The 1,137,234-nt window shown below is 54.3% G+C and overlaps 4 protein-coding genes and 5 long non-coding RNA genes across 64 annotated transcripts; 3 read left to right on the top strand and 6 right to left on the bottom strand.

Annotated features, from left to right (window-relative positions):
• Positions 1 to 49,821: 49,821 nt before the first annotated feature.
• LOC149124479 (uncharacterized) lies at positions 49,822 to 158,619 on the bottom strand. Its single transcript, XR_011379689.2, has 3 exons — positions 157,676 to 158,619; positions 51,872 to 51,961; positions 49,822 to 50,437 (listed from the first exon to the last, which is right to left on the bottom strand). It is a non-coding gene; the product is annotated as an uncharacterized LOC149124479 (long non-coding RNA).
• Positions 158,620 to 198,836: 40,217 nt separating this feature from the next.
• Positions 198,837 to 201,717, bottom strand: LOC149124478 (uncharacterized). The gene is made up of 2 exons (XR_016214520.1): positions 201,317 to 201,717; positions 198,837 to 201,100 (listed from the first exon to the last, which is right to left on the bottom strand). It is a non-coding gene; the product is annotated as an uncharacterized LOC149124478 (long non-coding RNA).
• Positions 201,718 to 231,510: 29,793 nt separating this feature from the next.
• Positions 231,511 to 241,540, bottom strand: LOC149124477 (uncharacterized). The gene is made up of 3 exons (XR_016214519.1): positions 240,976 to 241,540; positions 232,265 to 232,308; positions 231,511 to 232,166 (listed from the first exon to the last, which is right to left on the bottom strand). It is a non-coding gene; the product is annotated as an uncharacterized LOC149124477 (long non-coding RNA).
• Positions 241,541 to 244,529: 2,989 nt separating this feature from the next.
• LOC149124476 (uncharacterized) lies at positions 244,530 to 279,713 on the top strand. Of its 4 annotated transcripts, none has more exons than XR_016214517.1 (4): positions 251,577 to 251,958; positions 252,491 to 252,604; positions 252,844 to 252,934; positions 278,870 to 279,713. It is a non-coding gene; the product is annotated as an uncharacterized LOC149124476 (long non-coding RNA). The 4 variants fall into 4 exon arrangements; XR_016214516.1 differs by lacking the exon at positions 278,870 to 279,713 and adding an exon at positions 276,787 to 278,855 and having other exon boundaries at positions 251,578 to 251,958; XR_016214515.1 differs by having other exon boundaries at positions 251,581 to 251,958; positions 278,873 to 279,713.
• A 24,921-nt stretch (positions 279,714 to 304,634) lies between these two features.
• Positions 304,635 to 1,035,337, top strand: CNTN4 (contactin 4). 37 transcript variants are annotated; one of them, XM_089305686.1, is made up of 27 exons: positions 305,093 to 305,393; positions 359,773 to 359,881; positions 442,494 to 442,592; positions 459,927 to 460,033; positions 497,653 to 497,708; positions 652,614 to 652,721; positions 778,482 to 778,608; positions 788,756 to 788,931; positions 845,550 to 845,645; positions 880,265 to 880,462; positions 895,638 to 895,740; positions 897,373 to 897,557; positions 909,980 to 910,116; positions 911,434 to 911,563; positions 928,185 to 928,335; positions 977,949 to 978,076; positions 1,011,321 to 1,011,496; positions 1,015,246 to 1,015,366; positions 1,018,084 to 1,018,242; positions 1,019,746 to 1,019,895; positions 1,020,991 to 1,021,061; positions 1,021,793 to 1,022,027; positions 1,024,518 to 1,024,630; positions 1,025,616 to 1,025,802; positions 1,026,202 to 1,026,314; positions 1,030,615 to 1,030,783; positions 1,032,918 to 1,035,337. In XM_089305686.1, exons 6-27 carry the CDS (start codon positions 652,667 to 652,669, stop codon positions 1,033,016 to 1,033,018), a joined length of 3,081 nt encoding a protein of 1,026 aa, XP_089161812.1. In that variant the 5' UTR covers positions 305,093 to 305,393; positions 359,773 to 359,881; positions 442,494 to 442,592; positions 459,927 to 460,033; positions 497,653 to 497,708; positions 652,614 to 652,666; the 3' UTR covers positions 1,033,019 to 1,035,337. The 37 variants fall into 37 exon arrangements, with proteins under 37 accessions (XP_089161824.1, XP_089161812.1, XP_089161809.1 ...); XM_089305683.1 differs by lacking the exon at positions 459,927 to 460,033 and adding an exon at positions 357,480 to 357,637; XM_089305704.1 differs by lacking the exon at positions 359,773 to 359,881 and having other exon boundaries at positions 305,093 to 305,382.
• On the bottom strand, positions 674,719 to 678,478 carry LOC149124475 (uncharacterized). Its single transcript, XR_016215174.1, has 3 exons — positions 678,138 to 678,478; positions 677,638 to 677,712; positions 674,719 to 677,114 (listed from the first exon to the last, which is right to left on the bottom strand). It is a non-coding gene; the product is annotated as an uncharacterized LOC149124475 (long non-coding RNA).
• Positions 1,035,338 to 1,043,226: 7,889 nt separating the features above from the next.
• IL5RA (interleukin 5 receptor subunit alpha) lies at positions 1,043,227 to 1,065,680 on the bottom strand. Of its 3 annotated transcripts, XM_070051239.2 has the most exons (10): positions 1,065,521 to 1,065,680; positions 1,063,093 to 1,063,238; positions 1,061,109 to 1,061,250; positions 1,059,581 to 1,059,734; positions 1,059,319 to 1,059,506; positions 1,057,599 to 1,057,744; positions 1,055,571 to 1,055,709; positions 1,048,344 to 1,048,440; positions 1,046,362 to 1,046,443; positions 1,043,227 to 1,043,361 (listed from the first exon to the last, which is right to left on the bottom strand). In XM_070051239.2, exons 1-10 carry the CDS (start codon positions 1,065,591 to 1,065,593, stop codon positions 1,043,275 to 1,043,277), a joined length of 1,254 nt encoding a protein of 417 aa, XP_069907340.2. In that variant the 5' UTR covers positions 1,065,594 to 1,065,680; the 3' UTR covers positions 1,043,227 to 1,043,274. The 3 variants fall into 3 exon arrangements, with proteins under 3 accessions (XP_069907340.2, XP_089161805.1, XP_089161806.1); XM_089305679.1 differs by lacking the exon at positions 1,043,227 to 1,043,361 and having other exon boundaries at positions 1,044,675 to 1,046,443; XM_089305680.1 differs by lacking the exons at positions 1,043,227 to 1,043,361; positions 1,046,362 to 1,046,443; positions 1,048,344 to 1,048,440 and having other exon boundaries at positions 1,055,563 to 1,055,709.
• A 14,617-nt stretch (positions 1,065,681 to 1,080,297) lies between these two features.
• Positions 1,080,298 to 1,100,431, top strand: TRNT1 (tRNA nucleotidyl transferase 1). Of its 10 annotated transcripts, none has more exons than XM_089305676.1 (9): positions 1,080,298 to 1,080,633; positions 1,082,357 to 1,082,511; positions 1,086,643 to 1,086,836; positions 1,090,260 to 1,090,398; positions 1,092,497 to 1,092,623; positions 1,096,040 to 1,096,233; positions 1,097,306 to 1,097,559; positions 1,097,673 to 1,097,953; positions 1,099,039 to 1,100,431. In XM_089305676.1, the coding sequence occupies exons 2-8, from the start codon at positions 1,082,379 to 1,082,381 to the stop codon at positions 1,097,925 to 1,097,927; spliced, it is 1,296 nt and encodes a 431-aa protein (XP_089161802.1). In that variant the 5' UTR covers positions 1,080,298 to 1,080,633; positions 1,082,357 to 1,082,378; the 3' UTR covers positions 1,097,928 to 1,097,953; positions 1,099,039 to 1,100,431. The 10 variants fall into 10 exon arrangements, with proteins under 10 accessions (XP_089161802.1, XP_008271829.4, XP_002720670.4 ...); XM_008273607.5 differs by having other exon boundaries at positions 1,080,506 to 1,080,633; positions 1,086,643 to 1,086,908; XM_002720624.6 differs by lacking the exon at positions 1,080,298 to 1,080,633 and adding an exon at positions 1,080,930 to 1,080,960.
• CRBN (cereblon) lies at positions 1,098,862 to 1,120,723 on the bottom strand. 6 transcript variants are annotated; one of them, XR_016214511.1, is made up of 12 exons: positions 1,120,643 to 1,120,723; positions 1,117,768 to 1,117,874; positions 1,117,089 to 1,117,291; positions 1,116,181 to 1,116,330; positions 1,112,293 to 1,112,452; positions 1,111,299 to 1,111,608; positions 1,101,979 to 1,102,041; positions 1,101,104 to 1,101,188; positions 1,100,700 to 1,100,815; positions 1,100,427 to 1,100,491; positions 1,100,002 to 1,100,133; positions 1,098,862 to 1,099,451 (listed from the first exon to the last, which is right to left on the bottom strand). XR_016214511.1 is itself a non-coding variant. In XM_051831908.3 (11 exons), the coding sequence occupies exons 1-11, from the start codon at positions 1,120,707 to 1,120,709 to the stop codon at positions 1,099,271 to 1,099,273; spliced, it is 1,329 nt and encodes a 442-aa protein (XP_051687868.1). In that variant the 5' UTR covers positions 1,120,710 to 1,120,723; the 3' UTR covers positions 1,098,862 to 1,099,270. The 6 variants fall into 6 exon arrangements, 2 of the variants coding, with proteins under 2 accessions (XP_051687868.1, XP_051687869.1); XR_016214512.1 differs by having other exon boundaries at positions 1,117,768 to 1,117,871; XM_051831908.3 differs by lacking the exon at positions 1,111,299 to 1,111,608.
• Between the last annotated feature and the right edge of the window lie 16,511 nt (positions 1,120,724 to 1,137,234).

Genomic DNA, 1,137,234 nt, shown 5'->3' with positions numbered 1-1,137,234 from the left:
CACTCCACACCCCGGCAGGCACGCAGGTGCCATCTCCCACCAGGTCTGCAGTGGACACCACCTGGCTGTCCTCTCATTCAACTCAATTCCACGGTGTCCACCTGGGCAGGGCAGCAGGTGCCCCCAGACAGAGCTGGGACCTACGAGAACACCCACTCCTGATGGCCGCTGCCAGGCCCCAGGGAGTTACCTGGCACCTACAAATGTCTGCTGAGAGGTTTTCCAGGAAAGCTCATGGAACTCAGGGAAGCACGATAACTAATTTGTTGTGAAGGGCACGACAAAGGGTGCAGACACACAGCGCACGGAAGAAGGACATCAGGCAGGACGCGGGGCAGGCATATGGAGCTGCCACCCTCTCTGGGTGGACACCCCCAGGTGCCTGCTGTGTCCGCTACCTTGGGGCTGGAGGTTTCGTCACACACGCACAGCTGCTTATGCCGCTGTCCGATGGTGATCAGCCCAACCTTCAGCTGCTCTCCTCTCCTCAAGCACACGGTCCTGACCAACTCTGCCCTGACTCGGGGTGAGCAGACCCATCCTGAAACCCTGCGGGCCCTAACCACCAGCCATGCCGCTACCAAACAAGACGTTCTTACCCGCCAAAAGAACCCGAGGGCCGGGAACCAGGGGCAAAGGCCAAGTGCAAACCTCACATTGTATCATAAACAACGACCAATACACAAGACCTCTGTGAAGGCCTGCTGCAACCCACTGCTTCTTGCAAAGTACTCGTGTTTTTCAATAATCCAATGTACACATTCTCAAACCGTAGCTTTGCTTATGTTTCCTCTAAACACAGGCTCCCAAGCGCTCAAATATCTTTACAGTTCTATCTGCCAGGCTGACCCTTGGAAATTCGTTTTTCTTTTTCACCACCTAAAAGGCATTAGAGACTGTAGGTATTTTGAGATAACTTTTGCCTTGCTTATGCGGGTATTACTTGATGCAATACATTACTGCACTCTTTTCACAGAGGGATTTTAATTCTATAAAGTTCTTTACTTTGGGATAAAGATTTATTGTGCCATGCAAGTGTATACAAGCTTTGCTATAGCATTTTTGATGACAAATCATGTAACAAATTATATTATTCATGTGATTTTTATTTTCATACAATGAGAAATTTAATACAAAATCTGGTCATGGACTTTATTTCACAACTGAGGCTCCATTACCTACTGGAATGGAGTTAAGATATATGTTCTTAATTTAGTTTTCTGAGCTGCTGATGGTGAATGTTTTCTAACTTTTCCCCGACATATATCAGATCAAAACTTACTATTCCCATTCCATCTACTAAATGAGCCCAAGCCACATGGTCTCTATGCCTGGTCTGACTGCCACATAACATGCCATTTTCATCTATTTTTTTTTTCTTTCAGCTTTCAATTACTTACTTGAGAGAGTGAAGGAGAGCGAGAAAGTGAGAGAGAGGAATGTCTGGGTATCTTCCATCACTACTTTATTCCCAAATGCCCACAATAGATGGTGGTGGGCCACGATAAAGCAGGAACTGAGATCTCAATCCAGCCAATACAGGTTTCCAAGTGGGTGGCAGGGACCTGCCCACATGAGCCGTCGCCCCTGCCTAACAAGGTCTGCACTGGCAGGAAGCTGGAGTCAGGAGCTGCAGCGGAAACACTCAACACCAGGCCAACGACTGCCCCTTCTCATTTCTTCTTTAGCTCTCACACCAAACCCCAAGAAACTCCGGACCCCGGGCATGTACGGTCTTGTAGCATGAAGTGGCCAATCCTATTCTGTAAAGTTTTATTCAGTCTAAGAATATAGGTTTCGAAATAGTAAATCAAAAAGAATTGTGACTGATTTTGAAACGTCAATAAGCATATGTCCTCAAGTAGAGAGCACTATTTTAGTGCACTTAGTAAGTTGTTTCATACATTAGTATAAGTTAACTAAGAGTGAGGGTTTCATCATGAGACTGTGCCAAAGCCCTAAGTCCATAACCACCCTACGGGCAGCACAATCTGAAGGAGTACACAGAGCTCCAAACTCAGGCAGTCGCCCAGTCTCTGTTCCCAACTGCCTCTGCAAGGGATTCACTAGGATGTGTAGTGACCAAGTATCTTCTGGCTATCCATTTCTGTGAAGATTAACTTCATATAAATGAATCCTCTTTTTCAATTATTTCAAATAATTCACTGCACTGTCTTGGTTCATGTTTAAGTAGCCCAAGAAATTATTTCATGTGGAAAATAAAGAAACCTAACCTTGAAGGTTCACTGTCATGAAGCTTCCTTCTGGAGCAGCTGAGTGACAGGGCGTGCCTGCAACCGTCCGCAGCAGTGGGCGGGATCAGATGCATGCGTGAGTGCGCAAGCTGCTGCGGGGAGAGCTGAGGCCGAACCCTCGACTCGCGCCTCTTCCACGCACTGATCTGATTCCAGCAATGATTTCCGCAGGGCCTATTCCAGATCACCTCATCAAAGACGAGTCCAAAGCCGCTACATAAACGGATACATCTGATAAAGAATCTGATTACGTTATCCTCATCCATCAAGTATGAACACACAGAGAATCCAGCCAAGGCAGGTCCCAGGATGGACACATGCTGGGGCTTCTTGAACCATCTGGGTCAGCTGAGAGGTCTGAAATGCTGGTGACTGAGTTACTGTCACTGACCACATTCAGTGATGTTTATGACTTTGTACGTTATAGTTAAACACACATGACATAAACTCACATTGTAGCCATCACGTGTATGTGCAGTGGCAGTAAGTATGCTTGGAGACACTGCCACCACCCAGCCCCACAACTCTTTCCATCTCGGGCTGCAATGCCGCAGCCACTACCCCTCCCTCCACACCCTCTCCTCACCCAGCCTTTGGTGGCCACTGATCGACTCTTCGTCTTCTTGAACTGGATGACTCTAAACCCTCATTCAAGAGGACTCCCACAAAGTTCAACTTCTGTGACGGGCTTATTTCACGAGCCCCGTCCATCTGTGCTGTGCAGTATGCTGGAATATCCTTCCTCTCTAAGGCTGACTCGCACTCCACGCACACATCAACAGGCAACAGGACACTCCTGAATCCTCTCTACAATGCTACCAGCATGGTACACAGGTGATCTCCTGTCTGCACTTTCAGTTCTCTGGCTATACACTTCTGGGCCACTGGACGATCTAGATTTAATATTCTCAGGAAATGCTCAACGGTGCGACCCAGCTGTGCTGTTTGACATTTCACCAATAATGCACAAGGCATCCAACCCCTCGCCGACACTTGCTGTCTTCTGCCTTTGGTTTGCTGGTTTAGTAGCAGACCTCTGAAAGGGGTGGAGTGGTGCCGCAGTCCTTTATGGAAGCAGAGCCTGCAGAAGGGCCTGCCGGAAGCACACCGGGGGCCTTGGCACCACGCCCAAGAACGGCACCTGCAGTCTCCATTACACGGAGCGGGTGAGGCAGCCCCCAGACTCGTGTGACGGATGCTGGGGTCTTCCCAACAGGGTGGTAGGGGCGTTCCCATTTCTCAGCCCGATGCCAGACTGTAGGGAGGGCCTTAGAGTCCGGCAGAGGACACGGACAAGAAAGCAGTCAGAGCTGTCATGGTAGACGGGGAACACGGGGCCAGCAGGTGGTAACCGCAGGCCTGAGGGAAGTCACCAAGAAGGGAGGGGGTCCCAGACACAGTCCAGGTGTGGGATGCCAAGTCTGAAACTGCCTTTGACCTTTCCTGGTAGATTCCAGCAGCTCAGGGTTTAATGCGGCTCAGGAAAGAACCCAGCGGCACACCCGAATAAAGGAGATTCACAGCAACGTGCGTGGCCCGCTGAAATCCACCTGCTACCTGTGAACCTCGAACTCTGTGGCCCAGGAGGGACACGCCCACATTTGACTTCCTGCTCCCTCTGCAGCACACAACAGGGTGGCCCTCACTAAAACGTTTCCCCAAGCACAGATGGCGCCAGAAACACGGCCCTGTGTCCACCGTCTGCCTTCAACTTGGATTTCCAGTACAAAGATCGCAGGTCCTAGGGCAGAGACGTGGCGGGTGCAGAGTAGAGACAGGTGTGCTTTCAAGTGCCTCTGAAGGATGTGTGCTGGCTGTCACACACAGCGCCCCGCACAGGGACCAGGCACTGTGAACACAGCCTGGAAAGTCCTGGAAGTAAGACCCAGCCTGACTCGGGGGACACGATGGTTGTGTTCCGGCCCCCCGGGCTCTGTCGGCGGCTTTGGCTAACACACACGCACAGTCCCGAGGCTGCGGGCCCAACACGAAGGCATCTGTACAGCAAACACAGGCCCTAAGGAGAGGCCACGCTGCCTCTTCCTGGTCTGACACACTTGTGACAGGCTGCCAGGTCTCTGCCTCCTTCTCCCTGCCTGTCTCCAAACACTCAGATGAGGAAACCAGTTCCCTGCCCCCGACAGAGCACGACCCCAACCCCTAATATCACTGGCAGCAATCCTATTCCCAAACACACTCAGGTTCTGAGGATCCACGTGGGAATTCAAACTGGAGGACAAACAGGATGGACTGTGCTGAAAACCCAAAGAACAGAAACGAGACTGGGAACTTCACTGAGGGTAAACGCGGGACGCTGTCTACGGTCTGATGTCAAATGATGTGACGTGTGAACATCTTTAGAGGCTATCCCAGCTCTCCAGGAATAAGATTTAAATTCAGGCATCTGGTGCAAATGAGTCTTGGGTCAGATGCTGTGTGAAAAGTTAACAGAAAATCTGTGCCCTCCCTGCTTTAGGCATGTCTACCAAGATGCAAACAGATTTCATCTGCACTAACTCTGAATTCACTAAAAATTCTACTGCCAAGCTGTGGAATTTTCCATCCAGAGAAATAGCAGAAATATCATCGTTATTCACTTGTTTAGCTTCTCCTTTAATAAACATGTCCCAAGTGCCTGTAACTTGTTGATCAGTGTACTGTGCATTGCGGGTACAGCAATGAGAACAACACAGACCAATGTACCTTCAGTAACTATTACCAAACAGTCACAAAAACCGGGTACGTGACTCCAATCAGGGACGGGCGCTGTGAAGACCGAGGTGTCTGCCGTTGCAAGCACATGCACTCTGTGTGACCCGTGGCGCTGTCTCACCGTGGGCATCAGACAAGAAGGCTTGCTGCAGGTTAGCGTGACTGCAGTAGGCAGGCTTATTCTGAGTGCCCACGACTCCTCTCCACAGTCCTTCAGACAAACGCAAATCTAGCGCTGCTAGGCAAGATGCTGAAGACGTCACCACTATCTCAAGTTGGCTGACCGGAAACTGCAGACTTTCTGGAGAGTCTGATGCAGGCAGTCAGCCCCTGTACAAGCGCGGAGTGTTCTCTGTTTAGCACAAAAGGCAGAAGTCAAAGCGATCGCAAGTGTGTCCGACTGGAAGGCTCTGACCCACGGCCACTGCTCTGGAGAGGAGATGTGCAGGCGATTTCTAGATAAAAACAGTCCCAGGTCACCAAATTCTGAATTCTAAGGACAACCTGAACGCACTTCCCCAAAGCCTCCAGGTAGGAGTCCCTCCGATCTACCTTGATTTCAGCCTTGCTGGACCCTCAGCACAGAACCCAGCTGGGACCAAGCTGCACTTCTGACTTGCGGGCACTGAGATAAGCAATGCACTGTGTTTTACAGCTCCAGTGTGCAATCCTTCGCTGTTCAACTCAAAAAGATCATTCAGCAGGTGTGGCAAAGGACGCGGACACAGGATAATCACTCCAAAGCTTCGGTGTGCTGACTCATCTCAGGAGCTGCCCGAGAGCAGCAGTGCTGCACAGCCCCAGCAGACCTTGAAGAATCTGTGTCATAAATGGGAACTCACGAAAAGCAAATTTTACCCATTTCAAGATGTCACAACCATCAATCTTTTCCTTATGACGAGCTGACACCTGCTTCCTTGTACTTTCCATCTTCTAAGCTGGAACAGAGCTGAGATGTAGACTCAGAGAGGCTGTGGACCAAACAGACCACTGCTTGCAGGAAATGGGATTCATACCATCCGCAGACCACCACAGGGCCAGGATGGCACCTGCATCTGGAAGCTAACTCACGCGGGCACCTTCCCATGAACCGAGCCATCTGGTCCTTGTGAGACACAAGCGTCCACCTTAGACATGAGACGCACCCAAGTGGGAAGGGCTACTAAGTGGTGAGGACACAACGCAAGGCGCACTTGAATTGCCAGTTCCTGTACGTGCCCTTCCAGACAAGGTCAGAGTTCCCTGGTTGCGCAGTCTGGAGGGAACCAGATAAAGTGGTCCAGTTAGTCACTGACTGCAATTCCTGGAGAGAGGGATCAGTGTAGAGGGTGTTGTTATTTCTGCATTAGCATTTTCACCCAGTGAGAACTTGTGCTCTGATCTCAGGAGGGTGCGCACATTTCCACAGGGGTTAGGTCACTCTCTAGAGGTTCACTGGACACAGCATTTCCAAGTCAGCAATTCCCAGGCAGAGGCAGCTGGGAGCCATTTAATGTACTCATTCTCTCCAGTGAAGAGCCAGGAATGCGTTTGGTTGCATACACAGTGCTAATCCCCTAACAGCTCGCTAAACTGCCCAGCAGCAGGAGTGCACAGGGGACGTGCTGTGTACAGGGTCCGAATCTCCTCCTTGTCATTATTTGCTCTCTCAACAGTTTTACTAGGCCTACCAGGAAGCATGCAGCCTGCTGTTTGGTCGGGTCCATCTACCGCAGACACCGTGCACATTCATCTGTGTTTTCTTTCTTTCAGATGCACAGCAACCATGTTTAAGAATCATTATTTACCTGGGGATTTTGAAAAATGAAAATTCACTTATCAAACACAGTGATTTCAGCTTCTGGTTAAGAAGACATAAAACGTCCCATAATTAGCTTTCAAATTTACATATGTGGGGTGCTTGTTTGGATCCCACAGAACAGAAACGGAAGGAAGCATAATCAGATTTGCTGGACTTGCCAGACCGCGTCCCCTCTAGACACAAAGCGTGCGGTAGTGAGGCTCCCGGGACAATGACGTCTACAGCAAAGAGGACACTCACGCTCCTTTGTGAAGAAGGCTCTGTGTCCCTCCCTTTGACCAGTGCTGGGAGGACACGGGACTTCTCCTGAAGCTGGCTCCTACCAGGGGACTACATGCAGCTCCCTGATTGCAAATCCCAGGGTCATCCAAAGAGAAGAGGGCAATGGTCGGATGCCACGGGCTTGGTGGACGTGGGAGAAGTGCTGGTACACAGACCGTGTGCCCGTGGTCTGACCTTTTCACCTCCCTTCCTGGGAGGAGGAAGTGGGGTGTGGGTGTTGTGAAGACACACTCCAGTTATCTCCCGATTTCTCTTGTTGGGCTGAGACTGGGAGATCACCATGTCTTAACTGTGCGTTTCCATTGTGATAAATGAATACAGAGACTAACTTATAAAGAACAAAGGCTCCCGCTGCTGGAGGCTCAAGTTCCAGACCAGTGAGTGCCCCTGGGGAGGGCTCCCTTGCTGGTGGGGACTCTGTGCACAGCCATGGTAAGACAGAGCTAGCAGTGCCAGTTAATCCACCAAAATCACCCCCTTGTGAGGGCGCAGCCCTCAGGAACCAACGACCTCTGCCCGACTCCACGTGTCCTGCCTCCTAGGACTTCCCACAGGGAATCAGTTCTAGTAGGGATTTCCAAACCACAGCACCTCCCACAGTAAAATCTGCAGACTGCAGACACACTGACCGGCTTTCCTCCTCACGCCCCGAACGTAAGTACTGCTGCTCTCCTACTTCACAAATAGGGAAGCCACGCGCAGAGCTCAGGCAGCCGGCTCGGCTTGACCAGCTGGAATCCAACACAGCGGAGATCAGAGCCTGCACGCACAAGGCTAGCAGCTGCATGACTCCACTAGGGCATTACCAGTTTTCAGCAAAGTGCTCAATTTTCTTGTCAAAAGGCAAAAACAATACAAGGTCAAACTGATTTTAAATTTGATTTTGGTAATAATACCATTTTAAATCTATGCTGTTATTATGTTTAAAAACAATGGCCACCACTTCCTGCAATGTTCTCCCCCGGTACTGCTGTGGAGGCTGGTGCCATAGTCACCCTCTGCCTCCTAAGGCCAGCATCTCACCCTTGGACTGGAAGAGCTGGCTTCTTGATGGGCCACGGCACCGATGCCCCCTCTGCTGACACAGTTCCTTAAGGGCTGCTTGTTCTTGATATTCGATGTCTCTGTGGCCCAGTTTCTAAAATGAGAAGGTAGATGGGCACCATTCTTGTCTTTATGATCCGTGGATGTTCAGGTTTATTTAATCTTTACTTAAGATCCTATAAAGAACCATTTAAGATGCATCAAAATATAATTATATTTTCCTTTAATTTGAGAACTTTTATCAAAACTACTGAAGGCTGTGTGTCCCACTGGGCTATTTGCAACCCCCTATGCCTGCCATTACTTGGCATTTAAACCACTTTCCCCGGTCTCTGCCCCAAAATGCCACTGCAGCTTTATCAGAGTCCAGGTCAAAGTGACAGAGCTAAGTCCCGCAGCCTTCGCATGTCAGCAATCGTGAACTGCACCAGCGGCTGCGCTGCAATTCCCGTTCACTGCAGGAGACAGAAAGCGAGGTCTGCCCCACTGATCTCAGCTGCACCCTGGTTCACAGACTCCAACACCCAGTCACACAATGACACGCCCATGTACACAGCAGAGGGCATCAGAGTGGAACCTTATTTCCGTCTTTGTCTCCCAGCGGCAAAGGAACGTGGAAAAGTTCCAGGCTTTAGGGTATTTGTCAGGTTATGCCTATCAGACTTTTTGGATTGCGGGTTTTATAGAAATATATCTGCTCCTGAAGAGTAAGTATAAGTAGCTACTTCCAAGATAGGAAGCTCACAGAACGCATTATAAATTAGGAGAGATGACAGTCTATTAAACACAGCACAGTAATGCTTACGCCTTGAAAAATAAATAGCATTTCTAAGTTAAAGTTGCTTGAAGTGTCAAGAGTTCACTGTTCTGACACATGTGTTGCTGATCTTTCTGAAAATCCAAGGACAAGCAGGGGGAGGATTCAGGCCCCACTCTCATTCAAGGAGAGCTTTTAGATGTTCTGGCTCCTTCCGGGAAGACACACAGCTCTCCTTGGAGGAACTGGGAGCCTCATCCTACAAAGCAGATCACATAATACTGGGGCTACCTGCACCCCACCCAGCAGCCCCTGCTGACGAGGGCTTTGCAATTACCATACTCATCCACTCATCCCAGTGACCACGAGACAGGTTCTAGGGTTTTCTGTCAACTCAGGTGAACGGGTCGCATCACAGTCAGCAAGTCACTTGCCCATAACTGGGGTCGGAGCCCAGCCCTAGATGCACACAGGGCCCAGCTCCAGTCTCGGCCACGGTGCACTGCTCTCCTTCCCTCCTCATCCTCAGCTCCTCTGCCTCCAGAGGAAGAAATTCTTAAAGGTCTCAGAGCTGGAGAACACGGCCCAGGGGAGGACCAGAAAACCACACAGCAAAGGATGAGCAGAAAGGGCAGGGGGCAGACTGTGGGCAAACACAGGCTGCTGCACGGTGCCTGGGGGGTGCCCGCGGGTTTGTGAAGCGGGGCCATGTGAAGTACAAAACAGCACGGGCAAAAACCGCCCAAGGAAGGGAGTGAGTCTACGAATGGACGGTGGTCTTGGTCTTGACCACTGGATTTTGGGGGAAGCGATCAGGAAGAAGGCTCAAGCTGGAGGGGACAGTTTGTGTACACAGAAGCCGGCGAGTGGCCCACGGGGAATGACAGGCAGTGAGGGTGAGCTCAGCACTCCTTGGGGGAGCACTGACAAAAGGCAGCAGGAGAGGAGCCAAGTGTGCGGGGGCCAGGGGCTCTCGTGTGCTCCCCCTGATACATCCGTTCATTCACGGAGAAGTAACCAGGAAGCACGGATGAAGGCTGGCCCAGTGATGGCCACAGTGTCAGGACCTTGTTCTGCTCGGGAAACTTTTCACCTAAACCGTCCCCTCCAATCCAGATTCAGCTGTCAAAGAAGCCAGAGTTGAACAGCAATTAAAATAGCAAAAACCAATTTTATATCGACTGAGGGGGCTCGATTTGAAAGTCCACACGGATAAGTGGGGATTTGTGGGTAGGGAACAAGGTGGGGGTCAAGGAATGGGAGAACCACACTAAGAGGCAACGTCAGGGCAGGAGAGGGGAGCAGGGTGATAAGCTGTTCTTTCTACTAGATTCATGGGATACTTTCAACTTCTGAAGCCTCTTGTAGACAGGCAAACAAATTCAGAAAATCACCTACATAGGACAGGCCTGAAAAATGCTTCCCCCAACAGTAAGGCAGCAGGCAAAGGCAGAGAGGGTCCTGTGACCTTGCCCACCCACCAAACAGTCACAGTCTTAGGAAGGTCCCTGCGACTTCCTCCCTCTGCCTCCCCCAAAGACCCTCCTGTGACAGGCATCCTGCCTGTAATCAGAGGGGACAGGCATCCCACGTGTGAGCACACAGGCCTGCCTCCCTCCTCCAGCTCTCCACGCACACTTCTGTCGCAGGGTTCACGGTCACCATCCTGGTGGCACAGCAGCGTCCCCTGGGCCCTGGGGCCTCCGTTTCTAAAGGCTCCCTCGTCACGTACAAGCTATAGTAAACAAGCTGCACGTTTTCCCTTGCTAATTTCTCCTTAGCTCTCTAAGACATGAACCTTACAGACAGAGAAGAAAACATCTTAATTTTCCAGGAGCAGTTTCTGGGCCCTGGGATCAACAGCTTCCTGCCTACCACAGAGCCACACGCCAGCAGCTGCCACAAAAACACCCCTGGAATGTTTGCCAGCATGTTCCCTTTTCTTTCTTATTTGGTGAAATCAAAAGTTATGTGGGGTTAATGGCTCGCTGTATAAATGGCACTGTTTTACATACAGCACACATTCCAGCTACACAATCAAACGTCTCAGCATCACACAAACACGTCGCACTCACTGTGTCAGGTATTAGAATCAGTGAGCTCATTTCCAATGTATTTCTTAATATAGATCCAACCGTTTTTACATAAAGTCATTTTAAAAATCTATCCTCTTGGGCCAGCACTGTGGCTTAGCGGGTAAAGCAGCCATCTGCAGTGCCAGCATCTCATATGAGTGCCGGTTTGAGTCCTGGCTGCTCCACTTTTGATCCAGTTCTCTGCTATGGCCTGGGAAAGCAGTAGAGGATGGCTCAAGTCCTTGGGCCCATGCCCCCATATGATAGACCTGGAAGAAGCTCAGCTCTGGCTGTTGTGGTCAACTGGGGAGTGAACCAGCAGATGTAAGATTCTCTCTGACTAACTCTCTTTCTCTCTCTCTTTCTCCTTCTCTCTCCCTCCCTCCCTCCCTCTACCTGTCCTTCTCTAACTCTTTCAAATAGATAAATAAATCATTAAAAAAACCCTATCCTCATAATTCTCTAGCAAATTTATGTAACATTTTAGATAATTGTCTGTTGTTATAAGAAAATCACTATTTGACTAAAGTTTGTGATCCTACATTCTAGATAAATTTTTTTTTTTTTTGACAGGCAGAGTGGACAGTGAGAGAGAGAGAGAGACAGAGAAAAAGGTCTTCCTTTTTGCCGTTGGTTCACCCTCCAATGGCCGCCACGGCCAGCGCACTGCGGCCAGCGCATCACGCTGATCTGAAGGCAGAAGCCAGGTGCTTCTCCTGGTCTCCCATGGGGTGCAGGGCCCAAGGACTTGGGCCATCCTCTACTGCACTCCCGGGCCATAGCAGAGAGCTGGCCTGGAAGAGAGGCAACCAGGACAGAATCCGGCACCCCGACCGGGACTAGAACCCGGTGTGCCGGCGCTGCAAGGCGGAAGATTAGCCTATTGAGCCACGGCGCTGGCTCCCCAAGCTTTTCTAAAGGGAGAAGAAGGTATGCAGGTGACACAGTCACAAAGGCTGTAGCAAGGGGTACTGGAGGGTCACAGGCACAGATGCAAAACAAGGGGTCCTCAGGGGTCAAAGCCACACAGGATACAGCAGGGGTACGGAGAGGACACAGCCACACGGGCTCTAGGTTTGGGTACAACCGGGACTGCACACTTCAGAGTCACCTGGAAGAGGTGTTACAAACGTTTCTGCTGGGGTCTACCCCTTCTCAGTTCTATCAGAAGAGGAGGCAGGGTCCAGCTCATTAAATTTGAGATGCAGTTCTCCAAAGTCAGATGTGCTGTATCTTAAGCCTGATGTGACCCTGAGTCCTTGGGCCACGCACACTAGCGTTTAACCCTAGAACTTGCCCCTCCTCTGAAACTCTGGGTACTCACGATGGGCACCTCACATCCAGTTCAGCCTGGGAAGTGTGGGCTGTTGTGCAGGTCGTAACTGCGTGATGAGTGACAGTCTCACGCTGTCGTCATCTCAATCTTGGCATCATTCTTCACTGTGAGGTGAGAAAGGTCCGTTTTCCTTCCGGGGGAAATTTTCTCACGTAAAACAATAAATGAGTCATCCCTTCATAGGTCCCTGTATGCTAAATTTCATTATTGCCTCATCCTCTTCAAATTATTTTCCTATCATCACAGAAACAGGTTATTTCTTTGCATGGACTATGATAAGGATTATAAATAGCAAAGGAAGTGTATGACATTTCCTTCCCTTGAGGTATCTCTGAAGGTTTTAGTTGTTTGGCTCTGTTTCGAAACACGTGTTTACAGATATGCAATGTCTAAGTGCGACTGGACAGAATGAAAAAGAGGAAGAAGCAGTTTCTATGTGTATTAGTCTGATTCCCCAGAACATAATCTGTATTTCTGTGTACACACATGTACACAATCACACACAATGCCCGCGCATGCACATACATGTGAGCAAATGCACGTATATATGTGTGCACACACACGCAGTCAGGAATCAGCAGATGAGGCTGTTACACATGCCAGGAAGTTCCATTATGGGCAGTCACCAGGATGGAGGCCCAGCAGAGCCAGGGATGCAGGCAGACCAGCGCCAGGGCCTGAGACCCAGGAGAGCTTACGCGTAGGTCCAGTCGGGATCCAAGGATCTGAAACCCATGGGAGCCGTGGTGCAAGTCCAGTCAGTGCCCAAGGCCTGAGAGCTGGGAGATCCCACGGCCGAGTCGGTGGTATCTGCAAGGAGTATGAACTGCCTGCCACCCAAGAGGCCCCTGCTGCCGGCATGGAGGACACGGCAGGCAAGGTTCCCATCTCAGTGAGAGCCGAGCAGACCCAAGTTTCAGCTCCCAACTGTCAGGCAGAGAACGATGCCCCTCCCCCCACACTCCCGCTCTGCTCAGGCTCCGACACTCTGCTCTGGAAACCAGCAGTGATCTCACCAGGAAATACTCTCATGGACACACCCAGAAGCAATTTTTGACCAAAACCCCACACCGCACGTAAAACCAACCACCACACTCTATGGTGTCATGCAACACTACTCCTCTAGGAACTTTTCGCATCCCAAACGCTTGCACACAAAGACGTGCTAAGTTCACGACACATGTGTTATAGTTTTCTTCACTTGTGTCTGTTCTCAGAGAACTCTCCTAGTATTGGAAACGTTTTGTCCCAAAGGGAGCAGTGGAGCTGTTTTCCCACGGTGCTGCATTTCCCATGCTCCATGGTATATACACACCATGGGTTACGGACATTCATCAGTGACGTGTTTGGGCTACTGGTAACTGTCTTACTATTTATTGCTTTGCTGACCATGTTCTGAATACCGTGTTGGACTTCTCAGACATACACATCACACGATGACAGGAAGCTTCCTCCCTCATGCCCCGAGCATGCGACATGGGCCTCGTGGCTGAGAGGCAGTTAGCGTACTCTAAAGAATAATGCAACTTTCCAGCTCCGTGACTAGGAGCCCACTGAACCATCTCGAAAACCATCCTGTGTCTATGCCGACAGCAACGCTGACTGCTGACGAGCACAGTGCTGTCCCTGGGTGTGGGGCAGCGGGGGCAGCAGCGACACAGCCCTGCCCCTCACATGTGAGTCATGGGCCTCAGGCAGGCTCTCTCTTGCCTAAACTGTGACAGGCAGTGGCCAGGTAGAGAGAGAAAGTGGACACATACAGGCCCTCTGAGGTTCCAGGTTCTGGAATGGCACACTGGGCCCCCAACACTTACGTGGCTAAAGCCAGTCTGATGATCCAGCCCCACCCCAAGCACAACTAGGTCAAGGCAGTGGCATGCTAACAGGACAGCAGGCACCCTGGGAGCACTCCAGCCTGCAACGTCACCTGCCTGCGTAGCAGAGGTGAGGACAGCTCCTGGCTGCCAGGTCACAGAACGGGCAGGCCTTGGGGTGCACGTGTGGCCCCACCGTGATGACCACAGTGCTCCCAACCCCTTATTGTGCTGTGTTCAGGAGCCCAGAGGGGGCCACTGCTGCTTAACTTGGCAAACACACACAATTTTTCTATGTTGAGTTGAGTACCAAAAAACAACTAAACTGATAGGGCCAACACTACAGCATTATCAGGTAAAGCTGCCGCCTGCTGCACCAGCATACAACACGGGTGCCAGTTCAAGTCTCGGCTGCCCCACTTTCAATCCAGCTCCCCCCTAATGCCCATGGGAAAGCAGCCGAACATGGCTCAAGTGCTGGGGCCTCTGCTCCCACAAGGGAAACCAGGAAGAAGCTTCCGGCTCCTGGCTTCGGATCTGCCCAACTCCAGCTACTGCGGCTGTCTGGGGAATGAACCAGTCGATAGAAGATCTCCATCTCTCTCTCTCTCTCTCTCTCTCTCTAGCTCTTTTAAATAAAAGTATAAAAAAAATAAAAATAAGAAGTAACTAATTTGAAGCACAATACATTTATCGCGTTGCTGAGTCTGGGGATCTTTAAGCTGCAAAGGACTTAATTAAAAGCTGATGATTTAATGGGCAGCTTCCATCTACCGTGTACTCTGGGGGGTGAGATTCAATCTACAATCAGATCTCTGATTTCACTTTGGAACAGCATTCTTGTCAGTGGCTGGCAGAAAAGGCCCCAAAGGAGCCAGACTTGTCCCTGAGCAGAGAGCACTGAACCAGACAGCAGCAGCTACTCAGAGTTAAAGTGCAAAGATGTTTTGGGCCACTTGTTCTGGGAGGTCTGGGCATTTGGTTACAGACATTTGATTGTGTATTCTCACCCCTTTCCCATGACAGATGTTCTCAGGACATTCACGTCTTTGGACAGACAGGGCCTGCACTCCTTTTAGATAGCATCAACCTTCCTGAAGCAACAAAACATTTGCTAACAAAATACTGCAAAGCTAAGAACCCTCCGTAGTTTTCATTTTACCTGTAGACTGATGGTGAGAGAAGACACCATCTCTCAGAAGAAGGAGGGTCACCCTGCTGGGTTAAAAATCTCAAGGCATCACGCGGCGAGGGCCCGAGTCGGTGCTGCCTTGGCGAAGGCTGCCTGTCTGCGCGGTCCTGCTGACTGAGGAAACCTGCCTCCTCCCACCCGCTGCCCAGCTGACACAAGCACGCCCAGGACTCCACACCCCGCTGCCAGCTCTCAGGGGAACTACAGAACACCTCGTCCAGCTCTGGACCTACAGACTGACCATGGGACGCCCTTAAACTGCGAAGGATCCGGGCTTACGGATTGGAATCTGTGGAACTGTATTCCTCCCTCAAGGATGAAAGACCCAGTGAACGCACCATGCCAGCTTGGGGGTAGTGAGGGGGACTCACGTTACAGCACAGTTCATCCACACAGCAGTCACCGCTGTTTTTAATATGGGCTTCGCTTTCCTCGTAATTCTACTTTGTGCAGCATTAAAAGCATTGGTTTTCTACAAATGCAACCTCACTAGTTTGATTGCCAGAAAAATGTGCGTGTTATATTAGAGGCAGAAGATGAAGATGATGTCTTTTAACAACAGGCCAGTGGAAGTGCCCAGCTCTGATGCGTCCATCTTTGAAGGCTGATGGCCTCGGTGTGCCCCGCTCACTGGCACCACACACTGCCGATGCTCGCTGGGCCACACCATCAGTGGCAAAGATGAAATTCAGGTTTTCTTTGTAAGATTGACATACATTCAAGAGGTCCCTGCCTAGGCCAATGTGCCACAGCGTTTCCCCTCGGTCCTCCTCCAGTCATCAGAAGGTTTCAGGTCTTAGGTCTAGACCCTGAGATCCACTGTACATTGATTTTTATACAGGGTAAAAGGAAGGGGTCCTGTTTCGTACTTCTGCAATGAGAGTCTCCACCTTTCACTTGTAGAGCTCTGTGTTTACAGGAGCACTGAGCTTACCACTATAAAGGAACAAAGTTTACTGTCACCACCAATTGAAAGAAAAAAAGGAGGAGGGAGAGGGTAGGGGGGAAAGTACCACTGTATTCTTGGAATCATACCTTTGAGACTCATGACATCGGCTCTCTATAAATTAATAGATCAAAAAAATGCAATAGAACAGATTCCTGATTTCCAAGAGCGGCGTTCATACTTTTAAGTCTCTCCAAATGAAGCAGCTTCACATGCGTGAAGTCACAGAAAATCAAAAGGGCTTTATGAGTCTGTCCTCACTGAGGCAGATTCTAATTGCCCCGACCTTGCTCTTACAATCCCACGGTCGCTGGCCGTGCTGGGGCCTACAATCTGAATTCCCCAGCTGGCTTCCAGGCCCCCTGGTGTGAGCACCAGAGCATGGCATCGCCAGCGCATCTCGAAAAACAGTCAGCCTTTCACAGCCGCCAATTTCACTGTATCTTAAAGGAAAAAGAAAGTCTGCCACATTGCAGGATGAATAGTAATAAAGGCAATACCCAGAAAAATGTCCAGAGAAGGCACACAGTTGGGGATGCAGAAGGAACGGCTGCACTGAACAATTCAGAAAGAAGCTCAAAGCATGCTTCTGCCTCTTACGGGCCAGCCCCTGCGTGGTGCATCCTGGGAGTGAGCACCGACTGTTTGCTCACTGTACTCACCTGCTCAGGGTGAACCACAGGTGTTTTCTCCCACATGCCACTCAGTGGCCCCTCAGGGTAGGTATCAATGTGTCCTTCGCTGTGGCAACGAAGACACACAGCACAAAACAAGGAAGCCACTTCATTCTCCACACACAGCACTGACAGTGGTTTCTTCTGAGGACTGAGGGAGGCTGGGAGCCAGGGCCCTCTCCCGGCGCCTGGTGGCCTCCTGTGTTTGGCGCTTGCTCAGAGTGTTCCCCCTGCACCCTCACACCGTCCCCTGTGCTCGTCTCCGTGTCCAGTGTGTCCCAAGGCTGGACAAGGGCCCACTCTGATGACTGCATGCAAACAAGGTCGCACTCACACATGCTGGGTTAGGACGTCAGCATCCTCTGAGCGCAGCACAGATGAACCTGTGACAGAGGGTAGACTGAAGCGGAAGCTTCCGATGGATTAATCACTGAGCAGGAGGCAGGGAGACACGAACGACATCCATGGGACCACGCCCTCGAGTGCTCACGGGGCAGTGACTGCCAGCTGAGCTGTCTACGAACAGCAGGACCCATCGTGGTGGCACAGTCCCACAACAGCAAACCTTACAAACTGCAGACCAGGCCTGCTCTTGTACATGGAGCTTCATCAGTACGCGCTACTGTGTCTGTCATTCCTGTGCTACCCACGCTGCTTCTCCCCGAGAGGGCTGCGCTGTCGTGGCGACGACGACACGGCTCACAAAGCGGAATGTATCTATCACCCATCTCCCTTTCCAAAGCTGGTGTGCTGGTCCCTGTGAGGCAGCCGCGAGAACTGAGCACAGGCCAAGGTCAACGGGATCAAGAAGGAATCTCAGAGACAGACTCTCGGGAAACAACAAGTTCAGCACAGAGGATTACATGTGACCCTTTGACAAACCAACAAAGAAGTACAACTTGTCTGTGTGTTTCCACACACCCGTGGCACCTGCACGTGCCAGAACACAGTGGCTGGACGCGGGGTCTCAGCGCTGGCAGCTGGGCCATCCAGAGCACAGGGAGTCGCATTCCGGCACTTTGCACTTTGTCTCTGCGTGAAACTCACGGAGATTCACACTCATACTCAATGCTCTCTCTGAACACACAGAGTGGTAGTAAAACATTTAAAAATTAATCCACATTAAAAACAACAAAAACAAGTTTAAAACAAAGAAAAACCCAAGTAGACAGGGAGCTGTACATCCAGGGCCCCTGTCCAGTGCAGAGACTGCTGCCAAAGCGCGTCTGGGGCGCACAGGGGCCACTGCTGTGCGGCCAGGCAGAGGGCGTGTGAAGCTCACCAGATTTCAGTGAGCCAATGATTGTATCAACTACAAGCTGATTGGCTTCCTTTGTGCACCTGGGGTAGTGGCCAGAGTGCTGGAGGCCCCCACTCCACTCCTGGGCTTCTCCGTCCAGAACACGTGGCAGCGCTCACGGTGCTTACAGGAAGCCTAAAATCACGGGCCTTACTCGCGCCGGCTTTGCTGTGGCAGGGGATCCACAGCGCCTGCGCAAAAGCAGGGGTTACACGGCCCTCACACAGCTCACCTGGGGACTGCCTTGCCGACTACGACCTCCTAAAGCTCTGCTTTAATGTTGTAGACCTGAGAAGATGTGGGAAGGAGACAAAATCACTTCCCAAATCAGCTGTCCCCAGATGCCACGGTTCTGCTGGAAGGCACCTCCCTCTGGTGCTGAGAAAATACCAGACACTGTCCATCAAGCACACAGTTACAATGCTCAGGCAGGCCAAATCAGCTCCGAAGTCTAGGCTCCCAGCAAGCAATCTCCATCAAATCCACTTTTCAGGACACTTGGGAGGTGTTTTAATGCCATTTTTTAGACATTCATATTCTCAAAATACACACAGTAATCATAAAATAATTCAAATATCATTTCTAATACAATCATAAACTTTTTATAATTTTTCATAAATTTTTAAACTTTTATAAATTATAACATTTTATGTATAACTTTTTATAAATTTATAAACTTATAGACATAACTTTATAAGTTTATATTTATGTATAATTCATATTATTTTTATTTAATATTTATATTAAATTATATAAATTGTTTATAAATTATTTATAATATTTAAATTATTTACATATTATTTAGATTTATTTATAATTATAACTACAAATTTATAAACTTCTTATAAGTTATAAAATTTATAAAAACAAGCAAAGAGAGTCATCCAAATTTGGAAGACCTACAATAATCACATTGCTATCTGTGTTTACTACTTAGGAATTATCAGCTCAAACATACATTTCAGATTTAGGAGGGTTTTCAAACAAAAAATAAAGTTTAGATTAGGATATTTATTAAATGATTATCTGCCTAGAATTCAAACAAATATTTAAGCAAGCAGAACTAGCACGGGGAGATTCTCTTGTTTGTGAGATTAAGGCAACAGACAAGGAAAAGCCAGCAATCGACATGAATATTTTTAGACAAATTAACTCTTCCTTAATATTCCAGAAATTATCAGTGTTGCACAGCTGCAAGGTGGGGATCCTTTTTCTGATTCTCTCAGATCTGAGCAGCCTCCAGGGAAGAGGACTGAGACGCTGCCCTGGAAAGCCCCTCTACAGGGTCTCTATTTCAAAGACCAGCTCCTCCTTCCTGTGGTGCCCATGGTGGTGAGATCGGTGCATCCCACCAACCCGAGCCTGATCCACACACCCACGTGCTCCTGGACGGGGTGGCGTGTGCACTGCCCACCTGTCTCATAGCTGCACATCTGTGGCTACAGGTGGCTGGTGATGCATCCCTGTCTGTTTAGCTGGGGTGGGAACAGGTGAAGCAGCGCTGGTAACAGCGGCACTTCATTCACGGAGAGGGCCTCCCAGTGAAGGCGAGCATTTTCCAGCATCAGCTTGAGACTTCCTGGCTGCATCTTCAAGTCCCCCGGGTGGACCGCGTGCATGCATCTGGGCCTCTGTGTGTGAGCCACAGCCCCTCCCCTCTCACACTGTCACCACTCTTCCACGGGGGACCATCCAGGGAATTCTGCCGAGCACCACGGAGCAAGGGCACAGGCCCAGCGTGCACTGTGTGGACCTCGGGCTGCTGAGAGGGTGATGCAGCGGCACCCATTCTAATGCCCAGGAATCTTAGAGCCTCGCAGACGCAAGGCAGGAGTCGCATGCAAGGGATACGCCCCAGCACGCTCACTGGATGCCTCATCCTGTGGGTGAAACCCAACCCTACAAGTACTGTTTTCTTCTTATATATCCCTGCCTAGGATGAAGTTTGATGTATAAAGTAGGTACATAAAGGAATATCAATAATAATAAAATAATTATAATACACTGTAATACAAGTTACTCAAAACTTGAGTTGTTAATATCTCGATTTTCCCATGAAGTAACGCTCTACCCCCACTGACCGCAGGCATCTAAAAGCCTGAGATCAGGGGTTGAAGGAGAAAGGGAGTAACTACTGCCGAACCTGGTGAAGCCCTACCTGCCTCCAAGTTCCAGCGTGAAGATAACAGCCAACTGACACATGCTTTGACACCAGCTCAGTCATCTCCTGACTTCTGACAAGATACTTTGTTCACCATCTGGGTGTCTGGGAGGACTTGAGAAGACCCCTAAGGGACAAGGTAACCAAGAATGGGACAGAGAGGCCCAAGCCTGTATGGTACTTAAAGTGAAGTCACACTGTCACAGCTGTGTTGTAATGACAGTGAGGTCACAATGTCCAGCACAGGAAGACAGCCTCTCTGGAGCACCCGCAGTGAGGTCATGCTGTCCACCACAAAGTGGGGCACACACTGTGAGTTAACAGTCTCCATTACAGACACAGGCGCTCTGTGTGCTGTGAACACACTGTGAGTTAACAGTGTCCATTACAGTCACAGGCGCTCTGTGTGCTGTGAACATACTGTGAGTTAACAATGTCCATTACAGTCACAGGCGCTCTGTGTGCTGTGAACACACTGTGAGTTAACAGTGTCCATTACAGTCACAGGCGCTCTGTGTGCTGTGAACACACTATGAGTTAACAGTGTCCATTACAGACAGTCACAGGCACTCTGTGTGCTGTGAACACACTATGAGTTAACAGTGTCCATTACAGTCACAGGCGCTCTGTGTGCTGTGAACACACTATGAGTTAACAGTGTCCATTACAGTCACAGGTGCTCTGTGTGCTGTGAACACACTGTGAGTTAACAGTGTCCATTACAGACACAGGCGCTCTGTGTGCTGTGAACACACTGTGAGTTAACAGTGTCCATTACAGTCACAGGCGCTCTGTGTGCTGTGAACACACTGTGAGTGAACAGTGTCCATTACAGTCACAGGCGCTCTGTGTGCTGTGAACACACTGTGAGTTAACAGTGTCCATTACAGTCACAGGCGCTCTGTGTGCTGTGAACACACTGTGAGTTAACAGTGTCCATTACAGACAGTAGCAGGCGCTCTGTGTGCCGTGAACACACTGTGAGTTAGCAATGTCCATTACAGACAGTCACAGGCGCTCTGTGTGCTGTGAATACACTGTGAGTTAACAGTATCCATTACAGTCACAGGTACTCTGTGTGCTGTGAACACACTGTGAGTTAACAGTGTCCATTAGACAGTCACAGGCACTCTATGTGCTATGAACACACTGTGAGTTAACAGTGTCCATTTCAGTCACAGGCGCTCTGTGTGCTGTGAACATACTGTGAGTTAACAATGTCCATTACAGACAGTAGCAGGCGCTCTGTGTGCCGTGAACACACTGTGAGTCAACAGCATCCATTACAGTCACAGGCGCTCTGTGTGCTGTGACTACACTGTGAGTTAACAGCATCCATTACAGTCAGTCACAGGCGCTCTGTGTGCCGTGAACACACTGTGAGTTAACAGCGTCCATTACAGACAGTCACAGGCGCTGTGTATGCTGTGAACACACTGTGAGTTAGCAATGTCCATTACAGTCACAGGCGCTCTGGGTGCTGTAAGCAGAAAGCACTCCCACCAGAGAGCACTCCAGGCTTTGCTGTCGGATGTGCCAACCCTCGGCAGCACCCACGCGAGTCCCAGGAAGATGTGCGCTCCGTTTCCCCCACTGCAGCACCCACGCGAGTCCCAGGAAGATGTGCGCTCCGTTCCCCCCACTGCAGCACCCATGCGAGTCCCAGGAAGATGTGCGCTCCGTTTCCCCCACTGCAGCACCCACGCGAGTCCCAGGAAGATGTGCGCTCCGTTCCCCCCACTGCAGCTCAGCCGAGGATTCGCGCTGTCGTGCAACCCTTCACTTTCTTGCTACCTTATTGTTGTGACACTCGTTTTCTTGATATCTTACTTTCATTGTATTTTAGGTATTCAATCTGTTTTATGTATCATTTTTGGTCAATTTTTCCATAAACATTAGATTTTTATTGCATACAAATTAGGAACTCTCTTGGTAGCTGAATATTAAAAGTGGTTTTTATCTAATATGTGTACAAGTTATTGCGGGCCATTTAGTTTCTCTTTGCTTATCTCTATCGTCTTCATCCTCAGGAAGCAAGGTGTGACTGCGTCGTGTTTACCCACGCCCTTTCACAGTACAGGGATCACAGCGGCAGGCAGTGCAGGGCACTGATAACAAAATCTCCACTGGAGACACCCAGGCCAGCGGAGAAACCCATGGCCAACAGGAAGCTTGTCACTGCGCACGAAGTCTCTGTCCCTTCTGGTAAGGGCAGTTGTGAATTGTTTATATAACCACCACATAACAACTCATTGACTCCAAGACTGTAAAGCACTCCATTAATGTTTTAAGCATTTCCCTTTATTCTCACATGTGTAAATTATTTAGGCAATGTTAACATGTTTTATGTTTCGAGTAACAAGCAGAGGAAGCATACATCATATTTCATTTTAATTGGCTGTTTACCTTATCCCAAGGAAATCATACATCTATTTCCGACATAGTTCACTGTGCGTGCTCCCTGATAGGTCCCCATGCCTCTCCTACATTTGATCTAGTCATGAAGACACGTGACTGTGAGATGTCAGTGTCTTCAACAAGAAACTGCACTCCCACCCAGAGGCAGGCCAAGTATTTGCTGCTTCTCCTTCCTCCGTGTCATTCATTTGGCCCCAGATAAGTGAACCCCATGTCACGGGTTTCTTGTCACTTTACCTCTGTCCTCAAGGACAAGTTCATAGTTCAAGGTCATCAGTGAGAAACTGCCCAGTCTGGCCACATGCTCTGTAACTGCATGCACACCACAGACGAGGAAGGGCTCAAGAGCAGCACCTGGGAGCATCCTCATGGCTCCTCGGAGACCCACCCTGCGGCTAACAGATCACCTGTGATCAGGCAGGCCTGGGCAGGCACAGGAGGGCAGGCCTCTCTCGGAGTCCTACTGGGGGAACATGAAACGGAAGCTTCCAGAACCCCCTCGGATATGTGCGTGTCCCCTCCAGGTCAACGGCGCTGCCTTTGGGAGACTGGACCCGATGAGTCAGCACTGCCCCACGAAGCCTCTGTGCAGACGTCCAGTGAGGTCAGAGGTGCTGGGCCCAGCTTCCCGGAGTCAAAGTCATCACCACAGTACAGTGAGGTCAGAGGTGCTGGGCCCGGCTTCCAGGAGTCAAAGTCATCACTACCAGTACCATGAGGTCAGAGGTGCTGGGCCCGGCTTCCCAGAGTCAAAGTCATCACCACAGTACAGTGAGGTCAGAGGTGCTGGGCCCGGCTTCCCGGAGTCAAAGTCATCACCACAGTACAGTGAGGTCAGAGGTGCTGGGCCCGGCTTCCCGGAGTCAAAGTCATCACCACAGTACAGTGAGGTCAGAGGTGCTGGGCCCGGCTTCCCGGAGTCAAAGTCATCACCACCATACAGTGAGGTCAGAGGTGCTGGGCCCGGCTTCCAGGAGTCAAAGTCATCACCACAGTACAGTCTATGTGCAATGGTTGTTCTTTCTTTCTTACGTGGAAAATGCCCCCTCGTTGTGGAAATAGCAAAGGTCTGAAATAAGCATCACTCAAAGGGGAAAGCACTGGGTACACTACAATGGGATCTGATATTCAAAGCAAACAGGCAAGAGTCTCATTTAAATTTTTTCACAATTAAATTTCTTAAAAACAAAAACACTGCACACTCACACCCCTTGGTGCTGACCCAAATTAGCAGAAACAGTTTGTGCCAACAGAAACCTTCCCCTGAGAGTTCACGGCAGCATGCCTGGCATTGCCGACACCTGGAAGCAGACATGCCACCCTTCAGTAGGTGAGCAGAAAGCCACCGTGTGTGGCCTGACGGTGGACGTGTGCCACTTCCAGCATGAGCCTCAGGATGCCGTGGACTATGGGTGGCAAGGGGCCAGCGCAGAACCGTGTCTGCTGCCGCTATGAGTGGCAAGGGGCCGGTGCAGCACCGTGTCTGCTGCTGCTATGGGTGGCAAGAGGCCGGTGCAGCACCGTGTCTGCTGCCGCTATGGGTGGCAAGGGGCCGGCACAGCACCGTGTCTGCTGCCGAGGGAGAGGAGGCTGTGCAGGTGTGAGGTGCCACATTTATGCAACTCTGTACTTGGCAGAATTTTGCTGTGAACTTACAACTGCTCCAGAGGTAAACTCTGCTTGAAGGGAAATGCATGCTGTGATCACCAGAAGGCACGCTCTGCAGCTTTCAACCTATACCTACAGCGTCTGCAGGACTGGTTTCTGTGCAACCCTCGGAGACAGCTGTCCGCCTTCTCTCACTTGTTTTTTTTTTTTGGACAGGCAGAGTTAGACAGAGAGAGAGAGAGAGAGAGAGAAAGGTCTTCCTTTTTCCTTGGTTCACCCCCGATGTGGCCGCCAATCCGAAGCCAGGAGCCAGGTGCTTCTCCTGGTCTCCCATGGGGTGCAGGGCCCAAGCACTTGGGCCATCCTCCACTGCACTCCCTGGCCACAGCAGAGAGCTGGCCTGGAAGAGGGGCAACCGGGACAGAATCCGGCGTCTCAATTGGGACTAGAACCCAGGTTGCTGGCGCCACAGGCAGAGGATTAGCCTATTGAGCCGCAGTGCTGGCCTCTCACTTTTTTTTTACTTAACAGGCAACAGTTACTATAGAAACAGCTTAAAGGATTTTACAAACAATTTATCTTTAAGGAGTAAACTAGAGTGGTTCTCAAGAACTACTCAAGGTTTCAGATTCTTTCCAGGTGCTCAAGGGTCACCAGACTGCCTAAGAAGAAAATGTTTTATTTTTCAAAAGTGACAAAAATATCAATTTATTGTATCTGGTTAGGGAGAAGACATCTCTGTTAAATTGAATTTAGCCTTGACAGAACTTTGTGCTCATAGCTGACCCAGACCTGAACCATGTATTCACCCAGAGACACTGGAAGGGGGGCTACTTCCTGACCACAGAGGCCCCTGGCCCTTCCGCTCACAGAATGAAACCCAGTTTTGAAACACAATGAGCTCTGAAGGAGGCACGGATGTTGGAATGGGAGGCAGACACAGCACGCAAATCACACGGCTCCAAAGTCAGCTCCCCTGGCCCGCACGAGAGCCGTGGGGCATCCCACGCAAGTCGCCCTGTGCTGGAATGGCAAGACCTTGAGAAGAGGCGCTTCCCACACAAGGGGCAAAACTGGAGGCTGGGCCGCGGGCCCAGTGCTCTCCCTGCCTGGACTGTGATTGCAAGCAGCCATATTGGTACTGAAACAGCTAACCACACAGGGAAGGATCCTGTTAAGCTTGAGATCTCTGTCTTGTTTCATTTCTTAGGGAACATTCTCTGCGACATTCTGGTTTAATCTGAGGAGTTTGCGACATGCAATTCCATCATTATAAAAATGACTGTTTACTTGTTCAGTGCTTACACTTAGCTTTCTATAAGCAATTTAAATGATAGGTACACCCCTTTTCCACATGTGCTACATGTAAGTTTTATATGTCTGCTGATGTTTACATGCTAACACAGGCTGCAAGGAATGCATCTTAGGCAATTTCTGGGTGACTCGTGAATTTTCATGAAGGAGCTGCAGCTACTGCACACTGCAGGCGCATTCCCACATCTGAGGTCACCCCTCAGTTGAGAGTATTGCACCTAAAAATGCGATCCATCTCCTCAGCTATTTTCTTCTGAGGGAATTCCCACGTTGTGGTGGTAGCTGGCTCCTTAACTGTCTGGAGACTTGGCTACTGATATCGCTGTGTAGATCTTATACTCACATCTTCGCAGATGCACAGGACAGAGGCCCCTGGCATCGGCCCCCTCCGCGATGCGTGCCGCCGATGTGGCGCTCGCTCCACCCGTGCTCCTCATGCTGGACCGAGAACCACTGGGGGAGTGCAGACATCACAGTCCTGACAGTGATCATCGATCCGAGGTGACTCCAGGAGTCAGATACCCACAATGGATTATCACACACTATGTCATACACACCTACAGCATGTAATTAAAACTCTACTTCTTACATCCAGATACGCACACACCAAGAGCTCTGGCAGTTCTGGGCTGACACGTTTTGTGGATAACAATGCTTGTGTGTATGATTTTGAGGCTGTCGCTTCAGATTTTGTTTTCTAGGAAGTCATAAATCTTCAAAATTAAGACCATATGCCAACACGTACTTTCAACCGTAACTTATGTTCAATGTCTTGTTGTATATTCTTACGTTTCTCTCTTCGTTTCTGGTTTATGAGTTTTTCATTTTCTTCTTGATTCGCTTTGCCTGCAGAATGCTTTCTTGTGCTGTTTCTAGTCATCCTGTCGCTGAGTCTGCCCATCCCCCAGAGACTCGGCACTAGATTCAGCAATACCACTTTTCATAGAAAAAGGACAGATTCAGGCATCAGCAACTTTTTTTTTCTGTTTAAATCTTGTTTTCTTACTTCTTGAGCCAAATGCTTTATTTTTCATTCTTCTTTAACAACGAGAACATTTAAATCCACCAGTAGTCTTCTGAACAGAATTTTGACTACAGTCCTGTATTTTGATAGTTGTTTACCTCAATATTACTATTTTAAGAGATTATATTATTTGAATTTGGAACCATTTTCTGTTCACTTCTGTATCCTCGGCTACCAGCAGAAACGTTGTAACTTTGCAACAGTAGAGGAAATATTTACAATGAATGAGTTTCAATTTGGTCACTGTACAAGTTCATGTATACAAACAATTCCAAAGCACTGGCAAACAAACCAACACATGAAAAAATGAGATGTTGATGCATGGGAAGACTTTTTTAACTAAGGAAACCTTAAAAACACTGGTTAGTATCCACTGATCCCACATACGTGGAAATATATAACATAAACATAATTATATTTAAATATATTAAGCATAAAACGGATACTTCAGCAAGGTCCATGCTGTGTGTCTGGTGTGTTGAGGCTGCTATAAAAGAACACCAATGCCAAGACCTGTTTCTCATGTTCTGTACCACCAGGCACCGACACGGTGGGGCCGTGGTGACGTCCTCTTTCAGGGTGCAGGCTGCCACCCTTCAGTCACTCACACTCTGGAAGGGGTCAATGAGCCCCGGAGCCCACTTTGTGAGGGCACTGATCCTATCTATGAAGGCTCTGTTCTCAGAACCCAGTCACCTCCCCAAAGACCCCACCTCCTAACAGGATCATCTTGCAGGTTAGGATTTCAACACATCAAGTTGGGGGAAGGGAAGCCAAGTAGCCCACAGAATTCCTTGACAAGGTTGCATGTGAGTGGGGCCACTCATCGTGTAGCACCTTTTTTTTTTTAATAAAGATTTATTTATTTTACTTGAAAGGCAGAGTTACACAGAGAGAGAGGAGAGGTAGAGAGGTAGAGAGAGGTGTAGAGAGAGAGAGAGAGAGGTCTTCCATCCAGTGGTTCACTCCCCAGTTGGCCACAATGGCAGGAACTGCGCCCATCCGAAGCCAGGAGCCAGGATCTTCTTCCAGGTCTCCCGTGTGGGTGCAGGGGCCCAAGGATTTAGGCCATCCTCCACTGCTATCCCAGGCCATAGCAGAGAGGTGTGTGGGAAGTGGAGCAGCCAGGACTCGAACCAGCGCCCATATGGGATGCCGGTGCTCCAGGCCAGGGTATTAACTTGCTGCGCCACAGTGCCGATGTATCGCTTTTATGGAAAATGCCACCTGAATAGAAGGTTACTTTCTTTTTTGTATTTTTTGACAGGCAGCATGGACAGTGAGAGAGACAGAGAGAAAGGTCTTCCTTTACCGTTGGTTCACCCTCCAATGGCCGCTGCAGCCGGCGCACCACGCTGATCTGAAACCAGGAGCCAGGTACTTCCTCCTGGTCTCCCATGTGGGTGCAGGGCCCAAGCACTTGGGCCATCTTCCACTGCCTTCCCAAGCCACAGCAGAGAGCTGGACTGGAAGAGGGGCAACCGGGACAGAATCCGGTGCCCCGATCGGGACTAGAACCCGGTGTGCCGGCGCCGCAGAAAGAGGATTAGCCTATTAGCTGTGGTGCCGGCCAGAAGGTTACTTTCTAAATTTCTATTTTTCAAAGCAAAACATCCTACTTTAAATGTTTATTTATTCATTTTCATTTATCTGAAGGGCAAAAGAAAGAAACAGAGATTTTCCATCTTCTGTTTGGTTCATTTTTCAAATGCCTGCAACAATGAGGGTTAGCCAGGCCAACATCGGGAGTCAAGGACTCCTTGGGGCCTCCCACACTGGTGGCAGGGACTCAAGTACTGAGCCTTCATCTGCTGCCTCCTCAGGCTGCCCGTTCGTAGGAAGCTGGGTTGGAAGTCGAGTAACTCCGCCCTGACCTAAGTATTCTGTTCAACATGGGATGCAGGCAGCCCAAGCAAGTGTTCAGCGACTGTGCCAAACACTCGCCTCAGACACTCTATTTTGAACATTGTATCTTCTAATATCTTAGCAATGCCTTTGAATCACAAAATAAATGCTAATTCCGTAGGCCAAAGTTATGGAAAATGACTGGAGTGTTACCCATGCGTTAGTGGCCACCAAGCACACAGGCAAGGAAACAGACTAAGAGGCTGCGGCAGGGGAGCTCAGGCGGAGGGAGGCTGCCTTCACCGGCTCTTGGGTACAACACCAAACTCGCCACATTTTGTGGACCCTGAAACCCCAATGTGAAGAATTGGCTTCAAAGCCAGTGAATCAAAAGCATGATTCCCAGAGGGCTTTGAAAACGCAACGTCTGCCGTGAGATTTGAGACAAATGATTTTAAGTAGAGCCGCCGACTGAATGTGAGCCCGTCAGAAGCCATCAGGCTGTGTGTGCCTCTGGGGGCAGCTGCAGCAGCCAGGACCCTACCACCTCCACGCCAGCTGAGCCCACCTGACAACTGTTCAGAGAAAGTGCAGCAGTTCTGCTGCCGTATAATTTAAATCTTATGTAACAGTGCCCAGGGGCTTTCTTTAGAAGTCAGGCAGCAGCCCTTTGCTGCAGAGCCAGGAAGCAAACGCTCCCAGCACTGCTGACTGTGTGATCTCTCCCAAAGCTACGACATGGACGCAAACAACAGTGCGAACTGGCCATATGCAAATGAACGATGCGGCTGAGTTTCAATAAAACTTTATTTAAATAAAAAGCAGTGAGTCACAGTTGGCCCCTAAGCTACAGTACACTACCCTCTGCTTCCCGGCATTGTCGGGTTTTATTCACAAGCAAATTCAACTATAACTGGAACAGCTGTGGCCAAGCCCAGGCTTGTGAGAAAATAAGAGCGTCCTGCTTGTCTCTTCCAAAGTCCCTTCCCCCTATGTCAGGCATCAGGAGCCTGTGGGGGACGCTGGGGAGGCGGTGGTGCCTCTGCGCTCACCTCCATGGGATTAGAGGCAGAGACTATACAAAGCAAATCTGTCAGTCTTTCTGCTGCACTTTACATAAATGCAGCATGGGTTCCCCAGAGTGCTTCTAATTTTGAGCACATTCCAATAGTATTTAAATATTTATTCTGCGATATTTCAGGCGATTTATACAGCTCACCGGTGTTTATTTGGTCCTTTTTACTACCAGCTGTTTCTACGTGAAAAGTACATAGTTATATCTGCCTTACCTAATCTCCACGGTGTTGAGAGGCAATTACTTGTGCCTTAGCAACCATAACTCTCTGGAAGGTTCTGAGCCCCTCCCAACAGCCCTCACCTTCTATTGCCTTAAGCACTTTGTCTCTGGAAACAGGAACATGGACCCTTCACAGACTAAAAATAAAAACTTCAGTGTAGGCACTAACATCAGAGTGCTCACGTTCAAACAGGAATGCGAGCTCCATCATCTACAAGATGTGCCAGCGCCAGCAGGACACTCACGTCCCTGCGCCTCGACGTCCCTGAGCCACCCTGGCAATGATGACAGCATGTGCTTCAGTGTGTGGCTCGGGACTTGACTAAAAAATGTCTCATTTTCTTTGAACAACGTCAGGGCTCCTAGTATAGTAAGTGCTTAATAAACACCAGATACCACTTTTCTTCTTACCAAGACAGCTAGTTTGCATAGTGCAGGAAAGTACTATGTATGTAAGTTACTGTTTTTCCCAGTTAAAAAATGCTGTGGAGGGGACCGGTGCTGTGGGGCAGTGGGTTAAGCCACTGCAGTGCCAGCATCCCACGTGTGTGCCGGTTCCAGTTCCAGATGCTCCACTTCCGATCCAGGCCCTGCCAATGCACCTGGGAAAGCGGTGGAGGACGGCCCAGGTCCTTGGGCCCCTGCACCCATGTGGGAGACCCGGAGGAATCTTCCGGCTCCTGGCTTCAGCTTGCCCAGCCCCAGCTGCTGTGCCACTTGGGAAGTGAATGAGCAGATTTAGGGTCTTTCTCTGTCTCTCCTTCTCAAACCCTTTCAAATAAACAAATACATCTTTAAAAAAATCCTTTGCAGAACACTGATGCACTGAACATGCATTTCTCTTTGCTTTTTCCTATGATAGGACATCAGTGGGATGTGCAGACGAAGGCACTAAGCAGATGCCCCTGTGAGGCGTTCGGCAGACAGGACGCAGTCCAGGCTCAGCTGACTCTGAGTGAGGGAGAGCACAGTACAGAGGGAGGGTGGGCCCGCCTTGCACAACTGAAGAGCGGTGTGAAGGAAAGGAAGTGCCCAAGTGGACAGCAGGGTCAGCCCTTCCCAAGAATCGGGCACTTCGGACATGGCTGGAAGTCCCTGCTTCCTGTACTGCCTGCAGGTAAGCTTTCAGTGTGTCTTTCTGGCCCTCCACCTCAGGCTCAACACAGACTGACTGGATACGCCAGTCTGGAGTCACAGGAGACGGACTGAGACAGCAACCCGGGCCTTGAGCACACACAGCTCGGTCTCTCCAGACTGCTGAGAGCACTGGAGTGAGGAGCACGCTGGAGAGCAGGAGGCTGAGGGTGGGAGAGAAGAGCCGAGCAGAAACCAGCAGGGCGTCTGAGGAGCAGCCAGATCCGGGGGAAATCAGCCCCAGGAAAAGGGGGCCACTGCCTCAGGGAGGAAGCAGTGTGAAAGGAACAGTGACTACGTGGGAAATGGGCAGATTTCATTGGGTCACACATGCGTTTCTTCTTCCAGATGGGAAACCCATCACAGCCATGCCAACCGTCTGGAGGAAGACATGTTCACCATCTGAAACCAAAGCCCATGGAACACACGTAAGGCATGTCTTATCGGCACCACCACCGGCAGGGAAAAGGTAGAAAAGGATGACTGTCTAAACAGGAGACTGTATGTGGAGAGATGTCCATGCTTCCAGCATCAGAGACGAACAAGTATTAAACCAACTGTGAAAGGCAGCTTCGGAGCCATCCCATTGGAAACCAGGAGAGTGCGAGGTCAGGTGGAAAACCAGGAATGTCTGGGGCCCTGGAGCTAAGACAAGCTTGCTGGGGGCACTAACCCAATCCACTGCCCGGTTATTCCCCAACGCCCAGCTTGGCAGCCTGAAGAACACCATGCAGGGCTCCCCAGGGTCACAGGCCAAGGGTGGGATTGCTGGACTCAGTATAGGTGACAGCAAAAACCCAGTGGACTCTTCGTGGGCAACATAAAGCAGCAGAGACACAGAATGACAGTGACAACAACATGAACAAAGCCAAAAGGCAAGATCTAGTAGGAAAAAGGAAGGACTTCAACCTGCAGGAAGAAAGCCACTGCTCATGTTTAAGGAGACCCACAGGTTCTAGTGCCTTCCTGTGTGGGTGAGATGGATGTAGGGAAAGAGAACGGTCTTTAAACTCAGAAGAAACTAACCTGGCACAAACAGTGGTGACAGCTTCTCCTGAAGTTCAGCCTATCCGAGGTTAACAATGTTTAGGGGATTTCTTTAACACACACACCCACAATCACCACACCAACAACTCTTCAGTGCACCTTGGTTTCCTTCATCACCCAATGTCCCTGCCTTGAAAAGAAACCATGTTTTTTCTTCCTCTCTGTCCAGGGAGTCTAGAAACCCGTCCCAGGTGCCCCTTTGGGGATCCGTGTCCACTCTGAGCAGTAGGCAGCCTTTCTAATCAAAGCTCTCCCTAATGAAGAGATCTCCATCAGGTGTCCTGAAGATCCTCTAAACGACAAAACAGGAGAAGCATGCATTTTCCTGTTAAGTTCCTACTGCCCCCAACAGTATGAAATGGCAATGCCTAAATGCCTCTCTGTATGTGAACTGACCAAATAATTCATAATTCCAAGTAGTATACAAAGTTGGTAAGGGAAAAGATGAGACTAGAGCAACTGTGCTGCCATACTGCACTACCATGCTGGGTTTCCTGTAAGGAATGCAGCAGACCAAACCAGAGAACTGCCAGGACACACTTTCCCTAACAACCCATGTGATTTGCATCAACTAAAATCCCTTGGTCCACTGGCCTTCTCTGGGAGCTGTGTCAGCGCGGGGGGGATTTCCTCTGAATGTCGCCACAGCTGACAGGTTAACACGACAATATAGTCTAGACCTGGTTACCCCAGAAGCTGACAGATGGATGGCACTGAGGTAACAGTGCTGAAGTAACAGGAAGCAGGAAACCCCCTTGGACATTTAATCTGCAAACACATTACACGAAGCAGTGAAGTGGGAGGGGCACTGCCGTGAGGCAGCCACCTGACTGCGTCAAAGGGAAGGCAAGACAACGTGGAGACCCGTGTACAAGTTCAGGCCGCAAACCACCAGGCTGCCAGGGACGCGGAGCCTGACCTCACTGCCTTCTAGCAGCTGCAATGCAAGAAGCTGACAATGCAGCTGGGGAATCTGACTGTGGACCCACGTTTTCCTGAGGTGTATCCAGAGGTCAGACTCCCTAACCTGTGCACCCAGACGGCAGAGCCTGGAGCCAGGCACTGTTCTGAGACTCAAGGTAGAATGTCAGCTGACACACTGGATCCTGCGACTGGTGAGTCCCTCCTCCGTTCCTAGTCCTCCTTTAGGAGTGGGGACATCGGGCCTGTGCCTGCCGGACTCACAGAAGCAGTAACTGGGTGCACTTCGTGAGCTCGCAGCTGGAGTAACTGGCCACAGGATGAGTCACACCTGGAAACTCATCCGTGTCTGAGGTGCTGTTAGGATGAAACTGTGCCACTGAGTTGTTGCAGGAACATGTTAATGCCTGGAGGATTCTTGGAACTTAAGGAATATAGCGTGCATACAGAAAAGACAGTGGAGAGGACCGGGAGAGGAATATAATAAACTGAACTTTCACAGCAAATATCAAAATGCCCCCAAAGCTCAAACACCAACGTGAGTGAGATGAGGCTAGGAAGGGAGAACATGAATAAATACGTTTCCAACGGCTCCTTGTCCCCAGCCCTGCACCCCAACTCCATCCCCTGCAAGCCAATTCAGCACACTCTCCCATGATGCACCCAAGCCTCCTGGTGCCATGAAGTCACCGTGATGAACATTTGTAACTGAGCTCCACGTGGAGACGCCATGAAAACCTTCCCAGAGAACATTACCCACACTGACCCTGCCCAAACCCCCACTCCATTCTTAGACTCAGTTAAGACAAAGAGCCACATTCTTGCATCAGTCAGATTCAAGGCAGGCTCTTGCACAATGTGACTTGTCACAAGGGTCCCCTGAAACCCCTTCTGACCTGGACCAGCAGAGCAGGAGGAGCAGTGCCAGCCTGCAGCCGATGGCCTGCGACCTCTCACTCTCCAAGGTTTGTGACCTGTGTGTGCACTGCATGTTTCCAGAGGTCTTCATGATGCCACGCAATGCAAGCCTGAATCACATCACTGTCCATTCTGACTCAGGGAAAAGAACATCCTGTTTAGGTATCAGGACTGAAAACTAGGGTCCTGGCCCTGGAGGTTGTTACTTGTTCCCCACAGCTGGCAAAACAGATGACAGCAAAACTGGGGACTTAGAACACTGGAAATATATTGCACCCCGAGTTCTCAGAGCCGGCAGGAAAGCATCCATCTGACTTCTAGCTTGCCTTCTCTAGCTTCCAAGGCTGCTCTGGCATCCTGACTCGCTCTAGGCTCTTCTCTGTGGTCATTCTGTGTCCCCTCCTCTCTGTCTACAATCTTCTGATTTTTCCTTACAAAGAAACATTCCTTTGGATTTAGGGTATACCAAAATCTGGATCCAGGGCGATTCCCTCATCACTCAATTCCTACTTATATCTGCAAAGACCCTTTATTCAAATAAGGTAACAGTCACAAGTACCTGAAATTAAAACATGGCCATGCCTGTTTTGGGGCCCACCATTCATCCTCCTTCAGTGCACTGCTCTCTGGAACCCCAACACTGATGCTTATGCCACCTGTAAGCTCCACTCATTCTGTCCACTGATCCTGCAAAGTCTCACCCATCATAGCATCGATACTAAGTCCCGAGTTTCATCTGTGTATCAACAGCTCAAAACTCTCCCCTGTCATCATCTAAATGATCCAGATAAGCTATGGCTAAGGCCCTATCCTGAGACAAGAGTCCCCACCATCCACGAAGTTAGCTGCTTCCCAGACACACGTGGGATGGGGGATCTGGAAGGCATACAGGGATGAGCAGTCCCTAGCAAGGCAAGTTATGATGGGCTGAAGGTGAGAACACCCCCACTGTTCTGCCTCTGGGCCCCCGAGTCTGCCAGCAACACCTGCTCTGGCAGCACAGCTCTCATCATCATTCTATCTGCTTCTGGAAGGGAACCAATGTTTGAAGCCACATCAGCCCTCCATGTTCACAGGTTCAGCATCCTCAGATTAAATCAACAGAGTACAGAAATCCTTGAAACTGAAGCTGAACCAAACATACACGGATTATTTATTATTTTTTAAAAACAGCTATGCTGTTTGTATGAAAGGCGGGGAGCAGGGTGGGAGTGGGGGGGTGGATGAGGAGATCTTCCATCTGCTAGTTCATTTAGTTCCCCAACTGGCCACATTAGCCGGGCCTGGGCCAGAACAAAGCCAGGAGCTACGAACCCCAGCACGGTCTCCCATTTGGGTAGTAGGGGCCGAAGTACTCGGGCCATCATCTGCTGCCTTGCTGAGCACTTCAGCAGCAAACTGGATTGCCAGCATCGTAGGCAGGGCTCGAACTGGCACTGCAATGGGATGCCAGTGTCGCAAGCAGTGGCTTCATCCAGTGTGCCCTAGTGATGACCCCAAGACTATTTATCTTGATATTATTCCTCAAAGGGCACAATGCAGCGACTGCTGACCCAACACGCAAGCGATATTAGGCAGTACCAGTCATCTGGAGATGACTGGAGCAGGCAGGGGAATGTGTGCAGATTCTATGCAAATATTTGTCACTGGAAGGGATGCGAGGGACTTGAGCAGGCCCATGGGGGTTGCTGAGGGACAACTGTAGAGCTCTAAGGCCTCAGGCCATTCAAGGGGTCTCTCCACAGGTATGTTTTATTATTTCTCTGTATGGAAGTACCACTTTCATAGGTCTAAAGTGGTCAAGTGGGAGCAATCTCACAGGACGCAGCTCATAAAATCTGAGCCCACTATAAGCCATTTATACTTCTCATGTTAATAAACAATGCTAGGAATTCCTGACTTTTCATTTTATCAAAAATAATAACATAAGTTACAAGTGTCATGAAAGACAGAATACGGCTTGTTTTCACCATGATTAGACTGCCTGGTGGGTTAAATACGATGCCAGGCCCAAGCTCTGTGCCACTTTCTCAAGGCCATCTAGGTCAACAGCTGTCTGACAACTGAAACACCAGATACATTTTTTACCACTTTGTATGTTCAGGGCATTCTTAAAATTATGGCCAATATTGTCCACAAGATTTGACCCTCAAAAACAAATACAGAAAGGTGTCAAGTGTTACAGCCAAAGTCAAGAAGTAAAAATACCTGAAAGAGCATGTTTTTCGTAAGATTTATTTATTTGTTTGAAAGGCAGAGTTAGAGAGAAAGAGGGAGAGGGGGAGGGGGAGGCAGAGGGGGAGGGGCAGGCGGAGAGGGAGGGGGAAGGCAGAGGGATGGGGGAGAGGGAGAGGCAGAGAGGGAGAGGCAGGGAGGGGGGAGGGGCAGGCGGAGGGGGAGAGGGAGGGGGAGAGGGAGGGGGAAGGCAGAGGGATGGGGGAGAGGGAGAGGGGGAGAGGGAGAGGCAGAGAGGGAGAGGCAGGGAGGGGGAGGGGCAGGCGGAGGGGGAGGGGGAGAGGGAGGGGGAAGGCAGAGGGATGGGGGAGAGGGAGAGGGGGAGAGGGAGAGGCAGAGAGGGGGAGGCGGAGAGGGGGAGGCGGAGAGACAGAGAAAAAAAGTCTTCCCTGTGTTGATTCACTTCCCAAAGGGCTGGAACAGCCAGGTCTGGGGCAAGCCAAAGCCAAGAGCCAAGAGCTTCTTCCAGGTCAAATGGATGGAACTTGAGTCATCTTCCTCAGCAGGGAACTGGATTGGAAGTGAGGCAACAAGGACACAAGTGGTCACTTACATGGGATCCCAGCACTGCAGGTAGTAGCTTAACCTGCTAAGCCACGACATCGGCCATCTAAAAGGGTATCCTTCGGAAAAGAATGGTGTAAGGAACTCAAACAGAACATCCCGTGCTTGAATTCAAAGCATGAATTTCTGAATTTGTGGATGTGTGTTCTGTCCCACATGTCATCAACAAATACATCAGCACACAGATCCTGGAAGGAGAAGGCACTGCAGGTTAGTAATTCAGTAGAGTTGTAAAGACTCTGGAAAAATTATTGTCCAAAAGTAAATACAACGTCAGTAAAATGACAGACTTGAAACTCAATGTAGTCAATAAAGTGAGTTTAAATAACATGAAAACCGTTTTTACTGTTCCTTTTTATTTAAAGATTTATTTATTTGAAAGGCAAAGTTAGAGAAAGAGACAAAGATCTATACACTGTTTCACTCCCCAAATGGCTGAAATGGCCAGTGCTGGGCCAGTCCAAAGCTAAGAGCCAGGAGCTTCTTCCAAGTCTCTCACGTTGGGAGGGGTACAAGGACTTGGGCCATCCTCTGCTCCCTTCCCAGGCACAGTAGCAGGGAGCTGGATCAGAAATGGAGCAGCCAGGACTCGAAGCAGAACCCATATGGGACGCCAGCACCACAGGTGGCAGCTTTACCTGCCACACCACTATTTCATAAGGCTTCATAATAACATATTTCCACAAATTTACCAAAGTGCTTAAACTAATTATATGACTAGTGTCATGACACGTGTATGTACTGTTGCATAACCAAAAATGTACATAGCCCTGATAAATCTCCATACAAAGGTGTGTTTCCCTCCTCCAATTAGTACCATAAAATGTCAAACATGCATTTGTTTTCTCTGATGGACAGCTCCAGCTTTAGATACAGATTCTAACTAATGGAATGAAAATTGCAATAAATGAATCAATTACAACTGTTCAATTGTCTACTTAGTAAAGTGAGAACAGTTTAAACTGTACATGATTGCACTGTGCATGTATCATTTCATCTTAACCAAAAATACTACCATTAAATTTGGTTTTAATGAGGCCCTTATCTGCATTACATAGCCCTAACCAACTGTATTTCCCATCTACTGTTGCTTGTGGAAGAAACGTATCTTTATTAATAATCCAATGTCTTCTTTCTTGCAGCTGCCGAGAGACTGTATTTAGGACTGAATGGGGTCCCTCACAAACAGCATGTGGCCCATGTCTGCGTCTTGTGCGCCACAGCTATGCTATGTTGGCCATGTCTCTGTCCTAAGGGCCATAGCTATGACATATGTGCTGTGTCATGTGGGCCACAGCTACAACCTGTGTTCCACGACTGTGTCATGTGGGCCATGTCTGCGTGTTGTGGACCACAGCTCTGACATGTGGGCCATGCCTGTGCCTTGTGGATCATAGCCACTACATGTGTGCCACGTCTGTGTCATATGCACCATGTCTGCATCATGTGGACCACAGCTCTGACATGGGCCATGCCTCCATCTTGTGGATCATAGCTACTACATGTGTGCCACGTGGGCCATAGCTACAACATGTGTACCATGTCTACATCATGTGGGCATAGCTATGACAAGTGGGCCATGCCTATGTCGTGCAGACTATGTCTGTGTCATGTGGGTTGTGTCTACAGACACAAATAATATTAAAAAGAAAAGGAAGTAAAGTAGGGATAGTCTGCTAACACCCAATAAGGTGCTCCCAAATATCCCACTTTGGTCTTGTCCAAATTCATGGACACTGCCATTTTTCACATCTTCGATGGCGGTTTTAAAGGAACTGAAGTGAGTAGGCAGTTTACTCACTGCTCATGCCATCCACTAAGACCTGGGCACGGCCGAGGGCGATGTTCACAAACCTGCCAGCAGCGTCCACTCCCTGAACAGCAGCGCAGAAGCCGGCCTGGCCCGAGCAGTCCCCTGCAGACTCTCCAATCCCTTCACTGCTTCAGTTGCCCTGCAGTCAAGGGAGCCAACAGGAGCACAGCGAACAGTGCCATGAATTGGTACTCACGCGCATTCCAGAAAGAGGAAGGACCTCGTGAGTGCCACTGACAGCAACAGGGCCAGCGGTTCCCAGGTACGCACTCAAAGTGTGCTGTTCCAACCCACAGCCTGTGACCCGTCCCAAAGTGCCCTTCCTCCGGGAGGCTCTCCGCACTCTCCATACTGCTCTTCAACCTGTTAGTACTCACACCATCCTGTTTTCCTCATTTGGAGCAGAAGGCTGACCTAGAAAGCCATTTTTAAAAATGAAATAGGGTGGTTCTGGATGTAATGGTTTATACTTTGTTTTCTAGTGTACAATCCCCAAATCTCTTCAGGAAATACTCAGAAATCCACTCCTACCTGCGTGAAGTTTGCTTTGCCTAGGCTAAGTGATTTTCCTTATCCAAAGTGACACACAGTTTGCATTTAAAAGGAAGCTGCATGCTGAGCTGCTGTCACCAAGATTCAGAAAGATCCACTGGCCACTTCTGGTTTTCATACTGCAATATCTAAAACAAACAACTTGCAAGACTGTGACTAACCAACATACTCATCGTCTGTACGGAAAGCCAGACATCTTTTTGAAAATCAGTATTCATCATCAGGCATTCAAAGGGACCTAAAAACCCTGGTCGTCATGCAACATGCGGAAAATCATCACACAAATGTACTCTTTAAGAACATGGCAGTCACATGCCCTGGGATGTGCCCTAGTGACCCTGTTAGGTAGGAAGTCAGAAATGAGCTTCTGTGTGTGTGACACAGGCCTAAGGAACTGACATCTACAGTGGCCCGGCATCCGCATCTCAGAGTCACCCCAACAACCTTCCAGTGCAGCCCAGTATCTGCACTGCAAAGTCCCACCCGCATCCTGATGACCTGATAAGCCTGCTTCCTCTAAGGTGGGGCAGCCAGCCAGGCTTCCCCTGTCCGGTAACTTCAATGGGAAAAACTCAGAAAGGAATTTTGGATATTTACATGCAACAAGTCCTTTGTTACTGGAGGGGGGGGGGGGGGCAAGACCCATCCCCTTAAAAACCCCAGCCTAAATGTGAACCTCGCACTCTCTCAGGTTCTGTCTGGAGAGGTCCCTTCCCTAATAAACCTTGCTGTGTTGCTTTCCCCTGCTCTCTGTCTCACGCCTGAATGCTTTCTTGCACGAAGACAAGGACCCTTTGCTTCTCCAGTAACAACCCTACTAAAAGCAAGGCCACAGAGCACCACAGCTTCCTCCGCATCTCTGCTGCCCCAGCCACAGCAGAAGGGACTCTCAGAGCCAAGCAGGCTGCCCTGGACAGTCAGCACCCACAGGGCCTCTCACCAAGTCTCACAGGGCACCAACCAACCTGTATTTTTGCCACATTTTTAGTGAGTTTCATGGTCCTTTCCAAAGTCATGAAAATAGATGAGCAGCTAAATGGGGAGGTTATTAAAATACTTTAAAATATTCTCATGCATTCCTATCATCATTTTTGTTCACTTCTGTTCATGTAAATTACCATCAAGTAGAAACTAAACGCGGCTTTATTTTCGATTGGCTACATTATTTATGACTCTAAAGCAGCATCTGCTTGCAGTGGACATGTGCTCCTGTTAAGCAGAAGCATTCATTCTGTCAGCCAGCTTCACCCACCATCTATCCATCCATTCATGTACTCAGCCACCTACCGGTATTTAAGGGCAGGAATGGAGACTCAGAAACCATCCTTAACAATAGGAAGAGCAAACAAGTAAAAATGCTCATTCTCGAAGGAATTCACAACCAGCAGATGGAGACAGAAATGAGCGCAAGCATTGTGAGGCATGAACTTCATCAGCAGGAATAGGGGATGAGGGGTACAGCAGAGTTGCCAGCAGGATGTGTCCCTGCTCACAGGGAGGACAAGGCAAGTCTTCCTAAGAGGCTGATTTGGGGAGAGACCTGAACGCCACCAGGGAGAGTCTGCCGAAACCATGAAATGAAATACCATCGTAGCATGCTTCTGCCCATCAGCTTTATGCAGCGTCTACACGCTACCCAACAATTAAGGAGGTTTGGGTTTGTTTCTGCCTACTAGTAGAATGACCTGCAATTCTGAGATGCTATCGATTGCAAACTGAGATCGGGTGCTTACATATATTTCTCGTCTTTGAGTCTCTAAACTTTCACACTATACAGTTTATTCAGATTAAACATAATAAAACTGTAACATCATTTCGGGTCATCACTGGAGCCACAGACTGCATGCAATGAACACATGGCTATCAATGTATGACTACAGTCCATATTTGGAAGGGCCACTGGGCACTACCTCCGGACAACACACAGCCCCAGCAGCTGCAGTGGCTACTCGATCCTCCTTCACAATAACATGTCCAAGAGTCACAAATTTATATCATAAAAGACTCCACTTAGGGGGCCGGCACTGTGGCACAGCAGGTAAAGCTGCTGCCTCCCATGCCGGCATCCCATATGGGTACCAGTTCAAATCCCGGCTGCTCCATATCTCTGATCCAGCTCCCTGCTATGGCCTGGGAAAGCAGCAGAGGATGGACCAAGTGCTGGGGCCCCTGCACCACTGTGGGAGACCCAGAAAAAGCTCCTGGCTCCTGGCTTTGGACTGGCCCAGCTCCGGCCGTTGCATCCATTTGGGGAGTGAACCAGCGGATGGAGGAGCTCTGCTCCCCTCCCCCTCTCTGTAACTCTGCCTTTCAAATTGATAAATCTTTCAACAGAAAAGGAAAATACTCAGTCGATTTTTTTTAATGAACCCAGTTAGTTTCTGAACAGCTTCACTAAGACACTATTCCTACACTCATCTAAAAGCTGCTTCTCTGCAGTGGGGAGAACAGGCAACCTCTGGATCTACAGAAACAGGAGCCTGCTGACCTGGCTGAGGAATACTCGCCCGCAGGCCTGCGCGAGAGCCGCCGCCCCTCCAGGAGCAGCACGGGCTGTCGCCTCAACTTCAGACAGGTCCATCCTGACACCACCTCACGGATCAGCCTTCAGGGCCAACGACGTGGGCTAACACACAGTAGGTCCACCCAGATCACGGCAGAGCACTTGAAAAGGATGTAGTTGGACATATTTTTCCTGCCCTCTTGATCCCAGTAGCAACAGAAGTCACCTGGCTCAGTTGTGAACCTCATGTCCCTCTCCCTCCCCTTGCACAACCAGCTGAGCCCTGGCGATGGGAAGCCGGCAGTCAGCCATAACCAACAGTACTATAAGGCTTTATGCTTGCCTTCCCGATACCCAAGCAGCTGACAAACAGGGAAATACTCTACAACCTTATGGCTGTGCCCCATAAAACATGATTTAAAATGTCTAATTTTTTTAATTTCAATCTCTTCTATAATCACAAGCCTAATTCAACACTAACCATAACATTTAACAAGTCAAAAATTAGAAGACCGCATTTCCACAAGAGGATAAACAAGGGTTAAAAACACAATCATACCCCAAGATGCCAATTTCAATCCTACACATCTTTTTGAATTTTACATCAACTGCCACGTACATTTCTCTTTTTGAGACTGGCTCACTTCATTAAGCATGATGGTTTCCAGTTGCGTCCATTCTGCGGCAGAAGACAGGACTTCATGCTTTTTCCTTATGGCTGAGCAGTAGGAACAGCATTTTAAGAGCAGCTCCTGAGCAAGCGCCTCCCTTCACACACTGTGAGGGTGTCACTGTGGAGTCGCTCTGGGCACCCTGCGGAGTCCCACGCTGTCACCCAGCTCTGCCACCTTATGCTCTTGTGCGGCACCTGCAGGGACAGTGAGCTCCTCACCCCAGAGGCGTTCTCAGTACTCAGTGCAACCACTGGAAGAAACACGGGATACCTTGTGTCACCGTCGTCAGGGACGATGGCGTGCACTGCCACTGGGACACAGTTCCCACTGGCAGGAGGAGGAGGGCCCCTGGCTCCACACTGCCTCTGTGACACCCTCTGTTCTCCCAAACAATTACGCTTAAACCTATTTTCCCTGCTTTCCTGGCTGGGCTTCATTAGGCTGAGACTGCCTGCGCAAACAGAAGCAGATCTGGCCGCAGGCTGCGAATCGTGGGGAACGGTCTGTACGCATTATCATAATGCCTTTCATCCGTGATTGACACCCATCACAGGAATTACATCCATTGATTTCTCGGGCAAATATTCATTCACATCTCTGCCTTTCCAGCTCACACACTGCAACCATTACTCTCGGGAAAGTGAGGAGCACTGATGGTACCTGTCAGTCCCAAACCATGGAGGTATGTCTAACGACAAGCAGCCCAAACTAAAATAATTACCAGCGTTAGTGCTTCTTCAGATGCAAGCTCTCAGAAACTGATTCGGGAGAAAAATGAGTAATGGGATCTTTACTGCACAAACAGAAATTGCTCTGTGTGTTTCTATGTCAGTGCAATGTGGCAATTTATAGCTCTGTTTTCAGGAAAGATCACAGAAAGAATAAGCAAGAAATGTTTTCCAGAAATGGTAGGTATTGTTCCCACTTTGATTTTCCATGGTAATGAGTAACATAACTTTTAATCATAGATTTTTCCAGCCAGTCATACTGACAAGAATATCCTCGCATGTTCAATTCTGCAAAGCAGGATGCAGGCTGTTCTATATGCTAACAAGGCAGCAAAAGCCCGGTGAGCAAGATCAAAAACAGAGGTAACCAAGTTCCGCGATAAACATGACGAATTTGTGCTACAAATCTCTGATTAGACGGCTGTAGAGCCGGTAGGACTCTGAGAGAGCAGGGAGTGAATATTCAGGACAGGTTCCAGTCTGAGTGAGAAAGAAAAAAGCAAGGGCATCAGCCTGGGCCACGAGCCCAGGCACCTCTGGCTGCACTGGGATTAGACGTCTCTTGGCCAAGTGATTTAGATGATGTCTCTCCAAAACCAAGGCCATAATGCATCAGTCGCCAGCTTCTCCCTGGGAAATCACTGGACAGCAGCAAGCAAAGCGATCCACCCGGGACGGTGCTCTGACGACTACCTGGAGCTGGGGTCTCCTTATGCACTCTACCCAAGGGAAAGCAGGGCTCCTTGAACGTGACCACAGCAAGTGAGCATGAGCAATGGAGGGCCACATTCTAAATTGGGTCGAAGCAGAGAGGGAGGTGCCTGGGAGCCATTCAGCACACAGTGCACGGGTGCAGGGACAGCGACAGTGACGTATCTGATGTGCAGCAACAGGAAGAGCCAGGGCGGGGGAGTGGACGAGTGACTTCTCTCTTCCCAGCCACACTGCTCAGAGGGGCAGACGTAACACAAAGAGCTGAGCAGAAGCTGTCCACCAGTCAGGGTTCTGTGCTGCCTTTCCTTCTTGGCCAAATCATCCTCCCACCCACTGTCCCCATCAGTTAAGTATGAAAACCTGGTCTAAAACAAAGCCGCTTTGGGCTTCAATCCTGGGAGCCACTGTGGGTGCACATTTTCCAACAGTGAGCACGGATGGGAGTGTGCGGGACAGGGGGAATGTGAGCACTTTCAGAAATGAGTGCTATAGCAGGTTGTGCTGTCCTGGAGGTGGAGCAGGTGTCACCCGAAAACAGGGCAGACTGACTCAGATGAGGTGGATCTGCCGTGCAGCCCCAAGGTCTTGCTGGATACTGCACCCAGCACGCTACCTGCCAAGACCACAGGTCACTTTCCAGAGGTCTCCAAGCCTCGGCTTCGTCACCTGTAACTTGGAGGTAACAGCTGGTTTGCAAACATGAAATGCCATATGGGTACCATTTCATAAAGTGCTTGCCCATCTTAAATTCTCAATCAGCAACAGGTGCCCGCAGTGCTGGTGACTAGCTGGAGAAGAGGACGTTTGTCCCCGGGAGACAGCAATCGCTCTGGTGCTGCACACCCAGCACCCAGTGGAGGAAGAGTAGGGCTGAACGTGCACACGCGTGGCGCAGACTGCACGGCTGCGCTGCACAGCTGCCAGACCACCTGCATGGAGAAAAGGGCATCCAGGGCTGTGCGCTTGGCAGTCAGGACCCCCGCACCAGCTGCCAGCCCACAGAACCGGACGCCTGTGCCTCTGCCACCAGCAGACCAGACGGTCAATCTAAGAACAAGGGTTGTCATTCTGGCGGAACTTACCACAAACTCACATACGTGTGCAAAGTAAAGGTAGTAATCTGATGCTGTTCATGTGTCACCCAACAAAATAAAGAAAAATGCTGGGTTGTCTCCGTGCAATCCCACGGCGGCTTTTTCACCAGCATCAGATACGCTGATACTGCAGACTCCATGGCCTTTGTTACCTCCTGATTTTTTCTTAACAAATGTACTCCCCACTCGTGTTTGCCTTTGCTGTAACTGCGTTCATGGTATTCTCTCCACTTCAGCAGTGAATTAAATATAGCGTCATCAAAAATCGGCTTAGCTTTGTGTATCTCATCAATCAGGACGAGCAGAGAAGCAAGCAGCTGCTGTCGTCACTGTCGGACACGTCCACACCACATCCCAGCCTATCCACTTCCCTTTCACACAGGCCGCACTTGTCCTGTGCAGGGAGGGCTGCGGCAAAGCAGGAAGCTGTGTCTGCTCCCGCAGGCAGCATGAGGGAGGGAGTCAGTCGTACGGACCGCCATCTTCATGTCTGCATCGCTGTCTAAGAGGCAGCCCTGAAATTCAGGTACAGAGGAGAAATCTGCCCCTGAAGACTAAGCTCTCCATCGGGAGAGTGCAGGGTTCTCGCCACGTGCAAGGTTGAGGGTGCGCGGAGTACGAGACCCTGGCAGGCAGGCACACTGGCTTTGTAGATGGTCACAGCACAGTCCATCAGCACAGCTCCATTTGAAATTCCAAGAAAAACAGCTGAACCCGCCTGTCACAGACGCCTCTCTCTCATCTCAGCACCCACTCTGCTCAGCCCACCTCAGCTTCACGGAATCCCACCACTGCACAGGGGTTCATGAGGCCTGGCTTCAGATGCCTTTCCCCCAGCATGGAGACCCACTCTCTGAACTGGTGGCTTTCGGCAAATAGTTACCTCCTGTATTTCACAGTGCACGTTCTGGGTTGCTCTTGGTATCTGCTTTCCGTGGCTGCCGCAGCCGCTTACCCAGCGTCAAGTGTGCAACACCACCAACGTGTCAGTCCAGAGTCTGGGTGGGCAGAGACCGCAGCGGTTCTCACTGGGCTCGACTCCAGGTGCCCTCTGGGCAGCGTCACTTCTGCAGGTTCCCAGGAAAACCCACCTTGTCTCTCTGGCTTCTGAAGCCCACTGGACTCCTCTGCCGCAGAGCCCTGCATCTCCAGAGGCCCCCAGGCCCTCTGGGGCTCTCGCAGCACGTAACCCTCACACTGATTGCTAGGCCAGCCCTCCAGGGTCAGGGCCCCTTGTGATATGTTAAGACTATCTGCAGAATTCCAGACAACTGCCCTATCTTAGGGTCAGCTGCTCCACAACATGCATGTTATCTACAATCCAATGGCCTAGCTATGGACACAGAAATGCACAGGAGACAACGGTGGGCCACGGGCATCACGGGGAGCCAATCCCCCACCTCCTGCACCGCTCCACATGCATGTCCAGTACTTCTCCCACCGCACCGCTTACTGTCCTCCCGGGAACTGCACAGATTAGGCCTGATGCTCCATCCTCAAAGCAACCTACGGGACACATGAAGATAACTCTCATGTCTCCTAAGAATTGTTAAGCATATTCTCTATTTTAATCACTTTGGGGTGTGGTTTTGCGTCTTCTAACAGTCAAGGAAAACCTAGTAAGAAGATAAGCGTTGGTTACTGGGCAGTGTGCCAGGGTGTGTAGATACACTGACTTATCTGCATATAATTTCTCATTTAGCTATCAGAACAACATGAATGAGGCGCACCTGTCATCTTCATCCATAAATTGAAATCACCTGTGCGTGCCTTGGAGCATTGCTCTCACATGCCCAAGATTAAGCAGACAGCAAAGACTGGAGGTGCAACTCCAGCCCCTCCAGATGACGACAGAAGCTGTGCATTTAGCCAGTTCTACCCTGAGGATGGTAACTACGTTGATAATGTTATTCTTAATTTATGGCTTGCAGCACTGAATGTCACGCTGCTGGAATTTGCCCTATGAAAATATTATGAAATTATTATGTCCTGGTTAGGCCAACAAGCCACCGAACTCAATGTGAACAGCAGTAAGAGAAACAGAGTCTGGCATCCATAACAAACATCTCTGCCAAGAGAAATAATGCCAGAATCACCTGAACACCAAGGGTGCTCGCAGAGTGGGCAGACAGACATGCTCTTCAACACTGCCCTTGAGTAAGCTGAAACGTAACTATCCTTTCAGCAATACTGGATGCGCCTATTTTAGCAGCACATTTCTAAATGCGGAGTTTGTCTAACATATATAAGACTGTAAAACAGTATCAAAGAACCAAACTGAATAAGACCCAAAGATTTTAAAACATTAAAGTTATGTTCGCATGGGAGACCTGGAGGAGGCTCCTGGCTCCTGGCTTCTTCGGATCCGCACAGCTCCAGCCATTGTGGCCAGTTGGGAAGTGAACCAGCAGATGGTAGACCTCCCTCTCTGCCTCTCCTCCTCTCTCTGTAACTCTGACTTTCAAATAAATACATAAATACTTAAGAGAAAATTTTGCCCAAATGGATTTGCACTGGGGACCACAAATTCATCCCAGCTAACTCTTCTCCATTTTTTCACAGCAGAAACAAACCATGCATTTCACCTTGTGTGGACTCCCATGCTGTCAGAGACCTGGGAATCAGGGGGCTCTGCTTCCTGATGTTCTCAGTTAAGCAGAAAGACAGGTGCAGAAGAAGTTTGTCAGTATCTTTTTTGAGGATTTCTTAAAAAATACATGTAGATAGTAAGGGGTGGGCCTCACACTCAGTGTAACTTGTACACAAATTTAAAGAAAGTGAATGTGGTCTCTGACACAGAAGCTCTGCATCCTGAAAGAACTCCAGTTTAAAGACAGCAAAGGCAAGACACTGCAAGCTGGCTGAATAGGGAAAAGAGAAGTGTTGACTTTGACAGTGGACGATAACAGAAGAGAAGTGTAGGAAGCGCACTCCCAGAGGGAGAGCTGGAAAGAAACTTAGAGCGGAAATTCTCAAGAAAGAAGAGGGAGCTGTGAGCCGTGTGGAAAGTGCAGACCCCAGCAGTGAGTGGGGACACCGACCACGACTCCCACAGCCAGGGGCTGGGGGGACACAGCTTCTGAGAGCAGCCTGTGCCGCAGGTCATGTCCCTGAGGAAGACCCTCACAGACCTCACTGACTCTGAGTCTGGCCTGGAGCCCTAGCAGGGGGCAGGGTGCCCACCTAACCCACATTTCTTTTTCCTCCTCCCCCTAAAAGGGCACCAGTGACCGGCAGGGTGAAGACACCATCGTGACCCCAGGAGAGGGTACGGCAGCTCTTGCGCACACAACCGGGGTTTCACCAGAGGGAAGGCCCGTGTCCCCACCGACTCGGAGTCCAGCTAGCAGGGTTGCAGGGGGCTGGGCCCCCAATCAGGACTGGGCGGCGTCCTGATCCCCCAGGCGGCCACAGGCTCTGAGGCTTAAACTGCCAAAGCAGAGCACTCACAGGCAGCGGCCCTGGAAATACCTGTGCAGGGCTGAGGGTGGAGCACCTGCACCTCAGGTACCACGGCGATCATCCCAAGTCAGGGCAGGATCGCAGGGCTGAGGGTGGAGCACCTGCACCTCAGGTACCACGGCGATCATCCCAAATCAGGGCAGGATCGCAGGGCTGAGGGTGGAGCACCTGCACCTCAGGTACCACGGCGATCATCCCAAATCAGGGCAGGATCGCAGGGCTGAGGGTGGAGCACCTGCACCTCAGTTGCCACGGCTATCATCCCAAATCAGAAAACAATAAATGCTGGCGAGGACGTGGGAAAAAGGTACCCGAATTTACTACTGATGGGCATGTAAACTAGACCAATCATTAAGGAAGACAGTACAGAGATACCTCAGAATGCTGAACACAGATCTACCATGTGACCAAGCCACGTCACTCCTGGGAATCGACCCAAAGGGAATGAAATCAGCACGTGAAAGTGTTATTTATACCCCATGTTTCCTGTAGCTCAATTCACAACAGCTAAAACACATATATGTATATATACACAATGGACTACATCTCAGCCATAACAAAGAATGAAGTCCTCTCTTTTGCGGAAAAAAAAAAAAAGAATGCAACTGGAAACCATTATATTTAGTGAAATAAGTCAGTCTCAAAAGAACAAAAATATATTTTCTCTGATATGTGGCAGCTAATATGGAATACCAAAAAATAAATAAATACAGAAATAAAAGTGTCACTTTGGATACGATTGTCACTTTTGTCTCATGCTCATACTCTTGTGGAACTGCGGCCTTCCCATGTTTTACTTGCTGAATATTATTATTAGTGGCAAATTAAGCATGTGAACATAGAGAGGATTAAAATTCTGTCCTTGCAAAAACAGATGAGGAGAGGGGAGGAAGGAATGGGTGGGGGAGCGGGGGAGTGAGGGAGTGTGGTCATCTTGTTGGAACTGTACCTATAGAGCACATAAAATCTGTTCTCTTTACATTAATAAAACATTTTAAAAATAAAGTCAGTAATGGCATTAACAACCCTCTCACAAGTCTTTCCTCTCAATAAATTTCAAATAAATGCACTGCCTTCCTGCTGTCCACTCATCTAAAGACCAGCGTGTTACGCACTGTGCTAGGTGCTGGTGATCTAACAGAAAAGTTTTAGAGACACAATTTTCTACCAATAAGGAGAGTACCCACTGGTAAATGGGTGTCTGAGGTCCTCAAGGAAAGGCAAACAGTTGGTTAGAATCAACACAAGGTTCAAGGGCCATCAGTATGTATCTGTGGGTCACATCATGTGGGCATCCAGGTAGGAGATTCCTATTACAATATCAAGAAACAACAGTGACATCAAGCATCATGAAGAGGAGTGGCACAAACCAATGGAAGGACGCCCTGAGCTCCTCTCCGGAATAGTCTAACTCACCTCCTAGGCTCCAAGTTACGCTGCACGGTAGGCAGCCGCACATGAGAATCTGAAGTTCAAGGCAACGTCCAATGTAAGTTACAAGAGTGATATTGCTAAGGTTACATGAACAGCTGGTAGAGAAAGCCAACTGGATGTCTTAATAAAGACGGATTTATTTACCTCAGATTCTAGATGTTGTGTTGAAACAGGACAAAGCAGAAAACGAGGCCTAACAAGAACAGTCCGAGAGTTAGGATAAGATGAGGAAAGTGAAGGTCAGAGCAAAGCCCTGTGAAACGCGACGGAAGCGAAGACTCAGAGGTATGCACGCACAGGACACGAGTGCTGGAAGCAGGACAGAGTGCTGTGCTTAAATGGTGGCAGCCACGTTCAACTGGAGGGGTCTGGGAAAATACGTAGGCAAGCATGGGAAGCAATGTTTTTCAGAGTTCCATAAAAGGGAAGGGTAGAGAAATTGTCTTGGAGAGCAAAGCAAGGCCAGATAGCTGCTGCTTAAGTTTACTCTTTAAAACGATCCTTTTAGGTTTATATAAATAAGAGCTATAACTATATCTTCAAATGAAGAAGGGAAATTTAAAGATGTAGGAGACCATAGAGAGATTTTCTGTCTTCACAACTGGCAATGAGGGGACGTGGCCTGGCCAGCAGGAGGGGCAGTGCACCCACCATTCCAGGAGCCAAGGCCCGGGTGCGGACAGCAGCAGGGGAGGAGGCAGACGTAACCGTCGGTGTCGGCTGCAGAAGGTCCCCGCTGGCAGTGTTCATCCTCTCAGCATCAGGGAGAGCAAAGTCATCAGATGGAGGCTGGAGAGAGAGGAGCAGAGGAGTGCAAGTGGACAGCGTCAGGGATTGCGGCATACCTGTCGTTCTTGAAGATGCCCACTTCAGGTCCACGGTCACACACTTCACGTGCTACGGTTTGGATGTTCTGTTCTGTTCTAGACTCTTCTTCACCTGCACTGGTGCAGGGTGCAGTGGATGCAGATGGGACTCACCATGAGTGATAAAGCAAGGGAAAATTCAGATGAAATGTACTGTCAGTCAAAGGTGTGAACCTGGGGCTAATGCTGTTGACACAGCTGCTTATTAGATCTGCCAATTTTCTGGATTGGAAAATAATTCGTTCTAGCGATCCCTGATCTTTCTGCTAGAGGAAATCTAACTTTTGAAGGCTGGGACTTCAACAAGAGAGCAGCTCAGCTACTCTGAAACATCTTCCTGGTCCTTCAAAAGAAAGCAAAGAGGAATCCTTAACAGAAGGGTCTTTGGAATGCCTCTCTGGGCTGGCACTACTTAACTGAAGTGAGCTGCAATCACAGTGCGGGAGCGAGCAGCAAGCAACAAGGCTGGGCAACACGGGGCAGAGCCACAGCAACAGAGCGGCTGGAGACAAGCCCTGGACAAGCACAGGCGAAGCTGGGCCAGAGAGAATGTGATGTCTAGGGAGGGATTCAGGTATTTGGTCGAGATTTTTATTTTAAGAAGCGGGGTAAATATTTTAAAGCTAACCAGTAAAAAGACATAGAATATGCAATTTTCAAAACTATGGGGAAAGAGTCAAAAAGAATAATGAGATAATCAAACAATAACTTAAGGCAAAGACAATAAAGAGCAAAACGTAAGAGTAGCTTCCATGTTCTTTATTTTCTGTATTGCGGGGCTCTGAGGTCTGGGGCCTCACTGCTGCTGGAGGATATGCACCTCCCAGGGTGGGCCTCATCCCAGACAGATGTCAACAGCTCACTGAGGAAGGTGTGTTTCAAATGCAAACCTACCAGAGCACACACACTCAGCACCTCCTACATGGGGTGCGTACTGACTGAGGGCCACAGTCCACCTGCACTCAGGACCCAGGGCCAGCCCCAGAGGACCAGGGACAGCCTCTGGGTCCAAGAGCCACTGAGACTCTTCAAACAGCCAGCCCTAAAACCTTTCACTCTGCCGTTACTCACTCCTTCCTTCTCAGGCAAACCACCATTCAAGGCCATCCCTACAACTCCACTCTCCCCTCAAGTACAGCAGCCTGTCTCTCATGGACAGCTCCTCCGGAGCTGTTTTAGAAACAAATCAAGGTACATTAGGGACAGTAATTTACTAAATGGATGAAAAGACATGGCAGATGAATAAAAGAGACATAACTTGCCGTGTGCTCACTGTGACAGTCCCATCAAAAGAGTCACAATGTGGTACACTCAACAGAAAAAAATGAAATGCAAAAACAATACCAGCAAATATTACCCCAGAGAAGCTGAAGATAGCACAGAGGATTCGAGAACACTGGTTCTGTCTCCCAGAAGAGCCTTAAGACCATCGGAAGCTTGGAGCGACCTAAATAAAGAAAGAATAATCAGAAGGAATAAATGGGGTAAATAAAAGGTTATTTTTCTTATTCTTAAATGATCAACCAGATAATAGTTCTTCAGAATCCTAACAGCAATATATTTCATGTCTGACCTTTATCTATGTGAAATGAATGACAAAGGGAGGAAAAGGATCCCTCATTATCATCAAGGATTCGGACTACCTGTGAAGCAGTACAGTGCTTAGACTAACTGTGGGCTTAGGCTCGCTGCAAATTTATGTTGAAAAGTCTATGCAAAAAATCATTTTTAAAAGGCTTTAAGAAATATACCTGAAATGTTATGAAAGGAGATAAATTCAATCATATAAAATGCTAAATTTAAATCACAAACGGCAGAAAAAAGAGTAGAAGATAAAACAGGAACAAAGAATAAGGGCAATGAATAAAAAAATAGTGAAAATGGTAGGTAGTGGGAGCCACCCTGTGACAGAGCAGGTAAAGCTGCCGCTGTGACAGCGGCATCCCATATGGCACTGGTTTGTGTCCGGTTGATACATTTCTGATCCAGTTCTCTGCTAACACACCTGGGAAAGCAGTAGAAAACGGCCCAAGTGCTTGGGCCCATCCTACCTATGTAGGGGACCAGAAGATGATCTTGGCTCCCCACTCCCAGCCCTGTCCATTGAGGCCATCTGGACAGTGTACCAGTGGATGGAAGATCAATCAATCAATCAATCTCTCTCTCTCTCTCTCTCTCTCCCACACACACACACACACACACAAACATCCCCCATAACTCCTTCAAATAAATAAATGTTTGAAACAAAAGGAAATAGTATGTAGTAATCTAATGATATTAATGACCCGTTTTTAAAGGGACAGAGATAGATACAGAGAGAAGATCTTCCATCTGCTGGTTCACTCCTCAAACAGCTACAACAACCAGGTCTGGGACAAGCCAGAGCCAGGAGCCTCCAACTCCACCTGCTAGCCCACATGGCTGCAGGGGCCCAGGGACTTGGTTTACCTTCCGCTGCCTCCATCTTCCACTGCTTTCCCAGGCACATGAGCAGCAAGCTGGTCAGTGCAGCAGCTGGGACTCAGACTGGCACCCACATGGGATGCTGGCATCTCAGGTGGCAGTTTAACCTGCTGCACCACATTAGCCCTTAATAAGTACTTTACTTTTTTTAAGATTTATTTATTTATTTGAAAGGCAGAGTTACACAGAGACAGAAAGAGAGGCAGAGACATAGAGTTCTTCCATCTGCTGGTTCACTGCCCAGTTGGCGGTAATTGCCAGAGCTATGCTGATCTGACGCAAGGAGCCAGGAGCTTCCTCTGGGTTCCCCACTAAAGTGCACCGGCCAGAAGACATGGACCATCTTCTACTGCTTTCCCAGGCCATAGCAGAGAGCTGGATCAGAAGTAGAGCGGCCGGGACTTGAACTGGTGCCTATATGGGATGCTGGCATTGCAGGAGGTAGCTTTATGCACTACGCCACAGTGCCAGTACTTTTTTTATTTATATTTTTCCACTGCTTTCCCAGACCAAAGCAGAGAGCTGGACTGGAAGAAGAACAGCCAGGATTAGAACTGGGGTCCCTATGGGATGCCAATGCCACAGGCAGAGAATTAATCATACTGTACCACAGTGGCAGCCCCAATAAGTACTTTAAATGTATATGGTTTCGGGGCCAGCACTGTGGCATAGAGAGTAAACTGTCACCTGCAGTGCCGGCATCCCATATGGGCACCGGTTCGAGTCCAGCTGCTCCACTTTCATTCCAGCTTTCTGCTGTGGCCTGAGAAAGCAGTAGAAGATGGCCTAAGTGCTTGGACCCCTGCATCAGAGTGGGAGACCCGGAAGAAGCTCCAGGCTCCTGGCTACGGATCGGCACAGCTCTGGCCATTGCAGCCAACTGGAGAGTAGACCAGCACATGAAGACCTCTCTCAGCCTCTCCTTCTCTCTGTGTAACTCTTTCAAATAAATAAATAAATATTTTTTAAAATGTATATGTTTCATTACACCAATTCAAGAAACTGCTGGGGCTAGCTAGCATTGTGGCATGGCTCGCTAAGCCACTGCCTACGACCCTGGCATCAGATATGTTTACTGCTTCCAGTCCCAGCTGTCCCACTTAGATCCAGCTCCCTAGTAATGTGCCTGGAAAAACAGCCAAACCCCAAGTGCCCTGGCTCCTGCCACCCAACTCAGAGACCTGGATGGAGTTCCAGGCTCTTGGCATTTGCCTGGCCCAACCCAGGCCATTGTAGCCACCTGGGATGAGAACCAGCAGACAGAAGATGTCTCTCTCTCCCTCCCATCCTCTTTCCCACAATGTCACTCTAACTTTCAAATATGCAAATAAGTAAATCTTTTAAAATAGAAAGACATTAAGAAAAAGACCCAACTATATGTTACCTACAGTAAATCTACTTTAAATAAAAAGACATACACATATATTAAAAGTAAAGATATGCAGAAAGACATACCATGCAGGCACTAACAAAAGACACTGAGAACACCTGAATGAAGGTCACACTGAGCAGGCTTCAGAGAAGAGAAGGAGGCAGTGCAGAACAACACAGGGGCTGCTAGTCACAAAAGACGCAAGCATCACACTTAAAACTGAAATAATTTCAGAAGAAATATAGTGTCCTACTATTTTGTTTGGAGACCTTCATCTTTTTGCTCATCTTTTGGAAATAGGTCTGATAGAAGGAACACCAGTAAGGACACAGTTGCTCTACACAGCATCAGCAATTAAGTATCACTGAATCTACAGAATGCGTTATCCAACAAAAGACCACACGTTCTTCTCAAACTCACACAGAAGACATGCCAAGACAGACTACAACCTGAGCCATAAGCACACACTAACACACATTTAAATGAAGAGAAATCATTCAATATATGCTGTTACCACAGTGAAAATAAATCAGAAACCAATAATAAAAAATCACGGTGATTCCACCCCAGTTCTTGGATATTAAACAAAAAGCTTCTAAATAACACAGAGGTCAAAAAAGAAACATCAAGAGGAAGTTTTTGAATGCTTTGAACTAATGAAAATCAAAATACAACACTCAAAACTTGTGGAATTTACAACAATTTAAAGCATACGTTAGAAAAGAAGAAAGATCTAAAATCAATTATCAAAGCTTTTACCTTTGGAAGCTAGAAAAAGAGCAAATTCCATCCAAATTTTTCTTAAGAAAAGAACCACTGCATATTATGGGAGAAATCAGTGAAATTCAAAATGTGTAATCAACAAAGAAAACCAGTGAAACCAAAAGCTACTGTTTTGAAGCTATCAATGAATAAATTAATAATAATAAAAACTGGTGATCCTACAGATAAGCTAAGAAAAACACGGGGAAGACACAAATTGCTAACACCAGAAATGAAAAATGGAGTATCACTACAGACCTATCAACACTAACAGGAAATAACGGGAGTCTACGAACAACTCTGTGTCTATTAGTTTGGTAACTTAGATGAAATGGACCAATTCCTTGAAAGACACAATCTTCCAAAACTCATATAAAATAAAAAAAAAATGTTTCTAAAAGCCCTACACCTTACTGAGTCAATTGCTAACAACCTTTGAAAATAGAACTAAGTAGGCCCAGATGGATCCGCTGGAGACTCCTATCACACATCTGATGAAAATATCATACCCCGTTTCTCCATTCTCTCCTAGAGTACAGAAGCAGATGGAACTCTAATTAATTCTGTGAAACCAGCACTACCTTCACACAAAACCAAACACACTTTAAGAAAGGAAAGCTACAGACCATCATTTCTCATGGACATTGAGGCAAAAATCCACAAGATGTTCGCATATGTAAGCCAACAACTCCAGGTATGTAGGGCTGGTTTACCATTGAAGAATCCATAAATGCAGTGCATAACTGCAATAAAATAAATAAAAGAAAAAAGAAAAATCACACAATCATCTCAATAGATGTAGAAAATGCATCTGACAAAACTTAACCCCTTTACATAACATTAAAGAAAAGGTGTCAGCAAACTAGGGGGAAATGAACTTCCTTAACTTGATAAAGATCATTTACAGAAAGCCCACAGTTAACAGCAAACCTAATTATGAAAAAGTAGAAGCAAAGCGGTCCCCACTCACCACTGGTTTTCACCATTGTAACAGAGTTCATAGCTAATGCAAGACGGTGGAACAGGGCAACAATTGGCAGACAGACTGGGGTGAGAGTGGGGCCACCTGGCTGGATGCCAGTTCCAACACCCACGTCCGGTATCAGACAGACTGGGCGGAGTCACCACGGCTCCATCCCTGGTTCCAGCTCCCTGCTGAGCACCACTCTCGAGGAAGCAGGTGATGGTCCCTGTCAACCACGCGGGAAACCTGAACTGGCCTGGACCAACCTTGGTTGTTGACAGCATTTTGAGAATCAGACAGCAAGGTGAAAAACCAATCAATCAATTTCTCTCCCTCTTTCCCTCCCTCCCTCACTCCTTCCCTTCACAAATTAAAAAAAAAAAAATACAGAGTACACCGTTTGGGAACAAGAAAACTCACATGTCTCTCTTGGTGGATGATATGATTGTCTAAGTAGAAAATCTGAAGGAATAGGTAACAATAAAATACCCTGGAACCAAATAAACCATTGTAGCAAGGTTCCAGGATGCAAGGTTAATACATAAACGTCAATCACATTCCTGTACACTGCCAATAAACAACTGGAATTTGAAATAATAAAACACAATACCATGTACATTAACCCCTCTAAAAGACTCGGGTATGAATCTAACAAAATACGTACAAGATCTATAGGCAACATGAACTACAATATTCTGGTGGAAGAAATCAAAGAACTAAATAAATAAAGACAATATTCTATGTTTATGAACAAGACTGAATTCTGTCATGCCAGTACTTCGCAACTGAATCTGTAGATTCAATATAATCCTAGTCACAACATAAGCAAATTATTTTATCCATATCAAAAATGTATTTATGGATAAGCAAAGGGTCAAGAACAACTAACGCAATACTGAAGAAGAACAAAGATGAAGAACTGAGACCACCCAACTTCCAAACTAACTGAATTTACAACGATCAAGTTCGGCACTGGCCACAGAGGAAACACACAAATCCACAGAAGAGAAGAGACTGAGTACGGCACTGGCCACAGAGGAAACACACAAATCCACAGAAGAGAAGAGACTGAGTACGGCACTGGCCACAGAGGAAACAAACAAATCCACAGAAGAGAAGAGACTCACATGTACACTGCCAACTGATGTCTGACCATGGGACAAAGGTCATGCAATGAAAATGAGGTAGTCTTCCCAACACATGGAATCTAGACACAGGCATTATACCCTTCACAGAATTAAGCTGCATAAATAGTGAGCTCATACAAACCACAGCAGATAACGCAGGAGAAAATCCAGATGACTTAAGCGTGGCGATCATTTTTCAGACGTTAACACCTCAGCACAACTTATGAAAGAATTGATGAATTTGAATTCATTAAAACTACATGTTCTACTGTGGAAAAGCAGCTGTGAAAAATTATGAAGGCAAGTCAGAGATCAGGATAAAATATTTTACAAATATGTATCATAAAGACTTCTATATAAAAAATGCAAAGAACTATTAAAAATTCCATCATAGAAAAACAACAACACTACTGGAGTGTGAACGTCTGTGTGCCCCAAATTCACACTCCTGACAAAGTAGTCAGTCACACGGTGGTAACAGGAGAGAGCTCTTGGGAGGCAACCAGGTTACACAGGCCTCCATGAGTTCCGTGCTCAAGAACGAGCGCACAGAGCATGCCTCGGTCCCTCTGGCCACACGAGGACACAGCAAGAAGCAACACTCCAGGAACCAGGAAGTGGACCCTCAACACACACCAACTACAGTATCACTTTGATCTTGGACTCATCAACATCCAGAACTTTTATAAATAAATGTCCAGTTTTATAAGCTATCCAGTTTATGGTATTTTGTTATAGCAGCCCACATGGGCTAAGACAAACTCAATTAAAATACAGGCAAAAACCTAAGCAGCCACCTCACCAAAGGAAGATACTCAGATGACAAAGAGCACATGAAAAGCTCAAAATCATGTCATCAGAGAAGTGCAAACTGGAACAACAACGAGACAACACTCCACACGGGCTGCAGTGGTGAAACCCCAAAATACTGACAATACCCAATACCGACACGGCTGGATCAGCAGCAACTCAGATTCACTGCTGGTGGGGGATGCCAACAGCCACTGAGAATGACCGTGCTTCATTTACCCAAACGGGTGAAGCTTCCATCCACACAGAGCTGCATAATGAGTGCTAAGCAGCTGTATGTGTACAGGCCAAAATACAGAAACAGCAGAGCATCCCTGAGAAGGAAAAATAACTGGGTGTATCCAGATAATAGACCATCACTCAGCTAAGCATGACACAGGCTATCAAACACAGCAAAGTACCTTGGACGCATATTGCTGAGTCATAGAAGCCAATATGAAAAAGGTCATACTGTATGACCTCACTTGTGGGGCATTCTGGAAATGGCAAACTATACAAAGAAAATCACTGCTTACCAGGGGTTAGGAGGGCTGACAACAGAGGCAGCTGGATATATGGGAGGAAAGTGTTTATAGGAAAATACTCAACACTCCCCATCAATTTTCTGGTGAATTTAAAAGTCCTCCAAGAAACAGTCAATTAAAACATCTTGTGTAAACTAAATCAACTTCTATCTTTTAAAAATGTGTTATCAGTAGACAAAATGGGAACTATGCTCATTGTTCATATAAAGGAACTAGGAAATAGAAAAAATAGAATGCTATCGCTAGGAGAGCAGTGCTCTTCATCTCTGAAGAAAACTTCACAATCAAGGATAATGCTAACTTGTACATCTCCCATTCGAAGCTCTTACAGGTGACCTCATTCTCTTTACATATTTCATTAACTCTATCTATGAGATACACAAGTAATTAAATGCCATTCAGTTAAATCAAGGCAAAAAAACGGAGGCTTAGGGGCCGACCCGAGTGCACGCGTACTAAATTGTTTTAGCATCTCCAAGGTGGAGCCAGACGGCAGCTCAGATGCTCCAGGGACCATCTCCCCACAGCGACAGCTTTACGGAGCTACAGAAGCCAGCGGAGGGACACCTGCACCTGGTTCACCATGATAACAACAGAAGATGTACTAAGGAAATCAGGAAGAGCCACCTGTGCCTCCTCGCCCACAGCTTCAGGAAGAAGGCGCCTCATGGACAGCGAGGCTCCCATGTGCAAGACACAGAAGGATTTACGTCTGGTCCTTCCACTTACCTGCTCGTGCCAGAGCTTCTACCACACGGACTCCCAGCTCCTGACCCTAGGCCTGGAACTGCAGACTAAGTGCTTGGACCCTCATCAGCCAGGGAGCCAAGGATGGCCTCTGGCACCCTTCTCCCGATTTTCCGCAGAAAGCAGAGCAAGGTTGCTGTCACCGGGCCGAGGGGCAGAAGGAATGGGGGATGTTGGACTGCACTCAGAGCCAGCCCACTGCCACGAGCCAGCAGAGACAAAACCCAAAGGCTGCTACCCCCAGTCCAGCGCTTGCAGAACAGACTCTAGACCTGCCCTGGCAGAAGGACTCACTTCAGTGGGCTTCACAGCCAGCCTGCAGTGGGCCTGAGGTGCAACTCTGCGACTCTGCAGGGCCCAATGGCAGTGACACTGTAAACCAGCTTAGTAACAGCCTGGGTGGCCACAGGGATAAAGGCATCAACCTTGGGCAGACAGCAAGGAATCACAGGACTGCGGGCTGGACTCTGTCAGGCTGGAAACATGCAGCATGGGAACCTCCCAACAGTCCCTGTCCCTGTGCCGGGCGGGCCTGAGACAGAGCCTGGGACTTGCTCCAGTACCAGAGCAGACCGCACCCTGCTGCGACAGACCTGCTTCAGTGTGTGTTCCTGCCAGTCCCGAGCACCTGGCCTGCACCCACAAGACTGCACAGAGTCTGGCGACCACGGGGCCTGCGTGTGACTCACCTAGCACCTTCTTCCTAGGAAGCTAAGGGTCTGCCTCTCTCCACCTTCTTCCAGTCTTGGGCAGACAGCGAGAAACCACAGGACTATACTAGGACTCAGGGCCAGACCGCTAAAACCCAACATTGACGGGATCCCAAACGTCCTTCTCCCAAGGCCAGAGCCCTGCTTGTTGAACTTTACTGTCAGTGATGCATTAAGCCTGTGATTATGAAGTAAATTGAAAAAGTATGTTATTAGGAAAATTAAAAGAAAACAAAAGGCAGGATGGATGGAGGGGCTTGAGGGAGGGAGGAAGGGAGGAAAATATGGTTAGAAAGGTGGAAGTCAAATTGCATTGTCTGTACATGGTATGATCTTGCAATTCAGCGAACACCAAAGACTCCACCAAAAAGCAAATGGAATGAAGAAATCCACCAAAGCTGCGGGATACAATATCAATGAGCAAAGTTCAGGACCACTGTTCTACACCAAAAGCAAATTATCTGAATAAGAAATCAGGAAAACATTTAGTTTCCAAAAGCTACAAAAAATATACCTGGGAATAAAGTTAACCAACGAGGTGAAAAGTCTCTATAGTAAAAAATATCAATCATTTAAGAAGGAAATTGAAGAGGACACAAAGAAATGGTAAGCGTCTGGTGTGAATGGACTGAAGAACCAGTGTCATTATCACGCCCATGCTAGCAAAGTCACTTACAGTCACTGTAGCTCCTATCAGAACCCCAACGACACTCTTCACAGAACTGGAGAAATAAAACACTACTGAAATGGTTATGGAACCACAAGAGACTGCAAAGAACAAAGCAGCAGGCATTACACTGCTTGACTTTAAAACACATTAGAACACAATAGTATGACAACAGTCTGGAACAGCACAGAACAGACTGGGTGACTCCCGGAACAGAAAGCAGACCCTGGAAGCAAACTCACTTATCTACAGCCAACTAATAGTTCATAAAGGCATCAAAACATGCTTTGGATAAATAACCAACTTATCCAGGCTGGCCCTGAGATACAGCGGGATGCCAGCATCCCACATCACAACAGCATTCAAGACCATCCTGTCCTGGTCCCTGCTCATGCTCCTGGGAAGGCAGTGGAAGATGGACCAAGGGCTCGAGCCCCTGACATCCACATGGGAGACCTGGATGGAGTTACTGACTCCTGGCTTCAGCCTGGTCAGCCCTGGCCATTGTGGCCATCAGGGAGCAAACCAGTGAATGGAAGGTCCCCCTCCCTTCACTCAGCCTTTCACATAAATAAACAGATAAATATTTTTTAAGTAACATTCTTTGCAAAAATGGTGCCAGTGAAACTGGTTATCCACATGCAGAGGAATGTAACTAGACTCATGTCTCTCAGCATACACAAAAATAAACTCGAAGTGAATTAAAGTCCTCAAAATAAAAACTGGAACTTCGGGATTTCTAGAGAAACAATTAGAACAAATGTTTCACAACATTGGAATGGGCAAGGGTTTTCCAGATCCATCCCCCAAAAGGATAGGCAATAAAAGCAAAAATAGATAAATGGGATCACGGCAAACTAAAGTGCTTTTTCACAACACACCAGTCAACAGAGGGAAGAGACAATCTACAGAACAGGCGAAAATATTTACAAGTTACAAAACTGACAGAGGGTTAATAACCAGAACATACAAGGAACTCAAACAACCCAGTAGGAAAACAAAACAAATAAAAACAATCCAACTTTAAAAGGGTCAGCAGACATTTATCAAAGGAATACATTTATATCATTATATCATTTATATAATTTATATATACATTTATATCATTATCAAAGGAAGACATTTGTCAGTCAACCGTCACAAGAAAGAATGCCCCACATCATACATCATCAAGGAAACACAAAGAAAACCACAGGAGACAGCCCTCGCCCCAGGTGGAACAGCTATTCCCAGAAAGCCAAAAGACAAGAAGTGGATGGGGAGCAAAGGGGACACTTGCACACTGCTGGCAGGAATGCAATCTAGTGCGTCACTGAGGAGAACAGCATGGAGGGTCCATGAAAAACTAAAAGCAGACTGCATGATGCAGGAAAATCACCGCTGGGGAAATGCGCAAGGGAAACGATACCCGTCTGCTGAAGAGACATCTGCATTCCCATATGTACTGCAGCACCATTTACAACCCAGGAATACAATCAGCCTAAGTGTTCACCGATGAATGGATTTTTTAAATGTACACATACACAATGGAATATTAGTCATCCATAAAAGAGGAAATGTCATTTGCAACAATTCAGACACACTGAAGGTCTTTATGCTAAGTGAAGTAAGCCAAGTGTCATATGATCTCACTCATGTGCAGAATGTAAAAGCAGGTGAAATCCTAGAAGTTAGAAGCAAGATACAGTTACCAGAGGCAGAGAAGGCAAGGGACGAGGGAGGGAAGTGTGTACAGTGGGGGTAGGGGTGGGGTTAAGTGTTGAATAATGGCTATTAATTACAGTGAAATAGAAGGAGGGAGTTCTGTGGTTCTTTTACACAGAAGCGTGACTACAGAAATTTTATACATGTTTATTTTTCTACTTAGAAAAGTCCTAAAGTCCTACAATATAGATTTTGATGTTTTTCCATAACTACTGTTAAATACTTGAGGAGATATATTTACCCTGATTGGACATTACACAATGTATACATGTATGCAAACTTCACATACTATCTCATTAATATGTATAATTTTCATGTGTATGTTAAAAATTATAATTGTTCATTACAATATGCCTTCTATAAAAGAACCCATCACTTTAAAATTATTTCAGTTATACTCATTTAGGACTTCTAGGCTGTAGGACGCCTGGTCACTTTGGGCAACAGCAAAAAGATCCTGAGGGCAGCACCATGGTTTTCCACTGAGATTCCGCCAGCTCGACTCTGATGCTCACCGCGCCTGGCCAGGGACATCTGGGCTGACAAGACCACCAGTGTGCACTGCTGACCCCAATACACACCTGCCCAGGTCCACTTTATCACCGTGGATGTGGTCTCAGAGAAGACACAGCCCTCACCCAAGCAAAGAGCCTAACAGGACACTGCCCGCCACCCGAGGGCTAAAGCCTCACTTCTGCCTACCAGCCCACTCTCTGGGTGGGCTACAATCCCACCTTGTACTCCGCTGTCCTGTCCTTTCTTCAATATTTTTCTGCTTTAGTTGGCTGTCTCCTCACCTTCTTTGAACCCTAAAATCCAAAAACCTAAGATATTCACATTTACTAGTGAGGCCAGTGAGCTACCAAGTATACACTAATGTCAAGTGAGTACCTGAATGTTCTTGCTAAGAAAGGAGTAACTGCTGTGAAATAAGGCCTGAACGTAATTTTTTGTCTGAATTTACCTTGAAATCATCTACTGGAAGCACAATGGTAACACAGAGTATTTAGCAGTGAGCTAGCAGCTCATGAATTCTCCGTCTGATTCATTAATCTCCAGTCTGGCATTCATCAGACGCCTCCATTTCTGCTCTATAAAATGACAAGGTTGGAACTAAATGATCTTGAAATTTCCTTCCAGCTCAAAAATCCTGATTCTATGTACATCTGGCACAATATTTTAAAGGACATAAGCCTCCTATGAAGTGAAATAAAGGGAATAATCACACGGAAATGGCACAATGATTAACTTGACTGAGAGCCGAAAGTCACCGAGCACTCCCCTCCCAGATGAGGAGCTCACCTAATGAATCAAGCCTGCAGGATCCATCAGCGCAGCTGTTTGACAGGGAACGTGCACTGTGAAATTGCTGATTTTATCTAGTGATTCTGGTTCTAAGGGTCACACACAGAAAAAAGGGAGGGGTCAGTGAGCTTCTCATTAATACACATCAGCTTTGACAATGCAGTTTCTTTTGATGTTGCAATAAGCTGTACGAGCCTTAATGAGTGCTACTGCTGAAGTAGCCATGCAAATTAGCATTTCCCCTGTGCCACAGCTTGAACTAAATTTGGTCTAAATGAAATAAAGCAATGGACCTAAGAGACATCTGATCATTTCTACCTCTCTGTCACTTCACCTTTGGTCAAGTTTGCTTTGAAATCGACACTCTGGTTGGGTCTGTCCCTGGATTGTATTCGCAAAGCTCACAATTCAACTTATGAGTTAGATTAAGATAACAGGAATGATTCTGAAACCAGAGTATCTTCAATCCATGACACTCCTAACTAGAATTTCAATTATTTTAGGTATGGCAAGAAGGGTTTGGTGACAAGGGAGGCCAGTGGTAAACTCAAGGAACTTGTTTAAAGAGAATACACCACAAGCCAATGCCTGCATAATAATCTGGTTCTCATTACGTGAAAGGATGCATGTATCAGCAGATACATTCTGATGGTACATTCACCACATTCCACAGGGCACCTGGCAACCGTCAGCATCGGCGAGTTTGGTGGACAAGTGCAACTCTGCACAGATCCAGGTGGTCGAGTGAGTGAACACGCAAAAAATAAGAGCACTCGCTAGCTGTTCTCCATGCGGGCCCAGCTGACACCCGAGGGCCAGGTGATTCACCGGGGGCAGGAGTGAATGTGCAGTACAGGAGGCTCTGCAGTGCCCCTGACCCCATCCAAGACGACAGCAGTGCCACCACTTCTAGCCACTTTGGTCTACAAAACCAAAAATGTCTCCAGACACGGCCAAATGCACTGAAACCGAGCAAAATCACCTCCAGAGGAGAACTACTTGGTGTCGTGAACATCTGCCCCAAGAGAGCTTCTTGCTGGTTATATTTCAATTAGACAAAGAAGCATGGCTAAAGCCATGGGAGGGGTCACTAACAGTAATGACTAAGAGAGCAATCGAACGTCTGGTGCGCTTGTGCCTGCTGTGGCTTGTTCCAAGCCCTAGCATTACAAATGAGAGTGGTGGCTTTATTTATTTTGAATCTGCCTTTGTTTTGACATCATCCATAAAAAACACTACTGGGAAGAGCTTTAGAGTTTCGGCCCAGTGGCTCCCACTTGCATGTCTAACAGACTGGGGCAATATATAATGTGGAGCAGCTCACTGCACAGTCAAGGAGGCACAGCCCAGAGAGGAGGGGCACAGCGTGCCGCACCAGGACTCTCAGACCAACAGCATAAATCCTTCCTCACCACAGTTCCAGCAGGACAAACACACAGACAAGAAAGAAAGGGCGAGCTGCCAGTTCCTGAGCTGTGTGAACCTTTGGCAGTGCGAACTCTCGTGAACCTCTGTAAACCCTTGGCAAGTCACCAAACACCACCCCACGCACTCCAGAACTATGCGGAATGGGGCATGGATTTCCAAGCATACACTCACACATCAGACAGAAAACAGAGGGAGGGGCCATCAGGTTTATGGATGAAAACGTCTTTGCACTAGGGCACCCTGGAGTAAGTGCCATGTCTACACTGGCTTCACATGATGAAGTAATTCAGCTTACACAATACTGGGTCTAATGAGGGTGTGCAGAGTGAAAGATGCAAGTGTGCCAATGATACAAAGTTCCTCCTGGTAGTGAAAAGCGGATGAGGGCAGAGGTGGAAGCAATGAGGGCTTGGAAACGCCAAGCAGCCGGGGTGACTGCAGCTGCCAAGGGGCTACGGAAGCGGAAACCTGCTAACTCATATGAAATAACAAAATAATGCTGGATTGCCCATTTTTAACTCCAGAGAAGAACTGAAGTGATTGTTGGAATTTGAAATTATTGGACCAATCATTTTCAAAGGCAGGAGACATCAACAGATATTTTTAAGTGAAATAAAATACGACAATAACAAAACAACAATTAAAAACAACATTCTCCTATTCTCCACCTGAGTTAAGGTAAATCTAATCCTATAAGGTCCCTCAGAAAAGAGATAAGCTGCAATGTTTTTTGTATCAAGCAGTAAATAGGACCAAGAAATTAAAGTGTATACACACACACACACACACACACACACACATATATATTCATATTCTCCCCATCTGGCACAGAAAGAGATGCTTGTCATTTATAAGAGCACTTAAAAAAACATGAAAAAAAAAGAACTTAAATTATATTTATTTTGAACCCAGTTGCCCATCACCAGATGAACAGATAAAGGAAATGTGGTATACATACACAATTGAGTATTAATCAGCAATAAAAAAGAATGAAGAGCTAGTGGCTGTGGCATAGTGGGCTAGGCCTCTGCCTGCTGCACTGGCATCCCATGAGGACGCCGGTTCATGTCCCAGCTGCTCCTCTTCTGATCCACCTCTCTGCTTATGGCCTGGCAAAGCAGTAGAGGATGGCCCAAGTGCTTAGGCTCCTGCACCTGCTTGGGAGACCCAGACGAAGTTCCTGGGTCCTGCCTTCAGATGGGCATAGCTCTGGCTGTTGCAGCCATTTGGGGAGCGAACCAGTAGATGGAAGACCTTTCTGTCTCTCCCTCTGTCTGTAACTCTATCTCTTAAATAAATACTATTCTTGAAAAAAAGAAAGAAATTCTAGCATTTGCAGTAAAAAGCAAAATGGATGCAACATGATGTGTAGTGAAATAATCTAGACCAGAAAAACAAACACTATATCTTGTCCCTTATATGTGGGAGCTAAAAATTAAATTTTTTTTGACAGGCAGCGTGGACAGTGAGAGAGAGAGACAGAGAGAAAGATCTTCCTTTGCCGTTGGTTCACCCTCCAATGGCTGCCGCAACTGGTGCACCGCGCTGATCTGATGGCAGGAGCCAGGTGCTTATCCTGGTCTCCCATGGGGTGCAGGGCCCAAGCACCTGGGCCATCCTCCACTGCACTCCCTGGCCACAGCAGAGAGCTGGCCTGGAAGAGGGGCAACTGGGACAGAATCTGGCGCCCTGACTGGGACTAGAACCCGGTGTGCCGGCGCCGCAAGGCAGAGGATTAGCCTAGTGAGCCATGACGCTGGCCCCCATGGGTCCTTAAAAGTGAAAGATCAGGGCCAAACTCTTGAGGCAGGAGAGAGGTCAGGCCATCTGGGGAGTAAACCAGTAGATGGAAGATCTCTTTCCCTTTCTATCTCTAACTATGCCTCTCAAGTAAATAAATAAATCTTTTAAAAAAATAAAAACCTGTGGAGAAGAATTCTATCTTCAGAAAAGCCAACTCCATGGCACTTGGTGAGGAGTCAGCAGGGTGACAGGAGTGTGTGCCAAGTTGTGAAGGCAAACCTGCAGGCCACGTGCCTTCGATGTGCCTGCCCCTGCTCCTTCCCATCGAAATACAACCCAAGTCTCTGGAGATAATAATCACAAAAAGACGCCTAAAAAGTAGAAAAAATAAGCTGTACTGCACAGGCATCTCAAGATATTTTCCTGGATTTTCATGTGTTACACTGGGCACCAGAGATGGCTGCCATCTGGAACTACCAAAAAGCTTGTTGTCTTCGACCAAGGAACTCGAAGGGGAAGTCTGGAGACCCTGATGAGAGCAGGAAACAGACAGGGCCCTCACGCTCTCCAGCCGTGAGCACAGCATCACCACACCAGAGCTCAGGGCGGCACCTTCGACTCCCAGGAGACACCTGTGACCCAGGAGCTCAAGCTGAGCAGAACAAGAAGCAGACCAGGCAAGCAGTGCAGGGCTCAGCAAAGCCAGGCTCTCACCAGGACACAGCCCTGAAAAGGCCATAACCTACAGACGAATCCTAAAAAGAAATAGCATTAAGAGTCCCCTGATCTAATATTTAAACTATCCAAAATACAATGAAAACTCATTCATTATACCCAGAATCAAGAAAAGACTAGTTTGAATGAGAACAAAGTTATCAGGTAAAGGCAAGGCTGAGAGGAACCAAATGGAGAAATTATCTGACATAAATTTTAAAGCATCCATCATTAAAAAGTTTCTACAAATAAATAAACATCACTGAGACAAATGAAAACACAGAAAATAGAAACAAGACTGGAAATGGCAAAAATGTACTACAAATAAATTCAAGGGAAAGCCTAAATCACATTCAAACAACGCATGCGAATGCAGGGGACAGGGAGGAAAGAAAGAGCAAAGCGAGGGCAGAGCATGGGGAGAGCAGGTGGCCATGGGCAGCACCCAGATGGGCCAGCCCCTCGGCAGCTCACAGCAATGCGAACCTTCTTTGGCTTCAGTCTGGCTCTACAATTTAAATGATTTTTGGTGATTTACAAAGTATATTCCTTTTGGTAAGAATATTCACTCATTTAGCCACAAGTGAAAATTATTGGTGGAACATTATCTAATAAAACTTAATTAACATCTACATAGAAGGACACAGTAGACATTTTTCAGGTTTCAGGCACATACACAGTCAGCCTCCATATTCTTGTGCCCCACAGCAGCAGATTAAAACCAACATTAACTCAAAGTGTGAGTGTGTGTGTGTGTGTGTGTGTGTGTACACAACTGCTTTCTCACTGCTTTGGAAGTGGGTGTCTGGTCTACTGACTGGGATGCCTGCATCCCCTGTGGGAGTGCTCGGGGTCCACACCCGCTGCAGCCCCAGCAGACAGAGATGATGGCTCCAGTGACTGGATTCCTGCTGCCCACACGGATGGCCTGGACTCAGTTCCCAGCTCTTAGCTTTAGCGCACTATTTGGAAAATAAACCAGTGAATGGGAGCGCTCCCTCGCTCGCTTTCTCTCTCTCTCATCAAATAAACACCTAACAATTTTTACATAAAATAGCTGCATGTTTTGAACAAATACTATTGTCCTTGCTATTATTCCTGTACAATGTTCTGTAGCTACTATTTACTTGTCATTTGTATCAGGCATGATACTCGATCTAGGAACTGTGTACAGTGTTGGCAGGATGTACACGCTGTGTGCCGTGTACTGTCATTTTCTACAGGAGACATCAGCATCACGGATTGTGGGATGCATGTCAGGTGTTAGACCCAGTCTCTCCTGGATGCACAGGACAACAATATGATGGTAACATTTACATGATTTTAGGGTCAATCCTGTAAAGGAAGGCAATTTTGAAAGAAAATAAGACAAAATACCCGCAATAAACAGGCACACATTTAAAAGCCTGATAATAGCAGTGTCCGCAAGGGTTTGGGGGTACAGAGACTCTCTCCCACGGCCAGTCAGGAGGTCCACTACCCATCAGGATTCCAAACTTGCAGGTCCTGTGAGCCAACTTCCCCACTGCTCAGACATCCCAGAATGATAAGCATCCACAGCACTCACACACACACACTGCAAAACTGTTTACAAACAGGCATTCTGAAACAACCAGAATGTTCCTGACTGCAGTGGTGCCCACTACGTCATATGTACACTCCCAGGACAATATCACTGGTGAACATCTCATCTCCACTCACGGAAACGCAGTGACAGCCGAGTATATAAAACAAAATGCTGGGAAAATGAAAAACGGGTTACAACTTACATTTTAAAATACACCAAAAGTAAGGTATTTCTTTTAAACTGTAAGTAGATAATCTCATCTTGAACAGTCGGGAATGAGACAGGCCAAGCTGAAACAGCCAGTGACTGATGCAGTGGAAATATAGGAGGGAGCCAAAAACAGCCCCTGCCTCATTGCTAACACACTTGCCCCTGTCCACTGTCACTTCCCGTGATTCCTGTGACCTGCAGTCAAGTGCAATCCAAAATACTACATGGAAGGTTCTAGAAATTAACAGTTTGGAAGTTGAAATTGCGTGGGGTTTGGAATAGTACCATGAGGGCTCCCAACCTCTCCATGACACAACTCCTTCCTTTGCCAGGTACGCACTCTCTAACTGCTCCCCACCCACGGGTCGCTTAGTCGCCGTCTTGATGGACACCGATGGAATTGCCGTCAGAGTGCTCAAGGCGCCCTCATGTCATGCCAGTGCCACCTCACAACATCTGTGTCCCTCACTTCCCCTCACAACGTCGGCACTGGACCCTCTCACACCAGTGAGACCGCGCCACACCCACATAACTTATTACAGTGGATCTCACTAGCTATTGTTCATCTCTTACTGTGCCGGATTCCTACACTGACCTTCGTCACAGAAGTGTGTACGGACAGTCACTTGGTGGGTGATTTTCCTGTGGGGCTGGCACCACAGGGGCACTTCACAAGCTGGACAGCCACACAGCACTGCAAACACTGGTGCAGCCCTGACTGCAATGCCGTCACACACACAACCAGACGGGAAAAACCCCGTACACAGGGCCCGGCAGCATCCAGTGTCGGGTGTCCCCTGGGGGCCTTGGACTGCATCCTCCACAGATGGGGGACTCCCATGTGTCATTTCATTCAAGGAGAATGTTTCTGTATATAATTTGCACATTTTTAAGAATGTGTGCAGATACAATACAGGTAACTCTTAAATGTATTACAGATACATTACAAATTCTAAAGATCTGCAATCGGGACTGCCTTGGAAGGCCGGCTCTGAGTATTCTAAAGCCCTCTGTTGTTTCCAGTTTCTGTCCTCTGAGAGCTGCAGGCAGGACCCGGACACGTCCAGCAAGTCTCCGTCACAGCCTTAGGGGTCAACAAGGCTGGGGAGGGGAGGCCAACCCAGAAAAGCAGTAACAGCTGGCCCTTGTGTAACGGCTCTGTTTGAAAGAATACAATTAAAGAAAGGCTTTGAGTCTCAAGTCGGGAGTCAGGCACAGGAAGCCCAGGAACAGACTCCAAGGGACAGAGGGGGAGTGCCTGGGCAAGGATCAGACACAGGAGCGACGCCAGAACCACGTGGAGCTGCGGTTCCCTCACGGACGCAGAGGTGCATGGCACACTACAGTTACGGCACAGCCTCCCAGCTGGTGAGCAGAGTGAGTTAACTGAAGTCTTTGCCCCGGCTTCATCATGTACTTTCTCTGCAAACTCTTGGGCTTTTCATTCTAACCTTAACACTCTGAAATCGCTCAGACAGAGATGTTTCAAACCAATCGATTTCAACTTTTCATTTTTTTTTGCTTTTGTAAATCCCGCTCATCCCATATCTCTCTGCTCACGGAGTATCCCCCGCTGTCTCTTCAAATGCTGGCTACTCCTCATCACCTGTTACTCTTTTGGAAGTCCATTTAGATCATGTTCTGGAAATACTGGGTCCCTTTCTAGTCTTCACTCTCAAACTTCTCCGCCACTCCACTCTCCAGTTCTCTAAGTCACTCCACTGCCATGCCACATCTCCACGCTGCATACACATCTCAGCAATATTATTTTCTGTTTTTATGGTCCAGATGATTCTTCTTTATATCCACATAGTCTTGTCACTGAACAAAATATCCTATCACACTTAAAATATTGTTTCTAATTATTTCACAATCTTGTTCTCTCATCTTCATGCACATCTGTAACACTTGTTGCGTCTCCCTCCTGCATGGTGTCAACCCAGCAAGTATTAAGGAGTTGTGCAACAAGCTCATCGGAGACTCCCTACTGGACTTGTATTCTGTGCACGACTCTCCAGCTCCAACCATGCTTTAAATTTCTGCATTTTCAGTGAGAACGGCTAAGGTGCAGGCACAGCCTCTGAGGAGCAGCCCTGAGTCTGGGGCAAACTCTCCTGGAAGGGGGTAAGTGGAGCTTTGCTGCCTGCCCTGAGAGGCACACAGCCAGCTCCAACTACTGGGCGGCTCTGCTGACCCTGGACATTGCTCCTGGGCCTCCTGCTCCCATCAAGGGCATCAATCTCCTTTGTGCAGCAGCACTATCCCTACAACCTGCCGCGCTGCAATTTCCCTGTCCAGTTTACATTTGCCAGTGATTGCTCGGTTTCTACCGATCACTGATCGCTCCTAACTGCTTTGGTTTAGGATGGGGGTTCTGTGCTGCCACCAGGTGCAGTATTTTGCCACCTTGTAATGAAAACCTGTCCTCTAATCTCTGTTGTGGAGGAGCTAGGGAGGCCAGTGGGGAGAAGGGGCTCAGCTTTTCACAGTGATGGCTCCTCTAAGGGCCATGTGAAAGCACTAAAACAATGCTGTGTACGCACTGAAACTTCAAACACACCTGACTTCTGACTCAGCAGTTTCCCTTGCAGGAGTCTGACCACATTGCTAATGAGGCCATTAAGCGGAGATGCTTACTCACGGACACGCATCTCAATATTCTTCGAAATAGCTAAATGATGGAAGCCATTTGGAAATTCCTCAAAACAGCTGAACACATTGTGGTCCATTTTTATTATGGAATATTATGCAGCTCCTACAATGAGAAGAATGTGCACCGATTTTTCAGGTTTATCACTGATTTATCTACAAATGAAAATATCAAGTAGTCAATGAGAGACTCAGTATGAGAACAGACGATGGCCAGAATACATGTGCGTGTGCAAGTAAGAAATCTGACTCTCAACCTACAGCAATCAGCCCAGAAAACCAACCTGCAATATGGCTACATACAGACAGCCTGCTGTCCATAAACCAGACTGGAAGGAAGTCAGAGTGTATCTCTGGCTATCGGTGCAACAATCTCTGTAACAATCATCCCCAAATACCCTGATCAGTAATTGACAACTTCCCTCATTTTGTCCCTACTTACAAAGTAAGATCACCAGGAAAAAGCCAACTGTTCCCTGGTAACCAATCACATGAAGTGCCCTGAGTGTAGCTGGCACACCTTGAGTTTTCCCACACTGCCAGACTCCATCACAGACAACTGAAACTGCTTCTCTCCTCTGTCTGCCATTCCGTCACCGCCAGGACAAAGTGCTGCATAGCCTTTACTCATTCTAATTTGGATACTTATTGACTTCTAGATCTATAAGGCACAAAACTGTTTATCAACAGTATACATACAATTTAATTAAAACAACAGAAACAAAGGCTCACATGTGATTGTTAAGGAATAGCAGATGCATGTATTTGTTTTATAATTCAAGTGACTAAAATAAAAGACACCATAATACATTAATTGGCCTACTCATATACTGTGGGGAGCAATCCGGACTGGACTAAGTTACTCGAATTAGGACTTATTCTATGCATCTGCTCTCCCACAATATGGCGCTGGGAGAGAAGTAAACAGCTTCCGCACAGCTGCCTCCAGTTCAACCAATTAACTGTAGGACTTGCTCCTGATTGGAGAGCAGCGTACTCAGCCGAGTTGGGATTGGCGGAGGAGGACTATAAAGGAGGAGAGAGACGGCATGCACCAGGAACATCTATGGGGAACATCTAAGGGAACCCGTGCAGCCCCCAGAGAGCCGGCCGGCGGTGTGCCGCTCCCCTGCGGAAGTGGGGAATGCGGCCAGGGGGAACTGCCCTTCCACGGAGGTGGAAGGGATAGTAGCCAACCCGGGAAGAACCAGCAGCAAACCCGGGGAGGGCCGAGCAGACAAAAGAACAGCGCAGGGTTCAGTGTTGCTCCTCCACGAAGAGGGGGAGCGACAATATACAGCTTATTTCACGTGGTAATTCTAGTTATCTGACTTAACATGATGGAGATTTATGAAGGTACTCCATATACTGAATACTGGGTGCAACTATTTTAAGAGTAAACTAACAATTTCTCTCTTACGTGAATTAGAGTTCAAATCTAAGTCCCTAAAATGACTAGAAAATATTTTTGAACCACAAATATTTAGCTTAGTGAGAAAAACATTTTAAAATTATTTCCTGCTGTGCTTTTCAATATCTACCCCATGTTTTATCATCCTTTAGGCCTGGACACACTGTAAATTGTACTCCAGTTTTATCTCAAGTATTGTCATGGCCAAGAGAACAAAGAATTTTTCTTATCAGCCCCCTCCTGCTGGACTTGCTAATGCACTTGATTCCCAGCTATTAACCCCGCAGACCTACATGCAGCTCACCATCACTCAGAGCTTCTTAATGCCTACAGCGTTAGCTGTGCACAGACGTTCTTACAAGAAGTGTTGCTTCTTTTGTACTGAACAATGTTTGCCAATATTCCCGTGACTTGTGGCCAAAGGATGACAAAAAGATGATCCTGTCAAACCAGTGGAACTCTCGACATTCCTGGGAAGCACACCCTCTACGTAGGGAGAGGGAAACCACCCGAGATGTGGATTTTGACAGCGCTTGTAGACTTTTGTTAGGAGCGGGGAAAAGAGTACCTATCTTTTAGTCAACCATTAAGTTTTTTTTATTTATTTTTTTTATCTTTTATTTAATGAATATAAATTTCCAAAGTACGACTCATGGGTTACAATGGCTTCCCCCCCCATACCGTCCCTCCCACCCACAACCCTCCCCTTTCCCACTCCCTCTCCCCTTCCATTCACATCAAGATTCATTTTCGATTATCTTAATATACAGAAGATCAGCTTAGTATACCTTAAGTAAGGATTTCAACAGTTTGCTCCCACACAGAAACATAAAGTGAAAAATAATAGATGATTTTTTTTTAATGATGATGAAATCAGATCAGACCTATTGTCATGTTTAATCCCAGTGAGAGTCAAGTTGGGAATTGATAATTTCTTTTTTTTTTTTTTTTACAGAAGATCAGTTTAGTGTACATTAAGTAAAGATTTCAATCGTTTGCACCCCCATAGAAACACAAAGTGAAATATACTGTTTGAGTACTCGTTATAGCATTAAGCCTCAATGTACAGCACATTAAGGACAGAGATCCTACATGAGGAGTAAGTGCACAGTGACTCCTGTTGTTGACTTTACAAATTGACACTCCTGTTTATGGCATCAGTAATCTCCCTATGCACCAGTCATGAGTTTCCAAGGCTATGGAAGCCCCTTGAGTTCTCCGACTCTTATCTTGTTTAGACAAGGCCATAGTCAAAGTGGAGGTTCTCTCCTCCCTTCAGAGAAAGGCACCTCCCTCTTTGAAGACCTGTTCTTTCCACTGGGATCTCACTCACAGAGATCTTTTTGCCAGAGTGTCTTGGCTTTCCATGCCTGAAATACTCTCATGAGCTTTTCAGCCAGATCCGAGTGCCTTTAGGGCTGATTCTGAGGCCAGAGTGCTATTTAGGACATCCGCCATTCTATGAGTCTGCTGAGTATCTCACTTCCCATGTTGGATCACTCTCCCCTTTATTTATTCTATCGGTTAGTGTTAGCAGATACTAGACTTGTTTATGTGCTCCCTTTGACTCTTAGTCCTTTCATTATGATCAATTGTGAACTGAAATTGATCACATGGAATAGTGAAATGGCATTGGCACATGCCACCTTGATGGGATTGAATTGGAATCCCCTGGTATGTTTCCAACTCTACCAATTGGGGCAAGTCAGCCCGAGCATGCCCCAAATTATACATCTCTTCCCTCTCTTATTCCCACTCTTATGTTTAACAGGGATCACATTTCAGTTAATTTTCAACACTTAAGAATAACTGTGTGATAATTACAGAATTAAACCAGTCATATTAAGTAGAACAGACAAAAAAAAAATACTATGAGGGATAATGTATTAAGTTGTCCATTAGCAGTCAGGGCTATGCTGATCAAGTCACCATTTCTCATAGTGTCCATTTCACTTCAGGAGGTTTCCTTTTTGGTGTTCAGTCAGTTGTCACCGATCAGGGAGAACATATGGTATTTGTACCTTTGGGACTGGCTTATTTCACTCAGCATGATGTGTTCCAGATTCCTCCATTTTGTTGCAAATGACTGGATTTCGTTGTTTCTTACTGTGGTATAGTATTCTAAAGAATACATATCCCATAATTTCTTTATCCAGTCTACCATTGATGGGCATTTAGGTTGGTTCCAGGTCTTGGCTATTGTGAATTGTGCTGCAATAAACATTAGGGTGCAGACCGCTTTTTTGTTTATATTTATTTATTTTTTTTACAGGCAGCGTGGACAGTGAGAGAGAGAGAGAGAGAGAGAAAGGTCTTCCTTTGCCGTTGGTTCACCCTCCAATGGCCGCCGCGGCTGGCGCACCGCGCTGATCCGAAGGCAGGAGCCAGGTGCTTCTCCTGGTCTCCCATGGGGTGCAGGGCCCAAGTACTTGGGCCATCCTCCACTGCACTCCCTGGCCACAGCAGAGAGCTAGCCTGGAAGAGGGGCAACCGGGACAGAATCCGGCGCCCCGACTGGGACTAGAACCCGGTGTGCCAGTGCCGCAAGGCGGAGGATTAGCCTAGTGAGCTGTGGCGCCAGCCCAACCATTAAGTCTTAAACCACTTGGAAAAATTTTTCAATAGCTGCTGATAAATGAAAAATGTATAACTGCAACAGAATAACCACAATCGATGAAGGTAGCCATCAATTCTCAGTGAACTATTTAAGGAAATTCTTAAGTTCAATACCTTCCACAAACTCTTTACTGTCTTCACATTAAGAATTATAATTTTTATCAACAAGATGAAAGGAGTTCTATAGGTTCTGTTAACTACCATATCTTAAAGACTTTCTTAAGGCGTTCTGGTCATTTTAGGTTAACAAGCTCGGAATTCATAAGCTCCCTTCCATGTGCTCAATATTCCATCAAGTGTTCTATTTTCTCTCTGGAGATAAAAGATTCTATCTTTTCCTGTAAAATACAGGAAATCTGCTTGGTCACAGAATTCTGATACTTATTTATTTCTTTGTCAAAACATGATGAAGAAATCTACACAAAACCGTAACTCATCATAACTACTCTGCTGGGTCCCAACACTGCCCGCCTGTCTGCCTTCCCCCACGCCTTCCTTCCTTCTCTGCATCTCTCTGGAACATACTGGAATGACTGACAGTTTTGAAGATGGCACGGACAGAAGAAGTATTTGTCTGAAACGAAGCTGTTGCATATTCTGAGTTTATTTTGTGTTTGATTCCATTTCAATTTGTTCCACACATTCCTATGTCATTTATTGCTATGGCAACTGGATACTCATCTAAAATAACATCTGAATGTGAATGGGGAAAATAAAATATTTAACTGAATATAAACTCATAATGTGATGGGAAATTTTTTACTGATGAATGGTATTTAAAAAAGCATCCATACCTGCTGTAATAAAACCAACACACTAACATCGCTGATGGCATGGGCTATTAGGTTCCTCTGTTCCCGTAACCATTGCTGTAGACTTATAAACTTAAATATATGTATATATATGTATATATGTATATTATATATATGTGTATTATATATATATATGTCGCATGACTTCTTACTTTAAAAGGGAGAATGAATATGTAGCCTATGATAAATTTGGAAAATATGAATGTATAATGAAGAAAACGTGCCAATAAGAGCTAACAGCTAAGTAAGAGACTTCCCAGCCATTTGGGATTGCTTCTTTCATAACCCAAAGACTAGCTACTGAAGAGAACTCAGTAATTAATCGTAAATGCCTCATTTGAATCCTGCCTGATCAATAAAATCATGACGAATATCCTAACGTGTCTATTACAGGTGTTAAATATTACCCAAAAGGAATGCTATGGTTTGTAGAGGTTGAGGTAAGAAATTGGTAAATTTTTCTGTACCACAGAAACTGTCCCCGTCTTTACAGACGATGAGCAACCACGTGCTCTACAGACAGACATACAGCGGCAGGGCACGCTGCGGCAGGGAACTGGGAAATGCACCTTTTAAAAAATTGCTAGCCTACGTCATCACATTCACGTTCTACATTTCACTGATTTTTAGGATATTATTTAACGTATGTGCTAAATATTGCTATCTCTTATTTAACATATGAATTAAATGTTGCTATCTGGAGAAATCAGAAAGAAACTCCTTTAAAACTAATTTATTTGAGGCACAACTGACACGACCAAGCATGTCAAAGTGAAGGCTCTGCACACTCAGCCCCAGTGTTGGGCAGCTGCCTCCACGGAGCTCCCCATGACCCTTCCCGTGTCAGAGCGCCCTCCCCCGCTGCTCTCAGGTAGTTCTCTCCACGCCCGTCTCCCAGCAGACCTTGCAGGCACTCAGGGCGCTCTGCGTCTATCCACGTAGTTTGTGTGCTCCACATAAGTGCAATCGTACCATACAGGACTTCAGAATCTGGTTTCCTTCCCACAGCACGATGCTTTGAAGGTCATCTGTGAATGGCACTTGGTCTGTCTCTTTTGTATGATAGCCTGACTGCAGATGTATGGGCCAAAATCATTTCAGAATACAGAATTTCAGTATTCTGGAGTATCTGCATGTATATGATTAAATATCCTCAGAAGGGGTCAGGACCCAAGTCTAAACATGAAATTAATTTATGTTTCATACATATTTCAAAAACACAGCCCGAAGGGAACACTATCTTCAGTGCACCTCCAGTTTGACTGTAACTCAAACAAGGTTGGGTGAGATTTTCTATTTGTGTTGTCAATGTCAGTGCTCAAGAAGTTTCAGACTTTGAGCCGCTCAGACACTGGACTAGGGCTACTCAACCAGCATGGCAGAAAGGGCTGCTTCTGGCAAGTGTGCGTGTATTTCTTTGAGCACCCGTTTTCCAACCTTCTGGGTATACAACTAGTAAGGAGACTCTAAGGCCATATGATAATACTGTCTAACTTTCTGAGAAATGCCAAATGTGGTTAACAGTGGCTGGGGCTTCCTACATTGCCACAAGCAGTGCACAGGGTCCCAGTTTGTCCACACCCTTGCCAACACTTGTATTGTCTGACTTCATTACTATCACATCATTGTTATTATAGCTGTCCCAGCAGGCGAGAGGTGGTACCTCCTGTTTGGATTTGCATATTCATAAGGATTAATGATGTTGAGCATCTTTTCATGTGCTTGCTAGCCATCTGCGTATCTTCTGTGGAGAAATGTTGACTCAAGTGTTTCGCCTGTTTCTCTAATTGGGTTGTTTATGTTTTGTTGCTAAGTTGTAAGGGTTATTTATATATTCAGGGTATTAGACTTTTTTCTAGGTTACATGACTTACCAATATTTTTCCCATTCTCCAAGTTAACTTTTCAGTTGCTTTACAAATGTCCTTTGATGCAACAAAGTTTTATATTTAGATGAAGCCCAATTTGTTTTTCCTTTTGGTGTACAAGTATTTTTTAACAACACACATGCCAAATACACAAGTGGAAAGAAGACTGTTACTCCATATCCAGGGGAAAAGTTTTCACAATATCAGGATGAAAGTATAATCAGATTTGCTTTTATTTTGCTTGAATAGACACTCTTCATTAACTGAATAAGACATATTATTGCTATTTTACTTTTCCATAACAATGAAGTGAGACTATATATCATCTTGCTTAAGGTAGAATATGAAATATAACATTCTTTCATTTGTTCATAAAGTACTCTGAGTGCTGTAATACACATTCTAGACCATGGGGCCCTCCCTCGCTGAGCTTGCCCACAGGTAAATGAAGGGCCATGAGGAAATGCAGGCAAACTGTTGTCTAGGGTGACCAGGCAAGGGCTACAAAAGACAGGACCACCGAAGTGAGATGTGACTTACAACAAAGGGGCGGGGGGAAGGAAGCCAGCATCCCAGCCTGAGGAAATCAGAAGTACAAAGCTTCTCACTGGGACGCAGAATCTGGGTGTTTCAGTCATGGAAGAAGGGCCACTCTGGGTCTTGGAGAATGCAGACATGATACGAGGAAGCACCTGCCTGAGGCTGGTCACTGGAGTTCTCCAACAGACGTAGCCTGGGCGTGAGGTTGGGCATTACACAATGACACTCCCCCAGGATGAAGACGAAAACTGGGATGGGGACTAGTCCTGAGAGCTGTCAACATAAAAATGATGCTGGCTTCATCTCCACAGAACTGTGGTCTCGCAAGGATTCTCTAAAAACCAGGAAATCATGCTAAAGGTGGAAGAAAGGTCCACTGGGTATGGGGCCTGAGCAGGGAAGTTTCCTTGTCTTGCAGTAAGTATCCATAAACACAGAGAAGCAAAGGCCCAGAGAGAGAGGGAGCAAGGCCCATCTGGCCAGCGGTGCACTGCAGGTCAAGGCAGTCAGGACTCCCCAGGGCTAAACAGACAACGGATGGAACCCAGCACCTACGTGCTGTCGGGCTTTTCAACTGAGAGACAGAGCTCACGTATTCCCTGTATCCACACAGAATCCAATTCTGAAGCTGAGATTTACTTGACAACCTTCTCAGAAGGTCATCCACCAAGACGAGCTGAGGGCCAGTGAGGCTTCCAGCGCCATGAACCTTATGGCCACCAAGAGCCACTGCTTCCAAATGATCTCTAGTGACCCCAAGTCTCAATTTTAGAGTGCATGCTCTTGTCCACCAGGATTGTCTTTTTTTTTTTTTAACTTTTATTTAATGAATATACGTTTCCAAAGTACGAATACTGGATTACTATGGCTTCCCCCCTATACCGTCCCTCCCACCCACAACCCTCCCCTTTCCCACTCCCTCTCCCCTTCCATTCACATCAAGATTCATTTTCGATTATCTTAATATACAGAAGATCAGCTTAGTATACATTAAGTAAGGATTTCAACAGTTTGCTCCCACACAGAAACATAAAGTGAAAAATAATAGATGATTTTTTTTAATGATGATGAAATCAGATCAGACCTATTGTCATGTTTAATCCCAGTGAGAGTCAAGTTGGGAGTTGATAGTTTCTTTTCTTTTCTTTTCTTTTTTTTTTTTTTACAGAGGATCAGTTTAGTATGCATTAAGTAAAGATTTCAACAGTTTGCACCCTCATAGAAACACAAAGTGAAATATATTATTTGAGTACTCGTTATAGCATTAAATCTCAATGCACAGCACATTAAGGACAGAGATCCTACATGAGGAGTAAGTGCACAGTGACTCCTGTTGTTGACTTTACAAATTGACACTCCTGTCTATGGCATCAGTAATCTCCCTATGCTCCAGTCATGAGTTTCCAAGGCTATGGAAGCCCCTTGAGTTCTCCGACTCTTATCTTGTTTAGACAAGGTCATAGTCAAAGTGGAGGTTCTCTCCTCCCTTCAGAGAAAGGTACCTCCTTCTTTGAAGACCTGTTCTTTCCACTGAGATCTCACTCACAGAGATCTTTTGCCAGAGTGTCTTGGCTTTCCATGCCTGAAATACTCTCATGGGCTTTTCAGCCAGATCTGAATGCCTTAAGGGCTGATTCTGAGGCCAGAGTGCTATTTAGGGCATCTGCCATTCTATGAGTCTGCTGAGTATCTCACTTCCCATGTTGGATCACTCTCCCCTTTATTTATTCTATCGGTTAGTGTTAGCAGGTACTAGACTTGCTTATGTGCTCCCTTTGACTCTTAGTCCTTTCATTATGATCAATTGCGAACTGAAATTGATCACTTGGACTAGTGAGATGGCATTGGTACATGCCACCTTGATGGGATTAAATTGGAGTCCCCTGGTATGTTTCTAACTCTACCATTTGGGGCAAGTCAGCTTGAGCATGTCCCAAATTATATATCTCTTCCCTCTCTTATTCCTACTCTTATGTTTAACAGGGATCACATTTCAGTTAAATTTCAACACTTAAGAATAACTGTGTATTAATTACAGAATTAAATCAGTCATATTAAGTAGAACAGACAAAAAAACTACTAAGAGGGATAATGTATTAAGTTGTTCATTAACAGTCAGGGCTATGCTGATCAAGTCACCGTTTCCCATAGTGTCCCTTTCACTTCAACAAGTTTCCTTTTTGGTGTTCAGTCAGTTGTCACCGATCAGGGAGAACATATGGTATTTGTACCTTTGGGACTGGCTTATTTCACTCAGCATGATGTGTTCCAGATTCCTCCATTTTGTTGCAAATGACTGGATTTCGTTGTTTCTTACTGCAGTATAGTATTCTAAAGAGTACATATCCCATAATTTCTTTATCTAGTCTACCGTTGATGGGCATTTAGGTCGGTTCCAGGTCTTAGCTATTGTGAATTGAGCTGCAATAAACATTAGGGTGCAGACCGCTTTTTTGTTTGCCAATTTAAATTCCTTTGGGTAAATTCCAAGGAGTGGGATGGCTGGGTCGAACGGTAGGGTTATCTTCAGGTTTCTGAGGAATCTCCAGACTGACTTCCATAGTGGCTTGACCAGTTTGCATTCCCACCAACAGTGGGTTAGTGTCCCTTTTTCCCCACATCCTCGCCAGCATCTGTTGTTGGTAGATTTCTGAATGTGAGCCATTCTAACCGGGGTGAGGTGGAACCTCATTGTGGTTTTGATTTGCATTTCTCTGATTGCTAATGACCTTGAACATTTTTTCATGTGCCTGTTGGCCATTTGGATTTCCTCTTGAAAAATGTCTATTGAGGTCCTTGGCCCATCTCTTAATTGGGTTGTTGGTTTTGTTTTTGTGGAGTTTCTTGATCTCTTTGTAGATTCTGGTTATTAACCCTTTATCTGTTGCATAGTTTGCAAATATTTTTTCCCATTCTGACGGTTGTCTCTTCACTCTCCTGACTGTTTCTTTTGCAGTACAGAAACTTCTCAATTTGATGCAATCCCAATAGTTAATTTTGGCTTTGACTGCCTGTGCCTCCCGGGTCTTTTCCAGAAACTCTTTGCCTGTGCCAATATCTTGAAGGGTTTCTCCAATGTTCTCTAGTAACTTGATGGTGTCAGGTCGTAGATTTAGGTCTTTAATCCATGTTGAGTGGATTTTTGTGTAAGGTGTAAGGTAGGGGTCTTGCTTCATGATTCTGCACGTGGAAATCCAATTTTCCCAGCACCATTTATTGAATAGACTGTCCTTGCTCAAGGAATTAGTTTTAGATCCTTGATCAAATATAAGTTGGCTGTAGATGTTTGGGTTGATTTCTGGTATTTCAATTCTGTTCCATTGGTCTATCCTTCTGTTTCTGTACCAGTACCATGCTGTTTTGATTACAACTGCCCTGTAGTATGTCCTGAAATCTGGTATTGTGATGCCTCCGGCTTTGTTTTTGTTGTACAAGATTGCTTTAGCTATTCGAGGTCTCTTGTGCCTCCATATAAATTTCAGCACCAATTTTTCCAGATCTGAGAAGAAGGTCTTCGGTATCTTGATTGGTATTGCATTGAATCTATAAATTGCTTTTGGGAGAATGGACATTTTGATGATATTGATTCTTCCAATCCATGAGCATGGAAGATTTTTCCATTTCTTGGTATCCTCTTCTATTTCTTTCTTTAAGGTTTTGTAATTTCCATCGTAGAGATCTTTAACGTCCTTGGTTAAGTTTATTCCAAGGTATTTGATTGTTTTTGTAGCTATTGTGAATGGGATTGATCTTAGAATTTCTTCCTCAGCCATGGCATTGTCTGTGTATACAAAGGCTGTTGATTTTTGTGCATTGATTTTATACCCTGCTACTTTGCCAAACTCTTCTATGAGTTCCAATAGTCTCTTGGTAGAGTTCTTTGGGTCCCCTAAATAAAGAATCATGTCATCTGCAAAGAGGGATAGTTTGAGTTCTTCCTTCCCAATTTGTATCCCTTTAATTTCTTTTTCTTGCCTAATAGCTCTGGCTAGAACCTCCAGAACTATATTGAATAGCAGTGGTGAGAGTGGACATCCCTGTCTGGTACCAGATCTCAGTGGAAATGCTTCCAACTTTTCCCCATTCAATAGGATGTTGGCTGTGGGTTTTTCATAGATTGCTTTGATTGTATTGAGGAATGTTCCTTCCAAACCCAGTTTGCTTAGAGTTTTCATCATGAACGGGTGTTGTATTTTATCAAATGCTTTCTCGGCATCTATTGAGAGAATCATATGGTTTTTCTTCTGCAGTCTGTTAATGTGGTGTATCACATTGATTGTCTTGCGCACATTAAACCATCCCTGCATACCAGGGATAAATCCCACTTGGTCTGGGTGGATGATCTTTCTGATGTGTTGTTGCATTCTATTGGCGAGAATTTTATTGAGGATTTTTGCATCTATGTTCATCAGGGATATTGGTCTGTAATTCTCTTTCAGTGCTGCATCTTTTCCCGGCTTAGGAATTAAGGTGATGCTGGCTTCATAGAAAGAATTTGGGAGGATTCCCTCTTCTTCAATTGTTCTGAATAGTTTGAGAAGAATTGGAGTTAGTTCTTCTTTAAATGTCTGGTAGAATTCAGCAGTGAATCCATCTGGTCCTGGGCTTTTCTTTGTTGGGAGGGCCTTTATTACTGTTTCAATTTCTGTCTCAGTTATGGGTCTGTTTAGGTTTTCGATGTCTTCCTGATTCAATTTAGGTAGGTTGCATGTGTCCAGGAATCTATCCATTTCTGATAGGTTTCCCTGTTTGCTGGCATACAAGTCCTTGTAGTAATTTCTGATGATTCTTTTTATTTCTGTGGTGTCTGTTGTTACATTTCCTTTTTCATCTCTGATTTTATTGATTTGGGTCTTTTCTCTTCTTTTTTTAGTTAGTTGGGCCAATGGGGTGTCAATTTTGTTTATTTTTTCAAAAAACCAGCTCCTCGTTTGGCTGATTTTTTGTAATGTTTTTCTTGATTCAATCCTGTTGATTTCTTCTCTGATTTTAATTATTTCTCTTCTCCTACTAGATTTGGGTCTGGTTTGCTGTAGGTTTTCTAGATCCTTGAGGTGAATAGAAAGCTCATCTATTTGGTGCCTTTCCAATTTCTTGATGTAGGCACCTATTGATATAAACTTTCCTCTTAACACTGCTTTTGCTGCGTCCCATAAGTTTTGGTATGTTGTGCTGTTATCCTCATTTACTTCCAGAAAGTTTTTGATTTCTCTTTTGATTTCTTCTATGACCCATTGTTCATTCAGGAGCATGTTGTTCAATCTCCATGTGTTTGCATATGCTCTAGGGATTCCTGAGTTGTTCATTTCCAACTTCATTCCTTTATGGTATGAGAAGCTGCATGGTATGATTCTAATTCTTTTGAATTTGCTGAGACTTGCTTTATGGCCTAGTATGTGGTCAATCCTAGAGAAGGTTCCATGTACTGCTGAGAAGAATGTATAATCTTTAGCTGTAGGATTGAAAGTTCTGTATATATCTGTTAGATCCATTTGGGCTATAGTGTCGTTTAAATCTACTGTATCCTTGTTGATCTTCTGTCCTATTGATCTATTTCTGAGAGTGGAGTATTGAAGTCCCCCAGTACTATTGTATTGGGGTCTAAGTCTCCCTTTAAGTCCGTTAACAAATCTTTTAGATAAACTGGTGCCCTGTAGTTAGGTGCATATACATTGATAATTGTTATATCTTCCTGTTGAATTGATCCCTTAATCATTATGTAGTGTCCCTCTTTGTCTCTCTTAATGGTTTTTGTGGTAAAGTTTATGGTGTCTGATATTAAGATGGCTACGCCTGCTCTTTTTTCATTTCTGTTGGCATGGTATATCTTTTTCCAGCCTTTCACTTTCAGTCTGTATGGATCTTTGTTGGAAAGATGTGTTTCTTGTAAGCAGCAAATAGATGGGTTTTGTTTTTTAACCCAATCAGCCAAACGGTGTCTTTTAACTGGACAGTTCAGGCCATTCACGTTCAATGTGACTAATGATAAGTGGTAACTTTGCCCTGCCATTTGCCAAAGATAAGTTCTAATATATGCTTTGAATTCCCTGTGATCTTTTGCTGTGAGCTTTCCTTCCTTGGTTTCCTTCCTTTACCTTCTTTCATATTGATGACCGTGTTTCTTTGTTTCTGTGTGTAACACATCTTTAAGCATCTTTTGCAGGGCTGGACGAGTGGCAACAAATTCTTTCAATTTCTGTTTGTTATGAAAAGTCTTTATTTCACCTTCATTCACAAATGATAGCTTTGCAGGATATAATATTCTGGGCTGGCAGTTGTTCTCTCTTAGTACCTGGGCTATATCTTGCCATTCCCTCCTAGCTTGTAGAGTTTCTGATGAGAAGTCAGCTGTGAGTCTGATTGGAGATCCTCTGAGAGTAATCTGACGTTTCTCTCTTGCACATTTTAGGATCTTTTCTTTATGTTTCACTGTGGAGAGTTTAATTACAACGTGCCGTGGTGAGGGTCTCTTTTGGTCGTGTTTATTAGGGGTTCTGTGAGCCTCCTGTACTAGGATTTCTCTGTCCTTCTCCAAACCTGGGAAATTTTCTGCTAATATCTCACTAAAAAGGCCTTCTAATCCTTTCTCCCTCTCCATGCCTTCAGGAACTCCTAGAACCCGAATGTTGGGTTTTTTAATAGTATCCTGAAGATTCCCGACAATATGTTTTAGATTCCTAATTTCCTCTTCTTTTCTTTGGTCTGACTGTATCCTTTCCTGTTCTCTGTCTTCTAAGTCCGATATTCTCTCTTCTGCTTCTCCCATTCTGTTTGTAAGGCTCTCTATTGTGTTTTTCATTTGATCTATTGAATTCTTCACTTCAGTCACTATCCCAGTTTCCTGTTGTACTAGTTGTTTCGTTTCATTTTGATTCCTCCTTAATATTTCATTTTCACGAGAGAGATTTTCTATCTTGTCCATTAAGGATTTCTGTAGTTCAAGAATTTGTTTTTGAGAACTTCTTAATGTTCTTATCAATTTTTTGAGATCTGCTTCTTGCATTTCTTCTATGTCATCATCCTCATAATCTTGAATTGGGGTGTCTTTTTCATTTGAGGGCTTCATGGTGACTTCCTTGTTTTTATTACCTTGGTTTTTGCGTTTGTTATTTGTCATATTGGAGATATTTGGTTTCTTCACTGTGGTGCTTTTTCTTGTTATACTATGACTCTAGATTAAGTGGACTATCTGTTTTTGATGGAGCCTTAGGGCTTGAGATGGGTGTGGCCTGAGAGCTCTGTTTGGTGTGCCAAAGGTGACACTCCCAGGTTAGGCGTGGTAAACCTCTCTCTCTCTCTCTCTCTCTCTCTCTCTTTTTTTTTTTTTGATTCAACAGGGAAGTTATTCTGCACAGCTGAACAAAGTTGGAGGTAGTTAGCAGGCAAATGATATACCCACAGGAGCCAGAGATCAGAAGCTCTTTCCCAAGGACCACACAGGGAATCTGTTCGGCCCTTAGAGTGGGCTCAAATTCTCCTTCAGTCTCCCACTGGGTTGCCAAAGTTACGGAATTGTAGCGTCTCTGGAGAGTGCTCACGTGAATTCCGTGAGTTCTCTCCCCCACCGTCTCTTTTTTCACAGTCTCAGTTCAGTAGCACCATAAATTTACTAAGTCCTAATCTCCTGTTAATTCGCCCCACCCAGAGTCAGGTTTTACTGCTAGGCTCAGGGCCGGTGCAGACCTGAGGTCGCTCTGCTTATGACGTATGTCCAAGATGGCGCCTGCTCTTTGTCTTGCTCGCCCTTGAAAGGTGAGCGGAGAGAGAGAAACCCGTGTCCATACCAGTCACCTTTTTTTTTTTCCCCTCTCTCTCTCTTCCAGTTAGCTTGGTGAAGTCCCCCCTGCCCCGGGGGTCGTTCCCTCTAGTCTCCTCTCTCCGCTTGCCTGCCGGTGTCTCGGGTTATTGAGGTTCGGCTCACCTCGCGTTCCAGCGCTGGTGTGTTGAGTCTGCCGCTGATGTCCCGAACTGTGGGCTCCCACGCTCTCCACACAGGTCTGCTCCCCTTCCAGCGCCGATGTGTGGACTCGGAGCCCTGGACTTCCCAAGTCTCCCCGCTGTTGCACTCCCCTTCGAGCACTTGCGCGCAGACCCTGCAGCTTGCGCAGCTCAGTCCCGCGGCTCGGCTTCCGCGGCTCAGTCCCGCGGCTCGGTCCTGCGGTTCGGCTTTCGCGCGCGGTGGGCGACCTTGTTCTCCCAGTAGGTCCTCCGATTCACGCCCACTGGATCCAGAAGAGTTTTGTCTGCAATATTTTCCTGGTTCTTTTTTCTGAGGCTACCGTAACTCCCCTTTTATTAAACTAAATTTTCCCGGACTATCGGTGCGCGCCCTCACTATTCCGCCATCTTGGCTCCGCCCCGAGAATGTTCCAGGATTGTAATTCTACCACTAGCCTGAGCGCAGGTAAGTTTGAATGTGTGAAGGCAGGGTTCTCACACACTCAAGGCCCCCACCCACCCCAAGTGTGCACATGTGGCATGCCCTTGACATGAACAGGCATGGAACCCGTGAGTGTGCCAAGATGCTCTCCCTAGATCATGTCACAGAGCATGTCACACAGCAATGGTACAGACGCTACTGTGAGTGCACTGTGGTACCCGACTCCCACTATGGGCCACAGAGAAGACGCAGCTATGCTGCTGCTAGCCTGTGGAGTCAAACATCCATGCTGGTGGTGGGCCTGGTAGCAAGAACCTGAGAATAAAACCAACTGGGTCTGGGGCACCCAGCATCAAGGGCAGAACTGCCAGCCGTCAGAGCCAGCTGGTGGGTCCCTGAATCTCCTGCAGAAGACACCAGGACACCTGTCCCTGTTAGACACCTGGACTCCGGAGACACCAGGACACCTGTCCCTGTTAGACACCTGGACTCCAGCTAGAGGTTGGGAGTGCAATGCTGCGTTTGCCCCTCTAAGTTTCTGTACAAGGACTCGAGTCTTTCCTTCCATCCATGTCCTGTATCAAGAGTTGTGAGCTGAGCTGTGTCCCCCAGACTCATACGGTGAAGTCCTACCCCTTAGTAGCTGATCACATGGCTCAATTCAGAATCAGGGCTGAGAGAGGAGACTAAGAAAAAGCGATGTTAACAGTGTGGGCCCCAACTCGGTAGGATGAGTGTCCCCAGAGGAGGGGATCTGGGTGCTGGGACACAGACACACATGGGGAAAATCATGAGGACACAGGATTACCAGCCCAGGAGAGGAGCTTCAGGACAGAACAAACCTGCATGCTCCTTGACCTCGGACTTCCAGCCTCCACGACTGTGAGAAAATCAATTTCTGTGGTTTAAGCTCACCGTCTGTGGTGCTTTCTCAGGACAACCCTAGCGAGCTAACTCACTGGGCGACTGTTTAGACAAAGTCTCCCTCTGCTTGATCCTGAGTACACATGCAGAGGTCGACATGCTGGAAAGCTACGGAACTCGGTCCATTCACATAAATCCTATCACACAGGTGGAATCACTACGTTTTGAAGTAAACACATCATCTACTATCCTGATGGGCAGTTTTCAGAGTGTATGTGGCAATATTAAGAATTACAGAGGGACAAGAGGTGTGCACCAGTTCACATGTCCAGCAAAAGTCAGTGAGGCTCCCTGACAAAGGAAGCCCTCTCTGCTCAGCAGGCCCTCCCTGAAACACAGCAGTGAAACCGCGACCTGGCCGAATCGCACTGCCTCCCTCTGAGCACTCACGGGGAAGCTTGGTTTCCACACCAACAAGAATTCTAATTCCCAGCAGCCAGGGGCAGGACTTCCTGTGAGGAGAACAGAACCTGCGTCCGACTTTGTTTCCCCTGCAGGAGGGGATGCGTGGCCCGAGGGGATGCGTGGCCCAAAGTGCCACAGGGCACACTCTGGAGCTCATCCCTTTTCTGTTTTCTTTCCCTGTCCATCTTTGGCTTTGTTTGTGCTGTGTCTTAGGTATCCATCTTCTGGAAGAAGGTCAGTTACGTAAGTCAACCAAGGGCAAGGTGGCTCCTCTGTGGGCACCGTCACACTCTGCTCCGCGCCTCAGTGCCAGTCCCAGTCCTCCCCAGCGCTGGTCAGCTTACAGCACGCAGGTCACCAAGCCTGTGTGAAGCCGGGCGAGCTTCTGGGGCCGGGGGAGTACAAGAACCGACGACCACCTGGAGGGCCCCTATCAGCCTGGGAGTCCCAGATTCTTGAGTGGAACTGAAGGAAAAGTTAGTTTCCTTCTCCAACATTAAAACTGTGTAATTGCATGATTTCTAAACCGCAGCAGCACTACAGGTTGTCTGTAATTACAATGTGCCACTTTACTGAAATTAGCCTAGATCAAAAAGAGTAATTCCAGGTTGATTACAGTGTACGGTATGTACCATTACTAAATATGGGAGTTCACATTTCTACTCCAAGTGTACAGCTGGTGAGACAAGGGCAGTCCACGCACAGGAACTCAGTGGGGGCTCTTGCTCTGTGATTCTTGGTGCAGTTTTCAGACACTTAGGGGGAACACAGCCCTTTCATTCCTCAAGGACACATGGAAACAGTGCATCCTGGTGGGTTTGGCTCTGCACAAGAACTACAGGAACAGCTGTCCCTCCATGCATCTACAGATACCCCCTTTTCCTACTTCAGGTAACCATGGATGAGAAATGAAGTCTGCTACAGCTCTTCCTTCTCAGCAACACCACACTGGTTCTGAGATGCTCCCACATTCTGCTCATCTGAGTGTAAATTTCACTAACATAAATGGCAAAATGCTATCGTGTGCAGCATTGTGTTCCCACAAAATTCCTAATTTGAAACCCTCACAAGGTTGAATCTATAACGGGTCTCCTAGAAGTTGGAGAGAAATGTATGTTATGAAAAAACATGCAGAGGTTTTGGCAAAGTTTTTTGCACCAAAATAAACTTACCATCTAATTTCATTTTCCACCACCCTGGAGGTGGCCTTGCGTGTGGAGATACAGCCACGCAGAGGTAACTGATGCTAAGTGAGATCACAGGAATGGGACCCCAGCTCTTAGAAGAGGAGGGGACTGCAGGGATGACCCCGGGCAAACAGACCCAGGGGCGCACAGAGAAAGCGGCCATCTACAACCCAGGGTAGAGTCCGTCTGTCCTGAGCAGACTCACCGAGGAGACCAGCAAGGGACACACACACACCAACCTTGAAATCATCTAGCACTCTGCAAGTCAGACCTGCATCAGGCCACATGTTCCCAGATCACATCCCACCAGAGAACACAGAGGCTGAGGTGGGCATCCTCACGAGAGACCCCTCCAGAACCACAGCCAACGACACAATTAAAGGCAAGTTTATTTTGGTGCAAAAAAGTCAAAAGCCACACTTGGTGTGTGTGGCTTTTCACAATCTGAAGTTTGCAAAGCTCCCGTGAACTCAGAAGAGGAGCTCACCCCTGCGGGGGACCCTGGCCTGCCTGCACTCCTCTTGGTCTCTGTATCTGCAGCACACGCACCGGCTGATGTGCACGTCTCTGCCTGCACGGAACACACCAGGTTTGATGCATCTGTGTGTGGCTTTGCAGACTCTTCCTCTGCAAGCAAAACAAAAGCACCAGCAATGGGAAACACCTCAGCACCTGTGCTGCCTGAGAAGGCGGATTCCAAGCAAACAACGCCAGAAGACCACACTGCCTTGGTGCTGTCGCAGGCCTGAGGACGGCAGGGTACTCCGGAAATCACACAGTGCTGAGTCCCTGCAGTGTAGCCTCAGCAGTCCAAGTTCCGTTTGTGTGACAGATCCAAGACAAAGAGACACAGCAGTCCGTGCAGAGACACCAGCTGCCAGAGAGGAACACTGCTTCACTGCAGCCCTCTGGGTGTGCCGCCGCAACCGATTCAAAACCACTCAACCAGACAACCATCCTTTCCAAGCTGTCGTGCAGGCCCAGCCACTGGCAATGCTGGTCATGGAGGCTGCTGCTGGAGAAACTTTTCCTTGCACTGCAGAGAGGGGAACCCTGGCCCCGAGAGCAGCAGGGAGCCAGTCCTGAGCAGGCAGAGTTTCCTTCAGGCCACTCCACACCTTAGGACTGTCTCAAAGAGCTCCCAGCAGAGGAAACACAGCTCCACCCAATTCAGAATGAGAGATGGCTGTCCTGTGTGGTGCCTACTGTGGGTTACGTCACACTAAACAGGAGGAGGCTTTTCTTTAGTGGTTCATAAGAAGAGATTATCTGCATTTTGAAAAACACACTTGTGTGATGAAGCCTTGATCAATATCCTTTCCCCTCTGGGTTCCCCTGGGTGGACCTAATTAGAAAACTAGAACGTATAGCCATCTGTGACACCTGCAGCCCAGCCCTAGGTCCATTCTAGCCAGGAATCCGCCTGCTTTCTGGTTTCACTGCCAATTACCCGGACTGCTACAGTAGCAACCAACTGGTCTCCTTACTTCTCCCCTGTTTCCACCTGAAACTATTATCTGAATAAAAGCAGATTACAACACCAACCTGGCCTCTTCACCCCAAGAGAAATTTGCCAAGTATCCCCATTGGTCTTTGGAAAAGTGGGGAAATCCTTCACACAAGCCTCCTGTTCTCCCACTCTCTGCACTATAGCCACCTGGGTTTTCCTCAGGCTTTGGTTAACCTCACTTCCTTCTGTCCTGGACCATAACCCATTTGATTCCTGCTCTGAAAATACTACCTAGAGTCCCTTCTCCAAACCCACATGCCCCTTAGATTCCGCCTCCATTCAGCGATCCTCTCCTGAGGGAATTCTATATGCAGACAACTGCTTCTCTGTCACCTCACCTTCCGCAGCCACGGTGTGCCCGCACGGCTGTATGAGGCATATCCACGCACAGCACTCGGCCACGGTGTGCCCGCACGGCTGTGTGAGGCATATCCGTGCACACCACTCGGCCACGGTGTGCACGCACGGCTGTGTGAGGCATATCCGTGCACACCACTCGGCCACGGTGTGCACGCACGGCTGTGTGAGGCATATCCGTGCACACCACTCGGCCACGGTGTGCACGCACGGCTGTGTGAGGCATATCCGTGCACACCACTCGGCCACGGTGTGCACGCACGGCTGTGTGAGGCATATCCGTGCACACCACTCGGCCACGGTGTGCACGCACGGCTGTATGAGGCATATCCGTGCACACCACTCGGCCACGGTGTGCATGCATGGCTGTATGAGGCATATCCATGCACACCACTCGGCCACGGTGTGCACACAGGACTGCATCACGCATGTCTGTCTATGCTACCCAGCTCCAGTGTTGCATCTTCTTCTGAATGTGGAACTCACACTCCTGGAGTTAGTAAGTCCAGAATCATCAGAGGGCTCACTGCACGGACGCACCTTGTGCTCACGTGCACTAACTGAAGTTCACTGCGGCTTTCAGCTGGCCCACGGTCGACAGCAACACGGCTGACACCTCAGTGCAGTCAGGGGACCACCCATTGGGTGACTCCAGCTAAGTCCCAGACAAGCCACAGACAGGAAGCAGCTATGACCAGGAAGGGGTCTGCACTGCAGGCAGTGACTATTCAGCTGGACACATTGTTTCCAGTTCGCCTGAACACTGTGTCTTCCAAGGAACACATAATGCCCGTATTCCCAGTCTTAAGCGGAGAGTGTTGCTGTTTTTCACTCTAGAGGCACGTATGCTCTCAAGTAGTAGGTGCTACCATCATCATTCCATAAATTATGCAAATGGATTGATTTTCATCTGTGCCTGGTGTCATCCGGCAATTCCTAAGCTTGGCGTGCTGGAGCATCCAGACCTCTGACCGTGTGGAGGCTCCGCCCTCCCTCCCCTGGGCCCGGGGAGGCAGAACCGGGCTGAGGCCGTGAGGCCGCTCCCCTGAGCCATGCTTGCCCCAGCAGCACCTGGCCTCTACTCCTTTCCACTGCTCCTCACTCCTGCTGTGAAACAGCGGCTTGAACGTCTGTGCGGTTCTATAATCTCTGTAGGTTCTGCAGGCATTTCTGTATCACCCAGGCTGCGCTGTCACATTCTCTGATTCTACCTCCTTCCAGAAAGCACTTGGTGCCCTCCATCTCCACTCATCACCCACCTGCCTTCGAACGGTGCACGAAGACCAATGCCACAGGAGCCATGGCTGCTGCTTCACTGTCCCCAGTGCTATCAGAGACAGCACCCCAAAGGTCAAGCCGACTTCTCAATTAGTTTGGCAAACACCGTATCTATGGGCCACTTAAAAGAAGCACCAATATTTCTGCTTGAGGAACAGCACCAGGTCACTTCTTATATTAGTGCATCCCAGGCAATTTTTCTTTGACTCCCTGAACAGGGGGAAGCAAGCCAGAGGCACTAGAAATGGAGGAGGCTCTGTGATTAGCCTGCGTCTGAGAAAGCAAAGCCAACGTGGCCCTCTGGAGCGAGTGGCCTGGGAAGCATCAGGGCGGATTCTGCAGATGCACCTTGGTTCTGCCAGCTGACCATCAGCATGCAGGCTATGGATTTTACCAGGCCAGGGCACGGGAGTGCAAACAATCCCCCAGGCTCAGAACGCCGCCTCTGGAGCCAGCACGTGTTTCATGAGAGCCCAGGAAAGGAACGCGTGGGCCTCAGCCCCATCACTGAGCCACTGCTGACCACAGGCTGCACAGAAATATCTCCCAGCAGTTTGGGTTACATTCCAGGCCTTGGCATATGCAAAGCACTGAGTGCAAGGTGGTTTCTGCCTGGTAAGTTCTGGGAGTCTCCTCTGCCATCATGGGGAGCCTAGGTGTGGGGAGGAGGGGAGCCCCACCTTCGTTACCTTCACAGGGGAAGGAGTGGCCAGTGCAAAGATGAGTGCATGCTCATTTATCACCAAGACAACTAGGAAGGAATCTTGTCAAGGTAAAGCAAAGGAAGTTTAAGAACAGCTGGGGGGCCAGCATAGCAGGTAAGGCCTGCAGTGCCAGTATCCCATATGGGCGCCAGTTCAAGACCTGGTTGCTCCACTTCTAATCCTGCTCTCTGCTGTGGCCTGGGAAACCACAGAGGATGGCCCAGGTCTTTGGGCCCCTGCAGCCACATGGGAGACCTGGAGGAAGCTCCTGGCTTCAGATGGGCACAGCTCCAGCCATTGAGGGCAGTCAGGCAGTGGACCTGTGGATAGAAGACCTCGCTCTCTTTGTCTCTCCTTCTCTCTGTATAACTCTGACTTTCAAATAAATCTTTAAAAAAAAAAAAAAAAAAGAACATGTGGTACTGAGAGAAGCAAGACCCAAACTTCCCTGGAACAACACAAGACAACCCAACAGGAGTCCCCAGTTAGAGGAATAATGGCCTGAAGATGTGTAGGAGGAAAAGACAAACAGATGGCCACATGCACAGATGCCAGTCACCAGAAATGACAGAACTCAAACAAAGAACATGAAAATAGAAGCAAAGCTTAGCATTTTGAAATAAACTGCTAGATAACACTTTACGGGATAAGATACATTACTGTTCCCATGTCAGCTCGCTGTGGGGCATCGATCAGGGTTCACTGAACACATGAGTGAGTGAGCAAATGCTTACCATCTACACAGACTATTCACTCGGACAAATGCCATGTCTTAAGATAAAAAAGTCTGCTTTTCAAAACTGCATGTGCTACTGCTTTTCCAAACCTTGTCCAGAACAAACAAACCAGGGATTGTTAGTATTTGCAGCAGAGAGTTTGTATTTTTGTTCATAAATAAGAAGGGGAGGGAGGAGATCTGGCGGTAAGGACACAAGGTCACAGGGAATGCCTCGTGGGTGTGAGGACAGGGCTGGCCGTCAAGCCCACCTGGGCATCAGACTTCGCCACTGCGGACTCCAGGAGCCCAGGAAGGAGGAAGACACTGCGCAAGGTGTCTCCTGCTCTCTTCTGCTGGAAGGTGTGACGGCTTCCTTCACAAATCCCATAGCAGCTGATGATCAGTCAGTAAATCAAAAGTAAGACCAAACCAAAAGAGACAAGCAAACAAGCTCATCCCAGCAACAACCTTCCCACTTCCTCTTCAACCTCACAGAGCTCACGAATCTTCAGCACAGTTCACCTTGAGCCTGGTGGCTCCTTCTTGGTGACAGGGTCTCCAGCACAGGCGTGCCCAGGACTCAGGGAGGGGGCTGAAGGCACCAGCGGAACAACTGTAATTCTGCGAGCAAATGCAGCTGGGGCTGCTAAGGTGCGTGAAGGCAGGTGGAGCAGGCCTGGCAGAGCGCAGGCACGCAGTGAATGTCACCACAGTATTCACAGTCCCCATCAGACACAGCCGTGGGACCTCTGTTCCAAGTGTCTTCTCACACTCTCTGTGGTGTCCTGCAGGCATGGAGGCTGACAGGCAGCAGCCCAGCACTACACACACTTCCGCGAACCCTGGTTCAACTTACCTGCATGACCTTGGGTAAGTCATTCAACCTCTCTGAACCTCAGCCTTCTACCTACAACTGGGGTTGGAACAATTACCTTCGAATAGGGTCCCCATCAGATGACTGGAGGGGACAGGCATCTGATCAAGCAGATAGGGTGCTGGGTTAGCACGTCAAATCCCCCAGAGTTCCTGGGGTCAAGTCCTGCCTAAGGCACAGCTGGCAGGCAGCCGGCGACTGCTCAAGTAGCTGAGTGTTCTTCAGGCAGGAGGCCCAGGCAGAGCCCCTGGTTCCTGGCTAGACTGGCCCAGGCCTGGCGGTGCAGGCATCTGGGAAGTGACCTTGCGGATGGCAATGCTCCTTCCCCCACCCCTGTGAAATGGTGTTTCTCTGATTTAATTACCACTTTTTCTCTAATAAGGCATAAAACTCCAAGAGTAATTGCTGAAAACAGAAAATGAAATACTGTCTATCTGGATCTGTCTCTCTCCTTTTTCTGACTCTTTGTCTCTCCAACTCTCAAAGAGATATTTTCTAAATAAGCAAATGAAATGTCAATACCTGTGTGAATCAATAAACCCAAATTTAACAGATCACACAGGTAAACTCTTCCTACATTTTTATTTTCGCTGTTTCTCAAATGCCCGTGTGTGACAGAACTCTCTTATTTGCCAGGTTTAGTTTTAGAGATGAGGAGACAGAAGAGCTGACCACCCGTCTCTGTCATGCTGTTCTCCCATAGCTGTGCCAGTTTCTTGTCCTTTTCAGAGCTGCCTAATTGCAACAGGTAATCTAGCACAGACATCTCAAACTGTAGGAAAACGTCTCCGAGATTTATACATATTTTTCCTCTTTTGCATTGACAGAGAGTCCAATCTAACAAAATCTATCCCATGGCCTTGTAATAAAATATGTGTAAAAAGAGTACCACATAACCATTCATTTTAGGGTATGAAGTAAACATACTGCTGGTACCTGCAGAGTAAATTGATGTTTTTCTTAATGCTCTGCTTTTGTTACTTTCTCTGGGGAATTCAAAGGTTGTACTTTAATACAATGATGCTAACCAAAATAATAACGTAAATAACAAACACAAAGCACAGCCCAAGTGCCATGCACACAGTTTCCTACTGCAGGGTCCAGCAGCCTTCCCCCAAAGTGCTGGCATTTCCCCACAAATCTCTCTTCTTTGCGAAGAAATGAGTTGCACTGATAGATGGAATTCATCCCTCATATGGCACAGACACGATGCTCTAACTTCAACACCATCCTCACAAAGGACACACACAGGGGCACACACACATGCACACAACTCAACACTCGGGAAACTAAGAACAATTTACTCTATATGTCATTCTCACAGTGGCTGTTTCCTATTCCTTATGAAACCAGTGCTGAAGCATCTGAGACAAAGCCCACTTATCCAAGTACCGCACCCGTCTGTTCAGCTGTACACAGAAATGCTGTGTTTCCCACATTAATTACCATTTTTCCTAATAAGGCATACAGCTCCAACAGTCATTGCTGAAAACACAAAATCTAACAGTCTCAGTCTACCTCAGATTTTAGATACCATAGACTGGAAAAACACATCTGGTTTGAGACGACAGGATATACAGGCAGGACAGACTGGAACTCACAACAGGACAGACACAGGACATGAGACTGCAAACAGTGGGGCTGTAGGAAGGGAAGGCTTCTGCCCTTCTCCTCCTCCCTGTGGTCGCTGGGACACAAAGCACACACTCAGCCAGCCGCAGACCTCGCTCTCCCTCGCGCTCTCCCGCAGAGACTCAGCACCGCAGGCCCCATGCACTCTTTGCCACGCTGACTTACTCAACACTATGTTCTGAGACATGCGAGGTGCTGGGCACAGTTGCAGAGCAGTGAGCCAGGCAGGTGGAGGCCTGCTTCCCCTGCCCTGGGCTCCCAGGCCCCCTGGCCTGGATGGAGGGTCCCCACAAAGTGCATGGGAAGTGCATGTTACGACAGAACTATGCGTGCATCTCAAAAACTCCTGCACCGAAACAGTGCTCTTTCATAGGAACACTCACAAGTCCCCTTGTCCTCGCCCTCCCCAGGTCACCCTCAGCCCCTCTCTGTGGCCCCAAGCTCCTGCCCAGGGCAGCGGCGTCCACCTGCTTGCTCGGTCTCCAAGTTCTCTTCTCAGAGAAGACGCCCTGAGTTTCACCTGCAGTCCCAGCCCCTACCCGTGACGACTCCACTGTCAGCTGCACCTGCACCTCTGTAACACCACTTTCCCCTAAGCTAAGTCTCCAGGGAGGTTTCCCTTTCCGTTATTTCTCTAAATGCACAGGTCAGTGACACGTCTGCCACGGGCCGTCACCCGCCATGGCTTGGGACTACACCACAACAACTCCTGGATCCATTCTCATCTTCTAGCCCCAATTTCACCTTTATTAATGCAATAACCCTCCAAGTAGCTTTCCTGTCTAAAACTGCTCATTCTTCCAGTACAACCTATGCTCTTTACACACCAAATTTCAGGCTTTCTCACCAGCCTCCAACTGCTTCTCCTACCCAGTCACATCAACGGCCGGTCACCCTGAAGAATCTAGACTTTCTGCCACACTCTTTCTCGTTTCCCTCACTTCCACATCCCGCAGTTGGTGGCACACAAATGCTGCCTAGCAATCCATCCAGGGGCGCCTGCTCCATTCCTCACTTTGGTCCCTGACCTGGAGCACCACACTGTGCAGGCAGTCACTGAAATCATCCCTGACTCTTCCCATACCCACTTCCATCATCTCCCCCAGTCACAAGTCATGCTCTCTTAAGCCCACAATGCCCAAGTGTGAACCATGTGTCTAACTGGGCTACAGGCACACGCCACCACTTGAAAGGGGATCTATCAATGGATCTGGAGAGTAAAGAAAAAAAATGTGCCATAAATGTAAAGAATGAAAATCTGAGTACCAGAAGTCAGGACCTCATTAAGATTATATCAAAAATCCCTCATTTTTTTTCCTTCTTGTCTGGGCCTGATGCTACTACGCTCATGTGTCAAGACCTGAAATAGTGGCGAGATGGCCTAATACATCTGAGAACAAATACATTTCGAATTAAGCTTCTTGCACAGATATAATCAGAACCCATGGCATTGCTCATAGTTCTAAATGCACACACTTGCAGCAACAGAGTGACAGTGTCAAGGTATGATTCCCAGAAAAAGTCCTTCTCAAAATCCATGGAGAGGAAGGGCTATTCTCTACTGCTGTTACTTACAGATATATCTGTATATATATATTTGTCCCTTTGGGACTGGCTTAATTGACTCAGCATGATGTTTTCCAGATTCCTCCATTTTGTTTCAAATGACCGGATTTCATTGTTTTTTACTGCTGTATAGTATTCTATAGAGAGGATGTGGGGAAAAAGGGACACTAACCCACTGTTGGTGGGAATGCAAACTGGTTAAGCCACTATGGAAGTCAGTCTGGGGATTCCTGAGTAATCTGAAGATAACCCTGCCATTCAACCCAGCCATCCCACTCCTTGGAATTTACCCAAAGAAAATTAAATTGGCAAACACAAAAGCTGTCTGCACCTTAATGTTTATTGCAGCTCAATTCACAATAGCTAAGACCTGGAATCAACCCAAATGCCCATCACCAGTAGACTGGATAAAGAAATTATGGGACAGATACCATTATATTTTTATAGGAGAATATGTCAGGGTCTCTGTTAGCCGGAATTGTTGGAACATATTTGTAGAAGTATTTACATGTATATTTGGAATTACCTAACTATGGACATATGTATAATATATATATGTGAGTGTGTGTGTGTATATATATATATACATATATATATGAGATGGTATCTGCATCTCATTTCCAGTGCATGAAAATCCACAGCACAGTAAATTATTAATGGACATTTAGGAGGCTTTCATTTTCCTTTAAAAGATTATTTTTTGAAAGCTGGCCATCATGAACATGTCTGTGATCACCACTGCTCACACAGGAATCCAGCCATGTGTGAACCTTTTTTTGCACATTTCAAAGAGATTTCACAATGTTTACACTACAAATCACCTAGCAATAATCCAGTGGTCTGCCAACAGACACTGTAACGTGCTCACTGACCCCTATATACCTGCATTTCCCAGTGAGTGGTCATGTCCCGACTGGGGAGTCCTCTTCTACCCCCTGTGTAACTGCATTTCCCAGTGAGTGGCCATGTCCCGACTGGGGAGTCCTCTTCTACCCCCTGTGTAACTGCATTTCCAGTGAGTGCCAAGTCCCGACTGGGGAGTCCTCTTCTACCCCTGTGTAACTGCATTTCCACTGAGTGGTCATGTCCCGACTGGGGGGTCCTCTTCTACCCCCTGTGTAATGCATTTCCAGTGAGTGGTCATGTCCTGACTGGGGAGTCCTCTTCTACCCGCTGTGTAACTGCATTTCCAGTGAGTGGTCATGTCCCGACTGGGGAGTCCTCTTCTACCCCCTGTGTAATGCATTTCCCAGTGAGCGGTCATGTCCTGACTGGGGAGTCCTCTTCTGTGCCCTGCTCTCTAAAATCTCTCTTCAGAGTCATTTGGAGACACAGTTCGTCTCCATGTGCTGTGTCCACCACTGAGGTAGGACGCGGGTGCTGCCAGATGCGGCCTCTGGGTCTCACCTCAGGGACTGCCCTTGTGGCCCTGCTTGGAGATGCTGTCCCAGTCACCAACTGCATGGAAGCAGTCACCTGTATCTCCCCTGGGAGCACACCGGAGCCACTTTGCAATAAAATGAATTGATTTATATTTCTGTTCACATGGTCAGCAAATTGCCCTACAGGGTATACTAATCTAATATTTATCCTTTGGCTTAAAAAAACTTTAAAAATTTTAAGTATCAGTGTTTATCAATTTTCTGCACAGGAAACAACTGAGTCACACGCCCTGACTGCATGCTGGCTGGTTTATAGTGACAAGAATACTGAAATGCTTCCTTGTTTTACTTGTCATGCACTTACACATGCGGCCCGGCAAATCTCAGCTCATCTTCTTTTGACAAGCATCCCACTGAACCCTATTTTTTCCAGATACATCCTCAGCTTTTCAGACTGAGAGCTGATTATTTACCACCTATGAGTAGATTTGTTTCTCATGACCCCACATCCACCAGAGCCATTTTATTGACCAAAATACCATTTTAGTAATGTCCAATAAAAACTTACAGGCAGAGATATTAGAACATCCAACATTATTTGATCAGTAGATTCTCTTAAGTCCATTATAATTAACTCTTAAGTCCATTATACAATAAGAAATTTTAATTTTAATTACCTAAATCTCACTCTTTTTTCAACAGTCCTACTTGAGAAAGTAAATTATAATTGGAAAATTTCCTAGTGAATTAGAAGCTGATATAACTTCAGGAAGTAGCTGACTGTATCCGAGTTGCACTGATATGTCCACTACACAGCCCAGGAAGTCCTGGGAGCACGGCCTGCTGTCCCCTGCACGTGGACACTGCTCACTGCTCGGGTGGCACTGGTGACAGCAGCTGCGGGACTCGGGTCTTCTGCATCTCTGCTGGCTTACCTGGTTCTAGGGGGCTCACTCCTCCGACAGCCTGGTCTCGCTGTTCCAAGGCCTGTATTCTTTGTTGGGCTTTATTCCTGCAAGATGAAGCCCAGTGCACTCAACATGATCTACAGACCAGAGCTTGTTACGAAAAGGAGCTTTTGGGCCCCACCCAGTCCCACTGAATCCAAACCCAAGTGTGCAGGTAACTCACTGACACATGGAAGTCTGAGGAACATGGACGAGTCCACCATACGCCCATCTTACAGTCTGACATCCAAACAACAATCAGGAGGCCTGGGCACAGACCTGTAGCAGTACCTGTATAACAACACCGCGTTACAGAGGGGATGCACAGATCACCAACGGCAGTGCCTCTTATCAAAGGTCAAAATGCAAACATGCATCTGCTCAGAAAACGGCCATAGGCCCTAACAGATACCCTCTGAGGCTATGTACACACACGGCAAAACTCAAGGAAGCGACCAACGCACCGCGGTTGCATGTGCATTTACCTGTTTCCTACCGTCAGGGAAAGCAGTTTCGGAGCACCCTCATTCTGCATTTCACGTCTGGCCTCACCGTGCAGGGTTCCTCAGCTCCGTGTGCCTAATCCAACAAGTGTGACAACACTGCCTCTGCTGAGTAGATTCTTAATTCTTAGTAAAAGAAGAAAACGGCTGAAGAAAGCAAGTCTTCCAAGGAAGCAAATCGTGATTCCTCAACAAGGCCATGCTACAGTCAACTCCGTGTTATTGAGTGGATCAGGGACTTCGAAACTCTGCCAGGAAATTCTTGCTATCTCTAACTCCCTTGGTTGGCTTTCAGAAACACTAACAAAGGACCAGGACTTCACAGCCTGTCAGTCTTTCCAGGGGAAAACAGAGGGAGAGTGGGCCTAATAGGACCTCTGCCCTGGGATGACTGTGGGGCATCTACTGACCACTCGCGTCATTCATTCCTTATTTCAGGAAGCTCCTCTATGGTGTATGAGCTAAAAGCCAAAGCTACTTAGAAGTACTTGGTGGGGAGGGTGGGGGGACAGAGCAATTGCCTAGAGGGGGTCTGTGGTGAAGCTATTTCTAGCTTTGCCAAGTAAAGTGCATTATTTCAAAATGTTCTGGAAATACAGGCATTGTGGACATTTTTGCAAAAACACAGTCCTACTAAGAGGCTTTTACAAACCCATACTTAGAACTACCAAAGCAAACACTATTCAGCAAATCCCTGTGCTCTCACGACTGCAAGTGGACCCAGCACTCAAGAGCAATCTGGGTGTCTTGGGATGTTTGCTGCTGCTGCAACAGAACACCACACGGTGGGCAATCCACAGTGGGCAGAATGCTCTCGGCTCCCGCAGCCCAGGAAATGCGAGAGCATGGGGGCCCCTGGCCTGTGAGGGCCCTCATGCTGTCAGAAAGTGAGGGATTCAACTCACTTCACAGCAACTAATCCACTCCTGTGACAGAAACATTAACACCCCACGAAAGCAGAGTCGCCCTCCTGACCTAATTCCTGTACTAGGCCATCTCTCAACACTGCTCCATTTCTCAACACATGTACTTCTGAAATGTTTTTATTTTATTTGAAAGACAGAGATAGAGAAAGGAACAGGAATAGGGACTGAAAGAGAAAGATCTTCCATCCTTTGGTCTACTCCCCAAAAGCCTCCAACAACCAGGACTGGGACAGATCGAAGCCATGAGCAGTCAACTCAATCCAGGTCTCCCACATGACCAGTAGGGACCCGAGCACTTGAGCCGTCCCCTGCTGCCTCTGAGGGCACATATCAGCAGGAATCTGGAATTCTGAAGGGAGCCAGGACACGGCCCAGCCACTCGGACACAGGGCACAGGCATCCCAGGCACGGCCCAGCCACTCAGACACAAGAGAAGGCATCCCAGAAACAGCCCAGCCACTCGGACACAGGGCACAGGCATCCCAGACACGGCCCAGCCATCTGGACACAGGGGACAGGCATCCCAGACACAGCCCAGCCACCTGGACACAGGGCACAGGAATCCCAGACACGGCCCAGCCACCTGGACACAGGGGAAGGCATCCCAGACACGGCCCAGCCACTCGGACACAGGGGACAGGCATCCCAGACACGGCCCAGCCACTCGGACACAGGGGACAGGAATCCCAGGCACGGCCCAGCCACTCAGACACAGGGCACAGGCATCCCAGACACGGCCCAGCCACTCGGACACAGGGGACAGGAATCCCAGACACAGCCCAGCCACTCGGACACAGGGGACAGGCATCCCAGGCACGGCCCAGCCACCTGGACACAGGGCACAGGCATCCCAGACACGGCCCAGCCACTCGGACACAGGGGACAGGCATCCCAGACACGGCCCAGCCACTCGGACACAGGGCACAGGCATCCCAGGCACGGCCCAGCCACCTGGACACAGGGCACAGGCATCCCAGACACGGCCCAGCCACTCAGACACAGGGCACAGGCATCCCAGGCACGGCCCAGCCACCTGGACACAGGGCACAGGCATCCCAGACACGGCCCAGCCACTCGGACACAGGGGACAGGCATCCCAGACACGGCCCAGCCACCTGGACACAGGGGACAGGCATCCCAGGCACGGCCCAGCCACCTGGACACAGGGGACAGGCATCCCAGACACGGCCCAGCCACTCAGACACAGGGCACAGGCATCCCAGACACGGCCCAGCCACCTGGACACAGGGGAAGGCATCCCAGACACGGCCCAGCCACTCGGACACAGGGCACAGGCATCCCAGACACGGCCCAGCCACTCGGACACAGGGCACAGGCATCCCAGACACGGCCCAGCCACTCGGACACAGGGCACAGGCATCCCAGGCACGGCCCAGCCACCTGGACACAGGGGAAGGCATCCCAGACACGGCCCAGCCACTCGGACACAGGTGGCACCTTAACAGCATGCCAACTCTGTGGACAGGTCACACCCAAGGGCATCTGTGAAGTCACAGCAGGGCTTCAGTGTGTGTCCCTGTGGAAATCAGATCCCTCCTGAGTTTGTCCACGTCGGCGACGTGTGACACCTAACCCAAGCTCAGTATCCCCCTCTACTCAGCCCAGTGACTTGTACATTGTAATGTGAAATCATCGGTTGTAGGAAGTGGAGACAAAGGGATGTGGAAGGAAGCAGTTAACACGTTCTATCTGAAGCATTTGAGCGCTCTTTGTGAAGTGAGAAAGTCACTTCAATTTCCGAGACTGCTCTTTGTTGCAGGTGCAAAGAATCTCTCTTCAATTATTACTGACAATACACAGAATCACAGCAAAGCGTATTGAGATCATGAGGCTCAGAAATGTGAAGTAGATCAAATGCATTCCAAGAATCAAAATTTGCAAACAAGGGGCCAGCTCTGTGATGTACAGGGTAAAGCTGCCAGCTATGCTGCCAGTTCAAGTCCTGGCTGCTCCACTTCTGATTGAGCTCCCTGCTAACATACCTGGGAAAGCAGCAGAAGATGGCCCAAGTGCTTGGGCCTCTGCACTCCTGGGTCCTGGCTTCAACTTGGCCCAGCCCTGGCCATTGCGGACATTTGAGGAGTGAGCCAGCAGATGGAAGAACTCTCTCTCTCTCTCTTTTTCTCTCTCTCTGACTCTGCCTCTCCCTCTCTGTAACTCTTTCAAATAAATATATATTAAAAAAAAGAAAATCAGATCTGGACAAAATTTGCAAAATTTACACAGAGCTGCAGGAGAACCGGTGATCTCCGCAGTGCACTTCAGTTCCCTCAGGGCCCCTTCTTCCTGCCCATTAGCTGGGCATGCTCACAGCACGGAGAGGACCAGGGCACAGACGTGAACTTGCCTCTGAGCCGAGAAACTTTCTCTGAAGCCTCATCTTCCTCCCATGTGTTCTTGACATGTAATGTCACCCAGAACCCTCCGGTCAAGGCTGCAAAGTACCTGAGATATCTGGGCTCTCTGGTTACCTCAGTATTTAGCAGAGGTACTACGGTATTCCTCCGTACCCTCATATCCAGGACAACAGTGACAACTTCAAAAATGCAGAAATAAAGATACAGTTAACCTAACCAGGAAAAAAAACATACAGCTCTTATCTAACACTAGCCATGGAAGGTGACAGTCCAAATGTGGTAACGCTAAATGAACTTGTCAATAGCAAGTAAAGTAACCAACAAACTACACTAAAGTGAAGTAGTGATGGGAGTAGAAAAGGCACGAATGAAGGAGAGACTCCCACCCTGTGAATACCGACTTACCTAACACCTTTTTCCAGAACTGATCTTTAAGATTTACTTGGTTTTTTGAGAGGCGAAGTTACAGAGAGGGATGTGCTTCCCTTGCGCATGGAGAGACAACACGTATGCTACGAAAGCTGGTTAATCCTATGTTCATTTTCCTACCTTACCCATGCAACAGCCACCCGTGCTAACAGAACATTTGATATACACAGACGCACACACATGTGCACACACACATGCACACACACGTCTGTGTGCCACACGATGCCACAGCATGGTCTACTGAGTGCTACAGGACTACAGTCCTCTACAAAGTAATGGCCAGGATTTCCGGAGGTGCATCCTAACGGAACACAATTCTCCCGTTATTTCAGGCAAATGACTGTCCCTTTGGCTTCTTTCTAGGCTCTCTGTCCTAGTGTTAGTCTACTCAACTTAGAAGAATCCTGGGCATGGCAATACTTCAGGATACTCTAATTAGCAAACTGCCATGAGGTTTTCTTTCTTTGTCCAAGTAAGAACTCTGGGTTCAGTAACTCATTTGTGCTGCAATCATGTGCTCTACTGCAAGTAGGGCCACCCCGAGCAACTACGGCAGTCCTTGTCCAGCCTCTGTCCCGGCAGTCAGGGGCTCCCTGTGGCTGTGGCAGCATGGCACGTTGGTTCTGGGAACACTCATGTTTCACTCACAGCCCCCTAGTGTGAAGTTAGCAATACGTTCCCTGAGAAGCAGGAGGCTGGCAGAATCCCTGTGTGTGTCCTGGAGGGCATCCAGGGTCTGTGTCTCTCACAGGGCACTCTAAGATGAGGTCACCATTTACCACGTGACCCTGGGGTGTTTTTTGTTTCTAAACCATAACCTAGAAGTGGGAATCAAGCAGATGCTATCAACAATGTCGAGTGACACGCTTCCTTGTCCTTTGTCCATGGCTAAATTGAATCTCATGATTGGGAGCGGTATTACGGGGAGGCTGGGGTGAACACAGCAGCTGCCAAAGGTGCTTTTGAAGAATAGCGTAACTACTATTGATCGGAAAGAGGAAAAATCGCCCACAGAGTCCTGCTCCCTCCAAATACAGCAAGGCCATTCATTCCCAAGAAAGAGCAACAGCTCAGGCCTTTATCCCTCCAGGACGAGTTGATTTCACAGCCTAGAGGAGAGCTGCTGAGAACGCGGGCAGAGCAGTCCCGCGGTGCCTTTGTGTCCTCTGTTCCAGCCTCACACATTGCTGGAGCTCAAAGCAAAGAACAGAAAGGAAGACTTGATCGTGCCCTGTGCAAGCAGAGAATGTTACAGCCATAAGATGACAGAGGTGGACACGCCTGAGGACACATCCCTTTAACGGCCAGAGAACCGTCCTCCTCCGAGTCTGGCCCCACAGCGCTTCCAGTACTGAGCATTTCGTCCCACAGCTGGTCTTAGTCTGCACTCACAAGGACCCTGGATTTACTCTCTGTGATAGGCAGAATAACGGGCCCCCAAGGAGTCCCATGTCCCTGTGCCAGAACCTGCAAATATGTCAAGCTACAAAACAAAACCATGCAGCAGATGGCATCAGATAAAGGAGCATACCACAGGAGATCCCAAGGACACGTGAACCAGTCTGACCACACAGGACCCTATTCCCACAGAAGCTCGCCTGGCTGTGGTCAGAAGAGATGTGACTACTGAAAATGCAACCCTGTTGCCCTGAGAAGGGGAACGGGCAGCCATGAGACAAGCAACACGGGCGGTCTCCAGGTTCAGGGAGGAAGCTGGCCTCTGCTGGCTTCATTTTAGGCCAGTGAGAACCCTGCCTAACTAACACACAGAGCTCTGAGACAGCAGGGTTGGGCTGTTCACAGACACAAAGCATGTGGTAGTTGGTTTTGTCAGCGATAGAAAACCAACACATTTGCCAAACTCTGGCCAACAGTTAGGAGCAGCAATTATTCTCACTTGAAAACATGGTCCTTTGGGCTACCTATTTTGATTAGCTGTCACCTTTTGGCAGTCAGATTCCAGTTCGCCAGGTGTCCAAAGCCTATGCCTGGAGATCCTGTTTTGCTCTCCCTGTTTCACCACACTGAGTCTCACTTGCAATACAAAACCAGGCATGCATGAGGGACTTCAAAAAGTTCATGAAAAATGGAAAAAAAAAGTAATCATATTTTGATGCGAAAGAATTCTGAAATTCACACATAGATTTTTTTTCATCACATGCACTTTCCGTGAACTTTTGGAAGAAGCCTTATATGAACAGATGTCAGGATATGTTGCACCAACATAAGCTTATCATTTAATTACATTTCTCATGGACTTTTCAAAGCATCCCTGTGTTGGTTCCAAGAAATCACACATCATTTATCAGAAGGCACACATCTGACCAACAGCTGAGACCGCATGAATCGGCTGGCAGCAGGAGCCATGGAACAGGACAGACGGCTCCAGGGTTCTAGCTCAGAGAGTAACTCTGGTGCCACTGGGCCCCTCACCTGTGGAGTGGGAAGAGCACCCGTAGTTCTTTCACAGGGCTGGCATGAGAATGACTTCCTCCACAACACCTCCAGGAATTACCAGCACATGGCCCCCATGTAGAGAACAAATCTCTGATGATGGTTAAGTGCTGTCACTATGAGCCAGCTCCACAGGTCAGCAAATGAAGGGAGAGTGATGACCCACAGCTTCTGGCCCTGCTGTTCCCCTGTTCCCCTGGCCCTGCTGTTACCCTCTTCCCTACCCTCCTGTTACCCTCTTCCCTGCCCTGCTGTTACCCTCTTCCCTACCCTCCTGTTACCCTCTTCCCTGCCCTGCTGTTACCCTCTTCCCTGCCCTCCTGTTACCCTCTTCCCTACCCTGCTGTTACCCTCTTCCCCTGGCCCTGCTGTTACCCTCTTCACTACCCTCCTGTTACCCTCTTCCCTACCCTGCTGTTACCCTCTTCCCTGCCCTCCTGTTACCCTCTTCCCTACCCTGCTGTTACCCTCTTCCCCACCCTGCTGTTACCCTCTTCCCCGCCCTGCTGTTACCCTCTTCCCTACCCTGCTGTTACCCTCTTCCCTACCCTGCTGTTACCCTCTTCCCTACCCTGCTGTTACCCTCTTCCCTACCCTCCTGTTACCCTCTTCCCTACCCTCCTGTTACCCTCTTCCCCTGGCCCTCCTGTTACCCTCTTCCCCTGGCCCTGCTGTTACCCTCTTCCCTGCCCTGCTGTTACCCTCTTCCCTGCCCTCCTGTTACCCTCTTCCCCTGGCCCTGCTATTACCCTCTTCCCTACCCTGCCATTACCCTCTTCCCTACCCTCCTGTTACCCTCTTCCCTACCCTCCTGTTACCCTCTTCCCTGCCCTGCTGTTACCCTCTTCCCTGCCCTCCTGTTACCCTCTTCCCTACCCTCCTGTTACCCTCTTCCCCTGGCCCTCCTGTTACCCTCTTCCCCTGGCCCTGCTCTTACCCTCTTCCCTACCCTGCTGTTACCCTCTTCCCTACCCTCCTGTTACCCTCTTCCCTGCCCTGCTGTTACCCTCTTCCCCACCCTGCTGTTACCCTCTTCCCTGCCCTGCTGTTACCCTCTTCCCTACCCTCCTGTTACCCTCTTCCCTACCCTGCTGTTACCCTCTTCCCTACCCTCCTGTTACCCTCTTCCCTGCCCTGCTGTTACCCTCTTCCCTACCTTCCTGTTATCCTCTTCCCTGCCCTGCTGTTACCCTCCTCCCCTGGCACCATGTCCTTCATAATGCCCAGCCTGCTTTCAGAGTCTCCACACCACCCTTAGCACTCCCAAGACACTTGTAAGTCACCAGCTCAGTAACTCTTATACACAAAGAGATTCCACATTTCACCCCAAATGCCTGATAAATGATTTTCCAAAAACCACTTCTTGGTACATCTTGCCCATGCAGGGGAATTCTCCATTAACACAGAACTTCTGAGGTCTTTGTCCTGTTTTCCACAATCATCTAGTCTACAACTAGGAACCACGGACCTTGCAATACTACAACAAGCACACCCACCCTTGAAACCTGTGGACAAAATGCCTAATTGCTCCCAGAGACAGACTATCCCAGTATCAGGATAGCTCTGCTAATTGTACTTGGGACACACATTTTCTATTTTGTTTTTTATTTTTTATGTATTTAAGAAGAAGAGGGATGGCTGGTGCCACGGCTCACTAGGCTAACCCTCCACCTGCGGCACCGGCACACCGGGTTCTAGTCCCGGTTGGGGCGCCAGATTCTGTCCCGGTTGCCCCTCTTCCAGGCCAGCTCTCTGCTGTGACCCGGGTGTGCAGTGGAGGATGGCCCAAGTGCTTGGGCCCTGCACCCGCGTGGGAGACCAGGAGAAGCACCTGGCTCCTGCCTTCGGATCAGCGCGGTGCGCCGGCCACAGCCGCCATTGGGGGGTGAATCAACAGTAAAGGAAGAGTAAAGTAAAGTAAAGGACCTGGGCCATCCTCCACTGCACTCCTGGGCCAGAGCAGAGAGCTGGCCTGAAAGAGGGGCAACCGGGACAGAATCCGGCGCCCCGACCAGGACTAGAACCCGGTGTGCTGGCGCCGCAGGTGGAGGATTAGCCTAGTGAGCCAAGGCGCTGGCTATAAGGGTAGTTTTTTAAAGTACATGGAAAGATGGAACTAAAAGAGAATCCCTACGTTCTATCAACTTTCTAAAGTTACATGTTTGGCAAGCTGGCCCAAAGGTTTCGAGTTTGAATCTTGATACTACCACCTCGAAACCACGTGACCCTGGGAAACTTAACTCATCAGTATGAGCTTCTGTGGTTTCCATCACAGATAAAGAACTGACTCACCATGGGGCTGGCTGACATGGAGTGCACTGCCATGAGCACACGTTACACAGCACACAGCGGTCACTTAACTGGGTGTAGGAATGGGTATCTCGTTGTGGGAGTGAAAGGCGCACTGCAGTCCATGTGCACTTCCCTGTGAGCTCCACAGTTGGACAAGACAGCCTGGAGATGACGGGAGACAGCCAGTTCACACTCATCTGCCTGTGCAGATGCAAAAGGCACAACCCTGCTGTTACCAGCAGCAGAAAGAACATCATCCTACTTAATCTACACGGACATGTGGCCCTAGTTTCAAAAACAAACAAGCAGAAGAAACCTAAGAAAACGACAGTATCTTCCTTGAATAAGGACCCAAAGTCCTGAACAAAACATCAGCACATCAAACCCAGCAGTATTTCAAGAGGATGCAACCACAAGTGGGATTCACATGAGCAACGCTAAGTTGGTTCAACACGTTTAACACAATCCATGTCAGTCCCCACGTTAATGCAGGGAAAAGCATTGGGCCATGCCAACACACCCAGGAAGACAATTGGCAGAATTCAGGCCTCCACAGGACAACAACCCTCAGGAAACTAGAAAGAGAAGGTGTGATGTTTAATTCTGTGTGTCATGCTGATGGGATCACAACGCCCACTTACATGATCCAAGGGATTCTGACTGTTTCTGTGAGGGTGTTCACTGCATGTGAAGCTAACATTAAAACAGGTAAATTCTGGATAAAGCAGTTTGTAAAGCGGGGGAGGGGTTCAACTAAGAAAACAACTTGACAAAACCCGACCCTCCCCTGGACGACGGAACCTGCAAGGACAGCTGTGGCCCTGGAACTCGACACCACCACCCTCTCCCTGCCCAGGTCTTCAGCCCCTCAGTCACCCCACTCTGACTTACAAATGTCCTCGTCATGTGAGCCACTCCTCCAAAACCAGCTTTATCCCCTCTCTTCATCTGTCTCTCTCTCTCACACAGGCGTGTATGTGCAGGTGCATGCGTGTGTGCACGCGCACACACACACACACACACACACACACCACTGTTTCTGTTTCTCCTTAGAACCTTAACACAGGGAAACTCTCCTAGACTAACAAAAACACTCACTGGAGATGGAGGGTGAGCATCCTACCGGCAGCAGAGAATGAACGCATTTTCAGTAACTGCAAACAAGGTGGCCCTGTCCTTCCTCACTGGTCAGCATCACACTGGAAGGCCTGTTGAGGACAACGTGACAACAAAAATACATGGAAGTTGCACAAATTGAGACAGAAGAAATTAAAACATTCTCTCAGATGATGTGACTGTCAAGTAGAAAACATCTTAAAATATCTATAAAATCTGATTCCAAAATTCCTAAGCCAAAGGAAAGAACCTAATAAAGACAGGATGGCACCATCTGAAGAGAAACAACAGGTGAGAGACCGGCACTCCCTGACTCCAAATACATGACCAAGCCCCAGCGGGAACGATCGAGGGGTGCTGATCGCAGACTAAACACACAGACAAATGAATCCACAGCACCCAGGCATGGGACCCCACGATCACAGTCAACTGACTTGACAAAAACACCCAACGTGACTGACAGAGAATGGACAGTCTTCTCAACCAGTGTTGCTGGATCTACGCAATGTCTTTGTGTTTAAAAAAGAAAATGAACCTAGACATAGCACATAATTTTCCTAAAAATTAACTTAAAATGAATCACAGACTTTAACGTACAATCACAGACTTAAACACACAATCAGAAAAAATAAGTCCTAAGTCCCCCTGACCTTGGCTTGGCGATTAGTAAATACAATTAGAAAGCAACAACTGATAACTTTAACTTTATTAAAGTTAAAAGCTTTTGGTCCATCAAAGACATTGTCAATAAAATCAAAGTCAAGTCATAAATTATAAAGAAATATTTTAAAATCATACATTTGAAAAAGAAATTTCATCCAAAACATAAAAATAACCCTTAAACTCAGCAATAAAAAATTCAATTTTTTAAGTAGGCAAATATTTGAACAGACCCCTCAGGAACACCACTGGACATGGCAACATCAGGGCAGCCAGGCTCGTCGAGGAGGGGTGCTCACAGTGAGGGGACCTGCATGGCTGCAGGAGGGTTATCAGCACTCTACTCTCCACCACGTCTGCGGGGACCTAAAACTGCTCAAAAACAGAAGTTTTTTTTTTTTTTTCTTTTTTTTTTTTTTTGGTCTGTATGTTTTTAAGTAAACTTAACATCACTTGTATTAAGGAAATTCAGACCAAACCAATAATGGAATACCCCTAAACAATTTTAGAATGGGTAAATTACAGTCAATCAACCAATCAGTAAAACAGCCTTACCAAGCTGAAGGGCTGCAGAGCAGCAGGGTTCCCAACTGTTGCCAGTGGCTCTGAGTGTTCAGCTGACCAGGAAGGTGTGTCACACTTCCTCGGAACACTAAACTCCACTTATCATACCATCTCACCATTTACTCTACATGGTGACCCAACTGATGTGAGAACTCACACACACACAAAAATCCATACACAGTATTTATAGCAGCCTTGTTTATAATCACTGAAAACCAGAAGCAACGAAGATGCCACAGGACAATGGACATGCCAACTGTGGATATCCACGCAGCAGAATGAGCCAGCAGGCCATGCAAAAAACGTGAACACACAGGGGAAAGTCAAAAACTCATGCTGCAAGCCAGTTTTTTTTTTTTTAAGATTTACAAATTTATTTGAAAGGCAGAGTTACAAAGAGGCATAGGCAGAAAGAGAAAGAGAGAGAAAGACAGAGAGACAGAGAGAGAGAGAGACAGAGTGAGTCAGCCTTCCACCCACTGGTTCGCTCCCTGAATGGCCCAACAGCTGGAGATGGGCCAATTCAAAGGCAAGAGCCAGGAATGTCTTCCAGCTCTCCCACGTGGGTGCAGGGTCCCAAGGACTTGAGCCATCTTCTACTGCTTTTCTAGGCCATAACAGAGAGCTGGATCAGAAGTGGAACAGCTGGCACTTGAAGCTGTGCCCATACGGGATGCCGGCACTGCAGACACTGGCTTTACCCACTATGCCACAGTGCCAGACCCAAAGTTAACACCACATGGCCTGTGCCTGTGAGATTCAGTGTCAGGGTTCCTGGGAGGAGGAGGGCTGGAGAGGCTGTTACATGGCCTAACACTCCCATGGTGCACAGAGGACACACCCCATTTTTCAAAATCAGCACAACTTAACAGCATGAAGCATGAAATTTCAAGAAACGCACTTAGTTTGTCAGGGAGCCCAGAATGGATGTAAAGTGTGAGCAAGCAAACAAGGGTACCACAACAGGTTTGTAAGAAATGGAATTAAGAGAAGTTTACTTTGGTAAAAACGTGTAGAACACAGGCACAGTCTGTTTTGTTTTGTAATGCACATTTCCCATGGACTCTGAAGCACGCTCGTATGCAGGGCAGCCTCGGTGAAGAGGAGGCAGCCTCAGCGCTGCCTGAAGACACACTGGCATCAACACAACGGCGAGACTGAAGCAAGAGCAGGGCCGGGCACCGAGGTCTGGGAGTGGAAGTCCAGAGACTGGGTGACTGTGGGACTCTCCGTGCTACAGAGGGAGCCCCAGGCAGGCAGGGAGAAGCGCCAGTGCCCCACGTGCAACTGGGTCCAAGCTTGCCAGGGCTGTGCAGTCTCTCATGGACTTCCTGAAGGCACATATGGAAACAATGCAGAAGTCCTTACAGAGGTGTGTGTGTGTGTGTGTGTGTGCACACGCACGCATGTGTTACCACACAGAGACAGGATCTGCAGACACCCATGTGATTCCTTGCCCTGTCGGCCAAAAGCACCTAGCAACAGCCACACGTGAGGAGCAAGAAGAACTTAGCTACCTGGCTCAGCTTTTGCTGTCCAGCACAGTGAGAGGCCCCGAGTTCTCTGGGGAGAGGTCTGACTCTAGGGCCAAAGCAGCAGTATACAGCCTGAGCCTGGACTATTTTGCAGTACTAGGAAGTAAAGGTGTGTCGACACACATGCACACACACACATGCACACAAGAGCAGTGTGTGACAGGGACACAGGAACCAATTGCAAGAGCTCCCCATTGTCAACATTCCCCATGGAACAATACAAGCAGCAGAATAAAAATCTAACATCACTTTATAACCCCAAATACCAAATAAATGTCTCTAAGTCCATATTGATACAAAGAAATGACTGAATAAACAAATAAATGGGGAAGAACAGGCAAATTCCCCACCCATAAGACGACCTCCAGGCGTTGGGCATGAGCCCTGGTATAGTGTACCGCCAGTACAGTGCCCTGTGTGCTCGTGTAGCCTGAGCTGGGCGACTTCCCTGCAAGGGAAACTAGACAGAACCCTACAGAGGAAAAGTCTCACACAGTACAGGTGAGGTTGGCCAGGTTCCTGGTGAGTCACGTGGGAGGTGCAGGCATAATACCATGAGATGTGGATGGCACTCTACCCCAACAAGACTCCTTTAGAACCATCTACCCATCAAACCCAAGGAAAATACTGGAAAACCCACAGGATCTGTCCAGTATCCCTCACAACCATTCAGATTCTGATTCATACTTTGTGTGTTCCCATCTGACAGACAAATGTATACAGAGAAGAATCAGTATTCCAGAACCTCATTCCACAAGTATTTACTATGAAACTACCAGCACCATGCACTGTGACGGGTGCTAAATAACCCTCCTGCACACCCCCAGTCCCGTTCTCACTGGAAACCTCAACTCCAGAATGTCTTCATTACTGGAAGCCCAGTGAATGGCCTTTGCCTGCCCAGCCAGCTGCTGCTGCCGCTCAGGCACAGCTTCCAGGAGAGGCCTCTGTTTCCAAAGATTGTAGACACTAGCATTTACCCTCTGCAGCGTGGTGGAGAACCCAGGGCCACGTCCAGGAAACATGACCTCCCATACCTGCTCCCCAGTCTCTCTCCTCTATTCACAAATCCTTGCAGCATCCAGGCTCAGGGTTAAAAGGGAGAAAAGGATTTTTCTTCTTTGTTTGCTATCATATAAAACACACACCAGAGGCCGGCACCATGGTACAGTAGGCTAAGCCTCTGCCTGCGGCGCTGGCATCCCATATGGGCGATGGTTCATGTCCAAGCTGTTGTTATTCCGATCCAGCTCTCTGCTTAAGGCCTGGGAAAGCAGTGGAGGATGTCCCAAGTGCTTGGGCTCCTGCCACCTGTGTGGGAGACCTGGAAAGAAGTTGCTGGCTCCCGCCTTCAGATTGGTTCAGCTCCAGCCACTGTGGCCATTTGGGGAGTCAACCAGCAGATGGAAGACCTTTCTGTCTTTCCTCCGCTGTGTTTCTAACTCTACCTCTCAAATAATAAAATCTTTAAAAATTTTAAACACACACACACACAACAATAAGCCAGGTTTCTCATAAGCTTCACAAAGTGGTTCATTTCCCCTCTATAATTTTAATATCTCCTTTTTGCAATGAAGATTACGTCTTTTAGTCAATGATGTAGATGCATTATTTACAAAGGACTGACTCTGACAGTGTTGACAACAGCCAGCCAATAACAAGCTGACAGAACGCCACCTCCATCCTCTTCAACCCTGAGATGAAGGAGAACAAAGGTGTTCACTAACAGGAGCACCTTCTTCATTGCGGTGTTGGAAGCTCCCAATTTCCACTGGGGAGATTGTATTAAAATTGTAGCAAATCATTCGAGTTTTCAACATTTCAGAACAACAGATGTGTACCTGGTCAAGAGCTGGCCTTTGCATCCATGTCTATTTTCACAGAGACTGGAAAGATCCTGACAGAGCGCAGGCATGTGAAGCATCATTCAGTCTGTGCACTAGTCCAGGTAACTGGTTTGATCGCCTTCATTCACGCTGGACTGGCCAGTTCAGTCAAATGCTTCACCTACTCCTGGTGTGTAAGCTGGCAATAGTGTCACAGGTTAGTTTGGGTGTACAAGTACGTGACAGACAACAAAGACAGCTTCTTGTCCCTTCCAGGGGTTGGGAATCAAATGCCACACAGGAGAGGCAGTTTGAACTCAAAGCACAGCCAAGCAAAAAATGGCTTTTGATTTCTAAGTGCAAAGTCCAAGTCTGTTTTGAGTTTGCCTTGAAACCTTTCCTCCTAAAACCCTCCTTTCCCCTGGGATCATCCTGAACAATGTTCTGACATCTTAGTCATTTCCATAACAACACATTACAGAAACAGACAAGCAGTCCACACGCCTGTGACCGGCACTGAGTGTGGAGAGCGGTGATCCCCCCGCTGTACTACAGACAGGCAGCAGCAGGAAGCACAGCTGCGCCTCCTACAGCAACCCCAGCAGCCTGCTCTGCAAACCCCACGTCTCCCTACACGTCAAGATGCCTTTCCCACCCATCCTCTTTCTTACTGCCCGCCCACCCCCTGGAGTGAGGGCTGATGTGCCAGGTGGGAGGTGAGGACTAGATTATCCGGACTGCTGTGCCAGCAGCACCCAGAGAGGAAAGCTGCCAAGCATTCATTCCAGCAATGATCATCTCCACAAGAATTGAACCTGGAAGCAAGCTCTCATTACACAAGAACTACTAACAGCGCAGCATCACCCAAGCACTATGGGAAGTTCAGTTTCAAATGAATTCCCTGAAGGGTGGCTGTATCAGTCACGAAGGCTGACCTGGCTCAGGTGTGCACGCAGCCTCAGTGGTTTTCCCTTCTGGGAAGCACATCGGCTCCCAAGAGTAGCAGAGCTGCCCCAGAACTGAATGTACCCCTGCACGCATTAACAACGTCACTGCTAAAAAGCAGGTAACGTCTGCTTCCAAGGTCAGTCAGGTACTGCTAAGCCACAAGTTGGAGAAGCCCTGAATTGTACCACTCATCAGTTCCCACGTGTACAACTCTCACCTTGGCCAACTTCAAGCTACCACACAATGCCAGTGATGAGATCCTGGAAAGAGATGTACAAAATTGGCTCTCAAGGGCCAAGATGAATCTTCTGCAACACAGAAGGTTAGAACTGGTAAAATGAGAAACTGAACTTTTTGAACCTGGCACAGTAACAGACACCTGATACATAGGTCTTGTTAAAAAATCAGCCCAACCATAAGCTCAACCACAATTAGCCTCTCCTCCCTGACCAAAAGGCAGTAAGGAGGCCCTGACCATCACCGGAACTCGGCATCATGGCTACCCATGGGACCATACTGACCTGGGGTAGCCCCATAACCTTGTAGCCAAAGTGATTTTACTTCCTGTTGCAACGCAGGGCAGGACCTGGTAGGCATCAGTGTCCAAAGCAGGGGTCCTAGATGACGGCGACCTGCTCAGTGCAGACAAAGGTAGTGGCAGAACAGTGAATCCGAACAGCGACGGCACAGCCAGTGCATGACCGCTCACGTACGTCACTGCCAACAGGGCGAGACTTCCTTGCACACAGAACTAGTGAGTGAGGGGTCAAACTGTACCAACTACCTGGGAGATCATAAGCCAGAGCTCTGTTGTGGGAAGAAATGGAAATTCACACAAACGTGTACGCCTATTCTTTTCTCTGCCTTACAGTGTGCATGGTAAATCATTTATCGTGTCAGTGAAGGCAAAGGGAAATTTACGTATACCCCAGGTATTGTGACCTGTGGGAAATAATATTGATTGAACTGTGTCTAAAAAAAAAAATCAAGGATTATAACCTCTTAGAATATATGTAATTTTCTCTGAATGAAAAAAGAAGATTCTAAGTCACAGATAATCACGGTGTGAAATGAAATATGCAAGGACTCATCCACTAGATGCAATTCTGTCCTATCTATTAGCACGGCTTTATTTCTGGCTACTATCGTCGTTACAGCATAACTGGTAAGGTCTTTCTTTCATAAGGAATTTGGCTCCAAATGCATTTACGGATTTATCTTTGTCATCTCTCATCTACTTCTATGTGAGATGGAAAACTCACACACACACACACACACACACACACACACACTTTGAAAACTACTTACTGAGCCACAGACTTAAGCTGAGAAAATGAAAAACCAACTCACATCCCTAAATTCTGTGAAGTCTATTAAATCAAAAACAGAGGCTATACTAGGAAATGAGTTGAAAACCCACCTTTCCATTTGGACTTAAGGAGGAAGATACAACTATGAATGCAAGAGCTGTTTTTTTTTTTTTTCTGATCAAATTTCTGCGTTCCATAAACATACAGAAGAAAAAGTCCATTTTAAAGAAAATAAATTAATTTTAATTTCTAATCCTCCTCTTAATCTTCATAGGCCAATCGCAGTCCTTATATGTGGAAAGAGCTATGTCAAATATTCACTTATACTAAAAACACAAAGGAAAATAAGAGAGAGAGAGAGAGAGAGAGAGAGAGAGAGAGAGAGAGAGAGAGAGAAAACTCTGGTAAGGAAAATGCAGGGCGAGATGGTGGCTAAGACATAATCGCAGGGCTGCAGGAACTTGTCATCCAGAGGAAGCAGGGAGTACATCTCGCACAGGGTGGAGGACGAGGGTTTCAGGAGTGCTAACACACAGCTGTGTGGTCAGGGAATGGAAGCATGGAGTTCTTGTGGAATCTGGCTGGGCTTTTCAGAGAACCGACTGCGGCTGGGTCATAAAAAACAAAAGGATGGGGTTTTGAGAGATGACAAGAGGAGAGCAGAAGATCACAGCTGGAGCATGTAACACAAGAGAATGTCTAGGCATGGAATAGCAGAATTTTTGCAGAATAAGAGCAGACTCCAAGTCAGATCATACTCCAAGAGTGGCGCGAGACAGTGAGTGCTAGGTTGACAATTCAATAAATAATGAACCTCAAGCTCCGGAGACAGGTGGCATATAGCATGAATGATACATGAAAAAAGAAGCCTGCCCACCACTTCCCAAACCCCAAGCCTTACATGTCCGTCTTGTTCCCAGCCCTCTAACAAGTAGGTCAAGGGCTTCAGAAGGCGTAAACCTAAGTAAGTCCATTGTTCACTGAATGTAACCCTGGCACACACTGTCTGCAGGAAGTAATGAGAACCTCCTTCCCCAATTATCATTCTTCTCCCCGTGTGAGAAAGCTTTCTTCCTCCTTGCCTGGAGCCGCACTGCTGATGGAGTTTCCAACAGTGTCAAACAGCAAGGCATAATTCCATTACCCCTGCAACTATTCTTACATATTTATCCCTGCTGGTATCTGCGATCTGGAAAGCTACTTTGAATGCAGATGAGACTGTATGGTATGAGTATAGGTTTTCTTTGTTTTGTATTATTTGACTAAAATAAATTCTAACACACACACCAAAATTCCATTTGAACATGTTATATTCAAACACAGGTGGTGTCTGGTTGTCATGTACTCTGGAGCATGTCCTCATACACAGGTGTAAGCCATTAATGATCTTGTGCCTTCGTAAATCCCAAGCTTGGGAGGATAATCTAGTCAGATAAGCGTAAGATATTTAAGAGGTTTGTAAAATGTTAAAAATCTGTCCCTAGCATCAGGCTAGGGACAAAAGTTTTTCAAGTTATGACCTATTGTAATAAGATGTATTCAGTGTGAAAATTTCAAATGAGGATTGTAAATTTTTATTTTCTGTATGCACATGATTTGTTCAAGAAAAGTCCACAGCTTTCTCAGATTCACACAACCAAGTGTGTTAAAAACTAAGACCTGACTATTACTCCCACCTAGAAAATCTGACCTGATTCACACAGGGTGAGTGAGTATCTGTCAGTGCGAATGCTTGGAGGAGAAATGTTTCCGACTCTGAAGTATCTCCATGCCCATCATGAACCACTGTGGGACAGGACTGCCGCCTGGACATGAATTCATTTATGTTCCACACATACTTTTACACAAAGCCTGACAGTCATCTCATACAATGTTTCAGTAACGTCACAGATCAAACAGTTGCACAGTGTGGAATTTTCCACTTGTGCTCATGGTTGCATTAAAAACACTTCAAATTTGGGGAATCCTGGACTTGGTTTTAGGAACTGTTTATAAAACACTATTGCCCTTGCCTTCTCCAGGTACAAACCCTACCACGCCCGCTACCAAAACACCAAATGAGTAAATTCATCCAGCAAGGCACGATTAAAGCAAAGCTGATCACACCAAACACTTCAAACACTGGCTGCTGAATTCACCTGACAATCAGCATACACCACTCGGCCTGCAGCTCGCAGCATTCCATTTACCCTCTGAATGTTCTACAGAGCTTTGTAAAACTCTCATCACCCACGGCACAATATTCCTATACAACAGTGCTACTACTGGGAGAAGTTCAATTGTCTCCATTTTATTTGATGCTACCAAGGCATCAACCTCATATTTATCGTCACATGAATCTTGTCATTTTTAATATTATTCAAGAGAAAACATGTTTTTTTGGCAAATGTGTTTTCATGACTAAAAATAGCAAAATTCAGTTTCAGAATTTCCTTCACATCCAAACTTTTAGGCTCAACTGGCAGTGTATACTCTACATGTATTCTACATCCAAACTTTTATCCCTAAGATTAAAATGGTTAAAGTGGTTTCTTTCACTTTAAAAGTGAGTAAACAAAAAGAAAATTTTTCTTCATTAAATTATGAAATCTAAACTGACAATAAATTAATAGCTTGAAAAAATTATCAAAGAAAAATATTACAATGATTTTATTACACAGTAGTATTTCACAATGGTTTTAAGAAATATATTATGGGACACCAGAAATATAAAAATAGATATATGGTTATCATTTATAAATATAAAAAATAATGTAAAACCAGTTACTTAAGGAAAAGTATTCACATGTATACTATATCTTTAAATTATGAAAAACAATTTCCCAAAAAAGTTAATAAGAAAATAATTGTTACAGATATGATAGCATAAGATTTTTTGAGGCAGGGAAAAATATAAAAGTAGACATAAATACAGAAATGCACACATAATGAAAAAAAGCCCCCTATGACCCCACAGAGGACCCACTCTTCCACTGCTCTGCTTCTCAGTCATCTACAGGAGCCCTCTGACGATCCAAACACAAGTCTCGCACCCAGACACTGTCTCTATCTCTGTGTCCACTCTCTGGATGACAATCTCAATTGGATGAGGTTCACCTTATCCACCCTTTGGGGGCTACGCTGTTAGCATCCTGCTGAAGAAACACCCGCCCACTGTCCACAGTAGTGCTGTTCACTAGCCGTGTGGGTCTGCTGAACACTGGCATGGGCTCACCCAAAGAGAACTGAGCACGGAGTGCAAGACACCCTGCGAACTGTGAAGACTTAGGACAACCTAAGAACACACACCATCACAAGTGAATTTTATAGTCACTGAGTGTTGGTAACATCTTGGCTAACAGGGTTGGTACTGCAGCACAGCAGGTAAAGCTGCCGCTTGCGACACTGGCATCCCATATGGCAAGGCTCGCGTTCCAGCTGCTCCACTGCTAATGCACGTGGGAACGCATGCTTGGGACCCCACCTCCCACTGGGAAGACCAGGATGTTGTTCCTGGCTCCTGGATTTTGCCTGGCTGAGCATTGGCCAATGCCATCAATTGGGGGGTAAACCAGCAGAGGTAAGATGGATATTCTCTAACTATGGCTTTCAAATAAATACAATGTTTTTTAAAATATATTGGCTATTAAGTTTAATGAAATATATTATTAAACAGTTTAATGTACCTATGTTTTCCTGGAGCTACTGTAAAATTTTCACTTTCACATGCAAATTCATGACTTGTACTGCAAATGGACAATGCCTTTCAGGAAGTGACCTCATTTCAGGTTTCTCATGTGGGTCTACTATATCATTAGAATTTATTTGTACATATATCATGAGCACTGGAAAGTCACCTATTCCTCAGGGAACTGCAGTGAAACTGACAACTAAGGAACCCCAGTGGGTGAGCTTCTGTCCCTGCTCCACTCATCTCCCTGTCTGTCCTCCCACTGGTTGACACCGCCTGATGACTGAAGCTAGGTACAGCATCTTCTATCCCATAGAGCAAACCCTTCCAATTTAGCATTCTTAGTCACAATTGTGTAAGTCATGACAAACCATTTCCATTTTGTCATGAATCATGGAACTATGGTCTTGATACCCTAAGAAATGCTGAGTTTCATTAGGATTTCATCAAAGCTAACAGCCACTTTCCTCACAGTATGTGGATAGCACTGGATCTTCTGACACGCGGGGCATGTGCATGGTGGTACCTCTCAACACTTCATGTTTTTCATGACAGGCATGTTACACATTTTTTCTTGGGTGTTTTTCATAGTCTGTGGTTACAATTTTAAACATTAATTTTCTGTTTCTGTTCACACACAGATTAACCATTCATTTTTCAATAGTTTTAACTGACTTAGTAGCCAACACAACTGCAGAACATTAACTTATTAACCTTAATACCCTATTCTACGTTTGAGATTTTCTATAAATATGATGATGCTATCTTGGAAAAATGACAATTTCACCTCAGTTCTCACTTGTCTGCACAAGAGTTATACAGAAATGGTAAAAACGGACATCATTGTCTTGTTCCATTAGGGTCAAAACGCATCCGCCGCTGAGGAACGACTCCAAGAGACACTCTCTCATGCAATCGGCAAGGGGTTTATTTTTCCAACATGCTGGGGCTCTCTGAACACGCAAGAACAGAGAAGCCCCGAGAAGTCAAGGGCCAGGGTTTTTATAGGGTCTTTAGAGACATTTTACATCACAGCAAATCATATCATTCGCCAGGAAATTCAAAGGACATCTCCTAGATTTGATTGGCACATCCAGTGGCAGGAACGGACCCACTAAGGTGGTTGGATGGCTCTTGGGGTTGATGCCCTTTGAATTGACTGGCCGAAGCATAGGGTCCGGGCTGCTGGGGTGTACGTGCCAAACTGCAGGGTCTCATACAAGGTCACACAAGATTACGGGAAGGTTTGTGGCTTATCTAGGAACTCAGGGACAGGGAACTGGTCAGGTGAGGCAAGATACAGGAAAGGAACAGGGAGGGGCTCTGCGCAGCCGGGAGGGTGAGGCAAAGGCCACATAGTTTTGGTTCCTTATCTTTACAGCTGCACCTGGAGCACCTAATTTCAGCTTTGGGGAAAAAAGTTTAGGGCTGTAATTTTAAACTTAATTTTCAGTTCCTGACCTCAGGAAATCACTATTTCCCTGTCACTTGTGGTAAGTGTGACATTAATTTAAGTACTAAGATGATCCCAACACCTTGGGGCTGGCAGTTTTGGTTAGGAACAGTTGTTGAATTGTATCTACAACAAGGAACCTAGGGGTATTTATTCAGATTACTATATGAATGTTTCTTTTATTCTCTTGACATGGTGAATTAAACTAGTAGGTTTTTAAAGCCAGTCTTGCGGAGCCACAGGAGCCACAGGGTCTGCGCACCAGTGCGGGAAGGGGAGTGGATGTGACACAGACACCAGCGGGGAGAGCAGGGACACCCAGGGCTCCAAGTCCACACATTGGAGCTGGAAGGGGAGGTGAGCTCAGTAACCGGAGACATTGGTAGGGAAATGGCGGACAGAATTTTAGAGGGAAGCGGGCTTTGAAGCGGGAAAGTTCACCAGACTGACTACAGGAGAGAAGGAAAAAAAGAAAAAGGGTGGGGGGGTACTGGTACAGACAAGTTTCTCTCTCCGCCAACCTTGCAAAGTCCAGCAAGAGACAAAGAGCAAGCCCCACTTGGGATATACATAACAAAAGGAGAGAGCTAAGGCTACAATTCAGTGGCCTAGGCAACCCAGTGGGAGTCCGAAGCAGAAAATGAACCGGCACAGACTCTTTGGGTAGAAGCCAGAGATCGGAAGCTAAATACCATCAATTCTGCTCAGCCGTGCAGTATTACTTACCTCCTGAATAAAAAATAAAAATAAAATAAATAAATAAATAAATAGAGAGAGAGAGAGATTTACCACACATAACCTGAGGGTGTCACCTTTGCACACCCCTAACCTGGAAGAACCAAGCAGAGCTCTGAGGCCACATCCATCTCAAGCCTCCAAGGCTCCTCCAACAGCAGGCAGTCCAATTAACACAGACATAATATAAAAAAAAAAAACTCACAGTGAGGGAAGAAGAATAAACTATGCCAAGCAACAAACACAAAAATCAAGGGAACAAGATCAACGATGACACTATGACGCCTCCAAATAAACAAAACACCCCAAGCCAAGATTATGAAGATGATGAGACAGAAGAAATGCAAGATACGGATTTCAAAAAATTTATGATAAGAACATTTAGAAGTTTTCAAAAGCAAATCCTTGAACTATAGAAATCCTTATTGGACAGGATTGAAAATCTCTCTCGTGAAAATGAAATTTTAAGGAAGAATCAAAATGAAACGCAGAAACTAGTAGAACAGGAACGTGTGATAGTGAAGAGAAATCAAAATGAAATGAAGAGCTCAATAGATCAAATGACAAACACATTAGAGAGCCTTACAAACAGAATGGGTGAAGCAGAAGAGAGAATATCGGACTTAGAAGACAGAGAACAGGAAAGGATACAGTCAAACCAAAGAAAAGAAGAGGAAATTAGAAATCTAAAAAATATGGTTGGGAATCTACAGGATACTATTAAAAAAAAACCAACATTCGAGTTCTAGGAGTTCCTGAAGGCATGGAGAGAGAGAAAGGATTAGAAGGCCTTTTTAGTGAGATACTAGCAGAGAACTTTCCGGGTTTGGAGAAGGACAGAGACATCCTAGTACAGGAAGCTCATAGAACCCCCAGTAAACATGACCAAAAGAGATCCTCACCACCACACGTTGTAATTAAACTCACCACAGTGAAACAGAAAGAAAAGATCCTAAAATGTGCAAGAGAGAAACGTCAGATTACTCTCAGAGGATCTCCAATCAGACTCACAGCAGACTTCTCATCAGAAACACTACAGGCTAGGAGGGAATGGCGAGACATAGCCCAGGTATTAAGAGAGAAAAACTGCCAGCCCAGAATATTATATCCTGCTAAGCTCTCATTTGTGAATGAAGGTGAAATAAAGACCTTTCATAGCAAACAGAAATTGAAAGAGTTTGCCGCCACTCGTCCGGCCCTGCAAAAGATACTTAAAGATGTGTTACACACAGAAACACAGAAACACGGCCATCAATATGAAAGAAGGTAAAGGAAGAACACCTACCAGTAAAAAAGCATGGGAAGCTCAAAGCATATACTAGAAAATATCTCCAAGAAAATGGCAGGTCAAAGGCACTATGTATCAATAGTCACATTAAACGTTAATGGACTTAACTCTTCAGTTAAAAGACACCGATTGGCTGATTGGCTTAAGGAACAACACCCAACTATTTGTTGCCTACAAGAAACACATCTCTCTAACAAAGATGCATGCAGACTGAAAGTGAAAGGTTTGAAAAAGATATTCCATACCAACAGAAACCAGAAAAAAAGCAGGTGTAGCCATATTAATACCAGACAAAATAAACTTTAATACAAAAACTGTTAAGAGAGACAAAGAGGGGCACTATATAATGATTAAGGGTTCAATTCAACAGGAAGATGTAACTATTATAAATGTATATGCACCTAATTACAGGGCACCGGTCTATTTAAAAGATGTGTTAAGGGACTTAAAGGGAGACTTAGATTCCAATACAATAGTACTGGGGGACTTCAATACTCCACTCTCAGAAATAGATCATCCGGACAGAAGATCAACAAGGAAGCAGCAGATTTAATCGACACTATTGCCCAAATGGATCTAACAGATATCTACACAACTTTCAACCCTACATCTACAGACTTTACATTCTTCTCAGCAGTGCATGGAACCTTCTCTAGGATTGATCACATACTAGGCCATAAAGCAAGTCTCAGCACATTTAAAAGAATTAAAATCATACCATGCAGCTTCTCAGACCACAGCGGAATGAAGCTGAAAATTAGCAACTCAGGAAACTCCAGAAAGTATGCAAACACATGGAGACTGAACAACATGCTCCTCAATGAACACTGGGTCACAGAAGAAATCAAAAGAGAAATCAAAAACTTTCTGGAAGTAAATGAGGATAACAACACAACATATCAAAACTTATGGGATACAGCAAAAGCAGTATTGAGAGGTATATTTATAGAATTAGGTGCCTATATCAAGAAATTGGAAAGGTACCAAATAAATGAGCTTTCAGCGCATCTCAAGGACCTAGAAAAACTGCAGCAAACCAAACCCAAATCTAGTAGGAGAAGAGAAATAATTAAAATCAGAGAAGAAATTAACAGGATTGAATCAAAAAAAAAATTACAAAAAATCAGCCAAACAAGGAGCTGGTTTTTTGAAAAAATAAACAAAATTGACACCCCATTGGCCCAACTAACTAAAAAAAGAAAAGACCCAAATCAATAAAATCAGAGATGAAAAAGGAAACGTAACAACAGACACCACAGAAATAAAAAGAATCATCAGAAATTACTACAAGGACTTGTATGCCAGCAAACAGGAAAATCTATCAGAAATGGATAGATTCCTGGACACATGCAATCTACCTAAATTGAACCAGGAAGACATAGAAAACCTAAATAGACCCATAACTGAAACAGAAATTGAAACCGTAATAAAGGCCCTCCCAACAAAGAAAAGCCCAGGACCAGATGGATTCACTGCTGAATTCTACCAGACATTTAAAGAAGAACTAACTCCAATTCTTCTCAAACTATTCAGAACAATCGAAAAAGAGGGAATCCTCCCAAATTCTTTCTATGAAGCCAGCATCACCTTAATCCCTAAGCCAGAGAAAGATGCAGCACTGAAAGAAAATTATAGACCAATATCCCTGATGAACATAGATGCAAAAATCCTCAATAAAATTCTCGCCAATAGAATACAACAACACATCAGGAAAATCATCCACCCAGACCAAGTGGGATTCATCCCTGGTATGCAGGGATGGTTCAACATTCACAAATCAATGTGATTCACCACATTAACAGACTGCAAAAGAAAAACCATATGATTATCTCAATTGATGCAGAGAAAGCATTTGATAAAATTCAACACCCTTTCATGACGAAAACTCTAAGCAAATTGGGTATAGAAGGAACATTCCTCAATATAATCAAAGCAATTTATGAAAAACCCACGGCCAGCATCCTATTGAATGGGGAAAAGTTGGAAGCATTTCCACTGAAATCTGGCACCAGCCAGGGATGCCCACTCTCACCACTGCTATTTAACATACTTCTGGAATTTTTAGCCAGAGCCATCAGACAAGAAAAAGAAATTAAAGGAATACAAATTGAGAAGGGAGAAGTCAAACTATCCCTCTTTGCAGACGATATGATTCTGTACTTAGAGGATCCAAAGAACTCTACTAAGAGACTATTGGAGCTCATAGAGGAGTTTGGCAAAGTGGCAGGATATAAAATCAATGAACAAAAATCAACAGCCTTTGTATACACAAGCAATGCCACGGCTGAGAAAGAACTGCTAAGATCAATCCCATTCACAATAGCTACAAAAACAATCAAATACCTTGGAATAAACTTAACCAAGGACGTTAAAGATCTCTATGATGAGAATTACAAAATCTTAAAGAAAGAAATAGAAGAGGATACCAAGAAATGGAAAAATCTTCCATGCTCATGGATTGGAAGAATCAACATCATCAAAATGTCCATTCTCCCAAAAGCAATTTATAGATTCAATGCAATCCCAATCAAGATACCAAAGACATTCTTCTCAGATCTAGAAAAAATGATTCTGAAATTCATATGGAGGCACAAGAGACCTCAATAGCTAAAGCAATCTTGTACAACAAAAACAAAGCTGGAGGCATCACAATACTGTGGGGAACCGCGGGCTGGCCACCTGTGGGAACTTCCTCACTTTGCTGTTTGCATGGCCTGTTGTAACAACTTGTGCAAAACAAGTTAAGGAAGTGCTGGCTGCTGAGCAAAACAAGTCAAGGAAGTGCTAACCACAGGATGTCCTGAAGACACACAAACAACCCCGATGGAGCACGATGAACTTTCGTCCTGAGTCACTATGTGCCCTTCAACTTGATTGGACTGTGCCTGCATGGACTGCATGTGAACAGTCTTGCCATTGGCTGGGAGCGTCCTGCTAGGGGAACCTTGGTTATATAATGGAGATAGTATTGTGTAGGGGGATGAGGGCTTGGCTTCTTTTCTTTCGCCTTGCATCTGGATGAATAAAGTTCCGTGAGAACCGAGTAAGCAGCGATCGTGTCTTTACTACGCTGGACTCTCGCGGGCAAGCGTCCGGCACAATACCAGATTTCACAACATACTACAGGGCAGTTGTAATCAAAACAGCATGGTACAGGTACAGAAACAGATGGGTAGACCAATGGAACAGAATTGAAACACCAGAAATCAACCCAAACATCTACAGCCAACTTATATTTGATCAAGGATCTAAAACTAATTCCTGGAGCAAGGACAGTCTATTCAATAAATGGTGCTGAGAAAGCTGGATTTCCACATGCAGAAGCATGAAGCAAGACGCCTACCTTACACCTTACACAAAAATCCACTCAACATGGATCAAAGACCTAAATCTACGACCTGACACCATCAAGTTATTAGAGAACATTGGAGAAACCCTTCAAGATATTGGCACAGGCAGAGTTTCTGGAAAAGACCCAGGAGGCACAGGCAGTCAAAGCCAAAATCAACTATTGGGATTGCATCAAATTGAGAAGTTTCTGTACTGCAAAAGAAACAGTCAGGAAAGTGAAGAGACAACCGACAGAATGGGAAAAAATATTTGCAAACTATGCAACAGATAAAGGGTTAATAACCAGAATCTACAAAGAGATCAACAAACTCCACAAAAACAAAACAAACAACCCACTTAAATGATGGGCCAAGGACCTCAATAGACATTTTTCTTTTTTTCTTTTTTTCTTTTCTTTTTTTTTTTTTTTTTTTTTGACAGACAGAGAGAAAGGTCTTCCTTTTGCCGTTGCTTCACCCTCCAATGGCCGCTGCAGCCAGCGCGCTGCGGCCGGCGCACCGCGCTGATCCGATGGCAGGAGCCAGGAGCCAGGTGCTTTTCCTGGTCTCCCATGGCGTGCAGGGCCCAAGCACCTGGGCCATCCTCCACTGCACTCCCTGGCCACAGCAGAGGGCTGGCCTGGAAGAGGGGCAACCGGGACAGAATCCGGCGCCCCGACCGGGACTAGAACCTGGTGTGCCGGCGCCGCTAGGCAAAGGATTAGCCTAGTGAGCCGCGGCGCCGGCCATCAATAGACATTTTTCAAAAGAGGAAATCCAAATGGCCAACAGGCACATGAAAAAATGTTCAAGATCACTAGCAATCAGGGAAATGCAAATCAAAAACACAATGAGGTTTCACCTCACCCCGGTTAGAATGGCTCACATACAGAAATCTACCAACAACAGATGCTGGCGAGGATGTGGGGAAAAAGGGACACTAACCCACTGTTGGTGGGAATGCAAACTGGTCAAGCCACTATGGAAGTCAGTCTGGAGATTCCTCAGAAACCTGAATATAACCCTACCGTTTGACCCAGCCATCCCACTCATTGGAATTTATCCAAAGGAATTTAAATTCACAAACAAAAAAGCGGTCTGCACCCTAATGTTTATTGCAGCTCAATTCACAATAGCCAAGACCTGGAATCAACATAAATGCCCATCAACAGTAGACTGGATAAAGAAATTATGGGATATGTACTCTTTAGAATACTATACTGCAGTAAGAAACAATGAAATCCAGTCATTTGCAACAAAATGGAGGAAACTGGAACACATCATGCTGAGTGAAATAAGCCAGTCCCAAAGGGACAAATATCATATGTTCTCCCTGATCGGTGACAACTGACTGAACACCAAAAAGGAAACCTGTTGAAGTGAAATAGACACTATGAGAAATGGTGACTTGATCAGCGTAGCCCTGACTGTTAATGAACAACTTAACACATTATCCCTCTATTTTTTTTGTCTGTTCTACTTAATACGACTGGTTTAATTCTGTAATTAATACACAGTTATTCTTAAGTGTTGAAATTTAACTGAAATGTGATTCCTGTTAAACATAAGAGTGGGAATAAGAGAGGGAGGAGATGTACAATTTGGGACATGCTCAAGCTGACTTGCCCCAAATGGTAGAGTTAGAAACATACCAGGGGATTCCAATTCAATTCCATCAAGGTGGCATGTACCAATGCCATCTCACTATTCCAAGTGATCAATTTCAGTTCACAATTGACCATAATGAAAGGACTAAGAGTCAAAGGGTCACATAAACAAGTCTAGTACCTGCTAATACTAACTGATAGAATAAATAAAGGGGAGAGCACTCCAACATGGGAAGCGAGATACACAGCAGACTCATAGAATGGCAGATGTCCTAAACAGCACTCTGGCCTCAGAATCAGCCCTAAAGGCATTCGGATCCGGCTGAAAAGCCCATGAGAGTATTTCAGGCATAGAAAGCCAAGACACTCTGGCAAAAAAAAAAAAAGACACCTAAATGAGGGATCTCTGTGAGTGAGATCCCAGTGGAAAGAACAGATCTTCAAAGAAGGAGGTACCTTTCTCTGAAGGGAGGAGAGAACCTCCACTTTGACTATGACCTTGTCTAAACAAGATAAGATGAGAACTCAAAAGGCTTCCATAGCCTTGGAAACTCATGACTGGAGCATAGGGAGATTACTGATGCCATAAACAGGAGTGTCAATTTGTAAAGTCAACAACAGGAGTCACTGTGCATGTACTCCTCATGTAGGATCTCTGTTCTTAATGTGCTGTACATTGAGATTTAATGCTATAACAAGTACTCAAACAGTATATTTCACTTTGTGTTTCTATGTGGGTGCAAACTGTTGAATTCTTTACTTAATGTATACTAAACTGATCTTCTGTATATATAGAAAATTGAAAATGAATCTTGATATGAATGGAAGGGGAGAGAGAACGGGAAAGGGGAGGGTTGCGGGTGGGAGGGAAGTCATGGGGGGGTGGGGGAAGCCAATGTAGTCCATAAGCTGTACTTTGGAAATCTATATTCATTAAATAAAAGTTAAAAAAAAAAGAAACATACTAGGGGATTCCAATTCAATCCCATCAAGGTGGCATGTACCAATGCCATCTCACTCGTCCCACTGATCAATTTCTGTTCACAATTGATCCTAACGATAGGACTAAGAACCAAAAGGATCACATAAACAAGAATAGTGTCTGCAAATACTAGCTGATAGAATAAAAAAGGGAGAGAACGATCCAACATGGGAAGTGAGATACACAGCAGACCCATAGAACGGCAGATGTCCTAAACAGCACTCTGGCCTCAGAATCAGCCCTTAAGGCATGTGGATCCGGCTGAAAAGCCCATGAGACTATTTCAGGCACGGAAAGCCAAGACACTCTGGGGGAAAAAAAAAAAACTAAATGAAAGATCTCCGCGAGTGAGATCCCAGTGGAAAGAATGGGTCATCAAAGAAGGAGGTACCTTTCTCTGAAGGGAGGAGAGAACTTCCACTCTGACTACAAACTTGTCTAAATATGATCAGAGTCGGTGAACTCAGGGGGCTTCCACAGCCTTGGCAGCTCATGACAAGAGCCTAGGGTGATTACTGACATCATAAACAAGAGTGTCAATTTGTTAAGTCAACAACAGGAGTCACTATGCACTTACTCCTCATGTAGGATCTCTGTCCTTAGTGTGCTGTACATTGAGATTTAATGCTGTAACAAGTACTCAAACAGTATTTTTCACTTTGTGTTTCTGTGTGGGAGCAAACTGTTGAAATCTTTACTTAATGTATGCTAACCTGATCTTCTGTATATAAAGAGAATCGAAAATGAATCTTGATGTGAATGGAAGGGGAGAGGGAGTGGGAAAGGGGAGGGTTGTGGGTGGGAGGGACGTTATGGTGGGGAAGCCATTGTAATCCATAAGCTGTACTTTGGAAATTTATATTCATTAAATAAAAGTTAAAAAAAAATAAAGCCAGTCTTGCACTATCCAGATGTATTTTCCCAAGACAAACATCCGTGTATCTGACAGGGAACCTGAAACAACCTGATCATGGGCTGCTCAGCACTCACCAACCTACCTTCACTGGAGATTGGGGCCTTCAGGGTCCCTTCCTAAAACATACTTTTGACATTTCTAGATAAGAATTACTTTGGCTTCGTAACAATTGGCAACCATCCCCTTTTCCTTATTTTTTAAAATATGTATTTAGGATTAATAGTTTTTCTCTAGGATTTGAAAAAACACTGACAGGGTGAGGGGTGAGGGGCTGGGGATTAGGGATTCCATCTAACAGTTGAGATCCTACATCCCATGTCAGAATGCTCAGGTTCCATGCCCAGTCCTGGCTCCCAATTCCAGCTCTCTGACAATTCAGGTGCTGGGAGTCTGTGAGGTCCCCGCCACCAACCTGAGACCTGAATCCAGCCCCTGGCCCCCAGCTTCAGCCCGGGCTGGGCTATCCTAAGCATTTGGGGAGTGAGCCAGTACTTGGGAGGTCTTTATTTGCATTTCAAATGAAGCACAAACAACTATCCTGGTATTTTCTTTATGGATGAATTTTAATCATCCGTTAAATTTCTTTAACTTACATTCAGTAACTGAACTGTTCTCTTTTTGTGTTGGTTCTGCAAAATTTAACGTTTAGCAATTTATCCCTTCTATTGATTTGCTAAATTTACTGACAATATATGGTTTCTATTTAATAATACATTTTTTAAAGAATCATTTTATTTGACAGGCAGAGTTACAGAGAGAGGTAGAGACAGAGAGGTCTTCCATCCACTGGTTCACTCCCCAGGTGGCCACAAAGGCCAGAGCTGCGCAGATCCAAAGCCAGGAGCCAGGAGCTTCTTCCAAGTCTCCCACGTGGGTGCAGGGGCCCTAGGACTTGGGCCACCTTCTACTGCTATCCCAGGCCATAGCAAGAGAGCTGGATGGGAAGAGGAGCAGCCGGGACTAGAACTGGCACCCATATGGGTTGCCAGCGCTTCAGGCCAGGGCGTTGACCCGCTGCACCACAGCACCGGCTCTCTATTTAATAATTTCTGCACTCATCATTGGTATATGTATTCTTTCACTCAATGGTTTCATATCCTATTACCCCAGCTTTTTCTTTGCAAGCTTGACTCATTTTTATCAACCATTCTTATTTTGAACTAAAGCTATTTAAAGCTATAATTTACCTGTCAACAATCCTCTATATCCACCCCTCAACTTTAACATACCACATTATCATTTGACTTAAAATATTTTGTAATTTCTATCATGATTTATTCTGTTATCTATAGGTTTAAAATAGGCTGTTTAATTTCCAAAAATTGGGTCTCCCAGGAGTCTCTCTGTAACTCATTTCTAACTTAATTCCAAGGCCAAAGAACATCATGTGTTATATATTAAGCCCCCTGGGTTGGGGGGACTGGGGAGTCAAGTTGATCAGACATGTTGATTAAATCTTCTATCTGCTTACTCATTCTTTTTAATTTTTTAAATTTATATAAGGTGAACAAATTTCATATATACAGATTTAGAAGCAGTGAGCTTGTTGTAACAATCATGATGGTAAGCTGGCAAAGCAGTTTCTCCACTATGCTATCTAACCTTCGTGTTAAATGTATTTGAAAGTCAGAGCTACACAGAGATGGGGGGCAGGGAGGAGGATTCCAGAGAGAAGGGGAGGGGAGGGGAGAGGTGGGAAAGGGAGGGGAGAGAAGAGGGGAGAGGTGAGGAGAGCAGAGAGGGGAGGGGAGAGTGGAGGGAAGAGGGGAGGGAAGAGGGGAGAGGGAGAGGAGAGGGGGGAGGGTAGGGGAGGGAAAGAGAGGTCTTTCATCTGCTGGTTCACTCTCCAAATGATCACAATGGCCAGGGCTGTGCCAGGCCAAAGCCAGGAGTCAGGAGTTACATCAGGGAGCCCCACATGGGTGGCAGGGGCCCAAGTACTTGGGCCATCTTCGTCTGCTTCCTCCAGCCATTAGGAGGGATCTGGAGTGGAAGTGGAGCAGTTAAGACTCAAACTGCCACCTGCATGGTGCTCACTTGTTAGGCCACACGCACCCTCCCCCATTTGTGTTTTCTGGGATCATCACGGACAACATGGAATGTTCACTGCCCTTCTGTGCTGTCCATCTGCCATCACAATATATTTCAGTAGCAAAGTCTCGTCAGTCTCACTTCATGACGGGAAGGCACTCCCACTTCTTTCATCTGGAACCCTTCACTGTCCCTCATAAGAACAAGCCGTGGGTGTGTGTAGCTCTCTCAGGTTCATTCTGCTTCTGGTCAGGGCTCTTTGACTCACTGGCCATGTCTTTAATTAGATCTGGATAACTCTGAACACAGTGTTCATTTCTTTATTGTGCTACACACTTGTCTTCTGTTCTGTTTATTTCCTTTCCTTTTTTCTCCATATAATTTGGACCAGGTCTACCACCATGTCCGAGTTCACTCGTGTATTTTCCCTCACATTTTGCTGCCAGATATCCCACTTTCAACTTGTATGATCTGGTTATTTGTAGAGATGGCAGTTCAGCATTTAAATTAATATTTTCTCTAATTCTGTTCAACTCTTCTAGGCATATTTGAAAGATTTATTTATTTTTTATTTGAGCTACAAAGGAAGAGAGAAAGGGAAGGAGAGAGAGGGCAAGATGGGGGGGAGAGGGAGAGAGAGATGGATCAGGAGATCTTCCATCAGCTGGTTCCCTCCACAAATGGCTGCAACAGCTGGGTCTTGGTCAGGCTGCAGCCAGGAGTCAGAAACTCCATCTGGGCCTCCTATGTGGGTAGCAGGGGCCCGAGTACTTCAGCCATCTTCCATTTCTTTTCCAAGTACATTAGCAGAGAGCAGGGTCAGAAGTGAAGCAACGAGGTCTTGAACTGGAGCTCCAACGTGAGAGGATGACCTCACAAGCAGCTACTTAACCTGCTTATCCCCTGCGCCAGCTGCTATGCTTGTGTTTACATAGTACCCGTATCTATTTTAAATTCCTTGCTTGCTATATATTCCACTATCAGTTTCACTTGAATTCATTTGGAATATATTTCTAAAGTTTCTGCTATTTCTTGATAGTTACATTTACATCTCTTTTCATATCTTGACGTTTTTAAAATTATATGTCATACATAATGCATAAATCAATCACAGAGGTTTCATATGTTATCTTTCACCAATGAAGAACCCAACTTTCCTCTGGGTCACTTGAATGCCCTAAGGATGGGGCTGGCTGCAGCTGGGCTGCAGTCTCTGAGACGCATCCAGTGCTGTTCTGTCCGCTGGGTGTGGTGGTGCTGTGGACCGCGAGCCTGGTGCATCTTCTCCTCCCAGCTCTAACTCAAAGCTGCCTTCACAGGTCCAGCGGCACTCTTGTCTCCCACCCCATTTCATTTGTGGAAAGCCTCTGCCCTCTACAGGAACCTTGCTCTCCAAGTACTGAGATACAACAGCAACTGCTACCCTGCCTTCCTTCCTGTGGCCTGGCCTCCCAGAATTTCTCAAGTTCTCGCTGAGGTCACTGGCCCTATGTTTAGGTTCCCTCCCATCTTCTCAGTCAAGCCAGCAGCCTCCTGCTGTTTGCTCTTGTCCCTGGTACAGCCTCTCTTCATATACAACGATTCTTTCTCGTGCAGTCTCCCAGCCAGCGTACTCCAAGCAAAAGCAGCTGGTTATTGTTCATTTACTTATGAATGTTTGTCCTCCAGATTTTCTGCCCCACACAGGGCGCTCCATATGGCTGGGTCCCTGAATGTGACAGACTTGACTGTCAGGACCACTCAGGTTACACGGCACTGACTGGGAAAGGGCGATCACCCAGGCGAGCCTAACCCAACCACGCACGTCCTTGAACATCACAGAGCTGCACAACCGAAGCCACAGGAAAGCACTCCGCCTGGCCTGGGAGGAGGCAGAGCTCTCCTGTTGTGAACCTGCCCACAGACCAGGGGGCCTCCACGAGATGAGAGTGGTCTCCAGGTCATAGCACCAGGAGAACTCAGACTTGCATTGCACAGCCATGAGAAAATCAACTGTGCCAACAACCAATGAGTTTGCTACAGTATCCAGAGCCAAAGAAAAACACTGCAAACCAAACTGACAGCCTGATTTCAGTTTTGAAAGACTCCATCCAGGCAAAGCACGTGGCCAGGCTGGGCACAGACGTCCAGGTCACAGAATCACACTAATAAAATGGCATGATTATCAACCACTGAGTTTGAGATGGTGACTCTACACCATCACAGTAAACTAGTAAGAGTTAACTTATTATTCATTCTTCCTAATTTTGCTTCTTAGCACCTTTAAACACACACACACACACACATTTCAATGCATCTGCTGCTATCAACTACATTTTATTCAAAACCCCATCTCTTTTACTCAAGGCTTGTAAAAAGAGGTCCAAGTCTATTACTCAAATACTATCCACCAAACAATATACATCTAAATTAAACTCAGAAAAGGAGAATTATGCCAACTGCCTAGCCTATCTTGATAGGGTTTTATCATGCTTATGTAAGTGTAGATTTGTAGATGGGTAAGTGATGAAAACACTTATACACAAAAAAGTTAACAGAAAATAAAAATCAGAGAAATTATCATATATGTGAATCCAAAGGTTTATAAACAAATTATTAGGATAAAAACCAAATGACCTAAGCTGACCATGCCTACATGACTTTATGTGTTACACAGAAATGTCAAAGCAAGTATACAAATCTTTGCTCACTTTAGAGTAAATACTAAACTACACACACACACACACACACACACACACACACACACACTGGAATAGATGTTTAAGAGTAAGGCTTTTCAGGTTCACCTGAAATGATATAAGTTTCAAGCTATCACAAAATTGAGCATCCTGGATTTTTACCATTAACTTTATACTGATTAAGACAGACAGAAAGTATTAGGGAAAGTCATTGCCACAGTATATTTCCCTGTCAAGAAAATGTTGGGCTGGCGCCGCGGCTCACTAGGCTAATCCTCCACCTGCGGCACCGGCACCCTGGGTTCTAGTCCCGGTCGGGGCGCCGGATTCTGTACCGGTTGCCCCTCTTCCAGGCCAGCTCTCTGCTCTGGCCCAGGAGTGCAGTGCAGGATGGCCCAAGTCCTTGGTCCCTGCACCCCATGGGAGACCAGGAGAAGCACCTGGCTTCTGGCTTTGGATCAGCGCGGTGTGCCGGCTGCAGCGCGCTGGCCGCAGTGGCCACTGGACGATGAACCAACGGAAAAGGAAGACATTTTTCTCTCTCTCTCTCACTGTCCACTCTGCCTGTCGAAAGAAAGACAGAAAGACAGAAAGACAGAAAGACAGAAAGACAGAAAGACAGAAAGACGGAAGGAAGGAAGGAAGGAAGGAAGGAAGGAAGGAAGGAAGGAAGGAAGGAAGGAGAAAAGAAAAGAAAAGAAAAGAAAAGAAAAGAAAAGAAAAGAAAAGAAAAGAAAAGAAAAGAAAAGAAAAGAAAAGAAAAGAAAAGAAAAGAAAAGAAAAGAAAAGAAAAGAAAAGAAAAGGAAAGGAAAGGAAAGGAAAGGAAAGGAAAGGAAAGGAAAGGAAAGAAAAGAAAAGAAAAGAAAAGAAAAGAAAAGAAAAGAAAAGAAAAGAAAAGAAAAGAAAAGAAAAGAAAAAGAAAATGTTGATTGCTTGCATGAAAATGACATAAAATCCTTTACCAATTGATTTTTCTAAAGTCTTACTTCAAGGAATAGTGGTTATGACTGTATTAGAAACAGCCATGGTTGTTACACATTGTTGACAGTATGACCTTGGGTGGATTTTATGTTGTTGCTGACGTGCTAACAATGACATACCTATGTGTTCACGGTTTTACAGTGGAGAAGGGGACAAGTATTAGCTGTTATTAAAGGGAATCACTTTCAATAAACCACTCTTAGTCTTACCTAGCCCAGAAGTTAGTCCACCTGCCGACATCTGCTGGGTCCTCCTGCATGGAGAGCAGAGCTGCAGCTTCCAAAACTGAGCCATGTCCACAATTCTTGTCCTTGAGGATAACTCGGCATGTGGGTGGTAACAAGCAGCCAGTTACCACAAACAGCAACAGCAAGTACAGAAGTATGACAAAGCAGAAGTTCAGGGTACAATGTGAACTCCAACCACGGAACCTAACTGCATCTCAGAGTTTCAGAGGCTTCCCTGAGTACGTTAGAGGTTAAGCTGAAATGTCAAGGACAAAACGCCATTATCCAAAGATGAGTGGGACAACCACACCAGGCAGAGGGAGTGGCGTGCTGGAGTGGGGAGTCCTTCAAGGAATGAGATCACCCTGAAGCAAGCCCGCTCACCCTGAAACGGCATCACCAGGCAACACAACACACACAGCAATGAGGAGCAAGCACGGAGGAAGCCGCAAGGCAAACTGGCACGCTGGCTTCATGGCCACTGCAACTCGTGACAAGCACAGGGAAGTCAGGCTTTTTTATACCTTTCTTTTCCTTTCAGAGCACTTTCTCTCCTAATCAATTCTGGGGGATCTATAAAATTGTAAGCCATAATGCATAAATCTTTTTTAACTAGTCCTAAATCACACACCATTTGGAAAGCACTGCCTTAAGGTGATCTGGTTGTCTAGGTGATGTTGACAGGAACTGAGCTGGTTAGATGAACTATAAATTGAGAGTGGTGAGTGAGAACCAAATTGCTTACCCAGAAGGTACCTTCTAATTTTAAGACAATTTTCAGTTTATAAAATGCAAGTATTTTTGACCTTCACAAAACCTTGTGAGGCTGAGTGTCCACGTTTGATTGCAGGCCACCCAGGTGGAACACGACAGACTCTACCATATTGGTTCTTAACCACTAAGGACTTGTGTAGATGACTCAGCCTGCTCAGTCACACGATCCATTCTCATTTTATCCATCCAAGCTCTTCCGGAGTTGCTAACAAGCTGTGATGTGAGGTACATCCTTTCTTTCCCAAGTTGATCCTTGTCAGCATGCTAGGGAGGGATCTCAGATGTGCTACAGAGCAGGAGGAGGAGGGAGCTGAACGATGAGCACCCACATAATTGAGAACTGACAGCACAGATTTGTCTTCTGCTCCCTCTGGAGCAAAAATCCCACAGTCTGATTTATAGACAAAAGCCACGTCCTTGATCAGCAACCAAGAGATCTAATTGTTAGCTGGTTTAATACAGTACAGCAATTATATTTTATGTCTCCAAGGATGCGAAATTGGGGAACTTTCATTCTTTATCTGTACAGAAGCCCTGATGTAAATCCTTTACACACTGCTTGATTAACAACTACAGAGATGTATTACATTTGGGGAATCCCAATAACACTTGAACTTTATCCTACGGTTAATACTACAACTCCCTGGCATCTTATTAAAAAGAATGAAGGAAAAACAAGCCAATTTAGCTACATAGAAAAATGACAAACCAAGGATATAAAAACAAGTAGAGTGGGACACTCCCGAGACTTAAACCAATTCACCAATGTTTAGAATGAATAAATAAAGGTAAACTAGAGCCCATACACAGGGATTTCTCCAATTACAAGTGCTTACTTTAGAAAAAACTGCACAAATACTGGCTACCAGAGCAGTAGCCAAGAGGGCATTCTGTAGGATGTGACATTAGAGGTAAGAAGGCGTTGTGTAGCACGGGAAAGTAGCTGCCAAAAGATAATTCTGTACAATAAAACAGTCGTAGCAAAGAGGTCATTCTACGGATGAGACAGCAGTAACCACAGCATGAGCCTGGGATGAGACGGTGTTAGCCCACAGGTCATTCTGTAGGATGAGACGGTGTTAGCCCACAGGATGCTCTGTAGGATAAGACGGTGTTAGCCCACAGGACACTCTGTAGGATGAGACGGTGTTAGCCCACAAGACACTCTGTAGGATGAGACGGTGTTAGTCCACAGGTCATTCTGTAGGATGAGACGGTGTTAGCCCACAGGATGCTCTGTAGGATGAGACGGTGTTAGCCCACAGGACGCTCTGTAGGATGAGACGGTGTTAGCCCACAAGACACTCTGTAGGATGAGACGGTGTTAGTCCACAGGTCATTCTGCAGGATGAGACGGTGTTAGCCCACAGGACGCTCTGTAGGATGAGACGGTGTTAGCCCACAGGACGCTCTGTAGGATGAGACGGTGTTAGCCCACAGGACGCTCTGTAGGATGAGACGGTGTTAGTCCACAGGTCATTCTGTAGGATGAGACGGTGTTAGCCCACAGGACGCTCTGTAGGATGAGACGGTGTTAGCCCACAGGACACTCTGTAGGATGAGATGGTGTTAGTCCACAGGTCATTCTGTAGGATGAGACGGTGTTAGCCCACAGGACGCTCTGTAGGATGGTGGAGTGGCAATCAAGGATTAATCTGTAGGGTTTGACAGAGATGGCTTCATCACCTGTCTTTCACTTGATAAACATGCAAACTCAGGAAAACTGTTATTTTTCTCTAAGCCTTTTAGTCAGATTATCACAACTATAATGAAATCCCTGAGGTAGGCCACAAATAAAAGCAGTCATTTAGGTCACCATTTTGGAGGCTCGCTCAACTCTGGAGAGGGCCCTCTTGGCTTCCTCCTGCCAGGGTGCTTGGCAATGTTCAAACCAAGTAACTGTATTCAGTGGGAGGCCTGAGAACTGGCTAAGGACATCCTCTCTCCAGAACTACCAATGGCTCCAATGAGAACTCTTTAATCCCTTTCAAAGGCAATACTCCCAGTGATCCAAGGATCTCCCATTTTCCTAAAGGTTCCACACTACCTTCTACCACTACACCAGAAACCTGAGGATGCACATCACACCCAAGACCTACCAACTTAGTTTTGTGTTCATGAAACACAAAAGAGTAACAGCATAATGAAATCAGGTTGGGCACAGAAGTATTTGTTATAGCTAACACCCAATGAGAGTATACAGTAACATTAACATTGCTGCTATGGTTATCATCCCCTTATTTCAGGAATTTATCATGTTTTCATAAAAAAAATCCTAGTTTCTAACATTTTTTATCCTTGAGGTCAGGAGACTTCTTACATCCAATGGTATGTCATAATTCAACTGAAGATGTTCCTTTTCTTAGAACTACATAAATGACACAAACCCATGGTATTATAATTACTTGGAAACCATGTTAAACCTATTTTAGGCATGTAGGTATTGAAAAGCACCCTTAAGCACAATATAATTAGATAGCACTTTAGTTGCTTAAAACTTTGTAACATGTTTTAAAATTTACAGCTTGCTTTCCACTTGCTAACTTTTAATCTGCACTTAAGTGACAAGGGCATGTTTTCTTATCATGAACTAAGTGATGTTTGATAAGCACCTAGTGAGTCTTACTGCTTTCCAGACATTGTGAAGACGGAATACAGGACAGGCTTTCCGCTCTTCAGCAACATTACATGCAGACAAGTACAGTAAAACGGTTCTATAGCCACAATAGGAACTGGATAGTTTTTCCCAAGCTAACAAAAAAGAAAATTACAAACACAGGTAAGGAACACTGAAAAATCGTATGCATAGGTCTGCACGCTCGGCAGGGTCACGGAGTCGTAAAGCCAGAAGAGACACTAAAAGCAGACAGTTCACAAAGGCAACGTGACCGTCACCAGTCTGGTCACCACACTTGAAGAGGAGGATTCCAAACCCAAGAGGACTTGGGGTGAGTCACAGCGTCACCTGGCTGGGACGGAAAGCTCAGAGGTCACATTCGTCTTCTGATTCTCGATCTGCAGCAAACACACAACCTCCTGAGCGGTCGAGCAGCGCACAGCGGAAATGATTTCCATGTTAGATGCCTTGATAACGGTGGCACAACAGACCACCGCTGACCATCCAGTCCCTAATTTTATAAACTAAAAGGAACGGAAGATGAGGAAGTATGTTAGGAATTGGCTACAAGGACTCTGGGGTTCTGTCTGAAAGAGGAAAATCGGAGTGTCACTTGTTTAAAGTACATGAAATTACGGACTTGCACATAGAGAGAGTGGCTGAACACTGATGACTTCCTGGAAGAACCTAGCACACTGGTACACACGAAAACAACAGAGAAAACCAAAAGCATCTGCCAGCACTTGTCCCTCATCTGATGTCATCTCATTTTGTTTTTGTTTGGGATCTCTACGACCAACGCAGGTAGAAGCAGAAGCTGAAGGAGGCAGCCCCATGGATGACAGAAGAGAGGAGAGTCTAGACTGCCGGCCCTGATGACGACACGGGCTGTAGAACAGACGCGGGCAGCTCTGTTAGGCTGCATGGAACCAACAGGACGAAGCTCTGAGCAGACACATGGGGTTCTCTTCCTGGGCTGTAGCAGCAGCAGAACCACGGGGCTTGCAAAGGAGAAGACTCTAACATGGCAATCGGAAGTAGAGGCTAACTGAGGCAATTCCAGGAGATCGAGGATATGAGTAGGGACCTTGCCATGGTGTTGTTTCCTTCAACTGCTTTAGGGAGCTGAGACATCACACTTGGACTACCCCGTCTCTGCTGACACAAACTACATTCGCTCTGTTGCTGGCTCTCCTGGTGTGTCTGTCTGTCTGTCTGTCTCTGTCTCTCTCTCTCTCTCTCTCTCTCTCTCACACACACACACACACACACAAGACAGAAAAGAGTCACACAAATATATTGCCATTGGTTTCCTGTCACTGGTGAGATTATCAGTTTCAGTCCTTCTGCTTGCTGGAGTCTTCTACTGAATAGCTGTATTAAACTATACATACAAACATTTAAAGAGTTCTATCTCCTAGCACAGGAACTTTTATTTTGAAATACAAAGGTTACAGGGTACAGACCACCCTAGCACTGGAATCTCAGTTCAGATCTCTATGCCGCTGTACCCCAATAGCATGGGGCTAGGCTACCACACCTGCCGGGCACATTCATGCTGGTATTGCTGATAAACGCTCTTCATGCTCATCTGCAGGGGCATTATTACCACTGTATTTCACAAATAATGTTGTTTGTGTTAACGCTGAGCTGAACTCTAAGAACATGGCAACTACTTTAGTTTTTAATTTTTTCTTCTTAAACGCAGCTTTTGGTGCTTTATAAAGATCTCAGTTACATTTTATTTCAGTATTTATTACATGTAAATATGGTAAAGTGCATGAAAGCCAGTTAGATATATTCTGTTCCAGTTACAGAGAGCTCGCATCCCTAGTATGCTTACTATATCACCACCACGACCAGCTGCATCACGAAGATCATCCACTTATTCAACAACTATGTGCAATGAGCACCTACTATGTGCAATGAGCACCTACTATATGCAAGCAATGGCCTTAATTGTAAGATGTTTATACTCAAATGGATTATAGCTATATAGAATAATGAGAAGTACAACAGTATGCTAGTTAATAACAGTCCATCTAGTTTCAAATACTAGCTTCATCATTTACAGATAATGTATGAATTTGAACAAGTTACTTAGACTCTACAAGCTCAGTTTTCCTATCTGTAAAGTAAGGATAATAATGTTAACGAGATGATGAGTTGTGATGGGGAAATGGTAAAATTACATGCCTTGTACAAACTGAAGGCTGTATTCTTCTGTTTCACAAAATGGATTAGATTTTTGTCCAAATCCCATACAGAGCTACCTTATCCAGAATACTGATATCAGAGAAATGAATTTAGAGAGTCACAGCCTTTAAGAGCTGGAAGAAAACTTACAGAAATTCATCACTGTGCAACCCAGAAAACAAGGGCACAGGTACAACAGCACACAACTGTTGCTTCTGAGCCTGATTTAATCCCAGTTACGACTGCCTCATCAGCACTGAGTTGATGCCAACTACATGTACACCATTCATTCCACTGGCATTTATTCCACAGCATTTCCATGTGTGCTGAATGTGGATGAACACCAGCAAAGACAGTCACTTGTTCCCCACTGCAGCAAACAAGTGAATGCAACAGTCAGTCATACGGTGACATAACACAAAAATGCACTGACAGCAAGACAACACGATGAAGGCAGTACAACGCAGACAGTGGACAATTTCACCTAGGAGTTGTAGCAAGACTCGACACAAGATGTGTGTTTTTTTTGTGAATGCTGAATAGGGAGCAGAGAGCAGAGGTACATGTCTATAGCATTAGATAAGAGGAACAGATTCAGTAGAAGGGAAGTCCAAAATGCAGTGAGTGACCAAAGATAAAAGACCTTGTATTTCACGATGTATCGTTTTGTTTTTACTCCGAATTAATCAAAAGGTAGTAAATTAAATGAAGAACAAATGACAGAAGAGACAGTATCTTCTAAAGAACAATGAACTTGGGGCCAGTGCTGTGGCATAGTGGGTGAAGTTGCTGCCTGCAGTGCTGGTATCACCGGTTCGAGTCCTGGCTGCTCCATTTCCAATCTGGATCTCTGCCATGCCCTGGGAAAGCAGTAGAAGATGGCTCAAGTGCCTGGGCCCCTGCACCCATGTGGGAGACCTGGAGGAAGCTCCTGGCTTTGGACAGGCACAGCTCCAACTGTTGTGGCCATCTGGGAAGTGAACCATCAGATGAAAGATTTCTCTCTCTACTCTGCATCTCTGTAATTCTGCCTTTCAAATAAATAAATCGTTCTTTAAAAAATGAAAAATGAACTTGAGTTCAGACTAAAAGAATTCTGTTTTGATTTAGGATACTGTGAAGGTAGAATGAGAAAACACAGAGACAATTTAAATAACATTATGTTATGGTAAGGATTTGAAACAGTATCCTAGACACATTACATCTAGCAAACTCAAGGCATGTAAGGCTGGGGCCGGCATTGTGGTGCAATGGGTTAAGCCACCACTTGTGGTGACCACATCCCATACAGGACTATTAGTTCCACTCCCAGCTGCTCTGCTTCCAATCCAGCTCTCCGTTAATGCACCTGGGAAAGCAGAAGATGATGGCACAATACTGGGGCCCCTGTCACTCACGTGGACAGCCCTGACTGTCCCAGCCATGTGGGGAGAGTATCAGCAGATGGAAGCTCACTCCCACTCTCTCCCTCTCCCTCTGTCACCCTTTCAAATAAATAATTTTAAAGAAAAACATAGGTTACTAAAATAATAATAAAGAATGGATTGCATGATTCTAAACCTATGCAATAGTATGGCTACCAACTAGAGGTGAGATCAGTAAAAAGCCCCAGGTAAGAGGGTATCATCGACAAATACACTAAAGCACAAGGGTATTACCTTAAAGTCTGAAGGCAGCACAAGAACAACATTGGAAATGTAAAAACACAGCAGTAAAATAAGGGGCACCCCTGAAAGACCTCCCAATGGCAAACTTCAAGTGATGCAAACACTGGCAGCTCAACCAAACTGGAGCAGAGAAAAGGGCACTTGGAGGGACAGGTGAGCCCAAGAGTTCATCGAAAATCATTAGGAAAAACCACATGTGGATTTACAAAAATTTGAACCAAATTAATATTTTTTTAAAAGATTTATTTATTTGAAAGGCAGAGTTACACAGAGGCAGAGGCAGAGAGGGGTCTTCGGTCCCAGTTCATTCTCCAGATGACCACAATGGCCAAGACTGCGCAGATCCAAAGCCAAGGGTGTCTTCCAGATCTCCCACGAGGGTGCAAGGGCCCAAGGACTTGGGCCATCTTCCACTGCTTTCCCAGGCCACAGCAGAAAGCTGAATTAGAAGTGGAGCAGCCGGGTCTTGAACTGGCTCCCATATGGGATGCCAGCACTGCAGGCAGCAGCTCTACCTGCAACGCCACAGTGCCAGCCCCACCAAATTAACCTTAGGTTTATGTATTATTGATTGATTGATTTGTTGATTTATTTATTAAGAGGGATTGACAGCAGTAAGCTCCCAGCTACAGGTTCACTTCCCCAATGTCTGAAGCTACACCAGTAAGAGCCCAGGTTTCCCACATGGACAACAGGAACCCAACCACCTGAGCCCTTGTGACTGCTTCCCAAGTGCTGACACCCACAGCAGAGCCAGGGCTGAAGCTCAGGCACGTGAATGTGGGATGCAGGCATTCCACTGACACCTTAACCAAAAGGCCAAAGAGCCACCTCAACAAACATAGCTTTTAATTTTACTTTTCCACAAATTTTCAAAGCCTCTTGTGTATAATTATAGTAACAGAATCTGAAACAAACTTCATAACATTAACTCATAACCAAGACCATCACTAAACAAATAAGATGCATCTGAACTGATTGCTTATTATCACAAAGGTCACTAAGGGCCAGGCAGTAGCTCTCCAAGAAGAGCAGAGCTGAACACACACAGAGTCTTGGGAAGCCTCAGCTTCAGCGACTGGTGGATTTTCCCAAGAGTAGGTGTGCGGACATAACCTGTCAGAGCCTGGCTCCTTGGGTGAGACTGAGTAGGTTTTTTTTGTTTTTTTGGTTGTTTTTTGTTTCTTCTTTAAAGATTTATTTATTTATTTGAAAGTCAGAGTTACAACAGAGATAGGAAAGGCAGAGAGAGAGAGAGAGAGAGGTCTTCCATCCACTGGTTCACTTCCCAATTGGCCGCAATGGCCGGATCTGTGCCCAATCTGAAGCCAGGAGTCAGGAGCTTCTTCCAGGTCTCCCACAAGGGTGCAGGGTCCCAAGGACTTGGGCCATCTTCTACTGCTTCCCCAGGTCATAGCAGAGAGCTGGACTGGAAGAGGAGCAGCTAGGGCTCGAACTGGCACCCATACGGGATGCTGGCACTGCAGGTAGCAGTATAACCCACTATACTATAGTGCCAGCCCTTGAATCGTTTTTGATTGGCTGGCTTCTGGTAGCAATGTTGGTCGCACAGGGTTTTACTGGTGACTTATAAATGCCAATGATGAACTGAACAGTTTGAAAACTGATTCTCATGCTCCTTGTACCATGACTACCATGAAATTCAAATTTCCTAATTTGGGAAAACATTTTCCTGTCTACCAAGATATCAAAAATACACAAATTATATTGAAAATTTTAAAAATTTCAAGAAATTTAGTATGCAGGAAACATGATGACATACCAAAACCAATTATTTTACTGTAATTGGTAAAGGGAGAAACACTGTTACTAAGGAAAATTATTCAGAGCAGTAGGGGAGCTCTCTAACTGGGAACAGGAAGATTTTGTTGTTAATCATGTGGCCATTAATTATTAATATGTATAAGTTATGCACACAATATTAAAATAAACTGTCAAAAGCTACTGACATACAACGCAGCAGAGACTGTGGAGGACACAACTCTTGAGAGAAAAATCCCTCCTTAACCAGCCTCCTCCTGAAAAATATCCCCGTTTCACTGTGAGAGATCAGGCGAGAGAAACAGAAAACAGCTTTACTGGACTGGAGTGATCAAGACGCAGATTCTGGGGTCCCCAGAGTGGCAGGAAACTGGAGGAACTCCTGAAAAGGAAGGAAGCACAAAAGGAAACCTCAAACTATGTGAAACGGCCTCAAACATTTGAACAATATTTAAAAATCTGTATGAAGATGATGGGCCCAGGAAGCCTGGAGCAAGAAGTCTAGAGGCCCAGACCTGAGCAGTGGCTGGGTGCATCGGGCAGTGCACCAGGTCTGTCCAGCCAGCACAGCACTGGCTAACACTATCCACAGGCTTCACATTGACCTCTCAGCAGGGAACTAAGAGATATGCCCCCTACAATGCAGAGTCAGGCTCAGATACCCCTACCTTACTGAAGCCTGCAAGCAAGCCTGTGTAAATTCAAGGAGATGTAACAGCAATTTAACTACCTTTCTGCAACAAAAAAATACATAATCTTAGAAGCAGAGAAGATCTGGAGTCTCCACAAGGTATCACACACAATGTGCAATATGCAGCACAAGATTCACACACAAAGCTTAAGAAACTGATGATCTGGAACCTAAAGAAATATTCAGTAGGTCAACAGGTGTCCTATTGTCAATATTAGAGAAATGACACTATATAAAGTAAAATGAAGGGTCCACACTGCGGCACAGCAGGATAAACCACTGTTTGAGACATTGGCATCCCACAATGGAATGCCAGCCAGTTCAAGTCCCAGCTGCTCCACTTCTGACCCACTCCCTGTTACTATACCTGGAAAAGCAGCAGGTAACGGTGCAAGTGCTATGGCCCATGGCACCTACGTGGCACACCAGGACGATGTAGTTGGGCTCTTGGCTTCAGTCCAGATCAGCCTCAGTCACTGCAGCCATTTGAGGAGTGAATCAGTGGACAGAGGACATCTCTCTCCCATATGTGTGCGCTCTGTGTATGTGTGTATGTGTGTGTATCTCTGTCACTTTGTCTTCCAAATAAACACTTCATAAATACAAGTATTCTAGAATTTAAACAATATTTTAAGTGCTGTTGCATGGACATCAGAAATCATACAAATTAAAAATTAAAAGTGTACATAACATCAGTGACATGTGGGATAGTATCGCACAATCCAACTTATTAGTAATTGAATTGAAATAGCAGAAGAGGAAAGAATGAGACAGAAAAAATATCTGTCAACTTCAATGAAAAACAAAGCTTCATGAAGTGCAGCAAACTCCAAGTAGGAGAATCAAAAAGAAAAACTAAGTCCTTGAATTGTGAAAATACTGAAAAACAAAAACAAAATGTTAAAAGCAGCCAGGAAAAGTAGAAATGCTACCTATTTCTTCGGTCATATTCCCACAGGGATGAGAAGAGCGATTATCTTGCCATCAGAGGCAGGGACATCCAGAAGACAGCACACTGACATCAGTAAACTGCCGGCCTGGCTTCTGTGTCAACAAGGACACCCTGAAAGGAAAGCTGAAAGCCACAGACCGGGAGATCAAGGCTCACAGAACCTTCACTCGTGTAAAGGGAATACGCTACAGGAACACTGAAATAACCAGACACCAGGTATGACATCACATCTGCTCATCTGTATCAATTCTACTCTGAGAAATAAGAAATGTGAGTGCCTTCCACAAAAAAGATGTGTGTAAAGATAACCATCATTAATTCAAACTGGAAACACCAAAACATCCACCAGTAGAAGAAGCTCAAATACAGTGTTGTGTGGATACAATACCATGATCTCAAAAACCAACACAAAATACAGTGTTGTGTGGATACAATACCATGATCTCAAAAACCAACACAAAATACACTGATACATACAACAGCTGCATCTTGAAAACACTATGTAGAATAAAACAAGCCAGGCTACATATGGGTACGCTAGGTGCGGCTCTATTTGAATGCCTGGGGCAGAACTCATCTGTGATTGTGAAATCCGAACAGCAGTTCTTCCAGGAGGCATAGTAACTGGCAGAGAGCACAAAAGGGAAGTTTCTACTGAGGCAAATGCTGTCCATCTTGACTGGCACACTGGCCACACAACATAATCACCAAACGTGCATGACAGAATGTCTTTCACTACATGTAAATCATACTTTAATGCTGTTCTTAATTTTCAAAACATTCCAAGATGTACGCATTTTAATATATACATAAATGAACTACATACTGTCTACAAGATAAGCCAAAGTGGCCTAGAAAGACTAGAAAGGATGACCAAATCTGTACCAAAAAAAAAAAAAAAAGGTAATGCATAGACTTTACAGTAACATTAAAGCAGAATTCAAAGTAATATTTAAGCAGATGAAGATGCTGCCTTTATGAAACACACACTGCAGGGCCGGCACCGTGGCTCACTTGGTTAATCCTCCACCTGTGGCGCTGGCATCCTATATGGGCACCGGGTTCTAGTCCCGGTTGCTCTTCTTCCAGTCCAGCTCTCATGTGGCCCAGGGAAGGCAGTGGAGGATGGCCCAAGTGCTTGGGCCCTGCACCAGCATGGAAGATCAGGAGAAGCACCTGGCTCCTGGCTTCGGATTAGTGTAGCTCCGGCCACAGCAGCCATTTGTGGGGTGAACCAATGGAACGAAGACCTTTCTCTCTGTCTCTCACTGTCTAACTCTATCGGTAAAATAAATAAAGGAAACACACAATGCATAGTACACATGTAACATGACTGCAGTCACAGGCACCCTACTGTCTACACACAGAAATTAAATATCTAGACACAGAAGTCTACACAAAAATATAGTCATAGGATCTTTTAGCATACACCTTAAGCCTCACGGATTAAAACAGCATAAAATTATAAAACTCGACCATACATATAGTTCATACGCAGAGATATGAAAGACATAAGCTGTATTACATCAAAAGCAGAAATAGCAACCATCTTTTAGCATTTAACCTAGGATTCTATGTTTGAAACTCATGCTTGGGGGCCGGCGCCGCAGCTCACTAGGCTAATCCTCCGCCTTGTGGTGCCAGCACACCGGGTTCTAGTCCCGGTTGGGGCGCCGGATTCTGTCCCGGTTGCCCCTCTTCCAGGCCAGCTCTCTGCTGTGGCCAGGGAGTGCAGTGGAGGATGGCCCAAGTCCTTGGGTCCTGCACCCCATGGGAGACCAGGAGAAGTACCTGGCTCCTGCCATCGGATCAGCCTGGTGCGCCGGCCGCGGCAGCCATTGGAGGGTGAACCAACGGCAAAGGAAGACCTTTCTCTCTGTCTCTCTCTTTCACTGTCAACTCTGCCTGTCAAAAAAAAAAAAAAAAGAAAGAAAGAAAAAAAGAAACTCATGCTTGGGGCCGGCACTGTGGCATAGCAGGTGAAGCTGCCGCCTGCAGTGCCAGCATCCCATATGGGCGCCAGTTCGAGTCCCGGCTGCTCCACTTCTGATCTGGCTCTCAGCTATGGCCTGGGAAAGCAGCAGAAAATGGCCCAAGTCCTTGGGCCCCTGCACCCATGTGGGAGACCTGGAGGAAGCTCCTGGCTCCTGGCTTCGAATTGGCACAGCTCCAGCCATTGCGGTCATCTGGGGGAGTGAAGCGGTTGGAAGACTTCTATCTCCCTCTGCCTCTCCTCCTCTCTCTGTATAACTCTTTCAAGTAAATAAATAAATCTTAAAAAAAAAAGGAAAAGAAACTCATACTTGTCAACAGACAGCCAGACACACAAATTGAATTGAAGAATTTCAACACAATCTTTGATAGAGCAACCAAACAAAAGTGGGTCTGAGTAATATATTAACAGGGTTTATTTTATGCATAACTCTATTTCAAATCCTAAATCCTGTATTAAGGATTGCTCCTTCTTTTCAAGACTCAATGGAGCATTTAAAAGGATTGCTCATATATCAAGCCATAAAGAAAACAGCAATAAATCCCTAAAAGTAGAAATAAATCCAGCCACATTCACTGCAATTTACTACTATACAACTGCAAACTAATAACAAAAGTTATACCTTACCTGATTTATTTGAAGAGCTATGCCTTCACAGCCATTTCCAAAATAAAGAACCTGTTCCTGCCTCTCCACACTGCAGTTGTCACCCAAGTCAAGATACGAACCTCGAACAAAGTGCCCAAGAGACTTCTGCGTGTGGGTGTGCTTTACACTCCAGAAGACGGCCCTCATGTGGCCACGCAGGGACACAGCGGGGGCACCCGGGCTGTCCCAGGAGCCGCTGCAAGGCTCTCTGGCTGCCTGTCCCCCCATGTCGCTTGTCACTCCTGCACACTCTCCTGCCCAGGGAGGCCATCCACCGGGCGATCCTCCCCAGAATGCAACTGATGCCAGCACCAGCCCCAGAACCTCTACAACTGAGAGCTAAACCAACCTCTTCTCAATAAAGCAGTCTTCCTCAGGCCCCATCAAAGCAGAAAACACAGAAACACAAGATTTGATTCAAGAAAGAACAGATACTCATCATTAACATTAGAATCATCTGGTTAAAACCCTGGCCTGAAGCACCGGCATCCCATATGGGCAGCAGCTTGAGTCCTGGCTGCTCCACTTCTGCTTTCCCAGGCCACAGCAGAGAGCTGGATCAGTAGAAGATAGCCCAAGTCCTTGGGCCCCTGCACCCACGTGGGAGACCTGGAGGAAGCTCCTGGCTCCTGGCTTCGGATTGGCCCAGATCCAGCCATTGCAGCCACCTGGGGAGTGAACCAGCAGATGGAAGACCTCTCTCTCTGTCTCTACCTCTCTGTAACTCTTCAAATAAATAAAATAAATCTTAAAAAAAAAAAAAGAATCATCTTACTTTCTCTAAGTTGAACCTCTGCTTTTCCCAAAAGTTGATTTTATAATTAATGATGACATCTTTACAAATGAAAATAAAGAAACGATCTAGCTAAAATGGTAGGACCACCTGATTCTGACGATTTCTCTAACAAATTTTTGACTAAAGCATCTTGAAAATAATGAAAACAAATCCCAATTAACCCAAAAAATCAATGTATTACAGGAACTGATAGGTTCCAAGTCTACAATTTTCACAGGTCTCGGACAGAGGATACAATTATATTCACTGATGAGCTGCAGATGTGACGATGGCCTCAAAGACATGAAGGCTCTTCTGCCTTCCTTCCCTAACTTCCTGAGCTTAAAGAATAAACACACACATCATCTCCACCAACAGGCACAGAGCTTTAGCTGTGGTCTCCCAGTGCAAAGACAGTGGTGTGAAACAGAGCATTCCTAGGGGCACTGAGGGACTCAACACTGACACCGACCTAAAAGTAACAGCAAGGAGAAGAAATCTACGGCCGTGTTTCAAATACTTGGAAGTGCAACCTGACCACCAGAACAGCTGGGCTGCTTGAAGGCAGAGCTTACAAGTCCACCTCCTTCGCGTGCATCCGAAGCTGGGAAAAGCCCAGCACACTCCCAAGTCTCCCTTCGGCACACGGCAGACTGTCCCTCCGTGCCAAGCACAGCGTCCCTGAATATGGCAGCAAACAAGAGGAGCAGCTGCAGGTGGAAACACAGAGAAGGAAGCCCAAGGCAGTGATCTCCCAAAGGACCACACGCGTAGCTGAAACTCAGACCTGGGGCCAGCGCTCTGGCGTAGTGGGTTAGGCCACCCCCTGAAATGCCGGCATCCCAAATGGCCGCCAGTTCAAGTTCCAGCTGCACCACTTCCGATCCAGCTCCCTGCTAATGCTCCTGGGAAGGCAGTGGAGGACGGCTCAAGTCCTTGGGTCCCTGTGGGACCTAAGTGGGAGACCAGGAAGAGGGTCCTGGCTCCTGGCTTCAGCCTGGCCTTGCCCCACTCATTGCGGCCATCTGAGGAGTGTACCAATGAATGGAAGACGGCTCTCTCTCTCTGTCCCTGTCTCTCCCTTTCTCCATGTAACTTCAACTTTGAAATAAATCCAAAGAATATCAATACCAAGGAATACCAGCAAGGATTTCCAAACAAGAGGACTGATGAAATGTGACACGGCCGTGAAAGTTTCCAGATAGAGGAGCTATGCAATACTAGCACTGGAACTGGAAGCAGGACAAAATAAAACTAATAGTGTGGAAAGCAAAATGAGCAATTTGAAGAAGCACCTTGAAATGAACCATCAGAATGCAGGCAATTCAAAGATTTAGCACAAATACTCATTAAAAATAAGAGAATGGTATCAAACATGAATGACAGGTAACAGCGGGACATGTACTCTATAGAATACTATATAGCAGTCAAAAACAATGAAATCCGGTCATTTGCAACAAAATGGAGGAATCTGGAACACATCATGCTGAGTCAATTAAGCCAGTCCCAAAGGGACAAATACCATATGTTCTCCCTGATCGGCAACAACTAACTGGGCACCAAAGGGGAAACCTGCTGAAGTGAAAGGGACACTATGAGAAACAGTGTCTTGATCAGCCTTGTCCCGACTGTTGATGTACAATTTAATACTTTATCCCTTTTAGTATTTTTTTGTTCTAGTTAATACTATTGGTTGAACTCTGTAATTAACACACAATTATTCGTAGGTGTTGAAATTTAACTGAAAACTGATCCCTGTTAAATTTAAGAGTGGGAATAAGAGAGGGAGGAGATGTACAATTTGGGACATGCTCAAGCTGACTTGCCCCAAATGGTAGAGTTAGAAACATACCAGGGGATTCCAATACAATCCCATCAAGGTGGCATGTACCAATGCCATCTCACTAGTCCAAGTGCTCAATTTCTGTTCACAATTGATCACACTGATAGGTCTAAGAGTCAAAGGGATCACACAAACAAGACTAGTGTCTGCGAATACTAACTGATGAATAAAAAAGGGAGAGAATGATCCAACATGGGAAGTGGGATACACAGCAGACTCACAGAATGGCAGATGTCTTAAATAGCACTCTGGCCTCAGAATCAGCCCTTAAGGCACTCAGATCTGGCTGAATACCCATGAGAGTATTTTAGGCATGGAAAGCCAAGACACTCTGGCAAAAGAAAAAAAAAACACCCTAAATGAAAGATCTCCGCGAGTAAGATCCCAGTAGAAAGAACGAGCCATCAGAGAAGAAGGAGGTACATTGGTACCTTTCTCTGAAGGGAAGAGAGAACTTCCACTTTGACTATGATCTTGTCTAAATAAGATCGAAGTCAGCGAACTCAAAAGGCTTCCATAACCTTGGAAACTCATGACAAGAACCTAGGGAAATTACTGATGCCATAAACAAGAGTGTCAATTTGTTAAGTCAACAACAGGAGTCACTGTGCATGTACTCCTCATGTGGGAGATCTTTCCTAAATGTGTTGTCCAATGTGAATTAATGCTATAACGAGTACTCAAACAGTATTTTACACTTTATGTTCTGTGTGGGTGCAAACTGATGAAATCTTTACTTAATACTAAATCGATCTTCTATATACAAAGATAATTGAAAATGAATCTTGATATGAATGGAATGGGAGAGGGAGCAGGAGATGGGAGGGGTGCGGGTGGGAGGGAAGTTATGGGGGGGAAGCCATTGTAATCCATAAACTGTACTTTGGAAATTATATTTACTAAATAACAGTTTTTAAAAAAGATAAAAATTAAAATAAAATACAGTGTATTTATTCCCCAGGAAAAAAAGGAAAAACAATTGAAAAACAAATAAATAGTATCATTCAAGAAAACATACAAGTGCTAAACAAAGGCCTTACATCAGAGATTAACATGAATCAATTTATGAAGAAAATTTTTGCTAAACAAATAAAAGCAGAATTTTCAAACTGTCTTGGTTTTGTTTTCAAACTTCACATTTTTAAAAATTGAATGTTAAAAGTGCCAAAAATACTACAATTTCCATCTACTGTCAGCAACTGTTACCTTCGCATTCAGCATCTGTAGTCCCCTCTCCCTCGCCCTCCAGCCCGGCAGGACGCCTGCTCCTCCACTCCCCGTGGGCCTTCCAGCCCAGCACAGGCAGATGCCACGCAGAGACTGGGGTCTTCCTTCCTGTCTGACTTTGGTTCCTCTGCTACAAAGAAGTACCAACCGCAACTGCCTGCACATCACAAACTCCAGAAACTTGCCCTGTGCTTCCTAGAGGCAAGGCCCCTTGGGACCCCACTGCGTCCGCTCACACAGCTGCCTTGTCTGCAGTTCACGAGGTCTCACTGGCCATCGTGGCTTCGCTAGCTACGATTCTCTACCTACACGGGGTGTGTGGAGTGCACGAGGTCATTAGCCACAAGTGACAACAAAGTCAGCGTCCTCCAGCTGCCCTGCTACAAAACAGCTGCCTAGTGGGGTGCCAAGCCTGTGATAAAGTAAAGGAGAAGTATGTCATCCAAAAGAATTGTAAGAGAAAAGAAAGGAAGGGAGGAAGGAACGACGAGAGAGGGAGAGCGCAAAGTATTCTATGTTCTTAGAATTCTATCTGTGAAATGCATGAAATCTGTTTTCTCTGTATTAATAAAAAAGTCTTAAGATCTAAGAATTTTTGGAGAATTTTTGGAGGTTCACGATGTCTCCTGCACGCAGCGGTGACAGACAGGGATGCTGAAATGTACCCAGCACTGCGTATTTAGGAAGAAAGGGGCCAGCACACCAGCAAAGCACGCACGAGGCCCGGCTTCACACCTGCGGTTCTCAGAATCAATGCAGACTCTCAGCCCCACCCCAGAACTCCCAGTTTAAAAAGACCTCCGAATACTTCACACGCACTTTAAACGTAAGAAGCTCATCCTGGCCTTCTGGGTCGTATCACTTTTTAAATATTATCATTTACTTACCGAATTTAAATGTAATGTCACATGAATAGAATACAAAGATGATGAACAAAGATATTCCTTGATAAAATATTTCTAGAATTAAAAAAATGATGCCAGGATTGGGGTAGATGATGCACCTGTCATCAGTGAGCTTTCAGTACAGACGCTCTCCCAGCAGGCTGAGGCATCTGCTCGACACAGAGGAGTGGCCGCAACGTAACATCTCAATGCCAGAAACAGGTGGCAATTACAGAAAAAATATCAGATGCAAATAACGGCTTTCACTGGATAGCGATTTTCCTCTGCCTTTCTTCATATTTTTCTGTACTTTCCAAATACCCATGCATTTTGAAATACGATAAAATAGCTCTAACTCACCAAGTGTCAGGAAACTCACAGGATGGTTATCTGTGTTCCTTTATGCAACTTACTTCCTGGAGATTACACCACGTTGCCTCCGATGCAGCCCAAAGGCGCAGTACACGACACAGTCAGTCTTCCGGGAAATCATCAGGGAGAGCCCCACTAAAGCCAGGCCCAGTGCCCAGCTGCTGCTGCTTTGGGACAGAGCAGGGTCGCCACCACCCTGTGCAGTGCTTTCCATGTTCAGGTGACATACAGTTCGACGCACACAATACAAACACCTTCCAAAAATGAATGTACCCAGGACCCAATAAAACCTCCAAACTAGAAAATGGAAAAGAATTGCATAAAAAAAGAACTACAGTAAAAGGATGTCAAAAGTCACAGTGTTCCTAAAATTTTCCTTTAGTTTTATTTATTAAATCTCTCAAACCCGAGGATAAATCTGAGCTCTACCACAGGGAGCATCCAATGACTCACCCCTTACCCAGGGGTTTAGAGTGGAGGGCCTGTCATTAAGGATTTGACTTAAAAAGTCTGCGTCTGAGCTCGGTTTGCTAACCTACTTTCTGGGCGCGTGTTGTGCTAATTTTTCCTGTGCCCACAGACACAGCCTGAGCCCCTCCTGCAGGCTTCTCTTCTCTCCTTCCAGGCATCGGAGCCACCAATTACAGCCCGCTCCACTGTCAGTGACAATTACTGCTTGTTGCTATTCACGTACAAATGATCTAATTGTCATCAATTTGCAGTGCTAATTACCTGGCCATCTCCTTGCCTTGAGGTACCTCATCTCCCTGGCAGCTGAGCCAGGGGCAGGGAGGGAGAATTCTGCAATTTTTCTTCATGGAACCACGAAGTGATGAATGACTGCTACTGGATGTCGTGCTAGTCCCACCCGTTCCAGAGCCCCTGTGAAGCCCTTCAGTGTTTGCGCAGTAAAACCAAAACCCTACATCCATCCCGAGGAGGTTTCCGGCCCTCTTATCACGGCCCAGGCATTCCCAAGGGTGCGCGGACCACTCAGCGCTGAACAGAGCCAGCGGCCGCCGGCATCAGGCAGACCCGCGCTCATGCGGGCACTTCGGCTTCCCGGCTCTGCGACGGAGGAAAATCCACCGACCTCTCCACTCCGCAGCGCGCCCCGCACACCCTGCCCGAAGGCCGACCCGCTCCTGTCTCCTACTCGGCGCCTCTTCAGGCTCGGTTCTCCAAGACCCCTCACGCTGGCTTCCCGCACACCTCGCCCACCCTCCGCCGTCGGGTCCACCGGGGCCTTCAAGCTCTCTGCGGAGACAGAAGCAGGACTTCCAGGCACAGCGGGCAGGGGAAAAGGGTTTAAGGAGGCGACTCACATGAACTCCAGGGCTGCTTCGTCCGAGGCGCACAGCGCGGCCCGGCTGCGGCCCAGGACAGCCACAGGCCCGGCGAAGTCGGTTCCCCCGGCTCAGGACGGCCCCTTGGTGTCCTCAGGCCATCAGTCTAGACAGTCCGCCTGCTCTTCTAGAGGTCACCGATGCGAACGTTAATCCGGGTGAAAATGCCCTGCCCCTCGGCCTGCAAACGAACCAGCACCGCGCCCTCTTTACGTCTTCCGTCTCTGAACCTCTGAGCGGTGCCTCAAGGAGCCCTGTGGGTTTCCTCTCGCCACCTGCGCCATAAAAACGGGCACGTCGTGTGTGTGTCTCGCCTGATCGCCCCCGGGCGGTCCCCGTGCGCCGGCTCCCGTCCGCACACACCAAGCCGCCATCTGCGGGCGCTCCCGCGAGGAGCCCTGACCGGCGCCGGCCTGCCAGGCTCAGGCAGGGCCACGCGGCGCGGAGCCGGCTGTGCAGGGCCAGGGCGAGGGCCTCGGCTTCCTCTGCGTCGTCCTCCCACGGCGGCCGCGGGCGGTGCTCCGTGACACCTGCAGGCCTGCGGCCGCCGCTCCGGCCGCCCCGTCTGGGGTCCCAGTGGCCCCGGCCGTCCACAGAAGCCAGGGGGTTGTCGGTCTCATTTCTCCCCCGTCCACACCAACGTGGCCCACCGAGGGGCCTGGCATCCGCGCGCCAAGGGCTGCTCCAGGCCAGTCCTTCATGCCCGCGCTCCTGCTGGGCGCCCGGCTATGACCTCATCCGCACGCGCCCCGTCCCCTCGCGCCTAGAGCGCGCGTGGCTCCCCAAAGGCACATCCGGGACCCACAGGCGCAGGCGGGAACGGGGCATGCGCCATGGCTCTCGGCCGTGCCCTGCAGAGCGGGCCCGGGCGCTGCTGGGAGATGAGGCCCGCTGGTTCTGCGCCTGCGCCGCGTTGAGGCTCGCAGCAGGTGCGTCCGGCCGGGGGGGGGGGGGGGGCACAGTGATTACTACCGCGGGTGCAGTAGATGCTTGAAAACCGTTTTGACAGAAGAAATGTGGAAGAATTGTCCTCCTTTCATACTCCTGCTGTCTGCTGCTGGCTTCGAAACCTCTTCCTGGGGGCCTTTGGCCTGGAGGCCCACCTGTGCGTCAGGCCGCCCCACAGGCGTCAGGGTGTCGGCCAGGCCTAGGATCCCGCTAATCCTGTTGATGTGCACCCGGGAGGCAGCAGGCGAGGACTCAGGCAGGCCTGACACCCCCGTGGGACACCGGCATTGAGTTCCTGGCCCGGGGGGCTTCTGGTCCCAGCCCAGCCTCCGGAGTGAACCACAGTTAAGGCGTCAGTTTGAGGAGTGAACCAGGGAGTCTCTGTCTCGCTCTCCCCCTCGCTCTCCTCTTCTCCCTCTCCCTCCCTCTCCCCCTCTCCCTCTCCCTCCCTCTCCCCCTCGCTCTCCCCCTCGCTCTCCTCTTCTCCCCCTCCCTCCCCCTCCCCTCCCCCTCCCCTCCCCCTCCCCCTCATAGGGTGTGTGTGTCTGTGTGTGTGCGCCTTTTTTGCCTGAGCAGTATCTATACATGAAGTTTCTGTGGACTGACCAGTGGAGGATCACTTCACTACTGCAGTCCCCCAGGTAAAATTCATTTCCTGCTAATTCTGGCTCAGAAATCTAGATTCTTGGCATTCCTTGCAAGTTTTCAATCATCCCCACAAAGTTGAGATGAGAGCTGCGTGCTCTGGTTACGTACTAGCAGGTATGTCCCACAAGATGTTGGGGGCTTGGGCCTATTATCCGAGAGAGAGCCACAGGCAGAGTTCAGGTGCTGAGCCTAACAAGTAAAATACGGAAACTGTTCTTACTGAAGCAGAGCTTGCCCTGATCCTTAAGCTGCACATTTTTCCCCAATCCAATCGAGTTCTCAAAATATCTCCAGAGAAACCACGCTTCATAAACCACTGATTTAATCTAATCCTTCTACTTGGCCAATAAGAAACTCAGGTTCTAAAAAGGAGATGATTGTCAACGCCGCATGTGATCAGTGAATGGATCTGGATTTTATGCACAACAGCTAAATCTTTGTTACAACCAGGGGTGGACGTTGCACTGTGTGTATACGGGCTCACTGACAAGTATTTACCCAACAGTGAGGTGTTCCGAGGCACTGTGGTAAGGACAGTGGCGACTAGGATGCCTTAATATTTCCCCCAATTTGAGAGGGAGTGAGTCATTAAAAAATCACACCTAAAACTATTTAATTAAATTCACGAGAAGGAAAGCAGCAGGGGATACAAGGTCAGTGCCAGCCTGAAGTTAATTTTGGAATATCCCTCCCTTGCCACAGCACTGAATAGCAAAAAATGGCTGTGAGCCCCTGTGGGAGCTTGTAGGCAGCCCAGCGCACAGGACACCTGGGGTTCCCAGGAAGGGGGCTGGGGCGCAGCACTCTGTGGTTTGTAATGCAGTGGGGAGCGCTGGGTGGGTGCAAGTGCAGAGAATTCGCCGTGTTTTCTCCCCCACACAGGTTCCTCTCATTCACTGGATGCCGCGTGTCCACAGCCACAGCCGGGCTGCAGGATCGTTGGCGAGGGTTTGTAAGGCCTCCGGTATTTTCTTCTTGTTCTTCGGCAACTGGAAATCATTCTACTGCTCCCCCTTGACGCTGAGGCTCGGGAGAGTTTGTGCCAAGCCCGAGCTCCTTGCCCCTGGGACCCAGCCAAGAAGCCAGGGAATGGGGGACTGTGAGTATGGAGGTCTCCGTCCCCACTCAGCTGGGGCTCCCTTGGTCACTGAAGGCAATCCCACTCTCCTTTCATCTCATCTCCCACCAGGAGGAGAAAGAAGAGGAACTGGGGAGCGGTGGCCTTTCTCTGCAAATCTGCACCTGGAGTCCCCCACCCCTGTCTGGAATGGAGTGTGGAGGAGGGAGGGACTTGCCACAGTGCTGTGCTGTTTCGGAACCTTGTCTTCCGCCCCTGCCCCCTGGCTCCGCAGCATCTTTGATTCTGCTGTTCGTAGGCACTGCCTGCTCCTCCCTTCTCTAGGCCACCCGTTCTCTCATGCAGCAAACGTGGGAAACATTAGTGCCTGACAGTGAGGAGCAAATGAGCCAAAGATTCTCTGGGTAAGCGCTAAAGTGCTTTCCCAGTAGATGGTATTTGATAAACACAGAGACCACAGGTTGATGTCTGCCAGGAGTTTGCAGGCGAGCTTGTGTTCCACCACAGCAAGTAGATGGGCTGGAAACAAGACACAGAGACTTTTTCTAACAGAAAAGCGTGCATTCGAGAAAGTAATTCTTGAATCAGCATCCAGGCCGGCGCCACGGCTCACTAGGCTAATCCTCCACCTGCGGCGTCAGCACCCTGGGTTCTAGTCCCCGTAGGGGCGCCGGATTCTGTCCCGGTTGCCCCTCTTCCAGGCCAGCTCTCTGCTGTGGCCAGGGAGTGCAGTGGAGGATGGCCCAAGTGCTTGGGCCCTGCACCCCATGGGAGACCAGGAGGAAGCACCTGGCTCCTGCCTTCGGAACGGCGCAGCGCCGGCTATAGCGGCCATTTGGGGGGTGAACCAACGGAAGGAAGACCTTTCTGTCTCTCTCCTCTGTCTGACCATGCCTGTCAAAATAAATAAATAAATAAAAATCAGCATCCAGTGGCATTAGTGGAGGGAGGAAAAAGCAGAAACAGAACAGATTAAATGGATAGGGAGCCAAGAAGAATGTGTGAACATGCAAGAACCGGGGATAGCACAGAAGACAAGAAATAAGAGTATGCAAAACAAGGACTCCTCAGTGCGGCTAGGAAACGCGGCTGTTTTTCCAGATAAAAGAAAAATAAAACTACATTCTGGTATTATACCGTACGCAAATATAAACTGTAGAGATAAAAAGCCTACATTGGAAACTTTAAAACTTTCCAAGGGAAATATAAAAATCCAATTTATGATAACTACATATGAAAAAGACAAGAAATTTGACTATTAAAATTAATGGTATCATAAGATATATAAGTACATGCTAGAAAATATCTGTGTCACATAAACATGAGATAATTTAGAGCAAGAATAGCGATAAAAAACAAACAAATGAAAGTGAGCCAACAGAAACAGGAGTACAGGATAATCCATGAAAAGCTAACCAGATCACTCAACCAAAAGACGGGCCCATAAGGCAAAGAAGTTATAGTGAGTGATCGTTTCATCCCCAGATTTACAAAACTAAAATGTTTGTTAGAACGTAGGGCAGAGGGAAGCTGAGGCGGCCACTGATGTGGCCAATGTATAGGACCACGTGATGCTGCCAGCAGAGCTGAAGACGCGTTCACACAGCAGCCAGAAAGCCCGTGTCCAGGGATCTGCCCTACAGCGAGTCTTGCACAAGAGCTTGAAGCAACACAGGAAAAAAAAGTACATTTTAGCACCTGTGTAGTATCCAGATACAACCCAAAGTCAACAACAAGAGGCAAGTAAACAGTAGTTTAGTCAAATGATTGGAAAACACACAGAAACTGAAATAAGTGAGCGAGATCCTACAGATTAAAATGTATAAAACTCAAAAACCTAGCAAGGTGAAATGCAAATTACAAAATGTGTTCAGTCCGATTTCATGTCTATAAATTTTAAAGAACCTTAAATCTTACATTGATTATGTACATGGGCACATGTGTGTGAAAATGGTACTCCAAGGACACAGCAGGTTAAAAAGCAGGAAACAGCATCTTACATTTTGTTATAGCTTAAAATACTTTCAATATGTAATCACAAATATGATAAGTATTCAGAGTGTGGGCATCAAAATAGAGAAGAGTTGCATAGTTTTTAAGAAAAACTGTAAAGAAGGCATCCATGACCAGACCATTGTTGCAGAAAAGTCTAGGTTTGGGAAATTAGGATAAAAAATCAGGGAGCCGGCGCTGTGGCATAGTGGATAAAGCCACTGCCTGCAGTGTGCTGGCATCCGGTACGAGCGCAGGTTCAAGTCCCGGCTGCTCCACTTCCCGTCCAGCTCTCTGCTATGGCCTGGGAAAGCAGAGTAGGATGACCCAAGTCCTCGGGCCCCTGCACCCGCATGGGAGACCAGGAGGAAGCACCTGGCTTCGGATTAGTGCAGCTCCGGCCATTGCAGCCAACTGGGGAGAGAACCAGAGGATGGAAGACCTCTCTGTCTCTGTCTCTGTCTCTCGCTCTCTCGCTCTCTCGCTCTCTGGCTCTCCCTCTCTGTGTAACTCTGACTTTCAAATAAATAAATAAATCTTTAAAAAAAAAACAGATGATGGCACAACATCACAGGTGGACAGGAAATATACACAGGTCCGTACTTCAGGGAACACCTCGTGGAAGGTTAGAAGTTTCTAAAAATCAAGAACGGTGGAAGGAAGTTAATGGAGGTACAAGCTTAGGTCCATTGAGTACCTCCTCCCTCCCTCTCTCTCTCTCTCTCTCTCTCAATTCTGTCAAGCATACAAATGGCCAACAGGTACAGGAAACAATGCTCAACATGACTAATCATCAGGGAAATACAAATCAAAACCACAATGAGTTATCCCCCTCCAGTTAAATTGGCTATTATCAAAAAGACAAAAGATTACAAGTGCTGGGCAGAATTAGAGAAAATGGAGCCCTAGCACAAGACAACACTCTAAGAATCAATGTGTTCATCTGAAAATGGAGAAAATAACAGGATCTGCTTGGCAGGAGTGCTATGAGTATGAAATAACATAATCTGCCCAAAGTGCTTTAAATAGTTTCCATCCTTTTGCAAAGTTAATATTGAACGTATCTTACCTACTATTATCATCTTTCAACGTTGTGAACTTCTCAAGGGTGCAAAGTGTTAGGCTCGTTTTCTGTCCCCTCTTCTCACCTCGGAGCCCACAGGGAGTAGGGTGAATAAAAGGATGGGTGGATAGATGGATGGGTGGCTTCGTAACATACCCAGGGCAAGCCTTTAAGAACTGGCCTAGGTTCTCTGCTCCATGTCTGAACGCCTGACACTGTATTTCAGTAGAAGAGTTCTTTCCCCATTAATCAACTATTACAGTGGAAAATGACTCTGCCTCCAGAGACTGCTTGTGGGGAAGAATGTTAACAGACCTTCCAGTCGCTGCAGTCTCCTTGGTGCCCACTGATGGATCCAGAGCTAATTCCCAAACCATTTTCAAGCCAGCCTGGTAAGTACATAATATTTACTCAAGCGACACTAAGCCATTTGGCACGGTTTCGACAGAGACGACTTGTGGTCCAAACAGGGCTGACTCACAATGGTGTGGGTGATGGACCTGTGTTTTTCTCCTGACAGGGGGGTGGGGATTGGTCTGCAGAGCTAGTTCTGCTCGGTGTTTTCCTCATCCTCTCTGAAGAGCTAGCACAATTTAGTGTTTCTCTTATTCTCTCTGCCATTCTGCTTTCTGATCTGACAGCAAAATCACACAGAACCAAAGTGTGGTCCCAGCAGAGAGGGGTCAGAGATGAGGGCACCCTATGGGGAAAGCAAATGAATTCCGCTCACCCAGAAAACAAATGCTCGCCCTACAAGACAATGACCACTTTGTTTTCCCAAACAGCATAAGATTTTCAGAAGGACATGTAGTCCAGGCTGATTCTGAATCCATTTTCCTGCACTCCTGGAGGAGGGGGCTGAGGAATAGAGTGCTCCGAATTCTAAATCCATCCCTCTGACAGGTGCAAGATTGCACCTGCTGGTTTAGATCATTTGGCACTGCCACCGCAGAACACCTAGGCCTGGGTGATGTGTGAGGAGTTCATCGTGGCCCAGAGCTCCGGAGACGGGGCAATGCAGCTCAGCCCAGCCTGCACCGGGCTTCTGGGGAGGCCCTTGCTGCTTCCAGTCATGACACACAGCAGGGGGCAAGGAAGCGGGTGCAGAGCAGCCTCACCCGGTAACCACCTCTCCCACCGTGCCCGACCCACACCCGGAAGGGCAAGAATCCACTCAGGATTGCACGGATTCACCCAGGCCGGCACCCAAGGCCCCTCTAGCAACCCAGTCACCTCTGAAGCTGCTGTCCAGCAACACCATGCCCTGGGAGCTGGGGCTCCGGCACAGAGCTTCTCAGGGCACGTGTTCCAGCCAGAGTGCCTCTCTCAGGCATCCACGAAAGAACCTCCTTTTCCCGGTTTGGGGAGCACGAAAATTGCTTTAAATGGCGATTCTCTTGATTGCAAACACGTTCCTACAGAGCCTGTTGGGAAGCAGAGTGGAACATTGCACTGTGCTCGTTTACCAGTCACACCAGAACGATGCCAGTGGTGCAGGTGACCCACGGGAGGGGCCATGGCCAAAATAGCCACCGCACTGAGCTCCGAGAATAAAAGGAGTTCAGGCATGGGAGGTCCTGAGACCCTTTCAGAACGCATCTCTGCAAGGTCAGCACTTTCTCAAGTAACAGACTCATAACAATAATATCAGACCTAAATGAAATGGTCATTCCAAGTGTTCTCAATTGTCTAATAAAGTACTTGGGCCCCTGCTACATATATGGGAGACCAGCTCCTTGCTTTGACCTGCCCCAGCCCTGGCTCCTATGGGCATTTGGGGAATGAACCAGTGGATGGCAAATATCTTTGTTTTCTTTCTCTCTGTCCCTCTCTCTCTCTTATTCTGCCATTTAAGTGGAAGACATAGAAACATAAAAAAATGTTGCAGAACCAAAGAGTCAACGTCACAAAAAATAATCCTCGCTAGAATGGCGTTCATGTTGACTTTGCTTTTCCCCTCTTGCGGCCTCCACGTCAGCTCTTCTGCTCTGCTCTCCACGCTGAAAACAAAGGAGCCCGTCGCCCTGTGCACCAGGCCACAGCACATGAGGCCCTTCCGAGCCTGCAGCCCCACATCTGTCCCTAACCGGACCTCTGTGTGTTCTCCACAGCTCCCAGGGAGTCCCAGAGCAACTCCAAGGAGGGACCCAAGGTCCACATCTTCCTCTCTCCAGGAACCACACCCTCTCCACCACAGAGCGAACACTCAGTGAATGGCATTGTTACTGATTAAAATCACAGCAAATGCCAATCCTTGTTGGCAGATTTAAAGATTAAGGAAGAAAGGCCCCGGGAATAATGGAGCAAGGTTAGCATCTCTGCTTGTGTAGGCCCTCTCCACACAGGCTCCTGTGTGACCTCACGCAGACCCTGCGTGTCTGGAGCCCAGGGCACTCTCATTTGTGCAGAGACGTGAGTCCTTGTGGCCCTGTGCACTGCTGTCTTCTAGGGTGTTTTAATAAATCAACTCCACACTTAGCCTTGCACAAAGGACTCCCCAAATGCCCACAACAGCCAAGCGTAGGCCAGGCTGAAGCCAGGAGCCAGGCGTTCCGTCCTGATCTCCCAACACCTGAGCCATCACTGTGCCTTTCAGGGTGTGCGTTAGCAGGAAGCTGGAATCCAGAGCACAGTCAGGTCTCTGAGCTGGGATGCAGGCGTCCCAATCTGTGTCTTACCATGCCAAATGCCTACCCCCCCGTTCCAACCCAGTAGGGACAGTAGTTTGGAACAGGTGCTGTCAGAGCGACTCACTGCCTTCACCTCGGTCAAGTCCCTAATGCTATGTTCTGAAGTCACAGTCTGTCCAGAAAACGCAGTTGCATTCCTCAAGAAGGGATGGAAGTGCCAGGGGGCCCATCCCCAGGGGCAACCACCAGCCAGTGACGCAGGGGACACTGTGGACGTTAGTGCAGTCTTGTGCCTCTGTGGAGCAATTCTAGCCTCCCCGGGGTGCCTGTGGGAGGACTGCTCAGATCTCCACGTCTGTCTTCCTCACGCCCACTGCAGCTTCTGGGAGTAGCTCCCCACGAAGCCGCAGCTTCATGGTCTCATCTCAAGAGCAGCTTTGGGGAGCCGGTGCTGTGGCACAGCGGGGTAACGCCCTGGCATGAAGCGCCGGCATCCCATATGGGCGCCGGTTCTAGTCCCGTCTGCTCTTCTTCCAACCCAGCTCTCTGCCACAACCTGGCAAAGCAGTAGAAAATGGCCCAAGTCCTTGGGCCTCTGCACCCATGGGGGAGACCCGGAAGAAGCTCCTGGCTCCTGGTTTCGGATCAGCGCATCTCTGGCTGTTATGGCATCTGGGGAGTGAACCAGCGGATGGACAACCTCTCTCTCTCTCTCTCTCTCTCTCTCTCTCTCTCTCTCTACCTCTCTCTGTAACTCTTTCAAATAAATAAAATAAATCTTTAAAAGAAGAAAGAGCAGCTTTGGGGCAAACTTGAACGTGGGTGATGGGTCTCAGCTGTTCTAACTGAATCCCCTCAGATGGCTGAAACGGTGCTCCCTGGACCGACTGAGATGGGAACGTCCTAAGCTTTTCAAGCCAGCATCAGCCTCCGACTGTGATTCACTCCATAACTTCTCTAGGTCAGATTAAAATTGATTCGCTTTTTTATATAGCTGAAACGTGGTCAAATTATGCACGAAATCGCATCGCAACATGATGGCAAGACGTTTTTCTAACACGTATTTAGCGCTGTATTTTGAACACTTGTGTTACATAGGACGGTGTTGCATCCCAGCTTTGAGGCCGCTGCATGGCGGCATGAATAGCAAACATGCTTTCTCCACCACCAGCCCATGGCACCACGGCTGAGAAGTGTTCCGAGAAAATCTGTAGCATTTTTGACAAGACATGTCCCTTGGGGTGTTAGAGAAGTCTGCATTTCTTGTTGAGCGATTCTGTGCAGAAGGAAACTGTCCACTCTGAGTTATGAGCATCTACCCAGCAGGACCACACCTGGCAGGTTGCTCTCGCAACATCCAGCAAGTGGCACCAAAAGCAAGCCACTGGCAGTCACCTGATGGCCCTGGAAATTCATTCAGAACGTGTTAAGGAGGCCAGCACCTTGGCAGGGGCGTTTAAACCTCCACCTGCAGTGTTGGCATCCCATGTGGGCGCCAGTTTGAGTCCTGGTGGCTCCACATCTGATCGAGCTCCCGACTAATGCACCTGGGAAAGCAATGGAGGATGGCTTAAGTGCTTGGGCCCCCGCTCCACGTGGGAGACCTGGAAGAAGCTCCTGGCTCCTGTCTTTGGCCTGGTCCAGTCCCAGCTGCTGTGGCCATTTGAGAAGTGAACCAGCAGATGGAAGCTCTCTCTCTCTCCCTCTCTCTCTCTGTATCTCTGCTCTGCCTCTCAAATAGATAAATAAACCTTATATATAAAAAAAGTGTTAAGACTCAGAAAGACAGAGAACACAGGGGCTGCTGCTGTGGCATAGTAGGCTAAGCTTCTACCTGCAATGCCAGAATCCCGTATGGTGTCCCATTTCTGATCCAGCTCCCTGCTAAGGTGCCTGGGAAAGCAGTGGAGGATGGCCCAAGTGCTTGGGCCCCTGCTCCCACGTGGGGGACCTAGAAGAAGCTCCTGGCTCCCGCCTTCGGATCAACTCAACTCTGGCCGTTGCAGCCATTTAGGGAATGAACCAGCAGATGAAAGATCTTTCTCTCTGTCTTGCCCCCTCTGTCTGGAACTCTCTGTCTCAAATAAATAAATCTTAAAAAAGAAGAGAATGCAGATATTGAGGTTCAAAATAAAAGAATAAATTTTCTTCTGCTGTTATCTAGCAAATATATTTCCTTTTTTTTTTTTTTTGGAAGGAGTATTTTGTGTTTGAAAAGATACTGTCCCTCAAAACACAACTCAGAACTCAAAGTTCATAAAATTTTTTTACAGAAACTAATTAGAATTTCACTCCCTTTATAGATGCTTCAAATTTCTTTTAAGTGACAAATTTTGTTTTCCAGGAATTTGTTATTACTAATTTGTGAACCAAATGTTGCTTGTTATCAACAAATCTAATTGATTTAATTCATGAAACACCATGCGGCTGTATTTCTGATAAGTGTGTGTGTGTGTGTGAGTGAGAGAGAGAGAGATCTACCTTATAATAATATAGTTTCCATAGAGGTCACTGTGCGGATCTAGACAAGCACAGACAGGATATGATTGTATGGATTATGAATATCTCTAGTTGATTAAAACGGAATGGAAATACATTTTCTCTTTCATATCGGAAGAGCCTGAACATTAAAAAACTAATCTTTTCTGAGATAAAGTTCATTAGCACACTGATTATTCATCTGGCTTTTATAATGATGTTGCAGCTGAATCTCCAGAACACTGCTTCCTGTGCTCAGCAGGACCCAGCAGGAAGCACTGGAGGAGTAAGTCTGCTGATGCGACCAGCCGCGGCCAGTGTTCTCCGCGCTCCTCGTTTCAAAGTACAGCTCATTCCTGCTCGCAAGTCTAAACCCTTGGCCAGCAGCTTGAGCTTTTTAAAACACAGAATGGAGCTGTGTAACCCTGATGGCTAAATCTCTGCCTCAGGCCCTGCGTCTCCCCAGGATCACGCGCAGTTTCTCGGGGTGGTGGCAGGGATGTCATTATACATGAAAACTTGATCTGGGAGCTGCAGATACTACCGTCAACGCAGTCGCGCATCAAAGACGTGAGGAAAACGGGACCACACTGTAGCCTCTGTGACAGACACTCCACCCGCGGGACCACGCTGTAGCCTCTGTGATGGACGCTCCACCCATGGTGTCTCCCACCTTCTGCAGAGACGGCTCCGTGCTGTGGAACCAGAAGAAAGAGTAACCATGGGACGTCCTAAGGAGAGACAAAGGATACAATTTTTAAAAATAATTCATTCAAGATTCTTTTGGATGTATGAACTGATAAACTGCTCCCTGCAGGAAGCTAAATTATCAAGAAGGTGCAAATGCATAATTACCCATTAATAGGTACTGCATAGTGGAACAACAGTAGTCAGGGATTTGAGTTCCACGTGGAAACAAGTTTGAGTGATCTAAGCAGACAATGAGTGCACCGACTGACATTAAGTGCTTCGCAAAATCATCCAGTGACTCAACTTGAAAAGCTGGCCAGGAACAAAGAGTGTGAGCAGTGGTTAGGGCCAACACACCAAACCACTTGAAAGTGAGGACAGTGTTTTCACGAAACACTGGACTTGCCAGCTCACACTGGACACCCATGGACAACTGCCCTAGCAATGTAACTTGACTGCCAGTACGGCCGTCACAGCCAGCAGAGTTGGCCCTCTAATGCCCCTGGCTCCCTGGCTGCAGAGCTGGAGAGTCCATGCTGAGCAAGGCACCTGCTGGCCAGGCCCTCACAGTAAGAAACTGGTTTGTCAAAACGCCCAAGATGGTGCATCTCCCCAAGATGGAGAGGTCGGAGCCTGGTGAGACAACAGGTGCCCCATCTCCACACTGCTCCCTCGGATAACCCAGACACAGTGACAAGTTCATAACAAGGAGATGCTTCCAAGTTGTCTGCATGGCTGAGGACCCTGTCTCGATCTGCCTTCCACTGCTGATAACACATACCATAGACAGGTTAAATTATTGAGAAAAGAGGTGTCTTGGCTCCTGGTTCTGGGGGAACAAGGGTGAGGAGTCACATTTGGTGATGGCATTCCTGCTGGCGGGGTCCTTAGGCAGCACAAGGCATCACACCGTGGGAGACAGGAACTGTGCCACAGTGCGCAGGTGCACGACCCCCTGCCTTGCTCCTTCTGCTCACAAAGTCACTGGAACTCCTCAAAGGGGGCTGCACTCAGATGACCTCATCAAATCCAAGTCTCCTCCCAGTCCCAGCCCTGCCCACCACAGGTGGGTGGAGGCACCACCCTGAGTATTTCACAGCAGGAATCTGATTTCAATCCATGGAACCCTGTTGCACACTCGGACCTCATCCAATCCACAGCAGGCCTAGTATTAATTCCGTCACAAACCCCCACACGGCACAACTTGCTGGCCCTGAAACTGGCCACACGTTTGCATCTATGATAAACAGCATTCCTTGAGGTCTCTTCTGGCCTGCTCCAATTTGCCCGTAGCTGTAGAAATGATGATGAAAGAGGAGAGATGCAGGTAGCACAGGAACTTGTGACAGGGCATGTCCTGGGCCTAGGCTGGCATCTGCAATGCTAACACACACAACAAGAGGGGCGTTTGAGAAGGAGGGCATCGAGGAAGGGGCAGGGGTCCCTGAAGTGTGCCGATCCCCACTGGATCTTGTCCATGGAACCCACATGATCTGCAGATTCATAAAGAAGCTTGGCACCAGGGGTGTGCAGTTTCATTACCACGTTCTGTTTCATTAGTTTGCAAAGCCCTGGTGAACAAATCTAACTCCCACAGAGATGAGATCTGAAGAGCTCACACAGAGACACCAGCACACGGGCTGCAAATCAGAGAGGTCACTGGTAGCATGTGAGAAGCTGTGTTTTGACATTTGTCAAATGTTAACAAAAACAACCCTCATTAATCTTACACGTGTGGACTGTAAAAGGCAGCATCAGAAGCAAATGGGATGTGGATAATCCAAAGCATGAGCTAATACACAATTAATTCATATTTGATTAGTGGATACATTAGTAATTTTTGCAGCATTTATTTGCTCTTGTGTTTTTTCTGCTTATGCTATAATTGGGTTCAGCTCTCTGTGCACAACCTAGCTGGGGGATGATAGGCAATTAAACTTTTTCAGTGAATAATGGCTCACAACTGTCCCACAAGAAGCAGACATCTTACGCAGGTACAGTGCATCAGAGCACAGACTGCTAAAACCAGAGACAGTCTCTAGAAATCGTTTCTTCAGGGACATCTCTGAAATGGACAGCAGCAGTGTTGGAAGCACTGTGTGTCAGCAGGCTTAGAGGGTCATATTTAGTGCCAGGAAATTCTAAGCTTCACAGGGACTGTAATGGGGAATTTCAGCTGGGAAACACGATGCTGTCTGGTTAGGGACACAGCCCCCACGCTAGTCTGAACGAGAACTGAGTGCAGAAAGCAGAGCCCAGCCTGTGGCCAGACTGCAGCACAGAGGACCCAGTGTCCAATGACCATGGAGCAAAGCGAGGGAGGCGAGGAGGCCTCACTCACAGCCAGACACCCAGGGGACGGGAAGTGGACGCTTCCAACACCTGCGTTCACAGACTGGCCCCCCCAGGACTGGCCGATCCCACCTGCTCTCCCATTACTGGAAACTCCCTGTGTCAGTGCTATCCACCATGGATTTCCTCCCCATCAGTTCACATGGCTGAACTTCAATAACGCTCCGTCCTGCACCTTGGAATCAGAAGGGCAGCCCCACAGTCTGCTCTGGACTCCACGTGGAAGACAGGAAGGACCCCAGGCCACGGCACCTCACCTTTCTCCCACTTTCCTCACTTGCATAGTGAACAGTCAGGGGAGACACTGGCACCGAAGATCAACCTCATCTGCTATGATTCCCTCATTTAGGAGGATGATGCATTACTTTCTATTTATTTATTTAATCCAAAAAGTAGAGATAGAAAGACAGAAACAGAGAGTGAGAAACAGACAGAGATCTCCCATCTGCTGGTTCACTCCCCAAATGTCCACAACGGCCAGGGGTGGGCCAGGCCATAGCCAGGAACCAGGAGCCAGGAGCTCCATCCAGGTCTCCCAACTACTTGGGCCATCACCTGCTGCCTCCCAGAGTGCAGAGCAGCAGGAAGCTGGCATCGGGACCAGAAAAGAAAAGTCTCAGCCATCAGACTGGAAACCTGCTGTGTACAAAACCCACCCAAGCCAGACAGGTCCAGAGAAGCCCGGAGCCTCACAGAAAAATGCAGTGGAGATTCAAGTCGCGGTCTCCTGAGCTCCTTCCAGCTGAGCCTGACGGGAGCAGCCCTGGGTCCCTGCCACGCGACAGACAGTGTGTGCAGCAGGTGGCTCGGGCCCTCAGGCCTCTCCTGAGGAAGGAGGCCTTGCACCGCTGCCCTGCTCTGCCTCCAGGCTCCTTCCTTCCTCCGAGTCTGTGAACCTTCTCTGCCCTGTCCTCAACGACTAGCAGCGTGATCGACACGCAGGATCCACATCATCAACAACTGCTGACGAAATAAATGGACGGACGAGTGAACCGAGTAACGCGTCTGAATTTCTTGGTGTGGATGAAATGCACTAAAATACTTGCACTAAAATAATATGTGAAGCTGTGATATAGGATTCCAAGCTAACTGGATTATTTGCAATTCTTTTAGACCTCTACAATACGCATTTTTTATTTGTCTGATCAAAAGGCTGAGAGGCAGGCATTTGGCCTGGCGGCTAAGATGCTGTTTAGGACGCCTGCATCTCACGTGTCGGTGCCTGGCTTCTGATTCCAGCATCCTACTAATGCAGACCATGGGTGGCAGCAGTGAGGACACAAATGAGTCCGTTCTTGTCACCCACCTGGGAGACCTGCATTGAGGTCCAGGCTTCTTTTCCCAAACCAGCCCAGCCATTGCAGGCAATGGGAAGTAAATCAGCAAATGGCAGCTAGGTTTCTCTTTCTGTATTTTTTGATTCAAAAAGCATAAGGAGTCTCCTATCCTTTTACGACAGAGAATAAAACGCAATCACACTTGTTCACTTCTAATCAGTCTCAGAGAAGACAGTTCCAGCGTCTCCACCAGAGTGACCTATCACAGCACTCCACGCTGCTTGTCATAAGGAAACCCTCTTTTGGCACCCATGAATTTTCTGTTTTGTTAGCCATACAGGTCGTCTCTTCAGCTTTTGATAACAGAAATCAGCCCATCACAAGAAAGGGCTCTAAGCATTATTCAAAAAATTGCTGGCGGAATATGAGACATGGCTAAGTGAAATGACACCATGGTCCACGGCAGGGAGGGTGAGCAGAGGGAGGGGAGATGTTTTAACTCGAGGGGAAGTGCTGTGCACACGCAGCCAGCACAGCTCCTTCTTGAGTTCTGCGATCTGACGGGGCAGAAGAACTGCTCTGTATTTTCATGGATAAAACATGTCAGAGAGCTCACTTGGCAACACAGATGTGTGTATATTTGTAAAACAGCAAAAGGAGGATAACTATATCTTGGATTCTACCTTCAAGGAAGATAATGGAGATAGTTCATAATACTACTTTATTTCAGGCAGAACAGGGATATTAGCTAATTATCCAATTACCGTGTTTTCGCCAATTACTTTTCTAAAGAGGTGACAGCTAGAGTTAGAATTATACATACATTCAAATCAAAACAAACTAATGGTGAAAGAAATTGCATCCCCTTTTTTCCTCCCTTTATGGAAGAATTTCAAATTTCATTTTAACTGGTATATTCCTCATGGAATGGGATAAATCACATAGGGAGAATGAATACATACATTTTATATATATATATAATATCTGTATGATTTTAATCTTATAGTCTACAGATACATGTTGGACTCCAAAATCCACACTCGCTTTCTAAGAAGAAACAGCACGGTTGACAAACACGCAAAGATTGCGGTATTATTTTCTTCAGTGTCTCATTCAAGTGGCACAAAATATTGCCAGTTCAGTCATTAGAACACACAGTGAATAAGTGCTAGCAGACAGACATGGGAAATTGTATGATTATATGTAAACGGCTGATATTGCTAGACTCTAAACCCAGTGATTTCCCACTGTGCTAAGCCTAACTATCTAAGTAAATAACAGAGACTCCACGGTGGAGTCTAATGCAAATTATCCATGATGCTTTTTGATTTTGTATTAAAAATGTGAACCGTGTGAGTCCAACTTTTAAATTAGCAAAATTTTTCTCCAACATTCACATATAATAGCCAAAATTATTCAACAGTCTTGTAAATTATTTACACATGAATGAGCTACTAGAAAACCCTATTCCTACCCAGTGGATGCTTACGACGCCGTCCTTTATCTTTTCTTTTGCTGATAGGTTTTACAAATAAGAGCTGGATGGGTGACAATATTCCCACTGAATATTCATAATTCAGATTCACAACTGCATCTTGGCCTTTTGGCTAAGATTCAGCAAAGATTTGCAAATGGCTTCCGCTGAGCCAGACCACTGCACACACGGATTTTAGCTTCTCAAACGCAATCTTTCACAACTCTGTCACGATGACATGCGCATTTTTCCCGTGTGGCAGCAGAGGACGGACGGTGTTGACTTGCGAGCACTGGAGGATGCTCCCAGCGACTGTCACACTGATGTCACAGGAGTCGGGCTAGATCCGCACCTGGCCTGTACCAGCTGAGGGGCAGCTGGCTGTGCCGCCCCCCTCTGACGCTAGTTCCATGCCTCGTGGATGGCGGACAACCAGCAACGGCTACCGTGGCCATGCCATGCCCCACAGAACAGCACAGGCAAACCAGCAGTCACTCGAAAACAGTGCCAATCTTTGCTTCACCCAAACCTTTCCTCCAATCACACTTGTTAGTGATGGATCTTGGCCAAATCGCTCAAACTCCACTTTCATACAACATCGTTGGGGCATCTGGGAGAATTCTCAACTGGAGCAGAACTTCGTGACTGTGTGGTTATTATTTGTAGTTTGATGGATTTTCTCTTCTTTTTCAGTCCCTTGCACATGCTCAGTGAACACACATTCCTCCAGCCAGATGGCCTGAAGCACCGCACATCACGGGCGTGCATCAGCACAGATCTGTTTAGCTTCCAGAGATGCCGTGCACGTGTGCAAACTGTGTGAGCACACTGCACACACATGTATGTCGGTGTGTGCTGCTACATCATTTAACTCATTCAGCTTGCGCTTAGTAGGTTGGTATGTTGAGGCCTACACCCTCTGGGACCAAATCCTGGATTTGGGGTGACATTAGGTCGCCGCTCTTTTCCAGTTTTGTCATCTACAAAATGGGACTAAGACAGTACCTATCTCCAAGGGCTGCTGTGAGAGATAAGTGCATCGATGCATGAGAGGCACTGAGGGACACCTGTGACCGCACGTGTGTGTGTGTGTGTGTGTGTGTGTGTGTCACACCCCTGTCAGCATGAGCATTAGCATCATAACCTTCTAACACGTTCAGAGTTTCCCACCCGTCAAGCAAAACCCACAAAAAATCCCTGCTCAGGTGCAGGGTGCAGTTCAGTGGGTGGGGAAGGGAACGATAAATCCAAACAAATAAGAAAATGTGAGATGGCAACGCATGCCACAAGGGAAATCAAACGTCATGCAGTGGTGCTAGTGAGCTGCCCCAGGTCTCAGGGTCTGCCAAAACTGCTCTGAGAGGCTGACACATGGCCTGGGATGTGCAGGACACCAAGGGACAAGCCCATAACAATCGGGCAGAGAGAGACACGGATTCAAGAGTCCTACAGCAGGCGCAGTTCTCAGGGTCCAGGCTCCGGAAGCGACACTATCGTGGCTGCATCAAGTAAGCAAAGGATGAACTTTGGGGAAGGGTCTGGGGCATGGAGTGACAGGGAGCCAGGTGAGAGGCTTAACTGGTAGGTGGAATCCATCCTGTGCTGGTATCTCCATACTCGTAACTAGCGTTTCCCTGCAGTGGAAATCTTGTGTTAAGCGGGATCCAGGGTAGAGATGTGAGACAATAAGACCCTGTGACGATGAGGTTCCCGCAAGTATCAATGCCCCAGCTGTGCTACGCCACGGGGTGAGCTGTCCAGGATACTGACAGTGGCTCTTCAGGTGCAAGGACAAACGTCTCCCAGAAAAGCCTCCCAGGGTCTTCCGACACTGCAGTGAAAATGTGACTTCCACCTACTTCCCAGACTCAGAGACTGACAGTGGTCACTGTCAGCCCCTCAGGGTGCAGGCCACAGGAGAAAATGACAGCATTAAATATAGTGCTATTATCGGTATTGATAGCTCTAATATCCCCTACCTGATGACTTCAGCGCTGAAGCACCTGGGGCTAATGAGAAGTAATGAGCTAAGATGCTCACAAAGCCCTTTTCAAATATTGCAGACAATGCCACGTGGTTCCCAACGGCAGTGTGGATGTGGCACCGCCCCTGCTACAGCTCGCGTCATGAGTCAGGAGGAACGCAGCATCTGCTTTCAGAGTGACTCTGGGGGTCCTGGGACTCCCTGAGGTTTAATTTCAAAAACCAGTGCTGCTGACTCCATGTCAGACGATGGAACCGGAATCATCTCCCTGGGGGAAGCAAGGGAGGAGACGCCATCATTCTAGACCTGAGCAATGCCTTCCTGGGTTCTCTAACCACTCTGTGCACGGCAGCTCCTTCCACCCACCCAGCACAGCACCCAGGCAGCAACACCAGACTCAGATGGCCTGTGGCTACCAGCTCAGCAGCCAGGCCCTAAATGTGCAGCAAACAGACCCTGATGGACAGACAGGAGCAGAAGCCCCTCACTGCCCGACAGGGGCCTGAGACACCTTCAGTCTGCAGGCTCTGTCCACGGAGAAGCAATCCTAGCTGTGGTGGTACTCTGATACTCTGCAAACAAAACCAGTCAGACTGACGAAACCCTTGACCTTCGGAGTAAAACCAGCAGTTAGTGCACATAAAAACCCCCCTAATTAGTCAGCTTCCCAGTGTTTTATATCAAGACTGTTTAGGCGGAGCACAGCACTGGAGAGTGTGGTCTGAGGACCCACGCTGTCCACGACTCTGACGCCACTGTCCAGTGGACAAGCTCGGTGACGCAGACCAGGTCACAAAACTCTGGCCCACTGGACTCTGAGGCCTTGACGGAACACACAGCCCCCAGAACGCCCGTGTCTGGCCTGCATCAGGCGGGGAAAACTGCTGCAGCTATGACAACACTGGGACACCGGCATTCCATTCAAAGCCCCTGGTTAAAGTCCTCACCTTGCTCAACCTTCCTGTTGTTACACACCTGGGGAGCAGCAGCAGGTGACGGCCGAAGTGCTGAGTTCCAGGTGGAAGACTGGGAATGAGGGCCCAGTCCTGGTGACCATGGGCATTTGGGGAGTGACCCCGTACCTGGGAGATCCCTGTCTCTCTCCCTGTCCTTCTGCCCCTCTACTTTGCAGATGTCACACATGGTTGCTGTCCTCAGTGGGGGTGCACTCTGGTGTCCTGAGACAGAGGGGATATGCACCCGGAGTGGGGGCCTCCGTGGCCCCCAGAAAGTGCTGTCAGTGAACAGCAGAGGAGCTCAAGTCTGGGGAGGCATCAGAAGTCCAAGCACTCCCAGAAGCACTCACTCATCTGGCAGAACCCAAGAGTCCCATCTCCAAGCACCGGTGACTCTGCACGTCAACAGCATGACGCAGACTCCCCCCCAGCCCCTCGTCCTTCTCAGCCCTCCAGAGCTAGAACCAGGCTGGCAGGAGGCACCGGATGGAGCGCAAGCAGCGTCCTCGCTGTGCACGCCAGACGGGTCACCAGGTGATGTGCAGTGTGTGCACACCATCAGCTTGTAGCTGCCATCACCAGGGAACAAACCAGCCACCCTGAAAGCCCTTGGAAGCTCTCGGAAGACAGCGCCTCTGGCTCATCAGGAGGTAAAACGTGCTGGCTCCTCGGCGAAAAGAACTGGGAGACAAGCAAGAGGAGCACGCCTGTGTGTGTTTTATTTTAAGAATCAGAGCCCGGCCGGTGCCGCGGCTCACTAGGCTAATCCTCCGCCTTGCGGCGCCGGCACACCGGGTTCTAGTCCCGGTCGGGGCGCCGGATTCTGTCCCGGTTGCCCCTCTTCCAGGCCAGCTCTCTGCTGTGGCCAGGGAGTGCAGTGGAGGATGGCCCAAGTGCTTGGGCCCTGCACCCCATGGGAGACCAGGAGAAGCACCTGGCTCCTGCCATCGGATCGGCGCGGTGCACCGGCTGCAGCGCGCCGGCCGCGGCGGCCATTGGAGGGTGAACCAACGGCAAAGGAAGACCTTTCTCTCTCTCTCTCACTGTCCACTCTGCCTGTCAAAAAAATAAATAAATAAATAAAAAGAAACAGAGACCGAAAGTCTTGGATTTTAGCTTCTCATTTTCCTCACCCATCCAGCTTGGGGCTTTGCTTTGAGGAGGGGAGAGACCTGCATACAGAAATCACCCAGCATGAAGTTGCCAAGGCTTGGCCACGGCAGACAGCAGCCAGGGAAGACAGCAGCTACGGCGGACAATGGCCACAGTAGACAGTACCCACAGCAGAAGAGGCCACACCAGAGGAAGTCACAGCTTTGCTTTGCTCAGCCCTAACTGGCCACGGCCCCCAATCTCTCACAGTGTATTCTTTTTGTTTGTTTGTTTGTTCATTTTCTGCATACTTGGGATCAGAATATGTTGGCATTGTCCAGGGTTCAGGTCAAAGTTTTGCTTTTTTGTTCACTTGAAGCTCACAGGGGTGTGCCTTGGACTCATCTTTTTCCAGCACATTTAATGTTGGGTTTGCAGCAGGGACATGCTGAGCGGGCTCAGTAGCCAGAGGCAGGGTGAACTGAGGGCTCGGACTCAGGAGACACAGCAGCCCCTGCGTGCATGCGTTGTGCCACTTGGCTTAGCCAGTCTCTTGCTCTGTGAGCCATGGGACTCCCGCGTCCAAGGCTCTGCCATGAACTTGTCCAGGCGTCAGGCTAAGCGAGCTGGCTGTGGCGCTGGATGGATGAAGGTGGCATCCTGACCATGCCTCTCACAGCCACCTGACCAAGAAGGAGCAAGACACCAAGTTGTCCAGGTCTCAGGGGCACACCTGCAACCACGACAATGATGCTTCAACTTGCTGGGAAGATTGTAAGGATTAACGGAGATGGTGGTGAACACCTTCACACTCCTCCTAGCAGTGTCCTGAGTAGAGGAGCACCCACGGGGCTCAGCGTCCAGAGGGCTCATTAAAGGCGTGGCTTCTGGAGCTCCCAGCAGACAAAAGGAGCCCTGGGAGTGATTTCCATGAACACTGCACTGGAGGTCACCTGATCTGTAATGTTCTGTTCCCGGCAAATCAGCTCTGCTTAGATTAGTGCTTGGCATAGAGCATGCACTCAAAAACTCACAGAAGATGATACCCGGGTGCTAACAGATAACCATACTAGACACATTTTTAGACGAGAATCCAGATATTGGATCCAGCTTTGTGGCACAGTGGGTTAAGCTGCCACTTGCAATGCCAGCATCCTTTTATGGAGTGTGGATCTGAATTCCAGCTACTCCACTTCCAATCCATCTTCCTGCTAATGTACCTAGGAAGGCAGTAATAACAGCCCAAGCACTGAGGACCCTGCCACCAAGAAAGAGCCCAGATTTAGTTCCTGGCTCCTGGTTTTTGTGTGGCTCAGGCCTGGTTGCTGCAGCCATTTGGAATGAACCTGTGAATGCTGGATCTTTCTCTTTCCCTTTCTCTGTCAGTGCCTTTCAAACCAAGGAGTCAAGGGGTCTTTGTGTGTACACCCAGCGTGCCCCAGCAGGCACAGGAGCTGTGTCCTCCCCACTTATCTCCCTTACAACCACCCAGAGCCTGGGAGACAATGCTCCAATCATCTTGTTCCATGCACAGAGACGCCAGGGCTTGGGATAAAAGGGTCGTGAAGGTCCCTGCTGGGATTCTCACCCAAGCACCCTCCGTGGCATCTGTGTCCTCAATCACAATTCAATATCACCTCCATCCATGGTTCACCCTTAGAATGAGATCATTTTCGAGGCCAAAACCCAAGCACTCCCAGGACGGATCCACCTGCTGCCATCTGAGACCCAGACCCAGGCATTCCCGGGATAGATCCACCTGCTGTCAAGTTGCTTACAAGAAGCAGCACTGTCCCTGAGCCACCCACAGATCTGTTTAATAGGCACACAAAGGGCCCTGCTGGCACTGTACACGTCACACCAGGTTCTCTGCACAGAACTTGGCTGTGAGAGACAGGCAGGTGGCATTGATGGATGGCCATTTATTAGCACTTTTTGTACATAATGGACAGTGTCAAATGATGGCACTGTGCCACCATCATTTACCACCTTCATTTTGCAGAAAACCTACCAAGAATCCAACAGTCCCTGAGAAACTAGTACAACACAAAGTGATGGGTCACTCTATACTTGCTCACTGTGGCCCTGGGGTCAGCCACTCCTCCAGGGACCCCTGGCTTCTTTCAGGAAATATGGCTACAGGCTCTCGGGAGACTCATGGCTATGCGTATTCCCAGGCCCTCCCAGGACACACACACACACACACACACACACACACACACACACATATGTGTGGGGAGCAACTGGGAGCAACTCGGACTAGAATAAATTACTGGAATTAAGACTTACTCTATGCATCTGCTCTCCCACAATATGGCACTGGGAGAGGAGAAAACAGCTTCTACACAGCTGCCTCCAGTTCAACCAATAAACAGCAGGACCTGCTCCTGATTGGAGGAGAGCAGCGTACTCGGCGTGTGGGTAGCAGAGTTGGGATTGGTGGAAGAGGACTATAAAGGAGGAGAGAGACAACATGCACCAGGAACATCTAAGGGGAACATCTAAGAGGAACACCTGTGCAGCCCCTGAGAGAGCCGGCCGGCAGTGTGCGGCTCCCCCGCAGAAGTGGGGAATGTGGCTAGGGGGAACTGCCCTTCCACGGAGGTGGAAGGGATGGTAGCCAACCCGGGAAGGACCAGCAGCAAACCCGGGGAGGGCCGAGCAGACAGAAAGAACAGCGCAGGGTCCTGTGTCGTTCCTCCACGAAGACGGGGAGCGATATAATGGTGCCGTGACTCGGATATGAAGCCTAGGCAGGGTTTAGTGTCGTTCCTCCATGAAGAGGGGGAGCGACAATATGCATATTTACTTATACCAATCTATGTGGGGGCTTCAAAACTACACAGAAAATAGAATTCAAATAGAAGTTCATTTCTAACACTTATTTTCATCTACTTCAAGGGCAGAGAGAGAGAGAGCTCTTCCATCCACGAGTCACTGCCCAAACGCCCGCAGCAGGCAGAGCTGGGCTGTGCCTACACAGAGGCCCAGAACTCCCTCCGAGGCTCTCATGTGGGTAGCAGAAGCACAAGCACTTGAGCCATCACTTGCTGCCTCCCAGGGGGAATCAGCAGCAGGCTGGACAGGAGGCAGAGCAACCTGGACGTGAACTGGCGACTCCAACATGGGATGTCAGTGTGCCAGGCAGCAGCCACACCCATCCTAACAGGTAAACTGATTCTGATACCAAAGTTTCTGAAGTCCAGACATAGATTTCATGTTTTCCATGAGCTTTTTTTTTTAAACTTATTTGACAGGTAGAGTTATAGACAGTGAGAGAGAGAGAGACAGAGAGAGAGAGAGAGAGAGAGAGAAAAGTCTTCCTTCCGTTGGTTCACCCCCCAAATGGCCACAACGGCCGGAGTTACACTGATCCAAAGCCAGGAGCCAGGTGCTTCCTCCTGGTCTCCCATGTGGGTGCAGGGCCCAAGCACTTGGACCATCCTCTACTGCCTTCCCGGGCCACAGCAGAGAGCTGGACTGGAAGAGGAGCAACCAGGACTAGAACCAGGCATCCATATGGAATGCCAGCGCTGCAGGTGGAGGATTAACCTAGTGAGCCACGGCGCCGGCCCCCTTCCATGAGCTTTTTAAAGACCCCCCCCCCATAACCTGTACTGAAAACAGTAATTCACATCCCTACTTTTAACTCACAAACTCGTTCTAGCTTTTTCCATGTCCTCATCTGTATTTCCCGGCGCCAGAAAGCCAAACCAAACCCCAGGCACCGGCCTCTGCCCAGCTAGTGAGTCCCCAGCCGTCACGCCGCCAATGGTGGTGACCTTGAACCCCGAGTGGCAGACCCTGTGCACTAGCGACCCTGGAGACCAAGGACACTCCCGGAGCGCGCAGGGCCGCGCCACTGTGCCTCCAGGGGTGCGCCCTGCGGCTCTGACGCAGGAGGAGACTGCCTCTCTGGCCTATGCGGACGTCCTTGGTTTGACGGTGTGGGAGCGTGGGGCGCGCGGCGCGAGGACTTAGGCGGGAGCGTTTAATCTCTTAACCTCGGGCGCGGGTCTCGGTGGGAGCATGGGACGTCGTGCGCGGGGTCACCTGTAATAGCAGGAGACGTCCTTCACCGGGTCGCCCATGGGAGCTCCTGACGTCGTGCGCGGGACGCGTGCCAGAGTGCGACCCGGCGCCTCTGTCCACTCCCGCGCGTTGGTCGGTGCTCACTCCAGCCGCTCTCGGAGAGGCCTTCCCCGGGCTCCCCGCGGGCGGCGGCTACCCTGGAACCCGTGTTGTTTACCCCCTGCATGGCCAGGGACGACGCCGCGGGCACACGCGGGCTTGGGGGCGTCCGCCCGGCGCTGACCCAGGCCCCAGCCTGAGCTGCCGGCTGCCTTGGACGCCTCAGCCGCGGGCCGCACCTGGCCGCAGTCCCCGGGACGCCTCACGCCGGGTGTCGCACAGGGCGGGGTGCCAGCCGGGTGCGTGCGGCAGCGCTGTGCACGCGGCGGGGGAGGGTCCCCACTCCGCGGGCGGCCGCGCGTGGGCCGGCCTTGGGGCCTGGCGCGGCGCTCGGTGCGCAGGGGCCCTGGCGGTGCCTCATTGCGCGCTTTGCTCCCAGGGGGCTCCCAAGGAGCCTGGGCTGGTAGTCGGGCCTCAGGCCGCGCAGGGACCTGGGACGCCGCAGGCCAGCCCAGCAGCGCGGTGGGAAAGAAAGCAGGCTTACAAACACCTTGTTTTCCTTCTCTGATTTTTTTTTTTTTTTAATAAAACAAGGAGCTCTGTATTGAAAGGAACCAGACAGCTCCCAGGTGCTGCTTGTCTCCCGAGAGAGGGGAGACGAGACTCCTCTAGAAAATGAAACTGTTTCGCTCAGCCTCCCTTTCATCTTGAGGAAGGTTACTTTGCCAAGTTAACTCTGAAGGAGAAACACATGTGTCCAGGAACTACGTCTTCAGGGCCAGGCCAGGAGAAAAGACGAGATGTCCTTTCACATTGGGGACGTCAGGGGCGCGGCGCGGCCAGTCTGCGGGGGCCAGTGGGAGGCAGGACCCCTTCAGGGCTCTGCTGGGCTTGGGTTTGCACCCTGGTGACCCTGGCAGACCTGTGTGGACCACGCACCTGGCTCTCAGCCGCAGTCCTGCAGGGCAGGCTCACCGACCCCGTGGTCAGACGGCCAAACACAGCTTCCTTGTGTTCTGCAGGTGTTTCCCGGTGCGGGACCAACCTCCCCTGGAAAGTCAGAGCCCGAGTTTCACTGGAAAATTAGATCTCTTTCCAATGAGATACTTGGCATCTCATTTTAGAGCATACATGTGTGACAGAGCCATGAGAAGAGCCCGTGCTCGAGGTGGGGAGCATTTGCATAAAGCTGCTGTGACCGCATCCTGCACTTGCCTCTGCCGCAGGCAGGCGCTCCCTGTACCCCTCCTTCTCTCCGTCTCCTGGGGTCCTGCTGTTCCACAGCCTCCTTCCACACCCGAGCCCACTGCCATTCGCTGGCTTCCCACTGCGCGCTGCTCATTTCTGCAGAGTAGTGACCTCACGAGTCCTGACACCAGTGCCAGCCTCCTTTGTCTCCTGTGTTCACCAAGCATGGAAGCCTCAAGGTCAAGGGTGTTTTTCTTGCAGTCTCCTGTCCATTGAGTCTCACTGCCCTTGCCCAGGGCACAGCTCCGGGTATCTCAGGAATATCTACATCTCCTCTGTCCCATTTCTACTGTGTACCTGTGGGGTGTCAGTGCAGCCATGCGCTTCGGCTGTGCCCCCAGTTCCCAGCATGAAAGGGGCCCTGTTGCAGCCCTCTCTGGGCTGTGAGAATTCAGCATCTGCTGGAGACCATCTGCCTGTGGAGTGTGGAGTCCTTGGTTCCAGAATCATCTCCCCGTTGCCAAGTCATCTCGCTTAGTGTTGTTTTTCCCAAGATGATTAATGTGGCTGTTTTCTCCAGCCGCCCAAAGCATGGTACTTTGATGCCAAGGTGGGACCACACCGCCTGCCTTTCTGGACACAGCCCAGCCTGTACCTCCTAGTGCCTCGCGGCTCAGCACCAACGAGCAAGCAACATGGCTGCACGTTCGTTCCCCCACTTGCCTCCAGCTCCCCTCCCTCCTCTGCTGACACTGATTTCAGCCTCCAGCTCAGAGATGATCCCCACAGGACTTCCCTACCCATGAGGATAGCTCATCCCTCGTTTTTCTGTATTACTGAAATGCATAGATTACGCCTTTTCTGTACCTTCCTAATATTAGAATTTGGTGCCATATGGCCGGCGCCGTGGCTCAATAGGCTAATCCTCCACCTTGCGGCGCCGGCACACCGGGTTCTAGTCCCGCTTGGGGCGCCGGATTCTGTCCCGGTCGCCCCTCTTCCAGGCCAGCTCTCTGCTATGGCCAGGGAGTGCAGTGGAGGATGGCCCAGGTGCTTGGGCCCTGCACCCCATGGGAGACCAGGAAAAGCACCTGGCTCCTGGCTCCTGCCAGGATCAGCGCGGTGCGCCGGCTGCAGCGGCGGCCATTGGAGGGTGAACCAACGGCAAAAGGAAGACCTTTCTCTCTCTGTCTCTCTCTCTCACTGTCCACTCTGCCTGTCAAAAAAAAAAAAAAAAAAAAAAAAAAGAATTTGGTGCCATATGAAAGTCAAACATGATGATGTCATGGAGTGACAGACACGTAGCATCTCCTACTCGGTTCAGATTCTCAGAGGAAGCAATCTTGTCTCATTCCCTGAGCTGTGAGCCACAGAACTTTGCACAAACAGGCACTCAGAAATAGTCCCTGAGTCACTATGGCTTAAGATTTCTCCAGAACTAAAATGTATTTGCAAATATGGCATTATGATCATGGATCATGCCTATCTCATCTTTCCAACAGTAAGGAAACGTGAAACAAAAATACTTTCAACAGAATTAATGGAATTGCATTGTACTTTTAGCATTATCATTGTAGTTACAACTAATATTTATTGAATGCTTAAAATATGCCAGGCACATCCTAAGTACTTTTCATGTTTATGTAATTAAAATGTGAACCTTAGTTCAACAACCGAGAAGTAAATAAAAAGCTATGTGAAGCTTTGCCACAGCGTGTCTGGAAAAATGTGAAAGGGAAAGTATATTTACAAAGGAAGCCAACATGCAGAGGTCTCGTTTTTCCCACAGCCTCACCCTCAGTATCTCACACAAGCTCCGGAGATGCTGCCCAAACATGTGCTCCCTGCAGACCAGGCTCTGAGACCCATCTCCCAAGCCGGCTCAGGCCAGCTGCATCCTTGACCTCACCTCCCTCTGTCGTCCGGGTGATTGCTGGCAGGTCTCTCCTACACGCTGCAGCTTGAAGTCTGTCTGTAGGGTGGGAATGGCCCCCAGGAGAGCTTAGCTGAGAACCGAGCTGCAAGGAGGCAGCCCTTGCATGGATGAGCCTAGGCGCGGGTTCTCAAGGGACAGCCAGGTGGGCAGTGTCAGCGTGTCACAGTGTCACAGGGCCTCTGCGCTGTAATTCTTTCTCTATCACAGGTGTGTGCTTCCGCTTTGGGCACTCTGTCCATCTCTGGGGACAGGAAGGGAAGGAGTTGTGCTGGTAACGACTGCAAAAACGCCCCCGGTCTCAGCAGATGTCTACCAGCACCTCGTTGTCCTCCAGAGCTGCTGCCAGGGACGCCCACGTGGTCAGTAATCCCCCAGGAACACTGTCCCAGGAAACTGGGGTGGGTTAACGAGAATGGGACAATGGGTAGATGACTCACAGTGTCCCCACATCACCTCCAGGGCGGACTCTAGGGCACATGAGCGAGCACAGTGGCAGTGTGTACAATGCATCCTCTCGTCTCTCCTGGCCCTGGGGCCCAGTTTTCTGCCACAAGTAATTTCTACTTTTCTAATCATAGACCCCTGGCCCGTCTTCTGGCGACCCTCCCTTCTTAACTAGCAGGCACTAGGCCAGGAGTGCAAAGGATATGGTACAAGACCCCCGCTATTAGGAGGGCCTAAAGGGACTTTAGAAATTCATGCCGCTCCTGCCATACCCAAAGGAAAAAAAGTGGACTTGGAACTGTGCATGTAAAACGCTTGTGTGTTTAATACCTCCAGCCTGCAGCACGGAGTTAAAATCTGCCCTTCCCGAGGGCAAGGTGAGGGAAGGGTGTACAGGGGCAGCGTATTGAGGTCATCCTCTGTGCTTCCAAACTTTGAAACTAAAAGCTCTTGCAGCCCATAATTAATAAGCACTATGTTAATTAGGGCACGTCCAGCTCAGACTCCCCTTCTGCAGTGCGAGCCGATCTTTGCTGTGTGGATCAGGGGAATTCTCTTTCTTCATTCTTCTTTATTGGAAATTCCAGTTCAGCAAAATGAGTGTCTGCTGCTACACCACGAGCTCACTACTCAGCCGCCCTCCGTTACTGGAATGGCACTTTCTAGGGGCCTCAGCTGAGAAGCAACCTCCTGTCTTTTTCGCACGTGGGCCCTCTTGGTTCAGCACTGACCTCACAACAACATCCCCTGGACAAATGATTCCCTTGCTCCCAGGATCACCCTTGTGCCTCTAGCTAAAAGCATGCTTGTCCTGCAATCCACTGAAATACCCTGACACACATTTCTTATCGGATTCATGTAACTGGGTTTTCAGTTCATTCCTCAGACCAAAGGCCTGCCCCAAAAAGAGGTCCAGCAATGGGGTCACCTTGGGTATTCTTTCCATTAGTGAGTCACGGTTTTGTCAACCTGCCATGAAATTAGTATCCGTATTCTGTTCTTTGAGACTGGGACTAGTGTTTATGGTGCAGCCGTGGAGTGGAGCCCAGCCAGCTAGCCCAGCCCTGCCACCTGCTGCCGGATGTCTCAGAGGCTGAGGGTTGGCCAGGAGACGTCCTGGCTGGCTTTGACAAACTCATCAGTCCATTGTGAACAAAATTAAAAACTGGGTACATGCAGAAACAATAGTTTAAAGACACCAGGCAGCAAAAAATCCAAGGGTATAGATTCAGGAGAGGAGAAGCATTGCCTTTCTCTGCAGGCATTTCCTGAAACCAAGCACAGAGAAAGAGAGCACCAACGGCACAAGGCCAGGGTGATGAGGCAGGTGTTGTCCCCAGACAGTGCCACAGGTGGACCTGGAAACGGGGTGGAGATGCACTTGGTTCCAGAAGCATAAACATGGCCGGCGCCGTGGCTCACTAGGCTAATCCTCTGCCTTGCGGCGCCAGCACACCGGGTTCTAGTCCCGGTCGGGGCGCCGGATTCTGTCCTGGTTGCCCCTCTTCCAGGCCAGCTCTCTGCTGTGGCCAGGGAGTGCAGTGGAGGATGGCCCAAGTGCTTGGGCCCTGCACCCCATGGGAGACCAGGAGAAGCACCTGGCTCCTGCCGTCAGATCAGCACAGTGCACCAGCCACAGCGCGCCAACCGCGGCGGCCATTGGAGGGTGAACCAGAAGCATAAACATGCATCACAAGGCTCTGGAAATATCAGCAGTGGACGGCACCCACACATGAGCATGCGGGAAGCACGGGTGGGTTTGGGCGGTCAAGCACGGATCCCTGAGTAGCTCCCAGACAGGACACAGTGGAAGGGAGGGTTACTGGACCCAGAGAAAGTCCTTCAAGAATGGCCCAACAGGAGCACGGCGAGAAGACATGGTGGAAAACATGGGAGGGCAGAAGAGAGAGACAAGAGATAGTGCACGTTGGTCCAACACCTGTGTAGCTGCAATCCCAACACAGGGAGAAGAAGAGAGACTTTGCAAGTAACAGCCGAGACTATTCCAGACACAATGAAAGTCAGCAGAACCTCAGTGAAACGCAAGCAGGATCCACCTAAAACAGACCCCGGCCAACACAGCTGAGACCCACTGCACAGCCCGAGGGGTGGAGGGAACCCAGCCTGGGAACCAGAGGGGCAGGCGCCACGTGCCGGGACAGACTGCGGAAACACAGCATTGCAGCAGGAGCATTTCAGAATACTCAAAGATGTGCCAACCCCCAAAATATATGTCACCAAACCAAAGCAAAACACGCAGAAGAGCCCCAGGACAGCAGGTAGACTGACAGGCGCAGGTGCACGTAGACCATGGGCAGCAGAGGCTGGCCAAATTCTGCACAGTAGCTGAGAAGTGAACGTGGAACCTCTGGTGCCAGCAGGTGTGTGTGATAGTGACCAGGAATGCACACATACAGGGCACCACTGTTTTCTTTGTCCTCTGGGCTGCACACGAAATACCTGGGACTGAGTGCTTTATAAAGAACCAAGACTCAGTCGTCACCATCTGTTACTGGGAAATCCAAGATCAAGGCACCAGGAGACGCAAGGAGCCGCACTCTCAGAGAAGCCCCATGCTGTGTCCTCACACTGCGCAAGGCAGGACAGTGGCCAGCGGCTGGTGCAGCCTCTCTTACGGAGCCTTAATCTCAGCTGTAAGGGAGGTGCCCTCCTGGCCTAACCCCCTTCTGGGGGTCCCACCCATCGGTGCTGTATCGGGCACACCTGGGATTCAGAAGGAACACTGCCAGGCACAGCAGCTGCCGGCCAAACTTCGGCAACAGGGCAGGCGGCATCCCACAGTTTCCCACCCCTCATTTCAAGAAATGATAACAATGTGGTTGGGCTGACGATGGGTAAAGATAAAATGTGTGACAAAGAAGCAGAGGAGAAGGTGGGAGGCAGTAACATGGCTAACCCGCCATGATGACTCGCTTCGCTCAAGACCGCCACGAGTGGAAGCGGTGGCCTGCAACGTCTCGGGAAGCAGAAATGTCCACCAGCTTACTCATGGGGAGGCACAGTAACGCAGTGCTGGCTCGGGAGGAAGAATGCAGGAGGGGAGACGGGCCTGCCCACTTTCACCGCACAAACCTTACTGACATCACACGGCTCTAGCCATGGCTCTTTGGTCACTGGGTCTGGAGGGCCTAAACGGATGTCTGTGAGGTCACCTGAGGAGTTCTCTGGGTCTGAATGGGGTGGACTGGCCTCCTCTCACCTCGGTGGGTCAGAGCGCAGCAGGTTCATGGGAGGTCTCGGGGCAGGGAGAGGAGTGGCTGTCCGCCCCACGGGGCCTCTCCTGTTCGAGCAGTCTGCCCCTTCTTCACACACTGGCCTCAGGATTTAAGGGAGTAGCCACAGAGCAGCAGCCAGCATATAGGCACTTTCAAAGTTTCCACTGGATAAAAGGTGCCACAATTCCAACTAAAACAAAAATAACTTTACAAAAATCAAATTGAATTATTTAAATTATTTTGAATGTAAATTACTGAACTTAAATATGACAAAAAGAATGCAAAAATCATGGTAGTAGTTTTAAACCATTGGTATTTATGTGACTGGTGAACATTATCCAACCATGAAATTGCCTCAGATTGAACGTGTGGATTCCATGTATTTACTTGTGTGGCGCCAACTAAAAGAAGTATGTAGTCATGCAAGATGCTCATAAGAAACACTCCACACCTTGAAGGTGGAAGGAGAATGGGAACATTTAAACCCAGTTGAGAACTGTCGCAGTACCCAAATCATTCAAGTAATGACCCACCAAACAGCAAAGACTGAAACAGACTAAAAGGACACTGAAAGAAGCACAGAAATGTTAATCACTGAGATCCTTAGAGTGAAAGAACCAACAAACCGGAATAGCAAAAGGAACTTAAACATCAGGACACAAAGGACTGGCATTTGGTTTAATGCTTGCTCCACCGGTTAACATGCCTGCCTCCAGTTTCTGAATTCAGCTTCCTGCTAATGCAGACTCTGTGAGGTAGTGCTAATGACTCAGATAGTCAGTTTCCTGACACCCAGAAGGGAGACCTGGATTAATTTCCTGGCTCCCAGCTTCTCAAATAATGAAACTCCTATTTGCAGTCCTGAGCAGTGCAGGTATATGGGTAATGATCCTGTGGATGAGAGTTCTCGATCTCTTCTCTCTCTGCCTCTGTCTCTCAAATAAATAAATGTATTGAGCTACAGTAACAGCCACTGAAACAAAGCAAAACATACAAGCAACATGCATGATACACGACACGTACCCATGAGATAGAACTGATACCAACTGCTTTTTTTTTTTTATCTTTTATTTAAGGAATATAAATTTCCAAAGTACGACTCATGGGTTACAATGGCTTTCCCCCCCATACCGTCCCTCCCACCCACAACCCTCCCCTTTCCCACTCCCTCTCCCCTTCCATTCACATCAAGATTCATTTTCGATTATCTTAATATACAGAAGATCAGCATACCAACTGCTTTAAATGAAGAGAGGAAGCAGAAATATGTACAATAAGAAGTGGCAAAGAGAAACAACATTTTGACATGGAGGAAATTTAAGAATCTCTGAGAAATTGCTTTCCACATCACTGCTCACACACCTTGGGAAACCTGCAAGGAATGTATGACGTGTTAGGAAAACACAGTCTAACTTCCCCGTAGAACCAGAGATGGCACCTATGCTACGCTTGTACAAATTCTTACAGGATGATGAATAAGAAGGAAAACAACTTCTTTTTATGAAGCCACTATGATATTAACTTGAAAACTTGATAAATACCCAAAACAGGAAGCCATGGGTTAAAATGACGTATGAATAATAAATCCAGGTAGTAAATGAAATGTCACCTTGGCTTGGAGAACATATTAAGTAAGTATTACACAATGACCACATTGGTTTTATATCAGAAATACAAATATAGTTCAATACTAGGGAATTTATTAATATAATTCACAAAATCAGTAGATCTACTGAGGAAATGTAGATTTATCTTCATATATGCTGAAAAATACTTAGATAAAATAAAACGCCTACTAGTAACAAAAACTCTTGAGAAAATATGGTTGGATATATCCACATGATAATTAAATATGCATGTACTTGTTATCAGATACCCATATTATGGCATGTATGTTATATATAATAGGCATATAACATGGTAAATATCTGATTCAATCTGAGGACACTGCTGTCATTCCCACTAAAGTCGGGGTGACGGAAAGGGAAAGTTGGCCATCACATTCCCTAATATTTCCTACTAGCAAAATGGTCAATTTAACAGGAAGATAGCAAAATCCTGAATATGTATGCACCCAACAATATAAAGGTACTTCAGAAATTTCATGGAAAATGAGTATCATATTTTAAGTCCATTTTACCACAAACTTTTTCAATTACTGCCATAAATTTGAAGGATTTGTAAATGTCAACAATTTGAAAACAGATATACTTTGGAAGAAAACAAGTGGGATTCAAATATGTAAAGTTGAAAGAACGGAGAGAAGAAGCCCCAGTCATGGTTGGGTATTTTAACTTCCCTTTCTGAACTACTGATAAAAACATGAAGACAAAAGTATCCACAAGGATACAAAACACATGAGCAACAGGACTAACCCAGACGACCTCCTGCAGCCCTGGGTGGAACACCACCCCGGCAGCCGCAGGACACCTTCTTCTCCCAGAGCTCAGGGGAACTCAGCCTCCTGCACCGCCTTCTTGTGTGTAGGGCAAGCATCAAGAACTTCCCAAGCACTGAAATCACCCAGTGTGTACTCTCCCGACACCGGGCACGCTGCTGGACTCAGTCACAGAGAGGCGTCTCAGAGTCCTGTAAGGTTTGACAGTTAAGCAACACACTTCTAAATAACCCACAATTCGTGGCAGAAAGCACAATGGAAATACGAAAGTATTTAGAGAAGAAAAGAAATAAAAATATGATTCATGAAAACGTGGAATGTACCTAAAGCCAGGCATAGAGGAGAGTTTATAGCTTTGAAGGCAAATATTCAGAAAGAAGAAAATAACAATTCAGGAACCTCAGACTCCAACTCACAGAGCTAGGAGAGGACAGCAAATTAAACCCAAAGAATGTAGAAAGTGGGAAAATAGTGCAGACTTAAGAGCATACTTCCATGAAATAGAAAATACTTGTATGACGGATAAAAGCAATGAAGTCAAAAGTTAGCTCTTTGAAAAGACTGTAAATTGCCATTCCCCGAGTAAGAATGACGAGAGAGAGGACAAACCACACATCACCATCGCTGTACTGACTGAGAAGAGAAGAGAAGAGAAGAGAAGAGAAGAGAAGAGAAGATGAGAACACCAGGAAGTGGCGGGAGGGGATGTCCTGCACTACTACTACCTGGTGTGAACAGAATCACCCGGGGTAGAAATCCATCCAGTCTGTGTTAACTCAGCTGTGTATACCTCTGTCCAGCCTCAGTAATGTGGAGAATGAAGGAGCTTGGAAGACGCCCTTGGCCCACAGAGCGTGACTCCGTCATGTAACCTGCTGAGCGGCTGCTGTGTCCTGTGGGCTTCGGGGTCTCACAGTCACACCTGCCTGGCTACCAGCTCTCCAGGGTCCGTCATAGAGACTTGCCGAGCTTCTCACGGCCTCACCAGGTTCTCCGCCAAGGCGGCACCCCTTGAGCCGTTCCCCCCTGCACAGCCAGAGCAGGCGTCCTGACGGGTTTGCCGAAGAGTCGCAGACCACCCGGCAGTCCGCGTTCCGCAGCTCTCAGCTGCAGCCCCTAATCTTTCTTTTTCTCCTCTCAGATTTTCCAGTGATTCTTCTCTTTTGCCAAATTTGGAAGCAGTGCCCTAGGTGGTGCGATTAATTACTGCTGTGATTAATCACCATGCCTGAGTCGTCCCACTCCTCGCCTCCCTGTCTGACTCGGTCTACCGGGCTTCCTCCTGGATTTCAAGACTGCAAGTTTGTAAAGAGGTCAGAGGAAACATTAAGACAATTTCATGTCAAAATTTGGTTTCAGCGAGGCATCTGTGGGGCAGCCGCCACTAATGGAGTCAGAGCTGTGACAGGAAGAGGTGGAAACCTCTGATGAGTTTTGCAATAAGAAAGAAAATTAATATGCACATTACACACTTAGCATATTAGTGAAGACTGAACATACTCTTTGTTCTCAGCACTGGCGACCCCCTGCCACCACCATTCTGCCTTCCTCTGTGCAGTGGTGTCACGCGTTAGTACGGGGTCTCCTAGCATCCCGGATGTCTTCAGTGAGCAGGGAGGTTCCTGTTTTTCCACTTCTTCATTTTCATGTAGAAATGAAAGATGGAAAACAGGGGAATCACAGGTAAGACTGAACCAGGTTGCTCTGTCTTGTTAAGGATAAGTATTGTTCATCCGCTGCATGTCCACACCTGCTGTGACGAAGGCAAGCTGCAGGTCCCCGGGGTCAGTAAGAGCGTAATCCCTCTCTCACTGAATCCCCACTCGAAGTCACCGACTAGTGGAGAACAGAGACTTTTCCAAGTTTCCATATTTTAATACCCACACAGAAGATTATATTGGAGGGATCCAGATACTATAAGGAAATGTTTAATGAACGGCGGTGGGCTGATTTAGGGTCAGTTAGGATCTCCCTGGAACCTTGGGCCATATATTTTCCCTCCGCTTTGTACTTCATTGTTTTCCCAAATAAATGAGTAGATTCCATTTCTTTTTCTCAAGGAATTTCAGGAAGGAAAAAAAAAGGAAGCCAAGGCCTTTGGTGACAGGTGAGATTCAATATTTCCATGTCCAGGGACAACCTGCAGAGCCTAAGCACTCAGTTCACTGTAGCAGAGCAGGCCAGCCAGCTCTCCTCTTCCTTCTCTTAGAAATGATGCCCAAGCAGAGTGGGCCCCTGTGCAGAGGGCCCATGGAAACAGACACAGGGACTTTAAGACAGAGAGTAGGCCAGCGCCGCAGCTCACTAGGCTAATCCTCCGCCTTGCGGCGCCGGCACACCGGGTTCTAGTCCCGGTCGGGGCGCCGGATTCTGTCCCGGTTGCCCCTCTTCCAGTCCAGCTCTCTGCTGTGGCCAGGGAGTGCAGTGGAGGATGGCCCAAGTGCTTGGGCCCTGCACCCCATGGGAGACCAGGATAAGTACCTGGTTCCTACCATTGGATCAGCGCGGTGCGCCGGCCGCAGCACGCCAGCCACGGCGGCCATTGTGGGGTGAACCAATGGCAAAAGGAAGACCTTTCTCTCTGTCTCTCTCTCTCACTGTCCACTCTGCCTGTCCAAAAAAAAAAAAAAAAAAAAAAAAAAAAAAGACAGAGAGTGAGCAGATTTCAAGGGCAAATGTGGGTTGTATTTTTCACTTGTGCCAGCTCTGTTGAGCATACATGACCCCAGAGACCATCAGAAGTAGCAGTTCAGACAGTGCCACTGCTGTCTGTGCGTGAGTTGGGCAGCTGAGTTACACTCTCAGCATTTCCAATTAGACACAATGCTGCCTTAAAACTTCTATGTCCAGGCTGGCGCTGTGGTGTAGTGGGTGAAGCTGCCATCTGCAGTGCCAGCATCCCATGTGGGTGCCGGCTCAAGTCCTGGCTGCTCCACTTCTATTCCAGCTCTCTGCTATGGCCTGGAAAAGCAGTAGAATATGTCCCAAGTCCTTGGGCCCCTGCACCTGCATGGGAGACCCAAAGGAGGCTCCTGGCTCCTGGCTTTGGATAAGCACAGCTCTGGCATTGCGGCCATCTGGGAAGTAAACTAGCAGATGGAAGACCCCTCCCCTCTCACTCTCTCTCTCTGCCTGTTTCTCTGTGACTTTGCCTTCACATAAAATAAATAAATCTTTTTAAAAATTTCTATGTCTAGGGCCAGACTTGGGGTGCAATACGTTAAGTCACAGCTTACTGGCGTCCAATATCAGGGCACTGGTTTGAGTCCTGGCTGCTGCATTTCCAATCCAGCTCCCTGCTAATGCACCTGGGAAGGCAGCAGGAGATGACCCAAGTGCCTGGGACCCTGCACCCATATAGGAGACCAGGTTGGAGTTCTGGGCTCCTGACTTCAGTCTGGGCCATCGCAGCTGTTGCAGCCCTTTGGGGAGTGAGCCAGCTGATAGAGGTCTCTCTCTCTCTCTCTCTCCTCTCTCTTCTCTCTAATTCTCTTTCTGCATTTCAAATAAAAACAAATCTTTAAAAAGTATATCTATCTCTGTAAGTAATATTCAGGCAGAAATAAAAGCTCACGAATATTTTCTCATGGGCAGCGTGCCACTGTCCCATTTTATCAAGTGTTTGGAGGCAGATCATTCATCCACCCAAGATCTATGCACGTTTTTGGTAGCTATCAATTCCAGGCAGGATTCTGTTTTTAACTACTACCTCCATCCAAAGAAACTTATATCCAAACACAACATTTTCTGGGGTAAAAGAAGAATTGGCCGGTGCCGCGGCTCACTAGGCTAATCCTCCGCCTTGCGGCGCCGGCACGCCGGGTTCTAGTCCCGGTCGGGGCGCCGGATTCTGTCCCGGTTGCTCCTCTTCCAGGCCAGCTCTCTGCTGTGGCCCGGAAGTGCAGTGGAGGATGGCCCAGGTGCTTGGGCCCCTGCACCAGCATGGGAGACCAGGAAGAAGCGCCTGGCTCCTGGCTTCGGATCAGCGCAGCGCGCCGGCTGCAGCACACTGGCCGTGGCAGCCATTTGCGGGGGTGAGCCAACGGAAAAAGGAAGACCTTTCTCTCTGTCTCCCTTTCTCTCTCTCACTGTCCACTCTGCCTGTCAAAAAAGAAGAATGTACCCTTTTATCCTGAATTTAAGTTCCAAAGGTAAAGCTCTAGCAAGGGTTAGGATGTGGACCAGGTCTGCACTCTCGTCTCAGTTTCAGGACAAGGGCAAGTTCAGACTGAGCAGCTGCTGCCATCCAGGTGAGGAAGCTGAGGGCAAGGCCCAGTTCCACCCCGTAAAGGAGCCGCACAACCCAGGCAGCTGCTCCACCCCTGGGGCCACACCTGAGGGGTGAAGTACTCAGAACGCAACAGGCCCCGGTCCCTGCTCTGTGTCTGAGATGCACACGTTTCAGGAATGGGGTGCACGGTACAGAGGAGCTGGGTGACTCAGTGACGGGTGCTGCTAGGAGCTGCCACCCAAGGGCAGGCCAATCATTGGGGTGGCACTTGATGAAGTCTTTGACAAGTAGGAAGGGAAACTGCGTGAAAGCCAGCAGGAAAGTGTCCGTCCACTTGCCCAGGCCGTGAATCAGGGGGGCGCTCTGTGGGGAAGCCCTGACATCAAGGTTGGGGGGAGCCATGCACCTCCAAACAGAGCCCACAGGACCCGTGAGCACGGCACCTCACAAGACACAAGCCTCACAGGGCTCGCGCACCTCGCAGCAAGAGCTGGGACGACCGTGGGCATCATGTAGGGAAGGCGTGTGCCCCATGGCACTGCACGGCCTGCACCAGCACTGCCGGCACCAGCAAGCGCCACCACCACCCTTTCTCCAAGAAGGTGTACAAGTAACGAAAAACAGAAAGGGAGAGCTTGCTCTACAAGCTATTAAAATCCACGGCAACCAGGATTTTAAAAAAACAGGCAATATTTGTTGCTCAAGTTCTTGGAAATAGTTTGTTCTCATGAATAAGTTATAAACTCTTCCAAATATGTAATTGACACTTTCAAAAGTATTACTTGGCTTTTTGTTCCCACTCTCCGTGCCTGCCACAGGGCTCCTCCCTCTCTGTTCCGCACTCCCTTGCTGCCCCCCCCCACCCAGGGTTCTGTCCAGCGCTGCCTCCTGGCTGCTGTCAGGACTAGAGGCAGCCAGGACAGTCTCTGTGCACAGCAGTTTCTGGGCGGCAGTTCCTGCGCCACCCCCAGGCCTGCTGGGAACACTGCTCCGTGCCTGTCCTTCCGAAAGCACAAAGCACTTTTTATCAGCAAAAGGTAAACACGAGCTTGCTCTCAACCAAGCTGTGATGCTGTTCTCATGAGCTGCGTCCAAGTTGGCCACCTCTTCTTCTCTTCCTGCCTTCCTGCCTGGCTCTGCCTTTCCGAGCAAACACCAATGGTGCCAATGTCTTGAACGGTGTCAAGCTCCACTGAGCTGGTTCCAACTGCCTTAATATCATCACCAAATGTCTTACCAGTTAATTAATGATGCTGTGAATAATAAAGAACGCGTGTTGATAAACCAGCACAGAGCAGTGGGCGGCAGTGGCAGCAGTGGCTCCTGTCACTCGGTGCCAAGAAACAAAGCAGGGACTTGGAGATAACAGCGCACGCCGCGGCCCCCGCCTGGGTGAGTTCTTTGAGGGCGGGTGCTCTGTGGACCTGGTGCACTCTGCGGCCTGGTGAGGGAGCCCTGGCTCCTCGCGGGTTTTCGGCAAGCCCCTGTGAGCAGGGGAGCGGTGTGATTCATGGGACAGGCCGCAGGATGAATGGGCTGCCCGGGGTGGCCCATTGGCTCCATCATGCTGCGCTGCGCCCAGGGCAGAAGAAGCAGTCTTCAGGCCAGCAGGGAGTGAGCGGTGAGGAGCGCTGTGGAGGGCGCTGCCCGGAGCTGTGAGCAGCAGGCATTCTTCCCCCCACTGCTCCTGGGAGACAGATGTGGCTTCCGGTGACGGATGTGGTTCCTGGAAGACCACAGCATCACCTCCCTCCAACGCCCCCTCCCGCGTCTGGATTCCTTTGTTCACTCAGCGGCTCCTGGCCATGCCCCCGTGTTGCCTCAGACTCAGCACACAGAGGTGCACGGATCAGGGAATCCTCGACGCAGCCCCTGTCCGGGCCGCCCCGCACACACCCTGGAGCTGCAGGGCACAGCAGTGCCGTCCGGGGTGGCCGGCTTCCCTCTGGCCACATGCGGGCGTGTGGCAGGGGCAGCAGGATTGGGGAATGTTGCTGGAACAGCTGTGGTTTTCGGGGAAAAGGCGCAATGCCATTTGTTTACATTTATTACTTTTAATTTAAGCCTTGCAGTAATTCTGTGAAGCAGGCATTCTTTTCTCCCCCACCGTACAGATAAAACGTAAGGGTCAGAAATGATCATCAGTTTGCCAAAGGCTAATCCATTCCCAGTAACTGAACTCCGAACTCCACCAACATGGGGCTCCTGCCCGACACACTCCCCATTCTGTCCCCAAGGTCTAGTCTGGTGTGTGGCACCCCACAGGCACCTGATCAAAGATTAATGCATTGATAAATAAATGAGCAAATGGAGGAGCCAAACCAGTGTTTAACCCAGAGCGCGAATTCCAGAGCTCATGAGACTGGTAAATCCATAGCACCTGTTGTGGCTGAAAAAGCAGACAAAACGGTCAGCTGTGTAAGACCATCCACATAGGCCGTGGTGGGGGGACTGGGAGCTGGCCCTGGGGTGAACTCCCCAGGCTTTCTGCTTCTGCGTTGTGCAGGCTCAGGCGTCACTGTTTAGCCTTGTTCTGCGGGGTCTGGGCTGGTGGACATCTGGGTGGAAGAGTCTAGCTGATGTTGTAGTAAAGCTCTCAATTAAAGCTTCGAATATCTCCTCAACTTATAATTAAATGTACCATATGGCTCTGGTTTACTGAAAGTTGGGGCCTAATTTAATGTTTTCCTTTTTCAGCAACAAATTTTATTGGCTTGTTCTCAATCATTTTTATGTCACAAAATCAATTACTGCCAAGGCAATATTTTGAGATTAGTAGACAGAAATAATCTCTTACCTGCGGATGAAAATATTGTTTTTGGTGCAGCTGAATCATTACTGAAGCTCATCTGGGAATAAAAAAAACAATAGCTTCTCAGCTTAGACACTGTGTCATTGTAGGAAAGCCTCACACTTTTCTCCAAGTTTCGCCATATTACTTTATTTAATTTGAATGCAGTCTGAGACAAAACGCTGATTCTTGCACATTTAAACAGAAATGGTTGAGCACCATTTGGGGTGTCTTAAAAATGTCCAGTAAGCACGTTCCAAACAAGAGGCTGACTTTCATCATCTGGAAAAGTTCCCAACTTCCTGTCAACTTTCACAAAAAGAACATGCATGCAGAGTGCTAATTAACATTTGAAGAGAATAGCCTTTAAAAGAGACAATTCCAGTCTTCTCTCAACCTTGTTTCTGTGTCTGTAGAAACGTTCACGGCCTGCAGTTGACTTAGCAGTGCTTAGTCAGACCATTGCAGTTCAAACAAGGAAGTCCCACCCAGTACGGTGTTTGCATGATCGGTCCTCCGGACAGAACATCACCAACCACCAACCGTGTGAGGATGTCTCAGCGTCTCTGTGGCCGGAACTCAGCACTTCTCCATCTCTGCGGTAAACGGCCTTCGGCTCCCTTTCAATCATAGAAATGAGCCGCTCTCTCTGCCCTTCAGAAACCCGCAACCCAAGGCCGGTGATGGGACGAGAATGTTCCTGGGGCACAACAATGCACCGTTAGTGGCCTCAGCTCCAGGTTGACAGCCGATGTCTCATCAGAAACCCTACAGGTTAGGAAAGAACAGAGACATAGTCCAAGATGTTCACACATAAAGGTTCATGAAAACGTGATCACTGAACCTGATAAAAGCTGGCTTTAGAACGGTGGTCATTCATTTCACCTCCACACTGCAGAAGCTGTGAAGATGCGTGGAATAAATGAGGTGGACCAAAGCGCAGGTGCTGAGCTTGGATGGCCACCAGAACATATGAAGAGCAAAAGGTAAGTAATATTCAGTCAGCAAACACTGAAGGAATGAAGACTGAACTAACGACACCAGAGCTTCAAAAAGTTCACGGAAAATGGAATTGAGATATAAATTTATTTTGGTGCAAAAATATTTGAAAAGAATGCATGTTTCCCGTAAAAACACTTTCCATGACATTTTTGAAAATGCTGCATTTGCATGGTTTTTTTTTTTAAATTTTGCACTAAAGTAACATCATTAAAATGCATTTTCCATGAACTTTTTAACAAAGATTTATATTATTTACTTGAAAGGCAGAATTAAGAGACAGAGAGATCTCCATCAGCTGATTCACTGCCCAAATAGTCAAAATGTCCAAGGCTGGGCCAGGCCAAATTCAGGAACTAGGCTTCTTCTGGGTCTCCTTATGTTTTCAGGTATCCAAGTACTTAGGCCATCTTCAGCTGCTGTCCCAGGGGCATTAGCAGGGCGCTGGATTGGAAGCAAAACAGCTGGGACTCAAATCAGCATTGAAATGGGATGCAGGTGACACGGAGTGTGGCTTAATCCACTTGACCACAATGCCCGCCCCTCCACGGACATTGTTGAGGTACCCAGTGCTTCTCTGACTTCCGGATCTGTCAGCAGTGACAGCCCTGCTTCCTGGGCTCTGGTGCAATCTGGTTTATGTCAGGAAGCAAAAAGCACAGAGACCTGGGCGCCTGTGCATGCACTGGTCACGTGACTGAGAAGAGCCCCCGGCAGGACGCACACTGTGCAACCAAGTGTTTGCTGCTGGCCCCCAAAGCAGGAGCAAGGAGGTCAAAGGAAAAAACTGGAATCACCTTAGCTTTGTACATCACTGTGTTGTTAAAATGTCTTAGAATGAGAACATGTGCATGATGTAGTTGTGTTTAAAAATAATAAGGATAAAGTATGGCAAAAATGAAATATACACAGAGAAGAGACATTTTGTATGCAGGGAACAATTTGGATGGCGGCTTGAGCAGCTGGTCAGGTCACGAGGATGCATTGTGGGACTTCCCATCATCCCAGACCTGCCAGCGTAGTTAAGTTGTCCCAAATCAGCTGCCCGTGCAGAGCCACACACTCTCCGCAGAGGGGGTGTCCTATCCCTAGCCTGCTGCCACTTCCGTGCTTACAGCTTTTTATGTCTCACTTGATGGAGCTAAAACAAAGCAGCAGGGAGAGCCCCATCTGGAGACAGCGAAGACACAGGTGGTGACAAAGGCGCCCGCGGAGCTGAACCAGGGCGCGGCTGGGAGGCTGCTGGCCGCTTTGCCGCTGGACCCACAGCAGCCGTTGCAGGTCAGCCTTGAGAGGACTGGTGCCTGGACAACACCGCGGACTCCACCCCGGGCTCATCTGTCCTGGTGGAATTGCAAGCGTCGCACCCACCGGCCGCGAGTCGGCTCCTGGAAAAGAACAAGGCAGGGCTGCGTCACAGTGAGGTGCATCAACCCTGAGTCAGCGGCCTCGTGAACGGCGCTGCAGGGCCCGGTGGCAGCAGCAGCCAGGCAGGTGCAATCCAGCCACAGCCCCACGCAAACACAGGCTGTGAGATAGGCCCACGCCAGACATCCAGGCCGGGACCCTGCCCCACGCCGTGTCCCTCCTGCTGTTCCTCTCACCTGTGCGTGCCATCACTGAAGGGAAGCCTACGCACAAGCTTAAACGGCAGAGGTCAGCTCTGGCGCCTGATTAAAGCAGGCCGCTTCGTGGAAGACTGCGGCCTGCAGCTGGAGCCACAGCCACAGAGGGGTCGTGGAGCAGTCCCTGCATACTCAGGCAGGGCCGCCCCAGCGTGCACTGTCCAGTGCTGTGACTGCAGGCACGCTGGCAGCCTGGGTGCCCCCTGAGGCTGACCCAGGACACAGAGCGCTGAGACCCACACTGAGGAGAGTCCCCTTGCATGCAGAGCGTGTCACAGAAGCACCCAGTGAGAACGTGTTTGCAGATGTCTTCTGTCCAAAGCAAGCCACTGGAACTCTTTCCTCAAACTCAGGGTCACTCTGGAGCCTCTTTGGTGACCTGTGGTGGAATGAGAAGGTGAGAAGGTCATGCCAAGATGGCCGCTGACAACAGAAACTGCCTGGCAACAGGCTGTGATTGGATGGCTTCAGAAACCCCATGACAACAGAGCCTGACTGGCAACAGGCTGTGATTGGATGGTTTCAGAAACTGCCTGGCAACAGAGCCTGCCTGGTAGCAGGCTGTGATTGGATGGCTTCAGAAACCACATGACAACAAAGACTGACTGGCAACAGGCTGTGATTGGATGGCTTTGGAAACTGCCTGGCAACAGGCTGTGATTGGTTGGGGCATAGACCGCCCCTTGACCGGATTGGCTGCCTTGGCTATATAAGCTGCTGTAGCACCTGAAGTAAACGAGTCTGCGGGCTGCTCGCCTCAGGCCCGCTTTTCCCCGCCTCCCGGGGTCTGTGTGGTCACTCCGCCCTCCGCCCCCACCACGCCCCTCCTCTCAGGACCGAATTCGGCTTCAACAGTGACCGCCCTCTCCCGGGTCGGAACCTGACCATCAGCACAGCCATTTTGTCTCAAGATTCTTGAGAGGCTGCGTTTGGAAGGGTGAGGTTTTCTTTTAAAAACTGGTTTTTACACTAGTATCCAGCAGATGAGGGGGCTTAGAAAACTTCGTGGAAATGGCATTAAAAGGCAGGTTTAACTTGATGCAAAAAAAGAGTTCCTAAATGCAGGCATTGTTTTTCCTTAGTACAGATTTCCTTGAGGACGTGAGGAGCCCGCTGCCAGGGTCCGGAGCAGCTCCGCGCAGGGGTCGAGGCGGAGCGCTCCCGCGGGTGGTCTCGGGAGATGCCGGATTCCCCGGGGTCTCCCCACCAGCCGGCAGCGGCCCAGGGCCCCAAGTCCGCCCTTTGCCGGCCGCGGCCCGGCCCGGGGTGTGCAGGCGCCCTCCCCTCCGGAGCCGCGGCCCGCGCTGAGCAGAGGGCGGCCCCGCAGCGCGCACCCCAGGGCCCTCCAGCCCCGGGTCACCCTTCGGGTGGCCTCCCCTCACGCCCAGGGTCGCCCCTCGGGTGGCCTCCCCGCACGGTGGCCGCAGCCCGTGCGCTGAGCAGAGGGCGGCCCCGCAGCGCGCGCCCGAGGGCCCTGTGCACACCCGCAGGGGCGCAGGGCCGCGTCCGGGGTCCGGGCCCTCACGCCCGGGGTCGCCCCTCGGGTGGCCTCCCCGCATGGTGGCCGCGGGCGGAGCAGAGGGTGGTCCCGCAGCGCCCGCCAGGGGTCCGTGTGCACACCCGCAGGGGCGCAGGGCCGCGTCCGGGGTCCGGGCCCTCACGCCCGGGTCGCCCCTCGGGTGGCCTCCCCGCACGCCCGGGTCGCCCCTCAGGTGGCCTCCCCGCACGGTGGCCGCGGGAGTGCCCTCAGCAGACGGCCGGCGTGGCTCCTGCCGCCGCAGCGCGTGAGGAGGACGCCGCGCTGAGCGAATCCACGCGTGCTCCTGGCCCGCGCGCGACACGCACCGCAAGTCCAGAAACCGAAGCTCCGGGTCCTCCGCGGGCGGTACGAGCCGCGGCCCCGCGGTGCTGCGGGCGGAGCCCAGGGCGGGGGACGCCCGCCTGTCCGGGTGGGCGCGTCCCGGGGGCAGGAACCAACCCCGGGGTCGCTGAAAACCGTGTCCTGAACCAGCGGTGGTCTGAACCCCGCAAGTCTTCAGCTGCAGCCCAGCCGAGAAATCCGAGTCCTCTAAAACGACAGGGTTCCTGCGGGGGGAGCAGGGAATCCGCCCGAGCCCGGGCGCGGCCGCGGGTGTACACGGGGGGAGCGGGCGGCAGGAGGCTCTCGCAACCTCTGTGTGTAGGCATCTCCCGCCACACGCCCTGCTCTTATTTAGTTACATTTCGGCTTATTTGAAAGGGGGAGACACAGAGAGAGAGAGAGAGAAAGAGAGAGAGAGAGAGATCCTTCATCTACTAGTTTATCCCATACAGGGCTGGGCCAGGCCGAAGCCAGAACTGGAATCAGTTCGGGTCTCCCACATGGGTGGCAGAGACCCGACTCCTTGAGCCATCCTCACCGGTGCCCACCTGAGGGGTAGGGGGAAAGCTGGACTCGGGAGCCGGAGCCCGGACTTGAACCCAGGACCACCAATGTCTTAATGGCTTTGCCAGACTCCCACCCCCACATGGGCATCAGACTTAATTTAATCATTACCCAATAACGGTTTGTCAAGGGACGATTGTGCATAATTTAAGCTTTAGATAGGTTCCCTTTTAGCACAAAGTTTTCTACACTTGACATGGGGCAGTCAGGTGTGTGGCGAGAGGCTTCCAGGCACACTGGACAACGCCAGTTAAAGCACTTGGTGTGTGGGACGCCATGATAACTATGGGAGCAGCAGCTGCAGACATGAATACGACCCAGCACTGGCCCGGAAATAAAGAGTGTTTTCAAATGAGGTGGTGCAGAGAAGGATCGCAGCGGCTGCAAAGTAGAGTTTGAAAAAGTAAATTCAATTTCCTTTAAGCTGCGTGCTTGCTTAACAATTTGTGCAGAACCCTGCTAGTTCTGTAGCTTGTTAGCGAACTTTCCTGAAATTAAGACTTTTTTCAAAGAAGCACATCTGTGCCGTCTTTAGTCCTAGCAGTGTGCCCCAAGATCTAGGGGGTGAAGGTATTAATACAACGGCCGTGGTGATTGATTGATTCAGTGCTGATTTTTTTTGAGCCCCTACTGTGTTCCTGGAACAGGGGATTCGGTTTTCAATTAAGTCGTTTGCAACCTGGACTCTCTCTGCCACTAATTAACTGTTTGAAATTAAAAATGAATCAGCGCACACAGGATATCCTGTTCTTGCTGGTTGTATTCTCTTCAAATTAATGAACATTTGAACATAGCTGGATTTTACTAAATAATAGATTCCAGTTCTTGTGCTACTGCAAATTGTACCATTTGATGAAAAATCCTTGGTGGGAAGGGAGGTGAATTAGATTAAATTGCATCTGTTTGCAGTAAGAGGCTCAAGGTTATTTGAATAAATTATTAATATTGTTTCTGATCAAATAATCCCAGTGATTACACGGGGCTGTTGGAATTGTTCTGGTAGTCTCTTATCTGCTTTACTTTGTCCAAGTCTAGTTACGATCCAGGATTTCCCTGTACTAAGCTGTGGGATGTCTGTCCCCTGTTTTTCAGAACGCGTTTCTTCCCTGTGTGCACTTGGTCTGAGGATCAATTCTATTAATCAGGCTGCTTTCCCATTTTACCTGCTTGACTAAATCATCCTGAAGTGCGCCATTTTCCTGTGGGACCAAGACCCATTTCTTCAGTCTTTTTCCTCAACATACTAAATCTTTAAAATAGTCACCTCCTTGTGATTTCCTAAGCTGTATTTTTTCTGAAAGCTATTTTCTTTTCCTTAAGGAATACCATAATGATCCAGCCAGTGCTTCCAGTAGGTGAGGTCAGATCGCTAACAATGCCGTCTCCTTGATTTATTACCTGCACTGACAGAAACACTCCAAGAACTCCCCTCTTTGGTTTTTTGTCACCATGGGCAGTATCTCCACTGTGGAAACTTCCCCACAATCTGCCGATAGGTCAGCTGCTGGACTTGTGGTGGGCGTCATACACTACCTCTCTCTCTGGTGACCATCTTGCTTGCAAAATGGCGAAGAGCTTGTCTGGTGTTTGCTGATGCAGAACGGAGTGATATGAACCCACGGCTCCCCAAAGTCACCATGTCCTATCAGGAAGGAAAGGAAAATGGCAGGCAGCAGTGTAGACAGAAGCAGATCCGTTTCATTTCTGAAGGGGGCAGAGTGGCTTGTTTGCTTGTAGATCCTGTTTCCTAAGCTTTGTTTACATAAGCCTAATTGAGGAAGCCTTGCACAAACACACACCACCACCACAAACAAAACAAATCTTGAAAGCTTGAATAAAGCCATGCTGAATTATGCATCAGCACCATGAAATCTTTTTTGTGTCCCATATTCATAGACATTTCTTTTATTAAGGAGATGGAATAACGTGATGGCTCAGTGGTAGAAATGCTTTCTGTTACCACTGCAGAGTCAGCAGCACGTGTGGCTGCAAATGTGATTTGTGCACATGGAGACCTCAGTTGTAATTTTATTTGATTTTAGTAAATTTCCATTTAATGGTCCCGTGTGGCTATTTGACTACTGTATTGGATAATGTGTCGTTCCCCCTCTTCATGGAGGAACGACACTAAGCCCTGCCTAGGCTTCATATCCGAGTCACGGCACCATTATGTCGCTCCCCCTCTTCGTGGAGGAGCAACACAGGACCCTGCGCTGTTCTTTTGTCTGCTCGGCCCTCCCCGGGTTTGCTGCTGGTTCTTCCCGGGTTGGCTACTATCCCTTCCACCTCCGTGGAAGGGCAGTTCCCCCTGGCCACATTCCCCACTTCCGCAGGGGAGCGGCACACCGCCGGCCGGCTTTCTCGGGGGCTGCACAGGTGTTCCTTCAGATAGATGTTCCCCTTAGATGTTCCTGGTGCATGCCGTCTCTCTCCTCCTTTATAGTCCTCCTCCACCAATCCCAACTCGGCTGCCCACACGCCGAGTACGCTGCTCTCCTCCAATCAGGAGCAAGTCCTACAGTTTATTGGTTGAACTGGAGGCAGCTGTGCGGAAGCTGTTTACTTCTCTCCCAGCGCCATATTGTGGGAGAGCAGATGCATAGAATAAGTCTTAATTCCAGTAACTCAGTCTAGTCCGGTTTGCTCCCCACATAATGTAAGTCTACGGTACGAACAAAATGGGCAATTCTGAAATTACTATTTAAATTATAGTTGTCAGGAGGATTTTTCTTTTTTTTTTTAAGATTTATTTATTTATTTGAAAGTCAGAGAAGGAGAAGCAGAGAGAGAGAGAGGTCTTAGAGAGGTCTTCTGTCTGCTGGTTCACTCCCCAGGTGGCCACAACGGCCGGAGCTGCGCCTATCCACAGCCAGGAGCCAGGAGCTTCCTCCAGTTCTCCCATGGGGGTGCAGGGGCCCAAGGACTTGGGCCATCTTCTACTGCTTTCCCAGGCCACAGCAGAGAGCTGGATCAGAAGTGGAGCAGCCAGGACTCAAACCGGCACCCACATGGGATGCTGGCACTGCAGGCAGTGGCTTTACCTGCTATGCCATAGCACCGGCCCTGGATTTCGCTTTTCTTATGGAGAGATATTCTGTTAACCATCTTTTAAGACATTCACAGTAATCCCTTTATTCCTAACATTATTATATTTCTTTAAAAGGTTCAAGGCTTAAGCATTTATAATATCAGAGCTGGAGTATTTCATTAAATTCTCACAACAACCCTCTAAGAGAAGTTTTTCTTTAACCTTGTCAAGGGACAAAACCACAAGAATTTAAAGATTTTAATTGGCTTTATTTCTGATTCTGGAATCATTCATCACTGCTTTTGCTGTAATAGCACACATTTTCCAAGGAGGTGAGCAGAGGAGGGTGGTCATCCCAAAGTGGTTCTCCTTGAAATGGGGACAGGAGGGCAGAGCAGCAGGACAAGAGTGGACTAAGATGTCACCTAGGACTGCCTCTGTGTGTGAGGCTGAGGAGCAGGTGGCTGTACTCTCTCTCCCCCTGGAATAAGCTGTTCTCTCTGAACCCGCATTTCTTTTTTTTTAAAGATTTTTATTTGTTTCTTTGAAAGTCAGAGTTACACAGAGAGAGAAGGAGAGGCGGGGATGGTGGGGAGGGAGAGAAAGGTCTTCCATCCACTGGTTCACTCCCCAAATGGCTGCATGGCCAGAGCTGAGCCAATCTCAAGCCAGGAGCCAGGAGCTTTTCCAGGCCTCCTACATGGGTGCAGGAGCCCAAGGACTTGGGCCATCTTCTACTGCTTTCCCAGGCCATAGCAGAGAGCTGGTTCAGAAGTGGGGCATCCAGGACTTGAACCAGCGCCGGCACTGCAGGCGGTGGCATTATCCACTACGCCACAGTGCTGGCTCCGAGCCCTCATTTCTACACTGGTCAGACCAGCAGCTGAGTTTCGGCTTGGTGAGGAGGAGCATTAGCTTGAGTGACTCCACTCTGAGTTCACACTGTCAGGGCCCAGTGCAGGGGTCAGAAGCAAGGCACCATGGGGCCTCCTGGGATTGCTGTTCAGTGAGTCTCTGTTACAACTGAGAAAACGGTGCGTCAGGGAAGTGATTCTCCTAAAGTCACAGCTACAACACGGCAGGGCCTTTGTGCAGTCCTCCCATCTCCGATGGCACATGTACACTTAACACGTCTGACGTGTCTTTAACTCATGCCACTTTAACTCCTGGCTGTGGTCTTGCAGCTCTAACTCTGCTGTGTGATGTTTCTGTTGGTTCTCGCTGGTGTGGCTGGTGTCCCGATTGCTTTGCAGACATCAACAGAATGCAAATAAAAGCAGACATTCTCCTAACACAGAGGAGAGACAAAATGTAAATACAGCTACAATATGTAAATATAGCTGCAGTTCCTTTATAGTAAATTCATCCCAAGGTCTAGACATGAGCACAAACTCAACACGAACACACATAGACTCAAAGTCTAGAAGGCAAGCTTTTTGTTTTTAGGATTTCATTCTTGCAAAACCTTTTTTGGTTCAAAATGCTTAAACCTGTTCATTTAGAAGATTCTGAAACTGCTCTAAGTGCACGCATGAGACAGCAAGAAAGAAGGAAAGATCCCTACTGCTCCAGAAGACAAAAGCACTGATAGGCGGGCTGGCAGCTCCAGCTGCGCCACTGTACAGTGCCACCCTCCCATGTCAGCAGCCTTGCTCTTCAAGGGAGGTCCAGGCTGGCAGCTCACTAAAAACAAACAAACAAAATCTCAGCCCTTTAGTGAAGATCTGCATTTTAAGAGGACCCCTAGGGCAGCAGATTAGCTGAGGCCTGGTGGAACCCTCCGGGGATGGCAGGAGACAAAGCCAGGTGTCCCACAGATGCTAATTCAGGTCCGGATTTGAACTCAGACTGGGAACCTCAAGTCCAGAGCCCCTGTCAAAGGTGGCCCCAGGAAAAGCCACCACTAAAGCAAGAATGTTCTAGGAACCCTCAGATCTTGGCCTTGGTGAGGACAGGAAGGTTGGGGGTTGGGGTGGTCTTTGCTGAAGCTTCAGGTAAAGAAAACCCCAAGCGGCTTTAGAGCCAGAATCCCCATCACTGCTGGGCCTGGAAACTCTACTTAGAAAAGAATTCAGAGAAATGCAGGCACAGGTTCTTAGTGCCTGGAGAAGGCTGATGGAGGGGAGCAGCAACGTTTAAATCCAGGTCTCACACATTTCCCACACTTGGGTTCCTCTGGACAAAAACCCACAACTTAACGAAAGGGAAAAAAGAAAGAAAGGAAGGAGGGAAAGGAGGAAGGAGAGAGGGGGAAGAAGGAAGACGCCAGCCACACCTAGCAAAAACCAGCAGAAGCACCACACACTGGAGTCAGAGCCCTCAGACTGCAGCCTGGAATTGTTGGTTGCATGAAAGATGATTTTTAAGAAAGTAGTGGATTAAATTAAAACATCAGTTATAATAACAGTAAAAAGGATATCTAGGTTAGTGATAGTTTTGAAGTTCTTGCAACTTTGAGGATATATTTACAAAAAAACCATTTGTTTAAAGATATTGGAGAAGGCAAAGATTGAGACATCACACCTTCACTATACTTAATATTCAATATTTTAGAATTCAATTATATATCACAGCAACATCAGTTTAAGTCAAAATGCATTTTTCATGAAAAAGTTGTTAGACTTATAAGAGGCCAAAATTAATGAGGGCAATTATTTTAAAGAAAACTTAGAAGGTGAAGCGATTTGCCCAATCAAATCAAGACATTTTATGAAGCTGCAAGCAATTAGCCTGTGTGGTATTCATGCAGGGAAATGCAAATTGACCAGCTGAGCAAAATAAAGGCTCCAGAAATAGACAAATACAGATCTGGAAACTGAGCAAAATCAGATATGAGGTTGAAGGTCTGTGGGAAGGGCAGGGCTGAGCAAGAAGCCAGCCATGAGAGAGAGGAGTTGAATCGTCACTTCAGCCACACACAAATTCAATCTCAGATAACTTACATCTTTTAAATGTAAAAGGCCTCAGCAAAATATGAAGAAAACCTTGATGGTGTGGAACTAAAGAAAGACATGTGTTATAAACAGTAGTAAAAATTATGGATGGATCTGAAAATATTGTACTTCATCAAAGCACTCTGTACTTTCTACAGAAATATCATAATTTTAACAGTTGTGAGGAGACATTCACATATACCTAAGCCACAAAGATTTGGAATTTGGGGGCCGGCGCCGTGGCTCAATAGGCTAATCCTCCACCTTGCGGCGCCGGCACACCGGGTTCTAGTCCCGGTTGGGGCGCCGGATTCTGTCCCGGTTGCCCCTCTTCCAGGCCAGCTCTCTGCTATGACCAGGGAGTGCAGTGGAGGATGGCCCAGGTGCTTGGGCCCTGCACCCCATGGGAGACCAGGAAAAGCACCTGGATCCTGGCTCCTGCCATCGGATCAGCGCGGTGCGCCGGCTGCAGCGGCGGCCATTGGAGGGTGAACCAACGGCAAAGGAAGACCTTTCTCTCTGTCTCTCTCTCTCACTGTCCACTCTGCCTGTCAAAAAAAAAAAAAATTTGGAATTTGGGGCATGTAAAGAACTGCTGCAAATTATTAAGAACAACACAATCTGTTAGAAAGACGGGCAAATGCCAGTCACGGAAGGGGCAGACCCGGGGGGAACCGTGCAGCGGCTTGTTCATGATTGTGGAAACACAGACTCTCAATGAGCTGTGACTTCACGGGCCCTGCGTTAGCAGGAAAGAAGTCTGACTGTAGAAAGTGGGGGCCAGAATGTTGATGGTGGTGGCTGTGTTGCTGGAGGGGAGGCCAGCTGGCACAACCATGTTGTGGAACAATTTAGCCTCAGATTATGACGCAGAACTCTCACATTCCTTGGGGCCTTTCCACTCACTGCCCTGTGCTGAAGAGGACACTGTCTCTGTCTGTCTCCTTTGAGAGTATTATGGGTACTGTGCAAATTAATAGCATCCTGAAAGCCAAAGTTTGTGGCCCATTTAAGTTAAGTGGTGACTTTGGGAAAATAGTCGCATCTCCACCGCACAGATATGGACCACGTTTCTTCACCTCCTCCGCACGCCCTGTTCTGCCTTGAGACAGAGAGAAAGCTTCCTAGAGTCATAAACACAGTCACTTTGCAATTCAGCTTGTAAGTTAAAAAAAAAGTGATGCCGAGTTCCAGAAAGTTCTTCCAGAAAACACATGTTAGAGAGGATCAGTGGTTGAGATAGGGGAGGAAAAGTAAGAAATGTTGATGTTTGAGATTTTGTCAATGGCTCCAGAGATCTCAGAGCAGCCAGTTCATTTCATGTTGGCTTCCTGAGGACAAGAGAATGATATCAGGAACAAGGGGACAGTGAGGACCGGGGCTGAGAACAGCTCCTGCTGGAGGCATCACTTGAACTGAGGAGGGGTGGCAATGTGGACACCCAGTGTGACTCATGCCCACACCACCTGAATGCAGTGGAGCCGTGTGACTGTGTTTTGTTTAGTTTTTTTTTTTCTCCTCTTCATAAAAGAAAACAAAACAGTCTTGGGTGTTGAGGTATTTGAAGCCTGTAGTTTTACAAGACTGAGCTCTAAGGCTGGTGCACCCTTCCTCACCCAAAACACTGTGACCCAGGTAGCCTCCAATGTAATGAACTTGAATATAAACTTATGTGCAGCTGAGAGAGTAGAAAAGCGAGCATGAGAAGGACACAGACCGTGCTAAAAACCTTGGTTACCACTGGGGTGTCTGGAAGAGAGGGTTTTCAAACCCGTAACATGACCTTGGGGGCCATGTAAGCGTGGATGTCTACATAGGCAGAAGGAGGGGAAGAGGGAAGATACACAGACAAGGAAAGGAGGAAGCGAGGGAGAGAAGGAAGGGCACCGTCAGATGGAGGAAAACATGTCCACTTACAGGGAAACAGAAGTTCTAGAGAAGGCTGAGAGGCATTGTATTTTATCAGATTTATTTTGACGGTTTTATTTATTTATATTTATTTGTAAAGGATAGAGGTACAGATTGTGATCTCCCTTCTGCTGGTTCACTACCCAGATGCCCACAGCAGCTGGGTCTGGGCTAAGCTGAAGTCAGGTGGGCTAAGCTGGAAACTCAGGCAGGTCTCCCATGTGAGTGGCAGGGACTCAGGCACTGAGCCCTCACCTGCTTCCTTCCAGGGTACTCAGGAGCAGGAAGGTGGGATCGGAAGTGGAGCCAGGACGTGAAACCAGGCACTCCCACATGGGATGTGGGTGTCACAGAGGTGGCATAGCCACTGCACCAAACGCTTGCCCCTGAGGGATATTTTAGAGTGATCTAAGAAATAGTAGATTGGTTCCTATTACAGTTACATTTCTTGCCTTTCTGGAAATGAATGTCAATGAAGAGTAGATGTTTACATTCAGTGCAATACAATAAGTAATAAAAGATGGCGGCACTTGGAAGCTTCGTTGGAGGTTCTAGCAGGGAGCGCAGCTCCTCGTAGTCCCTGTACCGAAGACTGGCCCTCCTGTAGCGGGGAGGTTCCTCCCCGGCCTCCGAGAGCAGCTTCAGGAGGGACGAACATGGGCAGGGAGGAAGGCAGCGGACACCTGCCTAGCCAGCCCGATCGGCCAGATCAGCCCCGGGGATCAGCAGCCAGGTCCCTTCACATCCCACGTCCCATGGTTCACTTGGAAGACTGAGTGGCCCACACGTTTACCCACTGCCTCTGAAATCCCTGAGTATCACTTCTCTCCAGGTAATCCAGCAACTCTGCTGACCTCATAGAGAGTCCATTGCCTTCATCACCTCAGTAAGTCCACGTGTCCCTCTCTCGAAAACAAAATAAAATATCCAAGTTGGAGCCTTGAAGAAAAGCTTTCTCCTGTCTTGTGAACATTATGAGTGGTTTGCAATATTAGTAGGATTCAGTTGAAAACACTTGGCTTGTTTCCAGAGAAATACCGTGCGACTTTGTGCTGTGAGGTTTTCCCCTCTCAAGTTCAGTTGTTAGTTACTATCTTTATCGTAATTACTATATTATTCTATGTAGTTTTCAATCTTGAGAGCAATCAGATAGTTTAGATGTAGTAATTGGGTATTCCTTGACCTTTGCACGCTGATTGGTAACATTTCCCTCCCGTTTAATCTGATTCAGATTCCCACATGTCAGAACAGAGTGACATTTCTGTGGCCACTTACTGATGTCTATTAGCATCTGCCATGCTCTTGATCTTAGGCAATCACGGCACAGAGACTTCCTTGCTGTCGCTTCGACTGTGTTACAGTTCTGGTGGGTTTTAGATTCACTGTTCATATGTCATCTTCCTCCATATATGGGCTCCTACAGTGTACAGCACTCCTGGGGCTCTGAACCAAAAGACAAACTCCCAAGTTCTCTCAGTTCTTTGGTAAGAGGTGCATCATTTGGGGCTGGCATTGTGGCATAGCGGGTAAAGCCACGACCTGCAATGCCTGTGTCCCACGTGAGTGCTACTTCATGTCCTGGCCACTTCTCTTCCAATCGAGATCTATGCTATTGGCCAGGGAAAAGCAGCAGAAGATAGTTCAAGTGCTTGGGCCTCTGCTACCCATACGGGGGACCTGGAGACAGCTCCTGGCCCCTGGCTTCAGTCTGGCCCAGTCTTGGCAGTTAAGGCCATCTTGGGAGCTGAACCAGTGGATGGAAGATTCTCTCTCTCCCTCTCTCTCTTTCTCTGCCTCCCCTTTCTCTAACTCTGACTTTCAAACAAATAAATAAATCTTAAAAAAAAAAAAAAACAACTTGATTATCTGCTGCAAACATACAGGAAACGTATAGTCATATGAAAAAAGTCTTCCAACATGTGTATTAATAAAACAGTGAAACAATGAAGCAGTTTAAAAAAACAGAAAAAAGATGAGATGTGTAATTCCACTGACTTTAACTTTTGCATAGTGGAACTGAGGGCTTCTTACCTATAGCCTACTAGCTGTGTTATTCGACATAACTCAGATTTGGAATTCATAAAGCAAAGTTGGAATATTGCTTGGTCTTTCTGAAGACCCCAATGTAATATTCTGTTGGGAACTCTGTACCGTGGCTCCTGGCAGCACTATGAACAGAAAGTAGTGGAATTCTACTGCTCTGGCGTATGCTTTTTTATGATGCTATCTCAAATTACTCGATGTTTTCATTTTCTACTGTTCTTGATTCTTCACTCTATATCATTAAATACATGGTCAGTCAACTTTGGTTTTTATGATTTTTTTTAATCAGTCCCCCAAAGAGTCACTTTACACGTCACCACTAACAGGACAGTCGGCCTTTCATTTTCTAGTCACTGCCCTTTAAAGCACCTCACACATTGCAGTTCAGAATAGAGATTGTCCATGTCAGGGGTCTGGAGCAGGGGCAGGTGCAATGCCATCTCTCTTTCCAGAGTGCTCGGGTGGAGGTAGGTCACCGTACTCCGATACTCTGTTCTAGAGTCTTCCAATGCAGTTGCAAGGTAAGCATAATAACAGTACTGGGCAGGCTGTTTGCCTTACAGGCTTCATATGTATGCGTAAGCGTATATTCTTTACTTATCACAATGTAGAGGGGCTCTGTAATGTTTCTAGCATGAAATTTACAATAATTGCTTGCTCTCCTCCAGTTCTGGCTATGCAGGAGACAATGTTTCCGTGGAAAGCTCCCAAGAGCTTCTATTCTAAGGTAGAAATGATGAAAAATGATTTCCAATTTCTACATATGAAATCACAGGAAGGCGCCGTGCTTCAGGACGGCCTGAGCTCTCATCCACTCCGGGGCCACTCCACGGAATGGCGCTGCTGATGCAAGTTCACCCCGTCACAGGAGCCTCACTTATCATTATTGTGACTACGTTGATTCTGCATTTGAAGGACTTGGAAATGTAACTTTCACACTTATGAAATGCACTTACTACACAGTAAAACTACCTTTATATGGAGTTTCTTCATTAGGTCAGATGTGGCAAATAAAAGTAGTAGTTTGATTTTGCCCACATGAATGAGAACTAATGATTTCTTGGGTGAGTCTCTGTCTTTTGCAGATTATTGACATATTCTGAATATATACATGTATCCTAAGGAATTTAAGGCAGAATCTTTTAAAAAAAATGAATTGATTAATTAATTTATTTGAGAGGCAGAGAGGGAAAAGTCTTCCATCCTCTGGTTTACTCCCCAAATGGCTGCAACCATCGGGGCTAGGCCAGGCTGAAGCCAGGAGTCAGGAGCCAGGAACTTTATGCAGGTCTCGCATGTGGGTGCCAGGGCCCAAGTACTTGGGCCATCTTCCGCTGCTTTCCCAGACGCATGAGCAGGGAGCTGGATCAGAAGTGGAACAGCCAAGATTTGAACGGGCTCACATATAACATGCTGGCACTGCCTGTAACGGCTTAACCCACTTTGCCACAGCGCAAGCCCCAAGGTGGAATCATTTACAAAAAAAAAAAAAATTATAATCCAAACACGATAGGATCCCTCGCTTTGTGCAAATGGGAATCACAGATCTCCCAGGGCCTTCGTAAAGGGGAGGTGATCCATTTGCTCATTCACTCAGAAGAGGAGTAGCAGAAACTTTCTCTGCATTGCAGCTTAGTCTGGGTCTTCAAATGAAAATGAGAGAAAGGAAGACACAGCATCCCGCAGAGACATGCATTTCCACCCTGGTGCTTTCCACCAATTAATGCTAATTGGCTTCATTAAAATCCTCTGTGGTCGGCCTCTCAGACTCTGGTGTGTGTCTCCTCGAGAGCTTGTTAATACAGATTCCTGAGCCCCAACCCCAGCAATTCTGAAGGTCTGGAGAGTCTTGCTCCTCTGACAAGCTCCCGGACCCTGCTGGTGCCACAGGTGTGGGGACCACAGAACGAAACAGATGTTTCTAAGAGATGCGGCTGCAGGCACGTGAAACAACATGGTCATTAGCGCGATGTGGTGGCTGGTATCAAAGATGTCACTCATCGTAACTCAACAGCGAGAGACAGCCACTTACGGTGCGTGAGCTGGTAAGGACACACCAGTTCTCACTGGAATGTCTGAAGTAACCTTTTTCTGTGCACATGCTTTCAGCGTGTCCCAGCATGGAACATCTGTGGTGGCTTTTTGGGAGGGGCAGCATGTCATGTCTTCTCTATGATGGGATAAGTGGAGAGAAGTAGATTGATTAACTAAAATTTAGAGATAATGTGTAAATGCAATGCTATTTCTTCACGGAAAAGAAACATGAATCCCCAGATATTAAACAGTGGCCCTGGAATCTACGTCACATTTTCCCCGGAACATGGCACGGAGAGCAGCCTCCCCAGTGCTGTTAGGGATTTAAAATTTGCAGGTGGAAGGAAAGAGCGCCCCCTGCTGAGCAGGGCACACCGTGGCTGCGCTTACCTGGCTGCCACCCACAAAACTCCCAGGAACAGGAGCCGCGTGGGTTTAGAGCTTTGAGGTCTAAAGGACTGTGAGCTGTTCGTGCTTGAACCATCGTCAGGCAGTTACGTGTTGCAATTTCTGAGCGACGTGGCGGTGCCCTGCCTGTTGTGTCCAAGACCAGCTTGACTTTGGGCTTGAGAAGCCTTGACCCAATTCTGACCTGCAGAGGCAAAGCTTGGAGAAAGCACCAGGATAAAACCAACCCTGTGCCTTTTCCACTTAAAATTGCAGAACTGTCCTTCTTCAAGAGAAGGAGGCTTTGTAGTACTCCGTACAAGTGGAAACCAATTGAGTCTCAAACCTTCCAAATCACTCATCAATTTCTGGGATTCGGTAAAAGCAAAGGCTTTGTCGAAAACTCGGTTTCAAAGTCTATCCAAGGCAGGGTGGAATGGCCCCTGTGACTGCACACTTCGGGAATGAGCACGAGCCCAGTTTCAGGGCCCGCCTGGCTGTTCACACCTCAACTTGCCAACGTGTTAAACACACGCGGTGAATTCATAGAATTACTGTAAGGACAATGAGAAAACATGAGAGTGCCTGTGTCTCTGCCCGTTGCGGGAAATCTCCCCCCATTCTGTAACACGAGACCCCGAGGAGGTCCCCAAGGACTTGGAACTCAAAGAGCAGCTGAAGTCACCCTCAGGTGTGATCCAACTTCCAGAGGAGAACAAAAATCGCAAAAGTCTTTCTCCACGCCTTGCCCTATGTACACTGCTCTCTTCACACAAACTTGGGAGACACTGGGGAAGCATTAGTCATTTAACATGTTCACTTTATTTGGTCAGAAATTAACTTAAGTGGTTTGTTCCCCAAATAGATCCTGCACAGGTGTGCTCTTGCCTTCAAACACTGCTAACTGGATGACCTAATTATGTGTTGTGCTCCAATTTCTATGTTTTCTTGCATTGTGGGGGATTTTGCTTTGTCTCAGATTCAATTATGCCATGTAAATTTTCTGCCCTCTTAAACTAATCAGATTTCAGCCAAAAATTCATTAGATAAATTATAGGAATTACTTTACTGTTTCGTAAACAATCACATGCAGAAATGAGAAATAAATTTTACAGTGGAAGTTTCAGGCTTCAGCATAAATAATTGTTGGCCTCCAACAACCCAGGTGTTCCAAAAAAGCAACATCCAGAGACAAACATGATAGCACTTAAGACAAGCGCTCGTTTCCAAGAGACCATGTGTGAATCACTGTGCCTTCTGATTTCTTCTGTTTCATCTGTGTGTGGGGGGGGATAGACTGTGAGTGTTCATTTTCTCCCAGTCCTGAAAACGGTGCTACCCAGATGAGGAGGTGGTTGCTAACATGTCCAAGGCCCCCTCCAAGGAAAAGGCAGACACAAGAGGGAGATAGCCAAGTAGTATTCTGTGTCGCTATCATGTTAATTAGCGTTAAGGGTGTTCATGGTGGCTTGTCATTGGTTAAGCTGCTAGAATTCGCCTTATGTGGCCCTCTGGAAGTGCTGTAGAGGCCGAGCCTTCCCAGCGAGAGGCAGGGAGGTGGGTGCAGCGGCCGATGCAGGAATGCTGATTGTGAGAGATTGTGTTAGCCAGCTGTGAGAAGACACACGTGAACGCAGTGCCTCACAAGGTGTGGCTGGGACATCTGAGTGCACCTCCTGGCCCTCGCCCTGCCCGTCACACAGTCTAGCTCTGAAGCTGTTGCGGCTCAGTTGGAAGCATCAGTTCCTCCCCAGGAGAAACGCTTGGGGTGACCGTCGGAGACTTGTCACCTGTCTCCAGCTGTCATAAATGTGGATGTGCACCAATGAGAACTTGGTATTTATGAATTACCAAAACGGATAAGGTCAATTAGCAACAGTTAATTACATGTCCCAGTGTGCAACTATTTAAACTACGTTCTTGGAGGAGTTTCAATAACATGGATAATTTTTTCGTAATTGAATTCTTACTTACTAAGTGGAACTGGAAATCTGATAGGCAGTTTTAGTTCTGAGCATTGTGCAAAGTCTACATTGACATTTTAATTTGAGGAGAGAAGAGGGTAGGTTTTTAATCATATCTTCTTTGATCTGGGTTGATTGAGTTCACTGCCAAGATCTTTTTTTTTAACTTTTATTTAATGAATATAATTTCCAAAGTACAGCTTATGGATTACAATGGCTCCCCCCCATAACTTCCCTCCCACCCCCTGCTCTCTCTCCCCTTCCATTCACATCAAGATTCATTTTCAATCCTCTTTATATACAGAAGATCAGTTTAATATATATTAAGTAAAGATTTCATCAGTTTGCACCCACACAGAACATAAAGTGTAAAATCTTGTTTGAGTACTAGTTATAACATTAAATCACAATGTACAGCACATTAAGGACAGAGATCCTACATGAGGAGTAAGTGCACAATGACTCCTATTGTTGACTTAACAAATTGACACTCTTGTTTATGGCGTCAGTAATCTCCCTAGGCTCTTGTCATGAGTTTCCAAGGCTATGGAAGCCTTTTGAGTTCGCCGACTCCCATCTTATTTAGACAAGGTCATAGTCAAAGTGGAAGTTCTCTCCTCCCTTCAGAGAAAGGTACCTCCTTCTTTGATGACCTGTTCTTTCCACTGGGGTCTCACTCGCAGAGATCTTTCATTTAGGTCATTTTTTTTTTCCAGAGTGTCTTGGCTATCCATGCCTAAAATACTCTCATGGGCTCTTCAGCCAGATCCAAATGCCTTAAGGGCTGATTCTGAGGTCAGAGTATTATTTAGGACATCTGCCATTCTATGAGTCTGCTGTGTATCCCGCTTCCCATGTTGGATCGTTCTCTCCCTTTTTATTCTATTGATTAGTATTTGCAGACACTAGTCTTGTTTATGTGATCCCCTTGACTCTTAGACCTATCAGTGTGATCAATTGTGAACAGAAATTGATCACTTGGACTAGTGAGATGGCATTGGTACATGCCACCTTGATGGGATTGCATTGGAATCCCCTGGTTTGTTTCTAAGATCTTTGAATTTTAATGTATTCTTGATTTTATTCAGATTTTGAGTTTCACTTTCTGTTTTGTTTTATGTATTTTATTTATTTGAAAGTAGAGTTATAGAAAAAGAAAAAGAGACAAAGAGTGAGATCTTTCATCTGCTGATTTACTCCCTAAGTTGCCATAATGGCCTGGGCTAGGCTGGCCTGCAGCCAGGAGTCTGGAGCTTCTTCCAGGTTTCCTACGTGGGTACAGGGGCCCATGCACCATCCTCTGCTGCTTTCCCAGGCTCATTAGCAGGGAGCAGGACTGGAAATACAGCAGCCAGGACTCGAACCAGTGTCCATACGGGATGCCAGCACTGTAGCCTTAACCTGCTCACCACAGTGCCGGCCCCAAGTCTCACTTTCTGAAGGATGAAATGCTTCCGCGGCACCTACTCCAAGTCTTCACTGAAGATTCTCCCCTCCTTTCTGTAGAGTATTTGCTCATCGTTTGCCTTTTGACCTAAACAAATAAACAAAACTAATGGAGAGAAGGAGGAGGGGAGATTGCGAGAGAGACAGAAACCTGAGAAGCACAGCGGGTGTCACTTTAATAAACACACACACACACACCCCAGATGCACAGCTTGGTCTTCCTCCTGTCACTTGGTGGCCCTTCAGGGACATGAACACTACTGATTCACCTGTCACATTACACTTTGGGATACGGAAGTGTTTGTTTTTACTGAGGAGGCCGTGTGTTCCCTGGAGCCGCCTTCTGCTGTGGTCGTGAGAAATGGCAGTGAATGGGCTTAGCGGTGACGTGGACATGCTAATGGGATGGACATGCCAGTGAAGCTTCTACAGTACCGGTCCTTGTGCTAAGGCCATGAAGAGTTAGCAGGGAAGGGACACAGCACTGGAATGTCCTCAGAGCTGGTCCTGACGCTGATTCCGTTCACGATGCATGGACAGCCTCACTCTCGTGTAACACACTGCTCTCCTCTATTGCAAATGGTCATATCTGCCACTCACTCCCAGAGGTTGTGACTTCCTAGGACCACGGAGTCTCTTCAAACCCAGATTTCACAATAGTGACCCTGCTGTTTAATGGTAGCGTTTTTAGGTGTTGGTGTTTCAAGATTGGGTTGGAAGCCTGGGAAGTTTCTCAGGGAACCCCTCCCTCCTGCTTCTTGCGAGCTTTCCTGTGAGAAGCAGAACGGGATTTCATTACACGGTTGTAAAGGCACCGCGTGCAGGCTGCTGGTGCCTGGAGATACGCTCCTGCATCCAGACAGCACTTCGCTCTCAGCCCCAGTGCCGTGGTCACCCAGTTGGCGCCCACCTCTGTGGCTGGGCTGACTCCGCTGTTTTTCCTCAGCAGCCTCGGGTGGAGTGGCCCTGAGGTCCAGTTACGAGTGGAGGCCTTGGAGACAGGCTGCGGGGCACCGGGCCCCGAAGAGGAGCCCAGGAGACGGCCCCGCCCGCGGCGCGCACTCTCCCTCTGCATCCCTTGATGCCAGGCCCTCTGCATCGCCACCTTCTGGTCCATAACAAGGATACAGCCAGGCACGCGCTTCACAGAGACGCTTCTAGATACAGTTCCAGGTAAGGAGAAAAATGGAGGGAGAGAAAGGCAAAAGCAAGCCACTCAGTGAGGTGCTGAGAGCACACCGCCGGCGTGTGTCGTCGGGGTCTGACTGATGTCTGACTGATGGGGACAGGCTCCTGCAGCCGTCCCCTGCTGTGTCCTCCGTTTCCCAAGACCTTGTCTCCTCAGCTGCCTGTGATCCGGGTGTGGTCATCTTCTCCGACAGACAGCAGTTGAGCCAATTCAAAGTGAGTTAGACTGCAGGAGACTGCGGCTCCTTCAACTGGTGCCTCCAGGCCACTGCTGCTGACGAAAGGGAATTCTTTGAAAATCTGTCTATTTTCATGTTTATTTTTTTTTTAAACAATCCAGTCACATACTGAGAGGGATGTTGTGCCAACAGCGTCAGTGAAATGGGCAAGTGCCTTGCAAGATGGGAGGATGGTGTTGCTGGTGTGGGTGGCGGCCTGCTGTGTTGGGTGCAAGGTTCAGGCCTGCGCTCAGCTGCTCTCCCCCCAGCCACCTTATTTCCTCACTGGGAAGATGGAGACAGCAGGAGCAGTTATGTGTGTGCAGGTTCACTGTGGGGGGTGCAGCAAGCATAGCTCTTAGCACAGGGCCTAGGACTCTGCAGGTGGCCCGTGTGTGGCTGGTACCACATCCCAGGGAAAACTGAATCACAGGAAGTGAGATGCACCATCTGTCCCGGCACAAATCCATTTGCAAATCAACTAAATAAGTAATTAAATAAAAGGGTGGGCATTCAGTCTAGCAGGTATGATGCCTGCACCCCAGAATGTAGCACCTGGACGCAATACCCAAATGTGACTCCCGATCCTGATTCTTGCCAGTGCACACCAGTAGTAATGGTCCAAGCAGATGGGTTCATGCCCCCCAGTCTGGACCTGGGTGCAGTTTCCTGCTCCCAGCTTTGACCTGGCCTAGCCTAGCCACTGTGAGCATGTAGGGGGTGAAACAACAGATGGAAGATGTGTGTGTGTGTGTGTGTGTGTGTGTGTGTGTGTGTTTCTCTCTGCCTGTCAGGTTAATAAAATCTAAAAAGAAAAGGGAAACAGAATCTCTAAGGGCAGAGATAAGCGCCTCACGGTTCCATAACTCCAGTCTGAACAGAAGTAGAAGGCCCCAAGCCTCCTTGCCCCGTGGTCCGTGTGCACACGCGTAGGTCCTGTGTGGCTGTCCTGTGGCCTGTAGGAGCACATGTGGGTCATGCGTGGAGCACAGCCTCCCCTGTTTACACCGAGCTGTGTGGACTGTCAGGCAGGACCCAGACTATGAGACTGAACAATAGTTATTAGACACAGACTGATAACAGAAGGAGAGAGAGATCTGAACTTCTAATTTGGTTCTTCCAATTTTAAAAGTCAGAAAACCTGTCCTGAATCTTTCTTGTATGTTCTTAATTATGATGACTTTTCAAAAATTGCAGAATCATAGTATGGTTGCCACACTGTGATGGTTTTGTGGAGTGTTCCAGGATGCGGCCCCTAGAGTCTGGCGGCACGGGCACACCCGCGACCCGCTGAGGGAGGCTATCCTGGCCGTCTCATCGATCCCCACGCCCCTTGAAGTGGTTTCCACTTTCAGAGTCACATCAGCAGCTTTTCCAATCAGTGTGCATGTTGTCGGCGTAACCCTGCGACAACGGGTGACAGCTCCAGCAGGCGCGGACGAGGAAGATGCAGACGACCCCGCAGGCTCGTCGCTGAGTCTGTCCGTGCACAATGTCATGTGACTCGTGCAGTCCATCGCCATGATGACTCCTGCACAGAAGAAACACTCTGTATGCCCAGATTTATTTGGCAGTAAAACCACCAACGACTATTCAGTTTGGCCTGAGCTATGAAACATCATTAGGAGCTCTGCTACACGAGTGCCTTCAAATTCAGCCCATGATGAAAGTAAGAGGCTGGGGGCCGGCACTGTGGCACAGCGGGTTAAAGCTCTGGCTGAAGCACCAGCATCCCATATGGGCGCTGGTTCGAGAACCGGCTACTCCACTTCCATCCAGCTCTTTTCTAATGGCCTGGGAAAGCACTGGCAGATGGCCCATGTGCTAGGGCCCCTGCGCCCACCTGGGACATCTGGAAGAAGTTCCTGGATCCTGGCTTCCTTCTGGCACAGCCCTGGCCATTGAGGCCTCTGGGGAGTGAACCAGCAGATGGAAGATCCTGTCTCTCTCTCTCTGACTCTGCCTCCTCTGATCTCCCTCTAACTCTGTCTTTCAAATGAATAACATAGATCTTAAAAAAAAAAAAAAAGAGTCTGTTAACACAGAGCACTTGGTGCGGGATATGTGGGGACCCTCAGGACAACCGATGCAGTTTTGCTGTCAATTGAGAAACTCTTCTAAAATAAATGCTTATTTTCAAAAAATTAGTAAGGGGACATATCCACAGTCTCCTGAGGTTTTGGGAATGGGAAGGGGTTTCCAGCCCAGGTTGTGATTCTTTCTCTGATGATCCTGTGTGGTGGGTCTGTGGAGCCATGGCCACCTCCTCTGCCGACGTGTCAGGTTGGGGCACAGCCATGCCCGCTCTTGGACTTATTATCCTGGCTGCCTTTATGTCAGAACCAGGAGAGGAGAGGAAAGGCAAGAGTGACCGCATGGCCACCAAGCCTGAAATACGCACTGCCCACCCCTTATAGCAAAGTTCACCAAGTGCTGGAGTGTCGGTTCCCTACTGAGGGCCGGACGCGTGCCCAGCACTCTTCGCTCTGTGTAGTGAAAGTCAGAGTGACAGAGAGGGAAGGAGGACGGGGCAGCCGAGACAAAACCTGCCCGTGAGGAGACTTCAGAAAAACGAGATCCTAACAAGAACAATTACACAGAACCCACAGCAAACCTGCAACAGGGGCCTCCGTGGGCTGCACCGAAGCAGCAGCAGATGCTGGGTGAGGGCAGCTCCTCACTGGCCGCTCAAGGACGCTCTCTCCATGACGGGTCCTCTCTCCATGACGGATGCTGGTAACCAGAAGGAGCCAGCGGCAGGAGGCCCCGGGGACCAGTGACCCTGGAGGGCACCCAGGCGTGCAGAGGCTGCATGCCAGGGGCAGCTCCACGTTGAGAGCCAGGGGGAGCCTTTGGATCAAAAGCTTGATCTCCAAATCCTACAGACCTCGATGGCTGACTCCCTTGTTCCGACTGTGCCTCCATAAAGGGCTGAGGCTTGACTGCCCAGATACCGACTTGTGATAGCGTCCATGCCCTGTGCCTGCTGGGTGCAGAGGGAGGCAGGAGAGCATCGCCCAAAGGACAGTGCGCGCAGCCTGAGTGTCCTTCTCAGGTGTCCCAGCACTGCCCAGAGGCTCCCCCGTGAGTTGTGTCTGGACAGCCGAGGCTTGGAAGGCCAGAAGCAGCTGGCGGGGTGGGAACTTTTCTCTGCCCAGGACCCTTTGGATATTTACGGCAGCATTCGTGGGCTGTGCAAAATCGTCAGCTCAAACACTACCCTGCTATGGATCTACTGAATTTCGGTTTCCGCCTGCAGCAGCCTTCCTGGAGCCAGACCACGCGATTTCACCGGCCTGCATGGCCTGTGGGCTGCAAATTCCCCACCTGACAGGCAGGGACTCTGAGGACCACGCTTTCATCCACGATGCTTCTGACGTGACCTTGGCTCCTTGGAACCTGGCACTGCTTTTACGTCGTTCCTGTGTACAAACAAACGCCGTCTGTGTGTTGTCAAATCCCAGAAATGTATTTTCTGAAAATAAGACTGTCGCTCCCCCTCTTCGTGGAGGAACGACACAGGACCCTGCCTAGGCTTCATATCCGAGTCACGGCACCATTATGTCGCTCCCCCTCTTCGTGGAGGAGCAACACAGAACCCTGCGCTGTTCTTTTGTCTGCTCGGCCCTCCCCGGGTTTGCTGCTGGTTCTTCCCGGGTTGGCTACCGACCCTTCCACCTCCGTGGAAGGGCGGTTCCCCCTGGCCACTTTCCCCACTTCCGCAGGGGAGCGGCACACTGCCGGCCGGCTCTCTCGGGGGCTGCACAGGTGTTCCCTCAGATGTTCCCCTTAGATGTTCCCCTTAGATGTTCCTGGTGCATGCCGTCTCTCTCCTCCTTTATAGTCCTCCTCCGCCAATCCTAACTCGGCTGCCCACACGCCGAGTACGCTGCTCTCCTCCAATCAGGAGCAAGTCCTACAGTTTATTGGCTGAACTGGAGGCAGCTGTGTAGAAGCTGTTTTCTCCTCTCCCAGCACCATATTGTGGGAGAGCAGATGCATAGAATAAGTCTTAATTCCAGTAACTCAGTCCAGTCCGGGTTGCTCCCCACAAAGACCTTGCCAGCCACGTTCTTTAAAAATCAAACAATCAATACATGAATATGACCGAGAAGGCTTCGTAGCTGGTTGCTGGGCCTGACTCCGCGCACAGAGGCAGAGTCTGAGAATCTGGGTCCCTAACAAGCTCCCGCGTGGGGGGTGGCGCCTTTCTGTTTCATGTTCCCAAGAAAAGTCAGGGTCAGAACACGTGAGTGAGTTGCTTTGAGTGAACCACGCAGAGGGAGTGGACGGTCAGTGACCCTGCGGGGCAGCGTCCTCACTTCGAGGGCACAAACTACTCCTCCCTCACCCTCGGAACCACGGCAGCCACGGCCCAGGGAGGCCCCAGTGTCTCTCAGGTGGGCACTGCTGTCTCCAGACCACACAGCCCAGGTGTGGGAACCACAGAGGCGAGGGGCTGCCGGCCCCACCACTGCAACCCAGCCAGCAGCCCCGCCGTGCCCTCTGCCGCTTTCTGCCGCGGTGCAGGCACCGCTCACAGCTCCACATGCACACGGCAGCACCGCAGAAAGTCCACAGGAAGTGCACACCACGCACAAATACACACACCTGTCACGATTCCTCACGCCCAAATTATTTTAATTCCATATTCCATGAACTTTCTGAAGTACCCACCTAATACTAATGACTAACCCAAGTGCATTTGAGGATATTTTTAAAATACAGAAAAATATAAATAAAACAACACCAAAATCCTCACAAATTAAAATCATCTGTAGCCCTCAAACTTAGGTATAACTACAATTAACATTCTTGATGCATTCCTGTCTAATTAGCTTTTTATCTGAAATTTGTGAGTTTTTTATGTCTGTGGACATTTTCTGTTTCTTCTAGAAATAGCCTCTGTTGCCCTTTGCCTATTTTTTTCTATTAAGATATTACTATATTTATCTTAATTATAGATTTCTTTCTAATAAGTCAATCAAGGCAATGTAAATTTTGAGTTTCACATTGATTAACATTTCTCCCCACTTACTGAGGGGTCAACAAAAATAGTGATGTCATAGGGCTCCGCGCGATTTTGAGCCGTTCTGTTGGGTGTGAGGCTGAGGAGGCTTCCCTGTGGTACTTAGCTGTGTGGCTCCTCTGTGGCCCTCCCCGTGGTCATAGTTTGTCCTGGCCAGCACTGCGGTGTGAATACGATTTATGTGGTTCCCTGCATCATGAGTTACCGGCAGCAAGAACGTGGGCCCTGATCTCATTGTGCTGTCTGCCTAGGGCGCCCGTAGAAAAGCCCACCTAAGGGAGGACCTGCTCTCTCTGCTTCCAGGATCACCCTGGGGCCCTTCCTCACCTGCTCCACCCTCACCACCAGCTGCCCTCATCAGAGGCCAAACCGATGGACCTGACTCTTAAATACCATGAACCAAATCAACGCTTTCTATTTATAGAGTTAGTGTCCTCCCGTATCCCATTAGACACAAATGAAAGGCTAATGTGCCCTCCAAGGTCATTTAAATGTCTGCTTTTATGGTCTTTGTTTTGTTTCATTATCGCTTTTATATGTAGCCAAATCCATCCATCCAGTGAACACTAACCTGACATTTTTATCAAAATGTATTCTTCTCCTTCACGCCATTTATTGAATATTCTATATCTCCCCAGTCAGTGTGTTATGCTTGTTTTAGGATATCATATATTTCGACCTTCTGTAGTTTATTAAGGTCTTAGCCATGTTAACATTTATTTCAGTTCTGTGCTCTGCCATTTATGGTTTTATATTTTGTGCCTAGCACAATGCTTACTTTAATTATGAAAGCTTTATAATGCTGTAATTTGTCAGCTCTGAGATGTTAACATTTTCTAATATGTGCATGATTCTTACAACGTGACAAAAGATAGAAGTTTTTTTCATTCTTTTTAGTGGTCCATCAAACATTGGTATGTATCACAGTCAATGATTTTTATATTCATTGAAATACAGAATATGTTAATATTTGTAGGACAAGATGTCTCTCATTATTCCTTTTCAAACCGTACCTATTTTTAGTTAGATTTTATTCTTTCTCCTGTACCGTAGATTTTCCAGAAGCTTCTCTTTATTGCTATGAGAAGGTGTTTTCTCCTCTTCTGATGGTTTTGCTTTCTGTGTCATAAAAGTGGTTTCCCACTGCTGTGCTCCTGTGCACTGCTGGATGAGTTGTTCTGATTTTTAGTTTTTAATATTTTGGTATGCATTTATCATGACTGGTTTTGTGTGTAGTAAGTTATAGATTGGTGTGCAGATCAAATCTGATGTTCTTTATCTTCTAATACGAGTTTAATCTTTCATGCTTTATTTCGTAAGTGATTTTGCTTTCTGATTTCTGGAATTTGCCTCTGTTTTCTGTTTTATATAGAACCAATTTGTTTTTGCTCATCTCAGGATTTGGAAGTAATTCCTTCAGTTTTACACTCAATATTTAATCAATCTGCATTTTATGAAATAATTTCATTTTATTCCTTTATTTTCTGTTCACGGGATTGTGAAATTTAGCAAGATGGTGCTTTTCTGCCTTTTAAACTGACTCCTGTTCATTTGAGATCGGGTTTTAGACCCAATTATTGTTGTTATTGCATGGGACCCTCATTTTATCAACATTTTTGACATTACAGCATTTGAGATAAGCATGTAGATGGTTAAACCTGCCAGCTCTTGTCAGTTGTGATCTGTACTCTTGTGTTCCCAGCTGCGGCACACACGTAAAATGCTTCAGAGAAAGAGCTATACAGGGGCTTCATCAGAAAACGGAACTAAAAGATGAGTTTATTTTGGTGCAAAGAATTTTAATCCATGCATAGTCTTTTTATAATACACATTATTGTGGGGAGCAACTTGGACTAGACTGTTACTGGAATTAAGACTTATTCTATGCATCTGCTCTCCCACAATATGGCGCTGAGAAGGGAGTAACAACTTCTACGCAGCTGCCTCTCGCCAGCTTGAGTGATGACCTGCAGGAGCTGATCCTGCTCCTGATTGGAGGAGAGCAGCGTACTCGGCGTGTGGGTAGCAGAGTTGGGATTGGTGGAAGAGGACTATAAAGGAGGAGAGAGACAACATGCACCAGGAACATCTAAGGGGAACACCTGTGCAGCCCCCGAGAGAGCCGGCCGGCGGTGTGCCGCTCCCCCGTGGAAGTGGGGAAAGTGGAAGGGGGAACCGCCCTTCCACGGAGGTGGAAAGGACGGTAGCCAACCCGGGAAGAACCAGCAGCAAACCCGGGGAGGGCCGAGCAGACAGAAGAACAGCGCAGGGTCCTGTGTCGTTCCTCCATGAAGAGGGGGAGCGACAATTATCCCTGAACGTTTGAAGACTTTTCGTATACAGGGTGCCCAATTTAAATTTTTCTATGTCTAAGAATGTCTTCCTGTCACCTAAATTCATGGAGAAATATTTGGTTCACAATTCTTTTTCAAGATTTATTTGTTTTATTTGAAAAGCAGAGTTACAGAGAGGCAGAGAGAGAGATTTTTCCATCCACTGGTTCACTCCTCACATGGCTGCAACGGCCAGAGCTGTGAAATTCAAAGAAGCCAGGAGCTTCTTCTGGGTTTCCCACATGGGTGCAGAGGCCCAAGGAGTTGGGCCACCTTCCACTGCTTTCCCAGGTCATAGCAGAAAGCTGGATCGGAAGTGGGGCAGCCAGGTCTCGAACCGGTGCCCATATGGGATGCTGGCACTTCAGGAGGCGGCTTTACCTGCTAGGCCATAGCGCCAGCCTAGTTCACAATTTTAGTTCTCAAGTTTCCCACACCAACGCCCCATCAACACTGCCCAGCGTTGCAGTGGGGAGTTGGAGACCAGTTCAAGTGGTCTCTGGGAAGGCTGCCCTCGGCCTGGGTCACGGAGCGCCTGCCCTGATGGGGGTCCTTTCAGTTTTAGTTCCGGGGAACGTGGTGCAACATTCTTATTTGAAGCCTGTCACTCTGTCAGCTACGCACTCCCCCTGTCACTGGCTGCTTCCATCCCCAGTGCTCTGGTTTCCTCCTTGAGAAAACCCCAGGTTCTCACTTCAGAGTTTCCACCCCCTAACCTCCATATACTGAACTTTTCTTCTTTTTCAAATCGTTTTGTCTTTGAATGACAGCTCAATTTTGTGTAACACCTGAGTGGTTATATTTGCTGCAGTCTGCAAATCTTACCTTTGCTGTCTCTGATGCAAATCCTGACGATGCTTCTGCAGTTTGTTTACTGTGTCCACTACCTTACCTGCAGCACTGCTTTGGCTTCCCGGGTGATGGTCTACGTACTGTCTCATCCGGTTTATATGTAGGCCATTCTCCTCCCTTTCATGCCTGCACCCTCAACGTTTGCTGCCCGTGTACATTGTTGTTCCCTGCACTGGTGCTTAATTCAAGCTGAACTCTTCCAACACTTTCTTCCGGTTTCTTCAATGAGTCATTCTTTGAACGTGGTCTCTAGATGACCCGTAGGACAGTGCTCGCTGTCTGTCCTTGCGTGGGAATCAGACGCTGAAGAGACATGTGTTGGCTCTCCCTCGGGTGCGAGTGCAGATCTGCCCTCTTCAGGGCTCATCAGTCATCAGGGCGCCTTTGGCCCAGCCGTTCTCCATTTGGTGCTAATTCAGATCCCTGTGTGAAAAGATAACGGTGTCAGTTCTTGGCCCAGATCCCAGGGTCTTTCTGTTGAAGTGAGAGGGTGCCTTCGGTGCTGTTCCCTGGGGTTCCGTCTCAGGAGCAGGAAGAGGCAGCAGGAAGAGCAGCAGCGTGCCCGCCTTGTCCACCTTGCCTGCCTTGCCCGGCATGGGAGGCTGGTGTCCAGCGCAGAGCTCCGTCCTCCTGTCCCACTCCCATCCCTGTGGCTTTATCGGGGAGATTCCTCCCCTCTGCAGCAGGGCAATGTGCCCATCCCGCTGAGCCCGATGCTGAGTCTGCCCCGAGTCTGCCCGGGAACGGCTGCCCTGGGCCCTGCAGTGGAGGCTCCGGCTCAGTTACACACACAGTGAAGACGGCGTCCTTGTGGATTCTCCCACACTGGGCCAACGCACACCACACCAGGGTCAAACACTGAGATAAAGAGATTATGCCAAATCGTCGATTCAGAACATAAATTCCCAAAAATCCCATTTTGCATTGATTTAAGATTATTTTGTGTTTCACAGTTTAGAATAATATTGACTCAAATTTGATATTTTGTAGACTAACTTAGATGGTAAAAATTTATATTATCGCTATTAGATTTGGAGGTTTTTTTTATCCCTTTATCACGTCAATACACTCGATTTTATTCCACTTTATATCATCTTCCACACAGTTAAAGATGCCCCATGGCAGAGGTTGTAAAACTGTTTTATAAGTAATTTTCACAGGAAGTGCTCATCAAAGCATTCAAATGCGCAGGGTCGCCCCAGGCTGTAGATGGAGTGGGACCGCGGACTTCATCGCTTACAGGCGCAGGCCGAGGGCACTGGTGTGGGGTCCAGTACAGTGGAGAAGGCTGCTGACCATCCCGGGGAGTGAGGCTGAGATTCCTCTGTTCCCATTCCCCTTCATACCTGCGGTTTCAGACAGGTGCAACTGGACATCGTCTGCAGAGAATATTCGGACCTGCACCACAAGGACAATATGACGATCACATCAAGAATTCACAAAATCATAGGCTCAGCTGTCTCCTGCTTGGCAAGATTTAATGCAGTTTTTTCTCACTGCAACAAAAGACTTTCCATAATACTCCGCGGCGAGACTATTAACTGTCGGGATGGAGCATGTAAAGATGCTCACTGTCTGACCACAGAAAATGATGAAGTAGAAGGGACCGCAGGGCCACAGCTAAGTTGAGATCCCACGAAGAAACCTGAACCCATCGTCCAGTTCAGGCCTCACTTCCTGCATCTGTCAGTGAAGGCTGATCCCGCCTGCTTTACAGACTCACCTTAAACACTGCACCCGTGAGGTCACTGCACAAAAGAAGAATACTCATTTTCCACCCGCACTGCATCAGCTGAGGTTTCAGCAATTCTGGTATTACATTGCAGGCCAAAGAAGCAACTTGATTTGTTGAGCATTACACCAAGGAAGGCGTCCAGGTACTCGGCACAGAGTGAAGAACTGTCTTGATTGCTGTGGCACGTCTCAGCTAAATAGGTGGTCACCTAACAGTCCAAAGTACTCGATGAGTTTCCCTAAAACTTACAATGTGGCGCTGCTCAGACGTGTGCACGATGACCTCGTTAGTCTCCTAGAGGGCCACAGGTGGTGGCTGTCCCCTGGTGACTCTGCACTCACGTCCAGGCGCGGAATCTCCTCTCACCACTTCTTCAGTGACGCGCAGACTTTTGCTCAGGGGCTCCCTGATTAAGTGCGTGTGTAATAGCTATAGTTTTCACTAGCAAATCATTCTTAGTTCAGACTTTAGGCTGATGGCTGTTTCTTAATTGCTGAAAAATTTTTTTATTTAATTAGCTCTAGATAGAAGAACAGATGGCCTGTGAATTCGCCGGTGCTGTATCGATGTGATGAGATGCTTTGGTTCTGTCTAATGAGGTGGCGGCTCTTCTTTACATTTTCTCATTAAACTACACTCTTAGTTTCTCATTTTATTTTTTTTTTCAATTTATGTCAGGGGTAATATGAAATAGAAATGAATTTTTAATTTTTTCTAATTGTTTTCATCTTAGCCAAACTCAGAATCAAATGTGATAGATTTCAGTCAGATATATTTAGATACCTGTGCATACTTAAGGTCATGTGTATCCATTAGTATTAACTCAGGACGACAGGAATTTTCCCTTGACCACCGTGACACCATCGGCCATTTCCTAACACATTTAGGTAAGGACCTAACAGGTCTAAACTCCAGACAGTGTCTTGTGCTGTGTTCCTGAGGGACATGCAGGGAGGGCCGGACACTAAACCAGCTGCACTACTGATCATACAGTTTTACACTGTCGTAAAGGGTCTGAAGCAGTGAATATCACCGGTGGATAAGGAAGTCCAAACAGTGAGAGATCCTCAGGGGAGACATCTTGGCTGCAGCGGCGTGGAGTTGACAGGTGCAGGGGGCAATGCCATAGCAGGGCTGGCGAGGATGGGCAGGCAGAGTGTCCTGGACGCAGACAGCTGTGTGCAGGAGGAGACGACAGCGTGAGTGTGTGCCTGGGACAGTGAGGCTCAGCATGGACACTGTAGACTCTTGGACGTTTCCTGCTTGGTGACCGTGTAGCCCATCGCACCAGAATGTAGCACAGTTCCTAGAGTGTTGGAAACAAGGATGGCACCACCATAATTGCTGTGAAAAGATAACTTGGTTGATTTCAACATGGAAATTGAGCTAAGCTGATGTACCCACCTCTACAGAGGTTCAAAGATGTTGGGCAACTACACAGCAAACTCCTGAAAAGGAAAGCAAAGAAAGGAGTATATCCAAGAGCCAGGAAAGAAAAAAATTTCCCCGTAGATTCCTAAGAGCAAAAATAGCTCAGCCAGGAGCTTCAGGGAATCCCAGCAAAGCGTGCACCCAGGGATGGAGGAGCCACAAAGCTGGCATCTGCAGAAATGCCGCCTCCATGTAAAAAGGCCTGGAGGTGCTCTAATATCTGGCCAACTTACATTTAAAAATACAAAGCCACTTACCAGAGACCTTGTCACAAATACCCTGGAATACAGCAGTTTCATCATCAAAGATATACCAACTTAAATTTGAATGCTAAACCTTTCATGAAGACTAATGTGGTAAACTGGATGATAAGAATTTAAATAATAGGAGCTGAGCACTGTGGCCTAGAAGATTAAGTCACCCTCTGAAACACTGGCATCCCATAGGGCACCAGTTGAAGTCTCACTGCTCCACTTCCAATCCAGCTCCCTGCTAATGGCCTGGGAAAGCAGTGTTTGTTGATAATAACAACACTAATAATAGTGATGGACAGTATTTGAGTGCTTAATGTGACTTCTGCATGTTTATTGTAAAAATAAATATTATCTATTTTCTTTGTAGACAAGGAAAGTGAAACTTGGGGAAATGTAAGCTCAGTATGAAATGAGAACGTTAGGTTCAGGGCTGGCGCCGCGGCTCACTAGGCTAATCCTCCACCTGCGGTACCGGCACACCGGGTTCTAGTCCTGGTTGGGGCGCCGGATTCTGTCCCGGTTGCCCCTCTTCCAGGCCAGCTCTCTGCTGTGGCCAGGGAGTGCAGTGGAGGTTGGCCCAAGTGCTTGGGCCCTGCACCCCATGGGAGACCAGGAAAGGCACCTGGCTCCTGCCATCGGATCAGTGTGGTGCGCTGGCCACAGCGGCCATTGGAGGGTGAACCAACGGCAAAGGAAGACCTTTCTCTCTCTCTCTCTCTCTCACTGTCCACTCTGCCTGTCAAAAAAAAAAAGAGGACGTTAGGTTCAGGAGCCACTGTGTGCATGAGACAGCACAGCTGGTTGCTCTGTTGGAGTGGGAGTGGGAGTGAGTGTGGTTGAAACGCGGCCTCGGGGGTCTTGAGCTGAGTGGGCAGGGACACTGAACGGCTTCCTCTCGTGGCGCTGTCACAGAGCGCACACCCACCTAATCTCCCCTCTTCTGCGGAGCACCGGAGCACAGCAGGATTTTTCCCACACAGCACTGGCTGACAGTGTATGGAAGCAGCCTTGGTTCTGCAGGTAAGGGTTCCGCTGTAATAGCAATGCTTCCTGGAGCACTAAATGGGACTCTGCCTCACTTGAGTAATCCTTAGTGTTTCTACATGCCCTAATAGATCATGAAAATATCTCAAGATAATTCTTCCCTACACACAAACACACAAAGGCATGAAGCTGTGACGTTCCTTATTTATCTCAAATGCACCCCAAGTTATGGCATCATCAAAAATTGTTTTCCCAACTTGATTCAGGGAAAAATCACGTTTTCCTTTTCCTTGTCCTGCTGAAAACAGCCTCTGTTCCTAGGAACTCTGAGCAAAACTGCTGAACAGAGGCAGCTGATGGATCAGGGAGCTCCAGGAGAAACGCAGAAAGCAGCCACCAGAGATCAGCAGCCTCGCCTGGGCTTTGTGCTGTCTGCTCCGAGTCTCACCTCAGTGTGCCGAATCCCACAGCAGCAGGTCTCCCCAGCCAGAGCTAATGGAAGAACTTATCCTAAGTCCATCAAAGCGGATGGCAAAGGAGTCGGTTTTTTGCTTTCTCACCCCTGCAAAGCACTTTATTCTTATTACCTCTGTAAAAATGGCTTTAAGCTTGTTCTTCTTTGAGGTCTGTGGAAGGGATGACCGTTCTCCAGGCGAGACAACAGCAGGAGCCAGGGCCCAGCCATGTGCTCCACAGATACCCGAGTGACCGGGGGTTCACCAGAGGCGTGTTGATTCTGCCCTAGCCACTACTTCCCTCCCAGGTTTTCCAGAAACTGAAAACCTCTAAGATAATATTTTCTATGGAGGAAATGATCTCATTTAAGGGTGACTTATTGTGAAAATCCAGTAACATTATTATGGTTCCATTTTAATATTTTTGAAAATTTAATAACTTTAATTACATTTTATATTTTTAATAAATGCATAATGGGTTCTAGCATAGGGAAAATGGGCATATTGTTGTCTAAAATGGGGGAAAAACTCATTTGGAAAGATCACAATTTAGGAAACGGCTTATAATCCAATTTCTAGATAGAAATTTTTAATCTTATAATTATTTTTCTTTCAATTATTACTTGAAGATTTGCTCATTGTGGGATATTGAAACCATAACAGTAACTCTAGGAACAACCCAGGGGCTGTGGGAATTCTTCCTTATTCCGTGGTGGATATCCAAAGTACATCAACAAAGCAAAAACAAGAAATAGAATACCATGTGAGTTACCACATTATTTATTTTGTTGTGCCAATAAATTTTACTGTATTGAGAAGTAAGCTTTCAAGGTACAATGGCAGTATGTCTAAATATCCAAAAATTTAAAATGTTATTATGTAACAGATGGATTCCATTATTTTTCCAAATTGCAGATAAATTTGTTTTGTTTCTCCCAGTGGAGACTTTTGAGTATTTAATTAAAGGCCTCATTGCCCCATCATTAAATTCAAAGAAGCATATCTAATGTGAGCACTTAAATGTAATGTCACTCATTAGTCTTTAATGAAGAGAAGCTTATTCTTTCTCTAAAGAACAGCTGTAAAAATAGTATCTGTCACCTACAAAATTACGTATTCCCAAGATTATTAATGTGCACTTAATGACTTTGAATCGCGGCTTTGCAACAGGCACGCAGCATGCCTCTTTCCTCTGGCTCACCTGTAGGAGAGGCGACTGGAGTCAGGGGGCCTGGACTTCTCGTGCCTGCAGGATGTCGGCTCGGGCAGAGGCCGACTTTTCCCAGACACCTGCAGTGGCTTTGGCATGAAGCTCTTGGCTTCCTACATCCCAGGTTCTCCTACTGGTCTTGTGTCCGAATAGCGGTCCCTGCCATGCCTGAGCCATCAAACCTGTCATTAGACGGGTAGGTGGAGTCGCCCTGGAGCTCTTTTCCCTGGGATATAGTCCACACGATAATCGGTTTTAATGTCGGATCCGTTTTCCTGATTCTGCAAGACGCAACAGAGAACTCAGTGCGTGGACTGCAAGTGCTGCCCCAGTGTCTCAGTGTCCTCATCAGCTCCAGCACCGCCGCCCGCACCACAGGCACCACTCACACTGTCCTTCCTGAAAAGAGTATCTAGACCTCCCGCACACTGGGTCCCGGCACTGCGTGTGACCGCTCGGCCCGAGCAGCCCTCTAAGTCCACTGCTTTCAAAAAGCCAACCAAGAAAGCAAAAGTGCTGATGGATTCTGCTGGTTCTCGTCAGTACCCTCAGACGGTTTTCTGGAAGTCCATCGGTCACCCACACCCAGCTAGATATCTAGACGGCTGGTGCTGGCCCTCTGATTTTGATGGAACCTTTAGGTTTTGCCTAGATCAGCATCAGTTGGGTTAAGCTTTGTTATGGTCCCAGATATATGAACACTTTGTTGAAACAGTTTGTCATCAAGCAAAACTCAAGATCAAGTGCCTCCTTAAAGTGCACCCAACATGCTTTTACAGTGGTGGGGCCCAGGTAATTTCACCCAAGGCATAACTGCAAGAATGAAAGAGTGTCATTATTCCACTTGCGCCACACATCCCACCTGCACTTACTGAGTGTCTCTTCTGGTAGGCATGGTGCTTTGTGTAGGGCTACAGGGGTGCAGTCTCACGTTTGTGCATATAAATGCAGAACTCTCATGAGTCTAATCAGGTACTTCTCTCTAATTTGGGAAAATGTTACTTTTTTTTTTTTTTCAAAAAGATTATTTATTTGAGAGGCAGAGTTACAGAAAGAGAGAGAGAGAGGTCTTCCATCTGCTAGTTCACTCCCCAAACAGCCACAATAGCCGGACCTGGGCTGATCTGAAGCCAGAAGCCAGGACCTTCTTCAGTGTCTCGCAACTGGGTGGATGCAGGGGTCCAAGCACTTAGGCCGTATTCCAGTGCTTTCCCAGGCCATTAACAGAGAGCTGGCTTGGAACAGGAGCAGATGGGACATGAACTGGCGCCCATATGGGATGCTGGCGCCCCAGGTGGAGGCTTAACCTACTATGCCACAGTGCGGCCCTAAAACATTCCTCTTTGTATTCTAAATACTGCATCCTTTTGCTTACAATACTGTCAATGACAGTAACATAAAGTATGTGTGCTACTTCTCCAATAACCACCGTTCAGCAAAGGTTGTGTCTTAGTTGGCTTTTATACTCCAGTCACCCCATCCCCGTGCACCAGGGTGGCTACAAATGCAATTACTGTTTCACTGAGAGAATAAAAGGAAAAGAAGATCCTTAATTCTTAAAATAATTTGATTTTTCCTACTTTTTTAAAAAAATCATGTATGTATTTAAGAGTTAGTGTGACAGAGAGAGCTCCCATTCACTGGTTCACTTACCAAATGTCCACAGTGGCTGGGGCTGGGCCAGGGCTGAAGCCAAGAGCCAGGACCTGCATCCGGGAGCTGACTGACACCCAGGATCTGCACTGGCAGGAATGTGGAGTCAGGAACTGGAGCTGACACTCCACGTGACCTTGGAAGAGGCAGGTGTCCTAACTACTTAGCTGAATGCCTGCTCTGTTGTGCTTTTCTTAAATCCACTTAAAGGCATAGACATCTCCCAGAGAGAGTTGAAAATTGCTCCCGTGGGTCTGGTTTCACTTAACTTCGCAGATGTGTTTACACTTGGGTTCTGTGATGCGCTGCCATCCCACTGTATTCCCCACACCCCTCACACCCTGCGGCCAGTGTCCTGTCCTTCCAGGCTCAGCCCACTCACACCCTGCGGCCAGTGTCCTGTCCTTCCCGGCTCAGCCCACTCACACCCTGCGGCCAATGTCCTGTCCTTCCCGGCTCAGCCAACTCACACCCTGTGGCCAGTGTCCTGTCCTTCCAGGCTAAGCCCACCTACACCCTACGGCCAGTGTCCTGTCCTTCCAGGCTTAGCCCACTCATACCCTGCGGCCAATGTCCTGTCCTTCCTGGCTCAGCCCACTCACATCCTGTGGCCAGTGTCCTGTCCTTCCAGGCTAAGCCCACCTACACCCTGCGGCCAGTGTCCTGTCCTTCCAGGCTTTGCCAGAAGTGAGCCCCCCCAATGTTGCTGAGACTTTGCTCTGTTTGGCTTCTTCACTGCATCTTGTTTTCATTTCTATCAAAATAACACTTTTATTCTATTATATGTATTTGTTTATAGTTATGGCCTTTATAAAGGCGAGGTGACCTCCTTTGCCTCAAGTATAATTGTACTGAAAACATAATCCTATACTCAGAAAATTAAAATTAATTCACATTAATACTCAGTCTCCTGGGGAAGTATCAGAAGAAAAATTATATTTCTAAATTACACAAAATTTTAAATAAATCTTTTGTCACAATCATTGTCACAGTCAATGTGTTACATACAGAACTGACAAATCATTGATTTGTTCACAAGTCAAATAAATAGGGCACTCCAGGTTTCTGGAAGTGATGAGAACATGGTTGAAATGATTGACAGCAGAACAGACAAGTGTTTGACAGACAGGAAGAGCCTGCACTTCAGGGTCCCGCACACCAGGGCTCTTTGTTTTCAGAGAATTCGTCAGCCTGGGGCAGTCGTCAGGCCTTGCTGGATCCACGAGGTCAAACAAGGTTGCCCAGAATCCTGTGCTGGTCAGAGGCTCAGCAAGGTTCCCACAGCAGCCCCTCGCCCCAGGCCTGTATTCTTCCAGCTTACCTACCCCAGCAGAAGCCAAACTTCTTTCCCCAAAGTCACAGAACACTGGTGCAGGGTTCTTCTTCCCCAATCTCAGGACACGCACATGAGGAGTCAGGGTAGACCTGAGAGTCCTAGGAGTGGGGGTTTGGTCAGTCCCACTGGACCTGCAGGGCCAAGGGTCATGGACACATGGCTGGCTAGGCACCCGAACTCACCAGACAGTTCTTTCTCAAAGTTGTGAGTTAACAGAACTCTCAGGGTGCAGCTCTCATCCAACTCTGATGACTAGAAGGTGGGCCTGCTGGGAGGGTGTTAGGAACCAGGGGTCATGCCCTGGGAAGGCAGTTGCCATGAGAGGGCTGCTCTAAAAATTGAATAGGAGGGGCTGGCGCTGTGGCAGTGGGTTAACGCCCTGGCCTGAAGCGCCGGCATCTCATATGGGTGCTGGTTCGAGACCCGGCTGCTCCACTTCCAATCCAGCTCTCTGCTATGGCCTGGGAAAGTAGTAGAAGATGGCCCAAGTCCTTGGGACCCTGCACCCACGTGGGAGACTCAGAAGAAGTTCCTGGCTCCTGGCTTCGGATTGGTGCAGCTCTGGCCGTTTTGGCCAACTGTGGAGTGAACCATCGGATGAAGACTTCTCTCGCTTGCTCTCTCTCTCTCTCTCTGCCTTTCCTATCTCTGTGTAACTCTGACTTTCAAATTAATTAATTAATTAATTAATTAAAAAAACTGAATGGGACTCAGCTCACTCTCTGCTTCCTGGTTTGCCACGAAATCCCTCTTCTTGCAATGCCACAGCCAGCCCCCAGCCTCATCGGACAGTCCAGTCTTGGACTCTGAGGCCCCACAACCATGAGCCAAAAACAACCCACTTCCTGTATCAGCAGCCTCTGTCGGGTGTTATTACTGCAGTGCCTAAAAGTTGACCGAAGCAGGGTGTCAGGAGCTGTCCCAGAGGGCATGACGGAGGCCCCTGGAGCAACAGAGCAAGTGAGTGTGGCACCCCACAGGCAGCGCAACTCCACAGATGGATGTGTGTGTCCTACGGAGATCTCCTTGGGAAATCCCAAGTGGAGCCACAAGTGAGACCCCTCAGTCACCCCCGGAAACGTCACAGCTTGAAGCCCTCCTCTCTAGAGCTACGTTGCCTTGCTCTGTTGACTAAAAAGAGCAAATAACTCACGTGGAATAGCCGTTCTCTGTCTTCCTGCGCTCCGTGTGTGCCTGTAGATAAGTGCAAGCACACTGCAGTTCTCCGGGCACCCACTACGGACGGCGCCTACACACGCATCACTCAAACAGCCCCATAAGTGTGTTGAACTTCTCATGTGCCTTAACGCGCTTCTCCAGCCTTACTTGCTCCGTGCCATCCCGAGGAGGAGGGGGTGTGCACGTGGAGCCTTTGCGTAGATGGTCCCCAAGCCTCCTCTCAGAAGGGGGAACTGCACTGCATCTGTGGGTGTTTCCTCCTCTCCTGCTCGTGCCCGGCTCTGCCCGACAGGCTCAGAGATAACCTTGAGGCTTTGGCATTGGCGAGTGGGCTCCGATCCAGCCCTGTTCTTTGTCAGTTCACCATTAGTCCTTTGTTCTCACAGCTTCGGTTCTCTTTAGGTGTAACCCAATCTCCGTCTCTGTGTTATCTGTCTGTGACCAGAGTGCCTTGCAATCTGGCTGTGGACTCACCGCAGCCAAGGCCTGGATAAGAGTGTAGGACTTCTCACAAAGAACCACTTGCCATGCCTCCAGCTCTGAGACAGTTAACGTTGCATCCAGTACAACAACCAGCATTAACATAACAAACTGCAACCAGCATGAATGTAGCTACAGCTAGCATCAGCATTGTAAAAACCACAGCAACTACAACCAGCATTAACGTTCTAACAGCTACAAGCAGCACTAACTTTGTAATAATACAGCAACTAGCATTAATATTACAGCAGTCACAACCAGTATCCTTGTTGTAAGAACCAGAATGAATGGAACACAGGTGCCAGGCTCCTTGCTAAAATGTTTTGTACAAGAATTATCTCTTATGTTGTTTAATTGGAACAACAGTCCCTAGGCAATAGGCCCCATTTTTAGTCTCCTGAGAAAATGAATGGTGAGAAGTTTGAAGCGAGCTGCCCCAGGCTAAGTCTGGGTCTCTGTCCCCTTTCCTCAGGGCTTGTGTTTCCTCCCCTTCCATTCTCTCCAAGTCTTCTCCTTCCAATGTGCCCTCCGGCTTTGCCTTCTCAAGAAGCAGTATCTTGGACATCATCAGTGATAGAAAATCACCCAGCCCAGTGCTTATTCTCTGCCTGGCTGCCTATGCCTGCAATAACAACGAAATCTGCCATGTATCGGGGGAGCTGGCCGCCTGTTAGACGTGGCCTGCACTTCGCCATGAGCCCTGAGCACAGGTTCCTTCTTCAGTGCCCAGCCCAGCCACAGCATCCTCCTCTGCGTAGACGCCCTCACCCGTTCCAGGTGAGAGAGAGTCAAAACTGCACCCACAGGTTCTACCACATTAACACAGGGAGAAGGGGATGTGACAGTTCCCACTCAGGAAAACCTGGCTTTCTCTTCCCAACGCAACACGCTGACCATTGAGGCAAACAGCAGTGGACCGCCTAAATGACGGGTAGCATCTTGAAATAAATATGGCAGCTGAGGTGAGTGGCTGAAAGTCAGTGGAAATCATGATTGTACCACATCCAGGCTGGGGGAGGGGTGGAAGCAATGCGAGTGAATCAACCTGGAGTCCTGGGACTGCCAGGAGGGACCCCAGGCACTCATAGCCCCTCTGCTGTTCAGGATCCTGCCAGCCACTCCCCTGCCCTTACCTCGTGTTGGTCACGGCAGTTCAGCAGTTCTGTCTGGGACGTCCGCTTGGGTCAGCAGGAGTCTTGCCCTCAAGGCTTCTTTGTGCTGTTTTTTCATACTGAACTCCTTGAATTATAATACTTGAATATTCCTCAATTTTCATTTTACTTGTCTGGCTTCCTGGTCCACTGCCGACGGCAATCCCTGGTGAGTGCACCACGTTTCCACCAGGCCAGAACCCTGCTCCGTCTTGGTCTGAACTCCCTGTGATGCCTTCTGTCCGATACCTGTGTGGTCCAAAGGGGATTCCAACTCTAGGGGCCCTCATGCTCTGGAGCTCCTGTTGAAGGCTCTGGGGTTAAAAACACGTCTCAGGACACGTGCAGCGCCGTCCTGAATGTGCTCAGAGGCGGCCCATTGCCAGAACACTGCACTCTTCTCGCTGGAACCCAAGCCCGGCCACCACTCAGCATCCCCAGCACTCTGCTGCAGGGGCTGGTTTTCAGGAGTCGGCAGCTTCGTAATACGGGCAGCTGTGACCGCAGTTCCTGGGCAGCAGATGCCGGCTCGCTCTTCTCTTCTGGCGCTCCGTTGGCTGAAGTTCCTGCCCTTTGTTTCATCCCCGCTGATTTCCTGTTTCCTGAGTTCCTCTAGAGTGATGTGTGGCAGCTGTTTGTGCTGGGAAACACCCCTCTCTACACCACCTGATTTTAAACCTGGTCTGTGTGAACTATTCTGTAGTTGGGAGAACGTATCTTCATGGCCGTTTCTTAGGCCAGCTCTAGAATGCAGATCTACTTAATGGACAGTGATATCCCATGGCCCATAAATATTAATAGGAGTCCATTAGGCTGGAATGCACTCATTTGCAAATGTTTTTAAAGAATATAAATGCTAATTTATTTTTGCATTAGAGGCTGTATTCATAGCATTTGGAATCAATTCTGCTTAATTGGTATCAGCGATTCTCACAGAAACAAGTGGGTAAGTGGAACTTCAATTGCTACCCAGTGACAAAATTGAAGCTGAGGTCCGGCACGGTACTGGACCTCGTCACTGGCTACTGACTCACCACCGTGCTGTTAATGAGCTGAACGCTTTTGGTTGACACACACGTCTCTGATGTAGAAGCAGAGACAATGCACGAAGCTTGCTTGTTCCAGAAAGCATCTCATTAGATATAATTAAGATACACAGAAGGGGAGCACTCAAATTCTGCAGCTGTTGCCAACGGAATAGCTCAGCCGTTCACAAATAGGTGTGAGTCCTTGACTGTGCGACTCACCGGCCAGTGCAGTGCCCTCGGGGTCCTGTTGGCACACAGAGAGCTTCTGAAGTGGGGGGAAAATAAACCATACCAGGAAGTATTGGATCCATCATCTTGAGAGTGCATTGCACGCAGGGAGTATCTGGCTAACTGTCTGACAAAACAATGAGAAAGTTGGAAACATTCAACAGCCTGGACTTGGGCTCAGGATTCGGTGCAGCTGTGGCACAGGACATCCGTGGAGTCTGATCCTCCCCAAACGTCAGTCCTGCGGTCCCTAACTTTGTTAGGAAACTCCAGCTCCGTTGCCAGGGCTACACCTGCTCTTCACTTTAATCTCCAGGTTCCCCCCCAGCGGTTCTCTCTGAGAGTCTCCTTTTATATCTCTTCACCTCCCACTACTGACCCAGAGGGCACAGACTTGCGAGGAAACCACTCTGTTAGCCGTTGCCAGGATTGGTGGACTGATGAGTGACGACTTGGAATTCATGAAAACAGAATAAATTCGGTGTGGGTTTCCCTGACCTACAGCATCCGTGCACAGTGAGGATGTCCTCTGAGCTACACCACGCATGCGTCATCTCCTTTATGCCTGTGTTAGCCCAGGTGGCTGACCTCTGCCAGTCCTGTCTCACCAGCATGGACACCTGGTCTCACTGCCAGGCAGTGCCAGGCAGGCACGCCAGGTGCTGGAGCCAAAAGACTGGCTGCCAGTGAGCCCCTCTCAGTTTTCATGTGGGCTCCGGGTCCCAGTGTCAGTAAACAGATTCGCTTGAGTCAGGTTGTAACAGTGAACCAACAGCGGATTGCTGCATCCAGAGTGGAGAAACACATTTCCTGCACCCTTCCATGTTTTAGGATTTCACAAGGGGGCCAGCGCTGTGGCATACTGGGCTAAGCTTCCACCTGCAGCTCCGGCATTCTATTAGGGCACTGGTTTGATGCTGACTGCTCCACTTCCAATCCAGCCCTCTGCTGTGGTCTGGGAAAGCATGTAAGATGGCCCAAGTGCTTGGGCCCCTAAACCCACATGGGAGCTCCTGGCTCCTGGCTTCCAATCGGCCCAGTTCCTGCCATTTCTGTCTCTCCCTCTCTCAGTCTGTAACTCTAGCTCTCAAATTCTCAAATAAATAAATAAAATCTGGAAAGGAAAAAAAAAAGATTTCACAAGGAGAAAAATAACTTCCAAAGCTAAGCTTGGGGAATAGGCAAAACTAACGTTCCTTTCAGGTTTCTTTCCTTGCTAATTTGTTTTCTGCTAGCGTGGAGGCCTTGGCCTCTCACAGGGCCAGCGCTGCGGGACTGATGCTTGCTCCTGTCCTGTCTTTCCCTGCACATCTGTGCGGTGTGGCCCCTGAGCACTGACCATAAATGTCTTGCTTCTCATGGGAAGAGGCAGTCCACCCACTCCTCCCTTTCCCCTGTGTGTTCTTGGAAGCCACTTCGGATGGCCATGCTGGAGATATGGAAATGCCCACGGTGCCTGCAAGTGCAGTCCAGGAAAAACTCCGCTGTGTTAGGTGGCTGTGCCTCGGGGGCCATCACACTGCCAGTGGCCCCGGGCTCATCTGATTAACACAGGAGTGCAGTTGCAGGCAGAGACGTCCACCCACCCACAGTCTTCCTGGAGGCCTCCCACCCTGGGAGGCGGCCTTTGTGCCCTGTGCAACCAAGAGCAGCAAGGCCCCCGCCAGGCGCTTCCCACTGCCAGCCTCAGCGTCGCCTTCCCTCGGGCCCTCGGCGCATGGATGGGGCTGCCGGGTCTGAGCAGAGGAAGGGGCCCGAGTTCGGCACGGCCTTCAGCACCTCGGGGACCAGTCCCGACATGCACCCGTGATGTCACGGCGGCGTGCGTGATCTACGTCCGTCACTCTTGTCCCTGTGTGTTGCGGTCCTGAGATGCTGCACTGATCTCTTCCAGAATCCCAGGAAAACAGACATGTTTTAGAACCTGCGGCAAGGACTGCTGGTGCCCGGATTTTGCCACACAGCACGTGGAGTGAAAGGCGAGGCAGTGCCGACAGCGTGGATGCTTTCACTTCCATGACAGCCGGGCCACAGCACCCTCACCGGTCCACGTGGCGGCTGATAGTTAAGCAGGTCCGTGCTGCCCACTCCCCTGAGATGCACGGCATCGGAATCAGACGTGTGGGTGTCCGAGGAAAGTGTCCGAGTCCCGTCTCTGGGGATTCCCGTTAGCATCTGGGAATCTGTTAGAAGAATCTGAGAAAACGAAGCCCCTGCCCCTTACTTTTCCTTTATTTGTATTTTACTTTTTTGTTTAGTTTTTTTTTTTTAAGAGTTATTTGAGAGGCAGAGGCAAAGAGAGAGAGAGAGAGAGAGAGAGAGAGAGAGAGATATGTCATCGGCTGGATCCCTTTCCAAATGGCCGCAACAACCAGAGCTGGGCTAATCTGAAGTCAGGAGCCAGGAGCTTCCCCAACACAGGGGCAGGGGCCCAAGCACTTGGGCCATCTTCCAATGCTTTCCCAGATCATAGCAGAGAGCTGGATTGGAAGTGGAGTAGCCGGGACTCTAACCAGCCCCCAAATGGGATGATGGTGCCGCAGGCCAGGGCTTTATGTGGCACGCCACAGTGCCGGCCCCTTTATGTATTTGCTTTTAACTGGCACACGGACCGTGCATTGTTATGGGGTATCGTGCAATATTTCTGTCCCTGTGCACCCTGCACATGAAAATACTCAACACCCCTTCTACGTATTTTCAGAGAAATACAGTACGTTATCACTGTCTGTAGTCACCCCACAATAACAGAATGTAGAATGGCTTGCTCCTCTCTGACTGTAACTTGGTACCCATTAATCAGCCTTTCCTCTCTGCTTCTTCAGTGTCTGAAGACCCAGAATCATGTCTCCCACTCCCCCATCAGAAAGAACACCTGAAAGCCTCAACTCGGGAGATGTCTGAGCAACTCAGACTTCAGACTTGAAGGAATATTCATTGCAACAGCCACGGTGCCCCCACTCTGAGGTCCTTTGTCCTGAGAATTTATCGCCCTGCTTCTCCCATCATCTCCAGTCCCCGCCTGCTTGCAGATCCTCGGAAGTACATTCTCGTTTGCTCTCGGTGCTCCACGGAGAACAGACAGACAGGGCTGGAAAACCCAGAAATACTAATGGGCTGGAAGCTGCCTCTGGCTTAAGAACGGAGCCACAGTCGGTTGTAATTTTTCTCTGTTTGACAAACAAACCTCCTGGAACACAAACCTCAGGACGGTTTCACTCGCAGGCTCCAACACACACATCTTAGTGTGCTTTGTTTCTCTGGGAATACAAAGCTAATTTTAAGGTTTTTTTTTTTTTTTTAATTCTGATGTGTGAATGATCAATGATTGGTATTTGAGAAGTATATTAAATTTGGGGGTGGGGTCTGGGCAAGCCATTAGGACATATGGATCCCTTTCTTTCATCGGGGAAGGACTTCAAGGGCGCTAATCCCATTAATTAAATCGCTTCCAAATAAAGGCCATGTCCGTTGACAAAGACAAATTACGCCCAGGATAGGTTGCAGCTTCCCTACACTGGTTTGCCCTTTGCGTGTGGACGTCCGTGCACCGGAGTCCAAGGCAGACAATATTTTGATTCCGCTGCTCTGTGTTTACCAGCTTTCTGTAGCAGAACTTGCCCAGAGAGTTTCAGGTTCGGGATGCAGAGTGGACAAGCAAAGAGCCGTGGACGCTAAATGTGGCTGCCCAAGGGGCACAGGGTGTGGTGGAGCAGGTCACACCCCGAGCCAGGTGCTGGGCCAAGCAGCTGAAATCCAGCCCGAGCTCTGCTCCCCAGGCCCGCAGCCTCAGCGTGCTGCGTCGGTGTGCACCAAGTTCTCGAGCAACCCCACCCAGACACGGCACGTGGCTCTGCTTCACACACAGGTGCCAGGAACCCTCCCAGAGGCCTGGCTGTTTTGAGTGAAACAAGGGGAAGCTTTGTTTGTGAATCTCTCCACTCCCAAGGTCAGCAATCATTGTGCTGAGGCCGGCTCATCTGAGGCCAAGTTAGGCAGTTTGGCCGCTCTGGCCATCGACCAACAGTAGAGGTAGGTGGGCTGACAGGCACGCAGAATCATGAGCAGGGCCGCCTTTAACGTAAAGTCAGCGATAAAAAGTCGTGGTGAGGCCACAAGGTCTGGTCTGGCCAACGTGTGCTCAGACCCAGCCCTGGGCCAGGTGTGTGCAGGTCGCTGTTTGCCACATGCTCTTAACGCCTGCCTCCCAGGGCTGTTCTGTGATGGTTGACACCGAAGGGCCACCAGCTGCCCAGCCCCAGGTCCTGTGTCTTCAGCCCACACGTGAACGCTGACTCCTGCGTGGGCTCAGCTAACCTGCATCAGCACACAGGTAAGCTGTGTAGGCGTCTTTCCTTGCCCAACTCACCTGAAAAGCAAGCACACTGAGGCCGTTATTATTACAATCCTGGCGAGAATCACTAGTACCTGCTTCATCTGACCACAGCAGTTGCAGATCAACAGTGTCCTTGTGGGCCGACTCACTGACAGGGAGTGTTGCAGTGGTTCCCCAAGCAGGGCCCTTGCTCCTGACCAACACAATCGCCTGAGGGCAGGCTCTTGACCTCCTCAGGTCTGGTTCCTGAGGGACCAGATGAGAATGGGGAGCTGGCCATGTAGGGATCATTCTGGACGCCTTTCACAAGGGATTCCAGTGCGGCCTTGAGTCACAGACGCTCCCCCGAGACAGACCGCCCAGACCCGCCTTCTGTTTCTGTAGGAGAGGTGAGCCCGGGGCCGGAGGCTCCCCGGGGTCTCCTGCGCCATCCCACACTCTGAGGGGCTCTGCCATTTAGAAGACGCCAAGAACTTTATTCTGCACAGCATGGGGAGATGACTCAGACGAGAGCACTCTTCACTCTTCAGCTTTCTTGTTAGGATCCAACCACACTGAGCCCAGCCACGCTGCTGCTCACCGAAGCTCAGCCACCCACGGGCCTTCCTCCAGGACCTCTTCCTGATGGGGTTTGTGCACAGGACAGCGTGACAGGGGACAGTGGAAGCAGGCAAGCTAGACTGGCCAGCTGCCCCAGCTTGGGTTGTCTTAGTGACTGGTGTCGCCTCAGCCTTCCCAAACGCGAAGGACAGGTCACTTTCCTGTCGCCTACCAGAGCAGGAGGGGTTGATGCTGTGAGATTCTGCCAGGCGATGTTTCAGCTGCGCACTGGGGCAGGATGGGCTGTGCTGGGTGTGAAGTGCTGTGCAGAGGGCCCTCAGGATCTGAGACTTACTAAGTCCACCTGCGTGGAACCAAGCATCGTTCTACCAGCTGAAAGACATAGCTTGGAAAGCAGCTGTAGAGAATGTCGACAAATTCCTTAATTATGCAGGGGAGCAAACACAGGCCCTGAACCCTCAAATGGCGCAGGCCCAGTCCGAGTGCAGTACCCTGACAGAGCCGGGACCCGCTTTCCTGAGACGTGACTCCCGACGTCCTACGTTCCCTGGTCACCAGCAGGGCACTAGATGCAGGTGGAGCTCCGGGAGGGGGTGTGCGTCACCGGGCTCCCGTCCCCGCCCATGCTGCTCACTCCCCAGCTGTGCAGCACACGGGTTCAAGTCCAGTCAAGTTACTGGAATCAGCTTCAATTTGAACCGCACATTTGGGCTCATCAAGGCTTCAAGGAAGGCTTCATTGCCATGCTGCTGGATTTCAACAAATGAAGACTCACCGGGCTCAGGAAGCCAGGGGAGGAGACTCCCACAGGCCCACGTGTCAGAGCTGTCACTTGGGTGCTTCCCAGGCAGACCCACAGGAAGTTGGGACCAATGTGCAGCATCGCTTCTCCTGGGAACAGAAGGCAGAAGAGATGAGGGTGCCCCTAAATGGCTGGATTTATTTATAGCAAAGGCCTGTGATAAGGAGGCAAGTGGGGCCCGGCGGACTCCGAAGTGCGGAGAGTGACAGGCTGACAGGAGGAGCAGGCCAGAGGGCGGAGGAAGAGGCCGGGGAAGTCGCCGCAGCAAGCACTCAGGTGAGGGCACCTTCGGAAGCTCCTGACAGGGGAACCAAGCTATGTGTGCCGTTTGGTGCAAAAGGTTTCACAATGCACTCAATGTTCTTCTCAATAGGAGTTTTCCCCACAGACTTTTTGAGGCCCCTTCCTAAGTGTGGACGTCGACATCCCGCACACCTGCACAGAGGTATCTCTCGGTGTTGTTTCCCACGAAGTTTTTGCAGTCCTCTTGCACGCCTGCAGAGGAGACGATGAGGGAAACCTGTTTCCTCCCTCACACGGGAGGGCAGCCCCCTGCACCTGCCGCTCTGCACACGCAGGGGAGAGGAGAGCTAACTCAGCCCTGCTGCAAGGTGCCTGCGAACGCTGCTGCTGGTGGGCAGACAGCACCAGCAGTGGACAGTGAAGGTCAGCGCAGCCGGCCGATGCGGGCGGGCTCAGGCCCGATTCTCCCACGTGTTAGGGTGCCTGTGGCTGCTGCTGCTGGGATGGATTGCCATTGAAAGGGCGACACGCTCTCAAGGTGACGCGAACGCGGGTCTCCGAGCTAACCTCTTACTGGCCCCGGTTTGTAGCCGCGGTTACACGGCGCGCTGCATGCGTGGCTGGAGCCCTCCTGCCCTGGTGTCAGCCGCCTGTGATTCCCGGGGAGATGGCAGTGAAGGGGCAATTCTCCACGGCGGGCGTGAGCCGCTGAAGACCCGCAGGTGCGAAAGTGAAGGGTGTGTGGGACGCTGCGGGGAGCTCCCACCGCAGGCGTGGACGTGTGTGGGCGGGGAGCACACTCGGGCTTTGCAGCCGGCTGGAGCCCATCCATTCAGCCATCTGTGTATTTGTGAGCAAGGACATTGAAAGTTCTTTCCCCGCTACGTTAGGATGGAACCTGAAAGATTTCTCTCTGTGATAAGTGCTCAAAGAGCCGTAGGGGATGAAAGGTTGGGAGGAGACAGGCACAACCCCCTGGCTCAGAAGTGAGTTCCTTCCACCCCTGGGGAGGCCGCCCGTCGCCCTCCCTTCCGCTGCCCTCCTGACTGCCCAGCGCTCACCCGGCTGCTGCCGCCGTGCTACGGCATCGCTGCCTCAGAACTCTCCTGCCCAGCTCCTGCACTGCAGGGGGCGGGAGGCAGGCGCTGGAGGTGTGGGTCGCATTCTACACGGTGGCGAGCACCAGCCGTCTGCCCCGAGCTGCACCACAAGCCTCGTGGCTACAGTGTGAGAGGAAACCCAGCAGCGGCCAGATGCAGTGAGAGGACAACACAGAATCAGCGGCACCATTCAAACAAAATGGAATGAGCTGAACTCGTCATTCACAGGCAAATATAGACAGAAAAGGGGAGTTACAGGGTTAATGAGGCATTCCCAATGTAGAGGAAAAAGTATCTTAAAAGCATTGCAAGAGGAAAACAAAATACTAAAAATACCCCAGCTTTTTGCCCTAAGTAGACTTCCAGGAAGAATGAAGTAACAGAAACATGAGACTAAGATAACCTGAAGTCACAGGTATAGCTGCACTCAGTCCCCCATCAGTGGGTGCTACGTGTATAGCTTCAACCAAGAGTGGGGTCAAGAATAGCTGGGGAATGGTCGGCGCTGTGGCTCAGTGGGTTAACGCCCTGGCCTGCAGTGCCGGCATCCCATATGGGCGCTGGTTCGAGACGAAGCTACTCCACTTCCAGTCTGGCTCTCTGCTATGGCCTGAGAAAGCAGTGGAGGATGGCCCAGGTCCTTGGGCCCCTGTGCCCATGTGGGAGACCCAGAGGAGGCTCCTGGCTTCAGATTGGCGCATCTCCGGCCATTGAGGCCTCTAGGGAGTGAACCAGTGGATGGAAGACCTCTCTCTCTCTGCCTCTCCTCTTCTCTCTGTGTAACTCCGACTTTCAAATAAATCTATTTAAAAAATAGCTGGGGACAGTACTGTGCCCATACCTAATAGCTGTAGACGTCATTTCTCATCATGATTCCCTAAACAACACATCTGTTTGTGTGGTATTTGCATTGTGTTAGGGACTGCAAGCCATCCAGGGAGCTGTGAAGCCTGCAGCGGTGCAGGGTCCCATGCAGGGCTGCAGGGTCTGTGGAGTTTGGTTTCTGCAGGGGGTCCTGGATGGCAGCCTCGGATACTGAGGGGTGACTGTACTTTGTCGGTGAGATCAAACATTGCTGGGAAAGTAAAGGCTCAGTGGACGGTTACTGCAGTTAGGAGTTGAACTGCAGAAAAGGTGACCTTTGGAAGAGGGACGGATGCTTTTCTAGAGCACAGGAAGAGAGGCCCAGAGCAGACATCAGAGAACCTGTGCAAAACCCCGGGCTGGGTGTCCTAACCCACGCAGGTGCGACAGGAACGGGACTGCGCCTGAGCACGGAACGCTTCCCTCAGCCTTCCCTGGGTCCTCCTGAGGAGTGCCAGTGAGTGTGAGCGTTTCAACGCGGCAGGTACTGACTGAGGCAAGACTGAAGGAGCAGAAATCTCAGAGCCAGTCCCCCATGTACATTGACCCGGACTGAGCGTCTAGCCGCTGTGGGCATTTGGGCAGCGAATCAGCTCATGGGAGCTCCCTTTGTTTCTATCTCTGCAATAAACAAAAATTAAATCATTTTAAAAAGCAACTTCCTATTTGAAGAGACACAAACATTTAGACTATACCGTGTGAGGGGACTTCAAAAAGTTAATGGGAAATGGAATTAAAAGACAAGTTTATTTTTGTGAAAAAAAAAAAAATTAAAATCCATGTCTTTTTTTTTTTTTTTTTTTTTTGACAGGCAGAGTTAGACAGTGAGAGACAGAGACAGAGAGAAAGGTCTTCCTTCCATTGGTTCACCCCCAAAATGGCCGCTGCGGCCGGTGCTGTGCTGATCCGAAGCCAGGAGCCAGGTGCTTCCTCCTGGTCTCCCATGCAGGCGCAGGGACCAAGCACTTGGGCCATCCTCCACTGCCCTCGCGGGCCACAGCAGAGAGCTGGACTGGAAGAGGAGCAACCGGGACAGAACCAGCGCCCCAACCAGGACTAGAACCCGGGGTGCCGGCACCACATGTGGATGATTAGCCTAGTGAGCCCCGGCGCTGGCCTAAAATCCATGTCTTTACGTAATACTCATGTACCATTTTCTTTCTGAAGATCCTTTATGTAATAACATAAAATAATATATGACAGCATTAAAATTAACTTTAAAAACCAAAATAATACACGAGCTAGCAGAAAATGTAAGTTTCTCTTACGTCATGTGTGGGGAGCAGCCCGGACTAGACTAAGTTACTGGAATTAAGACTTATTCTATGCATCTGCTCTCCCACAATATGGCGCTGGGAGAGGAGAAAACAGCTTCTACACAGCTGCCTCCAGTTCAACCAATAAACAGCAGGACCTGCTCCTGATTGGAGGAGAGCAGCGTACTCGGCGTGTGGGTAGCAGAGTTGGGATTGGTGGAGGAGGACTATAAAGGAGGAGAGAGACAACATGCACCAGGAACACCTGAGGAACATCTGAGCAGCCCCTGAGAGAGCCGGCCGGCGGTGTGCCGCTCCCCCGCGGAAGTGGGGAAAGTGGCAGGGGGAACCACCCTTCCACGGAGGTGGAAGGGTCGGTAGCCAACCCGGGAAGAACCAGCAGCAAACCCGGGGAGGGCCGAGCAGACAAAAGAACAGCGCAGGGTCCTGTGTCGTTCCCCCACGAAGACGGGGAGCGACAGTCATGTTTTCCAGGCATATCTGAATACAAAAGAAATTGCAGACAAAACTTACTAGCTTCGACTGTGAAGTAATCCACCAATCTCTCCTGTCCCTGAACAAACAAATACTTTGAAGGAACTGTGTAATTTCCAGGCTTGGCTTCCTCTATACTCTGTCTCCACTGGGTCTGTGCCCCGGTGAATTCAGTGTCGTCAGCCGTCAACAGCCTCGCGGTGATCGGGAGACAGCACAGTCCTCTGAGGGCTCCTGTGACACTCGGCTCTCCTGTGCCCTCCCAAAGCTTTCGGTGGTTTCGGTGACTGGGCACTCACCTGTTCCCTTCCCTGTGAGAACCTCAGCAGACACACGTGGAACCTCGTGGACGTGTGGCACATGGGACAGGGCCTGCCAGGGCACGCTGCGCGGTGCGCGGGGCACTTGCTCACTCGCCGCTTTGGCAAACGCCCCCTCGCGAGACGGCCTGCTCGGCTGTGTGTCCCGGCCAGTCTCATGTCTCGTTTGGCCCACTCTCTTCTGCAGATTTTTCATGACGCTACTTGGTTCTACAGTGATGCAATTTAATGATCATAATTTTTTTTTTTTTTTTTTTTTTTTTACAGGCAGAGTGGACAGTGAGAGAGAGAGACAGAGAGAAAGGTCTTCCTTTGCTGTTGGTTCACCCTCCAATGGCTGCCGCGGCCGGCACACCGCGCTGATCCGAAGGCAGGAGCCAGGTGCTTCTCCTGGTCTCCCATGGGGTGCAGGGCCCAAGGACTTGGGCCATCCTCCACTGTACTCCCGGGCCACAGCAGAGAGCTGGCCTGGAAGAGGGGCAACCGGGACAGAATCCGGCGCCCTGACCGGGACTAGAACCCGGGGTGCCGGCGCCGCTAGGCAGAGGATTAGCCTAGTGAGCCGCAGCGCCGGCCAATAATCATAATGTTTTCGATATAAGGTTCCTTTTCTGACTTAGGCATGCGTGAAACGCAGAACATCGGGGACTTCTCTGCAGTGAAAGGACAGCATCTAAATCGTGGCAGCCTTGGAAGCACGACAGAGACAAGGTAACTGGGAAGACTGACAGGCAGGAGAAAGGGGTGCGTGCACTGGTGTGCTCCCACTTCCTGGTGGGAAGCCAGCGGACATAGTGTGAAGGGAAGAACGGGCCAGCGGTACTCCAGGGAGGTGGGAGGTTAACCTCCAGGTGGAAAGCAGTCTGCAAGGAACACTGGGAGCAGCAGTTGCTCCCTCCGGGGGGCCGGAGGGGGAGTGGGAGTTTGGCTTTTTGTCTGCTGCTGCTGTATGGTGCTTTTTAACCATGCGTCAATCCCATAAGAAAACGCAGTGCTTAAATACCGTGCTCACATCTGTGGAGTGAAGAGCAAAGAAAGGAGGTTAGATCCATGGCCTCGAGCCCTGTTATCTGGGGAGCCTGTGGTTTTGTGATCAGAGGTGTGGGTTAGGGAGTTGAGTCTTGTGGCACGTGGATTGCCAAGGAGATGGAACTGGAGAAGCCAATGACAAGGTTATCAAAGAAGGAAGGTAGGGAAGTAACGAGCATCGGACGGAGGGGTGAGCGCCGGGACAGCAGCCTGTGTGCAGTAGCACACCTGTGGCCTGCAGGTGGATCGGGTGGGCGTGTGGGGTCAGAGAGAAGGAGGTGGGAAATGGAGAGGTTGCAGGTCAGGGTCACCGTAAGACTTGCTGGTGACTGAAACGGGGAGCTAGGAGTTAGCTGAAATGACAGAGCCAGCGTCGAGGGCATAGTCCAAGGCCAGGCCACGGCCAGCAAAGAGGGATTGTAAGCAGGAGAAGCTTTGCAGTCATTGTGGATGCCACGGAGAGCTTGGAGGTGGGCGCAAGAGAGCTAGGCGGAAAGAGTGTGTGGTTGAGCAAGGGGCAGGCCGAACACAGCCCAGCTCTCCTCCAGAGACGGCTGGAGACCAGGCCTGGTGGGTGCCGTTATTTATAGCTGGGTGTGCTCTGAGTTAAGGCCGCCAGAACAGAAGAAAGCAGAAAAAGATTCTGCTGATAGAGGAAACGGAAGGCACTGAGTGTGGACCCAGTTCTCCCACTTGCTCCTTAGCGCTGGCCGCGCCACGCGTAACACAGGTGAGCCGCCTCTCCCGGGGAAGGCCGGGCTGACACCGCTTAGCTCACAAGCGTGATTGCTCCTGGAGCGTATCTGGCGGTGTTAGGAATACGCTCCTCAGGCAAACCTGATTATGAAAGTGCACAGATACATAGAAACGGTTACCCTTTCTTGGCTTCCACAATTGCAAGAACTGAATTTCCTAGTTTCCTGGGAGTAAATTAGACTCTCTCGGGACATGAATTTGCAGCCATCTACTTGATTTGGATTTTTAAAAATATTTGTACTGGCGTCTCTCTATTACACAGATTTAAGTTTTTTTTTTAAAAAATACATCATTCTAAGAGTTAATCTAAAATGTGGAAATAAGGGAAGCTCATTGCAGCTGCTATTCCAAATGAAAAGCAAGGTCTCCGCGAGGAGCCCAGTCCCGGTTCTTGTCTGGAAGCACAGGTCACGTGGATGGGGTGGGGGTCAGGGGCCGTGCGCTCCTCGCAGGTGCGCCCGTCGGCGGGTAAACGAGGGAGCTGCCCCCGTTGTCCCGGGAGTGCCCTGTGTCGGCTGTGCTCCTCGACACGGAGAACGGGGAGCGATGCTGGAAGGTGAGTGTGCACGCCCACCCACGGGAAAGCAGTGGAGCTGCTCGGGCGAGCAGTTCCGCCTGTTGCCGCAGTCACAGCGGAGCATCAGAGCCCACACGTGGGGTTCGCTGTCTCTTTCCTGTGAGCTGTCCAGGCTGTGTGACATCTTAGGTTGAGGCGCACAAAGCTCCGTAAGAACCCAGTGTGGCTCCTCATAGATCAGTTGCCTGTGATTGAGCGGGTGACCCGTTTGCACCCCTCAGCGCATGTATGTGCATGTGTGTGCACAGATGCACATACCCCGAACACGCGTGCACACATACCCCAAACGTGTGCATGGACACATACACACACACACCAAACAGATATGCAGCGAGCAGGCACCCACAGTGAAGCCCCCTGGAACAGGGAGAACAGGAGACATGCCTCAGTCCCTGGCACACAGAATCTCAAAGTCCTGCACGCGACATCTGCTTAGCAAGGGATCCATTTTTTTTTTAAATTATTATTTGACAGGTAGAGTTATAGAAAGTGAGAGGGAGAGACAGAGAGAAAGGTCTTCCTTCCATTGGTTTACTCCCCAGATGGCCGCCATGGCCGGTGCTGTGCTGATCTGAAGCCAGGAGCCAGGTGCTTCCTCCTGGTCTCCCATGGGGTGTAGGGACTCAAGCACTTGGGCCATCCTCCACTGCACTCCCAGGCCACAGCAGAGAGCTGGACTGGAAGAGGGGCAACCGGGATTAGAACCCGGTGCCCATATGGGAGGCCGGGGCCGCAGGCGGAGGATTAACCACGTGAGCCATGGCGCCGGCCTGGCAGGGCATCCATTTCTCAGCAAGGTTCTGACTTTGCATTCTTGGAGTCAGGGGCGTGGCCATCACTTCCTCTCTCCACCGACTCTGCTTCTCACTGATTTTTCACGTGGTTTTGCTTGGCCGCCCCGTGCTCTTCTCAGGCCACAGATCCACTGTGCTTTCTGCGCAGGACCCTCAGGAGTCAGGAGGCGGGTGTGTGCCGTTCATCCCAGGTTTGTGGTTTGTTTGAAGGTGCATTTCCTCCTAAGTCTCGGCGGTGTCTGTGTTACTTGTTGCAGGAGTTCCGTGTTCTGATCTCCAGATAGATGCTTGGTTTTCAAGTGTGTGTTTTCCGCTGCTTCTCCGGCATGCGTGTCTCTTGCACACAGATGTAGGCTGTCCTAGGCCTTCTGGTTTCATTAACTCCCCACCCCAATAGGCCTTCCCTGCAAGGCTGAGTGCAAGCCCAACTTTGTAGTTGCATTGGCCGATGCGAGAGGAAGATGCTGACTTAGCTCACCGTTCTGTAGGCTCAAGAGACTGCTGCCAGCACTGGCGTGGCTCTGGTGGAGGCCTCGTGGCTGGGTGTGTCACAAAGCTGGCAGTGCATATGGGCAGAACAAGTGACATCGACACACAGGAAGCCAGCGTGTGGTCCACAAGTTGGGTAACTGCTTCCTGCGAGAGCTCAGGAATCCCACAAAAACTCCTTCATCCCTCAAAGGCAGCTCCTCTGTTAACTTCCTGGCCTCCCAGGCCACAGCTCTTAAAGGCCCCGCCACCCCCCAACACAAGCACAGGACCGTTTGGGAGACTCAGTCCACACCCAAACCATAGCAGTCACTCACAGACTTTCTGTCCTAAAATTCTCTGTTTGGCGTCTAGAACTGTCGCCTTGTCAGCATCACGCAGGACTTCAGATTTCTGCAGACTTAGTTCTGTGTGAGCAACAGGCTGTGGTTACTCAGCCTGACTTATGTCTTCCAGTACCATGATTTGCTCAAGAGGTTGCAACCAAGAGTCGCCAACAGTACCATTTCTCAACCTCTGCTCTTAGAGCCAAGGATCTGAATATGTGTGAGCCGCCTTCCCTGCTCTCACAGCCTCTTCTTCACTTTCCTTCTTGGTTGCCTATGATGTTGATCTTCTGCCACCCACCATTCACTTTTAAGCAAAGGGCAGCCGTGGATGGGATATTCTGCAGTCTGCCAGGGACCCTGGCTGTCTGAGGTGGCACCCGTGCCTGCTTGTTGTCCCTTCATTTCCATAGTGGTCGCTGATAGAGGCCTCGGTGACTTCATGCATTAGAAGCCGATGCCTTGCCCGTGTGCAGTGTAAGAGGGCAGGAGGACACATTCATCCCAAGATGACCCAAGGTGTTGTCCGTCAGCAGGCAGCTTGGGAAAGGATGAGATAGTCAGTGTGTGGCCGGGCCGGAACATATCCACCGTCACCTTTTGCTCCATTCCATCGGTTAGAATCAGTTCTGCAGACCAAAGTCCCTTCAAGGGAGGCTGGGAACGTGGTGCGGTTGTGTTCTCCTTAGAGAAAGCGGGGGAAAGAAGCAGCCTCGGCCACAGATGCTGGATGATCGCTCTGGTAGAACAGTGGTGTTGGGTCTGAGCTTCCCAACTACAAGGCTGAAAGCCAAGAACGTCACTAAGAAAAGCACATGGTTCCTCGGGGCAGGACAGGGCAGGGCTGGAAATCCTTCCAACAAGGGGCTTTTTCCCTGCGTGCAAACTGGCTTGGGGACTGGAGATGACAGAATGGGCCGTGCTTTTGAAACGGGTCTTAGAATCAGTTTAATGGGGCTTCTCATTTATTTCCTAAGGCATTAAGCAGTGATTTGAGAAGAGATTTTCCCTCATTCCTGAGCCAGGGTCCCCATTTCGGGTTTCAGGAAGGGTGCGCAGTGCTCTGGTGGTTCCGCTGGTGTCGGGGAGTGGCCTTCATTAGGTTCTCTTCTCTTATCACTAAGAGAATGGAACGCTTAATGCTTTCTATTGGAAAGCAAAATACAAGATTTCCTTGAGCCTCCTCTGGTCAGATTGATCACAGCCGCCATTCTGAGATTAGCAGCTTCCCGTCATGCCGCTGGGTACCCTGTGTGCGTGAAGAAGCGGGCGTTCCTCACCCTGACTCCCTCCACTGGGTGCGAAGAGGCCTGGACAGCACTGCCCTGCGGCTGCAGGGGAGCCAGCAGAGCAGGTGCAGCAGCAGGTGCGTCACGGCAGAGCAGGACCTGCACGTGGGAGTCCCAGAGCTGGAAGCTGAGCTCTGTCCAGACAGTCTTGAGCTTTCGGCAGCCGACGCCGTTTCTCCAGGGACCAGGTTTCTCATCCTTTGAGATGGAGACAAGGGAAGAAGGCTGTCCTTCAAGACGGTGAGGATCCAAGGAGTCCGTGCACACACGAGACAGCCCAATGCTGGGGATCCAAGGAGTCCGTGCACGCACGAGACTCAGCCCGACGCTTGGCCGAGAGAAGGCCTCTCAGTGCAGGTGAGCCAGGGTCCCTGTTGTTGGCTACTTCTTGTGTAAGCAGTGCGCAGCGGTTGGATATCCCAGCTGCTGAACGATGGCTGCCCCCTTTTATGCCACGCCTCCCCTGATGGCGAGCCACGTTCACCCGTATCCGCGTCCACGAGGTAGCCTCATCCACCATGCGCTCGTGCCGCCACGCCAGGCTTTAGAAGGTGGAAAACAGGCAGGCGAGTGCGGTTCACCTAGAGCATGAGTTTCAGAGGAGCCGAGATGTCTAGATTCTTACGCACAGAGACGAGGGCGTCGTTGTGGCTTCAGTTCACGGTGACTGCTGTTACGTAAGCTGAGCTCGCCAGCGGCTGCCATACACGCCCTTCCCGGAGTAATCACAGATGTTTTCAGAATGCCCTGCTCCTCGGAAGACGGCTCCTTGGTATAACACGATCAGCATTCCTGGTCCAGCACGCGATTTTATTCTCCCGTGACCTTCTGTAAAACTAACACTCATTCTATTTTTTCCCTATCGGAGTCAGTTGGACTAATCCCAGTGTTCCTGCATTTCTTTGAGAAGTCGAGTGAGAGCAGACATGACAAGCAAACACTTACCATATGCAGTACCCAATTACTAGGCCATATGCTGTGTTCCAGGGTGTATTAGGAATTTCGGTTATGGCCGCGGATGGTTTATCTATTATTCTGCTTTACAATTTTAATTACATTAGTGTATTTATTGCTGATTTATTTTTCTATTTCATTAACATGAGACTTCCTAACTCCCTTTCTGCTGTGGGCCTTCCAGAAACACAGTGAAAATAATCAAAATGGCAAGAACAGTTGTATTCCAACTTCTAGATAAAAGTACCAAAAACTGATTGTGTTCCCTAGCTTTTTCAGTATTCTTTGTGATATTATGGCATGAGTTGGTGTCTTGTCTGTTGTTCCTGAGTTAGAAGTTCCTCCCCAAGGCAGGCCACAGGATCTCTAACTGTGCCCTTTTTCCCTAAGCCTACATTTGGGAAGGGGCCCAGCCCCACACCCCAGAGAGGGCTGGGGAAGCCAGCACAGGCTCTGGGGCCCTCCGTGCCCACGATGAGCGCTGTCCTACCCCTCTGCTCCAGTCTTCCTCCCACTCTGTCGTCCATGCTTGATCCTACCCAGCCCGTGACGTCTCCATAAAGTCCCAAAGGGACAGGCGTGGGAGAGCTTCTGGAGAGCTGAACACACGGAGGATCGCGGAGGGAGGGGCCCCGAGGGCATGGGCTCTCCAGTCCCCCCACCACGTGCCTTGCCCGGTGTGTCCTCATCTGTATCCTTGACAACAAACCAAGGGAGCAGCATTGCCCTGAGTTCTGTGCGTTGGCCAAAGTAATTGCACTCAGGTGGGGGCTGTGGGAGCCCAGTGGCTTGGGGGCACATCCTGGAGGCTGTGGCTGCTTCTCAAGTTGGGCAGTCTTGTGGACTGAACCCCCAACCTGTGGGACCTGATGTGTCTCCAGGCAGACGGAGCCAGAACTGAACCATGACTGTAAGAGGTCATTAGCTGAAGAATTGGAGAAAAAAGTACCTTTATTGGCCTGTTGTGGCTCACTAGCATGAGATAGTAAATCATCAAAAGATTTGTAAAGATCATGGTTAAGAGAAAGACCCTAAATGAAACAGCTTTTGGGTGGAAATGCAGTCTGGCTACGAAAACTTGCGTGATGCTGGTGACTGACCCAGCGGCTCTGAGCTCCGTCTCCTTCCTGTAACACAGGGAAGCCATGCCGCCAAGGCAGAGCAGATTTTTTTTTTAAAGATTTATTTATTTTTTTGTTTGAAATTCAGAGTTAGAGAAGGAGAGGCAGAGGCAGGGGCAGGGGAGAGAGAGAGGTCCTCCATCTTCTGGTTCACTCCCCAATTGTCCGCTAGAGCAGGAGCTGCACCAACCTGAAGCCAGGAGTATTTTCCGGGTCTCCCACGTAGGTACAGGGCCCCAAGGACTCGGTCCATCTTCCACTGCTTTCCCAGGCCGTAGCAAGAAGCTGGATCAGAAGTGAAGCAGCCGGGACTCAAACCGTTGACCTCATGGTATGCCGGCACTGCACGTGGCAGCTTTACCTGCTATGCAACAGTTCCTGCCTTGGTAGAACAGATTTGCTGACAGCACCCCAGAGCTCTGCCGTAACTTCTGCCCTGCGCACAAGCAGAGCTCCCCTGGGTTAGAGCACTCTGTCGCTCCCCCTCTTCGTGGAGGAACGACACAGGACCCTGCGCTGTTCTTTCGTCTGCTCGGCCCTCCCCGGGTTTGCTGCTGGTTCTTCCCGGGTTGGCTACTATCCCTTCCACCTCCGTGGAAGGGCAGTTCCCCCTGGCCGCATTCCCCACTTCCGCAGGGGAGCGGCACACCGCCGGCCGGCTTTCTCGGGGGCTGCACGGGTTCCCTTAGATGTTCCCCATAGATGTTCCTGGTGCATGCCGTCTCTCTCCTCCTTTATAGTCCTCCTCCGCCAATCCCAACTCGGCTGCCCACACGCCGAGTACGCTGCTCTCCAATCAGGAGCAAGTCCTACAGTTAATTGGTTGAACTGGAGGCAGCTGTGCGGAAGCTGTTTACTTCTCTCCCAGCGCCATATTGTGGGAGAGCAGATGCATAGAATAAGTCCTAATTCGAGTAACTTAGTCTAGTCCGGTTTGCTCCCCACAGATCCCCCTTTCTTTTTATTTTTTAGCGTTGATACGCGCCTGTCTTCGGTGTCCCGCGGCACACACTCTGCTCTACTTGCTAGAGTTGCCACAGGCTCTTACAAGTCCTATCAGGCAAACCGAATCCGGGTCCTCTCTTCGCCATGTTGTGAGGAGGTTTTTAGGTGCTGATGCGTGCCTGTGTTCGGTGCCCTGCAGCGCATACTCTGCTCTGCTAGAACCGCCTGCAGGTGTTTACAAAACCTATCAGGCAAACCGAATCCAAGCCTTCTCATTGCCGTATTGTGGGGGAGACTTATTAGTGTTGGTTTGTGCCTATCTTCGGTGACCTGCAGCTCATACTCTGGTCGAGCTGCTTGCTGGCGCTTACCGCCTTAATCAGGCAGACCGAATCCAAGCCTCCTAATGGTTGTATTGTGGGGAAGCCTTACTGATGTTAATTCGTGCCTGTCTTCGGTGACCTGCGGCGCATAAGCTGCTAGCCGCCCAGGTGCTCATCGCCTCACTTAATCAGGCAGACCGAATCCAAGCTCTCACAGTGCAGTGTTGTAGGGAGGCCTTTCTATTTCTCTATTTCTCTATCTCCGGGCATTCCTATTTCTCCCATTTTACTTCTATCTTCCAGCATTCCTATTTCTCTTTTACTTCTAAACTTCTGTTTCTCTTATCCCTGCAGCTTCCCGGCGCCTCGCGCTGCTGGCAGCTTCACGGCTCCGCGCAGCTTCAGCCCGCGCCTCATCTGCGCGGCTCGGCTTTGCGCGGCTTGGCTTCGCGCGCTCCGCGGTCTCGCACTTAACCCTTTCGCGTCTGAACCACGGCCTCGCCAGCCCCGTTCCCTATCTATTCACGCCCCGTGCTCTCTCTGCACGCGGCGGCTTCCGCGAGTAACACAGCGTAGCTTACGTGTCTGCCACTAGCATTCAATCTAAGTTCCCCGGGCTAGCCTGGCGAATTCAACCCAGCATACGTCTCCGCCCCACGGTTTGGCTTCCCGTCCTTTGCTCCCCGGGCTAATCAGACGGATCCCAATCTGGCTTACGTTTCAGCTTCTGGTTTCAACTTTTCGCCCCCTATTCCCGGGCTAACTTGAGAACCCCAAAGTGGCTTTCGTATCCGCCTCGGTCTGCCCCCCGCGGCTTCAATTTCCCTAACATTTTTCTCTACCCAGTATGTTTCCCTAAGCTTTCTTCCAACAATATTCCTCCCTCATTTCTCCTGGCCTCTCCCCACAGTCCGCATCCGAGTCTGTTTGTTCTAGCTTTCACTTTCGACCTTAGACCTTAGAGATTTCTCCCAGCTTCCCCCTGTAGTCCGTATCTGAATCTATGCCTAGGCTTTCAATAGCTTCTTCCGGCACCCTTTTCGTCCGGCTTTTCCCTAGGCTGTTTGCTAGTCTCTCTCTCCGGTATTTTCCCAATTCTTCCCGTTTCTTCCCTCCTAAGTTTCCTATCCGTCCTAGGTTTCCTATCCGAGCTAGGTTTCCTATCCGTCCTGGGTTTCCTATCCGAGTCACGGCACCATTATGTCGCTCCCCCTCTTCGTGGAGGAACGACACTAAGCCCTGCCTAGGCTTCATATCCGAGTCACGGCACCATTATGTCGCTCCCCCTCTTCGTGGAGGAACGACACAGGACCCTGCGCTGTTCTTTCGTCTGCTCGGCCCTCCCCGGGTTTGCTGCTGGTTCTTCCCGGGTTGGCTACTATCCCTTCCACCTCCGTGGAAGGGCAGTTCCCCCTGGCCGCATTCCCCACTTCCGCAGGGGAGCGGCACACCGCCGGCCGGCTTTCTCGGGGGCTGCACGGGTTCCCTTAGATGTTCCCCATAGATGTTCCTGGTGCATGCCGTCTCTCTCCTCCTTTATAGTCCTCCTCCGCCAATCCCAACTCGGCTGCCCACACGCCGAGTACGCTGCTCTCCAATCAGGAGCAAGTCCTACAGTTAATTGGTTGAACTGGAGGCAGCTGTGCGGAAGCTGTTTACTTCTCTCCCAGCGCCATATTGTGGGAGAGCAGATGCATAGAATAAGTCCTAATTCGAGTAACTTAGTCTAGTCCGGTTTGCTCCCCACACACTCGAGAGCAGCGACAACCCTCCAGATGTCGGGACCCAAGTGGTGGCATCACCGAGCCGGCGCAGCCTGAGTCCCCGAGTCACAGCACGCCGGGAGTGCTCAGCAGGCTCCCCTGCCCGCCTCAGCGTTGCTGGTGTTTGCCCTGGGATCTGGAGGTGTCAGTGCCGTGTCACAGAGAAACAGTCGATCCCGTAGGTGGGCTTGAGGACAGGAAAACAACGACCAGAAGTAGTGTCGTACGCCTGTGCGGTGTGACCCCGGTGAGGGACCTCAGGTGGGCACGGCATTGCTGTGCCCTGGGTCTCACGATGACCGTGTGCAGCGACCAGTAGTAGTGTCGTACGCCTGTGCGGTGTGAACCCGGTGAGCGACCTCAGGTGGGCACAGTGTTGCTGTGCCCTGGTCTCACGATGACCGTGTGCAGTGACCAGAAGTAGTGTCGCTATGCCTGTCCAGTGTGACCCCGGTGAGGGACCTCAGGTGGGCACAGTGTTGCTGTGCCCTGGTCTCAGGATGACCGTGTGCAGCGATCAGAAGTAGAGGTCAGTGCCAGAGTACACGAGGGCTCCTTCCTTAGCACTTCGTCCCCGCCGCCCATGACCGAGCATGAGGAGTGGGTTAGCACTTCATCCCCGCTGCCCTTGACCGAGCGTGAGGAGTGGGTGGGTTAGCACTTCGTCCCCGCCGCCCTTGACTGAGCGTGGGGAGTGGATGGGTTAGCACTTCGTCCCCGCCGCCCTTGACCAAGCGTGAGGAGTGGGTGGGTTAGCACTTCGTCCCCGCCGCCCGTGACCGAGTGTGAGGAGTGGGCGCCAGCGCCGGGGCTGTGCCTCCTGAGTGCTGTTTTGCTGCTGCCGCCGCCGCAGTCGGAGCTTTCAGCACCACCGACACAAGGCATCCAAAATTAATTCCGGCATGTCTGGCGCTGTCTCCACGCTCATGTTGGCTATCAGCAGACCAGAATATCTAAGCAGAGAAAGCGCTCAACACAGCTCTTGTGTGGCAACTGGGAGAGGCCTCTAATTAATGACCGAGGTAACATTCTTGCACAGTACCAGGTCTCCTCTCCATCAAATCTGCCATCCAGAGACTTATTAAAGCGTATTTTGTCTTGAGTTGCAAATATCGTCCTGGGCTTTAGGCGGGTTGTTTACCGTGGTGCGTTCCCCCCCGTTAGCTCAGGCACTCTTTCCTTGGAGGGCCTCTCCCTGGACAGCGTGTCGGGGTCAGCGCAGTCACAATGGCTAACTGCCATGAAGAGCCCGTTCGGCGTCTGGGTGGATTCCGAGCGGTCCCTGCTCTGGGTGGTGCGAGCTCAGACATGCTGATGCTGCCGGCCGCACTGTCCCCGCCGTTATTTTTAGTCCACCAAATAGCAGCTGCTGCATATGGTAGCTGTTGAGTTTCCTGCTAAAGACCCACTTACTGGCACACGCAGTAATGTTGGTCCATCCCCTGGGAGGCTCCGTTTGCACATTCACATACAGATCACGTATGGTGACTGCATGTAAAGCATATGTCCGTGAGTAAGCCGCGGGCGTGGTCTGGCTCTGCTGTGTTCCATGTGCCTTCTGGAGGGGTTGCTGTTCAGTGGGAAATGATGTGACCAGAACTGCGTGTGGGGACGCTGGGTGTCTCCGTCAGAAATCCAGTGACTGACGGTAGTACCACAGACAGGACGCACAATAGAGGCTGTCGCTCCAACTGTAATTACTGGAAGAACTGTATGAAACTCACACAAACACAGTAAGAGTAAAATACAGCGTTAAAATACTGCAGCAGTTGAATTCGTAACAGTGATACAGGCCATTTTACAAAGCGTAGTGCAGTCGGGACATTTAGGTGCCGGTGACGCTGACACCATGTGAACAGGCACTGTGGAGGTGGGTCCAGGATCCAGGGGACTCCCGGTGCAGTGGGGTCGACATGACGTGCTGACAGGAGACTGTGAGGAAGGGCAGGTGTGTGAGAGTCGTGTGCAGCACTCGGGTTCACCAGCCGGCAATCAGCTGAGCTCTGCCGGTAAGCACGTGAGTCCTGGCTAGCAAATCCGGTTCCTTTCTGGGCGCAGTTTTGTCCTTTGTGAAGTCAGTGAGTTCGACGGATGAGCTGTGCCTCCCCACATGCGTGTGTTGAAGCCCTGCCCCTCGGCGTGTCTGGAAGTGATTGGGGTTCGATGTGGACGTGAGGGTCGGACCCCATGATGGGACTAGTGGGTCCGTGAGAGGAGGGGGAAGAGGCCTGAGCTCTCCCCCGCTCCACCATGGGAGGACCTGGTGGGAAGGCTCCTGTGCAGGGCACGAGGAGGACCTCACGGGGGACTGAGCCGGCTGGGACCTGGGTGTTGGGCTCCCCAACCTGCCGAATCGCAGGGAGAGATTTCTGTTGGGTAGCCGGGTCCCTGGTCCTCTGTCTCAGCCGCCCGCGGTGGCCGAGCCACGGGAGCTCAGGTGCGGGTGCTGCTCCTCGCTGACAGCTTTCTTCCATGACTCTCAGAATCACAAGATCCTGCCAATGAATCCAAATGAAATTAGCTTCCATTCCGGGGTTTATTTTTTTTTTACTATATTTTATTTTTTAATTTGTTTTCAAATGCTTTGAAGTTGAAAGCCGTGCACGGTTTATGTGGTTTATGTGATAACTGAGCACAATAGAATATTTAATTAAACAGAACTCCTCACTGCCCAGCAACAGAGGATTTACTTGTAATTTAGTGATATAAATCCTACCGGTATCTCACAGCTGCCCTATGAAGTAAGAATGGCTTAATACTCTTCTCTCTCACATTCAAAACCATGAAGCTGTGACTAGCTAGGGTTATAGTTTCATTGTTTACAAAATTTTCAGGCTGAAGTAGTTATTTCAAAAAGGTTGGTACAGTTAAAATAAACATTCTTCAACGCAGTGCCTGTTTGCAAGATGCCTTATTTAAACAGAGCTTCCTGCACCTAGCAAGAAGCTTGCCTGTGACTGCTGTTCTCAGTGCCTGTGGGCAGCAGTTCACTTAACAGTGCACACCCTCCCCATGGGTTAAAGAAGATGAACATTTGTCACCAGACTTGCTCATTCTCATATCTCAGTTAAAGTTGGATAGAGTCCACCCAAACGCTGATTCCCAAGCCTCCCTTTGGACGGCTGACTGCTGTGTTCTTGAAGGGCTGGGCCCCAGTTATGTCTGGCACATCCCGTTGGTGGTTGTTTGGGTTTCTTCCAGCCCCGTTCTATTGGATACAAAGCTCAGCTGACATTCTTACGTACGGATCTTGGCTAAGCTGATGTGAGCGTATACGAATTTCTAGATGATTTGCTGGCTCAAATCAACATGGAGTGATGCTGAAACTGAGACATCAGGGAGAAACTATGTGACGTTACTTTTCAGCTGCTGAGGACTTGGCTCAGGAGCCACCCTTTCAGAGAGCATTGGTCAACCTTGTCCAAAGCTTAGTCCCCTTTGCGTCAGTACTGAGTTCAGAAAATCCCTGCTCTTGCTTGTCCTGCACAGGGCATATAGAGCCGCAGGTGGCCGCAAGAGGGCGCTGCCACCCTCCGGCCACAGCTCCTCCTGGGCCTGTGACCCCAGCTGCCTCTGGGGCGGTGACCGCTCAGGCTCAGGCCGCCAGCCCTGTTCCTCTGAACCCCAGGGCAAAACTTAACACTTCTTTCTCTCTTATTTTCCAAGTGTTTGCTTTTTATAGCAACCTTTTCTTTTTCAGATTTTGAGTCAGTTTTCAGCAGATTCAATATGGGTTGTGGGTAAAGTTCTAAGAACATAGTGATCGCTTTTTCACCTGGTGGCCTCCTGCCCATTTCTGTGCTGGTCACTGTGGGCTCTGGGCCTGCCTGACAGCGTGGCCGGCCGGAGACCCTGCTGCCGTTTGTGCTGTGCGTCCTGGCTCCCTGGTGCTCACGGTGGCGCTGGGTGCAGAGTCCTGTTTCCCGCGGTGGAATCTCACTTATGGGAGCGGCAGAAGATGATCCGCTGTGTGTCCTCCGGGGTCCGTGGCTTACGGTGCACACCGTTCCCACGCCACAGCCTTCTCTTGGTATTTTTACACCCTGCACTTTGGAGCTCTCTGAGACCGATGGTTGCAAGAGGGTCGTGCTTTGAAATCTCCAGGTGTGGTCTTAATGCGTAGGGCGGTGTCTGCTCCAAAGAGCTCCGTGTTTGTCTCTCATGGAATAAACGTTGGATAATGGTCTGGGAATTAAAAACTCTTGCAGAATTCTTGGGTGGTTACCTCAGAAGGTTATTTTCCTGTTTGGTGTTGACTTGGAAATTCCACTGTAAGTAAATCACATATACGGTTGACAAATGAACTTCATTTCTAAAGTCAACGGATGAGAAGTGAAGCACACCGTGGCCGTGCAGGGATGAGCGCCTCACGGACTTAGGGGTGGACTTGTCCCACCTTTGAGAACTTTACTCGGAGGTTCCTGGATCGTGGGAAGGAGAGCGGGCGGCTGCCCAGGACCTGGGGAAGTTTATACAAAATGTGCTGTAGACGCATCCTGCTTGTAAGAACCGTTATTCCTACTACAAGTTTTGTAGAGTCCGCTTTATCTGGAACTCTATCTGAGCCTTTGTCGTATGCTACTGTGTAGGCAGTCGGTGGTCGCAGCAGGCCGTGCAGCAGGGAGCTGACCATTTATCAAGTGACCCCTGTCTCCCCACTCACCCGTGTGTCACCCACTCACCAGTGGCTCTGTGGATCGGCCTGCTGACGTGCGGTAAACAACGGCACGTGTGTATGTGCCACCGGAGAGCGGGGCGATGCCGGCCTCTGGAGAATTCTTTACAGGCAAATCCAATGGTGTGTGGCAGACCCCTTAAAAAGGGAGAGAAAATTCGTGCAGGGTGATTGAGCGCCTTGAAGTCCAGAAGATGCGGAGGAGTTCTTGGGGGAGTGTCTGAGAACCCCGGGCTGCCCACGGTCGTTTCTCAAAGGCGAGACCATCTCGTCGGGCTCGCTGAATGAGAGCAGAGGGTCACGCTGTGTTATCCGTGTTGCCTTTGGAAAGCTTCCGTGGGGGACAAAAGGAACTGACAGTCGATAAGGTGTTCGCTGTCCCTAAGATACTAGCACATAATTGAATTTAGAACCTACATTTTGCTCAATCAGAAAAAACGCATCTGTTTTCATGAATTTTAGCTTTCCTGTTCAGGATGAAGTCTCGGTCACACTGTTTCACCCCCAGAAATCAATGAGGTATTGATCTGCATCCTAAACAGATTTCGTTCTGGGCTGTTTCTCCAGGGCCGATTCCGGTAGCTTATTTCTGTGGCCACCAAGCTATCTCCTGCCCCCAGAATCCCTCTCCTGTGTGTCTGCAGCCATCGCCAAGCGCAGGACACGCCCCGCCCAGGAAGTGGGAAGTGAGAGTGAAGAGTGGGCGTGGCGTGTTTTGATTGGAGGTCGGGGCTGGGTTCCCGACAGTGTGCACCCTCCGAGTGCCTGATACACTTCCACACGGAGGCGGCACACAGCTGTGTTCACGCCAGCCTCGGCACACACACGAGGGTGTGCTGTGCCCTGACTGACGAGGGCCTCGTGCTGCGTCAGCTGTGGCAGGGCCTTCTCTCTCCTGTACAAGTTGATAGCCCTTTGCGGGACAGGTGGCTCAGTGCTGATCAGAACCTGGCCACGTGGCGCCTGGCTGTGCCTTCCACAGGACCAGGCTTCGCGGGCGCTTGCTGTGGGCTGCATCAGGCATACTCACCCACAGAGCACTCGGCACTTGTGGGCCCACTCCCCCCTTTTTGCAATTTGCTAGTAACACTTTGTGTCCCCTAATTTCATGGTGACATGAAATTGAACATGACGTTGGAAGTGAAATCGTGAGCGGTGTTGAATGGGCAATGCATTCAGGTGGTTTTAGTCCTGCTGGCATCACGTGTGGTATGTGTGTGTGCTCGCGTGCGTGCATACAGCACATGCGTGGAGGCCCTGGCTCACAGATCTCTGCCGAACTCCCCCAGTGGCTTCCTCCGGGCACCCTGTGCGATTCCTGGGCCTCGTTCTCTTGGTCTCTCCACCAGTTTGTCGCTTGCCTTCTGCAGGAGAAGCAGGAGAGCGTTGATGCCCCAGTCCACCCAGAATGCTGTGCGTCACCCCACTCCAGAATGGGCACACATCTGTAGAGCAAACGGGGACGAGCTTTGAGTCCCTCATCCCAGTCGACACAAGTGACTGAACTCTGACCAATGTGACAGCAAGGTGCAGGAAGAATCTAGACCCCTGGTAGAACCACGACGTGGCTGCCAGTGTTTGTGTGTGGCGTGCTCACGGTGCAGTGTCATTCTGGGTTTTGCTATGGGAGAAGGTACCGTACTTGCTGTCCACTTAGGGGCCTCTCTTTCCCAGATGCTAAGTCCTGTTGAGTCTGCTTGAGAAGCAGTTGAAGGGAGCTCTTGGGGAGAAGGGAGTTTTTATAGACTCACCTGTTATGTCGCAGTGGGAGGGGACCAGCTCCTGCCCTGTGAACCTCGGCCCGGAAGCTCCTGGGGCTGGAGCCGTGGTGGCTGTCATGAATCCTCTCTTCTTGCTGGTACACACAGTGGCAGCACTGGGAGGCCCTGGCTGTACGTGTCCCTGTCCCTGTCACTGCCCTGTGCTGAGAGACTCATGGGGGGTGACCAGAGCGTGAGCCACAGTGCAGCTGTTGGGACGGTGAGGAAGCGGGGGTTCTGGGTGAGTCCCTGGCTTGCTCCGTGCTACCGCAGGGATCTCAGATAAAGCACAAGGTGTCACGTACACTGGGATTTCAGATAAATGACCAATCGTTGAGTGCAATTCCCACTTAGTGCATAACACAGAAACCTTGCCCCGACCACTTATGCAGCCTGAACGGCTTTGTGCAGCCTGTAGCAAAGGGGAGAGAGACAGAGCCGCACCGGGGTGGAGGCCAGGGCAGGAGGGGAAGATCCACGTGACCATAGTGCCGGGTTTGCTGTTTGTAAAGAGATTGATGTATTTATTTGAAAGACAGAGTTACAGACACAGAGGTACAGGCAGGGAGGGAGATTTTTCCACCTGCTGGGTCATTCTCCAAATGGCCACAACAGCTGGGGCTGAGGCAGGCTGGAGCCAGGAGCTTGGAACTCCATCCGGGTCTCCCACGTGCGTGGCAGGGCCAAGCACTTGGACCATCTTCTGCTGCCTTCCAAGGCTTATTATTAGGGAGCTGGATGAGAAGTGGAACAGCCAGGACCTGCACCAGGACCCGTGTGGGGTACTGGCGCAGTGGACAGTGGGTTAACCTGCGACACCACGGCAGCCCCTTTGTTTCAGCATTGAGCTCCTCAGGGCGGAATCCATCGTCTCAGAGACGGCGGGAGACAGAGCCCTATCTTCTGTCTTGTGTGTTGAGGAAAGAGTCCCTGCCTTGTGGAAGATTTAGACATCAGAGGAAAACTGCCAAGTTCCTAAGGGCTGAGAGCTGGGAATAAAACTGCCTAAAGCTTTGTGCAGGTGAGGGTGCAGTAAGGCTGTCTGGTCATGTGTCCCAAATACTGTGCAGGACATAATCATATCAAAAAACAATACATAAGTCCCTATTAACCTGGAATTCAGCTTGAACCAGGCATCTGCTGAACCCAGTGGGCACAGGCAGCGTGGTGTGGAGCCAGAAGGCTATCCTTATGGCTCCCGAGCTCCTCCCCGGAACGTCAGATGTGTTCATTCAGAGCTCGGTGAACAGCCACCGTCTCCCCACACTGCCTCTGTTGCCATTAGTTCCTATTGCTACACCGTTCTGTGCATCCGTGGTGCACCTCTGGGTGCAGAGAGAGAAGTGCTGCCGGGGAGGAGCCCCACGCGAGACGTCCACTGTCTGCCCCCAGCCTTACTGCATTCGGGGACTCACACACGAGGTCAGCACTGCTGGAGCCAAGGGATGTCATAGTTACGCTGTTGTTCAACCACGGCCTGGCTTCCTTTAATTGTGAGAGAGCCTGGCTGAAAAAGAAAGACAAGTCTTGTGCAGCGTGACACAGACCCCACGTTAAATCATATGCACAGGAGGAAATGCTCATCAGAGACATGGGTTTGGCAGCAAGACTGATTCACTGTTGGAGCAACAATGTGTCACTCATGTCTTGTTGCCGATGTACCAATGGTAATTTGGGGTTTTTTCCAAATGCTTTTCAGCACCTGCATAGGTGACAAGACAATTTTTCCTTTGAGCGCTTATCAAGCTCAATGCATTTCCTAACATTAAACCATCCTTGCATTCCTAGGATAATACTTGATTATAATGTAGTTCTGTCTTAATGAACAGTTCATTTGCAGTCATAAATGTTTTAGCCTGGCTTTTTAATCAAGCTTCATCTGTTTTTTTTTTTTTTTGTCAGTGGCACATGTGGCCCATAAACAGATTCTTCACACTCAGCCTTGTTTTGCATATGGTGCAGTAAATGGAATGTGACTATGATGACTTAAACAGCTGGCCACACCTGCTGTGTAGGCACCTGGACCCTTCGTTTTTTTTTTTCTCCCTCAGTGAACCTCGTGCAAGTCTGTCTCTGCTTTCAGCTCAGCTCCAATATCAAGTCTTTCTGGAGAAATACCAAGATGTCCTAAGACCTGTTGTTCCTCCATGGCCCTGTCTCCTTGAATGATTTTTCCTCCCATAAGATAATTAATCAGTCAGTGTTAATCTTCTGGAAAGAAAGAAATAAGCATTTGTTTGAGATGATTAGAATGTTCTTATTCTAAAAAGATTTGTTTTTTTTTTTTTTTGAAACACAGAGTGAAAGAGGAAGAGAGAGAGAGAGAGAGAGGGAGAGAGAGATAGAAAGATATCTTCCATCTGTTGCTTCACTCCCCAAATGGCTGCAACAGCCAGGACTGGGTGAGGTCAGGAGCCAGGAGCTGTCTCCCATGTGGCTGCCAGGAGCATAGACCCTTGGACCATCCTCCACTGCCTTTGCAGGCACATGGCAGGAAGCTGAATGGGAAGTAGGGGAGCTGGCACCCATACTGGTACCCGGGTGTGGGGGTATGGGACGTGGGGACTCACTCTGGTACCCAGGTGTGGGACTGTGGGACGCAGGGATTCACTGGTACCCGGGTGTGGGGTGTGGAACGTGGGGACTCACTCTGGTTCCCGGGTGTGGGACTGTGGGATGCGGGGATTCACTCTGGTACCTGGGTGTGGGACTGTGGGATGCGGGGACTCACGCTGGTTCCCAGGTGTGGGACTGTGGGACGCAGGGATTCACTCTGGTACCTGGGTGTGGGGTGTGAGGCATGGGGACTCACTCTGGTACCTGGGTGTGGGGCTGTTGGACACGGAGACTCACTGGTACCCGGGTGTGGGACTGTGGGATGCGGGGACTCACTCTGGTACCCGGGTGTGGGGTGTGGGGCATGGGGACTCACTCTGGTTCCCGGGTGTGGGACTGTGGGATGCAGGGATTCACTCTGGTACCTGGGTGTGGGGTGTGGGGCATGGGGACTCACTCTGGTTCCCGGGTGTGGGGCTGTGGGATGCGGGGATTCACTCTGGTACCCAGGTGTGGGGTGTGGGACATGGAGACTCACTCTGGTACCCAGGTGTGGGGGTGTGAGACGCGGGGACTCACTCTGGTACCCGGATATGGGGTGTGGGACACGGGGACTCACTCTGGTACCCGAGTGTGGGACTATGGGATGCGGGGATTCACTGGTACCCAGGTGTGGGACTGTGGGATGCGGGGACTCACTCTAGTACCTGGGTGTGGGACTGTGGGACACGGGGATTCACTCTGGTACCCGGGTGTGGGGTGTGGGATGCGGGGACTCTGATACCCGGGTGTGGGACTGTGGGATGCCGGGATCACAAGCAGCAGTGTCACATGCTGTACCATGGCGCCAACTGACCCCTGGGACATTCTTTGACCCCAGTGAAAATGAGAAGTTTGGTTTCTTTTCACAACTACAATTACACATTCACCTAGTAATATTTAGAGCCTGGATTTTCAGACTAGAAGAGATCATTGAGTCCAATTCATTTACTTGAAAGTCAACACAGCTTCTCTGCAGAGAGGAACAAACACACTTTTCAAAAATGAAACTGCACATATTAACAGAGCATGATAAGTGTGCTATTTCAGTGGAAGAAGCATGTTTGTTTGTTTGTTTTTTGACAGGCAGAGTAGACAGTGAGAGAGAGAGAGACAGAGAGAAAGGTCTTCCTTTTTCCGTTGGTTCACCCCCCAGTTGCCACTGCGGCTGGCACACTGTGGCCGACGCACCGCAATGATCCGAAGCCAGGAGCCAGGTGCTTCTCCTGGTCTCCCATGGGGTGCAGGGCCCAAGCACTTGGGCCATCCTCCACTGCACTCCCGGGCCACAGCAGAGAACTGGACTGGAAGAGGAGCGACCGGGACTAGAACCCGATGTGCCGGCGCCGCAGGCAGAGGATTAGCCTTTTGAGCCGTGGCGCCGGCCCAGAAGCACATTCTTAATACCTAAACGCACTGCTTCATCTGGAAAACAAAGGAGCATTTCATCAGCCCCGCATGAGGACAGTTTTCCAGCTCCTACCGCTGTTCCTGAGTCCCTGAGCTGCCGACCCCAGGTGCAGATTTTGCAGCCTTGACCTCCAAGCTTCCCTCCAGCAGGGGGTGGTGCAGGGGGCCGGAGAGGGGTGCTGCACTGTGCCGGAAGACGCACTGATGGTGCCCGAGCTGCCCAGAAAGTGCTCACTGCCCCAGCCCGTGCTGTGGGAGAGCACAGGTGGGATTTGCGGATTAGCTGCTTACATATTTATGAAGCTATTTAGACATATTTTATTTATTGCAAAATGTTTATGCTGAGATTATTTCAGGAATTAAGTTGCCACATGCTATCAGGGCTTAAACTAAAACCTAATTCTTCCCCGTCACAGCCGGGTAAGGCGGGGGCGGGTGTGAGTGGCAGAGGGGGAGGAGCACTCTTGGTGTCTGCGGCCACAGCCCCGCCAGGCACCTGCTGGGAGTGTCCTCTGTCTGGAGAGGCGGGGCAGAGCTGTGACGTAGACATCCCAGAGTGCCGCGTGGGCTCACGCTCACCAGGAGCTCTGTAACTCAGAACCCTCCTGGTCCTGACGGGGAAACTGACCTTGGGTGCACAGGGTGCTCCTGCAAGTGCCGCCAGCAACTTCTGACGAATGTCACAGCAGGACCATGATGTCAGGGCAGGACCGCGATGTCACAGCAGGACCGCGATGTCACGTCAGGACCAGGATGTCAGAGCAGGACTGCGATGTCACAGCAGGACCGCGATGTCACAGGACTGCGATGTCAGGGCAGGACTGTGATGTCACGGCAGGACTGTGATGTCAGAGCAGGACTGTGATGTCAGAGCAGGACTGCAATGTCACAGCAGGACCGGGATGTCACAGCAGGACCGCGATGTCAGAGCAGGACCGCGATGTCAGAGCAGGACCGCGATGTCACAGCAGGACCGGGATGTCAGGGCAGGACCACGATGTCACAGCAGGACTGTGATGTCAGAGCAGGACCGCGATGTCACGGCAGGACCGAACACCGGTCCCGATGCATGCATGGGAAGAGGGAACTGCAGAGCCGCGTGACTAACACAAAGCAGTCAGATGTGGATAGAGTAGTGACCCGGGCAGCGCATTCAGCTCTCGAGGGCCTGCTCTGTAGCTCACGTTTTGAAAACTTTTATTCATTACAAACGTTAAATAATCAGCAATCTCACATAAAATCCCAGATTCCGGGCTTCTCATGAAACAAATGAGAAAAGTCAGACTGGGGCTGCTCGTGTCACATCCCGGGGCCGCCACCTGCTGGGTGTAAGCACGTTTAGCTGCACAGGGTGAGAATTTGCCCTCGCTGGGCCCCCAGCCCTGCTCCCCCCGGGTGCTCCCCGGCTCCAGGAGTCAGCTGTGCTCCACCCACCTTGTCTCCTCCTCACTGCTGTGTCCGTGAGCCTCTGTGGCTCTGTTGGGAACAAGTGCCCTGCTATGATGGTGGCTACTGGACAGGTGACTGGGACTCACCGTCGCACTGTCACTGTCCGCGTCCACAGCCAGGAGTGGGACTCGCAGGTGTCGCTTTTGGCTACCATGCTTGCCTTTCATCCGAGCACATTCAGGTTTCTGTGACTTTCTCTCCATGTTAAGCACGCTATTGGATTGCAGGCTTATTTGTTTCCAGTGAAGGGCTTGGACACCATCCAGTCATTTTGGAGCAGATTAGATAAAAATTAAAGACGTTAAAAGGAATCCCAGCTGCCAATGTTTTTGATCATCAGTGAAGCCATCTTCCAACAAGACCTGAGGCGCTTTCCTGCCTTGCTTTTGCTTGGCTTTTTCCTTTTGACGTCAAGTAAAGAAGCTCTGGAAAAAAAAAAAGAGGCCCTTCCACCAACCACTGGGCCCACGGGAGCTCTGCTGTGTGGAGGCGGCAGCCTCGGTGGGGTGGGCTTCTCTGTATGTGCACACAGGCGCTCCTCTGCATGTGCACGGCGTGCACTCTTCCTCTCTGCACGTGCGCGGAGCATGCTCCTCCTCTCTGCACATGCATGGCGTGTGCTCCTCCTCGCTACACATGCACGGCGCATGCTCTTCCTCTCTGCACATGCATGGCGTGTGCTCTTCTCTGCACATACATGGCGCATGCTCCTCCTCTCTGCACATGCATGGCGTGTGCTCCTCCTCTCTGCACGTGCATGGCGTGTGCTCCTCCTCTCTATACATGCATGGCGTGTGCTCCTCCTCGCTACACATGCATGGTGTGTGCTCCTCCTCTCTGCACATGCATGGCGTGTGCTCCTCCTCGCTACACATGCATGGTGTGTGCTCCTCCTCTCTACACATGCATGGTGTGTGCTCCTCCTCTCTGCACATGCATGGTGCATGCTCCTCCTCTCTGCACATGCATGGCGTGTGCTCCTCCTCTCTGCACATGCATGGCGTGTGCTCCTCCTCTCTGCACGTGCATGGCGTGTGCTCCTCCTCTCTGCACGTGCACGGCACATGCTCCTCCTCTCTACACATGCATGGCGCATGTTCCTCGTCTCTGCACATGCATGGCGTGTGCTCCTCCTCTCTGCACATGCATGGTGCATGCTCCTCCTCTCTGCACATGCATGGTGCATGCTCCTCCTCTCTGCACATGCATGGTGCATGCTCCTCCTCTCTACACATGCATGGCGTGTGCTCCTCCTCTCTACACATGCATGGCGTGTGCTCCTCCTCTCTACACATGCATGGCGTGTGCTCCTCCTTCTGCACATGCACAGAGCATGCTCCTCCTCTCTGCACATGCATGGCGTGTGCTCCTCCTCTCTACACATGCATGGCGTGTGCTCCTCCTCTCTGCACATGCACAGAGCATGCTCCTCCTCTCTACACATGCATGGCGTGTGCTCCTCCTCTCTACACATGCATGGCGTGTGCTCCTCCTCTCTGCACATGCATGGCATGTGCTCCTCCTCTCTACACATGCATGGCGCGTGCTCCTCATCTCTACACATGCATGGCATGTGCTCCTCCTCTCTACACATGCATGGCGTGTGCTCCTCCTCTCTACACATGCATGGCGTGTGCTCCTCCTCTCTACACATGCATGGCGTGTGCTCCTCCTCTCTGCACATGCATGGCATGTGCTCCTCCTCTCTACACATGCATGGCGCGTGCTCCTCATCTCTACACATGCATGGCATGTGCTCCTCCTCTCTACACATGCATGGCGTGTGCTCCTCCTCTCTACACATGCATGGCACGTGCTCCTCATCTCTACACATGCATGGCATGTGCTCCTCCTCTCTACACATGCATGGTGCATGCTCCTCCTCTCTACACATGCATGGCGTGTGCTCCTCCTCTCTGCACATGCACAGAGCATGTGCTCCTCCTCTCTGCACATGCATGGCGTGTGCTCCTCCTCTCTGCACATGCATGGCGTGTGCTCCTCCTTTCTGTACATACACTACGAGTGGGCTAAGCGAGGAGAGCTTGGCCCACAAGCTTCCTGTGGTCAGGAAGTCCTGCTGGGCGCCAGCCCCACGGCCTTGTGACGCTGCAGGGACTTTCTCCGCGCACAGGCTCTCGGGTGGTCTCCTCGGGGCCCCGGGTGGTGGCTGGTTGGCTCATACAGAGTTGGGTCCTAGAGCAGGCGGGAACAGGGCGCGGGCCCCAGCGGGGACTTCTGTGGCCTCACAACATTGCTGTGCTTTTCTCTCTTGCTCTTTTTTGCTCCCCTTGGTGTTTACGTTTAGCGCCATCGAGACAGAAAATGTGCCTTTCAGAGACCACAGCGTGTGGAAACTCCCCGGAGGGAAAAGGCTCGTGAGGCAGGCGCCCCGCTCCTGTTGGAGGTGCGGGTGGTGCGTTGGAGCCGTCCCGCCACCCGAGCAACCTTGGAAATGCTCTGCGGGAGGTGAAAATGCGATTTTCAGCAATGTGGTAATAGTTGCTACAGAGCACACAGAAAATAGCGCTGACAATTTGCTATTTCGCACTACAAACATTAGAAGATTGAAAAGTGGACCTTGCCATGGAAGACAAAATTGATAGCAATATTTGAAGTTTTTGTCAAAATTAAATCAGAATGATCTGGATGGGAAGGTCCTGCAAGGTCCCCTGAGGCCCCCAGGAGGGTGGAGCCACCTTCCCCAGCGCAGGAGGACTCTGGCCCCCCCCAGCCAGCCCAGGTCGCTGAGAATCAGTTTGTAAAGAGCCCACGTGATTCCAGTTTCAACCAGGTTTGTGAACTCGTGAGAGGAGGAGGGTGTTGTAAGTATAAAAACAGAGGAAGTGTGAAGTTTCTTTCTGAAACACACAGAGTGCACAGGCAGGAGGGACGCCACTTTGTTCCCCTTGGAAGGTAGAAAACCTGGAGATTTTATGCGTCATATTAAATTCTCATCACCGAACAAAAAGCAGCCCTGCCGCATCGTCCGGCAGAGGCCGTAGTCGGTCAGCAGATCTGGATGGGGTGAAGGGTGTGTGCAGCCACAGAGTAGCACTGCAGGTTCGCTCCTGTGCACGGAAGGCTGTGTGTATCTGCAAGTGTGGCCGCAGCAGTGTCTCCCACTGTGACTGCGCGTGGCGTAGCATTCGGCTGTGCCACCAGCTCCTGGTGAGAAGCTGGGGAGTCCTCCTGCTCTTACCAGCGAAGATTCCGAGGCCAGGAGAGCCCAGTGGCCTCCCGTGACACATGCTGGAGCCCAGGAAGAGTCCACTATCCTGGTGGAGAGCCTGGATTTCATAAACCAAGTCTGCCTGTCTTTGAGGGCTGCTGGCCTTGGGATGGTGCTGGCTCCGGACTTGTGGGCCTCTAGGTGTTCCAGTAACAGCTCTCTCAAAAGTGCTGGGGGTAGATGGAGATGGGGGGTGAACGATGGATAGCAAAGAGTTCTGAGCCCAGCAGAGACCCCCTTCCATGGTCACTTGGTTGTGGGAGAAGTTAACTTTCTGGAAACAGGATGGCTTGCTTAAAGACAAACGACAGAGTGAGAGAGGTCGTGGGATCTCCTTTGCAGACTCTACCTGGTGCACGGCCTGCGTATCTGACTTGACCCTGGATGAGCGCACTCCCATTTAACAGGGGAAGGGTCTGACACAAGCCTTGTGTGACCAAGCTTGTTTGAGAGAGTGACGTACTGCGTGCTAAGGGTGGCCCTGCCGCCGTCTGGCTCCGAGACCCGTGAGGAGCCCTCTCCACCTCTCCTACACTCAGGTCTTCACGGTCCCATGCAGCTCTCACCTCTGTGAGGCTTAGAACTTGGCATTTGTTCACACAGCGCAGCAGGCTCGGGCTGTCGTCTGCCGTCCCTAACGTGCCCTGGGGTGCCCGGTTGTTCTGCAGTGACCCTGCACCCCCACCTCAGCCACGCACGCTGCACCATGGTGATTCGTGGCTGGGGACCACCCCTAGAGGCTACCACGAGGACCTGCTTCTCCTCGTCCATCGAAGGGGAACTGTTTCCTGAGTTGCTGGACTATGGGCACAGTGGCCTTGGCTGCACCTGCTGCTGCCCGTCTGACCACTTGGAGGAGCTGAGCGTTCAGCAGATGGGTGTGCAAAGTGGCACCTGTCGATTGTGTTTGGATCCCAAAGGGAAGGTTGCCCTAGGATTTTCAGTGGTAGGAGCCATGATTTCCTTTTTGCTTGAGTTATTTGGGTTTTCCTGTCTGTCACTTGGAACCAAGCGTGCTCTCACTGATATTAGACCCCAAGGCATCCTCTGTTGCCAAACAGAGGGACACTGAGTGATGTACAAGACAGAACATGGGTGATGATTGTGGGCTAGATCTTGGGAGCCTTTGTGACAAAGGGCTCCATGTAATCTGTCCCAGCAGAGCAGATGACTCACCAGGAAGCCTGGGGTAGCGAGTGGAAGAATGTCTCGTTCAGAAGGGGTTGAGCAGTGGAGCGAGTGAACGGCACAGTGACGGCAAGGACCAGCGCCTCCCTCCCGGGGTCACGAAGGCGAGAGGCCTCACAAAGGGCTGATTGACTGCTACTTCTGCTGCACGCTTCATAGTGGTTTCATCTCGGCGCCCTCACCGAGGGGTCACCAGCGGCCGTGAGAGCCACAGCCGCCCGTGCCCTCGTCCCATTCAGCGTCTGCTCTGAGCTCGTGGGCCCTCCCTGGTTCCCGTGCCCTGGCCTGTACCTGTGCCTGTGGGGGCTGGATGTGCTCCGGAACCAGGATCACAGAGGTGAGGCCACAGCGAGAGGGTCAGGGCCACTCCCGACAAGGATGCTGCCACCGTGAAGATGGGGGGTGGGGCACTGAGCGTGAAACCCGCCAACACCAGCTTCAGCTTGGAATGACCCCACAGTCAAAGCAGATCAGCTACGCATGGAAGAGACGTGGGCCACGCATCTGTTGTCTCTGTTTGTGCCCAGTGGATTCCTCTACAGCTCTCCACAGCCTGGAGTGTGGCAGGACCGTGTGAAGAAAGTGATGTGGAATGGGATGGGGGCCACAGGCCCAGGAGTCTGACCACTGTGTGTCACTGGGCTGCCCCCAAACTGGCTGTGAAGTCTGCACTTGCTGATGGACAGCACGCAGAGGGGAGGGGACTCTGAACGTAGTGAAGCCAGCCTCTTCCTGGACTCAGGGTTTCCAAGGCGCTGGTGTGGGTTTGTTTCAATAAAGTGCGTGGAGCCTCACTGTAATGTGCCATTGTCAGTCTCCCTGAGCATTCACACAGTAAAGATGTCATTGTTTCCCTGTGTGCCGGGCCAGGCTGCTCACGAGGCCACAGCCGCGAGTCCTTGGGCCAGACTCAGCCTTCAGCCTGCAGAGGGATCTCGCTGACTCCCGCCAGGGTCTGTGCCCTCGGTCATTGTACCATGCAGCATCCTCGCTGCACAGCCAGTGCTGGGTGAGCTAAGGGGAAGGTGTTCAGGACTGACAGGCTCTGGAGAGCGTGGGCTGCGGAAGGAAGCAGCAGGTGTCCTGTGGCTCAGCTGAGAATCTGGCCACTTTCTAGGAGCTTGAGCTCTCGCGACACCCATTCGTGTCTCGCAACAAATGCCCTCTGAATCTCTGGAACTCACAGTGTTGACCTAAGACAGCAGCTGGCCACTGGCTGAGTCTGGGTGACACAGGGGCCCAGAGGGAGAACCTGGACCCATCAGATCCTAAAGGAGGACAGAGGGGACCTTCCATCCCAAACGAGTGTCCCGTGAGTGTGACTGCGTGCCGGGAGTGAGTGGGTGAGCACGCAGGGCAGCCACGCTCTGAGCAGTGCCGGGCCAAGGCCATCTCCTCCATTCCACGGGCAGAGAAGCAGACGCCATGGTGGGATGTGCCCCAAGCCTCTTTGTCCTCCCACTCACCAAGAGTTAACAAGGCAGCCCTGAGTCGTGGTTGGCACTGGTCTGTAATGCACATCGTGTCCAAAACACACGGCCTATTGCTGCTTGGTTTCTCTCTGCATGTTTTTCTTTATTTTTAAACTTCCTGTAATCACCAGTCATAACCAAGACTCATTTGGAGTCAGCAGATCATTGCGAAGTTCTCTTCACTTCCTGCCTTCACGTAGCTTTGCTTTGTAAGGGTCTGCAAGGGCCATGTGAGGCGTTAACCACTAGGGTTGCCAAGTATTTAGCGAACTCAGTCTGAGCTGATCCACAAGACAAGAATCTGAACCAGTGTGGACGCCTCTTGTGAGATACTGAACTTCCGGTCCTGATTCAGAAACGTTTCTTTATTCCTTCTTTCTGTGAGAGCTAGTGTAGTGTGTGTGCCTCTGTCATTAATGCAATGAATATGGTGAATTTCTTTAGAAATGCGGTTTCTGATGAAATAAACCCAATCCATATTAGCTTAAGCAAATTATGTAAGAAATTGAAAGCTGAATGTTTTGAGCAATTTAACCAAACAGCAAAAATGGAGAGAGCATTAGGACATCTTCACACCAGGGCCTCCAGCACTTCAGACTTCCTTTCTCTCTCCCCTTCTCCCAACTCCTCTTCCTCCCTCCCTCCCTCTCTAACTCTTTTTTTAAAAGATAGACTTAGTTATATATTTGAAATCCAGAGTTACAGAGAGAGGGACACACACACACACACACACACACAGAGAGAGAGAGCGCGCTTACATCTGCTTGTTCACTCTCTAAATGGCTACAATGGTCAGAGCTGGGCCAGGCTGAAGCCAGGAGCCAGGAGCTTTATACAAGTCTCCCACATGAGTGCAGGGGCCTGCGCACTTGGACCATCTTCCACTGCTTTCACAGGTGCATGAGCAGGGAGCTGGATCAGAAGTGGAACAGCCAGGACTTGAACCAGGGCCTGTCTGGGATGCTGGCACTGCAGACTGTGGCTTAACCTGCTGTGCCACAGCATTGGCCCCTCTACCGTTCTTTTATTAAAAGATTTATTTTATTTATTTGAAGGGTAGAATTACAGAGAGAGAAGGAAAAAAGAGAGAGAAATCTCCCATCTGCTAGTTTGTGCCCCAAACAGCCACAACAGCCAGGGTGGATTCAGGCATAAACCAAGAGCAAGGTTTCCCGAGGTCTCCCATGTGGGCACAGGGGCCCAGGCACTTGGGCCATTTTCTGCTGCTTTTCCCAGGCCGTTAGCAAGGAGCTGGATCAGAAGTGGAGCAGCTGGGACTCAAACTGGCGCCCCTATGTGACGCCTGCGTCACAGGCAGCAGCTTTACCTGCTACAGCAGGGGCTGAAGGTTCCGCCACAGGTCTCCGGACGCGGGCGAGTATGGGAGCGACGTGTCAGCCTTCATCTGGGCTCCGCAGAGGCCGCTGCTGTATCATTATTCCTGGACAGGAGCCTGTGTGGACGAGTTGGGCTGTTCACGGCAGTGGAAGGAGCCATCAGAATGCATTTTTAAGCCCAATGCGTCTCATGGGATCATTTTCTGGAGACAGGGTCTTCACGACACAAACCAACCCAAAGTCTCCCGCTGCGTCTGGAGTCGGGGAGAGCACCGAGGCTCCGGGTGTCTTTTCTTGCCCATCCCTGAATCGAGAGGAGTGGAACTTACTGTGGCAGCCTCATCTGCTCGCCGGGTTTTCCACTTGAGGGAAGAGTTCAGATATGTTTTATGTGAGATCTGTGTTCTCATCATCTGCAGAAGAACTTTGCTTGTTCTCGGAAAATCACCTGTGAAGGACTGGGCTCCCCAGCCCTTGGCTCCTGGACCAGGCCGGTCCCCTGCTGATGTGTCCGTCAGCTGATTTACTCAGGCCATGCGTCCCCGCTGGGTTTTCAGCTCAGCTGTGTGGAAGCCTGAGATGGTGAGTTTCAAGTCACCCAGCATCCTCTAGGAAGGAGGGAGAACAGCACCCATGATCCTGCAGCTGAGACAGAATTCCGGGGCTGCAGGGCTCCTGCAGGCTCTGGACAAGCATGGCGTACACAGGCCGCAGGTGCTGGGTAGAGGTCGTGAAGATGACGACGGCCGTGAAGATAAGGCAGCCTGTGGGCAGTCACCTCCTGGAGTGCCGAGCTCCGTGAGAAGACAGGCCCGAGAGGCATCTGAGCTCTCCGCGGGCGTCACAGGTGACTGCTGGGGACACCAGTGTCACACAGGCATGCTGTCATCACCTAGTGAGATCAGTGTTCACCCCGAGTTCTTCAGCAGAAAACATGAATGAAGACGACTCGAGTTTACCAAGTGCGGCGTTGGTAACGCTGCTAAGTCAAATCCAGACTTAACAACAGCCGCGTCTGCTACACGCACACGAGGAAAATGAGGCCCAAGAACCACATCGGTGATGCTGATTTTATTTGCAGAGGTCAGATGAAGAACAGAATTTGTTCCTGAACTTCATGATCAACAATTTGGGGAATAAAACGACTAGGATACGTGAGACGCAGAATCAGTCATTTGAATATATAATCTATATATGAGCATCATTAACATTCACGCTGGTGCTTGCCAAGGAATGATGAATTGTTGTCTGAAGATCGTTCCCCAAGCGCATTGCGCAAACAAGCGGCCCAGGAGGTGGAGGAGATGAGAAGGGGCCAGAGTGAAGGACTTGTGTCCAGTGGCGCCAGAGTGCCCTGAAGCCACAGCTTTGCAGCCAGGTGATCCGGGTCAAGGATCTGAAAACCAGCCCCTCTGGGGAGCAAGCGTGGGAGAAAGAAGTCGCCCCCAGCTGCTCGTGCCCAGTGCAGGACCCGCCAAGAGCAGGAGAGCCAGACGTGAGCATCTCCTGGTGTCGTGGCCTTCCTGAAACGGGAAATCACAGGGTGACAAGAATGATTGACTGTCGACCAACAAAGGGCAGCGCCGTCGGGATTCCTGGGACACATGCCTTCATGTAGACCAGATCTCAACTCAGCTTGAGCGGGTGTACTCTGATCTGCGTCTCCTCCCACATGCTCTGGTGCGGGGCTGCGGGGAGCAGTGGGTGGGTCCTGCCTGGGGAGCGGGGTCCAGGCCCCCCACTGACCCAGAGCTTTGGGAACAGAGCTTTGGGATGGCCCCAGTGTGTGGGCCCATGGACCACGTGGGAGACCCGGATGAAGCTCCAGGCTCCTAGCAAAGGCCTGGCCATTGCAGCCACTTGGGGTGAACCAGCAGGTGGAAGATATGTCCATGTCCCTCTCCCTCCCCTCCCGTGCCCCTCTCCTTCTTCCTCCTCCTTCCCCTCCCCTTTCCCCCCTCCACCTCATGCCCCCCCATAACTCTGCTTTTCAAATAAGTAAAAAAAGGTCTTTAAAATAAAAATGCAGTTATAGACGATGGAGGTGAAAGGCAGCATGGGAAGGCTGTGGACACCAGACAAGGTTCATCCACACAGTAACAGGCTGCGCAAGGCTCAGTGCTCTGTTGCTATTAAGAAGGAGCAAAAATGCGTGTGTCTCTCTGAAGAGCGAACACATGTGTGTCTTTTCATCACTCTTCCAGAGAATGAAAGGGACACTGAGCAAAGTCAGGGTTTTATGCTCCTAATCAGGGTCAAGCTTTTAGCACTGGGGGGCGGCGCCTGCAGTGCCAGCATCCCATATGGGTACTGGTTTGAGTGTGGCTGCTGCACTTCTGATCCAGCTCTCTGCTATGGCTTGGGAAACCAGTAGAAGATGGCCCAAGTCCTTGGACTCCTGCACCCACGTGGGAGACCTGGAAGAAGTTCCTGGCTCCTGGCTTTGGATTGGCCCAGCTCTGGCCATTTGGGGAGTGTGTCGCTCCCCCTCTTCGTGGAGGAACGACACTAAGCCCTGCCTAGGCTTCATATCCGAGTCACGGCACCATTATGTCGCTCCCCCTCTTCGTGGAGGAACGACACAGGACCCTGCGCTGTTCTTTCTATCTGCTCGGCCCTCCCCGGGTTTGCTGCTGGTTCTTCCCGGGTTGGCTACTGTCCCTTCCACCTCCGTGGAAGGGCAGTTCCCCCTGGCCACATTCCCCACTTCCGCAGGGGAGCGGCACACCGCCGGCCGGCTCTCTGGGGGGCTGCACGGGTTCCCTTAGATGTTCCCCATAGATGTTCCTGGTGCATGCCGTCTCTCTCCTCCTTTATAGTCCTCCTCCGCCAATCCTAACTCGGCTGCCCACACGCCGAGTACGCTGCTCTCCAATCAGGAGCAAGTCCTACAGTTTATCAGTTGAACTGGAGGCAGCTGTGCGGAAGCTGTTTACTTCTCTCCCAACGCCACATTGTGGGAGAGCAGATGCATACAATAAGTCTTAATTCGAGTAACTTAGTCTAGTCCGGATTGCTCCCCACAGAGTGAACCAGCAGATGCAAGATCTCTCTCTCTCTCTCTCTCTCTCTCTCTCTCTCTCTCTCTGACTCTGTGCCACTGTAACTCTGCCTTTCAAATAAATAAATATTTTTAAAAAAACTTTTGACCAATGAATCAGCTGCTAACACACAGCAAATGGCCCTGCGGCAATACCATGAGTTAAAAACGTGGGATTCTCACAAGCTGTACAATTCCCAAACAAAGACATGATGTTTCAATTGTGTTCTGAGCTTCAGTTACCAAGCCCTGCTAGCAAATGCTTCTAGCCAAGGCCGTTTCGTGATATCTAGGGTCTAGGGTTATGTATTTCTTAAAAAGAAGGTTTCTGATACACACATCTCAATTTCTTTCTTTCTTTCTTTGCCTTTTTTTTTTTTTGCGATAAAGCGTGCCCTTTCTCATTGACCTAAAAAGGGACAAGACTGTTATTAGACTAAAACTAGCTCAGCACAAGGACTGCTTTGACTTGTAGATGTACAGTAACCTTAATTTGAGAGGTTTTAGGAGATTCAATTAAAAGCCAAGAGACTGTGTATTTTCAGAACCCAGTGAGTGCCCTAATGTAAACCAGAGGCTGTTGTCCATTGTGAGGACATATCTGAAGCTGGAGGCTCATCTGCGTGCACTCCTGCAGGATGGGCGAGAAGGAGGCTGCGCCCACGGGCACCCAGGCCGAGGAGGCCAGTCCAGAGCCACGGCAGCCTCCCAGGCCACGCCTCCACTGGCTTTGAAGCCGAAAGGAGTCTCATGAGGGACATGCGGGTCATCGCTCACGCTGGGTGCAGACGTGGGCATTCGTGCAGCAGTTCAGACGCCACGGGGGCTGCCCACGTGCCGTGGTCCAGTGCCTGGTCCCAGTGCCAGCTCCACTTCCCACCCAGTGCCTGGTCCCAGTGCCAGCTCCGCCTCCCATCCAGTGCCTGGGTCCATGCCAGCTCCGCCTCCCATCCAGTGCCTGGGTCTGTGCCAGCTCCACTTCCCACCGAGTGCCTGGGTCCGTGCCAGCTCCACTTCCCATCCAGTGCCTGGTCCCAGTGCCAGCTCCGCCTCCCACCCAGTGCCTGGTCCCAGTGCCAGCTCCACCTCCCACCCAGTGCCTGGTCCCAGTGCCAGCTCCACCTCCCACCCAGTGCCTGGTCCCAGTGCCAGCTCCACCTCCCACCCAGTGCCTGGTCCCAGTGCCAGCTCCGCTTCCCACCCAGTGCCTGGTCCCAGTGCCAGCTCCACTTCCCATCCAGTGCCTGGGTCCCAGTGCCAGCTCCACTTCCCACCCAGTGCCTGGGTCCGTGCCAGCTCCGCTTCCCACCCAGTGCCTGGGTCCCAGTGCCAGCTCCGCCTCCCATCCAGCTTGCTGAGGGTGTGCGCTCTGGGAGCAGCAGGTCTCTGCTACTGGTGGGGGCCTTGACTCACTTCTGAGTCCCTGGCTTTGGACTGGCCCAGTCTCAGAAGTTGCAGTATTTGAGGAGTGAACCGGTGAACAGAAGATCTGTAACTTTCTCTTTCTCTCTCTTTTAAATAAAAATCTTTAAAAATGAAAATTTTAATGGCTTTTGTTTTCATGGTGGTATTTCTCATCCTAGATAACCATGCGTGTGAACCACGATTAACAACCTCAGTCATAGGGCTGGCATGGTGCTGCAGCAGGTTAGACCACTACCAGTGACTCTGTCCATACAAGCCCCCACTTCCTGCCCAGCTCCCTGCTAATGTCCCTGGGAAGGCAGTGGAAAATGGCCCAAGTGCTTGGGCCCAGCCACCCATGTGGGAGACCCCTATGGTGTTTCAGGCTCTTGGCTTCAACTTGGTCCAGCCCCAGCTGTTGCAGACAGTTAAATATGAGAACAGCAGATCTCTCTCTCTCTCTCTCCGTGTCTCTATTTCTGTAACTCTGATTTACAAATAAATAAAAAATCTTGAAAGAAAACAGCACAGTAAATTTGACGACGTTGAAGGCTGAAGACGCTCGGATCTCAAACTGCAGCGCCTTGAAGCTGTGAAAGAGGCGTGGTTTCTTCCTGGCTCCGGCAAGGGTCCGACTTCAGAGCTCACCCACCTGACGTGCTGCATAAAACGGAAAAAATGATTTTGTAACCTTGCTTTTGCAGTTGTGTGGCTGTGAGAAACTTGCTGAATGTATTGATTATGATTTCTCAGCAATCACAATGCATATTCAAGAATTCTTGCCAAGTGAGAAGAGTCTAATTCACACCACACTTTCACAGGCGAAGAAATTGTCAGGGACGGTGAAGTTGACAGAATATGTTTCGCAGGCATCCAGTCAAATATTTATTAATTTATATGTTTAGTTTCTTTTTTTACTTCTTGGGGATGGTGTCTCAGTTCCTGTGAAGGCGCAGTGTTTCTTCCACTCCTACTTCGAGAACAGAGAACGCTGAACCATCTCGCACCCTGGACAGCTGCCCAGGAAGGGGCGTTTGGCGTCGGCAGACCACGGATGTGAAACATTTTAGCCGAGCACACGTGGAACCTTGGTAGCATAAGCCCCCATTTTGAGAAGAGGGTGCAAGAAATCGGAAGTATGAAACCGTTTAAGAAAGAAATCAGCTTATTTTTGGGGAGATTTATAAAGCTATCACCTGGACATTCCATTTATTCAGAGCCAACACAATGAACTACTCTGCCTAGAATATGCAAATAGTCTCTGGGACTGGAGTGCCCGCAGATAAATTACTTGGGCTATTTTTTAAAAATCCAATTCAGATTTATTCTGCCGCAAGACGCTGCTTCCCGGGAGATTTCAGCTCCCGGAGTCCCCTGACATCTGAGGTCTGAGCATCCGAGTCTGATCCGAGGGGAGGACGAGGCCCACTGCCAGCTCCACGAGAATGAAATTAGTCCATCTATTCTATTAGAGCTAATTCTCTAACCCCTCTTTGTAGGCAAGAAAAGCCGTGGAATAAACCTCCAATAATTGGAGAACTGAGTCGCCGGCTCACCAGGATGACTGAGTTCCAAGCCGCTTCTCGGAGAGGCGGTGCGTGATTCAGGGGGCTGGGCACTGCGCAGAGTAGGCGCTCATCAGAGCACCAGCCCGGGGCCCGCACACCCGTCACGGACATGTGTGTAGAACTGCGAGGTGCTGGATTTCGCGTGGTCCTTAGAGATCCAAATGGCTTCCCAGTGGACGCCGCCTCCTCCTCCATCTCACAGCTGAGAACTCTGTGACTCCGTGCCTCACCTTCCAAGATCTGCGAGGAAACTTGAAATGCAGGTGCGGGAGCCCGTGGCCTGATGCTACATCGTTTGCTTGTCTGGAATGTTCCTGCGAGAAGGTCAGGACCCCCTCCCCACAAGGGACACGTCTTTTGGCTGCTGTAGCTAACCACACAGTAACCAGCGCTCGGAGGGAGCAGGTGCCTTAGGAAGTGAACCAGGCGGCCGAGGCGGGCAGGGGAGGAGGCCCCGCACGGTGGGTGCCCTGGGATCCCAGAAGGATCTGAAGCGGCCACTGGGAGGGAGGGGGCTCTGCTCCCTTTCAGCACAGACCGCGGCTGTGGGCTCGGTTCCCCTTGAGCTGACAAGTCTGCGAGGGACGCAGCCTCCCCCGTGCCGCGTGTGCACTGGACTTCCCTGAGGACACATCCTGGCGAGCTGAGGACAGAGGCAGGGTCCAGGAGACAGACACTGGCGCTAAGGGCTCCTGGAGGGCTGGAGGGCGAGGGGCAGCTGTCCACCCCTGGAAATAGCTACGAACCAGGCTTCAGGGCAACTGAAGTGGGCAGCCCATGAGTGTCTTCTCGGAGGACAGTGCTCCACAGAGGAAAAACCACAAGGTGAACACTGCTCACGGGCACCTCCCACGTGCCCAGCACTAGGAAACGTCCTAGTTCTGCAGAGAAGGTGAGCTTCACAGCTGAGCATCACCACGTGTGTCCCGGAGGACGAGGTGCGCCTGGAGAAGCAGGCAGGGGCAGGGGGAGGGGCTTCCCTGGGAGTAGGCAGGGGGAGGGGGAGGGGCTTCCCTGGGAGTAGGCAGGGGGAGGGGGAGGGGCTTCCCTGGGAGTAGGCAGGGGGAGGGGGAGGGGCTTCCCTGGGAGTAGGCAGGGTCAGGGGGAGGGGCTTCCCTGGGGGCAGGCAGGGTGAGGGGGCAGGGGCTTCCCTGGGGGCAGGCAGGGTGAGGGGGCAGGGGCTTCCCTGGGGGCAGGCAGGGTCAGGGGGAGGGGCTTCCCTGGGAGTAGGCAGGGTCAGGGGGAGGGGCTTCCCTGGGAGTAGGCAGGGTCAGGGGGAGGGGCTTCCCTGGGGGCAGGCAGGGGCAGGGGCAGGGGCTTCCCTGGGGGCAGGCAGGGGCAGGGGCAGGGGCTTCTCCAGGGGCAGGCAGGGGCAGGGGCAGGGGCTTCTCCAGGGGCAGGCAGGGGCAGGGGCAGGGCCTTCCCTGGGGGCAGGCAGGGGCAGAGGCAGGGGGCAGGCACCCTTGCCCAGGCGGTGCCATCATGCCCAGGCACGGGGACACGGAGACTTTCACGACAGAATGGAAAGTGTCAAGAAGAATACAACAGGAAGCCCCGAATGAAAACGCAGTAGCAAGAATGCAGACTCACTGGATCTGCTTAGCAGATCACTGGACACGGAGAAGAGGAGGGTGAACTCACAGCCGGCCCAGGGGAAATTACTTGAGTTTGGCCCAGCAGTTAGGACCACACTTGAAACCCACAGCCCGTATCAGAAGCCCCGGTTTGAGGCCTGGCTCCTCTACTTCCAGTTCAGCCTCCTGCTGACGCACACCTGGAGACAACAGTGACGTCTCAAGTGCTTAGGTCCCTGCCACCTGCCTGGGAGACTTGGATTGGGCTCCCAGCTCCTGGCTTTGGCCGGCCCAGCCCTGGCTGCTGTTGCGGACACTGGGTGGTGGTGCTGGTGATGGGACGGGAATGATCTCGTGCACGGGTGCTGCCTCTGTGTCCCTCCATCTTCCTCGCTCTCTGGCTCCATCTCTCTGCCTCACACTTATGTAAGTGAATGTTAAAAATACATAAATAAGAGCGCATGAGACAGCACCCATTTGGCAGAAATCCAGCACACTGACATCATCAAATGCTGTTGAGGCCGTGGAGCCACAGGAACCCTCCTCAGCACTGGTGGGGACGCAGGGCAGCGCGGCCGCCCAGGAAGGCAGCTTGACAGCTTGTCTCAGAGCTGAACGTAGCTCGCCCTACGTACAGGCTTTTCACAGCCACAGGGCTGACAGTGGGTGGTGAGCCGCCTTGCCCTGAAATGCTGTAGCAACGTTCACGGCTGCCGAGTTTCGGGAGCAACCAAGCTGGGCTTGGACAGGGGAGCGGATCAACTGTGCGGTGCTCAGCGGTGGGCTGCTGGGGCAGGGAGGGCCAGGGCGCCAGTGCAGGGTGGCGGGGCTCTTCTGTGTGGCTTCCTCCCAGAAATGGGGAAGCAGAGACAAGGTCACGGGCTGACGAGAGAGAAAAGTCGCCCCAGAAATGCAAACCGAGCGGGAAGCAGCGGTCGGCACTGGAGGCACGAAGCCTTCTCCAGGCATGGGCTGGCAGCGTTGCTCTCAGGAGACCCACATTAGAAGGAATTTTTTCTTTCAGACAGAAATAAAATCATCCAAGAAACCTCCAAGAAGATGTGTTGTTAAATATTAGACTTCAAACATAACGTTGATAAGAACCTTGTCTGTCGAAGCAATTATAAAAGCAGCCAATGGAAGATGTAAAATGAAATAGGAAGAAACACCCAACCCAAATAAAGGAGGAAGAGGGGAACCAACACAGAGAAGATGGTCCAACAGGAAACAAGAGGGGAGGGGCGTCTGGTAGTAACCGGGACAGCCGAGGAACTGGGTTAGCATGCAAGTGGGCTGTGAACCTGAGGGGGTGAGCGCCTCCACCCCCAGGCCCGTCCAAGGCCCCCAGGACAGGCCCAGACCCTCCCCCAGGGCTCGAGTCTGTTCACTGGGGCTCTGCCACGAGCCCCAGAGAGCCTCTGGCCCTCTGGCCCCCTGGCCCTGCCTGAGCTGTGACTGCTGCTCCTGCCCTGGCACCGCAGTGCTGGTTCCAGCTCTGTCTCTGGTTCCTTCTCAGCGATGTTCCTGTGAGCAGCGAGTTCTACTCCTGACGATCCAAGTGCCTTCTGTGCGTCTGAGCCCTCTCTGCTGCCCTGCTCTGCACAGAGCCCCGCGTTGTCCACTCTGGGTAAAGGCGCTTGTGGGCTATTCTTAAGGAAAGTGAGGGTGCTAGTCTAGTCCGTGTTTCACAGATCTTCCTGAAACCGCTGGGTTTTTCTTTTTCCAAACTTGAAACTTTTTTCTGTTTATGCAAGACATTTTAAACAATTTTAATAAGGCATTTAAACATCTCTTTCCTAAAATACATGTCTCTTTAATAATTGGAAAGAAACCATTACTTTTTTTTTGTCACCATTTCAGGTTCAAAGCCAGATAATGAGCTTAAGCAAGTACTGTGTTCTTCTGTTAAGAGTTCTACATAGATGATCCTTTAGCTTGCAATTAAAATTTCTCTGCCTTTTTTTGCGTGGGAAAACTTCAGGGATTTTTTTATAATTGCTTAGATCGACTTTTCCCAGGCTTTGAATTCAAAGTCTTCCTTTGCAATTAAAATAATTTAAGTTACATTTGTGGTTCACATTTAAAGTCCTGTAGTGTACATTTTCCCATTAAGAAGTATGTACTGATTTGCTTTAGAAGCATTTAGAAATCTTGACCATAAAAGTGAATAGCTGGGGCTGGCGCTGTGGCGCAGTGGGTTAACGCCCTGACCTGAAGCGCCGGCATCCCATATGGGTGCCGGTTCTAGTCCGGGCGGCTGCCCCTTTTCAATCCAGCTCTCTGCTGTGGCCTGGGAAAGCAGTAGAAGATGGCCCAAGTCCTTGGGCCCCTGCACCCACGTGGGAGACCTGGAGGAAGCCCCTGGCTCCTGGCTCCTGGTTCGGATCGGCACAGCTCCGGCCATTGCGGCCATCTGGGGAGTGAACCATCGGACTAAGACTTCTCTCTCTCTGGCTCTCCTCTCTCTGTGTAACTCTGACTTTCAAATAAATAAATAAATCTTTTAAAAAAGTGAATAGTTTGCTATTGTCAGTTTTTTAAAAAATATATGAACAAGCTACGTGTTTTATATGAGAGGCTTCACTGGAGAATTTATACCAGCTTGAACTTCTAGTTCGCCTAAATAAGATTCCCACAATATCTGTGGTTTTGAATAGTTGGAAAGAGAGAAGCAGTCTGATGTTACAGAGTGTCCAGTCAGGGTACTGGCTCTGCTGCCCAGTGTGTCATGACAGCTGGTGGCCTGGTGTGTCTCGGCTGCCCCTGGCACCGCAGTGCTGGTTCCAGCTCTGTCTCTGGTTCCTTCTCAGCGATGTTCCTGTGAGCAGCGAGTTCTACTCCTGACGATCCAAGTGCCTTCTGTGCGTCTGAGCCCTCTCTGCTGCCCTGCTCTGCACAGAGGCTCTCAAACTACATCTTCATGACAGTGACTTGGAGATATTTATTAAACAGCAGGATCTGGGGCCCCATTCCTATAGGTGCACATAGTGTGTGGGGTGGGACCCAGTTTATGAATTTGTAGACATTACTCTGGAGAGATCTGAATCAGTGGACCCTGATATAAAAGACAGAAAGCTAAGTGTTTTTATCTTTCAAGTAAGCTCTGACTGTTTTCCAACCAAGAGAAATCTGTAGCCTGCCTATTCTATGCCAGTAGACAGGGGAAGGATTGGGTTGATTTCAGGCACACATACTCACAACCTCTTCTCAGCAAGGCTTTCAATTTCTTCCTTAGTTGAATGAGGAAATGGAGAGAACCAGGATGAAGGCTGGGATCTTAGTGGGGGCACCCTGAGGGGAGGTGAGTCCTTTCACTCCGAGGGAGACTAGGGGAGGAGAGCAAGTGGGGAGTGGGTTGGGAGAATGAGCAAGATAACCTATTAGTATGGACTGTTTTTTTCCCCTTGAATCTTCCAGGATTTGTCCTGAAGGTAAATGAACAAATGTGTCCAGTTCTCAGATGTTAGAAACCGGAGGGGATTTGAATCATGGTGCTGTCTGAACCAGATATTAACTAAGATTATTACATGCAACACTGATAAGATTAGGAAACTTGTTATGGTATGTGATAGAATTGAAAACACAATTGGAGTTAGAGTTTAAAAACAGAGTAGATACAGCTGGAGAGAACATCGATAAATTGAAATACAGATCAGAAGAAAATACCAAATTAAGCATGAAGAGCCAGAAGAAAATAGTAGAGGAGAGGGTAGTACGCATGGGCAGTAGAGTGAGACGGCCTCACAGTGGGTCATTGGTGCTGAGGGGGAGAGCAGAGAAGAGTTAGGCAGAAGACATGGGCATTTCACAAATCTTTGAAAGACTGCGTTACCAGTGCAAAACACCAATGATGTTTTGTCAATGAGATTGGGAAAAAACTGATCAGAAATTCTTTCCATCCTTGAGTGGAAACTGCTCTGCAGTCACCCCCATGCTTCCCCTCACAGGAAGTGGGGGGCAGGACTTCCTCCCCTTGGATCTCCCAGGGCCTGGGATGGCTCTTGACAGGCAGAATGTGGAACTGCGGAGCGGGGCGTGCTTTCTGGGCAGAGGACTTGGACTTGGGCTCCTTTGTTTTCACTGGCCATAGACGTGTGTGTGTGTGTGTGTGTGTACGTGTGTGTGTGAACATGTGAGAGACCAGCAGAGAGAGGGCCTGGTGACAGCCAACACTGGCAGTGGGACAGGGGACTCTCAGCCCTAGCCAGCAGCCAGAGGTGGCAGCTCTATAAATCCCTGCAGGGAAGACAAACGAGATGCCCCCTCCCACCACCACCAGCTGAACCCAGCCCCAACTGTAGACCCACAGAAAATCATGCACAGATAAAATGCCTGTTGGTTAAGGCACTAAATGTTTACACAGTTCGTCAAGCAATACCAGATAAGTGATACAGAAATTGGTATCTAAAGGTCAGTTGTGCCTGTAATAAAAATGAGATGTGTGCTGGTGACTGTGGGATTTGGTATGGAGTGAAGGCGGGATGTTGTGTAGGGCCTCACAGAGGGATCAGAAAGAGCCATAAGGAAACACCTATGGGAGGTGGGGGGCTGTGCTCCTCGTTGGCAGGTGGGGCTGTGACCTGGGGAAGTGGAAGTATTGAAAACATTCTTAGTGAGCCTGTGGCTCTAGCCAGGGCAGTGTCAGGCAGAAGGGTGCATGTGTCGGCTTGAAAGCAAACCTCAGAGGAAAGACACAGGGCCTGGAACTCTCTGGCCCATGAAGTCACCTGCTGTGCCCCCGGCCTTCCGAACACCCTCAGAAGGAGGACTGGTTACAGCGATGGTGAGGTCGCAGGTGTGGCTCCAGGAAGCCCTCAGATAATGTAAGAGGGGGGCTAACTGGGACGGTGTTGTGGCACATTGGGTTAAGCTGCCATCTACAATGCTGGCATCTGATATGGACACTTGTTCGTGTCCTAGCTGCTTCTCTTCCAATCCAACTCTCTGCTTATTGCCTGGGAAATCAGCAGAAGATGTTCCAAGTGCATCCACATGGGAGACCTGGAAGAAGCTCCTGGCTCCTGGCTGTGGCAGCGCCCAGTCTCTATCGCTGTGGCCATTTGGGGAGTGAACCAGCAGATAGAAGATCTCTCTCTCTCTCTCTTTCTCTCTCTAACTTTGACTTTCAAATGAATAAATAAATTATTCTTTTTAAAAAAGACAAAGAAGAAGAGGGCTACGGAGTCTCAGCCAAGGAACAGAATTTAAGAGAGTTGTTTCCCAGAAGCTGACTTGACCAAAGTGGAGAGAGCCCAGTCTTAAAAACACGGTGCTCCTGGACTTAGGATGGCGCCGGGTCCTGACGGTCTCATGGGAATCAGGGAACAACATTAGGTGACAATGCACTGGCACACCTGACCTTCTGACCATTGCAGCTCAGCACACAGGTACACACGGTGGTTCCCTGTCGCTCCCCCTCTTCGTGGAGGAACGACACAGGACCCTGCGCTGTTCTTTCGTCTGCTCGGCCCTCCCCGGGTTTGCTGCTGGTTCTTCCCGGGTTGGCTACCATCCCCTCCACCTCCGTGGAAGGGCAGCTCCCCCCGGCCACATTCCCCACTTCCGCAGGGGAGCGGCACACCGCCGGCCAGCTCTTCTCGGGGGCTGCACAGGTGTTCCTTCAGCTAGATGTTCCCCTTAGATGTTCCTCATAGATGTTCCTGGTGCATGCCGTCTCTCTCCTCCTTTATAGTCCTCCTCCGCCAATCCTAACTCGGCTGCCCACACGCCGAGTACGCTGCTCTCCAATCAGGAGCAAGTCCTACAGTTTATTGGTTGAACTGGAGGCAGCTGTGTAGAAGCCTCTTTCTTCTCTCCCAGCGCCATATTGTGGGAGAGCAGATGCATAGAATAAGTCTTAATTCCAGTAACTCAGTCTAGTCCGGTTTGCTCCCCACAGTTCCCCTTTGTGGTCACAAGGCTGCCTGGGGGCTGCCGGTGCCCAGCCTCGCCAGAGAGCATCCTGCTGTGTCTCTATCCCAGGAAAAGACTCCAGCTGAAAACCCAAAGAACAGCTGCTACTGAGTGGTGTGTCACTTTCACCCCTTCACAGTGTGGAAATCCTAAATTGAGTCTTTGTAAGTCAGGGACCTTGTGTGACGTGAACGTGGCTTTGGAGACTTGGAGAGTCACACAACAGGACGTAAAGGAGATCCGAAGTATTTCAGACAAGTATGGAAAGTAAAACAGAAGACAGCTGGCTCTGGCTCAGAGGGGCTGCGACCGGCCGGGATACTCAACATGACAGGTCACCTCTGAGCCCGCAACTTGAGAAGAAACGCTGAGAGAGAAAGTTAGCTGTAAAGGCAACAGGAGCAGATGTTCAGAGGGTGGGGCTCAGACGTCAGCGCACGAGGAGGTGCCCCAAGGCGCACAGGGGCCATGGCCACGGAGTGTTCTCTGCGCCTGGAGGAGAAGCTAAGGAGACGCATTTGCCTCTGCCTCAGAAAACCCCACTGAGCCGCGATGGCTGTGTCCTCCTGGTCGCGCGCTTTTGGACAGGGATTGCCGTGAGGGTCCTGATCCCTGCCTCACCACTGTATCTGGGGATGTGGGGCATTGGACTGGGCTTTGCGTTTGGTTGACATGGACTCTGGAAGCCCTGTCGCCCCCTCTGGACGCGGATCCTGCCGGGATCCCAAACTGGAGCCTGAGGCTTCAGCCGGCGGAGAGTTCGGAGAGTCCTGGGAGCACAGGAGCGCGTTCTGCAGGGGAGAGGTGTGAGGAGTCGTGCCCAGCCGCACGCCACGGGGAGTCAGCTCAGGGAGCTGCAGACGCCTGCCCTTGCACGTCTGCCTCCCTCGGGTGCTGTGTGACCCCTCATCCCGCTCCTGTCACGGGGGGTCGCATTTCTAGCTCCATCATTTTGAGGCGGGGCCTGCCAGGTGATTTGCCTTGACCAAGAACGTGCAGCGGAACTGAGGTTTCTCTTCAGAGTCTTGGTGGATTTGCTGCACAGAAGCAAGCGAGAAGCCCTTTCAGGCCACGTGTATTCCACAGTAGGAAAACACGGCCGTGCACACCCACCCCACCCCTCCTCCCAGAGGGATGTAGAACACAGGGCGACAGCACCAACTCAGTGCACACCAGTAGTTATTTTCTCATCTCTTTCACAGTCCAAATAAAAATATCAGCAATAATTTTTAACAGGACAAAATCGTTCTAATATTTATTTGGATCGGTCAACTGAATAAAATGAATTTACAGTGCAAGAAGAATCAGAAGGTTTACTCATCCTAACAAATGCAAAAACACATTGTATATATAGCAATGATGATGGTAAAAATGAAGTTAGGATGTCTGTACAAGAATATAATGCGTAAATCATTGAGATGTGTATTTAAGTGCATACTGCATTTTAACAAATAAATTAGTGTTCATTTCTGATTTTTTAAAAAACAGAACTGCTAAAAAAATAGAATAATGTGCCCGGATGCTACCTTTGTCCCAGCAATGACAGTCTTGTCACTGACACCCACCTGCATGCGCCACCAGCCGGCCCTCACAGTGCAACCATGCCCTCAGCCTGCTGGGGGCAGTCTTCTCTCCCAAGAGTCTCACCTTTTCATTTCAAACTCACCCTTCCTCCAAGCAGAATTATCCAATAATACTTCCCGCCAAAGGGGTGTGTGTGTGTGTGTGTGTGTGTGTGTGTGTGTGTGAATGTATTCACATTTATATGATTTATTTATTTACTGAAAGTCAGATTGATCTTCTCTCTGCTGGTTCACTCCCCAGTGGCAACAGTGACCAGGGCTGGGCCAGGCCTGATGCCAGGGGCCCTGGATGCCATCTGGTTCTCCCATGTGGGTGGCAGAGGCCCAGATGTTGGAGAGAGTGTCCTCGAGCTTCCCAGGCTCATGAGCAGTGAGCTGGATTGGCAGAGGAGCAGCTGGACTCACACCAGGGCCCTGATATGGGAAGCAGGTGTCCCAGGCTTCCTGTGACACAGCTTCGGCCCCTAACGGTTTATCCTGGTGAGTAACCGTCTGCTTTTTAATCAACATCTTTTTTCCACCGAGCTTAAAAAGGCATCTTTTTTTTTTTTTTAATAAAAGTAGAATTGATAAGATTATGGCTGAGCTGCTACATACAATGATGTTGGCAAAACTGGAGAACTCTGGGGTAAACAAATCTGCCATGAAGCAGAATAATGCTGAGAGTTAAAGACAAATGTTTAAAAATAAAGGCCTGGGTGCAGTAAGAGAACATTGAAGTGTCTGAGGCCCCTGAGATGCGAACGGAGTTCTGTTGGTGACAGCTTTGTTGAGACGCAGTCCTGGTCTTCGGTAACTTCTCTTGGTTATGTAGCTGCAGCAGGTTCACCCGTACCCTGTCACTCTCTCTGCCTCGAGCCGGAGTGACCACTGACCGACCTTCTGTCCCCACGGCCTTCTCTGCTCCTCACGCTCCATGTGAACGGGCTCAGCCGTGGCAGCTGGAAGCTTGCAAGGCCACGCACCTGTCCTGCATCGTTCATTCATCCCCTGTGTGGCGCGTGAGACCCGGTGCTGTGGCGGCCACACTGGGCGGATTGCTGGCTGTTTGGGGTGTGTGGGCACGCCCACGGTGGCTGCCACGCACGAGGCTGCTCTGAGCATTCGCACGGGTTCGTTGCCAGGATTGTGGTTTCCAACCCCAGAATTCCACTTGGTGCTTTCAGAAATAGTGCCTCTGTCTCGACTGACATTCTCAACTTAAGGCAGAATGACAGTTTGCTTCTTTAATTACTCGTTCCTTCAGTTCTTTGAACATAGCCTCACGGTGACTTTGAAGTCTTTTTCTGTTACGTCTGACAGCCTAGTGGTGTCTGTTGCCCATTTCTGTGTGTGTCTCGTGAGCCGTCTTCCTGTCTGCCCGCACGCCTCATCGCTTCCTGTGTGGAGCAGGGGGTCAGCTCGCTGATGGTGTGACTGAGGAGTTCCTGCTGCCTCAGGCGCTCGGCGAGCCCACCTCCCTCGAGGTGCACAGGGTCAGACAGTCGTGGAGGTGCAGCCAGGCAGGCCTGCGGGCATCCCGGGGCCCCGGGGGCTGCAGCTCACTGGGACTCTGTCTCCCTGGCCACACCCACTGTCAGCTTCCTCATGGCCAGCGGATGGAGTTAATGGGCTTTTGAAAGAGTTATTGACTGATTTTGAAAGGCAGAGAGGGAGGGGGAGAGCGAATGTGACTTCGAAGACAAAGAATACGACATCATATGACATCCAAGACAAATGTGAAGGAAAAGTAATAAAGTTGATGATATAAAATGTAAAAAAAAGTGTGTTTCTGAATTTAGACGGCAAGCAGGAAGAAATAGTAACCACAGAAATTAGTATCTTACATGAAAATTGGGCAAGCCTCTAGGATAAAGACGAGCACTCAGTAAACACAAGAACAAGTAGCACAAAAGGGCAATTCATCGGGTGCACAGACACATTAACATACAGAAAATTTAAAGGAGAGTGAGAAACACTCGATGTGCGTAAATTAAACACGATGTAAATAAAACCGTAGAACCTAGACAAACATGCTGTGATGAGAGAGCAAGCTGACTGGCAAAATGAATAAGAGCATACGAAAGCGTGGGGAGGTCTTCCCTGTAGCCCTTGATTTGTTTAGGGCGGTGTAGGGTGTAGGTCTGCCGGTTAACACAGCAGGACAGCGTGCTCCTGAGGTGGGTGCTTAGCTGCTGCAAACTTCTGTCGGAAGCCCACTTGGGGTTCACTTTACTTGCCCTCAGTGGTGGCCGCTTGTGGGAGGGGAGCAGAGAGCGGTGCTCCCGACGCTGGCTGCAGGGTGGGGGCTGCCCTGGCCAAGCTCCGTGTGCACATTCCACGGGCCCAGGGGGCTTCGCTCTGACACAGGTGCCAGGGCTGCTGATTCCCGTCAGCTCTGAGGAGGCTGTCACTATCCCAGCTGAGACTCCCAGCACCCCTGGCCGAGCAGAGCTGCTGCACCTGCCTCCACTTGGTCTCTGGCTGGAGGAGCCGAGGGGCTGGGCTGGGACATCCCTAGCTCGCGTGTGAATGGCCCTGTCTTCACTCCTGTGTCTTACTCATGCGGCATTAGCCACAGATCCTCTCTTGTTACAATTCACGGTGTCAGGTCTGAAATTGCTGGGAGTGGGACCAGAGCCCTCGCCTACTTCTAACGGTTGAAGAACATGTATATCTACTAATTAATAATTAGCAAAATGACAATATTTCTGGAGTTGGTAATTCAAATTCTAGGACTTTAACCTAAGGGAATAATAGAGTGTGTTCAAAATTTAACTTCAGGGTACTTATGAGAGTTGTTTATTATGGCAGAATGACAAATTAAGTGGTTGACAATTTGTAGACATTAATGGAGCATGAAGCTGCTTGCAAAAGTTAGGGCACAGACAACTACTTAGTTATCTGAGGATCTCGGGCGGAAGAAAGTTTCGAGGGGTGAGCGACGTGGTGCAGCAGGTTAAGCTGCCACTCGGGATGCTCACAACTCCATGTCCGAGGGCTGCATCCTCCACTTCCAGTCCAGCTTCCTTCCCAAGAACAGTGAGAGCCGAAGCGATGGTGCTTGGGTCTCTGCCACCCACTGGGAAGGCCCTGGTCAAGCTCCAGGCTCCTGGCTTAGGCCTGGCTCAACCCTGCTGCGGTGGGCATCTGGGGAGTGAATCAGCAGGCAGAAGATTCGCTCTTGCTCTTGCTCTCTATATCACTCTTTCAAATAAATGAAAAATAATCATTTTTTAAAAAAATTCAGGCTATATAACATGTGCAGAAAATGATAATGAAACAGTATGTACAAGCTGAGATGTTTTAGAAAATAATAACTATGTGAACACAGTATCAATTGTTTATGATAAAGTTGAATAATAAGAGACTCTGTGGCTCACTTGGCTAATCCTCTGCCTGCGGCGCCGGCACCCCGGATTCTAGTCCTGGTTGGGGCACTGGATTCTGTCTTGGTTGCTCCTCTTCCAGTCCAGCTCTCTGCTGTGGCCCAGGAAGGCAGTGGAGGATGGCCCAAGTGCTTGGGCCCTGCACCTGCATGGGAGACTGGGAGGAAGCACCTGGCTTTTGGCTTCGGATCGGCACAGCACGCTGGCCATAGCGGCCATTTGGGGGTTGAACCAATGGAAAAGGAAGACCTTTTTCTCTGTCTCTCTCTCACTAACTCTGCCTGTCAAAAAGAAAAAAAAAGAGGCATCATTAAAATCCAATGAATCAGCTATGCATAATTTTCAAACATTTTTTATATTATTTACTTATTTAAGAGGCAGTTACAGAGAGAAAGAAGGTGAGATGGAGAAAGAGATCTTCCATCCTCTATTTCACCCCCGAATGGTGGTAATGGCCAGGGCTGGCCAGTAGCCTGGAACTCCACCTAGGTCAAGCACCCACACCACAACACTGGTCCCTGAATTTCAAACTTTTTCTGCACCCAAATTAATTTATTTTAATTGCATTTTCCATGAACTTTATGAAATACCCTCAAATATGATTGCACATTTTTTTTCTCATTTCTTTGTCATTCCTTTTTTTTTTTTCCCAAAAATCAGTGTTTCAACATCATGGCCTCTGAACCTGCATCAAGCTGCATGGTTGGTTTGTAAAATGCATGAATCCAAATCCCACCCCAGATGCATCGGACCGGAACACCCTGCAGGATGTGACCACTGTGCATTGTTCCGTAAAGAATTACCGCAGGACTCAAGAACATAAAGCAGCACTAGCTACTGGGTGTTGGGGTGCTGGCAACCTGCACCGCTGAGCACTCCCTGGGGTGCTCTGGTTGGGCTCGCACGCGCCGTTTCCATGACCCCCACCTCGGGCTCCGTGGGGCCTGCAGAGCCTGCTTCCAGGGTCCTGCTGCAGCTGCTGGCCAGCCTCACACTTTCTGCTTCGGCACCCACGCGCAGGACTGGGGGAGCCCTTGGCTGCCTGCCGTGAGCCATTCATCTGCTGCCTGGGTGTCTCCCCACAGGTGGCTGCTGACTACACAGAGGGCCACGGGGTGCCTGGTCAGAAGCCACTGTAGCCTTCTCTCGACCGTGATGTCCCTTGTGCCAGTGAGACACTACTCCAGCCAGCCTTGGAAGGGGAAGGAATTAACTCGGGACCTGAGTTCCAGAAACCTCGGGTGCGGGGGCGCAAGTTTCCCAGCTCTGGCAGACCCTGGAGTCTGATATTTGATGATTCCTGCGCAAGCCCCTTGCCTTCACTCCTGTTAACAGGGCGGACGCTGCGATGGGGGATCTGACGGATGTGTCCAGCCCAACTCCTGTTAACAGGGCGGACGTTGTGATGGGGGATCTGACGGATGCGTCCAGCCCAGGGCTCCGACACTGTCGCTGCTGGTTTCTCAGCCAAGGCTGTGCTGCCAGGGGGGCCAGACCAGAGCTCCAGCTTTTCCCAGTCCCTGAGAAGACACACTTGCAGTTTCTCTCTTCACCTGCACTTGGAGCTATCCTACATGTGAGCAGCTATAATCTCAAAGAGACAACAGCGAAACCACCCGAACCCATCTTGGAAATAAACACGAAGCAGCTCCGGTCTGTAAGAAAAGTCCCATGTGATTGCAGCACCCAACTTATTTGAAGAAGCTGGCAAAAGACAGGGTCCACCTGATCTGACCCCTTCTGTCTAGGGCAGCGTAGTCCTCAAACGACTGTGTGCAGTGGCTGCTGAGCTTCGTGGATCAAAGGAGACGGATTTGCAAAGCTGCCCACTTGCTGGACTTCAAGTGCGACCCTGAGGTCAGTGCTGCAGGCCCTCGAGTGGACCCTTGCAGACACACAGAGAGCTGGCGAAGATTCCATTTGCCCACCACGCCGAGGTCACACAAGGGGCGGCTCACACGGCAGAGGTTCCTCCTGTTTGCAGTATATTTAGATCCACGTCTTAATAATTTGTGTGGGTTTTGTCTGTTCATGAGTTTGCAGTTACAGTACCCCAGGCGCAGTGCAGAAGCGCCGTCTAGAGTTTCTGAGCACAGGGAGAGGCAGTGTGCCTTCTGGAGAACGGTCTGTGTGTTGCATCAGCTTGGCTGGGCCCTGGCCTCCTGCTGCTGGCCGCGGGTTCAAGGTTAACCACTCAGCCATGCATAGTAAGCAAGGCCCCCGATGAGAAGCTCACAGAAGCCAGGCTAGTGTCGATCGCCTGATGGACACGTCTTCCCGGGGGCCTTTGGGGAGTTGGCACTCTCCCTCCCCTTGGAGTGACTGAGTGTTTCCAGCGAATTTATAAACACTGCTGAGAAACCCACAGTGAACTTGGGCTCTGCAGGGGAAAATGTCTGGAGCTATTGTTTCCGAGTTTTGCATAAGGAAGGGGGTCCAGCCTGGGGGAGGTGTGGAGGGCAGGACAGTGGCAGCTGACTGCCTCCTGCTTCTACCTTTCCTGGCCTGACTTTGGGTGGAGGTTCGCAGCCGTGTTTACAGAGCAATCCTGGCTGGGGTGTCAGGCTCCAGTGCCTGTCATCACAGCCTTCATGGCAACCCGCCCTGAGCCGCTGTGTGCTGATCATCGTTAGCCCACTGTGCCTGTTGGAAGCTCAGGCGCGATCCGTCACTAAAACAATGGCACGGAGGCAGCTGGTGGCAGGCTGCGCTGAAAATCCTCACCTGGGCTCCATCGTGCTGCAGCCCATTCCAGACTGAGCAGGAAGCTCAAACAATGCCTCCCCGGCTTGATCCCAGCAATTTGAACTACATCTTAAAAGTGGGGAGCAGGGCTGTCTTTGTGGTGCTGCAGGTTAAGCCAACACTTGCAGCACCCCCATTTGCACAGTTTGCACAACACCCCCAGAGCAGCTGTTTGAGCCTGGGATGCTCTGTTTCCAATCCAGCTCCCTGCTAACACACCTAAGAAGGCAGCAAGGCGCGTGGGCCCCTGCCGCCATGTGGGAGACCAGGATGGAGACCAGGATGGAGCTCCCGGCTGCAGCCTGGCCCAGCCCTGGCTCTTGGGGGCATTTGGGGAGTGAACCAGCAGATGGAAGCTCTCTACCTTTCAGCTGCTCTGCTTTTTAGATAGATAGATAGATAGTAGATAGATAGATAAAATTTTAAAGCCCACCCCTCGGGAGGTGCATGACGGGTGGGCGGGCAGAGGAGTGTCCTGGACTGAGTGGCACCTGCGCAATGCATTCTGCCGCAGTCTCCAAAAAGTCAAAAACGTTCTCCAGGCTGACTCCCCTTGAGAGTGATCAGACCTCGTTGAAACTGGTTTAATAACCGTGTGCAGGGAGATCTCGTGTCCAAATGGACTCCTGCATTAAGGAGATGTGGGGGTGGAACTTGTTCGTGGGTGGACGCTGCCATGGGAGGAGGCCTGGCGGAGAACTGTGTCCCTGGGGCTCCCCGTGCCCCCTGAGGAGCGCCCACCGGATACCGCAGCCACTGTGATGGGCGCCCAGCCCGCCCGGATCTGTCTGGAATGTTCGCAGCCCCGACCCCCACTCCCTCACACAAGGAGTCTTCCAGCAGAGGCTGCGGCTCTGATTCCCCCAGGCCAGGAGAAGCCGCGGTCCATCAGGACACGCTGGGGCGGCGCTGGCCGGGGCTTGTCCGTGGGCGCGGCAGGGAGGCGGCTCCCGGGTCCCGGTGCGGTGGACGCCCAGTGCCACGACCGGGTCCAGCCCTGCTGCCACCGCCGCTGTGGACCGCGCAAACCCGAGCCCAGGGCGGGGGCGCCCGACCCAGGATCCAGGTGAGAGAGAGGCACACTCACATAACCGGATGACGACGCGGCGGGGGTTACCGGGACCCGGTCGGGAACGTGGATACCTGCCTGGCCTGTGGTGCCCGGGAGAAGGACACAGGCTGAGCTTTGGTCTCAGAGGTTCTGTGCACTCAGAGGGCACCTGCATCCACTTCTGTTGCTGTCCTTGTATGTTTTTACTGAAAATTATATATTATATATATATATATTTCACTTTGTAAACATTTATTTGAAAGGCAGGCTTAGAGGGAGAGAGGTCTTTGATCTGCTGGTTCACTCCCCGGATGGCTGCAATGGCCAGGGCTGGGCCAGACCAAAGCCAGGAGCCACCAGCATCATCCGGTCTCCCTCATGGGTAGCAGGGGCTCTAGGACTTGGGCCATCTTCCGTTGCTTTCCCAGGCCATTAGCAGGGAGCTGGACTGGAAGTGCACTCTGCACCCATATGGGACGCTGGCTTTGCAGGCGCGGCTTTGCCTGCTAAGCCACAGCATTGGCCCCTGAATACAGTTCCTTTAAATAATAAAATAAATGAAAACAACAGACAAATCCCCAGTCCAACACTGAGCGAACAAGACTGCTGCACTCGCAGGCAGGAGCTGCAGGGTTGCACGCGGCGCACGCGGCCAGCGGCCGCTGCAGCTCTGGGTGCGCAGATGCGGGCCCAGCAAACCCTCAGGAGAAACGCGGCTCCACCCAGCGCGCGCAGCCCTGGCCCCGCGCCTCGCCACGGCCCCTCCAGCGCAGCGACTCCGCAGAGCACGCGCAGGTAAAAGTCCCTCTTCCGGCTGCTCCAGTTCCGCTCCGCCGCCCGCCCCCAGCCCCGGCTCCTCCTGAAGATGCGCCCGAGGTTTGGGTGTACGGGCAGGTCGCGCCTCCTTGTGCCCCGGTGCTCAGCGACGTCGCCTCGGACACACCCCTGGCCTGCAGCCCCCACGCCCTGCTCGGGAGCCGGGACGATGGTCTCCGCGGGCCTGGGGACCAGCGAGGCGTCGCTACCAGTTCTCGCGCAGTGGTCCAGGCGCGCCTCCCCAGCGGCAGTCCATCTGCGCCCCCAAGCTCCCCCCGCAGGTGCGTCGCCTCGGCGCGCGCCTCCTCCGGCAGTGCTCTGAGCATGCCCAGCTCGGCCGCGCGCCGCATCCCAGCCACGCGCGGGCGCCTCCCCGCTCCCCGCCCCTCTCCACTCCCAGCGCGCCCCTCCTCTCCGCGGCTGCGGAGCCGGCAGCCCGAACTCCGGCGCGCCGGGTTTTTGGAGCGGCCGCGAGCGTGAGGAGGACGTAGAGCGCGGCACCAGGCAGCTCCAGGTCCACACCAGGATTGGCCGCAAGTGGGAAGGTTCGCTCTGCACGGGGACCCCGGCCGGTGCCGACGCCGCGCGCGGATCCTGCCAACACCGCGCTCAGGTGCGGCTCAGGTGAGCGATGCGCGCGCTGCTCCCGGCTCCCTGGAGCGCGGATTTGGGGAAAAACAGGGTTCCTGCGGGCTGGAGGATGGAGAGGAGCTGCCCGCCCGCGGCTCTCTCTCATGCAGGGCTGGACCGGCCCGAGCGAGCGGGGCGGCCCTCCGAGTCTGGCCGCGGGCACTGAGCGCCGCGAGCCCAGGAGGAGGCAGGGCCGCGGCGACCCTTCTCCCTTTCAGCCAGAACATAAGTTTGTTGCGCTGCGAAGCGAGCTCCGAGCCGGGAATGCTAGGGGACCCTTGAAATCCGCTCCGCCATCCAGCTCAGGACGTGCCCCTGGCGCGCAGATGATGGCCCGGTCGCTAGCGGGGTTCCCTCTGCGGGCCAGAGGTGAGGAGGGCGGACGTGGGCTGTAGGTGGCAGGGCCGCTGGAACAGGAGCCGCGGCCGCGACCGGAAAACCGCGGAGACAGAGACCGGCGTGCGGGGCCCCGCCGAGCACCGGGCTCGGGGCCAGGCGTCTGGGCAGCGGCGAGCTGTGGCCGCGTCCCCGCTCGGGCGGAGCGCTCCTGGCTTCCCAGCTTCTACCAGGGCGCCCTTAGGGGCGGCACTCTTTTCCAGCAACTTTTCGGGGGTCTCCAGGAGCTGGTGAGGTACGTTGGGCTACCACCTTGTCCACTCGCTGGACCCAGACAGCGGCGAGAGGCGCGCCCGGCCCCCGCGCGCTCTCCTGAGACAGAGGGCGCAAACCCGTGGCTGCGTGCGTTTCCCGTCTGTGCGCCTCGAGCCGGTGTCTGACTCCTAATGGGAGGCGTGGAGGTGAGGGCGGGAGGACTGGGCTCCCCGGTGGCCGCGCATGGTTGCGCCCGCTGGCACAGCCGGCCGCGGGGTTGCGGGCGCGCGGGGTCTGGCGCGCCGAGGCTGCCGGAGGTCGCGCGGCGCGCGTCGGGGCTCAGCGCTCTGGCTGCGCGGCCAGCGCGGGGAGAGGCGAGGGCCTGCGTGGGGGGCTTGGCCGGTCTGGGCGACGTGCGGGGAGTCGGGCTCCGGGAACTTTCTCTGTTTTTCCCGCTTGGATCGACACGGGGTGGGAAGAGTGTCTTCTAATTGCATGGGAGCGCCCGCGGCGCCGGTGGCGGGAGTCGGGTGTTTCAGGGCGGAACGCCACTGGGCTGGCGGCTGGGACACCCCCGGAACCCCATGTCTGTTTTTTTTTGGGGGGGTCGTTTCTTCAGGGACTGAGGCGGGGACGCGGGGGAGGTCGGCACCTTTGCGCCCCGGGCGTCCCAGTCAGCTCTCCTCGCCCGGGTGGGCGCGAAGCGCACGCGTCACGCGCGGACTCCGCGAGGCGCTCTGCGGTGATTTCGCCTTCGGTGTAGGCTTGCCGGCTCCTCGGGATCCGGGGCTGTGCGCCTCCGCCGCGGTCCGGGAGCGGAGGAGGGCGAGGGCTCAGGGCTTCCAGAGAACGTCGGTTTTGCTGCTGGTCTCTGCCGATCGCAGCTGCGCCTCTTGGCGGAGGCTGATCGTTAAACTTCGTTCTGTCCACTCTGGGCCCTGCCAGGGCGCCGCGCGCGCGGGAGAACTCGTCTTTACCACTGGGGCTGAGATTGTTAAGAAAGAGAGATTATTTATTTGAAAGGCAGAGCGACAGGAGGGGAGGGGGGAGCGCGCGCGCGGTAGTGTTCTACCACTGCTTCACTCCCCAAATGGACTCAACAGCCAGATTTAGGCCAGGCTGCAGCCAGGAGCTCCTCCAGGTCTCCCACGTGGGTGCAGGGCCCAAGGACCCGGACCATTTTCTAACGCCGGCCCAGGTGCAGAAGCAGGCAGCCGGGACGCCAACTGGCGCTCCACCTGCGCCTCCCAGGCAGGGGCTTTACCAGCTGTACCAAAGGCGGGCCCTAGAGGCTGAGCATCTGAGAGGCACCTGTGTGCGGGCCGCTGGGCGTGGGCGGAGTTAAAGCCAGGTGGGCGGTGATGAGGTGACTACAGAGCGCCCTCCACGGTGCGGCTGGCGGCTGGCTTGGTTCCTCGGGGCTTTGCCCGAGGCTCTCAGCTCATTCTCCTGTAAGCACGGAACACCACCATGGCCGGACACTCTCCTGAAGGGTCACGGGCACCTGTGACTCCAGTCGAGGTGAAAGTGTGAGCACAACCTAATTGCACTCTCAGAGAGGCTTCTCCACCTGTGTCGTCTGATAGTCAATGCTTTTCACGTGCGCACTTTGCGGTTCCTGCCCTAGACAAAAAATGAGTTCCCATCTCCTTCTCAAGGAACTCATCTTTTGTGAGAACTTGGTTCCTAAGATTGTGATTAAACGACTGTGGTTCTTGTGATAGGCAGGTGTGAGGGTAGGGAATTCTTTTTTTCTGGTGTGTGTGTGTGTGTGTGTGTGTGTTTTTCCCCACACAGCAGTGTTTGAAGGAGGAGGGAGGCAGGCCAGAGTTTGTACCTGATGTACTGGCCTTTGTTTTTTTAACAATGACTTTCAGAAAGAACCTTGACCACACACTGGTGAAATGTGTGCCTTGGTAGCAGACATTGTTCCACCATCTGCTGCTGATAAATGCACACAGAGCAGAGATGCAGGATGGCGGGAGGTCTGGTGTCCTGGCCCCTCGGGGTGTGGGAGGTCTGGTGTCCTGGCCCCTCGGGGTGTGGGAGGTCTGGTGTCCTGGCCCCCAGGGTCTCAGGGTGTGGGAGGTCTGGTGTCCTGGCCCCCAGGGTCTCAGGGTGTGGGAGGTCTGGTGTCCTGGCCCCGGGGTGCAGGAGGTCTGGTGTCCTGGCCCCCAGGGTCTCAGGGTGTGGGAGGTCTGGTGTCCTGGCCCCCAGGGCCTCAGGGTGCAGGAGGTCTGGTGTCCAGGCCCCCAGGGTCTCAGGGTGCAGGAGGTCTGGTGTCCAGGCCCCCAGGGTCTCAGGGTGCGGGAGGTCTGGTGTCCTGGCCCCCAGGGTCTCAGGGTGTGGGAGGTCTGGTGTCCAGCCCCAGGGTGCAGGAGGTCTGGTGTCCTGGCCCCCAGGGTCTCAGGGTGCAGGAGGTCTGGTGTCTAGGCCCCCAGGGTCTCAGGGTGTGGGAGGTCTGGTGTCCTGGCCCCAGGGTGCAGGAGGTCTGGTGTCCTGCCCCAGGGTGCAGGAGGTCTGGTGTCCTGGCCTCCAGGGTCTCAGGGTGCAGGAGTTCTGGTGTCCCGGCCCCCAGGGTCTCAGGGTGTGGGAGGTCTGGTGTCCGCCCCGGGTGCAGGCCCACTGGGAGGCCTCTGCTGCCCTGACTTGCTCGCCCTTCCTCTCCTCACCTCTGCTCCGCTGTTGCTGCAAACATCCTGCAGTGGGATTCGAGCTGTCAGAGGTTGAGTGCAGCTGGAGTCAGGAGCAGATAAAGGGAGACCACGTCCCCCCACTTTGGAGAAGCAAGCGTGAGGGCCTGGGGTGTCAGCTGGGGAGGTGGAGCCCCGAGGGCGGAGAAGCCCTCCTCCCCTAGCAGCCATTGCCCAGGCTTGGGGATGCTCACGGCTAACACTGCTTCTCCTGGCCTTTCTGTTGCTCTGCGTTCTCCCCAGAACCAGGGAAGGACCCTCTCCTGGTGCCTGAGCGCCCCAGACCTTGCTGGCATTGTCTGCAGGGCCACAGGACCGGGACCTACAGCTGGGGCCCCTCAGCCAGAGCTGAGCCCCCCATCCCGTCTGTCTCCCGAGTCTGCCCTTTACCAAATGGTTCCTGGCACCTGTGGCTCCCAGTGGCCGCGGTGAACATGTGGAGTGGACAGACAGGGCGTGCCCCCCCCACCTCAGAGCCCTTCCTGAGGCTTCCTCACGGTGGTGGTGCCCCTGCCCTCTGCAGACCCTTTGCACACACGTCCTGCTCCTTGCCTGCTGCCATGCCCTGACCCCCAGGTCCCAAGATGTCTGTTTTACAATTCTGTAAACTCTTCTTCCCTCCAGTTTTCCTCTCTTCCCTGCTGTTTGTGTACACGTGTGTGCGTGGTGCATGCGTGCCCCTCAGGGTTCCCGTGATAGAATCTCAGTTGCAGCACTCGGAGGCGGGCCTTTGGGGGGTGAGGTGGGCTCATGAGGGTGGAGGCCCTGTTGGTGACAGTACAAGGAGAGGCAGACTGGAGCCAGCGTGTGTGCTGTGTCTCACTGTGTGCTGCGTGTGCCACCCGACGAGGGCCCTGGATGGACCCCAGTGCCATCTCCTGGGAGCCAAGAGAACCCCGTTGTTGAGAACAACCCAGCCTGCGGAATGCAGTTTGAGCCACAGGAAGACGACTGAGGTGGCGTGTGTGTGCCTGTGTGTCCACCCAAGCTCCCCCCGCCCCCGTGTGGTTTAGATGGTGAGAGGTCGGAGTAGCCCTCCAGGGCTCACTGCCATGTGTCAGGCCCCAGGGCCTGGTGACAAGCTGGCACGGGCTGCAGTAGTAAGCTCCACCCTTGCAGCTTTTCCGTCCTGCCCAGGTGAGGTTGTCCAGCGTCCGTAGCTCTGGTCCTGACCGAGCTCCTCTCCCTGGGCTCATGGCAGGGCCAGACCCTTCCTGTCCTGTGGCCTGTGTCCTAGAGCCCTCATCTTCAGCCTGGGCTGGGTGCAAGCAGATACGGGGTGTAGCGACATGTCGGGAGGCTGCCCTGGGCTGGTGGGCGGACGCGGTCCCAGGGCGTTCCTCTCTGCAGGGTGGCTGAGTGTAGCTGAAGCTGCGGAGGAGGAGAGGGGAGGCAGCAGGGAGCTCTGGTCCACTGCTTTTCCAGCTGGACTCCATGCCTGTCCTGATCCGACCCCTGTGACAACCAAGGGACTGGGACCAGAAGGATGTCCTCTGCGCTGCAGCCATTTGCTGCCACAGAGAGCCCGAGCTGCGGGACCCCAGGTGCCCTAGGAGGAGGCCAGAGGTGGGAGGTCCCCTTGCTCTGAGCCCCCCAGTCCAGCGGGGCCGGCTCTGGGCCTCCCAGGTGGTGCCAGTGCTGTCCTGGCTCCCAGCCAGCCCTTTGGCTGAGGCTGCTTTGGGCTGGTTTTTTTTTTTTTTTTTTTTTTTTTTTTTTTTTTTTTTTGACAGGCAGAGTGGACAGTGAGAGAGAGAGAGAGAAAGGTCTTCCTTTGCTGTTGGTTCACCCTCCAATGGCCACCGCAGCTGGTGCGCTGTGGCTGGTGCACCGCGCTGATCCGATGGTAGGAGCCAGGTACTTCTCCTGGTCTCCCATGGGGTGCAGGGCCCAAGTACTTGGGCCATCCTCCACTGTACTCCCGGGCCACAGCAGAGAGCTGGCCTGGAAGAGGGGCAACCGGGACAGAATCCGGCACCCTGACCGGGACTAGAACCCGGTGTGCCGGCGCCGCAAGGCAGAGGATTAGCCTAGTGAGCCGCGGTGCCGGCCTGGGCTGGTTTTTCACCTGAGGTCTACCCTGAGGGGTAGGCAAGAACAGAGGAGGAAAGGATTTGGGATAAAGATGGGGTCCTGTTGGCTTTCACTGCTGGGTGCACTTGGCGTGTCTTCCTGGCTGAGTGCCTGACCACAGGCCCTCTCCTGTAGGGAGGTCGTCCGAGGGCAGAGCCACACACAGCAGTGCCCGTGCCCCTGGACTCCTCCCGGAACCCTGCACCTGACGCTCCTCAAACCCGACCTCTCCTCATGGAGTTATGGGAGGGAAGTGGGGTGCAGGCTACACCCTGGGTGCGTGGCCTCTTGGAGGGGACTCGGCCCTGCTGGGCGGAGCTTTCCCTGCCCTGCGCTTCCCCGTAGGCCCCAGCCCAGGGGAGCAGCCTCCACACTGCGCTTGAACTGCGCGTGGGGTGCTCGTGGTCTGTGTCTGCCCGGTCTTGCGTCCAGTCTCCTCTCGCGGTCCCTTCCCCCATGCTCTCTCAAGTTGCTCAGTGCCCGGCTGCAGCAGAACCCGGCTCCAGGAGCGCTCCCTCTGCTGGACACAGTCCCCTTGTTTCTGACCCCAGAGGAGGAGCCCATCCCCGGGCCCACGAGGCCCCTGTTTCCCCCAGGACTGATGGGTTTCCAGGATGCCTGACAGTCCTCTTTAACAGCTGTACTGGGATGTAACTGGTACGTGTTCCACATGCACTATGTGCACAGTTGGGTGACTTGGATGTGACTTTGCTTATGTGACCATTATGACAATCAAGGAAATACACACACCCTTCACTGCAGAAAGCTTCATTGCTGACCCTCAGGTAATTTCTAATGATTAATTAACTTGAAAGTCAGAGTTACATAGCTAGAGGAAGAGACAGAGAAAGAGAGAGAGAGAGGCATCTTCTCTCCATTGGGTCACTCCCCTGATGGCCACAACAGCCAGGGTTGGACCAGGCTGAGGCCAGGAGCTTCTTCCAGGTCTGTCATGTGGGTGCAGGAGCCCAAGCACTTGGGCCATCCTCCACTGCTTTCCCAGACCATTAGAAGTGGAGCAGCCGAGTCCAGGTGCCCACATGGGATGCTGGCACTGCAGGCAGCAGCTTTACTGGCTATGCCACAGCGCTGGCCCTGACATTGACTTTCAGAGCGAGGAAATCGCCAGATAGACTGGGACGAGTTAGTTGCCCGACTCCGACACGGTAATCACACTCATGTCAGGTGTGTGCTGTGTACTCCCGTGTCAGGTTTCACTGCCACGAGTGTCCGGAGACAGTCGGTGAGAGCTTGGGATTCTTATCAGTCCTTGATCCCCAACAAGTAATGTACTTTTCCAAGGATTAGGTCCATCCCCCGCAGTAGTGGGGTAGTAGGTATCGTGTAGGGACATCCAGCTCATTAAGGGCCACTTAGTTTAGTGACGGCTGCATGTGAATCGTCACCAAGTACCCAAGGCCACAGGAGTTTAGTGAAGATTCTGTGCAGTGCCGTGTGCCACACCAAGTAGAACATCGCCCAAGTCCTGGTGAGCTCCCAGTGAGCAGTCCTGTAACAGGTGATCGTTGTTTGCCTTTAAGAAATTCTTGCCTAGAACGTGGCGGGTGCCCCAACTGTGATTAAACTCGGAATCCATATTCACAGAGCATTAGTGATAGAACCGGGAGTCTGCGGTGAGTGGGGAGAGCAAGTCCGTGGGAGTGACAGGAATTATTGGCAGTGGTTATTTGGTCTTTGAAAAAGCAGGAGTGGATGGCAGTATTCCTTCCTTTTAAGAATAGGTTTGGTTTTTCTTGCTTATTTAAGCCATAGTCAATACTATTCAAGGTCTGGAAAGGGAAAATATTTTCCATTGTGTGGGCAGGGACAGTTTCAGCTTGTAATGTTTATTTTTTTAAATTGATTTATTTTAATGTCAGAGTTACACAGAGAAGCAGAGGCAGAGAGAGAGAGAGGTCTTCCACCCGCTCATTCACTCCCAGATGGCTGCAATAGCCGGAGCTGTGCAGATTCGAAGTCAGGAGCTAGGAGCTTCTTCTGGGTCTCTCACACGGGTACAGGGGCCAAGGACTTGGACCATCTTCTGCTTTCGCAGGCCATAGCAGAGAGCTGGATCAGAAGTGGAGCTGCTGGGACTCAAACCGGCGCCCATAATTGGATGCTGGCACTACAGGCGGTGGCTTTACTTGCTACACCACAGTGCTGGCCCCTCATAATCTTAAAATGGGAATCTTTCGTAATTAATTAGAGGTGGTACATTTTGGGGGATGGTTCATGACAAATGAAGGTTGGGACAGCAGAACCATAGCTGATTCTGTAATTATCTTGGAAAGCCAGCATGGAAGGTCTGCTGTGTCCGTAACACAGTACAACAGCCTCTCTGGCTTCAACTGGATCTTGTCTGTGAAAATACGTTGTTGGCTGTACGCTTGCAGTTCTGCGTGTGCAGAACATTCGTGTTGTCTGTGGCATTCGGGTTTCTCGTGGAAGTTTCCCGTGGGGCCAGGTGTTGCACACGTGCTATCCTGAGAAGGGTTCAGCTTAGACGAGGAGGGATGTGGCGTAACCTAAGGCTGGCTTCCCGGCACACTGCCGTCCCTCTCGCTGTGCGGTGTGCATCGTCCTGTGTCATGAAGGCTCTCCAGCTATCAGTGACAGATCGGAACATCTTCGTCTTCAGTGATTCATTTGATTAGCTACCAGCTCGCTATTGATCCCCACTCCTTGCACATTAGCAAGTTAATTGGGGTGTCCGGGCACCATTTTTACTGTATTTAATTGGGTGGGTGACATCCTTGCAGAGGTAATGATTGCTTACGTCACATACCTGATTCCTGGAAGAAATCACAGCACATACGTGGTTTTCTAGAACCCATGGATCTGATGGTCTTTGTTCTGAATGACAGTGGTGTTTTAGAGGCAGCCCTGTCACAGGTGAGGAAGCCTTCTGATGACACAGGGCGTCCGTGGCACACGCACGCTAGAGCAGCCTGGGCCGCACGCCCGGGCTCATCCTCGCCCTGCCTCCTGCCAGCTGTGTGAGCCCAGGCCCGTGCGAACTCCTCCCAGGGAGCTGAGCCTCCTCCCGTGCCCGAGTGTGGTCTCCCTGCAGACGTAGTCGGGGTTCTGTGCAGCCACGGGTGACCTCCTGGAGCGTGTTGTGTGGCCATTCCCGTGACAGCCGGGCGCCGGTGCCCCTGAGGTGCTGGTCCCCTGCCACACTGCGGTGCGTCCTCGTGGCTGGCCCCTGGCTTCTGTGGCCCTCTTGCTGTTGGCGTTTGCACACTGGGAGCGCCCACAGGCAGGCTGCTCACACGGCCCAGTGAGAGGGAACGGGTTCCAGGGAGGCTCCGAGGGCCTCGCTCTGTTTCTCTCTTGCTTTGTTGTTGAGAAGGCACAGGCTCAGCTCCACTTTCTGCTCTTCCTGGCTCCCGTCCTGAGAGGCAGAGGCCGGGAGGCCCTCGGCTCGGAGCCGTGTGGCGTGCTGTGGTTGGAGCTGAGCGCTGTAACTGCATCGAGAACCTTCTTTTAATCCATACTCGTCTTCGGAGCAGAGTGGGCTCCTGTTCTTTCAAATTAATGAACGGCCCAGATTTAGTAGGTTTCAGGATGTGGCTCCTCCGATCAACAAGTCTTCAGGGAAGGAATATCTAACGTGGCCCATTGCTGGGAACGGCAGACCCCAGGTTCCAGGCTGGAGGGGAAGCCTCTGCTCTGCAGGCAGACCTGGTGGCTGAAGAAGATTCTCTGTGTCCTGTCTGTGACATCGGGCCAAGTGCTGTAGCCCCTCCTGGCCTCACCGTCCCATACACAGCAGGGAGGCTGTCCTGGGGGCTGTGAAGACTGAAGGAGCTAAGTGTTGCAGGGACAGGCGGTGCCGGCCTCAGAATTAGGGCGTGCCTGAGAATGCCGAGCGTCCCCTGGGATCCAGCGTGACTCCTGTGGTGTGAAATCCGCCAACGTTCCAACTTTCACCCTTGCGCTCTGTTCTGCTCAGATGGGCGCTGAGGCGGGCAGTGCTTGCAGCTGGGTCTTCGGGCCCAGGGCGGGCGGTGCCTTCTCCCCGCCAGCCGCGTGGCCGTGTTTCATGGCTGGGGCTGACGGAAGCCGCCGCATCCCGACCGAGAGGAGATGAGCACGGCTTCCTTCTGGAGCGGTGGCTCTGGCTGTGGTCAGGAACCTGATTTATTAAAAAGGATGAATTACGGAGCCGCTGCTCATCGGTATTCCGTGTGCCTCGGCTCCTGCCCACCCTGCAAAGGAAATGCTGACATGCGACGGAGTAGAAATCTAAAAATGTTTCGAGTTGCTTTCAGTCAAATGTGATTGAAATTTTCTAAAAAGATTTACACGTTTTTATTTGCAGCACTGACAGTATTGGAAAATGAATTTGTGTTTCTTCTGGAAAGTAGCAGCCACTCTGTGGGTGCTTGGAATTTTAAAACTTAGCGGGCGTGGCGGTCCTGGTGGCGTGTTATTAATACGCATGCACTGATTGGAAGAGAACCGAGTCGAGCTGATTTTCCCCCTGTGCTTTATGTTCTTCTAAGAATGCAGTGTTGGCAGTAAGCTTGTTGAGGTAGCTCTATTCCGTCCCGGTGGGCAGGGTTACGACGACTGTGGAACTAAAAGGATGCTTCTGTCGCAGGTCGTTTCAAGTTCGTCATTTAAGCTCATTGCTTGGATGTCTGAGTGACTTTTCTGTGTTTCTCTGTTTCTGACCAGTACAATGAGAATTTGACACTTTCCCTTACGCTTTCCACGCTACCCAGGGGCCCAGCCAACTCCCGCCTGAAGCTGCGTTTCTTGACAGACTTGCGTCTGTGAGTCTCGGTTTGGGCTCGGCTGTGGGAGGTGCCTCCGTGCAGCCTTGTCGTCGCCCATTGGCTGTGCTGGTGACTTCCAGGATGCACTGCCTGGTTCTTCTGGGCCCGACGCACGCGGGAGTCCTGAGCTGTGAGAAGCCTTCAGTGGGAAGGATGTGCGCATTCATCCTCTCGGCTACCCGGGGGGTTGCATGTCCCAGAGCTGCAGAGAGGTGGTCACGCAGAGGGGTGTCGCCACCCCCGACCGCCTCACTGACGTGGGCTGATCAGGCGCAGTGCGTGGAAGGACTTCAGAAGTGTGTGGGAAGCATGTAGAACAGCAACAGAAAGCTGCGTGGATTTCTTTCTTTCTTTTTTTTGCACTAAAGTAACACTCTAGTTAATTCCATTTCCCACAACCTTGTATCTGAGTGTAATATGATGACCCGGCAGCAGAGCTCGTCGGCGGTTGCTGGTGCTCCTTGCATCTCAGTGCCTGAAACTGCAGTCTGTAATCTCAGGACAGAAATCGCTTGCAGGAGGCGTTGGTCGCTGGCCTCGTGTCACTGAGTTCACAGCTGGGCGTCTCCTAGGGTTGGTGAGCAGTGCGGAGCCTCAGGTGCACCCCAGCGCTGCTGTATCAGGACCACATTTTAGCAGGCGATCTGTGTGCACGTCATTGGAGGTGATAGACAATACTTTTCATAACATTCTTACCCACATCAGCTGGTGCCCACCTACAAGACCTAAATCTCAAGCATATACTCTGCGTGCTCAACCGTAGAGCAAGGCCCCTGCACCATAAAATAAAAAGTAGGTGCAGCCGATCACGTGTGTGTTGAGCATGCGCAGTTGAATAGCCAGGGCCTGATACGAGGAAATCAGAGGTGAGTGCAGTAGATGAAGCCTGTATTCAACACGCTCTGCTGGTTAGGCAGGACCCAGCCTACAGTTAAAGGTAGGTAGAATAAATGATGCATCTGTGCACCTGCGTACAGTGACCCAGTACTGTATACTTCAAACAGGTACAGTAGGTCAAGTATAGGGCAACATGCCCTGCTGTACAGCCAGGAATCAGAACTGCAGAATTGGACAGGTGCAGTGGATGAGCTTGTACTCAGCGTGCTGTGTTTGCATGTTGTAGAGCAAGGAGTCAGTACTGTGAAACTGAAGCGAAGTACAACAGACCCCGCCTGTGCTCAGCGTGCTCAGTTGTACAGCAAGGAGCCAGTTTTAGCAAATTAAAGACAGAGACGGTGGAGTCTGACCAGCGGTGCTTTAGAGACGATTGCTAATCTAAGGTGTGCAAACGGAAACATTTTCAAGAAGACAGGGTAGAGTGAAGCTGGCAGTGCTTTGGGAACTGCTGTGGGAAGGCTTTGTCCTCTTCTGGGAACACGTGCCCGTCGCTGTCTGCTGAAAGCCCTTAGCATGGAGCTTCTCAAGCTGTTCTTTCCTGCCCTGGGGTTAGGAGCCCTGAGCAACACATCTACCGTCTCACTCGCCCTTGTGGGCTCTGCACAGCCCAGCTCTGAGCACAGACTCCCAGCACCAAGATCTGAGAAGCCGTGCTGCCTGTGTCGTCTTGGTGTGAGAAGACGACTCCGATTACCACGTGGTGTGGGGCGTGATGGAGGCAGCTGCACAGAGATGGTGGTGAGCAGCTGATGGTGAAGCCAAAGGGTGAAGAGGTGCAGGGTTTTCGGCTGTGTGCGGAAGGAGCACTTCAGAACGAGAGTGTAGGGCATGCAGTGGTGGTGGCGTCCTGGGGGTAACGGCTGTGCAGTAGGTGGCAGGGGTGTGAGTGGACATCAGGGATGTGGCAGGGTGCAGGGCCATGGAGGAACACAATTCCAGAGACCAGAATGTGGGTGCTGCCCCCAGGGTTGGGCAGAGAGAAGCCCATGACTGTGCCTTGCTGTCTCTTGGAACTGTGCAAAGCCGCGTTCCTGGGTGGGAGGAGATAGGGCAGTGTGAGGACTGGGGAGCTCTGTGAGACCACAGACAGGCACTGTGTGATCCCGGAGGGCTGGGAGCATTAGAGCAAGATCCACTCGATTGCAGTGGAGCCATCTGGCTGCTGGGCTTGGGAGGGCGCGCGCAGACGCATCCATCACCTGTGTAGGCTTCGAGGCAGGTGCCCGACCTGCCGTTAGTGCCTGCTTCCTGTTCTGGCTCATTTTAATTATGTAAGACGGCAGTAAACAAGGTCCAAAAGAACATTTGCATTTTATGTATGAAAAATTTATTCCTGTTAAATGTATTTCAATCCAATATGCATAGGGATCAACAAGTAATTAGGGGCTTAAAATAGAGAACTAGGAAAATGAGCAAACAACAAAGTTTATTATGAAATGGAAAAAAAAGCATCTCACGGGGTAGTGTTGTGATCTTGCACTGCAGTGTGAGAAGCATCGCTCACGGCTGCAGGTTTCAGAATGGGCAATTTCACTTGAATGCAGGATGGACTTCCTGCCTGGTCAGAGGTGCGCATGGGGAGGGCCCCGTGCCCGTGTGCCGTCTTCACTGCTCGGTTCTGCCGTGCCTGAGGTGCAGCCATTCCTTTGCTGGCAACTTTCGATGGCCTTAGATGTTGTTAGAGAGAAACAGCGGCTGTTGGATGACATGCAGTAGCAGTGAACTGGTTTCTTCTAATTGACAGGAACAAGTGCATTTCCTAGCAGCACACCCTCTTCCTCTTCTGTGATCTTGCTGGGTGACAGATCCTGAGCCCACCTTCCCACTGCGACGTGGTCGGGGTTACAGCTGCAGCTGCCCCAGCCAGGCTCTCGCGGGAGAGGTGCACACGTGTGGCCGTGCTACCAGCTCACGATGATGAGCCCCTTTCCTCCTGTGTGGAATCTGAGCTCAGTAGCTCGAGGAGGAAGTCTGTAGGGTTCTTCTTACCAGGCCAGCATCCTGGCCACACGCTCCCGTGGAGCCTGTGCTGGGCGTTTGCGGGGGTGCTTGGTCATTTCTCCAACCCCAAATGCTGCCTGTATCCTCTCTGTGCCATCTTACTTTGCCGAGGTTCCCAGAGTTGGATGTTCTTGCTTGCAGCCACGTTTGCCCGTCCCACCTTTCTCAGGCCATGTGCACAGTGGAAGCATTCAGCGTGCCTCTTCAGGATGCACCCCTGATTAGCTTGGAGCCACTCAGGGTGTTGGAGGCTCTTCTTGGGTTACATTTACCAGTCTGTAGTGAGCGTTGCCATCTGGTGTTGTCCAGGGCAGGGGAGATACCTGGAGCTGTGGCACGCACACCCTAGTTCTCCCAGTTCTCTGCCTTCTCCGGTTGCCGTGTAGCTCATTCTGAGATCTCAGAGGCCCACGGCTGCCTCCTGCCGCTTCCTCCAGGCAGCATGTCCGTCGTGCCGCCTTGGTCTGGACCACAGATTCCTCTTGCCTGCTTGATGTGGCTCAGCCCCTGCACGATGACTCTCAGGCCATGTCAACACCACACATTCTGTTCTTGGTGCAGATCAGACACGTTGCCTCCGTAGTCTAGGACCGACTTGTGTTGCCGTCCTGATCTAGTCAGCGCTCACTTCTTGTCTGCAAGTTTTTCTGGAAACTGTTGTCCCAGGAGACAGCAGCAGTGGCACTTTGCCAACCACAGACTCACCTTTGTTCTCTCTGGGAGCAGGAGTCTTGGGGTTTGTGTGCTGATTCTTTTTAAAGATTTACTTATTTGAGAGGCAGAGTCATGAAGACAGAGAGGGAGAGAGAGAGAACAGTCCTCCGTCTACTGGTTGAGTCTCCAAATGGCCACGACAGCCGGAGCTGGGCCCATCTGAAGTGAGGGGACAGAGGCCTCTCCCGGGTCTCCCTCAGGGGTGTGGGGGCACGAATACCTGGGCCATCCTCCACTGGCTGCCCAGGCCATAGCAGAGAGCTGGGTCAGAAGAGGAGCAGCTGGGACACGAGCCGGTGCCCATAAGGGATGCCGGCACTGCAGGTGGAGGCCCAGCCCACTACGCCACAGCTCCAGCCCCTGTGCGCTGCGTCTTTTCCCAGTGTTTCTCAGCACAGCTTGAGCACAAGACACTGTCATGTAACATGGGCCTGGCAGTCATAGCTGCAGTGGGTCCCGGTCACAACGATCCCCCACTGCTCTGGGGCGTTCTCCACCAGACCCTGCTGAGCTGCTGTTGCGAGCCGGGTGTCACAGGAGGCCTGATGTGGGAACAGGACCACTCCTGTGCTCAGCTTGGAAGTAGGACGAGAGGAGGGCCGTGCTCAGGAGACTGTAAATTCTCCGGGGTAAGATCCCAAGAAGAGTCTGGGAGCTTTAGAAGAAAATCTAGAGCCACTGGCTGCTGGACCAGTCTCTGGGGCGAGTTTAGGGGCCACGTGTTGAACGAGGTCCCGGTGGGAGTGACACTCAGCCACGCGTGGGGATCAGAGCGTGCCACATGGAACTTGAGTTCTCTAGTCATAAATAAGACTCCCTGTAAAACGTTTTCTCAGCTGAAATGAGCTTAGAAAAGTCTGGATTTACAACAGCTTTTCTTGTGTTCGGGGTTTTTAGCCTCCTAAAGTGCATGGTGAAACAGGTGTTTTCACAAGTTCTTTCACTGTGGACCCACCCCTCTCTTCTGTCCACCTCCCACCCGCCCAGCAGCCCTGGCTCCCAGTGCAAAGATTTGCTCTTGGCCCTGGATTCCCATCAGAGGCATTTAGTTTTGGGGGTGGGTGGCTGGGTTCTGGAAGCCGGGGCAGATCACGGCTTCCCGGGGGTTTTGTTGGACACAGCAGCGTGAGGACCCTGGATTTAGTGGAGTAGTCTTTGGAGCGAATTCTGGGACATTTGGTCACCCAGCTTTTATTGGTTCCAGCCATCAGGTGGTGTTACTATGTATTGTCACAGATTTAGTTTGTTTTCCTTTATCTTCTGGGGGTTCTGTTTATAATAACTCCTTTTTAGGAAGAGGCCATCACCAGTCATTAGAGATGCTGTGTTGTCTGCGTGAAAGTTAATCCTAATGAGGAATGCATATTCACGAAACACTTAGAACACGCTGGGCTGGTTGCTAAGCACTGGAGCTACGTCAGCTCCTGTGAACCTGAGCAGTCCTTTGACACAGGTGCTGTGATGGGCCCTGCGTCCCAGACGAGAAAACCGAGGGTCAGAGAAACGGAGCTGCCTGCCCCCGTCTCGGCAGCGGCCGGATTGCAGCACCCTGTCTGCAGCTCAGCCTTCCCCCTGCAGCAATTCTGGGAGGCAGGGCCTTCAGTGTTTAGTGCTGGTGCGAGAGCCCCTCGCTGCTCCGTGCACACATTGCTCTCAGAACCACACTTCGGTGCCAGCAGCGTGGCTCTCCCTGAACCGCACGGGATGGGCAGGCAATCCAGATGTCAAGAAGCACGTCAAATGGAAAAGTTTTCAGCACAGTGTTGGCATGTGAATGTAAACTCGAGTTTTGGAAGTCACAGTGGTTGGTCATTTGTGCTTGCAAATTACACGCTGTATTACTCACTGATCTGTGTGCATTTGAATACTTAAGATTCATTATGGGAAAATATTTTTTTCCACAAGCTTCCAAGTATTGCTATGCTTGTAGAATATATTGAGTTTGATGATTTATTATTGTTATTATTATGATTACTCCGGCCACAAATTTAAACTGAAAGAAAGGAACTCTTCCTCCTGCTGGGAGTACGGCCTGGGATGGGTGCTGTGGGTGGGTGCACAGGTGCCCTCTCTATTCCAGACACGAAGTTTCCCTTCCAAAGCACGTGCTTTCACATTTTATGACATTTAGAACAAGGCTTCAGTTGCCCGTTTTTAATTTTTCCAGAGAAGATAAATTGAGTCATCTGTGGGTGACATTCCAGGCTCCCGGTGTGACGGCTAATTTTGCTCGTCGATTTGTTGGAGCTGCGGTATCCGGATCCTTGGTCAGACGTGTCTGTGTGGTGCTGGGAAGATATTTTTAAAGTGCGACTAACATTTAGATCACTGGACTTTGAGTAAGGCCGGTTTCCAGAGTGGGTGGGCCGTCGTCACTCAGCTCCAGGCTTTTAAATAAAGTCTGCCCACTCTCGATGGAGAGAGAATTCTGCCTGCAGACGCTGCCTGGCTCGGCCCTGGCTGCAGCCTGCAGATTTGGTCCTCGCCAGCCTCCATGGCCATGTGTGCCCATCTCTGGTGTGCCGCCTCTCTGCTGCCCAGTAGGCTGTGTCCCTGGGAGAGCGCTCCAGCCGCACCGGGATTCTCCATGCTTGGCCATCGAGGTCCTCCCACCATTTCCAGAGATTCCACTAGAACGTCTTTCTGCAGCGTCCTCGTTGGCAGAGGCACCGAGTCCCACCGTCGACTTCCCAGCTGTGGCAGAGGGAACGGCAGCACCAAGGTTCAAAACGCAGAGTGCTGCTCCCCGTCCCTGGGTCCCGGTTTCTAGGTGTGGCTTTGTCTTCCAGTGCGAAAGGAGAATGAGAGAAACATGAGTGGATTCTCCCAGGGTTGACACGTTCTACTCGCTCTGCAGACAGCACACGTGGGCCCTCCAGACAGCACACGCGAGCCCTCCAGACCCTACAGACAGCTGCAGTGTGAGTGCCAGGGGCAGCCCAGGTCCTGTGGGTGGAGTGAAGTTGGGCCTGGAAGATGCCGACATGGGGCTCAGAGCATGGTCAATGCCTAAATATAAATAGTCAGCTGCCACGGAGGAGAGAGGCTGGGGGCAGAGGTGGGGAGTGATGTGGGCGGCTTCTTGGTCACAATAAGATTTGTGGCCCTGATTCTAAGGAAACCCACATGCAGTACGTGGAGAGAGTCTGGAGCAAAGACAGCAGCCAGGAAATGGAGCAGAGAGTCGGAGTGGGGTCCACGACCTGGTTGAGGCTGCTGTGCGTAAACCTGGCCATGGAAGCCTGAGACAGAGCCCCGAGTGCCACGGCGTGGGGGCGAGCAGATGGAACCCCTGAGTGCTATGGCGTGGGGTGAGCAGACGGAACCCCTGAGTGCCACGGCATGGGGGGAGCAGACAGAGCCCCCGAGTGCCACGGCGTGAGGTAAGCAGACTGAACCCCCGAGTACCACAGCGTGGGGGAGCAGACGGAGCCTCCAAGTGCCACGGCGTGGGGTGAGCAGATGGAACCCCTGAGTGCCACGGCATGAGGCGAGCAGACGGAGCCCCCGAGTGCCACGGCGTGGGGGAGCAGACAGAACCCCCGAGTGCCACGGCGTGGGGCGAGCAGACGGATCCCCCGAGTGCCACGGCGTGAGGTAAGCAGACGGAGCCCCTGAGTGCCATGGTGTGGGGGAGCAGATGGAGCCCCAGAGTGCCACGGCGTGGGGGAGCAGACGGAGCCCCCGAGTGCCACGGCGTGGGCGAGCAGACGGAGCCCCCGAGTGCCACGGTGTGGGGTGAGAAGACTGAATCCCTGAGTGCCACGGCGTGGGGGAGCAGATGGAGCCCCCGAGTGCCACGGCGTGGGGGAGCAGACGGAGCGCCCGAGTGCCACGGCGTGGGGGAGCAGACGGAGCCCCCGAGTGCCACGGCGTGGGCGAGCAGACGGAGCCCCCGAGTGCCACGGTGTGGGGTGAGAAGACTGAATCCCTGAGTGCCACGGTGTGGGGGAGCAGACGGAGCCCCCGAGTGCCACGGTGTGGGGTGAGAAGACTGAATCCCTGAGTGCCACGGCGTGGGGGAGCAGATGGAGCCCCCGAGTGCCACGGCGTGGGGGAGCAGACGGAGCGCCCGAGTGCCACGGCGTGGGGGAGCAGACGGAGCCCCCGAGTGCCACGGCGTGGGCGAGCAGACGGAGCCCCCGAGTGCCACGGTGTGGGGTGAGAAGACTGAATCCCTGAGTGCCACGGTGTGGGGGAGCAGACGGAGCCCCCGAGTGCCACGGCATGGGCGAGCAGACGGAGCCCCCGAGTGCCACGGCGTGGGGGAGCAGACGGAGCCCCAGAGTGCCACGGCGTGGGGGAGCAGACGGAGCCCCCGAGTGCCACGGCGTGGGGGAGCAGACGGAGCCCCCGAGTGCCACGGCGTGGGGGAGCAGACGGAGCCCCCGAGTGCCACGGCGTGGGGGAGCAGAGCTGCTGGAAGTGTGAGGAGAGCTCGGCAGGACCTAGCTTGAGAGTGAAGCTTTCAGATCCTTTATTCCTGCATGTGGTGGAATGAGGAGGCCATGCCAAGATGGCCACTGGCAAGAGAGCATCAGTTACTCAGGAATGGCTTTGAAAACCACCTGGCAACGGAGCCTGCCTGGTAACAGGCTGTGATTGGATGGCTTTGGAAACTGCCTGGCAACAGGCTGTGACTGGTTGGGGCATAGACCACCCCTTGACCGGATTGGCTGCCTTGGCTATATAAGCTGCTGTACCAACTGAAATAAATGAGTCTGTGGGCTGCTCGCCTCAGGCCTGCTTTCACCCGACTCCTGGGGTCTGTGTGGTGACTCTGTGCCTCTTGCCCCCACCACGCTCCTCCTCTCAGGAACAAATCCACTGCAACATTGTTGAGAAATCAACTGCAACACCTGAAGATGTCTGTGTGTTCATTTGTTTAACTTCCTCTTTATTTCAGCCATAGTACAGGGCATTTAGGTAACAGATGAATCCGAGCTGGGGATGCTGGCTGTTGGGAGTGTGGGTTCCTGTCTCATGCTAGCTGGACCAGATGTGCCCAGATATGGGGACTGCGTCATTTCTGGTAAAGGTTGGGGCCAGAATCTGTGTCCTCCAGTGCCCTGGCCACCCCAGAACTTTAAAGAGCAAAAGCACATGTCAAACTCTGGGTTTCCCATCTTGAAGACCTCAAGTCCACAACCACTGTCTGTGGTGCTGAAATGAAGAAGAGGTACCCAGGACGCAAGGTGAGCATAACCACGGAAGAAGGGGGTCTGAGGCCTCAATCCCTTCAGCCATTAATGCCTTTTTTTTTTTTTTTGACAGGCAGAGTGGACAGTGAGAGAGAGAGACAGAGAGAAAGGTCTTCCTTTGCCGTTGGTTCACCCTCCAATGGCCGCCGCGGCTGGCGCGCTGTGACCGGCGCACCACGCTGATCTGATGTCAGGAGCCAGGAGCCAGGTGCTTTTCCTGGTCTCCCATGGGGTGCAGGGCCCAAGCACTTGGGCCATCCTCCACTGCACTCCCTGGCCACAGCAGAGAGCTGGCCTGGAAGAGGGGCAACCGGGACAGAATCCGGCGCCCCGACCGGGACTAGAACCCGGTGTGCCGGCGCCGCTAGGCGGAGGTTAGCCTAGTGAGCCGTGGCGCCGGCCTAATGCCTTTTACTGTCCTGGGATGGGGCCGGGTTGCCTTTGTATGTAAATTATTTTTCTATAAAGACTGCATGTCTGTGAGTGTGCATTTTAACAGGGTGAAAGAATCCCTGGTCAAAGCCAAGTCTCCTTCTTGTCTCCCTCCCCCTGCTGAACCCTAGAGGCAGCACTGCAGGCATTGCTGCTCTGTTCCCATAGCTGCTCTCGCGAATGGGCGCAGACATGTTCCCATACAGCGTCGGTGCCGAGTGGTAATGGGGAGGTGTAGCCTCCCTTTATGAAGATGGTCTCAGGTGTCCACGTGCAGTGGCCTGTGTGTGGCTCACTCTTGCTCCTGAGGACGGCCCTGTGCCCATCTCCTGCTACCATGGCCATGGTGTAGACCGCTGCTTCTCATCCCTAAACCCTTGCTCATCATCCTGGCGCTGTTCCGGGGCCTTTGCTGCTGCACACAGCATTTTTGTGGATGTCTGAGTTTATCTGTAGGATGAAATCCTGAAGGCACAATGGGGAGTCCCCAGTGAAAGGGTAGTGTGCTTGGCATTTTCAACTTTGATGGTTATGTCTAGGTTGCCTTTCTTGAAGGGCGCTTATCTCTTTGAAATCATGTCCCCATATCTCTGGGAGAGCCACAGCGGTCACTCAGCAGTCTGTGGACATCTGCGGGTTTTACTAAGCCTGAGGGGTGGTCAACCGCATACCCAGGTAGAAGAGCTTGGGCAGGCACTGAGTGTGGTGAGAGCCGAGCTCAGGCTTGCCAGGCTGTGTTGCAAGTATTGGGTGCTGGAGGTGAGACCCTGGCATATCTGGACAGGCACACCTGGTCTTTGGATTCCACAGCATGGAAGTCATGGAAACGTGTGCTTGGCTCAGGCAGCGCCAGAGTGTGATACTGCAGTGATGACCCCGCTGACCTTTTGGGAGCCTGTGGTCGGGCACAGTGGAGTTGACCATGAATGGTGACCATGAATGGCACCTGGACATACAGCATTTCTGGTTTCTGCAGCACTCTGCAAAGTGGAAACTATTGCTGTCACTGTGCAGCTGTGGGAGTGTAATACTGCTGTTGCAGCTCAGTTCCCAGAAGCTAAGACATGGAGTCGACCCAGATGTCCGTCAGCTGATGACTGGTTAAAGGAAGTGTGGTATAGACACTATGGAGTAGTACTCAGCCATAAAAATGAAATCCTGTCTTTTGCAACTAAATGGATGCAACTGGAAACCATTATGCTTGGTGAAATAAGCCAGTCCCCAGAAGACAATTATTAATTGTCACATATCAGAAAAAAAATATAGGATACAAAAAGTGTTTAGGAATGAAGCGGACATCTGGTGATCGGATTTTTTTTTAGCTCTTGTTTGTACTCCTGTGGAATTGTGGTCCTCCTTTTTACTTGTTGAATATTCTGGTTAGTAGTGAATTAAGCCTGTGATTATAGAGTGGATTGATAAAACAAGGATGTCTACAGGCCCCCGAGTTGGCTCGATCCAGCTTTGCCCATGGCTGCTCAAGGGAGGTTTGTTTCCAGCAGAGCTGGGCCCCATACTACGTACACTCTACTGTTTGTTAGGATGGGGTGTTTGACTGCTATTAGTTGCTGACTTGTGATGATTTTGTTTTTGGAGGTTTCCTTAGCCACATACTTTGTGTTTGGGACCTGAGAGATGAGTGTTGGCAATTTAGGTTGATCTGGTCTTGCATAACACAGCAAACCTCTGTCTGGGATGACCAGGCAGCTTGACCCATAGCACGGGCTATCTTGACTCTTAAGTGAGGCTGTAATGTGTAGCAGATTAGTGGCTCTGGCAATGGGTACCTGGCCTCTTGAAGTCCTCTTGATCAGACCTTGGGGAATTTTACAAAAATAAGCAGATGAGATAATTTAAGATGTGTAGTAGTCAAAGCCAAGAGTCTAGAAGAACTTCAGATAATTCCATAAAAACAGAGAAGCCAGAAAACAAACCCCTAGGCCCCCATTGGACAGAGACCCTGAGGCCAAGCCATTTCTAGAATGAAGACTGGGGGAATCACTTACTGCAGCTGAGTGTCCTGTGCGTGCTAGAGGACAGAGATTTGGGAGAGGTGGTGAGGGGAGGGGAAAGGTGGTCCCAGAAGCACAAACAAGTTAGCAGTGAGAGAAGAGACTTCAGCGTCAACTCAGCGTCGCGTTTTCTCACCCCCAAAGCCGCTCCCTAAGGCCAGCTCAGTGTGTGTGTGCTGTCCTAACAGGTGACAGTGTGAGGGGTTGCTGATGGTTCTGGTGGACAGAGGCCTCTCTGCTCCTGTAGGCTGTCCATTTCTGAAGCCTCTGTCAGCATAGGTTTATTGACACATCAATGATGCACAAAGATGTGCAGACTTTGCTGTGTGCAACTCAGTGAGTTGGAGCATGGGAACATGCCCCTGAGGCTGGCACCACGGTCAAGGTGGTCAGTATGTCCACCCCGCCCCAGGATTGCTCTTCAGCAGTGCCGGTTTGCAGAGAAGAACTCATGAGGTCCAGGAGCTTAGGAAAGGTTTACGAGCAGGAGACAGTGTTAACCAGGGGCGCTGGGCTATGCATTCTTCTTGCAGAGAGTCTGTTTTGGCACAGAGCTGGCTTGGAGCTCTCTGTAGCTGTTGAAGAGTGACTCTCCGTGGACCTCTGTGCGGACGCAGGGCCGCCCTGCCCTGTCTTCTCTAAGGGGTCCTGCAAGTGGAGTCCCCGGGTGTTCTGCTGCCCGTGGTGTGATGCCCTCCAGGTTTGTCCCTGTTGGGAGGCACGTGGCGGGATTTCTGCCTTCTCCGTGGCTGAGTAATATTCCAGTGTACCGCGTGTTCTGTATCCGTTGATCAGCCAGTGAGCATTCATGTTGTCTTAGCTGTTGTAGACCACACGGCAGTGGCCATGGGAGTGTGGATCTCTCCCTCCCTGTCTCTAGATGCTGGTTACTTCTGGGCAGAAGGTTTCCTGGAGATTTCTATGTCCCTCTGTTTTTGTTTTGGCTTATGTATGTGTGTGTTGACGTTAAAATCCCCGTCACGTTAACTCCTCATGGTTGATCACGTGACTGTCACGCCAGGAGCCCTTTGTACCGTTCATCTTAACTGCAAGCGGTCCCTGGACAGGAAGCCCTGTTGGCCACAGCCTTGTGACTGTGTTTATGCAGCGTCTTCCGCTGCACACAGCGTTTCCTTTGGAGCGCATGGATCCCTGCGCACTGTGATGGACAGTTCTTCCCGGGTGTCGGCAGTGCGGCTGTCTCAGCCGTGCCTGCATCAGCCCAGGCTCCCAGAGGTGAGTGTTGGTTCCTGCTCCGCCCCTGTGCGCGTGTGTGACGGTGCGTGGTAAACCCATGAAGGAGTTCTGACTACTTACGTTGGTCCTTTCCTGGGAGATAAGAAGTAGAGGTGTGAATTCCTAGTAGATTTATGCCTTACAATTAAGACCTATCGATTTCATAATTCTCTGTCCTGTGGATTTTATTTGATCATTAACTGATAAGATTTATTGAGTGCCTTACTTTTCTCTTGCCTGGTACTTGATGGTGTTAGCTCCTTAGCACACACTTGTTTGAGTGGGAAGGGAATTTAGGGTAATTGGGTCTAAAAACCCAAGAGTTGTGCCTGGCCAGGCTGGAGGGGAAGAGTTGGATGCAGCTGAAGCCCGTGGCGGGAAACTGAGCCAGGAGGATCTTCCTCTGGGTGTGCTTGGGCCTCCCTGGGGAGGAGCGGCAGCCTCATTCCGTGGCAGTGAGGACCGAGCTCTGTGGAAGGTGAAGTGTAGGAGGAGAGGTGAGAGGAGTAGCTTCCCCGGGGAAGGTTCTGACGGGCGTTCAGGGGGGCTGCACAGCCTGGTTATCGGGTGTGACCGAGATGGCAGGGGCTGGGCCTGAAGCCTCCTGGTGATGGGACTGTTTGGTGACTGTCCTGTGGGAGGGCTGGAAGTCACAGGTGTGTCTTCCAGTCCTGCGTATGTCGTCTGCCACCTCCGTGTTCTTTCTCACCTTCATTTGTGCTTCTCTTCCTTGTCAGTGAATTACTTGTGCTTTTCTCCGTAGAAGACCCGGTCAGTTAAGTCCCCACCTCCCCAGTGTGTGCACAGGGCCCTTGCTGGGCCCCCATAGGCTGCATATGGGGCTGCCCCTTCCCCCTTCCCGTCACGGCCCATGTGCTGGGCTGAGGGGGTGTTCACAGGTAGCAGGTGCAGCAGTACCTTCCTGGGTGTCATTCTTCAGTCTAGTGGGTGTCTGCTTCTTTTAAAATTTAGAGGGGGACTCAGTATTGATCAGCTTAAGTGGAGGGAGGGAGCAGGGAGTCCCCTCATGCTAATATGGTGGAAGTTCCGGGCTCGTGTCACTTGGGGGCTGCTTCGTACATCTTTGAGAACAAGCACCATGATTGAAACTGGTGTTGCTTCCCCCTTTCCTTTTTCAATTGCTTGTTAGAAATCAAGAACATTCCTAAAATATCAAAGAAATTGCGTGAGCGATAATTTGAGTCTCTTCACGTTTCATATCTCTGCCAAGATTCTCTGCAACCCCACCGATTATGGAATCCACACTGGGAGTAAATGGCGACTTCAGTTCAGCTGCTGGGGACCAAGAATCCCTGCACCTACACGATGGGTGCTAGGGGCTGGGGCTGAGTAGAGCCACGTGCACCACTGTGGGAGGACTGGGCCAGGGTTTAAAAGGAGCTACAGGGGGCTCCGTGTCGCTGACCCAGTTAAAAGACTGCAGGCTCGAAGCCGAGTGACCTCAGAGCAGTGGTAGAAGAGAACTGATGCTAAGTTTGTTCTCCTCCACGTGTAGCAGGGCAGGGCCGAGGTGAGGTCCTGCTGCTTCGAGATGCGACGCTCACCCTGCGCTTCCCCACCTCTGCAGGATTCTGCTGTGTGCTTCCCCGGGCGGGGGTGGGTGGACAGGGCCAGCACAGCAGAGTCTGCTTGGTCTTGATGGTGCAGCAGGGCTCTGTCTCCTCGCAGAGAGTCCGGGGCTTATTCTTAATCCTCCGCCGGTTTCTTGTCTCACTGTTGTGTTTACCTGCTGATTGCAACCCTGAGCTGATCAGTCTCCACTGGGCACTTGGTGAATTCACTTTTTTAAATTGGCTGGAAGAAAATACATTTTCCCCCGCGTGGATGTATTGATACTGGCTAATATTTATTTATTTATTTATTTATTTATTTTTTTTTTTTGACAGGCAGAGTGGACAGTGAGAGAGAGAGAGACAGAGAGAAAGGTCTTCCTTTGCCGTTGGTTCACCCTCCAATGGCCGCCGCGGTCGGCGCGCTGCGGCCGGCGCACCGCGCTGATCCGATGGCAGGAGCCAGGAGCCAGGTGCTTTTCCTGGTCTCCCATGGGGTGCAGGGCCCAAGCACCTGGGCCATCCTCCACTGCACTCCCTGGCCACAGCAGAGGGCTGGCCTGGAAGAGGGGCAACCGGGACAGAATCCGGCGCCCCGACCGGGACTAGAACCCGGTGTGCCGGTGCCGCTAGGCGGAGGATTAGCCTAGTGAGCCGCGGCGCCGGCTCTGGCTAATATTTATTGAAGAGTTACTGTGCTGCAGACTGACCGTTTAGCTTTAGCGTCTACAGATACCTCGTGATGGGAGGCACTGTTGTTCCTGCCGTGTGACAGAGGGGTGGAGCAAAGCTTGAAGGGTAGCGCCCGTGGGGTGGGCACAGTGGTGCAGCAGGTTCAGCTGCGGCTTCAGACGTCTGCCTCCGATGTCAGAGTGCTGAGCCTAGCTTCTCCACTTCCTGCTGAGGAGCCTGGGAAGGTGGCAGATGATGGGCCAGTACTTGGGCCCTGTCACCCACATGGGAGACCTGGATGGGTTCTTGGCTCCTGGCTTCGGCCTGTCCAAGCCTGGATTGTTGTAGGCAGATGGAAAATCTGCTTGCCTGCCTGTCTCTGCCTCTCTCTCTGCCATCTCCCTTTTAAATGAGTGAAACAGTAAATGAGTAAATAATTGAAAAGTTAGCTTTCTTGTCTAGATCTGGAAGACAGCGAAAGGCAGGGCCAGGGTTTGGGCCAGAACCTCGTCAGTACTCACTCCACTCCCACATCTGATTGCAGCTGGAGGACTGTGGGCAGCACTCCAAAAGGCTTTGTCTGGATCACTGTGTCGTGACGGGTCAGCTGGGTGTTGTCTGCACGTGGTGGGGTCAGCTGGTATCAGCACACACACCGGCTATTGGTGGTGTCAGCTGGGTGTTAGCACACACACCAGTGTTGGTGGGGTCAGCTGGGTGTTAGCACACACACCAGTGTTGGTGGGGTCAGCTGGGGTCAGCACATACACACCAGCTGTTGGTGGGGTCAGCTGGTGTCAGCACACACACACTGATTGTGTGGTGGGGTCAGCTGGGGTCAGCACACACACACTGGCTGTTGTTGGGGTCAACTGGTGTCAGCACACACACTGATTGTGTGGTGGGGTCAGCTGGGGTCAGCACACATACACTGGCTGTTGTTGGGGTCAGCTGGTGTCAGCAGACACACTGGCTGTTGGTGGGGTCAGCTGGGTGTTGCTGCACACACACCGGCTGTTGGTGGGGCAGCTGGGTGTTGCTGCACACACACCTCAGCCTGCAGAAATACAGGCTGTTGGGCTTGTGGGATAGGCATTCAGTGGGGTATGCAGAGCTGTCTCCGCCCGTATGAAAGCTGTTCATGGACGGAGGACGCAGTCTGCTTCGCGTTGGCAGAGCTGGGATCCAAGATGCCCCAAGTGCAGGTGAGGGCATGACCCGAGGATGAAGGTGGTGCCGCGGTGGGCAGAGTTCCTCGTCGTGGGAAAAGCACGTTAGGTTTTGGTTCTACAGGAATTTTCTGAGGGTGGGTTAGGGTTTATTATAGAGAATAATTAGCAAACATAGACTGCAGAATCCAGGTGTTTTTGAATTGCCAGCAGGCAGCATTGCTTGAGTATTTGGGTATCGCAGGCGAGTAGTAAAACAGTGAAGGGCAGAGAAAGCACGCAGGAGACCAAGCCAGGTGGCACCCACTTCACTCATCTCAGATTTCCCCAGCGCGTGTGCCCTGTCTGTGTTCAACAGCGCAGAGCCATTCCTCCCTGTGAGCCCAGGGGCCCCGGAACATCGCGAGAGGCAGGTGCCTCCTGGGGTCGGGAGCCAGGGGTTGCCAAGAGGCTGGTGGCAGAGTGCTGAGAGTCCACGGTTCTTGTGGCACAGGTGCGGGGCGGGGCCGCTGGTTCCCGGGTGCCACCTTGAGTCCCCTGCGGATCTCGGAGGCAGTTGAGTTGATGGTGTGCAGGGTCCTTCAGCGTGCGCACAGTCGCGTGTCTGGACTTTGATTTTAATTTCTTACAACAGCCTTTATCTCGCTGAGTCTGTTTCTGCTTGCTGAAAACATGCTCTGAGAGATTTGTGAGATCCAGGGTGCCGGGACTGCAGGGAAGCCCCGCACCCCGCTGTCGGAGTCAGGCTGTGTTCATCGGGTGGCCTTCGGCGGCATCTGCTGGGTGGCCCCCCCGTGACCCGGGGGTGCTCCTTAGTGACCATGAGGTTCACCTTTGTCACCTCCCTCCCTGGCGAGCGAGCCTGGACGTTGAGATTATGTTCCAAGTGTCAGGGCTCACGTGGAGAGAGCATCTTTCCCGCAGGTTCACTGGTGCTGCTGTTATTGGGCCTTGAATACGGGCGGTTAAACACGAGTTCTGAAATGACGGCTGCAAACTGGGGTTGCGTGTGCAGCGACTGTTAGCGCTTGCTCGCTCCCAGAGTGATTTGCAGCACATCTTAAGGAGTCGGTTTTTTGTTTGTTTGTTTGTTTTTGAGGACATAAAGAGCTGCACGGTGAGTGGCACCACTCAGCTTCCTTGTCGTTGGTCTCGGGGCTCTTCTGACTTGAACTGTAATCTCTGTTTCTACTGCATGAGCATTTGAGCGCGTTTTCCCTCAATGTCCCGTGTTTGTTTCAAACCAGAGCCTGGGACCTTTCTTCTGGAGCTAGGTTCAGCCCTGAGAAGAGGTGAGCCGCCGCGTGGCGTGGCTGTGGGTGTGTCCCCCCGGCTTACCCACGGTGGCGTGGCTGTGGGTGCTGGGCGCTGCTGACTGTGTCCCCCCGGCTTACCCACGGTGGCGTGGCTGTGGGTGCTGGGCGCTGCTGTGAGTGTCCCCCCGGCTTACCCACGGTGGCGTGGCTGTGGGTGTGTCCCCCCGGCTTACCCACGGTGGCGTGGCTGTGGGTGCTGGGCGCTGCTGACTGTGTCCCCCCGGCTTACCCACGGTGGCGTGGCTGTGGGTGCTGGGCGCTGCTGTGAGTGTCCCCCCGGCTTACCCACGGTGGCGTGGCTGTGGGTGTGTCCCCCCGGCTTACCCACGGTGGCGTGGCTGTGGGTGCTGGGCGCTGCTGACTGTGTCCCCCCGGCTTACCCACGGTGGCGTGGCTGTGGGTGCTGGGCGCTGCTGTGAGTGTCCCCCCGGCTTACCCACGGTGGCGTGGCTGTGGGTGCTGGGCGCTGCTGACTGTGTCTCCCCGGCTTACCCACGGTGGCGTGGCTGTGGGGTGCTGGGCACTGCTGTGAGTGTGCCCCCCCAGGCTTTCCCACGGTGGCGTGGCTGTGGGTGCTGGGCGCTGCTGTGAGTGTGTCTGACTGTGCCCCCCCAGGCTTTCCCACGGTGGCGTGGCTGTGGGTGCTGGGCGCTGCTGACTGTGTCCCCCCCCAGCTTACCCACGGTGGCGTGGCTGTGGGGTGCTGGGAGCTGCTGTGTCTGTGAGTGTACCCCCCGCCCCCGGCTTACCCATGTGACTCTCAGCCTGGAGAAGCCTGCAAGGAGGACACCAGTGGCATTTCCTTGCGGTGACAAAGCCCGCGTCCTAACACGTTCTGAGTTAAAGGGTCGGAAGGCGGAGCTCTGGTTTCAGGTCTTCACCAGAAGCGGGGTGTTTGTGGAGTCGCTGGTCAAACTGTGAATTCGTTCCTTTGGCATCGTTTGCGCGCGTGAGCAGTGATGGGTCCGGAAGAAAAGGTTGTTACTGCACTGGGCTCTGCCAGTGACTTCCAGGCCGTGATAGACACCCCTTGTTATGCGGGGGCACCCTGCGACCCCCAGGGCGTGTGCTCAGGGCGACGTAATAGTGGCTCACAGGGCTGCCGCTTCCCTCCAGAGCCCATAGCTCAGATGAGTTACAGAGGCATAGCAGGTGCCCTGACTGGGCCCTGCTCACCCAGGCAGGCTGAGCCAGAGGTGCTTGGGTGGGTGGACGGACCTCAGGGCTTGTGCAACATGACCTTGGTTTCTCGGCATTGGGGTGTTAGGACTGCAGGTCACAGACCTGTGACAATGAACAAGTGAGCTGACGGAGCTCCCTCCAGACCAGACGTGGGGCTTCACTCCCGTGTGTGCTGGATCTCCGTGTGGCGTTGGGGAGGTGAGTACCGATTGCATTTTGCACACGGGGTGGTTCCAGACGTCAAGAAGCTTGCTCAGGTGCTTCCTCCTCGCTGAGGCAGACCCGGAGCTGGAGTGAGGAATCCTCCCTGTGCCCTGGTCTCACCTTAGAGGAAGGCTGTCGGGATCCGATGGCGGGTCTGGGGACGACGTGGATCTGTGCAGCAGCGAGCATCCGGGGTGTTGCTACGAGAATACACACGCTCAAGCATCGCCCACTCTTCCTAAGCAAGAGTCAGACAATAAAGAGGATGAGAAAAAGGGAGGGAGAGGGAGAGAGCGAGCGAGAGCGAGAGCGCATGTTGCCCTTAGCCCCGGGGAGCAGGTGTCAGGAGTGCGGGGTGGGTAGAGCCGAGCTCCTGAAGGAGGCCCGACTGCTGTCGGCAGCAGAAGGTGCGGTGAGCGTGGGGCAGTGCCCGTGTGGATGAGTAATTAGGTGCAGATGAAGTGAACGGGATGAAAAGTTTGCCTTTTAAGTTGGTAAGTTTGCCACCTGCCTGGCACGGGCTGGGAGTGGGGTCTCACTCTAATTTCCTGTCTTGGTTTGGATGATTTCTGGGTCTTGGATCTCAGACAGAGTCCAGGAGCCTGTGTCTGTCTTGTGATGCTGCGAGCTGCAGTGCTCCTCCCAGATTCCCCAGGGCCCTTGTGGCAGCTGGGCCGGCCCTGGGGAGTCTGCACCCGTGCCACCGTCTCCCACTCCAGAACCCATGCAGGGTGCCCTGCCTGACCCCAGTGGCTGAGTCTGCAGGACCCTGTGGAATCCACCATGCTGTCTGCATGTTCATGATGGAGAAAGCCACACAAGAAGTCGGCGGTGGCCCAAGCTCACCTTGTGCAGGACGGCCAGCTCCTGCCCGGTGCACAGCCGGACATTTGAATCTCCCTGGACATCCCCGTCTAACCAGCACGCCAGCACGGCAGTCTGAAGGGCATCTGATGAAAACCGCAAGGCAGAGCCGAGGGCCGGCTGCCCCGCCGAGCCCTGGCCCCTGGCAGGGATCTAGGGCCTCGATGGGCCTGGGTGTTGTCGCACGGCAGCGAGCACACGGGAGCCGGTTTGCAGAGAGGGAGAAGGGAGCTGTGAGTTGCCCGAGGCCAGCTGCCACCTCACCACAGCTGTTCTGACCGTCCCGAAACCAGGACCGCTAGGTTGTCATCTGCCGTTGTGATGACGTCCCCTGGACGAGCTGGCGGCGTTGTCATTGGTGGTGTCATGGGCATCTTTCTTCCAGAGAGCCAGAGTTCACGGAACCGTGTGCTTTTCTTCCTCAGACTGACGTTTTCACAAGGAGCAAGCTTCCCTGGAAATCATTGATTGCGTAAAGTCTCTGATTTAGTGCTGTGATGGGTTTGGTTCTGCACGTCAGGATCCCTTCCTCCGTGTGCATGGATTCTGTCTTTGGGAATCGCAGGGGTGACGTGTGGTGGATTTAGGAGCAGTGCTACAGGAGTCATAGAAGAGTTGTCCCTGGGCCAGTGATGGGGACAGCACCAGAGTGTCACCCAGGAGCAGTGTTTTGGTGGTGCCACAGGCTGGACACGAGGCAGAGAGAGCAGAAGGACGAGGGCCGATGATGTTGGACACCGAGGCAGGTGGCGGTGGCGAGGGTGGGGAGAGGTGCCCAGGGCCTGGCCGGGCCTCTGTGTGCACCATGGGTTCACCCCTCCTGTTCACGACTGGTGTGCGTTGCTTGGTTCGTTCTCTGGAGGAAAGCAGGCGGCCTGGGCTCGATGCTGTCTTACGGCTGTTTGCTGTCAGAGGACATCTTCTGCAGTGGCTGTTCCGTCACTGGATCCTGCAGATTTCTTGGATGCGTTGTTCTCAGGAAACTCAGAGCCCCGTGCAGTGCACGACGTGGGCAGAGGACTGCGGGCATGGCGTTTCACAGACAGCAATGGGGAGCCGACTGCACGTCCCCGCGTCAGCTGCTCCGGGGAGGGGCGGCTCAGGGTTTCTCCACAGCTTCGGGAAATGCTCCTGACTTCTGTCTTTTTCCAGGTTGCATCTGGATTTCATGTTGAGGAAAAGTTTATGCAGTAACATTATCCTTCATATTTCCTGATTTGCTGGACGATGAAAGCCCACAAGGATGAGGAGTTTGTGTTCCAAGTAGCAAAGTAAAGCCACGTGCTGAGCTCGAATAACTGGTAGGGCATTTTCGGACGCTACCTGTGTGCCTGAGTTCAGGAATTATTTAATTTAGGGTTGCTTTCCTGGCTAGATCCTTCAGCAATCCTTTTGTTTATTAAGTCACTTTCCAGAATTAGACTTGAAGCCGACTGTTGTCTTAGGATTTTCTTGTGAAAATTGAGATTGTTTCTTAGAAAATCTACATTTGTTTTCCGTGACTCCGCCTCGTTCTCGGTTATGAGGGATGACCAATTTAGGACAAAGGAGCTGAGCTCACCTGGAAGAGGGGCCGTGTGTCGCCATCTTGGCACAAGGGCTGTGAGGTGGGGGCGGGGCACCTGCAGCTGTGTGCAGCGCAGGGGGCGGGGCGCTGCCTGCACCAGGAGGTGTGTGTGCCCACTGCTTCCCAGCCCTTGCTGTGATTTTAGGAAACTGTGCTCCCACTGGGGCCGTGTAGCAGAATCACCTCTGCAACATTTTACAAGTTGTCCACTCAGGATCCCAGGGCACTGGTGTGTGCAGGAGCCTCACAGGTGAGCTGGACTCACGGGTGGAGTGCAGGTCACAGCGCTCCTAAGAAGGGCTGGACAGGGGACAGCTGGGCGGGCCCGACCTGGGCATTGTAAAGCTACGAAGGAGAGCAGGGGAGATTGGGCAGTGGCCGGTGGTGCAGTCGTCGGTCAGGTTTCCAGGACGGTGTCCTGTCCCCAGGTGGCCTCATGGTGTCTCCAGGTAGCGCCGGGGCCCTCTGGCGGGTGTCTTTCCCCAAGGGACACTCGGCAGCGGCTGCAGCACTGCTGCTGCTGTAACTGCGGGACCTGCAGAGGCCCACGTGCTCCCTGGTGCCCAGTGTGTGGGGGGCGGCCGGGTAGAGGCCAGAATTCTCCACGGGGGCTGTGTGGTGGAACCGGCCCCTGGACTGCGACGGGACGAGTGTCCTCTTGTTCAGACTCCTCATCTGTTTGGATCCCCGTGACTGGGTGAGACTCGGCCACGTGACAGATGATTTTCCGCTTTGCTCTGTCTCATGTTCACACCCCATGCTCGTCCAAAATACCTTCGCAGACACTCCCAGAATCCCCTGTGCCAAAATGGCCAGACGCGTGACACATGAAGTCAGCCACCGCGGTGCCTGCAGCAAAGGGCCATCTGGCCTGAGACGTCCGCAGGGCCAGCCTCCAGCAGCCTGTCCGGGGCCAGGCGGGGATAGCCACTCTGAGCTGGGCAATCAGGCCACCAGGAAGGCAGGCAGATGGAGGCCAGGGCATGGACAGCCTTGGGAACTTGGAAAGAAGCAAGTTCAGTGCACAAGTATTTTTCCTAGAGGTGTGACATTAAATACGGGCGCCCTGCCATCTGACAGTCTGAAAAAATGGGACGCGTTACCCTCAGCAGAGAGCAGCTCGCCCCGTCCCTTCCTTGGGATACAGTGATTATTCCTGAACCTAGGAAACTGGAAGGGCAGGACGATGCGTACAGCTGTACACAGAGAGGGGCCTGGAGCCGGCTGTACACAGAGAAGGGCCTGGAACCAGCTGTACACAGAGAAGGGCCTGGCGCCGACTGCGTGCAGAGAGGGTCCTGTTTAGCTCAGAGCTGGGGGTTCCAGTCCAGGGTGGGGCAGCCCCCCTGGTTTGGCCTCCTTTCTTCTTGGTTGGTAGTGAATTCTGTTCTTAGGGCAGCCTGAGCTGGGCATTATTATCCAGGGCTGGTGGATGTCCTCTGGCCACCCACGATTGCTGACCTGCCAAAAACAGTTCCGAAATAGGGCGTTTGTGACATAACAAATTAGAATCTGGGGAAAGAAAAATATTTCCCCAGTGTCTGAAGCCACTGCATCAAAATAATTGTGGGGATCAGTCTCCAGCGCAGATATCACCCGGATGGATTCTGCAGTGGTGCCCCCCGCCCACTGGGAAGGAGGGCTCGGCCCTCGCTCAAGGGGCGCTTTGAGACTGAGGTCATCTAGCTGTGTCTAAAAGGGACAGGAAGTGTCAGTTTCATACGATATAGTGGCACATTTCATATTGCTCTACTTAAGGTTATGTCAGCCTGCCCCATAAAAAGCGAGTGATTTAGGTCCCACCGAGTGAACACAGCAGAGCAGTCGGCATCAGGCACGGCGTTGCCACTGCGGATGGAGCGGCGGAGGGGTGGCGGGGCCTCCTCTCGCCCCGAGCCCGCGGCCCGAGGTTTCCCAAGCAGAGTCTGCTCTGTTTGGCGGTGATTCTGCTCCTTGTGGGAGAGCGTTTATTTCCTGTGGGTGCATTTGGGGGGGGATGCTGACCTTGAGGTGATGCGCTTGGTTGAGTTATGTCTGTGGGAGGTTCTCTCCCTGGGGCAGCATTTGAACCGTATGTAAAGGAAGGTGGCATCTGGGAACAGAGCTGATCCTGGCTCTCCACAAAGATGGAAAAGTACTGCTGAGAGCCTGGGCAGAAACAAAGGCGTTTTGGGGAGGGCAGATGGTGAGTCTGGGAGGGAGGTGGAGAGGCAGCCTCAGAGGGTGGCAAGGTGAGTGGAGGCCAGGCAGGTGTCCCCTGGCTGCACCCACGCCAGGTGGGCAGTGTCCCGTGCACCTGTAGCACTCAGCTGTCTGCAGATGTGGGACGTGACCACCGGCCCTGGTGCTGCTGTGTGAACTCTCTGCTCCCTGCCTCCAGTCTCGACTCAGCGTCCTGAGTGGTGCTTCTTGCTGGCAGAGCTGAGCACGTGTCAGGTGTGGGTACAATCATGGCCAGGAGCTTGGGAAGCCAGGGGCCCACTCCTATGCCTCTGCCCTGGGGATCCGTGCCTCCCGGAGCCTCCTGGAGGGCAGGGCATCTTCCCAAAGCAGAAGGAGGATTCAAGCGCCTGGCTGTACCACCGGCGTCTGGGCTCAGTGTGGTCTCAGAGGTCTGTGAGGGTCAGGGTGAGGTCAGCCCTGGGTGCCCAGACTCTGCAGAGCAGATGCGCCTCTCCCACCCCCTTCTGCTGGGCATCCTCAGATCCCATCCCCTGGCGTCTGAGGGCTGAACAGAACCAGGGGCAGGAGGAGGAGGCATTCGTGGGGCTTCCTGCCTGCCTGACGGATCTGGGGCATCCGTCTCCTCCAGCCCTGGGACTGGGGTTGCCTCTGGGCCCGTCCTGGCTCTGTGGCCTGGGGCTCTGGACTGGCGCACACCACGAGCTTTGCGGTTCCAGCCTCCGGCACAGGGTGGCCCCTCTGAGGCTGTGTAGCCACAGGAGTCGATTCCTGCAAGTACACCTGCCTATCTGCCGTCTGTCTGTGTCCCTGGTCCCGTTTCTCTGGTGAGCTCTGGTGCAGCAGGGGCAGTTTTACATCTTCTAGACATCTGGAGAAAGATTTCTCTAGGATAAGTGGGTAGTGCAGCTTTCCTCTGATAGATGAGGGAGGATGCTGGACTTCTGGGTCTCAGGTGGGACTGAAGCCAAGAGAGGCAGTTTTTGAACGGAAGGTTCTAGACCCCAGTTCTGAACTGTTGCTGATGTCCGTGGTGTCTCCACGGTGCTTTCACAGTGCCCAGGGTCAGAGAAGTGCCCACAGTGTCCTTCAGGAAGTGGTGAGGCTGAGTAAGCGGTGAGTATTTGTGTTGGGGCATAATTGGAGAAGATGCATGCCATTTGGAAAAGTACTCACAAATCGAAAGAAGAACACTTCGATTCCGCTTCCTAAATCGCCACCATCACTTCCTAATGGAGCAGATGCCCCGCTGGGCACAGGATGGCTCCTTGAACGCTGCCACTGGATTGGACGCTGCCGGGCCGGGGCCTGTCCGTGCTGATTCCGACCGGCACATGTTATCCCGGCCACGGCTGGAGCCCAGCTCTGCGAAGATGTGACATGATCAGGAGGAGTGCGGTGTGATCTCAGCCGGGCTGTGGTCCACCCCAAGCTCCCTGCTCCATCAGCACAGCTCTGCAGCCCTGGACCTAGGCTGTCCCTGAAGCCCAGTGGGATAAGGGTGGCACTCTCGCAAGGCGGTGTATCTGGGGAGGGATGCGGGGCCGGGGGCTTCCACAGCCAAGGTGCAGGTGCAGCTAGCTCCAGCTCCTCACCCCACAGACTGTCTGCTTCTGGCCCGCGGGGCACTCGCCACCGAAGTGCGCAGCTTTCCTTTGCGACCCCCATAGCGCATGGCAGCGTTTTAGCGGTGTCTGCAACCGGGGCAGGTGAGTGTGGAGTCCTGGGCCCTGCTGTGGCCGCAGCTCCGGCAGTGAAGCCAGGAGTGCTCGGCATCCCAGCCGTCGGCGTCTCCAGACACCAGGCCGCTGCCGTCCCTGAGCCTGAGCCCTCTGCCACCGTCAGCATTGTTCCTCTGATCCCTCCCCACTCTGGGGCACCTGGACAGCTTCTGCCGCAGGCATGTTAGCCGTTCACACACAAGCCTGCTGGACGGGGGCTATCTGGACTGGCCGTGCAGCCAAAGCAGGGAGCGAAGTGTGCAAGCAGAGTGCGTGTTGACGTCTTCCCAGTATTTGTGGAAGCTGTCTCTATGTATGATTCCCACCAGTAACCTATTTTCATAAATATATTTGTGAAATCTTTCCAAATATATACCCTCCGCCTTTTTTTTAGATCTAGGGCTCATGTCCACTTTCTTGCCTTTTGATACTCCTTAGTTTCTCCCTCTAGTGTTCCTTTCTTTTTCTACTTTATTTGAAAGATGGAGAGACACAGGGGAAGACAGATAAGAGGGAGAGAGAGAGGGAGAGATTTGCTATCTACTGATTGATCTCCCAGATGCCTGCACTGGCCAGTTATGAGCCAGGCCAGGCTGAAACCAGGAGCTAGGGACCCAACTACTTGAGCCATCGATTGCCAACTGCAAGGGTGCACATTAGCAGGGAGCTGGGAACAGGAGTGGAGCCAGAACTCAAACCTGACCCGGGCTGTAGGCAGGAGCAGGAACCTAACCAGGCAGCAAGCCACGTGAGCTGAGCTTAGAGACCCTCCCCTCTACCCCTGTGTAGCCCCTCGCTCACCAGTGCCTCTGTGTGGGGTGGTGAGAAAGAGCAGAGAGGTGTCCCAGACCTGGGGGCTCTGCTGCAGGCTGGCTTGTGATCCCGTGGGAACTGGGAGTGTGTGATCACCTGGCTTCCCGCGTGTTTCGGGCTGCCTGCACTTGCCAGTGCTGTTCTCTGAGTGAACCACTGGGCGCTCTGCTGAGCTCTGGCCTGGACGTCAGTGCACTGGGTGCTGCCTCGTGCCTTCTCTCAGTGCCATGCTCGCTCCCGTCGAGCGTCTGACCAATGTGCGGGGAGGTCGTGTCCATTTTATAGACTGGGCTCTTTTTTCATATGTTCCATTTTCTTTGTAACTTGGAATAAACCATGGGCAAATTAATTGATAGCATAGTCCTGTTTGATTTACTTGTGTGCTGTTTCACGGTAACATTCACCGCTATTTTGGCAGCTAACAAGGTTAAACCACAGTTTGTCACATCTGATTTTGCGTAAAGCATCTGCCCGCGCTGTGTAAGGTTCAGTGACGTGTGCGTTTTCGTTTATTCGTCACATGACTTTGGGAAGGAGACGAAGGCTGCCCCACCGCCGCCGCTCTGGTCTGAACGTCCCCGGCAGAGCGCAGTTCTGAGCTCTGGTGGCCACCACCTCAGCTCTCGCTCCCCTGTTACACAGTCTGCTAGTTCATTAATAACTGGCATTTGCTAGGTGCATGGTACATGCTGAGGGCTGGACGGCTCCAGTACTTACAGCCTCGACTCTGGTGTGAGAGATGTTGAGTGTACATGCACACACACAAACACACAGACACACGTGTGATAAGATCCAGCACACTGGAGCTGCAGCATCTCCGATGTGCAGGTGAGGGGAGAGAACGGGGAGTTACAAAGACAAGAAGACGAAGTGACATCAGACCAGAGGAGGGCCCGGGTCCTCTGCTCGTCAGCTGTGAGTAGGCAGTGACCTGCCTTAAGGGCCTGTGGGCTTGGGACTTCTGCAGACCCTGGGACGTTCATGAGTTCTCTGTGGCTTTGACCACAGCCCACACAAGGCCCCGGGGTTCTCCTGCACAAGGGGGCTTCTCGTCTCCAGCATTAAGTGTATTCTCTGACTTCTAGGTTACTAAAGCATGAGTCTGTGTGCATGTGTCCTAACTGCACTCCAACTGGCAGATGACAGAGCCTCTGGGTCTACCTTCTGGGGTGAGGAGAAACCTCACTGTGGTGTTTTTTTTTCATTTCTTTGATGACTGGTGACTCTGAGCATCTTTCCCTGTGCTTGTGGCCATTTTTTTTCATCCTTTTTAAGATGCCTGTTGATATCCTTTGCCCATTTCTTTTTTTTTTTTTTTTTAGAAAGAAACATATTTATTGAATGATCTAGTAGACTGTATATAAAGTTCAAAAATAAAGTTTGGGGATGAACAAACAGAAATACCTTTTTTATGGATGATACAGGAAACATGCTTTTAGAGCAAAATGAAAAATACCGTGTTCATCCTAATCCTTATCTGTGCTTGATCTTTCTGTACTATAAATATATGCATTAACAACTGAAGAAATTTTCAAATAATATATTACATTCTAAAAATAGATTAAGTGATTTGGGCCGATATATGATTAGCCATGCAAAAATCATTTTATATACCAATAACATTTTATATACCAATAACAGATAGCTATAAAAATACATCACTTTGAAGAGATAAAATTTAAGATGTCAACAAAAATATAAGGCACACAGGAATCTAAGATATTTATAAAGCCTTTTCAGAAGTCAATTTAAAAATTTGAAATCTCTATCAAATAAATGGAAGACTCAGTCATGTTTATAGATAGGAAGATAAATCGAAGATTCTTCCCAAATTAATCTCTAGGTCAATTATAGTTCCAGTTGGGATCCCAAGACAGATTACTGTGGAACTCGGCAAACAATACTAAAATACATAATGATGGCAAGTATCCAATTATTAACTGAAGATAAATGACCAAAACCAACTCTGAGAATTTGCCATGAATAGGTATTAGTGATTTGATATATTTGTTAATTTTTGTTAAGTTGTACAAGTTTCATGCACTTCATATGTACAGATTTAGGAACAGAGTAACACTTCCCCTCCCCCACACCTCCCATCCCACCCTGGCCCCACCCTTCCTCCCCTCCCTCTTGCATTCCTATTATTTTTTATAAAGATCTATTTTCAGTTTACTTAATGATCATATAGTTAACCCTACTCTGAGTAAAAGAGTTCAACAAATAGTATGAAGAAGGGAAAAAATACTGTTCTTTGATGGAAGAGACAAGGGCTATAAACAATCATTGAATCTCAGAATGTCTATTTCACTCCAATTCTTTCCATTTCGGGTACTCGCTTAATTACCTGAGATCGGGGAAAACATTTAATATCTGTCATTTTGGGACTGCCTTTGCCCACTTCTTAACAAACTGTTTATTTGTTAGGTGTCTTGAGCTCCTTATATTCTGGATATTAATCCTTTATCAGTTGCATGGTTTGCATATATTTTTCTCCCATTCGATTGGTTACCTCTCCACTTGGTCATTTATTTGCTTTGCTGTACAGATGCTTCTTAGCTTGAGCTAATATGATTTATTTTTGCTTTTATCCTCTATGCTTCTGGAATCTTATCCAAGAACTCTGTCTATGCCAATATATTACAGTGTTTCCACTACGTTTCCCTCTAGTAATTTGATTGGTTCAGGTCTTAGATTTAGATCCTTGTTCCATTATGAGTTGATTTTTGTATAAAGTGTCAGGTATGGGTCTGTGGAAATCCAGTTTTCCCAGCACCATTTGTTGAAGAGACTGTCCTTTCTTAGGGAATGATTTTAACTCATTTGTTAAAGATTAATTGGTTGTAGACATATGGATTAAATTTTGAGGTTTCTAATCTGTTCTGTTGGTAGACATGTCTATATTAGTGTTAGGCCAGTACCCAGCTGTTTTGATCATAAGTGCCCTAATTTGTCTTGATTCTGGTATTGTGGTGCCTTCAACTTTGTTTTTATTGTTCAAGGTTGCTGCAGCTCTTTGGGGTATTCTGAGTTCCCATATACATTTTAGGATTGTTTCTTTTCTAGGTCTGAGAAGAATGTCCTTGGAATTTGGACTGCTATCACATTGAAACCATAAATTGCTCTGGGTAGTGTGGACTTTGTGATCGTATTGATGATTCTAATCCATGCACATGGAAGGTTTTTCTCTCTTTGTTGTGTTTTCTTCTATTTCTTGCATTAACATGTAGTGATTTTCATTGTGGAGAGTGTTCACATCCTTGATTAAAACTGATCTTATAAGTTCTTTCATGGTATTTCATTCATTGTTATTGTCTTCCTGCCTCACTTTTGGTAAATTATGTGTGTCCGGAAATCTATCCATTTCTTCTAAGTTTTCCGATTTGTTGACATATAGCTGTTTTTAAAAATTTCTAGTGATTTATTTGTATTTCTTTGGTATCAGTCATATTGTCTCTTAATCATATCTGATTTTATTAATTTTAGACTTCTTTGTTTTCCCTTGGTTAGTTGAGCTAATTGCTTATTTTTTTTTTACATTCACAAAAAAACAACTCTTTACTTCAATTATCTTTTGTTTAGTTATTTACATTTCTTTTTAATTTATTTCCTTTCCAATTTTTATTATTTCTTTCCTTCTCCTAATGTGGCGTTTTGTTTATTCTTGTTTTTCTAGGTCCTTGAATGCATTGTGGGATCATTTATTTGATAGCCTTCAAGTTTTTCATATAAGCAGTTATTGCTATAAACTCTCTTCTCAGCACTGCTTTTGTAGTGCCTCATGCAAGTTCTGACATGTGGGGTTTTTATTTTCATTTGTTTGAAGGAGTTTTTAATTTCCTTTTTTACTTCTTCTGTCACCGTTTTTCAGGAGCATGTTGTTCAGTCTCCATGTTCATTCTTACTTCCTAGTTTCTCTTTGTTGTTGATTTCTACCTTCATTCCATGTGGGTCAGAAAAAAGTTACATGATATGATTCCAGCTTTGTGTTTTGTTGTTGAGGCTTGTGTTGTAGTCTGTATATGGTCTCAATTGGAGAATGTTCTGTGAACTGAAAGCGTGTGGGATGAAGTATTCTGTGGATAGCTGTTAGGTCCATTTGGACTATCCTGTAGATGAGCTGTTGTTCCTTTGTTGACTTTTTGTCTGGTTGATCTGTCCATTGATGAAAGTGGGGTGTAGAAGTCCCTCCTAATTATTGTATTAGATCTTATGTCTCCCTTAGATCCTATATCTTTTCTATTTTTATAAAACCAGGTGCCCTTGTGTGGGGTGCATTTATATTTAATATAGTTATATCTTTTTATTGAAGATTTAACTATACTCATTATATAATGATCTTTTTCCTCTCAAAACAGTTTTTGTCATTTTTAAAATTTCCATTTGTGTAGAATGTCTTTTTCAGCCTGTGCCTTTAAATTTGTGTGTATGCTTAGTGATGAAGTGTGTTTTGTGTAGGCAGCATATAGATGGGTCATTTTTTTTTAAATCCATTTATCCAGACTGTGTCTTTCAGTTGTAGAATTTAGTCCATTTACATTCAAGGTTTTTATTGGCAAGTAATGACCTGTTCCTACCATTTTCCCATAAATATTCCTGCTGTTTGTTGGGAAAATCTTCTGTTCTTTTACTAAGAGATTTTCTGCCTTCACATTATTTCGTGGTTCTGATTGTCTTTCTCTGTGTAGTCCATCCTTAAGTATCATTTGTAAGGCTGGCCTGGTAGTAAGAAATTCTTTTAGGTTTTGTTTGTTTCGGAAGGTCTTCTTCTTTTCACCTCGTTCATTCGTGAGAGCTTTGCTGGATGAAGTATTCTGGATCAGCAGTTTTGTTTTTCTTTTAAAACTTGACCTATATCTCTCCGTTCTTTCCTGGCCTGAAGGGTTTCTGTTAAGAAATCTGTGAATCTAATAGGAGTTCCTGTGGAGTGATCTGGGGTTTCTCTCTTGCAAGTTTTAGGGTATTCTCTTTATATTTTACTTTTGAAAGTTTGACTGTAATGTGTCGTGGTGAGGGTCTTTTCTGATCATGCCTACTTTGGGTTCTAGGCACTCCCTGTATTTAGACGTTTTTATCTTTCTCCAAGTTGGGACATTTTCTGCTGTTGTTTCACTGAGTGGGTTTTCTTTTTTTCTTTTCTTTCTTTTCTTTTTTTTTTTTTTTTTTTTTTTTTGACAGGCGGAGTGGACAGTGAGAGAGAGAGAGACAGAGAAAGGTCTTCCTTTTGCCATTGGTTCACCCTCCAATGGCCACCGCGGCCGGCGCGCTGCGGCCGATGCACCGCGCTGATCTGATGGCAGGAGCCAGGTACTTATCCTGGTCTCCCATGGGGTGCAGGGCCCAAGGACTTGGGCCATCCTCCACTGCACTCCCTGGCCACAGCAGAGAGCTGGCCTGCAAGAGGGGCAACCGGGACAGAATCCGGCGCCCCGATCGGGACTAGAACCTGGTGTGCCGGCGCCGCAAGGTGGAGGATTAGCCTAGTGAGCCGCGGCGCTGGCTGAGTGGGTTTTTTAAGCCACTCCCCTCCCCATCCATAGTTTCAGGAATTTCTAAGACTCATATATTTGGTCGTTTGATGGTATTCAATAGATCCTGAACACTGTTTTCAGTCTTTAATTTTTTTTCTGAGATATTTCGCAAGACCTGTCACCCAGAATAAATACTTTTCTTCTGCCTCCCTACGTCTGTTGTTAAAGAGTCCCACTGTGTGTTTACTCAGCTTATTGAAGACTCCACTTAGAATATTTCTTCTTGGATTTTCATTAGTATCTCTGCTGAATTTCTTATCCATGTCATGTAATGACTTCCTAATTTCAATAAACAGTTTCTGTGTGTTTCTGAGTAACCATGCAATCATCTTGATTTTTTTTCGTTTTGTTTTGGCATTTGGTCAACTTCCCCTCCTTCACAGTCCAATCGCAATGAATGATTGTGTTCCTTTTGAGGAGGCATTGCCTTCCTTGTTCATGTTTGTGTGTGTGTGTGTGTGTGTGTGTTTTATACATTAATCTTCGTGCAGCTGGCAGACTCTCTTGTTACTGTCTCCAGAGTCTGGAGGATTTATTATTTTAATAGAAGGCTTTATTCCCTGGAAATGCGCCTCTCGGGCCTGGTGGAGGGCCTGAGGCTTGCACTTCAGTTCCAGGGTCGTGCTGGCTCAGGCGAGGGAGCGCTGTCCATCTTTTGCAGGTGGAGTGGGAGTCCAGGGTGACACCATGGTGAGTGTCCTAGAGCTTCTTTGGCAACCATGAGTAGGAGGAGGGGACGTTGGGGCTTGCTGGTGCGTTCCCGTCCTAGACCTCTGTGCCAGCAGGAGCCAGCTGATTCACAACCTGGAGTGAGCTCCTGTTGCCTGCACAGCCCGCACACCCAGGCATGTGCACCACACAGAACACTGACCAGCTACACAGGGTGTCCCCGAGCCGTCCACCAAACTCGCCCACAGCAGCGTGCAGGGAGCTCTCGGTCTCCGCAGTCAGACCAGAGGGTGCACAGGAACCGAGGTGCAGCCCGCAGCCCTCTCTGCTTCTGGCTTCACCTAGAACCGTCAGTCATCGTGGGGAGGGAGTGTCTGCTCTCCACTTGCACCTGCCCTGTTCTGACTTTGATGGCCTTTGCTGGTGGGGCACTGTGCACTGTCCCCCCACTCAGGACAGAGTTCAGCTGCAGGTCCAGCTCAGCCGACCGAGTCTGGTGCTTTGGTGGGGAAGGGGATGGAGGTGGAGTGGTCTCACTTTGTGGAGCCAAGTGTCGCCCAGACCCCCGGCTGGCGCCAGTGCAGACTGTGGAATTCCTCAGCCAAGCCTTCATGTGGGGCGTGGCGCCTCCTCTCACCTTGCCCCGGGAAGCTCCATCTTCCCAGGCAGAGCCAGTGGAAATGCAGGGGCTGCGGGGGGCTTGTCTGTCCTCTCTGCCCTCTGCTCCGTGGAGTCTGTACGCTGTGCGCGCTCGTCTGAAGCTCTCTCTCAGTCAGTCCTCCGGGAACACGGTCGGCCCTTTGCTTTTCTGGGGTTTGCCTGCGTCTCAGGTTAGTGTGCTTGATCCTGGGTCTCACTCAGGAAGCTCTTGATGCTGCAGCCACTCACCTGTCGCAGGGTGGAGGGGCAGGTGCCTTTGGTGACACTGGGGCTGGGCAGCCCTGGCCCTGTCGCCTCTCTTCTCTGTCTGCCCCGTGCTGCCTTTGGTCTCACAGAGCTGGGACTCTGAGCTCTGCCGCCGAGGGCCTTGGGAGCGGACGTGGAAAAGCTGCGCGTGTGGCCAGGGGCGAGGGAGCTTTAGTTTGTTCTGCCACCAGCGAGCAGCAAGGTGCTGAGGGAGGCGCACGTGGCAGAGAATCAGCAAAGCTGATAAAGGACTCGCGAAACTTCGGCTGTCACAGTTCCTGGGCCTTCCGCTCGGTCTGATTGCTTGAAACAGACTGAAGGCAATGACTGGCTTCTGACATCAGTGAATCACTGCCAACCCTTCAACACGAAATGGGATCTGAGTCGCATCCGCGCGTTTCCCAAGCACGTGGCTGTCTCCCCTGCACGTACACGCAGCCCCCCCGCCCTTCCTTGCAAAGCACAGTGAGAGATGGTAGCACTCACTACCATCCTGCCTGCTGTCAGTGAGAGGACATGCGCCGTTGACGGTGGGCTGAGTCCACTGCACCGTGACTCCAGTGTGCACTGCTCTGGGTTCGTTTTTCATGTAAAAACACAGTATTGGCGTTTCTCTCATTAATGCCGATACTTATGCCAGGAAATTGAAAGTTAATGGTTTTAAGAAGGTATTTAAATACACATTTAGAAGTCATCTGAAAATTGGTAAAGTGGATAAATTATTTGATTTGTCTGTTTTGTTGAAGGAAAACACTTTTATCTGTATTTGAAGTGTTTCTAGGGATCTGAGACTAATACACTAGTACTACTGCTTCTGTTTGCTGATTTTTTGAGGAATAATTTAATTGACTTTTTTATCCATTCAGTCATCATATGCGCACCCTAGAATGACTGCCATTACGGTTGTAGGGTAGGGGCGAGTTTTCATTTCTCTACAGTGAATTGAGTCATGTCCACAGGAATTTCGTATGAGGAGCTGGCAGAACAGTAGCTTTCTACCTTGTTTTGCATTGCTTAAAGTGGGAAACGGGCTTTACACCCTCCACGTGAAAGCTCGCTTACCCGTGTACCACTCCTTACCCTGTGATGTCAGAACTCCCATGATTGCATCATATCCTGGTGCAGGGTGTGGGATTCCCCCACTCCCTGCTGGGGGCCACCTCTGGCCATAGGTCCTTTGGTCAAGTGCGGTGGAGAGGGGGAGACAGGGCGGTAGCTTTTGCATCCGTCCAGCCTGGTTTGGTGCCTACCCTGGAATGTGTTATTTAGGGGGCTGGACCTGTAGCGTGGTGGTAACTGGTGCTTCCCAAGGAGGCTGCAGGCCTGGTGACTGGGACACACTCAGCAGAGGGCAGTGCCTTTGTCTGGAGTCCACCCTTCACCCAGAGTGCTGTGGGCCACGTCCACCTGTCTGAGCACCTGACGCTCTCTAGCAGTGCATTCATCCTGGGGGGAGATGGGCTGACTGTCTTGGCTAAATACAATAAACTGAATAAACTACAATAAACTAAAATCAACAGCGAAAACCTCCTGCGGCCGTTCCAACAGGCCGGCTCCAAGCACTCAAGTACTGGAAGTGAGAGTGGCGCCTGGGGGCTCATTGATTTCCATGCCTCGTAAATGGAAATGACTGCTTGGATTTGCTAATTATTTTTTGTGAGCACACATTTCCTTTCACCCCCTGCTCTCTAACCTGATGGAGCTCTGTGCACAGCACAGGGAGGCCTTTCCCAGCCAGAGCCACAGCCCCGCCGGCCTCACCACAGACACTCCCTGGCTCCCTGCAGCTTTAAAATTCCCCACAGGCCCTGGCCCAAGCCAGGCCTCAGAGGTGCATTTGAGCTGGCCCCAGGGACTTCTTCCTGTGGGTTTTCCTCTGGCTCACAGCTACTGTGAGGACAAGACAGGCCTCCTCCCTAGCTTCCCAATGGCATCTTCCCTAATGCGCCGGCCCTGCCTGGAAGACCCGCCCCCAGGCCACCTCTGCGCAGTGAAACGGCTGCTGTGGCCAAGTCCCTGCCAGGGCTCCTGTACCTGTGGGTCTCCCGTGGGTTCTCCGTGGCTTCCGCGTGAGCCCCGGCAGCGGCAGTATGTCACACATTGTGCAGGACCGTCTTCAGGCACGGAGGTTCTGTGCCCAGTGGGGACTGTGTCATGGCTCCCAGACAGCTCCTGGAGGAGGGCTTTGGTCCCAGAAGGGAGTTTGGGGAAACAGTAGAGTGACTGCAGCTCTGTAGCTATAGCTGTGCCCACAGGCTGGCCTGTCCTCACAGCCTTAGCACAGGCTCGCGTGGTCCTTGCAGTCCTTGGCATGCGTTCGCCCATTCTTGGGCCATGACGGCGATGGCCTCACACATCGGCTCGTGCTGTTCTAGGCTGTGGTGGTCACAGAAATGTGTTCAGTTTGTGTAAATCTTACGAGGTAAGATTACTCAGAACAGCACTAGGCGGCTGGACGGATGCTAATTTTATAACTTTTGGCTTTAAATGCGCTCTGTTTCTTGGGCCGTGACAGTAGGGTGGAATTACCCAGTTTGTGTAAATCTTATGAGGCTTGATAAATGGACTTAATAATTATCAGATGACGAAATTAAATGAGTCGGTGAATGTTAATGTGTTTCTCCTTCTGCCTAGCTCGATGCTTTGGGACGGTTCCAATATGTGGCATTTCTATTGTGTTATGATGTGTTAATAACATGGGTCAGAGACGAGCGGAAGTCAAGGACAGATGTAATTTTCTGTGAAATGTGCATTTAATACTTTGTAACATTTAGCTGAATTACCTTCGGATGTCAGACATTAGGCCCTCATCCTCCCATGATTGTGTGTGTGTGTGTGTGTGTGTGTGTGTGAAAGAGAGAGACGTCTATCAGCTTGAATCTATCAGCTTTCCTATTGCTCTCTGAAATAGTGAAGCATTATAGATTTTCTTTAATTGAGTTTTATATATGTTACTGATCTTTAATCGCAGATTTTTTTTTTTTTTAATTTAGAGCAAACCAGACTAAGTTTACAGTGTAAGAAACCTTTGGGTCAACTAGTAAGTTATGTTATTGTTTTAAAAATGGCCTGTCTGCAGCCTTCAGAATTGGTGGACAGACAGTGCTGGGCATATGAAGACTGTAGAGGCCCCACGTGGCAGCACACGGCTTTGGTCTGCTTTGGGGTGTGCGCTTCTCTTGGGCTCTGTGTTGTCAGATTACAGATGCACATGGGGGAGTGAAACGACCGAGGCACACATGGAGAAAAGTGTCGCTGGCCGTCACTTATCTGTGTGGGATTAATGCCTACTTCAGAGGGCGCTGGCTCACCGCTGTGCCTGCTGGGCCTGGAAAAGCCCCCAGGCCGTATGGCGAGGGTGGAGCCCTTCATGTCTGGAGACAGTACCCGGTGGTGGCCGAGTCCTCATGATGGCCACTGTGCAGCCACGTGTGTTATCCATGCTCAAATCCGGCATTAAAGTCCAGATTTTTAGGAGTAGTGAAATTTACATTTATGTCAGTGAATGCAGTAAGTTTCCCTGCAATAAAAATTAACTAACTGATTCATAAAAGGGCCTGCCTTGCGGATTCCAAGGTTGACTTGTGCTTTCCACTTCCTTACGCTCTTAACATAACCAGAGCCTGGCCCAGGCTGATGGAGCAACCACACAGGAGCGCCGCGAGGCTACGGGGCAGCCCTCTGATGTGGGCAGGGACGTTCCCTCCCGCAGTGCACACCAGATGGGGGCTGGGGTTGAAGGTAACGGTTAGCGATCGGCTGATCCTGTGCACAGTGCTGGGCACCATTCCTGCCACCGTCCAGGCGCTCAGCGACTGGGCTTTGTCCCTTAGGTAGCCTCTGCCCGGGAGCTCAGCAGTGTGTTCTCTGGGGCAGAACCTTGGGGGTGGGCCGCGGGTCTGCAGACAAGTGCAGAGGCAGTGTCTGCTTCCCCTTCTGCCACACGGGCCTCGAGTGCTTCCCTACGGGTGCTGGGGATGATCCACGGCCTTCATAACAGCGGTTCGGTTGTACAGAACTCGTAATATGTTCTCCAGCTTTGGAATTCTTCACATGAATGCTGTACGCTTCTTCTCGCTCTTGGGAGTCAGTGTCTGTTTTCTGGCCTCCTTGGGTGCTTGAAGCTGTCTGCAGCTCTACCTGGGGTAGGACCTGTGCCTTCCTGCTGTGCCACTTGGTGCAGGTTTGCATTTGCGTTCCCTGAGGCTGTCAGTGCACTCCCAAGGGGCTGTCAATGCATTTCCACGCTTGGACCAACTTGCTCATCCGCTGCGTGCGTGTTTTCTCATTGAGGAAGTGAGTCTACATGCTGGGGGCCCAGAAATGGAGTTGTCTGGACTTTTCCTCTTGACGTGGTTCTCAGGCCTGTTGCCGTGGAGGACTGGGGCTCTCTGGGGACACAGTCACACTGCAGAGCCCGTCTTCCCTCGTGCGTCCTCCACACTGGTCCTCCGTTCCACATGGTCACCGCTTTCCTTCCTGCTGCCCACACCTCGGAGAAGGACGTTCTGCACGTCAAGAATGCGTGTCAGTCCTCCACTGTGCTGGGATCTGTCCTACAGGGGTCCCAGACCGTGACGGGTGTGCGTGGTCTCGGTGGGAATGGGGTCAAGGGCTTGGATGTGTCTGTGGCCCTCCCTGTTCTTGGAGGTGGCTTTGAGGGACATAGACTGGGCCCGTGGCAGAGACTGGTGGGCGCCATCATGGAGTAAGCTGGGAGACGCATCTGAAGCTGCGCACACGGTGCTGGTGGAAAGTGCGGGCTTTGTTAGATCGCGGCTGTGTCTGTAAAGTTTCTGAAGTGCAGCATGGGAGAAACGGCAGCGGGGCCAGGCTGGGTGGGGCCGGGTTGGGCTCTGTAAGGGCAGGCAGTGCAGTGCATCCCACCCTGATGTGGGCCTCACGCATGGCAGCAGGGCAGGGGGCTGAGGTGTGCCCCGGGCCGCTCCCTGTGTCTTGTGACTCCTCCTATCAGGAGCAGAGCCACCCGGGCTAAGCAGAGCCTGAGCTGCCGATGGGCCCAGCACGGTCACGGCACTCGCAGTGAGGGTTCAGGGCGCGGAGCTCTGGGCCAGTCTGGGATGCAGCAGCTTTGTGGTCGTCAGCTGCAGAGGATCTGGGCAGTGAGGGAAGTAAGTCGGACAGAAGAGTCCGGAGTCAGACTGCTGGGTGGAGGTGGAAGGTCGGAGTTGTTGGCACACCTGGAGTTTAAAACCTGTGGATAAAATGACGACTGTAGGCAGGAGGCGGAAGGGACGCTGCCCGAGGACTGTTCCTGCGCACTGCAGTGGCCAGAGTGGACAGGCAGCGAGGAGAAGGAAGCAGACTGCCCTTCAGACGAGGTGGACAAACAACATCGAAGAGGGGGAAGCTCTCGGCTGGGGCACAGTGACTACAGAGGGTAGTGCGGTCACCTGGGGTCATTGTTGACCTTGGTTAAGTGTGGTCTGGGGGAGGGCTGCAGACAGAGCCTGGCAGGAGTGAGTCTGACCATGAACGTAGCCGGCGAGCAGAGAGAGACAGGGACCAACGAAGCCTTCAGAGGGGTTCTGTAGGAAGGGTTCGGAGAGGGATTCACAGTGGCCAGGTCACAGCGGGGTGGAGGGTGGTGCTTTTCTGAGGTGGGCTCCCTGCTGGGTTCTCCTGGGGTCCCCGTGAGCCTCTTGCGGCAGTGAGACAGCAGCATGGGGCCTTGAGCTGAATGAATGTGAAGTTTTGTGATCTCATGAAAACTGCATGTGCAGGAGGAGGTTTTTCTTGAAACTTCTCTCCAGCTGGACGTGATCTTGTGGAAGTCATGCCTGTTTGGAGCAAGATGATGCTGTGTTTGCTAAGTCATTAAAAATTACGTCCTGCCATGTTTCTGGAGTGCTAGTTTCTGTTGTCTTTGTGAAAGTGTAGACCGAGTGCCTCTCCTTCCAGTCCCGCTGTGAGCGCTTTGCCTCTCCATCAGCCTGTTTGGCTCCAGTGAGGTGGAGGTGGTGTCTGGTTTCATGCCCCAGCCAGGTCTCCTGCTGAGGACGCCTCTGGAGTGGAAACAGCTTCCTGATTTCGGCTGGGATGGGATGAAGCGGCCACTGCACAGGCTTTTGTGGCCTTGGATCTTGGGTCTGTGCGTCCTGGAGAATAGCGTCTACAGAAAGACGAGTAGAGAAGGTTGCCAAGCGTGCTTTCGGCGTGGACCTGAATGGCCGCGATCTGTTTTGCTCTTAGAACGCGTCCAGGAGTTCCCATGGGAACCACTCCCCCCTCCTGGGAAGACTCAAACTTAAAAAACAACACAGAAAAGCGACTTCATCACCCCCGTGTGATCGGCGACAGTGCTGGGACCGTGCAGGAGCTGCAGTGGCCAAGCCCCGTCTGCATGGGGCTGCCCAGAGGAACACATCACTGCTCCGGCATGTGGATGTGATGGATGGGCTCCATCTGACAGCAACAAAGGCTGGCCCGTCGTCCGTCTCCTCCTCTGCCCAGACGCCTTTCAAAACCTGAATGTTTTTGTCTCAGGCTTTGGCGTTTTGCCTTTTTCATTTAACTATTTTCCCCCGAACGATGCGTTTCCAGAAGAGAAGCCGGGGGTTGTGGCACAGCGAGCCTGACACATGATCTTCTCATTATGTTCAGCACGTTTTAATCCTGAGTGCCTGTCTGTGTGTGCGTTCCGCTGCTTAGCCGCCTGCCTTAACGAACCCCGTGCCACCGCAGACCCAGGGCCGCTCAGTCCTCAACCTGGGGGCTCTGGGGCCTGGTGCCCGTTGTGCAAACCCCAATCCACTGACCAGTGGAGGTGACGTCACCACGGCAGACACGGGGGTGCTGTTCCGAGGACACCCACACTCTCCGCCTTGAGGGCGCGGCTCCTTACTCTCTGTGGCTCCTGTGGGCCGGGAGTCCAGGGGATGACCACGCAGAGTGACCGGCGCTGTGGCCAAGCTCCCGGGTGCGGGCTCCGGGCTCATCTGACCGTCCCTGTCACTGCTCCTTGCTGGCCCGGTCACACCTGTGGAGCACCTGACCAAGCGTGCCGCGCTCAGTCAGACCCCTGCCTTCCAGGTGAGGAGGGCCAGCATGGTCAAGGCCACCCAGCGCCTCTGCCGGGCCTCGATGAGAGGATTCCCTGACAGAAGACTGGGAGCCATGGCCGCCCGCATGCGGCCACGCGGGGAGTCCAGCCCCGGAGCCTCGCAGGCATTGGCAGCCCGGGGGTCAGGCAGCAAGTGTCAAGCGGCGCCCGCAGGGAAGTGGTCTTCCCTAAAGGACGCCGGCCATGCCTGAGGGCACAAGGCAGCCGCCACCTTTCCGGAAGTGGCCCAGGTCAGAGGTCACTGTGTGGGAGCACTCCCGGCCCCTTCCGCCTCAGGTCCAGGGCAAGAGGCTGGGGCCGGGGTCTGCAGGGGTCTTGGGGTCTCTGAGGCCACAGCGTGAGGAGGGCAGAGTCCCGGCCAGGACCCTGGCTGTTGGCTCTGACGCCTGGTTGGCGTTCGCCCCTCTCTCCGCTTCCCAGGGTCCTGCCCCTTTGCTTTCCCATTCACCAGATCCCACTTTGAGATGTGGCTGTCATTCAGCCAGAAAGGGAGGCTCTGGTTTCTGATCTGAACTTAGGGCCCCTTGTGTGCAAAAGTGGGAGAAACCATTTAGAAAGGGAAGTAAGGTAAGCTCGTGTTGGCAGAGTGAAACAGCACAGTATGGTCCGATGCCAACCTGAGCGGGGACTGGGGGACTCACGCACGGTTCTTGGAGGAGTGTTTAGAGATGAGTGACAGGAGCAGGGCGGAGACCAGCCCTGGGCAGAATGAGGCAGGGCGGAACACTGCACCTGTGATCGCTGGGCTGTGGAGAAGAGTTGGTTCAAAGCGAAGGACCCTGCAGGATGAGCTGAGAACAAGAGGGCTTAGGGAAGGAGACCCTGGAGTCAGTGGGCCCTTAACCTGATAAAGGGAAGTAAATATAAACAATGAGAGGCGAGCATGCGTTCTAGCCATTACAATGCCCACGTCCCATGTCCAGTGCCTGGGTTTGGTTCCTGGCCGTGTCCCTGGGACGCACCAGTGATGGCTCAGGTTCCTGCCGCCCCTGGAGAGACCTGTACTGAGTTCCCTGCTCAGGCTGTGGCCCCTACACACCAGCCACGCCAGGAACCTGGACAGTTAACCCCTGGATGGGATATTTTTCTGTCCATCTCTCTCTCAGATTCTTCAGTAAGTTTAAAGTCATGAAAACAAATCTGGAGTAACTTCTGCTTTTCCAGATCTGACTACAGCCTAATACCCGAGTGACTTTTGATAGTGACTTCTGTTTAAGATCTGAGTATCTGTCCTCAGCCATTAAGAAATGGATTATTACTCAGCAGAAATGAATGAAATCTGGTTGATTGCAGTAAGATGGGTAGAACTGGGTGTCATTGTGTTATGTGTACTAAGCCAGGCACAGACAGCATCATGAACCCATTCCCGTGTGCATCTGCAGAAGCTGAGCTCACAGAGGCAGAGTGCAATGGTCCTTGCCAGAGCAGAGAGAGGGGGGGAGTGCGAGGAGACAGGGAGGCTGGTGGAGGTTCAGGATTGCAGTCAGAGGGAGGGACCAGGTCCTGGGGTCAGGAGCATGGGAGACTGACTGCGGTTAACAAGGATCTGCTGTAGAGATTGGAGTGGGACTGTTTCCAACACAGATGCTGTTCGGGGTGATGGGTCTACATGACCATAAACTTGATCTGATCGTCACAAACTGTGTACGTGTGTCAAAGTATCACACAATACCCTTTAGCTGTATACCATTGTTATGTGCTAATTAAAAATGATATTTGTTTTGTGAAAAGCATTGATTTTGGGTGAGGATCAAGTGGAATGGAAGCTTTTAAATAAACATATTCTCATTTCATGTCCAATAGATGTCAGTTTGTATCTGAAAACACACTCCTTCCAAACTGTTGTAACTGACTTAGCTAGCTATAGTTTTGCAAGAAAATTTTTGGTTTATCTTGAATAATTTACTTCCTGGCTTATACACTTTCCCCTCTGGATTCTTAGAAGTTAATTGTCTTCCATAAGCAGGTGCAGAATAATTCTCTGTTTTCCTTCAAGAAACACGATGTACAAGCACAGGCTGTGTGCAGTCATTTTGAGGAGTCGATCAGAATGAGTGAAAAGAAGTCCAAAAGCGGGAGCGGATTCACGGAGTCTGAAGCTTGTGTGGGCCTCAGCTTCACACCCTGAATTACGGTCGCCAGAGTCTGGATCCAGTTGAGCAGACGTTGCCAGAGTTCAGTCACTGTTGTTTAGTCTGGAACAGCTGCATGTGGGAAAGGAAAAGTGTCCCGATGCCTTTTAACACCTCGGTCAGTAGGACAGGGGGACAACGTTCCCACCGGTGTCGTGGTCCAGAGAGTGCAGTTCATACCTCCAGCCTCTCCGGGGGGTTTCTCCTGCCACAGAGGTTTGCTTGATCTCCTGGGTCCACCACCACTCGTCAGTGTGCCATTAGGATTGCAGCACACTCAGTATTCTTAAAGCACATTTCATGAATGATTTAGACATAAAAGCTTTTCTTTAACAAGTCGTTACCCTACTAATGTGATTGCCCCATCAGCCACTGCTAAAAAATTCAAGGGCGCACCCCGGTGTGTCTCTGAGGGTAGCAAGTGGCTCCGGCAGTGAACACTCCGCACCTTCAGGGTTGCAAAGAACCACAGGCATCCCAGACGTGAGCACCAGATGGAGAACTCAGAGGTTGTGAACGGCTGAGCCGCAGAGAAGTCTGGGAAACACAGGCTGTGCCGGCCGGGGACACCGCCATCATTACACCGGGAATGTGCACCACTGCCCCTCCATTTTCAGCTTCTCAAGCCCAGAGGGGCTGCCAACACCTGGGGCACTGGCATCCCATAGCAGAGCCCTGGTTCCAGTCCCAGCTGCTCTGTATCCAGTCCAGCTCTCTGCTAATGTGCCTGGGAAGGCGGCTGAAGATGGCCAAGTGGGAGACTGGCATGGAGTTTCTGCTCTCGGCTTTGGCCTGGCCAGACCTTGCTGTTGCAGCCACCTGAGGAGTGAAACAGTGAATGGAAGATTTTTTTCTGTCACTCTGCCTTTCATTCATGAATAAATAATTTTTGTTTTTTAGAGAAGACTGGAATTGTCAGTTTTTCTTTGTTTTTTCTTCCTCGTTGTTGGGGGGTATATTTTTACTACTTTATGGAGGGTTGTTAAAATGCCTGTAACTGATTGAATGTTCTTTTTTTTTTTTAAAGATTTTTTATTTATTTGAGAGGTAGAGCTATAGACAATGAGAGGGAGAGACAGAGAGAAAGGTCCTCCGTCCGCTGGTTCACTCCCCAAATAGCCGCAATGGCTGGAGCTGCACCGATCCGAAGCCAGGAGCCTCCTCTGGGTCTCCCACAGGGGGTGCAGAGGCCCAAGGGCCTGGGCCATCCTCCACTGCCCTCCAGGCCATAGCAGAGAGCTGGATGGGACAAGGAGCAGCCAGGACTAGAACCGGCGCCCACATGGTGTGTTGGTGCCGCAGACGGAGGATCAACCTACTGTGCCACAGCACTGGCCCCGATTGAATGTTCTTTTTTTTTTTTTTTTTTTTTTTTTTACAGACAGAGTGGACAGTGAGAGAGAGAGACAGAGAGAAAGGTCTTCCTTTGCCGTTGGTTCACCCTCCAATGGCCGCCGTGGCCGGCGCGCTGCGGCCGGCGCACCGCGCTGAACCGATGGCAGGAGCCAGGAGCCAGGTGCTTTTCCTGGTCTCCCATGGGGTGCAGAGCCCAAGCACCTGGGCCATCCTCCACTGCACTCCCTGGCCACAGCAGAGGGCTGGCCTGGAAGAGGGGCAACCGGGACAGAATCCGGCGCCCCGACCGGGACTAGAACCCGGTGTGCCGGCGCCGCTAGGCGGAGGATTAGCCTAGTGAGCCGCGGCGCCGGCCCCCGATTGAATGTTCTTTTAAAAGCAGAGTTGGGACTGGTGACTGGTGGTCTCAGAGGGCATGTGTGTGAGACGCATGTGGCCACAGGCATGCAGGTCACAACCCTGGGCCCTGATGTGTGGACCTGGGTTCCTGAGGTGCAGCGAGAGCGGGGGACAGAAGCTCCCACTGCCATCGGGTTCCGCAGCCTCACGCCGGTGGTGTTTCCTGGGAGTGCACTGCCTGTTAGGACAGGACAGCGTGACTGGGGGGACGGCTGCGATGACTGGCGCTCCAGAGTCCCACGGCCCACTGCCCACCTGGGTCTCCTGCTGAAACCCGCCCGCTGGAGAAGGAACACACGTCTCCCGGGAGGTGGAAAAAGCCCTTCTGTCCTTGTCAGAGAGAACGGTGATTGCCGACACATCCCCAAAGCTTGCATCTCTGTGCCTCTCGCTCTTCCTTAGGAATCTGAATATCTGAAGGATTAAATGCCAACTGAGAAGACGCACCTGTGCCGTCTTGGTGTCGTCTCGTCCTGGCCTGTCTTGGGTATTTCCTCCTGACTGGCACACGGTAAGACCAGAAGGTGCTACCTGGGCCCTGGGAGGGAGCCGCAGGGCCCTGGCCCGGGAAGGGTGCCCAGGCATGGGAGGCGGCTTCCAGACGATCCCGGTGGAAAGTGCTTTGAGTTCCTGACCTGTGGATTTCGGGTTGGGGGGGTTTTCTGTCAGTGTGCGCTTGCCCTGTGAGGGTGTTCACTGAGGCTCGTGCACATTTGTATCTTGTGAGTGGGATTTTTTTTGCAAATAATTTTTGTTGAACTCTTTACTTAATATAGAGTTAATCTTATGTGTATAAAGTTTATTGAAAATAGATCTTAGGAAAAAATAAGAATGGAAATAGGAGAGAGGAGGAGGAAGAAGGCTGGGAAGACGGGTACCATGGGAAGAATCACTGTGTTCCTAAAGTTGGATTTATGAAATGCATGAAGTTTGTATTCCTTAAATAAAAGGATTCTGGGAAAAAAAATTTGCAGACTCTGAGGTCCTGTTTAAAGCTATGTTCCAGTGTGTGCGTCCCACAGCACCCTTGATTTATAAGAACAATAATGAGGTCGCTTTGCCGCAGCCTGATTTTTCCCTTTTTGACATTAGTTTTAATTCTTTGACAAACCTTGTCCTCATTTGTGTTTGACCTTGGGCCACCTGCCTTGTCAGGTTATGCAATTTGCAAATTAGGAGACGAGACGTCTGTTTCCTTTTCCACAGGATTGAGCGCACAAGATTCTTCTTCTTTGCTTCCCTCCCAGCCCCCTAATTTCTTGTCTGCATTAATAAACGCGTCTGAGAAGTAATGGCCTGGCCAGATGCACAGTTACCTGATTTGTTTATGGAAACACTAAAGTAGCGCGGGAAGGACACGCTGCTAAATTGTAATTTTAAATTTGTTGTCACCAAATGTCAGTCTCAGTCTGTACCTTTCGGGACTCTATAAATATGCATTCTGTGGAGGTGTGGGTGGACGACAGTTTGGCGGTCACTGGAACAGAAATCGTCCTTTCAGTGCGACGGCAGTGCTGAGCCCATGAGGGGAGGCAGCTTGGCCAAGGCCGTGCAGGTGCCGTGGCAAGACCAGGAGCTGGCATTGCCCGGGTGGGGAGCATCCAGGCTGCAGCCAGACAGAACTGAGCTGGGATCCCCGCTGGCTACGTGTTAACTGCTTCTCTGAGTTCAGACCTGAGGCCCAGCAGCTTTTCAGTGGACGCTGTCACAGCCATCACCGTTGTCCTTGGAGAGGGACACGTGCTGGGGTCCACGCGGTGTCTGACGCTCCGCCGTGTCTGAAGTTGTCCCTGGAGCCACTGTCTGTGCTGTCGTTGCGTTCTGGTCTCTGGCCCGGGTTCGTCTCATCAGTGGTCCCCGCGGTTCTTTCAGAGCCTTCTCAGGATTGCTCGAGGTCTGTCCAGCTTTCTCTACCAGTGCCGGGGACCGTGGTCACTAGTTGAGGGCCTCTTGGTTGTGTGTTGTTAGGGGGTGACTCGCCCTGCTTCCTCTTCTGCATGTGTGCTCATCAGTGCCGTGAGCGTGGAGCGCCTTCCTTCTGTGGCCACGGCGGAGCGCACGGGCGGACGAGAAGGCGCGGGCCTGCGTGCTGGGGGCTCGCGCTCCACCTGCAGCGGTAGAAGCCGAACGGCGAATGCGACTTGCTTCTTGGTGAGTGTGCTTAGCGGTGCTGCGGGTGCCCAGGGCTGCGAGGGAGTGATGAGAGATGCAGGCTGCGGGACGGGGGTCTTGGGGAAGCAGATGGAGCTGCAACCTGCTGCTTTGAAGGGGTCTTGTCTGTGGAAGCACAGGAGGGGAGACGTGGAGTTCTAGCAGGGGATCCTAAGTCCATCAGGCTGAGGCCAGGGGACGCTGGTGATGAGGGTGGAGAGGAAGGAGGGCTCGGGCACGGATTTTTAGGGCACGTCGAGTAGTATGAGGGAACGGGGTTGCTGAGAGGTCGTGAGCAGAGAAGTAGGGAACGGCGTCTTGGGGAAAGGTCATTTAATGTTCTCTGTGGACTGGGAGGGGAGAACAGGGCCAGAGACAGAGTTGCTCAGGGTGGAGGAGCTGTGCTAGGTGGGCGGTGGCGGTGGTGTCCCTGCAACCTTGGGGACGGCATGAGCTGCTGTGTGACTGCCGTGTCCTCCAGGGCCAAGAGAAGAGAGGAAGGAGCGCACTGCCCATGCGTGAGCTCAGGATTCCTGAAGGTTGGGGAAGACTGACCCGTGCGCTGAGCCTTGAGTCCGTGGTCCCGTGGGCTAGCAACTGGGGATCGGTGGTCAGATGGTCCATAGTCAAACATCTCCTGGGAGCCAAAGCCAGAGGAGCGTCTGGGTCCGGAAACAGCCCGACTGAAGTGAGGATGGGCACAGGGAGCCCCAGGTCCTCCAGGTGAGGATGATGACAGGCGTGGGCAGGAGAGAGGCTTGCCCGGGAGCCAGCCCAGCCGAGTTGTGAGGCACGTGTGTGCCAGGGCTGAGGATGTCCTGTTTTGGTGGCCAAATGCTCTCCGATGATGGTAATCAGATAAATGCACTAGTCCCACTGAATTCATTACTTTAAAGTAGAAATCTGGGATAATCTGATTTCTTTGTGAATTGATTAATTGGAATGTTTGCATTCTGAAATTAATTTAAAGTTATTAACATTTGTATGAAAATGTCTCAGATAGTTACAGTTTGTTTAGTTTTCTTGTGTTTCAGTGAGACTCTGAGTTTCAGATAAAATGCGGCATAGGTGTGAATGAGGATGTTGTGGGTTCAGCGTGATTAGAACATGAATCATTCATTTCTGTGTATCACCAAAGTATCCATCTGGTCAAGAATTAAGCATTTTATGTTCAGAGTTCCGTTCATTGCATTTAAAAACACTCATTTTGAATGACCATGTTATTGTGCACATTCAAAAAATAAAAGGACTCTGTCCACGTGAACGAATTCACAGGAGAGTCTGATGGCGATTGAAGCAGGTTGGTTTGTTTTTGCTTTGTGCAGCTCCCTGTCAAGTAACGTAAGGGAAAACTCCACAGCTGGGAAATCTGCAGGGCCCTCGTCCTCCCTGACGTCCTGAGGAGGGGCCAAGTGACCGTGGTGCAGAGAGAGGGGTGCTGCGCTGCCCAGACTGGGCTGCTGACCCCTAGTGTGGTCACACTGGGCAGTGGAGGGGGTGCTCGTGTTGCCGCTGGCCGCCAGGCCCGCCGAGGCCCCAGACACCAGATTAGAGGAGACGTGAACTTGAATAGAGGAGGGACCCAGGCGTACACTAAGCCCAGGTGTTCTTCAGACTCGGGGACACTGCACTGATCTAAGTAAACAGATAAATAAATGGAGGCATAAAAAGCAGAAGCTGCTTGGGAGCACAGTGGAGGGATTGGCAGGGGAGGCAAGCCACCAGCAAGTGCACAGCCCGGCAGTGACGGCGCAGCTCAGGGGCCGGCTACTGGAAGCCACCAGAGTTAACCGGAAGCTGAAGGACTCGGCACGACCAGGAGTCGAGAGGCGAGGGGTGAGGTAGGGACGGGGTTTGTTCTCCGGTTAAGATGCCCGCGGCTCACCGTGGAGCTGCTGGGACGCCGATGGCGCAAGTTGCTGGCTTCCTGCACCTGACTCGGGAGACCTGGCTCCTGGCTTTGGGTGGGCCCTTTGCCCACAGGGGCCAGCATTTGGGCAGTGACCCAGTGGATGGGAGATCCGGCTGTCTGTTCCTCTGCTTCTCAATAAATAATGTTTAAAAAGACTTAAGACATGCGGGGTGGTGCTGGGGCTCAGCTTAGAGCTCATGGTAGGAGTTTTAGAAACAGCGGCTGTGAGGACAGAGGAAAAGGAGTAGATTACCTCTCCCCTGGGCTGAACTAATGCTTAACGTCTCCTGAATGAACTCAGCGCAAGAAGCAAAGGATGGATGAACTCAAAAGCTTTCAGACCTCTTGTGGTGCCATTTTTGAGTTCCAAGGCTGAAGAGACACCTCATATTAAAAACAGGCAGAGAAATGCGGGCTGCCCGCAGAGGAAGGAGGATCTCGCGTCCCCCGGTTCCGCACCGCGGCCTGCACTGCCGCACACAGATCTGGCAGCCGCGGCACTCCGGGAGGTGCGGGCGGCAGCCCCGTTCGCTCACCGATGTCATTTGCTCCCATCTGCCACCAGGATGCACACCCTGATCCTGAAAGGACTCTGAGGTGTGGTCTGGTGAAGAAGAAAGAGGAGCCAGCAACTCGCACAAGCCCGGCTGGAACAGGCAGGGGTGCTGTGAGGCCGAGGGGCCCACGTGCTGCCCTGGACCTCATAGGAACTGCCCATGGACCCTTCCCCACCATCACTAGAGCACATTTGACAAATACAGACCGTGTGTTCAGGGTGTACACCGTGGTATTTACCCATAGGTGTCCGTTAACCACAGCCAAGTCACCACCTCCCTTACCAACTCAACTGCCTGTGTGCTGGGGCCACTCGGGGGCCACTCTCCTAGCAAACATCGAGGACTTCGTAGATGGCTGTTAGCTAAGGCCACCCCGCTGGCCACCAGGTCTCTGGAGGTCACGTCGACTCCCTCTGCTGGTCTTGCCCCGACTTCCGCACTCTCCAACCCCTGGAATCACCTTCTAGTCTTGATCCCCATGAGTTTCACTTATTTATTCCTTTATTTTATTTGAATGGCAGAGTTACAGAGACAGGGATACACACACAGACAGATTGATTGATCTTCTGTCTGCTGGTTCATTCCCCATTGGCCACAATGGCTGGAGTTGGGCCAGGTTGAAGCCAGGAGCTTGGAGCTCCTTCCAGGGTTCTCACGTGGGTGCAGGGCCCAGGCACTCGGGCTCTCCTCTGCTGCTTTCACAGTCACATGATCCAGGAGTTGGGTCAGAAGCGGAGCAGTGGGACACAAACCGGTGCCCTTCCAGAATGCGTCCCAGGTGGGGATTTAAGCCACCGTGCCACAATGCAGGCTTTTTAGATTCCATAACGGGCGAGGCGAGGTGTGTGGCATTGTCCTGTGGTGACCAGCTTATTCCGCCAGGCACGTCCGTGCTGTAGCAGTGTGAGTTCCCCTGTTGTTCTGGCGGAATCTTGGTCCTGGGAGAGTGCTTTGTGTCCATTCTCCATCAGCAGAGCTTCCGTTTGTTGGTGCTGGTGTGTAAATTGGAAACAGGGTCCAGCAGTCTGTAGCGCATTCTTTTAAAAATATTTGTTTATTTATTTGAAGGCCGAATTATAGAGAGGCAAAGGCAGAGAGAGAGAGAGAGAGAGAGAGAGAGAGAAAGAGAGAGAAAGATAGATCAGTCGGTCTTCTATCTGCTGATTCACTCCCCAGATGGCCATAACAACCGGAGTGGCACCGATCTGGAGCCAGGAGCTTCCTCCAGGTCTCCTATGTGGTGCAGGGGCCCAAACACTTGGGCCATCTTCTGCTTTCCCAGGCCATAGCAGAGAGATGGATCAGACGTGGAGCAGCCGGGACTCGAACCAGTGCCCGTATGTGATGCTGGCACTATAGGTGGTGGCTTTACCTGCTACGCCACAGCGCTGGCCCCACCAGTCTGTAGTCTTAATAAGCTCCGCAGGAGGCTGACAGGTGGCCAGACCTGCTGACCTAGGAGTAATAAGGCCAATAAAATGCATAAATAAATCATTGCTGATAAGGTAGCATGAAATATTAATGAAATGATTCAGAAAGGACCCTCAGTGGCATAACGGAAGGTAAAGGATCCTGTGGTGTAATGGGTAAAGCCACTGCCTGTGACGCTGGCGTCTCGCACAGGTGCCAGTTCATATCCCAACTACTCCATTTCTGATCCAGCTCCCTGCCAATGGCCTGGGAAAGCAACAGAAGATGGCCCAAACGTTTGGGCCCCTGCCACCCATGTGGGAGACCCAGATGAAGCTCCTGGCTTTGTCCTGCCCCACATCTGATCATTGTAGCTATCTGCGGAGTGAACTAGTGGATGGAAGGTCTCTCTCTGTCTCTCAACTCTTTAAAATAAATAGTTTTAAAAAATCCACATTAATAAAAAAATGAGAAATAGAATTGTGTCAGTGCCTAACTTGTTCCTGAAGGAGGAGTTTTTAGAGATAGTTTAGTTATTGAGGATGATAGAGAAATATACATTGCATATGTTTAATATTTAAAGACAAGTAATACTAAAATATAGATAGGATGGAGCTCTCCTGATTGACTGGAGAATAATAGAGAAGTAGAAAGAGAAAGCTTGAGTAGTGGAGTAAAATTTGCGGGAAGGAAACAAAATATAAACAATCAAGGAACAGAAACAGTGTAACTTTACTGCAGTAATTATTTCACTGTGCGTATCAACATCTCTCATGGTGTACCTCCTCCTGTAAGGATACAAATGTATAAGGACTGTGTGTGAGCCCGAACTGAAGTGAGGAAACTGAATCTTAATTACACAGGTGTCCTCTCCTTAGGGTACCAGGCGTCCTCCAGTTTCTATTTAGAAAAGATGCATTTTAGGGGAGCAGCACTCAGCAGAGGGGGAGCCCTCGCGGGACAGCTGCAGGGTGGGCCTCATCAGGGACAGCCTCAGCATCAGGGTGGGCCCTACGCATGGAGCAGCCCCACGAGGAGTTTCAGCAGAGCCTCTGTCACCACCCCCAAACCCAGCGTTTCCAGTACCGACACGAAAACACTCCCGGGTTGGGCGTGTGGCGCAGCGGGTTAAGCTGCCTCTTGGGACCCCTGCTTCCAGTATCAGAGGGCCAGAGATTGAGTTCCACCCCTGCTTCTGCGCCAACTTCTTGCTAGCATGCTGGAGGCAGCAGGTGCTGGCCCAAGTAGTAGGTCCCTGAAGCCCACATGGGAGAGCTGGGTGGAGTTCCAGGCTCCTGGCTTTAGCCTGGCCCAGTCTCAGCTGCTGAGTGAGCCGAACGGCGAAAGATCTCTCTATCTTTCTTTCTCTCTGTTAGTCTACTATTTAGATAAATAAATTACGATTTTTGGTCTTTAAAAAATGCACTTCCAAATAAACACCTGTTAGCTGTTAAATACATTACGTTTTGATGCAGTGAAAATATGCATTAAATCATGAGAGATTGCTAATTTAAAACTCCAATGGAAAATTAGCAAAACTGTTATCAGGTCGAGAAATTTTAACACATTTCTCAGCATTGGACTAGAGAAAAAAATACAAGGAATGATGTCATGTTTTCCACAATTTGAAGCTCATATTGCCTTTTTAAAATATTTATGTTGTTCTTTTCATCCACTTGAAAGGCAGAGCATAACAAAGAGAGATGGAGATAAGGACACACACATACATACGCACACATGCATGGCGGGGGGCAGCTTTTCTCTGCTAGTTCAGTGCCCAAATACCTGTCACAGCTGGGCCTGGGCCAGGGCGATGCCAGGAGCTTAGAACTCCATCCAGGTCTCCCACGTGGGTGCCGGCGTGCCAGCACTTGAGCCCTTATCGGCTGCCTCCCAGGACGCGTTAGCAGGAAGCTGGATCAGAAGCAGAGGAGCCGGGACTGGAACTGGCACTCGGGCATCTCAGGCGGTGACCTCACCCTCTGTGCCACCACACCTACCCCACCGCCCCTTTCATAGACATAAACCTATCACTTTTCCTTTTAGCGTCATTTTGATTTTTCAGTCATTTTTAAAGCAATGATGTCATTTCAATTTTTTTTTCAGTATGGTAACTAAAACTAAACTGAAGCACTAGGATAAAAGACTTGTTTGTACTCCTAGCTGTGTCTTCTGGCTTCTAATGTGTATCCCCTTCTAATGTGATGTCTCCTTAACTGAATAAGATATAATTGAGATTTATTTAAAAATGCTTTTTTATGTCCTGCAAATTTTTGTGGAATGTTTATGAAAACTGATAATGTAAAGTCTAAAGGAAAATTCAGATAACAAAAATCAGAAATCTTACAGGTTATGTTCCCAAATTAGGAATAAACTATCACAGTAGGAAAAGTGTAAAATTGGCAATTAAAAAAAAATACTTCTGGATGACTTTTGGTCATTTCCTTCAATATAGACTAAAAGAGCCATAGAAGATACAGTATCCTGATACATAGTGACATGTTTGCTTTGTCAGGGAAATGTTTACAAGCTGCTGCTTGAAAGATTGAAATTAAATGAACTAAACGTTTAGCTCAAGAGGCTAGAAAACAGATATTATATACCAAAATAAATTTGTAAGTAGTAGTTATTTTTTTTTTTTATTTTTTTGACAGGCAGAGTGGACAGTGAGAGAGAGAGACAGAGAGAAAGGTCTTCCTTTGCCGTTGGTTCACCCTCCAATGGCCACCGCGGCCGGCGCGCTGCGGCCGGCACACCGCGCTGATCCGATGGCAGGAGCCAGGAGCCAGGTGCTTTTCCTGGTCTCCCATGCGGGTGCAGGGCCCAAGCACCTGGGCCATCCTCCACTGCACTCCCTGGCCACAGCAGAGGGCTGGCCTGGAAGAGGGGCAACCGGGACAGAATCTGGTGCCCCAACCGGGACTAGAACCCGGTGTGCCGGCGCCGCTAGGCGGAGGATTAGCCTAGTGAGCCGTGGCGCTGGCAGTAGTAGTTATTTACAAAAGCAGAAATTAGTGAGTTGTTAACACACAAGATATGTAGCGTTAGGAGCATCCCATTGTCAAGAAGACTGGTAAAAGGAGAAGTGCACAGTTAATATTAACGTTAAAGGAGGTAGGACCACAGATAAACACATTTCCACAATCACCACTGATCTTTTGGGCAGAGACTCAGGCAGAATTAAGGAAAGAAAAATTTCTGGTGAAATGAATTACCAGAGGAAAGCAAAATGAAAAATGCTTCAGGTCCACCTGCTGTTCTATAAAACACGCGTTCAGAGGGCTTAACCAAGTAATTTAAAATGTTCCTGGATTTTAAAATCAGTGGCAAACGGGAGCACTCACCCATTTAGAGTTCGTGTTTTGAGGTGACCTCTTGGTCCAACAGTTGGCACTGCCTGGGCTGCCCGTGTTCCACGTGGCAGTGCCTGGGTGGAGACCTGACTCTGCTCCTGGGAGGCCGCCCGTGGAGGCGCTGGTCCTCTGGTCCCTGTCACTCACCCGGAATTCCTGGTTTCAGTTCCTGCTCCTGGCTTCAGCCTGGCAGAGCTTCAGGTGCTGCAGACTTTTGGGGAGTGAACCAGCAGATGGAAGATCTGTGTCTCTGCTTTTAAATCAATAAAAATACATTTCACACTTTGAGAAGCAAACGTGATCAAATTTGAGAAAAACTGCACCAAATAACAATAGCAAAAACTGTAGGCCAGTTTCTTTGTGTTTGCTGATGTGAATATCGTTGAATGAAAGCCAACATTACATTAAAATAATGATTAAACTTATCAAATGTATTCATCCAAAAACATGAGCAGGGTTCATCTCAGGAGTATGTTAATGTAATTCTTTGCAGTACATTAAAAAGGCCCATTTGTCTATCTTGGCTCATGTTTTGAACTGAATTTTGATTGAATTAAATAGACACCCACCCCCACCCCACCCATTCAAAATCAGACAAAAGACAGAAAGTTTCCTTATCAAAGCACTTTGTCTCCAATTCTGTGATGCTCAGTTGGTAAAATGGAAATAAATTTAAGAATAATAGGAAAGGGAAAATTATTGTGTTCAATAATGATAATCCTTTGACAATTTCTTTAAAAACTTTCAGAACGAATGAGCTAAGTAGCATGGCTAACTTTAACAGAAACAGGATCGTTAGTCTTAGCACACCTGTAAGAATCAGAGTGTCATGGAAATAATGTATTCACAGGAAAAACAAGTACAAAAAATTAGACGTGAACTTAAGAGTTGGCACTGAAGACGTGCATGAAAAGGTATCACTCTTAAGGAATCCTGTAAGAAGCGCCTGGCGGGGGAGGGAGGTGCCTGGTACGTGGCAGCCTTGTCGTTCTGAAGATGTCGGGGTTGGCCGGGTTCAGCGTAGGTTTAATGGAGCGCAGATGAAAATCTCGTTTCTTTTTCTTGTATAATATAAGGGCAAAACTTCAGCAGTGAAGCTGTTTCTCACCCAGAGGCAAAAACACTAGAAATGTCCAGGAAATTTAGAAACAGGACAGAAAGGGAACCAGGGCTTATTAGACATGAACGTAAAGTTAAATCCCCGAATGTTTCCAAACGATTTGATAATGAAAATATGCAGCTATGGATAGCTCCATAGAGAGAAAAAGAGAACTACAGTTGGAAATTCAAGTGTATATGAAATATGCCATGAAAATGACCAGTAGTGTAGTTTGATAACTCAGCAAATCATGAAAAAATTTAATAGTTCGACCATATTGAGTAGTATTCCATAGTGTATATATTAATTTCATGAAGATGTATTCCTTAAACAAAATTTAAAAATTAAATCATGCTGAAATATGAAATGTTAACTTTTGGAGGAGGATTCTGGTCGCATGTTCCAACTGTGAGAATTATAGAAGTGGAGAAATGTTAAATTTCCTCATAAATTTGAATCTTTAAGGCAGGAATTCTAAAACACAAAGGCATATACAAATGAGTGTTCATTGTAGGATTTTTTATTACATCAAAAAAACTTGGAACCTAAATGTCTGCTAGGAAATGGAAAGATAAACAGAAATAGTTCTTAACAAAAAGATTGAGAACAACTAAATAATGATCTGGTGCCTTTTATGCATTTAGACTTGGAAAAGTGTTCATTATGTTTTTTTAAGGGGAAAGGCTGGTTATACAATAGAGTGAATTATGAGGTCTGTTTTTTGTAGTCTGCGTCTCTGTGTCTGTGTTTGTCCTTGGCGTGTAGAAAAAGGAGAGTAGAAAATTAAAAGCAAATACTCAAGAACTCGGGCTGAAGAGTGCCGGTTTTAAACTTATTTTTATGTATGCTGAATTATGTGATGTTTATGGCAAGCAGTGATTGCTTTAATGATTGGTAAAAGTAGAACCGTCTCGGATCTCAGGGGCAAAGTCGTGGGGCTGTATAATCTCTGTTCCACCTGTGGGGTGAAGCGAGGTCCCACGCCAGGCTGAGGGTCTTGGGGGCGCCCATGCTTGCTGTGACCATCTGCTCACGGCCAGGAGGAAGCTGGCCTCCACCCGCAGAAGGCAAAGGGCAGGGAGGGATCGTTTGTAGGGCACTTGGCCAAGTCGTTCATTGACCAGCGTGCTCGGAGCTGTGGATGGGTTTGCGGTCCTGTACCCTGTGACCCTCTAGTCCTGGCCCTCGGCCCTTGGACCTGAGCCACCTGGGAACCCGTGAGGCATACAGATTCTCAGGCTGCACCAGACACAGTGCTGGACCCCACCCCCAGAACCCGTGTTCTGCTTGTACTCTGGGAGTGCTGACGACACAGACCTGGAGCCGTGTTGCCCAGCATCCCGGGCAGAGCTGGTCCCTGGGTCGAGGCCTTGCTGCCTTCCCCTGCACAGCACATCAGAGTTTATGCAGGAGGGCTGGGAAGCCAGTGGCTAGTAGCCCAGCTCGTGAGAAGCATTGAGTCCTTGGCTAAGTCCCTTGAAGCTTTCTTGGTTTTTTTTTGGGGGGGGGCATGCTCAGTGCTGCTCCTCAGACTAGCTGTGCTGTCTGATGGGTCGGGGGTGATGGGGTACTGACCCTACAGCTGCGGAGAGAAGCCATAGGGCTCTAGAACAGACCTAGTCTCCAGTAGGAGATAGAATCCAGGATGCAAGCAAAGGAAATGGAATTGGGAGAGAGATGAGATGGGAGGGAGGAGGAGGGAGGTGAGAGACAGAGACAGAGATCATGGAAGTGGGTGCAGGACTTGGTCCCTGACCGCCTGCAGCGGCCCAAGAAGCAGGGTGCCAATGGTGACATGTTGGCTCTGGCAGAGGGGGTGTGTGCTCTGTGGCCAGAATGGCTGGCCGTGACCTGCTGGACTGTGTGCTGGTGGTGGTCATGACACGAAGGGATCGTTGGTTTGGATGTTGTAAATGGGGCTTTGTGTTCATCAGATGGATGGTTAAAATTCTGAATGATTAGCACTGGAACAAGAGAACACACACACACACACATTTTAGGACCTCGCCATACTCAGAAGTGTGATTCCGCGGGGCTCAGGCTCCCGGTGAGGACCCAGTGACCAACTGAGCACACGGCCCGGTCGGCCTGAGCAGAAACGTCAGTACAGGTATGACGTGCTGGGCAGGGCTGGTGCTACTTGGTCTGTGGCCATCAGCCAAGACCAACAGGGCAGTGGTGGGGGGCGGTCAGCAGAGCCTCAGGAAGCTGACGGGGCTGTCACTGTGGCCCTTCGGAGTAACTGACCTGTGCTGGGCTTACGTGCAGAACCCGTCCCTGCTTCTGAGTATCCACACCGTTCATTCAGATTTCCACAGAGGTGTTTATCTTAGTGGTTTCTTTGTGTGGAGCGGCTGTTGTCTGTGGGATAGAGAACTGTCAGTGCAGGAGCAGAGTGGCTCCGGGTGAGCTGTCCCACAGCAGGTGCAGTGTAAGGGTGGAAGTGCAGAGTTCAGACAGCCGCTTGCTTCTGTGACCCCATAGTCTGCTCTAAACCCTGGCTCCTCACCTGTTCATGGCCTCTAACACCGACGGCCCAGAGGCCATCCCAGAATCCCCGTCGTAGCGCACAGGGCTCCCACCGTCACAGGGAACCGGGGATCCACACTCGGCTCCTGGATCTTCCCCAACCCACAGAGAGAGCTGCAGTGTTCTCAGAGCCGCCCTTGGCCTGGTAGGAGTTGTTGGTGCCCCACCCTTAAGCTGATGGAGCCAGAAGTGAGCACCATGCAGGCCTGGGTGGCCCCCACCCCGCCAACCCACCAGGCCAGATTCGAACATTTATGTCCCTAGAACTGTATGCGCGAAAATCGAAAGAGAAAGCAGCAACAGGATTCCACCTGCTGGGGTTGTCACAAGGACTCGACGGGTAAGTAAGGTCATTGAGCACAGCCTGGAAGGAGAGTTCTCAAAGAGGGTGGCTGTGCCTGCCGGTGCTGAGTCGGTGGGAGCAGGCAGTCTGGGGCGGGCGGCTCTGCACCCCGGCTGCACACCAAGGGCCTCCAGCCCAAGTCGCCTGGTGGTGTTGGGGAGTACTTGGGGAAGGGACCGTCAGCGTCCACGTTGCTTTGTCTGCAGCTCCAGGGAGAAGTGGGGAGTGACTCGGCCACGTCCATTCTCGGGGAGAGGGGGCTGTGGCTGATGGTTCCAGTTGGACAACTGGAAAGTGTCCTGCTTGGGGGATGCGGGTAAGGGGACGGGGATGTTTTCCCTGAGTCCGTGTGCAGACACACCCCTGTGTCCCGGTGTCTCCAGGCACACCCCCGTGTCCCGGTGTCTCCAGGCACACCCCCATGTCCCGGTGCGTCCAGGCGCACCCCCGTGTCCCAGTGCATCCAGGCCCACCCCCATGTCTCGGTGTGTCCAGGCGCACCCCCGTGTCCCAGTGTGTCCAGGCCCACCCCCGTGTCCCGGTGCATCCAGGCGCACCCCCGTGTCCTGGTGTCTCCAGGCGCACCCCCGTGTCCCGGTGTCTCCAGGCGCACCCCCGTGTCCCGGTGTCTCCAGGTGCACCCCCGTGTCCCGGTGCGTCCAGGCACACCCCCGTGTCTCGGTGTGTCCAGGTGCATCCTCGTGTCCCGGTGTGTCCAGGCGCATCCTCGTGTCCCGGTGTGTCCAGGCCCACCCCTGTGTCCCGGTGTGTCCAGACACATCCCTGTGTCCCGATGCGTCCAGGCCCACCCCCGTGTCCCGGTGCGTCCAGGCCCACCCCCGTGTCCCGGTGCGTCCAGGCGCATCCCCGTGTCCTGGTGTGTCCAGGCCCACCTCCGTGTCCCAGTGTGTCCAGACACATCCCCGTGTCCCGGTGTCTCCAGGCACACCCCTGTGTCTCGGTGCATCCAGGTGCACCCCCATGTCTCGGTGCGTCCGGGCCCACCCCCGTGTCCCGGTGCGTCCAGGTATATCCCCGTGTCCCAGTGCGTCCAGGCACATCCCCGTGTCCCAGTGTCTCCAGACACACCCCTGTGTCTCAGTGAATCCACGCACATCCCCGTGTCCTGGTGCCTCCAGGTGCACCCCCGTGTCCTGGTGTGTCCAGGCACACCCCCGTGTCTCAGTGCATCCAGGCACACCCCTGTGTCTCGGTGTCTCCAGGCTGCGTTACAGCACCCACCAAGGGGCGGCTCCCAGTCCTCAGAGCCAATTCCCCACGGTGCTCAGACTGGGGACCCCTGACCCAGTGAATCCTTTCCTGGTGGAAGAGTCTAGGGTGTGGGTGGGGTCCCCGTACAAGGGCATGGAGCCCATTCAAGGGGGCACCTCCCTCTTGGTCACCCACAGGGCCTCACCTGTGGGACCGTGATGCTGGAGGTTAGGATTTCGCCTAATTTGTGGGCAGGGCACTGCTTTTTGGTCTCTAGCAACATGCATAGGTCATTTATGAAATGTATAGAAAAAGCTGTATCTCAGTGGGTCCTGCCCGGTACCTGTCCTGTTGTGGCAAACTTCAGAATGCCCGTTGGTGTCCTGAGCCTTGGCTGATGTGTACTTTGCCTCTGTGGCCTCGACTTACTCTGCAGGGTTAGCGTTCTGGAATGGGGAGGCCACGGGCCCTTGGTGATGCTGATAGTCCCTCTGCTGTGAGTGAAGTCGAGGATTCTGTAGCCCTTCAGCCCCTAGCACGGCGTGCCTTGCAGACGGCCTGGTGTGTGCTGTGAACCCTGTAAGGGGAAGGTGAGCGGACGCACTAGAATACTGGAGAAAGCCTTGAAGCTGGGGCCAGAGGCAGGGGCTGCAGAGGCCGAGCAGGGAGTCACGCCTGGTGGTGCAGGGCGATCCCACTCGCCACGGGTCAGTGAGCCAGGGTAGCCTCTGTCCCCAGGGGTGTGAGGTTTCAGAAGAGACCTGCAGGTGCTCTACACAGTGTGTGCTGGGTCTGCACGGTGTAGCACCGAGCTGGTCTCCTTGGAGGACATGGCTGTTGGTCCTGCCTCACAGCTCCGTGCTGAGGACGTGTCCCGATTCCTGAAACCAGGACACGCACCAGCCCTCTGGCAGCGACAGCTGTGCGCATGGACAGACCTCCCCACGCAGGGAGACGTTGGCCTGCTGTGCTGTCTTTGTGGTGATGCCAGTAAGGGATGGGAGACTCGGAGATACCTGAGGTTCACTTACCAACGGCGTCACATGCGCTAAGTGGGACACAGGTACTGCTTGGTGGTGCTGGGTTGATTTGGTGGTGTATGTAAGGTTGGCGTTCGTTTTAAACTTACGTAACTGTGAGAATGTGTGTTGGGAAAATACAGCCCTTATAGCAAATCCGTGGTTTCTCAGTTTCTGTTGATTAGGACCAGTGGAGAATAGTCTTTCAAAGGAGGATTGAAACAGGAATTTGGAAATGCCAAGGAAACAGTTTTGGCAGCCTGTGCCTGTGGGCAACAGTGGGGGTGTTTGCTCCTGTCCACAGTTGGTGCAAAGCTTCTTCAAGAAAAAGGTAGCAGGTTAGCACTATAGGTCACGGGCACAGTGGACCAAAATGAGCATTTTAATTTTTGCTTTCTAAATTCAGTGGGTGTATTAAGAGATGTTTCATGCAGTTTGGAAGAGGCACAGCTTTAAACTCCAGGTCAAATATGAGAGAAACGATTCTCTATTAGGACAAGTACTGTAAGAAATAAACACTACTGCAGGGTTAATATCAGGGCACTGGAGCCCTTTCTGACTTTGTAGGGAAGCTTTGAGACTTAGTTCTGTGTCTGCTGGGAGCCAGTCATAGAGTTACGACAGGAGCAAGAATCCAGGAGAACCCGAAGACACAGATGGTACTTACAAAATGTAGTAGAAAATGGAATTAAATAAGTTTATTTCACTGCAAAGCACCTCCAAACCTGTGCAGTTTTGTTCATAGTATGCATTTTCTGTGAACTTTTAAAGGAAGACACATTGTGTAGCAGAATGTAAAAATGTGAATTAAAAAGTCCCGATCAGGAGCCAGAGGGGAAGGTTTGCCCATAAAGATCACCCGACGCCCGCCTGCTTGGTGTAAGTCCAGTGGGTGACGCAGGGGTGGCCGTGTCCATTCAGGAATGGCGACAACAGGACGTGTGAAGCCAGAGTGGCCGAGCAAGGGTGTTGCCCCAAGAGCTGTTCACTCAGAGGTGCGGAGAAGTGGGGCTTCCCCAGCTCACCCCGCTTCTCTGTTCTCAGGTGTCCAGGAATCTCCCTGACTCCTCGCCCCCTCAGCGTACCCCGCGTCCACTGCAAACCCACCTGCTGTCGCCTCCTTTATCCTTGTGTGTGTGTGCTTGTGGCTCAGCGGCTGGGAGCCGGCAGCACCTCTGCAAACAGTGTCACAGCAGTGTCGAGGCCGGGTGCCTCCAGACAGCGGCGCCACGCAAGTCAGCCTCACCCAGGCCGTGCCTGCCTCTCCCGCTCTGCCTCTCCGTCCTCACCAGCCACTCCAAAGCCTGCAGACGCCATCAGCCCCGTGGAGTCCTCACCGCCCCCTCCAGCCTGGAACAGGAGCCTCTGAGAGATCTTGGCAGGTGCACCAGTTGCCTGGCAGGGACTCCCTGCAGCCCGAGTGCAAGGCGTTTGTTTGTGTCAGGTGCTTATGTGCTGTGAGGGATTTGAACTTCTCAGGATTCAGGGTGGGAGGCACACGTTTTGGAGACTGGAACTTGGAACAAAATACCCACCTTGCTCTACACAGAGGTGCTTGCAATTTTCTGTTTGGTTTTTGAGTGCTATTTGTAGCCATTGATAATCTCAGAGAATTACAGCAACACTTACAGTGGCAGTGTGGCACGGCGAGCGTTTCCAAATGAGATGGGCATTCTGCCGGAGGCGCAGTGCTTGTCTTAGTGGATGTGTGTGAATGTTCGCGCGATGCAGGGAAGACGAAAATGAACTTCGAGTTGATGAAGCCCCAGGCGTTGATGGTTAGAGACCTCAATCAGTTAGTAACCAGGTAGTCCAGGGTCAAGATTCATGATTAGATGGGAAGGATTTAGTTTGTGATAAGTTAACTTTGGGCGATCCTGGACTCACCGTCTGTGTGAGCTCAGGACTTTTCGCCTCTCTGTCCTTTGGCACAGGTGTCCTGCTGGCTTCCAGCTCCAGAGCTGTAAGTGCCACTCACATGTCTGTCCAGCCAGGCCACAGCACAGATGTGTGTGTGACAGGAGGGCTCGCCCCGAGCAGGCGGTGTGTGTCTGGATCAAGGCCCACAAGCCCACTCCCAGCAGTGACAGGGCACCTGTTAGCTTGGCTCTGAGACATGCAGGTTCACGGGTGCCTCGTGCTCACCGTGTGACCGTGCAGTTGGAGGCACATCCCTGGCCCTCCCTCATCCCACTCGGGTTTCTACTGTTCCACGTGCTCCAAGGTAACTGTGATCGCTTGCAGTTATCAATGTCCTGTTATCAGTTAATTTCAGTTCACCAGTCGCCATCTGATTCTCTCTGACAGAGCTGCACCGCCGTGGTAATTATGCTGAGTAATTGTCGGGTAATTCACGTGGTTATCTGCACCTTATTAAGGGCTCACACGATGAAAATATTTCTGGTCAAATAAAAATTATCCACGAGACTCATTTTTTTTTGAAGATAAGCGATGTTGCTTCCTTGTCCTCTCTCCTTGGGCATCTCGTGGACTCTGCCCTGACGACCTGGGTGGGATGAGCTGAGGAGGAGGAGAGAAACTCGGGGTTCCTGGAGAACGTTCGTCACATGTCCAGTGAAGCTGAGGTCGTAAACTTCAGCTCTGAGCGTGGACGAGTGCTTCCCCTGTAGTAGCTTTTTTTTTTTATTTTTTTTATTTTTTTTTTTATTTTTGACAGGCAGAGTGGACAGTGAGAGAGAGAGAGACAGAGAGAAAGGTCTTCCTTTGCCGTTGGTTCACCCTCCAATGGCCGCCGCTGCAGCCGGCGCACCGCGCTGATCCGATGGCAGGAGCCAGGATCCAGGTGCTTTTCCTGGTCTCCCATGGGGTGCAGGGCCCAAGCACCTGGGCCTCCTCCACTGCACTCCCTGGCCATAGCAGAGAGCTGGCCTGGAAGAGGGGCAACCGGGACAGAATCCGGCGCCCCGACCGGGACTAGAACCCGGTGTGCCGGCGCCGCAAGGTGGAGGATTAGCCTATTGAGCCACGGCGCCGGCTTCCCCTGTAGTAGCTTTAATAAAAAGTATTATCCACCGTGGATGTCCTTGAGGAAGCTGTGTTTTTCATGTCCAGCGCCATTAGCAAGTTTACGCAGAACTTTTATTTTTCTCGCAGTGTTTTCCCTTTAAAACTCTTGGTAACCAATTCACCTTCTCACACTCAGTGTGTCCTCTAAAGTCCAGAGCAACGTGTAGGGGTCGGGGTCCACATGTACAGTTCTAGAAGCTTCTCCCAGACTTGCTTCTGTCTGTCCCCTGGAGAAAAACCATCAGTACCAGATCAGTCTTTTAGAAAAAAATCTGTGAGCCTCACGGCCAAACCTGATTTTTCCTGTACGCAAGAAAAACAGCAAGAACTGGGTAAAGTTAGTTTTAGTAACATACTTTATTTAACACAATTATTAATTTAGAGATATTTTATGTAAAATTATTAATTAAATATTTTACACATTCTGCACAGAGCCCTAGAAATCTAGGGTGTATTTTACATGTGTCACATCTCACTTCAAAGTAGCCACATTCAAGGGGCTGATAGTCATACATAGCTTTCAGCTGCTGAGTTAGCAGGTGCAGGTAGACTGATCGTATCTGTGTCTATATATATCATAGCAAAATGAGAGTCCACTTAATATTCTTCTTTCTGAGCTAGGATTAAGTGTCAAAGGGATCACATAAATGAAAGCAGTGTCTGTTAATAACTGATAGAATTAAAAAAGAAAATGACCCAACATGGCAAGCGGGATATACAGCAGACTCATAGAATGACAAATGCCCTGAACAGCACTCTGGCCTCAGAATCAGCCCTTAAGGCATTTGGATCTGGCTAAAAAGCCCATGAAAGTATTTCAGGTAAGGAAAGCCAAGACATTGTGGCAAAAAAGAATGACCTACATGAAAGATCTCTGTGAGTGAGATCCCAGCGTAAAGAACAGGCCATCAAAGAAGGAGGTACCTTTTTCTGAAGGGAGGAGAGAACGTCCACTTTGACTATGGCCTTGTCTAAATAAGGTCAGAGATTGTGAACTCAAGAGGCTTCCATAGAGGCAGCTCATGACAAGAGCCCTGGGTGATCCCTGTCATAAATAAGTGTCAATCGTCAAATCACCAACAGGAGTCACTGTGCACTAACTCCCCATGTAGGATCTCTATCCTTAATGTGTTGTACTATGAGAATTAATGGTAAAACTACTACTCAAACAGTATTCTGTATGTGTCTGTGTGGGTGTAAACTGTTGAAATTTTTACTTAGTCTATAAAGTTGATCTTCTGTATACAAGGATAATTAAAATGAATCTTGATGAGGAATGAAATGGGAGAGTGAGTAGGAGATGGGATGGTTTGCGGGTGGGAAGGTGGTTATGGGGAGAAAATCCGCTATAATCCAAAAGTTATACTTTCGAAATTTGCATTTATTAAATAAAGGTTTTCTAAAAAAATAAAAAAAGTAATGTCTTCAAAGCATGAAAAAATATTTTGCTTTCTGGCTTTATAGCTTTCCACGAGTTGATATTTCTTATCTGCTAACAAACACACACAGCTGTCCTAAGGAAATCTCTACTGTGTAGAAATAAAGCTTTTCTCCAGGGACAGAGATGGCGCTGGCGTCTGTGGGCAGCTTGATGACGTTTCTGACGCAGCTTCCTCTTGGAGGCGGTGCAGGAGATGTGACGTCTGTCCTCACGTCACAGGTCAGAGGCCGTAGCCCCGAGGTGGAGCCTGTCACAGCTCCGTGTGAACAGATGCAGGACCCACAGGTGCTCCCTGTGCAGCCGATTTTATGTCCTACCTTCAAACAAGCTCCCTGAAGGTTCTAGAAGGAGGATTCTGAAGCAGTCATAGCTCCCTAAACATGGAGAAGTGGCTCGGTTGGAGGAAAGGTGTTGCCAGCTGGATCCTTAGGGCTACCGTTGACCTTTATCACCCATTGAGCTGAGGCCCCCATTCAACTTCCTTGACTTAGATTTTCCTGATGGCTCCTTCCAGCAGAGCGACCTCAGTGCAGAGCAGATTGTCCTCCGGTGGCATTTAAACTGCAAGTCTGTTGACTGTCACGCTGGCTCCCAGAAAGACGACCTCCGGAGGTAGCTCGGTGGCACCCAGTGATGCCTTAGCAACCATCTGATTGGAGTGACGGGAAATTAACTTTCACTGAAGAACCCCATGTCCTGTGACTGACAGGGTCCACAAAACAATGGAGGTCAGTCCCAGAGTGAACTGTGGCTGTGAGCTCCGGGTCGCATCGTGGAGCCATCTGGTGACGCTCGTGGAGAGGCTGGCCTCACTGTGTTAACATCTTACTGAGGGCAGCTTCCGGGAGGCGTGTTTGCTTTTTGCTTTGTCAGTGAAATGTGCTTATCTCCTAAGGCACAGTGAAGGATTCTGCCCACAGTGACTTCCAGCCATCAGCCACGGCCCCAGCCTGACCTTCACAAACACCTTGTTTGGGGGAAGGTCGTAGTTACATTGTGGTTTCCCGTTTTCAGTGCAACTGAAGAAATCTCTCAGGCTCTGAGCAGGGCACTCATGAACTGGTGTGCAATCGGCAAGCAGTGATGGGAAAGGCGTTGGCCTGCCCGCGGTGTCAGAGCCCCAGCCGCGTGATCCTGTCAGCCAGTCTCTGTACCGGCGAGTGAGGCCAGGCACGCATGGGCGGGCGCCTGTGGGGCTCGGGAAGCTGTCGTTCACTGGCTGAGTCAAACACCAGGCATGGTCAGTGTGGAGTTCTGTCAGTGTTTCGTGTTTCCGCAGGGAGGAGGAGAAGACGGAGGTGACAAGGATTGTCCTTTGTCACGGTGTGCTTGGCCGGAGGCCCCTGCCCTGCTGGCTGACCATCCAGGCTGGCTCTGCTGAGTCCATGCTACCGTTAAGGATGGTGGCTTCTTGGAAGCAGTGACTGTTTGGCTGACCCGCTCACTGGCTAAGAAGGCTGAGGGATCAGGAATTTGTATTGTGCTTTCAACTACTTGATTGTCGCTTTAAAAAAAATTACTTATTTGAAAAAGCGAAAAACAGAGAGAGACAGAGACAGAGGGAGACAGAGATGTTCCATCTGCTCATCTACTCGCTCACTCCAAAAATGCCTTACACCGCCAGGGCTGGGCCAGGTCAGAGCCAGGAATGGCATCTGGTCTCCTGTGTGGGGGACAGGGGTCCATCATCCGCCACCTTCCCAGCACATCAGCAAGGAGTCAGACGCGCACCAGTGCTGCGACACGGGATGCAGCTTACCCCGCTGCACCCCGCGGTGGCCCCCCAACCGTCCTTTCCACCGCCGGACTGTTAAAAACTTCCTTTTGTTGTTGAGCACAGGTTGTGTGAACAAGTGGGGGTGTGGCCAAGCACACGTTCATGTCAGCAAAAGCAGCGCTGGTCCTGCCTCTGCTGGCCTGATGGTTCCAGTGCCGAACAGAGCACTGCCACAGCAGGTGGTGGGGGCCAGTCTGGTGGTTCTTCTGCAAAGATGGGCACTGGTGCCTCCGGCCATTTGCAGTGACCACGGCGAGTCTGTTCCCACAGTGACAGAGCCTGAGGAAACAGTGTGATGGAAGCGTAGGTTGTAGCCACGGGTGACCTTGGTCACCCATTACGTGATGTTCCACCGCCTTAACTGTTGAGCTTCCTCTGTCATGGACAGCAGTGTGAGGTCGGAATTCTTGGGTGCGTCCCTCTGGGTGCAGCCGGTGGTGGCCACTTGTAAGTGGAAAAATCTGTACCCACTGTGCTCTCTTTCCTGGGCGCTTGCTCCCTCTGTCTCTCTGCCTTCCTCTCCTTTTCCCTCTCCCTCTCCCCCTTCCTCCCTCTCTCTGCCTTCAGTTACTCGGAGGAAAGATTCACAATATCACAACTCAATGGAGATGATTTAAGATTGTTAATCATCTTTAACAAAGTCCAGATATATAACATCCCTTGTGTCTGGTTTATTCTTTTATCACTAAACAGTTATGTCTTTAAGGTATGTATTTTATCTTTCTGTTAATATGCAGCCAATATGTAATGCTGATCACTCATAGACAATAGGAACAGTGTGCATTAGAGCTTAAAATTATGGGCTGTCCAGCCAAAAGAGGTCATTGGGCATGCAGCTTGTTGTATATGTCCTGGATTATCAGAGTTAGTGCTTAAAATTGTGGGTCAATCAGCCAAAGCGCTGTTGACTATGTAACTCTTGGGAATATTAATAGGACAGAATGTGTCTTCATATAATCCAGTTATCGGTAATGTGGGAGCTCTTTTCCGAGCGAAACTCCTGCAGCTTTGTTTTTGTCTTGGTTGAGAGCTGGCATTTTTGAGATAAAGCTACCAGCTCAGCATGTGTAGCTTTTTTTTTCCTCCTGAATGATTTTGTTCAACTCTAAATGACTATTCCTACCAGCATGCCCTGTCTTCTTTGTGTCAGATTACAGGCAACACAATTTTGGAGCTCACCAGTACTGAAGAATCGACCATAAAAGCGCAGGGTACAAATGAGTTATGGACATATGGTGGGAAGATAAATTTTTAACTCTGATTCACATCTTCTCTAACGATGACGTGTCAGTCTGTTCAGTGGTTGACATCACACACACCTGGGAACGGGGAGCAGTTACAATGTCTGCCGGTCCTCTCGGTAGCAGTGAGGTGGAATTCAGTGATCTTACATGCGGATGACAGCCGTGGTCGACTTCACCGTTCTTTGCTGATGTTGTCTGTTAGCAGTTGGGGGCCCTGTGCTGGGACACGGGAGACTCACGGGGAGGTTGCCCCCAGGGGGCGCACTTCTCAGGAAAGTGATGTGCGGGTGTGTCCTCCTGGCCTCAGAGGTGCGTCTGAAGCCCCTACACAATTTCTACAGCTTGTTTCTCTGTTCCAGTTCTCTCTCCTGCTTTTAGGACGCATTGCTTGAGTTGCCTTTTGGCCTGGTAGACGATGCCCATCATTGAAAGGAGGGACTGGGGACCCGCTGCCCAGGCTGAGCGTTCTGTGACCTGTGTGTGGACTAGCGGGCGTCTGTGGACTCGGGGCAGTGGGGATGCTCCGCCCACTGGCAGGGATGTCTGCTGTCTGGGCCATTCAGAAGCCGACGTTGTGGCTGCACAGCCGAGCCCTGGGTGGAAGGGCTTCGCCCCGGGTGTGGGTGGGCGGGCACCTCCTCTGCTGAGAAGACAGAGGTCCTTGGAGTGGGTGTCTGCGGGTGGGGACTGGGAACCTGGCAGAGGGCCATGGCAGGGGCTTCGCAGGGGCAGAATCCGGCGGGAGCGGCCTCTCACGCCCCCACCAGGCCTGTGAGAGAAAGGCATGGCCGGGGAGCCGGAGAGGGCGGACATTCGGGCAGAGGTCCAAGTAGGCGGGAGGCCTGTGCCTGCATCGGGGATTTGAGTGGCGTGGGGTTTGCAGTGAGCGAAGCAGGGCGTTTCAGTGAGTCTGGCGTTTTTAAAAAGATTGATTTATTTTGCAGAGAGAGAGAGAAGAGAAGTGGGGTTCTTCCATCTGCTGGTTCACTCCCCAGGTGACTTCAACAGCCAGGACTGGGCCAGGCCGAAGCCAGGAGCCAGGACTTCCTCTGGGCCCAAGTGGGTGCAGGGATCCAAGTACTTGGGCCATCTTCTGCTGCTTTCCCAGGCCATTAGCGGGGTGCGGGGTGAGAAGTGGAACAGCTGGGACTCAAACTGGTGACCAGGTTGCCATCCTCACTAGACGACTGACAGGGTAAGGGCCGTGTAGGAGCAGGGGCCCCAGAGCTGTGACTAGCACTTTCAGTGGGGTTGTCTTCAGCCATACCGTACGTGTGGGTAGGAGCCTATTAAGGGAAGGTAAACTTGGTAGTCTCTTCCTTGCCTGGTTACTGGTGAGGTAACCTCTCATTTGGTTAAAAGTTACCTGTGCAGACGGCTGAGGTCCTGGTTGCTGGGCCAGCGTTGCTAGTGGCTGTCTCGGACCAGGACTTGTGCCAACGCAGTAGAAAAAGGATCCTCAGTGTGTTTGTGGAGGGAGCTTGGGCATCCCCGCAGCCGTGTGTTACCAGGAAGGGCGGCGTCTCTTAGAAGGAGCCTCGTCCAAGCCGCTACCTGGGTCCTCTTGCCCGTCGCTGCCCGGTCACGTCTGCCTCTGACTTTCAACTGGGTGGGAGTCTTCCTGGGGGGTGTTGGCTGCAACTGGAGGTGAACCCTGACCCCTGAACCTGACGATGAGCAGTTTCATTCTGTACCTCCAGTGAGTCCTGGCGTGGGAGGCTCCGAGGTTGGGGGATTCTGGGATATGATGACTTCATCGGAGACCCAAGATCTTCACCCTCACTCAGACCTCTTCAGTTTCTGTTGCATTGTTAAGACAAGCCCAGGCCCCAAAACTTCAGCTGCCCCTGTGCCAGTGCACACGGGAGCAGGCAGCTCTGCAGCTCTGGCACCTGCCGTGGGCCTGCAGGATGGGGTGCACCAGGTGCAGCAGTAAGAAGACCTGAGGTGGGGCATTGGGGTGAGCCTGCCCCAGGGGAGAGAGGTGGTTGATGCCGTACTGCTACTCACAGAGCAGGCGCCCACCCCACCGCGGCCCGGGGTGGGACTGCAGTGGGCTTGCTCCTGCGTCATCTGGACTCTGGCAGAACCCACACCCCCTGCAGGTGAGGAAGCCGTGTGGGCGTGGCCTGCGCTGGCATCTGCTGTGTGTGCCCTGCACGGCCCTCCTGTGCTAAGCTGCGATGTGTGTTTGTTGTTAGGAGAATACAGATACGTGGACTGTGTTAACGAGGAATTAATGAACGCCTGAGTCAGTGAACCTGGGGGTGGGGGTGGGGTCTTCCCCCCTACTTCCTGGAGAAGGGGCTGCCCGATCCCGCTGCCCGACTTCTCTGGTCTGAGTGCACTTTGAGACGTGATGCTGAGTTTCTCCTTGGGTGTGGAGTCAGGAGGGGGCCCCGTTGGGCTCACACTCTGCAGGTGCACATCCAGGGAGGTCTCAGACAGCAGGCAGCGGGGAGCTTGGGGAGCTGTTAGGAGCTGCCGACAACCCTGGGAACCGCGCTGTGGTGTAGCGGGTGCGGCCACAGGCAGTGAGACTGGCGTCCCATACAGGTACCAGTTCAAGTCCCGGCTGCTCCTCTTCTGATCCAGCTCTCTGCTGTGGCCTGGGAAAGCAGTAGAAGATGCCCAAGTGCTTGGGCCCCTGCACCCGTGTGGGAGACCCAGATGAAGCTCCTGGCTTCAGCCTGGCTCAGCCCTGGCTGCTGTGTCTGCTTGAGGAGTGACAAGTAGACTTCCTGGTCCTTTGTCTCGCACATGAGAGGTCCCCAGAGAGTGGCGCACACATTACAGAAACAGAAGTGCTGTTTGCTGGGCACTGGACTTTCTTGCAAGACATGGGTGTCGTAGGTTTATGCTTTAGGGCTGTTTTTGGTCGGCAAATGGTAACTGTTCACTCACTGGTGCGATGTGGAGTGCGGAATGCGTAGATGAAGCTGATCGGCACATGCACCTCCACCCTCACCCCACCCCTCGTGGGGGCATTTGAAATGTGTCCTGTTAGTGACTCTCACAGCCTCCGCCTCTGGCAGCCACGTTCTTCTCTCGGCTTCTGTGCCACGGGCTTTGCAGATCGGCCTCACGTGCGTGTGGGTCGCGTTTGCCTGACCTGGTTTGTTCCCCTGACATGGCATCCTGGGTCACCGTGCTGTGACAGACGACAGGATGTCCCGTGTTCAGGGGGCGGGGTTTGTGCATCTGTGCCGCTTTTCCTCACGCATTCCTCTGCCGACGGTGGGCTGAAGCAGCACCTTGCCCCCTGTGGGTGAGCGTGTGGTGCTGGCGTCTCCTTGACATGTTAACTCCAGTTTGGCTACTTTGTTCCCAGGAGCGGTGTTCCGGAATCATCCAGTAGCTCCATTTTTATTTTCTTCAGGAAACTCTGTGTGGAAAGTTCTCACCCACAAGAGGAAATCTGCATGGAAAATCCGTGTGTGTGTCTCAGTGCTAGCTCCCTGTGCTGGGGAGGAAGTAGCTGAACCTTACTTGTGTGGTCAGCAAACTTCGTGATTCAAAAACTGAGTATGCCTGCTACTGACAGGTGTCACTCGAACTCGTAGAGAGACGTCACCTTTGGAAGCAAGGTGGGGGCAGGTGTTGGGCATGGTGGACATCCCATCACGTAGAGCACCTGCGTCCCGTCATGCAGTGCCTGCCCATGATTCCAGCTTCCCGCTGAGGGGCACCTGGGGAAGCAGCAGTCGTGGCTCAAAGAGTTGGGACGCTGCCACCCGTGTTGGGGTGCTGGATTGAGCTCTCTGGTCCTGGCTTAGATCTGGTCCAGCCCTGGCTATTGTGGGCATTTGAGGAGTGAGCCAGTGGATGAGAACTCTGTCGTTTTGTCTTTCTCTCTTTACCTTTCAGATAAAAAAGTAAATAAGTGTGTAATTAAAACAAGGATGGGTGGTTTCCCCGTATTTCAAGACAGTCCCTACAGTGACACGTGGTTGCCGGGCGTGGCCAGGGTGGCCCAGACACCCTCTGAAGCTCCCGGCTCTGGAAAGGAGGCAGCTTCCTGACCCTGCATGCGGGTGCTGGATCTGGGGAGTAGGAGCTGCCGGTGTTCCCTGGGCACTGTCAGGTGACTCACCCTGGTGAGTGCCAGGCCTTTCCTGGGTGCTCACTCATGCTTGTCGGATTGCAGAGGTGAGGGAGTCCCGCAGCCCCTCAGGCCTGCAGTGGGCAGTGCCTGTGGCCAGGCGCACCTGAGGCTGTAATTCACACGCTGCTGCGTGTCCTCTGCGAGTGCTGGCTGGGACGGTGACGGGTGGGGACAGATGCCCCCTTGCTGGTTTTCGGGTGCCTCCATGGGAGAGCACTGGTCTGAGCTGCGTCAGGGCATGGAAGCGGCCCAGCGAGGCACTGGATGAGGCCAACTCCGGGTCCTTGCTTGCTGTGAGGCCGCGCCTCCCTGCCACTGCCAGGGACCCTCGAGTCTCGGGCTGGCAGGGTTGTCTGGGGCGCTTTGGTTTCTCAGTGCCCAGCCAGCTGTCCTGTCATTGGCTCATCATGTCATTCGTGGGGTCCCGTCACTCACCGTCACTCTGTTTATGAGGTCAGAGCTGACGTGTGGACAGGCACCTGCTGTACCCCTAGTCCTTGATTCTCTGGTTTCTTTCCAGTCATTATTACTATTACTATTATTATTATTTTGGTATCACTCATTCATCATCGAAGCAACGCTCGTGCCTCTGTGTGCCAGGCAGGAAGGGACGCTGACCGGGGGTGCCTCGTGGTTGAGGCTCTGCGCTGGCCAGGGTGTGAGGTTCTCCCCGTCCTGGCAAAGGCGCTGGCTCTGAAGACTCCGCCGTCACCAGTGTGAGCCGAGACCCTTCCTGCGTGCACCCAGCTTGGAGGCACCTCCTCTGTTGAGGGCCACGTTCCCAGCCCCCTCTTCCGTGGCCCTGGGGCCCTCGTGGATTCCCACAGACCCCTGGACCCCGGCCGTGGCGGTGAAGGCTGCTGGAGTGGCTGACGGCGTCGCTCCCTTTCCCTTCCGTCTGCGTTGGCCTGAATCAGTTGAGGGCAGAGGTGTGAGTTGCCCGTCCTTGGACGTTTATTGGGCGCACACTGTGTGCCGTGCGGCATCCCCCAGCCCGCACTCCCAGGCTTCCTTCACTTCAGCCCCGGAAGTGGGGACCCCACCGACCGCCCTGGGTGACTGGCCTCCCCTGCAGTCTGCTCTGGACTGGGGTTTCCCAGCACGTGTTTTCTGTGCGCCTGAGTGTGCTGGGTGAAGAGTGCCCGTCCTGGGACCAGACGAGAGCCGAGCGGGCCACGCGGCTCTGGACTGGAGCAGATGCTCAGATCCACAAGCCAGTGGCCCTGCCACACCAGGGGGGCCTGTTTGTGTTCCTGCAGTGTTCCTTGGGGTCTTAGCATCCGCAGTGTGCGTCTCCTCTCTCAGCAGCACACGTCTCTGCAGGACGGCAGCTTGTAGTACTGGAGCAGAACGGCACGGAGGACTGACACTTGGGTCGGCTTCCACGTTGGCCCGATGCTGGGTTTTGGTTCATGCCATCTCTGTGAGAATTTGCATGGTGATGATTTCTTGCACATGGAATCATGGAGGATACACTAAGTCAGACTCGGGAAGGATCGTTGTGGTTGAGATGCCTGGAGATGCCCGCTTCCCGGTGTCCGGAGCCGTCAGTGTCGTCGAAGCTCTGTTGGGTGGCAGAAAGTCAGGCAAGGAGGAAAACGAGTTCAGAGAAAGGCCCACCCACCCGCCTCCGGCGTCTCAGGGGCTGGCAGGGGATGCACTTGAGACGTAATTCACTCCACGTTGGGTTTCTTTTCAGAGCTGCCCATTATGCTTACTTGAAAGAAGCTCCCAGCACTCAGTCATCGCTGCCACGGTGCCGAGTTCTGGAATGACGCTGGCCACAGAAGATCCTCCTCTCACTTCCAGCTTGTCCAGGGTTAGCGTTACTGTCAGGGTCAGGGTCAGGGTCAGGGTCAGGGATAGGGTCAGGGTCAGGGTCAGGGATAGGGTTAGCGTTACTGTCAGGGTCAGGGATAGGGTTAGGGCTAGGGTTAGGGTCAGAATCAGTGTCAGGGGTAGGGTTAGGGCCAAGGTTAGGGTCAGGATCAGGGTCAGGGATAGGGTTAGCGTTACTGTCAGGGTCAGGGTCAGGGATAGGGTCAGGGTTAGGGTCAGGGTCAGTGTCAGGGTCAGGGATAGGGTTAGGGTCAGGGTCAGTGTCAGGGTCAGGGATAGGGTTAGGGCCAGGGTTAGGGTTAGGGTCAGGTTCAGTGTCAAGGATAGGGTTAGGGTCAGGGTTAGGGTCAGGGTCAGGGTCAGCGATAGGGTTAGGGATAGGGATAGGGTTAGAGATAGGGTTAGGGCCAGGGTTAGGGTTAGGGTCAGGGTCAGTATCAGTGTCAGGGTCAGTGTCAGTGTCAGGAATAGGGTTAGGGCCAGGGTTAGGGTTAGGGTCAGGGTCAGTATCAGTGTCAGGGTCAGTGTCAGTGTCAGGAATAGGGTTAGGGCCAGGGTTAGGGTCAGGGTCAGTGTCAGTGTCAAGAATAGGGTTAGGGCCAGGGTTAGGTTAGGGTCAGGGTCAGGGATAGGGATAGGGTTAGAGATAGGGTTAGGGCCAGGGTTAGGGTCAGGGTCAGGGTCAGAATCAGTGTCAGGGATAGGGTTAGGGCCAAGGTTAGGGTCAGGGTCAGGGATAGGGTTAGGGTCAGGGTTAGGGTCAGGGTCAGGGATAGGGTTAGCATTACTGTTAGGGTCAGGGTCAGTGTCAGGGATAGGGTTAGGGTCAGGGTCAGTATCAGTGTCAGGGTCAGTGTCAGGGTCAGGGCTAGGGTTAGGGTCAGGGTTAGGGTTAGGATTAGGGTCAGGATCAGGGATAGGGTTAGGGTCAGGGTCAGGGATAGGGTTAGCATTACTGTTAGGGTCAGGGTCAGTGTCAGGGTAGGGTTAGCATTACTGTCAGGGTCAGGGTCAGTGTCAGGGATAGCGTTAGCGTTACTGTTAGGGTCAGGGTCAGGGATAGGGATAGGGTTAGAGATAGGGTTAGGGCCAGGGTTAGGGTCAGGGTCAGGGTCAGAATCAGTGTCAGGGATAGGGTTAGGGCCAAGGTTAGGGTCAGGGTCAGGGTCAGGGATAGGGATAGGGTTAGGGCCAGGGTCAGTGTCAGGGTCAGGGGCAGTGTCAGGGTCAGGGATAGGGTTAGGAACAGGGTTAGGGTCAGTATCAGTGTCAGGGATAGAGTTAGGGTCAGGGTCAGAATCAGGGTCAGGGATAGGGTTAGGGCCAAGGTTAGGGTCAGGGTCAGGGATAGGGTTAGGGCCAGGGTTAGGGTTAGGGTCAGGGTCAGGGTCAGAATCAGTTTCAGGGATAGGGTTAGGGATATGGTTAGGGTCAGTGTCAGAGTCAGTGTCAGGAATAGGGTTAGGACTAGGGTTAGGGTCAGGGTCAGGATCAGGGATAGGGTTAGGGTTAGGACTAGGGCTAGGGTTAGGGATAGGGTCAGGGTCAAGGTCAAGGTCAGGTCTGCGCTAAGGTGACTATTGCCTTCACTAGAGGAGGGAGGATCCCTGAGAGGTGCACAGCCCATGCCCACAGACGCAGGAACCCCAGGGTGAGCACAGAAGCCGTGCTCTGAGCCTGTCATCTCTTGTGGTTCTCCTTGCTTGGTGCAGTTAGTCCAGACCCCGTGGCTGTGGCGTGGACCTGAGCTGTCCTCAGGAGGCAGCCTCAACTGCCCCTCCCTCCCTCCCTCCCTCCCTCCCTCCCTCCTCCTCCCCACTATGTCATGTTCACACCACCGGCTTGGCATTCTCACCTGGGCTTTTTTAATTTATTTTTTATTTTTTTACTTTTTTAAAGATTTTATTTATTTATTTGAAAGCGTTACACACAGAGGGAGGTTTTCCATCCACTGGTGCACTCCCCAGATGGCGACAATGGCTGGAGCTGTGCTGATCCAAAACCAGGAGCCAGGAGCTTCTTCCCAGTTTCCCGTACAGGTGCTGGGGCCCGAGCACTTGGGCCATCTTCTACTGCTTTCCCAGGCCGTAGCAGAGAGCTGGATTGGAAGTGGAGCAGCCGGGAATCGAACCAGTGCCCATGTGGGATGCCGGAGCTGCAGGCGGCAGCTTTCCCCACTATGCACAGTGCCGGCCCGTCACCTGTGCTTTTAAAATGTGTGCCTCTGAGTGTATGTATGTGTGTGTATGTAAGTATTCATGTGTGTGGCTATGTATACCTGTGCATATGTTATGTGTGTGTGCCTGTGTATGTGTGTGCCCCTGTGTGCTTATGTGTATGCCTGTGTGATATATGTGCATGCCCGTGTGTGCCTGTATATGTGTGTGCATGTGTGTATGTGTCATGTGTGTGTGCCTGTGTACATGTGTATATGTATGCATGTGTGCATGTGTGCTTGCCTGTGTGTTTGCCTGTGTGTATGTGTGTGCATATGTGTGTCTGTGTTTGTGCATGTATGTTTGCCGGTATGCATGTGTGTGCCCATGTGCATGTGTGTATATGTGTGTGTATGTGTGTCTGTGTGCATTGTGCTTGTATGTTTGCCTGTATGTGTGTGTGTCTGTCAGTGCCTGTGTCTATATGTGTGTGCATATGTGTGTCTTCGTACATGCGTGTGCCTGTGTGTGTGAGACAGAGTCACACAGAGCAGGGAGAGACGCCCGCGACCGTGAGCTTCTCCATGCAGAGTTCCCCCCTCCTCCTGTTGGCTGGCCCCACCCTGTCTCTGTTACAGATGATTTCGTGAGATGACAGCTTTGCCATTGTTGGTCTGAAATAGAATAATGGGAAACTCATTTGGATCCAGGCTCTGACCCCATAACTTACTTGTTGCTATTTAACATTTTTACCCAGTGATCATTCATTACTGCCTTGTACTGGCCACAGCCTGTGCTGGGAACACGGTGGTGGACAAACCAGTGGAGAGTGGATGAGGCATCCCTGCGGGCCTGGCGTTTGCCTTCTGTGGAAACGACAGATGACAAATGACAGAGCATGCAAATAATAAGAGATACATCCAACAAATAAGCAGCACACAGAGAATTAAATAGAAAGGTGCAAGCTGTCACTTCAGGTCAGGTGGCCGGTATAGCAGAGATCAGAACGAGCCAGCCGTGAAGGCGGGACAGGGTGATCCTGGCAGAGGGAACAGCGAATGCTGAGACCCGGGCGGCAGTGAGCCTGCAGTCACTGAGGGTGTGAGTGACAGGCCCGAGGTGGGTGCAGGTGAGGGCCAGAGAGCTCAGCAGGGCCGGGGCAGGGCTGGGGTCCAGTGCACCGTGGCGGGGGGACCGTGGTGGCCTTAGCTGTGTATGTTGTGTCATCTGCAGCACGCAGAACGGGGTGGGGTGGTTTGGGGCTGTGTCTGAGGCTGTGGTTGGGAGAGGCTCAGGGAAGAGAGAGCCCTTTCCCAGTGAGAGGTTCCTTAGAGCAGGGCTCCCCGTCACACAGTGGGGCGAGGTGACCCTGCACTTCTGGTGGGTGGGGGCCAGCAGGAGGCTGAGTCCCGCCCCACCCATGGTCTGCATGCCCGGGCCCCCAGCCCAGGCCACCTCCACCTCTGCAGCTCTGGGGGTGTGCAGTCCCAGACCCCGGAAGCCTCACCTGGACTTCCCTGTCATTGCTGGGAGACCACTGCACAGGGAAGGAAGGCTGAAAACAAGCGAGCAACACTGGGAACCGCCTTCTAAGCCCTCGGTGGGGCACACGTTTAGAGTATGTAAGCAGCAGTGAGTGCTGAGGGCCGTTGTGCCGGTGATCAGTGGCTGGGGGGTGCTGCTGTGTGCAGTGATCAGTGGCTGGGGGGTGCTGTTTGCAGTGATCAGTGGCTGGGGGTGTTGTTCGAGGTGATCAGTGGCTGGGGGGTGCTGTTCGAGGTGATCAGTGGTTGGGGGGTGCTGTTTTAGGTGATCAGTGGCTGGGGGGGGTGCTGTTATTTGTGGTGATCAGTGGCTGGAGGGGTGTGTGCATCAGCTGGCAGAGAATCCCCTCATCTGCAGTTCAGGTGAGCAGGAGGCGAGTCCATCCTGCAGGCCAGAAAACACGGGGAGTCAGCGAAGGTGCTGACAGCTCCCAGGCCCTTGCTTCCTCCATCACTGACAGTTTAAGCAGCTGTCACAGCACTGCTAAAAATAACCGCTTGGCAGAGAAGTCGTTTCTCTCCAGAGGAGCTGCTTCCTGAGCGTGGCCAGGTCCCCGGGAGCGCGGTGTGCAGGTGACCTCGGAGCAGGAGCCGCGGGAGTCCCCGCGCTGCCGGCAGCACCAGTCGCTTACTGCCTGAGAGCGCAGTGCTCCTCCTGCCCTGGACACTACCTGATGGAATCTGTCAGATTCATGGTGATTTGCAGAAAACGACAGGGTGTGGGATGTGGTTCCTGACAAGGGTTCTTGCTTTTCTTCCTTCCTTGCTCGTCACCACTGCCGTCTGCACCTCCCCTGTGTGAGATAAACCAGAGCCCAGCTCCTAAGTCGTCCAGCAGAGCCGCCTGTGGGAACAGGGCTTTGCTACAGGCCTTTTGCTTTTGCTGTTGGAAGGACAGGCAGCTGTCCCCCCTTAGAGAGCAGCTGTCTGCTCCCCGAGTGGGGAGGCATCAGCAGCCTGTCACCTTGAGGGATGCACACAGGCCCCCCAGGATTTTCCAGTTGGAGAACCATACATGCGTGCTTTCAAGGCTCCCTAACGTTAGGGCTCCCTGTTCTTCTTAAAGCAGCAAGATAACCAGCTGATGTGTGGTAGTCTGCTGGGAAAAATTGAGGGGTGGGAGTGAGGTGTGTTTGTTGTAATTTCCGCCTTGCGACCCGCGCTTGTGACCCCTGGGCAAGCCGTGCATCCTGGGTCCAGCTTAGATGCAGAAGTGACAGGAGAGAGGGTCGGCGTGAGGAGTGAGTTTGAAACCTGATGGGCGCGTTAGCAGCTGACCTGCACTTAATTGCTGGCCTCTGAGCTTCCCAAGTCCCAGGGTGATGGCTTCTTTCACGGCCACTCTGCCCGTGTTTGTGCATCCCTGCCAATTTGTTCTTCCAATTTGCAGACTCTAGAGATTGAAGGCGCCGAGGAGCCTGGTAATGGATGCAAGGTCACATGCACTTGCCGTGTAACCCACCAACCGCCCAGACACGGCTCGTTCCTGCCTGCTGGGTGCTTGTGTGACCTGAGGGAGGCCCTGCAGCGTTTGTAGCAGTCAGACTGTCACAGAGCAGTATGTGAGTGTGTGGGGTGAGTTTCTGTCTGTACACATTGGCTGGTACGGAAGTGGCTGGGCCAGGGGGAGGTTACTGCTGCTGAATCACCCACAGCAGGGCTCTTAGGAGAGCAGTTCACCCCCCCCCCCACTGCAAAGCTATTGGGAGGATCTCAGGTATAACCAGTGAGAGTCCCTTCCAATGGTTCGTATAAAACAGAGCTCATTATACTTTATTGATAACCCTGTGAAGCAGTGATGCGTATTTTAACCACTGAAACCAACGTGAATGCCTTCTATTTTGCTGGAATAACGTAAGCATGCCACAAGGTAAGGATTTCCTTCCAGAAAGGAGATGGGGGCGTGGTTCATCCATGACATCATTATTGTTAGCATCCTGTGAACTTGAGCTAAAGGCTTGAAAAAGACGGCTGGAGGGGATGTGAGTGCCTCAGAAGTGTGTTTTGGGGCCATTGCCGCAGCTCACTAGGCTAATCCTCCACCTGCGGCGCCAACACCCCGGGTTCTAGTCCCGGTTGGGGCACTGGATTCTGTCCCTGTTGCTCCTCTTCCAGTCCAACTCTCTGCTGTGGCCCGGGAAGGCAGTGGAAGATGGCCCAAGCCCATGGGATACCAGTAGGAAGCACCTGGCTCCTGGCTTTGGATCAGCGCAGTGTGCTGGCCGTGGTGGCCATTTTGGGGGTGAACCAACAGAAGGAAGACCTTTCTCTCTGTCTCTCTCTCACTGTCAAACTCTGCCTGTCAAAAAAAAAGGTGTATTTGGGGGCAGAGCTGTTTCAGAAACCCTTGCATCAGTTTTCACAGTACAAGGTCTCCGGAGCTCTGCAGACCCTGTGTGTCACCTGCGTTTACCACTCACTGATGCGTGCCGCGTGAGAGGGATGGAGGTGGGCGTCACAGACGAGAGCCGGGGTGGTGATGGGTGGTGCAGCCAGAGCGGTGGACAGTAGCCAGTGGCACTCACATTCTGCTCCTTTGGGGTCCGCCACTCTGCCGTCAGGTTTCTGAAACACACAGGTGCATTTTAAAGGAGGAGAGAGCACAGTAGAGTGTTTGCCTGGTCTGTGGTTCACTTGAACGCAGTGTTGGGGAGACCTCCTTCCCGTGAGGGTAGCTGTCCAACCTAGGCCTGGCCGGCTCCATGCACCACCCTACACCTGGGCGGGGAGGAGTCAGGCAGGAAGCCCCTGGGACACAGACCCTCTGAGTCCCTGGCAGCTCAGCCTCTGAGACGTTGGCTCTCTGGGCTGCGTCTGCACACGTTGAAGCCAGCACCGCCCTTCAGTGGATGAGAGAGCCGGGCACCAGTACAGGAGTCCAGGCCGCAGCCCCTCGGCGGCTCACTCCTCGCTGAGCAGGAGTGGCAGGTGCGCGGCTTAAATCTATATATGCATAAATTCGTCATGTGTAATTGTTGGCATTTTAGGTGGTTAAACAGCATCGCAAAATGCATTCTATGAGCTGTACTCCTTTCTCATACCCCCGGGGAGAACCTGTGGCTTGTGTCTGGAAATGCAGAGAAGGGCTTAACTTTCAACATCTTTGATGTGCAAACTCTTTTAATAAATAAGTTCAGTAAAATTCATATTTTTGACATGCTCATTACTCAGCAGAAATTACACACGCCTTTTTAATTACTCCCAGCTTCCAGTGCCTTTAAATCTTAACAATGAATTAATCTCTTTGATGTTTGGCACATATGTAAGAAAGTTATGTGCAACTATGGACTGAAATAATATAAGCTTCCCTTTTATCCTAAAAAGGGTAATTAAACTGTTTCTTTTGTAATTCTAGACTTTGTTCAGTACTAGGACTCGGCACTTCGGTCTCCACTTGTTTCACTGGATAAGTAAGTTTTGAATTTATAATGTTTCATTCCATGTGCAAAATATTCTTTCCTACAAACAGTCACACACCCCTTTGGGAGCTTACAAAGGAAAACAGAACATTTTTTCGTGAGTTTTGCTTCAATGACTTCAGGACAAATTAGAAGTCCTAAACTCTGGAAAAAAATCCTGGATGGCTTTTAAACTACACAGGCATCAAAATTCTTGAATGCATTCTGCGAACAAAGATGTTACTCATAAACGGTTACTTTTTTAATTCTTTCTAGAGGTGGGGCAGGAGGGACAAAGGCTCAGGTGGAGTTTTTGTCTCAGGAGCCTCGATGGGTGCAGGCAGCGTGTGAGGTGAGGTTGGCTTGGTCAGAGGCGCGAGAGCCGCGTTCCAGGATGGGCAGTGCAGAGCTGAGCTGGGGCGGGAGCACTGGTCCTCCTAGCCCGTGACTGTCTTGGGATTGTCATGACAGAGTCCTGTGATACGCGTGAGGGTCTTTAGAATGTTCTGGAATGTGTGTATAGAAATACTCTGTGTTTGGATTTTAGAACCAGAACAAACCTCCCTTTTAATTCTGTGAGATTTTGAAACACCCTCATATTTATTTGGAAGCACACCAAAGCTGTTACTTAACGTATGTGTGTTTGTGTAGTGAATGGACATAGGTTGAGATGAACCGAAGTTTTGCTTAATAAAATCGTGACTTTTTGCCAAGTCATGACTTATTTCTTCTCTTTCCGGTGACAAGTCTCGTCATGGTTAAGTGTTCGTCACATTTTCAGTGTTCTTCCTATGGATTAGAGGTTTTAAATGACTTTTTAGCCTACTTTCCATACCTTTTTTTTTTTTTTTTTAATTTATTTGACAGGGTTATAGACAGTGAGAGAGAGAGAGAGACAGAGAGAAAGGTCTTCCTTCTGTTGGTTCACTCCCCAAATGGCCGCCACAGCCGGCACCACGCTGATCCGAAGCCAGGAGCCAGGTGCTTCCTCCTGGTCTCCCATGTGGGTGCAGGGACCAAGCACTTGGGCCATCCTCCACTGCACTCCCGGGCCACAGCAGAGAGCTGGACTGGAAGAGGAGCAACTGGGACAGAACCCGGCTCCCACATGGGATGCCGGCACCACAGGTGGAGGATTAACCAAGTGAGCCACGGCGCCGGCCCCTCCATACCTTTTAATACACAGACAGTTTGCTTCCGTACCAAGATGCTTCTAAAAGCCAGTTAAAAGGAGGGTAAAGTGAAATGACTGAGCTCCGTGGAATTCCTTACCCTGATTTCTATATTTCTTCAGTGATTTTAGAAGCCGCGTTGTTTGCCTCCAGCTAGAACTGTGCTGTGAACTGTGGAGACCCGGCGCTCCTGGAGCCGGCGTGGGCTCAAGTTCTTACTGGGCTCTGAGCTCCCGGGACCAGGGACTGCGTCTGTGCTCCGGGGCGGTGCGGGGGCAGGCGGCCGAGCCGTCCGCAGGGGCTGGTCTCCCCGAAGCAGTGGCCTCAGCGGGCCTGTCTGTGCTTCCTGGACACGGGAGCCTGGGATGTGCATCCCCTTCCTCGCGCCCTCGCTCTCCCTCCTCCCGGGTGACTGGTGACGCAGAACTGGTGACGTGAGGAAGTCTTCCTGCTCCCTTTCCCTGGGCGGTGAGGACAGCGCATTTAGGGTCAGAGGCAACATTTCCATCTTATCAGAGAGCTCGCGTCGTGTCCAGACGGCCCTGACGGCGCCGTGGGCTGCGCGTCTCAGGATGACTCCATTGCCAATCGCAGTCGTGTGGGTCAGTGTTCATTTCATTTGTGAAGGAAACCGCATCAAGCAAACTTTATTTTCAAACCAGAAATCAATATCCCTCTGTGCCAGGCTTCTCTAAATAATAAATGCAAGGACGCCGTTACCCTGCAATGCCTTTTATTTTATTTTATTTTATTTTATTTATTTTTTTTCTTTGACAGGCAGAGTGGACAGTGAGAGAGAGAGACAGAGAGAAAGGTCTTCCTTTACCGTTGGTTCACCCTCCAATGGCCGCTGCGGCCGGTGCACTGTGCTGATCCCAAGCCAGGAGCCAGGTGCTTCTCCTGGTCTCCCATGTAGGTGCAGGGCCCAAGCACTTGGGCCATCCTCCACTGCACTCCCTGGCCACAGCAGAGAGCTGGATAGGAAGAGGGGCAACCGGGACAGAATCTGGCACCCTGACCGGGACTAGAACCCTGGGTGCTGGCACTGCAGGCGGAGGATTAGCCGATTGAGTCGTGGTGCCGGCTTGCAACGCCATTTTTAAGGATTGGATTTTTACCAAAACTAAGGAGGCATGTTTTGTTTTTTCTTGGGTATTGTTTGTATTTGATGGTAAGGAGATGTTAGTAAAATGACTTCGAGACTGTTATTTTTTATGTGTTTATCAGTCAGTTATGGTCCTTACAGTTGTTTAGCTAACTACAGTGATAACATATTCAGACATTGGCCACTAGTGTCAGAGAGTGAATGTGGAATAGCTCATGGGTGTGCAGTATGCACTGTGATAAGAATTTTGATTGCTTTTGGATTTAATACTTATAACTACCTTGTTAAAGGAGTTTGATAATCCGGGTAGACCAAATGCCATAAGAAACAGCCTCCAAACCCCGAGTGTGTGCACCCAGTGCAGTTCTATGCCGTGTGTTATATCTGCCTGGAACATGTACATTTTCCCTTGTCATTCCCTAACAATTCAGGAAAGTTACTATTGACATAGTATTTATGTTGTGCTAAGTGTTTTGATTAATTTTTAATTGTATTTAAATACGCAAGCTTCATGTATACCATTTATATATATATATATATATTTCATATATACAGATTTAGGGACATAATGATGCTTCCCACCGTGCCCTCCCTCCCATCCACACTGCAGTTTGGAGGTGATTTTAAAAGACCCCAGAAGGGAGGGCACAACAGTACCTCCTCCCCCACCCCTGAGAGCACAGAAGGTGGATGCGTAACTGCGCTCAGGGTGAGACCCACGGGAGCAGCCTGGGAGCCCAGGACGCAGAAAGAGGACACCCGTGGGAGTGGAAGACCTGCTAGAAAAGGAGTGACGGGAATACAGAAGAAACAGAGGAAATTAAAAAAATGGTAAGACCAAGTCACTTTTCAGTAAGTACCTTGAGTATAATTGGAGCAAACGCCCCCCTTAACAGACTTGGACAACTGAAAGGGCGAGTGGAGAAATAAACAAGGCTGAGCTCCGTGCTCTCCGCAGGAAACTCTACAGCGGTGGAGACACAGGGCTGCGCGTGAGAGGAGTGGGAGCCTTACGCCAGGCAGTGCAGGCTGGGAGACAGCATTTAGAACTAAGAAGGTCTTCTGTAGTGAATAAGCCATTGGTTTAACAAGCAGATGCAGCATTTGTAGACACCTATGTGTGTGCTGCTGCAGCTTCCAAGTTAGACAGCAAACACGAGTCCATCCACAGGGAGAGAGCCTGCAGCAGGAGCACGGTGGAGGACTTGCACTCCGCCTCCGTCCGTGGGCAGCGCGTCTGGGACGCAGTCGGAGCCAAGCGCACGGCAGGCCAGGCAGACCCTCGGAGACTGGCGGAGCACTGCAGCCGGCAGGTGCATTCTGAATCCTGCGCTTCCCGTCAGCGCGTGGAGAATTCTCTAGAATGGGCCGTCTCCGGGGCGACAACGTGAGGCTCAGTAAATGAAGGAAATAGAAACCACATTAGGAATTTTTTATGGCCATGGTTGAATAAGGCTAGAAATCAGCAACACCCCCAAGGAACTCCAGAAATTTCATGAAGATGCGGAGACTGGAGCAGCACGGTCTGTGCATACCAGAGTCATTGAAGTCCAAATGGAGATTAAACCTCCTCGAGCTAACAAAAGTGGAAATGCAATGATGCAGCAAAGGCAATAGTAAGGGGGACAGTGGATGGTGCCTACATCCAAAAGTAGAGAGAAATTAGATAAATGAATGTCCATCCTAAGGTCTTAGGAAACAAAATAACAAATCAAACCCAGAGTTAGTACAAGGAAAGAAATGACAAAGACTGGAACAGAAAGAAGTGAAATACAGACTAAAAGATGATATAAAAGAACAATGAAATGAAGAATGGGTATTTTAGAAAAACAAAATTTATAAGCCTTTAGCTAAATAAACTGTGAAGAGAAGACTCAAATAAAATTAGAAGATAAAGTATATATTACAACTAATGCGGGGGCCAGCGCTGTAATATAGCCGGTAAAGCCACCGCCTGCAGTGCCAGCATCCAGTATGGGCGTCGGTTCGAGACCCGGCTGCTCCAATTCCGATCCAGCTCTCTGCTATGGCCTTGGAAAGCAGCCGAAGATGGCCCAAGTCCTTGGGGCTCTGCACCCGTGTGGGAGACCTGGAGGAAGCTCCTGGCTCCTGGCTTCAGATCGGCGCAGCTCCTGCTGTTGCGGCCAATTGGGGAGTGAACCAGCAGATGGAAGACCCCCCAACCCCAACCTCTCCTTCTCTGTGTAACTCCTACTTTCAAAGTAAATAAATAAATCTTAAAAAGGGGGGGGGGCGGTGCTGTTGTGCAGTAGGCTAATCTTCTGCCTGTGGCACTGGCATCCCATATGGGCACCAGTTCTAGTCCCTGCTGCTCCTAAAACAAAACAAAACAAGAAAACTAATGCCACGGAAATACAAAGGCTTATTAGTGAGTTATTAAAACAATCACATGTCCACAGATTGGAAAACCTAGAAAAGATGGATCCATTTCTGAACACACACGACTTATCAAAATTTGACCATGACAACTCAGAAAACATGCACTGATCAGAGTTGAGTAATGAGATTGTACAGTAATTTTAAAAAAAACTCACAAAAATAACTCATTATGAGATGCTTCACTGATGGATTCTACCCTGCTTTAAGGGAGAACCAACAGCAGTGCTTCTCACACAGTATCAGGAAAGTGAGAGGGAGGGAACCAGGGCACCATCCACCCCCATTCTGTGAGGCCAGCATTTCCTTGATTCCAAGACCAGTCAAGGACACAAGTGAAAAAGAAAGCCATAGACCAATATCCCCGTTGGACATGGAAGCAAAAGTTCTTAAAATAACATGAACAATTAAACCAAACACACATCAAAAAATCATTCATCCTGATTAATTGGGATTCGGAACACAGTTCATCACATCAACAGAATGAAGAAAAGTTCACAAGACCATCTGAATAGACACACAGAAGTTAGTTGATAAAAGTCAACATCCATTCATGACAAAACCCTGAACAAACTGGATATAGAAAAACATGCATCTCGACATAATCAGGGTCACGTGTGACAGACCCACAGGCAGTGCGGTGTTGAATGGAGAACAGCTGAAAGCATCCAGACTGGGTGTCCCCTCGCTGCTCTCAGTCGATGCAGGACTGGAAATCTCTGCCAGAGCAGAAATAAAGGAAATGCAAACAGGCAGGCGAGAGCTGAAGTTAACCCTGTTTGCATTATTCTGTATAAAGAGAAACCTAATGACGCCTCCAAAGTACTAACGCGGCTGATAAACGAATTCAGTGAGATTGCAGGATGCAAAACCAAAACACAGAAATCAATTGCATGTTCATACACCAATTAAGAACTCATCAAGAAAGGAATTATAAAAGCAGTTCTATCCAAAAGGGGCACAAAACGAATAAGATGCCTAAAAATCAATAATTAAAGACATTGAAGAAGAAACAGCCAAAACAGAAAGACCTCTCACATTCAAGTATTAGAAGAATTTGCTTTATTAAAAGTTACAAATATACAGTCAATACAATTCCCATCAAAAAGCAATGACAATCTTTACAGAAGCAGCAAAAATAACCCTAAAATTTATGAACCATGAAAGACCCCAGATAGCCCACAAGATTGTGAGCAAATAAACGAAGCTAGAGACCTCACAAACCTGGTTTGAAAGCTTACTGCAAAGCTCTACTACCTGACACAGCATGGTGTTGGCATAAATCTGAAACATGGTCATTGGAATATGAGAAAACCCAGAAATTAATCTATGGACACAAGACCAGTTGATTGTTGAAAAAGTTTCTAAGAGCAAGTTTTGGAAAACTGACTGTTTAATAAATGGTGCTGAGAAAGTTGGGAATACTTATGTGGAAGATGGAAATTAGATCCACAGCTTCCACCCTGTATAAAAATCTCTCAAAATGGGTCACACACCTGAATGTAAGACCTGAAACCATGGAAGGACTGAAGAAAACAAAGGAAGCTACTTCAAGACATTGGTGCCCGGGAGTGCAGTGGAGGATGGCCCAAGTGCTTGGGCCCTGCACCCCATGGGAGACCAGGAGAAGCACCTGGCTCCTGCCATCAGATCAGCGCGGTGTGCCGGCCATGGCGGCCATTGGAGGGTGAACCAACAGCAAAGGAAGACCTTTCTCTCTGTCTCTCTCTCTCTCTCTCTCACTGTCTACTCTGTCAAAAAAAAAAAAAAAGTGCAGCCAAAGAAAGCAAAAGGAAAAGGGAAAGTAGACAATGAGATTGTATCACATTAAGTTTCTTCACAGCAGTGGAAACCACGAGTGAAGAGGCACCCACAGAATGGGAGGGGTGATTTGAGAGCTATTTCTCTGACGTAGGATTAATAAGCAGAATATATAAGAAACTCAAAAAAAATAGGAAAACAACCAATCCATTCAAGAAATGGACAAAGAATCATTCAAACCAATATGTGAAAAAAGCTAGAAGTTAGTGACCATTAGGGAAATGGACATCAAAACCCCAGTGAGGTTTCTTCTCTGTCAATCAGAACGGCTATTATCAAAAAACCACAGAACATGGCAAACCTAGATCCCCTGTCGGGGGAATGCAAATTGTGGAGAACTGAATGCAGGTTCCCCACACAAACTAAAAAGCGATCTCACATCCAAGAAGCCCTCCCCTCTGGGTGTACCCCCATCCAACAAGCCCTCCCCTTCTGGGTGTACCCACATACGATGAGCCCTCCCCTCTGTACCCCCATATGATGAGCCATCCTCTTCTGGGTGTACCCCCATACGACGAGCCCTCCCCTCTGGGTGTACCCCCATGCTATGAGACATTCCCTTCTGGGTGTACCCCCTTACGACGAGTCCTCCTCTTCTGGGTGTACCCCCATACAATGAACAATCTCCTTCTGGGTGTACCCCCATCTGATGAGCCCTCCCCTCTGGGTGTACCCCCATCTGATGAGCCCTCCCCTCTGGGTGTACCACCATACAATGAGCCCTCCCCTCTGGGTGTACCCCCATACAATGAACCATCTCCTTCTGGGTGTACCCCATCTGATGAGCCCTCCCCTCTGGGTGTACCCCCATACAATGAGCCATCCCCTTCTGCGTGTACCCCCATACAATGAGGCATCCTCTTCTGGATGAGCCCCCCCCTTGTGGGTGTACCCCATGCTATGAGACATCCCCTTCTGTTGTACCCCCCTATGATGTACCCCCCTATGATCCTCCCCTTCTGGGTGTACCCCCACATGATGAGTCCTCCCCTCCTGGGTGGGCCCCCATACAATGAGGCATCCCCTTCTGGGTGTACCCTCCATACGATGAGGCATCCTCTTCTGGATGTACCCCCATCTGATGAGCCCTCCCCTTGTACCCCCATCTGATGAGCCCTCCCCTCTGGGTGTACCCCCACATGAGCCCTCCCCTTCTGGGTGGACCCCCACATGATGAGCCCTCCCCTTCTGGGTGGACCCCCACATGATGAGCCCTCCCCTTCTGGGTGGGCCCCCATACGATGAGGCATCCTCTTCTGGGTGTGCATCCAAAGGAAATGTAGTGGATCAGTCTGTAAGAGATGCCTGACTCCCACATGTATCACAGCACCATTCACAATAGGCAAGATCATTGATCGATGAATCAGCAATGAAAATGTGCACACAAAATGAAATAGTTCAACCATAAAAATGAATGAAATCCTGATACTTGCTCCAAAATGGGTGGACATGGAGGTCATTACATCACATGAAGTAAGCCAGACATAGAAGCACAGACTGTGTGTTCCCATGTTCTTCCTGATACGTGGGAGTAAAACATACTGACCTGGAGTTCGAGCGGAGCTGGGAGGTGCGGGAGGTGGTGCGGCAGCAGCCAGGTGCAGGGAGCACAGCCCGGCGGGAGGGGAGGGCTACGGCAGTGTGTTCTCTTCTGTGTGTGGATTAAGGAGGGAGCTGGCAGCCTGCAAACTCGCACAGACAGGAGCTCGGCAGGCCCCGTGCGTGGTTTGCTCGGTGTTGCTGTGTACGCGTGTTGAGACGCGGTGCTGTATCCATGGGTGTACACGTGTGACACGCTGATCGAAGGCTTTTCAGAAATGAAAGCGGAAATCCGGTCTGGGGGTGATGTGCATAGATGAGCTGTGGATGTCAGGGGCTACTTCGAAAAGCTCACGGAAATGGAGTCGTACTCTAGTTTATTTTGATGCAAAACATAAAAATGCGAATGCAGGGGCTGTTTAGAAAGCTCCTGGAAAATGCATATTATTCTCATGACTTTATTATTCTCGTAGTTTTATTTTTCTCTTAGTTTTCTTGAAACTGTCCACGGGCTTCAGAATGAGCTCATGTTTCAGTCCCGAGCTTTTCCACGGACTCCTGGACTTTGCAGGACCCCGGAGAGGTGACGGCCGCACGGCACCGCCCTGACGTAGTGCAAGCCAGCTCCGTGTTTTCTGGACTCCTCATTTGGCTTCCATCGTGGCCTTGCCCATTGCAACCCAGTTTTCATAAACTGTAGCCAGGGTGGTCGTTATAGAGGATCTTCCGAATAGATTGCTTAGCGTTGGCAAAACTGAAAATTGCCCCCGTTGGTCCTACAGAAAAAAATCCCCGTCTTGCCTGGGGTCCTAACCGCGGAGGGGGCAGAGCACGGTGTGGAGGCTTTGCAGGAGTTACAGTCCCGGGCAGGTGGGGCTGGGTGGATCAGGAGAGCACACAGCCCAGCTCCGCGTCTCCTGGTAGCCAGGACTGGGGCTGGGCCCTGTGGGATGTCTCTGGTGTGCATATGCAAGAAATCCACAGCTTGGGAAGAGAACCTCAGAGGCAGCAGTGAGAGAGGACACACCTCTCCTGGCAGCCACTCTCCCATGCCCCTGGGGTGCTGCTCCAGGCTGCAGCCCCGTGCGGCCATTCGCCCCAAGCAGCCGCCCCAGGAGGAGCTGGAAGGCCCCTTGCAGGCTGAGGTGGATCAGAGGGGCAGAGTCTGATGGCAGAGGCAGCAGGGGTGCGTGTGTGGTGAAGCACGTGGCCGGTCGTGGCCTGGTCCCCGCATGGGCCTTGGTCACCTCATGCCCCCCCCCCTCCACCTGCTACAGAGCAGTGGTTTACTGAGGGTGTCCACGCAGCTTTGCACTCCATGTGGGAGACCCTCACCTCTCCCCAGCCGCCCCTCCTAGTGCCCAGTGATTTCTGGCCTTGTCGGGGCCCGGCTATGTGAGCTGACATCGGGGACACACGGGGACACTTGGGGACACTTGGCCGTCTCTCAGGGTTTCAGCGTCTGCACCTCGGCCCTGCCCCACTCTGGTTCAGAGCACATTTGGGAGCTGCAGTGCGGGGTCTCAGCTTGTCTGCGCCCCTCCCCAACTTCAAGTGTTCCCAGAGTCGAGAGGGGGCTTTGTCTTCTGCTAGATGTTTTCTTTTTTTTTTCTTTTCTTAAGGTTTATTTATTTGCGAGGTGGAGTTACAGACAGAGAGAGGGGTCTGCCATCCGCTGGTTCATTCCACAAATGGCCAGAAGGACCAGGGCTGGGCCGATCTGGAGCCAGGGGCCCATACACCGGGGCCATTTGCCACTGCTTTTCCAGGCCATAAGCAGGGAGATGGATTGGAAGTAGAGCAGCCGGGACTTTATTGGATGCCCACAGGGGATGCTGGCCCTGCAGGGGAGACTCAACCTGCTGTGCCACAGCACCAGCCCCTGCTGGATGGGCTTTAAACTCCCGCAGAGGGGCCGGCGCTGTGGCACAGCGGGTTAACGCCCTGGCCTGAAGCACCCGCATCCCATATGGCCGCCGGTTCTAGTCCCGGCTGCTCCTCTTCCGATCCAGCTCCCTGCTGTGGCCTGGGAAAGCAGAAGAAGATGGCCCAAGTGCCCGGGCCCTGTGCTGGCGTGGGAGACCCGGAAGAAGCTCCTGACTTCGGATCGGTGCAGCTCTGGCCGTTGTGGCCACCTGGGGAGTGAACCAGCGGGTGGAAGACCACTCTCTCCGTCTCTACCTCTCTCTGTAACTCTGTCTTCAAATAAATAAAATGAATCTTAAAAAAACGTGGTAACACAGTTCTGTCGGGAACAAGGACTCATGAGGAGTCTCAGAGAAAGCATCAGCGACTTCCTTGAGCTGAGTTTGAGTTTTTTTCTTGGTTGTTTGTTAAACACTTGGAGGTCCTGCTCTACCACGTCGTGACATGACAGGTGTGTGAGTGACTTAGCAGACACTGGCCCAGAGCCTCTGTATGGTGCCTGTGGCTGGGCCAGGGCCAGTGCTGTGGCACAGCCGGCTTTCTGTGCCAGTATACGTCCGTGTGTGGTCGCACAGCCGGCTTTCCGTGCCGGTATACGTCCGTGTGTGGTCGCACAGCCGGCTTTCCGTGCCGGTATACGTCCGTGTGTGGTCGCACAGCCGGCTTTCCGTGCCGGTATGCGTCCGTGTGTGGTCGTACAGCCGGCTTTCTGTGCCGGTATGCGTCCATGTGGTTGCAGTCTTCACTTCGTGGGTTTAGCTGAGTTTAGTAGCGCTTGTGTTTGAAATGCTCCCTCCTCATGTCAAGCTCTTCCAAAAGTGCCTCCTCCTCAGCTTTTTTTTTTTCTTTTTTTTTTGACAGGCAGAGTGGACAGTGAGAGAGAGAGAGACTGGGAGAAAGGCCTCCTCAGCTTTTTATAAATTTTAATTTAGTTCAACATCGTCCTTTACTCCTTGAACTTGCCTGGGACTTTAAAATGGGATGACGGAGCCCACTCCCACAGCCTCAGGCTGAGCTTGTGCAGGGGAGAGGCCGGGCTCCAGCGCCTGTCCTGGTAGACCGTGGGCTGGGAACCGAACTCAGGGTCCCCGCAGGTATGTGCAGCTCTTGGTGGTCACCTGAGCTCTGTGTTCTCCCAGAGTTGTTCCTGGCATGAAAGAAGGGAACCTGACTGGTGAACTTTAGGGATGGCGCCAGCCGTGGCGTGGAGCTCGTGAGCGCGGCAGATGCGTGCTTCTGGGTAGCGGGGTGGGAACCTGCCTTCTTTAGTGACATCACGGATCTGACATGCCTGGAGGCCCGTGGGTGCCCAGAACGTGGCCGTCCAGGGTCTCTGTTGTCTCTGAGTCGCATGTGTTCATTGGAGGGGTGAGGGTGCGATGCCTTTCTGATAGATGGGATCGGAACCTGGGCTGCGGACTTCTGCTTCAGCGACCCTGGCCCCCAGGAGCCTCACGGAGCACCCAGGCCCCCAGCCATGTTCCCTCTGAGTCAGGCCGTTTGTCGTTCCCACCTGGGTGCTGAGCCCTCGCTACCGTCGGGTGATCAGCGCGTGGTGAGCAGATGCCTTCGCCTTCCGGGGAGGGGTGGAGTGCGGTCTGCACCTGTGCCTCGGCAATGTTTCTGCTCACGTACGACCCCGCCTGCCGAGGTCTCGGAGCCACTCACCACAGAGTGCAGCGTAAGGGGTTCTGCTGGCAGCAGAGGGAGCGTTCTCCCCGGCGCGGTGCCCCGCAGTCAGCTGTGTTTGTGTGCAGCACTGGCAGGTCGGTGAAGTCGGGTGGGGCCTTGCTCGGAGGAAGTGATTTTCTTAGACCGGGCACAGCTCAGCGACAGAAGTGGGGTGGGCTCTGCAGCAAGCCACGCTGCTGGGCTCCGTGGCACGGGCAGACACCACGGTGGGGTGCTCGGAGACCCACTTCCCACCACCGCTCGCTCCGTCTCTGGACCCGGCGGGTCTGGTTTTGCTAAGAGTACGTTTGCTGAAGCCCCTCCGTGGAGACAAGGCCGGGGTGTGTTTTACCCATCCACCCCCGGTGTGCAGACCTGGTGTGTGTGGTGGGGGGTACCAGTACGTCAGTTCCCTTGACATCTGAAGCCTGCTCCACGCTGCTGGTCGGCTGGCGTTTGCTCCTCAGCGGGACACACACACTTGAGCGTCACCACTCCGGAACGTGTTCTGGCTGCCACCCGCGATCCGAGTGGGTCAGATTCCGTGTGTCCGATCCTGAACTGCTATAAATGGCTGCCACTGCACTGGACAGCGACAATGTCCACTCCCCCCACCATGCCGCTCTGGTTGCTTTCAAAAATACGGGTCATGATAGCAAAGCTGCTTCCCAGATGGAAGGAGAGGGAACGTGTGCAAGACTGGACTTTGACATCACAATGCAAATCATCCTACAGTGAAATTTGATAAAATGTGAATTTCACAAAGTCAGGGAGCAAAGCACAGGCCACGCCCATTGTGTGCTTGGGTGACAGCCGTCAGAGCCTGAGGGGGGTGGCGCGTGTGAGGGGCGTCAGGCTGCACCCCAGCAGGTGGAGACAAAGAAGGGACAGCCTTGAGTCTGCAGAGCTGTTACATGCCACCTCATGTTCCCGTTCGACACAAAGTCAGACGCTCGATCGAGAGGACCCTCAACAGAAGTGTGCACGGGGAGAATCTTCTTCCAGCGTTTTCATTCTGGGAGGCCAAGGACGGCTGCCCCACAGGTCTGTGTGATGGTGGGGGCGGCACAGGCCCTACCCATGACTTCACCGTCTCTGCTGTGTCGGCGTCAGACCACAGGTCTGTGTGATGGTGGGGGCGGCACGGGCCCTACCCCTGTCTTCACCGTCTCTGCTGTGTCGGCGTCAGACCACAGGTGTGTGTGATGGTGGGGGTGGCACGGGCTCTACCCCTGTCTTCACCGTCTCTGCTGTGTCGGCATCAGACCACAGGTGTGTGTGATGGTGGGGCGGCACGGGCCCTACCCCTGTCTTCACCGTCTCTGCTGTGTCGGCGTCAGACCACAGGTGTGTGTGATGGTGGGGACAGCACGGGCCCTACCCCTGACTTCACCGTCTCTGCTGTGTCGGCATCAGACCACAGGTGTGTGTGATGGTGGGGGTGGCACAGGCCCTTAGCCCTGACTTCACCATCTGCTGTGTCGGCGTCAGATCACAGGTGTGTGTGATGGTGGGGGTGGCACGGGTCCTACCCCTGTCTTCACCGTCTCTGCTGTGTCGGCGTCAGACCACAGGTGTGTGTGATGGTGGGGGCGGCACAGGCCCTTACCCCTGACTTTGCTGTCTCTGCTGTGTCGGCGTCAGACCACAGGTGTGTGTGATGGTGGGGGCGGCACGGGCCCTACCCCTGTCTTCACCGTCTCTGCTGTGTCGGCGTCAGACCACAGGTGTGTGTGATGGTGGGGGCGGCACGGGCCCTACCCCTGTCTTCACCGTCTCTGCTGTGTCGGCGTCAGACCACAGGTGTGTGTGATGGTGGGGGCGGCACGGGCCCTACCCCTGTCTTCACCGTCTGCTGTGTCGGCGTCAGCCCCGCTCTGGTTGCAGATGCACTGGTGCTGACCCTGCTGCACAGACGGCCGCCTGCCGCCGGCCCCTGGCTCCCGCCCCTCGGAGCTCTGCACTGTCCCCCATGGAGCGTTTTCTTCTTATTCTTGTATGCTCACCTTTTTTACAGACGTGTCTGTCCAAACCCCCGAGCCGGCCTGTGGTGTTTGGATTCGTATAAAAGAAGCGACTCACTGGCGCCTTGCTCTCTTCCTCTGGTTCCGGTAGCCTGGATTGCCGTCCACCGAGGTCTGGGACAGGCCTGAGCCTGGTGTGGACGGGGCGGCCTTGGCCCTTGGTCTCAGGAGAGCATGGCTGTGGTCTGCCTGGCCCTTGCAGCCTCGGTTGCGCAGGTCTCTCTGGGTTCTGTGGCTGTGTCAGCCTTCCCACGGGTGGCCCAGCTCCTTGCTGACACGCTCGCCCACGGTGCTGCAGAGTCACCGTGGTTCACTCCTAGATGATGTGGTGCCCGGCAGGTCCAGGCCGCACACAGCCCCCATGGCCTGGTCTCAGCACTTTGCCTGGTCAGGCCCCGCCCTGTGGCAGCAGGTTGTGTGGCTCACTGCCCCTGGGCTCCTGGGATGACCACGCCTGGTGCCAGGCAGCCATGAAGCCGTGGCTCTCTGCAAACAACCACGCTGCTCTTGGATGGCAGAGGCACCCGGCCACGTTCAGAAAAACACATCTTCCTGCCCCCGCCCCCAGCCCACTCCTTCAGGGTCCTGCGCGAGACTGCATCTGGCTTCCTCCACTTCCTTCCCACGTCTAAACACAGGGTCGGCTGCTGGGACCTTGACGGGTGTGCCCGAGTGCACACCTGTGGGCTGAGGCCCGCGTGTCCCCAGGGCTTTGTCGTCCTCTGTCACCCCATGGGCCCCAGTGCACCTGCGATAGGGCTACTCTCGCCATCTTCCTTAACTGCAGGGCAGGCCTGGTGCCCGGTGAGCTCACCTGTCCCACCGTGGACGCCGCCCTCGCTGTCACACATCAGGGCCTTGTGGCTGTCACCTCCGAAAGTGGTTTCCTGCCGTCTGATCCCGTCCCTGTGAACTCCTGTCAGTTACGTACAAACCCCGTTTGTCTCTGGGATGCATTTCCGGTGCAGGAGCCCCAGACATTGCAGCACCTCTCCACAGAGCGGCCAGGAGAAGCGCCCATGCACAGGGGGATTGGCCCCTTGGCTTAATAAATAAAATGTGTAAAGAAACTTAGGCAGCTGTGGATCCTCTGTTAACGTTTGGCACCAGTCTAAATATGTGCAAAATAATGCAACGCCTAAATGTCTGAGCGCCTGCTGAATGCTGCGAGTGGAGAGAAAATGGAGAACGAGCCGTGTCGGTGCCCCTCTCGGGGAGGTCCGGGTCCGGAACAGGCTGCATCTCTGCCGCCCCCGCCGACGGGGGCTCCCGGCACAGGTTCTTCCCAGCTGACTTTCATGGACGCGCAAAGCAGCCTGGGAAGGGCAAGGAGGGGGCGTTGCAGGGAGAGGCTGCACGCTGGATTCCAGCAGAGAAGCCTGGCCCCAGGTAAGGACCCCCCTGTGACACCCGCGTCCCACCTCTGAGAGCCAGGGTTGAGTCCTGGCTGGGGCTGTTGGCTCCAGGGGCCTGCTGGTGCACAGCCTGGGGGAGGGGCAGCCTGCTCGGGTCCCTGCGGCCCCTGTGGGAGCCCCTGGAAGGGTCCTGGCTCTCAGCATCGGCCCAGGCCAGTCCCGGCTGTTGCTGGGTTTGGAGGATGGGCCTCCAGGTGAGAGTCCTGTTTGTTTCTGTTGCTCACGTGTGTGTGTGTGTGTGTGCATGTGTGTAATACGCACACCTACATTTTAAGTGCACACTGAGATTTTAAGACAGGGTCTACGGTGACGTGGTGTGCGAATTCTTTCCTAAGTTCCTTTTAGAACGTGAGTGCTACACCTGTGTCCTGAGGCTCACGGCACTGTGACCTCGTGACCTCGTGACCTCGTGGACCTGCTGAGTGTTGGGTGCCTGCAGCTCTGCCCTGGACAGGAGCGCTGCGGCCGCTTCCCCGAGGACGATGCTTACCTTGCCAAAGGTTTTGAAGGCTATGCAGGTTTTTCATGATCCACGTTTCATGTGAGTGGATTTCGAAAATATTTCCCCCAAGTAAACATCATTTAATTCCATTTCCATGAACTTTGTGAGTGCCCTCTGATGCACGTGTTTCTAGCAGCAAGTCCCAGGGCTCGCCACTTTTGATGAAGCGGGTGGCGCGGCAGAGCTGGGACCCTGGTGTGACCCCTGGCCTCGTGGCAGGGTGCTTTCCCCGGCGGTGCTGGGTGAGTGCGGCTTTGCTTAGCGCCCAGGACCAACACCAGTGCTGACCGTTTCTCTGCAAAGGTGCTGAGAGGAGTGGGGTGCGGGGCATGCCCTGCAGACGGCGCCACAGAGCAGGTGCAGGAGTGGCCCTGGGTGCCCGCGGGCTGCCTGTGGACGCCACAGGGCTCAGCCTCAGCCCTCCGTGTGTGCTGAGAAGCCCTGAGCTGGCCAGTGCTGCCCCCTTTGTCTGGCTGCGATGCCGCAGGTGGAAGGCTGGTGGTTTGCGTTGTAACCTGTCTGGATCTGGATGCCCTCTGTTTTGGCTGAGGCTTCACACTAGGGCTCCCCAACCCTGCGTGCGCACATAGAAAAGGTTCCAGATCTTTGTGTCCCAGTGATAGAGACAGTGTCCGGACACTTGCAGGACCCAGTCGGGTGTTTCTCGGTGAGGGGGATGTTACTTTCCTGCTTGGGCTTGCTTGCTTGGTGGGTGTCTCTGGCTGTTGCAGAACTGTTACCAGGCCCGGCTATGCCACAGTCTGCTGTGGTCACTGGGCTGTGCTGGGCCGCCTGGGCATCGCATCGTGTCCTGTGTGTTTGTGGAGGCGCAGGGTCTGTAGACAACCTCCCCGGGAGCCTTGCTGTCCTCTCTCCCTTCAAGGGTCTTTCACTTAGGCCCATAGCAACAATAAATGATAATACAATGAAGGCTTTGTTTTTGCTTTAATCATGCTAGATAATTTACAACTGCTTTGCTTATTTACTTCCGACTCAGAATCATTATTCAGATTTCAACCTGATTTAAACATTATTTTTTATGATTGTTTTGAGCTGGGTCTTAAACCATCAAATGTTCCCCAGTAAAAGATGGCATTTTTCAGAAATGTGGGCCTTAAAGTTAATGTGATTTGCTTTGACATATTCATGTCAGGCTTCTATTTATTTCCCTGTGATAAATTTCTTCTTACCTCTAATTCTTTCTGGTTTTCTTTCAACTTCCTCTGATCATCTGGGAAAATGTTGGCTTCTCCATGTTCAGAACAGGAGTTTCAATGAGTGGTCAGCCGGGTACGGTAGCTGTGTGCTGACCCAACTCCACTCCTGCAGGACCCCTGTCAGCCCCAGCCAGCCCCAGCCAGCCCCAGCCGGCTCCAGCCAGCCTGGGCAGGGGCGCCTACTCCCACTCAAGCCCCACGCTCCCTTCCCTCCTGGCTGGGTTTCCCTGGCTCCTCCCGTGTGGGATTGCCTCTGCACCCAGAAATCGCGCATGGCCCAGTGGAAACCCGGCACCACCTGCTGGGGGTCATTCACATGGGTGGGGACGCTGTGGTTCTCCCACTGAGGTGAGAAGTCCTGGAGGAGACTTCTGGTACAGGTGGTCCCCGGGCATCCCTGGTCCAAGATGTGTCTTTGAAAACGCTCAGGATGTTAAATGAGAAAGGGTCGGGGCAGGCCGGGGGCCCTCTGTGGATTTCTGCCTTCAGAAATATCAGGAGATCTGGGAGAGCCAGGAGACATGCAGGGCTCACCAGGAAGCAGTGGGCATTGGAGACGCAGCTGTGCGTGGCCTCCTGGCCGCTGTTAGCTAAGGTCATTCACAACATTTCAGTCATGACACGTCACACACACTACGTCAGTTCCAATAGTCACAACATGTCAACCACAGCGACAACAGCCAGTCACAGCTACAACATGTCAGCCACACAGACACATCAGTCACACAGCCAGTTACAACAGCCAGTCACAGCATGTCAGTTGCAAGTCAGCTACAGCAGTCACAAGTTACAACAGCCACTTACAACATGCTAGCTACAACACGTCAGTCACACAACATGTCAGCCACAACAGTCGGTCACAGCACGCCGGTTCACCTCTCTAAACCTCCCTTTGATCATCGGCAGCGTGGGAGGTGGAGATGAGCTGGAAACAGGACTCTGCCTTAGGCAGGGCTCAATAGTGCCGACTGCTACAGTGCTAACAACTGGGAGGTTTTGTTCGTTATTGACCTCATGCTAAGTATATGTCTTAAGGGTGCGAAGAGAGTGCTCGGGAGAAAGCAGTCATTAGAACTCGCTGTTCCCGATACCCTGCTTAGAGAACAAAGTCAGACAGCGCGTGTTTCTTTCCATAGGTAGAAAGGACAGTCTGGACGCATAGAAACGCTGCCTCGGAGCCACAGTAACAAGGCTGGGTGGGGGAGCAGTCCCCCCGCTGAGTGGCCCCGCCCTGTCTCCCTGCCTGCAGAGGTCTGTGTGGTCCCCGACACGCGTGGCTGCAGGAATACTCTGTGTCCCGCTGTGATGCCTTCCTCATGCCACAGCGTGAAAGCACCCTTGACGCCGGTCTGGGGGTGTCTGGTGCAAGTTTGTGCCGATGGAAGTGGGAGGTCAGAGAGACAAGTTGTTCTTCCTCTAGAAGTTCCTGTGTTTTAGATTTACACTTCCCATTTGCAATGACTGCTTCCTCTTTTCCTCTGATGTAAAACCCAGCATGTCCCAAGCCCCACCTCACACCATACACGAATAGTAACCGTAAATCACCCAGATATCCAAGCTGACACTCTGGGAAGGAATTGTAGGAGGACATCTTCATGACCCGGGTTAGGGCTCAGGGGTGCGGGAGCTTTTCTCAGCCAGGGGCCTTTGGCATATTTATAACATCATTTGTGGGCTACACAACATCGCCAACTTGGGGCTGGCATTGTGGGTGAAGTCGCCTCCTGTGATGTGCACAGTCCATGCGAGTCCTGGCTGCTCCACTTCGGATCCAGCTCCCTGCGAATGTGCCTGAGAGGCAGCAGAAGATGGCTGAGTGCTCGTGCCCCTGCCCCAAGTTGGGAGACCCAGATGGTGTCCCAGGCTCCTGGTTTCAGCCTGGCCCAGCCTCAGCACTGGGGCCATTTGGGGAGTGAACCAGCAGATGGAAGACCAGTCTTTGTCTCCCTCTCTATGTTACTCTGGTTTCCAAATGAATAAATAAATCTTTAAAAGTTTACCAACTGAAAAATTAGCCTGCTGAAGATTTATTGAATTTCGAGTCCTGCCCACGACTGCCTGGGCTGGGCCAGACCTGGTGAATCCGGGGGCTTCATACAGCCGGGGGCCGGAGGTCCCCACCCCTGGGAGGCAGTGGTTGCTTAGGTCTGCCCAGTACAGGTGACAGAAGGAGCAGTTGTGTTATGCTCATTCAGGAAGTAAAGAAACAACTCAAGGAGCTGAAAAAAAATGTATGCATGTACCCTGATAAGGGAGTTGCACTGAGATTGTGTGAGTGTAGGGAACTCTTACAATTCAACCACAGAAAAATAACCACTGGAAACGGGCAAAGACTTTGAGCATGTTTTTGTGCCCGTAGACGTATGCAGGTGCCCCAGAAGCCGCCGTGGCTGTGGAAAGCGCTGCTGCAGCAGGCAGTCGGCTCTGTAAACCTCAGCGCGGCCTCGCAGCCCACCGGGATGGCTGTAACTAGACGACCCTCGCAGCCCACCGGGATGGCTGTAACAAGACGACCCCCGCACGCCCACCGGGATGGCTGTAACAAGACGACCGCTGTAGGGGCGGGTGAGGCTGCAGAGGGGCTGGGACCTTTGGTCACCGCTGCTGGGAATGCAGGGTGATGCAGCTGGTTTGGTAAGCATCCTGGCGTTTCTTCAAAATTAGGAAATATTGGGATATTTCAATGAGCAATTCTCCTAGCGTAGATCCAAGAGAAGTGAGAAAATGCACGGACGCCAAAACCAGAGCCCGCTGGTCGTGGCAGTGTGGCTCCTAACGGCCGGAAAGTGGAATCAGCCCGGATGTCCATCGGGGTAGCCAGTGCACAGCGTGTGTCTGTGTGGATGCATGGATAGTGTTCAGCGATGGAAAGGACACGGCGAGCCCTGGCAACACTCTGCTCACCGAGCGGAATCACCAAAGGCTGCATTCTTCATGAAACCATTTACAGGAAGTGCCCTGGAAGGCAACTCCTGGAGACAGGAAGTAAGAGTTCGTGTTGCTGTGCTGTTTTCCGAATAGATTACAAAGGTCTCAGAAGGTGAGGCTGCCTCTCACATCCTCGCATTCCCTGAGGTGCTGAGTTGAGAGTGGGGCTGGGACTAGGGGCGCCATGGGGGTCCTGCCTTGTTTATGGATGGTGTCCTGGGAGCTGGAGACAGCGCCGGGCTGAGACCACCACGTTATGTACGGAGCAGGATCCGTGCAGTGGCAAGGCTGCCAGGGTGTCTCAGTGCTTCCTCTCTGTAACTTGGGGCCTGATACAGGCAACAGGAAGGAGCCAGGTTGGTTTTGCCCTGTGGCTCTTGAAGTTCAAGCCCAAGACCTCGTTGGTTGGGATTCTGGTGAGGCGGCAGGCCAGCCAGCAGAGGGAGCGGCCAGGGCCTGCTCAGGGGCTCCTCCTCCAGGACTACTTCCTAGGGTGACTACTTCCCCTGTGACTGAGGCCTCCCCCGAGGTCCCACCTCTGCTCACTGTGATTGTGTCATTTCTGCCCTCTCGGTGCCGGCCGCTGTGTCTTTGGGAGGAAGCCAAAGCCTCCGTGAGCCAAAGCCTTATTCACGCGGCAGCAGTGGTGGGTTCCAGTCCCCTGTGCTCAGCTGTTCTCTGCTGTTCACTGCACCTGCGTTGCCGGGATCTTGATCATTGGTTACGCCGGGACAGAGGTGCTCGAGGCAAAGAACCTGACGTTTCCGTTTCAAGTGATATTTGTGGATAAATCTATTAGGCTCTTTAGAGGTGTCTCCACACCGAGACCTGAGCATCCACCCACACAGGCGTGCCCGGTAAAGACGCAGCAACGTCAGTCCCTGTTCTGCACTGGATTCCACCATTACTCGGCGCTCAGATCTGCAGACTCTCCGTAGGTGATGCAGATGCGGTGGCCGTGAGCTGTCATCACAGCAGAGAAGCCAAACTCCTGCTGCTCCTCTGTGCTTGTCCTGCGTTCTCACTTCTCAGATCCATCAGGGAGGCTGGGGAAACGCCCGTGCCGTGCGGGCAGCTGACCTCCGGGCTCTGCTTCCTCGGGGGTGTGTCCCAGCAGCTGGATCGCCTCGTCAGAGCTGGCCTAGTGGTCGCCATCCCTGTCCATCCTGCACGTCATCCAACATGGAGAGGTACTGCAGCAGCACAAGACCGTGCCATGCACCCACACAGTTCTGCAGCCCTGGCTGAGGGGTTCAGGAGTCTGTGGTGAAGAACACAGCGGCCACGGTCATGCATGGTGTAATTCCATCCTAATTAACGCTACGTAACGGGACACCCCTCCTGGCAGATGTTCAAGTCAGCGAGGAAGCCCCAGTCGCTGACAAGCGGTTCTGCATCCTGCATTGTTGGATGTCTTTTTTCACAAACCACGGTTAATTTAGCAAGAGGAATCAACAGTGTGCCTATCGGCCGGCGCCGCGGCTCACTAGGCTAATCCTCCACCTGTGGCACTGGCACCTCGGGTTCTAGTCCTGGTTGGGGTACCGGATTCTGTCCTAGTTGCTCCTCTTCTAGTCCAGCTCTCTGCTGTGGCCCGGGAAGGCAGTGGAGGATGGCCCAAGTACTTGGGCCCTGCACCCCATGGGAGACCAGGAGAGGCACCTGGCTCCTGGCTTCGGATCATCTCAGTGCACCGGCCACAGCGGCCATTGGAGGGTGAACCAACAGAAAAGGAAGACCTTTCTCTCTGTCTCTCTCTCTTTCACTGTCCACTCTGCCTGTCAAAAAAAAATATGCCTATCAAGACTCTAAGTAAATTCACTGTGCTCCGATGTGCCGTGGTAGAGGGAAAGATCTGCCGGATTTTTGTATTCTGCACAATACTCATAGTGAAAGTTACATTCTTTGTTTCCCCAAAAATTGCTGGCAGGATTTAAAGTTAGTAAGTGGAGACAATGTAATTTTGAGTTTAGGACACTTTCAGTTTGTTACAAGTGATTTTTTTCTTCAAAAGCAAATCGGCCAACCAGCACATGTTCTCCTGCTACTTTGGCACCCACATAGACTCGCCTCCTGATTCCACTTTTCCATGGACTTTTTGAATAGTCCTTGTGATTCTTGGGTTAATCCATATGAATGTGTGTCACAGTCCTCCAGCCATGGAATTGGCATTCTGTTGCCAATTTTGGGTCTCTACCTCTCTGTGTTGCCGTCAAACTAAGACTTGCTTTTTTTAAAAAAAAAAAAAAAAAAAGTTTTACTTGGTGGAAAAAAATAAAGGCGTCATTGTTCACATGCGTTAGGGTTCCATAGCACGCGTGTGTCTGTTGGCAGGGAAGGCACGTCTACAGGAGAGCTGCAGCCGGGGATTTCTGGCTCAGGTGGGAACGTTTGCCCTCTGCGAAACCCGGGGGAGTACAGGAAACAGCAGTCGCACCCAACAGCAAGGTTGTAGCAGGCACCCTCGTGCCCCTGACAGCGGCGTGGGTGTGGCGATCTCTGATTTAGGCTGCAGCTCTGCAGGGTGGGCCGTCGACCCTCTCGGAGCTGGTTTTAGATCCCACGTCCACATGTGCTGAATGGCGTTGTCTCTGACGTGAGACTGCAGCTGCTGTCTCCCAGTTAATAGTAAGCAGGATTACGTTGGCCACTCAGGCTGCACTGCTTCTGAATCCCAAGCTAACCTGTGGCAGGTACCCTGGCTAAGGGGCAGCCAGTTAATTCTGACTTTTGATCCAGAATCCCCGTCCTCGTCCGCACAGGTCCTGCTGGCCCCAGCTGCAGAGTGATCACACACTGATGCCTCTCTTACCTGGGGACTGCGATTCCTGCAGGCCAAGCCTACAGGGTCTTTCTTTGGAATCTGTTGCTATTCACTTGGTTATTGTAGGAAAAAACTAATTGACAAAGATGATGGCTATTCATAGCTGACGCGTAGTGAGCAGGGTTGATGGAGGGATTTGAGTGGTTACGGATATTTTTTTCTTGTTTCTTTCTCAAACACCCTTGCTGAGTGTAGGACCACAGTAACTGGTTGTTGCATTAGGATGTAGTAAGAAAGGATTTGGGGTGTTATTAAAAGCAGCTTTAGAGGAGGTTGAATTTATGGTGTTTAGCCCAGTTCTAAGCCTGGTAGAAGAAACTCCTGTTTCCTCAAGGGCTTCCAGTGTAAAGACTAATTAAATGAAAGATGTTCGGTAAACCGTGTTTCATTTGTGTTTTAATATTAGCGCAGTTAAAAGCCTGTAGAATTCCTGAATGGACTGAGTGCCCAGTGCTAAACATGACGATAGCAGCCTGAGGTCTTACTTACCTGGCTGTGTAAAGGTATCCGATCTTTCAGACTTCCCAAGGCACAGCGCAACGATGGAAACCCAGAGAGTGCCCGGGGCAAGGCCTGTGTCTGCTGCTCCCAGCACCTACACGGTGACTTCCCCTAGGTAGCAGCAGGGTTCCTGCTTCAGCTACTGCTTTCTGCGTGTCCGACAGTCAGTACCTCATTTACCAATACCTGCTGGATTGCCGTCACTGAGAACGGACTCGGGTTTTATGGGGCGCACAGGCTGTATGGGAAGTGTTTGAACTCAGCTCTCAGGCCCTCCCGCTCCCAGCTGAGCGCTCCCCGGCCATGCTGGGTGGTGGCTGCCGCCCCAGGTGATCGCTGTGTCTCCAGTGTAGAGTCAGGGGAACACCAGGCACCGTGGAGCCGAGCCCGCTGTCACCCTGAAGTCCCCTGACAGGAAGGCTCCCCGAGACCCGGTCTGCTTCAGGCAGCCCCAGTTACACAGCGCGTGACTGAATGGTCGGCTGCCACCTGCCACAGGTGTGACGCTTCTGCTCTAACCTAGGTGGCTTCACAAGGATCCGTCTTCCCAAATGTCATTTGTTGGCAAAACACTGAGCAGGAAGTACCGCCCCAGTGCCGTAGAGTGGACACCTTGAGCTCATGATTGTCATGGCGACGCCGCTGGCCAGGTAGATGGGCATCGGGCACCTGGGAGAGGGCCAAGGTTTGCCCGAGGGACCTAGCTGGAAGCTCGAGGCTTCTGGCGTCAGCAAGGTGCAGCTTTTTAGGGGAGGGTCTGGGCCGACGCAGGGGAATCCGCAGCCCCCGTGTGCAGTGAGGGCGGGAAGGCCTGGGTGGGTGCAGCCTTTCCCTCCGGACGCGACGCGGTCACCTGGAGCTCGGGCACACGCAGGAGCACACAGGGGACACAGCGTGTGCGTCTGTCATGGGCCCTGGGGCTGTTGACACCGGCCGCTTGCCTCATCGGATATACCAGTTCTCAGACACCCACGGCTGCAAGTGAAAAGCGGTCCCCTCCGGCCCGCCGGCATCTGCCACGGGAGACTGCACGGCCCCCACGCGCAGGGGTGGGCAGGCTCTCAGAGAAGTGGAGGCAGGGTCCCCGTGCTTTGTCACTCAGACCATCCCTTTATATGCAAATGCACATGCCTCTGCTGGCCCGCAGCTGCCTGCCTGCCTGCCACTCATCTCCCAGTCCGTGCCCTTGGAGCTGTGCCGGAGCCCAGCGTCTGTGCCAGGTGCAGGGAGGCACCAGGCTCGGGGGCCCTGAGCAGGCGCTGCCGCTGAGACCCAGCGGGTGGCCAGCAGCAGCCGGGCGGTCACTCTGGGGGACAGTGAAGGTGCGTTTTCTGCACCTTGTTTTCCTGTTTGTCGACCAATGAAAGTGAAGAACTGATGGTTCAACTGTAACGTAACCGTGGGCCGAGGAGAGAGAGCCGGGAGGCTAGCTGCTCTTCAATTCCAGACACAAGTGATTTAAATTCATAATTAATTGACCATTAAGTAATTGTGATTCAGATTCTATGGATTTTGACTCTTTCCCCTAATTTTCCAGGTACCTATTAACGTGATACAAAGCTTATCTATAAAGTCAACATGTGTGATTACATGTCAGTTACATGTTTCTATAAATAAATTTCTGCCAATCAGAGCATTTAAAATCATGTTCTAGATACAGATATATATGGAGGGCTTCAAAAAGGTGCCAGAAAATGGAACTAAAAGCTGAGTTTATGGTGGTGCAAAACGTGTATTGAATCTATGTGTAGATTTTTTTAAGCACATATTTCCCTAGAGCGTTGTAGGGATTCGTGCAGTGTAGACGTCCTCTTGACAGAGCCGGCGACTGTGAGAGGCGCTGTCTACAATGACCGGTTCAGGTCGTGATGGCTACGGGAAGCACCTGGTGGGATTTGTGAGAGTTCACACATAGCAGCAGGAGGATGAGGGTGTGGTTCTGTCCACTTAGCAGGCATCGTGTTATCACACCCTGTGCTGGCCACCGTGACACCCAGGGCAGGGGGCCCTGGAGCAGGGTGGCGAGCTGAAGAAAAATGCTCTAGGTTTTCACGTTTTATAGGTGTTGGTAAGTAACCCCACAGTTTGACTAATGATTGCACAAACCACAGATGAATGGAGATGTCTCCTACAGGATAAAACTTTGGATCTTTCCTAGCTGGTCAGACAGAAATTTTTAAAAAATATTTCTTTATTTTATTTGAAGATCAGATTTACAGAGAGGAAGTGTCAGGGAAGAGAGAGCAAGTGAGAGAGAGCTTCCATCTGCTGGTTCACTCCCCAGATGGCTGCAATCAATGGCCAGGCTAAAGCCAGGAGCCTGGGACTCCATCCTGGGTTCCCACATGAGTGGCAGGGGACTAAGTACTTGCACCGTCACCTGCTGCCTCCTGGGCACGTTAAAGGGAGATGCATAGGAAGTGCAGCATTCGGGCCTTTCCCCGTCACTCTGATACAGGAGCCAATGTTGAAGTGGAGGCTTAGCCCGCAGTGCCACTGCCCTGGCCCCTAGACACCAAGCATCAGCAGTGAAATACACTTGCTTCCACTTCCACTGTCCACTGTCCACTGCTGTGACTGGGACTGAGCCCGCCGTTAGCTCTCTCCACCTCTGCTCTCAGTTCAGAGCTGCCCAGGACATTAACAAGTTCTTTCCTTTTGTTTTTTAAAGATTTATTTATCTATTTGAAAGTTAGAATTACACAGCGAAAGGAGATGCAGAGAGAGAGAGAGAAAGAGAGAGAGGTCCTCCATCTGCTGGCTCACCCCCCAACTCAGCCGCAACAGCCGGATCTGCACCAATCCGAAGCCAGGAGCTTCTTCCCAGTCTCCCACGTGGGTGCAGGGTTCCAAGGATTTGGGCCATCCTCCACTGCTTTCTCAGGCCATAGAAGAGAGCTGGATGGGAAGTGGAGCAGCTGGGTCTTGAACCAGCGCCCACATGGGACACCAGCACCTCAAGCCAGTGCATCAGCCCACTGCACCACAGCACCGGCCCCAGGACATGAGCAAGTTGTACAAGGGCTGACTTTGCAGGGTCAGAATCTTGAGGAAAGTGGAGTTGAAAGAAGGTACGCAGGAGCCTTCAGACCCGGGGAGACCCAGGGAGACTGGTGACCCCGTTGGGAAAATGCCCTGTTCTTTCTGGGGTAGCCTGGGAACGCCCCCTTCTTTCTGGGGTAGCCTGGGCACTTGTGCTGGAATTTTGCCTGCATGCTAAGCATTCGGCTAACAGGCACCTGTTAGGGTCGTTCAGAGCGTCGTGGCTGGCGGCTCTGGCTGGTAGGATTATGCTTTCCTACTAGATGGGGTCAGGCTGCACCATCTTGCAAGATGATGGTTATCAAACACATGCCCACAGGAGCCCCAGAGGGGCACTAAAAATTGACAGGCTTTATTTTAACACACTGGAGTCTTCACGGGTCCCGGACTGAAATCTGCGGCAGACTCTTCACTCAGTGGAACCCTGGAAGATTGAGTGTTTGGTTGCCAGTGGATGGCTTTCTCGACTGGAAACATGCCTCATGGTTACACCTCTGGCCTCTGCGTAGCCTCTGGGTGGTCGATGCCAAAGCCTCCATGGCGGCGTCTTGCCAGCTTGATAGACTCTACCTCTCGTGCCGTGTGGCTTATCCTAGACTGTTTCTGAGAGAGGCGTGCACAGCTCCGGCTCAGCCTGTGTCTGTTAGCAGAGATGAGTGTGTGGGGTTCTTGTCTTCATGCAGGAAATTCAGGTGTGAGACAGAGAGCAGGGCAGCGTGGTTTACTGGGGATACGTCATCCGTCAGAACAGAAGGGACAGAGAGAGCGCCCCATCCCTCAGGTCACATGGTTAAATGGAGACAATGCCCCTGGCAGGCCAGGCGGGCGGCCCAGCAGAGAGCAGCGAGCTGAGCGCGCAGTCTGTGTTCAGACTGGGGTTTCTAAGGAGATGGGTCTAAGTCTTCCCGCTGTTTCTCTCCCCTCTCCCTCTTATCCTCCAGGACAAAGGGTTTGCTGAGTGTGAATTGGGAAAATTCCTCGCAGGTGTTACACCCAGTGCCATCGGTGCCATCAGACTGGGGAGCCCCCGGCACTGGGACAGAGGGGCTTCCCCTGGGGCACCTGCCTTCAAGCAAGGCTGTGCAGGTTTGACTGCTCCGTGTCATTGGGCCAGGTAGCCCATTCGGGGGTGAGGAGAGAGGGTTGTCCTGGGGAGCTCCCCTGGGGGAAGGGCCGAGACCACCTGGAGGGTACTGGGTCCTGGCAGGACTTTGTGAGTTCCGGGCTGCGTCCAAGGGGAGCTTCTCAGGCCCCTCACACACACGCAGGCTGATTTCTGACTTCCTGCCGAACAGGACCTTAACCGAGGGACAAGGCCAAGCCACACACACTGGCCTTGAGCAGGGCAGGCTTAGCGGACGGAGGTGTGGCTCCTGCTGGGAACCTCCAGGCTTTTTCTGCCTGCTTAGTGCAGTACCATAAATGTAATTGTCATTATTTGAATTGGCCAAGGTACTTCAGATTGTTGGTGGAAAATGGAATTAAAAGAGCACCTTATTTTAAACAGTTTTTAAAATCCAGGCATATGCTGGGTCTTCAAAAAAGCTCATGAAAAGTACCTATGATGAAAAACGCATGCATGAATATAAAAATTTTTTGCACCAAAATAAGCTTACCTTTCATTGTATTCTCCACAGACTTTGACGTGCCCTCCTATATATGAGATCTGTGGGGCGCAGTGTGCCAGTGCCATGCGTGCTAGGATTGTGGGATGATCACGTCACGTTCGCTTTTCTACTCCGCAGCCCTTTCAACAAAGCAGCAATGGTGTGGACGCCTCCTGCAGCACTTCCCGCTGTCTGCCGGGAGCTGAGGGGTTGGTCTGACTTCCTCTCTAGTTTAAATCAACAAATAAGCCTTTGAAGAAACTGAAGACGTGGATCTTTTCGTTTTCCCCCTTTTAGAAACTTGTGGGTGCTGAACCAACAGTGTTTCCCCTGGGGTCTGGTTGCTGTCCTGTAAAGGCCGTGCTGACCTTGTTGTTCTAGTTTTGGGCTCAGGAAAAATCTAGACTGTTCCTTCAGAAATGCAGCGTGAGCCATGCTTCGGCACCAGTGGGACATGGAACAGACACGGACACGCTCCCCAGATACCATGTTCTCCTTGGCTGACCCTGTTCTCTGCGTCTCACATGTACGGGGTCGGGCTGGGCAGCAGGCGTCAGGAATGCTTTGGGGGATGCCCTCAGCTTGGCCGCACCGAGGGCCGCAGTCACACATCACAGGCCACACTCTGCCGAGGAGCAGGTACCGTCCTGTGTATGTGACCACGAGAGGCCTGGAGGAAAGGGAAGGGCGTGGGGGCCACGGAGGGGGGGTCCACAGGGCTGAGGGACCTCAGAGAACGGGCAGGGGCAGCGGGGAAGTGGACAGCGGCACAGTGGTTCCTGGCGCTCAGTCTGCAGCGAGCGAGGAGGAGGCTGTGGGGAGACCATGGGGTGTTTGGTGAAGGGGGGCTGATGTAGGGGTTTTCCGTTTGTCCACTTTCTGTGACTGTGACAAAATACCAGAGGCTGCGTCATTTATGAGAGAAAGAAGTTCTGTTTGACTTGTGATTCTGATGCCTGGGCGTGGCCCTTGGCAAGGCCTGACCCCAGTCACCTCGCAGAGGCGGGAGCAGATGCACGGGGAGAGGTCGCCTGTGCGAGACGGAGAGACGAGCGGCCAGGCTGCTCTGCGTCCTTGTGACTGCACAGTGCACAGGGTAGGACTCACTCCCCCAGTGCCGTGTTGCCGCGTCTCAGGGACCTGTCACTCCTCAGAACTCCATTCCCTCTCAGCATCGTGACGTGAGGACCAGGACTCAGAGGAGCTCGATGGGGACGACCCACACCGAGGGTGCGGCAGACTCGTGGGGCGGTTAAAGAATGCCAGCCTTCTCCTGTGGGCCGGAGCTGGTGCTGTGGACAGACAGGTGTGGCCGGAGACCCCGTGGTCCAGACAGAGGGTGGACTGGCTGCTTAGCAGGGCGGGAAGGGAAGCTGTGTGTGCCCTGCTCCCCCGGCACGTGGGCTGGTTGAATCTTGGCGGTGCTGTTCCCTGCTAGCATTGGCGTGGCCTTGGCATAGCATGACCTGTGCCGGGTGCAGTCCCGTGGAGCTGGACGTCTCTTTGATGCATCCACGGTAGTTGGCTGTGTGGCTGTGGAAGTGAGGAGAGAAAGTGGGGGGACGAAGTGCAGGAGTCGCAGGTGTGTGAATTCAGAAATGCCTTACAGCCGCGCCACCATCCTGTTGGAGCTTAGATTCAGGAGGGTTTGGGGAAACTGAGGACTGGATAAGAGAAGTATCTGTGAAGCTTGGGTTGCCCTCAGAGCACTTGAGCTTTTGGTCAGTGTTACACAGTCCGTCGTTCCTGGTTTAAAATCGGGGCAGTGAGGGAGTGCTGTTTGAATGTCGTGTGTAAGGACTGGATATTCGCTGTTGCTCTTTATAATCTTAAAAAACGTGTCCCTTAATCTGAAAGGACATGGAGTTTTACTTGCGTGTGGCCACCTAGCAGACTGACTTACTTGAACACGCAGAGGAACTGTGGGAAGTCTGGGGAGATGGAGTCAGTGAGCGAGTTTTGGGGTGGGCACTGTGGTGCAGCGGATGCTACCCTTGGATGCTGGTGTCCCACATCGCAGTGCCAGTTCCTGGAGCCAGGCGCTCTGCGCCCATCCAGCTTCCTGCCGGTGTGCCCGTGAAAGCAGCAGAAGACAGCCCCACGTGCCTGGGTCCCTACTACCCACGTGGGAGACCTAGGAGGAGTTCTTGGCTCTTGGCTTCGGATTGGGCCAGCTCCAGCTGTTGGGGACATTTGGGGAATAAAGCAGCAGAATGGAAGATTCTCTCTCTCACCCTCTCTCTCCACCATTTAAATAACTCTCTTAAAATAAGAGAGAAGAGTATGTTTATTTTGGTGCATACATGTTGAAATCCACGCAGGTTTTCCAAATACTCGTTTCCCGTGAGCTTTTGGAGAACCGGCGGATGACAGCATCAATGTCTCTGGCTGATTCCAGATACCTGGATGTCAGCCAGGCTTAGGCTTTTTGACAGATTGACTGTGACAGTTTCCTGCCCTCAGGCTACAAACTGATGCGATCAGGGCCTCGGAAGCTCAGCTGGAAACCTTCTAACTTAGCTCACCTTTACCACCTTTCTCTGAAACCAGGAGAACCCTGGAATGAAGGTGAAAGTAGCAAAAGCCTAGATTGGGCTTCACAGAGCACAATATGCTGAAATCATTTCTTTATTGTCGGTCATATGCAGTTGAACTTGGGAGGAATCATCTCTCTGGTGGAATGTACAATGTTACTTAAGTAAGTAAATATGTGTGTGAGATAGCAAACAGAAACATGTACTGTCTTCTAGGAGTTGGACAAAATTTTTGACTACTGATACTCTGACTACTTTACCTTATGAATTATGGAGTTAATTTATAGCTATATATTACACAAAGTTTATATACAGAGAGCAATAGCAATGGATTTTTTTTTAAAAAAAATTGAGAGGTAGAGTGATAGAGAGACAGAGAGAGCGGTCTTCCATCTGCTGATTCACTCCTAGATGAACCCAACATCTGGAGCTGAGCTGATCTGAAGCCAGGAGCCAGGAGCTTCTTCTAGGTCTCCCTTGTGGGTGCAGGAGCCCAAGCACTTGGTCCATCATCTTCTACTGCTTTCCCAGGTCATAGCAGAGAGCTGGATTGGAAGTGGAGCAACCTGGACACAAACCGGTGCCCATATGGGATGCTGTACACCACAGTCAGAGGCTTAGCCTACTATGCCATAGTGCTGGACCCTTCAAAGATTTTTTTATTTATTTGAGAAGCAGAGTTACAGACGGAGTGGGAGAGAAAGAGAGAAAGGTCTTCCATTTGCTGAATCACTCCCCAAATGGCTGCAATGGCCATAGTTGGGCCAATCCTAAGCCAGGAGCCAGAAGCTTCATCCTGGTCTCCCACACGGGGCTTAAGCACTTGGGCCATCTTGTACTGCTTTCCCAGGCCATTAGCAGGGAGCTGGATCAGAAATGGAACAGCTGGGACAAGAACCGATGCCCATATGGGATGCCAGCATGGCTTTACCCGCTACACCACAATGCCAGCCCCCTAAGATTGTAGATTTTTTGAAGTAGGAAACTTAGCTAAGTACCTGAAGTTGATTATCTGCATTGCTAAATATAACGTGCGGTATGTTTAATAGTTTTTCTTCGGCTGTTGATTTGCTTGTTGATCTTTGGTGTTTTTGTGTGAATGCTGTAATTTTGCTCTGTTCAGTGCTAATAGTACCAAAGTGTACATGTTGGAACCTAACTTGCTGCTGTAACGTTATTTTATGTTGTCGCATTGAGTGATCGGTCGGCTCTGCTCTCTAGAGAAGTTCTCAGTAGTCATCGTCTTCAGTGTTCAGACTCACCCCTGCTTGGTGCAAGCTCTCTGTTGCTGGGTTAGTGCACTGACGCCCACTGGAGAATCTCCGTTTGCTTGCATCTTTGAGCGGTTTGTACCTTGGCGATTCTGTCCTGATCAGCTGGTTTGGATTTGGCTACCCAATTGCAGATAATCCTGTGGCATTGCAGAATTTAATTGAGCGCAGGATCCTCAGGCTTAAAGGAGGATTACCGACCGTTCTGGGAGGGCGGGTCCCTCAGTGGAGAAATAGTGCTGCCCCGAGGCCTGTGAGCCACCGCACACAGGGGCCAGGCCAGGGGGCTCCCAGCGAGGGGAGGGGTCGTCTGGCCACTTTGCCGGCTGGCTGGGGGCTGCGGGCTTCAGTGCTGGTCTTACCCCCCGGGCAGCAACCTGGCGGCTCCTCCTCCCCACAGAGCCGTCCTGCCCTCTCCCTCCCAGTGAGCCTCTGTCCCCTGGGTGCAGGGAGCGGCAGGTGCTGTTGGGGACTGACTGTGGTCTCTGTGCTCACCCAGGAGGCCTTCCTGAGCCCTTCCCCCTGGTGTGGACGCTCAGGGTCAGGTCCTTCTGCCGTCACCCATTTTCCAAGAACTCTTCCCGGCCTCCTCTGCTCAAGGTCGCGCTTATCTGGTTCCTGTCTGCACAGGAGGGGCATTAAGAGATCTGTTTTCCCAGCGTTTCCTCTCCTAGGTTTGAATTATTCACTGGGTTCTGCAGTCCTCAGAGGAAGGAGTGTTATCTGGGATGCTAATCTCAGTGGTTTGGGGTGAAATGAGAGAGATGCTGCAGTGAGTTTCCGTCTAGATGGGGAGTCCGATGCCCTTTTGTGGGGTCGTTGGAAAACCTCCATTGATTGCCCATTGTCTTACAGGGCGGTGTTGCAGATACAAAAAATGTGGGGTTTTTTTCCTTTCCATTACCCTTTCTTGATTAGGAAACTAAAATTTATCTGAAATGGGGACTTAGGGACAGATCTGTGTGCCTGGGGCACTGGGCGTGTTCTGTCCACGAACCACCCAGGCAGGCCCAGGGCTGGGACCCCAGGCACACCCAGGAGCCAGGCCACCGGCCCCTGCCTCTCCCAGACCTGCAGCCTGATTCTGATGTGCTACCATTTAATTATTTGTGTAAACCTAAAAAATGCCAGTTGAAGGTGAAAAATGGTGGGCTAATGCCAGCTTTAGATGGCCCACCCAACATATGGGAGCTTAGGTATTGCATGGTGTAGGGGGAAACATCTAACTCACGCACGAACACGGTGCTGACACACATCAAGCTCACCGAGACAGGAGCATCATTTACAAATACAGTCATCGCGAGTGGCAGATCTGAAAACTGTATTTTAAATATTTGTAAGGCCAGTGGGAATAAAGTGTGCTCTACATATCTTTCTTCTCTTGACAAGAAATGTGCTTTCCTGTGTTTTATCAGATAAATCACAGGCATCCCGCTTTGAAATCAAGTTCATTGTGTTCCTTGCAATCACTCCGTAGCTGTTGAATATTTGCGGTGAGTTTTAATGACTAATGAAGTGCTGCTTGATTGTATGCCATTAGGAAAAATATCTTTTTATGGCAAAGGGCGGTTTTCGGTGTGGTGCTGACAAAGGCAGCGTGCGCATGTGTTTGTCTCCTTCAAAAGAATGCAAATCAGTGTGTTCGGATTTTAGGGGAAATATTTTTAAATAAACAATTAACATAATGGGCATTCTTTCTGTGTCACTTGTTGAAGTTAGATGCACGTGTAATGGGAGCACCTCCGTGTGCTGATTTTCCAAGGCCAGCAAACTCTCCGTTGGAAAAGTTGTTTTAACGTCCCGATCGCCCTGGGAGTTAATTCTGTCTGCCGTCATGCTGCAGTTTGCCATGCCTGGTGCACAGTGACTGCTGACCTGCTGATCCGCGGTGCGTCCCTTGGTCCTGCCCTGGCCTCCGACCCCCAGCTCCTCTGAGTTCTTAGGCCCCAGCCTCTTGGCCCCTGGCCACGTCCCTGGGGTGAGCCCCGGAGCGCACCTTTGCTCATTCAGTTCTCTTTGTGCAGGGTGTCCCGTCCGGAGTTCGGTGTAGTTCCTGCCCCTGCATTCCTGGCCGCCCCCTGGAGGCCGTGCCGCCGCTGGTCCTTCCACGCCGTCTTTTCCACCCACCCCTCAGTGCCGTCGCCCAGGGACCTGCACCTCTGCCCTGAGGTTGTGCTGTGGCAGGGATGGCGCTTTTCCCGGCAGAGTGGTTTTGTTGGGTTGAATTCTTTTCTGAAGTTAGAGTGAGGCAGCGGATGAGCTTTTCCCTCTTGGGTGGGACAGTCAGCTCCGCCTCTCCCCTTCCACAGCCTGTCCTGCTCTCTGCCCCGTCTCAGGCTGTCTGTCACTGAACTCCGAACACAGTTCTTCACCATTGACCAAGACGGGGAAAGCGGTGCCCGCACCTGTCTCCGTGGTCTTAGCTCAGCGACTCTGGGACATACTTGCCGGTGTGGGGAGAACTCAGTCACTCACACTGGAGTTCGTGGATGGTTGCTCTTTGTGGAGGACCAGGAGCAAATCTTTGACAGAAGACGCGAGATGATGGGGGTTTCCTGGGAGTGTTCTCCCTTGGCCTCTTTGGCGTCTGTGTTGCTGTCGGTGGTGGCACTGGTGACACCCACAGCGGCGTCCTGTGGTGCTGACGTCCCAGTTGACCGTGTGTATTTGTGGACGGCAGGGGTGACTTGTTTTTTTAAAGGTTTATTTATTATTTGAAAGAGTAACACAGAGAAAGAGGAGAGACAGAGAGAGAGAGAGAGAGGTAGGTCTTCCATCAGATGGTTCATTCCCCAATTGACCGCAATGGCTGGAGTTGCACTGATCCGAAGCCAGGAGCCAGGAGCTTCTTCCGGATCTCCCATGCGGGTGCAGGGGCCCAAGCACTTGGGCCATCTTGTACTGCTTTCCCAGGCCATAGCAGAGAGCTGGATCAGAAATGGAGCAGCCAGGTCTCGAACTGTCACCCATATGGGATGCCAGCGCTTCAGGCCAGGGCGTTAACCCATTGCACCACAGCGCCGGCCCCTGGGGTGACTTATGTTGTTCGGATTTGGCTACAGCTGTGTGTTAAGAACTATCTGGTACTTCAAATCTGCTTGTAAAATCTTGGCTCTTTTATTGAATGTTAGTGTGATCTTTCATGCCTAAGACCTTTCTGCATGATTTGAAAATGTAGTTCCGTGTGTGATCTAGAATGTCACTGAATATTTCAGGGGGACCGTGGGAAACTGTGGAAGGACCCATATCCCCCCATCTTCCTTCTCTCACAGCAGACTGACTGTGGCCCAGGTTCCTGGGAGAACCGCAGGTCTCACCGCGCCGCTGCTCCCTGTCCCGAGGAGGGGGCTGGGTCAGCCGGCGAGCACCACCAGAGAGCAGCCTTGAGGTCAGCGGCTGTGCATCCCAGGAGGAGGCCAAAGTCCAGCCCTGTGCTAGCCCGAGATAACCCGGCGGGGGGTGCACAGAGGGTGAGAGAGCTTCGCAGAGGCTGCCTCCGGCCCCTTCTCCAGGCTCGAGCTGTCCCCCTGCTGTAGGAAGCTCCCGAGCCAGAACCCTGATGAACGCGGACGAATCACAGACTGGGTTCTGCTCCGTTCTGCTCGGGTGTCCGTCCCTGCCTCCTGTCTTCCTGTAAGTTCCTCTTTTCACTTCTTACTCTTCCTTTCCTTTGTTCTCTCCTCCTCCCTTTCATCTGTACGTCCGTGTGTCCACCTACCCAGGCAGATCGTCTTTCTTCTGTGTGAATTTCCTTCTCTTGGCTCCTAGGGAGTTGGTGTTCTGAGCAGGAAGTTGAGACCCTGTCTAACGCACAGAAAAGTTGATAAGGGAATTCCTTAAAGCACGTACATAACTCCTTGGATTGATAGGAAGATGCAAAACAGAAGGGATTCATTAGGAAGAACAGGCCATTGAAAACGTAAGCTTAAAGCAGAGATTATTTTTAGCATCAACTCTAATGACTTCCTGCGGATTGCAGGGTGCAGATACGCATGGGTATGCCCCACGAGCGTGGTTCAAATCTGCAGTGGTCAGAGGGTCGTCCTGTGCCCTGCTGAGTGTGTGTCACTGGGTGTGTGTCAGACACGGGTAAAGAGGACTTGGGCTGCGACCGCAGTTGCTCACTCCACTGCAGGTGCAGCGTCCACGCCGCCATGAGCTCAGGGCAGAGGGACTCTCCCGGCACGCAGCGGTGCACAGAGCAGGGTACTCACAGGGATCCCCCACGTCGGCGGCGATGTCCAGGGCTGTGATTGCAGCCTTCCGTCACCGGATCCTTCTGCTGGGTCTCTGGGCCTCTCGCTAAGTCGCTGTGCAAACCCCGGGCTGCGCTCCCCCTGCCTCCATGCTCTGCCGTGTGTGCTGCCTGCCATGCTACGCAGCCCCCTTCTCCCTCCAGGAAGCTGATGCTCTCCCCCGAAACCTGGGGAGCTCGCGTTTCCTTTTGAGATCTGCCTCTGTCCGGGTCCTCTCTGAAGCCGTCCGCGACCCGGGGGTCATGCTGACTTCAGTTTCTGACCACAGGCCCTTGCTCTCAGCAAACGACCAGTGCACCGTGATACTCCTGTCTTCTCTCTCTCTGTCCGGGGAGGAGCCATCACATCCATTTTGATGGAGCCGGTTTCTGGGCATGCAGACGGGGTATATTGAGGGTTAATGCTGTTGATGACGCCAGAATGAGCAGAATGGGGTGGATGAGCCGCAGAGTGTGGAAAGTGAGGCAGACATGGTTTCTCAAAAACAAAGGCACGGTGACAGCTCTGAGGGACCCTGGCACGTTCGCCTTACTCCCGTAGGGTTTGGAGGGCAGAGGGCGCCCTTGTGACTTTCCCGGGTTCTCCCGTGTCGTCTTGCCCAGGGATCTGAGTTTCCGTGCTCGTGCAGTACACGGGGTCTTCAGAAACTTGATGGAAAAACTGTCCAGGAAAAAAATAACAACTGTGCATGCATTTCAAAACTTTGTTGCTCCAAAATGAACTTTACTTCCGTCTCCCATGGGCTTCCTGAAGCACTGTCGTATGTGCTTGTGGCTGGAGACAGAGTCGGAAGCGGGCGGCTTCCTGGTGAGCAGGCAGGCCCTATCCCGGCGTCACCCGGCTGCTGTGCCGTGCCCCCGTCTGCTCTCCGAGCTCTCAGAACCGTGTTGATGACACACGCTTGCCGGGAGCTTCGCCGTCCAGTTTGGCCGGCACTGAGCGCAAGTGGCTCCTGGATCTGCAGCCACGTTTCCAAGTGGGCACGTGCTGTGATCGCGAAATGAGCGTCAGGTTTCCAGATACGAAAAAGAAAGAGTGTAGTGTGCATCACCAGCGTTTTACTCAAGTGGTCTCTCTCTGTGGGCATATCGGGCTGAATGAACTACATTACTAGGCATGATTCCGTTCCCTTCTTTTTGCTTTGTTAATACTACTAGAAAATTTCAGATTGCTTGTAGGTCTCGCCTAATATTTCTGTTGGGCGGTGCTGATTTAGAAAGAGGAAATGAATGCAATCGAGAAAATGAAGAGATTAAACAAAGGAAAAATAAAAGCGAGTATACGGTGAGGGTGGCACTTGAGGAGAGACGGAAGCTGCAGAGGGCAGGAGAGGCGTGGGCCGCGTGCGCTGGGCAGGGTGTGGACCCTGGATCTGAAAACTGCCCTGGAGTGATGACGATAAATCAGAGCCACTAACGAAGAGTCCTCCCAGCATGCAAACAACCGACTACGGTCGTTTCTTCAACAAAACATGCCAAAGTAAAATAAATTGGGAAATGTGTGATATTTGTCCACCTTCCATCCTGCGTGCTCTTCACGTGGCGTACCCTGAGGGCTGCTGCAGCTGCAACTAGAAGCCACCCCCTCCCCCCATCATGGTGGTGGCCAGTGCTGCGGGCGGCAGGTTTCTGGAGGTCCTGGCCAAATGGAAGGCAGACTCAGAGTGGTTCCTAACGGAGTAGGAGGGGCCAAGGTGGACCCCAGGTGTCAGGGACTTCAGGCGGCAGAGACGCGTCAGAGCAGCTCGGCCAGGACTTCCCCAGGGGCACTCTGCCAGGGTGGTTCTGGCCGTGGGAAGAGGAGCAGCCGGCAGGTTGGGGACCGCGGCACGGAGGTTCCCGGGCAGTGCTCAGGGGTTTTCCGAGTGCCCGCGGCTCCAAGGGGGCCTTTCCTGCTGTAATTGATTCCCAGCGGCTCACGCCATGCTGGGGTGGAGGTAGCAGTTCCCAGAATGCACGTTGCCGTGGAGGAGACAGCAGTGTGGTCACTGAGTCTCAGCGCTTGTGTCTTTGGAACTCTGACCCTTTTGATGTAAAACACTCACTGGGTGCATGTGTTGTTCTTTCTAGAGAAAAAGTGAAATTTCAAATCGAACCTAGTGTTTTGCTCACTGAGTCTCACTGGTCCTAGGCTACGAGCAATTGCACACATCATAAGTTGTCTGTGCCTGTGCCTCTCTCTGATTTTACCAGTCACTTCGTAAGTTGCAGTTGCAACGAAGCTTTTAGGGGAATTAGCCTTTTCTCCCTAGCGCTTCCTCCAACTTGGTCAGCAGCGAGTGGACGGACATGCAGGGGGTGGGGCACGGGCTGGGAGTGCCTTCTCTCTCACCCTGCCCAGCGCTCTGGGCCAAAATTCCTCCTCCAGGTTAGCCTTGCACAACGCCTGTGGTCCTAACCATTTCCGTCAGGCACACACAGGGTTCCTAACCCTATCCTCTGCTAGGATTCTGTCTCGGGTCGTTTCCTTTGCGTTTATTTGCACCCCATGGACGTCGTCAGCCTGCAAGCAGCTCTCCTCCCTGATGGTCGACCTTCCGCGGGTGAGATCCAGCGAAGCCCGCAGCAGCGTGCAGTCGCTGACTGACTCATTCAGATCGCCAGCCAGCCGGTATGCCAGCAGTCGTGGGAGTAACAGTGAGAGGATTCACACGTCCCTTATCCTGGGAGCAAACTTGATGGGGAGATTTGCTTTTGTCATCTGTTTTAAAAATTTGTTTTGAATGATGAAGCTGCTGTGTCTGACGTTTGCGTTAAGGAGCTGGCGGGAAGTCGACTTGACTTGGGCCCACGGCTGTTCCGGGGAGGCCCCACTTCAGCGTGGGCTGTGCTCCCAGCATCACTGGGACAGGTGCTCCGTGAATTTGCCACGTGTGTTTGTAGCAGCATAGCATGTGTAGACTATTTCAGGAAACAAAGGTAAACCGCTCTTCATGGTTGCCGGGGAGGAGTGCTGTCCCCGTCAAAGGAGTGAATGACTGCTCAGGTTGAGAAGGAGACGACTCCCTGGGCAGGGACCTCAGCCGTGAAGTGCGCTCCTCCGTGGGTGCCTTGAGGCTCTGTGGAGGGCGCTGGCCCTGGAGCTTCTCTGGGTGCCACGGCAGACATGCGTGTGGACATACAGAGCTGGTGATGCTCCCTGTGGGTGATGGGATGGGGCGGCTCTGGGCTCGCGTGGGGAGGGGCTGCCCCATGCTCTGCCTCCGTGCCGAGTGCCTGTTCTGTGTCCGGAGGCGGGGTTGGGTGGCAGCCCCCCTACCTGGCCGCCATGCACTCATTCCCTCTCTTGATGAAGTCCGTGCCGACGTAGCAACCACAATCCTGGAGCGAGGTCTTCGTCAGCCCTGGCAGACGGCTGCCTGTTCACAAGAAAAACCCAAGCGCGTATTAAATCGTCAAACGCATTGCGTGTTTATGAGATCGGTGGACGCCAGTTTCCACACTGGAGCTCACAACTTCTCTGTGCTGGGGTGGTGTCGTGCGGGGAGGCCGCCTGCTTCCCTGAGAAGGTTAAACTCATCTGTTAATGTGGACTTGAAATGGCTGCCAGGCCGCTGCCTGCCGTGAGTGATGATGATGATGATGGATGACGATAGGTTTCAAATCAGTTTTGCAGGGGAAATTGCTATTTTTCCACCCTGGCGGATGCTGTAGTCTGGATTTGGGAATTTCTTGTCATTTTAGGTATCTTTTTTGATTAAAAGGAAATTGCTAAGGACTGCGTTCTCTGATAAAATGGTTCTAAGACCAAGACGCAGGGTGAATGGTTGTAAGCTGCTTCTGTGTGCGCTCCCCAAGTGGCCGCTGCCGTCTGGGCTCTGCGGTGCCACCTCAGCAGGAACTATGTTTCGGGGACACCGGGAATCTCGGGTCTGGCCCACACAGTGCAGGAAGCGTGGCCTGTGGGAGACAGGGTCCTGGCGGCGCCTGGCTGGGGTCTTCAGGCTCACGCCTGCTGCACTGCTCCCCTGCCTGGGTGGCTCTGCCCCACGCAGCTGCACGGCTGTGTGTCTCTGCTCAGGTGCCTTCTCCCCAGGGAAGGTGATGTCCCCACTCCTGCCTGGCCCGTGTCGCCGCCTCCGGCATTGTGTGTTGGTTTGTGTCTCGTGCTGGGCCCACGACGTGGGAGCAGAGGCTGGCCTCGGAACCGAGCACCTGCCCATCGGGGGCACTGTTGTCAGCTGCTGGATGAGTCTCATCTTCACACACGGAGGGCAGAGACAGCTGGGTAACGTTTGGCTGCCCGGCCAAATCCAAGGCCTTGGGTTTGTGTGTGCTCACGAGTGTAGACAGTGCCACCCCGGAGGACATGGCTCCGTGGCGCTGGCTCTTCGTTGGTTCTAAGCCTCATCTCCCGGAGCAGTGGAATCTGATTTGTTTGTGTGGCATCGCTGCTCTGTGCCTGGTGTGGGGCTGTGCAGACGCCGGCGTGGGAAAGCCATTTTAAGAGAAGAACGGAAAACAAAACTTAGCACCCCCCCAACTATTTTTTAAAGGCTGATAACATTTGTATCCGTTGAGTAAACACGATCAATCAAAGCTCTACAAGCTCTCCATGGGCTGCTTCCTTAACAAATATGTTCTGTGCCTCGGCCATTCATCATATCGGGAAGCCTGCATGTTCAGCTTGAGCACTCTCTCAGGTGCACCTGGAAATAGCCACTTGGAGGATTTGTCAGGGGAAAGCTGCTCCAGCAGCAGACGGACACAAATCACCCGCCGGCCAGGCAGTCGGGGTGGGGGTGGGGCAGCCACCAGCCCGGCGTCAGGTTATGGGTGGGAGGAGCCACTGGGAAAAAGCATTCCCTGGACTTGGGCTGCCTAGGGGCTTGCTAACAGCACTGAAAGAAGTCCTGGGCCTGCTGTCTGACATGGACTACTTGGGAAGTTGCAGGACCAGGAAACAAGCGTGGGAAGCTGCCATCCCCAGCCCTGATGAGAGGGACCGCGCAGGGAGGCCATGGGGGACGGGGAAGGGTGAGCAGGGGCTGGAAGCAGGTGGCCGTGGCTAAGTGCACGCAGAGGTGGGCGTTGGCGCTCGTGATCTGGGGCTGGACATAAGCAGGTACTCATGGAAGGAGCAGGTGCACAGGCGCACAAGGCCGACTCATCCACTTCTGCTGTGAGGAAGTGGGGCTGGGCGGGAGCCTCATGGCCACTGCCACCCTCACCTGGGGTTGTGTTTCCAAGCTGTGCGGCGGCAGAGGGATGTGGCTGTCCCACCGAGTCGTGGTCCCGGCTCCAAGCTGCCCTCGGTGTTCTCTTCAAGCGGAACAGAAACACTCCTGCCTTATCCCCTACGTCATGAGGGGTTTTGCTGAAACCTACTTTTAGATTTCATTTCATGATCTTTGCAGAGGGACTCTGAATAATTTTCAGTTCCTGCTTTATCTGGGATGTGTGCCAGAAATTGATTAAAAGCACTGTATGGATTTTAAAATAAGCCAGCTCTTAGCATTTCCTGATCTCTTCCTAGTTTCGTGAGCATGGCTCCAACCTGTCACCTTCAGTGTGGGTTCTGGGTCTCCAGTGGGGACTCCGGTGACCGGCCCTGGTTGCGAGCTTTTCCGTGTGCTTTGTGGCTGGTGGTTGAGGTGGGCACTTGGCTGCTGGGGGAGCAGAGATGTGCTGTCTCTCTAGCGGGTGGTCTGGGAGAAATGGGGGAGGCAGGGTCCCCCACAGCCAGAATAGCTTGTCAGTGGGAGACTGGGACTGGCACACAGCTCACCTGTGTCCCGGCCTCAGCGCCATCTCTCCCAGGAGAGCAGAATGGGATGCTGAGAAATGTGGGCCCAGTGGCTCAGCAGTAGCAGATTCAATTGCAGCTGTCGTCTGTGTCAGCACATTGCCCCGTACGCCCCTGCTTCTTTGTGTCGTCACGGGAATCTGAAGACTGAGGAGAAAACAAATGGAGAGGCCTCGGCCCAGTGCCTGGCAGGGGCTTGGCCATTTCCAACGGCTGCTGCGAGTACTCCTTTCATCTTACCGTGGGCCTGGGCTTCGAGCCATCAGCATTCACCGTCTTGCAAGTCCCTGGGCCCTGGGTCCTCCGTGCAGGGTCTCACCAACCAGGCACAGAAGTCCACTGGCCAGGTCAGGATCTGGGGGTGCTTCCAGGGTCCCTCGGCTGTGGGCAGCCTGGGAGCCCGGCTGTTACTTGCCTGGTCTACCTTGCATGGCCCACAGCAAGCTATAACAGGTCCAGTTAACAATTGGTAAGAGGAGCCCAGGCACCTCAGAGGTCAAGTATTTGCTCTGGGGCTGTGGATTCAGTCCACTGACATTGTAGCCCCAAAGGATTACTTAGCCGTGATGGGCAGGTGGAGGCGCGCCCTACAGGCCTGGTCCTGTGATCAGTGCTGCTGTAGATTCAGAGCCACAGAGGGGCCTTGGCCAGAAGACGGGAAGGCGGGGGAGTCCGGCCTGCCTGTGCTTCTGCTCTGCGCCCGCCCTGCTCTGTGGGTTCTTAAGCAGCGGGGACGGGAGTGCTGCGATGTGATTTAACGCTCGTCGGAACACATCTGCGGTCTCCCCCATCGCAGTGACTTGCGGCCGAGAGTGGTGCAGCCTGATCTTTGAAGGCTGATTCAGAATTACCTGGTGTTTTTTTTTGAAGATTGATCTATTTATGTGCAAGACAGCATGATGGTGGAAGGCGGAGAGGGGAGGGAGGAAGTGAGAGAGCAAGTGAGACGTCTTCCATCCACTGATTCACTCCCCACGTGGCCACAACAGCCAAGGCTGGAGCAGGCCACAGCCAGGAGCCTGGGGTCTCCCACGTGGGTGCAGGGGCACAAGCACTTGGGCCGTCTTCTGCTGCTTTCCCAGGCTCGTTAGCAGGGAGCTGGATCAGAAGCCGGGCGGCCGGGCCTCGCACCTGCGCTGTGACGTGAGATGCGGGTGTCACGCGTGGGGCTTTAACCCAGCACCCGACAAAGGCAGCCCCTCAAAGTTCTCAGTGCTGCAGGGAGGCAAGCCCCACGGTTTCCTGTGCACTCTGCACCGTGGGTTCTATCAGAAAACAGACTTGCTCCTGCTTTCCAGCGTAGTGTTTGTCGTCATCTTGTCCTGCCAGCTGAAGCTTTGTGAGGGGCCCTGCTGTGGCTGTGCTTGGGACAGCGGCATCCCTCAGGGGCCCTGCTTGGACTCCTGGCTGCCCCACTTCCCTTCCACCCCCTGTGAGCTCCTGGGAGGGCATCGGATGGTGGCCCAAGTACTTGACCCCCTTTCTCCTTGTGGGAGATGCAGACGGTGTTCCTGGCCCCTGCCGTCACAGCCATTTGGGGAGTGAACCAGCGGATGAAAAATATTTTTGTCTCTACCTCTCTCTCTGTAGCTCTGACTTTCAAATCAATAAAACTTTATAAAGGAAAGCTTTTAAAGCTGTTTTTTACCTCCTGGAGGTTATTATATTTTCAAAACCACGGCAGACAGTATTTGCACAGCACAGTGAAGGACCACATATGTAGCCACCGTACGGTTACTTTCAACAATATAAATGGCTATTCAGGTAATTTATGGTTGGAAGTACATTCCTGCAGTCTAGAATCGCTAGTTTGCCTTTTCCCCATCCAGCTGAACTTGGTCAAGGTGACTCGGGAATCCCCGGTCCCAGCTGTGACACTGAGTGCTTGGTCTGTTTGCCAGCATTTTTGACTGCTACCTGCTGCCATATTCTTCTGTGCGTTAGAAGAAGTAGTGACTTAATTTCAGACAGAAGTAGCACTATGTTCTTGTTTTAAAGATTTAATTATTTGAAAGTAGAAGTTCTGCAGAGAGAGAAGGAGAGACAGAGACAGAGAGAGAGAGAGAGAGAGAGATCTTCCATCTGCTGGTTCATTCCCCAGTTGGCCACAGTGGCTGGATCCAAAGCCAGGAACCAGGAGCTTCCTTCAGGTCTCCCACATGGGTGCAGGGACCCAATGACTTGGGCCATCTTCTACAGCTTTCCCAGGCCATAGCAGAGAGCTGGATCGGAAACGGAGCACCTGGAACTCAAACTGGCGTCCATATGGGATGCTGGCACTGCAGGCAGCAGCTTTATCCGCTATGCCACAGTGCCGGCCCCGCCCTATATGATTCTAAATATATTTTATAGGGTTTGATGGTGTAACCTTTTAGAGAACTAGGATGAGTTGTGCAAAAGCACAAAAACTTTATGAAATGATTTATATTTTGCTAATTTTAGCATCTCCACTGTACTTCAATAAATGTACTGCTAGAGAGCTCTGCTCACTCGTTCTTGTTTAATTAAATTATTTTCTTTGAACAGAGTACCTCTTCCTACTACTAATTTCCTCCTTAATGAAATCGGTTTGATCATATGTGCCATTTCTTACTAATTTAGTACTTTCAATTATTTCTGCATATTTGAGATGTGACTTTCTGCTACTTTAGGAAGTTTCCTTGAATAGTGCTAGAGATTGTCTCGTGTCTTCTGTCGCTGGGAGTATTGGGACTTCTGCTTGCTGATCAGTGAGAAGCAGACCTCGGGGTTGTAGAGGAAGAGTTGTACTTGGGGGTGAGTTGCTGCTTACGCAGACCCTCACCTGCTACCCGCCGGCTCCTGTGGCTGCACCTCTCTCCCTCGTGCCCGTGCACCTGCACCTCTTCAGGTTAGCGGCTCCGAGCTGCCCGGTTCCCCAGCCCGGGGTTCAGTGATTCCGCCCACACAGCCTGCCTCTCAGGTCATTTCTGGAAACCCTCATCCTTCACTGCACAGACAATTGGAACTGGCGTCTTCTGTCTTAGCCTGAGCTCCTGACCTTTCTGTATTCGTATTTGTTATTTGTGTATTATTTATGTATTGATTTGCTCATTTCCTGCATTGAAGTATGACTGGCACAGGCAGAAGCTGCTCCTGGCTTGGGGCTGCCGTTTCCCCGGTGCTTTGCTGTGCTCCCCTCCGAGAGATTTTTATTTTAACAAAGGACACGCACAGAGCATGGAGCGCACCGGGCACTGTGGTGTTACTGTTTTCCATTGATGGTTTCACTTAGTCCTTGCTACTGTGTGCGGCCCAGGCACTGTTGTCTAAGGAAGGAGGGGGAGACGTGGGATGAGGACTGCACCAAGCCCTGGTCAGCTGCCCGGTGAGTTCACTCTCTGCATCTCAGGTTGGGGACCTCCGGACCGGGCTCCAGTGCCCCTGCCCTGCCTCTCCCTCCCCAGCGTCCTCCTGGGTTCAGGCCAGACCTGTACTCTTGTGCAGGTGCTCAGGGGCCTCCTCCCACGTCGGGGCACCTGTGGGCACGATCCAGGTATCCCCCAGACAACGGACGCAGGGAGAAGAGCCTGTGCTCTCTGCCTGTCCCATAAACGGCAATGAACTCTGCAGACGAGGAGCTGTTTGTGGGGATTCTTGCTCAGCTGTGCCCCTGTTCCAAGCCGGAGAAGTTAGGATTGGGGTGCAGATGCTGCAGGCCATGGCTGAGAGCCCATGCCACTGAGGGTGTGGCAGAGTGCGGTCCTCAGCCAGCGCCTTGTCCCCTCCCCTGCATGGTGGGCGCTGCTGGCAGACCCCTCTCTGCTCTCCTCCTCTGCTTTGCTGTGTAGCAGCCACTGTTTGGGGGACTTTCTTACTTTCAAGCTTTTTTAGTTTTGGGTATGGAGTATCCCATTAGTTTCCAGAGGTCGCTGACATCTTGCATTATTTTATGAAATATGCGTTGAGGCAAGACGCTTGGCCGGAGATCCAGGTTGTTGTGTGATCTGCGTGGGCCTCCTGTTCTGGGAGAGACGAGGGCAGCCATCCTGTGCTTTCTGCCCTGCTGTGTAGCCCCTGGGCAGCCGGGGCTGCTCGTCTTCAGCACAGGTGCACTTTGGGCGGGCATTGACTTCCTGGTGCAGGGAGGATGAGCAGGTACCTTGGCCTCTGAGTCCCCAGGCCTGACGGCCAAACACATCCCCGGGGGGTGCAAAGTGGTCCCTGGTTGAGAACCCGTCGGTCAAATTAAGAGAAGGAGCGCTGAGCGGGTTGTGCGGCTCCTAACCCTGTCTCCACAACAGGGACCCTGACAGATCGCTGCGGTGTGCGAGGCAGGGCGTGGAAGAGGACACGGTGTGGGGGGATGCGGGCCACAGCTGGCCGCTCCCTGCAGCCGCAGAGCCCTCTCTCTCCAGGACTCCCGCTCTGGTTCTCTGCGTGGTTCCCAGCAGGTACTGAATAGGACATTGCTTGTGAACAGGACTTCCCATCACAGATCGAAGTTTTCATTTCTTGGTGAAATATTCTGCAGCATATCCCCTACCATATGATGAATAATTAAAACTAAATTACGCTTGTCAAAATAAATGAACACAACACATTTGGAGAAGGAAACAGCTCTAATTTCCCCCGTGCTGCGGGTCGTACGCTATTGTTATTTATGGCGGCTCCGTGCCGGAGTTACCGTTCTGTTAGAGCTTCATAAACGCTCGGTCTGTTCTGCTGAACCAAGACCGTGGGAGGGCCCGTGAAACCTACAGGGAACCCGGCGAGTCTGGAGGGAGGGTCCAGGCGCCGTGGAGCCGGGTGTGTCCGTGCGCTGGCCGTGGGCCTGCTGTCTGCGGATGCCCACGCAGGACAGGTCCTCCGCTGGCCGTGGCGGGAGTCAGAGGACACGCTTCTTCCTCCTCCAGCACTTTCTGCTCGCCTCCCTGGAGTGGAAGCCTGGCTGTGTGCACCCGGTGCCCGCCGCAGAGCTGGGCTCCAGAGCCGCTCAGAGCCTGTGGCCTGAGGCAGGCTGGCCTCCCGGTGGCCCAGCACTGCCCGCTGATGTAGCGGTTGGCTAGAGGCCAGGTCAGCTGCGGTCGGTCTGTGTCCTTGTTGTCACTGTCACAGTTGCTGAGTCGGCCTCAGCGTCTGTGTGTTTCTTTCTGCACCGCGAGTCCCAAGCACACTGGGGTCCGTGCGCGACTCCCACGCTCCCGTCCTCAGCGCCTTTGCCACTTGCCTCGTGGATCACCTTGTCCCTGCGGGGGGCCAGTGCCCAGGGGCCGGGCCTCTCTCTCTGATGGGAGAAGCGTGCTCTTGTCCCCCAGCCCGAGCCAGCGTTCTCTGTCTCGTCCCCTGCGTCTCCCTTCAGTTGAGCTGTGCTTGTCTGCACCGCAGATTCTGCTTACCGAGAACTCGCCCCAGGTGGGAGCCGAGAGGCCTGGCGGCTTCCGCTCTTTCTGTCCCGTCTGCAGCACCACTTGTTCCCTGGAGAATTGTCCCTTTCGTTCCTGTCCCCCGTTCTGCAGAACTCAGCTCAAAGTGCTCTCTTTGCTTCGCAGCCACTGGCCGGTGCGGACGCTCCCAAGGCTGAGGCTCTGCCAGGACCCCCGCGATGTCTGTGCACCGTGGTCTCAGGGAACCCGAGCCCTCGTGCTGAGGTAAGGCCGCAGTCGTCCTGGACAGTGTCCGGGACCTCGCCCTTGTCCTGCCCCGCGTGCCGCTGTTCCTTCCTCCGCAAAGTGAGAATTTTCTCCACTGCCGTCGCCTGCCAGGAGGGTTTGCCGGGTTCGCGGTGTGAGCTAGCAGACGTGAGATGTGTCTGAGATCCCATTTGTCTCCGTGCACACGGGCGCCCCTGTCCGAGCTGTTCCTGATGGTTCTAACCCGTCACACCCAAGGTAGCTTGAATCACCACCTCTCCCCACTCTGCGTCACGTAGGGCCCGACGTGGCTGCCGGGCTGAGAAAATGCATCACAGCACATGCTAAGGGGACCTGGGCTCATTTTTCTCTTTCACTTAAGCACTGAGGAGCGCGATCCGAAGCTGCTCCTGGCTCTGCGGTGTCAGGGGCTGGCCCGTGGCAGATGGAGCCTTCGTGGCAGGGCCGCGTGGTGAGCAGCAGCGAGGGGCATGGCACAGGCTGTGCACCTGCCCTGTTGTGTCTGGGTGTCCACCTGTGGGAAGGCTGGGGGTTAAACGGTCCCCTGCTGATGTGTCTGCCATACGGGGAGGGAGAATGGGGAGCTTGTCCCCAACAGACACCAGCTGTAGCATATTCGGCCATATTTGAGAAAACAGTGTTGCTGATGAGACTGCAAACCACGTGTGGCCAGGGTCTGTGTGCAATCCCCTCATCTGCTCTGGACTCGAGGGCTGCCCCTGCCCCTGGGAGCTGCGTGCTGTCTCTGCAGGGGCACTCCTGGTGTTGCTGTGCCTCAGATGTTTCCCGGCCCTGGACTCTTGCGGGAAGGACAGCAGGAGGCCTCCAGGAGCAGGGCGGAGTCGGCGGGGGGCAGGGATGCACAATGCCTGCCACCTCTGTAGAGCGGCGCTGGGCTTGGCCTGGGGCTTTCGTGTAAAAGCAGAATACGGTGGGCGCTCACTGCTGAAACCAACGACAGAATTGCAGAAGTTGTTTTCATTGCTTTTCCAACACACTCTGTTATCACTGCATTGTAAAGGAAACCAAATGAGCAGTTCAGTGCATTTATCGCGTGGATGTGTCTTGTCTCGAAGAAACAAACGCGGCGCCTGGGGCTTCCTTTCAGTGTGGTCAGGCGCTGCGGAGGAGCGACCTCTGCCTGGGTGGAGCAGATAGCATTCAGCGCCTCTGCTGGCTCCTCGCCCACAGGAGGCGTGGCGCCCGGTCTCCCAGGTCTCCCCCTGAAAGCCGCGTTTCCTGCGGTGCGGCCGCCTCTGGCTGCATGAATCACTGGCTTCCCTTTGAGGTGGCCTGCGTGTGGCTGGGAAGGAGGCAGCAGCAGCCCCTCTCCTTAGAGGAAGAGGGCCATTTCAACGAGCCACTTTCTTTCCCAACAAAGAAATTCAGGCTGCGGACAAATCAGCAGTTTCACAGCTGGTCTGTGGAACCCTGGAATGATGCATAGGAATCAAGGCACGAGAGATTCACTTGGTATGAAAGCAATGTTTGGGCTGCATCCCAGTTCCTAATAGGATATTGTTCTGCCCCCACCTGTCGTGTCTGTCACGTGGCAGTCACATCGCTGTGACTCCTGCGCTGCCTAAGGTGACAGTTTGAGAGCCCAGAGTTGGAGGGTAGGGCGTGGTGTTTCAAGTCATCTGCTCTTCTGACTTGTCCCGTTCTCGTCTTTTTCAGTGTAGAATTTTCTTTGATGTTTTAAGATTTATTTTATTTATTTGAAAGACAGAGTTAACAAAGGGATGGAGAGACAGAGAGGTCTTCCATGCGCTGGTTCACTCCCCAAATGGCTGTAATGGCCAGAGCTGATCTGATCTGAAGCCAGGAGCTTCTTCCAGGTTTCCCATGTGGGTGCAGGGCCCCAAATACTTGGAACAATGTCCTACTGCTTTCCCAGGTGCATTAGCAGGGAGCTGGATTGGAAGTGGAGCAGGTGGGACTTGAACCAGTGCCCAAGGGGCTGCTGGCACTTAGGCCGGAGTGGGGGGGTGGCGCTTTAACTCACTGCACTACAGTACCCGCCCCTGATGTTTGCTTTTGCATTAATATGTAATAATTGTCCATACCCACAGGGGTAGTGTAATGTTTTTGTAGATACGTGCAATGTATAGAGACGAAATTCCGATAGTTTTCCCGGCTCTTTAACTTTTCCTGATGTTCGGAACCGTCCTGCTCTTCTTCAGTTCTGTGTAAACCTGGTGGTAGCCTGTTGTGGACCAGGCCCCTCTGTGCTGTGCAACACCAGCACACACCTCTTCTGTCTCGCGGTGTCTGGTACCCGTCATGCAACCTTCCTCTCTCTGCTGCCCGTCCCGGCTCCTGGTGGCTCCTGTTCTCTCTTACACCTGATGTCCTGCAGCCGCTTCCCTCTTTCTTTATGCTGAATGTCCATTGTGTCTATGCACCACGGTTTCTTCAACTGTGCTCCCAGCGTGGACACTGTGGTTGGATCTGCACCAGGGCGGTTGGGAGCAGCATTGCGATTCTCCTGACCACGGTGACTCCCTATAGAACATTCTTCAGCAGACACCTGCACACACCTGCGCCTCCTCAGAAAATCCACGCACTTTGTGTGAGCCTGAGCCTTTCTCGTGTTCAATGAAAAATTGACACTTGGCTGGTCTGGCTTCTGATGCCAGAGGGGACCAAGGCTATCTGTGTATAAGGGATGTAAGGACTTCCTCTGTATCCTGTGGGGTGGGTGGGGGGGGTGAGTAGGGCTCTCGTTCCCGACACAGCAGCGCTGGTTCCAAAGGGCTGCTTAGGGCTTGACTTTAGAAAGGATAGGCTGTGAGGGCAAGAAGGGGTTCCAACCAGAAGTGTGACGTGTCTACTGCTCCATCTCTGCTCCTGGGCGTGAGACAGCAGTCAGGTGTACACTCACACAGTCCTCCCAGGACCGAGGTTAGGGTCACACAGTCCTCCTGAGACACAGGTGTCAAGTCAAAGGGTGCTTCCAGGACACAGGTGTGCAAGGTCACGTAGTCCTCCTGGACACACGTGAGGGTCACACAGTCCTCCTGGACACAGGTGAGGGTCACATAGTCCTCCTGGACACAGGTGCTGGTCACACAGTCCTCCTGGACACAGGTGAGGGTCACACAGTCCTCCTGGACACAGGTGAGGCTCACCCAGTCCTCCTGGACACAGGTGAGGGTCACACAGTCCTCCTGGACACAGGTGAGGCTCACACAGTCCTCCTGGACACAGGTGAGGCTCACCCAGTCCTCCTGGACACAGGTGAGGGTCACAGAGTCCTCCTGGACACAGGTGAGGGTCACAGAGTCCTCCTGGACACAGGTGCAGGGTCATCAGTCCTGGGACACAGGTGCAGGGTCATAGAATTCTCCCGTGACACAGGTATGCGAGGTCACACAGTCCTCCTGGGGCACAAGTGCAGGTCACACAGTCCCCCTAGGACACAGGTGTGCAGGGTCACACAGTCCATCTGAGAGGTACAGGTTCCTGGCCAAGCCTCGGCTGTAATTGGAGAGGCTGGGGTGCCCTTCCTTCTCCCAGTCTGCTTTCATATGAGGATATAACCAGTGCATCTATGATGGGTGAGCATTAGAGATTCACCCCTCTTTTTTAAGTTGGAATACAGGTTTCAGATTATTTAGTGTGCCTGTGAGTGTCAGTGCACCCTCATTTAGAATGAGAGCCTGAGTAATTTCCAGTCCAGAGATGTCTCACCTTCGTGCTGCCACTGAACGTCCAGCTCGTTGGGATTCGCTTCCTCCATTCTAGCACCTGTTGCGCGTAGGAACTCGGTGAAGGCAGGGTGAGCTGTCCCTCAGTGCGGTCCTGGCGTCTGTAGGTACGTTTGCTGCGTGGGTTAAATCCTAGTCATCTGAGAGAGGAAGACAGAGGCTCCCGGAGAACATCACCTCCTCCGTCACAGGTCTGGCAGTTCCCTCGCCTCCTTTATCAGTCACTTTCCTAAAGGAAAGAAACTTGTGTAGGACGCAGGAGACAGGACCCTTGGAGAATTCTTCCCTTTGACGCCTGCGTTTGGGCTGCTGGGAGCTGTGGGAGCCTGTGCTCCACTGTGTGTGTGTGGCAGGGCAATCAGGCAGTTGCTTCTTGGTGGATACACAGGTCCCCTCACCGGCACACGAGGGGGCTGGGAGCTCTGGGGGACTGTCATCCATCACCGGGGAGGCGTGGGTCCCCGGCCTGAAGCACTCCCTGCGCTGCCCCGTGAGAGAGCCGGGTTTCCTTGAGAAGTCTCCCAGCTGGGCGCCGCGTGTGGCTGTGTCCCCCAAACCTGCAGAGTTGGCGAAGCCGTGCCCTTCAAAGGCGTTGGAGGAATCATCACTCAAAGGGCTTTGTTTAATCAATGATTATTTCGGTGGTGATTGCACACATTCACTGCATTAAATTTAATCAGGATGCTTCTGGCGTGTGGGTGGCAAGCTTACTGATTAATTCATTTATATTCTTGCAATAAGACGCGCTCTCCTGGATACATTCGGCGGGATGCATCCCAGCGTGTCTCCATGGCGCCTGTCCATGGTCCCAGGGCCCACAGGCACCGCACTTACTCTGCCTGTACGGGCTCCTCAGTGCCGTCCGCCGAGGCTGTGCCCACTCACTGGGCCCCTGGAGAGCGAGGGTCGCCGAGCAGCTGTTTCTGACTGCGGAGTCTGCCTCACGTCGACACCTGAGATGCTAACTAGACCGTTTTTTTATAGTCCAGGTTTGCCTGATGTTAATTAGGAAAAAATAGGTTAGAAGGTTCCAAAACAGTCTTTCCAAATGTGTGTGAGTCTAAATTTGTAATCATCAAAGAATTTTCTAATAATGAAAAATGTTATTAAATCATTATAATCCAAGGGTAGGTTTTAGTGCGTACTCTCTTGATTTGGCCTTAACACTTCATGATGTGGAGGTTTTAGAGATTTTCCCTGCGTGTAGAAGCAGTATGGCCGGTGTGGTGCAGTGGGTTCAGCGACCGCTCCCAATCCCAGCACCCCACATCCGAGCGCCGGTTCGAGTCCTGGCTGCTCTGCTTCCAGTCCGGCTCCATGCTGATATGCCTGGGAAGGCAGTGGATGACGGCCCATGTGCTTGGACCCCTGCCACGCAGGTGGGGGCCTGAGCGGAGTCCCAGGCTCCCGCTTCAGCCTGGCCCAGCCCTGACTGTTGAAGGCTTACGGAGTGGACCAGTGGATGAAGGGTCTCTCACGCTCTCTCTTCCCTTCCTCTCTGTTGCTCTGGTTTAAAAACAAAACCTAAACCACACGGTAGCAAGGCCACTGTAAAGATTTCAAATAAAACGGAAAAAAGAGGAAGCTTGTTAAAAATCCTCTAGAACCTCACTTTCTGAAATAACATTCATAAGCTGTAAAATTCTTCCAGGTGTTGATTTGTGGATTTCTGCATGCCCTCTGGTCTCACGTCACCTAAATGGCACTTACGTTGTCTACGTTGTCCACTCAGCAGGATGCCGTGGACACCTCTTCACTCCCAGAATACGCTGACCCTCATTCAGTCCTGAGGGCCTGGTCTGTCCAGTATGTGTGACACACTCTCTTCTGCTGGGAACTGTACTTTATCTTTCGCAGTTTGTGCCTGGAAGCTAGATTCTAGTAAACATCTGTGTGCTTTCCAAATTATGCTACAAAAGGTGTTGCAGAATGTAGACTTTGTGATATGAGCCTTGTTCTGACTGTAAGTTCCTCTGTGAGTATTGGGGGTGTTCACAGGCACATCCGGGCACCCCAGCTGGTGACTGCACACATGAAGCGGCTCACCGGGGGGCACTGCAGAGGGGCCAGAAACGCACAGTGCTCCCCGCTGGGGAGGAGGGGACGATGGGACTCCCAGGTGCAGCGTGTGGTCAGATCAAAGGAAGCCGCGGGTGCTCAGGTCCCATGAGCTGCGAAGGGAGCCGAGGGGTGTGCTGGGGACCGAGGAGGCCCGCCCGTGTGTCCTGGGTGTCCCTTTGCATCTCTGCAGAGTTCACCTGCCTGGCCCTCCAGCCAGACCCCCCTGCGTCCTGAGGACGGAATGGGCAGTGCACTGCCCCCTTAGGTTGGTAGACTTGGAGGGAAAATACAGCTCTCTCTCACATTTTTCTGCCATGGCCAGAGCTGCTGTTCCAATGTCGTCTTTGTCAGTTTTCTTTTCTTTATTTAAAAAAATGTGAAGTGGTCTGTGGCAGTTAATTTTTTACAAAATATTTATTTACTTGAGAGGCAGAATTGCAGAGGCAGAGAGAGAGAGAGAGAGAGAGAGAGAGAGAAGCCATCCATCTGCTGGTTCACTCTCCAAATGGCTGCAAAGGCTGGAGCTGAGCCAATCCAAAGTCGGGAGCCAGGAGCTTCTTCCAGGTCTCCTACACAGGTACAGGGGCCCAAGCACTTGGGCCATCTTCCACTGTTTCCCAGGCCATAGCAGAGAGCTGGTTGGGAAGTGGAGCACCCAGGGTTCAGACTGGTGCCCATTTGGGAAGCCGGCACCACAGGCAGCGGCTTTACCTGGTACATCACACTGGCCCCTGTCTCGAGCGCCTACTGTCATGCAGCTCGACAGGGCTCAAGGGCGACGTGTGGGCGTACTGGGAAAAAGGAACACATGGACACAGACTGTCTAAGGGCGATGTGTCAGAGCGCGGGGAAGAAGGAACTCACGGACACAGGCTGTCTTTCCAATGGAAGGCTTTTATTACTCACACCAGTGCACACTAGGGCTGCACCACTCTGCATAGCCACCTGTATGGTTAGACTCGTCGATCCACAGATCTTAACACACACCGAGCGTCAAAGCAGTCTCAAAGGCACTCCGACTGTAGTAGTGTAAGTGCAGCAAAACATACGGCATTATTCTCAATCATAGGGTCGGGGCACATTCCTTCATATTATACACTATTATGATTATTATACACATTATAGTCATATTATACATAGTATGACTGCTGCGTTCTCAAGGTTTGTATCACGGTCACGAAAATCCCAAGTCCAGAGTCCGAAGTCCCCGTTACCACTCAGAGAGACAGATCTCAGAGCAGTCACTTACGGGCAGGCAGTCGTGGATGGCTGTCACTCTGGGCAGGAGGCTCCGGGTTTCCAGGTGGGCAGCAGGGTGAGGAGTTGGAGAGGCCCCCTGCTGAGAGGCCTGACCCAGCTCTGTGGTTGGGTCTGGCGGCAGGCTGATGAGAGGTGCTGAGGCATCGGCTCTGATGGAGTTTGGTTCGGTAGTCGCCTTGTGCTGCTACAGAGTGATGGGCTGGCTTTTCAGCCACACTGTGTAGGGGTCGCATAGCAGATGTCACATTGGTAAAAATAGGATGTCCAGTAAACAGAGGAGAAGCCAAGGAAATCAGTGGAAATGCTTGGGTATTAAGAACTGCCTGAGTCCCAGTTTCAGGAAAAGTGACAGTCATGGGTGAGTGTTTACATAAAGAATGTCAAGAATGTGTTGGGAGCAGAAACACAAATCGCAGTCGTTTGTTCCAGAGTCTGCTTTGTGGGTGCTCAGGGTTCCCCCAGAGTGTACCAGGTGGTCGCCGGAAGTCGCATCCACGCCTTTACGGGCTGAGTGCAGAGGGCAGGGGTCTGCAGAGCCGGGGGACTGAGGAGGGGTCCCTGTGGGGGGAGGGAGGGGTGTGTGAGAGTGGGCACATTCACCCGAACTCCTCTCTCTACCCAGAAATGTCCGTCAGCGTCCAGGAGCCCGACCTTTACCTTGGTACAGCGTTGGGTGTATATGCGTGTATATGCAAGGGACGCCGACGGGACCGTTTTTTGTCTTTCCCTTAAGTGTCCCGAGTGTACGAGGGCGCAGACAGCACAAGTCATTCTGAAGTTTCCTCATGCTCACCTGGGCTCTCTGCCCCTCTGCCAGCTGCAGTCTGCTTCCTCCGCTTCTAGTTCGTCTCCTGCTTTGCCAATGCAAATGTGAGGCTAAAAACAGCTACAATGGGAAGGGCACATTAACACCGAGAAGGAAAAGCAGGCAAATAGGAACTGAGCGCCCAGAAAGGGAAGAAGAGCAGGGGTGACGGGTGGCGTAGGAGGCTCAGCCCGGGGAGGGGAAGTGAGGAAGCTGCGGGGAGGTGGGCGAGGTGGAGCGGGCTGCGAGTCTCCCAGGACAGCGCTCGGGTGAAGGGAAAGTTCGGGACAGGGCATGAGCGTTCACTGACTCCTGTCTCAGCGCTTACCTCGCAGCCAGGCCCCACAGCCGACAGCCACCTGTGAGCCTCGTGCTTCCGGCTGACCCGGTGCCGCTGCCGTGCCCACCCAGGGGGCTGCGCCAGCTCCGCGGCCTCATTGATAACCCAGCGGCCCCAACTGTTCGTTCTGCGTGGCGGTGTTGCCTTTAAGTCCGCAGCCATTTCTCCGAGTGTTGTCTCTACCAGGTCAGTCAGGACGGAGCAGCAGGGCAGTCCGGTGTGATCGCAGGCACGTGGGATGCGGTGTCGACTCAGGAACCTGGTATGCGCCGTGGGCCTCTGGTTTTCCATTGTAGAGGAGTTCACACGCTGTTGAAATCAGACACCTGCCACACAGCTATTAAGATGGACCAATGGCAACTTTAATGATTATTTTTGAAAGTAATATCTTCTGAAATGACTGCACAAACAGCTCCAGAAATTTCTTGAAGAAACATAATCGATTATGTGTACCATATAGCTGACGGGCTAACATAATTATGTATTAGGGGAGATGATGAAGATCACATTGGTTCAAATTGTGTCACAGAGATGACCTAAAAAAAAATCACTGCTTCCCAGCTGTTATCTTCAGGTCCTGGGAAGAGAGCTGCCGCTGTTTGGTATGTATTTTACTTGCCAGGTTATCTAACAGGATATCCGTCCAGTAATAACAAGAGGAGTGACGAATAATACAAATAAGCAATGAAAAATCTTGGTCCCCGTGAGAGTTACTGTCTTGCAGCAAAGCTTCCGTCTGGGATCAGGCAGTGGAGTAGCGAGCAGAGCCTGTTGCCGATGTGGAGACCTGAGACACGGAACTGCAGGACGAGCCCCTAGGACAGAGGAGAAAGCCCGTGACCACGCGGTCCCCAACCCTGCAGGACGAGGACGTGAGGCTGGGATCCACGCAGCTGCACAGCCCGGCTCAGCAGCGCAGAGTCCTCACTGCTCCCGATGATGTTGACGAGCCGATCAATGAGTTCTCACTTGCACCTGGTCTGATCACACCATGATTTCGTTCTTGACACAGACGAGATTAGCAGGAAACGGAAACCTTTAGACTGCGTGGGGCATCGGTATTTTCTCCTTTTCTTCCCCGTGTACTAGGCTTTTTAAACTAAGGGCACTGCTTTAAAAAATAAGGTGATTAAGGAGACCGTTCTCATATGAAAACACATTGTTGCTTCTCCACCCAAACAATGTATCACAGCAGAGACAGGTTTTGGTCTCTGTAGGGCATGGTAGATAAGTTCCCATGAGCAGAACCAAGGCGGGCAGGCATTAAGGTTCAGACCTCAGGAGCCCTGGCCCCGCCCTGCCATGCAGAACCAGGACGGGCAGTAGTCTACACCTCCTGCAGTGGTCTACACCTCCTGCCCAGGAGCCCTGGCCCCGCCCTGCTGTGCAGAATAGGGACAGGCAGCAGTCTACACCTCCTGCACTGGTCTACACCTCCTGCCCCAGGAGCCCTGGCCCCGCCCTGCTGTGCAGAACGAGGACGGGCAGTGGTCTACACCTCTTGCAGTGGTCTACACCTCCTGCCCCAGGAGCCCTGGCCCCGCCCTGCTGTGCAGAACAGGAACAGGCAGTGGTCTGCACCTCCTGCCCTGGAGTCCCTGGCCCCGCCCTGTTGTGCAGAACCAGGACGGGCAGTGGTCTGTACCTCCTGCAGTGGTCTACACTTCCTGCCCCAGGAGCCCTGGCCCCGCCCTGCTGTGCAGAATAGGGACAGGCAGTGGTCTACACCTCCTGCCCAGGAGCCCTGGCCCCGCCCTGCTGTGCAGAATAGGGACAGGCAGTGGTCTACACCTCCTGCCCCAGGAGCCCTGGCCCTGCCCTGCTGTGCAGAATAGGGACAGGCAGTGGTCTACACCTCCTGCCCTGGGGTCCCTGGCCCCGTCCTGCTGTGCAGAACCAGGACGGGCAGCGGTCTACACCTCCTGTCCTGGGGTCCCTGGCCCCGCCCTGCTGTGAGCTCCAGGAGACCTGCTCCCCACTCTGGGGCACCCCAGGCTGAGGATCCTTGGTCTGTAGAAGGCCTGTGGCCTGCGTTTCACACCTGCCTTTGCCGCGTGAACAACTTCGTGTTGGAGAACGACTCTTGTTTAAAGTCCAAGTGTGAATAGTTCATTTAATTGATCTTCTGTTTCTTTAAAAAAATGATTTATTTGAGTGGCAGAATTACATAGAGAGGAGCAGAGAGAGAGAGAGAGCGAGAGTGAGCGAGCTTCCATCTGTTGACTTGTGCCGAAGACTCGTCTGGAAACAGAAGAGAGTGAGAAGTTGGGCTGCAGGGGGAGCTGCCAGGGCAGGCACGGGAGGGGCTTCCTGGTGAGGAGGCGGTGGGGGGGCTTCCTGGTGACGGGGCGGTGGGGGGGCTTCCTGGTGACGGGGCGGTGGGGGGCTTCCTGGTGACGGGGCGGTGGGGGGGCTTCCTGGTGACGGGGCGGTGGGGGGGCTTCCTGGTGACGGGGCGGTGGGGGGGCTTCCTGGTGACGGGGCGGTGGGGGGCTTCCTGGTGACGGGGCGGTGGGGGGGCTTCCTGGTGACGGGGCGGTGGGGGGGCTTCCTGGTGACGAGGCGGGGGGGGCTTCCTGGTGACGGGGCGGTGGGGGGCTTCCTGGTGACGGGGCGGTGGGGGGGCTTCCTGGTGACGAGGCGGGGGGGGCTTCCTGGTGACGGGGCGGTGGGGGGCTTCCTGGTGACGGGGCGGTGGGGGGGGCTTCCTGGTGACGGGGCGGTGGGGGGGCTTCCTGGTGACGGGGTGGTGGGGGGCTTCCTGGTGACGGGGCGGTGGGGGGGCTTCCTGGTGACGGGGCGGTGGGGGGCTTCCTGGTGACAGGGCGGTGGGGGGGCTTCCTGGTGACGGGGTGGTGGGGGGCTTCCTGGTGACGAGGCGGTGGGGGGGCTTCCTGGTGACGGGGTGGTGGGGGGCTTCCTGGTGACGAGGCGGGGGGGCGGCTTCCTGGTGACGGGGCGGTGGGGGGGGCTTTCCGAGAAAAGCCGCCTGTCCCGAAGCAGCTTCAGCGCACGCGTGTGCGGCGTGCAGCGGTATGTAAGCCGTGCTGTAGCTTAGAAACACCCAGTCAGAATGCACGTAGCCAGACTTGTGGAGCCTCAGCTTTTGTGTAAGACAACACCCGTATCTGGATTCAGGGCCAGACTGGGGATATGCATCCTCTGGCCTGAGGGCATAAAATACAGACAGTCTCCATGTCCTGCCTCTCTCTCTGAGAATCCTGCCACAGGCTCACTCCCCAGGTGGCCACGAAGGCCAGCGCTGGGCCAGGCCAGAGCCAGGAGCCTGGAACTCCATCCAGGTCAACTACAGGAGCCCAGGGGTCTGCCGCTTTCCCAGGCACATTAGCAGGGAGCTGGGGGGGAAGTGGAGCTGCTGGGGCTGGAACCGGCGCTCACGTGGGATGCCAGCGTCGCAGGTAGTGACGTAACCTACGGCACCATGATGTGGCCCCCTAGTCCTGCATGTCTTGAGCAGAATTCCTGAATCAAAAATGTGTGTATGTTGACGCTTCTGATGCATGAATGCATTTCTGTCATCGGCGACTGAGCTGAGGCGTTTCTGAGTTGGGTGGCAGGGTTGTCTGTGTGGACGTGTGGGGCAGTAACTAAAGTGCGGCTTGTGATGCCTGCGTCCCATATTGCAGGGTTGTCTATGTGTGGTTTGTGGTGCGGTAGTTAACGTGCAGTTGGGTTGCCTGCGTCCCCTATTGCAGTCCAGGGTTTGAGTCCTGGCTGCTCTTCAGTGCAGCCTCCTGCTAAAGTGGACGCTGGCAGGCAGCAGGTGAGGGTGCAGTACTTGCCTCCCATGTGGGAGACCCAGCTGGAATGACAGGCTCTGGCTTCAGGCTGCCCAGCCTGGCTGTGGAGTGGACCAGCAGGTGGAGGATGTCTCTCTCTGCCTTTGAATACAGGAACTTAAAAACAGAGGTATATCTTGAATTCTCTCAGTACCTAATGTACAGGATATGTCCTGTGTTTCTCTCTGCAAACACGCACACACACGTATGCATAGCTAGGAGGTTTTGGAAACATGTGAAATGGTATTCTGAGTTTGTGCTTGGACTCCACAGCACTCCTGTATCGATGAGAAAGACGAGCAATTCCATTTCTTAAAGTGTTTAGTAATCAAATCAAAATATTGAGAAATTGGAAAAGAAAAGATGACAGTGGCAGCCATAAATGGTTCAGCCAGCTTAAAGACACACAGCTATTAGACAAAGAACTAAAACCTGTAACTGCTAAATAGGGCAGTGTCCTGAGCGTGTGAGGTGTTCAGGTGGGGTAAGTCCCACATGCCGCAATGCTTTGCGAGGCCAGAGAGGAGTCCTTGAGTCTCCCACAGAGCACACTGTTCATGGAGTGATGGGTGCTTAAATCCTGGGTTATCTGAGGACAAGATCAGACGCTATGTCTGGCTCTTCGGAGCACTGTGACGGGAAGGAACAGAGCTGAGCTCGAGAATCCTTGACGTTGGCGGTCGAGATGCATTTCAGCCTCGCCTGAGGAAGCTTGGAAGAAACCAGGGCTGGGAGAGGGCAGTGTGGACGAGCCGGGGTAGGAGATGCGGACTTCCTGTGGACACGGGGGTGTGCAAACACTGGTGCAGATCCGGTGTTCTGGCCTCCGCCTGGGCTGGGGCAAGCATGTGTGTCTACGTAGTCGGGAGGGAGTGCATGGGCACGTCCTCTGGCTGGGGTCCACGTCGGCGGGAGCTGCACTAGGTAACCTTCAGGGCCGTTTCCAGCCCTGACCTTCCGAGGACTTGCAGCCAGGCCATCCCTGTGGCCCCGGTGTGGGGCGGTGTCCCGATGCTGGCTCCCACAGTGCATTGTGCAAGGGGAGCTGGGGACGGGCTGTGTGACAGGGCCCGGTGAGCGACTCAGCTATCTGCCCTCATCTGCTGACGCGGGGATCCTATTACACACGTACAGGGCTAATAAAAATTTACTAATTTTAAAATCAGCGCGTTGAGAATTAAGATCTCATTTTTATGGTGTTAATTTGAAAATGAGTGTTGAGAGTCAGAAGCGTTTCCAACACTAACGGCAATTTTGTCAGGAAGAGAGACATTTCATAATGCAGCGAGAAAATTGACAGTGGAATTAGAAAATAAATTAGAGTAGATGCTAGCGGAAATAAAGTGGAATGGCTCTGAAAGGAGAATAAGAAGGGGAGGAAATTGGTATGAAGGCAGATGAAAGGAACTGCACCATGCTGAGGTCTGGAAACCGTTCCCACTCGGAGTGGAGCAGACACGGGAAGCGGTGGTCAGAGGAGCAGGGGTCCCGTGTGTCAGAGGAGTAGGGTCCCGGAGAACCTGAACCCAGAGCCAGCATGGGAGGCAGCCTCTGGCTTCCTGTCGCCGAGGGGGCGGGGCTGGGGAGGGTTTGGTGAAAATAGGGGAGGATGGAGACCAAGTCTACCTCCAAGGATCCGTCCCTGGGCAGCTGGGTGCCCGGGGGCGTGAGTTACTGCTGCGGCGTCTACAGGTGTTCGAGCAGCCTGTGGGATTCGGGCACACGGGTGAACCTCCTGGCTAGAGAGGCCCAGGAACCCTGCATCTGATTCCCTGCCCAAGGCGGGATCCTGGCCCCAGAGGCCTGGGAAGCGTTTGCCTAACAGAGACTCCAGGGACACACATTCATGTGTGCATTTCTACATTTAAGTCGCTGCTGTTTATACTTGTTCATAGTAAAATACTGACATATTTGTGTGATATGAGAAATTCTAGGCTATTTGCCTTCTAAAGCTGCAGGAAGTAAGAGCGGACGGACTTTTGCCCACGCCTCTGCAATTGGTTCCATAAAACCAATACAAATCGGTAGGAAACAGGCCAGTGGCGTCTGTTCTCTAACGTGTCACTGTCCGACTTTTCACGGCATCCGAGGGGCCAGTGGGAGTCAGGGTGGGCACAGGTGCCCAGGGATGGAGGAGTGGAGCCGGGGCAGGGGGAAGCAGAGGAGGGGGAAGGAGGCCTGGCAGAGGGACCTTAGCTGGGCAGGGCCACCTGTGCCCTGGGACAGCCTGGCTCTGTCAGGGTCACTGCCTGCTGGGATCCCTAACCGCAGTTTCTGCTGCACCAGCTCCGACCCTGTGCGGCGGGAGGCTGGACGGGCCAGTGAATGGGGACTGGTGCTGGGCGGGCAGAGGGACCCAGGCCGCCGAGGCCCACAGGGCTCAGCATGAGAGCAGCAGGGACTGGCCCTGTGAGGCGTCCGGGCAGGGGGCTGGACTGTCGGTGATTATTCTCCAGCTGCGGAAGGGGGCGGGCATTGTCCTGTGTCACCAGGTTGAGTGAGGATTCGCAGTCTGGCACTGTCCCTAATGACGGGGACAGGAAGACATCTGCCATGGTTACGGCAGCGTCTGCTGGACACACACAGGGGAGGACGGTGGACCTCTCGGGCCCCTCGCACCCACATGGGGCAGCTCCCTGCCAGCCTTCAGCCTCTGCCCACTCCCTGAGACACAGACCCGATGGCAGCGCCACTTAGGGGCCTGCTCGTCACTTCATGCCACATTCTGCCGTGGTGGGAGCAGTGGTGGCCGTGTGAGCTGTCACTCAGTGGCTGCCTATCTCATCAGGCCTTGCTTTATAAAGCAGCTCTCTGCAGACGCTGGGTGACTGGGGACTGACAGCGCCGCTGCCCCCCCCCCCCCCCCAGCTTCCAGGGCTGTCCCATGCACCACAGGAGTACTTGTGGGCGTGGCCTTCTCGGACAGCTTGGGACTTGCACCCTTAACATGGGGGAGGGAGAGGGATGGGGGCTGGCCTCACCGTCCTGCCTAACATAGCAGCAGCAGCGTGGGGAACAGGAATCGGCACTTTTCAGAGGGTGAACAGTGGCAGGTGGCCCAGAGCTGTAATCTCGGACACGGGGACAGCCCAGGACGTGAGTGTGGGACTGGCCTGCCTCCCTCGCGGTCGTGTCCAGGCCGCGGTGCCGGAAGGGGATACTCGTGGTAATGCAGGAACGCTGATGTGTCTCGGTGCCTCTCAGCCTGTGTCTGCGCTGGGTCGTGTTTCTGGAAGCTGGCAGTGGAACGTTTCCATCTTCTCACTTACGCATGCAGCACGTTTCATCGGGAACTCAGGAAGTTGCATGGTTGCTGTCAGGAGAGAGCGTCGCTGATCATTTTGATGTGAGCGAGACTAGATAGGAGGGAGGCTGCAGCATGAGCGAGGGAGCAAATGAACAGTGCATTCCAGAGAGGGAAGAGGATCCGTGTGGCCTGTGTCACAGTTGGCGGATGAGGAGGAAGAGACGACGGACAGGTCGAGGTGAGCAGCAGGCAGGGGCTAGAGAGCTGGTGCAGGTGCAGATCCTGTGTCCCTGCAGCCGGAGCCTTGGATGCTGGCTAGATGTAGACGTTACGATGCATTCGGCGGGGATGATGTGTGGCACAGAGGGTCAGACCTCTGCCTGTGATGCTGGCATCCCATACAGGTGCTGGTTTGGGTCCTGGCTGTTCCGCTTCTGAACCAGCTCCCTGCTATGGCCTGGGAAAGCAGCAGAGGACGGCCCGAGTGCTTGGGCCCCTGCACCCGGGTGGGAGACCGGGAAGAAGCTCCTGGCTCCTGGCTTCGGCCTGGCCCAGCACCATCCATTCCTGGCATCTGGGGAGTGAACGAGCAGATGAAAATCATTCTCTCTCTGTCTCTCCCACTCTCTCTGTAACTTTGCTTTTCAAGCAAATACATTAAAAAAAAAAAAAAAAGACGTGTCTGGCCTAAGACAAATCTGGTTAGTGCAAACAATTCATTTCCCCTTGGACAGAAAGCCCAGGTCTGAGATTTGTTAACTGTATTATTGTTAAAATGACTGGGTTTTCCAAAGAAAGTCAAGACACTAATGGTAATCTTTTTGAGTTATGACTTACTTATACAAAAGCCTTATAAGGTATTACTGCCTTGTGTGCCTGCTGTCTTGTATGCGTTACTGTCTCGTGTGCACTGCTGTCTCGTGTGCCTGCTGTCTCGTGTGCCTGCTCTCTCGTGTGCACTGCTGTCTCGTGTGCACTGCTGTCTCGTGTGCCTGCTGTCTCGTGTGCACTGCTGTCTCGTGTGCCTGCTGTCTCGTGTGCCTGCTGTCTCATGTGCCTGCTGTCTCGTATGCACTGCTGTCTCGTATGCCTGCTGTCTCGTGTGCACTGCTGTCTCATGTGCACTGCTGTCTCATGTGCCTGCTGTCTCATGTGCCTGCTGTCTCGTATGCACTGCTGTCTCATGTGCACTGCTGTCTCATGTGCCTGCTGTCTCATGTGCCTGCTGTCTCGTGTGCACTGCTGTCTCGTGTGCCTGCTGTCTCGTGTGCACTGCTGTCTCGTGTGCCTGCTGTCTCGTGTGCCTGCTGTCTCATGTGCCTGCTGTCTCGTATGCACTGCTGTCTCGTGTGCCTGCTGTCTCGTGTGCACTGCTGTCTCATGTGCACTGCTGTCTCATGTGCCTGCTGTCTCATGTGCCTGCTGTCTCGTGTGCACTGCTGTCTCGTGTGCCTGCTGTCTCGTGTGCCTGCTGTCTCGTGTGCCTGCTGTCTCGTGTGCACTGCTGTCTCGTGTGCCTGCTGTCTCGTGTGCCTGCTGTCTCGTATGCACTGCTGTCTCGTGTGCCTGCTGTCTCGTGTGCACTGCTGTATCGTGTGCACTGCTGTCTCGTGTGCACTGCTGTCTCGTGTGCACTGCTGTCTCGTGTGCACTGCTGTCTCGTGTGCCTGCTGTCTCGTGTGCCTGCTGTCTCATGTGCACTGCTGTCTTGTGTGCACTGTTGTGTGCATTACTGTCTCGTGTGCACGGCTGTCTCGTGTGCACTGCTGTCTTGTGTGCACTGCTGTCTTGTGTGCACGGCTGTCTCGTGTGCATGGCTGTCTTGTGTGCACGGCTGTCTTGTATCTGCATCTGTTAAGGACAGAACTGCCCCTGTGGAGAGTGGCTTGCTCACTTTGCACCTGACTCACCATGAGCCGTGCGCTTGCGTCACTGCGTCCCTGGCCGCTGAGGTGTGTGGGCTTCAACACTGCACCGTGAGAGTTTGCACTCATGACTGTCCCTGAGCTTGGACTTCTGTGCGCTTTGTTCCCTTCCCACGGACTGAGGGAAGAATTCTCCTGGTGGCATGGAGCGTATTTGAATAGCACGTGTCTTCCTAACAACAGATACAGAAGCCAGGAGCTCAACCCGTTCTTACTCAAGCTGCACCCGGGAGCTAAGCTGCCTGCTGTCCTCGAGTTCACCTCCCACATCTCAGCATCCTCTGACGACGGTGCGTGGCTTCCGCCGTGAGGTTGCACTTGCAGGGGCATCCAATTGCAGTTGGTTTCTGGCCACTCCGCCGCTGGACAGCTGAAGAAAAGAAAATGTGCGGGAGGGAGACCCAGTGGGGATTTTTCATTTTAATGGTATGGCCCTCAAATGCACACTAAGACTTCTGTTTTTGTTAACAGTTTATGCTGCATTTCACTGTAAGATAACAGTCACTGTGGAATTATTAGGGACTGAGTTCACCGAAGTCTTTATGATAAAGAACTGAGGGAATCGCGAGAGTCCTTGTGGGCATTAAGTGGTGCTGGTGTTGTATTTTGAGCTGTGGTACTTTTCATGACGTTTTCTGAGTAAGACGTGAGTCCATGGCGTCGTTTGCTGGTGGGCTGTCACACGGAGCCTGTCCGTATCAGGTAGGGGGAGTGACGCTGTGACCTCACTGGCGGAGCACTTAGCTCCCACCCCACGCATTTGGGCAGCAGGTGGTCGTTTTCTGGACTCTTCTCTGGAGTCCTGAGTATATGAGCTGGGTTCTCCCTTGGTTGTGGGCTCCGCTGGGCCCTGACCTTGGACAAGCGTCTGCTCTGTTAGAAAGTCGTTGGCCCCGAGGACTTCTGTGAGCTCAGTGCTGTGCGCACAGCAGGCACCCACTGAGGTTTGTTTACCTGAGGCAGCTGAAAACGACTGGTTTGTTTCATTTTACTTGTGGTCTCAGGATCTCTCTCCTGCAGCAAAGCCTCCCCGGCTGACGCTCAGGGTCTGTCGGTTTATGCTGCCCGTGATCCTCCGCTCAGATGGAGACACAGGGCACCATCACCTTCCCAGAATGCCCGGGGCCTTCCCAGCGGCAGTGCCCCCTCCGCTCACCCCTGGACGGCCCCTCCTCTGCCCTAGAGCATCCCCTGCTGGTCCCAGGCTTCTGGCTCCTGGAAACGTGGCGTGCTCGCCTCCTCTGCCTGCTGTCTTGGGCTTAAGGTCACCTTTGAAACCCAGGTGGATCCTCCTGTTTCTGGGAGTGTTCATGTTGCAGAATATACCTTCCCTCTGTCCTGTTGTTGGGCAGTCAGGGTGCTTCTGGCTGGAGCTGTTGTAAATAACATGGTTGTGAATGTGCGGCACAAGTTATCCTCCAGTGGTGTCGCTGAGTGCCAGGCGTGCGTATCCATGCTGCACATGATGGTCCCCATTGTGCCCAGGGCTTCCGTCCGGACCTCCATCCTTGGCACCGTGGCTCGCCAGCCTGAGTTGCCACTGTTCCCATGGGCGTGCCTCGTATCCCATGTGGCTGCCTGTCAATCTTCTTGGTGAGTGCTGATTGCACGGCTCCTGATTGCAAGGGGAGTGTGCACACCCTGCCCGCTTCATGGAATGCTTAAACATGGCAGCGCAAGAAGCAGCAATCAGCCTGTGTCTCTGTTTCGGTCGCTCGTGTGAAAATGGGATCCTGGTACCAGCTCATCCGTCTGGTCTGGAAAGTGGGTGAGAGGACTTTAGCCAAGTGTCGGATGCGAGTTTGTCTGTCCATCATTGTCAGTGCTGTGGCACAGACCAGCGTGCTGGTACTTGGTTACCTCATGCTGAGAGCTGAGCAGCCCAGGCCTTACAACTAGGATTCAGACCTTCTGCCATTGTCCCTGATGAGCTGTGTGCCTGCAGCCAGGCTCTGAGTTCCTGTCTCACTCTCCTCGCCCACGCACGAGAACAACCCGTGCCTACGTCACAAAGCGTTTCGACACAAAGTGCCAGTGATTTATTTGAACATTCTCATTTTCACATTTAATTGTTAAAATGTGAATTTTGATGCAGTGACCGGGCTGACCTGAGTACTCACAGGAGTGTAGGGTGCCGGGTTGGGCCTGCCGCACACAAGCCGTGTCTCACGCATGCGCAGCGCTGTCCTGGAGTTTCTGGGGCCTTGGGTGCACTCTGGTGGTGGGCTCTCGAGGGCCACCCGCCTGCAGGAGAGGCGGCGTCTGCGCACGGGTCGCTCACTGCAGAGCCAGCAGGCAGGCCTGCCCCAGAGGGGGCGGGCAGGAGCCAGCTCTCTTGGAGCAGAGCCTGGGAGCTAGCGTGGGTGCTTCCACACCAGGCTTTATGGCCCGAAGCAAGGCCCAGGGCCAAGCCCCAGGGAGGGGCCAGGAAGTGAGCTGCTGGACACGGTGCAGGGAGGGGAGAGCCGGGGCTTTTCCGCTCACGCACACAGCCACTGAGCGCCCCTTCCTGAAGACAGCGTCCGTGCTTGTTGACGTCTGCCCGGATCCCTGCAGCTTCTCGGAGCCTGTCTCAGTGCTGACACCTTTCCAGGCGTGTTCCGCGTGTGATCCGTCACTGTGGACACTGCGCTGCTTTCTCTTGCCTCATGTCTCTTGCCAAGGCTTCCAGGGATGTAGTGGATAGAGCTGGTGGCAGTGGGCATCGCTGTCCCGTCCCAGATCTTGGGGGAGTGCTTGTAGCTTGGCTTCCTTCCGTGTGAGATTGGCCGTCACTTTGTCATACACAGCCTGCGGTACTCTGAGGTCTCTTTCTTCTGTACCTAATTTGGTGAGGGTTTCTTATCATGAAGGGGTGTTGACTTACAGAAACGAGATCATTTCTATGCACCACGAAGGAGCTTGCTGAAAAAGAGACCAAGAAATGCCGTTCACGACAGGTGAAAAACATAAGGTATTTAGGACGACAGTTAATCAAAGAAGTGAAAGATGTCGGCGGTGAAGATTACGCAGCACTGATCAAAGTAATTGTAGGGGCCAGCGCCGTGGCGCAGTGGGTTAGTCCTCCACCTGCAGTGCCGGCATCCCACGTGGGCACCAGTTCAAGTCCCGGCTGCTCCATTTCCGATCCAGCTCTCTGCTGTGGCCTGGGAAAGCAGTGGAGGATGGCTGAAATCCTTGGGCCCCTACACCCTCATGGGAGACCTGAAAGAAGCTCCTGGTTCCTGGCTTCCAACTGGCCCAGCTCCAGCTGTTGTATCCATTTGGGGAGTGAACCAGCAGGTGGAAGACCTCTTTTTCTGTCTCTCCCTCTCACTGTCTGTAACTCTGCCTCTTGAATAAATAAATAAAATCTTTTTTTAAAAGAAGGTAACTGTAGAGGACACACACACAGATATATTTCATGTTTACTAATTCGAGGATTAGTATTTTTTTTTTTTAATTTTTTTGACAGGCAGAGTGGACAGTGAGAGAGAGAGACAGAGAGAAAGGTCTTCCTTTGCCGTTGGTTCACCCTCCAATGGCCGCTGTGGCCGGCGCGCTGCGGCCGGCGCACCGCGCTGATCCGATGGCAGGAGCCAGGAGCCAGGTGCTTTTCCTGGTCTCCCATGGGGTGCAGGGCCCAAGCACCTGGGCCATCCTCCACTGCACTCCCTGGCCACAGCAGAGAGCTGGCCTGGAAGAGGGGCAACCGGGACAGAATCCGGCGCCCCGACCGGGACTAGAACCCGGTGTGCCGGCGCCGCTAGGCGGAGGATTAGCCTAGTGAGCCGCGGCGCCGGCTGAGGATTAGTATTTTTGAAATGCCCATAACATCCAAAGCCACCTACAGATTTGACGCAGTCCTCTTCAAAATACCAGTATCATTGTTAACAGGAACAACATAAAAGGGAAATATAAAATTCATATAGAAAGTTAAAAGATCCAGAATAGCTAAAACCATTCTGCATACAAAGATCAAAAAGCTGAAGGCGTCACAGTGGCTGGATTCTGAACATACTGAAGAGGTATCAGAGTTAAAGCCGCACGATGCCAGCATGGAAGTGGACGCACGGATCTACGGGACAGGGCAGAGACCTGACACACAGACGACTGATTTGGGTGATGCAGGTTCAAAAACAAACCCTGGAGGAGGAGGCGGACAGTGTCAGGAAGTAATGCGGGCAAAGCGCCGTGTGCATGTGGTGGTGGGGAGCTGTCGCCCCCACTTCTCACCCCAGTACTCAGAATGGATCAAAGACCTGGAACTATGAGGTTTCTCTAAGAAAGTATAGGGGAGGTGTGGAGAAGGGGGAGGGGAGGGAGGAAGAAGGACGTATTATATTCTCAGACCTGAATTTATGCACGTATTCAACCTGTTCAAGACTAAAAGACAAATTAAAAACACGCTGTAGGCAGGTACTTTTTGGAGAAGACCCCAAAAGCACAGTCAGCGAGAGCAGAAGTGGACAGATGGGGTCTCCCCGGCACAGGAACGGAAGTCTCGGCGGAGTGGAGAGAAGCCTCCAGGCAGCCACAGACGGGTGCAGGGGGCTGTGCCAGACACTGGGCCTGAAGACTCAGCAACGGAGCAGACAGTCCAGTGCTTAACAGACGTTCTCAAGAGCAGAAGTGCTGGACATCACTGCCCACCGCCGGGGAAACACCATCAGAACCACCGCGCCCTCTCAGCTGCCCCCAGCCAGAATGGCTGCCATGAAAACACAGAAATACCAAACACTGGCCAGCATGCGGAGATGTGGCAGCTTGCGTTTGCTGTGGGTGTTCTGTAAATTAGCGCAGGGGAGATTTCTGTAAGAACTAGGAACAGACGTGCCGCGTGGTCCAGCAGGCCCATGACATCACCGTATCCAGGACAACCTGCTGCATCAGGTTTGTCCCAGCACTGCTCACATAGCCACAATCTGGCATGATGACAGTGTGGTTTACGTACACGGTGGAATATTATTCAGCCATAAAAAGAGCGAGATTCTGTTATTTGTGGCAAAAACAGAACTGGAGGCCATCGTGTTAAGCCTCACATGGAAACAAATGCTGAAGTTCTCCCCCGTGCACAGAAGCTAAACGTATTCAATTTGGACGCAGAGTGGAGGGAGGCAGGGTGACAGCAGCCAAAGCACAGGCAGATGCAGGGAGCGAGTGGCGGCTGGTGGCTGTCACTCACAGAACTCTGGTGCACCTGCCCTGAGCGAGGGGCTCCCAGCTCCAGTCACAAAGTCGTGACACAGAGCAGGAACACCAGGCACACGATCGATCAGCACACTGTTGTAGCAGAATTGAATTGTGGATTTTTTAATTTTTATTTTCCTCTACTGACATGGCCAAATAGCAGAGAAACCCAGAGAGAGAGAGAGAGAGAGAAAGAGAGAGAGAGAGAAACTGACTTTACATTTGCTGGTTCAGTCCCCAAATGTCAACAGTAGCCAGGTATGGTCAGGCCAAAGCCAAGAGGCCAAAACTCCATCCGGGTCCCCCACGTGGATTCAGGGGCGCAGGTGCTGGGGCCGTCACCCACTGCTGCCTAGCATGTGCGGTCTGCAGGAACAGGAAACTGGATCAGAAGCAGGGGAGTGGGAACCTGGACCTGCCGTCTGTGATGGGACGTGGGCATCCCTGTGGTGACCCCACCGCCGCACCGCAACACCCACCCCAATCAGACCTAACACGTATGTTGACATGTCACAAGATACCTGGAAAAATGTACATGGTACATGTAAATTTTTTAAAATGTCAAATACAGGTGTTGACTTAGCGCACTGTACCCCATAAATAGGTATAGCTGGAATAAATTTAGGGGTGGGCATTATGGCACAGCAGGTTTATGTTATTTTTTAAGGGTTTCTTTAATTACTTGAAAGGCAGTTATACAGAGAGGGGGGAGAAATGGATATTCTTTTTTGTTTTGTTTTGTTTTGTTTTGTTGACAGGCAGAGTGGACAGTGAGAGAGAGAGAGAGACAGAGAGAAAGGTCTTCCTTTTCCGTTGGTTCACCCTCCAATGGCCGCTGTGGCCGGCGCGCTGTAGCCGGTGCACTGCGCTGATCTGAAGCCAGGAGCTTCTCATGGTCTCGCATGTGGGTGCAGGGCCCAAGCACTTGGGCCATCCTCCACTGCACTCCTGGGCCACAGCAGAGAGCTGGCCTGGAAGAGGAGCGACTGGGACAGAATCCGGCGCCCCGACCGGGACTAGAACCCAGTGTGCCAGTGCTGCTAGGTGGAGGATTAGCCTAGTGAGCCACGGCGCAGGCCTCTCCCTCTCTTGTGTCACTGCCTTTCAAAATAAATAAAACTTAAAAAATAAATAAGGGGCCGATGCTGTGAGTAGCAGATAAAGCCGCCACCTGCAGTGCCAACGTCCCATATAGGCGCTGGTTCGAGACCTGGCTGCTCCACTTCCAAGCCAGCTCTCTGCTATGGCCTGGAAAAGCAGAAGATGGCTCAAAGCCTTGGGCCCCTGCACCTGCATGGGAGACCCAGAAGAAGCTCTTGGCTCTGGCTTTGGCTCGGTGCAGCTTTGGCCGTTGTGGTCATCTGGGGAGTGAACCAGTGGATGGAAGACCTCTCTCTCTGCTTCTACCTCTCTGTAAATCTGCCTCTCAAATAAATAAATATTTAAAAAAATAAAGGAATAAAAGAATTTAAAAGTGATGAAAAAGAATACTCCATCTTGATTCTTCCTGTAGAAGTTGCTACCGAGCCCTGAGTTTGGTTTGCTGCCGTTTGAATGTGGTCAGTGGTTGAAGGCCCTGCTGGCAAGGAGATGGACTCAATGAGGCCGAGTCTCCCCACCAGTGCAGCCGGATAGAAATGGCGGAGGCAGTGTGGGGTGGTCCACGTATTGTGCCTTAGCTCTCTCATCGCCTTTCCCATACATAAAAGGCCTAGAAAGCATAGAGTCTTGGGGAAGAAAGGGAAGGAGTTTGGGTGGGGCGTGTGGAATTCCTACGTCTGCAGACTTTGGGGTGCAGGGTACTATGGCTGTGAATGCGTCGGGGCTCAGACAGTTCCGACGGCATACCGACGCTGCTGGCACAAGGTGGATCAGTATCCCAGGGCCTGTTCCGATGGTACTGACGTTATTGGCACCAGGTGGATCAGTACCCCAGGGCCTGTTCCGATGGTACCGACACTGCTGGCACGAGGTGGATCTGTATCCCAGGGCCTGTTCCGATATACCGACGCTGCTGGCTCCAGGTGGATCTGTATCCCAGGGCCTGTTCCAATGGTACCGACGCTGCTGGCACGAGGTGGATCTGTATCCCAGGGCCTGTTCCGATATACCGACGCTGCTGGCTCCAGGTGGATCTGTATCCCAGGGCCTGTTCCAATGGTACCGACGCTGCTGGCACGAGGTGGATCTGTATCCCAGGGTCTGTTCCGATGGTACCGACGCTGCTGGCACGAGGTGGATCTGTATCCCAGGGCCTGTTCCGATGGTACCGACGCTGTTGGCACCAGGTGGATCTGTATCCCAGGACCTGTTCCGATGGTACCGACACTGCTGGCACAAGGTGGATCTGTATCCCAGGGCCCGTTGCACTTGAGTGCTTCTTTAATGTCAGCGGTAATGTCTTCCAGCAGATTCATTAGTGAGATTTTTTTCCAGATTTAATGGGTGCTATCAAATAGCATGTTATTTGCAGCTATTAAAATACATGGGTCGCTTTGTAATTCACATCTAAAAAGAATGCAGTACCTACTGAGTTTTATTTTTAACTTCCCACTTGAAGGCAATCAAACCGTCGGCAAAAACCGTATCATCGTACGTTGACTGACTGTGCTAAACATTTGGATGGTTTTACAGTTACTTTAAAATTTACGAGGTGTTTTAGAGATCGTGTTAGGGGTCACGTCGCTGGTTTCCAAGGCCGTGTGACAAGTACAGATGCAAGTCGGAGGGCGCTTACCGGCCCTGCGCGCCTGCCCCGTCTGTGCTCACTGAAGGCGGCTGCTCCCCCGCGGCTCTCCCTGCACGGGACCCTGCCACTTTCTCCCCACCCACGGCACGGTGCACGTGGCTTCCCACTTTCCTGGACACCCCCGCGAAGTTTAGCTTGTCGTGCCCAGGGGCAGTGAGTATTAGCCGAGTGAGGAGAACTGAGCAGTGAGAACAGTGTTTAGTGCAGAATTTACACTCAATAGATTGTGGCTGAATGAGCAATTAAGTGGTTAAATGCATGCATTTTACTGGTCCTTACAAGAGAATGTAATTAGTTACCAATCACGCTTAAACACACGTCACATTTTATGCTTGAAGACTGCCGGAAACGTCTAGTTTCCACACTGTCAGATTGTGGTCATCTTGTCAGTCGAATGAAAGCCCAATCTCCATGGTTTTCTTGGAATTTAACTGGCCGACCTTCAACCCTGCCGTCTGTCCTTGCAGCCATAATGGCTCAGTCAGAATGCGTACCTGCGGATTAATGTTTAACACCCAGTACTCCAGCCGTTGCTCCTCTGAACTAATCACCTAATTAACCCTGCGTTTCCAGAACAGCAGTTCCCAGATGTCTTCCGCATGTGTCAAGCCCTTGACCTAAATGGGACTCTAACGTTTGTTTCTCCCTGTCCACCTCTCTCCCTTTCTCTGCCTCTGTCCACCTGCCGCTTTCTCTCGTAAAAGTAATAGAGAATTAATATTAAATTTTTATAAATTTATGCTAAAAATGCCAGGAGAAACTAACCGTGTAAGTAAATTTGGGAGATGTGTATTTAATAGGTTCTAAATGACAAAGGCCGGGAGTGACATCAAAGGAGTAGCAGGTGGTGTTGCTTAGAGTGCAGGCTGGGACGTCTTCCAACATGGAGTGGATGCTGTGGGTGATGCACCTGTTACCTCCGTGATCCTGACGGTTGCTGTGGGGAGTCAGTGTGTACAAATGTGTAAGAAAGCTTTGTTAGTATGTAAAGGAAGCCCCTGGCACATGAGAACTTTAATTCAAATTATCAGTCAGTAATCTTTGCCCATAAAATTTTGGTGACCTAGTGCTTCTTCCTGAGCCACTTCTCCAGAGTCACTTCCCTGCTCTGTTAGAGCCACATCGTTTGTGTTGCCGCTTCTCGCGCGTCACAGGCGGTTCTCACTTCTGACCCCACTCTTGTTCCTGGTGTCGAGATTCACAGAGTTCATCTCTCCCGTGGTTGAGTAAGTCTGCTGATAGCAAATGAAATTCAAAGTGCACAGGCAGTGTATTTCTGACCGAGCTACGGGACAACCTTAAGGTGAGAAGACTACTCTAGGGGCCGGCATTGTGACAGTGGTCGAAGCCTCTGCTTGTGCTGTCGGCATCCCGTGTGGGCACCGGTTCAAGTCCTGGCTGCCCTGTTCTGATCCAGCTCTCTGCTATGGCCAGGGAAAGCAGTGGGAGATGGCCCACGTGCTTGGCCCATGTACACTTGTGGGAGACCCGGAAGAAGTTCCTGGCTCCTGACTTTGGATCGGCCCAGCTCCAGCCATTACAACTATTGGGGAATGAACCGGAGGATGGAAGACCTCTCTCTCTGTCTCTCCCTCTCTCTGAAACTCTGCCTCTCAAAGAAGGGAGGGAGGGAGGGAGGAAGGGAACTGATGTGACATTAACATGTTGTCCACAGTGGTCTACACGGTTGTGTGGAGGGTAAACCTCTGGCTGTGGTGCTGGCATCCTGTAGGGGCACTGGTTCAAGTCCCAGTTGATCTACTTCCAATCCAGCCCCCTGCTTTTGCACCTGGGAGGGCAGCAGAACATGGCCCGAGTTCTTGGGTCCCTGCACCCATGTGGGAGACCTGGAGGAAGCTCCTGGCTTTGACCTGGCCCAACCTTGGCCGTTGTGGCAGTTTGGAGAGTGAACCAGTGGATGGAAGTTTCTCAGTCTCTCTCCCTACCCCTCCTTCTCTCTTTGTATTTCTTTCAAATGAATAAATAAATCTTAAAACAACACCAACATGTTCATAAACTTCAAAAAATCAGATTCTGGAAACAAAGTACATTGTAAGGCTTGGATTGTTGAACAAGTTGAAACAATTGTTTTGGTTACATGACTTATTTTACTGGATGTTAATAGAGAGAGGTCTTTTTGCAAAATATTGTGTATTTTCATGCCATGATCTCAAGTTTAATTCCATCCCTGTGTATTCTTTGAAATTTGCTTTTCTGGGGGTTGATATTCGTAATTATAAAATTATAATATGTGAATAAAGTGGTAGAGTAGGAAGTGGTGTTGGGGGTGGGCCTTGGCTCAGCAGTCACGGCCCTGCCCGCCCCTTATCCGAGGGGTCCTGTGCAGCTTCCTGCTGATGTGCGCTTTACGAGGCAACAGGTCATGGCTCAGGTCCCTGGGTCCCTGCACCCAGAGGGGAGACCCAGATGGAGCTCAGGGCTCCTGGCTTCAGACTCGCCCAGTGAGAGTGAGCCAGCTGGGGGAAGGTCTCTGTCTTCTTTCTTTCCATGACTCTGCCTTTTAAACAAAATGAAAAAAGGAAGCCGGTGGTGCTAAGATGCACATGAGGCAGAAACATTTCATGGGATTTATGTTTTTAGACGTGTTTACCTCATTACATCATTTGTGTGTTATTTTTTGTTTTGATTGTTATTGATATGAAGAGAACAGATTTCTTGTGTTCTGTGGGTACATTTCTAAGATGGTGATCATACTCACCCACCAGTCCTCCTCCTTCCTTCCTTCCTGGTTTCCTTTACTCTTTGCAAAGACGTCTCAGTTCCCTCTGTAATCGTAGGCTTAATGCACCACTAAGCTTAGTGTTCAGCACGTGAACAGTAGGAAGACCACAGATCCACAGGAGTGGACACAAGGGCCAGAAATGACCATCATATTACAAGAGCTCGTTTCATTCCTTCTGGTATTCTATGTTAACTGCCACATATCACAGAAGGCATACGGTATTTGTCTTTTTGGGGACTGGCTTATCTCACTAAACGTAATGGTTTCCAGTTGCATCCATTTTGTGTGATGATAAGATTTCATCTTTTTAATGGCTGTGTGTTATTCCATAATGTCCATGTACCATACTTTCTTTATCCAGTCATCAGTTGATGGGCATCTGAGTTGACTCCATGTCTATGCTATGGGAATCAAGGAGCTATACACATGGGGTGCATCCAGCTCTTTCATGTGCTGATTTCATCTCATTTGGGTAAATTCCTAGGAGTGGAATGACTGGATCATGTGGTAGACATATTTAGATTTCTGAGTTATTTCCATGCTGTTTTCCTTAGTGGTTATACTAGTTTACATTCCTAACTGCAGTGCATTAGGGCACCTTTCCCCCACATTCTCACCCACATTTATCTTTTTATCTGTTATTGGGTTTTTGCATGACAGCATTCTAACTTGAGTGAGGTAGACCTCATTGTAGCTTTTATTTGCAATTTCCCAATGGGAAGTTATCCTGAGCATTTTTTTAACTGTTGGCCATTAGAATTTCATCTTTTGAAAAAGACCTGTTTATGTCCTTTGCCCATTTCTTAAAACTGGATTATTCATTTTGATATTGTTGAAATTTTTTATAGATCCAGGATATTAATCCTTTATCAGTTGCATAGTTGGCAGTTTTTTCTCCCATTCTGTTGGTTGCCTCTTCACTTTGCTGAGTGTGTCCTTTGCAGGGCAGAAGCTTCTTAGCTTCTAATTCCTGTTGTCTATTTTTGCTTTGATTGCCTATGCTTCTGGGGTCTTCTCCAAGAAGGCTCTGCCTGTGCCAATGTCTTGCAGAGTTTTCCCCAGTGTTCTCATCTAGTGATTTGATGGTATCGGGTCATAGATTTAGATCCTGGGTCCATTTTGAGTTGAATTTTATAGAAGGTGTAAGCTAGGCATCTTCACACTTCTGCTCACATGGATCCAGTTTTCCCAGGACCATACACCATCCTTTCTCCAGGGATTGGTTTCAGCTCATTTGTGAATGAGCAAGTCTTAGGTGGTTGTAGCTGCGTGGATTAATTTCCGGAATATCTATTCTGTTCCATTGGTCCACGTGTCTATTTTTGTGCCACTACCAGGCTGTTTTGATTATAGCTGCCCTGTGGTACATCTTGAAATCTGGTAATGTGATTCCCCCAGCTAGGTTTTTGTTATTTAAAATTGCTTTAGCTATTTGGGGTCTTCTGTATTTTCATGTGAATTTTAGTTAATTTTAACATTGTAATATTATCCAACAATAAACTGCATGAAGGTTTGTAAACTGTGGATCTCCCATTGAGTTTCTAGAGCAAGGTTAACAGGTTTGTGTGTTTTCTTTGTTCTTAAATACAGGTGGCGTTCACCATGTTGTAGACACATGTTTATCTTATTTTGCACATTACATTTTTTTAATCAGGGTCCTGTTTTGCTTTCTTCTGGTGACTGCCGGGAATTATCTAGTGTGGGAAGTTAGTCCCCGGGCAGCTCATCGCTCAGGTCAGACTCCTCACATCACAGTGAGGAGTGAATCCAGAGTTGATTCTCACTGTGAAATAGCTATTAGCTGCTTGACGTCGAGTATCCCTCAGCCTTGCAGGCATGAGCAGGTCTTTCACATCCCTCAGTGTTAGGGACTAGAGTTGTAGACAGCGCACTGGGTCACTCTTAGGTGGGGCTCTTGTTACAGAAGACATCTTGTGTGTCGTAAGTCTCAAACATCTTTTCAGTCATTTCAGCTTGATAGTCGTGTTCCATCAGGCTCTGAAATGCAGTCAGATTTGTGCCTGTGAAGTCCCCAGAGAGCGGGGACGTGGCTGGGAGGTGTCCCGCTTTCATCAGCAGTACTTTTGCCTGAAGACCAGGGCCTGGGCTGTGGTAGCCGCAGGCAGGCGTTGCTGGAGCCCAGACAGTGGCCTTAGCCGTCTCGTTCGCGCTCTGAGTGTTCAGCCAGGCGGCCCTGCTCAATTTCCAGTAGCAGCTCTTATCAGAGGAACCTGGGGAGTGGGGCCTTTCACGGGGAGCTGTCTCCCCAGCAGGGAAGCGACAGCTGAGTGGATTATCATTTCCGAATGTTGCTATTATCCCTTCAAGCCGGATTTGTGCAAAGGCATCCTTGCTACGCCCTTGACCTTCCAGTGACGGCGTTGCGGATGGAAATATCTAAATCCACCAAATGTTCTGCCGTGCGAGAGTCAGCGTCTGAGCCCCGTGGTGAAATCCCAAGTGCACACAGAGGCGTTTGAGAACCCATTACTGTGGGATGGGAATCTAGAAGCAAACACTGACGACTTCCGTGACGCAAAGGGAAACAGAACTCCAGGCCAACTTAGATGATTACATGTGCATCGTACGTGCTTGTGGATAATCTGTTTTGGCCGTTTATTAAGCTGTAAATACATGTGTGTACATCTGGTTGACATTTAGGTATTTTATTAAGCACAATAAATGCCAGAGGAAATTGAGTTAAGAAAGTTTGTAATATTCTTTACTACCAGTTAAAAAAAGGTTGCGGTTGTAAATGGTTCTGTATATCAGGAATAAATCTGGCCCCAGACCGGAGGGTTTTTTTTTTTTTTTCTCTTTTTCATGCCGTGGGCAGAATGGGTGACCTTTTGTGTTGATAGCTGGTTTTTAACAGCTTTACCTTATGTTTTATTCCTTTTGATTTGTAAGAAATTTGATTATCAGCCTTGAGCAGAAATCATAATCACGGTGAAATGAGGCAAGTCGTTTAGGAAATAGGCCCGCGGCGTTTGCACAGTGACAGGCCAGGTGTGCCCAGCTCAAACGCGCACTCACACGGAGCACAGGCTGGGGTCCACAGCCGGGCCTGGGCTTCCGCTGGCCTCAGAACGGTGCTCTCTCCTTAACAGAGGTCGCCAGTAGCATCAGACATGCGCGTGCACATCTGGGGTGGAACTGGCCTCGTTCCCACTGGTGTTTGGCGATTTTGGGGGGTGGGCTGGGAGGGGGAGGCGTCCCCAGCTTTCGGAGACTGCGTGGTCTGGTCTGAGACGGTTGAGCCATGTGAGGCCGAGACCTGTTGCGGTGAATCTGTGTGCACTAAGTGGCACTCACACTGAGGTCACAGACGCGTCTGTAGGAGTCCGGTCGGGTCTTCTCAGGGTAACTCCAGGTGTGCTGGGCGCTGAGGGTTTCGTTTGCAGGTGGAAGCGATGGCTGTGAGCTCGGGTCCCTGAGTAGATGACCACCGGCCGAGGCCTCTGGTCTGGCGTGGGGATGATTTCCTGTAAGTGTAGATGGCATCCTGGTGACACGCCCACGATGTGCAGTCCACTCCTGTGGTGGGCTCTGCAAGAGCTCAGGGAATTATTCAGTGCATTGTGATGGAAACCCCCAAGCCAACATGTACAGCAGAAAATCCCTCCAAGATTGTCTTTAAAAATTCAGACCTGGGTGTCTTAATTTCAGCATTCACATAAAATTTAAAACTTTTGAATTTCTTGTGTGCTTTCTTTCTGTTCCTTAACTGTGATAGTGCATTGAAACAATGGAATTATTTGCATGTTATCAGTGTTGCATTGGGAAGTTTTGGATGGATGATTCGTCTACACTGTGTACATTCAAGGACACATATTTGGAGTCAGATTTTTAAATTTTACATGTTCCTTGACCCTGATGTTGCTGAGGGGAGTACGAAGGAGAAGGGTGGAGTTCTCTCCTCTCTGGATGAAACGCGGTTGTATTGGGGATTAGGAAAGTGACCCAGGCTAGGCGTTGCCCTTCTCACATGAGGTGACCCCCAGGCAACCCCCAGGTGTGCGGGGCAGGGGGCCTCCCTGTCGTAGGCTGTGGGCGGCGCCTGAGGTCACTGTCAACTTCTGATGAGACTGCACCTTCTGGGAACCTTGCTGCTGTTCCATCACGGTTGGTCAGCCGTGGGAAGAGACTAACAAGACCGACAGGGAGGCTACTGGACAGCTCTTGGCCTCTCACGGTGACAGGTGGAATTCGACTGTGAGACTGTTTCCCTATTCCCCCTCCCCCTCCCCTCCCCCCTCCCTCTCTTACAGCCATCGCATGCAGAACCGTCAGCTGTGTTCGCATCTTGACGTCTGGGCAGCTGCTGTGGGACTGGGATGGCGCGGCCATGGGTTTCCCAGCCACTGGTGTTCACAGTGCTGGGTCTCCTCTGTGCTGGGAGTGCATAGCACGGTGTGGCAGGAAGCAGATCTGGGATTTATTTGCTTGTTATTCTTAAAGATTTATTTATTTATTTGACAGGCAGTGCGGTAGAGAGATGGAGAGACAGAGAAAAAGATCTTCCATCTCCTGGTTCCCTCAACAAAAGGCTGCAAAGGCCAGTGCAGGTCCAGGTGGAAGCCTGGAGCCTGGACATCCATCCGGGAATCTCACACTGGTGGCAGGGGCTCCGGTGCTGGGCCATCTTCCGCTGCTTTCCCCGATGCATTAGCAGGGAGCTGGATCAGAAGTGGAGCAGCCGGGACTCAAACTCACGCTTCAGCGAGAAATGCTGGCCTTGAAGCAGCAGCTTATCCCATGGTGCCGCAAGCTGGCCTCTTGCTGGGTGTTTTCTATCAACGGTTTGCTGAGTTTCTGAGTATGTGTTTCAACAGTGTCTGGATTCATCTGCTCCGTTCTCCTGCTCTGATGGCTGCGTTTCCAAATCTTAGAACCCTCTTGAATCGGCCTTCCTGTTTCTGCTTTCATATATTTATATAATACATATTTAAATATACGTAGGGCAGTCTACAAATTTTACAGATACATTGATGAAAGTATTTTTGTGAATTTTTTAAGTGTGTTCACCGTTAACTTGAACTTGTGAAACTCTGCGAGGCGACGGTTATAGCGTGTTCCCAGGTCGTGCAGCTGTCTGCATTCAGTCCAGGATCTGTTCCAGTAAACACGGGCTCCGGGCTCAGTCGTAGCACTTGCACGCTGCCCTCCCACAGCGGCAGAACTCCACGTGTGCACCTGTCCCGAACATCTCTTGTCAGGAGAGTAGCAGCGGGAGTGTGGCCTGCGGCCGGGCTCCCACTGAGCGCCTGGCGTTGTCCGTGGTGTGGCAGGTGCCAGCACGCCGTGAGTGAGTGACATCTGATACATGGGTGTCTTCCAGTTTTTATTTCTGCAGTTATAAGTGATGCCGCCGACTGGTGCCAAGGCTCTGCGTGGACACCTATTTCTCTGCGTGACCTGGGTGTGCACCTGCTGGTCGTGTCACAAGTCTGTGATGACCGTCCTGAGAAGTCGCCCATCAAACTTTCCCGAAGCGGCTGCAGCTTTTCCCGCTCCCAGCAGCAGCAAATGCAGGCTCCCCCCTTGACGCCCCTGGGGGCCTTGGTCATTGCTTGTCTTTGTGCTTTGTGACCACAGCCGTCCTGCGCCACTTGAACTGCGTCTGATGGTGGTCTCAATCTGTGTTTCCCTAATTCCTGGTACTGGAGCATCTGGCCAGGGCCTGTGACGGTGTAGATCTTCCTTGGAAGATTGTCTATTTGAATACTTTGCCCAGATATTAAACAGGGTTATCTGATTTGAAAAAAGAAAACTATTTTGTTTGTGTCAGAGGGAGGGGGAGGGTGTGGGGGAGAGAAATCACATCCATTGATTCATTCCTTAAATGCCAGCAAATTGACCAGAGCTGCGAAGTCCACGCTCCGAGTGAGAAGTTCGATCCTGGTCTCCCACATGTGGCAGGAACATGGCTATGAGCCGTGACCTGCTGTACCAGAAGGCACCTTAGCAGGGATCCCGGAGCGGGGGTGCAGCCAGGACATGAACCCAGGCGCTCTGGCGCGGGATGCAGGTGTCCCGGCAGGCAGCAGGCAGTGTAGCCGTTGGGTCAGATGCCCACCTGGCTGTTAATGGATTTTTATTGCTCAGTTGTAAGAGGTAATTTTATATTCTGGGCGTACTTCAGATGTGAAGTGTGAGTTTTTTACACTGTTCTCCCTTTTCAGGGTGTTTTAGCTATTTGTACCCCCTTTGGTTTCCACGTGAATTTTAGGACCAGCTTGTCAATTTCTACCTTAAAGACACCTGCAATTTTGATTGATATTCTGTAGAATTTGTAGATAACTTTGCTCTTAACATTTCTAAGATTTCCAGTCCACAAAGTGTCTTTCCACTTATCTGATTGTTCTGTAATATCTTTCAAGGGTGATTGGTAGTTCTCAGTGTTCAAATCTAATACTTCTTTTATTATTCCTAAATATTGCATTCTCTTTGATGTTATTCTAAATGATTTTTTAAAATTTCATCTTTGGATTGTTCATTGTTAGTTTGTAGGAATGCAAACGATTGTATGTAAGCTTCCTGCAACTTTCCTAAGCCTACTAGATCTAATAGTTTTCTGTGGATTCCACTGGATTCTCTGTAGAGAGGTCCATAGCAGCTGCCCATCGAGACAGTTTTGCGTCTTGTTTCCCAGACTGGACGCATGTGTTGTTTTGTTTTCTTGCAGGTTTCCCGTGGTAGAGCCTCCACCACGGTGCTGAGTGGAAGCGGTGAGAGACGCGTCCCTCATCCTGCTTTGATCTTAGGGGAAGGCTTCCAGCCGTAGACAAACAGCTGTGGTCTTAGCTTTCAGTGAGGTTAGCCACTTTGCTTTTTATCCCTGTTCCTAGGTTTTGTCACGCAGGGGGTAGCATTCATTGGGAAGCTTTTCACGCATCTATAAAGTTCTCATCTGCCCTTTGACCCAAGGGCTATGATTGCGTAAACACAGGGTATCCTATTGCTTGATTCCTAAATGCTGGACTACTCTTGAGTTTCTTGGAGAATTCCAAGAGATTCTGGTCTATAATTTTTTTTAAAGATTTATTTATTTATTTGAAAGTCAGAGTTACACAGAGAGAGAATCAGAGGCAGAGGCAGAGGCAGAGAGAGAGAGAGAGAGAGAGAAAGAGGTCTTCTATCTGCTGGGTTCACTCCCCAGTTGACCACAACGGCCGGAGTTCCACTGATCTGAAGACGGGAGCCAGGAGCTTCCTCCAGGTCTTCCCACATGGGTGCAGGGGCCCAAGGACTGCTTTCCCAGGCCATAGCAGGGAGCTAGATTGGAAGTGGAACAGCCGGGTCCCAAACCGGCACCCATATGGGATGCCAGCACTGCAGGCGGTGGCTTTACCCGCTATGCCACAGCGCCAGCCCCCAGGTCTATAATTTTATAATTTTATATGATACCGGATTTGGCTTCTGAGGACTTTTACTTCCACTTCCATGAGGGAAATTGATTTGTGGTTTGCTTGTGATATTCTTGTCTGGTTGGGTAGTAGGATAATAATGCCCTCATTAATGGCGATGTCTCCTCACGTTCTGTTTCATGGAAAATTTCATTACATTTTCTTAGCATTCACCAGCGCAGCATTGTAGTCATGACTTCCATGGGAAGTTTCCTGACAGCGAATTCAGTCGCTGCGGTTGATCTGAGTTTGTTCGGACTTTTCTTGTCGACTCTCAGCGACTTTTGCCTTGGCCAGAGCTCCTCTGTCTCACCTGGGTATCTGATTTGGTGATAAACACTGGTTCTTAGAACTGCCTTGTGGCCCTTTTTTACATTCCTGTCAGTTTGGTTGTGAGCTCCCCTCTTAATGTTGAGTTTAGAATATTTGAACATCTCCATTTTTTCTTGGTCAATCTAGCTAAAATGTTTTCAATTTTATTTATCTTTTCAATAAATCACTTTTTCTTTTTTAGATTTTCTCTTTTTATGTTTTATTTTCAGTATATATTATTTCTTCATTTCTGCTAATTTTAATCTAGTTTGCTCATATTTTCCAATGTCTTAAGGTGAAATAAATCTTTTTAGTTTTAAAATACAGGCATTTTAAAGCTATAAATTTACCTCCAACCACTGCTTTGGCTGCATCCCATAAATTTTAGTAATTTCTATCATTTTCATTTCTTTAGAAATACTTTCACTTTTGATTTCTTATTTGACTCCTTGGTTACTTATGATTGAGTTAGTTAATTTCCACATATTTGCAAATTTCCTGAGTTTCTATTTAGCCTTTATTGTTAATTTAATTATTTTGTGATCAGAGGATGTACTTTTTATCATAACAGTCCTTTTGCATGTATTGAAACTTGTTTTATGAGATTTTATATTACATACAAAACCTTTTATAGTCTCATAGCATCTGTAATATAGGGAATATGTAATTTTCTGTACAGTAACATCTGTAGACTTTTTTTTTTTTTTTTGACAGGCAGAGTGGACAGTGAGAGAGAGAGAGAGAAAGGTCTTCTTTTGCCGTTGGTTCACCCTCCAATGGCTGCCATGGCCGGCGCACTGCGCTGATCCGATGGCAGGAGCCAGGTGCTTTTCCTGGTCTCCCATGGGGTGCAGGGGCCAAGCACCTGGGCCATCCTCCACTGCACTCCCGGACCACAGCAGAGAGCTGGCCTGGAAGAGGGGCAACTGGGACAGAATCCGGCGCCCCGACTGGGACTAGAACCCGGTGTGCCGGCGCCGCAAGGCGGAGAATTAGCCTAGTGAGCCACGGCGCCGGCCCATCTGTAGACTCTTTATGGTGTAACTGAATATATTGCCGTAGGCTCGTGAGAAGAATGTGGATCTGCTGTTTGAAGGGCAGAGTTTGGAGATGTCTGCTGTTCTGGTTCTTCTGCTTCACCCTCTGCAGTCTTGTTTATCAAGTGCACGGTTTTAGTTCCACTACCAAAAGTAGAATATTGTCTCGCTATTATTGAAATTCTGTTTTTCCTTTTAGTTCTGTCAGTTTCCCTTCATGTAGTTTGGATCTGTGTTTTAGGAGCATGCGTGTTTATGGGTCTTAAATCTTCCTGGTGGATTGATTGTTCTTTTCCCTGTCAGACGTCGCTGTTTGTCTCTGCTGACATCCGCAGCACAAGTTTCAAGTCTGATCGTAGGAACGCCCGGCTGCCTTCTTCCCGGGGCGCCGCGTCTCTCACGGCTTGTCAGCGCAGCGCATGCCAGGGGCGGTGGCTCCGTTCTGGGTCCCAGGGCAGGGCGTCTCTGGTTCGCTGTCCCCAGGAGCAGCTTCCCCTGTGGCTTGCAGAGCTCCTGGGGAGACTCTGGACTTCAGGGTCAGCCCCGGCCTCACTGTGCTTTGCCCTTCTTTGCCTTTTGTGCCATCGGCCGCAGCTGGGTTTTGGCCTTCACTCTCTCCGTTTTGAAAGCGTGGTGCGCTGCTGAGACCCGAGGTGGCGTCCGACGTCTTAACTAAGTCCCTGTGGCTGACTGTGGGCTGGACACCCTTGCCCCTGCCCCACCTGCAGCTGGCACTCGCCCGGCCCCCAGAGCGAGGCAGAAGCCAGAGTTCCCGGCTGACAGGAAGTGCTGTCAGACAACAGCTGTGCGCCTGTCTGTCAAAGCAGTCCAAGTGTTTTGAAACTTTCTCCTTCCCTTCGTAAACAGAATGTCTCCCTTGACTTTATCCTCCTGTTTTTCACGTCTGTCTTTTTTTTTTCTTTTTAAAGAATAAAAAGTAACAGCTAAGGAGTGCAGCCTGGAATAAAAATACCAGAAACAGAGACAGATGGAACAAAACCACACCTACCGTTCCCTTTGAAATTCCATTAACGTCGGTTCCTGGCTGTGGGCTGCCTGCCGTCCCTGGTGCGCCGGAGTGAGTCACCCTCGCTCCAGAAAGCCGGGCCCCGCAGACTGAGCTGATGACGTATTCTCCCCCTTCATCTGAAAATACTACTGCCTCTGTCCTCCTGTCAGCCCCGGACTCATATTTTGATTTGTAATGTCCTATTGATTTTAATTTGCTTCATTATTTTCTTGGAATCATTGAAGAAATACATCAAACAGGCCCCTCCTTGACAAGAAGCAGGGGACATCTTTCGCCGATGTTGGCACGGCCCAGTTTCCTCTGCTGAAGAGTTTAGTGACTGCCAGTCTGCTTCCAGTGACAGGTACAGGTAGCACAGAGGGCGTTACCGGAGCGTTTCCGGGAGAGTGCAGGTGCACCTGGGAGAGTGTGCTGGGCTCCCCCGTGACCCCTCAGCAGGAGCCGTGCTCCCGCGAGCTTCTCACTCTTAGAGCTGCGCGGCCTGCATCTGCTGTCCACACAGCTGGCCCCCGCGGTCACGGAGAGGTGCACACGTGTTCGCAGCGTGGTGGAAACGGCGTGACTTGGTGATCACTTGGAAAACTGCTTGCGTGGAAAGTACTTGAATAGAAAGGAAGTGTGTTTTCCAACCAGTTGCAGTTCGTGCAAACATTTGAAGAGTACCAGAGCTTCCAGGCGAGTCCCTGCTTCCTGAGTTGTGGAATTGGAGGTGCAGCCCGGTGGTTCACAGTTACTTGTTCACTGAAGGGCCGACTGAAGACCAAGGAGAAAGGGAGGGTTTTCACAGTATTAGAAAATGCTTTTTAGAAAAGATAAAGGTGAGAGGATGCAGTGAGCCTGTGGCCACTTCAGAGTTGCTTTTAGAAACCCGGCCCTCATCTCTGTGAGCTCGTGACAGGTGCATGCCCCCAGACACGAGGGCAGGAAGACTCCTGTAACACAGAATCCTGGGGACACGTGACACGGATCCCCTGCTGTGCTGTGCCTTCCCGCTGGAGGGAGGTTTCAGAAATGGTCTTTGTCACCTATAAAATGAGGGCGCGCAAACGCTGCCAGCCAACCCGGGATGCAGGGCACAAGCAGAAGGCAGACTGCACTAGGCACTGAGTTTGTGTCAACACTGGGCTGTGGCTCGGCAACTCTGGCCGATGCCGAACTCTTGGTCGTGTGTCAGGTTGTTGCCAAAATCCCTGGGAGACTGCTGCCCAGCGCACCAGGAGGAGCGTCCTGCGAGACCCTGGAGTCTGTGCTGTTCACAGCGCTCCCTGGGGCGCCTGCTGTGACCCGAAGCGGGAGACGTTCCTGCTAACACAAACAGCGCTGTCCAGAGCACTTGCATTTTACAGTCTGTGTCACATCGAGAGCGAAAGGAACTCACTCTGAGAAACTTTTTTTTAATGAAATGTTTGAGAATCTTGTGTTTTCACGTGTGTTGACCCAAGCCAGGAGTTTTGGGATCCTCTAGAATTTTGCTTGGCTACATTTGCGCACGTGCTTGTGTGTGGGGGTGTGCGTGGTTGCTTTTGTGAGTGTGTGTTGGTTGTTGACACATTAAAAACTACCATTAGAAGCTAGAGTTGTGTATGTACCACTGAGAACGTAACAAAAAGGAAAACACCTGTGAGCTAGCACCAAAGATGGTACCTTCAGGAAAATGTATCACCTTGAATGAAACTTTGTCGCATAATGTGTTGCAAATGAAGTGAAGCAGTTTTCAGCTTGAGAAGTTAGATAATGAGTGAGGGCCAGCAGCATGGCACGGCGGGGTAAGCCGTGACCTGGGACAGTGTCCCAGTGGGTGCCAGTGCCACTCCTGGCTGCTCTGCTCGCCGTCTGTTCCCTGCTGTGGCCCCTGGAAAGGCAGTGGAGGATGGCTGAGCACCTGGGCCCTGCTCCCATGTGGGAGACCCAGATGAGGCTCCTGGCTCCTGGCTTCTGGCTCCAGCCCTAGCCTTTGCAGCCATTTGGGGAGTGAACCAGCAGGTGGAAGATGTGTGTGTGTGTGTGTGTGTGTGTGTGTGTGTGTGTAAATATGGCTTTCAAATATATAAGTAACCATGTTTTTAAGTTATATTTCTTTTCTTTTTTTTTAGGATTTGTTTCATTTATTTGAAAGAGTAGAGGTAGAGACAGAGATAGAGAGAGGTCTTCCATCTGCTGGTTCACTTCCCAAATATCTTCAGTGGCTGGAACTAGCCAATCTGAAGCCAAGAGCCAGGAGTTTCTCCCAGGTCTCTCACATGGGTGCAGGGACCAAACACTTGGGCCATCTTCTGCTGCTTTCCCAGGCACAGTATCAGGAACTGGATTGGAAGTGGAGCAGCCAGTACTTGAACTGGTGCCCATATGGGATGTCAGCGCTACAGGCCAGGGCTTTAACCCATTACACCACAGTGGCAGCCCCGTAAATAGCTTTTTGTTTTCTATAAATAACTCTTTAAAAAGAAAAGTGGTAAACCAAAGCAACAGGGGTAAGCAAAGCAATGAGAAGGACACTGTGCTGGGTTAGGGTTAGGGGTTAGGGTTAGGGGTTAGGGGTTAGGGGTTAGGGTTAGGGTTAGGGTTAGGGGTTAGGGATAGGGTTAGGGTTAGGGGTTAGGGTTAGGGCGAGGGTGAGGGGTTAGGGTTAGGAGTTAGGTTTAGGGGTTAGGGCTAGGGCGAGGGTGAGGGTGAGGGTGAGGGGTTAGGGTTAGGGTTAGGGCTAGTGTTAGGTTTAGGGTTAGGGTTTGGGTTTCAATGTTAGGGTTAGGGTTAGTGTTTTAGGGTTAGGGTTAGAGTTTCAGTGTTAGGGTTAGGGTTAGGGTTAAGGAGTCTGTGGCTAATGGAGCATCAGGGTCGTGGTGGTGGGGACCCTGGGATCTCCATGATACCCAGCTGTGGGCCTCCAGCATGGAACCTGTGGCTTCTGGTCCACCATCCTGCCCCAGCTGGTGTCAAACAACAACAATCACTCCTCTAGGGACAGACGCATATTTCATAGGGGCACAGCGGAAGTCCCTGCAGCTGGAGGGCTGCTCCGAGGGTCCTCAGATGTGCAGTGTGAAGCAGCCCTGCATGCACGTCGCAGACTTTCACAGCAAAATGAGCATCTCACGGGCAGGTCCCCGGGACTCCGCATGCACTCGTGCCTAGAGGGAGAGCGTTCTAGGTGTGCACCAGATTCCAAACATAAACATGAAGGCTGCTCCCTTGTGTTCAGTTCAACTGATTCTTCCTAAAGTGATGCCTCTCTGCTGATAGATGAGGAAGCATAAAGTGAGAAATTTGGCAAGGCAGTAAAATTATCACAGCTTAGGTAAGAGACACAGACACCCCCTTCCGTATACCGTCACCCCCACAATTTTAGACTAAAAGTGGATCTCTCTTACAAAACCTGTTAAGATGAACTATTTCTTCTTAATCTAGGTTTTCCTCTTCTCCAATAAGAATATATAATAAAAATGTTGTTGATAGACATCTGTAAAAGTGATAGGGATAGGTTTCGCCTTAAGAAATGTGCAGTTATTTTCAAAAGTTGATGTATTTGAAAGGCAGCGTGGTAGAGAGAGAGGTCGTCCGTCCAGTGGTTCACTCCCCGAGTGGGGTTGGCCAGGCTCAGGCGAGGAGCCAGGAACGCAAATTCGTTCTGCTATGTGGGTGCAGGAATCCCAGTCCCCTGGGCATTAGCAGGAAGCTGGACCGCAGCCAGCACTCACGCCGAAATGTGCAGTCCGCGTGACGGAGCTGCAGGACCACGGAGGGGAGGTGAGATGGGCAGCTGTCGCGTGTTCAGGGTGTGTCGCACACACAGACACACACACGTGAGTGTCCACAGCTTTCACTGATGGGATTGAGATTTTATTTCCCTGTTAATGCTTCCTCTGTTTTCCTGATTTTGGCCCCAGAAGTGTGACGTGCCCCTCCCCATCTGTGGGGAATGCACTCCAAGGCCCCCCACTGGGTGCGCAGAACCAAGGACAAGCTGACCCCACGTGTGCTGGTTGCCTTGCACACACACACGTGGCACACATGGACGCCTCTGGTGCGGTCTTTAAGTCAACCACGTCAGTATAAGCCGTAAGTCACAGTAAGACGCAGCTACGTGCTATACTGAAAGCCACGCCCTGCCATTATCGGGTCAGTACTGCCCGTCGTCTCGCTCTCCCTGGTCACGGGCACACCGCAGCTGCCCTGGGGAAAGCTGGCCTTAGGTGTGGCCGTCTTTGCTGTGCCCGGGGGGCAAACTCCCCTAGTGCACGTCTGGGTGACCCCTGGGGTCTCCAGCCAGTTTCTCTCTCCGCACTTCGTTACTCCCCCGAGGTTTCCTCTGAGACCCCGGCCCAAGTCTGCCTGTAGACCCCACCTGTGCGTGCCCTGGCCTCTCTGAGCAGACACGAGGCTGCGGCTCTGTGCTCTCTGCGTGCTGGTCCCGCATGACTGGACCTGGCCACTCGTGGGAGCCCTGGACGCTGTGTCCAGGCGGGCCTCCTGTGCGGCCTCCAGCACCGCCTCCCTCCGTGGCAGTCTGCGCCGTGGCTGTGCCGCCCGGCTGGGATGCTCTGTCCCTGGCCGTGGTCTGAGTGACTTGCCGCGTTACCAGCAGGAGTTGGAGGAGACTGTCATGAATCCGGGCACGGGGTCTTCCAGAGGGGGGCACGGGCCACGTGAGAAGGTGGCCGAGGGTGGGGGCGCTGGCGGACGCAAGGGCACAGCCCGTTCTTCCCCTGGGGTGTGGTGACGCTGGGGACTCTGATGAGCCCGTGGTCTCCCATGATCCAGTGCTGAATCTGGGAGCGTGTGGGGGAGTGAAGTGCAGACATGCAGACGTGGCCTCCCTGTGGCAACCTCCGTGGTGGGTTTGTTCCATCTGCCTGCAAGGACTGGGGTTGGGGCCGTAGCAAGGCTTCGGCAAGGTTGCGTCCCCTCCACCAGAGCCCCGTCAGGTTCCCGTGGAACGTGGAGCAGAGCTGAGGAGGAAGTGACAGACACCCACAGGTGGGGGCAGGGGCTCTGTGGCCCCCACAGGACTGGGACTGGCTACACGCAGACTCCCACTAACAGGTGGGGTGGGGCCAGCCTCGGGGCGGGAGTCACTGGTTTTGTGTCTTAGTCCTTAACTAAAAAGCTTAAAACATTAAAAAAAATTGAAGAAATAGAAAAATGTTTGTAGAATAAAGATTTAAAGAGATGGAACATGTTTGTTTGGCTGAACAACGTGTGTTTCAAGCTAATCGTTGAATTTAAAAAATGATGGACGTTCGCAGGGTAGGGATGTGGCAGGAAGCCCCAGTGGATTCATTACTGGAGGAGGAATGCTGCTGTGAGTGTGCGCACCCAGAGCGCCCAGGTGCTGGTGACACCGAGGGCAGTGGGCAGCTGTGGCCGGGCCTGCCCCTCAGCTCCGAGCCCCGCAGTGCTGTCCAGTCCCGTGAGCTCCCTATGGGCGCCCTGCGCCTCTCCTGTGCCTGCGTGTGCTCACATGTGGGGACGCCTGCCGCTGGCTTCTGTCACGTGCAACTGACGCGTGCACAGGCTTGCAGCCGAGTGCGTGGGCCCACACGGCTGGGGAGCGCCTGCCTGGGCTCGCGGGGTGCCCTCTGTGACGGCCTCACAGCTGGGGAGCGCCTGCCTGGGCTCGTGGGGTGCCCTCTGTGAGGGCCGCACAGCTGGGGAGCGCCTGCCTGGGCTCGCAGGGTGCCCTCTGTGACGGCCTCACAGCTGGGGAGCGCCTGCCTGGGCTCGTGGGGTGCCCTCTGTGAGGGCCGCACAGCTGGGGAGCGCCTGCCTGGGCTCGCAGGGTGCCCTCTGTGACGGCCGCACGGCTGGGGAGCGCCTGCCTGGGCTCGCGGGGTGCCCTCTGTGCCCTCTGTGATGGCCGCACGGCTGGGGAGCTCTGCCTGGGCTCGCGGGGTGCCCTCTGTGACGGCCTCACAGCTGGGGAGCTCTGCCTGGGCTCGCGGGGTGCCCTCTGTGAGGGCCGCATAGCAGCAGCTTCACCTGGTAGCACGCGTTCCCACATCCGGCAGTGTGTCTAAAACCCTGCAGTCTGGGTCTGTCTGTGCCAGAGGGGAGGGCAAGACACAGAGGAGGAAAAAAGTCACCGTGTCTCAGTCCTTATCAGATGTATCCACACGTTCACACGTGGATGCTTGATAGCTATCAATGTTGCCTTCTCAGATTCATGTCACTTTTCAAAAGCATTGTCCTGGACGTCTTATATCCATCCTCTAATGTTTACAGCTACAATGGCTGCTGTGCCTTCAGACCCCGGGGTTGTGCAAAGATGTTTAAGAATGACGGCTCGGGCTGGTGCTGTGGCACAGTGGGTGAGGCATCCGTGTGCATTGCTGGCATCCCGTATGGGTGCCGGTTCAAGTCCCGGCTGCTCCACTTCTGATCCAGCTCTCTGCGATGGCCTGGGAAAGCAGTAGAAGATGGCCCAAGTTCTCCCACCCATGTGGGAGACCTGGGGGAGGCTCCTGGCTCCTGGCTTCGCATGGGTGCAGCTCCGGCATTGCTGCCATTTGGGGAGTTGAACCAGCAGATGGAGGATCTCTCTCTCTCTCTCTCTCTCTCTCTCTCTCTCTCTCTCTCTCTCTCTCTCTCTGCCTCTCTCTCTCTCTGCCTCTCTGTAACTCTGCCTTTCAGATAAATAAATAAATCTTTAAAAGAAGAAGAATAACTGCTGTCTTTTGGAAGAGCCGTGTCTGTAGACCACGTGTTTCTGGTGGACGCTCCTTGGTTCATCACGGGGCTTCACAGAAGGCAGTTCAGCCTGCTGCAGCCCCTCATGAATAGTAAAGAGATGATCCTGGAATTTTCCGGGTTTCAAGGAGTGTTTGCTTTGTGCACCTTGTACATCAGAGTGTTGGGTGCCTTAACCTCTACTTAGAAACCCTGCTCACCTCCATGGAGGGAAGGGTCAGAATGTGGGGGGCGGAGCCCCCATCTGCTCGTCCTTGTGTTGGGGGAAGAGCTGGGCTGTGATTTCCTGCAGGACCCTTCAGCTCCCAGGTTTCTGCTGCCCAGCAGTGACCACAGGTGCTAGTGCTGGGCTCGGGAGGAAACTCGACCGGAACTGCTGGGGACAGTGGCGGGGACAGGGCGGTGCCCAGTGCTGTGGGGTCCACCATGGCCGAGCTGCCCTGTGGTGGTCTTTGCTTCACCCTGGGTGTGACGTGTGGGTTCATGCGCTGTCCCTTTTATTACCTGCATTCCGTGGTAGCGTGGGGTCTGTGACCTTCATGTCCTTTGGTTGGGGTCGTCAGGGTGAATGGCACCTGAATTCTACAGGTGGCATCAGATTCTGGTTTTTAAGTCGCTGTGGCAACAGTGCCAGGTGCTCCACGTGTCTCGTGTCCCTGTGGCTGCCGTCGGTTAGCTGTGCACGGAGGACAGTGCCTGCTGCTGCTTTGGAAGCCATCGACGCCGCGGGCAGGAAGCAGGAGTGCAGGGGTCAGCACCTGGCTGGTGACTTCTCCCAGGTCCCATCAGCCCTTTTCCACGGCAAACAGCCCACGTGCACCCCGGTGTTGCCTGCTCTTCGGGGAAGCTGAGTTATAATGAGCAAGAAGCACAGCAGCAGCCCTGCCCAGCTGTGTGACATAGTCTAGAATTTTCCACTTGAGTAGAAGTCGCTAACAGTGGAATCTGGGGGCACAGCCTCAAGGAGGCAGTGGTGGATGCATGGAAGCCGTGTGCACTGTCGGGTCCCAGGGTGGCAGCACCAGGAACCGTGGTTTTCCGAAGGAGAAGGCTCCCTGTTAAAATGCGGCTTGCGGAGGCTCCGTCTTTAGCGTGCACATACTAGAAACTTCCTGTGTCGGGTTTCCGCACTGAGGTTTTATTGCTTCCCTTCATGTGAGCATTCTGTGTGTTCCCTGGACGCCTGCAGCCCTGTCTGAGCTGGGCCCCCTCTGAAGGCCTGGGGCACACAGCCTCCATCCCAGGCTTCAGCCTGTGGGCTCAGGAAGCCCGTGTGGCTCTCAAGGACCCGTGCAGGTCCAGCTCTGCCCTGAGAGCAGAGAGGGGCAGGTGTCGGTCCTGGTGTTGCGATGCTGCTCAGGATGCCTGCACCCCGTACCGGAGGGCTCTGCTTTGGGTTCCAGCTAATGCAGACCCTGGGGGCAGCAGGTGATGGCTCAACTACTCCGGTCCCTGTCACCCCTGCAGGAGGTGAGGGCTGACATCTGGCTGCCAGGTTTGGACTGGCCCAGTTCTGGGTGTTGGGGGGTGTTTGGGGAGTCAATCATCCAATGGGAGACTCTCTCTCTCTCTCTCTCTGGTACATTTTTTTAAAAGAGAGAGGGAGATGAGTCTTATGTTGTGTGATCTGAGCCTCATTTTAACCCAGAGTGGGAGAGGTTCTTTGAAAGCTGTGTCTATGTATTCAGAACCCCTGTCCCTGGATTGTGATGGGGATCAGGGAGTTTGGGGCCCCGTGGAGGAGAGAGCAGGAGCAGCACCTGTTTGGTTTGGGAAACAGGAGCCCCATGTGCAGCGCTGAGGCGTGTGAACCCCTCCCTGCCCACGCCCCAGGCTGCACAGCGTCACGCGTGAAGCACGCAGCAGGTTCCGCATTCAGCAGAGTGCACGGAGGAGTGGCGGTCCTGTGCTGGCAGGCAGGGACTTGGACGCTCAGCTCATGCTTGTGCGTGCAGCCGTGACACCGTAGCCAAGGGGTGGCGGCCACCCCAGAAGCCCACGGCTGGGCGAGTGGATAATGGATGGAACAGCACTGAGCCATACGAAGGAGCGACAGCGTGGACAGCCCTGGAAAGCTGTATGGAGAGTGTGGACAGTCCTGGAGAGCCGTGTGGAGAGTGTGGACAGCCCTGGAGAGCTGTGTGCTAATGGAACCAGCCAGAAACCAAAGAGAAAGTCAGGGTACGAAACCACTGGTAGGACCTGTCTGGCGTCGTCCATGGCAGAGGTAGAGTGCGGCGAGCTCCCGGGCGAGGTTCGGCAGTGGTGGTGGGGATGGTGGAACAATCTTGTGGGTGTTCTTGATGCACAAACCGCACACTTTGAGGCTCTAGGCGGGCAGCGCCCATGCGTGTGAGCTCTCTCTGCCGTCAGCCCTGTCGCCACGGCTGTAGAGCTGTTCTCCCCCAGAGCCACTGTGTCTGACACCCCGAGCAGATCCCAGCGCCAGCACAGTGGATGGTGTCGGTGCCTGCGTTCCGGCAGGGCCGTGGCGAGCTGGCTTTCCCTGTGTCTCCATGGTTCGAAGGAGGCCAAGGCGCTGCCTGTGGGGGTCCGTGTGGGCCGAGTGGAGGCACCAGCACAGGTGACATGCGCTCTGCACAGCTGCAGTGGACTTCTTCCTGGCTGAGGTTCCCTGCAGGAGAGCAGGGTGGACAGTGGAGGAAGCCGTGTGAGTGGGAGGGGCCTCCCTGTGCCTGTGGGAGAGCAGAGTGGACAGTGGAGGGAGCCATGTGAGTGGGAGGGGTCTCCGTGTGTCTGCAGGGGAGCAGGGTGGACAGTGGAGGAAGCCGTGTGATATGGGAGGGGTTTCTGTGCACCTGCAGGAGAACGGGGTGGACAGTGGAGGGAGCCGTGCGAGTGGGAGGGGTCTCCGTGCACCTGCAGGGGAGCAGGGTGGACAGTGGAGGAAGCTGTGCAATGGGGGAGGGGCCTCTGTGCACTCTGGAGACTCAGGCACCTGGGCGTGAACTTGCACGATGGGTGGCAGCTTCTTTCAGGTATGTGTGCAGGTGCTAGATTTCTCCCACTGCTCAAAGCTCCAGACTGGACGCGACCACCCTCTGCCCCTGTGGGTGGGGCGCCTCCCACGTCACGTGGAAACTGGTGGAAGCCAGACCGGAGGCAGCTTCCAGAGCTGAAGTACCTAGAACTGCGGCAGACGCGGGCAGCAGAGTGTTGTGGACTGGACTGCAGACATCACGGCAGGGAGCACCTTGCCCAGGGTCACACTGTTTGTTTTTTTGTTTGTTTATTTTTATTTTTTTGACAGGCAGAGTTAGACAGTGAGAGACAGAGAGAAAGGTATTCCGTTGGTTCACCTCCCAAATGGCTGCTACGGCTGCCACGCTGTGCCAATCCGAAGCCAGGAGCCAGGTGCTTCTTCTGGTCTCCCATGGGGTGCAGGGCCCAAGCACTTGGGCCATCCTCCACTGCACTCCCTGGCCACAGCAGAGAGCTGGCCTGGAAGAGGGGCACCGGATTCTGTCCTGGTTGCCCCTCTTCTAGTCCCCTCAACTGGGACTAGAATCTGGGGTGCCGGCACCGCAGGCGGAGGATTAGCCTAGTGAACCGCAGCACTGGCCGCCCAGGGTCACAGTGTAGTCAGTGGAGAAGCTGGGATCCCGCTGGCCTTTCTCTCACGTTAACCCTACTCCTGTGCTAGGTCTCCCAGGCCCTCTGCATAAAGCGCCTCCTACCTGCAAAGCCAGAGGCCAGCGGGAGAATCCTCAGGGGGAGCCCTGCCTGCCTCGGAGTTTGGCGGAGCCACAGCTCCCTCACGGTGATTCAGGGGAGTTCTCCAAGCGGGCCCAGGATCACACGTGTGCGTGTGTCCGTGTGTGTCTGTAGATTGCCCAGGATCACACGTGTGCGTGTGTCCATGTGTGTCCATAGATTGTCCAGGATCACACGTGTGCGTGTGTCCGTGTGTGTCTGTAGATTGCCCAGGATCACACGTGTGCGTGTGTCCATGTGTGTCCATAGATTGTCCAGGATCACAGGTGTGCGTGTTTCTGTGTGTGTCTGTAGATTGCCCAGGATCACAGGTGTGTGTGTGTCCATGTGTGTGTCCATAGATTGCCCAGGATCACAGGTGTGCGTGTGTCCACATGTGCCCATAGATTCCTCAGTGTCTTCTGGAACACAGTGAGGAATTCCCCTCGGAGTGGGAAGTATTTGTTTTCTTTGTGTGCTTGGACGTGGAATTCCAAGTTGATGGGTATTTGCTTCAACGTCAGACAGGAAATCAATCCTGGAAACCCTGATGTGTGTAGCTCATGTCACTCAGCGGTAAAATACCGTTCCTGTCCTCCGCTGATGCTGTGAGCTGCTGCTTCGTCCTTCCTGGTGACAGCCGAATGCCTGGTGCTGTTGTTTCCGGGAGGATTTGTCAGGGTGCTGGCGGCACGTGGCTCTCCGGTGGGCAGGTCTCCCCTTGTAGGGAGAGCTTTTATTCTACATGGAGGTTTCACGCGTGTTCCTGTAAACATATGCCATGTTATCAGCTCCGTCTGTGAAACAAGTGGTGACGCTGGTCTCTCTGCTGAACAGCAGCAGGTGCTGAGGGGGCGGGGCTGGGAACCGCTGTCCCCACACAGGCAGCCAGGGCGGGGGATGCTCCAGCTGTGCTCGTCCTACAGTCGGGCCTCCAGACACTCAGTGACAGTGACAGAGTCACCGTGGCAGAGCCCTTGGTGACGCCGCGTCTCAGGGAGAGCCGCTGTGTCAGCTTTCTGGGTCCGCGGAAATAGGAACGCGTGTTCTCTGCTGCGGTGACTTTGTCCACGTGGTGAAGACGGCAGGGACCCTTGTCATCCAGAGATAATCCTTGCAGTGGGGCCACTTCTGTGCCCAGCCACTCCGAAGGACATGATTATCTCCTAATGAGTGAAGCCCGTGCTGCAACCTCGTCTGCTTTGAGTGTGTGTGGGATGCATCAGTGGTCTCCGTGGCTTCCCCACGTGACGCTGGTGCAAGAACCAAATGGCCATGTGTTTGCTTGTAGCACGATCCAAGTTGCATCTTGCTTCCCGCTGAAGAAGACAGAGCTGCCGTCTCCCTCTTAGTGTCCTGTGGTCACCGTGATGCTGACCCTGACGTCGAGCGGTGCTCATGGGAATTCTGGAAACACACGTGGACAATTCGGCGTCTACACGGCTTCCCCCCACAGAAAATCCAGGCTGGGTTTGCACACCTTGGGAAGGCAGCAGACGTCATGAGAAGGACCTGCAGATTCAGAGGTGGGAAACGCCGTGAATAACTTCAGGAAAATACCAGTGCCCAGGAGACGGCGTCCTGACCTCACCTCTCGGAGTAAGAGCGGTTACTGAACGGCGACTCTGCTCTCACCTGTGCTGTCCTTCCACAGCCAAATGACGTTAGCACCAGGTGTGGCTCTCGGATGACGGGCGTGGTGTGTGAGAGGCCAGGAACCCCGCGCTCCCCACGTCAGGGCCCCTCTGCTTGGGCTCGTCTGGTGTAGAGTACGTTCCTGGGAGCCGCCGTCCCGCTCTGACCCGTCAGCAGGAACCACCTGGGTTCTGAGTAAAACTCTCACGTTTGGAGGCCAGGTGGGGCCCTTATACCCCAGAGGGAAGTCGTCCTCTGGATGCAGGCTGGTGGCCGCCCCCTGCCTGTTGGTGCTGGCGGGGGCGTCTGCAGGCGCCCTTGGCATTGTGGGGGCTCCCGGTGCTGACAGCAGCAGTCAGCTCAGAGCTGGGGGACTCACCTGTCTCAGCAGGGCGGCCGCGCCCCTGTCTTCCTTTCTCCGCATGTTAATTTCCTGGCTATTCTCAGGCGTGAGTTTCGCTGCAGTTTATATAAAAGCCAAGACTAAAATTTAGCCAAGACAAAGCTACTACGCTGGCAGGTGAAAGATGTGGATGTGAATGTTGGAAATGTAATGTATGTGCCGTGATTTTTAAGTAGTGATGATAGCCAGGGCTTGGTTTGTGCCCGTTGGGAGCTGGGCACTGCTGTTTGCATGGATTATCTCCGTCCCCTTCGTCCCCAGGGCACAAGGTGGAAATGCAGGTATCAGGCTCTCCGTGTGCATGACAAGGCTGAGCGTGGAGGAGGTGGCCTGTGCTGTCCCCGGGCAGCATGAATGCCTGGCTCCATCCCCACCTCTCACAGCTCTGAGCGGCCCAGACGGCGCCTGGGTCCTCACGTCCTTGGAGGGATGCCCAGGAGATCCCCTGATGCACCCCAGAAGGGGACCTGGACCACAGCGCTGTGCCCGCGACTCGGGAGGTGGGACCAACACCGCCGGAGCTTCTCAGCCAACCTGAGTGACCTTGGAATCTCCCTTACCTGGGACACGCTGTGGGCAGGGGACTTCCCTCAATTTATGTATGAGGGCACTTTTAGAAATTCATGGAAAAGAGGAATTAGAGGATGTTTATTTGGGTGCAAAAAAAAAAAAAAAAAAAAAACCTTGAAGGCTACGTGCAGTCATTTTATAATACACATTTTCCATGAACCTTTGGAAGACCCTTCACAGGCGTGAATATCAGAAGTTTTGTAAGAAAATAAACTAATTGCATTTTTTCACGGAATGTTTGACATAGCTGCATAGATAGCAAGTTAAAGCCACACCCATGTCGGCGTACAAGGAGCACCTGTGCTTGGCCAGGTTTGAGTGGAGCCCTTGTGACCTCTAAGGGACACGGAGCAGGAGACAGGTGCACGATCCCCATGCCAGGAGGGGCGTGCTGGAGTGAATGCATATGTGTGTATGCATGCATGTGGTGCACATGTGTGTGCACGCCTATGCAGGTGCATGCACGTGTACATGCTCACATGTGTGCGTGTGTGCACATGCAGTGTGCATGTGTACGTGTGTGTGCTTGTGTGCAGGTATGTGCTTGTGCACGTATGTGTGCATACATGCATGTGTGCGCGTATGTGTGTGCATCTGTGTGCATGTGTGTGCATGCATATGGCGCACATGTGTGTGCATGTCTATGCAGATGCATGCACGTGTACATGCTCACATGTGTGCATGTGTGCATGTGCAGTGTGCATGTGTGCATGTGTACATGTGCTTGTGTGCATGCGTGTGTATGTGTGCATATGTGTACATGCATGTGTGTGCATCTGTGTGTGCAGCTGTGTGCATGTGTGTGTACATGTGTGTTGGGAGGCTTGGGGACGCTGTGATTAGTGTGCTGCTACAGACACATGCTGAGAACAACAGCACACTCCATGCCGGCTGAACCTCAAATGCTAGGATTTTTTTGGAACCAAAAATAACACCCTCTTTTTTGCACGTGGGGTGATGGTTTTGGTTGGTTTGTTTCAGGTGTACTGACGTAGAGTAGTATTATATTTTGGAGCAAACTCGTGAGGTTGCGTCCCTTGTCCCTTTTCTCCTCGTTCATGCTCATGTGCGTCCTTGTCACAGCTCTCGTAGGGAGAGTGAAGACACAGCTGCCTGTGGCCCGTGTCCCTGAGCAGGGCAGGGTTGCAGGAGGAAGTTCCTTGTAAATGCAAAGGTGGTTGGCGTGGCTGGGCCACGTGTGGCTTCAGTTCCTCCAGCTGCCCCCTCACAAGTCTCCCTCGGGTCCTGAGTCCAGGGTGTGGCCGCGGTTACCGGTGGAGCCCTGGGCTCCGATGGGCTCAGGCCTCAGCCAGCAACCACGGACTTGCCTCGTGTCCAGACATACAGGCGCTCAGGGAGGGAGGCTTGGCGGGAGCCTGGGAAGCCAGGTGTTGTCCCGACCGACCCTGCCCGGGCCCTAGTGCAACGCTCACCTCTCACGGGGCCGGGAGCCGCCTCTGCGCTCTGACTCTCTGACCTTCGGCCCCGCGTGTCACAGTTCTCATCACTCTGAGAGCAGAGCTCTGGGAGGGAGCTCATGGCCTGGTTGGCCGTGCTGGCGGCTCCATGGCTGTACCCTGGTAGGGGATCCACAGTCGCAGGGGCTGCAGGTGGGAAGGGTTCTTAAGGAGCAGACTCCGCCCTCAGGCCCTCGGGGGCCACTCCAGGGGCTGCCCGGGGTCTTCCCTTCTTTCCAGCTCTCTCGCCCGCTCGTGGCGTGGCACTGGCTCCGTGGGAGCTGACGCTGTGGTCCATGTGGCCGTGGGCTGGCGGCCCACTGAGCAGGTGAGTTCTTCGTGGCCATGTTCCCTGTGGGATCCCTTTGAGGGTCGAAGTGGTGGCTCCAGTTCCGATTTCTGTGACGGGCAGGTGGCTGGGAGCGTGGGTTTTTTTAGGGACTGACTGTCCTGGTTGTAAGAACACTCTCGCTCCAGAGACAAGGCCCAGTGTTCGCCATCCTTGTGGGCGTCACTGTTGCTAGTGGATTCCAGCCCATGATTGGGTCAAAGAACCTGTATTTTGCTATTTAATAGTCAGCTTAGGCCGTTGCTGCGGCTCACTAGGCTAATCCTCCGCCTTGCGGCGCCGACACACCGGGTTCTAGTCGCGGTCGGGGCGCCGGATTCTGTCCTGGTTGCCCCTCTTCCAGGCCAGCTCTCTGCTGTGGCCTGGGAGTGCAGTGGAGGATGGCCCAAGTGCTTGGGCCCTGCACCCCATGGGAGACCAGGAGGAAGCACCTGGCTCCTGCCATCGGATCAGCTGGTGTGCCGGCCGCAGCGCGCCAGCCGCGGCGGCCATTGGAGGGTGAACCAACGGCAAAGGAAGACCTTTCTCTGTCTCTCTCTCTCACTGTCCACTGTGCCTGTCAAAAAAAAAATTAAAAAATAATAGCTTGAGAAGTGGGGCAACTCTGGGGATGAACAACATCAGTGTCGCTACTGTCCAGTTGAGGTTGGTGCCAGTTGAAGAATCCAGCCAGGTCCGGTGGCCAGCGGGCACCTGAGCCCACTCCAGGCGTCTGCCCACCATGTGTGCTCTCACCATTATGTCAGTGAATTAAAGGGAAATCCGAGTTTTCATTCCATTGGATTGAAAGAACCTCCACGTTTGTTACGGGAAGAGGAGAGTAGAAATATACACACTCAGGAATTTGAAAAACTCCAGCCCACGCCTCTAGGTCTGTTAGAGTTGGTCGTGGCTGCTGTTGCTGATAGCCAAGGCCCGTGGGAGGCAGCAGAGCCGCTGCTTCCCCCAGGGGGCGGCTGCTGTGAGGAAGAGAGGCCCAGGCCCGCAGCTCCTGGCTGAGCTGGTGTGGTCCACCCGGGCCCACACGGCTGAGAACCGGCAGTGGGTGTGTGTGACTCAGGGCGCAGGCTGGAGCCTGTTCCGCAGGAGGTTCTCCTTGCTTTCCTGGGCCTGGCTGTTTGGGGACTGTGTAAGAAAGAGTAGGAGAAAGAGACATGGCCGAACGTGGTGGCGATGTGGAGAAGGCGTGTGTGGGGCTTACGTGCTGGGTCCCTCAGAGGCGCGGCAGGTGGAATGAGACTCCCTGTTTAAGAAGTCCTCTGATCATAGGTAGTTGGGAGAGACCTAAATCTGAGGGCGGATGGATCATTTCGCTACCCAGCAGGAGAGGGTGAGGTATTTACAGCTAATCAAGAAAATACAACATTTCTAGCCCGATCAATTATGTGATATTTAAATGTAAATTTGAGCACACTTGAGGAAAATGGAACTCCTCGGCAGGGATTGGCACCTGCACTGGGCCCGGCGGAGCTCAGTCCGTCGCGGGGCTGTGGCTGGGTGCGGGGGCCTTGGCCAATCAGCCCTTAGCTGGTGAAGCCGCAGCCGGCTGAAGCCAGCGGAGGTGTGCGGAGGCTCACCCCTGCGTCTCTGTGAGTGCCACCTGATCACGTTGTGGGCGGGGTTCTCAGGGCCTGCTCGCTTCTGGGCGCCGCCCGATTCCACTGCTGTTTCGTCTTGCTGGAATAAATGCTGCGACACGTAGGTAACCTAAAGATCTAACCGAGCTGTTCCTCCGTGGCCGGGCTGTGCGCCTGCATGCGTGTGGACCACTGTGTTCATCATGTGAGGACCGAGGGACGCTTCCCGCGGCAGCAGCCTGGATGGAGGAGCAAACCCACAGGAGTAAGCGTGTAGCTGGGAATACAGATGCTCTTAGAAGCGTCAAGTATTCCTTTTGGGGAAACGATTTCTCCAGGACAACATACGCTGCGGTACGAATTACTTCAGAAAGTTGAACTCGGGGCTGGGTGTTCAGCCCAGCAGTGAGCACACCTCGTGGGGAGCCCACACCCTAGATCAGAGGCCCGGGTCTGCGTCCACATGGGGCTCCGGCTTCCTGCTAATGATGATGGCTCCAGTGCTCGGCCCCAGACCTGGACAGAGCTCCCTTGGCCCCAGCTTGCCGCATCCCGGCTGCTGCACAAATACTGGGGGAGTGAACTAGTGCGTGGCAGCTCACTCGCTCACCCTCTCCTCCTCCCTAGTAAATCCATTTTAAAGAACTAGCACTACCCTTGGCGGTTTTCAGAGAAGCTGAGGTACTGCGTCCAGGGGATGTTATCAGTGACCTTCTCGTTTTACAGATTCCCGTACCTAATGAGAACCGTGGGACGTGTCCTGGTTTGTGCTAGGATTTTATTATTTAAAGCCCTGTTAACATAGCTTCTCACACTGACTCTAAATGCTGCGAATGGCTCAGGCCCCAAGGGCCTTGTGCGGAGGGGATGAGGATGGGAGAGAGGGGGTCACCTGTCGGAGTGCTCGGCCCGGGCTGGGATCACACGTCCTGGCGCCCGCACTGGCAGCTCTGCAGGCTGGAAACCCGTGCTGCCTGCTCCACTCTGCCTTGCCCACTCTTTGGTTTTTAGATGCGGAGATGGAGCGTCCACAGGGGAGATGTGCTCATCAATGTCTCTGGTTTTCCCTAGGCGCTGCTGACACACAGCCACTGGACAGCACACAGCCGCAGACGCCGTCCTGAGAGGTAAGCCGCCCCATGGGGCCCTCCCGAGGCAACCTCCACCCTTCCCAATGGCGATGCCTGAGAGCCTTAGTGGCGATTTTTCTTCGGTATGCAGAGGGAGCCCCTGCCCTACTCGCCCTGCAGGAGGGCTCTGTGACTCTGACGGCTTCTAGCCCCGCAGGATTTGCTGTCATGGGTGGGGGAGCCCAGGTTGCTGTGTGTGGGCAGCGTGGCCTTGTGGGAGGGGAGGATTTGCAGTAAGGCGATACTCAGTCATCTGAGCCACAGGCGGACTCGGGCGTCCAAGTGGAGACCCTGTGAGCTCAGGCGTGGGCGGCTCCCCGAGTGCACGCAGGCCGCTGTCCCCTCCGAGAAGGGTGGTGGCTAAAGGAATGCAGCCCCTGCCCACCTGGGGTGAGAGTTGGGCCTCGGGTGTGACGGGACCAGCTCCTGTGGGTGCCGGGAGGGAGGCTCCCTGCTCGCTGGGGGGGTCTCTGTGATCCTCTGGGGGGAGACTTCCGTGATCTCTGGTTCTGCTGCTTCGCCCCATCTCCCTGGCCAGTGCCCAAGTGCCCTCCTCCGTGCGGGCTCGGCAGTGGCAGGCTTGGGGCGCTGGCTGGTCTGACGGGGCCTGGTTTGAGCTTGGGAACATCTCTGAGCAAGGTCACGAGGGTCCCGGCATGCAAGTTGATCCCTGTTGACTGGAACACAAGGTGGGCAGGGAACAGCCTCGTCCCACAGACACCGCAAGATGAGTGCTGTCCTAGTCTGAGTGTGCGCTTCGCGATGGCCGAGGGACTCCCCACCTGTGCTGGGGCACTGACGCCGTGGGCGTGCCTGCAGGCTGGGAGGATGACTTCACATCCTCGCCGAGAGAAATTCAGGAACGCGGTTTATTTCATTTTATTCTGCACGCTCCTAAGACGGGGTTGACTGAGGTGTTTGACCAGCTGGCTCTTAGCTGACAAACCGCCGCATGTCTTGGGCGTGAAAACAGTAAGCACTGGTAATTCTCCTGAGCTGTGGGGTTGGCTGCTCGGGCTCCAGGCCACGGTCCCGCCGGGGGGCGGGGGGCCTGCTCTGTACTGGGCCCCAGGGCCAGCCTGCGGCTGCTGCTCCTCAGGCTGGAGCCTGGCGTCCCTCGAGGACAGTCGGGGTGTTCCAGGGGACGCCCCGCGTTCTCACTCTGGCTGCTGGCCTTCCTGTTTTCCCTACCGGTCCCACATGACCCCCAGCTGTCTCCTGTGACCTGTCTGTGACCTCATTGTCTCCTATGACCTGTCTGTGACCTCGCACTGTCTCCTGTGACCTGTCTCTGACCTGTGACCTGTGACCTCCCACTGTCTCCTGGGACCTGTCTGTGACCTCACTGCCTCCTGTGACCTGTGACCTCACTGTCTCCTGTGACCTGTCCCTGACCTGTGACCTCCCACTATCTCCTGTGACCTGTCTGTGACCTCACTGTCTCCTGTGACCTGTCTCTGACCTGTGACCTGCGACCTCACTGTCTCCTGTGACCTGTCTCTGACCTGTGCCCTTCCGCTTGGCTCCTCCACACATGGCTTTTCTCCTGCGGCCATGTTGGCCAGAAGAATGACGGAATTTCTTATTCGTGGAATCAGCCCCTGGGGACTTCGGACACAGCTGGGAGATGCCAAGAAGCAAGGTTTTTCTCGCCGCGCTCTGTGGGAGCCTTCCGGGGCCCGGCTGAGAGAGGGTGCAGAGCTGGGCCTGCTCCTGCGGCTCTGTGTTCAGGTGCTCGGCCTGGCGTCCGCCTGCCAGTGCCGCGCCACGTCTGTCACCATCCCCTTGCCTTTCCGTACCAGCGCGTACTTTGCCTTTGAGTCTGGAAGTGTAAACGCCGGTGGGAGTACGGGCTCGAGAAGGAGCCGTTCCGTGTTGTGCGCGTTGTGTAGTGTCGCGTCAGACAGACGTGTGAACCCCGGGTCTGCAGAGGCACGCACGGGAACGCAGGGTCCGCCGTCCGCGTTCCCCTCCGCCCCACGGGCCTGGGTGCACAGGAGCCTGTGGGGCGTTTGGGGTCTCAGCCGGGACCCCTGGCGGCTTCCTGTGCCCTGTGGCGACGTGCCGGCAGATAAAACACAGGTCCCTCAGGACACTGATGCTGTTGACGAAAGGATCCCGCCTGTCCGCTCAGCTGGGGGCTGTGCATCACCACTGCCCGGTGTGGCCTGGGTGGGGGCTGACCACGAGGGTCTGTGGGGTCCAGTGCCATGGACGCGGCACAGTTCTCTTCTCCTCGATGGTGCTCTGCGGGGTTGGTTTACTGATGTCGCGTGTTCATTTACATGTTTTCATCATACATGGCGTTCCGCTGCCACACCTGGTGTATTTGACAGTGCCCTGAGCTTTTTTTCTACTTTTCAATCCCCGTGGTTACTGCCTGTGTGCTCTGCTCTAGCTGTGTCCTTTTCAGTTTGTTTTTTCCCCTTTGGTTCATTAAGGGAGTGAACTTTGCCCTTGTTTTGATGCCTGAAGTAGTTGGATATTCCTTCTGCTGTCTGAAACTTTAGTCATGCTTTTGTTTCTGCATATTTTCCACCTTCTACTGGGTTAACTGAGTTTTCTTTAGTCCTCTGTTCCTTCCTATTCTGTGTTCTTTGCTTTAATTTGATTTACTAGGCTCCCTGACATTTTAAGCCCAATGAGACCACAGTTAACAAGGTTGGAAATGCAACCTGGACGCCCGCAGCCATGCCGGCAGAGGTGGTGCTGGTGGGCAGCCTCCGTGCCTGTCTGCCGAGGGCGCCTGTGTGGTGTTGAGTGCCGTCCCGGCTGCCTTTCACCCACCGTGGCTGGCAGATCCCATCTCCTGTGAGTTTGTTCCTTTACTCAGAGTCACTCCGTATTTTAGCCGGTTCTCCGACTCTTGGTTCCTCTTCCAATACACTCCTGGTTTTGACGCTAGGCTAGGAATTTCTAGCTGAGAGTGCTGCTCTGAGCTCTTGGAAAATGTCCTCCTGATGTCCTCCCCCCCTCGTTCCTCTGGGGAATGACCTCTGCGGGCCTGTTCGATCCTCTGTGGGACATAGCCTGCTCAGTCCTTTCTCTGCCTGATTTCATGACTTTTCCCTGGGCAGTTCTGAAGTTTATGATAAAGAGTGCCTTTGCTTTTAGTTTGTCTCATGTGATATGCTATTTTGCAATCTAAACAAACACTGTTTTACTAAATTCTTAATCCTTTTTGAGTCATGGATTTCCTAACGATTTTTCTGCACATCTGATGGACTCGTGTCCCCGTCCGTAACTCCTGACCACTGCTGTGGCTGTGTGTGTGTCACTCCCATGCTGTGTTCTGGGAAACCCCCTCCCCCAGTTCTTTGTCCGTCAGCATCCAGTCGCTGCCCAGCTGTGGGTGTCGGCAGGATGCTGGTGCTGCAGTCACAAGCCGCACCCAGATCTCGTGGGCTCGGCCGGTTATGTCTGTCATGGGCTCGGCCAGTTGTGTCTGTCGTGGGCTCGCTGGTTATGTCTGTCGTGGGCTCGGCTGGTTATGTCTGTCGTGGACTCGCTGGTTATGTCTGTCGTGGACTCGCTGGTTATGTCTGTCGTGGGCTCGGCCGGTTATGTTTGTCTCCAGCTGCTTGGCCTGGGCACATTAGTGGGAGAAGTCCACTTGGATCCGCTCGGGGGCTTGAGTTGAGGGAGGGGCCACTCGGGGCTATGCCCATGACCACTGGGTGGGGTACACAGCTGGGGGCCTGGGGCCTGCTCCAGAAGCTTCTTCCCAGCATCAACAGGTGCCAGCTTTGCTGACCTTCACTGGCCGAAGCAGCCACGTGGCCACAGGGAGAGGGCCAGGGACACGGTCACGGTTGCCTGTGGATTTGTGGAAAGCCCTTACTGCCTCGATTCCATTTGTTACAGGTTTAATTTTTTTTTTTTAATTTCTAGAGTTTGTTCTTATCTTTGTTGTGTTTTGTCACTGCTTTTTCTAGCTTTATTTGTGAATTCCCTATGATTGTAATTACCGTGTACTTTGAATTTTCACCCATGTTCATGAATCTTCGGTTTCTAGCACTTAAATTGCACTTAGGGTTTATTTCGCCAGCTGACTGTGGCGTGCACTTCTGTATCGTGAGCTCACTGTAGTGCAGGGCTCCTCCCCGGGAACGCCGTGAACCCTGTGTTGAGAGCATTCTCCAAGGCGGCCTTTGCTCAAGCTTTCATTTAGGCTTAGCTTAGCGCCAAATGGGTTCTGGACAGGTTTTTTTTTTTTTTAAGATTTTACTTATTTGAGAGGTAAAGTTACAGAGAGAGAGAGAGAGAGAGGTCTTCCATCCACTGGTTCACTCCCCAGATGGCCACAACACCTGGCATTGTGCCAATCCAGAGCCAGGAGCAGCTTGGGCCATCAGCAGAGAGCTGGATGGGACGAGGGGCAGCCAGGCCACAGACCAGTGCCCGTATGGATGCTCGCGCCAGGGTGGAGGCTTCACCTACTGCGTCACGGCGCCAGTCACCTCAGATGCGTTTTTGTGGTAGTTCCTGCACCTTACAGGAAATTCTCACGTGCATCCCCTGTGAGTGCGTGATTTCAGCAGACACTCGTGTGGACCCGCACCTGCGAGCTCTCTGCTCGAGGGGCGACTGTTCCTACCTGGTTTTGAGACCATTTTGTCAAGTTTTCATGTTCATTTCATGTTCACTTCGTGTTCATTTCATGAACTTTATTTTATTCCTGGATTTCCAGGTTGGCTCCTCACGGTCCAAGGCTGCATTCTGACCCTTGTTAGGCACAAATACCCTGGCTCGCCAACCCTCAGTCCTACAGCAACGGTAGTATGTCCCAGAAAAAATTAAAAAAATAAGCAAATATGTTGGGGTTATAGTTTATCTTTTTTTCTGTGTTTACCCATGGGCATTTGTCCGCACCTGCTGAGGCTGCCGTATGTTTAGAACTGGAGGTTCTACCAGCAGCTTTCTCGTCTGCGACAAAGGGCTTGCAGGGGCCGTGGCTACAGAGGTTCCCGTTTTTCCCCAGAAACATTTTATTTAAGTATACAAACGTCATGCGTGCCGTAAATAGAACTTCGGGAACATGGTGATTCTCCCGTCCCTGCTCGGGCTCCTGCCCTGCTGTGACGGACTCAGCGCTGCGGGAACCAGCGGGAAAGGAGGAGCCTGGTTATCGGGTCTGCTGGCTGCTTCCTGCTCGGATGCGGGTCTGCCCTGTCACCTACAGATCTTCCAGCTCTGCCGGCTCCAGAAGTGGAAATTCGCTGCCGTAGTCAAGAGGACTCTCTCCCAGCGAAGCAAGTTTAGATCTGATGAGTTTTGAGAAAGAGCCTGCCTCCTCCCCAGTGCTTTAATATTGAATGATCTGATTATTTATGGCAGAATTCTTGTTAACTGGCATTACTGCAGAAATCCTGTCTCTGCTCCACTTGCTGTGAGCTCTCTTAGAGATAACGGTAAGGAACCATCGCACCTTCCTCGGCCCAGGATTGCATGAAGATAGCTGTTGTTCACCAAACCTCCAGAGGTGACGGTGACATAAAACGCTGAGAGAAGCCCTTGACCCAGCGGTCAACCACGTAGCCTTCTCAGTTAAGCCTGCGTTATTGGGAGGAGGACGGAGGTACATTTTTTCCCTCTCAGGTTTGGACTAAGACGTGGTGAGAAGGCCCAGTGTTCAGAACCTTGGGTGGAGAGAACCCATTGCACGCACACACGGAGGGGAGGGGCAGCAGCGTCACAGCTCCCCGGCTGCGGTGGCCTTGCGTGTGCTGCCACCTCCTTCACATGGTTGCAGAGCTCCAGATTCCACCCAAAGGTGGACTGGCAGCACCGGGAGGCCGCCAGTGGCGTCGGCCTGTGTGGATTTTAAGAAAGCAGTGGAGCTGCTCGTAGATTTGCCCCAGTGTTGTACAGAATGTTGGTTAAAATCCAGCCTTGGGGTCCCTATAGGCTGTATGATCACACAGCTCTGGTTTGGTCGTCTTGGCTGGAGCTGAGCCACGATGGTGGGTGGAGGGGGTGTGAGCTGGGTGGCTGATGGCAGCGTGACCAGCTGAGGACACTGAATTGCACAAGCAAGGACACGCTAGAGGAGTCCCACACGTCAGAGCCGGGACTGGACCGTCCTGTTGGAGCAGCACCACAGGGAGCCATCGATAGACATCAGGACAGCTGTGCGGCCGGCACCAGATCTGTTGGAAGGGAGGCAGGCCCCTGCAGTCTTGGAGCAGTGGTCATGCTGCCCTTCTGCCATCTTTGAAATGGCAGATGAGCGGTGAGACACGTGGTTGACTGGGGCCTCGCTGGAGGACTCGGCTTTTAACAGAGCCGGGATCACAGCTGTGCTCCGAGCAGGTGGATTGCAGGTCTGAGGGGTGCAGGATTAACTGTGCCGGCCATGGCGGAAGCTGAAGTGGCCCCAGGGGTGCTCCTAACGGCTTGGGAACCAAGGAGTCGGTGTGCAGGTGGTTGGACTCAGCTGTGGAATAATCTTCTTAACCTCATCTGTGCTCCGCAGGCAGAAATTGAGTGGGAAAATAACACCTTCCTCCAAGTGGTTGATCGCGGCAGAAGCCATGAGCGTCTGCGGTGCGTGAGGACAGAGTTGTCCCGAGGCTGATAATTTGGGACAAAAGAGGCAGGCAGTTGCCGTGGAGTGCTGTGTACAGTGTAAGATAAAGACATAATGACTGTGCCTAAATAAAGAAAAACAGACTAGAAGCCCGGGGAGGCTCTTTGTGTCCGTAAAGCCGCTGTTCGCGTGGGGCCTGAAGCCCTCTTAGCCCCGTCGTTAATTTTTCTGAAACAGCTAGAAACGAATAGCCCTCCGACGGAGGCTTGTGCATCGAAATTAACTAGGACCCCACATGCATCCAGGCTGGGCAGGCTTTGTGCGAGGGGGACCTCAGTGTGGTGGCCGTCTGCTGTCCTGGATGCCCTCAATAGAGCAGAGCTGGCCGTGGTGGACTCGGCCCCCAGCCCCTGGCAGAGCCTGGGGGCGGGGGCACACAGCCTACCCTGCAGGGCTTCCGCCTTTGTCTTCCAGCACTGCCGGGCTGAGCTCGCCCAGGCAGCAGCCGGGGCTCAAGCACCCGCATTGCGGCAGCCAGGAACCTGGTGTCCTCTGAGGACCACACCAGGAAGAGGAAAACACGCCCGGTGCCGGGCACAGCAGGCACCGCAGACCACGTGCAGCCGACTGACTCTCGGGGTTCAGCGGGGAACCGCAGACCACGTGCAGCCGACTCTCGGGGTTCAGCGGGGAACTGCAGACCACGTGCAGCCGACTCTCGGGGTTCAGCGGGGAACCACAGACCACGTGCAGCCGACTCTCGGGGTTCAGCGGGAACCGCAGACCACGTGCAGCCGACTCTCGGGGTTCAGCGGGGAACCGCAGACCACGTGCAGCCGACTCTCGGGGTTCAGCGGGGAACCGCAGACCACGTGCAGCTGACACTCGGGGTTCAGCGGGGAACCACAGACCACGTGCAGCCGACTCTCGGGGTTCAGCGGGGGACACTTGGGCTCGGAAGTGCTTGTTGCAAGGCCACACACAAGGCCGGATGCTCCCTGTGCGGAGGGCGGGGACCCGTGGCTAGGGCAGCCTGCGCTGCAGGTGGCCACAGGGCCGTTGAGTCCCACTGAAGACCCAGGCAGGAGACGGCGGAGGTGCTCACTCGCTTCAGACACAGCAGGCACCGGGGGACCTCGCGGCACGCGGGGGCTGGGACGGCTCACGTACAGCAGCCTGGGAGCGATGGCTCCCGCGTCTGGGATCGGCGGGCCCAGGATTCCAGACGGGTGGGGCAGTCCATCGGGGGAGGTGTGGGGGCCACAGTCAGTAACCGCACGTATTTCAGAACGGCTGCGAGGCTAGGTTTCAGATATGTCACCACAGCCTAAGCAAAGTGATAAATACGCTAATTAGCCCAATTTAAACATTCCGCACGACGTCTGTACATAGATCACAACGTCGCGCTGTACCCACGGATGTGCAGTTCGGTTTGTCAGCTGCAGACGTTAATAGATCATCGCGTTGGGCATGATCATGGCTGCGATTATGGATATCGATTAGAGCCAAAGCCAAGCAGCCCTCGTGCATGGTGGTGACGGCGCTCGGCTGGCAGGTCCTCAGCAGCCGACCAGCGACTCCACGACGTGACCGCACGCAGGTGTAGTGGCCACGCGGGTTTCCGGATCCTTCCGCCTGGGTCTGTGGCAGAGCTGGGGTGCAGACGCGGTGGCTAGCTCTCTCTCCGGCTATGGCTGGGTCGCTGAGATGTTTAAGGGTAGGAGTGTGGGTGGCTGCTCTCCCTCCCTCTGCAGCCTGCAGCCTCCCAGTGATGGGAGCAGCATTATCGCACCCTCAGCAGGTGCATCTATCCACGTCTTGCGGAGACCTGTCCCGGCACCAGGGGTACAAGGAGCAGGCTTTGCCGGGGCCGGGGCCGGAGTCGCCCCTCTGCGGGGCAGCGCCCCTCCCTGCTCCCCCGGCTCTCCCCTTTCCCCTGTGCGTGGTCCTTGTTCCTTTGGTGAGTGCACAGCTGATGGCCATCCCCACCTGGACTCACGTGACCATCAGCTCCTGGATGCTGTCCAGCCCAGTCTGTGTGTCCACATCAGACAGTCCCCTGCTCCACTTGGTCTGGGGCCCCGGGAGAAACCGGACTTGGTCCCAGCACGCTGGGGGCAGCAGCAGGCTGCAGGCTGCGTGTGACTCCGCTCTCCACAGGGTGTCCCCTGGGAGTCGGGGTGCTGGAGAGCCTTGCTCTTTTCCCTTGGGAATTCCTGGCTGTGGGGATGGCCTGGTGCATGGTTATCGCAGCAGCTCCACAGCTGGCCTGGCACCTCTCGGGCTGCCCGGCACGTCGGGGGCCTCGGGGAGCTGCTTGGGGGAGGCCCGGTGCAGCCCAAGGTCCAGCGTCTGTGCTCCAGGGTCGGCAGGCTGACGGCAGTGCCATTCACGTTGCATCCAGGATCAGGGGACTTTGTACCACAACAGAAAATATTCTACCTTTTTCCTTGAGACCTGAGCAAGGTGAACTTCAGTTTACTCAGCTTCCTGCTTCAGGGCAGCCCAGCTCGCAGCAGGGTGGGCGTTAGACTCCAGCACGGCTCATGTCCGCTCTGGGCTCTCTTGTTCACGCGGCTAAAAGTTGGCGGTGCCCAGCCCGGACCGCCTTGCTGGCTGCAGGTGTTGTGAACACAAACATGCACAGAAAGGCAGATTTATCTGTTTTTCCGTCGAGATTCTGCAAAGCAAAACCCAGGCTGCAGAGAGATTGGTGATTGATACTAAAATTTTGACAGCTGAGAGTATATTTTCAGCAACAAGATGAGTAACTTGGGCTAAAGGGGACCAGTGAGAGGAAAACTCGGATTTATTAGCAGTCTGAGCAGGGAGAGGCTGTGTCCTCTCTCCATGCCCACGTGGTGCCCGAGCCCAGTTACGCGATGCCGCACCGTGCACTTGTTTCGATGAACAGCGTGGGTGCCTGCCTTCCTCGTAGTCCTGCCTGTGTTTGGAGCCGCGCCTTCACGTGGTGATTTACAGCCGTGATAGCCAGTCTGTTGCTGAAAGGACACTCGACAAAGCGTATTTCACTTACAGGTTTGTAGAACCTTTGCAGCTGCTGTCTTTTAAGTAAACTGTACACTCACCAGTGGATTTACGGCCGCTCCGAGGTGGAAGGGCTGGGCACGTGCCCACTGACCGGCGACAGGGCTGGGCACGTGCCCACTGACCGGCGACAGGGCTGGGGACGTGCCCACCAATTGATGACAGGGCTGGGGACGTGCCCACCGACCGGCAACAGGGCTGGGGACCAGCCCACCGACCGGCGACAGGGCTGGGGATGTGCCCACCGACTGGCGACAGGGCTGGGGACGTGCCCACCAGCTGGCGACAGGGCTGGGGACGTGCCCACTGACCAGCGACAGGGCTGGGGATGTGCCCACCAACCGGCGACAGGGCTGGGGATGTGCCCACTGACCTGTGACAGGGCTGGGGATGTGCCCACTGACCAGCGACAGGGCTGGGGATGTGCCCACCGACCGGCGACAGGGCTGGGGACGTGCCCACCGACCGGCGACAGGACTGGGCACGTGCCCACCGACCGGCGGCAGGGCTGGGGACGTGCCCACTGATTGGTGATGCTCAGGTCACACAGACTTTGGTTCTGATTTCTTGTAGCTCCTCCTGCTCTTTAGGGTTCTTGATGGAAAAGGGACACAGTACTTCCACCCAGGGTGGACGCCGCGGCCCACTCGACATTCTGGGCGATGACACGTCCTGGGGGTTTCTGTGACCTTGGCCTAGCTCAGCCTTCTGAGTCGCGATTCTTGGAGTAACCACAGGGACTCAGAGGCATCTGCCACACAGGGAGACGTGGATGCGGTGACGTTGTGTTCAGCAGCGACTAACCCTGGCATGGCATGGTGAGTGCTGGGTGAGCACCCTCCCTCTCCCACAGAGCATTGAGCATCTTTGGGAAGAATCTACCGTGAAGTGACCCTTCTCTGCCCCTGGCAGCTGGGATGCTCCCAGGGACTGGTGAGGTTTCAGTTGTAATCCAAACCGAATGATCAGCAGGGGCACCTTGCGGAGGGGAGGGCAGGAAGTGTGTTCTCCAGAACCCGGGAGACTGACCTGGGGTGGCCTCTGCCTCGGGTCCCCACACAGAGGCTGCCCGGTCAGCGCTCTCAGAGCGAGGGCTAACGGAGCACAGTGGCGACGGCCTGGCGCTGAAGCCCAGGGCCACTTCCCCCCAAGCCGCTGTGATGCTGTCACTGTGGCCGTTGGCTGGTTATTGTGATCGAGGGCCAGGTCTCCGTCCCAAGGTCCCAGAAAGCGTGGAGCAGGAGGGGATGAGCAGGAAGGGACGGGCCAGGCGCCGGTGCAGAAGCACGAGGCTACGTTTTCTCTTGACGCAGGATGCCAGCCACGGGAGGGTCTATCCCCGGCTGCCCACCCTGCATGGCTTGTGACCAGGCTCCGGCGGGGAGGGGTGCAGGCTTCATCAGTCCAGGCCTTTTCACGCCGTCCTTGCCACCGTCGTCTCAGAATGACGCACGTTCTCGTCGGAAGAGCTCCACTGACCTCTGGCAGCCCTGGGATGGCTGCGCGGGACTTGGGGCCACAGAGTCGGCCAGCTCCTCACTGCCCGGTAAGACAGATGGGGGTTGACGGGGGGGCTTGGCCAGCCTGTGGTCTGCTCGCGAGAGCTGTCCGCACTTGTGTGAGGGCTGCAGCAGAGTGTGCTGGTCTGCGTGGGGAATGCCCGGGGCTCCTGTGTCCCCTCCAGTGCGACTCTTCTGCTGCACGCCTCGGTGCCACCGCTCCTAACGCAGGTGACGTGGGCACCGTGCGGGCTCAGCAGCATGGAGCTGTCAGTACTGCTGTCTACCTTCGGGCTGAGTTGAAACGCTAGCTGGGATGGGCTTCACACAGCTCGCGTGCCCGGGGCCCTACCTGATGGCTTCTGCTGCTATACAGATCCTGCGCCGTTCTAATGATCGGACAGAGTGTGTGGGGTGCAGGCCTGGCCCCGGGGGAGTCAGGTGAGCAGGTGACGAGACCTGTGCCACCTGGACACCGAGTGTCAGGAGAGAGGTGGCGCAGGGCAAGGTGGAAACGAGGGGCAGGCTGTAAGCTGCCGTCTGTGCTGCCGGGCCCTGCCCGCAGAGAGCAGACTTGAGTGTGGATTGTGAGGAATTTTTATTGCCTTTTTATTTTACGGTGAAAAATATTGTATTCTTGAGTTCTAGAATGTTTCCGGAATTGTCAGGATTTTCTTTGGTCTTTTGTCCCTTCCTAAACAATTCTGCTTCATCTTCCTTAGAACTGGAAGTAGTGTTGGGGGCGGGGGGGGGCAGGTCATTTTCCTGATATATCCGTCTTCTGTGTTTGGCCAGTGTGATGTGGAAAGCAGTCCTGCAAAATGCTGCAAACGGACTTTCTCAGGCACTCTCTGTGCCGCACGCACGCCCGCACGCCTCTGCCGAGTCGCTGGCGGGGAGGGGAGGTTTCCCCGGCTGCTGGGCCTGTCCTGCATGATGTGGCTCCTTGTTCCGTGGCTGCTGTGATGCGGCAGGCCACGCCGAGCAGGGAGTCACCTGTGCGCGTGCAGTCCTTGCACGAGGGGCGACGGTGCTGAGCGCCACAGTGTGCACCCGCCCCGCCCACTCACTCCTTGGTTTGCCTCTCACCGAAGTCAGGGCACTGCTCAACACGGATGCCGTGCATTGGTGGCCTTGAGCAGAGTGGTGCTGCCCCCGGCAGACAGGCGGCAATGTCTGTTACCCACACGGCCTTTAGGGCGGCTCTGCCTGTATCTCGGGGTAGAGCCCCGGGAGCTGCGGGGTGCCCTGAACCCCGGGGCGGCAGTAAGAGCTCCGCGATCAAACAGAACACAGCCTCTCAGGAATCATTTCCTACGTCCATCACTTAGGAGGTGGCTTCTGCTGGACGCATGAGGTGGGCACTGGGCCCCAGGCGGCAGGCCTGGCCTGGGCCTGGCCCTCAGTGTGTGTAGCTACACGAGATCTGAGAGGTGCTAGGCCACAATACAGGTGTACACCAGAGTGACAATGAGAGATGTGCTTTGTGGGCAGCTGATGTGCAGGCTGAGCGAGCTGGGGACCCGTCAGCTTCCTTCTGGGTCGGAGAAGGGGAGGAGCTGACCAGATCCTGGAGGCCGGAGCTGGGAGCTGTCCAGGGACTGAAAGGAACCCTCGCCCCGCACAACAGTAGTGAGGGGAGGGGCTGGGGGCTGGGCAGGGCCTTGGTCCACCCAGAGGCCTCCACACCATGTGACGCGTTTCCAAGGGGCTGAGACACCATCCACAGGAGAAGCCTAGGCCGATCAGGGAGAGCCTCAGGGCCTGAGACTGGCAGGGAGCGTGCAGCTTAATTAACCCTTTCGAGGGGCAGTGCTGTGCGCGTCTGTGAGCCATCACGACCAGGCTGGGTCTGTCACACCCCGTGTGGCCAAGCCCCATGCTGTGCCTGTCCCCCAGGGGCCAGCTTCCTGCCTCCATGCCAGGCAGCCTTCTCCAGGTGTCTCCCAGACCACTCACCAGCTGGTTACCAAGTCCCCTGGGCCCATGGTCCCCTCCTCCAAGGCAGGTGTCACCGTGTCCTAAGGATATGAAGCCGGGTCTCCAAGACACTCAAAGATCCGGCCACTCTGAGCCATGCAGCCTGCGGGCTGAGAGCAAGTTGGGAGCAGCTCTGGGACTCCCGAGACTCCCCCGTCCCACTGCGCCAGCACAGGGGTCACTTGTCCCGTCTCCTTCGAGAGTCACATGACAACTATATACAGCCGGCCCTGCTGTGGCTCCTGGTGTATGGAGGGGGACCCCCTATACCACATGGCTTGCTTCATAGTTCCTGGGAGCTCTGGGTTTACGTCCAGATCTGTCTTACTCTAAAACCTATTCTTTCCATTGCACTCTGACACTCCCGCCAAAACCGGAGTCTGGCCTGTTTCTTGCAGACTTGACGAGGTTGGGGGGGGGGTAACCGGGCAGCATCCTCTCCGGTGCCTCCGTTTGATTAAAGCCGCCTTCATGGTGGTATCCATGGCAAGCCCCGTGGAGCACACATCGCGATCCCGGCAGAGACAGCAGGGATAGGGAGCAGAGAACGCGCAGTGCGTAGCCGGAATGTAGGTGACTGTCTTCAAATAGAAAACAGAGTGCGAGCTGCTGTTTCCAGTTCCGCGATCTCCTCCTAACACCACGAGGAGTAGGCTATTTATAGTGGACACGGCGACAGCCGAGCAGCGTCTCAGAGCCAGGGCGGCGCTGGCCGCGGTGCCGAGGGAGGTCCCTGCGGTGTGTTAGCCTTGTGTGGGGGGAGGGGAGCGCTGGGGCCCCTGTGGTCTATTTCAGTTCATCTGAGTCAGGAGTGAGACTGTGCTGGGGCTGAGCGCAGCTCTGGGGCCAGCTGACAGGGAGATGGCCCGATGGCCTGGGGCGTTCTGCACAAAACGGGAGCAGCTTCCGTGTCCGGGCCGCTGCCCCAGGCTCTGCGGAGCTGGGAGCTGGGAGCTGGGAGGCAGCGTTGCTGGTGCCCTGGGAGATGTTGCGCTTGCTGTTTTCATTCTGGTTTCTTGTTCGTGCTCCTGCCTCTGAGGACGGCAACGCCGTGGCCTGGCAGAGGCGGGAGTGCGGTCTCCATGGTCCTCCAAAGTGATGACGCCAGGATTTCCCGTGTGCAGACTCGACAGTGTGAGCTGAGGTTAGGTCATTTCATAAGAACGTGCTGACGTTTTTCAGCGCCGTTGCCATCCCAGGTCTCTCTCCATCTCGCCGAGTCCCCGGAGGACAATTAAGCAGTAGAACGCAGCCTTGCCTGGAATGAGGCATTGCACTGCGCCGTGAAATTTGCAGCAGTAGAACACATGTGCACAAGCTGACCTTAGGGTCTCGGTTCCTAGTAATTGAACGCGTCTGTGAGTGCTTCCAACAAAGTTAAGGGGGAAAATCCTGTCGTCCCCGTTTATAGGAGACGGCTCTCGGAGGTGAATTTAGGCCATCGCCTCGACGATAGCATCTTCATTTTTCTTTTTTGCATTTTCTGTCCTGTCTCAAATAGACTGCTTTCACAGGCCACAGAATACGGATTAGAGTGACCCAGCTCAGCTCTTCACGGGGAAGATGTTTCTCACTGCATCTTTCTACTCTCACGGGCTAGGGAAGTCACTGTTTCACAGGCCGTGTGTGGCTGACCTGATGATTTGGGCTCACTGCTGAATTTTCAGTTTTGAAAGCCCCTGTGGCAGTTATATGGTTTGGTTTTACCAATGGCCGTGGGAGAAAAGCCTGCAGGGCTTTGGCTCCGCTGCAGGATGTGCCCCTGGAAACAGCCAGCGCCGCTCTCCGCTCGCTGCACGGCAGCTCCCCGGGTGACATCACTCCCTGGGTGACGTCACTCCCTGGGTGATGTCACTCCCTGGGTGACATCAGCTCCCCGGGTGACATCACTCCCTGGGTGACGTCACTCCCCGGGTGACATCACTCCCCGGGTGACATCACTCCCTGGGTGACGGCAGCTCCCCGGGTGACATCACTCCCTGGGTGACATCACTCCCTGGGTGACGGCAGCTCCCTGGGTGATGTCAGCTTCCTGGGTGACATCACTCCCCGGGTGACGTCACTCCCTGGGTGACGTGTTTTCCCGCAGCCAGCCTTCCCCGGCAGTCTCCTGGATTTGTCTTCCTGAAATCGGGTTGTTCCTCCTCACGTGTGTGAAAACATCTGCAGTTCCTTGCAGTGGGTGCCAGCTTTGCTCGGCTCCCCCGGTCTCCTGGGCCCAGGAGGTGGATCCCAGGAGTCACAAGCAGGCTTTGCAAATTCCACTCCTCCACTGGGTGATGAAGGAGCAAGGGATGGGCACAGAGAGGGGAGAGAACGGTGAGGTGGAGAGGCAGAGTGCCGGCCGCCGTCTGCACCTCGCTCCCTGCAGAGATGCCAGCGTCCTAGCAAGTCTCTGCCCTCATCCCTGTAAGAGCAGGAAGCGGTGCGCTTTGTACACCTGCGGGAGTCTGGGGAGCCTCATCCCATTCAACCCAGAGGAATTCATCAGCTGACCTGTCCGTTTGCATCCAACTAAATCTTTTTGTACGTGACCCTAAACAGCAGGTGTGCATTCCAGAACTGTGACTTCAGATCTCTGTCTTTGGTCACCCACGACACACTTTCTATGTAGTTCCTCCCTCTGATAGAAGATAACAGGGAGAAAGCTGCCTGGAGCCAGTGCGTATTGCAGAGCTTGGGTGCGTCTGTTTTGAGGTCGTGTCGCAAGCCTCATCTTGCGGACTCTGCATGCATCTCCTAGTTGGGTAGTGGAAGGTTGTCTTATGGAATACGCTGCACCTGAAAACTTGACATTGAAAATACACAAGCTTAGCTACAGTTTGTGGAGACCCCAGGTACTAAGGGCGCATGTCCCCCACGTGCTGACCCAGGTGTGACATCTGGGCTGCCCAGCCTTGGTCTTCTGATACCTGTTAGCCGTATGGTACAGCGTGTCCTGCCTGACATGCGAATGGGTAGAGCGAAAGAGCCACTGTAGCACAGAGATAAAAACGTGGAAACCACGCTGATGTGCAGGAGGACCGCGTGCTGGTCAGTGGCAGGTGGGTTCTTGGGAAGGTCAGGGGCAGGCGGGTTCTTGGGAAGGTCAGGGGCGGGCGGGTCCTTGGGAAGGTCAGTGGCGGGCAGGTCCTTGGGAAGGTCAGTGGCGGGCGGGTCCTTGGGAAGGTCAGTGGCGGGCGGGTCCTTGGGAAGGTCAGGGGCAGGCGGGTCCTTGGGAAGGTCAGTGGCAGGCGGGTTCTTGGGAAGCCTCCGCAGTGAGAGACGCGGGACACAGGAGCTGCGGCTCTGGATTCTGGGTCGCAGCGCAGCAAGGTGGTGGCTGATGCTGAGTGTGAGGGCACCGGCCACCCTCGGCCGAGCCGCATCCTCAGGTTTCCGCAGACGGGAATCTCACTCCCAGAAGTGTACAGCGGGCGAGGGAGGGTGGAGCACCTCTCGGCTGGTGGAAGGTCACCCCTCACTTGGGCTGAATTGCTCCTTCTGCTAACACAGGGAGAAGACCCCTGAAGCGCGTTTCTCTGCGGCCCCTGGGAGGTTCAGATTGTTTGAGCCTTCAACCTCTGGGCCCTGCTGAGCTCGCGGGGTTGGGGTCCCTCTGCCAGCAGCTGCGTTTCCACTGAACTGTGGTCTCGTGTTGCTTCAGCTGCAGCCTTCGCAGTGGGGCATTGTGACTGTACACCTCGGTGTTGGGGAGATGTGTGAACACAGCTCCCCAAACACCCCCTCCTGTTCCCTCTTCTGGTGCCAAGACCTCCTGTGTGCCCCCATCAGGCCGAGCTTGTGTGTGGACATGGGTGCCTGAGGATGCAGGCTGCCTGGTCTTGTAACTTTTTTTTTTTTTTTGGTTAAGATTTATTTATTTGAAAGAGTTACACAGAGAGAGAAGGAAAGGCAGAGAGAGAGAGAGGTCTTCGATCCATTGGTTCACTCCCCAGTTGGCTGCAATGGGGGAGCTGTGCCGATCCAAAGCCAGGAGCCAGGAGCTTTCTCTGGGTCTTCCCACACGGGCACAGAGGCCCCGAGGACTTGTGCCATCTTCCACTGCTTTCCCAGGCCATTGCAGAGAGCTGGATCGGAAGTGGAGACTCGAACCAGCGCCCACATGGGATGTCAGCACCACAGGTGGCCGCTCTACCTGCTACACCACAGCACCGGCCCCTGTAACTCATTTTTGACACCCCCAAATGTGTAGGTGTTAACAGACAAGGCCCCTTTATGATTAAGCCCATTCCCATAGCTCTGATTCTACATGTGGTAGGTGGGACTTGAGACCTGAAACGCGAGTCGATCACATGTGCTTGCGTGATGAGGAGGGAGGTGCGGGGCTGTGAACCCTCTGCCTTAGGAGCGGCTCATGCACGGTTGTCGTGAGAGCTGTGGTTACAGAACGAGGGGCAGTTTCTTCCCCTGCCCACTCAGCCGCACCTCGCACGTGATGGTGAAGAGGCCATGATAACGCCGAATCCAGTGCTGATGTCGGCTCCCGTCGCTGTGTTGAACTCAGCTGAGGGCTGGACTCGTGGAGCGTGCCAATAACCCGCGTGGGGCTGCTTTGGAAACCGACACGTTGTCCCCATTCCGGTCAATTCCGGGAAGCTGGCATTTAAACTGCTCACAGAACAGGTACGAGTCGTCCGGCGTTCCTCCCCCTGCTGCAAACACACCGTTACTCTTCTTGCATTAATTAAAGAAAATCGAGCCATTATTATTCAACAGCCTGGGGTTGTCTCTCCAGGTATCACGCGACAGGCATTGATAGGAGGAGCAGGCAGTCCCGAGGAAGCCCCAGCTGGAGGGAGACTAGCGGGAGGTTGTAGCAATTAGGACAGTTAGCAGAATCACAAATGCTCCTGATTTCAGGCGGCGGAGGACGACACCCCCTACGCCTCCCCGGCTGCGTCTGCAGGTTGAGCCCCTGCTGCTTTAGACGCCAAGGCTGTCGTCCTCTCTAGAGGTGAGACGGAGGGTAACCCTCTCTCCTAAGCACAGAGTCCTTCCCTAAACTGAGCCTGGCCTTGCATCCGATGGTAGAAATGACAACGCTGGCCACACAGGAACCCGGCAGGACGCTCACTTGGGATATTTAGAAAGGGCTTCTTCCTGCTGCCCACTCTAACATTTCATCGGCTCTAACATTCCATCCGTTCTCCTGAGTGGCACGCTGCTGCCCCTCAAGGCCGTCATGCTTTTATGGTGTTAGAAAATGCAAGGTACAGCTGTCCACACTGATGGCCTGGATTCACGCTCACCTCCCCCCAGGACACTCTGCTGGGAAGACAGCAGCCTCCTCCTGTGCTGCAGAAGCCAGCGGTCAGCATGGGTGGCCACGGTGTCCACAGTTCCACACGCCCGGGTGCAGCCAGCCTCGGATGGGAGACACTGAACACGCATGCATTTCCCCGTGATCATAACTAAACAAGACAACAGCTCCAGAGAGGCCGCTCTGTCGTGGGTTCGGGACCTCATTAGACATGCTCTGAGGCGCCCAGGACAGCTGTGTGGGCAACATGTGTGTCTGCCCTGCTGAGCTCAGGACTGGAGCCTGTGGGACTCCTAGGATGAGGCCCTGTGGGGACCGTGGGCCAGGCACACGCCCTTCCCCCCGTGGCACTCACAGATGGATCCCCAGCCTGGGTCACTCTCCCCACCTCAAGAACACATCGTGAAATGCACTTCTGGTGTATAGTACCTTTTTAAAAAAATTATGTATTTATTTGAGAAGTAGAGTTACAGACAGTGAGAGGGAGAGACAGAGAGAGGTCTTCCATGTGCTGGTTCACTCCCCAAATGACTGCAACAGCCAGAGCTGCGCCGATCTGAAGCCAGGAGCCAGGTGCTTTTTCCTGGTCTCCCACGTGGGTGCAGGGGCCCAAGCACTTAGGCCCTCTTCTACTGCTTTTCCAGGCCGTAGCAGAGAGCTGGATTGTAAGTAGAGCAGCCAGTACCACAACCGGTGCCCATATGGGATGCTGGCATCGCAGGCGGAGGATTAACCTACTGCACCATGGTGCCGGCCCCTGTTGTACAATACCTTTAAAAGCATCTAATACGAGATCAGTGTTAGTCGTTCTGTGGCTTAAGTCCATTAAAATAATAATACAGCAGCTCACTAATGAGATCATGCTGGGAGATCGGTTTCGTAACCATGGCGCTGTGGCTTGTCTGAAACTGTCAAGTGGCCGTGAAACCCGGGCCGGAGCATCCCAGAGGCCGCGCCACGTGGCAGCCTCAGGAGTGGGAGGTGCACGCGTGGCTGGCTGGCGAGGGGCGGCCCAGGCAGCGTCCCCGACTGACCCTGCTCCTCTTTGAGCCATCAGCACCGGGGATTAGTGCTTAATGAGATGATTTGATTCAGGCGCATTTGCATATTTTTCATCAGAGGAAGTGGTTTCCAGTTTATGGGATGACTGTTTTATCCTAAATATGATAATCTCGGAGACAGGTGTATCTGGCATTCCTGAGCTCGCGAGTGAAATGGATTGTTGTTCTGATAGCTGCTCGCCAGCATTGATGTGCCTTTGTCATGGATCCGATGAAACTTAGGCTTTTAGGGGTTCGTCCCTGACTCTCAACCAGGCGGTGCCTGGATCCCATTTAGTCTGTTGTGTGTGGTCCCCCCACCTGCTGCACTGACGGTCCTTGCACTCCCCTGCACCCAGGGCCAGAATTGCAAAGCAGGAAGAAGAAAGGTGTGCGTTTCTCGGGGATTTCAAGACTCCAGGTTTATGTCAACCCAGTGGTTGACGTAAAGTCCCAACATCCCTGCTGTGTCCGAGTGATCGGAGATGGAACTGGGGAGAGGGGCAGCAAAGGCGCTGAGGCTGCAGCTGTGGAAAAATGCGTCAAACCCATGGCACTTCCCGTGATCCCCTGAAACTCAGCAGTAGTCCCGCCTCTCACCTTAGCAAGCCAGCGTGCCAGTGTCGCCTTAATGGCCTCTGGACAGCTTCCCCTGCATTGCAGGGGAGCCCAGACCCTCCATGGCCCCCACAGCCCTGCGTGCCCTCTGGGGCTCACTTGCACAGCACTCAGGGAGGGGCTCACTGTGTTTGTCCAGTCTGCTTCGGTGTCGCCTGATGCTCTGGGTACCAGAGGCCCCTTCCTCTCCTCCCTGGCTCTCCCCAGTGCTCACCATCACCTCCATCGCAGCCTCCAGGAGTGGAAGCTCCAGGGCCTGTCTTGTGCCCGAGCTCTGGGGTGGATCCCAGCATCAGCAATGGCGGCTTGTACAGAATACTTGTCATGAGCCCCATCGTGTGCCGGCGCATGTGCGTGCTTCCTTGTTCATGTTCCCCAGTGCCTGGCTTACAAATCGTCCTTGGAAAACATGCGTTAGAATCACGCTGTGCATGGCTTTCACAATTGTTTTCCATTTAATTCTGGTTTTCTACTGACTTTATGAAGTTTTAGTCAAATAACATGTACACACACACATACACACATAGGAAGGCCTGAGTGGGTTACGTGCAGAGCCTGGAGAATTCTAAGGTCCGTGCGTCTCTGACCATGGCAGGAGTTCCACACGAGAGTGAACCTGACCTGATTCCCATTAAATAATTGCCTGTGGCAGGTAGCGACTGGGTGGTAGGCCAAAAAACCAAGTACATGGAGATGCAACATTTGCAATACAGCGGTTGGCCAAATATGCAGATATGTTTTCCGTGGAGAAGTTAAAACCAGCATCTGATTATTTTGTGCTGTTCGGTTCGGATCAGAACAATCTCATCTCATTTAAATAAGCAGGCAGCCTGCTTTCCGCGTAAGTGGTGCTGCATCTCTGGTATTAAAGGCTTGCGTTCCCTCGCAGGACAGGAAGGTCGCATGGAAGGATCCTTCCCACGTTCGGCCGTCTTTGTTACGTCCTGGGGGTGGGCACGACAAGCTCGGGCTGCAGCCTGGTTGGTTTTGTCGTGGACGTGTGCTTCCAAGGCCTAAACGGAAAAGGCTGAGGCCGTCTTGATGAGGGAGACACGATGGTTTGTAACGCTTGCCATGAGCAGAAAGAAACACAGCAACTGGGGAACGAGTTTGTAAGTAGTAGAGTCCTGTGACGGATGAGCCTACAGACACGGTGGCTGGAAACCGGAGATGGACACGGGACGTGGGGGACAGAGGAGGTGATGACACAGGACGTGGGGACAGAGGAGGTGATGACACAGGGCGTGGATGACAGGAGGTGATGGACAAAGGATGTAGGGGACAGAGGAGGTGATGGACACAGGATGTACGGGACAAGGAGGTGATGACACAGGGCGTGGACAACAGAGGAGGTGATGACACAGGACATGGGGGCAGAGGACTTGACACAGGACGTGGGGACAGAGGAGGTGATGACACAGGATGCGGAGGACAGAGGAGGTGATGACACAGGGCATGGATGACAGGAGGTGATGGACACAGGATGTAGGGGACAGAGGAAGCGATGACACAGGGCGTGGGGGACAAGAGGAGGTGATGACACAGGATGTAGATGACAGGAGGTGATGACACAGGATGTGGACGACAGAGGAGGTGATGACACAGGACGTGGGGGACAGAGGAGGTGATGACACAGGATGTGGGGGACAGAGGAGGTGATGACCCAGGACGTCGGGGACACAGAGGTGATGACACAGGACGTGGGGGACAGAGGAGGTGATGACACAGGACGTGGGGGGCAGAGGAGGTGATGACACAGGACGTGGACGACAGGAGGTGATGACACAGGGCATGGACGACAGAGGAGGTGATGACACAGGACGTGGGGGACACAGAGGTGATGGCACAGGGACCTGGAGAAGCACCCTTGGTGCCAGGGCCTGGGATCTGGGGCAGGATCTGGGTGCCGTGTGGGCTGATGCCGCGGGTGGGTTTTACCCTCTGGCTGTGGCTGAGAGCCCTTGTCTGATTCCTGCGGAGCACGGGGCTTTCTCCCTGGTCACTTGTTGGCCTTTTATCTCTTGGCGCATTAAGCCTGTGACGACGTACAATGACAATACATAATCACAGAAAGAGAAAAGAAATGGAGAAGGGGCGCAGTAGGATGCCTGTGTTCTTAGAACTGTGTCTGGGAGCTGTGTGGAATGTGCACGAATAAAAAGGAGGGGAAGGCGTGGGCAGGAGGGGCGTCTGCCCGCGTGCTGCCCACCCCTCACGGGGACAGGTGCTGCACCCGGGCTTCACAGCTCGAGGCCACTTTTCCTTTTTGTCCGACTCTCCAGCAACGTTTAGGAAGCTGAGTCCTACAAGCTTAAAGTACAACTTCAAGTCTGTTGTTGAGTTCTAAATAGGAATTTGAGTTTTGGCAGAAGTAACAAAAATGATGTTGGTACAGATATTTAAATCTGGGTGTGGAAAGCTCTTATCGTCATATCTGCACTGGTAAGAGACAGTGGGCTTCAAGTGTGGAAGCGTTCTAAGGAGCTGAGTTCTGGAAAAGCTGTAAAGGCCAGCCTAATTAAGAAAATGTTTTTGAACGAGTATCGAGTGGACACTATTATTGTAAATTGACTGCAAGGCCCAGAGTGGCATTTCCCTCACGGCTTACACTTCCTGGGGTGAATTACAACGTGGAGATGCCTGTTCCGGGGTCGTGATCTCTGCCTGCGCCGATGCTTTGTCAACGGTGATGATTTCCGTGTTCTGCCGCGGAGGCTTTGTGGTGCAGTGAGAGTCGGACATGAGCCTGGCGCTGTCTCAGGACGCTGGAGCAGGTGCCGGGGGCTCAGGAAGGGGGCGTCGCTGTGCACAGGTGTTGACAGCCGCGTGTCGGGGTCGTGGCGTGCACTGGCTGGTGTGGGAGGTGCAGCGTGGTCCATCCCGGAGCTTGGCACGGAGCAGCAGGGTCGCAGGAGCTCTGTTCTGGGGCGGTGTTGCTCCAGGGAGCGCCGGCCCGTGCCGCTCCACGCACCTTAACTCTGCAGGCCAGGCGCAGCGTTCGTGTGGAGAGCCTGCCGTAAACACCCGCCTCGGCCGGATCGTGGCTCGGCACACACCGGCACGTGGACAGGGAGTCGCGAGGTCGGGTGGTGTTGCTGAAAGGACAGCGTTGAGGTCCCTGCGCAGGTGCCATCCCAGATGTCCCCAGGAACTGACGGAGACTCCGGTCCTCCACACAGTGGGAGCTCGGGTCTGCCGGGCGCTGGGCATCACGGAGGCCTGGGGGCTCCACGGAGCCAGGACTCAGGAGAGAACAGGCTGTGCTTCCCTGAGAAGTCATCATTAGAAGCCGTAAAATACTTACATCCTAGTCATTGAGCCTGCTTGAAAAAAATCCCGAATGCCTAAACTTTGATAAATGCAGAAAGTGCGGGTGAACATTCATTCCAACTTCATCTCACGATGGCAGGACGACCGTGTTCCTCACGTTACACGCGCCCATCAAGCGTGAGGTTCAAGTGTCGGTTAAATAAATGAGAACAAGATGAATGATTCTTCCAAGACGCTGCGCCTGCATTTGGAGATACTTTAGCATTCCCTGCCCTAATCCACGTCTTGTTTCAGCAAATTCAGGAAACCTCGGCTATGGTTGCACTGTCTCAAGGGGCAGGGTCGCCTGGCAGGGCCTGTGTGGCGCGGTCTTTGCAGCTGCACCGTCGGCAGAGGCTGCGGCTGGGGTCTGCAGTTGACCAGGGGGTGGGCGAGGGGCACCGAGTGGACTCCCTCCTGGGGGTTGTACCGTCTGCCGAGGGGCTCTGTAGGGGACTGCCTCACGGACCCCAGCTCTGCCCGAGCGCCGTGCTGCCGCCACACCCCTTGGGCTGTCACACTCGCCTGCCATTTGCCCTGCACCTTTCGTCTTCTGTTCTAAGCTGCAGGCGGTGGACGGGCACGGCGGAGGCCTCACGCCCGTCAGAGCCTTTCCGTCCTCACCAGCAGGCGGCCTCCTGTCTCTGGGGACCGAGGGCCCGTCCCCATGCTGCGCTGAGACACAGAGCCCCTGCCGGCTTCTGAGAGGTACCACGGCTGCACCAGAACCCCTCAGCTTCCCGGGGCCGGCCCTGTGCCGAGCGGTTGCACGCTGAGCCAAGTCGTTCCTTTCCTCTGTGTCCGTCTTCTGTCGCCGTTTTCATATCCTAGAGTGTCACCGGGCTTATGTGCCTGTCCACACTTCATCAGGCGAGAGGATACAGGATAAAAACCCAAAGATCAGCACCGTAAGTCACCCGAGCCTCTTGGTGACTCTCCACACTGGACGCCCTGGTTTGGGTCCTTTCCCGTGGCTGTGCCAGTGGAATGATTGGAAACAGAACACGAATCCGGTTGCTCTTTCCCTGGTCCTTGTCAAAGCACGTGCTGGTTTTACGTTATCTGCGAATGTGCATTCAGTGGTGGTGATGAGGATGATGGTGGTGGGAGAGCAGGGCCCTCGGGCAGCAGAGCTGTGAACAGGGTGGGGAGGGTCCCCTGCAGGGACGCGGAGGCCGAGGTGAGTGCCGGCCTCCGAGGTGTTTGTCACCGTCCACCCTTGTCGCCCACGACTCCTAGATGGCTCCACCTTGAGGGTTCTCCCTCTGTGGTTTTCATGTTTTGCCTGTTTCTGTGAATTTTCCGGGGGGTGGGGGAGGCGCTATGCGTAGGAGCACGGTGCGGTCAGCAGTCTGGTGCTGCACTGGTCCTGGGCTGGGGACACCTCGGCTCTGCCCTCGGTGGGGTGCACTGCGCACGCTGGCTGCCATCAGCCAGGGCACAGGTCAGGCCGCACGTTGATGACATCGACTCCCTCTTGTTTCAGGTTTCTCTACCAGTTTTGTGTTTTCCTCACGTGTGGGCGTTGTTAGCACTTCTGATCACTCCACACTCTGCCGGGAGGCCCATGTGGTGCAGGACCTGTCTTGGGCATGAATGCCGCATTGAGCTGGGCTTCGTCGTGCGGTGGTAACGGAGCTGTGGGCCCTGCCTGGGAGCCGCCATCCCTCTCTGTGTTCCTCGCCCACTTGTGGGTTGCTGGGTGGCTCCGGGTGGCGTGACCCGGTACTGGGACGCTTCCTTCTTTGGAGACGTGGTGTCTTCAGGGCAGAGGTCAGACCCGAGACCGAGATGTGTGCACCTGCTTGGGTGCAGCGGTCTCTGAAAGCACAGGCCTCTTCCGGCAGGACGGGGGCTCCGCCCACCGTGATGTCTCCTCCCGGCTTTGAGGCTGACCATGGAGTGGAGCAGCTGCTTCTCTTTCCTCTGGAGGAATGTGGTGTGGTCTGGGGCTTGGCTTGTGTGAGCGCCTGTGGCATGAACTTGGGAGCAGACAGACAGACAGACAGACACCACGCGCGACCAGCAGGAGACAGCCCTGTGGGTCTGTGGACGCTGCAGGGGGTTCCCTGTAGGGATCAGTGGTGCAGAGGAGTAGCCACGCACCTTCCGATGCTCGGGGACCTGGACTGGGTGCTGTGCACTTTGCCTGGGGCCTGTGCTGTGGCCTACCAGGTAAAGCTGCTGTCTGCAAAGCCAGCATCCCTTGGGGACACGTGTTCAAATCCTGGCTGCTCCACTTCCAATCCAGCTCTCTGCTATGGCCTGGGAAAGCAGCAGAAAATTGGCCAAGTGCTTGGGCCCCTGCACCCACGTGGGAGACCCAGAAGAAGCCGCTGGCTCCTGGCCTCAGCCATTGTGATCATCTGGGAAGTGAACCAGTGGATACAAGATTGAGCTCTTGCTAACTCTGCCCGTCAAATCAGTCTTTGAAAAGGAATGTGTTTCCTGGGGCGAGTCTGGACGTACCCTTCCCCTCAGCGGGAAGAGGAGCAGCTGCAGGAGCAGCTGGTGGGGACTTCGTAGGGGAGCCCTTGCTCCTGCACGGGGTGGCCCCCGTGGCCGTGTGGGTGGCTGGGCGCCGTGGCCATGTGTGGGTGTCTGGGCGCCGTGGCCGTGTGTGGGTGGCCCCCGTGGCCGTGTGTGGGTGGCTGGGTGCTGTGGCCGTGTGTGGGTGGCCGGGCGCCGTGGCCGTGTGTGGGTGGCCGGGCGCCGTGGCCGTGTGTGGCTGGCTGGGCGCCGTGGCCGTGTGTGGGTGGCTGGGTGCCGTGGCCGTGTGTGGGTGGCTGGGCGCCATGGCCGTGTGTGGGTGGCCCCCGTGGCCGTGTGTGGGTGCCTGGGCGCCGTGGCCGTGGCCGTGTGTGGGTGGCTGGGTGCCGTGGCCGTGTGTGGGTGGCCCCCGTGGCCATGTGTGGGTGGCCCCCGTGGCCATGTGTGGGTGGCTGGGTGCTATGGCCGCGCTCCTGGCCCCTGGAAGATGGAGGAGTCGCGCTTAGTGAGCAGGAAGTGCTCTCGGCTTGACTCACTCGCTTTTGCTCTTCTCCATCGAGCTTTGGGGTGCCCTGCTTGTGGGGGCCTCTGGCAGGTGCTAGGGTCACCGATTCCTACGCCACTGGCCTGCCCCTGGTGCTTCCAGGACATGGTTCATGATTTACTGGACAAGAGCCAAGCCAGCAACCCGGCGGAGTAGGAGTACACAGGCATTTATTTGAATAGTACCACCGCTCACCACGCTGGCCACGCACTGTGTTTTCAGGACGGCTTACAAACTCTGATCACGCGTCTGCGGGCGGAGTACCCCTGCTCACTGTGCAACTGAGGAAATCTAACAAAACGGCCAATTAGTCCATGCAGTCACTGCTGACTCTGTGCAGCCCGACCTGCTGGGCCCGTACTGTGTGATGTTGTTTTCTCTGTGCTGAACCTGCAGGACACGAAGTCGGCACCTCACTCTCTCCAATGGTCGATCGAGGCTTGATGGACAGCGACAGGATGGGCGTTGCTGTGCGCCTCAGTGGGTGGGATCTTGGGCTTCCTGGGTTTAGAACTGCTCAGCTCCGAGGCCGCCGTAGCCCCTGTGACACTGCTGCTCCCTGGTGTCCTGATGACCTGTAGTTCAGAGTTTGGAACCCGTGACTTCTTGTTCCCCAGGTCTGCTTTCCCTAGTTGGTGTCTCGTCATTTGTGTCTCATCCCACGTCTCCCCCGTAGAGCAGCGTCCAGAACACCGTGCCCGGGGCTGGGGGCTTCTGACTCCCACCTGGGTCTCTCCTTGCTGGGAGCCCTTGGGAACCTGATGCAAGTTCCCGGAGCAGCACTTCGTCCTCTGTAGCTGGAGTCGTGCGGCTCCTGGGAGGAGTGCGCCCGGAAGTGCGTCACACAGCTCAGGAGACCATGACATGTGAAGCCCGGCCGGGTCTGCCTCCCGTGTGTGCAGGGCACAACCAAGGCCCGAGGGCCCCGAGAGTGGTCACCTCCCATTGAAAACGTCTGCCCACGTCCTTTCCAGTCTTTCATAAAAGCTTGACTCTGCTTCTAGAAATTACCTATGTAAGTTCTTGAGAAACGTGTTGAACTCTTTGAAAACATGCAGACAACCTCTGCGCCTGCGATGTCTTTTGCCACTAATGGAGATTTCTGTGTCTCAGGCACAGATCCTGAAACCAAACTGGTCTCTGAGAGCTGTGTAGAATTTTCTAAATAAAATCTCAAATTGACAACAGGTCATCTCTCAAATCTTGCAATAAAAATAGCACAAGCGGGCAGGGAGCCGCTCTCTCCCACAGAGAGCAAATTTGATTTGCTCATGGACTGAGATCCTGCGCGGGGGACACAGCCAGCCAGAGGTGCCGGAGCCTGGGCCGCTGCTCGGCTCCCGGTAAATGCCTGAGCCTTCTGTTCTGCGTGTCCCTCCCACGCGGATTTTCTGTTCCGAGTTCAGGTTCCTTCCTCCAGGCACTTCTCAGTCTAAACCCACAGTGGGCAAACCTGGGACACTTTCTGACAGATGCTCTCTGGCCCACAAGTGCTGGTCGGCTCCTGTGTTCTGGTCATGTGGAGAATTGCCGATTCGAGTTTGAATTCCTGGTGGATCAGGGCCACAAATAAGCACTGCCTCTGTGTTTCCGTGGTAGGTGGTTCTGTGATGTGCTGGTGGCCGGAGTCTCAAGGCTGGCTTGCCATGGGCGGGGCTGAGGACACCAGCTGGGCCCGGGTCAGCAGCCTCGGGGACCCCGGGGGTCGTCACGGGCCCGGAGCTGGCACTGAAGGCCGGCGAAGGCGAGTGGTTCCGTGGCCTTTCCCAGGCTCCAGTGAGTGCAGAGCCCGGCTCTTGCCCAGGCACCTGCTGCTGGGGCTTGAGGAGGACTCGTCTCTCCTAGGCTGACGCCGAAGCTGGGACTCTGGGACTCAGTGGTCGATGGATTAAGGACGACGGAGATTGGATCTGTGCCAGCTCGGAGGCGGGGCCGGGTGGGGGGCTCTAGGCCCCTGGGGGTGCACACGGAGGGGCTCTCAGAAGAAGTTCGATTGTTATTTGTGTTTGAGTTCCACGCAGCTGCTCTATCGCTCGCTCTCTCAAAGTCTCTCTGTCCCACACACCCCACACGTACATATGCACACATAAACATGCATACGAAGCACACACATGCACAAATACATGTACACACATGTCCTCACACAAGCACACACACAGAGATACATGCATACATAAACATAAAAGGTTCATATAGAACACACAAAACACCTACACACATGCACACACACGACATGCAAATACACACATAGACACAAACGGCTTATGTAGAACAACATACAAAACACACACGTGTACACACATGTACACAAACACATGACATACAAATGCACATATGCACTCCAAAACATGCACATGCATGCAGGTACAGATACACTCATATATACATGCGTGCTCAAATACACACATATGCACATGCACATGCACATATACACGTATAGACAGAATCACACACATACACCCATGTATACATATAAGCATGTACACAGATGTAAACACATGTACACATAGAAACAAACCCACATACACACATGCACACCGGTACACACACACGGACTTGATACCTGTTGCAGTCGGTCACAACTCACTCTCAAAGATGCGTTCGACTCTGTATTCACCGCGTGGGGGGTCTTCTGTGGTTTCTGCGTTTGCTTTCGTCGTGAGCAGGAGAGGAAGCTGAGGGCGGTGCAGGAAGCTCATGTCCGAGCTGCGGCCTGAGCCCGCCTGCCGTGGGATAAGGGCTGCAGCCGCGTCACCGTCCATGTGTGAGTGCACCACTGTGAAGAAGAGTTGTCCCACAGTAGTCAAAAGGCCCAAGACCAAGAGGATGGGGGTGGAGGGAGCGTCCAGGGGTTGACGAGACGAGGGGCGTGTCGGGGTGCCCGGGCTCACGTTTGCCTCAGCTCTAAAGGGCATCGCTGGGACAGCTGGAGCAACGTGACTTAAAAACTTAGCTAAAATTAAGTTCTTAATTCCTGACTTAGTATTAATGGTAAAGCCTGCTAACACTGGATTAGATAATAGCATTAAATAACACTACGACCAAAGACTGCTGATGGTGGATTAGATAGCAGTAGCGGATAGTACATGGATGTTTCAGATTGTGGTAGGATACTCTGGTTATGTGAGATAAGGGTTTTTAAATGCACAGTAAATTATTCCAGACTGAATAATGTCACATCTGAGAGCTGTGGCCAGTGAGTCAAAGAGTGTGTTAATGTGGAGGACGAGAGCAAGCGAAACAGAGAACAGAATGACACAGCAGCGTAGTAGAGGTGTTAGCATCTGGCAGTGTTGGGCCATCTGAGCCTGTAGTAATTTGTTATGCTGTTGTTATAACGTTTTTGAAAGTGTTGAATGACCAAAATGAAAATTTGAGAAAAGTGCGTCAAGTCCAAGCTTTGTACTCAGAGTACAAAATAGTGCACACCAGCAGCTCACGTCCTGGTGTGCATTAAACACGTTTAAGAAAGCATCGTTGCCGGCACCACGACTCACTAGGCTAATCTTCCGCCTGTGGTGCCAGCACCCCAGGTTCTAGTCCCGGTCGGGGCGCCAGATTCTGTCCCGGTTGCCCCTCTTCCAGTCCAGCTCTCTGCTGTGGTCAGGGAGTGCAGTGGAGGATGGCCCAAGTGCTTGGGCCCTGCACCCCATGGGAGACCAGGAGAAGCACCTGGCTCCTGGCTTCGGATCAGCACTGTGTGCCGGTCGCAGTGTGCCAGCCGCAGCGGCCATTGGAGGGTGAACCAATGGAAAAGGAAGACCTTTCTCTCTGTCTCTCTCTCTCTCTCTGTCCACTCTGCCTGTCAAAAAAAAAAAAAAAATCCGATGGTAAAGGTAAAGTGCTTCTTAGAGTCTGGCCATTTCACCCGACAGTGCGATGCCCGCAGGAACTGAGGCCGGGGAGGTCCACACCAAGACCCCCACAGACGCCCTCGGGCTCCGAGTCACAGTCCAGCTTTTCAGATTCCAGACAGACCGCCACCTGGTATGAGAATTTACACTCATGTTCAGCCCCATACTTCTCATCGCCTAAAAATGTCCTTGCACAGCACGTCTTCTGCAGGAAGGAGGGTCCTTCCTGGGGGCAGGCTTCGCTGTGACCTACAGCTCGCTAACCAACACTCCCCAGGGCAAGAAGTCAACCAAACGTTATTTAGGAAGTACAGGTGTGAGGCAGTCTCTGTTATACACCCAGCATTACTTCGTTTGTAGAGCGGTTCTATTACCAAGAGTACGCTCAGCGAAATCAGCTGGGGAAGACAGTCTCTCAGCTGCCTTCTGGACTGTGTGGTATTCTCAGAGTGGAACCCAGAACTCAGCAGCTCACCTCGGGCTACTTCAACAGGAAAAACACAAGACCTTGGTATTCATAGCAAGTAGGACACTAACTATGTTTTTTTTTTTTTTTTTTTTTTTTTTGTTTTTTTGACAGGCAGAGTGGACAGTGAGAGAGAGAGACAGAGAGAAAGGTCTTCCTTTTCCGTTGGTTCACCCTCCAATGGCCGCCGCGGCTGGCGTGCTGCAGCCGGCACACCGCGCTGATCCGAAGCCAGGAGCCAGGTGCTTCTCCTGGTCTCCCATGGGGTGCAGGGCCCAAGCACTTGGGCCATCCTCCACTGCACTCCCTGACCACAGCAGAGAGCTGGCCTGGAAGAGGGGCAACCGGGACAGAAGCCGGCGCCCCGACCGGGACTAGAACCCGGTGTGCAGGCGCCGCAGGCGGAGGATTAGCCTAGTGAGCCACTGCGCCAGCCATCGGATTTAAAAGATGTGCACCTTCACGTTCAAGGAGACGTGCGCTTGATTCTCTGACTTCCCTGTCTGAAACCCTGGCTCGCCCCTGCTGTGGGTTTGCAGGGCTGTCGTAGCAGAGTGCTGCGAGCTGACGGCTTCCATAGCAGACGGGTGTTCCCAGCTCTGGGTGCAGGGTGTGCAGGATCCAGGTGGGTGAGGGATTGGCTGCTTCAGCAGGCGGCGATGCTGGCCTGGCTGGTTCTGTCACCCTCTTTAGCGGCTTGCTCACACTCACAATTCTTTGCCTTGTTGATCTCCACCTGTTTTCAGATACCCTTCCCCCTGGCTATGTGTGTTTCCCCAAATTTCCTGGTTTTTTTTTTGTTGTTGTTGTTGTTTTTTTTTTTTAAATAAGGACAGCAGTTACATTGGATTAGGGTCAGCTCCAGATACCTTATCCTAATTTAACTAATTACATCTGCAGTGTTCCTGTATTTACGTGGGTGCCGTTCTGCGTGCGTGGGGATTAGGCCTTTGACACGTCAGTCACAGCTGAGCCCATCATACACATGGCCGTCTGCACTATCGCGAGGCTTCTCTCGCCCTGCAGCAGCACGTGGGGGTGCCGGGAGTCAGTGCTGCTCAGTACATGGGTGTCTTTTCACAGACGCGTGTGGATATTTGCTGTACTCTACCATACTTGATAGACAGGGAAGTATATCTATGTATTTTTGCTCTGTGGACATAGGAACTTAATTTTAAAGTGTGTGGACCTAGCTTACTGAGTGAGGTTATGTAACACACAATAGTATTTGAGACTGCTTTACCTGCTTCTCCCTTTGTTATCCTTACATAAGCCTTGTGGGGTTGGAGGTATCAGCCTCATCATCCACAGGCTGCAGGATGTGCCTGAGGGATGGAGGCGACGCTAGGAGAGCACCCGTGAACGCACACTGTCACCGGGGGACTTGCACGCAGGGCAGCAGGGTTCCCTGCCCTGCTCGAGGGAGAGGTCGCCGTTGCTGCTCCTCCTCCACGTTGCCGTCCTCGGTGAGTCGGGCAGGTTCAATACCAGTGACCCGCTTGATCCTCAAAACAACCCCAAGATATAGCTCTTACTCTCATGGCACGAATGCGGAACTAAGACTTGAGTTTGAGTGCCCATCTGTAGTCAAGCATCCGCCTCTGCTTGCTCAGAGCCCGTTAAGGAAAGCGGGAATGTTAGGCCTGATAAAGAGCAAGAGTCTTCAGTGTTGTGTTCCATACAAGGGAGGATGCCTGTGAATGCTGAGAACAGAAAGGACCAAAAGGCATGGCATCGTCAAACCAACGTGGGGGCTCCGTGGACAGTGTCGGCAGGATTCAGGGTTACAAGGCTGCAGGAGCGGTGTCCGTCATGGTGGGCAGGCACCGGCTTGCCAGCTGAGAAGCTAACGACCCGGAGATCACTGCTCCAAAGGCCGACTCCAAGCCCACTGTATGACGAGTGGTGACGACGTCAAAGCTGCACATGGGCAAGCGGCTCACCGTGGTTGGTTACAGGATAACAAACACTGAACCCGTGTGGAGTGCTCATACCCACCCCCTAAAATGGCCAATACAGAAGGGCTGGACAGAACTAGGAGTGCAAGCACCAGGATCTCATCTCTTGTGAGCAGTGAAGCAAAATGGCCCAACCAGCTGGAGAGTTTGCTGCGAGGTCTGGACGTGTGCATCCCAGCACTCCATCACGGCTGCGTGTGCAGCGAGCCGAGCCTTGCATTGGACGGCGGCGCTTTAGTCATCACAGGGGAGGATGGAAACGGCCCTGGTGTTGATGGACAGGGAGCAGGTGGCTGTGCTACGCGCATGCAGTGTGAGGGAGCTGCGTGGAAGCCTCGCTCAGCGCCGGGAGGAGGCAGACACGGAGACGCCGGCTCACCGGGCCCTGGACGGGCACTGTCACCCCTGGCCGAGCAGCCGTGATGCTACTTTGTACAGGAAGAACACGAGGGAACTTTGTGGGGTCAGGAGAAGGCTCTGCATGTCCATGGGACGGCGCCCGGTCATGCAGTTCAGCTCCCTGCAATGTATCACCTGTAAATGTAATAAAAAGTCTTCGGCACAGCGGCCGCGACACCTCCTGGGATACCCGTGAATGAGTGGGTTCCAGTCCCAGCTCCGCTTCTGATCCAGCTCCCACCTCGTGTGCACCCTGGGGGGCAGTGGGTGACGGCCCCCGTACTCGGGTCCCTGCCACCCACATGGGAGATCTGGATGGAGTTCTGCTGCCTGTGGCCGGGCTCAGCTCTGCCTACGGTGAGCATTTGAGAGAGTGACCCAGCCGGTGGAACACACCTCCCCTCTCCTTTCCCCTCTCCTGGTCTGTTACCTTGTTAAAGGCTGCTTTTTAGAAATGAGGGGGCCTCACCCACTGCCGCCCTGCGCTTGCACTGACTGGATGCTTGCCTTTGACCAATGGTCCTGGGGCGGCCCGGGATGGTGTCTCCCAGCCAGCCTGAGCAAAGGCGGCGCAGACTGCAGAACTGGGTGTCATGGCTGGGATCCTGTCATCGGGAGCCCGTCCTAGACACTGCCGCGCTGTCAGACACACGTAAATCAGGATCGTGAGAGAACTCGTCAGTGTGACGATTCCCTTCTAGGGCTGCAATTTGCCGCCATGAATTATTAATTATGAGACCAGTGCGGATCAGCTCCTCGGTCCCCAGATACACGCAGCGGGCTCGCTTTGTCAGCTGAGATAGAGAGCTTAAACCCTGCCGTTCTGACCACTGCGTGCCCGGGGGGTGGCACGGGGACGGACGCACCACGCACAACCCACTCAGCTTTCTGCAATGAAACAGGGAGGTAGGAAGAGTTCCTGATCTGATTTGCAGCTATGGATGGCTGTGGGGACGGAGTCGCTCTGTAGAGGCTGAAGCCAGAAACTAGGATGCGAAAAGCCTGGCTGGAAGTCGAGCCTCAAAGCCGCGTCCCCACCGCCGTCCAGGAGGAAGCATGATGCACCGGGGACTGGAGTTGCGCTAGGGCAAGTCCAGCGTGCGCGCAGAGCAGGCGCCGGGGGCAGTGAGTACCTCCCTCTTCTTCGTGGGTAGCGGCTCCTCTGCTCTCCGTAGCAGTGGCGGGCAGCGTGCAGGCTCCGTTTTGTTCTGCACGGGGCGCTTAGCTTTAATTCTTGGTGAGGTTTCCCGGTCTTCCTTGGCCGCTCTTTAATGTGAAACGTCATCGTGTTTTAAAACCTCCTTCAGAAAAAGGCACGAACTTAAATGCCGGTCCTTTTCTGTGAGCGTGAGATTAGTCTCATTTTCTCTACAGCAGTCTCCAGGGTTCCCACTGTGCTCGGCACACGCGTGCAGCTGACTCCCTTGACTTCAGTCTGCAGGGCTCGTAACTCCTGGTACGCGCGTCACAGTGCCGGGCATTACAGTTCAGACGGAGAAAACACCAGGACCTGTGATGTATCCCGCGATTTTGCATTGGTGATTTTCTGAGTAGAAGTTGGGCGGGTAGAAATGCACACACGCACGCTGTGGTCAGCTGCGCTAGAGTACGTGAGCTATGATTCACTAGCTTCGCCCTTCTGAGGGATTATTCGGAAGGAATTAGTTTGCTAACCCTCTGCGATCTTCCAGATCATTAACAGGACCGTCACACGGCAGCAATCCCAGGAGGGCGCTGACTTAAGCAGATTTGCATTTTTTTCCACAAATGACTTCGTGGGGATGCATTTGGTAGAGGAGGATCAGGAGTCCCTTCGCTTTATGAAAATGGCGGGAGATGAAGCGCCTGGCGTGTGCTCCGTTGGCTCCGCCTAGCAGTTTTGATAAAGGCGGCTGGTTAGCGTTCTTCCTGAGTTCTTGACCGTGACTCACGACAGCGCGGTTTTCCTCATTAGGGCTTGAGATGGGGGGTGGGGTGGGGTGATGGGTGCTGCTCGAATGAGCAGCTGTGCACTCAGAGTGGTGGAGAACTGAAGTGCGCTCCAGCGATAGCTTTCAGACACAGAGACCCTGAGACTGCGCCGTTCGGGTCATTCCAGCACAGACGAGAGGCCAAGCGTCTAAGCTCCTGCTCTGTTTAAGCTCGTCATCGTACGACGGCAGAAGTCCGGGCAAGCGTTCATCATGGCAGTTACTTAAAGGTGCCGTTCTGTGATGCTATTTTCGCCCCAGTGGCACCGTTGGCCAAGAGCTCCTATAAAGGATTAATGCTTCCCGAGCCGTATCCTCAGTGTCGGAGGCTGAGTTGTTCCGTTGCTGTTAAAGGGAGAAGAGTAGACAGGGAAGGTTGGTGATGGACAGGTTTGGTAATTCTGTGTTGAGCAAAGTGCACCTGAGGTACAGGGTAGATTTGGACTTCAAAGAACAGGGCATCAAAAATTAACAGAATTCTGTTCTGTATTACCTTTTTTTTTTTCTTTTTTTAAATAAAGCAAAGCATCTCCAGGCACCAGGGTCTATTTCTGGCCTTCAGGGCTGGGGGTCTGTCAGTTCCCTGAACACTTAGCAGTGGCTCTGACCTGGACTGGGGCACTGATGGTGGCTGCTTCTTCGTTCCAATTTGCCAACCCAGTCCCACTTTGCCTGCCTACGTGCGGTTTCGGCAAAGATGTGGAAGGTACACGTGGATTTACAACGAAACCGTAGACCTCTGAGAGGGAGAGAGAGAGAGAGACAGACAGACATAGACATCCATTTGTGAGTTCTCCCTGGACTGATACAATTTCTTTTTTGAAAATATGAGTGCTTAGCCTTCGGCGGTCACAGGCGTTCTGTGGGCTTCTGCTCGCCCTGTTGGTGAGGAGGATTTGAATAGTGCCCGTCTCGCCAGACGGTGGTGAGAGCTGAATGAGATCTTACACGTCAAGTGCTTATTGGTCGCCTTGCACATAGTAAATGCTCAGTAAATCCCTCACTGCCGTCACCTGTCAGCTCGGCAGACTTCGTGCCCTTCCAGAAACCACGACAGCTTCATTCCGCGTGGGTTTGGGCTATTGCAAGCATCCTCAGGGCAGGACCTATGACTCTTACTCAGACGCACGTGTGTTTCAGTCGTGAGGAAAGACCAGCGGTCTCGCTGCCCCGGCCCGCCGTGGTCGTGCTGGGGAGACCTCCGTGTGAGGAGAAGCCTGCCCACCCTTCACAGATTCAGAGCTGAGGGATTTCGTTCGTTACGAAACATTTCAGGGAGACGTGTAATTGTGTGCATCATGTAAGATGATGTGGGCACACAAACTGAGACTAATTACGGGCTTAGCTTTTCCCAGGAAACACTTACATAACCAACATCTGTAGGTTGAAAATCAGCCATGGGAGGGTTTGCGTGTTCTCTGGATTCCGTAATGAGGCCCCCCTCACCTGCAGTAGCTGGCTGCTTGATGGAAATGCCTGCGCAGTGTTATTCTTCTTCTTTAAAGGCTTGGCTGGAACAACACCCAGAGTTGCTGGTTGTTATTTAGGTATTTCCCACACTTCTCATGCTGAGTTTTTTCTTCCAAAAGTTCATAGCAAGGTTCTGGAATCCTGCACTTGCTTCCTTCTGCCACCTGGTGAATTTGTGCTGTTCGTAGAAAAGCAGATCATGGGTGGGTGCCGGCGCAGTGGTCGAAAGGCCACTTGAGATGCCGTGTCCCCTGTTGGAGGGCCTGGGTTCGAGTCCCAGCTCCGCTCCCTGTGCTAACTGCCCGCCAGTGTGCTTGCTAGCAGGCAGCAGTGTTGGTGGAAGGCGCTGGAGCTGTCCCTGCATGGGCAAGCGCTGGGTTGTGTCCCTGGTTCCTGACGCTGGCGTGCTCAGCGCTGCCTGTTGTGGACGCTGAGAGAGCCAGCAGAGGGGAGATCCCTGCCTTTAAAATAAATATATAATTAACATTTAAAAACGGAGGTAATACGGCTGGACTGTGTGCTAGTTCAATAAATCGAATGATCATTCTGTAAAAAAATATGTAAAATGTAGGTTTAATAACAAGTTAATGTTCCCTCCAAATAATAATAAAAACAGCAATGGTTTTAACTTAGTTATATCTGAGTGGTGGCATAAAAATCAAGGCTGTCGTAATCATAAAATCAAAATATTGGGGCTGGCATTGTGGCACAGTGGGTTAAGCCACCAGAGCAGTGCCCACACCCCCATGAGCGTGGGTCTGAGTCCGAGCTGCCCACTTCCGTCCAGCGCCCTGCTAATGCACCTGAGAGAGCAACAGACGATGGCCCAAGTGCTTGGGGCCCTGCACCCACGTGGGAGACCAGGGCGGAGATGGCTCGGTCATTGGGCCATCTGGGCAGTGAGCCAGTGGGTGCAAGATATCTCTCTCTTTCTGTCTGTCTTCCTCCCCCACCCCACCCTGTGACTCTGCCTTTAGATTAAATAAATCTTTTAAAAATATGTTTTATGAGGTTTTGTGCCCATAAGCAGAGAACGGACTTTCGATGGCCTTTATTCCAAGTTCTCCAGTGGCTGCTCTGAGACCGTTGGCGCCGTGCTGTGCCTGTGGGGAAACGCTGCCCTGCTCAGACCCTCCATGCCTGAGTGAGGCGCATTCTCCCCCGGCCTGCGTCCAAATGAGCCCCTCGGGGAGCCTGGCTGAGGTCCCTCCGGGTCTGACAGGTGGGTGTCGAGCAAATGGCCAAGGTGAAGGCATTTCAGTTTGAGGTTTTTGTTCTGCTTCCTGTTGTTAAGTACAGGCCTGGCCTGGAGCGGCCTGTGTGATGGGCAGGGCTGGGCCCTTCTGCACACAGGCGAGGCCATGTCGCACTCACTCAGCACGGACCTCGTACTTCCTGATTCAGCAGGAACCTCATTCTGTTCCTTACACAAATGGGGAGGCCCCCCCAGAGGCTTCCCAGGCTTACAGAGCCTGTTCCCCGGGGAGCCGGGGCGCGAGGCAGGTGTCTGTCTTCCTGGTCGGGCCCCTCCTAGTGCGCCTTCCTCCTGGGCCAGCAGGATAGGTGCTCCCTGCTGAACTGCAGGCGTCCCCGGGGCCCTGGGGGGTAGAGGGTGACTTTGGAGAAAAGCCCTGGAAGTTGAGAAACAAAAGACAGTTTGCACTTTAATGTGCTTTTGTGTGCGAATTATTGTTAAGACTCAGGACTTTTTTTTTTTTTTTTTTTTGAGAAGTAACAATAGGCTGTTGTTACCTTGGTTTTTCTGCTTGTCTGAAGTGGGTTGATTGATGGGGACAGTTTGGCCATTCCAGGGGTGTGAAGCCCACCGGATAGAAGACCATCTGCTGCTTGTTCACCGGGAGCATGCTGGTGGCTTCTCCTCTCCGCAGGGCTCCGGGGTCGGTTTTGGGAGCTAATAATAGCCTGGTCTGCAGAGGAGCCGCTCACCCCAGGGCCCACCGCTCGCTGCCTGGGCAGCACGTGGCCAGCTCCGCTCCGCTCCTACTGTGCTCTGGCCTCTCACGGCCACATCCCCAGTGAGTCGCTGCTTCCCGAGCCCAGCCTGGATGAGCCAGGTCAGGGTTTGCAACACAGCAGACCTCCCCGTGGGCACAGTGCGCCTGCCGGACCACAGTCTGAGAGCACAGATTGGGACAGAGGGGAGGGCGGAGCAGGCAGCCCGGCTGGGCTGGGTCACCCCTGCGCAGCTCTGCAGAGGTTTGCTGGACAACCTGACCGAGCAATGACCTCGCCCTCACTGGGGCACCGGCCCCATCCTTCACGGCTCTGCTCCCACGTCTCCCTTGTGTCTGATTTGATGGGGTGCCATTGTGTCCCAAAGTGACACCCATGGCCTGAGCTCCTCCCCTGTTCCATTCTGTGGACTCTCCCAGGAGAGCTCAGGGTTAAACAGAAGATGTGGACCAAACCACGAAGGGAGGGGCATGGAGCCTGGAAATCCGGTTTGAGCGTTTCCCCTCCACCGCTGGTGTCGTGCAGTGCCTATGTTCTACTGGTTTCCTGTGACACACAGCAGGCCTGCGATTGTGGTACAAAGAGGCTTTGGCTTTTACTGTACTTAGCATAGTGCAAGCTCTGAGGGGCCGCCCCGTGCGGGATTATCTCCGTGACCGAGCCGTGGCCTGCCACTCCCCAGGTGCATTCGCAGGAGGGAAAGCCACGCAGTGGGGCTGCGATCGGGCTCCGGGATGGATGCACACACCCCGGGGAGCAGCTTGACCTGCTGTGCTGTGACGCACTTAGTAAGGTACCGGTCGGGGCACCAGCGGTTAGTGTGGCTGAAGAGTGGACTCCGACGGGATACCGTTCATCTGCCTTAGATTTGGAAAGAACGGCCTTTGCTTTATCTCACCTAACCCGCGTGAAAGATGTGGAGGTCTGGGTGACAACAGGCCGAAGGCTGCTCGGCTCGGGTTAGGCACCGAAAAGTAGCAGAATGCCCCGAAAGGAAGGGGACAACGGGCAGGATGGGGTAGGAGCAGGAACGAGCTGCAAAACGGAAAATCCCAACAATGACTGTAGCTGTTACTGCAACCCTCAGGACGGAATAAATACCTGTGAGTTTATAGAGACAGAGAGATGACAGATGGCTAGGTAGCTGGGTATGCAGACAGGAGGTGGGTGGACACACAGATAGACTACATGGATAGGCTGATCGACAGACAGACGGACAGATGGGATAGGCAAATGGCAGGCAGAGGACGCGAGGGAAGGATTGGCACTTGCTTGTGCAGGGCTTCTCATTAGTGAGTGTGGAGGGGTACGGGAAGTGGAGCATCACTGTTGGGAACCAGTGGTGATCACTACACAGATGGTGGATGGAAGTTTGGAAAGAATCAAAGTTTGGGGCCAGCACTGTGACAGGGTAGATTAGGCTCCATCTGTGACTCCAGCCTCCCATATGGGCGCTGGTTCGTGTCCCGGCTGCTCCTCTTCCAATCCAGCTCTCCGCTGTGGCCTAGGAAAGCAGTGGAAGATGGCCCAAGCCCCTGGGCCCCTGCACCCACATTGGAGCCCCATCCATTACGTTCATTTGGGGAGTGAACCAGCAGAGGGAAGATCTTTCTTTCTCTCTGACTCTTCCTCTCTAGATCTGTAACTCTGCCTTGAAATAAGTAAATATTTTTTTAAAAAGTTTTCTTCAGAAGTATTTTCCAAAATGATTATTAATCATTAATTGTGAGGGCAGTTCTAATCTTACACAATAGTAAATGCCACCTGCCACACGGTCCTGTGTCACCTCCCCAGGGAGACACGGTGACGTCATGCACCATGTCACGGTGCCTGGAGGAGGACACACGTCCGTGGTCCTTCTGCAGGAGTTACATTACCTCAGCGGAATCGTCTGCTGGCACCAGAGGAACCCAGTGGCGGGATGTTCTGAGCGTGAGGCACCAGTATTCGTTATTCAGTTGTCCCATCCTGGGACAGGAACTGGACCTTGCTCGAAAGACCAGAGACATTTGGCAGCTGGCTTCTTGTTTCGATAATTGCAGCACAGCTGTAGGTCAGCATTGGAGGAGCTGGCTGAGGAGTGGACGGGAATTGTCTGTACTGCTCTGCCATTAAAAATAGAATTTAGTTGGAAGGCAGACACAGGCGTGTGTGCGGGTCGAGCTGCCGCACCTGTTGCTTCAGCACCCTGAGGCCCAGAACAGGTGCGGCTGAGCCAGGCTGGAGCCGGGAGCCTGGAACGCAGTCCAGGTCTCTCAGGGGAGGGTCAGGGCCACCAGGACGTGAGCCGTTGCCTGCTGCCTCCCAGAGTGCATTAGCAGGGAGCTGGGTGGGAGGCAGAGCTAGGACTGGCACACACCCTGGTGTGGGATGTGGGCGTCCCAGGTGGCAGCCTGTCTGCTGTGCTGAATTCCTTCCCCGAGCTTGGCAAACTTGGTGAAGTTTAAAATTTCCTTTAGAGTGGCTCTCTCATTAACTAGCTTTGTAACATGAGACTTCTTGGGTAACTCCAGGAGCCTGGGTCTCCTAACGCAGAGCCACTTGGAGACAAAGCTGGGGAGATAGCACTCAGAGAGGTGATGTAGCAAATACGGAGAAGCCAGGCCTGGCCGTGCTAGGCGTGGTTCTGCTACCTTAGGACTGCACCGTGATGCAAACAGCCTGTCCTTGTGAAGGCCCCGCTTCCCCGTTCTGAGTCCTTCCGGGCTTACTGTGCATAAATCACCGTGCAGCCGCCCAGCCTCTGCCAGAGCCTGACCTAGAGCACAGGTGGGCAGGAATGTGCAGTCATGATGAACAGACTTACCTACAAGATGCTCATGGAATTAGCACGCTCTGACTCGTATGTGCTGACTCCAAACAGTGTGTTGTAAACCGTGCCAAATGTGCGTGCATAGAATTTGCATGTTAACCGTTTAGAAGTGGCATCGATCATGGCTGATGTTGTGCAGGGATCACCACTATCGGTTTCCAGAAGGTTCCATCACTGCCACGCGGAAGCTGAAGCCATCAGCAGTAACTGCTGTCTCCCACCAGCTCCGGCAATCTATTTTCCGTCTCTCTGAATTCGCCTGTTCTAGGTGCTTGATACAAATGGATCCTGCATTTCTCCTCTTGCTGCTGCTTATTTGAATCTCCGCCGAGTGCCTGCTGTTCCAGCACTGAACTCCATAGTTGGGTGACTGGGATTATCAGGAAATACATAGCGATTGATAATAAATTTGTCTAATTGGCAGATTCTGAGAAGAAATTAAAAATGAAAATGGACACGATAAGTTCATTCTAGCAAAGTTATAACAATGTCTCATAACAGGAGATAATTAAGGAATTACAAGAAAATTCTGCTTGGTGGTTTCTACATAATAAAATAACAGGAAAATTTTGTTTTGCTTTCATTTTCCATATTGGTTACACTAACCATGAGTTATCATCCTAGGAGAAATGTCCAAGAAAGAGACTCATTCACGATCAGTCATTTTGTTTATGTTTGTATAACCGATATGTGAGCTGAAAAGCCAAAACTGCTCAGAGTGTGGTTGGTCCTTCAGCTGCTTGTGAGCCGAAGCACAGACCGCAAACTCTCAGCAAGAAGTGGAAGCGAGCACACGCGAATTTGAATCCAGAGCTCTGAGTTCCCGTGTCACACATTAGAATCCTGCGGTGTAAAACAGATGGTTAAAATTACCATGTGAAATAGTTCCTAATTCTGACCCATCTATATTTTTGAAGATTAACTTGTTTATGTGAAGGGCAGAGTGACAGAGAAAGGGTTGTCTTCCAGCCACTGTTCACTCTCTAAATGCCCACGACAGCTGGGACTGCACTGGGCCCAGGTCGGGAGCCGGGGCCTGCATCTGGGTCTCTCAGCTGGGCACAGGAGCCCGGCACCTGGGCCCTCCTCTGCTGCCTTCCCAGGCACATTAGCAAGGAGCTGGGTCAGAGGTGGAGCAGCAGGTACTCAACCCGTGCTCGCAGGTAGCGGCTTAACCCAGGGCGCCTTGCGAGACCCTGTAACTCATCTGCTGGCTTGAGAACCTTTGAAAGAGTTGTACAACAGTGGACAAAAGAAAATCAATTCCTGTGTTGCTGCTGAGACTGGCAGCAATAAATATTTGATGAAGAAGATTACAGGTAAATTTGTATCGGGCGATGAGGTCTGAAAGGAAGAAGTTATTTTTCTTTGTAATTTGTTTAGTTTGAAACAAAGAGAAAGAAAACGATTAATCAGTTGTCAAGTAGCTTCTGAGAAACCCCAAATATATCTGCAGAATCCTGCTGGGATTTGACATACTTTTAGGTTTTCATTTATTTATTTTTGCTAATTAGTTTTATGAAGCACTTGGTCTGATAACACTCAGAACATAACTTCCACAAATCTCTCGTTGTGCCTGCATTCCACAGCCCGTCTGCAGAGAGAGATCATAAAATACGGCCCACGGAAGAACCCTGCGGGGCCTCGGGTGGAGGGTCCCAGCTCCCCGCCCGGCCTTGCTCCCCTGCCCCTTAGGGGGCAGAACCAGCGGCACAGGTTAAAGCCCGGGACCCTGCTCAGCTGTGCCTCAGGTTTGATGGTTGAGGATGGAGACTCAGTCCCGCCCCAGAGGGCGGGTCTTGCTTTAAGAAAACCCCCTTCAAAGGCATCTACAGCTGCCGCCCGCCACCCGCCCGCACCAAGGCCTCACAGGGGCACACGCGTCTGTGTAGGGGACGGCCACCCGGGATGCGTTCAGCCAGCATCGCTGCGCCCGGAGCCGCGTGGTGGTGACCCTGGTGCGGCAGGGACTGTTCCGGGGAGAAAATCCCTGCAGTCCGGTGGACACGGTGGACGCGGCTGTCGCTTTGTCTCTGCGCCGCCGATCATAGCGGCGCGGCCTTGCGCCGAGCATCACGGGGCACGCGGGGACTGCCGCCTGCAGCCTGAGAGGGGCTCGCACCGGGGATGGCCTGGAGTTAGGTCCCCCTGGAGAGCAATTACCGGGGTTCACAGGGCGGCTTCCCTTCTGCTTGCCCCCCATGCCTTTTTAATGAGGCCTCCCAGCAAAGCGAGCCGCTGCTTCCCGCCGGAGACCTGGCTGCCGCCTTCAGCCATTTGTTTCCAGTACATCTGGGAGATGATGTATAAATTAAATATTAGGAAAATGTACTGTAGGAAGAACTAGTAAGAGCAGGAAGGCTAATCCACAGTTGGCGTTTACGGGGAAGCCGAGCCAGCGCTGTGCCGCCCGGAGGGCACCCGGAGTCGCTCACAGGGAGCCCGGGATGGCTACAGGCACGTCCCAACACGGGGTTTGCCGCAGCGGTGCCCTCGCAGGGCGTGACCCCCCGAGAAGTGAGGAATCAGAACAGAACTCGGGTCATTCTGCACCATCTCGTCGCCCCTGCACCTGCCCGAAGTGCAGTGTGCCCCCATCCCACTCCCACTCCCACTTTGTGCGCTCTGTGCTCTGCTGTGAGGCGGCCAGAGGGGCCTGGGAGGAGAGGGCATGGCCGGAGGCCAGAGAGGGCCCGGCCGCGAGGGCACGGGTGCCCGTGATGCCTCCCCCGTGTTCTCAGAACTCAAAGGTTTCACGCGGGAGGCTCTGTGCGAAGCTTCCTTGAGACCTGCTTCCCCTCCACGCAGTGGCTGCAAGCAGAGGCCTGCCCCTTGGCTCATCCGCCAGGCTAGGCCTGTGTGCTGGGCATCTCCCAGGCATCCCACCGCTTCCGATCCGGCTCCCTGTGATGCACCTGGCAGGGCAGCAGATGGCCCGAGTGCTCGGGCCTCTGCCACACGCATGGGAGACCTGGGTGAAGTTCTAGGCTCCTGGTTTCAGCTGGCCCAGCCCTGGCTCTTGGGGCCCCTTGGGGAATGAACCAGTCGGTGGGAGATTCTCTCTCTCTCTCCCCCTCTCTCCCTCCCCCTCTCTCTCCCTCTCTCTCCCTCTCTCTCCCTCTCTCTCCCTCCCCCTCCCTCCCTCTCTCTCCCCCTCTCCCTCCCCCTCTCTCCCTCCCCCTCTCCCCCTCTCTCCCTCTCTCCCCCTCTCTCCCTCACCCTCTCTCCCTCTCTCCCTCTCTCCCCCTCTCCCCCTCACCCTCTCTCCCCCTCTCCCCCTCTACGTCTCCCTACCTTTCATGCTAATATATCTCTCCTCTTGCTGTTTTAAGCGCATCTTCACAGACATGAATGTTGTTCTGAGACGCCCAGGGTGTAAGTCACAGTGCAGGATCATCGGAGATGTTAGGAACACACAGGGACTTCAGGAATTCCATTGAAAATGGAGGTAAAAGGAAAGGTGTTCTCCATGGCGCGTTCACGTCCCCTCCTCTGCTGGGCCAGGCAGTCTGAGCCGCTGGCTGACGTTTTCTGGTGACAGCAAGGGGCTGGCTGTCACCGTCAGGTAGAACCATGCCCTGGGTCCTGGGTGAAAACCGCAGGACTCGGGAAGGTCGGCCCTCAGCAGCAGCGCGGTTCAGTGCCGTGCAGGCTCTCGCTGGCGTGGATCTGATCAGCGCTGGCTCGTGTGGGGGCTCTGCGGACGGTGGTGACGCACACTTGATGCTTGTTCGTTCTCTGGCTGAAGTCACACTCTTGTTGATGAGATGCCGCCTGGGCAAACGCAGACGACAGCAGGACCTCCGACGGCGGGGGGAGAGGTGGAGCTGTGTGTGGGAGGCACGGGTCAGAGACAGATCATACTTCCCAGAGGCTTCTCAGTCTCTTGAAATGAATACATAAAGACAGTGGCCTTCTACTGACCCAGCTCTGGCCCATCGGCCATGGAGACAGGAGGTGACACAGAATTGATCCCTGTCTCGGTGGCCGTGATGGGCTCAGTCTCAATTTCCTCCTCTTGGAGCGTGTTGGAAGACGGCTTTGCTTTCTCCTTTTTCCCGCTGCACCTGCGAGCCTGGTGTAGCACGGAGCCTGTCTGGTCGCCGGTGTTCACAGGCCTCCGTAGAAAGCCGTCCTGGGGTTCTGGGTTCAGGTGCGTTTCCAGGGTTACTGCTTTAGAAGGCGCGTCCCTTATGGAGAGGCCCCACGTCGGAGGCTGGCTCTGCTGGCTGACGTCAGTGAGCCGAGGGAAGACGCGCTGTCCCCGCGTTCCTGTTCAGAGCCGTCCCACCTCAGCCAACGCGGGCTCCTGGGCACACAAAGCTCACCCTTAGGTTCGCTGATCTTTGACGTTAATAAAGCGTCAGGACTGTCTCTCAGGCTCTTCAGTAGTTTTCCCGCCCGTCTTGTACCCTGGTGCATTCAGGGTGAGCAGCAGCCGACACCCAGGGACAGGTGCACCGGTGCCGGGTCGCATTTACCTGGGAAGCAGCCGTGCGAATGCAGCTCTCTTCACGGATGTGACTGAGTCTGCCGGCACCTGCCATGCCACGCTGGGTCCACAGCAGGGTTGACCTGCTCATCTAACGTAACCCTGAAGGAGAGCCCTGACTGCCGCACGTGCTCGAGGGAAAGACGACTCGTGTACGGGGCTGGGGAGGTGTGGTCTTGGGCTCTTCAGGAGGGTGTTTGACTTCACAGACCCGGAGTCCAGGTTCCCTGCTCCGTCACGGTCAGCCAGTTGGTTTCTTTGCTTTCTTGTCCCTTCCTTTCCTGCCTTTGTCCCACCTTCCTTCGTGACGAAGCCACAGGGGAAAACCTCCAAATCCCTGGGTTCTGCGCATCACTGCATAAACTGTGCTGTCTGGCCCTCTTGCCTTTGATCCTGTGGCTGTGTGTGGTGAAGCGGCCCGTCCGTCTGTAGAGTCCACTCACGCGTCGCTGATGGCCAGAAACCCCCACGCGCTGAGGCTTCCTGCACAGCTGCAGGCCGTCCCCATGCAGCCGCCACCCAGGACAGGAGGCAGGGATGCCGCCCCACTGCCTGGGAGAGTTCCTGCGCCCACCCCCCCCAGTCATGGCTCCTCCCCCTTCTGGGATTGACCTCCCTGCTCTTGAGCTGCACCCTGGTGTGAGTTTTTGTTTCTGGCTCAGTTTGCTCTGCATGGAGTTGAGTTTCCCTCCAGTGTCCCGCATGGAGAGTTTGCGCTTTCCCTTGTGAGTGGGGCCCTCTCCCTGCCCTTCTGCTGGGGACAGATTTGCTGAGTCACAGCTTCTTCCCTCCAGCTGGTCAGGTGGGTACACTCAGGGCAGGTAGTGGCTGGCCCATCCGATTCCTGCACTGTGGCCGTCTTCCCCTCCCCCTCCTCTTCCCCTCCCCTTACTCCATCTCCTTCTCCCCCTCCCACTCCTCTTCCTTCTCACCTCCTCCTCCTTTTTTTCCTGTTTTTTTTTTTTTTTATTTTTTTAAATTTATTTCAGAGAGTTACAGAGAGAGGAGAGAGAGCGCTTCCATTTGCTGGTTCACTCCTCAGTTGGCCACAGCAGCCAAGGCTGAGCCAGGCTGAAGCCGGAGCTACATCCTGGTCTCACGCAGGGGTAGCAGGGTCTCAGGTGCTACACCACCTTCTGCCCATCTCAGGCTGTTAACAGGCAGCTGGATCGGCAGTGGAGCAGCTGGGACATGAACCGTCACCCGTACGGGATGCTGGCGTGGCCGTCGGCAGATGAACCCCCTGTGTCACAACGCCAGCCCAGTTCTTTCAAAGGATCTCAATGTCGACATGTTCTTTCAATCTCAGAAATGATCTGGCGAGTGCAGGCTGGGGAGACGATTCCACCTTCCTGTTGATGTCCACACAGCAGGCTGCCACGGGAGCCACAGGTCAGTGCCAGTGCAGCAGGAGCCTCGAGAGCCGACGCGCCCCTGTCCCAAGGAGCGCGGCCTCCTTCCTGTCCCCGCGTTTCTTCCAGGTCGCTCTGCCGACCCTGGGCCTGGGGCTGGCTTGGTTGGCTCTTTCCGCTGATCTCTGAGGTCATCGAGCACTTTGGCACACGATAGCAGTCAGTAGTGCGTGACAAGTTAACAAGGTTTCACCTGAAGATGGTGGGTACATTCAGCACACCACAAACACTTAATTACTTTTAGCATCTTAATGAAAATGCCCACCTAATTAGCCTTCTGAACAGCGCCGGGGGAAGGAGTTGAACGTGAAGACCCGCCTCCCACACGTCAGGTCGGAGTGGAGGTTGCGGCATCTCCCGGCCGGCGGGCGACAGCTTGGATTTCAGTGGGTCGTGGGTCTCACCGCCCTGACTAGCTCAGCAGCTGGAGCTCTGAGACTGTTTGCCCTTTAGGCTTCTCGTGATTTTACCCCAACTCGTGTCTCTGTGCTGCCACCAGGGCCTTCACGCCTTCCAGCAAGTTAGCGACGGCATTGCAGTCAGTATAGACAGTTCACTTTGTGGGCTGTGGCACAGTCGAGCCTGGGCTGGGGTCATCACCATGCATTGTGGGTAAGAGACGGTGCCTGTGCGTGGGGCCAGGGGAGGCTTTTTTCTACTGTTGCTTCTGAACTTGGAGCTTGGGACCACCACCCTGGCTGACACGGAGTCCATGCTCAGGGGTGGGTGAGCTGGTGTCCTCTCCCATGCGCTGACGCTCAGTGAGAGCACCTGCAGCTGCTGGGCTGAGTGGGCCCTGGCTCTGGGCAGTGCTTCCAGTGCTGGGCTGAGTGGGCCCTGGCTCTGGGCAGTGCTTCCAGTGCTGGGCTGAGTGGGCCCTGGCTCGGTGCAGCACCTCCAGGCCTGGGCTGAGTGGTCTCAGGCTCGGTGCAGCACCTCCAGGCCTGGGCTGAGTGGGCCCTGGCTCGGTGCAGCACCTCCAGGCCTGGGCTGAGTGGGCCCTGGCTCGGTGCAGCACCTCCAGGCCTGGGCTGAGTGGGCCCTGGCTCTGTGCAGCACCTCCAGGCCTGGGCTGAGTGGGCCCTGGCTCGGTGCAGCACCTCCGGGCACTGGGCAAGCATCGGTGTCCCCACAGCACCCGCCATCCCCTGCACGCTGTTCCCACCCCGTGTGCCGGCGTCTGGGTTACCAGCGCGTGCTGGGGATGGACTCCAGGCCGTTGCTGCTACCCCTCCATCTCTCTGTTACTTTTACCCTTGTCTGGAGCTTGGCCTGCAGTAGTTTGTTCTTTGGGTCAAGTTTAGGAAAGCAGTTGATGGTGGTTCAGAAGGTTCCTGGAGCCTTGAGTTGAAAGATGGGTTTATATTAGTCCAAAAGGTCTTTGAACTCCATGCATACTTTATTTTTGTTACATTTCACGTGTGTATCCCACCTTTGGATATAACATCATTTAATCCTTAACTCACATATCACTCACTTTATTACTTCCTTGTTGTTAGAGGTAATTCATTGCACAGTCACGTTTCTCCCTCTCCATCTCCCTGTGTGTACACGTGTGTACATACATTTTTATGTAACTGTAATATAGTGGGCCTTGAGTGAACCGGTGCGTGTGTTAAGACACGGCACTCCCACGTCGGCGTCCCAGGAACAGAGAATGCGGCGCTCACGTTGCTCCACGGCCAGGCTTGTGCCAATGAGCTGAGCTCTGAAATGGTCCATGGCATCCTGGCCGCAGTTTTAGTTTTGTTTGCTGTTTGTTTTTACCGCGTCTGTGTGCACGTTTGCAATGGAACACAAAAGGTGGACTAGCAGAGTAGTGGGGACAGAAAGCCCTGAGATCCTGTTCCCTGAGTTTGAATCCGGGTCTCCTGCTGGCTGCTGTGTGACTTCCGGCTGTTTACCTGTATCCCCTGACTTCCAGGATCCGGTATTGTAAAGGAGGCCATGGGAACCCGTTTCACAGCTGCGCTGGCCGAGTTAGGCTGCACCTTCAGGGTAGACGTGGTTCCCGTCTCCAAGTGGGTAATTCCTGTTTATCCACAGAATGTTTGCCGTTCCTTATGATCCGCTGTACATATGCAGAGTAAAAATGAGCTGCACGAGTTAGAATAAGCTGTCCACTGTACTGTGGAACAGAAGTCGCCGGAGGGCTCCATCTCTCCTGCCTCTCTACCTGAGCTGAGCCAGGGTGAGTCCCGGCAGCCGCGGGGAGACCGCTCCTTCACCACAGCGGGGTCCCCCACTTGAGCAGAGCTCCTCATCGAATCGTCCCCGACCACTTGTTTTCAGAATCGGGGTGTTGCTGCTCAGAACAGCAGCAGCAAATGCGCAAATCCTCCTGTCTAAGCGTTAAGCCTTCTGGCGTCAGGAGGATCTGTTAGCTTCGAGGGAAAGAGAGGCGTCAGAACTCTGGGACTTACAGGTGCATCCTGCTCCCTTGTTCAGCAATGAAAACCACTTAATATTTGTTTCCATTCTGAAAAGATTTCCGTTGAGAAGCAATAGGTCTGATGCTGTTTCTTTCTTCCTGCCGCTGAGAGGTGGGGTTGTGGGTCTCTTCCAGCAGACTTTTCGTGTGCTTGACGCTGACTGCTCTGTGTTGGCACCCGAGTCCACACTGGAAGCTCAGCCCTGAGTCTCCCTCTCGCCACCTACAGTAGAGACAGGGTGGGGCCTCTGGTGCGTGGGCGAGCAGTGGTGTGGAGGCAGGCTGGGTCTCTGGGTCTGCTATGGGGAGGTCGACCTGCTGTGTGGGGTTTGGGTTCTCTCTGGAGGATGGCTCCTGGGTGTCGTGGTCCATGCAGAATTCACTGGGTTGTTGCTGGAGGTGTTTGATCCTACTTCTCAGACCGCAGCCTCTTTGGGGCCACATTCTATGTATCAATTTTTTTTTATCTTTTATTTAATGAATATAAATTTCCAAAGTACGACTCATGGGTTACAATGGCTTCCCCCCCCATACCGTCCCTCCCACCCACAATCCTCCCCTTTCCCACTCCCTCTCCCCTTCCATTCACATCAAGATTCATTTTCGATTATCTTAATATACAGAAGATCAGCTTAGTATACCTTAAGGATTTCAACAGTTTGCTCCCACACAGAAACATAAAGTGAAAAATAATAGATGATTTTTTTTAAATGATGATGAAATCAGATCAGACCTATTGTCATGTTTAATCCCAGTGAGAGTCAAGTTGGGAATTGATAATTTCTTTCTTTTTTTTTTTTTTTTTTTACAGAAGATCAGTTTAGTGTACATTAAGTAAAGATTTCAATCGTTTGCACCCCCATAGAAACACAAAGTGAAATATACTGTTTGAGTACTCGTTATAGCATTAAGCCTCAGTGTACAGCACATTAAGGACAGAGATCCTACATGAGGAGTAAGTGCACAGTGACTCCTGTTGTTGACTTTACAAATTGACACTCCTGTTTATGGCATCAGTAATCTCCCTATGCACCAGTCATGAGTTTCCAAGGCTATGGAAGCCCCTTGAGTTCTCCGACTCTTATCTTGTTTAGACACGGTCATAGTCAAAGTGGAGGTTCTCTCCTCCCTTCAGAGAAAGGCACCTTCCTCTTTGAAGACCTGTTCTTTCCACTGGGATCTCACTCACAGAGATCTTTTTGCCAGAGTGTCTTGGCTTTCCATGCCTGAAATACTCTCATGGGCTTTTCAGCCAGATCCGAGTGCCTTTAGGGCTGATTCTGAGGCCAGAGTGCTATTTAGGACATCCGCCATTCTATGAGTTTGCTGAGTATCTCACTTCCCATGTTGGATCACTCTCCCCTTTATTTATTCTATCGGTTAGTGTTAGCAGATACTAGACTTGTTTATGTGCTCCCTTTGACTCTTAGTCCTTTCATTATGATCAATTGTGAACTGAAATTGATCACTTGGAATAGTGAGATGTGCCAATGCCATCTCACTATGTATCAATTTTTTGTTCCAAACCAATCAGCATAGTGACTTGCAAGTGGTGGCTTTCCCATAAACATTTCTCAATACATGAAATACACTTATCAGCCTCAAAAGTGCAGTGAAACACAAAGTGTATTTTAAAAGAATATGATAAGTATGACATGTATTTATATATGCCTTATAGGAATATGCAACATTATTCCCACTAAATGTTACTGGGTGGTTATCTTTGATTATTCAAGTGAGTAAGCCTTCTCCTCTTGATAATTGTATCATTTTTCATAGTGATCATGTATTATTTATATAATCAAATATGGAAAAATATGTTCACAGTAGATTAAAAAGGAAAGCCTAAATAAACCATTAGCTGTAGGGGAAAATAAACTTTTAAAAGCTTCTTTCCCAACATTTATCATACCTACACCTCCAGAGAGCAGGTTGTTTTTTATCTTTTTGGTACTTAAGTTTTTCAAGGGTATGCAGAGAGAAGACAACACTCAAGATTATGTCTATAAAGCCATCGCTACACCAACACAACAACCCTGCGGGACAACAGAAAAACGAACATTTCCAATCCATCTTACTTCAGACGGCTTCCAGCTCCCTAATGGAGGGGCTGGCGCTGTGGCACGGAGGCTAAACAGTTTATGACCCGGCATCTGATACTGGAGTGCTGGTTTGAATTGGGCTGCTCTGCTTCCAATCCAGTGTCTTGCTAGTGTGCCCCGGAGGTCCGCAGAACATGGCTCAGGTACTTAGGCGCCTGCCTCCCATGTGGGAGGTCAGGTGGAAGCCTGCTTTCCAAATAGATAAATCAAAAAGATCCCTAGTTTAAGTTAGCCGTATTTTACTGTACGTTAAAAGAAAAGCACGAGACTAAATGAAACCACACACGTCCGCCGAGCTTTGTCAGGAAGCTCTCGCAACGTCTCCAAGTTGGGAAGCGGTCGTCTCCTCTCCCGACCTGTGAGGTCCGATGTGTGATGCGCGCAGAAACACAGGACTGGCCTCCTGCTGGCCCGGTGCTCACCAAAGAGCGTGTCGTCCTCACGAGCTGACGTGGCTCTGTGCTGTGCCCGCGCTGCAGAGCCCGCTGTCTGGGGCCCCTCAGCCTGCCCTTCCCCGCACAGGGAGTGTTTCAGGGGCACCTGTCTAAGTGGAGGTGTTCATTGCTTGGGTTTCTCAAGGCCCCATGATGCTTTGCTCACATCAAACCCACGCTCTTGGTGTTAGCAAGCCCTGGGGATCTGTGTGAATTTTCTGGAACTATGCTTTGCAGGTCTGCTTTGTAGCAGCGTGGAGCGTCACAGGGCCGCTCCAGGTGTGGGGTCCCCAGGTGCAGTGGACAGCGTGGCTGTGTGTTCAAGGACGGGGCGCCATGTGTCGTTTTGGGAGGACGAAGGGCGTGAATGTAACCCACCCTCTTATCTCGTGTCCAGTGGGAAGGATAAGAGTGGAGAAGTTTTGCTTGGCTTGAAGCTTAAGTCAAAATGCAACAGCTAGAGTTGCAGCGTGGGAGCCAGGACGGCAGCAGGCGTGTCTGGGGAACAGAGCACGGGCAGGCTCCCCTGGGACAGGAGACCTCCGGAAGTCGTTAGCCAGGCTGGCCGGGGGCGGCGGTGACCACGTCAGGCTCTTGGTAACAGCGAGGCTGATGGCTCTGTGGACGGGCCCCAGAAACAGGAAATGCGACATTAAGGGCAAGGCAGACTTCTTGGGTGTGGTTGCTGTGGGGGGCCTGGGGTCCCTCCTACTTGTCTCCCGGGAGTCCTGGGCTGCTCTATGTTCCAACAGCAGTTGGCGGACGGCGCCCCTTCGCACTCCCCACATGGGGACCCTGCCCTGTGGGGACACGAGTGACCTGCAGTGGCTTAAGTTTGCTCACTCCCAGGCTTGCCCCTCTGAGTGCCCACACGCCCTCCTGCTCCTGAGAAGCCTGTGTCACTGGTTACCCCAGAAGTCAGGGCGCCCCTGTGTGAGCAGGCAGACCATGGCTCAGGGCTTCTACTGACCTGCCATGGCGTGCGCTGCCCACTCCCTCACGTCGTCACCTGTCCTGGACCAGAGAGAGACACGTTCACTTTGTGTACAGTGTCCTCTGCATTTCTCCTCCTCTCTCATCAGCCCTGCAGCTGAAAACGATGACACAGTCCAGCACTTGCTTGTCGATGGCCAGAAGGTCAGCGTGTGGCCAATGCAAGATCAGCATCCAAACCCAAACCTCAACACACTTTGTTCTGTGTTAGGAGCCAACCAAGAACGTTACCCACGTTCCGTGCTGCTTCCGAGGCGGCACTGTGAGTCCCACACTCAGCCAAGCTTTGGGCTCAGCGATACCTGGTGTGCGCTGATCTCATTCCAGCCTCACCGGAGGCTCCTGCACAGCCTTGAGTGTCTGCTCCCTCGCTGTCCCCAGGTCCATAGCCTACTGGCAGACCCTGGGCATAGCCTACTGGCAGACCCTGGGCTTAGCCTACCGGCAGACCCTGGGCAGTGATTTTAATAAACCGATTAATGAGCCGAGGTTAGAATTTACAAAACAAAGCACCCTTTTAGTGTGCAGTCCCGCACTTGTACTCTTTGGAAAGGAGTGGAAAGCGGCGCCCATGCAGGCAGCTACGTCATCACCATTCCTCGGGGAAGCAAGTGAGGTGTCCTGCAGTAGGCCAACACCTGCACTCTGGCGCGTGCAGACCGGGCAGTGCTACTGAGTGTCAGAGTGGAGCTGCCCCGTCTGGAAGAGTGAGTGGGAGTCCTTGTGCCCATCATGGAGTGGAGGAGGCCAGCTGCGCAGGCGCCGCGCCGTGTGACTCCATTCTCGGACATTCCAAGCAGCCTATGGACAGCTGGGCGGTGGCCCGCGGCTGGGGAGGGCACACCTGCTGGTGGAGACCAGGGATTCGAAGGCAGTGACCATTCTCCGTGCAATGCTGCAGGGTGGGTGCCCGTTCCAAGCCTGTGGAGCGCCCAGCCTCCACAGTCCAGCCACCTGCAAGCCATGGCCTACAGGGATTACCGACAGGCCAGTGTAGCTTCATGGGTTACAGCCAAGCACTGCTGGCGGACATATTGGTAAGGGACACACTGTGCTTTGGGGGCTGGGGAAGATGGGAAATCTGTGTACTTCCCAGGCCATTTTTCTGGGAGCCCCAGTTTCCCTATAAGTCTATTAAAACTCATCACACGGAGGCCGGCGCCGCGGCTCACTAGGCTAATCCTCCGCCTAGCGGCGCCGGCACACCGGGTTCTAGTCCCGGTCGGGGCGCCGGATTCTGTCCCGGTTGCCCCTCTTCCAGGCCAGCCCTCTGCTGTGGCCAGGGAGTGCAGTGGAGGATGGCCCAGGTGCTTGGGCCCTGCACCCCATGGGAGACCAGGAAAAGCACCTGGCTCCTGGCTCCTGCCATCGGATCAGCGCGGTGCGCCGGCCGCAGCGCGCCAGCCGCGGCGGCCATTGGAGGGTGAACCAACGGCAAAAGGAAGACCTTTCTCTCTGTCTCTCTCTCTCACTGTCCACTCTGCCTGTCAAAAAAAAAAAAAAAAAAAAAAAAAAAAAAAAAAAAACTCATCGCACGGGAGACCAGTGAGACGCACGCCGTCGCCATCACGTGGTTCCCAGAGCGTACAAATGGCAGTGAAGGCACGGAAGGGCTTCCGGCCAACACGCGGGGCTGCTGCTGACCAGCAGCTGCGGGAGAACCTCAGCCCCGTCACCACTGTGTGCTTCGTATCCCGTTACGACTTCACATAGTCCGCTGTCAGCATAAAGCTATCATTCATCAATTGCATTGGCAAATTTAATAATGTTGATAAAGCTGAAATAAGGAATCAGGAAAAAGATTCCAATTTTGTAAAGCACATCATCTTGTGCAAAAGGAAATCATTCAGCGTTTCTGATTTATAAAAGACAGGAGGTACTATATTAAGAAGAAATATCACGTAAAATGATGTCTGGGACGCTGAATTGACCAAAGCAATCAATAACATTTCAGATCGGTGTTGGCTGAGAGTGAGAGGGGAGGGATGACTGGAAGTCGATGATGAGCACATCACAGTGTGGAGGGGCCAGGGGGTGGGGCCTGGGGTCCACTCCAGCAGGACACTGGGACCCAGCATCACAGTGTGGAGGGGCCAGGGGGTGGGGCCTGGGGTCCACTCCAGCAGGGGGACACTGGGACCCACCATCACAATGTGGAGGGGCCAGGGGGTGGGGGCCTGGGGTCCACTCCAGCAGGGGGACACTGGGACCCACTATCACAATGTGGAGGGGCCAGGGGGTGGGGGCCTGGGGTCCACTCCAGCAGGGGGACAGTGGGATCCAGCATCACAGTGTGGAGGGGCCAGGGGGTGGGGCCTGGGGTCCACTCCAGCAGGGGGACACTGGGACCCACCATCACAATGTGGAGGGGCCAGGGGGTGGGGGCCTGGGGTCCACTCCAGCAGGGGGACACTGGGACCCACCATCACAATGTGGAGGGGCCAGGGGGTAGGGGCCTGGGGTCCACTCCAGCAGGATACTGGGACCCACCATCACAGTATGGAGGGGCCAGGGGTGGGGCCTGGGGTCCACTCCAGCAGGGGGACACTGGGACCCACCATCACAGTGTGGAGGGGCCTGGGGTCCACTCCAGCAGAGGGACAGTGGGGCCTGAGTAGAGAGAACACTTCCTAACAGCCTTGTGATGGACATAGGCTCAGTTCATGTTTGCCCCAGAGGTCAGCAGTGGGCTGAACAGGTGGGCGTTAAAGCTCGCGTGATCCAGGTTTTAAAATGAATTTCCAGACGCCTGGTGCTTTCGTCCATGGAGAAGCATAAGCTGCGTTGAGGACGCGTGAATTCTGCACTGTTGCGGGAGATCAGTCACGCGCGCTTCTTCTCCTGACGTGAGTGATGCCCCGGAAAGCCCACTGGGTGAGCAGCCGAGGGGGGGATCAGCAGGACTCCGCTCTGATGGGGCTCTCGGTGTCTCAGAACATTCAACTTCATTAAGGTTTTATGGTTTTCAGGAATAAATAGACCTAATAAAGAACTCGGAATGTCATGCCGAGAAGCGTGGTGGAGGGGTGGGGAGGTCGCTCTGTGTTCAGGATGTTGGTGCCTGCCTGTGCCCAGGCGGGGCTGGAGTGAACGGATCCCCCGAAGTCCCTTCCAGCCCAGGGGTTCCAAAGACACTGGTGTTTTTGTGAAATACAGTGTGGGTGACATAATACAGCCTGCTGAGGGGAGAAGTCTGCGTCTAAAGGACAAAGCCCTAATGTCAGTGTTGTGCAAAAAAGGCTAAAAGTCTAAAAAAAAGAAGCTCCCACCCACAAACAGAGACATGTAGGTAGGATTGTTCTGGATACTGGTGCACACCACAGGCATCCTTGCTGAACCTGCCCAGGTGTAGCCATGTGCGTCCGAATATGGGATGATGCTCCGCCCCATGCACACGGACTCATGAGCTCAGACGGTTTCAGCCCTGACCTCCAAGCTGTGGAGGGTTACAACGTCCACACCTGATCATTTCTAGTAATCTCTAGTGAGAGGATGGAGTGTTCCCAGGCACGGATTCTGCAGAAGCTGGGTCCCTGGCGCCGTGCCGTCTGGAAAATGGGCGGGGGGGGGTCACTGGCTTGCTGGGGGTGCCCTCACCCTCGATAGTGGAATGACAGTATGGCACGGGTGTCCTGGCCTTGAACGGGACCTGAGGGCTGCCGGGGACTGAGATGCTCACTGTCCCAGGCATGACCCACATTGTTCTGCCTCAGCGCCCCGGGGCACTCTCGCGCCTTTCTCCCACGTAAATGATGATTTGCTCAAAAAACCAGCGAGCAGGGGACTGGGACCCTGGGGTCTTGCCCCTTGCTGCTGGGCGTCGTCTGTAAAACACGAGGCCGCAGTGGGGGGAGCCACTGTCCCCGCTGGCCGCCATCGCAGCCGGTCTCTCCAGCTGGCTTTCATGAGCGTTCTTGGCTTTCTGAACTGAAACTGTAAAAGTGAGTAGATAAGGATGCAAGGCGAGATGTCAGCAGATGGCTCTCCACGGGCTGGAAGAACCTGGAGGGAGGTTTGGACCACACCCAGAGCCTGGCCCCGGGGGTGGTTGGGTGCATTTCACATGCTGATTTGTGGAGCTCTGCCCCTCCCCTCCGACCCCTGACCCTTGCCCCCGGACCTGATCCTGCTGCATCTGAGAGCTCCTGCTTGTTTCTGCCCTTTGGGCGCTGGGTGGGACAGCAGCACCAGGGCCTGGGAGCTCAGCTGTCGGTCCCAGCCCCTGGGCTGCGGTGGACTCCCGGCCGACTTCGGAGGGGCCCAGGCTTCCTCCCAGCCCCGGTCACATGCTGTCATTCTTCCTGGTGCTGACCCACAGGTGCCTTGTCAGCACAGGGTCTGAGTGGTCTGCACCTGTGCTGTCTGGAGCCCTGACGGCCCAGGGCCGGGAAGTGGGCAGAGGCTCAGCTGGCACACACCCGCGGCCGGGGTCAGAGTGGACGGCGCTGCTTCTGGTCGGGGTAGAACACGGGGATTTGAGCACTTCTTCTTTGCCTTTTTTTATTTTTATTTTTTTTTAAAAGAATGCATTTATTTACCTGAAAGGCAGAGTTAGGGGCGGGGGGGACTTCAGTATGTTCCTTCACTCCCCAAATGGCTACAACAGCATGGGCTGGCCAAGCCGAAGCTAGGAGCTTCATCTGAGTCCCCCTTGTGGGTGCAGGGACCCAAGCACTTGGGCCATCTTCTACTGCTTTCCCAGGCCATCAGCAGGGGGCTGGATCCAAAGTGGAGCAGTGGGATTCGAACTGGGGCCCACCTAGGATGCCAGTGCCACAGTGCCTGCCCCTGTCTGAGCACTTGGCGATCCTCTTTATGTCCTATGAATATTTCAGAATCTCACAGAGAGGGACTGGGCTCTCGGACACAAAGTGCCCAGATGGTTAGACATAAAGGGGAACTGTTAAGATCCCTGTTTCCTGACGGCTGAAAATGGCAGGTTTCAAAGAGCGGCTTCGTCGCAGCTGGTGGTGACGAGATTCTGCATTTCCTAGGGGTGAACAAGTGCTGTGTCACCCAGGAACCGATCCCTGCCTCTGCTGTTGGCCGCCTGGCCTGGGCTGGCAGAGTCCAGTCTGCAGTTCCAGGCCACCCTGGACAGCAAGCACTGGCCCCAGGTGCTCTCTTCCTCCCAACCCTGGAGCCTGCCTGGAAGGGGAGGCTTTTGTGTTGAGTGCAGTGAACTCTGTGAACCAGTACGATAAATGATTCCTCGTGGAGCGGTCTGAGTCCGCAGGGCCGTGCCCTCTGGAGCGGCTCGCAAGGTCTGCCTTTAGTTTTTTTCCAAATGGACGGCTTTTGACAAGCAGACTCCTAAGAGCACTCGAGTGTCAAACTCAGAGTTGTGGCTGGTGCCGCTGTGCGTGGATCACACACTCCATTTACTCATTACAGGAAGCTCAGTGCACACACACGTGACGCTGTGCTGTGTACCTGTCGGCTCAGCACACATAATGAACACGGAGGGCTCACACGGGCGCCACTGAAGTCCAGCAGCCATGCGCCAGTCAGCGGTGGCTGGGGTGCTATGGAGACTTTGTTTCCCCATGGGATTTATATGAAAGAGTTAGGGGAAGACAGAGATCTTCCATCCTCTGGTTCACTCCCCAGATGGCCACAGTGTCCAGCTCTGGGCCAGTCCGAAGCCAGGAGCTTCTTCCAGGTCTCCCGTGTGGGTGCAGGTGCTGAAACACTTGGGCCATCTTCTGCTGCTTTCCCAGGCCATTAGCAGGGAGCTGGATGAGAAGTGGAGCAGCCAGGACTTGAGCTGGCACCCACATGGCATGGCAGGCCAGTGTCGCAATGGCTGGCTCCACCTGCTGTGCCACAGCACTGTCCTCTCTCCATGGGAACTTGTTTCCACCAAAAAGAAATAAATCTAAAATGGGGCTAAAATGGACTTTAGAATTCACTGCAAAATGTCCTAGCAAGCTGGTGTGTGGCACCGCGGATCGGGCTCCACTTGGGGCATCGACTTCTGTGTCAGAGTGGCAGCTGGAGCCCCGGCTACTCCACTTCTGACCCAGCTCCCTGCTAACGCACCTGGGAGAACAGAAGCTGGCCCAGGTGCTCGGGCCCCTGCAGCCACGTGGGAGACCCGGAAGAAGCTCCTGGCTTTGGGCTGGCCTAGACCTGGCTATCTCAGCCCACCGGGGAGTGAACAAGGAGATGGACGATCTCTCTCTCTCTCTCTATCTCTTCCTTTACTTTTGTCTCGCCTGCTAAATAATAAACATGTTTGAAGAATGTGTATTAGTTAGAACAGTTTGTTGCTTTGCTAATTTTATAAATCTGTCTACTGCAAGTAGACGTTTTAATGGCTTGCGTAGTTGTTAAGCTCTGTAGATACTTTTGAAGTTTTGTGTCTTTGTCAGTTCTAAAATTCATCTTCAGCACACTGAAGGTGTTTTTTTTTCAGTCTTGAACCCTCTTACTGGATAATTTCACCATTCAGTTTTCTGTGCCTGCTAATGAAGGGTATAGACTCAGGGGTGTGGGGCCGGTGCTATGGCATCATAGGTGAAACCACCATCTACACTGCCGGTATCCCACATGGGCGCTGGTTCGAGTCCCAGCTGCTCCACTTCTGATCCAGCTCCCTGCCAATGCTCCTGGCAAGGCAGTGGAAATGGCCCAAATGCTTGGCATTTGGGAAGTGAACTAGCAGGTGGAAGACCTCTCTCTCTGTCTCTCCCTCTCTCTCTAACTCTGCCCTTCAAATAAATAAATCTTGACCAAAAAAAGAGACAGTTCTACAATGTGGGGAAAATGATGCTTATTTTCTTACATTTGATGTTTGCACTCTGGCAAAATTGTCATAACAGGTATCATTTGATTCCCGGTAATTGGAAAAAGCTGCTGATTCTGAAGGAATTTTGTGTTTCCTGTCTCGGTTATTTTCAGGAACAAATTAAGAAAATAGTAACAGTGCTTAGTTTGCTGCAGCGGGGGATGCGCTGGCTTTGGTGTGGTTTCCTCATCGCTGCTGTGCAGGGAACACGTCTGAGAGTGCGTGGAAAGGAGCAAGTTCTGTTGCTCTGCACGTGTGGTTGTCTCGGCCCACACTCCTGGTGATGGAGGGTGTCTCTGTCACCTTGGACACAGGTGGATGTGGAAGGCACGTGTGCCCGGCTTACGCTGCAGGCCCACCTGAGCAACCGTGGGTTTTCAGTTTCCTGATAAAGCCAGAGCCGAGCCCTCGGGCCAGGGGCCTCCCAGGTGCAGCCTCCGGACCTGGACGCGTTGTGCACGGTCCTGAGCCGTGCACCTGGAGACCGGAGACCTGCACCACAAGCACTGGGCGTTTCTCGTGAGACTGTGCGCTTCTAAAACATCAGCTGTGCCTGTTAATGAAGCAGATTCAGAGGTGTTCATCATGGCTGTGTTTGTCCGAGAAGAGAATTGCGCGTAATCTTTCAGCAGAGGGAGGGTGGAACATTGCAGACGTACTGCAAGGTGGGTAGAGCCACTGGATGCTGACAGCTAGCGACATGTGTGCCCATGGAGCCTTATAGAGATTTCAACGCTTGTCATTTAACTCAAGAAGCTATACATCGCATGACATTCATTGGGTATACAGCTGCAGATGCAGGTTTTGGACAGAATTCTCTTCCTCTACAGAGACAAATGGCAGTGTGAAACCAGGAGCATGTGAGGGTGATGCAGACACTCCACTTCCAATGCTGTAAAAACGGGAGCTCCCTAAGCAAGATGAAGTCATGCAGTGGGCGAATGAACACGCGCAGGTACCCCCGAGGGGAACGGAGACCCTGAGACACAGGCCATCCCGTCTGCTTGGCTCCCTCTAGTCTGTAATACTTCAAAAATGGCAAACTGTGCAGTCACGGAACCTCCCAGGGCGCGAGCTCCGAGCCCAGCCTCAGTGACACCTGGCGGGCATCCTCGTTTGTTCATGTCTGGTGAACCGGGGCAGATCTGGCCCAGCGGCACTTCCAACCACTGAGACAGGCGCTGTTGGCATAGCTGAATGTCCTACTCCCTCCCTTGTCTGTGTGCTTGTGAGTTCACACATCCAGTAATGCATGTGTGCAAGCACCAGGCACTCGCGAGAGCACAGCCCAGGTGTGGCCAGTGGGAGGTGCAGTGGGCCCTCCCCACGTCTGCCGGGAGACTCTGCTGCACACGGCAGTTAGTGTTGGGGTGAGAGGGCTGGGGGCTGAGTCTGAGGAGCTGGGGGCCCCCGAGTGGTTCCCTCAGATGTCTCTGAGATGGCAGCCCACACAGGGCCAGCTGTGCAGAGGGAAGAGGGCGTGTGCAGGTGTCGTGAGCTAGGGGAGAACTTGAAGCGTCCGAAACAGACCCTGGGGCCAGTGTGCACGAGGGGCAGATGGAGAGGTAGGAACCGAACCCAGGCCAGGGCCGTGCGCCGAGGGCACAGCTTGTCTCAGCGGCCAGGGTCAGGCTGCTTTGTCCCGTCCAGGTCTCGCAGCCTTTGTCTCGGGATCTTTGAATCAGGTGTGGGAGAAACTCCAGAGGAGATGATGCTGACGGGTTTCCCTGCCGTGCACACTTGCGCAGGTGTCAGGAGTTGGTATTCTCTGCCTGTGTCCCCCCCCAGGGGACCTGGATGCAGTGGAGCTGTGTCCCCCGTAAGGGTCCCTGCCTGCCCCTCCCCATCCTGAAGGCACACCCCTCTGTCTGTGGGGAATCTGTCGAGTGGAGCACTCTCAGCCTGAGAGAGGAGAGGCCCCCTCCTCAGTCATCTCAGAGGAGAGCTCTCCCTGCCACTGCCCGTGAGCTCTGCGGGTCGGTGAGAAGTGAGCCCGGCGTCTGAGAGCTGAGCTGTTAACCAAGTCTCTGGGAGGACACGGTGGCTGTCCTGCGGCCATAAAGGGTGTGCACTCAATAGTCGCATCCCTGTGCGTCCGGCTCCATGAGGTGAGTTGGGAGTTGCTTGCACAGAAACACACGGCCGCGTCAAGCCACTGTGGAACCCGACTCGGGCACTGCTCCTCGCTCCACCACAGAACACAGTGAATTACCCCAGTGGCTGCTTTTGGGTTCCGAGGAGCCCTGGTGCCGGCGCACAGGGAAACACCACTCGGTTCCGTCCAGTGCGGCCCTGTTTGGAGAAAGCTTAGGAGAGACGGTAGGCTCTTGTCCCAGACCGACGCCTGGGTATTTGCTGCTGTGTAGTCTGCATGGTGCTGGAGGAGACAGCTTTTATCCACTTACTCTTATTTTCTTCCCACAAACCTGGAGCTCAGCTATGACTTCTACGCCCTCGCAACTAATTTCCTGTTGTCCACCGAAACTGTGCCTTTATTGGCAAAGTGCTAAGGCCGTGGAGGAGACAGCGCAGGTCAAAACTCCACTTACGTCTCTCTCGCAGGCACAGCAAGGTCTTTAGCAGTTGTCTGTCGAGTGAAGTGGAATTGAATTAGTCTGAATGGAATTGAATTGCCTTGAAAGAGCTGGGGCTGGAAGCAATTACTACTTCATTGGCTGGCCAGTGTTTTCTGCTGAATATCTCAACAATTATTCATTCAAGCAACATCCTATTGAGTGCACACCCTTTATGAACCAGACAGGAGCTCGATTCAGGGCTGAGGGTTCACAAATTAAATAAACACGGCCCTGCTGTGAAATGACTGGCGCACAGAGGAAGGGGTTGTACGAGGGGCCGCGCATGGGCGCAGGTGCAGTCCTGGGAGCTCTTGTCTCTGGGACAGCAGCGGGGGGCACAGCTCCTGGCGGGGTCCCAATGTCTGCGCTCCAAGGCAGCGAGGCAGGACCGTGGTTCCTGTTTGGGGGACGCGATGCGACCTTCGTCTTGCGTTTACTGTGTGTTTACTTGTGTTTCACTGCGTGGTGGCCTCTGCCGTTGTGAGCTTGCACGGGGTGTGCACAGGACTCTCTCATGAGCTCAGCACTGCGGGCTGCCACGTTTGCTGCCTGCAGCTCTGGTGGCTGCTTTGTGTCCCGTCCCCTCTCGCTGCCGTTTCTGATCGCTGCTCTGTGGCCCCGAGTCTTGGGCGTCTTTTCTTTGAAGCAGCAAGTGATATTTTCTCATTTGGTAAACAGGTGTGGCCATAAGCGGGCAGCCCGTGTACAGAGTGTGTTTTGTGCCGAGACCATGCCGTGCCTCCGTGCTCGCCTTCCTTCTGGGGTTGGCGACAGGACTTCGCAGGTCAATTTTCTGAGTGCTGATGGACGGTCTGGGAGCTCACATTCCCTTCAGGCAGAACCATCCCGCTTGCCTCGTGTTTCAGCTGGAGGAAGCTGGCCCGCGTGGACCTCCCACGTCACGTGGATCTCCCACATCACGTGGACCTCCCGTGTCTTGTGGACTTCCCATGTCGCACGGACCTCCCACATTGTGTGGGCCTCCCGTGTAGCGTGGACCTCCCACATCACATGGACCTCCCGTGTCGCGTGGACCTCCCACATAGTGTGGGCCTCCCGTGTCACGTGGACCTCCCACATCACATGGACCTCCCACGTCACGTGGACCTCCCACATCACATGGACCTCCCGTGTCGCGTGGACCTCCTGTGTCTTGTGGACCTCCTGTGTCTTGTGGACCTCCCGTGTCACGTGGACCTCCCACATCACGTGGACCTCCTGTGTCGCGTGGACCTCCCACGTGAGTTAGACACGGGCTGAGTGTCCTCGTCTCCGTCTCCTCCTGCAGCCGAGGTGCTGAGACACGCTTCGGCTTCACGCGTTCCCCCAGCTCAGCTCCAGTGATGGAAGGGGAGGCTCTGACAGTTAAGTCTGTTTAATTGGCAAATTCCAAGATACTGCCCTTCAGGAAACCACTTGAGTGTGAGAGGAACACGGTCTACATATCAATAAGTGCTGCATTTCTCGAGAAAGTTTCTATTAAAGGAACCTCTCTATTAACTTTCCTTAAAATAAACTGCATAATAAAACAACGTCTATTAGAAAACCTCGTCTCTCTGATGCCCTTTTGCAGTGTGCACGGCTGCTTTCCAGCCTCTATTGTGTGCAACTAAATGCTTATCCTCGCAGACGGTCAGAACTTGAATTCAGGTGCCAGTTCCAGAAGACAAGCCGTGTAAAGGCAACACAGGGGCAGGCCCTGTGGCACAATGGGTTAAGCCGCCTCTTGGGACATGGAGACATGCGTATCCTGCGTGCCAGGGTTTCCCACCTCGGCTCCGCCCCCAGCTCCCTGCTGATGCACCTGGGAAGCAGCCGGTGGAGGCTCCTGTGCGTGGGTCCTTGCCACTCTGTGGGAGACCTGGACAGAGCTCTCGGCTGAGGGGGCCCCGCCCTGATCATTTGGGGAGTGAACCAGCAGATTTAAGATGTCACTCTCGGGGCCAGCGCTGTGGCACAGCGGGTGAAGCCGCCGCCTGCAGTGCTGGCATCCCATATGGGTCCCCATCGGCACAACTCCAGTTGTGGCCAATTGGGGAGAGAACCAGCAGATGGAAGACTCCTTCCCTCCCTCTCTATCTGTGTAACTCTGATTTCAAATACGTAAATCTTTAAAAATCTCTCTCTCTCTGTCACTGTGCCTCTCAAGTAGATTAAAATAAACATTTTTTAGAGTGATAGAAAATGAGACAGCAAAACTTCAACCGAGGAATAAGAAATGTAAGATGCACTAGTATCACTTATATGGAGATATATGTGCATATACACATATATACATACCTGCATACACATATATACAGGTACCCATACATGTACACACAGACATGCACACAGAAGTATACACATTCATATCTGTATGTGTACACTCATGCATGCACACATACACACACAGACATGCACAACACATGAGCACACATGTGTATGCACAGACATATGTCTGCACAGACATATCCATACCTATGCAATATATGTACGTATTTGCAAACATACATACATGCATGCATACATCCATACAGGCACATGTGCACAGCATGCATACAGGTACACATACACATATATGTGTGCATGCATATGCATGCATGTATAGTCACACACATACATACATATATACACACCTATACACACATGGGTGCATGTGTACTCATAAACATACATACACAACATGTACATGAAACATATACATATATGTATGCATGTATAGTCAGACGCACACACATGTACACATACATACACACCCATACACACACATGGGTGCATGTGTAAGTATAAAAATACATACACACCTTGTACATGAAATACATATACACACATGTATGCATGCATGTGTATGCACACATTGGGCACACACATATTGGGCACACACATGTGCAAAGTACATACACACATGGACATGCATAAACAGGTATATAATGTATGCACACACATACACACGTAGATACATATGTGCATACATATGTATGCAAATGAACATACACACTTAGACATATACATACATATATACATGTGCATACTTATAAAATACACATGTACATAAATGCACACATGCATATATGTATGGAACACACATTTACATAGGCATGCATAGATACACATTTATATGCATCCATACACATATGTGCACGGATATAAATATGTATATAAATGCAGACATATACACATACATGCAAGCATGCAGACATACTTACATGCACATAGATACACACGCCCACACACTAATATATACATACACATGCAAACATAAATATTCACCTATATGAACATACATATACACATATGTACATGTAAATCTTACACACATATATACACATACACGTTTACATGCACACATGTGCACACATGCATATTTATACAATTGTTCGTATATGTTTGTACATGAATACACATGCCTGCGCATATGCAGATGTACACAGCACATGCACACACATGCACACATGCACATACATAAGTACACATGCATGCACATATACACAGCACATATTTGCATGTTCATACACACATGCATGTACACACACAGGTATGTATACAGCACACACACTTATGCTTGGCCCCGCTGCCAGCTGTCTGACCGTGGAAGCCCCGAGGGGCTGAGCTGCAGGTGGCCAGCAGGGCACGGTGCGAACCTCGAGCACGGAGCTGCCTGCCTTGTCTCGGAAGGTTCCTGAAGGTCAGCCTGGTGCGGGGCGTGCCTCTCGGGGTCACACAGGCCTGCAGAGGGGCCGAGCGCTTCCCTGGCCCAGCATGGGCTCCCGAGGTCATGGGGGACCTCCCGCCAGCTCTGTGACCTGTTGCTTTGTGGTGTCCACATTCAGTCCACGGCGGGCTCCACAAGGCCGCAGACTGCCCGCCCCTTCCACGCCGCTGCCCCTCCTCACCCTCCCGAGTCACCGCCCCGGGAGCCCAGTGCAGTGCGGTCCTTGAGGATATCTCCACTTCAGTCGTCCACTGCTTGTGTGCCACGTGTGGCGGCAGGTCCGGAGCCTCTTGTTCGCACTTCCTGTTTACGACGGTGCTGAAATGGGGCACGAAAGGCAGGAAGTGTGCTCGCGGCCCGGTGCCAGCAGCCCCGTGGGCTCGTCTTCCCAGCACCACCTGGGACACCTGCATTCCGTGTCGGAGTGGCTCCGCTTTGGACTGCAGCCTCCTGGTAACGCAGAGCCTGGGGGGAGCAGGTGAAGGCGCACGTGGCTTACGTGGTTGGCTCCCTGCCACCTTCGTGGAGACGTGGATTGGATGTCTGGCTTCTGCCTGGCTGGGCCCTGGTCATCTCAGGCAAATGAGGGAGTGAACCAGCTTAAAGATCAGCTGATCAGTCTGTCTTTAATTTTTAGAGTGGAGACTTGGAAGTGGGGGAGACAAATGGAAGGGGGTGGGGGCCCAGGTTGCTGATGGGCCTGAGAGACGGGAGCACTCAGAGCTGGCACTGCGGCCTGGCCCGCCCAGGGGGCCTGGTCTTCCTCCTCCATTTCCCACACCTGAGGCCTCAGCTCTGCGGGAAGACAGTCAAGTTCACCGGCTCCTACTCAGATGCTATTGCAAGAGCAGAGCCTTGGAAGTAAACTCAGTTTCAGCCTCTGGAGGAACCAGCCGCTGCCGCAAGCGAAACGCGCCTGGCAAGGCACGGCAGGCACACGGGTTCGCGGGGCTTCTCTCTCTCCCGTGAGTGCAGCCTGTGGACTGGCAGGTCCTGTTCTGCTGAAGGACCAGCAGAAGCACCCAGGAGCCCTGCGTGTGCCTGCCTTCTGACGAACGAGATTGCATCGCCAGGTGCCGTCATGTGCGTCTGTTTCATTAGACGCCTCCTGCGTTGTGAGGAGATAGCGTGTGCATCACTCACGGTTTTGCAGTTTCCCCGTCCGTGTTCCCCGTGGCCACGTCAGCTGAGCTCCTGCATCCGAGTGTGTGGACAAGCAGCGCTCTGTGTTGCCTTCACCAGGGGGCAGGGTCCCTGCCGAGTGTTGAGCGCACCACCCACACCCCCGTCTTCATTGGTACTGGAGAGAAGACGAGTTGCTGTTAATCACATTCAAAAATTAGGTCAAGGGAGTGAGACCGTTCGGACAAGCTCAGGGGGACGTCACGCGGTCCATGCGGCGAGGAGTGGGGTCTGCTGTGTGAGGATGAGAACCTGCATGTGACAGGATTCACAGGTGACGTCCTCGGCGTGGTCTGACCGAGTCAGCGCTGGGCACACCCGGGCCCGAGAGAAATAAAGCTGATTCCCCGTGCCGTGTGCCCCCCGAGGAAGCTCTCACCCACGGGAAAGGTTCTAGCACACTGAAGATCAAGCCGAACCTGTGGGGGCTGCTGCTTCCACACCTTCTACGCTGGAGAGCCGCAGGTAATAAATAAGGCATTAGGCTAGATTTTCCGTTCAAATTTAATTTCGATACCCGCTGTGGATTTGGCTCTGGCTTTCTGGGATGATTTTTGCAGGTGCATTGTGGGAGGGTGCCGGAGCCCTGAGTGTGGCTGCAGAAACGTCGGTCCTGCCTCTGTTTTCCCTCGTCCTTTCCTGCCCATGCCCTGCGGTGGCATGGAGAGAGTGTCCCTAGCCCTTGGGACATCGTCTGTGTGTTTGTACTCTGCCAGACAGGTGCACCTAGACTTCACAGAAAGTCTCATGTGACATGCGGTTTTATACAAACAGAAAGCTCTACGAAAAGGTGAACTTTTAAGAACTGCTGCATTTTCATTCCTTTTAAAGGAAAAATTGAAAGCGGGGTGGGGAGAAAGGGAAGGAGAATTAATCCCGTTTGCTGGTTCGTTCTCCGAATGCTGACAGTAGCCGGGGATGGATGAGGCCGAAGCCGGGAACCCGGGGCTCAGCCCAGGTCACCCCCTGGGAAGCAGGACCCCCGCCCTTGTGCCATCACCACGCCTCCCAGTGTGCCCGTTGGCAGGAATCCTGGACCAGAAGCAGAGACAGGGCGTGGCCCGGGGTCTGCAGCGTGGAGTGTGGGTGTGGGAGCAGTGTCCTGACCATCGCAGCAAACATGAGTCTCCTGCTGCTGCTCTCTGAGGGGTGTGGAGCGATGACCCCTCTGTGGCGTGACGCACAGCTCAGGAGACACAGCAGCAGGGCGTGGCGGAGCGAGGCAGTCACCCAGCAGCCGGCCCGCTCCTCGCCAGGTCTCTGCAAGGTGTGGGACGCGGTGTCCTAGCTGCAGTTGCCCGGCTGTGGTGGGGACCAAGACCCTCTGCCTTCCGCCCGACTCTCTGTGTGTGCTCCTTATCCACCGCCCCGTCTCCCTCCCGTTGCCTTCCCCGTCTCCAGTAATCTGTGCTGTCGGTCCAGATGTTTTCATTTCTGACTAAGCTTCACTCCGTCTTCTAATCTCTGGCTTTTTCAGCTCTTGCAGTGACTGCTGTTCTGTAGCTAATGCTGTGCTATTTAGACGACTGCCGAGGATTTACCAAATCTGCTACAAAGTCTAATGAAAATGTCTGTTCATTATGTTCTCTTTTTTAAGATTTACTTAGTTACTTATTTGAAAGTCAGTGTTACACAGAGAGAGAGATCAAACTTCCATCCGCTGGTTCACTCCCCAGATGGCCGCAATGACCAAGGCTGGACCAGGCTGGAGCCAGGAGCCAGGAGCTTCTTCTGGGTCTCCCCAAAAGGTCTCCCCAAAACCTGGGCCATCCTCTGCTATTTTCCCAGGCCATTAGCAGAGAGCTGGCTCAGCAGCGGAGCAGCTGGGACTGGAACTGGTGTCCGTATGGGATGCTGGTGTCGCAGGTGGCGGCTTAGCTCACTGTGCCACAGGGTCAGCCCTGGATATGTTCTCCCAGGTGAGAACTTGGCGTAGCACATCCGTAAGTCAGGGCTTTCTGCAGCCTGCATTGTCCTCGTCCACTTCTCTGGCTGCCCCGTCCCTCTTGTACCTCTGTTAAACCTCACTCAGGATCAAGGATGGATTCCCCATAAACTGGCTTCATGCAGTTTTCTCAGACTATAAAAAATTGACAAACACGTAATATTTTGTGGGATATATATATATAAAACTATATATAATATGGATATTTAAGCAGATGGAACCTGAGAAAAAAAGGGTTATTTCTAAGTGTGAGGTGCGGAAAATCCAGGTTTAGGTAACACTGGCGTTGTCTTGACGCCTTCAGGGAGCCCTGTGAAATCCCAAGGCGTTTTCCAGAGAGCAGCAGGGCGGCCGCACCTTCCGCTTGGCTTGCTGGCTCTCTTGCTTCCTTAAATTCCTGAGATGTTGGCTGATCGCGGCCGTGTCGTTTGCCTTCCTCACCCACACGCGGCGTTGTCCGTCGGGTGCGCTCTGGGTTTCTCCAAGAAACACAGGGCCCTGTGCGCCCTCTCCCCGGTGCGTGGCTGCGGCTCATCCAGCAGTTGCTGAACTCCTGCCTTGGAACGTTCACTAACCCAGAGGACAGGTGGGCTTCGGTCCTGGGCGTGGGGCAGGAGAGAGGGACAGGGCCGGGGTGCTGCCGTCACAGCTGCTGAGGGAAGCACCGGCGGGGAAGACGGAGAGTGAGCGTCCCCGTGATGGTGCTCGGGGAATCAGGCAGACACATGCCAGGAAGGGCTGCAGGCTACGGCGCCTGCCCATGGAGCCTGGCTGCTGGCCTGAGTCGGCCAGAGTGTCCCTGCGTGCACTGGGAGCAAGCGAAGGCTGTGGTTCTGACTTCGCCTGCTGGACCAGGCCTGCCCATGGGACAGGCCCCACAGTCTCCACCTCCGCCCAGGCCTTAAAACACGGGCGAGGGGCGTGTGGGTGGCCAGATGCACGGCTCACTGTTGCCCAGCCGTGGCTCCCGTCTCAGCGATTCTCTTCAAAGCAAGCCTTCGGTCTGCTTTGCTCTGTTTTTCAGCGTCTGTTATACACGCTGTATGTGGTGTCGTGTGTGTGTTCCTGACGGAAGTGGGTCCAGAGCTTACTGCACGTAGGGAATCAGAAGTCCCTGTCGGACCACGCGGCGGCTTGGACTCGGTCCACTACAGAGGAAGCGCTCACAAGTCCAGGTGCCGAGCCGGGCTCCCAGGCAGGGGTCGGAAGCTTGGGTGTCAGCTCTCCCTAATGATGAAATGCCATGGAGAGGCTGCAGGAGCCCCCCCTGCTCCCTTCGGGGGACCCTGAAGTGTTTCCCCTCCTGCGGTTCGGGAGGCGCTCTTTCCTTCTGGTTTTAGAACTCTCTTTGCTCTGAATTTCCTCTGAAACTTACGCTTAGATTTTCACCACACGCTGGAAGGACACCTGCCTGCTCCTGCCGGGTTCTTGTCGAATGCTGATTACGCATTCTCATCTGCTGTCGTTTTCATGACAGCTCCTTGATCCTGGTTATCCTGAGGAGCTCAGCTCATGGTTGTCATGCACCTGCCAGGGAGCAAGCCCCCCCCCGCCCCCCCACCTCGTCCTCCTCTCCTGACACGGGGGCTCTAACTTCATCTGCAGGCTCTGCAGACTTGGGGCAGCCCCGGGGATCACACGTGTCCCCCTCCGCCTGCTGCGTCATCCTGGATGATGGTTCCTGTGTGCCCAGCGGGAACATGGCTGCATACGGACGCTCAGGTGGCTGTGAGGACGGTGCCTCTATATGAATGAGCCAGGGTTTCATTTCCTGTTCGGATTTTGGCTGGACTTTTAAATCCACGATTCCCTAATCTGCCAGCTCTGCTTAGACATTGAATCTGAAAATACCCTGTGTCCTTGGGGAGATCCCTGGGAAGGCCAGCGCGAGCCAGGGCAGGGGGAAGTGGGTTTTCCTGGGAGGGTGTGCTTCCCCTCCCCCCGGCCGTGGTGGGACCCTGAGTATCAGTGGGTGTGGCACAGTGAGCCCTGCCTCCCGTGCAGAGGTACAGGTGTGACCTGCATGTGGCGTGGACACAGGATCTGCTGTGAGCCGACAGAGGGTTAGCGATTTCTGTCGCCGTCCCCTCTGATGGGCATCTGTCCTCCAGGGCTGGTCTCATTCGTGCCCATTACTCTCTCTTTCTCTCCCTCGGTCCTCTGCTCAAATTCTGTCGACGCGTGTCTTCTCGCACATGTGTCTTCTTGCACACATGTCTTCTCGCGTTCGTGGCTGCCCCACGCTCCGTGCATTGGGTGCAGAGTCTGACTGGGAGCTATGTCTCTGAGTGTGAAGCCCCTCCTGCTACAAGTGAGCATGCAGAGCCGGCGCTGGGAGTCCCGTCGGCACACGTTTTGCTTCATGCTCTCAGCATCCCGCAGTTGAGCACGCGTGGTGATGGTGGCTGAAGTGGCCGTGCCAGCTCCGCCTTGCAGGGGCCGAGGAGGGTTGCAGGGTTCTCTGTGACCCAGCGCACCAGCCTCGTGCGGGAAGCATGGGCTGCCTTCGCTGCTTCCCAGCTCCGTTCGTTGGCGGGGGTCCTGGGTGACTGATGAGCTGGGGAGCAGTTGATGGAAGGACCACGGCCACGTGTCTCGTGCTGTTCTACAGCTGAGCAACCCAGGCTGAGGAGTGAGTCGTGGTCCCCGTGGCAGGACACACGCCACCGAGCAGAAGTGTCCGGGCGTGGGGCTTGAAGGCAGGAGTCCGCTGAGCACGGCACCCTGACCTCTGTGGAGTCCCTCACTTGAGGTCTCCCCCTGCCGCAGGGAGGGGTGAGGCTGGCAGTGCTCAGTGCTTAGACACCTTCAGCCCTGGGAGAAAGCCTGGTCACTACAATCCACTTTCCTGTCCAGCGGCCACCCCTGTGCAAGCTGCCGACCCCACAGAGCCCACGGCTGGCTGCCCTGCCATCCCCCCGCCCTCTGACTTGTTCTCATCTTCTGCAATGTCGTACTCTTAACCTCTGTCTCCCGTGCCGTGGCTTCCTGGCACGTGGGCTGGGTTCTGTCCATGGCTGTCCACTGGGTACAGTGATCACCGGGCGTCTCACTTTGGCCTGTGTGGTGCTGCAGTCGCCGTGTGCCTGTCGGTTCCAGGAACAGGCACTGAGGCTTCGTGTGCTTGCCGCCCCTGGTCCCTGTGCAGGTGGCCGCTGCCCCCTCCCCCGTGAGCGCGTGGCACTGGGCTTTGTTGAACCTGCGTCTCCCTCTCGCTCGTGCGCCCCACACCCGTGGCGCCCAGGCAGGGAGCCCTGGTGTCCAGAGCACGTGGATCCCGGCTCGAAATGCTGTGCACTCACTGGAGATTCTGGCGCGTTCTAATTAGCCGTGCCTTTAAGAGTTAGTGCTGCAATGAAGGCTTAATAACCGTGTTTCTATCAGTCATCGAGTTTATAGCAGCGTAGCAGGAGTAGTGGCTCCTCCGGCAGGCTAAAAGTCAGTGCTTCTGCGTAACTTCCGATAGTAAATACACTGTCTTAATCTACGTGGAGTGTGTATTGCTTTATGTGTGTGTGTGTTATCTGTCTTCACTATCATAAGGCCCACAGAGCAAGTACTTTCTTCTCTTTGAATAATAAGACAGAGGAGTTCATTCTTCCTCCTCTTCCCCCTCCTCCTCTTCTCTCTTTCTCCCCCCCTTTTAATTTTTTAATTCCATTTTCCCTTGAACCTTTTAAAGGAACCTTGTATATACTTTTGTTCAGAAATGTGGACACGCTACATATGTGTACATTTAAGATGCGTGTTATACACTTGCACTCAGTATGCGTTTTTGAATGAATTCACTGAGCAGTGAAGTGCTGGGCTCTGTCATACATGCAGCAGATGCATTAACCCTTTCAGTCCCCAAGGCCCGGTCACGTGGCGACCTGAGCATTATGAGAACTCTGAGGACGAGGAGCACACGGGTGGCGGGGGCCCAGGCACTTGGGCCATGCTCTGCTGCTTTCTAGGCGGATGGTAGGGAGCAACCAGGACTCGAACCAGCACTCTGAGGTGGGAAGCGGAGTCGCAGGTGCCCGGACACGGGGAACCCTTCACAGTCAGGGCAAGCTCACACAAGGCTGCGCTCCTGTCTGCAGCCTGGCCGCTGTGACTCCTGCCGTCTGGTTTTCCTTCCACACCCGAGGGCTCAGGTTTGGGAGAACACATGTTTCCCACGCCACCTCTTGGATGGGAGGTGAAGAAGACTCCGCCCCTCACACATTCCCCAGGCCAGTGTTGGGTTGTTGGGTTTGGAGCTGTCAGATTTCACAGAGGGACGAAATCACAGAGGACGGCAGTGCCGCTTGCCGGAGGGCTGCTGAGCCTCCTGTCTGCTCTTGGCTCACGGACCTACTGATGGACAGGCAGGTGGATCCACTGTGAAAGATGCTGTACTGCAGAGAGGTGCAGGTGCCTCCTGGCCGCCCTGATGTCAACTCTCTGTGTCCTGGCTCAAAGTGGGACCACTGGAGCTCAGGGTAGATTCACAGTGCTGCTTGGAATCACAGCGCTACAGTGTCACTAGGGTACTGAAGTGCTGCTTGGTAACATAGAGCTACAGTGTCACTAGGGTACCCAAGTGCTGCTTGGAATCACAGCGCTACAGTGTCACTAGGGTTACCAAAGTGCTGCTTGGTAACCTAGCGCTACAGTGTCACTAGGGTTACCGGAAGAAGGAAAGCCTTCTTCATCAGCATGAATGAAATTAGAGGACAGCAGGCTAAGTGAAGTCAGGCAGGCACAGAGAGAGACCGATACAGTGCTGTTCCTATTCTGCAAGGAAAAATAGGGGAGGGAAAGGCAGGTGCTGGGGGCTGGGCACGGGTGCTGCCGCTCAGTGGGTGTAAGTGAGCCAGTTGCCAAGATGGCTGCACAGTGGGTTACCTGTAGTCGGCACCGCCGTGTACTGGCACTATAAAGTTTAATGAGATTTTTAGAGCTTCCGTTAATGTCCGTTATGTGTAGCAAGGTTCACCTGAAATAAACTGCTAAGCCCAGCCAGAGCGACTCCAGGGGGATTTGGGGTGGGGATGGAGACAAGGGAGCCGATGTTGGGGTGAGTGCGCCAGTGGGGACACGGGCTACGGCGTGGAGACCCCACAGGGAAGCAAGCAGGACGCCAGGCTCCTGGAGGGAGAGTTGGGGGTGCCTGCTTTGTCTCCGGACTCCCCTGTGTTTGCTTGCATGGAATGACTCTCGCCTTTCTCAGAAGTGCGATGCCAGATGGGGCGGGGCGGGGCTGGAGAGAGAATGCGGTGCTGGTGTTTGCGGGGCACAGCTTCTGAGGACAACGCTGGTTCCTGCCTCTGTGCCTCAGCATTCGCCAACACAGGACGGCCGCCGAGCAGGGCCCGTGGTGGTGAGCACGCCCAGCAGGTCCTGCTCGACCTGCTGTCCAGCGCCTTCCAGTCGGAAGAGGAAACCCAGGTGCCGAAGCGCTGAGCGTAACGTCCAGCCGCCAGGCGCCCTGCAGGGTCAGTGGCGTTGGCCTGGACCCCAGGCCCCCTACTGTAAGTTGAGGGGGGGTCTGTCCCCAGTCTCCCTGTACCCACCGCCCCAGTTATGGGCAGGAGAGTGGGGAGGAGGAAGGAGAAGACTTCACTCAGCCTGGACGAGGATCCCCTGGCCTCTGCTCCCGGGAGAAGCGGGGGGCACGCCCACACCCCTGCCACGGTGTTAGGGGAAGAGAGAGCCCAGGGCTGTGGGGACCGACGGGGGGCGGGAGGGAGTTCCTTGGCTCCCATGAGGGGAGGGGGCCGTGCAGCACCCACAGGAAGAATGCGGAGGCAGCAGAGGGGGATCTGGGATTCCTCCCTCGGTGCCTGTGTTTTCTCTCTGAGACTGAAGCACCAAGGTGGGAAGGCAGGATGACCTTGAAACCAGGTGTATTACTACCCGGATTTCGTGTACTCAGAATGTGATTTTCATTAATGTAGATAATGGCTTGCATGGGCCTTATGGCGATGGCACTGTCAAGTTTAATGAGATTTTTAGAGCTTCCATCAATGTCTTCTGTAGGATTATACAGGCTTAGGCATCACCAGCAAGCTCTGTGGGTTTTATTTTCATTCTGATTCGAAATAACAGGAAGCAGATACTTTGCATATATTGTATGTGTTTATTTTGGGGTCTTTTAAAAATTATTTTTCTATTTTTGTCTGTCTTACAGATATTTAGTAACTAATAGTAGGAATTGTGTTTTTTTACTTCATTAAGGTAGGGCGTTCTCATACGTGTTAACTGATGGGATATGGAACGTGTTCACCCTCGCACTGCTTTAGAATTCCCTTCCGATGCAGCACATTTTCTTTACTGTGTGTTTCCTGGAGTGTTTTTGTTGTGATGAAACACCCTTTCCTTGTTCCTGAGCCTCTGGGTCCTGACCGCGTGTGTCGTGTGTCGTCCCAGGTCCACAGAAGTCTGGCGATCCATAGACGAACCTGCTCACCGTCTCCCAGCACCGCCCCAGCAGTGTAGACGCAGCTGTAGATTTCAGTCCAAGCCTCTGTCGCTGTAAAGGACGGCGAGCTCCCTGAGCTGTCACTCAAACGCTATGCTTGGGAAGCCAGCGGACCGGTGTCATTCATAGACAGGGAAGGGGTGACCTCACCCGTGTGGCGGGAAAGGCTAAGCGGAACCCCAAAAATAAGCAACCAGGGGCGGCAACCAGGACCCCGTCTGCCGACTCTGCCATGGAGGGCTGTTGGATCCAGAGCTGATCCCACCTGCCTGGCCCTGGCCTGAGCTCTCTGCTCTGCAGCAGGAGGGCGCTGGCCACGAGGGTCCTGGGCTCCCCGTTGTGCCCCAGCTAGCGGGTTCTGAGTTCAGTCCTGCAGAGGCAGCTGCTGTTGCTGGCTCTGTGTGCTCACCGGCTCAGGCCACCAGCCCCTGCTGGGACGGCGCTGTCCTCTGCCCTCCTGTGGCTGCAGAGACGGGTTCTGTTGGGACGGCTACGGAGCTGTCACTGAGCCAGCACCCGCCAGTCCCTGCCTTCAGTCACATTCTGAGCTTGTCACTCACGCCCCTGGGGTCAGGGATGTCAGGGCACGGTGGGCATCGGCACTTTGAGGTGGGGCTTTAGTGCCAGCCCGGCATCTCCCTGTAACAGTTGAACAGTTCTGTGGATGGGAGAGACTGGCATGGCTGGGGTGGGTGGGCGTGGGGAAGAAGGGGGCCCTGGGCACCGTGGGTGGTGGGCAGTGTGGGGAAGAGAGCGAGCGAGCAAAGGAGCGAGCTTGAGCCAGGGTGTGCATTAGCAAGAGGCTGGAGTCTGGCGTGGGCGCCAGTTGTTTAGTCCAGCACTCCACTGTGGTGTGTGAGCATCTTAATTGGAAATTAAAACACGGCTGTTACATTCTGGGGCGTGTGTGGTGGGTAAGCCATGAAGAGACACAATGGGGCTCTTTGAACTATAGAAAAAAGGAAAGAGTCTATGTGCATCACTAAAAGCATTGGCTAAATCACTAATCACCAGGAACCTTTCATCTGTCAGTAGCCTTAGAGACAAAACAAAACAAAAAACAAGCAGCAACCAGTGAGTGAGGCTGGTTTGGCAGCAGCATTTCCTGTCGGGGTTGCTCTGGGGAGGATGTGGGTGCGAGACTCGCCCACGGGTCGGAGGATGTGGGAGCGATACTCACCCACGGGTCGGAGGATGTGGGTGTGAGACTCGCCCACAGGTCGGAGGATGCGGGTGCGAGACTCGCCCACGGGTCGGAGGATGTGGGTGTGAGACTCGCCCACGGGTCGGAGGATGTGGGTGCGAGACTCGCCCACAGGTCGGAGGATGTGGGTGCGAGACTCGCCCACGGGTCGGAGGATGTGGGAGTGAGACTCGCCCACGGGTCGGAGGATGTGGGTGCGAGACTCGCCCACGGGTCGGGTGGACTCAGCAGTGGTTGTGGGAAGGTGGGTGAACGTGGCGAGGTGGCGTGAGACGTGTGCAGGCAGCAGGCAGAGGCACATCCCCCAGGAAGCATCACGGGCTGTGTGTAGCTGCAGAAGGGCCGCCACTCTGCACTCGGGTTAGCGATTGTTCTGATGCCAGGACAGCAGCGCACAGCACTGCGACAGCCACCCTGGTGGCCATCACTGGACAGGGCAGGGTCCACAGTGGACGCGCTGGCAGTGTGTGCAAAGCAGGGAGGCCGGGGCGGACAAGAGGAGTACCTGCTGCCCTGGCTTTTCTCTTAAGGGAGGCATCCTTGCTTCTGTGCCTTGCTTCCCATGACCAGAAATCTCTTCTCTGTCTTCGTGGGCTGCTCCGGCTGTGGAGGGAGGGGACGTTTGTTTACAGCTACAGCTTTCCTCGTTCATCAGCAGTGGAGGAAGGGCACCTCCATAACCTATGGAAAATTACATTCAGGGTTTCAGGACGTAGCGTGGTTAGCAGGGCGTGTCTGTCTCTTGCCACTTATGGTAGGCATTTCTGAATGGCGTCCTTGTGGGCAGTGACTCCATTGTCATGCGGCCCCACGGAGAGAGCAGATCTGTGTCTGGGGCAGGGGTAGGTGGTGGTGGGCAGCAGAGCGAGCCGTGGAGCTGATACTCAGTGGTCCAGATATGACCCTCTCTCCTCTTCTCTCTGCTAATCCCCCCAAAGCCGTCCACCCTCGGATCCGTCGGGTTCAGACTGCTTCTTCCTCACAGGCACCTCCTCTGTGCTGGGAGATCTAGGCACAGCATCCGTGGCGTTTTAAATCCACACCCGTGGATGTGGATGGGTCAGATAGCGGCTTATAATCTCTGTAAAGGGATTTTCAAGTGTTCATGGGAAAATGGGACAAAGTAGACACCTTTATATCTCAGCACAAGCTGCATCACGTTCCAGACACCTATGTGGATGAGGCTGGCAGCCACTTAGCCCGTCCAGGAGGAAGTCAGTGTCTTGGGAATTTAGCCAAGTCAAGTGGGCTCCTTTTTACACAATTCACTGAGCAAAATGGGTGATGCTTAATGATTTTTAGAATTAAAAACAAGGGGGGCTGGTGTTGTGGCATAGCGGGTAAAGCCACTGCCTGCAGTGCCGGTATCCCATATGGGTGTCCGTTCGAGTCCCGACTGCTCTACTTCCGATCCGGCTCTCTGCTATGGCCTGGGACAGCAGTGGAAGATGGCCCAAGTCCTTGGGACCCTGCACCCCTGTAGGAGACCCAGAAGAGGCTCCTGACTCCTGGGTTTGGATTAGCACAGCTCCAGCCATTGCAGCTATTTGGGGTGTGAACCAGTGGATGGCAGACCTCGCTCTTTCTCTCTGCCTCTGCCTCTCTGTAACTCTGCCTTTCAAATGAATAAATAAATATTTTTTAAAAATTACAAACAAGCCCCTGGTGAAAAGGAGCCACATCAGAACTGTGGGGTGGACACCCAGTGCTCTCATCAGAACTCCCGCAAACCTGTTTGATGCGAGGAGCTCAGTGCAGGGCCGGCACATGGCGTAGGGCTCGGAGGACGCTTTCCTGGGGGATTTTCTCCTGAAGCTTCGGCTGAGTTTCTCAGAACGCTAGGAAGCAGATTTGCACATTTTTTGGCCTTTCAGAAAGCCAATGAGCAAAATGCCTTGGGCACCCCCAAGCTCTTGGCCTGATCTTCGCTGCTGAGCGGTGCACTTTGGCTGAGACGGGGCTTTGTTTCCAGTGGCTCCGCCTCATCCCCGCTCAGCTCCCTTGGAGGAAACCCTTCAGAATCTTGACCCCACTTGCTCAGAATGCCCACCAGGAGCGCCCCGCTTGTCTGCAGCCCGTCTGGGTGCAACACCTCTGCACCTGCTCAGCACAAAGCTCGCTCCTGCTGAGTTGCTCGCTTAGACGCGTGGAACCAGTGGAGTTGTCGGTGACGGCGGCTGTGTGCCGCCAATCCTCAAGGCTCTTCAGTCTCGGCTCAAGCCAGGTTAAGTTCTTCTGTGCCGATTCCTGTGGGTGGTCTTCACTGTGGCATCACCTTGCACCTCTGTCACCCGTTCTTGCGTGAGCCATCTGTGCTTTCGCTGATGATGTCTTCGGACGCCTTCCTCGCGACCTTTCATAGCGCATCGGTGACTCCACCATTACTCCACGCAGGCTTCTCCACAGGTGGGACGTCTGCGCTTGCTTTGATTTCCGTAGACGCCATGTCGCTCTGATTTCAAATTTTTGTCTTCCTCCTCCTCTATGCCTCCGACCAGATCCTGCTCAGACAGGCTAGCCAAGTTCATTCAAGGTTCTCTTGATGCGGAAAGAATTTGAAATGCAGGTCTAGGATTTTCCTTATGCATGTTTTGCATGAACTTTCTCATGACCCCGGATGTTTTCCCAGTCAGTCGTTCAGGTGAGGAGAGACGGGGTCCTTGTCCGCAGCAGGCTGAGGGCGACAGGACCTGAAGTCTCCTTGCGTCTTCCCCTCGAGGGCTTTCCCTCAGTCCTTCTTCCCTGGGGAGCACAGTGAGGAAGCACCATTAATAATACAGGAAAAGCTGCCTCTGTTATTTATGAATGTTGCCTAAGATTTTAATCATGTATTTATTTTTATTGAGGAGAAATTCACATAGCATATAATTAGTTTTAAAAAAATCTGGTGGGATTTAGTAGTTTCTCACTGTCGGGGAACCATCACCCCTTCCGAGCACTGCAATACTTCCTTCACCCTAACAGAAAACTCCGTAGCCATTAACAGTGCAATGCAGCATCTCCTGTCCACGCCCCAGCCCTGGTCTCTGCAGCCGCCATCTCCTGGCTGTCTCTGGATGAACCGACTCCGGGCATCTCACAGGGGAGGAGTCCGCACCATCAGCGTCTCTCACTTGGCGTGATGCGACCCTCTTTCCTTTTTCTGGATGAGCAGCTCATTCCTTCGTGTACAAGTGCCTGTGTGCGTGTGTGCATGTGTGTGTGTACGTGCCTGTGTGTGTGCATGTGTGTGCGTGTGTGTATGTGTGTGTGCATGTGTGTGCATGTGTGTATGTGTGTGTGTGCATGTGTGGTGAGTTTTGCTTATCCACTCATCTGTCTGTGGACCCTGGGGTGGTGTCCGCCTTGTTACTGTGCACGTGTGTGTGTGCATGTATGTGTGTGTACAGGTGTGTGCATGTGCGTGTGTGCATGTGCGTGTGTGGTGAGTTCTGCTTATCCGCTCATCTGTCTGTGGACCCTGGGGTGCTGTCTGCCTTGTGACTGTGCACGTGTGTGTGTGCATGTATGTGTGTGTGCATGTATGTGTTTGTACAGGTGTGTACAGGTGTGTGTGTGCATGTGCGTGTGTGGTGAGTTCTACTTATCCGCTCATCTGTCTGTGGACCCTGGGGTGGTGTCCGCCTTGTTACTTTGCATGTGTGTGTGCATATATGTGTGTGTACACACCTGTGTGTGTACATGTGTGTATAGGTGTGTGTGCATGTGCGTGTGTGGTGCGCTCTGCTTATCCGCTCATCTGTCTGTGGACCCTGGGGTGGTGTCTGCCTTCTGACTGTGCACGTGTGTGTGCATGTATGTGTGTATGCGCCTGTGTGTGTACATTTGTGTACATGTGTGTGTGCGTGCATGTGTGGTATGTTCTGCTTATCCACTCATCTGTCTGTGGACCCTGGGGTGGTGTCCGCCTTCTGACTACACGTGTGTGGGAGCTGCCCTTTTTGGGTGGTTCCCTGTGCTGCTCAGTGGACTGAGGGGGCCGTGTGGAAACTCGGAGCCGTGGAGTCTGGGGGGGGGGTCTGAGTGTCGCAGCCCCTTCTCCTGATCCAGGCCCAGGCTGTAGCCCCGCTCTGCCAGGCCAGGTCTTTCCTGTTCTCTCCCGGAGCTTTCCAGGCCTCTGCTAAGTCACTGTCAGCTCAAGCTTGTGCCGTCCTCTCCAGGTAACTCCACGTGTGCCGGATCTGATGTCCGGGCAGCTGCCCGACCTCTCACTGGGAGGGGCAGGGAGCTGGCCATGTGGCCGTGGCTGTGCAGGGGGCTCGCGTGTCACCTGTTGGCTGGGATAGGCTTTGGCCACTTCTGTCCCCTCAGGAGCGCAGCTGAAGGATGCCTGCTCTGTCCGTACCTCTTCAGGGCAGCAAGGTTCGGGGTGCAGCCAGCTCCCCAGCTGCGTGGTGGTGTGCGGGCTGGGGGTCCCTCAGGGTGAGCCACAGCGTTTGGAACACGGTGCTCCTGGGCAGCCTTCCCTGCTCTCTGACAGGCCGTCTCAGAGCTCTGCCTGTGCTCATGGTATTGACCACATTTTAATCCCTCTGAGCTGCGGGGACTGAAACCCAGTGGCATTGTTACAGCGCCTGAGTCCGTTCTTCTGTCAGTCAAGTTGGTGTCACCCCATCCAATGAAGTGGGTTTTGCCTAACCTCGAGGTACCTCCCTTCTGTGTAGCCGTGGCACAAACCAAGCTAAACTCCTCCTTTCATCTTTCCCACTGGAGTATTTGCTTTAGAAAGGAAATCCCTAATTGTCCGCGAGACGTAACTGAGTTTTGATATCGTCATGAGATCTGCAGATATAAACTGGCCTATCATTTACCCGCCTTGGGTGATGTTGATGGTGACCATTCGGGACGGACGTGCTTGTGCAAACTGCCTTTTACTCGCGGTCTTTCCAAGAACGGAGTCTTGCGCGGGTCAGCGTCTCTGAAGGTCGGCGATTTCTGTGCTTGGGGGTGAAGGCAGCTGAGTGGGGCTGGTGTTCTTGTTCTACAAACACAGGTTCTCCGTGGCTTTCTTTTTAGATGGATTTTTTTGATAGGAAGAAAATGCAAATGAAGTCAAAGGCAATGCCCGAAGGTCCCAGCCTGGTGCCTGTGATGCGGGTATGGCCAGGCGCGCTGCCTTTTGCTCGGGGCCTTGTGTGACTCTGGCGTCTGTGTGTGTGTGTGTGTTGGTGGCGTGCCTTGCTCTGTGTGTGTCTGCATGCGTGCACTCGTGGTGTGCCTTCATCACGTGAAGCTCAGAGCTGTCAGCCGCAGGCTTCCCTGCACATCCCACGTCTGAGAAGTGGGGACCCCGCTGTTTCTGGAGTTATGCTGACTCGGTACCCAAGGCAAGGGGCATGTGGTCCCAGCAAGTTCGGAGGCGCTGGCCTGCCCCCCGTTGGTGCAGAAGTGGTGTTCACTCCCCCAGGGAGAAGCAGGGATGGAGGTGTTGCTGTGGGGACTGGGACGCACCTGTGTTCTGCAGCATCTGCCCCCCCTCCACCCCCTAGATCAGGAGTCCTGTCCATCTGTGAACAGGACAACTGCTTTGGACAATGCAGATGCCAGCACAAGCCAGGACGTCTGTGAGCACGGCACCGAGGACGCTGGGAAAGCCAGCCACGTGCACAGGTGACCCAGGTGTGCCCGCGTGCCCCTCCCCACCCCCGCACGCTGCCTCTGTGGCTCCGTCATCGCTGTCTGCAGGATGCACTCCCAGCGAGTCGCCCACGCTGCTCAGCTTCTGCAGGAACACTTGCTAGGGGCCAGCTGATCTCGGGGGCTGGCCAGGCAGGCTTTCATCCGGGCCCTTCCCTTTGAAGGACTTTGTGCGGCCGGCGCCGGGCGGCAGACAGAGGAAAGCTGCTGCCTTGTAGGCTCTGGAAGGCGTCTCAGGCTTTTCTTGGACCCCTCTGGCTGCTGCGGAAGGCTCTGCCCGTCCTCTCTGGCTGCAACGAGTTGTGGGTGACACAATTCGTGTTGCGTGGGTGACCCACAACAGGACAACCAGCGGCAGCAAGGAGACGCTCGGGCTTTTGTGAGCTGGCTTCGGTGTCTGTGCCACGCACGGCAGGTGTTTCCACTGCTGCCACAGCGCTTCCCTGTGTCTGTGGAAGTCCTTGTCTGCTAAGGTGGCCTGGGCTGCTAACCCCAGGTGTCGCTTCCTAATCTGTCTCCATGCAGTGCTCAGAGCGCTCTTGCCTCTCTCAGGATTGTCGCCGCGCCTGATCTGGCCGGCCAGCTCCAGGTTCTGTTGCATCCCCAGCACGGTGGCTGTGGCGCTAAGTCTCTCACCCTTTGGAGAGGGTCCCTCAGTGGTAGGATTTCTTATCCTTCCACGACCTATCACGTCCATCTCTCAGGATGCTCTTTCTGGCATCCCCCCCTCAACTCTACCTCTGGCCACTGTTGCTTCTCCAATTCCCAACCCCCTTAGAAGGGAGAATGTTCTAGAAGTCCTTGGCCAGCCATTCTAACCATTTTCCTGGTGAACACTGTCATGTGTCCAGAGGTGAGCGTGTGTCCTGGAAACCCCTGACTGTGTGTGTTTTCTGGAAACCCCTGACTGTGTGTGTTTTCTGGAAACCCCTGACTGTGTGTGTCCTGGAAACCCCTGACTGTGTGTGTCCTGGAAACCCCTGACTGTGTGTGTGTCCTGGAAACCCCTGACTGTGTGTGTGTCCTGGAAACCCCTGACTGTGTGTGTCCTGGAAACCCCTGACTGTGTGTGTCCTGGAAACCCCTGACTGTGTGTGTCCTGGAAACCCCTGACTGTGTGTCCTGGAAACCCCTGACTGCGTGTGTCCTGGAAACCCCCGACTGTGTGTGTCCTGGAAACCCTGACTGTGTCCTGGCTGGATGCGTGCTGGGGCCACCGTGCACACTGTGAAATCTTTTTCATTGCTTCCTCTGGATGGCTCCAGGGTGAGGGGTAGAAACAGACAGATACCGGGACTTCCATGAATGCTTCTCTGATGCACCTGACCCCGCACAATCTCCACTCTGCTGAGGCTCCTGGGAGTTGTCATAGATAGTGATGATGATGGTGGTGGTGGTGGTGGGAGGAGCCATAGCTGATGATGAAGATGGTGATGGTGATGATGATGGTGGGAGGAGCCATAGATGATGATGGTGATGATGATGGTGATGATGGTGATGATGGTGGTGGTGGGAGGAGCCATAGATGATGATGGTGATGGAAGTGGTGGTGGTGGTGGTGGTTTTGCCTAGGGTGGAGAGAAGATGGTTCTGGGAACACAGGTGGCCTCTCAAGATGATGGCTCAGGAGGACTTCCTGCATGTTCCTGCAGAAAGGGCTGGTACAGATGTGTGGTGTCTCGGTCGTCTGTCCCGAGAGGCTAGGATCCCGCCTTAGTTGTGTTCCAAGGAACCTCAAGGTCCATATCCAGCCTCCGTGGTCCCAGGCAGGGCTGAGAGACTCCTGCCGAGCCGGCGTTGGCCTGTTTATTCTGCCTGCCTGGGAAGTCGCACAGTTGCACGGTGACAGCAGAAGCTGCCACGCAGCAGGCGTGCCAGCAGTAGCCGGTTCTCTGCCAGGAATCTATCTACCGTCCCTGTTCTCATGATGACCCTGTAGGATTTCGGCTTTATCATCCAGGCTTTGTACATTCAGGAAGCAAAGCTTAGGCAAATCCAGTGTCTGTTGGAGCCTGGATGGCTGTAGTCCCAGCACCATTGGGGGTCAAATTCTGCAGCCTGGGCTTGTGACCACTGTGCTGGCTGTATCTGGCCAGCTTTGGGCCCACACTCTGCCCTGGGGAGACTGGAAGTCACCAGGTTACATCGCCTGCCTGCACACTGAGTGCCTGCCTGCCGGCGTGCTCCTCGTGGTTTGACGTCATTTATTTCATCACCATAGCTACTTGGAGAAAGGACCATCTCCCCCATTCTCCTTATGAGCAAACTGATGCGTCCGGAGACTTAGCTGCTTACGACCATGCAGCTGCCACGTTAGGGAGCCACGATTCTGGGTGGGATTCCGTCCCGCTGGTGCTCAGAGGAAGGCCCGCAGCTCCCACAGACAACTGAACGTTTCCGGTGCCTGCAGACGTGTTTGGTCGTCCAGTGTCATGGCGGAGGTGTTGGGGCTGTGGTAGGCAGGGGTCCGGGATGAGTGCACAGGCAGCACACATCAGTGCTCACACAACCACCGCTCCCTCCCCAGTAGGGCCTCCCAGTGCAGCAGACCCACCGTGCTGCTGGCTTAGTGATGTCGATACTGCCTGCAGTTCCTGGTGGGAGTGGTGCAGTTCTGTTAGCAGCGCTGCGGCTGCAGGCGTTGGGCTCAGCAGTTGCGCGGAAGGGCCTGGGCTTGAGTTCCGGCTCTGCTTCCAAGCCGACTTCCTGCTGGTGCAGACCAGGGAGGCAGCAGGTGATGGCCCACCTAGGCAGGCCCTGGATTCCCACGCGGCCACCCCGATGGAGGCCGGGGCTCCTGGTTCCGCCTGGCCCAGTCCTGGTGGGGCACGTGGGGAGGGAACCCGCTGATGAAGATCTCTGTCTCTCTTGCCCTCTCCCTCTGCCTTTCCAATAAATGAAATGACTTTCACATAGTAGAGCTTAGATGACTCACGGTGCCAAGAAAAGTAATCACCCTGCCCTTAGGAAACCTGCTGTTTTGGAAAGGAAAACGCTGGTCTGGCATTTTTGTCTCGTGAGAACAAACTTCGTGTGCCTTTCTCAGCTGTGGAGCTGCCAATAGGCTGGGCAGCACGTGGAGCTCAGTCCCAGTCTGGGCAAGAATTTACAAAGAGGAATAAAAACATTTCCATACCTACGCTGTGCACTTTTCCCAAGAGCTTCTGAGTAGAACTATCGGTGGGTTGCATCCAGAAATCTTCCGCTGTGCGGCTCCCACGTCCAGGTCCAGTGCCTGCTTCTTACACTGAGCCTGCGTCCAGCACCAGTGTTCCAGGCAGGAGCGGCTGGGCCCGGCCCTCTGGCCAGCGCTGCCCGTGACTCCTTCACCCCTCAAAGTCTATGTGGGGTCCCATCACATGTGCCACGCGTGTGCGCCTGCAGCCGCTCCACCTGGTGCTCGCCACGGGTCTGTGTCGCTGTCTGCTGCTGTCCAGGAGAAAAGCAATGCCAGTCAAAGATGCAGCTTTGAAATTTTAGGAAAAGTAGCGAATAAAGTTGATTTTAATGCATTTTATTTGCTCTAGCATATCCAAAAGAGTGCCATGTCGTCATCAGATTAATACACAAATTATTGGGGAGATGTTTGTGATTTTTCTGCAGGAGGAATGGAGCCAGCGTGTTTTTGCTTGTAGTACCCACGTGTGGGGTACTTGCCTCCGTGTGACTGAGTACCAGTTCCGCAGTCAGTGTCCCATGACTCTGTCACCGGCCGTGGAGCCACAGATAATGACAAACAGGGCTGCTTCGTCTGCACCCAACTTCGAAAGGCAGGAGACAGAGAAGAAACTGGGGAAATACAAGGACACTTCACAAAGCTCATGGGAGATGCATGTTATAAAAAAAGTGGATGAATTTCAAAATTTTTTAAGCCAAAATAAACCAATCCTGTAACTCCATTGTTACTTATTGTCTGAATACACCCTCTTGGAAGTTTATACATGTGTTTAGTAAGTAGACTGACATCAAAAACAAAACACTTGACATCAAGGCTGCTCATGCAACTTTAATGAGTAAACTCTTCAAATAAAAATGCGTTTGACAAAGTGAACCTGCGGGGTCTACTTGTGGCACCGTGGATTGAGCTGGTGCTTGCGACGCCAGCATCCCACATAGGGTCCCATCTGCACTTCTGATCAGGCTTCCTGCTAGTGACCTGGGGCAGCAGTGATGGCTCAAGCGCCGGTCCCTGCCGCCCACACGGGAGCCCAGCTTCTCTTTGTCTCAGGCTGGAAGTGGGAAGCTGTGTTTCACCAAAATCCCAGGGCAGTGCCCACGGCGCTGAAGGAAGTGAGATGCCCCAGCTCCACTCTCAGGGCTCCTCGTGGCAGAAGGAGATCCCCAGCTGGGCACTGCTGTGTGGCACTCACAGCTGTAGGGCCCTGCCCCCTGCCCGGGAGCCTGCTGGAGGAGCCTGGTCCCCAGCAGCGTGGGGGGTCAGCGAACAGAGGGGGCGTGGTGGGAGATCGCGAGGTCGGAAGGGACCAGTGGTTGTTCTGGGACCCCTGACTCTTTTTTCTGTCTCCCCCATGGAGATCCATCTGCCAGGAGGTGCTGGGCAGAGCCCAGCTGGTGCCCCGAACCTCCACAGCTGGGACTGAACAAACCCCTTCTCCTCCTAAGGGCCTCGGCCTTGGCCACCTTGTGATAGCAGCATCAGTAGGCGCATGTAACCTGGTAGGCGCCAAAACTTGGGTTCTGGGCAGAAGGGGATGAGAACAATATTTTGCTAAAAACATAGACTGTGGGATGAGAACAATTTTTTGCTAAAACATTGGCTGCATGGTGGGTGCAGAGATTCCGTTCTAAAGACAGTGCTGGTGCTGGCTGTGCAGCCTTCTGAACCTGCTTGAGGCCACTGAGTCGCCCCCTTAGAGGCGAGTTGTGTGTTATGAATGTTTTGCTGGTACACACACATGCTCACGTATGTTAGACTCACAGGTACTTCCAAATGTTCATGGAAGAATGAAATTTAAAGTTTGTTTTGGTGCAAGAAGATTTTAAACCCATGCATTTCTTTGCCATACGTTTTCTATGCATTCCTGGAGTGTCTCTCATGTTAGGTCCATTGCGTTTGCATGCCACGTGTGTCGTCACACACTTGTGGGAGTGGCCTTGTTGCTTGGTGCCTGTCGCCTAGCAAAGTTGCGATGATGCGGGGTGTGGGGTCTGTCAGTCAGGACTTCAGCAAGCACTGGGGATCCGTTGTTGGTCAGACATCGGCCACTGCTGTGCCTTTCCTTTTGTTTTAGTTTCAGCGAGGACCTGAGAAACGTGAGCGATGCTTTCTTTGGTCCCTCACAGGCGGGAATAGGATAGCCGTGCAGGCGTCAGCCTTGCAGCCGCTTCTGTTTCTCCAGGGTCAACCGCTCAGGTCCCGGGTCGGATCAGGGGTCGGCCGCGTGGCTCCGCCGTTCCGTGACGCGATCCAGGTCTTGTTTTGATGGGGGTCGTGGAGTTCAGGTGGACACCTCACCAGCAGGGCACCCTCAGGGCAAGGCCGTACTGTGAGCACTGTCTGGTGCGACAACCTAGACTCTGTCGTGGACAAGGCATCGAGAGCGCAGAGTCCGCAGACACCGGGCGGGAGTCGGGTCTGCGCCCTGCGTTCAGGGCTGTGACCAGCTCTGCACGAGGCCCCCGAGTGTGGACGGGCAGGAGCTTGCTGCGGGAGCCCCTGGGGTGCATCCTGATGGTTCACCGTGGGCGATCTTCTGGGGTGCAGGCCTCTACGACGCACTGAAGCCACCGGAACCTTCTGCGTGGCAGCTGCACCAAGTACTTGACCGGGAGTGAGACACGTCTCAGGGACGCCTGCGCACCCACCCCCTGCCACGTGCTGACCCCCAAGACGCCTGTCTAGTAACATAAGGGTTCCTGCTGCTGTTGCGTGCATCGCTGTCTTCCAGCAAGTTCTGCGAGAGTTGTGGATGGGGAGTGGTGAGGTCAGAGCCCCCCAGAGCCTTCCCCAAAGAACATTTTAAGAACTGAAGTTACCCCTTCCCCAGACCCCTGGCTGGAGTTCGCTGGCCTGGGAGAAAGACTGGGTGTGCTGCCCTCGGCTCTGGCCAGCTGAGGCAGTGCCCACAGCAGAAGGGGACGTGGGGTGTGTGTTGTGGTGGTTTGTGGGAGTGTTGTGACGTATATTCTATCATAAATAAAATCATCTATGTAATGCAGAAGTCCCCAACATGTACAGAGCTGGTGGACAGAACACCCTCACTGTGACAGTGCGATGGACGTGGACGGTTAACCCTCTCCACTCCAGCCCCTGCGCTCTTCCCGGGAGCCCCTGGAGGAGCCCTTGTTCTGTGAACGCAACCTTAATCCTCACTCTTGCTTTGGGGGGATAAAGAAGGTTTTTAACATCTCCAGCTGCCGGAGCTCTCGCTCGCTGGTCTAATTTTAGTGCTCACATATGGAGAAGATGCCAGTCTCGCCCTGCTCACGACGCCTCCCCGTATCACCCAGGCTGATTCCCCACTGGGTGATGCGCCGCAGCTATACTAATTCTGAGGAAAAAAGAACCCTGGTCAGGCCCTCGCTACCAAAAATACCAAGGCTATGAATATTGATAAGGCTCCTGAATTGGCACAGATTTGCTGATCCATTTGCGTGCTGAATTCGGTTCTGTTTCCAGCCAGAGTCCTCAGGAGCCTTTGCTGCAGCATGGCCTCCAGGTGCGAGGACTGGGACCTGGGAATGCTGATCACCTCTGGCGCGGACAGGTGCGGCTCCGCCTCTCGCCTGGCCCCAGTGCAGCTTTCTGGAAGGTCCTAGCAAAGCCAAGCGGCAAGCATGAGATGCATTTTTTTCAAATTTATTTATTTATTTTAAAGGCAGAGTGACAGGGGCAGAGGCAGAGAGAGAGAGAGAGAGGTCTTCTGTTCACTGGTTCACTCACCAAGTGGCTGCTACGGCCACTGATCCGAAGCTGATCCGAAGCCAAGAGCCATCAGCCTCTTCCAGGTCTCCCATGTGGGTGCAGGGGCCCAAGGACGTGGGCCGTCTTCTACTGCCTTCCCAGGCCACAGCAGAGAGCTGGAGCATACGTGGAGCAGCCAGGTACGTGGCTTTACGCCCTACGCCACAGTGCCCACCCCTCTGAGATGCATTTTAACATGACAGCAAGGGAATGGTTCCCATCACAGTGTACCCCCTGCCTGTGACAAGGGGGACTCTGGCTGCATCAGAGCCAGGGTTCCCAGATGTGCACAGTGTGGTTTTCTTCTGATGAGAAGCGGCCTCCGGTGCCTGGAACACCCCAAGGTGCTGGGTGAGAGCCATTTCCCCAGTTCTCTGCCTCCCACACATGACCGCTCCCCCTGCCCCTGGTGTCAGAGCTCCCCAGTCTAGGAACCAGGCAGTGATTCTGTGACATGAGTGACAGCCTGGTGACACGGGGGTGGGGAGGGGGCGGGAGAGGTCTGATCCCTGGCAGGTGCGAGCCCCATCCCACTGAATTCCACCGAGGGCCTAGCTGACTGTGCCCCCTGGGTCCCTGTGTAGTCCATCCCCAGCTTACGCACGGTGAGTCCTCTACATTCTTAACTGTTCGAGTGACAGGGAAGATGCGCCATGGACTTGTCGACAGGCCTTCGCCTGTGTCGTGCACAGTTACAGAGAGGCTGTGAGGGCGGTCGGGAGACCCTCATTTGGGGATTGCTGGAAACACACCCTCTGGTTGTGGAGGTCACAGCCACTTCTGGACATGTGGGTGACACAGAACTGGCCGTAGTGTCCCTCGGTCCGTGCTTCTGCAGCCGTGGGCCTGCAGTCCTGACCCACGGCAGCACGGGCTCCCTGGTCACCCGGGAAGCATGAGATAGCCCTGAACTGAGCTGGCCCGCCTCGTGGAAGGAGACACAAGACCGCAGCCATGTTCATGAGCAGGATAAAATTGTGGACCCAAAATCTTGGAAAGAAACGCAGGTGGCATTGCTCTTACGATGAGGTGTGTCTTACTTAGTTTTATAAAACACAGTCACTGAGTAGTTTTTTAAAATATTTATTTATTTGAGAGGTAGAGTTCCGCAGAGAGAGAGAGAGACGTTCTTCCGCTGGTTCACTCCCTAAATGGCCACAACAACTGGAGCTGAGCCGATCTGAAGCCAGGAGTCAGGAGCTTCTTCTGGGTCTCCCATACAGGTGCAGAGGCCCAAGGACTTGGGCCATCTTCTACCGCTTTCCCAGGCCATAGCAGAGAGCTGGATCAGAAGAGGGGCAGCCAGGATTGGAACCCACACCCATGTGGGATGCCGGCACTGCAGGCAGAGGCTTAGCCTGGTACGCCACAGCGCCAGCACCAGCTGAGCAGTTCTGTTTTTCCTTTCTCTGTTGACGACGTCCACTGCTCGCTCCTTACCTGCAGGCACCCGCGTGTTCAGAGCTGCCTGCTTATGTTGCCCAGCGCGTCACAGCCGGTCCCACGTCCCCTCCGTCTTTATAGCCTGCCTTCTCCCCAGCGGTCTCATCCTGCTGCCGGGAGGGTCCGCAGCCCCTGGCACCCACAGCTCACCTCTTTCTTTGGGCTCCTCGGGGACACACGACTCCAGCTGCTTCACCCCGAGAATGGAGGTGGCGCCTTGCCCACGCGAGCTGTGACAGGGGCAGATGTGGCCCAGGTCTCAGGAATGTGTACCTTGAGAGTCATGCCTCGTACACGGCCTCCGTGTAAAGCAAGGAGAGTTGCAAACCCGCTGGCTGTCGGTGCACTTACTTTTCAGGCCCCTGGTTGGTGCTGGGTGCCGGGCAGGATGCTCGGAGAGATGCCAGGAGGCTGGACTTCAGTCTTCACCTGCAGGCTCTGCATTCTGTAGGGGCGGGGGTGGTGTGTGTGGGGAGTCTGTCCTGGGAGACTCCGTCCCCTTCGCTGGGTGCCTTAATCCGTGCAGAATGAATTTGAGGCCAGTAACAAGGCTACAGGAATGGCCCAGGAGGGCACAGCCGGCTCGCACTCCACGGGCAGGGGTCTCCAGGTTCCCATCTCACAGTCACAGAACCGTAGCTCATACCGTGTCCCTTGTCTCATTGTGGACAGCACCAGGGCCAGGAGACCAGGAATGCAGAGAAGCCCTGGAGGGAAATGTGGGGCGGGCGTGCACTGGTTGTGCAGGTGAACTTGGAGGACAGCAGGCACCAGCCCCTCTGCAGGAGGGAGTCCCAGGCCAGGGGGATGGCCAGCTGCCCAGCTCCGCCCTGCCATGCCCCTGCCTTAGCTTCCTGGAGGCGAGGCTGGGTGCTGAGTCAGACGAGGAGTTTTCCGTCCTAGACGTGAGTTTTAGGTGAGGAGGAAGTGGCTTTTTCCCTTCCGAGGGGGCTCAGGCCAGGGTAACGCTCGCTTGATCATCGTCATCCGTGAATGTGGACTTGGGAGGCGCCAGGCTGTGCAGCTCCTTGGCCCCGCCCTGCACGCTGTCCCGGCATTCGCTGCTCTAGGACGAGTAGACCGGCAGGTGCCAGCGCGGGAGGTGACAAACACTGTCAGCCAGGCGTTCTGATCATCCGAGGTTCACAGTGTCAGGATCATTTGCCGTGAGCTGCTGGTTAACCTTGAATTGCAGTCGTAGGCTTATCCTTTTGAAAGCATTTACCAGCGCCTCGTTCCCGGCAAAGCTGGGCGCAGAGAGCATTTTAAAGTCCGCTTGAAAGGTTCAGATGTGGCACAAAGTGTATTTTGAGTTCTGTCAATGACAGTCTGGGCATTATAAAGAGTATTTCTCATGCTATGGCGAATTTAAATGAGGGACCAGCATTGTGGCTTAGTGGATTGAGCCTCTACTCCCAGGGCCGGAATCCCTTGTGGGCGCCAGTTCGAGTCCTGCCTGCCTTACTTCCAGTCCACCTCCCTGTGACTGGGCTGGGAAAGCAGTGGAAGATGGTCCAGGTGCTCGGACCCCTGCACCCCTGTGGGAGGCCGGGAAGAAGTTCCTGGCTTTTAGCTGGCACAGGCCAGGCCACTGCGGCCATCTGAAAGTGAACCAGTAGATCGAAGATCTTTCTCTGTTTCTCTTTCTCTCTCTGTAGCTCTGCGTTTCCAATAAATAAATATTTAGCAAGAAGAAAAGTTTAAATGCGTTAAGGTTTCTCTCCAGTGCTCCAACAGATTAGTTAACCAGGAGTCTCCCTTGCATGGTGCGTGTCAGAAATGGCGTGGTGGGACCGTGGAGGTTGGGTGACGAAGCTGGACCACCTTGGGAGGCAGAGAAGGAGAGAGGGCCTGGAGCGCGGGAGCCTGAGTGAGGTGAGTGATGGGATGGGCTTCGGGGCAGAGTCTCCTGTCTCCCGTCCACCTGCTGCTGTCCACTCACTCTGGTTGTGTTTGCTGAGCTCGCTCTCTGACCGAGGCACAGGTGAGCCGGGCACTCCAAGGTGAAGGGGTCATGGCCAAAGGACACGGGGCCTGGCCGGGCCTCCCACCAGCCTCCCGTGGGACGAACGTGCGTCACTGGTCAATGTCTGATCAGCTGCTTGCCCGTGAGTGCCAGGCGGAAGCAGAGCAGGCTCAGCGGGCCGGGCGAGGAGGGCGAGACGAGAGCCCCAGGCCCACTGGGACCCATGGCAGGGCTGGGGGCAGCCCAGGACCTGGGATGTTGGTGCTCCTCCCAGCCGAGTCCGTCTGAGCATACTCACTGCTGTGTTGGCATTCGTGTTCTTGTTGTAATGGAAAAGTAAAAGCCGGGCTTCCCCTGCTGTGGCCCTGCCCTGTTTCTGGAAGGTTCTCTCTGAACTTCTCCAGAGTAGATGTCACCAAGTGTGAGGTTGAGCTGGAAAGTTCCTGAATAAACACACAGTGCCGACCCCACCCTCACTGTCACAGCGCTGACCCCACCCTCACTGTCACCTGCCCACCCTGAGGGTGGATGCTCTGGACGCTGTGGGGGGGAGGGGCACTTCTGTACCCCCGCTCCCAAGACAGGATGTGGGTCAGAGGGCAGGACCCCCTGACTGCCTAGGGCTTGCAGCACCTGTGTGCAAACAGATTGGGGACGATTCCATTCAATCAAAGTGGGCCTTTGAGGACAAACACAGGATGGCAGGTGCGGGACCTGGACATAGATGTCACCTCCGGCTATGAGCTGCGGCTGGATGAGTCCATGTTGTGTTCCGGAAGCTCCGTCCAACACGGCCACACAGGCTGTTCTCTGGGTCCTGTGTGTGGCTCAGCCGTGGGATCCAGCTCGAGATTCTCGTCCAAGGCTGGGCGCAGAGGGTGGTGGTCAGGATGCCACCTGGGACATCTGCAGCCCATCTCCCAGTGCCTGAGCTCAGGTCCTCTCTCCACTTCCGACTGCATCCTCCTGGTGTGCACCCTGGGAGGCTGCAGGTGACGCCGCAGGTACCTGTGTGCCTTCCACCCGCCTGGGAGACCAGCGTCTCCTTCCAGTCTCCTAGCATCGCCCTAGCCAGCTGGTGCAGGCATTTGGGGAGTGAACCAGCAGCCAGAAAGTCTCCCTGTGTCTCAGTGCCAAACAAGCAAATCCACCGCGACAGACCTCCCCACTAACTGGCACAGGGGAGTCCATCAGAGTAACCTCCTGGCTGAAGAACACCAGTGACCCACAACAGAAACAAGAGCAACTGCATGGGCATCTGGAAGTGGTTCAGTGCACAGGATTCTGGGTGGCAAATTCAAGTAGCCCCATCTTTCTTCCTGATGGGCGCCAGAACTGTTGTGCACCTGTCAGCTGCAGACTAGAGTGGAGCTTTCAAGGGAAATGTGAACCAGGTGCGGGTCAGGATTCTGGAACAGACAAACCACGCCTGTACTGGTGCCATCGATGGAAACGTGAACCAGGTGGGGGTCTGGAACAGTCGAACCACGCCTGTACCAGCGCCATCGGTGGAAACGTGAACCAGGTGCGGGTCCGGAACAGGCGAACCACACCTGTACCAGCGCCATGCTGAAAGACAAGCACAGTCTGAGTGACGGCTGCCAAGAGGGGAGCATTGTCCAGTCCAAGCGAAAGCAAGGGTTGAATTTCCAGAGACACAGGATGGCACCTGCTTGTCAGGAGGGTGTTTCTAAGTAGCAGTGTGGATAGTGTGTCCTCGTGGACTTAGTCTTCCGCGTCTTCTCATCTTTCTTAGAATGCGTTAACCATTTGTGTACTGGTCATTTCTTTGGGGGCGTTGTCCACGCACTTCCGGAGCAGCAGTGATTACAATTGCTATACCAGGCTTCACCATAATTTGATGATGGGCCTGTGTTCAATTTTAGGAGCGCTAATGCTACTGTGATAGGTCTTCTCAAATCGACGTCTTATCCTTAGTCACTCAAACTAGACCCTGTTCTGGCATGTTCTAACAAGCTAGTGCAAATTTATTTTGGACGCAGAATGTTTTCCATCCTTCATAGCTCTTCCATGCAGTGTGTTTTCTCTGAACCTTTGAAGACAAGAGGATGCTTTTGAGCAGAAAAAAGGAGCACACCGCTCATGCATCCTGCTGCATCCAGTGCCTGGAAGACTTAGTGGTGAGGGAAAGCAGCCCAGTGCCTTGTATGATGCCATGTATGCGAGATGCGTGGAGAAGGCTGGTTATACAGACGGGAGGCAGGTCAGGTGGGCTGCCAGGGCTGGGGATGGCCGCATACAGGGACAGCACCAGGGGTCTCTGGAACATGGACACATCCTGAACTGGTGGACCGTGGTGGAGATGGTGCAGTTTTGTAAAGATGCAGTAAGTCATTGCGCTCTATACTTAAAACAGGTGCATCTTATGCTCTGTCAGTTAGACCTCAACCAGCTGCTAAAAAAGGGAAACCTAAAAGTATGCGGTCGGTGATTGTTGGTGTCTTTTTTGTTTTGATTATGTTTATGAGTCGTTATGGCATCCCTGAGTCTTTGTCATCCTGTGACCCTGTGAGAGAATCCGGGCTGTGCCATGGACTTGGCTTCATTAGCATTTCTAACACTGGAATGAAGCCGGCTTCCCTGTGTGCCAGTGGCACAGCCAAAAGGGACAGCTCACAGAACAGAACCACAATCCAAGGTGTGGCTGGGGTGGCTGTGGAGCTGCACTCAGACCAGGTGGGTGGAATTTAAGGAGGGTGAAGGTGAAGTCTGGCTCAGGCCGGCTTCCTCGGGAGGCGGGGAAAGCTGAGCAGGCAGCTTCGACAGCAGCTCTGGCCCCCTGAAAGCTGTGTCTGCCTCCAAGAAAGGGAGCCCAGAAAAGCCAGGAGGGGCTTGGGGGAAAATGGTAGCTCCCCGTGTAAACGCACGCGAGGTTTGTGATGGGTGCTGGGGTCTGCATCTGGATTCCCAGGCGTTGTGTTATTTGTGGTAAGTCCAGTGCTCACGACGTGATAAACTCTGGGAGGTGCTCTATGGGCTTTATCCCACCTAGTGTTTAAGCAGCCCAGCAGGCAGGACTGGCCCCCTGTATGCTTAAGGGACTGGGTCTCAGTGTTTGTCAGGGAGCCAGGGAGCGGCTGGCCCAGCAGCCAGAATTTAGAGCCCGTATTTTCAACACTGAAGCTCTACAAGCTGCCCGTGGACTTCCTTCTAAACACGGTTTAGTTACTGAACTCCAGTAAAGTGAAAGAACAGACCCGAACAGGTACCCAGCCGGTGCATTTTGGGTGCAGACACTGATGACGTTACCAATCGTGGTTCCCTTGCTTCAGCTCTGAAGCTCTGGGAAGGGCTGAATTCCATGGCCGGGTGTGTGCCGGGCTGTGTCTAATGAGCTGTGTGAAAATGCCGAGTTACTGTGGGCTCCGCCAGTTCCTGCAGGGAGGCAGTGACTCCGCGGGAGCTGCTGGTGGAGAAAAGGCGATTTGCAGGCCAGACCACGAGGGGGTTTTGCCGGTGCCTGTGATCTGTGTGTAACTTGTGGAGGAGGACATCGGCACCGGGACGCTGACAGAGAACACCGGACCTTGAAGCGTACATGTGGGTGTTTTCTGTCTTCCCTTCGGTGATGTAGACTCCTGTAGTTACAAAAAAATACAGTCGCTGTTCCAGGGACCGTCGGATGCCCTTTCACTTGGTAGAAGAAGGAAGACGCGTGGCACAGGCCGGGAAGTGACCAGCCGTGTGTGCTTCAGTGCCGCGGGTGGTGGCTCATGCACGAGACGTGCCCTGGTCCCAGAGCAAGGGGGGTGTGAGGAGCAGAGGCCGCCTTCCGGCTCTGTGGTTGTGCTGTGCAAACCACAAAAATACCACGGACGCTGATGTGTAAAGTGAATGAAGAACATAAGTTCCTAGGTATGCGAGGGTACTTTGAAAAGTTTGTGGAAAAGGGATTTAAAAGATAAGTGAGTTTTAGTGCAGAAGAAGTCGGGACCCAGGCATGGCTTTTTGCACTATGCATTTCCCAGGGGCTTTTTTTTTTTTTTTAAGATTTATTTATTTGAAAGGCAGAGTTACACAGACAGAGAAGGAGAAGTAGAGAGAGAGAGAGAGAGGGAGGTCTTCCATCTGCTGGTCCACTCCCCGGATGGTCACCACAGCCGGAGCTGTGCCCATCTGAAGCCAGGAGCCAGGAGCTTCCTCCAGGTCTCCCACCCAGGTGCAGGGGCCCAAGGACTTGGGCCATCTTCTACTGCTTTCCCAGGCCATAGCTGAGAGCTGCATTGGAAGTGGAACAGCTGGGTTTTGAACCGGCGCCCATATGGGATGCCGGCACTGCAGGCGGCGGCTTTACCCACTACCCACAGTGCCAGCCCCCCCATGGGCTTTCGAACCCATCTTGGATGTATGGATTTCCTCATTTTTGCAGAAAAATAGACTTAGTTTCATTTCCACAAGCTTTCTGAAGCCCCCTAAGTGAATGCTGTTTTCTTGTTTAGCACTGAGTTCTACTTGATTCCTCCCTTGTGCCCATGGGGCCCAGACCGCAGCCGTGACGGAGGCTGTGTTCCGTCTGCGCGGGGACGGGAGCTAGTTTTCACCGCGTGTCCTCCATGGGTTTCCCTTCGCTCCTGGTTCATTCTTCTTGCCCCTTCTGTGACTACAACGCCACAACCATTTCAGTGACACCGGTTTGCTTCTGTCTTTCAGTATTCAGAAACAACGCAGGTTTACGTTTCTTCAAGAAAGATAAAAACTGATAGTTAAGTTTACCTACTGTTGCTGTTTCTTTGCATTTTATATTTGGAGGAAATTGGTTATTTGAAACATTTGCCATTTCAGTAAACGTTGTTGAAACCTGAGTTTGACCCTAGTAGCAAAGACCAGGCAAACACATGGGTGCGGAATCACGGACATGGGTGTGGAACCACAGACATGGGTGCGGAATCACGGACACGGGTACAGAATCTGCAGAATCGTGGACATGGGTGCGGAACCACGGACATGGGTGCGGAACCACGGACATGGGTGCGGCATCACGGACATGGGTGTGGAACCACAGACATGGGTGCAGGATCAGGGACACGGGTGCGGAACCACGGACACGGGTGTGGAACCACGGACACGGGTGCGGAACCACAGACATGGGTGCGGAATCCCTGGACATGGGTGCAGGATCACGGACACAGGTGCAGAACCACGGACACGGGTGTGGAACCATGGACACAGGTGCGGAACCACGACATGGGTGCAGGATCACGGACATGGGTGTGGAACCACAGACATGGGTGTGGAATCATGGACATGGGTGCGGAATCATGGAAATGGGTGCAGATCCACGGACACGGGTGTGGAACCACGGACATGGGTGTGGAACCACAGACATGGGCGCGGAACCACGGACACGGGTGCGGAACCACGGACACGGGTGCGGAACCATGGACATGGGTGCGGAACCACGGACACGGGTGCGGAACCACGGACACGGGTGTGGAACCACGGACACGGGTGTGGAACCACGGACATGGGTGCGGAACCACGGACACGGGTGCGGAATCCCCGGCACATTAGCGAGGCCCAGGCAGCAGTGCGTTAGAATCACTGTGCACCGTGCCCAGGAGCCACCACGCTGGACGTACGGGACGGCTTCGAGATTCCGGATTCATAAATGCAGACCATCGTGTCAGCAGCTGAAGGGGAGGATCCCGTGGTCCTGTCAGTGGAGGCAGGAAAGCGTTTGTGTGTCTCCGACTCATTCAGGATAAACTCCTGGGGAGCTCGGAGCGGAGAGGAGCCCCCCAGCGTGGTGACGGGCGTCCCAGGAGGCCTGCAGCTGCCCTCATCCTGAACCGAGAGCAAAGCCACTCTCTCCCACCGAGACGAGGAGCACGGCCAGGGAGGCCCCTCCGAGCCCGCTTTCCACCGGCGTGCACGAGTCCAGGCTAATGAGTAAGACAAGAAAATGAGATACCGGTACGGTTGGGAAAAAGAACTCGAAGTCTGTACTGGAAATGCCGAGCAGTCGGAACAGGGCCCCCCCCCCCCCGCAGCAGGACCCCCCCCCAGCCCCCCGCAGCTCCTAACCAAGTAGGAGCAGACTTCAGACGTTCCCAGGAAAGGGACTCAAAGGTAAATTTTTTTGCCATAAAAATTTTGAAAGCTATGCACGTGAGTTGTTATGGAAAAAAGTTTATGGAATCTATACATTTTGAAAAACATGCACAGAATTCGATTTTATCACACCAAAATTAACTTTTTGAAGCCCTCTAGTGTAATAGAATTGAAGAATACATGGGTATGGTGATTTTTGTGTTCTGTGTATCAGCAGTGACCAGTGGAATTTGAAATGAATGATGTAATGACTTATATTAGCAATCTCCAAAATTACACGCTGAAGTATCAATTGAGCAAAATTCGTGTAAGCTCCAGATGAGAAAAGCTGCAAAACTAGAGAAGGAAATCAGAGAACCAATGAAGTGGGAAGAGTCCCCCCGGCTCACTGACAGGAGCACTCAGTGCTTGGTGATGTCAGCATTCTCGTGTTGATCTGTAACTCAGTGCAGTCATAATCGAAATCCCAGCCATGTATTTGAGGATGCTCACGTGGGGTCTAAAGTTCACGGGACCCAAAAGAACCCCTGAGCACTGCAGGAAGCAGAAGTGGGAGCAGTTGGCTCGTCAGTGCTGAGAGCAGGCACGGAGCTGCAGGCTGCGGAGAGCGGGGTGTCAGGGCACGCATGGGAAACCAACGAGGGAATGAGGGCAGAGCCCAGAAACAGACCCGCACGGGGTCCTGCTGGTCTTCACAGAACAGCGACAGCAAAGCCTCACACAGGTCTCGGCACATGGAGCTGGACGTGCCTGGACGCAGGCCCAGCGCTCCCCGTGCAGGAGTCACACCCAGGCCCGAGTGCAAGTGCAAAGCACAGAACTGCAGGGAGACGGAGAGGAGGAAATCTAGAGAATTCGGTGTGGGGGTGAAACCGTAGGTACCAAGGGCAGGATCCTGGAAGAGACGGGTCAGCTGCATTCCGTTCATATTAAAAATGACCGTTCCGCATAAGAGAATGTCTAGGGAAGAAGAAAAAAGCCAAGCCGTGCGCTCCAGGAAACGTTTGCCAAAGCCACACCTGGAAGAGGACCGCTCTCCTAAGATACGAAAGTCTCTTAAAGCTCAGTGGTCAGGGTCGGCTCTGTGGCGCAGCGGGTAAAGCCTCCGCCTGCAGTGCCGGCATCCCTTGTGGGTGGCTGTTCGAGTCCCGGCTGCTTCACTTCCTATCCAGTTCTCTGCTGTGGTCTGGGAGAACAGTGGAAGATGGCCAAGTCCTTGGGCCCCTGCATGCATGAGGGAGACCTGGAAGAAGCTGCTGGCTCCTGGCTTGGGATTTACACAGCTCCAGCCATTGCAGCCAACTGGGGAGTGAACCAGCAGATGGAAGACCTCTCTTTCTGCCTCTCTTTCTCTCTCTTTCAAATAAATAAGTAAGCCTTTTACAAAAAGGAAACTCAGCAGTAAGAAGACACAACTTGATTTAAAAGTGGAAAAGGATGTTAACCACTTGTTACATTTATTTATTTATATGAGTTTATATGTTTACGTATCGTGTGGAGAGGTGCTATAACCGTCACAGGGAGGTGGAAATCAGCAACAAGAAGCTAGTGTTACGCACCTGTTAGAAGAGCCACGATCCAGGACCTGACGGACATTTGCTGGCCAGGTGCAGAAGAGCAGGCAGGAATGCAGGGTGGTCCAGGCACTGTGAAGACAGCTAGTGCTTTATTGCAAAGCTAAGCGCAGTCTCCAGTCAGGCTTCTTGCTGTTTATACAAACGAGTGGAAAACTCAGATACGTGTAGCATCTTCATTCATTGTTGTCACAGTGTGAAAGCTGTCATCGTGAAGGGGTGCATCCCGACAATGGAACATGGCTCAGCACTAAAGACAATTGAGCTGGAAGCCACGAAGACGCAGAGGAAACTCATGCACATTGGCAAGTGGGAGAAGCCAGTCTGGGAAATGCCGTGCCGGGTGATTGCTGCTGTCGGACATTCTGCGAAAGGCAAACTGTGGAGGGGGCCGCAAGACTGATGGGTGCCTGGGGTCTGGGAGGCAGAGGTGAACAGGTGGAGGGAGAGTTCTCAGGGCAGTGCGGCCGTGCATCCTCATCGGCTTCTCCCAGCACGCAGTGCACAGCCAGAGCGCTGTGGTCCCTGGGTGACAACGCTGCGTCACACTGCAGGTGCAGCATCGGGGGGGAGGGGGTGGCTGAGAATGCAGGGGTGAGGTGCGTCTGGGAAACACGCTTATCTTTTTCTCAACTTTCTGAAACTCCTAGAAAGTCTTCAGCGTTCAGGTGAGGCTAGCAGTAAGCGCAGGTTGAGCCAGCGCGTGCTTGCACACGGGATTCCAGCTGCACCCTGGCTTACAGAAGTTCACTGCTGTAGGAACCGCCCGTCCATCCTTCCTGTGCAGCTGCGTGTCCTCACTGATCCTGAGCAGCCTCCCGTCACGTATGCTTCTGAGGGGCTGGGTCAGGGTTCCCTGGGGTCTAGCGGGCGTTAATGGAACGGGGAGGCTGCATGGTGTTGGACAGTCAGCGGTCAGATTACTGCCTGTGCACTTACAGACTGTCAAGATCGAACACATTTGACCTGCGGCTCTCACAACAGTCAGCCACCTCGTTCATGAGTTCTGCCTCTGGTTCAACCAAGCACAGGTCCAAAGTGCTAGGGAGAAAAACAACAACCAAAAAAAACAACCTCTGTACTGAACATGTCCAGGCTTTGTTCTGTCATTCCCTGAACCACATGGAAAAAGCTGTTTGTACTGTGTGTACGTTCTATCATGGGTTTCTAAGGATCTTTTACTTATTTAAAAGGCAGAGTTAGAGAGAGAGAGAGTGAGCGAGCTTCCATACACTGGTTTGCTCCCCAAAGGGCGCAATGACTGGGGCTGGGCCAAGCGCAAGCCAGGAGCTTTATCTGGGTCTCCCACGTGTGTGGCAGGGGCCCAAGCACCTGGGCCGTCCTCTGCTGCCTTCCGCCCTGCAGGGAGCTGGATTGGAAGTGGAGCAACCGGGACTTTAACCAATACCTTATGGGATGCCAGCGCAGTATGCTGTGGCTGTATCACATTTTATAAGTCATCCAGAGGTGGCCTAAAGTATACCGGAGGTAAGAGACGTGGCATCAGGGGTTTTGATGTCCCTGGCAGGGTGTGCCTTGGAACCAGTCCCCCAACAACACTGAGCGACAACACGTACTTAAGGGTAAAAACGTGTCACCACCCTACCACCTTTGGCGTTTCGATCTTAGCCTGGGGCTTGGCCAGCCTGCCTCTGGGCTTGCTTGGTTGTAAACCCCTCATGCAGGAACAGCAGCTGGGCTGGCCGGGGAGCCCTGGACTGGCCTGCAGCGCTTCGGGCTTCCTTGGAAGGCCCTGCATCCTGGAACTGTGCTGGAGGCTGTTCTTGGGGAACCATCCAGAGAAATGCTGGCTCCGTGGGGCATGAGGGGACCTGTGCTGCCCTTGCGTCTCCTGCATGTGAACCGTGGCCGGGGGGCGGGGGCTCCCTGAGGGCTGTGGGGAGCACCGTGTCCAGCGGGCAGCTGTGTGCGAGGCTGGTGCTGCCGTGTCTGTGGTGCCGTGCGTGCCCCATGACAGCCATGTCAGACATGCTCTGTGGAATCGTACAGGAACCGCTGACAGGTGCTGGACACTGGGCTGTGAGGGTGGACGGGGGGTTCACCTCCCCAGCCCCAGACAGCAGTGTGGCCCGTCCTGTGGCCTAGACAGCGCTGATCTACTTCTGCACCCTGACCCTCAAGATCAGCACTGGCTGCGTCTTGCTTCTAAAGCACTGGAACCCGGAGAGAGGAGAATCTGTGTCTCACAAGTGTTTGCTTTGTCGGAACAGCAGTCTGGTCGACGGCTTTTGCATCTGAGCCCTTTTGAGGTTTTTGCTTTACTTTCTAAATTGTGTGTGTGTCTGGGGCAGCCGCAGTGGGGTGGGTTCGCCTTGCTGCGGGATGGCTGACACTCTCCCCAGAGTGCGTGAAAGCTGACCACTCAGGTGGTTTGAAGTCAGAGGCCTCGTGTACTGCAGACTGAAAGTGGGGAGACCCCTTCACCCCCCAGATCGGGGACCCCAGGCCGCTGCCACTCCCCTGCCCCTGCCGTCGTCCTGTGCAGAGGTTGGCAGCTTCACCAGGGCCCCTGGGGCGGATGGCGTGGTGGTGGTGCTCCCAGGCACCACTGTACTTGGTGTGAGGTCATGGCCCTGAGCCCTGGGGCTGGCGTCTTCTCTCCCCGTCCATTCCCAGGGTGACCTCGCGTTGCCTGGGCGATGATTGCTTAGAATAAGCCCCAGCTGTAGGGAGCAGGGGGGTATGTTCTGTGCCACAGAGTTCTCCCTAACTCCCTTCCTGCCTTCCACACGACCCCTCCGTCCACCCAGACCCCCCACAGTCACCTGTGGCCGGGGCTGCAGACAGGACCTGCCACCCTGCCTTCCAGCACCCCGCGTGCACGACAGACGCCTGTGGACACTCACACGTCTGAGCCTTGAGCCAGGCATCCCCCTGCTCCGGAGCAGAGGTCCTGCCGCGGGCGTCTCCTCCTCTGCCCCGTAGCTTCGGGAGTGAGTGAGAAAGCGCCGCTGTTTTCCTTTCGCGCTCCAGGCTACGGTGTTGGCATTTGGCAGCCAGCTAACTTTCGCAAAAAGAAACGACATGGACCAGAAAGTTTTATTTGTTCAGGAAAATAAGTTTAGGCGGGTAACAGATGACGTCGTGGGTCCTCAGGTTAAAAATGGAACGAGCGCAGATCCAGAGGCCGCCCACGTTTCTACCCCTGGCCTTTCTGTTCATTGTTATCTCCAACCCAGAGCCCTTCCACGGGCACCCGGCAGCCTGCGCTTCCCTTCCGGTGCAATGCCGGCCAACCGCCGGATGCTCGGGTTCCCGGATTCGGTTTGCAGCCTGGGTTCTTGTTTGCTTGAAGCCACATGGGCAGGTGGCCCCTCCTAGCCTGTGGAGCAGGCCCCAGGCCAGTGCGTGGTCTGCGCTGTGAGCTGCGTGCTAGGAGCCCCGTGCATCGCGCTGGACACAGACACGCGAGAAAGCCCCTGGTGCAGTGCTGCGGAACCGAGTGTGGGCTCGTGTTAATAATGGATAGTCTGGGATCACAGATAAGCAGGAGTGATAAATAATACAGCAGAATGGACTCATTCATCAGATAGATTCCTGCTGCCAAGCCTTGCTTTGTGTTTTTGCAAATTATTATTTGTTCCTGTGAGTTTCTGTGTTGACATATTTTCTGCAGGAGCGCGTTTTGACGTATTTCATTTTTTGGTGGAATGCTGAGCTGGTTTGGTTGAGGGGCTCATTCGGAAGCTTCTGCCGATCTCGAGAGGGTAAGAAACCTGTGGAAACTGATGCGTGCCATCTCGGCAGAAGACCTCAGGAGCAAAACCATTGAGGAAGCATCGCACTGAGTGATGAAGCCCCACCCCCACCCCAGTCCCCAGGGAGCCCGCTTCTGCCTTGGGGGGATGTTGGGGGCAGGGCAGGGGTGCTGAAGGAGGAAACCTGTGGCTCTGCCTCCCCCTCCCCACGCTCTGTGCTGGCCCTTGGCTTCCGCGCTGTGCTGCGTGGAGGAGGTCACGGCTGGGGTGGAGAGACAGGTGGGGGTCCCTTCCTGGCTTGCAGAGCGGCGTGTGTGTGTGAGGGCTGCGGGGAGTCTGAGAGCAGCCTCACCTGTCCGGTCAGGGTCAGGGACGGACCTGCTCCCCTTCCCAGCCATGTGCTCCCCTCCCAGTGGGCGCGCGCGGGCGAGGTGGGTCCTGGCGGCGTTTGTGTTGGGCGCTGTGCCTGAGCGTAGGGTGGGCTGCACCTCAGCTGTTTTGGGCAATGACAGGGTTCAGTCTTAGCGCCTTCCCTCTTCTGCGTCTGCTTTCTTCCTGCCCGGGGGGAGGGGGAGCGTTATCTGTTTTTGCCTTTCTGCTGTTTATTCTGAGATGAACGTGTGTGCATGCACACACGTGTGTCAGCCATGCAGGCTGGCATGTGACAGGCAGGCACTGGTCCCCTCACCGACAGTTGGGGAATGTGGACCCGAGTAGGTGATGCGGTATTTTCCTAGGCAGTGATTGGGGTTAGAACGAGCCTCCCACGCAAAGTATGAAGCCTGGCTGACGGCTGCACAGACAGAACCCACACCGAGCCGGGCCTCCGCCGGGGTCTCTTCCCTCACAGGGCAGCCCTGCCCTCTCGGGAGCTTCTGCCGCGGGCTCCACCGGCACCTGCACTGAGAGGCAGTCTAGCCGTGCTCGGCTCCCTGCGCACACTGGCCAGGGAGCCCCTGCGGGAGGCCCAGGACTGGACTGCGGTCACTCCGCTCATGCGGGTGCATGGGATTTCGGGGCTGTCCCCCAGGTGTTTTCCCCATACCCCTGTTTTTAGTGCATACATTGTAGTGAGTGAGTTCCTTGGGGCGGCCTGTGCTGGGGCAGCTGGCAGTGCCCGCTTTGCCCCAGTCCAGGCTGTGTGGGAATTTTACAGCTTTGTATTGGGGCAATGCGCATCGTTCATGGAAACACGTGGACAAGTAGCACAAACCCTGGAATGAGTGTTGGGTACGTTCTGTTTACTTATCTGTGTCTTATCTGTTGTACTTTATAGGGGCCGGTGCTGTGGCTCACTAGGCTAATCCTCCACCTGTGGCTCCGGCACCCCGGGTTCTAGTCCTGGTTGGGGCGCCGGTTCTGTCCCAGTTGCCCCTCTTCCAGGCCAGCTCTCTGCTGTGGCCCGGGAGTGCAGTGGAGGATGGCCCAAGTGCTTGGGCCCTGCACCCGCATAGGAGACCAGGAGGAAGCTCCTGGCCTCAGATCGGCACAGTGCTGGCCATAGCAGCCATTTGGGGGGTGAACCAACAGCAGGAAGACCTTTCTCTCTCTCTCTCTCTCTCTCTCTCTCTCTCTCTCTCCCTCCCTCCCTCCCTCCCTCCCTCCCTCCCTCCCTCCCCCTGTCTAACTCTGCCTGTCAAAATATAAAAATATTTAAAAATATACTTTATAGGACAGATCTAGCACTAAGGAGTCAAGGCCACCGTCGATATTCGGGTCGCTGATTCAGAAACCAAGATACTCCGCTCCTGAGTGCATGCAAACTTCCAGAGAAAAAAAAAAACAAGGAAACTTTGGGCCTTCCAGGAGGGTGGGATCTTCTGCCTGAGAGTGAAAATCCAAATCGGCTGACGCAGGGGGCGGAGAAGCCCTGGGCAGGTGGGCGTGGCTTCCCCGTGTCTCCCTCACCCACTGCAGCCCACCACACGGCAGGTGCAAAGCCGGCGAGTCATTTGTGTGGCAGCACATCTACCCGCATCCATCGGCTTGTTGTCCCCAGGACACTGAGGCGTCTCTAGAAGCAGACAGTGAATGAGACGAGTAGCAGGTGCAGACTCTTACCAAGTGTGCTCTCGGCAGAGGGCTGCCCGGCTCCGGGTCAGCAGGTGACGGGAAAGGCAGCAGGCAGCCCTGCGCGTGCGCTCCAGCGGCCCTCGCCGTCCTGCGTCTAGGAGCTCCCTGCATGTGCCAGACGCGCGCAGGAAGCCGCGGGCAGAGAGCAGGTGCGGTTGCCGTGTCTGCTGGAAGACCCTCTCGGGCTACAAAGCCCACTTCCTCATCCTGCGTCACCCACCTGTCTGCGCCACTCCACCTGGGCTGTCCGTGGGAGCCGTCCCTGGGCGTGCGTGGGAACCCTTCATTTTGGTTGCAGTCTTGTGACCTGGGCTGCAGCTGCAGACCCCTTTGGTCTCAGTGGGAGCGCGCTCTTTGCTGGGGGCTGAGGCTCGTCCGGGCCGTGTCCAGCCCTGGGGCAGCTCCCACCTCGGCCTCACAGCACTGCCGTCCTCGCCTCGGCTCGTCCTTTGACTGGCGTCCCGAGCTTCTGCCGTGCCTCGCAGACCTGAGCCGTAAACCGTCAGACAAGGTCGTCCCGAGACGCGGGTGGCTTTGGACTCCGTTGTCCCTCGGAAACTGCCGTGGTTCAGGCTGAATTGTGCTTGTTGGCTTTGGATTGATTTTTTCAAAAATAAATCTGAGTTTGTTTAATAATGGCTGGAGGGAAGTCTCCTCAGGGCGGGAGTGGTGCCTTCTGTTTCCTTGTTTGTGGTAAATGCCTTATGAATGTGACTCAGCTCGTGGGTGGGCAGGCGGGAGCTGGGGTTTCTCAGTAGATGTGCGTCGTGTTATGTTATACTGTAGTGCACTGTGTTACATTATTTCTATTATGTCGTATTATAATAATCTTCTCGGTTCGTCTTCCCGCTCATGTGACCCTTTCCGTCCACGCGTGCCCATATTTCAGAGGGGTCAGGCTGGGATGGTGGCAGCTGCCTGGGCCTGGAGGCTGAGCTCTGAGCTGGGGGATCCCCGTGGGGACACGGGGCTGAGATGCGCTGTCGGTCTTAGGTGGGCGCTTTGCTGTTCCTACAGAATTCCACCCGAGATCGTTCCCAGCCGTCGGGCGCTTGCTGTTCTGTGGGGGCCCCAGGGCTGAGGGGACGGCTTAGCTTCTCTGAGGACGCGGTCCTCAGACCTCAGACCCAGCGGCGGGGGCTCCAGGAGGCTTCTCTCAGGTCAGGAGAACCCCACTGCACCAGCTGCGCTCAGGGTCTTCACCACCCAGAGACCCCGTCGCTGCAATCCTCCCCGGGTGACGTCTGCCGCCGTAGCTCTGCTGTTGACTTGCATATCTAGTGCTAAGCAGGGATTTTGGGAAGGTCTGCCAGCCAGTGACCCTTCTTCCTTCTCTCATCAGTAACAGGATACCAATTTTATTTATGGCATCAGTGCACCCTGATAAGGCACAATGGTGGTTCGCACGTTCAGGCAGCCAGGTTGTGGCCAGGAAGATGCAAGCAGAGTTATTCTGGAAGGCTTCTGAGAACTCTGCAGAGGCAGACAGTGCAGCGGGCAGCTCTGCTGTCTTGTCCTCCCATTCCCCAGCATCCTTTGTGCTGCGAGGATGCAGACTTGATGACTGGAGCTCTAGCAGCCTCCTTAAACCAGTGAGGATCTTGAAGATGAAAGTGATTGCTAGAGTGGTGAGGGCTGTGCACAGTGACTTGGGAGCTGCTGCACCGCCCTGGACTGGTCACCAGTCGGCGCTCATGCAGCCACTGCACCCCCGCGACACTGGGCACTAGATTGTTTTGTTTCCTGGGAGCCAAGAAAGCTCCTCTTTAATTTGAGCCGTTAGCCTTTTGATTTTCCTTCAAATGTGGCTGATGGAATGGTGCTCTTAGAATCCAGGTGTCGGGCAGCTGGAGAAGGGTCTCCTGTGTGGCAGAGACGCTGCCGTTGGAGGTTGTCTGAGAGGCCCCCCAACACCCGACCCACATCACCGCCGGCGTGAAGGCCCCTCGATCCTCATTGCAAACCCCAGCTTCTCCCCAGAATGTGCTTGGCTAGTGCCCAGTGGGAAACAGCAGTTCCCTTGCCCAAGTTCCTTAGGACTGGAATAAGCCGGCCTGGGGCTGCTGTCTGGCCGGGTCCTTTGTCCTGAACTCCGGTTCTGGAAACGCCAGTGTCACATGCAGGCGTGCATCGCGTCCCCAGCTACTCACACACGCGCCTGCGCAGCAAGTGGGTCCTCGGCGTGTTTGCTGGTTTCCTTCCCGCGTTCCGCGTGTTTGTGTGGCTCTGGGTGGGTCTGAAACACAGTGGACTTCAGCCTCAAAGGGAGCTCAGCAGGGAGAGCTCCACTGGACCCGGGGTTCAGCCGCCGACCCGAGGCACAGAGACGGAGCGGATGGGGTCCCCCGTGCACGGCTGAGTGCAGGTGCCGTCGCCTGTCTGGTGTCCCTAACCAGCCACAGTCAGCAGGCTTTAGATCAGTCAGCTCGAAACAGTAGCCTTAGAAAGATGAGAATTGTTTTCTACCTGGGAGGTCGCAGGGCCCACACACTGGCTACACAGCGATCAGATGTTTCCTGGGTATGCAAGCTCGGGTGTGTGTCAGCCAGACACTCGTGGCGCTGGGCTCTGCCTGCAGGAACACCGTTCATTCTGGACAACATCCGATCCCTTCCCTTTAATTCTACTTGGTTGCTGGTTCCTCACTCATTTATGTTTTCTGGGGCCCAGAGTTCCTAGAAGTGTTTGGAGATTTTAGGAGTCTTAGAAACAGTGTCCTTTCCCCTCTACAAAGTTGAGAAGCAGTTGAAAGACTAACAGATGGGTCAAATAAAAGACTGCATTTATTACTGATGAAATGCACACACACACACACACACACAGAGTCTGGCTTTCTCAGCAAGTAGAACCGTCATAATTTGCCCCTGAATTCAACAGGTTTAGGTGCCTGGTTTCTTGTGCACCCAGAGCCCTGGGAGCAGAGCAGGGGGCTCCTGTGGGGGAGGGGGCTCAGAGGAAGGGGCCGGACGCCGGTGCAGACCAATGATGAGGTTTCCCCTGCTGCCGCTTCCCTGTGAGCCACTGGGACGGGCGCATCGTGGCTCACGGGGGCTGGGCTCCAGGCTGCTGGTAGCCAGGGACGTTGGGTGTCCCTCTGTGTTCTTGTCCATCCGTCCCCTGCGGAGATCTGGCCTGCTCGGTTCTGTTTGTGCCCGCTTTCACTGCCGCCTTCTGACCTGCCGGGTCTGAGCATCCTCACTGAGTAGCCGCTGTTTGCTGGATGGCGTCGCCCACACTCCACCTTGTTTTCTCACCTCCTGAACTGGTGTTTCTCAGAGCACAGCGTGTTAACCTGATGACGTCCACTTTTTCTTTTTTGTGTCTTTTATGTGTCATGCTTTTGGGTCAAATTTGAGAACTCTGCCTAGTGCTGTGTTGTGCAGATCGCCTCATTGTATTCCATCATTTCACACTTCAGGTCCGCGTGCCGTGGGAGGCAGTGTTCTGTGGATGGGGGAGGGGTGTGGGTGGCTGCTCCGCTGTCCCCTGTCTGGGACTGAGAACCCTGCCCTCCCTCTGCAGGTGGCTCTCTGCCATTCTCAGAAGTAAGCTCTCCTGCGGCGGGTGGTGTTCCTGCAAATTAGGGAACAGCGATGATTGTGTGACCCGTGACTGTACTGAAACGGGAACGGTGCACTTAGAAAAGGCGAAACCTGTAGCATGCGGGCTGCATATCGATAATGCAGTTACACACGGAAGGCCACTGGAGGACGTTCGTGCGGGGCCACGGCTCCGTCTCCATCCGCTGATGGAGGAGTGTGTCGGTGCCACCCGCCGTGATTAACACAGGTGCGTGGTTAGCTTTTAGATTGCGTCAAGTGATTCCACCCACAGCTTCCTCCTCGTCTGGGCTGTCTCAGCTACCCCATGTCTCTCCATAAAAATTGTAACTTAACCTTTTAAATGTCTGCCAAAAGCTGTGCAGGCAGCCGGCAGGGCAGGTTTCACTAAGGCCAGAGGTTAATTTGCCTTCCTGACTGACTGACTCTCCCAGCACATTAACATGCCGCATCTCCCCGTTTATGTAGATTTCCTTTCGTCTCTTCCGCCTGTACTCTGTGATTTTTCATAGACAGATTCTGGCTATGTTTTATGAAGTTTGCATTGGAGTATTTGTAGCATTTGGAAGCAGTATCGCGATGTCCGTGTGGTGTCCAGTGTCCCACGGCGGCACGTTAGCACACACAGTGAGTTTGTCTTTTATTTCATTTCTGTAGATGTGTCTTAGCCCGAACTTGATCTTTGGGTTTCTAAGACTCTGTTATATTAACCGATACTGTGTGCTCCCCTGAATAATGTCAGGACGTTGAAAGTCTCACTGAGGGATTCCCCAGCCTCAGGCTCATGCTGATCGTCCTGCAGTGTCGAGCTGTCTCTGTTTTCATCACTGAAAGTACTCAGGCATTTTCCTGTTGTTTGTGGAATCAGTAATCATCACAATTTCTACTCCTTGGTCTTGCTTCGTACGTAATGATTCTTACTTGGTGTTTGTCCCAGGAGATGGTGACAGAGTGGACAGTGGGTCTCGGCGGCCGATTCACTGGGGCATTTTGATGGTAGGACCTGTGGTGTCCTCCCTTCCTGGGGCGCTCTCCCTCTGTCCCGTTGCTAGGGCTCGTGCGTGACAGCTCTCTAAGGTCTTCCTCCTTGAGAACTTTCTGCACCACTGGAGTGTGTGCGGGGGCTCAGCCTCGGCTGTTACTGCGCCTTTTAGCCAAGGCCTTCTGTGGCTAAGCGGGGGGAGCTCCATCCAGTTCTTTCCGAGCTCCGCGTCCCCTGCGCTCTCCGGCCGGGGGTCCCACGGCTCAGAGCCGGGCCTCGCGCTCTCTCCCGTGCGTCTCGTCACGTTCCAGACTCGATTGCTTCAGCTCAGTGTTTCGTGTTTCGTGTGATTGTCTCGATTCTGACGTTTAACTCACTGACTCACTCCGGAGCAAGATGCGATATGTGAGCTTCCACTGAACTTTTGTCTTCACTTTCTTGCTGTTGAGTAGGCTTTACATAAAACATAGATGTGGCCGGCGCCGCGGCTCACTAGGCTAATCATCCACCTGCGGTGCCGGCACCCCGGGTTCTAGTCCTGGTCGGGGCACCAGATTCTGTCCCTGTTACTCCTCTTCCAGTCCAGCTCTCTGCTGTGGCCCGGGAGTGCAGTGGAAGATGGCCCAAGTCCTTGGGCCCTGCACCCCATGGGAGACCAGGAGAAGCACCTGGCTTTGGATAGGCACAGTGCGCCAGTATGGTGGCCATTTTGGGGGGTGAACCAACGGAAGGAAGGCCTTTCTCTCTCTTACTCTCTCACTGTCCAACTCTGCCTGTCAAAAATAAATAAATAAAATAAAATAAAACATAGATGCGACAGGCGGTGTCCTGGCGGGTGCATCCGCGCTGTGTCAGTGCCCGCCTGTCGCAAGACAGAACGTTTCCCCTGTGCAGACGCTTCCGTCACTCCGGGTTCTGTGGATGCTGGTCAGTGATCGCCGGTTCTGTCCGCCCCTCTCAGTTTCCTGGAGTCCTGTGTGCAGAGCAGGTGCTGTGCTAACGACCCACGAGCTTCTTCCGGCAGTGACAGACACGTTCCTGCACACAAAGCCAGGAGTCGCTCTTGCTCTGGCCCCTCGTGGATTTGAGGGGTGCTGTCCAGCTGCTCTGGTCACTCTGCCATGACCATGAAGCCATTAGGAAGCCTACATTTGAACCTGACGCCGTACAGATTCAAGTCAAAGTTGTCAGAAGGACGCGGCCTCCATGTTGGCTTCCTGCAGCTGCTGTGACCAATTAGCCCAGCAGAGCGGGAGCGGCCCGGCCGCCCTGTGTCTGGTCCTCCCCAGCCCCTCGTGCAGGGACTTTAAAGAGCTGTACCTGTTTTTTTTTTTTTTTTTAAGATTTTATTTATTTATTTGAAAGGCAGAGTTGCAGAGAAAGAGAGAGAGAGAGAGAGAGAGAGAGCGAGCGCTTCCATTCACTAGTTCACTCCCCAGATGGCCTCAACGACTGGAGCTGGACCCATCCGAAGCCAGGAGCCAGGAGCTTCTTCTGGGTCTCCCATGCGGGTTCAGGGGCCCAAGGACTTGAGCCATCCTCTACTGCTTTCCCAGGCCACAGCAGAGAGCTGGATGGGAAGTGGAACAGCCAGGACTGGAACTAGCGCCCATATGGGATGCCGGCACTGCAGGCAGTGACTTTACCCACTATACCACAGCGTCGGCCCCTGTACCTGATTTTACTAGCATAATATTGGTATCACGGGTATAGAGTAGGCACTATTGGCAGCCCTGTTCTGTAGAAATATGGGCACAGAGAGGCTGAGTAACCCTGCTGAGCTTGCGCAGTTGGTAAGTGGAGAATCGAGGAAACCCAGCCTCTGGGCTCCAGAATCAGCACCGTGCCCTCGACGGTGAGAGCTGTCTCTAACAGGCCGTCCTTGGCCAACGACAATACTGGAGGCATTTCAGGCAAAAGGGAGAAGATATTTGTGCAGAGGGGAAATCTGCATAGAAGGAAAGTCTTGGCAGATGCACAGACCAGAGGACGCCAGCCAGTGAGGAGGACTGGGCAGCGAGGGCTTCCTGAGGGTGGGTAGAGTCTGGCTCTGCAGGTGGCCTCGGGAGCCCTCAGCATTAGCGTGGAGGATTTTACGAAGGACGAGGAACGGATGAAGTCGAGAGTTCTGTTTTGTAACGGGCGCTTTGCCGTCGTGTGAGGGGTGCATTTCAAGCTTTTCAGTTTTCACTCGTTTCCGGGTGAAACGTGCTGCAACAAAACAGAGTCCAGAGAGCAGTGACGCGCAGGTGAGATGTGGGCAGGAGGGCGGGAGGCTCCAGGCCAAGTGCGCGCTAAGGAGCTGGAGGGACTCCGATCCCTGAGCAGCGCATTGTTGGATGGTAGATACAGAACGGGACGTCTCGTTGCTCCGTTGAAGGCATCGAGAAAGACAGACATCGCCTCGTTTATCCTGCAGATGCCTGCATGAACAAATCGTGCGATTCCCTTCTCCAACCCTCACATGATCCAGGTTGATCATTTTCATGGACAGTTCCATGAAAGAAGCAGACGGCGGAAGCTTACTAGTTCCTGAAGGGCATTTTAAACATTTATTTATCTGCAAGGCAGAGATCTGCCATCCGCTGAGTCACTTTCCAAAACCTCGCAACTGCTGGGGCTGGGCCACACCAAAGCTAGGAGCCCAGAGCCCAGTGGGAGCCCTCCGGTGGGTGGAGGGGCTCGGGTGCTGCCGCCTCCCGGGACGTGCGCTGGCAGGAAGCTGGATCGGAAGCAGAGCTGGGACGCACACCCAGGCAGGCCCCTTCGTCTCCAAGTCAAACGCCAGCCCCTTGAACCGCTTCCCCCGCCATCACTCTCCTGCAGTGTGAGCGGGTGCAATGAGTCGCTGGGGTCCTTTAAGGAAGGAAATCAAGAGGTGAGTTAAGTACACAGATCGCTTTAGGAAATCCAGGAATTTAAAACCCCTGTGCAGTCCAGTTCAGCCAGAGTTCACCACTGTATGCTGACACGGCGGGTAAGAGGCGCCTGGAGCGCATGCTGGTTGTGTGGTCTCAAAATATCAGACTCAGGAAGCGAAAACAGCTCCTTGCATGCAAGTAGAGAAACCTGGGGCTCACAGTGAGCGGCCTCCCCCGCCACCAGCCGCGGGCCCACGGCACCTGTCCCTGGCGTTCCTGACCAAATCGGTGATGAAACGTGACGAAGGATCAGAACCATCCCAAGGGGGGGGCTGCGCCCGGGGGAGGAGGGGTGGCCTGCGGAGCCGCTGGAAGACCCTTCAGTGGATCCCAAAGCAGAGAAAACAGAAGCCCGGCAGCTGCCACGGGCAGCACTGGCTCGGGGGGGGGGGGGGAGGGGGGGGGCTCGAGCCAGGGGGCAGGGAGCGGCATGTCTGTGTCGGGCCTGAGTTTCCGGGGTTGGCTTGTGTTGTGGCTTACAGATGACCGCTGCTCTGTCTTAGAGAGACGCCATTCGGCGGCGTGTTCTCAGAATTATCTGCAAAGTGTCTTGATACCTGCTGCTCACTCTCGGAGGGTTCAGGAAGAAAAAGGAGTGATGGAGAGAGGCCAGGGGAGGAGAGCGTGGCTGGGCTCCAGGTCAGCGGCGTGCGGGTGTTCGTCACGCCTTCCTTTCCACCTCACTCTGAGTTCCAAATGCTTCCAGAAAACTTGGGGTGCGGAAGCCCAGATGATTAGGCTGGAGTGAAGAATGTTCTACGTCCTGCATGAAATGAGAACATCGCGTGTGTTACCTGGGATCCATCCTGCCCCGACAGTTCCCAGGTTCATACATTTGCTTTGCCTTACGTCAGCCTGGTGGCAGTTGCAGACCTAGGGGAAGACACGATGGGGTGAGGACGGCTGTGTCGTGGGGCTCCGCCACACCGCCGACGGCACGGATAGCGGATGCAGAGGGCGGGGCCGCCTTCCCTGTTCCAGACGTTTGCTTGCAGCGTGGTTCTTGCTTGCTCGTGAGAGACAGGACTGGTGTGCATTTTTAGAGGTTTCCCCAAAAAGAGCTTTTAAGTTTCTACCTGAAGAGAATATGTTTTTTTATTTGACAGGTAGAGTTATAGGCAGTGAGAGAGAGACAGAGAGAAAGGTCTTTCTTCTGTTGGTTCAATCCTCCAATGGCCGCCATGGCCGGCGCACTGAGCCGATCCCAAGCCAGGAGCCAGGTACTTTCTCCTGGTTTCCCACGTGGGTGCAGGGCCCAAGCACTGGGGCCATCCTCCACTGCACTCCCGGGCCACAGCAGAGAGCTGGACTGGAAGAGGAGCAGCTGGGACTAGTACCTGGTACCCCAACTGGGACTAGAACCCGGGGTGCTGGCGCTGCAGGTGGAGGATTAGTCAAGTAAGCCTCAGCGCCGGCCGAAGAGAATATTTTTTTAAAATATTTTATTTATTTATTTGAGAGAGAAAGTTACAGAGGGAGGGAGAAAAAAAGAGAGGTCTTCCACCTGCTGGTTCACTCCTCACATGGCCACAATGGTTGGACCTTGGCGATCCAAAGCCAGGAGCTTCCTCCAGGTCTCCCACGTGGGTGCAGGGCCGAGGGACCTGGGCGTCTCCCACTGCTCTTTTAAGCATTAGCAGGGAGCTGAACGGGCAGAGGAGCAGCCAGGGCTGGAACCGGCACCTGTAAGGGATGCCAGTGCCGCAAGCCGAGACTTAGCCTACTGCACCACAGTGCCAGCCCCGGGAACGGACTCTGGACGCTGCCACAATGACTTCCTCGTATTCTCAAATTGTACCTTTTCCTCTGTGTCCTAAAATAAACCAGGGAAAACCATCAGCCCTCTTCCTCCAAGCGTGTGGGTAAGAGAGCAGGCGTCTCCTCCCTCCTGTTCATGCTGTGGTGATGGGTTTGGCCCACCCTAATCAACTCCCTCTTTATCCAAAGGCAACACCAGGGTGATTTTAGCAGATGTGGAGCTCATTGGATGTATCCTGGTTTCTGCAGGCTCCCTCTTTGCCCCACCTTCTTCATCGTCCTGTCGCATCTGCAGGAGACAGGGTTCCCTTTAAGGAGCAGAGCTGGCCGGGACTCCTGCCTGCCACCGCCTGCACAGGGCTTTCTGAAGTGGGAGGGATGCCAAGGAGAAGAAACGGGAAGCTCCCCCATCACTGGAGCTCGTGAAAGCCCAGAGCCGCAGCCCGAGGTTCCGCAGAGCCCTGTGAGCGACGGCGCCAGTGATGAGAAGCAAAGCAGAGTCGCCTGTGCCAGACAGGGTGACGTGGGCACTGCAGCAGCGCACGCTGGAGTGCGGGCAGCGGGAGCTGAGATCCGGCTGCTTCTGCCGGCGAATCCCACAGGTGCTCAGTGAACACTTGCTGACCAAGCATCAAAAGCAAAAGTGGCCTGAGAACTGACTTCCTCACGGAAGCCCTGAACTGGAGCACGTTTGCAGCGGATACCAACTCTGTGTTAAAACTAAACTTTAGCAGAAGGTAGGACTCCTGAGAGAGGAACGTGGGAGTGCCACTCCGCTATTGAGAGACAATTGTGTCAATGGGAAGAAAATCTGCACAGGGAATTTCACGGGGCCCAGCCTGCCTGCAGTTCCTGTTCCTTACAATACCTGGAGGCAGGAGAGGGCATTTTTCTTACTTCTGTTTTTTAACATTTATTTATTCAAAATGCAGAGTTACAGAAAGATCTTCCGTCTGCTGGTTCACTCCCCGGACGGCTGTAACAGTTGGGCTTGGAACTCCATCTGGGTCGCCCATGTGTGTGCAGGGGCCCAAGCACTTGCGCCATCTCCTGGTAGACAGATGCACAGGGGGCTGGATTGGATGTGGAGCAGCCAGGACTTGAACCAGTGATAACATGGGATGCCAGCATCGCAGGTGGCAGTTTAACCCGCTGTGCCACAATGCCGGCCCCTCTGTTTGGTTTTCCAGGTGCCGTCTCGTGGTGAGGCGCATACTGGGCACCTGTGCTGATCTGACCTTGCTACTGAGTGGGTGCTGCTGGTCATTTGTTCTTAGTGCCTTGTGTGTCTGCATTGGTAGCCTTGGAACCAGAGTACCTCCTTGGCTTTTGATCTAAGCCTGTAGTATACAATGTGGTCGTTTTTGCAACAACAATAATGGGAAAGTCTTAAGTTACTTTCAAGGCAAAACAATTTAGTATAGTTCTGGTAGCACTATCTAGAACAATGCCATTCATACAAGGGCACTACAAAAAGTTGATGGAAAATAGAAGAAAAGTTGATTTTGTGCAAAAACAATTTTGAAGCTTATGCAGTTTTTTTTTTCATAATATTCCTTTCCATGACTTTTTGGAAGGGCTCTTACATTTGGTTGCCTTTTTTTTTTTAGAGATTTATTTATTTATTTGAGTGGCAAAGGCAGAGTGAGGGAAAGACAGAGAAAGGTCTTCCGTCCTCTGGGTCACTGGACAAGTGGCCTCAACACAGAAACTGGGCCAATAGGAAGCCAGGAGCTTCTTCTGGGTCATCCACTTGGGTGCAGGGCCCCAAGCACTTGATCCGTCTTTGACTGCTTTCCCAGGCCACAGCAGAGAGCTGGATCAGAAGAGGAGCAGGGGCTGGCGCTGTGGTGTAGCAGGTAAAGCCGCCACCTGCATTGCTGGCATCCCATACAGGAGCCAGTTTTAGTCCTGGCTGCTCTACTTCAATCCTGCTCTCTGCTGTGGCCTGGGAAAGCAGTGGAAGATGGCCAAAGTCTCTCTCTCTGTGCCTCTGCCTTTGTGTACCTCTGCCTTTAAAATAAATAATTTTTTTTTTATAAAACAAGAAGAGGAGCAGCCATGATAGGATCGCATGCCTATATGGGATGCTAGTGCTTCAGGCAGAGTCTTAGCCCACGATGCCACGGCACTGGCCCCAACTTGGCCCCTGTTTAATCTCAGCTCTCTCCATAATCTTAGGATTCTCAGTGTAAAATGTCTGTAACTCTTGGGACAGTGCCGAGCTGGGGACAGAGGAGCGGCCTGGCACTGCAGCATGTGTCGCAGCCACATCCCTCTCGGCCTTGTAACAACCCCCAGTCAGCCGTTCCGAGCTCTGCTGTCATTGGAAAGAAAAGCGGGTTCCTGTGGGGGAGGGGCTGTTTGTTCTCTTTTTCCATGGGAAGGAAGCAGGCGTATTTCCCTCGGCCTCTATGGTTAAGGCAGAAATACCACTCGTTTGCATGTTCCCTGTGTCTCTGCGTTCGCACACCTGTGCACACGCTTGTGGGCACACAGCTTAGACGAGCACTTGCCGCTTTCTGGTAGTGGCTGCACTTTGGGGCAGTTAGCAGGAGATTAATATGGAAGCACAGGTCAGTGCCCCACTCGTGGGTCAGATGGAGGTCATCCTGACATACTGTTTTAGATTGGCCATTTTCTCCACTTATTGTTTTAATTTTGTGAACTTGGTCCCCATGGCTCCTGGGTACAGGAAGCTGATTACATCCTGGAAAATGAACGTGGCCCCAGCTTCCCCTGGGACCCACCCTGTGCTCTTGCCTCGGGCTTGTTTTATCCTGGGCTCCAGTGCTTTGGGTCGGAAGAGAAATTTCGGTTGCTGCCGTCTGCATTGGCGTCTGCTGGGCGCCCCGGGCAGCCATTTCTAAACCAGTCTGTTCATTTGAAATGCGGTCCCCAGCTGCAGAAATGCCACAGCTGTCCCTGCTGCCGACTCTGGCTCTCAGTGTGGGATGTGAGGAAGAGGAGGACGCCACCTCTTTGTGGAGGAAGCCGTGAGCAGCTGTGCGCGCCTTTGGGGCTTTGCCACTGAAGATTCGCAGCCTGCGGGGAGATGGCTGCCGTGGGGTGGATGCTGTCCCGCCTTCTCCAAGGCCTGGGCCCGTGGGCAGCCTGCCAAGTCCTGTTTTATGGCCAGAAACAGCCCTGAGGAGCCTCAGGCCCCCGGTGCCCACCAGCCGGGTCAGGACCAGTCTCCTCCCAGTCCCACAGACAGGCACCATCCAGAAGGCTCTCTGGATGGATTCTGGCTTCTGAAGTGCAGTCCAGGGTAGTGTGAGGGGCTGCAGCAACCCGCGGAGAACGAGATTGGCAGACGTGAACCTCCCCGCGCTCTCTCCTGTACACGTTCCCCCGCCGTGAAGACGCTGCCTTTGTTGGCAGCTGCTGATCTGTTGGTCTCTGCCCACTCTCCCTACCGCTTGTATTCTGACATTGATGTTGGCATTGACCTCAAGTGGGGAAGAAAGGCAGGCGTCTGCTGCTTGGAGCTTTTTGTTAAGAAGCCCGTCCATGCCCTGAATCGTGCGTCTCGGGGGAGACGGTGGTGGAAGAACTGACGGGAGGTGGAGGTTGTCAGGTGGGCGCCACGCCCGCCATCAGAAGCCGGCACAGAGCAGGTGGCGTGGAGGGGACACCGGTCCCGTCCCGTAAGCAAAGGTGCATCACGATAGTTCTGCAAACGGTGGCCGGAGGGAACTCACAGCCAACCAAGCACCCTTTCCTGTGTGCCATTGAGTAGGCGTGTTTCTGTTTCTTTTTAAGATTTATGTGTTTACTTATTTGAGAGGTAGAGTTACAGACGGAGGGAGAGAGAGAGAGGTCTTCCATCCACTGGTTCACTCCCCAAATAGCCACAACGGCTGGAGCCGGGCCGGGCCGAAGCCGAGGAGCAGCCGGGAGTTGAACCGGTGCCCATGTGGGATGCCCGCATCGCAGGAGGCGGCTTTTCCTGCTATGCCACAGCGCCAGCCCCCACGTCCATATTTTAATTTGCTCCTTTCATTTGCTTCAGCGCACTGTTTGCTAATAGGATGAAGATGCACAATTGCTGTTTAATTAACCTATTTCTGTCAGCACCTCACATGAGCTGCGTGAAGGAGTGCTACAGTCTCAATAATCATGAGACGGGTAAAAATAACAAACATGAAATGCGTGCCAGTCATTTCGCAAGTTATGCCAAATTGCAAGGAGGCCCAAGGTTAAAAAAAAAAAAAAAAGCAGGTTACCTTACAGAGATGGGATTGAGAAGAGGAGCAAGAGTACAGAATCCCTCAGAAGTCCAGTGAAAGTTTGGAAGCGGGTGAAGGTTCCTGGGGTCCCCTGGCGGTGCCGCTAACTGCGGGTCACAGGTCTCTGTGAGGCCATGCCTCGGGCACAGCTGAGTCAGCCGTGAGCCCCTGGGGCTGGGGAGCTGCCCCCAGGGCCGTGTGAGGGCTGCCTTTCCAGCTGTGGACCAAGGTGTCTTCTAGGTGCTGCTCCACTTCTCTTTCCCTACGACCGGTGGCAGAGTCAGGGCAGTTTCCGTTGTCTTGGGCTCAGTGACACACGTTACTCCACCGGAGGTGACGCACCTGGCCACAGGGACAGAACCACGCCTCCCTGCGCCTGGGGTTCCCCGGAGAAAACATGACAAAGACGCTGTCCCCAGAAAGTCACAGGGCCCCGGTGACCGGCTCCCGGCTGGGCGTCTGGCTCCTCTTGCGCGTGTTCCGCACTCAGACCATCCGTGCTCCGCTGCGTGAGGCCTCCCTGCCCAGCTGCCCTCGCCTTTCCTCGTGGCCCCGGCCAGAGTATTCACTTGCCCCCACCCTTCAAGCTGCTGGGTAGGGGACTGTGGTGCCTCCCAGATCCCCCAGAGACACCCCAGCCCCCGGGCTGGGGCCATGACAAACAGGCCCTCTTCCATGCCCATGCCTGTCCTGGCTGTCGGCAGGTGTGAGCTTCCTTGGGCTGGGCCCCACTCTCTGGGTGCTAAGGCAGTCATAGAATGGGATTTCGCGAGCGTCCTGGAGGCCTGGGCCGGGGAGCTCCCTGAGCAGGTCAGGAAGCTGGGCCTGGCAGGCGACGTGCATCCTACAGGCCAGCTGTTCTCTGTCGCGGGGCTGGAGCTGGAGCTCAGGTTTCTGAGCCCCTGCTGTTTGCTCCCCCCTCTCTCTAACCATCTGTTTGTGACTCTATGTAATCCCACGTGGGCCCTCCCCCCAGCCCGGGAAGGCGTGACCAGGAGCAGGTGTTGAGCCCAGGGGTTAAGATGGCCCTGGTTAAGATGCCAGGGCTGCCGTGTCTGTAGACCCTGGGAGGCCGCCAATGATGGTGCAAGTAGCTGGGTCCCTGCCTCCCTCATGGGAGGCCGAGTTGCATCCCCAGCTCTTGGGTTTAGCCTGGCCAGACCTGGCCGTTGTGGGCCTTTGGGCAGTGAATCCGTCCAGGCGATGTGGTGCGTGCTCGTTCGCTGTCTCTCTCTCTCTCTCTCTCTGTCAAATTAATAATTGAAGAGTGACACATGAGCTGCATCTCACTTTCCCTGAAATGGAATGCTGCGGGTCCCTGACCCAGATTTGCTTCCCTGAGGTCAAATCTGCCTGAAAAACCACTTCTTCATACCGCATCACAGGGTGGCCCCACTCTGGCAAAAAGCCTGTTCTGTTCACAAATGCTCACAGTCAGGTCTAAAATCCCTCAGCAAACCCGGCAGCGCCCGGGGCTGCCTGCGGGTGGCCCCGAGTGCACCCGGGAGGTAGCAGAACAGGAGGTGTCCCTTGGGCCACGCAGACCCGGTTCGCAGGCCTCTGCCCCCCTTCCCAGCGAGGAAGCCCAAGTCTTTGGAGTGGAAAACACCCAGCAGCCGCAGCCCAGCCCCTGACAGAGCCTGCTGGAGACTGGCACGTGCGCGCTCCATGGGGTCCCCCGGGATCACACGCCACAGCCCACAGCTGCCTCCTCAGGAGCGCATCCGGCGGCTGAGGAATCGCACGGATCGCCGGTCGGGAAGCAGACCCCAGTCCGCAGCGCTTGCCCTGCAGTCCGGAGGCGGCTGTGCAAGTCTGGGAGCAGCGAGACCCGCTGACTTCCTGAGCCGGCTCCGCTGCGGTGCGGATGCGCGCGCCTGCCTCCCGGGGCGCATCTTTGATCCCTGTGCTAATTGCGCTGCTCCTTTGGGGAACACAGCCGTGGGGCCCGGCGCTCCCTGATTAGAGCTGGCGCAGGGCCATGCAGCGCCTCAGGTCCCAGCTGGGAGCGGGGCTTCGTTACCGCCCAGCTGCCGGAGCACACCAGCTCACCCCGGAGGCTGGAGCTCGGTGGATCCGCAGCGGCTGCCCGGTGAGCAGGGTCGGCGGTGCGCGGACTCTCCGGCCTGTGAGTACTCAGCTCTCCCGGAGCCAGCCCTTGTGAGCGAGGCTCTCTGCCCTGGGCATGGGAGGCTCAGGGCCGGTGCGTGGGCGGCAGCTGGCTGGGGAGGTGGAGGGGGACCCCCAGGCGCTCTGCTGCTGTGGGTTCGTCCCAGGGAGTCCGTTGATGGGTATCTGGAGGCAGGCAGCGGCTGCAGGTGTGCCCCACGCCGGCCAGGGCACTTGAGGACCCTGGTGGCTGGGGCTGTCTGGCCAAGCCCTCCTGCATAGCTTGGGGCTGTTTGGAAGCTGTGGCAGGAGGCTCCCCACTGGAATATCTACATCCACGCCCTGTGTGGCTTGCTTGGGCCGAGGGTAAGAGGAATTCTGGCTTTACAACTTGGGAGTGTGCCCCTCAAGCCCAGGTTGGGATCGTTAATCTGCAAGACGCTTTTCTCCTGAGACGCTGTCAGAAGTCAGAGTCAGCAGTGGCTCTCACCTGTGCCTTTAACGTGATCGATGGCTGGGACAGTAAAGACCCTCTCGCTGAGGAAGGGGGTCCTGTCCCCAACCTAAGGGTCATGCGCACTTTGCTTGCTGGGCTGTTGTGCAAACAGAGCTGGAATAAAAGAGGCTTCAACCACTGGAGCCTGAGGGGCACCCAGTGAGCTTGAAATTGTTCATGCCTGTAGGGGGGGCTTGCACTGTCTGTGCTGCACCCAAGGCTGGAGGCAGAGTTTGCAGGAAGGGGCCAAGGTAGGAAGAGACCCCAGGCAGAGCGGGCACCCGCTGAGAAGGGCAGCCATCGCTTCTGGATGTGGCCGAGAGGAGCAGAGGGGGAGGGAGGGAGCCAGAGAGAACTCGAAATAGATACTTGTTTCCGTGAACTGGGGCAGTGTCAGGGCGAGCGAGACAGCCCGGCAACTAGCGCCCAGCCCCGCGGGATGCAGCCAGCGCAGCAGGACCCCAGGCCGTCCATCCCTCAAACTGTTCCCTCTGGAGAAGTGAGTGCACCCTGGGGTCTGGTGCTGAAGGCTGGGCCAGGGCCAGGGCTGGGGGCGTTCCCCTTCTCCCCTCCCTGGGAAGAGGGTGCCCGGGGCCCTCAGCTGCAGGAGAGGTGGTGGTGTTTTAGGAACCTGTGAGGAACGCAGCAGCAGGTTAGTTGAGGTCCGGGGCTGCTTTGTTACAAGTCTCGCTGTGTGTCTGCCTACTGGGGTAAGTGTTGCCGTCTGCCGAAGTCCAGTGCCGTCCTTGGTCCAGCTCCTCCGCTTTTTTTTTTCCCTTGTGCTCGGTGGGGACTTGGCATTTTGTAGGACAGTGTTTTCCAAGGTGGTCACATGGCTTCTCTTCCCCAGAGATTAGAGTGATGCAGTTGTCACTGGTCGGAGAGGTTTGGCGGTGCTGAGGCTGTGCTCCGGCCCCCGGGGAGCATCCAGGGCCCGGGGAGGGTCCAGGGCACTGTCTCCAGTGTGCTTGATCTGCAGTGGAGAGGAGTGGGTGCCCAGGCTGGGGTTCTGTGCCTGGCAGGCGGGGAAGCCAGGTGGGGGCTGTGTGTGCCCTGGAGGAGTGGAGAGGGCTCGTGCTGCTGCCCCTGGTCAGGGTGCTGCGTCTCTGTGGGTGCCTGCTGCACGCCATTCTCCCTGCCCACCGCCAGCCCTGCAGGTGGACCCTGGACAGCCCCTTGGCTCCCACAATAGGGAGGCGGCCGTGAGTAGGGACCTGCACTGGGCGGGCCCCCTTCCTCTGCAGCCTGGGCCATCGCTGAGGGGCTGGAAGTGAAGCCCCGGGCAGCTTACAACGCGATGGAGAAATAGAGTTTAATAACCCTGTGCTTTCAGGTTTCAGACACGAGCAAGCCTGGCCCGGCACCCGCCACGTGTGCGCCTCTGGGGTCTGCTTGGGGGCAGGAGGGGGGATTTGTGCTCTCCTCCTCTGGGTGCTCCAGCCTCCAATACACAGCCCCCGGGGGGCAGGGGGTGTGCACAGGTGCTTCCAGCTGAGGGACCTGTGACCTCACGGCCCCTGCTCATGACCTCACGGCCCCTCCTCGTGACCTCTTGCTCCCAGCCCCTCCTCTTGCCTGGCAGCAGGACCAGTGGGCTGCAAGCAAAGTAGCTCACGGAAACCTTTGTTCAGGACGCAGCTCTGTGGTCCCAGCCCTGTGTGGTGCTGATGGGTCCCTGGGAGGCTCCGCTGTGGCACTGGGGGAGGCTCGGTGCTGGGACCGTGGGCCTCTCCTGTGTGTCTCCACCGGAGGAAGCCGCCACGGTGTTGGCGGGCCGGCTGGAGCAGCAGGCGAGTGTCGCGCTGAGCTGCTGGTGCGGGGAACCAAGTCTAGGTGCGTGAGCTGCTGTGCGGTGGTGGGACGGAGGCATTGACGTCGATAGCAGGGGGTTGTCGTGTGCCAGGTCAGGCCGTCACCGCGGCCTCCTCACCCCCTCCCAGTGTTCCCAGCAGGAGGTCTCCATTCATGGCTTGGTCTTCTGGAGCCTGGGTCTGAACGCCATCCCTTGGTGAGCCTGTGGGCTGTGTTTGTTCATGCAGACCATAGAGCTGGTTTCCCACGCTCGTGAAGAGCCCTGGCTTGTGGGCTGTAGGCTTGGGAGTGCAGTCAGTGGCGCACCCTTGATTGCCCACAATCACCTGGTGCGTGGGGACTGCTTCAACGCAAGCGACACGGTGGTGACAGGCAATGCGTGCTCCTCTGTGGCTCCTGGGTCCTTGGTTATGGAGACGCCAGGGCTCTGCTTCCAGCTCTCAGAAGGTCCTTGCGTTGACTCCAGATGTTCTGTTCCGTAGCCGATAGCTCCAGGGCTTGTCAGGCTCTGAGCTGAGGCTGAGTGTGCTTAGCGCTCGGGCCTGGGCTTGGGTGTCTCGGCTGGCACTGCCCAGGAACGGAACTCGTGCCCGTGGGCGTGGCCTTCCTCTGTTTTTTTTCGGGATGGGGGGCTGGGACGGTTTGCTGTGGAGAGAGCAGTGAGGCACCTGCAGCGCCTTCGGGTGTGGGGGTGTAAAACGGGAGCTCTGTGTCAGGAGCTGAGGGAGGTCAGAGAGGCTGGCTGGGCGTGCTTGGGGCACAGAGGTGCGGCTGCCAGGAGGAAGCCCGCTCTGCCGGATGGAGATTTGAACGCCTGCCAGCCAGGAAGTGGAGGAGCTGAGAGCCCCGCTCTGCCCTGCAGCGGACGAGCGAGGTGACTGATGACGCCCGGTGTGAGGACGCCGGGGCTGCTTGCTGAACCGTTGGCGTGGGTCCCACCAGGATTCCGTGCAGTTGACTGAGAAACGGGCGTCAACGAGAGACAGCGGGAAAAGGGATGCGTTGGGCTCTTGTCTCTGCGGCTGGCACCTGAGCACAGTTATCTTAGATGAAGTGGGTATGGCCCACCCCACCCCAGGTTCCCTGGGCAACCCCTGTAGTCCCAGGGGTCCTGCCTCACCCCAACCTCACAGTTCCCTGGGTGACCCCAGGAGTGCCGTGGAGCCCCCAGACTCCTGAATTCCTTTCGCTTCACTTCTCCCCGGCCGAGCGTCCTGTGCGGAGCCTGTGAGGGTCTCCAGGCGTGGACACAGATAACCTCGTCTACAGCACAGGAGCCTCACGGCAGTCGCCTTGCCCGTCAAGCCCAGTCTGCGTTCCGACAGCGTGCGTGCTGAGCGTGAATCCAGACCTGGGACATGCGTGGCTCCTCTCCCCGCCAGCGTTCGGGCTGCGTGCTCCCATGGACAGGGAGCACGGGCTTGGGGGGCCTGGTCCTTGCCCAGCCCCTGGGCCTCTCCTGCGGAACTCTCACGGCCCCGGGCTGGTGCTCTTGTTGGCTCCCTGCAGGGCTGTGCTTCTTGTTGCCAGGAGCCTCGGTGGCAGGCGGCTCCACCCACACACGCGGAAGCACTAAAAATGACCTCGACCCCGTCCCCTCCACTGTGGGAGGGAAAACGGTCCCCCCGGCGTGTGTGTGTGAGCTGAGATCTTTGTAAATCCTGATGTTTGCTAAAAGCTGTGACTGAATGATACGCTGATGATTGCACGGCTGTTTGCTGAGTTTTTTTTTTTTTTAAGATTTATTTATTTATTTGAAAGAGTTGCAGAGAGAGGTGGAGAGAGAGAGACAGGTCTTCGATCTGCTGGCTCACTCCTCAAATGGCTGGGTTGATCTGAAGCCAGAAGCCAGAAGCCAGGAGCTTCCAGGTCTCCCACCCAGGTGCAGAGGCCCAAGGACTGGGGCTATCCTCTGATGCTCTCCCAGGCCATGGCAGAGAGCTGGATGGGAAGCAGAGCAGTCAGTTCTAGAACCGGAGCCCATATGGGATGCCGGCACTGCAGGCAGCAGCTTTACCTGCTATGCGTGCCACCCCCCCATCTTTACAAAGATGGAGGACGGGGCCTCCTGCGGTTTGCAGTCAGCATCCCAGTGCCCAGGTTTTGAAGTGGAACTTTCTGCCCCCTTCCCTGCCTTCGTGGGTTTGTTGTGTGCCTCTGAGGGTGACAGCCAGGTTGAGGGGAAACGGTAGCATGGATCATGGAATCTTAGGTCTGTAAGGGGTGTGCACTTTGCTATGTAGTCACTGCTAGAGGGTCAGAGACAGCCGAGACAGCATGGCCCAGCCTGCGGTGGCTGCACGTGGGGTCTCTGTGTCCCAGCCCTGCGTGCAGCTCTTCCCTGGCCATCGTCCCTCTGGAGTTTCTCTTTGGACTCGGTTCAGAGGTTATAAAGCCAGAGAGCCCCAAGGCGGAGGCCACGGAAACCCGCAGCACAGGTGAACCCCGGGGTGGGGACAGACTGGGGGTCGGAGGACAGGGGCGCGCAGGGTCTGCTCAGGGCAGCCAGGCAGCGCACCCAAATGTCACTGAGGCAAGGGGTCCTGGGCCCACCGTCTCTGCACCTCACTAACGGTGAATGTCTGAGAGCTGAACACAGCTCTGGACTCCAGACAGGTGCAGTTGTAATTCCATAAGGGGTCCTCACATTGGTGAGCAGAAGACAGGGACTCAGGGCACCCAGGGCTGGCCCGGCCCCGGCAGGCAAGCCCGTGTTTGTGTCTTCTGTGAGTTTCAGGGAGTGGGAGCCCCTGGTGCAGGGCGGTGGGGCGTGATGCAAACCTGCTGGGATCCCTCAGGACGTTCTGGCATCCTGTGTCCCCTTAGTCATCACTCTCTGGAGGTCGGATATAGGAAATCACATTTTACAGGTGAAAGTGTGGAGTTAATGACAACAAATCCAAACTCAGAGTAAGTTCTGCTACACCTCAGTAATTATATTTAACGCACGATAAGATGATAAGCAATCATTGCAAAACTAAACAATTATAGTTATTGATCTTACTAACACAGCCAATAATTTTAAATGGGACCCTAAGGCTGCCAATCATGATTCCAGTACTGTGGGAAGGGATGGGTTATTGATTGTTTTCCCTTAGGATGGATTATTGATTGGTTTCCCTTAGGATGGGTTATTGATTGGTTTTCCTTTGCTTTCACCGTCTGAGAGGTGCTGTTTCTTGGACAAGTAGAGGAACTCTGCAGGTGATTGTATCACACACTCGGAGCAGCTTCCAGATGTGCTGTGAACTCGGAGTGACGTGACTTGTGTGCGTGGTCGAGTCAGACTCTGGTGTGAAGGCAGGCTTGTCACCCAGCAGGTCCTCTGTTTGCTGTGTGAGCAGAGCTGGCTCTGTGCACCACGTCCACACCGCTGGATTTTAGGTGTTTCCTGTGCACCTGTGTTAAGTGATCGATTGGCCTTACTGGCTGCCGTGAAAGCCACTTAGAGCTCTCTCCGGAGGCACTGCCCGCCCTGCGTAGGATGCGCTCGTCAGTGGAGGTGAATGAACGTTTGTGGGGTCATCCGGGGCTCTGGGAACAACATGTTCTAAAGCTGCAAAGTGCAGGTGCTGTGTAAGATACCAATTCAGGGCACACATCACAGCAACAAAGGAGCTGTTACAAATGATTTCCTTGTCAATGTGTAAAGAAGAAAATTGGTGACAAACCACCGGGTGTCTGTGTGCGCAGTGGCTCTGCCTTCTGCCTTCCTGTGCTAACCCAGGCACGCACCCGAGTTCCGAGGCCGCCAAGGAGATGGCAGCTCTGTCTTTCCCGGCTGTCCGAGGGCCGAGCCCAGGGGCTGTCCGGGGGCTGAGCCAGGGGCTGTCTGAGGGCCGAGCCAGGGGCTGTCCGAGGGCCGAGCCAGGGGCTGTCCGGGGGCCTCGCCCAGGGGCTGTCCGGGGGCCTCGCCCAGGGGCTGTCCGGGGGCCGAGCCAGGGGCTGTCCGAGGGCCTCGCCCAGGGGCTGTCCGAGGGCCGAGCCAGGGGCTGCTGGGTGTGTGGGTAGCTGGCACGATTGTTTCCTCTGCTTGTGCCTTTGCAGAAGTCCAGTGTGGAGCTCGGCTGCCCTGGCCCTGGCCCTGCGTGATCCTGGAACGTTGCTGGGAATCCCACAACTCACGTATCCGTTCTCCATTTTGTAGGCTTTGCTTTTGAGGATTTGTTTATTTATTTGGAAGTCAGCGTTGGAGAGGGGGACTCAGAGAGGAGGGATCTGTCGTCCTCTGGTTTACTCCCTAGACGGCTGCAACAGCCCAGAGCTGACTCCAGGTCGCCCCTGCGGGTGGCAAGCAGCAGGGTCACAAACACTCGGGCCACCTCTGCTGCTTTTCCAGGCCATTAGCAGGAAGCTGGGTCAGAAGTGGAGCAGCCAGACGCAAAGCGGTGCCCATGGTGGATGTCGGCAGTGTAGGCGGCAGCTTTACCGGCTCCGCCGCAGCGCCGGCCCCGGCCGTAGACGTTCTGGTGAGCGATGTCCCTCTGCAGGTTCGTGCTGGGTGTGTGTGTGGTCACGTGCCTGCAGTAGAATTTTCACCAGTGTGTGTTTACATGCTGGCAACCCTGAAATACAGGGCATCTTAGAGTATGTAAAAAATTATCAAGAAATGCTTTTGGAGGGATAGTTTTTTCTCGTCTAAAGGAAGAAGCTCTTTGCCCTGAGTTTCAGTCTCCATAAAGTAATGGTCCCTACACCTCAGGCCCCATCCCTGCAGCTGCAGCAGTGACAGGAACTCTCGGCAGAGAGAACCATCCTCTGTCCTGGGAGAAATGACCCAGGCTCTGCCTCTCCTGCTTCTAAGAACAAGACACAGCGTGCACAAATGGGCGCTGACACACAGCGTAACGAGCAGGACAGAAAGGAAAAAGCCCTTGACTGAATCCCAGCCCAGCCGTGCCCCACGGGGTGGAGAACTGCAGGAAGCCCCGTGCAGCCGTGTGTGAAGCACGGAGGTTGGGGTGTGAGGCGCCCAGCTGTGTCTCCTCCCTGCAAGCGCCAGCCGAGATCATGAAACTCAGGGCGTGCCGGGGGGACTCAGATCTTCTCTGTGTGCTGTGGGGTGCAGCAGGGGCAGAGTCGGGGCCCTGGGGAGGCCGATGTTGCTGGCGCAACGTGCACCTTGCACGCTGGCGTGGGTTGTGTCTGACAACCGCTCCCCTGTGTCTACTGTTTGGCCATCACTCCGTGGGGATGGCCTTTGCTTTTGCCAGCTGAAAATAGGCTAGAGGGTGGATACAAGTCTCTAGTGCTCCAAAAGGAGGGAAAAATAAAGATATTAAAGTATGTACACAAAAAAGCAGCCCGCTGCACCCGAGGTGTAAAAGACGCAGTGAGAAATCTCAGGGGCCTGCGAGTTTGCAGTCAGCCGAAGCCGTGTTACCGTTCCTCCAGCGATGGCTGAATTTTTGGTGCCGCAGATCAAGCCCCCTCTCACGCTGCTGTCCACACCCTCGTTTGCACGGGGTCCGTGGCTGTGCTGAGCGCCAGCTGTGCCGAGGCCGTAGCTGACCCGCTACGGAGTCTTCTCCCTGTGGATGTCTCTGACGTCCATCTTTCCATTCAGCTGTGGTTACGTCTCACAGCTGTGCGTCCTGGAGCGCACTGAAGTCCTGAACGCGGGCCTGCAGAGGGGAACTGGCCGAGCCAGTGGTGCCGAGGGAGGTGGGGTGCGGGGCCTGCTGTTCGCCGCCCAGGGCTGTTCTTAGTGGGAGGGTGACGTGCATACACCAGCGCTTCTGGAAGTGTGTGGAAAACGAGTATGGAAAGATGTTCGGGCTGGCGCTGCAGCTCACTAGGCTAATCCTCCACCTAGCAGCGCCGGCACACCGGGTTCTAGTCCCAGTTGGGACGCCAGATTCTGTCCCGGTTGCCCCTCTTCCGGGCCAGCTCTCTGCTGTGGCCTGGGAGTACAGTGGAGGATGGCCCAAGTGCTTGGGCCCTGCACCCCATGGGAGACCAGGAGAAGCACCTGGCTCCTGCCTTCGGATCAGTGCGGTGCATTGGAGGGTGAACCAACAACAAAGGAAGACCTTTCTCTCTGTCTCTCTCTCTCTCACTGTCCACTCTGCCTGTGAAAGAAAGAAAGGAAGGAAGGAAGGAAGGAAGGAAGGAAAGAAGGAAAGAAGGAAAGAAGGAAAGAAGGAAAGAAGGAAAGAAGGAAAAGAAGGAAAAGAAGGAAAGAAGGAAAGAAGGAAAGAAGGAAAGAAGGAAAGAAAGAAGTTCGACGTGGGGGACAATTTTCTGAAACCCACGCGCAGGTTTTCATAATGTGTATTTTCCAAAAACTTTCTGAAGAGCAGCCCTGGGTTCTTTTCCCACCAAAATATACTGATCTTTTCTTTTAATTCCTTTTTCCACAAACTTCTTGAAGTGCTCTTACATGAGTGTGTGTGTGTTTATGCACTGTAAATACTCACACACGTGTTAATTGGAAATAGTTAACACGACGGCCCAAGCCCCATTGCTGTGCCAGGTGGACATCTCGGTGGGATGGGTTTCCCAGCGCGGGCTTTGCGACAGCTCAGTGAGGACAGGGTCAGGGCGGCACCGGAAACGTGCGGTCTCTGGTGTGGTGGCAGTGATGGTCCCGCCCTGTGCCTGCGGCTCTGCCCCTCTCCATTCCCCACCCCCCTCGGTCTGCGTCTCTAGGGCCTCTTGCTGGAGGTGTTGTCCCTGATAGTCTTCATCAGTGGTTCCCAGGTTAAGAAAAATAGGAGAGGTAGGGAGTTCGCCCACGTGTCGGACAGGTTCACCTGGGACTTAGGCAAGTCTGGAGGAGGGGTGATTGCTATGGCCAAAGTTTGCCCGCTTAGAAAAGAAGTATTTTTCAAAGCCTAACTACATGTGTAATTATTAAATATTAAAGTTTTCAAAGTACAAATTGAGTAATGAAGAAAATACAGTTTTATAAAAGCAACAACTTTTCCAATGTCCATATCATGCGAAGGAAACTAGAAGAACACGACCCAAAAAACAAGCACACTCCACTAGCAAAAAGCGAATTTGTCAAATGCAAGTGAAAATCCTTGTAAATACGCATTGATTACTTTCTTAAAATATGAACACAGCAGTTTTCAAACTATTGACTACATTAAAAGAGGAACCTTTACAGTTAAAAATATTTATTTGAAAGAGTGGTAGGGAGAAGCAGAGGGGAGAGAGAGAGAGAGAGGGAGGGAGGGGGGGAGGGGGGGAGGGGCAGGCTTCCATTGGCTGGTTTGCTCTCCAGATGGCCCTGAGCCGGGCTGAAGCTCGAGCCGGGAACTCCATCCTGGTCTCCCGTGTGGGAGGCCTGGGTGGTCCGCACTGTGCTGCCCCCAGGTGCGTTGGCAGGAGCTGGATGGGAGGCAGAGTGGCCGGGACTGGAACCAGAGCTCAGGTCACCAGGCGCCTGGCTGCAGTTCTTTCTAAACCCGTTTCTCTGTGATGCAAAATCCCCCTCTTGCTGGTTCCAAAGCCCTGTCTCTCCTTGGTGTCTCCCCTGTCTTCTGGGTGTTGGTTTTGATTTCTTCCTGGTTTGGTCACAGGCGCCTCCTGTGCCCTCAGTGTGTGCAACAGTTAACTTCCCAAAGACCATGAAATGCGCAGTTTGTTGAGAAGTTTCCTTGGTGCAAAGGAAGTTGAAATCCACACTCCCCCCTCCCTAACAGGGGCAGGGTGATCACCGTACCCCATTGGAAATCCACACTCCCCCCCTCCCTAACGGGCAGGGTGATCACTGTACCCCATTGGAAATCCACACTTTCCCTCCCTAACAGGGGCAGTGATCACTGTACCCCATTTCTGCTGCTGTCTCAGAGCGAGCGACTGCTTCTTTGTGCTGGCTCTCAAAGCGGATCCGTGTGGGACGTGAGTGTTTTGTATTTGAGGTCTCCCTCTCTGTTCTTCAGCGTCAGAGTGTGGGGCGGTAGCCCTGTTCGTCAGAGCGTGGTCCGGAGACCATGGCGAAGCTGCGTCTTAGCGACCTCTGGAGTTTGCGAGTCTCTGAGACAGACCTGGGGGGTCTCCTCTCGAACTTGCCGGCAGCCTGGTTTCCCGAGACCCTCCCCTCCCCAGAGCCGAGTTTCTGAGGTCTCTCTTCACACGGACAGCTGGTTATTCTGTTGTGAGTGGATTTCCTGTCTCGCCCTGAGTGCCACCATCTTGCATCTTGGAAACTCATTTTCTCCATGGAGCTGTTGATGTCTCTGAGCTCGACTGGGGGTGGAGGGTGAAGCCACCCAGGTGCCCACCCCCAGCACGGAGCTCAGAGGCGACGTCCGTGTGTCACGGAGGCTTGTGAAAGCCACCTAGATCTGTGGGTAAATTTCACGTCGAGAAAGTTCAGCTGGGTGGAAAGTTTACTCAAGTGCACGCTTTCATCCCAGTTTTTAAGCCGTGTGCTATTGCTTCTGGCTGAGTCAGGTTTACAGAGCTGAAACCATTATTGCGCTTCCCCAGTGACTGCTGGGTGATATTTGATTTCATCAGCCAAGGCCAATTTCTGTTTAATCCACTGTTGTTAAAGAGCTTGGCCTGAATGTCAGTGTCCCGTGCTGGAAATATTAAATTAGTGCCCTCAAATACGGCCCAGAAACACGGCTGACCCCATGCAGGAGGGGACAGACCCTGGTACACGCTCAGTGCGAGCCCAGAGGAAGCTGCAGATGAGTGCGTTGTGACTTCAGATTCCGCGCTGACAGCTTTTCCAGGTCAGCGCACAGCTGTCTTTTCCGGGGTCCCAGGGTGCCACGTTGGTGCCCCGCAGGTGTTGTGAGCCCTGACATTGCGAGTTCCAGGCGCAGAGTTGTCTCCTGCCGCATCGCTCTGACATTGAGAAAGCCGGTCAGCCTCTCTCTGCTCGGTGTCCTCGTCTGCAAAACGAGGCGGCAGACACGGCCGACGACAGGGAGCGTTCCCTCTGCTGCGTGAGTGGTGCAGACCTGAGTTTTGCTCACACACTGTGTGCTCCTGCGCTGTATCACACAGCAAATGCGTTTCTACTAGAGCTTCGCGGAAGCATCGGGCTGCGTGCATCCCACTGGGGGCATTTTGGAAACCGTGCACTGTTTTGGTGCTGGTATCGCGATGCAGAGAAAGTGGGAAATCGACCTCAAAGCGGTGGAGTGGCTTGAGTCACAGAGGTGCCCGTGAGCCCACAGGTGCAGCAGGTGCAGGATAGAGCAGGGAGGCAGCGGGCAGAGGTTGGGAGGTTCAGGGGCTGCGTCAGGCGGAGGGGCTGCGTCAGGCGGAGGGGCTGCGTCAGGCGGAGGGGCTGCGTCAGGCGGAGGGGCTGCAGAGGGCTTGGAGTCCGTGCTCTCCTGAGACCGCAGGGCCTAGGTCAGCAGGACTCTGTTGGCTGCCTTTCAGCACCAAGCTGTGCAGCCCCCGTGTGCCTCGCCCAGGCCTCATGTTTCTCTGGGTGCAAAGAGCTTCTCACATGTGGTGGGAAGTCTTCACCGGGCACGTTATCTGCCACGGTATCTGTTTGAAGCCCACCGAGGTGCTCCCAGGGCATCTGACCCTCTGTGACCCAGAGCGCCGGGCTTGTCCTTGTCACTGGTGCTCTCCTAAATTTGGGAAGCGCCTTGGTCGGAGGGACAGAGGTGGTGAGCGTGTTCAGGAACACAAATTGTGACCGCCGGTGCCTTCCCCTATCCCGCCGGCCTGACAGCCATCATGGATGCTGGGTCGGTTACTCCTCCTCCTGCAGACGTGAGCCTGAGGAATGGGGGTACGTCGCCAACAGCGCTCCCGGACGTGGAATCGGGCCCTTTCTGCCCTCAAATCCATGCTGGAGGTCGACCCTGCAGTGGTCTGAGCATGACTGCGTCTGAAGTGGGGTTGCTGCAGGTGTCATCGATTGCGATGGCCTCACGGGAGTGGGCTGTGTCCTTATGAATGGGGGCATTGGGTCAGTGGTGAAGATGGATGTGAGGCCGCTGCAAGCTGGCGGCGCTGGGGACCAGGTGGACACAGATCCTGCGCGGGGCCCTCAGAGGGGGCGCCCTGCCCACACCCTGTCCTGCGGCTTCCAGCTGTGGAAGGTGGGCAGGCAGGTCTCCTGGGTGAGCTGCTTCCCGTGTCACTGGGTTACGGTGGCCCTGGAAACCAGCGCAGTGAACTGGGCGACTCCTCCCTCCCTCGGCTGGTTGCGTAGCTCTTCTGGGTCCACTGGGCAGCACGCGATGGGTATTTTTCTGTGTCAGAAAATAGGAACGTGTGTTGATTCTAACAGTTTTAGTAAGTAGTGGTTCTCCAACTTTTTTTGAAAAAAGGTAAATTTGTTTGCAAAAACAAACATTGATGCACTAAACTCTAACTTAGATTTTAAAATTCTAAAATTAAAATTGGTGTTAGAATCCATTTCAGCATTGAATCTATGTTAATTTTCATAATTTGTGCTTTTATATACTTTTAGTGTTAGAGGTAAATTCTTAAATTGCCTACTTTTAAAAAAACAATGAGGAACAGAAATCAAATATAATTTCTAACAGACTTTATTTCCCGTTTTGTGTTTACACCTAGTTTTTGCCTCTGTACGTGTGTATTTTTCAGGTTTCTAATTCTGATATAGAACTGTGCAGTGTTCTATAAATGTGACTTATTACCTAATAGGGCTAACACATAACCTGTTCTCATATTACCTTTCTGGAATATTTTGAATTACCATAAAAATCCCATCAAGTTTGTCTGCCTGTGGTTGATGTGGCTGTGTTTAGTTCCCACACACTGCAAGCTACTGGAATTTGTGCCATGGACCTAGGACTCTTAACCACACACAGAGGAAGATAGGTCAGCGATGAAGAAGTTGTATTCATGTCTGAGAATTATTTCCACAGGACTTATGGAAAGCCAAATAATAATTTATGAGGACAGTTTATGCTTGAAATTAGCACAGATCAGCAATGCAGAGACAAATAAAGTAAGACTTAATCTTGGCTGAATTTTAGCGGCAGAGTTCCGGTTTCCTGAGTGTGTCGTGTAGCTCGTCAGGTGCGTGCTGGGGCTGACGCCCAGGGACCCCGCTCGCTCCACACCTGCATCTCAGCGCCCTGTCTTCAGGCTCCCGTCAGGGGGAACAGCTCCCTGTCTGCCGTGTCCCTTAGGGAAAATCAGATTCTTCGTGGTTGGTGAAGTTCATTATTTCCCCCGTAATCTCCATCCGTGATCTTGACTGAGAACAGAAGTGTCTGGGACTGAGCTGGGTCTGCATCCCCACAGAGACCCCACCGGCGGTGCCCGTGTTGCTTCCCACTTAGCAAACGAGGTTGGGCTTCCGTCCTTCACCGCACAGGCCTGGCACAGACACCGGTGAGGGGCTCTTGTCTCAGGAGCTTGATTTCTCCTTATCTTTTCTATCGTAAGGGAAAACGTGAAAATAATGTTATGGGTAACAGATTCCCAACCTTGTTCTCTGATGCTGGGAGTGTGCATAACTCAAAGGTCATGTGGAATCTTTGACATAAATGTTCAGAGTCTCTTCCTTTTTTTTTCTTTTTAAGATTTATTTATTTACTTGCAAGTCAGAGTTACAGAGAGAGAAGGAGAGGCAGAGAGAGAGAGAGAGAGGTCATCTGTCCATTGGTTCACTCCCCAAATGGCCACAATGGCCGGAGCTGCACTGATCCAAAGCTAGGAGCCAAGAACTTCTTCTGGGTCTCCCACGTGAGTGCAGGGGCCCAAGGACTTGGGCCATCTTCTACAGCTTTCCCAGGCCACAGCAGAGAGCTGGATTGAAAGTAGAGCAGCCAGGACTCAAACCACCACCCACATGGGATGCTGGCACTGAAGGCGGCGGCTTTACCCACTACACCATAATGCCAGCCTCAAGTCTCTTCCATTTGATAGTTAATATTCCAGGGTAGGAAAAAGTTTGCATCAGGAAATGCTATATTGTATACAGGTTGAATTTTCTTTATTTGTAATGCTCGGGACTGGAAGTATTTTGGATTCCCGATTTGTTTTAAATTTGTGGGATGTCCTGAGGTTGGGACCCCGGTGTGCACAGGAAACTCATTTTTGTTCCATCCATCCCTTGTTCTCACACCTGAGGGTGATCTGCGGCAGCCTTGGTCATGTGCCTGTGTTGTGACTTTGTCCGTCACCTGAGGTCAGGTGTGGCATTTCCCGCTCTTGCCCTCCTGCACCTCGGAGTTCTGATCTCATTGGCACGCTCAGTCTGTGCACCAAATCACCCCTGGTCACTCGACCTGCAGGGGTGGGGCTGGGAGGGAGTCTCGAGTTTCTCCAATTGTTCCCCTTATTCATTCAGCGACTGTGGTGAGCCTGTCTTTGAGCCCTGCAGGTCGTCTGTAACCAGAGCAGGCGGCAGAGGGAGAGATGAGGTGGCGCGGCCTGCGTCTCTCACTGTGGGTCAGGGAGCCTGCCTGGAGCTGGCTGCCGGGTGACTGGAAAAGCCGAGAACCGTGAGAGCTATCAGAAAGCCAGCATAAACTGCCGCCCAAGGAGGAGGGCTTCACAAAGTTACCGGGAGTGCGTTCATGAGAAACTTTGAAAGGGTTTCAGAGATATTTTGCACCAAAATAAGCTTATGTTTTAATTGCAAGCATGTTGAAGTTCTCTCCTACAGGCTCTTTGCCTCCTGTTGGGAGCTGTGTTCTTTTTCTGTTTGAAGGCAGGTGTGGCTGTGGCTGAACGCACTCCTAAACAGAGGGTGATTACCTGCAGTTGCATCATGAGGTTTGGCACTGCTAGGCTGAGTCTCTCAAGAGCTGGCTTGAAGCCACGTGACTGACCAGCGGGCACTGGGGGTTAATTTGTCTTGCAAGAAAATAGAAACCGTGCACTGATGAGCAGGCCCCGTGTGGTTGTGGAGCCCAGAGTTTGAGGACAGAGGTTAGAGCACAGAGCAGTGGATTTTCCACCTGTTGCCGACCAGAGTTCCTTGAAACCGAGAGGACGTTCAGGCTGACTCGGCCGCTGTGCACAGACATTCTAAACACGGATAGGGCTCAGCCAGAGAGTATTAGTGTAGTTAATGCGTAGTCCATACTGCAAGCCAGTAATACTCAGGGGAAGTCAGAAGGAAATGTACATTATTTTGCAGTGTTTTTTGTCTTGATCGAAGTTCACTGAGCGCTTTTTTACCGCGTGTACAGTGAACTTTTCTGTGTGCCTGCACTGGCAGGGGCAGCAGCGGTGTGGGAAGGGGAATGGCTGGGTCTGCCCGTGGAGGTTCTGCCTGTGATGGCGCCTGGGAGAGAGGAGATGTTGCAGCACCTGCTAGGACCACACAGCGTCTCTCTGGCAGCTGTGGAAGCTGACGCCTGTCACGTTCTTGGCTGTTGTGTGGCTGGGCTGGAGCCCCGCTCTGCTTTCCCTAGCATCCTAAATTCTGCAGCCGTCTCCTGGGACTCGGGTGCTTGGAGAAGCTGTTGTTCCCTCTGTCCTCTGGGGCTCTCCGACGGCGCATCTGCATGTTAGCCGTGTGGCTCTGGCACCCAGCGGCTTTGGGCTGGTGACCGTTGGAGACACGGAGTTGGGGTGATCCCGGGAGCTGCCCCTGTGTTTTTGCCTCCTGGAGCGAGGTGAGTGCATGATAAATACCGAACACTAAACTACCTGGCTGTGGCCGTGGCGTGGCCATGGCCGCACTCAACACTTCCTGTGCCGACAGGGTTAACCGTCATTAACCTTGTTTTACAAATAAAGCAGGAGAGACAGAGCGGTTTTCACAGGCTTCTCAGGATGGACACGGCGCCCACACTGCTGGCCTGGGAACACCTGTGCGGTGCCTTCAGGATTCACAACTCAATTGCACAGAGGTGAACCGTGCAGCTGCCGAGGTCGGCGGCCCGGCCAGCCAGGCGAGGTGGCGTGTACCTGCAGCACGGGCTCATTAAGAGCAGGAGGAGGCCTCAGGCACCGCCTAGGGGCTCAGCCCTCCGCAGCACCCCGTCTTGCCCTTGGCAGTCTGCGAGCAAGCTGACAGGTGCTCTGGGAGACGCCACAGCACCTGCTCCAGTGAGTCTAAGTGCCTACCCTCTGCCACTGCCTGCCAATTAATTTTAAACCGAATGTCTTGGGGCAGTGACATCAGATACCCTGAGAAAACTGCATGTGACAAATGTAAAATAAACAGTGTCAGGATGAGTGAACGGCATCAGAACTCCAAAATCCACCTTCGCTGGCACTCGGGTCCGGGAGAGGGCGGCGGTGCCAAGCGCTCTGGGGCTCTGGCGTCCGCCCTGCTTGTTCCAAGGCATCCCTGTGAAAACCCGCTCTTTCTCTCCGCTGTGTGCAGAGGAGCCAGGCGGGGGGGGGGGGGGGCTCTGCAGGTGCCAGCGTGCCTCTGGGTCCGCTGCCCGGGGCCCTGGCTCCCTAACGCGCCCCCAGCATAACAGCCAGGTACATCACATGGTGCTAAGATCAGCGGGTGTGGGAGTAGGTTTGGGTGTGAAATGATAGCAGCCTGGGGTCTAACACCCCTCTCCTATCTATGGGCTGGAGTCCTGCAATTGCATTTTGAGAATCTCCGATGAGCAGATAAGCAGAACAGGCCTTCCACAGCCCCAGGCTGAGAGGTGCAGTTAGGGCCAGAGAAAGAGAAGGTAGTAAAGAGAGATAGAGATAGGGAGGCGGAAGACGGGTGTCAGTCATTACTAGCAGGAGAAAGCCGCCTTCAAAGACGGAATATAAATAAGTAATCTCTCAACCCCAGGACGTAAGCTCCTGCGTCTCTCTCTGCTCTGAGCGGCGTGCCTGCCAATGGCCGCTGCCTGCACATTTGCTGGATGTCAGATTGAGAGCTGCAGGTTTATTTCTGCAGGAGATTAAGGCACAGATATTTCCCAATTAGTTGCAGGGTGGCGAGATCAACTGGCAGCGTGAGCACGCTGCATGGCGCATTTCTCTCCCGTCGGTGCGCTGGCAGGGCGGCCTCTCGAACCTGGGGAGGCGTCCCGGGGAGGGCGCAGCCTGTCTGCTGGGCGGGAAAGCCGGTCAGCTCCGGGCAGGGTCAATCCCGACAACCAAGTCTCCCGGGTGCCTCTGGACACCGGTGTGCTGCTTTCAGGCCACCAGAGAGCCGGTCAGTTGTCTTCAGCAGGAATCCCAGTGTATTTGGTGTTTTTAATACATTATCTGGAGGGTGTGTGAAGGCCCTGGCGTCAGGCTTCCTGGTGCTGTCATCTGCAGCTTTCACTTGTACTCTGGGCATGGATGTCAATTAGTTTCTATGGGGGAGTTAGGAAACCCCGAGGCCTGGCTCAGCCCACACCTCAGTCCCGGTGAAGCCCCGGGCTCCGAGCCTTCAGAGAGACTGTGAATCATTTCATCCTCCATCGCGCAGTTCGGTGTAAACAGCTGACTTTAAGGAAGTCCTGATCGTGCTTGGAGGAGACTTTTGATTTTAAGGACCAATTATTCCCTGGAGATCGACGAACTTCTTCTGTGCCTGGCCAGCTGGGGTGCTCTTGGCCCCGCGGGCCGTGGCTTTGTCACAGAAGGCGCTGCATGAGCAGGCGTGGTTGTGTCCTAGTGCTGTCCTCGCAGGCTGGTGTTCCCGCCCAGCCCTTAACCACGTTGTCTAAGGGGCTTGGGCCTCTGGCCAGCAGTTTGCAGTGGCTGGTAGGGATGGCCCTCATTTCCTTATCAGTATACATTATGAGGATACTTCCCAAGCCCCATGGAAAAAGGCGTTAAAGTGTGTGTTTGTCATAGTGTATTTATAGCACACATTTCCCATGAGCTTCACAGTGCACCTTGAGTGCTGTAAATGTCTTTATTGGAGTCTTGCTAATCCCCCAAGGCAACTCACAAACTCTCGTCCACAGAGGTGGCTGGGGTAACAGACTTCCGTCAGTATCTGTGGCTGATTCTCTCATTTGCCCTGTCTGAGGTTCGGACCACATTAGTTGTCACCAGAAGTTGAGTTGTCGAACTTACTCTGTCTGTTCCCGTCAGTAACTAACTGTCCTCTGGCTTCGGTCGGTTCCTCCTGGGTTGACTGTGTGTGTGCTGCCCACGCTCACTGGAGAAGGACCGGCTCCTCCCCTGCCCTTGGGACATCTGTGCGTCTCAGCAAAGGGTGCGGAAGACGCAAGTCCAGTGCCCTCTGGTCCTGCTCTCATCAGAGGGATCCGGTGCTGACAGAGCACAGCTGGGAAGTCATGACTGTCCCGAGGGGGTCACACGAGGCTTTCTGTGGGAGTTCATCTAAAGTGCAATTTTGCAGCTCGACACAGCGAGGCCGAGACAGGTGCGCCAGGTGTGAAGGGAGCAGGTGGCCTGGGGTGCCCAGCTCACAGGTGGGGTGGCTCCTATGCAGACTCCTGCCGCAGAGGTGGCCGGGGTGGGTGGAGCCGCCTTCCTGGCTCTGTGAAAGTGGCTGCGGCAGGGGGACATTGGGGACCTAGAGATCAGCTTTGTTCTGGGGTTATGTGCACAAGCTTCAAAAAGTTCATGGAAAATGTGTGCTGTGAACCATATCTGTGTGGATTTCAAACATTTTTGCCCCAAATTAACCATTTCATTCTGTTCTCTATGAACTTTTGAGACCTCCTGTAACTGGTGTGACATAATGACCAGGGGCCGGGACTCTGCCAGCTCTAGGGTGCCCTCCCGGGGCCCTGCCGTGGGTGCCTCTGGGCTCCAGTTCCTACCTGGCCAGGTGAGGCCGCCAGGCTTCCTGGTTTAGGAGGAGCAGCACCATCTGTTGCTACTATAAACATACAACTGAGTTTTCATCAGGGAGTGTTGGAAACATTGTAACGAATGAATAATAAAAATGTTTTTAAACAATTCTAAGGAGGCTTGTTTATTTATGGCTGGACAAAAACTGGCACCAAGGGGCCACCCTGCGTTGTTACATGTGCAGGAAATGTTATATAGCGGAGGGAAATTGGGCACTGCTTTTGGCAATGGTGTTTGACCCAAAAGAGCTGTGCCTTAGGTGTGCCTCACGATGACAGTATGGGTGGGTGGAGAAATACACGCACCACTAATTGCACAGCCTCTCTGTCCTCATGCATCTGTCCTGTTTACTTAGCAGAGAGATGTTTCTGGAAGTTGTCCTCAATTAGAACACAGTGTAATGTTGTGTTTGCTAAATAACAATATGAGAAGTACATCCACCTCATCCAGTGAGCGCAGTGAGGCACTGAAATGGAGGTCAAGTTACTCTCTGTAATCTATAGAACAAATCATATTGTGTGAATGGCAGATGCCTACAAAAATACATACATGTTTGTGTGTGTGTACAGTACACATGTACAGTCACGTTTTTCTACATACATGACTTACATATGCACATGTGACGTCTATGTTAGAGACACCTAGCGTTTGGAAGCATGAGTTCTGTATTCTTTATCCTGCTGTGTGAGGAATGTCTGTTCTACACTGCTTCCAGGTGCACCTGCTCAATCCAAACTTCACGGGCGGCAGTGGTGTTAATCAGTGGCCGAGTGGTACAGCAGAGGATCAGGTGGTGGACAGGAGCAGGCTAAGGCACAGGTGAGGGCCGGGAGTTAGGTGAGGCTGGCTTCTTGAGGCCCTGTCAGCATCCACAGGAGACAGGCAGCTCCCTCCCTCCAGACCCTTCTCTGACGTCTCTGAACAGGCGCCCTGTGGCGGCCGTGTTCCCACTTGTGTCAGCTCAGCAGAAAGCAGTGTGCAGAGGCACGGATGCCGCCGCTGAGAAGTGACACAAGTCCGTCATTCCTGCCTGGGGCCCAGCTCCATGGCCGCCAGGGTTTCCTGGGAGCCAGGGACACCCTTCAAGCACAAATGAAAGCATCGTTTCCCGTTGCTGAGAACGCGTTTTCCTGGCATGTGGACGGACAGCGGCGTGGCTGTTTGCTTGCACGTCTGCAGGCTGCCTTTTCCCATCTATCTGGTCACTGTCCCCCAGTAACGGGGGAGGGGACCTGGCCTGAGGCTGGCAGGGTTTTGTGGGGGAGCTGGAGACGCAGGCTGGGCTCCCCTGTGTGCAGCCACAGCAGCACAGGCACCGTCACCCTCTCCCCGCACCTGACAGTGCGGCCCCTAAGCAGCTGCCGTGTGGGAGGGCGGGGCTGCAGGGCAGTGAAACCAGCACTTGAACCTAGAACCCCGTGTGGGAGCCGTGCCCGTGCAGCAGGCGTCGTGGATCAGGATTTTCCTGGAATAGCTTTGACCGTTCAGGTTTTTCTTTTGCGCTTTGCAAGGCCTCTGAAGCAGCTTCTGTCTCGAAATCTGTGCGATCGCCCACTGCTTTTCTGTCCTGAAAGAAGAAACAGGCAGGTGGCCCAGCCGTTTCCTGCCTTGCGCAGCTAACACGAACGACCAGGTCTCCTGCCGGTGAGGTTCCAGAACTGCCCACGACGCGGGGGCATCCCCGCTCCCCTGCTTCTGCACTTCTGTCCCCACTACCCCATCTCCGCACCACCGCTCAAAGCGCACAGGGTGGGCATCAGGACGGTGAGGGCACACGGCCCAAGAGAGGTCGAGAATCAGAATCGCAGCTGCTCTTCCTTAAGTCAGGGGCTTGCTCTTTTCATGCCTTCGTTTTGTTACTCAGTGGTCTCGCTTCAGCAGAGGTGCAGTGAAGTAACTTCCAGTCTCCCATCTTGAAATCCAGGTGTCCGTTTTCCCACGTGAATTTTCCTGCGATCCTCTGGTTTTCTGTAGGTAAACTTCGGGGATCCTCGAATGTGATGCTGCTGACCATCACCGGGACATCCACAGTGCTGGGATGTGTGCCTGTTTCTTCCAGGAAGCCTAGCTGTGCCTTGCGACAACCAGCACAGGGACTGAACGTCTGATTGTCAGGCCAGAAAGTGTTTACGCAGCATCAGCTTTGTGCTGAAATGGTTGTGCAGGCACAGGAGATGGTGCAGAATTCTCCCTGGTTCTTCTCGTGTTGCAGTCGGGCATGGAATGCGAATCGGGGCCAGGACGCTGACTCTGGAGCAGTGCCGTTAGCCAGCACCATCCGGCTTTGCAGCTTGAGTTTTTCCAGTTTGTGTTTCAGGACCCATCCAGAATCCGGCAGCGTTCACGGAGCTCCCGTCTCTGCTCCTCTTCTGACGGGGACAGTTCTGTGGCTGCCCTTGTCCTTGGCAGTGTAGGACGTCCCAGCTGTGTGACACGGTCTCCTGGTTGTTACGCTGTAGGACGTCACTCCTGTGACTGTGTGGAGGTTGTTGCGTGATAGGATGTCCTAGCTATGTGATGTCTTCTCGTGACTGCATGGACAATGTTCCGTCGCAGAACGTCCCAGCTGTGTGACATCCTCTCTGCGTTGTAGGATATCACAGCTGTGTGTGCGTGTGGTTGTGGGACGGCAGGAGGCAGGGAAGACTGCCGTGTCCCTCTCGGCCTGTCACACGACAAGTGCATGGGACTGTCCTTGACCACTTACGAAAAACCGAATCAGCTGAGCTCCCACTGTGCAGTCGCCTTGTGGCCGCTGCCTTCGCTGTGAACAAAGTCACCTGTTTGTTCGTAGTTCCTTGTAGTTCCTTAACCGCACCTGCTCAGTCCAGGCGTCAGCTTCCCCGCCCCAGGTCACTGGATACCAGAACCCACCCATGCGCTCACTCGTCCTTTGGAGATTCTTGGATTAAAGCCGTTTGGTAACTGAGGTGATCGCTCTACCTTAAGTTAGAGCCTCAGCGGAACGGTGGAGGGTGAATGGCAGCCCGTGCCCTCTCAGACCAGAGCTCCTGGGGTGTCTGTTACGGATGGATGGGCAGGAGGCGGGGCCTGGGCTCTCCCGTCAGAAGCGGGCGCTGTGTGCCCAGCGAGGCCCACATGCGCCCAGACAGCACCTCTGGGACTGTCACCCACGTTCCTACTGAACTCGGGGTTAATAGGGCAGTAAAACGCTGACCAAGCAGCTCAAGGAAACTGTCTCATTCACTTCCCTTTATAGTGTTTTAGCTTCTTGCTTCAGAATAGCGTTAAGTTTACAGCACAAACATCCCGAGTTGGTAAACAGAGCAAGCAGCTCTGGTGTTCACATCTCACAGCAGTCACAGTTGCTGCTGCGGGTGAGGGGAGAAGTCCCGGCCCTGTGGCGTCTGGAGGTGGTTGTTGGGGCCCATGTCCTGAGTGTGCGTCTTACGAATGCCTGTCCCCTGGTGAACAGGGCAGGAACCTTAGCCTTCTGCTCTGTTAGGGTTTTCACTAGGGTCTCCGTGCCGCCTGCTCAGATGTGTTGTCCAGGTACTCGTCCAGCAGGTAGCAGGCAAGGCTCCCGAGGCAGGAGCAGCTGATGGGAGTAGCCGGCACTCCCTCCTCCAGTTACCGCGAGCGTGCAGCCATCTGATGGAGCCTCTGGCTGCCAGCCAGTCCCAGGAAAGACCAGTCCGTCTCGGGCCTCACCTGACTGTCTTCCACGCCTGGGAATCAGACGTGGGTGCAAAACACAAGAAAACAGCAGCACCTGCCTTAGTCGCCCTGTCTGTTGTTGCTGAACAAGAATTCAGCGGCACCTGTGCAGTGCGCGCTCAGGCACAGGGACCTGAGCCTGCGTCACAGGAGCTCAGCTGTCGCTCAGCCAGCGGGATGGGGCGCTGGTATGCAGACTCCACCGGGGAGAGTGCACGTGTGGCGCCCAGCAGTGTGCACACTGCCAGCCCTTCTCCGTCAATGTCCGGTGTGAACTTCTGTCTCCAAGTCACAGCTGCAGGAGTGCAGCATTGAGAGGCTGACTTGCGTGAAACAAGATGGCCCATGGTGAGCGTCATGCACACCCCGGGACCTGAACTTGGGTCTGGCTCCCAAGACCACCCTTGGCAGGTCGGGCTGCTCTTGCCCACTGTCCCAGGCCCCTGCGCGGTGGGAGGAAATCAGCACCAAGAGGCTGCACCTGTCCTGTTCGTGTCGGTCACCAGAGGCCGGTGGATGACTCGTGAGCCTGCGATGGAGCGCAGGTTTTGTTCAGCCCCTCCAGTGGCACCTGCTGTAGTAATCCGTGTGTTGACATCTCATTTCTGTGTCTGAGTCGACGCGGGTTCTCCTGGCAGCCACTAATGGCAGATTTGGCTGTCAGTGGGATCAGCACGGTGATGAATGTGCCAGTGAGCCTGGCATGTGGTGCGGCGCGGCCGGGCGAAAGCCAGGAAGTCGCCTGTCTCTCGCCACTTTAATTCCGACTCAGGCACTGGAGTGTTTTGTGCTTACCCTCAGCTCTTGCGTGGTTGAGGTGATTGGAAAGTGCCTGTTGCTGTCTGTGTGTGCACCACGCTTCATTAGCGGTGATAGATTTGGGAGGGCCGCGGAACTGGCACCCTGCAGTTTGCCGAGGGCAGAGGGAAGCGGACGTGGGGCGGTTGCTAAGCAGCCTGCTCTCCTGCCTGGTGGCTGAGCCCTGGCACCGTGGAGAATGAATCCCCCAAGCCCAGGAGGCCTGACTGCCCAGCGTCCACCCCTCTCCTCTTGCACTCGGGAGGGAGCCTGGAGGTCACTTTCCCCGCCTGCCTGGGGCGCTGTGCTCTCGCTCTGGGGCCAGCGGCTTCACTGCTTCCTGAACTCCGGCTCGGTTCTCCCGAGCACAGTCCAGGAATAAAGGTTGCCTCGGGTCTTCTTGTCGAGCCTGTGTGCTCTCATGGGCACTTGGGCGCCAAGGACACCGGGCCTTGCAGAGGCTCCGTGACGGCCCCTGGTCAGCAGCCACGCCGAGAGCTGGGACTGGAACCTGCTGTGGTTCTGAGGCCGGCGATCACACCCACTGGATGGAGCGTGATGGCACTTCATGGCAACCCTTGCCGACCTTGCTGTCTGCTGCAGTGCCGCTCGGGGAGGTGGGGGCTGCCTCCGGCCAGGCAGGGGGCCGCCATCTGCAGCTAGCTCTGCTTCCCCGGGACAGGCAGGGCTCTCCCAGGCCACGGCGGGGGCTCCTTTGTCCTTGTGCTCATGGTGTGGGAGTGGGATGGTGCGAGTGTGGCGTCCGAGGGAGGAGGAACCCCTGCCGCCCTCTGTGTGTGTTCGAACACTCGCCTTCCTGCACTTTGGGGAAGAGTTTCAGCCTAGCGAGCAGGAGCCACACTCTGAGGTCAAGGTCAGGGTCTTTCTGGAGGTCACGGAAGGTCCTGCGGCTCGCCTTTGCTGACAGCTACGTGGCTGCGTTTTTGGAATCTTATCAGGCTGCACATAGAAGGAAGCGTGTGGAAGCAGGGAACAGACGTGTACATCTGTCGGGATTTCAGAGAAGGGCGCTGGCTGCCCAGCTCTGACCTGGGGTAGTTTATTAAACCCAAACTCGGAGGACGCTCTTGCGTCTCCCTCCAGCCGTCACTCAAGGGTAAAGTACGGCCAGGCAGAGCACAGAAGCTGCTGCCGAGGAGGTCCTGCGCGCGTGTTCACTGCTGATCATGTCCCTGGCCCTCCACGGCCTCGTCTCCAACTCCAGTGAGCATGTTAATTACACACCCCTCAGGTTCACCTGTGCTGGTGGACACACTACATACATGTCAGCCTTCAGCACTGTGTCCTTATATCTGTGATAGTGGGCATGCTGCACATGTCAGCCCTCGGCATTACTCCCCTTGCTGGTGGACATGTCACACATGTGTCAGCCCTCTGCGTTACTCCCCGTGCTCGTGGACATGTCACACACGTGTCAGCCCTTGGCGTTATTCCCCGTGCTGGTGGACATGCCACACACGTGTCAGCCCTCAGCATTACTCCCCGTGCTGGTGGACATATCTCACATGTGTCAGCCCTTGGTGTTACTCCCCGTGCTGGTGGACACGTCACACACGTCAGCATTATTCCCCATGCTGGTGGACACGTCACACACGTGTCAGCCTTTGGCATTACTCCCCGTGCTGGTGGACATGTCACACACGTGTCAGCCCTTGGTGTTACTCCCCGTGCTGGTGGACACGTCACACACGTGTCAGCCCTCGGTGTTACTCCCCGTGCTGGTGGACACGTCACACACGTGTCAGCCCTCGGTGTTACTCCCCGTGCTCGTGGACACTTCACACATGTGTCAGCCCTCGGTGTTACTCCCCGTGCTGGTGGACACGTCACACACGTGTCAGCCCTCAGCGTTACTCCCCGTGCTGGTGGACACGTCACACATGTGTCAGCCCTCGGTGTTACTCCCTGTGCTGGTGGACACGTCACACACGTGTCAGCCCTCGGCATTACTCCCCGTGCTGGTGGACACGCCACACACATGTCAGCCCTCGGCACTGCTTGCTCACCCCTGTGACCTCTGACTTGCCACACACACGTTGGCTTCACGTGTCGCCGGCAGCATGAGATGTGGACTTGAGAACTCACGCACTACCAGCCACCTCGACGGAGGGGAGGCAGCTCCCGTGGCCTGGTGATGACACGGGCACGGGACTGCCCTGTGTTGCCCTGCTGAAGTGCCTTCCTGCAGTAGGACCGGGCACTCAGAGTCCTTCCGAGCCGTGTGCAGAGCCCAGGTGTCCTCTGGCGAAGCCCCTTGTCCAGCAGCAAACCCCAGCACCAAGGCTCAGGCCAGGCCTCCCGGATCGGGATACAGGTCCTGTGAGACAGCACGGTGACGACTGAAATCCCTCTGGTTCTTATATAGGTGAGGTCCAACATCAAAGTCGGGTTCTGAGAGAAGCCGGGGGGAAGGTGTCTGGTGTTGCCTGGCAGGTAAAGACCCGCCAGCAATGCCAGCTTCCCTACGGGCGCCCTTTCGTGTCCTGGCTGCTCCACTTCTGATCCAGCTCCCTGCTAATGGCCTGGGAGTGCAGTACGAGCTGGACCAAGTGTTTGGGAGACCCAGATAAAGCTCCTGGCTTCACTTAGGCTCAACCCTGGCTATTGTGGTTATCTGGGAAGTGAACCAGAGGATAGAAGATAAATAAATAAATAAATCTAAAAAAAAAAGCAGGTTGGGGGAGGGGTGGCTGGTACAGGAGTGAGAACATTGCTCAGGATGCCACACCGCGTGTTGGGGGGCCTGGGTGCGAGTCCTGACGCCTCTCTCTGTTCTGGCTTCCTGCTGATGCACACCCTGGCAGGCGGCAGGTGATGGCACAAGTACTTGGGTCTCTGCCACCCACAGGGGGACCCAGAATGACTTCCAGAATCGCGGCTTTGGCCCAGCACAGCTGGCATTTGGAAAGTCAACCAGCTGATGGGAGATGTCTATCCATCTCTCTCTCTCTCTCTCCCTCTCCCTCCCTCTGCCCCCCTTCCCCTGCACACAGATAAATTAGAAGCAGCTTTAGTGGAAGACTTCTCAACACCAGTTGGACTCCGCTGGCCCTCAGGCTGTCTAGAATTTGCCTGCGGTAACTGAGCCAGGAGGTGCAGGACCCAGGGTCTTCTGGAATACCTCTGCCTATGGCGTTGTATTTCTGATGGAACTGTCACAGAGGCAGAACAGATTTCCACATGGATTGAAAGAGATGCACTCGGCTGAACCCGTCACCCTGACTCCTGTGATCTTGGGGGGAGCACTCTAAGCCAGCCCTGGGGGGGAGGAGGGCAGAAGGAAGGGATTCCAGCAGGAACACACCCGCTTCCTGGTTAGCAGGCACCATTTGCCAGGGTCTCACCCGGGCCCCTCGTGTCTTCTCTTTGTGCTCTCAGACATTAGGACCAGCAGTGCCGTGAGAGAACTCAGCCCTCGTTTTCTCTGCGTTCCAGCAGGCTGCATGCCACCTTCTTCCCAGGGACACAGGGAGGGTGACACGTGGGGCGTGGCATGTGTCTGTGCCTTAGATAAAAGCAGACCTGGATCAAGGAGACACCCAGCTCGTCGGGTTGACTTGATGGACCTGAATTCTGTCGTCTGAGAAGTGCCTGTGGGGCCACTGCTTAGGCACAGGAAGCAGTGATTACCTGGGCCACTCACTGGCACACAAGTTGGCCTGACGGCTGGCGACCTCTGCCACCCAGCGGCGCTGGGGTCTTTGTGGGCAGAGGCCCTGGCCTGTCACTTGTTGTAGTCTGCAGGGAGTGTCTGTTGACGGCCTCCACACTCGCTGAGTGCATGCCGCTTGCCCTGGCATGGTTGGTACCAGAGCTGGGTTCTGTGTGCCACTTGCCCTGGCGTGGTTGGTACCAGAACCGGCTTCTTCTCTCACTCTTGGTTCTGTTCCCTGCTTCCCAGCCATTGTGATGGACTGCACCACTCATTAGCTAATTGCAGAGTTGGAAAATGCTCAGCTCTGCATGGGGTGCTGGGGGAGATCCTTTGAAAAAGCCTTGCCTTAAGAATGGCCACACTCTCCATAATAATCAGGGAGGAAAGGGGTTGTTCTCAGCCTGGGGGAGAGCGCGGATGCACAGTCCTGCTGTCAGCAGAGCTCAGGGTAACACAGCTGTCTCCCCACAAACCTCGCCTCCCACACCCAGGCCCTGTGCTGTCTGCTGCTGCAGGAGGCCAAGCTAAGGGGCAGAGCTGGCGTGGACGGGGGCCGCCAGTGTTGAGTACTAGACAGGGAAGGCACAGTGCGGAGCGGTGGCTCCGCTGATTTCTAGACTCTTGACCCTGGACACGTCCCCTCGCTCTGCTGTTCCCATTGTGGTGTGGCCCCCAGCTGCACCGAAGTGGGCATAAGAGCACACGCAGACTCACGGGAGAGGTTAGTTTCGCTTATTCTCCATGAAACGCCGACTCCTCATAGCCTGCTCCATTCGTTAGTCCGTGGCCCTTTTAGGCGTCAGTGAAGGAAGCACGGGTCTCTACCGGGGAGCGGCACAGTGGGCGAGGTCGCCATGGTGACAGGGGCATCCCACGTGGGAGTGCCACACTTCTGATACAGCTTGCTGGAAATGCACCTGGGAAGAGGATGGACGACAGCCCAAATGCCTGGGCCCCGCCACCTGCCTGGGGAGCCAGGGCGGAGTTTTCGAATCCTGACTTTAGCTTTGCCAGCACCTGGCTGCTGTTGCCGTCTGGGGATGAACTGGTGGATGGGACATCTCTTCTCTCTGTATCTCGTTCTCTGTCTGTCGCTCTGCCTTTCATATAAATATATCTTTCTGGCAAAAAGTTAACCATCTGTGTGGTGGGGAGGCCGGGGTTGGATTCCCCCCAGGTCTGAATGACAGTAATACGAACGTTCACCGCACAGTGTGCTGGTGGAGCCTCCGGAAGGCTTCCGGTGTGGCTGTCACTGTGCCTGCAGACAGGCAGTGTGAGTGAGCGGCTTCCCCGGAGTCAGATAACGCGTGGAAGAAGGCAGCGTGCTGGACCATCCAGTGTTTCCTCGCTCTGCCTCGCTACCCTGAGCTCTGACGCCCACGTTCCCTGTCGGAAGCTCACCTGGTTACTGGCGTCCCAGGAACTCGTTGACTGCAGGGAGAAAGCCGAGGGGAAGTGGGTGCCGCGGGCCTCTGTGGAGTGCGTGTGCAGGGTCTGTGCACAGAGAGACGGCGTCTGCTCAGGGCCTCCCTGACCCCGCCTCCCTGTAGCCTTGAGAATCACGGGCAGGTCCCCGGGTTGTGCTGCCTTTGACGGGGATGGCTGCTAAGTGCCACCCCGTCCCACTTCCTTCCTCCTGTTCACACAGGGCCTGGGAGACACGCACCCCTGTCCTCCCCTGCAGTGCCCTGGGATTGGAACAGGGTCGATTCCCGACTACACGGGTCAGCACCTGGCTGTGCTGTGGCCTGGGCGCTCTCTGCTCTCCCAGCTTCCTGCCTGTTTGTTTTGCTAGTCGCTGGGCTGGGGTTGCCCCACTCGGCTCAAGCCCAGAGTCTTGTTGGATGCCCTGCACCAGCCAAGCCCGGCTCCCTCAGCAGGGCACACCTGGCACCTGTGGCCAGCTCCTGGCTGCTCACCCCTCGCACGGAGCACACTGGGAGGTCCCCCTCACCTCTGCACACAGCCCCACCCACCCCTGCCACTGGCCACGCACAGCCCTGTCCCTGGGCTGGATCAGTGCCACTCAGACCTGGCCCTGCCTCTGGACTCTGGCAAGCCAGGACTGCACTGGGGAAACTGAGGCAGGCTTCTGTTCTCAGGACTTCCATCAAGGTGTTCAGTGGGACTGTGAGGGCCAGGGCTGCGTGAGGATGGGTGACCACGTCCATTGTTCTTCCGGCTGTCAGAGAAAGCGGCAAGGCCCGTGTGCCTGCCTGGCTTCGTCGTGGGGCCTGAGCTGTCTGTCCCGGGCAGCACCGCTGCTGGAGCAGAATTCACTGCCGCCCTGCGGCCTCCCCGGGGCAGGCAGAAGGAGCTCAGAGCTGCAGGGGCCCCGGCGCCGCCATAACCAGCCTCATCCCGCAGCTTTCTCCCGGGCCCTGGTGGTGAGGAAGTGCACCCCGGTCTCTGCCGAGAGTCGGGAACCTTCTGCTCCTGCCAGGAAACCTGTCAGGGACCCCAGCGCTTCTGAGGAGCCCACCCCATAGTAAACAAAGCCGAGAGGGGGCTGGGCTTCCCCCGTCCTCAGAAACCCAGCACACCCAGCAGGGCACACGCAGTGAGAGGCGTCACAGCCTGGGTTCAGTCTCCATGGTGTAATTGGATACGCGTCCTCAGCTCATTTTAATTGCTTTAAGAAACTGCCTTGCGTTGTAGATCAATCCAGAGGTCTGAGATGACATTTCCCTTGCGAAGTTAATTATTAATACCCTGATCGTTGGCTTGACGTCCGTACCGTCCATCGATCAGCACATGCTGCCTCTGTGAAGTGACCTGTTGGCCAGGCCTGGCCGGGCGGCTCCGAGCACCCCGGCAGAGCCCCCGAGCAGGGCTGGAGGCCCCTCTGTCTTCACCTGCGGTCCAGCGGTGCAGGGACGACGGCCGTCCTGGTCAGCAGGACAATGTTGCTGACTGTGTGGTCCGCGTGCACCCAGGCACCCTGGGTGACCTGGGTGGTGCTGGCCCCAGACTCATCCACGCCCATGTCTGTGCCAGGAGGCACAGCGAGATGCGGAGCCCCAGGAGCTTAACAACACTGGGGCTCCCACGCCATGTACAGATACTGCAGCACCACACTGTGTACCATAAATAGATGCTGTTTTTCTCTGTTAGTTAAAAAGTAATATACACTTAAATTGAGAGGCCAGTATTGTGGTGCAGGGGGCAAATCCATCATCTGCAAGGCCAGCATCCCACGTGGCTGCTGGTTCACGACCCGGCTGCTCCAGTTCCAGTCCAGCTCCCTGCTAGTGCTCCTGGGAAAGCAGCAAAGACGGCCAAGTGCTTGGGCCCCTGCACCCATGTGGGAGACCCGGAAGAAGCTCCTGGCTCCTGGCTTTGGTCTGGCCCGGCCCCAGCTGTTGTGACCATTTGGGGAGTGAACCTGGGGCTGGAAAATCAGTTGATCTCTCTCCTCCTCTCTGTGTAACTCTGCCTTTCAAATAACCAAATCATGTATGCATGAAAAGCTGAAGTGTGTGCTGGGCTCCAGTGATGACGCCTGCTGTGCGTTCCACGCTGCGTGGCCTCGAGCAGGGAGGTCCCTGTGCTGCTGCCATGGAGTGAGGTCCGGGAGGACAGAGGGGAGCCCTGCCATTTGGGGGTGGGAGGTCCAGTGCTTCCACGGGGAGGAGCTTTAAGCTCAGGCACTCCCGGAGCATGTGCTGGGTGGGCTTTGGCCCGGTGGTTCAAACGCCCACATCCCACACTGCAGGATCCAGCCCTGGCTCCTGACCCGAGCTTCCTGCCAGCGCCTACCCTGGAGGCAACGGTGCCTTTCAGATCATTGGGTTCCCCCAGCGCCACCTGTGTGGGAGACCTGGCCTGGGCTCCTGGCTCCCAGCCTCAGCGCCAACCCCGCCTGGCCAGTGTGGGCACTCAGGGAGTGAACCAGCAGATGGGAGCTGCCTCGCTCTCTCTCTGTCACCTCTCTCCTCCCTCTGTCTCTGCCTTCCAAGTAAATAATATGTATTCTTAATTTTGTAGAAATCAGAGTTAAAAGATGTTTACTTTGCTACAAAAATTTTTGAAGTTCATGCATGGTTTTTTGTAACATGCATTTTCATAAGCTTTGGTCCATGGGTTTCAGAATTTTTTTTACACCAAAATAAGCTGCCCACGACCCTCTGGAAGCTCCCTGGCACGTGCGCCCGGCGTGCAGGCTGGGAGACGGCTGGGGCGGGGGAGGGGAAGCGCCCTGGAGTCCGCGTCTCCACCAGGCCCTTGTCTTCCTTTCAGCCTCTCTGCTCTAACTGGGTTTCCAGCAGGAGGACACTTCCAGACGTCTGTGGGGAAAATGGAGTTAAAAGTCCGAGCTTACATTTACGTGAAAAAAATGGAAATTCAAGCTCAGTTCTTAAAAATATATATATATATGTATATATATGAAATACTTGGTTTCCTTGTATTAGGGAGAAGAAACTGCAGCATTTATTTTTACCCACGTAATCTTATGCTCTTGCTCCCAGTTTCCATGACCCTGTTGCCCTTGTATGCAGAAGTGGAGGGCTTTCCGGCAGACTGGAAGGTGCGTCCACTCCTGCAGCCCCTGGTCTGCCCACACCCAGGGGCCCGGGGCCCGGGGAGGGACGTGCCCCCTGCAGAGGGCCAGGCCTGTCTGCCCCCTTGCACACTCCCGCCCGTGTTCCCACTTGGCGCACACAGCAGCGCGCCCTCTGGTTCTCCTGCTGTCGGAGCCCTGGGAAGAGCCTCAGCTCTCAGCAGTGCTCTGGGTGTGGCCGAGTGGACGAGCAGCCCCCGGGTGCCTGGGTGTGGCCGAGTGGCCGAGCAGCCCCCGGGTGCCGTGTCTGTGGCATTGGAGAAAAAGCACTCGGAGCAGAGGGAAGCAAGTGCTGGGATGTTGGGGTGGCCGCGGTTAGGCCGCACCTGATTTTGTTCTAAGAACCTGGACTGCTATGTAGGGTCCCTCGTGCTCAGCCCTCATCCAGTTCCCTGGCACCTCTTCTGTGTTTGCTGTGTGTGAGAGTGTGTGCATGTGAGAGTGTGTGCACGTGTGTGAGTCTGAGTGTGTGACTTTGTGTGTCAGAGTGGATGCTTATGTGAGAGTGTGTATGTGAGTATGTGTGTGTGTGACTGTGTGTGTTAGAGTGTATCTATACGTGAGTGTGTGAATGTGAGAGTATGTATGTGAGTGTGAGGGTGTGTGTGTGTGTCTGTGTGTGTGCATCTGTGTGTGGTGTGTATGCATCTGTGTGACAGTGTGTTAGTGAGTGTATGGGAGTGTATGTGTGTGTGACTATGTGTGTTGAATGTATCCATACATGAGTGTGTGAATATGAGAGTGTATACATGAGTGTGAGGGTGTATGTGAGTGTGTGTGTGTCTGTGAATGTGAGAGTGTGTGGATGTGTGTGAGTCTGAGTGTGTGACTATGTGTGTCAGAGTGGATCCTGATGTGAGAGTGTGTATGTCAGTATGTGTGTGTGTGTGACTGTGTGTGTTAGAGTGTATCCATACGTGAGTGTGTGAATGTGAGAGTGTGTATGTGAGTGTGAGGGTGTATGTGTGTGTATCAGTGTGTGTGCGTCTGTGTGTGGTGTGTATGAGTCTGGTAGTGTGACAGTGTGTTTTATATTGCGTGTATGGGAGTGTGTGTGTATGTGTGAGTGTGACTGTGTGTCTCATCTTTCAGAAAATAGCGCTAAGAAGGGGCTGGATACCGAGGGCCTGGGGACAGCGGATGGGGCCCAAGCTGCCCGAGGCCTCAGCCGGCCCTGGCCTCGGTACGGGTCGCTGCGTCGTGGCCGAGGCTCAGGTCTGCGCCAGCCCTGCCCCGAGTGTTTGGGTGGGCAGAAGGCGAGGACTGCTTCTCCCTTGTCCAGTCCGCCTGCAGAGATGCGAGCAGACTCGGTCCCGCTCTCACGGACCCTCTCTTCCTTCCCACAGGTTAAGCTCACTCCTCGCTGGACCTGAGACTCCTCCGACCTCGGGAGCTGAGGATGAGGTTCCCATGGGAGCTGCTGCTGCTGCCGTCTCTCGCCTGGTGCCTCGCAGGTAGCGTGTATTCCAAACTCCGCCATGTCAAGTCGGCACTGCGCCCCACCCACCCCGGCAAAGGGGGCCTTCCCGGAGGACAGCGGCAACAACCTGCTGACTGCCTGCAGGGCCCCAGCTGGGTGCTGGTGCCTTGCCTGCCTGGCTGGTGCCAGGAGAGTCCTGAGAGTCAGCGTTTAGTCTTAGAGTTGTTGGTGTCGTTTGTGCCAGTGCTCCGTGGCACAGAGAGATTGGGCAGTGACACCAACGGTTCCGTCTGCAGCCCTGGCTAGCTGATGTCTGTGCGTGTGATGTCTCTGTTGATGGCTCCTGGCTTTTGATGCATTGTACGAGGTTTAGTACCAGCCAGAACAGCAGGTGACGGGAGGTCTCTCCCACGTAGCCGTGGCCCACCATGCCACTGGAGAGGGTTTACAGAGTGCAGATGGCTGTGTGCTGCTTTCTCCATGGTCTGGAAGGCACAGGCCCTGTGCTCGTGTGCAGAGTGAGTGTCGAGTGTCGGGAGTGGAACACAGCTGGGGAGCTGCTGTCCAGGTTGACACGCTGTGTGGGGATTTCGAAAATGAAGGCGGATAACTTCTTTCGTTGTTCACGATGCTGGTCCACGAGTGACCCCTGGATATGTTTGTATTTTTACAACGTGAACAGAAGTGAGTTTGGACGCCCTGCTCCTCTGGCTGGGGTCTTCATTCCTGCCCTGTGCTGAGCCCTGCCCTGTCCTGTGGTCTGAGCAGGGCAGGCCCGGCTCCTGCTCTCTCAGAGCTCCTGGGGCTCCTGCAGGCTCTTGGCAGCTGGGATACAATCTGCGATGGCATCGAGGGGTCACCCCCTCCACGCCGGAGGCCCTGCCACGCCTGGGCCCTTCCCCTTGGCCTGTTGCTCCGGCTCTGTGAACCTGAGCAGGGGGAGGGCGGAAGGTCAGACTGCACCCCACCTGCCGTCAGCGTCACTAGCTCACTGTGGCAGACTCATCCTCACTGTGTTTTCCTGCACGTGGGTCGTCACTTTGTGCACGTCGCTGTAGCCCAGGTGGCCCCAGTGGAGCCGGTCGTGGCCTGACAGCTCGGTGGCTGGGAACAGGCTGGTGTTGCTGAGAGACTGCGCGTCCCTCCCTGGGTTTGGAACCTGTTCCCAGCTCGGGCTGCGCCTCAGCGGCCCTGTCTGCTTTCCTGACCCTCGCGGCTCCAGATCTTCCATTGCGAAGTGGGAGCTCACTGCTCCGAGTTTGGCAACAGCACCCAGGGTGCTGAGCCGACACCCGGGAGGGGAGGGGCTGAACCGCGCGGGAGCCGGCAGCCCCGTCAGTCACGGTCATGGCTAAGCTGGGGTTTGCCCCCACGCCTGCCCCTGTGGCTTTGGTGTTCTCTCAGCGTTCTGTGGGGAGCGGGGTATTGCCGGTCGTTCCAAGCCTTCTTTGTGAACTGTTTTCCATGACATTGATATTCCCTGCCATATGCCGCCTGTGGTATAGGTGAAGTCAGGCTTTAATTAATGTTTTTGTTTTCTTGCTATTTGTCTTGATTTCATTAATTTGCACAGCACTCGGCCCTCGGAATTCTGAACAGATTTCTGTAGCTGCTCATTCCGCTCCTTTTGGGCATCACCCATAACTTTTCCCTGCTTCCTTCGTCGTGGGTTTCTTGGCAAGCGGTATTTATAGCCGCTATGTTCAGCATGTTCCGTGAACCCCCAGCACGTCGCTCCCACGTAGGACCAAGGGTGCAAGCAGGCCTGCAGGTGGATCCTGCACAGGGGCTCCTGGGGCGGGCAGATCACGTGTGTGTGTGTTGAGTAGCCATTTACAGCCCCACGCGACCGCTCTTCTCTGTGGACAGACCGGCCAGATGCTAGACCCATCGTCAGAGCAGACAGCAAAAAGCACTCGCAGCGCTGGGACCAGTGGTCCAGCAGCTCCCTTCGTAAAGCATCCGTTTTGCTATTTCCACCAGCGAAGACCCCGAATTACAACAGCCCCCACCTAAAGGAGCCAGGAAGCGAGGTGGTGGAACCACGCAGCCGGGCGGGCTGGTGCCTGCGGGAAAGCGACACTGCACCGTGGCTCTCCCGTTTGTGGCCGTTCTGAGTCACAGTCTCCCCAGTCATTCTTTCTTTGCCATCGCCATCTTGCCAGTGACCAAAGTCCTCATCATTTTAGACAAGAAGAGCAGAAGACCTGTGTGAAGCACTCTGCAGGCTCAGCCACGCCCACTCACCCCCCACGGAGGCTTTGCTGCTGGCGACCACAGGGCCCTGGCACGGGCCCTTCCTCGTGCCAGGAGCTTCTGGGTGGCTGCTTTGCGTCTGTGCTGAGTGTCACCTCACTGGTGAGGGTTTTCCTGACCGTGGAAATAATTGAAACAGCAACATTCCCTTCTACCCCTCCACGGCTTAGTGGTTTTTTTTCAGAGTTCTTACTGACGTCTCCTAATTATAGTTTCCTTGCTCGCGGGTTCGTGTCTTTGCCTGCTGGATTACGCCCTTAATTAGGGCTTCCTTGGGGCGGATACAGCTGTCTTTCCTACTCTCTGCCCAATCCCTGGCATCTGGGAAGTGCCCGGCACCGGTGCCGTTCAGGGAATGTGCGTGGATTGAACAAATGCTGCTCGCTGGGCAGTCGCATCTCCAAGGGCAGCTGTGCCATGGACACAGCGTGCTGCGTGGTCACCTGCACACTAAGGGAGAGAGCCGTGAGCGACACCACCCCATGCACGCTGTCAGAATCAGCGTTAAGCGTCGGAAGTACCAGGTGGGCATCGGGAACCGCACAGCAGATGCTGGTGGGCAGTGCGCCCTCGCCTGCTTCAGAATTCACCTCCTCCAGGGAAGAGACTTCCCTCAAACCTGTCTCATGGTGCTCTCTGCAGCCCCGTCCAGCGGGCTGACATCAGCCAATGGGGCGTGGGAATCGTAGGCACGTGTCGGATTTCCCATGTTCTGCAGAGATCCTTCAGGACTCTCAAGGGGATTGTGTCCCGGTCACCCACGGTGGCTCCTTCTACACCTGTGCTCTTTACCCCTGCCTCCTGGGACCCCCTCCCCCCAAAACTGGCTGCACCCAAGTCCTCTGTTCAGCCTCTGCTCTGGGGGGAATCCAAGCTAGGAAGAGGCACACACCCATCAGAAGCTCCAAGGCAGCCTAGGCTTGGTCCCGCCAGCAGTCAAGAGGAAACCAGAGAGCAAGCAGCTTGGACCAAGGCCACTGTGAGCTACCTGCATCTGCAGGTCCCTGTCTGTGTGGGGGTGGACCTAGTATATGGGGCTATGAACACATCTGTACATGCACATGTACTGCTGCACACGTGTCTGATATAGTTACGTCTGTGGTATGCACACACGGCTATACACTTACGTCTGTAATATACAGACACTGCTGCACACTTAGATATGTAATGTACACACTCCTGCACACTCACAGCTGTAGTCCTGGATGCACACTCACAGCTGTGGTTGTGGGTGCACACCCTGCTGCACACTCACAGCTGTAGTCATGGGTGCACACACTCCTGCACACTTACAGCTGTGGTCATGGCTGCACACTCACAGCTGTGGTCATGGGTGCACACACTGCTGCACACTCACAGCTGTAGTCGTGGGTGCACACTTACAGCTGTGGTCGTGGGTGCACACACTGCTGTACACTTACAGCTGTGGTCATGGCTGCACACTCACAGCTGTGGTCATGGGTGCACACTTAGAGCTGTAGTCATGGGTGCACACACTGCTGCACACTCACAGCTGTAGTCATGGCTGCACACTCACAGCTGTAGTCGTGGGTACACACCCTGCTGCACACTCACAGCTGTAGTCGTGGGTGCACACTTACAGCTATGGTCATGGCTGCACACTTACAGCTGTAGACATGGGTGCACACCCTGCTGCACACTCACAGCTGTAGTCATGGGTGCACACTTACAGCTGTAGTCATGGCTGAACACTTACAGCTGTGGTCGTGGTGCACACCCTGCTACTGTTGTGTCTGCAGACAGCATTGTGCTCTGCAGCCACGGAGCTTCATTGTTGACCCTTTGCCAACTCCTCAGGCAGCAGCTGGCTGAGCACTTTTGCCTGTGGCATTGATTTTACACCTTGGTGTGAGGAGAGGGTGCAGCAAGTGGTCTTTAGAGACCCTTTCAACTCCAAGAGTCTGCAGTCCTCTCTGCACACAGGTTAGGGAGCTAACCCTGGAGTCCCCTCCAAGCAGCAAGGAGTTTCACACGGATCCCGGCCTCTCCATGTGTGACAGATTCTGTTCACATGGGCAGCATTTGGACGGGGGAGTGGACGGGCTGGTCCATGTGTTCCTGCGCAGCAGGAGGCGAGAGGCGTTTGAAACCCTCGCCATCGAGCGCAGACGGATGCTTGGCGCGTTCCCGGCCGATCTGGGTTCAGCGAGGCTAAATTTACTCCCATCTCCACGGGGCGGTTTACCAGCTTCAGCAGTCATCTGTCTTCAGAACGTGCATGCTCTCCCGACACACGCGTTCTCTTGATTTGCTCAGCTACTGTGGCAGCTGCGGGTGGGGTCGGCGTGGAGGTGGTGAGTGTTCACAGAGAGGGGAGCAGGAGGCACCTCCCGGGTCTGTGGTGGGAAAACATGCAGGCCATCGGCCCAGACCTGAGCCAGCAGGGCAGGGGCGCCCCATCCCCTGCACAAGGAATCCCAGGCTCACTCATGTTTTGTCGCTGAGATCCACGTGGGCTGTGTGTGGTTCTGTTACTCCCGGGAGTCCAAGCCCACAGTGGGAGCTCCCAGCATTTGTTGACTGATGATAAAACAGGTGAGCACAGTGTCGCCTCGTAATCCCAGGCCCCGCCCTCACATGCTGTCCCTTCCTCCTAATACCCCTGTGTCCCCCACCGTGGGCAGCTACAGCTGCATGCACTCAGGACCCCGAGTCGCGGCTGGAAGAGGAGCTGCCCCGTGCGCCATCATCAGGGCAGCCACACCTGTGTCCCCCACCGTGGGGGCCGCCTCAGATCTTGCCCAGCCTGACCTACACCACGGTCAGGTATAACAGTCCAGGTCCCAGGGCTATTACACTCCACTGCCCAGAACAAACAGGAAAACAGGAAAGATTCCAAGAACTCGCTGTGCGGGACAGATATTAAATCCAGTACTGCCTCTGTTCTTGCTGAAGTCACATTTAATTAAGACCAGGGAGGGAGAGCCAAGTCTGTGTCAGTTTTCATTTAGCTGCCAGGAGGCAGGGTCTCGCAGCGACCTCCTCCTTTATTGTTTCTGAGAGAGACGGGCTGGCAGCGCACGTCCCATCGAGGGTTCCGGCGGACCCTGTGCTCCCTCGTGGTGCCCGGCTGGAAGAAGCCAGGTGGGAGTTGGATTTAGCCTGAAGAGATCTAGTAACGAAGCTGCAAAACGGCAACTCTGGTGATGAAAATTCCAGGAACGAAGGGGGCAAGCGTACCAGAAAACAATAAATAACAGGCAGACAACTTATTTTCCATATCAGCCTAAGTATTTAAGCCCATTTCACGGTGGGAAGCTAGAAATCCCTAATAAAGATGTTGAAGCAAATAGAGAAAGCGCAGCGAATTCAGATCCCCGGCGGCATGGATACAGAGTAGCAGCACGACCCAGAAGTTGTTAGATGCCCAACTGGAGACGTTCCCTGCGGCAGGATCATTAGTGGCTCCATTGGATGAGCTCAGCCGAGGAGCTGCGTGTCTGAGCTGTAAACAGGACGAGAGGTGGTCAGCCACTGAGTCTGGGAGCCATCGAGGGAGATGGGACCGAGCTCAGCTGACCGCCCAGCGAAAGCAGAGGCGTCGGATGCACACCTGGGTGTGCTGAGAGCTGGGCCGTCACCGGCTGCAGACCCACAGCTCAGTTCTAAGCAGAGGAAGCTGCCGTCATGGTGATGATGGTGGTGGTGCCGCCAGTATCAGGTTCTCAGCACAGAGGCTGGGGGCTTCCTCAGCAGAGGGGCTTATGCTGAGCTGGCTGCCTCCTTCCTTCCGTTTGTCACATGACCTCGCCTGAAGGAACGTCTTTGGATAATGAGGACCTGACTTGCTTCAGTTTGTCCGGGGCCGTGCGTGCGTGTGTGTCGCGCTCAGGAGGGCTCTGTCTTTCTGTGTGGGTTGTCAGTCACTGTTTCCATCACTGTCAGCCAGCCAGGGAGCATCCTACACCCTCATGGAGGCGACAGCCAGGACTTTCAGTGTCTGCCTAGGCCACAGGTGCCCGGGCGTGGGGACAGTGGAGGCCTGAGTCCGGGCAGGCTTCTGTGATGGGTGGTGCTCCCAGGAGTCAGCACGTAGAAGCGGATGGGGGTGAAGGATCCATCGGGTCAAAATGCATTGCCCAGAGAAGACACGCACACTCATCCACAGAAGGTAGACCTGAGCAAGTCCACAGCAACCTTTGACCTTGGGTCTGGACCGCCCCCCGCCCCCAGCCGGGGCTTCCACAGGGACAGTGATGCCGGTCCCAACACGGGCCTGGCCTCGGTGGCTGGCCAGCCTGTGAGATACCAGGGAGCAGTGGATCTCTGTGTAGCCATGCACCTGCAGCCACAGTGCTGCCTGCTGGGGGTTCTCGGGCTGCACCCTGCTCCTGCAGCCAGGGTCTCTGAGGGTTCACGGGCCCTCCGTGGGACGCTGATGCCGGGGACGGCAGGAGAACCACAGCGTGTGTCTGGAGAGGCAGGTGAGGCCGCCCAGCCCCACTTCTGCCACTCAGAAGCAAGCCACCTGCTCAAGGTGACCCTGATGTCACAGGCGGGTTATGATGTGTGACGTGTGCTGTGCTCCCTCCCTGGTGTGGGGGCTGCCTTTTAGCCCAGCCAGGCTGGCTATCAGAGCTCCGTTCTGCTCCCCTCACAAAAGCTTGGGGAGCGTTTTGAGGTTGAGGAGGTGTCCTGGCTGCAGGTGGAATCTCAGTGTCCTTGGCAGCGGCACCTGCTGCCCGTGCCCACAGGTGCGGTGGTGGCCTTGGTCCCTGTGCATGTTATAACACAGTGGGTGCACAAGCTACGGCTCCTGAATAGAACGCTGGTTCCAGGTGTGGCATTGACAGCTGGGAGGTCACTCCCACCTTTGCTCTTCCTAGATGTGAAACCTCGCAAAGGTGAGTCAGGACAGGTGGACAGGGCAGAAGGGCAGAAGGAGCATGTCCCTCCTTCGCCTCTGAGAGAGTCCAGTTTCTCCTCTGTCTTCTTAGGGTGAATTCTGCTATTAGTTGGCGGGCGCAGTTTTCACATCTTGCAAAACCCCTGGTGGCTTCTTGGGTTGCTTTGTGTCTGTGGAGTAATCAGGAACCCGTTCCCGAGAGGGGAAATCATTATTTGTTGTGGAAACGGCTGCGTCAGAGGGAGGGGCTCACCTGTTCACCCCCGGGTGAGAGCTGACTTCCAGGCTCTGCAAAGCAAGCCCGGGCACAGGGCCACAAAGGCGCCCCTGTCAGGACTGAGGCTGTGCCAGGCCACCACATGAAATGTGGCCAGCAGATGCCAACTTCTGGGCCCAGATGAGCTCGCCGGGGCCGCCGTAACAACCAGGCATGGCGGCAGCGTGTTTGATCGTGGTTCTTGAGGCCGACAGCACCCGCACGCTGTCAGCAGGCTGCGCTTCCCCTGACTCTCAGGTCCAGGTGTTCCCGGCTCCTGCTGCTTGTGGTCCACACAGCAAAGCTCATCTCCGCCCTGCCTCCCTGTCCTTGTCACCGTCTGCTCTGTGCCCACAGCTCTGCCCTGGGACCTGGAACAGCAAGTGCCACGTTGGCAGTTCTTACACGGACACCGTTGGTTAAATTGGACATCCTAAGTTGGTTTCACCTGTTTCCTTCTGCTTTTGAGAAGTGTGAGTGGTGAAAAATCGAAGACGACTTCACGCCTGGTCCTCCATTCCTGGTGCCCAGTGCTGCCTTCACAGCTGAGAAGTCCCTCCCGCCTTTGCTGGTCTTCGCAGATGTGAAACGCTTGCACATGGACCAAGGGACAGGTGGAGGGGGCAGGGAGCTGCTGCAGAGACCCTCACCCCAGATGCAGGGGCCGAGTCGCAGGGCAGGCAGGTGGACCCTCCAGTGTGTGCTTGCAGAGAATCCTGGAACTGGATGTGTGAACACAGTAACAACCTCACATGCGTTCTGGGGCTTGGCTCGCAGGCGTGCGAGCTGCGTCTCAGTAGAAAAAATAGTAGATCTTCTGAGGAAAAGCCCAGCAGGAGTTTTCCTGTCTCTGGAGAGGGGCGGACTGCTCTCGGCAATGGGAGTCACCGAGGGCCAGCCTCGAACACGGTGCAGAACCGCCCGCCCCAGCTCTGCTGAGGGACAAGCTCTCCGGTTAGCCCAGAGTCTGCAGATAGGCATTGATGGCAAGAAACCCAGGTTTCCCGGACTCTGCCTCCAGCCGTGTGCATGCACTGCTGTCAACCAGATACCTGCACACTGTGCTGTCAACCAGACACCTGCACACAGTGCTGTCAACCAGACACACACACACACTGTTGTCAACCAGACACTCACACACAGTGCTGTCAACCAGATACCTGCATACACACTGTTGTCAAACACCCGCACTGCTGTCAGACACCTGCACACAGTGCTGTCAGCCAGACACACCCCCCCACTGCTGTCAACCAGACACTTGCACACCGTGTTGTCTGCCAGATACCTGCACATTGTGCTGTCAACCAGACACCTACACACAGTGCTGTCAACCAGACACCTGCATACACGCTGCTGTCAAACACCCGCACTGCTGTCAGCCAGACACCTGCACACAGTGCTGTCAGTCAGACACACACACACACTCACTGCTGTCAACCAGACACTCCCACACTGTATTGTCTGCCAGATACCTGCACACTGTGCTGTCAATCAGACACCCGCACACAGTGCTGTCAGCCAGACACCTGCACACACCGTAGTCAAACACCCACACACTGCTGTCAGCCAGACACCTACACACAGTGTTGTCAGACATCATACGCACTGCTGTCAGACACCCACACATACTGTGCTGTCAAGCACCCACTCACACTGCTGTCAGCCAGACACCTGCTCACACGTTGCTGTCAGACACCCGCACACAGTGCTGTCAGACACACATACACACACACACATTGCTGTCAACCAGACACTCACACACTGTGTTGTCTGCCAGATACCTGCACGCTGTGCTGTCAATCAGACACCCGCACACAGTGCTGTCAGCCAGACAGCTGCACATACAGTGCTGTCAGTCAGACACTGCGTCCCGCCCCCACTCAGGGGACGGGAACTGAGCAGCAGCCTTGGGAAGGAACACAGGCAATGGCTTCAGGGTCCTCGCAGGCAGCTGCTCCTCACATTCCTAAGCTGATGATGCCAAAGGCAGAAACTGAACCCGATCATGGTGTAGGAGGTGAACCCAGTGTGAGGTCTTTCTTGGCCCCCAGGACCCTGGCCTTGGCTGGAGGCTGTCGAGGTCCTTCTTGGCCCCCAGGACCCTGGCCTGGGCTGGAGGCTGTCGAGGTCCTCCTTGGCCCCCAGGACCCTGGCCTGGGCTGGAGGCTGTCGAGGTCCTCCTTGGCCCCCAGGACCCTGGCCTTGGCTGGAGGCTGTCTCCTGAGTGTGTCAGGAAAGCTGGCGTTGGCCCAGCCTCTACCTGTACAGCCCAGTCCCCTGGGATGCCCTGCCCGCTCTGCCTCACTGTGCACCCCGAGTCTCCACAGGCTGCGCTAGAGCCCCCCTTCCTTCCGGGCACCCGTGTGTCCCCTGTGCTCATGGGAGAGGAAGCTGACTGAACCAGGCCTCGTCTCTTCTTGGTAGGAGCCTTGCTGAGATCATTGACATTCTGTAAACGGGACCGATTGCAGTGTGCGTTCTGATGAGGCATGACCTCACGTAAGGCCAGCGGCACACCAGGATGATGGATTTGTAGGTACATCATAATGGTCACCACCCTCAGTGTCCCTCAGCAAGTGACCCCCCTCCCCCACAGTGTGGCCGCAGTTGGCACTGGCACTACAGTCAAGAACGCCGTGAATGAGAATGAACATCAGTGTTGTCACCACAGGCACCGCCGTGTGAGAACACACTTGTGTTATTAGCTGGTCTCCCCAGTTCCACTATGTGCACGTGCCGTGCGTGGTAAATATGGTTTTATCTGTTTAGGGAGAGAAGAGCATTCTCCGTTATCTTCTAAGTGGGCTTCGCTGGTTTTTGACTGTTTTAGTACTTGCTGCAGCTCCAGGTGTTAATTGCTGTTTTCCTGAGTGCAGCCCTGTGTGCCCTGAGCCCCAGGTGACGGGGAAACAGACCTGTGGAGCTCCTGACTGTGTTCCGGCCACTGCTGCCTGCAGCCCTGGGGGGCTCAGCAGCGTGTGTGAGTAAAGGAGGAGCCAACTGCTGTCAGCCCTGGAGATACTCCCATCAGCTGCTGTGGTCATGTGCTGAGGGCAGGTGCAGAGGTCAAGTGCAGAGGTCAGCCACTGAGGGCAGGTGCAGAGGTCAGCCACTGAGGACAGGTGTAGAGGTCAGCCACTGAGGGCAGGAGCAGAGGGCAAGTGCTGTGGTGCTGTGTGGGCAGCACACTGAGAGAGGGAGGTTCAGGTGAGGTTGGGGCCAGGGTGAATGCCCTTTGAAGAACAAGCTGATTTGAGAGTTTTCTCAAAGCAGCCTACTGAGGGTGACTGAGGCACGGTGAGTGTCTCTGGGGCACCGTGTGGCTGCCCAGGCATGAGTGCTGAGGCCTGGAGCCCTCGTCTGGTGTTCACTGCAGTGGGGGCAGGAGTGGCCACTGAGACCCGCAGCCCGGCACTGAGGGGCTGACCTGGCCTGGCACTGGCGGGCAGTAGCCCCACAGGTGTCTGCAAGCTTGTGTTGTGTGCAGGCAGGGGCGCCGCCGTCACCGTGTGCAGAGATGCTCTGTACCAGCAGGAATCCACCCTTCTGCGATGAGCGTGTGCTTCGGAATAGCGTGTAGTACATCACGCGTGGATGGGACATGGGGAGCAAGTCCACCTGTGAGGACAGACCTCTGCAAGCACAGAGGGTTGGTCCAGCCATCCAGGGCTGTACACGGGCGTAGTTTTAAGGTTTTCTCAGCTTACACAGATGTTGGCAGATACATCTGCCAGGCAACAAACTGAGTGCTTTTCCCACGTTAGTTTTTGTGTTTTTAATGTTACACAGAGGTTCTGTAATTGGGCTCGGGCAGCGTGGGGATGGGGCGGGGTCGGAGTCGTGTGTCTTTCACATTCTCTCTGGGACCAGCCCTACCTGAGCTTAGACAGACCTGTGACGCCTTCTTGGAACCCACGTGGTTGGCCTGCACGACTTCAGCACACACACGCAGGGAGCACGGGCGCTCAGTCTCAGCACACGCAGGGAGCACGGGCACTCAGTCTCAGCACACACAGGGAGCACGGGCACTCAGTCTCAGCACACACAGGGAGCACGGGTGCTCAGTGTCAGCACACACAGGGAGCACGGGCGCTCAGTCTCAGCACACACACGCAGGGAGCACGGGCGCTCAGTCTCAGCACACGCAGGGAGCACGGGTGCTCAGTCTCAGCACACGCAGGGAGCACGGGCTCTCAGTCTCAGCACACACAGGTGGGGAGCACGGGTGCTCAGTCTCAGCACACGCAGGGAGCACGGGCGCTCAGTCTCAGCACACACAGGGAGCACGGGCTCTCAGTCTCAGCACACACAGGGAGCACGGGCGCTCAGTCTCAGCACACGCAGGGAGCACGGGTGCTCAGTCTCAGCACACGCAGGGAGCACAAGCGCTCAGTCTCAGCACACACAGGTGGGGAGCACGGGTGCTCAGTCTCAGCACACGCAGGGAGCACGGGCGCTCAGTCTCAGCACACGCAGGGAGCACGGGCTCTCAGTCTCAGCACACACAGGGAGCACGGGTGCTCAGTCTCAGCACACGCAGGGAGCACGGGCGCTCAGTCTCAGCACTCACAGGGAGCATGGGCACTCAGTCTCAGCACTCACACGCAGGGAGCACGGGTGCTCAGTCTCAGCACACACACGCAGGGAGCACGGGCGCTCAGTCTCAGCACACACAGGGAGCACGGGCTCTCAGTCTCAGCACACACAGGGAGCACGGGCGCTCAGTCAGCACACACAGGTGGGGAGCACGGGTGCTCAGTCTCAGCACACGCAGGGAGCACAAGCGCTCAGTCTCAGCACACGCAGGGAGCACGGGTGCTCAGTCTCAGCACACGCAGGGAGCACGGGCGCTCAGTCTCAGCACACGCAGGGAGCACGGGCGCTCAGTCTCAGCACACGCAGGGAGCACGGGTGCTCAGTCTCAGCACACGCAGGGAGCACGGGCGCTCAGTCTCAGCACACGCAGGGAGCACGGGCGCTCTGTCTCAGCACACACACGCAGGGAGCACGGGCGCTCAGTCTCAGCACACACAGGTGGGGAGCACGGGCGCTCAGTCTCAGCACACACAGGGAGCACGGGCGCTCAGTCTCAGCACACACAGGTGGGGAGCACGGGCGCTCAGTCTGTTTGTTTTCTAAACGTCCAGAAACTTCTGGCTTCTGTAGGACACACAGCATCTCCCGGCCCCTGGTTTCCTCTTGGTGTTTGAGCGGTTGCTGAGTGACCAATGCCAAGGCTAGTGACAGGTACTCAGGGCTGCCAGCATCCTCGCATTCTGCTGTGGTAACATTGTGTCAAGTCTTCCTGAAGCACCTGCTATGTAACAGTATCTCCGCTTGGATAGTGTCTCCATCACTATTCAGTCATCCTGGCCTGTAGCTGTTTCGAGATCACTCCTGTGTAGGAGACAAAAAACAAGTCCGTGTCACACTCACCCACTTCCGGGTGAGGGAGCAGCCACGGAGTCTGGCGTCTGTGGCCTCTCGGTGATCGGGCTCTGGCTATCGACTTAAAAGTCCACGCAATGACAAACTTGTGTGTCATGTTGTTGCCTGGCCTGGTGCTTTCAATGAAACACACAGACCATTTTCTGGATGGGTGGCTGAAGGCTCCGCGTGGGGACGACGCAGCCTGTGGACCGTATAACAGTGAAACCATGTGGTCCAGCCCTACTGGGACTCAACATCCAATCAGCCTACAGCAAGCTAACGTTTAAGTGGGAATTTTATCTGGCCTGCGAATTTTGTTATTAATGTCCCAGTAGCCCTTGGCAAAAAAAAAAAAAGATGGTTTGCACCCCTGTATCTGTAAGAACGTTGCACCAGAGATACCTGGGTACATCCGGGTCCCTCAGGAGGAGGGCACCAGGGCTGGGTTGAATAACTAACTCCAGCTCTGCCCATGACTAGAAGTAGCTGCTAACATCAGTCATTTCTAACATGGAGCTGTATATCCTGTGTCATCACCACCATCACGCAGTCACACACGTGTTTCCCGTGAGGCCGCTGAGCTCCCAGCCGTTTCTCTTGTGTTCCTGTAAAGTCACGGAATCCAGTAAATATCGCTGCCTTGCAGAAATCGCACTGTTTTTACACAAATAGGTGCTTTTAGACTGTCTCATTACCCGTCAGATACAGTAACTTCAAGACCTTGTATTGTTTGGGTGTGACACGCATATTGAGCACTTGGAAATCTACAGGTGTACATTAAGATCAGTTTCGCAGTAGGAGATTATTTTGGGAACACTGAGTATCACGTTGCTTACGTGGTCTGAGGGTCCTACTGGAATTTGATTGGAGAGCCGTATTTCCTCAGAACAATATCGAATACGGTTCCTGAGAAACTGTTTGCTTTTGACAATCTGGGATGTTACTGATTTGGACCAGCAGGGCCAGTGAATACAAGGAGCACACTTAGCCGTTGAGTCCAGGAAAACGTGTGGATTCTTTGCTTTCCATAAATAGGTCATCTAGTAGAGAATCATTGGATCTGGAATAGTTGGCTGACCCTTACTTGATAAGATGGATAATGGCAGGTTCTTCACTCAGAAGAAACGGTGGTGGGGGGGGGGGTATGTGTGTGTGCTGCTGTTTAATTGTGTGTTTGCATTTGCAGCAGACTTTATGATATTTATTTAACATCTGAAAGACAGGTGTGGCAGGGGCATTGTGCGGTGGGTTCCACCGCTGCTTGGGTCACCTGTATCCTGGGAGTGCCTGGGAGGGATCCCCAGCTCCACTTCCAGCCCAGCTCCCTGCTAATGTGCCTGGGAGGCAGCAGGTGATGGCTCAGTGCCTGGGTCCCTGCCACCTGTGTGGGAGACACTGATGAAGCTCCTGGCTGCCTGCTTCGGCCTGGCCCAGCCCTGGACGCTGTAGCCTGGTGGGGAGTGAGCCAGCTGAAGGAAGATCTCTCTCTCTCTCTGTCTCTCTCGGTCTCTCTCTGCCTTTGAATAAGTAAAGATGTTGTAAGTAACAGGTAGATATAATAGAAATTTCCTGTTTCTTACTCCTGACCCCAGTCGATTGGTGGAGACCATTGAGATTGGCTCGTGCTCGGAGAAGTTGGAGCCTGAAGCCGGCTTTGCCAGGCCACGGCTGCAATGCTGCCTCCCGTATTGGAGTGCTGGCGACTCCATTTCCAGTCCAGCTTCCTGCTGCTGCTCCAGGAAAGGCAGTGGGAGATGACTAAAGCAGCTGTTCCCTGCTCCCCACGTGGGAGGCCCACGTGGAGCTCCTGGCTCCTGGCTTTGACCTGGCCCAGTTCTGCCTTTGGTGGCTATTTGGGCAGTGAGTCAGCAGATGGAAGATCTCTCCCACTCACAGTCTCTCCCTCTCTCTCACTCTTCCTTGCAAATAAATAAACCTAAAAGAGGAAGTTAGTACGTTTGGTCATAGCCTTTTTTAAGAAGGACTATCAGGCTGGTCCCAGTCCCATCTCTCCTGGAGCGTGGGGTCCTTCCTGATAGTGACAGTGTGCGCTCCGTGAATGTCCCAAGGTTCGGTTGTGTGTTTTAATTTATTCCTTCAGGACGCTGGCCCGTATTACAGTTTACAGTGAACCCAGTACATTCTTTCTCATAGAAGAGGCCGGTGACTTCTGGGTGAGGAGAGTGGTTTGGGGCAGGGGCTCTGTCAGCAGCCCCACATGGGTCTCTGGCGTCACTGTGAGTCCTGGACAGATTCCACGGGTTCTGACTGTGACTCGAGCTGGCTCCGTGGGAGAGTTACAGAGCTGAAGACTGAACAGCAAGAAGAGAAGAAGAGCAGCCAGAGGTCTCCGGCCCCCTGCTTCCCACCTGACACTGCGGCAGGGCCTGCGTCCCTGTGTGGGTCTGCGGGGATGTCGGGTTCTGGGAGTCTGGGGCGTGCAGTGCCGCTCGTGGAGGAGGAAGTCCCTGGCGGCCTGGTCAGCTGACCCCGGGAGAGGCTTGGACTGCCCGCCCTGTTGTCCTGTGATTCCTGTCCCTGGGCAGCCCCTGTGCTGTCCTCGTGCAGTCGACAGAGCGTGGTCTCCCATGAGACCCCGTCGTCCAGAGGGACAATCTGTGACCACCAGGACATTCACGGGCGGCACGGCACTAACCCTCTGAGAAGCAGGGGAAGCCGCAGGCCTGTGTGTGATGCTGTCCATCCCAGCGTCCAAACCTTGTGTGTAAAATCAGGCGCCACAGGGTCGCCTTTACCCGAAGGCACTGCCGAAAGCAGCAGGACACGGCGCTCCTGCTCGCGGCCAGCTTCTCGGTGACGTTGATCCTCCCGCATCTTGACTGTGGTCCGGATCCGATGGTGAAAACAGACCCCGTATCCATCTGGATTTACGTATTTTCTTGGAGAGAAGCAGGTGAGAGTCGCGTGCTGGGTGAACGCAGCTCCTGCAACATGGAAGCTCGTGGTAACAGTGTACCCAGCCGCTTGCGGGAATCCACCGGGTTGGCAGTGATGCTGGCTGCCCCCCTCCGTCCTGCGGGTTCCGTGATCGCCAGGCCAGCCTGTAGGTCTGATTCTAGTCCAGTGAACGCTTGTGCTAAGTGCACCTCAGAGACGGCATTGTGAACTCACGCTGACTTGGCTCCTTGGTGGATTACTCAGCGTGCCCGTGGGCCCTGTGTCCGGACTCATGGAAGGAGAGTGGAAACCTCCCTGGCTGCACCCTCCATGCAGGTGCACCCCTGATGTGTGCACTTGCCGATGCAGCTCACTGAGCAGACGCCTCGAGCCAGGGGTCCAGGCCCATGGAGGTCATTGGGGACAGCGTTCTCTGTACAGCCACAGCACCCTGAGCACCTGCTCTCGCCTGATCTCAGAAGCTGGGCAGGGTCGGGCCTGGTTAGTCCCGGTGGGGAGAGGGCACTCGCAGCAGCCCTGGGCAGCCTCTTCCTTCCCGCAGCACCGGGAGGCAGCCAAGGTTCTCCCGGCCTCCCCAGTTCAGCACTGGGCACGCAGGGGCTACAGTGGACATGGGGTGCACTCAGCGCTCTGCTGGACGCGTAGGGAGAACCACGTCGTTGGGCTGCAGACTCCGCGTGAGGTCCGTGCAGTCGTGTGGTGTGGCCCAGCCCCGGCCAGCGCAGGCAGGACTCCAGATACCAGCACTCTGCAGCAGGTGCTGCTTACGTTGACAGCGCTGCGTGGCCTGGGAATGGTGCTGTCAACATCCGGAGGTTCCCCAGCCCTGCCACGGGCTCCACAGGCTCCAAGACCTAACACCCCAGACCTCCACGGGAGCAAGGGCCTCAAAGACACCCAGAGGGCTGGCGCTGTGGCTCAATGGGCTAATCCTCCACCTAGCGGCGCCGGCACCCCGGGTTCTAGTCCTGGTCGGGGCACCGGATTCTGCCCCGGTTGTCCCTCTTCCAGGCCAGCTCTCTGCTGTGGCCCGGGAAGGCAGTGGAGGATGGCCCAAGTGCTTGGGCCCTGCACCCGCATGGGAGACCAGGAGAAGCACCTGGCTCCTGCCTTTGGATCAGCGCGGTGCGCCGGCTGCAGTGCGCCAGCCGTGGCGGCCACTGGAGGGTGAACCAATGGCAAAAGGAAGACCTTCCTCTCTGTCTCTCTCTCTCTCTCACTATCCACTCTGCCTGTAAAAAAAAAAAAAAAAAAAAAAAAAAAAAAAAAAGACACCCAGAGGAGATGCCGAGTGTCTGTGCCCACGGGCGGCTCATGACTCACGGTTTCCATCCACACCCAGCGCTCTCACCCTCCTCTGCGTCTGCTGGTGGCGCCCAGCTGTTCCCAGAGAGGTGCCTGTTCCCAGAGAGGTGCCGGGAGTCAGCAGCCATAAAAAGCAGCCCCTGAGAAGCAATGTGTGTGCCCGGGAAGGCGCCAGGTCAGGGAGGGCAAGCCACCTGCCACCCCCAGGGCAGGGTGCGCGGAGGTCAGGGGCGGGAGTGAGGGGGCTGGGCTTCCCCCCAGAGAGGCAGTGGGAGCCCTGCCCTCGGTGAGGCCACTCTGCCTGCCACGTGCTTATGGGGGAGACACCTTGAGTGCCGTGTGTGACGGGCGCCTGATTGGCTCTCCGTTTCCCTCCTCTGCTCACTGCTTAGGGAGCTCTCTGTGTCCATTGCTTTCTGAGCCAGCGGCCAGCGGGGTCTCCTCATGCCCTGAGCCTCCGGAGCTGAGTTCACTGGTTGCATTCCCAGCCCCCTTGCATCTCACTGTGAGGGCTCCAGACTTCGCTCACGGACACCCAGGATCTAACCTGATGGCTCCCCCAAGGGTAGTTCCCCGGGCTGTGTCACCCGTGGGCTTGTGAGTCCCGTTGCCAGGGTTAGGGCCCAAAGCACAGCGGCGTTAGCCAGCTTGACTGCCCATGTGCTGCCGTCCACACCTGTTGCACAGCAAGTCCTGACTTATTTTAAGGGACAGAATACTACAGAGGGAAGGAGAGGAAACACAAAGCATCCTGTGGTTTTCTTGGAATTTTCTGGAACCAGGTTCCAAGTGATTCTTCCATTTTGGTTTGAACTTAGGCACATGAGCTGACATATCTTTATTCTTGTGTATTTTTTTCTTCTAAAACATTTCAAACAATACAGAAAAGTATAAAGGACACTTCCATGAGCACATGTGGCTTCGGTTATTAAATATTTATTTATTTATTTGACAGGCAGGGTTACAGAGAGAGAGGGAGAGACAAAGGGAGAGAAGTCTCCTGTCCGTTGATTGACTCCCCAAATGGCTACAATGGCCGGAGCTTGGCCAATCCAAAGCCAGGAGCCAGGGACTTCTTCCAGGTCTCCCATACGGGTGCAGGGGGCCCAAGAACTTGAGCCAAATTCCACTGCTTTTCTGGACCATCAGCAGGGAGCTGGATGAGAAGTAGAGCAGCAGGGGCTTGGACGGTGCCCATATGGAATGCAGGCATTGCAGCCTGATGCTTAACCTACTACACCAGGCGCTGGCTGGCCAGCACACGTGGCTGTATTTGGCCACATTGGCTTCGTTTGAGCCTAGCATAGATACCTAGATACATATGAACACACACTGACATAAGGTGTGTTGTCTGTACTTCATGTTTATATATGTGGGTGTGAACTCTCCAGAGGAGAGAGAACGTGGCATTTGTCCTAAGCATAAGCATTTCTCAGTCTGATACCTGAGCTACAGTGGAGCCGGCGCTCCTGCCTTCAGTTCACGCGGTGTCGCTTCCGTTACGTGAGTCAGGACGTCAGGACACCCACGTGGCTTTTGTAGAAGTGTAGTGAAGTCAGAGCTACAGGAACGCAAGCAGACGTCGCTGCCTCCCACTCGGTCCCCTGGGAGGCTGTGTCCGTGTGTGCTGGACAGCAGAGACACGCACACACGTCCCAGCACACGCGTGTGCGGTGAACACCCACTGTTGGGTCTGTAGGCTCGGCAGCCTTCCTTAAGCTGCTGCACGGGGAATGACTGACGATTTGAGGGTGTTTGCAGGCAGCGGAGCTAAAAAGCAGGTGTTTCCTCGTGGCTTTAGAAGGTGTTGCTGTGCTAAGGGAGACATTTGAGCTGCTCTGCGGAGCCGTGATGATCCACCTTCCTTGTGTTTAATGTGCACCCAGCATCGGGCAGAGCAGTGTGTGTGCCGGGCCTGGTTGCCTCCTCCAGGATGAGTGGCAGCTGTCAATCACTTGGTCTGTGTCCGCAGGACCTAGGCTGGCTGCAGTTCCAATGCGTGCGGTTGGATGCTACTAGATGCATGCCTTTGTCCAGAACACGTGTTATCCTTCCCTGTTTCAGTGACGTCCCAGTGTGTGCTAACCGCCTCAGCCACGCCGCACCGAGGCCAGGGAGGACTTACAAAGATCGGGGCCCCCACATGCGGGGCCCTGGGGTGCAGCCGCACACCTGGCTACCCTGGCCACGTCACTGGCTGCAGTTCCTATCCTGTCATAGTTTGAGGGGTGGCCGTCCTGAGGCTGATGGAGCTGATGTGACGTCTCCAGGTCACGCTGGAAGACCCAGAGTGAGGCCGTCTGAAACCGGGGCTGGAGCCGCTGGCCGCCAGGCAGGCTCACTGCCTCCGGCCCCAGGCCTCCTCTTTCCATGGGGGCCCCAGTGACAGCCCCTTGATTCTTCGCTTGTTCTCCCCCCGTTGGAGACGCACAGATAGGGAGCCCCAGCAGTCCGAGCTCCTCCCAGAAGCAAATGTGCCGTGGCTCTCATTTCTCTCATTTGCGTGGAGTGGCCTGGACCATGCCTCAGGCTGCTCCTGGTGAGGGGCCTGTGAAGCCCCAGACCCCAGCCGGATGCTCGGTCAGAGCCGGTCTTCCCTTAGGGGCCGTCACATCAGCACAACTGCTCGTGGCGTTAGAGCGTGAAGCTGTGTCAGCTCGCTCCCAGAGACACCCACCCCGAGGTACCCAGGGCAGGAGGGAGCGCGGGCTGAGATCCGGGACGCTCAGTGTGGCCTCTGCATGTTGTCAGCCAGCGCGAGAAGTGACCTCGTGGAGGACTGGAGTCAGCTATCGGCCACAGCTCAGAGCTTGGCCTCGGTGACTCTACCGCAATCCTACTATCATTTACGGGGTTCTCGGGGAGAGGTGGCGTGGGGAACTCAAGGAGGAGGAGGAGGGTGGGGGTGCTCACCACGGGAGCAGCAGGGAAAGCGGAGGTTTGAGTTCCTGTTCTAGGCGCAGGCAGCTGCCGCCTCTGAGTCCCACGTTGTGAGGTTCGGCCAACCACACATCAGAGATACACGGGAAAAAAACACCCTGAGCACGATCCGGTTGTGTTCTCATTATTCTTCCCTAAGCACAGTGTGTGGCTGCTGTGGGCCTGCCTTCTCCACTTCACGGGGGCCTGATGGGTGCACAGAGCTGTGGGTATTTAGAAGCTGCGACCGGGGTGTTGGGTGGGGACAAGCCCCATAAACCAGAGTGACGGTGCTGCAGGTTTATCCGTCTCCTCCAAAGGGGCCTCTTTTTGTCATCTCTGTCTGTGTTTCCTTTTGCGCCAAGAGCTCTTCACGTAGATATGGCCTCTTAAATACTCAGGCAGACAACAGAGGCTGGCGGGACTGCGGGGACATGATGGGATTTCTCCATCTCACTGGACTCTGCTAGGAGCAGAAGAACCCCGTCCATGGAATCGGAGGGCAGGGCCTTGAAGAACGAGGGGGAGGGAGCAGATAGATGAGGAGCCCTCGGGTCCCGCCAGGCCCCGTCAGCAAGGGCCAGAGCTGGGGCACCTTCAGGGTCATTGGAGCACTCAGCTTTGCCGCGGTGTCCTGGTGGGGAGCTCTGTGTAGGGGCAGCAGTGACGGAGGAGGGCGCACGGCTGGGGAGCTGCGTGCACCCTCATGGCAGTGGCGGCTTGGCCTGCAGATGTGCAGCAGAGGTCGGGAGGTGCCGGGTTCTGCTTGCATCCTGGAAGTGGGAGCTTCAGGGACAGGCACGTGGCTAAGCAGCTGGGACACACGTGGGGCCACCCCTGTGATGTCAGCGCTCCTGGGCTGAGTCCCAGCTCCAGCTGATCCCACTCTTGTGCTCCGCGGGAGGCGGCAGGTGGCGACCAGGTACTCGGCTCCCTCCAGCACGTGGGGAACTCCAGCTGGGAGACCCCGATGAAATCCCAGGCTGCTGGCTTTTGCCTGGCCCGGCTCTGACTGTTGTGGGCATTTGGGGAGTGAACCCGTGGAGGGAAGATCTGTCCGTCTGTCTGTCTCCATCTCTCTGCCTTTCAGGGAAGTGAAATGGAAGGGAAGAGGGCAAGGATGTGGAGACCTCAGAGTTGCTGTTGGACCGGGTGAGGAGAGTTACTGCCGCTAGCAACGCCGTCCATTCCTACGGGGTTGAGTCGCCCTCATCTGCACGCTGGGACCAGAGCTGTTGCCAGTGGTGCATTGTTTGGGGTTTTGCAATATTTGTGTATTATTAATGTGATGATTGGGGAGAGGTCACAGGTCTCAGGAAGAAGTTCGTGTGTGTTTCCTGTGCACCTTACACGTACGGACCGAGTCATTTTATACAAAACTTCAGTATTTTCGTGGAGTCGGTTTCACACTGTGGATATGTCCACTTGTGATCGTGTGCGCTCAAAGCATTTCACACTTTAGAGCATTTTGGATTGGGGTTTTCAGATGAGGGGTGTTTGACCTGTGCCACCCGAGGAACCGCTGGATGTCGGTCTCCTGCCCTTCCACAACTCGGATCACAGAGCGCATTTGTACTGGGTCCGTTGCAGTTACACTGTGGGGAGCAATCCGGACTGGACTAAGTTACTGGAATTAAGACTTATTCTATGCATCTGCTCTCCCACAATATGGCGCTGGGAGAGAAGTAAACAGCTTCCGCACAGCTGCCTCCAGTTCAACCAATAAACTGTAGGACTTGCTCCTGATTGGAGGAGAGCAGCGTACTCGGCGTGTGGGCAGCCGAGTTGGGATTGGCGGAGGAGGACTATAAAGGAGGAGAGAGACGGCATGCACCAGGAACATCTAAGGGGAACATCTGAGGGAACACCTGTGCAGCCCCCAGAGAGCCGGCCGGCGGTGTGCCGCTCCCCTGCGGAAGTGGGGAATGTGGCCAGGGGGAACTGCCCTTCCACGGAGGTGGAAGGGATAGTAGCCAACCCGGGAAGAACCAGCAGCAAACCCGGGGAGGGCCGAGCAGACGAAAGAACAGCGCAGGGTCCTGTGTCGTTCCTCCACGAAGAGGGGGAGCGACATTACACGAGGCACCTGATAAGTAGTTTGAAAAAACCGCTCCTAGCAGGATGTTAGGTAGTGTTGAAGGTGCGTTTCCAGCAGGGACACAGGCGATAAAAACGGCTTCATGGGGCAGGGAAGCAGGCAGGCCTGGGGGGGCAGAGGCCTGAGTGAAATGGGTTCAGACGTGGAGATGCAGCCGGCTTGGAAGGGGAGTGTTCCAGGCAGACCTGGGGGCGCCAGGGACTTCAGCCTTAGCCACTGGGAAAGCACCAAGGGACTTAACAAAGTCTGCCGGGAAGAAAACTAAAGGGAAAGTTCTGTCGTGCAAAGAAAATGTAGAAATCTGAGTTTTGTCCTAACACACTTTCCATGACTCCTGCAACCCTGCTATGTCACCCTGGTGCAGGCGCAGGAGGGGACAGAGTGGGTTATTTATCGGTGGGGAGGGTGCCGGGGGCCATGTCACACAAGTGCTGGGGGCCGCATCGCATCGCATGGCGCTGGCAGCCAGGGAAGAGTTTCAGGCTGTCCTGATTGTTGGGCAGTTAGAAGATGCTTCCAGCATCCTTCACTGACGTGCCACATCTCAGTGTGTGGCACACACTTGGGCACATGCATGTCAGCACGTGGCCAGCGCAAGTACAAAGCCCTGTGGGTGGAGGCAGATGGGAGGGGTCGAGGCGGCATCATGGACGCGGCCCTTCTGAAATGCCCTGTGGACAAGAGGCGTGTCCAAGCTAACGGTGCAGGTGTTGGGTATGGCTTCTGAGCACGTGGGCTGTCATAATAGGTTATGAACGCCTCTGTGGTTCAGATGCTTAATAATTAAAGACATTAAATAGCAGGGTCGGTCGTTTCACAGTTCAGCTTCCCACAGTTGTGTCCCACTCACTGCTGTGGTGTGAGTGGGATGTATAACTACTCAGCGCGAGATCGAATCTTTTCCTCCGAGACTGGGTTGTTTTTAGATGTGATGCTTAACTTTTCATCTCGAAGTTGACTCTTCACTGTAGGCAAATGGTTTTATGGTAGGATCTGAGCCAGGCCTGAAACTGCTCCACTGTGGAGATGCGAGGCCCTGTTCTACCCCACAGTGATCACGTGACACAACGACGCCGTTTTGTCGCCATCAGAGGAACATTGCTGACTCTGAACCCTTGGGATGATGCTGCAATTTTTGGCCAACATCAGATGAACATTTGCTGACTCAGCGATCACCTGCCATGACGGTGCAGTTTTTGGCCAACATCAGATGAACATTTGCTGACTCAGCGATCACCTGCCATGACGGTGCAGTTTTTGGCCAACATCAGATGAACATTTGCTGACTCAGCGATCACCTGCCATGATGGTGCAGTTTTGGCCAACAGCAGATGGACGTTTGCTGACTCAGTGATCACCTGCCATGACAGTGCAGTTTTTGGCCAACATCAGACGTACATCTGCGGAGCGAGTTAAATGAGCTCCAAGCTGAAGAAACCAAGCCCCCGTTGCCCAGCCCACACAGAGGAGCTGCTTGAATCAGGCACTGTCAAGCCCAGGCCCTTTGAGGGAGACCTGTGTGTGTGAGGGCAGAGGGGTGAAGATGGACACGTGCTGTGTGGCCCCCTGCTCTTGCACCCGACAACCTGCAGGGGCCAGTCCCTCGTGCAGAGACAGGTGCACCTGGCGACGCTTCCAGAGGGCGGGCCCTGTCTCCCTGCTCCTCTCCTGTCATTGGCAACAGAAGTTAACGCAAGCAGCTTCAATGTCAGCCACGTCCCACTGTGCCTCTCTGGAAACACTCATTCTCCTAGGCTCTCTTAGACAATGAGTTCATGGAAAGGAGTCTTCAAAACATTCACAGAAAATGTATTTTCTGAAAAAAAGCATTGATTTCAAATGGTTTTTTGTACCAAATCAAGCTCATGTTTTAATTCCAGTTTTCCATGAGCTTTTTAAAGTGCCTTCCTAGGCTTGATCAGTGAATGAGATGCCTGTGGACCTGACGTGTCCTCTCTAGAAGTCACTGCAAACTTGAGGCCCCTCGTGGAGGTGTTCAGCGGCACAGCCTTCTGGCAGGCGGCCGCGGCACGAGGATGGATGCATGCTTTATAGAGGGCTCAGGGAGCGAGCTTTCGCCCTGTGCTGTCCGTCACGTGGGGAAGCCGTGTCTGACCGTGCACTTCCCAGGCGGCTGGGACCAGGCTGGAGCGGGGACCATGTTCCTGTGCAGGAGCCAGGCTCGGGGCAGGTTTGTGGAGCAGTAGGAATGGGCTAGGGAAGGCTTCCTGTAGAATTCCAAATGTCCTTCTCAAAAGCACTGTGTCCGTAGCGATGGTCTCTAACTCAGCTCTGAATAAGTTAATTAAGAATTAGCAGTCACGTGGGAGTTTCCATTTCTTCTCTTGGTACTTTCTGAAGAAAATAATCTTTGGAACTTGAAAAAAAAATGTAATAAAACATACTTCTAGGGTGGTTCAGGTGGTACCTAAGCCACTCTGCAACTAAAATTGTTTTCCCTTAAAAAAATCCTCTACTTAAAATTGCCAAATAAATTCTCCCCTTTCTATCAGTGAACTGGTCAAGGCATCACTTTGTCTTACTCAACACACTCACCGATTTCGCATCCACGAAGCTGAATGTTTGCCTTAACTTTGAATTTTCCTGCTCAAACAGAATGTGTGCGTCTGTGTATGTCTGTGCCCTGCAGGTTGAGGACCACGTCTCCCTGGTGTCCCTAGCCCAGCGCCTGCACTAGGTGGGTACCTAGGTGTCTGTTGATGGGCTGAATAACTGCTGTCACAGGTAGACACAGGACACCAGGCGTTGCCAAAGACACTTACCCCTACTTTATCACCCACCCTCCTGCGCCCCAAGATCTGTTACTGTATGCGGTCTCTCCCCCACCACAAACTGCGCCCTCCCCCAAGCCGGGGGCCCCACAGCGCCCCTGAGTTTACCGCCTGTCCTGGAGCAGTCGCATCGTGATGTGGGCTCAGTGGACGAATCCTGCTGGGCGGGGGCTCTAGAGCAACCTGTTGAAAGAAAGACACGGATAGGAATCCCTCGTCAGCTTTACGGTTCCAGGATTGTAATACGGGATTGAGTGTTTGGAGGACGTTCTGGCTAAGGGGGCTGTTTCCCAGGGCAAACACGAGCGTTTCCCTCCATCGGGCTTTGGAGAAACCGGCTGCTTTTGCACGTGGTCCATGTTTCAGGCGGCTTCTCTCCCCCATTCTGGAAACTGTAATCTGTCCTCACTAAAGCCCGCGTCAGGAGAGTCCTGACAGGCTGGCCCTTGTCTGGATGACCGGGCTCTTTCATGCCTTCCCTGCCACCCTGGAGGCACTCTCCCTGGGTCTGGAGAGCCCGCGCTATTTTTAGGCCGTGGTTGCTAGGGGTGATAAGCATCAGGCCCCGCCCTCCCCTGCGCTCCCCAGTGCGGCTTTGTGGTCCTCACCGCTTCTGCAGCCGTCCCGCTGACTCACGCCTCAGCCCCTGAAGCTCACGACGTCTGGTGAAACCTCACGCTCCGAGTCTCGCGCACCGCTGAGGGGGTGGCTGCGGTGCTATAAATGCGCCGGTCCGTGTGATGACGCGAGTGTGGGTGCGAGGAGGCCGTGAAGGTGCTTAGCGGGCTGCTGGGACACATGGTCTCATGGGACTGAACGTTTAAAGATGATAACACGCAGCCAGGCAGAGGTGCGAGCCGGGTGTTAGTGGAGCTGGCTGTCCAAGCACGGGGCGGCCTCCCCTTGCCGTGACAAGTGGACGTTGTGTCCAGCAGTCACCTGGGGGAACGCCTGCGCGGAGACACGGTGCTGGCAGCTCCTGGACCTGCGGGGGCTGCTTGTGCTTGCGTTGCTGTGTGAAGACGACTGCACAGATCCCTTCCTCGGGAGAGTCGTGTCCGCGCAGGTCTCAGGATGACCCTTCCAGGATGGGAGGCCTCACACGTGCGGTCCCACGTGCGCCACAGGATGCGTGTTCAGTGGCTGGGTGGTTGTCCCCACTGCGTAGCTGTGAGCAAATCTGGAGACGTGCAGGCACATCACGGGGCGTGAAAGTGACAGCTCTCAGACTCTTAATCTGGTTACAACACTTGGGGAGCAGTCACACAGCTCGATTCTTGTGCAAATTTCAATTCCTGAAGACCAGGAGGTGCAGGGACAAACGTTTGCAAAATGCAAGAGACCACAGAAGGGGCCTGGTAATTCCTCCAACAGAGACAACACCTCCAAGAGAGGTGGCGGCCGTGGGAGAGAGGTGAGGGCAGGTCAAGGTGCTCACCCAGTGAGCATAGCAGCACCTGCCCTCCCCACCCTCCCCTGCCTCCCATCGTCTGGGAGCACAGGGCAGGCACACACAGCATCGGCAGGACCCTGGAGTCTGATCCCCACACTCCACAATGAGAAATCCACAGCCACACAGGAGGCTGCGTTTGCAGAGGCCGGGCGTGGTCTGTTAGACCCTTGCATTGGCCCTGTTGGCAGCAGTCTGGGTGTGGCTGGCTGTGCTCCTGGGAGTTGGGCACTCCGTTCTCTAGAACAGGGGGAGCCGCCTGCGTGGAGAGGCGGTCCTTCAGCTCACTCTGCAGATTCCCAAGGCAGCGTGATCAGACACGGTCACACGGGGCCACCTGCTGTCCAGCCGGCTCGGACTTTGCTGTTAACGCCCAGTGGACAGTGGACCAGTGGCCAGGTGGCGTTCGGCAGGAGCAGGAGTCTGGAGGACAGGCTGCCATTTAAAAGGCAGGAGGGTCTCAGGAGAGCGTGCGTCCACAGACGGGAAGCGTGGCGGGGGTGGGGCAGAGGAGGGGAGGAGAGCGCGTTGCCAGGAAGCTTCCTTGAAAGGAGGCTGGTGCAGGGCCAGGGTGGTGCTCTCCCAGCCTCGTGACTGTCCTCCGATGTCTCTTCGTGGCTGGCCATAAACAAACTCAGTTACGTTTTTCAGTGTCAGATGAGTATTTCCTTTCAGTGCAACAAATTTGGGGTGAAATGAACTTCCGGAGGGCCACTTGTGTTCAGGTTACTGGGGACTCTGTAGTCTAGGGAGATTCTTAATGAACATTACCAGAAATGTTTTAATGAGTACGTGAATCAGTGAGCATAAGACGTCGCACCAGCAGAGGGTGGAAATCATCTGACCAGCTCCCAGATACAGAGGAAGTATTTGATAAAGTGCAACGTCTGCTCCTGGTTTGAAAGGAAGTCTCTGAACGGATCAAGCATAGAAGGAAGGTACCCAGTGCAAGAAAGGCTGCAGCCCACAGTCTCCCGGTGTGCTGAGGCAGCCGCGTGTTGAAGGGGGAGCGTTGGGAGCATGTCCACTGTGCCAGGAACCAGCCAAGGATGCCCACTCTCACCACTGCAAGTCAGTGGAGATCTGGAAGGTTTATGGCAGAGCCTTGAAGTCAGAGACAGAAATTAAAGGCCTACAATCAGGAGAGGAAGAGGTCAGATTATCCCTGTTTGCAGATGACATAATCTGTATAAGCTGGTATGGGAACCAAACCACCGCAGCCAAAGAGGATTAGAACTTGTAACTTAATTCAGCAAAGTTTTCGGCCACAAAATCAGCCCACAAAGATCAGCGTTTTTATATGCGGACAGTGATCCTGCTGAGAAAGAGTTTATGAAATAGCTACGGAATTGTTAAAGACCTTGGAGTAAATTTAACAAAACATGCGAGGGACCTCTGGCATTAAAGTTGCGGGACACTAGCGAGGGAAGTGGAGGAACACACAAAAAGCAACAAGATGGCCCAGGTTCAGGAACTGGAGAGTTAATGTCCCTGAAATAGCAGACCACCAAGCAATGTACAGTCTCAATGCAGTTCCCATAAAAATGCCAGTGACAGTTTTCACAGAGTTAGAAATTTCTAATATCCATATGGAAACACAGAAGACCCCAGATCAGCAAAGCAGTCTTGAACAATAAAAACGAAGCTGGAGGCACCACAGCGCCAGGTTTCAAGACATTCTACAGGGCTGTGGTAACCAAAACAGCCGGGTACTGGCATGTAAAGTAGATTTGCAGACCAAGGAAACGGAATAGAACCTCCAGAAATAAATCCACACATCTACAGCCAACCTAACTGTGACAAAATCATGAAAACACTCCCTGGAGATAGGACAGTGGAGATAGGACAAATCCCAGTGTTGGGCAAACAAGTTTTAAACTGGCAAAAGTTTGAAACAAGAGGCCTCTCCTACACCCTAGATGAAAATCAGCTCAAAATAGATCGAAGACCTAAAACATTAGACCTGAAACTATGAAAGTAGTAGCGGAAAACATAGGGGAAACATTCCAAGACATTGGCATAGGCAGCACTTTTGGGGATAAGATCCCAAAAATATAAACAGTAAAAACCTAGAAAATAGGATTAATTCAAACTAAGAAGGTCCCACACAGCAAAGAGTGAAGAGGCAACCAACAGCAAGGGAGGAAATATTTGGAAACTATGCATCTGTTACAAGGTCAATATCCAGAATATATAAGGAGCTCAATCATTTCAGCTTCAACAAAGCAAACAATCCAGTGAAGAAGTGGGTAAAGGATCTGAGCAGACATTTTTCAAAAAAGGAAACACAAATGGCCAAAAACACATGAAAAAAAAAAAATCTCAGCATCACAGTCCCACAGAGAAACGCAAATCAGGACCACAGAGCGGCATCATCTAGCTCTGGTTAGGATGGCCATCATCAAAAAGACAAAGACGTGGAGAAAAGGAAGCAATAACACTGTTGTCAAGGATGCAAAGTAGTGCAACCTTTGTGGAAAAGGCCTGAGGGTTCCTCCGGCAACTCCTGTGGGTCCACTCTCTGACCCGGCTGGAAAGAAACCCAGAGAAAATCAAGGCAGAATGTGAGACGCCTGCATTGGCAGGTTTACTGTTGCAAAGATAGGGAGTCCACCTAGGTGTCGATCAGTGGATTGATGGATAATGAAAATCACTTGTGTGTGTGTGTGTGTGTGTGTGTGTACACACCAGGGATGCTGCTCAGCCATAGCTGGTGTTTGCAACAAAATAAGTAGAATTGAAGACCATTATGCCAAGTCACATCAGCCAGACCCAGACAGAGAAATAACACACAGCACCGCATTTTCTTTTTATGTGAATGTTTGTGTGTGTACCATGTTATTTGGTGTGTGGATATTCACAAATGTTGTCTTCACTTAAGTTTTCCCCTTCCGGAATGATAGACCCTCTTTCCTCATTTTAGGGCCATTGTCATCCACCTCTGCTTCAAGCCATGGCGTGACCATATTACATACACGCACATAGAAACACGTATATGATTATAAACCAAGAGCTATGAGTCAGGTATGACAGATCAGTGAAGAAGTTAAATCCAGAACAAGCAGTGCTGTGGTTGCCCAGCGGGACCTGTCCGCTTCCTGTGGCACATGTGTGTGTCTGCGTGCACACATCAATCCGGGGAGCCCTGAGGACTGCCCACAGCACGTCAGAAGCTGGGAGCAGCTCAGTACTGCTGGCTGCCCAGGGCGGGGCACTGTACTGGGCACGGAGTCAGCTGGGAGAGTCGCTGCTTTCCAGCGGGAGTGATGCCAGGGAGAGGTGTTTGGACGATGTGAATTAGGGGTTTGCGTGATGAGCTGCATTGCTACCGTTCTCATTTCTTAGACTTCGAAGAAATCAGTGTGTTCTTTTTGATATCTTTATTAAGGCTCAGAGCAGAGTAGCCGGCCAACAAATGGGCATTTAATTTAGTCAGATTCGGCTGTGGACACTTGAAGTGGAAGCAGAGGCAGGGACGTGGGCAGCTGAGATGGCTGAGTGACGTCCCAGCCTCCTCTGCCTGGGTGCCATGGAGCAGAGCAGGTCCATCAGCCCCTCACCCAGCAGACCCTCGCATGTCCTGCACAGCCAGAGGGACATCCGAGGGCGGGCGTCAATGACGTGGCATCGTCAGAGCAGTTACGTTTTATTTATTTGTAGGAGTTACAGAGAGACAGAGAGGAAGACACACACAGGCACACACAGAAAGAGAGAGCAGTCTTCCATTTGTGGGTTCACTCCCCAGATAGCCACAACAGTTGGGGCAGGGCCAGGCTGAAGCCAGGAGTCAGGAGCTTCTCCCGCATGGGTGCTGGGGCCCAAGCACTTGGACCATCCTCCGCTGCTTTCCCAGGCCATTAGCAGGAGCTGCATGGGTAGCGGGGTCCCTGGGACTTGAACCGGCACCCATATGGGATGCCAGTACCGCAGATGACGGCTTAACCTGCTGCACCAGGAAGCCAGGCCTAGCAGAGCGCATTGGGTGCCTTCCAAGGGAGACTTGGTACATGTCATGGTACAATGACATCATCAGTGGCACAGGGCTTTTCCTTTTCCATTGTTTTACCTGAGCGTGACAGCCTAGCATCCCCTAAAACAGCTCACCCAGGTCTCAGCACGTGCACCCTGAGTGCAGTGGGAAAAGCTCTGTAGGTCTTCCTCAGCTCACCCTGGCAGGCTTTGCTTCAGTGAGCAGCTAGTCTCTGGGGAGCAGAACGGGGCCCTGATGGTTTGCTCAGACCGGCCTCGATTCCAACACTGACTGCTCCGGCAGGGGACAGTGTGAGATGCATTAGAAAATCAGAAAGGGAGTAAGGGGGGTTAGGGCTGATCACAGAGAATCTGTCCATTAATATTCTGTAAACGCTGTCCTTTTTCCCATTGATGCACTCACATCGCCTTATAATGTGGTATGTATAAGACTGTGTATTGTACTTTATAAAAAGGCAATATTTTATTGTTTTTTGACTTATTTTTTCTTTTTAATGGAACACAATTGTACACACGGGGTATAGCGTGGTAACTCAGCACGTGTAACTATTGTGTAATGACACAGTCAGGGTGATTAGCATTTGCATGTCAGGGTTTCCTCGTGTTTGCAGCCCTCGAGTTCTCCATAAACGATGGGGATCAGTTGGCATGGCTGTCATCACCCCACTGAGCTGTGGCGCGGGGCAGGCTATTCCTCATCTACCTCTGTGATTTGGTGCCCAGCACCCATCCTCCGCCTTTCTCCTGGCCCCCGAATCCCTGTTTCTGTTCTCTTCTTTGAGGTCAGCTGTGTTGGCTTCTGCACATGGGTGAGGATGCAGTGCGTTTGTCTGCATGAATCTGGCTTCCTGAACATAGCTTGATGTCCAGTTCCATCCTGTTGCAGCAAATGGCAGGATTTCATTCCCTGTGGGTGAATAATATTCCTGTGTGTGTGTGTGTGTGTGTGTAGTGGGGCTGATTTTGCCTCATGAGTTTGCCTTAGAGTTGTAATTGTACTGTAATCCACACACAAGGCTCAACACTAATATCAGTGTTTGCCTTAGTTTCCTGTGGCCGCCATCGGTTACTGTCATTGAGTATATCAGTATTGTTTTAAGAGTGAGTAAAGGCCGGTGCCGCGGCTCAATAGGCTAATCCTCAGCCTGCAGCACCGGCACACCGGTTCTAGTCCCGGTCGGGGCGCTGGATTCTGTCCCGGTTGCCCCTCTTCCAGGCCAGCTCTCTGCTGTGGCCTGGGAGTGCAGTGGAAGATGGCCCAAGTGCTTGGGCCCTGCACCCCATGGGAGTGCACCTGGCTCCTGCCATCAGATCAGCACAGTGCGCTGGCCTCAGTGTGCCGGCCGCGGCAGCCATCGGAGGGTGAACCAACAGCAAAGGAAGACCTTTCTCTCTGTCTCTCTAAACGAAAACCCCTGAACCAGACGTTGGCAGTGAGACACCGGAAGTGAGTCCTGGGAGCCGGCCCTGTGCCACTGCGGTCGGAAGCATCTTGGAGGGAGCAGTTCGTGGCACCGACAAGGTGCAGCCCTCAGAGCTGCGTGCTGTTGTGGAAAGAAACCAGACAAGTGGGGGAGTCAGCCACAGAAGCCATCAGAGCGAGAGGGAAACACTGGGGGGGCTGCCTGGAGAGGCGGGGCTCCTCCGTGAGTGGGGTTTAAGCTGAAATCTAAGTGGTGAAAATGGCGACGAGCAGTGGGGATGAACGCTCTGGGGAAGCGAATAGCAAGTGCAGAGACCCTTGGCTGGGATCCACAAGGGGGCGAGGGGAAGGCGAGGCCGAGGTCACGTGGGATTTCAAGCCCAGGGCCAGAGGGCCGGTACTGAACCCCTGCAGAGTGCCTGTGTGTGCAGCGGTGCTGCAGGGAAGGTTCCGAGCCCGGGGTGTTACGGTCCAGGTGAGGGGCGGTGGACAGAAGAAATTCTACAGAAACACAGAGGCAGGGTGCTGGGAGGCTGGATGTGGCGAGAGAGGGCGCGAGGAGGAGGGCTTGACTTCTGCACGTTTAACTGGAGCTGCAGCCTGTTTCTTCTAGGCTGGGCTGGGGAGACATGACAGCAGAGTCGAGGTGACGGTGCCTCATTCTTGTGCAGCTGCCGAGTGTGGCGGCTACACCAGCCCGGAGTTCCCGCAAGATCCCAGGGCTGGAGACACAGGTTGGAGAATCGTCTGCAGAGAGTTGCCCACGCAATTATTTTAATTAATTCCACAGAGCTTTCTGCAGTGTAATTGGGATAACAGAAAATTGATGGGTGCTTGTTTATTGAAACATTCATCTTGGAAATTTGTTGGCAGGACGATTGCTTGAGGAACCCATTGATTGCTGATGGCAAGCAACAGTGGCTCATTTCTCCCTGGAAGACGAGGAAGCTTTATGATTTCAGTTTGGCTTGATCTGAAAATTGTTTGTGTATATCATTGTGTGGGGTTAGCAATAAGATCCTCTGCTCTCGCTCCATAAATCAAATGAGGACACAGTTGTTAAATGGTCTATATCATATTAATTAAGCTCAGGGACAAGGCGAGCGTTGCCGCCGTTTATGGCCGGGTATTGCATCCGTCGCTAATCAGTGGAAAAAGCCACGGATTAACAAGCCACCAGTCAGCATTTCCAGCAGAAGTCGGTGACTTTCAGCTTAATTAAACCTCGCAGGTGTCAGGGATGAGAGGCAGGCATCTTTAATCTGTTCGTGTCTAAAGTCCCCGGGATCACTCTAACACCTGTGCGTGCTGCGAGCTCCCGTCTGTTTTGAGGGAGCTGAAGGGATCCCTCGGTCTTAAAACACGTCGCATTCTTCCAAGTCCTCTTCTAACCGGGTCCCAGGGCTTTCTCGTGGCTTCAGGAGACAGAACGAAGTGCGTGAACTCTCACCCCCCAAACAATAAATCTGTGGCTGCACCGGAGTGTGCGTTACGGGTCACAGCTTTCCCGAGTGCGTGCAGGACTCAGTGATGCCCCGTGAGTGGTGGAGGTGTAGCCGTAACGCAGTGCAGTTAGAGCACAAGAAGCCTTCAGGTTTGCACAGACTGATCTGCAGGCACAGTTTGCGTGGGAAACTCGAATACACCTGGCCCTTAGAGCGCCCGTAAGAGGATCGATGTGCCTCTCCTACCCCTAAGATGTTCTGGAGCACCTGCTAAAGCTGCCATGAAAACCAGCGTGGGGTTACTCAGGGATTAGGATTAACCAGTTCCTCAAACAGCACCTGGGGCCCACAGATTCCTGTGTAATCACAGCACTGGCCAAAAGCACGTCTCCCGGTGGCCTGGGCCGCCCTTGCTTCTCTTTCAGAATCCTCTTTCATGGCTAATCGAGGCACACACAGGGTTTCTTTTCCATAATTATGATGTCCCTATTTCCTCCCAGTTATAATCGCTGAGAGATGGTGTCATTTTCAGAAAGTTGCCTAGGAAATGGGAAACGCACTTGAGATTTAGCTAAGCCTGCATATCAACAGCATTTGTCACATTGAGAACATTAGAAGAAATGCTTTGCAGTTTTCACGAGATAGCTAGTGGCTTGCTGAAGGAAGTAGCAATTAGAAGCAGGATTGCAGCCATCGCTGTACGTGCTGGGAACGGTTCTGAGTGTGTGCACGCACAGAGTTGTGCCTTGCAGTGTGCACACATCCTCCCATACACACCACGTGTATGCTGTGTGCACACACATCTCACATCCACACATACATCATGCACATGCAGTATACACACATACACACATTGTGCATATGCACTGTACATCCACACACACCATGTATATGCAGTATACATACACCCACACACTGTGCTTATGCAGTGTACACACACGTCATGCAAGTGTGTGCACACATGTACGCATGAATATTTAATATATATCAGTCATACACATATGCGTACATAGCAACACACATCATACATATATAGTATAAACACACCGTGCATACAGTATACATACATATATCTTGCACATGTAGTGCATGCACATTATCACACTATTGCCTGTATAGCACACACATGCATGTTGCACACATAATGGTTACACACATTTATATGCACACACACGTGTGTGCATACATGTATATGTGCATGTTTCTGTGTGTATATATACATAGGCTTATGTGTCCACTGCATGGGGTGTGTGTATCATGCTAAGAACAGTGTGTATACCGTTGTTAGTACACATATGTACTCGTATGATGTGTACATGTGTGTAAATGTGGTTTAATGCTTCCAGCACTGCTGTCACACAGAGAAGCCAGGAAGTTTTCCCAGGTGCACAGAGAGCGAGTGGACACTGGGCTGTGAGGAGCACAGTGGCCGCAGTCCTGGTGCCACTCACCAGACGCCTGCCGCCTGGGGTAGGAGACTGACAGGTCGTGATGATTGGCATCGTGCACCGCACCGTGCACCCGTTGTCGTTGGTGACACTGAGGACGCTTCCTGCAGTGCCTCGTCTAGTAAGACACTCAGAATTTGCTCCAAAATACTTTTCTAATGGTGTCGCAGCCGACATTTGGTCTATTGGCAGTTGGGGTGCTCACATCACACGTTCAAGTGCCTGGGTTTGCCATGTGGCGGTGCCCCTGCTGATGCACACCCTCGCAGGTGGTAGGTGGGCCCCTGCTACCCACATGGGAGACCTGGATTGAGTTCACAGCTCCTAGCTTTGGCCTGGCCCAGTCCTGACTATTAGGGGCACTTGGGAAGTGGAGCCGTGGACGGAAAATCTCTGTCTCTAGCGCACTGTCACTGTCTTGAACAAATGAATGGACAATGTCAGGTGCTTTCACACATTGTAACCTGTCGTGCAGAGGAAGGTGGACTGGGGTCCAGAGATGAGGGCAGGTAGTGTCGGCTCCTCTGACGGACAGCAGCAGGAATGTGAGAATCGCCGGGGCTGGTTGAAGCAGTTTCCTGTCACCAGGAATGTGTTCCCGGCCCTACCAGGGGCCTCCCCCGTGTGGCCACCTGATTACAAGGTGGCAGCACTGGCCACGTGGCCACAGTGTGTGTTCCTGGGCCCCGCTCTCTGTGGACCATGGTTACATGATGGTACTTGGCATCCTGTACGCCATTCACCCTGTCGGCTGCCTGCTGTCACCTCCGAGGCACATTTTAAATACGTGCAGAGGACAAGATGATATGAGGTTTCCCAGAAGGGTGTCGAGGTCTAGGGGGTAAGACAGGTGCCGAGCCGGGCCTGGCCGCCGGGCAATCCGGGACTGAGGCGCCCGTGTGCAGCTGCCTCTCTCCACCGCAGTGTGCATGAAAAGGCACAGAAGCAAGGCAGAGCTCACACTGGGAGTCAATGCATGCCAGCGGACAGCTCGAGGGCCACCGTCAGCGGAGCCGCCCGTCATCCAGGGGACGATGCTCGCAGCGTCCATGTCCGCTCTCTCCTGAGGTCTCTCCAGCTCCCTGCTCAGAGCCTAGGTGTGGCTGTCGGGCCAGAGTCACCAACGCCTGGCACCTGGAGAATGGCTGAGCTCATGGCTGGGGAACGGTTGTGCCCTGCAGGGTCTGGCCCAGGGTGTAGAACAAGCCCCACGTTCCAGGTCGGCCTCATACACCCAAGAGGAGGTGGCTTTTTGTTAGCCCGATGAAGAACATGAAGGAGCGAGCACTTTTTCCTTGAAATGTCTTTTGTATCGATCAGACACACTAATGACACAACAAAGAGACTTCCCGGGCACACAGCTCACATCTCCTGTGCCCAGGACGCCGCCACCCTTGGCTGGGCCCCCGTGTTCCTCAGTGGTCTGCAGAGCTTGGCGTTAACTCCCTCAGCCCCAGAGCTGCTTTCCCCCCAACCTAGGGCTGTGGTTTGCTTCCCCCCCCCCCCGCCCCCTGAGTGAATGGGAGCATCTCCACCAATGACAGCGTGTGCCCAGGCAGGGAGGGCCGCCCCCGCCCTGGGCGCCTGTGGCCTGGGATGGGGGCCAGTTCTTCGTTTTGCTGCGTTAGGGTTGACTAATTGAGAGCAGGGCTGCGGAATCTCTTTGACTTCTCCTTTCACGTAACTTTAGCTTAACTGTTCAGTGATGCAGGAAACAGGTTTTTAAAAATGTGTATTTGTTTATTTCCATCTACATGGAAGGCAGAACAGCAGAGACAGAGATGGGGAGACAGAGAGGATACTGATCTTTCATTTACTGGTTTACTCCCCAAACTCCCACAGTAGCCAGGGCTGAGCCAGGCTGACACCAAGAGCCCAGAAATGCATCTGAGTCTCCCCCGTGGCTGGCAGGGGCCCGAGGACCATCTCCGCTGCCACCATGCAGTGGTCTCAGGAAGCGGGTCGGGAATGGACCAGCTGGGGCTTGAACTGTCACCTTGACGTGTGATGCAGACGTCCCAAGTGGCAGCTTAACCCGCTGTGCCACAGTGCAAGTCCTTGAAAGTTTTTTTGTGTTCATTTGAAAGTCAGATTTTCAAAGAAAAATGAAAAAAAAAAAGAGAGAGGGAGAGAGAGATTGATTTCCATCCGCTGGTCCAGTCTCAATGGCCTCAACCACCCAGGGCTGGGCCAGGTTGAAGCCAGGAGCCAGGAGCTTCACCCCAGTCCCCATGTGGGTGGCAGGGGCCCGGGCATTAGGGCCCATGGGTGCTGCTTCTTCCAGGCCGTTTGCAGGGAGCTGGATCAGAAGTGGCGCAGCTGGAGCGCTCTGTCTGGGACACAGGCGTCTCAGGGGTGGCTTCACCTGCCGCACCACGACGCTGGCCCTGACGGTGTTTTTAAGATTGTCACTCACTTAGGAAGGGTCTGAGTGAACCCACATTGTGAAAACAAGGGTAAGACAAAACATCAACTCCACACTACGCTTAACAGATCCCGCTGTATAACATAAACACGGCTGCTGAGTGATTTAATCCTTCCTAATGACTAGGATTTAGGGAGAGAGCTTGTTTGCCGAACAGTGTCCTCGTGCACAGAATAAATAGGGCTTTAGGAAAGCTCGTTAACACGGACACGTGCTCCCCACCAGGCTGATGGCCCCCACCCCCGCCCAGAGCATTGTCCCTGCTTTGAAACAGGCACTGGGGTCCAGACACCCCTGCGGGGACTAAGCCTGCTCACCCTGGCAGACAGAGAAGAGAAGGCTGCACGGGAAATAAGAGACTTGAACTCTGGCTCCAGGAAGTACCGCTGTGGACACGGGCAGCGCATCGTCCCTCCCCGAGCCATAATTCTGTCCTTCGTGACGTGACAAAGATGGCACTCGCCTTACAAGATGGTTTGGAAGACTTCACCAGGAAAGTGTAAACTCTCTGGCACGTTGTTAGGCACAGAGAACTCTCAGCAAATGTCCCAGTCCCCTGCGGAGCTGGGCTGCACCTGCCCCGGCTCCACCAGGGACAGAGCATTTGGCTCTGTCCACCACTCTCACCAGAAGGCTCCTCCTCACCCAGCTCATGACCGCCTGGACCACAGCTGGAGAGGTTTAACACGGACTCGATAGGAGCACCAGCATCATGCGTGGAGAATGACACAACAAACCCCTTGGGATGAAAACCAGATAGACTTTCCCGCACTTGGACACGTCCACATGGCGGCTGGTGGAGCCTGACCAGCTGTGAATGAAGCTTCCCCCATTCGGACTCGGTTCTGCTTCCACGGCTCAGAAATCTGGTGCCCTCCTGGCATCCGCTGTGTACCTCGCGCACTGCCCGCCTAACACCGTTGTGGGCTGCCGGCTGTGCCCCGCAGAGCTGTGGGAGCCCACGGCCTGGGCCCTGCCCGGTAGGTGGCTGTGCCCCGCAGAGCTGCGGGAGCCCACGGCCTGGGCCCTGCCCGGTAGGTGGCTGTGCCCCGCAGAGCTGCGGGAGCCCACGGCCTGGGCCCTGCCCGGTAGGTGGCTGTGGTCCCGGCAGTGCCTGCTCTGATCAGATGACGCCCCATGTTCAGGTTCACCTGCACTCGCATCCAGGTGCAAAGCCCCATGGGAAACTCGTCCACATGCTTCTCCCTCCGCCCCTTATTCTGGGGGCCTGCAGACCCCAGGGGCTTCCTGCAGGATCCTTTCCCGGGACGGACTCGGGGTTCCACTTGTATTCTCGTGTGTGCTTTACTGACATTCTGTCCCTTGTCCTGCCTATTCACGGCCCGTGTATGTTGTCATTTTACCTCCTCGTCCTGAGACTTGGGGGTCAGCTGTGGGTTTCACGGATGGCTGGGCAGAGGTGTGAGGGTGCTGTGCTCCTCTACCTGCCGGGCAGTGTCTCCTGGGCTGTGGGTGCCATGGCGATGGAGGGGCAGGGGGCCGGGGCAGGTGAACACGCGTCCGGTCTGCACACAGCACCATGCAAGCCCGTTCCCTCAGGCTCTGCCTTCAGTCAGGCAGGGCTGAGGAGACAGGGCCGTGTGGTGACGAAACGTGAAGCCGCTCCCTGGTGAGAGAGCAGAGCAGAGAAACAAGGCCCCGGGAGCTCGGCTGAGTCACAGGGGCCGGGCGTGCCTGTGAGTACGATGGTCTGCACCCCTCTGCATGGAGTAGCACAGAGGAGGCGCCCGGTGCCCGGGCCGAGGGCCGAGGCTGTGAGGGGCGCTGCCCCGGGGGTCCAGCCAGGACCACGGGCGGGGAAGAACGCTGTGCTCAGTGGCCCCTTTGGGGATGAGTGCGGTAACAGTCGGGATGAAGGTGGTGGTGGTGGTGGCGGTGGCCGCCATGGCCGCTGTGGTGGTGGTGGTGGATTCGTCCACATCTCCAGTTACTGCAAACATCTCAGGGCATGGCCTGTGGTACTCACGGCTCAGAAGCGTCCACCATCACCACGCTCACGACCAGAAACGTGCCAGAGCGTAAGCAGGGCCTGCAGCTCCCCCCGAGTGACACTCAAAGGGTCCCGGGAGTCAGGAAAGCCGCAGTCGCGCACAGGGCCTGGTTGTAATGCTGGGTGAGATCCAGCTGTTTAAGGAGTTAATTTTTAAAGACAGCTTGAGGAAGAAAATGTTCTACTTTGAGATATTCTGCGCAGCGCCCCAAGTCAGCACCCACCATGAATAAAAACCGACCTGGGGAGCGACGTGGTGAGGCCTCCCCTTGCGCTGTGCACCGGGCAGCCTGGCGGCCGGAGTGTGGGGCTGGCGTGATCTCCGGGCACACGGCTCCCTCGTCCCCTTAGCTGCTTCCACGGAGGGCGTGGGCGTTGGCGCTGAGGGTCCTGGCTCTGGGACTGGAATTCGTGGGTCCTGGTGTGAGCTGCACTGCTTGGCTGGCTGTGGGGTGCGGGAACATGGTTTTACCTCCGCAGCCTTGTAGAAAGAAACAGGAATGATCACAACAATGCTTAGCCTCAGGGGCTGTGGCCTGGGACAGCCAAGGAAAGCCCCACGGGCAGGAGGCACAGGACCACGCCCACACACAGGAGACACAGGACCACGCCCACGGGCAGGAGGCACAGGGACCGCGCCCCACGGGCGGGAAGCACACGCCCAGTCTGACACATGGGTGCCTGCACCCTGGGCCTAGGGACCTGCACACCCTCCAGGAGGTGTAGACACCCTGGCCCAGCCCGTCCTGACTTCCATTGCCACCTTCCATAAAGGGTCCGTACACGAGAACCCCAGGCAGACTGCCCGAGCTCTGAAGATCACAGAGCGCCAGGCACCGCAGTTCCAGCAGAGTGCAGGGGGAGCAGTGACGGTGACCCCGCGGCAGTGCAGGGGGAGCAGCCTAGCTGATGCTTGCCCTCCACGTGGTGCTGTGATGGCACAGTCCAGGCGCATAATGATCCAGGCACAGAGAGCAACAACGGAACAGAGGAGCCGGTGCCAGCCCAGCGTCCTCACCGCGCCCTGACTGTCCCAGGATGCCCCCGCCCCAGCCACTGCGACCGGTGCCCTGTGCTGTCTGCAGTGTCCCTGCTGGCCGTGTGTCCATCTCCGCGCCGGGGCTGTGTGTGAATGGCAGTAGAAGCAACCTCGTGACTCAGCCTCTCCCATGTTGTGCTGTTTTTTTTTTTTTTTTTTTTTTTTTTGACAGGCAGAGTGGACAGTGAGAGAGACAGAGAGAAAGGTCTTCTTTACCGTTGGTTCACCCCCCAATGGCCGCTACGGCCGGCACGCTGTGGCTGGCGCACTGTGCCGATCCAAAGCGAGGAGCCAGGTGCTTCTCCTGGTCTCCCATGTGGGTGCAGGGCCCAAGCACTTGGGCCATCCTCCACTGCACTCCCTGGCCACAGTAGAGAGCTGGCCTGGAAGAGGAACAACCTGGACAGAACCAGCACCCCAACCGGGACTAGAACTTGGGGTGCCGGCGCCGCAGGCAGAGGATTAGCCAAGTGTGCCGCGGCGCTGGCCAGAGTCTGTTGGATTCTTACATGCAGCTCTCACCTCGCCACTTGGCCCACTGTTCTGCTCTCCTCTGAGTCCCTGTTCCCGCTGCTGGGTTTCCTGGGGCCTCCTTGCTCCCCTCCTGCCCGGGTGAGGCCCCCGGGTGCTGCGCCCACAACTGTGTTCTCTCCCCTGGCTCCTGGCTGCCCCTCCCTCTCCCTCTGGAGTCTTCAGAAGATGGGACGTTCTGTTTCTCCCAGTGGAGCCTGCAGTGCTGTTTCCTTATGATTGGCTCTTCTTGGCCGGTGCCGTGGCTCACGGTTAATCCTCTGTCTTCGGCGCCAGCATCCCAAATGGGTGCCGGGTTCTGTCCCGGCTACTCCTCTTCCAGGAGAGAAGCAGGTGAGAGTCGCGTGCTGGGTGAACGCAGCTCCTGCAACATGGAAGCTTGTGGTAACGATGTACCCAGCCGCTTGCGGGAGTCCACTGGGTTGGCAGCGATGCTGGCTGTCCCCCTCCGTCCTGCGGGTTCCGTGATCGCCAGGCCAGCCTGTAGGTCTGATTCTAGTCCAGTGAACGCTTGTGCTAAGTGCACCTCAGAGACGGCATTGTGAACTCACGCTGACGTGGCTCCTTGGTGGATTACTCAGCATGCCCGTGGGCCCTGTGTCCAGACTCATGGAAGGAAAGTGGAAACCTCCCTGGCTGCACCCTCCGTGCAGGTGCACCCCTGATGTGTGCACTTGCCGATGCAGCTCACTGAGCAGACGCCTCGAGCCGTGCACCCGGAAGGGCACAGGGGACCAGGCCCATGGAGGTCATTGGGGACAGCGTTCTCTGTACAGCCACAGCACCCTGAGCGCCTGCTCTCGCCTGATCTCAGAAGCTGGGCAGGGTCGGGCCTGGTTAGTCCCGGTGGGGAGAGGGCACTCGCAGCAGCCCTGGGCAGCCTCTTCCTTCCCGCAGCACCGGGAGGCAGCCAAGGTTCTCCCGGCCTCCCCAGTTCAGCACTGGGCACGCAGGGGCTACAGTGGACATGGGGTGCACTCAGCGCTCTGCTGGACGCGTAGGGAGAACCACGTCGCTGGGCTGCAGACTCCGCGTGAGGTCCGTGCAGTCGTGTGGTGTGGCCCAGCCCCGGCCAGCGCAGGCAGGACTCCAGATACCAGCACTCTGCAGCAGGTGCTGCTTACGTTGACAGTGCTGCGTGGCCTGGGAATGGTGCTGTCAACATCCAGAGGTTCCCCAGCCCTGCCACGGGCTCCACGGGCTCCACAGGCTCCACAGGCTCCAAGACCTAACACCCCAGACCTCCACGGGAGCAAGGGCCTCAAAGACACCCAGAGGGCCGGCGCCGTGGCTCAATGGGCTAATCCTCCACCTAGCGGCACCGGCACACCGAGTTCTAGTCCCGGTCGGGGCACCGGATTCTGCCCCGGTTGCCCCTCTTCCAGGCCAGCTCTCTGCTGTGGCCAGGGAGTGCAGTGGAGGATGGCCCAAGTGTTGGGCCCTGCACCCCATGGGAGACCAGGAGAAGCACCTGGCTCCTGCCTTCGGATCGGCGCAGCACCAGCTGTAGCTGCCAGTTGGGGGGTGAACCAACGGAAGGAAGACCTTTCTTCTCTCTTTCTAACTCTGCCTGTCAAAAACAAACAAACAAACAAGACTGGCTCTTGTGTCTTATTTTTGAAAAATCCCACAATCTGTTTTTCCTGGCAATGAAATGGACCAAATAGGGGCCAGCCTTGTGGCACTGCAGGTGGAGCCACTGCCTACGATGCCAGCATCCCATATGAGCACTGGTTTTTGTAACCCAGCTCCCTGCTAATGCACCTGGGAAGGCAGCAGGAGATGGCCCGCGTGCTTGGGTCCCTGCACCCACGTGGGAGACCGGGATGAAGCTCCTGGCTTCTGCCTGGCTTGGCCCTGGGCTTTGTGGCCATTTGAGGAGAGAACCGGTGGATGGAATATGTTGATTCTCATATTCGTATTCTCTCTCTCTTTCTGTCTCTCTCTGTGTCTCTCCCATTCTGTAATTCTGCCTTGCAAATAAAAGGTCCAAATAGAATCCATTTATAGGGAAGAAGAGTTGTCTGGCTTGGAAGTGCTTAGTTTTACATTTCTGTCCTGTGGCTACACTGTGAAGGTGATGAGAGAAATAACAATGTTATTGAGAGAGAACTTGGCTAATGAAGGGTTAATGTTTCTGTGCTGTTCACCGCTAACCTAGGGAGCAAGGTCTCTGTCCTCAGACAGCAATGGCTGGAACAGCAGGAATAATGGCCGGGGGCTGGTCTGTGGCTCTGAATATCACACATGTAGCTACACAACATTGAAGACTAAAGCATTCATTCTAAGTAGTGTTGGGAGGAGGGAGCGAAGGGCCGGGCTCCCACAGTGCAGAGCCCTCCCCGGTCACCGAGCCCCGGAGAGCAGTCGCGGGCGGGGGGCGGTGTGTGCCGGGGGCGGGGGGGGCGGCGTGTGCCGGGGGCCGGGGGGAGGGGGCGGCGTGTGCTGGGGGCCGGGGGCGGCGTGTACCCACGCTTCGGGCGCTGTCAGCAGGGGGCGGTGTGTGCCGGGGGCCGGGGGGCAGCGTGTGCCGGGGGCCGGGGATGGCGTGTGCCGGGGGCAGGGGGCAGCAGGGGATGGTGTGTGCCGGGGGCCGGGACGGCGTGTGCCAAGGGCAGGGGACGGTGTGTGCCGGCACTCCGGGGCGCTGTCAGCAGGGGCGGTGCCGCCTCCCTCTGCCGGGCTCTGCGCGCCCCTCTGCCTGCCAGTCTGCACCTGCCACGGGGGAGAGACGTCCGGGCCTCCCGAGGCTTTCCCGGGTTGTGGGGGTCTCTGTGCTAAACCCTGTCCCAGGTGCCTGGTTACACCGCTGCGCTACCGGCAGGTCCAGGGCTGTGATGCGGCATGTTTTCACGGTGGGCAGCTTCGTCACCACGTGTGTGCACGCGCAGCCTCTTCACCACATGTGCGCATGCTCGGCTTCTTCACTGCATGTGCGCACGCGCAACCTCTTCACCACATGTGCGCATGCTCGGCTTCGGCACCACGTGTACACATGCTCAGCCTTTTCACCACATGTGCGCATGCTCGGCTTCTTCACTGCGTGTGCGCACGCTCAGTGTCTTAGAAATGTCAAGTTGGAGTCCTGACGTGGATTCTACCAAGTCTTCTGTGAAAGTTTATTTTCTGGCCCATATTTTCCTGAATATTTTTCATTCTTTTTCTTTGATCGCTGACCTTAGAGCGGCAGCGCCGCCCTCTGCCTGTGAGGCTGCCAATGGCTGTCGTCTGTTGTTTTTTTTTTTTTTCATTTTCAGAAACACACGGCATTTCTCTAGTTAAAACAAATTTATTGTGGATCCTGAGACTTATTAGCAGATCACCTAGCGTCGTGTGGGTTTTAACGAGGACACTGAGTGTTTGTCCTGTAATCAGGTCTGCGGCCTTGGCATCACAAAGGCTGCGGGTGCCACGATGGCTGCCTGTGGGATTGTCCCGGGGGCCACGTCGTGTGTATCGGATAAGGGATTGGCCCCGTGCTGGGACGTCTCCCGTGGCTCCGTGGATCTCCTCTCGTGGCCAGGGTGGCTGTGTCTCACCTGCGTCAGCCATCGCTTCTGATGCCTGAGCCGCCCTCCGTGTGGCTCCCACCCCCCCCCGGGAGCGCCGTCCCCTCGCGTGGCTCCCACCCCCCCCTCGGGAGCCGCCCCTCTGCGTGGCTCCCACCCCCACACGGGAGCCCCGTCCCCTCTGCGTGGCTCCCACCCCCCCCCCCGGGAGCGCCGTCCCCTCGCGTGGCTCCCAAACCCCTCGGGAGCCGCCCCTCTGCGTGGCGCCCACCCCTCCTCGGGGGCCCGTCCCCTCGCGTGGCTCCCACCCCCCCTCGGGGGCCCGTCCCCTCCACGTGGCTCCCACCCCCCCTCGGGAACTGCCCCCCCAGCGTGGCTCCCACGTCCCCCCCCCGGGAGCCGCCCCTCCTTTCCCAAGCTGCTCATCTGAGCTGCCACCAGGAACGTGGCTGTCGACTCTCCTCACCTCATCTCTGTCCAAGATGCTGCTGATGAAAAGCATCTGAACACGTAGGCTCCCGAGGGGGGTGGGAGCCACACGAGGGGACGGGGCCCCCGAGGGGTGGTGGGAGCCACGCGGAGGGCACGGCGCTCCTGTGTGGTGGTGGGAGCCACGCGAGGGGACGGGCTCCCGAGGGGGGTGGGAGCCACGCGGAGGGGACAGGGCTCCCGATGGGGGTGGGAGCCACGCGAGGGGATGGCGCTCCCGGGGGTGGGTGGGAGCCACGCGGAGGGGACGGCACCCCCGAGGGGGGGTGGGAGCCACGCGGAGGGGAGGGCGCTCCCGGGGGGGGGGTGGGAGCCACGCGGAGGGGAGGGCGCTCCGGGGGGGGGGGAGCCACGCAGAGGGGACGGGGCTCCCGTGTGGGGGTGGGAGCCACGCAGAGGGGCGGCTCCCAAGGGGGGGTGGGAGCCACGTGAGGGGACGGGGCTCCCGAGGGGGGGTGGGAGCCACGCGGAGGGGAGGGCGCTCCCGGGGAGGGTGGGAGCCACGCGGAGGGGAGGGCGCTCCCGGGGGGGGGGGAGCCACGCGGAGGGGACGAGGCTCCCGAGGAGGGGGTGGGAGCCACACGAGGGGACGGGGCTCCCGTGTGGTGGTGGGAGCCACGTGGAGGGGCGGCTCCCGAGGGGGGGTGGGAGCCACGCGGAGGGGATAGGGCCCCCGAGGGGGGGTGGGAGCCACGTGGAGGGGCGGCTCCCGAGGGGTTTGGGAGCCACGCGAGGGGACGGCGCTCCCGGGGGGGGGGTGGGAGCCACGCAGAGGGGACGGGGCTCCCGTGTGGGGGTGGGAGCCACGCAGAGGGGCGGCTCCCGAGGGGGGGGTGGGAGCCACGCGAGGGGACGGCGCTCCCGGGGGGGGGTGGGAGCCACGCAGAGGGGACGGGGCTCCCGTGTGGGGGTGGGAGCCACGCAGAGGGGCGGCTCCCAAGGGGGGGTGGGAGCCACGTGAGGGGACGGCGCTCCCGGGGGGGGGGAGCCACGCGAGGGGACGGTGCTCCTGTGTGGTGGTGGGAGCCACGCGGAGGGGATGGTGCCCCCGAGGGGGGGTGGGAGCCACATGGAGGGGACGGGGCCCCCGAGGGGGGGTGGGAGCCACGCGGAGGGGACGGGGCCCCCGAGGCGGGGCGGAAGCCACGCGGAGGGGACGGCGCTCCCGTGTTGTGGTGGGAGCCCACCTGTGGTCACTGAAGCCCTGGGGGGGCGCTGGAGTGGGCACCGTGAGAGCAGCGGCTGGAGAGCGCGGTCCTCTGATGGTGGACAGAGCCGCCTTTGGCAGGTCTGGTTCGTGGCTGTGCTTTCCCGCCCCTGGTGACTGACCCATGCCCGCTTGGCCATTGCCGGTGGCTGCAGTGAGACTGTGTCTGGAGGGGGTGTATCTGAGCCTGGCGTCCACGCTCCCCCCGGAACAGGCCCCAACCCAAGCCCCAGTGTGGCTGTGCCTGGGAGATGGTCAAGGACAGGTGGGCCATAAGGGGGATGAGGGTCTGGCCAAGGAGACCCCAGGGCCACGTGAAGGTGGTGCACCTGCCGGCCCGGAGCAGAGCCCCCCCCGTGAGACCAGCTCCTCCCTGTGGGGCTGCTGTGCACTGTGCTGGGCGCCTTGTCAGGGGCTCCTGGACCGGATCCTCTGCTGTGCCCCGGAGACGCCTCGCCTGTTCCCTGGCCCTTCAGTCTCTGTCGTCCTGTGCAGCGTGACCGCTGGGAAGCTGGTGACCACATGAATTCAGTCAGAAGGCAGGGGACCAGGAGCACGCAGCAGCCCCTGAGGCCGGGCCACAGGCCCCGGTGTCTCCCCTGCCCTCGTCACTGGGTGACCCTGTGCTGCCACGCTGCTTGTTTTTCTCAAGGGCACAGAGACCCTGGGACTCTGAGAACGTTACGTGCTGGTCGTCAGCCTTAGACATTCCACTGCCCACTCTGGTCCAGACACGGCAGTTGAATGTTTTCTCTGCCTTTCTTAAAAGAATTGGTGTCCACTGCTAAGTTATCTTTTCTCCTAAAGCAGGGACATCAGCAAGGGCCTCGAACCAAAGATGGCTGTCTGCTTTTTGTTGTTGTTGTTAAATAAAACTTTGTTGGAACATAACCGTAATCCTCGATTTGTGTGTTGTCGGTGGCCGCTGTCAGGCTACCGTGGCAGAACGGAGATGGTGCAGACAGATGAGAGACTGTGCCGTGTCGTCTACAGTCCGAGCACCTATTGTATGCGTATGCATCATTTCCTGTCCGTGAGGATACTTGCCAAACCAGCAGACTTGGCTGACCCTGCTGTGCACCGACGGCTTCACGTGGCCGCACACAATCCATCTTCCATGTGTCAGTCAAAAGTGAGCAACCATAATACCATTGTGTAGTACAGGAAAGATTGGGTGACACCAGTATCTCTATATCTAAGAATAGGTTGTGTTCACACACCCGTGCGTGTGTGTGTACTTGTGTCTGTAACGTACACATGTGTGATGTAATTTGATATAACACTGGTCTTACGTGTTTGGTCTTGGATAAGTGCCAGGGTGCAGTGTCTTCCCAGCTCTGGTCAGACTCACCTGGTCACAGGAAGGCACATCTCTGTGTCTGGTGGAGCAGATTTGCGTGTTCACTTAAAGCAACGTAGCACCTTCTTAGTGTCTTGAAGATCTCTGTATGTTATTTGAAAGGCAGAGTTAGAGACAGAGAGATGGAGAGAGCCAGATCCTCCATCCGCTGGTTCAGTTCCCGGGTGGCCGACACAGCCAGGGCTGGGCCACCCCCGGGCCAGGAGCTTCATCGTCTGCAGCAGTGAAGGCGTCAGGAGAGCAGAGCCGAGCCCGGCACCTGCCAGCGTGCGGTTCACTCACAGTTACCTGGGCTGTGCACTCGACCCTGAAAGCTGCTTCCCCGTGCAGTGTGTGTGTCAGGGCTGGAGTACCAGTGGCTCTGTGGCGTGTCAGGAAGCGAGAGGAGGAAGCGGGCTCCTCACAGTAAGGTGATGCGGTGAAACACGGCTATTCTACTCCGGGTCCCGCCCGTTCCCTCCCGGCAGCGTGGACGGCTTGTCCAGGCCACCGCCTCGTTCCCCGGCAGGTGAGCGCCGTGGTTAGGAAGGATCTGGATTGTGTCCGATTCCTTTCCAGGGCCCGGGGTAGATTCATCAGCAAGCCTGCAACCTTCCCGTGCATTTAAGTCATGAAAAATGTATCCGTTTCACTCCGCACATGTATTAGCTTCCACTCTGGAGCTCAATGAAAAATGTATCAGCCCCTGTGTTTGGAGACATTAGCATTCACTCTGGCGTCTTCCCTCAGACGCGCTGCACTTGAACTAGGCTGTAATGGGGCAGCGTTTCCAGTCGAGGTGTTGTGAAATTACACCTTTCACAAAATCCTCTTAAGTGGCAGGCAGCACCTGTGTCTGCAGCCGAGTTTGTTTATTGCAGCCACCGAGCTCCTAAGACAAGACTCTGGCCGAGCCGGCTTTATCTGGGACGCTGGGTGGGTCTTGTTTTTCACCTGTGAGCGGTTTCCTAGCTTGGCTGTGTGAAGCCATACAAACCACCCGGAAGTGAGACAGAGACGTTTTCTTAGTGGGAAGACGAGGCCCGAGTCAGAGCGTGAGCGGGGGCTGCTGCAGTCTTCATGGAGGACGTTTCTCGCGTGAGTGCGCTCCGCTCTGTCTGATGTGGAACCCACGCACTCTGCCTGCCTGTTCCCTTCTGTCACGCACACGACTTCGATTCTGTCCCCCGGGCATCTCTGGGAAAAACGGGGTGAAGTCGGGGCAGAGAAACAGGACGGAGTGAGCGGGGGTTGCAGGCTCGTGGGTGGGAAACTCGCCTCCGGAGCCAGGTGAGAGACCCGCCCGGAGGAGACCAGCGGGGCGAGGATGTGTCTGGAACAAGTTCCTGGTGAAGGCTGAGGGCCCCTCGCTCTCACCGTTGTCCCTCCCTCCCTCCCTCCCTCCCTCCCTCTCTCTCTCTCTCTTGCCCTCCTGCCTTCTCCCGTGGAGCGGGAAGCAGTCGACCCTGGGCTCTCCAGGCTGCAGAACGCTAAGGACGAAATCTCGCTCCTTCCTGGGTCACCCGGGCCTCGTGCTCTGTGACGGCCCCCGACGTAGACTGCGTGTGAGACTCCCGGCTGGCACCTGCAGTCCCGCTGTTCGCTGTCGCAGGTCTGTCCTCCCACACTGTTCTCCTCGCTGCAGCTGTAACTGTGCCTCGTCTCCTGCTCAGTGGTCGCTTAGAACTACAGAATCCGTGAGTGAAAGAGGTCCACTGTTGTGTGATCTACACACGTGCTCACGCGTGTGTGCCGTTTGCACCTCGCCTGCCTCCTGGCTCCCTCATGTGGGGCAACGCATCCCAGCCCTCCGCCCCTTGGCCCCCAGATGCCTGTGGGCCCTCCCTCAGTGACCGCCTGGGGGCATTCACAGATGCCATCTGGGGGGTGAACCAACGGAAGGAAGACCTTTCTCTCTGTCTCTCTCTCACTGTCTATGACTCTACTTGTCAAATGAAAAAAGCAGATGGACAGGCATCTGCCCTTTCTCCCATTCCGGCTGATCCGTGCACACCTGCAGCTGGCTCCGACACACTGTGGAAAAGCACGCGGCTTTTCATTGACTGGACCTCCACACATGACGCTGTGTCAGCTTTTTTTTTCCTAAATATTTTTTAATTATTTGAAAGGCAGAGTTGGCAGGGAGGGGAGGTGTGTGCAATCTACTGGTTCCCTCTCCTAGTAGCCACAACAGCTGGGGCTGGGCCAGATCAAAGCCAAGAGCCAGGAGCTTCTTCCAGGTCTCCCATGTGGGTGCAGGGGCCCAAGCACTTGGGCCATCCAACCCTGCTTTGCTGGGCCATTAGCAGGGAGTCAGATAGGAAGTGGAGCAGCAGGGACTTGAACAGGTGCCCATATGGGATACTGGTAGTGGATTAACCTGTTGTACCACGGTGCCGGCCCCTCTGTGTCAGCTTTTAGTTCATCCTAAATGCACTGCATTGTTTTCGTTGTCTTTGAATACATACTTAAAAACAGTTTTAATAAGCTTATGTCCTCCTTGGCCCTGTGCACGTGTCGTGGGTGTTCTTAGATGTCAGTGCGAGGCCCAGCTGCCTCACCTGAAGGCGCCCTCCCTGACCCCGGCAGCCGGGTCTCCTGGGACGGCCCCCACCCTGCTTGCGAGCTCTGTGCTCCTGGCCACAGTGCTGCCTGGAGCACGCTTGGGGTTTCTCCCTGACCGCATTCACACCCGGGCCCCCACTACCTACGCGTGTTTCCTACATTTCCGGTTCCCACTGCCCGGTGTATCGTTCACCTAACAGTGGAGCTGAATAGAAAACGCACAGCCTCGGCTGTCACACCTGGAATCCACACCCACCGCGCAGAGTGGGTGTTGGGGCTCAGCGAGCGAGGCTGGCATCCCGCGTGAGAGCTGCTTCAAGTCCCAGCCTCGTGCGTCCGGGAGGCAGCAGTTAATGGTCAAGGACCTGGGTTCCTGCCAGCCCATGGGAGGCCCAGAAGGAGCTCTGGGCTGCAGGATTCTGCCTAGCCCAGCCCAGCCCGTGGCGGGCATTTGAGGAGTGAACCAGCAGAGGGAAGATGGTGTGTGTGTGTGTGTGTGTGAGAGAGAGAGAGAGAGAGAGAGAGAGAGAGAGAGAGAGAGAGAGACTGTCACTCTTTTCCCGAATGGCGGCTGCTGTCCTGCCTGTGTGCTGCTCCCCTCTGTTCCCTGCCCCTCGCTGTCCTCCCAACCTCTGCGCATCTCGGCTCCCTGGTGCCTGGAATCTCAGGTTCTGGGGTCCCCAGGCCCCAGCTGTTTCCAGCTTCACAGTCGGACCTCAGCTCTCCCGCGATGCAGTGTTTTGTCCCCACCCCCTGGCTGTAAGTGTTTCAAAGTTTTCATCTGAGAAAGATGTACCTACGATTTAATCTTCTGTTCTAAAAGATTCAATTAATTGATTAATTTAAAAAGTGGCAGAAAGGAACAGCAGGGAGAGAGAGAGAGAGAGAGAGAGAGAGAGAGAGGGAGGGAGAGATCTTCCATCTGCTAGTTCACTCCCCCAAATGGTTACAATGCTCGGGGCGGGCTAGGTCAAGGCCCGGAGCCAGGAAGTCATCTAGGTCTCCCTCGTGGGTGCAGGGGCTCGAGTACTTGAGCCCCCACCTCTGCGTTCCCTGGAGCACGAGCAGGAGCTGGACTGGAAGCGGGGCAGCCGGGACTTGAGCCGGCGCTCTGATCTGGGGCACCGTGGCACAGGCAGGCTTCACGCCACCATGCCAGGCCCCCTCACGATGCCTGCAGGGCCTTCAGATCTGGGACAGAGTTTACTCCTGTCAGAGGATGGTGGAGGATTAATTCAAGGTTCTGGGAATAAGAAATGTTTCTCCTGAGTTCCTGACGAACTTGGGCTTGTCTGTTTTACAAGCCACACTAATCACTGGCGTGGATGGGTTTTGCGGTGTGTTTGCTGTGGGTGTTTTGGGTGTCCAGCGTGGCGGAGCTGCTCGGAAGGTGACCACACCCGTCGTCCCACCTCGTCACCTGTTAGGGTTCTGTGGCAGGAGCAGCTAACATCTGCTCGCGCAGCCTGACTCCCACACACAGCTCACTCTCACCACTCATAATCCGCCGTAGTGTTTCTCCTCCTGGCTGGCATCTCCCCACCACCCCTGCCCATGCCCACGGTGCTGCTGCCTGTCCTGTGTCAACACCACCTGGGAGGGAGGCCCCGCAGGTGTGTCCTGCGTCTCTCACTGCCCGAGTGAGAGTGCCCCGTGCTCACCAGGTTCCAGCCAGAGCAGGGGAGCACAGGTGACGTCTCGGGCGCTGATTTCTTTTCCTCTGGGCATGTGCAGGGGAGGGGTCCCTGGGCCGTTGGGTAGTTCTGGTGGTATTTGTTGTTTTGCTCTGTTCGCTTCTCCAGAACATATCGGTGAATTTTGTCTGGGAAACAGCTCTGACGGATGAAGCTGCCACGGGGATCCGGCAGGCCTCCGGCTCAGCAAGCTGGGTGGCCTGGCTCCTTCTCTCCCCCACGCTGCCCCATTTCAGTGGCCGCAGCTTTCTCCTTTCTGTGGCTCAGGCCAAGCCTCAGATTCCTCCCGAATCCTTTGCTATCTCTGGTGTCCCTCAGCCAGTCTGTCAGTCACCGTTAACATAAGCTCAGAGTGCGCCTCACCTGCCACCGCCCCGGTGCGCGCACACCTGCCGCCCAGGCTCCCTGGCCTGAGTCACTGATGCAGCCTCCTCGCTCGTTGGTTCCCTGCAGGCTGTTCCATGATTTGATTTCCCCGCAGTGTGTTCTCAGCCCAGCTGTCAGAGGTGTAGGACGCAAGGCAGGACGTGGCGTTGTCCTCATCAGAACTCACGTGGACTCCAACGCCAGACTCCCTCCCAGCTGCACCTGTGACCTGCACCTTGTCCCCTCCCCCGCCTACCTTTTCTCCCCCGGTTCCTTTGTTCCATCCCTGTGTCATGGACAGCCTGTCCTCCTCACTGTCCCAGCTCACTGCACCTGCCACGTGCCTCCAGTGCCCCCCCCCAGGGGGGCCGTGGTCCCGTCTCACCAGCCCCATGCTTGGCCAGCTACACCTGCCCACCAACCCCACCCGAGGCTGGACTTGGAGTCACCTCCCGGGATGCCTGTGGCCAGCTCTGTGCTTTCTCCTGCCCTCATCCGTCTCTCCCCATGGCCATGCATCTCCCTTATCCTGCCGCATTTAGTGTTCTCTGTAACCTCACAAATTAGGACATCCTCTGTGTTTGCTTGATTATTCTATTTGCGTTGCAGCTGCTCAGGGGCAGGTGGCTTTGTTTTCTTCACTAAGAGCAGTGCCTGGCAGGAAACAGGCACTCGGTTGCTGTTCACTGAATGAATAAATAAATGAATGGATTTTGCTTTATCTGAAATAAATTAATTTGGAATAAGTTGGATACATTCACGGTTTGTTGAGGGCAGGGTTTGTGCCTGCTTCTGTCTCTGTACCGGTTGAAATACGGAAGGGAAAAGAAACGCTCCCCGGTTATCTGGCTCTGTGCAGGTAAAACCAAACGATCGAGTGTTTGGCTGAACTGACAGGGTCTGGACGTATTTTCCTAACACCCTGAGGAGGGGCTCAGCGCTACTCCCACTGCTCTCCCCTTGCTGGAGCTAGAACGGCCAAAAAGGCACAGAATACACACTTGATTCTTAAAGAATTCAGTTAATTGAATTCAGTGAACCAAAGATACTCCCAATGAAAATCACCAACGTTTATATGTAAAACTAAATCGGTGTTTGGCTTAGAGGGGCTGTCGCCGGGGGCTAAAGGACTGCAAACGTGGGAGAGACTAATCGGACGTGGCTTCCTTCTCACACAAGCGTGGCAGTGTGGGGAACTCGTTACACCACGGCCAAGGGTGACAAGTTGCAGAGTTCCCGTTGAGCAACAGGGGCACACGCTAACGTGCACGAGAGGTGCGGTCAGAGCTGCGGTCGCAGTGCGGCGCTGTAGGACACGGTCTGTGTTCAGAGGTTCTGTGAGGCCTTTGCGGCTGCGGTGGAAGGATGAGTGCCTCCCGCTGTGAGGGACGTGTGCCTGGCGGGGCCGTCGGCAGGGAGCGTGGGCCACGGCCGAGCACGTGCAGTGCGGGGCTTCCGTGCTCGTCTGACGCGCGTCTTCAGGGGTGGAAGCTTGAGCTGTGCTCGGTGCTCCTGGGACGCCCATACAGCTGACCGGCGACTGCGGTGCAATGGCTGGGAGAAGACGGGGTGGCTTCTGTATGAGTGCACGTGGGAGCCCACAGTATGCAAGCATGAGTTCGTCATGATGGAATCACATAGATGTGCATGCAGTCCTGTCCCATGTGCACAGACACATGTGTGCACACATGCGCCTATCCCATACATGTATATGACTACATGCACACACATGCATCTATCCTGGGTGCATATAAACAAATCTGTATAAATGTGCGTGTGTACACATATACCCATTGCATATCTGAACATGAATACAGGTGTGCATGTGCATCTGTCATGTGTGTGAATATAGTACACATATGCCTCATATGTTTATACATGTACCTAAACATATGCACATAGACACATGTGTTTACGGAGTATGCCCATCATACATGAGCGTTGTGTATGCATACCTACATCCCTTACATGTGTGTATATATATAGAGGTATACATGTGTGTCTGTCACATGTAAATAAATGTATGTGTATATATCTATAACGTGTAGATATAATTACATGTGCCTACAGTATACTTATCATGTTTGTACATGTAAATACATGCAAGTTAATGATCACCTGTCACATGCATGTATACACACACCAACATGCCTACAGAATACCTGTTACATATAAGTATATATGAACATGCACACAACCACAATATACCATCACGTGTGTGCATCTGTAAACACACACCTGCGATATACCTATCACATGTGCATATGTGAACACACACATGTTCATAGTATACCTATTGGATGTGTGTATGTATAAACACACACATGCTTACAATAAACCTGTCATGTGTGCAACAGTACACACATGCTGACAGTATTCCTGTCACATGTGTGTGTAGGAACATATACATGGTCACAATGAACCTAATTCATTTGTACATAGATGCATATGTATGCACACATGTACCTATCACATATTTATATGTAACAAAGAAAACGTGTGCACTTATACCTGCATCACATATGTATACGTTGTGTACATGTTCACATGCATACCTACATTTATAGACATACATGTTCATTATGTGTATATAAATGTGCATGTGGATAACATACATGCCACATGTATATAAGTACAGCCACACACCTGCACACTTATCACATGTTCATATAATTCATATATATGCAAGTACACATCACATGTATATATAAATATCTACATACAATATGCCTATCACGTGTCCATAAATGCATGTATGTGCAAAATAACCCACTAGAAGTGTATATTAATGCATAATATGTGCACATATGTATCACATATGTATATATAAAAACAGTGCGCACTCATCACATGTACACATGCACACCATGCACACTTACATTTAAACTTGCATCACATACACATATGCGCACATGTGTGTCAATAAGCACACGGTGTGCACATACATGTGCCTGTGTGCATGCATGCATATTTGCACCACACACACACACACACACACCTGCACTGGGCGGTCTTTGGTCAGAGCTGCATTGCTGGTGGTGTTGCGTGTTCCACCCCTGTGGCTCATTGCTTCACTCCCCTGACTGAAGGCGTTGTCCAGTGCAGGTGCTTGTAGATCATGGGTTCTCACCACTGTCCCCACGCGTGTCACATTTGCCAGGTCTCTTTCCTTTCTGATGGGGTCTGCAGTAGGCATGGTGGAATGGTGAGGGGGACTGGAGCAGTAACAGGGACAGTGGCGGGGAGGAAGTCCCGGTCGCCCCACGCTGTATGTCGGAACCCAGGAATTCTGCCAGGCTGCTCATTCAAACTCAGTGTGTCTGTCAGTACCCACAAAGTGCATGGGATGCACAGCTTCAAGTGCACGTTTTCTGAAAATGTGCCAAATGCATCCACTTTTAGTGATGGATGAAATTAAATGTTGTCAGATGCTTGGTGTTTCCAAATTGCTCTGTTCATCATGAGAGGTGGTCTCGCCGTGGCACGTGCTCAGCCTCCTGCTGGAGGAGGGCGGGAATGGTGTGTGGACGTTGTGTCCATGTTCCCACAGAGATGCAGAGCAGGAGACGCCTCGCGTGGCTGAGATCAGCCTTTGCACAAGACATCTAGGCTGTTTTATCCTTCTCTCCGCGGGAAAAGTCTCATCAAGGCAACCTTAGCATAAGCCCAGAGAAATGCAAGTAAATTCTCCAGCAGCAAATGAGAAACCCGTCCCTGTCGGTCTCCGAGCTCACAGTGAGGCCTGCCCACATCCTCCCCGTGGTCCACCTGTCGGCACCCTCTTCAGGGACCCCAGTCCTCATTCCTGGCGATCAGAGGTGGTTCCAGGTGGCCCCAAGTCGTGGCAAAGCTTGACAGCTCAGTGAGTGACAGTGCACTTCGGCGTCCTGGGGGTGAATTTTAAAACTGTTGCACTTCCTTGGTTTGCCAGAGCTTATTTGATGCCAGCAAAGAAAATTGCTTAGAGTCTTGGATTCTGTCGTAGCCTGCGTCGACAGATGCGACTTCAAAGCAAGTCAGATTGCAAGCCTTATCGGTCTTATGCTGAATAATATATTTCCTTAAATCCGTGCTGCTTTCACACACACCTTAATTTTAGTGGATCACACAGCAGCTCAGAAAACTTGGGGCAAGAAGGTGCTCTGGGTCCTCAGCCAGTGCATGGCTAGCGGACCTCGCTGGCCCCTCTGCAGAGGCAGCCCCACCCCCTGCTCCGGCATGGCCGTGTTTTCTTACGGGTGTGTGTGTGCATTTGCTGTGTGTGTGTGTGCATTTGCTGTGTGTGTTTATACCGTGCCAGGTCTGCTCTGCAGTGCTCTCCAGACCTTTCTAAAGCCGCTCCGGCCCGGGATCTCTAACACACACACACACACACACACACGGGCATTTCTGCGGGGAGAAGATGCGAATTTGTAGCTTCTGTCTTTCTGCCTCTGTGGTCAGTATCCATTCCTCATCGGTCTCCATTTGCAGCCATTCGACCTGAACCTCTAGACCTGCAGGCATAGCCAGTTCTTCTTCCTTGGGTCCAGTTCAGGTCCACCAACAGGGAGGCCGGGAGGTCCGGTGCCACCCAATACCTCTGTGTCCCCTTGCGCACACAGTGCTGAGGGTAGCAGATGCCTCACAGAGCAGCTGTGTTGCTGCCTGGAGTAATCCCCCCGGACCTTGCACACGATGCCTGCCTCCAGGGAAGGACGGGGCTGTGCGTGCCACGCCGGGGCGTCTCCGGGCAGCCTTCCTTGTCCCCGAGTGCCCAGCTCGTTGCCTGCCTCCCTGGAGACCCCTTCCCCAGGAAGTCCTCCCTGAACCGTGTCCTCTCCTCCAGCGACTTGTGTGCGGGATTGCCCTGTGCTTCACCCGGCGTTTGCAGAGTGCGTAGACTAGCAAGGCCATGTTCGATCCAGACAGCCCATCTCTGGATAGCGGTGCCAGCTCTGCAGGCGATAGAAGCGGTGGTGGAGCAGCCTCCTCTCGGGTCTGCGCCGCAGAGAGCACGGAGCCCTTGCTACAGCTGCGTTCCTCCTCCCGCCCCTGCCTGCCCAGGCCCCAGGCCCCAGCCTCCTGCAGAGCTGCCCTCGCTGCACGTCTCCTCCATTTGCTCCCACCTTCTGCGTGTACCTGATCGTCCCACAGTGCCTCCAGTGCCCCTCAGAGCGAGGCACCCGCCTGCCTGGCGTGGGAGTCAGCTTCCTCCCGGGGTGGGGGCAGCCTCACCAGTTTTGATCCTGCCGGAGTCCAAGGGAGAAAGCCCAGGGCCAGGCCGTCTGCTCCTGTGTCTCTCCTTGCCCGGGAGGAAAGGGGAGACTCGTGGTCACCTCCCCAGACCAGGAGACTTCCCAGGGATGCTCTCACAGCCACACCAGCTGTTGCCGCTGCTTTCCGCGTTGGGAGTAGAGAAGGTTCCGGGAGCGCCTGGTCTACAGTGAGGCTGACGCCGCCCACATCATCCTGAGCCCAGCTGCCTGGGCCCCGGTCTCTGATCCTCCCGTCACCAGGGGTTCTTGTCTCTGACCCAGGAGTGACTGCTGAGGGCAGAAGACATCGACACCTGCCCCGGCGTGCTTGCCCTGTCATCATCTATGTATCTGCCATCTATCTATCCATCAGTCCTCTGTCCCTCATCAACTAGCCATCATCTGTCACCAACCTATGTGTTTATTATCCATCTTTCCATCTGTCTATCAATTTATCACTTACTATTTATGTATCATCCATCTGTCGGCCATCTGTCATCTGTCAGTCATCATCTGTCGGCTGTCACTCGGTTCAGAAGCAGGCCTTATCCATCACGTTCCACAAAACACCTCTGTCTACACCTCAGAGGACAAGACTGTGGTGGAGTTTGGTGTCTGAGTGAGTTCGGGGTCTGCTGACTATGGGTCACCTGTGGAGAGTGAGTGATGGGGTTGCCCGGGCTCTCTGGCCTGCGGTCATGGACACAGGTGCATTCCAGGTGCAGCCAGCCCAGGAGAGCTGCCCCTGTTTCTGTGCAGGCTATCAGCAAGCACGGTGGTTCTCACTGATGTCAAGGAGAGCACCGTCCTCTCATCTCTTGGCTTGCAAGCGTTGGTATGACTCTGTTTACCCCAAGACCCAGGTCTCCTTTCCCGGTCTCGTCTGCAGAACTCATCTGCCTAAGCTAAGTGGCAAAGAAAATAATGTTAAAAATGAGCCACGGGGTGGGATTGTATCGAAAGCATTTGATTAAACAGATTTCAGAGCCGCAGCCGGATTAACGAAGGCTGGCACGCACTCTGCCCGTTTTACTTTCTTATTTTCCAGACAGGAAAATTGCTCCGACTTGAAGTCTAGTCTGTGTGAAAGACTCAGGGTTTAGCAGTCAACATGTCCCATCAACCATCGTGCTGGGGAGCACAGCCAGCCTGTGACACAATTCCCTTACGTCCCAGAACCCGACCACACCGCACTGTGCGTCAGCAGGATAAGCATTGCCTTGCAAAGAGGTTCTTGTGACAAGATCTGTGAAGAACATTATGTTATTGACTTCGACGTCTGCACTTATAATTCCGTTTTTCTCAGTTTTTGTGGGGCTACAGGTGGTAACTTAAGACAATCAATTTACATAGAACAATTTATTCTTTTTTCATGCTGTTAAAGCAAATTGGTATGTAATTAGATTTATATACTGAATAATCTCATTTGCATATCCAATTAATTCTTCCTGTTTTAATTTGCTAGGGTTGAATTCACATTAGTAGTAAAAATAACACTTAAATTATCAAGGCCTCAAATTTTCCTTTGCTGTAATTTGCTCAAGATGTTCCATTTAAAAACTGGTCCCCCAGCATCCTCTTCATAATCTATTGGGAATTTGTGAGAGACTTAAAACATCCTTAGCCAAAACATCACCAAATTACAGTTGCTTTGTTCCTGCTGAACAGGGTAATGGGTGGAGCAAAGCCACTCTGCCGCCTTCTGCCACATTCAGAACACGGAGAGCCGGGTTCGGGTGTGCAAGGGCTGACCTCTGACACCGGGCCCACGAGGGCAGCAGAGGCGGCTCTTCTGGGATGGTGGCTTCTCACTCCTCAGTGCTGTCTCCACCAGCCGTGGTGGGGGCAGGCGCACGGGGAGGTCCGTGAGGCTGCGATGCCGAAATGCCAGGGCCTACCGTCGGTTTGCAGCTTTTCTTTTCTTTAAGATGTATTTTATTCAGTTGAAAGGTGGAGTTGCAGAGAGAGGGAGAGGCAGAGAGGGAGCTCTTCCATCTGCTGCTTCACTCCCCAAATGGCTACAACAGCCAGGGCTGGGCCGTAGCAAAGCCAGGACCAGGAGCTTCACCCAGGACTCCCACGTGGGTGCAGGAGCCCGAGCACGTGGCCACTTGTGCTGCTTTTCCCAGGAGCATCGGCAGGGAGCTGGGTCAGACGTGGAGCAGCCAGGACGTGGACCCGTGCCGTGGCGCCAGTTCCTGGTATGCGGCTTTGGCCGACTGAGACGTGGGCAGTTGACAGCGTCCATGCACAGTCGTTGTCCTCGCTGGTGGAGCCAGCGGAGCACGCGCTGTGCCCTGTGGAACTCCAGTGCTCATGTGGCTCAGCCGGCATTGTCCTGGAGATCGGTGAGCACTATCGCAGAGCAAGCCCTGGCCGGGAGTCCGTGCCCGTGCCTCGTTCTCTCTGGGCTCAGACGCCTCCTGTGGGAGTGAGGTCCCTGCAGAAGCACGGACAGAGGTCAAGGGACCGTGCACGGTAAACCCTGAGAATACCTCCAGGGATGCTGTGGGCTCTGGGTAGACATCAGCCATGGGCAGCGTTCTGGTCCTCATGGGAGAAGACGAGCTCATGTCGGCTATGTGTCATTTCCTGTCCCCCGTGCAGTGGTTCCCCAAGGCCACTGTGACAAGCTGCTGCAGAGGGTGTGGCCTGAGGGGCAGAGTTCCGTGTCCCTGAGTTCAGGACCAGGAGTCATGGCCCAGGTACCACCAGTGTGGGTCTCTGTGCAGGCCTCGGCCTGGGCTGCAGGCAGACATGGTCTCCCTGGCCTGTCCTGGGGCTGTGACCACACCTGACACCAGACAGCTTGGTCAGCGCCCACCTGAAGGTTGTCTCTGTACCTTAATCACCCACAGAAGGCCCTGTGTCCGGGTGGCAGTCACAGCCTCAGGCTACGGGGCCTTGAGCTCCAGAATAGGAGCCTGGGGTCGCACGACGCAGCCCCGGCACCAGCCCCGGCACCAGCCCTGCCCGCAGAGCCCTGAGCCCTGCCTTCACTTGGAAAACCAGGCCGATGCCTCACCTGGAAACCCCTGCCAGGCTTGCATCCCCTCCCCGGGACTCACGGCAGAAATGCCGTCGCGTCTATGGTCTGGGGACCTAGCTGCACTGCTCAGCTCCTGCGGCCGACGGCAGTGTGCACCTGCGAATTCTGTGAGCCCACAGCAGTCGCTTCACCTCTGCGCCCCTCCCTGCGGCTGCTCTGCAGAGGGGACGCACACCCTCACCCGAAGCCGGACAGCAGGGAGCCTAGGTTCCCGGGTTCTCTGATGGCACCGTGGCCTGCTCACAGAAAACACGTCTGTGATTCCCCGTTCTGCTCTGTGATGGCCGTGAGGTCACTTAGAAGTCAGGGGTTTCTGGGGCCACTTTTCACAAGACATTTAGTTTCTTGCTAAAGCAGTAACTTTGCAATTAGACGTGGGTTTCTTTCTAGATTTTAGGAAAACTGTAATTTGCAGTCGACATTCTGGCAAATTGCTACGTTCTGCTCAGTGCCCATCTAAAAACACTAATCTTCCAGTCAGTGCCGGGTATGTGTAACAAACACGACACACGTGCTCGGGGTGGGGGTTACCGGCTATGAAAAGCCACGCCGCCCCGGGAGCCGCCCTGCGCACACCACGTTGACGTCGCTGTGTTCTGAGCCTGTACCGTCTGTGGCCCTCACGGAGCCTGCAGGTCCTTGGAAGCTGCCCTAGCCTTTCCTTTTTTTTTTTTTTTTTTTAAGATTTATGTTTTAAATATTTGAAAGGCAGAGTTAGAGAGGAAGAGAGAGAGAGAGAGAGAGATTGAGATAGAGATAGAGATTGTCTGTGGATTCACTCCTCTGATGGCCACAGGGAGCCTGGAGCTTCTTCTCGGGCTCCCACGTGGGTGCAGGGGCCTGTCACTTGGGCCACATCTACTGCTTTCCCAAGCGCATTAGCAGGGAGCTGGATCGGAAGTGGAGCAGCTGGGACTCGAACCAGCACCTGAGCCACCATCCCAGGCAGAGGCTCAACCTGCTGTGCCACAACACCAGCCCCGCCCCAGCTGTTTCCAATACTGAGCAACTGGCTACAGGGACGACTCCAAGGGCATGGGACTTGCTAGGCCAGGGGACGCCAGGGACGACTCCAAGGGCATGGGACTTGCTAGGCCAGGGGACGCCAGGGACGACTCCAAGGGCGTGGGACTTGCTAGGCCAGGGGACGCCCGAGGAACCTTTGACTTGTGCAGACGCCTCGCCTGGGAAGCAGGGGTGTGGTGTCTCCTGCGAGTTCACCAGCCAGGCTCCCCGCCACGGCTTCCTCCTCACAAGGATCCGGGAGGGGGAGGTCCAGGGATGGCCGCACGGGTCTCCCAGCAGTGGCACCCGGTCACTTCCAGCTTCCTCGCTGCTAGAGTGCGGACACGGCGGGGAGAGAGCATCCCCCCACCGAGTTCTCTCTGCTCCTGTCTCCCAGGGCTCTGTGGGCGGGGCCCCTCCTGTGCCCATCAGAGCCGGCATGGGAAGCTGCCCGCACCGTGCCGCGGAGCTTCTGCTCACAGTGTGTGTTTCATCCTGAGCTTTTCGCGCCTGGGAAACCCTTGCCCTTTGCAGTTGGCTTTGGTTGTTGGCAGCAGCCAAGCTCCCCGTCTACAGCAGCAGCTCAGAGCCAGCTCAGTAAATCCTGGTGCGCGTGCTGTGTGCCGCCGCTTTTTGGTTGGAAATGAAATGGACTATAAATTAATGAAGCTCATTTTCGTGTGTGGCCGTAAATCAGCACTCTGTGGAGTTTTAAAGAGGAGTTTTAAAACTTCCACGAGGTAATAAACGTTAAAGGTTTTTTAAGAACCGTGAAGCATCCGCAGACGGGAGGGCGTGGTAACTTTGATTAATTATTAAAGCAGAGTTCAACACGCTGCTGAAGCCTCAGTGCGTCCTGCAGGTCTTCACTGACTGCACGTGTGGTGGTGTGGACGCGCTCACCTGTGGACACGCTCACCTGTGGATGCGCTCACCTGTGGGCCAGCTCACCTGTGGGCCAGCTCACCCGTGGGCCAGCTCAGCTGTGGGCCAGCTCACCTGTGGGCCAGCTCACCTGTGGACCACCTCACCTGTGGACGCGCTCACCTGTGGACCACCTCACCCGTGGGCCAGCTCAGCTGTGGGCCAGCTCACCTGTGGACCACCTCACCTGTGGGCCTGCTCCCCTGTGGGCCAGCTCACCTGTGGGCCAGCTCACCTGTGGACGCGCTCACCTGTGGACGCGCTCACCTGTGGACACGCTCACCTGTGGACCACCTCACCTGTGGACGCGCTCACCTGTGGGCCAGCTCAGCTGTGGGCCACCTCACCTGTGGGCCTGCTCACCTGTGGACCACCTCACCTGTGGGCCTGCTCACCTGTGGATGCGCTCACCTGTGGGCCACCTCACCTGTGGGTCAGCTCAGCTGTGGGCCAGCTCACCTGTGGACAAGCTCATCTCTGTACCTGTTCCCCTGTGGGCCACCTCACCTGTGGGCCTGCCTCACCTGTGGGCCAGCTTACCTGTGGGCCTGCCTCACCTGTGGCCTGCCTCACCTGTGGACCAGCTGTTTGCCATGTTCAGGTCTCAGGGTCATGGGAAGGTGTCTTGAGAGGATTCCAGTGAGGAGGCCGAAGCTCAGGAAGGCGGAACTGGCCACTTCCCTGTGGGAACAAGGACAGCTACTGATGTCCGCAGGGTGGGGTTCAGTGTCCTGGTCCCAAGTGCACCCAGCCTCGCTCCCTCCACCCTCCTGAGTAGAGCTTGCGATTTTAGTCGGAAAGCCTCTTGGTTCACTCTCGTCGGAGGCCCGTCTGTTTTGGGGTTTGCATAACAAGAAGGCGGTCTTTTTGTGTTGCGTGTCAGTGCCCAGTTGTGGTGGTACACATGACACACACGAGATGAATGGCCTTGGAGCTGGCTTGCAGCTTTCTCCTGCAGAGGGCAATGACCAGTCCCTCAGGCCCATTCAGGCCGTGTGGCTGGATGTGGGCTGTGGCTGCAGAGGGCCAGCCAGCAGCAGGAAGGCAGGCGGATTAGGAGCCCCGGGCTCGGTGGTTGTTGAGCTGTTGCTAATTTGGGGCTTTCCTGTGGGTTTGTTTTCCTCACCTGGTGGTGGGCCTGTGCCGAGCTTACCCAGTGCCTTTGGCTCCGTCTCGAATGCCGAGGCCCAGGTCTCTCTGGGAAGAGTCCACTTCCTGCCAGGCTCTGGGAGGTCCGTGGATCTGGGATGTAAGTAGCAGATGTTCTTCTACCTCGGCCACGATGCAGGCCTTTCCCAGTGGGTGCCGATCCCCAGCCCCTGGGAGGGGATTCTGGCATTTTCGTCACCGTCGTACTTTGACTCTTACGTTGTTTACAGTCCTGCCTGTTGAGACAGCCTGAAGATTCGGGTTTTGTTACCAGCTTTAGAATCAGAAGATGAGTTCCTTTCCCGTCCTGCTGTTCTGTTACGCGTCTCCCTCTTCTGAAAGGCTGCAGGAGACCAGCTCAGGGTATGAGCTCTGAGAACGAGCACAGCGGGTGTTGCTGCTTCTCCAAGCTCACGGGGGTACACATTCAGCCTCGCCTGGGGCAGGCGCTAGAAGAGTGTGTGTGTGCAGGAGCGAGCAGGGTGTCTGGGGAGCGCGGCGGGCAGGACCTCCCGCGGCTTCCTCTGGCCTGGTGGTTTGCAGCAGGTGTGGCAGGAGACCTGGGCGTGAGAGCAGCCAATCTGCAGCCTCCCAGGAGCGCCCGCTGCCCTCCTCCTCCTTGTCCACTGCGTGGAGCTGGACGTTACGCCAGGATAGCCCTGCGGGTGGCTTTGCCCCTGCCGTCTGACATGTGGCCAGGCGTTCCAGAGCGTGCTGCACCCTGTGCCTCACGCATGGCGCCATGGAAATCAGACGGCGTCTTCAAAAGTGCGTTCCGTCCACAGTTGTTTTTGAGGAAATCCTGCATCTACCCGAGGGGGAGAGCCACGCACAGTCCCTTTGTCACCGAGAAGTCGCGCGCTGTAAATCCTGTATTTCAGGGAACTGGGGGAATCCTGTTTTATCCCTCCACATCCCCAGGTGACTGGGGTGTTAGCCAGGAATGTGTCTACCCTTGGAGTCGCTGGTTTGAAGAGACTCAGGCGTGTGGCTTGACAGGTTGCAGCTGTCTCTGTGTAGAAAAATCCCGTCTTCCAAGGCGTGTGTGCCTGCCAGGCTTGAGCAGAACGCCGCTGGCCCATTCCCTCCACCTGTGCCCGGTGAGGTTGATAGAGTTTCTCAGCTGTTCCCAGGACGTTGAGTTGGGATCTGGATTTCGGTTTTTATGCAGGGTGGCCCGGCCCATCTCGCCTGCATCCGTTCACCTCCCACTGTGTGCTGGGACGTGGCATGGTTTCCAGGGAACAAACAGTGCAAGGCAGTAACTGGTCCCTGAGGAAGTCACTGGTTGTGCTCAAAGCGGACAGCCTGCCCTGACCCCACTGTCAGAGAGAAGGGAGTCAGGAACTGGAACAGAGGCCAAATGCCAGAGCCGTTTCAGGTGATGCCACGTGGGCATGTCCACATCGAACAGCCCAAGTGCCTTTGCAGAGGTGCCGGCGAGATGTGTGTGCAAATGTGCGCGGGGCTGCCGAGGCCCCCTGCTCTTCCAGTCGGCCGATCCTGACTGAGTCGCTGAGTCTCCAATGCTTGGAGGCCCTGCCGGGCAGGGAGGCACCGCTCAGGTTGCAGGAGGCCCGGCTTATCTCGGCCCCTGGATTTGGTTTCTGGTTCTTAGAAATATCTCCAAAGCAGGGTGACTCTGCAGCCGAATGAAGGGCGGGTTTCCTCGTCCAGAGAGAGCAGAGCTGTGCTGGGCCAGGACACTGTCAGAGCAGGTGCCCCCGGGACTGCAGCGGCAAGGGCAACAGAGCAGAACACCAGCCCTCAGGAAAGACAGCTGTCAGTCATTCCCCTGAGCGGTGTAGCTGAGAATTAGCTATCATGGCGTCTTCAAAAATGTATTGTTTGCATGCAAATGTCGAAATAGCCTAAAAGTCTATTCCCTTGAAAGAAAAGAAAGCAAGAAGGGAGGGAGGGAGGGAGGGAGGGAGGGAAGGAAGGAAGGAAGGAAGGAAGGGAGGGAGGAAGGGAGGGAGGAAGGAAGGAGATGGAGAAAGAAAGAAGCATGTGTTTGAGGATTTGAATAAAACTGTATACTTCGTGAAAAGACGGGGAGACAGAGAGAATGCTCCATTGGAGTCCAAGAAATTCAGGTGGATTGGAAGGCAGCCTCGGGTGGTGACAGCGTTGCCCAGGTGGGGAGCAGTGAGCCCCAGAAGCTTCCTCGGAGCGCTCTATGGCTCCGTCTCTGAGCGCATCTCACCAGTGGGGCGATGCCTTCCCGCGGCCCCTCCCCTGTCCTCAGACTGCCATGAGGAGAGGGTCGTGTGCCGTCTGGGGGCCTCCCACGTCCAGGGCAGCACCTCCAGTGCGATACAGGTAAGAGGTGGGACACTCACGACAGGTTCGAGGTGACGGTCTGGTCTCGGCAGAGAAGGTCAGTGCTGACCGACGGCACAGTAGCAGCTTACTTTGCAGTGAGTGGAGCTGCACGGTGGAGTGTGCCTGTGGGTGTAGACGCCTGTCACAGTGTCCTGCTGCTCTCTGTCATCTGCGCTTCCCTGGGCGACACTGCCCGATCCCCCTCGGACCCCTCAGGTGCTGGGAGAATGGTTCCTTGGGAGGCCTGGGCTGAGACGTTGAAATTCCCAGAGCCTTCTGGAAACGTGGCCGTGATGCCGCGTGGCGGAGGATTCTAGCGGTGGTCTGATGTGGTCTGGAACCACTGGCCCACTCCCACTCGACGATAAAAATCTGGAATGGGACAGCCAACTGCTCCCCTTGGAGAACGGTGGGAGGCTGAGCATAAGTATGTGGGCACGCGCCTCCATGTGCTTGGATGGGCCCGCACGTTTTCCAATTTTAGGGGCAGGAAGTGTGTGTAAACATCCCTGTGTGTCAGAAAACTGAGCGAAAATGACCTCTTGCTTGGAGGCATGTATTGAAAAGCTATTTTAAATGGAATACACAAGCCGGGATAATGCAGGCTGTTTGATAAGAAACATTAGAGAAATCTATAACATGAGGCTTTTTATTACGGGTTTATTACATCAATCTCTCTCGTGGGTAATGGAACCTGCAAACATCCTCCGTGGGGGAGTCTCCTTGCGGGCTTCTCATTCATGCTGAAGTAGGCACCGCAAACTTATTTGCTGTCAGGGTACGTTGAATTTAAGATTAGTATTTATTTTGGTTCTAAGGAGGTTTTGCTTTTTGCGAATTGGAAGTCGGATCAGCTGCATGAAAACGAGGTGGTGCTTCAGGGAGCAAGGAATAAATGAGTTTTTTCTAAACGTGCATCCTGGAAAGCGCGTGCTTGGTAGCCCCGGGCACTTGGCGCTTATTCCTCAGCTGAGTGCGTCACGCACAGAGTGCACAGGGGCGGCTCTGGGGTCGGGGGGGGGAGGCACTCAGAATGGCTTCCCAGCACAAAGCTTTCTAGAACAAACACATGCATTATACATTGCATATTGTACATTATGTATTCTGTAGTATATATTGTACAGTATACATAATGTATTTTACATTGTGTATTATACATCACTGCATTTATACATTTTACATGTTGTATATTATACATTATAGTATACTATAAATTATATATACATTATATTCTACATATACATTATGTAATATAGCATGTTATAAATTATGCATTATATATTGTACATTATATATTCATTATAATACATTATACCTTATATATTATGCATTATATGTTGTATAGTGCATATTCTGCATTATATATTGTATATTACATAGTATATATTATATTGCATATTCTACACTACATATTCCACACTATATATTGTATACTACATAGCATAGATTATATATTGCATACGCCACATTATATATTGTATATTACATACCATACACATTGCATATTCTACACTATATACTCTACATTGTATATTGTGTACTATGTATCATACATTATAGAGGTTATATTAGGAAGGGTATGTATTGACTTCATTTTGGCCAGTGGGTTCTCTGGGGTCAGGGGTCGTGTAAGCTACAATCCTTGAAGGTTATTCAGCTACACTGTGCATTCCATAAAATTCCCACGCGACCCCATCACGTGGCCCCAGCTTGTTCTGACGCTTGAACAGTGGCCTGGGGCTGCAGGAAGCCATGAGAAGTCTTGCTCCCCGAAAGGACCATGGTGTAGTGTGGTGGGGGCCGTGGAGACTGGGGACGTTCCAGATCCCATATGGTGGGGTCTATGTGGTCACCGCACCTCTTCTAGGCATCGGTCACGTGACCACACCCAGGTCCTGTGGAGGAGGGCAGTACAAGTGACCTGTCCCTCCTGCAGGCCCGTTTTGTGATGTCACTTCCTGTTTGTAGGCTCCGCCCTCCCGTTTTCTTCAGTCTCTGAACCGCCCACCTCCCCTGCATTTGACAGTCTTTTCAGCCAAATGCCCCTGAGGGCTGCCGTCAGCCCCCTCGCTGGAAAGCGGGTGCCTTGGCTCAGATTTCATCTGAAGAACCTGGGACCAGGCAGGTGCGTGACTGCCCCAGGGCGGTTTGCTCCGGATAATTTCAAGACGTTTTCATGACAAAGCCCACATTCTCCCAAGAGCATCGTCGAAGTTCTGGACTTTGAAGGAGGATCAGCTGCACGCCCTGGGTCCAGTGCTGTGAGACGACCCTGGAAGTGTCCTCCGTGGATTCCCACACGCGTGGAGTCTGCCTTCAGCTCTCGTGGGTCGGACTGGCTGTAAAATACACGGATGGCGGCGAGAACATCTCCGTCGGTGATGCAGAACCTTCGTGCCTGTGCAGGCCAGGCTGACTCGCCTCAGCCACGCCTCCCTAGCAGGGGACCGGGGAAAGACCTGCAGCGTGTCGGGGCTGGTAAAACCCTGTGCTCCCCCTTCCCAGAGGAGCTGTCCAAGTTGGCCCTAGTTGTCTGGATGGACTCTATGGGCGTGACGGTCCGCCTGTGCCCAGCACTGCGTCTCACATCAGGCACAGGCGTCTGTCGGTTGTTCCCTTTGCCCGTGGCAACACGCGTGAGACACAGGGCAGCCTGAACATTTATGAAGACGATGCCCTTGCTCAGGTGCACGGAGCACGGAGCCCGGTCAAGGGCTGCTGGAGCAGCTTCTTGCTGTAAGCTATTCTGTGAACACGAGGTCTTGTCTGTCACCTTTTGAACTAGTCTGATAAACTGAGGCGAAGTGGCTGGGCTTTGGCAAACCTCGTCTTCAGGGCCGGGGTGCCCCAGCGTCCCTCCCAAGCTCCTGACTGGGAACAAGCATGCTGATCATCTAAGCGTGGGGAACAGCTGTGCGGCCGCAGCACTCCCCCTTCCCAGGGTCTTACTGGTGGTTTGTGCATGACAGCACAGTGACAGAGTTAGGAATCTACCAGCGTTGCGCCCAGACCGTTAGATCCCCGCAGAGACCCTCAGAGAGTCGATCACCCCGAACTGCAAAAGCAAGGTGTGTTTGGGAGTACAGGCTGCGACAGGGACCCCATCCAACCAACCAGCACAGTGGAGGAAGGAGTGAGGCCTGGGTCTTTGTTTGGGAGAGTTTTTAAAGGGAAAAGGGGCTACAAGAGCAGGAAAAAAGAGTTACATACAGCACAGGAGCTCTGGGCACAGGGAGTCACAGGGGGGCTCACAGCACGGGAGCTCTGGGCGCAGGGAGTCACAGGGGGGCTCACAGCACGGGAGCTCTGGGCGCAGGGAGTTACAGGGGGGCTCACAGCACGGGAGCTCTGGGCGCAGGGAGTTACTTTGTTTTGCGATCTCTGCTGTGCTGTCCTTGGTCTGCCGAGCTAGCTGTCCCTGGTGAGCTTTGATATCTCCGGAATGCCTGGATGCTGCTTTTACGAGGACCCGGGTCTGCTATGGGAAACGGAGGCTGCTTTTTTTATTGTTTTAAAATGGAGTCACTTTGGTTCTCCACCAGGCCTCGGTTAAGAACGCTGTGCTGATGTCAGGGGCGGTGGATCCTGCCACCCTGCAGCGCGAGGCAGCGTCCGTGTGTGGGGAGATAAAGCAGCAGCCGCCCAGGGCAGACTGTGTGTGTTCATCTCCGTCGCCGGGGCACTTGACTTTGAACAGACTCCAGGGCAGGGCTGTCCGTCAGACGAGCTCTGTGTTCGCTCTGCTCTCTGCCTGTGTGAACCCTGCGGGTCGCTGGCCTGCTTCCAGGCGATCAGAGCCATGGCATCCAGCACGTTTAGAAGGTGGGTTTAAAACCCACAGTTTAAAACCCCAGTTGTTGAAATTCCAAGGCCAAAGTGAGATGGAGTCGTCTTCCCTGGGGGGTTACCCCTCACTGGTGGCCTCCACCGGAGGTGACGATCCAGACTACCGAGAACGGCTCTTTGCATCTCCGAAGGGGAGAACGGAAAAGCAGGATGTGATGGACCCAAGACAGAAGCTCACCCAGGACAGAGACGAGCAGGTCCGAGTGGGACCAGGAGCCAGGGCGGTTGAATCGCACTGTGCACCCTGCGGAAACAGCGGGCCTCATCCCAGCCTCCCAGGCGGCTGCCCGCCCGTGTTGCCTCTGTGAGTCCTTCATGGCTGCAGCCCTGGACAGGCCCTGATTGTGCACTGGGGACACTGAGCTGCAGGCCAGGTCAGCAGAGTCCCCTCCGCCAGGGTGGCCGGGGCCTTTACTCTGCCCAGGGCCATTGGGCTGTTTACCGCGTCGTCACCATAAACCTTCCCCTGCCATGGACGTACTGGACTCCAAGTGCTCCCTGCAGCAGGGCCAGACCCGGTGATTTGTGGGCCTCATGCGGGCGCTCCCCACCCCTGCCGCCGCGCTGACCACCAAACTGTGTCTGTCTGGCTGAGCAGTGGCTGCATTCTCTCGTCCTTTCCTGGGCAGAAAAGGCCACCAGGGCCACACAGTTGTCCTCCCACCCTGCAGCTCCACGTCCCAGGGTTTCAGTGGCCCGGAGTCACCAGGGTCCGAAGCTGTTCAGTGAAGAGTCCAGAAATACAGTGTGTGAGCTTTCAAGTGTGCACCTCCTGAGTCGCGTGATGCTGCCCCACACCGCCCCATGCCGATTGTGAGCGGTCCCTGTGGGCAGCACCCGTGCCGTGTGTGCAGCACCGGCACCACGGTCAGTCCGTGCCCATCGCAGGCAGCACAGTGCTGTGAGCGAGGAGCCCTTGGTTCACGGACAGCGGCCCAGAGCTGGGGAGGAGTGATGCTGGCCGTGCGGACACTCCGGATACAGCACTTCCTGTACTGCGAGGCTGAGAGGGCGACAAGATACCTTCAGAGAGGGGAGGGAGCGACGGACGGCATTTGTGCGACTTATTGTCATTGTTCTATTTTATCCATTCTTCTTGCTAACCCCCGATTGTGCCTAATTTTTCAAGATATTTATGTATTTGAAAGGCAGAGTTATGGAGAGAGGGAGGGAGAGACAGAAAGAGAGATCTTCCATCCACTGGTTCACTCTCCAAATGGCCACAATGGCCAGGGCTGGCCATGCCGAAGCCAGGATGTAGGAGCTGCTTCCGGGTTTCCCATGTGGGTGCAGGGGCCCACGCACTTGGTCCATCTTCTACTGCTTTCCCAGGCACATTAACATGGAGCTGGATTGGAAGTGGAGCAGCCAGGACACAAACCGGCACCCATCAGGAGTGCCCACGTCACAGGTGGCAGCTTCGCCTGCTCCCACGACGCCACAACACTGGCCCCTGTTTTGCCTGAGGTATAAATCACACTTCATCGGCAGCATGTACGCATGTGAAGAAGCTGGCACAGTCGACACAGAGCTCGGTCCCACCCAAGGATTCAGCATCCAGTGCCTTCCGGGGCTGTGTCCCCATGGGTAAGGAGCAACCGTGTGCTCTGCACATAATGAACCGGCCCTCACCTCCCCAGTTCTCGTTCTGCTGTGCACCGGTGGCCAAGAAACATCCCCCAGCGAGGCAGCCCCGGAAGGGGGGCCTGTGGCATGAGTGTTCCAGAACCTCACCAACTCCTGAATATTGAAGTTGACTGATTTATGCACCGAGAGCTGCAATAAAGCTTTTTAGTTTGCATGCCAGCTTTTGCAGTATTTAGACTAGTCAGGGCCAGCGCTTTCCTGAGTGTGCTCTCTGGATCTCTCTCCGGCTCTGTCTCGAAAAGCAAAAAGCCTGTGATCCATTGATTTCTGGAAAAAAAAAAAACTCGATGATGACGATGGTGACGGTGATGGTGACGGTGGTGGTGGTGATGAGGCTTCTCATTATCACAGAAGTGTTCAGAAGCCCTGTGATGAAGAAACACGGTTCTCTCTTCACACAGCAGTCCCCAAGTTTGGGTTAGCCCTGATCCAAATCCCAGAGCTGCTTTTTGCTAAAGGAGGTGGATGTGGAGACTAAAGGAGGTGGATGTGGAGACTAAAGGAGGTGGATGTGGAGACTAAAGGAGATGGATGTGGAGAAAGGTATGTGAGAGAAGCTGTAATTCAAGCAAAGGTGCTCCGAGCACAGGTGCAGCAGGTGCCCTGCTCCGTGTTGAGTGTTGGAGATCAAAGTCTCATCCCAAACTGTGGAGCTCCCAAGTGCAGCAGCAATCCCATGTGGGCGCTGGTTTGAGTCGGCTGCTCCTCTTCCGATCCAGCTCTCTGCTGTGGCCTGGAAAGCAGTGGAGGATGGCCCAAGTCCTTGGGCCCCTGCACCCACATTGGAGACCCAGAGGAAGCTCCTGGCTCCTGGCTTCAGATCAGCTCAGTTCTGGCCATTGTGGCCATTTGGGGAGTGAACCAGTAAAATGGAAGACCTCTCTACCTGTCTACCTCTACCTCTCTCTCTCTAATTCTGTCTTTCAAATAAATAAAGTAACTCTTAAAGAAAATGAAAGGAAAAGACTGGCTTGCAAATCAGTGATGCAGACCGGGTGGTGAGTGGCATGGTGCCTGCATCCTCCGGCTACTTGGGTGTTGGACACAGCCCTGACCGCTGAGCTGGATCACCCAGAAGTCCTGCAGCTCCCTGCACCAGGTAGGTTCCCACTCACGCCAGAGGCAGTGGAGGAAGCGGCCCCACATGCACTCAGGTACATGGTCTGGCATCCAGCGTTTGACTTTAGGATGTCTGTGGACATTGGCATTCAGCCACGCAGCAGGCAAGGAGAGGAGGGCGCAGCCCAGTGCGGGAGCCCTACTGCTCTGTGCCTGACAGGAGACCTCACGCTCACCTGTGCTCCTGCGACTGGTCTTCTGTCTGTCTGTTTGTCTGTCTGTCTTTCTGTCTGTCTTTCTGTCTTTCTATGTGTATTGATTTGAAAGGCTTACAGAGAGAGGTAGAGACAAAATGAGAAGTCTTCTATCCACTGGTTCACTCCCCAAACGGCGGCAGTGGCCGGAGCTGAGCTGATCTGAGGCCAGGAGCCAGGATCTTCCTCTGGGTCTCCCACGTGGGTGCAGGGGCTCAAGCACTTGGGTCATCTTCTACTGCTTTCCCAGGCCACAGCAGAGAGCTGGATTGGAAGAGGAGCAGCCAGAACTAGAACCGGCACCCGTATGGGATGCTGGCACTTCAGGCAGAAGCTCTAACCCGCTACGCCACAGCGCCGGCCCCGGCTGGCACTCTTTCTAACTGCTGCACCACATGAGAAGGGAGGCTCAGAAATGTGGCTGAGCTCTGGGTGCAGCTGGTGGGGCGGGATTTGATAAGTGGCCAACTCAGGCCAGAATCAGTGAAGGCCTTAGCAGGAGGAAGGTTGTCCAAGTAAAAGGCACACACTGGTGACACTGATGGAGGCGATGGTGGCACTGCTGACCGACGAACTCCGGAAGTCCAAGACGCTGGTGCAGAGGCAGGAGACTGGTCACAGAAATAAAACCACACGAGGGTTTTTCTGCTGTGCTGAGGACTGGAATTTTATTTGATTATGGTGACTAACTAAATAATTTTTAGTTGTGGAAGTACAATTTAAAAATGAGATGTGAGCTCCGTGGTATAGAATAGTTCACTGGCAGGCGTTGGGCGCCGTGGTTGGGACACCCACACCCCATATCAGGGTGCCGGTGCAATCCTGGCTCCAGCTGCTTATCCAAGCTTCCTTCTCTTGTTGTGCCAGTGGCTCAGGCCACTCGTGAGGAAGAGCTGGATTTGGGTCCTGGCTCCTGGCGTCAGCCTGACCCAGCCGTTGGGAGCACACAGAACTCAAGCAATGAACAGGGTGTTTCTCTCCCCCTCTCTCCTACCCGTTCTCCCTCTCTCTCTTGCCTCCAAGTAAATAATTGCAAAAAAGTAACGAGGCACAGCAGGTTAAGCCACCACATTTGATGGCAGCATCCCATATGTGCGCTGTTTGAGACGTGGCTGCCCCTCTTCCAATCCAGGTCCCTGCTCAGGTGCCTGGAAAGGCAGCAGAAGACGGCCCAGATCCTTGAGCTGCTGCCACTCATGTGGAGACCAGGATGGACTTCTGGGCTCCTGGCTTCAGCCTGGGCCAGCACTGGCAGGGGTGGCCATTTGGGGAGTAAAGCAGCAGATGGAAGATCCCTCTCTCAGTCTCACTCTCACTCTCTCTTGCTGTATCTCTCTCTGTAACTCTCTGCCTTTCAGATCACTCAATAAGTTCTTTTAAAAAATAATGAGCTAAAGAGGAATAGATAGCAAGGAATAGGGATGGATTCCAGAAATCGCATTAGGGGAACACACAGGACTTGGGGGCCCACTGACTGTGAGAAGTAAGGAAGAAAGCAGAGTGACAGCTGCTGTCTCCTGGGCAGGTCTCCCTGCTGGGACACTGCTCTGGTTCACTAAAGACAGGGAGATTTGGGAGAGAGGCGAGCAGGAGGAATTCTGTGGTGTTGGGCATGCGGCTCGGGGCTGGCACCCGGGGCCGGTGACGTAGCGATGTGGGCTTAGGGAGGGAGGAAACACAGGCACACAGAGGGCTCACAGCAGAGCCACAGCCCACGGTTCACAGAGCTCGAAGAAGAGTTTGTCCACAAAGGGCCGAACATGGTAGAAGGATAACCCAGGGGGAAACGGTTTTATAGAACAGCTCGGGCGACCCTCGCTGTGAGTGCGTGATTCCGGGTGGTGTGTCCGTGGGCAGTGCCGTCCAGGCTGGGACGGGGAGCTCTGGGGAGTCCTGTCACCTGGTGCCTTGTGCCGCAGGTCTCCCCAGGGAGAGTCCCAGCCAGGCCTGCAGGAGGGAAGGCTGCTTCCTGGTTCCGCAGGCCCAGGAGGGCGGGCGTTGGAGTGGTACAGGAAGAGCAGTGAGCATGCAGGAGCACAGGGCTGTTGGAGCCGTGATGAGAACGTCCCCCGGTGGTGGTGGCTGGGAGCACAGGGCTGTTGGAGCCGTGATGAGAATGTCCCCGGGTGGTGGTGGCTGCACAGGTCTGTGCACGTGCAGAGAAACATCACCCTGCAGGCTTTGCATCAGGAGTTACACGGCGTGTGACTGGTCTCGCAGTCCAGCTGTCCATTAAGGTGGGGCTGGCAGCATCGGGGGTGAAAGGCGTGGCCTGTGCCTTGGAGGCGACCCCCTGGAGGGGCGTCCTGTGCAGTCTCCAGCACAGTGCAGCTTCTCCTTCCTGCACAATCTTCCTTGAATTTCTGCGTGGAGAGCTCCTCCCTGTGCTGTTGCTCTCTGGGCCCGTTCCTACTCCCTGTGCTGTTGCTCCCTGGGCCCGTTCCTGGGTGCCGGCTCTGGGTGCCGCCCGTGTCTCCAGGGGCTGCCTTGTGCTTAGTGGGCTGAAGGAGTTTGCAGTTAACTGCTTGAGTATCTAAGTCAGCATCACGGTGGTTGTGGAAGGTGCCGTGGTCAGCTGCACACACACGTGGCCCTCTTCCCTGCTGCAGTCGCCGTCCCCGCCCTCAGCCCAGCCCGGACCCCCGGGAAGCTCAGCCGAAGTCATCCGAGGAAAACGCTTGTCGTGTGCCATTGGCGTTCTCGTCCCGGCTCTCCTCCAGCACGCGTGGAGCTGCAGAAATGTCACAGTTTTGCATTATTTAGTAAGCAGCTTGTTCCGCAAAGGTCACACTTGTGTTATTCCAAACACGCGCTCCGCGTGCAGCCGCGCCAGCCAAGGCGCCGTGGGAAAGCTCCGAGCACGGGGACGGAGGCCAGCGTTCTCGGGAAGACGCTCGCCCCACTGCTGCGTGCGGCATGTGTCAGGGCCCGGATGCGTTAATATTTCATTGTCTTTTTAATCTGTCGGTTTGAGCCGCGGCCTGCTTCTGGGGAGACTTCCCTTTGAGAAAAAGCAACAAGCCCCACTCTTCACTCCAACATCAAAACAAGGGCGCTCCCCGGGGACGGCGGTTGTCTCCTGTCTCCAGAGAGACAATTATTTTGCGTTGATCTGCAGTTCCTCAAGGGGCCGATGATGTAGGATGCCCTTTGTTTCAAAGGAAGAGTGTGCGCGGTGGGTGCTGCAGAGGTGAGCCTGCCCTGCGCCGTCACCTGCATTGCCTGCGCTTACCGCCCTGCTGTGTGCGGCCTCTGCTTTTGCAGCAGTGACGCTGGGCTCTTTGAAGCTGCATTGGCGGATCTTTTCAAACGCGTTGCGTGAGCTTCAGAAGTTTGTGGAACAGAATGTCTTTTCCATTGATGTGTTCTAAACATTTAAATTCATTTTCAGACTCGGAGCACGGCAGAGTCGGCCCTGGAATTCTGCACCCCACCCCGAATTCTCAGCAGGATCCCACAGAGCAGGGGGGCTGCAGGTGGGGACACAGGCAGGATCCATCTCCCTGGAGACGGACAGTGAGGCCTGGAGGTCGGCGTCTCTGTAGCGAGCTGGGACCTCGGCCACCAAGTTGGAAACGTGTGTGTCCTGCTCAGGGGGAGACCCTGGGTGACAAACCCAGAGTCTCAGCCCCGACCTGGCTGCTCGGGAGCAGATGTGAGGGTCAGCGTGGGGGACGGGCTGTGAGCTGCCCGCTCAGTTGTGGTAGTGACGGAACGATTCCCACGTTTCTCTCTCCCTGGATATGTGACATGTAAGCAAAAAAGGGGGTGTGACCGGTGCATGTCCGCTCTCATCTTTATATTAAAGCTGTCACCCGACTCGTGCCCAGGCCGCAGGAGACTCGACAGCGTCACCCCTTTCTGTGAGGGTGGCACTGGGGTTGCCTTGGCTGCAGGGGCTGTGTGCTGGCACAGGATAGGATCTGTTTAGCAGTGGTCATCTTTAAAAAAAGGTGCATTGCTTCATTTGAAAGGCAGGGTGACAGGGGGAGAGAGAGAGAGAGAGAGAGAGAGAGAGAATGAATCTTCCATCTACTGGTTCACTACACAAACGGCCACAACACGTGGGACTTAGCCAGGCAGAAGCCAGGAGCCCGGAACTCCATCTGTGTCTCCCATGTGGGTGGTGGAGGCCCAAACACTCGGGCCACCTTCTGCTGCTTTCCCAGGCACATTAGCAGGCACCTGGATCAGAAGTGGAGCAGCAGGGACTTGACACCGGCGCCCATGTGGGAGGCCAGCACTGCAGTTGGCTCCACCTGCTGTACCGCAGCTCCGGCCCCTAAGGTGCTCTTTGAAGTGGGATTGGTTCCGAGGCCCTGGCGTGTCTCCAGTGTGCTCTTGGGACACACAGTGAGCAACAGAGCAAACACACAGGGCTCTGGTCACCCGCTCCCCCTGGGTGGGGCAGTGCTGCAGCCTGGGTCACGGAGGTCACCTTAACACGCTTCCGGCTTCTCAGTTGCGCTCACTAACTGTTGGTGGCACTAGAACAACTGGCTTCCTGTCCTTGGGATTTTACAGACGTCTGGAGTCCTGCGTTTGTAGGGTAGCATAAGTCTTCACAGCCATTGTTTGTGGTTCTCTGAAGAGGTCATTTGCAGTCAGATCTGATTTTTGAACTGGTGTCAGGAAAATGAACCCTCAGACAGCCTGCTCAGGGAGCAAACATTTTCCCTCCTAGATCATAGGGCAATAAGCGGCTCTTTTATGATCGTTATCGATTTTTTCCAAAGTAAAACATTGCTGATTTATTTTATCTAGGTTAGCTTTTTCCTCTTAAAAAAAACTCCTGGAGGCAGTTTTATCGCTAGAAATAAAGTTTTTAAAATATGTTACTTTCTACTGCTCAAGGCAGAAGATACCCTTAAAAAGCTTTGTAACCTTTAAACGCATTAACTAATTTAGCGATCCTGTACGAAGTCCACGGACGGTGAACCATGCAGACGCCGCTTGAGGCCGTGGAGGCGCTCGGCCAGTTACGGTGCAGCCCTGGCTGCCCAGGAGCTTGCCTTCCGGTACCAGTGCCCAGAGCCACTCAAGTGCGCGGGAGTCAGAGCCCGCTGGTGCCCCGAGACCTTCTGCGTTCCTGCTCATGGCCAGCTTGTTATCGGCAAAGAGTGTTCTGTCTTCCTCTCCTGTTCATAGTATGTGTAGTGGAAAGGTGCCGAGTGCTAGAATTTGGGGTCAGAGTCCAGCCTCTGTGGTCAGAGCGCCTGGTTGGTCACCGGGTGACACTGAGAGCCGGGAGCGCTGCACACACTCTGAAGTAGCCGTGAGGTGGAGCCCGTGCAGGTGTCCTGTGCAGGCCCGTTCCTGCTGCCAAGTCTCATCCACGTCGGAGCCACGGGTGGGCTTTTCCCGGACCAAAGACCAGCCGGCACAGGCCAGGCAAGCAGGTGCACACGCCCCTTGGCCGCTTGGTTCTCCGCAGTGTGGCCCCTCCCAGTGAGCGGTGGACAGCAGTACTCCCCTGCCCTTCTCGTCTGGGTGGTTGGGCCTGTGACCTGCTCTGAGCGCAGACGGCAAAGGGACACTGCTGAGACCCAGCTTCAGGGGGACTCGTGGCTGTCACCGTTGTCTCTCAGACAGGTTGCCTGGAGATCACCCTGCAGGAGGCCAGGATAGTCTCCCCAAGGGAGGCTGTGGGGAAGGGGCTGAGGCCAGCACCATCTGTGCCCTGCCTGCCTGCCTGTGCTCCAGCTGAGTGGAGCCGTGGAACGGAGCCAGAGGAAGGAGCCATAGCTGGCGTCACCGCTCGGACCTAGAGTGGTTTGCTACGCAGCAGATCACCCAAGGTCTTAAACCGAGTCGTCTATGCACTGCGTAGGACAAGCAGCCTTTAAACAAAACCCGATTTAGTTTCTCAAAATTCCTAGTGCATTTAAAAAGAAATTTCATTTGTGTGGGAGATACGGAGACAGGCGATGCTTGTCTGTCTGCTGGTTCACTCCCCAGAGGCCGTTGACATCCAAGGCCAGGCAGGGCCAAAGCCAGGAGCCTGGTCCTGCCTCTGGGTCTTGCATGAGGGCAGCAGGGACTGAGGTGTGCAGAACCGAGGGTGCGGCCTGCCGAGCTTGGGGTTCTGTGCGGAGAAACTCACCTAGGAGCACCCGGCCGAGATGCACGAGATGCGGCCGGGCAGAACTGGCACTCTGGGAGAGGCATCACCTGTGTCCTCCAAGGACGCATTAGTAGGAAGGGGGACCCGTAGCACAGTGGCCGGGACAAAAACCAGGGTTCCTCCATGGGACACGGGCATTGCACACGGCAGCTTAACCACTGTCCACGTGTCTGCCCTACCCGTGTGTGTCTGTAGGACTCCTATATCGGGCCAGCCCTGCCTGCATCTCCCCGCCGCCCTCTCACACTCACTCCAGCCGCCTGGCGGAGACGTGCGGTGGGGGAGGGACAGTGTCACTCTGCGCAGAGACTCAAAGCAGAGGAGCGCGCCTGGCAGGGCGCCTCCTGATGTCACTGTTCTCCCTGCTTATTTGGGTTCTGTGTGCGAGAAGCGCTGCTAAGCGTGTTGCATCCAGAACTTTGTTCCTCACGTCACCCGGGTTCTGGGTTCCAAAGTTACCAGTAAGAAAACTGAGTCTTAGAGAAGTTGACTCCAATAAAATTAAGATTTGCTCGTGAGGTGCAACTCCACAGCTCCACTCAGAATAATACGCTTGCTTCCTACGGGCTGAGTAGATCGTTACTTACATTACTGGATCTTTCCACCCCTCCCTCTAACGGGACGATAGTACTTTTTGTATGTTCGGACCCTGAGACCAAACACGCAGCAGTAGACCTGAGGTGGAACCCGCTGAGACCGGGTCCTCACGAGAGACTTCCCAGGGCTCCATGGGTTCCGGGGCTCACGTGGGCCACATGGAGTCGTCCCCTTGAGGGACGTGGAGTAGGTGAGCAGGACCAGGCCAGGCGGAGAGCCCAAATGCCAGGAAAACCCGAGACTTCGGCACTCGCAGAACGTGGAAGGAGGTGTTTTAGGCAAACAGCCTCCGCCGCTGTTTTGGGCATCACTGGCCGCCTGGGAAACGTGGACCAGCATGGAGGGGAGGTGGTTCTCAGGCCGGCGTCCAGGCAGACCCCGGGGGATGAGCCTCTCAGTGTTTGGAGCTCAACCTCCACTGAGAGGGGCTGGAGTGGACCCAGGGCGTCGGCTACTCTGATCTCTCAGCTCCGGCAGGTGCACTTTCTGTGCCTGTGGCCTGCAGGTGGCAGGAGCACCTGTCCCGGTCCAGCCTGCCTGCCCAAGAGCTCAGCCCAGTACTGGACGGATCCCACTGAGGGGGAAAGACGCCAACTGGGTGGAGCAGACAGTTGTGTGAGGAAAGCAACTCATGACTGCTCTCCCCTCCCCCGCCTCCCTCCTCCCTCCCTCAGTATCTCTCTCTCCCCCTCTCTCCCTCTCTTCTCCTCTCTCTCTCCTTCTCTCTCCCCCTCCCCCGCCTCCCTCCTCCCTCCCTCGGTATCTCTCTCTCCCCCTCTCTCCCTCTCTTCTCCTCTCTCTTTCCTTCTCTCTCCCTCCCCCCAACTCTATCCCTCATTCTCCCTCTCCCTCTCCCTCTCCCTCTCCCCCTCCCCCTCCCTCTCCCTCTCCCTCTCCCTCTCCCTCTCCCTCTCCCTCTCCCTCTCCCATGCACATGCACACACACCCCATGTTAGGTTTATCTGAGCTGCAGTCTCAAGATGTGTGGGAAGCAGCAGTCTGTGTGACCGCGGGCCGACGCCGAGCCGTGTGGTTCCTTGTCTGTTCTCAACATCGTAGACACTGACTTCGTAGTCCCAGCAGATGGAGGACGCAGCAGGCAGGCAGCCTCGTCAAGGAGGGATCAAAGCAAGCCTTTAAAATAGCTGATTCTTAGACTTGGAACGAAAAGGAGTGAATGTTAGGAAAAAAAGTAACAAGTTTCTACAATGCATCTTATTATGTGCAAATCAAAAAAAAAAAACAAAAAAAACCCCGAAACACTATAGACTTTGCAGTCAGCACAGGGATGTGTGTTTCCCATTGGTAAGCGTGCAGGGCGTAGCCAGCCTGTTCGCAGAGACCGTGGGTGTCCAGTGTGTCCATTTCTATCACACGGAGACTCTCCATGTGTGCTGCTGTTGCTGACTTCAGTTGGAGAGAGCCTCTTGCCTTCGTAGATCTCGTAGATCGTTCCACAGCGTCATGATGGTTGTCTGACTGTGTTCGCGCGCACTCTCACTGTGGTGTCGTTATTTTAGTACCAGGTGATTGCTTTCACTGTGCAAGTGTTGGGTTTAGATTTCGGTGATTCAGAATCTGGGATTGTGGGGTTTTGTGAAGGGATTCTTAGTCCATCCTGCTGAAAAAAACTTTTTTATTCTTGGTCATGTTCACATCTTTTTTTTTTTTTAATTCAGCTGTTTAATCCTTTTTTTTTTTTTTTTAATTTTGACAGGCAGAGTTAGACAGTGAGAGAGAGAGAAAGGTCTTCCTTCCGTTGGTTCACCCCCCAAATGGCCGCTACGCACGCTGTGCTGATCTGAAGCCAGGAGCCAGGTGCTTCTCCTGGTTTCCCATGCGGGTGCAGGGCCCAAGCACCTGGGCCATCCTCCACTGCCTTCCCAGGCCACAGCAGAGAGCTAGACTGGATGAGGAGCAACCAGGACAGGATCTAGTGCCCCAACCGGGATTAGAACCTCGGGTTGCCGGTGCCGCAGGCGGAGGATTAGCCTAGTGAGCCTAGGTGCCGGCCTGTATAATCCTTTTTATAGATTTTTTTAATTTACTTTAAAATAAGAATTACAGAAAGAAGAGGAGAGACAGAGACAGAGACAGAGAGAGATCTTCTGTCTGCTGGTTCACCCCCCAAATAGTGCAGTGGCAAGGCTGGGCCAGGAGCCCAGAGCCCCATCTGGGTCTCCCACGTGGGTGCAGGGGCCCAAGCACTTGATGCATCCATCCTTCACTGATTTTCCAGGCCATGAGCAGGGAGCTGGATCGGAAGTGGAGCAGCTGGGACTTGAACCTGTGCCCACAATGGGATGCCAGCACTTCAGGCAGCAGCTGAACCTGCTGTGCCACAGCTCTGCCCCTTCCTCTTCTGGGTGATGTCATGGTAGCTTCCCTGTTCCGTGGAAATGCTACCGGTGTGGGAGCGTCTCTTGCTTCTCCTCTGCTCGGCACACACCAGGTGGCGGGTGTTGATGCCCAGCCCGTTAGCTGCCCGCTCTGTCTGTGCTCGGCTCTGCTCTGTGGGGGTGCACGTGTTACGGGCTGAGGAACATGCCGGAACTGGGGGAAACACCCAGGCACAGCGTCCTGCGTGCACACAGCCTCTCTGTCCAGTGCTGTGCCCACTCGTGGCCGGGACGCCCCACGTCTTTGTGCAGCTGGTTTGTGGTGGATGTGGGGCAGCTCCGAAAGCAGTGTGGCCCTGCTGGTGTCAGATGCAGAGAGAGCTGGGTGGCACACAGCTGCCAGTGAGGGCGGGAGAGCTGGGTGTGCATGGCGCCCTGGGGCCTCCGCCTTGCTCGGCCCTTGGACATCAACAAGTGGTCACTCCCGCATGCAGGATTGGTCACCTTTCCTGTGCCCAGGCAGGAGAAGTACAGCTGGCTTTTGGCTAAAAAGGCACATGTGTGTTGTTAAATGCCGTCTGTTCCTGGTTTGAATTTCAACCCAGTGGACACCCCGAGAATGAAGCGCACATCAGGGCCGGCTGATGTCCTCAGTGAGCGAATTCCCTGTCTTCATCAGCCGCGCTCCTGCCCATTCACCGTCCCTGCTCCTCTGTCCAATATCCCTTAATTAGAAATTATTCTTCATTGCAGAGTTGAAGTGTCACTTTACTTTAGAAGTTGTTAATTAAATAGAGCGCGACTCGTTGGGGATACCGCCTTTCCTGCGTGCGCACTGTGGCTTAATTACTGGAACATTTCGAGTCCCTGGACTCGGGGCGGGTGTATTGACTTGGTTTGTGCATGGGCCGTGGCCGCTCGTGCTGAGCAGGGCGCAGACTCAGCCCACCGGCCACAGAGAAGCAGGAAGCGTGTTTCCCAGTTGAAGAAAGGTGGAGGACTAAGGCCCTGTGGTCATTCACTGCGTCGTGTGGCGTCCCTGAGGAGCGAGGCCGTGTGATGGCCATGCCTGGAGTTGATCCTGGAAAGCACGGCCAGGCTGAGCTGTTCTGGGAGGGGCCCTACATGCTCCTGTGTGTGGGTTTGTGTCGACGTCACCCCACAGGCGGCCGGTGGCAGAAGAGTGGAGGGCTGGAATCGGATGGGGCTTCCTCCTCCCCTCCACCACACTTACTGTCGTCCCCAGTGTCACCTCCTCAGGGAAGCCTTCCCTGTCCAGATGACAAACCTGTCCCTGACACCACGACCTCACTAACTCCAGGTCACTGCATGGATGAGGCTGGTGTCTCCCTTGCCCAGTGAATGATGTGTCCTGGAGAACAGGGGTCACTTATAATTTTACCTGTCGATCACTTGTCATTCTCTTACTGGTATCTGACATGGAATAAATGCTAATTTGTGAATGAGTGACAGAAAGAAGGAGTAGCAGAGAACTTTCTACGAACTGCAAGTGTTTTCTTTCAGTCTTGATTGTCCATGCGTCTGGTGCCTCTGGGGTCCGAGGCTCCGGGTGAAGGAGAAGAACACGCATCAGGTGCCACCTGCGTGGTGTCACGGGGACAGGGACGCTCCTCCCAGGGCCCCACAGAAGTCAGTCAGCCGAGCTGGGCCGGCCTTCAGCAGTGTGGGCTTTGTTAGACACCGAGTGGGAGCTGGTCTCAGGCAGGTGCAGAACAGGGAGAGGCATGCTGGGAAGGGGTGACGGGACGGGCAGAGGTCGCAGGCACACACAACTGTGATGGCATCAGATTGTCAAGACGGGAAGATGGCTGGAGCGGTGCTGGCCAGGCCCCGGGGAGGCAGGACCGCAGGGGCAGACACGGGCAAGCAGTGAGGCAGCAGACATCGGAGGCTCAGTGCTTCCTCTCCTGGGCGCACGGCTGATTGCTGGAGATGTGTGCACGTCTTCACACCCCAGCTGTTATCACCGCCCCTCCAACAGACACTGACGGACTACACGGATCATCCTGGGTCGGTGGTGAAATCAAACACACGGCTTGTGGGGGATGAAGTGCTGTGCATCTGTTACCAGGCCTGGCTTTTGGAGAGTCCTCGGCGGGGGGTGTGGGTAGATGCCTGGAATACAGTGTATCCATGCAGTGGAAATCTGCCGTAGCCTTGGGCACCAGTGTTACAGATATAGAAACACCCAGGGCAGGGGTGTAGCCATGCCAGGTGGCAGGTCTGCACGGGCTCCCCAGTTTCTTCTGAATCTCTTCTGTTTACCAGATCTTTTGCATGAATATATTTCCTGTATAATGAGGAAAACAGATTTGAACACGTACAAGAATACTTCAAGATGTTCACAGGAAATGGAATTAAAAGATGCGTTTATTTTGGTGCAAAAAAAAAGTTGTGAAATGCCGGCATGGTTTTTCTGTAGCTCACATTTGCATGAACTTGCGGACCTCTCATATGCATGGAGTTCAGAAAAAATCCTTCATACCAGATGAGCTTGTTTTTAAATTCCGTTTCCCATGAATGTTGAAGTTCCCTCATTTATAGGATAATCAGTAACCTGTGCATAAAAGCATGTTGTTTCAGTCATCATTTGCATGGCTGGCAACTACATAAACTCCCTTAAATGCACCTGTAATTTTCCATCTTTGTTGCCATAAATTTGACTCATCCTAAAATACAGAATTCCAAGACTGGTCAGAAGCACACATTTTTGTCCTTGAAAAACACTTTTTTGAAAAATATTTATTCAAAAGATAGAGTTACAGACAGAGAATGAGAGAGAAAGACACAGAGAGATCTTCCCTCTGCTGGTTCAGTCCCCAGATGGCCGCAGTGGCCCAGGCTGGGCGAGGCCGAAGCCGGGAGACTGGGCCTCTGTCCAGGCCCCCACATGCCGGGGCCCAAGCACTTCGGACATCTTCCTCTGCTTTCTGACGCACATTTGCAGGAAGCCGGGTCAGAGGTGGGGCGCCAGGACTGGAACCGATGCTCACTTCAATGTCAGCCTTGCAGGCGGCAGCCCTGGGTTCTTTCCTTGGGCGTGGATTTTCACCCTCTGGCAGATTCCTGAATCCCCTACTGGGTGCAGAGCGTTCGTATGCATTGCAGGGAACTAATGTAGAATTTGGGGAACGTGCGTCCCTCCTGTGTGCAGATTCTGAGAATTCTAGAATCAGAGAGACGCACACCTTCACCTTGCAACGTCCATGATCTCGGAAGAATCCGTGAGTCACGGTGTTGATTTGCTCTCCCAGCTGTTGCAGCTGCCGACCTTGGCCTGTGGGGTGGGGAGGTGCAGGACTTGTGCGTGGAAATGGTGGCTCGTGGTCAAGGCCACGGCTCTTAACTACTTGGGTGGAGACTGGAGATGCCAGTAGCTGGCTAAGGAAAATGATTGCTTCTCACTTCTGAAATTCACGGGGCTAGCACACTGTGATGAAACTTAACAAACCCATGGAGTCTCCAAGAAAATCTGTGCATGTTTGACTTGCAAATTCCTGCTTGGTTGAGTGGCCAGAAGCAAGATCAAGTTTAAGTGAGCAACCAACAGTAAGGCAAAAGGCACAGAACCTGCAGAGAAGGGGCGGCAGCGCTCGAGTCCCTGGAGCTGGGTAACGGAAAAAGCAGGGCATCTGATGCTGACTTGCTGGGAGCTGTGCCCTGTGCTGCGTGCTCCAGGGTCCCGACTCGGCCTTGCAGCCGTTCTTAGTCCTGACAGCACAGGTGCCGGCTCTTCCCCGTTTCATCTCAGCGAGAGGCCTTTGAGAACAGCGAGTCTTTCTCTGCTGCTTCAGGATTCCAGGTCTGAGTGTGCACTTGACGCTTGACAAAGGCGGGACACATGGTACTGGTTGCTGACCCTGTCACTCAGGACAGCGGAGCTGTATTCCGTCAGTTGCCTGTGTGGGGACAGTTCGTCTCCTTAGATTCTCTGCGAGACAGAACAGTGTGCCACCGTTATTTTTATGGCATGTCCATCTCGCAGAGTGTCACAGACGCTTTGCAGCCAGAAATGGGAAGAAAGACGGCGTGCTGCAGCCTTGAGTACAATTATTTTCAAACAGAAAGGGAAAATGGCCAGAAGAGATGGAGTGGAGCAAGAGCACAGATAAGGCTGCTGGCTGGAGAAAGCCGGTCAAGACCAGATTGATAGGTGCTGAGCCAGTGCACCTGTCTGCACGCGCGTGGGTGCGCTCCTCGTCAGCGACTCTTACCAAGACTTTAGATCTTCCTGTTATTAATGTTTAATGACAGGCGTACAGTCACAGGCTTCTCCTCGACTGTCATTCATCTGATCTGTCCAGACACACGTCTGCAAGTTGAACAGTGAATGAGCTCACACAGGCAAACGCTAGGACTCACGGCTGATGGGCGTGAATGTACCTGGGTGCTCCTCCGTCATTATCAGCATTGATAAAAATGGTGTAATAGTGACTTGTGTAGTCCTTGCAGAGTGTCAGTGAGGTAGGGATTGTTTGATCCTCTCTGGCTGTGAGCGGATGTAAACAGAGAGGTCCTGGTCCAGGCACATCTGTGGCTTCGTTCTGACCTTCACCATCAGTGGGCCAATATCCTTTGGGCAGTGGGAACTTCTTCACGTACACTTTCTGCTCCACCGGCCTTGGACTCATGGTGTCGCTTGTTTAAAATGCAGATTGCTGGCCTCTGCCTTAGACCTGGGACAACAGCTTCTCTCTCTCTCTCTCTCTCTTTTTTTTTTTTTTTTTTTTTTTTTTTGACAGGCAGAGTTAGACAGTGAGAGAGAGAGACAGAGAGAAAGGTCTTCCTTTCATTGGTCCACCTCCCAAATGGCTGCCACAGCTGGTGCACTGCGCTGATCCGAAGCCAGGAGCCAGGTGCCTCCTCCTGGTCTCTCATGTGGGTGCAGGGCCCAAGCACTTGGGCCATCCTCCACTGCCTTTCCAGGCCACAGCAGAGAGCTGGACTGGAAGAGGAGCAACCAGGACAGAACCAACTCCCCAACTGGGACTAGAACCCAGGGTGCCGGCGCCGCAGGCGGAGGATTAGCCTGGTGAGCCCAAGAAACTCCCAGGAGGACTTGAAGCACACTCAGGTTTGATGGCCCTCACCCCACCCAGGCTGTCAGAGAACGCCGTGTGTGCCGTCGGCTGGGATCCCACCTTCAGGGGGTTTACTTGGATGAGGACTGGTGCAGGAAACCCTGACTGTAAAACGCATTGCACCAATTTCCCTGCCATTCACGCTATTAAATATTTACTCCATTCATTTCCAGAGAACCCAACGGAGTCTCCATTTAAAATTTAAATAGTGGGGGAACCATTAGCATCCATTAGCAGCCCCTGTGAGTGGGGGATGTGAAAGTCAGCCGTCCACATGTAGGGCTGTGGGGAGGGGGGAAGATGGATGAGCACCTCCCAGGACAGAGTGGGGGCCGCCGGGCCAGCCTGCCTGGAGCCTCCCTGTGCAGAATCCTGTTCCCAAGGAGCAGGAAGTAGTGGGCTTCATGGGCCACCTGCCAGGCACAGAAGGGGGGAACTGGGCAGAGGGATAGAGGGGCTGAGGGTCCCTCTGGAGAGATGGACCCCGAGGACCATGGGCCTGGCTCTTGCCCCGCTGACCCACAGCAGGGTCTGAGGGTGGACACAGGAGGATTGGATGCTGAGCTGCAGATTGGCTGCATCAGTCACTGGACAGAGTGCAGACTGGGTAAGACCACACCCAGATCCAGCCAGTCGGCGGTCACCTGCCTGCAATTGGATGTTAATTATTTTTTAATTGTACAGGTTTCTAATTTTTTCCCCAGTGGCCATAAACGAAATGGTGGAACCAAAGTCTATCACCCCCGCGGCGCCCTAGTTGTCCATGCGAACATGGCGCCGTGCAGGGTGAGATGGCCAGGGGTGCTGAGAGCAGGTGGGCCCGGGCAAGCAGAGAGCTTATAGGCCAGCGCCGCGTTTGGGGGTGAAGAGGACAATCTGACCGACTGTGTGTGACAGGAGGATCGGCCACACATTCCTGTAAAAGGAAAATGACACTCGTTTAGTGCCAGGGCCTTCCCTGGGTCTGCTGATGAGTCTGCAGAGGTCAGTGCCAGTCCTCTGTCACTGCGCCCTGGCACACCCCTTGTCTACCCCCCACCCTTCGTGCCCTGCTCTGTGCCGGGGCCAAGCCATGGAGAAGAGTGGGTGCCTTTGATTGCACCTTCAGCTCTAAGGTTTGAGGCGTGGGGGGAGGGGCCCTCACTCCCTCTCTGTCCCTGTGCCTTTGTGATGAGGATGCTAATGGCTGCCTTAAACTACAGCAGTCCCTGCGAATCCCCAAGAAACCCGTGGACACTGTATGCTGCTTCCCTGCGTCCTTGCATCAGCCTTGCTCCAGTTCAGCAGGTAGCCCTGTCCCGTGCCGTCCAGCAGGGATTTGCACCCAAGAGTGTGGCTGTGGGGGCCGTCATCCCAGCCCTTTTAGGGTTAAAAACTCAAGTCGGCTTCCTGGGTCCTGGGGTTGACTTAGGAGGAAACCTCACTGCTTTTTGTTCTTTGGTGGTTTTCATTTTTTGGTTGCTTTTCCTTTGAAGCCTAAAACCCACCTGCTCATCTGTTGCTAGTGGAAGCCTGTTCTCTGTGTGACTGCTTTGTTATTTAAACCTTGTCATAAAGGAACAGGGGGGCTCCGAGGCAGGCGGCTGTGGTTTTGGTTTGCCGCTCTGTTCTGTTCCAGTTCCAGCCCCACTCGGTGATAATCTGTCCCGTGGCCCACACCACAGCCTAACTGGATTCTTGTTTTGAGAAACGGACTCACCCGTTTCCAGTTATTCAAACTGTCAGCACCTGTATGGGGGGCGGGAGGGCCCAGTACAGGGTCCGTGGTTCCTTGTGTGTCACATGACGGACAAGGAAACCCAAGCTGAGCATCAGCTGTGCTTCATTCAGGGTCTGCGCTGCGGAGGCGGAGCCTGGCTCCCCAGCTGCCCCCGTGGGAGCTGCGCGTCCTCTGTGCCGGCTACAGGAGTGAGATGAGGACTCTCTAGGGCGCAGCACCAGCTGGGAGCCCAGGAGCCACTCCACTGTTGCCCTCCTGTGGTCTCTGCTGGAGCTGCACGCTGGTTGGCGGCATCATGGCGCTCCTCTGGGTGGTGGTTGACATGCAAAGTAGATGATCAGGAGGTGTGAGGGCTCCTGGGGGTGCCCCGTGGTTCTGGCTCTTTCTGGCCCTCAGCCTGAGGGGGGCGCTGGACCACACGGCATCCTCTTCTCCAAGAGGAGGTACCGGGGTGGGGTGGGAGCTCATCTAGGCCATGCGGGCATCGTCCCAGGTCTGTTTTGCCAGCAGAGCGTGCGGCATGGAAGCAGCTGCAATCCGAGCGCCCACCAAGAGAACCACGCCCTGGGAGGAGGACGGGACGTGCGCTTGGGTGTCTGTGCTCTGTCGCTCAGCGTGACCCTGCACGTGGCAGCACCTGCCTACAGCGGCGACTATGTGGCTCTTCCACCCACGTCCCACCACCAGCTGCCCCACGCTGTGCACGCCTGGCTTCCCCGTCCGCACCCCTGCACCCTTCCTTGAGGACAGCGGCTCGGGCATTGCCTCAGAGCCACAGGCCCAGCCTCCAGGGTGTGTGCCTGTGGCCTCTGGAGTCCGAATCTGGTCCTTGAGATGTGCCTTCCCTGTCCCTGTGCACTCCTGGTTTAGTCTGCACCAGCACCTGCCCATCTGGAGGAGTCCCCACGGCCATGGTGAAAACCAGCAGTGGAGAAACCAGTGCCACGAAGCCTTCGTGGAGCCCACGTGGAGATGCACAGGGGGCCCAGGAGTGGAGGCGAGCTGGGGGTGCGGTGGTGGAGCCCTTAGCCACAGGGTGCCAACGGCCTCCTCTGGGAAGAGGACCCCCCCAAATAGGGAGCTCTTTTTGTTTGTTTTTCTTTGTTTTTGTTTTCTTTTGTTTCTGAACACCAGTATTTGCCCACACATGTAAGCATCAGGAGGTCCAACAAAGTCTGCATCCTGACTTCTGGTGTCATGGAAACGGTGGGCTTGCATGCTGGCATGGAGGTGAGGCGAGCACGCCCTGGGCTGTGTCCTCCATGGCCGTGAGGTGGGCACTGTGAGCTGTGTCCTGCCTGCGTGGCAGTGAGGTGTGGGCACTCACTGCGTGCACCCGTGTGGCACTGGAGGGGAGATGGCCTTCCACAGTTAGTACATGTCTTTGCTTCCCCAAGATCCCACCACTGGCTCCTCACTTCTTTCACTCCTGTCCACACTGGCCTGGCCCCTGTAGACAGTGAGTCTGCAGTGCCTGATGGACAGCCGCCCACACCCATGTGCTCTGTCTCTGTGTTGGATGAGCAAAGTCTTGCTGTCAAGTGAGAGCTACAGTGTGGCCTTTTACCAGGGTTGTTTGCACTGGGTCCTTGGAGAGATGCAGGTCACCAAGTGCTACAGTAGAAGGAAGTCGTAGCCACGTTAGTCAGCCGTTCCCTTTATATGCAGCAGGTGCAAGACCCAGAGACCAGGAGCCGTGGCGGGCAGTGTTAACCTCACAGCAAGGACAGTGCTTACCAACCATGGGACTTGAGCTGTTTTCAGAGACACTGATGTGTTTTCTCTTAAAAAAAATTTATTGGAAATCAGAGTTACAGAGGAAAGACAGAGACAGAGAGAGAGGAAGAGAGAGAGATCTACCCCCTGGTTTGCTCCCTGAATGTCCTCAATGGCCAGGGTGGGCAGATCCAAAGCCAGGAGCCAGGAACTTCCGGGTCTCCCACGTGGGTGCAGGGGCCCAAGCACGTGCGCATCTCCCACTGCTTTCCCAGGCACATTAGTAGGATCAGAAGTGGCACAGCCAGGACTTGAGCTGGCCACCCATATGGGATGCCAGCGTCCCAGGTGGCGGCTTTACCCGTTGTGCCACAGCACTGGCCCCTGTTTCCTCTTAATGAACTCAAAGTTACGTACTCGTATCTACATAAGAAGCAAAAAACACAATAAGAGCCTGTGAATACATTCAGAGGTTACTGAACTATAAATATGAACTAAACACACTAAAAGGGTTTGAAGACGCGGAGGGTTCGTGCGTCGAGGCTGGACTATGACAGTGCTTTCGGAAACGATTTCGTTTGTTTGTACCAATTGAAGGAAGCAGTGATTGCCTGCGTATTCTCCTTTGAACACATTAGGTTTCCCCTAACGCGCTTTTCCATTCAGCCAAATTAAGAGGTCCCCAGGCACCACCCACCACCAAAGAATCGAAGCAGTCATTTCTGTCAAAAGGCTGATCATGCCAAGGTCGGCAGCAGCCAGTTGCCGATTGCCCAAGCTGTATTTTATCACCGCAAATACATGGAATTAAAATCATCGTGTGTGAGTGTGTGTGTGTGTGTGTGTGCAGAGAGAGCGAGCCCACAGCACGCAGCTCCCTGCCCTGCTGGTGGGGCGATCGCACGTCTGCTGGCGGAGCTGTGTGAGCCCCGTGGCTGAACAGGCCCTGGACTTGAACCCACACTCGTGAAAACAGCAGAGGAGGGCAGGCAGCTGGTCACGAGGAGCCATCAGCAGCACCAGCCCTTCAGCAAGCTCAGAGCCACGAGGGTTCCGTCCAGGCACGGCTGAAAGGGTTGCAGAAATCAGGATTGCCCTAGTGCAGTGGTCAGCGAGCCTGGCTCCCTCTGAGCGTCTCTGGAACCCACTGGAGGTCCCGGAGCCGCCGGCCAAGCCCAGGCCATTCAGAGTGCCGAGCATTGAGGACATTGTAAATTCTGTCCTGTCCCAAAGTGCTTGGTCCAGGCGCCTTACTGGAAGGGGTGTGGGAGGGGCATGAGTCTGCAGGTGCACAGAGGTTCAGGAAGTCAGGAGGGAGCACACTCTGTGAGAGCCACTCTGTAGCCATCAACAGAGATGAGCGTAGGATGTGCCCTGGCCCCTCCCGACTCCCTCCTGGACACATTGTCTGCATTCGGGTTTCTGCAGGACCCAGCCGGCCGAACCTCTCTCCCTACCTCCAGCATCACCAGGTCCCAGCCGTCGGCTACTAGTTCATGAGTGCTCTTTAGGAAGAGCCAGGCCTGCCTGTGAGGGAGCTGTGCATCCCCAGGACACTGGAGACCGAGGGCTGTCTGGCTACTTTGTTGCTCTGTGCTTGGGGGGAGCCTGACACTTAATCTGACACAAGCCACTGGGCCACCTCAGAGCAGATCAGACAAGGTCATCGGTTTCCCCTTGCTTTGCCGTTTTTAGCTCCTTGGTGAGTCCTGGGGGAGGGGTTTGCTAAATACATTTCCTAGTCTGTTAGCAGGGAGCAGGTGTCCTACAGCTTCTGGACGGTGTGCTACACCTACCATTTCCAGAAAACGGCTTTCCATGGGATGGGGCACGACAAACAGGATTGTTCTACTTTAGTTTGCTGGGGAAGTCCCAGGTACGCTGCGGCCAGTCCTTTCGGGGGGCAGCCGCTCAGCTGAGCAGGGTGCTCTCTGAAACTGTCCAGATGTGTGTCTCTGGACCAGCACGTGGCCTTGAGTCGACTGTTGGAATTCCCAGCTCCATGGGTCATCCAGGAGTAATAACGCCGACAGCAGTTAGGTGGGTATTGGGCGTCCCATCCACGAGAGTGGCTGCCAGTGCTGCTCTTCCAGTCCCTGGCAGTATCCTCATTATTTTCAGGGGACAGCCTTCGCCCCTCATTGAGAAATGTTAGGTTACCTCTCCTCACCCAGGCACAGGGGGCTGGAGGCGAGAAATGGCCCACTTGGGCACCTTTGCCCTTGAGGTCTTTGATGTCAGCCTTGTGTGTGAAGCTGGCATTAACAATTTAGTCTCCGTCATGCTCTGTACTTGAGTGTCTGCCTCCTGGGACCACTGTGCTGGCGTGCCTTGGCCACAGCTCTCCAGGGGAAGTCTCGCGCTGTTTTCTGAGGCCATCCCCAAGAACTTGACCAGGTCTGCTCTTACCTGCCCCCAGATCACAGCCCGAGACGCGCCCTCACGGTGTGCTCAAAGTCCACACAGCGCTTTGGCAATGGTGTCTCAGCATAGAGGCAGGAGCGTAGTTTTAGTCGTAGCACATGATGGTTGTGGAGAATAAGGGGCGGGGGGGGGGGGGCTCTGACTCCTGGGGGAGTGGCAGTAGCAGGTGTCATTGTCAGCTGATGGCTTGAGATCCGGATGGTTTCAGCGCCAAGCCGGACGAAATCAAGGTGGGATTTCTCCCGACTGGGCCCTGAGAGTGGGGAGCTCACTGGAAGGGGCTGGAAGCAGTGGTGTGGGAGACCTGGGCCTGTTCCCCGTGGGTTCACTTCACTGCACCCGAAGCCGCTGGCTGGGAGGGGCTGATTAGCATGGAGATGAACAACAGGCGTGCACGTGCCCAGGAGGAACCGTGTGTATTTTGACTGAGAAAGTGGCTCCCTCACAGAAGGAGGTCAGATGCACTTCCCATGTGCTGTGGAAAGGTGGGTGTTGCGGTAAACAGTATCAGAGGTTGACCAACAGCCCTGGGTGGCCAGCCCCCTGTGTGTCCACGCATCACCCGGGATCCTGAGGCGTCCCTGGAGTTCCAGGAACCACGAGCGCCGGCGCCCTGTGCTGCGCAGATGCTGCTGTTAGGATGTGGGGTGCAAGCCAGGTGGTCTGCCTGCACCAGATCGCGGATTTTTAGAAGTCAGGTGGCACACTGAGGGCAGGAACAGGGTGAAGTTTCGTGCTAGGCAACTGTGCTTCTATCTCTTTGTGCCCAAATGTCTGAAGGTGGATTCCCAGACGAAGCATTTCTGCAGATACCACAAGGAAGAGCTGGTGAGGAGCGGCTTTGCCTCTCAGAGAGTTTGGTTTCTCCTTAAAGAACCACAGGGACACCGCAGTGCCAGGGCTCCCTGCAGTGCCCCTGTGCCCCCTTGCCGCCGGCCAGCCTGCTCCCTGATGGACCTGCTCCCTGATGGACCTGCTCCCTGATGGAGCCGGGCTCGGGGAGGGGCAGGAGTGTTGATTTCCTCTGCTCCTGGGCCTGGCATCTCCCTCCTTGCTTTGCCTTGTTTTATGACAACAGGAAGTTTAGGATTAGATGTGTCTGCTTGAAGCTAATTACTGTTTGTTTCTTGGACTAAAGCATCCTCTGACAGGCTAGCAGCAGCAGCCTGCTTTCTGAGTATTCTTCTGCAAAGATTGTTTGTCCTGTAGGCACGAGACGCAGAAACCATCTGGGCTAATCTTGTGACTGCCAAGGGAGGCAGTGTCCCTGTGGAGAAATTCTGAGTTAAACTGCATTTCCTTACCCTCAGTGTAGCACATGTATTTTAAATATCATGGTTTCCAGACTAATGTATGCGCACTCATTTTATTAAAAAATTTTCATCATTTTCATTTGAAAATTCTCAACTATATGTTGCATTTGAGGGAAGTTAGGGTGAACACCTGTGTCCCAGCCTCGTGGAATCTACCTCCACATTTTAGTATCTCTTTCTATTCCCCTCTTTATCTATGTGTTCACCATTATCTTAACGCTTTTCAAAGTGAGCTGTAGACACCCACTTACTTGTTCCTCAGTACCAGGTATGCGTCTGATTTATTAGTGTTTGATACTTGTTTAAGTTTTGTTGTTCTTCCGAGCAATGAAACACGTGGATCTTAGTGGGTATGTCTTGACATTTGACCAGTACGCACACCTGTGAAATACAGCCCCAAGGTACATCAAGATAGGGACATTACCCCAGAAAGTCCCTTCCTGCCTGAGTCCTTTCAAATCTGGTATCAGACGTGGAGTTTGTATGTCTTCCTTTCATACTCGTTAGGGCTGGGAGACAACAGGAGTAAACCACAGATTAATCCTGCGTACATTTGCCTCGGCATGGGGCTGGCCTTGCCTTGGTTTTGTCCCACAGATTAATCCTGCGTACATTTGCCTCGGCATGGGGCTGGCCTTGCCTTGGTTTTGTCTCTGGATACACTGGTGACGTGGGCAGAGCCTGCCTGGCTGGGATGGGTGGCTCTCTGTGGTCTCAAGTCCATCAGATGCAGCACCCCTGACTGGGCGATGTTGACAGCGCCTAACTCTTGGCTAAGAGCTCTCAGCGCTAGCCGATCCTGACGTCTCAGTTCTGAGTAATCTGCCGGGTGTGCTGTGCACCTGCCTTCGGAGTTACATCTGAATCCTAAAAAAGAACCAAAAGTCCAAAAGGTATAAGTGCCTGTCAGACCACATGGCTGAGAAGTGGCCGTTAGACCTGGTGGGCAGGGTCCCACACACCTGTGTGTCCTCTTTACGTGCACACCTGTCCCCTGAAAGTGTGTGCTTGGCAAACCTGTGCTGGATGCATGTGGGAGGCACAGGGCCAACCCCTCCTGTCTTAGGAGGTGAGAGAGATCCAAGGAGAACATTGCGGTCCCCAGAGCGTTTTCCACACACAGGTGGTGGACGCTGTGGGAGCACCGAGCAGCGTCTGTTCACCCATCTGGGGTGGAAGGCGAGTCAGCTAAAATCTGGGGAAGTGAATGCGAGCCAAGAGGAGGGAAAGGTGGGAGGAATCTCTCTGCGCAGTGGAATCTGTGCTTCGAGCGGCACCTGCTGTGCTGAGCTCAGGGAGCCTCCGAGTCACAGGAGCTGGGGGTGGGCGGGGGCGCCCAGGGCGGCCTCTCTGTGCCCCCAGGGCCTGGCCACCCTGCCCCACTCTGTCGCTGGACCCCAGGCTCCTAGAAGAGCACTTCCCAGACCTCCTGCACTGCCCGAGAGCTTCCTCTGCTCCAGAACCCCCTGGAGCTTCTGCAAACCTCCCAGTGTGTTCCGCCCAGTCCTGCCCAGGATTTGTGCCCTTGGTCTCCCTCGGCAGCCCTCGCTTCCTGCATCTCCTGGCCCTGCCTGCACCCATCCTGCCCCTGGATGTGGCTCTCCTTAGTGCCTGCCTGTCAGCATCCTGCCCACCTGCCGCATCTCTCCCGTCCCCAGCAGACGCCAGCTCATCCCGACACCCGCCGAGGTGCAGCTCTGCTCGGGCTCCTGTGCTCACGCTGGTGTTTATGCTGCTGCAGTGACCACGGGAATGTAGGGTCCACACAGAGGGGAATGGCGAGCACTGGAAGAGGACATCGACTTCTGCCTGCGTCCATAACTCCAGGTCCAGGTGCTCAGGGCAGAGCTGTGGGCCATGTGACCCCAGGAGGCACGAAGGCAGACAGGACCTGCACAGACGGCCAGTGGTCTGCCACGTGCCTGCACTCCCGGGTAGATCAGCCTTCTGCCCAAGAGTGCTGGGGAGGGCGGGGTTCCTGCGTGCCTCGGGACTGCCCACAGAGGCTGGCTCCTGCCTGTAAGCTACTTATAGAGGGAGATAAAGGCGGCGTTGGGAGTACCCAGTTCTGGAGAGAGCACTAACATCACGCGTGCATCCCACAGCCTCAGGGTAGCTGCTCTGCTGATTTAATGCAGATCACATCCAAAATAAACCAGCTCCCAACATCTTGTATGTAGGCTGATGTTTGACCCAACAGCTGAGTTCCGGGGCCCAGCCAAGTTCACACGTAAGAGCAGGCTTCATGACTGCAAGTTAAGAGCCGTGGAGAAAGCACAGCGGCCGCTGAGGGTGCAGACACGTTTCAGAAATCGTCATGGAGTGGGGGTGGCCAGGGTCGCTGTCGGGGAGGTGCTGCTTCACGGTAAGGGAGAACACCCGCACTCAATGCTGCATTTGTAAGGTGGGACTGTGTTTTGCAGCCTGGGGGGAGCTGCAGATACAGAGCCAAGATGTGGGCCGCCTTGAGGTGTTGCATTTTCTCTTTTGTCTCTGAGCTTGGCTGGGTCTCTGGTGAAGCCAGGTGCTCCACCTCCACGGGGAGCCTCACCAGGCAGCCCGTGTCGAGGGTTTCTGTTTCAGAGACCGATCGGCTTCCCTCGTCCAGGGCAGCGTTCCAGGAGGCCAGGCAGGGAGGTGACACGGAGAGCAGCTCTCAGCTCAGAAGGAAGAGGAGAGAGCAGAAGGAAGCCGCTCTCGATGGAGATGAGTTAAATAGGTCTGGGTGTGGGCATTTGGCGCAGTAATTAAATGCAGCCTGGATGCCTGCACCCCATATTGGCGTGTTTGGGTTTGAGTCCCAGGCTCTGCTGCTGACTCCAGCTTCCTGCTAAGTATGTACCCTGAGGGCAGCAATGGGGGCTCAAATAATTGGGTTCCTGGTTCACCTGGATTGAGTTCCTGACTCGGGGCTTCAGCCCAACCCTAGCTGCTGCAGGCATGTGGGGAGTGAACCAGCAAATGGGAGATCTGTCTCCCTCTGTCTCTCTCTGCCTCTCAGATGGATACAATCAGTATCTTAGTTAGCGTCAGACTCCACTCTTCTTTTCCGAGAAGATGTCTACGTGTGATTCCAAGTCGGTACAGCTAGAACGTGGTTCAGGTAATGCTGTCAGCTGAAGTCATTTCCTCCTGCCCTCATGAGTGTCTGATCATGCCATCCGAGCACTTCTTGACATCATCATCCCTGCACAGCGCGTCTCTGTTAGGAGCTGGGTCATTAGTGTAGCTGTCCTAGGTGCATGTCTGTCCAAGGTGTTAAACTTGCACTTGAGGGAGCAGCTTGCAAGGATTTGACCATGGTCGTTTTCAGTCTCACCAGATAGAATCCCGAGGACCTAACCACCCTCCAGGTCATCCCTTCAGGTTCCTGGGACCCAGACTGGGAGGGCTTGGAGCGGAAGCCGCAGTCATTGCTAACCTGCAGGAAGATCTTTGCACTGTGCACCTCGGGCTTGCGCCAGCACTGTCCCACACTCACGGCTTCTCCCCCAGCCCCTCCCGCCTCAGACTGCATCCGAGCCCCTGAAAGTCGAGCGCAACTTCGTGAAAGAATCCGCCTGACATTTTCAGTGCAGCTCAGTGAGCTCGTAAAAGTCAGGTGGAGTGGAGGATGGATTTACACCTAAGCCTTTTGGGTGGGTTCCGGGTTTATTTGGAACTGACATTTGGAGACGAACTCAATTGTCCATAGAATCATTCCCCTGCTTCCTCCAAGAGGTGTGCATGGGGTGGGGGATGGGGCTCCCGGTGCCCCACTGGCCAGTCCAGTGCCCTGCAGAGTCCTGCTGCCTGGGCCTGGGCCTGGGCCTGGGCCTGGGCCTGGCTAGAACGGAAGTTGCCATGTGTGCGCTCATTCATTCTGCTAACCGTGCCCTTGGGTCACATCTGTGGCCTAAAGACCCTGAGAGGTCTGTGGCTTTGCCCTGTGGGCCTCAGTCCTCAGCAGTAATATGTCCAGTTTTGACATTGTGGGCGTGGTTGTGATGCACACCGATGAATCTCTGCACAAATTCAGAGGCTCATGGCTGCTCCTGCCGCTGGGTGAGTGCAGGCGACAGCCCGGCCTCCTCTCCTGACGCTGCACCACACAGACGGGCTGCAAGCTGTCCCTGGTCCTGAGGACCAGAGCGGGAGCCTGTCTTTCAGCCTGCCCCAGCCACCCTGCCTGCGTGGTGTGCACACTGAGCCACGGAGGGGGTGCACACCAAGGAGTGGCTGTGGCACCTGGACCCAGAACAACTCTGAAACTGGCCTTGCGGGATTATTATGTCCAAAGCAGAATCGGAGGGCATCATCCTCCCACTCTAGAGGACCGAAAACTGAGACCCATGTAGGCTGAGCCCATGGCCTAAGGCACCGCCGCCGCAGGCAGGGTGGTGCAGGAAACCCAGGTGCTTCGCGCCGCACCATCAGCCTCGGCGACAGGGAGCGGCCAGCAAGCTGATGCCAGAGGACTCCCTTCTCAGCGGAGCGAGAAGGCTGCATCTCGGCGTCGAGGCTCTGTGCTCTCCCCTGGATCTACCCCGTGCTCATTTTACGTTCCTGGAAGGAGGGACTCCTCGTACTTTTCTGCCTGGTAGAAATATTCGTTTGTAAGTTGGTCTGAAATTAGCCTGTCGTCTGATTCGCTGAGGTAGAGTTCAAATAAATTCCTTCAGTAAGGAGACGGGGAGAAAGGATTTTATCGTCTGCGTGGATCAGCTGCAGGAGCACGCCTCAGCCTGGTCACTAGTTTCCCTACAGTACGAGATATTCAATTAAACCTTCCTCACACTGGCCCTAAATTTCGATGGAAATGAAAGGAGTTCCATTTGCAAGCAATTCCGTCAGAGAATCTAATACCGGATGCAGTCAGATGCAGCCTGTGCCCTGAGCGCACGCTTGGGCCGGGTCTGCTCTGGACTTATTTGACGTTCCTGTGCCTTTGTCTTTGCCTTTGCTTGCTTGCTGAGAACGGGCACAACCTGTGCACCGGGCTCTGGGGCCGGGAGGAGTCCTGTGCGGGCACGGGGTGCCGTCTTCACCACTGACTGGGTCGCGTCCCTGATGTAGTTGTGGGCCGCGTGCAGAAAGCTGGGAATGAGTCGCAGCCCATTTTCGGTCTCTGGCTCTCAGGAGAACGCGGAGGCGGCCCCATAGCTGTGGCGTGGGGCCGTGAGTGTGCTGCTCGCACCTGCTCGGCCTGTGCAGAGAGGATGTGGGTCGAGACCCACGCCGGAAAGCCCCTCGGTCTGTTCTGAGCAGGGAGTGCCTTTTGCCGTGACCTGGGTCCTGGCATGGAGAGAGGCAGGTGCGGCGGGCACCGCTCTGGAACTGAGGTTCTAGGACAGGGGAGGAGGCAGCGGTGTGCGCCCCTGCCTGGCCGATCCTGGAGGAAGGGCCTACGTGCGGCAGCTCAGAATGTTCTAGAAATTGATCCACTTAGGCAGCCTTGGTTCCGCTCTCTTGGTCGGTGTGCAGAGGGAGGTGGGCGTTGGGGAGAGAGTGTTCAGAGCACTGGGACAAACGCCTTGTGGGATGAGACCCTGGGCATGGCCCCCTCCGCCCGGCCCCTGCTTCACGACAGGCTCGCCAGGGCTCCCTCAGCGAGGTTAAATCTCTCTCCATCAGTCACAGATGTGGGGTTTCAGCCCCATCCTGAGGTTCCTCTTACCCGGTTGTTTCAGGAGTCCTTGGCATGCAGGAGATAGGAAACAACTCTCTCACTCAGGCAGAAAGGGATTTATTGAAAAGTAGCAGCAGGAGATCCCACAGCTGCGGGGACCTCAGGGCGTCTCCTAGCCCAGAAGCCAGGCTCGGCTTCCTGTGGCTCTGACTGTAAGGAGAGAGGTCTATTGGCTCATGGTTCAGGGTCTTAGAGTCCTAGGTCAGCATGCAGCGATGGCCTCTCCAAAGTCTGCAGCCAGCATGTGGTCAGAGATGGATGTGTGAGTGTGTGTGTGCGTGTGTGTGTGCATGTGTCCATGTGTGTGTGCACGTGTGTGTGCACGTGTGCACATGTGTGTCTGGGTCTCTCCCTCTCCTGAGGACGTCACCAGGATCCAGTCCTGGAGCCTCCACCTTTAAGGAGCTCACGGCTTTGTGAAGGTCCCACCCGTAGGCAGTGCGGTTGGATTTAAGTTCCCATCCTCTTGGTACCGTTCCTGCAGCGCCTGGGGCCGAAGGTCCTGAGGCTGGGGGGACAAAGACCCGCACAGCATGGCGCCAGATGAAGCCAGTGCTGCTGGTGACAGGGACCTTCGGGGAACAGTGTCTTACCGACCCGGGGTGGCCAGTGCTTGCGAGGCAGGACAGGGCGCCGTGAGGGGTCCCCTGCAGGGACAGCCCCAGTCAGTGGGAGGCAAAGCCACCAGAACAGAGCATTGTCTGCCATGGGAATGAGGGTGCACACATGGGGACGCCCAGCCCCTAGTGCAAGGAGATGTTTGTGTGGATGAACAGCAGGTGGCTGTCGTGAGGGAACCCAGGGGCTGGGGCTCAACGCGTCCTCCACGGTGTTAGAATGTGGCAGAGCCCCCTCAGTGCCAGCCCCACTCTGAGTCCCAGCTGATCCTGGGCAGGATCTGAGACTCTAGGCTGCAGTGCAGTCGGTGCTGTCCACCGAAGTGTGAGAGTTAGGACGGGGTTTACCCCTGGAAGGAAAGCATGCTGGGGTGGCCGTGGGAGAGCTCCCTCCAGAAAGTGGTGGAGTGGACGGTAAGACCCGTGGCAGCTGGCAGCCGAAGCCTGCAGTGTGTGGGTTTGTGCAGGCTTGTCTGCGTGTTGTGTGTGTGCACCTGCTCACACACGTTTGTATGCTTCTCCATGCACACATCCCGTTTGGAAGGATAGCTAAGGACAAAGAACAGTTTTCTGGCCAAGATGGACCGCGGTGGGATGTTGGAAAGATGTTAGGGTTATTTCTTTTGACGTCTGTCCCATATAGACGGCGAGCCCCAGCCTCTCTCAACATAGAGCGAGTCCCCCGTGGGGCCACTGGTCTCGGCACGGGGCCTTCTCTCCCCTCCTAGGAGTGCTGTCCCTGGTGCTGTTTCCCAGCGGCACAGAAAGAGTTAATATTCTCTGGGTTTGAGGTGGAGCCCCTCGCTCAGTTCCCCCAGCACTGAGAGCAGCTTGCACTTTCCTCCCGGATCCTAGGTGGGAGGCAGCGTGGTACAGAGAAGGCTGGGGACGTTGCTCTTGGTCGTCCACCAAGTCCCGTTGTTCAGATCCCCTTGCTCTTGTCTCCATTCAGCCAAAGGCTGCCTGAGGGCAGGAGTGGCTGGCTTCTCTGTGGAGTTGCGTCTTGGCAACCGACTGGTATCTGGCACATAGCTAAGCTGGAACGAGTGCTGAATTAAGCAAATCGAAGATGATGGAGTCCTATAGAAGTCCACAGAGTCCTGTAGAAGTGGTGTGTACACCACTAAAGGCAGTGGCTCACTGAAATGGGAAAAAACATTTTTTCAATTTGCTTATAGCTATCACAACCATTAGCTCCCCGGATTTTTACAAGAAGCGGACTTATTTGGAATATATTATTATTCCTGGTTTAAATTGAAAATCTCAAGGAAAATCCCACACTGATATAATTAACACTTCTGTGCCACAGGAAATTTTGAGTCAACGCTAGCATCTAGAAAAGAGAGGCTTTACAAGGTAGATTATATAGCAGAGGATCACAGGGTAGACACTGAAAATAAGGAACAAAACCATGAAGAACTTCTGGACCTGATGTAACATTAAAACAAGACAATAAAATTGCAATCACAATTGCTTGTAACCCAGTGATACAGTACAGTGTATCCCAATTAACAGAAGGTGCGAAAGCCATCTTAAGAGGGAAAAAGAGCAGTTCAAATACATTTATTAGAAATAATAAAATGCAGCCAGCACCGTGGCTCACTAGGCTAATCCTCCACCTTGCAGCGCCGGCACACCGGGTTCTAGTCCCGGTCAGGGCGCCGGATTCTGTCCCAGCTGCCCCTCTTCCAGGCCAGCTCTCTGCTGTGGCCAGGGAGTGCAGTGGAGGATGGCCCAAGTGCTTGGGCCCTGCACCCCATGGGAGACCAGGATAAGTACCTGGCTCCTGGCTCCTGCCATCGGATCAGTGTGGTACGCAGGCCACAGCAGCCATTGGAGGGTGAACCAACGGCAAAGGAAGACCTTTCTCTCTGTCTCTCTCTCTCACTGTCCACTCTGCCTGTCAAAAAAAAAAAAAAAAAAAAAAGAAGAAGAAGAAATAATAAAATGCAAGAGCTGAGAACTACACGCCACCTTCGAGTCGGCTGTGCGGGGCTGGGGAAGCAGGGAGCTCCCACTTGGATCTGGAAAATGCGAGGCGGTTCCTGGAGGGGGGTGTGGGACGCGGCACACCCTCTCCTGGGCTCTGAGGCATCGGCGCCCCCCCGTACAGGAAACGATGCAGACAGGTGAAATAGTGCAGGGAGAATCCAGGATAACACTGCGAAAGTAAAATCAATTTTACAAATACAACACAAGTGGTCTCCAGCAGCTTGAACACGATGGGGAACAGGAGTGTGGCTGACGGGCATGAAATTGGTTGTCCAGTGCACCGTGATGAGAGTGCAGCCTCTTCCTGCTGGCCCAGGGGCTGCCGGGGAGGAGCCCCAGGACCCGAGGGCGCTGGTTACCATGGAGACCCGCGTCCCCCATCCCCACAGCTTCTGCGTTAGAACGGCTGGGGTGGGCATCTGCACTTCTGGGTCCCCAGAGCGACTTTCAGATGCGTCCGTGGAGCACTTAGAGAAAGCGAGAGACGCTGCACGCAGACGCTCGCCAAGTTGGTCGCAGGTCGCGGTCGAATCTCGAGCAGTCCAAGCGCCTGGCAGGTGTTACTGTGCCGGCTCCTTCTGGGGGGGTGGGGAGGGCCCTGCAGACCCCGTGAGGCAGCTCTGCACCGAAGGTCCTCGGGTTTGGAGAGATTCTCAGGCTTCATAAACCTTCATGAACGTAAGGTTCTCGTCTGCTCCCGCGGAGGTCATCATCTGCTGGTGAGTGGAATAGCAAATGACTGGAGATCCACCTTCAAACTGTGCTTATGCAGGGCTGGGAAGGCCTGGCCCATGGGCCCCAAAAGGCCCACAGAACCATGACATCTTGTGGTCTGGCCCTGCCAAGGCAACCGCAGGCAGCACTCGGCCCTCGGTAAATCGACAGCAGGCTCATTCTTCAGTTGATCATTTTGCATGGCCCACAAACGATGCTGTAAATAGCCAAAGGGCCCTCGGCAGCCACAAGCCTGCTCACCCCTGCCTTAGAGACTGGCGGGCGGGGAGGGGGCCGGTGACATAATGAAGAAGGCTCCCTCAGGACAGCAGAGCCCAAGGTCCCCCGGAACTGCTGTAGTCCCCTCCAAGGGCAGCTTCCCCCTGGATGCAATCCGCTCCCACCAGGCTTCTCCTCATCCTGCTACAGACCCAATTTCCAATGTCGTAGGCCACAGGGAGTCGTAGGCCACAGGGGACAGTAAAGCCGAGCCCAGGCCGCAGGCAGGAGAGCAAGGGAGCGGCCGAAGTGGAGGCCTGGCCCGGAGGAGAGGAGGGGCTTCCACAGCCCCCAGCTGCACCACAAGGACTACCCAGCAGGTGCACCTGCAGGCAGGGCCCCTCTCCCTGTGCCGGGCACTTGTCGGGATGGAACCAGAATCACAAACATATTAGAGAGCCGTGGAGAGGACATGACTTCCAGCTCCTGTGATAAGGGTCCGGAGACCACCGAGGGTGGTGGGTCACTGTGCTAATCTGGCCACTTGATGGTGCACGCGCGGGGCTGGGGGAGGCCCTGTCCAGGCGACCACGGGCAGAGTCCACAAGGGGCACCTGCAAGTTAAGTCAATGGAGGTGTGTGACCCGCACACGGTGCTGTGGCTGTGCCAGCAGTCCCCGCACGGCTCAGCAGCTCCTCCTGTGTTTGGTGCAGGAGTTTCCCACCTGTGGACGCTGAGCCACTGTCTTCACTTGTTTATTACACTGCGGATTGTGAAAAGTTGTTCTGGCGTAGTTCCTTAGAGGGCTGCACGGCCCGTCTGCTCTGGCTGATGCTGGTGGATGACTCTTCCCAGGGCATTCACTGGGTGGGGCGGCCATCCGTGGGGCCTAGAGACGCTCTGCAGAGACAGAGTGTGCTTCCCCTGGGCGTGAACGCTTGCTATAAAGCCGTGTGTAAGTATGTCTGCATACAGTTGCCGTAACTGTTAGTGTAGTCGAATTGCAAACAGCTGGGAGGAAGTATACCAGCAGTAGCTGTTAAGGATGTGGAATTAAGTGTGTGTGAAAATTTGCTTTCCTCTCACTCGTTACGTTGGTGTATCAGTTTCACTTAAAAGGACATGTAGCCATGACTTGGATTTCAAGGTTTTTTCTTCCATCTAGATAAACTTCAGTCAGTTCCATGTTTCCACAAATTGCAGTGCCCTGATGATGTTGTGTGCGTTAGTCCAGTTCTGTAAACAAGGTGAGATTAAGCCCTTATTCCAGCGTCTCACAGCTAGAGCTAGAAAACTGGGGTACAGACCCAGACACGTGGTTCCAGAACCCTGCTCTTCCCACTTCTCCACAGACAGAAGTCCTGGGGCCCCAGGAGGTAAGACGGTGCATGACAGAGGGCAAGAGGGGGTGTGCAGGGGCTGGGGCCTTCGTTCCCCCAGGGGTTGCCAGGGAAACTCCTGTCTGCCAACAAAGAGCCTGAGTGTGGAAGAAGAGGCAGCCACGTACCCAGCATCTGTGCAGGAGACAAAGCCGGGGGACCCGTCACCCATGGACAAAGCCAACTCAAAAATGCTCACCCCAGAGAAAAGCTGTCCACAAGAAACAACACCCGGTGAGACTGTAGCCAGACCAGAGCCAGGGGCAGCCAGGGAGAGCCAGGGGCAGCCAGGGACAGCCAGAGATAGCCAGAGAGAACCAGGGGCAGCCAGAGAGAGCCAGGGACAGCCAGAGAGAACCAGGGGCAGCAGGGAGAACCAGGGGCAGCCAGAGAGAACCAGGGGCAGCCTGGGAGAGCCAGGGGCAGCCAGAGACAGCCAGAGAGAACCAGGGACAGCAGGGAGTACCAGGGACAGCCAGAGACAGCCAGAGAGAACCAGGGGCAGCAGGGAGTACCAGGGACAGACAGAGAGAGCCAGAGAGAACCAGGGGCAGCCAGAGAGAGCCAGGGATAGCCAGGGACAGCCAGAGACAGCCAGAGAGAACCAGGGACAGCCAGAGACAACCAGGGAGAGCCAGGGACAGCAGGGAGAGCCAGGAACAGCCAGAGAGAGACAGGGAGAGCCAGAGAGAATGAGGGACAGCCAGAGAGAACCAGGGGCAGCCAGGGATAGCCAGGGACAGCCAGAGACAGCCAGAGAGAACCAGGGACAGCCAGAGACAACCAGGGAGAGCCAGGGACAGCAGGGAGAGCCAGGAACAGCCAGAGAGAGACAGGGAGAGCCAGAGAGAATGAGGGACAGCCAGAGAGAACCAGGGGCAGCCAGGGAGAGCCAGGGGCAGCAGGGAGAGCCAGGGGCAGCAGGGAGAGTGCCCTGGACTGGGATCCCTGCACCGGGGGGGTGCTGACTGGCATAGGAGCCCAGAAACAATCATAACACTGGGGGAAGCCGTGGCCTGCAGAGTAGGTTTATTAAGTTGAAGAGCTGGAATATTGAGAGGCAGCAGACTCTGGTGCACGGAGACCCCGAGTCCACAAATACCTCTTAGCACAGCTTCCACGGCTGGTGTTTTTCCCAAGGAAGAGGCAGAGTTGACTGTGAGCCCCCTGGTCACCCCGTGTGTGGTGAGGGGCGGGTCCTGGCCGGGCGGGAGGCAGCCTGCGTGCTGACCTCTCAACCCAGGCTCTCGGGGTCACTGTGGCAGACCCATGAGACCCTCCCTGGGCAGAATCACAGGATGGGGTGGGGGGCGGAGCCTGGGGTCGCTTCTGAAAGTCACAGTTGGGAATGTCCGTCGTCAGCACCGGGATCCTGTGGGAATTAAGCCAGCGATAGGCTTTCTGGAGAATTCCCCCTGTGGGCTCCCATCGAGGCTGTGGGAGAAGATGGCCGTGCAGTCCCTTGGCGGAGGGGCCGGACCCCAGCCTCCACCTCCGTCCTCACTCAGACTTTCCTGCTGCCCTCATCCCTGCCACCTCTGGGCGCAGAGGCAGCTTCCTGCTTGTGGGACCGCAGGGCCCTCCCTGGAGGACAGCGTTGGGAGCCTACCTCTGAGGAGGCCGCTCTTCAGCAGTGATCAGTGTTTCGTTGGGAAGAAAACTGCTGCATTGGGAGCAGTTGTGACCTGTCCGGGTTTCGAGTGGTCGATGAAATGACGTGAGTGCTGCACGAGACAGCGTAAACAAAACAATTATGAGGTCTCGTACGGCGGAGGGAGGGCTCTTAGTTACACAGCTGTGACCTCAGTAAAAACAGTGGTCACTGTAGGAATCAAAGTCAGGGGCCGGCGTGTGGCGCAGGGGGTGAGGCTGCCATCTGCAGCACCAGCATCCCATGTGGGCGCTGGCTCGAGTCCCTACTGCTCCACTTCCCATCCAGCTCCCTGCTTAGGTGCCTGGGAAAGCAGTAGAAGATGACCCGAGTCCTTGGGCCCCTGCACCCATGTGGGAGACCTGGAAGAAGCTCCTGGCTTCCAACTCTGGCCATTACAGCCATCTGGGGAGTGAACCAGTGGATAAAAGATCTGCCTCCCCCCCCCACCCCGTCTCTCTCTCTCTCTCTCTCTTTCAAATAAAATAAATAAATTGAAACGAAAAACAAAGATTCAAATGCAGCCCCTTTCTAGGGCCTCCCCAGGCATCAGGTTTCACGCCGCCATGTGGCTTGGAGAGACTCTGCTTTGCTTCCTCCTGCCCTAAGGTGCTCATTGTTCACCTCTGTCTGTTCCCAGTAGTTAGCGCTAGTCTGCTTTGTAGTCTGGATTGGTCACATACTTTGTGTGTTTCGTGGGTAAAATTTAATAGTTCCAAACAATCGCAAAGGAAGATAGCCAATCAAATCTGCCTTCATCCTGGGAATAGACTTCTTCAATTTATTGTTAAACTACTCTGAACCTGAAATTAAAGAAACTCCACTACACAGTTTGCTCTTCTGCAAATTCATTTTACTGGGATTCAGCAGATAGTCAGAACGGCCACTGGTCTGAGGAGAAGGAGTGGGGGCTGTCCGTGGGTGTGGTGCGCGAGGTCCTGGGGTTCAGTGGTCAGGGGCTGCCACTGTCCTGTCTGAGCACCGCTGGGTGGCGCTGGCTCCTGTGAGTGTCCCAGCTTTGGTCCAGGAGCCCTGGGGTGCACATCCCGCACGGCTCCCTCCGCTCTGCTAAGGGACCTCACTAGACTGTTTCCTCTAGGGTCGGTGTTGGATGCTGATGCCTTCCTACTGATCTCTTCGTTGAAAACACACTTTGTGTCTGTGGCTGCTTTCTTTCTGTGTGTGTTTGGGAGTTGTGAATATGACGTCGTCCAGCCGTTTCTCTCTTCTATATCTTTCTAAAATTGCATTTACTGAACCACTATTCTGTTTTCCACTCCTCCTGTCGTCTTTATCTTTAAACCTTACCGTTGTTCTGGTTGCTCCTTCCCTTTGCTCCTGATTTAGGGGTTAATCTGTTTATCCCGTTAATGTAAAAGGCAGAGATGTTTCCAGGAGCGTTGCTTTTGCTGCACCCGAGAAGTCCGGTGTGTGTTTTCGTCGTTGGTCTGGAAATACGCTGCCCTTCTCATTTTAATTTTTTGGCTGCTCTTTGTTTTCAATGTCTATCAGGGTTTTTGTTTTGTTTTTACTGTATTTTTTGTTTGTGAAGTTCCTGGTTATATGTGGTTACTGTGGTCACTTGTAACCTTTACATGAGCGTATGTAAAGAAGCTCACGGCAGCGTCTCGGCGTGATTTTTCTGAGCTTCTGATGTGCGCAGCCGTGGAATTATCGTTCTCCTCCCGACGCCTCCCTCCACCCCTTCAGCGAGTTACAGGACTCTGTGCGCTCTGCTCTGTGCCTCTGCCTGCTCACTCCTTAGCTGTGATGAGCATTTGGACGTAACAGATGAGAACATGCGTGCGTGTCCTCTGCTTCCTGCTCTGCGTTTCCTCTCCCTGAAGTTTTGCGAGTCGTGAAATTTTCCTCGCCAGCCGTGCGACGTTCTCCTGCTGGGGTCTGTAATGAACACCGAGTTGTTTTAGTGCCGGCCTGCAGTCAGTGTTCACACTCAGAACTCCCCTCTAGACGTGTGCTGTGTTTCCTGTTGTTTGGTGACAGGAGTCCACTGTCCCCTACTCTCTCTGAGCAGAATGTGCAACCCTGGACCCCTACATCAGGCAGAGGGCAGACGTCCGTGTGTGGCCTTGTAATTCGGGTGGTGGCTCGGTTGGGTATAGAGTTCAGTACTCACAGATTTGCCCTCCGAAGTGCTTCTGAGCGTCTGCAGTGTCTAGCATTAAAGGTTGTTTTAAAGATGTCCGACATAGCCGGCGCCGCGGCTCACTAGGCTAATCCTCCGCCTGCGGCGCTGGCACACAGGGTTCTAGTCCCGCTCGGGGCGCCGGATTCTGTCCCGGTTACCCCTCTTCCAGGCCAGCTCTCTGCTGTGGCCCGGGAGTGCAGTGGAGGATGGCCCAAGTGCTTGGGCCCTGCACCCCATGGGAGACCAGGAGGAGGCACCTGGCTCCTGCCATCGGATCAGCGCGGTGCACCAGCTGCAGCGGCCATTGGAGGGTGAACCAGCGGCAAAGGAAGACCTTTCTCTCTCTGTCTCTCTCTCTCTCTCACTGTCCACTCTGCCTGTCAAAAAAAAAAAAAAAAAAAAAAAAAAAAAAAGATGTCCGAGATAGGTCTCTTGCCTTGTTTTATAAATGATTTCTGACCATTGCTTAGCATTGCTGTGTAGTCCTGGACGACAGCAGGCTGTGGCGCCGTGTTCCTGACGCTGTCCCGCTCAGCGCTGACACTCACAGTGCCGTTTCAACATGATATTTGTTTCTTTTATTTCTGGCTGTTTTCTCTTGACCTGCACGGTTTGCTTCAGTGGTTCTCTGAGGCTGCTGGGGTGCCGTTCACTGTGTGCTGCGTCGTCTTCGGGTCTCAGTTCATTCCCGTCGTGTCCATCTCGTCTCGTAAGGACGTGTTCTCGTCTACTGTGCTGTTAGCGTCCGTTCTCCTGTACAGTTGCAGGTGTGTCCAGTGTCCATGGCGGCTGCCGGCGTCTGTTCGTCTTCTCTTGTCGCTGTGCGTGGTCCTCAGGTCTTGGAACTCTGCGTTGGCTTCCTGTTTTACAGGGTTGTTGACTCATTAAGAGTCCGACTGCGCGGGTGGGCGGGGCCCCGGGCCGTCTGCTTCGGGCTTGCGTATTTCCCGGTGTGTCCTTCTGCCGTTTGCTCTGTACTTCCGTTTCCCCTTTTCTGTTGTGTGTAGATCGGCGTATTCTCTGCGCTTCTGTTATTAATGTGTCTGTGAATACGATGAGTTGTCTCTGGAACTCAGTGCTGCAATCCCAGTCCTGTGTCCCTAGTTCTCCTCTTAATTCAGGTGCATTCATGGGACAGATTGTTTGACGTTTACTCTTCCCAGACAACAGAGATGGAGAGCTGAAGCGGTACACGGAACAGAAGGTCTTCCTAGCTGCTGACACGCGTGCGAGTGATCCCATGCGATTCCGTGTCATTCTCATCTTCTGTTTCTGGATCCTTTTTAGAAAACTGGTTCTGGGTGGCCTCCATTTCAGTGCCCACAACGTTGTATGTCTTCTCAGTAAGTTATTAATCACAGGGCAACTGGCCTGGGGGTGCACTGTCACCATCTGTCTGAGACTGCCACGCGTGTTCAGGATCTGAGACTGCCACGTGTGTTCAGGATCTCAGACTGCCACGCGTGTTCAGGATCTCAGACTGCCACGTGTGTTCAGGATCTGAGACTGCCACACGTGTTCAGGATCTGAGACTGCCACGTGTGTTCAGGATCTCAGACTGCCACGCGTGTTCAGGATCTCAGAGTGCCACGTGTGTTCAGGATCTGAGACTGCCACGCGTGTTCAGGATCTCAGAGTGCCACGCGTGTTCAGGATCTCAGACTGCCACGTGTGTTCAGGATCTCAGACTGCCACGCGTGTTCAGGATCTCAGACTGCCACGCGTGTTCAGGATCTCAGACTGCCACACGTGTTCAGGATCTGAGACTGCCACGTGTGTTCAGGATCTCAGACTGCCACGTGTGTTCAGGATCTCAGAGTGCCACACGTGTTCAGGATCTGAGACTACCACGTGTGTTCAGGATCTCAGAGTGCCACGTGTGTTCAGGATCTGAGACTGCCACGCGTGTTCAGGATCTGAGACTGCCACGTGTGTTCAGGATCTCAGACTGCCACGCGTGTTCAGGATCTCAGACTGCCACGCGTGTTCAGGATCTCAGACTGCCACGCGTGTTCAGGATCTCAGAGTGCCACGTGTGTTCAGGATCTGAGACTGCCACACGTGTTTAGGATCTGAGACTACCACGTGTGTTCAGGATCTCAGACTGCCACGCGTGTTCAGGATCTCAGAGTGCCACGTGTGTTCAGGATCTGAGACTGCCACGCGTGTTCAGGATCTCAGACTGCCACGCGTGTTCAGGATCTGAGACTGCCACGCGTGTTCAGGATCTCAGACTGCCACGCGTGTTCAGGATCTCAGACTGCCACGCGTGTTCAGGATCTCAGACTGCCACGCGTGTTCAGGATCTCAGACTGCCACACGTGTTCAGGATCTGAGACTGCCACGTGTGTTCAGCATCTCAGAGTGTCATGCACGTTCATGATTGTGAGTCCGATAGACTTCAGCAGCGTGTGGCAGCTCCCTGCCTGTGCCGTGTCTCCAGGCTGGACGTTTCCTGTGCGTCTGACGGAGCTCGCGTATCCCTGTGGCCGTGGCGTGCCTTCCAGCGGGGACAAGTACTGAGCAGGAGGCAGCTGCTCTGAGGACCTGCTGACGGCAGCGGTCGGGGGCAGTGGCACGGGACAGGACACAGGCAGAGGTGGGTGGACGCGTGTGGGAAGGAAATAGCAACAAACGGCAACCATTTTGTGTAATGTGTCCTTATAATTTGGAAATCTTTAAATATTAATCATAGTTAATATTAATGAGATTGCAAAGATCAGGATGGAGAGCATGGGTTTCTCGTTCTGTTACTGGAGCAAATTAATTGCCTTAAGCCTTTGCCAGAGGGATATCAGTGGGATTTATCTCACAGTGTTGTTGAAGGATCCTGTGAGATGCTTTGCGTGAAGGCGAGGGAGCTGCTGTCCTGAAGTGCTGCACAGCGGGTGGCTCAAACCAGAGGCCTGGATTCTCGCGGTTCGGAGCTGGAAGGCCGGGGTGGAGGGCGCCGTGTGCCTGGGTGTGCTGAGTTCTCTCCTGCCAACCTGCAGGCAGACAGAGCCTCCGGGGCAGGGAGGGCAGCTCTCTGGGACCCCCTTCTGAGGTCACTCATCGTTGAGACAGATCAGGGCTGCTCCCTGGGACCTCGCCTTGCAGGCACACGGGAGCTGCCGCTTCAACACCCAAGCTTGGGGACGGAGGGCACAGGTTCACAGCAGTTGCTGGTTTAGTGCACCAGTTCAACTCAGGACACAAATGCACACTTGCAGGGATTTTTTATTACTATTAAAAAATTTTGATTACCTATTTGAGAGGGAGGGAAAGAGAGAGAGAGGAGGGAGAAAGAAAGAGGGGGGAGAGAGAGAGGAGGGAGAAAGAGAGAGAGAGGAAGAGAGAGGAGGGAGGGGGAGAGAGAGAGAGAGAGGATGGAGAAAGAGAGAGAGAGGGAGAGAGGAGGGAGAGAGAGGGTGGAGAGAGAGAGGAGGGAGAGAGAGAGGAGGGAAAAAGAGAGGAGGGAGAAAGAGAGGAGGGAGAAAGAGAGGAGAGAGAGAGGAGGGAGAGAGAGAGAGGAGGGAGAAAGAGAGGAGGGAGAAAGAGAGGAGAGAGAGAGAGGAGGGAGAAAGAGAGAGAGAAGGGAGAAAGAGAGGGAGAGGGAGAGGGAGAAAGAGAGAAGGGAGAGAGGAGGGAGAACGAGAGAGGGAAGATAGACTCCCATCATCTGTTTCCTCAGCCACTCTCAGCAGCTAGGGGTGGAGGGGTGAACCCTGGAGCCCTGACTCAGGTCCCTGTGGGTGGCAGGGGCCCGATCAGCTTGAGTCATCACGGCTGCCTCGCAGAGCCTTCATCAGTGGTGAGCCGGAGCTGGGGTGCGCGCCAGGCACGCAGTGCAGGTGTGACCACGCTAACTTCTTAACTGCCAGGCCGAGCACTGCCTCTGTACACTTTTTGAACAAAAGTATCTGTTCGTGTAAAATGTCTTAGTCTTTGTTTTTGCACTGAGATAAATTTGACCACTTCGGTCGTCTTCAAGTGTGCAGCACAGCGGGTGTGTGTCTACTTGTGATGTACAGTTAGCAACACCGTGCAGTTCCAGCATGATCCTGTTAGCCCGCGTGGAGCCCCTGTGTGGTCACACCCTCCCTCCCCTCGACGCTGGCAGTGTGCACCTGCCCGCTGTCTCTGCACCTGCCCGCTGTCTCTGCACCTGCCTGTTTGGGACAGTTCCTGTAATAGAATCTCACAGCCTGTGCTCCTCTCACTGGGCACAGGGCTCCCCGTGCTGTCACAGGTCCACGCCGCAGGGAGAAAATCCCCCAGGTATGGTTCGCCTGCCTGGGCACCCCCGCCAGCCCCAGGACGCTTGTTTCCGGCTGTTAGTAATGACCCCGCCGTGGACTGCTGTGTAAGGGTTTTCGGTTCTTTGGGGCATGCATGTAGAGAAAAGGAACTCCAAAAACTGGGAGATAAAATTAAAAGATAAATTTTTATTTTGGTGCAAAGATAGCTTGTAATTGTGCTTGGTTTTGAATAATACTAATTTTCCATGAGCTTTTAGAAAGAACCTTAGATGCATGGATTTCAAAATTTTTTGTGCCAAGATAAAAATCTTTCAATGTTAATTTTTTTATTTGACAGGTAGAGTTACAGACAGAGAGACAGAGAGAAAGGTCTTCCTTCCATTGGTTCACCCCCCAAATGGCAGCTACAGCCGGCGCACTGAGCCGATCCGAAGCCAGGAGTCAGGAGCCAGGTGCTCCCTCCTGGTCTCCCATGTGGGTGCAGGGACCCAGACACTTGGGCCATGCTCCACTGCACTCCCCGGGCCACAGCAGAGAGCTGGACTGGAAGAGGAGCAACCGGGACTAGAACCTGGCGCCCATATGGGATGCGGCGCCAGTGGCGGAGGATTAACCAAGTGAGCCATGGCACCAGCCCTCAATGTTAATTTTCAACAATTTTTTGAAATACCTTCGTATGCATGCAGAATGATAGGCCCAGATGGGGTCAGGGATTTGGATTGTCTTCAGGGGGTCTTGGAAGCCCCGGGGATTGGATGTGAATTTTGTGCCCATGTGCCTGCCTCACCCCTATGTATGCACATGGTATCTCTTTGAACAAGAATGATAGGACACATGGCCGGTGCCGCAGCTCACTAGGCTAATCCTCCGCCTGCGGTGCCGGCACCCTGGGTTCTAGTCCTAGTCGGGGCGCCAGATTCTGTCCCGGTTGCTCCTCTTCCAGTCCAGCTCTCTGCTGTGGCCCGCGAGGGCAGTGGAGGATGGCCCAAGTGCTTGGGCCCTGCACCCCATGGGAGACCAGGAGAAGCACCTGGCTCCTGGCTGTGGATCAGTGCAGGGCGCCAGCCGTAGCGGCCATTTGTGGGGTGAACCAATGGAAGGAAGACCTTTCTCTCTCTCTCTCTCACTGTCTAACTCTGCCTGTCCAAAAAAAAATAAAATAAAATAAAAAAGAATTACTGGACGCAGTGATGCCCTGGGCCTGCCCACGTGACATCCCATCACTGCCATCAGCTTCCCCTGAGCGCATGCCCGTGGAGGGAGGGCCGTGTCTGTGCGCGTGAAATGGCGTAGGTGTTCAGACGACCCTGCTGTGTGGATGCGTGAAGAGTAGTCACTGCACACAGAGGCTGGTGTCCAGGAAGAAGGGGAAGGCTCCATTTTTAATACAGAACAAAACGTGCATTTTTACGGAAAAAGCAAAAATTGACTTGTCTAGTGGCATAAACCTCCACCATTTCTTTCAAAGATGGTCCAGTGAGGTCTGCTACCAAGAGTACTTGAGGACCCGGCGCTGTGGCGTAGTGGGTAAAGCCGCTGCCTGCAGTGCCGGCGTCCCATATGGGCACTGGAATAGGGGCCACAAGTGTCTTGTTTAACAGGTACGTGTTTTAGGGTATTGTAGTACAATCTGAACAGAATTCAATGCCAGCAAGTGTGTGTTGTGCTAAGTGTAACAGCCACCTGCGAGTGTGGAAGTGGCCTGGGGACAGGGCAGTGTGAGAGGCTGGAGAGTTTGAGGAGTGTGCCGGAGGAAGCTGCTTTCCCATGAAGGAACGTGAGGGGAGAGCTGTCGGGGTCCCCATCTTCCTGGAGATCCCCCAAGTGGTTGGGAATAGGACGTTGGCAGAAATGGGGGTGGTCAGCCACCCTGACGTTGTCTCCCCGGAGCGAGGGACGTGTTCTTGGAGTGGAGGGAAGGCCGACCTGGTGACAGAGCAGCAGAGACCTGCGTGGCTGGCGCTCTCGTCCCAGTGTTCCTTGGGAGGCCGCGCGTGCGAGCGCTGAGACTGGGTGTTTGGCGGGGGAGGTTTCTAAGGCAGGAGTGGAAGGTGAGTCTTGGCTTCTCCCGAGCACGTGCAGTGAAATGGGAGAGGAGAGAAATGACTCAGGGTGGAAAGTTTGTACCAAAAGCCCGAAGGTCTCTGAGATGCTGTTGGCGCCGTTCTACTGCTTGGGACGATGGATCCTGGCTTCTGTTGGGTGATCAAGCCTCACTGATTTCCTTATCAGTTCCTCGAACACAGCGCTGATTAATAATCTTTCCCAAACGCGTTTCCTCATAAAGACCACTGGGGCTGTTCGTCCCGACATAGACCTGTATTGCCAGGCCTTGGGGACAAAGCCATGTCAACATGGAGCTACAGGCAGCTGCTGCGATTCAGCGCTGGCTGCCGACTGCCAGCTCAGAGCTCTGCTCTCTGCACCCCTCAGGGTGCGGTTCTGGTGCACCCCAGTGTGACACGTGCTACACCAGCAGAGCTGTGGGGGCAGAGTCCCCTTCACCTAGATTTCAAAGGATGCCTTGAAAAGCCAGAGTCCAGGCGTGAATGGCCAGGGGACAGGGCCACCTGGGAGACCCCACGCCGCAGAAATGCCTGGTGGTTCTGTGTGGAATGTCTGTAATATGAGGGGGCTCCAAAATATTTGTGGGCAAATGGAATTAAGAGACGGTGTGAGTCCCCAGGGACGTATTGAAGCCAGCTCCTGTAGTCTGGTGCTTAGTGGGTGCACAGCCCACACCGCTGGGCAAGTACAGGACCTCGCTGCCATCCTTGTCACTTTGTGGTTGCGTTGCTGGAGCAGACGGACGCGTTTGTTATAAGACGGGGTGGCCGTGGTCAGAGGCCGTGGGAGAGGATTTGAGCATCAGCTATGAGAAGCAAGGGCAGGTGGATGACTGACTCAAGGGCCCAACAAGTTCATGGGGCTGCCTTTTACCCTCTTCAGAAAGCCAAGACAGTGTGGATTCAAGCCAGAGGCATTTCCGATGTCGTCGATCCCTTCAAGGAGAGAACTGTTGCTCTGTGCTTGCCCAGATCAGTGTGTGTGCACGTCACCTTGTGACAGCACGGCAGCGAGCAGGCGGAATGCCCAGTAATTAGAGGCCAATGCAACTCCGGTCCTTGTCCTAAAGTTTCTCTAGAGGATGCTTTAGGCCAGCATCTCCCTTCTGTCCATCAGCATGCTGGGAATTCCAGAAAAGGGCAGCTCAAGTGTGAGAGCTTTATGACGGGGGTGGAACCTGATGGTTCTCGTTATGCATCTGCTCTGTGCTGGGTGATGGCCGTGCAGCCCTTCTGACCCGGGCAGAATAGGTGGTCCCCTTCTTACAGCTGCTTCCTTCCCTTGCCACTAAGTGGACTGCTCGGCGAGCGGCGGGTGCACTTAGGGTGCTGTGAACAGCCTTTGCTTTGTCATCCAAAAGTCAGGGTTCTGGCGAGAGCTCGTGCCCCACCCCTGAGCATCTCTGTAGGCCCAGGTGTACCATGTAGTATCTGGAAGCCTATTTCCTTTCTTCAAAAACGGGATTGGATAAGAATCTGAAGTCACTACTTTTGATGGTACCATTTGCACTTGGCTTCTTGGTGCCTCTGTATTGCTTTAACAAAAAACGCAGACTGGGTAACTTATAAAGAACAGAAAATTACTTCACACTGTGCTGACAGCTGGGAAATCTAAGATCCAGGACACTCGCAGGTTTGGTGTCCGTGAGGGCCCAGGCCCGCCTTGCAAGGTGCACCCTGTGTCTTCGTCTTGGAGCAGAGCGTGCTGCTGTCACGTGGTAGAGGGAGGGAAATGGAGGCCGGAGGCTGTGTGCAGACTTCTGCATGGACACCTTGACCCCAGAGCTTGGGGAGGAGCCCTGAGGACCTGATACCCATGTCAGTCTGTAGCTCAGGCGCCTGGTGCCCCTGTACTGGGACTGGTTTTCAACATGAATTCCAGGGGCAGCAGTCGGCACATCAGACTCTGTTTTGTTGTTTGCTTGTTCATCGCTGTGGCAGAACACACAGAGTCTCTGGGCACCACAGTACCGCTAAGCTGTGAGCTTCTTCTGAGAACTGAGTACCACGAACCGGGTGGGTGATCTGTGAAGACTAGGGTTTGCTTAGTTCTTGGTTCTCGCGGTTGAGGAGTGCATGAGCATGGCGCTGGTGATGGTGAGGGCCCTCCTGCTGTGTCACAGTGTGGCAGAGGGCATCCCATGGTGAGACAGGGTACACCGCCCTCTGGCCAGCGCATGCCTCGTCCTGGAAAGCCAGTCCTGGGGGCTCCACCCCAAGGCTTCACCTAATCCTAATCAGCCGCCCCCGACATCCAACCTCCCAGTACCATCAGGAGATGACTTTGGGGGTTAAGTTTCCATCACATGAACTTCTGGGGGACACAGTTACACCATAGCAGGCTCTAATTTGAGAAGAAACCAAGTTCAGGTTCCTGTTTTGCAGCCCTCCTGAGGGTGCTGTGTCTGCAGACAGATCTGTCTCCATCATCAAGCAATGTGGAGACACAAAACGGGGCCCTGGGAGTGCCTTTGCCTCACGCAGTGCCTGGTCTTACGCGCACTCGGTGGGTGACATCACCATTGTCTCTGCTGCACTCGGTGGGTGACATCACCATTGTCTGCTGCACTCGGTGGGTGGCAGCCATCGCAGTCTGCCGCAGCAGGAGTTCCCGTGAGCCGGCTCTCCCTTCTGATGCAGGACGTGTGGCTTCAGTCAGTGAGCAGCACAGATCGCAAGCCTGGTTTGGCAGTCCCTCCCCATAGTCGGTCAGAATGCCAATGTAGGTGGCTGTTTGGCACAGTGGTGAAGACGCCTGCGTCCATGGCCGTGCCTGGTTAGATTCCCAGCTCCGCTTCCAGTCGAGCTTCCTGCTGGGGTGCACAACAGGTGATGGTTCAGTACCTGTGTCCGAGCCGCCCACGTGAGTGCCTTGGATTCAGTTCTGGGCTGCTTGCTTCAGTCTCGCCCTGCCCTGTCTGTTGTGTGCATTTGGGGAGTGAACCAGTGGATGGAAGATCTCTCTGTGTCTGTCTCTCTCTCTTTCAAATAAGATGAAAATAAGTACAAACGTTTCAAAAAATTAAACGCCAGTGTCCCATCAGGGAGGTGCACCCTGGAGTGCCGTGCTGGCTGTGAGCTTCATGACAGGACTCTGCTTCTCAGCTTCACTGTGACAGCCCCGTCGCCTAAGGAGCAACGTGCAAAATCATTAGCTAGACCCCAGAAAGAGGCGCATATTGGATTCAAAGGCAGTGGCTCCTTCCTGCTAGAAATATGTTGTCAGAATGCTGCTGGAACAGCTCCCCGATCACCCCTTGCGTGCCCTCTGGTATAGACACGGATGCACTCACTGTGTGCAAATTCAAAAGTCGAACGTTGAGGAAAGCCAGAAGTGGGGCGCTTCACTGCCAAGCAGACCGGTGCAGAGGCTCATGAATATTACTTGGGGAGCCACAGAGCACGTAACGTGTAAGTGCCACTCCAGGCAGCCTGCCCTGGCCGACTGTATGGAAGGGAGTGGGGAGCCCAGGGTGTTGCTGAGAACTTAACACCTGTGTTCACCCCAGGAGAGCAGGGAGTGCTGCCTGAGAGAAGTCCCTTCGTCCCTGGGCCACACTGTGCTGTGGTGACGGAGGATGGTTATGGCCCTGGGGAGAGCCAGGGTAGGAGGTGTTTGTGCCAGCCACACCGAAGCAGAAAACCACTCAGCACGCCATGAATAAGGCATCAGAAGCCAGAGCTGGCCCTTTGGAATTGTTTGTGCCTTCTGTTGAACAGAAATCAGCATGCTGTGGGCGTGTGTCGTGGGGAGACACGGCGCCCACTGAGGACCTCAGACGTTCCAGTGTTTGATGGGAAAGCCACACTGGTGCTGTCTTTCCTCGGTGGCCAGTTCTGTCCACGGCCTGGTGCCTCCCACAGCCTCCTGAGCCCAGAACGCACCCTGCTGTTGCCTCCTTAACTGCTGGTTCATGATCGCGGCTCAGCCCAGCCAGATTTGCCTCATCAGGATTTTAGTGGGAAAGGGATGAAGTTCTCCATCCTCCACGCTAACTGGCTTCCCAGGAGTTCTGTGTGCACACACGGTATACACATGGGAAACGTCACCACTCGTGTGGGTTAATGAGCCCTTCAATGCTACCACTGCAGTGTGTGCCTTCCAGCTTGGAGCAGGAGCCTGCCGAATGGAGCAGCATAAAACGAGGTGTATTTTTTCCGAGCGGAGATAGCATCCTGCGGCAGGGAAAGGTATGGGAGATGCACATCGAAGGGGTTTGTCCTACGTGAGCAGAAAAGTCAGCAGGGTTGCAGTCACTGGGGCAGGCTCAGAGCTGCTGGCCAGAGTGCTGCCTGGGTCGAGGAGGGAGTGCCCTGGTTGTCAGTGGGTCGCAGAGAGAGGGCCTGCAAGGAAGAGCTAAAGGGAGAGCAGTGACGTGACAGAGGGACTCGGAGTAAATGGGTGGGTGCCCTTTGTGACTTCAGTCACAGGTGCCACGGTGGCAGCTGGTCAGCTAGCATTGGCAAGCAAAGGCAATCATTGGCTTTCGTATGTGGGAGTCCTAGGGTTAAAACTTGGGACTGGCCTTGCTCCTGATTTCAAAGGGTATCCTCAAAGCTCAGCCCGCCCCGGGCTTTGCTGCTGCTTCTCTGTGTTTGGGCTTCAGTTTGTTCCTAGCCTGTCCAGATCAGGCCTTTTAGGGGCCTGAGCTTCCTCCCCCTGTGCAGTCCTAGACTACCAGAGCTTCAGGAAGAGCCCTGTAGGCCAGGCTGGGGTCTCACACTGGGGAACCCAGTGGCCAGCCCTGAGTTACCTGCTGTCTGTGGCCTTTATAGAAAATTTCAGCCGAAGACCACTAGGGCTGAGAGAGTGGAGACTTCAGTCACCATGGGAAACAGTGAGTGCTTAATGCTTAAGGAGAAACACAAGGTCTCCTGAGACAGAAGCCACAGATGTCCACACATGGTGACGTCACAACTGTAGCATTTTAGACAGCAGGGACGCGGCGTCTCACTTAAGACTTCCTGAGCTGCAACCAACCCGTTAGGCAGGTGTATACCCAGACTTTCTTGGAAAGAGGAATTAAAAACTTAAGTTAATTTTGGAGCAAAAGCTTTTGAAATCCCTGCCTCATTTTTCATAGCGTACATTTTCCGTAAAAATGTAAGACCCCGACACATATTTGCATTTCTGCTCTCTGAGTTGTTCTCCTGAGTGGAGCACCAAGTGTTGAGGCAGTGGGCTCACTGTGTGCCCTCGTGGTGGTGGACGCAGGCTGCGAAGTGTTTGCTACAGCCGAACAGTGTGCAGTGCACAGTCAGCCCCACGTCTGCTCCAGCCTTGGGTGATTGTGATGCGTTAACATCGGCTCATGAGTTGCAAACAGTGGATGTCTCTGGGGCAAGATGTTAAGGTCGATGGGACTGTGTGAGTGGTAAGAGGTGGGAGGGACCTCCCGGCACTCCCTCCCGTTTTCCTGTGACCCCAGAACTGCTCTCCACAGTGAATTCCTGAATCACAAAGACAAAGCTCTGCTTACCCGATGGCTGTCAGCTGGTCCTGCCCCGGAATAGACTCCTGAGGGCGTGCCCTGGCTGCCTTGCTCATGGCTGAGCTCCTCTCACCCAGTATTGGAAATCGCATCAAAGCCTAGACTCAGAAGCTCTTAGCAGAAGCAGCTGGGTCAGGAGTGTTGACAATTACAAATTTTCCTCTGATTTAGAAGACAGATCTAGTCCATAAAGCAGGCCCAGCATTCTAGAATAACACCGGCAGCCGAGGCAGGGTCAGCACCCCACGAGCACACACAGATCCTGTCCTGGGGCCAGAGCCATGAACATTCACTCTGAGACTATAAATACTCTGTTTCAGCGCAGGTCAGCTCTGTCTGCAAACAAGCTACAAAGTATTTGCTTGTGTGGAAAATGCATCTTTCCGGTCTACCTGGAGCTTAACCTCAAAATCGCCTGATTGCTTCTCTTTAAAGAGTAATTAATCCACTGTCCCTGGGACGGGTCAAGGTTTGCCGTTAGGGTTGGAGAAGGCTGTGTGGATGCAGCATCCGTGTGGTCGGGCCATCGTGTGCAAGCAGGATGCCCCCTTGTGGAGAGGCCGCTCTCGTCCCCAGCACACACATACCCCCCCCCCCCCGGCCTGCAGCCCCATTTCTGAGATGTGTCAAGTGTAACAGCATCCATCAGGGATTGTTGCGCAGCAGAGGGAGAACAGGGAGTGTGTGAGCAGAGCTGTCTTTGTGTTCCCCTTTGAAAGGCCTGCCCACGGCAGGTGGGCTGCTCTGCCTCCTGCTGTCCAGCTGCTCCCCTGAGGGGCTTTAGAGAGGGGAGGTGGAAGCAGGGAGAGATGAGTCATCGCGTGGTGCCAGAGCAGGCTTGCCCGTCACCAGCACTTGTCTTGCCCCGGCTCTGCTCAGCCGAGCAGCCAAATGGACCCCTTACTTGGTGAAAGCGTGGTGCGCTGGCCGGTTCTCCACGGAGGCCCTTGGGGGGGCCTTTGGCCTCCCTGGCTGTTGCTCTGATAAATACAACAGCACTAAATCACATTTGTAGTGGCAGGTGACCGTGGCTGCTCCGTGGTCCTTGCTGGGGTCCGGGGTTGGGTTAAGGAATTCTCACGCTCAGAGAATCGCCGTGCCCCTCGTCTGTTCCTGCCTGGTCTTAGGTTGCTGCCTTTGCATTTTGTGAGTAACGTGGGTGCACCAAGATGCTGCCCACCGTGCAGCTCTTTAGCCAGGATGAGTCTCCGTGGTCATTAGCAAGGAGCGGCGGAAGGCTCCCAGCCCGCAGGACACTGCAGGCCCAGTGTGTGCCCTGCGTGTGACACTGTGGTGGCAGTGTGAGCCATGGCCCTGCAGCCTGGCCTCCCCTCCATGGCCTGGAGAGAGGAAGTAGACAGGCAGGACATCGGCCAGGCTGCTGGGACCATCCCTGTCCTCGCTCCAGGCTTTGCTCTGCAGGAGAGTAGGTAGCGCCTGCCCCTGGTCTCACACACGGGGCGGCTTGCTCTGTTCTCAGGGCTCTGCAGGGCACAGGGTGAGAGACACGGCAGCCCAGCTCTCTGGCCTCCAGCACGGTCAGCCCACCCTGCAGCTTCCACCACCCGTCAGCCCTCCCTGGCTGGCATTCCACTCACGGGCACGCCTCTGTGCCTCCCCCGCCCCCAGTCCTGCAGCTCACTCCCAAACTGAGGTCCCTGCTAGGCATTCAGCCGGTACCAGGTGCTCCATCAGACGTTTGATGTTGGGGAAGAATGATCCACTCATAGGTCTCAGATGAGGCTCTTGCTGTCCCTGCAGCACTTCTTGCCTGGAATTAGGGCTGAGGGACTCAGCGGCCCTCGGTGCAACACCTGGGCTCACCGCAGCCACGGCAGATCCCAGCTTGGGGTCTCCAGAGACGTCGTCATCTTGCCAGGGGCGCGGGTGCCCTGAGTTCCTAGTGGGTGGGGACATTTCAGGCCGGGGAAGTGTGCCACCCGCACAGCCGCTCGGGCAGTCCGGGGCCTCCCGCCATGCAGCAGCCCCGGAGAGATCTAGCGCAGGAACCAAGCCCTGACTTCTGCTCTTTCTTTCCCGGAATCTCTTACTGCTGTAGGGCTGCACGTTGTACTCAGTCCACAGCTGAAGGCAATGATTTTTCGAACTTTACAAAGCACAGAAATGGCTTGCTGGGTGGCCAGTCCTTTTCCTGATCCTGGACAATGGAAATCCAGTCGGTGTGGGTGAGGTCCAAGCATCTGGCTGCTATGAAGCCCCCTTGGCTGTGGCGAAACCAAGGCAGGTGGATCCTGCACTGTGCCTTGAGAACTGATCGCTGTAGGCAGCGCTCAACCGTGGTCTCTCGTGCTGACAATTGCCGTCTATGAGATGTTTGTCCTGGGGTGGTGCCGGCTGTCCGATTTGGCCCCGTGATTTCTAGAATTGCTTGCACGTGCAAAAGTAGCTCAGAGGAAAAAATAGAGGCCATCGATGTCCCCCAACTGCACACAGAACAAGTGACCCCAAGGACCACGCAGCAGCCTTGTTCCTGCTCGCCTTAGACAAGCATCTTGTTTTTAGGCAAAAAACCATTTTTGGCTCCATTACAGATACAGTATATTTTTAGTCTGTGACCTGGGAAGATGCACTTCAGATTAAATAATGTTCTCCGACCTCAAAACTCTGTGCCTGTTTCAGTAATGAAAATCTTCCAGTAGCTCCAACGCCGGGCTGTTTCTGGAAGGCTTTTGGGAGGAGCAGGAAGAAGAGGTTGAGTGACAAAACACTGAAAAAAAAAAGATTTTAGGAAATGGATCCAATAGAAGAAGTGAGTTGGTCACGCGGGGGTGTGCTGCTCACACTGTCCCCACACAGGAGGTCGGGCTGAAGGAGAAGCAGCGTGGCAGGCAGTGTGACCTTGAGGCACGGAAGTGTGTGAACGAGAAGTTCTCAGACTTAGGCCTGGAAAGGATGACCTGGAGGCTGGGCGGGGACAGCCACCAGCCCCTCGGCTGCTCGGGTGTGGCCAGCCTGAGGCAGCTCCATCCCGTAGGCTGCTGTGGCTGCCACGCACGGGGTGTGCAACCTCCCTGGGGGACACAGCGCCCTCTGAAATCCTGGTCCTCCTCCGGCGTGTGTGCAAACGCCACACTTCTCTTTAGAAGGAAATCCCTTGCCACAGAGAAACCTGTTGTGGGGGAGGGCTCTGCCTTCCAGGCGTGGGGAGGGCACATGCACACCTCTGTGTTCGGGGGCCTTGGACGTCACCTTGTGGCTTCTGGGCTGAAGTCAGACCAACTTGGCGTCGCCCCAGGCGTCTGTGCTGAGGACGCAGCTCCCAGGACCGGTGCTCTGGGGAAGCAGAGCCACGCTTCCGTCTCTGCGGTACTGGTACCCAGCTCTGAGGGGCTGTGACTGTGCTGTGTCCTGCACCTGGATAGCGAGGCGTCCTGAAGCCCGGCGCTCGTGCGTGAAGAGCGGGGGCTCCTGTACGCGGGCAGTGTCTTCCAGGCGCTGGGCGCGCTGAGCCAGGGAAAATCAGGACTTCAGAGGGCGTGTGCTATTTATAGCGAATGTAAATCATCATTATTATCAGGTCTTGTTACAAAACACACCGAAAAAATATCCTTTTTGTTATTTAAATAGAGCACGGCTGCGCTGGGAAAGAGTACAGATGTTCAGCCTTAGCCCTCCAGCTGCATGCTGGGAAATCGGCATTGTGCGTCTTCTTATTTGGAATTACCAGTAATAGGCTGTGTATTTCTGTATGAAATTCAAATCAGGGCGCACCGATGAATTGAGATGATTGATATTATATATACACACAGAGAATGTGGGAGCTGGGGACAATAGAAATATTTATCTCTCAGAGAACATCTCCCACGCTTGCCGCTGAGCTAGTGATCTGGATGAGTGACGTGGAATTCAACCAGAAGTGCCAAAAGTTCACCTAATGCCTCGCAGTGGAACCCAGCTAACCCGTGACTGGTCCCTGCGGGGGTTTTGAAAGTGTGTGTGTAATTGTTGAAAATCCGAAATATAAATGTCTGGGTTTTGAAATCTCTGGCTTCAGACAACAAATATTTCTAAACGTGCATTTTTTTCACGTTTATTCCATGCTCCTGTTCTGTCCTCTTTTCTTGGCTAAAGTCTCTTGCAGAAGAGGGATTTTGCATGGGAGGCGTGCTGCAATGGCTCGAGACGTCTTTCTGTGCCGAGTCTGTACGGCCGTACCTGTGTGGTGTTCCTGGCAGCCCCGCCCCCTCCCCCTTGAACAGGTGTAACATCGCAGGCTCCTCCAGCCCCACCGTTCTGAAATGAAGCCGAATCCTCAGCGTGAAGGGTCGCTGCCTGTTGGTTTTAAAGTTGGGGTTAAGAGTCTTGTTAGCGACGGCCTCGGCAGGTTCACCCAGCTCCCCACACCAACCCAGCTCTGTTTTCCTGAGTCCTGACTCACCTGAGTGGATTCAGTCCCAACTCATCTCCTGCCAACAAGAGGCCGGTTACGGGGGTTTTCCAGGAGAGGGGTTGCGGTTCACAGCCTCGAGAGTAATCACACCTGAGAAGTGGATCTCAGCCGCAGGGCGAAGCTGCCCCTCACGCTGTCGGAGCCCTGGTGCGGCCGTCTCAGAGCTCACTGGGCAGTGCCCAAGTGAGCTCACTGAATGCATGGAAAAGCGAGAAAACAGCTTTCCAGTACAGCTCATCCCCGTCGTCGAGTGTCTCCTCGTCCTTGCCAGCACTGGTACCACAGGAGACTAAAAATGGGGACGACGCAGGCAGGCGCTCTCAGAGTGTGTAACCCAAATGCAGGGTACGGGAAGCCATGCGTGCACCCGTAGAGAAAGATAAGCTTATGAGGTGGGAGAGATGAAAGTTTGAATTGGTGTGTTTAAGGGAAGGAAAGAGCTTTAGCATGTTTGAACGTGGAGATCCCTTCACCGTTGTTGGCAGTAAGCTGCTCTCTGGTCAGTGTGCACTGCGTGGCCACTCGTGGCGATGGTCAGTGTGCACTGCGTGGCCACTCGGGGCGATGGTCAGTGTGCACTGCGTGGCCACTCGTGGCGTTGGTCAGTGTGCACTGCGTGGCCACTCGGGGCATTGGTCAGTGTGCACTGCGTGGCCACTCGGGGCATTGGTCAGTGTGCACTGCGTGGCCACTCGTGGCGATGGTCAGTGTGCACTGCATGGCCACTCGTGGCGATGGTCATTGTGCACTATGTGGCCACTCGTGGCGATGGTCAGTGCGCACTGCGTGGCCACTCGTGGCGACGGTCATTGTGCACTATGTGGCCACTCGTGGCGTTGTGTCCACAGGGCCTCCTGCACCGTGTCTTGCAGATTTCTGCATTCCTTGGCCTTTGTGACAACACAAACGTTGACCAAGAGAAAACCTTTAGAAACGTGTTGCCCCTTGGCATTGCCACAGCGTCGGGGCACACGGACCTCGGGCTCGGCTCACTGGCCCAGTCCAGGGCTGCTGGGTCACATGTGGTGTGCACTGTGCACGGTCCCTGTTGTGTGGTATTTGTGCAAGGTGGACCTGGGCTGGGACCACATCGGCTGGGCCAGCAGAGAAACTGGCCCTCCATCACTTGCACAGAATTGAGGAGTCGGGAATGGTGGCCATTTTAATAGGCTCTGTCTACATGAACCACGCATGCAGCTGCTCTCCACTGGCAGGGTGTGAGAGCCATCACTGCTTATTCCGATTATCCAGGTCCACTCCCGAGAGCAAGGGCATCTCTTGCGACATCAGGCAGCCTCGTGCAGTGAGACAGCAGGCGAGGGACGCGGGAGGCACTCCCAGGAGTGCAGCGAAGGCGGGGTGGGGTGGGCAGTGCAGCCCCCAGGACAGGACGGCAGCTTGGCGGAGCTGCCAGGCAGCAGGGAGGCGGGCGCCGCCCCTTCTCTTCCGGGGAACCCGCAGGAGATGGGTCCTCGGGGAGAGCCCCACCGGATCTGCCGCGCGTCGCCGTCCTGCGTGGAGTCTCCCTTTGCTTCCTGGGTGCCCGTGTGGAGGGCCGTCTTCATCGTGGCCGCTTCTCTTCTTGTTTCAGACGACCGCGTGCTGCACGGCCCAGTTTTCGTCCAGGAGCCCAGTCACGTGATGTTCCCTTTGGACTCCGAGGAGAGGAAGGTCAAGCTCAGCTGTGAGGCTGAAGGGACGCCCAAGCCTCTCATCAGGTGTGTGGACTGGCGGTGTGTGCTCCCCCAGCAGGCGGCGCCCCTCAGCGCTCCCATCGCCCAGGGAGTGTTCAGAGGGCCAGCTGAGGTCTCCCGGGGTCTGTGGAAACCCAGAACGCACCTGGTGTTTCCGGCAGTGCTGGGGAGTGAACATCCGATTGACTCTCACCGAAAACCTTAACAGTCCCAGGACGATGTTTGCAAGTGAAACATACAAACCCACCTTGTTCAAAGGTGTGAGGAAACTGGCCGGGACTGAGAAACACTCAGAGTCTAAAAGTGGGTGCACATGGGACCCAGGGGACTCAGCTGCGGGCAGAAGGCAGGGTTGCCCTGAGAAACCTCGCCGGGAGGGGTCACAAGACAGAGCCTGGACTCCGAGCTGCCTGGAGACACCCGGGCCCAAGCCCTGCGTCACATGAGCAAGCAGTGAGCTTGCTTCGCCAAGAGCTGTCGGGGCCTGAGTGTTCTTTTTTATTTTTTTTTTTTAAGATGTATTGATTTACCTGAGAGGCAGAGTTGTAGACACAGAGAGGCAGAGACAGAGAGGAAGGTCTTCCTTCCATTGTTTACTCCCCAGATGGCCGCTGCGCCGATCTGAAGCCAGGAGCCAGGTGCTTCTTCTCGGTCTCCCATGCAGTTGCAGGGGCCCAAGGACTTGGGCCGTCCTCCACTGCCCTCCCGCGACACAGCAGGGAGCTGGATCAGGAGAGGAGCAGCCGGGACTCAGTCCGATGCCCACATGGGATGCTGGCACCACAGGCAGAGGCTGAGCCCACTGTGCCACAGCGCCAGCTCCCCGGGGAATTTAATAGCAGATGAGAACCAGTCACTGCTCGCAGGTCTGGAGAATCATAGCCAGGCAGCAGCAGGAGACAAGGAGAAGCAAGAGAGAGAGAGGCAGAGAGAGAGAGAGAGAGAAAAGGAGAGAGAGGGGGAGAGAGGGAGAGAGAGGGAGGGGGGAGAGAGGGAGGGGGGAGAGAGAAGAAGGGGGAGAGGGAGGGGAGAGGGAGGAGAGAGGGAGGGGGAGAGGGAGAGAGAGAAAAGGGAGAGGGAGAGAGAGAGGGGGAGAGAGAGGGAAGGAGGGGGAGAGGGAGAGAGAAAAGGGAGAGAGAGAGGGAGGGGGAGAGGGAGAGAGAAAAGGGAGAGAGGGAGAGAGAGAGGTGGAGAGAGAGGGAGGGAGGGGGAGAGGGAGGGGAGAGGGAGGGGGAAAGGGAGAGAGGGGGGAGGGGAGAGGGAGGGGGAGAGGCAGAGAGAGAGAAGAGGGAGAGAGGGAGGGGAGAGGGAGGGGGAAAGGGAGAGAGGGGGGAGGGGGAGAGGGAGGGGGAGAGGCAGAGAGAGAGAAGAGGGAGAGAGGGAGAGAGAGAGGGAGGGAGGGAGGGAGAGATGGAGGGAGGGGGAGAGAGAGGGAGGGAGGGAGGGAGAGATGGAGGGAGGGGGAGAGGGGGAGAGGGGGAGAGGGAGAGAGGAAGGGAGGGGGAGGGGGGAGAGAGGGAGAGAGAGGGGGACTCCAGGAGGCCCCGTGAGGAGATGCTGTGCGATGCACCTGAGCCGGAGTAAGGTGACCCGGATGTGGGAAAACTTCAGAAGGTTTTGGAAAATGGAAGTGGAAGATTGGTTTATGTTGGTGCATGCAAAAAGTTTTAGAAATGCATCCTCCAGAAGCCCATGGAAGACGCAGATGAGGAAGAACCCGCATGGTGTCGGTGTTTGTGCCGAAATGAACTCAGCTCTCAGTTGTATTTTCCACGAATTTTGAGAAAGTCCCTGGGAGAAGAGCTGACGTGAGAACAGATAGTGAGGACAGGAAGCGGACATCACCTCCTCCACCTGAAAAACGCAGTCGGCGATAGAAGCAGCCAGCAGCCGTGGCGCTAACTGACCTAAATTAGTAAGAGGTTTCTTGGCAATGAGTTATCCATGTGGTAAAGAAGATTAAATCAGGGGCCAATGCCACGGCACAGCGGGTTAATCCTCCGCCTGCAGCACCAGCATCCCATATGGGCACCGGTTCTAGTCCCTCCCGCTCCTCTTCCAACCCAGCTCTCTGCCACGGTCTGGGAAGGCAGTGGAGGATGGCCCAAGTGCTTGGACCCTGCACCCAAATGGGAGACTGGGAGGCAGCGCCTGGCTCCTGGCTTCAGATCGGCGCAGCTCTGGCCATTGTGGCCATCTAGGGAGTGAACCAATGGAAGGAAGACGTTTCTCTCTGTCTGTCTGTCTGTCTCTCTCTCTCTTTGTAACTCTACCTCTCAAATAAATAATAAAATCTTCAAAATAAATAAATAAAAATTAAAATTAAATTAAATTGCAGGCCTACCTCGTGCCACACACAGAAATCAGTCCCAAGTACACAGAACATTTCCCACATTCCTAAAAGAAAATAGCATTGTGTATTCTTGACCTTGAGGGAGGAAAAGATTTCTTAAATAAGACAGAAAAAGTGCAAGTCAGAAGATAGCTAACGGCCCTCCTAGTGAGATCTTTCGTTCAGTGCAGTGCCCTGAGATAAGCAGAATTTCAAGGTCACGTGGGGAGAAGACCCTTTTCCTTGGTAAAGGATTAGCATTTGAAAATTTGGAAAACTCCTGCACACCAATGGCCCAGCAATGATGGAAACATTAGCAAATACAGGAATAGGTTCTTCTAGGAAAAAATGAAAAACAAATGCGCAGTGAACACAGTCTCACTGTGACCTGGAATCTATGTTAGGACTGAAGTGCCATGTTCTTTCCAACCATCAGACTGACAGAAACAGACCCGATGTTGGAAGCGGGGAGCGGACAGGAGCTTGGTGGCCACTGGAGGGAAGGCGATCGGGAAAGGCGGATGGGAGCATCCGTGCTCCCAGGAAAGCTGAGGGGCACAGGACCGCGCAGTGCACCTGCGGGCCCGCATCGCCCCCTGTGTCCCTGCAAGCGACCCCCGCAACAGAGACATGGAGCGAGCTCGGCCTCACTCAGCCCTGCAGAGGGGACACAAGGACCTGGTCTCCAGCAAACAGGCACGTCTCGGCAGAAAGCGGGCGGCGGCGTTGCTTATCTGTGAAATTCAGAAGCAAAGAAGGAGCCGTTGCGTGACGTTTGTGGGTTTCAGAGGGCGTGAGAGTTAAGTGGCCAGGGGACAGCTCGACAGGAGAGTGCACCAGGTTCTGTGTGGCCGGGGGCTGTGTGAGGAAGAGGCCAAGGACCGGGCTTGCAGGTGCCCGGTTTCCTGAGGCTGTGTCGCTGCGCTGTGGGGGCAGCGGCTTCAGCAGGGCCCGTGCAGAATCTGCTCTGGTGCACTGCCCGCCCGTGGCTGGTAGAAGGCAGCCTTCCTGTGGGGTAGAGGCTTGGGACCACAAGGATGGTCAGAGCGGCCTTCTGGCATCTGCTGTTTTCCAAGTGTCCACAGCCAAAAGGGGGCCATGAGCCGTGTGCAGGGGCCATGTGTTCTGAACCCTGTCGAGGGGACCGTGTGCTCTGAACCCTGTTGAGGACACAGACACATCAGAAACTCTAGGGGAAACCGTGGGGTCGCCGGATAGGGGTGCAGCAGAGGAGTGCGCCATATTGCAGCACCTGCGTCCCGGTCCGGCCAGCAGTTGGTGGCAGTGGGACCCCTGCCACTCGCCTGAGACCTGCTTGGCCTGGCTCAGCCCTCCCCGTGGTGTGCCTCTGGGGAGCCAACCCCTGGCTGTCTCCTCTCTGCCTTCTGAATCAATGAATACAACTGTGGAAACACAAGGCAAGCGCAGCAGTGGAAAAGCCAAGGTTCACACTGAATCAGCCGCGGGAAGGGAGTGGCCGCCGCGCGAGTCGACAAGGTGACTTGAAAGCTGTGACAACATAACTTTTTCTCAGATATCCTCATGGCCTCCCTGCTCCTAGTAGCTTGAGTGTGACTTAACAAAGACAGCTCTGTTCAGGTTTAATGACAGATTGAATGGAAGGCTAGGAGCCACTACACAGTCACAGGTAAAAACCAGAGACTAGATCCTCGGTCCAGCGAGACTGCAGTCATCAGTGGAATTCGAACCAAGACGCTGCTTCTCAAAGCAGGCATGGAGCAGAGGGGGCTTGCTGCAAACAGGTGGCAAGAGTCCAGGGGAGAGGGTCTCCACGGTCAGTTTCTGCTCCGCATCCCCCATCCGTGCAGCCTGCCGTCAGCCGCCCTCAAGCCCCACGAGTCTCGCGTCCCTGGCGTGGAGAGAAGCAGGTTCCCCCCACCCCAGCAGCTCTGCCTTGAACTGGAGTCCACGCTAGGACGGACGCCGGGACTTAGGGGTCCACGCTAGGACAGACGCCAAGAATTAGGGGTCCACGCTAGGACGGACGCCGGGACTTAGGGGCCCACGCTAGGATGGACGCCAGGACTTAGGGGTCCAGGCTAGGACGGACGCCGGGACTTAGGGGTCCAGGCTAGGACGGACGCCGGGACTTAGGGGTCCATGCTAGGATGGACGCCGGGACTTAGGGGTCCAGGCTAGGACGGACGCCAAGACTTAGGGGTCCAAGCTAGGACGGACGCCGGGACTTAGGAGTCCAGGCTAGGACAGACGCCAAGACTTAGGGGTCCACGCTAGGACGGACGCCAGGACTTAGGGGCCCACGCTAGGACGGACGCCGGGACTTAGGGGCCCACGCTAGGACGGACGCCGGGACTTAGGGGTCCAGGCTAGGACGGACGCCGGGACTTTGGGGGTCCACGCTAGGACGGACGCCAAGAATTAGGGGTCCACGTTAGGACGGACGCCGGGACTTAGGGGCCCACGCTAGGATGGACGCCGGGACTTAGGGGTCCAGGCTAGGACGGACGCCGGGACTTAGGGGTCCAGGCTAGGACGGACGCCGGGACTTAGGGGCCCACGCTAGGATGGACGCCGGGACTTAGGGGTCCAGGCTAGGATGGACGCCGGGACTTACGGGTCCAGGCTAGGACGGACGCCAAGACTTAGGGGTCCAGGCTAGGACGGACGCCGGGACTTAGGAGTCCAGGCTAGGATGGACGCCAAGACTTAGGGGTCCACGCTAGGACGGACGCCGGGACTTAGGGGTCCAGGCTAGGACGGACGCCGGGACTTAGGGGTCCAGGCTAGGACGGACGCCGGGAATTAGGGGTCCAGGCTAGGATGGACGCCGGGACTTTGGGGGTCCAGGCTAGGACGGACGCCGGGACTTAGGGGTCCAGGCTAGGACGGACGCCGGGACTTAGGGGCCCACGCTAGGATGACCACAGGACTTAGGGGCCCAGGCTAGGATGACCACAGGACTTAGGGGTCCAGGCTAGGACAGACGCCGGGACTTAGGAGTCCAGGCTAGGACGGACGCCGGGACTTAGGGGTCCAGGCTAGGACGTACGCCGGGACTTTGGGGGTCCAGGCTAGGACGGACGCCGGGACTTAGGGGTCCACGCTAGGACGGACACCGGGACTTAGGGGCCCATGCTAGGATGACCACAGGACTTAGGGGCCCAGGCTAGGATGACCGCAGGACTTAGGGGTCCACGCTAGGACGGACGCCAGGACTTAGGGGTCCAGGCTAGGATGGATGCTGGGACTTACGGGTCCAGGCTAGGATGGACGCCGGGACTTAGGAGTCCAGGCTAGGGCGGACGCCGGGACTTAGGGGTCCATGCTAGGATGGATGCCGGGACTTAGGGGTCCACGCTAGGACGACCACAGGACTTAGGGTTCCACGCTAGGACGACCACAGGACTTAGGGGTCCACGCTAGGACGACCACAGGACTTAGGGGTCCACGCTAGGATGGATACTGGGACTTACGGGTCCAGGTTAGGATGGACACCGGGACTTAGGGGTCCAGGCTAGGACGGACGCCGGGACTTAGGGGTCCACGCTAGGACGGACGCCGGGACTTAGGGGTCCACGCTAGGATGGATGCCGGAACTTAGGGGTCCACGCTAGGATGGACGCTGGTCCAGGCTAGGACGGACGCCGGGACTTAGGGGTCCACGCTAGGATGGATGCCAGGACTTAGGGGTCCAGGCTAGGACGGACGCTGGGACTTAGGGGTCCAGGCTAGGACGAGAGTTGTGTTGTTTGGGCAAGTGTTGAAGCCCAGTGCCCCTGCAGCCCCCAGCTGCAGCGCCTGGGTGACTTCAAACGCTAGTGACCCACAGCATGCTTGGCTGGCGGCAGAGTTTGCCCAGCACCTCACTGCGGAGGAAGCTGGGGTTCCGTGTGGAGATCCGTGAAGACGCCAGGTTCTAGGGCGTCTTGGCCAAACACCAGAGACATCTGACACAGGATGAGGAGGGCGGATGCAGGAAGGCTTCGTGCTTTGATGCTGTCCGAGGCGGGAAAGTGGCCTTATGGGTAAGGAAGGGAAGTGCATTCCAGAAAGAAAGCCTGCAGCTGCCTGGTGGACCCGGTAATTAGGGTGAGCATAGCATTTATCATGCCCACCAGGACAGCTTGGAGAGCGACAGCCGCTGTTAGCAGTTCCTCCAGGAGAGAAGGTGAGCCCGGCACTACCCGGAGCAAACAGGTGCATAGGTGTCCCCTATAATACTCAACTCAAGACTGAATCAGATTCAGAAGTGCTTTGCACAGTCAAGGTAAATGTAGGAGACCAAGGTGACAGGATCCAGAATAAATGAGTTTCCGCTCCCGATTGTCAGTTCCCTGCCAAACACAAGTTCAGGTGTTACCCTCTCGTGAAAACAAATTTTGCAGCAGACTTCGGCAGGTTGCTGCTTCATTTTCTCCCAACTGGGACCTCTGATTAACACTGCTTTTGTAGCAGAGTATTTCTAGACAGAGGGGTTTGCCTGGTTAGTTGAGACAGGCAATGGAACGGGAACCTGTTCAGTTGTTAAAGGTTGCAAGGGAAAGCTGAGACCACGTGTAATCAGATACACTCGCAGGTCATTGCACGGCACGTTGTTGCCTGCCCGAATCCCTTCTGTGCTTTCCTGTGACGCAGCAGCAAGCTGGTGCCCCGGAGCGAAGAGAGAGCCAGAGCAGGAGAGAGATCCGGAATCCTCAGCCACCTTCCTGGCCGAACCTCCTCCCTCCTCCGGCTGACTCGGAGGGGCCGGCGTGAGCGGGAGGGATTCCCACGCGGGCTCTCCCTGGGGCTGCTCTTCTTCAGGTCTCTCTCTCAGAGACCCCGCTGACCTCTCTCCGCTGAGTCTGTTCCCTCAACCCAGCCTCCTCTTTTCACTGCTTCCTGCCCCTCAATCTTGAAAGGATTGATCCAGACCCAGAAAAACGTAAGAAGCTTAGAACTGTGCCAGCTTCACTCGCGTGCGAGTCCCCCAAGAACGCGTCTGACCCTGCTCGGCGCCCTCAGCATCCCTCGCAGGCAGAAGAAACACTCCGGCACCGGCTGGAGCGCTCAGCTGGGTGGATGGAAGAAAAGCTCAAGTCGGAAAGGCCTTGCCTCTCCCTGAGTGCCGAGCCGAAACAGCTAGCAAAGAGAGCGGGTTTTCTACAAATCCCTTAGACAGCTTCCCAGCAAGGAACTCTCCAAAGCTTCCCCGTGTCTGTGTCAGGTTCTGCACGGGAGAAGTCAGCGCAGAACTCAACATCCAGGACTCGCCGGTCGCCTCTGCACTCGCATACAAATACTCAGACACTGGAAGTCCGTTGTGAGTTTTCCGGATGCGTCTGTATGCAGTGGATAAGGACTTCATTGCAGCCCACTTCCGACTGGAGGGAGCAGCGGCCGCGCTGTGGTGCGGCTTTGTAACAGACTTGACTGCAGTCCTCGGAGAGCGCTCGGTCCCAGAACCAGCCATGAGGCTGATCCCTGGACTTGGTGCTCTGGGGTTCGGTTGCGCTGAGTCGTGCAGACTGTGTAGAGCCCTCAGAGACCTCGCCGTCGTCCCCCAGCCACGGTTTTAAAGAGCCACACGGCCCCTCCCTGGATTCCATATTCAGCGCGCCACTCGCATCGTATTGGAGCTTCCTCTTTGAGTCCTTAGATGTATCATATTGAGATGCCCTTGTATCACTGAAGAGGGAGTTACGGCCGAGACGTGATGAGCTGACCAAAGAAGAATGTCTGAGGCAGAGTCGTGGAGCTCCACGTGTTTGTGGCTGCTGGAATGGAACCCACTGTCCTCTCGCGTCTCACTCCCGTGTCCGTGTCAAAGTGGACAGAATTACCATGGAGCCTGAGAGCGCTGTCAGTGTCCAGTCCTCACCCGCTTACAAGCACACACAGCTGTGTCCCTGTCTTCCCCTGCTGGCCCACCTTACCCACCCCTCCTGTTCCTGAATTGTTACATTTCAAAGACAGAGATGTGGGGGCCAGCGCTGTAGCGTAGTGGGTGAAGCCGCTGCCTGCAGTCCCGGTGTCCCCTGTGGTCACCAGTTCGGGTCCCAGCTGCTCCACTAACCATCCAGCTCTCTGCTGTGGCCTGGGAAGGCAGTGGAAGACGGCCCAGGTCCATGGGCCCCTGCACCCACGTGGGAGACCTGGAGGAAGCTCCTGGCTTCGGATCAGTGCAGCTCCGACTGTTGCAGCCTACTGGGGAGTGAACCAGCGGACGGAAGACCTCTCTCTCTCTATCTTCCTCTCCTTCTCTCTGTGTGTAACTCTGACTTTCAAATAAATAAATAATCTTAAAAAAAAAAAAAAGAGGCGACCCAGCATGAGCTGCTGCACTGCTGTGTAGGAAAAGGCTTCATGGCTCAGCTGTCCAGGAAAAAGTAAACGTTTAGTCAGGTTCAACAAGCGCTTCCTGAACCCGATGAGAGTGTCAACGTCCAGCTGGCAGACATGAGAGCTGAAAATCATGCAGGCAGAATTCCTCCTTAGAGGAGCAGGGAGCGTCTGGCAGGTGGAGCAGAGCCTTGATCAACTTCTCCCAGGAACTTCAAGGCCAATGTCCTTGGAGTCCTGTCACCTGAGATGGACAGAAGCAGGAGAAGGGGTCTTGGGAGAAAGCAAGCTCAGGTCTTCGTGTGTTGCCGTTTGCTGATACTAGATGCCTGAAGTCTTGAAAGTGACTGCGTGTTTCTGTGGTGCACACACAGCCAGGACACCCTGAGGACACACAGGGGTTCTGGGCGCATGCATGCATGTGCTGACATGCACACATGTACATGTGCTGACATACACACGCATGCATGCGCTGACGTGGTGATTGTACCATTTGAGGTAAATGGACTTCCTGCTGCTGCCTGGAGGCAGTTCCCCTTCTGCTGTAACGTCCCTCTTTTTGTTTTGTTTTGTTTGTTTGTTTGTTTGTTTGTTTTTTGGTCTCCCGGTGTGATCGCTGTTGCACCACTCTTGACACTTTGTAAGCTCCAGCCATGGTGTCTTCATGACCAATGCTCCGTGGAGGATTTTCGAGGAGTGGGAATAAAACATAAGAGGGTCATGCCATTTTCTGAGCTCAAAGTTCCTAGGAATTCAGGAGACTCCCTGGAAGGAGATGGGGTTGGCATGAGCCCTCACTCTGAGCAGCGTAAGCTGTAAAAGCAGAGCTCAGAAGGTCAGTGCTGTTACTGGGGCCTGGCTGTTGAAATGGATCGATCCCACGGAACTCATCTGTCGGGCTAAACGGTCAGACACAGAAGTGACCGCAGCAAATGCTCAGAAGGGAGCCGAGCCCTGTCTTTCTCAGTTCCCTGATGGCCCCGGCTGCAGCTTGCTGGCGTCTGAGCTCCCGTGGCCAAGATCTTCCAAGTGGAACCCGGGTGCGGCAGGCTGGCCCCCCCTCGCACTGCAGGTCGATGGAGCCCCTCCACCTCGCAGTCAGCACTTCAGTCCCATCAGGCGTCGGAGCCAAGCAGCCGTGCTGCGTTTCATCCTACGGCGCAGTCTCTCCTTCTGCCACCTGTAGGACCCACTGAAGCAGGACCACAGGCTATCGAAGCGGCTTTTCACTGAGGAGCCCTGTTCGGAGACAGCTGCACACGCAGTGGGAAACCACCCCGGCCCCCGATGAAGGGCTCTGGCTTCGTAAGTAGGCCCAGAGCAGGAGCCGTGGTTTCAGTAGCTCACACATTACAGGACGTGTTCCGTCCATCTGTGTGTAAGACGCCGCAGGTACTGGGTGTGTTTCTTATGCTTTATTTTTTGTCACGCTTTAAAAAATGTCACTGATGATTTGTAGTTTTTAGATATTTTAGACAATCCTGAAATATTGACTAATATTACAAGGCTTTATCTTCTGGCGTTTTTACACTTTAGGTGGAAGTTAAATGGAACAGATGTTGACATTGGTATGGATTTCCGCTACAGTGTTGTGGAAGGCAGTCTGTTGATCAATAACCCCAATAAGACCCAAGATGCCGGAACGTACCAGTGCATAGCAACCAACTCGTTCGGAACAGTCGTCAGCAGAGAAGCAAAGCTCCAGTTTGCCTGTGAGTACTGATGATATCATGCTGCAAGTGGGACTGTGTGTGTTCATGCCTTTAGAAGACTTTCTTTTCAAAAACCAAGCATTTTAATTTGTTATATGATTTCTTTTTTTTTTTTTTTACATATTTAGGGGCTGTCTTCTTTGTAGGATAAATTGCAGATGTGCGTGGCGAGATGTGTGCTTCTGCTGTCCTAAGGATTGAGGGGGTTTGGTTTTGATGCTTTGTGTACACATAAATTCATATACCATGGAATTTGCATATGTATACATTTATGTACCCAAAAAATTGCCATATGCCCATTTTAAATGGAAGATGTATACGCAAGTAGCAAAACTGCCAGTCACTCAGTCGTAGTAAGAGCACCACTTTGATTAGTACATCTAGAGTATGACAGGTACTGTGAGTTGGGGGAAAAATCAGTAATCAATTATTACTATAATTTTGTAATTTTTCCCTCATTTCATGGGATAGAAAAAAATTTAAAACCACTAAAATTATAAGAAAAAACAGAGTCAAGGTATTACATTTAATATTTCTGGTGTAAAGCATTTAAGAAAGTGCCATCACGTATGACCACTGTGTAATAAACGTCCATGAATACTTGAGAGAAAGTGGAACTCGGAGCTAAGTTGCAAGTGCAATCCGCGGGAAGAGCGTCGAGTGGATTTGAGTGCAGATGCCTGTGCGGGTTGTCTGCGGCCATGTTTTCAGGGCTGGGCATCCGCAAGTCATCACGCGTCTCCTCTTGCCACGTCTCAGCTCCCAAGCAGAGCACTGATGCCGGCGGTGTCATCATTACTATGTCTGTTGGCAGTAGCATTGTGGAATATTCTCATTAACAGAATCCTCTCTGGGACTCAACGTCAGATATACCTAATGTCTAGTGTTTAATCTGTTACTGCTGTTTGGTGGCGTTTCTGTTAGCTGAGAAATGAATTTTCTGGGTATTACGTGTTTATGGGATCCCGGGATCACTCTGTTTGTGAATGTCTCCGAGGCGGGCGCCTGAGCGACCTCAGGTGTGCACAGTGTGTCTGAGTGCTCCAGAACCAGCGTGTTTATTTCTCTTGGTGCCATGCGGCTCTAATATCTGCGCTTAGTTTTTAATTATGACAAATGAACCTTAACATTTGGCTTGGGGAATAATCACTGAATCGTGAGTCGAAAAAATCTCAGTATTCAATAAGTCTTGTAATTCTTTGGATTTTGGAGTTCATGGTGTGGGAAATGTTGAACAACATCTATGACAAAGTGGAGATTGATATAGCATTACCTGTCTTTGTTTCTAACTTACACTGAACAAATGAATTAGCAGCCTCAAGTGATCCTGTAAAAGTCCAGGCGTTTTTACTTCCAGGAACCTCAAAGTCTCCTATTCAAAAACCATCGTTTAAACAGAACGGTCTGGCCTAAGACCCTGCCAGTGGTCTCACAGTGGGTCGGCCACAGGCGCAGGCTGTGCCCTGGTCTCTCAGTGGTCAGCCAGTGGCGCAGGCTGTGCCCTGGTCTCTCAGTGGTCAGCCAGAGGCGCAGGCTGTGCCCTGGTCTCTCAGTGGTCAGCCAGAGGCGCAGGCTGTGCCCTGGTCTCACAGTGGTCAGCTAGAGGCGCAGGCTGTGCCCTGGTCTCACAGTGGTCAGCTAGAGGCGCAGGCTGTGCCCTGGTCTCACAGTGGTCAGCCAGAGGCGCAGGCTGTGCCCTGGTCTCACAGTGGTCAGCTAGAGGCGCAGGCTGTGCCCTGGTCTCACAGTGGTCAGCTAGAGGCGCAGGCTGTGCCCTGGTCTCACAGTGGTCAGCTAGAGGCGCAGGCTGTGCCCTGGTCTCTCAGTGGTCAGCCACAGGCACAGGCTGTGTGAGCCTCCTTGCGTGTGCATTTCAGCCTCCCTCCCGATCCGTGCCTGACGGGACTGCTGGTGACAGAGGGGTCAGCTGCTCGTACAGAACCCCCGATGCACTGTGGGTGGTTGTAGTTGTTCCAGAACAGACCCGGCATCTCTTCCTTGATGTGGAGCCAGGTGTCTCTGTCTCCACCGCCTGCACTCCCACTTCCGTCTTTGGGACTTGTCAGGCTTCAGATACCCGGAACCTGTCAGGTCCTTCTTCAAGTTCTCGACGTCACCTGCAGGGTCTTCCCAGCCCGCTGCATTCCCTTAGCTCATCGCTCCTGCTGTGTCTCTGCAGAACGTGCGCAGTGCCATGCTGCTGTCCCGACCTTTGGACTGTTGCTGCAAATAGTATTATCCCATGATCAACGCAGCTGAGAAATCACACTCAATTTTAGAACGCCAGTCTCTCACTGTAACCTTGTAGTCATGTGAAATCCAAGACTTGACTTTTCATGGATTGCTGTTAATCCAGACCTACCCAGACATGTTCTTTTGTTAACCTAAATTCCGACGATCGTATCTGTCCCTATTAAATTCACCTTCTGAACAGTGACCCCTTGTTCCATCACATTTAAAATTGTTTTAAATCTTTTTTTCTATCTGACTTATTGATTGTCCTCGTAGTTTAGTGTCAATAGAAAATTGGATAAGTGTGTCTCCTTCCACATAACTACCCGACAAGTGGGCCAGGAGGGCCAGAGCCCTGCTACAATGAGATTATGCCTTTACGTCAGTATTGTTTGTACATTCTTGTTCCCCCAGCTAAAAATCCAGCCCTGCTGGCCGGCGCCGAAGCTCACTAGGCTAATCCTCTGCCTTGCGGCGCCAGCACACCAGGTTCTAGTCCGGGTCGGAGCGCCAGATTCTGTCCCGGTTGCCCCTCTTCCAGGCCAGCCCTCTGCTGTGGCCAGGGAGTGCAGTGGAAGATGGCCCAAGTGCTTGGGCCCTGCTCCCCATGGGAGACCAGGAGAAGCACCTGGCTCCTGCCATCGGATCAGCGTGGTGTGTTGGCCACAGCGGCCATTGGAGAGTGAACCAATGGCAAAGGAAGACCTTTCTCTCTGTCTCTCTCTCTCACTGTCCACTCTGCCTGTCAAAAAAAAAAAAAAAAAATCCAGCCCCGTGCACTGTGAGTGGACCCCTTTGCCCTGCCTGCTCTTGGAGCAGTGAGGTTTGCTGGGTGCCCGGTGGCAGTCGGCAAGTTGTGGCTGTGACTTACCCGTCCCTGCCCGGCTCTACCCCCTTTGTCGTAAAACTGCCAGAGTAATCTTTTCAAAATGGAAATTAGATCACTCTGCTTTCCTGTTTTATGCCATCTCCTGCTCTTGGAATAAATCTCAAATTCATTCCCATGGTCTCATGCTGATTTCTCTAAGGTAACAAACTGCCTTTGAGCCAGGCCTGCCCTGTGGCCCCGCTGCCTGGGGAGCTTCTCCCTCCCTTGCCCCTGGCTGCCTCCTGCAGACCCTTGGTTCTCAGCAGGTGTGTGGCCCCCAGGGGAGCGCCCCACCCCCGTCTCCCCGTGCCATGCCACAGGCACTTCCTGTCCCTCCCCTTCATCTTCAGTTCCATACTTTACCTGATGGTATCCTTAGGACAGTCTTACAGGACTGTCTGCTCCTCTCCAGATTGTTACAGAGCAGGTTCAGGTTGCTTTTGTGGATAGAATTTGGGAACTTTTGCATTTATCATTTTTAAAGTGAACTGATCCACGTAGGCAAAATCTCCAGCTCACTGGAAAAACTGCTTCTGAAACCTGTTCCTCCCTCTCCAGCCAGTGCCCACATGCTCCGGGGACACCTTGCTTGGGTTGAGCAGGCCTGGCCTAAATGAAGTCCCTCCCTGTGAGGCGAGGATGTCGTCACATTATCATAACGTGGTGTGCAGTGTGTTTTATTCCTCATTCCCCTCGGTATGAAATCATCTGCCCTGCGCTCACTTTCCCCAGCCCTCTACCAGTGCGTCTGCCCCCCATCACTCAGCCCTTCTGTGCACAGCCTGGAGCTGCACCTCTGCTTTCCTGATTTGCCAGTGCTTGGTGGACTTGGAATAACGGCTGTCGAGGGATTGGCTGGGTAAGCAGTGAGTGCCGATGTCTTGAGTCTCATGTGTGATGAAGCCCTGAGTTCAAGGTCGTCCTAACAGGCCTTTCTCTCCAGCCCCCATGTTGATGTAGATTCGTTCTGAGAGGAGGAATGTGGTGGGGGCAGAGGCGCAGAGTCACCACACAGACCCCGGGAGTAGGGTGAAAGCAGGCTTGAGGTGAGCAGCCCGCAGACTCGTTTATTTCAGTTGGTGCAGCAGCTTATATAGCCAAGGCAGCCAATCCAGTCAAGGGGCGGTCTATGCCCCAACCAATCACAGCCTGTTGCCAGGCAGGATGTGTTGCCAGGTGGTTTCCGAAGCCATTCCTCAGTAACTGACGCTTGCTTGCCAGCGGCCATCTTGGCATGTCCTTCTCATTCCACCCCCTCATGCACTCTGCTGAGGAGGAGCCAGTTGGATGCCCCCATACTCTTCCATAGACTGCAGAATCGGGAGGCAAGGCTGGGAGTGGAAGAGATTTCACTCATGATCTGCACAGCTTAACCAGGGGCTGCCTGTGTGGAATGTAGGGCAGGGCCCGGCACCCTGGCTGCACCCTCCCCAGCCCAGCAGCCTGCACCTAACCCTGCGCGAGAGTCCCTGCACACCCCTCCACAGAGCGGTGTGTCTCTGAGAGAGCGCCATGGGCTGTATCTTTTGAAAGTAAATTCTAACACTCAGTTCTATTCCCAGAAGATACAAATCCCTATTTTTATAAAGATTTATTTACTTACTATTTATTGAATTGAAAGACACAGCAACAGAGAAAAACAGAGACAAACCCAGAGAGCTCTTCTGTCCCCTGGCTCACTCCCCACATGCCCACAATAGCTAGAATCAGGCCCCTTCAGTGTCAGGAGCCTGGAGCAACTCAGTCCTTGTCTCCCATGGGTGTGGCAGGGACCCAAGTACTTGAGCTGCCTCCCAGGGTACGCATTAGCCGGCAGCTGGAATATGGAGCTGAGCCGAGACACAGGACCAGGCACACTCTGATGTGGGGCAGAGTGTCCCACACAGCATCTTCACCGTATGCCACACACCTGCCCCTGTGGGATGCTCGGGTGCCAGGTGGCTGAAGCAGAGGTGTAACAGGATCTTCCCGGTGTGAGTCTCACCCCGTGCCCTGCGATGTCTCTGCAGTGCAGGCTCCCGCCGGCACCCTTACCCCCTAGAGTTGCCCTGAAAGGCACGTTCTAAGGCACAAGCCGGACCTCAGCTGATTCCCAGCCTGAGTGAGGCACGGAGTGGCTGCCACTCCATGTTCCTCTCCCTCCTTGGTTTCTGCTTTCTTTTTAAAATTGTTGGAAGTGTTACAAAGAGAGTAGGAGAGCTTCTCCAGGGTCTTGGACATGGGTGCAGGGGCCCCGGTGCCTGGGCCTTCCCTCACTGCTTTCCCCGGCACATTAGCAGGGAGCTGGACCTGAAGTAGAGCAGCCGGGTCTCAAACCAGTGCCCACAGGGGATGCCAGCAGCACAGGCGGAGGCTTCACACTGTAGCCACAGAGCCTGCCCCTACTCTCTCTCCCCTCTGGTCTGCCATTTATTTATTTATTCATTTATTTATTTATGTATTTAAAAGGCAGAGTGAAGCAGAGAAGGAAAGACAGACGAGACAGAGAGATCTCGTGTCCCTTGGTTCACTCACCAGATAGGTCCAACAGCTGGGTATGGGCCAGGCCTAATCAGGAGCTGGGAATTCTATCCCAGTCGTCCATGTGGGTGACAGGATCCCAAGTAGTTGAGCTGCCATCCACTGACTCCCAGGCACATGAGCAGGAAGCTGGACTGGAAGCAGAGTCGCCAGGACTCAAACCTGTACTCCACCATGTATGCCGAAGTCCTGAATGGCAACTTCGCCTGCTGTGCCACGACACTTGCCCCAGTCCCCCATTTTTATGTTAAGAATAGTCGGGGCCGGCACTGTGGCATAGTAGATCAAGCTTCCACTGCGGCACTGGCATCCCATGTGGGCGCTGTTTGAGACTCGGCTGCTCCACCTCCAATCCAGCTCTCTGCTATGGCCTGGGAGAGCAGTGGAAGAGGGCCCAAGCACGCGGGCCCCTGCGTCTGCATGGGAGACCCAGAACAAGCTCCTGGCTCCTGGCTTCAGATCAGCGCAGCTCCGGCCGTTGCGGCCATCTGGGGAGTAAACCAGCGGATGGAAGACCTCTCTCTCTAACTCTGCCTCTCAAGTACGTTTTTAAATCTGTGTCCTAAGAGTCTAGGTGTAGCTGCTGGAAGCACACACTGGAGCCAGATTCCCTGTGTCCCAGCAGCTCCTCCTGTGTCCCTGAAGAAGGCGCTTCTCCCCGCCTCCGTTTCTTTACCCTTAAGCTGGCTTAGTAACTCCAACTACTTTGCCCAGTCCCGACGTGGAAAGCTCCTGGATCAGTGTCGGGCACGCGGTCTGGGCTCCTGCACGCTTGATTGCTCCACGTTGGCCCTTGGGAAGCGTCATCCAGTTGAGTTCCCAGTGTAATCCAAGGGAGTCCCGACACGATCTGTATTTTCTAAGAGAAGAGGATGAAGACGAGGGAAATGAGTGACATTCACCCAGGAGATGGCTGTGGACAGAGGGCCCCCCCCGGGAACGTGGCCCCCAGCACCTGCACAGGTGCCTGTTAATGAGTTTACTTGTGTCATTCCCCCAGGGGTCTTCAAGATCCGCAGTGGAGTTCCTGAGCCAGCCCTGGATTTGGGTGGCCGATGGTATGAGGCCTTAGCAGGCGCAGGCTTTGATTTTCCATTGCATTTACCACCTATCACATGGCGCATCCATCTCGATGCTTTTGTCTAATTTTTTAGTTATGGGGGTTCTCGATGCCATCACGCTGTTGATTTACAGCTAGCCTGTAAAAGCACGATGCTGCATACCAGAATTATGCATGTATTTGTGTCTCTAATTTTAATATAATTGGTTTCAGGTTCCATAATGAGAATAATTAATAACAATATTTCCGCTCTAAAAGTTAAGATGCAAATTTCCACCTTGTTGCAAGTTGGCTGTAAAGCATTCTGAACGTTGATATTTTATGGTAATGACTGTGGGCGGTTAAGTGGTTCGTCCCCAAGCAGTAAATGACATATTATTGTAGGTTTCTCACACCCATATCGTTGCTCCCCCACGTGTGAGAAAGATGCACTTTAAATGGCGATTACTATGAAGAGCTTCCCAGAGAATCATCTCCTAACTGTGGATTTCAGCCTGACAGAGTGGTTGCTCCATAAACACTGTTTGGGGCCTTCTGCTTGGAAGTTCGGTCGTTGTATCACAGTTCAGACCCGCCAAACAAAACCTCTCTGCTATTCGTCATCCGGGGTTCTGCTGGGCGGTGATCAGTCACCCAAAGGTACCTTCCAGATTGCACGTGGTAGGGTTCCATCAGCCGCAAAGCCGAGTTCCCTGCCTGCTGGAGGGAGGCTGGCGTTGTCACGGCCATGGCGAGCTGGCGGTCTCTGGAGTAGGGCCTCGGCGGTGCCCAGGCCTTGCTGGCTTCTGGGAGACTTCGCTTCAGATGGGGAAGGAATCTGAACTCCAACACCGGGTGCACCTGCCGTCTCCCTCCTGGCCCGAGCTGTGGGAAGAGAGTGGAAGGGGGAGGCTGAACCTGGAGGAGGAATGGCGCTGATGAAGCGGAGGGAGGCCTTGGGTACCAGAGTCCGTCCGTGCTGTCCTCCCCGTGACCCCGGGCTCTGTCTCCTGCGTGTGAAGTCATTCGAGAGACCGCTCCATCCGGAGGCCGCCTTCATTCTGCTGCGTCCGTGAAGTGTCAGCCAGCATTGCTTAGGATGGACCTCTCAGATGAACACAGCAGCCAGACAGCCGTACTGGAGAAGACGCTCCTAACTCACTGCGTGAGGCTCGTCTGGGTTCCTACCTGGGACACACTCTGCCAGCGCCGCGGCGGTGGAGGCGGAAAAGGAAGTAAACGGAGTGTGGCGCTGTATCTGCAGTGGGCCCTTCTGGCGAGCTGGACTTCCAGGCCTGATGGGTGCTCCTGTCGCCTGCAGTTCTCCGTTATTTGTTGCCCACCCTCTAGAGCCAACAAGTGAAATGTGCTCTCATTCAGAATGACAGCTGGGACTTTGATAGGTGGCCAAACCTGTGCCTGCTTAGCTGACTCTTAATTAGGCCCCTAAGTGGGCGGGCTTCTGCGTCTCGAGCAATAAAATATTGATATATGACTGTCTGGATAAATAATTTATGAGCATTTACATCAATTAAAAGTGAATCAACTTTTATCCAATACTTGGATGTCAAAACTGAAAACATTTATCAATAGACGGCTTTGATCTTCAATTAAAAAGTAAACATTTTTCATGTGAACAGTTAAAAGAATACGAATCAAAAATTGCAGAATTCCTGCAGTAATGCTGTGGATAGGTAGTTTCTGCCACCACATTTGGAACAGGAAGACGTGAACGGTGACCGCCCGTCTGTGTTGGAAATTTGAGAATGCGCACTGAAGTGTTAAAGCAGAGGTGTCGGTTAGTTACGGTTCTCGGGTCATGCTGTGCAGCCCGCGGAGCGGTCCTGTGGCGTGGTTTGAGTTCTACATGATGGACAGAGTGAGAGAGCCAATGAGGTGTAGGCTTTATCTGAAAACCACCAAGACCCGATCACTCAAGCTTCCCTGGAGAGGCCTTCTGAGAGAACAACCGGAGATTCGAGAACATGAATACTTTAATTTCTGTAGAACAGAAGTTACTAAAACAGTGCACTTGTTTTACTGTTGGGAACTGATCATTTAGGCAACAGCTATTTAAGTAATGTTGGTTACTTCTCAAGTTTCGGCCTTAGACACTGAGGTCTGGGTCGAGGTTCAGGGATACACGCAGTCCAAGGAGAGGGGAGGACCCTGTACCCCTGGGTCCGGTCCCCTCGTCTGGCCCTCCACAGCCCTCCAAGCCACTTATGTTCACACGTAGAGCGTCCGAGCCGCTGCGCTCCAGTCCAGGCATTGCTGCGTCCACTGGTGATGCTCCTAGCTGAGAGCCCCCACGCTGGCGAGACGCGCCCCCCGCTTCTCAGTGCCGTCCCAAGGCGGAGGGGGGTGGGCAGGCCGCTCACCTCCCGCTGACCCGGAGAACTCGGTGCTGCGGGGCCGCAGGTTAGACCTCGATTCCAGAGCACTGTGAAGAGACGCTTGAGTGTTTTCCAGGGATGGAATTACTCTGTTACACGTTGCTCCATCCAGACAGGAAGCTCTGTCCACCGCCAGACCCTGCATGGACGGCACTGCAGGCAGAAAGTCGTCCTGGAAACAGGAATTTAGGGCACACACTAGTTACGGCCAGGGACGCACCTGCTCCTAAACACGGCCACCCTCAGAGCCATTGGCAGTGGTCCCTTCACCCCAGACTGATGCCGTCTGTGCAGTGACCAGTCTGTTAGCGCAGTGTAGCAAAGCTCAGACAAGCTGTGCCCTGAAGACCCCTTTAAATAACCCTCTAACTGCTGCATTCGGTGAAGGCAAAGGCGACCCGTGGATTCTCTGGTTCTCAGGCCCAGTGACGACTTTCTCCCACTTTTTGCAAATGTGGGTTCGGGAAGGGAGGAATGCGTGTGTGATTGTGGAGTAAGCGGAGGTGAGCGAGTGGGGCCGCGGGAAGCGGAAGAGAAGCAGAAGCGCCGTGACCCTCACCCGTCACGTTTCCTCTTACGTGTTCTGTTTCTTTGAACAAATTCCTTTTTTTTAACACTTCCAAAACTTGAGACTTGCCCTGCAAGAAATAAGCTAAGTTCAGTATAGCGTTTCTCTTTCAGCCAGGGAAATTCATTAAAGAGCTGCTGCTTCGTACCTCAGTGCCATACTTTTTTTTTTTTTTTTTTTTTTTTTTTGTATCTAACAGTTCTCTTAAGGTGTGCCCCGCGCCTACAGTGCACTAGTTAATGTGTGCATTCGCTGATGCTTGGTTTTCTCACAGTCGCTCAGCATCACCAGGGTCAGTCCGTTCTCATCACTCTGCAGAGAAGCCTGTGTGCACTCGTCCCTGCAGCCCTGACGACCACCCCTCGACTTCCTGTCCCGCTGGACTGTCCTGTGCTGGACACGTCATACTGATTGCATCGTAATCGATCAGTGTTTCTCCCGCTTAGCGAGTGTGATCAGAATCCACTCGCGTCACAGCACCCACCAGGGCTCACCCTGTGCGGCGTCTGTGCAGATAAAGCACCGTAGTCGTCCATCCGTCAGTTGGTGGAGGTTTGTGCTGTTCGGGCTTCTTGGCTGAATAATCCTGCTCTGAACACGCTCGCTTCCAGGTTTCCACGTGACCGTATGTTTGCGTTTCTGGGCAGCAGGTTCTCGCGCGTGGAATGGCTGCCCCGAGTGGTCACTCTGTGTTTAAGACTTCCAGCAACAGCCAAATTGCTTTGCAAATGGACTGCATCCTCTCAGTCCCACCAGCTGAGCGAAGGCTCCAGCTTTCCAGCTCACTCTGCTGACGCCTGCCTTTCCTGTTTTGCCAGTTTCCCAGTGAGGTGGGAGCTCCTGGTGGCTGGTTGCCTTGCGAGTCCGCGCTGGCTGAGGACCCTGACAACTCCTCACGGAGCATTCCTAGCTGTCCCGCCTCTTCAGAAACGCGTCTGCTCAGCTGTTTCGCCCATCTCAGAGGAATTACGCATGTTTTCATTGTAGAAGTGTGATATTTCTTTCTGTGTTCCTAATACAAGTCCCTTGTCACTTTATGATTTGCAAGTATCTTCCCCTCTTTATAGGCGGTTTTTCCCTTCCTTGTTGGTGTCTGAGGTTTTATGTTCATGAAATCCAGCATACATACGTTTGCTTCCACTGCGGTGCCCTTGACATCCTATCTAAGAAACCATGACCTAGTGCTGCCCAGTCAAGGTCACCAAAATTCACTCCTGTGTGTTCTTCTAAGAGTTGTGTGGTTCTGACTCCCTTTGAATTAGTAATTTTAATGTGTTGAGGTATTCATTCAAAAGAAGGAATTTTTAGCATCATTCTTGTCCATCTGTTTGTCCCAGAAACCTGTGTTGAAGAGACTGCTGCTTCCTGATGGGATGGTCTTGAAACTTTCATGGGAAATCCATTGGCCAAGAAAGTCAGGGTTTATGTCAAAGCCCTCAATTCTGCTACAGTGGTCTCTGTGTCTGTTTTAGGCCAGTGCTACTCTGTGTTGATTACTGTAGCTTTGCAGTCAGCTTTTAAAGAACAGGCATCAGAATAGCATCTAAGATCAAAGAAAGAGGCTGCTCCCATCCCGTGAGCCGTGGGCTCCCTCGCGCCTCCCCTGCAGACGGAGCGAGCTGCTTGGGGCATGCGCTACAGTGTTCGATGTCGGGAAGCTGCAGGCGCCGGAGCCTGGGCATCATCCGCCCTTTGCTCTCCGCTCGGGTAGAGTCAGCGCCCTCACTGCCGTCAGGCTCAGTTGTGCTCTGCTGAGGCCGCTCCAACAGGAATGCTGGGACTCCCAGCACTGGACAGGATCCTGTGTACAGCACTGGACAGGATCCTGTGTACAGCACTGGACAGGATCCTGTGTACAGGGACAGGATCCTGTGTACAGCACTGGACAGGATCCTGTGTACAGCACTGGACAGGATCCTGTGTACAGGGACAGGATCCTGTGTACAGCACTGGACAGGATCCTGTGTACAGCACTGGACAGGATCCTGTATACGGCACTGGACAGGATCCTGTATACAGCACTGGACAGGATCCTGTGTACAGGGACAGGATCCTGTATACGGCACTGGACAGGATCCTGTGTACAGCACTGGACAGGATCCTGTGTACAGCACTGGACAGGATCCTGTGTACAGCACTGGACATGGTCCTGTGTACAGCACTGGACAGGATCCTGTGTACAGCACTGGACAGGATCCTGTGTACAGCACTGGACAGGATCCTGTATACAGCACTGGACAGGATCCTGTATACAGCACTGGACAGGATTCTGTGTACAGCACTGGACAGAATCCATGTCCCTCTGTTTTACTTGGCACTGAACACTGGTTCCTTACAAGGAGTTGGTGTTCAAATATTCCAAACACACTTGGAAATTGCTCTTAGATATTGATCTTCATTTTATTCTAACCATTTATCCTATGTGAAACTCGGCATCAGTAACCACAACTTGCTATTTCTGGTAAGTATTATGAATTAATTGTCTATACTGGCAAGAACTCCCCGTGTATTTCCCAAATTATGAACTTTCGGAAAATACTAGCCTATCATTCAGGCGGGCGTGTTGTAAAACCTCGAGTTACCAGAGCTCAGTGTAGAGAGCTCCTTTGTTTTTCCTTCTTCCCATAAATATTACCCAAGTGCCAGCCGTGCAGGAGGCACTGCGTTGGATGCAGGGGATACATCAACGGTCAACAAACACGAAGTTTGCATCCGGTAAGGTAGCACTGAGCCGACAACCTCAGGTGCGTGTTGGGAAGATGGGAGGTCGCTGTTTCTGTGCCACAAAGAGCGGAAAAGCAGTAACAGACAGCAGCAGAAAGGGGCCGGAGGGATGTCCTGAACCTAAAGTGTGCACAAGAGACGAGTGTGCACGTGAGGTGTGTGTGCACGTGAGGTGAGTGTGCACGTGAGGCGAGTGTGCACATGAGATGAGTGTGCACGTGAGGTGTGTGTGCACGAGAGGCGAGTGTGCATGTGAGGTGTGTGTGCACGTGAGGTGAGTGTGCACATGAGGTGAGTGTGCACGAGAGGTGAGTGTGCACATGAGGTGAGTGTGCACGTGAGGCGAGTGTGCGTGAGAGACGAGTGTACACGTGAGGTGAGTGTGCAAAGAGACGAGTGTGCACGAGAGGCGAGTGTGCACGTGAGATGAGTGTGAACCTGAGGCAAGTGTGCACAAGAGATGAGTGTGCACGTGAGGCGAGTGTACACGTGAGGTGAGTGTGCACGTGCGAGGTCAGGTGAGGTTCAGAGACAGCAGAGGGAAGGCAGAGGCCGTGCGCCGTGTGCATTGATCGAGATTCCCCTCCAAGTGTCTGCTCTGTGCTGGGAGGTTAGCGCCCAGACTCACTCCCTCGTCTTACGTGGTTCGTGTTCTAGAAGGGGACCAAGCATCCTTCAGGCCGTCACACAGGGAACGGGTAAACCCGGGGAAGATGGCCTGGTTCAGGGACGCGGGTTACAGAGTGTGAACACGAGAGGTATTCAGATGAATTTCGCTGAGGAAGTGGGTGCAGTTTCCAGACAGAAAGGCACTGTGGTGGTGTAGACCGTGGCACATCCGAGGGCCTGCCTGTGGCTCGGAGCAGAGGGCAAGGGTGACTGCAGAGGAGGGAGTCGGAGTTGGAGCCGGAGCCGGAGCGAGGGCTGAGAGAGGGCAAGTGTGGGTTTCGGGTTTAACTCAGGCCATCTTGGACTCCGCACACTCAGGCTCATCTCTGGGCAGACAGAATCAGGACACGTGTGTCCACCCCTAAAACTGCTCGGGGTGTAGAGATCTGTGTCATGGGCGTGGGAGCTTTCTCAAGTCCAGTCGTTGTCCCAGCCAGCAACCTGTGATGAGCGCGGGCGCAGACCCTTTGCTTGGTGTGTGACAGGAATGAGAGTGTGAGTTCTCCAGTCCTCACCGCAGGGGGGCCACTTCACCTCCCTGTCGTACAAAGGAGGGAACTGAGGCAAGAAAAAAAGTAGAAGAAATTGCCAGACTTGACACAGAGGGAATTAGAGGGCCGGGGTCTGGTGCTGGCAACTGGATTTCAGTGTAGCTCTGTTGTGTGTGTGTGTGTGTGTGTGTGTGTGTGTGTGTGTTTGACAGGCAGAGTTAGACAGTGAGAGAGAGAGAGAGACAGAGAGAAAGGTCTTCCTTTTCTGTTGGTTCACCCCTCAAATGGCCGCTGCAGCCGGCGCACTACGCTGATTGGAAGCCAAGAGCCAGGTGCTTCTTCCTGGTCTCCCGTGCGAGTGCAGAGCCCAAGCACCTGGGCCATCCTCCACTGCACTCCCACAGCTGAGAGCCACAGCAGAGAGCTGAACTGGAAGAGGAGCAACTGGACAGAACCCAGCGCCCCAACCAGGACTAGAACCCGGGGTGCCGGTGCCACAGGTGGAGGATCAGCCTAGTGAGCCGCGCCAGCGCCGACCAGCTCTGTTATTTCTACTGCAGTGAAAACCTGTCTCCATCAGGGGTAGCGACTTGCATGACAAATTCAGAACTGAGTTGGAATGTGAATGGAACAGCCAGACTCAATTCCTGTTTTTAAAATGTTATGTGTTTATTTTTATTAGAGAGAGAGAGAGAAGTAATAGAACCAAGAGAGAGAGTTAGACAGAGGTAGGCATGACCAATCAAACCTGAGACACAGGGTTGGAGAGGGAGTTGGGGGAGGGAGAGAGACAAAGACAAGTCTTATTCACTGATGAGCTGTGCAAATGCCCGCAACAGCCAATACCAGGCCAGGCTGAAGCCAGAAGTTCAAAAGCCAATTTATGTCTCTCATGTAGTTGGCAGGGACCCGAGCACTTGAGCCATTGTCTGCTGCCTCCCAGGGTGTGCGTTAGGAACAGAATCAGACCCAGACACTCAGTGTGGCTACAGACATCGCAGTAGTGCCTTACCCACTGTGCCACTGGTCCACCGTTCTGTTCTTAAATGCCGTGTGGTTAGCTGCACCCCACTCATGCCCCTGGGGAGAAGGTGTGGCTGTGTCTTGTTCTCCTGTTGGTGAGTGCTGGGGCTGACGGAGCAGACCCTCAGCATAGTTCCTCCTATGCATGGACCTACAAAGGCCATGGAAGATGGAATTCAGAGAATAGTTTGTCATTGTGCAAAAAATTAAATACATGCATAGTCTGCATAATATTCAGACTTCACAAACTCATTGAACGACACCACCTGTGTGCGTGGGTTTCAAACATGTTTGCACCAAGGTAAAATTATCTCTTCATTCCATTTTCCATAAACTCATGGAAGTGTCCTTGTGTTTCACGTTGCTAAGTCTACAGAAGGTGAGAAGATGAGGTGGGTGGGAAACCCCGAGGAGGGCAGAGAAAGATGTCCACCCCGAGAGGCCATGCAGTGGACCTCCAGCGAGGAAGCCGGTGATGCTATGCCAGGTTAGGAAGCCAGTGCCCTGGGGAGTGGAGCAGGTGTCACTTCCCCCTTCCCCCCAGTGATGAGCAGGTGTCACTCTCCCCCCACCTCAGTGATGAGCAGGTGTCACTCTCACCCCCCCCCGTGATGAGCAGGTGTCACTCCCCCCCCCAGTGATGGAGCAGGTGTCACTTCCCCCTTCCCCCCAGTGATGAGCAGGTGTCACTCTCCCCCCACCCCAGTGATGAGCAGGTGTCACTCCCCCCCCAGTGATGGAGCAGGTGTCACTCCCCCCCCCAGTGATGGAGCAGGTGTCACTCTCCCCCCCAGTGATGGAGCAGGTGTCACTCCCCCCCCCCAGTGATGGAGCAGGTGTCACTCCTCCCCCAGTGATGGAGCAGGTGTCACTCTTCCCCCCAGTGATGGAGAAGGTGTCACTCTCCCCTTCCCCCCCAGTGATGGAGCAGGTGTCACCCCCCCCAGTGATGGAGCAGGTGTCACTCCCTCCCTCAGTGATGGAGCAGGTGTCACTCCCCCCCAGTGATGGAGCAGGTGTTACTCCCCCCCCAGTGATGGAGCAGGTGTCACTCCCCCCCCAGTGATGGAGCAGGTGTCACTCTCCCCCCCCAGTGATGGAGCAGGTGTCACTCCCCCCCCCAGTGATGGAGCAGGTGTCACTCCTCCCCCAGTGATGGAGCAGGTGTCACTCTTCCCCCCAGTGATGGAGAAGGTGTCACTCTCCCCTTCCCCCCCAGTGATGGAGCAGGTGTCACCCCCCCCAGTGATGGAGCAGGTGTCACTCCCTCCCTCAGTGATGGAGCAGGTGTCACTCCCCCCCAGTGATGGAGCAGGTGTTACTCCCCCCCCAGTGATGGAGCAGGTGTCACTCCCCCCCCAGTGATGGAGCAGGTGTCACTCCCCCCAGTGATGGAGCAGGTGTCACTCTCCCCCCCCAGTGATGGAGCAGGTGTCACTCCCCCCCAGTGATGGAGCAGGTGTCACTCCCCCCCCAGTGATGGAGCAGGTGTCACTCTCCCCCCAGTGATGGAGCAGGTGTCACTCTCCCCCCCCCCAGTGATGAGCAGGTGTCACTCTCCCCCCAGTGATGAGCAGGTGTTACTCCTGGTGCTCCAGCGTGCGAGCCACCCCTCTAGGCAGAGATAACTGCCGAGAGTAGGAATTTCCACAATTGAGGTCGCACATTCCCAGTTTTATCTGAGGCTTTTCTAAGTGAATCCTGCCTTTTCCCCCTATTTTCCTGGGAATGTGTCTTTGTCACCACTTCCTGTAATCAGGATGAGAGTCCAAAGCCACATTTGTGCCCATGTTTGGTTCAATATCTGAGCACCCTCTGGCTGTCTTGGGGTGTGGGCTGTCCCCAAAGGCACAGGGTGCTGGGGGCCTGGTCCACAGCGTGGCCATGTGGAAGTGGGCTGAGAGGAGGTCAGAACTCCTGCCGAGTGGGTCGATGCTGTCTGCAGGAGTGGCCAGGCCCTTGGCACTGGGGTATGTCTGTGGGAATGGTTTGCTGTGGTGGGAGCTCAGCTTCCCACACTCCTGCCAACTCTCACCTGTGCTGTGTTGTTCACGGTCCTCACCGTGGGGTGATCGCTGCCTCGTGGGGTAGCCAGGGGGCCCTCACCAGAGGTCGTGCAGTGGGGCTGCCTGGTCTTGGACTGTGATTTGAGATTTATTTATTTGTGTTTTATTTCGAAGAGCAACAGAAAGAGGGGGAGAAACAGAGATAGAGGCAGAGAGAGAGAGAGAGAGAGAGAGATCTACCCAGTGTTTGACTTTCCAAGTGGCTGCAACAGCTGGAACTATGCCAGGCTGAAGCCAGGATTCTGGAAATTCATCTAAGTCCCCAACGTGGGTGCAGAGACCGAAGCACTTGGACCATCTCCCGCTGCCTTCCCAGGAACGTTAGCAGGGAACTAGATCAGCAGGCAGAGGGGGTACCGACAAGTCCATGAGATACTTCAGGCAGGGCCTGTGGGAGAAGTGTTCCTGCAGCAGGAAGGGAGTGGATGTCCATCCTCATGTCTCTGCCTTGCTCTGAGGGCCTGCATCCTGAGCCATGAGGATCCTAGCACCTTGGACAGCACTCCCAGCCAGTGACGCCTTGTGTTGAGATTGTTAAACGTCTGAAATGCGGGTAACACGGCACCTGGAGAGGAACCACTGCATCGCATCTGCATTGCCTTTGTGTCTGTCCCTTTGCTGTCTCCCTCTGGACGCCACGCATCACAAACACACCCTGCATTTGGCCAGGTGGCCTCAGTCCCCTGCAGGGAGTGGGGAATCCGGGACTATACGTCATGATCACATCACACGCGTCTTCCCCTTAACCTCGGCAGCAATGCGACGTGGTGCCTTTTAACTGCTTCTGGAGGTTAATCAGGAAATCCTGTCCTGGATAATTAATATTCCAACAGGAATTGATGCTGCCACAGTTCAGAGGTAGGCGATCTGGTTAATTGGCTCAGTATTAAATTTGTTCACTGTGAATTGTCTTTTAGCTGAAATTGCATTTGTAGAAAAACGGGGCTCAGTGAGGGATGCACTGGGTTTGCAGCACAGTCTTGTCCAACTCGGTCTGGACGTGGTGGCCCCCAGACGCTCATTCCAGAAGCCTCCAGGACAGTCCTGACAGTTCTCCCTCCCTGCCCCACAATGGCCCCGAGCACCGTGGAGCTCAGGAAATGGCGCCCTGTCTGTAGAACGCCTGCAGGCCCTGTCTGTCTGCTGCTGTACTTCCCCCTTGAAAATCCAAACCAGCAGAGTAATGCCGTGCAGCGGGACCGCAGTTGCTCACGTGTCCTCACTGAGAACTCGCCACGCATGCTGTATCTCTGGGTCCCCAACCCACGCGGTGGGGATTTGTCATCGTCAGGCCCCCCACGCTGCAGAAATGGATCCTCCAGCCAAGGGACAGGAAGTGACTTCCCTAGCCCCTGGCACAGAGAGCTGGGCCAGGGATTAGAACTCTGGCTCTGGGCTTCACTTGCTGCCGTCTGGCCCCTGAGCACATCGCTCTGCTGCTGTGTAACGGGATCCACAGCGTCTTTACCCAGGAATGTCTGACGTCCGTCGTGTTTTGTGGAGACGGTAACTGGGAGGCTCACTCACGTGTGCTGGTCCCTGACTTTATCCACATGGAAGTTTCCACAGTCTACTGAACATCGTACCAAACGTTTTCATAAGACAGATTTAGTTGGTTCAAGGAGCAGTTTTTCTCCTGAAATTCTCCTCTTTCTCCCGTTTTTCTGGTTGAATTCTGTCTGTTACACGTTGATGAGGGTAGCAGACGGCAGTGGTGACATTGATGACTTAGTGTCGGTCACAGACACACCTGTATCGGCTTCATGCACTCCTGTTTTTCCCTTACAATCCGCTGGCTCCGCTGAGTCCTGAAGTCAGTGGGCAGACGTCTGGCACAGGGATTGAGGTACCACTCAGGTGCCTGCACCCCAGGGCGCAGTGACCGGGTTCAAGTGCTGGCTCTGCCTCCAGCTTCAGCTTTGTGCTAATGCACACCCTTGAGCTAACAGCTGATGACTCGAGTGCTTGGGTCTAGGACACCCACATGGGAGATCCATTCACGTTCCTGGCTCCCAGCTTCAGCCTGCGCAGCCCTTGAAGCTAGAGACTGAAACAGAAAATGGAATCTCCTCTGTGTGTGTGCATGTGTGTGTGCGTGTGTGTGCACATGTGCGTGAGAGAGAGAGAGAGAGCCTGCATCTCACTGTGTCTCTCTCTGCCTGTCCAATACAAATAACCAAACAACACACAGACAATCCAAATCCAAAGTCCGTGAGTGTCTCCAGAAACGGCCACACAGCAGGTGGCAGGTGCGAGTGCTCTTTGCCTGCCTCCTGGGAGTTCAGGAATCAGCCGCAGGGTCCGAGCAGCCACAAGAAGCACCCGGACAGGTAACCTTTCCCCACACGCCCAGCAGTCTGCTGGTGTTCCCAGGAGGCCACCGTCTTTGCAACAGCACCGGTGCTGGGCACGGTTTGCATGCATTGACCTAATATAACCTCTTATGGAGCGTAGATGTTAGTTGTCACTGCGTGTCAGCTGTGCCCTGTCACTCAGGTCTCTGTGCCCTGTCTCTCAGGTCTCTGTGCCCTGTCTCTCAGGTCTCTGTGCTCTGTCTCTCAGGTCTCTGTGCCCTGTCATGGAGAGCTAGCTGTACCCTGTCTCTCAGGTCTCTGTGCCCTGTCTCTCAGGTCTCTGTGCCCTGTCACTGAGGGTACATGATAGGGTGTGCTCTCTGTGGCTCTCCTACTAAAAATTGAAACCAAGGAACAACAAAGTTGTGGGTGTTCTGTCTGCAAGGCAGTATTGGAAGCTGAACGGGAGCGTCCCGTAGGGCAGAATTGTGCACAGTGGTTGTCTGGCTGCCTCCTGTCTCTGACAAGCCGCCCGCTGTGTGCCCTCTGCCAGTCATTGCCTCTGAGTCGCAGTCACGTCTCGGCCTAAACCGGGATGATTTTAGATACCAGTGCTGTTGTATGGATCAACTGTGATCAAGTCATATTTTCTTCCAATTATAAAACAAATAGAAAAAAGATAATAGAAAAAGACCTAAAGATGAAACACCTAAAGAAGTCAACACCCCTGAGAAGGACTTTGCACTCCAGTGGAAGAGAAGGGCTTCAGTGTAATTCCAGGCCCTGCAGTGGTGAGTGGAAAGGCAGCAGTGTGCCCTGTGTGCTACAAGAACGAGGTGGAGAACCCCCGATCCATTCTGGGGACACGGCAGGCTCCCCAAGAAAGACAACAGCCAAGTCCTGAAGATGCTTGATAAGGAAGCCGAGAGCTCTGGCAGGGAGTTTTATGCAACAAGAGAGCAAAGCCCGAATCTCCATGGACAAGGGGCTGGGGGACGCTCTCCATGGAGCCGGTCACATGTGCAGAGGGGAGGAGGAGGTGAGCAAAGCTCGGGTCGTGGAGGGCCCCTTCTGACGCGCTCTGGGCTTCACTGAGGCTTTAAGACCTGCTGACTTCAAAGGGTTTGAGTCAGTGGAGTGGAAGAGGTTCGCATCTTAGAGACGGATTCCGCTGGCTTCATGTGGAGCGTGCATTCAGTGCACTGGGATGGCGGGGTCTGGCAAGACAGTTCCAGTGTTCCAGGCAGGAAATTACGGGAATCTGTCCTGAGCCAGAGGCTGTGGGGATAGAGGTGGCCATATGGAAAATGCTGACACAGTGATGTCAGCTGGGCTTGGTCGATGGTTGGGGTGAGGGTGCAGAAGGAATGAGAGTGAGGACAGCCAGCTCCCAAGTCTTGGGTGGCGGGTGTCTGTGAATGATCTCAGGGCTGGTGAGTTTAAGACGTGCGAAGCTTTGCATGTCTTCCAGACCTGGAGACTTACGAGTGTGAGAGTGGCCATTGGTCATTCCGCCAGGACAATAAACAAGCCACAGCAGTCTGAGGACAACGTGGATGGAGGCTCACCTATCTGGGACGTCCGAGCAGGGCGATCTGTGCTCAGCAGGGAGACAGAGGAGGGCAGCAAGCCCGCGGGGTTGGGGGACTTGCATAGTGGACGTGAGCATCAGTGTTAAAACTGAAATCATGAGAATGCACGAGACCACCCAGAAAAGGGGGCCGAGCTGCAGGCCAGGGGTCCAGTGCTGGACACTCGTCTGTCAAGGCTCACCGGCAGCCGAGAGGCAGGGAACGCGGCGGGGGGCCGGGGGGGAGCAGATGTTTTCAGGAAGTGGCCAGCGCAGCAGAGAACCCGGTGAGGGGAGGACTGGGGAGTGCAGTGCCGTCTGGGTCTGCGTGACGCTGTGCACTGTTGCTGGAGTGATTTCTCGGAGGACCTGAAGCTAGGATTTGCATGCAGTGGACTGGAGAGGTCAAGTAGGAAGTGACGAAGGGAGAAAGAAGGCAAAGGGAAAACACACAGCCGCAGGGAGCGCGGGGCAAGGAAACTGCTTTATTCGTTGTTTGTTTATCTTTCAAGTTGACAGAAATGCTCATGATTTCATAGGCAAGAGTTAGTGCAACGATGCGGTTTCCAGTCCCTGACTGTGTTGGTTCGAGTTGAGGGTTGCACTGTTCTTCAGTGGGAGCACTAGCTTATTTAAGCTTGATTCTGCGTCTTGCTCTTCTCAGCGTCCTTATTGGTCCTTTGCAGAACACACTGCGTGCAGACTTGCTTGACAATGCCTGACGGCTGCAGAAAGACCTCAGGAGAGGCCTGGGCATGTGCTTTCGGCTGCAGAGGGCTGGGCCTGCCGTCTGCTTGTGTGCCTGCTCCTGGGTTGCTGCCGGAGGCTGCACCACGGATGTCCCGACCTGGGGTAGCCAGTGCATCCTCCGCTCCGAGCAGCCTGTGGGCATCAGGGCTGGGCTGGGGAAAAGGAAGGCTCTGCTTCCAGTTGGAGGCTTTGGAGAGACAAGTGTGGATGCAGAAAGGATAGCGTCAGCTCCCCTCTCGTCTCCGTCTCAGCGTCCAGGCTGGTGGCTTTCACATCACCCTACCCTCCTCCTCCCTTGCACGGAACGCTTCAAAGGTGCTGACCTGTGTCCTTGTGCACAGGGTGGAGGTCCTGTGACAAACTCCTCGGACATGGAAGTGTGTTCTTGGCAAGGCTGCAGGAGGACCTGTAGAACCAGTGTCTGAACATGTCCCTTGGGCCAGCATCATCTGGCTTGCATTGTTTCTGCAATACTTTTATAAAAAAGGAGTTAAGTATCAAGAACATGAAACAGATGCACCGGGGAGCAGTTTCCAGCACAGATTGCAGGATTGTGGTGTCTTCCCTGGTCGGGCACAGGCAGAGGGGCAGCTTGGCTGCGCCTGTTGTGGCCGTGAGTGCCGCTGTGGTCGCGGGCTCTGGGGGTCAGCAGCGGCTCCCCAGCAGGCTCACGGGGTGGTTTGCTCTTGCATGGTAAGAGCGTTAATCTTGTCCGATGTGGACCATGTGCTTTGCACTGTGCCTGTGAGAATTAAATGTCCACACGGGCCCCTCTAGGGCATCGCGCTGGCTTGTCGCAGATTTCAGATGCCACTTGGTGCGCCTGTGCCAGCCGCTTCTTCATGGCGAGTCTGTGGTCCAGCCTCCAGTCTTCTCCTTGTTGCCCACTAAGAACTCCCTGTGGGTGGAGCTCCTGTGGCCACACCCACCTCCGACCACCCCCTCGGCAGCAGCTCACTATTACCTGTAATACTTGTGCAACACGTAACAACTTTCCACCGGCACAGGGATCGGCACACGTTGTGACTGTCTGATTGCCCCTTGTTAAGCTGTTGTCTCCTTCACTGTAGTGGGAACTCTGTGAGGACAGGAGCTTTCTCTTTAACACTTGCTGTTGCAGTCCCCACACCTGCCGTCTGCCCCGAGCCAGGTGTTGCTCTCCAGGGAGAACTAACTGCTCCTCACTTTGCGCCTTGCGTTCTGTCCACCACACTCACATCACGGCATGGTAATGGCGTGGATCTGTCTCCTAGGTCAGATCTGCCGACCACGAGCTCCAAAGGATGGGCACTGTGTTTTTTCAACTATGCCTGCCCAGCCCAGCCCAGAGCTGGCTACTGAGCCAGTGCTCAGCTAATGCTGATGAGTTGACTGCAGGTTTCCATGGCATTAAATTACAGTTAATTAGTTTTTGCTGAACCTTTAGGTTGCAAACTCTTCAGCTGCATTCCTGTGCAAACTGGAAATAAACATGGACCCTTCATTCTTTTGGGCATAAGATGTGTAGACAAATTTTATTTATTTATTTATTTACAAAGTACATAGAATATTCCTAATTTCTGTTACAGGAGAGAAGTCATTATCTTTGATTATAGGGTCCTGTAAGCCTCCTGGAAAATCAGATTTGTTTTCTGTCACACTTGAATAGCAACAGTGTTGTTTGTGACTGTGTTTCTGACAGCAGTGAAAGTGCGGGAGACTGCGGGGCACCCCGCCCGTCCCCGGCTGGGCGTGCAGGTGCGAGGGCAGAGCGAGCATGGTGATGGCTGGTGATGGCTGGTGATGGCTGGTGATGGCGTGCTTGCCCAGCGACACCGCCCACTGACGTTTCTGGGAGTTTGGAGCCTTTACCAGGGAGCGCGGCTGCTCATGGGGCTTTGACTCAGGGAGGCTCACGGGCTGCTGTGCTCCACATCCGCACGCACCTGGGACCAGGCAGGTGCTCCTGGAGCTGCAGCAGCACCAAGGGCCAGGAGGACCAGTGAGGCCCCAGGGTTCCCTGCAACCCAGGACCCCGGCTCTGCCCCTGCAGTCAGCAGGAAGCGGAGGACTCAGAAGTCCTGGTTTGTGCCAGAAGCCCCGTGCCCGGGACAGCCTCACGCAGGCATCCTCTGGTGGCCGTGTCCCTCCCCGCCCACACGGTCTTCCCTTTGGGACACATTTCCAGATGCAACTAACCACAAGATTGTAGCTTTCGCTCTTTGAACGTTCTTAACTTTATTATTTCTCACTCAGTGGCTTACCATGACTTACTGTGTCTTCGTGTTTCAACACAGTAATATTTCCTGGTAGACAGTGCCTGTCTTCTAGTTTTGAGAATTAACCGTCCCAGAAATACTGGATCGTCTGTATTCCGTGCATGGAGAAAACCATGGCACACTTGTTGGAGGGTTTCAAAGTGCCCGCGAGTATCCTCTCAGCCCACCAGATTAACTTCTGTTCCCAGTACGTGGGCCACTCGGATTACCTTTTTTGTGTTTAAAGATTTGTTCGTTTATTTTGAAAGTCAGTTACACACAGAGAGGTGTAGAAACAGGGAGATCTGCCCAGTGGTTAACTTCCCAGTTGGCTGCAGTGGGTAGCACTGGGCCAGGCTGAAGCTGGGAGCCAAGAACGCCATGCAGGTCTCCCACGTGGGTGCAGGGGCCCAAGCACTTGAGCCGTCACCTGCTGCTTTCCCAGGCCAACGGCAGGGAGCTGCGTTGGAAATGGAGCAGCCGGGGCTCGAACCTGCATCAGGGTGCACTTGTTGCAGGTGGCAGCCCCAGGAGGAGCTCCTGAACGTCTCCTGGGCCTGAGACTCAGGAACACTGAATTTCACTGCCTGTTGACAGCACCTGGAACAGTTTAGAATCCCCACTGCTGTCGCTCACGGGCATCGTAACATTGTTAATTTGCCCTCCCCCGATGCACTTAATGAGTGCTATTTCAGACAGGAACTGAAACTGTTACTGGAACTCCGTTCTCTTACTTATTAAAGAAATCGGTTTTTCTCACACTGATCCTTTTTAGGGTGTCCTCACGCGTGGAATGACCAGTCCATGGGGTCAGTGGCGTGGGTAGAGAGGGAAGGAAACACCAGCAAGAGCTGCCGGTGCCCAATCAGAATCCTTTAGGGACTTGACCAAGCAGCTCCAACACCGTTTATCTTGGGATGAACCTCGTGATGGGCAAAGGCGGATGACTCACCCTGTTCTGCGGTTAAGGACTTTCTCAGTCTCGCCAGGACGGTGACGCTGCCTCGAATGTGCGAGGATCAACTCCGCAGCTTCTGCTCTTGGTTGCTAGGAAACTGATGATAATTGCAGCCCAGATCCTTTGCGTGCTGGCCTCTTCACACCTCCGAGTGGTGTTTATTTCCTGCAGATGATCAAAGGGCCCACACGGTAATTGTTTTAAAAATAATTGACGGTGAATGCGTTTTGAGAAAGTCAGCCTGTTTGTATAGATCTTACTTGGGAGGACAGTGAGAGTAATGGTTTTTATTGCCATCACGATGTTGAAATGACAGACGACCTTGATGATGACCTCCTTACAGAAACTGATATTCCCATGGTTTGGGTCCTTGTGTTGGGGCCAAAGAGACACTTCAGAGGGGCCACCGTGGTGTGAGACCCAGTTCGTCTGGTGGCTCCGTCACGTCGTAGACGGGGCAACTTAGGGGTAGGTCACTTACTTTTCCCTTGTTCCCTCAGTGTTCCCCTCTGAACAAGGGGACAATAACACATCCTCTGCAGTGTTCCGTGAGCAAAACAGGACAGCGTGTTTAACGTGTCTAGTAGCCAACCGCACAGAAAGCTACCGTGCTTATTCGTGTTGTTGTTAACTTCTAACACCAGGAGGGAAACTCTTAAAATATTCTTTCAGCAGCCTTCAGGGTACAGAGGGGGCGGGGCCTTGTGGTACAGCGCGTGAAGTCACTGCTTGGGCTCCCGCACGTCATACCGGAGCGCCTGGTTCGAGTCCTGGCTCCTCCGTACTTCTGACCCAGTACAGCTCCCGCCGTGCTCGGGGCAGCAGCTGATGCCCCAAGTACGTGGGTTCCTGCCACCAATATGAGCAACCTAGATGGAGTTCTGGGTTTGAACTAAACCACATGCTACATACGTGAGCAGAGATGGTACAGTACAGAGAGCCATGTGGTTTAAACTAAACCTCTGGATTTAGCTGGCACAGTCCCAACTGTCGGATGTATTTGGGCAGTAACCTCGGAATGGAAGATTTCTCTCTTCATTTCTGCATTCTGCCTTTCAAACTAATAAATAAAGATTCCTTACAAATAAATGGCTGATAGGTAGGTTACAGTGCATCCTGCAGATTAATGCTACACTGATATTCAGTACCAAAGTCAGAGAGAGGTGAGAAACTCATGTGTTGGCCTGTTGGAAGAGCCGAGTGACCACCGTCGCTTGAGGAGTACCAGGGTGGTGGGCAGTCCTAGTTCCCCGTTCTAATGGGAGAACCTGACTCTGGCCCTGACCCAACAGCTCTTGCAACTGAAGATGAGATAAAGCACATGCCTAGCAAGACGGAGCTGGGTGTCCGGGGTCAGAGGTTGACAGGGGATCATGCTGAGTGTCGGCTGAACACAGGACGCACCGTGGCGCCTCCTGTTAACTTGTTTTCTGAAATCAGAGATGCTGTGCCTCATCGTGCGGACTTCAGAGATGCAATTTTCCTTTGGCCTCTGGGAAAATTATCATGCACTGTCTTGGTCCTGTAGCTCCCAAAAGATGGGCACGCACGCACACACATACACACACACACTTACACACACTTACACACACACTCCCAAAAAATATGTGTGCACGCACACACACACTCCCGAAAGATACACATGCGTGTGCATACACACACCCAAAAGATACACATACACGCACACACACTCCCAAAAGATACACACGCATGCACAAACACACACTTACATACACACACTACCGAAAGATACACGTGTGTGCGCATACACACACACTCCCAAGATACACACACGCACACACACACGCACAGTCATCTCTACAGGGCGCTGGCCCTTCCACCCTCAGTAGGCGACAGTGAGCCTGCTCTCTGTACACTCACTCAGGCTCCACACGACCACAAAGGATCTGTCTGTAAAGAGTCTCTCAGCCAGCGTCTGGATTTCGGGCTTCATGAAAGACAGAGAGGTCCCGAGGACCTCGCCAGCCACGGGGCTGTTCCCAGAGAGCCCACTTTCCCAGACTCATCATGTGTGCAGCGCGCGGTTACTCCCAGAGGGAGGGCCCGTCTTCTCAGTCTCTGATCACGTATGTAGTGTGGTTACTCCCAGTGGGAGGGCCTGTCTTCACCACCTCTGATCATGTATATAGTGTGTAGTTACCCATCCATCTTCTCCATCTCTGATCACGTATGTAGCGTGTGGTTACCCATCCTGTCTTCTCCATCTCCTATCACGTATGTAGTGTGTGGATACCCGTCCCATCTTCTCCATCTCCGATCACGTATGTAGCGTGTGGATACCTGTCCCGTCTTCTCCATCTCTGACCACATATGTAGCGTGTAGTTACCCGTCCCATCTTCTCCATCTCTGATCACGTATGTAGCGTGTGGTTACCCATCCCGTCTTCTCCATCTCTGATCACGTATGTAGCGTGTAGTTACCTGTCCCATCTTCTCCATCTCTGATCACGTATGTAGCATGTGGTTATCCATCCCGTCTTCTCCATCTCTGATCACATATGTAGCGTGTAGTTACCCATCCCATCTTCTCCATCTCTGATCACGTATGTAGTGTGTGGATACCCATCCCATCTTCTCCATCTCTGACCACATAGGCAGTGTGCAGTGACTTCCAGCCTACTTCACCCACTTCATGCTTATCCCTGAGCCCTGGAGACACACGGTCTTGTCTGAGCCCACAAACCTGGTGCTGTCCGGCACATTCCGTGGTCCCATGGGGAGATGTGTCTCTCCCCTGCAGCAACGCGTCTCCATGCCTGTCGGGACGCCTGTGGTGCTGCTTGTCAGAGGGTTGAGCGTCTTCTCTAGAATCCCCGCTTTTCACTTTTGGAGGTTGAGGACTCTTTGCAGATGGTGGTCACCTCTCAGCATTGCAAGTGCAGGTTAACCCAGATGTCCTGGTCTGCGTGGCACTTGCAAGTGCAGGTTAACCCAGATGTCCTGGTCTGCGTGGCATTTGCAAGTGCAGGTTAACCCAGGTGTCCTGGTCTGCGTGGCAGGACCCGCAGAGCGTGCGGCTCCTCCCCAGGAGCTCTGGGAAGGCAGTAACAGCAGAGGTCAAACTGCCAAAATCTCAGACGAGTAGGAAGGGAAGAGAGAAAAGACCTGCTTGTGGGTGCTCTGAAAAGGGAGGGAAGCAGCGTGCCCCCAGCTGTCGAAACGCAGGATCAGCCAGAAGCGTCCGCCTCCTCTCAGCGAGCTGAGCCTTGCCTGTAGATTCTGTGCCCCTCGTCCCTCCTTGGCTGCCTTCTGTGCTCTGTGGGACACAATAAAGACGCAAGTGTCCTCCAGCCCATCTTCCTAACGTGTGGGAGGTGCGCGGGGTCCCAGCCTGGGGCTGAAGAGTGGCCTGGAGCCAGCTGTGTGTCTTTGCTGTGTGTGCATCCTGGCCAGGCCCAGCCCTATAAGGGGTCCCTCAGAATACCCGTGCAGAGCCCTAGCTTCACAGGTGAGGAGGCCCTGGGCTTGACAGGAGACATGTCCTGTGGAAGGCCACCGGTCAGCTGCAGCCCTAATGAGTTACTACACTTCCTGTTGTCGCACTGGGGTCACCTTCATCTCCCGAGCTGTGTCCTGGAGGTCGTCGTAGGCTTCTGGACTCAGTCAAGTCGGAACCAGACGGAGTCATAGAAGCTACCTGTGACTGCCCAGCAGGACCCAGCCTTTGCCTTAGACTTTTCCCAGACTTTTAAATTTCACTCTAGGCTCATTGAAATAACCAACAGTTTAGCGTCAGGACATTTGTGATGCTTAGAAAACCCTCAGACCTCAGGCCTCCCACATGGCAAAGCAGTGCTTGACTCCAACTCGGGAATGTCCCTTAAAACAGCAGCCCTGGCGTTTTGACACGCCCCGTGAAGGCTGCCGGCTAACTGCAGCAGCTCCCAACCCACGCAGTGTGTTCGCACGAGTCCGTGCTCTCGGTGGTGAGACCTCTAAGCTCACCTCCAGCGTTCCTGTTTGCAGTGAGGGTGCCCACGTCACTCCCTGGGGAAGGTCCGCAATGGGCTCTGCTATCAACCATGGCCGTGTCTGATCTCCAGAGAGAGTCGGCCGAGGAACAGACGATCGTGTCGTGGCTTCCCAGTAACTTCAGGTTGTGCTGTTACGTTCGTGACACCGCCCGACGAGACTTTTACCTGTGAGCCTTTAGAAAACGGAGCCAGCACCTTACATCGTCTTCTCAGGCGTGACAAACTCAGACCCAGGCAGTTAGCGTGGGCTGCGGCTGTGGCCCGAAGTTCTGCTGCTGGGAAGGCTAGAAATGACACTCGGGCTCGCCGTGGGCCCTGTGCTGTGGCTGTAAAACCAAAGCTGTCGTGTCAGAGGGAAAAGACGTTGCAGCCTGCGAACCTCAAGCTGGATTCAGGCGATCTGCGTCTCAGACGATGGCTTTGAACTCAGTGCGGTGAAGGCTGAGTGTTCTGACTCCCCTGCCAGTGCCCTGGTGATGTCGGGGAGCCATCCGTCTCTCAGCAGTGCTTTTCAGGGTGTGGATCCAGACAGGAAAGGTGGGGTACGGTGGAAGCCGTCGGGGTCACCCGCAGCAAGGGAGAAGGCTCCCATCCGGCAGTGCCCGCTGGTCCTGAAGCATCGCTCAGGTCAGGGCGTCGGGCCCTTGGCCTTCCTGCTCCGTAGCTGAACAGTGAGTTGGAATACACTGATCATTTTCAACATCCTTTCTAGTCTGGCGGCCATTAACATGTGGGACCCAGGTGAAATCTCTCATTGCAGGCTCAGTTGTACTGACAGCACGCATGAACAGTGAGACAGTGCCCAGGGAAGTGCAGCCTGAGCCCAGGGAGCTCAGCACTGTCTTCATGGAACGGTGGGGACAGTAGCAGTCAGCGTGCCGGCGGCAGTGGCTCGCCCCTGGGTAACTGCCCAGACCCTGACCCATGGCAGACACCACTGGACTCCCAGCTCTGCTGGCCCCTGGACGCTTGTCTGGCTCACTACCTAACTTTCTGTTTTTAAATATTTATTTATTTATTTGAAAGTCAGCATTACAGAGAGAGAGAAGAGAGGCAGAGAAAGAGAGATCTTCCATCTGCTGGTTCACTCCCCAAGTGACCACAGCAGCTGGAGCTGGGCCAGGCCAAAGCCAGGAGCCAGCAGCTTCTTCCAGGTCTCCCTTGTGGGTGCAGGGGCCCAAGGACTTGGGCCATCTTCCACTGCTTTCCCAGGCCACAGCAGAGAGCTGGATCGGAAGTGGAGCAGCTGGGATGCAAACTGGCAGCCACATGAGATGCTGCCGCTGCAGGCGGGGGCTTTACCCACTGTGCCACAGCACCAGCCCCTCATTGCCATGCCTTCTATAAGTCATCGACTTGAGCTTAGAGACCCCCTGGTCAGGTGAGTCACCTATCTTTTGTATACAGAGAGGGCAGCGACGCTCATCGAGGTTAAAGAACTCAGGGAGGGGCCGGCGCTGTGGCGCAGCAGGCCAAGCTCCTCTGTGGTGCCAGCATCCCATATGCGTGCTGGTTCTAGTCCCAGCGGCTCCTCTTCTGCTCCGCATCACTGCTGTGGCCTGGGAAAGCAGGTCAGGGAGGCCCTCTCCCGAGCCCGAGACGGAAGTACTGAGCTCCTCAGGAGAGACTGTGGCATCAGGAGCCCTGGTCTAGTCGATTTGTTGCCTCAGAAATTTGTGAAAAACGCGTGATCTGGGAAAGCTGCACAGATCAAAAATGCTTTGCAGCAAAGCCCCGTTTTCTAGTCTTGAATACTCTCGGGCTAGAGGGAGAGTGAAAAAGCAAGAAGCCGTTTAGACAAGAGAACTCCTGACAGCGACTGTGCCGCGGTAAAGCTAGGATGGTTTTTTGGTTCCTCGGACGTGGGGGGCCCTGAGCACGACACTTCGGGAGCAGCTCAGGCAGAAGGTGGGTCAGGCAGTGCCCACACCGCGCTGGGCGGTCCCAGCTCCCGGCACTGCTGCTCATCGCCGGAAACCATGAACTGGTCATGACCAGAGCCCATCTCTGCTATTTTCAAGACTCGTAATCTTGTTGGGGGGAAAAAACTAGGTCTTCCTGGAGCCGGGAGTAGCTTGGCCTTAAGGAAAAATAAAAGCTCCCACCTGTGGTTTCCTGCAGTGACACAAGGTTAGGTCCCCTCCGGTGACCCGCGATTGGCCCACAGGAGCGCCATCTCAGGTCGGCGTCCACTCGGCATCCACGGGGTTGGGCTCGAGGTCGGAATTAAACTCTGAACCTTAAATGTTGTGAGCAACCTCAAAAATGCATTCAAATGCTTCCATTTTTTTCATTTGACCTATTTTTCTTGGCATTCATGCATGCGGACTGTCACCAATGGGAATAATAGACATTGTTTTAATAGACACTTACAGTTTGGCCTTGACAGGTGAGGTATCTGAAGAAAATCAAATAGTTTATGCTTATGTACATGAGAAGTGTGAGGAGTGCTGGTGAGAGGTGGGGAGATAGGCCCGGTCAGCGGTGGTTGCTGGGAGAGGCCTGGTGTTCCTGGGATGGTTGCCTGAAGCCTTTCAAGACAACACCGGGGGGCCGGTGCCACAGCTCACTAGGCTAATCCTCTGCCTGCGGCGCCGGCACACCGGGTTCTAGTCCCAGTCGGGGCACCGGATTCTGTCCTGGTTGCCCCTCTTCCAGGCCAGCTCTCTGCTGTAGCCTGGGAGTGCAGTGGAGGATGGCCCAGGTGCTTGGGCCCTGCACCCCATGGGAGACCAGGAAAAGCACCTGGCTCCTGCCTTCGGATCAGCGCGGTGCGCCGGCCGCAGCTGCCATTTGGGGAGTGAACCAAGGAAGGAAGGAAGGAAGGAAGGAAGGAAGGAAGGAAGGAAGGAAGATCCTTCTCTCACTGTCTCTCTCTCTCTCTAACTCTGCCTGTCAAAAAAAAAAAAAAAAAGAGAGAGAGAGAGAGAGACAACTCGGGGAAGCAGAGACGCTGCTGGCCGTGGGATGCAGTGTGGGCTCAGAGCCCACAGGTGCACATGTGTGTGTCCCTGGCATTGTCCAGCCGCATGCAGGAGACAGAGCTTCTCCGTGTCTTGCTCGCCTGTGACATGGGGACGCTGACGCTGTAGGTGAGGTCCCACCGTTCAGCAGTGCTTGGGGCTTCCCGTCACAGTCCTGCCCGGTACAGTAGCAACAGGCAGCAGCGGAGCTCCTGACAGAGTTCCGCACGTACAGACGACAGCACGCAAGATGACCACGCTCAGGACACCAGCTCGGCAGGGAGCTTCCCGTGACAGTGCCCGGTGGGGAGTGCCGTGTAACACGCCCGTGCCGACACGGAGCTTCCCTTCACGGTGCCCGGTGGGGAGTGCCGTGCAACACGCCCGTGCCGACAGGCCATTGCAGCAGGAGCACCTACACCCGTGCCACGCCCTTGCCTTAGCCGTAGTTCCCGAATCCTCCCACAAACCAGGGCAGTCACAGACGTCCTCAGGGGGCAGCGGCAGCCAGACGCTCCTCCAGGGCCCGAGCAGGAGGAGCTCAGACCAGGAGGCAGGCACTCGAGCCCCACTTCCCATCATGCCCCATCGCCATGACACGCGTCCCAGACGCCATGACGTGCGCACCAGACGCCATGACATGTACCAGACACCATGACACGTATGTCAGACGCCATGACGTGCGTACCAGACGCCATGACACGTGTGTCAGATGCCATGATGTGCATATCAGGCATCACAACCCGTGTAAATACACTATGACACGTGTACCAGACACCATGACACGTGTCAGATGCCATGACATGCGAACCAGATGCCATGACATGTGTACCAGACACCATGGCACATGTACCAAATGCCATGGCATGTGTCCCAAATGCCACATGTGCACCAGACACCATGACACATGTACCAGACACCATGACATGTGTACCAGGCATCACAACACGTGTAAATACACTATGACATGTGCACCAGACACCATGACACGTGTACCAGACACCATGACATGTGTACCAGGCATCACAACACGTGTAAATACACCATGACATGTGCACCAGACGCCATGACACGTGTGTCAGACGCCATGACACATGTACCAGATGCCATGACATGCGTATCAGGCATCACAACATGTGTAAATACACCATGACATGCGTACCAGACACCATGACACATGTACCAGACACCATGACACGTCAGCTTCCCCATCAAGGGCACGGAAGCGAGTGGTAGGCGAGCCCACCCCAAAGTCTGCCCCACTGTAAAATTGAATTAGGGCTGCACCCCTGCCCACAGAAGCCCTCCCTGCCTCCTGGAGCGAGGCTGCCTGCACTACACTCGCGCCCACAGCCTCCCTGCGGCCCTGGAGCCCGGACCCAGAAGCTGAAGCCCAGTCCCACCCCCAGACACCAGATACAGATTCCAGCCCACTTCTGACCAGGAAGCCGGGTCTGGGAGCCGGACAGGTAATCCCGATGGTCGGCCCTGCAGGCGGGGTCCGAGGAGGGGCTGGCGCAGCAGGGGCTGCTCTGAAGGCAAGCCCACCACCCTGGGGAGCCGCCGGCGCTGCGTGCCGGCCACACCTGGGGACAGACGGCGGCCCGGGACCCCGCTGCACTCCCTGCCCAGGAGATGGGGGCGTCCCTCCTCCCCAGCACCTCTCCTGGCCCGCCTCCCCCGGGGGGGGGGGGCGCCGCAGCTCCTCTCCTGCCGCCCGCGGGTTGATGCCCATGGCGGTTCACCGCAGCGAGCCAGGGGCCGACCCAGACGAGGCGCGGAAGGAGCAGGTCCTTAAGAGTCTGATTAAAACAGCATTTCCGAGGCTCAGAAGTGGGCGTAAGAGAAAAGAGAAGGGGAAAAGTGGGGAGGGGCAGCGGCTGAGAGGAGCAAAACCCCTCAGAGGACGCAAGAGTGGAGTGCGCCCACCGCTGCGCAGGGCCGGGGCGGCTCCAGCGCCCGCTCGGGAGGGGAGGGGGCCCACCGCGCAGGTCCAGGGGGGCGGCTCCAGCGCCCGCTCAGTGCTGTCGGCTCCCTCACCGCTTGGGTTGTGGGGAGACGAGCCTGCTGGCAGGCCTCCTTCAGAGTTCCGTCTCCATCCAGAGGGTTCCAGGAGATGCCGGATGGGTGTACAGGGAAGCAGGACTTGTTGAGAGGGATGGTCCACGCATGATTGACGGCAGCCACTCTTCCTGAGGAAGGAAGTCTGGGCTCCTCCCTCTCTAGGGTAGGGAGGACGTCCTAACTGAATATTCAGCTGGGGTGTGGCTTGGGCAGCTCACTCCCACGTCCATGACGTCAGGGACCTCAGAGGTGTCGTTGGTGGCCAGTGTTGAGGCGTAGCAGGTAAAACTGCAGCCTGGATCCCTGGCGTCCCTTATGGGTGCTTTTTCATGTCCCAGCTGCCCCATTTCCCATCCAGCTCCCTGCTATGGCCTGGGAATGCAGTGGAGGATGGCCCAAGTGCTTGGGCCCTGCACCCCATGGGAGACCAGAAGAAGTACCTGGCTCCTGCCATCGGATCAGCGCGGTGCGCCGGCCGTGGCGGCCATTGGAGGGTGAACCAATGGCAAAGGAAGACCTTTCTCTCTGTCTCTCTCTCTCACTGTCCCACTCTGCCTGTCAAAAAAATAAATTAAAAAAAAAGAAAAAAAAAAGAAAAGGGGTGCAATAATAAAAAATCCCACAAATTAATATAAAGTGTCCATGTATATGCATATATACGTACATATACTGTGCATTTCAGAATATATATTGTTAAATGCTAATGTTTATGGGAACAGTCACCTAAAAGGAAAGATTTGCCAAACAGTGCTTAGCTTTCATGAGAGAAAGGGTCGCCGCGTCCTGCCACAGATGACCCAGGCCGTGTCAGCGCTTCCATGGGGCGTGTCGGGGGCAGGTGCGGGTGCTGACCACTCCCACATCACAGGTGTGGGTGCAGGATGCACTCCTGGTGTGCACACTGTCAGAGCACTTCCATGGGGCGTGTCGGGGGCAGGTGCGGGTGCTGGCCACTCCCACATCACAGGTGTGGGTGCAGGAAGACTCCTGGTGTGCACACTGTCAGAGCACTTCCATGCGGCGTGTCGGGGGCAGGTGCGGGTGCTGGCCACTCCCACATCACAGGTGTGGGTGCAGGAAGCGTGCCTGGTGTGCACACTGTCAGAGCACTTCCATGCGGCATGTCAGGGGCAGGTGCGGGTGCTGGCCCACTCCCACATCACAGGTGTGGGTGCAGGAAGCGTGCCTGGTGTGCAGTTCTGCCAACAGCAGCCCCCGGATGGAGCTGGACCTGCTCACTGGGAGCATCACCCTTTCCACTGCGTTCCCTTTGGCTGTCCCTGGTCGCTGTGGACCTGAGGGAAGGCTGTCAATCATCCGTTGACCCACGGCCACCTGTGCTGTTAACCTGCAAGATGAAGTCCAAACCAGGTTTCAAGAGCTCGCTCGTACCGTGTGAGCTGTGTGATGGTTCTGCATTTCGGGCTTCTGTGCACGGCTGTTTCCCTTCTTTCCCTCTGTAGTGGAAGTGGGGACTGCGGTCTCCCGGATGTGAGGCCGAGACTGTGGGTGATTGCCTTCGTGACTGGCACGGAGCTGGTGCGGTCAGAGTGGACGCTGTGGGGAGCCCGGTGGTGTCTCTGGTTCTTGGTGACTACTGTTTGAGGGCTGTTTGGAGTGTAGTGTTTCTTCTTGCATCCGTTGAGAGGGACTCATTTCAGCCACCACACTTCTGCTCCTTTCTGTGACCCCATTTGTGGCCGCCAGCGCCCATCGCCTCATCCGTTGCAGGCTGGAAAAATAATGAAAGGAAAGAGAGCCACTTGTGGTCACAGTTAATGCACTCACTACGCGGAGTGGACAGCGGGAGTGCGTGCGGCAAGGCCCTTGGGCCTGAGGCAGGCACTCTTATCTCGGGCAGCGCCATTCCCATGGATGCGTCTTGGAGAGTAACTCGAGTCCCCTTCTGAGAAATAAGCCCAGCTCTGCTGGTTATAAAAACCCGAATCCCGCCCTCTGAGAAGGGAACGTTCATGTTCCCACAGGCCTGCAGGGGGCAAATCCTGTCAAGGCCTACATCCATCTCCCCGTACAGAGAGGGCTTTGCGAGTTTGGGTTTAGGGTAATTGGAGTGGAGCTGGGTGAAGCAGAGTGACAGAATGTCATACGAGCAGAGGAAGGCGTGGGAAAGCCCAGAGAGCGTGTGTCCCGGCAAATCTGTGTATGCTGTGTGTTCAAAGATGGCCGCTGGCAGTCTGTATGACAATGAACCCTGAGCTAAACCTCAGGTCCATCTGAGCTGATCTCTGCAAGACGCAGTACAAGGTTGATTGAAGCCGGTTCTGTCCAGTTTTATCAGGAACCCTGGAAAGACAGCTCAGATTTTTTTTTTTTTTTTGTGGCTAAATTCAGTGTTATGGGGTGGCAAGTTACTATGCAACAGGTATGCAGAGGACTGTTAAGGGCTGTTTGTTCGAATGGGAGGCAGCCCCTGGAAGCCTGCCGTTGGGCTAGGAGAGGCCCCTTCGTCGTCCAGCAGGCTGACTAGTGAGAACTGCCCAGGGGGGAACGTGCGAGGCCCTGCGTGGTGATTGTGGGTGGTGTTGTTTGCAGGATAACGTTGATAGCTTGAGGAATCCACCCTGTTATAAACCAGCCGTGCCTTTTAGGTATATTTTTTGTGTATTCGCCTCTTGTCATTCATCTCACTGATGTTATTTGTTGTAAATAGTTTAATTACAGGCCACATCAGAAGGTTTGTGGAAAATGGAACGAGAAGAACAGATTAATTTTGCATGAGCTTTTGGAAGTATCCTTCTATTGGGAGTCATTAATGAAGACTATGTGCCGTGTTCCCTAGGTGCCACGTGCCGTGTTCCCTGGGTGCCACGTGCCGTGTTCCCTAGGCTCCATGTGCCATGTCCTGTAAGCCCACGTACCGTGTTCCCTAGGTGCCACGTGCCGTGTCCTGTAGGCTCCATGTGCCGTGTTCCCTAGGTGCCACGTGCCGTGTCCTGTAGACTCCACATGCTGTGCCCTGTAGGCTCCATGTGCCGTGTCCTATAGGCTGCATGTGCCATGTCCCATAGGCTCCACGTGCTGTGTCCCGTAGGCTCCACGTTCCATGTCCTGTAGGCTCCACGTGCCATGTCCCATAGGCTCCACGTGCCGTGTCCTGTAGGCTCCATGTGCCGTGTCCTGTAGGCTCCATGTGCCATGCCCCGTAGGCTCCACATGCCGTGTCCTGTAGGCTCCACGTGCCGTGTCCCGTAGGCTCCACGTGCCATGCTCTGTAGGCTCCACGTGCCGTGTCCCGTAGGCTCCACGTGCCATGTCCCATAGGCTCCACGTGCCGTGTCCTGTAGGCTCCGATCCTCAAGACTGACAGAAGCACCAGAGAAAGGTTAAGATGTCCACAGAGTGTGCAGCACCCGACCCATCACTGAAGACACTTCCGAGCCTGGGACTCCCCAGGGGACTTGGGCCCACGTCCACTCAGGAGGGCCCTGGTGCTGAGAGGGTGGTGGCCAGTTTGTGGCTGTGTTCCCTACAGGGCCTAGGGAGTCTTGGATGCTGTAGCAGGCATGGCGTATCCCACAAAAGACAGTAAATAGCAGCTCTCGCCCCCTTGTCTGTCCGGAGAGACTCAGTGTTTTCCAACAAACCCCGGCGATGTTCCCACGGGGCAGGGACTCTGGGTGAGCTGTTCTGCTGAGTAGGTGACCAGGGTCACACTTGGTTCCTAGTAATACTGTTTTAGGGTAGAAATGGGTACCTTTTTTAAAAGATTTTGTTTATTTGGAAGACAGAGTGACAGAGAGGACACACACACACACACAGAGATCTTCCATCTGCTGGTCCACTCCCCCAGTGGTCACAGTGACCGTGGGTAGGCCAGGCCAAAGCCAGGACCCAGGAATTCTATCCATTTATCCCTCAGGGCTGGCAGGGACTGAAGCACGTGGGCCGTCATGTGCTCCCTTTCCAGGGAGATAAGCTGGGAGCTGGACTGGAAGCAAAGCAGGCAGGAATCGAGCCTCTGACATGGGATGTTGGCATAGCAAGCGACAGCTTAACAACGCTGGCCACTACATGGCTACCTTTTAATTCAGGTTTGTCTTACGTATAGAAAAGGTATAAATGATCATCTTCCTGTCGTATCTGGCTTGTGCATCTCTGTGCTGGCGGGAGGTGTCAGCCCCCACTCAGGACTTTGCAGATTGAGGCTCCGTTCATTCAGCTCAGCAGAGGCTGGAGGGGACGGCGGCTGTGCCGTCGTGCCTGCAGACCCTGCGAGGGGGCTTTCCGTCGTCTTTGTCTTCTTCTTTCAAGTTAGACCACGTGCACCTCAGCGTGGTTACGGGTTCAGTTTGGGGCTCAAACAAGCTACATCATCGTTTGAGCAAACCGGAGTTGTCAGTTTTGCCTGCCTTCATCATTGCAGTTCTTATAAGATGAAATCCTTGGGAGCTCTCCCTCCAAGGATTATTCCTGGAGGTTTTCTAGAAACGGAGGCGCCGTGGAAAGTCGGAGCCCTCACCAGAACGGCTCACGTGCGCCCGAGGCCTCTGAGAGCCGGTCACGCGGGACTCTGGCATCCCCAGATCTGAAAGTGCCACTTGATCAGATCCACTTTCCAGGAGCCCTGTTAATTCTGTCGCATGGTTTTTAATGTGCTCTTATTTCTCTGTGGAAAAAAAAATGAAAATGAAAAGCTGTATTCTAAAAATAAAATCCGTACTTAATACACAGGCTAAATATACCCCCACATTTTCGCACTGCTACGTTAATTCAATGAAATCTAATTTAGGCTGGCGCCACGGTTCTGAATAAGGATGAATACGTATTACCAGTCCACATTGTGTTTTGGCTTCTTTCTTTGAGGCTTATCAGAAGCAGTGGTAATTGCGATCCTGTGTTCTTGAACGTTTTCTTGAAAAGAGATTCGGGACGAGAAGCAGCTAAGTTTGCGTGTATTTTTAGCTCCATCCCATTCTGCCGCTGTGTTTCAGCGTCCTAGTCCTGTCTTCACACATTTCCTGACTTGACTTTCCCACAGCAAGGACACGTTGGGCTGCTCAGGGCCTCACTGGGCTCCGCACTCCAGTTCCTAGGAGAGCCTGTGCGGGTCTGGCTATCGCCCACACGGGTGGACTCGGGGCCATACAGGCATGGGAGAGCCTGTGCGGGTCTGGCTATTGCCCACACGGGTGGACTCGGGGCCATACAGGCATGGGAGAGCCTGTGCGGGTCTGGCTATCGCCCACACGGGTGGACTCGGGGACCATAGAGGCAGCTCCGAAGTCTTTAGTGCTCAAGTTAAATTTAGGAAATGTCGGGTTCAAGTCCCTTCCTAAACAATGTTTTCCTGCAGTGTGAACTGAATCTCTCAGAGGCAAGCGGTTCTCCAGCCTGTTCTCGTTACCGTGAAACATTTTGCGAGCACTCTCTATGAGATGAATCTGCAGACAGCACACTCGGAGTCCCGGAGTCGGCACTGTCTGCTCGGGGACCCTGGCCAGCGTCCCCAGCTCCGTGGCTTCTGATTTTGTGCAGCTCTGTCCTGCCACTGAGCGACTGCTCCAAATGATTTCAGTGCCGCTTGGTCCTGGGTCGTGTTCCTTACACGGGCATTCTCTCTGTCTCGTTTTCTCTCATAACATCTGGTTTCTTCCCCAGATCAGGACTGTGTGTTGTGTGCTTTGTCGTCACTTTCCCTGCAGGGAAGGTCGGGTGCTTTTTGCTTGACCATCCGTAGCGTTGTGCTGTGCACTGCAAGTCAGGGTGCGCGTGAGGGGCTCCGCAGAGGCAGGCATTGTCTCTCCATCCACCCTGCGTCTTAGCCCCTGTCAGTTGCGTAGTGGGCATCCCGGCTGCAGGTGCGTAGTGGGCATCCTGGCTGCAGGTGGTAGTGGGCATCCTGGCTGCAGGGACTCACGGTGAGTAGCCAGGACGCTGAGTCAAACCGTGAACCTGCCAGGATCCCACGGTCCCTCGGAGTGGGGTCCAGGGGTCCTGCGGGGTCCTCGCAGCTCTGCTCGGTTGCTGATCCTCCCGGCCTTGGTCCCTCCCTGACGCCAAGTGTGAGACTCCCCCTCATTCTTCCCACACTGGCCGGAGTGGCCGCCTTGGTGTTGCGCAGGCACACCTCGGCCTCTCAGATCCCACGTTCCAAGTGGAATCACGTCCCCAGGAACTCCGTGACTGAACTCCTCGCACCTGGAGCCTCCGTGTCTCCTTCGGCTCCGCCTGCCGGGTCCCTGAAGTGGAGCTGCAGCCCCGGCCCCGGCCCCCCCAGTCACTGGTGTCTTCCCCTGATTCCCCCGCAGCTGCACGTTCTCTGCTTGGGCTCAGCCCTGTGGACCTCTGCCCCGGCCACACACGTGCTCCGCAAGGCCGGGGATTCGCCTGCTCGGTTGGTTGCTGTGTCCCAGGACCCCAGAGCAGGGTCTGGACTGGATCAGCCGCTTGGCGGTCTGCGCTCAGGGCACAGTGTGGAGGGCGTGTTTTCCTCCCTGTTCTCAGACTCTGTGAACTTGCGACGTCTGTTTTGTCACAATATGTCCATAAAGAGCTTAGCAAGGTCTCGGCGGCTTTTGTGAGATTTCATTATTGAAAAATCGTTCTCGGCACTTCAGCTCAATCAAGCTGTGAAGATGGCAAAACAGTGCATCAATTACAGTCCTCTAATTAGCACTCATCGGGAAGGGCAGCGTCGTGGCACCGCCGAGCCGGGTGCTGGGGCTCTGCAGCCGCGTGGACCATGGCAGCCACGGTGCATCTGTGTCTAGGAGCGTGTTCGTCTCTTACCGTGAATCATTGGAAAATATCGAAGACCTTCCTCAAGGGGGAAAAGCAGAGCCGCAGAAAAGCGGGAGTCCCTGTTGTAAAACGCCGTTCATCTTCAGTCCGAGAGAGCCCCGTGCCTATCGCCGGCAGGGTTCAGAACACGAGCTCACGGTACAGCCACCGCATCAGCCCTAGGGAGGCCTGGGAGCCTGAGACAGGGGCTGTGATCAGTGTTCCAGGAGCTGGCAGTGTCCAGAGTGGGAGTGCCCTGAAGGCTAGTCCCAGGCCCTTAACTTGTTAAAGCGTTAGGCTGGCGCCACGGCTCACTAGGCTAATCCCCCGCCTGCGGCGCCAGTACCCAGGGTTCTAGTCCCAGTTGGGGCACCGGATTCTGTCCTGGTTGCTCCTCTTCCAGTCCAGCTCTCTGCTGTGGCCCGGGAGGGAAGTGGAGGATGGCCCAAGTGCTTGGGGCCCTGCACCCACATAGGAGACCACAAGGAAGCACCTGGCTCCTGGCTTCTGATCAGTGCAGCGCTGGCCGTAGCGGCCATTAGGGGAGTGAGCCAACAGAAAGAAGACCTTTCTCTCTGTCTCCCTCTCACTGCTTATAACTCTGTCTATAACTCTCTCTCTCTCTCACTCACTGTCTAACTCTGCCTGTCAAAAAAAAATAAAAAAGCGTTAACTACGTGCAAACCTCTTAACCTTTCTGAATTTCAGGTGTCCATGATCCATCAAGGTTAACATTTAATGCTATCCTGTCTTCATCACAGAGATACTTGATAATCTAATGAATTATTATGAGTAAAAAATGTTTTTTAAAATTTGTTTTAAAATATTATAAAAACATAAGGAGGCCGGCGCCGCTGCTCACTGGGCTAATCCTCCGCCTGCGGCGCCGGCACACTGGGTTCTAGTCCCGGTTGGGGCGCCGGATTCTGTCCCGGTTGCCCCTCTTCCAGTCCAGCTCTCTGCTGTGGCCCGGGAGTGCAGTGGAGGATGGCCCAAGTGCTTGGGCCCTGCACCCCATGGGAGACCAGGAGAAGCACCTGGCTCCTGCCATCGGATCAGCGCGGTGCGCCAGCCGTGGCAGCCATTGGAGGGTGAACCAACGGCAAAAGGAAGACCTTTCTCTCTGTCTCTCTCTCTCACTATCCACTCTGCCTGTCAAAACAAACAAACATAAGGAGACATATCATCATCGGTGAAGCTGCTGTCGCCAGCCTGACTTCTCATGTTGTTGTCTTCGTCAGAGCCGTCATGCCACTGAAGCCTGGCCTGAAAGAATGAAGTGGCTTCAGACACCACTGTGCAGCAACTCTGCAGGATGCTCACAGCTAGCAGTGACACTGGCAGGTGCCCACAGGGCGCCTCCGCTCTGCCGGGTGCCCTGACGTGTTGCTGTGGCCTCAGAATCTGGGTGCTTGCGGTCTTTGAGGTCGGCCATGAGGGTACACGGAGCATCAGCCATTGGGGCCTCCTGACACCCGCGTGCCCAGCGGAGCTGAAGAGGCAGCACCGAGCCCTGGGATCTGGGCTCACTCTGCTCTCGGTCGCCGCCGCCGTCTCTTCAGTGTCACGTTTGTGCTGTTCTTGGTGACGTCACTCTCGAACAGCCGACACCGCAGGCACCGGACAGGCAGGCTGAGCCTCACCGAGCAGAGCGGGGGCCAGGGCGGCTCTTGCCGGCTTCTGTGATGGTGCGCTCGGCAGTAGGCTCGGTGTTAATGCAGCAGACGTTATTACACGTGTGTCTTCCAGTGAGAACAGAAATCTAAGCGTGTATGGACCGATTGATGAGAACGTGGCTGCAGCCTTGCAGGGAGCCAGCCCCGTGCTTCCCTTGGGAACAGTGATGCCCTAGGCACTGCCTTGGCGACTGGGGCAGCAACAGAGAACTGATGCGGGTTGACCCGGGGACCCCGTGGGAGAGGCCGAGTCGGGAGCACGATGATGACTCACTGTGGACAGTGACGTTTTCCTGATCGCAGAAACAGTGTAGAAGAATGGCTCTGCGGTTAGGGGTACAGTTCCTTAATACCACAGCAGGAATGCCAGGCCTAGAGAAAAGACCCAGGCAAGCCAGGACGTCCATCCACCAACGAATCCTGGGACGGGAGTGGAAAGTGCTGGACAGGAGAGACCACTACAGAGATTGTCTGCGGGGGAGAGGCCCCAAGCTTATGAAGAACAAGGAGTCGGTGAGAAAACACAGACCTCTGCCGGGTGAGCCGGCAGAATCATGAGACGTGAGCGGCCCCCAGACACAGGAGACCAGCGTTAGTACGAATCCGAGACGACTGTGCTGTGCACCGGGCTCACAAAGTTATGACTCCAGGTGTTGGGGAAGAGTGACGGGATTCGCATTATGGCAGACGGGATTGAAACGGTCCCAGCCGCTTCAGAAAACAGAGTGAGTCCTGATGAGTTAGTAAACGCACACACAGCGCAGGGACGTAGCTTCCGTGCAGGCTCTCAGGAAGCCTTGGAGATGCGGACACCACTGGGGAGGTGGCCGTGACGTCTGCTCCTGGCTCCAGCGTGAGAGAGCAGAGGCTCACAGATGCCAAGAACTCCAGGTGGAAATGGCCTCCGGAGCTGCGTTTGCCGCCAGGGCTCTGAAGAGCACAGGGAGGCTACAACTGTATGAACCGTTTCAGGTTTGGTGCCTGAGCACGTGCCCTCTGTGTGGCCAGAGTTGGTTTGCGGTGCTGTTCCGAACTCCTGTGATACCAGCACTCACTGAAGTCATGCCTCGCGGCAAGGTGCAGCCACGCCCTGTGCCACCTGTGAGCACTGGGGCACCGTGGAGGCGCTGGGGACAGAGGGCGGGGCTGGGGTGGGCCCCACAGCAGGAGCAGCAGGCAGCATCTCCCCCCCTAGGTTGAAGTGCACAGATCTGGCTCTGAGGTCTGTGTTGAGTGAGCATGGTGGACGCAGGTCTGGGTCCATCGTCTGTGTGATTGGAGCGTGGTGGACACAGGTCTGCATCTGCGGTCTGTGTGGTGGGAGCATGGAGGGAGTAGGTTTCTTTCTCTGGTCTGTTGGTGGGAGCGTGGTGGGCACAGGTCTGCATCCGTGGTCTGTTGGTAGGAGCATGGTGTGTGCAGTTGTGGGTATCTGGTCTGTTGGTGGCAGTGTGGTAGGCACATCTGTGTTCTACATGGTGGGAGCAGCGTGGGCACAGGTCTGCATCCATGGTCCATTGGGGGCAGGGTGGGTGGAGGTCTGGGTCTGTGGTCTCTGTGCTGAGCAGGGAGGGCACAGGTCTGTGTCCATGGTCCATTGGGGGCAGGGAGGGCACAGGTCTGTGTCCGTGGTCTGTGGTGGCAGCAGGGTGGAGCAGTCCCCAGCAAGGACGGCCGTAGCCACACCGCGCTTTCTCAAGGCATGGCCAGCATTGCTTCCAGCCCCTCCTCATGCCCTCATGGCATCTGTAGGGGCTCAGTGGAGGCCGCGTCTCACCCCTGCACATCCTGCCAGAGCCGTCGATGTCTCCCCATTGCCCGTGGTCCCTGCTGCTGCACACAGCGTTGGAGGGCGTGCTGACCAGGAGGGACGCCTGCACCGTCCGTCCGGTGTGGTTGTTGTCTGATGATTGGGAAACAGGGTGAGCGGAAGCTGTGATGCAGAGCTGGCTGGGCTGCTCCACCCCTCCCTCCTGGGCCTGCAGGGGCTGCACTGCTGACTGCCTGTGCCGGCCTCACACTCCTCTCCTCAGCTTCGCATCTGTGCCTGAGGGCGGGAGTGGGAGGCGGTGGGCGAGAGGAGGGTGTGGTCCGAGCGGGAAGCAGGGCCCTGTCCTGTGCCAGCCCCGACGCCGCAGCCCTGCCTCGGCGACCGCCTTCGGGCAGGAACCGGGTGTGTGTTCCGCGTCCCGGCTGCTCCTCTCGCGTCCTTCCTCGTTCCCCTGTCTTCAGGTGCTAAGGTGACACTGCGTATTTACTCGTGTCCTGGGTGCTGTCTGGCTAGGGTAGCTTCAGCCTGTGTTGTACGTGTGCACGTGCAGAGGGAAGCCAAGGCTGCTGGGCCACCCGGTGCCCCGTGTGCCCTCTCTCGGCAGTGGGGAGGGTGTGTCCTCCCACACTTGGGGAGGATCGGGAGAGAGAGTTCTGCTTTTCCATTTCCCATCAACGTTCTCTTTCCTACTTCCCTCTTTTTTTTTTTTTTTTTTGGTGGCAGGAATCACCGTCAGAGACGCGGGTGTGATTTATTTTGTTTGTGTTACCCTCATTAAGCTCCTTTGGGGAGAGAGGTTTGTTTTCTTTGCGGACAGTGAAGCCCCAGTGCCCCCAGTGGAGGAGGCTGGCATTGCAGTGGGGGCTCCCAGCGTGCAGGTTACGGGGGGGGGGGGGGGGGGTCTCCTGCAGGGTCCTGTAAGAGCAAGGGGTGAGCACCCGCACGTTTAAACCGGGCAGGTTCTCCTCAGTGCAGCCTCATTCTGACTCCTCTTCGTGAAAACGAGAACAGTGAACCAGCAGCCATCGCAGGATCTAAATAACTGATAAACACATAGCTCGTACGTATGTTTGACGATGGCTTTATTTTCAAAACGGTAATTAAATGAGATAAAAATATAGGGCTGAAACTGCCGGAGCAGCTTAAAGCCAACGTAAATAGCAGCTGCTCCTCATCTGGGGCTCCTCTTTATATTCAGAACGTTTCTTTTTGCCCTTAAAGATTCTTCACTGTGCAGCCAACTCAACGTCAGTGGCCCAGGACGTGCATTGTCCCCGGAGGGGAAGAGGAAGCCACCTCACTAAGCCCTGATGAGGTAAACACTTCGGCCCCAGCACTGGCTTCCCCAAATAGCCGCGGGAGGGGCATGTCTGTGAGTCTAGGCTCGCCTGGCATTTTCTGTATGAGCCACCGGCCCCTGCTTTATTGGTTGAGAAACACAAACCAAGGACTCCTCTGTGCTCGGGAGGCCAGTGCGGTCTGCCGAGCGTGGGTGTTGGGAGGTGCCGATGCCGCGCAGAGCCGTGTCTCCTGTCTTCCTGCGGGACATGACTGCAGGTTTAACTACACACGCCACTAATTTCCCATGTGAACAAGAAGTCAGAAACCATCACTCTGTCCTCGGGCAGTGTCGCCATTGTCATTACGGCTGGCACATTCAGGAGAGTGTGCCTTACCCAGATTTGTGGTCCCAGGAGGTTAACAAAGGAAATGAATGGCCCTGCGGGTGTTTAGCGTAGTGGCTGAAATGCTCGCTTGCCAAGCTGGAGGGCCCGCGTTTGAGGCCAGGCTGTGGCTCCTGCCCACTTGCTGCCAGTGCAGATCCTCGCAGACAGCAGGTGATGGCTCAAGTCCTTGGGGTCCTTCCGCCCACAGAGTGACCTGGATTGAGCTGTTGGCTCCCAGCTCTGGCCCTGACAGGCTCCTGACTGTTGTGTACGTTGAGGGAGTGAACCAGCTCTCTTTGTGTCTCTCCCTCTGTCTTTCAAATAGATAAATAATTTAGAAGAAGTAGAATTTGAAAAAGGTTTAAGTGGCTCAGTTGCTCACTCTGCCACAGTTTTCCAAGACTTCTCACGTGCCTGGAAGGTCTTGGGTCTCTCGGCTGTGGTCATGGTCTGTGGCCCTGATGTCCCAGTTACTTCGCGATGGCCTCTTGGCAGAGGTCCCCTCAGTTCTTCCCCCGAAAACGTTCACCCCACAGTCCCTTTGCTGCACTTGCTTGCCGCCCAGGACCGCCCACAGCGTCCATGCTGATCATCTCTAGGGAGGAGGCAGAGTTGCTCAGGAACAACTCCACCTGCAGAATCTTGTGTCTCTGTCAAAGCTACGACGACACTAAGTGTATCAGGTACAGGAAACTCAGACCAGGTGAAGAACAGGTGTCCTCTGTGATTCCCTGACCGGCTGTAACAGCCTGATCACAGAGGCTGTGCGTGGTGATACTGTTGTACCCGGAACGTCCGATTCCCACCAGTTAAGACCCCCAGGAGCCAGCGCTGATGCAAACGCAAGAGTTTCATTTCAAACTGGAGTTTGGACCGACGTCCGCACCAGGCACAGCTGGGCTGGATCGGCGGCCCCTACAGTAAGGTCGTTAGTGTGTTTACACATTGAACAAACAAGTTCGACTGTACGGCATCTGATAGGCTTATATTTTAAATGTAGACTTGTCGTTTTGTGATTGGCTAAAGTTTAGGGTCCGAGCTGCTAGGATGTACGTGCCAAACTGCAGGGTTTCGGGAAGTTACCAATCACCTGGACTGTCTGAAAAGACCTGGAACTTTGCGTATTTCCCTGCTCTGTTAACTGGCTGTTGCCAGGAGAGTTTATCACAAGGGGAGTTTTATTTTCTTTTTTAGGAGTTTTTGGCTCAGGGTTCAGGGCCCTGTCAGGCCCGAGCTACAACATGGAGTCTAGTCTAAAATAGCTGTGCCTTGATCGAGGCTCCGGTCTCTCAATACCTCGTGGCTGTGCCATCGAGACGTTCCCTGGGGCAGGGCCAGTGTCGCGTGCTTACTCCACGCCCTTCTGGTGTATCTCAGAGCTTTCATTTTAAAAGTGGGGAGGGAGGCTGGCTCGATGGCATTGAGCACAGTTCTGCAGAGCACCCTAGCCACGGATCACACAGGAGGGGTGTAGCCAAGTTGCTGGGAAACTTTGTGAATGAATACAAGGAAGTTTAGCTTCATCAGAAGTCTCACTGACTGCAGCCTGTGTGATGCTGGAGCAGGGAAGGTCTCCGTGGGTCACATGGGGACGCTGTGTGACGAGGGGGCAGGGAGAGGTCTCTGTGGGAGCTCACGGGGACGCTGTGTGATGAGGGGACAGGGAGAGGTCTCTGTGGGTCACACGGGGACGCTGTGTGATGCTGGAGCAGGGAAGGTCTCTGTGGGTCACACGGGGACGCTGTGGGATGAGGGAGCAGGGAAGGTCTCTGTGGGTCACACGGGGATGCTGTGGGACGAGGGGGCAGGGAGAGGTCTCTGTGGGTCACACGGGGATGCTGTGTGACGATGGAGGTGGGAGACGTCTCTGTGGGAGCTCACGGGGATGCTGTGTGATGATGGAGGTGGGAGACGTCTCCGTGGGTCACACGGGGACGCTGTGAGATGAGGCGACAGGGAGAGGTCTCCATGGGTCACACGGGGACGCTGTGGGACGAGGGGGCAGGGAGACGTCTCTGTGGGAGCTCACGGGGACGCTGTGTGATGATGGAGGTGGGAGACGTCTCTGTGGGAGCTCACAGGGACGCTGTGTGATGAGGGGACAGGGAGAGGTCTCCGTGGGAACTCACAGGGACGCTGTGTGACGAAGGAGGTGGGAGAGGTCTCTGTGGGAGCTCACGGGGACGCTGTGCTGACGAGGGGACAGGGAGAGGTCTCTGTGGGTCACACGGGGACGCTATGTGACGATGGAGGTGGGAGACGTCTCTGTGGAACACACGGGGACGCTGTGTGACGAGGGGGCAGGGAGAGGTCTCCGCGGGTCACACGGGGACCCTGTGCTGACGAGGGGACAGGGAGGTCTCCGTGGGAGCACACGGGAAGCCTTCTGTTCAGAGTCACCGTGGAGTCCGCTGCTGAAGAATGAACGCGATAAGGCACGGAACGGAGAAAGCGCATTCCGAAGGGAACCCAGCTTTGAAAGTCCTCAGACAAGCTCAGCCTTCAACTTTTAGAAGAAGTGGAAGCCACACATGGTCACTGCTGAGTGAAGTTCGGTGCAGAGGCCAGGGCGTCAGCTGGTGATGTGGGCAGAGGCCAGCCCCCAATGGCTCTGGCGGTGCTCCGAGAAGACCTACTGCTTCATTCTCGGCTCCACCAGGCAAGTGTTCTCCTACGGCTGTTGTCTGTCTGTGCGGTGAATTGAGGAGACAGAGACAGACGGTGCGGCGGCCTGGCCGGTAGCACCCGACTCAGGTGATACACAGAAAGTGGCAAGCTCCTGCAGAGAAAACGCTGGTGCTGACAGCTGTGTGTTGGGACACCTGTCTCCGAGGGAGAGCGACGCTGTTTCCAAGGCCGTGTCTCCCTGATCCTGCTAACCTCACGCGTGGGAGGGGCACGTTTTTATGGAGCTCACAGGGAGACGCAGACATTTTAAATTGAGCTGTTCGCTGGCTTTTTTAAGTAGCACAAAGGTCTAGATAAAGTGTGCCAGAGAAATGAGGAGAAGAGCTGGAACGAGACGTAAAAATAGCTTTCAGGAAGGCCGTGCCCTCGTAGAAGAGAGCAGCAAAGCAGCCTCATCTCTCATGAGGTCGGGAGGAGAGCAGTCGACCGGGGAAAAGTGTGCAAGCCTGAGGAGTCCCCCAGCGATCAGGAGGTGGGTCTTGTTCCTGTTGTTGAACTCAGTGTGGGGACTCCCAGTCATGGAGCCCTGGACTCCGGTCTGGACTCTTCATAGTCTGCATCTGTGACCTCAGATGTCGACTTTGCTCTCTGTAAGACAGGCTGTGTGATATGACCTCCTCACAGAAGGGTGAGTGAAGAAATGGGTGGACAGAGAGCCTGTGTTCTCCCATAAGAAGTTGGAACGGGTCTTAAGGGGCTGGTGTTGTGGTACAGTGGGTTAAGCCACTGCTTGCAATCCCAGCATCCCATGAGGAGTGCTGGTTCCAGTCCCAGATGCTCTGTTTGTGATCCAGATTCCTGCTAATGGGCTTGTGGAAGAAGCCCTGTGCCCCCTCACCCACGAGTGAGACCAGCATTGCGCTCCCGGCTCCTGGCTTCAGCCTGGCTCAGCCCTGACTGCTGTAGCCCTTTGGGGAAGTCTGTCTCTCTCTCTCTCTCTCTCTCTCTCTCTCTCTCTCTCTCTCTCTCCTCCCCCTCTCTCCTCCCCCTGCCCCAATTCTCCCTGTCCCGCTGCCTTTGAAATAAGTGAATCTTTAAAGTTGTTACATTGACAGCAGAGACTGGAGCAGCGTCCTGAACAGGTGATATTGATTTTCCTATTTTTACTGCTTGCTCCAGTTTGGTTCCTGGAATCAAAGCGCGATGCCGCCATGTGGTTAATGAGGAGAGGGAGTGACCCCTCCGGCTGTGCCCAGTGTTTATGCTGACCATGCAGCCTCCACACCCTTGTTCTCAGTCATTTTTAAGTCATTAGCCCTTAACCTTTCTCAGCCCTAACTGGAGTTCCATGCTGCTTCTCAGGTGAAATTTCTTTGTTCCTTTTTTAGTATTCGACACTCACGTTCGGTGGGTCCCTGTTCTTATTTGCTAAGTGGAAGTAGACTGGGTTAATTCCCTCTTCACTGTAAATAAGTAGCAGCAGGGGAGTGGCTCTGAAGACCCTTCCGGCCGAGAATGGCCTCTGGGATGGTAAGATGGCGTCAGAATTTCTGATGGCCGGTCAGGGTGAGAGGCAGCCTGCACAGTGGAACAGCAATGCTGTGTGGTGGGGTCAGGACCTGCGCGAGCCCAGATGCTGCTGTCTTTCGCTCCTCTTCCTTCGAAAGGCGAACGTCCCCAGGATTTCATAGTGGTCATGGCAGCAGCGTTGGGGATTAGGAGAGAAAAGGATTGGAAGCCCTTTTTGCAAATGAGCCGTTTGTAGGTTGAGAGTACCTTAACTCCAGAGTGTCACTGAGGCTTTTGTTATCTAATGGGAGATGTCCCGGAAGGAGATTCACCGTCAAACCAACACCTGCCGCGAGCCGTGGGTACCTTCCCCTCACTGCCGGCACGGGGACAGTGGGGTCGCGTTTTCAGAATATCCATAGTTCTGCTGTTGTTGTTACTCAGTGGGTAGAGAGAGAAAAGGGTCGACATCAGTACTTGGCACAAAGCAGTTCAAACGTTTTACTCGATATTGGATGAGCAAACAGGAAACAGGAATGGCATGAAACAGCAAGCTGCCCGTGTGCGCCTCTGCCAGTGTCTGGTGATTGTAGAAGAGACGGACTCAGGGATTTCCGTTTATGTTCCTCTTGTTTTCACTCAGTTCACAACACAGACATCTAAAACTTCAGGCTTCAAGAGTAAATTTACATAGTCAGTAAGTATTGTAATACTTAATCTGTGATTTCTCCTTGAAATATCTTATTTCATATCTCTTTAAGGAACGTAAGCATTTGCGTCACTGGTGTATGAAAATGGTATTTTCCAGCTTTATTTGAAAAGGTAACAGGCTCACTTCCCATGCACAGAGCCCTCTGTGGCCCCGGGATCGGGTGTCGCAGCTCTAAGTCTCCTCAAGAGTGCGGCCCCACACCGGGACGGATCCGGCGGCTGGCTCACTGAGAATGGCAGAGGAGGGTGACTGTGTGTCGGGCGAGCGTTTTTGGCCATGGTGGGACTGACCAGACTCCACCAGGGTTAGCTCACCTTCGGGAAAATGTGGCCCCAGCTTGTCCCCGGGGAGGCGGTTTCTAAGGACTTTGCCTGTGATGTCTTACCAGTGGCGGCACAAGTGTTGGTGGTGCACCACCCTGGGCCAGGAGGAAGGCTGGAGCCTCGTGTGCTGGTCTCAGTGCTCAGAGAGCCCTGTGAGGTAGGGGTTGTTGTCAGGCCTTAGAGACGAGGCGAGGGCGTGTGAGAGACGCACCCACAGCACGCGCCCCTGAGTGAGGGCGCTGGGCCCTTCCGGCTCCTGGACACGGTGGAGAGCCGTGGAGCACCTCTGGCTCCGGCTGTGAGCGCTGGCGCAGGGCGCTCCAGGCGACCGTGCCACGCTCGCTAACGGTCTCTCCCTTCTTCCCGCGTGGGAAGGATCTGAAAACCCGTGGCTTCGTCACTCAGAGGGTCCAGTGGATTGAGATCCGCTTGCGCTGCAGCCCAGGTAACCGCACGCATGGGCAGCAGCGTCCACCGGGACGCATGCTCGAGGCGTGTGGTGGAGTTAAGACGTCAGGTTAAGGGTGCGAGCGCTCGTGGATCTTGGGAGTTGCTCTCCAAAGGCACCTTGTTCTTTCATGAATGGCGCAGTCATGATTATGGAAATCATCTTCACAACCGGTGCATGGCTTGGCTGTTTTCCAGGTTGATATTGATTTCCTTGTTGATTGTTTCTTTCAAATTAGAGGAAGCGATAACAACGGGAAGTGGTGCTGACCAGGCCTCTGAGTGAGAATTCATAGAACCGAGGTTTAGCGGCTCACTAGGCTAATATAATCCTCTGCCTTGCGGCGCCAGCACACCAGGTTCTAGTCCTGGTCGGGGCACCGGATTCTGTCCCAGTTGCCCCTCTTCCAGGCCAGCTCTCTGCTGTGGCCCGGGAGGGCAGTGGAGGATGGCCCAAGTGCTTGGGCCCTGCACCCCATGGGAGACCAGGAGAAGCACCTGGCTCCTGCCATCGGATCAGCACAGTGCGCCGGCCGCAGCGTGCTGGCCGCAGCGGCCATTGGAGGGTGAACCAACGGCAAAAGGAAGACCTTTTTCTCTGTCTCTCCCTCTCTCACTGTCCACTCTGCCTGTCAAAAAATAAATAAAAATAAAAAAATAAAAAAAAGAACCGAGGTTTGTCCAAGTGAGGGAAAGGGAGTTGGCATTTTTTATGTGCATTAAGTGACAGGAGCAGTCAAAAGCACATGGTTCTCTGTATCGTTTGCCCCTTTCCTTTCGCTCTCCTGTCTGTGGACTTTGACCGAGCTGTGATGTGTTCCGTCGCCTTACTGACCTTTCTGACCGTTTTCAAACTCCTTCCTCTGGGTGCTCTTACCCTGCGAGCAGCTGCGGCTCTCCTATCTGCATGCGGAGTCCAGCCCCTTAATCGTGGCCTAAATAAATTACTCTTTCTTATTTATCGTTATTACTTCTCAAAACATATCCTGACGCCTCCTGATTTTATTCTCTCTAGACTGCATGCAGGTATCTGTTACCCACTGCAGTTTCCCCGGCTCTAAACGATTTCATAACTCTCCAGGCAGGGCCACGCAGAGGCCTCCCTCACTCTGATTTACCCTGTGGTCTGGATTCCAAACGTTTTCCTTTATTGCGGCTTTTCATTATTGATCACCTGGCGCAGCTTTAAGGCCTTTATGCGCTTGGACTCCTCCAGGAGTTTAGCCGCTGAATCTCTCACAGAGCCGGGAGGTCCCCAGGACTATAACAACGAGGGCACTTCAAAACATCGAGGGGAAATGGAATTAAAAGATAAGTGTATGCTGGTGCAAAATAATGAGATCATGTCCAGTTTTTTTCATACCTTTTTTGTATTTCAGCTAAGCATGTATCAGATCAGTGAGCTAACAAATGCTGTAGCATATATTCTAGTCTGTCTCAAAATGAAATGCGGGTGTACCATTCCACGGGAGAATAAAGGACACTGTTTTCATAGAAAGATATGGTATCTGCCACAAAACCGAGCCTGCCTCAGCGCATGGTTGTGGGGAAATCGTGTAAGATGCTGGTGAAGGACCCAGCATTGGAAAGCAGGGCTGTGTATTTCAGGTCTCCCCAGCCCATGTTAGAGAACCGCTCACAGAGCCAGATCGAGCTGTTCCGGGAAACCGCGGCCCGCGGGTATCCTTCCTAACCGCACATCTACATCGTGCATCAGCTGTCTCTTTAACCACCAGTGGCAGCAGCCAGAGGCTGCACCACCCACGGGCGCTTGTCGGCCACCAGCCTGCGGCTCGGGGAGCTGCTGCTGGTCCTTTCTCCCTGCTCGTCCTCATGCGTCTTATGTTTAAAACCCCAACCTCAAGCGCTGGACCACAGGGAAAGGCAGGGGTGAGACTTGGAAGCAGTGCACCCATCCATCACCTTGTGGGTTGAGATGTGGGCGTCCTCTGGGTGTTCAGGAGTGTGTAATCCTTTCAGACCAACCTGTTGGGTGCCCTGGGCGTCAGACACGGGGCTGAGATGTAATTTTGTGCTGACTTCACTGTGTGTGGGGAGCCACGGGTTCTGGAGCTGCCCAGCACAGCGCCGTGGCGAACAGGCCCGAGCCTGTGCCCTGGTCTGGCGCTGGCCGCGGCCTTCCTGGGTGAGGAAGGTGTTGAATTTCTCGGAGCTTCAGTGACTTAGAACTTGGGGATTCAGGCTGTGATGGAGCCAAGTGAGGCTGTGTAAGGACAGTGTGTAACACCTGTGAGCCCAGTACAGTCTGCAGGTGAGTGACACTGCTGCCGCGGGTGTGGCAGTCCCGGTGACAGCGTTCACCATCTAGTGTTCCGATGATCTCACGCCTGCCACTCCTGATGGGGACCCAGACACCGAGGCTCTGAGGGTAAAATAACTGCAAATACAATAACACATGGGCAAGTGTTGCTGCTCAGAGGTCAGCCAAGAGTGCACAAAGCTCACAGAACACCCATTCATACACACGGTGCTTTGAAATGGGATTTGTCACAGTGCGAGCAGTTGGAGTATGGGCAGCTGTGTCTGGAAAGACCGGTCTCGGACCTGTGATCTTTCCCTAAACATGTATGTAGATCCTGTGTCATCTCCCGTTTGCTCTGGGGTGTGTTTGCTTTTCAGAACACTTTTATGTTCTAAGATTTATTTATCAGTCTGAGAGGCAGAGGCAGAGGTGGAGGCAGAGAGAGAAGTCTTCCACCCACTGGTTCACTCCCCAGACAGTTGCAATGGCTAAAACCACGCCGATCTGAAACCAGGAGCTTCTTCCAGGCCAAGGACTTGGGCCATCCTCCACTGCCCTCCCAGGCCACAGCAGAGAGCTGGACTGGAAGAGAAGCTGCTGGTACCCATATGGGATGCTGGCACTGCAGGCGGCGGTTGCAACCTTTATGCCACAGCACTGGCCCCCAGAACACTTTTAATAGGTTGGTTGGGCTATGATTTGCCCCTGCCCTGTGGCTCTCCCCAGTGGACAGAACAAATGCCTACCAAGCACCAGTCTCGCACCAACAAAGGCCTTGGTTGGCCTCATCTCTGTCAAATATTATCTCACGCCTTTGCACATGACTTTTATATTAAAACAAATCATGATTCTTCTTTGTAATCATGATATGAAAGTAAGACTTGACCCAGGCCAGGACATCTGATGGAGGCCGAGACGGTTCTCAGACTCAGACATAGCCTCCTGCTCGCTGTTTAGACATCTGGATCCATTTCAGTTAACTACCAAGAGATGTTGTTAAATTATCTCCTCAAATGCCAGAATGTTGTCCTGGACGAGGGCTGCCCTGATCCTGTAGAGCTGAGTGATTCCAGGAACCAGAAGGGACGAGGCAGGATCCATGTCTTCAAGCTCAGGAAGCCGAGTTCAGAGTCACCACACATCTCCTCATTTTCTTTCCTGTTTCTTAAATTCTTCCTGCAGTCAGGAACTAGGTTGGCTTTCCCTATAGGACATTTGACCTCTGTTATCTCTTGGCTTTTGATTTCTCAGGCAACTCTGGAAGCTGGATGGTGTAGGTGTACAAAACAGTAGACAGCTTGCTCCAAGAGTGTGTGTGCCAGCGTGACAATTCAGATTCGGTGTCACTTTTAGGGATAATAGTTGAAAATTCTAATTCTGTAAGAAAGTTCGGAAATCTCTGGTTTAATTCCTTCTGATGACATCTCAGACCGTATCCTTAGAGAAGAAAAACACCATGTTCCACTTTTATCTGATGCCTGGCGAATTAAAAGGAATCCATTACATTAGAAACGCAGTGGAAATCCCAGCCCTGCGTTCTGAGCCTGTGCCCTTCGTGTGCCCTTCGCACACCTGGCCCCTGGCCGCCTCTGGCTTGTCGTGACCCAGTGGGTGGCACCTGTCAGCTCTGCCTCTCAGACGCTGCCCCCCACCCCGCACAAGCTCTGTCCTCACTGTTTGCGGCCTGAGCCTGACACTCCCTGGAAGTCGTATTTGTGTGTTAAGTGATGAAAACAATCATGTATACACTCAGATTTTCCCAATCCCAGAAGATACTGGTAATGAAGACGGCGTCACTTCTTTAATATCCCGAGTGTCCCACTTTGCACCTGCCGGAAGTGTGTGCTGTTTGACCTCCCCCGCCTGCTTACATCACTCTGCCTGTTGCAGCTCTGGGAGGATTATCACGCAGTCTGGGAAGCAGGGAAACACTAATTCTGAGTGGCACGCAGCTAGAAATTGACGTTGAGGACCCATGAGAGGACGCCCGTGGCCCTCACTAGAGTAGCCGGTGTGGAGGCGGCAGCCACATGGAGCTTGCACTGTCTCTGCGGTGGGTGGGGGCGGCCAGACAGGGCGTGCACTGTCTCTGCGGTGGGGGCGGGCAGATGGAGCGTGCACTGTCTCTGCGGTGGGGGCGGCCACACGGAGCGTGCACTGTCTCTGCGGTGGGGGCGGCCAGACGGAGGGTGCACTGTCTCTCCGGTGGGGGCGGGCAGACGGAGCGTGCACTGTCTCTGCGGTGGGGGCGGCCAGATGGAGCGTGCACTGTCTCTGTGGTGGGGGCGGGCAGACGGAGCGTGCACTGTCTCTGTGGTGGGGGCGGCCACACGGAGCGTGCACTGTCTCTGTGGTGGGGGCGGGCAGACGGAGCGTGCACTGTCTCTCCGGTGGGGGCGGGCAGACGGAGCATGCACTGTCTCTCCGGTGGGGGCTGCCAGACGGAGCGTGCGCTGTCTCTGCGGTGGGGGCGGGCAGGCGGAACGTGCACTGTCTCTGCGGTGGGGGCGGGCAGACGGAGCATGCACTGTCTCTCCAGTGGGGGCGGGCAGACAGAGCGTGCACTGTCTCTGCGGTGGGGGCGGGCAGACGGAGCGTGTGCAGCACTCAGCGGCTGCAGTGGTCCCCACGTTCAGTGTGCGGTTATTGAACAAAAGAGAAATGAGACGTCACTTAAAGCAGCCCTTATTGAGAGCCTCTCCATCTGGGAGAGTGGGAGAAGGGGTGTGTTTTTTGAACAATAATGCGTCTGTAACTTTATTAGACGTGTTTCTTCTGTTAACTCCGTTTTTATTGGCAGCTGCTTGTTTACAGACGCCAGCTCTGACCTTTGGCTTTGTCAATGTCGTCTCGCTAATCAGACCTGGTTTCCTTGAAGGAAAGGAATGTCTTCCCCAAAGAACCAGGAACAGTACTTTCTAGATATCTAAAAATGCGTAGGATTTTCAAAACAGTTCTGCATTCTCCACTTCTCCACGTGCATATCTGTGGCGATGTCACGCGTGTGAGAGGGACACGGTGCTCTGAAGCGGAGGGAGCAGGAACCGCCCGTCTCACGGTGGTCTGGGGGTGTCAGGAAGCCGGCGACGCCTCCTGATTCTGCTGCTCTGTGTCGGAGACGTCTTGGGGAAATCACTTCTCCACGTTTAAACCTGTTTCGTCACCTACAGCTGCACATCCCGTAGAATTTTCCAGACTATTGGAAATGTTCTGTGTGCTGTCCCCCGTGGCGGCCCCTGAGACGTGGCCAGTATGTCTGAGGAAATGGATTCTACCTTTCTGTCGTTCTAACAGTGTACACCTAGAGAGGTGCCTGTGACAGCGGCTGTGCCACAGGCGGTATCTGTCGGGGGCACGCGGCACGGGCGTCCAAGCACCCTCTGGGCACAGATGCTGTCCCGGGATATTTCAGCACGTTCAAGTTCAAAGACGTTTTCTCTTCTTTCTTCCCCAGACCTGGAGAACTTCAGGACGCGAACAAGAAGCACGGTGTCGGTCCGCCGAGGTCAGGGGATGGTGCTGCTGTGTGCGCCGCCGCCCCACTCTGGAGGTACTGTTGCCCTGGGCTGCTCGCCCCGCCCACTGCTGTCGCGTGTGCTGAGGGCACGGGGTCCTGCAGAGAGTCCCGAAGCCCGTCCGTGCCCGGGAAGAGCCCGTGTGCGTGCTCATCTCATTAGGACAGGAAAGCACTGCTGCCGACTGCCTGGCCGCAGGTGGGGACACCGTGGCCATCACAGTCCTGGCTCCAGGAAAGCAGCGTCACCACGCTGCCGGCGCTTGTCACAACGTGAGGGGCAGCGGGCGGTGGCCCTGCCCTGGTTCACGGCCTTGCTGGTCTGGGGAGGGACCTCTGAGAACACTTCTGATACCTGTGCGTGGGTGTTTCTGCTCCGTGGCCAGTTCTCCAGCTCGCTGGACACCAGCTCGGTGTCCAGAGGTTGAATCCCACAGCAGCAAACGCTCAGCCTGTCGTCACCAAGGCTTTACCCCCAGAACTTCTGACGAACCGGTGACAGCCTGAGAGTCCCCACAATGCCCCTCTAGGGCCCAGTGATTCACCGGAGTGGCTCACAGAACGCAGGGGGAGTTCGCTTGCTGCCCTGGTTTGTCCACAAAGGACAGGAGAGTGGGCGCGTGTGGGCAGCCAGAGGACGAGCTCTGATGTGTGAGATCAGATGGGCCTGAGCCAGGACCTCTGTCCCCTGGAGCTCCGCGCAGTCACTGGCCAGGGCTCTCCCGCCCCGCCGTTTAAGGGTTACGGGGGAGCCCCACCGCGCACGCTGAGTCATGCAGTAGCCACTCTTGAGAGTTCGGTCTGAGTTTAGTTTGCGATCTGCTGTCTCTGTTACTGCCTCATTTTCTCTTTGGCGTTGTATGCAGTTAAAAGAGCGACCTTTTTGGAATTTGGCAAACACCTTGTTAACTGCCCCTTTCCCATCTCAAGCCTCGGCTGAGAGGCCCAGCAGAAAGTAGCCATTGGTAGGATAGCTGAAAGGTGACTCCCCCAGTACTGCCCGCAGGCCCGCTGGAAGAGCCAGGGGACGCCATGGCCACGGCGTTGCTAGGGCTTGTGGCCTTTGAGGACTGACAGAGCATCCGAGTCTGGTTTCAGGGGTTTGGGTTTGGCTTAGTCAAGAGTTTTTTTGCCTTCAAGTGAGTGTCAAAAGCACTAAACGTGGAGTACAGCGTGGGGCTCCCAGGCCTGGGTGTGGTTCACGTCCTGATCTGATTTGGTCGAAGCAGAGTGAAGTTGTGCGGGCCCCACCCTGCTTGGGTGTGCAGTGAGCAGGCGGTGGCTGCCTCCGAGCCCTGACGTTGCCTGACTGTCGCGCAGTAGAGGCCGAGCGCCTGACTGATCTGGGACGCTGGCGCTGTCGAAGGCCTCGCCTCGTGGGGAGCGGGAGGCGTTGGGGCACGGGTGAACCCCGTAGCTGCAGACACACACGTGCATTCTGTGGTTCTCACGGAACAGCACGTCTCGTCTCACGGTGGAGTCTGAGAAGTGCAGTTGGGAAACTTCGTTTATTTCTGCTACATCTGCCTCCCCCTCCCAAGGCGTCTGTCACCTGCCTGCCGCTGTGAACTGCACCCTGTAGGGACACCTTTTCAACAACACCAGGGCGCCCTGGTGCGGTTCCCTCTCTGGGACCAGCAGAACACAGGAAGTGGTGCCGAGCTGCCACACAGCGGACACCTGAGTGCTGTCCGTTCCCCAGGGGGCATGAGTGACGTCCCCCGCAGTGCCTGCGTCAGCAGTCAGGCTCTGAAACCCGGCCTGTGGGCTGCACTGACATCCAGACAGCGTCGACGGTGACAGCAGGAATGAGTATTCTCGTCATCGGCTCTCAGAGACCACATGCGCAGTGGCTCGTGAGCCAGGCAGGCGGGGCCGGGACGGGATGCAGGGGAGCGGCTCAGACCCCCGCCCTGGGGCCGTGGCGTCCCCGCTGCTGGGGTGCAGCCCCTCCCCATTGCTGTGAACACTCCTGCGTGGGCTGCACAGCAGTGCTTCTCTCTCGGCTTCTCTGCGCTCTGTCCCCTCAGAGCTGGCGAAGAGGCCAAGAGCTGCTGGACACACTGGGCGTTTAGACCAGCATATGGTGTCCTGGTTTCACTGTGACAGGTCCTGCCGAGGAAAGCAAACACATCCGCGTGGGCCAAGGCGCGGCCTCAGAGCCGCAGTGCGGTGGCTGCGGTCCCCTCCGGGAGCCGTGGGGTTTCGGGACTGCTCTTGGTGGCGCAGAGATGAGCAGCTAGTATCCTTTGTCAGGAGCGTTTTGGGGCAGCAGGCTTCCAGGCCCCGCCAGTCCCCGTGAACAGCGTGTCGGCCGTCTCCTGGCTTAGAGGCGTGATTTCAGGGGGTGAAGTTGTTGATGCAAACGCCAGAGTGGGAACCACTCCTGCGGGCTCTGCCGGGCTCTTGGGCACCTTCACGTTAGGAACAAAAGCAGTTGGGGTGCGGAATGTTCCTTCGCCTTCTGCCAACTCCAGGGTCATCTGCCGGCAGGAGCTCTCGGCCGTCAGTCAGGCTCTGCTTAGGTAGGAATGGAACTGAGGTGCTTGGAGAGTCTTCCTTCCAGTGGGCTCAAGAGGCCATGTTACCCATGGCCACATCCTTCCCAGCCACCGTATGTCACCCAGGTCCTCGCCACTCCACGGCGGCCCCCGCATAGGCAGGGACCTCACCTGGGGGTTTGCTAAGGAGGAAGAACCTGAGGCCCCACCAGGACCCCCACTGAAGCAGAACCCAGATTGTAGCAACACCGCCAGGGCCGTGCACAGGTGAGGTGTGAGGAGCGCGGGCTGCAGGGGCCGTGCACAGGTGAGGTGTGAGGAGTGCGGGCTGCAGGGGCCGTGCACAGGTGAGGTGTGAGTAGCCCGGGCTGCAGGGGCCATGCACAGGTGAGGTGTGAGGAGCGCGGGCTGCAGCAGCCGTGCACAGGTGAGGTGTGAGGAGCGCGGGCTGCAGGGGCCGTGCACAGGTGAGGTGTGAGGAGCGCGGGCTGCAGGGACTGTGCACAGGTGAGGTGTGAGGAGCCTGGGCTGCAGGGGCCCTGCACAGGTGAGGTGTGAGGAGCCCGGGCTGCAGGGGCCGTGCACAGGTGAGGTGTGAGGAGCCTAGGCTGCACCTTGCGCTCCCCATACCTCTCCTGTGATGGGTGGTGGGCGGCAGCCAGAGCCAACCTGGTCCAAGTGTGAAAGCCATGCCCATGCCACCTTCCGCATGGCTGTTCCCGTGCGCCTGGGGTGGGGTCCCTGACACTGGTCCTGAGGCCTGGCTGACTCTGGGCTGTGCCAGGTTGAAGAGCCACTTACTCTGATCATCCAGCCCTGCCCCAGGGCACAGTAGTGGCTTCCACGCCACCTGAGGACCAGGCCTGATCACGCTTTGGGTCGAGCATGTGGACTTAGGAATTTAAAGTGACGCAGGCTTACCTTCAAGTTCATGCGTCTCTGTGCTGGCATGTAAGGAACGGACGGCCGAGACACGTCTGGCTGCTCTCCGGTGCTGGGGTTCACAAGCCTCAGCTCACGTCTGGCCATCCCCTCCCGCAATGTCACGAGCAGAAATGTGGCTTCCCTGGGCGTGAGAAGTAGAAAACCTGCTGGTCCTTACGGATCTCAGATGCTGTGACGCAGCCCCGGGCCCGTCACAGTTGGATCCCGTCCGCAGGGCCCGGCCCCCGAGTCCTCATGGTGGTGTCTGAGCGTTCTTTAGGCAGCGGCAGTGCAGGAGTCGATGTTACTTGTCTTCCGGTGCTCACAGCCGTCCTACAGGTGTCTCACAGCCAGGGAAATGGAAGCAGAGACCACGCAAGGCTCAGGCTAAGCAGCGGCAGGGTTGGGTGACTGTGGCCCAGGACACCCCAACTTTGCACACAGCAGAGAATGGTGGCGGTGCTCACGGCGCTCGGTGCCCGTGCTTCCTGGGGCCTCTGCAGGCCAACTCGACTGGAACTCCCTGCGGGTGGTGGGTTTATGGCATCGCAGATCGTTCTAGAAGCAGCCCAGGAGACTGCGGGTGCAGCCCCAGAGGAGGGTGTGGCCCTGCCCTCCAGAGTCCGTAGCTCTGGTCCCTGCAAAGCCTCTCTGTGCAGCTCCCTGCAGGATTCGCCTTTGTTCGGAACATACCCATGCTGGCTCTGGGGAGAAGCATAGGCGACTCGGCCTCCCCGCAGCCTGGTTATCCCAGCTGGGCCGTCTTGTACTTGCTGAAGGACACGGGGGCGGGGGACACCCACTGCCCGTCCCGGCTGCCCTGCCACCCCGCCGTGCGGCGCTGGCCGGTTATGTAACTTCTCGGGGCCCTGCTCCTCACCAACTGCAGTGTCTCCTCCCACACCTGCGCCTTCAACATCAATGTCACCTTCAGAGCCGGAACGGCCCCGTTTCTTTCTTAGTCCAAACCATGCTGACAGGTCACTGAGCCAGGACTAATCTCGCTGTGCTGGAATCCAGCATCCACTGTGCTCAGAATAATCTTCAAGACGTGCACACGCTGGGCAAGCCGCCAGCTCTGTGTGACGCCCCCGTCCATGCCCTGTTTCCCTGCCCTCCCTGAGCTGGTGCTCAGGCCTCCAGCTCTGTGTAACCTTAGGTTTTCAAGTGTGTCCTTGTCTGCGCCAAATACGACCCACGTCCTCACAGTCTGGTTGCTACCCTCACATGTCACCCCCCCTGCACAAACTGGATCCCATTTCAGCCCCACTCCTCGTCCCCAAACATAACATGATAGCCCCTGGATTCTAGATACGGCTGAGATCCCCCCCTTGCAGCTGCTGGGCCCCCACCTGCCCTGCCAGACCCCCTCGGGTGTTGCCGTCGGCCTGGTGGGCCCTGTGGCTGCACCGCCGGCTGCGCTCAAGAAGCGGCCTGTTCCCTGCTCTCCCGGCCTTGCCGCCCCTCCCCCAGCCGGCCTCCCAGCGGAAGCCTGCAGACCTCTCAGCACGAAGGCAGCGCAGTGCGGTCACCTGTGCCCGGCAGACGTTAGCCGTGTGTCACGTGCGAGGAGAAGACGACACTGTCAGTGCGGCAGCGAGCGGATCTGAGCGTTGCTGGTTGTATTAATTAGAGGTGGTTTGATTGTTTCCATTTACCTGAGCTTGAGATCAGAGTTAAAGCGCATATATGATCCTTCATGTACATTCATGGAATATACATTGTTCACATTTGTTGCCCAAGAGGTTTCCTGTGAAACTGTTAGGAACACAGAGCTGCTCTGGCCTTGTGGCTGTACTGCAGTGCTCACTTAGCCCGTCTCCCCGCACTGGAAAGTTGCTGCCACAGACGCCACGCAACGGCTGAGGCCAGTTCTACGAGTCCTCTTCTCGGGGCTCACCCTGTGTCCTTGTTCCCGTTGGCGTTTTCTGCCGAGTGCGGCCGGCGGTGCCCGGGCTCCACGTTGTTTCCTTAAAGAAACAGCATTTAGGAGGGCCAGACTTTCGATCTGACACTGGGAAAACACTGAGGGTTGCAGTGCTGTAAAGAAACAACCCATGAAAGACTGTAGATGGTGTGGAGCTGGCCAGGCACCAGTTTACCCTCGTGGAGGGCGGTAAGGGTCCCGCTCCGAGTGTCCTGCTGTGATCGGTCTCTGTGGTCCTTGAAGGGACGGGATTGAGCGAGCTCACGAGGGTGAAGATGTGGCGTGGACTCTGTGGGCGGTGAGGGCAGGCACTCAGAGGTAGACCCGGTGTTGTGTTTATTTTGCTGTGTGGGGCTGTTTGTGCTGTCTGTTTGCTTCTCTGCGTAAGTCAGGAAGCCCAGGGGCCCCGTCGCGCATGGAAAGAGAAAGGCAGCGGCGAGGCCGATTCGGCCCGGTCAGGGCAGACTCCTCAGGAAGAAGTGGGGGCCACAGCCACCAGGCAGGGCAGGCAGAGGGCGCCTCTCCCCCAGCCACCAAAAAGCACAGCAAGCCTGCGATCCAGGCCCCTTCACCAGCCCCACGGAGGCCGCGGGTGGACCTAAAGGGGGCCTGGGCACAGGGCACCGGGCCAGTGCCTTGGGGAAGAGACCAGGACAGGACAGGCTGTCCGCAGTGAGCGTGTGAGAAGGGGTGTCTGGGAGCAGGGCCTGAGTGTGCCTCTGAGGACGAGTGTGGCTGCGCGCGGCAGGCCTGTGCCCAGCTGAGCGCCAGCTGCCCCCAGCAAGCAGCTCTCAGTGAGGAGGGGTGCGGTAGGGACTGGGCCTGCATCAGACTGGGGGGCAAGTGGGGGTCCTGCTGTCCAGGGGAGCCTCCTGTCACTGCCCCAGATTCTCCAAGCCCAGCTGAGCTGGTGCGTGAGGCCCCGGACCCTGGTAGACCCAGTTTTTACAGCACTTAAATTGCAAGTGGGAACAGCGCCACGGGAGCCTGAGTTTGGTCCCTCGCAGCCGCCCTGTGTGAAGTGAGTTCGTCACCTGCAGGGAGTGGAAGACCACAGGCGTCCGGTGAGGCAGGGTGGAGCTCGCTGGCGGCCGGGGATCGCAGGAAACGGGGTCCTGGAGGGTGGACTTGGAGCCTCCGACGGGAGGTGATGCAGCCGTGTGCTCCCCGCCTGCCTTCTCCTTTAGCTGCAGTGGCAGACCGAGTTTTTTGTTTTTGTTTTTGTTTTTTGACAGGCAGAGTGGACAGTGAGAGAGAGAGACAGAGAGAAAGGTCTTCCTTTGCCGTTGGTTCACCCTCCAATGGCCGCCGCGGCTGGCGCGCTGCACCCGGCACACTGCGCTGATCCGATGGCAGGAGCCAGGTGCTTCTCCTGGTCTTCCATGCAGGTGCAGGGCCCAAGTACTTGGGCCGTCCTCCACTGCACTCCCTGGCCACAGCAGAGAGCTGGCCTGGAAGAGGGGCAACTGGGACAGAATCCGGCGCCCCGACCGGGACTAGAACCCGGTGTGCCGGCGCCGCAGGCGGAGGATTAGCCTAGTGAGCTGCGGCGCCGGCCAGAAAGGGTTTTGAGCTGTTCTGCATCCGTAGCAAATCCAGACCGTCCCGCTTACAAATAGATGTGGCTTGATAAATGCATCTGATTAAATATCTTTTTTATTCAGTAACGTGTAGAGGATCATTCAGCATAAAAAAATAACCAATTAATTTCAAGAAATTGTTTCTCTAGCTCTTTTTTTGTGTGTGCAGTTGTTTTCATGTGTTTTTTGGGTAGAAACCAAGAATTTTAGTTAATGACAGGCGCTTGGTAAGCAAGTGTTTTTGTGCATAGTAGACTGAAATTCAAGCTGGGAAGTGTGTTCTCCTTTATGGGCTTCCCCACTGCACACACAACTACACACACAACCATACAACCACACATATACACACACACACCACACACACATACACAACCACACACATATACACACAACTACACACACACACAACACATATACAACACATACACAAACCTCAACCACACACACAACCACACATACACACGTATACCACATATACACAACCACACACACACACCCCAGAGATTATCCCCAGACTTGGCCCTTCTAACTGGAGGCCCGTTGATCTGCCAGAGTCAGACTCAGACACGTGAGGACCAGACAGGACTGGCACCCGGGAGCAGGGCTGAGCCATGAGGCTGGAGGCTGCGCAGCCTGACCGCTCCCCTGCGGAGTCGCCGCACGTGGAGCCGCCCTGTGCAGAGAGCGGGGAGGCGGGCGCTGTGTTGGAGCAGGTGCTGGCAGGGAAGTGTGCCGTGCGTGCAGCAGGGTGCTACTAGGGGTGTGGCACCGGGACGGGAAGATGAGCAGCCCCGTGCTTTCCACGTTAGCCTGCCGGAGAATTTCACAAAACATCCAGTGAACAAGCGCTGTTTTGATGCCGTGGGAAACGTCCCCTAGGAATCCGGTCTTTTCATCTGAAAAATAAAAAAACAACAAGCCGTTGTTTAGACGCCTATTCAGGGGTGCATCTGTTTCTGTGGGGTCAGCGCGTCACGACACTGCACTGAACTGGGCAGGATAGTGGGCAGCGCAGGGAGCTGGCCGAATCCCAGGAGTGTGGAGCTACACTGATTTGGAGCTTAGAAAGTGGAGTCAGAGCCACGGCGTGTGTGCCACAGTCAGGGGTCTCACATCTGTGAGTGTCAGGCACAAATAGGTTGTTTTCTGAGGCATGTGTGTATGCATGAGTATAGAGACATATATGTTACATAGAGGTTACATATGTGTGTATAAAATATGCGTGCATAAACATAGTGAACACTTGCCTGGTTTAGTTTTCAGACATTTAGGAAGAAAACTAAGACCAAAGAAAACTGCGTTTTGCAAACGAAGTTCACTTTGACTTAGAAAGGAATTGTGGCGTTGTGTCTGGGGTCGAAGTCCTGGATTCTGTGCAGTGTCCGGTGCGTTCCAGGAGGGAGCTGTTTAATCAAGCGGCCAGGCATTCATCAAGGACAAGCAGCGTGTGTGGGAAACTTCCTGTAATCAGTGGAGGTGGCTTGAGTTCACCTTATCCACTCGTGGTTGTGACATTTTAAGTGCACGGAATACTTAGAGAATTGCAGATGAAACGTGGCGGCTGTAGCGAGAGCAGTTCTGCCTGTGTCCCAGACAGGAGATGTCACGCTCTCAGTCCCGGGCTGGCGGGGAGATCGTCCGCGGTGTTTCTGTAGATGCCAGTGGCTCAGTAAGCAGTGGGCACCATCGGCACCTTGCCCGGAAGGCTCCTGCCCCCTCCAGCGGTAGCCCACCCTGTCAGCCCGCATCCGTGGTGAGGTGACACAGGCTCACCGTCCCCACTGTCAGCACCAGCCCCTCGCAAGGAGGGTGTGATCAGCAGCTCCGGGGGAGTGCGGGAGCCTGCAAGGCAGCACAGCTGGAGAGGGAGCTGCAGGTGGCACTGCGGGCTTTCTGCTGTCCCGAGGAGCCTGACTGCGCGACGTTGTTGGAACTGGCGTGCTTCCCTCCTCCTACCTTCCAGCACGTGCCGCAGACGCCTCGCAATGCCAAGGTGCGTGGGCTGCCGGTGCCTGCAGCCCGGTCTTACCGTGTCACACACCCAGGTCTGCCTTTTGAAAAGGCTAACAGCATCTTAACAACAGAAAAGCATCTGACTGTAGGGCCGTGTTTCTTCCATTTGTGGTGTCCAGCTACTCGGAATGAGGCAGGGACGGCACGCCTCTGCCGTCAGCGTGGAAGTAGAGAAGGCACTCCCTGCCTCCCGCCCGTGGGCCCTGCTGCCTTGTGGGCACGTGCTCTGCACCTGCCAGCCGGCTTCCCTCTGAATGTGCAGCCCCGGATCGCCGCACTGGAAACGGCTGTGCCGGTGACCCGGGATCGGGTGCCCGTGGAGGGTGCAGTATTGATTCCAAGGTTGAAGAGAGTGACCGATTTAAAAAAAAAATTTTTTTTGGGAGGGGGGAAGGCAGACAGAAACAGATGCACAGACAAGGAGAGCTCCCATCCTCCGGTTCACTCCCTGGATGCCCTCAGTGGCAGGAGCTGGGCTGAGGCTGAACCCAGGAGTCAGAGACTCAATCCCAGACTCCCCCATGGGTGGCAGGACCCCAGGGAGTTTTGTCATCAGTGCTGCTTCCCCGGGTCTGCGTTGGTGAGAAGCCGGAGTCGGGAGCCAGTGCCAGCCCCCCCCCCCAGTGTGGGATGCGGGGGTCTTAAACCTGAGGTTCAGCACCCACTCCTTAGACTGCTTGTGAGAAGTGAAAATGCGGGACTTTGCAGAACCTCTCAGACACCAGGCCTGGGGCAGGCGCTGCAGATACAGGAGGGAGCAGAACCCAGATGGCCCCTCCTGCCATGCCACCTGCCGGTGTCCTGGGTCATGAGAGGCGGCCACATGGACGGTGCCGCGTGCTCTCAGGTGGGGCGGGGGGGAGGGCCAGAGGCCGTGGAGTCCCAGCAGAGGCTGGAAGAAGTGGCTGTGCAGCTTAGCTCTGGGGGGTGTGTGGCAGGAGGCAGAGTTCTGGAGAGAACAGCAGTGCTGGGTCTGGGTCAGACCCAGAGGAAAGCAGCTGTCATTTTACCCTACAACAGAAGATTCTTTCTGGGTCCTTGGGATCTTCCCGAGGCAGTAGAGACAGAATGGCTGTCCCCTGCCTCAGACTGAAGTTGTAAGATGGGGAACGGATCTGCCACACGGGAGGCTGGGTTGTAGCACAATCGGTGCGCATAATCAGAGTGAATTAAAAGCTCCATCCTGCTGACCTCAGAAAACAGTGACGGACAGGGCGGAGACCTCCTGGTCTCCCATGGGGTGCAGGGCCCAAGCACTTGGGCCATCCTCCACTGCACTCCCGGGCCATAGCAGAGAGCTGGCCTGGAAGAGGGGCAACCGGGACAGAATCTGGTGCCCCAACCGGGACTAGAACCTGGTGTGCCGGCGCCGCTAGGTGGAGGATTAGCCTAGTGAGCCGCGGCGCTGGCCTAGTTTATATTTAACATCATCACATCCCGTGCCACGTCAAACACACTGTGCTTTCTTATCTTGGACAGGAAGTAAAAGGTTTGGTCTCCCTTATTTCATTAATCAGAGAAAAGACAGATCTAAGGAGAAATGTAAATGAGATGCGTCCCATCCGAGTGGCAGAAACACAGAGGTTTCTCTTCCACATTGAACCCAGGCATCTCCGGCTGATAGAAACCTGTGTGATCTGACCAAAATTCAATGGCATAAAATACCTTTTTCAGACAAAGTATTGTTCACATATAAAAATAGGAAATTGGGCCAGCACCGCGGCTCACTAGGCTAATCCTCCACCTGCAGCCGGCACCCTGGGTTCTAGTCCCGGTTGGGGTGCTAGATTCTGTCCCGGTTGCCCCTCTTCCAGGCCAGCTCTCTGCTGTGGCAAGGAGTGCAGTGGAGGATGGCCCAAGTACTTGGGCCCTGCACCCCATGGGAGACCAGGAGAAGCACCTGGCTCCTGCCTTCAGATCAGCGCAGTGCGCCGGCCCCAGCGACCATTAGGGAAGTGAACCAACGGAAGGAAGACCTTTCTCTCTGTCTCTCTCTCTCTTGCTGTCTAACTCTGCCTGTCAAAAAATAAATAAATAAAAATAGGAAATTGGACATATGTGACATTTTTCATTAAAATGCACAAACCACAAGGAAGACATCCTGCTTACATTATTCTAAACATCACAAAACGTAGGGTCAGATACATGAAGCTGCAGATCTGGAAGAGTGAGGAGAAACCACTAAGAAGGGCTCTTATTGACCCTTAGGCCACGTAATTAAACCCAGGGCGATGGGCAAGCGTTTATCCCAGTGGTTAAGTCCACGTGCCTGGGCCCAGCCCCAGCTCCTCACCCCAGCTTTCTGCTGATGTGACCTTGGGAGGCAGCAGGGATGTCTCGGGGTGTGGGGTCCCTGCCTCCCACGTGGGTGACCTGGATTGAGTCTCTGGTTCTTGGCTTCAGCCACCCCCACCCCAGCCATTGTGGGCCTTGGAGAGTGAACCAGCAGATTAGCACTCTCCTCTCTCTGTCTCTCTCTCTGTCTGTCTCTGTCTTTCTTTGTCTTTCTTACTCTGTTTACCTCTCAAATGAATTAATTAAAATTTAGAAAAACAAGAATTTGAATAAGGTACAGATTGTCATTTTATTGTAAACAGATTATTATGTGATTTACTTACAAGGGTCTCTAATTTTTAATCGAACATATTAAGCCAAAAAATTTTAAATGAAATTATACAGGCCAAGCCTTTATTTCTGCCATAAAGCAATTAAAGAAGAAATTAGTTACAGATCAACTTTACGCAATCACGTTTTTTATTTTTTTTATTTTTTTATTTTTTGACAGGCAGAGTGGACAGTGAGAGAGACAGAGAGAAAGGTGTTCCTTTTGCCGTTGGTTCACCCTCCAATGGCCGCTGCAACCAGCACGCTGCGGCCGGTGCACCGCGCTGATCCGAAGGCAGGAGCCAGGTGCTTTTCCTGGTCTCCCATGGGGTGCAGGGCCCAAGCACTTGGGCCATCCTCCACTGCACTCCCGGGCCATAGCAGAGAGCTGGCCTGGAAGAGGGGCAACTGGGACAGAATCCGGTGCCCCGACCGGGACTAGAACCCGGTGTGCCGGCGCCGCTAGGTGGAGGATTAGCCTAGTGAGCCGTGGCGCTGGCCAATAACGTTTTTTAAAACTCAACCATCATATTTCAAATATTTCTGATGTCTACTCAAATCAAAGAAAAGCAGTTACATGTATTAGAAAAATGAAAGAAATGAAACCAGAGACATCTCCACTTATGAAAAATAGAGTTGGAGGTAAATTAGTAACCTCAAATTCATGACTCCACAGGGAGTTCTGGAAATAACAGTCACTTGCCTGCCCGCGTAGTCCAACAGGAGCACGTGGCAGACCAGAGGGAGTGCAGGCGGGCAGGGTCAGAGTTAGGGAACGGGGAAGCAGGAAGAAGAGGAGCAGATGTGCCCAGGGGCCGTGCAGCCCCAGCCAGGAAGACGAGGCAAACACGAATGACAAAACTGGGAACAGAGAAGAGTGTACTGGCCTAGACTCCCGAGGAACCGCTCCCGACTCCACGCCGCTAGGACGTACAGGAGGAAGGAGCGAGCTCCAGGCGACACGCTCGTTACAAAGCCCGACCGGGAAACCGGCACGGCCCACGCGGCCGAGACCCACTTCCTCCGGGTGCACGGCCATGCGGCCGAGACCCACTTCCTCCGGGTGCACGCCCACACGGCCGAGACCCGCTTCCTCCAGGTGCACGGCCCACGCGGCCGAGACCCGCTTCCTCCGGGTGCTCTGGCCTGTACGTTTTCCAGAGAAAGTCACGCAGACTTGAAAGGCAAACCCCATATCAGATCACTGTGTCAGAGCAAAGGTGACAAAGACAAGACAGAGGCTTGTGCTGTGGAAAGAGAGTGATCCAGGCAGCAGAGCCCAGCAAGGACGGCCAAGGGCAGAGGTCTTGCTTGTGAGTCTTAGTGACACTTAGGTCATAGATGGCGCCTGCTTTACACACGGCACCGCACCTGTCCCTCCCAGCCACCTGCAGGGGAAGCTGTTAAATATCCCATTGTATGCGGCTTCTCAGCGAGTCGTGAGCAGCCGTTCAGGACCCGTACCGGAAATGGGGAACAGTTTAATGGTGCGGGTGACCCGGAGGGAGTCCAACAAGCCTTTCTTCAAATCCTTCTCACGTCCCAGATTCAAATACAAACCCAGGGTTTTGGTGCTGTGGTGTAGCAGGAAAAGCCGCCACCTGCAGTGCCAGCATCCCATGTGGATGCCGGTTCAAGACACAGCAGCTCCACTTTCTATCCAGCCCTCTGCTGTGGCCAGGGAAAGCAGTAGAAGATGGCCCAAGTGCTTGGGCTCCTGCATCCACGTGGGAGGCCCAGAGGAAGCTCCTGGCTCTTGGCTTCGGATCGGCACAGCTCTGGCCCTTGCAGGCAATTGGGGAGTGAACCAGGGGATGGAAGACTGACCTCTCTTTCTCTTTCTCTCTCTCTCTCTGTGTGTGTGTGTGTGTGTGTCTGTCTCTCGGCTTGTCTTTCTCTTTCTGTGTAGCTCTGACTTTCAAATAAATAAATAAATCTTTTAAAAAAAATGCAAACGTAGAGACTGAAAAGTGCAGACTCTTCTGTGACCCCTGGATGACACAGGGACAGGGACAGGTGGACAGAATGATGCCGTGATGGCCACTTTTGGGATCTGATAGCAAATCTCCTTAAGAAGCATGTAAAACGGAGCGACCACAGTTGCCCTTGGTGGTGTGCAGGGTGGCTGCCCATTTGGCTTGACGGGTTTCTCCCTGTTAGTCAGCCTGGCCTTGGGGGAAAGGGTTGTGTGCATCGCAGGCAGGCAAGTCCACGGTGCACGGACACAGAGCTCTGCTGTTGGTTTTTATCACTTGAAAGTCGCTGGATACTCAGGGTAGAACAGCCGTCCTGGCTCCCTTGCCTGGAGAGGTGCTCTCGCGAAAAGCTCCTGGGTGCACAGTAATCTGCTCCGCTTCTCCCTGGGGGGGGCCCGCCGCGCAGCTGGGGCAAGTGTGCAGCCATGTGCATTAAATCCGCGCTCCGCGGTGCCCGGGCGAGTGTCTGCAGGGCATGAAGAAATACACATGCGAGACCCCGGCTCCCAGCGGGCGCTGTGGCCTCGCTCAGAGAGTTGCTGGCGGGGGTGTGTGTTGTGCTGAGAGGACGAGTGCATTTCCAGGTTAGGAAACTTTAAATTCAAGTTGACACGGCTTCTCTTTTCATTTCCATACTTATCTTGACTGGGGAAATGTGTTTGTCACTGAAACCAGCCAGTGCACTCCCGAGAGCGGAGGGAGAGGTAGCAGAGTGCGGCCCGCACGTGGCTGTCATCCGAAACAGGTCGTGCAGTTTAGAGCAGGCACCGTCGCCGCTGCAGACCCCCACCTGCAGTGGGAGCATCGCTGTGAACCTGAGATGTCTCATTATGTGCGAGCTGAGCCCTCCACATAGCACATGACTGTCCAGGATCCAGCTGAAGTCAGGCCGAGGTGCAGGGCGGGCACGGTGCAGTGGGATCATCGCTGTTAACCTGAGATGTCTCATTATAGCACATGACTGTCCAGGATCCAGCTGAAGTCAGGCCGAGGTGCAGGGCGGGCACGGTGCAGTGGGCAGCGAGCGCCAGGTGTGTGGATTTCCGGGCACGGGCAGCTGCGTTCCAGAAGCTGCATGGGGGTGTCTGCCGCTGGAGCCCCCCAAGGGGCCGCCCCGCTGTGGCTCCACTGGGAAGATCACAAGGAGGACAGACGGGTCAGTCAACAGGTAGAACCGGGAAGACTGAAACGGGTCCTCCATGATTGCTGGCTTTGAAAACTCTCCTGGTTGCTGTGCCCAAGTGTCCGTGTCTGACTTACACGGGAGGTGAAGGGCTCTTCTACCGGCCGCCAATGGAAACTGGGACGCAGTTCAGGTAACCAAACTGGACAGTTGGTTTGCTGTCATATCCCGTGGCTTGGGAAACCATCCAGACCCTGTGACTTGTTTAAAACAAAACAAAACAAAAACAATAGCTCTGGGTGCTGCCCCAGGATATGTGATTCCTGCCTGGTCCATAGCTGTGGCCTCTGAATCGCCCAGGGGCGCTGCTCTGGAGCCGGCTGATGGCCGCCGCTGACCGCCTGCTCCTCTGGAGCTCTGCTTCCCTGTGTCCTTCATCCCCACTTCCCAGGAACCGTGTGCACAGGGGAAACCCGACGGGGCACCTCAGCTGCTCTGGGACTTGGTGTGTTCATGCCCTCCCTGAGCTGGGAGCTTCCTCTCCAACACCCACTGCCTTCGCTTCCCTGTGCCACCAGCTTGTCACGGCAGAGACACCGGGCAATCAAGGAGGCGCCTGACACGGGTGCAGGGGGAGTGTTTCCTGGAAGTGGCCTCCCCCTGCGGCTTGAAGACAGCTGAAGGCAGTGAGAGGAGGACAGCTGGGTCCCGAGGCTCTGACGGTCACGTCCTGGGCTTTTATTCAGGAGCTGGGCTCCTCGGGATTGTGTTGCATCCTTAGAGACACAGTCCAGTTATTCTGCAGACTTTATTGCCTTCTGAATTCGCAAAGGAATCGTCCTCAAAAATGACAGCTAACTATGTTGTGAAGATCTGTTCTCCAATTAATTCTTAGGAAAGCGTTCTCTGACAGCGCCTGCAGGGTTCTGGCTGGTTGTTTGTTGATGTATCTTAGACGCAGGTGAAAGCTGGGCCCTGGGAAGGGAGTGCCGGCAGCCCCCGGGTCAGGGTGAGCGGGAAGCGGGAAGACGCATTGCAAGGAAGGTAGCGGGGCCCCTGTGGGGAGCGGTCTGTGGTTTCCTGCTCACGGGGGACCGCACGGCAGGCATCGGCACTGGAGTGGGCTGGTGTGAGCGAGCAGCCTGGGGACGACGCTGGCCAGCTCCCGTGTCCTGTAGAGGGGCAGCACGGGGTCGCTGCACGCCCACGGCATCTGTCACCACAGCTCACGCCTGTGCCGCCAGCGCAGTGTCGGTGAAAGTTGCTACAGGACTCCGAACAGCCACCCAGGGATTTTTTTTTTTTTTTAATTTTTTGGCTGCCCCAAGTAGTATCTCAGTAAAACTGCAGCCTCTCGACTTAGAGGTCACACCTGGAATAGGGGCTGAGACCTCGTCCACATCGCTGTGGCTGCCGCTTCCGAAGGCCCCAGGAGGGATGCGCCCAGCCCACGCTCGGCCGGCCCGCGTGGCCACCTCTCTTCCACAGGTGGACAGGGCGTTCGCAGGCCTCGCAGCCAGAGGCAGCCTGGGGGAGCTGGGTCATTTCTGCCCCCACCGCCATGCCTGCTCTCAGGACTCACTGTCGCCTCCTCGGGTTTCCAAGGCAACAAGCCAGAAAGCAAACCCAGGACGGCTTTCTCTGTGGAGGGAGAGAAAGGCTGGAACACTCTGCGCTTTGCCGTCTGGGAGCGCAAGCCCCGTTCTGCCTCCTCGTTTTCCTCCGCCCCACCCTTCTCGTTCTCTGAGAATCGAGAAGTCTAGATGGTTGCCGGTGAGAGGACGGGAGTCAACACCGGGCCAGGAGGCAGAAGCCCTGTGTCCTGGTGTCCTGGCAGCCCGCCGGGGACCCCGCTGCTGGAGCTCCCCTGGACGCTCCTTCCAGGGTCCTGCGACGCTCGTCCAGTGCCCCCCTCCTTTTACTCCCCAGCGCCCGTGGACCACAGAGTGGCAGGACGGTCAGGGCGCCTTCCAGAACCCGTGCCCGTCTCCCTGGACTCGACTTCTCAGTAGACGACAGGCAGAGGATTGCTGACTGCCCAGGAACTCAGGCCAGCGTTTCCACTGCTGTCTGCACAGCTCAGAGGAGTTAGGTCAAGAAAGTTACCTCCCGGTGGATTTGAATTTTTGACCCAGTTTTGGGGCCTTGATGTGCTGGTGTCCAAGGTGGACGTCCTTGGACTGTCTGTGTAGGGCACATGTTATATTCTGCAGTCAGTGAAATGTCTTCATTTTGCCATCAGAGCTAAGAAATGTACAGGGCACTATGGAAATCATTAATACCAGAAACAGAATTGGGATTATTTTCATTTTAGTATTCTAAAACCTTCTGATAAAGAGATCGGCCTAACTTTTTCCAACCCCAGTCTCTCCTGAACGTATCAGTCCATGTGGTTTTATCACGCACTGCCTCATCCCACGCCAGTGAAGTGTTGCACGCCACGCGGGTCACAGCGTCGCGTCACAGCCTGCGTGCTCCCACTTCCCCTACGTCCATCTCCCCACCCCCGCTCTCAGCTTGCTGACCACAGCGCTCAGCGCTGCGTCTCATTATCGCGTCCTGTTCTCTGGGACCTTACCCCGAGAGAAAGGGAAATGCTGTGGAGAATCAGCCCCATGGTGCCTTCCAGTGGCTGCGCTGAGACCTTGGTACCCATCCCATTAAGGGACAGTGCAGGGCGTGTGCAGTACCCACAGGTGGGGACAGAGGAGGCCTGAGATCACCCCTGCCTCGACAGGGCTTGGTTAAGAAGCTTATGAAGGCCGGCGCCGTGGCTCACTAGGCTAATCCTCCGCCTTGCAGCGCCAGCACACTGGGTTCTAGTCCTGGTCGGGGCGCTGGATTCTGTCCCGGTTGCCCCTCTTCCAGGCCAGCTCTCTGCTGTGGCCCAGGAGTGTAGTGGAGGATGGCCCAAGTGCTTGGGCCCTGCACCCCATGGGAGACCAGAGGAAGCACCTGGCTCCTGGCTTCGGATCAGTGCGGTGTGCGGGCCGCAGCGTGCCAGCCGCAGCGGCCATTGGAGGGTGAACCAACGGCAAAGGAAGACCTTTCTCTCTGTCTCTCTCTCTCACTGTCCACTCTGTCTGTCAAAAAAAAAAAAAAAAAAAAAAGCTTATGAAGCACGAAACACGTTGCACTTCCTGCCACAAGCTGAGCAGGTGCCTCCAGGCTCAGGCATCATCCCAGAAGGTCAGCCAATCAGTGTTCACCCAGCGCTCGGTGATCCTGACGGGCGCAGGAGAGCCGAGATCACAGGGAAATTGCCCCCTGTGGCTGAGGGTGCCACGTGATTGCTCTGTGGCTGGGAAGCGGGCCGCACACGGCTCTGCCACCCCTCGCCCTGGCCTGCCGCCGCCCTGTGCTTGCAAAAGGCCAGCCCTCCTTCCACCCTCAGCCCCTCTCTCTCCTGAACCTCCCCCACCACGTGTCACAAGACCTGCTCAGGAAAGCCGTGCACGCGGCTTCCCCACCTGCACTGCGAGCTGAAGTGGCTCAAGGGGACCACCCAGCCGGCAGTAGAGACGTGGCCTTTTGGTGGTCCGGTTTCCAGTTAGGATGAGGCTGGGTGGAAATCTGGGGAGAGAGAATTAAAGCTGGAAAGCCAGAGGTGTGCAGGGGCAGGGCCAGGACCCACGGAGAGGAAGAGGAGGAGTCCCTCTGACGCATAATTAAGGAGGCGGGGCTTCAGAGGCCCCTGGAGGGGTTTCCACGGGAGGCTTGGTGGCTCGCGCAGCAGTCTGTGTGCCGGGCTGTGGTGTGAGCGCTGAGTCGTCAGCACCCTCTGGCTGGAGAGGCCCACGTCCCACCCAGATGCACTCACACAAGCACAGAACTCTACTGGCATCAGGTTCTCATTAGAAGCGCTCAGTTCTGGTCCTCAGATAATGCTGCTGGGCGCCTCTCGACCCGTCTGGGTTTCACTTTCCTCAAACTGCCGCTCCCTTGAGAGCAGGCAGAGGGAGAACGTCTCATTCACAGTCATTGCCACGAAGATTCTCCAAATCGACTTCCGTGTTCCAAAGGGAGCCACGCGTCCATGCCTAGAGCAGTTACAGTGAAGAGAAGGCTGGGGGTGGGAACTGCTGGACAGAAACCGCGGCTGGCCAGACGCGGATCCCGTGTCGGTGGGCCAGGGGAGAGGCAGCCTCGCTCAGGTGGACAGTCGTGCATCAGCGAAGTCCAGGCTGAACTCACCGGGAGCTGAGGCTTCAGGCCAGGCCGCAGCCCATTAGAGTTTCTCCGAGCTGGGCCGGGTGTGTACCGTGAACCAGAAGCTGCAGTGTCTGGCTGGGGCCTGATTGTCCTGGGGCTGCATCGCTGCTGTTTGCGTTTGCTGTTTCCCGAGTGCCGGGGGTCAAGGTCCGGCCTTTAGATGCCATCTTCTGGGGTCCTGCCTTCCTTTGAGCTTCTCTTGGCTGGGCACTGGAGCTCACACGCCCAGGCAGAAGCAGGACAAAGTGGGCGTCCATCACGCGTCCTCCCGAGTGGGACATAGACATTAGGCACCCTACTTCACGCCGGGAGATAAGGGACGCAAAATGGTTGCGTTTTGCCCTGTCGGCACCTGGGGTGCGTGAGTGGGGAACCCGTGTCTCCTCCATGACTACAGCCTTGTGAGGGAAGCAGAGAAGGGTGGCGGCGGGCAGAGACTGACCGCCAGCCCGTGCCCAGCTCAGGACAGCTGCTGCCTGGACGCCACATGGGCTCCGGGCTGCGTGGAACCGCCCATGTGGGATTCATTGAAAACCTTTCTGCGTGTGACTGTTAGCAGTCGCTTTGTAAAAACTGTGCCCCATTTTGAGATGTCTCTGTGCTCTGTTGTCTGCACCTCACGGAGGATAAGCTGTTGATGGTGGAGAGGACCCTGTGTGCCGTGTGTTTTCAGCGTGAGGAGCCGCGTGGTTAGCATGGGTGTCACCGTCCCAGCTCCTCTCCTGGAGGCTTTTGGGTGGGGGCTCCAGGTGGGGCTTGGCACCTGCGCCCAGATCACGTGACACAGTTGACTCGGAATCCTGACTTTGGGTGGCTAGCTTCAAACGCCCCCTCATAGTGGTCGTTCATCTAGATGAGTACTTCTCCCTTTAAAAAGGATGTGCTTACGTACTTACTTACTGAAGAGCGATCTTCCATGTGTAGGATCACTCCCAAAAGCCCATAGCAGCTAGGGCTGGGCCAGGCTGAAGCCAGGGGCTCCATCCAGGGCTTCTCCGTGGGTAGCAGGAGCCCACGTTCCGGAGCTGTTGTTCACTGCCTCCAGGCGCAGGGACCTGGATCGGAGCGGAGGCGCTGGGACTCTAACTGGCATTCTGGTAAAGGAGGTGGGTCCTGAACCGATGGCCCAACCCACTGCTCCACACACCTGCCCCGGGATTCTTCCCTCTTCCGATAGAGATAATGGTTTCTCAGTTTCCCACATCTGCTTGTGTTACTCAGAGGGGAGAAAATGTATTACTTATGCATAACCATAAAAATGGATTTGTGTGTTTAGTCATAATAAACAGAATGACTGGGGAATTTGAATCATAAAATTTTTCCCCACTTGCCAGAGAAGGATAGATTTTTTTTTCCTGAGGGGACTCTTAACTTAAGAATGTGTTTAAATCCCCTCGGCGTATTGGAATAATCAGTAATGTTTACTGTTGCTATAGCAACTGGAGATGCTGGCAGTTGCTTGGGCAGGAGCCTGAGCGAGGGAGATAAGCTGTGTCGTTACTGAACACCTGTCCAACAGTCGGCCAGTTTAAAGCGACAGGCGAAAACCTAGCAATGGCATGTTCCTAGCACACTTGGCCAAGAGTGTCCATTTGTATGGGTGTGCCACTGCTGTGGAGGGCTAATAACGCTGCCGTCCGCGTCAAGGGCGTGTTCCCCTGGGTAGGAGCTGGTGCAGGTGGAATTCCCACGCCACAAGAGCCTGGCCCACTCCGCCGCATGCAGCACGCGGTTCCCCGAGCTCACCGCACACCCCTGTACAGCATCTTACATCTCCTGGGAAACAGGGCCTGTGCCCGGTGCCTCTCGCTCCAGGGCGCTCTTCCCGCTTGCTGCCACCTGTCGTGCACAGGCAACAGTGAGATGGGTGTCCCACGCGTGACGGCCCCTGTGCTCACTGCCATGGCTGTGTCCTCAGGACCCTGACACGGTGTGCGGGAGACAGCCAGTCCCTTAGGGGCTGCAGAGCCCAGTCACGGCCTCCATGCAGCACCCCGTCTTCTGTGTGCGGCATTGTTTACAAATGGTTTCCTCCTAGGGGGACTCCTTTGGTCATCAGTTTCCAGAGTGAGGAAATTGAGGCCAGAGGGATCCGGAGATGAGGCCGTGATCACAGAGCCGGAGGGAAGCCGTGTCCTTGCCCACAGCTTTGCGGCCTCGCGCAGCGAGAAGGGAGCCGTAGGCGAGAATCTAGGGACGCGGGAGACGGGGTTCAGTCCTGCCTCATCGCTCACCGACTGCAAAGGCAGGAAAAGGGAGAGGGTTTCACGCGTGCTGGGGCCGCCCTCCCGTCTGACCCGGGAGAGGCGGGCGGATTTCTCTGGGTGCTTCTGTGGGCTGCAGACGGGAGCTCGAGGTGCAGCGACCCGCTCGCTTGCCCCGTGCCGCTCCGCACTTCATCGCTGGGTCCCAGCTTCCCCAAGAGCCGTGTCCAAAAGTGAGAGTACATTCGTCTTCACTGCCTCAGTTGCTAACTTCCCGGCACCACGCAAGGGGTCAGAGGTTTCATTCCTGCCTGGCGGTGTGTAATGCGAGGTTCTAATGAAGCACGGATTTCTCTCTGCTCCTCACTTCCCTGTTCTTGAAGACACGCATTATCACCTCCTGGAGATGAGGCAGATGAATTAACCTGAGAGCAAGCAATTTCAGAAAAACACCCGACGAAGCGTCAGTGTGTCTTCATGAACCCTGACCCGCCTGTTAGGATGAGCAGGAGACTTAGGCTGAATCTTGAGAATGAATTGCAGTTGTTTGAATGTATGACTCTTCCGTGACGTCTGTCTGCATCCCCCACTGTGGGTAATAGTGAAGGAAGTGCGAAGTCACGCGTATCGGGGCAGGTGTGTGTCGGCTGTGGTGCTGACTACAGTCGCTCGAGGAGCTGAGTGTTCTTGCGTCCATTTCCCAGAAGAGAAAGCTGAGCCTGAGCAAGTGACCGCCTGTGCTCCAGGAGCAGTGGCAAAGCGAGGTTGCACGTGCCTGTCTGCAGGTATGAGGGCGGAGAGACGGTCGGTTCAGAAAAATAGTCACCCAGTACGCAACGTGGATGCGTTCATTGAAACATCAAGGCACAGTCTTGTTAGATGCTAGGGAACAATGACCCTCAGATGTGGTTTTCTGGAATTTGTTCTGTTTCTTGCCTTGCGGGTGTTAGGAGAGCCAGTGGTAGGAATCCATTGTGTCTAAGAGCCAGTGGCAGTGGGCAGAGGGGAGTCGGGGGGAGCAAGGCCTTTGTGAGGAGGGGGAGGGGCGGCTCTGATGATGCTCTGTGGATTAAAGAGAGAGCCAGGTCCGTGCCAGTCACAACACTGCTCATCGCAGGAGACAGGGACCCGGTACCCTCGGGGATTTTTTTTTTTTTTCAGGGAATGAATTTGTTGTCTTTTATTTATTTTGTCCTCTCATGAGGACAGGAATCTGTTCTCTGAGCTGATTCTCTCGAAGAGCTCATCCCACACCCAGACGGGGGCTGGCGGCTCCGAGTCCTGGCTCCCTGCTCTCAGACCAGCCCTGCAGGAGCATGTGTGCCCGTGGGGCCCTCTGGGCTCACAGCCTCAGAGTCTAAACGTCAAAGAGATAAAGGCCCGTGGCACCCAGCTTGGATTTTGAAAACCACTGATTGGCTCACTGGAGTCCTACGACCCTAGTTGACCAATCGCTGTGTCTTGGGAGATGAGGTGATAGGCTGGGCTAGCTCAGGGCTCACCCCCCACACAGCTTGCTCTGGCCGGTGGAGGAAGGATGACTGGGCACCATGGAACCCAATGCTGAAACCCAACCTGGGGACCATCATCCATCTTTCTCCTGGCCCTGTCCACCAGCCCCTCAAGGCAGAAGCTGAACCTGACCTAGGCAGTCAGCAAATTTGGCTATGAGAGCTTTGCCCTCAGAGTAGATGAACAGAACGCTTGACTGGGGAGGGGGTTGCGTTTCTAGTAGACCCTCCGGCCCGGTGCTCACAGGGAGAGAGGGGGCTGAGCGTCTAGTTAGAATGAAAGCCGATATTTTAAGCAGACTTGATTAAGTGTTAATTTATGCTCAGGACTCAAATGCCATAATGCCATTTGTCTGAATTTTAGATCAGTCTTTAATTGAGGAGCACACAGAATTGTTCAATAATCTGCTGGAAGGTTGTGAGCTGGTGACTTGTGGGCGTTCACTGTTTTAGTTGGAAACTTGCTTGGTTAGTCTTGCTACTGCTTGCAGCATTTTAAAATGTAAATAATTATAACGTAATTGACATTTTCCACCATTTATTCATATTTTCATCATCCCTGAGAATGCATTTCAGTTCCCATATTGAATAATTCTCTTTTTTTTCCTCATTCTCCCCAGAAATTGCTTAGCTTAAAGTACGAAGACAGATTTCGATCGTGCCGTGACAAAAAACACAAATCGTGTTACTTATGATCGTGCAGCCTTTAGGGAATATCTTTAAATCCTGACTATACAGGTGTCACGTGCAGCCTGGAAGTTCAGGGTTTAACTGGTCACGCACTCCCTGGAACCTGGAGCGTCAGATGCAGGTTGGGGGCCGTGGCAACCGCCCCGACCCCCTCTTCCATCTCCTCTGCAAGAGGCCCCGTGCCTGGGTCCCTGTGGTCACCTGGGCCACCACGTCCCGGCTCAGTGAAGCCGAGATGGCAGGTGCCCTGGTTTCTGGCCCAGGAGCAGAAATCTGCGCCATGGTCGCGCGAGATCTGTTTCTTCCCGAGTCTCGTCCACCGGTTCTCGCCGTGGCCTTGGTCGCCCAGCTGACTCTCCCCGTCTCTCGCATGGGATGAGTCATCGTCCCACTCGTTGCTAAAAATTGTCACAGGCAGCTCAGAAGCGCTGTGAAAGCTTCACAGATTAAGCTGTGGCCCTGCTGATCACCTACGGGACACAGCCTGAAAGGGAGGTGGGAACCTGGGTCACTGGATGCAGCTCTGCTTCCTCCCACGAGACCCCCTGGGTGCAGGGTCCCACAAGACCCCCTGGGTGCAGGGTCCCACGAGACCCGCTGGGTGCAGGGTCCCATGAGACCCGCTGGGTGCAGGGTCCCACGAGACCCCCTGGGTGCAGGGTCCCACGAGACCCGCTGGGTGCAGGGTCCCACGAGACCTCCTGGGTGCAGGGTCCCACGAGACCTCCTGGGTGCAGGGTCCCATGAGACCCGCTGGGTGCAGGGTCCCACGAAACCTCCTGGGTACAGGGTCCGACGAGACCCCCTGGGTGCAGGGTCCCCTGGTGCAGGGTCCCACGAGACCCCCTGGGTGCAGGGTTCCCTGGTGCAGGGTCCCATGAGACCTCCTGGGTGCAGGGTCCCACGAGACCCCCTGGGTGCAGGGTCCCACGAGACCCCCTGGGTGCAGGGTCCCACGAGACCCCCTGGGTGCAGGGTCCCTGCAGCCGCACAAGTCCCACGCCCGGCTCTGCCTCAGCCCCACTCCCCCTCGCGTCATCAGTCGTCTTTTCTCTCTGTGAGTCCTCAGCTCAGTGAAACTGCTTCCGAAATTCACAAGAAAGGGAAAGAGATTTAACGTGAAGGCCTTGAGATTCTGATGCTGTGAATACTTCACCTTCATCCGGTTCCTTATGCTTCTAATTGACCATGAGCGCTCTGATCTGTCCCCTGGTATTCACTGGGGACTGCTATCTCCTTCATGCTCTTGGCCTGGGTTCCGGGAGTGATGTGATCTCTGCAGGAAACGCGCGAGGCTTGCAGTTGCCTCTCAGTTCAGCTGATGCTGAGTGAGTGAGTGCTAGGATCGGGGGGGGGGGGGGGGTCAGCAGGTGCTCTCCAGCGTGTCCGTTCCTCTCACTTAAAAAATAGGTATTTATTTGAAAGAGTGGCAAAGAGGGGGAGGAAAGACATGGGGGGGACAGAGAGGGAGAAAGGTCTTCCACCTGTTGGTTCACTCCCCAGACGGCCAGGACTGGGCCAGAGTGACCCTGGGAGCCTGGTGTTTCACAGAGGTGACGAGAGCCCCAGTACTTGGTTCCACCTGCTCTGTCAAGCGGAGTGCGTAGGACTCGAACCCGCAGTCTGAGATGAAGCGCCAGCGTCGGAAGCTGGGCTTACCCGGCGGGCCCACTGCGTCCACCCCCACGTGTATTCTGGTCCACAGGTCCTCGGGACTGGCAGACAGAGAAACCATGGGAAAGCGAGCACTCCTAACACGGGAAAACAGGACTGTGATAAACGACAGATGTGCTGCTTGCTGCGAGGCAGAAATCAAACACTTATTTTGTTGTGGGAGAGAAACCCCGTGTGTTTTGCGGGCTGGACGAGGGTCTTTGCCAAGAGGTAGCGTCTGCTAAGCAGAGGTGGGGGCACCCCGGGCAGGCAGCTCCCAGCCCAGGCAGGGAGATGGCGAGCTCAGGGCTTCTCAGGATCCATGCCTCGTTCTCCACCTGACATCACCGGGTCCTGTTGGGCCCATCAGCCTCTCGGAAATACAATTTTAGGGGAGGGTAGTGTGGTGCAGTGAGTTACGCTGCCCCTTGGAATGCCCACACCCCACATCAGAGTGCCTGGGTTCAAGTCCCACCTCCTCAGCACTTCCAGTCTAGCTTCCCGTCAGTGTGCCTGGGAGGCGGTAGAGAATGGCCCGAGTCCTTGGGAACCATGTGGGAGACCCGGATGGAGTTCGTTGCTCCTTGCTTTGGCCTGGCCTTTGAAATAAAAAAGCCTTTTAAAACAATGACTTGCACACACAACAATCAAAAGTTTTTTGCTGAAACTCCAGCTAATATGGGCAGAGCCCTTCCCGCTGTGCCTTGTCCTAAAAGTGACCATCGAGGGAATCCCTGTGCATCTTGCAAATAAATTCATCAGCGATGCTCCCGCCAGCTCCCTGGAGTGTTGTACACCCTTGCTTCGAGGGAGCACCCCAGGATATGAATTTCGGGGAAAAGAGTGGAAAGCTGAGACCACAGCACCAGCACCAGCTGTGGAAGAGTTCACACCCCCTTGTCACTCAGTGCCCACGGAGGGACTGGTTCCAGCACCCCCATGGATGCCGGCGTCGTAGGATGCTCCAGGCCTTTCTGTCAAATACAGCAGTGTCTGCGTGGACTGTGCGTGCCCTCCGCGTACAGCAGCTCAGCCCTGGTTATCTACCAGGCCTGACGTGGTGTCAGGACCGGGGCAGTAGCTGCACTGTTCAGGGAATGCTGGCAAGGAAGGCCGAGCGTGTTCAGCAGGGACCCGGCGTTTGCCGTGCTGTCTTCTGTCTGCACCTGGTTGGATCCACGCATGGGGGACCATGGCGGCACAGGGCCCATTGCACCAGCTTCCTTTGATTGACCTCGCCTCTGGAGCAGGGGGCTTCCCAGGAGGCTCACATGGGAGGAGGCCTGGCTGATGCTGACGGTGTAGGCACAGCAATCCTGCGGGATGTTCCCAATGACAGGAAGTGGGAGACACCCGGGCCACAGGGTGTGCCGCCCCTCCCCCAGACCCTGGGACCTCCTGGGAGCTCCGTTCTCCTGGACCCTGTCTGGGCATTGAATTCTGACAGGCGTCCCCTTACCTCGGGTGCATTCCCCACACGCTCTGGAATATTCTGCCCTCATCTGTGGAGGCGGCATCCGTGTTCCAGAATTCACCGCTTCCCGCACGGTGTCGGGCTGTGCGCTGGAGCCCTTCCTCGGGTGTGGTGATAGCTTGGATTTCTTGGAACACCCGATGTTTAACAAATAAATCAAAGAAAGTCCCCTTTACCCCTCCGTTCTGTGTGGCCCACTGCAGGTGCGGCTCTCTGTCGTGGCCTTGCTGGTTAGGCCACGCCGAGCGGGGACCACTCGTGTTCGGGACCAGGCAGGTGCACTCTGCATGGCGGCGGCGGCCAGCCCGGCTTCTTGCTGTCGGACACACTGAGCCACTTACGGCAGCTCTGGCTGCTCCCTCGGCCAGCAGCAGTCTGCAGCAGCCGTGGGCTCCCTGGCTCAGTCTCTGCGCCTGTCCTCCAGACCAGAGGCCGGTGGAGCCGGGGGCTAGTGCCAGCCCAGGATGAGGCCCGGCCTGCCGGCGGCTGGAGACCGCATGTCCCTCCTTGCTGCCCAGCTCTGCCAACACCGGTTGCTCTAATAGGGCGACAGCTTCATTCCTTCAAGCCTTTTAGTTTTTTTCAAAAGACTGATTGATGATCAATTGATCAGTTGATTGATTTGAAAGGCGAAGTGACACAGAGAGAGAGAAAGATCCTCCATTCATTTGCAGTTTAACTCCCCAAATGGCCACAATAGCTTGGGCTGGGCCAGGTGGAAGCCGGGAGCCAGGAGCTCCATCCAGGTCTCCCACATGGGGGCGGGGCCCCACACCCTCAGGCCGTCTGCTGCTGTTCCCAGGCTCCTTAGCAGGGAGCTAGATCAGAAGGGAGCAGCTGGGACTTGACATAGCGTCCCGAAGTACGTGAGATGCCGGCCTCGTGAGCGGCAGCTTAACCCGCGGCATCACAACGCCAGCACCCATACAAGACGGTGGTCTCCTGGCCAACGGCACCTGGAAACCTGCTAGAAACGTAGGTCCTCGGCTCCTGGATCAGAACCTCCAGGTAGGCCCTGCCCTGACCCAGAACCCTGGTTCCGTGGACGCTGTGCTGCCTGCCCAGCGGCTCCTAGGGTCTGGTGGCCGAGAGCCTCTTCAGTGTGAAGGAAGCGGGGTGTGCAGACATGAACTTGGTCTTCACCACGGTTAAACTGTGCAGCAGTGCCTGTGCACCGAGGCCACCGAGCCGCCTGCAGCAGCCTGGGCTGCCGGCACAAAGGCGCCGCCCTATGGAAAATGTTCGTAGCTCCTCCCCTCGAGCTGGCAAAGTTTGCCGACTGCAGAGCGAGGCAGCATTTGTCAGACTTCCTCACGGGTACTTGTCTCAGAGCAGCCGGGCCCTGGGGATCCGGGGGCGCATCCTGAAGCCCTCAGCTCCAAGGACGAGGCTTAGTTGTGCGGTTCCATGTCCTGTGAAAATCCGTGAGTTCAAACCTTTCCATACTCGTCTCGGTCCTGTGGTCAAAGCAGTGTGTTAGTCATTTTAAATTCCTTCACTTGCACCCACAAGTGTTTAAAGAGAAGCTGCAGCCTGGGAGAACGCCCGGGTCACGGAGTAGTACCGAGGTGGGAAAACAAGAAGTAACACGGTGGGTCCGGAACGTTAGGCCGTTTGCATCAGGGCCCCTGAGTTGGACACGTGGAAACATCAGTGATGAAGGGACCGGTCCCTGGGTTAGAAAGGCCAGCGCCGATGGGCTTCGGCTCCAGGCTGTACAGAACCCTTTCATTTCTGCATGACCGGGCCAGGTGAACACGCCTTGTCACAGCGTTGGGACAGGCATGTTGCCGATTCTGTATTTTTCCAGGTTCTGGAATGTCTACACTTACTGAATGAGATATCTTGGGGCGTGGCCCTGGGCCTGAACACGAGCTGCATCTGCCCTGGTGTGCGCTCGGTACACACAGCCTGCAGGCGACACGGAGCAGCGTCTTTTAATAATTTCACGCGTGATGGAGGCTTTGTGATGTAAAACTTCTGTGTGGTGTTGGAGCGATTCACAGCTCAGCTCCTTGGACGGGGACGCCCCTCGGCGTGAGGAGGTGGTGAGAAGGCTGGGGTGACTGTGCCAGCACACACTGATGGGGCGTCCTCACCTGAAGCGCGTGTTGCCAGTGATTTGGGATCTGGGTCTGGCGTAGTCAGAGGTAAATGCGAGCTGTGGGGTGGGGGTGGCGGCTGGGGGAGCGGCACAGACGCACTGTCCCTGTGAAGGCAGAGCCTGCAGCTGGGTGGTCTTGCCCGATGCCGGGACGCGTGGGAACCCCGGGCTCGCGTTGGCTACGATGTCAGAGCAGGGTCGCTGACGTCACCCAGGGCGCCGAGTGTCGAGTCGCCTGTCCTCTACTGAACAGGTGCACAGTGGATCTCCTCTCAGCACCCCTGCAGGCCCCAGTGCCTCTGAGACGCCTCGTCTCCGTCCAAGGCAGTGTCTACTGGCTGGCGCTCCCCTGCGACATTGCATTCGTCACCTAGTGTCTTGGGGTCCCCAGAGGCCTCCTGTCCCTGAACCAGATGCCGTCAGTCACCGATCCTAGGGGAAGCCCACAGGTCATCTGGACCCATCCTGCTGCACTCCGGCCACCTGTTTCCTGATGTGGTCAGGCACCGTGCTGTCCAGCACTCCAGGTTTTCTGCTGCAGCCCTTACCTTTTTGGGGACTGTTTGGGTTACTTAGTCACGATTTATAACAGCTAAATGTCCTAACCTTGACTTGTCAACTCAATTATATGAAGTTTTTTTATTCAAAAGAGAATTGCAGCAGAATCTTAAAAATTTTCCAGAAATACGTTCGGTGGCCAGAGCAGCTCTCAGTTCAGGCCGGGCAGAGGTTGTTTCTGTTACACTGAGAAGCAGAAATCCCTTCCCAGCCGATAAACATGGAAGCCACGACGCGAGCCGGTCCAGAGCGTGTCGGCCAGGTCCCCACCTCTCGCTTGGCCCAGCAAGTGGCCGAGAGGTCCCGGCCCCTGCGAGCCTCCCTGTGCTCCAGCGTCAGCCGCACACGGTGCACAGCTCAGTGCTGTTCCCAGCCGGGGCTCGGCAAACAGCGAGGCCGTGCCTGCCTTCGCCTCCCCCGGTTTACCGCAGGGTCGCTTAAAACACACCGTTCACCTCCACTCACTGGATTTGTGTCTCCACTTCAAATCAGCCTCACAAGCCCTGTGCAAAGAGTAGGATGCGTGCTGATAAGCATTAGCGAAAGGTGCGGAGACTCTGGCGTGCTGTTGAAGGGGTCTGCAAGCCAGAGGGGGCTGCGGTGCTAACACGGGCATCCAGGCCTCCTGTCCACCCGGTGCCAGCAGTCACGGCTTAGCTGGTATGCAGCCCTGGTGGGCGCAGCCCTGGTAGGTGCATGCGGGGCTCATCCTCGGCCTCCCAGCACTGCACTGCCTGTGTGATTCTAAGCACGTCTCCGGCTCCCTGGGCCTCCCTGCCCCTTGTCAGATGAGGGTGTCAGGCTTGGTGACGTACAGGTAGAACTCAGGGAATTGGAAAGCTGGAAGGGACTCCGAGGTCATCTCACCGTAGACCCTGCAGCTACAGACAGGGAACCTGGTCCCCTCTGACTCCAGAAACAGCAGGTCGATGTCCCCACCCCCCGCCCCCGGCATCAGCCCTCCTGAAGGCCACGGCAGCCAGAAGCCCCACGCGAGCCACTCGGGAAATGCTCGTGGACTTAGCCAGACCTTCGTCTCCCGCTCTGTGGACGTGGAAGGGGTGGACTCGAGATCTGTTCGGATTTGGGACTTTGAGGGTTAGGCAGGTGCTGGACACAGCAGGTAGGACCCTGCTTGTAGGTGCACATCCCACAGGGGCTCGGCTGGGTCTGAGTCCCGGCTCTGCCTCCTGTTACTGCGGACCCTGGGAGGCTGCACATGATGGCTCGGGACTTGGTCCCTGCCACCTGCGTGGGGGACCCAGACACAGTCCCAGCCTCCAGCATTCAGCCGGGACAGTGCCCACTGTTGCTGGCATTTGGGGAGCAAACCAGGGATAGAAGATATGTCTCTTTTTGTCTCCCCACCTCATTCTCTCTCCTCTTCAAATAAAAATGAAAATAATTTTTAAAAGATTTATTTTTTTACTTGAAACGCAGAGTTACAGAGAGGCAGAGAGAGAGAGAGAGAAAGAGAGGTCTTCCATCTGCTGGTTCACTCCCCAGATGGCTGCAGTACCTGGAGCTGGGCCAGCCCAAAGCCAGGAGCTTCTTCCGGGTCTCCCATGTGGGTGCAGGGGCCCAAGGGCTTGAGCCATCTTCTACTGCTTTCCCAGGCCACAGCAGAGAGCTGGATCAGAAGTAGAGCAGCTGGGACTCGAGCCACCACCCATATGGCATGCCGGCAGTGCAGGCGGCAGCTTTACCGCCTACGCCACAGTGCCGGCCTTGATTGGTTCTTAAAAACCGTAGCCAGCCATCCTCTGCTGTGTGCCCAGAGACATGAAAAAGGAGCCCAGCGAAGAGAGTGAGGTGTGAGTGATTTCCACCAGGTTTGGCTGCCATGCTGAGACAGCCACAGCCAAATGCCCCATCCTGATGAGACCCAGGGACTCTCCAGGGACCATCGGCAGCGTCCCCACGCCCTCAATCATCTGCGTTCCCAGCGCCTCTCAGCTCGGTTGTTACAAAATGCCGATGGGAGAGGAACTGTCTGTCACTTCCAGAGCAATTAGTGTGTGAAAACTTATCAAAAGAAAGCTGTCGGGTTTGAGTAAGTAGAAATATTGCACGCCGGTCCCTGAGGAAATCAAACGAAGCACGATACATTTTTTTGCTTGTTGCAGCCCATGGGAACTTACTTTATTTACTTGGCTTTATTTTTTGGACTGTTGATCACATTTCACATAACCCGTGGGATTAATGTTTTGCCCTGATAAAAATAGATCTGGATTCTTGTCTATTGAGTGATGTAGCAATCACAGCTCTTCACTCGCAGACGGCAAGAGCTCTGCTCCTGGAGGGAGTGTCAGGGCCGAGTGCTGCTAGCAGGGCGAGGTAGAGTTACAGACAGAGAGCGGGGGAGGCAGAGAGAGAGGTCATCCATCCACTGGTTCACTCCCCAGATGGCCACAACGGCTGGAGCTGGGCTGACCCTAAGCCAGGAGTCAGGAGCTGCTTCTGGGTCTCCCTCTTGGCTGCAGGGGTCCAAGCGCTTGGGCCATCCTGATGCTGCTTTCCCAGGCGCATCAGCAGGGAGCTGGGTTAGAAGTGGAGCAGCCGGGACTCTAACTGGCACCCACATAGGCTGCCGGCACCGCAGGCAGGGGCTTGTCCCCACCATGCCGCATCACCAGCCCGTTAGGCACGTTTTAATTTCCCTCCCCTGCCCTGCTCTGATGTCTTCGTGGTCATTTCCTTGCAGCCCCCTGCACCTGGCTGATTGTCCTGACGCACACGCACAGCAGAAGGCAGCTCCAAGCTGTGAAAGCTGAGGATGGTGGTTGTGTGGTCTGGAACTGGCAGTCCTTGGGCCTGGCACCAGGGCTGTGTGTGCCCACCGCACGCCAGGGCTCAGTGGCATGGACGGCCAGGTGCTACTGCGGTCTCAGTGCAGGGTGGGGGCCCCCCTCCCCGCCATGGCCAGCCCTGTCCTCCCTGGGAATATGGTTACGGTGTTATAGTCATAATGTAATCATTCCAGAAACTCACCTCCACTCTCAGTCCACGTGTTCTTGTTTCCTGTTGTTCCTGATAATGTCACTTCATGATTTTCCCAAAGCTAAGTAAGACAGTTACAAACCTTTGGATTGCGGTTACTGTTTTTCTTGCTGTTGAATTGAAGTAACTGCCTGAGTGCGGTCCTGGTTGACGTAGGCCGCTGTGGGGAGGGGGCAAGTCCAGGGCCGGGTCAGCCCGGGGGCTTCAAGCTCCCTCAGAACCTTCAGGGATGTTGGTGTGTTAAAATCTCTTGCCAGTCCTGCAAGAAAAAGTTTATTTTTCAAAAGATTATTTATTTATTTGAAAGGCAGAGTTACAGAGAAAGAGCAAGACAGAGAAAGGAATCTTCCGTCTGCTGGTTTACGCCCCAGGTGGCTCCAACGGCCAGGGCTGGACCAAGCCAAAGCTGGGAGCCTGGGCCTCCATGTGGGTCTCCCACGTGGGTGCAGGGGTCCAAGCCCTTGGACCGTCTTGTGCTGCTTCCTCAGGCCATGAAGCAGGGAGCTGGATGGGAAGTGGAGCAGCTGGGACTCGAACCAGAGCCCATGTGGGATGCTGGTCCCGAGAACAAGCGTAAAACCCTCTTTCACTGTGTCTGCACGGCGCCTCTCAAAGCCGTGTGGTCGTTGTCACCCTGTGCACTCTGGCAGGTGGGACAGAGGACAAGGAGGCGGCACCCAGCACGCAGTGCAGGAAGTGCTGGCGCACAAGCACCAGGCTCTCCAGTCACAGAAGAGTGAAACCCAGAGAACTGGCTTATTTTTAAAATAGGCCGAACAGCACCTTCCTTTAGTTTCTTTTCAGTGTCACTGCGGCCGTCAGCCTGGGTGCGGCTCTTCAGGCTGGGGCCCCTCTGCCTCCCGCGCCTCTCCTCCCCGCCGCGGCTGCTGGGCAGCGTCCGTCACCCCCTCTCAGGGGAGGCCCCGTGTGGAGTGGACTTGGCCGCGGCCTCTTCCCAGGGCCACGTGGAGGAGGGGGAGGTGGCGGGTGGCCTTCTGGGAAGCCGTGATCTGTGACACCGAGCGCGTTCTTGGCCTCAGCACGGGTTGCTTGCGCACATAGAAGGCGTGATGAGCCGTTCTCCCGTGAGCGTGGCTACGTCTCTCTGTGATAACACACGTGACTGTTGTAACCCATCTGCATGCCCGTCCCCGTGTCTGCAGTGGACTGGGAACACAGAACACGCTTCCTGCCACACGCCGGGGCTGAAGTCGCTCACCACCGGCACTCACTGGAGGATTAGACAACAAGACCTTGCTCCGTGATAGGTGCTCTCTTTACAGAGCTGTGTGGCCTCACTACCCCTTCCCACGGACACTGAGTGCGTCTGGACTGGAGACCGGGCTGGCAGAGTGACAGGTGTCACGGCACACTGGAGCTCGGCGGTGTGCCTTCCTGGTTCTCCGTGGAGAGTCACACACTCTCCCTGATGTGTGCAGTGCTGTGGGATGGAAACCAGGGCCCGCATCTATTCACCAGGGCTTGCCTGTTGCTCAAGAAGAATCCAGACGTTCTCAGGTGCGACTGCCTAGCGCAGCCAGCCCCCGGCATTGTGGGAGAATAAAGGTCGGAGACGATGCTGTGGGGCTGGCGCCGCAGCGAGGTGGGATGGGCCTCCGCCTGCGGCCCCAGCATCCTGTGTGGGCACCGGTGTGTGTCCTGGCTGCTCCTCTTTGGGTCCACCTCTCAGCTGTGGCCTGGGAAAGCAGAAGATGTCCCAGATGCTTGGGCCTTGGTACCTACGAGGGAGACCTGGAAGAAGCTCCTGGCTCCTGGCTCCAGATTGCCCAGCTCCAGCCTTTGCGACCATTTGGGGAGTGAACCAGTGGATGGAAGACCTCTCTCTCTATCTGCCTCTCTCTATCTGTAACTCTGCATCGCAAATAAATAAATAAACCCTTAAAAAAAGGAAAATATTGCTCCTGGACTTCTCTTTTACGTGCACTCCCTTGTGGATATGACAGCTTTTTCAGTCTTATTTTTTGGTGGATTTAGGTCAGGCAGCTACTTGATGTGTCTTTAATGAGTATTTGCTGTATTGTTAAATGCTTCCCCACCCCAACGACAGAGAAGTGTTCAGCTTCAGAGTTAAAAAGAGAATGAGAATTTGAGTTGAGAATAAGAGCCCGGGAGAGAAGACCAGATGGAGACTCGAATTATCCTGTCTCAAATAGGGCTGGGAGTTTGGATGAAACCTGTTTCCCTGTGCCAGAGTGTCTCAGTGAATGGAAAACCATCGAAGGTGTTGGCAGCCTTGTGTGGCGTTACAGTCATCGTGATACTGATCGTCTGCATGATGAGAGCAATGAGCCAGTTTCCAGGGTGGCTTCGCATTGCCGTGTGACGGCTGTACCCCTGGGCCTGGCACTGGAGCAGCCCTTGACGTTCAGAAGTTGGGCCCTGCGCGGTCAGTGCTTAGTGGGTCTTCTGGTTCCCTTGGCACTGCACCCCTGAGTCTGAGGAGATGGCCGGGCGCCTTGGGGAGCTGTGACTGCTCCGTTTGTGTTTGGCAGGACAGAAGGGTTACTGGGTGACAGCGTGAATGTCTAACGTGGCTATTTCTGTCCTGAAGACAGCAGTGACGGTTCCTTTTGTTTGCAGAGCTGAGCTACGCCTGGATCTTCAACGAGCGCCCCTCCTACCAGGACAGCCGCCGCTTCGTCTCGCAGGAGACGGGCAACCTGTACATTGCCAAAGTGGAGCCGTCGGACGTCGGCAATTACACCTGCGTGGTCACCAACACGGTGACGAACCAGAGAGTCCTGGGGCCCCCCACGCCGCTGGTACTGAGAGACGACGGTGAGTCTTCTCGGTGGTTTCCCGAATTCTGCTGTTTATCGCAGTCTTGCACTGAGTGTGGAAAGATGTATTACCCGCACTCAAAGCTTGATTTTTTAAGTTAAATTTAAGAAAAGTTAGATGTTTCCCACATTTCTCTCCACATATACTGTACTTGTGTAAGGAACAAACCCATGAATCTGTTTTGGAAAACTGATGAGCAGCCTCATTGCTGATCTCACCAGGAATGGGAGGTGGGTCCAGGTGATCGTAAGTAACACAGGGTTCTATTTCTTACTTCTCTCCCACCTAAACTGTGTGCACAGGCTGAGCACTGTGTGTGAGGTTGACCAGTTAGCTCATGAATCAGGCCTCTCCCGTTTAAACTGTACCACAGGCTGAGTGCCACGTGTGTGAGGTTGACCAGTTAGCTCATGAATCAGGCTTCTCCCACCTAAACTGTATGCACAGGCTGAGCACTGTGTGTGAGGTTGACCAGTTAGCTCATGAATCAGGCTTCTCCCATTTAAACTGTGCCACAGGCTGAGTGCCATGTGTGTGAGGGTGACCAGTTAGCTCATGAATCAGGCTTCTCCCATTTAAACTGTGCCACAGGCTGAGTGCCATGTGTGTGAGGGTGACCAGTTAGCTCATGAATCAGGCTTTTCCCACCTAAACTGTGTGCACAGGCTGAGTGCCACGTGTGTGAGGGTGACCAGTTAGCTCATGAATCAGGCTTCTCCCACCTAAACTGTGCCACAGGCTGAGTGCCACGTGTGTGAGGGTGACCAGTTAGCTCATGAGTCAGTTCAGGTAATTCAGCATTCGGTGTCCAGGAAGCAGTTTTATCCGAGAGCCTCTGGATTTCCTTCCCGGGAGGAGCACTTCCCACTGCAGTGCAGTGCAGGAATCACCAGGACACCTGAGCCGGGAGCTTCCTCCCTGCATGTTAACAGACGCTTTCCGGAGAATACGTGCCTTTCCCTCCGATCACCTGAGTGAGCTGACCCGGCTGTGTCCTGTTGCCACCTCCAGGGGGCGCCCGGCTCTCCCCACCTGGGTCTTTATGTTCCCTTCCTCCTGGGCAGCCCCCGCTCCACACTCTGGTCCTTCCAGTTTCACACCCACCCCCCCTGCACCAGGGGCTTCTCCTTCGGCACTAAGCACCTCCATGACTGTCCCACATGATCGGGGTTCCCGGTGCTCCTCACCCACCTTTAACCCAGTCTGCCCAGCACCTAGTACCATACCCAGTACCCAGGAGTTGCTGAGTGCATGAAGCCTGCACTGCAGGCTGGCGTCAGGACCTAGGAAGCTGCAGCCAGCGTGCCCAGGTCCCCAGGTGCTGCCGCATGTCCCTAGGCCCTGCCGCGTGTCCCTAGGCCCTGCCGCGTGTCCCTAGGCCTTGTGTCCCTTTCCCGTGGAGCGCACACAGGCATCTTCACTCTGAGCAGCAGGGACTCCACCCGCCAGCTGTCAGTCGGGCGCGCTACCTGCAGACACCTTGGGGCTGCTTACTGCACTGATCCGAAGCCGGGAACCAAGCACCCGGGCCATTCTCCACTGCCTTCCTGGGCCACAGCAGAGAGCTGGACTGGAAGAGGAGCAACCGGGACTAGAACCTGGTACCCATATGGGATGCCAGCGCCGCTGGCGAGGATTGACCCAGTGAGCCCCGGCGCCAGGCCCGAGAGTGTTTCATCACAAATCAGCAGCAGGAGGGCTCGTTCTGCAGCAGGTGCTGCCCACTCATTCTTAATTTCAGTGAGAGTTGCATCGTGGAAATTCATGCCTTCCCCACGTAGAGCTGGGGTACGTAACGTAGGCATTCGAACATGTGCCTAAGCATGTAGGTTATTTCATTAGCTTGTGTCTGGAGGCCAGAGGAGAGGACGTACAAATCAAGAAGAGGGTGCAACACTAAGTGGACGCCCTTGTGGGAGTCTGTTCTGTAAGAGTCAAGTCAGAACTACCGCTCCGCACGGCCTGGTGTTCCGTGACCGCCTGTCGGCCTGATGATGTACGGGGAGTGCAGGGTTGGCAGCGAGGCACACTCATAGGTCCCTGCCCCGTGTTGCCCACAAGAGTGTGAGCGAGTCAGGGAGGTGGGAGGAGAACACAGGCCTTGCTGAGCTGGGGAGAGCCTTGCTTAGAGCAGGCGTGGCTCACAAGGCCGCATTTCCCCCAGAACCCAGGTTACTTCTCCCGGGTCCCCAGGAGGCTGCGCTGGGCTGCTAGTCTCAGGCAGCCGTTAGAAGTGAGCAGGGAACCTTGACTGGGATCCTGGGGGAGGGGCACAGTGTGTCATCCACACCTGCTTCCTTGGCTGCATTTGCCACCCCCCCACCCCAGCACTCCCCAGTTCTGTGGGACCTCGCTGTCCACTGGCCCCCTTGCTGCCACTCTGCAGTGGTCAATGTGGCCAGGAGTGAGCGGTGAGGACCCGGAGCCAGGCTCCCTGGGGAGGACCCAGCCCCACCGTGGCTGAGCCAGGTGCCTGTGGGAGTCACCTGTGTGTTGTTACACGTGAAGTAACGCCTGTACAGGCGTCCACAGCTCTCGTAGAAGACATGTTCAACAAAAGGCAATAATTATAGAAAAGTAGAGGCAGCTCAGAGCCGAGGAGGGTGGGGGAACGCTCTCCAAACGCTCACCGTCTGAAACTCAGAAGCGTCAACTCCTGGGTGAGACTTGGCATCGTGTGTTTGCTCGTCCTCTCTGGTTCCCTGAAGTTTCTCACCTATCTGCTGTGATTGTAGGTTATTTGTGTTTTTAGAACGATGTTTGGCAAAGGGTTTTTAATCACAGATTAGTGGATCTGCAGGAGACTTAAAAATCACCCACTTTTATGTCCATTGTTGCCAAAGAAGGGAGCAGAGGGGCAGAGATGTAAGACAAGACGGTGTGGGGCAGACTCGGTCCCGTGTCCGTGCGGTTAGCCGAGGCCCCGGAGGACCCGCTTGGGGCCGCAGAGTCACACACGCAGTCCGTTGCTTTTCCTTTATGACCTTTGAAAGCCTTGCATAGGGAATTCTTGCGCGTGATCGCTTGTTGTTTTGGGGTTCTCACCTCTGGGAAGTACAAGATGGAGAGGTGTAGACACCTGTGGGAGAGTTTCCTGTCGGAGCTTACAGTTATCTTACTAGACTCTAAACTCTGCTGTGAACGTGCCTCAGCGTGCGAGGAAGGCACCTGCTGCTCGGGGCCTGTGAGGGGGAGAGGAACAGGGAAAGGTGCGTCACGTGACGAACGCGGCCGAGAATGAGAGCCCAGGAGTCTCGGGCAATGAGGCAGTGTCTGCGCTGTCTCTGCACCTCTCACGCACAGGTGTACAGCGCGTCCTGGAGAACAGTCATGGGGACTTTGCCTTTTTCCCTTTTCCTTGAGACTGCCTGGACAGTTCAGTCCTGCTTGTTGGACCTAAGAGGGGTGTTGAGCAGTTTGCAGCCTGTGTCTGTTGACTGGGCTAGACCAAGGTTTCTGTGCTGATGGCTAAGAATTGTCGAGTGGTAGCCCCGATTAGAGTTCTATAAAGGAGGGAGAGAGCGGGGAAGCCGTCCTGTCTCATTGCATGTATTGTCGGGTAAGCCTGTGTGCGGGGTATGTGTGTGTGTATAGACACCAGCCCTCTGCACAGGTTATCCTTGGTTATCTACAAGTAAACTCCGCTTTTCTCAGTGTTGCCTCTGCTCCAGTATAAAATTAAATATATAAGGTGTGCATTGATCATCTTATCACGGAAATAAATGACCATGTTTTCTCAAGTTCTCACCTATTTTCCCACCCTAATTGTATTTTAGCCCTAAAAACCTGAACAAGGTCAGCCTCAAAGCGTTTACTCTTCTCACCTCAAATCAAGCCTTTGGCCGGCACAGCGGCTCACGAGGCTAATCCTCCCCCTGCAGCACCGGCACCCTGGGTTCTAGTCCCGGTCGTGGTGCTGGATTCTGCCCCCGTTGCCCCTCTTCCAGGCCAGCTCTCTGCTGTGGCCCGGGAGTACAGTGGAGGATGGCCCAAGTGCTTGGGCCCTGTACCCCATGGGAGACCAGGAGAAGCACCTGGCTCCTGCCTTCGGATCAGCACGGTGCGCCGGCCGTAGCGGCCATTTTGGGGGTGAACCAACGGAAGGAAGACCTTTCTCTCTGTCTCTCTCTCTCACTGTCCACTCTGCCTATCAAAAAAAAAATCAAGCCTTCACCTCTGGGACGAGAGACCAGTTGATGACCCCAGTGTCCTGTAGCTCCTGAGCAGCCAGGGAGCCAAGGGGACAGAAATAGCTGTGCCGGAACCAGTGCTGGCCTGAGAGCCGGGAGGGGGCGTGGTGGGGCTGGGAGGGAGCCCAGACCTGCCACCTGCAGGACGCAGTCAGGCCATCGCCTGGCCCTGGGTGTTCTTGGCTGTGGAAGTGGGTTATTTTTAATAAGCTCTATCTAAAGTTCATTCTTGTTGCGTGCTGCTTCCATGGGTCATTTAGATGATGACAGCATCATTCGTGGACCATATAAAATTATCAACTTAAGCATTGGCCTGCTACAGTTTTATCAGATATCAGGTACCCACTGTGGTCGCCCTGGCAGGGCCAGACAAAATGATTTCACAGGCCTTACAAGGGTCCCCCACCCTTGAACTTTGGTCTCAATGTTTGCTCAGACCAGCAGTATGAGGCCCTGCTCGCAGATGGACACAGGCCACTGGCTCAGCTCTGTTCCCAAGGCTGACCCCAGTCTCAGCAGTGAACTCAGTGGTCACGCTTTCTAGATTCCGTGGCACTCGGTGAGGCTTTGCCTCAGTGGCCATTACACCTCCCACTGCTCAGAAGACTACACACCTGCCCCCACAAAGTTCCAAGTCCTTAAAAATGGAAAGAAGGAAACTAGAATATTCTGGAACATTCCTGATGCATGTCCTGGGTCTAACAGATTTCCCTCCTAGTGTCCCGGACAGCACCAGCTTCCCCAGAGCCGTCACAGCCACTGTTTGTCTCTGTGAGCAGCTCAGCTCTGTTTGCAGGCCACTGGACAAGCCAGGTGGTGGGCTCCACCTGCTCTTCCCTAGGGCATCTCTTTAGAGGGTAGACTAGATCAATAACCTCTTATTGATGGTGGAGCGTTGCAGCAGGCAAAGATAGGCCCTCTACTCAGACAGCGCTCTGTGTCATTTACTGTCTAGCGTTTGTTCCAAAACTCTTGGCTTTATTGGACCCTCGCTTGTGATTGCAGCTCTGGCGTGGCTGTGTTGCAGCCCTCCTGTCTTGCTTCCAGTTCTCCACCAACAGCACAGGGTGTGTGTGCAGGCATTACACATGGCCAACAGCACAGGGTGTGTGTGCGGGCGTTACACACGGCCAACAGTACAGGGTGTGTGTGCGGGTGTTACACATGGCCAACAGCACAGGGTGGGTTACACATGGCCAACAGGGCAGGGTGTGTGTGCAGGCGTTACAGACGGCCAACAGCATAGGGTGTGTGTGTGGGCGTTAAACTCAACCAACAGCACAGGTGGGTGTGTGGATGTTACACACTGCCAGCAGCACAGGGTGGGTGTGTGGGTGTTACACACAGCCAACAGCACAGGGTGTGTGTGCAGGCGTTACACACTGCCACCAGCACAGGGTGGGTGTAATGGGCATTACACACAGCTGGGAGGAAGACGTCAGAATGACTAAAGGTTGTGAGATACTCTCCTGAACTGCCGTTGCTGGTCTCTAATCACAGTCTTGGTGGCTCTGGGTGTTTGGAATGCTTGACAAGCCTAGAATTCAGCAGTCAGTGTCAGAGCCTCTGGCTGGGCCAGTTCCATTTCACTTCGTGGGGCCAGAGTCCTTGGATGGCCACTTGTCTGGTCAGCTAGGAAGCATCTTTTAAATGCCTGTTGTGTTTCACACGGTGAATTGAAAAGATGTGATTCAGCCCCTGGGGACCTACAGTCGCAGAGGTACCCGAGTTAGGAGAGGGACTGAAGCTCATTCTCTACTGTGATTACTGATGGGGTTCCTAACAGTGGACTTGCAGACAGGGATCCGGAATGAAATAGGAAGCAGAAGCGCCCAGCCCGGAATACAGTTGCCTTGGGCATTCTTCGGAAAACGCAGTCAAACAGCAAAGACTCACTGAGCACCTGCTGTGTATTTGTCTATTTGTCATTAGAGACGTGAACATTGTTGTGTGTACTCAGGGATTATTGTCAGACTAATTGCAGGCTGGGGTGGAATGAGGCCACAGTGGGGGAGCACAGAGAATGGGAGTAGCAGAGTTCAAGTTACCTTGTGATGAGCTCTGTCGGGGGCAGGGAGGCCACAGGGAGACTGCACAGGGTTACAGCGTGGGGAAGGACCCTGGCCTGCTCCTGGGAACGGGCCAGGCTTCCACAAGGACCTGGACGACCTGGGACGGAGAGGATTCCAGGCGGTGGGCACAGTTTTTGTTTAAACCAGGGATGCACAAAGTCCCTCCCCAGGCAGAGTCTAACCATGGCCTGTTTCTGTAAATGAAATTGAAAATCGTTTTCCATAAAATGCTGAGTGTTCTTGGCTCACTCCGTACTTCTCTATGATTTCTGTTGTTATTATTAAAAGCATTTCTTTTTACTTCAGTGCTGTAATTAGCCATTGCTGGCGTCTGGACATGCCGTTGTTCTCACGAGTGATTCAGTGCTGGCGAACTAAGAAGTCCCTTGTCAGTTCTGATAGTTTGTTGTCTTCCCCATTTCTTCTGTGCCTGGCGTCAGTCAGCTAGGAGTTGTGAGCCTGTGACTGTCTTTTTAAGTTGAGCTGTCCTGGCCCACAGCCTGTTTGGTTGCATGGTGCCTACGTCTGCTCTCCAGCCCTCACGGTAGTGTAGGGGTAGTGGCTGGGCTAAACAGAGTCCTCACTCTGGCCTTTTGTAGAAAAACTTTGCCAACCCCTGACTTCCATCTTTAAATATCTGAAGATTGCCATAAAAATACTGGTTCTTTATGCAACAAAGACTTAAACTAGGCCAGTGCATATAGATTGAGGGAGGGTTTAGTTCAACACAGTGTGAGGAACTTACAGCAGTATTGCCTCAAAGAAGGCAAAAGCCAGCTTAAAAGATGATCTTGGTGGCCAGCACTTTGGCCCAACAAGTTAAGTGACTTTTATAGCATCTGCATCCTGTATGGACACCGGTTTGAGTCCTGGCTGCTCTACTTCTGATCCACCTCTGTCGCTCCCCCTCTTCATGGAGGAACGACACAGGACCCTGCGCTGTTCTTTTGTCTGCTCGGCCCTTCCTGGGTTTGCTGCTGGTTCTTCCCGGGTTGGCTGCCGATCCTTCCACCTCCGTGGAAGGGCGGCTCCCCCTGCCACTTTCCCCACTTCCGCGGGGGAGCGGCACACCGCCGGCCGGCTCTCTCGGGGGCTGCTCAGATGTTCTCCTTAGATGTTCCTGGTGCATGTTGTCTCTCTCCTCCTTTATAGTCCTCTACCACCAATCCCAACTCTGCTACCCACACGCCGAGTACGCTGCTCTCCTCCAATCAGGAGCAGGATCAGCTCCTGCAGGTTATTGGTCAAACTGGAGGCAGCTGTGTAGAAGCTGTTTCCTCCTCTCCCAGCGCCATATTGTGGGAGAGCAGATGCATAGAATTAGTCTTAATTCCAGTAACTTAGTCTAGTCCGAGTTGCTCCCCACACACCTCCCTGCTAATGTACCTGGGAAAGCAGCGGAAAATCACCCAGGAGCTTGGGACCCTACACCTGGATGAAGCTCCTGGCTCCTGGCTTCAGCCTGGCCAGCCCTGGCCATTGCAGACATTTTGGGAGTGAACCAGTGGTTGGAAGATCTCCCTCTCCCACTCCCTGTAACTCTGCCTTTTACATAAATAAAATAAACCTTAAAAAAAGAGAGACGACCTTAGGATGAATGGCGCATACTTGGAACCATTAATAAATTATTTTAGGGATTCAGATCGACCGCTGCTGTCCCAAGAAGACAGGGCTCGCTGGTCCGTCCACTTTCATGTAGAAGTTTTCTGGGAGGTGTGTGTTTCTGTGTTCCAATCATCAGAAGGGAAGGAAGGAGGGGAGGTTGGTGTGAGGTCAGACTCCGGGTTTGTGTTGCTGCCTCGCAGGTTTCTGAGGCTGCCTAAACTCGCCTCGTGTGAGGAGCAGCATCGCAGGCACCCTGCTCTCTTCTGGGGGTGGGGGTTCTTCTTCAGACAGGTGTGGCCTCAGGCTCTGGGCACTGGCCTACGGGACAGCAGGTGGCGCAGGGGGAGGGGCTTCGGAAGCTCCAGGGGGCCTCACGGGTCTCCTTCAGGCAGGCACGTGAGAGGTCTTGTTCAAAGAGCAGAACAACAAACCCGCTCACGGGGATTTCGCTGAGTATTTTTGAATTAACAGTGTGGCATCCTCTGACTTGTTTCTCGAGAAAGGCAGCATGGTTCTTTTCCAGTAGAGAATCCCACCCTGTGGACGCTGGTGAGCGTCCTCTGTGGTTCAGTCGTGAAGGCAGGGGCTGGCCGTACCTTGGGCTTCCTTCTCCCGGCCCTGTGTCCTGCAAATCGTACTTAGACAAGCTCAGTGCGCCACTGGGTTCTCTTCTGTGCCCTGTGAACTTCTTGTTACCTGGTTAAATTCTGCATTCTTACCAACACCAAGACAGCCGTAAGCACAGCCCAGGTTTAGAAGCGGGGCAGTCATTGCCACCAGGCATCTGGGTTCTCGGCTCCTGCTGGGACTCCCGCGCCAGCACCGTCCCGGTGGCCAGCCACAGGACACCTGTGCTAGCGTCGGCTGGAGCCTCCTCGTCTGCTCACAGATAGGAGAGTGACTTTCAAGTGTGGTCCAGGAGCTTGTTAGCAATGCAGATTCTCGGGCTGCATCCAGCTTCCCTGAACGAGAAACGTGGGCCCTTTGGTGATCTAAGAGTGTACAACCACGGTTTGGGATGAAACACTTGGGAAGCCAGTTCCTTGAGTCGGTGCCTGCCTGTGGCCGAGCCAGAGTGTGCCAGGGGCAGGAAGAGGAAGCTCGGGCCCGGCGCCCCCTGCTGGGCGCAGGCGGTGGCGCCGGTGGCTCAGGGGAGATGTGCCCAGTGAGCTGTTTGGATGGAAACAGTGCTAAGCCCTGTCTCTGAGGACTCTGAAGTGTGGAATTCAAGTGCTGGGACTTTCGCGCTTGCTCCTTGCCTCTGGACTCCGAAGAGCAGGAAAGAACAGGCATTCATGAATGAAGACATTTCCTTACCTTAGGTATAAAATAGATACACGGCTCGGCTGCCTGCTTGGAACGGAAAGCACACGCTGTCCGTGTTAGCAAGTCATGCGTGCATGCAACAGAAAAGGAATGTCGCTGGGGTCTCATTTCCCGCATGAGCCAGATTGTATTCTACGTGCTCACTACTTCTCTGCTACATTTTCCCACTTTTTAAAAATAATCGCCGGCGCTGCCGTAGCTCACTAGGCTAATCCTCCCCCTGCAGCACCGGCACACCAGTTCTAGTCCCGGTCGGGGAACCAGATTCTGTCCCGGTTGCTCCTCTTCCAGGCCAGCTCTCTGCTGTGGCCAGGGAGTGCAGCGGAGAATGGCCCAAGTGCTTGGGCCCTGCACCCCATGGGAGACCAGGAGAAGCACCTGGCTCCTGCCATCGGATCAGCGCGGTGCGCTGGCCGTGGCGGCCATTGGAGGGTGAACCAACGGCAAAGGAAGACCTTTCTCTCTGTCTCTCTCTCTCCCTGTCCACTCTATCAAAAATAAAAATGAAAAAAAAAATAATATGAGGGGCTGGTGCTGTGGCGTAGTGGGTAAAGCTGCCGCCTGCAGTGCTGGCATCCCATATAGATGCTGGTTCGAGTCCCAGCTGCTCCACTTCCAATCCAGCTCTCTGCTATGGCCTGGGAAAGCAGTAGAAGATGGTCCAAGTCCTTGGGCCCCTGTACCCATGTGGGAGCCCTGGAAAATGCTCCTGGCTCCTGGCTTCGGATCAGTGAAGCTCCGGCCGTTGCAGCCATCTGGGGAGTGAGCCAGCAGGTGGAAGACCTCTCCCTCTCTCTGCCTCCCCTTCTCTCTCTGTGTAACTCTGACTTTCAAATAAATAAATGAATAAATTTTTTTAAAAAAAGTTATTCGAGGATGGAACAAGAGTTCCAGAGAAACCCCATCGACTGGTCCGTCTCTTAGCCTAATCCCTCCACAATCGGCAGGTCAACTGTAGACCAAGGAGGCTCCCAGTACAAGGCTGATTGGCGGAAGGACTTAGAGAAAGCACTGCTGTCTTTATGGGGTCCTTTGTGTCTTGAAACACAAAGAAAACAGTTTTTGAATTTAATGCAGATAGCAATGGCCAGAACAGTTCAAATGAAGAAAATAATGAAATAAAAATAAAGTCTGGGCAAGATGAAAACAAAAGGAATGGTTCACAGGTATTAGCAAGAGAGAGAGAGAGAGAGAGAGAGAGAGAGAGAGAGAGAGAGAGAGAGAGAAGGGAGGGAGGCAGGGAGGGAGGGGGAAGAAATGAAATATGCAAAGTTGCAGGTAGAACTGGGGAAAATGCCTTCCCTCGTTGTTACGACCCGGCACTCGGGCAGGCTTTCTGTGGGATGGAAGTTCTTTAAGCAGAGGTAAACGCGCCATCCCGTCTCTGATGCGCGTCTCTGTGCTGCAGCTGTCGCCTCCCACACGGATCATCTGTGCTGGGACTCTGGATCTGTTGCTCACGTTCTATAGCCCTGAGCACGGAGCACTGGGCGTGAACCCAGACAGAGCTCCCTGTGAGCAGGCAGACGACTTCCGCAGTTCGTTTTGTCGAAGGTGATTTTGTGGGTGAACGTAGACTGGGAGCCGCAGTGGTGACACAGCGACTTCACGCCTGGGCAAGGTCCACGTTTGGTGTCACAGCACCCGTGTGTCACAGGAGGTCCTGCACCTGCACCTTTTCCCCACTGTCACAGATCTCTGGCCGCCACAGTTTGTTTTCCTTCTTTTTTTAAAAGATCAATTTATTTATTTGAAAGTCAGAGTTACAGAGAGAGAGAGAGAGAGAGAGAGGTCTTCCATCCTCTGGTTCAGTCCCCAACTGGCCGCAATGGCCAGGAGCCAGGAGCTTCTTCCCGGTCTCCCACGTGGGTGCAGGGGCCCAAGGACTTGGGCCATCTTCTACTGCTTTCCCGGGCCATAGCAGAGAGCTGGATCAGAAGAGGAGCAGCTGGGGCTCAAAGTGGCACCCACATGGGATGCTGGCACTTCAGGCCAGGGCATTAAGCCGGTGCGCCACAGCACCAGCCCCACAATTTGTTTTTCTACTCCTGGTTCTGCGCTAAGGGTTTTAAGGGATCCAGAAAAAGTCAGAGGAACTCCCATTGCTCCCAGGGGTAGAGGCGTCGTGTGTCCAGACAGCCATGAAGAAACTAGGAGACGGCGGTGCTGCGAAGGGCGCCCGAGGTGCGTGAGCTGTTTTGTGTCGGGAGTTATTTACTGAGCACCCGTTAAGTGCGGGCTGCAGAGGAAGCTCGGATTAGGGCTGTGAGGAAGACGCACGGCCTGCCGTTCAGCGTCTCACCGTGGATGTGCAAGGGGGACGCCAGCTACACAAACAAACCAGAGACTGAGAGCTGTGAGGGGAGAGAGAAATAGGTTAGAAACACGAGGCTGTGTCACCGGAGCCGAGCCAGGAGCAGGAGAAAGGCCGTTCGTGTGTGGTCAGGGGGACAGGAGGAAGAGGAAACCTTGTCCTCACAAAGGCGCACGCTGCTCCGAGATCTGCGCATGGCAGTGCGTGGAATTCATTTCCTTTTTATGAATTTTTTTTTTAAAAAGAAAGTGTTCGTAGACCAGGGTAGGCGCTGTGGCGCAGCAGGGAAAGCCAGTGCCTGTGTTGCTGGCATCCTGCAGGTGTGCCGTTTGGAGTCCTGGCTGCTGCACTACTGATCCAGCTCCCTGCTAATGTGCCTGGGAAAAGCAGCGGAAGATGGCCCAGGTACCTGGGCCCATGCCAGCAATGTGGGCGACCAGGATGGCGTTCTAGGCTCCTGGCTCCAGCCTGGCCCAGCTCCAGCTGTTGCAGTCATTTGGGGAATGAGCGAGCAGATGGAAGATCTCTCTCTCCCTCTCTCTCTCTCTCTCTCTCTCTCCCTCCCTCCCACCCTCTCTCCCCCATCCCAATTCTGCCTTTCAAATAAATAAAATAAATCAGAAAAAAGCAACTGGTATATATTTTTAAAAAACCCAGAATGTTCATGGAAGCACTTTGGCAGTAGATGAAACTGGAAGCCCCAGTTGTCCATCCACTGGTGTCACGGGGGGCCTGTGTCCCCCAACGGCTCCTGACCCCAGTGTCCTGAGTGTGACATCACTGGAAGCTGGGCTAGAGGCAGCGCAGATGGGGTGAGCTGAGATGAGCTCACGGTAGACGAGGAGGCCCCAGCCCAGTGCGATGGCTGTCCTCACAACCAAACAGCAAGACGGACAGACAAGGGGTCGTGTGACAGCCGCAGACAGGAGTGACACAGCTGCAGGCCAAGGAGAAGTAAGGATTGGCAGCTACCACCAGGAACGAGGGAGAGAGGAAGACGGTTACTCCCAGGGTCTCGGCAGGAGCCCCCCGGGCTGGGGGAGGATCCGGTTCTTTGGCTTTGCGCCCCTCAGCTGGTGCACCCTGGGAAGCTCTCTCAGCAGCCGGTGGGTGACTCTGGGTGGGGAGAGCTGGGCAGCAGAAGGAACAGAAGGAACGAGCTACTGTGTGCTCTGCACGGGGGTCGCCTGGGAGCCATGGAGCCACGTGCAGGAAGCCAGACACAACGGGCACGCCATGTCTGATTGCCCTCCCCGGAAATGCCCAGGAAATGCAGGCGTCCGCAGACGGGGAGCAGGCAGATGCGCGGCCGCCCAGGGCTGCGCCTGGCCGCGGCAGGCACTGGACCGAGCCCAGAGGCTCTCACGGGTGAGGCGAATGTTTTAAAGCTGGGCCGTGGAGGTGGCTGCGCAGCTCGCCAGACGTGGCAAATCTCTGATTTACACCTACGATTGTGCATTATTTCTGTGTGTAAATTTTGCCACCAAAAAAATGTGTTTTAAAAAACGGAAGGATTTCCTGGGAAGCGGTGAGCCCGGAGGCAGAAGAGCTCCTGATGGTTTCAGCTCGTCTGAAGGCTGTGTCGGGGTCGGGGGCCGCACGAGGCGGGGAGGCGACGAGGAGGGGAGGCAACGAGGCAGGGAGGCGACGAGGCGCCCGTGGAGCTCAGCTCCAGCCGGGCCGGCTGCTCAGACGTGAGCACCAGGCGGCGGCGGCTCGGCGTCAGGACCCTGGACTCCGTGCACTGCTCCGACGTTTCTGTGCCCAGAGCTAGGTTGCGTGAGATGTATTTGCCCCTTGGAGTGATGTTCACAGCACACTGGAGGAACATCCTTTATAGGTGATGTTTACAGCAGGAGGAAGGCCGGGAGGGAAGGTAATCACTCACGAGACACCCTTGGCCCCGCTTTATAACCCGATTGTCTCATCTTCCAGCTCACGACACTGCAGTGAAGACCTGACGTCCCGGGAGCACGAGAGACCTCTGTCTCCCAGGGCAATTCTTTTTTTAATTAACGGAGCTTACAGCCGCACACACAGCAATAAAAGGTGTGAACGCGCTCCTGCACTCCCAGCCCTCCTGCAGGTGTCTGGGGGCCGTGTTCAGCCCACAGCTGTCGGCAGCTTGGAGAGCTGCCTGTGACGTGGTCAGGAGCCTCTCCAGGCTCCCAGGCCTCTCTGTGCATTGCCCAAGGGCAGGCAGACCCCAGCTAGGTGCAGGGGAAATGGGGGGCGGGGACCAGAGACTGCCCCAAAAAAGGAGGTTGAGTGTGCGTTGGCCTGCGCCAGGCGTGGACCCAGTGTATCGCAGCCCGGCTGGTGGGAGTGCTCGTGGCAGCGGCGATGGGCCGTGGGGCCAGAGTTTGAGCTCAGAGCACTGATAGTTTGCTGTGGGGTGGCAGGTGAGCTGCCGAGCCCCTCCGGGCCCCGAGCCTTGTCTGCCCAGTGGATCGTGGGAAGGGCTGCCTTGGAGCTGTGCTTCAGCCTTGGAGTGATGAGCGTGGCTGCAGGGAAGATGGCTCAGCAGGGCTCAGTCCTTGAGACCAGAGCATCCGTGAACGCTGTGCTCAGCATCCCAGAAGCCCCCCCCAACACACACACACACACGCACAACCACCACGCCTGCCTACCGCTGTACGAAAGGAACCAGTCTGCACTTGGGTCCGCAGAGCTTGCTGGACGATGTGTCCTCGGTGTCGGGGGCTGGGCTCTGCAGAGGAGCGTACTCAGTGCACACCACGCTGGGCGGGATGCTGCCCTCGGTTACTGCTCCCACCTCGCCTGTAGCCCTTGCTGCTGAGTCCCTGGGGCTCCCTTTTCTCTGGCTGTGGGAGCCTGCAGGTGCGATGGCTGGTTGGTCTTATCTCTGCGAAGCCAGAGAATCCCCAGCTCTCACTGGCATGGTGGGATCAGACGTCCTGAACACACCCAGAAGCTGAGCGGGAGTCGGCACATGAAGGGTGAGAGCGGTGGCATGCGGGTCGAGAACGCCGACGGGCAGTCGTGTGTAGCATTTCTTTATGCACCATGCACTCCACTGGGCTGTGTTGCCTTAGCTGTGAGTGTACGGTCATTTTCCAGGACTTAGGAACAGATGGCCGTCAAGGTAAGGGTGCGTTGGCCAGGTAGGCACCGCTCAAAGTCGCTTACCACAGGTACTAGTTTTGTGTTGGTTCCGAATATGATAAAATTCAGGCCTTGGTGTTACTGCCTGTGTACTGATCCGTGATTCATCCAGTTCGGCCTTGGAGGTGAATGCAAACACGGTGAGCACAGAGTGGGTGCCCAGAAACCCGGGCGCCGTTACGGGTGGAGTGGAGCAGGCGTGTCCTCCCTACGTGCTGCTAAATGCTGTCATGTGTTCTCCAGTGTCTCCAGAAAGATCACATTCTTCATTCCTGGTGACTAGCACTTTTTTGGTCTTCATTTTTTTTCTTCAAGACTGTCTTTTTGAAAAAATTAAGTTGTGTGCCTGGAGAATCGGAGGCTAGGCTGATGGCGTGTTCCCGGCGTGGAGATTTTTCCATGCCAGCGTCGGGGAGAAGGGCCAGGATGCGGTGACTGGAGAGACGGGCCCCGCCCTGAGTGCGGGGCTGACGTCAGCAGACACGCATGGCGTGGAAGGTGCCCCAGGACTGAGCGGTCTCTGTTTCTGTTTCTTCCAGGGGTGATGGGCGAGTATGAGCCCAAGATCGAAGTGCAGTTCCCAGAAACAGTCCCGACCTCCAGGGGCGCCACGGTCAAGCTGGAGTGCTTCGCCCTCGGAAAGTAAGTTCCGGCTCGCTCCCCCGCCCTCCCGCCAGCGTGGGCCGCTGTACTGGGCCGTGCGCCGCGCACAGGGCCCCTGTCGGAAGCCAGAGAACTTCCTCTCTGTCACTCTATCCATGCGGCTGATGCTGCCTCACCCGGGAGAGCGGACGGGTAATGGCGCAGGGAGGATTGGGCTGTCGGGGTTGACCTGGCCACAAAGGAGCCGGGACAGGAAGCACTGTGTTGTTACTGTGACCTGCACGGTGACATGGAGCCAGCGTGACAGGGAGACACTGTCCTTCCTGGGAGACACAGACTCCGGCTGGGGGAGATGTGGGCTTTGGCCTGGCCCGAGGTCCTGAGGAGGCAGCACGCGTTTCTGGATTCCTTTGCAAGTGGCCAGTCTCTTGCCCCTACCTGTTAATCTCCCTCTGCTCTGTTTGGAGCTAGGTGAGCCCTGCTGTCCCCTGAGGGAGTGTCTGTTGTATACAATCATCTGAAAACCACACAAGCCCGATCCTTTGGCCTGGGGCACCCTGGGGAGCCAGTGAGCTTGTCCCTGAAGATGGGCAGTGCAGGTCAGCTGGGATCCCCGTGTGCAGGGTCCAGCAGGGGGCTTTGGCATAAACGACATCTGAACGCGCATCTGAAATCAGGTGGTTTGCTGGGGTGCGGATTTCAGTGACCTCTGGCAGTCTCTGCCCAGCCCCGTCTGTCCATGTGAACGTCCAGCCCCTGGGCGGTCAAGCCTGTGAAGACATGTGGTCCAGCCCTGCCAAGGCAACCACGGCAGTGCTGCAAACTCGGGAAACGCACAGCAGGCTGATTGTTAAACTGACAGTTTGGTGTGGCCTGAGTGTGCCTTTGCCCTGGGTGCAGCCAGGGTCCCCAGCCCTGCCCCCGGTTCTCCCCATCTGTTTCCTGGGCCGATTTGTGGACTGGGCCATGACACTCACTCCCATCCTTGCTTCAGCTGGGCATCCATTTTTAATCGTTTCCTGCCTTGCCAGCTCCAGGGAAGAAAGGCAGCCGTGTCCCACTGTATCGTTCGCTCTGGTGGGAGGGTTATTTTGGTTTCCACGAGCTTGCAAGCCACAGCAGCACAAGCTCTCGTGATGTCTTTACTTTGTACCCCGCAATCGGGGGGTGACTTTCTTACGTCCTGGAAACTCACCACCTTAAATCAGCTGCGACATCGCTGAAGGACCGAATGCCGTGAGACATTAGGAGTCGAGTTCCGAAGCGGTGTGTGACGCCTAGAGGTGCCCTGACTTACCACCGAGAGGATGAAGGCAGATTGTGGACAGGACAAACTCGTGTGTGTGTGTGTGCGTGTGCGTGTGTGTGCGTGTGCGTGTGCGCATGTGTGTGTGTGCGTGTGTGTGTTTGTGCGTGTGTGTGTGTGCGTGCGTGTGTGCATGTGCGTGTGTGTGTGTGCGTGCGTGTGTGTGTCCGTGCGTGTGTGTGTGTGTGTGCGTGACCAGTGGGGAAGGGTGAAAGCAGGTGCCCGGGCTGCCCAGGTGTGTATTTTCCGGAGCCTGCAGTGAGCCGCCTTCCCAAGTCCTCTGCAGAGAAGAGGCTGCACGGCTGCACGGGAGCCGGAGGTGCGGTTCCCTGGGACATGAGCCCCCTCTGTGTTCTCGCTCCCAGTCCTGTACCAACCATCACCTGGCGAAGAGCAGACGGAAAGCCCCTGGCCAGGAAGTCCCGGAGGCACAAGTCCAGCGGGGTCCTTGAAATCCCCAACTTCCAGCAGGAGGACGCTGGGCTGTACGAGTGTGTGGCGGAAAATTCCAGAGGGAAGAATGTGGTGCGGGGCCAGCTGACTTTCTACGGTGAGTCTGATTCCTGCCCGCCCTGCCGCACGGCCTCCGGAGCGGGGAGCTCGGGCCCACACTTGTCTGGAGGGGCTGCGCCTGCCTTCTGTGTGGACCTTGAGGGCAGTGGGGTGAGGGGAAGAGATGAGGGTTTGGGCCGGAAGTGGGGGTGAGCACACCTGCCAAGAAGCCCGGCCCCCCGCCCCCCAGCCTGACACAGGAGGCAGTTGGTTACTCCTGCTCCTGGCCTGTCTCCTGATTTTTGGAAGCTCTCTGCTTCTCTCGGGCATTGCTCTGGGGCTTGGCTAATCCTCTGTAGTCGCTGCTATTGGGTGGCAGTTTGATGGGGCAGCACCAACAATGCAGAGCGCACATCGTCCAAGCTCAGTCCTTGTCGGAGCGCCGGGAGGCAGAGCTTTCCCTCCCCAAAGACATTGTAGGTGCCGCCGCTCCTGTTCCAGTCCAGTCAGCGGCACTGACCCACACCTCTCGCTCCTGGTCGCTGCGGCCTCTCCTGGAAACCCGGTTAGGGCATCGATGTGCAGTCCGACACGGTTCGCGCTGGACGAGTGCTTTGAAAGCCGACTGAACTCCACCAGGTTGGAACGGGCTTGCATCCCTTCTGTCTGAAGTAGAGGATGTAAATGTGATGCGTTGATAATTATTCTAGAAAGGTTCAGTCCACAACAGCGCCCACCACAGTGATGAGGATGGTTCTTCTGGGGCAAGTCGCAGCAGAAAGCGTGAGATGTTCTTGTGCCTGCAGTCAGTGGCAACCCAGAGCTCTCCTTGTTTCGCAGTGCTTCTGCCAGAGCTGTTTGGTGTGGACCGGCGGCCTGAGCGTGGCGGGCAGTCATGGAAGATGGTTCAGGGCTTGGCTGGGAACCAGGAGGCAGTTTCTGAGGCCAACCTTCAACACCTGTCCCTCGGGGCCTCCCCCTGTGGACGCACACCTGACCTCAGTGGTGGGAGGGCACACGGCTTCTCGAATGTGCTTCATGTGATAGGGGCACAGTCGCCGGAGTCCACTAGTGTCTCCTTGGAGTCATCTAGAACACTAGAGGGATAGCCCTGCCCATGGCACATGGCAGCCGGGACTTCCGGCCATTGCGCTTTCTTGAAACGTGGTCGTGGATACCGTATCTGACCGGCTGGCGTTAAGACTTCACAGCCGACAAGTGGGAGACAGGAGGCTGGCGGGGACGGGCGGGGCGGGGTGGCACCGGGTTGTTCATTGAGATGCCGTCGCGTGCCTTTCAGCCGCCCGGGGCTGCCTTCTCCTGCCAGTGGAGTAGCCCGGAGCTGTCGTTGACTCCAGCTGTCCTGCAGATGCTCAGGGAACTGGACACCGTTGCTCTCTGTCTTCTTGCTTGAATGGACTTGCCAGTTCCGCGTCAGCTGTCCCCGGACGGCACTGAGCTGCTCACCTAACTGAAGACAGCTCTTTGCACTCTCATGCCCTTTAAGCAAAGCCCCCACTTCTAGCACGTCTAGAAGGAACCACACTTGTTGCACCTGGGGGTGGACAGCGCCTCCCCCCGGCCCCGGCCCTGGACGTGGAGTCGGCCCCGGTGAGCGGTGGCTGGCTCCGGCTGTGTGCAGGGCCGGGTCTTGTGCACAAGTCCAGCTCTGGACATGGAAATCAGGTGGGAGCAGTGCCCTGTAAGCCACTGTGTGCACAGGGCGGAAGCGCCTGCCTCCTGAGGGTGGCACTGCCTCCCCTGCACTGGCAGCCTCCGCCGTGGCTCCTGCCTGCTGCACACGCCTGCGTGCTTCTGCGTTCCCTTAAGGAATACGTCAGCAACGCAGATGTCGCCTGGCTCCTCCTCATCACAGGAGAGCTAAAGAACAGCCGAGGGCTCCACTCTCGTGTGTTTTGGTCTCGGTTTTCCCAGCGCCGGTGCCTAACACCGGCTGCCCAGATCTCCGAGATAAATGGCTTGTTACCTCCGCACTGGTGAAGGGCCCCAAGTCACTTAGCCGGGAACCTTCTGTCATCGGTTCCCTGTGGCGTTTGCCTGTGCCATGCTCGGGGAATCTGCACCTTGGGCTTGAGTTTAGAAACAGAAATGAATCTGTTTCTGTCGCTGACTCCAGGTGGCCACTGGAGCAAACCTCAGCCTGCTCGCCCTCTTCTGGCTGGACTCGGGGCCGGCCTTGCCTTGTTCGGCTCAAGGCTCCCCGCCATCGTCCCAAGGGCTGCTGGGCAGCCTGCCTGTGCTCCTGCCGTCCCTGTTTCCAGACAACAGAAGCCCCTGCTCTGGGTCCATGCGTCCGCAGTGGCCCTGGCTGCAGGCTGCCCGTCTGCCCGCTTTGTTTCTGCCGCGACCCGTGTTGAACTGGTGTCGCCAAGTGTTCATCTTCCCTTTCAGCCATTTTTCAGCATGAAAAACCTTCTAAAAATAGATCTGTTTTTCAGAGGTCCTGAGCCGTGGGTCTGGGTGACTGGAGGTAGACGTTTCGCCTAAATGGCTTCATTCCCTTGTGTGTTTGCTTCGACAAGGATGTGTCCATTGTGCACTGGTGGCCAGCATGGTCAGCACCGGGGGCCACCCTCCAAGCCCCAGCGAGGAGCAGGTGGCCTGCAGACAGGAAGCTTCCTGTTGTAGGAGGAGGCCCCAGGACACGCGGTCTGGGGACAAGGCACAGGGGGGAGGCAGCGGTCGGCAAAGACCAGTCTGGGAACCACCATCACAGCTGAATCCCAGAGGCTGCGGCAGCGCCAGGCTCCTGACGGGAGAGGCCGAGAGCTGCTGGGTGTGTCTGCGAGGCAGGAAGGGAGCCAGTGTGCCCAAGCCCCAGTGAGCAGGGCACGAGGCTGGCCGCATGCGCCAGTGCCTGGAGCCCGTGCAGAGCAGGGCTTAGCCTGTGCGTCGTGGAAACCACTGGGGATTTCAGGCAAGGGAGTGACTCTGTGTGACTTGTGCTGTAGAGAGAGAGAAAAAAAAAAAAAAAAAGATTTACTTGACTGTGTGGTTGGGGGCGGTAGGAGGGGATGTAGAGAGATCTTTATCCACTGGTTCATTCCCACCAGATGCCCACAGCAGCTGGGGCTGGGCCAGGCCAGGCCAAAGCCAGCGACCAGGAAGTCCCTGCAGGTCTCCCATGTGGGTGGCAGGAACCCAAGTACTGGGACTGTCACCTGCTGCCTCCCAGAGTGTGCATCTGCAGCAAGCTGCACCAGGCGCTGAGAGCAGCCAGTACCTCAGCCAGGCCCTCTGACCCAGGTTGTCTTAAAATATATATATATATAAACTATTTGAAAGTCAGAGATAGAAAAAGAAGAGAGAGAGACCTCAATCTTCCATCTGCTGGTTCACCCCCCAAATGGCCACAACAGCCAGGGCTGGGCCAGTCTGAAGCCAGGAGCCAGGAGCTGCTTCCAGGTCTCCCACGCGGGTACAGGGGCCCAAGCACTTGGGCCATCCTCCACTGCTTTCCCGGGTGCATTAACAGGGAGCTGGGTCAGAAGTGGAGGAGCCAGGATTCGAATCAGCACCCACAGGGATGCTGGCCCTGTAGGCACCTGAGTGTTCCACACCACAGCACCGGCCCCTGGCCTGGGTGTCAGCCACTGAGCCAGGACACACACCAGCTAGTGCTTGGTGAACACCCATCTGGCTGCTGAGATGCAGGGATGAGGGGGAGCCGGGGCAGAAGCAGGCAGAGTGAGGCCGCCTGGCCAAGCCTCCCCATGGGGTGGTGTTGGTGGTGAGGACACGGACACGGGCTGGAAAGTGCAGGGGCTGGACGTGTGAGCAGCGGGCAGGGCACGGCCGTAGCCCCCAGGTCATAGATGAGGAGCCGGATGCCCAGGTCCACCACGGTCAGAAGCTGAGCCAGGGTCCAGATGCTAGGCGGGAGGTTCTGGAATGTGGGTGTGTGTCTGAATTACCTGGGCCATTTCAGAGACTTCACTTACAGGATCCGGTGGGGGGGGGGGGTCCCAGGGGACACTGCCTGAGAGGCTTCTCTGGGACGGCACCATGGGAAGTGTGCCTGCCTGGGGGGCGGGGGGGGGGGCGGTTTGCAGGTGGCAGAGTGGAGCTGGGGGTGAAATTCCACCACAGAGACGCGGTGGCTCCTCCCCTGTCAGGCTGAGCCTGGCTGTCACTCAGGGCAGCACCCAGCCCCCAGAGCCAGTGGGGGGAGGGGCGGAGACAATTGTTCCTGCAGAAGGGAAAGAATACAATGGGTTCATTCACTCGATAATTACCCGTTTTTCCAGTTCATTGTGTCTCCCTAATCACTTCCTCTTCACCCAAATGGGGAGGTAGAAATTACAGTCCCGGTTTAGAAGACTGCAGCCTGAAGTAAGGGGCCCTGGAACTCAGCGCCTCCTGGGACAGCTCCTCCCCTGTGCCGCAGCCCATCCTCACACCAGGCAAGAGGCCAGGTGGGAGTCAGGCGGTCAGCAGAGTCCGGGGAGCCAGGGCTGGACGGGCCTGTTAGGTAGGACCAGACCTTTGAGTGCTAGAGATTAAGCCCCAGAGACAGAAAACGAGCTTCTCCAGGGTCGCACGGGGAGGGGGCGTCAGCGCTCTGAGCAGGGCTGCTGTCCCTCGCTGTGTCCCTTTCCCACTAATGCAGCATTTTAATGCAGCGAGCGAGGGTGCGGCCCCACCCGTGCCCCGTGCCCCCAGTGCTCTGCCTGCGCGTTGCACACTCAGTGTCACAGATGAGGTCACGCAGGTGAGCGCTGCCTGCCTCCCTCTGTTCTAAGCCGCTGACCTGGTTGTTGACCCAAAAGGGCTCTCTTCTCTGCCTCCGCTTCCTCCCCTGCCCTCCTGCACGTGGCCCGTTAGGCTGCACGGGCAGTGTGGGCGCGGTGCGGTGACGCTGTACCCAGCCTCGGGCCTGTCCAAGGTCGTCCATGCCTCTGCATAGCAGTGTATCTCCACGACTCCCCAGGTGTGCAGGGGCCCACCTGGGATGGCGAGATGACATTCAGACCCGCGAGTGGCTTACAGGGCAGAGTGGCCGCGACCACTCCAGCACACAAGGTCGCTCCTGGCAGAGCGGCCGTCTCCCTCGTTTGTCTGCGTCAGGACGAACGCCAAGGCCCTGGTCCCCACCCTTGTCATGGAGGATTGGGTCAGCAACCTCTGCTTCTCTCCTTCATCACGGCCAGCCGCAGGGCCTCAGGCAGTGTACGTGGAGATCCGGTTGCAGGGGACGCTGGCTGGACGCAGCACAGGAGCGAGGCTGCGGCCCCACCCCGCCAGAGACCATAAGAAAGAGCCGGAAGTGGAAATGCGGTTCTCGCCCTCTGTTGCCACAGGTGGAGTTATGCTTTGCCCCATCAAGGAACACTGTGCATGTGGGGCCCGGCGCTGTGGCACAGCGAGTTAACGCCCTAGCCTGCAGTGCCGGCATCCCATATGGGTGCCGGTTCTAGTCCCGGCTGCTCCTCTTCCGACCCAGCTCTCTGCTGTGGCCTGGGAAAGCAGTAGAAGATGGCCCAAGTGCTTGGGCCCCTGCACCCACGTGGGAGACCTGAAAGAAGCTCCTGGCTCCTGGCTTCAGATCAGCCCAGCTCTGGCCGTTGTGGCCATCTGGGGAGTGAACCAGTGGATGGAAGACCTCTCTCTACCTCTCAAATAAATAAATAAAAATGTTTAAAAAAAAAAAAGTACAGGCCGGCGCCGCAGCTCACTAGGCTAATCCTCCGCCTAGCGGCGCCGGCACACCGGGTTCTAGTCCCGGTCGGGGCGCCGGATTCTGTCCCGGTTGCCCCTCTTCCAGGCCAGCTCTCTGCTGTGGCCAGGGAGTGCAGTGGAGGATGGCCCAGGTGCTTGGGCCCTGCACCCCATGGGAGACCAGGAAAAGCACCTGGCTCCTGGCTCCTGCCATCGGATCAGCGCGGTGCGCCGGCCGCAGCGCGCCGGCCGCGGCGGCCATTGGAGGGTGAACCAACGGCAAAGGAAGACCTTTCTCTCTGTCTCTCTCTCTCTCACTGTCCACTCTGCCTGTCAAAAAAAAAAAAAAAAAGTACACGTGGCGTGGCAAGCCGTGCGCAGGGGCCCCTGCCTCTGACAGGTGCTGTGTCACAGCACAGTGTCACCCTCTTCATGGCGCTCACCCTAGGGCCTGGAAAGACTGCCACGTGCCGCACAGACAGAGCTCTTCATGTTGGGGGTGGCAATCTGAGAGTTTACTTTAGTATATGATTTGTTTTTTAAAGATTTATTTATTTGAAAGTCAGAGTTACACAGAGAGAAGGAGAGGCACAGAGGGAGAGAGAGAGAGGTTTTCCGTCCGCTGGTTCACTCCCAAATGGCTGCAACAGCTGGAGCTGTGCCGATCCAAAGCCAGGAGCCAAGAGCTTCTTCTGGGTCTCCCATGAGGGTGCAGGGGCCCAAGCACTTGTGCCATCCTCCACTGCTTTCCCAGGCCACAGCAGAGAGCTGGACTGGAAGTGGAGCAGCCAGTCTCGAACCGGCGCCCATATGGGATGCCGGCACGGCAGGCGGTGTTTTTATCCGCTACGCCACAGCACCAGCCCCTATAATTTGTTTTAAAATGACAAATATACAACCAGTGCATGTTAGCCTAACTAATATATCTTAGCAAAACTGACTCATTTTCCAAATATGGAAACTTTAGTGAGAAGAGTGGCGTTATGGGGATTTTTGCCAATCTCCTCAGTGCCGTCCTCACAGTAAAAAGCTGGATTCTCCCCTGTGCTCTGTGCCATCCGGTGCTGGTATCACCCAGCCTCATTAATAATTTTTGGGTATTAATAATCGTGTGGGTTCTTGCCATCTATTCAAATAATAATTCTGAATATTGGCCCAAAATAGATCAGACAACATGGTACATTTTTAAGCGTTTTATTCCGTGAGAGAAATGCACAGGGAAGTGAGGGAGGATTAATTAAGGGAGAACGAAGTCTAGAAGCTAAGTTGGGTCCATTCCAGGCAGAGAGCGGGCCAGGAGCCACGTGGAGCGCGTCCGGGCAGGGTGGAGGCCAGCAGGCCACGCACCCCTGTTGGGTTCCTGAACCAGGACCCTGACACGTCGAGATGCGCACCCCAAAGACTCAGATTCCAAACCAGTAGATGCAACACGCAAGAGGATTTATTCAGCGTCTGCGCAGACGGGCCTCTCGACAGCGCAAAGCCATCCAAAGAAGAAGCCCCGAATAGTTGTTAACCAGCATTTTTAAAGGGAAAAACCACACAATTTACTTAACACACACAATTTACACGCTAATTGGAGGGTTTAAATGATACACACATGATTCAAACACTGATTGGAGGATTTAAATGAGGGGGTTAGTGGCCGGAAAATTTTTCTGGCTATCGCCGGAGTCACTTTAAGACTTTAGGGTGGGACATCTGCTGCTGACAGAAGGTGCTCTGCAACCAGGAGTTATCGCAGAGCCTGGAGGCGGAGGCGGGGTGCCTGCTGCAAACCACATCTCAAGTGACAGCTGGTGCCTGGGGCTCTTTCTAGGAATTAGCACACTAAGTGGGGCAAAGGTTACTTCTAAGAACTAACTCACTAAGTAGGACAAAGGTCACTTCATCTGGGACGGAGGGGAGTGGCAGCAGGGAGGGGCCCACGGAGCTCCAGGCCTGCACTCCCCCAGGGCAGTGGCTGCCTTGCTCTGCTGAGTGACACCGATACCAGGTCCTGAAGAAAGTTCATGGAAGCGAATTAAAAGACAACGTGATTTTGGAGAAAAATTCTGAATTTCATGTTTGTGTTCCCCACGATGCACGTCTCCCATGGATTACAGGAACACCCCTTGACTGCATGAATTTCTAAGAGTTTTTGCACCGAAATAAACTTCTCTTTCAGTCTCGTTTTCCAGGGACTCCTGGAAGTCCCCTCATAGACGGTTGGGGGTGGGGGGTTGTCTCAGGGCTTCCCTGGTGCAGTCCTGGGGGCCTGCGCTGGTGTGTGGCGCAGACACAGCACTGCAGGCCTGAGGGAGCACCCCCCACCCAGAGTGCCTGCGAGGAGAAGCATCCGCCCGCCTGCACGGGGCCGGGACTTCCCATTGCCACCCACGGAGGCAGAAATCAGCTGTGGCCTTTAAAGAGGTGAAGACGTGAGGAAGAAGGTGTGGACGAGGCACAGCTGCACAGCAGGCCCGGGCAGCCTTGATCCCAGCTGCTTCCACAGGCAACCTAAAGGCTGACGGCTTGGCACTGTCACTTCAGAAGGGACCGCAGACAGCGTCAAGTGCGAGCCGCCCCCGTGTCGGGGGCAAGAGCCAGGCTGGCTGTCTCCAGGCTGCGGATCCCACGCCTGTGTGCCACACCACACAGCAGCGACACCGTGCTTTTCCTTACTTGAATTTTACAAGGCTTCACACAAGCAAGGCTGCTCTAGTTGCGGTGGGCACCTCCCAGGAGCCCCTGGTGGGGTGGCCATTGCCAGCGGTGGGGAGTGGGTGCAGCCTGAGGTCAAATGGGTGGAGCCAGTGAGGGCTACTCAGGGGTCGGGTCGGCCCTGCTCTCGGATGGGGCTCGCGTGGGTCCAGGAAGCCACGCCTTCCTTCCGGAACACCTGCCCGCTGGAAGGCAGGGGTTAAGGGAAAGCTGATCACAAATCCAAAGGCCCTACAGGAAGCTTGGGAAACCTCAGGGGTGACCCTGACCACACTGGACGGGAGGCCACACTGAGGATCTGTCAGGGCCGCTGTCCACAGTGGACGAGGCCCAGGCTGGAGTCCGGGGAAGCATCTCCTCATGTCTGGGGGACACGCCGGGCCTGCCCTCGGGCTCACTGGAGCTCATCCCCACGCCCCCGGGGCAGCTCGCGCGCCCGGAACTGTGTAGACAATGGAAAGTAGCTGTGGAGGGGAGGCCGTGGGCCATCTTTATTACGGTGATGTTTAAGGTTGGGGTCACCCTATCCTTTCTCTTAGATTTTTTAATTTCTTGGAGCAAAAGGCCACTGCTTTCTGTTAGAAATATTCCATTTTGGGGAAAACTGGAGAGCCAGACACTCCTGGGATTTGTTGACCCACCGAGTTCACGTTCGATCTGCCTGCGATATGAATTGTTGTTGGCTAAGGTGCTGGCAGGACCGTGCTGGCTGGAGTGCAGGGCACCGGCTGAGGTCACTTCTGGCAGTTACTGAACACAGGATTGAAATGAAGAGATTGTCACAGGGTCACGCCCCAGCACAGCCGCTTAGCCTTCTGTTATATTCTGTGGCTCGAGGCCAGACGCAGGTGCCTCACACAGCAAATTCTGCAAACCTTGAAAGAACACCAAGGCCGGAAATACATGGTTTTGTTTTACTCTACGAATTTTTTACATTTTATTTGTGGAATTTACTTTCAAATATTACCCCCCAAAAAAAGCATTTAGAAATGCCCCTGAAATCACAGAAGTGAACCAACCTAGTTAGACCTTGGTCTGTGTGAGTATTTAGACGTGTAGTTAAGTGTGTGGCCCCTCGATACTGAGTGGTAGATACCGCATCCCCAGACGCGTTTTCCATAACACACTGAACCTGAGTGTTTGTCATCCAGAGACTTTGAAGTCGGTGGCCCACAGAGACACGGGGATGCAGGAACCATTTCCATCAAGCACAGATTTCTGTTCATTTCGGTGTGAAAAACTGAACCGTGTAGACGGGACCCACGGAGTCCAGGCAAGTGGATGAGACGCTTCACCGGTGGGCTTTTGTCCCGTGGGCACGTCAGACAAAGGCTGTCTGGTTGTCCGGCTTTCTGCCTGGAGACGGTACACGTCCGTTCCTGAGCGTGGCGGATCCACACCTGTAGAGGAATTCATTTCTGTCATTGCCGATCTGGCTTCCTGGAGTCAGAGACGGCGCCTGAGGGTGGCTCATAACACCGAGTTAATTGTTGATTTCACCTTGGCCGGCACAAACAAGTAATTACCGCGGAGCGTTCTTGTGGGGCACCTCCACCTCCGTGACCCTGCTGCGAGAGACGGAGCGAGCCCTCAGAAGTGTGTCATTGGCTAGCCCCGTGCAAGGTCTTTTCTGAAATCCTCCCGAGGCCCTGCCTCCCGCCCCTGCCTCCCTGTTCAGAGCGCAGGGCTGCGCTTGCATCCGCCTGTGTCTGTGGAACAAAGCGGAGAAGCAGCCCAGGTGTTCCCGGAAATCTGTGACATGGAAATCTCTGTCTCCGTGAGGGGTTTGATGTTTGCTTTTTGAACTTCAACTTGACATTGCCCTTCTGCTTTTGCCCCTCACTCCCTTTCACAAGAATGGCGTGGTGGTTAACATTCCACGCAGATTTCTGTGGCTTTTTGTTGTTGTTTTCTGTGTGTGCATGGGCTCTGTAAATACTGTGCAGGTTGAATGTGAAATCAGGCCCAGGGCTAACGTCGGCCCTGCGGGAGTGGCCGGGATTCGGCAGGCTGGGCGCTGGGAGCATCTGCCTCTTGAGCCGGCTTTTCGTTAGCGGCGGGAGGTGCAGAACAAGGGCGGATCCCAGTCCTTTCAGGGAGGGAGGTCACAGGCGCTCAGCCGAGTGAATGCTTGTTGACGTTGGGACTTTTTCTGGACTTGACCCTCCGGCCGCCCTCACAGCAGCGCTGCCCCGGCTCCGTCAGTCGAGTGTTTGTGAACTTGTGCTTCGCTCCTTGAAAGACGTGAAAGTGCTCAGAGATGGAAACGAGAGGAAAGCAGCATTTATTCGAGGACCTGGAGACCTCTGCCGGCGAGTGCCTTGTGGAGCTGTTCCAGCTCCGTTTGTTGTGGAGCAGGACAGGGCAGCAGGTGGCCCCGGCACCCTGGTTCTCCTGCGAATCCGCGTACGGGTGCTCTGAAGCCTGAGGGAGCCGGGGCTAAGCCAGCTGCGGGGCGTGCCGAGGGTTCTCAGGAGCGTCTGCTGGTTAAACTCGGGTATCAGCTCTGATTCCTGGGCTTACGTTGATGGACTGTGCCCACAGAAATGGCCGTGAGCAGATGACATTCCGGAAGGAGAGCGGTGCTGTCTCCCGCGTGGCTGGGGGCTAGGGATCCCTACCTAAATGTGTTTACCATTCTACTTAACTGCAGAAGCTGTGCTTGTGGCAAGAGCTGGTGTTTGTGCGGAGTTTTGTTTCTGTGGGACACGGAATCGACACTGCCTTTGTAATCGCTGAGAATAAGGAAAGAAAGCAGTGGTGCTGCTTCCGTGGCGTATAAACATGTGGTGTCATTTGGGTGGGGGCGGTGGAGAGCCCTGGCAGCGTGGGAATCGCATGCTGGCTTGAATTCCTGGAAGGTTCGGCAGACACCGGGACTCACTCATGTATCGGCATCTAGGGCCGTACTCCCGCAGACGGTATTCTGTGAGTACGGAATCTCTCCGTTACAAACAAGGACAGTGACAGTCTTCCGCAGACATTAGCTGTGCAGTGTGCGGTGTGAAGTGTGTTAGCAAAGTTCGTGGGAAGTGGAATTCTTTTGGTGCACAATGTTTGAAATCCAAGCGTAGCTTTTTCAGGATACACATTTTTCTGAAGAGGTCTTGTAGCTAGGAACAGGCTAAGCCATTCGGACAAAGCAGACGTGGAAAGCCAATAGCTTGAGTGAGAAGTCAGTTCTTCCCCGCATTGGCTCTCCAAACGCAGGCAGGCTTGCCTGGCCGCTTGGCTCCACCTGGCCCCTCAGGGCCCAGGGCTGGCAGGTCAGCCGTTCCGTTCCCTGCAGCTCCGCGCTCAGAGCACGAGGCTCTGTGGCTTGTCGGTGCTTTCCCACCAGAGAGAAGGGAAGAGACCAGGACGAGTGAATTGCCTGGAACGGACCCTCCCCACGCTCACGCACAGGCAACAGGATGAACCTAGCTAAGCCGTGACTGCTGGCGGCAAGGGAGTCTGGGAAACGCAGTGTTGCTGGGAATGTGGCAGCCGGGCCACAGGGCCAGGGCTGTGCTGGGGGCTCTCTCCCCTGAGTGGGTGCTGGGGGCCTTCTCCTCCTGAGTGGGTGCTGGGGGCTTTCTCCCCTGAGTGGGTGCTGGGGGCTCTCTCCCCTGAGTGGGTGCTGGGGGCTCTCTCCCCTGAGTGGGTGCTGGGGGCCTTCTACCCTGAGTGGGTGCTGGGGGCCTTCTCCCCTGAGTGGGTGCTGGGGGCCTTATCCCCTGAGTGGGTGCTGGGGGCTCTCTCCCCTGAGTGGGTGCTGGGGGCCTTCTCCCCTGAGTGGGTGCTGGGGGCCTTATCCCCTGAGTGGGTGCTGGGGGCTCTCTCCCCCTGAGGGGAAGATCAGCAGTGCTTATCAAGGGAGCGGGTCAGAGACTTGGCACATAGATAATAGCATTTTTTCCTTTCTTGCTTGGGTATTAGAAGACCAGCAACACTGACCCCAGGAAACAGGGTGTGCCAGTAGGGGACCCTCACCCGACGTTGTTCTCTGTATACCTTCTCGAGAAGGAATTCTGTGGAGAGCCCTTTGCTTGCGTGTGATAAAAGCAGATTGAGTGTGCACTGAACACCCGCTCCCCTTTGCTTTTTCAACTGCTCTAGCCCAACCCAGCTGGATTCAAAAAATCAATGATATCCACGTGGCCATGGAAGAGAGTGTCTTTTGGGAATGTCGGGCAAACGGCAGGCCCAAGCCTACATACCGGTGGCTCAAAAACGGCGAACCGCTGCTGACTCGGGTAAGCGAGTGGACGGCTGTTGCATCCTCCCTCAGGGGTAGTGTAGCCCCACTGCTGTGGAAGTGGGACAGTGGTGAGCTGTTGGGAAAGGAGCACATGACTGAAGGTCAGTGCTAGTGGGAATAGTGGACATGCAGGCAGCTGACGGGTGGACAGCATCCCTCACCCGGTCCCCGGCCCCATGCTGTGCAGCTCTGTATCGTGGCTTTGGTGCCCACACGTGGATGTCCACGGTTTACGGCAGAGTTAGCCGGAGCCTTGCAGCATGGACTCTGGCGCGTGCTAGGATCTTGTGTGGAGGAGGGTCCCGGTCCCACCCGCAGGGCCCGTGCAGGCGCGGCAGGACCCTGGGGAGTCCTCAGGGAGCAGGGGCAGGGAGGAGCACCCAGAATGAGGCGCATTCAGCTCCTCCCGAGCCGTCCCTGCCTCTCAGCTCCCCCGGCCCACACGCCTCTCATCTGCAGAAGCCAAACTCGGACGCATCGCTAAGAGCGAGGCTGGCCTTTCGCTTCCTGTGCACCACGTCAGGGGACGCCAGTGCCCAGACCCGCTCAGGTCCCATGAAGCACCCACCCAGCCACGTCAGAGGCCCACGCCCAGCAGAAAACCAGCATGTCCTTCTCTGCTGCCGTGTTTGCTGGCCGGCTTGCGGAGGAGCAGGATTCGTCCCCACACGTGGGAGATGGATGTGAAAGTGTGCGTCCTCAGGGTGGCGACTGGAAAAGGCCTCCCGTGCAGGCTGCAACTTGGCTCCCTTCCGGGCGGCCGCCAGCAGATGGTCGTCGGCTTAAATCACACCGTCAACAGCAGTAAAGTCGGGGAAAGTTAAATTATTAATACGTACATTTTTGTTGCAAACCTCCACTGGTATTAATTATTTGCCCCCGAGAAGAATACAATCCTATTAACCTTCAGAGTGTCATCTGCTCGTCATTTGACTGTCTTAATGCCTCTAAATGATAAAGTTGCCACGTCTCCACCACGTGCCCACAGTTAGCACAAAGCCTTGGAGTACAAAAGCATTTTCAATTTCAAGTTCATCTGTTTAGAGGAGGTATTAAGTAGCTTCACTATTAAATCAGTGAGAACTCAAGAGAATCCTACAATTTAAATTCCGTTTCCTAACTCGTGTCCTGGTCTTTGTGTTTAGCATCTGACCCGCCGCAAGTGCAGCTGACAGATAAATAGCCGCACATGGAAATGGGTGCAGGGTGGCTCTCTGCCTCCCCTGAAGTCCCCTCCATAGAGTGTGGAGCGATGTGCCTCGGGTCGCGGGCGTGGAAGGTCACTGTTTCTCTGCCCGCTCTTCTCGCACAGGACAGGATTCAGATCGAGCAGGGGACGCTCAACATAACCGTGGTGAACCTGTCGGACGCGGGCATGTACCAGTGCGTGGCGGAGAATGAACACGGGGCCGCCTTCTCCAGCGCGGAGCTCAGGGTCATAGGTGAGTCCTTCCCCGGCCAGGCGAGGAGTACGCGTCTGAAGGTGACGACACGGCTGTGGTGCCGGGCCACGGTGTTCGCGCCGAGAGAAGGTGCAAGGTGGTCCCCAGGCCCAGGACATTGATGGAGAAGCGAGTCCTGAGGCCCCCACACTGTCGTGCCCACATCCCAGAGCAGCCCCGCCCGAGCTCACAGAGGGGGACCCCGCTCCCCTGGGGCTCATGCTCCTCCCTCCAGCGACCGCACTCCCGCCCTGAGCAGAGTTCCTCAAATGCTTTGGTGCAGACGCTGCCGTGGGGGTGGCCGGGACAGTGGGCGTCGCTCTCCCACATCCACTCTCCAGACTGAACTGGGGGGTCTGTCCTCAGGCCACACCCTTCGCCGGGCCCCCTGCCCTCTGCTCTTAGCCAAGTGGACCTTGCCCCCTGTCCTACCCGAGTGCCCCTGTCCTCCCCATGTGAACCCCGTCTGTTTTTCCTGCTGAGGCCCGGACACACACTGCCTCCCCCTGCAGGCCCTCCTGGCTCACACTGCCTCCCCCCGCAGGCCCCCCCCTACACACACTGCTTCCCCCTGCAGGCCCCCCCTACACACACTACCTCCCCCTGCAGGCCGCCCCTACACACACTGCCTCCCCCTGCAGGCCCCTCCTGGCACACACTCTCTTCCCCTGCAGGCCCTCTCCTGGCACACACTGCCTCCCCCTGCAGGGCCATCCTGGCTCACACTGCCTCCCCCTGCAGGCCCTCTCCTGGCACACACTCCCTCCCCCTGCAGGCTCCTCCTTGGCACACACTGCCTCCCCCTGCAGGCCCTCTCCTGGTACATACTCCCTCCCTCTGCAGGCCCCCCCAGGCACACACAGCCTCCCCCTGCATGCCCCCCTACACACACTGCTTCCCCCTGCAGGCTCTTCCTTGGCACACACTCTCTCCCCCTACAGGAACCCCTACACACACTGCTTCCCCCTGCAGGCCCCCCCCTGGCACACACTGCCTCCCCCTGCATGCCCCCCCGACACTGCCTCCCCCTGCAGCCCCCCTACACACTGCCTCCCCCTGCAGGCCCCCCCCCCGGCACACACAGCCTCCCCCTGCAGGCCCCCCCCCCACACACACTGCCTCCCCCTGCAGGCCCCTCCCTGGCAGTTCAGCAGCTCCTCCCAGCACGGACCACCCCTCCTGTTACCCATGCCCTGCTGTTGCCCACCTCTGCTTCCCGGCAGACACCGGGTTGTGTTTTACGTTGACTCCCTGGGGCCACGCCCTGGGGCCCAGGTCCCTGACTGGCTGCGCTGGTCATCGTGCCCGCAGGACCGTGTGCAGGGGAGGCGCACGTCGCAGGCTCTCACTCAGCACTGCACACACTGGAGCACACGTGTGTTCAGCGCGTGACGCAGTGGAGAGATTTTTATGAAGTTGGTTCGTGAGTGAAGCACGTAACCGACGGCGTAGTGTGCGTGAGTGGGTGCGTGGCTAGTCTGAAGGGCAAGGCCACCAGGTTGCAGGCGTCCCCTGGGGAAAAGTCACGTTGTTTGTCTGTTAGGAGAAGAGAACAGAGCGAGTGTCGCTTTGTCTGGGCCTCCTGTGAGCATCAGCTTTTGGACGCCTGAGCAGACACAGCGCCCCCTGCAGTGGGCAGCGAGAACTGCGGTCTCCCCGGTGCAGGTCGGTGCTGACTGCGGGTCCTGGGGTGGAGCTCACCAGGGTCAGGCAGAAGGAGTTTCCTTCAAGCCACTTGTTCCCCTGCACATCAGCCGTCTGCAGGAGGAGCCAAACGCGTGGGCGTGGCTGAGTGAAATGGACCCAGTGCCCTTTGCCCCAAAGAGCCAGTGCTTGCTGGTTTGCAAGTTTGAGGACCCTTGCATAATTTTAAAAGATTTTATGGATTCTCATTAAAAATAAGCAAATTTGATAGTGACTGTGAAGAGGTGAGAAAAGCTATTAAATGATTTGTATCTGGAGCAGCTGCCTCTAGCTGAAAATAATCGTATAAATAGTTACTGATATGGACAGATTTTATAGATGCAAATGTAGATCCATGACAGTTCTGTGAAAAGTCTGTGAAAAGAGAATCAACGAGTCAGTGTATTTTGGTGTGAAAACAAATTGGAGTCCGTGCATGGTTTTCCACCGCTGTGTGTCCCGTGCACTTGGCGAGAGCCTTCAGAGATGCGGGATCAGTGTCGTCTCAGGGGTAGATGTGGATATATAGACCTAGGGACACATAGATACAGGTGGAGATAAGAGCACATGGAGAGATTTACCTATACCCAGGGAGATGCAGAGACGAGGTATCAGTGTAGCTGTAGGGACAGAGATAGGGAGATAGAGTAATACAGAGATGCAGCCACAGCAAGAGAGAGAGATGCAAGTACAGGTGTGGAGGTGCAGATACAGAGATGGGGCCAGACGTGCAGGTACAGATACGCAGGTGTGGAGACGGGGACATAGGTCCTACAGACGTGCAGGTGTGGAGACGGGGTCATAGGTCCTACAGACATGCAGGTGTGGAGGCGGGGACATAGGTCCTACAGACATGCAGGTGTGGAGACGGGGACATAGGTCCTACAGACGTGCAGGTGTGGAGACGGGGTCATAGGTCCTACAGACATGCAGGTGTGGAGACGGGGACATAGGTCCTACAGACATGCAGGTGTGGACAGAGGTGTGGAGATGTAGGTAGAGACATAACTCCAGGTACAGATATGCAGGTGTGGACAGAGGTGTGGAGGTAGGAATGGGGATGGAGACATAGGTCCTACAGATATGCAGGTGTGGACAGAGGTGTGGAGATAGCAATGGGGATGATGGGGGTGGAGACATAACTCCAGGCACAGACATGCGCTGGTCACTCTCGGGCAGACAGAACACCCGGCCAGCCCTATTCCAGGCTGTGGTGAGCGGCCTTAGTGAGGGCTCTGAGCTCTAGGGCACCCACCACTGTCGCTGGGCATGGAGACCCCTGAATCGGCCTCAGAGTTTCTGATCCGCTTAAAGCGTGTGCAGGCTCTCGCTTGAGAAACTAAGATGGAAACCTAGTGAAGGGCCAGTTTTGAAGATTCTTGATTAACTGAGATTTCCAAAAACTCTGCGAGTGTGAGCTGAAGGGTGGTGTTGAGTGGCCGGGGCCCCGGGCTCCCTCCTCAGTGGATGAGAGGGGAAACCCCGGCTGTGTTAAACACACGGGCGTCGCCACGGGTGGACACAGGACAGCTATCCCGTGACTGTCTTCTGCAGCCTCTGCTCCTGGTGGGACAGTGTCGCTCTGACTCTGGGGTTACTGGCTGTGTTAGAATCGTGACGAGGTTAAAGACAACAAAGAAAAACAAAGTGGAGGTGAGGTACTTCTGTGTAAGGAAGAAAAAAACTCCATCTCTAGCTATTGATCAAGAATGAGGCTCCCGGGGCTGGAGCGGGCACTCCCGCTGATGCTGACCATGGCCCTGAAGTTGTGAATAAGAGGCAGAGGATGCACGTATTGAATAGGCTCCACCTCCACGTGGTCCTGCGTGTCCTGGCTGCGGGCGTAATGTGCATGTACCGTATTTATATTTAATGTGCATGTTCCGTATTTATATTTAATGGACTGAAACTGCTGAATAATGAACCCAGGTGCTGGGGATTTACTCCCTGAGTGGACAGGGCTATGGAGAGATTTTCACTGTGAGGTCAGAGTATTAGAAGGTGCGTCCAAGACAGATGCCCTTGGCTGTGACCACCTGTCACCGGTGCCTGTCTCTTTCACAAGGCGGCTCCCCTGGACTTCTCGGAGGCGGGTTTCCCCATGAGACGGGCAGTTCCCTGGGTGGAGACACCACCCCCTCCCTCCCCCACTCCTGGGCGTGTGCTGAGATGGCAGAGAATAGAGTGTAGAGATCATCGGGAATCTCGCGTCTTCTCCAAGTGACGTAAAAACTGAGGGTAGCCAACGAAATCAGGTGTTTTATTGGTTAAAAAAATAAGAGCTTGTTCCAGTGTTACTTTCGGCTCGTGTCTGGCATTTGCGTCCGCTCAGTTCGATTGTCTCACTGGGAGTGGCAGTGGCTGACCAGACTGCCAGCCTTGTGGATGGCTGTGGTGCTCTACCCACGGTGCACACGTATGGTGGTCATGAAGCCGGCACATCCGAGGTCCCCCGAGCAGCCCCAGGCAAGGTTCAGTGCCTGTGAGGTCCTGGAGGAGAACTCTCCTGGGAAAACCTGCAGCAGGAAGGGAGACACCCAGCCTCAGGCCAGTCCAGCAGGCCATTTCAGGGGCAGGAATTGTCCTGCAGTTACCCCCGCTGTGAGACAAGGAGGCTGGCCTTGCAAAGCCCTGCCCGCTCGTCCCTGCCCTGCCCCTCCGTGAAGGTGGCCACAGTGAGGGGTGGGGCGGAATCCGCCCAAGCCCACTTGCCGAGAAGGGGGCAGTGCCGGGTGAGGAGCAGCCAGCAGCCAAGGCAGCCAGGGCCAGAGGGCAGGATCTAGGTGACAGGACCCCCGGCTCTGCCCAGAGGAGATCCCACTGGGCTGCTGTGTGGGAGGCCTCTGGCCCTGCAGGACCCACAAGGACACCCAGTGACTGGGATCCCGGAGACCATGCAGTGTGGGCTGAAAAATTAACCGGTTCATTTTGTACTGGTCCAGATGATTGGCTCCCAAATTAGAAAAACATTAGGGCTACACTGGAAGTTATTTCATGAGCCCTCTGCAGGCGCTCATCTGCGTCTCAGTCCCACTCCTAGCTGCGTCGCTGAGCCGGGGCACAAACACAAGGCGCCGGGTGAGGTCAGCATCCAGCGAGAGGATGCACGGCTGTCTCAGCCGGGCACGGCCACCCGGTGGGCGCTCTCCTTAGCTCCTCCTGAAGACTTAGGGCTGCCCTCGAACTGAGCTGTAGCCTGCCCGTCCCAGGAGGAGGACGTGTGGCTCCCTCACTGGGGAAACCAACAGACATGAGGGGAGAGAGCCGTGTGCAAACCGGAGACGCCTGCAGCGCCCTAGGACGTTTGCTCTGTTGCTAACCGGTGTCTGCGGCTAAGTCAGTAACACGGCTCGCGCAGAATCACCAGCCGGTTCCGTTCCCGGGGCTCTCGGGTTATCTGAAGAACTTGCTAATGTTCGGATGCCGTGGCGCGCGTCAGCTAACCCAGTTGCCGGGCCTGGCGCCCGCGCCTTAACCCTTCAGGCTCCCCAGGAGTGACGGCCGTGCTGAGTAAGCGTTGGCATCTGCGCCTCACCTGTTCAGACCAGAGGGCACCAGGGTCCCCGAGTGCTGGGTCACGCTTGGCCGCGCGTCACCATCACCTGCAGGAGCGGAGCCCTGGGGTCTCCCAGGCAGGATTTCAGGGGTGGGGCCTGAGAAACTGCATTTCCAGTGGGGTCCCGGTTGTGGCCAGGAACCCACGTGGAGAATCCGTGCTAGCCCAGGAACGGGTCCTGCAGGGTCTTGTCTCTAGAAGTCGGACGTGGTCTCCTGGGTCCTGCAGAGGTCTTGTCTCTAGAAGTCGGACGTGGTCTCCCGGGTCCTGCAGAGGTCTTGTCTCTAGAAGTCGGACGTGGTCTCCCGGGTCCTGCAGGGTCTTGTCTCTAGAAGTCGGACGTGGTCTCCCGGGTCCTGCAGGGTCTTGTCTCTAGAAGTCGGACGTGGTCTCCCGGGTCCTGCAGGGTCTTGTCTCTAGAAGTCGGACGTGGTCTCCCGGGTCCTGCAGGGTCTTGTCTCTAGAAGTCGGACGTGGTCTCCCGGGTCCTGCAGGGTCTTGTCTCTAGAAGTCGGACGTGGTCTCCCGGGTCCTGCAGGGTCTTGTCTCTAGAAGTCGGACGTGGTCTCCCGGGTCCTGCAGAGGTCTTGTCTCTAGAAGTCGGACGTGGTCTCCCGGGTCCTGCAGAGGTCTTGTCTCTAGAAGTCGGACGTGGTCTCCCGGGTCCTGCGGAGGTCGGACGTGGTCTCCCGGGTTCCGCAGGGTCTTGTCTCTAGAAGTCGGACGTGGTCTCCCGGGTTCCGCAGGGTCTTGTCTCTAGAAGTCGGACGTGGTCTCCTAGCGGAATCTCTCCTCGGCATCGCAAATCCTCCCCTGGGAGGCGTGGCTGGGGCCTGCGTTTCCCCCACACATGAACACAGGCACACGAGAGGCGGCGCCGGGTGCCATGGTGTGGCCTGGCTGGCTTCACATCAGCCGGGCAGAGGTTGGACACAGAGGGACAGCAGCAGAACCGGTCCTCAGGTCGGTTCAGAGGGGTGGAGCCCAGCGCAGCCGGACCCTCCCGGAGCACCAAGCCCTGCCCTGCCCTGCACTGGTTCCAGGTCCACTCCTCTGGACCACGCCCGTCACGTCCTTTGCTGAAGAGGCCGCCGTCAGCGGTCAGCTCGGTCAGCTCCCCTTGCGGGAGCAAAGCTGCGATCCTTTGCACTGAACAGTGTCTTCTGTCAGGTGGGGGCGACCGTCCTCCCACGCACGACCCCCTGCCGTGGCGTCCACGAGTCCAGCGCCATTTTGAACCAGTCCCCGACCACTGTGGTTTAAATGCGTTTATTCCTCTCTTTCACCTCACGGCTCTGTGGATCAGTGAATGAATAAGCCGGGAAGTAACCCCCCCTCCCCGACCTGGCAGCGTTTCGGTGGCCTAGCCCAGGAGATTGGACTCACTGTTCTAGAAGCTTCTGTGGTGGGAGGGACTAAAGCTGTGATGCAGGAGACACAGCCCGAGTGACACACAGGCCAGGGCCCCTCGTGAGCCCCAGGGCACTCCAGCCTGCACCAGCACTCCGCACTCAAGCCTCCTCCCCAACACAGTCTAAGGCCACCCGGATAAATCTCCAGCTCCAGACCCCTCCCCAGAGAGGGGAAGACAAGAGCAGAAAGGTGCTTCCAGTATAGGGACCTGGGGTGTGTGGGGGGTGGGGGACACCACCCCAGAGAGTGGCCTGACCTGTGCCTCAGCCCAGGTGCGCCCTGGCCGAGGCAGCAGGTGCAGCCTGAAGGCCGGCTGAGCACACCCGCGGCCACCCTGGATCCGCCCAGCGTCCAGGCTGCGGCGGCACAGACGCTAGGGGGCGCTCAGCACCGCGGCTGCCCAGAGCACAGAGGGGCGCGGCCAGGGTCCCCCAGCCTCTGAGTGGCCCACTGTAAGGAAGCAGGCCCGAGACCAGGAGAGCCGCCTGCCTGTTCAGGAGCTGGCGTCCTGGCTGAAGAGCCCAGGGCTGTGCAGAAGCAGGGAGAGATGAGCAAACCAGAGCCTCAGAGCACGGGGCCCGAGTTCCCAGGGGTCCGGATTAATCGCTGCAAGAAATAACAACAGTGCGCATTGCACTGAAGGGGGCAGAGGGGCCGCCGTGCGTGAGCACACGGGGGCTGTCCGTGGAGAGGGAGGACAGCAGACGCTGGGGCTGCAGGAGGCAGCGTGGGGGGCAGGGGGAACAGGGAGGAGAGGGGAAGCCCCGGTGCCTGTGGGTGCTGCGGGGGTCCCAGAGGAGCAGACAGGGAGGGGAGGGAGAGAAGTGAACTGGGTAAAAACTTGCACGGCTCGGCACGCTGAAGGAGCTCGGGACCGTGAGCCGCGGTGCTGCGCGCACGAGGTCGGGACCGAGGGGTCCGGGAGGAGGCAGAGGACGGAGGCTGCACGGGGAGGCGCTGTGGGCGTCCGCGGGTTCAGCGGAGACTGGGGGCTTCCGGGGGGCGGGCGGCATTTTCCACGTGTTGGGAGAGAAAGTCCGCGGCCAGGAATGCTGCCCCCGGCACAGCTGTCCGGAGTGACCGTCCCGGGCCAGCGAGCGCCGAGGGAGATCTTGGCCTCTGGGTTTGCTGCACGGAGATCCCGGTGAGAGTCCTCCGGGTCCAGTGACAATATAGTGGGAAAATGTGAAGCTCTCAGGGAAGGGTAAATGTGTAAAAACACGGAATCTGCAACGATTGTAACGTGGGTTCTGAAATAGACATAGTAAGAAATTTTACAGCGAAAGCACAATACTAACCATGGTGGGAGTTTCATATAGGAAGAGTGAATTACGTAATTGGTAAGATAAAGTAGAAGACGACGTGTAAGGGGTAAAGGCTTCCTGTCGGCTGAAGCTGCCATGAGAGTCACAGATGTCTACAGACTGTGCACAGGGAAATCAGGTGGCAGTGAGGACGCCACTAAAAGGACAAACCCAGGAAACACAGAAGAAATAATAAAGACGCCGAAAGGCGACTAAGAAACCCTACAGGACACGGGGCAAACAAGGGACTGGCACGTCTGAGTTCCTCCCTGTCAGTAATCGCGTAAAGTGCAAAATTGGTTAAGTTCCCAAATTAAAATACCGGGGGTGAGCGATGGTTTTTTAAGCAAAGCCAGGATCCCACTGTTTCTGTCTGAGGAGACTCCCTTGGATCCAAGGACACGCACGAGCTGCAAGTGTGGGAATGGAGACGCTCTTCCGTAGAAACCAGGGCGAGAGCAGGAGTGACTGCAGACACAGTAGACGTTGAGAGGAACTGTCAGAAACCCAAGGACGTTGCGTGGTTACGGAGAGTGCTGCTTCCCTGGAGTGAGGGCAGTGACAGGCAGGTGCACCGGCCGCCACAGCCTCCCAGCGTGTGAAGGACACAGGGGCTTGGGCAAATGCAGAGCGGCACAGCGGTGGCCGTCCCCGTGCCCCCTTGGGTGTGGGTAGAAGCAGACAAAGGATTGTGGGAGAAACAGCGTCTGAACAGCGCAGTGGACCAGTTGTACCTGAGACACACCTACGGAGCCCTGCCCAGTGGTAACAGAATCCACAGACTTCTGAAGCACACAGAGCACCCTCCAACAGAGAGATCATCTGCGAGGCTACAGAAAATCTCAAAACATTGAGGAACATGGAAATCAGAGAGCATCGTCTGTGACTGCAATGGAATGAAACTAGAAATCGATAGCAAAGAGAAACAGGAAAATCCTCAGATGCGTGAAAATTAAACAACTGATTCTTACACAACCAGTGGATCAAAGAAGCAATCTCAGAAGAATTTTTAAAATACTTGGAGACAAATGGAAATGAAAATGTAAGATTTCTAAAGTTAGAGACATAGCAAAAGCAGTACTAAGAGGAATGTTAATAGTGATAAACGCTGACATTAAAAAAAAAAAAAAAAAAAACAAGAATGGGGCTGGTGCTGCGGCTTAGCAGGTAAAGCCACTGCCTGCAATGCCAGCATCCCATGTGGAAGCTGGTTTGAGTCCTGGCTTCTCTACCTCTGATCTGCTGTGGCCTGGGAAGGCAGTAGAGGATGGCCCAAAGCCTTGGGCCCCTGTGTCCACGTGGGAGACCTGGAGGAAGCTCCTGGCTCCCGGCTTTGGAGTAGCACAGCTCCAGCCATTGCTGCCATCTAGGGAGTGAACCAGCGGGTGGAAGACCTCTCTCTCTCCCTCCCTCCCTCCCTCCCTCCCTCGCTCTCGCTGCCGCTGCCTCTCTGTAACTCTGCCTTTCAAATAAATAAATATCGATTTTTTGAACAGATCAACACACTTACCAACTTTTGGTATACTAAGAAAGAAGACCCAAATGAATAAAGCCGTAAGTGAAAGGGACAGTGCTGTGTGACTGGTAGCACAGAAATAAAAAGGTTTATGAGAGACTACCATAACAGCAAATTAGATAAGCTAAAAAAACAAAGATAAATTGCTGGGTGCTACAGCCTCTTGAGGCTGAGTTACAGACACAGACTGAAGAGACCAGCCAGAACAGGGGAGAGCAGTCATTTAAACCCTCAACAAAAAAGCTCAGGACAAAATGTTCCATTGGAGAATTTTATCACACCAGAACTCTGCACACCCTTCCCAAGAATTAAGGGACAGGGAACACATCCAGACGCCTCCTCGGAGCCCAGCGGTACCCTGAAAACCGACCCAGGAAGAAACACAGGAAGATAACGGACCAGAATCTCTATTATTGATGCAGAAGTCTCCCCCAGAATACTTGCAAACTGAATTCAGTAGCACATGGACAGGAGTCTTCACCATGACACGTGGGATTTGTCCCTGGACTGCAAAGATGGTTCAACACCTGAAAATCAGGCTGTGTAATTCCCACTTGAACAGAACAAAGGACAGACCGCAGGATCCGCTGCACGGATGAGGAGGCAGCGTTTGACAGACTTAGTGTCATCTCATGACAACTTTCAGCGAAGTCAGATTAGAAGGAAACGACTTCAACCTAATAAAATACGTGCGTCCTGCTCAGCAGTGGAAAACCGGAAACTCCCTTCAGTATCAGGACCGAGGCAAGGATGAGCCTGCGCCTCAGCCAAAGCAACTAAACAAGAAAAGGAAAGTGTCTGTCTGTAGGTGACGTGATCTTATATGCAGACAAATCTAAAGTATCCATCAAAAAAAAAAAAAAAAAACAGGGTTAAAACTAATGAACTACGTCAGCAAAGTTGCAGGATGAAAATATGAACAAATTAATGTTTCTATACACTAACAATGGCCAATGCAAAAAAATTAAGAAAATAATTCTATTCATAATAGCGTTAGAAAAAAAAAAAAACCTGAGGAATAAACCTAACCAAGGAGGCAAAGACTTGTGCACTGGCCGGCACCGCGGCTCACTAGGCTAATCCTCCGCCTTGCGGCGCCGGCACACCGGGTTCTAGTCCTGGTCAGGGCGCCGGATTCCGTCCCGGTTGCCCCTCTTCCAGGCCAGCTCTCTGCTGTGGCCAAGGAGTGCAGTGGAGGCCATCCAAGTGCTTGGGCCCTGCACCCCATGGGAGACCAGGAGAAGCACCTGGCTCTTGGCTTCGGATCAGCGCTGTGCACCGGCTGCAGCGCACCAGCCGTGGCGGCCATTGGATGGTGAACCAACGGCAAAGGAAGACCTTTCTCTCTGTCTCTCTCTCACTGTCCACTCTGCCTGTCAAAAAAAAAAAAAAAAAACTTGTGCACTGAGAACTGCAAGACACTGGGAAAAGAAGTCAAGGAAGATGTAAGGAAATAGGAACGTAGCTTGTGTTTTGGGGTTGGGAGAGCTACTGTTGTTCACATGCTCATTCCGCTCAGAGCAGAATCCGTGCAGTCCCCACAAAACCCCACAGGAATTTCTTTAGCAGAAACAGAAGAACATGCTAAATCGCTGTATGTATTCTCCAGGGGCCCACAAGTCGTCAAACCTTTTTAAGAAAGCAAAGTGGAAGGCAAAACATAACCTGATTTCCACACGGATCACGAAACACCGTAATCGCAGGTGTGCTCTTGGCATAAAGGGAAACGTAGAGACCAACCCAGCACAGTGGTTAGCATCTGTGTGTGGCCAAACGGTCTTCCACAGGGAAGCCAGGACCACACCGGTGAGACCACCGCAGCCAGTGATGCCAGGAGGGCACACGTGCCGCACAGCCGGAGCCTTCCCGCACACCGCACGTGCACATCAGCGCACAGAAGCCTGAAGACCGGGAACCAGGAAGCAGGGACAGCCCAGGACGTTGTGTTTGGGAGTCTTGCATACGGCACCGAAAGCGTAGGCATCCAGAAACATGGAGAAAAGGGACTGTGTCAAACCTGAACGCCCGGGCGGCAGAAACAGCAGAGCAAAGTGGAAGCCTACAGGATGGGAAACGGATTTTCAAACCACATCCCTGTCGTACTCAGAATATGAACGGAGTCCCACAGCTCAGCGACAAATCCCAGCCCGATCGGAAACCAGACGCAGACTCAAGTCGACATTCTCCAGACGACATATACAGATGTGCAACAAGTGCATGAAGAGGTTCTCCGCCCATTCATCAGCGGGGAGGTGCAGACCAAAGCCACAGTAAGGTGTCACCTCGCCCCAGATACGGTGGCCGCTATTAGAAAATACGGACAACAGTAGGTGCTGGTCAGGGTGTGGAGAGCTTGGGACCCTTGCAGCTGCACACAGGCTCAGCTGGGAGGGCAGTGGAGGGAGGAAACCGGAACTCGTGCGCCGTGAGTGGCAGTGTTGAATAGCTGCATGCGGTATAGAAAACTTAGAAAAGTACACACAGAGGGTGGGTGCTCGGCCTGGTGGTTGAGAGAACGAGCTCCTGTCCGCTCGTTCACTTCACAGATGCCCACAGTGACTGCCCCGGGCGGGACCAGAGCCAGGAGCCAGGAGCTCAGTGCAGGCCTCCATGTGGGTGGCAGGGCCTGACTGCTGAGCCACCCCCTGACGCGTCCCAAGTTTCAGGACAGCAGGAAGTGGGGCACATTCTGCTGTGGGGTGTGCAGGAAAGAGGAGAGCGTGCGGGTTCTGCAGAGTGAGCCCGTGACCGGGGAGAGCTGGGCTCCCCGGGCCACCTGCACCGTCCCCTGTGCTCTGCGTGTGTTTTGGTACAGGTGGGGAGAGGCAGTTCTGTGCTGCAGCTGCCCCTCTGTCTCCCCGCTCAGCGCTCAGCGGCTTCTCCTTGGTAGCTTGAAGTTGCCAGCAAGCGAGTATTTGCACCCCAGGCATTGGTGGGTGCTGCACGCCGAGTCCCTGGGTGCTGTTTAGAGAGCCCGTTGTTAAGCTCCTGCCATCAGGACTCCGGGGTGATTCTGCCTCACTGGGTGACGGGTCCTTCCTCATCCGGCCTCATCTCTGGACCCAGGCCAGGAAGTTAAAGACGGCCTGGGGGAGAAAGGCGGTGATTGGCAGGCACAGCGCCCCGTGAAGGGCATCTCCGTGAGGACTGCGTCTCCGAGTTCCCCCCTACGGGTTCCGTGAGTCACATCTAATGTGTTTGCAGCACGGTGCTGGTCCAGGAATGTGGAGGTCCATGGTGTAAGTTCCCACCTTCAAGGAACTCGAGCCTAATCATAGTTACCAATAAAAACAAGAGCTACCACTCCTTAACCCCGGGAGTTTCAGGAATTGTCATTATCACAGTTGGGTGACTCTCCCATTCATGTAACAAAGGGTTCATAGTCAGTTATGAGACATCGCAATACACACTACTGGCCTGACCAAAGACGCGCATTTGTATGGGTTTAAGACACTGCAGGTACAGTGAGATATCACCAGTTTAGACTCACATAGATCAGTGTGAATACATATTTTTAAAAATGTGTGCTGTCACTCTGTTTTTGTAGATGGGATAGGCCAGAGGAAGCTAACAAGGGTTTAGCAGCTGAAATGCCCTTTGCAACGTGATGTGAGAGTGATTTTTAATCACATTTTAATCACTGTACAAGAATGGAGTTCTGAAATGCTTTTAAGGTGCTTTTCTTGGACAAAGAAAGCGGTTCCACCCATGTTTACATAATTAATTTTTGGCTTCCCAAACCAAAAAGGCAGTGCAGAGCCTGCTTGTTGGCAGCGGGAGCGTCCCGAGGTGCTGCAGTGGTGCCTGTGCTGTGTTTGTCAGTTTGCCAGGAACCTGTGGTGCGGCGTAAAGACGTGTCTCTCCCCAGCCCCTCCGCGGCCGGACGGCTCAGCAGTGGAAGGAGCTGCCGGCGCACACCCACCTGCTGGATGTCCAGGGCAGACCCGGGAGGCTGCATCCTGCATGACTGCACAGTTCCATAGAAGGCGTCATCCTCAAAATGACAAGATTCTAGGGACAGGGAATCGTGGTCTCGGGCTCGCAGAGGGCTCGGGACTGCAGTGGAGGGGCAGCCTGAGGAGGTCCTCCCGCACTGGGAGTCCGTCTCCATCTCTCCTGCTTGATTGGATCCATGCGGCTCGAGGGCGTAGAAGTAGACGCACACAATGTGCCCTCGGTCCTTGCTGCGGTCTGCTTCTGTATCGCGTTTGCACGGGCTGTAAGTGGTGTGGAAACTGGGTGAAGGGTCTTTGAAACGTCCTGCCTGGGCTTCTATTTCAAAATAAAAAGTTCTCTTTTTTCAATCTCTGGCTCTAAGACGTTTTGCAGCACGAAGTCCCCTGCTGGCAGTGGGGGCAGGGGTGCAGAGGGGCAGGGAGGCACGAAGCGTGTACGCGGGGCACATGTGTGTGCTGGGAACGTCGGGAACCACGCACGTGTGGTCCCACGTAACCCTCGACTTGTGACTGGAAGCGGGATCTTTCTGTCGGGTGAGAACTTGCCCAGGGGGTCGGAGCCCTTAAGCGCAGAGCGGCCGTGCTGGGAGACCACTGGAGCACGGACCAGCACAAAAGGGCGTGGCCTCGGATACATCAAGGGACACAGGACGCTGATTCCGGAATGAAGTCAGAGGCCTGTTGAGCGTCTCATTCCTGATCGGAGAGGGCTCCTTCGCAGTCTGCCCTTCTGGAGCGACGGACCGAGGAGGAGGAAGCGTTGCAGGGTCGCCTGCCTCTGGACAGCATCTCCCGGCCAGCCAGGAGCAGCCTGGGGCTCTCAGCTGACCCCAGCACCTTCCCCGCAGGGGCTGCAGTACTCGCGGTAACGCCGTCACCCTGGGCTGGCTTTTGTGGAGCCGTGTGGTAAGAGTAACAGATACCATGCGAAGGTTAAAATAATACGGGGCTCAGCAGCCGCCGCCTTCTCCATCAGCCGGTCTCCCAGAGGTGCGTCCACAGCCCAGCTGTGACAGGACCGCTGCACGAGTGTCCTCTGCAGTAGCACAGTGAAACAGCGACGTGCCGGCCGGGCACACCCAGCAAAGGACGCACGGTCCCACTGCCTCATGGGAAAGACGCGGAATCTCCAGTGTCCAGGGTTCCACCACTGCTTAAAATACCCTTGGTGTGGGTCCGAGTCATTTGGGTGAAAACCGATGTGCACTGCCTAGAAGACGTCTCTTGGCCAGACCTTTCTCGTAGGCAGCGGGATCAGTTGATAAGGGAGAGCTGGTGCCCTCATTCCAACACTGGGCAGGTGGCGCCCTCTAGTCGTCCACGTGAGAATTACTACCTGTCAGGCGCCTTCGAGGACGTCCGGGTGTCTGCACTACAGACAGAAGTATTTAGACCGCTGACGCTGTCCTTCCTGAACTGTGGGGAGGTTGCTGAAGTCCCAGCTTCCGTGGGCATTAGTTTCGGAAGTGCCAGCCAGGGCTGGGCTTTAGCAGTCCCCAGGAACCTCGGAGACCTCATTCTCCGTGTCAGACTGAACACATTCCACCTTTCCTTCCAGCCCCTCCTGGGCCAGTGTTTGGGGAGCAGGATGAATGTGAGGTCTAGTTAGGAGAAAGGGTGCCAGACACGGTCACCGTTGGCAGCCTGCCCTCCAGCGTGCCACAGTGCGTGCTGACGGCCGCCGCCGCGAGCCGGCTGACGTGCAGGGAAGCAGGTTGAGCAGGCAGAGGGGAGAGATGCGCACGCATAGCTGCATTTTCACAATGAGGAGTTCCAGAGAGCCTGCTCTTCAGACATCCACGAGGTGGATGCACAGAGGTGGCATGTCACAGACAGCTGAGACGAGCGCGTGTGCCTCTGTGTGTCTGACGCATGCCATTCCCGATCCTATAGAGGGAGTACGTGGGGTTTTGACAGACACGCTCACGTGTTGTGCGCCGTTTGATTTATGTAAACTCATTTCAGGTGCAGCTACAGGGTCCCTTCCAGATGAGAAATGCCTGCCTGGGCCGATAAAAATACATGTGTGTGGAAGGCTACAGTCTTAAGAAGGGTTTTACGTGATGCAGATTTGTAACTCTACAAAATACCTTAAAAAAAAACCTTCTGGATGACTTTGTTTTCCACGTTTTTGTATGAGTTTGGTTGTTTACCTAAGAGGAGTCTGTCCTGCTGTAACTCGTCTGTGTGGTGGAAATTCACTTCTCTGGGGTTGATCCGCGGGGACTGTGGCTCTAACACAGACACGGGGCTGCTGCTCAGAGGCAGCCCCTCCCACAACTCTCATCACACAGATCGTCCCGGACAAGGGGGGGCCCTGCTGCCCACGGTGCCCGCCCACCCCTCCTCGTCCTCCTAGGGCAGATGGGCCTTGCACGAGAGAGTGGCTCATCCCTGCATTCCTGCTCTGGGAACAGGCAGCACTGCTCTCACAGGGCCGCACGTGCGCCCCCTGCTGTCCTGTCCCCCGTGGCGACGTGCAGTCACGCAGCCGCGTCTCGAGGGTGGATGTGATTTGCCTTGTCACCACGCTTTGTGTTTAACCATGTTCAGTATGCGCGAGTGTGGACATCGCTTTTGTTGGTGTTCTCGGGATAGAGGCGCAGGTCGGCCTGCCCGGAGTCATCGTCCTGGGGTTTTTGTTGTGTGGTGTGGAGGCCGTGCTAGGAGCAATAGGGCTTGCACAGCACTGATTCACGGCGTGCCCCACGCAGAACTCCTGTCTCGGCTCTGGACTCCCTCCTGCCCCCAGGCACCGAGGGAGGAAGCCCCTGCCTACTGCAGTTGTCTGTTGAATCTTTCTGGGCCCGGACACGCACTGCGCCCTCTGTGCCCTGGGCCCAAGGCTCGGCGCGCCCCCGCGGCATGGGGAGCCGGTGAGAAGCGCCCCGTGGGCCTGCACGGCAGAGTAATGCCCTCGGGGTCGTCTTCCGTGTGTTCTGTTTGATTCTCTGCAGTTGTCGCTTTTTGCTGAGAGGAGGAGCCGCCTTTTCAGGACTCCTGGACAGGCTTGGGGGGCGGCGTGCGGGGGTCCCTCTGGCTGGAGTGCACACATGGTGCCTCACAGTGGGGCTGAGACCGCGCTCTCAGCGCCATGCGCTCCCGGGGGGAGGCCCCGTGCGCCTTCCACGGATCCTGTGGGCGCTTTCTCTTGCAGACCATCCAGTCTGGTCTTCCCTCTTCTGTCTTCCAGCCGCGGGTCCAGACTTTTCAAGGACGCTTCTGAAGAGAGTCACTCTGGTCCGAGTGGGCGGGGAGGCCGCCATCGAGTGCAACCCCAAAGCGTCGCCGAAGCCCGTGTACACCTGGAAGAAAGGACGCGACGTGTTGCGGGAGAGCGAAAGGTAACCGTGTGGGCGGGCGCCGTGCGGTCGGGTTCTGGTCAGCCTGCAGGCGGCCCTGGGCGGGCGTTTGCTTCCTGCTCCCCACTCTCGGGGTTGGCCAAGACTCTCGGGGTTGGCCAAGGACGGACACTGTAGGGGTGCCGCGTTCCGCATCAGGGTGCAGGGAGCCACCCTGCAGGGGTGAAGCCGCACCTGCCTGCGGGCGAGCAGGGGGCGTTTCTTCCCAGAGGTCCTCGCCTCTGCCTGTCCTCTCGCCCTTGCGTGCAAGCCCACTCCGCTTGGCTGTGACCCGGCCTCAGGTGTGGGCAGATCTGTTCGTGTCTCCCGCTCTGACTCTGAAGCGCTGCGTCCGCTCCCACAGCTCATTCTGCAGACACAGGATCCGCCACTCGCTTTCGCGTGGTCTGCTTCGTCTGTGTGACAGCACAGGGTTTCCTTCCTTACCTGACGCCGTCATCTTCGTGTTTCCTGTTAGGCTTGAATTACGTTTGAAATGCGCGTGGTTCCGCCCAGCGTGGGCAGGTGTGGGCTCTTTGGAATGCGTGTCAGGCGTCCCAGTGGCTCGTCTCAGACCGCTCGTGCCTGCCGTCCCTGTAAGAGATCCCCTGCTTTTCTTTCTTCTGTAATCCAGTCGGTTGGAAAATGGTAATTCTGCAGCAGTCTGCTCGTGGCCCAGAGACAGGATTCCCCCGCAGTGTACACGAGGAGTGTGTAGATGCTGACTCAGGTTGCCAGAGGGGCAGTAAGGAAGCTGTGAAGGTACGCACAGATGTACGCGCGACACGTGTGCACCGCGGTGTTTGAGTATACAAATTGGATCATTGCGCTGATGGAGTCCTTTACAGAAATCTTTGCAAATAAAGCCAATAGGGTTTATAGATTATTTACGGACGTACTGAGTTCATAATGTGCATCTCTCTGTTGCTAGTTTGTCCAGAAAACACTACAGTTCGTTGCTGGCTTGACATCCACCTGGAAAGTGAGGGCAGTTTTCATTTTACAGGCCGCATCCTCAGGTTCGTTTCCTTTTCTGCCTCCGTGTCTCCCAAAATGTGGTCTCTGGGTTGTCTGTAATAGTCGGGCATTTACCTCGAACATCATCGAGTCCAGCTGGCTGGCACATGTGTGGCTTGCAGCAACGCTACGTTTTTAAAGTTCTAAGTTAAAGATGATATAAAGAAAAATACCAGGAAAAAAGTTAACGTGGGCGGTAGACATGTCGAAACACATGGATGAAGGAAATGAGAGTGATATTGTAGGTCGGTGGGGAGAGAGGAAGCTGTGCTGTGGCAAACCCTGCGGAAGCTTAAACAACACAAGGCAGTACCCCTCCCGCTGCCTGCCCTCAGGGGTCTGCTGGGGGCTCCGCTGCCCTCCAGGCCAGGCCTGGTGCACCCACACTCTGCAACATTGCCTTGTGAGGGGCAACAGGGCCAGGCACGCACGCCTCTCACAGCCTGGAAGCCCGCACTTCACCTGGGCACCACTGCGTTGGCCACAGGTCACGCTGCCCTGCACCCAGCAGGTAGGCACGGCCTCACCGTGTGCCTGGAAGAAAAGACACAACCTGGTACTTCCTGCCGCGTCGCCACTGCTCGCCGCTGCTGTGGCGTGGCCGCTACTGCATGCTGACTAAGCTGCCCTGGGAAAATGGCATGGCACCCGGCCACCCCCAAACACTCTGTGATAAGTGAATTCAGTCCGTGGTTTCCACCCCGTCCGTGTTCGTTCTTTCTACTCCTGAGTGGGTGAAGAGGGCTCAGGTAGGCTTCAGAATTTACTTGGCACTGGACCGGCGCCGCGGCTCACTAGGCTAATCCTCCACCTTGCGGCACCGGCACACCGGGTTCTAGTCCCGGTCGGGGCTCCAGATTCTGTCCCGGTTGCCCCTCTTCCAGGCCAGCTTTCTGCTGTGGCCAGGGAGTGCAGTGGAGGATGGCTCAAGTCCTTGGGCCCTGCACCCCATGGGAGACCAGGAGAAGCACCTGGCTCCTGCCATTGGATCTGCGTGGTGTGCCGGCTGCAGCGCGCCAGCCGCGGCGGCCATTGGAGGGTGAACCAACGGCAAAGGAAGACCTTTCTCTCTCTCTCTCTCTCTCTCTCTCTCTCACTGTCCACTCTGCCTGTCAAAAAAAAAAAAAAAGAAAGAAAGAAAGAATTTACTTGGCACTAAAAATCTGTTAGAATGTAGGACACTCACGACCTCGGGCCTGCCCTAGGCTGAGCTGGGTCAGGCGGGACAGACGGGAATTCTGGCCTGCAGAGACGCTGGCTGCTCCACCGTGTGCAGACACATGCAGGCCGGCGGCCTCCCCGTCTTCACCTTTGCCAAGGGAAACTCAAAATGTGGACGTTGCTCTAAGCTCCAGCCACTGCTGTTCCGGTTTCAGCGTGAGGACAACACGGGCGTCCACACACAGGCGCGTGCGCTCTGGGCTCGCAGGCTTCTAGGTTCTGAGGCAGACTCAGACACAGACACAGCTGGGCTCCTCGTTTATGGAAAGAAAGGAGGAAAGACGTTGGAATGGTTTCCTGGTCAGAGGGGAGGCATTCTGCCATTCTCGGAGGAAGAGGATCACGGCTGGGCGACCCCAGGCGGGATTTGCGGGGAAAACTTTAGAACCCGCCGTGAGGAAAGGGTCGACGTGATAGCGCGACGTTGTCTGGGTCTGCCCAGGGCCAGGGAATGATTCCTGTTTCTCCTTTAGATAAAGAATCTTATGAACCAAAATATCAAGTTTTAGCATTGAAATGAAAACTCTGTTAATCTCCTAGGTACAAACTACTAGCTCCACACAATGAAACCAAACCGTGGTCAGCCCCGCTGTACGTCGTAGGCCTGTGTGGGGAAGGATTTGCCAAACTCTGCTGACCGTGGGATATTTGATTGGATTTAAGCCAGTCAGCTATCTACAAACAAGTTTACAGCGAACGTTTAAGAAGTGAGATTGTAGAAATCGAAACGTTTTTGTCTTGTTTAGTCACGTGGTGATGTACTCAGCTCAGTGGATATACATTCAGAAACACTAGTTTAATGGTAGCTATTAATTATTTTTTAAAATACGCTCATATGTGCTTGTTCGGGTTTTTGGTTGGACTAGAAGTTGCAAGCGCGTTGACACCGGCCTGGTCTGTATCAAGCTAAGCATCTAAGAGGGAAGACTGAGGGTTCGCAGCGTTGTTCTGGGGGAGCAGGTGGCACATATACAAGGGGGACTCGCAGGTGTGTGATGCTTGCCCGGCCGTGGGAGGGCGGATGCTGCCAGACAGCACGGGGAAGAGCGTGGCAAAGCCGGGGACCTGAGTCCCTAGGAGAGACCCTCAGCCACCAGGCAGGCCCAGGCACGCGGGTAACCAGACAAGGAAAGCTCCCACCTGCAAGAGGGCGGTCACTTTGCTACCTTCTTGCTTTTAGACTTGCTGGAGGAAGTCAGATTAGGGCTAGACAGTTAGAACTGAAAGTCTCAGAACAGAGAGATGGGGCAGGCGTTTGGCATAGCCATGATAGCGCTGCTTGGGACACGCGTCCCTGGGTTCGAGTCCTGGCTCCTCTCCCAAATGGAGCTTCCAGCTGATGCACACCTGGAAGGCAGTGGTGATGGCTGACGTTCTGGGCCCCTGCCACCCCCAGGGGAGGCCTGGCTCAGTCCAGCTCCTGACTTCTGCCTGGCTCAGAACCGGCTGTTGCAGGCATCTGGGGAATGGATCAGGAGATGGGGAGTCTCCGTCTGCCTTTTGAGTAAATTCAATGTTCAATTTAAAAGGTAGAAGAATCATAAAACAGTCTACATTCCTAGAATTTACAGGGACTTAGAAAACCGTCCTTCAGCCGGGACGGGCCACGCAGCTCCCAGTGCAGGAAAACCAACTCAGAGCTGGCCTGCGTGCTTGGGGCTCATTGGCTCACGTCCCTGAGAAGACGGGGTGTGGGGCCTGGTGCTGGGCGTGGCTGGGCCCCCGCCCCCCTGTCACCCACGCCTTTGGCTGTGCCGGCCTCAGTCTGCAGCAGGTGCTCTCAGGATGACCGCCGGCCGCCCCACGCCTGCCGCTCTTCCAGCGTGTCCCAGGAGTTCCAGGTGGGGTCCCGGGGGTAGGCCGGCCTGCCTCGCTGCGGGTCCCCTCTGGCCAGGCCCAGGCAAGGAGCGTGTGTGGTGTGCATTGTGCAGGTGCTTATCCCAAGGGGCCTGTGCAGAAGCATGGGGTCCGGTGCTGTCCCTTGGAGAAGAGGGGCAGACCCCCGGCCCAACCCGCACTGTGACCTGCAGCCTGCTCTCACACGTGCGCACGCGCACACACCGCCCGACATCTAGAATGGCAGAGGCCGCCTGACGTGGGAACACGGTGTCCTCGCCCGCCTCCTCTCCGTGGGCCTCGCTCTCTGAGCTCTGCTGACCACAGCAGCTCCTCACCCTCCTGTCCCCCCACTGCAGGCTGCTCTCATGTCCTCTTCGTTTTTAAGCTTTGTGAAGCCGAACGTCCCTGTTGCGGTCGGTTCCTTCCATGCTTTCTGAGCGGTGCCATGCAGGGTTCAGAGCGCTCATCCATCTCTGCAGGACTGGGGTCTGTGTTACTGTCCAGTGCCTTCTCTGAAGAGGGAAAATGACCTTCAGGGAGCTTCGATCGGATGTGAGGCAGCCGAGCACGGAACACCTCGTTCTGACCACCTCCCGCCAGTGGTCATTTTAAAGAATTAACCAAAAGCTTAAAGGTGGGGGAGAGGGGTTAGTTGTCTGGAAAATTCAGTTAGATGACGCAGTTTACTTCTCACTGAAGCCGAAGGCACGTGGCAGACATCAGTGTGGCCACTGCTGTGTGAATGCCGCGACCGCCCTCACTCGAGAGCCTGTCCTCCAGTCCAGATCTTGGTCTAGTAGTTAGGTGTGGGGCCTGTGGTCATAATGAGGTGTGGGGCCCGGGGGTAATAGTGAGGTGTGGGGTCTGTGGGTAATAGCTGTGGGGTCTGTGGGTAATAGTCAGGTGTGGGGTCTGTGGGTGATAGTGAGGTGTGGGGTCTGTGGGTAGTAGTGAGGTGTGAGGTCAGTGGGTAGTAGTGAGGTGTGAGGTCAGTGGGTAGTAGTGAGGTGTGGGGTCCGTGGGTAGTAGTGAGGTGTGGGGTCAGTGGGTAGTAGTGAGGTGTGGGGTCTGTGGGTGATAGTGAGGTGTGGGGTCTGTGGGTAATAGTGAGGTGTGGGGTCCGTAGGTAATAGTGAGGTGTGGGATCCATGGGTAATAGTCAGGTGTGGGGTCTGTGGGTGATAGTGAGGTGTGGGGTCTGTGGGTAATAGTGAGGTGTGAGGTCAGTGGGTAGTAGTGAGGTGTGGGGTCCATGGGTAATAGTCAGGTGTGGGGTCTGTGGGTGATAGTGAGGTGTGGGGTCTGTGGGTCATAGTGAGATGTGGGGTCTGTGGGTAGTAGTGAGGTGTGGGGTCCGTGGGTAGTAGTGAGGTGTGGGGTCCGTGGGTAATAGTGAGGTGTGAGGTCCGTGGGTAATAGTCAGGTGTGGGGTCCGTGGGTAGTAGTGAGGTGTGGGGTCCGTGGGTAATAGCGAGGTGTGGTGTCTGTGGGTAGTAGTCAGGTGTGGCGTCACGCCGGCGGCTCCCGCCAGGCCTCAGCCCTGCAGCCGGGCATCCGGATTTCAGAGCAGCCGGAGTGTTGTTCACGCGGGTGGCCGTCTTGGACGGCATCTGGAAGGGCTGAGCCGTGCCCATCTCCTGAGGGGGAAGGTGGCGGACGGGCGGGCTTTAATGACACCTCGAGCGGAGGCTTGGAAACAGACAGGAGCAGGACAGGACGCCTCCTTGGGGTCCGGCCTCAGCCTCGGAGGCGGGCAGTGCCCTGGGTGACCACAGTGGGCACCGGGAGGACGAGTCCAAGTGAGGTCAGGAGGCTCCCATGAGCACTGTGTGGAGGGGAGCCCCGTGCAGGGCTGGCTCCTCAGGGAGCTCAGAGCGGCCGCACAGCCCCGCCCCTCTGCCCACTCTCTGTTGTCCTGGGACCAGTGCCACCGGTGCCCTGCCCTCGCAGTCACTTCTTACTGTCAGCCCCGCCTTCTCCCCTGCACCCAGTCAGAATGCAAATCTCATGAGAACAAGTGCACACACACGTGTGTGTGTGTGTGTGTGTGGCTTAAACAATACAAGCTCAGTATCACACAGGCCTGGGAGTCAGAGCACTGCAGTGGGTCTCCCGAGTGACCCCCAGGCTCCTGCAGGGCCATCTGCAGCTGCCAGCCGGCCCTCCCGGCATGGCCCCGCCCTCCGTGGTCCCAGCTGGCAGTGATGAGTGCCAGGCCTCCTGTGAGCTCCCTGCGGCCTCCCTCTCCTGTGCCGTGGTTGCACTGGGCCGGTCCTGTGTGCCGTTCCTGTCTGACTCCCGCCCAGAGTGCTCACTGGCCTGGAGCAGGTGCACAGGAACGCACGTCTAGTGGGAAGCGGGCCGTGCAGGCCTGGGCTGGGCCATGGAGCTGTGGCTCTTGGTGTTGGAGACAGGCAGCTGCGGATTGAGTGGTTCATCCAGAACGAACAAGGAAGGAGCCCTGAGGGGCAGCCGTGTTCAAAGACTGGATGGCAGTGCCGTCTGCGGGGAGGAGGGGGAACCATGAGGAGAAAGCAGCAGACAGAAGCCGGTGGCCGGAAGGTGCTGTTGAGGGGCCCAGCACCCTGGTGGCGTTGGGAGCCTGGGCCCCACCAGGGCAGGCAGATGCCAGCCACTCGGGAGCGGCAGACACGAGCAGAGTCCAGTGATGTTTGCCTGCCCCTAACCCTGCAGTATAATCAGATCTAGGCTCACACTCTCTGAACACTTTCAACTCGGGAATAAAATCCATGCTCCCGCCTAGAGACAGTGACGTCAGCCTTAGAGGTGAAGTCGGGTCGTGGCCCCATTTGCCTGTCTCCCCAGAGGCCTCTGGAGGAGTTGAAATTCACGGGAGAAGTGGGAGGAGGCCCCAGCAGGCACCGGCAGAAGCCACACTGTCTGCTAGGTGGGACGCCCAGGCCTGCAGACAGGAGTGTGGGAGGGTAGGGTGGGGCGGGCAGAGGCGGGAGCTGGCGGGCGTTCGCCCAGGAGGCCGGTGCAGAGGGGAAGTGGATTGCTCCCGGCGCTCTGTCTCTACCGCGAGGCCTGTGTGTGCTCTGGTGAGAAACCTGCCCTCAGCATCTCTCTCAGTGGCTGCCGAGCTGCGGCACTGTTATTAGGAGCTGCCCTGGGGAACAATTATGATTTTGCAATAATTAGAGGCGGTTCATCTCCATCATAATGGAAATCCTGCCTCGGAGGCAAAACAACATCAGGGCAAGCGAGCGTCAGCGTCAGCGTCAGCGTTGGGCTGGACCCCGCAGCCTGCTCGTTGGTGCCGTGCAGGTGGAGACGGCGCTTCGCCTGCTTCCAGGTGCAGACCCGGGATCTCCACCTGTCTCTCCCGGGGCCCCCTGAGTGCAGACCCAGGCGTTCAGGGAGCTGTGACTGATGGCGCCACGACGCTGGCCACCACACGTTTGCCTGTGACCCAGCCCTGGGGAGCCCCCTGAGCTCCCCACAGCCCCGGCTTCTCTGCTCTGTGCTCTCCCTTCAGCTGTGACCGCGAGGACCACACTCAGGCAGCCGGAGACCTTGTCCTGTCCGTGCAGCAGGACCTCTTGGGAAATGGAACACGGAATTCTTTCAAGCAAGGTCCCCTTAGGAACGCTCTGGGAGCTGCTCCGTCCTCTGCCTCTGTCCTGCTTTGCAGGGCTTCCTGGCTCTCTTGGGAACCTCACAGCTGTTCAGCTCCTTAGCTGGTGTCCTTGGCACCGGCCTCACCAGGTCTCTCGGGGATGGAGCCGGCTGCATCGTACCTCTGTTTGATCCCATCAGACCTTTCATAGCTGGGTTCAAAGCAGGCAGGGCTTAAAGACAAAGGCTGCGCCTCGTGTCTGGGTTGTCCAGGGAGGGCCCTTTCCTCAGCTTGCATTTCCCCCCGGACACCGACAGGGCCGTGAGGACAGCGGCCATCTGTGCTGGAGCACACAGGTCCCCAGTGTGTGTGCAGAGCCTCGAGGGGAGGGGACCCTGGGTGGTTGTGCATGAAGTGAATGGACCGGCCGGCGCCGCGGCTCAGTAGGTTAATCCTCCGCCTTGCGGCGCCGGCACACCGGGTTCTAGTCCTGGTCGGGCGCCAGATTCTGTCCCGGTTGCCCCTCTTCCAGGCCAGCTCTCTGCTGTGGCCCGGGAGTGCAGTGGAGGATGGCCCAAGTGCTTGGGCCCTGCACCCCATGGGAGACCAGGAGAAGCACCTGGCTCCTGCCTTTGGATCAGTGCGGTGCGCTGGCCACAGCGGCCATTGGAGGGTGAACCAAGAGCAAAGGAAGACCTTTCTCTCTGTCTCTCTCTCTCTCACTGTCCACTCTGTCAAAAAAAATTAAAAAGAAAAAGAAATGAATGGACCAGGCAGCCAGCACCTCATGCTCGCAAGGAGTTGGTGTAGAAGCCGGGACAGCTAAGGGAGGGGGCCGAGAGAGAGATCTGCTTGGAAGGAAAGGGGAGAGAGTTGAGCGGGGGAGGAAGCCTGGGGTGGGGCCGAGAGAGAGATCTGCTTGGAGGGAAAGGAGAGAGAGTTGAGCGGGGGAGGAAGCCTGGGGTGGGGCCGAGGCAGGCGGAGAGCAGCGAGGAGCTCCCGCTGCCCTGGGACTGGGACAGGCTGTAGAGGAAGGACCTGGCGTCCCTGGTGGTCCCTGCCCTGCCCAGCCGGGTTCCCTGGGTGAGCTCAGGAAGCAGCCATGGTGACCGCTGTCGCCCAGCTGAGAAGCCACACGCCCTTCCTGAGCCGCGTTTCTCTGTTCCGGTGCCACATCCCCTGCAAGGGATGCAGACCAGTGCCCGGGTGTGTGTCCCCGAATCCACGAAGGTGTGCTGGGATCCCCCAGGTGCCGGCAGCGTGGTTCTGCAGGGGTCTCGGAGGCGCTGAGGAGCTGGATTGTCTCCCGGGGGTGCTCACACTCAGCCAGCCCACAGTGCACCTGCTCTGTCCCCTCCTGCACTCTCGAGCGCTCTGGGCCTTCTTCCACTCCCCACACAGCCCTGTGCCTCCTGCCACGCCTGGGAACCTGCTCGCCGTGCTGCTGGCCCCGGGCCTGCTCAGCCACAGCCCTCAGCGTGGGGCCAGACCTGTGCAAGCTGAGAGAGGTTTCTAGTGTGCAATGGGAGGAAATTCCTACACATCAGAATGAGACGGACGGCAGATGTCCATGTCCAGCTTCAGGCACAGCCTTAGCCATGGTCACAGATCCTCCGTGACCCGCTCACCACAGGGCAGGGTGCAGAGACCACAGCCTGGGGTGTTTGCCCCCTGGAGGTTGATGGACTAGGTCGCCACCCCTGGCCTGACTCATCCCTGTGCATGGCCCAAGGGGCGTGGAGCGTCCTCCTAGTGACAGCCCTTCAGGTTGTCCATTGTGACGCACACTCTTGGTGGACTTCCCATTCCCACTACGGCCATCTGAGCAAAGGAAGGGGGAGTAAGTCTGGGTGGAGAACTCCACTGTTCCCAAGGCCCCTAACCTGTGCTGCTTGGGGAGGGCCATCTTTTCAGGCCCCCAAGGCCCAAACTCCCTGGGGAAGCCAGCAGGGGAGGCTTTCTTGTGCAGACAGGAGAGTGTGTGTAGCTAGCTGTTCACTTCTCTGCGTCTGCACCCCAGGGAACGTGCAGTGAGGGTTGACGAGGACCGTGTGGCTTTACCGCTTCAGGGTCAGCAAAGTCGTCAGAGGCCCCGTGCAGCTGAAGGAGGAGAGGAGAGACCTCACGGGACCTGCTTCCTGGGGCTCCCGGAATGCAGCTGTTAGGACAGCACGCACACACACACACACACACACACGCCTGTCAGGACAGCGCGCGCGCACACACACACACGGCTGTCAGGACAGCGCGCACACACGTGCACGCACACGCACACAAGCACACACGTGTGCACGCACACGCACGGCGTAGTCCAGGCAGAGGTGGCAGTGAAAGGCACACAGGGAGGAGCCTGAGACTCGGGTGGGGCTTTGGTGACGTGAGATGAGCCTGTGGCTGGGGAGGCAGAGCCACACGGAGAGGGGGGAGGGAAGCGAGAACTTTCCATGCCGGGAGCTGGGGAGTGGGCGCGAGTAGGGAGCAGACGTGAGCAAGTTCCGTGTGAGGTGTGCGGTGGGAGAGGGCTCTGCCGGGCGGCGCAGGACCTGGTGCCCGTGGAGAGTGAGTGGGAGAGAGCGCGTGGTCAGCAGCAGCGTGGAGGTTCAATGGCTTCTTTTTTTTAAGTCCCCAGAGGGCGTGTGCTCATGTACGTGATGCTGCACATGTGTGCTCATGTATGTGGTACTGTGCACGCATGCTCGTGTATGTAGTGCCATGCACGTGCGCTCATGTACGTGATGCTGCACACACGTGCTCATGTATGTGGTGCCATGCACATGTGCTCATGTACATGGTGTTGTGCACGTGTGCTCATGTATGTGGTTACCATGCATGCATGCTCATGTATGTGGTGCCATGCACGTGTGCTCACATATGTGATGCTGCACACACGTGGTGTTGTGCACGTGTGCTCATGTATGTGGTGCTGCACATGTGTGCTCATGTATGTGGCACTGTACATGTGTGCTCATGTATGTGTACTGTACATGTGTGCTCGTGTATGTGGTACTGCATGTGTGTGCTCATGTATGTGGTGCTGCACACGTGTGCTCATGTATGTGGTACTGTACATGTGTGCTCATGTATGTGGTGCTGTACATGTGTGCTCATGCATGTGGCACTGCACACGTGTGCTCATGTATGTAGTGCCAGGGACGTGATGCTGCACACACGTGCTTATGTATGTGGTGTCGTGCATGTGTGCTCACGTACATGATACTGCACATGTGTGGTCATGTATGTGGTGCCATGCACATGTGCTCATGTATGTGGTACTGTGCACACATGCTCCTGTATGTAGTGTCATGCACATGTGCTCATGGACGTGATGCTGCACACACATGCTCATGTATGTAGTGCCATGCATGTGTGCTCATGTACATGATTCTACACACATGTGCTCATGTATGTGGTACTGTACCCGTGTGCTCATGTACATGGTGTGCATGTGTGCTCATGTACGTGGTGCCATGCACATGTGCTCATGTATGTGGTTACCGTGCACGCATGCTCATGCATGTAGTGCCATGCTCGTGTGCCCATGTATGCAGTGCTCATGTACATGGCCCCGTGCACTTGGTGCCATGCACATAGCACCCTATGTGTGCTGCTCTGCACATGCTGCTGGTCCAGGGGGCGTCCACTCTGTCCACCCCTGTGTTTCTGCCGTACAGTTTTATCCTCATAGTTCAGTCACTGATGGGCCAGGCTTGGTCACATCTCTGCTATTCAGCATCCTTCATGGAGCGGCTAAATCCCTTTTGCCAAACGCTCTCATCAGAGCTGGGCTCAGCCCTCTGTGTAGTCAGCACAGGGCACGCGGGTGCACACGGCACGGGGCCCGGGTTCCTGATGCGAGGCCTCTGTGTAGTCAGCACAGGGCACGCGGGTGCACACGGCACGGGGCCCGGGTTCCTGGTGCGAGGCCTCTGTGTGGTCAGCACAGGGCACGCGGGTGCACACGGCACAGGGCCCGGGTTCCTGGTGCGAGGCCTCTGTGTGGTCAGCACAGAGCACGCGGGTGCACACAGCACGGGGCCCGGGTTCCTGGTGCGAGGCCTCTGTGTGGTCAGCACAGAGCACGCGGGTGCACACAGCACGGGGCCCGGGTTCCTGGTGCGAGGCCTCTGTGTGGTCAGCACAGGGCACGCGGGTGCACACGGCACAGGGCCCGGGTTCCTGGTGCGAGGCCTCTGTGTAGTCAGCACAGGGCACGCGGGTGCACACGGCACAGGGCCCGGGTTCCTGGTGCGAGGCCTCTGTGTGGTCAGCACAGGGCACGCGGGTGCACACGGCACAGGGCTCGGGTTCCTGAGGCCCGCTGGCAGATACAGGACTCTAGTACACAGAGTCGCAGTGTGTGTGAGTGTGCACATGTGTGTACATTTCACTGTACACGCCTCCTCCCACCCCCTCCCCAGAATAAGTAATGCCCTATAATTCAGCTGTCTTCCTACATGAAGCCATGCAATTCTATCATAGAACAGGAGTTTGGAAATGTGAGAGAAAACACATCTTTGGTAATATTTCCCCAAATGCTGTAACCTCCCACTCCTGTAAAAGTCAGTACGTGCAGGCGTCGGCAAGGCTGGGAGCGTCTCCGGAAAGCACGTGACCGGGAGGGACGTGTGCCTGTGTCCACGCAAGGTCACCGACCCAAATCGCTGAAGAGATACGGGAGCCCCATAAAGTGGGTGGAAAGTGTGACAAAGCTATGCGTAGATGTCAAGAATTCCCACATCATAAAGGAATCCTCATCTCTTCATTCTGTCCCCCATGAGGTCTCCGAAGAGCCGGGGAGCTGCCCTCAGTCTGCCCATGCGGCCCCTGCTGCAGGACGCGGTCCCTGCCCCCCTGGTGAGAGGTCCCCTGAGTTCCCACCTCTGAGTGAGTCCTTCAGCCACTGTGGCCATTTGGGGAGGAACCAGTCGATGGGAGCTTCTTCCCTGTGTCTGTCTCTCTGTCTCTCTCTGTCTCTCTCTCTTTCCCTCCAGCTATCAAATTTTTTTCATATCCTTACATAGCAAAGTTGGGACTGAATCCTTCAACAGGAAAGGAAGAAGGGTTACTTAACAGCTGTTTATAGGATTGGAAGTTGACACTCGGGCCTGACAGGTGATGAGTTCAGTCCGGCCCAGGGGAGCCAGCACGGGCTCAGTGAGGCTGCACTGGGTGCTCAGAGTGGCCACCTTGGGGGTCCCCACGCTGTGCAGGTCAGATTGTGGCAGGGGCACTCCCACCAGAGGATGGCCTGGGCTGGCGTACAGCAGCACCTTCGAGGGGCACGGCTGGTTTGGAGCTCGGGGGGATGTCAGGAGATGCGGCTCCAAGCTGTCTTCCTGGAGGAGGTTCATGGACAGAACGTGGGGAAGCTGAAGGCGTGTGGACAGATTCTGCTGAAATCTGCAGAGCGCGCGCGTGTGTGTGTGTGTGTGTGTGTGTGTGTGTAGGAAAGAGGAAGACACAGAAAACCGTCGGAACCCAAAAGGACTGGGGACTCGGGATGCTGTGAGATTCTGAGAGCAGACAGTGGTCAGCAGGGCCAGGTGTGGCCACAGGATCAGCAAGATTGAGAACCAGCAGCTGTACGAATTTGGAGGAAACGAGGAAACAGTCAGAACTAACCCTGGAGTGGACGGGGCGGTGAGACAGGGCGCCTGGTGGGAGGAAGCAGCTGGACGTGAGGCGAGCCCAGAGAAGGGGGGAGGTGGGACCCCGACCGTGTTTGCAGCAGGCACGCTACAGGATGGAGGAGGCCGCGGTGCTCACGGTGATCCCCTTAGCACCACACTGTGCCAAGGCAAGGTGCCGGCGGCTGGACGGTTCACAGGAGAGCGCAGGACCCACAGCCAGCGACTGCCGAAGTGGGGAGGGGACTGTCTTCCTTCCCGGGGGAGGCAGGAGGGGGTGTGTGAGGGGACGGGGACGGCATGGTTGAAGGGCAGCCGAGGAGGCCCAGGTACCTGACCCTGACCCCCGCCTGGACGACACAGGCCACGGGGCGGGTGCCCGGGAGAAAGGGGTCCTGACCGCCCTCTGTGCTGGTGTGCTAGGAACAAGGTGTGCCTGCACTTGGCACATTGCCAGTGGCTGCCGCACCTGCCGCACACGCCGGCTCTCCCACCTCTGCATCTGCTCGAGAAGGTTTCGTTGCAGCAGAGGGCGTTTGTTCTGAAGCGTGAGCAAAGCGTTACAGAAAAAGAGGCCGGCGGCTCCCGCATGGAGAACAGTGTTTTCCAGGCGAATGGGATGTCTCTGGCCGAGGATGAAACAGCACCTTTCAAGTCGGCCTCGTTCCGCTCCCCTCTGCAGGACGTCCGGTCGTCAGCAGCCCTGCCGTTCCTCCCCTTGCGTGCTGCGTCTTCCTCCTCTGCTCTGCAGCCCTTGTTCTGCTTCTGTTCTCTCCCTCGCCGCCCTCCTCCCCTCCCTCCCTCTCTCTCCTCCCCACCCCTCCAGAGCCTGGAACACCATCCGTGCAGAGACAGCTCCCACATGTGCGTCTTTGGCCTGGGTTCTCCCTGAGAGCCTTGGGCTTAGCACGCCTGGAGCAGGGCTGCTGCCACCAGCTTCCACGGCCTCCACGGCCTCCACTCGGACCCTGCCCTCTGCCCTTCTGATGGCTCCAGCCAGAGACCAGACACTGCCGCCGCTTTCTCTGTTTCTCCATCCCACGTGTGCAGTGCACCTGCAGGTTTTTTTTTTTTTTTTTTTTTTTTTTAACAGGCAGAGTGGACAGTGAGAGAGAGAGACAGAGAGAAAGGTCTTCCTTTACCGTTGAGTCACCCTCCAATGGCTGCCGTGGCTGGCGCGCTGCGGCTGGCGCACTGCACTGATCCGATGGCAGGAGCCAGGTACTTATCCTGGTCTCCCATGCGGGTGCAGGGCCCAAGCACTTGGGCCATCCTCCACTGCACTCCCTGGCCACAGCAGAGAGCTGGCCTGGAAGAGGGGCAACCAGGACAGAATCCGGCGCCCCGACCGGGACTAGAACCCAGTATGCTGGCACTGCAAGGTGGAGGATTAGCCTAGTGAGCCGCGGCGCCAGCCATCTGCAAGTTCTATAAACTTCTGCTTCCAAGAACAGAGCCAGGGCGACGTCCTTCGGCAGCGTTAGTTTCCACGGCATCGCAGGTGCGTCTCTTCAACTTGCTCATCCCGCCCGAGCGCTCTGTGATTGACAGTCTCTCATGGCATGGGAAGAGCCCGCGGTCCTCTGCCCCATGGCGTTTTCCCAACCCTCTCCCCAGAAGTCAGACTGCGAGTCCCACACACAGCAGTTCCCTGGGGCCTCGCCACCCTGTGGATTCTCTTACTTTCCCAGGAACCCTTCTGTCTCAGGGCCGAGAGTGCACCCCCACCCTCCTCCGTAATTGCTATCGGAGGTAATTGCGCTGTCTCCCGTATGCTCCCTGCTGGGGGCGCTGTGAGCAGCTCTGCCCTGTAGGGGAACCCAGCTCCCATGCCCATCGGGACACCCCCTGGCCTCGTGTCTGAGATGTTCTGTATCCAGGAGGCAGCGTCTCTCCTTTGCTTTGAGTTGCATGAAAAGGAAAGACACTTCCGCCACCCTGCCTGGCTGCCTGCCCATTGTCCCAAGGTGGCTTTGTGCAAGCCGAACAAAGAGGGTTAAAAAAAATACATCACAAATGCATTATCAAGTGCAGGCCTGCAGGTCCGCGTCCACATCCAGCTGTGAGTTTGCAGAAGCGACATGGGGGCTTGAACGCTGGGGATGTCCACCAAGAATGGTACATTCAGAAGCAGGAAGGGAGGGCGAGGCTCAGAGGTGCATGTCTGCCTCGCCCCGCACCTGCCTTTCCCCGAACCTGGTCAGGAGGATGGCCAGACTGGAGGGAGTAGGAGACAGGCAGCTTCCTGCCCCGGCAGTGCTGGGGTACCACGTGTGCACCCCTTCTCCTGCGGCTCGCCACACACTGTCAGAGGCAGGGGCTTGGGAAGGCAGCCGGGGCTGGTGGGGGCACAGGAGCGGATGATGGGTGAGAATCAGCGAGGGGACGAGGGGATGAGGATGAGCAGCGTGTCCTGTGCTGTGGGTCTCTCCAGCAGTTCTGCCGGGCATGCGTGTTTGGCTGCTGCAGCCGTGACTGGGCCCTGACAGCATGCGTCCTGTGGAGGAAGCCTTTGCCCAGAGCGAAGGCATGCAGCTGTCCAGCAAGGATCACAGTCACAGTCCCAGGCAGGCAGACGCTGTCGCGGGGTCCCGGAAGGCATCAAGCTCAGGGCTCCCAAGTGCGCTTTCTTTGGGAAAGAAGTAAGCACAGTGTATCAGCCACACCATGCGTAACCTTTTAGGATCAGTTTCCAACAAGTGCAGCATCATGTAATCCCGACTTCTCCTGCGCCTCTGCCTCCCGTTCCCCGTGGTGGCGGAGGCTGGGCTGAGACAGGCTGTCCTGCCAGCTCCATGTTCTTGTGCTGGTTTCGGTGCAGGTATTTCTGTGTCTGTTTCTCTGTAGACGCTGAAGAGAAGAGTGTGGTCGGCAGGGCCACACATGCTAAGAAGCCCAGGCAAGCTGCCCACGGTGAACTGCCATGTGCTTTCAGACAAAGCAAGGCGTGGCAGGAAAACACGCTCACCCGTGACTCACCCGTGTATTCCTCTGCGCCACGTGTGCCTGCTGCAGGCAGTGGTGTTCATGGACCTGCACCTGCCTCTGCCCTATGTCACGGAGCCCCCTCGGAAGGGCCAGCAGGTTTGGGATCCCTCCAGCCAGTAGGGAAGTCTGGACAAGAGCCTGCTTCCTCACATCGAGTGCAACGCTCTTTTTGTTTTCCGTGAACGGTTAAGCAGGAGAAACTCTGTGGCTGCCTTCCCTGGAGGTCGTGCGAATCCACTGTTGCTGTTACGGGCTTTTTGTTTCTCCTTTTTGTTCCTGTTTGCTCCGTCACTCTGACGTGAGTGACAGCTGCCAGCCAGACCCCTGCTTGTTCCATGGAAGATTCCCATCCTCCATAGCCCCGCCCCGTTCTGGTTTTCCTTGCATTTTTTCTGAGCAGCTGACTGTCCATCTAACTCAGTCCGCGGCAGATAGATAAAACAAAGAACTAAACTTGCCTTCCAAACCAGGAAATTATTCTGTTCCGACATTATTGCTCCTATCAAACCCCCGTGCCATTAAAGCTGTCTCTTTTAAATGAATGTGCACGGGGTGCATTGTTTATTCAATTTAATTGTTGGGGAAAAACCTCGTGCAAAGGAGTGGCGGTTGGAGCTGGCTTCTGCCAGTTGCAGCCTTGTGAATGAGTGTCCAATTAAGCAGCGGCTCGCCAGGACGCAGGGAGCACTGGCATCTGTTATCTTAATTAAACAAGTTGCTTTCTAAGGAGGCTTAGCGCTGCCGTGCGGGAGCAGGTCTGACCCAGAAACGCTAGGTGCGCTTGTTCTCTTTGTGGGATTTGGTTGGCTGTGAACTCCCACTTGGTCCATTATTCCGCTGCTGTGTCAGGCTCTGTGATCTACAGACCGCTCATCTGCTCAACCCCTGGGAGCCGGAGAGGGGAGGAGACTCCAGTTCTGGATGCAAAGCCTGCTCACCGGGGGGTTGCAACGTGGAGACAGGGCTGTGGTCAGGGAGACCAGATCCTCCGCTGCATGTCAGGCACCCAGGACAACCCGTGCCGACAGCACAGACCCGCCGTCCTGGGACTGTCTTGATCTTTGAGATACAGAGAGCTCTGGAAGCAAAATGTTCTCTCTGCCTTTTGTTCTTCTTCTCCCTGATCTGCTTATCCAGGGCAGGTTCACAGGAAGCTCATTTGGTGGCAAAACAAGCTAGAGGCTGCTTGACAGATGTCGCTGTACCCCACAGTTAACAGGAGAAGGGGAGGCTGTCCTTTTTTTTTCTTTTTGACAGGCAGAGTGGACAGTGAGAGAGAGACAGAGAGAAAGGTCTTCCTTTGCCGTTGGTTCACCCTGCAATGGCCGCTGCAGCTGGTGCACCGCACTGATCCGAAGGCAGGAGCCAGGTGCTTCTCCTGGTCTCCCATGGGGTGCAGGGCCCAAGCACTTGGGCCACCCTCCACTGCACTCCCGGGCCACAGCAGAGAGCTGGCCTGGAAGAGGAGCAACCGGGACAGGATCCGGCACCCCGACTGGGACTAGAACCTGGTGTGCCGGCACCGCAGGTGGAGGATTAGCCAAGTGAGCTGAGGCGCTGGCCTGGGGAGGCTGTCCTTACCCACAGTTAACAGGAGGAGGGGAGCGGGTTTCAGGAAGCCCGAGGAAGATGCGTGGGGTGAGGAAGCTGTACGTGGGTTTCCTGGACTGTCTGCCCAGAGCTTAACAGAGCTTCTGATTCATTCCCACAAAGGTGTTGAAGTCCCCGGCAGTCAGGTGGGAGTTACTGCATCTGACTTCCCAGGGAAGTGTGAGGATCAGGATTAGAAGTCCTGAGTCTCCACGCAGAGCTGTCCCCAGAGGTTTCAGATTGGGGCTTTAGTGAGGATGACATCATCTTGCTCATGGCAGGCCGCGAGCCCTCCGGCTGCTCCTCTCTCTTCTCTGTTTTTATTATTATTTTTTAAAGTATTTATTTAACCAAAAGGCAGAGAGACAGAAAAAGACAGATGGACAGAGACCTTCCACCTGCTACTTCACTCGCCAAATACGCACAGCAGCCCGGGCTGGGCCAGGTTGAAGGCGGGAGCTGGGAACTTCATCCAGGCCTCCCCTCTGGGTGGCAGGGACCTGAGCACTTGCCATCACCTGCTGCCTCCCAGGGTGCACACGGGCAGGCCGCTGGAACCAGAAGCAGAGCTGGGGCTCAAACCCAAATGCAGGTGTCCGAAGAGCATCTTCCGGGCTGCACTGGCCTGCTCCTCCCTGAACTGTGAGGCCCCCTTGTCCTGCAGCTCAGCCTGAGCACCGGCAGGGGGCCTGGCTCCTGTCCTGGCAACCTCCGCAGTGCGGCGGGAAATTAGAATTTCTGCTGCACCTGCAGGTCACAGAGCCGATTGCCTGCAGGACACCTGTGCCCGTCTCAGGTGCGTTTGTCGTCCAGGACCCGCCCACGTTGTCCGGTCGGTGTGCTCTGTCCTTGTCTGCCCGGTGGAGCTAGGGGTGGGGAGGGCCCAGGCCAACCCAGCCAGAGCCTCTCCCTCTCTGGGAGCCAGCCCTCTCCCACAGGGAAAGACAGGGCAGGGCCGGCTGGTGGCATCTCCCTGTGTCCCAAAAGTCGCTCCTGGCGTCTGGCCTCCAGCTGCCTTGGTCCCTTTGGAGTGGTTCCTACAGTGCCCTGACTACGCCTGCGCTCACCCGGCTGGAACTGCCAGATCCCTGGCCTTCACCGCCCTGTCCCTCCCACACAGCCCTGTCCCCCCCACCCCACACAGCCCTTGTCCCTCCCACACAGCCCTGTCCCCCCCACACAGCCCTGTCCCTCCCACACAGCCCTGTCCCCCCCACCCCACACAGCCCTGTCCCTCCCACACAGCCCTGTCCCTCCCACACAGCCCTGTCCCTCCCACACAGCCCTGTCCCCCCCACCCCACACAGCCCTGTCCCTCCCACACAGCCCTGTCCCTCCCACACAGCCCTGTCCCTCCCACACAGCCCTGTCCCTCCCACACAGCCCTTGTCCCTCCCACACAGCCCTGTCCCTCCCACACAGCCCTTGTCCCTCCCACACAGCCCTGTGCCTCCCACACAGCCCTGTCCCCCCACCCCACACAGCCCTGTCCCTCCCACACAGCCCTGTGCCTCCCACACAGCCCTGTCCCTCCCTCACAGCCCTTGTCCCTCCCACACAGCCCTGTCTTCCCACCCCACACAGCCCTGTCCCTCCCACACAGCCCTGTCCCTTCCCCAGAAGGAGATCACAGTGGGAACAGGGGCTGCTGCCCATTCCCGCAGGCGCGTGTGCGGCGTCTGCTCCGACCCAGGAGTGGGTGGAGTTTGGCTGCCTGGGGAGGACTCGGGGGTCGCCCCAGGGGCACCCACTGGGCTCCTGGTGCACTGATGAATGCTGAAGCAGACATGGAGGACGGACCCCGGTCAGGGCAGCCCTTCGCACGGCCGCAGGTGTCTCGTGCTCACCTGTGCTGAGGAGTGGGTCCTGGCTTAGCGACCTCAGCTGTGGCCCTCAGCCCACGGCTCACATGATGTCCCAGGCCCTCTTTCAAGCAAAATGAGCACCGTTGCCCTGGCGGCACAGACTTAGCAAGGGAGGGACCGAGAAGTCCCCGTGTGGCCCCCCGGAGTCCCATCAGCGTCTTGTGGCCGCAGAGGAAGAGCCGATGCACTCTTGGCTGAGCCGTTGCCCGCTGTGCCCGGGGCCTCCCCGAGCCCTAGCCGGGTCTGCAGTCTCTCCTGTAGCCCTTGGAGTCCCCCGCAGACGTAGCCCCGAGGATGTGAGCTCACCTGCCGTGGTCACTGTGCACCCTTGAGCACTCAGCACGGCTGCTGGCGCCTGATAGCGCTTCCATCCATCAACAGGGACAGATGAACCAGCCCCCGTCTGCAGGGGCAGGCGCTTCATCGCGACACTGTGTGTCCCACCTGTGCACTAGTGACAGTAGTAACCACCTTTTAAATATGAGGAGACAGCCCATGTGAACGCCTAGAATTGTGTCTAAGCAGAGAGAGAATCTGGTGTCTGCTTGCCAAATAGAAGGTACCTAGACCGCAATGCCAATCTTGCTTGTATCCACTTGGCTTAAACAAATAGGTTGATAAGATTTGTCCTCGGGGGCACCACTGTGGCACAAAGTCGTGCCGGCATCCCGTATGGCCACAGGTTTGAGTCCCGGCTGCTCCGCTTCTGATCCAGCTTCCTGCTAATTAATATGCCTGGGAAAGCAGCGGATGCGGCCTTGCTCCCTCGTGCCACGTGTCACATTGTCACTGTGTGAACGGTCTTGTCATCCGTCACGGTGCTGCCAGGGAATTGCAGTCTGTTTATCGGGGTTTTTCCTCTGACCTTTGGTTTCCTTCATCCTGCAGGCTCCCCCGAGGAGGTTCGGAGAACACTTGTCCCTCAGATCTATGGCAGGTCCTTCCTCCTCGCGAGGGCGGGGCAGTCAGGTGTTGGGGCGGAGACCTGCGGCTGCAGTGCGTTGGTGCCTGCCCTGGGCTGAGCCGACCTCGGGCCCTCTTGCACAGGGAAGGACAGCAGTGCCCCGGGGTCCGTGCTTCCCCCTCTGGCCCAGTACTCATTTGCGCTTCTGTTTCTGGACGACTCTGCTTTGCTTTTAAGATCTTACTTTTGTTTTCGGATCATTTTCTGTGGCAGAAGTTGAAATATCTGATTATACTGTCCCATAAAAATGTACAAATATTACATGCTAATCAAAATTCTCAAAGTGAAAAATAATCTGACAAGGAAAATAAAATACCAGAATAGACAGAGAAAACAGTTCCTACTGCTGGACTAAACAGGTTCTAAGACCAGTGTTTAACCGTAGCTCGCTCCGTCCACCGAGGCACCTGGAATGTGGTTCAGGACCCTGGTCCGAGAGCAGCAGGCGGGTTCTCCCCAGGGCAGCCCCGGCTGAAGACCGGCTGAAGCAGAAGAAATCAGAAGGCAGAGCAGCCGTGAAAAGCCTTTCAAACACATTCCCGAGCTAAATGAACCATTAAAACGTAGCAGACAGGAGACAGCCAGGTGCCCACAGAAATCTGAGAGCTGAACTCTGGGAGTCACACATAATGAGTCAGATTAGATGCAAAACCAGCCTTAAAGATAAAATATGCCGTGAGACTCAAGCTAATGTGCGCATGAATCTTATTTATTAGCGTGGCTGAGCCAGCTGCAGAGGACGTGGTGTCGGCAGGTGCCATCCGGGGGGGACACTGGGCCCCTCCTGACGGCAATGGCGCAGTGACCGCACTCTCGGCTCTCTGTCCACCACCCGACAGCGTCCTCGGACATTCCCTCCTCGTGACAAGAAATGGCTGCCCAGCTCCAGACTGGAAGTCTTGAGGCGGTCGTCCTGCACGGGTCGGGTCGTGTTTTCCCAGAGTCCCAGAGAGGGTCTCGTGGCTGCTCCCCGACCAGACTGGGCGGTGACATCGTGCTGGCTCCCTCGCTCTGGCGGGAAGGGATGAACGCGGTGACGCCAGCATCCGGGTTTTGTGCTTCCCTCGAGGGTCCTGCCGTGGAGCCAGCAGAGCCTCAGGGCTGGGCCTGGGGAGGAGCAGGTGTTAGATGGCCATTGTCAGGGTGCTGACTGACGCTGGGTGCAGCTCTGTGCAGGGAGAAACCGCTGGAAAGGGGAGACTGAAGGAGCTGGCGTCCTCGTACGCGGCCTGGCGGTGGGTGTGGAAGGATGCAGTGGCTGCGGAAAACAAAACGGTGCCGATTCTAGAGTTAAAAATAGAATCGCCACACGATCCGGAAGTTCTCCCTGAGGGATCACTCCGAAGAACCGGAAGCAGGACTCAAGCAGGTGTTTTTTTTGTTTTGTTTTGACAGGCAGAGTGGATAGTGAGAGAGAGAGAGACAGAGAGAAAGGTCTTTGCCGTTGGTTCACCCTTCAATGGCCACCGCGGCTGGCGCACCGTGCTGATCTGATGGCAGGAGCCAGGTACTTCTGGTCTCCCATGGGGTGCAGGGCCCAAGCACCTGGGCCATCCTCCACTGCCTTCCCGGGCCACAGCAGAGGGCTGGCCTGGAAGAGGGGCAACCGGGACAGAATCCGGCGCCCCGACCGGGACTAGAACCCGGTGTGCCGGCACCGCAAGGTGGAGGATTAGCCTAGTGAGCCGCGGCGCCGGCTCAAGCAGGTGTTTTTTTAGTGGCTGTCTTCACAGTGGCATTATTCAAAACAAGCAGAGGGGTAAGCAACCCAAACGTCCATGGAGATGAATGGACAAACCAAATGTGGCCTGGATACACCGTAGAGCATTCTGCTGCCTCCGGTGGGGTCGGATTCTGCCAGGCGCTGCCTCGTGGGTGAGCCTTAAAGACACCGTGGTGAACGCAAGCAAGTGCGGCCAGTTCTGCATGATTCTGCTTGCAGGACAGGCTGGCTGGACGAGGCAGAGGCCTGGCGGCCACCAGAGGAGAAGCAGGGGCCCTAGGGGTTCCTGCTAGGTGCCTACAGAGCCGCACGGAGCCTTGGCGGAAAGTTCTGGAGAGGAGGGTGGCGCTGCAGCGGACGCTCACACCCAGGCTAGGAAGTGAAGGAGATCGTAGTTTACAACGTCTGCTTAGGCTGGCGCCATGGCTCACTAGTCTAATCCTCCGCCTGCGGCGCCGGCACTCTGGGTTCTAGTCCCGGCTGGGGCACCGGTCCTGTCCCGGTTGCTCCTCTTCCAGTCCAGCTCTCTGCTGTGGCCCGGGAAGGCAGTGGAGGATGGCCCAAGTGTTTGGGCCCTGCACCTGCATGGGAGACCAGGAAGAGGCACCTGACTCCTGGCTTCAGATTGACGCAGCACCGACCATTTGAGGGGTGAACCAATGGAAGGAAGACCTTTCTCTCTCTCTCTCTCTCTCTCTCTCTCTCTCTCTGTCTCTGTCTAACTCTGCCTGTCCAAAAAAAAAGTTTCCTTTACTTGTTTGAGAGGCAGAGAAACAGAGAGACAGACAGAGATTTTCATTCACTGGTTCAGTCCCCAAATGCACACAACAGCTGGAGCTGGGCAAGGCCAAAGCCGAGGGCCAGGATCTCTTGGGCGGCAGAGGCCACCCACTGAGGCCATCACCTCCTGCCCCACAGGGTGTGCGTGGTCAGGAAGCTGGAGTCAGGCGTGCAGCCCAGGCGCAAACCCGGGCTCGAGTGTGGAATGCAAGCGTTCCAGGGGGGTAGCTAGCGACGGCTCCCACTAAATGCCTACCCCCTTTAAAAATGTTTAATGGGCAAGTGACACCAGTTTTAGTTTTTAAATTTGTAAATGAAGATGGAGCACATTCAGGGTGTACAGTGTGACATTGCGTGTGCTTGAACTCTGACGATTTCCAGGGTGGAGTTGACGGCCACCCTCATCCTCCTCCAACTGAAATTTTGTTCTTGATTGACAGCTCCCATTTCCCCAACCACTGGCAGGATCTTCTTTGTCCATGGCTGAGTATTATTCCAGGATGTCCCCGTGACTGTCAGTAGGCATGTTTCTTGGTTAATATGACTGGCACTCAGTGAGCACGCAAGGCCAGGATTCCCGCTGGGATCCTGGTTTCGTTTCCGTCGGGTGTGTGCCCACACGTGAGGTGGCCGGGGTCTACGGTAGAGCCATTTCCTGTTGAGGAACCTGCGTGCCCTTCTCTAGGACGTCTTGGCCAGTCTGTACCCCCACCCCCTGCACAGGTGGTGCGTCTATCTTTTGCGAAGACACCTTCCTGGCAGGTGTGTGGTGATGCCTCACTGTGGCTTTGATTTGCACTTCCCTGTTGATGACTAAAGTTAAACATGGTGTCGCACACATTTGGCCGTTTTTTGTTGTTGTTTTTTTGTTTGTTTATTTGTTTTTTGACAGGCAGAGTGGACAGTGAGAGAGAGAGAGAGACAGAGAGAAAGGTCTTCCTTTGCTGTTGGTTCACCCTCCAATGGCCGCCGTGGCCAACGTGCTGCGGCCGGTGCACCGCGCTGATCCGATGGCAGGAACCAGGTACTTCTCCTGGTCTCCCATGGGGTGCAGGGCCCAAGCACTTGGGCCATCCTCCACTGCACTCCCTGGCCACAGCAGAGAGCTGGCCTGGAAGAGGGGCAACCGGGACAGAATCCGGCACCCCAACCGGGACTAGAACCTGGTGTGCTGGCGCCGCCGCAAGGCGGAGGATTAGCCTAGTGAGCTGCGGCGCCGGCACCTTTGGCCGTTTTTATGTCTTCTTTGGGAAGGTGTATATTCAGATCGTCTGGTCATTTCTCACCAGGGTACTTGTTTCATTGCTCTTGTGTGAGTTCCTTCTACATGGGCTGCTGACCACCTATCAGATGTGTGGTTGGCACGCACTTTCTATCCCGCCGGCCGCCTTTTCAGCCCGATAGCTGTCGTCTTTGCCGTGCAGACTTTCCAGCTCCTGCAGTCTTGTTACTTGTGCTTGTGTTACCTGTGGTTTCAATGTCACTGCCAGTTCATTGCCAAGGTCAGTGTCAGGGGGCTTTTCTCCGTGTTCTCTGCCAGGAGTGTGACAGTGTCACGTGCTGCATCGGGGTCACCGTTGTGGTTCTGTTTCCTTGCCTGTCTGTGGACATCCAGTTCTGTCAGCCCATCTCCTGGGGTGCCCGTCGCTTCTCCACCGGGTGTTCTTGGTGTCTGTCAAACTCTGCGTGGCCGTGCGTGCGTGAGTTTATTTCTGCACTGTTTTCTTCCAGTTGTCCTCATGTGTGTCAGTCTGGGACCTATCTGTTTTGATTACTGTAGCTGTGAATATAGCTTAAAATCCGGTGATTCCTCCAGCTTTGGTGTTTTTGCTCAAGATTCTTTAGTCTACGACAAGACTTCTGTGATTCTCTGTGAATTTTAACGTCACAATTCTTTCTGTGAAAAATGCCATGGGGATTTCATTAAGTATTTCATTAAACCTGTAGAGCACTTTGGGCAGTATAAATGCTGAACAACGTTAATTCTTCAAGTTCATGGACATGGGATACCTCCCTGTTTGTGTCTTCTTAACTTCTTTCATCGATGTAGTACAGTTTTCAATATATAAACCTCTTACTTCCTGAGTACTTTATAAAGAATAATTTTATTTATTTCTCTTTCAGGTAGTTCATAGTCAGTGTGTGGAAACACAACTGATTTCTCCATGTTTATTTTCAGTCCCACAATTTTCTTGATTTTGTTTATATATATAGTTTTCTGAGGGAGTCCTTAGGGTTTTCTCATTATTTGGGACCAAGCCACCTGCGAAGAGACAATAAGAGACAATTCAATGTCTTTTTTTTTTTTTTTTTTTTAAGGCAGAGTTAGACAGTGAGAGAGAGAGAGAGAAGGGTCTTCCTTCTGTTGGTTCACCCCCAAAATGGCTGCTACGGCTGGTGTGCTGCACCAATCTGAAGCCAGGAGCTTCCTCCTGGTCTCCCATGCAGGTGCAGGGCCCAAGCACTTGGCCCATCCTCCACTGCACTCCCGGGCCACAGCAGAGAGCTGGCCTGGAAGAGGAGCAACCAGGACAGAATCCAGCACCACAACTGGGCCTAGAACCCGGAGTGCCGCCGCCGCAGGCGGAGGATTAGCCTAGTGAGCCGCAGCGCCGGCCTCAGCTTCTTTTTTGATCTGAATGCCATTTGTTGCCATTGCTGACGTTCAGCCCTGTGCTGTGTAGAAGTGGTGAGGGTGTGTCCCTGGCCTTGGTCTGGTGTTAGAAGAAAAGCTGTCCGATTGTCACTGTTGGGTGTGACGCCGGCTGTGGGGCCTCTGTCATGTTAAGCTGCGTTCTGGATGTAACTTAGCCGAGAGAGAGGACAGAGATGTGCACGGAGTCTGTCTCAAGGTGGCCTCAACCCGGGTCCTTACACCTGGCTCTGCACGCACCAGGCAGTCTTGTGATCCTATGTTGGTTTGTCCAGTGGGTGTCCAGTGGCAGGACCTCTCAGGTGGGATGCAGGTGTCCAGTGGGTGTCCAGTGGCAGGACCTCTAGGGTGGGATGCAGCTGTCTGGTGGGTGTCCAGTAGGTATCCAGTGGCAGGACCTCTCGGGTGGGATGCAGCCATCTGGTGGGTGTCCAGTGGGTGTCCAGTGGCAGGACCTCTCGGGTGAGATGAGGTCTTATGGTGGTGTCCAGTGGGTGTCCAGTGGCAGGACCTCTCGGGTGGGATGAGGCCATATGGTGGTGTCCAGCGGGTGTCCAGTGGCAGGACCTCTCAGGTGAGATGCAGCCATCTGGTGGGTGTCCAGTGGCAGGACCTCTCGGGTGGGATGCAGCTGTCTGGTGGGTGTCCAGTGGGTGTCCAGTGGCAGGACCTCTCGGGTGAGATGCAGCCATCTGGTGGGTGTCCAGTGGGTGTCCAGTGGCAGGACCTCTCGGGTGGGATGAGGCCGTATGGTGATGTCCAGCAGGTGTCCAGTGGCAGGACCTCTCGGGTGAGATGCAGCCATCTGGTGGGTGTCCAGTGGGTGTCCACTGTCAGTGCTCCTCTGGTGGGCACTTCTGCCTTTGAGGGCCTGTCGCTGAGGGTGGACAGCTGTAGCCCTTTCACAAACCTGTAGCTGCTCTGGGCCCAGGCATCCCAGGTCTCTATGATGAGAGGAGAACTCGTGGTAAAAAGCAGAGCTGACCTCGGTTAAGAGCTGTGCTGGTGAGCCAGGCTGAGGCAGTCCACTCCTGAAGGCACATTAGCACGTGAGCGTCCCACTTTTAGACTGGCCTCTCCTTTGTTTGCAGAGTGGTCAGGCTGATGAGCTTATGATCCAGGCGAGATACTTTCCTGAACCTTGGGGGCGAGGCCTCAGGCTTGGGCCACTGCAGTTCCACCGTGACGCAGACGCTGTCACTCTGCAGGCCACACCTTCCGTGTCCCCTGGCGTTGCTCTTCTCAGCCTTGGCTCCCAGGATCCGAATTCCTTGGATGATCCCCGTCACGGCTGCTGTCATGGGTGTGGCTCTCGGAGCACAGAACTCTAAGCATCGTTACACAGTGCAGAAAGCGAGAGTTCCCTTAGCAAGCCGGGGGAGGCTGGGTGTCAGGAAGATGCCAGGCTGGGGTGCAGGTGGCTTCCTGGGGAGGCAGCACCTCCGAGGCTGGACGTGAGCAGTGTGACCTTGGAGGGGTGTGCAGGACCCCACTGACCTTCCAGAGCAGCGTGGGAAGCTGAAGCCTCGGATCCCGCTGTGACCCCCAGGAGTGGCCTTGAGTGGGACTGCTCCCCACCGAGGGGAGCGCAGTCAGCGTCACAGTGTCCGTGTACCCCAAGACAAGACACACCCACGGAAGACACGAGAGGCAGGGGCGAAACCGCAGTGCTCAGTGCCTGCCAGAGCTTTGCCGATGCTGAAACGGCCATAAATCACCGAGCAGTGGCGAGAATCCGTTCCTCTGTGAGCAGGCATCCGTGCGGTCATTCCTGGAAACCACGGCCCTGTGTGGACATCAAGGAAGTAATGCAATCTTCGAAGTCCTTTCAGGTCCAGGGGATGAGCTTCCGGGGGAGACAGATTAAATAGCAGGAGGCAGAGCACATCCTGAGAGCGAGTGTCCGAAGGCAGTGAGTGTGTTTCAGTCACGTCCGTGATACCTGCGAGGTTCTGCGTGACACTCCTTGAGACGCCGGACACCTGGTGAGGTTTCAGTGTGGCGTGTGGCGTGTGGCGTGTGGCGGGGCCGGAGTGCCCTTGCGTGTACATGGGCGTCTGGTTCCTTCACAGTGCTCCTGCGTCTGATACAGGGCGTCCAAAGGTTAATGGGAAATGGAATTGAAAGAGAAGTTGATGATGGCGCTGCACACCCTGAAAACCCGTGCACAGGTTTTTCCTAATACGGGACTCTGAAGCCCCCTGGAGCTGTCAGTGTTCTGTGTGCAGCTGTCTGAGGAGTGTCCCGTGGTTTGGAGGTGGCCTACTTAAACCTAGTTATTATTTTAAAAGAAATCTTTCCTCCCGCCACACTGCGCAGCTCGCCTGTCCCACGTTCAGCTGAGATGACCGGTCCTTCATCTTTGGGCCTGTACTAGTTTGTCAGTGAGTGAAGTGTCCGGACGATGGCTTCCGCCCAGCAGAAGCAGCTGGGCCCTCTGAAAGTCACTTTGTCCCCGCAGACGCTCAGCGCTTCTCCAGTCTTTGTCCTGCGAGGGACGAGGCTTTGCTGTCAGCTGATAGGGAATTTAAGAAAATGTGAAAGCCAGTTTAAATAACTTTCTAGTTCTGTTTAACTTTGTACAACTTCAATGAAGATATTTCAAGTCAGCATTTCAAATTCCACTGCCAAGACTCAGGTAATATTTCCTGGACTCAATCACACGGGCATGAAACACTACAGCTCTATCTTCAAAGTCCTTTGAAAATCGGTCTCATGGTATCCTTAGAGGAAAATATTCCAAAATGAAACGAAGAACTTCATTTTCAGCTGCATTTCTTTACATCTGTCACCCTCTTAGGTGTGGGTTCTGAATTTTAAAACACTTCTCTTTTTGAACCTGTGGAGATGGTAAAAGGCTACATTCCTAGTGAAAATTGGTTTGAGATAATTCCCTGGAAACCTTGGTGGATGCGTGCAGTCGGCTCTCTGGTTCACGATGCCGCAGAGAGTGTGGCGTATGACTCATGCCCCCGTCAGAGGTGGAGCCACTGCTCTTGCGTGGTTCACCAGTGTTTCAGGCATCTCTCAGTGCCACGTGGACCACAGGACAAGAAATGCAGGGGTTACTTTCTTGTGAACGCACTGTCTTTTGAGATGGGCATTTGCCATCGCCATTAAGAGACCACTTGGGATGCCTGATGTGGTGTCACGGTGCTTGGGTCCTGTTTCTAGGTTCCGACTCAGGCGCACCCTGGGATGACTCAAGCCCTCGGGTCCCTGCCACCCACATGGGAGATGCTTCTGGCTTTGGCCTGGCCCAGCCCCCGCTGTTATGGGCATTTGGGGAGTGAACCAGCAGATGGGAGATTTCTCTCTATTTCTCTATCTCAAACTTTTAAACTTTTAAAAATATAAATTTTTAAAGTTCTCTCTCTCTAACACAAAACAAAACACAAACCTTCAGACAGACTGGAATACAGCCTGGGTGAGGTTACTTCAAAATGTTTGTGGAGAATCTAATTAAAAGATGAGTTTATTTGGGGCCGGCACCGTGGCCCACTTGGTTAATCCTCCACCTGCGGTGCTGGCATCCCATATGGGTGCCGGGTTCTAGTCCTGGTTGCCCCTCTTCCAGTCCAGCTCTCTGCTGTGGCCCGGGAGTGCAGTGAAGGATGGCCCAAGTCCTTGGGCCCCTGTACCCGGATGGGAGACCCAGAGGAGGCAGCTGGCTCCTGGCTTCAGATCAGCATAGCTCCAGCCGTAGTGGCCATTTGGGGAGTGAACCAACAGAAGGAAGACCTTTCTCTCTGTCTCTCTCTCTCTCTCTCACTGTCTATAACTGTACCTGTCAAATGAAAAAAAGGTGAGTTTATTTTAGTTCAGAAAGATTTTCAAGTCCATGCCGAGGGTCATGGAGGGTGCAGACTGTTAACCACTGGGCAGGTTTCAGAATTCCTTTGGCACCAAAACACAGTCCTCTTTCATGCCGCTTTCCCACAGACTCTGAAGTACTCCTTTCTGAAATCATGCTGTTAAAGCTGTAGACCGTGTATAAGACGGGGAGAGTGCACGTTAATAAAATCTGGTTGATAATGTTAATAGTTTGCATTTCTTGGATCCAAAAGGGAGGTTAATGAGCTGCTGAGTCTTCGTTATTTCCCATGATTCTTCAGAAGAAGCAACCTCCTCCTGATATTAGATTAGCTTAGGCATTAGCTGTCAGATCTGCCGCTTGAGCACAGGAGGGCACCGTGGCTGGCCTACTTCTCACACCTGCCTTCCCTGTACCCACAGTGGCACCTTCCCTCCCGGGCTCCGGGCGTGGCCGTGTGGCTCGTGTTGGCCAATGAATGCCGGTCAAATCTGCACCAGCAGACACTTTCAAGATTGCTTGCACAGAGGGCCGGCATTATGGCACAGGGGTTAAGGCATCACTTGCCACACCGTAATCCCGTATCAGAGCATTGATTTCAATCCCAGCTGCTCCACTTCCGATCCAGCTCCCTGCGGATGGGCCTGGGAAAGCAGCAGCAGATGGCCCGAGTGCTTGGGCCCCTGCCACAGACATAGGAGACCAGAGTGGCTTTGTCCTGGCTCAGACTTTACTGTTGTTGCCATTTGGGCAGTGAACCAATGGATAGAAACCTCTTTGTCTCCGTCTCTCCCTCTCCGTCACTCTACCTTTCGAATAAATAAATCTGCAAAAAAAATTGCTTGCCCCCCGCCAGGTGCCGTGCAAATGCTATGTTGTTCAAACTACCGTGTGGGAGAAGGGAGCCTGCTGAGTGAGGCAGAGACATGTGGCCCCGTCATCCCACCCACCCCAGCCAGTGCCCCGCTGACCCCTCATACCCAGGAGCAGTGGACGGCCTGGGCAGCGGGGGGTCCCTGTGCGCTGACAGCCAACAGATGTAGGCCCTGCTACGGTGGGCGTCTGAGGGCGCACGCACAGTCGTTTTCCAGCGGGACGATCTCTGAGATTATGACAACGCCCAGAGGCGTCCGTTCTGATAAATTAAAAGTGCTCTGTCCTCGTCTTAGGGTGAGGAGGTTCCTGCTGGAGGGGGCGTGCGCCCCTGGGGGGAGCCACCCTGCCATCAGGAAACAGTGCAGACAGCGCCGCCCTTGCTGGGGAACCACGCAGTCCTCACTGTGTCATGCTTCCCACGGCACCTGGAGGGACGGCCACGGCAATGTGGCCACGCTTTGAGGTGAAGCCACAGCGCAGCGGGGGGAGTTGGCCTGGGCAACGGGGCTCACTCCGGCCGTGCGGCTGATATTTGGGATGCCGGCCTCTGCTATCCGTGGCTTGTCTGTAAAAATCCGTTGCCTCTTCTCTTCCTCATCAACGTCAATTTCCGCTTGAGGAAAATGTGCTCAGAGAAACATGTCAAAGGCAATCTTGTTGGGAAATTTAAGTGATATGAAAGCTGTCATTGGAACTCAAGAATTATCGAATCTCCGGACCTTAGACATCACGGAGGCCAGGCCTGTCTGCATCTTGGCTTGAATTTCCTCCGAGAAAAGCGAGCGGTGCTTTAAAAAAAAAAATGCTGCAGGAGGAGAAGTCTCCTCGGGGGATTTTTGTTATTAAAATGCTCATCCAAAGCCGGAGTCTTCATCACCGGGCCTCAGCCAGGCCCCCGGGCAGTGTGGGAGAGACCCAGCTCTCTCCTGCCTCGGCTCTCACTCTCGCTGGCGCTGGCCCTTTGTCCCCCAGGCTCCACGTGTCCGCGCTCTTGGGTTGCAGTTAACGGAACTGACTCGAGCAAACAGGAGCTTTATTGGAAGGATCAGAGGGGCTTAGGAACTCTGGGAAGAAGCAGGCTGGAAAGGGAGTGGGCCCTGGGAGGGGCTGAGCCGGAGAGAGGGCGCTAGTGCTACTTTCCGGCAGGACGCAGAAAGGCCGCCCTGGGAGGGGAGCCCTCCCCGCTCTCTGCTCCCCACTCCCGCCCGTGTCCTGCCAAGCAGGAGAAAGGTGTGTGACTGCTGCGGCGTGGGCCATGGGAAGGCCCTGGCTGTAGTCCCACCAGGCTGACCCCGGCTGGAGCAGCTGCCCCTCAGGAGAAACGTGGGTCAGCTGGAAAGGGGTGATGGGTGCTGGACAGTGAACGCAACACACGCAGTCTTCAGAAACATACATCCCGCGCCACATGGCGTCCCTGCGGCACTGAGTCCTGTCAGCCAGGTGCCCGTGAATCACGGAGACTGCCCCGCGTGCGCAGTGCGTGGGGTGTCAGCGCCCTCTTCCACAGTGGTCCCTCCTCTCCAGCTGCTGTGTGGTGCCCACAGCACGCAGTAGGGCCGTCCCCTCGCTGGCCCTGGATGCCCGGTGTCTGTGAGTGCGGCCTGAGCTCGTGCACGTCCGTGGCCTTCTCTGTCCCTCTGAGTCAGACTGGGCTTCCCGTGGCCCCGGGCTCAGCAGTTCCCTGTGCCTCATGCCGGGGCGGCTCCTCCCCTGCTCCACCAGGAGCTGCTCTGCTGCCCCCCCCCTCCCCCGGGCGCCCAGAGCTGGCCCACGGCAGCCCTTCCTCTGGGCCCTGCAGCCCCACGCTCGTTGTCTTAGCCCTCAGCTCGGTCACCGGGGCCATGGTTTGCTTTTTCTGCTGCCCCCTCCTTCCAGCAAGGTTTAAGCTCCTGGGCGTGGTTTTGTCTGCTGCACGCACAGTGCCCAGGCGGTGGGGCTGCTCCGTGGGAGGGAACTCACTGGGCATTTATTGAATTGGTGCATGAAGAAGAATGGCCACTCCAAGTGCGTGGCCACCCCAGCACTGGGAGCCCCGCGCACACCACCAGCCCTGATCCTGCACACCCAGCCCGCTGCCAGGCCCACGGCTGGCTCTCAGGGCCTACGTGTTTCCTGAACGCTGGGTCACGTAAGCTCTGCTGCTTCCTGAAGCTTCATAGGAACACGGACACTCACGCCTGTGAAGTGTCATCCGTGGGCCAGGCGTTTGGGCGAAGCAGTCATGGTTCTGTTAGGACGCCCGTGCCCTGCCCTGCGGCACTGGGCTCAGTTCCCAGCTCTGGCTCCCGGCGTCCTGACAACGCGGACCCTGGGAGGCGGCGGTGGCTGTTGGTTCCTGCCACTCTCAAGAGTTCTGGGTTCAGCTCACTGCTCCCGGCTCCAGCCCCCGGGCCGTTGAGAGCACTGGGGAGTGAACCAGCAGACTGGAGCTCTCTCTGCCTCTCTCTCTGCCTCGCAGATGAATGTATGATGTTATGTGAGCCTCTCTCTCAAGTTTGCGTCATCAGAAACCGCAGGGAGCTGTGCCCCCCGCCCTCATCCATGTCACCAGCAGCCCCAGTGGAGAAACTCGGCCACCCCAGGACCACCTAAGAAAATTAGACTGAAGTCAGCAGTTCCCCAGGGCACCAACTGGCTACTCAGTTGGATGTTGGGAAAAACCACTGGGAGTAAATCAGGATCAGGTTATACTCACTTCCTGCCAGGAAGCTTGGGCGCTGTGCCGACTCTTCCACCGTTGTCCTCTCAAAGCGGGAACTTGGGAGACTACGGGCCACCAATCCGTGGTCCAGGGTGTCTCTGACCTCAGTGACCTCGTGTCTCCATTGCATTCAGATGCTGATCAGAAGCTCTGGGCTGAGCCCAAGACCCTGGCCCTCTTCCAGGCTCCCACGCACGTGGGCTCTGCTGGCCCAGGGCCCAGACGGGTCAGTGACCCTGTAATGTCCAGAAACGAGCCCTGAGCCGATGCACATGGAAGCACTGCATAGTTTTCAAAACGCTTATTTCCAATTAATTTTTTAAATCCCCGCCCAGGCCAGTGTGTAGTTTTAGGTGAGGAAGCCACGGTTTAGAACATTTGCCATTTGTCGGTGATTCGGCTCTCATCGCGGCACCGATGGAGCTGCACTGCGGTTTTCGCTCCAAGAACAGCGCTTGCGGCCCTACCCACTGCTTCACCCCTGTCCGGGCCTCACGCGCCCTCACTCGCAGGCAGGTCACTTCTGCTGCCCGCATGCCAGGCCATCGGGAGGCTGCAGGTGTGGTGGGAACAAGGCAGAGGTCTTGCCACAGTCCCTGACTTGGAACCGGGCTCTGGGTTCCGGTCACGTGCACCACGTTTACGAGTGGAGTCACAGACCTGGGGCCCTGTCTCGGGCACCGCGTCTCCTGCACACCCTCAGCAGGAAACCCCCGGTCACCGCTGCAGGGAGATGCTCCCCGCCCTTTGCCTCCTTGCGCTCAGGCACCCTGCGGCTCAGGTCCACCCAGTGGGCGCCGCCTGCTCCTCCGGCCTTTCGTGGACTTTGCGCTGTTTCTCGGGGTGCTGCCCTCCGCTGTCCCTGTCTGGCGCCGCCCCATCCGGCAGCGTGTCCTCTGCTGTGTCCCAGTGCCCAGGCAGGAGGCCGTAGCCAGTCTCCGAGGGTGGCGGGCGACCGCAGCTGAGGTTCTCCCATGCTTGCACTTGGTTCCCTTGGCGCTGCCCGTGGGCTTCAGCGCGGTCTCTGGGACAGTGCAGGCTGCGCCCTGCAGAGCCCTTCTTCCTGGTGTCGTGCACTCTCGTCCTGCAGAGAGGTTCCTTTGCCCACTCACAGCTGCACGGAGCGGAGCCACCTCGGAGGCCAGAGCTCTGGGCTTGGGCCTGGGGAAGTCAGCAAGTGCTGGATTCAGCCAGGCTCGCTGTGTGTGTGGACCGTGCTGGAGACGTGAGTCTGGACACAAATGCCTTGCCTTCCAAGTGCCTGCATCAGGGCGGTTTGTTCACACACACACACACACACAGGCACACACACAGACACACACAGAGACACACACACAGAGACATAGACACATGCACACACACACAGAGATACACAGACACACACAGACACACAGAGACACACAGATGCACACACAGACACATGCACACATAGACACACATACAGAGAGAGACACATACACACACACACACAGATGTACACAGAAACAGACACACACAGACACAGATGCACACAGATGCACGCACACAGGCACATGCACACACAGACACACGCACGCACGCACACCCCACGGCGGTTTGGATGAGATTTCGCTTGAGCGGAAGTCACGAAGTCGCTGTGCCTCTCCTCCTTGGTGCTGTCTGAGCTGGAAGCAGGGTGGGGTGGGGATCGTCGTAGAGCTGCCACCCTTCTCCCTGGGAAGACAGGCGAGTCTGCCTTGCCCCACTTCCAGCCTCCCGGCCTGCCCAGGTGGCCTCGGCTGGAGCAGACACGCTGAGCTCGCGTTTGCTGTTTTCCGCGCTGACCTCAGAAATGGTGCGCAAGTGGTGTGTTGGCAGCTGGAGCGAGGCTGACGCCTGCGCCGCACGTCTCTCCTCTTCTCCGTGGCATGGAGGTTGATAGCCGCGTGCTTCTTCCTCCCTCCTCAAACGTGAGACGGGGGTCGGAATCTGAGGTCGCATCCTTGGCTCGGGAAGCAGCCGCACACACCGTCCCCCCAGGCCCCACCACCACGTGGACAGGGTACGTGGAGAAGTCTGAGGACTGTCCGGTTGGGTCGGCGAACCTGACAGCACAGGTAACAAAGAGAAATCACGCTAAAGAGGACGACTGGGCCCTGGAAGGTTCCGTCACAAGGCAGAGAAACCTCTTGGGGACACGTCACTAGCAGGCAGGCCCAGCACGTGCTGTGTCTCGAAGGCCCTGCCCCTCCAGAAGCCGCCACTGCCGACAGCGGTTCCCCAGGTCCAGCACCTCCGCGGAGCCCACGTGCTCTCTGTCCCATGAGGAAGGGAGCTGCACTACAGGGCTCTGCAGGGGAGGAGGCCCAGGAGGCGTGCACCCTTCCTGGACGCATCCCCATTGGATGCGCCCTCTGGGGACCTGTCACCTCCCCCAGAGAGACCGAGTTCACCACAGCTCTGTGGGCAGCAGGTCACGGAAGCCCAACTCAAAATGGCTTCCAGTGGATTTTTTACCAACTTCATTGAGGTATGAGTGACCAATTATAAACCTCATCCATTTGTACCCAAATTATGATTTTTATCACATTTACTGAGTTTGGCAGTTGTCACCATAATCTCGCTGCGTGGGTTCCTTTCCCTTCAAAAGGAAGGACTGGTGGCTGCAGTGTGGCCAGTGGCCCAGGAGTGCACCGTCAGCGCCTGACGTCTGTGGGTCTCGTGCTCAGGCTGGCTGTCGGGCAGTGTGACAGGTGAACCCAGCAGAAGGCACACCCCTTATTTTCCCTAAACTGCTCAGAGCGACGCCCGTTCTCTCTGACCGGCCCATACGAGCTCTCCTGCCTGCCCCGTCCCAATCGCTGTAGCCAGGAACATGAGTTGCTCTCCCAAGGGCAGCCCTGAGTCACATGAACCCTCTGGCAGGCTGGGTTGGTGCCAGAACCGCCCACAGTGCCCAGTCTGAGCGTGGGGAGGTGTGGCTTCCCGAGGAAGACCGGGATTGCTGGCGCCTGACACAGAGGAGTGGACGATGGTGGGCAGCACGGTGATGTCCACTGCACAGGGGGCTGGGGCTTCACAACCCCTGCGGTGGCTTCCACAGGGCCCAACACGGAGCACATGCTCAGGAGACGTCTCTGACTGATCTGGACAAGCCAAGGCTCAGCAGACCACAGACAAAGGACTTTCCTTTCTTTGCTTTTTAGTTGGTTGATTGGGAAGGCTGCAAGGATTAGGAAGATGATTAATATCCTTAGAAGGGAATGATTTGGAGCTGGTCGGAGAACGGCTGGGTGGGAACAGAGCTCCAGAGCAGGCTGCAGCAGACCCCTGCCCTGTGCGGGGCCCTCCAAATACAGGGCTTGGCCTCTCTGACTGCCCATTCGTCACCTGAGCTGTGCTGGCGAATGACCCGGAGTTAATTCACTGCTGTAACACGAGCCGGCCGTAACCTTGCCCGCTGCAGTTCACGCTCACACAATATTTTTTTCTGGAACTACATAAATCTTTCCATGTAACACAAAACTAATAAGAGGAGTTTCAGAATTATTGAAATAAATAATGCAGGAAATAAATAATAATTCTAGTGGATTCCTAGAATGGCCCAGAGACGGGAATCACAAAGGACAGCTTGTGCATTAGCAGTCAGGGGCGACCGTTTCAGCAGAGGCTGTGTGGAAGGGAGACTTCAGATGCACTGAAGGTTGGTTTTCTGCTGTGGCCGGGAGTTTCCCTGCTCGACCGGAACCTCGGCAACGGCGAGGTTCCTTCTTACACGGAGCTGCACGGTGACCATCAGGAGGCGTAAACGTTTGCAAATGAGGCTGTAACTGGCAGCAGCCAGGAAAGCGTTCACTCTGGGCCACGTTTCCTAAAGTGCCTTGTGCGTCAGCCGAGGGGCGCACGTTAGGAAACGAGCCCGACCGCTCGGATAAAACGCCCGGCTCCTCTGTTCCAAGCGCAGGGGTGTAATGCAGCTCTGATTTCTGGCGTATCTGGGGGACTGCCAATTAATTATACAGACCTCCTGGTGTTTTATATTCTTTCCAACTTTCTCCCATCCCTCCCTCCTCCCTCCCTCTCTGTGTCACACAGACACGGACTCCTGGGTACACACATGCAGGTGCACACTCAGCGTGTGCAGTTCCTTCTCATCCACCCAAGGCCAGCCTGTGTGGCGGGTGCCTGCCTTGATCTGCAGCTGCTCGGTGGAGCACAGAGGCGTGCTTTGCAGGGGACGTTCCGGACCTAACATTCGCACGATTTTAGGAATCCGTTGGAAGATGTGACACTGTGGATCCTTTAGAAGTGGTGGGAGCACACTTAGTTTGTGACTTGAGACTGCTGCTTTAGCAATGGCTGTATTCCTTTCATCCTTTCAAGTTTAACATTTACAGAAAAAGCCTCATTTGCCAGGTTTTCCAAGAGAAGGACTTCCAGGAAACCGTCTCTCACGCACAGAACATGCGCGTCTGACAGCGTCCTCTGCTCTAAGCAGGTCAGACTCTCCGTGTTCTGCTGCCGCAGTCCTGCCCCTCCCTGCTGGTCCTGGCCAAACCCCCGCCATCACTGGCGTTTCTAAGTCACCGTGGTCCACCCGGCCACTGCGACTGGGACGCTCTGAGTGACGGCGCTCCCTGCCCCTTTCCTGAGCTCTGCAATTCCTGCCGCCAGCTTCCCTTGGAAAGAGACGGAGGTTCTGTGGATTTCGCCTGCTAAGCGGGAGAGGGCTACTATGAAGCCTCTGAATGCGCTGTCACCGTGAGAGTCATGTGTCAAATCCCATCACCTGTGCGGCTTCCCAGGGCTTTTGTTGGACGGTTCCTTGAAAAGAAGTAGCTTCCCCTGCCACCCAGAAAACACAGCGGAGAGCAGAGAGGAAGATCGCTGTGAAGTCCTGGGTTGGTGGTGGGAATTTCTCTTCTGTACACCAGGCCAGCAGGCACGGAGCTCACAGAAGCCATTTCCCGGGGGGAGTCACCCAGGCAGCAGCTCCAGCTCACGCGAGCACGTGCGGAGCCCACAGGCAGCAGGACACACGGGGCGAGTGCTGGACGCGGCAGCTCTGTCGCCGCTTGGAGACTGGTCCCGTGCCGGGTGCTTTGGGGCTGGAGCCCGGCCTGCTTCCAGTCCCAGCAGGTGACGTTGCAAGTAGTCGCTCTCCTGCCGTGGGAGACCTGAGCCGAGTTCTCAGCTCCTGGCCTGGAACTGGTCCAGCCCTGGCTGTTGCCAGCGTTTGCGGAAGGGAACCAGCAGATGGGAGATCTCTGTGTGTTTCTCTGTCTCTCTTTGCCTTCCTAATAAAAAATAAATAATTTTTAATGTGTAGCATTAAAACAGTAAATACAGCTTTGAAAACCTTCAGGACTGAAGATTGGGAAACGTTTGTGTTTGTCCCAGAAAGGGACCCCAAGGTTTTTGAAAACCGGGTGCAGAGTGTGCCTAGGGGAGAGCAGGAGACTTCACTCCGTGTCTTAAGGAATCTCTGACCACAACCCAGCTGCGAAGAAGGTTAGAAATCAGAGTCTTAAACCCGAGAAGTGGTGCCCATGAAATTCTCAAGCCTGGAGGAATTTTAATGTGGTGATTACCGTATTTGCAAGGCACCTGCCAGTGTGTAAAGGGCAGTGTGGATGTGGAGTTGGGACGGGCGGAGGAAGCGTAAGGGCTGGGGCTTGGGCTCTGGACACCTCTGGGCAGAAGGTGAAAGGTCGTGTGCAGAACGTGGCGATGCCTCGCGGGTGAGCCCCGCAACCTTGGGCGTTCCTGAATTGGCAATAGCCGGGCCTGCCCAGCGCGGCCAGTGGCGTACCTGGTCAGAAAGTGGCAGAAGGGCCTTGGTCCTGGGAGTGGGCACACGGAGCGTGAGGTCTGGAGTAGAATCCTGGGTGTCTACATCTTTGTTTCTTGCTTACCACCCTCATGGCAACTGGATACTGATGGCCCTGATTGCCATCTGTTGTAGGGACGTCAAGTTTCTTTATTCAGTTGCTTTAATTTTTAGCTTTGAGCCGTTTTATGTGATTCTTGACTATTGATGATGTGAATGATGCTGGAACTAGCGAAAGCAGTCATTGCCGCTGCACTGTGCAGTTGACGGGTGTGCACTGTCCAGTCGACGGGTGTGCGCTGTCCAGTTGATGGGTGTGCACTGTCCAGTCGATGGGTGTGCACTGTGCAGTTGACAGGTGTGCGCTGCCCAGTCGATGGGTGTGCACTGTGCAGTTGACGGGTGTGCACTGTCCAGTGGACGGGTGTGCAATGTCCAGTTGACGCGTGTGCGCTGTCCAGTCAACGGGTGTGCACTGCTGCACTTCACATGGTGCACAGGGGTTTGCGCGTGGTCGCTCTCAAGACCCCTGTGAGCTGAGGGCTGCCATTAGGACCCTGCTTTGAGGACAGCGACTGGAACCCCGAGAGGGGACGAGACTGCCGAGTGGCGAGTGCGGCAGCGGTGGAGACAAGGCTTCCGGCCTCGGGCGTGAGCGTGGCCAGGGCTGTGAGCAACTGTGGACCAGGCTTGCCTTGCACGACCTCTGGGTGACCTGGGCTTTCCGTCTTCTGCAGACGGGGAAGGTGGTGAGGCCAGGCCAGGGAGGGACGTTGGGGACTTGTCGCACCCTGACCGTGGTCTCTGTCATGACACACCCTGATCTAGGAGGGGGCACCTTGCCTTCCGCCCTGAGAAGTGGATAAAGTAGGAGAGTGTGAGGCAAGCACAGAGGCCCGTGCAGCGCGCACAGTGCTGAGAGCTGGGGACGCAGGGGCCGATTTCGCTTTTGTGCTGCTGCACTCTCTTGTGCTTGGGAAATCATGTAACCTGTGGAGCAGGCCTGCTTTTTAATTAATAATTAATATCATCTTCCAGGCATTTTAGCTACTGAGGGGAAAAGGAACCTTCTGTGATTTCTGCTTCAATTTATTGTGCATTCTTTTTAAAAGAAAAAAACCATGTATTTATTTATTTGAAAGGCAAAAATACAGAGAGAGAAGGGAAGAGAGAGAGAGAGAGATCATCTGTCTGCTGGTTCCCTCCCCAGATGGCCACAGTGGCCAGGGCTGGGCCAGGCAGAAGCCAGGAGCTTCATCCAGGTCTCCCACATGGGTGCAGGGACCCAAGCACTTGGGCACCTTCCGCTGCTTTCCCAGGTGCATTAGCAGGGAGTCAGGTTGGAAATGGAGCAGCCAGGACTTGAACCGGTGACCATATGGGATGCCGGCGCTGCGGGCGGAGACTTAACGGTCTGTGCCACAGCGCCAGCCTAGTTCCTTGTCCCTTCTTTGTGTGTGCTTCTGCTGCTGGACACACTGGGGAGAGTGCAGAGTTCTCCACGTTAGCAAAAGCTGCCTTGACTCGTAGCCCTAGAACGCGGAACAGGAACACTGCTTGCTGGCGACCAGGGATCCGGAGGCGAGTCGCGGGACGTCTCAGAGGGGGCCGCCACTTCTCGTTTTCCCTCTTCTACTCACTGTGACAGCATGGGACAGCACGGCAGGCCTGTGTGAGATGCGGCCTCGAACCCTGTGCCAGCCGCTGCATGTTGGAATTTAACTCTCGGGATTTGGTTGTTACCAAGTGAGAGACTCAGAGCCGTCGGGAGCCTGAGCAGCTCCCTCTGCGTCTCAGCCCCTGCGCACCCAGGCCCGGGTTTTCGGAAGACAGCCGCGCTTGGTGACTGAACATCTCCTAGCATCCGCTCTCGTGTCCTCGCACGTTGTCCCGACTGCCATTTATTTTCATGTTTTCTTCCTCCTGTAAAAAACGCTATTTCTCATGATGCTTCGATGGAAGCACACGGAAACACAGAGAATAAAATACGGCGCCGGCGTCGCGTCCCTCCCCCGCTCCCCTTCACGCTGCCACGCAGATTTATGGGGAATTATCTCGGCCGTAAGTTCTCCGAAGACAGGGACTCTAAATCTTTGCGTTAATGAGGACACATGGAGCTCGTGCGTGAACTAAAGGAGGTGATTCAAGAAACAAATGTCAGACAAACACACGTCCCCGAACACGGCCTTGTTTTAGTCCCCTCTTCCCGAGACATGGGGGGCCCGTGTCCCAGGCTTTGCCCTGCGAATGAACAAAGCGGCAAAGCTTCAGGTGCCGGGGCACGGTTCCCCAGGTGGGTCCTGCGCTGTCACTCGGAACAGGGAACATGAGTGCCGCCTGCTGTGGCGCCCTCCCAACGCTGGCCCTGAGCACAGGGAGTTTGCTTCTGGGACCTGGCGTCTGCAGGGGATGAGGTCTGAGCCGCCGGTCAGTCATCCAGGCAGGGACTGAAGTGCACAGGTTGTCCGGGCTTTGTTAAACTCAGGTCTCCAGACGGAAGATGGATTCTATCTGCAGGAACTTTGTCTCAGGCACCTGTGCGGCTGTGATGTCTGCTGCCGGCCCGGAGGCGACAGGGAGAGCTTTGGGAGGGGGCCTCTTCCTGTGGGCCATTGTCGTGCCCGGACTCCGAACGGCTGTGAATTGCACCTCACAACAGGCTCATCCACACCCTCTCACAGGCCAAGAATTTCCGTAGATCTTTTGAAATTCACTATGCAGCCTTGAAGACTCCAGCTAACAGGGAGCGCACTTTTGGGGTTTTATGGAGCAGGTAGCTGAGGAAACTCAAAGCACAGGAGATGCTTGGCCCCAGGCGGCTCCGGCGTCCTGTGCCGGGTCACCCTCCTGTGCTGGGTCACCCTCCTGTGCCGTGTCACCGCCCTGTGCTGAGTCACTGTCCTGTGCCAGGTCACCCTCCTGTGCCGGGTCACCCTCCTGTGCCGGGTTACCCCCCTGTGCCGGGTCACCCTCCTGTGCCGGGTCACCCCCCTGTGCCGGGTCACCCTCCTGTGCCGGGTCACCCCCCCTGTGCCGGGTCACTCCCTTGTGCCGGGTCACCCCCCTGTGCCGGGTCACCCTCCTGTGCCGGGTTACCCCCCTGTGCCGGGTCACCCTCCTGTGCCGGGTTACCCCCCTGTGCTGGGTCACCGTCCTGTGCCAGGTCACCCCCCTGTGCCAGGTCACCCTCTGTGCCGGGTCACCCTCCTGTGCCAGGTCACCCTCCTGTGCTGGCTCACCCCCCTGTGCCGGGTCACCCTCCTGTGCTGGCTCACCCCCCTGTGCCGGGTCACCCTCCTGTGCAAGGTCACCCCCCTGTGCCGGGTCACCCCCCTGTGCCGGGTCACTGTCCTGTGCCGGGTCACCCCCCTGTGCCGGGTCACCCTCTTGTGCTGGGTCACCGCCCTGTGCCGGGTCACCATCCTGTGTAGGGTCACCCTCCTGTGCCGGGTCACGCTCCTGGTTTTCTGTTCCTTACCTGACACGGGACCAGGACCCTCCATGGAGCCTGTCCAGCTGCTGTCCAGCCAGCCCCCCTGCCCACAGGGAAGCCGCCACTTCTCTCTTCCCACACGTCTTCACTCCTGCGTGGACTTTGTTTTCCGAGGAGTGTGGAGCCAAGGCCTCTCTAACCCACAGCTCGGCTCCGTGCAGAACAGCTAAGGAAGCCGGAGCCCAGGAGCTCAGGGGCAGGTGTTCAGGTGTTCGGCACAGTGGGGAAGATACCGTTTGGGCCGCCTGCATCCCGTCAGTGTGGCTGGCTCGCGTCGCACTCTGCTTCTGATCCGGCTTCCTGCTGATGTGCAGTCCGGGAAGCAGGGCTGATGACTCGAGTAGTTGAGCGCCTGATGGAGTTCTTGGCTCCCAGCTCGGCCTGGCCCAACCCAGCTGTTGTGGGCATTTAGAAAGTGAAAAAGCTAATGGCAGGTATCTCCCTTGGTCTCTCCCCTCCCTTCTCTCTCTCCCTGTCTTTCAAAAACATAAATAAAACTCTAAAAAAGGACAAACCAGAGCTCAGCTCTCTGGGCTAGACCACCCCCGTGTAGCTTGCTGATTTCAATATCAAAATAAATGTTAATTAATTGCCAGGGGTAACAAACAGAGGGTAGAATGGGAAAGATAGATTAATCCCCCAGATGAGCAAACTGAGCTAACGAAGAGATTAGAGCGAGAGGCCAGCCTCCGTTTCCCTCCCGTTGCTCGGTGGTGTTTTGCTCGTTCTCGGTTACACCTGATCCTTCATCCTCGCTGTCCTGTTGCTTGTTTGCCCTGCAAGGAGCAGTCGTGTTGAAGTCTGCTGCGTTAGGGGCATCTGAGCTGCAAGCCCAGCAGGCAGTACTGGACACAGAGGGACAAGAGCCGCCCCGCGGAGGGCACACAGGGCCCCAGAGCTCCCAGCTCACCAGGCCCACTGTTGTGGGCTGGGGTCCCTCAGCCTCATCTAGAACCTCCCCGCGAGACCGCATCTGGAGACAGGGCCTTGTAGGTGCAACCAGGAAGAGGCCACACCTCATGCGTGTGAGCCCTGACCCAAGGGACTGGCGTGATGTGCAGAAAAGGACACGTGACTGCTGGCACACGCATGTGGGGACAATGCTGTCAGCACAGGAAGTACCCAGAGTGGCCTGCAGACTCCGGGCCTCCAAATCCAGTGGGTCCAGGCACTTTGCTGTGGCCACCGTGGGAAACTGTGGGGACTTGTAGCTCTCGGGTCCACTGCAGGCCCTGTTGGGAGCAGGGGAGGTTGTGGTCTTGTGTCCAGCAGGGCCCAGCCCCTGCAGCATACACTCCCGAGTGCTGGGGACTTAAACAAAGGTGTCCGAAGCTCGGCCCCAGGAGCCGGGCAGGGGCTTCCGTAAGAGGTGGGTCTGCTTAGCAGGCCCCCTCCTGCTCCCCTGCAGCTTCCCGTGTCGAGTTTAGCCAGGAACAGGTCTTTGTGTGAAATCTCCCACTTACTCAGGTAAAGAAAATCCTCGGCACAGAACACAGGGGACACGTGTGTCACCAGGTCACGCTGAGTCATGTGACAAGGGGCTGAGTGATGGCCCCAGCCCGTCCTGCCTCAGGGAGTGACACAGACCTCAACTCCAGGCTGGCAGGTGCCCTTGGGGTCATGGTCCGTTACTGCCTGGCCAGGCGGCCTGCCCGCTGGGCTTCAGACACTTGGCACCCTGCGTGTGTCAGCCTCCTGTCTCACTCCCAGCCTCCAACTTCCAGGCATGCCTCCTCGAGCCCCCGGGCACTCATGAAAGGAGCAGCCCAGCCTCAGCGTGGAAGTGTTTTCTACATTCCGAGTGAGCTCTGTTATCTCAGATCCAGCCACGGTGAAGAAGACTTGGGATTTAGCTTTGCAGTTTGAGATGCGTGTTGCTTATTTGTTGAAAGGAGATTGAACACCCCCATTGTGGGCAGAAGTGGGGAGGGGGGTTCTCAGTGGTGGTCTAAGGGAGTCCTTTAAAAGGGAAGTGCTTCAAGGTGACCAGCACAAAGCAGGTGACCGGCACACAGCAGGTGACCGACACACGGCAGGCGACCGGCACACGGCAGGTGACCGGCACACAGCAGGCGACCGGCACACAGAGCTGCTCAGACAGCACCTAGGTCTCCATTTGGGAAGGGCCCTCCCGTGTCCGGTGATGGACTCTCATGGAGTTGGCAGCTTTTGTCAGCTGATACTGGAGCCCCAGGGAAGGAAAGATCAGCGCTTTTTCAAGGTCCTGTGTCCCAGGTGGGTTGTGATTTGTAGGATTGACCAGGCCAGCTCTGCCACCCGGAGCCTCACTCAGAGAGGTTCTCCTTCCTGGCCAGGCGTGCACCTGTGCTCCCGGCTCCACAGTCCCCGGGTGGCAGAGGGCTGACTTCTCCTGGGGTGGGACTTGGGGCTGCTCCTCGCAGGAAAAGTGAGTCCTGAGCGGCAGCTTCTTGCTGCTTGCTGAGCTTCGACTTCTTTCTGGCAGCATCAGTGATGTAGAAGGAGCCCGCAGGTGGGTCAGGGCCCGTCTGTTTTGTGAGCCAGGCATGGGTTTGCATTTCCAGTCTTTTTATCTCTGTCAGGATTCACGAGCAGGGGGAGGAGCTCAAGTTCAGGACCAAGCTCGCAGCACAGGTCAGGCAACGTGCAAACTGAGAAAGCAAGACGAAACGGAGCACACAGAAGTTTAGAAATGTCAGGACACAGACACGAAAATGAAGCAGTCAGCCTGGACCGAGGCACGATTGGTCATGGGAAACTGTAGATATTCGTTGAAAGACTATTCTTGTAAGCTGCTATAAAATCTAGATAGAAAGGACGCAAGTACTGAATGCTAGTATCGAGTAGTGTGTCACTTTTCCTTGACGTGGTCCAGATTGGCACCTGACAACCATACCTCCTCGCTGGTCCTTACAGTGCTTTACAGCAAAATGAAGGCAGCGGGTCCAGCTGTATACCTGGCTTCCATACGCGGACGTAAGTGGCCACATGTGCTCGTAGGACACCGCTGTGTCAGTGAAGAAATATCAGGCGCTGCTTGCGGCTCTCGCTGTGTACAGGAGGGCGCTGTCAGGTCGCGGGCGGCAGGTTCTGTCGCGACGCCACTCCCTCCTCTGCCTCCATCGCCGCCGTCCCCTGTACCGGTCCACTGAAGCTCAGAGAGCTCGCACTCTGCCAGCTGTGAGGTCTGAACCTCTCATTTCCAGGGTCTCCGATTATGGGCTCACAGAGCTAGGGTATCCGGGGGTGCTGCCGACTCCAGGCGTGGACTGAAGTGGGCTTGAAGAAGTCACGGGCTCTCGGGCTTGCTCCGGCGCTCTCTCGCACTGTCTCCCTGGCGCTCTCTCGCACAGTCGCCCTGGCTGTCTCTCGGGTTGGTCTTGGCTTGCCTCCCTAAGGCACGCTGTTTCCATAGAGCAGGGAGAACAACTGCCAACGCCTTCCCCATTTAACAGTCCTGTAGCAGAGCGCCTGTCTCCTCAAACAGCCCCTGGCTTGGGTGGCAGGTGTACCCCTAAGGCAGTCACTGTAGACAAGGGAACAGGCTCTCCTGACGGGCCAGGTGGGTCCCCGCCCACACTGATGGTGCATGACCATGAGGACAGCTCTCGCACCCTTTCCTGTAAGCACTCAATGCAGTAGGTGCCAAGCTACGCACTGGCAGTGTTTCTAGATCCATGATTTTCCCATCACTGCGCACTTGCACAAGGCCAGGTGTTTAGTGAATGCCCGTGAGTGATGTTTCTGTCCCTTCTGAGGTCAGGCTGCCTGGCGGCCCGTGTGCGGCGAGAGCGTGATGATGTGTCGTGCGACCCCAGATGGCGGAGCCCCTCCGCAGCTGCCTCGGCCACCGCCGGCCTCCGTGAGGGCCTGGAGCGGTGGCTCCCACACAGCCCTGGCAGACGCTTGCTGCGCGTGCTGGGCGGGGTCTCTTCCCCAGCCCCGTGAGAGGCCGTCAGCTCGACTCTTGCCCTTTCTGAAATGAGCGAACGCAAGATACCGGAGGACGTCCGTGCCAGTCATGGGCCCCGAGTGGAGCCCAGGCGGTTTAGTTCCAGGGTTCTGACCTCCCTGCCCTGCACGGCGTGGGGAAGGAGAGGCTGAGCTCCCGGCAGACGGGTCCTACCTCCACCTGGTCCCGGCTGGAGAGCAGCAACGTGGGAAGCTTCCTTCCACACATGATCCCCCTCACTCGCCTCCTCCGGCCTGGAATTTCAGCCGCTGGGACCTTAGCCCTGTGTCCCTGCTCATCGATAACTCCGCTGTTGGGGATTCCAGTGTTAGCCTGGAGGCAGGCCTGACGTCTCGACGCTGGAGAGGATGGTGGCAGTGAAGCTGCTCTGTCCCTTGCGCCCATGGGAGATGGCGGAGGGCAGCTTTGTGGACAAGACCCCAAGGCAGCCATAAGTAGGACAATAGAGAGCCCGCCACGTCCCACGCTGCGGCAGCATGGTGTGGGGTGCGGTGAGACCCCAGGAGGAGGGAGGGGGCAGGCATGGAAACGACGGGGGGCAGAGATCTGTGGAGCACTCTGCAGCTAACAGACACTGCCGTGTGCCATCTCATGGTAGAAGACGTTCATGGCAGGATCTGTGAGGTTTCCAAAAGAGCTGACTTTGACCAGTTGTTCTCCACTTGGGTAACGCTGCTACCTCGCCAGAGAGAGCTGACAGTGTCTGGTCATGTCTGATTGCTGTGATTCGGAGCGAGCATGGGGCCCTGGAGTGGAGCAGGTGGGGCTGCGGGAGCTGCTCGGTGCCCTCCCCAGGCCAGGGTCCGGCACAGCAAGGCAGAGCAGCCCTGTCTTTGAGCAGGGGCCGTGTGTTTTTTTAAGATTTTATTATTTATTTGAGAGGTAGAGTTACAGACAGTGAGAGGGAGAGACAGAGAGAAAGGTCTTCTGTCTGTTGTTTCACTCCCCAAATGGCCACAACGGCCAGAGCTGCACCGATCAGAAGCCAGAAGCCAGGAGCTTCTTCCTGGTCTCCCATGTGGGTTCAGGGGCCCAAGGATGTGAGCCATCTTCTGCTGCTTTCCCAGGCCATAGCAGAGAGCTGGACTGGAAGAGGAGCAGCAGGGACTCGAACCAGCACCCATGTGGGATGCCGGCACTGCAGGTGGAGGATTAACCCACTGCGCCACTGCTCCAGCCCTGGGCAGGGGCCATCTTAACAGGTCACAGAACTCCAGACAGCACCAGATCCCGAGCTGTCCGAGGACAGATCCTCAACACGTTTATTCATACTCATTTCACGGTTTAATATAGGCAAGTGTTTTGAGTAATTTTTGGAATCCCAGTAATAGGACTTTAAAAGGAACAGATGGCTAATTGAAGTTAGTGCTTGGAAACCCAGCGTGCCCCTGGGGACGTCTCATATGTTTCCCAGCCCCGAGGCCCACGCTACCCTGCTACCCCGCTACCCCGCGGAAGATGACTCTGTGTTCAAAACACAAATGCCGCCTGACGCACCGGCTCCTCTCATGCCCACGTCTCGGTCTCCAGCAGTCTGTGTTGTGAGGAGGAGGAAGAGGAGGAGGAGGAGGAGGAGGATGACCTGCTGGGGAGCTGCTCCGTGGCTGTGGGGGTCGTGAAGCGTGGCTCGCCGCCCGGCGTTGGTCAGGGCACCTGCTCCGTGCAGCCGCGGGCTCAGCTGGAGGGCAGTGAGCGACTGCTCTGAGTGGGGCTGGCCCACCTTCTGCTCATCTGCGTTTGTTCAACCAAGACAGTGGTTGAGCTGGCACTAAATCACGTGTGAAAGGTTGTAGCTTCAAGGCACGTTACCGTGCAACCTCGGCTCTCACATACAGGCCGACACAGACATGGCATCCCTGCGTCTCATGGTGTAGTTTGAGTTCCCTGTAAACCTTCGCCTTCGCCGAGCTTGGCCGCTGTGTAAGGGCATCGGCCTGCGTGTTGGTGACTGGCGAGCACAGTTCAGCAGTGGGCGTCTCTTACGTCTCCTCTGGTGGTGCTGGCACTTACACCTCCGTTGGGGCCCAAACGCGTCTCTGCCATGCACACCCTTGAAGGCAGACTGGGGGAGTGCGGACACCTGCCTCTCGGCTCCGAGTCACGCAGCAGCAGCCGGGTCAAGCGGGGCTCCCCTGGCACAGCGTCTGCCAGCACTTTGATATCTCCCACCAGCCTCCGCCAGGCTATCCATCTCCTTCACCTTTGTTTCTCCCAGCTCCTAGCAGGCTCTCCGCCAGGCCTCCCGTCCTGGTGCTGTGTCAGCAGCAAGACCCTCGGAGTCTCAGCAGGGACCCAAGCGAGGCCATCCAAGCTGTCGAATGTTTTAGTTTTTTAAGTTCAAGTTTTGCATCTGATTTAGTCAGGAATAAGTATGTTCAATGGTTTCTTGTTTAATTTAAGCATCTTCTCTAGAAAAAGAAAACCCTTCCAATGAACAGCCACGCAGGGGTCAGTCCAGGGGTGCCTCTCCCTCTGCTTGCCAGCAGCCGTAGGAGCGGTGGAGGCGAGCGCTGGGCGCAGCGGTGAGACCTCAGGGTGCCTGCGTCAGGTCCCAGCTCTGCTCTCCGTCCAGCTTCCTGCCGGCGTGCACCTGGGAGGCGGCAGGTGATGGCTCACGTAGCTGGGTCCTTGCCACCCACGTAGGAGACCCACAGTGGGTTCCAGGTTCCTGACTTTGGCCTGGCCCAGCCCTGGCCATCGTAGGCATATGGGGAATTGAATCAGCAAATGGAAGATTGCGTGTGTGTGTGTGTGTGTGTGTGTCTGCCTTTCAAATAAAATGAAACTAAATAAATTTTGAAGCTTTAACAAAACAATTTTGGAAAAGAGATACTAGCAGTGACCTACAGGAGCCATCCTTGCTGTCACGTGGTAAGAGCCACCCTAGAGTGGTGACAAGCCGTCTGATACCTGTAAACAGTCGCTTTAACTGAACGTTGAGACCCGTTCCGCAATAAAGGCTTCCAAACACTGAACGAGCCTCGAGCCCTGGTTCTGTGTGTGTGTATTTGTGCACACACATCCTGTGCAGGCGGCCCTCACAGGCCGTGGTCAGCTTACAGCTGAACGGTGACGGAACAGGCGGGATAATTCCCGGTGCCTCCTGAGACAAACGTCACCACCTTGGGTTCATTTGCTGTTTCAGAATCACCATCTCTGAAGACGGGGACCTCAGAATCGTCAACGTGACGAAGGCCGACACCGGAAGCTACACCTGCATAGCCACCAACCATTTCGGAACGGCCAGCAGTACTGGCAACTTGGTCGTCAAAGGTAGGGACCTTCCCCGGAGGGGTGGAAACCCGTGCGTTCCTGCGCTCGTGCACCGTGGCAGGCGCACTGTGAGTAGTGAGCCTTCGAGAGCTGTTGGTAAGGAGTGGGGCTGGAAGGTTGCCTGGGCTCACAGCCTGGTCCCGTGCGGTTATCACGTCACAGCCGTTGCACCAACTCTGCCATCCGTGGTCATCGCCAGTGTTACCTTCACCCCTTCAGAGGCATTGATTTGAGATCCGTGTCCAGGGACCCTGTGCAAACACATGAAAAGCCCACAACTCAAGTTGTGCCATTTTTAGCCAGCATTGCTCAAACGAGGACATTGGTGAGTTTTCTGAGAGCCAGGCAGGCCGGTCAGAGACGTGGGTGTGGCTCCTCATCCCGGTGCCGGCGTCTCCTCGCCTCTGCCCTTGCTGATGCCCCGGCGACCCTGACAGGGTGAAGGAAATAGAATTCTCTGTGTCCCTCACCCGGGCGCCTCATAGTATGTGCTCCAGGCTGAAGGTGGGGGCTGCACTTGCTGAGCGTGGACAGCACAGGATGCCATCTGACTGGGATTGCCTGTGCGTCTCTGCTGCTTCACACTTTGCCCAGTCCCGAGGCTTTTGGGTGGAAGAGACCTCGGGGTGGGTTAGCTGAGGACAAGCAGAGCAGCCTGGGGGCCTCCTGGAGTCGGCGAAGATCCTGACCCCTGGTTTCCCTGTTCCCCACGCTGAGCCAGGAGACCTGTCTCCCGTTCCATTCCTGCCTGAGAGAGGCAGGCGGTCTCTGTAGCCCACGGGTTCCAGGGGAGCTGGAACCACCTGTGTCTACGCTTCAGGGTCCCTGGGAGCCAGGGTCCCCACTGCCCGAGGCAGCCTTATCTATGCAGAGTTGGGCGGCACACTCCCCACCCCCTCTGAGCACCAGCGGGTGCCGGGCTGGCTGAGTGTTCCCCCTGGTTCCAGGCAGAGGGAAAAGCTTGGTAATGTTTTCGGGGCACAGTTCCTGATAACGTACTAGGGACACGGAGGGGTCCTGTGGCGGCAGAGCTGGCCCTGTCGGGTTAGCAGAGAGTGACGGAGACATAAGAGCAGACCAGGGAGGTGCCTTCCTTTGTGACTGAGGGGCAGGCGTCAGGGCCGGGGAGATCGGCTTCGAGTCTGGTTTCTCCTCTCGGACAAGATGCCGACTCGGCTGGCGGGGGCTGACAGTGGTGCCGGCCTTGCTTGCTCTGAAGGGCGGGGTCATCCCTGCGCAGTCACGGCCACGGAGGGAGCTGCTAACTTCGGTGCCGTGGTTGTGTGTTCAGGAAGTGGCAGGCTATGATGTAAGTCGGATGGAGGTGAGCATGTGTGGGGTCTGCACCCCTGTCGAGCGCATAGCACAGAGAAGTGAGTGGCTCTGATAGCGCCACGTGGGAGCCGCAGGGGTGCCCTTGCAGTGGCGCTGGTGGGGTCTCTCCAAGGTCGGGCCAGGCTGCAGCCTGCGTCTGCTGAGGGTCCTGATTGGGGGGGGGGGGGCATCCACTGTGGCCACCAGAGCTCGTGCTGCACGGACCACCCGCCCCAGGATGGAATCCCTCTGGCCAGGGCGCCGGCACCGCGGCCTGCCTGACACTTTCCGGTGTTATTGGGGCTAACATGTGGCACGGTCACCTCATTTCCTATGTGAACATACATATTGCTGAGGGAAACTGCTACCTGTTTGATCAGCCTAACTAGCTGTTTTCCTGCCTTCTGGGAAAATGTGGACAGTGATTTCCCATGTACAGTAAAAGAAGAGTTTCAGGCAGTTTGCAGTTGAACCATGGTTTTTGTTTTGTTTGTTTTTTTTAAGTAATCATGAATATAGACCATTCCCAAGGTTTTTGTACCAAAATAAAGTATCCTTTAATTCCATTTTCCCACAGACTGCTTGGAGCACCCTCGTATTTGTTTCTTTCCATATGTGTTAGGAAAAGACTGATTTCACTGCTAATGGCAATGAGTTAAAAAGGAAGAACCCCTAACGCCGTGTTTCAGTGAAGCGAGTGCACCCTCGCACCAGGGCTGTGGAGAACAGGCGGTGCCGTGCATGGATGTCTGAAGCTGGGCAGTGTGACCTCCGGCCGCTCCAGGGCTCAGGGACTCTGACACTGTGAGGGGTCCTGCCGGGGCCGCTCTCTCACTTTACCGGGGCTCGTGGGACACTGTGGAGATGCAGCTCCCTCGTAGACGCAGGGAGGGCAGGCCTGGCAGAGGCAGGAGGGCGCGGTGCAGGCCTGAGCTGGCAGGTCGCGCGCTCATGGCAGGAGAGGTGCCCGAACTCGACGGCCAGGCGCCGACGCCTGCTCCAGAGCTGGGTTCCTGGGGTGCCTGGGGCGCCCAGTTCTCTCCTTATGCCTCCAGGTGAGGTAAGGAAGGAGGCAGGAGCTCTGTCTGGTAGCTTGTTCACAGAAATCAGCAATCCCATGGCCCTGGGGTCAGGTCAAGAACGAGTCCTGAGATCCTTTGTCTCCTGGTGGCCGGCTCTGCGTGTGCTCACAGGAGTGGGGCACACACGTGTGCATGTGTGGAGGGGGCAGCCACGCTGCCGGGCCCCTGAGAAGCTGTGTAAGGCACGGTAAAGGCAGAGGTAGCCTCTGTGCCCGCCTCACAAGCCGTGCGTGCCGCAGGAGCTGTGCCCGCGGCTCAGAGGGCGGCAGCCCTGTGCCTGCCTGCGGACGCGCCGGGCCCCTCCCCCCAGTGCCCCTGGCTGCTGAGCTTCAAGTCCGGTGTACCCGAGGAGGTGCGCTCGAACTTTGCCGTGCCAGTGCCTATCTGACCGCTCATGCCTGGGATTAGAGCACTGTGCAGGGCACACGTCACACCCGTGTACGGTAACTCTACGACAAACTGTGCGTTTGAAATCCACTTCTCTGGGGGCCAGCGTTGTGGCACAGGCGGGCCGAGCCGCCTCCTGTAAGGCCAGTGTCTCATATGAGGGTGGACCTGAGCCCCCACTGCTCCACTCCTGGTCCAGGTCCCTGCTAACGGCCTGGGAAGGCAACAGAAGGTGACCCAAGTGCTTGGGTGCCCACACCCACATGAGGGACCCGGATGGAGTTCCAGGCTCCTGGCTTGGCGTGGCCAAGCCCTGGCCATTGCAGACATTTGGAGAGTAAACCAGCAGATGGAAGATCTCTCTATCCCTCTCTCTCTCTGAAACTCTTCCTTTCAAATTAATAAATAAATCTTTTTTTAAGAAATCGAGTTCTCTCCCACTCCACCCTGCCCCCTATGTTTTAGAGAGAGGCTAAAATGATGTCAGCCAAGGAGGGTGGGAGCGTGGGGTGCGAGGGGCACAAATCCACGGCAACACACAAGAGGTCAAAAACAGCTCTCTCTCAAGCGACCCTGCAGCGGATAAGCATTCACATCACGCGTGAGCAGGCTTCCACGCTGCAGGGTCTGACAGGTGCCCAGGGCCTCCTGCTTTCCGTGCCGTCATCCGAATTTCTAAATCTTCCTGAGTTTGTTTTTCAGGCGAGTTTTTGCATACGTGGGTTGTAGTTTGCTGATTAATGTTAATCAGGAGCACCTCTCAGGGCAGACCCCCAAATGCTGCGGAAAGCGCAAGGTTTCACCGTACGCAGAGGTGGCCCTTGCTCCAATCGCAGACGTCGAGAGCTGGGTGGTGAGCGGGCCACGCCCTCGCGCGGTGCCACGCCGTGTTTCTGCCTCTGTGACGGAGCAAGGGGCGCTGTTTCCCTGGCGTGGCTTTAGATGTGTGCAAGCAGCCATCCCAGGGAGAGCGCGCGTGCTGATGCGGTTCAGCTGATGGCAACGCCGGTTCCCGTTGGTCACGGTGACGGGCAGGGTTACGGGCTGTGGATGCCACCCGCAGATTACCTGGCTGAGCTGCCTCCCCAGTGGCAACCCTCCGGAAACTGCCACACCAGAGAGCTGTGCCAGAGGGGCTCAGAGTGCTCGCAGGCACGCGGTCTCCGGGCCGCACCCAGCGCAGTGGATCTGCGCCTCTAAGGAGGAGGCCTGGAGAACGCAGCGAATGCGCCGTCCGTCTTCGCACACAGCACGGGGTGAGAACGTTGCATTTCCAGAGCTTGCAAACGGAGGCCTGGGGCCAGACCCAGCGTACTGTCCCCACGTTTGGAGCTTCTCATGGCTTCCCGTGTTTAGTTGGTTGGGGGAGAACAGCAGAAGACCAGTATTTTAAACATGCAAAAATGTTACAAAATTCCTATTCCAGTGTCCGAAAGGAAGCGTCCTTAGGCTACAGCCCTGCCGTTGCAAACGTTCGCATTAACCGTGCTTGCTTCCACAGCAAGGGCAAACGTGAGGAGCTGGGACAGAGACCGCGTGGTCCAAGTGTGTACAGCCTCACCTGGCTGTTGGCCCACAGAGCCTCAGCTCAGGGCCATCCCTCTGGGACATCTCGTCCTCTCCCACGGACAGGCCTGCTCAGTTGCACCCCAGGTGTCGGCAGCCAGGCTGCACCGCACGGTGACCCTTCCAGCTGGGAGTGTTCCCGTCTCCTTGCTTCTCTGCATCAGCAGGACTCGGTGGGCAGAGCCTGCCCCAGGACCTGAGCCTCACCCCAGCATCAGAAGGGCTGATCTCAGAACTTGGGTGTAGGTGAGGGATCCAGAGGGGAGGCCGTGGTGCCCGAGGGAAAGGAAGAAATCACCCAGCAGACACTGGGGCAGCGCCTCCAGCGTTCCCAGGCGCCTCAGGTCCCCGGAGCCAGAGCAGGGGTGGAAGATGCCGGTGTACACACCCTGTGGGTTCTTCCCAGACTCTCCCCTCTGCCGGAACCGCCCACGTTGCCGCCTGAGTCGCTGACGGCTCCTCCGTGCCCACAACCTTCTCAGGCTGCGCTGATGTGTTTTCTGTTGAAATTCTCCTGTAAAAAATCATACCCTAATTTCCTAAGGATTTTTTTAAAGTTCTTTAAAATTGTAATTCCATGCATACAATTAATTTTAGCATAAGAAGAAATTAATTTGTGCTTTCACCAGCCTTGCTGGAGGAAGGTCTCCCGCAGGATCTAACAGACGCACGGGCGCTGCTGGGGGGGGGGGGGGGGAGTCGGTTTCATGTTCTTGTTCTCCACCTGCACCTGTGGTTCCCCAAACCCGGCTGATTGCTTCCTTGCAGGAGCCATGCCCGGTCTCCTTCCACAGAGAGCTGATTTTTGTTTAGGTGGAAAAATCCCCTCTGGGCAGCAGGCACAAAGCGGGCCTCCAGCCTGCTCCCAAGCCCCGCACGGGTTCCTGTCCTTCACAAAGGGCGACACTGAGAGAGAGCCATCACCCTCCCACAGCAGCGCGATGGGCACGGCAGCGTGGGGCTTTTCAGTCGGAGCCCTTTTTTGAAAATGAGTTGGCGGCCGGCGCCACGGCTCACTAGGCTAATCCTCCGCCTCGCAGCGCCGGCACACCGGGTTCTAGTCCCGGTCGGGGCGCCGGATTCTGTCCCGGTTGCCCCTCTTCCAGGCCAGCTCTCTGCTGTGGCCAGGGAGTGCAGTGGAGGATGGCCCAAGTGCTTGGGCCCTGCACCCCATGGGAGACCAGGAGAAGCACCTGGCTCCTGCCATCGGATCAGTGTGGTGCGCAGGCCGCAGTGCGCCGGCCGCGGCGGCCATTGGAGGGTGAACCAATGGCAAAGGAAGACCTTTCTCTCTGTCTCTCTCTCTCACTGTCCACTCTGCCTGTAAAAAAAAAAAAAAAAAGAAAGAAAGAAAGAAAATGAGTTGGCAGCAGCCGTATCATCAATGTAAAATTATTCAAGACTTCACCCAGATTTGACTGAAATCAGTCCCCAGCAGTGGCATCTGGCTGTTAACACACAGCAAGAGCTTTCGGCGCCAGGCCCTTAGAACGGAACACATTTGACCTCATTAGGTGTCTTCCACTGGAGCCAATTATTTCTGTGTGATCATTAGGGGCCTTTCTAATAGGATTACACACACATTCGAACCCAGGGCATCTGGAGTTTGCTGCTGGCAGTGCTAAGTGCTGATTATCTTAGTTCCCTGGGTGCAAGGCCCGTGGCCAGAGTGTTCCTACACTGGGCCCTGGATTGGGATCTGCACGTGGGAGTCGGCCACAGCGGAGTCAGGAGAACCCTGGAAGGGTCAGTGACCGTGCCCGGGGCTGTCCTCCATGCACAGGGCAGGACATAACCCAGAACGCTGATAAAAGGGCACCGTTCTCCCTCCGACGTTCTCCGGGCACTGAGCAGGGCCACTTGGCCGTGGCCAGGAGTGCGGCTTCTGCACTGGCCGTCCTGGGCAGAAGGGCTCCCCCTGTACCCAGATCCCTCTGTGCGAGAGCGCCCCCGTCCCGTGATGCCGAGGTGGAGGGGCACTGAGAGTGTCGGCAGCCACACCTGTCCTGCCGTCCCTGTCCTCGCTCCAGAGGGAGGTCACGGTGCCTCAGCTGCGTGTCCCCTCTGTGCCATCGCAGCCATCGCAGCCCAGCCCCTCTGTGCAGGCAGGCTGCGTGTCCCCTCTGTGCCATGGTAGCCCAGCCCCTCTGTGCCAACAGGCTGTGTGTCTCTGCTTTTAATGTGCAAGTCACACTGTGGGCCAACAGGGAACCCCGGCCTCATGGCTGCAGCCAGGAAACGCTGTCGGAGCACCAGCCTGGCCTCAGTACTCCGCTTAGCAGGCGGGCAGATGAAAGCCCCGGCGATGCCTTGTGTGTGAGTGCCTGGGGAAGCGGGGCTCACGCTCTGCCTAGGGGTCAGGTTGGGTCCGACACTGGCGAGCAAGAGGCTGGACAGTGCAGTCGCCCAGCCCAGCAGGTCCACGTCAGGGCACTCTCCCTGGGGAAGTCACGCGTGCTCCCAGGAGGACCCGCAAACACGTGTATTGTGTTGTTGCTGGTAATCGAAGAAAAACAAAACACAAGCAACATAGAGAACAACACGTGTGGTTATTTAATGTTTGCAGCATCATGAAATCTACAATTAATGATGCGAGATCCAGCCAGAGGAGAAGATACAGAGACTGCTGCTGCCGTGTGGGGCGGGGGTCTGGAGCGAGACTGTGGAAGGACTTGAGCCAGATCCGTCAGGCTGCGTGGAGGTGCGCGAGGGTACCAGAAATTTGGGAAATGCGAAACCCAAGAGCAGGCTGATTTGGGAGCCAGAATTTTTGAAAACCATTTGCATATTTTTTCATGATATGCAGCCTCCGTGAACTTTTCGAAGACCCCGTATATGACTGCGTGTTGAAGTGGGAAACATGAGCATTGGTAAGCTTTGGTCATAGTCTTCTATGTATAATAGCAGCTCAAATTAAAAAAAAAATCTCAAGCTAGAATTCTGCATGGTCAGGCAGAGCCGGCGAATCCTGCAGGCCTGACTCCGTTTGCCTTTGCAGGACATCAGAGAAGAGAAGCGGTAGCCTTCCCAGGAGTGGGGCAGTGAGTGAGCCCCTTGATGCAGATGTGGGCTTAGCAGAAGCCGTCTGCGAGGGCTGGGCCCGTTCGGTCCAGACACTCCCTCAGGAAGGGAGTCCACTGCAGAGGGAGACGATGGGTTTCCTTTCCCTCATGACTCATTACCAATCAGAATAAACAGAACCAGCATAAAAAGCAAACAGAATATGACCGTGCCGTGTTTAAACTGGACTCACCTAATTAATCTGTCTTCAGCAATCCGACAAGCCTCGCCTCGGCCCGGTTCCGTCTGATGAAGCGCGGGCAGTGAGCAGTGTATTGAAGACATCCATCTGGGCTCGCCTGGGCCGGTCCTCACGGCTGCCGTGGGCCACGCTCATTGCTGTGTTTCAGCTGTTTCCAGTCGCTCTGACATCACTGTTGGGTGATGAGTCCCTCTCTCAGGAGGAAGCTGGTATTAAAAAGCATCCATCTGTGGCCTCCCTCTGCTCTGACTTCTGAACACATCCCGGGCGGATGGAAGTCACACTCCTGAAACACATGAGCAGCAGCCCACCCCTCTCCCGGGCGTGCCCCTCGGTCACGTCCGCTGTCTCGCATCTGGCGCCTTGCTGTGAGTGACAGAGGTGGTTCACGGCGCGATTCTCGCTGCAGTTAGTGTCAGAAGCCCACTGCAGTTGGCTTTCTCACGATGGCCTGCCTTCCTTTCTTATCGTCTCCAAAGCTGAAAGGGATTCTAAATGGACAATTCTCTAACAAATAAGTAGGAAAGGCAAACTGGGCGCTTCCGTCTCCTGTTTCTAAATATCAGACTTGCAGGCACGGAGGCCTGGCCACGTGGCCTGTTCTCCCTGCACTGTGTGTGCGTGTGTGGTCATCCTGCCTTGTGTTTCAGAGGTGGTCCCATGGGGAAGCCCACCCTTGGGACGAGAAGGGAGCCATGGCAGAGGCCCCCTTTTCTGGGTGCTTCTTTTCCGTACCTCACCGTGGTTGGGTTCTGTGTGTGCCAGGCAGGCACCTCTCAGAGAACCTCCCCAACGCCGCAGGCCTCTGGGTTGTGCAGAGCGCAGCCAGGATGAAAGCAAGCTGCTTGGCTGCTCCGCCCTCCCTCTCCGATTTCCTTGTGGGAGAATCGCTCCTGAAGCCATTGTCCCGCTCAGACGGGAGATGTTAGCAGAATGTCGAGAGCCACGGTGGCTTTTTACATGGCCTTCTAGCAGGTCTGTAATCAGTGTGCAAAAGTGCAGGATGGGGTATAAAGTGGCGATTTGCAACATCTGTTTGAAGCCACATACAGAGGAAAGCTGCCCCCTGTCGGCCGAGCTCCCTCCCCGTTCTGTAAGTGAAGCAAGGATTCTGCACCCAGGGCCGTGGTCGGAAGAACCTTCCCTCCATGCGCACAAGCCTGGCTCACATCCCTGACGGTACGCCTGCCTCTGCCTCCCTGGCATTGTCGCGGTGCCACGAGTCCAACACCTGACCCTGGCACTGTTAACCCCGACTCTCACTGACCGGAGCGCAAAGGACATTAGATTATAAGGACCAGGGTCACTGACGGGAGAGACGGAGGACGTTGGATTCTAAGGACCAGGGTCACTGACGGGAGAGACGGAGGATGTTGGATTATAAGGACCAGGGTCACTGACGGGAGAGACGGAGGACGTTGGATTATAAGGACCAGGGTCACTGACGGGAGAGACGGAGGACGTTGGATTATAAGGACCAGGGTCACTGACGGGAGAGACGGAGGACGTTGGATTATAAGGACCAGGGTCACTGACGGGAGAGACGGAGGACGTTGGATTATTAGGACCAGGGTCACTGACGGGAGAGACGGAGGACGTTGGATTATAAGGACCAGGGTCACTGACGGGAGAGACGGAGGACGTTGGATTATTAGGACCAGGGTCACTGACGGGAGAGACGGAGGACGTTGGATTATAAGGACCAGGGTCACTGACGGGAGAGACGGAGGAGGTTGGATTATAAGGACCAGGGTCACTGACGGGAGAGACGGAGGACGTTGGATTATTAGGACCAGGGTCACTGACGGGAGAGACGGAGGATGTTGGATTATAAGGACCAGGGTCACTGACGGGAGAGACGGAGAACGTTGGATTATTAGGACCAGGGTCACTGACGGGAGAGACGGAGGACGTTGAATTATAAGGACCAGGGTCACTGACGGGAGACACGGAGGACGTTGGATTATAAGGACCAGGGTCACTGGACAGGACACACAGCCCAAGTATGAGAAAGCAGCTAAAGCAAGCCAAGGCTCAGTCCCCTCCCTCCCAGTGGACCAATGTCAGCCCCCAGAATCACTTAGGGGATGTTAAATCAGTGCGCGTTCCTGGGCACCGTCTCGGAGCTGTAGAAGCAGAGTGCTCAGAGATTTTCATCTCTCAAGGATCCCGAGAAATGGCTATGCCCAAGTCCATCCACGTGTCCAGGCGCTCAGCGTCCGGGAGTGGAGACTGACGGGAAGAACTGGAGGAGGGGCTGAGCAGGCCTTGAGGGTGAGAGGTCACCAGGTCAAAGAGCGTGGAGGTCGCCCAGGCAGCACGCTCTTCCCAGTAGCAGGCCCTGAGGCTCCCAGCTCCCAGGGGGACCCCCAGGAGACGCCATGGAGGGCACAGCCGTTCTGGGGGTCCCATTGCAGGGCCACATTCGTGTTTCCTTTTTAGTGCAAATGAAGCGAATTTCATGAGCTGTGGTCAAAGGATCTTCACGGGGACCTCGGGAAATGTTGCATCTTCTAACAGAATTGAGAATTTGATCACGACCCATGGAAGATTTTTTAAATTATATTTTAATTATGGGACAACCCATGTGTTCATGAAAAGGCTAGGAAACCACATTCCCTGGTGAACATTGTGTGTTTTCTTCTAGGATCATTATCTAGGCAAAGTCAGATCTGTATCTGTATATAAAACTGTATCTGTAAGTAAATATGATTGTAACAAAAGAATCCTGGGTACCCTATTTTGAAACTCTTTTTTCATTTATGTCTTTCCACCAGCATAGATTTGTGAAGGAGAAATGAGGACTAGCTGTGTTTAATAGTAAGCTTGTTCCTCTCTCCTATTTGAGTAACATCAAAAAGATTTTTTTTAAAAGAGCACATGCAAAACAAAGCCCTCCTCTGACAGTTCTGTGGCAACAGAGGAAGGAGGCCATTGGCGGGCGGCGGCAGGGTCCCCGAGCCTCACCCCAGAGCCTGGCCTGGGCTCCCCTTCCGCTGTGCTGCTCTGGTAACACCACAGGCGGGAGACACCTGTGCTCTGGCCTCCGAGGCTGGGAAGTCGGGGGTGAGGGCGCAGGCGGGGTGCAGGCCAGAGCCCCCTCTCTTATCTTGCTGCTCCCTGTGGAGGGGTGGAGGGCTGCTGGATCCTCTCACGTCGGAGGGGACAGGGGGCAGAAGGGATGGACTCCGTCTGTCAGCCCCGTTCACGCCCCCTCTGAATCCGGCCGCAGGGAGGGTGACCCTGCTGCCTGAGTTCTGAGGGGACGCGGGCGTGCACAGCACGGCAGGGATTCCTGCCCACGGGGCGGGGAGACCCTGGCCCTCCCTCTCCCCTCCTCCCTCTGCCGTTCCCAGCGAGACTTCTCAGAGGCTCAGGGCGCTGCTCGTAGTGTGCGGGGAGGCTTCTGATCACAGGCATCACCGGGAAGCAGAGTGGTGCAGACCCTGTGTTCGGGATCCCCCAGAGAAGGTGATGGCAGGAACCCAGTGGAGCGAGGTCCCTTCCCGCGGCGACAGACAGGAGACCTGCACTTGGCCCTGAGAGTCGGGACGAGGGATCCACATCCGCCCTCGGGCCGCGCGTGAAGGGTCTTAGCTGACGGCAAGGTTCTTGATGCGTCAGCTGTACTCTGGCCTCCCCCCAAAAGTTTGCAGGTCAAATCTCGAGCCACTCCAGGGTCTCCAGAGCCAGAGGGGCGCGGCAGCTCCCGAGCAGCACTGACGAGGACCAGCCAGGTGGACGAGAGCCAGTGAGGTCGGCTTAGAGGGTGTCCCCGAGGGGAGGAGGGGCACAGGTGGACATCAGGGGAGGAGGGGCACAGGTGGACATCGGGGGAGGAGGGGCACAGGTGGACGTGAGCATGTGGGGTCAGCTGAGAGGGTGCCCGCTTAGGGGAGGAGGGGCACAGGTGGACATCGAGGGAGGAGGGGCACAGGTGGACGTGAGCATGTGGGGTCCACTTAGAGAGTGCCCCTGGGGAGAGGGGGGGCACAGGTGGACGAGAACAAGTGAGGCTGGCTTAGAGGGTGCCCGCTTAGGGGAGGAGGGGCACAGGTGGACGTGAGCATGTGGGGTCAGCTGAGAGGGTGCCCCCAAGGGGAGGAGGGGCACAGGTGGATGTGAGCATGTGGGGTCCACTTAGAGAGTGCCCCTGGGCAGAGGGGGGCACAGGTGGACGTGAGCATGTGGGGTCAGCTGAGAGGGTGCCCCCGATGGGAGCCCACAGGCGGGGAAGCTGGGCTGCTGAGACCTGCAGAGGGCGTGGGGGAGGCAGCCGAGTTCCCAGCAGGACGGAGGGCGATGGGTGGGCACTCCTGGGGCAGGGGCTCTCATCTGTGTTTGAAAAGGGAACCGGTTCCGGTAAGGTCATCGGAAGTAGCGCATGGTTTTTGCTCTTGTCGATGATGCCCTGGGTTTCCTGGTGTTGCCAGTGTTTCCAGACGGGACCCCTACTGTGGGGAAGCCCTGAGCATCCGGGACCACACGGCAGTGTGCGCCTGTGGTGGCCAGTCCGGGACCTTCCCTGCGGCTCATGGTGTCCCTCAGGTCTGCTGGGGACAGCGTTGACCCACACACCCCTCCCAGCTCTGTGTGCTGTCCTCCTACGTGTCTGCCCCGAGCAGCAGCGCCCCAGGTCAGACCCTGCCATGTCGACTGTTTTCTTGCTTGCTGCAGAGTCTTGGGGACCCCCCCCCCCAGCATGGGCGCATCCAGAAGCAGCAGGGCAGGCTGGGTGGGAAGCTTCCTCTGGTCACGTGAGGGAGTCACAGCGCTGGTGTAGATGGCAGCGGGATGTCAGCTTTGTCACTGGCACGGATGGTGAGCGAGAACGCGGCTCGGGTGCACGCGGGAACCGCAGAGCAGGCGGACTGGGCCTCTGTACGGGCTCTGGCCTCCCTCACTACAAACTGGCGGGATGGAGGCTCAGCTGGGCACCCGAGCTTCCCTCCCCTCCCAGGACGAAGAGGGCGTCAGAGCAGGAAGTCCTGGCTGCTTTTCATTCTTGCTGCTGGGCGAGGAGTGGGTGAGGTGAGTAGGGAGACGGGGCTGCTGGGAACCCTTGGGCACATCTGAACGTCAGCTCCAGACCAGGGCCGGGAGCTGGGGCTCTCGCATCTGATTGCACTTGAACCCCCCTCGCGTCCTCTGGCCTTCAGAGTGTTTAAAGCGCTTGAGCTGGACTAGCCGGGGCCAGGGCGCGTGCGTCCTCTCGGCTGGCCCTGGCTTTCTTGCCCTTTCCGTCTCCTTCTCTAAGTCACGCCTCTCTGGTCCTGCAGGGCCCTCCATGAACCTTTGACACACACATCATGTGGCTCTCGTTGCCGCGTGGAGAAGGCCGCCTTTGATTATTTCCAATTACTAAATTATTAACGAGATTTAAATTGACTGTGATGAGGATGTGAGAAGGCGGCTTTGCTTCTTTCTACTTGTAATTCACCCTGAACCAGCAAACGGTTTCCCTGCCTGAACAGGAGGGCATCGGTGGGAGTGGACGTCGGTGGTTAATTGGGATGAGGAACACAAGTCATTATCTCTGAGAAATCTGAAGCGTATTGGGGCAGTCGTCACCTCTCCAGGAAACAAATTAGCCCGATGTTTACAGACACTTCGCTTCCCCCGGCTGCTGGCCTGGGAGCCCTGTGGCGTGCGGGGGAAGTAGGGGACGTGTGGGTTAACGGTGGTCCTGGCGTGTCTGTGAGCCCGCCTGCTCATTTGCATGCATGTTTCTCATGTCCTTGACTGCTGTGTCTGAATGACGGAATCTGTCTGAGCTTCTGCTCCAGAAAATCGGGGTGCCGGCTTCCAGCTGAAACCAGTAGTGTGATTAGGATGAGTGCCGCGTAAAGGACAAGCCGTAAATTATGGGCCGAATAGCTCTTCCTCCTGTCTGGCGTCCCCTGTGGGTGCCCTGACATCTAGAGGAAGCCATGGCTCGGCTTTAGCTCAAAGGGAAAGAGAGAGAATAAAGCAGCAGGCCACACGCTGCGCTGGGAAGGTTGTGGATGGCGTGGAACTTGGGAAGATGTGACCTACTTTCTCCGGAATGTGCGGCCGTGGGGAGCCCTGTGATGCGGGAGCCCTGCAGCTGGGCTCGGCCCCGCTCCGTTCCCGGGCAGCCGAGTGATGCCGCGCACGCGCCGTCTCCCCTACACCTGCTTTGTCTCCTGCAAAATGGAGACCGCTTGTCTCCCAAAGTCCAGTGAGCCGGAGAAGAGGCACTTAGCTGGAGTAAAGCACTCTGGTCTCAGATTCTTGTGTTCCTCAGCCAGCACACATCTCTCCAAGTCTATGCGCCGACTTAGGCTCCCCAAAGAAAATGAGCTGGAAACGTGGACACTGCACCAGTGCAGACTAAGAGCGCTGAAGGGAAGAGAAAGGAATCCAGTCAAACGGTGCTCACGAGGTGCGGCTCTGAACGCGTGTTGCTCTCCCCGGCCTCAGTCCCCCTGCGCCCCGGCAGCAGGGAGTGCTCTGTGGACTGGTGGCCAGTGCCACCGTGTTTGCGTCGCTCTCACGGCCACCGTCCCCCTGCTGCCGGTTACCCAGGAGCAGGACTGCGAAGTGCGTGATTCTGTGTCTGAACGCCGGGCCCTGAAGATGCGCCTGACCCCAGCAGCGAGTCCCTCTCCTCTCAGGAAACGTGGATCACGGCTGCACATCTCCCCAGACTGGTGCTGGCGGCCTCTGTGCACGTCACCAACCCCGCACATCCCCGCCGCTCCCGCGGTCCTTGACAGACCAGGATCCGGCTGTCCTGATTCCACGGCTGAGGCCGGCGGTGTGGGCAGCTGGGGATCGCGATTGATCTCTGATGACTTGTGCTTCATCAGGTAGCAGGTCCGATTCCCCTGTATCTGATTGACCTTCTCGGTGAGGTTGCCCTCCCTTCTGTAATGCCAGAGGATCCGTCTGTGCCCGGGAAGATGGATATCAGCTCATTCTAATCAATAGCCTACAAGAGGTGTCGCCTGGCTGTGGCCGCGGTTATCTATAGCTCCTGACCCAACGGGTACTGCCATTCATCAGATAACCTGATTGCATCTGCAGCGCCCGGGATAGGAGCGCCCGGTGTTTTTAGGCAGTGTGCAGACCGGCTCGCTGGCTTAGTAAAGTGCACACTTTGGTGTTCTGGGTGACACCTATTAAAAAGAGGGGGTGGAAGACCCCTGTCTCTGCCTCTACAACATGTACATTGGCGTGGGAGCCCCAGGGGAGTAGGGCAAACCGTGGATTCCAGTGCGTCAGGGGTGGTGCTGGCTGGCGAGGGTGGCCGAGGACAGCAGGGCCGTGCCGGGACCACGAGGGCGGGCAGCTGCGACCCCAGCCTCTCTCCTGACTTAAGCGTCCCTGCGACGTGGGGCGATCTTGGGCTGCTGCTGGGGTCCCCGACAGACGCTCCCCGGAACGTGTGCCAACCACTGCCACTCTCCTGGCCGCGGGGTGAGCAGGCGTTCCCGCCGATGAGCTAAGGGCTTCAGACACAGGAGGAGTTTGTTCTCAGGACGGACGACCTGACACCACGCTCAGGCGCTTGCCAGGCTGCACAGGGCCCCCTTTGCATCGGCACTTTCGGGACAATGCTAACGGCTCCTGCCAGACCCTGGTCTTCCGACACCGTGAGTGCAGTAGGAAAGTGCCCCTCTCCCCAGACTGAGGGAGCCTGCCAGGCTGCGTTCCACCCGTCACGGAACAGGGAGACAAAGCAGGCAGAATTTGGTGAGAGTGAAAACAGCAAGCCACAGACACAGACGCAGAGAGCAGGAGGAAGCGTACGTGGAGGCTCGCTGACCGTGGCGGCGAGGACTCGGGTGTGGGTGCTGGGGGCTCCTCGGCCCGGCTCTGCGACCTCCCTCCACACCCGCCTCTGCACGTCTTCGCCAAGCTCCATGCAGTGCCTCTGGGAAGTGGGAACGGCGCCCACCCTTCCTCATTGCTGTGCCGCCAGGCGTGGTCAGGCAGCGCTGGCAGCCGCGACCTCTGCCACCTGGGGGTCTTCTCCTTCCTGAGACCCTGTGGTTCCAGGTCTGCACCTGAGAGCACCCCCAGGTCCTGGTTAAAACGCCCCCTCTGCGGCTTGCTGACGCCGCCAGGGCCTGTTTTCTCATCCCTGAGGTGGGGGTGACAGTGTCTCCATGACAGTGCTTTCTCGATGTGGAAATTTCCACACAGCAAGTTTCATGGAATCGAATGGTTTGGAGGCAGGCATTGTGGTGCAGCAAGCTAACCCACCGTCTGTAATGCCGCCATCACATATGGGCGCCAGTTCAAGTCCCAGCTGCTCCCCTTCCCATCCAGCTCCCTGCTGTGGCCTGGGAAATCAGTGGAAGATGGCTCAAGTGCTTGGGGCCTGCCACCCTCATGTGAGGCTGGCAAAAACTCCTGGCTCCTGGCTTCAGACCAGTCCAGCTCTGGCTGTCGCAGCCATTTGGGAAGTGAACCAGCAGGTGGAAGACCTCTCCCTGTCTCTCCCACTCCCTCTCTGTAAACTCTGCCTTTCGAAGAAATACGTAAACCTTTAAAAGAAATAGCATCATTCAGCCAGGCCAGGCGGAGTAAATTAGGAAGTCCAGAAATAGAAGGCAGTAGAAAATGATCTTACACAGCCGGTGAGGTGTGGGCGGGTGAGTGGGAAGGCACCAGAACACGGGTTCACAGAAGCCCTTGAACCACAGCCGCCAGCAACAGTGGATGCAGCCGAAGAGAAGCAGTGGACTCTGATGAGGGTGACTGTTAACCAAAACAGGCCCAGAGACCGGAACTTAATGAACAGATCTGATTACTGGTTTACTCTGTTTATGTCTCTGGGCCTTTTGAGAAAGAACCGTGACATGCAACATTTTTCAAGAGTGTTGTGTCTTAAATGCAGGACAGCACTCGGCCAGGCATTTCTCGGGCCTTTTCTGTCCTGCAGTAAAGTAGGCTTCGCTTTGCCCATCAGCTACTCAACTAATCCATTAGGATAGCCGTGGCAATCAGCGTAGCCGACCATCAGCGAGCTCGTGGAGTTATTCCCCGGTTATTAATCTTCCAGCTCGAGGTCAGCTTGTCCTGTCTTAAGCATTTTTCACAGTGTCTGATGATGTTCAGAGAGTTAACAGAGGCCCCGGGATGTGGACACAGCAAGCGTGATGATCCCTTGACTCCATGCCGGTCCAGGGAGCGTCTTCAAACTCGGTGCGCTGCGCCGCACGGCAGCAGGAAGCACCGGAGCCGTTCCCCTGCGAGCTCCCACGCGGGGGCAGAGGGGCCGTGCACCGTGATCGCTTCCTGATGACACCTTCAGGGCAGCAGATCGCTCGGAGCATCTGTTACCAGTTCCCTGGCTGTCAGTTTCATGTCTCCTTAGCTCCCTTGTCGGCTTGGTAGATTTGTCCTCACCTGGAGGCCCACAGCATTGCTTGGGAGGTTTGTACGGACCCTTTTCCTTAACTAAGCTTTCTCTTCCCTTCCCCAATTTCTGCATGTTTGGGGGAAATTGTGTTCCTTTGAGAGTTCTTATATTTAAAACCTGTGGACCCAGGCACAGATAGGATCTGTCATGATAGTGTAAGTGATGATGGTGACGGTGACAGTGACAATGGTGACGGTGACGATGGTGACGGTGACCGTGATGATGGTGACGGTGACCGTGACAATGGTGATGGTGACGATGGTGACGGTGACAGTGATGATGGTGACGGTGACAGTGACAATGGTGACGGTGACGATGGTGACGGTGACAGTGACGATGGTGGTGATGGTGACAGTGACGATGGTGACGGTGACAGTGATGGTGGTGACGGTGACGGTGGTGATGGTGACAGTGACGATGGTGATGGTGATGATGGTGATAGTAACAGTGACGGTGGTGATGATGGTGACAGTGACGATGGTGGTGATGACAACGACAACTGAACTGTATCAAGTGCTGAAATGTTCATGGCGTTACACGCAGCCATTGGACTGCTGCAGGGAACAAAGTGGCCGACTTCTTTCCCATAGTCCGTCAGCTAGAAGTGGTAGAACTGACATTCACATCCTAACTTTGCTGACTTGAGGGCTCGGTCTGTGGGAGCCGCCCTCTCTCTCTCTCCAGGGTCGGATGGTCATTTCCAGTGTGGACCTCTGGGGTGTGGCCTCCGTCCTGGCACCTGAGAGAGGTTCTTCTCCCTAGGGCTTCTGTCATCGGTACAGCATCAGCTGGGATCCCTGGGAGGGTGCGGCATTCATTGAGCCCAGCGTGAGGGCCACGCTCTGGTCATCAGGGATGTTTGTCGGATGCTTCGCGGGTGACACGCTCTGGTCTCCCAGCTGTGCGTCATCCACCCGCTGAGTCTTCAGAGCCCGAGAGGCACCAGTGGTTGGGGTCCTGAGCAGACCAGGGACTTCTCTGAGGCCGGCACAGACAGTGCTGGGAAAAATTAGAATTCAAGAATCCCGGCTCCGTTGTCCGCAGGTCTAACCTTCAGACCGTCTCTCGTGCAGTTTTCCGTGTACACACCTTGAAATGGATGCTTTCGACCTGGAGGTGTTTAGATCCACACGTTTTTGCTTCCTCTGAGCAGAGGCTTCACCAGCGGAGCTGAGCTGGGGGTGATGGGTGATGGGGGCCCCGGGCAGTGATGTCAGAGGGTGCGGGCGCCCGGGGCGCCTCCCACCTCATCTCCCGGGCTCAGCCGGGCTGCCCTCCCCTGGGGTCCTGACTCCTGCCGGGAGATCTGGATCAGACACCTCACGTCACATTCTGTCAGAGTAAAAAGAATTAGGCAAAGCCCACTTATGCATCCGTCTTGGCGGCCACCCAGGTGCCCACTTCACAACAAAGAGAACGGTGGGCTGCCGACCTCTGGCAGTGGGCCCGGTAGCTTATAGGGCGTTGGGTCAACCGTCCTGTGGCAGATACCTGCTTTCTCCTCCGGTGAGGTCGTGGCCTTGGAGAAGACGTAGTAGACCAGCAGGTGCGCAGTCTGTTCAGCGGTGACTGCCGAGTCCCGTATTATAGACCTGCAAAGGCTGCCTGCAGATGACCCGCAGGTGACCACAGAGGCTCAGGTCAGCGCATCCCTGGACGCCGCTGCGCTGTCTCACCGTGTTGGTGACAGCGGTGAAGGTGCACCCGGGCAGCCTGCTTTACACACACATCAAGCCTTCTGTCGAGAGAAATAGGGCTGACGGCTTTCTCGAGGTCTTAAAAGAAGGTAACCTCTCCCGGCACAGAGGGCAAGGCCGTGTCTGTGGCCGTCGTGGCCACCCCGCAGCTCTGTGTGGGCTCCGCTTCCTCACTCTGAGTCGCGCCCCTCCCCTGTCCTGCGCTTCTTGGCTCTGGCTTTGCCACCTTTCGTGCCAGTTCCCCAGCTCCTCCTGGGCAGTTTTCCGGGGACCTCTCCTGCTCTCAGACCGTGCCTGCACATAGTCCTCTGACGTGAGCAGCCAGGGTGCTGTCGGAGCACAAAGTGTCTTTGCATCCAGCAGCCAGCTTGAAGCACCTGGCAATGGGACGTGAATTCCTGCCCTTGGGTATTCGCACTTGAACCAGGAATGACTTTCACTGCCCAGCCTTGGAACTGTGTCGTACTCCAGTGAGCCCGCTCCTCAGACTGTCTCCTCCTCCTCCTTCCCAGGCAAATCACCGCACAGATCCTAATGGGAACAGTTGCATCGCACGCGGGGTAGCTGGGTGCCTCTTGATGGTTTATGAAATGTGATCAAATCCATTACCCGTTTTGAATTTCCTAGTCATCTCGGGGTGCCAAATCCCATAACCTCCAAACTACAGATAAGAAAGCTGCAGCTCAGACGACGCGTCGGACGGCTTCTTGGTGGAAACGATTTTAGCAAAACCAGTGCCTCTCAGAGAAGGTCTCTCACTCCCTGGGAAGTCGCTTCCAGCTGCTGCTTCTGAGTCCAGCTCTGGGCCTGGCCGATTCCCAGAGGCCTGAGTGTCCGGCTCATTTCCCACAGTGCCCTGGCCAGCACTGGGTCCTGTGTGAGTGGCGGTGCCCTGTGGAGCTGTGCAAAGTGCCAGGTTCCGGTACGGTGGCCACATGTGGGGAAATGCAGCAAATCCCGCTGTTCTGCCTGTGAGTGTTTGTCTGCTTGATCCTGCCGCAGTAGACAGAGCTTCCTGCACTGCAGCCCAGAGAGGCACCCTGGGGACGTGGCGTGAGTGACAAAGATGGCGTGTGCACATTTGTAACACGCCAGGCTCTGCCTCTCTCTCCCCTGCCCATGCGGAGCTGTTAAGGTCTCGGGGGTCATCTAGAAGGCGACACATACCCTGGAAGGTCTGAAAAGATGTACAAGATGTACTGAGAGAGGAGCATGGAAATGCACACACACGTGTGCAGGTGTATGTGCGTTCATGTGCAGGTGTATGTGCGTGCACACGTGTGCAGGTGTATGCCCACACACACGTGTGCAGGTGTATATGTGCACACAGGTGTGCAGGTGTATGCCCACACATACGTGTGCAGGTGTATGCCCACACACATGTGTACAGGTGTATTTGTGTGAAGGCACACGTGTGCATGTGTATTTGCGTGCACACACGTGTGCAGGTGTATTTGTGTGTGCACACACGTGTGCAGGTGTGTTTGCGTGCACACACGTGTGCAGGTGTATTTGTGTGCGCACACACATGTACATGCCCAGGCAGTCTTGCGATTAACCTAAATCTCGCCAGAAAGCCCTTTCTCTTTTGTGCTGAGCAAATCTCTCTGTAAAACGCCCCGGCAGGCTTTAGTGCGGTGACAGCTTGGTGTTTGCAGGCTGTGGTCACCCTGGCGTGAGTATTCCCTGATCACCATGGCAGAGCCATGAACGTAGGAGACAGGGCAAGTCCATCAGGAGAACGTGAGACTTGGCTGTGAGCCATCTTCCCCCTTGATCTTCAGACCCCATTCGGTGGCAGCAGCAAGATGCAGTTACGTGCCCGTGGCTGCGCTTGCCAAGGGGCAGCTGGCCAGACCAGGGCTCTCTGGTTGGGCCTTCTAGGAGCAGAGCTGGCGTGTTGTCCCACAGACACTGCCTTCTCACACTGAAGGAGAAGAGAGCTGTGTGTTTACGTGAAGGGCACGGGGACAGAGGGAGAGACAGAGATCTGCCATCCGTTGGTTCATTCCCCCAAGCACAGGCAACACCCAGAGCTGCTGGGCCAGGCCCAAGTCAGGAGCATGGACTCCACCGGGTTTCCCACGTGGGCGGCAGGAGCCCAAGAACTTGGGCCGTGGTCTGCTGCCTCCCAGGTGCGTTATCGGGGAGCTGGATGGGAAGTGGAGGGGACCCCTCGCAGGCCCCGAATGTGGGGTGACTGAGCGGCAGCGTCACCTGCGGCACGAGATTCATCGCCCATCCGCTCTGTAAGCCCTGTGGGGTGCTGCCCCCAGGGAAGGGGGGTCCTGGTTCTGGGGGTGGCAGAGCCCGCTGCTGTCCGCCTGCGTCTTCCTTGCTCTGTTTCTCTGTTTCCACCTCTCGTCTGTGGCCCAGCTCCACCCACCGTCCTCTTCACAAACTGGATCTAAGTTCTAATTATTTGATGTCTTCGGGCTTTTATGCCCTGGTGCCTAACTCTCTGAAAACATGGGAAGTTGTAGACTCCCTCTGAAAATAAACTGAATTAAGTTGCTTTATGCTCCTCTGACCCTCAATCGATTTCTTTTTCCTTTTCGGGTCAGCAACTCTCAGACAGAAACGTTTCCTGTGCCTGCGTGGAGCGCTGGACTGAATGTGCGGTGACCCCGAAGCCCCCGGCGGTTAGCTCTTCCTCGCTGCAGCCTTGTTGCTCGGGACAAAGAGCAGCCGCGGAACCGCAGCTCTCCAGTGTCTCCTCCTCCTTCCTTCAGATCCCCTCGAAGCGTCCCTGACCGCACCCTGAGCCAGCCACGAAGGGGAAGCGGGGCTCCTGCAGGCCCCCAGCAACCCCCCTTACCCAGCAGGTGCACAGCGCCCCACTCGCAGTGGTAGGGCTCTGAGCAGGGGCCCGTTCAGAGATAAACCCCCAGGCCGGCCGGGCAGCAGTGGACCGGGTGGCCGGGCAGAGGGTGGTGGGCCTTGTTCTACAGAAAGCTTTGTAAATCAGTCCTGCTCACATCACATACAGGAACACAGCTCGGAGCACCCACCCAGGGACGACGCCCTGACGGGAGCTGCACCCGCCCCCCCACAGCCCCCTTTCCAATCTGCAGGCGAGCAGAGCACCTTGTGTGACGGTGGGCGAATCCTGGCCGCTCTCCCGCGGCAGAGCCCTCAACCCAGGGGGTGTGGAGTGGGCAGTTGCCTGCAGGCCCGGATGGAGCAGACGGGAGGCTGTGGTCTGCTCTTCGGCTGAGACGTCAGCGCCCTCTGCTGTCCGGCGCGGCCTGCAGTGCCGGGAGCACTCGCTGCTGCCCAGGAAGGACAGTGGACGCAGCGCCTTTCCCACTCGCCGTCCTGGCCTCGTGTGCGTGTCCCTTCGCCGCAGACAGGAAGTGCTCGCTCTCGTCTCAGCAGCTGCAGGCCACGGCAGTCAGTGCAGGGCGCTGTGCCCGCCCTCAGCAGAGGCTCCTGGTGCCCTGCGTCTGCCTGCCTGCCTGCCTGCCTGCCTGCCGCGGGGTTTGCTGTTTCGCTGACACTAACGGGATTCTCGGGAACCCTGGTGCCCAGTGACTCGTGCGGCAGCGCTGCTCGTCTGCAGGAGGTGCAAGCAACAGGCCTATAATCCCTCCTCAAACAGAAAACAACTCCAATCATTACCGGAGAAAAATGGTTCTCCACGGGTGGAAGACATGTGTGCTCGCACCGAGGATTCTTCCATCACGGTGAGACGCGTGCCAGGAGTGGAGCTTCGTTAGAGCTCGGCTTAAAGACGCAGTTTATTTAACTTGTCAGTGACAATGGACTCTTCCAATAGTGGTTGTTTAAAAATCACAAACAAAGCTGCAGAAAGAGAACGAGGGAGCAGCTTGCGCACCCCTGCACCCCTGCACCCCTCACCTCTGTGGTTGCCCACTGCTTCCCCCGGCCTTCTCCTTCCCCCGGGGGCTGACACACCTGCAGACAACCCTTCGCACGTGGGAAGACGTCCCTGCTGCGAACCCTGCTGCTGAACACGCCCCACGTTCAGAACCAGGAGGTTTCTTCCCCTTGGGGCAGGCGAAAAATGAGAGCAGATTGGCCGTGAGCAATATTTTTCAGATAAATTACAACTCGCTCTTAAAACAAGAAAAAAAAGATCTGATAGAGACGTGGAGGGCGTCGTTAGCACAGGCCTCCTAATTGAGCAGATACTTCATGTTGTCCGAGTGGAGCAGGCAAAGCCGAGCGCTGGGGTTGTCTAGGGCGGCCAGCATTCCCGGGACCCAAACCCGGCCACCCTCTGCTGGCGTGGGTGGCACAGTTTCCATCTGTGGCCGTCACGCTTAGCCGGCAGCTCTGCTGTGTGTGTCCCAGCGCTGGACAGCGGATCGGTGAGCGGTGTGCTCGGGGCGACGTGGCAGCGGCTCTGCAGAGGGCTCTGCTCCTGCCCAGTCCCGGGGTCAGCCTTTGCCTGGTGCCTCCTGCCCATGCCATTCGCCGAGCGGCACAGGTTGTTCAGAGAACGGGGGCTGGGTCCTGGGGCCAGTGCCGCCTGGCACACATCGACTAAAATCCTTGGCTCCTGGCAGTGCCCCGCGCCACTGCTGCCTTCCCCGGCCTGAAAGGGCAGATTGACTTGTCGGCAGCCAAGAGAGGATCATTTTGCTTTTCTCTGCTGGTTTTTGCTGGCTTCCCAGCAAAGCCACAATTTAATTTGCTTTCAAAAAAAAAAGGACAGGAAAGATCAACAAGGATGCTGCTGAGAAAAATAGCACGTGTTTGCTTTAAACTTTTAAAAATTGTCAGTTTGCAGGCATAGCTACTCAATGGAAAACAAACCTCAGCAGTAAATAGGCATGTCTAGAAGAACTGAGGATTTTGAAAAGAGCAGTAACTGCAACCAAAATGGGTGGCTGGAGACAAACCAGATGTGCAGAAGCCGGGTGTTGGCCCGTGGTGCTCCGACCGCGGGTGTTTGCGTGAGGATTCTGTGCGGGCGGTGAGGAGCTGAATCAGTGAAGTCGTGACGATGCTTTGGCACGGACACCTGTGCGGAGGCGGAGTCTGGCTCCCTGACAGCGACAGCGACCACAGCCTGCACCCGGCTCTGAAGCATTTAAAGGGGACCTGTCTGTGGCCACCCAGGGACAGAGGGGCAAGCCCTGTCCCGCAGAGGTGGGGAGCCCTACCTGCAGGTGTCCCGGATTCATGGAACCAGAGTGGGAAGATGAGTTTATTTTGGTGGCAAACCTTTGGAAACCCACGCATGGTTTCTTCATGATGCGCATTCTCTATGAGCCGTTTACAGACTCCTCATATTCATGGATTTCTTAGTGTTTTGCACAAAAATAAGCTTACCATTTATTTGCATTTCCCACGCACTCTGTGAAGTACCCTGATGTTTGGCTTCGCTATGGGCTGAGAGCCCGGATCCCTCACAGCAGCTGACTCGTGAAGACTCAAACGCTCGGACCGAATGAGCTTCCGCCAGAGCTACAGCGGCCACGAGGGCGTCCACTGCCGTACGAGAGCGGCAGACACAGGAGGTGCCCTGCTGACGGGCGGCAGGAGAGCTCTGGACCACAGAGGGTGCACAGGTTCTGTGCCTGACCCGCCCGGGGTCTCATTCCCTGACAGAAGCAATTGGCTTCCGCAAAGTAGCTCACGGGGAAAGCAGGAGCTGGACCTGATAGTGCGCTTGCTGTAGTCGCTGCTTTTGATGCGGAACCTGATGGCCCGATGGAGAACAATAGTTAGAAAATTCATCGGGCCGGCGCCGCGGCTCACTAGGCTAATCCTCCACCTTGCGGCACCGGCACACCGGGTTCTAGTCCCGGTCGGGGCGCCGGATTCTGTCCCAGTTGTCCCTCTTCCAGGCCAGCTCTCTGCTGTGGCCAGGGAGTGCAGTGGAGGATGGCCCAAGTGCTTGGGCCCTGCACCCCATGGGAGACCAGGATAAGTACCTGGCTCCTGGCTTCAGATCAGCGTGGTGCACCGGCCGCGGCAGCCATTGAAGGGTGAACCAACAGCAAAAAGGAAGACCTTTCTCTCTGTCTCTCTCTCTCTCTCTCACTGTCCACTCTGTCAAAAAATAAAAATAAAAAAATCATCGTTTTTTCTCTGTTTAAGAATAGATTATACTGCAAAAGCTGAATAGGATTCCAGGTGACATCCTGCTCCTCCCCATGTGTTTGACTGCGGTGACGCGGGTTTGATTCCTGGTGTGCAGTGCCCCCGGGAAGGCCGTGCCTGCCTCACTCACCTTGTGGGTAGCTCGGAGCTTTGGTGTTGCAGCGCCGTGCACCCTGGAGCGAGGATGCGGTGACCGGGCTGGTTGTTTTATGTGAGTGTTCTGGGGCTTGTTGGGAGGCAGTCAGCAGGCGTTCCTTCTGCCCTGCGCCCTTCCTTCCCGTGTCCCTGCCCTGCCCACCCCTGAGGGGTCACTCCAGTGGCTGGGGTGCAGACAGTGAGGTGGCTGAGAGCTGCGAGGCCTGTGTAAAGCGATCCACGGCCCAGAGGGGGTGGTTAGGGGTGGGACAGAGAGGGGGACAGAGGAGACAGCTGGTGAGGTTGGGGGTTGGTTGTACTAACGGAAAGTGATTAAGCACATGGGTGAATGTTTCCAGGATACGCTGTAGAAACGGCCACATCAGTGTGTCACACACCTGTGTGCACACCCCCGTCCCAGCTCTGTCAGCCCCCAGCAACAACGGGCACACTTGGTTTCTTAAAACCAAGGACTCAGAGTCTGCCACTGTAAAGAACCATCAGCTGGCTCCCTCCCCAGGTGGCTCCAGCAACAGGGGCTGGGCCAGGCAGAAGCCAGGAACTCTAGCCAGGTCTCCCAGGGGGTGACAGCCACCCACGTACTTGGACCGTCTTCCACTGCTTCTCCCAGACACACTGGCAAGGAGCTGCGAAGGAAGTGGAGCTGCTGGGGCTCAAAACAGCGCCCATATGGGATTGTGGGCAGTGCTTAGCCCGCTGAGCCACAGTGGCTGGCCCCTCCATGAACTTTTTGAGGTACCCATGCCTATGTGTGCTTGTGTGTGTGCACATGTGTGTCCACGTGTGTCACTCGAGAGCGAGGAAATAAGCCAACACGGTGAAGCGTTAAGTACTGATGAGTTCATGCTTTTCTGGCAACTTTCCTGAGAGTTTGAGATTATTCTAAAACATTTTTTCAAAAGCAAAAAACAAAAAGGACAAAAATGTGGCCTTAGAAGCCAGAGACGTCATGAACACAGGTGCATGGCGGGGCGTGCATGGAAGCCCCACACGCATCCCCAGGGCCCCCCTCCTGTGTGTTTTGTGTTCAGCCCGCATCAGGGTACCCAGGAAACACACAGGGGCTTCCTGACCTACAGCACCGGCCGCCCAGGGCCCCGTGCTCCCCTCACCAGCACAGCCATCCAGCGTCTGCAGGAGCTGATGCGGCCCCCAGCAGGCCGAGCGGCTCGGCACTGAGAGGCTGAGCTACCAGTGCCCATGAACTCCGCGGCAGGAAAGGCTCACTCCCGAGTTCCAGGGCTAGGCTGGTGCCCTCCAGGCAGGCACAGGCTGCTTCCTCCTGGCTTCTCCCCGGGTCTCCTGGCCTCCCACGGGGAGGGTGCCCACCTGCACTTGCAGAACAGACGGAGGTCCCCCAGAGGCAGCCGTTGCCCTGTTGCAAAGCACAAACCCTTGGCGAGTTTCCCCGTACAGAGCCGGCAGGTGCCTGTTTGTCTTTGGCTCCTTGCTTTCTGCTTTGAGGCAGCACTCAGTAAGCTTGCTTCACCGGCTGCGTGTAAACCCCTCAGTCATGTGAGAACCACCACTGGGCCTCTGGCGTCTCCTCTCACACTGCGCACAGTCATGTGAGAACCACCACTGTGTCTCTGGCGTCTCCTCTCACACCGTGCACTTCCGGTTGTTCGCAGCGGCTGCATATTCGTGAGATCCTCTGTGAACCTAGGTGTGCTAACCTGTCAGTGAGTCCCGAAGGTGTTGCTGGTATACTCTGTCTAGTGCACAAGGCAACTGGGCTTTACCTCTCTAATCTGGAACACTGTGCTGTTGGTGCAACCCAAGACTGCGTCTGTTGTCTGGGTGGCGGCACAGACCCGGTGCACACTGGAATGCTCAGGTGCCGCCCGTGTGAACTGCCAGTGCCCCACCCCCACGACCCAGACAGCTGAGCTGAGGGCGGTTTCCTGCCTCTATCCCCATCACACTAAGTCCCAGCAGGAAAAGGCTGGTGTAGCTTGAAGTCTGGGAGTCTGGATGCTCATCTCCTGTTTAGGACTTTCCTGTAAGAGGCACACTTCATGCAGGATTCAGAAAGATCCTTTATCTGGCACTGATTCTATGTTTTCTGGATTTTTACTGCAGTTCACCCCCGGGTGGCTGCTCCAGGATTATTGTCGTCATTTATCAACAGGCTGTGGCGGGCAGGCCATGTGACCACCATTAAAAACGCTCTGTGCAGTCTCCTCTGTGCCACTTGAGGGGAGCTGGTCGTCAGCTCTCGGACTAGCTCAGGCCTTTGAAGGATCCCATTTCTTGAGTTCTCTCTATAAAAAATTATTGTTTTTAAAAAGGAGATACTAGAAGGCACCATGAAAAACCATTGCAGTCAGACCTTCGCTGACAAGGGATGGAGCAAAGATGACTGAAACACACATGCTGCAACTTTCTGATAGCAGCACGTGGCTGTCGTCCAGAGTGAATGAAATGCAATGAAACCAGGAACTAGAATGGAGTGGTTGGCGTGGCGCAGGGAAGGTACCCACAGAACAGGATTCTCACCGTAGGGACCCCTAAGCACCTGTTACTACAGAAAGCCTGGGCACAAGCAAGTGGTGGGATTAATGCACCTGATTGTTGATGTGGTTGTTAATTCAGTAGCAACCACGTCCTCGTGGGGGTGATGATCTGCAGAACAAAGCACTTCTGTCGTCTGTGCATTCTAGCAACACTACAGAAAGTAAAAGACGGCATTGATGGTGGGGTGGCAGGTGCCCGCAGCCCATCTGGGTGTTGGTTCAAGTCCTGGCTGCTCCACTTCTGATCCAGCTCCCTGCTGACGGCTTGGGAAAAGCAGGGGAGGATGACCTAGGTGCCTGGGCTCCTGCTGCTGTTTGGGAAACCAGGAGGAGGCTCTCGGCTCCTGGCGTCAGCCTGGCCCAGCTCTGGCAGTTGAGTCATCTGGGGGATGAAGCAGTGAATGGAAGATCGATCTCTCTCTCTCTCTCTCTCTCTCTCTCTGCAACTCTCACCTTCAAACAAACAAATCTTTAAAAAGAAAAAGTAAAACAAAGTCTTTAAACTCAGGAAGGTTAAGCACTCAGTATTTTTTTAAATTTTTAGTAAAGTTATACAATTTCATGTATTTCACTTAAACAGATTTAGGAACATAGTAGATCCCCTCCCCCAACCCACACTCCAACCCTTCCTCCCCCTCCCTCTCAGATTCCCATTCTTAATTTTTACAATAATCTGTCTTCAGTATACTTAATGATCATACAGTTAACCCTACTCTAAGTAAAGGAGTTCAGCAGACAGTACGAAGAGAAATAAAACAAACGCTGCTCCTCATGGAGGAGACAAGGGCTGTGAACAATCCTCTGTTCTCACAGTGTCTGCTTCACTCAGCACATCGCACTTCAGGTACTCTGTCAGTTACTCAGAGCAGGGAGCACACATGGTATCTGTCTTTCCCGGACTGGCTTGTTTCACTAGGTAAAATGTTTCCAGTTGTGACCATCGTGTTGCAAAAAGCCATGAGGAACTGCACATCAAAACCACAGGAGGTCACCTCTCGGTTAGAATGGCTCCCACACGGAAATCAACAAGCGACCAGTGCTGGCAAGGATGTGGGGAGAAGATACCCTGATGCGGGGAATGTAACTGGTGCAGCCACTGTGCAGACGGTACGGAGGTGCCTCTGAAACCTGAATGTAGACCTACCGTCCATCCACTCCTGCGAATTCACCCAGGCAGAAGAAATCAGTATATGAAAGAGTGATCCGTAGCCCCTTGTTCACGGCAGCACAATTCACGGGAGCTAAGACACGCACTCAGCCCAGATGTCCAGCAACTGTTGATTGGATGAAGAAAGTATGGCGTATGTACACCATGGAGGACTACTCAGCTGTAGAAAAGAAATGGCCTCTATGCTTAAGCATGTGTGGTGGTCAGCAGTACAGGCCAGCCACAGGGAGCAGAGCTGAGGGTGCCTTGGTCCTGATTAACGTTGCTGTTCAGTGGCATCCAAGTCCAGCCGGCAGCCCCCGTCTCGAGTTCTGAGTGCCTTGGAGAGTCCTGTGCGTGGACCAGGAGCCAGATGGCTCTTCATAGGTCCTGCACCTGCACGCAGGTTCTTCTTGATCGTGACAACTGGAAGTCGGAGGAGGAAGTCGGTCGCTCTGCAGGACGCCCCTGCATGTCCGCGTACACACGTGGATTCAGTCTAAGGAGGGAATCGGCGGACAGCATCAGAGTTCAGAACACAGCAAACAGGAGCAGAAGCCGATGCACTCTGAGAGTCTCTCTGCCGAGGCTTTGAGCCCGCCTGGTCCCAGGGAGGCCTCGGGTGTGTGCAGGGTGTGGTCTGCTTCTCAGGGACCCTGGCTGTGCCACGTCTCAGAGCGGGAAATCGGCACGTGCCACATGAATTCAATCAGCAGCCGTGGGCGTGGCCCTGTGCCCGCTCCTTGGCTGAGGTTACTCCTCGGGTCCTGAGACCACAGGCAGCTGAGGCTACCAATGACAAAAATCCCCCAGATCAAGAGACGAACGTTCCTTCTTTTAAATGGTGATGAATATAAAGGGACCAAGTTTCTTGTATCTCCTGTACACAGCTTTAAGGGCATGATGATACTTCCTACCGTCCTCTGCTCCCTCCCTCCCACCCTCTCTCCTTCCTTTTCCTTTAATTTTTGCAGTGACATACTCTCAGGGGACTTTATAGTCACAAGGTTAACCCTCCACCAGATAAAGAATACAGCAAGTAAGGAGAAAAACCACTGTTCTTCAGTTGTATAGACAAGGGCTAAGGAATAATCAAATCTCAATGTCAGTTTCACTTATATACACTGCACTTCTTTCTACTCTATATATTAGTTACCACGGATCAGGGAAGACATTATACTTGTCTTTTTGGAACTGGCTCATTTCACTGCACATGATCTCCCATCCGTTTTGCTGGAAAAGAGAGGACTGCATTCTGTGTGTGTGTGACTAGCATCATCCCACATTTTCCTTATCCAGTCACCAGCTGATGGGCACCTGGGTTGATTCCATATCTTAGGTATCGTGAGTTGAGCTTCCGTAAACATGTGCGTGGCACAAACCTTTCTTTAGAAAACAAAGCCAGTTAACAACGCGAGCCTAGGACAGACAGTGCAGCTCAGGGAGTTAAACTGCCGCTTACGGTGCCAGCATCCCGTATGTGCCAGTTCCTGTCCCTGCTGTTCTTCTTCCAGTCCAGCTTCCTGCGGAGAAGCAACGGATGATGCTGCAAGTGCGGGGTCCCCACCACCCACACTGGAGACTCGGATGAAGTTGCTGGCTCCTGGCTTCAGCCCAGCGCTTGCTCGCTGTGTGTGTGTATGTGTGTGTGTGTGTGTCTCTCTCTCAGCCTAGCACTTGCTTGCTGCCTCTCTCTCTCTCTCTCAGCCCAGCGCTTGCTTGCTGCCTCTCTCTCTCTCTCTCTGTCTCTGTCTCTCTCTCTCGGTCATTCTGCCTTTCTAGTAAATAAATCTTTAAAGGAAAGTGTGAACCTGGCTCTCAGGTGGCTCCAGGCTTGGGGCACATGCCAGTTCCTTGCTGCTTGCCCGGGAGCTGTCAGGAGAGAAGGAGACATTCCCAAGGAGCTGAACTTGGACATTTGGCTGCACTCCTAAACCTGGGGCCAGAGCCGGTGTCTGAGCTGTGAGCTCCTCACTGCCAGCTGCCTGGCTGGGGCCGTAGCTCCGGACTCCTGCAGGAAGCCGGCTGGGGCCATCTACCGCCCACGGCAGGACTCCTCTGAGATCCTTTTGCATTTAAACGTCTGTTGCCTACACAGAATCAACAGTGCTCTCCCTGCGGCCTGGTTAGGAATCAGAGAATCCACGGAGGGGCTTAGCAGGCCTCGGGGGCTCCATGACCATGGCTGGTGCCCGCCCGGCTAGCAGGCAGCACACTGTGGCGCACACGTGTTGGGTGACGCAGTGAGTGAATGAGCGTGGCGGCGTCACGACATAAAGCTGTTTAAGATGGAAATCGCAGCTTCTTCACCGAACAGAAGCCAGGAGGGGATGTGGCTTCCGTTTCAGCCTTCACTGTGTAGATGGAGAAAGCGTAAATGCGGAAGTGTTGGTGGCGGCGGGTTCCGTCAGAGTGCGGCTGTCCCCAGAACTTTGCCTGGAATAGTGTCTGTTCCTGTCTGCTCCCCTCATTTCAAAAATCCGGTCTGTGTCCATTCGCTGGGGTCCAGGAATCCGTGGAGCAGATTCCTCCCGCGTGCTTGGCTCTCTGAGGGCTCCCTTCCCTCTGCCGCTCGCCGCTCAGGCTGGGGCCTGTTTATTCCACTTCCACCAGGGGTCATTGAGAAGGCAGCGGAGGTGCATCCCACCCGTGAGGCAGCCTCCCGTCGCGAACAGCCTGAAGTCTGCTCTTTCTGTGTTTGGATAAAAGCCTGGGAAACCTGGCTTAAATACTCTCTGAAGAGAGATCTTCAGCGTGGGTTGTGGAGAAGTAAGAATCGTCAGGAAGGATGGGCGTACGGCCTGGCGGTCAGGATACCCGCATCCCCTGTTGTGGTGCCTGGGTTCAAGTCCCGTCAGCAGCTCCTGGCTCCGGCTTCCTGCTAGTGTAGACCCCAGGACACAGCAGGTGATGGCTCAACAGCAGGGCTCCTGTCACCCACGTGGGAGGCCCGGATGGAGTCCCCAGACCCTGCTTCAGCCTGGCCTAATCCTGGCCACCTGGGGACGTTTGGGGAGTGAACCAGTGGGTGGGAGGTACATCTCTCTCCCTCTGTCTCACACATGCGTGTGCTTTCTCTGTCGGTCACTCTGCCTTTTAGAAAGAGAGTCTTCAGTAAATGTTTGAGGTAGTGGATATCCAGTGACCCTGATGTGGTCACTGCACGTGTGTACATGTGTCTGAACATTGCAGCCCAGAGCTACACACAGTTATCATGTGTTGATTAAACATGGAAGTGAGGGCTGCCGTCGCGGGACGTCAGGTTAAGCTGCTGTTTGCAAGGCTGGCATCCCATACACTAGTGCTGGCCAAGTCCTTGCTACTCTGCTAGCGATCCAGCTCCCTGCTCGTGTTCCTGGGAAGGCCGTGGGAGATGGTCCAAGTCATTGGGCCCCTGCCACCCATGGGGTGGACCATGATGGAGCTTCTGGCTCCTGGCTTCAGCCTGGCCCAGCCCTGGCTGTTGTGGGCATTTGGGGTGTGACCCAGCAGATGGAAGATCTCTCTCCCCTCCTTCCTGTCACTGTACCTCTCAAGTAATAAAGAATAAATTAAAAGTCTCTTATGAGATAGAACGTCACAGTTCCCAGGGGCTCACTGAACACGTGCACCCACAGCGCCACGAGTGCGAGCGAGGTTCTTGTCCTGTTTGGTTTGTTTTCGTTTGTCCTCCATGGAATTGTTTAGTTTTTTTTCCATATATAGTGATCTCTAGGATATGAGTGAACTTGGAACTTCGTTGTTTACGTGGCCTTTCCGTGGAACGCAGACTGCTTCTCGTCCCTGTGATCTCTGCCACCACGTGTGGACATGCTTTACTGAAACATTGGGGAGCAGATGTGAAGGGAGGTCGGGAGTATAACGGTCTCCACCAAGCAGGCCCATCCCATCCCCCGTAAAATCTCACCAGTGGTCTTTATTGTAGAGAAGTGACAGGCACCTGTCATGGCCTCTGTGATGCCCGTCAGGATTCATAATTGCAGCATATTTACAATAAAATCTGCCAGGTTGCAAACTTCCAGTTTGAAAACAAGCAGTACTATAAATATAATAGCACGTCAGGCAGACTGGAGCAATGTCTTGACGGATGTAAACATGCTTCCATTATTTACGTAGGCAGGAAGGGAAGAGGGTGTGGGCAGCACATTCACAGCGATGCCAAGCCACACAACTGCCGGGTTAGGAATCAGAGCCGGGCGAAGCTGCACCACAGCGAGAGCAGGTGCACCGTGGGGGAGGTCGTGTTGGTTTGGGTTCCGGCCTTTTGGCCCTTCTTTTAATTGTCCTGAATTTTCTAAATTGACTGAAACATGTTTCACTTTTTCAAATTACAAAAACTCCCACCAAACTTCAAATCAGCGTGGATTTCCTGCGTGCCCTCCGCGGGGCTGGGGTTCTCCAGGAAGCCTGGAGGGAGAGCCTTTCACCCCGCGCTCTTGGCCTGAGCCCGGTGGCCCACGAGCGCCCCCATACACGTGTCCTTGTCTTCCTGGTGACGTCCATGTCCCCACGCGCATCTGGGCTCCCCGGATGACCAAGGTGGGGGAGGGGAGGAAGCAAAAGTGCTTCTCCCTGCTCTTGGCGTCTGAGCCGTGGTTCCACGCTGGCTCACAGCTTTGCCGTCGTGTGTTTTGTGTGGCCCCTGCAGATCCGACACGCGTGACGGTGCCCCCGTCCAGCATGGATGTCACTGTGGGAGAGAGCATCGTCCTGCCGTGCCAGGTGACACACGATCACTCGCTGGACATCGTGTTCGCTTGGTCGTTTAATGGACGCCTGATAGACTTCGACAAGGACGGCGACCACTTTGAGAGAGTCGGAGGGGTAAGTGTTGAGGGGAGGCTGTGCGCGGGAGGCCAGCAGGAAGGGGATCAGGGCCGCTGCTTTGTGGTTCTGAGCGATTGCTCTTGCGTAGTTGCTCCTCTGGGCGTCGTAGCCGCGGCCCTGCCTAGCGTGGCCTGCGCTGAGGGCACACCCCTGCCCATGAAGGAGGCAGCCGAGGGCCCCCAGGCCCTGCCCTTCCCCCGCGGCTGCTGACGGGCGAGCTCAGCTTCAGACCCACCCGTGTACCCCAGAGCCTGACTGGGGCGTGGGCGAGGCGTCCTTTCCTTGCAGGATACTCAGGTGTGCGTTGTGTGCCCGGTGGCTCGGGTAAAAGACCATCACCCCAGGCGCAGACTTGCCTTCTGGATTCTGAAGGTCGGATCAGATTATGGTCTCCAAGCAGTTTGAATCCAACCAATTGAACTCTCAAAAAATGCCTTAGTTTCTGCAGAAACGTCTGTTAGCATCGAGCAGGTGCAGTCTGGAACCAGCTTGTGTCTAGCACCACGGTTCTCACCCCCGCTGGGGCCGTTCCCCTGGGTGTTCCCAGCAGACGCTGGCAGAACGTAAAGCCCCGCCCACCCTCCGGGCTGCCCCGACTTCGTGGTGCCCGGCCTCTGGCCCCAGCTCACAGAGGCGTGCGGGCGACTTCAGGGGCTTGTTTTCCACCCAGCGGGAGTCCCAGTCCTGGGCATGTTTCTGCCTTTCTCAGAGTTTGAGTCACAGAGCACTCGAACGACATGGACGACTGTTTTCTGAGTTCTCGTAGGAGTGGCGTCTGCCTGGTTCCATGTCCGACTTGTGGGGGCCAAGTTCGTTTGTCCCAGCCAGGGATGCCCGGGCTCGACAGGCAGCCTCTCCTGGAACCCCGGCTGAGAGAGACCCCGTATTAACCCTTCTCTCACATGGCTCAGCTTAGCAGGGCCAGCTAAGTGGGAGACTTAGCTACTACCCCACCAGGCACAGAGTCATAAGTACCTTGAGAATTGGAGGACTGTCTCCCCAGTACCTGTCACAGTGGGAGAGCGCGACCACTCGTAATGGGTGTAGCACTAAAGGAGGGGAACACTGATTGTGGTAGCCAGGAAATACAGTGGGGAAAATTCTTCACAAAGCAGAGTGTTTATTTTCCCACAAAAACAGATTTCCTGGGAAGGGGAGAGGCTGAAAATATCACCCCCAGAATGACATGAGCGTCACCCAATCAGAAGAGAGGCCTGGCCACCCCCGATGGATGCCCTGCCAATCAGGCACACACGGCCCTGATGCCGGATGCGTGCCAGGGCGGGGGCACAGGTGGAGCCAGCCTGACAGAGTCGGGGGCACTGAGGATACCTTTGGCAGAGACCTGTGTCCTCGGCCCTGCCCTCGCCTGCCTTGCACGTGGGAGGTGCCAGTGGCGTGTGCGGAACCAGCACCTGCTAAGCGGGAATTGGGAAGTGAGGAGCAGCCCACGGCCTGGGCCACCCGTGGGTAGTGGCCGCCGGCACCATGAACATCGCAGAACTGAGTCTTAGCGCACATGTGGGGTGGCTGAAGGCCGGCTCGTGTCGCTGTCTGCTTCCTGGGTCAGCCTGGTGGGCAGACCCAGCCTGTGCAGCCCTCAGGAGGGCTTCTGTACCCTGCTGCCCCCGCGTGCTCTGTCAGGGACAGGCAGGGGCCACAGTGGGCACAGCGCTGGTGCCCGTGTGCTGTCTGCAGTCAACGCCACGCTGGATCTCGGCTGACGGCCGGGTCGGGGGACGCCCAAGGAAGGAGCAAGTCCTCGTTCTCCTGCTGTGAGACGCCTCCCTTGGTCCTGACCACGCTCTCTTCCCTGTTTCCCTTTCACTCTAAAGATACAGATCTGGTCAAAATTTGCAGACAACCGCAGCAAGTTCTAAATCTCATGATTGCGGACATCTGTTCGTGGGCTGCCAGACCGTGGCCCAGGCCGCAGGAGTCTCTTGGATGTTGAGGCCTTGCTGGACGCAGGAGGAGCTGAGATAGTGCAGGCGTAGCTGCTCCCAGTGGCCCCCTCCTTGCTGCACACCCGCCCCCGTGAGGCCTGTCCTCAAGTCACGATGATGGTGTGTGTGCACATTGATCGGGAGCCTTCTTAGACGCGAGCGTTACCCACGTGAACCTCACAGCACGCTGAGAGATAGCTCAGCGAACACCCCCCACTTCCCTGAGCAGTGAGGAGTCTTGGTGGGTGAACAGAACCTCAGCGAGAAGTCGGGTGTTCTAAACCGAAGGGCTTTCAGGTTGGAAAAAAAGGAAGAAGGGGAGAAGGCACAGCTCTTCTGAATGAGCAACCCTGTCTCTGGCACGCCCAGTGGCAGGGTTCACACTCGCTGTGGTCTCGGAGGCCTCAGGAGGTTCAGGCGCACACGGTCTCTGATTCCCCCAACGTCGAATCAGCTAAGGGCAGACAGGATGAGAGCTACTGACGTCACAGAGCGGCCAGCAGCTGCCGACAGCGCGGGTGGGGACCGCAGCTCTCCCTCCCCCCGCCCTGCCGCCTCTGTGCTGTGCCCACCGCGGGCGGTCCCGCGTCTCCCGCTGTGCTTGGTAGAAAGGAAGGCGTGGCGGTGCACACGTGATGTGCAGGTGCACCCGGGTGCTGAGCGGCAGGTATGCCTGGGTGGCGACGCAGTTCTCCGAGCCGGGCCCGAGCTGACGGTGTTGAGAGTCAAGTTCTGTCTCTGCCCTCTGCTGGCTGAATGACTGCAGGCGCCCCCCCACCCGGCCTCATCTCTGAGGTGTGACTACTAACAAAGCTGCTTTGCGGGACCTGTGAGTGTTTAGTGAGTTTGTTCAGGAACACGAAACACGTGGACGCTGTTGGTCAACGCCTTGAGGCACGACCCAGTGTTGCTGTCACGGGGAGCAGCGGCAGCAGCAGTGGGGGGCACCGTCAGCACTGCTCTGTGGTTTGGAGCAGAAAGACCAGGCAGGGCCAGCGCTGCCTGAGTTGCCATCCAGAGTGGGTTCAGAAGGAAGAGCCGCTTCCCCGGCCCCGCCCCGGCCCGGCCCCGCCCCGGCCCGGCCCCGGCGTGGCCTCCAGCGGCCGTTCTCCAAGGCTGTGATCCAGGCCCCAGACGGCAGGGTGTCCTGTTAAATCGCCACCACGCAGGTCTCTCCTCCTGGTCACAAAAGCTCCACGCTGGTGAGCAGTGTGGAAACGCTTCTGGGGCACAGAGGCGGCCATGCCAGGGTTGTAATTAGTCCCATTCATCTGCTAATCAAACATGCATTTGGTATTTGCAAAACAGATTAGCACCGGTCCACACCAGGTGGTGTGGGCTTCCCCCTGGAGAGTCTGGTACTCCTGATCTTCGAATTCAAACCTGGGAGCAGGTGGGTGCAGCCATCAGGCAGGTGGGCGTGGATGCAAATCCAGCCATCAGGCAGGTGGGCGTGGATGCAGATCCAGCCGTCAGGCAGGTGGGTGTGGATGCAGATCCAGCACCGGGGGCTTGCGCCCGGCAAGCGTGGAGCTCCCAAGTACAGTGGAGGCTCCGGCTCCGGACAGGGCTGGGGACCGGGCATCTGCGTGCTTCCGAGCAGACCGGCCGGCCAGCCGGGGGCCTGTGGAAGCGGTGCCCTGGAGGGCAGGCGTCCTTACCGCCCACGCAGGCCGGAGCGCAGCGCTGCTGTCTGCGTCAGCCCGAGCGAGCTGAACGCACCAGCCGCCGCGTCCGCCGTGTGCCGGTCCTGTTTCGCGCTCATCAGAAAGTCATTGCAGCCGCTCTGCTCCCCATCAGCAGGACTCGGCCGGGGATCTGATGATCCGGAACATTCAGCTGACGCACGCCGGGAGGTACGTCTGCATGGTCCAGACGAGCGTGGACAGGCTCTCGGTGACCGCCGACCTCGTCGTGAGAGGTACCGCATTTCCTTTGTCGCTAAAGCCTCATGGGTCGTGTACTCTGGTGCCGAGCCCTCTACACCTCAGCGGTTTGGGATCAGGAGGAGAGGCGGGCAGCGTTCCCTGGGGATGTCCAGTCACCTCCCGCCAGCAGTGAGCCCTGCGGGTCCCCAGCGAGGGCTTCTGCAGTTGACAGGAGTTCTAGAACTCTCCGTGAGAAAAGCATGGCGCCGTCTCATGTTTCATCCCAACCAGGCCAGGCTGACCGTTCGGCCCCCGTAGGACCGTGGCTTGAGATCAAGGCCCTCAGTGCCCTTGCTCCTGCAGCTGGCAGGGCTGTCCCCTGCCTGCAGAACGGTGTTGGACGCAAACACCTTCAGGTTGCCCGGGAGGGAGGAGAAAGCAGGGAGGTGCGGTCACAGGCCACGTTTGTGAGCCCCTCCTGCTCACCATGGCTGAGCCACGCCCCCCGGTCCCTCCCAGGCCTCACCAAGCTGTCCATGGACTCCTGGGAAGCATTTTTAATTGCAGGTTTAATGCGTAGTGAGCCCATGCGTGCACCAGAAGGAAATCTGTGTGTGGTCAGGAGGTTCTCGGAGGCCACTGCAGGGAGCTAGAAGCACCCGTGGTCAGTGTCAGGTGCCCTGGGCCAGGGGCTGAGCCCCAGAGGAACTGGGGTTGCAGGGAGCGGAAACCCCAGCTGAGCTCACGTGCCCGGGAGGCAGGTGTGACCAGGGGCACAAAGTGGGCTGCTCCGTCCTGGGGACACAGGCCTGGGAGGTGTGTGGGGCTGGCACCATCACGGAGGCCAGAGCCGACGACACTTGCATGCTGGGTGCCTGCGTCCTCCCCCCAGGATAAGATCCTTCGCTCACGGTGCAGGTGGAGCCGTGCTGAGACTGCCTCAGGAAAACGTACTGTCAGTTTCCCGGCTAAGATGCCCCAGAGCCGGTCTGCGCTCCCCGTGGGAACAAAGGAACTCTGTTCTGAAAATTTATCCCCTATTTAATTAGGATAATGTTCAGATCAGCAGTTTAAACACCAATAAATTAGTCTAATAAATATTTAAATCAGTAATAGTTGAAGTTCTTAAATGATATTGTATACTTCATTTCACAGAAAATAGAGTTGAATACCAAGAGGAATTCGCAAGCACCGAATAAAAGGAAATGTAGTCTAATCAGTTAATAAGGCCAATAAATTAATCCGAGTTTAAGAGCGCGAGCGCGCGTTCCGTCTTCCCGGGCTCTGCCCTTGCGGGTTTTCTGCAGGCTGCTCAGAGAAGGCAGCAATGACTTTAATGCTCCGTGGAGATTTCGTGTTTCGGACCAGGGCAGCCTCGAGGGCTGGCTCCAGCCCCGCGACGCTTAGCCTGAGCCACGAGCAGACCAGGGCCAGACCCGTGACCCCTCTGCGGCCATCGGCCTGCACATCATGTTGTGCGGAGGACACACATTTGCACATTTTGAAAGAGGCACCCAGAGTCCCTAAAACCAAGTGGGTGAACATCCTGTGAGGTCACGGCGGCACAGCAGGCAGGGGCCGGGACAGACCAGGGGCCAGAGCCATGCCACCTGCCCTCCCGCCCCGCAGTGGGGCCAGTGCAGGCTCAGGTTCTTCCTGCCATGTGGTCTCTGAGCCACTAAGGAGGGAGCGCTTTTCTGTTAATGGCCCTGGGTTTTCAAGGGCCCACGGTGCAGCCACAGCGGAAGGAGATGCTGGGTGAGAACAGGGAGCGTCTCGGCTCTGGACGTCTCCGGTTAACAAGACCCCCGGAGAGCAGAGGATCTCTCAGGTGCCATCCGACCGGCAAGCAAAGATGTCCCCGTGGGAAATGAGTCAGCTCTGCACCCAGGAGATGCATTTAGTCTCCCCTGTGGGTCTGTAAAGCGACTGTTAGGGAAGGGAGGAGAATGTAGGGTTTCACGGACGGGGGAGGTAGCGACTCAGAGCCAAGCCTGCGTCAGTGACGTGGCTCTTCACCTTCCACAGCTCCGCACGAGCTGGCCCAAGGGAACTCGGCCAACAGACTGCTGGCTGTGCCGGGGGTCGGCTAACACCCCCAGGAGTCCCCCCGATGCCTGTCTAGTGGACGTGGGTTTACCATGTCCCTGGTACCACCTCCTCTCCTGAGACACCGAGGTGTGCCTGTGCGCGGGGAGTCTCCTGTTGAACAGTAGCTCTGGGTCTCTGCCTGCCAACTGCTCTGGGCCCCTCTGTCTTTTTCTGGCCCACAGGCCCCCATGTGCACCTGTGCGGATGCAGCCAGCACCAGTTCTAAGCAGCACAGGGAGAGGGTGGTGTGGGGTGCAGGCCACGTGCAGGCAGGGGCTGCCTCCTTACCTACATCCAAATCCTTGCACTCCGTGGTGGAAGCGACCGTTCCCACCTGACTGTAGTCGTCATGACGTCAGACTGTCCCCATGGCAACTGTATCCCTGGGTGACAGGGCCCGCCATGGGTGGGAATCACAGATACCTGAGGGCGGGGCAGGGACTCGGCTCCGGGTGCCACCATGTCCTCGGCTTCAACACAAGCATTCTCTGACCGTTCCTTGCTGTCCTGTGGGTTCCTCCTGTTAGCCCAGGACGGAAGGGCCACGCAGAGTCCAGCACCCAGCCTGTGTGTGTTGGGAGCAGGCCTGAGAAGCCATGAGCCCGGGATGGGGTGACAGTGGTGGCGTGGGCCGGCGCCCCGTTCGAGGACGCAGCCCTGAGGGCCTCGCTCTTCCCAGGCCCCCCAGGCCCCCCCGAGGCTGTGACCATCGACGAAATCACAGACAGCACCGCTCAGCTGTCCTGGAGGCCCGGGCCCGACAACCACAGCCCCGTCACCACGTACATCATTCAAGCCCGGACGCCGTTCTCCGTGGGCTGGCAAGCTGTCAGCACAGGTACCAGACGGGGGGCCTGGGCTCTCGCGGTCCTCAGCCTGCGGGGAGGGGCACCGTGTGGACCCCGGGTCCTCCCTCAGACCCGGACGGCTGAGTCCGGAGCACAGCCACTGCTCTGTCGCTGAGTTCATGTTTTCTCTGTGCCGACCCAAAGCCGTGTCCTCGCTTCCCCCAGCAACAGTACCTGGGAAAGGATGGACCTAGTGTGCTGCTTCTGGCTTTCTTTTTACACACATTGGAAAATGCACTCGGTACCCAAACAGAACGATCCATGTGCGTGTCACCTGTGCCTGCGTCATGCCCGGTGCTCCCAGGTCACAGACTTGGGGGGTTTGTGTCCCGCCCTCGTGAAGCCAGGACGTGGCTGCTGCCGTGAGCCCCTGCCCCCCTGCACTCTCCCGCAGCGTCCTTGTGGGCACGAGGAGACACAGGACTTCTGTTTCCAGACTTCACAGTTCCAGAGGTTTTTCCTTAAAGCGTCCCTGTCAGCACAGCCAGAGTTCTCACCCCGCCTTCCTGCATTTACACCACATTTCCCACTTTCGGAAGTCCCACAGTCGGTCCTCCTTTGGGTCTTAGCTCTCATTACTGTCTCACCCCTGTCGCTCCCTCCTGATCGGCTCTTTGGTTGATGCGGATTCCACGTGAGGGAAGACCGGGTAAACCGGCAGTTCCTGCAGGCAGGGTCCGGGTGGGCGGCTGTGGCCTTGGAGGAGGAGTAGCCACAGTGATGTGCCCAGTTTTTATTTATATTTATTTATTTGAAAGGCAGAGTTAGAAAAAGAGAGAGAGAGAAAGAGTGAGATCTTCCATCGTCTGGTTCACTCCCCAAATGGCCACAGCAGCCAGGGCTGGGCTGATCTGGAGCCAGGAGCCTCCTCCGGGTCTCCCACGTGGCTGCAGCACCTGAACCATCTTCTGCTTTCCCAGGTGCACTGGCAGGGAGTGCATGGGAATCGGAGCAGCCAGGACTCGAACCAGTACCTGTATGTGATGCTGGTGCTGCCGGCGGCAGCCTTACCTGCTGCACCACAGCACCGGCCCCTGATGCGCCGTTTTACACGCGTCACGGAGGTCGTGCTGATTTTAACAACACCAGTTGTTTTCCCATGGGAGTTTTTTGCCCCTCGGAAATAGGTCTCTGTGTGCTGCTGCAGTCACTGGCGTTCTGCTGAGTCATGGGTTTGCTTTAAGCAGAGATGAGAACAGTCTGGAAGCTGGGAGAATTCCAGCGCTGACTCCGCAAGGAGAAGCTCAGCTCGGGCAGCTTTGCGCCCTGGGGCCTTTGTGTCTTTCATGAAGTCCCCTGCTGGCCTCTGACTGGCACTTACTGGTTTAGCGTCCGTCTGGGATTCCCGGGGGTGTGCACAGCGCAGTGAGACGCCCCGGGGCCCTGCAGGCGAGGTGGATCGTGATGGTGCAGGGTGTCCCCTCTGCCTCGCGCGCCTGCGCGTCCTGTCCTAGGAACCTGGAAACACCCCTTCCCGCTCTGACCCCTTTCAGTCCCCGAGCTCATCGACGGGAGAACCTTCACAGCGACCGTGGTGGGCTTGAGCCCCTGGGTGGAGTACGAGTTCCGCACAGTTGCAGCCAACGTGATCGGGATCGGCGAGCCCAGCCGGCCCTCGGAGAAACGGCGGACGGAGGAGGCCCGTGAGTACCGGGCGCAGCTGCGGGCACACTCGGGCAGCGCCGGCCCCAGGGAGCGATGCTGACCCCGCACTCCCGAGAAACCAGGTCGTGGGAAGCCGGTGATCAGGCGGGGGGGTCAGGAGCCAGGTGCTCCTCAGTGGTGCACTTGCCCAGAGGCACCGCGCTCACCACTCCCCAAAGCCGACGCCTTCACCAACCCATTGGTCTCCAGAGTTCTCCTAACAGGGCTGTCGTTTTGAATACACATCCCCATCTCAAATGACAGAAATCACTCATGACAGAGACCTGGGCTGGGTCGCCTCTGAGGTCGCCAACCACCCCCGGGAGCTGAGACCCAGACCGTCCAGGGCCAGCCAGCCATGCTGCAGGGCTTGAGCGAGCACTGGGAGAAGGAACCCACACCCACGGGAGCTGCCTGTCCTCTCACGCGTGGCGGGAGGCGGCGCGTGGGCTGCAGAGGCCCGGCTGTGGGGATGCCAAGCGCCTGTTGAAGGGATAACAGGGGCCTAGGAAGATGGAAACTCTCTGCAACATTGGCATCTACATCGTTGGCTTTAACCACGAGACAAACCCGCTCACCGGCTGCCGCCTCTGGCCCCGCGGTCCCAGAGCTGGTCCTGTGCCTTCTTTCCCTGTCCAAGTCTAATCTCTCAGAGATTCTCGGTCAGCCTGATACCCCCCCGCTTACAGACCTGAGAGATGAACCTGTACACAGTACCCCCTTCAACACCTGGCTCACGCCTACTCCTGGGCACCCACACCTGTCCGTTCTGCGTGTACCACACACAGCTGATAAACACCAGAGCACCAGCTGCTCCGTCCCCCCAGGTCCGGGCCCCCTGGCCTCCAGGCAAGGAGCTGATGGGCCAGCAACGGTTGTGTCCGCTTGTTGAACGGGAAACAGGTGATCCGCCTCCAGCTCCTGGTGCCTCCCTCCTCCCAGCTCAAGCCGTGGGCCCGTGGCTCAGTTCCTGAGCTCAGAGGACAGAAGTGAACACACCCGAGTGTTGTCAGAAGGGAGTCACAGCGCCCAGGTGACGTCCTGGGCCCTCCTGTGGCCGTGCCACCTCTCCTGACTTGTCCTTGTCCCTGCAGTGCCGGAGGTCACCCCAGCCAACGTCAGTGGCGGTGGAGGCAGCAAATCTGAGCTGGTTATAACCTGGGAGGTAACTGCATGGGGACAGTAGGCACTGTGGGCCCGTCTTCACGTTAGACACGGCTGGACGCGTCCCCCGTGGTTTGTGACAGCCAAGGCCCCCGTGAGCACCCACCCTCCCTCTTCCGTAGCTGGTGGCTGCTCCATTCTCCACAATCGGGAAGTGGCGCTTGTCTGACAAATCCAGGCTGGCGTGGCCGCCTGAGCTGCCCTGTGGCCACAGGATTCAAAGCCCTGGTGGCTGCGGCGCCTGGCCCCGGCCTTCAGCTGAGCTGGAGCCGTCCACAGACAACTCGGAGGTCACTTAGTCACCTGTTCATGTCAGTCTGCTTGGCGAGGGGAGGTGGAGCTTAATGAAAGGCCCCTTCCTGGTTTTGGAAGACTCTGGACAGCAGCCCCAGAAGCCAAAATCGTCAAAGTTCCCTGAGCCCCCGCGGTGAGAGAGGAAGGCCTGGCTCGTGCCAAGGTGGTCCTCGTTGTCCCCCTGAGAGCCTGCGCCTGGCGCTGGAGCGAGGTCAGCATGAGACGCTGCTGTCGGCGTCGGCACACACCAAGCAGGTCTCCCACACCCGGCTGCCGGGGGCAGGCTCCCCTGCACACGTCCATCTGGGTGGGCCAGCCACCGCTGGGCCAGCACCTCACGTGCACTCACACAGAACAAGACCAGCGGGAGGCAGGTGGGGAGGCGTGGGCACGGGGGCACGTGGGCAGCCGCAGCCTTTGGTCCCCCTTCCTCCCCAGACGGTGCCCGAGGAGCTGCAGAACGGCAGAGGCTTCGGCTACGTGGTGGCCTTCCGGCCGTACGGCAAGATGATCTGGATGCTGACGGTGCTGGCGTCCGCCGACGCCTGCAGATACGTGTTCCGGAATGAGAGCGTGCGCCCCTTCTCTCCCTTCGAGGTGAAAGTGGGTGTCTTCAACAATAAGGGGGAGGGCCCCTTCAGCCCCCCCACGGTGGTGTATTCCGCAGATGAAGGTAAGACCCCGCCCCCACCGCGGGATGCGGGAACCGGGCTGGGGCTCAGGTGCAGCGCTGGGGGTCATGGGATCACGCTGACACCCAGTCAGTCAGAGCCGTGCCCTGACGGGGAAGAGAGGGCTGTGGAGCCCCCGCGTCCTTATCCAGCCCGTTCCCTAGATAAGAGAGCTGCCCCAGCGTGCAGGAAGTGGGCTGTGGAGCCCCCGCGTCCTTATCCAGCCCGCTCCCTAGATAAGAGAGCTGCCCCAGCGTGCAGGAAGTGGGCTGGGGGTACCCAGAGCTTGGTAGGACCCACACTGCCGGGAGCAGAGCTTCCCCTGCTGGCATGAGGCCATCATTGCTCTCAAGGAAATACCAAAGAATAATTTGAGGGCAGGTCTTTGGCCTGCTGGTGACACCGGCATCCCATGTCCAGGGCCTGGGTTTGAGTCCCAGATCTGCCTCAGTTTCAGCTTCCTGCTCACGTGCACCTGGGGAGGCAGCGGGTGACAGCTCACGGACCTGAGTCCCTGCCTCCCACGTGGGAGACGGACTGAGTTCCTGGCTGCCAGCTTTGTCCTGTTGCAGGCATTTAGGGAGTCAATCAGCAGATCGGAGGTCTCTGTCTGTCTCTCTCTGCCTCTGAAATTACATGTGTATGAGTGTGTATGCATCCATGCTGTAGATTGTCTAGTATGTATAACATCTACTAGATGTCTGTTCACCTATGTATATATGAAACCCTCACTTCCCCTCTCCACTGGGACTTACATCACGTCACACCTTAAACCTTCTGCACCAGTCAGCGAGGGGCACAGGTCCGGAAGCCGGGGGATCGCGTTGGTGGCCTCCTGCAGTGCTGCGGGGTGGAGGGCTGGCTCTCGTTCCTGCTGCTTGTGTGCTGGCCCGCCTCGCTCAGTCTCCGATCGCTGGGCCTGGGCTTTGCTGCTCTCGAGATGATATTCAGAGTGAGGCTGTGTGGAAACAGCTGAGTCATCGAGGTGCAGTCAGTGAGGATGCAGGAAATTCTCCCGGAAGTGAAAAATCACCCCTGAGACCCGAGATGGGGGAGCCTGCCGGGACCCGGCCCCGCCCCTCCGCCCTCCACGCTTGCCTGCGGCCTGCGTGCTCCAGCCACGTCCTCAGGCCCGCACGTGTGCCGTGCACCACGCTTGCTCGTCCCATGCCGTCCCTGTGAGCGCACACACACACCCTTCACGCCTCCCCCGAGCCGCCACAGCCTCCCTGCCTGTCCTGGGCCTGCGGGCTGAGCCATTGCTCCTCCCACCACAGCTGTCTCACGCTGCTCTGCCCTGACCCCACCCTGCTGCACTGCAGACCTTGAACCGGAGCTGTGGGGTCCTCAGGGCCGTGTCCTGGGTGGACCATGTGTTTTCTCCTCCGTGTTGCCCTTGTGCTGTGTGATTCCGAGCCCTGAGATGACCTCTGACCCCAGCAGCACACATGGAGCGCTGCACTGTCGCGGAGAGCCACAGCCGTAGGGGACGGTGCTGTTGTCCAGCCGTTCCTGCTGTGCCGTGTGCGTCCCTGGAGGAGGGCCCCAGTCCCCCGTAAATGATAAGAGATGAACTTTGTAAATTACGTAGCAGTAACACCAATTTGGAGTTCTTAGGAAAAAATATTTATCAACGTAAACACCGGATCTCATGAATATCATTGGTTAAGATACGGCTAAGCCGGGTTCTTCTTTAAGAAAGACATTGAAAGGAAGATTCAGGGTACGAATGGGTCTCAGCTCCGGCAGAGATCTGGCCAAAATCTCTCACATTTGGGAAGTACTGGGTCCCTATCTCGTTCGCCAGTGAGCATGTTTCGGCCCAGCGAATGTAGATCACTCATCTGCCATCTCTGAGGTTGGCCCCACCCTCCTGCCACTGCCCACAGGGGCTTTGGACCCAGAACTGACGCCTGCCTCCTCCTGTCTCCTGCCAGGCCCACAGGCCCCCAACTGCCCTACAGCTCCCCCTCCCAGGCCCCTCGTTTCGGGGGAGCTCAGTACTGGCATGTGCCTGGGGCCTGCTCACCACCTCTGCCAGGCTGCTGTTGGGGGTTCCCTGGGGAGGGGGCAGCCAGGCCCACTCAGCTGCTGAGACAGGCTCTGGGTGCCCCTGGGGCGGGGGGACAGCACCTGCTGCTCCTGCCTCTTGCTCCCTGGGCCTCTCCTCTCACGTTGATGACCCAGTGCCCAGGCTCTTTCCTACGACAAATGCCAGCCAAGAACATCTGTGTTGAGGGAACTACTGGCAGGAAAACTGGGTGCCACGTCTGAGTGGCCCTGGTTGCTTCCCCTCCACCCCCAAGGTGAGGGCTTGGACAGGTGCTCCCCCTGCACCCCAGCTGCTCATCCCTGCTGCTCTGCACACGCTGGTGTGGCCCCCAGGCAGGGAGGGGGGCGCTGTGAGCGGGGATCCTGTGCACCTCCTAATGCCAGTGTCTAAAGCCCCGGCACAGCTGATGCCGCCCTGACCCCTCCGTGTCCCCCTGCAGAGCCCACCAAGCCGCCAGCCAGCATCTTTGCCAGGAGCCTTTCAGCCACAGACATCGAAGTCTTCTGGGCCTCTCCCCTGGAGAAGAACCGAGGGCGGATACAAGGTTATGAGGTCGGCAGGCGATGAGGGTCGTGGGAGTGGGGATGTGCCGTACCCTCGGGGAGGCCACCAGACACCTGTGGTCCACGTGGGAGAAGTGGGATCTAATTTAATCCAGGTCCTTGCCTTTTACTTGAAAGCATTTTAAGCACAGTGCATAAAATGCTGAAGTTTAGTTAAAAGGTGCGAAAGCAAACAGACACACACACACACAAACACACGTGGGCGTGGTTAGGAGTGGACCAGAGAGAGAGGGGGTGGGGAAGTGACGTAGAGGGGCACACCATCAGCGCCTTCTCTCATCCTTGTCTCCAAGGGAAGAGGGTAAGCACCTTCCAGCACCTTTGTTTAGGGGGTAGCGTGGTCCCCAGGGCCCCGGGAAGTTTGTGACACCTCCATGACACTCCACCTGGAGCCTAATCCACATGCTTACATGGAGACCCCCAGGGCCGGATGAACACAGGGCATTCTGGGAAGCGGGTGTTCTGACGGACAGACGGGCTGGAACTCCGTGGCGCAGGGCCATGTGGTCTGTGCACCCCAGTTCAGCTACCTTGGCCATGTCGTCATGGGGGAGACGCCCCACCTCCCAACTGGAGGCGCCTGCTTCAGTCCACACAGACGCTGAGCGGTCAGCTCTGAGAGGACCCCTTTTCCGTGCCACGCCCTCCGGGGCTGTTTCAGAATATTTGCCAGTCCCGGAATTCAGGAGCTGGTCGGCAGAAGGAGCTGAGGCCTGAAATGCCTGCCATCGGGCTCCCTCGTGCTCAAAACAAAGGGTAGAAAGGCAAGAGATAACTAAGGGCAGCTGGGCCATTTGACATCCCGCTGGGCAGACCAAGCCCGGTTACCACGAGGGTTCCTGGGAGCAGGCCACGCCCTTTGTTCTGCGAAGTCTGCTCTTGGATAGCTCCAGCCTACGAATCTGCCTGGAGCGTCCCCGTGACGTGGGAAACACCCCAACGGCTGTGACTTCCAAGCCGTCTTCTTTTCTCAGGTTAAATACTGGAGACACGAAGACAAGGAAGAAAATGCTAGGAAGATAAGAACCGTCGGAAACCAGACGTCTACAACAATCACCAACTTACAAGGCAGCGCGCTGTATCACCTGGCCGTCAAGGCCTACAACTCCGCGGGGACAGGGCCCGCCAGTGCCACCGTCAACGTCACAACCAGGAAGCCGCGTAAGGGCAAACTTGCTGGGAACAGGATTCCCCAGACACATCCCAAGTTCATTGCCTCCCCACCTCCCAGTGGTCATTTGCATACTAATTGGCATCATTAGGAGGATTCAGATTTACCTTGGCATTTTAACTGAACCTGTGCAAAACGCAGTGCTCCCGAGGACAGAAAGATAAATGTTTTCCTCCTTGCCTGGAAGGGCTGCCCCTCACCCTACGAGGTAGGCGGCCAGCCGAATCCTTTTCCATTTGCAGCGCCGAATCGCGTCGGATTTCAGTGACCTTGAAGACACATATTAGTGCAATCGCCCATTAAATTGCCTGCACTCTCGATTTCTAGGCAGGAATCGTGGAGATGTAATAATGTGTGACTTGGTATATCGTCATTTTTTCTTTCCACAGCGCCGAGCCAGCCCCCCGGAAACATCATCTGGAATTCATCCGACTCGAAAATCATCCTGAACTGGGATCAGGTGAAGGCTCTAGAGAACGAGTCGGAAGTGAAAGGATACAAAGTACGCAATTTCTCCTTGTGCAGGCACTCAACCTTGGCCCTGGGCCGGGCCCTGTCTCGCCCCCAGGCTCCACGTCCAGTCTCCCCTTCTCCCGGGCTCCCCGTCCAGCCTCCCCTTCTCCTGGGCTCCCCGTCCAGCCTCCCCCTCTCCTGGGCTCCCCGTCCAGCCTCCCCCTCTCCTGGGCTCCCCGTCCAGCCTCCCCTATCCCCGGGCTCCCCGTCCAGCCTCCCCTTCTCCTGGGCTCCCCGTCCAGCCTCCCCTATCCCCGGGCTCCCCGTCCAGCCTCCCCCACCCCCGGGCTCCCCATCCAGCCTCCCCCTCTCCCGGGCTCCCCGTCCAGCCTCCCCCGCCCCCGGGCTCCCCGTCCAGCCTCCCCCACCCCCGGGCTCCCCGTCCAGCCTCCCCCTCTCCTGGGCTCCCCGTCCAGCCTCCCCTTCTCCCGGGCTCCCCGTCCAGCCTCCCCCGCCCCCGGGCTTCATGTCCAGCTTCCCTCACCCCTGGGCTCCCCGTCCAGCCTCCCCCGCCCCCGGGCTTCATGTCCAGCTTCCCTCACCCCCGGGCTTCATGTCCAGCCTCCCCCACACCTGGGCTCCCCGTCCAGCCTCCCCTTCTCCCGGGCTCCCCGTCCAGCCTCCCCCGCCCCCGGGCTTCATGTCCAGCTTCCCTCACCCCTGGGCTCCACGTCCAGCCTCCCCCACACCTGGGCTCCCTGTCCAGCCTCCCCCGCCCCCGGGCTCCCCGTCCAGCCCAGGAGTCTCTGCTCCAGGGGCCAGGCGTCAGCCACCCCCTGAACTTCAGGTTCAAGGTCCTGTGGCCGTGCGCACTCAGCACTGCGGAATTGCTCCTTTAGCTGTTGCACTGTCGGCTTTGCTGGGTTCCTGCCTCCGTCGTGTTTCACAGTAACTCCCCGGTGTTCCTAACGCTCCTGAAATTCTGTTGAGAGGCACAGTTATGCTGAGGCACGGAAATGAGAGTTTTTCAGAGAATGAAATATTGGCCTGTCCTTAAAGAGCAAGTGTGGATGAAGTCAGCCGGCTGCTGTTGGAAATATCTCAGCTCGGTCTGAGCCACCTGTTGTCACCTCACCGCCGCCCCGGCACCAGTCATGTGTCCCGGTGGTGCGGTCTGGACCAGGCCAGGACAGGCAGGGCCATGTCTTCACACCCCCAGCTCCTCAGCTGGCCCGGCTGGGGTCACTGTGCCCACGATCCCGCCCCATGGGGGTGACTTGGCCCATACAGTGTGGGGGTCTTCTGACGTGAACTGCTGGCTTCCATGGGGGGGAAGAAGCCGCCAGATCAGACACAAGCTAAGGCCGCCAGTGGCCATGGTGCGGGCAGCTTGGTTCCCAGTGAAGGGACAGACAGCTCCTGCGTGGTGTAAGGAGTGGTGTGGGGGCTGGGCGAGGGCTTGAGGGGGCCTTGGGTGGAGCAGAGGGTGTATGGAGGAGCCGGAAAGAGGCTCAGCAAGCCCACAAAGTGGGGTCACTGCCCCAGACGCCCTGGAGAGACGGTCAGTGCCCCGACAGTGCCTTTGTACCAGGTGACCTTGGCACGGCGCCAGTCTGAGTGGAAGCTTCCAGGACCGACGTGGTTCAAGTAGAGGGGCAGGGCTCCCACCCTGGGGAGCCGCTGCACACAGCGCCCCTGACGGACAGGCTCCGCTCCAGGGCACCGTGCTCCCCGTGCGCTCCTGGACGCTGTGGGGGAGGAGCGCCCTGGGCTGCGTGGACGATGCTGGGCCCCGGTGGTCCTGTCCTGATGCTGCAGAAGACAGCCACTGTTCCGCAGATTTCCCAAGTCTCCGTGATAAGATGCCCCATCGTTGTCACCAGGGAAGAAGATCAGAAAACCAGGCCTGTGATTTCTGAATTGTTTTTCAAGGTGGAGGCAGGCTTTTGAGTCAGATTTGCAGGGGTCTTTCACCGCCCCCTCCCCACCCCAAACAAAAGCAAGGAAGGGGCCTTGGGAACACGCCTCTCCCAGCAGGAGCGGCAGAAACAGCTGGCTGGACGCTGGGGCCACCTAGTGGCCATGTGCTGCTGCCAGGATGCACCTGCTGCTCACTTGCGCCCCCGTGTGGGCAGAGTGCCACACAGGGCCCAGTGCTTCCAGAGACGGTGAGAAAATGCAATATTAAGTAAAACCTTCCAGTACTGAAACGTTGGCAACTCACCCATCCTATTTTGTTTTGCAAACAAGCCTTGCACACTGAATGTGTCCTCTGAGCTACTACTGAGAGGAGCGGAGATGGGGTGTTGTCGGCACGGTCAGAGATCTTGGGGTGCCTGGACAGACACAGAGGAGGGCGGAGCTGGAACTGCGCATTTGCTTGGCAGAGGGGCGAACCCCGGACACTGACAGAGATGCTGGAGACGCCCCACCGTCATTCCTCGCCCCGCTGGCCACCTTTAGAGCCATGTCTGGTCCCTTGCTGGCTGTGTGACCTCAGTAGATCACCAGGACGCTGTGCGGCTGCACTCACCCTGTGAAAGGACCCCCACTTGTCTCTGGGGCCCCATGCCTCTGTTCCTCCCCCCAGCCCCGCTCATCTCAGGATTGAGTTTAGACTTCCCTGGTGGCCCCAGCGCCCTGCACTGACTGGATTGTTGGAGTTTCTGCCATCTTGCTGGGACACTGAAGTTGGCTGCGACTGTGGATGCCCTGAGCTGTCACCGTACGGGCATTTTTCCGGCCAAGGATAATTGACCGCGGCTGGGTTAGAGTGGGGCTCTCCTCTCTGAACCTCAGTGTGGATCAGGGACTGTGGTCTGCTGTTTTCTCTCTGACAAAAGGAGCCAGGGTTGGGTGCACTGGAAGGTGAATGCAGAGTGCAGGAGTGAGGGTGGACGCTGGCAGCCTTGGAGCTGTGACTCGGCTCCCACTGCCTGATGCCCATGGCCTTGTGCGGCACAATGGCTCTATCCACACCAGGCAAGGGTGTGCTCTCCCAGCTGTCCATTATCCCCCGCGAGAGCAGAGCGCAGAAGCGGTGGAAACACAGGTGTCTGTCCCCAGCAAACACGTGTGTTCCACAGGAGAACTGTTGACTGGATTTCAGGTTCATGGTCAAGCTCGTGCTGAAGTGAGATTGACAGGCAGGAGCCGGCAGCAGTAGTGTTCAAGGTAGCCAGGCAGGGGGTTAGCTCGTCAGACCCTCACTCCACAGAGCTGAAAATGGAAACCCAACCCATCCATCAGAGGGAGCGGGAGAGCCCTCAGCTTCCCCAGGCAGCGTCAGTGTGCAAGCCGGAGTTCGCTTCGGTGAGCCGGGTCCCAGTGGTACGGGCATTACTGTAGGACACATGATGGAACCATTGTTAGCTAGCGACTGCCGCTGTGTGCACCTGCTGGCCCTCAGAAGCTCACACACGCTTGTCCTGGTAACATTTGCCTGAAGGCCACTCGCACGTTTGTCAGCTCAGCCAGTCCCTTAGCCAACATGGAGCAGCGCAGAATCAATCCGGCCAAGACGCGGGCCCATGGGACCTCCCAGAGAAGATCCGTGGGGCGTGGCGCAGGAGCGGGGGCGGCTACTGCTGTTTGTGTAGGAAGAGAACGAAACTTTCAGGCTAAACTGGAGAGGGAGCTGGGAGCTGCTTCCAGCCTGCACAGCGAACCACTTGGTCTCTCTGAGCATGTGTTCAGCTGTGTTTTCCAAATACGTCTCTGTGTGCTGGTTCCCACATCTCCCCGATCAGCCCACCAGAACGGGCAGTCCCAGGCCGGTGACTGTTTTCAGGAGAACTCCATGGCCGCCTCATCAAATGACCACAGCACAGCCCAGGCCCAGGGCCCACGAAGGAAAACCAGGAACCCCCTGTTGGCAGGAGGTCTTTCCCTGGGCAGAGGTGCCCCTCTGGAAGAGCCGTGCTGCGGGCCCCTCCGGGGCTGCCGTCTGCTCCCAGCCTTGCTGTGCGTGCGTCCGTGGGCTGGGCTCTCACACACCCCCCTGAGCCAGCCTCTCACCAGATGCAGCCCACACAGGAATAGCAGTGCCCCCGCCTCCCAGGCGAGGGAGATGAGGCTTGGAGTGAAGTCAGCCTGGCCCAGTCTGTCCTGGCGCCCGGGCCCCAGTGTGAGCGACCCTGTGAGTCCTTGAGGAGGCCTCCTTCATGTCTCTCCAGGTGCACCTGCTGAGCCTGCGAGATGGTCACCCCCGCCCCACGACCCCCTCAGTAGCCCTAAAGCTACGGGGCAGCCAGACCCCCGTTCCTCCGGCGTCCAGGGCTGAGCAAGCCGCCGCCGCCTGCCGCGGCCTCCGTGCGGGCAGCCGGCGGCACCTGGCTCTGTCTCTGCAGGTCCTGTACCGGTGGAGCAGGCAGAGCAGCACGTCCGTCATTGAGACGAACAAGACGTCGGTAGAACTCTCCCTGCCCTTCGATGAAGATTACATCGTAGAGATCAGGCCGTTCAGCGAGGGCGGCGACGGCAGCAGCAGCGAGCAGATCCGAATTCCCAAGATCTCAAGTAAGGCTGCCCCCCCCACCCCGCCCCGGCTGTGTCCTGCAGGCTTCCACGGGAGCCTGGGCCTGGGGACAGCGCCCTGCCAGGGAAGGCGACGGATTGAGTCAGTCGCTGATCAAAAATGAGACCGAAGCAGCCCCACGTCTGTCGTGCAGGGTGTCCAGGTGGCACTGTCATAACCGCAGGTCCAGCAGAGGCAGGGCCAGGCGCAGCCAGGAGGAACCAGCAAGCCTGGGCAGTTCGTTCCAGGGAAGCAGGCCGCTCAGTGTCTCGAGTGGACACTTTGTTGAACTTGGCACTGCTCTAGTGGGCGTGTGTAAGGTGTGCAGTGGCTGTCTAGTCAAGGCATCTGCATTTTCAAGTACTGTTGAATTATGGGTGAGACTATTTTTTGTAGCAAAGGCTTGCGGTTCGGTTTTGCAAACACGCCAGCCACATACTGTGTCTTCGTTGCTATGTGATCCCAGGATAGGCAGGTCCGGCGGTGGTAGGTGAGTGGCGGGTGAGCCCGAGCGGGCAGCTTGTTGGGCTCTGGCCTCCCATCTGGGGCCAGGCAGGGCTCTCCAGCAGGGCTCACAGCGGCGGGAGGTGCACTTCCCCCAGCACGGCGGGGACGCCCTCGTCCCGTGTGTCTTACCACCATGCAAAAGGAAGCTTGCAGGTGGCAGCCTCAGTGTGGGGGTTGCCGGTTCTCGGGCTGTCCCTGCAGAGGGGGTCTGAGGTCCCAGCAGAGTCAGTCCCAGCCCAGGAGCCCCCCAGCCCACCGACCATCACGCGGCTTCTGGGGGGTGGTGGGGACAGGGCCGATTCTGTCTCTCTGGCACAAGCAAGGACTCCCCAAACGATTTCTGCTCCATCTACAGGTGCGGGTGCCTTGGATGAGCAGTTCTGCTCAGCCTTGCTGTGTGGGGTTGGCTGGGAACTGCTCAGCACACACGGGCAGAGCGGATGCCAGAGGAAGCGGAGGCCCCACGGGGTGTCCCAGGGACGGGGGTGGTTTGCCAGTGTCTCCGGACGGAGTTCACGTTTATGGCAGTTTTTTTTTTTTGCATAAACACACTGAAGGCACACACAGCACGGAGCAGGCGCTGTAGGCACAGCTGCGTCTCATACTGGAGTGCCTGGGTTCTGTTCCCCACTCCGCTCCCGATGCCAGGGGTGCGTGTGCCCTGGGAGCAGCAGCTGACGGCTCAGGTCCTCGGGTCCTGCCACCCACGTGGGCACTGGAACCGAGTTCCTGGTTTCCGACGTCAGCCTGGTCCAGCCTCAGTGCCTGCAGGCATTTGGGGAGGGAACCAGAAGACGGGAGGTATCTCTCCTCCCCCTGCCTCCCCTTCCTCCTCTCCCCTCCCTTTCAAATAAGTTTTCAAAAACTGTGGGGAGTGTGATTGTTCGCCTCACCAGGGAGACCCCAACTTCCGTGGAAAGGGAGCCAGATGTGGGGAGCTCACAGCATCAGAGCTTGGGGTCTGTTTGTCTCACTTGTTAAAATCTGGCTCTGTACTTTCTTATCCTTGCAAGGATGGTGTGGTTTTTGTTTGGTTGGGTTTTTTTGGACACAGTGATGATGAGTGGTTTGTTCATTGTAAAAACGTGCACTAATCCAGTATCTCGCTGTGGTTACGGGAGGATGAGGATGTGGCCGAGAACCCTACCTCTGCCCCATCACGTTGGTCAGAGATCTTTCGGCCTCAAAGAAGCCCTGAGTGACAGCCGGTGACCTCTTACTATGAAAAACACGCTCCACCCACTGGAAGAGTTAAAAAGGAGTTGAGGTTTTGTTTCCAACAAGGGTCTGAGTCCCGGTCCAGCCGAGGACAGGCGAGGGGGCCCTGCCAGGGGCGGTGACAGCACCTATAGGTGTCTCCTGTAGGGTCAGGTGAGAGCCAAGCAGCCGTGGGGGTCTGTGCCCAGTGCAGGGCTAGAGCTGGAGGGGAGTGGGGGTTGACCTTGTTACGTCCTTGTCGTAAGTCATCAGCTTTGACGTTGCAGCGTCCCCCCGGGTGTGGTGGGACAGCCTCGGCTCCCTGTCCTGGGGACCTACTGACACAGCCCCAGGGGTGCTGCGGAGGGGTACGCCCTGCCCTGCCCCGCCGGTGCCGGGCGGCGTGTGAGTGCCTCTGTTCTCTGTCCGCAGACGCCTACGCCCGGGGATCCGGGGCCGCGACTCCCAGCGCGTGCACGCTCTCGGCCATCAGCACCATCATGTTGTCCCTCACAGCCAGGTCCAGCTTATGACGAAGGGGCCGCAGGACTGGCCGCGGTGACGTAGGCGACACGTAGCTAGCTGTTTTGAAGACGCCCAGTGCTGAGTCCTATCGTTGTTCGAGTACATCTTATTACTGGAAAAAAAATGTTTCTTGCTTCTTTAGGAATGGCGTTCTCTAGTACTTCCTCAAGGCAAACCTGGCTGTGTCTGAGTTTCCCGGAAACTGGAACGCACTGCAGACATCCGCGGAACGATGCGACCAAAGCAGTTTACATATGTCCTTATATGCATATTTTTATTATATATTTAGTGTTTTATAGAATTTTTTAAAGTTAACATATAATGTAGATATTAATTTTTTCCTCTGCTATAAAATGCTACGGGCAACACAACCATACATTATGATTTCCAGATTTTTCCTTTAAGGACCAAGTTCGAGACTCACCCTGGTGGATGCGCTGCAGGTCACGTGTACAGTTCTACAAGGACCTAACGGCAGAGTGGCTGCAGTCCGGCGCGGGCCTGCGGGTGGCCGGGGCTCAGCTCCCTGGGGACTGGTTGTGTGCTGGAGGGACGCGGTGGTCTCCCGCCCGTCGTAGCTGGCTCAGCACTCCTGGGGGCAGCCCAGGAATGGCCGCGGCCTCGCAAGCTGAGATGCCAGTGCGAGGCAGCCGTCTGCAGGTCCAGCCTCGCACGCCAAGGCGTTCTTGTCTCTCAGCCGAGTCCGGGCCGTCTCCGTCGTAGCATTCCCTTAGCCGTGACGTCACCCTGCAGTGACACCGACCGGAAGTCCCTGTATCCACCAAGGAGAAAGGACGACGTTGCTGTCTTCAGGTCTATCTGTTTCGAATGTCGATTTTTAAAAGCAGTCACTCTCTGTCAACAGGTTCGCGATTCCCTTACAAAATTTCTTATCTGTCCCGTGTGTGTCCCTGGGCTCATAGCGCCCTTCTTTGGAATCAGAACCAAGTGAGGCGCTTGGAAGAGCTCTCCCATTTGAGCAAACAGAGTTGCCATAGAGAATTTTGCCCGGACCCCGCCGAAGCTCTGCGGTACGGTGGCGCGGTGCCCGGTGAGGGTCCTGTTCTGTAGCGGCCTCGTGGCTCTGTAAGCTCTGCCCCCTAGTCTCAGGCTCACACCTGGGAAACAACAACAGCGACCAAGCTGTACTCTCGCGAGATCTGTGTGCGGTGGGGAGTTCTGTGAGCCGACACTGACCAGTTCATCTGCGCCGTCTAAGGCGATGAGATTCTCTACGGCAGAATTCAGAGGTCCACCTGCTGCCACCTTTTCTCCTTTCTCTGAGAGCTCAAATTTGCCTGTAATTTGTCATTTTTGCTTACCAATAATACAACTTGTCAGCCTTCTCCTTATATTTATCCAATGAAGTCGTAATCAGGTTTCCACTTGTGTAAAAATTTAGGGTGGCAATCGGGGGAAAACGATTGTCAATACTTCACGCTGTGTTCGTTTCTTGGATTGGTACAGTTGCTTCTATGTTGAAATAAAATTTGAGGTCACACACACACACAAATCAACAAAATAATAAAGAAAATGGAAAAAAAAAATGCCACCCCAGGTACTCCCCACTGCCCGTGTAACGGTGTTGACCCTGGATCTAGCACATGTAATCTTTTCTAAGGTATTGTTAATAAATACGATGTCGTTTGTAAAGACACTTGTCTGCCGGGAGCGTTCTTCCTGCCTGCCTGCTGGGGCCTCGGTGGCTCTGCGGGGGACCCACGCGTCCCGGCTGTGACCCAGGGCCACCCGCACCCAGAGCTGTTCCTTCAGAACTGCCAGCCCTGAAGCCGCCATCCCAAAGCCTCTTTGGAAATAGCGAGGCCCCCACTCCACACGTAAACGCCCTGAAGACCAGCCTGGAGTATTTCCTCTTGACGAGCTAGGTCATTCGTGTGTTGAATCTAAGCATTTCTGTTGTTCCCAACCCCAGCCTTTGCTAAAGGGGCGGGGTCTAGACCCGACCGCTGAGCCTCCTACTGAACCTGAACTTGGCCTCCAGTCCTGCCTCACGGAGCCCTCCCTGGCCCCTGAACAGCGCTTGCTGTCGTTGGCCTCACCTCTGTGCCTTTTGCCACCCCCGCACCCACCCGATCCGCTCTGTCCCGGTCACCTGGGAGGCCCGGCCACAGCTCAGTCCCCTGCGTTTGCTGCAACCCCGGCCGCTGCCTCTCAGTCAGCAACCAACCAGCTCCTGCGTGTGGCAGTCTCGCGGTCAGTCCCCTGCTTTGTGACGTGCGCTGCTGTGTTGCCTGTCTGTCTTCCCAGCAGACTGTAAGCCCCTCGGGGGCAGGGACGCTGGTGTGTTCTTCCATGGACTCTCCGTAGTGCCTTGCAATAAATGCTCATTGATTGACTGACAGAGCGGTCTCGCAGTAGCATTTGCATCGGTTGGCTGCCTCTGTGCTGAGCACGCCAACAGGGGAGACCGCGTCGCCACGTGTGTGACGTGCGGGGCGGTGTCGGAGGCCTGGCCTCCCCCTGCACGCCCTGTGACTCCTGTAGCCTCCGCTCCATCACCTGTCGTGAGGCCGGGATCAGCTGTTGTCACAGGTAGGGAGAGCAAACGCGGAACTCGGGACGGCACAGGTGCGGTCACAGGAGCACAGGGAACACTGGGGACCAAGCCTTGGTGCTGAGCCAGAGCCCTCCGAACCCGGGGGAGCGTGTCCAGGGTGCTGTTGACCGCCATGATTCTGCCCTGCTTGATGTCCGAACTCGCGGGGAATGTGGAGTGCTGGGTCCCACGGCCAGAGCGTCTTGCCCACGGCCCCCTGTGCCCCTCGGAGGGATGGTTTGTTGCGGGAAGACTGATGTGTCCTGAGGGTGGGGACTAGTTGCAGGGTTCACGCAGCAGGCGTCAGCTCAGCCAGACCCAGGCCGCGGGCAGTGCTCCTGGGCGGGACGGGAGAGTTTTCAAGGGAGCAGCACAAGGAAACAGCTTGTTTGACCTCCTGCGCTTGTGCTCACCCGTGTGTGTGTGTGTGTGTGTGTGTGTGTGTGTGTGTGTGTGTGTGATGCACCTGTGATTTCACTCTAGAAAGGCAACTTGCGCTCTGCGGGGTAGTTGGATTCTCGCGATGGATCTAGGTTTCATGGACGCACAAGGCCTGTGTGCAGAGCCACGCCTCCTCCTGGGTGAGGAGCTCCGCCTCCCCAGGTGAGCGCCCCGCCCTGGGAGCTGCCAGGCCCTCACCCTAAGAGGGATTCATTGAGTTACTCCGCCCTTCCTGTCTGAGCTGTCTCCACCCAGGGGGCGATGGTAAACCTTTGCCCAGCTTCCTCCACTCCCTACCCTTATGCAAATCTGCTCCAAGAATGTGGAGTTGTAAAAAGCGCTTAAATAGCACAGAATTAGCTACTAAAATGCCAGGAGCTTTTTAAAGCAGTTTATGGGATGTGAGACCCCCAGGTGATGTCTGACGGGTGCTGAATCATCCCTCTACTGCTCTCCCTCTGACACAGGTCAGGAGTCCTCTCCGTTTGCCTGTTGAGCCTGGGCTGCCTAAAAACCTTACGTGGCCAAGCACTGTGGTGTGGGGACAAACATTTAATACCCAGGACCGCGAGTCACTCAGGGACACACTCGCGGTTCATCCATCCTGGGCCTGGCACAGCAGCGTCAGTGGCGAAGCGACAGATTCTGGGGGGTGGGGGGTGGGGGAGTGGGAGGGTGAATGGGTGGATGGCAGGTGGGTGGATCTGTGAATGGGCAGGTGCATGGATGGATTGAAAGGGTGAATGGGTAAATGGATGGGTGGGGGTGGGTGGGGGTGGGGTGGGGGGTGGGTGAGTGGGAGGGTGAATGGGTGGATGGCAGGTGGGTGGATGGATTGAAAGGGTGAATGGGTAAATGGATGGGTGGGTGGTGGGGATGGGTGGGGGGGTCAGTGGGAGGATGGACACATGCATGCATGAAAGGGGGGTGGATGTGGGGTGGGCAGGTGGGGAGGTGTGGTGACCTCCGAGCTCCGGAGTGGCCCGGCTTGGCCACTTCTTTCGTTTGACCGCAGGTGACGTCATTTGCTTGCCTGCTGCACCCGACGTCCTGTTTGTTCAGACTCTGGCCTTCCTGTCAAAATCCGCAGACAAGTTGAACTTGTCAGATACAGGACTTGGACTTTTCTAGCGTATGTATGTCCCCTGCGATGTTTACCTGAAGCTCAGATTCAGTGGGGCCACCTCCGTTCTTATCTGTGAAACCTGGCAACCCCGCGCAGGCAGAATGCAGGACCCCTGTGAGGTCATTCGTCTCTGGGTCCAACCCCCGCGTCTCGCCGGTGTGGGGTCTGGTCTCCCCTGGGTGTGAGGCGGGTTTGCTGTGCGGAGTTCGGCGTGGTGTGCGTCGCCCCCTCGCCCCAGCTGGTGAGATGATGGGGCGCCCCGAGAGCCAGGGCTGCAGGTGAGGGCGCCCCGAGAGCCAGGCTGCAGGCGAGGGCGCCCCGAGAGCCAGGGCTGCAGGCGAGGTTGCCCCGAGAGCCGCTAGGAGGGACCCAGCTGTCATAGGGACCTTCCACGGCCCACACCACGTGGCACGGAGGTGACAGGGGCTGCGCTGATCACGGCCACGCCACGTGGCACGGAGGTGACAGGGGCTGGGCTGATCACGGCCACGCCACGTGGCACGGAGGTGACAGGGGCTGGGCTGATTCCGGAACGTGCCGGAGGTACGGAAATGAGCCTGCTGCCAGGCGCCCGTGCACGGCATGGCACCCTGGGAAGCGACACCCCAATGCACCACGGATCTGTCTTGAGCAGCAAATGCTCGAGGCCACAGAGCTGCCGTGGGAACGGCCGCTTGTCCTCCGCTCTCCGTGCTGCACAGGAGGGAGGTGAGGCTCCCGGGGTCCGGGGCCAGGGATGGGGTGGGTCAGGCTCGCGGAGCACACAGAAACAGACGTTGTGTCAACAGCGGTGGCTGGGCAGGCAGAAGTGTGGACAGGTGCTGGGCCTGGTTTCTTACATCAACCATGCCAAAGCTCACTCAGCAAACACAGCAGACGCTCACGGCCGGTCCCCCAAAACCGGATGCTTTTATTTGGTGGACATAATTGCGATGGTGTTGCGTTGACTGCTTCAGTACAAGAACACAGAACCGGCACCCACGTGCGACATGTTCGGATCCGGTAAGCTCCGCACAGGTGAGTATTGGCCACTCCTGGCTCACTGTAGTTTGTAGATAAAGGTTTCCTGGGACACAACCAGGCTTCCCTTGCACAAAAGCCAGGACCTGCCACAGACCCCACAGGCCTCAAGCTGAGACTGTTTACTCCAGCCCTTTAAGAATGGCCTTGTTGACCTTTGAACTCTGACAGCAGTGCCTTCCAGTTGGTGTCTCCAGTCCCCCCCACCCCAGGGTCCTGTATCGCCTGGTACAGACAGATCTTTGCCTTTAATAAGCGAGTCAAACCCAACCACGCAGCTGCAACCTGGAGAAAAGGTATTAGAACGTTGACACCACGCACCTGGGCGCCACGGCGTTGCCCCGGCAACCCCCAGGCCTGCGGAGCCCTGTGTGGGAGTGCACGTGGGCCGGGTGCCGTGGACGCGGGAGGTCAAGCTGCAGCCTGCTGCCACCACTCTTGTCTGCAGCCCCTGTGAGGACGGCTGCTGCCACTGCCCAGTGCCGTGAGTCTGCCCAGGGGTCCTGGGCCAGGGAGGGAGTGGGGTCAGTGGGAGGGAGCTGAGCGCTGGTTCTTGAGGACGGAAACCGAACGTTGTTTTCCGCTCTGGAGCTCAGGCCGCAGTCGGTTCCGGCCCAGGCCTAGGCCTTGGAGTGCCCCCCTCCGAGAGAGACAGGCAGTGCTGATGCAGGGCCCACGGCTGATGAGAGGAGCAGCCGGCACCCGCACAGCACAGAGACCTGACTTCGGCTGGAGGTCAAGGGCAGACAGACAGGAATTGACCCCAAGTGCTGACCACGAACACAAGGCTGCAGAGGCCTCTCCCACGGGGAGAGCTTATCCAGAGGCGCCCGCAGGGAGGAGTGAGCGTGGGGACGCTGCCCGGGGGTGGCCCTGGGCTGTGAGGACCTAAGTCACAGCACAGCTTGGCTAGGAGGAGCTCTGGCTGGACGGGGTGGCGAGTGGCCAGGGGCCCTGGACAGCAGGGGAAGCAGGCATCTGGGGCTCCATTGGAGGCCGGCAGTGCCGTGCAGCGGCTACGGCTGCAGAGCACCGCGGGGCGGGGAGGGGCTGCCTGGGGCTACTTAACCGTGTTAGCCAAGCCGTGGATTTGGCCTGGGCCCACAGCTGAGACCGATGCAGAGTTTAATCACAGTCGCTGAGCTGTGGCTGGAGGGAGAGGGCCCTGCAGCCACTTGAGTGATCAGTTAATTAAATGGCTGAGCTGCAGCCAGAGGGCTGGCTGTTGGCTGGGCTGTGGCCCATCAGCCTGTTGTCCCTGAGTCGCCTCGGCCTCGCTGTAAACGCCGTCTGAGCCCATCCTGGTATCCCCAGGACCTGCTCTGGTTCGGAGCTGCCGGTGCACAGTTGGTCCGGTTTTGCTCAAGCTGCTCTAAAAGTAACCGGTCTGAGGCGTTCGCCTTTTAACAGGGGAAAAGGAGTAAGGTGCCCGTGCGATGCCACTCAGTGCGCACACTCCCCCTCCCACCCGACCACGCATTGTCCCTTTCCACTGGGAACAAAACCACGTGGGCTTTCAGAAACAGGGTCAGAAAACGCGTGTGCCCGGCTCTTGGTTTGTGAGACGCCGAGGCCAGCGAGGCTGCAGCCCCCGGGGTGACCTCGGAGCCCTGTCCCTTTAGGCCGTCACCTCTGCACCTGCCGCCGACTGCTGCTTTCGCTCTGTTCCCACTCCGAGACACCTCCTTGTTCAGTGATAAATCAGCACCCACGGTTTATCAGTCGCACCAACAGCTCCCATGGAAGCTCCCGGAGCTGCACAACCGGATGGAGGCCTTGGCGTGTCATCGGGGCCGGGCGGTGGAGCTGTGGGCCTGCAGGGGCTCCGTGCTCCGTGCTCTGGTCTCCCATGCCCGAGCGCTGAGGGGAGGGAGTGGGCTGCGGTCCTCATTGCATAGATGTCTTGGGCCCCTGTGCTGGGGCAGTGCGTATGGCCAGCCTTGGCCATCACTTTCTGCTCTGCGGTCAGTTTGCAAATGTGGACACTCACACGCGTGGTCTGGGGACCGTCCATCCGGGAACTGGCCGGAGATGTGCGCTCTCGGGCCGCGGCAGCCTGTCCAGTCAGTCTGGATGGGGCCCAGCCACTGCCCCTGCCTCCAGCTGCCCCTGCAGGCGCAAGCTTGGGAATGCGCCACCCGAGGTGTCGGTTAGAAGTGCGGATTCCTGAGCACCACGTCCGCAGACCGCGTGCCCCGGAAGCCACTGTTTGCCGTCACTGCAGCGTCCCGTGGCCTTTCTTGGTGATCCCTGAGCAGGCATTGGCTGTTGCCGGCGGCCACCACCACGTTGCTGGGTCCCCTGGGCCTGGTGTGCAACTCCTCGTGATGCCGTTCCCTGTCCTGCGTGCTCTGAACCTCAGTGGCTGCACCTGTGAAACAGGTCCAGCGACGCAGTCTCCTTGCGATCGGAGCTGAGACGGGGAGTGTGGGACACACTCGGACACTTGGGACACACTTGGTGGCTGGGGCTGGCATGGCTGCTGTGCCTTTCGCCATGGGCCGGTGTCGGAGCTAGTTACAGTGGGTGGCTGTAGGCTGACCAGCAAAACAAGCCCTGCAGTGCCGGGGCGCGGCGTGCCTGCTCCACGGTGGGACCTGGTTCACAGTCCCCTCCCTTCCCCACCAGCACTGGTCAGGCCCCGGCCCGTCTCTGCCCAGGGCACCCTGTGCCTGGGTCCAGCTGCAGCCCATGACTGGCCTGGTCGCAGACTCGCCTGGGAAGGTGTTGTGACGAAGGGCCTCCGCCCAGGTTGGGGTGTTGGATGGGGTGGCCTGGAGCACCCTCCAAACTTGCCAGCCCAGGGCGGCCTCTGTTCCACCACCTACAAGGGCTCTGAGGACCCTGACGGCAGGAGTCTCCTAAGTTCCTCCTTGGGTCAGTGACTTTCTGCCCCACAGGTGAACACTGTCCCAGCGGACGGAGGACCAGGGCTGTCCCAGAGGACGGAGCACAGGGCTATCCCAGCATTGATCCCAGAACACCAGGGCTGTCCCAGTGGACAGAGCACAGGGCTGTCCCAGCAGACGGAGCACCAGGGCTGTCCCAGTGGACAGAGCACAGGGCTATCCCAGCATTGATCCCAGAACACCAGGGCTGTCCCAGTGGACGGAGCCCAGGGCTGTCCCAGTGGATGGAGCACCAGGGCTGTCCCAGCGGACAGAGCACAGGGCTGTCCCAGCAGACGGAGCCCCAGGGCTGTCCCAGCGGACGGAGCCCCAGGGCTGTCCCAGTGGATGGAGCACCAGGGCTGTCCCAGCGGACAGAGCACAGGGCTGTCCCAGCAGACGGAGCCCCAGGGCTGTCCCAGCGGACGGAGCCCCAGGGCTGTCCCAGTGGATGGAGCACCAGGGCTGTCCCAGCGGACAGAGCACAGGGCTGTCCCAGCAGACGGAGCACCAGGGCTGTCCCAGCGGACGGAGCACCAGGGCTGCTGCCCCAGCGACGGAGCACCAGGGCTGTCCCAGCGGACAGAGCAGCAGGGCTGTCCCAGTAAACGGAGCACAGGGCTGTCCCAATGGACAGAGCACAGGGCTGTCCCAGTGGATGGAGCACAGGGCTGTCCCAGCATTGATCCCAGAACACCAGGGCTGTCCCAGTGGACAGAGCACCAGGGCTGTCCCAGTGGCCGGAGCCCCAGGGCTGTGCCAGTGGCCGGAGCACAGGGCTGTCCCAGCATTGATCCCAGAACACCAGGGCTGTCCCAGTGGACAGAGCACCAGGGCTGTCCCAGTGGCCGGAGCCCCAGGGCTGTGCCAGTGGCCGGAGCACAGGGCTGTCCAGTGCAATCCCGGAGCACAGGGCTGCCTCCCAGACTCCTCTCCGAACACAGTGCTGCGCTCACTTGGAATGTGGGGCGGTGGCACAGCTACTGGCGTTTCTAAGTCGCCGGCTTCTGACACGCTCCCCGGATCAGGGCTACGGTATCTGTGATGATTGTGCTCTTGTGTGCACACAGGCACACACATGTGCACACACACATGCACACACACGTGCACACAGAGGCACCACACACATTCAGGTGTGCACACACAGGCACACACACGTGCACACAAAGGCACCACACACATTCAGGTGTGCACACACAGGCACACACGTGCACACAGACACAGGCAGAGGCACACACATGTGCACACACAGGCACCACACACAGACGTGCACACACAGGCACACACGTGCGCACAGACACAGGCAGAGGCACACACACGTGCACACACAGGCACCACACACAGGCATGCACACACAGGCACACACGTGCACACAGACACAGGCAGGGGCACACACGTGCACACACATGTGCACACACACATGCACACAGAGGCACCACACACAGGCACACATGTGCACACAGACACAGGCAGGGGCACACACAAGTACACACACAGGCACCCCACACAGGCGTGCACACACAGGCACACACGTGTGCACAGACACAGGCAGGGGCACACACAAGTACACACACAGGCACCACACACACTCAGGCGTGCACACACACAAGCAGACACACAGGCACAAGCAGGCTGATGTACATGTGCACACAGTCACATGTTGCACACACACATACACATAGATAGATGCAGACACACACACAGGCACACCCATGTACACACAGGCACGTATAAGCAGGCACACACACGTGTGCACAGACACAGGCACACACGTGCATATACATACAGATACACGCAGACACAGGCAGGCACACACAAGCACACCCGTGTGCACACGCACATGCATTATGTGGAAAAAAAAGTATTTAACCTCAAGAGAGGCGTCATGAGTCTGGCTCTGGGGAAGGCGGTGTGGACCTGAGTTTGCAGCTCCGCCCAGATTGGTGCAGGGGCTCCCACTTCCAGGTCCCGCTTAGCCTCACCTGTGGCAGCTCAGACAGCCCAGTGGGCACTGCCAGACGTCCACATGTTTGGCATTAGCTTTGCAACCGGTGCTGTGTGCGGATGGCTGAGTTTGGCGTGAGCTCAGTGCCGTGTGCTGACGGCCGAGTCCCACGGTGGAGCGCTCCGAGCCAGTGCTGCGTGGGCTGACCGGAGGCGGACGTGCTCGGGGGTGCGGCTGCTCTGGTCTCTGAGCCGCGTGTGAGCTGCCCCGAGAAGGCCCCGGTGACGTCAGAACTCAGTGTGTTCCAGCGTCTCGGCTGCAGGCTCGTCCACGTAACTGATGACCACGGTTTCCGTGTCCTGGGACCCGGCTTTCTGCAAAACAAGTCGTTCCTCTCAGTCGTCAGGGCGGGAGCGGCCTTTGAGCCCTGTAGCCCTGGGTTGAAGTCTACTTTTCTATAAAGACAGTGCAGTGAAGAAAAGGAAAAACCCTACCTAGCCATAGCCCCGTTGTCTGGGAAGCCGGTATCTCCTCCGTCATTTTTGGTTTCATTTTGCACCTGAGGAAGTCACCGGGACTTCTTTCTGGTGACATCATCTCACGTAAGTGATGTCGTGTGATGACGTCACCAGTCTCTCTCTGGCCTCGGTTCCGACTGCCCCTCTCTACCCGTGGTTTGCCATGCGTTTCCTTAGGTTTGGCTGTCTGTCAGTACAGTGTTGCTGCCCAAGTAATGCTGACGATAATGAGAAAATTTGCAACAGGAGCGGGCATTTGACCTGGTGGTGAAGACGCTGGCTAGGGTCCCACGGCAGTGCCCGGGTCCGAGCCCCGGGGGGGCAGTGGCGATGGCTCAGGCAGGCGGATCCCCACCACCCCGTGAGAGACCTGGGAGCTTTCTCTGCTTCTCTGCCTCCCAAACAATAAAAATTGCAGCAAAACCCAAGCTGCCGGTAAGAGGTCATGTGCTCACCAACGCGACCTGAACCCCAGACCCCAGTGCGGTGGGGGGCAGCAGACGCGAGCAGGCCAGGGGCGGCCTCCTGTGCTCCAGGGGCAGCGTGAGCGTCCACCACTCTCGGGGAGCAGCCGTCTCGGGCCCCACCGCAGAAGGAGCACGCAGGTCAGCGCTACGAAGCCGTCTCCAACGGAGGCTCGCGAGGAAACCTGCCCAGCCTGAGCGCCAGGGCCTGATCAGGGCTCCACTCCAGACCCAGGGGTTCTGCTTCCAGGATTCAAGCAAGCACGAGATGGGAATACTCGGAAAAGCACTTGCACCCGTGGGCAGTGTGTGCCGACCTCCCCCCACTCTTCCCCACGCAGCACGGCCTAGCAGCTGTCGGCGTGGCGTTACGCGCAGAAGCTGCTGTCACTCCGTGACGGCCAGCACTGGTAGGGCCGCGAGGGATCTGCGTGGAGTCTGTGCATTTTCTCTGAGGGGCTAGTGGACCTGCAGAGTCAGGGACTGGCAGGGCCGGGGACCTGCCCCCCAAGGGTGCAGGGAGGCGGCGGCTGTGTAACCAACGCAGCAGCCAAACGCTTCCCCGTGGTCGCCGCAGGGGCACGAATGCGCCCCCAGCTCCCACAGACCAGGGCCTGGGTGTGGGCTGGACAGATTTTGCCTTTGGAGGTAGAGGCGGGGCGCTGGCAGCTCGGGCCTCACCCACTTCCTCTGCCACAGGGTCCTGAGACCAGGAGGAGACTTCCCAGTTCCACACCCTCTCCCCTCCGCCACATTGGTGCGATGCTCGGCAGGGCAGTGAGCCATCCTGAGACCCCGCCTTAACCCCTGCTTTTCCTCAGCCCGCCTTGGCTGCTCCCAGCTGCTCTTTGCGCATCCGTCTGGGTTGCATGAACAGCAAACCACAAGGCGCTTCTCTCGCCAACCTCAGATTAGAGGAACTCTTTGGGGGTTGTGTCTGGAAATGAGGCACCGGCATGAAGACGTGCTACAGAGAGGCCAGGACCAGGGACGTCGGAGCAGTGTCTCGGGGCTGCAGGTGACCCGCGCCCAGGTTCTCGGTCGCCTTCCTGAGCAGCTGCCCCCCGACACGGGGAACACGGGATGGACGCCTGGTCAGTGGTCATTTTGTCGGCCTCATCCCCTGCCCCGAGAGTTTAGCAACGTGTGGTCTGTAAACTGTGCCAAACAGCACTACTGCAGATGCGGGAGAAAGGACAGTCCTTGTTGCAGTTGACCATCTGGGCGCGTTTTTCACCCGGGCCTTCCCCACTGTCAGCACTAGTGCTTCGTGCCGTCGTGAGCTGCTGTGTTCGAGATGTCTGCTTGCCAAGCAAGCGGCTGATCTCGGCTGGGGTTTGGCTGCACCTGCTTTCGCAAAGACGCTGCTCTGGGACACTGCAGGGCTGGGACAAAGCTTGTGGCCCTCGAGTGCTCACGCCTGGCTCTTCCTGGGGGGCTTCCCTGAGCTCTCCGTGAGCAGCCTTTCCACTCAGGGACAGAGTTAGCAACGCACTGAGCTGTCCAGTGAGAAAGCGCGTAGCATCCTTGAGACAGACCGAGCACCGTACCAGGATTCTACACGGAAAACTCAGCACCGCTGTGGCTCCGCCCCAGGCCCGTCTGTCATTTAACACAGCGCTGCTCAGAACGCCAGCGGCTTTCTGTAGAGGGTCCTAAACTGGCTCTAAATCTACATGAAGAAATCCGCCTGTGGAGGCCTTCGACCCAGCTTCACAGCAAGGTGATGCTACCCAGGACGGTGGGTGTGCTGTTGGCCTCAGATGGACACAGACGGGCGAGTGAGTCTCACAGGTGGTCCAGAGGTAGACCCTCGACGGGCAGACGCCAGCTGTGACCAGGGCACGTCTCTGGCGAGGCTGAGTGTGGGAGTGGTTGCACAGGGCTGAGTGAGAGACCATCCTGTTAAGCCCGCGTGTTCTGAGTGCGCACAGGACCAGAAAACGCGTGTTTGGGCCAAAGCCTCTGCCTTCTCTCTGGTTTTCGTCCTAAGGAATTAACTGCCCCGAGACTTCCTTGATGCTGTGTGCAGAAATCAGTCTTCAGAACCTTGGGGCTAAGCAGGACCTCGGACGGTCACACAGAGCGACGTGGGGCTCCCAGCGCTGAGGGACTCGGCTGGGGTCAGCTCGGCAGGGAGGAAGCTGACCTTCACGGCTGCCTGGGGAGTCCACATGTAACCCAGTGGGGCCTTGGCCCTCTCTGCAGACGGCGACAGGCAGAGAAGCCAAACAGCCAAAGATCCACCCCGGGGAAAAACCCCGCTCTGTGACACAGAGCCCGAGAAACCACAGACGGTCCCCACTCTGCGACACAGAGCCCGAGAAACCACAGACGGTCCCCAGGGCTCGACACGGGCCGGTCTGACCCAGTGCAGGACTCCCAGCCTTACCTCGTAGCTCATGGCAAGCAGGTCTCCCAAGTTGCTGCTCGGCGTGGGCACCGGCGGGAACAGCCTGGTCCACAGGTGGCATCTGCAAGCGGCACAGGAGGAGTCGGGGCACGCGTGGCGCTGGGTCCCCGATATCCCCGCCGAGAGCTGGGGCGTTCGTCCCGGGACCCGCACGCTTCCACACACCCACACTGCAGTCACCGCCGCAGACTCCGGGCCCCTGCCAAGCTCTGCCGTGGCTTCCAGAGCTTCCGGAAGGAGGAGAGGCGTCTGCCTCCTGGAGGTGCCCGCAACCAGGCCCACTGCTTCTGTTTGTTTGTTTTTTAATATTGATGAATTGATTTGAAAGGCAGAGTGAGGGACCTTTTATCCCATGATTCACTCCCCAAGTAGCTACAACAGCCAGGCCTGGCACAGCTGAAACCAGGAGCCAGGAGCTCCGTCCAGGTCCCCCAGGTGGGTGAGAGCACGGCACTGGGCCATCCTCCGCTGCCTCCCAGGTGCAGTAGCAGGAGCTGGACAGGAAGCCGAGCAGCCAATAGAGGACGCTGGCTTCACGAGCCGTGGCTTAACCCACCGTGCCACGTCACTGGTCCTAACCCACCGTGCCACGTCACTGGTCCTAACCCACTGTCCCATGTCACTGGTCCTAACCCACTGTGCCATGTCACGGGTGCTAACCCACCATGCCAGGTCACGGGTCCTAAGCCACCATGCCATGTCACTGGTCCTAAGCCACCATGCCACATCACTAGTCCTAACCCACTATCCCATGTCACGGGCCCTAACCCACCATGCCAGGTCATGGGTCCCAAGCCACCATGCCAGGTCACGGGTCCTAACCCACTGTCCCATGTCACTGGTCCTAACCCACTGTGCCACGTCACGGGTGCTAACCCACCATGCCACGTCACTGGTCCTAACCCACTGTCCCATGTCACTGGTCCTAACCCACCGTGCCACGTCACTGGTCCTAACCCACCGTGCCACGTCACTGGTCCTAACCCACTGTCCCATGTCACTGGTCCTAACCCACTGTCCCATGTCACTGGTCCTAACCCACTGTGCCACGTCACTGGTCCTAACCCACTGTCCCATGTCACTGGTCCTAACCCACCATGCCACGTCACTGGTCCTAACCCACCATGCCAAGTCATGGGTCCTAACCCACTGTCCCATGTCATGGGCCCTAACCCACCATGCCACATCACAGGTCCTAACCCACCATGCCAGGTCACTGGTCCTAACCCACCATGCCACGTCACGGGTCCTAACCCACCATGCCAGGTCACTGGTCCCAAGCGGGCCGTTTGGAGGATGGACGCTGGTTGTCCAGCACGTGCACTGGCTGGCTGCGGCCCCTTCCTCAGCTGTACTGGCCCACAGGGCTGCAGCCTGTCCTCTGCTGCACTCCCACCCCTTGAGGCCATTCGGCTGTGGCCCGATAGGAAAGCGGCTCTCCTTACTACAGAAGGGCTGACACAGAACCTGCTCCCCGGCCTCTGAGAGGGTGCTCGGGCTCTCCTCGTGCTACAGCTGGAGGGAGTCGGGCTCACGGGGCCACCTGCAGGCTCCAGGACGCAAGGCAGATCTGCAGCACATTCCTGCGGCCGCGGCTGAGCCAAGGACAATCAGCCACTGCAGGGCAGGTGGGTGTCGGCCCCGGAGAGCTGAGGATCACAACCCCAGCCCTGGGATGGTTTTGGCTCCAGGGCCTGCCTTCCTGTGCCAACAGGTAAAAGGCACCAGGTTCTTCGAGGAAGGCTGGGAAGGGCCCGAGGGAGCTGACGACGAAGCCTGCAAAGAGGTTAGCAGGTGGCTCCCAGGCTACAGCAGGCCAGGGACGGGCCAGGACACGCATGCCCCAGGCCACTCTCGCTTTGGTTTGCGCTCCTACACACCGTGAATTCCATCCTGTAACAAGAACGCTCCATCTCCGGGCTGTGTAGCCCTGGGAAGCCCCAGCCGGGAAGAGCACCTACCCCCTGCAGACAAGTGAGCAAACCAACAAGGCGAAGCAGACGGCTGCCGGCAGCGCCATGAGAAGCTGCTTGGACGAGGGCTTCTGCGCGTCGCTTCCTGGGGAAACAGAGAGAAGGGTCAGCATGGAGCCAGCGACGAGAGAGCGCGAGGCCTGAGGTGCCGGTGCCCCTCCTGGAAGGGACAGCACACGCGTTGCAAGGCTTCTGTGCGGGTGCCAGGCGCACGTGGCCACGGGCGGTCATTCCTGTGCACCATGTGTTCTACCAGCCAGCACCCAGCCAGGGGCTCAGCCCAGCCCAGGGCTTCCCGGAGCTGGAGCTCCTTGGCTTTTGGTTGAATGGACGGGGTCTTCCACGGAAAAGTCACAGTAACATGAGCCCATGCAGTAGCTGAATGTCCTTACAGTCAAAATCTTAGGAATACGGAAACTGGAGGAAGTGAGATAAGACCCCCAGTTAGCAGGGATGTCATCTCTGCTGGGGGGCTCGATGCTCTTCATTGCCACCAAAGCCCCCCTCAGCACTGTCCCCACTGCACAGTGAGAGGTAGAGGAACGCTGCCACTAAGCGCAGGAGGTGAGGACGTGGCACCTGCCAGTCCACGTTCGGGGCTGATCCTCCTGTGGCTACAGTGACCGTGTGGGGTGGGGACGATGAGTGGGCGTGTTCTCAGGGACTGGGGATGCATTCACGGAACCCCACGGCGTGTGCCAGTGGTGATGAGAGGTGCCGTGTTTGCCATCCTGCCTGACCTGCGTGCCGACTGCCTGGGGCAGGTTCGGACCTCACTGCCCGGGAGGAGAGCTCCGGTCCCAAGCTCGCGTTCACTGCTTCTGCAGTGAGGTGCGAAGCGCGCGCAGATGGAATCCCAGGTCCTGTGAGACTTCCGCAGCTGTCAGCAGGCGGATGCCTTGGGCTTTGGGTCTCTGCTGGTTTTGTGTTTTGTTTCTTCTGCTCGCCTCTTACTCATGTTCGGCCTAATTCTGGCGCAGGGCATCCATCTCCGGGTCTCTGGCACTAACCTCTCTCTCCACACCCATAGCCGTGCTGCAGGCACCTCAGAACCACGTGCAGGGACCCCACTCGTGCATCAGGTGCGGCTTCAGCAGCGGTGATGGGAGCAGAAAACAGGGCGTCTGTCTCCAACCAGGCCCAACAGAACCAGCCACGTCCTAAGTTTTATCAGCGACACACACTCAGTCACGTTTGTGGTGCAAATGACGCAACTCCCCCGGCTGATAAGCCCAGACCTGATAACGATTACAACAGTCTTTGCAGTTAAACCCCTCTGTAGCCATCCACTACAGGCTTGCTGAATTAGCAAAAGCGTCAACAAGTTATTTTCTTTAGTTGGATCAGAACCATCACTGATGCGTGCGGGGTGCTATGTGGGAATCAAAGCCGTGGTCACCTCCTGCAGGGGGCTGGGAAATTGGAGAATCAGTTGCCTGGCGTGCTTTAGGGCTGCCCTGGTCCCGAGTGCCCTGGCATGTCCAGCTGAGATCAGAACTCGCCCAGGAACATGACCAAGGTGAGCCCCACCACAAAGAAAACCCAGATTGGCAGTGTAGGAAGAAGCCTCCTCGGGTGCCTGTGAGTTGGCCGCTGCCCAGTCTGCTATGGAGGGAAATCCTGAGTGCGAGAGCTAGGTAGGAGTTCAGTCAAGCGAGTGCAGTGCCCGACAAGGCGCGTCCTGTGGGTCAGGATGACTCAGAGTAAGACTGAAAAGCGGGCGATCCTTCGGTTCAGTCTGAGTTGGGATCGGGGTCTCTGGCTAGCAGAGCGGTTCCAGGTAATTTGAGTCATTTCTCCGGGTCAGGTGGTGTGACTCGGCCACTATTAAAACGGAAGCCAGAGATGGCCGCTTTGAGCTCATGGACGGGCACGGCTGTTTGGTTATGCAGCGCTGAGCTCGGAGAGAGGAAGCCCACAGCCTGCTTGGCTGAGCAGGAGCCGCGCCTCAGGTGTCACGCGTCACTCACACGGCTCCTGGGACCTCAGCTTCCGTCTCGGCTGCCTCTCCTTGCAAACAAGACGAGCGATGGCGACTGTGCGTGCCGTGGCCTGGGGTGCACATGGCAGGATTCCAGGAGTCAGGGTCTGCAGGGCTGGGTCAGCTCCCTCCTGGTGCCGCAGCCCCTCGTGCTCCAATTCTGTGCCCACGTGGCTCAGACCAAGAACTCCCGGGCGGCTACCCGTATGGGGAGGGGTCTCTCCATGGCGCTCCCTGGAGAGCCCATGACTAGAGGGTGAGGCTGGTGTCTCCGTGAAAGAGTGCAGGCACCAGATCGCAGGCTGGCGAGGCTCTGGGCGGTGTGTGCACCTGAGCTTTCCCAGGATGCCATCACGGGGACCTCAGCCTGCACCCGGCTCAGGGAGCCACACAGCACAGGCTGTGAGACACAGCCCCGGGGAAGCACACGGAGCAGACAGGACCCAGAGGAAAAAGGCACAGAACCTGGGCTCAAGTGAGCGGAGGCAGGGACGGGGAGAGGAAGTGGGAACTGAGCAGGGCGGGTGGCAGCTCCTGCTGTGCTGTGGCCCAGTGGCCTCCGGGGGGACCTGACTGTCCAAGTGGACAGGGACTCCCTCGGGGCAGCTGTTCTCTCCTCCAAGGGCTTCTGGTGCCCCAAGACAGTCCAGAATTTCGCTCCTGCCGGGGGCTGCTGGCCATATGCTTCCACCTGCTAGGGGCGCGAGGCTCTGTCTCTGAGTCCAGTCCTCTCACGGCCACAGCAGCAAGGCGGGAGCTTAGTCCCAGTTGTGCCACAACAGCAGCCCTGGCCAGGGTAGCCTCTCCGGCTTCTCCCTCCTGCGGCAAACACGAGGATGGCTGGAGTGGCGGAGGGCCCCTTGACTCATGGTGAGGACGCTGGGGTCCACGTGCGTCCTTAGGCCGGATTCCCACTTCCCGCTCCTCACTCCAGCTTCCTGCAGAGCAGTGATGGCTCGAGGATGTGGGTTCCTGCCACCCATCACGGAGGCCTGGCTGATCCCCTGGCTGTGGCATGACCGGCCCCAGTCATCGTGGTCCTTGGTGGAGTGGACCGACGGATGGGAGCTCCCCCTGCCTCCCCACGTGGACGCCTCTCAGACAGGTCAACGAGAATAAGGAGCAGCGGGCTAAGGGCTGAAAGATTTACTGTTGCCAGCGTGGGGCGCTGTGAGCCGGATTCAGTGCATCGCAAGGCCCAAGACGGGAGTGGCAGCTCCTCAGAGTGCAGAGCAGCAAAGCTCAGATTGGAGAGAAAGACGCGGGGCAAGCAGCAGAGATGCTGGGGAAGACAGAGGGGCGTGGGCCGTGCGTGGTTCTGCCTGCGGCACATGGAAAGGAGAATCCAGGGCCCTGAGCAGCCGAGGACAACTCCCCACTGCTGGCCTGGGAGGGGCCGGGCCTTGGCCTTTGTCGGGCCTCCGCCCCTGCTGCCCACGGAGCCACGGCACCGCCCCTGCTGCCCACGGAGCCACGGCACCACGGAAGGGAGAGGGCCAGGGTGTGGCCGGGATCCGGGCTCACCACTTGCCGGGCCTGTGGGCCTGTGGGCAGCTCCTTGGTTCCTTTTGTGTTTGGGAAATAGGAAAATCGGGTTTGTGATGATTCAGCAGACAAAGCAGGTGAACCCGCCTTCTCCCAAGCCCAGCCCAGAGCTCAGACCCTCTAAACTGGGGGCCAAGGTCATGGCTTCTTCACCCCCCGCCCAGTCGTGGGCGTCAAGTCAAAGGGAAATGACACAGGGACGTCCAGGGCAGCACTGTGTCCACCTCCCATGCACAGAGGGCGGGGCTCAGGCCCCTGCCCTGCTCAGAGGTGAAGGCGGAGCCGTGGGCTGTGTGAGAAGCCTGGAGGGGTGGACGGCTTGGCTCGCACCCCAAGGCGCGAGGGCCGCGAGTCCCAAGGCTGACAGCAGCGCCTATAGCAGACTTCAGAGGCACCTGGTGCCAGCACAGCCTAGACGCAGGCCTGAGAGACTGATGTAGGAGGCGGGCAGGCCCCGGCTGAGGGGTGGCTGTCAGGTCCGTGTCAGGGCCTGAGAGCCCTGCAGCGGGGCAGGAGCCATGGCCAGCAGCCGTGTTCCTGAGGGCGGGATGCCCCTGGGCACCAGAGCACGGGAGGGGAGAGCCCCCGCAGACTCCAGAAAGCAGAAGCGGGGGCGGGGGCAGGAGGCCTGCAGTTTGCAGAAGTTGAGAAAGTTCGCAAAGGGGGAAGGATGTGGAAGCCGGGAAGTCCGTGCGAGATAAGGCGGAGCAGCTGGCCGAGGGCTGGAGACGCCGGTGTGTGCCGACGAGGGAGGGAAGCTGCTCCCCCATAAAGAAACCAGCGCCTCTGGGGAGCCCTGGGCCAGGACGGCAGAGGGTCCCGGGCCACTGCATCCCAGGGCCGCCTGGCTTCCCCCTGGCCCTGCCCAGTTCCTGCCTGAAATTATGGGCTAATGAGTTACTGAATTTTACTGGCTAATTGGCTCCTGTGTCAGTGAGGAGACTGTGCGCTGATGGCCGCATCTTGGCTGTTTGGCGACTGAGTCCTTTTCTGTCTCTGGGCCCCCATTTCCTTAAGGAAACGTGAGGGGGAGGCGTGGGGGGGAGGGGGGTGGCTCGGGAGGACCCCAGAGGCCACGGCAAGCCAAGCATCATTACAGCTGCATCCTTGGGGGCGGAAGAGGCCCCAGCACATCCCAGAGGGGGCAGGACTCCCTGTCGTGTCTGTCAATCAACTCGATAAAAGGAGAAGCCAGAACTGATGGAAGTCGCTAAGGATCCCAGGCTGCTGGGGGGGGGGGGGGGGCTGTTCAGAGCCTCTGCCCCCAGAGGGGGCTGGAATTGAAACGGCGCCCTGAGGCTCACCTGGACGTGGCGGGGCGGGAGGCCTGCCACAAGCCTGGGCCTGCAGGGGAAGCTGCTGTCCAGGAAGTAATCCTGGTGAAAGCAATGAGGTGGAGAAGGAATAAGAAATTAAAAGGAAGCTTGAGATAGGCTCATCATGGACCACAGTTTGACCCCGGCGCTGCGGTGCTGAGGGAGTCAGCGACAGCCACACGGAGCAACCGCGGAGTGCAGGCTTCCGACGAGGGTCCCGCAGCCTTGGCCGACACGGACACCTTCTGCCTCGCTGAAGCCTCCCTGCCCTGGTGAGTCCCAGCTCCCCACGGCCAGCCTTGCCCTCAGGACCCGAAGCCTCCGGAGTCACCTCGGCCGCCGCCGTGTCGGCACAGCGGGGAGGAGGCACCTCTGAGGAAGAGGATGTCGGGAAGATGCGAAGAAACGGCAAGGTTGGGGGCCACGGAGTTCTGGGCCCCTGGGAGTGATGTGGACAGAGACCCCCCCCAATGCAAATAGCACGGAGGAAGCTCGTGTTGAAAAAGTCCCTGACACTGGCCCATGTCTCTGCTGTTTGCTTCCCTTCTAGGAAACACAGCGCATGAAGCCACGCTGGGGCTGTCCCGCGTGTCCTGGGTCAGTTCAGTCAGGCCGGGGCACCAGCGTTGGGGAGCGGAGGCAGGAGAGGCGGTCAGCCTCAGAATCTGCACTAGGTGATTCAAGCTTGTTCCTGGTTCCTTTCGCCCTCCTCCTGGCTCCCTCTCCCCAGGAGGGGTCGTGCTGTGCCGGCGTCACGCCGGGGGCTGTGCTGCGCAGGGGGGTGGAGGGGGCTCAGCACATCCAGCCCCTTGCAGACGTACAGAGCTACCCCGCTCAGGTCTTCCCGGTGTTCTGTGGAAGTCGACCTGGCAGTGTCACTCTGACTCACGTCCACGTGCGCTCTTGGGCCACCACCCACGACTTTCCTGAAGACCCACCCGGCAGCCGGAGCAGAAGACGGCTGCTGGTGCCGGGGAGACACCTCCCCTGAGGTGCGCTCTTGCCTGGGCTGGTTCTGAAAAGCCCCGCAGAGTGTGTGGGAGATGGCAGCCACGTGTCTGCCCGGCCACGGCCGAGCCGTTGGCCACCAGCAGCTCTGCAGTAAATTCTGAATTTGCTCTGTGCCCTGCACCCTGCGGGATCCTGGTCCACTGACCAGCGCTGAGGTCCAGGGCTAACGTCGCTTAACCTGGGGTGCAGCCACGCCCCTGCCATTTGCTGGCCACGGAGCGCTCAGTAAATGACCTGCGCGTGCCGTGTGCTCGTCCACAGGGCGGCCCGGCTGGGAGGCACGTGGGGCGTGTGGCCCAGTGAGCTGCTGTTGTCACCCAGCTGCACCTCTGGGATCCCAGCAAGCAGGAGAAACGGCTGCCTGTGATGCACGGCCTGTGTGCCCAGGTGGGTCTTCTGGGGAAGACTCCAGGGTCCTGTCTACCGTCCCTGTTTTGGCTGGCCTGGCGCAGCCCCTGGCCTCCATGGAGACACACAGGTGTCAAATGTCCCCTCTCTCCTAACCTGTGTGTGCCTCTTGCCCAGCACACCCAGATGACAACAAACACAGAGTGCAGGCTGCGTCTCCTGATGACAGAGTGAGATGGGGAGGCGCCCCTCCCCCCAGAGCTGCCAGGGCTCCCAGCGACAGAGAGGATGCCCATCCCCCTGGCCAAGCACACGGCGCAGCCGGGTTGGCAGACCCAACCCAGGAGTGAGGCCGTGTCCGAACCTCGCCTTCCTCCAGACCCGCTGAGCTGAGGGCTCAGAAATGGCTCCCACTTTGGGGGGCAGGAGGTGACCCTGAGTGATACTTGACTTTGGATCATCTTTAAGAAAGGAAACAAAACATGAATTTAACGGACACGTGGTAGAGATGGCGGGCGGGTTCTCAGTCGCCAGGGTCGGGTGTGGAGGCGACGCAGAGGTGTATTTCTGCGAGGCCAGCGGGACCCCCTGCCACAGTGGTGAGCGGCGCCACCTCCTGAGCTCGGTGGCGGCTGCACCGGCTCAGGCAGCTGCACCGAGCCCAACCCTCGTCCGGGGACGGACGGCTGTGACGCCCAGGAGCTGTCAGGCCGGTGGTCTGCCTGCCCCGCTGCTCGGTGGCTATGCACAGCCCTGCCTGCCATGGAAACCAGGTCGGGGGATGGGAGGCTCTGTCTGTCTGTCTGCAGCTATCTCAGAAAGTCTGATCTAATCACCCGGGTAGAAGCAGAAGCGGAAAACAAGTGCAAGTGCAAGGCTCTGATGGTGAAGCCCTCCGAGGCTGGACTGGGCCCTCTGATGGAGACAGTGGGGCTGACCAGAGGCCGGGGGGAGGGGTCCCATGCGCCAGTGTGTCTGCCTTCTGGGACTGTCGGATCGGCAGGGGCTACTCACCCACGCAGAAGGGTGGGCTCCATGAGCTCCAGAGCCCCGCCGCCCGGCACGTGGTGCTCACCGTGGCTCGCGCTTGAACGCAGTACCTTGAACTGTTGTCGATCACGGAGGTGAAGGCATTGACTGTCCGTTTCTCCGTCTAAACGGGAAAGAGCAGTAGAAAACTCTAGTCCCGTGGCTTACGCCGGTCATCAGAGCAGCGGGCAGACACAGGTTTACTGACAGCGGGACCGCCGTCGGCTAGTTCACCCTATGCTGCTCCGGCACTGGGGCGTCGGCAGCCGCCCTGCAGGACAAAGCTATCCTGTCCCCAGAATCAACAAAGGGGTCAGTTCTGAGATCCGGAGGAGCCAGTGTGAGACCCAGGGGTCAGCAGCTCACTCCCCTGCCCCTCCCCTGCCTCCAGATGCCACACCCCGACAGCCTCACTCAGCGTCTCCCGCACAGCAGGCTGAGCCAGTGCCCAGGCTTGCGTGGCCTGCGTGGTGGCATCACCTTAAATGGTGAAATGTACGTTCCAAGATACATGACAATGACAGGAATTTGACATCCAAGTGTCCACTAACAACGCTTTCCTGGGACACAGGCACTCCCGCGGGTTTCATTCCTAGCGGCGGAGCTGAACACCAGGGGAGAAGCCGGCCCCAGGTCTCCATGGCGAGCCAGGGGCTGGGGCGAGGGGCTCTGGGGAAAGTGGGGGAGCAGTGCCTGAGTCAGGCTGTGCCCCGTCTCCAGCCCACTACGAGCCCGCTCCTCGGCTCCGGGGAGCCTCGACGCCAGTCTCAGCCTCGTCTGAGTTAAATGAAGTGACGCGGAAAGCCGAGCGCGGGGTGTGCTAGAAGAGTCGAGAAAACTGGCGATTTCCACACCATGTATTGATGCAGACAAGCAGGAGTGTTGGATGGCCAGCCGTGCTGGTTTGCCCTGGGCAGCCCGGAGCGCCACGGGGTGGATGATGGGGTGTTGACAGGATCTGTGCTCTCTCCTCTGCTGGTCGGCATCACCACCGTCCAGCCGAGCGCCTGTGTCCCAGACCAGAACCGTGTCCCTGACACCTGCCCCCTGCACACTTCCTGCGGCTGCTTCTGCCTTCCTCACTCCCACCCATGACACTTGCCTATTTCAGCTCTGGTTATCTTTGGCTTGGGCTGCTGCCGTAGCCACTGCTATCCCCATGCCCACGCTACGCTCCTGCATCCAGCTCTCACACAGCTGCCGAGACGATGGCCCGGCCCTGCAGATGTGGCCCCAGGTCTCAGTCATGCAAGGCCCTCGCTGGTTCCCATTGCTGCGGCTCCGGTTTTCAGCTCCTGCCAGTCCCTGGCCCCCATATTCTACCGAGACCGTGACTCCTGCAGGAATCCCAGGGAGACGGACTCTGGGTCCGCGTTCTCGTAGCTGGCTTCTCCCGATAGGTATGATGTCCCCAGGCCCACCCCGGGCGCAGGAGTGTACCCGCTGGACGTGTGCACCAGGCTCTGTCCACGCAGCCCCCAGGGACCACGGGCTGCTTTCAGCTTTGGACAGTTGTGAATGATGCTGCCGTGAACGTGGGTGTCTCGGGCACAGCTCACACAGTTCGTGGAAAATGGAATTGAGAGACAAATTTATTTTGGCAGCAAAAACAAATGTGAAATCAGTGTATCAAGGGGCCCTTCAAACAGATCACAGAAAGTGTATAATACGAAAATTACAAACCACGTGTGGATGTCTCGATGTTCTTACATCAGAACAAAGTTCTTTTAGTTCCATTTTCCATGAACCTTTTGAAGGAGCCCTGCACAAACGGGTCTTTGAGTCCCTGCTGTGACTCCGTCGTGCACCTGGAGGAGCGACTCTGGGCTCCCACAGGAGCTCGGACTCTGTGCCGCTCTGCCGTGTCCAGCAGCGCTGGCATCAGCCGTCTGTCTGACCCTTTGTGTTATGGCCGATGATGCCAAAGACAGGTCGGATGGGATTTATATGCACGAGCTGTAGGCAGGCACGCGAGGTTTCTCCCGTGCTCCTAGAAGGAACGCGTGGCGTTACCTGGACGTAAGCCTTCCCCGTGTCGCTGATCTGCACTTCATAGTCAAAGCAGTGGCTGGGGAAGGCGGACACGGGCTTCTGCCACTCGATGGAGAGACGGGCTCCTTGCACCTCGGCTGTGACATTCCTGGGAGGGTTTACCTGGTCTGGGTCAGACAGTGACAAATGAGGGATGCTCCTTCAGGGTCGGCGGCCAGGGCTGAGGCCGGCCCCCACCCACCTGCTCAGTGCGTTTGCTCTTGGGTCCTGAGCCCACTGATCCCCCACCCTGGGGAAGCCGTGGCTCCCATGAGGCTCCCACACCAACAACTCCCGAGGAGCCCCTCCTTGGCACCCGTGGGTGGCTGCAGCCAGTAGAGTCATGCAGTTGAATCCTGGCCCAGCCACGTCGAAAGCTGGTCCAAGCCTGGGGCAACCCTGACCTGGAGGGAAGACGAGCTCTCCCTGGGCTGCGCCTCTGCTGCCCCGTGGGTACGTGGCTGGGGCAAACCCTTTCCACTTTGTGGGCTTTGGTTTTGTTTGGTGAGGTTTGGTTTGGAGGATGGAGCCGGAAGCTTCGATTTTCTTTAGAATAAAAGAATACCTTGGGCCACGCTCGCCGTTACTTATAACTCTAAAGCTTTGTCCCTTCTGACCACAGGAACTGCACGGGACTTGGCTCTCGCGAGCTGTGACGCACGGGGCGAGCTCAGGACAGAGGCACTGCTTTCCTAGCCAGCCACACACTGAACAGAGCATCCTTAGCCAAGAAAGGACTCAAGTCAATCCCACCACGTGGTCGCAACAAAACAAAAACCATAAAATGCCCTGTGCTCTCGTCCCCATTTTCCTGTGAATATCTTTGTTCCCTGCGTCCTCCCGAACGTGTTTTATTGCTGTGACGGTGACATTGGCAGGCAGCCTCGGGCTCTCACTGTGGGAGAGAATTGCACGCTGTTGCACACGCTTGGAGCAGACGTGTCACGGCAAAATCATGCCTTTGAGTGACAGGCTGGTGTATTTATTGAGCAATTACGCCGGCTGCTGTCCTCAGCACTTTAAAATAGCGGCACACGGAATGGTCACGAAAGCCACACGGGAGGTACTCATTTCTGCCCATTTTTCCAATGAGAAAGGCAGGCTTGAGGCAGCCTGACCCCAGCGCCTGGACGAACGAGCAGCTCACAGAGGCCCTCATACCGGTGACCACGGCAGCGCGGGACCCCCAGGTGCGGCTCACAGGGCCCTGATGGAAGTGCCGAGAAGAGGGGCTGGAGCCCTGAGCATGTCAAGTGTGGAATACCCGGAGCATGCGCAGACGCCGAGCTTCCCCGGGGCGGCAGGGGGAGGGCATCAGCCTGGAGAAGGAGCTCAGGTTGCAGGGGTGGCGTGAGTCCCTCTCGGGGTCCCTGGCCAGCAGCCTCCTGGACACTGGTAGGTGAGGTGGGCTGCCGCAGCAGGGCAATCAGCTCTCCCGTGCGGTGACGCTCAGCTGGGGCCAGGAGGGCGACCTCCCAGTGTCTGAGATTGTGTGCCTGGGACCAAGCCGGAGGGGCCAGGGATGCTGTGCGCACCCTGCCGGCGCCTGGCAGGACCCGTCCCGGGGACAGCATCGCCCCAGCCTCAGCAGAGCTGAGGCCTGGTTCGCACCGGGGGTTTTCAATACAGAGCCTCTGCACAGGGCCCAGCTCAGCACCGAGCCGCTGGTGGCAGCTAGCGCAGCCGGGGCCATGGGCCTCACCTATGGCGTGCAGAGCAAACAGCCGATCCAAGGGCCTGATGGCCGTGAGCCTGCTCGAGCCGTTGACGAGCACGGCGAGCCGGTCCCGCCTCTTGCTGTGGATGGAGGTCCTGGGGAACCAGCACGCGATGTTCCTCTGCAGGGAGTCTCTGCTGTACTCGCGGCACTCGTGGGTCTCGGCGCCGAACCTGAATCGGAGCACTCGTGAGTTTTCCGAGATGCTAGGAAGCCGGCCGTGTGTGCGGGTGAAATTAGCGCTCACCTGTAGTAGAGGAAATACTGTGTATCCGCCGGGGCTGCCTCGCCCGCCCGCCAGGCGCAGTGCAGGGAAACCTGGTACCGTGCGGCGTGCGTGCCGTCCCCTGCTGCGGTGTTGGTGGTGCAGGTCAGGTTCACGGCCGCGGTGCCGGGAGGCCCTGGGTTGACAAGAAGGGAAGGAACAGCCTTGCAGTGACAGCCTGAACCACGTGCTTCCTGTGAACGGCTTGCCCTGGCCGGAGTGCGGTCATCACCAGACCTTTCTGGAACCTTCCGTGAAAGACAGGAGGCTCACAGACGCATCCACAGGCTGCACGGGAAGTGCTCTGAACTGAAGCATCAGTTTATTTTGATGCAAAAAAAATTGAAGCCCCTCGTGCGCGCACGCGTGTGTGTGTGAGTGTGTGCACACGTTGTGTCTCATTTATATCCACTGTACCTGATGGACAGCTTCTGCATCTACTGCATATCTGTCTTCATATGTGTATCCGCTGGCTCCTGTGTGTTACGTCTGTGTGTCCCGTGCTTATACTCCTTGCGTGACACCTGCCACTTGTACGTCAGTCCCCCGCATCTACATGTGTAGTGACCCTATCTACACCCACTTTCTCTCTCTCCATGTCTGCTGTATCTCAATCCGCTCTGTGTCTACACCCGTCATATGCATGTGCACCGTGTCTGTGTCCCGTGTATTCACTGTTCCTTCCTGTGTTCGCCACATGTGTCTCTGTGTCATGTCTGCGCTGCCCCCCCCCCCCGCCACGTTTCCACCTGTTCCTGGGCTGAGTGACCGGATGGCCCAGCTCAGGTACAGCGCAGAATTTCTGCAGTGTGCTGGCCTCACGGTTCCCAGGCAAGGAACCCCTTGGCGTGAATTCCGCTTGGTTGAAGGCGGAGATGACTGACATCTCCCTGGTTCAGCTCGGATCGGAGTGTCAGAGAACAAGAGGAGCCTGCCAGTGTGGTGCCGAAGCTGCGTTCTGGGTGGTCCTGTGTTCCCTGCAGGGAGGTGCCATGGTGGCCCAGCCGTGCGTGTGACCTCGGTCTCTGAACCTGGGGTGCGGCCCGTGGTGAGCTGGCCCCTCTGCTCTAGCAGCGGCTTCTCACGGTCAGCAGGACGCTTTCTATGGACCTCCCCACACCACCAGCACAGTTTGAGCCGCGTGCTTTTTGCTCCCCCAGTGAGGTGGTCAAGAGAATCGTTTACAAATCCCCCGTGGGCCCGACCGGCCCAGGCACCCCTGAATCCGTGCCCACATGTGTGCAGGGCCGATGCGGCCTCTCCTCTCTCCCTCTCCTGTGACAGTGCGTGTCCTGGGGTTTAATCAAAACCATCACTGGCTCTGAGCATCAGAAGTGGTAGCCTCCCAGCTCTGGAGAGCGTGCAGGCTTCCGCAGGGGGTCAGGTGGGGTTCAGCAGGGCCATGTCGGTTGGGATGTGGCAGGGACGGTGACTGGCTGAGCTGGATGGTGTCCGTGTGTGTACTGCCCCGTATTTGCCAACACCAGAGCATGGCGCAGGTCTGCTCTACCTGGGGGGGGCTCGAGTTCCGCGGACACCCAGCGGCTGGCGGCCTGGAGGCGGCCGTGGTCTCTCACGATGGCCCTCACGCTCGCCGACAGGCCTTGGTGCAGGGGGGCGACGCAGGTGCTCACGGTGCTCCTGGTTTCATACTAAAACAAGAGCCAGAGTGATGACGTGGGCAGGGCCACGAGTGTCTGAGCCACTTTTCAAATGACAAAGCGCAGTGAGGTCGTTTTGCTAGGTCAAATTAAGAACAAAACCCTTGTGAGGACAATAATTCCACAGTGATTCAGGGACACATTTGTCACACAGAAAAAAAAAACAACCAGTTAGGGGCGGGTGTTTGGCTGGGAGGTGTCTGGTTGGGAGGTGTCTGGTTGGGAGGTATCTGGTTGGGAGGTGTTTGGTGGGAGGTGTTTGGTGGGAGGTGTCTGGCTGGGAGGTGTCTGGCTGGGAGGTGTCTGGCTGGGAGGTGTCTGGCTGGGAGGTGTTTGGTGGGAGGTGTCTGGCTGGGAGGTGTCTGGCTGGGAGGTGTCTGGCTGGGAGGTGTCTTGGTGGGAGGTGTCTGGCTGGGAGGTGTTTGGTGGGAGGTGTCTGGCTGGGAGGTGTCTGGCTGGGAGGTGTTTGGTGGGAGGTGTCTGGCTGGGAGGTGTCTGGCTGGGAGGTGTTTGGTGGGAGGTGTTTGGTGGGAGGTGTCTGGCTGGGAGGTGTCTGGCTGGGAGGTGTCTGGCTGGGAGGTGTTTGGTGGGAGGTGTTTGGTGGGAGGTGTCTGGCTGGGAGGTGTTTGGTGGGAGGTGTTTGGTGGGAGATGTTTGGTGGGAGGTGTTTGGTGGGAGGTGTCTGGCTGGGAGGTGTCTGGCTGGGAGGTGTCTGGCTGGGAGGTGTTTGGTGGGAGGTGTCTGGCTGGGAGGTGTTTGGTGGGAGGTGTCTGGCTAGGAGGTGTTTGGTGGGAGGTGTTTGGTGGGAGGTGTCTGGCTGGGAGGTGTTTGGTGGGAGGTGTTTGGTTTGGAGGCTGCCTGGGGTGCCTGCACCCCACATCTCGGTGCCCAGATTTGAGTCCCAGCTCTGTTGCCCACCCCAGCTTCCTGCTAATGCAGCAGGTGCTGCCCGAGGACTTGGGCCCTGCCAGGCACATGTGAGGCCCACATGCAGCTCCCAGCTGCAGCTGTTCTGGGCATTTGGGGAATGAACCTCTTTCTCCCTTTCTCAAACTTTCAGAACAAATGGATACAAACTTAAAAACCCAACAAAATAAAACCGTCAGACCCAAGTCCCCTCTTCATCCTAGCCTCCCCCCCACACAAAGGGGACGTGGGCTGAAAGTCCTCTAGGGTCCCACTGGGCTGGAAGACACCCAGAGCATGCTGCCCGTGCTGCCCACCGCACTGAGACCACAGGCCAGCAGGTGCTTGGGCGGCCCGGCAGGAAGCCCTGGCCCGGGGCGGGAAGGTGGGGCATGGATGGACCGGCCTGACCTGGTCCCTGTGCCCTGGTCCCGCCCTCTCCCTGGAGACCAGACTCCTCTCTGCTGTCCTGTTGGCCACGACACGGGCGCTGGTTCACGGCCACTCCATCTGCCCCCAGCCGCTGTGACTACCGCATGAAGTTGATTTTTTAAATTTTGTTTAAAATTTCATCTGCCCAAGACAAAGCAATGACAGACACATATTGGAAATGCTGACCCCGCCCTCGCTCGACAGTCACACGAGGAGTGGGAGGGAGAGGTCTCCACCGGGGTCCTGGGGAAGGGGGGGCGTGGATTTCCAAATCCCCCCATCAGAGCAGAGTTCCCCTTGCTTCCAGTGTCCGTGGAAGTACCCTCACGTGGACCAAAGCTCCATACGCTACCCCCTAAGTACATGCAGGTGTTATGTCGATTTAAAAGAAAAAAACCAAATCTGATAAAATGCGGAGATGCAGCGGGCTGATTGGATAAGAAAGCAGGGAGGGTGGGTGCCCGCTGTGAGCCGGGGCGTGGGAGGGACGCTCACCTCGTCCTCCTGTGGGCCGTGGATCCGCACGTGGTAGTCCACAGTCACGTTCTGGCGCGCTTGGTCGGGGTGTGGCGCCCAGCGCAGGAGGGCTCGTGCCAGCCCAGCGACGACGATGGTCAAGTTGACAGGGGGGAGGAGGAGGACTGGGGGCGGGAAGGAAGAAGCCACAGGTGAGGGGCTGCACCAGGCAGCACAGGAACGGCGTCTGGGTCCATCGCGGCTGCTGGAGTGTGCGGCGCTGCGATGATCTTGGAAGAGTTTACGCACAGCTGTTTTGAACTCATTTTACCGATGCCCGGGCGTTTGCCTGTAACATCCCCCCGTTTTACCGACGGACGGGCGACTTGCTGTACCACCATTCCTGATAAGCACAGTCGTCCACCTGAGGGTCGCTGTCACGAACAGGTCACTAGTGTGTGAGCAGTGGTGGTTTTAATGGTGTAGAAGAAAGTGGGATAGGAAATCGTAGCGCTCATCAGACGTGCACGTGTGGGAGCTGCGTGCTGTCTCTCGCGCCCTGCACTGGTAGACGGCACGGGTGCTGGCACGCGATGTGAAATGCGCCAACTTGAACCTGCCGTGAGCCACGTTATGTGGGGGCGCTCACAGAAGGTTTCTCCTGCGGGGGCTGTTCTGACTGGGCTTCCACAGGGCCGGCTGGACTCTGTGACATCAGCGTGTGCTCATGGTGGAGACTTGAGAGAACCAGAGAGGAAAATTTCCTACAATGGCACCCCTGAGAATGATGCTAACAAGTGTGTGTCCACTGTATTTCTTTCTGGACATATATTTATACAACTATTTCACTAAAATGGGAAAATATACACACAATCAAAAATAGTCTCCACTAGGCTAATCCTCCACCTAGCGCGCCGGCACACCGGGTTCTAGTCCCGGTTGGGGCGCCGGATTCTGTCCCGGTTGCCCCTCTTCCAGGCCAGCTCTCTGCTGTGGCCAGGGAGTGCAGTGGAGGATGGCCCAGGTGCTTGGGCCCTGCACCCCATGGGAGACCAGGAAAAGCACCTGGCTCCTGGCTCCTGCCATCGGATCAGCGCAGTGCGCCGGCCGCAGCGCGCCGGCCGCGGCGGCCATTGGAGGGTGAACCAACGGCAAAGGAAGACCTTTCTCTCTGTCTCTCTCTCTCACTGTCCACTCTGCCTGTCAAAAAAAAAAATAGTCTCTATTTATTTGCTAAATTGTTAGGTTTTTCCAAGGAAATTTCTTATACGTGGTAGACAGAGAGAAGGAGAGAGAGAGAGAGAATCCATCTGCTGCTTCACTCCCCAAAGGCCCGCAGGAGCCGGAGCTGGGCCATGCCAAAGCCGGGAGCCAGGGCTGGGCCAGGCCAAAGCCAGGAGCCAGGGAGGGGCCGTGCCAAAGCCGGGAGCCGGGAGCTTCACCCAGGGACCCACTTGCTTGAGGTATCACCTGCTGCCTCCCAGGGTGGGCACTGGCAGGAAGCTGGGCGGGGAACAGAGGCAGGACTCGATGCCGGCCACTCCAGTGTGGGGCACAGGTGTCCCGAGCAGCGCCCACACACGCCTCTGCATCCACACGCGGTCATTCTCGGCTCTGTGCGTTACGGCGCTGCTCCAAAACCCTAGTTACACTATCTGCATTTCAAGTGCTCCAAAGCCGCACGTGGCTACTGCCCCCACCCCCCACCCCGGACGCTGCACACGGCAGCACATGGTCTCTGTCCTGGACGGTCCGTGAGGCAATGCCGGGTCAGGACTGTGTGACCGTCTCCATTCTTAAACTCTGCATCGCACAGACCCACAGAGCAGCAGGCTTCGGAGCGGCACACAGGGGAGGCGCCTCGTCCTCTGGGGGGAGGCCGTCTGGGCTCTGCGGTGCAGGAAGCACATCCAAGTGTGGCCACAGGAGGGCCCGGCACCCACACTTGGAACCTGATTTCCCACGGCAGCACCCAAGTTGACTTATGCTAGTGCTGTGTTCTTAAGACATAGCGCGTTTAAAGCCCAATGAGGAATTCTTTTTTTTTTTTTTTTTTTTTTTTGTCAATGTCCATATGTGATTTCCTAATTGAGGACTTATTTAGGGAAAAATCGTCATGTATTCCTTCACGGAATCACTCCCTGAAAAGAAAAAGGAGGGGGCACAGCGGGTTAACGCCCTGGCCTGCAGCGCCTGCACCCATATGGGCGCCGGTTCAAGTCCCGGCTGCTCCACTTCCCATCCAGCTCTCTGCTGTGGCCTGGGAAAGCAGCAGTAGATGGCCCAAGTGCTTGGAGCCCTGCACCTATGTGGGACACCCATTGGAAGCTCCTACCTCTGGCTTTGGATCAGCGCAGCTAAGGCCATCGCGGCCATTTGGGGAGGGAACCAGCAGGCAGCAGACCTCTCTCTGTAACTCTTTCAAATGAATAGAAAGGAAGAGGTGAGGTGAAGAGAGCGTGCTCACGGTTCTGGTCAGGAAGTGTGTCCGCTCCCCGCAGCACCGCCGCCCCCAGAAGCAGCAGCAACGCCGGCAGCATGGTGCTCCAGTCCAGGCCGTGCTGCCACCACAGCTCCCTTGTCACCCAGAGGCAGCTCCTCGTCCATTTCACACGCGTCTGTGACGGGTCTGTTACACACAGAAACACAGAGGTGGGCAGATGTTAGATTTTGCCTTCCAATGTAGGGCCAAACCCTGGGGCAAATCCTTAGGGAAGACCCTTGGAAAACCTGTCCCAGGTATGTTAAGATCCAGCCGGCGCACTGAGGTCTCTGAACGCCTTGAACCCAGAGCCCGTGCCAAGCTGCAGGAGAGGGAAGCAAGGGGAGGAGACCGCAGCAGGTGGCAGCTCAGGAGTTCTGGGCGCCAAGAAAAGCGGAGAGCCTGCGGCCCTCCGTTGTGGTCCCTGAGTATTTAGTAGGAGCAGCAGGACAAGAACCTTACCCCTAAAACAGCCAGGAGCCCTGCCAAGAGCGAAAGTTTGTATCCCAAGCACAGTTTTGTGAGTTCCAGAGACACTGATTTTTTGTATATGCACCCGAATGAGAGCAGGACACTGAACTGAGAAGCCATAGCCCTGGAGAAAAAGGGCACTTCTGCCGTGAAGTTCAAAGGATGGCTCATGTGCAAGGCGCCCTGGGCGTGCCCCCTAGCCCCCGCAGAGAGACTCTTGGGGTCCAGCAGGTGTGGTCGTCACCCACAAACGGAGCTTCAGCCCGAGGTCGCCCAGGCCCCCAGAGGAAGGGACAGGAGCTGAAGTCCTCACCAGGAGCCGAGGGCTCTGAAGCCGCCTGCCCGGGAGCCAGTCCTGGATCTACAACACAAGGCCTGTGCTGGGCAGGTTAAGCCACCGCCTGCCATGCTGGCATTCCACAGGGGCGCAGGTTCAAGTCCCAGCTGCTCCACTTCTGATCCAGCTCCCTGCTAATGCACCTGGGAAAGCAGTGGAAGATGGCCCATGTGCTTGAGACCTTGCACCCATTTAGGAGATCTGGGTAAAACTCCTGGCTCCTGGCTTCAGCCTTGCCCAGCTTGGGCCATTGCAGCCATTGGGGAGTAAACCAGCAGATGGAGACCTCTCCCGCTCTCTCCCTCTCCCTCTCTCCCTCTCTCCCTCTCTCCCTCCCTCCCTCCCTCCCTCTCCTTCTCCCTTTCCCTTTCTCCCTCCTTCCCTCTCTCTCCCTCCCTCTCCCTCCCTTTCCCTTTCTCCCTCTCCTTTTCTCCCTCCCTCTCTGTCTCCCTGCAACTCTGCCTTTCAAATAAAAATAAAACTTTAAAGAGAAAAATCTATTCTTAGCTCTAAGGAAAATGACTTCTCTAGGCTTCAGCTTGAAGATGTATGTAATGGCTTGATATTTTCTAAAAATGACTCCAGCAGAACCATGGAAGAGACCTCAGCTAAGCAGGCACCCACAGAAAACGGCACAAAACAGTCTTAATTCATTTCTTTGCCAATTTAGTAAGCAACTAACTTGCTGCTTAACCTAGTAACTAGTAACCTAGTAACCTAGAAATTGCAAAATTTCCGCAGCACAGGAAAGAAGCAACACAAAAGTCATGTAACTCCTTTTTCAAATGAACTTGAGTATTACTAATCAGCATTAGACCAGTTTGCATAAAAATCATCTCGTTTCTTTTTCTCTGATGACTCCAACCTTTGAAACAAAGATAATGGCAACAAACGCGGGTGCTCTAATACTGTTTTTAATGTCAAGAGCGAGAAATTCAATGAAACCAAGGGCAGTCCGAGGACCACAGAGAAACCATGGTTAATGCCAGCCAGGGCTGCGGCTGCTTCCGGTCACGGAGGCTAGGCTGTCAAGTGCCGGCATTTCCTGAATGGATACCAAATCCCTGAGGGCTTCAAGAAGTGCATGGAAAAAGTCAGTCATTTTGGTGCAAGAAAATTCTGAAATCCATGCATAGGTTTTTCTTAATTCACATTTTTCCATGAGCTTTTTGAAGGGTCTCCTATGCTGTAACTTTGCAATAACTTCCGTGAATAGAAATTGTAGGTCAGAAAAATGCAAAATTAATTTTCCCTAGTGACTTCCACTGAGTGGCAAAGGAAGATTACAATCTTGCGTGTAAAAATAATGAACACTTGGCCGGCGCCGCGGCTCACTAGGCTAATCCTCCGCCTAGCGGCGCCGGCACACCGGGTTCTAGTCCCGGTTGGGGCGCCGGATTCTGTCCCGGTTGCCCCTCTTCCAGGCCAGCCCTCTGCTGTGGCCAGGGAGTGCAGTGGAGGATGGCCCAGGTGCTTGGGCCCTGCACCCCATGGGAGACCAGGAAAAGCACCTGGCTCCTGGTTCCTGCCATCGGATCAGCGCGGTGCGCCGGCCGCAGCGCGCCGGCCGCGGCGGCCATTGGAGGGTGAACCAACGGCAAAGGAAGACCTTTCTCTCTGTCTCTCTCTCTCACTGTCCACTCTGCCTGTCAAAAAAAAAAAAAAAAAATGAACACTTGTGCAGCCTTTACGATTAAACGGTAGAAAAACGCAGACGACTGCGTATCGCAGAGGGGACGCAGAGCGAGCGCTGTCACTGACGCTGCATTTTTGAAAACGTTATTGTTCCCAAACTTGGCTGATTCTTAATTTTTCTTTTTGCCATAAATGGAGAGAGAAGTTTTATGCTTCTGTGATCCCATTCAACAAGACAGCGTCTCTGAAAGACAGCACGAGACCCCGGAGCAGATCCGGGCGGTTCCGACTCCCACACTCCCGGGGAGCCCACAGGTTTTACCCAAGGCTCAGAGTACCTGAGCTCCGTCGTTCAACCCCACGTTCTCATTCCAGACCCGAGTGGACCCTGCCTCGCTGCTCTGTGTCCTGACGTACGCAGCCCGGGCTGCCGGCGCCTCTGCCTGTTCCCGCTGAGGACTGACTGGGGCCTCCGGGGGACACCTCTTCAGCCAAGGAGGCACCCTTTGGTGGGTGTCCACGAGGCCAAATTTCATTGCACAGGAGCAGAGCTAACTCGCTGGCGTGACAACACGTACTGCTAGGTCAAAATGACAGCATAAGGCCGGTGCCGCAGCTCACTTGGCTAATCCTCCACCTGCGACGCCGGCACCCCAGGTTCTAGTCCCGGTTGGGGCGCCGGATTGTGTCCCGGTTGCTCCTCTTCCAATCCAGCTCTCTGCTGTGGCCTGGGAGGGCAGTGCAGGATGGCCCAAGTGCTTGGGCCCTGCACCCACATGGGGGACCAGGAGGAAGCACCTGGCTCCTGCCTTCAGATCAGCGCAGTGCACCAGCCGTAGCAACCATTTGGGGGGTGAACCAACGGAAAAAGGAAGACCTTTCTCTCTGTCTCTCTCAAGATAGTGTAAGCCACTCTTGGGGCTACCAGTTGAAGCCCATTGTGTTGTTAAATCAAGTTCAAGTTGAGTGGAAGGAAGCAAACGCGATGGTGTCCCTACTCCTGCAGTCCGGGCAGCACCCACACTCGGCTTGGGGGGAAGCAGGGAGCTCATTGTTGGTGCTCATTGGGCCAAGCTGGAGTTCTGCGAGAGGCTCTGGGTCCAGCCCGTGGGGGCCTCGTGTCCTCTGGGGCTGGGGTCATGGGAGCACGGCGTCTTTCCTGAGAGCGGTGTCCAGGACACTGGGGTCAGCCTCCGGCCACTGCCGACGGATTTCCCCAGTGTTCTTGAGAAGGGGTCGGAGTCTGCTGGAGCTGTGCTCAGAGACTCCCTGCTCTTTTTTTCTTCCCCCCACTCATTTTTTCTGCCTGGGGCCTTTCAGTTTAAACCCAAGTGGGATTTGCAGTCTGGCTCTCAGAGCTCTTTTGAGTCAGCTGTGGGGACCCCTCGTTCCACAGCCGACCTCAGCGGCAGAAATCGAAAAGTGACCGAGCGGATGCACGCTCCAGCGGGCCCCTTCGAAGAACAGGCTCAGCTTCCTCTTTCTTCCGGGGTGGCGCAGCCCCCGAGCCACACGCTCTCGGGGCTGGAGGAGGGTTGCAGAGACCAGGCGGCAACACACAAAGAGCTCGTCGAGCAGGGGGCCCCGCATCGCCCCGAGAAAGCGTGCACACCCCAAGAAGTAGAAACGCATACTAAGGACCGTGCAGCCGTAGTTTGCTCGTCCCACCACCACCAGACATCTGAGTTGTCTGCAGCAGTTCCGAGATGCAGCCCTGGGGACTTTGTCGCCAAAGGCCTGAAGCTCCACGGGTCCAGGCGGAAATGTCACGGCCACCCTGGCTCTTGGAAGATGGATGGGGACAGGAGCCTGCTACCAACACCCCAGGAGCTGAGTGTCTCCCCACCACCACACACGCGTGTCACACGTGCCCGTGGCCCGCCGCCCCGGGCATACCTGTCTGCAGGCCATCGTCTTGCGTCCACTGGTGCTCAGCAGGCCCCAAGGCCACGTCCGTGGTGTCTGTGCTCTCAGCCGCAGAGCCAGCGCCTCACGTGGCAGCAGGTCAGGTGCCCGGCCCTGTGCAGAGCAAGGCCAATCAGCACACAGGCCAGAGCGGGCAGGCCCCACGCAGCCACTCGGAGCGCGGCAGCCCGGGGTGCCTTGCCTGGAAATGGCCTCAGGCAGCACCTCGAGTCATGTATACAAATGAGCTGATTTGATTTCCAAAACTTTATTATATTTCCACATGCAAACCTTTAAGAAATCGGTCAGAGAGTAATTCTTCTCCAGGAACTACGAAAGAGAGCATATTTCCTGGACGCAGAGGTCGCACCAGCTAATGAGATGCTCGGTGACTCAATAAAGCTAGCATCCAATATATCACTGTAAAAGCAGGCATTTTTCATGCTGGTAGCCATGAGTTTTAGGATCTATTAAAATCGCATCTGCTCGCTCGCTCGCTCCCTCCCCCCACTTCTTTCTCCTTGTTTTTTTTTTTTTTTTGTTTTGAGTTGTTCCAGTTCATCCATTTCTTGCGTGTACATAAAAATGTTTTCAGACAACTGAAGAACCTAAAGCCAAGTGAGGCCTCTCCGCCAGTCTTGGTGCATTTTGTATAAAACAAGAGCATTGCTGCAAACCAAGATCCTGCGGCAGAAGCTGCCGAAGGCGTCGGTGGACACAGCGCCGGGCCCGCTGCGCCGCTGGTTCTCAGCCTGCCACGCTCTCAGCCAAGGCTTCCTCGCCGAGGGCTGACGGTGCCCTCTGCCCTGCCTTCTGCACTCCTCTGAGCAGGCTGCACAGCACGGAGCTGTCCGTAGGCCGTGAGGAATCCCGAGGGGCTGAGCCACAAACGCCCTCTGCTCCAGGGAGCGTCTGCAGCCCGGGGTCACCGCGGTGGCTCATCCACCCCGCCTTGGCCCAGCACAGTGTCTTGGCAAACACCACGAACAGAAACCGGTACCCAGAACGGCGGGACCTACCTCGCACAAGTTCAGCCGCGCGTCCTCATGCTCCCTGCTAATAATAGAGAGAGAGGGGTTTTGCTTCCCTTTTCTGTGACTTCAGAGTTTGCCATAGAATTGCTCATCTCCGCGTCCCACCGGCCGTAGGCCCTGGTACCAGGGGCGTCCCGGCAGCAGCACGCCGGCCACTCGCTCACCCTGCCACGCGCCGTGCACTGGTGCCCACCTCCGAGGGCCGGGTGGCCGTGAGCCGGCGGCGGCTGGGCACTCTGGGGCGAGCTTATCTCTGGGCACTGTGACTTCACGACAGTTGCTGCTCTTTCATCACCACAGCTGTGATGCACGGAGCTCCCGCTGCTTCCTCTGCAAAGCGATGGCTGTGCGACTTCTCCAAGCCGGTGCTCAGGGTGTCAGGCAGTGGTGCCCTGAGCCCTGGAGGGCAGGGAGACCCGGCCCAGCCAGCGTGGGGAAGGGCTGGCCTGCGTGTTCAGTGCCTCGTGCAGCCAGAGGCACTTTGGCTGGCGGGGCCAGGTGGCTGCATCTCTGGTGGGCTCTCTAGGGTGTGGCACTTCTGTCTTCCTCACGGCGTGGCTGGCTGGAGTCCTTCTAATCCTCCTCTACCTCCCACCCAGCAGCAGGAAGCCGGCCAGAACCGGGGCTGGAGGCTGAGCCTCTCCCTGCTGCTGAGCCCAGCGGTGGGCAGGGCCTTCTCTGCTCTGCGAGCAGCCCCACACCCTCGGGAAGCGTTTCTGGGGTCCACAGCCTGGGCACCCCTTGCTGGGATATCTCAGTGTAGCTCCGGGGTGCCCTGCAAAGCCTTCTCTCTCTCTTGTCCCTGGGACCCCAGAGCAGCACCCAGGTGTCATCCCCACATGCTGCCCTCCTGGCGACCTGCTTGGATTCTCCTGTCCTCGGTTCCAGTTCTGTTGGGGGGGTTTGAAGGTGAGTGACGGGCCAGGCTGTCTGCGTTGGAAACAGCGGCTCAGGCTATGAACAGATACAAATGGGTTGCATGTTCCCGGGGTGATTCAGGCTTAGCTCCAGGGAGGAGGGATGCAGGATTAGCAACCTGCCTGGGAGACTCTGGGCACAGAGGTGGGAGCTGAGTTGCTGGGTCCCTGGTTGCTGGGGCAGTGGCCAGTGATGGGTGCTCTGAGTGCGACTCCCACGGACGTGCCCGCGCCAGCCTGTTCACGCGTGTGCTCAGGGCTCCCCAGGGGGCCGTGTTAGCAGTTGCCGAAATGAAAGCGGATGGATGGTTGTCGGCGACCTGAGACACGTCCCCTTCCTTGGGGAGAGCCGAAGTAAAACAAGGAGCAGAGCAGTCCAGATGTTGCTAAGCGGCACACAGGACGGTGCGCCAGGGCCTCGGCCACGCGGCCGGCTCCTTAGGTGGCGCCCGTGCAACCTTGACGTGGTACATTCACCCCTGAAGAAGCCTGAGAAATGCTATGGTCACCGTGAGGGCAGTGGTGCGGCTGTTTGTGGGTTGCACGCGTGTTCCGTGCTGGGCGTGGGGAGAGCCGTGAGGAGTGGGGGGGCCTGGCTGCTCCCCTGGGTCCGCCTTCTCGGGCTGATAAGAAAACGTGCCATATTCTGTCTGCATGTTTCCATACAAGCAACAAAGGAAACCAGGAGAGGCAGCGTTCCTGGAGTTTGTTAGTTATGAGAGCAGGTTTTGTCCTTTAGAACGAAATGTGAATTTCTGAAGGCATTGCAGTGGAACCTGATGCGTTGTTTTGTATGAAATGAGATCAAATTTGTCTGTATCCCTTAAGAAGCAAAATCGTGTGGGTGTAGCCAGGCAACACAGGTGAAAATACTGGCGGTGATGCCATGGAAATCAGGATTTAGCGACCCCACAAGGAACTCTGGTCGGAGGGGTTGAACTGAGGATAGCTACTTCCGGGGATCTATGCCGTGCAATGATGTGGAAGGTGGGCCAGGATGCAGGTCAAAGAGAAAGAGAAGCTCGTGGTACATTCACTTGTGAGAACAGAGCAGGCGTGGTGTTAAGGGAGACACGGACTTCTCCAGGTTGAAAGCTGCAGATTTTAGAAGGGGTGGCTCATCAGGAGCTTTGAGTGACACAGAGCATCGTGTGCAGGTTAAGTGAAAACCTCGCGGGAGCACGCGCACAGTCTTTTCTCCACAAGCTCATTCTGGGCTGGAGGAACAGGCCGATAGGAGTGGTTTTCTCTCGGCAGTCGGAGATCCGACGGCTACTGCTGTGGGTGGCCACCCCCGGGTGCCGCGGTGGTGCACGGCGCACGCGTATTCTGTGCGTCGGAGTCTGAGTTTTGACTGTGGTCTGACTGGTCCTGGGCTAGACTCGGGCTTGTCCTGAGAGCCCCCTGCCCATCTAGAACCAGGGGATACCAGGGCGTGTCCTATACGTGGTGCCGGGAACAGTGCAGGAGAGCAAGGGCAGGTGCGCAGGTGCCATCTGAGTGCCTCCCCTCGTCCAGTCACCGTGCGTGGCTGAGCCTGAGGGCGACTGGCCAGCACCTCCCCACGGCCAGGCGGTGAGACCGATGCTTTCAGCTACTAGAGGGGAGTGGGGAGCTCAGGCTGAACTCACGCCGCCGTGGGGTCACCGCTTCCTTTAGTTTTGTTCTTGTGATTCTAAATGTATAAAGGCAGGCACCAGAGGTTATTTTAAAACGTTAGAGATATGCGGATCAGCAGAGTAGAACTGGAAGTGCACAGATAAAATCTCACATTTGTGGTCAACTGATTTTTGATGGGATTACCAAAACCATTCATACAGGAACAGATCAGCCTTCTCAAATGGCGCAAATAGGCACGTGATACAGACGACCTTGGCCTCCCCACAGCGCACACACACAAATAACTCCAAAAGCACCAAAGAAAGACCAAGAAGGGGAAAAATATGAACTTCTTGGAAGAAGGCCCAAGCATAAAATTTCATAACTTTGGATGAGGCAGTAGTTCCTTTTCTGTTTTTTTTTTTTTTAAAGATGTGTTCATTTATTTGAGTTACAATCAGAATAAGAAAGACAGACAGAGGTCTTCCACCTGCTAGTTTGGTCCCCAGATAGCCACAATATCTGGGGCTGGGCCAGGCTGAAGCCAGGAGCCAGGAGCTTCTTCCAGGTCTCTCATGGGGATGGCAGGGGCACAAGCACTTGGACCATCTTCCACTGCTTTCCCCAGGACATCAGCAGGGAGCTGGATCAGAAGTGGAGCAGCCCCGGGATTCAAACCGGCAGCCACGTGGGATGCTGGCGTCACAGGCAGCGGCTTTACCCACTACGCCACAATGCTGGCCCCTAGGCAGGGGTTTCTAAAATAAAATATAAAAGCACAAATGGTGAAAGAAAAAGCATGGATAAGTCATACCTCACCATACTCGCAAGCTTTTGTGTTTGAAGGGATGAAGTGCAAGGCCTCATCTGGGCCGCCCACACCCACATCCGAGTGCCTGGTCCCGGTGCCTGCTCTGCTCCCACGTCCGGTGAACGCACACGCTGGGAGCAGCAGGTGACGGCTCAAGTCCCTGGGTCCCTGCCACCCACAGGGGAGACACGGATTGAGTTCCAGGCTCCAGGCTGTAGCCCGGCCCAGCCCTGGCTGACATGGGCCATCTGGGCACAGAACAAGGAGCTGCGAGGTCTCTGTCTCTGTATGTTTGTCTCTATGTATGTGTGTGTTTTCTTTAAAAAGAAAGGACTAGTTGCAGAAGGGGAAAAATGACAACTATGTATGTGGTACGGGAGTTGTATTTATCATATATGGACTCTTTTTACCCCATAAGAGAGTGAAGAGTAACTCAGTGGAACGCAGATGAAGGTTCTGGAGAGACGCAGCTCCAGGGGCTGGGCACCTGGGGAGCGCTCAGCGCCGTCAGCACCGGGCAGAGCCGGGCCGCGGTGAGGCTCTCTTCATGCCCGGGAGGCTGCTCAGAGAAACCAGGCGGCGGCGGGTGCTGGGCGGGATGTGCAGGACGCGGGCCCCACACACTGCCGCTGGAGCACAGCTCCTGCAAGGGCAAAGATGGCGTGGCCGTGTGACCCTGCCACTCCGCTCCTGGGCAGATGCCCGCCCCAGAGGACTGAAATCTTACAGCCACGTAGAAACAGGTGCAGGAGTGTTCACAGCAGCATGGTCTCCAACAGTCGGAGAGTGAGCGCAGCTGATGAGCGGGGACCCGTGCTGTGGGATAGCAGTCAGCCACGGAAGGAGGGGACCACAGCTGCTCCGGCGAGGATGGACCCGGACAGCTGGAAGCCACGTGGCAGCAGCCAATCCCAGGACCACATACACGTGACTGCCTCCATGAAATGCCCAGAACACAATCTGCAGCCACGGACGCACGTGAGCGGTTGGCGGAGGCTGCAGGCGGCAGACGGAGGTTCCGGAACGTGGCGAGAGAGTGGGGCTGGGTCTCAGGTGTCCTTGGGGATGATGGACATATTCTGGGCTGACCGGGCGGTCGCCAGCCCTTGACTGCACGGGAACCACAGAGCTGTCCGCTTTGACCAGGAGAGTTTCAGGACAGGTGAATTGTGTCTCAATAACACCGGCATGAAAACTACCAGGCAGATGCCCTGCCGGGAGTGAACTGGAATGCTTGCGGCCATGAGCAAAACGCAGAGAAAATCGGTCTGTGGATCTCCCATGCGCAGCCGAAAGTAAAGCTGAAGAATCGCCATGGGAAGCTGAGTATAGGAAACCAAGAAGGTGTGAGAACAAGGAGGAGAGCTACGCCTTGCAAATTAGACTCCATCCGTGTCGCCTGATGTTCCATTTCAGCCAGAGAGACCCTCTCGCGTGCCTGGGACTGCCGGTTGCCTTACTACCTGTCGTCTTGTCCTGCCTGGCGTCCCACCAGGTAGTCCGGCAGCCCAGCCTACAGACGAGGAAACACAGGCTTGGCGAGTTGACGCAGCTCGGCCTCTCTGGGAAGGTTTCCAGAGCCAGGTTGGGAAAACGTGGATTCTACCACTGTCGGTGCTGTTCTACACTGTGGCGGGTCGTCTGGGCTGGGGGTGGCAGGCAGCAGGGTCTCCCCAGCGACTCCTGGTGCCTTCAGAGTTTGCCCGTGCTGCCTCTGAGCTGCTGCCTGCACCGCAGAGGTGGCGGGGTGCCCGTCTCCGGCCCTGAACTTGTAGATTGGAGGACTGTCTCTGTTTGGTCAGGCAGGGCCTTGTCAGGGCCCGTCCTCAGTTCAAATGCTGTGCAGAGCCGCGCGAGGCAGCTGAGTCTCCGAGCCCTCTTGGTGCTGGTAACTCCGCATTTCGGAGGTGATTATTCTCCTTCCCCTGGGCTGCTGTTCCTTTAACTATTATTGAAGCCCCATCTTTTAAAATTAATGACCCATGTGAAATTCTGGAGCAGCTAAAATTGATTTGTCTATTTACTAACCTCTTTTAAATGTAAAATAAAATTGCATGTGTGTGGGAAGTCTCCCAGCACCGACGCACGCTGCCATTCTGCTTCGGCTGAGAAATATCTTTATGCGTCCTCTGGGAGACCTTAAACTGGGGCGGGCTTGCATTCAACTTTTATGAGAACAAAACTAGCAAGTGACTTTGTCTTTCAAACGGGTACTTCCTGTTATTGCAAGGAAGACACATTCCTGGAACACTGGAACACACGTGTTCTTTGTTCTTGTGTGTGTGTGTGGTGTGTGTGTGCAGGGAGAAGCTGCAGAGGTGGCTGGAGTGGGTGCCACCCAGGGCCCTCCTGGGCCCCGTCACAGACGGGTGACCCTGGGACGCCTCAGCCTTCCCCTGCCTTGCTGACCGCGGCCCCCGCCTCTCCCCCAGGGGCAGACGCTCTCCTTACGCCTGACCGTCCTGCACAGCGCCCCAGGGTGGGGCGGGGGCTCCTGAGCGAGGGGTGAGGCTGGCATGAGGGTGGGCAGCGGGGACCACGCTGCCTCTTCAAGGGGTCACCCGGCTCAGCCCTGTGTTTCTGCTTGAACTCAGGCCACCTGCCTGAAACGCAGGAGTCGGGGGAAACGCAGGGGGCAGGCGCTGCTGGGGCCCGGCTGGCCAGGCAGCTGCTTCAGTGCAGAACGCTGCCTGTGGGAGCTGTCCCCCCCGACAGCAAGGATGGCTGATGAGTGAAGGAGGGAGTGGGTGAGTGCGTGAAAGCTGCGCCAGGCCCGCGCCTGTCTTCGGGTACCGGTGCCTGCCCGCCTCTCACTGCACAGAAATAAACCCGTGGCACAGAAACACGCTCAGAACACGGCTGCACCAGGAGGCAGTGGAACACTGGGGGCCACGGTGTGTCCCTGGTTGTGGGGAGACTGGACCTGGCTCTCACGGGGAGCCCTGAGCAAGCACCGGGGGCACCCAAAGCAGCCCTCACCAGGACCAGCGCTGGGCGCCAAGTGGACGCTCCTCTGTCTCTCAGCTCTGGGTTTCGCTGGCTGGAGTTTCCTTCTGAACTTTGTGGCTCTGGGGCCCCTGTGACACCGACCCTGGGGCAGGTGCTGTACCGACAGGATGCTTCCTGCGGGACTTCCGTGTGGTTCCTCGCGGGAAAGTCTGCGGGCTGACCCCAGGCTGCGTCAGTCCTAGGGGGACCTCACGCTAGACGGGGCGGGGACGAGCAGGCACCCTGTGCGGAGGCTGTGTCCTGGCCTCCTCCTCCGGCTCGCCTCTGCGAAGGCTTCAATCTTGGAGTTACCTGAGTGCACGCTCCTTGAGAGCCTTGGAAGCGTGTTTTTCTGGCGTTCATGGCTTGCCTGTTTCCTGTTGCTGTCGCTGGGATAGGAAGATGATATCCTTGGGCCCTGTTGTAACCTACACGCAGGGACGCCCACCCTCCTTAGTGTGCTGCCAGCACAGTGGCGTGTGGACCACACAGCCGGCAGGCACGGTGTGTGTGCCCTGTCCCCTCGGGCCCTCTGGTGGTAGAGCCCTCCTGTCTCCAGCCCTGCCCCAGTGCTCGGCTTTGCCGCTCTGGTTCTGTCTGTTCTGGGTGCCCCACCTCATAGAGCCCTGCGTCTGGCTGCTTCGCGCGGGGGCCAGCCAGATCTGCTGTCTGGGGTACCAGGCGTGTACTTTGCCTTGCGGGGTGGATGCGCCCCGGCCTGTTTCTCCGTGCACCTGCTGACCAGTGTTCTGCTGGGAGGACATCTGCGTCATTTCCACTTCGGGATGGTCATGTGCGGAGCTACCGTAACCACTCACATACGGTGTCCACCTACGGTAAATATCACGGAGTGGGCTTGCTAGGTCATAAGGTAAGGGGACGCCTAAGTTTATCAGAAAACAACACATCGTTTGCCGAAGCTGCTGTGCCACCAGCAGTGCCAGGGTTGCAGGCGCTCCGCACCCTTATCGGCACCTGTTACTGCCAGGTCTACGGATTTAGGCCTCCCTGTGGCATGAATTTGCATTTCCTTAGAGATGGATGGTGTTGACATATGCTTGGTTGTCAACCATATGGCTTCTCTCCTCCTTCCTCCATATGTGATGCGCGGGCACATGCTTAGACTCTGTGTAAAAGGTAGCGTGGGTTTTAACACGCCAGCAGCAGGAGCACGCTTGAGTCCCGTGATTTCCATGTAGACCATGTGAAATGTAGCAAGGAGCTGTGGGCACTGGCCCAGCGGCTCGGATGCCAGCCGAGCAGCCTGCATCCCATGGGACAGTGCTGGGGTTCAAGTGCTGGCTCCACTCCTGATTCCACTTTCCCGCCAGTTCAGACCCCGGGAGGTGGCAGCTGATGGCTCAAGTCGTTGGGCCCCCACCACGACAGGGGAGATCTGGATGGAGTCCCAGGCTCCTGGCTTCAGCCTGGCCCAGCCCTGGCCGTTTCAGGTATATGTGCAGTAAACCAGTAGATCAGAGCTCTGGTAGTCTCTTTAAAAAAGGAAAGAAAAGGCTGGCGCCGCAGCTCAGTAGGCTAATCCTCCGCCTGCGGCGCTGGCACATGGGGTTCTAGTCCCTGTCGGGGCGCCGGATTCTGTCCCGGTTGCCCCTCTTCCAGGCCAGCTCTCTGCTGTGGCCAGGGAGTGCAGTGGAGGATGGCCCAAGTGCTTGGGCCCTGCACCCCGTGGGAGACCAGGAGAAGCACCTGGCTCCTGGCTTCGGATCAGCGTGGTGTGCCTAGCACAGCAGCCATTGGGGAGTGAACCAACGGTAAAGGAAGACCTTTCTCTCTGTCTCTCTCTCACTGTCCACTCTGTCAAAAAAAAGAAAAAAGAAAAAATATGTAAATGTTGAAAAGAGGTGGTGAGACTGCTCGTCCTTGCCTGGTTTCTGGTACTCAGGGGGAAGTGCTCAGTGTTTCCAGTGAAGTCTGCGGTCACCTGCAGGCAGTCTCGGGTCCCCCTGACTATAGTGACGAATCTCCTTCTACTTGGATTTTTAAATGATATTCATGTGGAATGGGTGTTGAGATTTTTTAAAAAAAGATTTATTTGAAAGGAAGGGTTAGAGAGAGAGAGAGGGTAAGACACAGAGAGAGGTCTTCCATGTGCTGGTTCCCTCCCAGAGGGCTGTGACTGCCGAGCCTGGTGCAGGTGGCAGCGCCAGCCGGGTCTCCCAGGTGCGTGGCAGGCCGGGGTGTTTGGGCCACCCCCAGCCCCCGCTAGCAGGGAGCTGCACTGGAAGTGGAGCGGCTGGGGCTGGGCAGCTGCGGCGTGTGGGTGCTGACTTAGTGCTCTCTCGGCCTCTGTTGGGGTGATGAGTGTTTGGAATTTCTTTTTCCGTCTAATAATCCTGGTGGCTTACACTGATGGGTTTTTGAGCCTTAACTCCACCTTGGATCCTGGGATTTGGGGCAGATCCTGATCCTGATGCGTGTCTGCACACACTGTGGGGTTTGGCGCATCCATGTTTTATGAAGTTTTCTGTGTCTGTGTTCGTGTGGGATCTCGAGGGCCGTTAACTTTGGGTAATTATTTCACACCGGTCTCCCCCCACGGGCTCAGTGCCTCCTCCTGTTGGGGGAGTAGGCTTGGTGCCACTGGTCACCGAAACGTCTGGGCCCTGAGTGGTCTTTGTGGGACGTTTACTGAACAAAACCCAACCTACTTACTAACCAGACTGTTCCTGTTTCAAAATGATGTCCTGTTTCTGAAGTTTTTAGGATTTTTCCGCGTCGCTACAGTGCCCTGGAGTTACACTGTTCACAGCACTGTCGCTCAGTGCTAGTGCACAGTCGCGGTGCTGACTTCCCGTTTCACGTCAACGTACTTTCAGTGTATTAGAAATCCTCCATGCACGCACATGCATGAACACGAGGGGGCTTCGAGCGTTCACGGAAAAGTGAACCGTTTATTTTGGTGCAAAAACAAACTTCAGAGCCACATACACATAGGCGGGGTCTTCAAAAAGTCCACGGAAATGCGTCACCCGCGCTCGACTCCGCAGCGCTGGGCCGGCCCCGCCGCCCACGACCTCCGCAGGAGGCCGCACCCTCGCTTCTGCACCGGGCGCCCAGCAGGCCGGGGTCCCGCACCCCGGGGCGCCCACGGCCAGGCGGTCGGGGCTTGCCTTCCCAGGCCGCGCTGTCCCGGGGTGCGGGGCCAGCGGCCGTGCCGCCCCCCGCCGCCACGCGCGGGCTTCCAGGACTCCAACCCGGGTTCCGCGTTCCACCTGCGGCGCTTCGGGACAGGGCCGCCGGTGGAAACCCGACCGAGCCGGACCGAGCCGGCCCGCGCCGCCGGCTCCACCGGGCCGGGTGTGCTGGGAGCACGCGGCCCGAGCCCGGACGCCGCCTGCGGTTCTGAGCTGGTGTGGGCTTGGCTCTGCGCAGGCTCGAAGGTGAGGGCAGTATCGGTGTGGAGCAGGCGGCCGCCGACACCCAGGACGCGGGGCCACGGTGTTTGCATAGTGCGGAAGGCGCCCCGGGTCCGAGCAGCGACGTGCCGCGCAGGCGCGCCAGGCTCCGGGCCGCGGTCAGCCCCGGCCCCGCCCACGGCCTTCCGCCCCTTCTCATTGCGGCCGGCGTGCGTCGGGGGCGGGGACAAGCCCAGGCCCCGCCCACGACCCTTCGCTCCTTCCCATTGGCTGCGGCCGGCGTGCTTGCGGTACGTCAGCGCGTTTCCGCCCGGAAGTGCGCGCGGCGGCGGTGGCGGCGGCGGCGTGCAGGTGAGCCGCGTCCTGTGAGGTCGGATCTTTTGGTTTCCTGTTCCGTCCTGACCTGTTCCACGCGGGCCCCGACCCCGGGCAGGCGGAGACGCGAGCGCGGGCGTCCGCCGGGCCCGGACAGAGTCGCGGGGACCTCGTCCCGCCAGGTGGCAGCTCGGGGGGCTACGCGGCCGGCGAGATAGAATTTAGCCAGGGCCTGGGGCGTCAGGGCCGCGGTCTGTCCGAGCGGTCAGCCTCCCGCGAGGCCTGGTGGGGCCGCAAGCGCTGCCCCCACTGAATCTCTCTCCCCCTGTGAACCTCTGTTCCCCTGCTCCCGGGCCTCCCTGCTGTGCTGGGGTCCCCGCGACTGTCTCGTGGGGATCTCTCCTGCGCTCCTCCAGGCCCCGACGGGCCCTACCTGTTCTGACCCCCATATCTCTCCTGGGACTCCCCCTGCGCTCCTCCAGGCCCCCGACGGGCCCCACCTGTCCTGACCCCCGTATCTCTCAGGATTCTGTGTTCTCCTCCAGGCCCCCGACGGGCCCCACCTGTCCTGATCCCCGTATCTCTCAGGACTCTGTGTTCCCCTCCAGGCCCCCCGGCGGGAGCCCAGCTGTCCTGACCCCCGTATCTCTCTCCTGGGACTCCCACTGCCCCACTCCAGGCCCCCGACGGGCCCCACCTGTCCTGACCCCCGTATCTCTCAGGATTCTGTGTTCTCCTCCAGGCCCCCGGCAGGAGCCCAGCTGTCCTGACCCCCGTATCTCTCTCCGGGACTCCCCCGTCCCCCTCCAGGCCCCCGACGGGCCCTACCTGTCCTGACCCCCGTATCTCTCAGGACTCTGTGTTCCCCTCCAGGCCCCCCGGCGGGAGCCCAGCTGTCCTGACCCCCGTATCTCTCTACTGGGACTCGCCATGCCCCCCTCCAGGCCCCCGACGGGCCCCACCTGTCCTGACCCCCGTATCTCCGGGACTCCCCCTGCGCTCCTCCAGGCCCCCGGCGGGCCCCACCTGTCCTGACCCCCGTATCTCTCAGGACTCTGTGTTTCCCTCCAGGCCCCCGGCAGGAGCCCAGCTGTCCTGACCCCCGTATCTCTCAGGACTGTGTTCCCCTCCAGGCCCCCGGCGGGAGCCCAGCTGTCCACCCATCTGTCTCCTGGGCCCCCCTCTTTCTCTCCCAGAGTCCCAGCGCCCGCTTCTCCTTAGGAACCCTCTGTCCTTCCTGGGGTGCCTGGTGGTGCCTGCAGGAGCTGCAGGGGGAGGGGGAGGGAAGGAGGGAGGGGTCCCTGAGGGTGGCTGTGGGAACTGGGAACTCGCAGGTGGCAGGTGCTCCGGGCAGACACCTGCGGGTGTCGCTGGGCGAGCGGGTGGATTTCTCCCTAAGGTGTGACCCTTGCTTTCCCTCGCTGTTCCGCAGGAGGGCGCCGGTGACTGCCCCGATGCTGAGGTGCCTGCGGCCCTGGCACCGGCCGGCGCTGAGCTGCACCTGGAGCAGGCTGCGCCTCTTCACCATGAAGGTGCAGTCCCCGGAGTTCCAGTCGCTGTTCACAGAAGGGCTGAAGAGCCTGACCGGTGAGGCGCGGGGGCCTGGGCTCCTGTGCAGCCCTGGCTGGGGGCCGCACAGCACCTGCCAGGGAGCTCACGGTGGCCGGGAGGGCGGGCCCTGCTGTGCTGAGGCCAGGTCTCCCGCTGGAGGAGCACAGGGCCCTAACTAGGGCCCTGCTGTGCTGAGGGCCCCCTCCCCAGGAGGGGCTGGCCCTGGCCCCTGGGCCCTGCCTGTGTACCCCCAGCAGCGATGGCAGAGCTGCGCTGTGGCCTTGGCAGTCTGAGTTGGGAGCCCAGTTCATAACCAAGCTCACTCCCTTCTGTTTCTCGAGTTTCACACTTAAAATTGAGGTAAATCTGGGAGCCCTCAGTGGTGCGTTCTCTGTGTGTGTAGCTTGCAGAGTCCTTGGAAAGCTGGGTCTGTGTTTCTGCTGTGCCACACGGGCAGATAGGAAACTGAGAAGTTCACAGGTGGACGGTGCGTTTTGTGAAAGAACTATAGGTGAATTTCTAATCTTTTTGCGGTAGAAGAAATTTACTTTTCAATTCTGTTTTCCATGAACTTCTTTTTTTGTTTAATTTATTTATCTGAGAGGTAGAGTTACAGAGAGTGAGAGAGTGGGATGCTGGCGCCGCAGGTGGAGGATTAACCAAGTGAGCCACGGCGCTGGCCCATGAACTTCTCAAAGTGCCTTCGTGTGTACCTTACTGAGTTGTATCTAAGTGTCTTTTTTTTTAATTTTTATTTTTTTAAGATTTTTTTGTATGTTTTTGAGAGGTAGAGTTACAGACAGTGAGAGGAAGAGACAGAGGGGCCGGCGCTGTGGCGCAGTGGGTTAACGCCCTGGCCTGAAGCACCAGCATCCCATGTGGGTGCTGGTTCCAAGACCTGGCTGCCCCTCTTCCAGTCCAGCTCTCTGCTGTGGCCTGGGAGGGCAGTGGAGGATGGCCCAAGTGCTTGGGCCCCGCACACACATGGGAGACCCGGAAGAAGCTCCTGGCTTCAGATTGGCGCAGCAGGTGGAGGATTACTGTGCCATGGTGCCGGCCCCCTAAGTGTCCTTTTAAAAGCCTGAACTGTGAAGTATTTTTTGAAATGGTTTAATGATAGAGCTAATCAAAACTATGACTAAGATATTTTCAGTTCTGGATTCCATTTTGAAATGCAGTTAATTTGCTGAGTGACTTTGAACCTACAATTTTATTTCACTGAAGCCAGTGTGGGAATCTTGAAACAGTGCTTACCTGTGATTCAGCTTTGACCATCCTGTTGTCTTTTTTGTTTCTTTTATTTTTTTAGAAGATTTCTTCTTTGTTGTAAAGGCCGAGTTAGGGAGAGATCCTCCATCTGCTGGCTCACTCCCCACGTGGCCGCAGCAGCCAGGGCCGGGTCAGGCTGAGCCAGGACCCCAGAACTCATTCGGGTCTCCCACTTGGATGGCAGGGCCCCATACAGTTGGGGAATCTTCCGCTGCTTTCCCAGACAGGTTAGCAGGGAGCTGGATTGGAAGTGGAGCAGCCGGGGCTTGAACCGGTGTTCCTGCTGGATGCTGGTTCTCCACGTGGTGGCTTGACGCGTTGTACCGCAACACCGGCCTGCCGTCCTGCTTTCTAAAGTGGGGTCCAGTGAATATAAACCTGGTATTTCAAGGTAAAACAAACAAAACAAACAAAAAAGACTTTCCAACGTGGGTTTAACATTGCTGCAGATTTTTTATTGCTTATTTAGTTAATTAGAAGGGTCTTCACCCACTCATTCATGGCCCAGTTCCTGTAGCTCCTGGGGCTGGGCTCATCTTCCAGGCAGGTGTCGGGCTCAGCAGCGTGGGCCGGCACCTGCGGCCTCCCAGGGTCTGCGGTAGCAGGAAGCAGGACTGGGACTTGAAGGGGGCGCCTGGGTGAGCTGTGGGTGTTCCAGGGGGTGCCTCGGTGGCAGGGTCCCCAGCTTTCGTTGGTAGCTGGATGGCCGTTCAGGTGGGCCAGGGTGGTGCACAGGCCAGTAAGTCTGCACTTGCACCCTAGTGCTGGGGAGACAGGCGGAGGGGCAGCCTCCGTGCGATGCGTGTGCGCCCAGGTGCTTGCTGGCAGCCCTGGCATGATGCGTGTGCGCCCAGGTGCTTGCTGGCAGCCCTGGCGTGATGCGTGTGCGCCCAGGTGCTTGCTGGCAGCCCTGGTGTGATGCGTGTGCGCCCAGGTGCTTGCTGGCAGCCCTGGCGTTCACCTTCAGGGAGGCTTCCCGAGCAGTCACTGAGCGTGGGGTTGGGATGTCTGTCGGGCAGCCAGCCAGCAGGGCCAGACGGGGGCGTGAGTGGTCACGAGCGGCACTGAGAACAAAGGGCGAGAGGAAGAGGCCAGACCGTGGTGCGCAGTGGAGCACGGATTGACCGTGTGGCCACGTCCCTGTGTGTGGCTGCTTCAGCACCAGGGAGGTGGCGGCCAGCGGCCGAGTGCCTGAGTGAGTTGGGATGGTGCTTTGGGGAGAGCCCCTCACCAGCAGTGCTGCAGGGGAACCTGCCGGGAGAACTCGGGTCAGAGAGAGCGTGAGGCGAAGCTTAGCCAGGGGTGGGGCAGGAATTGGTCCTGGAGGCCAGCTACGGCTGCTTGGAGTGGACGCGGTGGAGGCTCGGCCGGAGGGGCAGCTGTGTAGCTCGGTTGCCTGCGACTTAGACCCCTGCGTCTGGATTGCAGACGCCAGACCCAGGGAGACTGCTGTGGCCCTGGAGGGGGAGGTGAGTGAGGGCGGCCCTGAGACTCCAGCGTCTCCCCTGGACCAGGCTCTCTGTCAGTGACAGGGCGGTAGGCTCTGCACTGACATAGCTGACTTTCCATTTTATTGTAAATTTTATGTATTTTAGTTTTATTTGAAGGGCAGAGGCGTACGGGTTGACTCCCCAGATGCCTGCAGTATCAGAGCTGGGCCTGGCCGCAGCCAGGAGCTGGGACCTCAGTTCATGCCTCCCACGGGGCTGGCGGGGGCCTGACCACCTGTGCCGGTACTGCCTCGCGGGATGTGCATTGGCAGGAAGTGGATTGGAAGCAGGGGCGTGGGACTTGTCCCCAGGTGTGCCGGCGTGGAAGGAAGTCGTTCCAAGCAGTGTCCCCACGGCTGCACCAAACGCCTGCCCCTGCGGTGTGAGACGTGGCTCCTGCGTTAAAGATCTTTTAGTGGGGGCTTCGCACAGTCTGTGGAAGATGGAATTGAGAGAGGTTTGTTACCACAAAGCTGTGGAACCCATTCCCGTGCAGGTTTCCTCGTGCGTATTCCCTGGACTTGGAGAAAACCCCTGTGTGCCTGGGTTTCAAGGTTTGCACCAAAGCGAAGTTGTAATTCCACTTCCGTGATGTGTGGATTGCACTTCCGTGGTGTGTGGATTCCACTTCCGTGACGTGTGGATTCCACTTCCGTGATGTGTGGATTGCACTTCCGTGGTGTGTTTGGAGCGCCCGTGCTGGGACCTGGGGAGGAGGGCAGGAGAGCCGGCTTTTCCTGCAGGGTGGAGGTGGAGGCGGGCAGGACTCGCCGGCGCAGCTCGTCCTGGCTCGGAGCCTGCAGAAGGGTGCTGGGGTTCAGGAGAGCAGAGGGCGAGGCGTGGGGGAGACAGCACCGAAGCTGGGGAGGCGTGGGCGTGCGAGCTGAGTGCGAGTGGGTGCCGGGCCTGCTGGGGGTGCCGTGTCCGCGTGCTGCGCAGGGGCCTGGGCACCCAGGCTGGGCCCTGTTCCTGGCTGTGCGGGTGCCGCAGGCCGGAGAGAACCCTGGGCGTCGTGGGAGGGTGTGCTAGTCGGCGATTTGTGACTGGTGACATGTGCGGAGGGAGGGGGGGAGGTTGTTTAGTTCGCGTAGTCCCAAGAGAGCCGTCTGGGGCGGCTGGAGGGTGGCAGGGGCAGGACGCAGGGCTGGGCCACCTCTGGCTTCGCAGCCACGGCTCAGAAGAGCCACGTGCAGGGCACACGCTGCAACAGGTGGGCCTGCCGCATCCCCGTCTACACCCACGCTCGGGTCAAGGCTCCTCCCCTCATCACCGTTAGTGTGTGACTAACAGGGACTCGGTGCCTCCTGAGTTCCAGCTGTGTGTCGGTGGCTGGGAGAGGGCCCCGTGAGGCGGGCTTGTGGTGGGCTAGGAGCTCTTCTGTGACTGACACGCTTTTCCTGTCCCGCAGAGCTGTTTGTCAGAGAGAACCATGAGCTGAGGATTGCGGGCGGGGCCGTGCGGGATTTGCTGGCTGGAGTGAAGCCGCAGGACGTGGACTTTGCCACCACCGCCACCCCCGCGCAGATGAAGCAGATGTTCCAGGCGGCCGGGGTCCGCATGATCAACAACAAGGGGGAGAAGCACGGCACAGTCACGGCCAGGGTGAGCGGCCCGGCACGCTGCGCGGCGCTGGATGCTGCTGTCTCCAGAAGATTCGTTTGTTTGACAGGCAGGGTTAGAGGGGGCAGAGGCGGTGGCGGGGAGAGAGGGAGGGAGGGAAGTTGGTCTATGATCCGCTGGTTCACTCCCCAGATGGCCGCAATGGCTGTGGCTACACCGATCCAAAGCCAGGAGCCGGGAGGTTCTTCCAGGGTCCTTGGTGCAGGGCCTAGGACCTGGGCCATGTTCTTCTGCTTTCCCAGGCCATAGCAGAGAGCTGGACTGGAAGTGCAGCAGCCAGGACTCGAACCGGCACCATATGGGATGCTGGCGCTGCAGACCAGGGCTTTGGCCTGCTGTGCCACACACCTGTGTAGGGCACGTGCCGTGGAGCCGCTCGGCTCAGAGTGGGAAGTGAGCAGGTGAGGGCTGAGGACGCTGCTGAGCGGATTTACGCTCTGCGGACCCTGTGTGCCGAGTGTGCACCCTGCACACTGAGTGTGCACTGTGATGTGTGAGGACACTGCCGTGAGTGTGCACTGTGACATGTGAGGACACTGCTGTGTGAGTGTGGACCCTGTGTGCCGAGTGTGCACTGTGTTACGTGAGGACACTGCCGTGAGTGTGCACTGTGACATGTGAGGACACTGCTGTGAGTGTGGACCCTGTGTGCCGAGTGTGCACTGTGACATGTGAGGACACTGCCGTGAGTGTGGACCCTGTGTGCCGAGTGTGCACTGTAACATGTGAGGACACTGCTGTGTGAGTGTGGACCTGCACACTGAGTGTGCACTGTTATGTGAGGACACTGCTGTGGGTGTGCACTGTGATATGTGAGGACACTGCCGTGAGTGTGCACTGTGTTATGTGAGGACACTGAGTGTGCACCCTGCACACTGAGTGTGCACTGTGATATGTGAGGACACTGCCGTGAGTGTGCACTGTGATATGTGAGGACACTGCTGTGTGAGTGTGGACCCTGTGTGCCGAGTGTGCACTGTGTTATGTGAGGACACTGTTGTGTGAGTGTGGACCTGCACACTGAGTGTGCACCCTGTACGCTGAGTGTGCACTGTGTTATGTGAGGACACTGCCGTGAGTGTGCACTGTGTTATGTGAGGACACTGCCGTGAGTCCTGCACACTGAGTGTGCACTGTGTTATGTGAGGACACTGCCATGAGTGTGAACCTGGCACACAGGGTGTGCACTGTGTTATGTATGGAGCTGCCGTGAGCGTGCACCTGCATACTAAGTGTGCACTGTGATATGTGAGGACGCTGCCGTGAGTGTGCACCCGCACGCCGAGTGTGCACTGTTATGCGAGGGCACCGCCGTGTGAGTGTGCACCCGCACGCCGAGTGTGCACTCTGTTATGCGAGGGCACCTCCATGTGAGTGTGCACCTGCACACTGAGTGTGCACAGCATTTACGGAAAGAAATTTCTTTTTTGGTGGTGCATTACCCTCTGCTTACTGCTTTTCAGTAATCCTTTTCATTTTTAGTAAAGATTTTATTTATTCATTTGACAGAGTTACAGAAAGTGAGGGAGAGACAGAAAGGTCATCTCTGCTGGCTCATCCCCGTTGCTGTGAGGGCCAGAGCTATGTGTCCGGAGCTGGGAGCCTCTTCCCATCTCCCGCGTGGGTGCCGTCCACTCTGACCTCCATGTGGTGTTTCTTTGAAAGCTGACTTTGCTTGTGTCAGGTGTAGTGTCTGATTCCCAGTGGGGCATCAGCTGTATTTCTTTGATGTTTGCTTCCTCAGAGCTTGTCTTTTTTTGTTCATTATTTATTTGGGGCCATCTCTGTGGTGTTGGGGGTAAAGTCACCACTGAAGCGCCGGCATCTCATACGGGCACTGGACAAGTCCTGGCTGCTCCACTTCTGACCCAGCTCTCTGCTGTGGCCTGGGAAAGCAGTGCAAGATGGCCCAAGTCCTTGGGCCCCTGCACCCACGTGGGAGACCCGGAAGAAGCTCCTGGCTCCTGGCTTTTGATTGGCAGAGCTCCAGCCATTGCAGCCATCTGGGGAGTGAACCAACGGATGGGAGACTGCTCTGTGTCTGCCTCTCCTCCTTTCTATGTAGCTCTGCTTATCAAGTAAATAAATCTCTTTAAAAATTATTTATTTGAAAGGCAGAGGGAGAGAGAGATCAATTTTCGATCTGCTGGTTTACTCCCCAGATGGCTACAATGGCAGGGCTGGGCCAGGCCGAAGCCAGGAGCCAAGAGCCCCTTCAGGGTCTCCCACGTGGGTGCAGGGGCCCAAGCACTTGGCCGTCCTCCTCTGCTTTCCCAGGTGCATTAGCAGGGAGCTGGATCAGAAGTGGAGCAGCCGGGACTGCAGCTGTTGCCCGTGTGGGATGCTGGCGTCTCAGGCAGGTGGCGCCGTCACCCACTGCTGCCCAGGGCCGGCCCCCCTGAGCAGCTCCTGTCTCTGGCTGGCTTCCCTTGAATGTCGGTCTGTGGCTGATGCTGTTCTGTGTGCGAGGTGTCTGCAGCAGGGGTGAAGTGCAGTCCCCCGCGGCCGTTGCCAGGGAAGAACCCCGAGTGCTGCGTCAGGGGGGAGCAGTCGGGGGCGGGTTGGTGTCCCCGAGTCTTGTCTTTTTGTGACGTGATCTCTGTCCCTGGGGCCCCATGTCTGGTGACTGGGGGCTCTGCTCTCCTAGAGGGGTCAGCGCTGGGTTTCTGCCTGGGTCGGGAGGCACTGGGACGGGGAGGTGTAGCAGGGACTCTCAGGTGTTTGCTTTGCTTTGCCCTCAGGGGGGCTGGGCTTCTGTAGTGATCAGAGACAGCGCTGGTACCAGGGCAGCGGTGTGGGGCTGTGCAGTGACCCTCCTCTGCTTCCGCGTCCCGAGTCCAGTCTCCTGCCGGGAGTCCGGTGCGTCCGCTGTCGTCCCTAAGTGCCGTGCTCTCTGTCCCTGCTTTTGGGCAGCTGGAACGTTCTCCGTCCGTCTGCGTGTACAGATGCTTCTCGTGGTCGAGGCTGACCACGCGTGTCACTCTGTCATGTGCCCACGCGACTTCCCCAGCCGTCTTTGCCAGGACAGGCAGCGTGCGTGGGCTAGAGTGGCGGCTCCCTGCTCGGCACCTGCTGCCGGAACCGAAACCCGGAGCTTGCAGACTGCGCTTGGCCGTGTTCCAGAGAGCAGCCTGGTTTGAACGGGCAGTCGGGACACAGCGCGTGTCGGAGGCCCTTGCTCTTAGGATTCGATGTCGGTGGCAGTGGTGTCTGTTTAAATGTCCCTCGTGGGCTCCGTCTTTGGCTGTGTGCTCCTCCTGTGTGACTTAGTTGTGGGCTGGTTGACGCTTCCCTTCAGAAGACATGCAGGACACCCCCGGTCAGGCCCTAGCGGAGACAGACTTGGTTTCTGAGTGCAGGTGGCACCACAGAGTGCTTGGTGACAGCCTGCGTGTCTGATTGCAGCTGCATGAAGAGAACTTCGAGATCACCACACTGCGCATTGACGTTACCACTGATGGCCGGCACGCCGAGGTGGAGTTCACCACCGACTGGCAGAAGGATGCTGAGCGCCGGGACCTCACCATCAACTCCATGTTCCTGGGTAAGGGAGACAGCTCGGGCGGGACAGGGCCGTGCGTGGGTCACGTGGGGGTCCCTGCGCTGTCACCTACCGGCTGCACTGGCGGTGCTGACGCGCTCCTTGGTGGGGTGGTCGTGAGGGTTAAGGGAGTGAATGCTCAGTGCCTAGAGCAGCGCCTGAGCGCGTGGTGGGACGGTGCTACCTCCAGCCGTGTCAGCCCTGAGTGTCTGACAGGAACGCGTGTGTGCACCTGTGCAGGCACGGGCACGCCTGGTGCTGTCCCTGTGCTTGCCCCGCCGTGTGCACACGTGTCCCTTCGCATGGCGTCCGGGTGCGCGTTGGTGAGTGACATCGGCACCCCTTCAGTTGCATGTGTGTGAGCCGAGGTTCCGCCTCACCGCAGTGCTGGGATTCGGCCGTAATCAGTGTGCTGGCCAGGAGGGTGGCACCTGCTTGCTAGGTCAGGTGAACTGTGGATTAATGAAGTGGTGAGCAGCTGCGTGCCGGTAGGCGCCTTGGTGCCACGCCCTCTGTGTTTCAGACTGGATTAGGGAAGCGGGGGCACACCACCCTGTGAGGCTGGGGCAGGAGGGGCTGCCCTGGGAGGGGAGGCTGTTGGCCCGGGGCTGGGTCTCAGCTCACCGCACCGACGACAGGCACCGTTCTTGGGTGCTTACGAGGTGCTAGGCACGTGAGGGGGCACCCGTGCACGTTTGCTTGTTCAGCTCAGTGGGAACTGTTGGACATGGTGGAGCTACGTTGTCCTGACTGGCTTCCCCGAGAACACAGCCTGAGAGACGCTGTGTGATCAGCATGGTTTGGAAGTACAGTGGGATGGGGGCTCCTCGCACTGGCGCTGGTTCTGTCCTGACGTTTGCTGCGCCGTTGTTGGGCCCAGGCCCTGTCCAGCACCCGCCGGACTCGAGCCTTCCCAGCGGCTGCTGCGCACCCCTCCCTGGACACCGTCCTCGCGTCTCAGTTCTCTGCAGTGCTGACGCCCAGCCCAGCCTCTGGGTTGTTGTCAAGCGTCTGGGCTCAGGCATTCATGGTTTTGACATTTGTAGTTGTTACGTGGCTTCCCAAACCCTTCGTTTTGCTTTTTCATTTTTTTAAAATTTTTTTTCCCCAAATCTCTCTCTTCTTTGCTGAAAGACCTTGGCCTCTGCAGGCTCAGCGAGGAGCGGGGCCTCACGGAGGTGGGTGACGGCTGAGTACCCGCTAGGGGTTCGCTACTTTGGGTTCATATTTGTGTTGACTTAATTTTCTCTTCATTTTCTGCTGGTGTCTTATTGAATCTGGAGGGTTTTTGTCTGCTTTAAGATGTATTTATTCAGAAGGAAGAGATGGCGAGAGGGAGCTGGGGCGTGAACCAGTGCCCACGTGGGCTTCTGGCACCGCAGGTGAAGCTTAACCCAGTGGGCCGCAAAGCTGACCCGAATCTGCAGCTTCTAAGCAAAACTGGCTAAGCAGGAAGTTATAAGCTTACCCATGTTTGTTGCTTTGGGGTAATTGAGTGTTTTTGTTTTTGTTTATTTTTAAAGACTTGTTTTATTTATTGGAAAGGCAGAGTTAGAGAGACAGGTCTTCCATCCACTGGGTCACTCGTAAATGGCCACAGTGGCTAGGCCTGGGTCAGCCTGAAGCCAGGAGCCAGGAAATTCAGCCTGGCTTCACGTGCGGGGGCAGGGACCCAAGCTCTTGAGCCATGCTCCGCTGCTTTCCTGGGCGAGGTAGCAGGGAGCTGAAGCAGAAGTGGAGCAGCCGGTGCCCGTCGGGGATGCTGGCGTCGCAGGCGGGGGCTTTACCCGCCACGCCGCAACACCAGCCCCTTCCCGGTTCATTTCCTGTTACCTTGGCGATCGCATGGTCTGTTTTCCTCTTGCTTGCCCCAGGTCACCAGATCTGGCCTATGTTCCTTTGTCCTGGGAGCTGTAACCTTTCTAGTTGCCGTTCCAAGTGCAGCCTTGGATTTCATCTTGCGTCTGATAGCTAAGGATTCCTGCTAGTGACTGGTTTGTACCTTCCTCCCTTGCTGAAGGGAAGAACTGTAGCTGGTTTTCTCCTGTGTTCAGATTCTTATCTGCTGACAGATTCTCTCTCTCTCTTTTGTGATGAATAGGTTTTGATGGCACCTTATTTGATTACTTTAATGGTTATGAAGACTTAAAAAATAAGAAAGTTAGATTTGTTGGACAGGCCAAACAGAGAATACAAGAAGATTATCTTCGGATTCTAAGATATTTCAGGTAAGAATGTTTAAAACTTGCTTTAAAACAAATAAATAGCATTTGTGGCGTCATCGCCGGAGCCGGACGGTTGCTGTGCAGGTACAGTGTCTGTGTCCAGGGGACGCTGGGCCTCTGAGACGTGGGCGTGACCTCTGCAGCTGAGCTGTGAGTCCAGCGCCTGTTCTCCCCTGTCACTGGATGCCAGGCCTGAATGCTCACCACCAGCCAGGCCCTGTGGGGTGCTCTGAGCACGAATCTGCCGCCCCGCAGCTGTGGGAGGCGGCCCGGGACGGCTGATGCCTCACGGCACAGTGGTGCAGGGCCAGTGGCCGAGCGCAGGCACGTAGGTAGAACTCGGCCGGTGCAGAGTAGGGGTTGGAGAGATTTAATCTGAAAGGTAGAGACAAAGCTGTTGACAAGTTCACTCCTCGAGGTGCCCCAGTGGCCAAGGCCGGGACCAGCTAAAGCCTGCGGTTGGTAATTCAGTCCAGGTCTCCCACGTGGGTGGCAGAAGCCTAGTTACGAGAGCCATACCCTGCCTCCCGAGGGCTGCGTGACATTCTGATGTGGGCGTCCTCACAGCGGAGTGAGCGTGCACCCCACCTGGATGGTTAGGTGCTGTGCTTGACCTCATGAAGAGCCATCCTGTCTGTGTCTAGCGCGCTATCTCCGTGGTCGGGCGTGCTCAGGGTGCCCCGTGTCAGCACACGTGTCCTGTCGGTACCAGCCGGCTCAGGGTGCCCCGTGTCAGCACACGTGTCCTGTCGGTACCAGCCGGCTCAGGGTGCCCCGTGTCAGCACACGTGTCCTGTGGGTACCAGCCGGCTCAGGGCGCCCCGTGTCAGCACACGTGTCCTGGGGGTAGCAGTCGGCTCAGGGCGCCCTGTGTCAGCACACGTGTCCTGTGGGTAACAGCCGGCTCAGGGCGCCCCGTGTCAGCACACGTGTCCTGGGGGTAGCAGTCGGCTCAGGGCGCCCCGTGTCAGCACACGTGTCCTGGGGGTAGCAGCCGGCTCAGGGCGCCCCGTGTCAGCATACGTGTCCTGTGGGTAACAGCCGGCTCAGGGCGCACCGTGTCAGCACACGTGAACTGTCGATACCAGCCGGCTCAGGGCGCCCCGTGTCCTGTGGGTAGCAGCCGGCTCAGGGCACCCCGTGTCAGCACACGTATCCTAGGGGTAGCAGTCGGCTCAGGGTGCCCCGTGTCAGCACACGTGTCCTGGGGGTAGCAGTCGGCTCAGGGCGCCCCGTGTCAGCACATGTGTCCTGTGGGTAACAGCCGGCTCAGGGCGCCCCGTGTCAGCACACGTGTCCTGGGGGTAGCAGTCGGCTCAGGGCGCCCCGTGTCAGCACACGTGTCCTGGGGGTAGCAGTCGGCTCAGGGCGCCCCGTGTCAGCACATGTGTCCTGTGGGTAACAGCCGGCTCAGGGCGCCCCGTGTCAGCACACGTGTCCTGGGGGTAGCAGTCGGCTCAGGGCGCCCTGTGTCAGCACACGTGTCCTGTGGGTAACAGCCGGCTCAGGGCGCCCCGTGTCAGCACACGTGTCCTGTGGGTAGCAGTCGGCTCAGGGCGCCCCGTGTCAGCATACGTGTCCTGTGGGTAACAGCCGGCTCAGGGCGCACCGTGTCAGCACACGTGAACTGTCGATACCAGCCGGCTCAGGGCGCCCCGTGTCCTGTGGGTAGCAGTCGGCTCAGAGTGCCCCGTTTCAGCACACGTGTCCTGGGGGTAGCAGCCGGCTCAGGGCGCCCCGTGTCAGCACACGTGTCCTGGGGGTAGCAGCCGGCTCAGGGCGCCCCGTGTCAGCACACGTGTCCTGGGGGTAGCAGCCGGCTCAGGGCACCCCGTGTCAGCATACGTGTCCTGGGGGTAGCAGCCGGCTCAGGGCACCCCGTGTCAGCACACGTGTCCTGTCGGTACCAGCCAGCTCAGGGCGCCCCGTGTCAGCACACGTGTCCTGGGGGTACCAGCCAGCTCAGGGCGCCCCGTGTCAGCACACGTGTCCTGGGGGTACCAGCCAGCTCAGGGCGCCCCGTGTCAGCACACGTGTCCTGTGGGTAGCAGTCGGCTCAGGGCGCCCCGTGTCAGCATACGTGTCCTGTGGGTAACAGCCGGCTCAGGGTGCCCCGTGTCAGCACACGTGTCCTGGGGGTAGCAGCCGGCTCAGGGCGCCCCGTGTCAGCACACGTGTCCTGGGTGTAGCAGCCGGCTCAGGGCGCCCCGTGTCAGCACACGTGTCCTGGGGGTAGCAGCCGGCTCAGGGCGCCCCGTGTCAGCATACGTGTCCTGTGGGTAACAGCCAGCTCAGGGCGCCCCGTGTCAGCACACGTGTCCTGGGGGTAGCAGCCGGCTCAGGGCGCCCCGTGTCAGCACACGTGTCCTGTGGGTAGCAGTCGGCTCAGGGCGCCCCGTGTCAGCATACGTGTCCTGGGGGTACCAGCCGGCTCAGGGCGCCCCGTGTCAGCATACGTGTCCTGTGGGTAACAGCCGGCTCAGGGCGCACCGTGTCAGCACACGTGAACTGTCGATACCAGCCGGCTCAGGGCGCCCCGTGTCCTGTGGGTAGCAGTCGGCTCAGAGTGCCCCGTTTCAGCACACGTGTCCTGGGGGTAGCAGCCGGCTCAGGGCGCCCCGTGTCAGCACACGTGTCCTGGGGGTAGCAGCCGGCTCAGGGCGCCCCGTGTCAGCACACGTGTCCTGGGGGTAGCAGCCGGCTCAGGGCACCCCGTGTCAGCATACGTGTCCTGGGGGTAGCAGCCGGCTCAGGGCACCCCGTGTCAGCACACGTGTCCTGTCGGTACCAGCCAGCTCAGGGCGCCCCGTGTCAGCACACGTGTCCTGGGGGTACCAGCCAGCTCAGGGCGCCCCGTGTCAGCACACGTGTCCTGGGGGTACCAGCCAGCTCAGGGCGCCCCGTGTCAGCACACGTGTCCTGTGGGTAGCAGTCGGCTCAGGGCGCCCCGTGTCAGCATACGTGTCCTGTGGGTAACAGCCGGCTCAGGGTGCCCCGTGTCAGCACACGTGTCCTGGGGGTAGCAGCCGGCTCAGGGCGCCCCGTGTCAGCACACGTGTCCTGGGTGTAGCAGCCGGCTCAGGGCGCCCCGTGTCAGCACACGTGTCCTGGGGGTACCAGCCAGCTCAGGGCGCCCCGTGTCAGCACACGTGTCCTGGGGGTAGCAGCCGGCTCAGGGCGCCCCGTGTCAGCATACGTGTCCTGTGGGTAACAGCCAGCTCAGGGCGCCCCGTGTCAGCACACGTGTCCTGGGGGTAGCAGCCGGCTCAGGGCGCCCCGTGTCAGCACACGTGTCCTGTGGGTAACAGCCGGCTCAGGGCGCCCCGTGTCAGCACACGTGTCCTGGGGGTAGCAGCCGGCTCAGGGCGCCCTGTGTTCTCTCGGTAACAGCCAGTCACCGCAAAGATGCTTTCCTGTAGGTTTTACGGCAGAGTCGTGGAGAAACCCGGGGAGCATGATCCCGAGACCTTGGAAGCAATCGCAGAGAACGCACACGGCCTGGCCGGAATATCTGGGGAGAGGATTTGGGTGGAGCTGAAGAAGATTCTGACCGGAAGGCACGTGCATCACCTGGTTCACCTCATCTACGATCTCCACGTGGCCCCGCACATCGGTGAGGCCGCCGTGTAAACCACTAGTCGACAGTGTCTGCGTCATGTAGTTGAGGAATTTGTAGTGGGGACGTGGGACTTTTTTTTTTTTTTTGACAGGCAGAGTTAGAGAGGCAGAAAGGGCGTTCTTCTGTTGGTTCACTCCCCAAATGGCCACCACGGCTGGCGCTGTGCCGATCCGAAGCCAGGTGCCTCTTCTGGTCTCCCATGCAGGGGCTTGGGCCATCCTCCACTGCCCTCCCAGGCCACAGCAGAGCGCTGGACTGAAAGAGGAGCAACCAGGACTAGAACCCGGTGCCCATATGGGATGTCGGCGCCGCAGGCAGAGGATTAACCTAGTGAGGCACAGCGCCGGCCCCGACATGGGACATTTTACAAGACACCAGACTTTGGGGTCAGGTTGTGATCTAAAAAGGCTGTTTGCCCACTGCGTCGTCCAGGGGTCACACACAGTGCTTCAGGCACGTTCATAACAGCTTCACGTAGGCAAGCTCCAGGGAGGTTTCAGTCAGCACCCCCAAAACAGTGGTGGTTCAGAGGTTACACTGGGGATGGGGTGCTGTCACCTGACGCTGCAGCACACTCAGGAGTGGTGACGGGAGAGGGTCCCTCGCGAGTGACACCACGTGCCCGCTGCCGCCTGCTGAGGCAGGCCTGTTAGGAAGAGGCAGAGGGAGAGAGGTCTTCCATCTGCTGGGTCACTCCCCAGTCAGCTGCAATGGCCGGAGCTGTGCCAGGCTAAAGCCAGGGGCTTTTTCCAGGTCTCCCATGTGGGTGCAGGGGCACAAGGACTTGGGCCATCTTCTACTGTTTTCCCAGGCGATAGCAAAGAGCAGCCGGGACTCGAACTGGCGCCCATATGGGGTGGCGGCACTGCAGGCGGCAGCTTTACCCGCCGTACCGCAGCGCTGGCCTCCTCTAGGTTTTGAGCGTGACGGCAGAGGACAGCACGGAGGCAGCGGTGGTTCATTTGGGGTGTAGCAGACTGGACCAGCATTGTGTCCAGCCACATGCCTTTCGGCACAAACACTGGTTCCCTCTAGAAACAGGTGGAAAACGCCTCTGTCCCTACAGGTTTACCTGCCAATGCGAGTTTAGAAGAATTTAACAAAGTCACTAAGAACGTTGAAGGCTTTTCACCGAAGCCAATGACAGTCTTGGCCTCGTTATTCAAAGCACAAGATGATGTCACCAAACTGGATTTGAGGTTGAAGATTTCAAAGGAAGAGAAGAACCTTGGCTTGTTTATAGTTAAAAACAGGAAGGACTTAGTTAGAGCAGCCGACAGCTCCGAGTCACTGCGGCCGTACCAGGACTTCGTCATAGACGTGAGTGCACAGCCAGTGTGGGAGCGGCCGTGGTGGGTGCGCGGTGGGCGGCGTGGCGGGTGCACCGTGGCAGCCCCAGCGCGTGACTCAGCGGCGTTCTCGTGTGTGGCCAGTGCAGGGAGCCGGATGCTGCTGCGCGCGTCTGTGAGCTGCTCAAGTACCAGGGCGAGCACGGGCTGCTGGAGCAGATGCGGGGCTGGTCCGTGCCCCCCTTCCCCGTGAGCGGCCATGACCTCAGGAAGGAGGGCGTCTCCTCGGGAAGAGAGATCGGGGCGCTCCTGCAGCAGCTGCGAGCCCAGTGGAAGAAGAGCGGCTACCAGATGGACAAGGAGGAGCTGCTCAGCTCCATCAGGAAGACGGAAGGCTGAGGGCGCCCGCCGCCGGAAGGGGCCTGGTAAGAACCACTTTGCTCTCTGCCCAGCCCGGCGCTCGGCTGGGGAGCCGAGGTTCTGCACGCCCGCCTCCTCTCGCGGGACAGACATCACTGAACCTGATCCTTGTTTGACACGCTTACTCAGGTTTGCCACTGAGCTTATGTAGGCACCGTGTGGTGAGCTCTTAGCTCACCTGCACAATAGATGTAAACCTGGAAGGGAAGTAGAGTGTGAGACCCCGTGCCCGTGGGGGAGCTCCCACAGCAGGATGGAGCCCAGCAAGCTGCGTCCAGGCTCCTGAGGGAAGTCAACAACGAGGGGCTTCGCTTGCGGCCCTCATCCCAGGAGGCATGTGTGAGAGGGCTTCAGAAAGCTCAAGGGAAGATGCAGGTCAAAGTACGGGGCTATTTCCGTGCAAAAAGTTCAAGCTCTTTTCACAAGCTGTGTTTGCTTATGCGTGAGGCAGTGCTGATGGCAGCAGACAGTTCTCACAGCCAGGTGACAGGGACGTCCTGAAGTGCCTTCGTATCGATGTCTCTCTAAGGTCTGCCTGTAGGGGCCTAAAACGGGGGCCGCGGGCGACTGCTGGTCTGAATCACACCTGTAAGTAACACACGTGCGTTGGAGGGAGTGAACATTTTATTAGCAGGTGCTAGTAGAGGGCATCGGCCACTGAGCCCTGGAAGTGGTACCGCACACTGCAGACTGACCGCCAGGGCCGCCCAGCACAGCCTTCTGAGGGCAGAAAGGACCATCTAGTGTCGTCCTGATGCTGTACTTGAATCAACATTTTTCCTGGTGGGATCTTTTGGTCAGTGTGTGAAGCAGCTAGGGTGTGACACAGCCTGTAAGAGCAGTATTTCACATGACTTTCCAAGAACAGGTTCAGGTTTAACAGCTGACTTACAGACAATAAACAGGGCTGTCATTGGGACGGGTGCTGTGCTGTCACTAACCAACACAGGAAATGGAAACTTTATTTGGGGGTTCACATGACATATCTTACTCTTTAGTATTTTCAAAATTTACAAATTAGTATCAGACAAGCGAAAGGAAACTGAAAAAGAAGTCCATTTAAAACAGCATTTGTCACCTTGCCTTCCAGAAGGGACACACCTTGTGCTTGGCACCTGGCTTACCCTGGCTGTCTACAGCAACACGGAGCCATCTCTTCCTGCCCAGCACAGCAGAGCCCACCGGACGACGGCCCCGAGCTACGTAGGTAGGGTCTCGTGTGTGCCTGGAGTGCATCTGTCTGTCCCAAGTGTGCTGACGTAACCGTACGCTCTAGGGGAGACAGCAGATCTGATTGCGAACACCACCCCTACCGCCTCTGTTTACAAGCAAAGGATCACCCTGTCTGGGCTCAGCTCATCCTCAGTGTCTGGGATTGTGGGCAACAGAGCGGATCGAGTTAAACCCCAGAACTTCTGAGGCGACATGTCTTTCTTGGTGGCTGTGAATTTCCATCCGATGTGGCTCGCACAGATCTTGCATTGAGCAACCGTCCAGGCGTACCTGCAAAGTTAAGAGCGGTCAGCCACGCACACACGTCTCTGATCCCAAGCCTACTACATGCATCAGCCGAGCTGCAGAGGATTTAGGAGCTCTGCATTCTCTGAGCCCAAAGGTTTTCTCATCTGTATTGCAATCTGTTATGTGTAATTTCGTTTTCCCACAAACCTCTTAAGCTGTACTTAACTTCCTGCCACTTCTATTAGGAGCCACCTTGTTAAGAGGGCTTTCCTCCTGGATTGCGGTCTTGGCACGTGAGGTCACTGACCTTGCCAGTCCTCCCCTAGCTGCACAGCCCTCATGGTGGTATTCACAGGAGAACTTGAGGTTTAAGCCCTACATGCATAGTCACAAGTGCCTCCCTCCCACCATCTACGGCTGAGAGGACAGACTGGGTCCCCAGGTCGCAAGGTCATCAGCTGCACTCCTCCTTCTCCCTGACTTCAGGAGCGTGGCTAGTGTCCAGCTGTCTGTGCTGTGTCCTACACTGTCTTTAATTATAACTGTAGCAGTTCTGCTTAGCACTCTGGGATTTAAAGCAGTAAGGTGTTACCCAGGAAACCAGCTGTGCTCTGTAGAAGGCCGGCCAATCAGGTTCAGGTTGCAAGCCTTGTACACGGTGAGAGTCTCGTGCACGTAGCCGTGGGGGTTCACGTAGGCGGCCATCGGCCCGCACAAGGATAAACTGAAAAAACCCACAGGAAACCAGAATGAATGACAGCGGAGCCGGAAGCCTGGACTGTCCACTGTCAGCAGCTCTCCTCTGATATGCGGGGCTGTTAGACTTCCAGTGGAACCAGGGGCTCTGCAGAGCTAAGCCCTGCTCAAACCACAGTGCCAGCAGGAAGGATGGGAGTGGGGGGTCACTTCCTGTGCACAGGCCCCTCCATCACCCACCAGGAAGAGGACCGTGCCCAACACTGAATACTCAGGATGTGGGAAATACATCCAGAAATCACTGAAAATAAAAGTCTTTACCTGAATATTTCATTTTTGGTGGTGATTTCTGTTTCTTGACATTGTTTACAGCAAAGAGAAGTACACTAAAAACAAAGTTGAGAAAATTATCATTCTCCTGTAATGACAGCTGATCAAAACGTCTCTATCTGCGTCACTCTCCTTTCAGACTGAAGGATGACTGCCCTCTGGGATAATGTGCACGCGGGCAGGGAGTGCATTCACGCTGGCTGCTCCGTGTGTTGGGAGCTGAGCCGTAAGCTGTCACAGTCTGACGCACACGCACGCACTCACTTTATTCATGATGTCGAGCTCACAGCGAAGTCGTTGGATAGCGCTGCCGATTTTAAGGAGCTGAATTCTTAATACATCGTCGATAGGAAGACAAGCAGCTACTCTGTAAGAAAAATCTTAGAAGACACGGTAGAGTTCACAGGTTTGAGTCAGGAAACAGCCCCCTCTTCACAGGGCTTCCACAATGCACATTTAATTTCCCACACTTGTTTTTGCAAATGTCATTTAAACTACACATGAACTTGGATTTATTTTACAAATCGCGAAGTCCAGGAACTGGCCCGTAAAGAGCCGGAGGACTCCACACGAGCTTTACCACACGTTAACTCGGTTGGCAAAGGAAATGCGTGTGCTTTCCCGAATCCGTGAAAAACAATGTATTTCACACACCACAAGCTTCATACCGATTGGATTTGAAGGAAGAGAATCGTCCTTTAGATTTTCATCCCATTCACGGAGCTGTTTCTTGATTCTATCCATAAGCGTTTCCTTGTTTGAAAGAAGCCAAGATAAATTCACAAGCCTATCAGAATTGACCATCAGCTTCTCAGCTCCCAAGTCCTCAGCCACCCGCGTCTCCTCGTGGTGGTCCTGAAGACGCCCGGACAGCCTGTGAGTGTCCTCTAAGACTCTGTGCACTGTCTGTGGGAGGCTCGGAAGCTGCTGCCAGCAGAGCCCAGGGTCACCGTCCCAAGTGCTCGGAGCCCTCTGTTCAGTTTCCCAGGAGGCTGCCTCGCGGACACAGCAGAGCTGCTCTCCCTAGCAGCCAGGTGCTCAGGGAACAACTCTGCCCCGGGCCGCAGAATACAGGACGGCACCTGAGCTCAAACCCAGCGTCCACCACTCTTCTCAGGTCCTCCCCGCGTCTGCCCTGCAGCGAAGTCTGCACACAGGCAGTGCCTCATGGGTAACTTGGGTGCAGGACCCACCCCTCGTGTATGCCTCAGGCAGTAGGCTAGTGAGGAGCAGAAATGCAGTGAACTTGTTTAGAGAAAATCAAAACCAAACCATCGTGAGGACCCTCTTATTCTCAGCGTGATTCCCACTTGACCCAGCAAAATCTCAAATCCATGAAACACCCTGACGTCTCTAAGTCACAGACAACAAGCAACTGTGGAGAAACCCAGGGTGGGCCCCCGTTCCCAGCAGGATCTGAGTGCCGCCTGCTCTACTTCACAGGTAACCAAGGGTGTTAGTTCTGAGAGTAAAATAGCTCTGGGTGATCCACGCTTGGTTACGACATGCCCGGAGACGCAGGCGTTCAAGGAAACTTACTTACAGCGTCATACAAGGAGTACAGCCAGCGAGGCCACGAAGTCAGATTTGCACAATGAAACTTTCTCTGAAAAGAGAAAAAAGAAGTCCAGTAGCAACAAGAACACGAGGAAACGACTGACCTACGGGAACGTTCTCTAACCTGAAGTCAGCATGGCTAAGTCTGGCAACAGCACATTCGTACGCTGACACCTACGCAACCGCTCAGCACCGCACCACAAATGGGGGGTGTGGCCTCAGCATGCTAAGAGCACAGCGTGTGTGTGTGTGTACACAGCTCCCTGCTCGCACAGCCTACACCAGACCCAGGCTGTATGGTGTAGCCTGGTGCTCGACACACACACCTGTGTCACTGTGCTGGACACTGCAGGCCACAGCAGTCCAATCCCAAACACCCAGGTACCCAAGCAGAGCCGCCCATGGGGAAGGAGCAGAAACATGGCAAAGTCAAGGTCAACATGGCCCCTGAACGAGCTTCCAGGACGGGTTGCTGCACGCGAGCCAGTGAGCAAGCCACAGGGCTCCCAAGTGGAGGCCTCGGCCACCCCTGCGCACACGGGGCTACCCTCAATTTAGTCAACACTGGGCTACCCTCAGTTTAGTCAACATTGCCTTTTTTTTTTTTTTTAAATATTTTATTTATTTGAAAGAGAGAAAGGTCTTCCATTTGCTGGTTCACTCACCAGATGGCCACAACAGCCGGAGCTGCGCTGATCCGGAGCCAGGAGCTTGTTCCAGGTCTCCCATGTGCGTGCAGGGGCCTAAGGACCTGGACCGTCTTCTACTGCTTTCCCAGGCCACAGCAGAGAGCTGATCAGAAGAGGAGCAGCTGGGACTAGAACTGGTGCCATATGGGATGCCGGTGCTTCAGGCCAGGGCATTAACCTGCTGCGCCACAGTGCCAGCCCCCACTGCTTTCTTAACAAACACTAATTTTATAATCTCTGAAAATACTTAACCATATCGTACAGCTGCATACAAGTATTGACATCATTCTGTAAGCTTTTACATTCTACACTTTTGTTGGATAACCCCACTTGCCTAGCTCTGTCTGCCTCCGCATCACAGCTGTGAGGACCGGGAGGTCACTGGGCAGAGGCAGTTCTCGGTGCCACTGTAAGCTCACGGGGGACGCGGCACTGACTGCCGGGACCCAGCTCTGCAGTGCCTGGGAGAGCAGTGGGAAGGCCCCGGCACTCACATGGGAGAAGCTCCTGGCTTCGGATCAGTGCAGCTCCACCCGCTGCGGCCATCTGGCGAGTGAACCAGCGGATGGAACACACACACACACCCACCCCACCCCACCGCTGCTCGCTGTAACTCTGCCTTTCAAACAAGAAAATAAACCTTAAAAATAAATTTTAAAAAATGAAACCCAGCCACCGTGTGCTGCGATGGCACCCTTATGGGTACTGATTTGAGTCCTGGCTGCTCTGCTTCCGCTCCAGCTCCCTGCTAATGCGTGTGAGGAAGTAGCAGATGGCCCGTGTACTCGGGCCCTTGCACCCAAAGGAGACCTGGATGGCGCTTCTGGCTCCTGGCTTCTGCCTGGCCCAGCCATTGGGGAGTGAACCAGCGGATGGAAGTTTCTTCTCTGTAATTCTGAGATTCAAATAAACAAATCTTAACTAACCCAAAGCTCAGTTTCCAAGAACAAACGTGTAGGGCAGGTGTGTGGCACAGTGGCTTCAGTGCCCCTTGGGACTCTGCACCCCTCTCAGTGTCCAAGCTCAGCCCGCTGTGAATCCCAGCTCCTGCTGATGACCTACAGGCACAGGTGACGGCTTAGACACCTGGGCCCTGCTGCCGTGTGGGAGAATCAGACTGGACTGGTCAGCCCTGGCCACTGCCAACATCTGGGAGTGACCCGGTGGACAGAACATCTCCAGTCTGTTTCCTCCTGGTACATGACGCGTCATAAAGGTGTGCAAAAACAACCAAAATATCTGAGACAAGTGTGAGGGACACAAAGTACGCCTGAACTGCTACACTGCATCAGTGCTATTAAGAGCAGCCAACAGGGAACAGCCTGGACATCAGTCAACAGGAATACAGGGTGGGCGAGGAGACCTTTGTAACAGCAACCCAGAACCACCACATGGGCCAGAATACACAGTGTCCAGTTTTCTCAAAAACCCAATCCCACAGTGTGCCAAGGCTGACACGTGAGGGGCACAACACCGGAGGCAAAGAGGAAAGTCAGAAGGGACTCAGGAGAGCAGAAGAGTGGCAGGGGGGCTGCAGCCAGGTAGAGGGACGACCTAGTCCTGCGTGTGACCCCAGTGACTGGGCAGAGAGGGAGGGTGGGGGCGGCGCTGTCCACCCTGCCGTCCACATCACACCCAGGGCTCCCCCAGCTCAGCCAACAGTATGACAAGTTCAGACTCGAGCCTTCCCAGGGACGCTGGGCAAGGGGAGGCCCAGGTATTGACCTTGGAGCTGCTTCTCAAGGCACACGAACTTACTTCCGGAGGTTCAGAAACTGCTACACCAGAGAGGACGGACTGATCTGAAAACACAGTGGCCTCCCAAAACCTGCTCAGGAGTGATTCCAGCTGACATGGGCCCGCCCTGCATACCTCCAACAAAAGACATCTAATGCTAAGGCTTACTGTCCAGTTCAGTTACAGAATTAACGCGGGCACACCTACCTGGTCATAGCAGTGGCAGCCACTAACATCTGCCAAGGATTTTTTTTTTTTTTTTTTTGGCAGGCAGGCAGAGTAAAGACAGTGGGGGAGAGAGAGAAAAGTCTTCCTTCCGTTGGTTCACCCTCCAAATGGCTGCTATGGCCGGCATGCTGCGCCGATCTGAAGCCAGGAACCAAGTGCTTCCTCCTGGTCTCCCATGGGTTGCAGGGCCGAAGCACTTGGGCCATCCTCCACTGCACTCCCTGGCCACAGCAGAGAGCTGGACTGAAGAGGCGCAACTGAGACAGAACCGACGCCCCAACTGGGACTAGAACCCGGAGTGCTGGCGCCGCAGGTGGAGGATTAGCCTAGTGAGCTGCGACACTGGCCCAAGGATTTCGAACAAGTTCCAAGAACACTTGTTGGACTTGTGATTACCTCCGCTTTAGAGACGTGGGAACAGGCGGGGAGGGGGGGTGTCCTGCCCAGGGTCACAGCCGCCGGCCTGCCATTCCCACCGTGAAGATGGGAGCGCTGGTGTCAGGAAAGTAACAAGGGACCCGACCCACACTGCTGCCCTGCAAGCTCACGTTTCCCTGGGAAGCAGCTCAGTAATCTGAGAATCACAAAATGACAAAAATCTCACACACAGTTTCAGTCTGGCTGATCCCAATTAAGACATTACGAACTACTTTTATTTGTTAGAATGATCACTTTTGTAGTATGAAAAGTACACAGAATTATTTCACTTGACATCTATGTCACTATAAAGATGTCCAAACAACTCATCCAACAATCAATGAGTGCCAGCCATGAAGAGACTAGGGTGTGCAGGCTGGGCCAGCTTCCGCCCGCGAGCAAGCGACTGCTGGGTCTAGGTCCCAGGCTCCGCCCTACAGCGCACCTGATTGACCCTGACACTCTAACTGATGACGTCAATTCAAGAAGCTCACTGCTGCCTCACTGTGTGCAGTGTGCTTGGCTCAGCTCATCATACAAAGCGAAGACAACCACACCAAAAACACAGAACTTAAGTCCCCACAGCAGTCTCGAGTTCGAGTCCCAGCTGGCTTTCAGCACAGCGGGCATCTCTCGTCTGGTGTCTGGTAGCACAGATGAGCTCTAGCAATCCAGCGACACCGCTCCAGTCCATAAACACCACGACTTACTACAGAAAACTCCAAGACAGCGTCAGTGCTGACCAGTGGCTTGGGCGTCCAGCGCTGACTGAGGGGGGTTCTGCACCTGGGACAGGACTCACAGCACTGGGCAGAACCGCCCCAGCAACAATGCTGACCGCATGACAGCCAGCACAGTCCCCACCTGTAAGCGCCGTCACCATGACCATGGCCTCAGCTCCACCTCCCGAGGAGGGCGTTCAGGAAACGTGCGGCGCCCTCAGGTGGGTCTGTGACGTGCAGGGAGCCGGAACGGTGGCAGGGAAAGCTGAGCACAGAGCTCGCTCACTCTCAGGATTCCCTCTGCGCGCTGACTGCAGGCGCTCCTTGTCAGTAAACCCAACAGCAGCCTAGCGGCAGAAGGACCGCACCCAGACACGTCACCACCAGCAGCGTGCGTCCTCCTTTCCTCTACCAGAGGCCTGCTTCACACCAAGAACGGAAGTGCAACACAGGCCCTTTGCCCACCCCGAGGCTCGTCAGCTCAAGGCAGGTGCACACAGAGCCTGCCCGAGGAAGCCCCTGGCTCTCAGAGCCTAGCACCTGCAGACCACAGCAGGGAGCGGCGCTGTGGCGCAGCGGGTAAAGCCACCGCCTGTGACGCCAGCATCCCATATGCGCTTCGGTTGCAGTCCCAGCTGCTCCACTTCCAACCCGACTCCCTGCTGATGTGCCTGGGGAAGCAGCAGCAGATGGCCCAAGCGCTTGGGCCCTGCACCCACACAGGAGACCAGGGAAAAGCTCCTGGCTTCGGTCTGCCCAGCCTGGCCTTTGCAGCCATCTGGGGAACAAAACAGTGGATGGAAGACCTCTCTCTCTGTCCCTCTCTCTCCCTGTAACTTTGCCTTTCAAATAAATACAAAAAATCTTTAAAAGTAAACAAAACACCGTAAGCAGACATTGAAACCGTGAGGAAAAGTTCATCACTGCGTGCCATGGAAATGTAAGAAAGGGGGTCACAAAATGAGACTGGCAGCTGTCAGCAGGATGCTTGGCAAACACAGTGCAGCCCAGCAGGTGCTCAGCACAGGGTCTCGACGGCACTTCAGAGGCAGATGTTTCAGAAAACAGTAATGGCGCAGTGGGTGCCACCTGGAAAAAACAGATTCGCACCAGGATGGACCCGACGCACCAGCATCGACTCCAAACGGACCGGAGCTTCCCACAGAGAAGTCATGAAATCCGCGTGGCAGAAGAGACCACGGGCCCCGCTCAGCGTGGGAAGTGGGCCAAGCACTTCACACAGCAAGAAACACCACACCTCCTGAGCAGAGAACTCCTGAAGTGAAGATAAAGGCAAGCGGCGACCACTGGCTGCGGGCACCAGGAGGAACTCTGACCCAGCTCGCCCACGCCGCTGCCTTCACCAGTCACCTGGGCACAGGGTCCTCTGTGGGGACCACGTGGTCAGACGAGCCCTCCTCAGGGCACAGTCTCCAGACAGCAGCACGGCTCTGAACTGACACAGACCCAAGAATCGCGTGCAGAGCGAAACGTCCCAGACAGAATGGATCCGTCCACACAAGGAAGAGGAAAGAAATCACAGTCTTTGTCTCTCCCTGAGCAACCTCTAAAGTCCTGGAGAGCAGGTGGGAGGGCACTGTCCCCCCCCCCCCCCCCCCACCGAGGGCTCAGCCTCTCCCTGCCCAGCAGGGCCAGACCGGCAGGAGCAGCGAGTAACCTCAGAGCCCAAAGAGAGCGAGCACCAGTCCCTCTCACAGGGGCCTGTGTGGAGTAGGTGTAGGGAGGGCTCTGCACTGCGGAAGCAGGCGGTGTGCGTCGGGAGGGTGCTGGCACACACTGAGGTCACGGGGAGCGTGCTGACACACACTGAGGTCACGGGGAGCGTGCTGACACACACTGAGGTCACGGGGAGCGTGCTGACACACACTGAGGTCACGGGGAGCGTGCTGACACACACTGAGGTCACGGGAGGGTGCGCTGACACACTGAGGTCACAGGGAGGGTGCTGACACACACTGAGGTCACGGGAGGGTGCTGACACACACTGAGGTCACGGGGAGCGTGCTGACACACACTGAGGTCACGGGGAGCGTGCTGACACACACTGAGGTCACGGGGAGCGTGCTGACACACACTGAGGTCACGGGGAGCGTGCTGACACACACTGAGGTCACGGGGAGCGTGCTGACACACAATGAGGTCACGGGGAGCGTGCTGACACACAATGAGGTCACGGGGAGAATGCGCTGACACACTGAGGTCACAGGGAGGGTGCTGACACACACTGAGGTCACGGGGACGGTGCTGACACACACTGAGGTCACAGGAGGGTGCACTGGCACACTGAGGTCACAGGGACGGTGCGCTGGCACACTGAGGTCACAGGGACGGTGCGCTGGCACACTGAGGTCACAGGGACGGTGCTGACACACACTGAGGTCACGGGGAGAATGCGCTGACACACTGAGGTCACGGGGAGGGTGCTGGCACACACTGAGGTCACGGGGAGGGTGCTGACACACACTGAGGTCACGGGAGGGTGCTGACACACACTGAGGCCACGGGAGGGTGCACTGGCACACTGAGGTCACAGGGACAGTGCTGACACACACTGAGGTCACGGGGAGGGTGCTGACACACACTGAGGTCACGGGGAGGATGCGCTGGCACACTGAGGTCATGTTGCAGACAGGCTAACACCACTGACCAGGGCAGGCTTTTATGCAGGCCCTGGCAGGTGGCAGTGACGGCTCAAGTGGTTGACACTCAGGAATGAGTTCCCAGGGCTGGCGCTGTGGCACAGTGAGTAAAGCCCCCGCCCTACAGTGCCGGCATCCCATATGGGTGCCGATTCGAGCCCTGACTGCTCTGCGTTCTATGCAACTCTCTGCTGTAGGCCGGGAAAGCAGTGGAGGACGCCCAAGTTCTTGGGGCCCTGCACCTGCACGGGAGACCTGGAAGAAGCTCCTGGCTCCTGGCTCCGGATTGGTGCAGCTCTGGCCCTTGCAGCCAGTTGTGGAGTGAACCAGCGGATGGAAGACCTCTCTCTCTGCTTCCTCTCTCTGTAAATCTGCCTTTGAAATTAATAAATAAATCTTTAAAAAAAATAAAAGAATGAGTTCCATGCTTTGGCGTGAGCCCTTCCCAGCCCCAGCCATTGCTGGATGTGGGAGTGAGCAGGAAGAGCCTGTCTTTCCTTCTCTGTCTCTCAGGTAAATTCCTCCCTCTGAATCTCTACAGCAAACCCAGTGAACAGCACTGTGATGGGTGAGAAGGCAGAGAGGGTTTTTCAACTGCGGTCACAGGGTGGAGGGTCTGCAGGCAGAGAGGATGTCCAGAGTCCCTGTCCAAGTGGCCTAGTTCCCTGGTCACTGGAGACGTGGGACTCCTGAGTCTCCTCTGTCCCTCACAAGAGCACCTCTAGAAGCTTCAGTGACCCGACTCGGTCACCGGGCAGCAGTGCAGCTCCCAGCGGCAGTGTCAGAAGTGGTGCACGGAGCGCCAGCACTGACTGGGCACGTCTGTGCAGGACACACTCCTGCGTCCCAAGGGGATCTGAGAACCTGTGCGGCGACTCTGCTGCCTTGAGCAAGCCAGAATCAGGTGGCCAGCCTGTCCACGCACTGCTCCTCAGACATGGGGACATGTGTGCACTGCCCCACACTGCCGTGAATTCTAGCAGAGGCCGAACTCAGCCGGAGATCTCGCTCCCGACAAACTCCGTCACAGAGCCCAAGCCTGCGGAGCGTGGAGTCCAGCTGACGGCAGTGGGAGGCAAACCTGGAGACAGCACACTACTCACGGAGCCCCGACGACCCGGGCCACCCGCCACCCCCGGGGAGGCACAGAACGCCTCCAAGTGCTCTCTCAGTCAGAACACTGGTCATCAGGAGTTCACAACAGAACACCTGGCCATGTTCCCGGCCGTGTGATCCAGATCCCAGTCTTCAGAACTCAGAAACTACACAAAGTTTGGCAGCAGAACCCTTTTAAAACTAAATCTGGGCTGGTGCCGCAGCTCACTAGGCTAATCCTCCGCCTGCGGTGCCAGCACACCGGGTTCTAGTCCCGGTCGGGGTGCCGGATTCTGTCCTGGTTGCCCCTCTTCCAGGCCAGCTGTCTGCTGTGACCCGGGAGTGCAGCGGAGATGGCCCAAGTGCTTGGGCCCTGCACCCCATGGGAGACCAGGATAAGCACCTGGCTCCTGACTTCAGATCGGCGCAGTGGCCATTTGGGGGATGAACCAACAGAAGGAAGACCTCTCTCTCTAACTCTGCCTGTCAAAAAAAAAAAAAAAAAAAAAAAAAAAAAAAAAAAAATTAAAACACCACCAACAACAAAAACAATCTGAAAACTATGTAGGATGACGTCATCTGCCCCTCTCTCACCCCTTAGCAGCCCGTTTGCCCTCAGCAACTCTGCACACAAAAGTACCTGAGGGTTCTGTCCCACAGCCCAGAAGGACTGGGAGGGAGCGAGCACCTTGTCCTGTGTGTGTCCCTCAGCTCTGCGGCTGCGAGGGCTAACTCTGGATGCAAGGTGAGCCAGCTGAGGTGCTTCAGGACAGGGTGACCACGGTCACCGTCACCCTGTGCTCAGAACCTGCGCAGACCTCCGAGAATTCTTAAACCCAGCCCTGGGGAGGGAGAGCTACGACCTCAGTCACACTGTCATCGCCTCCAGCCAGAACTGCCCAGTGACTGGAACACGCAACTGCACACCCTCACGCAGCCGTCCTGCCGTGTGAGCCAGGCCCAACACACGTGCCTTCACAAATCCCAACACCACTCCTTGGAGTGACCTACTGACACAGCAGCTGTGACAAACTGGTATCAAACAATTGAATGATTATCGGAGGGACTGGCATTGTGGCGTAATGGGCAAAGCCACCACTGGTATCCCACACGAGCTCCGGTTTGTGTCCCAGCTGCTCCATTTCCAGCCCTGCTCCCTGCTCCCTGCTCGTGGACTGGGACAAGCAGCGCAACGTGGCCCAAGTGCTTGGGTTCCTGCCACCCACGTGGGTGACCTGGATGAAGCTCCTGGCTTTGGCCTGGCCCGGCTCTAGCCATCGCAGCCATTCAGGGAAAGAACCAGCGGATGGAAGAACTGTAGTACTTCAAATGAAATACATCAATCTTAAAAAAAAAAAAAAAAAAAAAAAAGATCGTGGACAAGTCAGATTCCCCAGTGTTCTGTGACACACAGGTGCAGTGTTTAAGATCCTGGTGCCCGGGCGGGGACAGCAGCACTGCACGGCTGTAGAGGCTTCCTGACGCTCAGCGGGTGTCAGTTCTGCCTACCCTCCCTGCTTGAGTCTCAGTGTGGGCCGGGAATTTGCACGCAGTCTGCTTCCGTGTTTATTAGAATCCTCACATAAACACGGATTAAACGCACTACGCCACGTGACAGCTGCCTACCGACACACACCAGAACACGTGACAGCTGCCTGCCGACACACACGCACACCTGGAGCAGCCCGACACCCTGCAGCGAGCACACGGCCGCGTCTTCCCTGGAAACCCAAGGGATGAAAGTGCAGGTGCACTGACCAGAGGAAGAGACCCTGCTCCAGTTCTCTATGCTGACATCCAGTGAGGATCCTAGCAGCCGACACTGGTGCGGCAGGTTACGTCGCTGCCTTGCTGGTTCAAGTCCCGGCTGCTCCACTTCAGATTGGCGGGTCGCAGAAGATGCGCCAAGTGCGTAGGCCCCTGCCGTGCACCTGAGAGGCCCAGGTGGAGTTCCCGACTGCGGGCTCAGCCTGACTCAGTGCTGAGCAGTGCAGCCATGTGGGGAAGGAACCACAGGACAGAAGGCGCATCTCTTCGCCTCTGTCCCCACCCCCAACTCTGCCTTTAACTAAAAAAATAATAAAACACAAAAGTTAAAAAAAACTTAGGATTTGATGCTGACATCAGAACTTAATGCCCTCAGTACCTCAGTATTCCATTAACACAAGATTTCTAAGTTGTGATGGCAGCCATCTTTTCACATTTTGAAAAGATAACCCTCCAAAAGCTGTTTCTTCTGCTTGAGAGACCAGTGCTCTTCTCCTTCAGGCTGGAATCAGAAACGGTAACTCCTGACTATTTCCTGCTTAAACCCCAGGGCTCACCAATGAGCAGACAGAGGCTCGCTCAGCTGTGGTCTCGCCACAAGGAAATAGCGTGGCCAGCCCAGACCTCTTCAGGAGCGCCTCTGTGCCAGCCCACGTGTGCGAGCCGTCAAACGCCATGAGGACACTTGGCTCTGGGTCTAGAGAAGGGGTGCGCACTCTGCTTCTGCACGGCCACCCCTCGGGTGACACGGGCTCAGCAGGGGCCCCCATGAATTCGGCAGCCTGAGCTGTTAACGCAAACCGCGAGGCAGGACAGGCAGCGCGCCGGAGGCTGTGTGACGCCACTGAGCACAAGCTGTGAGGTCGGGACCTTGCCACAGAAGGTGCGGGGCCTGGACCCCGGGGCGGCTTCTGTTCCTTTCTTAACACAGGGGAGAAGCGAGCTGTCTTCACTTACGAGGAAGCATAAAAAGTTAGTTTCTCACCTTCTGGTATTTCTGCCACCATTTATACGAGCACTGGTCTTCCCACGAGACGGGCTTTGAAGGAAATATCTGGCACTTATTGAGAGACTCTAACTGAACTGCAGACATGGTTGAAGGCAACACACACTCGGGAAGAATCTGCACTTTAGCTTGCTGGATTCTAAAATAAAGAGAACCAAGCATGGTGTTCATTTTTAAGATAAACTGACTCAAGCTCTACGTTTCTAAACAATGAGAGTAATTCTAAGTACTAACATTTTCAAGGTTTTACTTTTTAAACATATTCATCAATGCTGATGTTGTAATACAAGAAATTTTCAGAAATAACTGTATCATAAATGATAAAAAGTCAAAACCACAGATAACCTAAGGTACAGATTTTCAGTCTCTGCGGAACGGACAGGGAGACCTTCACTTTTTGGATAAATACAGAGCCTACAAATGTAACACAGGTTCAGAAAACATCAGCAACAAATCCAAATGAAATTGGTTTCTGTTATCCCAGACATCCCACCCCTCTCAGTCTCCATCCTCTATGCCCACTGCCCACCCGTCCTTTCTCAGACACCAACCAGCCCAGGGATCAAAGAGAAGGCAGAGAAAATCAAGAACCCATTTACACAATGAGTCAAAACAAACTAGATCATGCTATGTGGCGTTTATTTCCACGAGTCACTTTCTCATTCTCAACAATTTACCTTGAATATGCAAAGGAGCAAAACACGCACGACCTTTTTTTACCTTTTTTTACTTAAAGATTCTATAAGGTCTCACTCTCGTGATACTCTGCGAGACACAGTTACACCGTCAGGAACTGATGCCAACAGAAAGGCTGCCCCTAGGAGGCACTCGCTAGAGCTGGGCACACACTGTCAGGAATCTGACTCTGTCAGCCTGACAGTGTCGGCTTTGTTATCTGCAGTCACAAGAACTTCCACATGAAATTCCAATATTTTCACCTATTTATCACATGAAAATGGCTCAGTGTGACAATACCTCGGTTTAATTTCATGGCAAGATCAGACTCACATATTAACTGCATTCCATCCGGAGCTCCTTCCTGGGCCAGCACTGTGGAGGAACGGGCTGGACCTCTGCCTGCAGCACCAGCATCCCCTGTGGGTGCCCATGTGCGTCCTGGACGCTCCTGTTCCAACCCAGCTCCCCACTAATGGCCTGAGAGAGCAGTGGAAGACGGCCCACCTGCACCCATGTGGGACCCCGGGAAGAAGCTCCTGGCTCCTGGCTTTGGACCTGCCCAGCTCCAGCTGTAGCAGCCATTCAGGGGGTGAACCAGCGTTTGGAAGACCTCTCCCACCGTCTCTCCCTCTCTCTAACTCTGCCTAATAAATCTTTATTAAGTTACTATGTCCAGACTGTAGTGAAACGTTCTTGCATTACTGTATTTAAAAACAACCAAAATCTCCATTTTCTTCACCTGATACAGGAAAACAAACAACCTGATGACCCTACTCTTAAGGTGCAGCACACACCACCCTGCAGGAGTTGCAAGAGGCCCGCCTGGCTTTACCCATCCACCTCCTGAGACTCCCTGAGGATGACCTCACGCACGCTGTGGCGCAAGTCCTGACCCAGGATGGCTATACACACGGCACAGCTGCCTCTGCTCCCAGCAGCTGGGTTTTCTAACAGATTCTAGTTTTGTTTTTTTCCCCAAATTGCTTAGGGCAGCTCTTTTCATGATTATATGACATAACTTGGACAACTGCTAAAAAAAAAACCAGTGCAATACAAAATGCTTCAATGAGCATTAACTTGAGACAGAAATCTGCTTTCAAGTTCGGGACAGAAACTCTGATAGTGGAAAAAGAGCTACAGGAATCCACAGGGCTCCGCAGCCAGTCATCTCAGGTCTACCTCCAGAAGCTCTCGCTAAGGACAGACCAGACGTCTGGACGTGTGAGCTGTAGCCACACCGGAACGACGACGGGCAGCAGCCTATGGCCGGCTACAACCTGCAGAGCACCTCAGACACGCCTCTCCAGCTCCAGGAAACGAGGGGCCAGGCTTACAGACAGCTGAGATGTGCAGGGCACACGGACTTCCTGTGCTGCCCACATTCCACTTTCTCCACAATCCTCATCTCCTAATCCAATGTCGACCCCTCTTCCTCTCCACAGGACACTGTCGGACTCCTTACCATCCTTCTATATTTTCCTATTAACTTTTTCTTCCAAAAACCCATGTATTTAGAGGAGGCCAACTTGGCGAAGATTAGAAAGTGGCAGTAAGCGTCCCCCAGACAGGGACAGTGTGGACATGTGACACACCCGTGCGTGCACTGCACAGGGCACAGAGCAGTAGCTGCAGTCACCACCTAGGTGCCTGGGAAGAGAGCAGTCTCTCTCATTTCACTGTCTCTAGTGACACTGGTCACGGGAGCCCAAGGGCAGTGGAGCCAGGGAAACACGCCCACACTGAGGCCTTTCAAATGGGGACACGCGGCCCCGCCCCTGCGCTGACCAAGCCCTTGCCAGTCTTCACTAGGCCAACGTGTAGTCCTCGACCTGCGTCCGGAGGTGACCGCCCAGCACTGCCTCGGACCAGACCTTGTCCACGGCAGACACCATGCTGAGAAACACACTCTTCCCAAGTCAACCGTCCTCTGTGGTTTCTGGAATGCGGTCGTGACGAACATTCAGAATAACCTACGTATGCAGACAGAACATACTTCAAAAATGGAGCCGCAGGGCCAGCGTTGTGCCCTGGCAGGGAAAGCCACCTCCTGAGACCTCGGCATCCCATGTGGGTGCCGGTTCACGCCCTGGCTGCTCCACTTCTGATGCAGCTCCCTGCTAAGGGCCTGGGAAAAGCCGCAGAAGACGGCCCAAGTGTCTGGGCCCTGCCATCCACAGGGAGACCCAGATGAAGCTCCTAGCTCTTGGCTCTGGCCTGGCCCTGCCCTGGCGTTTGTGGTCATTGGGCAGTGAACCAGCGTATGCAAGACCTCTCTCCCTAACTCTTTCAAATAAATAAATACATATATGTGCGAATACACACACACACAACTTAAACAGAACTGTAGGTAAAATCCACAGGAGCAAACAATGTGGCCCTAACTGCAGAACACAGACTTCTGTCCCTGCTCTTGAACAGCTGAGCCGTGCAGGGGTGCACAATGCGTCCAGGGCCACCAAGGTTTGCACAGCGAAGGATGTGGGCAACACCTGGGCTCCGCTGCCAGCCCCGTCTGCTGTCCCATCACTCACGAGCGTTAAGCATCCTGCAAACACTCCTGCCCTTACGTGGCTCGCCCCCTTTTACGTCTCAGGCTCAAACAGAAACCAAGTCTGCGCTCCCTTGTGTTCAGAAACTGCCCGCGCAATGCAGGGGTCTGACTGATCTTCAACTCTGGCTATGGGCCAGAGACCAAGTCACCAGGACTCAGCAGCGAGACTTCACGGGAGACCCACACCTCACCCTTCTCCCTGACCGTGTGAAAAAACCAAAATAGTAACTGCTGGCACAGCGTGGCTGCCGAAGCTTACTGGTGCGGAGACCAGTGCTCACGGGCGGTCACCACGCCAGCATCTGAGCCGGGCACTGAGCGTGCAGACGGCACAGCCAGCTCAGCAGCCGCCGGCCTCCCGCCTCTGACGCTCCGCACCGAGCCCTCCATCCCAAACGCCACTTCCCTCTGGGCTCCCACTGCCGTTCTCAAACCTGGAGCGGAGCATCACCTGGAAGCCACTGCCACCTGCTGCAGCCTCGCCGGGTTAAACCTCTCTCTGGGCTGCAGCGTGGGTTCACCTCAGCTTCTCTAGCCTGGGGACTTCCAGGAGACGCTGAAGCACGGCCAGGCTGGAAGCCCAGGGAGAGAAGAGCCACACACCAGGAGACAGACAGGCCAGAGGCGGCGCTCCTTACCCGTCTGACTGAGTCCTGAGCTCCAGGACTTTGAACCGCTGTCTGCCGACCGCTTTCACTTTCACTATCTCAATGCCAAAGTCCTGTTCTTCTCGATAGGCGTAGATCTCGGCTGTGGTTCCAAACTGGGCTTCCCTCTCCTGCACGTTACTTCCAAAGTGAACGGTAAAAGCAGTGGTGAGCATCTGACTTGAAAACATGCAAGGCTGGCAAAACAAGCACTCCCGGGAAAATAACGCAGAGCGGTCAGCCCTCACCAGTTCTGCACCACGGCAAAGCTCAATACTTGAGGCAAAGACCAGATTTCTACTCACTGCAGATGGCCTAGTACTGGGAGTTTAAACCATTTCCCAGGCCAAACATTCTCTGCTTTGTTAGAGCTGCGTTTCTGCACCTCTACCAGCAGGGCCGTGTTGGGGTGTGTTGGGCCGTGTAGGGCCGTGTTGGGGTGTGTTGGGGTGTATTGGGCTATGTTGGGGTGTGTTGGGCCGTGTTGGGCCGCGTTGGGCCGTGTTGGGGTGTGCTGGGCCGCATTGGGCCGCGTTGGGCCATGCTGGGCTGCTTTGGGCCATGTTGGGGCGTGTTGGGCCGTGCTGGGCCGTGTTGGGGTGTGTTGGGCCGTGTTGGGGTGTATTGGGCCGTGTTGGGCCGCGTTGGGCTGTGCTGGGCCGTGTTGGGGTGTGTTGGGCCGTGTTGGGGTGGGGGCCTCCTGTGTGCCTGCTGAGGGTCCGCGTCCCCCCCAGGTGGTCTGTAAGGAAACAACTCAGGACGGACGCCTCAGGGAGGGGGGGAGACGAGCTTGTGGAAAAGCTGCACCTGAAGCTCTGACCCCACACAGCCTCTCCCAGAGGGGCAGCCACCAGCCTCGGCTGCCGGCCCAGAGGGCACGTCGGCACACCGCGCCTCACCTGTAGGCGAGAACGGCAAAGGTGCGGTCCTTCTGAATGAGGCTGCGCACCATGCTGACTTCCGGAGGGTGCGAGAGCTGCAGCGGCAGCGTCTGCCCGGGGATCAGGATCATCACCACCTGCGGCAGCACCGGGATCACCGGGCAGCTGTCGTCGTCGTGCAGGGTCCGGCCGTGGAACTCCTCCATGTCAGCGCCCAGGTACTGGGGAAGACAGCGCGGCGCAGTGTCAGCGGGACGCCGCCCGCACCGAGAGCGGTCGGAGGGAGACACACATGCACGTCCATCAGCTGGTGCACGAGCGTCCGACTCTTACTCAGGGGAGACCTGCAGCTCTGCACGCCTCACTCAAGTTCAAGAGCAGGCTTCATTCACAGTCTTCTATTTTGGTGAAGAGAAGAGACTTCTCCAAGTCCAAATACTACAGGCGGCCACAGAATGTTCCCGTGGAGAGGAACGGCGCCTGCCCAGACAGCACCACGGTGCAAACTCCTCCCAGGCCCCAGGCAGCAGGATGCAGCAGGACGCTGCTCCACAGGGGGCGTCCGAGGCCCAGCCCCGATTCCCAGCGCCGGGCAACACGGGCAACACCGGGGAGGCCGAGGGCACGCTCTGGCTTTCAGGGACCTGCCGGTCGAATGCACAGCTGCAGTGAGACCCACCGTTCCAGAGCTACATACCGTGTGGGATGTCGGCAGACTGGTGTCAAAATTGATGATGTTTGGCTTTTTGGCTTCTTTGCTGTCCTGGTCTTCAACTTCCATCTCATCTTCATCCTCACTCTCTGCTGAAGTAGATAAGAAAAACACTGTGTGCACGAAAAGGTCAGCTGTGCTGCTTTCAAACACGGAGCTCCTTCCTGAGAAGAGGGCTCTTCTACACGCTACCCACCCCTGCCACCTGCACACACGGAGCAGCGGGGGGGGGGGGTGCAGCATGGACTGCCCCCCCCCCCCACTATCTAGTTTTCTAATCAACTCCGACTGTAAACCAGTGTAAGATTCACACAGGAGCTGTGAAGACAGTGCAGAATGTCCGTTTCCCCACACAGTTAGCGCCTTACGGGGAACACCGCCACGGCTAAGGGACCACGGCGACACATCACTACGTGCTGAGCTAAACACACCATTCAGAGGTCCTGATCCCCCTGTTCTGTCCAGGATCCCACCCGAGACAGCCACTCCACCAGTTCCGCCCTCCAGCCTCCTCTGGGCTGGGCTGGCTCTGCTTGTCTGCAGGGCCCTGAGGCAGCTGAGGGGCGGGGCCAGGCACTCCGCAGAGCACTGAGTGCCGTGTGGGCTCACTTCCCAGCAGCAGGGCGGGGCGGTCTGGGGCAGGAGGACAGAGTGAGGGGCAGCTGAAACCCCGCCCTGTGCCTGCTGGCGCCAGCCTTCATCAGCGGGGCCAGGGAGGACCGGCCCGGTTTCTCCAGGGTGGTCACCTTTCTCCTCCTCTCGTGCTCTCAGACAGGACCACCAGGTCCAGCCGACACTCAAGGGGAGCGGGGTCACGCCTACAACTGCACCAGTTATTTAAAGTTCCTCTAACAGGACATTTTCCTCTTCTCTCCTGCCAGTAATCAACTTTCCAACCTCAGATGATGACGCATTACACCTGAGCAAACCTTAGTTCTCTCATCTGAAAAACGGCCGGCGTGAGCAAGCCACACGTTCTCATACATGGAAGAAAATAAATCCAGCACGCCGGATAACCCAGTCATTCACACTGAAAGGAGGTCCTTCCACCCGGCAGGGAGGCCTTCACGTCTGCCCAGCACCACATTATTCACACATGAAATATCTGTAGGAACTTTCCTGACGAGTTTCATGTCAGACTTGAGGCTGGCATGAGCGCACCAGCTTAAAGGCCCCGAGTCAGAAAGCGTCCTCCTGTTCATACATTGAGAGGCAAGGCCGTCTACTGGAACGCGTCCCGTCAGCTGTGACAGGGAGGAGACAGGGCTGCCCTTACAGCCGGAGCTTCAGACTGTCCACAGAAAACTTCCGGTGACTTCGGGCAAACCCCGCACTCTGAAATCCACTGTTTTCTGTGAACTTCTGGAACTCGTGGGAGCCTGCCTGTCCACACGCGGCCAAGCTTCCTAGTCCAGACCTGGGATTCTCGCTCTGGGTTTGGGGTGGGGTTTGTCCCTCAGGCAAAATTCAAGAAACGAGTGGGAAATTCCGGGGACGTCCGCGGCCGTCCCAGGCAGGGGCCGAGCCGCTGCGGAACACCCCACAGGCACAGGGCTGTCTTCGGTCCTAGTCGTCAGAGGCCAGAGGCCACGAAAGGCTGGCCTCTCCCCACCGCACAGTCCGTGCACAAAGTCACAGAGCAGAGGCCACACAGACAGCCATCGCCCCTCGCTGCGCCTGCTGGCGAGGTCCGCGACGGAACAGCTTGGGCAGCACGGAGCCGTCCCGGACCTCTCCCCGGCCGCGGGGCTCGTCAGAGGCGGAGCGCACTGGTGGAGCTGGCAGGCAGTCGGGGCGCGACACTGCACCAGGCTCACCAGGGCACGGGGCCCCTCTGCGGACGGAAGGGCTGGGCACCGGCTCCCGGGGGAGTCTGCGCGGCCGGCCCAGCGCTACCTCCGCAACGCGAAGCCTGAAGGCGCAGCGCTCCCTGAACGCACTCCTGACCCGCTTCGGCCGCGCCTCGTCCCCCTCCAGGCCGCCTTCCTCCTAACTCGCTAAACCCACCCCGCTGCGCCGCGGCTCGCTCCGCCGTCCCGGCAGCCGGCACGGACCCGCCACCGCTCGGACACTCAGGGCTTCCCTTCGCGGCCCCCGCGGCCCCGCCGCTCGCTGCCGACAGCGCTGGGGGTGGTCGGGCAGGGCCCGCGGAAGCCAGGCTGACTCATGCCGCAGGCCGCGGCCGCCAGCCTCCGCGAGCTGCCCCGGGCACCGCGCGGCCAGGCCCGGCCTCGGCCGCGCTGGGCCCCTCACGGACGGGCTGCCCCGTGCACCCCCAGGCCGCGGCCTGCGCTCCCACAGGGCGTCCGCGCAGGCCACACGGCGGAGACGCCGGCGGCAGCCCCGGCTCGGCGGCCGCGCGACCGTGGTAGAGTCGGGGCGCCCCGGCCGCGCACCCCTCGCCGAGAAGCGGGCCTGGCGCCCCCAGCCCCGGAAGCCGCTCGCCGCAGAGCGGAGACGGGAGAGCGGGACCAGAGCCGGCCCGGCCCCTCCCCAGAGCACCCCAGGGCGGCGGGAGGCGGCCGGCCCCCTCCCCAGAGCACCCCAGGGCGGCGAGAGGCGGCCCGGCCCCTCCCCAGAGCACCCCAGGGCGGCGAGAGGCGGCCCGGCCCCTCCCCAGAGCACCCCAGGGCGGCGAGAGGCGGCCCGGCCCCCTCCCCAGAGCACCCCAGGGCGGCGGGAGGCGGCCCGGCCCCCTCCCCAGAGCACCCCAGGGCGGCGAGAGGCGGCCCGGCCCCGAGGGGAGGGGCGCCCGGGACGCGGCCGATCCGACGCCGCTTTCGGGGGCTGGGCGCGGCCCCCCCCGCCTCCCCGGCCCCCCGCGGCTCCGGCCCGCGGCTCCCGCCCGCCACGGCGGTACCAGGCAGTAGCGGCAGGTGGTTGCCCATGTCGCGCGCGGCGTCCTGCGCGTCTTCCTCGTCGGCCATGACTGTTTACCCGCAAAGGATGCCGGGAGGGGGCGCGACGCACTGGGAGGGGCCGCGCCGGTCGCTCCGCCCACAGCGCCCTCTGCCGGCACCAGGGGGACGTGCGCTCCGCGTCCTGTGCCCGCCCCGCCGTGTCCACACGGATCCTCCGCGTCCTGTGCCCGCCCCGCCGTGTCCACACGGACCCTCCGCGTCCTGTGTCCCCCCGCCGTGTCCACACGGGCGCTCGTCCTGTGTCCCCCCGCCGTGTCCACACGGGCCCTCCGCGTCCTGTGTCCCCCCGCCGTGTCCACACGGGCCCTCCGCGTCCTGTGTCCGCCCCGCGGTGTCCACACGGGCGCCGCGTGCACCCCGCGCGGTCCGACCTGGGGAACCTCGGCCTCTCGGGTTTGGGGAAGGGGAGGCTCGGAGTCTAGGCCCTGCCCCTAGGGAAGGCGCAGTGGCGGGAAATGGCGGCCCCGGGCCGGCTCCAGCAGGAACGAGGCCTGCTGAGACAATCCCCGGAAAGCCATGACGGGAGGCGGCTGTGACTGCCGGACTGGGCCGGGCTGCGGTCATTCCCTACGGCCGAGAGGACGCCGTCGCAGAGCGGCCGGCCCGAGCCTGGCCAGGGCTCCGTGTGGAGGGAACCCAGCGCCTGGGACGGCCGAAAATGCGCTTTTTCAGAGTTACAGCGCGGAGCTGGCTGTGCCCGAGGGTCCCGAGCCCGGCCTGGGTCCTGCTGCCCTCCTGACCCCTCTGGCACAAGGTCCTTCACGACTGTAGCCACGGGCAAGATAGGAGCACACCAGACTGCCCGGGACAGTGCCAGAGGGACCCTGCGGTCCAGAGGGCGACCCTGGGTGCAGAGAGGGACCCTGGGTGCAGAGAGGGACCCTGCGTGCAGAGGGCGACCCTGGGTGCAGAGGGCGACCCTGGGTGCAGAGAGGGACCCTGGGTGCAGAGGGCGACCCTGGGTGCAGAGGGCGACCCTGGGTGCAGAGAGGGACCCTGGGTGCAGAGGGCGGCCCTGGGTGCAGAGAGGGACCCTGGGTGCAGAGAGGGACCCTGGGTGCAGAGGGCGACCCTGGGTGCAGAGAGGGACCCTGGGTGCAGAGAGGGACCCTGCGTGCAGAGGGACCCTGGGTGCAGAGGGCGACCCTGGGTGCAGAGAGGGACCCTGGGTGCAGAGGGCGACCCTGGGTGCAGAGGGCGACCCTGGGTGCAGAGAGGGACCCTGGGTGCAGAGGGACCCTGGGTGCAGAGGGCGACCCTGGGTGCGGAGGGCGACCCTGGGTGCAGAGGGACCCTGGGTGCAGAGGGCGACCCTGGGTGCAGAGAGGGACCCTGGGTGCAGAGGGCGACCCTGGGTGCAGAGAGGGACCCTGGGTGCAGAGGGCGACCCTGGGTGCAGAGGGCGACCCTGGGTGCAGAGGGCGACCCTGGGTGCAGAGAGGGACCCTGGGTGCAGAGGGCGACCCTGGGTGCAGAGAGGGACCCTGGGTGCAGAGGGACCCTGGGTGCAGAGAGGGACCCTGGGTGCAGAGGGCGACCCTGGGTGCAGAGAGGGACCCTGGGTGCAGAGGGACCCTGGGTGCAGAGGGCGACCCTGGGTGCAGAGGGCGACCCTGGGTGCAGAGAGGGACCCTGGGTGCAGAGGGACCCTGGGTGCAGAGGGCGACCCTGGGTGCAGAGGGACCCTGGGTGCAGAGGGCGACCCTGGGTGCAGAGAGGGACCCTGGGTGCAGAGGGCGACCCTGGGTGCAGAGAGGGACCCTGGGTGCAGAGGGCGACCCTGGGTGCAGAGAGGGACCCTGGGTGCAGAGGGACCCTGGGTGCAGAGGGCGACCCTGGGTGCAGAGGGACCCTGGGTGCAGAGGGACCCTGGGTGCAGAGGGCGACCCTGGGTGCAGAGGGACCCTGGTTGCTAGTGAGGCCCGGGCCTTCCTCAGGGAGGGGTGACGGGGCATGGACCGCGTGACCATGCGGAGCCAGTGGGGTGAAGGCGAAGGCTCCGGGCAGCACACATTGATGCAGGGCGGAGGGCTGAGAGCCAGGGCGGAGCCAGGTCTGCAGGCTATGTGACCATGTGACCACGTGGAATTTCGGTCAAGCAAGCTCATCCTCAGCCCAGCGCTCTCCACACGGCCCACTCCTAGCCTCCAAGGAAGAAAGCCCCCCCACCACCACCACAGGTGGCCTCCGACCTGACCTCTGAACCCTGGGCTGGAGGGGCAGCTGGTCAAGAAAGGAGCCTGCGAGGCTGGGGCCGGCAGGGACAGCAAGCCCCGCCTTCTCCTGTGCCCTGCTGGGGTGGGGGCGGGGTCCCTCCAGCCGCCCTCTGCACACCTGCCCTCCCTACTGCTTTCCTGCCTGCCCCTTACTCACCATCCTCACCATCGGCTCCCGCTTGGCTCAGCCTGTCCAGGGGCCTCCAGCTGTCCATGACAACGGGAACTCACCCGACTAAAACATCTAGGCAAACAGCTTTCTCGGATTAAACCTTGTGTCTGAAGACCAAAGAGGAAAACATGGCGTTACCGTTTATTGTGCCCTGAAATGAGGTCTCCCGCGGGTGCCTGCATTTCTTGTTGCAATGCCGATGGACGAGCCCTGCAAGCCGGAGGGCAGGAAGGCAGCGGTTCACCTCGAGAGCTCCCTCTGCCTGCACACAGCCACCGCGCCCATGACCTATGACCTGGGAGCAGAGGCAAGTGCAGAGCCCTACCTTCTCTGTCTGGCTTCCGCAGTGTTAACAGCAAGGGGCACGCTCCCTGGGAGGAGGCACCTCTGCCCCCTTTTGTATTTTCTGTCTCTATTTTTTTTAAACTTATTTGTTAGAAAGGCAGAGTGACAGAGACGGGGAATTCTTCTATCCATTGGTTTACCCGCCGAAATGCCCGCAGTGGCAGGGGCTGGCCCAGGCTGCAGCCCGGGGCCAGGAACTCAGTCCGGTCGTCTGCGTGCTAGGAGCTACCCAAGCATTTAAACCATCGCTGGCCGCCGCCCTGGGTGCACATTAGCAGGAAGCTGGACGGGAAGCAGAGGTGGGGCTCCAGCGAGATGTGGGCATCCCACATGGTGGCTGAGCCACCCCACCCGCTGTCCCTGTTTCCTAACGTTTAAACAGTGGGACTGTCCCCTAAGCAACCGATCCTCTCTTCCTGGTTGACTACAATACAGAGATGTCTGACTTGCTCTCTTTGATCAAACCTGCCCCACCCCCAAGCTGTCCTCTTCTGTCTGCCCAACATCCAGTCCTGGTCGCTCTCCCCGCCACACCCGTACCTGAGCCCCTCTGCTACCTTCTCCTCCAAAGCATCCATCAACTTCTAAAGTACCCCAAGCCCTTTTCTTCTGAATGGCTCCACGCACTCCTTCAGGAACGTGAAGGAGTCAGCATCTCTGGTCCCAAGGGCAAGTCCTCATGTTCAAAACACCAAAACATGGTTTTTGGACAACTGAACCAACTGCACGGTTGTGGGAGACATCACTGGTTTTCTACCCACTCGGTGCAACTCCTCATTTCTTCCTTGTCAAGAACTCTGGTTTTCTGGGAAGACTGTGCCGAGCCCCGGGCCTGTCCCCTCTCAGCCTATGACAGCTGGCCTGCCTCCCTCCCCGATGCTTCCTTGCAGAGAATGGGCCATGCAACCCTACCCTGGCTGACAACCGCACAGAAGTCTGGGAGGACAACTTCCGGAAGATTCCAGCTTCCAGGTGAAGAGTCAGTCCTGCCCTCTCCTGTGGCGTGAAGAGTGAAACCCGTCTTGGTTTGATGGATGAGGCCAGACAAGCTGCACCAGAAAGCCAAAAGGGTTTCCACGGGAAAGCTGGATCAGCTCTGAGCACGCTGTGTCATCATTTCGAATTAGGAGATGAATCCATCGTTGCAGACAGCAGACATCTTCCAGTTCTTTCCTCTTTAGGGCAAGAGCATTGCCAGGGTCAGCGGGCCCCTGCCCCAGGAGCCCTTCCTCCTTGGTGGTACAGAGGGGTAGGGGAGAACCTGCCACCATTCTAAAGATGGGCCAAACCCCCATGTGGGGCTGGCGCCGCAGCTCACTTGGCTAATCTTCTGCCTGCGGCACCGGCACCCTGGGTTCTAGTCCCGGTCAGGGTGCCAGGTTCTGTCCCGGTTGCCCCTCTTCCAGGCCAGCTCTCTGCTGTGGCCCGGGAGTGCAGTGGAGGATGGCCCAAGTACTTGGGTCCTGCACCCCATGGGAGACCAGGAGAAGCACCTGGCTCCTGGCTTCAGATCAGCGCAACATGCCGACTGTAGCAGCTACTTTGGGGGGTGAACCAAAGGAAGGAAGACCTTTCTCTCTGTCTCTCTCTAACTCTGCCTGTCAAAAAACAAAACAAAACAAAACAAAAACCATGTGTTTCATCTTGGTGCTATTTTGCTATTTTGCGTTTTGAATGAAATGCCAACCTTTAGAAACTGAAGGGCACACAGGCAGACACTGACTTCAGATTCCCTTCTGCTGTGAGGTCTGGCCGTCACACGTCAGCGCCGCACACCAGAGCCACTGGCCTGAACTCCATGGCAATCCCCATTTAGTGGGGCAGCCCCCGATGACCAGAGACCCTGAGCTTCCTGTCCCAGGAAGCCGAGGTCCAGTCAGTGTTTGAGTTTGGACAGGGGGACTGCACCCTCATGTGCACAGGACAGCTCTGTCCCCGCATCCTCACCAGAGCGTGCCCACCCGACTCTCCAGATGTGCACATGTGCTTGGGGTACTCTGTGGTACCACACGGCCACAGGCGCCCTCTGCTCCAGGATCCTGTTCCCATGCATCCTATGACAATGAAGGCCATGGCCGGGGACATTTACATCCTTGTACACCCACAGTTCCTTCATAAAGGTCATTTTCCTGAAGTTTCTTCGAACTGTTCTAGCTTTGTGGTCACTAAGCATAAAACGAATTCTGGATTCTCGTGTCCCAGGTCTCCAGCGGCCGTGAGGAGGTTCTGTGTGTCCAGTGGAGAAGTGTTTCCCACCTCACAGCAGCCTGTCTACAAGGACACGCCCACTCCCACCCCCATCTTCACCTTGGGCTCCCTCTCACCCAGCAGCAGGCCTGGCAGCACCAGGTCCTCGAGCTTCCAGAGCTGTGCGGGAGTGAAGGGTGCTGTCGTCTGTCCCATGCAGACCTAGAGGAGAGAGCAGCAGGCAGAGCTGCTCAGAGCAGGCGTAACCCAGAGGCAGGGGGAGTGTGGCACAGCGCTTCAACGGGCCGACTGCGTCATTAATGGCTCACTTTCCTGTCTCAGTAATACGGTGAATAATCTGGGATTTGAGAAAATAGCTTTAATGCAACTTTTGCTGCTACAGTGATATTGCCAGGTACCTAGAGCCAGTAGAAATCCCAGTCTGGTTGGATTATTTGCCAAAAGCTGATCATTTGTGATGGTACTTATTGTTGGAATTGAATGAAACTTGGCAGCTGCTCCATCCATGACACGACAGGAAAGTAGGGAAGACTTCGCAAAACAGTCACATGTTGGGTAGCATATGGCTTCTAGAACAGTCTTCACAGCTCACTGAGCAACTCTGTGTGGTGCCGTCTGAGGCAGTGCAGGGGGACGGACCTGGGACAGGGAGTGGGCAGCTGCGGGTCCCAGTCTTTGTCCCAGCTGTGACCTTGGTGGGGCTTTGTCATGGTCTGCGTGCTGGCCTTGTGGCCTCAGATTCGGGTAAAGGTTTACAGTGGCAGGCCAAGAGAGGCTTTGCTGCTATAACAAAATCCTCCCAGCATTTATGCTCAAGGGAAATGCATTTCCCTCCAATCAAGTCTCAGTGGATGTGTGACTCCCCTGGGTGCCTCTGTTGAGGGGTGGCCGGCCTGGGCTGTGACCGTGTGGGTGCCTTCCCCCAGCATGTGCCATGCGACTTCTCATGGCTTCCGGGGCTTCTTCCCACTCACACAGCCCTGGCCAGACTCCAGGCCCAGCCTGCTCCAGCGAGGGCAGGGAGAAAAGACTGATCAGAATGTGTGCAACGTGGCTGCATTACTGATGTCCGTCACAGTGGCTTTCCTGTGTGAGTGTGCGTAGACTGGTATGCACATAAATGAATCTGTATTACACACGTATACATACACACACACAGAGACAAGTTCACACTCACAAGCCTACTGTGTGAATCTGTGAATGCTTGGCTCAGGTGAAATCTTACGTGGAAACCTAAATAAAAATGAAAACAGCAAAGGATGAGGACAGTGAAGGTCGATGCCCTGGGGTCTCCTCACCCCTCTGATGCAAGGGGAGTGCATTTTCATGATTCCTGGACAGCTCTAAGACGCTGTGATACCGCCCAGAGGCCAGGACCTGAGTAACTGCACAGGGACTGAACTTAGGAATGAGAGGCCAGCGCGACACACCAGGTGGGAGGCCTGCACGGAGTTCCAGGCTCGTGGCTTCAGACTGACGCAGTCCTGACTGTTGAGGGCATCTGGGAGTGACCAGTGGGTGGGAATCTCTGTCTCCCTCTGCCTTTCAAATAAGTACATAAGAAATATTTTTAAAAGTTCATGGAAATTAGGAGATACTTTAATTTTTTGTGCAAAAAAATTGAAATCCATGGATAATTTTTTCATAATATGCATTTTCTGTGAAGTTTTTGATGATGCCTTGTATGCATGGATTTCAAATTTTTTTCACCAAGATAAACCTCTTTAAATTCCATTTCCACAAGCTTTTTGGATGCCCCCATGGGATTTGCATACATACACACATACATAAACATGTATGCCTACATCTGAAGAAAAGCAAAGACAAAATAATGTGCAACCAAAACAATAGTTGTTGCCCTGGATACTAGAATTTTTTCTCTTTCTTTAAGATTTATTTATTTGAAAGACAGAGTTACAGAGAGAGGTAGAGACAGAGAGACACCTTCCATTTGCTGGTTCACTCCCCAAATGGCCCAATGGCTGGAGCCGAGCCGACCTGAAGCCAGGATCCAGGAGCTTCCTCCAGGTCTCCCACGAGGGCGCAGGGGCCCAAGCACTTGGGCCACCTTCCACTGCTGTCCCAGGCCACAGCAGAGAGCTGGATCGGAAGCGGAGCAGCGACGCCCACACGGGACGCTGGCGCTCAGGCGCGGGTTTAACCTGCTGTGCCACAGCACCAGCCTCTCTGCTGACTTCTCGAACATTTCCACGTCTCCAAGGTGTCATAACGATAAGCACTTAGAGGTAAACAGAATTGTAAGTCATTGCTTTCACATTAACGAAGGTTAGAAGGAGTCGCATTTTTTCCAAACAGGTCCCAACAGCAGTTGAGATGAGAGGCACACACAGCAGCACCAGTGTTGGCCACACTGGGGCAGGGGCGCTGTGAGAACGTCTTACTGTGGGAGTAGAGCCCCCACCCCGTCACTGCCCTGGGTCCAGTCCTGGCGTCCAGACTCCCTCTCTGTGGGTGAGTGGATCAGCACTGGGGCCATCGCCAACCTCCTGACACGCCACGATCTTCTCCCTGCTCCCAGCATCCCTGGGTTCCCGGAAGCCCCAGTGAGCACCTGCCTCAGTGTGAAAGGCTTGACTCTGCTTCTGTGCCTCACACGTGAGCAAGCACCTGCTAACCGGTACTCGGACCTCACACACAGACACACAGCAAGCACCTGCTAACCGGTACTCGGACCTCACACACAGACACACGCTGTGGGTTCTTCCACTGAGTTTACAGCCACTCGGGCAGCTGGGGCCACCCCTCCTGATGGCCACAGCCATGCCCCCGGGGGAGCAGGGGCTCAGGCGGCTGATCCAGGTCTCAGCTTTGCTGTTCCAGCTCTGAGGTGCCAGCCCCTGTGTCTTAACTCACTGTGTGTCCCTTAACCCCCTCCCAGCTTCCTGGTCCCTGTGCCCCAGCTCCTGGCTGACCTCCAGACCCCACCCCCCACCCCCCATGCAGAGGTGTGGCTCTGTGCTTGGCTCCTGGCAGTCGACAGATGCTCCTCGACCTTCCCAGACAGACGCCAGGGGCACAGATCGAGGGGCAGGGGAAGGGGGGTGCTGCTGTCCCGGAGCTGAGTCCCAGGTAGAGCGTGAGCCCACTGTGGCCACGGGGGTCCTCCTGGGCAGACGGTAACCACATCCTAGACGGGGCGTCTTTCCTGGAGACACCAGCCCACAGACTTCCCTGTGCACCATTAGCTAACTAAAATGCGGATAAGGAAAACTTGCTTTTCCTAAGGTTAAATTATGCCATTTTTAGCGTTGGCCATCGACTCGTTTTGTATTCAGTGCCCAGAGCGTCGGCGGACTGCGGAGCTTCGTGGACGGAGCTGTGGCACCAAGGCCACAGCGGCACCGCTGTCAGCTGCACTTGGCTTTGGGTGGCTGCTCTTACTACGGCACTCGGTACAGCCGAGGAGCCGCGACACTCCTGTTGCTGGTCAGCCTGGTGCCGGCTGCTGCGTTTTCAGACGTTGCTGCTGCGGCGCTGGCTCCAAGTCTGGTCTCAGAGGTCTGCCTGTGAGGCCGCAGTGCCCAGGCGGGCAGGTGCGGCGCTGCTGCCCACCGCGCTAAGGCAGGTCTGAAAGGGCAGTCACAATTCTCAGCCCGGCCTGGTGTCCCCGAGCTGCGTCGTGTGGCCACACCTGGACTGTGTCCTGGGCTCCTGGCTTCAGCCTGCCCTAGCCCCTGCCAACTGTGGCCATTTTGGGAGTGAACCCACAGATGGAAGATCGATTTCTCCATCTGTCTTTCCCTTTCTCTGTCACTCTGCCTTTCAAATAAATAAGCCGAAAATAGATAAGTAAAATTAAAAACAGAAATATATGCATTTAAATTATGTGCATGTAGAAGACTGGTCCCAGGAGCGGCATCTGTAACAGTTCTACTCTGGAAGCAACATAAATATCTCCAAAAGAACCGCCAGGTCAGCCAGCAATGCCGTTACTGGGGATGCATTCAGAGCAAATGAGCCGGCGCCGCGGCTCACTAGGCTAATCCTCCACCTAGCGGCGCCGGCACACCGGGTTCTAGTCCCGGTCGGGGCGCCGGATTCTGTCCCGGTTGCCCCTCTTCCAGGCCGGCTCTCTGCTGTGGCCCGAGAGTGCAGTGGAGGATGGCCCGAGTGCTTGGGCCCTGCACCCCATGGGAGACCAGGAGAAGCACCTGGCTCCTGCCATCGGATCAGCGTGGTGTGCCAGCCACAGCGTGCCAGCCGCGGCGGCCATTGGAGGGTGAACCAACGGCAAAGGAAGACCTTTCTTTCTGTCTCTCTCTCTCACTGTCCACTCTGCCTGTCAAAAAACAAACAAACAAACAAACAAACAAAAAAAAACCACGAAACAGAGCAAATGAAATCGGTCTGGGCACCAGACACTTGCACGCCCATGTTTTACTGGATGGAGCACCGTCCACAAGCGCCAACAAATGGAAACAGCCGAAGGTTTATCCACTGAAGAGCGGGCAAGGCAAAGGGGGTTCATAGACCGGGGCCTCCAAAAAGTTACTGCAAAAAGGCAATATTTTTTAATGGCCACAAACCTTCTGAGTTACATTCCTACATGAAAGGACACTTTTCGGCCACGACAAAGAGATGGAATCCTGTCCTTTGCAGCAACAAACTGAAACTGGAGGTTACTGTGTGAAGTGAAGAAAGAAAGACAACTCATGCAAAATCTCACCCACGTGGGCATCTACAAATGCTGCCCCACTGAAGGGACCAGGAGAACGGTGGCCACAGAGGCCGGGGAGAACACGGGGGAAGGCTGATCCTGGGAGTGAGCTGTCACCAGACAGGAGAAGCCCAGCACCCATTGCCCAGGAGGGGGCTGCGCAAACTGATAACGCACTGCCTACCACTGTTTCAGAGCCTGCAAGAGAGGATGTGGCAAGTTCTCACCGTAAGCACTTGATAGATGTTCGAGGGTGAGAGGAATCTGAAGTGCCTTTGGACGGTGTGATACGACCATTCTAGCAAGGGAAGCCTCACAGCCGCTCAGAACACGGGTGATGACAAAATACCAACCAGCAAAGGGAGCCCGTCCTAACACCAGGCACGAATCTGTCAGCGTCAGCCTGAGAACTCAGCCAAGGGCCCCTGGTGCTGCACGGCAGGGGGCAGCGCCCCAGGGCTCAGGTGAGGGGCACAGCTTGAGGGGTGGAAGATGGGCCCTGTGCTAACGCTCCGATCTCTGACGCTCGAGCCGGCGTTGGCTCCACGGCTGGCACAGCTCGAGCCCCGGGCTGTGTGTTCTGGTCCACGCACGTGTGCTACACGTTGATATTCGGATTCAAAAGACTTAACGCCTGAAGTCGCCTACCTTCTCCAAGCTTTTTCTGAAACAGCTTCCCGTTCATCCTCTCCAGGTCTTTAGTCTCTTGGGGTCCCCTGTGTACCTAAAACAACACAAACCCAAGTCGCTGTCACCACTGCTCAGGCCACACACTGCCAACCAGGCTAACGGCGCCTCTAAGGCACGTCCGTCACACACGGCGTGCGATCTCCGGGCCGGAGGTGGTGCCTGACTCTAGCAGGTGCTCAGTAACCTCTGTGGAAAGGATGTGGGAGGATTTTTGCTTAAAATAGCACAGTACTATTCTGTGATCCTGACACAGTGCCTCGCATATGGAAAATGTTCAAACTTACCTATTGAGTGCATAGAAGTCAATTCCTGAAAACGTGTTTTACGTGGTGCCTCATAGCAATTCTTCTAAAATTCTTTTAAAATCTTCAACAAGGGGCTGGTGCTGTGGTGTAGTGGGTAAAGCTGTCACCTGCAGTCCTGGCATCCCATATGGGCACTGCTTTGAGTCCTGGCTCCTCCACTTCCAATCCAGCTCCCAGCTAATGTGCCTGGGAAAGCAGTGGAAGATGGCTCAAGTCCTTGGGCCCCTGCACCCATGTGGGAGACCCAGAAGAAGCTCCTGGCTCCTGGATTTGGATCAGCGCAGCTCCAGCCATTGCAGCCATTTGGGGAAAGAACCAGTAGATACAAGATCTTTCTCTCTCTCTGCTTCTGCCTACTGTAACTCCACCTTTCAAATAAATAAATAAATCTTTAAAAAATATTCAATGGATTGTCACCAATTTTCTAGGTAAAGTGTATCACCATCCTAATATATTTTCAGCTTAGTTGACTACTTTTTTTTCCTGCCAAAATTTTTAGGCACCTAAGACACCATCCTGTAGTTTCTTATTGTTTACAAGTTGTGTGTTGCTAATTGTAGAGCCAGGGTGGTATGGTAGGAACGGTGGCCAGTCCTGTTTGACCAGATGGCCGACTCTGGCCAGTCCTTTAAAATCTGCCTGATTGTAGACTGCCCATCTTTAAATGAAGAAGTCGGGCTTGCCAAGGTTGGCAGATAACTGCCAACCAGCCACTCTTCCCCCACCGCAGCCAAGGCAGGCACTTCCAACACGTCACAAGAAACACAGCCTTGGATTGTGGCACCGGGGAGCACACCCTTGTCAACCCTAACTGCCTGATCCGGGCTGTCTCCCCTGCTTCTAGGCTCTGCGCGCCCATGGCCTAGAGCAGACACTCCCCTCTAGAGTGACTCCAAGGCACTGCTCAGTCTTAAAGAGAATTCAGGCCACTGAAGAAGCCCCGCTTCACCCTCGCTTCTTCAAAGTGAAGAGTACGGAACAGCGTTACCAAACGGCAAGTGGTACCCTCCGCACATCGCTCCCTAGCTCCTACCAGGCATTCCGTGTCTAGGATGAGGTTAGAATCCGCACAGAGAGACAGATACCGAGAGCCCCACAGCATGCCGATGCCCCGCATCTGAAACACCTCCACTTCGAAGAATGAACAGGAAAATGAATTTTGCTAGGACTGTACCGCTGACAGAAGTCTGAGAGTGTGTCTGTTCAGGGAGTGAATCCAGAGAGAGCAGGAGAGAAGGTTGGAGAAACTGCCCAGCGGAGGCAAAGTCTCAGTTCTCTGAATGTTTCCTATTCCTACGAGGGCGTGAACGTGAGCCAGCGATGGTGTTTGGAAGGGCGGCCTTGGGACAGCCATGGAGCTCCCAGGACTGGTCCTGGTGACTTGATGAGGAGAGGAGAGACCGGGTGCAGACACACACTTGCTCCCTGTTGCCGGCCACCTCACGACTCTGCCCACAAGCCGTCCCCAGAGGCCAGACGGGGCCGCGCGGTCTTGGGCTGTGAACTCCAGTAAGTGGGCCACGTGTGGCTCTCACAGGTGCTGGGGTGACTGCACTGTCAGAGTTCCAGAAAATCACCAGTGCTTCCCAGCCCAGCCTCCAGGAAGAAGCTGTGTCCTGCGCCCCTGGCAGCAGGCCCCGTCCTGAGTCGCCACGGGCCGGGGTTCCACGACAGAGGACGTGGGTTCCAGCCTGGTGGGCGGCAGCCGCCGTGCATGGGGCCGAGACTGGAAAGCTTCTTGTGAGCTCTGAGGGTCTTGTTCCAGGGAGCAGAGGAGAAGGAGCAGAGCCTGGGAAACCCTGGGTTTGCCACCAGGACACGCCCCGACCTCGTGTGCAACGGGGTCTACACTGCAGCGAATCTTCCTCCTGGCTCCAGCACCCGACGGCGCTCAACTCATGCTCGTCGGGGGATGCAACAAATCTAGGTAACAGCGAAATTGTCTGGAGGATTTAGGTCTCAGTGGATGGCAGACTTTTTAATGTTTAAAAAAAAATTTAAATTAGGGGTCGGCGCCGTGACTTACTCTGTTAATCCTCCGCCTGCGGCGACGGCATCCCATATGGGCACCGGTTCTGTCCCGGTTGGTGCACCAGTTCTGTCCTGGTTGCTCCCCTTCCAGTCCAGCTCCCTGCTGTGGCCTGGGAAGGCAGTGGAGGATGGCCCAAGTGCTTGGGCCCTGCACCCGCATGGGAGACAAGGAGGAAGCACCTGGCTCCTGGCTTTGGATTGGCACAGAGCCAGCCATGGCAGCCATCTGGGGGGTAAACCAATGGAGGGAGGACTTTTCTCTCTGTCTCTCTCTCTCACTGTCTACCTCTATCTGTCAAATAAAAAAAATTTAAATTATTTTTTATTTTTTGGGGGGAAGCAGCCAGAGCTCCAATCTACTGGTTCACTCCCCAAGTGATGCCAGGAGCCTGAAAGTCCATCTGGGTCTCCCACAAGGCTGCGGGGACCCAAGCACGTGGGCCATCACCTGCTTCCCCCAAGGTCTGCGTAGCAGAGAGGCAGAGTCAGGACCCGAGGCGGGTGTTACTCCCAGATACTTCAGTATTAGACTCAGATGGCTTCACCCATGTAGACCTTTGTAAACAGAGGTTGGGTTTGCTATTGTGAGACGGGGGTGCCCACCCTGAACCGGCATGAGCTGGTTGTCCTCACCTCCCAGCTGCCACCGCCCTCCACCGTGCACCTGTGTGGTTGGCGGCTCTTAGAACGAGATGCGCCAGCTGGCTGTGAAGACGGCCCTGTACCACAAACCCGAGGACGCTGTGACCATTACCCTGCTGTGTGACCTCGCTCCCCGTCTAACACTGCTTTCCTTTGGGCCGGAAGAGTCTGTGGCTGCAGGACTCCTTGGCAGTGTCTGGGGCGGCTCTTGACCCTCTAAGCTCAGTCGGCAGAAGGGAGGAGGAGGCCTGGGAGATGTTCCAGGCCCAGAACTCCAACTTTTTGTGGTCCAGATGCTAATTTGTTTTGTTTTGTTGTTTTTGACAGAGTGGACAGTGAGAGAGACAGAGAGAAAGGTCTTCCTTTGCTGTTGGTTCACCCTCCAATGGCCGCCGATGGCAGGAGCCAGGTGCTTCTCCTGGTTTCCCAAGGGGTGCAGGGCCCAAGCACTTGGGCCATCCTCCACTGCACTCCCTGGCCACAGCGGAGAGCTGGCCTGGAAAAGGGGCAACCGGGACAGAATCCGGCGCCCCGACCGGGACTAGAACCAGGTGTGCCGGCGCCGCAGGCGGAGGGTTAGCCTAGTGAGCCACAGCGCCAGCCCCAGATGCTAATTTAAGTCTCCAAGGTCTTCTGGCCCAGACCAGCAGCCTCTTGGACACACAGGTGCAGGCCAGAGTCCCTCGTGCCACCAGCAGTGGGTTTACCCACCGTAACGAGCTTAGCCTGAGTGGCATTTTTTCCGAGTGGTCACTTGTGTGGCTCTTCCAGGGATGCCGGAAAAGCCGTCTCACTGGAAATGGCTGGAGGAGTGAGTGTGCATGTATGTGCACGTACATGACTGAATATGTACACACATGTGCGTAAGCACACAGAGGCACACATTCTATACAGACACGCACACTTTTCAGAGGAATTATTTGGCAAAATGTCTACAGGTGAGGACCTGGGGGAGGACAGGGTCCGTGGCTAATCACCCTCTTGAGGGACCCCTTCCCGGAGGCCCCCACGCGCTGGTCAGCTGTGGGAAGGACAGAGACCCTGCACACTTCTACTCCTGGGACATACCGATCAGCTCTTCTATTGGCTGCTTTTGTGAATTGCCACAAGAAACATGGCAGCTCAGGCAACACCAATCTGTCAGCTTACAGACTGCAGGTCCAAAGTCCAACTCGGGCCTCGCGGGGTTGGAACCGAGGTGCTGGCAGGGCTGCAAACCTTCCTGGGACTCCGGGGAAGAAGGTGCCCGGCTTGCCCAGCTGCCACAGGCTGCCCGCAGCCCACAGCCTGTGGCCCTCTCTCCCATCCGCAGAGCCAGCCACGTTGCCTCCCTCTGCCTCCGCCTCCGTTCTTCCATCTCCCTCCGGGCCCGCAGCCGGGAGAGCTCTCTGCTTTTAGGGACGTGCGACTGATGGGGCCGCCTGGGCAACTCGGGATGCCCGCCCCATCGCAAGGCTCTTTGCCCAACCTTATCTGCAAGGTCCTCTGGCCCCAGAAGGTGGCCCGGCTGCAGGTCCCAGGACGTGAGGATGCGCACACGCGTGGGGAACAGTCTGCCACCTATGATGGAAGTAACAGGGATCTTTAAAAAATCCTACTTTTCACACCCGAGGCTGACGCTTGTGGGGAAACACCTCAGAATGACGCTCCAGATCACACAGGACCTGCAGGGCCCACTTGGTGGGAGCTCTCGCCCTGCGGGTGACGAAACAGGCCCAGCAGGCGTGTGGCTCCCTCAGTGCACACGACTGCTTAGCACAGGGCCTTCTTCCGCACCCAGGCCTCCGGGCACAAGGCCTGGCTCTCTCCCCACCTGTCTCCGGGACTGCCAGGAAACAGTTTATCTCACAAAACCACTGATGGAAACGTCCTTTCTCCTAGGAAGAATAATTCTGGATGAGAACAGAAATTGGCTAAAAGCTTCGTACATGAAATGTCAAGACGGTTTGCCATTTAGCAAAAAAAGCGTTTTTAATCCCAAGTGACAGAAGTACTCTGTTGCCAAGGGGAGGTGATATTTAAATAAAGGTCACATAAAATTGGGGGGCTGGTGGGCCCCAACATATGATGGATCAGAAATTTAGGAATAAATTTCAAGGATCTTGGGACCTTGGAAACTTTGCAGTTCTTTCTTCTAATCTTGTCCATCTGTCCATCCATCATCCATCATCCACCCATCCATCTACCTATCCGTCCATCCATCCACCCACCCATAATCCACACCTACAAGTCACGCATTGCAAAGAGACCATGTCCATGTCGGAGGCACTCGGGAATCAACAGTGAACAAAGCAGAGTCCTTGCACTTACCAGGCTGAAAAGCAGCAGACCAAAGCTCTCCAAAGTATCTTCTACGGCAAATCTGTATCAGAAATTGCATATTCTCGGCTCCTGGCTCCTTCCCACCTGTAGAGACAGAAGCGGGCGGGCCTGTGACAGCATTCAGTAACTTCACAGGTGGTTCTTACATTTTGGACCCCACTGCCAAAAATTCATACAATTCAGCTGGCAAACCTCTGCTTCTGTACTGAGCTTCCCAGCAAGGGCTGGGGCGGGGGGTGGGAGGGGGGAGACAGCCATCCGTCCACCTCACTAGGGCTTTACTGGGATTCTGAGCTCCTCTGAACCCTGTTTTCTTCCTCCCAAGAGACTCTTGGGGACCCATGCATTAGCTGTCCACACTGAAAATAGGAAACCAAGTCAAAACCCACGCAGCTTCAACTCCAAACCGACACACAGTCCAGTTTCTACCCTTCCACCCTACCTCTGGGATCCAACAGGTTCTTCCATGACAAGAATGCATGTGTGTGTGTGGAGAGACCCCTAGCGGTGGTCAGACATCAAAGCACACACACGGTGCCTCACACGGATGCCTGCGGGGGCACCACGGTCATCTCCGGGAAGAGACCCCAGCCCTCCCGTCCCGACCCTGAAGCCCACAGCCCAGTGGGTTCTAAAGGCCCCCGCAGCAGGCTGAGCTCGGTTATCTAAATGTCCCCTCACAGCCCAGTGGAGCTGGGCAGCCCCCCCTGGAATCTCCCAGCCGTTCCTGGCTTTGTCTGCTGGCTCTGGAAGGCACCAGGTTTCCGTTGTCCTGCCCAGGGGACCACGCCTGGTGGCTGTGTGTGCACCTGTGGGGACAGGGACCACGCCTGGTGGCTGTGTGTGCACCTGTGGGGACAGGGACCACGCCTGGTGGCTGTGTGTGCACCTGTGGGGACAGGGACCACGCCTGGTGGCTGTG

The sequence above is a fragment of the Oryctolagus cuniculus genome, chromosome 10 (assembly GCF_051225735.1).
Source record: "Oryctolagus cuniculus isolate XC-2025 breed Fujian yellow rabbit chromosome 10, ASM5122573v1, whole genome shotgun sequence".
Lineage (NCBI taxonomy): Eukaryota > Metazoa > Chordata > Mammalia > Lagomorpha > Leporidae > Oryctolagus > Oryctolagus cuniculus.
The sequence above is the reverse complement of the archived record's forward strand: the minus strand, read 5'-3'. Positions and strand labels throughout refer to the sequence as shown.

What these genes read in the sequence shown, in the direction of transcription:
- IL5RA (XM_089305679.1), bottom strand. Translation starts at nt 1,065,593, where the DNA reads ATGCTGCCGGCGTTGCTGCTGCTTCTGGGGGCGGCGGTGCTGCGGGGA. An exon ending in CACACTTCCTGACCAGAACC is followed by an intron (nt 1,063,239 to 1,065,520) that starts GTGAGCACGCTC and finishes TCCCGCCCCCAG; the next exon opens with TCCTCCTCCTCCCCCCTGTC. An exon ending in TGCTCACTTGTCTGCAGGGG is followed by an intron (nt 1,046,444 to 1,048,343) that starts GTAGGTGCTCTT and finishes TGCCGCTTGCAG; the next exon opens with ATGCCACCTGTGGACCAGGC.
- CNTN4 (XM_089305698.1), top strand. Translation starts at nt 652,667, where the DNA reads ATGAGGTTCCCATGGGAGCTGCTGCTGCTGCCGTCTCTCGCCTGGTGC. An exon ending in TCTCGCCTGGTGCCTCGCAG is followed by an intron (nt 652,722 to 778,481) that starts GTAGCGTGTATT and finishes TTCTTGTTTCAG; the next exon opens with ACGACCGCGTGCTGCACGGC. An exon ending in GTGTTGCGGGAGAGCGAAAG is followed by an intron (nt 928,336 to 977,948) that starts GTAACCGTGTGG and finishes TTGCTGTTTCAG; the next exon opens with AATCACCATCTCTGAAGACG.
- CRBN (XM_051831908.3), bottom strand. Translation starts at nt 1,120,709, where the DNA reads ATGGCCGACGAGGAAGACGCGCAGGACGCCGCGCGCGACATGGGCAAC. An exon ending in GTCTGCCGACATCCCACACG is followed by an intron (nt 1,117,292 to 1,117,767) that starts GTATGTAGCTCT and finishes TGTCTTCCCCAG; the next exon opens with TACCTGGGCGCTGACATGGA. An exon ending in GAGCACAGCTGGTTTCCTGG is followed by an intron (nt 1,099,452 to 1,100,001) that starts GTAACACCTTAC and finishes TTAACTTTGCAG; the next exon opens with GTACGCCTGGACGGTTGCTC.
- TRNT1 (XM_008273607.5), top strand. Translation starts at nt 1,082,379, where the DNA reads ATGCTGAGGTGCCTGCGGCCCTGGCACCGGCCGGCGCTGAGCTGCACC. An exon ending in CCACGTGGCCCCGCACATCG is followed by an intron (nt 1,096,234 to 1,097,305) that starts GTGAGGCCGCCG and finishes CTGTCCCTACAG; the next exon opens with GTTTACCTGCCAATGCGAGT. An exon ending in ACCAGGACTTCGTCATAGAC is followed by an intron (nt 1,097,560 to 1,097,672) that starts GTGAGTGCACAG and finishes GTGTGTGGCCAG; the next exon opens with TGCAGGGAGCCGGATGCTGC.